The sequence below is a fragment of the Phyllobates terribilis genome, unplaced genomic scaffold (genome assembly GCF_046119375.1).
Source record: "Phyllobates terribilis strain yellow unplaced genomic scaffold, ASM4611937v1 Scaffold_3__8_contigs__length_932513732, whole genome shotgun sequence".
NCBI lineage: Eukaryota > Metazoa > Chordata > Amphibia > Anura > Dendrobatidae > Phyllobates > Phyllobates terribilis.
This window is the reverse complement of record NW_027362763.1, coordinates 852,105,351-853,197,153: the sequence shown is the minus strand read 5'-3', so window position 1 is coordinate 853,197,153 and position 1,091,803 is coordinate 852,105,351. Positions and strand designations below refer to the sequence as shown.

General features: G+C 44.2%; 1 protein-coding gene across 3 annotated transcripts; it reads right to left on the bottom strand.

The window, feature by feature from the left end:
- Nucleotides 1–195,713: 195,713 nt before the first annotated feature.
- SLC8A1 (solute carrier family 8 member A1) lies at nt 195,714–994,521 on the bottom strand. Of its 3 annotated transcripts, XR_012318097.1 has the most exons (9): nt 993,901–994,521; nt 958,113–959,946; nt 672,541–672,647; nt 660,079–660,096; nt 626,068–626,198; nt 605,871–605,970; nt 590,305–590,580; nt 558,185–563,678; nt 195,714–195,957 (listed from the first exon to the last, which is right to left on the bottom strand). XR_012318097.1 is itself a non-coding variant. In XM_073672538.1 (8 exons), exons 2-8 carry the CDS (start codon nt 959,903–959,905, stop codon nt 563,302–563,304), a joined length of 2,802 nt encoding a protein of 933 aa, XP_073528639.1. In that variant the 5' UTR covers nt 959,906–959,946; nt 993,901–994,521; the 3' UTR covers nt 546,842–563,301. The 3 variants fall into 3 exon arrangements, 2 of the variants coding, with proteins under 2 accessions (XP_073528639.1, XP_073528640.1); XM_073672538.1 differs by lacking the exon at nt 195,714–195,957 and having other exon boundaries at nt 546,842–563,678; XM_073672539.1 differs by lacking the exons at nt 195,714–195,957; nt 672,541–672,647 and adding an exon at nt 672,066–672,169 and having other exon boundaries at nt 546,842–563,678; nt 993,901–994,519.
- Nucleotides 994,522–1,091,803: the final 97,282 nt, after the last annotated feature.

Below are 1,091,803 nucleotides of genomic sequence, written 5' to 3'. Positions count from 1 at the left end.
CAGTTCTGTGAGATTCTGGGTCGTCTTGCATACACGGCTATGTTGAGGTCTAGTCACAGATTTTCAATGATGTTCAGATTAGGGGACAGTGAGGTCTATTGTAAAACCTTCACCTTGCACCTTTTTGAGGTAGTCAATTGTGGATTTTGACATGTGTTTAGGATCATTATCCATTTGTAGAAGCCATCCTCTTTTCAACTTCAGCTTTTTTTTTTACAGATGGTGTAATGTTTGCATCAAGAATTTGTTGAAATTTCATTGAATCCATTCTTCCCATGAAATGTTCCCCCTGCCATTGGCTGCAAAACAGCCCCAAAGCATGATTGATCCACCCCCATGCTTCATGGGTGGCAAGATGTTTTTTTCCTGAAATTCTATGCTCTTTTTTTCTCCACACATACATTTGATCATTGTGGCCAAAGAATTCTATTTTAACCTCATCAGTCCACAGGACTTGTTTCCAAAATGCATCACGCTTGTTTAGATGCTCTTTTGCATACTTCTGACTCTGAATTTTATGGTGAGGACGTAGGAGAGGTTTTCTTCTGATGACTCTTCCATGAAGGCCATGTTTGTGCAGGTGTCTCTTAGCAGTAGCACAATGTACCACAACTCCAGAATCTGCTAAATCTTTCTGAAGGTCTTTTGCAGTCAAGCGGGGGTTCTGATTTGCCTCTCTAGCTATCCTACCAGCAGCTCTCACTGAAATTTTGCTTGCTCTTCCAGACCTTATCTTCACCTCCACTGTTCCTGTTAACTGCCATTTCTTAATTACATTTCGAACAGAGGAAAGGACAACTTGAAAATGCTTTGCTATCTTCTTATAGCATTCTCTCCACCATTTTCAGAGTGTGAGGCAGCTGCTTAGAAGAACCCATGGCTGCTGTTTTTTGGCACAAGGTTAGAGGAGGCTGGGTTTTTGGCTTTTTTTTTTTAAAGCTGGGAAATTTGCATCACCTGCCCTTTGTTAATGATGATGAACAAGTCATAACCCTAACAGGCTAATTAAGGTCTGAAACCTTAGTCAAAGTTAGCTGAGCACTTAAATCTCCATGGGTGCCCAAACTTTTGCATCGGCCCATTTTAACTTTTACATGCCACTGTATTCTGAGAACTGGGGCGCTGAAGCCCTCCGGATGCATGGAGTGGAGGTTGATCCTGTGCACTGCGGCTCCATGCATTCTAATAGCAGTACTGGTGCTCCGCCGGGCCCTGTGCTCTGCCATTAAGAATGAATTGAGCCATAGCGAATTACAAATGAATGGAGTGGTTCTTGGGATAGCTTAGGGCTATCAGAAAGTTATCCCCTGCCTGTGTACAATGTGACTTGAAATGCAACACTGATACTACCATATAGTGTTGTCTGGCAAAGAGGATAGAAAGCAGATGTGGGGGGAAAAATGGGGAATGCGTCAACGCAGACGCCATGTGTAAGTGTTAAAGATTGTCCAAGTATGAAGGCCACGGAGTCCAAATACGTAGTATGTAAAGTCATCGGAAACCTCTATCATCTTGAAAGAATTATCATTTTTTCTCCTGTGATTAGCAATGTGGCGAGAATGTGTCAAAAGTAAGATTCTATCCTTTATGGATAGTGGTTTTCCCAGTATACTGCTGTTTTTTATTCTAAAAACTGTAAATTACTTTTTAAAACTCTTAAACTTTCAGGACTTTTAGCACAAATAAATGAATATTAGGATAACTACTGCACATGGTTAGATACAGGGCTGTGGAGTCTGTAAGCCAAACCTCCGACTCCTCAATTTCCATGACACCGACTCCACGACTCCGACTCCCTCATACATGGCTCATGTTTAAGTGATAAATTTACTGTAGCACAGATTCATCTCAGCTAAAAGTCTAGACCCTTAGATCAGGAATAGGACAGACATTTATAGGACATTTCATTACTTTCCCAAATTCTTCTGAAAAATATTCCCCACAAACTGCATTGAACTACTGTACCCAATTTATTATATATTTTCGAAGTCGGTCCATTTTATACCGACTCCACCAAAATGGACTCCACAGCCCTGGTTAGATAACAGCTTAGTGCTTTTATGAATATAGAATGGAAAGGGAAAAGAAAAAAACCAGCTCACCTCCGGGATCCGTGACCAGCGCTGCTGCTTGCGCTCAGTAGACAGGTAATAGGAAAGACGATGATCCAGCTCCACAGACTCCAATAGTAAAAACAAATGTCTTTTATTTAGAATTTTTTTAAAATAAAAGACATTTATATGATTTTTCCCATCAATCTAATCGTAGTATGTCTGGTGCTTCCAGACATTTTATCAATTGTCATAATAAATGCACTAAAGGCCTATTAGCTTATGCCATAGAACATGTTCTCTGCCACATCCGTGGCGGAGACAGACAAAATACTCTCAGAAATAGGGAGGCGTTTTGGATTTTTGTACTGGATACTAGAATTCCCTCAGGCTTAAATTACAGAAAAGAGTTCATGTTACATTACTGACTTGGTGTCTCATTCTTGTTTTTAAAAATTCCCGTTGCTTTTTAATTCACCACTCTTACAAAAAACATTTTTTTTTTTCTTTGCAATCTTGGGTTGTTACATACCTGCAGCACCTTTTCTTGATTAGTGCCAGCATAAGAAGGGTTCATCCCTTTATGTCTGACACTTATTCATACCAAGTTTAAGAGGGGTCTTCGCTCGAAACGCGTCTAGTAGCGCACCCCTCCTTGGTGCCCCTGTGTTTCCCTTCTAGTATTGTTCTTCTACCAGCTGGAGTTACATTATCGCCATCTGGATATTTTTTAAAAAATTCTAAATAAAAGACATTTGTTTTTAGCATCGGAGTCTGTGGAGCTGGATCATCGTCTTTCCTATTACATGAATATATAATACACAGAAATTTCCAGCCTGAAACTTTCTGCAATGTTTTAAGTTGCAGGCTGTATTGCAGCTAAGGACAACAAAGCATCTATAAAGGTTGTATTTTGTCTTAAAGGGGTTTTCCCATGAACGAAAGTTTATTTTAATCAATAGATCTTGAAATAATAAGTTCCACAATTGGATGTGTTTTAAATAAAATGTTCCTGTGCTGAGATAATCTTATAAATGTGCCCCTGCTGTGTGCTGTGTAATGGCTGTGTCTGACCTTGCAGGAACATTGGCCAGGAGATGTGGTATGATCAGACCATGTTCCTGTACGGTCAGACACAGCCATTACACAGCACACAGCAGGGGCACATTTATAAGATTATCTCAGCACAGGAACATTTTATTTAAACACATCCAATTGTGGAACTTATTATTATTCCAAGATCTATTGATTACAATGAATTTTTGTTTGTAGGAAAACCCCTTTAAGGGTTCGGTCACATTGGTGTATAAATCGAACGAGTGCAATGCCATAAAATAAGGGTTTGCACTATGGCCAATGTTCAGTGAGGCAGTGCCGATCTGCATATTTTTTCTAGGCTGTATTCGGCATGAGGAAAAAAATCGCAACTTGCTGCGAGCGGACGCATAAATCTGCCGAGACTCGCCAATGCAAGACTGTGAGGGAAAAAAATGGACGCCACACGGACCATCTGTATAGTGTCCGATTCATACACACAGAAGATAAATTTCCAGAGTCTATCCAATCATGCCAGCACAGGAAGTGGTCATACAGGGAAGTGCTGTCCCTCTCCCCAAACTCTTCCAGTATCCAAAAATACATGCCTTCATGGAGACCAAGAGGATGTCTTGCCCCATAAATGTCAAGTTGCTCCTATTGCTTGTGCAAGAGAGGCCTGACTTGTGGGATACAATGGACCCAGGATATGTGGACCTCCAGGAAAAGGGATGTGTCATGGCCCTATTTTTGGTGTCCGATGTACCCTCAATACAACGACCGCACACGGGAGGTCCAAATAGGAAGAAGTAAGTCTGGCAACTTTTAGTTTGCTTCCATCCCATACTTTATAATCATGTGCAATTTTTCCAAATCCAACATATTGCCATATCCAACCGAAATATTCATGTTCCACACCACCTGCACTCCGACATGTATTATGTTATTGGCCTCAATAAGGCTGTTTGCCCACTATGCGTTTTTTAAGCGTTTCCGCAGCAGCAATTCCGCCCCAGAAACGCTTAAAAACGCATGGTAGACGGGCAGCAATGTTCCCCAATGATAATCCGCATGTGATGTTCACATGCTGTGGAAATTTCCGCTGCGGATTAGCATTGCTGAAAAATCCGCAGCACTACCAATTATTTTGCGTAATCGCGGCATTTTCGCTGCCATTGACTTGCATTGAATCGCTTAATATCCGCATGACTACATGTGCACATGCGGATATTAAGCGATTCAATGTGCGGATGGTACCCGGGTCTGGAGAACAGGAGACTCTCCTCCAGACCCGGGTACCATAGTACCTGTATAAAAATTAATTTAAAATAAAAAAAATACATTATACTCACCTTCTGATGGCCCCCGGTCTCCTTTATGATGTGTCCTGGCTCCCCGGTAGCTTGCGATGGTCTAAAAGGACCTGCCATGACATCATTTAGTCATGTGACAATACCGCGAGACACCGGGGTGACCGGACGCATCGGATAAGGAGACCGGGGGCCATCGGAAGGTGAGTATAATGTTTTTTTTTAATTTTTTTACCATTTTTATATTTTTTTTTTAACTAACTTGGTCACACTATATAAAATCCATGCTGGTTGCATGGATTTATATAGTATGACCAAGTTGTCAAGCACTTTCCAAGTGATGCTAAAATCGCTTGGAAAGCGCTTGTCAACCCGCATGTGGAAATGCATGTGAAGAGCGCTTCACTTCCGCATGTCCCTGGCAGGAAAACGCATGTACAATCCGCATGCCTTTTTTATCGGTCGACCATGACAGCACCACGAGAGAGGGAATCCGCCCACCAAGGACAGTAAACCTACAGGCTTAAAAGGGGGCGGCCCTCCCTCTCGCCTCAGTTTGGTTTCCTGTCCTTGATGGAGGAAGCCGGTCACAGGCGAAAGAACGTGGATGGCGACGGCTGTCGATCCTGCGCCCCTGTCTGGGGACGGCAGCTCCAGCGTTGGCCTATGCTCGTGCGCCCCTATATGGGAGAGGCACAGCATCCTGAGCACTGGGGGTTCCTTTTGCAGTGGGGCTGCGCCCCTGTCTGGGGTGGCATCCCCTTTTCTGCCTCAAGCCAGGTGCGCCTCCTGTGGGAGTGTAGGCCCTGGCTGAGCCCCAAAAGTGCGGTGGGGTCTGCATCCCGAGTGGGGGTGACAGCCCACCATCACCCTCCGTAAGTATGGGGAGGGGGGGCGAGGGCCAAGGCGATTGTGTCCCCTCACCCTGCCCTGGGTGAACGCAGCGCGGGGCATCGCTAAAGCGCGGCTTACCTGAGGGAGCGCTGACAGCATGCGTCCTCGCGCGAAGCTCGTGCGGCGCGTACTTCCGGGTTTCGGTAAGTCGCGGCCCGATGACGTCACCGCGACTCGGCGATCATGTGACGGTGGCAAAAGAGCGCGAAATTCAAGAAAAAAAAAAATGGAAAAAGTGTGCTGATGCGCTGCTAGAGGGGAGGAGTCAATACCTATTTAATCTATCAGGTAACATGGCTCAGTGCTTCCCAAAGCTTCATTCTTTCATTATAGAGTCTGAAGGTGTCCAGTTGCAGCAGCAGCAGGTGGAGCAGCCGCCATCTTCACCATCTCAGCGGCTGTCTGGGGAGCCCCAAAAAACGCATCGCGCACGTGGTTCTGGTAGCCGGTCCTCAGGAAAACGGAGCTCGGGGTCTAGGTCTGGTCACCATACCTCCGGTCGAACGGACTAATCTGCAGCCTCTAGGGAAGGTCCCCCGGCTGAGAAGGGTCCTTCCTCCAATCCGGTACCAGCTGTTTTTTTCTTCCTGAGCCGCCTGGGTAAGTGTTCTTCGAGTAAGTTCACTTAGTAATATGGTATCCCTTCTCCCCTTCTAAATTTTAACAGGGAAAGAAATGTACCGCCAAGGCAAGGCATATACAGTGTGCGCTATGCAAGTCTCTTCTTCCTGACGGATACCCTAAAAAGCTATGTCAGTTATGCATAAACCAGACACTGGCAGAAGAGGGTCCTGCTCTAACTTCTGGTTTAAAAACCTTAGTTAAAACAGAGATTCGCAAGGTCCTCTCCAAGAGAGTTAAAGAGAAAGTGAACTCGGACTGTGAGATCCCCTTAGTCTTGGATGACCCCCTATCTTTTCCCTATGAGTCGGATTCAGATAATGCAGCCTTTTCCTCAGCTTCCTCCTCTGATAGTGGTGTGGGACAAAATTGCTTCCCCCTTGGTGAAGTGGACGGATTGATTAAAATGGTTCGGTCCACTATGGGCATCACAGAGGCCAGGCAGGAGAAGTCAGTCCAGGATGTTATGTTCGGGGGGCTGGGTCAAAGGAAGAGAAGGAGTTTTCCGTTGAATGAAAAGAGTCAGGGCTTAATCCTTAGTGAATGGAAAAAAAATGGAAAGGAAGGGCGCTCTACCTCCATTCTTCAAAAGAAAGTACCCCTTTGAGGAATCGGCCTCTTCCTCCTGGGAAAAAGCCCCCAAGATAGATGTGGCCATTTCCAAAGCCTCTAAGAGTTCCTCCCTTCTGTTTGATGATATGGGAGCTCTTAAAGACCCCCTGGATAGAAAGGCTGATTCTTTCCTTAGAGGGACCTGGGAGACTTCGCGGGAGCCCTAAAACCCGCGGTGGCAGCTACTTGTACCGCCAGGTCCCTAATGATCTGGCTGGACCAGCTTGAAGCCCATCTTAAAAACAATACCCCCAGGAAGGAAATCTTGGCGGACATGTCTCTTCTTCAGGGAGCAGCAGCCTTTCTAGCGGACGCATCGGCAGATTCTGTCAGATTAGCAGCAAGGTCGGCCGCCATGTCTAACTCGGCCCGGAGAGCCTTGTGGCTAAAATGTTGGCCGGGGGACATTCATGCGAGGACAAGACTCTGCGCTATCCCTTGTGAAGGGGGACATCTTTTTGGGTCGGTTCTGGATGAGCTACTGGATAGAGCAAATGACACAAAAAGGGGCTTTCCTAACCTATCTGCCCCCACGTACAAACGTCCTTTTCAGAAAAGAAGGTTTCTACGTAATAAGCGCCAGAAGGGTCAGGATAAATGGGAAGACCATAGACCGAAAGGTAAAGGGCTCCTGTTCGGATCCTCTTCTGCTAGCCAAGGCCCCCGATAACTGAGCCAATGACTCGCGGCCCAGGTTCCGGCCTGAAACTCTACTTTCAGCGAGTCCCTCGTGGGAGGTTCGTCCTGACCCCAAACCGGTCCTCAACACGGGAGCAGATGGCCCTACAAGTGGAGTTCCTGAATCTGGTCCATAAGGCCGTCTTAGTGGAGGTCCTGATAGCAGAAAAGGGACTGGGGTTCTACTCACCGTTATTTTTGGTCACTAAACCTGACGGATCCTTTAGGTGTATTATTAACCTTAAGGCCCTGAATAAATTTTTGTTAATTCCCACCTTTAAAATGGAGTCCATTAATTCTACTATAAAACTATTGTTTTCAGGCTGTCACATGGTAGTTTTGGATCTAAAGGATGCATATTACCATATACCTATACACAGAAGCTTCCAAAAATACCTTAGAGTGGCCTTGGTCATAGGGGATGAAATCAAACATTTCCAATTTGCGGCCTTGCCATTCGGTCTCGCTATAGCCCCTAGAGTATTTACGAAGGTGATAGCGGAGGTGATGGCTCATGTACGGGAACATAATGTGTTAATTATCCCTTACTTAGATGATTTTTTGATCATTGGGGACTCAGCCTCTCAATGTGTCTCCCATCTTAAATTGGTCTCCTCTATTCTGGAAGACCTGGGCTGGATTCTAAATCTGGAGAAATCCAGGGTAGTCCCTTCGAGAGTACAGCAGTTCCTAGGTATCATGCTAGACTCAGACCTCCAGATGTGTTTCCTTCCAGAAGGCAAAAAACAGAAGGTCAAAAGGCTGGTGGAAGTAGCTCTTGCGAACCCTCTCATGTCCCTTAGGGCTGCAATGTCCTTATTTGGTACCCTAATATCTTGTCTGCCGGGGGTAATGTGGGCACAATACCACTCCAGAGTTTTACAGTGGGACGTCCTACAGAATGAGGTCTTGTTACGTGGGCACTAGGAGAGACGGATGTTCTTATCTCCTCGGTCTATTGACTCTCTACAGTGGTGGGTGAATTTAGAAAATTTATCTCAAGGAGTTCCCTGGGTGGTCAGAATATCTGAAATAATTACAACTGACGCAAGTCTACATGGATGGGGAGCTCACTTGGGGGATATGATTGCCCAGGAGTTCTGGTCGGACGCTGAGAGAGCTCTTTCCTCTAATACCAGGGAACTACTGGCAGTTGATAGGGCTGTTAATCATTTCTTACCATTCTTTCACAATAAGAACATTAGGATCCTGTCCGATAATAATATAGCAGTAGCTTATATTAACCATCAGGGGGGTACTCGTGCTGGATCGCTAATGAGAGTGGCGGATCATCTCTTTCAGATCTCGGAACGCCATCTCCTCTCTTTGACCGCCCTCCACATCAAAGGGAAAGAAAATTCAAAGGCAGACTTCTTAAGCCGTCATTTTTTTAAGGCAAGGCGAATGGGAACTGAAACAGGACATTTTTTCCCTATTAGTCCGTAAATGGGGTCTTCCGGTGGTGGATCTCTTCGCCACAAAGCAAAACCGGAAGACAAAGGTTTTTTGCTCCCTAGATCCGAGAGAAAGGCCCCTGACAGTAGACGCTCTCCAAATCCCTTGGAACTTCAGTCTGGCCTATGCCTTCCCACCGTTAAACCTTCTGCCTATGGTGCTAAGAAAGATCAGAGAGGACAAGGCAAGGGTCCTCTTGATCGCCCCCTTTTGGCCCAAAAGGCCCTGGTTCTCATGCCTAAGGAACATGTCCGTCTCGGACCCTTGGGTCCTGTCCGATGTTCCGGATCTACTCAGCCAGGGTCCAGTGCTCCATCCGCGAGCTCCGGGCCTCCACTTGACGGCGTGGAATTTGAGAGGTCCCTGCTAGAACTAAAAGGTTTTTCCCAGAGTCTAGTATCTACTTTATTACGTAGTAGAAAGCCTGTCACTACCAAAATTTATGCAAAAATTTGGAACAAGTTTTTATCCTTTTCTAAATCTTCAGTGGATAAGGTAGCGCCAATTGGGAAGATTTTAGAGTTCCTACAAAGGGGCTTCGAGCTGGGGTTAGCAACGAGCACCTTGAAGGTCCAAGTGTCGGCACTAGGTGCTCTCTATAACTGTGTCCTCGCAGAAAACTATTGGATTTCCCGCTTTATAAAAGCAGTAGGTAGGTCCAGGCCGGTTACCAAAACTAATGTCGTTCCATGGGACCTAAACCTGGTTCTGAAAGCGTTAGCTGGGTCACCCTTTGAGCCGATAGATTCTGTATCCCTGAGATCTATTACCCTCAAAACAGCGCTTCTTGTAGCCCTAACTTCTGCTAGGAGGATTGGTGATATTCAGGCTCTGTCCTCTGGCCCTCCCTTCACCCAGGTCCTGGACGACAGAATAATTCTTAGAGCAGATCCAGCATACTTGCCTAAGGTAGCTTCCCGTTTTCATAGACTTCAGGAAGTAATATTACCTTCTTTTTGCCCGAACCCTAGTAATCAGAGAGAAGCAGATTTCCATGCTTTAGATGTGAGAAGGTGTGTAGTTAGGTACCTTGCTGTCACTCAGCCCTTTAGGAGAGATAGTTCCCTGTTTATCTCCTATCAGGGGGTTAGAAAGGGGCTTAAGGTCTCTAGATCCACCATAGCTAGATGGATTAGGGAGGCCATTACGCTAGCCTATGTATCCAGCGGAGAGGAAGCACCGCGTGGCCTGAAAGCTCACTCTACCTGGGCGGTGGCAACCTCATGGGCAGAGAGGTCTGGCATCTCAATGGAGGACATATGTAAGGCTGCTACCTGGTCTTCTCCATCTACCTTCTATAAGCACTATAGACTAGATCTGGGTGCTTCGTCTGACCTCACATTTGGGAGAAGGGTGCTCCAAGCGGTGGTCCCTCCCTAGAATCTTCATCTCTGCAATTCTCTCGTGGTGCTGTCATGGTCGACCGATAAAGAGATTAGTTACTTACCGGTAACGGGATTTCTCGGAGACCATGACAGCACCCTTATATTCCCTCCCTTCACCCCTTTTTGAGAGCACTTCTTATCTGTTTTCATTCTTTATTCTCACACATTGGTGTTGTAAGAAAATATATATACTGTTTGTTTCATGATTATGTTGCTATGTCTACTAACCGGGCGGTCCTCTCAATGCTCTGTAATCCAAACTGAGGCGAGAGGGAGGGCCGCCCCCTTTTAAGCCTGTAGGTTTCCTGTCCTTGGTGGGCGGATTCCCTCTCTCGTGGTGCTGTCATGGCCTCCGAGAAATCCCATTACCGGTAAGTAACTAATCTCTTTCTGCCAGGGAGATGCAGAAACGCTCAGGAAAAAATCCGGTGCATTTCTGCATCGTGGGCACATAGGCTAAATGTACCATGTCTAACACGTGTTTTTACATTTTTTATTTTGCATCCATTCTATAAAGAATGTTCAAACTAGTGTCAAATGGGCAAGGGTCAATGGGGGGCATACATTAATTCATGTGTTACCTGTACATTATTTCATTTCTACAGCACAAATATGAGCACTGCCCCACAAACGTCTTGCATTATTAATAAAGGCATTATTTTTCCAGTAAATTACCATATTGGCAAACTAAACACACTCCTTGGTCAGTACAAACATTCAATACACATGTAGGTTTTGTTTTTTTTTGGTAATTGACAACATTTTATTTAATTAACCCCTTTGCAACCTTGGACATATAGGTTCGTATGTCCGAGGTAGTGTCCTTACCTTTGATGTGGGTGCCAGTAAAAAGACCCAGTATACATATCCTTGTCCTTGGTTCTGGTACAAGTGTCACTCCCAGTGCTCTCTCCACAAAATCTAACGCTCCCTTCCATAAGGTTTATATCAAAACGCACTCACAGATCATATGGAGTAGATGAGCATTCTTATACGAAATACTGATGGAGCTATCACTTACAAACCTACCAATTCATGGATGAGTGGTTGTGTAGTATTTAAAATGCACACTGATGAGGCTTGTGTAGGTCACCAGTCTTACATGTACGTGTGATGCACAGTGTCTGGCTTACAGCCTATTTATGATGCCCATACTATTAGATCAGGCGGGCTGCCCAGCACTATATAAGTGCACCTCACAATGACATTCCCCCAACCAACAATAAAGAGCCTGCTGCATCATGCATAAAAATGGAAAAATAAAAAGATGAAAAATGATGTATAAAATACATGAGGTATTGGTCAATATATTGGCCAAAATACACAAGCTTGCAACCTGTGTCAAGGGTCCTCATACTTGCCCTACTAGTCCCTACACTAGATTAAAAAATGACTCACAGAAAAAGAAACAGCCTTACCAACACCAGGTCATATTATCAATGTACTAGTAGGATGCAGGTCTACTGCTTCCTGCTAGTACACTGGTAATCTGACCTGGTGTTTGGCCCTTATCATGGGGGTCTACTGCAATCTGCTGGGGCATTGGTAATATGACCTGGCGTTGGGTCCTTATAATGGGGTCTACTGCATCCTGCTAGTCCATTGGTAATCTGACCTGGTGTTGGGCCCTTATCATGGGGGTCTACTGCATCCTGCTAGTGCATTGGTAATTTGACCTGGTGTTTGGCCCTTATCATGGGGGTCTACTGCAATCTGCTGGGGCATTGGTAATATGACATGGTGTTGGGTCCTTATAATGGGGTCTACTGCATCCTGCTAGTCCATTGGTAATCTGACATGGTGTTGGGCCCTTATCATGGGGGTCTACTGCATCCTGCTAGTGCATTGGTAATTTGACCTGGTGTTGGGCCCTTATCATGGGGGTCTACTGCATCCTGCTAGTACATTGGTAATTTGACCTGGTGTTGGGCCCTTATCATGGGGGTCTACTGCATCCTGCTAGTGCATTGGTAATCTGACCTGGTGTTGGGCCCTTATTATGGGGGTCTACTGCATCTTGCTAGTGCATTGGTAATTTGACCTGGTGTTGGGCCCTTATCATGGGGGTCTACTGCATCCTGCTAGTGCATTGGTAATCTGACCTGGTGTTGGGCCCTTATTATGGGGGTCTACTGCATCTTGCTAGTGCATTGGTAATTTGACCTGGTGTTGGGCCCTCATCATGGGGGTCTACTGCATCCTGCTAGTGCATTGGTAATTTGACCTGGTGTTGATAAGTTTGATTCTTTTTCTGTGGTGTTTTTAGATGACCCTTCTTAACTCCTTTAAAGCCTGGGGCGTATTAGTACGCCCCAGGCCATCACCCCCAGTTCAGCGGGGGCTCCGGCGCTGAGCCCGCACTGAACCGGGCATATGTCAGATGATTTATACAGCTGACATGTGCCCACAACAGCCGCAGGTGGAATCGCAATCCACACGCTGCTGTTAGCCAGTTAAATGCCACTGTCAATCTCTGACAGCGGCATTTACCATCGCCGTGCCGGAAGCGTGGCATTATCCCCGCCCATCGGTGACCCCGTCACATGATCGCGGGTCACCGATGCGTGGGCATGACAACCCTGGGTCTGCAGCAGACCCCTGTGGTTGTCATGTAAAGATTGCTATGAGCGCCACCTAGTGGTCAGCGCTCATAGCACAGAAGCATTTCTACTGCATACAGGAGGCGATCTGCTCACCGCCTGTATGTAGTAGAAGCAATCAGACAACTGCTGCTTCTAGTCTCCTATGGAGACTATTGAATCATGCAGAAAGTGTAAAAAAAAATTTTTTTTAAAAAATATAAAAGTTTAAATCACCCCCCTTTCGCCCCATTCAAAATAAAATAATAAAAAAAAAAACACATACACATATTTGGTATCGCCGCATTCAAAATCGCCCGATCTATCAATATAAAAAAAGAATTAATCCGATCGGTAAACGGCGTAACAAGAAAAAAATTCTAAACGCCAGAAGGCCGGGCGATCAAAACATCGGATCTACCCCAAAATGGTATCAATAAAAACTTCAGCTCGCCGCACAAAAAATGAGCCCTCACCTGGCCCCAGATCCTGAAAAATGGGGACGCTTTATCTCGGAAAATGGCGCCTTTTTTTTTAGCAAACTTTTGGATTTTTTTTCCACCACTTAAATAAAAAAGAACCTATACATGTTTGGTGTCTATGAACTCATAATGACCTGTAGAATAAGAATGGCAGGTCAGTTTTAGCATTCAGTGAACTTGGTAAAAAAAAAACTGTGGTATTGTACTTTTTTTGCAATTTCACCGCACTTGGAATTTTTTTCCCGTTTTCCTGTACACGATATGGTAAAACCAGTAATGTCGTTCAAAAGTCCAACTTGTCCCGCAAAAAATAAGCCCCCACATGGCCATATTGACCAAAAAATAAAAATGCTATGGCTCTGGGAACAAGGGGAGCAAAAAACGAAAATGCGAAAACGGAAAATCCCAAAGTCCTTAAGGGGTTAATACCACATCTAGGGCATTCTGCATTTGGGTGGGCACATATTTTAAAAAAGGAAACTTTGGACTCTGTTTACCTTTGTAAATAAGATATAGATGTGATAGTCTTTGCCACTCACCTGATTGACTTTTAAATGTAAGTTTCAGAGTAAAACATACACATGTGAAATAATAGAGCCAGTATCAAATACAGTCCTGCTCATCCTTATTGGCACCAGGGCCGGCTCCAGGTTTTTCTGGGCCCCGGGCGAAAGAGTCTCAGTGGGCCCCTTTAACACATACCACGATTCATGATGCAGAGATACGGCGGAGAAATATATATACAGTACAGACCAAAAGTTTGGACACACCTTCTCATTTAAAGATTTTTCTGTATTTTCATGACTATGAAAATTGTACATTCACACTGAAGGCATCAAAACTATGAATTAACATATGTGGAATTATATACTTAACAAAAAAGTGTGAAACAACTGAAAATATGTCTTATATTCTAGGTTCTTCAAAGTAGCCACCTTTTGCTTTGTTGACTGTTTTGCACACTCTTGGCATTCTCTTGATGAGCTTCAAGAGGTAGTCACCGGAAATGGTTTTCACTTCACAGGTGTGCCCTGTCAGGTTTAATAAGTGGGATTTCTTGCCTTATAAATGGGGTTTGGACCATCAGTTGTGTTGTGCAGAAGTCTGGTGGATACACAGCTGATAGTCCTACTGAATAGACTGTTAGCTGCTTTTTTCTTGCCATAATACAAATTCTAAGTAAAGAAAAACGAGTGGCCATCATTACTTTAAGAAATGAAGGTCAGTCAGTGTGAAAAATTGGGAAAACTTTGAAAGTGTCCCCAAGTGCAGTTGCAAAAACCATCAAGCGCTACAAAGAAACTGGCTCACATGAGGACCACCCCAGGAAAGGAAGACCAAGAGTCACCTCTGCTTCTGAGGATAAGTTTATCCGAGTCACCAGCCTCAGAAATCGCAGGTTAACAGCAGCTCAGATTAGAGACCAGGTCAATGCCGCACAGAGTTCTAGCAGCAGACACATCTCTTCAACAACTGTTAAGAGGAGACTTTGTGCAGCAGGCCTTCATGGTAAAATAGCTGCTAGGAAACCACTGCTAAGGACAGGCAACAAGCAAAAGAGACTTGTTTGGGCTAAAGAACACAAGGAATGGACATTAGACCAGTGGAAATCTGTGCTTTGGTCTGATGAGTCCAAATTTGAGATCTTTGGTTCCAACCACCGTGTCTTTGTGCGACGCAGAAAAGGTAAACGGATGGACTCTACATGCCTGGTTCCCACCGTGAAGCATGGAGGAGGAGGTGTGATGGTGTGGGGGTGCTTTGCTGGTGACACTGTTGGGGATTTATTCAAAATTGAAGGCATACTGAACCAGCATGGCTACCACAGCATCTTGCAGCGGCATGCTATTCCATCCGGTTTGCGTTTAGTTGGACCATCATTTATTTTTCAACAGAACAATGACCCCAAACACACCTCCAGGCTGTGTAAGGGCTATTTGACCAAGAAGGAGAGTGATGGGGTGCTACGCCAGATGACCTGGCCTCCACAGTCACCAGACCTGAACCCAATCGAGATGGTTTGGGGTGAGCTGGACCGCAGAGTGAAGGCAAAGGGGCCAACAAGTGCTAAGCATCTCTGGGAACTCCTTCAAGATTATTGGAAGACCATTTCCGGTGACTACCTCTTGAAGCTCATCAAGAGAATGCCAAGAGTGTGCAAAGCAGTCATCAAAGCAAAAGGTGGCTACTTTGAAGAACCTAGAATATGAATATTTTCATTTGTTTCACACTTTTTTGTTAAGTATATAATTATATAATTCCACATGTGTTAATTCACAGTTTTGATGCCTTCAGTGTAAATGTACAATTTTCATAGTCATGAAAATACAGAAAAATCTTTAAATGAGAAGGTGTGTCCAAACTTCCAAACTTATGGTCTGTACTGTGTGTGTGTGTGTGTATATATATATATATATATATATATTTATTTAGTACAATGTCAAGATTTCACTTCTTACATTACATGAGTGATATCTATTGTAAATTCCACAATAGCTCAGAAACCGGTGAATCGCTCCACACAGAATACTGGCCTCCATACGGAATACTGGCCCCCATATAACGCTTCATACGGAATACTGGCCCCCATATAACGCTTCATACGGAATACTGGCCCCCATATAACGCTTCATACGGAATACTGGCCCCCATATAAGGCTCCATACGGAATACTGGCCCCCATATAAGGCTCCATACGGAATACTGGCCCCCATATAAGGCTCCATACGGAATACTGGCCCCCATGTAAGGCCCCATACGGAATACTGGCCCCCATGTAAGGCTCCATACGGAATACTGGCCCCCATGTAAGGCTCCATACGGAATACTGGCCCCCATGTAAGGCTCCATACGGAATACTGGCCCCCATGTAAGGCTCCATACGGAATACTGGCCCCCATGTAAGGCCCCATACGGAATACTGGCCCCCATGTAAGGCCCCATACGGAATACTGGCCCCCATGTAAGGCTCCATACGGAATACTGGCCCCCATGGAAGGCTCCATACGGAATACTGGCCCCCATGGAAGGCTCCATACGGAATACTGGCCCCCATGTAAGGCTCCATACGGAATACTGGCCCCCATGTAAGGCTCCATACGGAATACTGGCCCCCATGTAAGGCTCCATACGGAATACTGGCCCCCATGTAAGGCCCCATACGGAATACTGGCCCCCATATAAGGCTCCATACGGAATACTGGCCCCCATATAACGCTCCATACGGGATACTGGTCCCCTTATAAAGCTCCTTACGGGATACTGGCCCCCATATAACGCTCCATACGGGATACCGGTCCCCTTATAAAACTCCATACAGGATACCGGCCCCCATATAACGCTCCATACAGGATACCGGTCCCCTTATAACGCTCCATACAGGATACCGGCCCCCATATAATGCTGCATGCAGGCTGTTACCCCCCACATAATGCCCCATACAGGCTGCCCCCCCCCCTTATAATGCTCCATGCAAGCTGTTACCCCCCACATAATGCCCCATACAGCCCCCCACCCCTTATAATGCTCCATGCAGGCTGTCCCCCCCCCCACATAATGCACTATGCAGGCTGCCCCCCCCTTTATAATGCCCCATGCAGGCTGTTTCCCACCTTATAATGCCCCATGCAGGATGTCACCCCCCCTCTTTATAATGCCCCATGCAGCATGTCCCCCCCTCTCTTTATAATGCCCCATGCAGGATGTCCCCCCCCCTCTTTATAATGCCCCTTGCAGGATGCCCCCCCCCTTCTCTTTATACTGCCCATGCCTCCATACATTAAAAAAAAAAAAAAATCAAATACTCACCTCCCTTCTCCTCACCTGCTACCTGCTGCCCGCTGCTCGGGTCCGAACTCCAGCGTTGTCGGCATCTTCCCGCTCAGCGCTCCCTGTGACGGCTCAGGGGAGGGCGCGGTGTAAAGACGTCACCGCGCCCTCTGACCTGAGACGTCACAGGGAGCGCAGAGCAGGAAGACAGCGGATCTGCAGAGGCACGGGAGAGGTAAGTATCCGCCTGCCGGGGCCCTGAGCAAGCGGGGGAGAAGGGCGGGCGCTGACACCGCTCTCCTCCGCCCATAGCCCAGCGGGGTGCGTGACTGACAGTGGGCCCCTCTGCCTGCTCAGGGCCCCGGCATTTGCCCGGGTGCGCCGGGTGCTGACGCCGGCCCTGATTGGCACCCATGAAGTTTAAGTACATAATGTGGAATATCTCCTGAAAAAAATGAATCAAGTGAAACAGTTTTTTTGCATAGAGCATTCTTGTTAAATACAAAAGAGCAAATGATAAACAATAATTTTAAAACAACAAACAATGGGAGGTAAAAATAAAACCTAAATCTTGATGTGACACTGGTATTGGCATCCTTTACATTAATTAAGTATGGAAACACATTTTGACTCGCCTATGGTAAATCACAAAAGAGATTCACCGGTTGATTAATTGTCGGTGCCCATGTGACATGAATTAGCCAATGAATGATGACTTCAGTGTTTTAAAAAGTCACAGGGTAGGCCCTGTTCCTTTGTCACAATGGTGAAGACAAGGGATCTGTTTGAGGACATCAGAACTGATATTATTAGCAAACACAAGACTTCCAAAGGGTATAAGGCCATCTCCAAAGACCTTGGTATCCCAGTTGCAACACTGCGCAATGTTATTAAGAAGTTTGCCAAGCATGGAACCATCAAGAACCTCCCTGGACATGGGGGAAAGCGGAAAATTGGAAAATTGACAAGAGATATTGTTATGGATCCGGGTGGTGGAACCTCTGTGCTGTGATGCAAGGAGGGAATAGAGGGGCATAACTAAGTGCCTACTTGGACCGACCCTGGCCACACGGCGGCTTAGTCGACTCTGTGAACCAAGGAGGGACTGGGAAGGTGAACCAGGTGCCACTCTGGGACTGACCTTGTGAGAGCAGGCGACTCCCACGGGACTGATGGCAGAAGCTGACAGACACAGCAGATGAGTGCGACCGGTAGACAGACAGGTGATACGGGTAGTCAAGCAGGCGGGCACGGCTGATAGACAGATTGGAGGGTACGGCTGATATACAGGCTGGCGGGCACAGGGACCCGAGGACTAAGGAGAGTGTTAGCACACAATCAACTATCTTGCACAGGAACCTCCTTTTTGGAGGAGGTGCTTAATATAGGAGTAGTCCTCCAGCCATTGGCCAGGGACTCTTTAGGACGGCGCGCGCAGCCCCTTTAAAAGGGAGGAAGTGTGCCCTAAGTACAGTGCCCGGGAAGCTGCGCGTGGTGCGTGCACCCTGTGCAGAAGCAGCAGGGGAGCTGGAGGACGTCGGACCGGGACCGCAGAGGCGCCAACGCTACAGTACCCCCCTTTACGCCCCCTCTTCTTTAGGCCCGCAAGAAATTTTTCTAGAAGGCAAGGGGCATGAATGTTCTCCCTGGGCTCTCAAGACCTCTTCTCAGGACCAAACCCCTTCCAATCCACAAGAAAGAAAGTCTTTCCTCTTACCCTCTTGATGGCCAAAATGTTTTCTTCCTCAAAGACGTCCTCAGCGGAGACTGGAGCTGCAGTGGTACCTGGATCATCAGAGAGAGAATTAAGGACAACCAGTTTGAGGAGAGACACATGAGAGGAATTGGGAATCCGTAAGGAGGCCGGGAGTTTCAGCTTGTATGCCACTGGATTTATTTGATTCAGAATCTTGAAAGGACCGATGAACCGCGGGCCCAACTTGTAAGATGGTATCTTGAGACGGATATATTTGGAGGAAAGCCAGACCTTGTCTCCCGGACGAAATAGAGGCGGATCCAGACGTCTTTTATCAGCATGCTTCTTCATCTGCTTGGATGACTGAAGAAGCGCAGTGTCTTCCCAAATCGCTGAAAATTCACTGACGAGAGACTGCGGCAGGATTGTCCACTGAAGAGAAGACGGGAAACGGAATCTGGGGGTGACGACCGAAAACCACAAAAAACGGAGACTTAGCAGAGGACTCACTCACATGATTATTATAAGAAAACTCGGCCCAAGGCTGGAGTTCTACCCAATCGCTATGGTGAGCGCTGACAAAGTGCCGAAGAAAACTGGTAAGGATCTGATTGATATGTTCCACTTGACCATTGGACTGAGGATGATAGGCCGAGGAAAAGTCCAAAGAGACATCCAGCAGCTTGCACGTGGCTCTCTAGAAGCGAGAAGTGAACTGAACTCCTCGGTCTGAGACAATGTGGAGGGGTAAGCCGTGGAGCCGAAAGATGTGACGGATGAAGTCCTTAGCCAGCACAGGTGAGGACGGAAGACCCGGCAGAGGGATGAAGTGAGCCATCTTGGAGAAGCGGTCGGCGACCACCCAAATGGCAGTACAACCAGCCGATACAGGAAGAGCCGTGATGAAATCCATTGCAATATGTTGCCACGGAGCGGAAGGCACGGGAAGAGGAAGAAGACGACCGGATGGGAGGTGCCTTGGTATCTTGTTACGGGCACAAGAGGAACAAGTCGCGACAAAATCCGCAACATCCTTGCGTAGGGTGGGCCACCAATAATGTCGGGCAATGAGCAGAAGCGTCTTCCTCTGGCCGGCATGACCAGCCAGTTTGAATGAATGGCTCCAGAGTGAGACCCTCTTCCGATCCTGAGCCGCTACAAAGGTCTTACCAGGAGGTAGATGAGACAGGTCAAACGGAGCCACAGTCATTATTCTGGAGGGGTCAATGATGTGTAGAGGCTCCTCCTCTTGGTCAGTAGACAGAAAAGAGCGGGATAGAGCTTCGGCTTTAATGTTCTTGTCTGCCGGGCGGTAGTAGAGAGTGAAGCAGAATCGAGCAAAGAACAAAGACATTAGAAACAAATAAGAATAGCAAAAGAGGAGACAGAGAGACTAATTGCCAAGGAAAGTAAAACGAATCCCAAACTGTTCTTTAACTATATAAACAGTAAAAGGATTAAAACTGATGGAGTTGGCCCATTGAAAAATAACCTGGGTAAAATCATAGAGGGCGATGAGGGTAAAGCAAACCTACTCAATAGCTTCTTCTCCACTGTTTTCACAAAAGAAAACAATTTATCGGAGGAAATGCTGAGTGATAAAGTAAACCCTCCACTAAATATCACCCACCTAACCCAGGAGGAAGTTCAGAAATGCCTAAATAATATCAAAATAGACAAGTCACCAGGCCCAGATGACATACACCCCCGGGTACTAAAAGAATTAAGTAATGTGATAGACAGACCGCTGTATCTTATATTCAAGCACTCTTTATGGACAGGGACTGTCCCACTAGACTGGCACCAAGCAAATGTGGTACCAATATTCAAAATGGGGTCTAAAAGTGACCCTGGGAACTATAGACCAGTAAGCTTAACGTCTGTTGTGGGTAAATTGTTTGAAGGATTTCTTAGAGATGCTATTATAGAATATCTTAATGATAATAACTGTCTAACTCCATATCAACATGGATTCATGAGGGATTGCTCCTGCCAAACAAACCTGATCGCCTTCTACGAGGAGGTGAGCTCACAGCTGGACCGGGGAGAGTCAGTGGATGTTGTATACCTTGACTTCTCCAAAGCGTTTGATACCGTGCCACACAAAAGGTTGGTATATAAAATGAGAATGCTTGGTCTGGGGGATAATGTGTGCAAGTGGGTAAATAGCTGGCTGAGTGATAGAAAGAGGAGGGTGGTTATCAATGGAGTAAGCTCAGGGTGTGTCAGGTTTACTAGCGGGGTGCCTCAAGGGTCTGTCTTGGGCCCTATATTATTTAATATATTTATTAATGATCTAGTGGAAGGGTTGCATAGTAAAATAGCAATATTTGCAGATGATACTAAACTTTGTAAAGTAGTTAATACAGATGAGGATAGGGCACAGCTACAGGAGGATTTAGATAAATTGGGGAGTTGGGCCAAAAAATGGCAGATGGGGTTCAATGCCGATAAATGTAAGGTCATGCACATGGGAAAGAAAAACAGCAGTCACCCACACATATTAAATGGGAAACCGTTGGGGAAATCTGACATGGAGAAGGACCTGGGCGTCTTGGTTAACAGCAAATTAAATTTGAGTGGCCAGTGTCAGGCAGCAGCTGCGAAGGCAAATAGTCATGGCATGCATCAGAAGAGGAATAGGGGCATATGATGAGAACATTGTTCTTCCTCTGTATAAAGCGCTGGTAAGGCCGCACTTAGAATATTGTGCACAGTTCTGGGCTCCGGTGCTCAGGAAAGACATATTGGAGCTAGAGAGGGTACAAAGGAGGGCGACTAAGGTAATAAAGGGAACGGAGGGACTAGGATACCCAGAGAGGTTGTCAAAATTAGGCCTATTTACGTTGGAAAAGAGAAGGCTTAGGGGAGACCTCATAAACATGTATAAATACATCAGGGGGCAGTACAGAGATCTCTCCCATGACCTGTTTATACCAAGGATGGTGACAAAGACGAGGGGGCACACTATGCGTCTGGAGGAAAGGAGGTTCCTGCACCGGCATAGAAGGGGATTCTTTACGGTCAGAGCCGTGAGACTCTGGAACTCTCTGGGAGAGGAAGTGGTGATGTCCAACTCACTTAATGAGTTCAAGAGAGGCCTGGACGCCTTTCTTGAAAACAATAAAATTACATCTTATGCTTAGTGATAGTTAATTAATCCAGGGATTTAATCTGACTGCCAGATTGGAGTCAGGAAGTGAATTTTTCCTCTATGATGTAAATTGGCCTATACCGCATGTTTTTTTTTGCCTTCCCCTGGATCAACGCTGCGGAATAGCTGCAGTGCACAAGAAATATGCTGAACTGGATGGACGCTTGTCTTTTTTCGGCCTTATAAACTATCTGGTCTGACGCGGATTTAGTCTTTGGGCGGTCTGCAAGTAAGCGAGGTTTACTGCTCCGGCCCCGGAGGAAGAGGCATCAACCTCCAGGAAGAACTGTTTATTACAATCAGGACGATGTAGCAATGGTGCGGAGGAGAAGGCTTGCTTAAGAGAAACAAAGGCTTTTTCCGCCTCGGAAGTCCATTCCCTGGGATTTGAGAGCAGAGATTGGAGTAGTCCGGTAGGAAAAATGAGGAATGAAGAGGCAGTAATAGTTAGCGAATCCCAGAAACCGCTGAATAGTCTTCAACCCCTCGGGTCGGTGCCACTTTAAGACGGCAGACACCTTTTCGGGATCCATCCGCAGTCCAGTCTCAGAGATGATATATCCCTGAAATGGTAGGGAGGTCTGCTCAAAGAGGCACTTCTCGTACTTAGCGTACAGACGATTCTTCCGAAGCTGCAGTAGTACCTGATGAACATCCCTCCGGTGAGAGGGCAGATCAGGGGAGAACACCAAAATATCGTCCAGGTACACCACCACGCAGGAATACAGGAGATCTCGGAAGATGTCGTTTACTAACTCCTGGAAGAAGGCTGGAGCATTACAGAGACCGAAGGGCATCACGCGGTACTCGTAGTGACCATCCCGAGTGTTGAATGCCGTCTTCCACTTGTCTCCCTGGCGAATCTGGACCAGATTGTATGCCCCACGAAGGTCTTAGTGAAGATCTTCGCGCCTTTTAGACAATCAAACAGCTCCGAGATGAGAGGCAGGGGGTACTTATTTTTGATGGTAATCTGGTTTAGACCCCTGCAGTCGATACAAGGACGAAGAGAGCTGTCTTTATTTTTGATGAAGAAGAATCCGGCTCCAGCCGGAGATGTGGATTTCTGGATAAATCCCCTGGCAAGATTCTCTTCAATGTATTCAGACATAGCACGGGTTTCGGTCAGTGGCAAGGGGTAGATTCGCCCACGAGGAGGTGAAGCACCAGGTATTAGGTCGATGGGGTGATCATACGGCCTATGAGGTGGTAGTGTCTCTGCCTCCTTTTTATCGAAGATGTCCGCATATGACCAGTAGGGTGCCGGCAGGCCAGGTAGGTTAGCTGGAGTAGATGGAGGTCGAGCAGGACAGACCGGAACCAGACAGGACTTTTGGCATTCCTGGCCCCAACGGAGCACCTCACCCGAGCTCCAATTCAGGATGGGCTCATGTTTCTGTAACCAAAGCAGGCCAAGCAAGAGGGGATGAGAGAGACCGGACAGCACGTGAAAATGAGATCTTCTCCGAATGTAGCATTCCCACCTGAAGAGTTACAGGCTCAGTGACAAACAGGATGGTTTCAGAGAGAAGCTTTCCATCCACAGAGGAACCCGCTAAAGGATCAGCCAGACGTATGGTAGGAATCAGGAAACGCTACACAATGGCCTGTTGAATGAGATTCCCAGCGGCTCCGGAATCCAGATAGGCAGTCTCGAAGAAGTGGGTCTCACCACTGGTAACTGAAACAGACAGAGTCAAGGGCAGAGAGGAAGAACTTTTGCCTAGGATGACCTCTCCGAGCGGTCCTAGACACTGGAGTTTCCCGGTCTCACCGGACAGGAGCGAATCTGATGCTCTATACTGCCACAGTAGAAGCAACTCCCCTCAGAGCGGCGGGTCTCTTGGCGAGACTTGACCACCTTCACTTGGTCAATTTGCATAGACTACGGAGAAGACACCCGGGGGAATGCTGGTTGCGAGTCTGGACTTTGGAAGGTAGGAGCGAGGAGCAGAGGTCTTCTCTCACGGGTCGTCTCCTTAGAACGCTCCAGAAAATGGATGTCAATCCGGGTAGATAATGACACCAGATCGTCCAGGGAAGGAGGTATGTCACAACCGGCTAGCTCATCATTGATCCGTCTGGAAAGGCCCTCCCAAAAGGTGGACACCAGAGCCTCATTGTTCCAGGCAAGTTCAGATGCGAGGGTTCGGAAACGCACGGCATACTGTCCCACAGAGAGACTTCCTTGGCGGAGACGGAGAAGAGCGGAGGCAGTAGAAGATTTTCGTCCAGGCTCATCAAACACCTTCCAGAAAGCCGTGAGGAAGGCCTGGAGATCGGACACCAGAGGATCCCCCCTCTCCCACAGAGGGTTAAGCCATGCCAACGCCTCTCCGGTGAGGTGAGACATAATGAATGCCACCTTGGCCCGGTCAGAGGTGAACTGGTGTGCCAGGAGTTCAAAGTGCAGCATGCACTGATTTATGAATCCCTGACATAGAGCAGAGTCACCACCAAAACTTGGAGGAGCAGAAAGCTGGGGTTCAAAGGCGGATGCCACAGCGCCACTGGGTTGAGGTGCCGCCAGAGCGGGTGCCGCTTAGTTAGAGGCGGACACAGTGGGGGGGGGGCAGCGCGTCCAAGCGGGAGTTGACTGTCCGCAGGTAGAACAGGATAGTATCCTGTTGGGATCTCTGGCGAGAGACCTCTTGGTACAGGTCTGAGAGTGAAGGAGCCTTGGAGCCACCGGATTCCATGGCCTGTGCAAACTGTTGCGGATCCGGGTGGTGGAACCTCTGTGCTCTGATGCAAGGAGGGACCAGAGGGGCTTAACTAAGTGCCTACCTGGACTGACTCTGGCTCCACGGCGGCTTAGTCGACTCCGTGAACCAAGGAGGGACCGGGAAGGTGAACCAGGTGCCACTCTGGTACCGACCTTGTGAGAGCAGGCGACTCCCACGGGACTGATGCCAGAAGCTGACAGGCACAGCAGATGAACACGGCTGGTAGGCAGACAGGTGATACGGGTAGGCAAACAGGCAGGCACGGAAGGTAGACAGGCTGGCTGGCACGGCTGATAGACAGGCTGGCGGGCACGGCTGATAGACTGGCTGGCACAGGGACCTGAGGACTGAGGGGAGTGTTGGCACACAAACAACAATCTTGCACAGGCACCTCCATTTTGGAGGATGTTCTTAATATAGGAGTAGTCCTCCAGCCATTGGCCGGGGACTCTTTAAGAGGGAGGAAGCGGATGCGTGCCCTAAGTACAGTGCCCGGGAAGCTGCGCGTGGTGCGCGAACCCCGGGCAGAAGCAGCAGGGGAGCTGGAGGACGTCAGACCGGGACCGCGGCAGTGAGGGGATCGGCATCTCTGCCCGGCAGGAGGCAGAGGCGCCGACGCTACAGATGTCTCTGAAGGTTGGTGTGAATGGTGGAAAAAACACCACTTCAAACATCCAAAGACCTGAAGGCCAACCTGGAACAGTCTGGAGTCATGGTTTCAACAAGTACCATATGCCACACACTAAACCAAGCATTGCTTTATGGTCGAAGGAAACCATTGCTAAATAAAAGACATGAAAAGGAATGATTGATCTTTGCAAAAGAATACATCGACAACCCACAATCCTTCTGGGAAAATGTTCTGTGGACAGATGAAACAAAAATTGAGCTTTTTGGCAATGCAAAACAGCAGTTTGTTTACAGATGGCTCGATGAAGCTTATAAGGAAAAGAACACCTTATCAACAGTTAAGCATGGTGGAGGATCCATAATGCTGTGGGGTTGCTTTGCAGTGTCTTGTACTGGAGGCCTTGACTGTATCACAGGAATCATGAAATTAGAGAATTATCAAGAGAATTTAGAGTGAAATGTCCTACCCAGTGTAAGAAAACTTGGTTTGAGTCTTCGATCATGGCTCCTCCAGCAAAACAATGACCCAAAGAACACATCCAAAAGTACACAGGAATGGTTGAAAAAGAAAAAATGGACTGTTTTAAAATGGCCAGCAATGCGTTCTGACCTCAATACCATTTAAAATCTTTTGGGTGAGCTGAAATCTGCCATTTGAAAAAAAAAACCTGCAAGCGTTCAAAAGCTTGAACAACTGCAAAGGGAGAGTGAGAGAAAATTCCAGCTGAGAAGTGCAAGAAGCTTATAGATGACTACAAGAAACTTTTGGAGGCTGTCAGCAATGCCAAAGGGTGTGCAATAGTGATGAGCGAATGCACTTGGTTAACCCTTTAACCAAGCATGCTCGGGTCCTAACAGAGTATCTTTGGCGTGCATGAAAACTGTGTTCAAGTCGCCACGGCTGCATGTCTGCTTGTCAATCAGGCAATCCCTGCAAGTGTCGCAGCTGTCTAACAGCCGCAAGATATGCAGCCGTGGTGACTCGAACACCGTTTTTGAGCATGCCGAATATACTCTGTTAGGACTCGAGCGTGCTCGGTTAAAGGGTTAACCAAGGACGTTCGCTCATCACTAGTGTGCAACCAAGTATTAATTAGGGGTGCTTTTATTGCTGCGCATACTATTTATTCTGTTTCTTCTTTGAAATTGCAACATAGAAGTATAGAAACAATGTTTTATTGTTGTATTATTTTGGACCACTAATTAATAAATCCTGAGGATATAATTTTGATCCATTTCCATTTATTTCTGAAGATATTGTACAGTTTATGAAAAAAATGAAAGGGGTGCCAATAATGGTGAGTTGCACTGTACATGCTACCTGTGGTTCAGACAGCATGCAGCAGCTGTCAGGTTTCCTTGAATGCCAAAAACTGTCCTCAAAAATAAAAGTACACAAAACAAATGAGACACTTTTATAAGCATCCTGAACAGGCCCTGTGCACAATGCATATCTTATAGGAATATACAAGTTCGAAGTAGGAGAACACTAATATGGCTAAATAGACCTGTAAGGGGCGTAGTAAATGACAAATCCCTAAAGCACAGAGGATAGTGACGAGGCATTGAAAAATTATGAAAGTGAAAAATAAATTGTGTTAAAAAGGCAACAAAGATTGAGACAGGCTACTGGCACTTCGGTTCCACACGGGTTTAAGATGGGTAAGGTGTAGTGATGAGCGAGCATGCTCGCTACTGCTCGGTGCTCGCCCGAGCATCTCACTGCTCGAGATGCTCGGCGCTCGCTGAGTATTTCCGGGTTGCTCGGGCGGGAACTCGGGTCCCCACCCTGCATGTTTGGCGCTCTTTAGAGAGCCAATGAACATGCAGGGATTGCTTGCCATGCACTGTAATGTTGTAGCCATGTTGGTTGAGGGCATTACAGTGATTGGCTGGCCGCACAGCGTCATCAGGTCTATATGAGACCTGGCGCCGCCATGCTCGTCACAGTCACTCCGGATCAGACAGTTTAGGGAGAGCTGCTGCTGTGTCAGGCAGAGATTTGATCGTGTATTAGGTAGTATATGGAGAAAAACTGTACATTCCACATATCCATCTTAACAAACAGTCCTGAGGTCTAATCCATCTGCAGAGATATCAGGCAGGCAGGGTGTATAGGCAGGCAGTGTATATAGCAGACTGCAGTGCACATAGCACAAGGAGCTCCATTCCAGTTCTGCCTTCTGCTGCTGTTAGATATTTCTATACAAAGGCCCAGGTCTCAGGAGCCAGGAATACTTTTCTTTGGATCTTAATCCTCATTATTTGCTTAAAAAGCAATCCAGAGAACACCGTTTTTCTGCGTCATTTGCTTGTTTTGGGAGAGGTGCTGCTGCGTCAGGGACAGATCTGCTTGTGTATTAGGTAGTGTAGGGAGAAAAACCGTACATTACACTTATCCATCTTAACAAACAGTCCTTCTGAGGACTAATCCGTCTGCAGAGATATCAGGCAGGCAGGGTGTATAGGCAGGCAGTGTATATAGCAGACTGCAGTGCATATAGCACAAGAGGCTCCATTCCAATTCTATAGAAAGGCCCAGGTCTCAGGGGCCAGGAATACTTTTCTTTGGATCTTAATCCTCATTATTTGCCTAAAAAGCAATCCAGAGAACACCATTTTTTCTGCGCCATTTGCTTGTTGGCACTGCTGAATACAGCCAGGTCCTTTCCATATTAGAGCACTAGAAAACCAGCTATTTAAAACTGTGTTTTCTCCGTCAAATGGATCACATATACGTTGTCAGAAAATACTGCCATTTCTGGCCTCCATTAAAAATTTCCTTTAGTGAGTCATTGAAGCAATTCAGCGCAGTTTGCTGTTCAAACTACTTACCTACAGGCCAGGTATTTAAAAAATCTGTTTTCTCTATCACACGGATCACATATAAGTTCGCTCCAAACTCAGTCATTTGTAGTGAGCGTTGAAGATACTGTCCTCCATTTAAAATGGGCAAGGCACATGGCAAGGAACGGGGAACTGGAGGTGATGGTAATGGTGCATGCAGAGGCCAAGGACAAGGCCGTGGGCAAGCCAAAATTGTGCCACAACAAACACCCACATCTTCTCGCCTGACCTTCCTGTCCCAATTTCTAGGGGACCGCAGGACACCACTATTGAACCCAGAGCAGAGTCAAAAGGTTGTTGGTTGAATAGCGGATAATGCTTTCAGTCACTTAGCCACCACCACCACCACCACCCTGTCTTCCAAACGGTCAAGTCTCAGTAGCCGTGAATCTGGACCGCATATTCCTCACCCTGATCCTCCTTCCTCCCACCATGCCGAGCACCCAGAGACAACTGATCCCACACTTGGACACTCTGAAGAGCTGTTCACTTTTCCATTTATAGATTCGGGCCTCTCTCCCGGTCCACTTGAAGCGGGGCAAGAGGAGATCGCGTGTAGCGATACCCAAATATTTGAGCAGCCACGGTCACACTAAGGCAACAGTGGGAAAGTGTCACAAGAGGTGGACGATGATGAGACACAATTGCCAGAAAGTCAGGAGGAGGACCAGGGTGCAGAAGTGGAAGACGAGGTGGTGGATGATATAGTAACTGACTCAACCTGGCAGGAGGACATGCAGAGCGAGGAGAGCAGCACACAGGGGGAGGGAGGCAGAGCACCCCAACAGGCAGGAAGAAGCAGTGTGGTTGCCGCAGACAGAAGGCAAGCAACCTTTCCCCGTAACACCAACACGAAGGAAGTTGCCAGTACAACTGTTAGGTCTTCCCAAGTCTGGTTGTTTTTTAAAGACTCTGACGTTAACCCCAAAAAGGCCATTTGCACCACCTGCCAGGCCAGCATCAGCAGGGGTGGCAAAACGACCAGCCTGACCACCACTAGCATGATCAGGCACATGGCAGCAAAGCACCCGACTTTGTGGGGCAGCAAAGCACCCGACTTTGTGGGCCGAACCCCAGGGTCCAGATACAGTGTCTGCGGGTGGCACCATGGCTTCTTCCGCTGTAGTGCATGCAAGCCAATACCCTGTCCATGGTGCATGCGAAGATGCCTCCTGCCCTGCACCTGTCGTTGCACACTCTCAAGTAGCAGCATCAGGAAGTATGTCCATGTCCTTGTCCCAGCACAGCGTTCAATTGTCCATAACCCAGTCCTTGGAACGCAAGCGCAAATATGCAGCCAACGCCCCACAGGCCACACTACTAAATTTCCACTTTTCGTGACTGCTTGCGCTCGAAATGTTGGCTTTTAGGCTCGTGGAGACGGAAGCTTTCCGCAACCTGATGGCAGCGGCCGTCCCTCGGTACTCGGTCCCCATCCGCCACTATTTCTCCTGGTTTGTCATCCCCGCATTACACAAGCACATGTCCCAAAACATTAGCCGTGCCCTCCACAACGTAGTTACCGGGAAAGTCCACCTAACCACGGACACGTGGACAAATGCTTATGGGCAGGAATAGTACATCTCGCTGATGGCACACTGGGTTAACATAGTGGAAGCCGGGACCCAGTCGGGCCTTGGGACGGAACACGTCCTCTCGACGCCAAGGATTGCGGGCCCTAGGTCAATCAGGGTTGCCCCCGCGGTCTACAGCTCCTGCACCTCATCCTCCTCAGCCTCCTCCTCCTCTTCAGCCTCCATCTCCAAAATGACCACATCAGTCACAAGCTGAAAGCACTGCAGCACTGCCTCGGCCAAGCGGCAACAGGCTGTGCTGAAGCTAATATGCTTAGCTGAAAAACCGCACAATGCGGAAGAGTTGTGGACAGCTCTGAAAGAGCAGGCAGATCTGTGTCTCACACCGCTGAACCTACAGCCAGGCATGGTCGTGTGTGACAATGGCCGGAACCTGGTGGCGGCTCTGAGGCGAGGTGAGCTCACACACGTACAATGCCTGGCCCATGTGCTTAACCTCGTGGTTCAGCGGTTTCTCAAATCCTACCCGGAGCTATCGCATCTGCTTGTTTAAGTACGCCGCCTGTGTGCCCATTTTAGAAAGTCAGCTACAGTTTCTACCGCCCTTGCAGTGTTTCAGCAGCGTTTGCAGCTTCCGGCTCACAGACTGGTGTGTGCTGTCCCCACGCATTGGAACTCTACACTGCAGATGTTGGGAAGGGTTTGTGAGCAGAAGAGGGCAGTTGTTGAGTACCAGCATCAACGAGGCCGTCGGTATTCAGTTCAGACTCCACACATAAGACCTCAGGAGTGGACATGGATGTCAGACATATGCACCATCCTCCAAAACTTTGAGGACTCCACCAAGATGGTGAGCGGCGATGACGCCATAATTAGCGTCACCATCCCGCTTCTCTGTCTTCTGAAATGCTCTCTGCTCACAATCAAAGAGGATGCATTGCAGGTGAAGCACGATGAGATGGAGCAAGGAACCATACCGGGTGATTACACACAGCCAAGCCTCATCTCATCCCAACGTGGATTGGGTGACAACGAGGAAGAGGAGGAGGAAGGACAGGAGCTAGTTTCATGCACTATACACGGTACTACCTGCACAGCTGTCATACCGTCTGTTCAGCGTGGATGGCCAGAGGACAGAGAGGAGCAGGAGGAGAGCATGGTCAGTCATCCTCTTGATGAGGACACGGAAGTCTTGCCTGTTAGTAGTCTGGCACGCATGGCTGAGTTTATGTTACGCTGTCTTTCCCATGACCCTCGCCTTCTCAAAATTTTGGGTGACAGTCATTACTGGTTGGTGACACTTCTAGACCCACGCTACAAGTAAAACATTATATCTCTTATTCCTGAGGCGGACAGGTCTACAATAATGGGGCAGTACCAGAAGGCCCTTGTTGCGGAACTATTAAAAAAATTCCCATCTGAAAACGCTGGCGGCAGAGGGCACATTTCGTTGGACAACCAAGGAGTACAGGCGAGAGAGACACAACTTCAATCCAGCAGAGGCAGGGAACACTGTCAAAGTTCTGGGAGCGTTTTCTCAGACCCTCCCATCGCACAGGCCCTGAGGCGCGGGGTACTCTCACAAGGAGTGCAAAGTTTGGGAAGATGCTGAGGGAGTACCTTGCCGACCGTACCAACGTCCTCCGTAATTCCTCTGTGCCTTATAATTAAAGGGTATCCAAGCTGGATACGTGGAAAGAACTGTCTCTCTATGCCTTGGAGGTCCTGGCCTGCCCTGCCGCCATCGTTTTATCATAGCGGGTTTTTAGTGCTGCTGGTGGAATTATAACTGATAAGCGCATCCGCCTGTCAACTGAAAATGCTGACAGGCTGACTCTTATAAAAATGAACAAGGGCTGGATTGGGCCTGACTTCTCAACACCACCGAATGATAGCAGCGTAACATAAACTCAAATCCAGTGTCTTTTCTTGGGAGGTGTATTCCCATGCACCTTTTCACACCCACGCATGGGTATGCTCTTCCTGATTTTGTCTATTTGCTCTTGTCCTGCTCCTTCTCCTCATCCTCCACCACCATATCACCAGGGTGACCGTGGTCCGTGATGCAACACCCACATAATTTTTTTAAAGGGTGTTTATGATGCCCGTGAAAATGTTTTTTTATACAGTATGTTCATGTATACCCCCCAGGGGTAAATGTTTGTCAGCCCATACACTTAGTGCATGGGCATTACAAGTACAGGAGGCCCGCTCCTTTCTAATGGGAACATTTTTTTATGAGGCCCTCCTCCACGTCTCTTACAAGGGGCATTGAAGTGCCTCCAAATTTTTGGCAGCCCTTGCATTCACTGCATAGGCCACCACTATGGGAGACTCTCTCCTTTCTAATGGGAATTTGTCGTTACTGTGGCCCTGCTCTGTGTGTCTTTAAATTCTTAGTAGGGTTTTACCTAAAATTGGTCAGTCATTGGACTCACAGCATACCCTATAACTGTATAGCAGACCCTCTCCTTTCTAATGGGAACATGTCGTACCTTGTTACTGTGGCCCTGCTCTATGTGTCTTTAAATTCTTAGTGGGGTTTTTCCTAAAATTGGTCAGCCGTTGGACTCACTGCATACCCTATAACTGTATAGCAGACCCTCTCCTTTCTAATGGGAACATGTCGTACTTGTTACTGTGGCCCTGCTCTGTGTGTCTTTAAATTCTTAGTGGGGTTTTTCCCAAATTTTGGCAGACCTTGCAGTCACAGCATGGGCATTACCACTATAGGAGACCCGCTCCTTTATAATGGGAACATTTTTTTTTACTGAGACCCTCCTCTATATCTCTTCAAAGGGATATTGGGTTGCGTCCAAATTTTTGGCGGCCCTTGCAGTCACTGGATACCCAATAACAGTATAGGAGACCCACTTGTTAATAATGGGAACAACAAAGCATAGCTGGCTGATGGCTCTCTAACAATAGCTACGGCCGATTGCTGGCCTTTTAAGAAAAGTAAGGGCCATCTGATATCCCTGTAAAAATAGGCTTTATGACTTTCAGAGTCATAGAATCATAGAATCATAGAATGGTAGAGTTGGAAGGGACCTCCTGGGTCATCTGGTCCAACCCCCTGCTCAAAGCAGGATTCACTAAATCATCTCAGACAGATGTCTATCCAGCCTCTGTTTGAAGACGTCCATTGAAGGGGAACTCACCACCTCTCGTGGCAGCCTGTTCCACTCATTAATCACCCTAACTGTCAAAAAGTTTTTTCTAATATCTAATCTGTGTCTCCTCCCATTTAGTTTCATCCCATTGCTTCTAGTCTTTCCTTGTGCAAATGAGAATAAAGATGATCCTTCTACAATGTGACAGCCCTTGACATATTTGTAGACAGCTATTAAGTCTCCTCTCAGTCTTCTTTTTTGCAAGCTAAACATTCCCAAATCCTGCAACCGTTCCTCATAGGACATGGTTTGCAGACCAGTCACCATTCTGGTCGCTCTTCTCTGAACTTGCTCCAGTTTGTCTATGAGTCCCTCCATCATAAATAAAAAAGGATGTGTGTGATGATGTGTCACACACCACATTGCCAGATAATGTTGTAAAATGTTAAAATGACATTTATCGGTGAATGCATTTGTCTTAAAAAATAATGTAAAAAAACAAAACAATAGGATCTTACTTTAGTATAAAAAACAGTGTCACCAATTTAACCTGTAATCACATTGTTCAGCTCATGCACTTCCTCCTCCATCTCCGAAATGATCACATCAGTCACAAGCTGACAGCACTGCAGCACTGCCTTGGCCAAGCGGCAACAGGCTTTGCTGAAGATAACATGCTTAATGCTTAATTGACAAACTGCGCAGCGCTGCAGAGTTGTTAAAAGCTGTAACACAGCAGCCTGATCTGTGGCTCTCACCGCTGAACATACAGCCAGGCATGGTCGTGTGTGACAATGGGCGGAACCTGGTGACGGAGAAATGACAGCCGGGGTAGATACGGTTTCCCTCTATGCCAGTCCTTTCACCGAGCTAAAGAATATGGCTGTGGTGAAATACAACTCCCACTGAGAAGCTGTTTCAGATTGAAAAACATTGTGCCAACCAGAGGATTTGATTCTGAGGGCTAACCTTTCTCACTCGCTCAAGAGTCCCATAGCAACTGCAAAGTTAGCACTATCATGAACTCTCCTGAGGTAGAAGCCAAGGCACACCAGAGGATTCTCTCGTGGGACCGTCCAACCCTGCTGAGAAGCAGTCCTGGCTAAGAAAAGTGTGAGGGAAGGTTCCCGGACACTCTATGGCTGCTTTTTTTTACTGAGGAAGAAACACACGCAAACACTGGGAGAACATACAAAGTCCCTGCACATGTTGTCCTTGCTGGGATTTGAACCCAGGATCCCAGCACTGCAAGGCTTCAGTGCTAACCACTGATCCAATGTGCTGCCGTTCACCCTCTAATATCTAACAGGCTGGAGAAACTTGCACCTACTGCCACTCTATCTTCAGCTCCTTTGTGAGAAAATGTATTTGGGCAGCCACTCAGTCTACCAAATAAAATTCCTGAGAAGGAAATTGGGGATGGCTTTGCTACTGGTACTGGGGGCTGTGCTAATACCATGGCGTCGTACCATAGTTTGCTGGAAATATTCCAGGCTGGTAGGAGGCAATCAAATTCCCACAGAAAAGTACTAGCAGTAATGTTCTTGCCACATTTCAAGTACAAGCAACTATAGAGGACTTCCTGGGAGAAATGACACGCTGGGTAGATATGGTTTCCCTCTATGCCAGTCCTTTCACCGAGCTAAATACAACTCTCAGCCAAAAAAGTTGTGGACTGGCTCCGTACCGTCCCTGGCCACATTCACCTGTCCACGTGTTTGTGGTTACTCGGTCCTTCCCAGTAAGTGCACTGGGGAGGGCAATGGTAATGTTGTGGGACCCGTGCTTGTGGAAGGCGGAGGCGATACCGGGAAATATAGTGGTGGCTGGGGACCGAGTATGGTCACCCGGCCGCCACCAGCATGAGGTTGTGAAAAGCTTCTGCCTCCACGAGCTTAAAAGGCCATATTCCAAGTGCAAAGAGCTGCCCAGAAATCTGTCAGTTTAGTTTTGCGGCCTGTGGGTGGCTGGCTGGCTGCATACTTGCACTTGCATTCCAAGTAACAGAAAACTAAGCAGATGGTGGCCTCTATCATCATCTTGGCCTCACCTCGGCACTATGCATTCTCCTGAAGGAGAAGCCAGGGTCCGCCGAAGGAGTCTCCGGTACTCTGGTGAGCCCGTCCAACCCTGCCGGAAAGCAGCCCTGGCTAAGAAAAGTGTAGGGGAAGGTTCCTGGACACTCTATGGCTGCTTTTTTAATGTGGATCGGCCATGCTTATGCATGTTATTTCTCAAAACGCATTACAGATCAGGCCATTGTCCAACTCTGTATTCAAGAAATTAAATGTGCAAAGAAAGATGTGTGTGTGTGTCAAAGCACCACTGACAAGTGCGAGTTGATTTTGGACGGGCTGCCATTGCTTCTGCAACAAGCTCATTTACAGGACTTCCTGGGAGAGATGACACGCAGGGTACATACGGTTTCCCTCTATGCCAGTCCTTTCACCGAGCTAAATACAACTCTTAGCAAAAAAAGTTGTGGACTGGCTCCATACTGTCCCTGGCCGCATTCACCTGTCCACGTGTTTGCGGTGAGGCGGTCCTTCCCAGTAAGTGCACTGGGGAGGGCACGGGTAATGTTGTGGGACCCGTGCTTGTGGAAGGCGGATGCAATATCGGGAAATATAGTGGCGGCTGGGGACCGAGTATGGACACCCGGCCGCCACCAGCATGAGGTTGTGAAAAGCTTCCGCCTTCACGAGCTTAAAAGGCCATACTTCAAGTGCAAAGTGCTGCCCAGAAATCTGGCAGTTTAGTGTTGCGGCCTGTGGGTGGGTGGCTGGCTGAATACTTGCACTTGTATTCCAAGTAACAGAAAACTAAGCAGATGGTGGCCGCTATCATAATCATGGCCTCACCTCGGCACTATGAACTCTAAGCCAGGGCCCGCCGAAGGAGTCTCCGGTTCTCTGGTGGGTCCGTCAAACCCTGCCGAAAAGCAGCACTGGCTAAGAAAAGTGTGGGGGAAGGTTCCCGGACACTCTGTGGCTGCTTTTTTAATGTGGATCGGCCATGCTTATGCATGTTATTTCTCAAAAAGCATTACAGATCAGGCCATTGTCCAACTCTGTATTCAAGAAATTAAATGTGCAAAGAAAGATGTGTGTGTGTCAAAGCACCACCGACAAGTGCGAGTTGATGTTGGATGGGCTGCCATTGCGACTGCAACAAGCTCAATTACAGGACTTCCTGGGAGAAATGACACGCAGGGTAGATACGGTTTCCCTCTATGCCAGTCCTTTGCCCGAGCTAAATACAACTCTTAGCAAAAAAAGTTGTGGACTGGCTCTGTACCGTTCCTGGCCACATTCACCTGTCCACATGTTTGTGGTTAGGCGGTCCTTCCCAGTAAGGGCACTGGGGAGGGCACGGGTAATGTTGTGGGACCCGTGCTTGTGGAAGGTGGAGGCGATACCGGGAAATATAGTGGTGGCTGGGGACCGAGTATGGACACTCGGCCGCCGCCGGCATGAGGTTGTGAAAAGCTACCGCCTCCACGAGCCTAAAAGGCCACATTTCAAGTGCAAGCAGCTGTTAAAAATTTGGCAGTATAGTATTTCAGCCTGTGGGTGGGTGGCTGGCTGCTTGCATACTTGCACTTGCATTCCATGGAATGGGGTAGGGACAACTGAACGCTGCAGTGGGACAAGGACGTGGACGGTGATTGTTGCAAGTCTGCAACGACAGGTGCATGGCGGGAGGCATCTTCGCATGCGCCAAGGATCACTTATGATGGGCACACTTTTAGGCAGTGACCTGGGAGTCAGAGATGCTTCCAGAGGTCTTCCCCGTGTCTTTTCAGCACTGTATGCATGTGTCTGATGTTGTGTCACACACTACATGGCCAGATAAGGTTGTAAAATGTTAAAATGACATTTCCTGTTGAATGCATTTGTCTTGGTTTAAAGCAATTCAAAAGTGCAAAAACGCATCAAAAACGCTACGTGTGAACATAGCCCAAGTTGTGGAGGAGTATTTTTGTTTTTGGCTATTTATTTTGCCTTATATACAAGTCATTACCCTGGAAAGGATGTTTCTTAACATATTTCCCAGGAAAATCCATTTTGGTTTCGTTTTTGTATGTTTTATTGTGAGTCCGTAAAAGTGGTGTAATACTCTGACCACGTTGCTGACAACAGTGATCTGGGAGTCAGAGATGCTTCCAGGGGTCTTCCCCATGCTGTTCGCATGTCATTTGAGCACTGTTCCCATCGATTTGGGCAATTTTTAGGCCCTCTGTTCCCATCGATTTGGGCAATTTTTAGGCCCTCTGCAGACCGCCCGGGGGAGCCGCGTGAAAAATGCTCGAGTTTCCCATAGACTTACATTGGGCTCGTTGCTCGGGTTGAGCACCCGAGTATTCCAATTTGCTCGACCCGAGCAACGAGTACCCGAGCATTTTAGTGCTCGCTCATCACTAGTAAAGTGGTCTCCCTCTGTTATGACTGTTTCTTCCCCCACTAGACTTTGAGGTGCACGATTTTTGTTCTAATGCATGTGACTTTTTGTGATTGGTGGTTTTGAATATTACTTATATGGCAGATATGGCTGACCTATATTGCATATTATATCTGATTTTATACACATGCACTTTATTATTGGATTTATAGTCTGTTCAGATATGAGAGATGTATATAGTGTTGATACAAGTTTTTTAGCATTCTGGCCACTGTTGTCATATGGGGATTGAGTGATCTCTGACATACATAAGAAACCGCTGACATTTTTGGGATGTACACCACCCTCACCCATTATACTTTTGGTAGGCTCGCAGCCTCAAACACCTGAGCCTTTTGCTTTGACTGTTTTTATTATAATTATGTTATGTATTTTTGCCTGTTCTGTTATTATTTGCATAAACACATTTTGGTAATTCTAATGTTTGTGGATTATGACTCCATGTCTCTTGTAGGAAGTAAAGATTGAGACTCATTGGCAAAGTAAAAATAGTCCAAAAATTTATTTCAACTACATAAACCAGAAGAGACTCTAAATTGACAGTGTTGGCCTCCTCAAAAATAATCTGGTTGGAATGGTGGAAGATGATGAGGTTAAACTCCTTTTTCTCTCCATAATTTACACAAGAAAATCCCACGAAAGACGACATGATCAGGGATGCCAGAAATTCTCCATTAAATGTCACCTGCTTAACCCAGCAAGCAGTATAGTGCCCCCCCTAAATAATTAAATTAGACAAATCAATGGACCAGGATGGCATACACCCTGAGTATTGCAGGAATTAAGTACCGTGATGGACAGACCGTTATTTCTTATATTCACGGACTGGAACCACAGGACTGGCGCTTAGTGGTGTCAATATTCAAAAAGACAAAATCTGAGTCTGGAAAATAATAGGCCAGTAAGATTAGCCTCCTGTGTGTAAATCCTTGAGGGTTTTTTAAGATCTGCTATCCTGGAGAATCTCAATAAGAATAACCTCATGAGCCAACATCAACAAGCGTTCATGAGGGATCGGCCCTGTCAAACCAATCTGATCGGCTTCTATGAGGAGGTAAGTTCCAGACTGGACTATTGTAACGCTGTGGTTGTTGTCTGTCTGGACTTTTGAAGGCGTTTGACACACTGCTACATAGAAAGTTGGTCCATAAAATGAGAGCAGTGAACTACGGCAAAATATATATATGACGCACCCCCTGGGCTGTGGGGTACCCGGTGCTGGGCCGGTAGATGCTGGGGGTTGTAGTCACAGTGGCGGTGACCCGGTCTGTGACCCAGGGCGGTCAATCCAAGGGAAATTATATGTATAGGTTTTATTAAAGAGTCTGACAACGCCACCTGTGGAATGCGGCTAAAGGGGCAGCCGCTGCAGAACAGTCCTCTGAAGCTGGTGGAATTGCAGCAAGGATGTTATGACTCCCCACAGGAAGAGTTAGCTTCAGGGCAGGGTGTGGATGTTGGTGGTCGTGCAGGGCATTGTAGTACAGGGGTTGATGGTGCAGCAAGAAACACAGAGACAAGGAAGTGCAGTCCCAGGGTCTTTACTCACAGTTATTGCAGTCCAAGTTACCGGGGCCAAAGTAATCTCCCTCGTCGTGCTGCGTTTACTCAGTGAGGGGTTCAGTCCACCTCCAGATAGCTCCGGAGTACTTAGCAGGACCCCCTTCTGTGTCCTTCCTCTGGCCTTTTTCCCTGCACCTCATACCTAGTGTCTCCAATCCGGTACCCGCGGGCCTTGGCGGGCGACGTCTGTTCCGTCCCCTGGGTCCTATGTGGCTACCTTCTCGGTGAGACTGGCGTGGACTTGTGGCTACAGGACATAAAGTTCTGCAGCCTCCGGTTTCTAGCTGAGACTTGCAATCTTCTACTAGTTGAGAGACCGGTTCCCTTTTGATGGCCTGACCCCTCCACCTCCCGGTAGATTCGGGCGTACAGGTGGCCTCCAGCACTGCCCGTACCCCTGGGATCCCTTCTTCTGTTCCTGGAGCCTTCCTGCTCCCTCTCCTCTCTTCTCTCTCAGTCCTGGGCCTCTCACTAGGCCCGCCTCCGGAGCAGAGCTCTTGCAGAGCCTCTGCTCCTGTCACTTTCCTCCTCTGACTAGTCTGTCTTTCTAAGATGGTTCCCTCTTTTATACAGCTTCCTTTCAAGTGCTCCCCTGATCTACGTCCTCCACCCACACCCACTACATGGTTCCCCCTTACTGTGGATCCCCCTACTCCAGCCAGGGACCAGGGACTGTGCTCTCCCATAGGAGCAATCTCGCCCTGCCCTCTGAAATGTGGTGTAGTGAATGCAGGTGTTAGGGTCCTGAGCTGTACTCCTTCCTTACCTGAGAGTGAGATACCACACCTCTGGGTGAGATGCAGTACCTCTGTGGCGACCGAACCCTCAGGGGCGCCACATATACTTCTCAAAAAAATAAAGGGAAAACTCAAATAACACATCCTAGATCTGAATGAATGAAATATTCTCATTGAATACTTTATTCTGTACAAAGTTGAATGTGCTGACAACAAAATCACACAAAAATCATCCATGGAAATCAAATTTATTAACCAATGGAGGCCTGGATTTGGAGTCACTCCCAAAATTAAAGTGGAAAAACACACTACAGGCTGATACAACTTTGATGTAATGTCCTTAAAACAAGTTAAAATGAGGCTCAGTATTGTGTGTGGTCTCCACGTGCCTGACCTCCCTACAATGCCTGGGCATGCTCCTGATGAGGTTGTGGCTGGTCTCCTGTGGGATCTCCTCCCAGACCCAGACTAAAGCATCCGCCAACTCCTGGATAGTCTGTGGTGCAACGTGACGTTGGTGGATGAAGCGAGATATGATGTCCCAGATGTGCTCAATCAGATTCAGGTCTGGGGAACGGGCGGGCCAGTCCATAGCTTCAATGCCTTCATCTTGCAGGAACTGCTGACACACTCCAGCCACATGAGGTCTGGCATTGTCCTGCATTAGGAGGAACTCAGGGCCAACTGCACCAGCATATGGTCTCACAAGGGGTCTGAGGATCTCATCTCAGTACCTAATTACAGTCAGGCTACCTCTGGCGAGCACATGGAGGGCTGTGCATCCCTCCAAAGAAATGCCACCCCACACCATTACTGACCAACTGCCAAACCAGTCATGCTGAAGGATGTTGCAGGCAGCAGATCGCTCTCCACGGCGTCTCCAGACTCTGTCACGTCTGTCACATGTGCTCAGTGTGAACCTGCTTTTATCTGTGAAGAGCACAGGGCGCCAGTGGAGACTTTGCCAATCCTGGTGTTCTGTGGCAAATGCCAAGCGTCCTGCATGGTGTTGGGCTGTGAGCACAACCCCCATCTGTGGACGTTGGGCCCTTATACCACCCTCATGGAGTCGGTTTCTAACATGCACATTTGTGGCCTGCTGGAGGTCATTTTGCAGGGCTCTGACAGTGCTCCTCCTGCTCCTCCTTGCACAAAGGCGGAGGTAGCGGTCCTGCTGCTGGGTTGTTGCCCTCCTACGGCCCCCTCCATGTCTCCTTGTGTACTGGCCTGTCTCCTGGTAGCGCCTCCAGCCTCTGGACACTACGCTGACGGACACAGCAAACCGTCTTGCCACAGCTCACATTCATGCGCCATCCTGCATGAGCTGCACTACCTGAGCAACTTCTGTGGGTTGTAGAGTCCGTCTCATGCTACCACGAGTGTGAAAGCACAACCAACATTCAAAAGTGACCAAAACATCAGCCAGAAAGCATTGATACTGAGATGTGGTCTGTGGTCCCCACCTGCAGAACCACTCCTTTATTGAGGGTGTCTTGATAATTGCCAATAATTTCCATCTATTGTCTATTCCATTTGCACAACAGCATGTGAAATTGATTGTCAATCAGTGTTGCTTCCTAAGTGGACAGTTTGATTTCACAGAAGTTTGATTTACTTGGCGTTATATTCTGTTGTTTAAATGTTCCCTTTATTTTTTTGAGCAGTGTATAATTGGGTTAAAAACTGACTCAGTAATAGGAAATAGGAATGATCCCCATCATATATGTTTATTGGTGGCTAGAAATAATGATCCTGGATTGTGACACAACATGGTTTACTATTGGTCCAAAGAATAGAATGATCTAATTTGTTGACCTTTGATGACATCATACCCAAACCTTTAAAAGGTCTGTCTGACCATGTGCTGGTTCATTGTAGCCTAGTCCCCTGATGAAGCCAGTTGTACTGGTGAAACATGTTGGGGAAGCTTATGACTATATTTTAATGGCATTAGTTAGTTTAATGGTGGATACTTAGTAATAGGATAGTAAAGGTAGTGGCCGCACCAAAGCTATCCTCTAAACACAAAATAGGAATGATTTAAAGGACACAGAACAAAGTGTTAAAGGTCGCTAAATAGAGTGTACATGAATAGTTATCTGCCTTTGAATATACTGACTCATGCAAAAGGTTTAACTATATTCCTTTAATAGTGTGATTAAAAGTTATATTTTAGAGTCTATAGTTAGGGATTATTTTACTATGGCAAGCTGGTTAGAAGTAAGCACAGATTGTATCTTCATCACTGGTAAAATCTTCTAGGCGCTGTGCCCTTCACTTAAATAGTCGAGCTCCTTCATTCTAGTGCTTAGTAGAGATCCCAGCCTATGATGACAGTTTTTGTCTCCATCTTCTTGTTTTGCAACGTAGTATCATTGAACAACTAAAGATTAAATTCATTTTTGATATTCGGCTGCTGCACTAATAATGTATATATTCAAGCAATGTGTAAATACAGTGAAAAATGTATTTATTCTGTGAGGAGGGGTGACTGCGTTATATCACAGGACAGGGTCCAATCACGTATTCTCTTTTTTTTCCCTCTGTAGTGAGCAGTCAGTAATTTCCTGAGTTCACCAGAAGAGGGCACTGTGGTTGTTTGAAGAGTTTAAACAATTATTAATTACCAGATATAAAAGAAAATAGGGACTCGTAATTTCATGCATTTTTCAGAGTGAGAGCAATGTTTTGTTAAGGTATCCTGGGGAATATAAATGTGTGCTGATGTAAACTCTTCCATTACATAATATCATAATAGAAAAAAAAACTCTGCATATTTTAAAGGCTTGTCAAACTTAATTAGCCAGCAAATTTTATTTGATCTTTTCAGACCTGGGTCAGGTGTTCTCAAATCAGTTTTATCCCAATCTGCCCTTTATGGAAGTGAATCATACTTTAAGACCTTGAAGTTTAACTTAAACTCATTTATTTTTCTTTTCCATAAAAAGGACCATGTGGACCACCGTTTGCTGCATTCAGATACTTATCTCCGTGGAAGACATACATGACAGTCCTGCAGTGCTTTAACCATGGTTTTAAAGGAAATTTATCATAAAAAGTAAAACAAAAAAAATTATCGTATTAAAGGGGTTGTCCACAAATAGATAAGCAATGATTAATTAATTCTAAAGCAAAAACAGCGGATCCTCACCTCCTGCAGCGGCGGAGTTCCAGCGATGATGGTGCTGTGGTTCCCAGAGATATATGTGACTTGTGTCACATACTGGATGCAGCCGGCCGCTTGTCAGATGCAGCTTTTACTGTATCAGAGTCAATCTCTGCCCTGATGGAAAAATGACAGTGGCCGCTAATTGGCTGCATCTGGCATGTGGCATCGGGCCTCTTACGGATGCCGGTATGGGGAAATATCACAGTGGCTGGCCTGGTCCATGACCCAGGGCGGTCAGTAAAAAGGGGGGGGTTTTGATAGGTGATTTGGAAAGTTCGTGACGCCACCTGTGGAATGCGGCAAAGGGGTGACGCCGCTGCGGAGCAGTCCTCTGGAGCTGGTGTTACGGCAGCAGGGATGGCGTGGCTCTCCACAGGTAGAGCTAGCTCCAGGGCAGTGTAGGATGTGGACGTTGCGCTGGGCTATGTAGTGCAGTGAGGGAAAGGTGGCGCAGATAAAGAATGGACGGAGGCAGTGTGGTGCAGTCATCCGAGTTTTTACTCACAGTTCTTATGACAGTTCCACTGGTGCACTGTACAGTTGTCGGCCTCCCACGTCGCGCTGCGTTCACCAGGCAGGGGTTCAGCACTTCCTCAGGCAGATTAGGAGTACCTGACAGAACCCCACTTTCTTATGTTCCTAGCTAGACCGTCTTCATGCTGGGTCTTTCTCCCTCCAGCCCTGCGCTTCCCACTCTCAATCCCGCTCGGGTGCTCTGAAGTCCCTCCTGTCTCGTCGGAGTTCCTGGACCTGATTGACCCTCACGGTGATTAGAGTGAGGCTTCAGCAACTGGCTATAGAAGCCAGAAGCCTCCGGTTTTCCCAGCCGAGACTTGGAGTTACACGGCTGGCCCAGGGGCCAGTCCCCTTCTTGTGGCCTACGATCCCTCTGTCTTCTGACAGATGCGGGACGTACGGGTGCCTTCCTGCACTCGCCGTACCCCCTAGGATCCCTTGTTAGAACAGAGCCTACTCCTCTGCTCCCCACCTGGGCCTCTAGGACTGGGCCCTACTTGTGGAGCAGAGCTCCTAAAGAGCCTCTGCTCCCAGACTGTTCACCACTGACTGAACTGCCACCCTAAGATGACTTCCCTTTTTATACCTCACTACTATGGTGCTCCCTTTAACTGCTTCCTCCACCCACACCCACTACTGGTTCCCCCCTACCTTTGGGTTCCCCCCACTCCAGCCAGGGTCAGGACTCAGCAGGAAAACACATTGCATCTTGCCCTTCCAGCCGGCCTGGAGCAGTGTAGTGTTGGATGCAGGTGTTGGGGTTCCGGGCAGTACTCCCTCCTTACCTGAGAGAAGGGGATACCACACCTCTGGGTGAGGTGCAGTACCTCTGTGGCGACTGAACCCTCAGGGGCGCCACAATTACATTTGTTTTAGTGCATTTCCACAGTGGAAATTCACTAAAAAATGTGTGTTTTTTACCTGTGGATTTTCCACATCTAATGCAAGCTTATGGGTACGCAGTCTGTGTCGGCTGTGTCTGGTAGTAATGATGCGGCAGGTGCGACACAAGCACAATTAAAGGCGCAGTGTCGCCCCTGCGTGTCATTACTACCAGACACAGCCGCACATCACACAGCGCGCGGTCATGTCTGGAAAGTGACAGCACTGGGCCTGATTGGTGGAGCAGCAGCACACTGACCGCACACTGCTGCTGCATGAAGCAGAGCAGGGCTTGAACAGCACCGGCGGTCCTGCACAGATGCCGTGGAAGCGGCCCAGGCCCCGATAACGAGTGGGCCCCCTGGCACTTGCCCGGGTACGCCGGGTGCTGACGCCGGCCCTGGCTGCGCTCTAGACACTATAGCGGGAGGTGGTGACAGCAAGTCAGGGCACCAGGGCTGCTGCCATGACTTTTTCCAGTGATGTGCGTTGTCAGCAGGTTTGGGCACTGGGGCAATGGCGGTGACTTCTTCCAGGGGTGAAAACATGTCAGGCAGTCTTGCGTTAGTAGTACCATGACAACCTGGCAAAACCTAATGCCATTGCTCACCACTAAATACAAAGGTAAAAGCCCAGTGTCCGGCGATGATTTGACTGCTGCACTCTGAGTAGTGGTGAGTGGTGACAGAGGGAAATAGCAGCTAAGCATATAGCACTGGGCTGCAATAAAATGGTGCTTGACTTCCCCTACAGTTGTGGTCTGAATATTACAGTTGGCATTCATCGCACACATCTGATGTGGCCACAGCATAGAGGATGGGATCGGAGACCAACCCTACTCTCCTATGGCCGCCATATTTGCTGTGTTGTGTCGGTGCTGTGACACATTACACAAAAACAAACACAAATGGCAGCCCCCAGTGGTGGAAGAACAAAAAATTGTTATACTGTTATAAATAAACATGTAAATATAATTAACAATCATTAATAAAAAAAAATATGACACATCCTTATAATTACAGCCAGAGCAACCTCAAAGTGGACCTTCTGTATTTTCCATGATCTTCCACAGCTTCTACATTCCTCAGGTTTTTCATCTTCTAATAAGGGCTCTTGTCAGTTTTTCTCATACCAGCTCAATCCTTGTTTTTCACGAATAGCACTTATACCTAGTGAAGGAGGGTGGTGGGCCGAAGAAGATGCCATGGCAGAAAAGGGGTTAAGTGTGATTTGTTATGTTTTATTGTACCAGTTTGTGGGATAAAAAGAATGTTGTGTTTTGTCCCTATGGCCGGTGTTGTTTGTCGGATCTCCTCTAGGCTTTGCCTAAGGCCGTCCCTGGGAATGCGGGAGATCTGTCCACTAGGGGAACCATACAACAGATAGGGACATAGTTTACACACATAGGACATTAGACAGTTAACGTTGGGATTAGCCCACAGTTTGGTAAGGGTTAGGATTTTATAGAAAAGATTTTCCGGATTACAGGGGAGTCTACACCAGAGTCCATGACTCACATAGCACAGGACAAGTGCAGATTCAGTGAAGAGCGGTGTGGGAGAAGTAAGGCTGAACATTCAGGAAAGCAGGTTTTCTAGAAGCAGATACAGCAGGAAAATAAAGTATTCTGTGGGATTTGGTCCTGTTAATAGAATGGGAACATGTCTAACACTCCATCTTGATGCTGGGCTTGAGACCTGGAAGAGGGTCTGAGAAGCAGATGATGAGGAAAATGTCAGCCGGGTTGCAGAGGGAGAGGAAGATGGTGGGTCTCAGGACAGGATGGGGACAAGGACTGGCAGGACACAGAACCAAGGGAACACCATCACGACAAAAAGACTGTCTTAATCTGTATACTGCAGCTGTGTGTAAATGAATTGCACAGTAAAGTCAAACCTGTTAACCTGGACCCAAGGTCTCCTGTCTTGTTTGTTGCCTGATACTGTCCTATGGTTGTGACGAGCCCCCAGGGCTGTGGGGTACTCAGCAGCCGGGCCCCTGTGTATGCCATTAGGGGAGTATCACGGTGGCTGGCTCGGTCCGTGACCCAGGGCGGTCAGCGCAAAAGGGGGATACTTTATAGGGGATTTGGGAAAGTATTCGTGACGCCACCTGTGGATTGCGGCTAGAGGGAGCCGCCGCTGCGGAGCAATCTTCTGGAGCTGGTGTTACGGCAGCAGGGGTGGTGTGGCTCTCCACAGGTAGAGCAAGCTCCAGGGCAGTGAAGGATGTGGAAGTTGCGCTGGGCGTTGTAGTGCCGTGAGGGAAAGATGGCACAGATAAAGAATGGACGGAGGCAGTGCGGTGCAGTCATCTGAGTCTTTACTCACAGTTTTTATGACAGTTTCACTGGTGCACTGTACGGGTGCTAGCCTCCCATGTCGCGCTGCATTCACCAGGAAGGGGTTCAGCACTTCCTCAGGCAGATTAAGAGTACCGGACAGAACCCCGCTTTCTTGTGTTCCTAGCTAGACCGACTTTACGCTGGGTCTTTCTCCCTCCTGCCCTGCGCTGCCCACTCTCAATCCCACTCGGGTGCTCTGAAGTCCCTCCTGTGTGTCGGAGTTCCCGGACCTGCTTGACCCTCCTGAGGATTAGAATGCGGCTTCGTCAACTGACTATATAAGCCAGAAGCCTCCGTTTTTTCCAGCCGACTGGGCCAGGGGCCGGTCCCATTCTTGCGGCCTACGATCCCTCTGTCTTCTGACAGATTCGGGGTGTACGGGTGCCTTACTGCACTTGCCGTACCCCTTGGATCCCTTCTTAGAATGGAGCCTACTCCTCTGCTCCCCTCCTGGGCCTCTATCAGTAGGCCCCTACTTGTGGAGCAGAGCTCCTACTGAGACTCTGCTCCCAGACTGTTCTTCTGAACTGTCCTCTCACTACTCCACTTAACTTATCTGCCACCCTAAGATGGCTTCCCTATTTTATACTCCTACCAAAGTGCTCCCCCTAACTACTTCCTCCACCCACACCCACTACTGGTTCCCCCTACCTTTGGGTTCCCCCCACTCCAGCCAGGGTCAGGGCTCAGCAGAAAACATACATTGCGTCTTGCCCTTCCAGCCGGCCTGGAGCAGTGTAGTGTTGGATGTGTGGCACCCCAGGGGTCTGGTTGCCACAGTGGTAGAAATACCATGTATGAGAGCGAGCATGGGTTTTCCTGGTCAGGAGCAATATTGCATGCCACACCTCCTGCCCCAGTCCAGGGAGGGGAGGAACCTGCCCTTTATAAACTGGATCTGGGGCGGGGTTAGTCAGTCAGAGGAGAGCCTAGTTCCAGAGAAGGGATAGAGCAGCAGCAAGGAGCTCTGTAGGAGCCAGGAGCTGAAGACCAGGGACTGGAGCGGAGCTCGTCCTGGCAGAAAGACGCAGAGAACCGGACACCAGAGTCTGAGGCTATGGGGATTCTACACCCAGCAGCAGAAACCACCTGGCAGGGGATTTAAGGTCCTCTGGCCATAGAAAGCCTGGAGGCTAAGTCACACGCAGGGGACCGGCACCACCATCGAGGAGCGGAAGGAACCAAAGTCACCAGCCATACGGGTGAGCACCACACGGTACACTCAGGGACGTGGGCTACTACACGACTACAGCAGGGTAGCCAGGAAGAGTGCAGTCAGACGGGAAGGCCTACACCTCTACCTGATCAGGGGGACTCTTGTTCGCTCACAGACTGACCAGGCCTCTAATGTTAGCCAGTACTCCCGGCAGGGCCTTCTTCATTACCAACAGTAAAGACCCTGAACTGCACTGCACGGACTCTGAGTCATTTCTGCTGCACCCATGCACCACAACCCTCACCATCTATAGACGCTGCCCTGAGGCTATACTCCTCCCGTGGGGAGTTATACTACCCCCTGCTGCGCACACAACATCAGCCTCAGTGGTCTGCCCCGCAGCGGCGGTTCTCAGTGACTGCAATCCACGGGTGGCGTAGTCGGACATTTAAACATTACAAAATCAAAGAAACAGATCCACCACTGGTTTGACCACCCTGAGCCATGGGACTGGGTTGCCGCCACGGAGACTACAAACCCCAGCGTTACACAAAGGCCCGGCTCCGGGTATTTCCCCTACACACACGGCCCAGGGGGAGAGTCAACTTTGGCGTAGTCGGCAGAATTTCGTGCCCGCAACCACCGGGTACTGCGTGCCTGAAGAAAGACTGTGATACTGACGTGGTGAAGTTTCCCGCCATCCGCAGCCGTTTTCCCGCCATCCGCCGCCATTTTCCCGCCATTGGGCTCCATTTATGGGACACTGCGCGGGAAGAAGAGGGGCGTGGACGCCAAAAGTGCGCGAGAGCTGAAGCCCCGCCTTACGCACTGATGCTGCGTAAGGTCCTGGAAGGAGCCCAGCGGACGCCGACGTCACCAGCGCGCGATGCAAGGTCCTCGACCCCGATGATCGCCTGCGGAGCCGCAGCCTACGGAGAAGAAGCAACGAAAGGTAGGCCACGGTTAACTAGGGGGGAGGAAGACACCAGGAATGGAGGGAGCTCCCACCGCCAGTGCGGCTGCTGCTGCAGTGATGCCGTTCACGATGCCGTATATCCCCGGAGCGGCATGGTTACCCCAGTACTCAGGGGAGTCGCATACCCTGAGCGACTTTAAAGAAAGACTGTATAGCCTATTCAAAGTATACCCCCTGTCCGAGGAACAAAAAGTGAGCATCCTGACAGGCCAGTTGATCGGGGCAGCCCAAAGAGAAGTGAAGTCCTGGTCAGCCAGGGAAAAGGGGACTGTAAAGGAAATACTGGCCCGTCTAAAGGACACTTTTGATACCCGCACCTCAGCAGAGATCAAACTAAAATTTTATGGATGTAAGCAGCGGGCACAAGACAGTATACGGGACTATGCTTTGAATTTGCAGTGGCCTTGAGAGCCATTAAGCAGGCAGACCCTGACAGCGTGCGGAATGAGGATAAGCTGTTGACTGAACACGCCCCGGAAGAAGCGACTCTGCGAAACGGCGTCCGTCGGGTGTGGGGAGGACACCTCCGGTCTCCTGCGTTCCAGGACTCCTTCATACACCAGGTAGTAGCGTTCTCTGCCCCCTTATTTCTTCCTCCGCAGCATACACCTCACCTAGGCTTTTCTTCCATTGCTCACTGGTTACCACTGTCGTATTAAATCTCTTTAGGTTCCCTTGACATAGTGTTCATTATACACATGCCCCTTTTTGTGGTATTCTTGCCACATTAATATCCAGCATTTCATCATTAACAAGCTACTTCTAATTTCTTTATGCATATGAACCTATAAATACCAGCTACAAACAGTGGTTGCAGTAGCCTCCTGTTGCTGCTAGTTTTTTGATGTTTTTTTGATATTTTGGGTCATTTTGACTTTGTATATGCTATGAATTAGCTCCGTATGTCGCACTTGCGCTGTATTAGAGTATTATGTTCTTTGAATAAATATACTTGTCATTTTGTGTTTGAGCGCCACCCTGAGGTATACGATCCTGTTAGCACTACCAACTACATACTGTATACGCAGCGGACCTATGGTGTGTCCATTCCCTGATTTTTGGAGGTTTTTTCCCTTGCCTAATTTTAAAGTTTCTTGTTTTTATATTTATATCAATAAAAAATTGTCATTTTATTTATTCAATTTTGTCAGAATCTCTTCCTGTCTAGCGGTTACTGGCCGCAATAGACCCTTTGTGTGGTATCATATTACAGCAGGTTGCAGTGAACGCCAGCTCCAGCCAACAGCGTGTCCTACAAAAGAGATCAGAGCCCTGATGAAAAGGCAACAGGTAGAACTGTCTGGTGGTGAGATTGGTAGTGTAAGGATGAGTGACCCGTTCCCTATCGCCATGCCCCCAAAAAGTGAGATGATGATCTGGTGCCGGACTGCAATCGGGTTAAGAGGGAGGGACTACCAAGCCATGGTAGAACCCGTCTACTCAGACAGTAGGCCCACCATTTTGACAGCACGGGGGGTGGTCGATGTATGCCATGGGAGGGTACCCGTCCGCATCCTAAACATTGGGGAAAGAGAAGTATACTTGCCCTGGTATGCCACTCTAGCCAAATTGTTCACCGTTAACCAAAACTCTGTAAAGGCCGTGGAACCCTTGCCTCCATCTCAACCAGAGGAGGATAACAGCTCCAAGAAACAAATGGAGGACTGGTGTCAGAAGCTGCATGTGGACACCGACTCCACTCCCTCACACCAAAAACAGGGAGTCTACCGGATGGTGCAGGAGTACGAAAGAGTCTTTAGCAAACACCCGCTAGACTTTGGGCAAGTAAAGGGGGTAGAACACCACATCCCCACAGGAGACCATTCACCCATAAAGGAAAGATACTGACCTGTAACCCCTGCAAACTATCAGAATGCCAAGGGAATGTTACGAGAAATGAAGGAGGCTGGGGTAATCAGGGACAGCTGTAGCCCCTGGGCAGCTCCACTAGTTCTTGTGAAAAAGAAAGATGGCACCATGAGAATGTGTGTAGACTATAGGAAGGTCAACCGTATCACACACAAAGATGCGTACCCGTTACCTAGAATAGAAGAGTCCTTAGCTGCATTAAAAACTGCTAACTTCTTTTCTACTTTGGACCTTACTAGCGGGTTCTGGCAGGTTCCTGTAGCAGAGGCAGACATGGAGAAGACCGAGTTCATCACCCCGATGGGTCTCAGCGAATTCAACTGTATGCCGTTCAGGCTCTGCAACACGCCAGGAACCTTCCAGCGGTTGATGGAGTGCTGCCTGGGGCACAGGAATTTCGAGACGGTCCTGCTATACCTGGACGATGTCATCGTGTATTCCAAAACATACGAGGCCCATCTGAAACACCTGGCAGAGGTGTTTGACGCCCTGGCAGGCTACGGCCTAAAGGTGAAACATTCCAAGTGTCATCTACTGAAGCCAAAGGTACAGTACCTGGGACATGTGGTGAGTGCTGACGGAGTAGCTCCAGACCCTGATAAGATCACAGTGATTAAGGACTGGCCAAGACCCTCCAGCATAAAGGAAGTGCGGCAGTTCCTCGGGTTGGTAGGCTACTACCGAAGATTCATCCCCGGTTTCACCAAAATGGCAGCTCCTATGCAGGACCTCCTGATAGGCCAGTCCAGGAAGGCCAAAAACCAGAAGCCGCCCTTCAAATGGGACAAGCTGGAGGATGAGTCTTTCCGCCAGTTGAAGATGGCCCTCACGGAGGATGAAATCCTGGCGTACTCTGATTACGGCCAGCCTTTTATTCTCCACACAGACGCGAGCAACATCGGGCTAGGGGCGGTGCTGTCCCAGATCCAACAGGGCAGAGAACGGGTAATCGCTTATGCCAGCTCCGGCCCACAGAAAGGAATCCTGAAAATTACAGCTCCTTCAACCTAGAGTTCCTCGCGGTCGTATGGGCTGTGACCGAGCACTTTAAACATTACCTTGCCTCTTCCAAGGTCACCGTGTACACGGACAACAATCCGTTGACACACCTGGACACTGCAAAACTTGGTGCCCTGGAACAGAGATGGATGGCCCGCCTATCCAACTATGAGTTCACCATCAAATACCGGGCGGGACGCACAAATGCCAACGCAGATGCCCTGTCCAGGATGCCGAACTTGCCGGATGGAGGGGAAGATCCAGAAGAATTGGAAGAGATTGAACTCCCTGCGTTCCACCGTCATGGGATTACCCAGTGTTCCCACCGTATAAGGGACAGGCACTCTGCCACGTTCAATCCCTTACCCCACCACAGCTGGGCGGAGACGCAAGACAGTGACCCAGCCGTCCACCTGGTAAAAGAGATGCTGACACAGGCTGATGCCCGCCTTGACCCAGACGCTCCGGAAGAAACTAAACAGCTGTGGAAGGAGAAGAGTAAACTCTCTCTACAAGGGGAAGCTGTGCCGGAGAATTGTCAACTCCCGGACACATGAGCTGACCTGGCAGGTAGTGGTCCCGAGATGAGACGCGGCTATGGTCCTGGAGGCATACCACGACGGAGCAGGGCACTTTGGATGGAAGAAGTTGGAGTTCCTGTTGCGTGAACGGTTCTTCTAGGTAGGCATGAGAGGGGCCATTGAGAGATGGTGCAGAGACAGCAGCCCGTGCAACCTGAGAAGAAAGGACCGTGCCAGCCAGAAGACTCCCCTACAGTCCATCATCACCAAGCAGCCACTAGAACTGGTAGCCCTGGACCATGTGAAGCTGGCTCCAAGTAGGTCCGGGTACGTCTACGCCCTCGCCATCGTAGACCATTACTCCCGGTTCCTGGTGGTGGTCCCTGTCAAGGACTTAACAGCTCAGACAGCAGCTAGAGCCTTCCAGCAGCACTTCTGCCATCCACACGGGTATCCGGAGCAAGTGTTGACTGACCAAGGTCCAGCCTTTGAAGCGGAGGTCTTCCAGGAGTTCTGCAACCTGTATGGCTGCAAGAAGATAACGCCCTATCACCCCCAAACCAACGGATTATGCGAGAAGATGAACCAGGTGGTGATAGACTTTCTGAAAACGTTGTCAATGGAAGAACGCAGTCTGTGGCCTGAAAAACTGCCTGATCTGGTGGACTTGTATAACCACATCCCAGTAAATTCCACCAACTGCACCCCGGCTTACCTAATGAGAGCAGGACCTGGTAAGCTGCCTATTGACCTGGAAATGGGAGTCCTCACACCTGAGGACACCTCGCCAGAGGCAGACTGGGATACAGAATGGCAGCAGCAGTACCGGAAAGTGCAGGAGAGTGTTGAGAGAAGTCTGTCTCAAGCAAGAGAAAGGCAAGAGAGGACTTACATCCAGAATGCTCCCACTGCTCCCCTGGCACCTGGAGAGCAGGTCTTGAAGAGGAAGAGGCGGCTCCATAAGTTGGATGACCAGTGGGAGAAAGACCCGTACACAGTACTGCCATCAAGCCATGAAAATCCGAAAGTATGCGTTATCAGTAAGGATGGAGGAGAGACCACAGCCACTGTCTCCAGAGACCACCTGAAGAAGTGTCCCGAGCAGCTGCAAAGCGCAGATGAAGACCAAGATAGCCCTCAACCCGCAGAGGAAAGGGAGGAAATGGTCAGTACGGTACTCGGAGAATTTCCCCGGTCCTGGACACAAATAAACAACGCTATTGTGGTACCCATCCTTACCTTTCTCCAGCCAGCCCCTCAAGGGCCTACAGAAGAGCAAGTAGTGTTGGGAGAGCAACCAGCCCCGGAGGCAGACGATTCCATACCAGCAGCCCAGGAGAATCAACCCTCTGCTAGTAGTGAGCCTGCCGTGCCCGTAGTAAGCCAAAGAGTACGCAGAAAGCTGCCAAGCCTACCCATAACATCTCCAAATACCTGTAGTGCAGACACTAGTGAGCCCACTACACAAGGGGTAGAAACAGGGGACCCAGAAAGTACACCACCAGATAGTGTGTTACGTAGGTCCACCAGGAGCACTAGGGGTCAAATGCCCGCTCGCTGGAGAATTTAAAATGTGATATAAATGCCTATATATTGCAAATGTTAAAATGGTTGTTGCCTGCATACTAATTATGTTTTTCTAGTTACCCGACAGGGTTCATGGACTAACAGGTTAAGGACAATGAATAACCGGAACTGTACCGTGTATATAGTTGCACCTGTAAAGTGCCCCTTTTTGTCCCAGACCACAGAACAAAAACCCGTGGAGGTGGCTGAAGACGTGGTCCAACTCTGGATCATCGATGCCCTGTAGCCACCCCAGGGCCTGCATGGAGGGTTTGGGATGGATCCCTCAAAATGCATCTTGGGTGCCATGGACACCTGGTTACGGGAGCGCCGTGACCTCAAAAGACTAAACTTCTTGTACATATGTTGTGTTATTGTTTATACCCTGTTATGTTATGTTTTCATAAAATGTGTTTAGTCCCGGAGTACTAAAATTTACTAGGGGGGAATGTGGCACCCCAGGGGTCTGGTTGCCACAGTGGTAGAAATACCATGTCTGAGAGCGAGCATGGGTTTTCCTGGTCAGGAGCAATATTGCATGCCACACCTCCTGCCCCAGTCCAGGGAGGGGAGGAACCTGCCCTTTATAAACTGGATCTGGGGCGGGGTTAGTCAGCCAGAGGAGAGTCTAGTTCCAGAGAAGGGACAGAGCAGCAGCAAGGAGCTCTGTAGGAGCCAGGAGCTGAAGACCAGGGACTGGAGCAGAGCTTGTCCTGGCAGAAAGACGCAGAGAACCGGACACCGGAGTCCGAGGCTGTGGGGATTCTACACCCAGCAGCAGAAACCACCTGGCAGGGGATTTCAGGTCCTCTGGCCATAGAAAGCCTGGAGGCTAAGTCACACGCAGGGGACCGGCACCACCATCGAGGAGCAGAAGGAACCAAAGGCCCCAAGTCACCAGCCATACGGGTGAGCACCACACGGTACACTCAGGGACGTGGGCTACTACAAGACTACAGCAGGGTAGCCAGGAAGAGTGCAGTCAGACGGGAAGGCCTACACCTCTACCTGATCAGGGGGACTCTTGTTCGCTCACAGACTGACCAGGCCTCTAATGTTAGCCAGTACTCCCGGCAGGGCCTTCTTCATTACCAACAGTAAAGACCCTGAACTGCACTGCACGGACTCTGAGTCATTTCTGCTGCACCCATGCACCACAACCCTCACCATCTATAGACGCTGCCCTGAGGCTATGCTCCTCCCATGGGGAGTTATGCTACCCCCTGCTGTGCACACAACATCAGCCTCAGCGGTCTGCCCCGCAGCGACGGTTCTCAGTGACTTCAATCCACGGGTGGCGTAGTCGGACATTTAAACATTACAAAATCAAAGAAACAGATCCGCCACTGGTTTGACCACCCTGAGCCATGGGACCGGGTCGCCGCCACGGAGACTACAAACCCCAGCGTTACACAAAGGCCCGGCTCTGGGTATTTCCCCTACACACACGGCCCAGGGGGCGCGTCAGATGCAGGTGTTGGGGTTCCGGGCAGCACTCCCACCTTACCTGAGAGAAGGGGACACCACACCTCTGGGTGAGGTGCAGTACCTCTGTGGCGACTGAACCCTCAGGGCGCCACAGTTGAAGTAACAGTGAGTAAAGAACGAATCCCACCACGAAGTACACTCCACTCTCATTCCTGTTTAGAAGAGGGGATTCAAGGTGAAGAGAACTCAGTTCCGGTCCACAGCACACTGGCCCTGGCCTCCCCTTCAGCTAGGATAGGGTGGGTTAGTTCACATGGCCATTTTTTTCCTGCAACTATTTTGGCCCCACAGGTGTTTTTCAAAAATAGACATGCAGTGGATGTTGCAAAAGAATGGACATGCTGCTTCTTTTTCCGTATATGAAATTCAGTCAGGAAAAATACTGAATATGTGCACAGATCTGCCTAAATCTCATAGGAAATAATGGGATAAGGATTAAAATGCGTTTTCGAGGCCAATTCCGCTCGGAATTGCCGCATCAAAAACGCATAAAAAACGCACCGTGTTCACATAGCCTAACTGTGGTTGAGGTTTAAGGTGGGGCTCACGGGACTATTGGATTTGGGAGAGCAGATTTTATTCGATTTTCTTTTGGGCAGAAAACCATGTTGCTTTTACAGAGCCTTTGAGCTACTTGTGATGTGAAAACGTCCTTATTAACTCATCTTCCAAAACATAAGTGATCAAAGTTTTAATTTATAGCATTTTGGGGTACATAAGTTTTTTTTATCGCTTTTAAGTCTAGGTTCACATTTATACTGTGTTCTACGCTGACCACTTTTGCTGGGGTATTGGTATAAATCCCCAAAAATGTGAGTCAGACAAAAGTATTCGCTCATTAACACCCTTCATCGAGCGGTATAAGTGATAAGACTGCTTTAGGATTTGCTCACACTTCCGTATAAGGCTATGTGCCCACGATGCAGAAATGCTCAGGATTTTTTCCTCAGCGTTTCTGCATCTCCCTGGCAGAAAAAACCGCATGTGGATTGTACATGCGTTTTCCTGCGAGGGACATGCGGAAATGAAGCATTATTCACTGACATTTCCGCATGGGGATTGACAAGCGCTTTCCAAGCGATTAGCATCACTTAGAAAGTGCTTATGACAACTAGGTCACACTATATAAATCCATGCAAATGGCATGGATTTATATAGTGTGACCCGAGAGAGAGGTTAAAAATAAAAAAATAAATGTATACTTACCCTCCGATGGCCCCCAGTGTCCTGCTTTACACTCCGTTCTCCCTTGCCGACAGTGGTGGATTGAAAGACCTGCCGACGTCAGCGTCGCGTGACCCGTCACATGACTCTGACGTCAGCCCAGGTCCTTCAATCCACCGGGAAGCAAGGAGGAGCGCAGTGCGGGCCGCCGGAAGGTAAATATACATTTATTTTTTATTTTATTCTTTTTTTTACAGATTTTTTAATGGTACCTGGGTGTGGATGAGACTCTCCTCTTATCTACACCCGGGTACCATCCGCACATTAGAACGCTTGTATTACGAATCTACATATACAGTGATGCGGAATCCATGCAGTCTAATGCAAGTCAATGGCGGCGAAGACGCAGCGCTTCCGCAAAATAATTGGTAGTGCTGAGTTTTTTTCCGCAATGATAATCCGCAGCGGAAATTTCCGCAGCATGTGCACAGCACATGCGGATTATCATTGGGGAACATTGCTGCCCTTCTACCATGCGTTTTTAATGCGTTTCCGCAGCTGCAAAAACGCTGCAGAAACACATTAAAAACGCATCGTGTGCACACAGCTTAAATCGGTCCTATTCTCATCCAGGAGAGTGGGACGGTTCTTTCTCACTTGTCAACTGTATGCTATCCGTTTTTTACTCAGCAGCTATTAATCTTTTACAGGAACATTTACAGTTTCCTATGCTGCAGAATTGTAATATATCAGTAAAAATCACATGCTATACTAATGGTCTGTATGGCAATTTTTTTTCTCGCACTGTCCGATTTCTAAGTGAAATTGCAGCATGCTGTGATTTTTTTCTCTTGCTGAATCACACTAAGAAAAAATATGCAGATCTACACTGCCCCATTGAATAACATTGGTCCAAGAGCAATCCGATTTTTTTATTGGATTGTACTTGTCCAATCCAATTTATACTCTAGTTTGAGCGAGCCCTTATTCATAAGATTGCAGCGACCCCTGATTTATATATTTTTTCATGTTATGCTACAATGGCAAGCAAAAAAACACGTTTTAATTAAAAAAAAATGTTTTTTCATCGCCATATTCTGACGAGTATAATTTTTTTTATTTTTCAACTGACAGAGCTATATAGGAGTCTTTTTGGTTTTACAGGATGAGTTAAAGTTTTGTGGTACATAACAATTTTCGATCACTTTTTATTCAGATTTCTGAACAGAGAACACAACCCAGCAATTTAGGAATCATTTTTATTTTTGTTTTTTTTATGCAATTCACTGTATAGTAAGAGTGATAAGACAACATTTTCCTCTTTGGGTCAGTACGATCACAGTGGTACTACAGTTACCATATTTTGCAGATTATAAAATGCACCCCAAATTTTGGGAACAAAAATGGGAAAAAGGTTTTTAATAAAATTGTGGTGCGTCTTATAGTCAGTGTGTCTTACTGCTTACCAGGGTGCGGTGGAGTAGTGTCCCGGCGGTGCGGTGGAGCAGGTTCCCAGGGTCGCTGCTGCAGGAAGCTGGGCATTGCAGAAGTTGGGCGATGCTGGGGGCCTCAGATTGGGTGGAGCGGGTGTTCGGAGGTGCGAGGGGGATGTTGTGGGTGTTCGGAGGTGCGAGGGGATGTTGTGGGTGACATTTTGTGAAAGCCCAGAGCCCTCACACTTACATTGTATACAATGCAGTGGTCTCCGGGAAAATAACCGCCATGGGCAGCGCCTGCGCAGATTGAGATCTCGGCGTCGAGATGTGGGGGCTCCGGGCTTTCTCAAAATGTTGGTGGAGCTCCAGCATCGAAGAACACCCACAGCATCGCACATCCAAACACCCCCTCCTCCCAGAATGGGGCCCACAGCATTGCCCTACTCCTGCCTCCGCCGCCAGCAGCGACCCTGCTCCAATGGACCCAGTAAGGTATATCCCCCAAATCTGGGGGGAAAAAAGTGCGTCTTATAAAGCGAGAAATACGGTATATAGGTCTTTTTATAGACATAAACACATCCGCCTCCCATTGGATTGAATAGGAGGCGGATGTGTAGTTCCCTGCAGTGGCAACTACAGCTAGATGGCCAAGCACCACAAGTACTTCCGGCCGGCAGCCGCCGCCAGCACCAATAACAGCTGATCGGCGGGAGTGCCGGGTGCGGGACCCCGGCCGATCAAACATTGATGCGGCATCAATGGAAAAGTAATGGACAACTTCTTTAACTCATCTCTGGTATTTTCTCTGGTGGCACTGTTGTGTTGGTGGAGAAAATTGGTAATTACACCTCCTGATCATTTTTTCCCTCTAATCACTACAGTACACCTACTTTCCCAGCCTTCCTTTTTTTTCCTTCCTAAATGCACTTGGTGTTATATTAATCTAGGAGGTTTCCTTCAGGACTTATTTACTGAGATGAGAAAAGAGAAGCATCTTTTTATCTCCAGGTTTTTTGTCCCTCGGAGCGGACTTTCTTTCTGTTGGCGCTGTTGTGGTTTGAGGAAACAAAAATAACGGTAATTGTAATAATTACCAATTTTTCCTATGGTGCCACTGCAGGGGATAGTGAATATTTACTGCTAGATTTACTCACAGATTATAGCTGATTGCAGGGGGTGACAACTAACATGTCGGGATTTTCAATTCTGAAGGGAAGGAATCCAACTCAACGAACAGGTTCTTCTTTATTCAAATAAAATTCATACAAAGGGCATCTAGTGAGATGATAGTGAGCGAATTAGCACTAGCATAGCTCTGGCATCTATGCATTTCATGTGTCAACACATCCTTAATCATGATCAAGAGTATTTTGACACCTGAAATGCGTAGATGCAATCGCTATGCTAGTGCTAGTTCACTCAATTCGAACCGATCGGGTGAATATCAATGGTGAGCTGGAATCACTATTATTTTCAAATCTACCAAGTCACATGTCTACTACTACCAACTGCACCCAGGCACAATTTTTAGCATCCGACTCTACACAGGAACTGATTATATAACAGTAAAGACAAGAAGATGAGACTGGCTAGACCTAACTATGTTGTAATGAATGGGAGCTGTAGCTGGCATTTTTATTTTTGGTATACTGTGGTTGGAACCATTTTCTATGTGTTCCAGCATGGCAAGAGCAGCACTGGGGTTACCTTATAAGGCCACGTTCACACGTTCAGTATTTGGTCAGTATTTTACATCAGTATTTGTAAGCCAAAACCAGGAGTGGGTGATAAATACAGAAGTGGTGATTAAAAAAAAAAAAAATCAAAATACTCAGGTGAGCAGTGGGAATAAAATGAAAGTAAAAGCTGTCCTTGAGCAGAGGTGAAGTCCAACACACATCATGTGGACAGATGTCCTACTCTTTTTTTGGAAGAAACTGGTCTGGTTTTTGAAGCTTGACTACCCTGTTAAACCTTTACTTATTTTCTATGACAAATAAATCTCCAACCTGTGGTCAGAAATGTTGGTTTTACTTTGCAAAAATAACCAATGCCCTTTAATGAACTTGACTGTATGATGTCCCAGTTAGACAGTTTCTGACCACATTATAGCATCTGTGATAGACAAGAAGGCCTGGATATTGCGGTCATATTGACCATCTGAAAATGACCAAAGGAGGATTGCAGGTTTCATACAAACCAAGTTTTTAATGTCTAGCCATAAAGTGACTTCTAGCTCTCTCCAGACTTACGCTGGAGCATTGGCATAGATATGGACAGACTAAGGACATACTTGAGTAGTTAGGATGTTTTTGACTTACAGAAATTATTAAATGCTGTGGAACATTTTATATCTGCAATTGACGCCAAGTTGGCTTCTTTATACACTAGCATTGATCACGTTTTCCCTAAAACTGGAAATGGTATTACATTTAACACATACTTCATAGAGCTCCGGAGATGAAATTTTATATTACTTGGCTAGTTTTACTTTTATTCGCTTTTCCCAAAACTGTTTAATATGTCCCTGAAAAGCTAAGACTGACCAAGATAACCACATAGCAATGACTAAACAGCAGTCTAAAATTCATTCTGGAGATGAATGGTTATTTTATTCAATGGTAATTCACATTCCATTAGAAAGAATCAGAATTCTTATTTATAGCATATAGCTTGCAAGTGCATTAGTGGCGTGTGTAGATATTCTGTACTGAGATGAAGACATACTTGTAAAGACCCAATAACTAGGCAAATTATAAAAATATAATTGCATCAACACGTTTTTTAACTCTTGGCTATGGCAGCAGATAGCTCTGTTTTGCTGGAAAATGAAGGAGTTAGGGATATTTTTGGAACTTGGAACACCCTGAGCTTGTTTATATGGCAGAAGTCTGTAACTGTCTGAGGTTCATTTAATGTCATGAGTTTTAAAAAGTAATCACCTAACAATGCGGCCTGGCATCACACATTCGGTAGTCCAATAGTCAGAAAGTGTAATTTGGAACATTAAAAGTAAATGAACTTAGTAGACATGTTATTTATTTGGCAGTGGATTGGTTAATAAACCCATTAGAAGAGCACTGGACAGGCAAGTAGCTGGCAGCAGACTAGAAAAAGCAATCTCATGGTCATATAGTCTGGGTCAGAAATAGGGAAGAGGTATATGTACAAGTGTCAAACAGAAAATGTATTTAGACAGGCCGGGCAAGGAGCAAGTAGAACGATGAGATCGCTACATACAATGATAGGAATTAAGCAAGCACAAACCCCAGGCAGAAAGACTGCATAGGATTTATACAAAAATCTCAGGGCTGCCACTAAACACTAGCTGATTTATATAGGCAACGAGCTGGCAATTTGTAATACAAGGAGTTTAGAAAATAAAAATACAGATGAAAGGCCAGAACATTACAATTAGCTTTACAAAAAAAAAGTGTGTATCTAACCTCTCTTCTGATTTAATGCTGCTAGGTTCCCCCACCGCTCTCCACAAAACATCACAGAAAAGAAGCAGTCCTTACCAACACCAGGACAGATTACCAAAGCACAAGCAAGTGCCCCACCGGTCTCCACTTCCAGGTTCTTTCTCAATATACAGGAAATGCCGTTCAGGGAATGGTGGCTCTATGCGACGTTCAGTGATTAGCTAAATGGGCATATTTTAGCATTTCATGTGCGTCCAAACAGAACCAGGGAAAGCAGATCAGCTGAGACCCAGTAAACATCAGAATGGGATTAACAGGGGAACTGTGGAGTGATCACCTGTTTCATTTTTGTAAACCAGTGAGAGTGTTATGTTTTGCAACTAGAACTAAGGAATAGGAGGGAAAAGCTGTCCCTGAACTGAGACTCAGCTTAAACCTTACGCTGGGGTGGGTGCCCTATTCCTTGTGAATAGCCCCACCGACACTCCAGCACTGAACTCAAACAAAAACCTGAAGGAAGGGGAAAGGGTGTCCCTAAAAGATCTAATGAACAAATAAAGTAGCACACTGTAACACTGAATATATAGATATGAAATATGTTTATCATAACTCCTGTAGAAAATAGAAATAATTGAAAAATTGTTGAAATTTTTTTTAGCGCATGTGAATATGAAGTATGAAAAATGAATAGCATTACTGCTGTAAAATAAATGAGAAATCTTAGCGCATAAATTGGCCAATTCATGTGTACCTGACCGCCGCGGTAAGGCGTTTCTCGATGTCAGGACCTAGCCATGTGAATACCTCTCTAAGAGACCTCCGTCTGCTTATGTGTGGGAAAGTCAGATCCTGATGCATTTAAAACCACCTGCGGCATGGGGGTGGAGTGCTCACTCAAAGCTTAAATCTAGTAACAAAGAAAATGACGGCACTTCCACTACAAGAAATAGATGTGAACAGGTGCTTACTAAGAGCAGCTACCTCCATATATAATGAACAAATAAAGTAGCACACTGTAACACTGAATATATAGATATGAAATATGTATATGGCTAGGTCCTGACATCGAGAAACGCCTTACCGCGGCTGTCAGGTACACATGAATTGGCCAATTTATGCGCTAAGATTTCTCATTTATTTTACAGCAGTAATGCTATTCATTTTTCATACTTCATATTCACATGCACTAAAAAAATGTTCACAATTTTTTCATTTATTTCTATTTTCTACAGCAGTTATGCTATACATATTTCATATCTATATATTCAGTGTTACAGTGTGCTACTTTATTTGTTCATTATATATGGAGGTAGCTGCTCTTAGTAAGCACCTGTTCACACCTATTTCTTGTAGTGGAAGTGCCTAAAAGATCTAATGACTGGGAACAAAAACAGGAGACCTCCTCAAAGAAAAAGTAAGTTGCAGAAACGAAGATAAAAGTAAACAAAACTGGTGGAACAAGAAGTCCCAGGATATCAATTGTCCTAAGCACAAAGAACTAACAAGGCAACTTAGCCAGAGCACAAGCGAAACAACACTGATGTCCAGCGGGGAATGGGAGACAGGTGCTGAGTAATAAAGAGTGAGGAGACCACGTGACCAAGACACCCAGCACCAGAGGAAAAGACTAGAAGCCAGCAAACCACAAAAAGATGGCCGAAAAGTAAAACAACATAGATTCTAACAGTGAGCCTTTTGTCAAAAAAATGTTCCTCACTGGAAAAATCTTTTAATAAGTTAAATATATGATACATTGTAATACAGAGGATACAAGCACAAAACTAGCTGATAGGTAAAGGCGGAAAAGATATCCTGGTATGGCACTGTCTTTTTTTTTTAATGAAGGACAGAAGAGTCTTCTACCATAATTTCATTACCTCACACCTCTGTAGTCCTGCACAGGTTCTGGCCACCCAGGGGATCAGACAGACTAGGGTGTCACCTCATGGGCTTTATGGTCATTGCATTTTCTTCCTCTTTGTTAAGTCAGGGACAGATATATCATTGGTGCAACCTGTGCAGCCGCACAGGGGCCTAAAGCGCCATCTAAAATGCTTCATACTGTACACTGCTCAATGATAGAAGCTGCTAAGTGGGCCAATGTGTGCCGTATGTGTAAGGCTCCATTCACGCTTGTGAATTGACAAATATCAAGACATATAAGTGTTGCAGATTTCAGCTTTCAGCAAAATCATCATCACTCAGACATTGTGGGAGAATGAACTGTTACTTGTCATCATATGCTGGACGATTACAGTAAGAACAAGGGAAAAAAAAGCAAGAGGTTATACAATATAGTCTAGAATACAATGCTGGCTGCTGAACATAGTCCCTCTACAGCATAAGCCTGCAGTTACTGTGTACTGTAACAACAAATAGCAGAAGTAGGATGAGATATTGAAGGGCTTCATTCCAATGTATCAACTTAGGTGCAGCAAAATGGTACAATAGTTGTTCTCTCTTGGTAAGACAGGCTAGCACCTTCCTCAAACGTAAGAAATATGTATAAAAGACCCCAAGGGTTCTGCAGAAAACCATTAGATTTCACTTTGGAGCCAATCCCTTTCCAATATATCTTTTGAGTTTATTCATGAAAAAACTATTTGACACTATTAATGATATATGTGTAATGATAACAATAAAGTTTATGAGGAAAATTTAAGTGGATGCGTACATGTTTTGTATAGTTGGAGGGTAAACCCTTATAATATCCAACTGGTGAACCCAAGAAACCCCAGTCTGACAACGTTTCTAAATGTCATGGGTTAGGTCTGGTGGGTTAGAAATGTTAAAGTAAAACATATTATGCTCTTCTAAGCCCTAAATCTTTTCTCAGATATTCCATATTTATGTACAATGAAGGCGTTTGTGCCTTGTGTTAATAAAATTAAAAGTAAACATGCTGCAATCAAGGTTATAGGGACTAGGGAGGCCACAAAGAACAAACGCAAATCCTTTCCTACAGAATATGACCAGTGGCTGTTCTCATATAGTGGATTGGTGTTAGGCCCTGCTCGTGACAAATATCATATGTTCATATAATCAGCTTACAGGTCATAATGAAACCGTGGGCCGGCTGCTTCAGCTCCAAACGATCAGCGTTTATTTATGGGGGGAATCCATATCTGTCAACATATTTCTACGACTGCAGCTCTATTATCAATATAATGCATGCATGATCCAGATAGAAGAAAGTATATGTTCAGCTCACTTCTTATAGCAAATGATGCAAAATCCTTGTGGAGAGTGCGGATAGAAAATCCTGATTGGAAAAGGATGGATATGAATCAGAAAAAAAGACGAGAAAAATCCAGTGCTGATGGATGATCTAGAGCAGCTCTCGGTTCTAGCTCAAAGTAGTATTATTAGTACTTAGTGTAGAGCATTCCGATACTGAAATATCGGGTATCGGCCGATATTCGCGGTATCGGAATTCCGATACTTAATTCCGATACTTTTGCAATATCGTATACCGGAATCGGAAGTTCCCATAATGCAATGAGCCAGTTTCATTTTATTCAGCCAATGAGGATCCTAAGAAGTGTGGGCACATCCTGTTAGGCATGTAGGCATCTTAACTAATGGCATGGCTGTGATTGGCTGCTGAAATGATGTCATGATGCACTATAAAAGCCGCCGCCGCCATTTTGAGCTCACTCTGCTGTGAATTCAGTTAGGGATAGGACGCTGTTGTTCTGAGGGACAGTTTTAGCTACCTATTTGGTCTATTCTGCTTTACCCAAGCTACTTTATAAATCGCTGTGCCTTGCAGTGCTAGTGCACAGTTCTCTGCTGTTCACCGCTTTCTGCAAGGTCTGGTGTGTGAGTGCAGCTCACCCTGTAGTGTGTACTTCAGCCACGTCTGGTTGTAGTGCACTCAGTGTGTGTCACTGCCTCATACATTGTCCTTTTTTGCCAATTCATAATTTTTCCTGATATCTCCTATTAGTGTGGTGGTTCCATCCGTAATCAGCTAAATTGGTTCCAAACACACTATATAGGAGTAGATAGAGAAATTTTTTTGGTCTTGCAGCGCTAGTGCACAGTGCTCTGCATCTGCACTGTTCACTGCTGTCTGCAAGGTCTCTGTGTGTGAGTGCAGCTCACCCTGTAGTGTGTACTTCAGCCACATCTGGTTGTAGTGCACTCAGTGTGTGTCACTGCCTCATACATTGTCCTTTTTTGCCAATTCATAATTTTTCCTGATTTCTCCTATTAGTGTGGTGGTTCCATCCGTATTCAGCTACATTGGTTCCAAACACACTATATAGGAGTAGTTAGAGGAGCCTTTCTGCAGCATTGTGCCCTGCAGCCCCAGCCAGATTAGTATTAGCCTATTTTTTGTAGCCTCATCTATTGAATTGTAGGTTACCTTCCTACATTGTAATAGCTACAAAAAGTTTGTGATACTATCGGTATTACATCTTTGGGCACATCCAGTGTCTTTTTGTGGCAAAAAAAACCTAAATAAAGTTCACCAAACACTCCACTTTACAGTTGTGTAGGCCACATTAGCTCATATTAAAGTCTAGTCCACACTTTGTAAAATTAGTGTTTCTTATACCTGTTAGCAGCTGTTCAGGAATAAGCACACTAAGCCCTTAGTGCTTTTCTGCCTATCTTTATCAGTCTACCAAGATGAAGAAGGCAGGGAGTAAGGCACGTGGTCGTGGTCGTGGGCGTGGGCGTGGAGTTTCTGCAGGGAGAGGACATGAGGATTCTGCGCCTGCAGGGAGAGGACATGGGGATTCTGTGCCTGCTGCGGGCACCAGTGACTCAGCATCCCCCAGTTTTACCAGGGAACAGTCCTTTATGCGCAGCTTTGTAGGAGCTAGCCGTACCCCACTGCTGCGGGAGGACCAAATTGAAGCCGTTGTCGGATGGATGGCAGCTAACGCATCGACTTCAATTAGTTCCAGATCCTCTCAGGTCCTGAGCACTGAAGAGCACCCATCTGTCTCTTCACCACCTGCCAAATTGCCCAGGCAGTCAGAGAGCCCTGGACAGGAGCCATCTCTACTTCTGTTCTCTGAATCTCTTGGCTTGGAAAGAGGGGGCCAGCCAAGCAGAATTCGAGAATTTGAAGAAGAGGTAGTATGCAGTGATGCGCAACCGTTTTGTCTCTCTGAATCTGAAGAGGTGGGTGGGCCAGTGCCTATGGTCAGCAGCACACCTCAGTACGCATCTGATGATGAGACTCAGGTGCCACTTTCTGGTGCGTACTGTGCTGTCGAGACTACCCAGGAGAAGCAGTTGTTTGAAGAGGGTGGTGTAGATGATGAGGTCCTTGACCCATCATGGCGTGAGGGGCAGGAAGGTGGTGGGAGCAGCTCTGAGGAAGAGATTCCCCGAACAGCCCAAAAAGGAGGGAGAGGGAGGGGGCAGACTTGGTTGCCTGTAGCCTCCACTTCGGCACCCATTAGGAGCATGGCTCTTCCAAAATCCAAAGCGGGCGCTCCCAAGACTTGCAGTCCTGGTCCTTTTTTGACACAGTTGCAGATGACATTTGCTTTGTCAAATGCAAGCTGTGTAATCAGAAGGTCAAAAGAGGGAAAAGTGTCAGCAACCTCAATACCACAAATATGTGGAAACATGTGCGGACCAAGCACGTGATGGAGTTACAAAAACACACTGAAGACCTAGGCCAACCTACAGCGCCACCTACCACCTCTTCAGCTCGTGTTGTAGCCTCTTCCTCCAGCTCACACACAGCTGGTTCGGCTTCCTCACAGGATCGCCATGGAAGAATCTCTGGCACTGTTGTACAGAGACACAGTGTAATTCCACCCACAGCACCACTTTCCCAGTCATCCTCACACTCCCAGGCCAGTCTACAGCCATCGTTAGCACAGGCATGGGAGAAAAGGCGCCCAAATTCGGCAAACCACCCGCGAGCACAATGTCACACTGTCTCTGTATACTGGAGGTAGGAGGCCTAAGCTGACCCTAAGCTGGGGCCCTGACTAATCCCTCAACCTGGAGGTACTGTTAAAGGTACAGAGGTCCAGGCCGCCAGCGTAACCCCTACCTCCTGAAGATCCCTGCACCTCAGTAATCTAGTCCTGAGAAGGACCCCGATCACAACCAAAGGGAACAAGAAATAATATGCCCAAACACAGTATTTAGACGAACGAGACAGTACAAGGGAAAAACCAAAACCACCTTGCATACAAACAACTTCTCAACTACAACAGAGGGAAAACCAACGGGAAAGGAGATAAATGATAAAGCGAGGAAAGGGAAAAAACACTTCCAAATACACTTATCTCAGCAACTCCAAACACCACGATCCGCTCTGTCAGTCTGAATGAAATGCTTTCACCGACACCTCCCAAACAGACCAGCAGGTATATGAAGGAGTCTAACTACAGAAGTATTGATTGCAGCTGGGCGAGGCTGGACCTCATCTAGCCCAGAGAGAGAGAGAGAATTAACTCCCTCACTGCCGAGAAACACAAAGCACCAACAAGTCAGCTGCGAGAAGTCAGGCTGTGTACTCGTGACGATCTTCGTGGCAACACACCCGTGACACACAGGCTCTGAATGCTGGCATTACAAAACTACTGGCCCTTGAAATGCTATCATTCAGGCTGGTGGAGACTGACACCTTCCGTAACTTTATAGCATTGGCAGTCCCACAATACAACGTGCCCAGCCGCTTTTATTTCAGCAGGCAAGCCGTCCCTGTCCTGCAACATCATGTGGAGGGAAAAATTAAACAAGCGCTACAAAACGCCGTCAGTAGCAAGGTCCACCTGAACACCGATGTGTGGACCAGTAAGCATGGACAGGGACGATACCTTTCCCTCACTGCCCATTGGGTAAATGTTGTGGAGCCGGGTACAGATCTTGAGAGTGGCGCTGTACGTGTTCTGCCAACTCCAAGGATTGCAGGAATCCAGTCTGTACACATTGACTCCTCCTCATACTCCAGTTCCTCTGAATCAGCGCTGCAGGAGCCGTCACGGTCTACCTCCACATCGACCCGTGAACGGTTACCTGTTATGATGACCGATATGAGCACAGCCGTGGCCAAACGTCAACAGGCCGTATTAAAATTAATTTCTTTGGGGAATCGAAGCCACACAGCGCAGGAGCTCTGGAATGCCATCAAGCAGCAGAGCGACGTGTGGTTTGTGCCAGCGAATCTCCAGCCAGGCATGGTAGTGTGTGACAATGGCCGAAATCTGGTGGCAGCTCTGGGCCTAGGCAACCTCACTCACATCCCATGTCTGGCACATGTGCTCAACTTGGTCTTGCAGAGTTTTTTGAGGGACTATCCGGATCTTGATGCACTGCTTCACAAGGTCCGCATAGAGTGCGCTCACTTGCGGCATTCCAGCAACGCAAGATCACGCATTGCAGCTCTGCAGCGCCGATTACGTCTTCCAGAACATCGCATCATATGTGACCTACCCACCAGGTGGAAATCAACGTTACATATGTTGGAGAGGTTGTGTGAGCAGCAGGCAGCAGTAATGGAGTACCAGCTGCAGCAGGCGCAAACAAGTCGCAGTGTGCGCCGTTCACACTTCACCACCACTGAGTGGTCCTCTATGAAGGACATTTGCCACGTTTTGCGTGCCTTCGATTATTCCACGCGGATGGCGAGTGCAGATGATGCAATAGTCAGCATGACTATCCCCCATATCTGCTCGCTTGAAAAATCACTGCAAGCACTAAGGGACGAGGTTTTGGAAGAGGTGGAGGATGAGTAGTCACAAATGCCATCTGCTTCTCTACAGTCTGCGCAACGTCGTTCCTCACAAAGGCCTAGGCAGGGGACACTTTGTGAGGAGGATGAGGAGGAGTCAATGGATGAGGAAGACATCTGTCCAGAGGAGGGAGGTACACAATGCTCTAGTAGTCAGTATCTAGAGCGAGGGTGGGGTGATGCAGAGCAGGCAGAGATCACGCCTCAAGCAGGGGACAGCGTTTCTTGGCCAGTTGGCAGTCTGCAGCACATGGTTGATTTCATGCTGCAGTGCCTGAGAAACGACCGCCGCATCGCCCACATTCTCAACACGGCTGATTATTGGGTGTCCACCCTCCTAGATCCTCGCTACCGGGACAACTTACAAAGCCTCATAACACCGTTGAACCGGGAGCGTAAAATGCGGGAGTACCAAGACGCACTGGTGCATTCCATCATGTTCTCCATTCCAACCGAGAGCAGTGCTGCTAGTGCTTTACAAAGCAGCTCAGTGCGTCGAGGCAGTGGAGGAAGCTCTGCACAAAGAGGGAGCAGAAGCAGCGCCTCAGCACAAGGCAAGACCAGTATGGCCGAAATGTGGCAAAGTTTTGTGTCCCCGCCGCCACAAATGTCTACACCATCACAGGCGGCTCCAGTCAGCAGGAGGCAACGTTTCCGTCAGATGGTGACAGACTACATGTCTTGCCCTCTTAGTGTACTCCCAGACGGCTCTTCTCCCTTCAAGTTTTGGGTCTGTAAGCTGGATACATGGCCAGAGCTTAGTCAGTATGCATTGGAGGTGCTAGCTTGCCCTGCTGTTAGTGTATTATCGGAACGCGTCTTTAGTGCCGCAGGTGGTGTACTAACAGACTGTCGCATGCGACTATCCTCCGATAACGTTAACTGGCTTACTTTTCTCAAGGCCTGGATCTCTCATGAATTTGCCAGTCCTCTTCCAGAATAAATAATTGGTTGGCAACAGTATCCAGGTCTCCTGTTATGTTCATGTTTCTACCACCTGAACTGTAATCCCTGAGCTCCAACACCGCCAGTTGGCGCTCGGAAGTGCCGTCTGCACAGTCAACACTTGCTGCCGTGTGATTGGGGTTCAGTAACGTCAGCTGTTCCCCTGCTGTGCAGACGGCAATTTCTCCTGCTCTGTCCACATTCTCACTACTACAGATTTTAAAGTTGCTCCAATTACACCTCTGGCTCCTCTGTTTTCAGTATTATCCCTGAGTTCCAACACCGCCAGTTGGCGCTCGGAAGTGCCGTCTGCACAGTCAACACTTGCTGCCGTGTTATTGGGGTTCAGTAACGTCAGCTGTTCCCCTGCTGTGCGGACGGCAATTTCTCCTGCTCTGTCCACATCCACTGTACTACTGATTTAAAACTTGCTCCAATTACATCTCTGGCTCCTCTGTTTTTAGTATTTACCCTGGGCTCCAATACCGCTAGTTGCTGCTCAGAAGTGCCATCTGCACAGTCAACGCTTGCTCCAGTGTTATTGGGGTTCAGTAACGTCAGCTGTTCCCCAGCAGTGTGTCCGGCAATTTCTCCTGGTTTGTCCACATCCACTGTAATACTGATTTAAAACTTGCTCCAATTACACCTCTGGCTCCTCTGTTTTTACTATTTACCCTGGGCTCCAATACCGCTAATTGCTGCTCAGAAGTGCCATCTGCACAGTCAACGCTTGCTCCAGTGTTATTGGGGTTCAGTAACGTCAGCTGTTCCCCAGCAGTGTGTCCGGAAAATTCTCCTGCTTTGTCCACATCCACTGTACTACTGATTTAAAACTTGCTCCAATTACACCTCTGACTCCTCTGTTTTTAGTATTTACCCTGGGCTCCAATACCGCTAGTTGCTGCTCAGAAGTGCCATCTGCACAGTCAACGCTTGCTCCAGTGTTATTGGGGTTCAGTAACGTCAGCTGTTCCCCAGCAGTGTGTCCGGCAATTTCTCCTGCTTTGTCCACATCCACTGTAATACTGATTTAAAACTTGCTCCAATTACACCTCTGGCTCCTTTGTTTTTACTATTTACCCTGGGCTCCAATACCGCTAATTGCTGCTCAGAAGTGCCATCTGCACAGTCAACACTTGCTCCAGTGTTATTGGGGTTCAGTAACGTCAGCTGTTCCCCAGCAGTGTGTCCGGAAAATTCTCCTGCTTTGTCCACATCCACTGTACTACTGATTTAAAACTTGCTCCAATTACACCTCTGACTCCTCTGTTTTTAGTATTTACCCTGGGCTCCAATACCGCTATTTGCTGCTCAGAAGTGCCGTCTGCACAGTCAACGCTTGCTCCAGTGTTATTGGGGTTCAGTAACGTCAGCTGTTCCCCAGCAGTGTGTCCGGAAAATTCTCCTGCTTTGTCCACATCCACTGTACTACTGATTTAAAACTTGCTCCAATTACAACTCTGGCTCCTCTGTTTTTAGTATTTACCCTGGGCTCCAATACCGCTAGTTGCTGCTCAGAAGTGCTGTCTGCACAGTCAACGCTTGCTCCAGTGTTATTGGGGTTCAGTAACGTCAGCTGTTCCCCAGCTGTGTGTCCGGTAAATTCTCCTGCTTTGTCCACATTCACACTACTACAGATTGTAAAGTTGCTCCAATTACGCCTCTGGCTCCACTCTGTTTTTAGTATTTACCCTGGGTTCCAGCACCGCCAGCTGTTTCCCAGCAGTGTCTTTGGCACGGGTACTCTCTCCTGCCCAGCCTGGTTCCAGCACGCCAGCTGTTTCCGGGTAGTGTCAACGTCACTTTGCCTCCAATGCGTTGTCCTGTCCTTTTGCGGTCGGGTTAGCCGACTCTATGGTGCCTGCAGTTTAGGTGACTCCTATGTGGGCTGCGGGACCTGGCAATGAAGGCTGGTTCCATAGTGCCAATAGGACAAGCACCCCCTGTAGGACTGTGGGTTTTGGTAACTGCGGCCGGCTCGCGGCCTTGAAACTTTTTTTTACATGGGTACCTTCTGCTACCCATCCAGGTTCCAGTACCGTCAGCTGGTTCTCGGCAGTGCCTTTGGATTAGGTGCCTCCTTCTCGGTATCCAAGTTCCACCAACGTCTGCTGGTCCTTGGTAGTGCTTTCTGGCACAGGTACCTCCTGCTTAGTAACCGAGTTCCAGTACCGTCAGCTGGTCCTCGGTAGTTCCATTGGCTCTTGTACCTTCTGCTACCCATCCGGGTTCCAGTACCGTCAGCTGGTTCTCGGCAGTGCCTTTGGATTAGGTACCTCCTTCTCAGTATCCAAGTTCCACCAACGTCTGCTGGTCCTTGGTAGTGCTTTCTGGCACAGGTACCTCCTGCTTAGTAACCGAGTTCCAGTACTGTCAGCTGGTCCTCAGTAGTTCCATTGGCTCTTGTACCTTCTGCTACCCATCCGGGTTCCAGTACCGTCAGCTGGTCTTCGGTAGTTCCTCAGCCTTCTTGTACCTTCTGCTACATTTCCAAGTTCAAGCTTTTTGAAATGGTTCTTGGTAATCACTCTGGATCTCCCTGACGAGGACACTGAAGACGAGGACCCTGAAGACCAACCCGAAGAAGACGAGGACCCCGAAGACGACGACCCTGAAGATGAGGACCCTGAAGACCACCCCGAAGAAGACGAGGACCCTGAAGACCACCCCGAAGAAGACGAGGACCCCGAAGATGAGGAACCTGAAGACGAGGACCCTGAAGACCAACCCGAAGAAGACGAGGACCCCGAAGACGAGGACCCCCGAAGACGACGACCCTGAAGACGAGGACCCTGAAGACGACGACCCTGAAGACCATCCCGAAGAAGACCAAGAAGATGACCCTGAAGAAGTTGACCAAGAGGACAAAGAAGAGAAGACAACCACTAAGATACAGAAGAACAAGAGACAGAAAACCAAGAAGCAGAAGTACAAGAAGCTGCAGAACAAAAAGCGGAAGAACATTAAGCATAAGACTAAAAATCAGAGCAAAAGATAATATCTAAATTATAAGCAGAAGATGACTAAGCAGTGTATGGGGGTGAGTCCGTTCCTCCTCGTGGTGCCCCTGGAAAAGACCTGCTGCTGCAGGCCAAACTGAACGTGGACAAATCCTGTTGTAAATTTTTTGTGACGGGCAGAACGAAAGGTGTAATGTCCAAACTTTTATAGACAACAACTACAGGAATGCCTGTCACAAATAAGAATATGATGAAGAAGAAGAATATGAAGAAGATGAAGAAGTAGAATATGAAGAAGAATAATAGTTGAATAAGAAGAATATGAAGAATGTAAAAAAAAAGAATAATACGAAGAAGGTGAAGAAGAAGAAGATGAAGAAGGTGAAGAAGAAGTGGATGAAAAAGATGCTGATGCTGAGGATGATGAAGGAGAAAGTGTGGGAGAAGTAAAAAAGAAGGTGAAGAGCATGGAAGTAGCGTAACATAAATATCTGACAAAATATAAAAATACTTAACATAGTCAATATTTCCGTAACTCAGAACGTCTTAAAAAAAATATTAATTCCTGCTATTCCATTTGATTGGGCTAAACCTCTATGCCTTTATTGTCTCCCCCACCTCCCCCAATACATTCTACATTATTCTTAGCTGTTTTCCTTCATGTAGAATTAACCTACAAGGTAAGAAAGGGTTTATTTTCATTCCGATATTTCTGTCCCATTGACTTGCATTGGTTTCCGGTATCGGAATCGGCGATATCCGATACTTTTTGGGTATCGGTCCGATCCAATCCGATCCGATATTTGCCGATATCGGAAGGTATCGCTCAACACTATTAGTACTAAGAAATATAACTACCGTATATACTGGAGTATAAGCCGCGTTTTTCAGCACATATTTTGTATTTACCCGAGTATATAGCAATTCTGTTGGTGGATTGTGGTGGGGGGGTTATGGCAGAGGAGCGGGGCACACGCTGTAGCCGCTGCTGCAGCTACCACGTGTGCCCGCTGCTAAAGGGAAATGAATATTCCCTCTTCTCCACTCCCATGGGCGTAGAGAAAAATGAATATTCATTCTCTTTATTAGCGGGCACAGAGGAGCGCTGAGCCGCAGCTCCTGCTAACAGTGCCTGATACTAAAGAGAATGCATATTCACTCTTCTCCACGCACATGGTCCCGGCGTGGAGAGGATTGAATATGACGGCAGCTCTCATCAGCGTTTGAGAGCATATGGCTGTGAAGTCATGCACTGCCCAGATGCTGACATGAGCTACTGGCAGGCAGGACGCAGCGCTGGAGCAGAGGTGAGCAAGGAAGGTGAGTATAAGTATTTATTTTTTTGTGTGTGTGGTGATGGAGCCATACATACCCGGATTGGGGGTTGGGGGAGCCATGCATACCAGGATTGGGGGATGTGGAGTGCCATACATACCAGGATTAGGGGATGAGGGGTGCCATACATACCAGGATTGGGGGATGAGGGAGCCATGCATACCAGGATTGGGGGATGAGAGGTGCCATACATACCAGGATTGGGGGATGAGGGTGTCATACATACCAGGATTGGGGGTTGAGGGGTGCCATACATACCAGGATTGGGGGATGAGGGTGTCATACATACCAGGATTGGGGGATGAGGGGTGCCATACATACCAGGATTTGGGGATGAGGGGTGCCATACATACCAGGATTGGGGGATGAGAGGTGCCATACATACCAGGATTGGGGGATGAGGGAGCCATGCATACCAGGATTGGGGGATGAGGGGTGCCATACATACCAGGATTGGGGGTTGAGGGAGCCATACATACCAGGATTGGGGGTTGAGGGAGCCATACATTCCAGGATTGGGGGATGAGGGGTGCCATACATACCAGGATTGGGGGATGAGAAGTCCATGCTTACCAGGATTGGGGATGAGGGGGCCATGCATACTAGGATTGGGGATGAGGGATGCCATGCATACCAGTAGTGGGGATGAGGGGGCCATGCATACCAGGATTTGGGGATGAGGGGTGCCATGCATACCATGATTGGGAATGAGGGAGCCATATGTAGCACCCCGAGGGCTCGGTTGCTACAGAGGTATTGCATCTCATCCAGATGTGCGATATCTCACTCTCAGGTAAGGATGGAGTGCGGATCAGGACCCCGACACCTGCATGCATTACACCACATTTCCGGGGGGCAGGGCGACCGATATGCTCCAGGCAGAGTACGACAGTCCCTGTCCCTGGCTGGAGAGGGGGGAGGGAACACCCAGGAAGGGGGAACCCATTAGTGCAGTGGCAGAGAGGAAGCAGTTCCTGGATGCACAAGAGAGAGATATAAAAGGCGGGGGCCATCTTAGTGAGTGAGTTTGGTGAGAGGAGAAGTCAGGGAGCAGAGCTGCTGCATGGCTCTGCTCCCCAGGCAGGCCCTGTCAGGAGGCCTAAGCCTCGAGAAAGAGAAAGAGAGGAAGGAGAGGGAAGCGGTGGAGGCTCCAGAAACAGAGGAAGAAGGGACCCCAGGGGTGCAGACAGGCCAGTTTCCACTGCACGCCCGTATCTACCTGCGTAGAGGGGTCAGGCCAAGAGAGGGTAACGGATCCCTTACTAGTGGAGGTGCGAAACTACCCTCAGCTAGGAACCGGAGGCTCCGACATTTCAAGTGGTGCAGCCCCTCGCTACACCCGCTAGGAAGGCACCACATAGGGTCCAGGGAAATGGAACGCACGTTTGCCTGCCAAGGCCCGAAGCAGCTGGACAGAAGCGTGGTCACTGGTGGGGTACGACAGGCCAGAGGAAGGACACACAAAGGGGGTCCTGTGAAGCACTTCAGAGATACCTGGGAGTCGGCCGAGCCCCTCACCTGGTGAGCACAGTGCGACGTGGGCAGCCGGTACCTGTAGAAGTGGCCTGGAGTTTAAGAACTGTGAGTAAAGACCCTGGACTGCATCACTGACTCTGTGTCGTCACTGCCACTCCTGCACCATCACCCCCATCCTCCCTACACACTGCCCTGAGGCTATACTCCTCCTGTGGGGAGTTATACCACACTCTGCTGCACCCACAACACCAGCCTCAGCGGTCTGTCCAAGAGCGGTGGTTCGCCCTGACCGCAATCCACGGTTGGCGTAGTCGGACAATACCAGTAAATCCACCACTGGTCTGACCACCCTGAGCCACGGGACCGGGTCATCGCCACGCAAGGATTACAACCCCCAGCATTCATCCTAAAAGGCCCGGTTCCGGGTTCCCCACGGCCCAGGGGGCGCGTCACATACATACCAGGATTGGGGAGGAGGGGAACATGCATACCAAGATTGGGGAGGAGAGGACCATGCATACCAGGATTGGGATAAGGGGGCTATGCATACCATTATTGGGGATGAGGGGGCCATGCATACTAGGATTGGGGATGAGGGAGCAATGCATACCAGGATGGGGAAATTTACCAGTAGCTGCTGCATTTCCCACCCTAGGCTTATACTCGAGTCAATATGTTTTCCCAGGTTTTTTTGGTAAAATTAGGTACCTCGGCTTATACTCGGGTCGGCTTATACTCGAGTATATAGAGTATATACGGTAATTATGTATGCAAAACACTGCCATTAACATTTATACGTTCCAAAGTTTATTTCCAAAAAACACACAATTTATAACATCAAAGAGATTCAATAATGCAGTAGATAAAAGATAAGTAGAAATTAAAAGGATATTGCGTGTATAGTCTCTTAGTGTCTTTATTAGGGTTGAGCGAGTATGTTCTGTCCGAGTATGCCAGGGCTGAGCTCCGAGTATTTACAGCTGCTCGGTGATAAGGTTAAATCGCTCCCTTGTGCATGATTTGCAACTGTTTGACAGTTTTATTACATGTAAGGAATGTCTATTTCTTACACATTCCTCACATGTAATAAAGCTATCAAACAGTCGCAAATCATGCACAAGGGAGAGATTTAACCTTATCACCAAGCAGCTATAAATACTCGGAGCTCGGCCCAAGCATACTCGGTGAAAGGGTTAATAGAACATACTCGCTCAGCACTAGTCTTTATACAATTATTTAGCTCTACCCGCTGGGTGCACCTTTGCTAGTGAGGAATGGGGTTGTGGCTTAATACAATAAAAAAATCGAGGAAACATAGCTCTCGCCCAAAATGCCATATTCATGCCATATATGACTAGATATGAGCGGATGGAGATACCATCATTTGTAATTTGCCAAATGGCCTCCAGCAGTCTTGATCCTGCCGTGTTGACAATAAACAATTGTTCAGTTTTCTAAATATGTTGAATTGTATCCAGGAAAGTAAGTGCTATTCATTCCCATCCTCCTAATAAATGTAAAGTATTATCTATGTAGTATAACTGTTACCTATATAGTAATAATAATTTTTACTTCTATATCGCCAACACAATAAACAATACAATGGCTGTACATTTTAACCACTAAACAGTTAATTTTCCCTATACAGATTTATTATATATTATCTAATCAATTGTAAATTGAATTTTTCTTTTTCTTAAATAAGTGGTGTGAGAGACGCAAAATAAGATGTCAACCTAGTTATTAAGTTTTGATTATCTTGTATATGGGAGTATTCTCCAGAGTTCACTGAAAGATTGGAAAGAGAATAAAATGTCAAAGCTCTTATACATTGTTTTTCACTTCAACTTGTCAAATGTCTCTTACACAGTTTATTTGCTTGTTCTGTTATCAAACCTCTAGGCTGGATCTACATATGTAACAGATAATGTTGTCACCTACAGAATGGAGTATGTTCACTTTATCTGTTTGTATTTACATATTATCTTATTACTATTTGGTTCTTCTAAAGCTAAAAGGGATTTTAAATACCAAAGACAAAACATTTTCACAGTAGAAATGTTGCATTCCCTACTGCTACACAAACTTCCCTTTTATAGATTCCCAGACAGTATTAGTGCCACAAATGGTAATAATACCCCATTGGTGCCTGACAATGTAATAGTACTCCTATTTTGAGTCACACACAATAATGGCACCCCAAAGAGTAACAGTTCCCGTTTTAGGTCCTTCAGGCTGCGTGCCCACGTTGCGTATTACAAGCGTATATGCTGCAGATTTTCCGCAGTGTAAACGCTTGTAAAACACATGTATATCCGCACCCCATGGTCCCCAATGGCATTCCGCAATGTCAATGCCCATGCTGCGGATTTTTCCGCAGTAAATATGCTGCGGTCAAAAATCCGCAGCATGTTCATTAATTTTGCGTTTCCGCATGCGGAATCAATGTGCGGATGGTACCCAAGTCTGGAGGAGAGGAGACTCTCATCCAGACCTGGGTACCAAAGAACCTGTAAAAAAAAGAATAAAATAAAGTTTATACTTATCTTCTGATGTTTTCCCTCCGTAGCGCTGTTGTGTGAAGGACCTGCCACGTCATTGAGTCATGTGACCCATCACATGACTCAATGACTTCACCACAGGTCCTGCACACAACAGCGTGAGCCGCTCAAGACTCCGGACGGGGCAGAGAATGCATCGGTAGGTGAGTAGAAACTTTATTTTTTTATTTTTTACCATTCTGATTCTTTTTTTTTTACTATTACTTGGTCACACTATATAAATCCATGCCGGTTGCATGGATTTATATAGTGTGAACAAGTTGTCAAGCACTTTTCCAAGTGATGCTTAAATCACTTGGAGAAGTGCTTGATAACCCGCATGCAGAAATGCATGCAAAGACGCTGCAAAGACGCCTCACATATGCTTCTACCTGGCAGGAAAACCGCATGTAAAATCCGCATGCGATTTTCCCGCCAGGGAGAAGCTTAAAAAATATGTTTCAGTTCCGCAACGTGGGCACTTAGCCTCACAGTAATAGTATAGAAAAACAGTATAGTCGGCACTCCGTGATAATGTAGTAGTGTTGTGGTGCACGTGGAAGGTTAGTCTTCAAATAGCAAAAAAAAAGGCAAATCCCGACACTCACGTGAAAACAATTCATTCATTTATTCCACAGGATAGCAAAACATTTCGGCCCTTCCCGGGCTTTTGTCAATTATGGCTAACAATCTAGTATCCAGACATATATGGAAAAATACAAGGAAATGACCTCATTACAATTACCATAAAGGAAAAAAATAAAAAAATAAAAATAATACAATTCAGCATTTCAATCTAATCAAAATAAAGATAAATATATACCCATATATAAAAATATATATGACGCGCCCCTGGGCCTGTGTCGCGCTGCGTTGCGCACGCGGGAGCTTACCCGGAGCCGGATCTCTTGAGGGTTGTAGTCTCGTGGCGGCGACCCGGTCCGCGCCCAGGGAGTCAAACTGAGCGGCGATGTACTAGCAGTAGATGGTTGGTGACTACGCCACCCGTTGAATGCAGCTATGGAGCTGCCGCTGCAGGGCAGACCACTGAGGCCGGTGGAAGGATGGTGCAGCGTGGATGGTATAACCCCCAACGGGAAGGGTATGGCCTCAGGGCAGCCGACGTGGATGATGGGGGTAGCAGGAACCACTCAGAGACGGTGCGGTGTAGTTCAGGGTCTTTACTGGTGACAAAGATAGACCCTCCCGGAGTACTTGCTAGTGATAGGGGCCTGGTCAGTCCTTGAGCAGATGGGATCTCCCCTGGCCAGGCGGAGTTGTAGGCCTTCCCAACTAACTGTACTCTTCTGGCTACCTTGCTAGAGGCGGGATTAAGTAGCCCACGTCCCTGAGTGTACCGTGTGGTGCTCACCCGTATGGCCGGTGACTCGGGGCCTTCTAATGGCTTCAGCTCCACGATGGCGGTGCTGGTCCCACGCGTGTGACCGTGCCTTCGGGCTTTTGGGCCAGAGGACCTGAAATCCTCTGCCGGACGGTTTCTGCTGCTGGGTAGGAGTTAGTCCCCACAGCCTCGGACTCCGGGTCCGGTAAGAAATCTTCTCAGTCAGGGCGAGCTCTGTAGCTGCCAGCCCCTGACTCGTTGTAACACTGCTCCCCACAGAGCTCCTGATGTTTCTTGCTATGCTGCTTCTCTTCTCTACTCTTGTTCTGTCTTCTTTCTCTGGCCGTCCCCACTATTGATCCACCCAGGTCCAGCTCCCTCGGGCCTTCTGTGGGGAGACCCTTGGCCTGGGGTTCCCTGACCCTCCTCGTGGTATGCCTTCGTGGTGGATGTGGTGGGTGACCGTGACAAACGCTGCCCACGGTCTCCGGTCTCTGGCTGGGGAGTGTTTTTGCCCCCACCAGCTTGGGTTCCGGTACCCTGTGCCGACTCTTCACCCGGGGATTTAAGTTGGGTTCTTGGAGTCCTTTTCTTCTGGTTCCCCCTCTGGGTCTCTCTCTCTCCTCTCTCACTCTGGGTCTCTCTTCTCCTCCGCTCGCTGACTTTCTCTCTGCAACTGACCCTGTTCTTAGTTGGTGCCCACCTTATATACACCCTCTATGTGTGAGCTCAGGTGACCAGCACCCAATGAGCTCCTATCTTTACCCAGGCTGCTCCCCCTATCTGCCCCTACACTACTTGGGATGTTCCACCCCCCTCCCACTCCAGCCAGGAACAGACTCGGTCGTACCTGCACATTTCTAAGTGGGAGTACCGTCGGCCTGTTCCTCGGAAATGGGATGTGTGTAGTGCATGCAGCCTACCGAGCTCAGTTCCACACTCCATCCTTACCCGGGAGTGGAATATCACACCTCTGGGTTGAGGTGCAATACCCCTGTAGCAGCCGAATCCTCAGGGTGCTACATTCCCCCCTGGTAAATCACAGCACGTCCTCGGGCTGTAAGCCATAAAACAACACCAAAACATACATTTTTTTTTCATAAACAACATAATACAAACATATAAAACATATATATATATAGATCAATATAAAACATTCTCGTCGCCTCTGGCTCCTCCTCCGGTCACTGTGCAACGTGTGACCGGGTAAAGTGCGACAGTCTCTTAGGAAAACTGGTTTTCCCTATAAAACCGGTAGGGGGCGCTTTAGGACGCGCAACTATATACAGGGATATGGCCGCTCTCAGTCCTCGGCCAGGTAAGGAGGAAAAGGGAATGGCTGCTCACAGTCCTCAGCCTGTGGGATTAAGGGTAAACGGGTAAACAGTTCACTCTTGCTGGTCCCAACGGGGACTATTTTTAGCAACAGTTACAGTTTCAGTTTATGGTGCCCCGACGGGCAACTATATACAGCTCCTGCTTCGCTGTACTTAACGACGGCGTCCTCCTGCTCTTTCTTTATTGTTATCTTTAACTCTAGTTTCAGACCCGTCCGGGTCCTCTTGTTCTTCCTCCTCACACCGCAGCTCTTCCTCCGTCAGACGATGCACATGGAGGGCGTAGGGTCCTTTGGCACACTTGTGCCGGGTGAAAGTGACCTCGTCCCCGATGTAAAGGTCACGACCTCTGTGTCCCTCCGGTAGGTGGGACTCAACGTCTCTCCTGGTCACGAAGACGTCGCCTAGGGTGCGGTGGTCTCGGATGAAGCCCCACCCATGCTGCATATTAAACTTTATCACAGTCCCGGTGGTGCGGGGACTATGCGCTGCACGGGGGTCTCTCCTGGCCCGGCTCTTCTGCTCCGCGCTCCTTACTTGAGCTTGCTGTTCCCGGACCCGCCTCTCTCTCTGCTCCCTCTCAAAGTCCTCGAGCTGTTGGCGGCAGCACTCAGCACGCTCCGCTGCAGCTGCCCGAGTCTCCTGAGTGAACCCCATGAGATCTTCTCCGGTGGGGTCCCACTCGAACTGCGCTTCTGCTAGCGGGGGCGAGATCCTCTTCACGGGCTTTGGAGCCGGGATCAGGGGTTCATCCAGGGGTCTCTCTCTCCGGAGTCGGGGATGGTGGAACTCCGGTGGCCATATAAATGGCTGCCCATCCGGGCACGTATGCTGGGCGTACAGGTCCTCTCCCAGATGCGGCACTTTAGGTCTTATGGGCGCGGTGGTGTTGGCGCCCGGGTTGCCCAGGCCTTGCGGCCAGGCCTGGGGCACCTGGAAGGTGAAGGGCACCGTTAGGACGGCGGCGCCCTGGGCTACCTGGCCTTGCGGCCAGGCCGGAGGCTCCGCGGAGGTAGGGGGCGCTGTTGGTGATGCGACGCCCGGGAATTCTAGGCCCTGCGACCAGGCTGGTGTTACTTCCTGTTTTGCCACGCTCGGGGTCGGTGCGCATGGCGTCACAGGGGTCGCGGCGGCGGCTTCCGGTTGGGGCCTAGTCTGCGTCGGTGACATGGCGTTTTCGGGCACAGCAGGGGGACTTTCGGGCTCTGCGACGGGGAGCTGGGGCAGGTAAGCGGTGTCCTGGTTTGGGGTATAGACGTCCCCTTTACCTGCCTCCATGCGTTCGGCTCCCTTCTCGGCGCCGTCTCCGGCCTTGGGTCCTCCCGCGCCATCCTCAGAGGCGGTCTGTCTCCTCATCTTGGCTGGCGTGCTCCGGGTCTTGGTTTGCTGGGCCATCTCTCGGCTCCACTCCGCCAATGTCTCTCGCTGTACCCGGGCCATCCTCCATGCGAGGCCCTCCAGGGCAGTCTGTGCACACTCCCGGTCTCGGGGGAGCTGTGCGAGGACCTCCACTAGGCCTAGTGGGGTCGTGGTTTCCAGCAGGCTCCTGACCAACGGGTCGGTGCTGCTCTGCTCTTCTTCCAGCAGGCTCCTGGCCAGCGGGCCGGTGCTGCTCTGCTCTCTGGCCATCTCCGGGTGAGCTTCTCTGCTACTCCTCTCCAGGCTTCTTGCCTCCGGGTGCGCTCGCTCTAGACTGCTCCAAGCGACACCCATCTTTGCTCTCTCCTTTCGTCTCCTCCCACCTCGAGGGCGGTCCCGGGGCCACTTGGTGACTGTCAGCTCCAGGGGCTGTTCTTTCACGCTGACAGACACCTCTAGCATCACAGTCTCTGTTGGTGGGGGCGGTTTCCACTTTTGGCGCCATTTTCGGTCCTGGCCCACGATGGGAGGTGGCCTCTTGCCATCCTCTGGCACGCCCATAATGGCGTCCGCTCTTCCAAGGCGGGAAACCTTTGGAAATGGCGGGAATTGCTTCCCAGTGGCGGGAAACTCTGCAGATGGCGGGAAAAAGCTGTTAATGGCGGACAACCGGCGGGAATCGACTGGTGATGGGGTCCGATGGCGGGGACCCTCCGGAACCGGCAGGAGACTTCTTTTTGAGGTAAACTCGCACTTTTCTTCAGGCACGCAGTACCCGGGTGTTGCGGGCACGTAATCCTGCCGACTACGCCAAAGTTGACGCGCCCCTGGGCCTGTGTCGCGCTGCGTTGCGCACGCGGGAGCTTACCCGGAGCCGGATCTCTTGAGGGTTGTAGTCTCGTGGCGGCGACCCGGTCCGCGCCCAGGGAGTGAAACTGAGCGGCAATGTACTAGCAGTAGATGGTTGGTGACTACGCCACCCGTTGAATGCAGCTATGGAGCTGCCGCTGCAGGGCAGACCACTGAGGCCGGTGGAAGGATGGTGCAGCGTGGATGTTATAACCCCCAACGGGAGGGGTATGGCCTCAGGGCAGCCGACGTGGATGATGGGGGTAGCAGGAACCACTCAGAGACGGTGCGGTGTAGTTCAGGGTCTTTACTGGTGACAAAGATAGACCCTCCCGGAGTACTTGCTAGTGATAGGGGCCTGGTCAGTCCTTGAGCAGATGGGATCTCCCCTGGCCAGGCGGAGTTGTAGGCCTTCCCAACTAACTGTACTCTTCTGGCTACCTTGCTAGAGGCGGGAATAAGTAGCCCACGTCCCTGAGTGTACCGTGTGGTGCTCACCCGTATGGCCGGTGACTCGGGGCCTTCTAATGGCTTCAGCTCCACGATGGCGGTGCTGGTCCCACGCGTGTGACCGTGCCTTCGGGCTTTTGGGCCAGAGGACCTGAAATCCTCTGCCGGACGGTTTCTGCTGCTGGGTAGGAGTTAGTCCCCACAGCCTCGGACTCCGGGTCCGGTAAGAAATCTTCTCAGTCAGGGCGAGCTCTGTAGCTGCCAGCCCCTGACTCGTTGTAACACTGCTCCCCACAGAGCTCCTGATGTTTCTTGCTATGCTGCTTCTCTTCTCTACTCTTGTTCTGTCTTCTTTCTCTGGCCGTCCCCACTATTGATCCACCCAGGTCCAGCTCCCTCGGGCCTTCTGTGGGGAGACCCTTGGCCTGGGGTTCCCTGACCCTCCTCGTGGTATGCCTTCGTGGTGGATGTGGTGGGTGACCGTGACAAACGCTGCCCACGGTCTCCGGTCTCTGGCTGGGGAGTGTTTTTGCCCCCACCAGCTTGGGTTCCGGTACCCTGTGCCGACTCTTCACCCGGGGATTTAAGTTGGGTTCTTGGAGTCCTTTTCTTCTGGTTCCCCCTCTGGGTCTCTCTCTCTCCTCTCTCACTCTGGGTCTCTCTTCTCCTCCGCTCGCTGACTTTCTCTCTGCAACTGACCCTGTTCTTAGTTGGTGCCCACCTTATATACACCCTCTATGTGTGAGCTCAGGTGACCAGCACCCAATGAGCTCCTATCTTTACCCAGGCTGCTCCCCCTATCTGCCCCTACACTACTTGGGATGTTCCACCCCCCTCCCACTCCAGCCAGGAACAGACTCGGTCATACCTGCACATTTCTAAGTGGGAGTACCGTCGGCCTGTTCCTCGGAAATGGGATGTGTGTAGTGCATGCAGCCTACCGAGCTCAGTTCCACACTCCATCCTTACCCGGGAGTGGAATATCACACCTCTGGGTTGAGGTGCAATACCCCTGTAGCAGCCGAATCCTCAGGGTGCTACATATACATAAACATAAAATTATACAAAAATATTATAATTGTATACCTATAACAAAAATACATAAATTATATGTCCAATCAAATATAGATCTTTTGTATACCACATTACCAATTTACTTCATAACAAATGAATTAATTCCTACCATATAATTCATGTTTATTTTTTTATAATCATTTTTATAAAATGTTTATGAAATTTTTTTTTGTTTTTCAATTTTTATAATTTTATCCATGCTCATAAAAATAACTATTTCCCCTTCGTGATTATTGTTCATTCTCCAATTTACTCCACAATTTCAACACTGGAAAAATACTACAACCACTCATACACTTCACCCATATTCATATCGTGGAAATTTAATCAAATTAATTCTCTATCAAATTGTTTATATCATTATTTTGTCCCACAAGAAATATGACAGGTGACATCAAGAATAAATTAATGTTTCTATAACAAATCTAATTAATCTATGATCATATCACTTAGGTATCAGATCTCTCTCACTCTTTTTTCTGAGGACTCAGGTTTTTGTGATGAGTTTGAGGACATTATTAATAAATGCTCTCTTGATTTAATCCTGCTGACAATTGATAGACTGCAAAAAGCTATCACGGAGCTGAAAGTGGAAATAACTAACATTGAATCACAACTCAGTTCTTGCATGAAATCAGAGGAACTTACTATTCTGAAGGATTCCACCAACAATTTACAAGAACTGAAAAGACGCAAGTTCACCCGGGATGCTGAGGATTATTTGGCAAACAGAGTGTATAGGTGGTGTGATCTGACACCGGTTTTCAAACCATACACTCGTGGCGGTTACTATTCTTCAGATTCTGGAAGTGACACTTCAGGTCCCTGGAACCAGCAATATCCTTTTCTTCCAGAGGGGGAGAGGACGTCAGTCTACAAAAAAAAGAGGAGAGGCGTCTAATGATGATAGTGGGTGTTTGAGATTGATTGATCTAGGCTTGAAAAATAAGAGTAATTTTACACCACCTAAAACATATCATCCCACTGAAACATACATTAGTTTTGTCAAAAAGGATGTTAATTCTTTAATGAATAAAATACAAAAAGAGGGATATTCATAGAATAATAATTTGACAATTGAAGAAAAAGAAGCCCTTAAACAACTACAGAGGGATAAAACGACTGAAATAAAATCTGCTGATAAATTGTAATAATGGAAAGGGACAAGTACTGTATATAAGAGAGATTTCACGACTGCTATCTGATGCGGACACCTATATGCCTTTAAAAAGCAATCCACTCCAAGCAATTCAGACTAAAATTAAAAACACGGTGGAGAGATTTAAAACTAGGGGTAGTATAGATTCAAAACTAGCTGAATATTTAATTAAAATGGATCCTATCACTCCTGTGTTATATATACTGCCCAAGGTTCATAAGACCTTGATTGACCCCCCGGCAGGCCTATAGTGGCATCAATGGAATCGGTATTATGCCCTCTTTCAATTGTATTGGAGCACATTTTAACCCCTCTTACAAAGAAGAGTAAGTCATTTTTACTGGATACTGGGGATTTTTTTTTACAAAAAATGAACAACATTACCCATGTTTCAACTGATGCTGTTATGGCTACAATTGATGTTACAAGTTTATTTACTTCTATTGAGCATCAGAAAGGGTTAAATGCAGTTAAGTTGGATATTCGAGAAACATGGATTTCCTGAAATCCAGAGGGATTTGGTTTTGAATTTATTGGAGATTGTTTTGTGTGAAAACTATTTCCTCTTTCAAGATGTTTTTTACAAACAAAAAAGGGGCTCAGTAATGGGTGCCAATGTGGCCCCCCCATACACAAATATATATATGACATTCCTTGAAGAACAGTTCATATATTGTCATGCTCTATTTGAAAAGTATGCCAAAATTTGGCTTAGATTTATAGACAACATTTTTTGCATATGGGAGGGGCCAAGAAACATTGATAGAGTTTTATAGTTATTTAAATACCATCTGGATTGAGCTAAAATTTACTATGACATTTAGCACAGATCGTATGAATTTTTTGGATACTATGATTATCAAAAATGAAATGGGACAATTTGAGAAAAAAGTTTGATATCAAAGGTTTTTTCACCTGTAAATCTATGAATGCAGTCTATCTAATAAAGTGCCCTTGTGGCTATATATATATATATATATATATATATAGGAGAGACGATTCAAGCGGTTGGCACACGCATTAACAAGCATAAATCTACGATTAGGTACAGCGATGTCACGTTACCCTTACCTTTGCACTTTAAAGAAAAAAATCTTTCTGTGTCACAATTAAAATATCCAGTAATCGAGCAAATACATTTTCCAAGGAGGGGTGGAAATATTAAAAAGCTTCTTCTCAGGAGAGAGGCGTTTTGAATCTTCACTCTGAATAGCCTGTTTCCGAATAGTCTGAATAAGGAGTATAATGTTAGTAACATGATCTAAATGTGGATGAATCAGACTGATTTATTTTAACTAACTTTTTTCTTTTTCAGGCCTTTCAGACTCGTTAAATAACTGTATACAGCGGGATATAGTATTCTGAAATGGATATAGTATTGTGTTACACGCACGCCGCTAGGTTCAGATAGGGGCGAGACAGGTTACATGAATTCTTTGGAACCGTTACTCAGGGCGACCATAGACCATGTGTTGCAGCTTCTCTCAGGAACACAGGGGTATTGACCCTCAGGCACAGACACGTAGGTTGTTTCACTTGCTGACCAGACACACTTGACAAGAGTCCTCACAAACAGTAGAACAGTAGCATTTAATAAGAAGCCGCACAGCTAGTGCAAGGCAAGTCTTATGAGCAATAGGCTCCGGTGACAAACAGTACAGTTTCCTTAGCAGCACAGCAGTTCACAGTCTTCCCAGTAGTACAGGACAGCATAGTTCTAGTGCAAAGGCACATTAATGAACACAGCATTCTTTACAGCACAGTGAGATGGAGGGGGGTTTGCTGAGGGAGATGATCCCTGTGACACCATTTCTTCCAGTCCTTATCTTTCTGCCTGACAATACTCTGAATTGCTACTTCAGGAACTCTACCTGACCTGTGCTTAGCTTCACTCCTGACTTGAATCTTTTTTCACTTGCAGGGGCGCTTCTGTGACAAACAGAACACACACACCACCTTTCTCTTCAGCTCCAGCCAGACAGTAAACAACTTCCCCACAACCCCCCCTGGGGCTCTGCTAAAAACGCTCCCCTTTTCCTGTAACTGTGTTAACCCCTATAGTTGCTGGATGCTTCTGGAGCACAACACTTTCTGTCTCATGTGCTTGTGTTACTCTTAATAGTTGCTGAATGCTTTTAAAGTAACAGCACTACTTCTGCATGTCACACTCTGCAACAGCACTACTTCTGCATGTCACACTCTTCCCTCCTTTTTGAATGTCGTCCTTGACATTCATCTTAATTGGTCAATCTGACCAATTCTGAGACAGTGGTGAAAGTTGGATAGCTTTATATACAAATTAGAAAATACTAATTTTCGTACATCTTCAACCAGCTCTCTCTATCTATGCTTTAACAGTTCTTTATTTCTACAAAGTGTTTTAAGAAAAATCAAAGCATGAAAACAAGTCTTTTCAGTAGGCAACATCTTCCATACTGCCTCTCGGTGGTGAATACCACTCAAGTGGGCTTACCTGGTCCGCAGGCAGAGATACCTGATTCCAGTCGACAGTCCTTGGCACTTGACTCGGTTCACCAAGTGTCTCATACGTCAACATCAGGGGCCTCCTCACTTCTCGAGTCGACATCCTCCTGGTGGGTTGTCCCTCAGATACCACGGGTTCTTCAGTCACAGGAGTTTCTTCCGCCGCACTCATGTCCCGTGCTGCCTCAGATGCTCATGGAGCTGCCTCTGTAAGTTCCTGTACTTCTCCTGAGTCGCTTGTTTCCGCACGGTCTGGTATTTCCTCTCCTACTGAGTGTCGATCGGCCTCTTCAGGGGCCGGTGTTCGATCGTCAGATCTGAATTGAACTTCATCTGTACTCCTTGGTGCGAATCTGGATGGAGCCTCAGGACTTAGTTCACTCTCCTGAGGATGGTACATCCCTCTCCTTGCCGGTCCTAGAAATACATTGGTGTGTTCTTCTCCATCGGAACTTTCAAGGTCACTATCCACCTCCAGAGCTTCAGTCTGTGGTGGTCCCTTTGTCGATCTCGGACGATTTCGGTCTACTTCTGGGAAGTCTTGTTGTGGTGGGAGATAATCACAGTGTAGTAGTAAATTCCGATGGACTATCCTGGTTTTCTTGTCTCCCGTTTCCAATCGGACTTCATACACTGGGCTGTCATCAGCTTTCCTCCTTACGACCACATACACCTTGTCTTCCCAGTATGAACAAAGTTTTTCTGGACCACCTTTTTCACGTATGTTCTTGACTAGCACCTGGCTTCCCGGTGCTAATTCTGCTCCATAATATTTTCGATCATAGTCCTCCTTACTCTTGCTCTGTCCTTGCGTAACCACTTTGGACGCTATGTTGTATGCCTCTGCCATCTGTTCCTTCCATTTCTGAACGTACTCCGGATACGTTCTGTAAGTCTCTGACACCGGAGTATCGAACATGATGTCGATTGGTAGTTTTGGCGATCGTCCATACAATAGGAAAAAGGATGAGTGACCCATTGCATCGCTCTTTGTACAGTTATAGGCATGTACCACTTTTGACAGAGAACTCTTCCAGTCTTTCTTCTCATCAGTTGTTAAAGTGCGCAACATCGACAAAAATGTCCGGTTAAAACGTTCCACTTGTCCATTACCCTCTGGGTGATAGGGTGTTGTGTGGGATCTCTGAATTCTACAGTACTTTCCTAGCTTGGCAAAGAGCTGGTTCTCAAATTCTCTTCCTTGGTCATGGTGTAACCTCGTAGGGAACTCAAACCTCAAAGCAAAATCATTGAAGATCTTCTCTGCCGCTGTTCGACCCGATTTATTGGCGGTGGCATATGCTTGAGCAAATTGAGTGAAATGGTCCATCACCACCAAGATGTATTTGGAACCACCCTTGCACATCTCGAGATGTAGAAAGTCTATTGAGACCATCTCAAACGGATACGTAGTTTGGATGTTGCCCATGGGTGCCCGGGTTGATGTGTTGGGACGTTTATCATTCAGACACCCACACTCCCTGGTAACGTACCTCTCAATATCTCTCTGCATGCACGGCCAGAAGAACCATTTACGGATCATATTTTTTGTCCTTTCCACTCCCAGGTGTCCCATGTTTTCATGGAGTTCTTTTAAGACCAACCTACGGAATACTCTGGGTAGTACCAACTGCCGGTTTTGTCCTCCTTTACGATACAGGATACTGTCTTCATTGAGATAGAGCTTTGTCCATTCTTTAATTAAAACAGATTCTGCTGGTGACTCATTGTCTCTCTCCCGTTTACTTGGAAACTGATTTTGGTCCACATAAAGTAGTATTCTACCAATTATCTGAGCCTCCCATTGTGCTCTATGGATTTTCCCTTTTGGTAGTTGTTGAATAGAAAGGGGGTGATCTTGTTCTCTTGCTTTTACGGTGGTTTCCACCATCAATGGACACCACAATGGTGTGTCTTCCTCCTGATAAGCTTGTACTGCTTGGGTAGTGCTCTCAATTGCTTCCAGACTGACAATCCATCAGCATCCACATTGCATTTTCCTGGCCTGTACTTGATGCTGAAATTGAAGTCAGCTAGTTCAGCGACCCATCTCTGACCCGTTGCATTCAGTTTAGCTGTAGTGAGGACATAGGTCAAAGGGTTGTTGTCAGTGTATGCCTCAAACTCTTTGCTGTAGTAGAGATAATCTCTAAATCATTCACAGATAGCCCATTTCAGTGGCAGGAACTCCAATTTTCCGGAATGTAGATGGTAATTCTTCTCGGCATCTGTCAACATTCTAGAACCATAACCGATGACTCTCAATTTTCCATCTTGATGTTGATACAGGGCAGCTCCCAGTCCAACTTGAGAAGCGTCACAATGAAGAACAATTGGTAAAGTGAAATCAGGATTAGTGTTGAGCCACCCCCGTAGTGTTCGAGTTCGGTTCGGTTCGTCGAACACCCGTGTGTTCGCCGAACTGTTCGTCGAACTGTTCGTCGAACACCTTCGAACACCGTTAAAACCAATGGCAGGCAAACAAAAACACATAGAAACACATAGAAAACACCTTCAAAGGTGTCCAAAAGCTGACAAACTGCTCAGAAGACACAACTAACACATGGAAAAGTGACAAGTACATATAGTCATGCGAAAAGAAAAGAGGTGGAGGAGTAAAAGGAGGGGGAGACACAGATATAGGCATGTCATGCCCTTCTAAAATCCAAAAAGTGAGAAGCCGAGACGGCCAGTCCGCTCCTGCCCGTGCCACCTCCGTGTCGCCGGGTTTGTGCCAGAGCCGCGGTGAACCCTGACGGCCAGCCCCCCTCTCCCAATACTGGTGCCTGTCCGCTGGTGGGTCGAGAGAGCCCCCCTGTGGTGGAGGCAGCTCTAAGCTTTTTAATTTAAATTGTCCCTCTAATTTGAATGAATACACTTTAAATCCATTTACAAGGATCTATTGGAGGGCAAGTCTCATGCCAGCAGCCGCGTAATTCCAGCTCCAGTAGCGTCCACTAAAGCTGCTGCAGTTAAAAAGCTTTTATAAGGATCGAGCTCGGCTGTCCACCGCAAGGTATCCTAGTGCCAGTCCCAGCCCCTATGCCTTGGGGTGCCTCCTGATGCTCTTCACTAAGTATCCCGTGGTCCCGAAGCATTTCCTTTGAAAAAATTAAGTGTCCAAACTACAGGTGGTGTAGCTTGCTTAACAGCCGGGATAATCCGCTGACTAGCAGACACTGCTACTAGGCACAAAGTATTTCCTGGGCTAGATGCAGTTAAAAATTTGTAAGTAGATACTCTCGTTGGATGCTGAGAAAGCATTCCATAGAGTCTCCTGGCACGCCATATATGATTCTCTTAAAAAGCTTGGGGTAGGGGTCTAGGGGACCCTTTTATAGCCAAAATCACGGCCCTGTATCACAATACGTCACCTAGGCTGAAGATAAATGGAACTGTAGCACCGAGGGCTCGGTTGCTACAGACGTATTGCACCTCACCCAGAGGTGTGATATCTCACTCTCAGATAAGGATGGAGTGTGGATCAGGACCCGACACCTGCATGCATTACACCACATTGCCGTGGGGCAGGGCGACCAATATGCCCCTGAGATGGGCACGACAGTCCCTGTCCCTGGCTGGAGTGGGGGGAGGGAACACTGAGGAAGGGGAACCCTGCAGTGCAGGAGCAGGGAGGAAGCAGTTCCTGGGTGCATTGAGAAGGGAGTATAAAAGGTGGGCACCATCTTAGTTCAGTGCAGAGAAGTCTGAGCAGAAGTGGCAGGGAGCAGGGGCTCTGCATGAGCTCTGCTCCGGAGGCGGGCCTAGTAACAGAGGCCCAGGCCTGCAAGAGGGAGAAGGAAGGAAGAGGAGCGGAGAAGGCTCCAGGAACGAGGAATGAAGGGATCCCAGGGGTGCGGACGGGCGAGTCGCCACCGCACGCCCGAATCCACCTGCGTGGAGGGGTCAGGCCAAAGGGGGAGACCGGTCCCCGAACTAGTGGAGGCAGGAAACGACCCTCAGCTAGAAACCGGAGGCTCTGACATTTTATGTGGCGCAGCCCCTTGCTCCACCCGCTAGGAAGGCACCACATAGGGTCAGGGAAACTGGCGCCAAGTTTACCAAGAGGAGGCCCGAGGCAGCCGGACAGAAGTGTTGGTAAGAAAGGCCAGACAAAGGACACACAAAGGGGGTCCTGTGAAGCGCTCCAAAGTTATCTGGGAGTTGTCTGAGCCCCTCACCTGGTGAGCACAGTACGACGTGGGCAGCCGTTACCTGCAGACGTGGTCTGGATAATAAGAACTGTGAGTAAAGGCCCTGAACTGCATCACTGACTCCGTGTCGTTACTGCTGCTGCCCTGCACCATCACCCCCATCCTCCGCATACACTGCCCTGAGGCTATACTCCTCCCGTGGGGAGTTATGCTACGCTCTGCTGCACCCACAACACCAACCTTAGCGGTCTGCCCTGTAGCGGCGGTTCACTCTGACCGCAATCCACGGGTGGCGTAGTCGGACATTTAAACATCAAAACCACATAAATAGTTCCGCCACTGGTTTGACCGCCCTGAGCCACGGAACCGGATCGCCGCCACGAAGACTACAACCACCAGCATCCACCAAAAAGGGTCCGGCTCCGGGTGTCCCAAGGCCCAGGGGGTGCGTCAGAACATTTTCATCACCTTTCACAATCACCAATGGGACAAGGCAGGGATGTCCTCTGTCCCCTCTCTTATACATCCTAGTGACGGAGCACCTGCTCTCATCAATTCGCCATAACCCCAATATTAGGTGGATTGAGGTGGGAGGCACCGAGTACAAGTGCTCTCTATTTGCTGATGATGTCCTAGTATATATCACTCAATCACATATATCCATCCCTGCTGTTATGGCTGAAATAGATCACTTTGTTACATGGTAAAATTTTAAAATCAATGCAGCGAAGTCTGAGGCCCTCGATGTCTCCCTCCCTAAATCCATATAGGATTCCATCCAGTCCAACTTTCCCTTTGCCTGGCCCTCACAGGGTATCAAATACTTAGGAATTCCTATTCATAGAGACCTCTCCCATCTATGTTATCTTAATTTTGGGCCCTTTATTGAACAATTCCATACAGACCACGGTTGGCAAGTTAGAACTGTAAGATTCACTACGTGAACCACTGGTGTTTTGTGGAAAAGCACATGTACACCGCGTTCCAAATTATTATGCAAAAAGTGTTTAGGAGTGATAAGGGAAGAATTTGTTTGTTTGTCAGTTAAACTCATTGATGGTGATGTGTGTCAGGGCTCTTTATATCACTGTAAGCAATTGCAGACACCTGTGCTAATTAGTTTGGCAGGTGTGTCCAATGAAAGGCAAGACTACTTAAGAAGGCTCTCTCACATTATTAAGCAGCCTACATTTTCTGCCAAAATGGGAAAGAAAAAGGATGTGTCGGCTGCTGAGAAGCAACAAATTGTGGAGTGTTTAGGTCAAGGCATGACTACAATCAACATTGTGCGATGATCAGGATGAAGTGTCTTGGCAATCAAGAAGTATGTAGCTGATTCACAGTACACACGTGTGCGTGCTGATAAGGGCAAATTGAGGACTCTTTCCTACAGGCAATTACGTCAGGTTGAAACAGCAGCGGCAAAAAAGCCTTGTCATAGCAGCAGACAAGTTTTTGAAGCTGCTTGTGCCTCCAACGTCCCCCGAACAACAAGATGCAGGGTCCTTCAGAGGTTTGCAGCTGTGCATATGCCATACTGTCGACCTCCTCTATCCACTTCACACAAGCAGAAACGGCTCCAGTGGGCCAAACATTACATGAAGACTGATTTCAAAACTGTTTTGTTCACGGATGAGTGCCGTGCAGCGCTCGATGGTCCAGATGAATGGAGTGGAGGATGGCTGGTTGATGGACACCCCACGCAAACACGGCTACAGCGCCAACAAGGAGGAGGTGGAGTAATGTTTTGGGCTGAAATCATGGGGAGAGAGATTGTCGGCCCCTTTAGGATCCCTGAAGGCGCTAAAGATGAACTCCATAATGTATGTGGATTTTCTCAAACAGCACTTCCTGCCATGGTTCAAGAAGAAGAACCGTGTATTTCACAGCAAGATCATTTTTCTGCATGATAATGCACCATCTCATGCTGCACATAAAACATCTGCATCTCTGGCTGATATGGGCATAAAAGGGGACAAACTTATGGTGTGACCCCCATGCTCCCCTGACCTCTACCCCATTCAGAACCTTTGGAGCATCATTAAAAGGAGTGTCTATGATGGCGGGAGGCAGTTCACATCTAAGCAACAGCTCTGGGAGGGTATTCTGTCCTCATGCAAAACAATTGAAGCAGAAACCATCCAAAACCTGACAAATTCAATGGACGAGAGAGTTCAGAAGCTCCTTTCGAACAAGGGGTCCTATGTGAAAATGTAACATCACCTAGAATAAAGTTTTGAGTTGAAAACTGTTTGATTTCAGTTTCTAACAACCTGCTAATGCTTATAATTTCAAAAATGACCATTTTTTTGGTCTTTATTAAAATGAAAAGGTTGATCGAAAAGTTTGGGGGATCTAAGAGTGTGGCAACCCAGTAGTCATGATTACTTCGAATTCTGACAATATGAGGGTCATGCTGCAGGTAGTGCAGCAAGAAGGCACTTATGTGTCTTGCGCATCTCGGAGCCCCAAAATTATTTTCCGGGCTAGATGCAGCTAAAAATTATTTTTAATTTTAAATCTGGTGAAGCTTATTATAGATGGCCTAATAGGATCAGTGCTGCACACTGCTACAAAGCCCAAATTATTTTCCAGTCAAGATACAGATAAACATGATTAGTAATTTGAAAGCTTAAAACGGTTGGTAGGGTGATTTTAACCAATCATCAAGCTTTTACTCTCCCCAGGATGACACAGGGGTAGAAAAGTCGTTTCGGATCCATGATTTGTTCATCTTTATGAACGTGAGTCTGTCTACATTATCAGTGGAGAGCCGCGTGCGCTTATCTGTCAGCACACCACCAGCAGCGCTGAACACACGTTCAGACAGAACGCTGGCTGCGGGGCATGACAAGATCTCCAAGGCGTAAGTGGCTAGCTCCAGCCATTTATCCAGATTGGAAGCCCAAAAAGAGCAAGGGTCCAGTGACACAGTCGTGGCTTCAATGTTTACTTGGAGATACTCCTGTACCATCGTCTCTAGGCGTTGACTATGTGTCAGACTTCTTGTCTCCTGTGGCCTTGCAAAGGATGGGCTAAAAAAGTGGTGAAATGATTCCGCAAAATTGATGTTACCAGCAGATACTGTGGTTCTGTTACGGTTTGAGTGCTGAACACTTGACGGTCCCACGGTTGGCAAGTTGGAACTGTGAGATTCACTACGTGCACCACTGGTATTTTGTGGAAAAGCACATGTAAGATTCTGCAACAGTCTCTGCTGATACTCCTGCATGCGTGCATCCCTTTCTATGGCAGGAATAATTTCTGCAAATTTACTTTTGTACCGGGGATCTAACAGTGTGGCAACCCAGTAGTCAGGATTATTTCTAATTCTCACAATTCGAGGGTCATGTTGCAGGTAGTGCAGCAAGAAGGCACTCATGTGTGTTGCGCATCCAGGAGCACCAAGTCCCTGTTGTGTTGGTAGCGAGGTAGCAATCATGCTTCCTTCCTCTGTCCTCTCCCCCCAACCTCGCACAACAGAAATGTGATCAAGGTCTCCCTCATCTGATGAGTCTTCCATCAGTTCGTCCTCCACTTCTTCCTGGGCTCCTGCACCTTCCTCACTAGTTTGGCTGCTACCATACGCCCTGGTAAAATCATCTCCCCCACCCTCACATGCCTGCCGCCTTGGTGCTGCCGACCGTCTGGACCTTGCAGATGTTAGCCCTTCCGCATACAACTCCTCCTCCTCTACTTCCTCCACCTCCTCTTGTGCCACCACCTGACTCCGAATTCTGTTTAACATGTGCTCCAGCATGTAAATCACCGGAATAGTCATGCTGATAATGGCATCGTCAGCACTAAACATCTTCGTCGCCATTTCAAAACTGTGCAGAAGGGTGCATAGGTCCCTGATCTGAGACCACTCCTCCAGCGTGATTTGCCCCACCTCTGAATCTCGTTGGCCCAGGCTATACGTCAGAACGTATTGCACCAGGGCTTGTCGGTGCTGCCACAGTCGCTGCAACATGTGCAGAGTTGAATTCCACCGGGTAGGCACATCGCATTTTAGCCGGTGAAGTGGCAGGCCCAACGACTTCTGTAGAGATGTAAGTCGCTGAGCTGCGGGATGCGAACGGCGGAAGTGAGCACACAGCGACCGTGCCCTCTGCAGAAGGCCATCTAGTCTGGGATAGTGGGCTAAAAATTGCTGGACAACCAGGTTCAACACGTGAGCCATACAAGGCACGTGTGTGACATTGCCCCAGCGAAGGGCCGCACCCAGGTTTGCAGCATTGTCGCACACGGCCTTCCCTGGTTTCAGGTCCAGTAGAGACAACCATTCATGAAATTGGTTCTCCAGAGCTGACCACAACTCCTCAGCTGTGTGACTCACATTTCCCAGACATTTCAATGTAAAAACCGCCTGATGACGTTGAGCCCTACTGCCAGCATAGTAAGGAGGTGTGCAGGATCCCTTCTGCGCAGTTAGAAAGCTTGTGGCATGACCAGACAGGCTTTGGGTGCAGGTGGAAGACCGAGAGGAGGTTGAGGAGGCAGAAGCAGTGGAGGAAAAATGACATAAAGAGGATTGACGCACAACTCGTGGGGACGGCAAGACTTGGACAGCAGCCCCTTGTCCTGCTGTCACCATAGTTACCCAGTGCCCAGTCAGCGACATGTAACGCCCCTGTCCATGCCTACTCGTCCAAGTGTCTGTGGTGAAATGCACCCTGTCACACGCAGAGTTTCTCAAAGAAGCGGTGATGTTGTGTGCGACATGCTGGTGGAGCGCAGGCACACCTTTCTTTGAGAAGTAGTGCCGACTGGGCATCTGGTACTGGGGCACTGCGACGGACATAAGGTCTCGAAAATCCTCTGTGTCCACCAGGCGGAAAGGCAGCATTTCTGTAGCCAAGAGCTTGCAGATGGTGAAATTCAACCTCTTAGCTTTCTCATGGCTAGGAGGAAATGGTCTTTTACTTGTCCACATCTGAGGGACCGAGGGCTGGCTATTGTGCTTAGACGGGGTTGATAAGGGTGTCCCCGGCAAACTGCCGGTCTGTGAGGAAGATGCAGGCGGACATGTTAGGTTGCCTTGATCCAAAGGTGGTGCTATCGATGTCGGACAGCGCTCAAGACCAGCTGGTGTTACCACCTCCAAAGAAAATGATGACCTGCCAATCACGCTGGCTGTTGCGGGTAAAGAGGTGGCAGGTCTGCGCCCCAAAACAGGTGTGACTGCTGTCCCCCCAGTCACAGAGGATGAAGAGGCCGCGGATGCACAAGATATGGCAGACGGTGGTTGGCCCGGCCGGCTAGACCGCATTGTAGCACACTGAGCTTCCCACTGCAACTTATGCTTCATGTCCATGTGCCGGTTCATGCATGAAGTACTCAAACTATGTATTTTTTGGCCTCTACTTAGCTTTTGCTGACAAATGTTACAGATAACACGAGTTGGGTCATCTTTATCGATCTGAAAAAATGCCCAGGCTATGCAAGGCTTAGCACCCATGCGACCTGAAGAGCCACCACGACTTGTGGTGAGAGGCAGAGTTGTGTTTGAGGATGCAGTTGTTGACGTGCTTCCAGTACTACGTCTCTGTCCAGGAAGGCGCAACCTGACCTCGTCGTCACTAGCATCTTCCTCCACCTCCTCTGCTGACCTCATCTCTTGGCTGACTGTGGGTTGACAGTAAGTGGGATCTCCGACCTCATCATCATCACCCTGTGCGTTATCACACCCGTCGTCCTCAGAGCCAACCTGTTCCTGCCCTGACAAAAAACTAAAGTTGTCGCTCCAATCAGGTATTTGAGTCTTATCATCGTCTTCCTCATTGTCTCCACCAACAGGAGTTACAGTTTGGGAATGAGGGTCTACATTATGGTCAGAACATTCTGCGTCTGGTCCTGGATCCGACTCATAAAGATTCTGGGCATCAGTGCAGATCATTTCCTCGTCTGGATTCACAGAAGCGCTGGAGTCGACCTCTGATTCCCAGGCTATAGTATGAGTAAACAGCTCTGCAGACTCAACCATCTGTTCTACCTCATACTCAGACGGGCAGCTGGAGATTTGGGAGCTGTGAGGAAGCAAGTGCGATTTGGGTGACACCTTTGAGGACTGGAGTATTTGTGATGTTGAAGTTGATGTGGAGGAGAGCCCACTTAAAGGAGCACTTGATATCCGTTGAAGCACCTGCTGTTTTTGTGCCTCATCTGGAATTTGTAGCGATTGGCGTGGCCGTAAGAAAGGGATCTTATCACATTGTCCGCTAAAAGAAGTAGACATTTTAGTTTGGCTGGAAGATGGTCTTTCTTCTGCATCTACCCCACGGACACAACCTTTTTTCCCCTTCCCAACACGCCTATTCCCCTTTCCACCAGCAGCAGGCCTTTTTCCACTCATTTTGGTGGTTAACTAATTCACAACTCTGGAGTTGTTTGCACAAAAAAACAATGGATGGTAACCGAGCAGAGCTGAGTGGCCAAACTGTGGTATTAGGCCAAAACTATTGGCTGGGTTAGATGCAGAAAAAAATTATTTTTAATTTGCAACCTGATGGAGGTCAGTATAGATGGACTAATAGACCAAGTCCCACACACCGCTAGAAGCCCAAATATTTTTTCAGAGCTAGATGCAGAAATTTTTTTTATTCAATTTGCAACCTGATGGAGGTCAGTATAGATGGACTAATAGACCAAGTCCCACACACTGCTAGAAGCCCAAATATTTTTTCAGAGCTAGATGCAGAAAAAAATTATTTTTAATTTGCAACCTGATGGAGGTCAGTATAGATGGACTAATAGACCAAGTCCCACACACTGCTAGAAGCCCAAATATTTTTTCAGAGCTAGATGCAGAAAAAAATTATTTTTAATTTGCAACCTGATGGAGGTCAGTATAGATGGACTAATAGACCAAGTCCCACACACCGCTAGAAGCCCAAATATTTTTTCAGAGCTAGATGCAGAAATTTTTTTTATTCAATTTGCAACCTGATGGAGGTCAGTATAGATGGACTAATAGACCAAGTCCCACACACTGCTAGAAGCCCAAATATTTTTTCAGAGCTAGATGCAGAAAAAAATTATTTTTAATTTGCAACCTGATGGAGGTCAGTATAGATGGACTAATAGACCAAGTCCCACACACTGCTAGAAGCCCAAATATTTTTTCAGAGCTAGATGCAGAAAAAAATTATTTTTAATTTGCAACCTGATGGAGGTCAGTATAGATGGACTAATAGACCAAGTCCCACACACCGCTAGAAGCCCAAATATTTTTTCAGAGCTAGATGCAGAAAAAAATTATATTCAATTTGCAACCTGCTGGACGTCAGTATAGAAGGACTAATAGAACAAGTCCCACACACTGCTAGAAGCCCAAATATTTTTTCAGAGCTAAATGAAGAAAAAAATTATTTTTAATTTGCAACCTGATGGAGGTCAGTATAGATGGTTAATGAGTCGATGGAACAATTCTGACGTACTCTCTTCTTAAAAGTGCCCTTTTAAAATCATCTTTAGCTGTTGCAAGGTCAATTGACTTTTCATTTCTAGCATACTACGGAGGTTAAGTCCTGGGTTGATCGCTTTCACCACCCCCTCAACGATCTCATCTGGCTGGTAGCCTTTCTGTAAGCCTGCATCGATCTGGTGCAACAAGTTCATATAAGACAATCTCTCTTTTTGTTCACACTCTCCAATCTGTCCCAGAATCTTGAATTCTTTCCTTATTGTGATTTGAGGTGTTAGAGAGGACTGTCTCCTTGATTTATCTAACCCAAGCAGGTTAAAAGTTCTGTTTGAGTCAATAACCCGTTCAGAGGTATTGGTCGATTCCTGCAGGGCTGTTGTTAGGGCTTTGAATTGTTCTTTCAATTCCTGTAGTTCTGTCTGTGGACGGAGATTCTTGCTTTTGGTAATTGGTGATGCCCCTCCATCCTCCTACTTCAACCTGGTTAGAAACTGTGTTAGTTCCTGGAGGAATGTCCCCATGATGTCTTCAGTTTTTTTCTCCCCTAGCTCATCCATTTTTGCATTAATGGCAGCGAACAGTTGCTTGCAGTTGTGTGCTTTGGAAATCTGTTCTACTGACATTTTTATATGTTCTGCTACTGTTCTCAATTCTTTACAGGTTAACTGAAGAAGCAGCTCACTAATTTTGTCCATTTGTATTTCCACATCCATTGCAGACAATGAGTTTTTCTTTAGAGCTGGTCCCCTTTAACTGGTGTAGCAGAGTTGAGTTGAGGTGCTGTGCTGCTGTGTTTTTCCAGACACTTTTCCTCTTCTCCTTCTACACGCTAATTCCCGCTCAGGATTTCCCGTACGGGCCACCAATCTTACACGCACGCCACTAGGTTCAAATAGGAATGAGACAGGTTACATGAAGTCTTTGGAATCCTGGGGGAACCGTTACTCAGGGCAACCATAGACCATGTGCTGCAGCTTCTCTCAGGCACACAGGGGTATTGACCCTCAGGCACAGACACGTAGGTTGTTTCACTTGCTGACCAGACACACTTGACAATAGTCCTCATAAATGGTAGAACAGTAGCATTTAATAAGAGGCCGCACAGCCAGTGCAAGGTATGTCTTATGAGCAACAGGCTCCAGTGACAAACAGTACAGTTTCCTTAGCAGCACAGCAGTTCAGTCTTCCCAGTAGTACAGGACAGCACAGTTCTAATGCAAAGGCACATTAATGAACACAGCATTCTTTACAGCACAGTGAGAGGGAGATGATCCCTGTGACACCATTTCTTCCAGTCCTTATCTTTCTGCCAGACAATACTCTGCACTGCTACTTCAGGAACTCTACCTGACCTGTGCTTAGATTCAATCCTGACTTGAATCTTTTTCACTTGCAGGGGCGCTTCTGTGACATACAGAACACACACACCACCTTTCTCTTCACCTCCAGCCAGACAGTAAACAACTTCCCCACACCCCCCCCAGGGGGGCTCTGCTAAAACACTCCCATTTTCCTGTGACTGTGTTAACCCCTCTAGTTGCTGGATGCTTCTGGATAACAACACTTCCTGTCTCATGTGCTTGTGTTATTCATAATAGTTGCTGAATGCTTTTAAAGCAACAGCACTACTTCTGCATGTCACACTCTGCAACAGCACTATTTCTCCATGTCACAATTGGCTTCTCCATTTTACATCACAAGATGATTCATACATATGAAATACATCTGATTTGAAACAAAGGATTGATACTGGAGGGAAAATATCATTCATATATAGGAGTATTTATTTATTAATGTTTGAATTTATGAATTATTGTTATTGAGAATCGGAAATTATGTATATTTGATAAAAGAAATACTCTCTCGTTTACAATGCATGAGTATGGGAGAGAGATTGATGCGATCTATTGTTGGTATTTATAAAATATATAATTTGAGAGAGATCTGATACCTAAGTGATATGATCATAGATGAATTGGATTTGCTACAGAAACATTAATTTATTCTTGATGTCACCTGTCATATTTCTTGTGTGAGAAAATAATGATATAAACAATTTGAGAGAGAATTAATTTGATAAAATTTTGACAATATGAACATGGGTGAAGTGTATGAATAGTATTTTTCCAGTGTTGAAATCGTGGTGTATATTGGAGAATGAACAATAATCACAAATGGGGGATAGTTATTTTCATGAGCCTGGATAAAATATAAAAATTTAAAAACTATTTTTTTTTCTTAAAAATGATTATAAAAAATTAAACATGAATTATATGGTAGTAATTAATTAATTTATTATGAAGTAAATTGATAATATGGTATACAAAAGATGTATATTTGATTGGACATAAAATTTATGTATATATTTTTACATATGGGTATATATTTACATTTATTTTGATTAGATTGAAATGCTGAATTGTATTATTTTATTTTTTCCCTTTTTTCATTTATGGTAATTGTAATGAGGTCATTTCCTTGTATTTTTCTATATATGTCTAGATACTAGATTGTTAGCCACAATTGACAAAAGCCCAGGAAGAGCTGAAACATTTTGCTATCCTGTGGAATAAATGAATGAATTGTTTTCACTTGAGTGCCGGGATTTTCCTTTTTTTTTGCTACACAGTAATAGTTCCTTGTTATGCTCCTCAGAGTAATAATGCCTCTCTTATGCTCCCTACTGTAACGCAGCGGCTTGCTGCATTGCTAAAATGTCCAGGGAGTGTGTTCTGACTGACCATTTACCTCCCCCTCAGGTGACTGATCACATGACTGTGACATCATCACAGGTCCTGTGTGCACAGAAGGATATATAAATCCTGGTGGTTTTGAAACAGTAGAGAGAGAGAGGCCTGGTGAGGCAAGAAGCCTGGTCCCTGTGTCTGGGACTTCATTAGCTTGGAAGACAGAGGCTGGATCCCTGTATCTGAGATACCAGTAGCCTTGGAAGGCAAGAGGCCTGGTTCCTGTTAGCCTTGAAGGCAGAGGCTGGATCCCTGTGTCTGAGATACCATTAGCCTTGGAAGGCACATGGCCTGGAGATTACATCTGGGAAGCCTTAAAGCCACGACTGTGGCAGAACCGAGCTGATAGAAGCAGCTGAGACCCGGCAAAGGTAAATCGGCGCTTTAAATGAATATTGTTGCTGTACCTTGCTGAAGTCTGTATTTGAAGCCAAGCGGGCATAGCTGCCACTGAAAAGGCTCTAGGATACATGTGTAACATTCCTGCGAGCCACTGAGATGGACTATGTTATGAGCGGTTTATGAGGTGTAATAAACTGCTGGTCTTCATATTACCGGAAAACGTTGCATGTGTGCTTTAATTGATCCGGTGAAGCGAGTACCCCCTAGCGTGATGAAGAGCGCTACCTTACACTACACAGTAATGCCCTTACACAATAGTAGTGGCCCCATACATAAGTAATGCGTTGCTTTGTGCCCCCATACAGTAATAATGTCTCCTTTGAGCCTTGGAAATGAGCAAGAGCACAAGTTGGTGTACATACAAAGTATAAGAGCATGTTCATCCCACTGCGACAAGGTGTACCCCAGTCGGAACGGTCCTATCATCTAGTATTAAAACCTCACCTTGTATCAGACGATCTTAATGTACGTAGGTGAGAGCAGAGCAGGATTGGGATTTGACTGTAGGAACGTCAGGGTAGTAGTTGTGGCGAGGAGCTGATGTGTTCCCATACCCTGGTCCCCTGACAAAGATAAATGTCCCAATTCTCTTGAGTTGTGCGTGTGGTGCAGAACACTCACGTTTTGATTGCAGATCTCTGCTGTCTTCGGTTCTTTCACCTCAGGAACCGCCACACACACATTTAGGGACTTCCATTCCATTTTATAAAAAAGAACTTTACTGGAACACTTGAAATCAACTTCACACAGCATGTAGCATTGATCACATACTTTTCCAGGGTTACCTTCTGATACACCGCACATATTGATGTTTACTGTCCGTTTGTCCTGAGCTGTCCCTTCCATAGCGGACCCTCTTGGCCTATGAGACCCTCGCAGTTTTAAGAATCCCGTACTGTCTATTTCCCGTCCGACTTTCCCTTCAGTGAAGGCTTTTGGACACACACTTCTCTGTGGATCCTGTGGACCGTAGGTCCCGAACGTTTAGGAAATGTCTGGTTCAGAATATCTGAATACGGGTTCTTTGCTGCTGGACAGACGGTGTCACCGGTGCCCCCTGGACTACCAACTGTTCTCTCCTCACATCTCTCTCACTTCCTCTAGAACTAACTGCATCCAGGAAAAACATCTCAGTCCTTCACTGAACCTGCTCCTCCCACACTGAGCAGCTCCCAAACCCATTAACTCTTTCCTAACTTACAACTACATCTGCTTCAAGCTATAGTGCCCCCCTTAGCCTTACTCTTCTACTATTCTAATACCCTACCTGCACTAACCTATACTGACCCTATAACTGACACATCAGACAATTGATCATAACACATGTTCACATTTCAAACAGGATATAGCGTTATGTGCACACATAAAGACAAGGTGCATGACCAGGTCCTGGTCACCCTCTTACATGACTGTTCAGACACGTGACTATGGGAAGCTATATACAGTGCGTATAATTTTTCACTCTTTGTTTCATTGCAGCCATTTGGTAAATTCTAAAAAGTAAATTTTTTTCTCATTAAAGTGCACTCTGCACCCCATCTTGACTGAAAAAAACAGAAATGTAGACATTTTTGCAAATTTATTAAAAAAGAAAAACTGAAATATCACATGGTCATAAGTATTCAGACCCTTTGCTCAGACACTCATATTTAAGTCACATGTTGTCCATTTCCTTGTGATCCTCCTTGAGATGGTTCTACTCCTTCATTGGAGTCCAGCTGTGTTTAATTAAACTGATAGGACTTGATTTGGAAAGGCACACACCTGTCTATATAAGACCTCACAGCTCACAGTGCATGTCAGACCAAATGAGAATCTTGAGCTCAAAGGAACTGCTCAAGGAGCTCAGAGAGAATTGTGGCAAGGCGCAGATCTGGCCAATGTTACAAAAGAATTTCTTCATTACTCAAGATTCTTAAGAGTACAGTGGCCTCCATAATCCTTAAATGGAAGAAGTTTGGGACCACCAGAAGTCTTCCTAGACCTGGCCGTCCAGCCAAACTGAGCAATTGTGGGAGAAGAGCCTTGGTGAGAGAGGTAAAGGAGAACCCCAAGATCACTGTGGCTGAGCTCCAGAGATGCAGTAGGGAAATGGGAGAAAGTTCCATAAAGTCAACTATAACTGCAGCCCTCCACCAGTTGGGCCTTTATGGCAGAGTGGCTCAACGGAAGCCTCTCCTCAGTGCAAGACATATGAAAGCCCGCATAGAGTTTGCTCAAAAACACATGAAGGACTCCCAGACTATGAGAAACAAGATTCTCTGATCTGATGAGACGAAGATAGAACTTTATGGTGATAATTCTAAGCGGTATGTGTGGAGAAAACCAGGCACTGCTCATCACCTGCCCAATACATCCCAACAGTGAAACATGGTGGTGGCAGAAACACGCTATGGTGGTGTTTTTCAGCTGCAGGGACAGGACGACTGGTTGCAACAGAAGGAAACATGAATGCGGCCAAGTACAGAGATTTCCTGGATGAAAACCTCTTCCAGAGTGCTCTGGACCTCAGACTTGGCCGAAGGTTCACCTTCCAACAAGACAATGACCCTATGCACACAGCTAAAATAACAAAGGAGTGGCTTCAGAACAACTCTGTGACCATTCTTGACTGGCCCAGCCAGAGCCCTGACCTATACCCAATTGAGCATCTCTGGAGAGACCTTAAAATGGCTGTCCATCAATATTCACCATCCAACCTGACGGAACTGGAGAGAATCTGCAATGAAGAATGGCACAGGATCCCCAAATCCAGGTGTGAAAAACTTGTTGAATCATTCCCAAGAAGACTCATGGCTGTACTAGCTAAAAAGGGTACTTCTACTCAATGCTGAAGAAAGGGTCTGAATACTTATAACCATGTGATATTTCAGTTTTTCTTTTTTAATACATTTGCAAAAATGTCTACATTTCTGTTTTTTTTCAGTCAAGATGGGGTGCAGAGTGTACTTTAATCAGAAAAAAAAAAAAATTTACCATATGGCTGCAATAAAACAAAGAGTGAAAAATTGAAAGGGGTCTGAATACTTTCCGTACCCACTGTAAATGAAATGTTGTCACGGGTGTGTCAGATGTAACAGACAGTTGCTCTGCATCTGGCTGCAGAAGGTCACTGTGCTTTTCATTGCAGATGCCTTCTTAATCCTTCTGACGTTTGGACCCAGAGGCAAACTCCTTCCTGCTCTGATTGACGCACCCTAGTCTGGGTGTTTATAAACTCTCAGTCTGCTTCAGGGAGTCGCCAGTGATATTCTCATTTTCCCTTGTGAAGGTTTGGAGCTATAGCAGTCGGCTAACTTCCTCTCTGGTCCCCTTGGAGGACGTTTGGTGTTATCTCTCTGGTGTCTGCTCAAGCTAAGTTTTCCACCTTTGTTTGTCTCCCTTGTTGTCTTTAGTTTATAGTGGGGACTGACCAGTGCTCACCCCCTCCCTATCTAGGGCCTAACTCTAGGGATATACAGGGCTTAGATTTCCTGCTCAGCGATTGGTGTGGAACCTGTATAGGGACGGTAGGGTAGGCAGGGTGTTATTAGATCTGCCTAGGGGGTCTCCACTCCCCCTTTCCCTAGTGTCTGGGCTTCCTTCCTCTCATCCCTTTGTTTTGCACTTAGTCTTTCCCACACTGTGCATGACAAATGCCTGGCTCAAAAAAGGGGTCCACATCCTTAAAGTCTTGGACGATAGTCATTTTTCCCCTTTGTGCCTTGTACAACCATTGTGTAGACAAATAGTAATGTTTTCCTTGACCCCATAAAGTAGGAACATCCTCTTTGTGCCCCTTAGCTGTAGTAATGGCTTATTTTGTGCCCCTATATAATATTACTGTTCCTGTTTTTTTGCCCCCAATTATAAGAAAGTATAAACATACAGAAGTAATGTCTTTTGTATAAGCCCCCCAACATTAATATTGTTCCTTTTGTTCCAAGAAAAATAAAATGCAAAACTGAAACTTGTTCCACCCCATTCCCATGATGAATACCTGAGGCCTATTTTTATTTCTAACAACTTCAGGGTGATCCAAACCTTTCGTAGGTCTGATGTACCCTATGGCTTTTTTAAGCAATTGGTGTTGCAGGTGTAAAGGACATATTAATATTCATGCTATCCAAGTGTAAAGAACATATTGATACTCATGCTAGAGGAACTCCATTTTGTCTGCTTGCTTTAAAATAATGTTATTATCACTCCTTGCATAACATACATTTTTTCCTTCTATTTCAACATATCCATCATCACAAATCTCATGTGCAACTTTCTTAAACTTTTCAGCATCTTCCAACAATCCACATTCAATTAATCTTCCCCTTTTCTGACGAATTCCTTCGTCCCACAATGCAGGCTTAAGTCTGCTCTGCACGGGAAAATTTAACACCTTAAACACTTTTGGTGCATTCTTAAATGATCTTTTCCCTTCTCGACTGATCATGATAGTCATCACGTCCTCACTCTCCTGCGGGGGAGACAAATTCTTTCTGCTCCACGGAAACATTGATTAATCACTACTGCCACCTCTCAACCAACAAAGATCCTTAATTTTGTGCACAGCACGAGTCCGGCCGGACCTCCCAGCTGTTCCACTGACTTTAATTCCCCTTCCTGTCGGGGGTGTCGTACATGGCTCTGATGAAAGGAGGAGGACCTTTGCAGCCCTCCGGACACTCGATATATGTATATCTACGTGCGTGTCCTACCCAATATTCGATCACCTGCCGCGACTGAAACTAACTGAAAATGTTCAGTCTTCTAAGAATCTTTGTCAGAAGTTAAAGAAGGGAAGATTTACACAATATTCACTTGTCAATCCGAGGTGATACTGCTTTGAACGTTATCAACATCAGACCCCTAATGGGACTACACCCCTTATAGTCTCACCTTTGACTATATCCAACCAAGACGTCCGGAGACATTGCAAACAACCACAAACCACGTGGAAACCACGCCAAATGGTCAGTATCACTAGTAAAGAACTGGTGCACTTACCGTGGCTTTTTCTGGGGGATGATCAGTCCCAATTCCAGTGGGGGAGGCTGAAAGCAAGTCTCTCTTTGTGGACGTCCAGAGGTGGTGGGGCGTCCCTGGTTAGGGATCCGAGTCACGGCACCAGCTGTTGAGGGAGGGCAATAACCCTTCACGGTTGACCAAGTGAGTGTCAAATTATTATGTTGATTGCAATCCACAGAAAACCAAACGGAGGCAGTGCTCTGTATGGGAGGATTCAAAGAATCTCTGATCCCTTTTATTTTGCTTAGCATTTTATATTGTTTTGAGTATATCAATAGCCAATCACCTACAGCCATACTACAGTACTACAGGCTTGAGCCAATGTTAGTGCAACTATTACGGAAACACATATATAGTCATATTATCGTTAGTTCGGCGCAGGATGGAAATTTACAAGGTTACCCATCCTGGCTCAGACTAGTCAGATAACGGGAACAGGGTGTCTCACAGAATGTTCTTGTGAGAAAAGGTTAGTGTGAGAAAGTTGCATGAGAAAAGAAGGAAAGAATGTATGTTATGCAAGGAGTGATAATAACATGATTTTAAAGCAAGCATACAAAATGGAATTGCTCTAGCATGAGTATCAATATGTCCTTTACACTTGGATAGCATGAATATTAATATGTCCTTTACACAGGGAGCCAATGGCTCCCAGCTTTGCCATAGCTTACAACTGGATCTGTGCCTTGGGAATGCAGGTAGAACTGTAAGTGCCTACTGCCAAGACTAACCAATCTAGCATCTATAAAAATTGGAACATTGACATTTATTGCTTTGACAGTGCAATAAGATTTACAGCTATCAAGCACCTCACAGTGCAACCATTTGATTATTGGGTATCACTGTCATGGGTTTACCACGACAGAGAGGGGCCAGGAGACCACGGTGTTTGATTCCACATACTTCTGCACTGATTAGGAGCACTTCTCCATCATATTAAACAGTGCGGGTTTCTACTAGCAGTGCAGGGGTTAGTTGAGAGTCTCTGAAGCCTTCCTGCTTTGATTATCTCAGTTGTTCGGTGTTGGGGACTCCCCTCTGCTATTTATACTCACTTCGGGCTATCAGGATTGCCAGTGTTAGTTTTATGCTGCCTGGTGTGGAGTTGGAGGTGTTTGTGTGGAGGCGTTTGGAGTGTTGTTCAAAAGACTGTTGCATGGTGATTTGTCTGTCTGCATATCCTCATCCTCTTCTATTTGTTTTTTTCCTTCCTTCTACTTCCCAGTGTTCCACTTTGTTGTTTGTGAGTGCATATTTGTATGATTGGTATTTTCATTTATCCCTGCACGTCTTCCCTTGTTAGTCTGGCTTGTGTATTCTCATATACAGCTACTCCCCACTTCCCTGGGTGGGGGAGGGGACAGATATGGGCTGAATCAGGAGCTCAGCAAGGTACGTGGCCCTGGCCTCTTTACCATTAGAAGTAATATGGGGAGCAGGGATAGCTAGGGTGCCCCTAGGTTTAGGGATAGGGAAAGAACCCCTAGCCCCGGGATATCAAACAACAGTCTTGTGATAGTCATTGCGCAGTGTGAATTTTGTTAGGAGATGTAATTAGCCTAAAGTTACTAAAATCTGCATCTTATTTTTATTAAATAGGTGCCATTTTAGCAACAAAAGAGAGAGCTGATATATAAAATTTGTGATCAATTTACAACAACTTCAAAACAGAGATTACAACTGTTCCAGACCATTTCCTGAACCCCTGGGGAAGTTTATTTTATGCCCATGTTTGCTGTAGTACAGTAACACATAACAACATGAGAAGATCTGTACATTTCTATGGAAATCGACAAACTTCAGTTGTTTACATTCAGCAAACAGGCATTTAGTCCTTTATTGACAAGAATCAAACAGACCATTAGCTGTTCAGAGATGAAAAGACAGGTGCTGGAACACAAAAAGAAGCAATTCGGTGGCTGTCAAGCTGGTAAATTCATTTCAAGCACTGTAAAAAAAATCTATTGAATTGACTCTTTGTACTTTATATTGTTCTCCAAGCTTGACATGTGTGATATAATAGCTCCACAGGCTTCATAAAAGTACAGACTGGACTAATCTCAATAAAGAAAAATGTGACTAGAGTAGTAACTTTGCTAAAACTTTATATGCTTCAAGTATTGAAAAAATATAATAAAATGAATAGGAAATATTCAGTGTTAAAGTGCTGAAGTTCAGATATTTGCTTTCATTTATTAAAAATTTGCAAGGAAATTATCTTTCTGTAGAGTAAGGTACCAATATCTTTCTGCCTATGCAAAACTGTGCCAAGGGTCAGGATTTCCCTGGAGGGGCGTGACTAAGTTTCTATCGGTCTTCACTAGATCCTAGGATGGTGAGGACAGGCTGGGTTTCTGGTAGACACCATTGAGGGCACTCCCTGGGACTGCAGCAGCTGACCGGAGGGTCAGAGGTGTGGGTACGAGGTACAGGAGGGTGAAGACAAAGATGTGGTCAGAGAATCTAAGGTCATGACAGGCAGCACAGGTTTGATATATGTAGCTGAGGTCAGGAGCAGAGAGGTTGGGTCAACAAGTTGGGTCGATAACGGGAGAAAGAATTTGGAGGAATGCATAAATGGGTGCTAATAGGTTAAGAACCAACGTTCGGGCGAGGAATGGAGGATGGAGTTGCCTGATATATCACCTGCTAGTAGGTGATAGGCTGGAGAAGCAAATCTCTGCAGAACAGGTGGATACAAATTCCTGCACAGTTTGGCCGCGTCCCCCACGATAATCAGCACAAGGCAACTCAGAGTGATAGTCATGTTCTGGGTGGAGCAAAGCGAAACACACAGTGCTTAGAAGGCATGTGAGTGGGGGGCATAACACTGTCCATAGACATAGCGATAGTCTATTCTGTTTAAAAAATGTTCTTATGATTAGTGGTAAAGACTACAATAGTTTCCATTATATACAGTGGTTACAAAAGTCTACACACCCCTGTTAAAATACCACGTTTTTGTCATGTAAAAAATCATACCAAGAAGAATCATTTCAGAACTTTTTGCACTTTTAATATCACCCATAATCTGTACAATTCCATCAAAAAACAAACTGAAGTCATTTTAAGAGGGAAAATAGAAATAACAAAACTAAAATAATGTGGTTGCATAAGTGTGGACACCCTCTTACAATTGAGGATGTGCTTGTTTCACATTTAAAGTCATGTTAAATAGTAGTCCGTACACGCTGCCAACATTTACAGTGTTTCTCATTAATTCTATATAAAGTTTAGCGGTTCTAGTAGGATTTTCCTGACATTTTCTTAGTTGCATTTTACAGTAAAAGCCATAGTCCAAAAACAGCTTACAACACAGCAAAGGGATGTCATTGTTGAAAGTTATCAGTCAGGAGAAGGGTACACAAATTTTTCCAAGGCATTAGATATATTATGGAATACTGGGAAGATGGTCATCAAGAAGTGGCCTAAATTTGGCACAACAGTGACATTAACTAGAACTGGACGTCCCTCAAAAATTGATGAAAAGACAAGAAGTAAATTAGTCTGGGTTGCTGCCAAGAAGCCAACAGCAACAGGAGCTGCAGGAATTTCTGGCAAGTACTGGTTTTGCATTGCATGTGACTACAATCTCCCATATTTTTCACATATCTGGCCTGTGGGGTAGGGTGACAGGACGGAAGCCTTTTCTTAATAAAAATCATCCAAGCCTAGCTATATTTCCCATCTATATTTTGCAAAAAAAGCCAACACTGCACATAACCAAACTAACATCATACCCACAGTGAAGTATAATGAAAAGAAAAGACTGGCCTTGTCAGAAGAAGATAAAAGCTTTGGAATGGCTCAGCCCCAGGCTAGACCTAAATCCAATTGAAAATCTGTTGAGCGATTGCCACTCTGAACTATATCGGCATGCAAAACAACCTTATTTATTTTTGGCACTGCATACAATATGGGTATTACCTGATTATCAACGATAATGTATTCAGCAACTCTAAAATAAAAAATCCTTAAGGAAGCACCATTGTTAATTAAACATTCATTTGCACATAAAGAAGAATGGGTTGCATCAGTCTTCAAATTGGAACATATATCAACATCTTGAAAATATGTTCTACCAAAAGGGCATAATCAGATTTTATTCATAATTACCACTGACCCCCATAATGAGCATAATGACCCCCTACACATTATTAGAAATTTTTAGAACAATATCATCCTGAACAATATCACATTATCATGTAGCCTTTTAAAATCACATTTGATTTTTTTTCTTGGAATCTATCCATTGTATCCTTCCGTGTTTGGATGGGATGTAAGGGTGTGACAGAGACTGTCATGTACCTGCCACTGAAGACAACAATTGTAGTATGAAATGCTAACATGTGGTTGTATTGTGTTTTTATGGTATAATGTAAAATTCATAGAGTGTTATAGGTACTGATGCTGCTGTGTGGGTACTGTATTGGTAATGCCTAAGGTAACCTAGTACACTCAGCTCAGGTATAGGGTATAGTTTAGTACTTAGGTTGCGATAGATAGGAAGATTAGGGCAGATAGGCAGTGGTGGGTCTATTAGTGTATAAGTGATAGGTAAAGTATAAGTATTGTTAGTATAGTGTTAATGTAGGAAAGTAATGCAAGCTGTGTGCTGGAATGTAGGTGAAAGGTTAGATCGTCCCAGCAATAGACTGCAGGAACAGATACAGTTAAATGTTTAGGACCAGCCCAGCATTGGAGGTGGTTTTGTCAAGTAAAAATGGAAAACACTTCCTGGTTTAGTTAGTCTGACTTAGTGTAGTGTTCTTATGAAGTTCAGGTTCAAGTGGCAGTGGGCTGGAGGCACGTGGAGCACAAAACGTTTTGACATCATGAGGTCATAACAAATTTCCGGCGGATATTCCAGAAACGTTCGGGGCCTATTGCCTGAACTAATACTCCAAACAATGCTGTTCATGCAGTCATCGTAGGGTAGCTATACAATAATTACAGATTGCCTTAGGCATTTAAACCCTAAACTAAGGACTCATAAAATGTAACTTTTATTAACTACTATTAAATTAAGGAAAATTATTAAAAATTAGCATGCAGTCAGCAGAGCAAAGGGACAGGTAACTATTGTACCCTTCCTTATATTGATCTCCTACCTATCACTGTTTCATGATCTGTTCCAATAGCTTCACTTGTATTAGAGTATCAGGATATACTTGAGGTGCGGCCTCAACCTACACTTATCCTATATAGATTACATGCATTGCTGACTAACACATTAAAACCACCCTAAAGCCTCCCCAACATGTTTCACCAGATATACTGGCGTCATCAGGGTATTGAGGCTATTATGGGGATGCCCACGCAGGAAGGCTAAATGATGTTAGTCTGTACTCTGGTACTTGGGTACAATGTGGGAAATGGAGCCAGACAAGATTTTTGGGGGGCAAACTGCTAATTAAATATCAAAATGTTTGAATTTGCATGAAACCATGAATTTCAGGAAATTCGACACAGACTCAATCCTTCACAGATCGATCTGCTCATATCTGATTATTACTATTCTTTACTCTGGGCATTATTAATTGCTAAAGAGATTTTTAGGGAGCATTATTATTTTATGGGGCACTCAGGGGACAATGTTAAAAGGTTGGTCTAGCACCTAAAATGTATCTATCTATCTATCTATCTATCTATCTATCTATCTATCTATCTATCTATCTATCTATCTATCTATCTATCTATCTTTACATCTACCTAATCTGTGAATGTGTTTATTTTACTATACTTCCTTATAATGTTTCATTGTAGAGGAGCCTCGAACGTGATTTTACAGGAGGCTGGGACTGCACTCACTCTCTGCAGCATCCATTGCCTGTCTTGGAACAGGATGTCACAGGGGGCAGCACTGAAGTTATTTACTAGTTCCTTGCATTACTGTCCCCTCTGAAGATATACGGGATACAGGGTGATGAATGCTGTGGCTGATGCAACCCCCGCACTCTGCTCTTGTATCTGCTGCCTTAGCTTTTGTGAAAGACATTGCCAGGGGGTGGAGATATAAGCAGTGAGAGCAGCTCCAGCCTCCTGTGATGTCACATTTGAGACTCCTCTCAAGCGAAACATCACAAAAAGCGCAGTAAAAAAAGATTTAGAGGTTAGGTACATAGGGAGAAGTGTAGGGCTTTGTGTAATAAAGTTAATTATAAAAGTATTTAGGGTGTAAAGATAGTTATAAAATACATTTTAGCTGCTTGACCACCCCTTTAAGTGGGCACTTAAGAGGCACTATTAAATTATTGGGATACTGAGGGCATTATAACAATCAAAGTGGCACATACTATCTATATGCAACTATAAGTAGCCAGGATTACAGAAACGGAATAGCAGACCACCTGCTGTTCTGATTCACTTCTATAGGAGTTACTGAAATAACATAGCGCACATGATATCATATATCAGCCTTGAATAGCTGAGATGGTTATTCCCTTTTAAAGGTAATCTGTCTCCAGGTTTTTACTTTATAATCTGAGAGCAGCATGATGTTAGGGCTGAGACCCTATTTGCAGTGATAGGTCACTTGCTGGTCTGCATGCTGTCATTTTGATACAATCACTGTTTGCTGCAAATCTAGCAGTGCTCGGAATGCTGAGCCCTATATAACCCCGTCCACACCACTTTTTTTCAGCTTTTGTGTATACTGTGCAGAGACAGCTGCAGAGGTTGACGTGAAAGTATTTACACCAATGTGTACTATCACTGCAGTTTTTAAGTAGTCTGGCCACAGAATAACACTGTAAATGCAAACAAAAACCTCTTAAAATTCAAAATAGCTAAAACATCAATGTACAATGTACATAATTAAACAGAACTAAGATATTTCCTTGTTTAATAGCATAAGGCTGGGTGCCCACGTAGCGTTTTTCAAGCGTTTATGCTGCGGAATTTCCGCGGCATAAACGCTTGTGAAACGCTAGGTAATCCGCACCCCATGGTCCCCAAGGGGATTCCGCATGTTCTATGCACATGCTGCGGATTTTTCCGCAGCGTTTATGCTGCGTACAAAAATCCGCAGTATGTCATTTAATTTTGCGGAAGCGCAGCGGAACTCCCGCCATTAACTTGCATTGAGACGCATAGAAACCGCGACTGTACATTTTTACAAGCGGCTTCTATGCGTCTCTATGTGCGGATGATACCCAGTTCTGGAGGAGAGAAGACTCTCATCCAGACCTGGCTACCATTCTACCTGTAAAAAAAGAATAAAATAACAAATAAAGTTTATATTCACCTGTCCGGCGGCTTGTCTCTGAATGCCGGCATCGCTTGAGGACCTGCGGTGACGTCACAGTCATGTGACCGCAGGCCCTTCACTGCTCTGTCTTGCGATATGCCAGGAACCAGACAGGAACGAGCGCTGCAGCCACGCCGGGGCCTCGGGGGTGAGTATAGCTTTATTTGTTTTAATTTTTACGGTTCACACTATATAAATCCATGCTGTTTGCATGGATTTATACAGTGTGACCTAGTTGTCAAGCACTTTCCAAGTGATGCTATCGCATGGAAAGCGCTTGTCAATCTGCATGCAGAAACGCATGTGAATCCGCATGTGGATCCGCATGTATTCTGCAGGAAAAACGCATGTACAATCTGCATGCGTTTTTTCTGCCAGGGAGATGCAGAAATGCTGCAGAAATTTTCTGCTTCATTTCTGCATCGTGGGCACATAGCCTATCACAGCTTCTCTATATTCTGCTGGTTCTTAATTTTATCTCCTGGTTTATATCACTGAAGGATATATTCAGAACACTTCACATGGAAGAGATTAATTTAATTTGGAAATATGCTGGGGAACTATTTTTTTTATATATATTTCTAACATTTTTTTGGTTTTTAATAATTTATTGTACACATTTCTTTAGTTCCCCTCCTGACCTTAAACCTGTGATATATCCAGACCAACTAGATATCAACAAACCGCTTAGCCTTGAAGTTTGCTGTTGGGAGAATGGATTACTGTAAAATATATACACTGATCAGACATAATAACATTGCAACTATTGACAGGTGAAATGAATACCACTGATTGTCTCCTGACAATGGCAGCTGTCAAGGGGTATGGAAAAAAAAGAGAGATCTAGGATTAAACCGAATAATCTGTTGAAAAAGGTAGTCCTGGCAGTGTCAGGCTTCAGCCCACCAGCCTCAATGAATATTAATGATTACTCTTTTAGACAAAGTTTGCAAATGTTTATACATTTATACTGATGAATTTGCATAATTAATTTATGTGACGGGGCAGTGTTCTCAATATATCTGTGCGTATATCATTTATTTGAGCTTGATAAAGACTGATGATGTAATAAAAAAGATTTTTTATACCATATTTACACCGCAATGCCGCAGTTTTGTTCCCCATTTTGGAGCTGTCAAGTGGTGGGATCTATTAGATGGAGCGTAAACTATTAATTAGTAAAATGAGACGGAATCAAGTTTACCCAAAAACTGTTCAACATGCCGCGCACCACATTTATTTAACGTTAGACACTTTTATGACAAACTTGACAAGAGGGTGTGACATCTCAGAAAGGGGTGGGGCCTAAGTGCAAAGGGAAAATTACTGGTGTAAGTTAAGTTATCTGATAGGTAGGGTTGCAAAACATGGTAAACTGTGTCTTGGTGTCCTTTTCAAATAGGCGTAAATGGCCAAAGATTATGTTTGACAAAGCACACAGTGACTGCGTCTGGATCATTACAGTGATTGGCCTATCAGTGCATACACTTGAATCCCATTTTAAAGGGCTTCAGATGCAAGACTCGACGAAGCCACTGACGTGAGGGTAAAATGCAATGTGAACATAGCTTTAAGACGCAGAAAAATGGCACAAAAATTTACAATGACTAAAAGTAAGACAGTTTTCGTAAATGTGTGTGCAAAGTAAGGAGTTATACGGAATTATCTATCTAACATCTATCTATGTCATCTTTCATCTATTGATCTACTGTATATCTGTCATAGCTTTAATTAGTGGTATTTGATCTAAGAAATTAGAATTAGAGAAATATGTTTCATATTTTGAATCTAAAATCGATCAATTAAATGTTACTTTTACAATGCAAGTTTTCTGCTATGGATATGGAAAATATTACAAGGAAAATCCATTTCATGTCAGTTGACATGGTAACTAGTGCAGTCAGATTTCACAGCTTCTTATTTGCATGTCTGACATTAATTGATGATTTGCAGCTTTTTAATAATCAGTTATTTGACAGCCCTATCAACCAAATAAAAACATAAAATGTTCTGCTTCTATTAACCCCTTATAGTAACTCCATAGAGAACAGGAAGGACATGAAACTTGCTCACAGAAGATGATGTATCGGTGTTTAATATTATGATGGCTTTATACAGATTTTATTTAGCTGTAAATATTATATACAGTATATAAATACTGTACATACATATATCACTTTGTATTACCAATACTCCGAGTTGAAATCCTGTTCATTATCTAATCACAAATGACAAAGGAGAGCTATAATCCTCACTTTAGCTTGATATGCTTTTTTACATTAAAGAGAACTTGTCACTAGAGATGAGCGTTGTTCTACTCGAACTGTTCGCCAATCTCAAATTCGAGCTGTTTTGGGCGGTGTTCGAGCCGGTCGGCGAACACGAACAATTTGAGAAAAATTCGGCTGTTCGAGGTTATGTTCGATAACTGTTCGTGCACCAAAATCATAACTGGATTTTTTCTCAGTAATGATGAAAATTAATGTTAATACGCAGTTTGAGTGTACAGCGGGGCGGGGGGAGGGGCAGGGGATGGATCTCTGCAGGAATAATGAAGATCTCCATTTTTTTTTCTCTTTCCCGCATTTGCAGTGGGGAGGTGCAATCTGTCAGCCTATCAGCAGCGCACACACGGAGCGAAGTGCTTTTTTTCACACAAGCAAGGGCATGTGTCATTGGCAGTGTATGTCACATGTCCTTGCCCTATAAGACCCAGCCATTTTCCCCGTCGCCACCATTTTCTCACTGCTGCAGCTGCGTGTTAGACGGCACCGCTGTTGCTGTGTGCGCTATACCTTGTTAATTTCAAGCCAATTTTCGCACAAATATACAGATAGCTTGGGAGTAGGGAATAGTTGTGATTGCAGTCCTTTTAAGGACTAGGTTACAGCATTTCCTACGACTTTTATCAGGCAGGTCTGTGCTCTTAAATAGATAGATTGTGGGAGTAAAGACTAATTGTAATTGGAGTCCTTTTCAGGACTAGGTTACATCAGTTCCTATCAGTTTTTGCCAGGCAGGTCTGTGCCAGTGCTGTGCAAGTTTTTTTCACAGCATTTGGCTGAATCTAGCAAAGCTAATCCTTTTTGGCCTATTGCAGAGTGTGTTAGTCAGTGGAGTAGCCTATCTGTGTTGCAAGATATACCACCTGTGTATAGAATACCAATTTTTTTACTGCACCTAGTGAAGTAAAATCTTTTGGGCATAGCATCATTCTATTAGTCCATCTATACTGACCTCCATCAGGTTGCAAACTGAATATAATTTTTTTCTGCATCTAGCTCTGAAAAAATATTTGGCCTTCTAGCAGTGTGTGGGACTTGTTCTATTAGTCCATCTATACTGACCTCCATCAGGTTGCAAATTAAAAATAATTTTTTTCTGCATCTAGCTCTGAAAAAATATTTGGGCTTCTAGCAGTGTGTGGGACTTGGTCTATTAGTCCATCTATACTGACCTCCATCAGGTTGCAAATTAAAAATAATTTTTTTCTTCATTTATCTCTGAAAAAATATTTGGGCTTCTAGCAGCGTGTGGGACTTGTTCTATTAGTCCATCTATACTGACCTCCATCAGGTTGCAAATTAAAAATAATTTTTTTCTGCATCTAGCTCTGAAAAAATATTTGGGCTTCTAGCAGTGTGTGGGACTTGGCCTATTAGTCCATCTATACTGACCTCCATCAGGTTGCAAATTAAAAATAATTTTTTTCTTCATTTAGCTCTGAAAATTATTTGGGCTTCTAGCAGTGTGTGGGACTTGTTCTATTAGTCCTTCTATACTGACCTCCAGCAGGTTGCAAATTGAATATAATTTTTTTCTGCATCTAGCTCTGAAAAAATATTTGGGCTTCTAGCGGTGTGTGGGACTTGGTCTATTAGTCCATCTATACTGACCTCCATCAGGTTGCAAATTAAAAATAATTTTTTTCTGCATCTAGCTCTGAAAAAATATTTGGGCTTCTAGCAGTGTGTGGGACTTGGTCTATTAGTCCATCTATACTGACCTCCATCAGGTTGCAAATTTAATAAAAATTTTTTCTGCATCTAGCTCTGAAAAAATATTTGGGCTTCTAGCGGTGTGTGGGACTTGGTCTATTAGTCCATCTATACTGACCTCCATCAGGTTGCAAATTAAAAATAATTTTTTTCTGCATCTAACCCAGCCAATAGTTTTGGCCTAATACCACAGTTTGGCCACTCAGCTCTGCTCGGTTACCATCCATTGTTTTTTTGTGCAAACAACTCCAGAGTTGTGAATTAGTTAACCACCAAAATGAGTGGAAAAAGGCCTGCTGCTGGTGGAAAGGGGAATAGGCGTGTTGGGAAGGGGAAAAAAGGTTGTGTCCGTGGGGTAGGTGCAGAAGAAAGACCATCTTCCAGCCAAACTAAAATGTCTACTTCTTTTAGCGGACAATGTGATAAGATCCCTTTCTTACGGCCACGCCAATCGCTACAAATTCCAGATGAGGCACAAAAACAGCAGGTGCTTCAACGGATATCAAGTGCTCCTTTAAGTGGGCTCTCCTCCACATCAACTTCAACATCACAAATACTCCAGTCCTCAAAGGTGTCACCCAAATCGCACTTGCTTCCTCACAGCTCCCAAATCTCCAGCTGCCCGTCTGAGTATGAGGTAGAACAGATGGTTGAGTCTGCAGAGCTGTTTACTCATACTATAGCCTGGGAATCAGAGGTCGACTCCAGCGCTTCTGTGAATCCAGACGAGGAAATGATCTGCACTGATGCCCAGAATCTTTATGAGTCGGATCCAGGACCAGACGCAGAAGGTTCTGACCATAATGTAGACCCTCATTCCCAAACTGTAACTCCTGTTGGTGGAGACAATGAGGAAGACGATGATAAGACTCAAATACCTGATTGGAGCGACAACTTTAGTTTTTTGTCAGGGCAGGAACAGGTTGGCTCTGAGGACGACGGGTGTGATAACGCACAGGGTGATGATGATGAGGTCGGAGATCCCACTTACTGTCAACCCACAGTCAGCCAAGAGATGAGGTCAGCAGAGGAGGTGGAGGAAGATGCTAGTGACGACGAGGTCATGTTGCGCCTTCCTGGACAGAGACGTAGTACTGGAAGCACGTCAACAACTGCATCCTCAAACACAACTCTGCCTCTCACCACAAGTCGTGGTGGCTCTTCAGGTCGCATGGGTGCTAAGCCTTGCATAGCCTGGGCATTTTTTCAGATCGATAAAGATGACCCAACTCGTGTTATCTGTAACATTTGTCAGCAAAAGCTAAGTAGAGGCCAAAAAATACATAGTTTGAGTACTTCATGCATGAACCGGCACATGGACATGAAGCATAAGTTGCAGTGGGAAGCTCAGTGTGCTACAATGCGGCCTAGCCGGCCGGGCCAACCACCGTCTGCCATATCTTGTGCATCCGCGGCCTCTTCATCCTCTGTGACTGGGGGGACAGCAGTCACACCTGTTTTGGGGCGCAGACCTGCCACCTCTTTACCCGCAACAGCCAGCGTGATTGGCAGGTCATCATTTTCTTTGGAGGTGGTAACACCAGCTGGTCTTGAGCGCTGTCCGACATCGATAGCACCACCTTTGGATCAAGGCAACCTAACATGTCCGCCTGCATCTTCCTCACAGACCGGCAGTTTGCCGGGGACACCCTTATCAACCCCGTCTAAGCACAATAGCCAGCCCTCGGTCCCTCAGATGTGGACAAGTAAAAGACCATTTCCTCCTAGCCATGAGAAAGCTAAGAGGTTGAATTTCACCATCTGCAAGCTCTTGGCTACAGAAATGCTGCCTTTCCGCCTGGTGGACACAGAGGATTTTCGAGACCTTATGTCCGTCGCAGTGCCCCAGTACCAGATGCCCAGTCGGCACTACTTCTCAAAGAAAGGTGTGCCTGCGCTCCACCAGCATGTCGCACACAACATCACCGCTTCTTTGAGAAACTCTGTGTGTGACAGGGTGCATTTCACCACAGACACTTGGACGAGTAGGCATGGACAGGGGCGTTACATGTCGCTGACTGGGCACTGGGTAACTATGGTGACAGCAGGACAAGGGGCTGCTGTCCAAGTCTTGCCGTCCCCACGAGTTGTGCGTCAATCCTCTTCATGTCAAAGTTCCTCCACTGCTTCTGCCTCCTCAACCTCCTCTCGGTCTTCCACCTGCACCCAAAGCCTGTCTGGTCATGCCACAAGCTTTCTAACTGCGCAGAAGGGATCCTGCACACCTCCTTACTATGCTGGCAGTAGGGCTCAACGTCATCAGGCGGTTTTTACATTGAAATGTCTGGGAAATGTGAGTCACACAGCTGAGGAGTTGTGGTCAGCTCTGGAGAACCAATTTCATGAATGGTTGTCTCCACTGGACCTGAAACCAGGGAAGGCCGTGTGCGACAATGCTGCAAACCTGGGTGCGGCCCTTCGCTGGGGCAATGTCACACACGTGCCTTGTATGGCTCACGTGTTGAACCTGGTTGTCCAGCAATTTTTAGCCCACTATCCCAGACTAGATGGCCTTCTGCAGAGGGCACGGTCGCTGTGTGCTCACTTCCGCCGTTCGCATCCCGCAGCTCAGCGACTTACATCTCTACAGAAGTCGTTGGGCCTGCCACTTCACCGGCTAAAATGCGATGTGCCTACCCGGTGGAATTCAACTCTGCACATGTTGCAGCGACTGTGGCAGCACCGACAAGCCCTGGTGCAATACGTTCTGACGTATAGCCTGGGCCAACGAGATTCAGAGGTGGGGCAAATCACGCTGGAGGAGTGGTCTCAGATCAGGGACCTATGCACCCTTCTGCACAGTTTTGAAATGGCGACGAAGATGTTTAGTGCTGACGATGCCATTATCAGCATGACTATTCCGGTGATTTACATGCTGGAGCACATGTTAAACAGAATTCGGAGTCAGGTGGTGGCACAAGAGGAGGTGGAGGAAGTAGAGGAGGAGGAGTTGTATGCGGAAGGGCTAACATCTGCAAGGTCCAGACGGTCGGCAGCACCAAGGCGGCAGGCATGTGAGGGTGGGGGAGATGATTTTACCAGGGCGCATGGTAGCAGCCAAACTAGTGAGGAAGGTGCAGGAGCCCAGGAAGAAGTGGAGGACGAACTGATGGAAGACTCATCAGATGAGGGAGACCTTGATCACATTTCTGTTGTGCGAGGTTGGGGGGAGAGGACAGAGGAAGGAAGCATGATTGTTACCTCGCCACCAACACAACAGGGACTTGGTGCTCCTGGATGCGCAACACACATGAGTGCCTTCTTGCTGCACTACCTGCAACATGACCCTCGAATTGTGAGAATTAGAAATAATCCTGACTACTGGGTTGCCACACTGTTAGATCCCCGGTACAAAAGTAAATTTGCAGAAATTATTCCTGCCATAGAAAGGGATGCACGCATGCAGGAGTATCAGCAGAGACTGTTGCAGAATCTTACATGTGCTTTTCCACAAAATACCAGTGGTGCACGTAGTGAATCTCACAGTTCCAACTTGCCAACCGTGGGACCGTCAAGTGTTCAGCACTCAAACCGTAACAGAACCACAGTATCTGCTGGTAACATCAATTTTGCGGAATCATTTCACCACTTTTTTAGCCCATCCTTTGCAAGGCCACAGGAGACAAGAAGTCTGACACATAGTCAACGCCTAGAGACGATGGTACAGGAGTATCTCCAAGTAAACATTGAAGCCACGACTGTGTCACTGGACCCTTGCTCTTTTTGGGCTTCCAATCTGGATAAATGGCCGGAGCTAGCCACTTACGCCTTGGAGATCTTGTCATGCCCCGCAGCCAGCGTTCTGTCTGAACGTGTGTTCAGCGCTGCTGGTGGTGTGCTGACAGATAAGCGCACGCGGCTCTCCACTGATAATGTAGACAGACTCACGTTCATAAAGATGAACAAATCATGGATCCGAAACGACTTTTCTACCCCTGTGTCATCCTGGGGAGAGTAAAAGCTTGATGATTGGTTAAAATCACCCTACCAACCGTTTTAAGCTTTCAAATTACTAATCATGTTTATCTGTATCTTGACTGGAAAATAATTTGGGCTTTGTAGCAGTGTGCAGCACTGATCCTATTAGGCCATCTATAATAAGCTTCACCAGATTTAAAATTAAAAATAATTTTTAGCTGCATCTAGCCCGGAAAATAATTTTGGGGCTCCGAGATGCGCAAGACACATAAGTGCCTTCTTGCTGCACTACCTGCAGCATGACCCTCATATTGTCAGAATTCGAAGTAATCATGACTACTGGGTTGCCACACTCTTAGATCCCCCAAACTTTTCGATCAACCTTTTCATTTTAATAAAGACCAAAAAAATGGTCATTTTTGAAATTATAAGCATTAGCAGGTTGTTAGAAACTGAAATCAAACAGTTTTCAACTCAAAACTTTATTCTAGGTGATGTTACATTTTCACATAGGACCCCTTGTTCGAAAGGAGCTTCTGAACTCTCTCGTCCATTGAATTTGTCAGGTTTTGGATGGTTTCTGCTTCAATTGTGTTGCATGAGGACAGAATACCCTCCCAGAGCTGTTGCTTAGATGTGAACTGCCTCCCGCCATCATAGACACTCCTTTTAATGATGCTCCAAAGGTTCTGAATGGGGTAGAGGTCAGGGGAGCATGGGGGTCACACCATAAGTTTGTCCCCTTTTATGCCCATATCAGCCAGAGATGCAGATGTTTTATGTGCAGCATGAGATGGTGCATTATCATGCAGAAAAATGATCTTGCTGTGAAATACACGGTTCTTCTTCTTGAACCATGGCAGGAAGTGCTGTTTGAGAAAATCCACATACATTATGGAGTTCATCTTTAGCGCCTTCAGGGATCCTAAAGGGGCCGACAATCTCTCTCCCCATGATTCCAGCCCAAAACATTACTCCACCTCCTCCTTGTTGGCGCTGTAGCCGTGTTTGCGTGGGGTGTCCATCAACCAGCCATCCTCCACTCCATTCATCTGGACCATCGAGCGCTGCACGGCACTCATCCGTGAACAAAACAGTTTTGAAATCAGTCTTCATGTAATGTTTGGTCCACTGGAGCCGTTTCTGCTTGTGTGAAGTGGATAGAGGAGGTCGACAGGATGGCGTATGCACAGCTGCAAACCTCTGAAGGACCCTGCATCTTGTTGTTCGGGGGACGTTGGAGGCACAAGCAGCTTCAAAAACTTGTCTGCTGCTATGACAAGGCTTTTTTGCCGCTGCTCTTTCAACCTGACGTAATTGCCTGTAGGAAAGAGTCCTCAATTTGCCCTTATCAGCACGCACACGTGTGTACTGTGAATCAGCTACATACTTCTTGATTGCCAAGACACTTCATCCTGATCATCGCACAATGTTGATTGTAGTCATGCCTTGACCTTAACACTCCACAATTTGTTGCTTCTCAGCAGCCGACACATCCTTTTTCTTTCCCATTTTGGCAGAAAATGTAGGCTGCTTAATAATGTGAGAGAGCCTTCTTAAGTAGTCTTGCCTTTCATTGGACACACCTGCCAAACTAATTACCACAGGTGTCTGCAATTGCTTACAGTGATATAAAGAGCCCTGACACACATCACCATCAATGAGTTTAACTGACAAACAAACAAATTCTTCCCTTATCACTCCTAAACACTTTTTGCATAATAATTTGGAACGCGGTGTACATGTGCTTTTCCACAAAACACCAGTGGTTCACGTAGTGAATCTTACAGTTCTAACTTGCCAACCGTGGTCTGTATGGAATTGTTCAATAAAGGGCCCAAAATTAAGATAACATAGATGGGAGAGGTCTCTATGAATAGGAATTCCTAAGTATTTGATACCCTGTGAGGGCCAGGCAAAGGGAAAGTTGGACTGGATGGAATCCTATATGGATTTAGGGAGGGAGACATCGAGGGCCTCAGACTTCGCTGCATTGATTTTAAAATTTTACCATGTAACAAAGTGATCTATTTCAGCCATAACAGCAGGGATGGATATATGTGATTGAGTGATATATACTAGGACATCATCAGCAAATAGAGAGCACTTGTACTCGGTGCCTCCCACCTCAATCCACCTAATATTGGGGTTATGGCGAATTGATGAGAGCAGGTGCTCCGTCACTAGGATGTATAAGAGAGGGGACAGAGGACATCCCTGCCTTGTCCCATTGGTGATTGTGAAAGGTGATGAAAATGTTCTGACGCACCCCCTGGGCCTTGGGACACCCGGAGCCGGACCCTTTTTGGTGGATGCTGGTGGTTGTAGTCTTCGTGGCGGCGATCCGGTTCCGTGGCTCAGGGCGGTCAAACCAGTGGCGGAACTATTTATGTGGTTTTGATGTTTAAATGTCCGACTACGCCACCCGTGGATTGCGGTCAGAGTGAACCGCCGCTACAGGGCAGACCGCTAAGGTTGGTGTTGTGGGTGCAGCAGAGCGTAGCATAACTCCCCACGGGAGGAGTATAGCCTCAGGGCAGTGTATGCGGAGGATGGGGGTGATGGTGCAGGGCAGCAGCAGTAACGACACGGAGTCAGTGATGCAGTTCAGGGCCTTTACTCACAGTTCTTATTATCTAGACCACGTCTGCAGGTAACGGCTGCCCACGTCGTACTGTGCTCACCAGGTGAGGGGCTCAGACAACTCCCAGATAACTTTGGAGCGCTTCACAGGACCCCCTTTGTGTGTCCTTTGTCTGGCCTTTCTTACCAACACTTCTGTCCGGCTGCCTCGGGCCTCCTCTTGGTAAACTTGGCGCCAGTTTCCCTGACCCTATGTGGTGCCTTCCTAGCTGGTGGAGCAAGGGGCTGCGCCACATAAAATGTCAGAGCCTCCGGTTTCTAGCTGAGGGTCGTTTCCTGCCTCCACTAGTTCGGGGACCGGTCTCCCCCTTTGGCCTGACCCCTCCACGCAGGTGGATTCGGGCGTGCGGTGGCGACTCGCCCGTCCGCACCCCTGGGATCCCTTCATTCCTCGTTCCTGGAGCCTTCTCCGCTCCTCTTCCTTCCTTCTCCCTCTTGCAGGCCTGGGCCTCTGTTACTAGGCCCGCCTCCGGAGCAGAGCTCATGCAGAGCCCCTGCTCCCTGCCACTTCTGCTCAGACTTCTCTGCACTGAACTAAGATGGTGCCCACCTTTTATACTCCCTTCTCAATGCACCCAGGAACTGCTTCCTCCCTGCTCCTGCACTGCAGGGTTCCCCTTCCTCAGTGTTCCCTCCCCCCACTCCAGCCAGGGACAGGGACTGTCGTGCCCATCTCAGGGGCATATTGGTCGCCCTGCCCCACGGCAATGTGGTGTAATGCATGCAGGTGTCGGGTCCTGATCCACACTCCATCCTTATCTGAGAGTGAGATATCACACCTCTGGGTGAGGTGCAATACGTCTGTAGCAACCGAGCCCTCGGTGCTACAGTTCCATTTATCTTCAGCCTAGGTGACGTATTGTGATACAGGGCCGTGATTTTGGCTATAAAAGGGTCCCCTAGACCCCTACCCCAAGCTTTTTAAGAGAATCATATATGGCGTGCCAGGAGACTCTATGGAATGCTTTCTCAGCATCCAACGAGAGTATCTACTTACAAATTTTTAACTGCATCTAGCCCAGGAAATACTTTGTGCCTAGTAGCAGTGTCTGCTAGTCAGCGGATTATCCCGGCTGTTAAGCAAGCTACACCACCTGTAGTTTGGACACTTAATTTTTTCAAAGGAAATGCTTCGGGACCACGGGATACTCAGTGAAGAGCATCAGGAGGCACCCCAAGGCATAGGGGCTGGGACTGGCACTAGGATGCCTTGCGGTGGACAGCCGAGCTCGATCCTTATAAAAGCTTTTTAACTGCAGCAGCTTTAGTGGACGCTACTGGAGCTGGAATTACGCGGCTGCTGGCATGAGACTTGCCCTCCAATAGATCCTTGTAAATGGATTTAAAGTGTATTCATTCAAATTAGAGGGACAATTTAAATTAAAAAGCTTAGAGCTGCCTCCACCACAGGGGGGCTCTCTCGACCCACCAGCGGACAGGCACCAGTATTGGGAGAGGGGGGCTGGCCGTCAGGGTTCACCGCGGCTCTGGCACAAACCCGGCGACACGGAGGTGGCACGGGCAGGAGCGGACTGGCCGTCTCGGCTTCTCACTTTTTGGATTTTAGAAGGGCATGACATGCCTATATCTGTGTCTCCCCCTCCTTTTACTCCTCCACCTCTTTTCTTTTCGCATGACTATATGTACTTGTCACTTTTCCATGTGTTAGTTGTGTCTTCTGAGCAGTTTGTCAGCTTTTGGACACCTTTGAAGGTGTTTTCTATGTGTTTCTATGTGTTTTTGTTTGCCTGCCATTGGTTTTAACGGTGTTCGAAGGTGTTCGACGAACAGTTCGACGAACAGTTCGGCGAACACACGGGTGTTCGACGAACCGAACCGAACTCGAACACTACGGGGGTGGCTCAACACTACTTGTCACACCTCTTAATAAATGTATTGAAGGGAATCTGTCAGCAGACTTTTGCTAAGTAATCTGAGGACAGCATAATGTAGGCGTTAAAAAACTGAATTCCGGGATGTATCACTTATTAGGCTGTGTGCTGTTCTTCCCATACAAAGAATGCTTTATCAGCAGGAGATTATCACTCCCCAGACTAGCTCCCTCCTGCTAAGTGGTCCGCCCACGCCATCTTCTCTGATAAGCAGCTCACTGTCAATATACAATGTACACAGAAAGCTGTGGTATGGGTGAGATTAACTTTCTCAGCTCAGCTTCATACTACATCTAAAAACTCTGATTGTGTCATAACTGCTGCACCCAGTAAACTAAGTGATACATCGCTGGAATCAGGGTCTCTTTTACCAACACTGGGATTATCTCAGATGAGGTATCAAAATCCTGGTGGCAGATTCCCTTTAACCATAAAATAACATTAATGGAGCTCTTAAACTAAAAACTCAGCTTTGTGCCATACCTCTGTTATTCCTCCTAGAATTGTATAATATGATGTCACTAAAACTAGTCAGTACTAGTGATGAGAGAGCATGCTCGCTACTGCTCGGTTCTCACCCGAGCATCTCACTGCTCGACATGCTCGGCGCTCGTTAAGTATTTCCGGGGTTGCTCGGCCGGAGCTCGGGTCCCCTTCCTGCCACTCACTGTAATGCCGTAGCCATGTTGGTTGTGGCATTACAGTGATTGGCTGGCCGCACAGCGTCATCAGGTCTATATCAGACCTGGCGCCGCCGTGCTCATCACAGTCACTTCGGAATCGGGCACAGTAGGGAGAGCTGCTGCTGAGCTAGGGAGAGATTTGCTTGTTTATTAGGTAGTGTAGGTAGAACAGAAGTACATTACACATATCCATCTCAACAAACTGTCCTTCTGAGGACTAGTCCATCTGCACCACACGTACCATGCCTGGCCCATGTGCTTAACCTCGTGGTTCAGCGGTTTCTCAAATCCTATCCGGAGCTGCCGGATCTGCTTGTTAAAGTATGCCGCCTGTGTGCCCATTTTAGAAAGTCACCTACAACTTCCGCCGCTCTCGTCGTGTTTCAGCAGTGTTTGCAGCTCACCGACTGATTTGTGATGTCCCCACGCATTGGAACTCTACATTGCAGATGTTGGGAAGGATTTGTGAGCAGAAGAGGGCCATCGGTATTCAGTTCAGACTCCACACATAAGACCTCAGGAGTGGACATGGATGTCAGACATATGTACCATCCTCCAAAACTTTGAGGACTCCACCAAGATGGTGAGCGGCAATGACACCATAATTAGCGTCACCATCCCGCTTCTCTGTCTTCTGAAACGCTCTCTGCTCACAATCAAAGAGGATGCATTGCAGGTGGAGCACGATGAGATGGAGCAAGGAACCATACAGGGCGATTACTCACAGCCCAGCCTCATCTCATCCCAACATGGATTGGGTGACAAAAAGGAAGAGGAGGAGGAGGAAGAACAGGAGCTAGTTTCATGCGCTATAAATGGTATTACTTGCACAACTGTCTGTTCAGCGTGGATGGCCTGAGGACAGAGAGGAGAAGGAGGAGAGCATGGTCACTCATCCTCTTGGTGAGGATGACTAGCCCAGGGGATGGGGATGACTCAGTTACCCGGGCCTTTAGCCTTAAGGAGTTCGCGGTGGTCGGCTCCCGGGCCCGTACTCTGGGGTCACTCTTTAAAAAGGCGTTGATAGATGTTAAGTTTATAAAAATGTTCGTGACGCCACCTATGGTTTCTGATGATATTCACCAGCACTGCGCAGTCCACTGAGGCCGGTGATAAGGCAGCTAGATGGTATGGCTCCCCACAGGTGGAGCTGGGCCTCAGGGCAGTATAAGAACGGGGATGCAGGACAAGGAGACTCAGCCGAGTCGGAGCAAGAACAGGGAGGGACACAAAAGTCACTTCAGTACCTTTTACTGATGGAAATTCAGGCACTCCCCGGAGCACTGTAAGGTGAAGGGTGTATGTCCGGATCCTCCCCAATGAGCAGGTTTTGGGACTCCTGGTTCTTGCTGCTGCGTAGTAAGTTTCTGACCTGCCTGGAGCTAGGCCTAACTTTGTCTCTGTCCTGCACTGGCTGACCTTGTGGTAGGGCCTTCTCTTGGAGTGCACGCTCCCAACTTACGGGGCCTATGTGTCTCCAGGCTCTGGTACGTATCAGTACTTTAGCGATCCTGGGACCTGTAGTTCCCCAGGGATTCCGGTTTATCTTACTGAGTCGTGGAGATCCCGGCAAGCTTCGGACCCGGTGTCCGGTAACTACTTCTTCTTTGGGGTGAGCTAATTAAGCTCCTCTGCCCCCTATGAACTAACTCTCTACTCTTTTGCCTTCGGCCTACTCGGACCCTCAATAGGCTACTCACACTAACGGCAGCGTGCCGCTCTTCACCGATCTTATGGCGCCGGCACACCTAAAGCTCACCTCTCTGAGCTACAACCGAGTCTGGACTCCACTCTGTATTCAGGCTTGCACCAACTGAACTCTCAGAGGAATTGCTGAGTCACTGAGCTCCACTGCAGACTGACCTGTTTCTGTGTCTCGCTCTGCAGGAACTCATCAACAGACTTAGACTAACTGCTGCCTGGCTCCACCTTCCCTTTTATATCTCCCTAAGGAGCTCCCTCTGGTGGTCTGAGGTGGAAGGTGGAGATGTGTGAATGGTATGGGGACCTCTTGTGGAGGAATCCTTCAATACACCCTTCTGGGATTTGTGATACCAAGCACAGCTGGGCTTCACAAGGACACGGAAGTCTTGCCTGTTAGCAGTCTGGCACGCATGGCTCAGTGTATGTTACGCTGCCTTTCCCATGACCCTCGCGTTCTCAAAATTTTGGGTGACAGTCATTATTGGTTGGTGACACTTCTAGACCCAAGCTACAAGGAGAACTTTCTATCTCTTATTCCTGAGGCAGACAGGACTACAAAAATGGGGCAGTACCAGAAGGCCCTTGTTGTGGAACTATTAAAAAAATTCCCATCTGAAAACGCTGGTGACAGAGGTCACAGTTCGTTGGACAACCAAGGACTACAGGCGAGAGAGACACAACTCCAATCCAGCAGAGGCAGGGGAACATTGTCAAAGTTCTGGGAGAATTTTCTCAGCCTCTCCCATTGCACAGGCCCTGAGGCACGGGGTACTCTCACAAGGAGTGCAAAGTTTGGGAAGATGCTGAGGGAGTACCTTGCCGACCGTACCAACGTCCTCCGTGATTCCTCTGTGCCTTATAATTATTGGGCATCCAAGCTGGATACGTGGAATGAACTGGCTCTCTATGCCTTGGAGGTCCTGGCCTGCCCTGCCGCTAGAGTTTTATCAGAGCAGGTTTTAGTGCCGCTGGTGGAATTATAACTGATAAGCGCATCCGCCTGTCAACTGAAAATGCTGACAGGTTGACTCTTATAAAAATGAACAAGGACTGGATTGGGCCAGACTTCTCAACACCACTGAATGATAGCAGCGTAACATAAACTCAAATCCAGTGTCTTTTTTTAGGAGGTGTATTCCCATGCACATTTTCACACCCACACATGGGGATACACTTCCTGATTTTAGCTATTTGCTCTTGTCCTCATCCTTCTCCACATCCTCTGCATCCACCACCATATCACCAAGGTGACCGTGGTCCATGATGCAACACCCACATTATTTTTTAAATGGTGTTTATGATGCCCGTAAAAAATGTTTTTTATACAGTATGTTCATGTATACCCCCCAGGGGTAAATGTCTGTCAGCCCATACACTTAGTGCATGGGCATTACAAGTATAGGAGACCCGCTCCTTTCTAATGGGAACATTTTTTTATGAGGCCCTCCTCCACGTCTCTTCCAAGGGGCATTGGAGTGCCTCCCAATTTTTGTCAGCCCTTGCATTCACTGCATAGGCCAACACTATGGGAGACCCACTTCCTAATAATGGGAACATTGTTTTCAGAAGGCCCTCCTCTAAGTCTCTTCAAAGAGGTATTGGGGTGCGTCCAAATTTTCAAAGGGGTATTGGGGTGTGTCCAAATTTTGGGCAGCCCTGCCACTCACTGCATACGCAATAATAGTACAGGAGACCCACTCTTTAGTAATGGGAACAACAAAGCCTAGCCGGCTGATGGCTCTCTAAGAATAATGACGGCCGACTGCTGGCCCTTTAGGAATAGTAAAGGCCGCCTGATGGCCCTATAAAAATTGGCTTTGTGACTTTCAGAGTCCCTCCTTCATAAATGAAACAGGATGTGTCTGATCATGTCTCACACACCACATGGCCAGATAAAGTTGTAAAATGTTAAAATGACATTTCATGGTGAATACATTTGTCACGGTTGAATGCAATGCAAAAGTGCAAAAACGCATCAAAAGCGCCACTGTTTTTATATCTTTAATTTTAAAGAATATCAATAAATATAATATATTTTAAACCTTAGTTACTCTTTGTGGTGGTTTGGATTTATATATCCCACACTAGTTGTTACTATATTGATTGAGTTTGGTGGTGGAGGTTAATTTCCTCCGTTCGGATACTATCCGGAACCTGTTTAGAATGTGAATATCGCCCAAGGTGTGGAGGAGTATTTTTGTTTTTGGTTATTTATTTTGCCGTATATACAAGTCATTACCCTGGAAAGGATGTTCCTTAACATATTTCCCAGGAAAATCCATTTTGGTTTCATTTTATTATGTTTTATTGTGAATCCGTAAAAATGGCGTAATACCTCTGACAACGTTGTTCACAGCAGTGACCTGGGAGTCAGAAATGCTTCCAGGGGTCTTCCCCATGCTGTTCGCATGTCATTTGAGCACTGTTCCCATTGATTTGGGCAATTTTTAGGCCCTCTGCAGACCACCGGGGGGAGCCGCCTGAAAAATGCTCGAGTTTCCCATAGACTTACATTGGGCTCTGTGCTTGGGTCGAGCACCCGAGTATTCCAATGTGCTCGACCCGAGCAACGAGCACCCGAGCATTTTAGTGCTCGCCCATCACTAGTCATTACTATTCCCTTGTCAATATGGTATGTAGTAATACAGATTGATAGTGTAGGCACGGAATGAGTAGAATCAGGCTGTCAAGTAGTTTTCCATTGACAAGATGGACGTTAACAATCTAGATTAACTAAAGTTTGGTCGTATTAAGAAAAACTAAATCCAGCGACACTACATGTTTGCATAATTAGAGTTTTTTTTTTAAATAAAACAAAAAAACACAAACATAGTAAGAAACAATGAAAGGCAGCCTGAAAATGAAGTCTAATCTGTTAAAAGCATGATATAAAGTAACATAAACTGCAGATTGATGTCCATATAAGTATGTGGGAAAAAAAAGAATAATTAGTAAACTATTCATTTACACCTAAACTCATTGTGGGCTTAGGAGTCCAGTGGGCGGTGTTGTCAGAAATTGATTACCTTCTTTGTAGGCATTCACAGAGATAATTGTTAATCATTGGACTGCCAACCAGCCATCTAAGTCCAGAATGTGCAGAGCTTTAAATGAATAGTTTACTAATGATACAATTTGTTCCCATAAATACAACAATCTGAATAGCTCATTTTACTCTATAACCTGATTTCCCGTATACAGGACCTTCCACCAAATTTTTCATGTTGAACTGGACAAAGGATGTAATAGCAGAATAAAACATTTCATTTTAATTTTTCCTGTCTGTTACCCACATATTAGCAATCATAAAATTTGTTTCCTAATGAGTTAATTTTCATTTCAAGTCCAAGTGGCAGTCATCATATCAGTTTCTTCTGGGAGGCGTGTACTTTTTTCCCCTGTATGATGTTAACCAATCATAAGCAGGCAACAGCACTCAAACAAAAGAAGGACACGACCTCATCATAGTTTAGAGCAGGTTTCTCAATGTGTGAATTGTAATGATAAAGCTCTGCTCTACTGGTCTAATCTCCTGCATGAGTCAGTGTGGGGAGAAGGGGCACCACAGCTGAGTTTAGCTGTGTCACATGACAATCCCATCTATCAGCTCTCCTCTCATAGCACTGTCAGCTCTCCCCACACACTGCTTGTACGTAGATGTGTCGGTATCACACTTATGTCTGTTGTGCTTAACGTACAATCATTCTGCAGCGAGATCAGTGCAGGGTGTCATATCTCACAAAGGAATAGCACAGAACAGAGAGGTTACTCCTGTGTGAGACATAATGACAGCCCTGATCTTACTGCAGAGCAGTTACAAGTTGCCAGAGCATCTCCACCTGCTCCTGCTTCACCTATAACTCATGCACAAGGATAGATTGGGAGATCAGGGTTGTATCATTAAATCTCACACTGTGAGAAACCCGCTCTAAGCCATTTGGGGGCGTGTTCTTCTTTCCTCTGTGTTGCTGCCTGCTTATGATTTGTCAGCATCATACTGTAGGAAGAAGTACACACCCCCAGTGAAAAGCCTACTTGGACTTAATGAAGATTAACTCATTAGGGGCTAAATAATCTTCCTTTTAGAAGTTTTTACTTCACATTTTGGACTTTTAATTAACCACAACTCAAAATTGGAGAAATTCAGAGCTCATGCTTGTAATTTTTTTCTCAATATCTGACATCCAGAACTCCTTTTCTATTAGATGAGAGCGAGATTAGTTAAAGTCACTGCTACACATCAGAGATAAAAACAGACTACCTGGCACGGGAGATACTGTAAGCCCAGGGCTACATAGTATCTCCCTATGATCCTCCCACCCCACCCAAAATTTAATCAGGTTGTCCATCTGTGTTCATAGTCTAGCAATTCCCTGCTAGAAATAACTGTAGGGATGAAGCAACTGAAGATGTGAGATATTCCAGATATCCCATGACACTAGATGTACTAGATGTTCAACCTTTATTATACAGGTGCTTCTCACTAAATTAGAATATCATCATAAAATTAATTTATTTCAGTTCTTCAATACAAAAAGTGAAACTCATATATTATATAGAGTCATTACAAACAGAGTGATCTATTTCATGTGTTTATTTCTGTTAATGTTGATGATTATGGCTTACAGTCAATGAAAACACAAAAGTCATTATCTCAGTAAATTAGAATACTTTATAACAACAGCTTGAAAACTGTTTTTAACATACAAATTGTTGGCCTACTGAAATGTATGTTCAGTAAATGCACTCAATACTTGGTCAGGGCTCCTTTTGCATCAATTACTGCATCAATGTGGCGTGGCATGGAGGCGATCAGCCTGCGGCACTGCTGAGGTGTTATGGAAGCCCAGGTTGCTTTGATAGCAGCCTTCAGCTCATCTGCATTGTTGGGTCTGGTGTTTCTCATCTTCCTCTTGACAATACCACATAGATTTTCTATGGGGTTAGGGTCAGGCGAGTTTGCTGGCCAATCAAGCACAGTGATACTGTTGTTTTTGAACCAGGTATTGGTACTTTTGGCAGTGTGGACAGGTGCCAAGTCCTGCTGGAAAATGAAGTTTCCATCTTCAAAAAGCTTGTCGGCAGAGGGAAGCATGAAGTTCTCTAAAATTTCCTGGTAGACGGCTGCGCTGACTTTGGTCTTGATAAAACACAGTGGACCTGCACCAGCAGATGACATGGCTCCCCAAACCATCACTGATTGTGGAAACTTCACACTAGACCTCAAGCTGCTTGGATTGTGTGCCTCTCCACTCTTCCTCCAGACTCTGGGACCTTGATTTCCAAATGAAAACTGGAACTCTGGGACCTTGTGGAGTGGGTCAATGACTGCCTTCTGGACATCTGTCAAGTCAGCACTCTTCTCCATGATTGTGGAGCCTACTGAAACAGACTAAGGGACCTTTTTAAATGCTTTGGAAGTCTTTGCAGATGTTTTTTGTTAATTATTCTAATTTACAGAGATAATGACTTTTGTGTTTTCATTGGCTGTAAGCCATAATCATCAACATTAACAGAAATAAACACTTGAAATAGATCACTCTGTTTGTAATGACGCTATATAACATACGAGTTTCACTTTTTGAATTGAAGAACTGAAATAAATTAACTTTGTGATGATATTCTAATTTAGTGAGAAGCACCTGTAGCTCCTTTACTGGGAAACCAACCACAACTGCTCCATCTCTACTGTACCACCAACACAACATCTTCTAAACAGATGGTCATAGAGTAATCTGATAGCCTAAAAGTAGAACAAAAATATCAGTTGATTTTTGAAGTAGGGAAGGGTCAAGGATAGTTTCTGAAAAGTTGAAATACTGAAATGAAGTAGCTTTAGTTTTTTAAAAACAATGATATACATATTAATGATATAATTGATCAATTTTCTCGCAGGTTATGTTTGTAAAACCTGACTCACATTACGAATGGTTGTCTGTGGTGGCAGTGTACAAACCACATCCAGATAATCTGGATGATCACTTTTAATGAGTCAAATATGAGTTTGTGCTAATGACGCACCCCCTGGGCCGTGGGGTACTCGGTGCTGGGCCGGTCATTGCTAGGGGAGATGTCACAGTGGCGGTGACCCGGTCCGTGACCCAGGGCGGTCAATCAAAAGGGAATATTTACAGGGGATTATAGTTTATATATGTGAAGCCCAGCTGTGCTTGGTATCACAGACCCAGAAGGGTGTATTGAAGGATTCCTCCACAAGAGGCCGCCATAACCATTCACACATCTCCACCTTCCACCTCAGACCACCAGAGGGAGCTTCCTAAGGGAAGGCGGAGCCATGCAGCCGTTAGTCTAGACTGGAACTGACAGAGAGTAAACTTGTTGAGAGAGTTCCTGCAGAGTAAAAGCCTGAGAGAGGTCAGCCTGCAGTGGAGCACAGTCCAGACTCGGTTGCAGCTCAGAGAGTTGAGCTTTAGGTGTGCCGGCGCCATAAGATTGGTGAAACGCGGCATGCTGCCGTTAGTGTGAGTAGCCTATTGAGAGTCCGAGTAGGCCGAAGGCAAAAATTGTAGAAAGTTAGCTCATAGGGGGCAGAGGAGCTTAATTAGCTCACCCCGAAGAAGAAGTAGTTACCGGACACCGGGTCCGAAGCTTGCCGGGATCTCCACGACCCAGTAAGATAAACCGGAATCCCTGGAGAACTACAGGTCCCAGGATCACTAAAGTGCTGATACATACCAGAGCCAGGAGACACATAGGCCCCGTAAGTCGGGAGCGTGCACTCCAAGAGAAGGCCCTACCACAAGGTCAGCCAGCGCAGGACAGAGACAAAGTTAGGCCTAGCTCCAGGCAGGTCAGAAAAATACTACGCAGAAGCAAGAACCAGGAGGCCCAAAACCTGCTCATTGGGGAGGATCCGGACATACACCATTCACCCTACAGTGCTCCGGGGAGTGCCTAGAATTCCACCAGTAAAAGGTATTGAAGTGACTATTGTGTCCGTCCCTGTTCTTGCTCTGGCCCGGCGGAGTCTCTTTGTCCTGCATCCCCGTTCCTATACTGCCCTGAGGCCCAGCTCTACCTGTGGGGAGCTATACCATCCAGCTGCCTTATCACCGGCCTCAGTGGACTGCGCAGCGCTGGTGATCCTCACCAGAAGCCACAGGTGGCGTCACAAACTCTTTCTTTTATAAACTTTACAAATATCAACCCCCTTTTTAAAGAGCGGCCCAGGGTACGGGCCCGGGAGCCGACCACCGCGACATCCCTAAAGGCCAGGCTAAAGGCCCGGGTACCGAGTCATCCCCATCCCCCTGGGCTAGTCATCTCTCTCTTGGCGTCACGAACAGGATTGCGTGCCCGCTGCAATGACGCCGTGCTTTGCCCGTTGCCACCGGGTACTGTGCGCCTTTTTTTGAACTGTGTACGTAAAGTTGTGGTGAAGGTAGCCGCCATTGTTGGATCGCCGAGCGAGAAGAAGGGCGTAACCACGGGAAAATAAGGGGCGTACCTGCAAAAGAGCGCGAAGTCCCGGACACGCCCCACGCCTCGACGTCAGATTAGGAAGCGCCAGGTCCTGTACGGAGCATCGCTGAACGCGCTGACGTAGGACGCAAGCGACGCAAGGTCCTGAAGGCAACCGTCACCTGCGGAGCTGCGGCCTACCGGAAGAAAAACAAGAAGGTAGGCCACAGTTAACTAGGGGGGCGCTAAGATGTCCGTCGAACAGCAGAACGCCGACCTACCGGTCAACGTCCCTGAAGTTCAGCCCGCGCCCGATAATGGGCAGGCCGAAGCCGCCGCTACACCAGCAGCGTCTGTAACACCTGTTATTCCTATGACTTTACCGTACATTCCTGGAGCAAAGTGGCTCCCACAGTACAATGGCAAACCAGATACCCTGTCTGGATTCAAACGGAAGATATGTGGTATCTTAGACATGTACTCTATGACCGGCAAACAAAGAGCTGCCGTTGTATTAGGACAACTGACTGGTGCTGCGGAACGAGAAGTGGAAACATGGTCGGCCGCAGACCAGGAGTCAGTGTCCGCAATATTCCAAAAACTACAGACTGTATTTGAGGACCTTACTGAGGCCGATCTCCGAATGAGGTTCTACAGCTGCTCCCAACAACCAGAGGACAATGTTCGGGACTAGGCCTGGCGCCTCCAAGGGGCCCTGCGGGCTCTAAACCAGGTTAGTTCGACCAGCTTTGAGAATGAGAACCGAATGCTGAAGGAACAGTTTGTCCGGGGACTGAGGTCTCCAGAGGAGAGCAGGACTGTGCGTTGGTGGTCCCTGGATCATCCAGATGCCACCTTTGACAATCTTAAGGAAATGGCTATAAAAGGATTGCAGCCCCTGGAAGCAAATGCCATCCAGCGTTACCAGGGTGGGGCTACCCCAGAGCCTGCAACACCCACCTTTTCTCCAGTGGCAGCTGAAGTTAAAGTTCCAGCAACGTCCCCTAAAGAACTGGACAGTCTGCTCTCTGAGGTGCGTCAGTTGAGCAAAACCCAGACCACTGTGCTGAGTGCTCTGCAGCTGCGGACAGAGCCCGAGGAAGGAGGGAAGATCCTGCTAGCCGATAGCCCTGAGGATGTCCCCTGGATGCGGAGGAGGAGGAGGCCAACACCACCCTCGCCGAGGACCAGTGACCAACGCCGTCCACCAAGGGAACCAATCTGCTACCGATGCCGTAAGACCGGACACATCGCTCAGAATTGTCCTTTAAACGGGAAAACCCTGGGTCCGAGGGCCGCCACCCTGGAGTAGACTCACCAGGCCCATCAGACTGGTACAACAGGTTCGTCGGAGGAAGACCTTTCCTGTCCATTGTACTGGACGGGATCCCGACGCATGCCCTGCTGGACACAGGATCTCAGGTAACTATCATGCCTGAAGTCCTCTACAGGAGGTTCTGGTCCATGGACGATCTACGTCCGCCAGCTCCAAATTTGTCTGTCTATGCTTCAAATGGACTCCCCCTTAACCTACTCGGGGTTAAGAATGTGACTGTAAAGGTGGGGAGAGTGGAGCTGAAGGACCAGGGACTAATTGTAGTGGAGACTAACCCTGATGACAGCAACCCATATATGGTACTTGGCACTAACATTGTTGGTAACTGTTTGGGAGAGGTTGTGTTCTTACTCCAACAGATCGCCGACACTGCCAAACCAGGACAGAGAAGGGCACTACAGAAGGAGATCCGCGTCCTGATGTATCAACAGCAAGTAAGGCTGACAGATGGTGAAATCGGTAACGTGAGGGTAACAGACCCCATACCCATTGTCATCCCCCCAGTGAGTGAAATGCTCATGTGGTGTAGAGCTGCCATAGGTCTTAGAGGACAGAGCTACCAGGCGGTAGTAGAACCCCTTTGCTCTGAGCATAGACCCACGCTCTTAACCGCCAGGGGAGTGGTAGATGTACGTATTGGGAGGGTGCCCGTCCGTCTTCTCAACTTAGGGGAAGATGAGGTCAAACTACCACGTTATGCCACTGTTGCCAAATTACATGCTGTCAACAATAACTGCATCCATGAGGCGGAGTCCTTAACCTCACCAGATGAAGTAGAGGATAATGACCCTGCAACTCAGGTGGAGGATTGGTGTCAACAGCTCCATGTTGGGACAGACACCACTCCTACCCATCAAAAACAGGGTGTACACCGGGTGGTACAAGAATACTCGCAGGTGTTCAGTAAACATCCACTAGACTTCGGGAGGATTAAGGGGGTTCAACATCATATCCCCACAGGCAGCCATTCCCCAATCAAAGAACGTTATAGGCCTATACCCCCTGCTCACTACCAGAAGGCAAAAGAAATGCTGCATGACATGAGGAAGGCGGGAGTGATAAGGGATAGTTGTAGTCCCTGGGCGGCTCCCCTAGTTCTGGTTAGGAAAATGGACGGGAGCATGAGAATGTGTGTAGATTACCGTCAAGTAAATCGCATTACACATAAAGATGCATACCCTTTATCACGCATAGAGGAGTCCCTAGTAGTGTTGAGCCACCCCCGTAGTGTTCGAGTTCGGTTCGGTTCGTCGAACACCCGTGTGTTCGCCGAACTGTTCGTCGAACACCTTCGAACACCGTTAAAACCAATGGCAGGCAAACAAAAACACATAGAAACACATAGAAAACACCTTCAAAGGTGTCCAAAAGCTGACAAACTGCTCAGAAGACATAACTAACACATGGAAAAGTGACAAGTACATATAGTCATGCGAAAATAAAAGAGGTGGAGGAGTAAAAGGAGGGGGAGACACAGATATAGGCATGTCATGCCCTTCTAAAATCCAAAAAGTGAGAAGCCGACACGGCCAGTCCGCTCCTGCCCGTGCCACCTCCGTGTCGCCGGGTTTGTGCCAGAGCCGCGGTGAACCCTGATGGCCAGCCCCCCTCTCCCAATACTGGTGCCTGTCCGCTGGTGGGTCGAGCGAGCCCCCCTGTGGTGGAGGCAGCTCTAAGCTTTTTAATTTAAATTGTCTCTCTAATTTGAATGAATACACTTTAAATCCATTTACAAGGATCTATTGGAGGGCAAGTCTCATGCCAGCAGCCGCGTAATTCCAGCTCCAGTAGCGTCCACTAAAGCTGCTGCAGTTAAAAAGCTTTTATAAGGATCGAGCTCGGCTGTCCACCGCAAGGCATCCTAGTGCCAGTCCCAGCCCCTATGCCTTGGGGTGCCTCCTGATGCTCTTCACTGAGTATCCCGTGGTCCCGAAGCATTTCCTTTGAAAAAATGAAGTGTCCAAACTACAGGTGGTGTAGCTTGCTTAACAGCCGGGATAATCCGCTGACTAGCAGACCCTGCTACTAGGCACAAAGTATTTCCTGGGCTAGATGCAGTTAAAAATTTGTAATTAGATACTCTCGTTGGATGCTGAGAAAGCATTCCATAGAGTCTCCTGGCACGCCATATATGATTCTCTTAAAAAGCTTGGGGTAGGGGTCTAGGGGACCCTTTTATAGCCAAAATCACGGCCCTGTATCGCAATACGTCACCTAGGCTGAAGATAAATGGAACTGTAGCACCCTGAGGGCTCGGTTGCTACAGAGGTATTGCACCTCACCCAGAGGTGTGATATCTCACTCTCAGGTAAGGATGTAGTGTGGATCAGGACCCGACACCTGCATGCATTACACCACATTGCCGTGGGGCAGGGCGACCAATATGCCCCTGAGATGGGCACGACAGTCCCTGTCCCTGGCTGGAGTGGGGGGAGGGAACACTGAGGAAGGGGAACCCTGTAGTGCAGGAGCAGGGAGGAAGCAGTTCCTGGGTGCATTGAGAAGGGAGTATAAAAGGTGGGCACCATCTTAGTTCAGTGCAGAGAAGTCTGAGCAGAAGTGGCAGGGAGCAGGGGCTCTGCATGAGCTCTGCTCCGGAGGCGGGCCTAGTAACAGAGGCCCAGGCCTGGAAGAGGGAGAAGGAAGGAAGAGGAGCGGAGAAGGCTCCAGGAACGAGGAACGAAGGGATCTCAGGGGTGCGGACGGGCGAGTCGCCACCGCACGCCAGAATCCACCTGCGTGGAGGGGTCAGGCCAAAGGGGGAGACCGGTCCCCGAAACTAGTGGAGGCAGGAAACGACCCTCAGCTAGAAACAGGAGGCTGTGACATTTTATGTGGCGCAGCCCCTCGCTACACCCGCTAGGAAGGCACCACATAGGGTCAGGGAAACTGGCGCCAAGTTTACCAAGAGGAGGCCCGAGGCAGCCGGACAGAAGGGTTGGTAAGAAAGGCCAGACAAAGGACACACAAAGGGGGTCCTGTGAAGCGCTCCAAAGTTATCTGGGAGTTGTCTGAGCCCCTCACCTGGTGAGCACAGTACGACGTGGGCAGCCGTTACCTGCAGACGTGGTCTGGATAATAAGAACTGTGAGTAAAGGCCCTGGACTGCATCACTGACTCCGTGTCATTACTGCTGCTGCCCTGCACCATCACCCCCATCCTCCGCATACACTGCCCTGAGGCTATACTCCTCCCGTGGGGAGTTATGCTACGCTCTGCTGCACCCACAACACCAGCCTCAGCGGTCTGCCCTGGAGCGGCGGTTCACTCTGACCGCAATCCACGGGTGGCGTAGTCGGACATTTAAACATCAAAACCACATAAATAGTTCCGCCACTGGTTTGACCGCCCTGAGCCACGGAACCGGGTTGCCGCCACGGAGACTACAACCACCAGCATCCACCAAAAAGGGTCCGGCTCCAGGTGTCCCAAGGCCCAGGGGGCGCGTCAGAACATTTTCATCACCTTTCACAATCACCAATGGGACAAGGCAGGGATGTTCTCTGTCCCCTCTCTTATACATCCTAGTGACGGAGCACCTGCTCTCATCAATTCGCCATAACCCCAATATTAGGTGGATTGAGGTGGGAGGCACCGAGTACAAGTGCTCTCTATTTGCTGATGATGTCCTAGTATATATCACTCAATCACATATATCCATCCATGCTGTTATGGCTGAAATAGATCACTTTGTTACATGGCCAAATTTTAAAATCAATGCAGCGAAGTCTGAGGCCCTCGATGTCTCCCTCCCCAAATCCATATAGGATTCCATCCAGTCCAACTTTCCCTTTGCCTGCCCCTCACAGGGTATCAAATACTTAGGAATTCCTATTCATAGAGACCTCTCCCATCTATGTTATCTTAATTTTGGGCCCTTTATTGAACAACTCCATACAGACCACGGTTGGCAAGTTAGAACTGTAAGATTCACTACGTGAACCACTGGTGTTTTGTGGAAAAGCACATGTACACTGTGTTCCAAATTATTATGCAAAAAGTGTTTAGGAGTGATAAGGGAAGAATTTGTTTGTTTGTCAGTTAAACTCATTGATGGTGATGTGTGTCAGGGCTCTTTATATCACTGTAAGCAATTGCAGACACCAGTGCTAATTAGTTTGTCAGGTGTGTCCAATGAAAGGCAAGACTACTTAAGAAGGCTCTCTCACATTATTCAGCAGCCTACATTTTCTGCCAAAATGGGAAAGAAAAAGGATGTGTCGGCTGCTGAGAAGCAACAAATTGTGGAGTGTTTAGGTCAAGGCATGACTACAATCAACATTGTGCGATGATCAGGATGAAGTGTCTTGGCAATCAAGAAGTATGTAGCTGATTCACAGTACACACGTGTGCGTGCTGTTAAGGGCAAATTGAGGACTCTTTCCTACAGGCAATTACGTCAGGTTGAAAGAGCAGCGGCAAAAAAGCCTTGTCATAGCAGCAGAGAATTTTTTGAAGCTGCTTGTGCCTCCAACGTCCCCCGAACAACAAGATGCAGGGTCCTTCAGAGGTTTGCAGCTGTGCATACGCCATCCTGTCGACCTCCTCTATCCACTTCACACAAGCAGAAACGGCTCCACTGGGCCAAACATTACATGAAGACTGATTTCAAAACTGTTTTGTTCACGGATGAGTGCCGTGCAGCGCTCGATGGTCCAGATGGATGGAGTGGAGGATGGCTGGTTGATGGACACCCCACGCAAACACGGCTACAGCGCCAACAAGGAGGAGGTGGAGTAATGTTTTGGGCTGGAATCATGGGGAGAGAGATTGTCGGCCCCTTTAGGATCCCTGAAGGCGCTAAAGATGAACTCCATAATGTATGTGGATTTTCTCAAACAGCACTTCCTGCCATGGTTCAAGAAGAAGAACCGTGTATTTCACAGCAAGATCATTTTTCTGCATGATAATGCACCATCTCATGCTGCACATAAAACATCTGCATCTCTGGCTGATATGGGCATAAAAGGGGACAAACTTATGGTGTGACCCCCATGCTCCCCTGACCTCTACCCCATTCAGAACCTTTGGACCATCATTAAAAGGAGTGTCTATGATGGCGGGAGGCAGTTCACATCTAAGCAACAGCTCTGGGAGGGTATTCTGTCCTCATGCAAAACAATTGAAGCAGAAACCATCCAAAACCTGACAAATTCAATGGACGAGAGAGTTCAGAAGCTCCTTTCGAACAAGGGGTCCTATGTGAAAATGTAACATCACCTAGAATAAAGTTTTGAGTTGAAAACTGTTTGATTTCAGTTTCTAACAACCTGCTAATGCTTATAATTTCAAAAATGACTATTTTTTTGGTCTTTATTAAAATGAAAAGGTTGATCGAAAAGTTTGGGGGATCTAAGAGTGTGGCAACCCAGTAGTCATGATTACTTCGAATTCTGACAATATGAGGGTCATGCTGCAGGTAGTGCAGCAAGAAGGCACTTATGTGTCTTGCGCATCTCGGAGCCCCAAAATTATTTTCCGGGCTAGATGCAGCTAAAAATTATTTTTAATTTTAAATCTGGTGGAGCTTATTATAGATGGCCTAATAGGATCAGTGCTGCACACTGCTACAAAGCCCAAATTATTTTCCAGTCAAGATACAGATAAACATGATTAGTAATTTGAAAGCTTAAAACGGTTGGTAGGGTGATTTTAAACAATCATCAAGCTTTTACTCTCCCCAGGATGACACAGGGGTAGAAAAGTCGTTTCGGATCCATGATTTGTTCATCTTTATGAACGTGAGTCTGTCTACATTATCAGTGGAGAGCCGCGTGCGCTTATCTGTCAGCACACCACCAGCAGCGCTGAACACACGTTCAGACAGAACGCTGGCTGCGGGGCATGACAAGATCTCCAAGGCGTAAGTGGCTAGCTCCGGCCATTTATCCAGATTGGAAGCCCAAAAAGAGCAAGGGTCCAGTGACACAGTCGTGGCTTCAATGTTTACTTGGTGATACTCCTGTACCATCGTCTCTAGGCGTTGACTATGTGTCAGACTTCTTGTCTCCTGTGGCCTTGCAAAGGATGGGCTAAAAAAGTGGTGAAATGATTCCGCAAAATTGATGTTACCAGCAGATACTGTGGTTCTGTTACGGTTTGAGTGCTGAACACTTGACGGTCCCACGGTTGGCAAGTTGGAACTGTGAGATTCACTACGTGCACCACTGGTATTTTGTGGAAAAGCACATGTAAGATTCTGCAACAGTCTCTGCTGATACTCCTGCATGCGTGCATCCCTTTCTATGGCAGGAATAATTTCTGCAAATTTACTTTTGTACCGGGGATCTAACAGTGTGGCAACCCAGTAGTCAGGATTATTTCTAATTCTCACAATTCGAGGGTCATGTTGCAGGTAGTGCAGCAAGAAGGCACTCATGTGTGTTGCACATCCAGGAGCACCAAGTCCCTGTTGTGTTGGTGGCGAGGTAACAATCATGCTTCCTTCCTCTGTCCTCTCCCCCCAACCTCGCACAACAGAAATGTGATCAAGGTCTCCCTCATCTGATGAGTTTTCCATCAGTTCGTCCTCCACTTCTTCCTGGGCTCCTGCACCTTCCTCACTAGTTTGGCTGCTACCATGCGCCCTGGTAAAACCATCTCCCCCACCCTCACATGCCTGCCGCCTTGGTGCTGCCGACCGTCTGGACCTTGCAGATGTTAGCCCTTCCGCATACAACTCCTCCTCCTCTACTTCCTCCACCTCCTCTTGTGCCACCACCTGACTCCGAATTCTGTTTAACATGTGCTCCAGCATGTAAATCACCGGAATAGTCATGCTGATAATGGCATCGTCAGCACTAAACATCTTCGTCGCCATTTCAAAACTGTGCAGAAGGGTGCATAGGTCCCTGATCTGAGACCACTCCTCCAGCGTGATTTGCCCCACCTCTGAATCTCGTTGGCCCAGGCTATACGTCAGAACGTATTGCACCAGGGCTTGTCGGTGCTGCCACAGTCGCTGCAACATGTGCAGAGTTGAATTCCACCGGGTAGGCACATCGCATTTTAGCCGGTGAAGTGGCAGGCCCAACGACTTCTGTAGAGATGTAAGTCGCTGAGCTGCGGGATGCGAACGGCGGAAGTGAGCACACAGCGACCGTGCCCTCTGCAGAAGGCCATCTAGTCTGGGATAGTGGGCTAAAAATTGCTGGACAACCAGGTTCAACACGTGAGCCATACAAGGCACGTGTGTGACATTGCCCCGGCGAAGGGCCGCACCCAGGTTTGCAGCATTGTCGCACACGGCCTTCCCTGGTTTCAGGTCCAGTGGAGACAACCATTCATGAAATTGGTTCTCCAGAGCTGACCACAACTCCTCAGCTGTGTGACTCACATTTCCCAGACATTTCAATGTAAAAACCGCCTGATGACGTTGAGCCCTACTGCCAGCATAGTAAGGAGGTGTGCAGGATCCCTTCTGCGCAGTTAGAAAGCTTGTGGCATGACCAGACAGGCTTTGGGTGCAGGTGGAAGACCGAGAGGAGGTTGAGGAGGCAGAAGCAGTGGAGGAACTTTGACATAAAGAGGATTGACGCACAACTCGTGGGGACGGCAAGACTTGGACAGCAGCCCCTTGTCCTGCTGTCACCATAGTTACCCAGTGCCCAGTCAGCGACATGTAACGCCCCTGTCCATGCCTACTCGTCCAAGTGTCTGTGGTGAAATGCACCCTGTCACACACAGAGTTTCTCAAAGAAGCGGTGATGTTGTGTGCGACATGCTGGTGGAGCGCAGGCACACCTTTCTTTGAGAAGTAGTGCCGACTGGGCATCTGGTACTGGGGCACTGCGACGGACATAAGGTCTCGAAAATCCTCTGTGTCCACCAGGCGGAAAGGCAGCATTTCTGTAGCCAAGAGCTTGCAGATGGTGAAATTCAACCTCTTAGCTTTCTCATGGCTAGGAGGAAATGGTCTTTTACTTGTCCACATCTGAGGGACCGAGGGCTGGCTATTGTGCTTAGACGGGGTTGATAAGGGTGTCCCCGGCAAACTGCCGGTCTGTGAGGAAGATGCAGGCGGACATGTTAGGTTGCCTTGATCCAAAGGTGGTGCTATCGATGTCGGACAGCGCTCAACACCAGCTGGTGTTACCACCTCCAAAGAAAATGATGACCTGCCAATCACGCTGGCTGTTGCGGGTAAAGAGGTGGCAGGTCTGCGCCCCAAAACAGGTGTGACTGCTGTCCCCCCAGTCACAGAGGATGAAGAGGCCGCGGATGCACAAGATATGGCAGACGGTGGTTGGCCCGGCCGGCTAGGCCGCATTGTAGCACACTGAGCTTCCCACTGCAACTTATGCTTCATGTCCATGTGCCGGTTCATGCATGAAGTACTCAAACTATGTATTTTTTGGCCTCTACTTAGCTTTTGCTGACAAATGTTACAGATAACACGAGTTGGGTCATCTTTATCGATCTGAAAAAATGCCCAGGCTATGCAAGGCTTAGCACCCATGCGACCTGAAGAGCCACCACGACTTGTGGTGAGAGGCAGAGTTGTGTTTGAGGATGCAGTTGTTGACGTGCTTCCAGTACTACGTCTCTGTCCAGGAAGGCGCAACCTGACCTCGTCGTCACTAGCATCTTCCGCCACCTCCTCTGCTGACCTCATCTCTTGGCTGACTGTGGGTTGACAGTAAGTGGGATCTCCAACCTCATCATCATCACCCTGTGTGTCATCACACCCGTCGTCCTCAGAGCCAACCTGTTCCTGCCCTGACAAAAAACTAAAGTTGTCGCTCCAATCAGGTATTTGAGTCTTATCATCGTCTTCCTCATTGTCTCCACCAACAGGAGTTACAGTTTGGGAATGAGGGTCTACATTATGGTCAGAACCTTCTGCGTCTGGTCCTGGATCCGACTCATAAAGATTCTGGGCATCAGTGCAGATCATTTCCTCGTCTGGATTCACAGAAGCGCTGGAGTCGACCTCTGATTCCCAGGCTATAGTATGAGTAAATGTGGCACCCCAGGGGTCTGGTTTCCACAGTAACGGCAATGTTATGTCTGAGAGCAGGTGGGAGGTCTCTTGGTCAGGGATCCTGTGCATGCCACACCTCCTGCCCAGTCCTGGGAGGGGAAGAACTTCCCCTATATAAACCTAGGGCTGAGGCAGGGTTAGTGAGTAGAGAAGAAGTAGAGACAGAGAAGAGAAGCAGATATAGGAAAGAACATCAGGAGCTCTGTGGGAGCAGTACTACAAGGAGTCAGGGGCTGGCAGCTGCAGAGCTCGCCCTGACTGAGAAGTTATCTCCGGACCCGGAGTCCGAGGCTGTGGGGACTAACTCCTATCCAGCAGCAGAAACCGACCGGCAGGGGATTGCAGGTCCTCTGGCCCAGAAACCCGAAGGCACGGTCACACGCGTGGGACCAGCACCGCCGTCGTGGAGCGGAAGCTACTAGAAGGCCCCGAGTCACCGGCCATACGGGTAAGCACCACATGGTACACTCAGGGACGTGGGCTACTTATACCCGCTTCTAGCAAGGTAGCCAGAAGAGTATCGTTAGTTTGGGAGGCCTACAACTCCGCCTGGCCAGGGGAGATCCCATCTGCTCAAGGACTGACCAGGCCCCAATCGCTAGCCAGTACTCCGGGAGGGTCTATCGTTGTCACCAGTAAAGACCCTGAACTACACCGTACCGTCTCTGAGTGGTTCCTGCTACCCCCATCATCCACGTCGGCTGCCCTGAGGCCATACCCCTCCCGTTGGGGGTTATACTATCACGCTGCACAATCCTACCACCGGCCTCAGCGGTCTGCCCTGCAGCAGCAGCTCCTTAGCTGTACTCAACGGGTGGCGTAGTCGTCCAACATCTACCACTAATACAGCACCACTTAGTCTGACTCCCTGGGCACGGACCGGATCACCGCCACGAGACTACAACCCTCAAGAGATCCGGCTCCGGGTAAGCTCCCGCATGCGCAACGCAGCGCGACACAGGCCCAGGGGCGCGTCAACTTTTGGCGTAGTCGGCAGGATTTCGTGCCCGCAACCACCGGGTACTGCGTGCCTGAAAAAGACTGTTCAAACTTACCTGTGGTGAAGATTCCCGCCATCCGGCGCCATCTTCCGCTTCCTTCCCGCCATCGGTGGAGTTTTCCCGCCATCCGGCGCCATCTTCGGCCTTCTTCCCGCCATACGTGGAGTTTTCCCGCCATTGGACGCCATCTTGAGGACGCCGCGCGGGAAGAAGAGGGGCGTGGACTCCGAAAGCGCGCGAGAACTGAAGCCCCGCCTCACGTCCGGACGTTGTGTAAGGTCCTGGAAGGAGCCCAGCAGACGCCGACGTCACAGGAGCGCGACGGAAGGTCCTCAACCCTGACGATCCACTGCGGAGCCGCGGCCTACGGAAGAGGATCATCGCAAGGTAGGCCACGGTCCACTAGGGGGGAGAAGGATGTCGGATACGGAGGAGAGCTTCACCGCTTCAACCCCCACCAGCGCCACCGCTGTTGCGGTCATGCCTTTCACCATGCCCTATATCCCGGGGGCAGCCTGGCTACCCCAGTACTCAGGGGAGTCACATACCCTGCATGACTTTAGAGAAAAGCTGGATAGCCTCTTCCAGGTGTACCCCCTCACAGAGGAGCAAAAAGTGAGCATCCTGGTGGCCCAATTAACCGGAGCAGCCCAAAGGGAGGTAAAGTCCTGGCCACCTGGGGGGAGGACTGTCGCAGGGATACTAACCCGGCTGAGGGACACCTTTGATACCCGCACCTCAGCCGAGATCAAGCTTAGATTCTACGGGTGCAAACAGCGGGCACATGAGAGTATAAGGGACTATGCCCTGAACCTACAAGAGGCCCTGAGAGCCATTAAGCAGACCGACCCTGACGGCGTGGGAGACGAGGACAGGCTGTTGACTGAACAATTTATAGAGGGTTTATATTGCAATGCCCACCGAACCCAGTTGCGGGCAATGGCCTTACAGGACCCTCATCTGGGATTTGCACAGTTCAAGGACAGAGCCATCCTGGTGCTTCGAGAACCGGCACCAGGTGGCGTTGTGACCCCCAGACGCCCCACTACCACTTACCACCAGGAGGCGGCGCCCTTGTCGGCAGTGCCTGTGGGAACTGATGCGCAGGCTTTGAACAATGACCCGGCTCCAGACCTGCACCATCAGGTCCAAGAGCTAGCTAAAAGCGTTGCTGCGCTAACCCGAACTGTGCAGTCTTTACAGGTTTCCACTCCAGGGAAGATCCAGCTGGCATCCGGACCGGAGGACATCCCGTGGCGTCGACCAAGGAGGACCCCACCGGCCAGAGGAAGACCCAGCGACCGATACAACGAGGACGGACGACCCATCTGCCGCCGCTGCAATCAACCCGGACATATGGCAAGGTACTGTCCTTTAAACTGGCACAACCTGGGGTAGAGGGCCAACCCCCAGGAAAAAGATCACCAGGCCCATCGAACTGGCGCGACAAATATGTGGGAGGACGTCCAGTCTTACCCGTGGTACTGGATGGCATTCCTATGAGTGCCCTACTGGACACCGGGTCACAGGTCACCACCATCCCGTACGTGCTCTTCAAGCAGTACTGGAATGACTCGGATATCACCCGCTACCCTGACGACGACTTGAGTATCATCGCCAGCAATGGTCAGCCCGTGCCACAGATTGGATTTAAAGAGGTGACCATTAAAATCGGTAGAGTCGAACTGGCAGCACAGGGACTGATCATTGTAGACATTGACAAACACGAGAGTCACCCAAAGATAACTCTAGGAACTAATGTAATTGAAAATTGTCTTGCAGAGGTGATTTTCCTTTTACAGCAGGTTGCCAAGAACGCCAGCTCCGGCCAGCAGCGAGTGCTCCAGAAAGAGATCCGGGCACTGATGCGACGGCAACAGCTAGAACTCTCCGGTGGTAAGATTGGTAGCGTAAGAATGTGTGACCCTTTCCCTATTGCCATGCCCCCAAAAAGTGAAATGATGATTTGGTGCCGGGCAGCTATTGGTCTGAGAGGTAGAGATTACCAGGCAATGGTAGAACCAGTTTACTCAGACAGTAGGCCCACCATTTTGACAGCACGGGGGGTGGTCAATGTACGCCATGGGAGGGTGCCCGTTCGCATAATAAATATCGGGAAGAGGGAAGTGTACCTGCCCCGGTATGCCACGCTAGCCAAATTGTATACCATCAATCAAAATTCCATACAGTCCGTAGAACCCTTGCCTCCATCTTACCCGGAGGAAGGTAACGGCTCTAAAGAAACAATGGAGGACTGGTGTCAGCAACTACATTTGGGTACTGACTCCACTCCCTCACACCAGAAACAGGGAGTCTATCGGGTGGTTCAAGAGTACGAGAGAGTGTTTAGTAAACACCCGTTAGACTTCGGGCGAGTCAAGGGGGTAGAACACCACATCCCCACGGGAGACCATCCTCCCATAAAAGAGAGGTATCGACCCGTACCCCCTGCACACTACCAACACGCCAAGGGGATGCTTAGAGACATGAAGGAGGCTGGGGTGATCAGGGATAGCTGTAGCCCCTGGGCAGCTCCACTATTCTTAGTCAAAAAGAAAGACAACACCATGAGGATGTGTGTAGATTACCGGAAAATCAACCGTATCACACACAAGGATGCGTACCCCTTACCAAGGATAGAGGAGTCTTTGGCTGCTTTAAGATCTGCTAACTTCTTCTCTACCTTGGATCTCACTAGTGGGTACTGGCAGGTTCCTGTAGCAGAGGCGGACCGGGAGAAGACCGCATTCACCACCCCGATGGGACTTAGCGAGTTTACTTGCATGCCGTTCGGACTCTGCAATGCACCAGGAACCTTCCAACGATTAATGGAGTGTTGTCTGGGCCACAGAAACTTTGAGACGGTCCTGTTGTACCTGGACGATGTCATCGTATATTCCAAGACGTATGAGGACCACCTGAAACACCTGGCGGAAGTGTTCGAAGCTCTGGCAAGCTACGGCCTAAAGGTGAAACCCTCCAAGTGTCACCTCCTGAAACCAAAGGTGCAGTACCTGGGACACGTGGTGAGTGCTGATGGAGTGGCTCCCGACCCTGATAAGATCGCCGCAATTAAGGAATGGCCAAGTCCCTCCAGTGTAAAGGAAGTGCGGCAGTTCCTCGGGTTGGTAGGCTATTACCGCAGATTCATCCCCGGTTTCACCAAAAAGGCAGCTCCTATGCAGGACCTCCTGATAGGCCAGTCCTGGAAGGCCAAGAACCAGAAGCCACCCTTCAGATGGGAGAAGTTAGAAGAAGAGTCCTTCCGCCAGCTGAAGATGGCCCTCACGGGGGATGAAATCCTGGTGTACCCTGATTACAGCCAGCCCTTTATCCTCCACACCGACGCAAGTAACATCGGGCTAGGAGCCGTACTGTCCCAGATCCAGCAGGGGAAAGAACGAGTAATCGCTTACGCCAGCCGAAAACTGCGACCCACCGAAAGAAACCCTGAGAATTATAGCTCATTTAAGCTAGAGTTCCTGGCAGTGGTGTGGGCAGTCACCGAACGCTTTAAGCACTACCTCGCTTCTTCCCGGTTCACCGTGTACACGGATAACAACCCGTTGACACACCTGGACACTGCAAGACTCGGTGCCCTAGAGCAGAGATGGATGGCCCGTCTGTCCAACTACGAGTTCACAATCAAATACCGGGCAGGACGCTCCAATACCAACGCGGACGCCCTGTCCAGGATGCCAAACCTACCGGACGTAGGAGAAGATCCAGAGGGACTGGAAGAAGTCGAACTCCCCGCGTTCCACCGTCATGGGACTATCCAGTATTCCCATCGGGTAAGGAGTAAGCAAGCCGCTACGTTTAACCCCTTGCCTCACTACAACTGGGAGGAAACGCAAGACAGTGACCCTGCCGTCCGGCTGGTGAAGGAGATGCTGACTCGGCCAGAGGCTCGCCTTGACCCAGACGCTCCGGAGGAAGCCAAGCAACTGTGGGCTGAGAAGAGTCGACTGTTCCTTTACAAGGGGAAGTTGTGCCGCAGAATGGTTAACTCCCGGACGCATGAACTAATCTGGCAAGTAGTGATGCCACGGAGAGACGCAGCCATGGTGATGGAAGCATACCACGACGGGGCTGGACACTTCGGATGAAAGAAGCTGGAGTTCCTGCTGCGTGGGCAGTTCCACTGGGTAGGCATGAGGGGAACCATCGAGAGGTGGTGCAGAGACTGTGGCCCGTGCAACCTAAGAAGGAAGGACCGTGCCAGCCAGAAGACTCCCCTGCAGTCCATCGTCACCCGGCAGCCGTTGGAACTGGTAGCCTTGGATCATGTAAAACTGACCCCAAGCAGAAGTGGCTACGTCTACGCGTTAACCATTGTGGATCATTACTCCCGGTTCTTGGTTGTCGTCCCCGTTAAGGACTTAACGGCTCAAACAGCAGCTAGAGCCTTCCAGCAGCACTTCTGCCGTCCACACGGGTACCCGGACCAAGTGCTGACGGACCAGGGACCTGCCTTTGAAGCGGAGGTCTTCCAGGAATTCTGCAAACTGTATGGCTGCCGGAAGATAAGGACGACACCCTATCATCCGCAAACTAATGGACTTTGTGAGAAAATGAACCAGGTGGTAATGGATCTCCTGAAAACGTTGCCCCTGGAAGAACGCAGTCTGTGGCCTGAGAAGCTGCCCGATCTAGTGGACCTATACAACCACATCCCGGTAGGTTCCACCAACTGTACCCCGGCTTACCTAATGAGGGCGAGACCTGGTAAGTTACCTGTTGACCTGGAAATAGGAGTCCTGACACCCGAGGACACTTCACCAGAAGCAGACTGGGACACAGAGAGGCAGCAGCAGTACCGGAAAGTACAGGAGAGCGTGGAGCGAAGTCTCTGTCAGGCTAGGGAAAGACAAGAGAAAACTTACAACCAGTATGCTCCCGCTGTTCCCCTGGTACCCGGAGAGCAGGTCTTGAAGAGGAAAAGACGGCTCCACAAGTTGGACGACCAGTGGGAGAAGGACCCGTACACCGTACTGCCCTCAAGCCACGAGAACCCGAAAGTCTGTACCATCAGTAAAGACGGAGGGGAGACCATAGCCATTGTATCCCGGGATCACCTGAAGAAGTGTCCTGAACAGCTACGGAACCCTGAAGAGGAACAAGAAGACCATCGACCCGTAGAGGAAAGGGAAGATATGGTTAGTACTGTGCTCGGAGACTTCCCTCGGTCCTGGACTCAAGTCAATGGTGCAGTTGTGGTACCCGTCCTCACGTTCCTCCAACCAGCATCCCAAGTGCCTATGGAGCAACAGGTAGAGCTGGAAGAGCAGCCGGTCCAGGAGGCAGAAGACTCCACACAAGCAGAACAGGAGGATCAACCCTCTGCTTATAGTGAGCCTGCCGTACCCCTAGTGAGTCAAAGAGCCGGTAGACAGCTGCCCAGTTTACCCTTGACAGCTCCTACACCCTGTAGTTCAGGGCTAGACAGTCAGCTCCATAGGTCCACTAGGGCCACTAGAGGCCAGTTACCCGCACGTTGGAGGATTTGAAGTGTATAAATTGTTTTATTTGTGGTTACCTGTTTTTCTTGTTGCTTGTGTATAATTATGTGTTTCTAGTTATTTATAGGAGTCCTTGGTGGATTTACCGGGAATCCTTTGTGTATAGTTGGAGCGTAACCCAGGACGGACTAAAGACTGTTAAGGACTCGGGGCAGGACAGACCCCTACCTGGTTACGTCTCCCTGTTTTGGTGAAATGGACACCTTGCTTTTCTTCAAAGACTGCACCCGGTTGCGGACACGCCGTAACCATCTTTACGTGTTTTTCTTATTGTATTATTATTGTTTATACCTTGTTATGTTTTTCTAAAAATATGTTTAGTCCCGGAGTACTAAATTTCACTAGGGGGGAATGTGGCACCCCAGGGGTCTGGTTTCCACAGTAACGGCAATGTTATGTCTGAGAGCAGGTGGGAGGTCTCTTGGTCAGGGATCCTGTGCATGCCACACCTCCTGCCCAGTCCTGGGAGGGGAAGAACTTCCCCTATATAAACCTAGGGCTGAGGCAGGGTTAGTGAGTAGAGAAGAAGTAGAGACAGAGAAGAGAAGCAGATATAGGAAAGAACATCAGGAGCTCTGTGGGAGCAGTACTACAAGGAGTCAGGGGCTGGCAGCTGCAGAGCTCGCCCTGACTGAGAAGTTATCTCCGGACCCAGAGTCCGAGGCTGTGGGGACTAACTCCTATCCAGCAGCAGAAACTGACCGGCAGGGGATTGCAGGTCCTCTGGCCCAGAAACCCGAAGGCACGGTCACACGCGTGGGACCAGCACCGCCGTCGTGGAGCGGAAGCTACTAGAAGGCCCCGAGTCACCGGCCATACGGGTGAGCACCACACGGTACACTCAGGGACGTGGGCTACTTATACCCGCTTCTAGCAAGGTAGCCAGAAGAGTATCGTTAGTTTGGGAGGCCTACAACTCCGCCTGGCCAGGGGAGATCCCATCTGCTCAAGGACTGACCAGGCCCCAATCGCTAGCCAGTACTCCGGGAGGGTCTATCGTTGTCACCAGTAAAGACCCTGAACTACACCGTACCGTCTCTGAGTGGTTTCTGCTACCCCCATCATCCACGTCGGCTGCCCTGAGGCCATACCCCTCCCGTTGGGGGTTATACTATCACGCTGCACAATCCTACCACCGGCCTCAGCGGTCTGCCCTGCAGTAGCAGCTCCTTAGCTGTACTCAACGGGTGGCGTAGTCGTCCAACATCTATCGCTAATACAGCGCCACTTAGTCTGACTCCCTGGGCACGGACCGGATCACCGCCACGAGACTACAACCCTCAAGAGATCCGGCTCCGGGTAAGCTCCCGCATGCGCAACGCAGCGCGACACAGTCCCAGGGGCGCGTCATAAACAGCTCTGCAGACTCAACCATCTGTTCTACCTCATACTCAGACGGGCAGCTGGAGATTTGGGAGCTGTGAGGAAGCAAGTGCGATTTGGGTGACATCTTTGAGGACTGGAGTATTTGTGATGTTGAAGTTGATGTGGAGGAGAGCCCACTTAAAGGAGCACTTGATATCCGTTGAAGCACCTGCTGTTTTTGTGCCTCATCTGGAATTTGTAGCGATTGGCGTGGCCGTAAGAAAGGGATCTTATCACATTGTCCGCTAAAAGAAGTAGACATTTTAGTTTGGCTGGAAGATGGTCTTTCTTCTGCAGATGTTACTGTTGCTTTAACACCTACCCCACGGACACACCCTTTTTTCCCCTTCCCAACACGCCTATTCCCCTTTCCACCAGCAGCAGGCCTTTTTCCACTCATTTTGGTGGTTAACTAATTCACAACTCTGGAGATTTGGGAGCTGTGAGGAAGCAAGTGCGATTTGGGTGACATCTTTGAGGACTGGAGTATTTGTGATGTTGAAGTTGATGTGGAGGAGAGCCCACTTAAAGGAGCACTTGATATCCGTTGAAGCACCTGCTGTTTTTGTGCCTCATCTGGAATTTGTAGCGATTGGCGTGGCCGTAAGAAAGGGATCTTATCACATTGTCCGCTAAAAGAAGTAGACATTTTAGTTTGGCTGGAAGATGGTCTTTCTTCTGCAGATGTTACTGTTGCTTTAACACCTACCCCACGGACACACCCTTTTTTCCCCTTCCCAACACGCCTATTCCCCTTTCCACCAGCAGCAGGCCTTTTTCCACTCATTTTGGTGGTTAACTAATTCACAACTCTGGAGTTGTTTGCACAAAAAAACAATGGATGGTAAACGAGCAGAGCTGAGTGGCCAAACTGTGGTATTAGGCCAAAACTATTGGCTGGGTTAGATGCAGAAAAAAATATATTCAGTTTGCAACCTGATGGAGGTCAGTATAGATGGACTAATAGAGAAAGTCCGACACACTGCTACAAGGCCAAATATTTTTTCAGAGGTAGATGCAGAAAAAAATTATATTCAGTTTGCAACCTGATGGAGGTCAGTATAGATGGACTAATACAACAAGTCCCACACACAGCTAGAAGCCCAAATATTTTTTCAGAGGTACTGTAGATGCAGATACAAATTATTTTTAATTTGCAACCTGATGGAGGTCAGTATAGATGGACTAATACAACAAGTCCCACACACAGCTAGAAGCCCAAATATTTTTTCAGAGGTACTGTAGATGCAGATACAAATTATTTTTAATTTGCAACCTGATGGAGGTCAGTATAGATGGACTAATACAACAAGTCCCACACACAGCTAGAAGCCCAAATATTTTTTCAGAGGTACTGTAGATGCAGATACAAATTATTTTTAATTTGCAACCTGATGGAGGTCAGTATAGATGGACTAATACAACAAGTCCCACACACAGCTAGAAGCCCAAATATTTTTTCAGAGGTACTGTAGATGCAGATACAAATTATTTTTAATTTGCAACCTGATGGAGGTAAGTATAGATGGACTAATACAACAAGTCCCACACACAGCTAGAAGCCCAAATATTTTTTTCAGAGGTACTGTAGATGCAGATACAAATTATTTTTAATTTGCAACCTGATGGAGGTCAGTATAGATGGACTAATACAACAAGTCCCACACACAGCTAGAAGCCCAAATATTTTTTCAGAGGTACTGTAGATGCAGATACAAATTATTTTTAATTTGCAACCTGATGGAGGTCAGTATAGATGGACTAATACAACAAGTCCCACACACAGCTAGAAGCCCAAATATTTTTTCAGAGGTAGATGCAGAAAAAAATATATTCAGTTTGCAACCTGATGGAGGTCAGTATAGATGGACTAATACAACAAGTCCCACACACAGCTAGAAGCCCAAATATTTTTTCAGAGGTACTGTAGATGCAGATACAAATTATTTTTAATTTGCAACCTGATGGAGGTCAGTATAGATGGACTAATACAACAAGTCCCACACACAGCTAGAGGCCCAAATATTTTTTCAGAGGTAGATGCAGAAAAAAATATATTCAGTTTGCAACCTGATGGAGGTCAGTATAGATGGACTAATACAACAAGTCCCACACACAGCTAGAAGCCCAAATATTTTTTCAGAGGTACTGTAGATGCAGATACAAATTATTTTTAATTTGCAACCTGATGGAGGTCAGTATAGATGGACTAATACAACAAGTCCCACACACAGCTAGAAGCCCAAATATTTTTTCAGAGGTACTGTAGATGCAGATAAAAATTATTTTTAATTTGCAACCTGATGGAGGTCAGTATAGATGGACTAATAGAGAAAGTCCGACACACTGCTAGAAGGCCAAATATTTTTTCAGAGCTAGATGCAGAAAAAAATTATATTCAGTTTGCAACCTGATGGAGGTCAGTATAGATGGATTAATAGAACAAGACTCACACACAGCTAGAAGCCCAATATTGTTTCAGAGGTAGATGCAGAAAAAAATATATTCAGTTTGCAACCTGATGGAGGTCAGTATAGATGGACTAATACAACAAGTCCCACACACAGCTAGAAGCCCAAATATTTTTTCAGAGGTACTGTAGATGCAGATAAAAATTATTTTTAATTTGCAACCTGATGGAGGTCAGTATAGATGGACTAATAGAGAAAGTCCGACACACTGCTAGAAGGCCAAATATTTTTTCAGAGCTAGATGCAGAAAAAAATTATATTCAGTTTGCAACCTGATGGAGGTCAGTATAGATGGATTAATAGAACAAGACCCACACACAGCTAGAAGCCCAAATATTTTTTCAGAGGTAGATGCAGAAAAAAATATATTCAGTTTGCAACCTGATGGAGGTCAGTATAGATGGACTAATACAACAAGTCCCACACACAGCTAGAAGCCCAAATATTTTTTCAGAGGTACTGTAGATGCAGATAAAAATTATTTTTAATTTGCAACCTGATGGAGGTCAGTATAGATGGACTAATAGAGAAAGTCCGACACACTGCTAGAAGGCCAAATATTTTTTCAGAGCTAGATGCAGAAAAAAATTATATTCAGTTTGCAACCTGATGGAGGTCAGTATAGATGGATTAATAGAACAAGACCCACACACAGCTAGAAGCCCAATATTTTTTCAGAGGTAGATGCAGAAAAAAATATATTCAGTTTGCAACCTGATGGAGGTCAGTATAGATGGACTAATACAACAAGTCCCACACACAGCTAGAAGCCCAAATTTTTTTTCAGAGGTACTGTAGATGCAGATATAAATTATTTTTAATTTGCAACCTGATGGAGGTCAGTATAGATGGACTAATAGAGAAAGTCCGACACACTGCTAGAAGGCCAAATATTTTTTCAGAGCTAGATGCAGAAAAAAATTATATTCAGTTTGCAACCTGATGGAGGTCAGTATAGATGGATTAATAGAACAAGACCCACACACAGCTAGAAGCCCAAATATTTTTTCAGAGGTAGATGCAGAAAAAAATATATTCAGTTTGCAACCTGATGGAGGTCAGTATAGATGGACTAATACAACAAGTCCCACACACAGCTAGAAGCCCAAATATTTTTTCAGAGGTACTGTAGATGCGGAAAAAAATTAGTTTTAATTTGCAACCTGATGGAGGTCAGTATAGATGGACTAATAGAATGATGCTATGCCCAAAAGATTTTACTTCACTAGGTGCAGTAAAAAAATTGGTATTCTATACACAGGTGGTATATCTTGCAGCACAGATAGGCTACTCCACTGACTAACACACTCTGCAATAGGCCAAAAAGTATTAGCTTTGCTAGATTCAGCCAAATGCTGTGAAAAAAACTTGCACAGCACTGGCACAGACCTGCCTGGCAAAAACTGATAGGAACTGATGTAACCTAGTCCTGAAAAGGACTCCAATTACAATTAGTCTTTACTACCACAACCTATCTATTTAAGAGCACAGACCTCCCTGATAAAAGTCATAGGAAATGCTGTAACCTAGTCCTTAAAAGGACTGCAATCACAACTATTCCCTACTCCCAAGCTATCTGTAGATTTGTGCGAAAATTGGCTTGAAATTAACAAGGTATAGCGCACACAGCAACAGCGGTGCCGTCTAACACGCAGCTGCAGCAGTGAGAAAATGGTGGCGACGGGGAAAATGGCTTGGTCTTATAGGGCAAGGACATGTGACATACACTGCCAATGACACATGCCCTTGCTTGTGTGAAAAAAAGCACTTCGCTCCGTGTGTGCGCTGCTGATAGGCTGACAGATTGCACCTCCCCACTGCAAATGCGGGAAAGAGAAAAAAAAATGGAGATCTTCATTGTTCCTGCAGAGATCCATCCCCTGCCCCTCCCCCCACCCCGCTGTACACTCAAACTGCGTATTAACATTAATTTTCATCATTACTGAGAAAAAATCCAGTTATGATTTTGGTGCACGAACAGTTATCGAACATAACCTCGAACAGCCGAATTTTTCTCAAATTGTTCGTGTTCGCCGAACGGCTCGAACACCGCCCAAAACAGCTCGAATTTGAGATTGGCGAACAGTTCGAGTAGAACAACGCTCATCTCTAGTCCCTAGTAGAGATGAGCGTTGTTCTACTCGAACTGTTCGCCAATCTCAAATTCGAGCTGTTTTGGGCGGTGTTCGAGCCGTTCGGCGAACACGAACAATTTGATAAAAATTCGGCTGTTCGAGGTTATGTTCGATAACTGTTCGTGCACCAAAATCATAACTGGATTTTTTCTCAGTAATGATGAAAATTAATGTTAATACGCAGTTTGAGTGTACAGCAGGGTGGGGGGAGGGGCAGGGGATGGATCTCTGCAGGAACAATGAAGATCTCCATTTTTTTTTCTCTTTCCCGCATTTGCAGTGGGGAGGTGCAATCTGTCAGCCTATCAGCAGCGCACACACGGAGCGAAGTGCTTTTTTTCACACAAGCAAGGGCATGTGTCATTGGCAGTGTATGTCACATGTCCTTGCCCTATAAGACCAAGCCATTTTCCCCGTCGCCACCATTTTCTCACTGCTGCAGCTGCGTGTTAGACGGCACCGCTGTTGCTGTGTGCGCTATACCTTGTTAATTTCAAGCCAATTTTCGCACAAATCTACAGATAGCTTGGGAGTAGGGAATAGTTGTGATTGCAGTCCTTTTAAGGACTAGGTTACAGCATTTCCTACGACTTTTATCAGGGAGGTCTGTGCTCTTAAATAGATAGGTTGTGGGAGTAAAGACTAATTGTAATTGGAGTCCTTTTCAGGACTAGGTTACATCAGTTCCTATCAGTTTTTGCCAGGCAGGTCTGTGCCAGTGCTGTGCAAGTTTTTTTCACAGCATTTGGCTGAATCTAGCAAAGCTAATCTTTTTTGGCCTATTGCAGAGTGTGTTAGTCAGTGGAGTAGCCTATCTGTGCTGCAAGATATACCACCTGTGTATAGAATACCAATTTTTTTACTGCACCTAGTGAAGTAAAATCTTTTGGGCATAGCATCATTCTATTAGTCCATCTATACTGACCTCCATCAGGTTGCAAATTAAAAATAATTTTTATCTGCATCTACAGTACCTCTGAAAAAATATTTGGGTTTCTAGCTGTGTGTGGGACTTGTTGTATTAGTCCATCTATACTGACCTCCATCAGGTTGCAAACTGAATATATTTTTTTCTGCATCTACCTCTGAAAAAATATTTGGGCTTCTAGCTGTGTGTGGGTCTTGTTCTATTAATCCATCTATACTGACCTCCATCAGGTTGCAAACTGAATATAATTTTTTTCTGCATCTAGCTCTGAAAAAATATTTGGCCTTCTAGCAGTGTGTCGGACTTTCTCTATTAGTCCATCTATACTGACCTCCATCAGGTTGCAAATTAAAAATAATTTGTATCTGCATCTACAGTACCTCTGAAAAAATATTTGGGCTTCTAGCTGTGTGTGGTGTGGCACCCCAGGGGTCTGGTTTTCCACAGTAATGTAATGTTATGTCTGAGAGCAGGTGGGAGGTTCTTTGGTCAGGGATCCTGTGCATGCCACACCTCCTGCCCAGTCTTGGGAGGGGAAGAACTTCCCCTGTATAAACCCGGGGCTGAGGCAGGGTGAGTCAGACAAGGAGAGTGGAGAAGAGAAGCAGCATAGGAAACAGCAGAGTTACAAGGAGTCAGGGGCTGGCAGCTGCAGCGCTCGCCCTGACTAAGAAGATTCTTTACCGGACCCGGAGTCCGAGGCTGTGGGGACTAACTTCTACCCAGCAGCAGAATCCGTCAGGCAGGGGATTTCAGGTCCTCTGGCCCAGAAGCCCGAAGGCACGGTCACACGCGTGGGACCAGCACCGCCATCGTGGAGCGGAAGCCATTAGAAGGCCCCGAGTCACCGGCCATACGGGTGAGCACCACACGGTACACTCAGGGACGTGGGCTACTTACATCAGCTTCTAGCAAGGTAGCCAGAAGAGTACAGTCAGTTTGTGAGGCCTACAACTACGCCTGGCCAGGGGAGATCCCATCTGCTCAAAGACTGACCAGGCCCCGTTTGCTAGCAAGTACTCCGGGAGGGTCTATCGTTGTTACCAGTAAAGACCCTGAACTACACCGTACCGTCTCTGAGTGGTTCCTGCTACCCCCATCATCCACGTCGGCTGCCCTGAGGCCATACCCCTCCCGTTGGGGGTTATACTATCACGCTGCACAATCCTACCACCGGCCTCAGCGGTCTGCCCTGCAGCAGCAGCTCCCTGGCTGCACTCAACGGGTGGCGTAGTCATCAACTATTTACTACTAATAGACTGCCGTCTAGTTTGACTCCCTGGGCACGGACCGGGTCACCGCCACGAGACTACAACCCTCCACTGATCCGGCTCCGGGTAGGCTCCCGCATGCGCAACGCAGCGCGACACAGGCCCAGGGGCGCGTCAACTTTGGCGTAGTCGGCAGGATTTCGTGCCCGCAACCACCGGGTACTGCGTGCCTGAAAAGCAAAGACTGTTCAAACTTACCAGTGGTGAAGATTCCCGCTATCCGTGGAGGTTTCCCGCCATCCGGCGCCATCTTCTACCTTCTTCCCGCCATCCGTGGCGTTTTCCCGCCATTGGACGCCATCTTGAGGACGCCGCGCGGGAAGAAGAGGGGCGTGGACTCCGAAAGCGCGCGAGAACTGAAGCCCCGCCTCACGTCCGGACGTTGCGTAAGGTCCTGGAAGGAGCCCAGCAGACGCCGACGTCACAGGAGCGCGACGGAAGGTCCTCAACCCTGACGATCCACTGCGGAGCCGCGGCCTACGGAAGAGGATCATCGCAAGGTAGGCCACGGTCCACTAGGGGGGAGGAAGATGTCGGATACGGAGGAGAGCTTCACTGCCCCAACCCCCGCCAGCGCTACCGCTGCTGCAGTTATGCCCTTCACCATGCCCTATATCCCGGGAGCAGCTTGGCTACCCCAGTACTCAGGGGAGTCACATACCCTGCATGACTTAAGAGAAAAGCTGGATAGCCTCTTCCAGGTGTACCCCCTCACAGAAGAGCAAAAAGTGAGCATCCTGGTGGCCCAACTAACCGGGGCAGCCAAAAGGGAAGTAAAATCCTGGCCACCTGGGAGGAAGACTGTCGCAGGGATACTAACCCGGCTGAAGGACACCTTTGATACCCGCACCTCAGCCGAGATTAAGCTTAGATTCTACGGGTGCAAGCAGCGAGCGCATGAGAGTATAAGGGACTATGCACTAAACCTACAAGAGGCCCTGAGGGCCATAAAGCAGACCGACCCTGATGGGGTGGGAAACGAGGACAGGCTGTTGACTGAACAATTTATAGAGGGTTTATATTGCAATGCCCACCGAACCCAGTTGCGGGCAATGGCCTTACAGGATCCCCATCTGGACTTTGCACAGTTCAAGGACAGAGCCATCCGGGTGCTCCGAGAACCGGCACCAGGTGGCGTTGTGACCCACAGACGCCCCACTACCACTTACTACCAGGAGGCGGCGCCCTTGTCAGCAGGGCCTGTGGGAGCTGATGCGCAGGCTTTGGACAATGACCCGGCTCCAGACCTACACCATCAGGTCCAAGAGCTAGCTAAGAGCGTTGCTGCGCTAACCCGAACTGTGCAGTCTTTACAGGTTTCCACCCCAGGGAAGATCCAGCTGGCATCCGGACCGGAGGACATCCCGTGGCGTCGACCAAGGAGGACCCCACCGGCCAGAGGAAGACCCAGTGACCGATACAGCGAGGACGGACGACCCATCTGCCGCCGCTGCAATCAACCCGGACATATGGAAAGGTACTGTTCTTTAAACGGGCACAACCTGGGGTAGAGGGCCAACCCCCAGGAAAAAGATCACCAGGCCCATCGAACTGGCGCGACAGATATGTGGGAGGACGTCCAGTCTTGCCTGTGGTACTGGATGGCATTCCCATGAGTGCCCTACTGGATACCGGGTCACAGGTCACCACCATCCCGTACGTGCTCTTCAAGCAGTACTGGAATGACTCGGATATTACCCACTACCCTGACGACGACTTGAGTATCATCGCCAGCAATGGCCAGCCCGTGCCACAGATCGGATTTAAGGAGGTGGCCCTCAAAATCGGTAGAGTCGAACTGGCCGCACAGGGACTGATCATTGTAGATATTGATAAACATGAGAGTCACCCAAAAATAACTCTAGGAACTAACGTAATTGAAAATTGTCTTGCAGAGGTGATTTTCCTTTTACAGCAGGTTGCCAAGAACGCCAGCTCCGGCGAGCAGCGGGTGCTCCAGAAAGAGATCCGGGCACTGATGCAACGGCAACAAGTGGAACTCTCCGGCGGTGAGATTGGTAGCGTAAGAATGTGTGACCCTTTTCCTATTGCCATGCCCCCAAAAAGTGAAATGATGATTTGGTGCCGGGCAGCTATTGGTCTGAGAGGAAGAGATTACCAGGCAATGGTAGAACCAGTTTACTCAGACAGTAGGCCCACCATTTTGACAGCACGGGGGGTGGTCAATGTACGCCATGGGAGGGTGCCCATTCGCATAATAAATATCGGGGAGAGGGAAGTGTACCTGCCCCGGTATGCCACGCTAGCCAAATTATATACCACTAATCAAAATTCTATACAATCTGTGGAACCCTTGCCTCCATCTCACCCGGAGGAAGGTAACGGCTCTAAGAAAGACATGGAGGACTGGTGTCAGCAACTACATTTGGGTACTGATTCCACTCCCTCACATCAGAAACAAGGAGTCTATCGGGTGGTTCAAGAGTATGAGAGAGTGTTTAGTAAACACCCGTTAGACTTCGGGCGAGTCAAGGGGGTAGAACACCGCATCCCCACGGGAGATCATCCTCCCATAAAAGAGAGGTATCGACCCGTACCCCCTGCACATTACCAACACGCCAAGGGAATGCTTAGAGACATGAAGGAGGCTGGGGTAATCCGGGATAGCTGTAGCCCCTGGGCAGCCCCACTAGTTTTAGTCAAAAAGAAAGACAACACCATGAGGATGTGTGTAGATTACCGGAAAATCAACCGTATCACACACAAGGATGCGTACCCCTTACCAAGGATAGAGGAGTCATTGGCTGCTTTAAGATCTGCTAACTTCTTCTCTACCTTGGATCTCACTAGCGGGTACTGGCAGGTTCCTGTAGCAGAGGCGGACCGGGAGAAGACCGCATTCACCACCCCGATGGGACTTAGTGAGTTCACCTGCATGCCGTTCGGACTCTGCAACGCCCCAGGAACCTTCCAACGATTAATGGAGTGCTGTCTGGGCCACAGAAACTTCGAGACGGTCCTGTTGTACCTGGACGATGTCATCGTATACTCCAAAACTTATGAGGACCACCTGAAACACCTGGCGGAGGTGTTCGAAGCTCTGGCGAGTTACGGCCTAAAGGTGAAACCCTCCAAGTGTCACCTCCTGAAACCAAAGGTGCAATACCTGGGACACGTGGTGAGCGCTGACGGAGTGGCTCCCGACCCCGATAAGATCACCGCAATTAAGGGATGGCCAAGCCCCTCCAGCGTAAAAGAAGTGCGGCAGTTCCTAGGGTTGGTAGGCTACTACCGAAGGTTTATTCCCGGTTTCACCAAAAAGGCAGCGCCTATGCAGGACCTCCTGATAGGCCAGTCCCGGAAGGCCAAGAACCAGAAGCCGCCCTTCAAATGGGAAGAGCTAGAAGAAGAGTCCTTCCGCCAGCTGAAGATGGCCCTCACGGGGGATGAAATCTTGGCGTACCCAGACTATAGCCAGCCCTTCATCCTCTACACCGACGCCAGTAACATCGGGCTAGGAGCCGTACTATCCCAGATTCAGCAGGGGAGAGAACGAGTGATCTCCTATGCCAGCCGAAAACTGCGACCCACCGAAAGGAACCCCGAGAATTACAGCTCATTTAAGCTAGAGTTCCTGGCCGTGGTATGGGCAGTCACCGAGCGCTTTAGGCATTACCTCGCTTCTTCCCGGTTCACCGTATACACGGATAACAACCCGTTGATACACCTGGACACGGCAAGACTCGGTGCCCTGGAGCAGAGGTGGATGGCCCGTCTGTCCAACTACGAGTTCACAATCAAATACCGGGCAGGACGCTCCAATACTAACGCGGATGCCCTGTCCAGGATGCCCAACTTGCCGGACGAAGGAGAAGATCCGGAGGGACTGGAAGAATTTGAACTCCCTGCGTTCCACCGTCATGGGACTATCCAGTATTCCCACCGGGTAAGGGGTAAACAGGCTGCTACGTTGAACCCCTTACCCCACTACAACTGGGCGGAAACGCAAGACAGCGACCCTGCCGTCCGACTGGTGAAGGAGATGCTGACTCGGCCGGAGGCTCGACTTGAACCAGACGCTCCGGAGGAAGCCAAACAACTATGGGCGGAGAAGAGTCGACTATTCCTTTACAAGGGGAAGTTGTGCCGCAGAATGGTCAACTCCCGGACGCATGAACTACTCTGGCAAGTAGTGGTGCCACGAAGAGACGCAGCCATGGTGATGGAGGCATACCACGACGGAGCTGGACACTTCGGGTGGAAAAAGCTGGAGTTCCTGCTGCGCGAGCGGTTCCACTGGGTAGGCATGAGGGGAACCATCGAGAAGTGGTGCAGAGACTGTGGCCCGTGCAATCTGAGAAGGAAGGACCGGGCCAGCCAGAAGACTCCCCTGCAGTCCATCGTCACCCGGCAACCGTTGGAACTGGTAGCCTTGGATCATGTAAAACTGACCCCAAGCAGAAGTGGCTACGTCTACGCGTTAACCATCGTGGATCATTACTCCCGGTTCTTGGTTGTCGTCCCCGTCAAGGACTTAACGGCTCAAACAGCAGCTAGAGCCTTCCAGCAGCACTTCTGCCGTCCACACGGGTACCCGGACCAAGTGCTGACGGACCAGGGACCTGCCTTTGAAGCGGAGGTCTTCCAGGAATTCTGCAATCTGTATGGCTGCCGGAAGATAAGGACGACACCCTACCATCCGCAAACTAATGGACTTTGTGAAAAAATGAACCAGGTGGTAATGGATCTGCTAAAAACATTGCCCCTGGAAGAACGCAGTTTGTGGCCTGAGAAGTTGCCCGATCTGGTGGACCTATACAACCACATCCCGGTAGGTTCCACCAACTGTACCCCGGCTTACCTAATGAGGGCGAGACCTGGTAAGTTACCTGTTGACCTGGAAATGGGAGTCCTGACACCTGAGGACACTTCACCAGAAACAGACTGGGACACAGAGAGGCAGCAGCAGTACCGGAGAGTACAAGAGAGCGTGGAGCGAAGTCTCTGTCAGGCTAGGGAAAGACAAGAGAAGACTTACAACCAGTATGCTCCCGCTGTTCCCCTGGTACCCGGAGAGCAGGTCTTGAAGAGGAAAAGACGGCTCCACAAGTTGGATGACCAGTGGGAGGAGGACCCGTACACCGTACTGCCCTCAAGCCACGAGAACCCGAAGGTCTGTACCATCAGTAAAGACGGAGGGGAAACCACAGCCATTGTATCCCGGGACCACCTGAAGAAGTGTCCCGAACAACTGAGGAACCCTGAAGAGGAACAAGAAGACCATCGACCCGTGGAAGAAAGGGAAGATATGGTTAGTACCGTGCTCGGGGACTTCCCTCAGTCTTGGACTCAAGTCAATGGTGCAGTTGTGGTACCCGTACTCACCTTCCTCCAACCATCATCCCAAGAACCTACGGAGCAACGGGTAGAGCTGGAAGAACAGCCGGTCCAGGAGGCAGAAGACTCCACACAAGCAGAACAGGAGAATCAACCCTCTGCTTATAGTGAGCCTGCCGTACCCCTAGTGAGACAAAGAGCCGGTAGACAGCTGCCCAGTTTACCCTTGACAGCTCCTACACCCTGTAGTTCAGGGCCAGACAGTCAGCTCCGTAGGTCCACTCGGGCCACTAGAGGCCAGTTACCCGCACGCTGGAGAATTTAAAGTGTATAAATTGTTTTATTTATGTTTTTCTGTGTATTGTTGCTTGTGAATAATTTTGTGTTTCCAGTTGTTTTTAGGAAACCTTGGTGGATTTACCGGGAATCCTTGTATATAGTTGGAGCGTAACCCAGGATGGACTAGAGACTGTTAAGGACTCGGGGTAGGACAGACCCCTACCTGGTTACGTCTCCCTGTGTTGGTGAAATGGACACCTTTGCTTTTCTTCAAAGACTGCACCCGGTTGCGGACACGCCGCAACCATCTTATATGTTTTTCTTATTGTGTTGTTATTGTTATACTTTGTTATGTTTTTCTAAATGTGTTTAGTCCCGGAGTACTAAATTTCACTAGGGGGGAATGTGGCACCCCAGGGGTCTGGTTTTCCACAGTAATGTAATGTTATGTCTGAGAGCAGGTGGGAGGTCCTTTGGTCAGGGATCCTGTGCATGCCACACCTCCTGCCCAGTCTTGGGAGGGGAAGAACTTCCCCTGTATAAACCCGGGGCTGAGGCAGGGTGAGTCAGACAAGGAGAGTGGAGAAGAGAAGCAGCATAGGAAACAGCAGAGTTACAAGGAGTCAGGGGCTGGCAGCTGCAGCGCTCGCCCTGACTAAGAAGATTCTTTACCGGACCCGGAGTCCGAGGCTGTGGGGACTAACTTCTACCCAGCAGCAGAATCCGTCAGGCAGGGGATTTCAGGTCCTCTGGCCCAGAAGCCCGAAGGCACGGTCACACGCGTGGGACCAGCACCGCCATCGTGGAGCGGAAGCCATTAGAAGGCCCCGAGTCACCGGCCATACGGGTGAGCACCACACGGTACACTCAGGGATGTGGGCTACTTACATCAGCTTCTAGCAAGGTAGCCAGAAGAGTACAGTCAGTTTGTGAGGCCTACAACTACGCCTGGCCAGGGGAGATCCCATCTGCTCAAAGACTGACCAGGCCCCGTTTGCTAGCAAGTACTCCGGGAGGGTCTATCGTTGTTACCAGTAAAGACCCTGAACTACACCGTACCGTCTCTGAGTGGTTCCTGCTACCCCCATCATCCACGTCGGCTGCCCTGAGGCCATACCCCTCCCGTTGGGGGTTATACTATCACGCTGCACAATCCTACCACCGGCCTCAGCGGTCTGCCCTGCAGCAGCAGCTCCCTGGCTGCACTCAACGGGTGGCGTAGTCATCAACTATTTACTACTAATAGACTGCCGTCTAGTTTGACTCCCTGGGCATGGACCGGGTCACCGCCACGAGACTACAACCCTCCACTGATCCGGCTCCGGGTAGGCTCCCGCATGCGCAACGCAGCGCGACACAGGCCCAGGGGCGCGTCATGTGGGACTTGTTGTATTAGTCCATCTATACTGACCTCCATCAGGTTGCAAATTAAAAATAATTTTTATCTGCATCTACAGTACCTCTGAAAAAATATTTGGGCTTCTAGCTGTGTGTGGGACTTGTTGTATTAGTCCATCTATGCTGACCTCCATCAGGTTGCAAACTGAATATATTTTTTTCTGCATCTACCTCTGAAAAAATATTGGGCTTCTAGCTGTGTGTGGGTCTTGTTCTATTAATCCATCTATACTGACCTCCATCAGGTTGCAAATTAAAAATAATTTGTATCTGCATCTACAGTACCTCTGAAAACATATTTGGGATTCTAGCTGTGTGTGGGACTTGTTGTATTAGTCCATCTATACTGACCTCCATCAGGTTGCAAATTAAAAATAATTTGTATCTGCATCTACAGTACCTCTGAAAAAATATTTGGGCTTCTAGCTGTGTGTGGGACTTGTTGTATTAGTCCATCTATACTGACCTCCATCAGGTTGCAAACTGAATATATTTTTTTCTGCATCTACCTCTGAAAAAATATTGGGCTTCTAGCTGTGTGTGGGTCTTGTTCTATTAATCCATCTATACTGACCTCCATCAGGTTGCAAACTGAATATAATTTTTTTCTGCATCTAGCTCTGAAAAAATATTTGGCCTTCTAGCAGTGTGTCGGACTTTCTCTATTAGTCCATCTATACTGACCTCCATCAGGTTGCAAATTAAAAATAATTTTTATCTGCATCTACAGTACCTCTGAAAAAATATTTGGGCTTCTAGCTGTGTGTGGGACTTGTTGTATTAGTCCATCTATACTGACCTCCATCAGGTTGCAAATTAAAAATAATTTGTATCTGCATCTACAGTACCTCTGAAAAAATATTTGGGCTTCTAGCTGTGTGTGGGACTTGTATTAGTCGATCTATACTGACCTCCATCAGGTTGCAAACTGAATATATTTTTTTCTGCATCTACCTCTGAAAAAATATTTGGGCTTCTAGCTGTGTGTGGGACTTGTTGTATTAGTCCATCTATACTGACCTCCATCAGGTTGCAAATTAAAAATAATTTGTATCTGCATCTACAGTACCTTTGAAAAAATATTTGGGTTTCTAGCTGTGTGTGGGACTTGTTGTATTAGTCCATCTATACTGACCTCCATCAGGTTGCAAACTGAATATAATTTTTTTCTGCATCTAGCTCTGAAAAAATATTTGGCCTTCTAGCAGTGTGTCGGACTTTCTCTATTAGTCCATCTATACTGACCTCCATCAGGTTGCAAATTAAAAATAATTTTTATCTGCATCTACAGTACCTCTGAAAAAATATTTGGGCTTCTAGCTGTGTGTGGGACTTGTTGTATTAGTCCATCTATACTGACCTCCATCAGGTTGCAAATTAAAAATAATTTGTATCTGCATCTACAGTACCTCTGAAAAAATATTTGGGCTTCTAGCTGTGTGTGGGACTTGTTGTATTAGTCCATCTATACTGACCTCCATCAGGTTGCAAACTGAATATATTTTTTTCTGCATCTACCTCTGAAAAAATATTTGGGCTTCTAGCTGTGTGTGGGACTTGTTGTATTAGTCCATCTATACTGACCTCCATCAGGTTGCAAATTAAAAATAATTTGTATCTGCATCTACAGTACCTCTGAAAAAATATTTGGGCTTCTAGCTGTGTGTGGGACTTGTTGTATTAGTCCATCTATACTGACCTCCATCAGGTTGCAAACTGAATATATTTTTTTCTGCATCTACCTCTGAAAAAATATTTGGGCTTCTAGCTGTGTGTGGGACTTGTTGTATTAGTCCATCTATACTGACCTCCATCAGGTTGCAAATTAAAAATAATTTGTATCTGCATCTACAGTACCTCTGAAAAAATATTTGGGCTTCTAGCTGTGTGTGGGACTTGTTGTATTAGTCCATCTATACTGACCTCCATCAGGTTGCAAATTAAAAATAATTTGTATCTGCATCTACAGTACCTCTGAAAAAAATATTTGGGCTTCTAGCTGTGTGTGGGACTTGTTGTATTAGTCCATCTATACTGACCTCCATCAGGTTGCAAATTAAAAATAATTTGTATCTGCATCTACAGTACCTCTGAAAAAATATTTGGGCTTCTAGCTGTGTGTGGGACTTGTTGTATTAGTCCATCTATACTGACCTCCATCAGGTTGCAAATTAAAAATAATTTGTATCTGCATCTACAGTACCTCTGAAAAAATATTTGGGCTTCTAGCTGTGTGTGGGACTTGTTGTATTAGTCCATCTATACTGACCTCCATCAGGTTGCAAACTGAATATAATTTTTTTCTGCATCTACCTCTGAAAAAATATTTGGCCTTGTAGCAGTGTGTCGGACTTTCTCTATTAGTCCATCTATACTGACCTCCATCAGGTTGCAAACTGAATATATTTTTTTCTGCATCTAACCCAGCCAATAGTTTTGGCCTAATACCACAGTTTGGCCACTCAGCTCTGCTCGGTTACCATCCATTGTTTTTTTGTGCAAACAACTCCAGAGTTGTGAATTAGTTAACCACCAAAATGAGTGGAAAAAGGCCTGCTGCTGGTGGAAAGGGGAATAGGCGTGTTGGGAAGGGGAAAAAAGGTTGTGTCCGTGGGGTAGGTGTTAAAGCAACAGTAACATCTGCAGAAGAAAGACCATCTTCCAGCCAAACTAAAATGTCTACTTCTTTTAGCGGACAATGTGATAAGATCCCTTTCTTATGGCCACGCCAAGCGCTACAAATTCCAGATGAGGCACAAAAACAGCAGGTGCTTCAACGGATATCAAGTGCTCCTTTAAGTGGGCTCTCCTCCACATCAACTTCAACATCACAAATACTCCAGTCCTCAAAGGTGTCACCCAAATCGCACTTGCTTCCTCACAGCTCCCAAATCTTCAGCTGCCCGTCTGAGTATGAGGTAGAACAGATGGTTGAGTCTGCAGAGCTGTTTACTCATACTATAGCCTGGGAATCAGAGGTCGACTCCAGCGCTTCTGTGAATCCAGACGAGGAAATGATCTGCACTGATGCCCAGAATCTTTATGAGTCGGATCCAGGACCAGACGCAGAAGGTTCTGACCATAATGTAGACCCTCATTCCCAAACTGTAACTCCTGTTGGTGGAGACAATGAGGAAGACGATGATAAGACTCAAATACCTGATTGGAGCGACAACTTTAGTTTTTTGTCAGGGCAGGAACAGGTTGGCTCTGAGGACGACGGGTGTGATAACACACAGGGTGATGATGATGAGGTTGGAGATCCCACTTACTGTCAACCCACAGTCAGCCAAGAGATGAGGTCAGCAGAGGAGGTGGAGGAAGATGCTAGTGACGACGAGGTCAGGTTGCGCCTTCCTGGACAGAGACGTAGTACTGGAAGCACGTCAACAACTGCATCCTCAAACACAACTCTGCCTCTCACCACAAGTCGTGGTGGCTCTTCAGGTCGCATGGGTGCTATGCCTTGCATAGCCTGGGCATTTTTTCAGATCGATAAAGATGACCCAACTCGTGTTATCTGTAACATTTGTCAGCAAAAGCTAAGTAGAGGCCAAAAAATACATAGTTTGAGTACTTCATGCATGAACCGGCACATGGACATGAAGCATAAGTTGCAGTGGGAAGCTCAGTGTGCTACAATGCGGCCTAGCCGGCCGGGCCAACCACCGTCTGCCATATCTTGTGCATCCGCGGCCTCTTCATCCTCTGTGACTGGGGGGACAGCAGTCACACCTGTTTTGGGGCGCAGACCTGCCACCTCTTTACCCGCAACAGCCAGCGTGATTGGCAGGTCATCATTTTTTTTGGAGGTGGTAACACCAGCTGGTGTTGAGCGCTGTCCGACATCGATAGCACCACCTTTGGATCAAGGCAACCTAACATGTCCGCCTGCATCTTCCTCACAGACCGGCAGTTTGCCGGGGACACCCTTATCAACCCCGTCTAAGCACAATAGCCAGCCCTCGGTCCCTCAGATGTGGACAAGTAAAAGACCATTTCCTCCTAGCCATGAGAAAGCTAAGAGGTTGAATTTCACCATCTGCAAGCTCTTGGCTACAGAAATGCTGCCTTTCCGCCTGGTGGACACAGAGGATTTTTGAGACCTTATGTCCGTCGCAGTGCCCCAGTACCAGATGCCCAGTCGGCACTACTTCTCAAAGAAAGGTGTGCCTGCGCTCCACCAGCATGTCGCACACAACATCACCGCTTCTTTGAGAAACTCTGTGTGTGACAGGGTGCATTTCACCACAGACACTTGGACGAGTAGGCATGGACAGGGGCGTTACATGTCGCTGACTGGGCACTGGGTAACTATGGTGACAGCAGGACAAGGGGCTGCTGTCCAAGTCTTGCCGTCCCCACGAGTTGTGCGTCAATCCTCTTTATGTCAAAGTTCCTCCACTGCTTCTGCCTCCTCAACCTCCTCTCGGTTTTCCACCTGCACCCAAAGCCTGTCTGGTCATGCCACAAGCTTTCTAACTGCGCAGAAGGGATCCTGCACACCTCCTTACTATGCTGGCAGTAGGGCTCAACGTCATCAGGCGGTTTTTACATTGAAATGTCTGGGAAATGTGAGTCACACAGCTGAGGAGTTGTGGTCAGCTCTGGAGAACCAATTTCATGAATGGTTGTCTCCACTGGACCTGAAACCAGGGAAGGCCGTGTGCGACAATGCTGCAAACCTGGGTGCGGCCCTTCACCGGGGCAATGTCACACACGTGCCTTGTATGGCTCACGTGTTGAACCTGGTTGTCCAGCAATTTTTAGCCCACTATCCCAGACTAGATGGCCTTCTGCAGAGGGCACGGTCGCTGTGTGCTCACTTCCGCCGTTCGCATCCCGCAGCTCAGCGACTTACATCTCTACAGAAGTCGTTGGGCCTGCCACTTCACCGGCTAAAATGCGATGTGCCTACCCGGTGGAATTCAACTCTGCACATGTTGCAGCGACTGTGGCAGCACCGACAAGCCCTGGTGCAATACGTTCTGACGTATAGCCTGGGCCAACGAGATTCAGAGGTGGGGCAAATCACGCTGGAGGAGTGGTCTCAGATCAGGGACCTATGCACCCTTCTGCACAGTTTTGAAATGGCGACGAAGATGTTTAGTGCTGACGATGCCATTATCAGCATGACTATTCCGGTGATTTACATGCTGGAGCACATGTTAAACAGAATTCGGAGTCAGGTGGTGGCACAAGAGGAGGTGGAGGAAGTAGAGGAGGAGGAGTTGTATGCGGAAGGGCTAACATCTGCAAGGTCCAGACGGTCGGCAGCACCAAGGCGGCAGGCATGTGAGGGTGGGGGAGATGGTTTTACCAGGGCGCATGGTAGCAGCCAAACTAGTGAGGAAGGTGCAGGAGCCCAGGAAGAAGTGGAGGACGAACTGATGGAAGACTCATCAGATGAGGGAGACCTTGATCACATTTCTGTTGTGCGAGGTTGGGGGGAGAGGACAGAGGAAGGAAGCATGATTGTTACCTCGCCACCAACACAACAGGGACTTGGTGCTCCTGGATGCGCAACACACATGAGTGCCTTCTTGCTGCACTACCTGCAACATGACCCTCGAATTGTGAGAATTAGAAATAATCCTGACTACTGGGTTGCCACACTGTTAGATCCCCGGTACAAAAGTAAATTTGCAGAAATTATTCCTGCCATAGAAAGGGATGCACGCATGCAGGAGTATCAGCAGAGACTGTTGCAGAATCTTACATGTGCTTTTCCACAAAATACCAGTGGTGCACGTAGTGAATCTCACAGTTCCAACTTGCCAACCGTGGGACCGTCAAGTGTTCAGCACTCAAACCGTAACAGAACCACAGTATCTGGTGGTAACATCAATTTTGCGGAATCATTTCACCACTTTTTTAGCCCATCCTTTGCAAGGCCACAGGAGACAAGAAGTCTGACACATAGTCAACGCCTAGAGACGATGGTACAGGAGTATCTCCAAGTAAACATTGAAGCCACGACTGTGTCACTGGACCCTTGCTCTTTTTGGGCTTCCAATCTGGATAAATGGCCGGAGCTAGCCACTTACGCCTTGGAGATCTTGTCATGCCCCGCAGCCAGCGTTCTGTCTGAACGTGTGTTCAGCGCTGCTGGTGGTGTGCTGACAGATAAGCGCACGCGGCTCTCCACTGATAATGTAGACAGACTCACGTTCATAAAGATGAACAAATCATGGATCCGAAATGACTTTTCTACCCCTGTGTCATCCTGGGGAGAGTAAAAGCTTGATGATTGTTTAAAATCACCCTACCAACCGTTTTAAGCTTTCAAATTACTAATCATGTTTATCTGTATCTTGACTGGAAAATAATTTGGGCTTTGTAGCAGTGTGCAGCACTGATCCTATTAGGCCATCTATAATAAGCTCCACCAGATTTAAAATTAAAAATAATTTTTAGCTGCATCTAGCCCGGAAAATAATTTTGGGGCTCCGAGATGCGCAAGACACATAAGTGCCTTCTTGCTGCACTACCTGCAGCATGACCCTCATATTGTCAGAATTCGAAGTAATCATGACTACTGGGTTGCCACACTCTTAGATCCCCCAAACTTTTCGATCAACCTTTTCATTTTAATAAAGACCAAAAAAATGGTCATTTTTGAAATTATAAGCATTAGCAGGTTGTTAGAAACTGAAATCAAACAGTTTTCAACTCAAAACTTTATTCTAGGTGATGTTACATTTTCACATAGGACCCCTTGTTCGAAAGGAGCTTCTGAACTCTCTCGTCCATTGAATTTGTCAGGTTTTGGATGGTTTCTGCTTCAATTGTTTTGCATGAGGACAGAATACCCTCCCAGAGCTGTTGCTTAGATGTGAACTGCCTCCCGCCATCATAGACACTCCTTTTAATGATGCTCCAAAGGTTCTGAATGGGGTAGAGGTCAGGGGAGCATGGGGGTCACACCATAAGTTTGTCCCCTTTTATGCCCATATCAGCTAGAGATGCAGATGTTTTATGTGCAGCATGAGATGGTGCATTATCATGCAGAAAAATGATCTTGCTGTGAAATACACGGTTCTTCTTCTTGAACCATGGCAGGAAGTGCTGTTTGAGAAAATCCACATACATTATGGAGTTCATCTTTAGCGCCTTCAGGGATCCTAAAGGGGCCGACAATCTCTCTCCCCATGATTCCAGCCCAAAACATTACTCCACCTCCTCCTTGTTGGCGCTGTAGCCGTGTTTGCGTGGGGTGTCCATCAACCAGCCATCCTCCACTCCATCCATCTGGACCATCGAGCGCTGCACGGCACTCATCCGTGAACAAAACAGTTTTGGAATCAGTCTTCATGTAATGTTTGGCCCACTGGAGCCGTTTCTGCTTGTGTGAAGTGGATAGAGGAGGTCGACAGGATGGCGTATGCACAGCTGCAAACCTCTGAAGGACCCTGCATCTTGTTGTTCGGGGGACGTTGGAGGCACAAGCAGCTTCAAAAATTTGTCTGCTGCTATGACAAGGCTTTTTTGCCGCTGCTCTTTCAACCTGACGTAATTGCCTGTAGGAAAGAGTCCTCAATTTGCCCTTATCAGCACGCACACGTGTGTACTGTGAATCAGCTACATACTTCTTGATTGCCAAGACACTTCATCCTGATCATCGCACAATGTTGATTGTAGTCATGCCTTGACCTAAACACTCCACAATTTGTTGCTTCTCAGCAGCCGACACATCCTTTTTCTTTCCCATTTTGGCAGAAAATGTAGGCTGCTGAATAATGTGAGAGAGCCTTCTTAAGTAGTCTTGCCTTTCATTGGACACACCTGACAAACTAATTAGCACTGGTGTCTGCAATTGCTTACAGTGATATAAAGAACCCTGACACACATCACCATCAATGAGTTTAACTGACAAACAAACAAATTCTTCCCTTATCACTCCTAAACACTTTTTGCATAATAATTTGGAACACAGTGTACATGTGCTTTTCCACAAAACACCAGTGGTTCACGTAGTGAATCTTACAGTTCTAACTTGCCAACCGTGGTCTGTATGGAGTTGTTCAATAAAGGGCCCAAAATTAAGATAACATAGATGGGAGAGGTCTCTATGAATAGGAATTCCTAAGTATTTGATACCCTGTGAGGGCCAGGCAAAGGGAAAGTTGGACTGGATGGAATCCTATATGGATTTGGGGAGGGAGACATCGAGGGCCTCAGACTTCGCTGCATTGATTTTAAAATTTGACCATGTAACAAAGTGATCTATTTCAGCCATAACAGCATGGATGGATATATATGATTGAGTGATATATACTAGGACATCATCAGCAAATAGAGAGCACTTGTACTCGGTGCCTCCCACCTCAATCCACCTAATATTGGGGTTATGGCGAATTGATGAGAGCAGGTGCTCCGTCACTAGGATGTATAAGAGAGGGGACAGAGAACATCCCTGCCTTGTCCCATTGGTGATTGTGAAAGGTGATGAAAATGTTCTGACGCGCCCCCTGGGCCTTGGGACACCTGGAGCCGGACCCTTTTTGGTGGATGCTGGTGGTTGTAGTCTCCGTGTCGGCAACCCGGTTCCGTGGCTCAGGGCGGTCAAACCAGTGGCGGAACTATTTATGTGGTTTTGATGTTTAAATGTCCGACTACGCCACCCGTGGATTGCGGTCAGAGTGAACCGCCGCTCCAGGGCAGACCGCTGAGGCTGGTGTTGTGGGTGCAGCAGAGCGTAGCATAACTCCCCACGGGAGGAGTATAGCCTCAGGGCAGTGTATGCGGAGGATGGGGGTGATGGTGCAGGGCAGCAGCAGTAATGACACGGAGTCAGTGATGCAGTCCAGGGCCTTTACTCACAGTTCTTATTATCCAGACCACGTCTGCAGGTAACGGCTGCCCACGTCGTACTGTGCTCACCAGGTGAGGGGCTCAGACAACTCCCAGATAACTTTGGAGCGCTTCACAGGACCCCCTTTGTGTGTCCTTTGTCTGGCCTTTCTTACCAACCCTTCTGTCCGGCTGCCTCGGGCCTCCTCTTGGTAAACTTGGCGCCAGTTTCCCTGACCCTATGTGGTGCCTTCCTAGCGGGTGTAGCGAGGGGCTGCGCCACATAAAATGTCACAGCCTCCTGTTTCTAGCTGAGGGTCGTTTACTGCCTCCACTAGTTTCGGGGACCGGTCTCCCCCTTTGGCCTGACCCCTCCACGCAGGTGGATTCTGGCGTGCGGTGGCGACTCGCCCGTCCGCACCCCTGAGATCCCTTCGTTCCTCGTTCCTGGAGCCTTCTCCGCTCCTCTTCCTTCCTTCTCCCTCTTCCAGGCCTGGGCCTCTGTTACTAGGCCCGCCTCCGGAGCAGAGCTCATGCAGAGCCCCTGCTCCCTGCCACTTCTGCTCAGACTTCTCTGCACTGAACTAAGATGGTGCCCACCTTTTATACTCCCTTCTCAATGCACCCAGGAACTGCTTCCTCCCTGCTCCTGCACTACAGGGTTCCCCTTCCTCAGTGTTCCCTCCCCCCACTCCAGCCAGGGACAGGGACTGTCGTGCCCATCTCAGGGGCATATTGGTCGCCCTGCCCCACGGCAATGTGGTGTAATGCATGCAGGTGTCGGGTCCTGATCCACACTACATCCTTACCTGAGAGTGAGATATCACACCTCTGGGTGAGGTGCAATACCTCTGTAGCAACCGAGCCCTCAGGGTGCTACAGTTCCATTTATCTTCAGCCTAGGTGACGTATTGCGATACAGGGCCGTGATTTTGGCTATAAAAGGGTCCCCTAGACCCCTACCCCAAGCTTTTTAAGAGAATCATATATGGCGTGCCAGGAGACTCTATGGAATGCTTTCTCAGCATCCAACGAGAGTATCTAATTACAAATTTTTAACTGCATCTAGCCCAGGAAATACTTTGTGCCTAGTAGCAGGGTCTGCTAGTCAGCGGATTATCCCGGCTGTTAAGCAAGCTACACCACCTGTAGTTTGGACACTTCATTTTTTCAAAGGAAATGCTTCGGGACCACGGGATACTCAGTGAAGAGCATCAGGAGGCACCCCAAGGCATAGGGGCTGGGACTGGCAGTAGGATGCCTTGCGGTGGACAGCCGAGCTCGATCCTTATAAAAGCTTTTTAACTGCAGCAGCTTTAGTGGACGCTACTGGAGCTGGAATTACGCGGCTGCTGGCATGAGACTTGCCCTCCAATAGATCCTTGTAAATGGATTTAAAGTGTATTCATTCAAATTAGAGAGACAATTTAAATTAAAAAGCTTAGAGCTGCCTCCACCACAGGGGGGCTCGCTCGACCCACCAGCGGACAGGCACCAGTATTGGGAGAGGGGGGCTGGCCATCAGGGTTCACCGCGGCTCTGGCACAAACCCGGCGACACGGAGGTGGCACGGGCAGGAGCGGACTGGCCGTGTCGGCTTCACACTTTTTGGATTTTAGAAGGGCATGACATGCCTATATCTGTGTCTCCCCCTCCTTTTACTCCTCCACCTCTTTTATTTTCGCATGACTATATGTACTTGTCACTTTTCCATGTGTTAGTTATGTCTTCTGAGCAGTTTGTCAGCTTTTGGACACCTTTGAAGGTGTTTTCTATGTGTTTCTATGTGTTTTTGTTTGCCTGCCATTGGTTTTAACGGTGTTCGAAGGTGTTCGACGAACAGTTCGACGAACAGTTCGGCGAACACACGTGTGTTCGACGAACCGAACCGAGCTCGAACACTACGGGGGTGGCTCAACACTAGTCCCTAGCTGCCTTGAAGTCTGCAAATTACTTTTCCACCCTTGACCTCACTAGTGGATACTGGCAAGTTGCTGTGGCTGAGGAGGATCGGGAGAAGACGGCCTTCACCACCCTGATGGGACTCTGCGAGTTCAACAGCATGCCGTTTGGACTCTGCAATGCCCCCGGAACGTTCCAGAGATTGATGGAGTGCTGCCTGGGACACCGCAACTTCGAGACTGTGTTACTTTACCTGGATGACGTAATTGTGTACTCCAGAACGTACGAGGACCACTTGAAACACCTGGCAGAGGTATTTGAGTCACTGTCCCGGTACAGGATGAAGTTGAAGCCCTCAAAGTGCCACCTGCTCAAGAGGAAGGTACAGTATCTGGGACACATTGTCAGCCCGGAAGGCGTAGCACCAGACCCGGAGAAAGTCACAGCCATCCAGAAGTGGCCGTAGCCGAAGAACCTCAAGGAGGTGCGTCAGTTCTTGGGACTAGTAGGATACTACCGGAGGTTCGTAAAGGACTACACAAAGAAAGCAGCTCCTCTTCAAGACCTCCTGGTAGGGCAGTCTCCCAAAGGCAAAAACACTCCATTCCACTGGGGTAAGGAGCAAGCAGAGTCGTTTCAGGAGATGAAGGAGATCCTGACAGGTGATGAGATCCTAGCCTACCCTGACTACAGCCAACCGTTCCTGCTGTATACAGATGCCAGCAATGAAGGCCTGGGAGCTGTCCTAAGTCAGAAGCAGAATGGCCAAGAGAAAGTGATCGCATACGCAAGTAGGAAGCTCCGCCCGACTGACAGGAACCCAGAGAACTATAGCAGCTTTAAGTTGGAGTTCCTGGCCTTAGTCTGGGCCATCACAGAAAGGTTCAAGCACTATCTGACTTCCAGCAAGTTCACTGCCTTTACTGATAACAACCCCTTGACCCATCTTGAAACAGCTAAGTTGGGGGCTCTAGAGCAACGATTGATGGCTCGGCTGTCAAACTACCAATTTACAATTAAATACCGGGCGGGCCGCAAGAACGCCAACGCCGATGCCCTGTCTAGGATGCCTCACCAGTCAGACACAGAAGAAGAAGTGGATGACCTGGAAGAGATAGAGCTACCTGCCTTTCACCGGAGTGGGATGATCCATGAGCAACGAGCCTCCAGGAAGCCGCGTGAAAAGATGTTAAACCCCCTGCCTCACCACAGCTGGAAAGAGACCCAGGACAGCGACCCGGTTGTCAGCCGCATCAAACAGCTGATAACCCAAGAAGGTGCCTCCCTGGAGAATGATGCGTCTCTGCAAGCAAAGCAGCTGTGGGACGAGAGAAGCCGGCTGTTTATCTATCGTGAGAAGCTGTGCCGGAGGTACGTTAATCCAAGAACCCACGAGATGGTATGGCAGATAGTGGTCCCGAAGACGGACATCCAGATGGTATTAGAAGCTTACCACGATCAGGTGGGGCACTTTGGCTGGAAAAAGCTAGAGACCCTGCTGAAATGTCGATTCTACTGGGTAGGAATGCGCAGCTCCATTGAAAGGTGGTGCCGGGACTGTGGACCCTGCGGCCTAAGAAGGAAAGACTTCAGCAGCCAGAAGGCACCCCTGCAGCCCATCAAGATGACTCGGCCCCTGGAGATCGTGGCCCTGGACCATGTGAAGCTGTCCCCCAGCAGGTCAGGGTACTCCTATGCTCTGACTATGGTGGATCATTACTCACGTTTCCTGGTGTTCGCCCCTGTCAAAGACCTGACAGCAGAGACAGCAGCGAAGACGTTCCAAGCATACTTCTGCAGACCCCATGGATACCCTGAACAAGTACTGACTGACCAAGGCCTGGCCTTTGAGGCTGAATTGTTCAAAGAGTTCTGCCATCTCTACGGGTGTAAAAAGATAAGAACTACGCCTTACCACCCACAAACAAACGGTATCTGCGAGAAGATGAACAACATCATCATCGACCTGCTAAAGACCATACCACTTGAAGAGAGAAACCAGTGGCCAGACCTACTACCTGACTTAGTGGATCTGTATAATCATATACCAGTCAGTTCCACCAATTGCACTCCGGCATATCTCATGCGGGCAAGGCCAGGAAAGCTGCCCATGGATTTGGAGCTTGGTGTTGTTGAACCTGAAGCTGATATGACCACTGAGGACTGGGACACCACCAGACAAGAGCAGTACAGAAGGGTACAAGCTTGTGTCAAGGACAGTCTTACTCGGGTGAGAGAAAAGCAGGAAATGCATTACAACAAAAATGCACCAGCAGAACCTTTCACACCTGGTGAAACAGTGCTAAAAAGAAAAAGATGTAACCTCAAACTCGACGACCAGTGGGAAAAAGACCCCTACACTGTGTTACCGTCAAGGTTTGACAACAAAAAGACCTGTATAATTAGTCGTGATGGAGGAAAAACATCTGCTACAGTGTCTAGGGACCACTTAAAGTTGTGTCCAAAATTACTGAAACCCCAAGAAAAAGTGTCTTTCACAACCCAGGAAGAACCTAAAGAAGCGGTGATACACACTGACCTAGGAGACTTCCCAGCGGATTGGCCTCAGATCGGAGGTGCAGTAATCATTCCAGTGCTCCAATTCTATGAACAGCCAGAGAACCCTCAACAGCAAGTTGAACCTGTAAGTGCTGCAGAAGAGCCAGCTCAAGAAGTATCCCCGGATGAAGGATCCCCGGCAGAAGCAGAGCAAGAGGGCCCAGTCAATGGTAAACTTGCCAGTCCAAGAGAGAGGTTAAGGCAGTTTTACAACATGGTTACACGTAGAACTGGTAGAGTAACTGAGAATATAGACCCTGACACTCCACCAACCACCGCACTACGCAGATCAGTACGCAGCACAAGAGGTAAGCCTCCTGCTAGATACACTGAATAAAATAGTACAATTTCTGAGAGTGTAGATAGTTACCCCTGGGGTATTGTGTATTAAATTGTAATTTACTGCATAATTGTTTATTTTCATGCATGCTTATTAATTTGTGCTTTTTCCTATTAATTCTTTATTTACATAATGAACTGCGTGGCTGAGGACTGTGTGCAGCCCAAAAACTCTTAATGTATATAATTGCGCTCCCTGGAGTGCCCCTTTTAGGTGACCTCAGAAGGAAAACCTGTCTGGAGTGGCTCTCTTGGAGGTCCAACACAGGATCTTCATGCCTTGCAGCCACCCCAGGGCCTACGTAGAGGGTTTAGGACAGGTCCCTCAAAACTACCAAAGTACTCTACCTTGTGAGATGGACCTCTGTGACACCCCAGGGGTCTGGTTGCCACAGTGATAGAGATATTATGTCTGAGAGCAGGTGGGAGGTCCTTTGGTCAGGGATCCTGTGCATGCCACACCTCCTGCCCAGTCTTGGGAGGGGAAGAACTTCCCCTATATAAACCCGGGGCTGAAGCAGGGTGAGCAGTCAAGGAGAGTAGAGACAAGAAACAGCAGAAGCAATACTACTACGAGTCAGGGGCTGGCAGCTGCAGAGCTCGCCCTGACTGAGAAGCTTTCTTACCGGACCCGGCGTCCGAGGCTGTGGGGACTAACTCTTACCCAGCAGCAGAAGCCGACCGGCAGGGGATTTCAGGTCCTCAGGCCCAGAAACCCGAAGGCACGGTCACACGCGTGGGACCAGCACCGCCATCGTGGAGCGGAAGCCATTAGAAGGCCCCGAGTCACCGGCCATACGGGTGAGCACCACACGGTACACTCAGGGACGTGGGCTACTTATACCCGCTTCTAGCAAGGTAGCCAGAAGAGTACAGTCAGTTTGGGAGGCCTACAACTCCGCCTGGCCAGGGGAGATCCCATCTGCTCAAGGACTGACCAGGCCCCGTTCACTAGCAAGTACTCCGGGAGGGTCTATCGTTGTTACCAGTAAAGACCCTGAATTACACCGCACCGTCTCTGAGTGGTTCCTGCTACCCCCATCATCCACACCTGCTGCCCTGAGGCCATACCCCTCCCGTTGGGGGTTATACCATCTACGCTGCACCATCCATCCACCGGCCTCAGCGGACTGTCCTGCAGCGGAAGCTCCATAGCTGCATTCAACGGGTGGCGTAGTCGTCCTACATCTACCGCTGTTACATCGCCGCTCAGTTTGACTCCCTGGGCACGGACCGGGTCACCGCCACGAGACTACAACCCTCAAGAGATCCGGCTCCGGGTAAGCTCCCGCGTGCGCAACGCAGCGCGACACAGGCCCAGGGGCGCGTCAACTTTGGCGTAGTCGGCAGGATTTCGTGCCCGCAACCACCGGGTACTGCGTGCCTGAAAAAGAGACTTTTCAAACTTACCTGTGGTGAAGATTCCCGCCATCCGGCGCCATCTTCAGCCTTCTTCCCGCCATCGGTGAAGTTTCCCGCCATCCGGCGCCATCTTCTGCCTTCTTCCCGCCATCCGTGGAGTTTTCCCGCCATTGGACGCCATCTTGAGGACGCCGCGCGGGAAGAAGAGGGGCGTGGACTCCGAAAGCGCGCGAGAACTGAAGCCCCGCCTCACGTCCGGACGTTGCGTAAGGTCCTGGAAGGAGCCCAGCAGACGCCGACGTCACAGGAGCGCGACGGAAGGTCCTCAACCCTGACGATCCACTGCGGAGCCGCGGCCTACGGAACAGGATCATCGCAAGGTAGGCCACGGTCCACTAGGGGGGAGGAAGATGTCGGATACGGAGGAGAGCTTCACTGCCTCAACCCCCGCCAGCGCTACCGCTGCTGCAGTTATGCCCTTCACCATGCCCTATATCCCGGGAGCAGCTTGGCTACCCCAGTACTCAGGGGAGTCACATACCCTGCATGACTTTAGAGAAAAGCTGGATAGCCTCTTCCAGGTGTACCCCCTCACAGAAGAGCAAAAAGTGAGCATCCTGGTGGCCCAACTAACCAGGGCAGCCAAAAGGGAAGTAAAATCCTGGCCACCTGGGAGGAAGACTGTCGCAGGGATACTAACCCGGCTAAAGGACACCTTTGATACCCGCACCTCAGCCGAGATTAAGCTTAGATTCTACGGGTGCAAGCAGCGAGCGCATGAGAGTATAAGGGACTATGCACTAAACCTACAAGAGGCCCTGAGGGCCATTAAGCAGACCGACCCTGATGGAGTGGGAAACGAGGACAGGCTCTTGACCGAACAATTTATAGAGGGACTATATTGTAATGCCCACCGAACCCAGTTGCGGGCGATGGCCTTACAGGATCCCCATCTGGGCTTTGCACAGTTCAAGGACAGAGCCATCCGGGTGCTCCGAGAACCGGCACCGGGTGGCGTTGTGACCCACAGGCGCCCAGCTATCACTTACCACCAGGAGGCGGCGCCCTTGTCGGCAGGGCCTGTGGGAGCTGATGCGCAGGCTTTGGACAATGACCCGGCTCCAGACCTACACCATCAGGTCCAAGAGCTAGCTAAGAGCGTTGCTGCGCTAACCCGAACTGTGCAGTCTTTACAGGTTTCCACCCCAGGGAAGATCCAGCTGGCATCCGGACCGGAGGACATCCCGTGGCGTCGACCAAGGAGGACCCCACCGGCCAGAGGAAGACCCAGTGACCGATACAGCGAAGACGGACGACCCATCTGCCGCCGCTGCAATCAACCCGGACATATGGCAAGGTACTGTTCTTTAAACGGGCACAACCTGGGGTAGAGGGCCAACCCCCAGGAAAAAGATCACCAGGCCCATCGAACTGGCGCGACAGATATGTGGGAGGACGTCCAGTCTTGCCTGTGGTACTGGATGGCATTCCCATGAGTGCCCTACTGGACACCGGGTCACAGGTCACCACCATCCCGTACGTGCTCTTTAAGCAGTACTGGAATGACTCGGATATTACCCGCTACCCTGACGACGACTTGAGTATCATCGCCAGCAATGGCCAGCCCGTGCCACAGATCGGATTTAAAGAGGTGACCATCAAAATCGGTAGAGTCGAACTGGCAGCACAGGGACTGATCATTGTAGATATTGACAAACATGAGAGTCACCCAAAAATAACTCTAGGAACTAATGTAATTGAAAATTGTCTTGCAGAGGTGATTTTCCTTTTACAGCAGGTTGCCAAGAACGCCAGCTCCGGCGAGCAGCGGGTGCTCCAGAAAGAGATCCGAGCACTGATGCGACGGCAACAGGTGGAACTCTCCGGCGGTGAGATTGGTAGCGTAAGAATGTGTGACCCTTTTCCTATTGCCATGCCCCCAAAAAGTGAAATGATGATTTGGTGCCGGGCAGCTATTGGTCTGAGAGGTAGAGATTACCAGGCAATGGTAGAACCAGTTTACTCAGACAGTAGGCCCACCATCTTGACAGCATGGGGGGTGGTTAATGTACGCCATGGGAGGGTGCCCGTTCGCATAATCAATATCGGGAAGAGGGAAGTGTACCTGCCCCGGTATGCCACGCTAGCCAAATTATATACCATTAACCAAAATGCTATACAATCTGTGGAACCCTTGCCTCCATCTCACCCGGAGGAAGGTAATGGCTCTAAGAAAACAAAGGAGGACTGGTGTCAGCAACTACATTTGGGTACTGACTCCACTCCCTCACATCAGAAACAGGGAGTCTATCGGGTGGTTCAAGAGTACGAGAGAGTGTTTAGTAAACACCCGTTAGACTTCGGGCGAGTCAAGGGGGTAGAACACCACATCCCCACGGGAGACCATCCTCCCATAAAAGAGAGGTATCGACCCGTACCCCCTGCACACTACCAACATGCCAAGGGGATGCTTAGAGACATGAAGGAGGCTGGGGTGATCAGGGATAGCTGTAGCCCCTGGGCAGCTCCACTAGTCTTAGTCAGAAAAAAAGACAACACCATGAGGATGTGTGTAGATTACCGGAAAATCAACCGTATCACACACAAGGATGCGTACCCCTTACCAAGGATAGAGGAGTCATTGGCTGCTTTAAGATCTGCTAACTTCTTCTCTACCTTGGATCTCACTAGCGGGTACTGGCAGGTTCCTGTAGCAGAGGCGGACCGGGAGAAGACCGCATTCACCACCCCGATGGGACTTAGCGAGTTCACCTGCATGCCGTTCGGACTCTGCAACGCACCAGGAACCTTCCAACGACTAATGAAGTGTTGTCTGGGCCACAGAAACTTCGAGACGGTCCTGTTGTACCTGGACGATGTCATCGTATATTCCAAGACGTATGAGGACCACCTGAAACACCTGGCGGAAGTGTTCGAAGCTCTGGCGAGTTACGGCCTAAAGGTGAAACCCTCCAAGTGTCACCTCCTGAAGCCAAAGGTGCAGTACCTGGGACACGTGGTGAGCGCTGACGGAGTGGCTCCCGACCCTGATAAGATCACCGCAATTAAGGAATGGCCAAGCCCCTCCAGCGTAAAAGAAGTGCGGCAGTTCCTCGGGTTGGTAGGCTACTACCGAAGGTTTATTCCCGGTTTCACCAAAAAGGCAGCACCTATGCAGGACCTCCTGATAGGCCAGTCCCGGAAGGCCAAGAACCAGAAGCCGCCCTTCAAATGGGAGGAGCTGGAAGAAGAGTCCTTCCGCCAGCTGAAGATGGCCCTCACGGGGGACGAAATCCTGGCGTACCCGGATTATAGCCAGCCCTTTATCCTCTACACCGACGCCAGTAACATCGGGCTAGGAGCCGTACTGTCCCAGATCCAGCAGGGGAAGGAACGAGTAATCGCCTACGCCAGCCGAAAGCTGCGACCCACCGAAAGGAATCCCGAGAATTACAGCTCATTTAAGCTAGAGTTCCTGGCCGTAGTATGGGCAGTCACCGAGCGCTTTAAGCATTACCTCGCTTCTTCCCGGTTCACCGTGTACACGGATAACAACCCGTTGACACACCTGGACACGGCAAGACTCGGTGCCCTGGAGCAGAGGTGGATGGCCCGTCTGTCCAACTACGAGTTCACAATCAAATACCGGGACGGACGCTCCAATACCAACGCGGACGCCCTGTCCAGGATGCCCAACCTGCCGGACGAAGGAGAAGATCCGGAGGGACTGGAAGAAGTTGAACTCCCTGCGTTCCACCGTCATGGGACTATCCAGTACTCCCACCGGGTAAGGAGTAAGCAGGCTGCTACGTTGAACCCCTTACCTCACTACAACTGGGCGTAAACGCAAGACAGCGACCCTGCCGTCCGACTGGTGAAGGAGATGCTGACTCGCCCGGAGGCTTGCCTTGAACCAGACGCTCCGGAGGAAGCCAAACAACTATGGGCGGAGAGGAGTCGACTGTTCCTTTACAAGGGGAAGTTGTGCCGCAGAATGGTTAACTCCCGGACGCATGAACTACTCTGGCAAGTAGTGGTGCCACGAAGAGACGCAGCCATGGTGATGGAGGCATACCACGACGGAGCTGGACACTTCGGGTGGAAGAAGCTGGAGTTCCTGCTGCGCGAGCGATTCCACTGGGTAGGCATGAGTGGAACCATTGAGAAGTGGTGCAGAGACTGTGGCCCGTGCAACCTAAGAAGGAAGGATCGTGCCAGCCAGAAGACTCCCCTGCAGTCCATCGTCACCCGGCAGCCGTTGGAACTGGTAGCCTTGGATCATGTAAAACTGACCCCAAGCAGAAGTGGCTACGTCTACGCACTAACCATCGTGGATCACTACTCCCGGTTCTTGGTTGTCGTCCCCGTCAAGGACTTAACAGCTCGAACAGCAGCGAGAGCCTTCCAGCAGCATTTCTGCCGTCCACACGGGTACCCGGACCAAGTGTTGACAGACCAGGGACCTGCCTTTGAAGCGGAGGTCTTCCAAGAATTCTGCACTCTGTATGGCTGCCGGAAGATAAGGACGACACCCTATCATCCGCAAACTAATGGACTTTGTGAGAAAATGAACCAGGTGGTAATGGATCTTCTGAAAACGTTGCCCCTGGAAGAACGCAGTCTGTGGCCTGAGAAGCTGACCGATCTGGTGGACCTATACAACCACATCCCGGTAGGTTCCACCAACTGTACCCCGGCTTAACTAATGAGGGCAAGACCTGGTAAGTTACCTGTTGACCTGGAAATGGGAGTCCTGACACCCGAGGACACTTCACCAGAAGCAGACTGGGACACAGAGAGGCAGCAGCAGTACCGGAGAGTACAGGAGAGCGTGGAGCGAAGTCTCTGTCAGGCTAGGGAAAGACAAGAGAAAACTTACAACCAGTATGCTCCCGCTGTTCCCCTGGTACCCGGAGAGCAGGTCTTGAAGAGGAAGAGACGGCTCCACAAGTTGGACGACCAGTGGGAGAAGGACCCGTACACCGTACTGCCCTCAAGGCACGAGAACCCGAAGGTTTGTACCATCAGTAAAGACGGAGGGGAAACTACAGCCATTGTATCCCGTGACCACCTGAAGAAGTGTCCCGAACAACTGAGGAACCCTGAAGAGGAACAAGAAGACCATCGACCCGTAGAGGAAAGGGAAGATATGGTTAGTACTGTGCTCGGGGACTTCCCTCGGTCTTGGACTCAAGTCAATGGTGCAGTTGTGGTACCCGTACTCACCTTCCTCCAACCAGCATCCCAAGCACCTACGGAGCAACAGGTAGAGCTGGAAGAACAGCCGGTCCAGGAGGCAGAAGACTCCACACAAGCAGAACAGGAGGATCAACCCTCTGCTTATAGTGAGCCTGCCGTACCCCTAGTGAGACAAAGAGCCGGTAGACAGCTGCCCAGTTTACCCTTGACAGCTCCTACACCCTGTAGTTCAGGGCCAGACAGTCAGCTCCGTAGGTCCACTAGGGCCACTAAGGGCCAGTTACCCGCACGCTGGAGGATTTGAAGTGTATAAATTGTTTTATTTATGTTTATCTGTGTATTGTTGCTTGTGTATAATTTTGTGTTTCCAGTTATTTTTAGGAATCCTTGGTGGATTTACCGGGAATCCTTGTACATAGTTGGAGCGTAACCCAGGATGGACTAGAGACTGTTAAGGACTCGGGGTAGGACAGACCCCTACCTGGTTACGTCTCCCTGTTTTGGTGAAATGGACACCTTGCTTTCTTCAAAGACTGCACCCGGTTACGGACATGCCGTGACCACCTTTATGTGTTTCTTTATTGTATTGTTATTGTTATATCTTGTTATGTTTTTCTAAAATATGTTTAGTCCCGGAGTACTAAATTTCACTAGGGGGGAATGTGACACCCCAGGGGTCTGGTTGCCACAGTGATAGAGATATTATGTCTGAGAGCAGGTGGGAGGTCCTTTGGTCAGGGATCCTGTGCATGCCACACCTCCTGCCCAGTCTTGGGAGGGGAAGAACTTCCCCTATATAAACCCGGGGCTGAAGCAGGGTGAGCAGTCAAGGAGAGTAGAGACAAGAAACAGCAGAAGCAATACTACTACGAGTCAGGGGCTGGCAGCTGCAGAGCTCGCCCTGACTGAGAAGCTTTCTTACCGGACCCGGCGTCCGAGGCTGTGGGGACTAACTCTTACCCAGCAGCAGAAGCCGACCGGCAGGGGATTTCAGGTCCTCAGGCCCAGAAACCCGAAGGCACGGTCACACGCGTGGGACCAGCACCGCCATCATGGAGCGGAAGCCATTAGAAGGCCCCGATTCACCGGCCATACGGGTGAGCACCACACGGTACACTCAGGGACGTGGGCTACTTATACCCGCTTCTAGCAAGGTAGCCAGAAGAGTACAGTCAGTTTGGGAGGCCTACAACTCCGCCTGGCCAGGGGAGATCCCATCTGCTCAAGGACTGACCAGGCCCCGTTCACTAGCAAGTACTCCGGGAGGGTCTATCGTTGTTACCAGTAAAGACCCTGAATTACACCGCACCGTCTCTGAGTGGTTCCTGCTACCCCCATCATCCACACCTGCTGCCCTGAGGCCATACCCCTCCCGTTGGGGGTTATACCATCTACGCTGCACCATCCATCCACCGGCCTCAGCGGACTGTCCTGCAGCGGCAGCTCCATAGCTGCATTCAACGGGTGGCGTAGTCGTCCTACATCTACCGCTGTTACATCGCCGCTCAGTTTGACTCCCTGGGCACGGACCGGGTCACCGCCACGAGACTACAACCCTCAAGAGATCCGGCTCCGGGTAAGCTCCCGCGTGCGCAACGCAGCGCGACACAGGCCCAGGGGCGCGTCAACTTTTTCTTGGGAACCTCACCATAAGAGACTTGGATTCTGAGGACGCTCTGTATTTGTTTTGGTTATGTAACGTTTAAGATTCGTGCCTCTGTAGCACCCTGAGGATTCGGCTGCTACAGGGGTATTGCACCTCAACCCAGAGGTGTGATATTCCACTCCCGGGTAAGGAAGGAGTGTGGAACTGAGCTCAGATAGACTGCATGCACTACATACATCCCATTTCAGAGGAGCAGGCCGACGGTACTCCCACTTAGAAATGTGCAGGTACGACCGAGCCTGTTCCTGGCTGGAGTGGGAGGGGGGTGGTACATCCCATGTAGTGTAGGGGCAGATAGGGGGAGCAGCCTGGGTAAAGATAGGAGCTCATTGGGTGCTGGTCACCTGAGCTCACACATAGAGGGATATATAAGGTGGGCACCAACTAGAATCAGGGTCAGATGCAGAGGATCAGATGCAGGAAGTGAGTCAGCTGCAGGAAACAAGTCAGGAGCAGAGGAGAGAAGAAAGATCAAGACCCAGAGTGAGAGTGGAGCAGAGAAAGACCCAGAGGGGGAAGACTGAAGGGACCCAAGAACCCAAATTAGAGCACCGGGTGAGGAGTCAGCATCAGGGTACCGGAACCCAAGCTGGTGGGGGTAAAAACACTCCCCAGCCAGAGACTGGAGACCGTGGGCAGCGTCTGCCACGGTCACCCATCACATCCACCCCGAAGGCACACCACATGAAGGGTCAGGGAACCCAAGGCCAAGGGTGTCCCAACAGAAGGCCCGAGGGAGCTGGACCTAGGTGGATCACTGGTGGGGACGGCTGAAGAAAGGACAGAGGGAGAGCTCAGGGCCACGCTCCGGACTTGTTTGGGGGTTGGCTGGATCCAGGACCTGGTGGACGCAGCACGGCTCGGGTGGTCACTAGCAGCTGGAGTGACCAGTACAACATCTGCAGTAAGTAAACACCCTTAACTGCAATACCCGACTCTGTCTTCACTGCCGTCTGCACTACACCACCACAACCCCCATCCTCTGCGCCTGTCCCCTCTGAGGCTATACCCCTCCCGTTGGGGGTTATCCCACCAAGCTGCGCACCCACCATCAGCCTCAGCGGACCCTGCTGCAGCGGCGGCCACAGTGACCGCATCACAACGGGTGGCGTAGTCGACACAAAAGAACTTTAGTAACATCTGTAGAACTGCCACATCACACTGAGCTTGACGCCCTGGGCACGGGACCGGGTCACAGCCGCTCGGAGACTACAAACCCCCATCTGATCCGGTGCCGGGTATTCCCCTCAAAAAGGAATATGTCCCAGGGGGCGCGTCAACTTTGGCGTAGTCGGCAGGATTACGTGCCCGCAACACCCGGGTACTGCGTGCCTGAAGAAAAGTGCAAGTTTACCTCAGAAAGAAGTCTCCCGCCGGTTCCGGAGGGTCCACGCCATCGGACTCCATCACCAGTCGTTTCCCGCCGATTGTCCGCCATTTCCAGCTTGTTCCCGCCATCTGCAGAGTTTCCCGCCACTGGGCGACGCTTCCCGCCAAAACCGCAGATTTCCCGCCTTGGAAGAGCAGCGGACGCCATTATGGGCGTGCCAAAGGAGGGCAAGAGGCCACCTCCCATCGTGGGCCAGGACAGAAAATGGCGCCAAAAGTGGAAACCGCCCCCACCAACAGAGACTGTGATGCTGGAGGTGTCTGTCAGCGTGAAAGAACTACCCCTGGAGCTGACAGTCACCGAGTTGCCCCGGGACCGCCCTCGAGGTGGGAGGAGACGAAAGAGAAGAGAAAAGATGGGTGTCGCTTGGAGCAGTCTAGAGCGAGCGCACCCGGAGACAAGAGGTCTAACGAGGAGTAGCGGAGGAGCTTACCCGGAGATGGAGAGAAAGCAGAACAGCACCGGCCCCCTGGCCAGGAGTCTGCTAGAGACCGAGGAAGGAGGGCAGAGCAGCACCGGCCCGCTGGCCAGGAGCCTGCCGGAAGAAAAGCAGAGCAGCACCGACCCGATGGTCAGGAGCCTGCTAGAGTCCACAACCCCGCTAGGTCTAGCGGAGATCTTAGCGCAGCTCCCCCGAGACCGGGAGTGTGCACAGACTGCCCTGGAGGGCCTCGCAAGGAGGATGGCCCGGGTACAGCGCGAGATACTGGCGGAGTGGAGCCGGGAGATGACCCAGCAAGCTGAGACCGGTCAACGGAGCACGCTACCCTGGAAGAGGAAGCAGACCGCCTCTGAGGATGGCGCGGGAGGACCCAAGGTCGGAGACGGCGCCGAGGAGGGAGCCGAACGCATGGAGGCAGGTAAAGGGGACGCCTATACCCCAAGCCGTGACACCGCTCACCTGCCCCAGCTCCCCGTCGCAGAGCCCGAAAGTCCCCCTGCTGTGCCCGTAGCCGCCACGTCACCGCTATGGACTAGGCCCCGACCGGAAGCCGCCGCAGCGACCCCTGTGACGTCACGCGCCTCGACCCGGAGCGTGACAAAGCAGGAAATACCACCAGCCTGGTCGCAAGGCCTAGTACCCCCGGGCGCCGCACCACCAACAGCGCCCCCTACCTCCGCGGAGCCTCCGGCCTGGCCGCAAGGCCAGGTAGCCCAGGGCGCCGCCGTCCTAACGGTGCCCTTCACCTTCCAGGTGCCCCAGGCCTGGCCGCAAGGCCTGGGCAACCCGGGCGCCACCACCACCGCGCCCGCGCCCGCAATACCAAGGGTGCCACACCTGGGGGAGGACCTGTTCAGCCAGCTCACATGGCCGGACGGGCGGCCCTTCATCTGGCCCGAAGGATACCATGAGCTGGAACGGCAGCAGAGACTAAGACCCCTGGATGAACCCCTGATTCCGGCTCCGAAGCCCGTGGCACGGATCTCGCCCCCGCTAGCGGAAGCACAGTTTGAGTGGGACCCCACCGGAGAAGATCTAATGGGGTTCACTCAGGAAACTAGGGCCGCTGCAGCAGAACGTGCGGAGTGCTGCCGCCAACAGCTCGAAGAGTTCGCGAGGGAGCGGAGAGAGAGGCGGGTCCGGGAACAGCAGGCCCAAGTACGGAGTGCCGAGCAGAAGAGCCGGACCAGGAGGGACCCCCGTGCAGCGCACAGTCCCCGTACCGCCGGGACTGTAATAAAGTTCAACCAGCAGCACGGGTGGGGCTTCATTCGAGACAACAACACCCACGGCGACGTCTTTGTCACGCGCAGAGACGTGGAGTCCCATCTGCCGGAGGGGCACAGAGGTCGTGACCTCTACATCGGAGATGAGGTCACCTTTACCCGGCACAAGTGTGCCAAAGGACCTTACGCCCTCCACGTACACCGCCTGACGGAGGAGGAGTTGCGGTACGGGGAGGAGGAGCAAGAGGACCCGGACGGGTCTGAAGTTCAAAGAGCAGGAGGAAGACGCCGTTGAGTGCGGCAGAGCAGGTGCTGTAAATAAGTTACCCAATGGGGGTATAAAGAAACTGAAACTGTTGCTGCTAAAATAGTCCCCGTTGGGACCAGTGAACTGTTACCCGTTAACCCCTTCATCCTACAGGCTGAGGACTGTGAGCAGCCATTCCCATCCCTCTACCTGGCCGAGGACTGAGAGCGGCCAACTTTCCCTGTATATAGTTGCGCGTCCTAAAGCGCCCCCTACCGGTTTTATAGGAAAACCAGTTTTTCAAAGAGACTGTCGCACTTTTCCCGGACACACGTTGCACAGTGTCCGGAGGAGGAACCAGAGACAAGAGAAGTCTACGAGAATGTTTATATAAAAAAGTTTTATATATATAATGTTTTATATGTTTATATGAAAAAAAAAAAAAATTGTATGTTTTGGTGTTATTTATGTCTTACAGCCCGAGGACGTGCTGTGATTTACCAGGGGGGAATGTAGCACCCTGAGGATTCGGCTGCTACAGGGGTATTGCACCTCAACCCAGAGGTGTGATATTCCACTCCCGGGTAAGGAAGGAGTGTGGAACTGAGCTCAGATAGACTGCATGCACTACATACATCCCATTTCAGAGGAGCAGGCCGACGGTACTCCCACTTAGAAATGTGCAGGTACGACCGAGCCTGTTCCTGGCTGGAGTGGGAGGGGGGTGGTACATCCCATGTAGTGTAGGGGCAGATAGGGGGAGCAGCCTGGGTAAAGATAGGAGCTCATTGGGTGCTGGTCACCTGAGCTCACACATAGAGGGATATATAAGGTGGGCACCAACTAGAATCAGGGTCAGATGCAGAGGATCAGATGCAGGAAGTGAGTCAGCTGCAGGAAACAAGTCAGGAGCAGAGGAGAGAAGAAAGATCAAGACCCAGAGTGAGAGTGGAGCAGAGAAAGACCCAGAGGGGGAAGACTGAAGGGACCCAAGAACCCAAATTAGAGCACCGGGTGAGGAGTCAGCATCAGGGTACCGGAACCCAAGCTGGTGGGGGTAAAAACACTCCCCAGCCAGAGACTGGAGACCGTGGGCAGCGTCTGCCACGGTCACCCATCACATCCACCCCGAAGGCACACCACATGAAGGGTCAGGGAACCCAAGGCCAAGGGTGTCCCAACAGAAGGCCCGAGGGAGCTGGACCTAGGTGGATCACTGGTGGGGACGGCTGAAGAAAGGACAGAGGGAGAGCTCAGGGCCACGCTCCGGACTTGTTTGGGGGTTGGCTGGATCCAGGACCTGGTGGACGCAGCACGGCTCGGGTGGTCACTAGCAGCTGGAGTGACCAGTACAACATCTGCAGTAAGTAAACACCCTTAACTGCAATACCCGACTCTGTCTTCACTGCCGTCTGCACTACACCACCACAACCCCCATCCTCTGCGCCTGTCCCCTCTGAGGCTATACCCCTCCCGTTGGGGGTTATCCCACCAAGCTGCGCACCCACCATCAGCCTCAGCGGACCCTGCTGCAGCGGCGGCCACAGTGACCGCATCACAACGGGTGGCGTAGTCGACACAAAAGAACTTTAGTAACATCTGTAGAACTGCCACATCACACTGAGCTTGACGCCGTGGGCACGGGACCGGGTCACAGCCGCTCGGAGACTACAAACCCCCATCTGATCCGGTGCCGGGTATTCCCCTCAAAAAGGAATATGTCCCAGGGGGCGCGTCACCTCCCATAAAGGGAAGAATGTTCTAGTATTGCTTATGTTTTCCTATTGTTACTGCTTTTATAAAATGTACTTCAGCCCGGGAGTGCTGAGTTTTACTAGGGGGGAATGTGAAGCCCAGCTGTGCTTGGTATCACAGACCCAGAAGGGTGTATTCAAGGATTCCTCCACAAGAGGCCCCCATAACCATTCACACATCTCCACCTTCCACCTCAGACCACCAGAGGGAGCTCCTTAGGGAGATATATAAGGGAAGGCGGAGCCAGGCAGCCGTTAGTCTAGACTGGAACTGACAGAGAGTAAACTGCCTTACCACCGGCCTCAGTGGACTGCGCAGCGCTGGTGATCCTCACCAGAAGCCACAGGTGGCGTCACAAACTCTTTCTTTTATAAACTTTACAAATATCAACTCCCTTTTTAAAGAGTGGCCCAGGGTACGGGCCCGGGAGCCGACCACCGCGACATCCCTAAAGGCCAGGCTAAAGGCCCGGGTACCAAGTCATCCCCATCCCCCTGGGCTAGTCATATACAGTTCGTGACGCCACCTGTGGTATGTGGCTAAAGGGAGCCGCTGCTGCGGAGCAGGTCCTCTGGAGCTGATGTTAGTGCAGCAAAGCTGGTGTGGCTCTCCACAGGTAGAGCTTAGCTCCAGGGCAGTGTAGATGTTATAGGTGATGCTGGGCGTTGTAGTGGAGGGGTGATGGCGCAGATAATAATCATAGAGACAGTGGGGTGCAGTCTTCCGAGTTTACTCACAGTTGTTACGTTCCTCAGGTTCCAGGTTCCAGACTACAACCTCCCACCTCGTGCCGCGTTCACCAGGCAGGGGTTCAGCAATTCCTCAGGTAGTTCAAGAGTGCCTGACAGGACCCCTTTCTATGTGCCTTCCTCAGTCGTCTTCCTGCGCTGGCTCTCGCCCTCCTGCCCTGCGCCTCACAATCAGTGTCCCAATCCGGTAGCCTCGGGTCTTGTCGGGCGACCTGCAGTCCCCTGGACCCTCTGTGGCCACCTTTTCAGCGATATAATTGCGGATGTGGCAACTGCACCTTACAAGTACAGCAGCCTCCGGTTCCTAGCTGAGCCTTGTAGTTCTCCACTAGTTTAGTCCCCTCTGCGGCTTGATCCCTCCACCGCCTGGCAGATTCTGGCATACGGGTGGCCTCCAGCACTTCCCATACCCCTGGGATCCCTTCTGTTCCAGGAGCCTTTCTCCTGCTCCCTCTCCTCTCTCAGTCCTGGGCCTCTCGGGCTAGGCCCGCCTCCCGAGCAGAGCTCCTGCAGAGCCTCTGCTCCTTTCACTTCTCCTCCTCTGACTGATCTGACTGAACTCACTTCCCAAGATGGTTCCCCTTTTTATACAGCTTCCTTTCATGTGCTCCCCTGATCTACGTCCTCCACCCACACCCACTACATGGTTCCCCCTCACTTGGTTCCCCTCCGCTCCAGCCAGGGACCAGGGACTGAGCTCTCCCTTAGGAGCAATCTCGCCCTGCCCTACTGAAATGGACGTGTTGGATGCAGGTGTTAGGGTCCCGGGCAGCACTCTATCCTTACCTGAGGGTGAGATACCACACCTCTGGGTGAGATGCAGTACCTCTGTGGCGACTGAACCCTCAGGGGCGCCACACTAATATATCTGAAATTTGCAGCTCCATAAAATTACTCCATATTCAAGCAATAGTGATATAATAAAATTGCAGTAGAAATCAGATTACTCAAAACTTTCCCCCAACCCATTAGAAGAATGGAGCAGTTTTACGCCAGGCTTCAGGATGTGTTCACACTAGTCACGTCATCTGCAGAATTTCTCCAGTGGAAAATCTTTAGGGAAAAAAAAGTTGTAGATGTTACTGCAGATTAGCCACATATTTCTGTGAGATTTTGTGAAATCTCCATCATAATTCTGCTATTGTAATATACACCTCATAGGAAACATAACTTTATAGTCTGTGTCAGCTGTGCCAGATGGAAACAATGATGCAATGCTGGATCCATTGCAAGATGGATGTCAATAGCACCTGATGGATCCCATTGCCTTATAATGAGCTACTCTGAAAGTGTCTGGCTTAGGATAAGATAAAAAATATAGATGAATGCAGTGCCATTGTTATCTCTCAAACATGATGGATTGCGTGATGAAAGTTCATAAAAGAGCCTCCAACAGAGATGTAAACATTAGTCTAAGAGTTAATTGAATTCACAGTCAATTCAGAAGTAGAAATATTTAATGCTGAGAAGCAAGAAAATATGATTACGAACATTTGCTGATACATATATAGATGACATTTGGCACTCGTTACTCAGTTTATCTTCTAGCCTATTGAGTCCAGGAGTTAAATAATTTAATCTCTTCATTTACAAATTGGTTGACTGAAGTGGTACAGTTGTGGACACATTCAAACAAAATACATATTGTACTTTTCTGGATATTGACCTAGGTAGACATAGAAGCAGATACAGTTAGGTCCATATATATTTGGACAGAGACAACATTTTTCTAATTTTGGTTCTAGACATTACCACAATGAATTTTAAGCAAAACAATTCAGATGCAGTTGAAGTTCAGACTTTCAGCTTTCATTTGAGGGTATCCACATTAAAATTGGATGAAGGGTTTAGGAGTTTCAGCTCCTTAACATGTGCCACCCTGTTTTTAAAGGGACCAAAAGTAATTGGACAGATTAAATAATTGTAAATAAAATGTTCATTTCTAGTACTTGGTTGAAAACCCTTTGTTGGCAATGACTGCCTGAAGTCTTGAGCTCATGGACATCACCAGACGCTGTGTTTCCTCCTTTTTGATGCTCTGCCAGGCCTTCACTGCGGTGGTTTTCAGTTGCTGTTTGTTTGTGGGCCTTTCTGTCTGAATTTAGTCTTTAACAAGTGAAATGCATGCTCAATTGGGTTGAGATCAGGTGACTGACTTGGCCATTCAAGAATATTCCACTTCTTTGCTTTAATAAACTCCTGGGTTTCTTTGGCTTTATGTTTTGGGTCATTGTCCATCTGTAGTATGAAACGACGACCAATCAGTTTGGCTGCATTTGGCTGGATCTGAGCACACAGTATGGCTCTGAATACATCAGAATTCATTCGGATGCTTCTGTCCTGTGTCACATCATCAATAAACACTAGTGACCCAGTGCCACTGGCAGCCATGCATGCCCAAGCCATCACACAGCCTCTGCCGTGTTTTACAGATGATGTGGTATGCTTTGGATCATGCCTTCGCCATACTTTTCTCTTTCCATCATTCTGGTAGAGGTTGATCTTGGTTTCATCTGTCCAAAGATTGTTCTTCCAGAACTGTGCTGGCTTTTTTAGATGTTTTTAGCAAAGTCCAGTCTAGCCTTTTTATTCTTGATGCTTATGAGTGGCTTGCATCGTGCAGTGAACCCTCTGTATTTACTTTCATGCAGTCTTCTCTTTATGGTAGATTTGGATATTGATACGCCTACCTCCTGGAGAGTGTTGTTCACTTGGTTGGCTGTTGTGAAGGGGTTTCTCTTCACCATGTAGATTATTCTGCGATCAACCACCACTGTTGTCTTCCGTGGGCGCCCAGGTCTTTTTGCATTGGTGAGTTCACCAGTGCTTTCTTTCTTTCTCAGGATGTACCAAACTGTAGATTTTGCCACTCCTAATATTGTAGCAATTTCTCGGATGGGTTTTTTCTGTTTTTGCAGCTTAAGGATGGCTTGTTTCACCTGCATGGAAAGCTCTTTTGACCGCATGTTTACTTCACAGCAAAACCTTCCAAATGCAAGCACCACACCTCAAATCAACTCCAGGCCTTTTATCTGCTTGAGAATGATATAACGAAGGGATTGCCCACACCTGTCCATGAAATAGCCTTGGAGTCAATTGTCCAATTTCTTTTGGTCCCTTTAAAAACAGGGTGTCACATGTTAAGGAGCTGAAACTCCTAAACCCTTCATCCAATTTTAATGTGGATACCCTCAAATGAAAGCTGAAAGTCTGAACTTCAACTGAATCTGAATTGTTTTGTTTAAAATTCATTGTGGTAATGTCTAGAACCAAAATTAGAAAAATTTTGTCTCTGTCCAAATATATATGGACCTAACTGTATGTTTGGAAACTCATTATTCTCATCTAATATGTCTTTGCATAACAATATGAATATATGGGGATTCTCTTGTTTGTTTTCTAGATAGAAGTAAAGGAGCCAGAGTGAGGGCCCCTCGAATAAGAGTCTGTTGGTTAAAGGAGTTTGTATGTTCTCCCCATGTTTACGTGGGTTTCCTCTGGGTTCTTTGATTTTCTCCCACACTCCAAAGACATACTGATAGGGAATTCAGATTGTGAGCCCCAATGGGGACAGTGCACATAATGTCTGTAAAGCGCTGTGCAATTAATGGCGCTATATAAGTGAATAAAATAAAAATAAATAAAGCAAACCCTCATATTAAAGAGAATCTGTCAGCAGGTTTTTGCTATATAATTTGAGAGAAACATAATAAGTGGCAAAAAAGCTTGATTCCAGCAATGAGTCACTTACAGGAATGCTTAGTGCAGTTTGATAGAATACTTGTTTTTTCTGATGTAGATGTGGCAGAGCTGAGACTTTCTAGTCTGTGTATAACTAGTGTTGAGCCACCCCCGTAGTGTTCGAGTTCGGTTCGGTTCGTCGAACACCCGTATGTTCGCCGAACTGTTCGTCGAACTGTTCGTCGAACACCTTCGAACACCGTTAAAACCAATGGCAGGCAAACAAAAACACATAAAAACACATAGAAAACACTTCAAAGGTGTCCAAAAGCTGACAAACTGCTCAGAAGACACAACTAACACATGGAAAAGTGACAAGTACAAATAGTCATGCGAAAAGAAAAGAGGTGGAGGAGTAAAAGGAGGGGGAGACACAGTCCGTTCCTGCCCGTGCGACCTCCCTGTCGCCGGGTTTGTGCCAGAGCTGCGGTGGACCCTGACGGCCAGCCCCCCTCTCCCAATACTGGTGCCTGTCCGCTGGTGGGTCGAGCGAGCCCCCCTGCGGTGGAGGCAGGTCTAATCTTTTTAATTTAAATTGTCTCTCTAATTTGAATGAGTACACTTTAAATCCTTTTACAAGGATCTATTGGAGGGCAAGTCTCATGCCAGCAGCCGCGGTAATTCCAGCTCCAGTAGCGTCCACTAAAGCTGCTGCAGTTAAAAAGCTTTTATAAGGATCGAGCTTGGCGGTCCACCGCAAGGCGTCCTACCGCCAGTCCCAGCCCCTGTGCCTTGGGGTGCCTCCCCGATGCTCTTCACTGTGTGTCCCGGGGGCCCGAAGCATTTCCTTTGAATAAATTAAGTGTCCAAACTATAGGTGGTGTAGCTTGCTTAACAGCTGGGTTAATCCGCTGACTAGCAGACACTGCTACTAGGCCCAAAGTATTGCTTGGGCTAGATGCAGTTAAAAATTTGTAATTAGATACTCTCGTTGGATGTTGAGAAAGCATTCCATAGAGTCTCCTAGCACGCCATATATTATTCTCTTAAAAAGCTTGGGGTAGGGGACCCTTTTCTAGCCAAAATCATGGCCCTGTATCTCAATCCATCAGCTAGGCTGAAATAAATGGAACATTATCATCAACTTTCATAATCTCCAATGGGACAAGGCAGGGATGTCCTCTGTCTCCTCTCTTATACATCCCAGTGATGGAGCACCTGCTCTCATCAATTCACGATAACCCCAATATTAGGGGGATTGAGGTGGGAGGCACAGAGTACAAGTGCTCTGCATTTGCTGATGATGTCCTAGTATATATCACTCAACCACATATATCCATCACTGCTGTTATGGCTGAAATAGATCACTTTGGTACATGGTCAAATTTTAAAATCAATGCAGCGAAGTCTGAGGCCCTCGATGTCTCCCTCCCCAAATCCATACAGGATTCCATCCAGTCCAACTGTCCCTTTGCCTGGCCCTCACAGGGTATCAAATACTTAGGAATTTGTATTTATAGAGACCTCTCTGGTCTATTTTATCATAATTTTGGGCCCTTTATTGAACAACTCCATAGAGCTCTTACTTCTTGGACGGTGAAGGATTTTTCCTGGTTCGGCAGAATAAATATACTAAAAATGAACGTCCTACCTAAACTCTCATACCTCTTCCAAACCATTCCCGTGGTAATTCCATCAAATTTCTGGAAAAGACTACGCAGTAGCTTTTGCAGATTTATCTGGGAAGTGGGCGTCCACGCATTCGGAGGGGACGTTCTGATCAGACACAAACAAAAGGGGGGCCTTAGCCTTCCGGATTGTAGAAGGTATTACATGGCAGCAGTACACGCTAGAATCCTGGACTTCTTCCATCATTCGGAGGGGAAATTGTGGGTCAAAATAGCTCAATCCATTTGTCCTAAAGCTCTTACCACTCTCCCATGGTGCGCCCATTTAATTGTCCCCTCTCTTGGCCTCATGTCATATAGTACTTATGCCACTGCTTTGGCTTTGAGATCCCAAAAAAAAAGCTTATCCTCAATCGACCCCCAGGGCCCCTTGCTCCCGATTTCAGATAATCCAGATTTCCAACCAGGACTATCTGCAAATAGATTTCTCGGTTCAAATAAATCCCATCCGATATTATTTTCTCATGTCATCTCCAATACTTCGCTGCTCCCCCTCAATGACTTGTTACAGGGAAGAGCCACTTCCCCAAAGGCTAATTTTGAATATAGCCAGTTACAACACTTCTATTCAACTGTGAAGAAGCGCACACATCTTCATAGAGATCTCACAAACTTTGAAAAATTGAGCCTATCATTGTCACCCCCTACACACTCCATCTCCCTACTGTATAATCTCCTCATTGCCCAGGTAACTGACAATAGGCCAGGATTCAGCGGTGCATGGGAAAGGGAACTGGGGAAGTCCTTCTCTGACTCACAATGGGATAAATGTTTCTTCCTAACACATAAAACCTCAATAGGGTCCAAAGCTCAGGAAACCTCCTTCAAAATTATCTGTAGATGGTACCGGGTACCAGCAGTCCTTCATAGATGGTATCCAGTGGTCTCAGATAGATGTTGGATATGTGGGGAGGGGGAAGGGACAATGTCACACATATGGTGGGCATGCCCTATAATAAATGCATTTTGGGCAAAGGTGGTTCCCATGATTGAGAAAATAACTGGTTTGACTATCCCTAATACGCCAGACGCCCTCCTTTTATCAGTGTTACCAATAAGTAAACGTAGTTATAAATGGTCATCAATAGGCTACCTAATACAGGCGGCTAAGAATGTCATTCCACGACACTGGAAAAGCAGAGACCCACCCACTGTGGAGGAATGGTTTGCGGAGATCTCCCTCCTTAATAGGATGGAGCACTGATTGCCATCTCACCGGCTGATGTTGATAGATACTGTGTGATTTGGAGGGATTGGATTGATTTGCAAAACTCTGATGCCTACCATATAGCCCCCAACTAAAGTTATCCGTGATGTCGGCACAACAATGATCATAATCGCACTCTATTGATTGGTGGTCTGCCGTGGTCCGCTCCCTCTCTCTCTATCTTTCATATGGAAAAATACATGCTTGATCTGGATATTGATGGAAAACCCTCCCTGTACCCCCCTATGTACTGTCGTTATGCATAGATTTATAGTTATACTACCCCTTTTACTATGTATATTGTATTTTCTTGTACTTTTTCTACACAAAAATAAAAAAAGAATTGAATTTGAAAAAAAAAATTGTAATTAGATCTACAGGCAGTGGCTACTCCGCTGACTAGCAGACACTGAAGCTTTGGAGCAGACCTCTGATTCCCAGGCTATAGTATGAGTAAACAGCTCTTCAGACTCAACCATCTGTGTTACCCCAAGCCATATTGTATGTAGTTTCTTACGGTTAAAAGGGGTGGGAGAGACCTGACCCACCTGGAATTGATGATGGCAACGTCATGTAAAACACAGCAAGGGGACTCCAAAAAGAGTCTCCATTTTTTCCCAAAATTGTGGCACAGACACCACTTAAGTGGCATCAATTGTCCCAGAGTTGCTTAAAATGGTTGGTGAGGTGATTTTCCAAAATCCTCAAGCTTTTAGTCTCCCCAGAATGACACAGGTGGGGCAGATGGTGGTTGTCCCGGCCCGCTAGGCCGCATTGTAGCACAGTGAGCTTCGCACTGCAACTTATGCTTCATATCCATGTGACGGTTTATGCATGAAGTACTCAAACTATGAATTTTTTGGCCTCTACTTAGCTTTTGGTGACAAATGTTACAGATAACACGAGTTGGGTCATCCTTATCGATCTGAAAAAATGCACAGGCTATGCAAGGTTTAGAGCCCATGCGACTCTGCTACTAGCAATACTATCAAATGATTGGCTGGGTTAGATGCAGAGCGTCTGGGTTTAGTTGGGGGTCCCCACAGTCCGCCTAGGCTAGATGCAGTTAAAAATCATTATTAGATACACAGGTGGTGCAGCTTGCATCGCAGCTGGGTTACTACGCTGACTAGCAGACACTGAAGCTTTGGAGCAGACCTCTGAGTAAACGGCTCTTCAGACTCAACCATCTGTGTTACCCCAAGCCATAGTATATGTAGTTTCTTACGGTTAAAAGGGGGGGGGGACCCAACCCACCTGTAATTGACGATGCCAACGTCACGTAAAACACAGCAAGGGGACTCCAAAAAGAGTCTCCATTTTTTCCAAAAATTTGGGGCACAGACACCACTTAAGTGGCATCAATTGCCCCAGAGTTGCTTAAAACGGTTGGTGAGGTGATTTTAACAAATCCTCAAGCTTTTACTCTCCCCAGGATGACACAGGGGTAGAAAAGTCCTTGCGGATCCATGATTTGTTCATCTTTATGAACGTGAGTCTGTCTACATTGTCAGTGGACAGCCGCGTGCGCTTATCTGTCAGCACACCACCAGCAGCGCTAAACACACGTTCAGAGAGAACAAAAATTATTATTAATTTGAAAGCTGGTGGAGCTTAGTATAGATGGCCTAATAGAATGAGTACCACACACTGCTACTATGCCCAAAATTATTTTCCAGACAAGATGCAGCTAAAAATTATTAGTAATTTGAAAGCTGGTGCAGCTTAGTATAGATGGCCTAATAGAATGAGTACCACACACTGCTACTATGCCCAAAATTATTTTCCAGGCAAGATGCAGCTAAAAATTATTAGTAATTTGAAAGCTGGTGGAGCTTAGTATAGATGGCCTAATAGAATGAGTACCACACACTGCTACAAGGCCAAAATTATTTTCCAGGCAAGATGCAGCTAAAAATTATTAGTAATTTGAAAGCTGGTGGAGCTTAGTATAGATGGCCTAATAGAATGAGTACCACACACTGCTACAGGCCCAAAATTATTTTCCAGGCAAGATGCTGCTAAAAATTATTAGTAATTTGAAAGCTGGTGGAGCTTAGTATTGATAGCCTAATAGAATGAGTACCACACACTGCTAATATGCCCAAAATTATTTTACAGGCAAGATGCAGCTAAAAGTTATTAGTAATTTGAAAGCTGGTGGAGCTTAGTATAGATGGCCTAATAGAATGAGTACCACACACTGCTACTATGCCCAAAATTATTTTCCAGACAAGATGCAGCTAAAAATTATTAGTAATTTGAAAGCTGGTGGAGCTTAGTATAGATGGCCTAATAGAATGAATACTACACACTGCTACTATGCCCAAAATTATTTTCCAGGCAAGATGCAGCTAAAAATTATTAGTAATTTGAAAGCTGGTGGAGCTTAGTATAGATGGCCTAATAGAATGAGTACTACACACTGCTTATATGCCCAAAAGGTTTTACTTGGCTAGGTGCAGTAAAAATTTGTATTACATACACAGGTGGTGTAGCTTGCAACACAGATAGGCTACTCCACTGACTAACACACACTGCTAATATGCCCAAAAGGTTTTACTTCACTAGGTGCAGTAAAAAAATTGTATTACATACACAGGTGGTGTAGCTTGCAACACAGATAGGCTACTCCACTGACTAACACACACTGCAAGAGGCCCAAAAGGATTTGCTTAGCTAGATTTAGCCAAATGCTGTGAAAAACACTTGCACAGCTCTAAAACAGATCTGCCTGGCAAAAAGTGATAGGAACTGATGTAACCTAGCCCTCAAAAGGGCTGCAATTACAACTAGTCACTACTCCCAACCTATCTGTCTATTTAAGAGCACAGACCTGCCTGCTAAAAGTCGTAGGAAATGCTGTAACCTAGCCCTCAAAAGGGCTGCAATTAGAACTAGTCCCTACTCCCAAGCTATCTGTCTATTTCAGATAAAATTCGCTTGCAATTCACACAGTTATACTGTATAGCGCGCAGACTGCACCTCCCCACTGTAAATGTGGGAAAGAGAAAAAAAATGGAGATCTTCATTGTTCCTGCAGAGATCCATCCCCTGCCCCCCCCCCCCACCCCGCTGTACACTCAAACTGTGTATTAACATTGATTATCAGCATTACTGTGAAAAAATCCAGTTACGATTTTGGTGCACGAACAGTTATCGAACATAACCTCGAACAGCCGGACTTTTTTCAAATCGTTCGGGTTCATCGAACGGTTCGAACACCGCCCAAAACAGCTCGAATTTGAGATTGGTGAACAGTTCGATTCGAACACCGCTCATCTCTATGTATAACCCCATCCACATCCCTGACTGGGAACTTCCTGTGTACAGTATGGATTGCCAGCACGCCGCCAATAAGTGGTGGGGGTGGAATTCCACAGATTAGCCTTATTTGTCTACATGAGATGTAAAAGGGTGTATAGAGATATGTGTGTTGGTGATGACTGTGAGTGGAGGCTACACCTGTAACGATGACATCTGACCACTAGATGTCAGTGACACTCACTGTTGATCTAAATTTTCTTAAGTGTTAACAAAACAATACTTGAATAATTTTATGAATGCTGCGATGCAAATAATAGACGAACTGTGCAGTGAAAATGTAATTTTGCTGCTTGAGTTCTAAAATACTTTCATTTCATCATTGCTCTGTCACTCAAGCTGAGGATGGATAAAGTTTGTTTGGTGGAGAGGGGTTGGGTTGCCAGGGAGACGTAGCTGGGACGTGACACGTGTGGTCTGGGAGCTCCTAGTGGATGAGAAAAAAAAAGAAGGTCCGGAGTAGGCGAACCTGGTTCCCCCTTGGAGTGTAGCGGTTTCGTGCTCCTGTGATTGATGACGTCTGGGACAATAATCCTCTATTTCTGTACGGTGAAGAGCGCGGGGAAGTGCAACAGTGGGATAACATTGATAAGAGCCGGCCATCTTGTGAAGTGTGACACGGCGCCCGCGGAGGGTAAGGCACCCTATGTTTTAAACAAGGATGAGGTACCTCATGTTCTTCTTCTTCTTTTAAATTCACCCTGACCGGTCCGAGTTAGTTAGGATCAGCTAGGTTTTGATACCAATCTAAATGACTAGTCTCTATGGGACGGTGTCAGTGAGGCACGAACTGTGTTCATCTTGTCAACGACTGTTGATAGCGCAGTGCGAAGTTCGGAAAGGCCACAGTCCGTGGTGAAGCTCCCAAGGCACCCACCTGTCTGGATTGAATTTCCCGCAGAGCATGCTAATCAAATGAATTTGTTATCATCTGTGTTCTTGTAAACGGGAATTGAATATGGTTGTTTATTGTATATGTTATTCTTGTTAGGTGAACTTGGGCTGTAATACGCCTAGCTGTACAGCTGAGTTTGGTCATATTGGGATCCCAGAAAGTTTATTGATTGGTAATAGTATTAAGATTGTGAACCAGGAGAAAAGACACATATTACGGCTTCCCCTTAGGAACTAACCCTGTTTAAGTCCGGACACGTTTAGGGGAGAGGGGTGGCATTACTGGCCCAAGGGAAGACATCTCCTTAGTGGGACCAGGGATATGTGGCTGTTAATAAAACACAATTCTTTTGTACGAGTTGTTGGATTAAAAACTTTACTGTTTATTTTATTTACTTTTCTTCCCCATACAAACAGGGGCGAGTTTTGTTACAATAAATCTTGTTATTGTTTTACCACCGTTTTTCTTTTGAAGCTCATCTGTCCTGTCAGTGGCAACACTGTATCAAAACGGAATCTTACCTCCACCGTTAATAGTTGGGGCCTTTTACATTTTTGGCGTAGTCGACAGGATACAGTGTTCGCCATGGACGGGTACGATGGTGTGTTGGCCCTTAGGTCTCGCCCTGGCGCTTTGTTGAACCATCTTATGAAGTTCGATGGTTACAATATGCTGCTGCCAGAATGGATAGGGAGGTTGAAAAGCGCTATTGCCCTGTACAGAATCGCTGCTGATGTACAGGTAGAGGTGGCACTTAATGCTCTGGAGGGGGATGCCAGGAAGGCGGTATTATTGAAGCCAGAGCAGAAACGTAAGACGGTGGATGACATTATAGAGGTCCTGGAAGGCTCTTTTGACCATTTAGCCACCGCTGGACACTTAAGGGTTAAGCTGTTCGCTCGCGTTCAGAGGGCTGGGGAAAGTTTGGTGCAACATGCTATTGCACTAGAGGAGTTATATCGAGACGTCCGAAAGAAATCTTCATTGGTAGCAGAGACTATTGTAGATGGAGATCATGCTTTGCGAGATCATTTTATGGAGGGATTGCAGAATAACATCCTGCGGGGTGAACTGTCCGCACTAGTGCGGAAGAAACCTAATATAACTTATGAGGAAATACAGAAAGAGGCAATGGCTCGCAATATGGAAATGAGAGGGGATACTTCTCATAACTGTGTTCAAGTGGTAGGAAGAGGACAGGATCCCCAGAACATGATGCAGGAGCAGATATTCAGCATGCAGAAGTCAATTGAGCGGTTGGAGAAAAAGCTGACTCAAATGACAGCTTCGGAAAACCCCATTGACTGCCCAAGGTTCGGTCTGAGCATGTCGGCACCTTCACCTCCTTCGGAATATTTGCCTTGGGAGAGATGGGGGCAGGAGAGACCCCCTCGGGTGGGGAATGAAGGGGCCCGTGTCAGAGGCCCAGAGTATCGGAGCCAGGGCGTGAGGCGTTGCTGGAACTGCCAGGAGCCTGGACATTTGAGATGGGATTGTCCAAGGAGGGGCCAAAGAAACCCGGCGGATTTGTTAAAAGGGAAGCCCTCGCTGTAGTTGGGCATACAGTGAGGCAAGGGCTAAATCCCCCGTCCACTAAGTGCCCAACCGACTTGATTGCGGATAGCCCGGTGTTAAAAATAAGTCTAGAGGGAAAGGCAGTAATATTCCTGGTAGACATGGGATCAGAAGTGACCACTATGCCAGTGGGGTACTTCGAAGAACACTTTGGGCAACTGGTTGAAACAGAGTCTGGGCATCGGATTAACCTTTTGGCAGCTAATAATGAGGAGATCCCGGTGACAGGGGTTGCCTGGATGAGTGTGAAAGTGTGTAGGTAGGAACTGGCCATCAAGGGGATGGTGCTGGTGAAAGTCCAGGCCAGACTGTACCTTCCGGTGGTCTTAGGAATGAATGTTCTGAGAGAACTTGATTCCCGGTTGTTTGAAAGGGAAGGGCCTGATTATTGGAGGAGGGCTACGCCTCACAGAAAAACCCAACGGGTGTTACGGCAGATGGTGCGTACCTGTGCCATAAAATAAAGTGCTGCCAAGGGGAGAGCTGTTGGGGTAGTGTATGACCCTCCTGATGCGAACACTAAGATAGCGGCGGGCCAGGAAAAGGTACTGATGATGCCTGTGGGAACAGACAGGAACTTAACGGGCATAGAGGTTGTCCTAGAGCCTGTATGTAGGACAGAGAACCTGAGTGGGTCGCTTGTTGCTCGCACAGTGGCCATAGTGAAAGATGTGAATGTGCCTGTGAGATGTCTGAATCTTCGGGAACATGAGATAACCATGTTGGCTGGGACAAAGTTTCTTCATTATATTTGTTCCCCGAAATTTGTTCACTCTGGACACGAGCGGGCATACAACCTGGATGTTGGCACGCCAGTGTGCGGCAAAGGAGAAACCTACTCCCGAATGGAGCGGTAGGAAAATCCTGGAGCTGGTGGAGATGGTGGAGATGGAGTATTCCTCAATCACCCCCATGCAGATAAAACAGCTGGGGGCGACCTTGTGGGAATTCCAATCAGCGTTCTTTTGGGGAGATGAGGATTTTGGGTGTACTAACTGGATTGAGCATGAGATAAATACTGGAGACACCCCGCCGGTTCGGGAAAGGTACCGTCAAATTCCTCCAACAATGTACCAAGAGGTGAAAAACATGTTATCTCAATTGTTGGATAATGGGGTTGTTCGTCCAAGTCAGAGCCCTTGGGCAGCTCTGGTGGTACTGGTCCGAAAAAAAGACGGCACTCTCCGATTATGTGTAGATTATAGAAAGTTGAATGCACACACAGTAAGAGATTCCCATCCTCTGCCTCGCATTGAGGAGTCTTTGTCAGCGTTAGGAAAGGCTACATACTTCTCTACCCTGGATCTTGCCAGTGGATAATCCACTTGCCCACCTAGGTAATGCCAATCTAGGAGCGTTAGAACAGAGATGGATGGCCAGAATGTTGAAATTCAATTACCAAATCTGGTTTTGCTCTGGGAGGGAGAACGCAAATACTGATGCATTGTCAAGGGTACCGCATAAAACCCCGGAGATGGCAACGGATGAGGATTTGGAAGATACAGAAATACCAGATCTTAGAAGGTTGCGGGTATTCATAGATGTAGCCCGCTCAAATGGGGTGGATGATCTGATGGGCACTTTACTAGGTAGGACCCGACAAGATTGGGTCCAGGTGCAAGATGCAGATTTAGAATTGGCCTTGATCAAGCAGTGGCTGAATGATCACTCTTGGCCTAAGGGTGATGAGTGAAACAAATTAAAGCCCAATGGGCATAAATTACTGCGACAATGGGGTCTGCTTGCTGTAGCCGACGGAGTTCTGTATCGCTGGATGTATGCTAATGCTGAATTAGGGCATCGCTGGCAAGTGGTGATTCCAGGGTCCCTGGCCCCTGAGGTGGCTCGGGAGGCCCACGCACAGGGTGCTTACTTTGGGCTGGACAAAACCTACAAGTGGCTACATAGGTTTGTTTAAACTCCTAGTTTAGAGGAGGTGGTTCGCCGTGTGTGCAACCAGTGACGTACCTGTGAAGTTAACAAATCCTGTGAGGAGAGGGCTCCAGTACAAACCATTGTAACGTCCGCCCCGTTAGAAGTTTTGATGATTGACTATTTGTCTGTGGGTCACTCAAAGAGTGGACATACGTCTTGTCTAGTAATGACAGACCATTTCACAAAATATGCTGTGCTGGTACCCACTAAGGATCAAACTGCGGAGACCACGGTTTAAGTCAACCGCAAACACTTCATTCAAGTGTATGGTTGCCCGAAGAGAGTACACTCTGATCAGGGAGCCTGTTTCCAAGGTAAACTTATAACGGAGTTACTCCAGTTGTATGGTGTGCAGCAGTCCCGGACTACCCCTTATCATCCACAAGGCAATGGAGCTTGCAAAAGGTTCAATAGAACTCTGTTGCAGAAGTTGAGAACCCTAGAACAAGACCAAAAAAGTTGTTGGCGTGAATTGATACCAGAATTAATGTGGGTATACAATAATCATGTGCACGGTGCAACTGGGTTCTCTCCATACATGATGATGTTTGGTAGACCTGGAAGGGAAGTCGCGGAACTGAACCTTTCAGCGCCGGAAGAGTTTGAGTATCGACCTTTATACACGTGGATGCGGGACTATAAGTGTAAACTGGAGGCGGTACATAAGCTGGCAAAGGAGCTATTACAAAGTCATCCCCATCACGACCGGGGGATGGTGTCCGAGGAGACATTTCAGCAAGGGGACCAAGTTCTGGTACGAGTAACTCGAGCAGAAGGAAAATTGGCTGACCGGTGGGAAAATATTCCATATATTGTGAATAAAGTCTCCTTGGAAGGCAGTGTGTATATGATTATCCCTGAGGGAAGTGATGGTCCTTGTCGCACGGTGCATAGGAATTGGTTGAAACGATGTGTGTCAGTTGCTCCCGAACCGCAGGGTGAGAAGCCAAGGCTGCCCAGCCCAGGAGTATTGCTGAAACAACAGGGCAACATCTGGTGTGATTGTTTTGATGAGCCTGAAATAGAAATGAGAACCCGATTAAGAATCCACGAAAGTCTGGAAATCCCTCCGGAGGTAGTGGTGTCACCTGACATACCCGCTTGTTCCTCAGAGGTCTATCTGCGGAGATCAAAGAGGGACACTGCTGGTATTCCCCCCAAGAGGTATAATCCTGATCAGTATGTGTTGACTGTAATTTGTGCAAATAATGATGGTCGGGATGACTAATGATAAGTGGGGTGAAGTGTAAAAGGGTGTATAGAGATATGTGTGTTGGTGATGACTGTGAGTGGAGGCCACATCTGTAACGATGACATCTGACCACTAGATGTCAGTGACACTCACTGTTGATCTAAGTTTTATTAAGTGTAAACAAAACAATACTTGAATAATTTTATGAATGCTGCGATGCAAATAATAGACGAACTGTGCACCGAAAATGTAATTTTGCTGCTTGAGTTCTAAAATACTTTCATTTCATCATTGCTCTGCCACTCAAGCTGAGTATGGATAAAGTTTGTTTGGTGGAGAGGGGTTAGGCTGCCAGGGAGACGTAGCTGGGACCTGACGCGTGTGGTCTGGGAGCTCCTAGTGGATGAGAAAAAAAGAAGGTCCGGAGTAGGCGAACCTGGTTCCCCCTTGGAGTGCAGCAGTTTCGTGCTCCTGTGATTGGTGACGCAGGGAAGTGCAACAGTGGGATAACATTGAAAAGAGCCGGTCACCTTGTGAAGTGTGACACGGCGCCCGCGGAGGGTAAAGCACCCTATGTTTTGAACAAGGATGAGGTACCTCATGTTCTTCTTCTTATTTTAAATTCTCCCTGACCGGTCCAACGAGTTAGTTATGGTCAGCTAGGTGTTGAGACCAATCGAAATGACTAGTCTCTATGGGACGGTGTCAGTGAGGCACGAACTGTGTTCATCTTGTCAACGACTGTTGATAGCGCAGTGCGAAGTTCAGAAAGGCCACAGTCCGTGGTGAAGTTTTACCACCGTTTTTCTTTTGAAGCTCATCTGTCCTGTCAGTGGCATCACTGTATCAAAACGGAATCTTACCCCCGCCGTTAGTAGTCGGGGCCTTTTACAGAGACATGTAGTGAGGCAGATATAATCTCCTACTGATAAAACACTGATTGTATTGAAACTATAACACTCAGCCTACTATGTGACACATAACTGTAAGTATGCTCTCTTACCTCTTACCCTATAGTATGCTGCTTTCAGAGTAACCCCTTTTCCACCTTGGGTTTTTCTGTTTTTGCGGCTTCGTTTTTTGCTCCGTCTTCCCAGAGCCATAATTTTTTCATTTTTTGGTCAAAATGGCTGTGTGAGGGCTTGTTTTTTTGTGGGACGAGTTGTACTTTTGAATGACACTTTTGGTTTTACCATATCGTGTACTAGAAAACGGGAAAAAATTCAAAGTTACAAAAAGTGCAATTCCTCAATGTTTTGTTTTTTTTTGTTTACCATGTTCACTAAATGATAAAACTGACCTGCCATTATGATTCCTCAGGTCATTACGAGTTCATAGAAACCAAACATGTATAGGTTCTTTTTTATTTAAGTGGTGAAAAAAAATACAAAGGATTCTGGGGCAGGGTGAGGGCTTATTTTTTGCATACTGAGCTGATGTTTTTATTGATACAATTTGGGGTGGATGTTATCTTTTATTGCAATGTTGCGGCGACCTAAAAAACGTAATTCTGGCTTTTTGATTTTATTCTCCTTATGCCGTTTATGATCGGATTAATTCATTTTATATATTGATCGGGCGATTCTGAAAGTGGCGATACCAAATATGTGTATATTTGATTTGTTTATTGTTTTATTTTGAATGGGGCGAAAGGGGGGTGATTTGAACTTTTATATTTTTTTACATTATTTAAATACTTTTAAAAACATTTTGTTTACTTTTCACAAGCTTCAATAGTTTCCATGGGAGACTGAAAGATGCGATCAGCCCTGTTGTGTGTAGCAAAAGTGTTCACTTGCAATGAGTGCCCACCGCTGGGTGGTGCTCATAGAATCCCGGCAATGACAACCGCAGGGGTCTCCTGCAGACCCCGGGTTGTCATGCCAACCCATCGGTGACTTGCGGTCATGTGACACGAGTGCCGAGGACCAGAATTAGTGACACGCTTCCGGAGCATGCATGTTAAATGCCTATGCCGAAGATTGACAGCGGTGTTTAACATGTCCAAGGTCGTAAAGGGGTTCAATAGCAAAAACCTGCTGAAAGATTTCCTTTAAGGCTGACAATCACAGCTGTTAGCCGCTTGCCATCTGCTAACTGGAAGACAGTAAATGGTAGGACATAAGCAGTTGAGCTTAATTTGAAAGACTGCATGTACATAGTGTATAAAGGATCTAAAACATGGGCAGATATACCATATGTACAATCTTCACAGTTGCTCAGGGAATCAATAAATTAACTAGCCCATCTTTTCCTACTCTTTATTAGATTGCCTGCGTAGAGAGATGGACAAGAGAGACTAAGTAACTATAAGCAAACACCACCCTCTGCTGGAACAAACTGAAAATTAAAGTAAACAAAGAATTGTGCTAGCCAAATGTTGCTAGCAGATTTGCAGGGGGAGAGACTTTTGTGTGCTGGACCTGATCATGTGACCCAGAGAGTTTCCTGGGTATAAAGGCCCTGTGTGCCAGATTGCATGGGCTTTTTGGCGCCAAGAGAGCACAGGGTGCAGAGGTGCACCGGAGAAGACGCTGCAGCCAGAGATTTTTGGCACCAAGCTGCAGAGTGGAGCAGACGTGCTCCAGAGGGACAGCAGAGCCCAGTGTGACAGGCCTCAGCCGGAGGGCTGCACTGCACCAGAGTCAAACACTGCCTGACAAACTCTGGATTCATCACAGAAGCGCCCTGAGCCCTGCACATGTGGCTCAGAGTCAGGACCTGTGCCCCACATCCCGGGACCCGACACTGCCTGTCAAGAGCCAAGGTCTGGATCCCCTTACCTAAAGCGTGAGAGACTATCGTCGATGATCAAGCCGAGAAGAGCTGAGAGAGGAATGCGACAGGAGAGATGCGCCAGCAACAGCGGAGGAATCGCGCAAGTGAACAAAGCCATCACTTCCAATTTACACTCACGGTACTGGGGACAGTTGGGATTAGGATTTCGTGTTGGCAGGGGGCCGTTTGGTGCGTGGGAGGCTAAATGGGATCTAATAGACTTTATCCAGAAGAGACTTGCGGCCTAGCAGGAATAACCAGTCACACCCGCTAGGGCAATACAAAGAGAACTCACGTGGTGGCTCCCACGACTGGGTGCACCATGCATTTGAAAAGAACTTTACCGTTATTCATTGAAACTGTTTCTCATTGTTATTCCAATTTGCTGTTCATCATCCCTGTTACTAATACCCTTGCATAATACCTGTTATACATATAAAGTGGTTATATACAGTACAGACCAAAAGTTTGGACACAACTTCTCATTTAAAGATTTTTCTGTCTTTTCATAACTATGAAAATTGTACATTCACACTGAAGGCATCAAAACTATGAATTAACACATGTGGAATTATATACTTAACAAAAAAGTGTGAAACAACTGAAAATATGTCATATTCTAGGTTCTTCAAAGTAGCCACCTTTTGCTTTGATGACTGCTTTGCACACTCTTGGCATTCTCTTGATGAGCTTCAAGAGGTAGTCACCAGAAATAGTCTTCCAACAATCTTGAAGGAGTTCCCAGAGATGCTTAGCACTTTTTGGCCCTTTTGCCTTCACTCTGCTGTCCAGCTCACCATAAACCATCTCAATTGTGCTCAGGTCTGGTGACTGTGGAGGCCAGGTCATCTGGCGTAGCACCCCATCACTCTTCCTCTTGGTCAAATAGCCCTTACACAGCCTGGAGGTGTGCTTGGGGTCATTGTCCTGTTGAAAAATAAATGATGGTCCAACTAAGCGCAAACCGGATGGAATAACATGCCTCTGCAAGATGCTGTGGTAGCCATGCTGGTTCAGTATGCCTTCAATTTTGAATAAATCCCCAACAGTGTCACCAGCAAAGCACCCCCACACCATCACACCTCCTCCTCCATGCTTCACGGTGGGAACCAGGCATGTAGAGTCCATCCGTTCACCTTTTTCTGCGTCGCACAAAGACACGGTGGTTGGAACCAAAGATCTCAAATTTGGACTCATCAGACCAAAGCACAGATTTCCACTGGTCTAATGTCCATTCCTTGTGTTCATTAGCCCAAACAAGTCTCTTCTGCTTGTTGCCTGTCCTTAGCAGTGGTTTCCTAGCAGCTATTTTACCATGAAGGCCTGCTGCACAAAGTCTCCTCTTAACAGTTGTTGTAGAGATGTGTCTGCTGCTAGAACTCTGTGTGGCATTGACCTGGTCTCTAATCTGAGCTGCTGTTAACTTGTGATTTCTGAGGCTGGTGACTCAGATAAACTTATCCTCAGAAGCAGAGGTGACTCTTGGTCTTCCTTTCCTGGGGTGGTCCTCATGTGAGCCAGTTCCTTTGTAGCGCTTGATGGTTTTTGCAACTGCACTTGGGGACACTTTCAAAGTTTGCCCAATTTTTCTGACTGACTGACCTTCATTTCTTAAAGTAATGATGGTCACTCGTTTTTCTTTACTTAGCTGCTTTTTTCTTGCCATAATACAAATTCTAACAGTCTATTCAGTAGGACTATTAGCTGTGTATCCACCTGACTTCTGCGCCACACAACTGATGGTCCCAACCCCATTTATAAGGCAAGAAATCCCACTTATTAAACCTGACAGGGCACACCTGTGAAGTGAAAACCATTTCCGGTGACTACCACTTGAAGCTCATCAAGAGAATGCCAAGAGTGTGCAAGCAGTCATCAAAGCAAAAGGTGGCTACTTTGAAGAACCTAGAATATAAGACATATTTTCTGTTGTCTCACACTTTTTTGTTAAGTATATAATTCCACATGTGTTAATTCATAGTTTTGATGCCTTCAGTGTGAATGTACAATTTTCATAGTCATGAAAATACAGAAAAATCTTTAAATGAGAAGGTGTGTCCAAACTTTTGGTCTGTACTGTATATTTATCTCCAACTGTTTCCGTCTTTTGTCTCTGTGCGTTGCATTCCGGCACCTGCATTACATTTGGCATAGTCGGCAAGATGCAACGTTCAGACACAGAGATGGCGGATCAGTCTAAAACCCAACCCACCATGGGAAGCATTTCCCTTGGATCTATGCTTAGCAATATACCAAAATTTATGGGTGACAATGTATTGATGTGGGACTGGGTTGAACATCTGAAAAGTATGTTAAGCATGTACCCCAAGACACCCGCTTTACAGACAGAGTTAGCCTTGTTGACTTTGGACGGAGAGCCCCAACGGACGATCATGTTCAGGCAATCACAGGACCGTGATACGGTAGATAAGGTGATCAAGATTTTAGACGACATGCATGGTGACACGACCGATTTAGGTGATTTACGCACTCGCCTCTTTCGTCGGGTCCAGAAAGAGAGGGAGACAGTTACTCAATATGTGAATGCTCTGCAGGAAGTGACGGCAAAGATCACCAAGAAAAATGGCGGTAAATATGTAGGCGCAGGCGCCCTGGATGAGGTATTGAGAGATCAGTTGTTTGCAGGTCTGAGAGACCTGAGGAAGGACCTGAATGAATGCCTGCATTATAATCTTAACATGAGCTTCCTCAAGGTCGGAGCAAGAGGCCCCGACTGTGACAAGTATGGTCCAAATCTGAGAAGTTACTGCCTTGGGGGAGCTCGATACTGAACCAGACTGGCCCGTGAATTACGGAAGGAAATGCGAGAAATCAGAGGAGAACTAGAGAGCATAAAAGAGGCAATTTCTGATACCTTAGAATCTAATCCCATACCCCGGGGTGATTTATTTCAGGAAATGTGAGAAATTAAAGGAGAGATGCTGAACATAAGAAAACCCCATACAGCTGCCGTGGAATCTCATCCCCTATCCGGGGATGAAGAATGATTAAAGAGGGGTTATCCATCTCCTGGAGGACAGCGATACAGACCAAAGCGCCCACCAGGCAGGCGCGGAATTGAGTGTTGGACCTGTGGAAAAATGGGACACATGTCGAGGAGTTGCCCTATGCGAGACAGCCAACGACAAAGAGGTGCCCACTCTTGCAACTATCATGCCTGCTGGAGAGGGGGCCACACCTGGAGGAGTCGGTCCTTGGAGAGGAATGCCTGCCTTCATAGGATGGAGTGGAGAGAGCAGGTCCACTCATTGCAGAGTGACCACAGAGGACGGACGGAGACCTGGGGGAAACGGAATGGTGAGCAGAGGAGAAACTCACCCAGAGCAAGGCAGAGCTGTGGCACAGGATGCCGAGAAGTGAGGGAGATTTCTGCAGTTCCCTGGAGCATTGAAGCAGCTCGAGTGGAGCCGGTGTGCGCCACAGAAGTTGAAGATGATGGCAGCCCCAGAGAAGAGGCGGAGGTAGGACTCATGCCTGGTGCACAGTCAGGTGTTGGGGACACCATGCTAACGAAGCTGAAGGAGGTATCGTATACAAAGGTGTCATGCCGTGTTCTGGATGGCTGTGGGGTTGGAGAGACCCGAGGCCTGCGGCCTGATGGTGACGTGCCGTCCAATGACTTAGTGGAGAAGGTCACTGAGTCCCATGGAGAAGAGCCAGACGTCGAACTTTCGCACGAGGTACCTGAAGTACTCCTGACAAGAAAATCCAAGAGGGGTCTCGAAGAACTCAGCGCGTCCACGCTGGCGTCCTACCCATGATGCACTTGTGCCAGTGCAGAGCTGACAGCCTGCATAGCACAGGAATGCCCCTGCATCCCTATGCTATATAAGCGATCAACCTGAAAAAATGAAAGTCCCATATTGGGACAAAGTGTAAAAGTGAATGAAAGTGTCAGAAAGTTAAAAAAAAAGTAAAAATATTTAAAAAAAAAGAAAAAATAATCCAACAAAAATAAAAATATACTGTACCCATAAATAAATATTATTTATGAAAAAGACAATAAAAGTACACATATTTGATATTGCTGCATCCAGAACGACCTGACCTATAAAACTGTCCCACTAGTTAACCCCTTTAGTGAAGACAGTAAAAAAATAAATAAAAAACTAAACAAGAAACGATCCTTTATCATCACACCGCCGAACAAAAAGTGAAATAAAACTTGATCAAAAATAAAAATTGTACCGCTGAAAAAGTCATCTTCTTCCACAAAAAACAATCCACCATACAGTTCCATCAGCCGAAAAATAAAAAAGTTATAACTCTCAGAATAAAGCGATGCAAAAAAATATTTTTTTCTATAAAATAGTTTTTGTTGTGAAAAAGCGCCAAAACAAAAAATTATATAAATGTGGTACCACTGTAAACATACTGACCTGAAGAATAACGTTTCTTATCAATTTTACCACACATGGAACAGCATAAAAACAAAAAACAATTCCTGAATTGTTGGTTTTTGTTTATTCTGCCACCCAAAAATCAGAATAGAAAGTGATCAAAAAATGTAATTTGCCCGAAAATGGTACCAATAAAAACGTCATCTTGTCCCGCAAAAAACAAGCCCTTACATGACTCTGTTGGCTGAAACCTGGAAAAATTATTGCAAAAACTAGTTTTTGCAAAAAAAAGTGTGTTACAGCTGCCAAACAGAAAAACCTGATATGAATCTGGTATCGATGTAATCACACCGACCCGAAGAATAAAGTCATCTAATCACTTATACCGCATGAGGAACGGCGTAAGAAAATAAACTCTACAGTTAGGGTTGTGCTTGAGTTAGGGTTGTGCTAGGGTTAAGGTTGTTCTAGGGTTAGGGTTGTGTTAGGGTTAGGGTTGTTCTAGAGTTAGGGCTGTGCTAGGGTTAGGGTTATGCTAGGGTTAGGGTTGTGCTAGGGTTAGGGTTGTATTAGGGTTAGGGTTGTGTTAAGGTAAAGGTTGTGTTAGGGTTTTGCTAGGGTTAGGGTTGTGTTAGGGTTGTGCTAGGGTTAGGATTGTGTTAGGTTTAGGGTTATGGTTAGTGTTACGTTTAGGGTTGTGTTATGGTTAGGGTTGTATCAGGGTTGGGGTTGGGATTTTTTTAAAAGTAAAGAAAAAAAATTGACGATATGTCAACTAGTGTTGAGCACAAGTGTTCGCTACTTGAGTTTGCATTGGGTGCTTGGTATGCACTGAGTATTCAGGGTGCTCAAGTGACATGCTTGAGTCTCCGCCCCATATGTTTCGCGGCTGTTATACAGCCAAAAAAACACGCGGGGATTGCCCGCCATGCACGGGCATTCCCGCATGTTTTTTTTGGGGCGTCTAAATACTGTAAAACATGCGGAGTGGGGACTTGAGCATGTCAATCGAGCACCCATGATACTTGGTGCATACCCGAGTACCGGATGCAAACTCATTTAGCGAGCACTTGCGCCTAAGAGTAATGACAACCTATTCAATATGATGACCTAATGTTATCAAATTCTAACTCTGGGTTCAAAATGTTCACTATACCCCTTGATAAAATCCTTGAGGGGTCTAGTTTCCAAAATGGGGTCAGTTGTGGGCTGTTTCCACTCTTTAGGCACATCAGGGGCTCCCCAAATGCGACATGGAGTCCGCTAATTATTCAAGCAAATTTTACATTCAAAAAGTCAAATGGCGCTCCTTTTCTTCTGATGTGCCCAAACAGTGGTTTTCCATCATATATGGTGTGAAGAAACGGCACCAGAGGGACGCCACAGAATCCCACTGTCGCCGCTTCTTTCAGTGGATCCACACCCTGCCACCCGCCTGACGTCACACTATGCCAGACGGAGCATGTGATACGGATCTATCCCTTGCACCAACGTGACATTCCGCACCCCCTCAAGGATGCGTAAGGTCAGATCGGCACAGTTCTACACCGTCACCTCCTGTCCACACGGGTACTGAGAGGCACCAGGGGGTGGGACAAGGTGGTCCACTCAGATGCTGATTTGGCGCCACACTCTCCCACACAGGTTGAGACAGACAGGCTCCCAGACAGGCTGAGAGGCTCTTATAATGCCAGCTGACATCAAGCCCAGGTTAGTAATGGAGAGGCGTCTATAAGACACCCCCATTACTAACCCCATAGTCAAAGTTAAAAAAAAAAAACACAAACACCCAGAATAAAGTCCTTTAATTGAAATAAACCCACAATTCTTTATTGTTCTAAATTAAACCATACTTACCATCACGCCCATTCCAGCTGAAGCCAACGATCTCCTGCAATAAAAGTAAAATAATAAAGCAACATCATCCTTACCTTTCCATGGTTCCCATGACAGCTTCAGCTCTGCTACATTCACATGACAGACTGGACCACAGCAGAAAGCTGCCATCCAGCTTGCCATGCGGCAGACACTGAGAAGCGCAGGCAAGCTTGCGCTCCTCAGTGTCTGGCTGTGACGGCATCCAGATGAGCCGAGTTCATGTCCAATGCATGTCACTGACAGCGTGGGAAAATTCTCCTGCGCATGCGGTGAGTGCAGGAGAATTTTCCCACGCTGTCAGTGACGTGCATGAGGTGAGCTCATGTCCAATGAACTCAGCTCACTTCATGCACGTCACTGACAGCGTGGGAAAATTCTCAGCGCTCAGCGCTTGAGCAGGAGAATTCTCCCACGCTGGAATGGCATTGAGATGACAGGCTGGATCACAGCTGAGCACTGACATCCAGCTTGTCATCCTTCAGAGACACTGCAGAGCGCAAGCATGCCTGTACTCTGCAGTGTCTCTGAAGGATGACAAGCTGGATGGCAGCGCTCAGCTGTGATCCAGCCTGTCATCTCAATGCCATTCCAGCGTGGGAGAATTAGAAGGGCGGTTTTCAGTGCCCAGAAGGTTGTCTCAAAGTCGTTTGTCCAATCAACTGCGGAGGGCTGCTTCTTCTTGGTGAGGTCCGTCAAGGGCTTCGCCATGCTACTGTAGTGAGGGATGAACCTCCTATAGTACCCAGGGGTTCCCAGGAAGGACATCACCTGTTTCTTGGTCCTGGGGGGTGGGTCAGGATGTAATGGCATCCACGACACTCCAGGGGTAGCTAAGTCCCCTTCCCAGACCTCCTTCACCAGAGCCAGAGGGTCCCACACATGCCGGCCGTACAGAAGTTCAAAGGGGGAGAACCCTGTTGAGGCCTGTGGAACCTCCCAGTAGGCAAATAGCAGCTGTGGCAGGTACCACTCCCAGTCGCGCCCGTGGGAGTCGACCAACATCTTAAGCATCTGCTTCAGGGTGTCATTGCACCGTTCGCACAGGCGATTGGTTTGTGGGTGGTACGGGCTGGTCACTAGATGTTGCACCTGTATTTGCTTACAGAGGGACTCCATCAGCTGCGACATGAACTGGGTCCCCCAGTCAGTGAGCATTTCCTGGGGAAAACCCACTAATGAGAAATGGGCGGCATGGTGGTGCAGTGGTTAGCACTGCAGCCTTGCAGCGCTGGGGTCCTCAGTTCAAATCCCACCAAGGACAACATCTGCAAGGAGTTTGTATGTTCTCCCGTGTTTGCATGGGTTTCCTCTGGGTTCTCCGGTTTCCTCCAACACTCCAAAGACATACTGATAGGGAATCTAGAATGTGAGCCCCGATGGGGACAGCGACGATGATGTATGTGAAGCGCTGCGGAATATGTTAGCGCTATATAAGAAATAAAGATTATTATTATTATTCTCCAGTAAGGCCGTGGCCACCTTGTCAGCCCGAAGGGATGACAAGGCTACTGCTTCCGGGGTGGCATAGCCTACCACCGTCTGTATGAAGCGTTTCCCAGAGCTGCTGGGAGCTGCTGGGAGTGGCCACTTGGCCAATCAAATCCACAGCCACCTTCCTGAAAGGCTCTTCAATGATGGGCAGAGTTACCAGTGGGGCTTTGGGGAGCTGCCCCACCTTCCCCACTCACTGACAGGTGTCACACGACAGGCAGTAGGCAGCCACCTCGGCCCCCATCCTCGGCCAGTAGAAATGCTGGGCTAACCTGGCCTTGGTCTTATAGACCCATAGATGTCTGGCCATCGGAATCTCGTGCGCCATCTGCAACAACTCTGCCCTGAACGGATAGGTTATCTCTAGCTGTCGGTCCCAGGGCCACACCTCCAGTGAACCTCGCTGGGCAGTTACCCGGTCCAGCCATCCTTGGTCCCAGACCACCCACTCAAGGTCTGAGTCTGAGGGAGGATGTGCCGCCTGTCCTTAAGAGCTTTCAGGCTGTCGTCAGACTCTAACGCCGCCTGAAACCCCTGACTGGACATGGCCAGAATAGCCAAAACTGCCATGTCTTCTGTCATTTCCCCGGGACCTGTCTCCTGGTCTCCGTCTGACCCGGCAGCCACTTGGCCGGAAGGGGAGAAGCCGTCGGACTCCCGAGGGGCCCCAGGGGCTCGGGTGCCACCACTGCGCGTCACAGCGGCCGCTGTGTCCGCGGGTAGCGCCCACTTCTCCTCTACTTCTGACCAAGCCTTTGGTCTAAACGGACTACTCTGGCCCTCGGACATCCCCCCGGTTGTTGGGGAACCCTGCCATGTGGTCTTACCTGGGAGCCCTACCGCTCCTGAGACTGCACCCGCCCTCCATGGCATGCTCCTCCTCCTCCACTGTTTGCCCCCTGTTGGTCACCTTGGTGACACCCTCACAGGATGAACTGCTCCAGCTGGCCGGCTGGCTGCACTCTAAGGCTTTATCACAGCCAACTTGATAAATCCCCTCCCCCCCTAGGGGAGAGGGACACAGTACATCACCCACCCCCGTTTCCCCATCAGTAAGCATGTTAATAACAATGGAATCAATAGGAGTGGACATGATGTTGTCAGGGGAGTCTGGCCTTGGTGGTTCAGTGGCAACATAATGGGACACTAGCCGCCCCAAGTCCCTCCCAAGTAAAACACTCGTGGGAATGTTCGGGGTTACCCCCACCTCCCGCACTCCCCTCCTGGCACCCCAGTCCAAATACACGCCTCCAATCCCAGCTGCCGGCGAGAGTTTTTACAGGTATCAAATCCTGGTGTGGCACCAATTCAGGCGGCACCAGAGTCATCTCAGCGCCGGTGTCTCGAAGTCCCATGGCCCTTGCCTGGCCTATGGTGACAGTTTGCAGGTTGTCAAGGGACCTCCCACCATCCCCACCAAGAAACAAAACAGTGGCCGATCTATGGGACGGGGACGGGCCCTTGTGGCGCAGGGGACACATGGCTTTGAAGTGGCCCGCCTGTCAGCAAAGGTGACACAGTCGGGGTTCCCCTACTGGCGTGGAGAGGGACGCATGGGTAGGTGCCCCCTTGGACTTGAGGGCAGAGACAGCAAGCACCGCATTCGACTTACTCCCTCTCCAGCCAGCAAGTTTCCTGGCCTCTGGAGTCCTGTTGTTGGAATACTTGTCTGCAAGTGTCGCTGTCGCACAGGCCTCCTTTGGCTTCCGGTCACGGAGGTACTGTTGGAGGTCCTCCAGACAGTTCCACAGAAATTGCTCAGTTGCGATGAGCTCCTTCAGCTGCTGGACAGTGGTGAGCTCCAGTCCTGCGGGTCCATTGGTCAAGGTCTCTCAGTAGGGCCCACATGTGATCGACCCAGCTGTCTGCAGGACCCTGCTACAGACTCCGGAGCTTCTTCCGGTATGACTCAGGGGTCAGGTTGCACTGCCAGACCAGAGCCTGCTTGATGTCCTCATAGCTCAGGGTGGTCTCACTGGGCAGGTACCCAAAGATCTCCAGGGCCTTATGCCTAAGGCGAGGGGTTAAGAACCGGACCCACTGGTCCTCAGGCAGATGGTACTGATGGCAGGTTTTTTCAAATGCCAGCAAGAAAGTGTCCAAGTCCCCTCCTTTGTCCAGCAGGGGGAAGTCCTCCAACCGTAGCATCGGGATGCGTATCTCAGGGGACTCGGGACTGCCTGGAACCGACAGCTTGAGGTGGAGCCGAAGCATATTTTCCTGGTGCTCGCGCTCCTGCTGACGTTCTGCTGTGGCTGTTGCCTAGCGACGTCCTGCTGCTACCTCCAGATGTTCCGCTGTAGCTGTGAAGGTCTCATAGGTGGCCTTGTCTCCAGCCTTGAGACTGGCCAGGGCAGCTTGCACAAGGTCATCCAAGCCGGCCTGCCTGGGTTGAAGGTCAGATAGTGGAGCATTGGACATTTCATTGGTTCTGCTCCTGGTGCCACTGGCCATCCTTGCACGCTACGGTCACTGACACTGAACTGCAACCTGATGCACCCACACACCTTGTTACGCACATGCCCGGAGTGACTGGCGTGAGCGTGGTTAGTGATCCCACTGGACCATGAACCAAGGAGTGCCTGGAGGCGCATGACTAAATATCAACTCGGTCCGGCCGCACGGCGGCTCAGTCGACTCCGTGAACCAGGGAGTAACCGAGCAGAGGGACCAGGTGCTATTCCAGGTCAGACCCCGGTCACAGCTGTTGACCCACACCGGGGAATGCAGGAACAGGCAGGTTAGGATGGCATACTGACAGGTGGGTACTGGCAGGCACGGCTGGTATGCAGACAGGTGGGTACTGGCAGGCACGGCTGGTATACAGATGGGTGGGTACTGGCAGGTAGGAACGCAGACAGGATAGGGACCAGTACAGACTGGGATACAGGAACAGAGCCGCAGGTGCGGTAGACAAGCAGAGCACAGCAAAACCCGCAGGTGTGGCAGACAAGCAGAGCAGAGCAAAACCCGCAGGTGTGGTAGACAAGCAGAGCAGAGCAAAACCTGCAGGTGCGGTAGACAATCGGAGCAGAGCAAAACCCGCAGATGCAGTAGACAAGCAGAGCAAAACCCGCAGGTGCGGTAAACAAGCAGAGCAGAGCAAAACCCGCAGGTGCGGTAGACGAGCAGAGCAAAACTCGCAGGTGTGGTAAACAAGCAGAGCAAAACCCGCTGGTGCGGTAGACAAGCAGAGCAGAGCAAAACCCGCAGGTGTGGTAGACAAGCAGAGCAGAGCAAAACCCGCAGATGCAGTAGACAAGCAGAGCAGAGCAAAACCCACAGGTGCGGTAGACAAGCAGAGCAGAGCAAACCCGCAGGTGCGGTACACAAGCAGAGCAGAGCAAAACCCGCAGGTGTGGTAGACAAGCAGAGCAGAGCAAAGCCCGCAGGTGCGGTAGACAAGCAGAGCAGAGCAAAACCCGCAGGTGCGGTAGACAAGCAGAGCAGAGCAAAACCCGCAGGTGCGGTAGACAAACAGAGCAGAGCAAAACCCGCAGGTGCGGTAGACAATCGGAGCAGAGCAAAACCCGCAGATGCGGTAGACAAGCAGAGCAAAACCCGCAGGGGCGGTAAACAAGCAGAGCAGAGCAAAACCCGCAGGTGCGGTAGACGAGCAGAGCAAAACTCGCAGGTGTGGTAAACAAGCAGAGCAGAGCAAAACCCGCTGGTGCGGTAGACAAGCAGAGCAGAGCAAAACCCGCAGGTGTGGTAGACAAGCAGAGCAGAGCAAAACCCGCAGATGCAGTAGACAAGCAGAGCAGAGCAAAACCCACAGGTGCGGTAGACAAGCAGAGCAGAGCAAACCCGCAGGTGCGGTACACAAGCAGAGCAGAGCAAAACCCGCAGGTGTGGTAGACAAGCAGAGCAGAGCAAAGCCCGCAGGTGCGGTAGACAAGCAGAGCAGAGCAAAACCCGCAGGTGCGGTAGACAAGCAGAGCAGAGCAAAACCCGCAGGTGCGGTAGACAAACAGAGCAGAGCAAAACCCGCAGGTGCGGTAGACAAGCAGAGCAGAGCAAAACCCGCAAGTGCGGTAGACAAGCAGAGCAAAACCCACAGGTGCGGTGGACAAGCAGAGCAGAGCAAAACCCGCAGCTGCGGTAGACAAGCAGAGCAGAGCAAATCCCGCAGGTGCGGTAGACAAGCAGAGCAGAGCAAAACCCGCAGGTGCGGTAGACAAGCAGAGCAGAGCAAAACCCGCAGGTGCGGTAGACAGGCAGAGCAGAAGAAAACCGCAGGTGCGGTAGACAAGCAGAGCAGATACACACAAGGTACTTACAATGAAGTAGCGAGTGGACACTAAAATCACAAACAGAAGTACAGAGACAACGAGTTTGAGTTAGGTGCAGGTGCAGACACTGCAGGAAAAGGGAAGATACAAACATAGAGGCAAACAAGTAACGGGCTAGGACACTGTTCAGACAGGAACTGGACCAGGAACAAGATACAGGACCGAGCCTGGGAACTCAGCCCCCAGTGTGGCAGAAACATACTAGAAGTCACAGATACAGGTAACGGGCCTGGGTATACAGCCCCCAGGGTGGCGGAACAGACTAGAAGTCACAAATACAGGAAACAGGCCTGGGTACTCAGCCCCCAGGGTGGCGGAAACAAATAATATACAGGACAGGACCTGGCAACTCAGTTTCACAGAACACACTGAAAGAAAGTGTTGCTCAGGCCCCTCCTACTGGGTGGAGGGGGTTTAAGTATCCAGTGACTCACAACAATAGGCTGGAGACGCATTAGGAGTGCGCACACAGTAACTATAAGAATCAGGCAGTAACCGCGCCGCCACCCTAAGCAATCAGACAAGAGACATGCACACAGCAGGTACTGGAGCAAAGTGTGCAGCCTGGACTGATAGGTAAGATGGCGGTCTTGCATAGTGGCAGGTGGTAAGCCATGCCAGCATGCCGCCAGGGATGTTACACACCTTACAGTATTTGCACTCTAGACTCTTGACTGTCTAGTGCTGGGCTGATCTTAGGACCCCAAGCTACTACTTGCAGTCCTTAGTGTCTGTGAGTATGAGTTAAACACTCACACACACTATCATCTTGATCCCACACTGCTTGCCACCAATGTGAAGGAGCGGCACCAGGGGGGACGTCGCAGAATCCCGCTGTCGCTGTTTCTTCCGGAGTATCCACACCCCGCCACCCGCCTGACGTCACACTATGCTAGACGGAGCACATGATATGGATCTATCCTTTGAACCAACGTGACGTTCCCCACCCCCTCAAGGACGCGTAAGGTCAGATCGGCACAGTTCTACACCATCACCTCCTGTCCACACGGGTACAGAGAGGCACCAGGGGGTGGGAAAAGGTGATCCACTCAGACGGTGATGTGGCCTCACACTCTCCCACACTCCTGACAGGCTGAGAGGCTCTTTCACTACTCCCGTGAAGCAGAGCTTTGTCAGCCTGGATAGAGCTGCCACCAGTTTCTATTAGCATAGTAACATAGTTTTTAAGGTTGAAGGAAGACTAAGTACATCTAGTTCAACCCATAGCCTAACATGTTGATCCAGAGGAAGGCAAAAAAACCCCATGTGGAAAACACTAAGCTTCACTTTGGGGAAAAAAATTCCTTCCCGACTCCATACGACAATCAGACTAGTTCCCTGGATCAATGCCCTATCAAGGAATCTAGTATTTATAACCTGTAATATTATACTTTTATACATCCATGCCCTTCTTAAATTTTAACAGTGAATCACTCAATACAACATCATGCGGAAGAGAGTTCCATAGTCTCACTGCTCTTACAGTAAAGAATCCCCGTCTGTGATTATGATTAAACCTTCTTTCATCCAGATGTAGAAGATGCCCCCTTGTCCCCGTCTCAGGCCTCAGAGTAAAAAGATCAGTAGAAAGGTCTTTGTACTGTCCCCTCATATACTTGTACATAGTAATAAGATCACCCCTAAGCCTTCTTTTTTCCACAGTAAATAACCCCAAGTGTAATAACCTGTCTTGGTATTGCAGACCCCCCAGTCCCCTAATAACCTTGGTCGCTCTTCTCTGCACCCGCTCTAGTTCAGCTATGTCTTTCTTATACACCGGGGACCAGAACTGTACACAATATTCTAAGTGTGGTCGCACTAATGACTTGTATAGAGGTAAAATTATTTTCTCCTCATGAGCATCTATGCCTCTTTTAATGCATCCCATTATTTTATTTGCCTTTGCAGCAGCTGCCTGACACTGGCCACTAAACGTGAGCTTGTCGTCCACCAATACACCCAGGTCTTTTTCAGTTACAGTTTTGCCCAGTGTTTTACAATTAAGCATATAATTATACATTTTATTTCCTCTGCCCAAGTGCATTACCTTACATTTATCCCCGTTAAAGCTCATTTGCCATTTATCAGCCCAAGCTTCTAGTTTACATAGATCCTCCTGTATTATAAAATTGTCCTCCTCTGTATTGATTACCCTGCAGAGTTTAGTGTCATCTGCAAATATTGAAATATTACTCTGTATGTCCCCTACAAGATCATTAATAAATATGTTAAAAAGAAGGGGGCCCAATACTGACCCCTGTGGTACCCCACTTTTAACTGAGACCCAGTCTGAGTGTTTTCCATTAATAACCATCCTTTGTTTCCTATCACTGAGCCAATTCTTAACCAACATACATATATTTTCCCCTATCCCCATTGTTCTCATTTTATGTATCAACCTTTTGTGTGGAACCGTATCAAAAGCTTTTGAAAAGTCCATATACACAACATCCACTGCATTTCCTTGGTCCAGTCCAGAACTTGCCTCCTCATAAAAACTGATCAGATTAGTTTGACTGGAACGGTCCCTCGTAAACCCATTTTGATATTGGGTCATGAGGTTATTCTTCTTCAGATACTCTATTATAGCATCTCTTAGGAAACCCTGCAGGATTTTACCCACAGTAGAGGTTAAGCTTACCGGCCTATAATTTCCAAGTTCAGTTTTTGTCCCCTTTTTGAATATTGGCAACACATTTGCTATACGCCAGTCCTGTGGTACAGACCCTGTTATTATGGAATCTTTAAAGATTAAAAATAATGGTCTATCTATGACGTTACTTAATTCCTGCAGTACTCGCGGGTGTATCCCATCCGGGCCCGGGGATTTGTCAACTTTAGTGATTTTTAGATGCTGCCGTACTTCCTGCTGGGTTAAGCAAGTGACATTTAATAGAGAATTTTTTTTATCACTAATCATGTTTTCTGTCATGCGATTTTCTTGTGTAAATACTGTTGAAAAAAAATCATTTAGCATATTGGCTTTTTCCTCATCCTCATCCACCATTCCACCCAGACTATTTTTAAGGGGGCCAACACTATCATTTTTTAGTTTTTTACTATTTATGTAGTTAAAGAATATTTTGGGGTTATTTTTTTTTTTTTGATATATCAGACTTATATTGGGCTAGAAACCAGCCCGGTAGCACGTTCGTCAGACTGAACAACAGACGTACGGTTCGGGGGTCTAGATAAAAAAAACAGCCCAAGATTAAATTCTATATTTAATCGCCATAAGGACTCACTAAACAATCTACTATATACATAAGGGTTACATATACAGTGGTCAGAGTTACAAATACAAAAGCATGGTACATCAAGCATAACAGATCTTAAAGTCAATTACCAGTTAGATGGAAAGCATAGCTCGGGGGTTGGGCGACCACATATGGAAGAATGGGTGCCCTGCTTGGTTGCTGGACTTGTCCCTCACGTCTGCATGTCACGAGCTTCCCCAGGGAAAAGACAATAGGCTTTTGGCTACAGAGACCTTCAAACTCTATGGGAACTCCCACTCCCGCCCCCTGTTCAGCCCAAGTCTCCACCTCCTGTTTCTTATTGGCTAAGAGACTCTCAGAACTAACGTGGCCCATACCTCCTTACTGGATGTTCCCAGGGAACCGGTTCTGGTGTCAACGGACCTGGCCGGGCCCCTGCTACATGTGGGTACCAAACACAGCAGTTTTAGGAGGTTCCAAAAGGCTGGGACCTGTATCTCCTTGTCCCTACATGCTAGAATGGGCAAGGATGCAGTCTGGCTTTCACTATCTTCCCCTGAGCTAGAAAATCCATTTTGTGAATCACTGGGACATTTAGTTCTTCCACAGCTCAGTATAGAAATATAGTACCTTACACAACAGAGCACATGTTGAGAACAAAGAGAGGATCTCGGCAGGGGGCTTGCCTGTCAGCTCAGCTCCCACTGCAGAGGGGCACTCACACTGAAGCCCCCCTTACTTCTCTCTTACAGCTGGGAGTCGGGTTATGCTGTGTCGGGAGACCTGACAACAAGGGAACATGTGATTATTCTAGAATATTCTTCACATATGGGGTATCAGCGTGCTCAGGAGAAATTGCACAACAAATTTTGGGGTCCATTTTTTTATCTTACCCTTGCAAAAATAAAAAAATTGGGTCTAAAGTAACATTTTTGTGAAAAAATAGTTAAATGTTCATTGTTTTCTTCCACATTCCAAAAATTCCTGTGAAGCACCTGAAGAGTTAATAAACTTCTTGATTGTGGTTTTGAGCACCTTGAGGAGTTCAGTTTTTAGAATGGTGTCACTTTGGGTATTTCCTGTCATAAAGGCAATTCAAAGTCAATTCAAATGTGATGTAGTCCCTAAAAAAAAAATGTTTTTTGTAAATTTTGTTGGAAAAATGAGAAATCGCTGGTCAACTTTTAACACTTATAATTTCCTAACAAAAAAAATGTGGTTCCAAAATTGTGCTGATGTAAAGTAGACATGTGAGAAATGTTATTTATTAACTATTTTGTGTAATATATCTCTCTGATTTAATGGCATGAAAATTCAAATTTTTAAAATTGCAAAATTTTCAACATTTTGGCCAAATTTTTGATTTTTTCATAAATAAACGCAAGTCATATTGAATAAATTTTACCACCATCATGTAGTACAATATGTCAACAATCTCAGAATTAGGGGGATCCGTTGAAGCGTTCTAGAGTTATTAAGTGACAATGGTTAGAATTGTAAAAATTGGCCTGGTCATTAACGTGCAAATCACCTTCGGGGGTAAAGGGGTTAAAAAGGAATTTGAATAGAGATGAATATGATGCTCAATAATGAATGATGGTAACATGATTTTAAAACCAGCAGATAAAGGCAGATCCATCGTGGTGATGGACAAGTCAACTTAAGTAAGAACATAAGAGTCATTAAAACAGGACTCTATCCATTAACCTCCATAGAAGACACACAGATAGAAACAGTATTTTACACTTTGAGAATAGCCACCTGCCAGCAATTAAAGCAATTACCAAATCAGCGTTTGATTGGTGTAAAATGTGTTAGAAAAGGGCATACAAGAACAGTGGTTAGATGAAATGGAAACAAGATTCATGGAGAGGTCATACCCGAGGCACTTACTTAAAGAAGTGCGACAAAACACGAGCAGGAACACCAATTAGGAGAATACGAAAAATAGGATCCACTTAATATGTTGTACATAAGATCCACCTGCACAGCAACAGAATTCTCCAAATAGTTCAGAAGCAATGGTCTATCTTAGGAAAAGTGTATCCAACAATCCCAGATCAAAGAAATTATCTCTAATCTGTAAAGAGAAAGCAACAAATTTCCAAGATTAACTGGTCAGGACAGGTCTTGGGAATGGTATATTACTGTGATTAAAATGTCCACAGTGTTCAAATGGAATAAAAGGGAAAACATCTACATCAATATATGGGACAAGTTTGCAAAGGGAATGATTATTACACCTGCAAATGTACTATACCTACAAATGTAATATGCCTGGTAAGATGTCCATGTGGTCTTCTATATGTTGAGAGATTATCCAGCATGTAGGAGACCACATAGGAAAGCACAACTCCTCTATAAGGTACACCAAATTGATGTTACCGATTTTCCATCATTTCCATGAAAAGGTGTCACAGTAAAAAATATATTAGATGTTAGAGCAGTGTTAGAGCAGAGGGAACTGCCACAAAGGGGCAATGATATTTAAAAAAAAACTGTTATTGAGGAGAGAAACATATAGAGCCATGGTTTGCAAACACTGGAATCCAAGACGTTAAATGAGCAACAGGTCAAATTATGCCTATATGATCTTTAATATTAGATATGGTCGTTATGTTTTTAATATCTTTGATCTGTATTCTAGACCCATCAAAGACCGAGAACAGGAAAGAAAAATGAAAATTTGGAAAGCCTAGGATAGAACAACACATTAATAAGTGTCACTATTCCTGCATTTGTTACTTTTGCCATGTTGCATGTTCACTAAGCATAATATGAATTATCTGCTTCTACATATAATGGAACATGGCTACTGTGTATGACATCATCAACAGTGGACTGGTGACTAGCTAAGCACTCAGTACCACCGAGCATACATTTGAGAAAGAATGTGGGTGAGGCCAAAACACACATGGGTAAAAAGTTGGTTAATGGACAAGAAAAAAAGAGTCATTGTAAATGGCACATCGTTTAAATGGACTAAAGTCAGCAGTGGGGACCACAAGGATCTGTACTTGGTGCAGTGGGAACGACAAAAATCTGGACAAATTCTTTCTAATCTAAACTTAGATCAAAGCATATTCATGTGTGTGAACGGCCCAGTCACAGTATAGACCTAAATCCCACTGAGGATCTGTGGCAAGACTTGAAATTTCTGTTCACAGACGCTCACCATCCAATCATCGAGCTAGAGCTAGCTTGCAAAGAAGAATGGGCAAAAATTTCATCCTCTAGATGTACATAGCTGCGAGGGACAGACCCCAAAAGACTTGCAGCAGTAATTGCAGCGAAAAGTGCTCCTACAAAATATTGACTCAGGGGGGCTGAATACAAATGCAGGTAACAATTTTCAGATTTATATATTTAAAATAATAAGAAAACCGTGTATCATTTTCTTTACACTTCACAAATATTTGCTAATTTGTGTTGGTATATCACATAAAATCCCAATAAAATACATTTAAGTTTGTGGGTGTAATGTTAAAAAAAGTGGAAAAATACTTTTTCAAGGCACAGTATGCTTCCATCTTTATCTCTAGAAACATTAAATGCATTGGTTATCTTTTTAAATCCTTTTCCTTATTTTTGCAAAGCAATGATCACTTCTCTTAACATTTTGGACCACTCTCTTGACTTATTTCTAACATGGAATAAAACGTCACAAAAGTCAACAACGACCTTGCCAGTCCAGGTATTTGATGTGTTGTATCTTAAGCACACCTCCTATAAGTAATGAAGCCCTTGACTATTTATATCAAGTGTGCTTCATTTATCACCACCTGAACAAATGAAGGATTTCATTCAGAGGGTTGAATAATCCTAAGACTGAAGTTGTCATTAAAAGTGACTTTTTATGGGGAATTTAGAGAAACCACTTACCATATCAGTTGAGGTGAGATATTTAGTGTTAGGGGGCAGACAGACGGCCGTATTTCTCGTGCAAGGATCACATAGCAATCCTTGGACTAGCCCGCTACCTCTCCTGACCTGAGCCTTACAGCTACATAGAAATACATCAATTTGTGATGCTCAGGTCAGGAGAGGTGCCGGGCCATTCCGTGCACTGTGATGCGATCCTCACGCGAGAAATACGGCCATCTGTCTGAGCCCTTAAGGATCACCTGGTGAAGTGCATTTACTAAGCTGCAGGTCAGGGCATTACGAGGAACACTTTTCAGATGGCATGATGGCAAATGGAACTGTGAAGACCAGGATAATGGAGTAAGCTAGATGGCAGGCAGACAAGTGGAGCAGGAAACAATAGTAGACAGAGCCATGGGTGTAGGCAAACACGAGAACTTAAGAAGTGTGGTCAGTCTAGGAAATGCTGCAGAAAGTGAACAAGTCCAGAGGAGAGTTTTATAGCAGATAAAGGGTTAATCAGCAGATCTGAGCCAGGTTGTAGAAACTACAGGAGATTGAAGAGAAGATAGCCAGCTGGGAGAACTGATGAGGCAAACTCAGAAGCAAACAGTAACGCAATGCTAGATTAGTCAATATTTAGACACATATGGGTGAGAGAGTTGGCCTAAAAGGCCTTTAGCGATGATATCACTGAAGTTCGCTGCGCAACCAGTGTTACCCTATGTGGGCCACAGGAATGGAAGGCGGCCATAGGAGAACGGAGCATGGGCTGGCACCAAAAGCAGAACAAGCGAGCAGGGTTGTCAACTTGATTTTTTATTTTTTCTGGACAGCCTGTCAAAAAATCACGAACACATTATATGACCATAATACATCAAGAATGTAAGTGACATTTGTCTACAGACCATAAATCCTAAATGAAGACATTAGCTGCCTTCACTGTGAACTGTAAAACGAAGATAAATACAGTCACAATAACCTGTACAAGTGTCTCCAGCTTCAAAAAAAATCACGGCCGCATCAAATGTTTTGAACAGAGAGGGGAAAAATTGCCCTATTTTTACAGACTGTCTGGGAATTTCTGGACAGGTGACAACCCTGCAAGTGAGTAACTTTTCAATTGTTCTTGATTGTTTGGTAAATTACAAACAGCATATAGTTTGTAAAATTTGCTAATTAACCTGAATTGCAATGGATGAGGAGTGTTTGAATAATTTTGATTTCTTCTGTATATGAGATTATGTAGTTATGTGAAATTATTTAGAATTGTACGGAATTTTTGCTTAAGTTGGTTAACAATAGTCAAAAATGTGTTGCTTGACTGAGTCTTCTTTGATTTGTGACATAGATGAGTGCCACTTTAAAAATACTCATTTTTATTCATGCTTGGTTTTGTTAAGAAGGCCATGAAAGCATTGGCACCAAACCCAAGCTTCATTCATATCTGACTGACTTGTGCAATGTCCCTCTTGTATTTGTTTGTTGATCAGCAAAAGGCATCTTCTATTCTACTGGCAAATACATTATATCTCCTTCACTGTCAGAATTTTCTCTTACCAATGACCTTCAACCTGATTTTCCTGCAAACACCTAGGTAAGATTTCATTTCTTAGATTTTCTTGCCCTTTTCTTCTTTCTTGTCTGTTTTGAATAGTCCCAGAAGAGATAGTAACACTGTGCATTGCTGATTTCACATTGCAGTGAGGGTTTAGACAAAGTAAAACACTCTACATAGAGAAATTTGTATTTTTTTTTTGCGTTTTGAGGATTATTTTCTTTTTAAAGGTTGAGTCAGATGTATGAGTCTTTGTTTTTCGTGGGATGATTTGTACTTTCTAGACTGATCATTTTGGAATAACTTTAACAAACTATATTTAACTTATATTTCATCTGTCTTATCGCAGCCGTTATAGCGTTAAAGGGAATCTGACAGCTGATTTATGCAGTCCAAACTACAGGTAGCATGAATCAGACACCGGCAATGCCATTTCTGCCATGTATATTTTACTCTCAAACGCGGCAGATTTTCAGTGAAAACCGACATTTCGAATCAGAATGGGGAACATGCCACTAGTGGCTAGTCCAAGTGGACGGTCCTTGGCGACTTCTCCCGGCTGCATTTCCTTTGAGTGACACATCTCCTCCTACATGTCTGTATAGAGCGAGACGTGTCAGTCTAAGAAAGGGGAGCTAGGAGAAGCAGCTAGGGACTGATTACTTGGATTAGTCACCAAAGTGACATAGTTACTTTAAATGCATAGCTCCCAACTGTCCCATATTTGGCGGGACTGTCCCAATTTGAGGGTTCAGTCCCGTGTCTGTCACGGCACAGCTATTCTCCCGACAAGTGCCTGCCCCCCGCTTATTCAGGGCCCCGGCGCTTGCCATAGTAACGTCCCACCTCTCACCGTTCCTCTGCAGCTCTAGCGTCTTCCGCATCTTCTGACTCTGTGACGTGTCAGGGCAGAGGGCACGCTGATGTCAATACAGTGAGCCCTCTGCTCTGACAGTGCAGAGTGTGGGAAGATGCTGAGGAGTCCTGACTAGAGATGAGCGTTGTTCTACTCGAACTGTTCGCCAATCTCAAATTCGAGCTGTTTTGGGCGGTGTTCGAGCCGTTCGGCGAACACGAACAATTTGAGAAAAATTCGGCTGTTCGAGGTTATGTTCGATAACTGTTCGTGCACCAAAATCATAACTGGATTTTTTCTCAGTAATGATGAAAATTAATGTTAATACGCAGTTTGAGTGTACAGCGGGGTGGGGGGAGGGGCAGGGGATGGATCTCTGCAGGAACAATGAAGATCTCCATTTTTCTTTCTCTTTCCCGCATTTGCAGTGGGGAGGTGCAATCTGTCAGCCTATCAGCAGCGCACACACGGAGCGAAGTGCTTTTTTTCACACAAGCAAGGGCATGTGTCATTGGCAGTGTATGTCACATGTCCTTGCCCTATAAGACCAAGCCATTTTCCCCGTCGCCACCATTTTCTCACTGCTGCAGCTGCGTGTTAGACGGCACCGCTGTTGCTGTGTGCGCTATACCTTGTTAATTTCAAGCCAATTTTCGCACAAATATACAGATAGCTTGGGAGTAGGGAATAGTTGTGATTGCAGTCCTTTTAAGGACTAGGTTACAGCATTTCCTACGACTTTTATCAGGGAGGTCTGTGCTCTTAAATAGATAGATTGTGGGAGTAAAGACTAATTGTAATTGGAGTCCTTTTCAGGACTAGGTTACATCAGTTCCTATCAGTTTTTGCCAGGCAGGTCTGTGCCAGTGCTGTGCAAGTTTTTTTCACAGCATTTGGCTGAATCTAGCAAAGCTAATCCTTTTTGGCCTATTGCAGAGTGTGTTAGTCAGTGGAGTAGCCTATCTGTGTTGCAAGATATACCACCTGTGTATAGAATACCAATTTTTTTACTGCACCTAGTGAAGTAAAATCTTTTGGGCATAGCATCATTCTATTAGTCCATCTATACTGACCTCCATCAGGTTGCAAACTGAATATAATTTTTTTCTGCATCTAGCTCTGAAAAAATATTTGGCCTTCTAGCAGTGTGTTGGACTTTCTCTATTAGTCCATCTATACTGACCTCCATCAGGTTGCAAATTAAAAATAATTTTTATCTGCATCTACAGTACCTCTGAAAAAATATTTGGGCTTCTAGCTGTGTGTGGGACTTGTTGTATTAGTCCATCTATACTGACCTCCATCAGGTTGCAAACTGAATATATTTTTTTCTGCATCTACCTCTGAAAAAATATTGGGCTTCTAGCTGTGTGTGGGACTTGTTGTATTAGTCCATCTATACTGACCTCCATCAGGTTGCAAACTGAATATATTTTTTTCTGCATCTACCTCTGAAAAAATATTGGGCTTCTAGCTGTGTGTGGGACTTGTTGTATTAGTCCATCTATACTGACCTCCATCAGGTTGCAAACTGAATATATTTTTTTCTGCATCTACCTCTGAAAAAATATTGGGCTTCTAGCTGTGTGTGGGTCTTGTTCTATTAATCCATCTATACAGACCTCCATAAGGTTGCAAACTGAATATAATTTTTTTCTGCATCTACCTCTGAAAAAATATTTGGCCTTCTAGCAGTGTGTCGGACTTTCTCTATTAGTCCATCTATACTGACCTCCATCAGGTTGCAAATTAAAAATAATTTTTATCTGCATCTACAGTACCTCTGAAAAAATATTTGGGCTTCTAGCTGTGTGTGGGACTTGTTGTATTAGTCCATCTATACTGACCTCCATCAGGTTGCAAACTGAATATATTTTTTTCTGCATCTACCTCTGAAAAAATATTGGGCTTCTAGCTGTGTGTGGGTCTTGTTCTATTAATCCATCTATACAGACCTCCATCAGGTTGCAAACTGAATATAATATTTTTCTGCATCTAGCTCTGAAAAAATATTTGGCCTTCTAGCTGTGTGTGGGACTTGTTCTATTAATCCATCTATACAGACCTCCATCAGGTTGCAAACTGAATATAATTTTTTTCTGCATCTAGCTCTGAAAAAATATTTGGCCTTCTAGCTGTGTGTGGGACTTTCTCTGTTAGTCCATCTATACTGACCTCCATCAGGTTGCAAACTGAATATAATTTTTTTCTGCATCTAGCTCTGAAAAAATATTTGGCCTTCTAGCAGTGTGTGGGACTTTCTCTGTTAGTCCATCTATACTGACCTCCATCAGGTTGCAAACTGAATATAATTTTTTACTGCATCTAGCTCTGAAAAAATATTTGGCCTTCTAGCAGTGTGTCGGACTTTCTCTATTAGTCCATCTATACTGACCTCCATCAGGTTGCAAATTAAAAATAATTTTTATCTGCATCTACAGTACCTCTGAAAAAATATTTGGGCTTCTAGCTGTGTGTGGGATTTGTTGTATTAGTCCATCTATACTGACCTCCATCAGGTTGCAAACTGAATATATTTTTTTCTGCATCTACCTCTGAAAAAATATTGGGCTTCTAGCTGTGTGTGGGACTTGTTGTATTAGTCCATCTATACTGACCTCCATCAGGTTGCAAACTGAATATATTTTTTTCTGCATCTACCTCTGAAAAAATATTGGGCTTCTAGCTGTGTGTGGGTCTTGTTCTATTAATCCATCTATACAGACCTCCATCAGGTTGCAAATTGAATATAATTTTTTTCTGCATCTAGCTCTGAAAAAATATTTGGCCTTCTAGCAGTGTGTCGGACTTTCTCTATTAGTCCATCTATACTGACCTCCATCAGGTTGCAAATTAAAAATAATTTTTATCTGCATCTACAGTACCTCTGAAAAAATATTTGGGCTTCTAGCTGTGTGTGGGACTTGTTGTATTAGTCCATCTATACTGACCTCCATCAGGTTGCAAACTGAATATATTTTTTTCTGCATCTACCTCTGAAAAAATATTGGGCTTCTAGCTGTGTGTGGGACTTGTTGTATTAGTCCATCTATACTGACCTCCATCAGGTTGCAAACTGAATATATTTTTTTCTGCATCTACCTCTGAAAAAATATTGGGCTTCTAGCTGTGTGTGGGACTTGCTGTATTAGTCCATCTATACTGACCTCCATCAGGTTGCAAACTGAATATATTTTTTTCTGCATCTACCTCTGAAAAAATATTGGGCTTCTAGCTGTGTGTGGGACTTGTTGTATTAGTCCATCTATACTGACCTCCATCAGGTTGCAAACTGAATATATTTTTTTCTGCATCTACCTCTGAAAAAATATTGGGCTTCTAGCTGTGTGTGGGACTTGTTGTATTTGTCCATCTATACTGACCTCCATCAGGTTGCAAACTGAATATATTTTTTTCTGCATCTACCTCTGAAAAAATATTGGGCTTCTAGCTGTGTGTGGGACTTGTTGTATTAGTCCATCTATACTGACCTCCATCAGGTTGCAAACTGAATATATTTTTTTCTACATCTACCTCTGAAAAAATATTGGGCTTCTAGCTGTGTGTGGGACTTTCTCTGTTAGTCCATCTATACTGACCTCCATCAGGTTGCAAACTGAATATAATTTTTTTCTGCATCTAGCTCTGAAAAAATATTTGGCCTTCTAGCAGTGTGTGGGACTTTCTCTGTTAGTCCATCTATACTGACCTCCATCAGGTTGCAAACTGAATATATTTTTTTCTGCATCTACCTCTGAAAAAATATTGGGCTTCTAGCTGTGTGTGGGACTTGTTGTATTAGTCCATCTATACTGACCTCCATCAGGTTGCAAACTGAATATATTTTTTTCTGCATCTACCTCTGAAAAAATATTAGGCTTCTAGCTGTGTGTGGGACTTGTTGTATTAGTCCATCTATACTGACCTCCATCAGGTTGCAAACTGAATATATTTTTTTCTGCATCTACCTCTGAAAAAATATTGGGCTTCTAGCTGTGTGTGGGACTTTCTCTGTTAGTCCATCTATACTGACCTCCATCAGGTTGCAAACTGAATATAATTTTTTTCTGCATCTAGCTCTGAAAAAATATTTGGCCTTCTAGCAGTGTGTGGGACTTTCTCTGTTAGTCCATCTATACTGACCTCCATCAGGTTGCAAACTGAATATATTTTTTTCTGCATCTACCTCTGAAAAAATATTGGGCTTGTAGCTGTGTGTGGGACTTGTTATATTAATCCATCTATACAGACCTCCATCAGGTTGCAAACTGAATAAAAAATTTTTCTGCATCTACCTCTGAAAAAATATTTGGGCTTCTAGCTGTGTGTGGGACTTGTTCTATTAGTCCATCTATACTGACCTCCATCAGGTTGCAAATTGAATATAATTTTTTTCGGCATCTAACCCAGCCAATAGTTTTGGCCTAATACCACAGTTTGGCCACTCAGTTCTGCTCGGTTCCCATCCATTGTTTTTTTGTGCAAACAACTCCAGAGTTGTGAATTAGTTAACCACCAAAATGAGTGGAAAAAGGCCTGCTGCTGGTGGAAAGGGGAATAGGCGTGTTGGGAAGGGGAAAAAAGGTTGTGTCCGTGGGGTAGGTGTTAAAGCAACAGTAACATCTGCAGAAGAAAGACCATCTTCCAGCCAAACTAAAATGTCTACTTCTTTTAGCGGACAATGTGATAAGATCCCTTTCTTACGGCCACGCCAATCGCTACAAATTCCAGATGAGGCACAAAAACAGCAGGTGCTTCAACGGATATCAAGTGCTCCTTTAAGTGGGCTCTCCTCCACATCAACTTCAACATCACAAATACTCCAGTCCTCAAAGGTGTCACCCCAATCGCACTTGCTTCCTCACAGCTCCCAAATCTCCAGCTGCCCGTCTGAGTATGAGGTAGAACAGATGGTTGAGTCTGCAGAGCTGTTTACTCATACTATAGCCTGGGAATCAGAGGTCGACTCCAGCGCTTCTGTGAATCCAGACGAGAAAATGATCTGCACTGATGCCCAGAATCTTTATGAGTCGGATCCAGGACCAGACGCAGAAGGTTCTGACCATAATGTAGACCCTCATTCCCAAACTGTAACTCCTGTTGGTGGAGACAATGAGGAAGACGATGATAAGACTCAAATACCTGATTGGAGCGACAACTTTAGTTTTTTGTCAGGGCAGGAACAGGTTGGCTCTGAGGACGAAGGGTGTGATAACGCACAGGGTGATGATGATGAGGTTGGAGATCCCACTTACTGTCAACCCACAGTCAGCCAAGAGATGAGGTCAGCAGAGGAGGTGGAGGAAGATGCTAGTGACGACGAGGTCAGGTTGCGCCTTCCTGGACAGAGACGTAGTACTGGAAGCACGTCAACAACTGCATCCTCAAACACAACTCTGCCTCTCACCACAAGTCGTGGTGGCTCTTCAGGTCGCATGGGTGCTAAGCCCTGCATAGCCTGGGCATTTTTTCAGATCGATAAAGATGACCCAACTCGTGTTATCTGTAACATTTGTCAGCAAAAGCTAAGTAGAGGCCAAAAAATACATAGTTTGAGTACTTCATGCATGAACCGGCACATGGACATGAAGCATAAGTTGCAGTGGGAAGCTCAGTGTGCTACAATGCGGCCTAGCCGGCCGGGCCAACCACCGTCTGCCATATCTTGTGCATCCGCGGCCTCTTCATCCTCTGTGACTGGGGGGACAGCAGTCACACCTGTTTTGGGGCGCAGACCTGCCACCTCTTTACCCGCAACAGCCAGCGTGATTGGCAGGTCATCATTTTCTTTGGAGGTGGGAACACCAGCTGGTGTTGAGCGCTGTCCGACATCGATAGCACCACCTTTGGATCAAGGCAACCTAACATGTCCGCCTGCATCTTCCTCACAGACCGGCAGTTTGCCGGGGACACCCTTATCAACCCCGTCTAAGCACAATAGCCAGCCCTCGGTCCCTCAGATGTGGACAAGTAAAAGACCATTTCCTCCTAGCCATGAGAAAGCTAAGAGGTTGAATTTCACCATCTGCAAGCTCTTGGCTACAGAAATGCTGCCTTTCTGCCTGGTGGACACAGAGGATTTTCGAGACCTTATGTCCGTCGCAGTGCCCCAGTACCAGATGCCCAGTCGGCACTACTTCTCAAAGAAAGGTGTGCCTGCGCTCCACCAGCATGTCGCACACAACATCACCGCTTCTTTGAGAAACTCTGTGTGTGACAGGGTGCATTTCACCACAGACACTTGGACGAGTAGTCATGGACAGGGGCGTTACATGTCGCTGACTGGGCACTGGGTAACTATGGTGACAGCAGGACAAGGGGCTGCTGTCCAAGTCTTGCCGTCCCCACGAGTTGTGCGTCAATCCTCTTTATGTCAAAGTTCCTCCACTGCTTCTGCCTCCTCAACCTCCTCTCGGTCTTCCACCTGCACCCAAAGCCTGTCTGGTCATGCCACAAGCTTTCTAACTGCGCAGAAGGGATCCTGCACACCTCCTTACTATGCTGGCAGTAGGGCTCAACGTCATCAGGCGGTTTTTACATTGAAATGTCTGGGAAATGTGAGTCACACAGCTGAGGAGTTGTGGTCAGCTCTGGAGAACCAATTTCATGAATGGTTGTCTCCACTGGACCTGAAACCAGGGAAGGCCGTGTGCGACAATGCTGCAAACCTGGGTGCGGCCCTTCGCCGGGGCAATGTCACACACGTGCCTTGTATGGCTCACGTGTTGAACCTGGTTGTCCAGCAATTTTTAGCCCACTATCCCAGACTAGATGGCCTTCTGCAGAGGGCACGGTCGCTGTGTGCTCACTTCCGCCGTTCGCATCCCGCAGCTCAGCGACTTACATCTCTATAGAAGTCGTTGGGCCTGCCACTTCACCGGCTAAAATGCGATGTGCCTACCCGGTGGAATTCAACTCTGCACATGTTGCAGCGACTGTGGCAGCACCGACAAGCCCTGGTGCAATACGTTCTGACGTATAGCCTGGGCCAACGAGATTCAGAGGTGGGGCAAATCACGCTGGAGGAGTGGTCTCAGATCAGGGACCTATGCACCCTTCTGCACAGTTTTGAAATGGCGACGAAGATGTTTAGTGCTGACGATGCCATTATCAGCATGACTATTCCGGTGATTTACATGCTGGAGCACATGTTAAACAGAATTCGGAGTCAGGTGGTGGCACAAGAGGAGGTGGAGGAAGTAGAGGAGGAGGAGTTGTATGCGGAAGGGCTAACATCTGCAAGGTCCAGACGGTCGGCAGCACCAAGGCGGCAGGCATGTGAGGGTGGGGGAGATGGTTTTACCAGGGCGCATGGTAGCAGCCAAACTAGTGAGGAAGGTGCAGGAGCCCAGGAAGAAGTGGAGGACGAACTGATGGAAGACTCATCAGATGAGGGAGACCTTGATCACATTTCTGTTGTGCGAGGTTGGGGGGAGAGGACAGAGGAAGGAAGCATGATTGTTACCTCGCCACCAACACAACAGGGACTTGGTGCTCCTGGATGCGCAACACACATGAGTGCCTTCTTGCTGCACTACCTGCAACATGACCCTCGAATTGTGAGAATTAGAAATAATCCTGACTACTGGGTTGCCACACTGTTAGATCCCCGGTACAAAAGTAAATTTGCAGAAATTATTCCTGCCATAGAAAGGGATGCACGCATGCAGGAGTATCAGCAGAGCCTGTTGCAGAATCTTACATGTGCTTTTCCACAAAATACCAGTGGTGCACGTAGTGAATCTCACAGTTCCAACTTGCCAACCGTGGGACCGTCAAGTGTTCAGCACTCAAACCGTAACAGAACCACAGTATCTGCTGGTAACATCAATTTTGCGGAATCATTTCACCACTTTTTTAGCCCATCCTTTGCAAGGCCACAGGAGACAAGAAGTCTGACACATAGTCAACGCCTAGAGACGATGGTACAGGAGTATCTCCAAGTAAACATTGAAGCCACGACTGTGTCACTGGACCCTTGCTCTTTTTGGGCTTCCAATCTGGATAAATGGCCGGAGCTAGCCACTTACGCCTTGGAGATCTTGTCATGCCCCGCAGCCAGCGTTCTGTCTGAACGTGTGTTCAGCGCTGCTGGTGGTGTGCTGACAGATAAGCGCACGGGGCTCTCCACTGATAATGTAGACAGACTCACGTTCATAAAGATGAACAAATCATGGATCCGAAACGACTTTTCTACCCCTGTGTCATCCTGGGGAGAGTAAAAGCTTGATGATTGGTTAAAATCACCCTACCAACCGTTTTAAGCTTTCAAATTACTAATCATGTTTATCTGTATCTTGGCTGGAAAATAATTTGGGCTTTGTAGCAGTGTGCAGCACTGATCCTATTAGGCCATCTATACTAAAGCTTCACCAGATTTAAAATTAAAAATAATTTTTAGCTGCATCTAGCCCGGAAAATAATTTTGGGGCTCCGAGATGCGCAAGACACATAAGTGTCTTCTTGCTGCACTACCTGCAGCATGACCCTCATATTGTCAGAATTCTAAGTAATCATGACTACTGGGTTGCCACACTCTTAGATCCCCCAAACTTTTCGATCAACCTTTTCATTTTAATAAAGACCAAAAAAATGGTCATTTTTGAAATTATAAGCATTAGCAGGTTGTTAGAAACTGAAATCAAACAGTTTTCAACTCAAAACTTTATTCTAGGTGATGTTACATTTTCACATAGGACCCCTTGTTCGAAAGGAGCTTCTGAACTCTCTCGTCCATTGAATTTGTCAGGTTTTGGATGGTTTCTGCTTCAATTGTTTTGCATGAGGACAGAATACCCTCCCAGAGCTGTTGCTTAGATGTGAACTGCCTCCCGCCATCATAGACACTCCTTTTAATGATGCTCCAAAGGTTCTGAATGGGGTAGAGGTCAGGGGAGCATGGGGGTCACACCATAAGTTTGTCCCCTTTTATGCCCATATCAGCCAGAGATGCAGATGTTTTATGTGCAGCATGAGATGGTGCATTATCATGCAAAAAAATGATCTTGCTGTGAAATACACGGTTCTTCTTCTTGAACCATGGCAGGAAGTGCTGTTTGAGAAAATCCACAAACATTATGGAGTTCATCTTTAGCGCCTTCAGGGATCCTAAAGGGGCTGACAATCTCTCTCCCCATGATTCCAGCCCAAAACATTACTCCACCTCCTCCTTGTTGGCGCTGTAGCCGTGTTTGCGTGGGGTGTCCATCAACCAGCCATCCTCCACTCCATCCATCTGGACCATCGAGCGCTGCACGGCACTCATCCGTGAACAAAACTGTTTTGAAATCAGTCTTCATGTAATGTTTGGCCCACTGGAGCCGTTTCTGCTTGTGTGAAGTGGATAGAGGAGGTCGACAGGATGGCGTATGCACAGCTGCAAACCTCTGAAGGACCCTGCATCTTGTTGTTCGGGGGACGTTGGAGGCACAAGCAGCTTCAAAAACTTGTCTGCTGCTATGACAAGGCTTTTTTGCCGCTGCTCTTTCAACCTGACGTAATTGCCTATAGGAAAGAGTCCTCAATTTGCCCTTATCAGCAAGCACACGTGTGTACTGTGAATCAGCTACATACTTCTTGATTGCCAAGACACTTCATCCTGATCATCGCACAATGTTCATTGTAGTCATGCCTTGACCTAAACACTCCACAATTTGTTGCTTCTCAGCAGCCGACACATCCTTTTTCTTTCCCATTTTGGCAGAAAATGTAGGCTGCTTAATAATGTGAGAGAGCCTTCTTAAGTAGTCTTGCCTTTCATTGGACACACCTGCCAAACTAATTAGCACAGGTGTCTGCAATTGCTTACAGTGATATAAAGAGCCCTGACACACATCACCATCAATGAGTTTAACTGACAAACAAACAAATTCTTCCCTTATCACTCCTAAACACTTTTTGCATAATAATTTGGAACGCAGTGTACATGTGCTTTTCCACAAAACACCAGCGGTTCACGTAGTGAATCTTACAGTTCTAACTTGCCAACCGTGGTCTGTATGGAGTTGTTCAATAAGGGCCCAAAATTAAGATAACATAGATGGGAGAGGTCTCTATGAATAGGAATTCCTAAGTATTTGATACCCTGTGAGGGCCAGGCAAAGGGAAAGTTGGACTGGATGGAATCCTATATGGATTTGGGGAGGGAGACATCGAGGGCCTCAGACTTCGCTGCATTGATTTTAAAATTTAACCATGTAACAAAGTGATCTATTTCAGCCATAACAGCATGGATGGATATATGTGATTGAGTGATATATACTAGGACATCATCAGCAAATAGAGAGCACTTGTACTCGGTGCCTCCCACCTCAATCCACCTAATATTGGGGTTATGGCGAATTGATGAGAGCAGGTGCTCCGTCACTAGGATGTATAAGAGAGGGGACAGAGGACATCCCTGCCTTGTCCCATTGGTGATTGTGAAAGGTGATGAAAATGTTCTGACGCACCCCCTGGGCCTTGGGACACCCGGAGCCGGACCCTTTTTGGTGGATGCTGGTGGTTGTAGTCTTCATGGCGGCGACCCGGTTCCGTGGCTCAGGGTGGTCAAACCAGTGGCGGAACTATTTATGTGGTTTTGATGTTTAAATGTACGACTACGCCACCCGTGGATTGCGGTCAGAGTGAACCGCTGCTACAGGGCAGACCGCTGAGGCTGGTGTTGTGGGTTCAGCAGAGCGTAGCATAACTCCCCACAGGAGGAGTATAGCCTCAGGGCAGTGTATGCGGAGGATGGGGGTGATGGTGCAGGGCAGCAGCAGTAACGACACGGAGTCAGTGATGCAGTTCAGGGCCTTTACTCACAGTTCTTATTATCCAGACCACGTCTGCAGGTAACGGCTGCCCACGTCGTACTGTGCTCACCAGGTGAGGGGCTCAGACAACTCCCAGATAACTTTGGAGCACTTCACAGGACCCCCTTTGTGTGTCCTTTGTATGGCCTTTCTTATCAACACTTCTGTCCGGCTGCCTCGGGCCTCCTCTTGGTAAACTTGGCGCCAGTTTCCCTGACCCTATGTGGTGCCTTCATAGCGGGTGTAGCGAGGGGCTGCGCCACATAAAATGTCAGAGCCTCCGGTTTCTAGCTGAGGGTCGTTTCCTGCCTCCACTAGTTCGGGGACCGGTCTCCCCCTTTGGCCTGACCCCTCCACGCAGGTGGATTCGGGCGTGTGGTGGCGACTCGCCCGTCCGCACCCCTGGGATCCCTTCATTCCTCGTTCCTGGAGCCTTCTCCGCTCCTCTTCCTTCCTTCTCCCTCTTCCAGGCCTGGGCCTCTGTTACTAGGCCCGCCTCCGGAGCAGAGCTCATGCAGAGCCCCTGCTCCCTGCCACTTCTGCTCAGACTTCTCTGCACTGAACTAAGATGGTGCCCACCTTTTATACTCCCTTCTCAATGCACCCAGGAACTGCTTCCTCCCTGCTCCTGCACTACAGGGTTCCCCTTCCTCAGTGTTCCCTCCCCCCACTCCAGCCAGGGACAGGGACTGTCGTGCCCATCTCAGGGGCATATTAGTCGCCCTGCCCCACGGCAATGTGGTGTAATGATGCAGGTGTCGGGTCCTGATCCACACTACATCCTTACCTGAGAGTGAGATATCACACCTCTGGGTGAGGTGCAATACCTCTGTAGCAACCGAGCCCTCAGGGTGCTACAGTTCCATTTATCTTCAGCCTAGGTGACGTATTGCAATACAGGGCCGTGATTTTGGCTATAAAAGGGTCCCCTAGACCCCTACCCCAAGCTTTTTAAGAGAATCATATATGGCGTGCCAGGAGACTCTATGGAATGCTTTCTCAGCATCCAACGAGAGTATCTAATTACAAATTTTTAACTGCATCTAGCCCAGGAAATACTTTGTGCCTAGTAGCAGTGTCTGCTAGTCAGCGGATTATCCCGGCTGTTAAGCAAGCTACACCACCTGTAGTTTGGACACTTAATTTTTTCAAAGGAAATGCTTCGGGACCACGGGATACTCAGTGAAGAGCATCAGGAGGCACCCCAAGGCATAGGGGCTCGGACTGGCAGTAGGATGCCTTGCGGTGGACAGCCGAGCTCGATCCTTATAAAAGCTTTTTAACTGCAGCAGCTTTAGTGGACGCTACTGGAGCTGGAATTACGCGGCTGCTGGCATGAGACTTGCCCTCCAATAGATCCTTGTAAATGGATTTAAAGTGTATTTATTCAAATTAGAGAGACAATTTAAATTAAAAAGCTTAGAGCTGCCTCCACCACAGGGGGGCTCGCTCGACCCACCAGCGGACAGGCACCAGTATTGGGAGAGGGGGGCTGGCCATCAGGGTTCACCGCGGCTCTGGCACAAACCCGGCGACACGGAGGTGGCACGGGCAGGAGCGGACTGGCCGTGTCGGCTTCTCACTTTTTGGATTTTAGAAGGGCATGACATGCCTATATCTGTGTCTCCCCCTCCTTTTACTCCTCCACCTCTTTTATTTTCGCATGACTATATGTACTTGTCACTTTTCCATGTGTTAGTTATGTCTTCTGAGCAGTTTGTCAGCTTTTGGACACCTTTGAAGGTGTTTTCTATGTGTTTCTATGTGTTTTTGTGTGCCTGCCATTGGTTTTAACGGTGTTCGAAGGTGTTCGACGAACAGTTCGACGAACAGTTCGGCGAACACACGGGTGTTCGACGAACCGAACCGAACTCGAACACTACGGGGGTGGCTCAACACTAGTCCTGACTAGAGATGAGCGTTGTTCTACTCGAACTGTTCGCCAATCTCAAATTCGAGCTGTTTTGGGCGGTGTTCGAGCCGTTCGGCGAACACGAACAATTTGAGAAAAATTCGGCTGTTCGAGGTTATGTTCGATAACTGTTCGTGCACCAAAATCATAACTGGATTTTTTCTCAGTAATGATGAAAATTAATGTTAATACGCAGTTTGAGTGTACAGCGGGGTGGGGGGAGGGGCAGGGGATGGATCTCTGCAGGAACAATGAAGATCTCCATTTTTTTTTCTCTTTCCCGCATTTGCAGTGGGGAGGTGCAATCTGTCAGCCTATCAGCAGCGCACACACGGAGCGAAGTGCTTTTTTTCACACAAGCAAGGGCATGTGTCATTGGCAGTGTATGTCACATGTCCTTGCCCTATAAGACCAAGCCATTTTCCCCGTCGCCACCATTTTCTCACTGCTGCAGCTGCGTGTTAGACGGCACCGCTGTTGCTGTGTGCGCTATACCTTGTTAATTTCAAGCCAATTTTCGCACAAATATACAGATAGCTTGGGAGTAGGGAATAGTTGTGATTGCAGTCCTTTTAAGGACTAGGTTACAGCATTTCCTACGACTTTTATCAGGGAGGTCTGTGCTCTTAAATAGATAGATTGTGGGAGTAAAGACTAATTGTAATTGGAGTCCTTTTCAGGACTAGGTTACATCAGTTCCTATCAGTTTTTGCCAGGCAGGTCTGTGCCAGTGCTGTGCAAGTTTTTTTCACAGCATTTGGCTGAATCTAGCAAAGCTAATCCTTTTTGGCCTATTGCAGAGTGTGTTAGTCAGTGGAGTAGCCTATCTGTGTTGCAAGATATACCACCTGTGTATAGAATACCAATTTTTTTACTGCACCTAGTGAAGTAAAATCTTTTGGGCATAGCATCATTCTATTAGTCCATCTATACTGACCTCCATCAGGTTGCAAACTGAATATAATTTTTTTCTGCATCTAGCTCTGAAAAAATATTTGGCCTTCTAGCAGTGTGTCGGACTTTCTCTATTAGTCCATCTATACTGACCTCCATCAGGTTGCAAATTAAAAATAATTTTTATCTGCATCTACAGTACCTCTGAAAAAATATTTGGGCTTCTAGCTGTGTGTGGGACTTGTTGTATTAGTCCATCTATACTGACCTCCATCAGGTTGCAAACTGAATATATTTTTTTCTGCATCTACCTCTGAAAAAATATTGGGCTTCTAGCTGTGTGTGGGACTTGTTGTATTAGTCCATCTATACTGACCTCCATCAGGTTGCAAACTGAATATATTTTTTTCTGCATCTACCTCTGAAAAAATATTGGGCTTCTAGCTGTGTGTGGGTCTTGTTCTATTAATCCATCTATACAGACCTCCATCAGGTTGCAAACTGAATATAATTTTTTCTGCATCTAGCTCTGAAAAAATATTTGGCCTTCTAGCAGTGTGTGGGACTTTCTCTGTTAGTCCATCTATACTGACCTCCATCAGGTTGCAAACTGAATATAATTTTTTTCTGCATCTAGCTCTGAAAAAATATTTGGCCTTCTAGCAGTGTGTGGGACTTTCTCTGTTAGTCCATCTATACTGACCTCCATCAGGTTGCAAACTGAATATAATTTTTTTCTGCATCTAGCTCTGAAAAAATATTTGGCCTTCTAGCAGTGTGTCGGACTTTCTCTATTAGTCCATCTATACTGACCTCCATCAGGTTGCAAATTAAAAATAATTTTTATCTGCATCTACAGTACCTCTGAAAAAATATTTGGGCTTCTAGCTGTGTGTGGGACTTGTTGTATTTGTCCATCTATACTGACCTCCATCAGGTTGCAAACTGAATATATTTTTTTCTGCATCTACTTCTGAAAAAATATTGGGCTTCTAGCTGTGTGCGGGTCTTGGTCTATTAATCCATCTATACAGACCTCCATCAGGTTGCAAACTGAATATAATTTTTTTCTGCATCTACTTCTGAAAAAATATTGGGCTTCTAGCTGTGTGTGGGTCTTGTTCTATTAATCCATCTATACAGACCTCCATCAGGTTGCAAACTGAATATAATTTTTTTCTGCATCTAGCTCTGAAAAAATATTTGGCCTTCTAGCAGTGTGTCGGACTTTCTCTATTAGTCCATCTATACTGACCTCCATCAGGTTGCAAATTAAAAATAATTTTTATCTGCATCTACAGTACCTCTGAAAAAATATTTGGGCTTCTAGCTGTGTGTGGGACTTGTTGTATTAGTCCATCTATACTGACCTCCATCAGGTTGCAAACTGAATATATTTTTTTCTGCATCTACCTCTGAAAAAATATTGGGCTTCTAGCTGTGTGTGGGACTTGTTGTATTAGTCCATCTATACTGACCTCCATCAGGTTGCAAACTGAATATATTTTTTTCTGCATCTACCTCTGAAAAAATATTGGGCTTCTAGCTGTGTGTGGGACTTGTTGTATTAGTCCATCTATACTGACCTCCATCAGGTTGCAAACTGAATATATTTTTTTCTGCATCTACCTCTGAAAAAATATTGGGCTTCTAGCTGTGTGTGGGACTTGTTGTATTAGTCCATCTATACTGACCTCCATCAGGTTGCAAACTGAATATATTTTTTTCTGCATCTACCTCTGAAAAAATATTGGCCTTCTAGCTGTGTGTGGGTCTTGTTCTATTAATCCATCTATACAGACCTCCATCTGGTTGCAAACTGAATATAATTTTTTTCTGCATCTAGCTCTGAAAAAATATTTGGCCTTCTAGCAGTGTGTCGGACTTTCTCTATTAGTCCATCTATACTGACCTCCATCAGGTTGCAAATTAAAAATAATTTTTATCTGCATCTACAGTACCTCTGAAAAAATATTTGGGCTTCTAGCTGTGTGTGGGACTTGTTGTATTAGTCCATCTATACTGACCTCCATCAGGTTGCAAACTGAATATATTTTTTTCTGCATCTACCTCTGAAAAAATATTGGGCTTCTAGCTGTGTGTGGGACTTGTTGTATTAGTCCATCTATACTGACCTCCATCAGGTTGCAAACTGAATATTTTTTTTTCTGCATCTACCTCTGAAAAAATATTGGGCTTCTAGCTGTGTGTGGGACTTGTTGTATTAGTCCATCTATACTGACCTCCATCAGGTTGCAAACTGAATATATTTTTTTCTGCATCTACCTCTGAAAAAATATTGGGCTTCTAGCTGTGTGTGGGACTTGTTGTATTAGTCCATCTATACTGACCTCCATCAGGTTGCAAACTGAATATATTTTTTTCTGCATCTACCTCTGAAAAAATATTGGGCTTCTAGCTGTGTGTGGGACTTGTTGTATTAGTCCATCTATACTGACCTCCATCAGGATGCAAACTGAATATATTTTTTTCTGCATCTACCTCTGAAAAAATATTGGGCTTCTAGCTGTGTGTGGGACTTGTTGTATTAGTCCATCTATACTGATCTCCATCAGGTTGCAAACTGAATATATTTTTTTCTGCATCTACCTCTGAAAAAATTTTGGGCTTCTAGCTGTGTGTGGGACTTTCTCTGTTAGTCCATCTATACTGACCTCCATCAGGTTGCAAACTGAATATAATTTTTTTCTGCATCCAGCTCTGAAAAAATATTTGGCCTTCTAGCAGTGTGTGGGACTTTCTCTGTTAGTCCATCTATACTGACCTCCATCAGGTTGCAAACTGAATATAATTTTTTTCTGCATCTAGCTCTGAAAAAATATTTGGCCTTCTAGCAGTGTGTCGGACTTTCTCTATTAGTCCATCTATACTGACCTCCATCAGGTTTCAAATTAAAAATAATTTTTATCTGCATCTACAGTACCTCTGAAAAAATATTTGGGCTTCTAGCTGTGTGTGGGACTTGTTGTATTAGTCCATCTATACTGACCTCCATCAGGTTGCAAACTGAATATATTTTTTTCTGCATCTACCTCTGAAAAAATATTGGGCTTCTAGCTGTGTGTGGGACTTGTTGTATTAGTCCATCTATACTGACCTCCATCAGGTTGCAAACTGAATATATTTTTTTCTGCATCTACCTCTGAAAAAATATTGGGCTTCTAGCTGTGTGTGGGACTTGTTCTATTAATCCATCTATACAGACCTCCATCAGGTTGCAAACTGAATATATTTTTTTCTGCATCTACCTCTGAAAAAATATTGGGCTTCTAGCTGTGTGTGGGACTTGTTCTATTAATCCATCTATACAGACCTCCATCAGGTTGCAAACTGAATATATTTTTTTCTGCATCTACCTCTTAAAAAATATTGGGCTTCTAGCTGTGTGTGGGACTTGTTCTATTAATCCATCTATACAGACCTCCATCAGGTTGCAAACTGAATATATTTTTTTCTGCATCTACCTCTGAAAAAATATTGGGCTTCTAGCTGTGTGTGGGACTTGTTCTATTAATCCATCTATACAGACCTCCATCAGGTTGCAAATTTAATATAATTTTTTTCTGCATCTAACCCAGCCAATAGTTTTGGCCTAATACCACAATTTGGCCACTCAGCTCTGCTCGGTTCCCATCCATTGTTTTTTTGTGCAAACAACGCCAGAGTTGTGAATTAGTTAACCACCAAAATGAGTGAAAAAAGGCCTGCTGCTGGTGGAAAGGGGAATAGGCGTGTTGGGAAGGGGAAAAAAGGTTGTGTCCGTGGGGTAGGTGTTAAAGCAACAGTAACATCTGCAGTAGAAAGACCATCTTCCAGCCAAACTAAAATGTCTACTTGTTTTAGCGGACAATGTGATAAGATCCCTTTCTTACGGCCACGCCAATCGCTACAAATTCCAGATGAGGCACAAAAACAGCAGGTGCTTCAACGGATATCAAGTGCTCCTTTAAGTGGGCTCTCCTCCACATCAACTTCAGCATCACAAATACTCCAGTCCTCAAAGGTGTCACCCCAATCGCACTTGCTTCCTCACAGCTCCCAAATCTCCAGCTGCCCGTCTGAGTATGAGGTAGAACAGATGGTTGAGTCTGCAGAGCTGTTTACTCATACTATAGCCTGGGAATCAGAGGTCGACTCCAGCGCTTCTGTGAATCCAGACGAGGAAATGATCTGCACTGATGCCCAGAATCTTTATGAGTCGGATCCAGGACCAGACGCAGAAGGTTCTGACCATAATGTAGACCCTCATTCCCAAACTGTAACTCCTGTTGATGGAGACAATGAGGAAGACGATGATAAGACTCAAATACCTGATTGGAGCGACAACTTTAGTTTTTTGTCAGGGCAGGAACAGGTTGGCTCTGAGGACGACGGGTGTGATAACGCACAGGGTGATGATGATGAGGTTGGAGATCCCACTTACTGTCAACCCACAGTCAGCCAAGAGATGAGGTCAGCAGAGGAGGTGGAGGAAGATGCTAGTGACGACGAGGTCAGGTTGCGCCTTCCTGGACAGAGACGTAGTACTGGAAGCACGTCAACAACTGCATCCTCAAACACAACTCTGCCTCTCACCACAAGTCGTGGTGGCTCTTCAGGTCGCATGGGTGCTAAGCCTTGCATAGCCTGGGCATTTTTTCAGATCGATAAAGATGACCCAACTCGTGTTATCTGTAACATTTGTCAGCAAAAGCTAAGTAGAGGCCAAAAAATACATAGTTTGAGTACTTCATGCATGAACCGGCACATGGACATGAAGCATAAGTTGCAGTGGGAAGCTCAGTGTGCTACAATGCGGTCTAGCCGGCCGGGCCAACCACCGTCTGCCATATCTTGTGCATCCGCGGCCTCTTCATCCTCTGTGACTGGGGGGACAGCAGTCACACCTGTTTTGGGGCGCAGACCTGCCACCTCTTTACCCGCAACAGCCAGCGTGATTGGCAGGTCATCATTTTCTTTGGAGGTGGGAACACCAGCTGGTGTTGAGCGCTGTCCGACGTCGATAGCACCACCTTTGGATCAAGGCAACCTAACATGTCCACCTGCATCCTCCTCACAGACCGGCAGTTTGCCGGGGACACCCTTATCAACCCCGTCTAAGCACAATAGCCAGCCCTCGGTCCCTCAGATGTGGACAAGTAAAAGACCATTTCCTCCTAGCCATGAGAAAGCTAAGAGGTTGAATTTCACCATCTGCAAGCTCTTGGCTACAGAAATGCTGCCTTTCCGCCTGGTGGACACAGAGGATTTTCGAGACCTTATGTCCGTCGCAGTGCCCCAGTACCAGATGCCCAGTCGGCACTACTTCTCAAAGAAAGGTGTGCCTGCGCTCCACCAGCATGTCGCACACAACATCACCGCTTCTTTGAGAAACTCTGTGTGTGACAGGGTGCATTTCACCACAGACACTTGGACGAGTAGGCATGGACAGGGGCGTTACATGTCGCTGACTGGGCACTGGGTAACTATGGTGACAGCAGGACAAGGGGCTGCTGTCCAAGTCTTGCCGTCCCCACGAGTTGTGCGTCAATCCTCTTTATGTCAAAGTTCCTCCACTGCTTCTGCCTCCTCAACCTCCTCTCGGTCTTCCACCTGCACCCAAAGCCTGTCTGGTCATGCCACAAGATTTCTAACTGCGCAGAAGGGATCCTGCACACCTCCTTACTATGCTGGCAGTAGGGCTCAACGTCATCAGGCGGTTTTTACATTGAAATGTCTGGGAAATGTGAGTCACACAGCTGAGGAGTTGTGGTCAGCTCTGGAGAACCAATTTCATGAATGGTTGTCTCCACTGGACCTGAAACCAGGGAAGGCCGTGTGCGACAATGCTGCAAACCTGGGTGCGGCCCTTCGCCGGGGCAATGTCACACACGTGCCTTGTATGGCTCACGTGTTGAACCTGGTTGTCCAGCAATTTTTAGCCCACTATCCCAGACTAGATGGCCTTCTGCAGAGGGCACGGTCGCTGTGTGCTCACTTCCGCCGTTCGCATCCCGCAGCTCAGCGACTTACATCTCTACAGAAGTCGTTGGGCCTGCCACTTCACCGGCTAAAATGCGATGTGCCTACCCGGTGGAATTCAACTCTGCACATGTTGCAGCGACTGTGGCAGCACCGACAAGCCCTGGTGCAATACGTTCTGACGTATAGCCTGGGCCAACGAGATTCAGAGGTGGGGCAAATCACGCTGGAGGAGTGGTCTCAGATCAGGGACCTATGCACCCTTCTGCACAGTTTTGAAATGGCGACGAAGATGTTTAGTGCTGACGATGCCATTATCAGCATGACTATTCCGGTGATTTACATGCTGGAGCACATGTTAAACAGAATTCGGAGTCAGGTGGTGGCACAAGAGGAGGTGGAGGAAGTAGAGGAGGAGGAGTTGTATGCGGAAGGGCTAACATCTGCAAGGTCCAGACGGTCGGCAGCACCAAGGCGGCAGGCATGTGAGGGTGGGGGAGATGGTTTTACCAGGGCGCATGGTAGCAGCCAAACTAGTGAGGAAGGTGCAGGAGCCCAGGAAGAAGTGGAGGACGAACTGATGGAAGACTCATCAGATGAGGGAGACCTTGATCACATTTCTGTTGTGCGAGGTTGGGGGGAGAGGACAGAGGAAGGAAGCATGATTGTTACCTCGCCACCAACACAACAGGGACTTGGTGCTCCTGGATGCGCAACACACATGAGTGCCTTCTTGCTGCACTACCTGCAACATGACCCTCGAATTGTGAGAATTAGAAATAATCCTGACTACTAGGTTGCCACACTGTTAGATCCCCGGTACAAAAGTAAATTTGCAGAAATTATTCCTGCCATAGAAAGGGATGCACGCATGCAGGAGTATCAGCAGAGACTGTTGCAGAATCTTACATGTGCTTTTCCACAAAATACCAGTGGTGCACGTAGTGAATCTCACAGTTCCAACTTGCCAACCGTGGGACCGTCAAGTGTTCAGCACTCAAACCGTAACAGAACCACAGTATCTGCTGGTAACATCAATTTTGCGGAATCATTTCACCACTTTTTTAGCCCATCCTTTGCAAGGCCACAGGAGACAAGAAGTCTGACACATAGTCAACGCCTAGAGACGATGGTACAGGAGTATCTCCAAGTAAACATTGAAGCCACGACTGTGTCACTGGACCCTTGCTCTTTTTGGGCTTCCAATCTGGATAAATGGCCGGAGCTAGCCACTTACGCCTTGGAGATCTTGTCATGCCCCGCAGCCAGCGTTCTGTCTGAACGTGTGTTCAGCGCTGCTGGTGGTGTGCTGACAGATAAGCGCACGGGGCTCTCCACTGATAATGTAGACAGACTCACGTTCATAAAGATGAACAAATCATGGATCCGAAACGACTTTTCTACCCCTGTGTCATCCTGGGGAGAGTAAAAGCTTGATGATTGGTTAAAATCACCCTACCAACCGTTTTAAGCTTTCAAATTACTAATCATGTTTATCTGTATCTTGGCTGGAAAATAATTTGGGCTTTGTAGCAGTGTGCAGCACTGATCCTATTAGGCCATCTATACTAAAGCTTCACCAGATTTAAAATTAAAAATAATTTTTAGCTGCATCTAGCCCGGAAAATAATTTTGGGGCTCCGAGATGCGCAAGACACATAAGTGCCTTCTTGCTGCACAACCTGCAGCATGACCCTCATATTGTCAGAATTCGAAGTAATCATGACTACTGGGTTGCCACACTCTTAGATCCCCCAAACTTTTCGATCAACCTTTTCATTTTAATAAAGACCAAAAAAATGGTCATTTTTGAAATTATAAGCATTAGCAGGTTGTTAGAAACTGAAATCAAACAATTTTCAACTCAAAACTTTATTCTAGGTGATGTTACATTTTCACATAGGACCCCTTGTTCGAAAGGAGCTTCTGAACTCTCTCGTCCATTGAATTTGTCAGGTTTTGGATGGTTTCTGCTTCAATTGTTTTGCATGAGGACAGAATACCCTCCCAGAGCTGTTGCTTAGATGTGAACTGCCTCCCGCCATCATAGACACTCCTTTTAATGATGCTCCAAAGGTTCTGAATGGGGTAGAGGTCAGGGGAGCATGGGGGTCACACCATAAGTTTGTCCCCTTTTATGCCCATATCAGCCAGAGATGCAGATGTTTTATGTGCAGCATGAGATGGTGCATTATCATGCAGAAAAATGATCTTGCTGTGAAATACACGGTTCTTCTTCTTGAACCATGGCAGGAAGTGCTGTTTGAGAAAATCCACATACATTATGGAGTTCATCTTTAGCGCCTTCAGGGATCCTAAAGGGGCCGACAATCTCTCTCCCCATGATTCCAGCCCAAAACATTACTCCACCTCCTCCTTGTTTGCGCTGTAGCCGTGTTTGCGTGGGGTGTCCATCAACCAGCCATCCTCCACTCCATCCATCTGGACCATCGAGCGCTGCACGGCACTCATCCGTGAACAAAACTGTTTTGAAATCAGTCTTCATGTAATGTTTGGCCCACTGGAGCCGTTTCTGCTTGTGTGAAGTGGATAGAGGAGGTCGACAGGATGGCGTATGCACAGCTGCAAACCTCTGAAGGACCCTGCATCTTGTTGTTCGGGGGACGTTGGAGGCACAAGCAGCTTCAAAAACTTATCTGCTGCTATGACAAGGCTTTTTGCCGCTGCTCTTTCAACCTGACGTAATTGCCTGTAGGAAAGAGTCCTCAATTTGCCCTTATCAGCACGCACACGTGTGTACTGTGAATCAGCTACATACTTCTTGATTGCCAAGACACTTCATCCTGATCATCGCACAATGTTCATTGTAGTCATGCCTTGACCTAAACACTCCACAATTTGTTGCTTCTCAGCAGCCGACACATCCTTTTTCTTTCCCATTTTGGCAGAAAATGTAGGCTGCTTAATAATGTGAGAGAGCCTTCTTAAGTAGTCTTGCCTTTCATTGGACACACCTGCCAAACTAATTAGCACAGGTGTCTGCAATTGCTTACAGTGATATAAAGAGCCCTGACACACATCACCATCAATGAGTTTAACTGACAAACAAACAAATTCTTCCCTTATCACTCCTAAACACTTTTTGCATAATAATTTGGAACGCAGTGTACATGTGCTTTTCCACAAAACACCAGCGGTTCACGTAGTGAATCTTACAGTTCTAACTTGCCAACCGTGGTCTGTATGGAGTTGTTCAATAAAGGGCCCAAAATTAAGATAACATAGATGGGAGAGGTCTCTATGAATAGGAATTCCTAAGTATTTGATACCCTGTGAGGGCCAGGCAAAGGGAAAGTTGGACTGGATGGAATCCTATATGGATTTGGGGAGGGAGACATCGAGGGCCTCAGACTTCGCTGCATTGATTTTAAAATTTGACCATGTAACAAAGTGATCTATTTCAGCCATAACAGCATGGATGGATATATGTGATTGAGTGATATATACTAGGACATCATCAGCAAATAGAGAGCACTTGTACTCGGTGCCTCCCACCTCAATCCACCTAATATTGGGGTTATGGCGAATTGATGAGAGCAGGTGCTCCGTCACTAGGATGTATAAGAGAGGGGACAGAGGACATCCCTGCCTTGTCCCATTGGTGATTGTGAAAGGTGTTGAAAATGTTCTGACGCACCCCCTGGGCCTTGGGACACCCGGAGCCGGACCCTTTTTGGTGGATGCTGGTGGTTGTAGTCTTCGTGGCGGCGACCCGGTTCCGTGGCTCAGGGCGGTCAAACCAGTGGCGGAACTATTTATGTGGTTTTGATGTTTAAATGTACGACTACGCCACCCGTGTTTTGCGGTCAGAGTGAACCGCCGCTACAGGGCAGACCGCTGAGGCTGGTGTTGTGGGTGCAGCAGAGCGTAGCATAACTCCCCACGGGAGGAGTATAGCCTCAGTGTATGCGGAGGATGGGGGTGATGGTGCAGGGCAGCAGCAGTAACGACACGGAGTCAGTGATGCAGTTCAGGGCCTTTACTCACAGTTCTTATTATCCAGACCACGTCTGCAGGTAACGGCTGCCCACGTCGTACTGTGCTCACCAGGTGAGGGGCTCAGACAACTCCCAGATAACTTTGGAGCACTTCACAGGACCCCCTTTGTGTGTCCTTTGTATGGCCTTTCTTACCAACACTTCTGTCCGGCTGCCTCGGGCCTCCTCTTGGTAAACTTGGCGCCAGTTTCCCTGACCCTATGTGGTGCCTTCCTAGCGGGTGTAGCGAGGGGCTGCGCCACATAAAATGTCAGAGCCTCCGGTTTCTAGCTGAGGGTCGTTTCCTGCCTCCACTAGTTCGGGGACCGGTCTCCCCCTTTGGCCTGACCCCTCCACGCAGGTGGATTCGGGCGTGTGGTGGCGACTCGCCCGTCCGCACCCCTGGGATCCCTTCATTCCTCGTTCCTGGAGCCTTCTCCGCTCCTCTTCCTTCCTTCTCCCTCTTCCAGGCCTGGGCCTCTGTTACTAGGCCCGCCTCCGGAGCAGAGCTCATGCAGAGCCCCTGCTCCCTGCCACTTCTGCTCAGACTTCTCTGCACTGAACTAAGATGGTGCCCACCTTTTATACTCCCTTCTCAATGCACCCAGGAACTGCTTCCTCCCTGCTCCTGCACTACAGGGTTCCCCTTCCTCAGTGTTCCCTCCCCCCACTCCAGCCAGGGACAGGGACTGTCGTGCCCATCTCAGGGGCATATTGGTCGCCCTGCCCCACGGCAATGTGGTGTAATGCATGCAGGTGTCGGGTCCTGATCCACACTACATCCTTACCTGAGAGTGAGATATCACACCTCTGGGTGAGGTGCAATACCTCTGTAGCAACCGAGCCCTCAGGGTGCTACAGTTCCATTTATCTTCAGCCTAGGTGACGTATTACGATACAGGGCCGTGATTTTGGCTATAAAAGGGTCCCCTAGACCCCTACCCCAAGCTTTTTAAGAGAATCATATATGGCGTGCCAGGAGACTCTATGGAATGCTTTCTCAGCATCCAACGAGAGTATCTAATTACAAATTTTTAACTGAATCTAGCCCAGGAAATACTTTGTGCCTAGTAGCAGTGTCTGCTAGTCAGCGGATTATCCCGGCTGTTAAGCAAGCTACACCACCTGTAGTTTGAACACTTAATTTTTTCAAAGGAAATGCTTCGGGACCACGGGATACTCAGTGAAGAGCATCAGGAGGCACCCCAAGGCATAGGGGCTCGGACTGGCAGTAGGATGCCTTGCGGTGGACAGCCGAGCTCGATCCTTATAAAAGCTTTTTAACTGCAGCAGCTTTAGTGGACGCTACTGGAGCTGGAATTACGCGGCTGCTGGCATGAGACTTGCCCTCCAATAGATCCTTGTAAATGGATTTAAAGTGTATTTATTCAAATTAGAGAGACAATTTAAATTAAAAAGCTTAGAGCTGCCTCCACCACAGGGGGGCTCGCTCGACCCACCAGCGGACAGGCACCAGTATTGGGAGAGGGGGGCTGGCCATCAGGGTTCACCGCGGCTCTGGCACAAACCCGGCGACACGGAGGTGGCACGGGCAGGAGCGGACTGGCCGTGTCGGCTTCTCACTTTTTGGATTTTAGAAGGGCATGACATGCCTATATCTGTGTCTCCCCCTCCTTTTACTCCTCCACCTCTTTTATTTTCGCATGACTATATGTACTTGTCACTTTTCCATGTGTTAGTTATGTCTTCTGAGCAGTTTGTCAGCTTTTGGACACCTTTGAAGGTGTTTTCTATGTGTTTCTATGTGTTTTTGTTTGCCTGCCATTGGTTTTAACGGTGTTCGAAGGTGTTCGACGAACAGTTCGACGAACAGTTCGGCGAACACACGGGTGTTCGACGAACCGAACCGAACTCGAACACTACGGGGGTGGCTCAACACTAGTCCTGACCTGCTGCCAGCAAGAAGAGGTGAGTATCTGATTTTTTTTATATATATATATATATATATATATATATATATATATATATATGTATATATATATATATATATATATATATATATATATATATATACATATACAGTTGAAACCAGAAGTTTACATACACTATATAAAAAGACACATATGTATGTTTTTCTCAATATCTGACATGAAATCAGAATAAACCTTTCCTGTTTTAGGTCAATTAGGATTACCATAATTTTTAATATTTGCCAAATGCCAGAATAATGAGAGCGAGAGAATGTTTTAAGGCATTTTTATTTCTTACTTCAAAGTCAATAGTTTACATACACTAAGATTACTATGCCTTTAAGCAATTCTGCACTGCCCATATGATGATGTCATGTGTTTGGAAGCTTCTAATAGGTTTTTTGGCAACATCTGAGTTAATTAGAGACACGCATGTGGATGTATTTTAATGCACACCTGAAACACACTGCTTCTTTGTGTAGCATCATGAGGAAGTCTAAAGAAATCAGCCAAGATATCAGGAAGAGAATTGTGGACTTGCACAAGTCTGGCTCATCCTTGGGTACAAATTCAAGATACCTGAAGTTGCCTCGTTCATCTGTACAAACAATTATACGCAAGTACAAACAAGATGGGAATGTCCAGCCATCATACCGCTCAGGAAGGAGATGGGTTCTGTGTTCCAGAGATGAACGTACTTTGGTCTGACATGTGCATATCAACCCAAGGACAAAAGCAAAAGACCTTGTGAAGATGATGGCGGAAGCCGGTAAGATTGTGTCAATAACCACAGTGCAACGAGTACTGTATCAACATGGGTTGAAAAGCCACTCTGCCAGGAAGAAGGCATTACTCAAAAAGAAACATAAAAAAGCCAGATTAATGTTTGCAAATGAACACAAGAACAAAGACTTTCATTTTTGGAGACATGTCCTGTGGTCTGATGAAACTAAAATTTAACTTTTTGGGCATAATGGCAATCGTTATGTTTGGAGGAAAAATGGAGAAGCTTAGAAATCTAAGAACACCGTCCCAACTGTGAAACACGGGGGTGGCAGCATCATGTTGTGGGGTAGTTTTGTTGCAGGAGGGACTGGTGCACTTCACAAAATAGATGACATCGTGAGCAAAGAAGATTATGCGGCAATACTGAAGCAACATTTGAAGACATCAGCCAGGAAGTTAAAGCTTGGGTGGAAATGTGTCTTCAAAATGGACAATGACCCGAAGCATACTGTCAAAATGGTAACAAAGTGGCTTAAGGATGACAAAGTCAATGTTTTGGACTGGCCATCACAAAGCCCTGATCTCAATCCTATTGAAAATTTATGGGCAAAGCTGAAAAGGCAGGTGCGAGGAAGATGACTGTTACGCTCGCACCCGGACTGACTGGCGTGAGCGTGATTCGTGATCCCACTGTACCATGAACCGAGGAGTGCCTGGAGGGGCGTAACTAAGTATCAACCCGATCCGACCAAGGTCGCACGGCGGCTTAGTCGACTCCGTGGACCAAGGAGGAACCGAGCAGAGGGACCAGGTGCCACTCCAGGTCAGACCCCGGTCACAGTTGTTGCCCCACACCGGGGAATGCAGGAACAAGCAGGTTAGACTGGCATACAGGTAGGTGAGTATTGGCAAGTACGGCTGATATGCAGACAGGTGGGTACTGGCAAGTACGACTGGTATGCAGACAGATGGGTACTGGCAAGCACGGCTGGTATGCAGACAGGTGGGCACTGGCAAGCACGGCTGGTATGCAGACAGGTGGGCACTGGTAAGCACGGCTGGTATGCGGACAGGGAGATACTGGCAAGCACGGCTGGTTTGCAGACAGGGAGATACTAGCAGGTTGGAGCGCAGGCTGGATAGGGTCCAGTACAGACTGGGAGACAGGTACAGAGCCGCAGATGCGGTAGACAAGTAGAGTAAAGCAAAACCGCCGGAGCGGAGGACAAGGCAGAGCAGAGAGAAGCTACTGGTGGAGTGAACAAGCAGAGTGGAGCGAAAACCGCAGGTGCAGTGGGTAAGGCAGAGCAGAGCGGAACCGCAGGTGCGGTGGACAAGGCAGAGCAGAGCGGAACCGCCGGAGCGGTGGGCAAGGCAGAGCAGAGAGAAGCCGCCGTAGCGGTGGGCAAGTCAGAGCAGAGAGAAACCGCTGGTGCGGGGAGCAAGGCAGAGCAGAGAGAAACCGCTGGAGCGGTGGGCAAGGCAGAGCAGAGAGAAGCTGCCGGAGCAGTGGGCAAGTCAGAGCAGAGAGAAACCGCTGGTGCGGTGAGCAAGGCGGAGCAAAGAGAAACCGCCGGAGCGGTGGGCAAGTCAGAGCAGAGGGAAACCAACGGAGCGGTGGGTAAGGCAGAGCAGAGGGAAACCAACGGAGCGGTGGGCAAGACAGAGCGGAGAGAAACCGCCGGAGCGGTGGGCAAGACAGAGCGGAGCGAAACCGCCAGAGCGGTGGGCAAGACAGAGCGGAGAGAAACCGCCGGAGCGGTGGGCAAGTCAGAGCAGAGAGAAACCGCTGGAGCGGTAGGCAAGACAGAGCGGAGCGAAACCGCAGGTGCGGTGGACAAGGCAGAGAGGACAGGGCTCTGTTCACATGGAACAGACTGGAAAATACAGGAAGATACGGAGGAAGGGAAAAGGGACAAGCAGAACCAGATACACAAAAGGTACTTCCTATGAAGTAGCGAGTGGACACAAAACTCACAAACAGAAGTACAGAGACAACGAGTTGGAGTTAGGTGCAGGTTCAGATTAGTATTGAGCCACCCCCGTAGTGTTCGAGTTCGGTTCGGTTCGTCGAACACCCGTATGTTCGCCGAACTGTTCCTCGAACACCTTCAAACACCGTTAAAACCAATGGCAGGCAAACAAAAACACATAGAAAACACCTTCAAAGGTGTCCAAAAGCTGACAAACTGCTCAGAAGACACAACTAACACATGGAAAAGTGACAAGTACATATAGTCATGCGAAAAGAAAAGAGGTGGAGGAGTAAAAGGAGGGGGAGACACAGATATAGGCATGTCATGCCCTTCTAAAACCAAAAAAGTGCGAAGCCGACACGGCCAGTCCGTTCCTGCCCGTGCGACCTCCGTGTCGCCGGGTTTGTGTCAGAGCCACGGTGGACCCTGACGGCCAGCCCCCCTCTCCCAATACTGGTGCCTGTCCGCTGGTGGGTCGAGCAAGCCCCCCTGCGGTGGAGGCAGGTCTAATCTTTTTAATTTAAATTGTCTCTGTTCACATGGAACAGACTGGAAAATACAGGAAGATATGGAGGAAGGGAAAAGGGACAAGCAGAACCAGATACACACAAGGTACTTCCTATGAAGTAGCGAGTGGACACAAAACTCACAAACAGAAGTACAGAGACAACGAGTTGGAGTTAGGTGCAGGTTCAGATACTGCAGGAAAAGGGAAGGTATGGACATAGAGACAAACAGGTAACAGGCTAGGATACAGTTCAGACAGGAACTGCTACTGCAATGAGATACAAGAACGAGCCTGGGTATACAGCCCCCAGAGTGGCGGGACAGACTAGAAGACAGAGATAACAGGCCTGGGTATACAGCCCCCAGAGATGGCGGAAACGGACAAGAAGTCACAGATAACAGGTCTGGGTATGCAGCCCCCAGAGATGGCGGAAACAGACTAGAAACAGGACAGGACCTGGCAATTCAGTAGCAAAGACTAACTGAGTGAAGGTGTTGCTCAGGCACCTCCTACTGGGTGGAGGGGGTTTAAATATCCAGTGACTCACAGCAATTGGCTGGAGATGCATTAGGGGTGCGCCCACAGCAGCTATAAGAATCAGGAAGTAACCGGGCCGCCGCCCTAAGCAGTCAGTCAAGAGAGATGCACACAGCATGAACTGGAGCAAGATTTGCAGGCTGGACTGTCAGGTAAGATTGCGGTCTTGCATAGTGGGAGGTGGTGCACTATGCAAGCACGCCGCCAGGGATGTTACAACGACCTACAAACCTGGATCAGTTACACCAGTTTTGTCAGGAGGAATGGGCCCAAATTCCGACCAACTATTGTGAGAAGCTTGTGGAAGGGTATCCCAAACGTTTGACCCAAGTCATTCAGTTTAAGGGCAATGGTACCAAATACTAATGAAATGAATGTAAACTTTTGACTTTGCAGTAAGTAATAAAAATGCCTTAAAACATTCTCTCTGTCTTATTATTCTGCCATTTAGCAAATATTAAAAATTATGGTAATCCTAACTGACCTAAAAAGGGAAAGGTTTATTCTGATTTCATGTCAGATATTGTGAAAAACATGCATATGTGTCTCTTTATATAGTGTATGTGGTAATATATGGGGCCCATACTGTATGTGGTTATATATGGGGGCCCATACTGAATAGAGCAATATACGGGGCCCTTACTGAATGTAGCAATATATAGGACCAATATTGAATAGAGCTATATATGGGGCCCATACTGAATGGAGCTATATATGGGGCCCATACTGAATGGAGCATTATATAGGGTACGTACTGTATGGAGCTATATATGCGGCCCATTATTCTGTATGGAGCATTATATGGGGTCTATTATTCTGTATGGCGCATTATCTGGGGTCATTATTCTGTATGGAGCATTATATGGGGTCTAATATTCTGTATGGAGTATTATATTTTATTTATTTTACTCATTTATATAGTGCCATTAATTCCACAGCACTTCACAGACAATATCGGGACTATCCCCATTGGGGCTCACAATCTAAATTCCCTATCAGTATGTCTTTCGAGTGTGCGAGGAAGCCAGACTACCCAGAGGAAACCCATGCAAACACGTGGAGACCATACAAACTCCTTGCAGATGTTGTCCTTGGAGGAATTTGAACCCAGGACCCCAGCGCTGCAAGACTGCAGTGCTAACCACTGAGCCACTGTGCTGCCCTATTATATGGGCCCATTATTCTCTATGGAGCATTATATGGGGCCCATTATTCTGTATGCAGCATTATATGGGGTACATTGTTCTGTATAGAGCAATATATAGGATCCAATATTCTGTATGGAGCATTATATTGGCCCATTATTCTCTATGGAGCATTAAATGGGGTCCATTATTCTCTATGGAGCATTATATGGGGCCCATTATTCTGTATACAGCATTATATGGGGCCCATTATTCTGTATGGAACATTATATGGGGTCCATTATTCTGTATGGTGCATTATATGGGGTCATTATTCTGTATGGAACATTATATGGGGCTCATTATTCTGTATACAGCATTATATGGGGTCCATTCTGTATGGAGCATTATGTTGGGCCCATTATTCTGTATGAAGCATTATATGGGGTCATAATTCTGTATGAAACAATATATGGGGTCCATTATTCTGTATGGAACATTATATGGGGTCATTGATTTGTAAGCAGAATTATATGGGGTCCAATGTTCTGTATGGAGCATTATATGGGGCCCATTATTCTGTATGAAACAATATATGGGGTCCATTATTCTGTATGGAACATTATATGGGGTCATTAATTTGTAAGCAGCATTATATGGGGTCTAATATTCTGTATGGAGCATTATATGGGGTTCATTATTCTGTATGAAACAATATATGGGGTCCAATATTCTGTATGGTGCATTATATGGGGTTCATTATTCTGTATGAAGCATTATATGGGGCCCAATATTCTGTATGGAGCATTATATGGGGCCTATTATTCTGTATGGTACATTATATGGGGTCCATTATTCTGTATGGAGCATTATATGGGGTCCATTATTCTGTATGGGACAATATATGTGGCTCATTACAGTGTATGGAGCAATATTTGGGGTCCATTATTCTGTATGGAGCATTATATGGGGCCCATTATTCTGTATGGAGCATTGTATGGGGTCATTATTCTGTATGGAGCATTATATGGGGTCATTATTCTGTATGCAGCATTATATGGGGTCCAGTGTTCTGTATGGAGCATTATATGGGGCCCATTATTCTGTATGAAACAATATATGGGGTCCATTATTCTGTATGGACCATTATATGGGGTCATTACTTTGTAAGTAGAATTATATGGGGTCCAATATTCTGTATGGAGCATTATATGGGGTTGATTATTCTGTATGAAACAATATATGGGGTCCAATATTCTGTATGGTGCATTAAATGGGGTCCATTATTCTGTGTGAAGCATTATATGGGGCCCAGTATTCTATATGGAGTATTATATGGGTCCCATTATTCTGTATGGTGCATTATATGGGGGTCCATTATTCTGTATGGAGCATTATATGGGGTCCATTATTCTGTATGGAGTATTATATGGGTCCCATTATTCTGTATGGTGCATTATATGGGGTCCTTTATTCTGTATGGAGCATTATATGGGGCCATTATTCTGTATGGAGCAATATATGGGGTCCATTATTCTGTATGGAGCAATATATGTGGCTCATTATACTGTATTGAGCAATATTTGGGGTCCATTATTCTGTATGGAGCATTATATGGGGCCCATTATTCTGTATGCAGCATTATATGGAGTCCATTCTGTATGGAGCATTATATGGGGTCATTATTTTGTATGCAGCATTATATGGGGTCCAATATTTTGTATGGCGCATTATATGGGGTCCATTATTCGGTATGAAGCATTATATGGGGCCCATTATTCTGTATGGAGCATTATATGGGGTCCATTATTCTGTATGGAGCATTGTATGGGGCCCATTATTCTGTATTTAGCATTATATGGTGTCCATTATTCTGTATGGAGCATTATATGGGGTCCATTATTCTGTATGGTGCAATATATGGGGCTCATTATAGTGTATGGAGCAATATATGGGGTCTATTATTCTGTATGAAGCATTATATGGGGTCCATTATTCTGTATGGAGCAATATATGGGGCTCATTATACTGTATGGAGCAATATATGGGGCTCATTATTCGGTATGGAACAATATATGGGGCTCATTATAGTGTATGGAGCAATGTATGGGGTCCATTATTTGTATGGTGCATTATATGGGGCTCATTATAGTGTATGGAGCATGATATGGGATCCATTATTCTATATGGAGCATGATATGGAGTCCATTATTCTGTATGACGCATTATATGGGGTTCATTATACTGTATGGAGCAATATATGGGGCTCATTATACTTTATGGAGAACTATGTAGTGCCCATAATACTGTATAGAGAACTATACTGTTTGGTCTAAAATTAAATCATTTGAATCCCCCTCAGGGCAACCACTATGCGCTGTGAGGATTCGTCGGTTTCTGAGCTATTGTAGAATTTACAACAGATATCACTCATGTAATGTAAGAAGTGAAATCTTTGGCATTGTACTATATATACTTCTAAAAAAAATAAAAGGAACACTCAAATAACACATCCTAGATCTAAGTGAATGAAATATTCTCATTGAATACTTTGTTCTGTACAAAGTTGAATGTGCTGACAACAAAATCACACAAAAATCATCAATGGAAATCAAATTTATTAACCAATGAAGGCCTGGATTTGGAGTCACCCCCAAAATTAAAGTGGAAAAACACACTACAGGGTGATCCAACTTTGATGTAATGTCCTTCAAACAAGTCAAAATGAAGCTCAGCATTGTGTGTGGCCTCCACGTGCCTGTATGACCTCCCTACAACGCCTGGGCATACTCCTGATGAAGTTGTGGATGGTCTCCTGTGGGATCTCCTCCCAGACCTGGACTAAAGCATCCGCCAACTCCTGGACAGTCTGTGGTGCAACGTAACGTTGGTGGATGGAGCAAGACATGATGTCCCAGATGTGCTCAATCGGATTCAGGTCTGGGGAACGGGCGGGCCAGTCCATAGCTTCAATGCCTTCAACTTGCAAGAACTGCTGACACACTCCAGCCACATGAGGTCTGGCATTGTCCTGCATTAGGAGGAACCCAGGGCTAACCGCACCAGCATATGGTCTCACAAGGGTTCTGAGGATCTCATCTTGGTACCTAATGGCAGTCAGGCTACCTCTGGCGAGCATATGGAGGGCTGTGCGGCCCTCCAAAGAAATGCCACCCCACACCATTACTGACCCACTGCCAAACCGGTCATGCTGAAAGATGTTGCAGGCAGCAGTTCACTCTCCACGGCGTCTCCAGGCTCTGTTACGTCTGTCACATGTGCTCAGTGTGAACCTGCTTTCATCTGTGAAGTGGCAACATGCTGTGCTGAAGCTAATATGCTTAGGTGAAAAACCACACATTGCTGAAGAGTTGTGGATTCTGTGTCTCAAACCGCTGAACCTACAGCCAGGCATGGTCGTGTGTGACAATGGCCGGAACCCGGTGGCGGCTATGAGGCAGGGAGAGCTCACACACGTACCATGCTTGGCCCATGTGCTTAACCTCGTGGTTCAGCGGTTTCTCAAATCCTACCCAGAGCCGCCGGATCTGCTTGCTAAAGTACGCCGCCTGTGTGCCCATTTTAGAAATTCAGCTACAGCTTCCGCCGCCCTTGCAGTGTTTCAGCAGCGTTTGCAGCATCCGGGTCACAGACTGGTGTGTGATGTCCCCACGCGTTGGAACTCTACACTGCAGATGTTGGGAAGGATTTGTGAGCATAAGAGGGCAGTTGTTGAGTACCAGCATCAACAAGGCCATTGGTATTCAGTTCAGACTCCACACATAAGACCTCAGGAGTGGACATGGATGTCAGACATATGTACCATTCTCCAAAACTTTAAACTTTGAGGACTCCACCAAGATGATGAGCGGTGATGATGCCATAATTAGCATCACCATCCCGCTTCTCTGTCTTCTGAAATGCTCTCTGATCAAAGTGGATGCATTGCAGGCGGAGCACGATGAGATGGAGCAAGGAACCATACAGGGTGATTACACACAGCCAAACCTCATCTCATCCCAACGTGGATTGGGTGACAATGAGGAAGAAGAGGAGGAGGAGGAAGGACAGGGGCTAGTTTCATGCACTATAGACGGTACTACCTGCACAGCTGTCATACCGTCTGTTCAGCGTGGATGGCCAGAGGACAGAGAGGAGGAGAAGGAGGAGAGCATGGTCAGTCATCCTCTTGGTGAGGACACGGAAGTCTTGCCTGTTAGTAGTCTGGCACGCATGGCTGAGTTTATGTTACGCTGCCTTTCCCATGACCCTCGCGTTCTCAAAATTTTGGGTGACAGTCATTACTGGTTGGTGACACTTGTAGACCCACGCTACAAGGAGAACTTTATATTTCTTATTCCTGAGGCGGACAGGTCTACAAAAATGGGGCGGAACTATTAAAAAAATTCCCATCTGAAAACGCTGGCGGCAGAGGGCACACTTCGTTGGACAACCAAGGAGTACAGGCGAGAGAGACACAACTTCAATCTAGCAGAGGCAGGGGAACACTGTCAAAGTTCTGGGAGAGTTTTCTCAGACCCTCCCATCACACAGGCCCTGAGGCGCGGGGTACTCTCACAAGTAGTGCAAAGTTTGGAAAGATGCTGAGGGAGTACCTTGCTGACCGTACCAACGTCCTCCGTGATTCCTCTGTGCCTTATAATTATTGGGTATCCAAGCTGGATACATGGAATGAACTGGCTCTCTATGCCTTGGAGGTCCTGGCCTGCCCTGCCGCCAGCGTTTTATCAGAGCAGGTTTTTAGTGCCGCTGGTGGAATTATAACTGATAAGCGCATCCGCCTGTCAACTGAAAATGCTGACAGGCTGACTCTTACAAAAATGAACAAGGGCTGGATTGGGCCAGACTTCTCAACACCACCGAATGATAGCAGCATAACATAAACTCAAATCCAGTGTCTTTTCTTGGGAGGTGTATTCCCATGCACTTTTTCACACCCACACATGGGTATACGCTTCCTGATTTGGTCTATTTGCTCTTGTCCTCCTCCTTCTCCTCATCCTCCACAACCATATCATCAGGGTGACCGTGGTCCGTGATGCAACACCCACATAATTTTTTTAAAGGGTGTTTATGATGCCCGTGAAATTTTTTTTTTATACATTATGTTCATGTATACCCCCCAGGGGTAAATGTTTGTCAGCCCATACACTTAGTGCATGGGCATTCCAAGTATAGGAGGCCCGCTCCTTTCTAATGGGAACATTTTTTTATGAGGCCCTGCTCCACGTCTCTTCCAAGGGACATTGAAGTGCCTCCAAATTTTTGGCAGCCCTTGCATTCACTGCATAGGCCAACACTATGGGAGACTCTCTCCTTTCTAATGGGAATTTGTCGTTACTGTGGCCCTGCTCTGTGTGTCTTTAAATTCTTAGTGGGATTTTTCCTAAAATTGGTCAGCTGTTGGACTCACTGCATACCCTATAACTGTATAGAAGACCCTCTCCTTTCTAATGGGAACATGTCGTACTTGTTACTGTGGCCCTGCTCCGTGTGTCTTTAAATTCTTAGTGGGGTTTTTCCTAAAATTGGTCAGCCGTTGGACTCACTGCATACCCTATAACTGTATAGCAGACCCTCTCCTTTCTAATGGGAACATGTTGTACCTTGTTACTGTGGCCCTGCTCCATGTGTCTTTAAATTTTTAGTGGGGTTTTTCCTAAAATTGGTCAGCCGTTGGACTCACTGCATACCCTATAACTGTATAGCAGACCCTCTCCTTTCTAATGGGAACATGTCGTACCTTTTTACTGTGGCCCTGCTCCGTGTGTCTTTAAATTCTTAGTGGGGTTTTTCCTAAAATTGGTCAGCCGTTGGACTCACTGCATACCCTATAACTGTATAGCAGACCCTCTCCTTTCTAATGGGAACATGTCGTACCTTGTTACTGTGGCCCTGCTCCATGTGTCTTTAAATTTTTAGTGGGGTTTTTCCTAAAATTGGTCAGCCGTTGGACTCACTGCATACCCTATAACTGTATAGCAGACCCTCTCCTTTCTAATGGGAACATGTCGTACTTGTTACTGTGGCCCTGCTCTGTGTGTCTTTAAATTCTTAGTGGGGTTTTTCCTAAAATTGGTCAGCCGTTGGACTCACTGCATACCCTATAACTGTATAGCAGACCCTCTCCTTTCTAATGGGAACATGTCGTACCTTGTTACTGTGGCCCTGCTCCATGTGTCTTTAAATTCTTAGTGGGGTTTTTCCTAAAATTGGTCAGCCGTTGGACTCACTGCATACCCTATAACTGTATAGCAGACCCTCTCCTTTCTAATGGGAACATGCCGTACCTTGTTACTGTGGCCCTGCTGTTCTATGTGTCTTTAAATTCTTAATGGGGTTTTTCCCAAATTTTGGCAGCCCTTGCAGTCACAGCATGTGCATTACCACTATAGGAGACCCGCTCCTTTATAATGGGAACATTTTTTTTACTGAGACCCTCCTCTATGTCTCTTCAAAGGGGTATTAGGTTGCGTCCAAATTTTGGCAGCCCTTGCAGTCACTGGATACGCAATAACAGTATAGGAGACCAACTTGTTAATAATGGGAACAACAAAGCATAGCCGACTGATAACTCTCTAACAATAGCTAGGGCCGACTGCTGGCCTTTTAAGAATAGTAAGGGCCGTCTGATGTCCCTGTAAAAATAGGCTTTATGACTTTCAGAGTCCCTCCATCATAAATAAAAAAGAATGTGTCTGATGATGTGTCACACACCACATTGCCAGATAAGGTTGTAAAATGTTAAAATGACATTTTCCGGTGAATGCATTTGTCTTAAAAAATAACGTAAAAAAAACAAAACAATAGGATCTTTCTTTAGTATAAAAAACAGCGTCACCAATTTAACCTTAATGTAATCACATTGTTCAGCTCATGCACCTCCTCCTCCATCTCCGAAATGATCACATCAGTCACAAGTTGACAGCACTGCAGCACTGCCTTGGCCAAGCGGCAACAGGCTGTGCTGAAGATAATATGCTTAATGCTTAATTGACAAACCACCCAGTGCTGCAGAGTTGTTGAAAGCTGTAACACAGCAGCCTGGTCTGTGGCTCTCACCGCTGAACATGCAGCCAGGCATGGTCGTGGGTGACAATGGGCGGAACCTGGTGACGGAAAAATGACAGCCGGGGTAGATACGGTTTCCCTCTTTGCCAGTCCTTTCACCGAGCTAAAGAATATGGCTGTGGTGAAATACAACTCCCACTGAGAAGCTGTTTCAGATTGAAAAACATTGTGCCCACCAGAGGATTTGATTCTGAGGGCTAACCTTTCTCACCCGCTCAAGAGCCCCATAGCAGCTGCAAAGTTAGCGCTATCATGAACTCTCCTGAGGTAGATGCCAAGGCACACCAGAGGATTCTCCGGTGGGACCGTCCAACCCTGCCGAGAAGCAGTCCTGGCTAAGAAAAGTGTGTGGGAAGGTTCCCGAACACTCTATGGCTGCTTTTTTACTGAGGAGGAAACAAACGCAAACACGGGGAGAACATACAAAGTCCTTGTAGATGTTGTCCTTGCTGGGATTTGAACCCAGGATCCCAGTGCTGCAAGGCTTCAGTGCTAACCACTGATCCAATGTGCTGCCGTTCACCCTCTAATATCTAACAGGCTGGAGAAACTTGCACCTACTGCCACTCTATCTTCAGCTCCTTTGTGAGAAAATGTATTTGGGCAGCCACTCAGTCTACCAAATAAAATTCCTGAGAAGGAAATTGGGGATGGCTTCGCTACTGGTACTGGGGGCAGTGCTAATTCCATGGCGTCGTACCATAGTTTGCTGGAAATATTCCAGGCTGGTAGGAGGCAAGCAAATTCCCACAGAAAAGTACCAGCAGTAATGTTCAGGCCACATTTCAAGTGCAAGCAGCTTTAGAGGACTTCCTGGGAGAAATGACACGCAGGGTAGATACAGTTTCCCTCTATGCCAGTCCTTTCACCGAGCTAAATACAACTCTCAGCAAAAAAAGTTGTGGACTGGCTCCGTACCGTCCCTGGCCACATTCACCTGTCCACGTGTTTGTGGTTAGGCGGTCCTTCGCAGTAAGTGCACTGGGGAGGGCACGGGTAATGTTGTGGGAACCGTGCTTGTGGAAGGCGGAGGCGATACCGGGAAATATAGTGTCGGCTGGGGACCGAGTATGGACACCCGGCCGCAGCCGGCATGAGGTTGTGAAAAGCTTCCACCTCCACGAGCTTAAAAGGCCATATTTCAAGTGCAAAGAGCTGCCCAGAAATCTGGCAGTTTAGTGTTGTAGCCTGTGGGTGGGTGGGTGGCTGGCTGCATACTTGCACTTGAATTTCAAGTAACAGAAAACTAAGCAGATGGTGGCCTCTATCATCATCATGGCCTCACCTCGGCACTATGAACTCTCCTGAAGGAGAAGCCAGGGCCCACCGGAGGAGTCTCCGGTTCTCTGGTGGGCCCGTCCAACCCTGCCAAAAAGCAGCCCTGGCTAAGAAAAGTGTGGGGGAAGGTTCCCGGACACTCTATGGCTGCTTTTTTAATGTGGATCGGCCATGCTTTTGCATGTTATTTCTCAAAATACATTACAGATCAGGCCATTGTCCAACTCTGTATTCAAGAATTAAATGAGCAAAGAAAGATGTGTGTGTGTGTCAAAGCACCACCGACAAGTGCGAGTTGATGTTGGATGGGCTGCCATTGCTTCTGCAACAAGCTCAATTACAGGACTTCCTGGGAGAAATGACACGCAGGGTAGATACAGTTTCCCTCTATGCCAGTCCTTTCACCGAGCTAAATACAACTCTTAGCAAAAAAAGTTGTGGACTGGCTCCGTACCGTCCCTGGCCACATTCACCTAAAAGGCCACATTTCAAGTGCAAGCAGCTGTAAAAAATTTGGCAGTATAGTATTGCAGCCTGTGGGCGGGTGGGTGGCTGCCTGCATACTTGCGCTTGCATTCCAAGGAATGGGGTAGGGACAACTGAACACTGCAGTGTGACAAGGACGTGGACGGTGATTGTTGCAAGTCTGCAACGACAGGTGCATGGCGGGAGGCATCTTCGCATGAGCCAAGGATCACTTATCATGAGCACACTTTTAGGCAGTGACCTGGAAGTCAGAGATGCTTCCAGAGGTGTTCCCCATGCTGTTCCCATGTCTTTTCAGCACTGTATGCATGTGTCTGATGATGTGTCATACACCACATGGCCAGATAAGATTGTAAAATGTTAAAATGACATTTCCTGGTGAATGCATTGGTCTTGGTTGAAAGCAATTCAAAAGTGCAAAAACGCATCAAAAACGTTACGTGTGAACATAGCCCAAGTTGTGGAGGAGTATTTTTGTTTTTGGTTATTTATTTTGTCTTATATGCAAGTCATTACCCTAGAAAGAATGTTCCTTAACATATTTCCCAGGAAAATCCATTTTGTTTTTGTTTTTGTATGTTTTATTGTGAGTCCGTAAAAGTGGCATAATACTCTGACCACGTTGCTGACAGCAATGAACTGGGAGTCAGAGATGCTTCCAGGGGTCTTCCCCATGCTGTTCCCATGTCATTTCAGCACTGTTCCCATCGATTTGGGCAATTTTTAGGCCCTCTGCAGACCGCCGGGGAGAGCCGTCTGAAAAATGCTTGAGTTTCCCATAGACTTACATTGGGCTCGTTGCTCGGGTCGAGCACCCGAGTATTCCAATTTGCTCGACCCGAGCAACGAGTACCCGAGCATTTTAGTGCTTGCTCATCACTATTCATTACCTTTAATTTGATTTGCTTTGTATCTTATTTATTATGTTTTAAGTTATGTCATATTGACTTCACTGGCGATGATATCTTCTACATTTAAGGTTATAAAGCCTGTATCACTTCAGAGGGTAATCTGTCACTCAGTCACTGATGGTGATAAATTGTAGTTCTTTGCAAACATCCAATACCTCCCATTGCATTTGAATTATTAATAATGCAATCAGATACAATGCTTGTGTTCAGCTTTGAATTCCATAGTAATATAGGCCAGGACGCATGGAAGCATCTGTCAGAATGTAACATTCTCTATTAGCTTAACATGTGAGAAATACACACTAGGTGACTGATTGGTAAAATTTTGACTTTTCACTAAATAAGATTGTGTACGTGTCACATCTCCACCAGAACCTGTTCCTGCCACGTCGCCTTTTGTCGCCAAGTGCAATGTATTCGCGCTGTGGGCTGCTCTTGTGATAGAAGAGATGTCATATTCACAAGCTCTGGATGGCACAGGCTCTGTTTAGCCACAATAGTTCAGGGTGTCTGGGACCTGCAGTGCTGTCCAGTATGACAGTATGGGTGTGCACTGTCCAACTGATGTTATCGGCTCCTTGCTTCAGTCAATTGGAAAGCACCACGCCCTACTCAAGCTTCCTGCTTACTGCTAAAATCTGCCAGATATACCTTTGAGCTTCCCTGGTTAAGGGCTGTGTTTTCTGCTCATGTTTAGTATTGTGTTTTCCTATTTTGACCTCTGCTTGTTTATTGACCCTTCTCCTGCCTGATGATTTTGTACCTTTTCGGCCCTCTTGCTTTTTGACCTTACTATCCTTCTTGCTGGCTAGCGCCACTGAATAGCAGCTGACGTTTTTTCAATAAAGACACGACCAGAATAAAGTCTTTTATTTAAATAAAATTCCACACGGTTTTAATAATTTATTTAACAATAAAAAACACCGTATACTCGCCTAACGGCCAGTCCCCAAAGTCCTCGTCTTCTGGAAGAAGCCAAAAATAAAAAACAACAATATACCTCACCTGTCCGCCGTCATGACGTAATCCCAGTGTCCCACGGCGATCCGGGTCACTTATGTAGCACCCACACCAGCAATCACTGATGTCGCTGCTGTAAGACAGCACTCTATACACTGGCAGGAGTGTAATCACTCCTGTCAGTGTATAGTGCTATGCTGCAGGAGTGAGGTCACTGGAGTTCAAACAGCTGATGATCAGCTGAGAGCTCCAGGACCTCACTTACGGCATCAATGTTGCATGGGAAAATTCTCGCACAGCACCGATGCCGTAAGTGAGGTCCTGGAGCGCTCAGCTGATCTTCAGCTGATGAACTCTAGTTCCTCAGTCCCGGCAGCTTCTTGCGATACACTGCGGGAACGAGAGCGCTCCTGTCAGCGTATAGCTGTCTGTCTGATAGGACGGTCACATCTCCGGACATGGGACATTCGCTATATGGACTGCAGCGGACAGGTGAGAATTATGGTGATTTATTATTTTATCTTTATTGCAGGGGACAATGGCTTCGGGGATTAACTGTAAAGTGAGTATATGGTGTTTTTTATTTTATTTTTTTATACGGTATGAAAACATTGGGGTCAAGGTGTAGGTAAGTGGTAGGTGAGTATAATGTGCTTATTATTTTTATTTAAATAATTATTTTTTTATTTTAACTTTTTTTTTTACTTTCACTTTCACTGCGCAAGCGCAGCTGATGAGGGTTTACTTCTTCCATCAGCGGAACTTGCGCAGCTCTTGTACAGTGACAGTAGGCGCCGGATGATAGGGGTAGTAGTCCCATTAGCTGGCGCCTATGACTCGAGGAAAGCTTTTTACAGCGGGTGACTGTCACAGCTGCGGGATCATGCTGACACCTGACAGCATGATCCCGCAACGCTGTGACCGACGGTAGCGATCTTACCGCCAGTCACAGCCCCTGATTCCCACACTGTTACGTAGATGACAGCGCGGGAAACCAGATATGTTCGGGGCCCCGTTCGGCTTCGGGTTCGTGATCGGGTGCTTGAACACAAACATTTTCTTGATGTTTGGGTTTATTCGCCGAACCCGAACATCAAAACATTCGCTCATCTCTAGTAAGGAGCATGCACCGCTAGCAGGATCTATTTTTTAGAACCTGCTTGCACTGCACTAAAGCTGGTTGGATTGCTGGATCCACTAAGCTTCAGCACCCCTATGCTTCTCTCATGCTGCAGAAAAAAAAACTGCTTCTGCTAGCAGCCTGGTACAGAGCACAGTTTGGACCTGTGGTATGACTATGCCCCTTGTCCAAACTATCAAAATTCAGGACTGTATCGGCACAGAGGAAGTCAGGAGTGGGCGCTCCTGAAGAGAAGAAGTTTTGACAAATCCTTCCAAGCTTCTGCATAATCCCTTTAACTAACAATTCAATAAAACAGTGCTGCCATTATCAGAATCATTCCCTAACAGTAGGAGCGTGTTAGGAAATATTAGCAATCAAGGTATTTGGGACCTACTGAGTTAACCTTAGTAAAATCCAAGTGGGTGTTTTAGATACTTTTCATTGGGGGGTGTATTTCTTCTCTCTGTATGAATTGTTACCTGATAACACCCACTTGGGCAAATATGTTTTATTACGCTTTGCAACCATTTATTACATTGTTTGTCCAGTTCAACATCTAAACTTTGGTGAAAGGTCCTCTTTAAAGAGTAATGATCGTTTTAATTTTTATTACATGAATCAATAGTACATGTGAAAATAAGCAACTTTGTAATTTATCAAAAAATCTACTTTTTTCTCTGCCAGATCAGTCATTTTCAAAATTCTCAATTCTGAGGTAAAATCAGTATTCAGTGAAGATAGACTTCCCCATTACTTCCGGGGCCCTTGTCCGGTTGCACTGATAGAACCAATGTCTACTCCTTTCATGCAAAGGTTAGTAAAAGGTTTCATGCTAATATCATTGTTGCATTGTGAATTATCTTTAGTACAGCACCCACTGTATTGGCTTTAGCTTTTTTACTTTCCTGCTCTAAACAGAAAACTTGGCCGTATCTGAGTCAGCACTATAGAGTACTGGCTGCTTAAGGTTGGTCGGCTAACCTTGAATTCCTGTTTCTAAATTCTTTCTCAATTTCCTTCACACTTTACATTGCCTGAATGCAGAGTATTTAATGAATGTGTAGAGTAGATGGTTTTCGTAATGGACATTGCTCACTACACAATTTTATAGTGCAATGTTGGCAACAAAATGCTGGCATTCTGCCTCTCTCGAATACATTTCACGGTAAAGGCTTTCATAGTTTTAATTTGTCAGAATATATTAAATATTGCCTCTGGCAAACTGTAGCGCACATGTGAATGTTCTCAAACCACTTTTACTGAAATTTATTTGAAAGAAATTAATTAACAAGGTTTGTGTGCAGAAAATACAGAAGGACTTTGAAGAAGGACGCGGAAAGCGTGAAGACAACTGTATTCTAGAGGTTCCTAGTGCAGTCAATGTCAAGTCTGTAGTGTAGCCTAACTACAAATGTCATTGTCATATATATTTATGCTAGGAAATTTAATCAATTTAATGCTCCTTTTAATGCTCCTGGGTCCTAATGCAAAATCAATACTAGGGCCCTCAACCTACCATATGCCAACATCAATACTTGTGACTTCCGATCAGGCAGAGGGACTTTTGGGCTACTTTAGATACAAGGACCTACAGTACAGACCAAAAGTTTGAACACACCTTCTCATTTAAAGATTTTTCTGTATTTTCAGGACTATGAAAATTGTACATTCACACTGAAGGCATCAAAACTATGAATTAACACATGTGGAATTATATACTTAACAAAAAAGTGTGAAGCAACTGAAAATATGTCTTATATTCTAGGTTCTTCAAAGTAGCCACCTTTTGCTTTGATGACTGCTTTGCACACTCTTGGCATTCTCTTGATGAGCTTCAAGAGGTAGTCACCGGAAATGGTTTTCACTTCACAGGTGTGCCCTGTCAGGTTTAATAAGTGGGATGTCTTGCCTTATAAATGGGGTTGGGACCATCATTTGTGTTGTGCAGAAGTCAGGTGGATACACAGCTGATAGTCCTACTGAATAGACTGTTAGAATTTGTATTATGGCAACAAAAAAGCAGCTAAGTAAAGAAAAACGAGTGGCCATCATTACTTTAAGAAATGAAGGTCAGTCAGTCCGAAAAATTGGGCAAACTTTGAAAGTGTCCCCAAGTGCAGTTGCAAAAACCATCAAGCGCTACAAAGAAACTGGCTCACATGAGGACCGCCCCAGGAAAGGAAGACCAAGAGTCACCTCTGCTTCTGAGGATAAGTTTATCCGAGTCACCAGCCTCAGAAATCGCAGTTTAACAGCTGCTCAGATTAGAGACCAGGTCAATGCCACACAGAGTTCTAGCAGCAGACACATCTCTGCAACAACTGTTAAGAGGAGACTTTGTGCAGCAGGCCTTCATGGTAAAATAGCTGCTAGGAAACCACTGCTAAGGACAGGCAACAAGCAGAAGAGACTTGTTTGGGCTAAAGAACACAAGGAATGGACATTAGACCAGAGGAAATCTGTGCTTTGGTCTGATGAGTCCAAATCTGAGATCTTTGGTTCCAACCACCGTGTCTTTGTGCGATGCAGAAAAGGTGAACGGATGGACTCTACATGCCTGGTTCCCACCGTGAAGCATGGAGGAGGAGGTGTGATGGTGTGGGGGTGCTTTGCTGGTGACACTGTTGGGGATTTATTCAAAATTGAAGGCATACTGAACCAGCATGGCTACCACAGCATCTTGCAGCGGCATGCTATTCCATCCGGTTTACGTTTAGTTGGACCATCATTTATTTTTCCACAGGACAATGACCCCAAACACACCTCTAGGCTGTGTAAGGGCTATTTGACCAATAAGGAGAGTGATGGGGTGCTACGCCAGATGACCTGGTCTCCACAGTCACCAGACCTGAACCCAATCGAGATGGTTTGGGGTGAGCTGGACCGCAGAGTGAAGGCAAAAGGGCCAACAGGTGCTAAGCATCTCTGGGAACTCCTTCAAGATTGTTGGAAGACCATTTCCGGTGACTACCTCTTGAAGCTCATCAAGAGAATGCCAAGAGTGTGCAAAGCAGTCATCAAAGCAAAAGGTGGCTACTTTGAAGAACCTAGAATATAAGACATATTTTCAGTTGTTTCACACTTTTTTGTTAAGTATATAATTCCACATGTGTTAATTCATAGTTTTGATGCCTTCAGTTTGAATGTACAATTTTCATAGTCATGAAAATACAGAAAAATCTTTAGGCTATGTGCCCACGATGCAGAAATGAAGCAGAAAATTTCTGCAGCATTTCTGCATCTCCCTGGCAGAAAAAACGCATGCAGATAGTGCATGCGTTTTTCCTGCAGAATACATGCGGATCCACGGGCGGATTCACATGCGTTTCCGCATGCAGATTGACAAGTGCTTTCCAGGCGATAGCATCACTTGGAAAGTGTTTGACAACTAGGTCACACTGTATAAATCCATGCAAACAGCATGGATTTATACAGTGTGAACCGTAAAAATAAAATAAAGTAAAGCTATACTCACCCTCGATGCCCCGGCGTGGCTGCAGCGCTGCTTCCTGGCTTGTTCCTGGCTGCCGGCATATCGCGAGACAGAGCGGTGAAGGGCCTGCGGTCACATGACTGTGACGTCACCGAAGGTCCTTCAGCGATGCCGGCATGCAGAGAAGTCTTCGGAAAGGTGAGTATAAACTTTATTTTTTATTTTATTCTTTTTTTACAGGTACAATGGTACCCAGGTCTGGATGAGAGTCTTCTCTCCTCCAGAACTGGGTACCATCCGCACATAGAGACGCATATAGAATCCGCTTGTCAAATGTACAGACGCGCATTCTTTGCGTCTCAATGCAAGTCAATGGCGGCCATTCCGCTGCGCTTCCGCAAAATTAAATGACATGCTGCGGATTTTTGTACGCAGCATAAACGCTGCGGAAAAATCCGCAGCATGTGCATAGAACATGCGGAATCCACTTGGGGACCATGGGGTGCGGATTACCTAGCGTTTCACAAGTGTTTACGCTGCGGAAATTCCACAGCATAAATGCTTGAAAAACGCTACGTGGGCACCCAGCCTTAAATGAGAAGGTGTGTCCAAACTTTTGGTCTGTACTGTATGTCTGACTGCTGCCTTTGCATGCTCTATAGCTACACTTATAGGTCAGATAGCTAGGATTGGCAGTAATAATCAGAAAGTTTTACATTTCTTTATGTTTTACCAAGCTCAGTCCCAGTCTGGCTCAAAATAGGTTATGGTTATAGGAAGTTTCGCCCCCAGCAGTTCGCCCCCAGCAGTTCACCCCCATCTGTTCGCCCCCAGGTACATTTTGCCTCCCACACATTTCGCCCTTATCATTTCGCCCCCAGGAAGATTCGCCCCCGCACATTTCGCCCCCACACATTTCGCCCCCGCACGTTTCGAACTGGGGGCGATATGTGCTGGGGCAAAACATCCTGGGGGCCAAATGCTGGGGACGAAATGTGCGGGGGCAAAATGTACCCGGGGGCGAATTGCTGGGGGTGAAACATCCAATTCCCATAGGCTATAAGGTGGTCCAACTACTGAGACCCTCATCACTAGAATGGGACACTTTTGTAAGATCTTTGAATGGAGCAGCTGTGGGCATGCTCAACCACCGATTCATTCATTCTTTATATCACTGATTATAACACTTTTAATTACTCCTGGAGTGCCTATATAGTATAAACATCCCAGCAATCCATACTTTTATCTGCACTGGCGTTCTAGAATCTCATTGCAGAGTAAGGCTATGTGCCCACGTAGCGTTTTTGTAGCGTCTTTGCGGCGTATTTACTGCCGCGAAAACGCTTGTAAAACAGTCTGCCATGCAAAGCAATGTGAATTCGGATGTGCTGTGCTCATGATGCGCTAATTTGCGCGCCGAATTCGCATTCGTTTGCAAAACGCAGCATGACCATTTCTACCGCGATTACGCTGCAGCGTAATCGCGGTGCGTGTGGTACCTGGGATGAAGAGGAGACTACAACTCCTCTTCATCCCGGCTACCACGCGGTGAAAAAAAGAAATAAAAAAGTTAAAAATAAACAAAACCTGTATATTCACCTCTCCGGCGGCACCCGGTCTCCTCCAGTCTGCTCCCGGCCGCGACCATCACCTGACCGCCGACGTCAGCGGTCGCGTGACCATCAGGTGACTAAATGACGTCACCGCAGGTCCTGACAGTACTCTGTAGGACACTTAAGAGAGAAGACGCGGCCGGGAGCAGACTGGAGGAGACCGGAGAGCATACCGGGGGCCGCTGGAGAAGGTTTTTTTTATTTTTAACGTTTTAATTCTTTTTTTTTTTTTTACTATAGATGCTGCATTTAAAGCATCTAAGTTGTTCACACATTATAAATCCATGCCGGTTGCATGGATTTATATTGTGTGATCAACTTGTCAAGCACTTTTCCAAGTGATGCTCAAAATCGCTTGGAAAAGTGCTTGAAAAAAAACGCATGCAAAAATGCATGTAAAAACGCTTCTCTCTGGCAGAAAAAATGCATGTAAATCTGCATGCGTTTTTTCTGCCAGAGAGAGGCAAAAACGCTCTGCATCAAATCTGCTACGTGGGCACATAGCCTAAGAAACTTGCACAAGATTATGCATCTATAGGACACCGCCAGAATCCCCACAGATAAGATAAACATGCTTTGTTATCATGTTTACCTCTTCCTTGGCTGTTGACATGGCTCGGTTTGGGGATTCGATCTGCTGACCTTTTGCTGTGTGGTCGGTTCCCCTGTCTGCTGAGCTATTGCCTTTTCGTATCTGTCCAAATGCTGATGTTTCCAATTGTCTTGGTTCCCGCTTATTGGTTTGCTCCTCTCCAGGTATTTTCCATTTTCTCATTTTGGTCTGCCCTATCACATTCTGGGTTGGGTTCTATATGTTCATCCTTCAATGCACTTCCTTGCTGGCTATACCTCTAGTTGGACTTGGGTTTAGGAGTTTCAGCCCTTCAACTAAGGGGTTTGCCTTGCATGGTAAACACCAGCTGAATTCCTGCAGTGAGTCTGTTTGTTTTCCTTCACAGTGCCGCTTCCTTTCACCTTTTTAGGTTTCTGGAAGTTTATACTTGTTACGTCTACTTTTTACTCTCCTTAGCTGTCCTTCTCTACCCTATATGAACGTGTTTTAATTTTTTCATTCTGGGTTTTGTATTTTCCAGCATACTTTGCACTCCTCTTGTTGCCAGTGTGTTGTTGCCTCCCCACTGGTTCCTCAGGAGGTACAAGAAACCCCTTAATGGCCTTTTAGGGAGCCAGGTCCGAGGTGGTGTTTTGAGTTGTGCAGCTAGGGTCTTTATAGTTTGTATAGAGACCACTTAGGTGTGGGTGCAGCATCTCTCTATAGTAGGTCTTCACTTTTTCCGTTACCCAGGAATGAGTGTGTGTTACTTTCATAACAGCTGTATACACAATGTTGAACCAGATCATGAGTACACAGATTAGGAAGCACTGACAGTCAGTGGCAGACATATCATTGGTGCAGCCTGTGCAGCCACACAGGGACCCAGGGTTCCACTTCTACCTCCAAAGAAGGTATAATTGTGCATTTTCATGAGTTATTAGACTTCAATGGGCCCATGTACTGTTCTTACATAGGAGCCCTCTTTTGTCTGTGTCCGCCACTGCTGACAGTGCTTCCTCCTCCAGAATCAGTGTTCATGTGATCGCTGGGTTTATGGAGGGAATAGGAGCTGCTGGGTCCTAAGAGACCCAGTCAGCTCTGTAGCTAATAGGTTGAATTTCCCCTGTAAATAGGACTAAAATGCCAGCCCCAGTAGCAGAGAAAATGAGCAATAAAAAGAATGTATTAGTATGTTAAAATTACTCCCAAAAAAGTATTTTAAGAACTTATTGGGGTACAGTGTGTGAAACTAATGAAAAAATAGATAAAAAAATACCATAAATGGAAAAAAAAAAGATTAAAAAAAGAAATACTGGCAGTCTGAGTTGCAATTTTTAGCCCAATTCCTGTAAAAAAAAGTCCAAAATACAGTGGCATGTAAAACATTTTTCAAACAAAAATTGAAAGACTCTTGGCTGGCTACAAAAAGAGTTTGCAAGCTGTGATACTTTCAAAAGGGAGTGATACTAAGTACTAACCATGTGGGGTGCCAAAACTTTTGCATTGGCCCATTTTCCTTTTTGTAATTTTTAAAATGTAAAAAATTATAATACATATATTATGAGATTATTGAACTGTGAATGCATTTGTAAAACCGTCAGCTTGCGCCTTTTTTTAGGTAGTCTATTGTGGATTTTGATGTGTGTTTGGATCATTATCCATTTGAAGAAGACATCCTCTTTTCAACTTCAGCTTTTTTCCCTATTGTGTTATGTTTGCATCAAGAATTTGTTGAAATTTCATTGAATAAATTCTGCCCTCTACCAGTGAAAACTTCCCCATATCATTGGCTGCAACACAACCATAAAGCATGATTGATCCACCCCCATGCTTCATGGTTGGAGAGATGTTCTTTTCCTGAAATTCTGTGCCCTTTTTCTACACACACATACCTTTGATCATTGTGGACAAAGAGTTCTATTTTAACCTCATGGGTCCACAGGACTTCCAAAATGCATCAGGCTTGTTTAGATGATGTTTTGCATACTTCTGATGCTGAATTTTATGGTGAAGACGCAGGAGAGGTTTTCTTCTGATGACTCTTCCATGAAGCAGATTTTAATTGTGCAGGTGTCTCTTAACATTATAACAATGTACCACAACACCAGAGTCTGCTAAATCTTTCTGAAGGTCTTTTGCAGTCAATCAAGGGCTCTTATTTGCCTCTCTAGCAGCTCTCCCTGAAATTTTCTTTGGTCTTCCAGACCTTATCTTGATCTGCAGTGTTCTTGTTAACTGCCATTTTTTTATTAAATTTCGAACTGAGGAAAGGGAAACTTTAAAATGCTTTACTGTCTTCTTAAAGCATTCTCCTGCTCTGTGGGCCTCCACCATTTTCATTTTCAGAGTGCTAGTCAGTTGCTTAGAAGACCCCATGGCTTCTGTTTTTGCCACAAGGTTAAAGGAAGCTAGGTTTTTATAAAGATGAGAAATTTGCATCACCTAGCCTTTCCTAGCAATGATAGTGAACAAGCCATAACCCTAACAGGCCAGTTAAAGTCTGAACCCTTGTTGGTAAAAGTTCTCTGAGCAAACAAATCTCAAAGGGTGCCCAGGCTTTTACATTGGTCCATTTTAATTTTAACTTTTACATGTCACTGTATAGAAATAATTTCTTCGTAAAGGGAACACAAATTAAAATATTTTTAACAGTCTTTTTTGGTTGTTAAAAAAATAATAAATAAAAAAATGTAAAAAATAGACATGTATTTCCTATTTTATTTACATTTTTCCCGATATAAGCAAAAAAAAAGTAAAAAAATGGCATAAAAATTAAGCCAAACATATTGGCAAAATTCTTTGAATATTTGAACAAGAAAAATTTTAAGAGTCTTTAAAAGCAAGTGTATGATAAATCCCGAAAATGTGCCCAGTCAGGAATGGGGGAAAATGGCCCAGTCTTGAGAAACTGATGCCTTTTTACAGTGGCCTGCTTCATGAAATGGTGTGATTGTACTCCATTGCTCCTCCATTTTGAGGATTTTACTTGCCGTGTATGAATGTATTGTTTTTCCAAAATGTGTTTTCTTATCCTGTAGAATTTTCAATTACTTTATGTGATGTCCTTGAATTAATAGAGCCTATTTTTTTAGAATAAATTATAATTTATACACGAATTCCCAGAACTAATAACTTGCTCACAGCAGCAGCTATGAAAATCTCTTAATTAATTTGGATAGGAAAACCCAGTAGACTTCACTTTATATTTCGTGATATACAGTAAGAATCAATCTGTAACTGCAGCTTTTCACATGTTAACCAGAAGTCATGCAGGATGATAGTATAGATTTGAAGTAAAAAAGGGTTTGTCCAGGTTTAGAAGAACATGGCTGACTGTTTCCAAAACCAGAGTCATCCCTGTCTATGGGTTGTGTCTGGAAAAGGAGCACAGCAGCATAAAGTGAATGGTGCAAAGCTTGAATACCACACACAACCTGTAGACAGGGGTGGTGCTGTTTTGTTAAGGCAGCCATTTTTTTTTTTTTTTTAAAAAGGGGATTTTAGGAGTTGTCTGGAATTTTAAAAAAGTCGACTCACTGTAGGAAAGAAAAAATAACCGTTAGTCATCTTCCACCTGTTGTCTTCAGTGATTAAAAATTAGGTGGTATGGTATACTAATAGTTATATTTACAAAACGCTTGAAGACAAATAATTACCCCCATTCCACCTAACTATTAACTTTTATTCACATTTGTAATAACTATTATATCCTATACCAACAGAAATTTATAATAACCCTTTCACCCCCCCCAGTCTCTTTTCAACTTCCGGACCAGGCCAGTTTTTTTCAATTCTGACCAGTGTCATTTTATGAGGAAATGACTTTGGAACGCTTCAACATATCCCAGTGTTTTTGAGACTGTTTTTTCTTGACATGTTGTACTTCATATTAGTGGTAAATTTAGTTTGATATGATTTGCATTTATTTATGAAAATATTAAAAATTTGACAAAAAAATCAAAAATTTAGTAATTTTCAAACGTTGAACTTTTATGCCCAGATAGATAAACCAGATAGATATACCACATAAAATTGTTAATAAATAACATTTACCACATGTCTACGTTATATCAGCAACATCTATGAAACATAATATTTTTTGTTAGGAAGTTAGAAGGGTTAAAATTTTATCAGCAATTTCTCATTTTTAGCAAAATGTACAACACCTGTTTTTTTAGGGACCACATACCCTTTTAAGTGACTTTGAGGGTCCTATGTGACAGAAAATACCAAAAGTGACACCATTTAAAAACTACACCCCTCAAAGTGCTTAAAACCACATTCAAGAAGTTTACATTTTTAATATGGAAAAGTAGGCAGTGTTTATAAAAAATATACAAAATGTTACAAAATGGGAACAAAACAATAAGGTACAGTTAGGTCCATATATATTTGGACAGAGACAACATTTTTCTAATTTTGGTTCTAGATATTACCACAATGAATTTTAAACAAAACAATTCAGATGCAGTTGAAGTTCAGACTTTCAGCTTTCATTTGAGGGTATCCACATTAAAATTGGATGAAGGGTTTAGGAGTTTCAGCTCCTTAACATGTGCCACACTGTTTTTAAAGTAATTCGACAATTGACTCCAAGGCTATTTCATGGACAGGTGTGGGCAATCCCTTCGTTATGTCATTCTCAATTAAGCAGATAAAAGGCCTGGAGTTGATTTGAGGTGTGGTGCTTGCATTTGGAAGGTTTTGCTGTGAAGTAAACATGCAGTCAAAGGAGCTCTCCATGCAGGTGAAACAAGCCATCCTTAAGCTGCAAAAACAGAAAAAACCCATCCGAGAAATTGCTACAATATTAGGAGTGGCAAAATCTACAGTTTGGTACATCCTGAGAAAGAAAGAAAGCACTGGTGAACTCATCAATGCAAAAAGACCTGGGCGCCCATGGAAGACAACAGTGGTGGATGATCGCAGAATAATCTCCATGGTAAAGAGAAACCCCTTCACAACAGCCAACCAAGTGAACAACACTCTCCAGGAGGTAGGCGTATCAATATCCAAATCTACCATAAAGAGAAGACTGCATGAAAGCAAATACAGAGGGTTCACTGTACGGTGAAAGCCACTCATAAGCATCAAGAATAAAAAGGCTAGACTAGACTTTGCCAAAAAACATCTAAAAAAGCCAGCACAGTTCTGGAAGAACATTCTTTGGACAGATGAAACCAAGATCACCCTCTACCAGAATGATGGAAAGAGAAAAGTATGGCGAAGGCGTGGTACAGCTCATGATCCAAAGCATACCACATCCAAAGCATACCACAAAGTAAAACATGGTGGAGGCAGTGTGATGGCTTGGGCATGCATGACTGCCAGTGGCACTGGGTCACTAGTGTTTATTGATGATGTGACACAGGACAGAAGCAGCCGAATGAATTCTGATGTATTCAGAGCCATACTGTGTGCTCAGATCCAGCCAAATGCAGCCAAACTGATTGGTCATTGTTTCATACTACAGATGGACTATGACCCAAAACATAAAGCCAAAGCAACCCAGGAGTTTATTAAAGCAAAGAAGTGGAATATTCTTGAATGGCCAAGTCAGTCACCTGATCTCAACCCAATTGAGGATGCATTTCACTTGTTAAAGACTAAACTTCAGACAGAAAGGCCCACAAACAAACAGCAACTGAAAACCACCACAGTGAAGGCCTGGCAGAGCATCAAAAAGGAGGAAACACAGCGTCTGGTGATGTCCATGAGTTCAAGACTTCAGGCAGTCATTGCCAACAAAGGGTTTTCAACCAAGTACTAGAAATGAACATTTTATTTACAATTATTTAATCTGTCCAATTACGTTTGGTCCCTTTAAAAACAGTGTGGCACATGTTAAGGAGCTGAAACTCCTAAACCCTTCATCCAATTTTAATGTGGATACCCTCAAATGAAAGCTGAAAGTCTGAACTTCAACTGCATCTGAATTGTTTTGTTTAAAATTCATTGTGGTAATGTCTAGAACCAAAATTAGAAAAATGTTGTCTCTGTCCAAATATATATGGACCAAACTGTATATACAGTCACATAAAATAAAAAGAATAACAAAAGAAAAAGTACTAAACCTTTGTCATGGAAATGACTCAGAGCTTAGCGGAGGGAAGTACTCCTTTAGGAAACAGTCAGAACCACAGCAAGCTGTACCTTCCAGGACTGACAAATGGCAAAAATCCACACTCTGCTTTTTATTAGATCAAAATTATGCCCACATACCTCCCCTTGTTAAGCTCATATGGGGGGCTGTTCGTGGGAGGTGCTAGGTCTTTTAGAAATTTATGAGATCCCCAACTTTCAGGATATCTTCGTCCTTGGAGGTCCCAGTCAGGAGGTATTGTTGTCATGTTTCTGATCATGATTTTGCCTTTATTTAGAGGTGAAACATGGCATGGATAGCATAATCCATCTGTCCGAAATTAAGTTGGAGGTGTTTGGCCGAATGCGTTCTTTTCGTCCCTTCGCTATGACGACGAAAATATATCTCCCATAAATATTGCATCAATGCAAACCCCAATATTTCTCACTGACGACTGGCTCCAGAGAGTCTGAAATAATCCCTTTGAACAGAGGAAGCTCTTGCCTCAGAAATTGTACTTCTCCACCTCTGAGTATATGAATCCTAGACTTAGTGGCTGCCTCTCAACAGATCCTTTGTCATAAGTGATCCATTCACTATAGTGAGGCAGTAGAATTACTCTGTACTTCGTCTGGCCTCTGTTCAACTGTTTCCTTCTTTTCAAAGGTGCAAAAAACTGTGGCCAGCTGCACTTTTATGCACGCTTGTAAAGATAGGCACCGCCGAATCATACGAAAAACGGCGTCCACAGTGTTCATCTGCCTCATTATAGGGAATCTTCCATCGGGGGTTCTGTCTGAATCACGTATTTCATAGATTTTCATGGAAACCCCGCTGTAAGTGTGTCACCCTGGCCTGGATGCCACAAATATAATAAAGCTGTGTCTGAGAGCAAGGGGGAGGTTCTATGGTCACGGGAACATTAGCATGTAATACCTCCTGTCTCAGGCCAGTAGGGGGAGCAGGCTGCCCCTATAAAAGCTGGAACTGGGGGCAGGGTTAGGGAGAACTGGACGACCTGTCTCTGGATTGAGAGGTGTCCTAGAGCAGAGAGAGACAGTTGTATTGCACCCTAAGAGGACGTGTGGCGGTAGGAGAGCCACAAGCCAGGGACAAGACGTGAAGTGCGCCTGTCCTGGCAGACAAAGAACCCAATTTACCAGACTTTGGCGTCTGAGGCTGTGAGGACTCCACGTCCTACAGCAGATAACCAGTCCGCAGGGGACTGTATGTTCCTTGGCCTAAGAAGCCCGGAGGTTCCACCACACCAGAAGGGACCAGCAAAGCCGTACCAGGCCGGGAATAGAAAGGGACCCAAGTTGCAGGCCATACGGGCGAGAAGACACGGTGAGCTCGGGAACGTCAGCTGTTACCCTATAAGGAGGAAATAGCCAGAAGGAGCGCAGAGAGCACGGTAGGCCTACACCCTCACCCTGACCAGGGCCAATTTCCCATTTGCTCTCAGACGTCCAGGCCCCCTCCTAGCCAGGCCTGTTTGTGGGTCAGCTCACCTGTTCTAGTAAAGACCCTGGACTGCAACCTGTTGTCTGTGTGCTCCTTGCTCCTCCAGCACTAACGGCGCTGGGACGCCCTACACCATCACCCCCATCTTCTACTATACTGCCCTGGGGCCGCACTCTTCACGTGGGGAGTCACACTACCCCAGCTGCATACACCATCAGACCCAGCGGTCTGCCTTGCAGTGGCGGTTCGCATTGACCGCAATCCATGGGTGGCGTAGTCGGACATTACCAACAGCGCATGGCAGACTACCAATGGTCTGACCACCCTGAGCCACGGAACCGGGTTGCCACTACTACCCCCAACGTTTCCCGATTGCCCGGCTCCGAGTGCCCCACAGCCCAGGGGGTGAGTCAGCTTTGGCGTAGTTGGCAGGATAGTAACCAACCCGCCACAAACGGGTATTGCGTGCCTGAAAAAGACTGTACACGTACCTGAAGAAGAGGTTTCCCGCCATCTTCAGCCATTTTCCCGCCATCGGACGCCATCTTCAGGACGCCACGCGGGAAGAAGAGGGGCGTGGACGTCCAAACCGCGCGAGACCCGAAGCTCTGCCCCACGCACCGGCGCTGCGCAAGGTCCTGGAAGGGAGAGAGAGCGACGCTGACGTCACCAGGACGCGATGCAAGGTCCTCGTCCAGAGCAGCACCAGCGGAGCCACGGCCTACAGAAGAGGATCGTTGGAAGGTAGGCCACGCTTAACTAGGGGGGAGGAAGATGTCGGACACGGAGGCGCCCACTACCACCAGCGCAGCCGCAGCAGCGGTGATGCCATTTTCCCTGCCCTACATCCCTGGAGCGGCCTGGCTGCCTAAGTATTCGGGGGAGCCCCATGCCCTAACTGACTTTAAGGAAAGGCTGTACAGTTTGTTCCAAGTTTACCCCCTGACAGAGGAACAGAAGGTTAGCATACTGACAGGGCAGTTAACTGGCGCAGCCCAGCGGGAGGTAAAGTCATGACATGCTGAGGAGAAAAGAACTGTGAAGGGTATTCTGGCCTGGCTGCGGGGTACCTTTGACACACGTACCTCCGCTGAAATTAAAATGAGGTTCTATGGATGTAAGCAGCGGACACAGGACAGCATCAGAGACTATGCGCTAAATTTGCAGGAAGCCTTGAGGGCCATCCAACAAGCTGACCCTGGCAGCGTGCAGGATACAGATAAGCTACTAACAGAACAGTTTATAGAAGGTCTGCTGTCTAGCGCCCACAGGACCCAGCTGCGCCTCATGTTCTTTCAGAACCTTGATCTGACCTTTGCCCAATTTAAGGACAGGGCCATAAGGGTGCTCCGTGAACCCACAACAAGTGGCGCTATAAACCCCCGGCGCCCTGCTCTCACCTACCACCAGGAGGCGGCGCCCTCCTCTATGGACTCTGTGGGGGCCGAGGCACAGGCCCTGAACCAAGCCCCGTCGAAAGATCTGCATCACCAAGTCCAGGAGCTGACCAGGAGCATCGCGGCGTTGACCAGGACCGTCCAGGCGTTACAAGTGGACCCGTCGAGACCCATCGAGCTGGCTTCAAGTCCGGAGGATGTCCCGTGGCGTCGACAGAGGAGGATCCCGTCGTTCCGAGGGAGGCCCACAGACCGCTACACAGAGGATGGACAGCCCATTTGCCGTCGATGCAACCAGCCCGGACACATTTCCAGGTACTGTAAGTTAAACGGGTCCAACCTGAGGCAGAGGGCCAACCGCCCAGGCATAAGATCACCAGGCCCTTACAATTGGCGTAATAAGTACGTTGGGGGGCGCCCGGTTTTACCCATGGTGCTGGACGGTATCCCCATGAGCGCCTTGCTGGATACCGGGTTGCAAGTAACCATTATCCTTTATGTACTTTTTAAGCAGTATTGGACTGATGCTGATATAACACGGTATCCAGACAGTGACTTGAGCATCATCGCCAGTAATGGCTTGCCCGTGCCGCAGATGGGGTGAAAGAGATGACCATTAAGATTGGTAAAGTTGAACTACCGGCACAGGGAGTGATTATTGTGGACATTGACCGTTGTGAAAGTCACCCTAAAATAACTGTGGGTACTAACGTGATTGAAAATTGTCTTTCAGAGGTAATTGTAATTCTACAACAGGTGGCGGTGAATGCTAGTTCCAGCCAATAGAGAGTCCTCAACAAAGAGATAAAAGCCCTGATGAGACGGCAGCAGGTAGAACTGTCTGGTGGTGAGATCGGTAGCGTAAGAATGAGTGACCCATTCCCCATTTCCATGCCTCCCAAAAGTGAAATGATGATCTGGTGTCGGACTGCAATCGGGTTGAGAGGTAGAGACTACCAAGCCATGGTAGAACCCGTGTACTCGGACAGCAGGCCCACCATTTTGACAGCCCGGGGGGTGGTTGATGTCCGTCATGGGAGGGTGCCCGTCCGCATCCTCAACATTGGGGAGAGGGAGGTACATTTACCCAGGTACGCTACACTTGCCAAACTGTTTGCTGTTGAGCACAAAGCTATCAGGGCCGTGGAACCCTTGCCTCCATCTCCACAGGCGGAGGGTAATGGCTCCCAGAAACAAAAGGAGGACTGGTGCCAGAAACTCCATGTGGGTGCTGACTCCACTCCTCTGCACCAAAAACAAGGAGTTTACCGGGTGGTACAGGAGTACGAGAGAGTCTTTAGTAAGCACCCGCTAGACTTCGGCAGAGTAAAAGGGATAGAACACCACATCCCCACAGGGAGCCACCCACCAATAAAAGAGAGACACAGACCTGTACCCCCTGCACATTATCAGAACGCAAAGGGCATGCTAAGAGAAATGAAAGACGCTGGGGTCATTAGAGATAGCTGTAGCCCCTGGGCAGCCCCCTTGATTCTGGTGAAAAAGAAAGATGGCACCATGAGAATGTGCATAGACTATAGACAAATCAACCGTATCACCCACAAAGACGCATATCCGCTGCCTAGAATAGAGGAGTCTTTAGCCGCACTAAAATCAGCTAACTTCTTTTCTACTTTGGACCCTACTAGCGGGTATTGGCAGGTTCCTGTGGCAGAGGCTGACAAGGAGAAGACCACCTTCACCACCCCGATGGGACTGAGCGAGTTCAACTGTATGCCCTTCGGGCTCTGCAACGCACCAGGGACCTTCCAGAGGCTGATGGAATGCTGTCTAGGGCACCGAAACTTCGAGACGGTCCTCCTTTACCTGGACGACGTGATCGTCTATTCGAAGACTTACGAGGACCATCTAAAGCACCTGGCCGAGGTGTTCGAAGCCCTGGCAGGCTATGGCCTGAAGGTGAAACCATCAAAGTGTCACCTGTTGAAACCAAAGGTCCAGTACCTAGGGCACGTGGTAAGTGCAGAAGGAGTGGCCCCCGACCCTGACAAGGTCACGGCAATCAAGAGCTGGCCAAGCCCTTCGAACATCAAGGAAGTGAGGCAATTCCTCGGGTTGGTAGGCTACTACCGAAGGTTCATCCCCGGGTTCACTAAGATGGCAGCTCCTATGCAGGACCTCCTGATAGGACAGTCTAAGTCCAGAAGCCAAAAGCCACCCTTCAAGTGGGATAAACCGGAAGAGGAGTCCTTCCGCCAGTTGAAGATGGCCATCACAGGGGATGAGATCCTGGCCTACCCTGATTAAGGCCAGCCTTTTATTCTCCACACAGACGCCAGTAATGTGGGACTGGGAGCCGTACTGTCACAAAACCAACAGGGCAGAGAAAGGGTGATCGCGTACGCCAGCCGGAAGCTGAGGCCCACCGAGAGGAACCCGGAGAATTACAGCTCTTTCAAGCTAGAATTCTTGGCGGTGGTGTGGGCCGTAACGGAACGCTTCAAGCATTACCTGGCCTCTGCAAAGTTCACTGTGTACACGGACAACAACCCGTTAACACACCTAGACAGTGCAAGACTTGGTGCCCTGGAACAGCGGTGGATGGCCCGTCTCTCCAATTATGACTTCGTGATCAAGTACCGGGCAGGCAAAACAAATGCCAACGCTGATGCCCTATCGAGAATGCCTCACTTACCTGAAGGTGACGAAGACCTAGAAGAGCTGGAGGAGGTAGAACTCCCCGCGTTTCACCGGTACGGAGCCGCTCAATACTCCCACCGCGTGAAGGAGGAAGATTTAGCAACCGTTATGATCAATCCCCTACTTCACCACAGCTGGGCCGAGACCCAAGATAGTGACCCTGCCATCAGCCTGGTGAAAGATCTGCTAACCCGGGAAGACGCCCGCTTAGATCCGGATGCCCCAGAGGAAGCCAAGCAGCTATGGAAAGAGAAGAGCAAGCTGTTCCTCTATGAAGGCAAGCTGTGCAGAAGACTTGTCAACCACCGGACACACAAGCTTACCTGGCAAGTCGTGGTCCCAAGGCGGGATGCAGCTATGGTCCTGGGGGCTTACCATGACAGAGCGGGGCACTTTGGTTGGAAGAAACTGGAGTTCCTGCTAAGAGGACGGTTCTTTTGGCTCGGCATGAGAGGGGCTGTAGAGCAGTGGTGCAGGGACTGTGGCCCTTGTAACTTAAGGAGGAAGGATCGTGCCAGCCAGAAGACACCCTTGAGGCCCATCGTCACCATGCAGCCTCTTGAGCTGGTAGCTCTGGACCACGTGAAATTGGCTCCAAGCCGGTCAGGATACATCTACGCCCTGACAATCGTGGACCACTATTCCCGTTTTCTAGTGGTGGTCCCGGTAAAAGACTTGACAGCCCAAACGGAGGCCAGAGCCTTCCAGCAATACTTCTGCCGTCCACACAGGTATCCGGAACAGGTCCTTACAGACCAGGGTCCAGCGTTCGAAGCTGAAATCTTCCAAGAATTCTGCAACCTTTATGGCTGTAAGAAGATTCAGACAACGCCTTACCACCCACAAACCAACGGGATGTGTGAGAAAATGAACAATATAGTCATTGATCTCCTGAAGACGTTGCCCCTGGAGGAACGCAGCCTGTGGCCAGAAAAACTGCCGGATCTAATAGACTTATACAACCATATCCCGGTGAATGCTACAAACTGCACCCCGGCTTACCTGATGCGAGCTAGACCAGGTAAGCTGCCCATAGACCTGGAGATGGGAGTCCTAACACCTGAGGACACCTCCCCGGATGCGGACTGGGATACGGAAAGGCAACTGCAGAACAAGAAGGTACAGGAGAGTGTGGAGAAGAGCCTGGCCCAGGTGAGAGAGAGGCAAGAAAAACTCTTCAACCAACACGCCCCTGCTGGTCCCCTAGAACCTGGTGAGCAGGTCCTGAAGCGAAAGAGAAGGCTACATAAGTTGGACGACCAGTGGGAAAGGGAACCCTACACCATACTGCAGTCTGACCATGACAACCCGAAGGTGTGCGTGATCACCAAGGACAGAGGAGAAACCAGTAGTACCATCTCCAGAGACCACCTCAAAAGATGCCCCGAGAAACTCCGTAGTGCAGAAGAGGATCAAAATGACCTTGAACCCGCAGAGGACAAGGAAGAAATGATCAGCACCATTCTCGGAGAGTTCCCTCAGTCCTGGACTCGAATAAACGATGCCATAGTGGTACCCGTCCTGCATTTCCTGCAACCGGCTCAGCAACAACCTACACCAGAGCCGGAAGGCGAAGAAGAGCAAGCAGTTCCAGAGGCGGAAGAGCCTGTACCAGCAGCCCAGGAGAATCAACCCTCTGCTGACAGTGAGCCTGCCATGCCTGCGGTAAGCCAAAGGACCCGCAGACAGCTGCCTGCCCTGCCTGTAAGTCCAGCTGGTAGCTGTACCCCTAACGCTAGTGGGGAAAGCCAGGTCGGTCCACCACCAGACAGTGGGTTACGCAGGTCAACCAGGAGCACAAAGGGGCAGATACCCGCTCGCTGGAGAATATAGGGTGCACTAAAATTGTAAATAACCCTGTTGCCAAAGTGTTGAAATGTTTGCAAAGTTACATGCATGATTGGTAATTCTGTGTTTCAGTTTCTTACAGTTACTGTACGGACTCAAAGGTTATGGACTTTTAATAACCGGGACTTTGTATGGACTGCGTTCGGAGCCTGACCAAGGAATGAACTAAGACTGTAAAGGACTTGGGGCTAGGACAGACCCCCACCTGGTTAAGGCTTCCCATTGTGTTGGTGAGATGGACACCCGGTCACAGACCACACTGTGACCTTAAGAACTCAATCTGTGCGTCGTTTGTCTACTAATGTTTTATAGTCATGTATATTATCTTTGTTTACTGTTTAGTCCCGGAGTACTAAATTCTACTAGGGGGGAATGTGTCACCCTGGCCTGGATGCCACAAATATAATAAAGCTGTGTCTGAGAGCAAGGGGAGGGTTCTCTGGTCAGGGGAACATTAGCATGCAATACCTCCTGTCTCAGGCCAGTAGGGGGAGCAGGCTGCCCCTATAAAAGCTGGAACTGGGGGCAGGGTTAGGGAGAACTGGACGACCTGTCTCTGGATTGAGAGGTGTCCTAGAGCAGAGAGAGACAGTTGTATTGCACCCTAAGAGGACGTGTGGCGGTAGGAGAGCCACAAGCCAGGGACAAGAGGTGAAGTGCGCCTGTCCTGGCAGACAAAGAACCCAATTTACCAGACTTTGGCGTCTGAGGCTGTGAGGACTCCACGTCCTACAGCAGATAACCAGTCCGCAGGGGACTGTATGTTCCTTGGCCTAAGAAGCCCGGAGGTTCCGCCACACCAGAAGGGACCAGCAAAGCCGTACCAGGCCGGGAATAGAAAGGGACCCAAGTTGCAGGCCATACGGGCGAGAAGACATGGTGAGCTCGGGAACGTGGGCTGTTACCCTATAAGGAGGAAATAGCCAGAAGGAGCGCAGAGAGCACGGTAGGCCTACACCCTCACCCTGACCAGGGCCAATTTCCCGTTTGCTCTCAGACGTCCAGGCCCCCCTCCTAGCCGGGCCTGTTTGTGGGTCAGTTCACCTGTTCTAGTAAAGACCCTGGACTGCAACCTGTTGTCTGTGTGCTCCTTGCTCCTCCAGCACTAACGGCGCTGGGACGCCCTACACCATCACCCCCATCTTCTACTATACTGCCCTGAGGCCGCACTCTTCCCGTGGGGAGTCACACTACCCCAGCTGCATACACCATCAGCCCCAGCGGTCTGCCTTGCAGCGGCGGTTCGCACTGACCGCAATCCACGGGTGGCGTAGTCGGACATTACCAACAGCGCATGGCAGACTACCAATGGTCTGACCACCCTGAGCCACGGAACCGGGTTGCCACTACTACCCCCATCGTTTCCCGATTGCCCGGCTCCGAGTGCCCCACAGCCCAGGGGGTGAGTCATAAGCACTCAGCGTAGAGCGCAGAATAAATGTGAGCCGAACCTTACTGTGATTTTTGGGAGGCAGAATAAACAAATGAACAGCAGGTCAAGAATTGGTTGATTTATTTTTTTATGACATTCCTCATGCAGTGTAAGTGATTAGTGCAAAATAGCCCATAATAAAATAAAAGTTAAAGGAAGCCCGTCAGCATAAAACAAATATTTAATACAAGCATATTCACTCTGCATACCTTTAGCATAAGCCATAAAGTTCAGTGCACCTTCCCAACTACTTGTTTTTCATTGATCTTCACCCTCTTCTCAGTTTATGTATGGCAGAGATAGATAAAAAAAAAAGTAGTAAGGGGATGGTACACTGAACTTTTTGGTCAGGTCATTGGTGCATCAAGCATCTGTGCTTGGATTGATCAGGTATTGAGTCCTGGCAGACTCCTTTCAAGTTGGAAAGCCCGCATGGTATTATCTTAAAAGGTGAACTGGCATTTTACCTATATGTAATAAAATATAATGACATTTTAAAAGTCTCTGTTTTTCATTTAAGAAACCTGTTTTCATCTCGTGTTGTTTTGTCCTCTTCTAATAATATATTTCTATTTCTTATATTTCCACTATACCCATTGGGGGAAGCTGAATTAATATAAAAAAGAAAATGATCTATGAATGCAATATCTCAGAATGTAATAGAAAGCTGTGGGTTACCAGCAAAAATGAGTGATTTCATAATCATGAAGCAATCATGCTTATTAGAAGGAAACCTGGTTATGATTTATTTTGTTGTGTTAAGCATGAATCAGTATTTTTATTGCTATGCTAATTGCTCTGCTGCTAGTTATTTTGGTAGGATATAATGTGACTATTTGCTATTCAGAGAATCCAAACATATAATATGCTGACAAAAGAAACATTGCAATAATAATCTGCATTTGAAAGCATGATATAGTAATTGTGCTTCCAATTGTTTATTTAAACATTTTATAGGGATCTGATTCAGGCTGAAATATTATATATTTATATAATGTATATCTAACCATATTTTATTCTTTTGTTTTCCTACCAGACTTAGGGCTCGTTCAGACCTCAGTTTTTCTCGTACGAATGCAATCTGTGTTTTTTCATGGATAGCACTGACCTATGATATATCCAAACAGAAGTGGAAGCAAAAAAGCTCACATAAAAACAAATAACTTTTATTAATAACATAACACTAGTGTTGAACATTCCGATACTGAAATATCGGGTATCGGACGATATTCGCGGTATCGGAATTCCGATACTTAATTCCGATACTTTTGCAATATCGTATACCGGAATCGGAAGTTCCCATAATGCAATGAGCCATTTTCATTTTATTCAGCCAATGAGGATCCTGAGAAGTGTGGGCACATCCTGTTAGGCATGTAGGCATCTTAACTAATGGCATGGCTGTGATTGGCTGCTGAAATGATGTCATGATGCACTATAAAAGCCGCCGCCGCCATTTTGAGCTCACTCTGCTGTGAATTCAGTTAGGGATAGGACGCTGTTGTTCTGAGGGACAGTTTTAGCTACCTATTTGGTCTATTCTGCTTTACCCAAGCTACTTTATAAATCGCTGTGCCTTGCAGTGCTAGTGCACAGTTCTCTGTGCTGTTCACCGCTTTCTGCAAGGTCTCTGTGTGTGAGTGCAGCTCACCCTGTAGTGTGTGCTTCAGCCACGTCTGGTTATAGTGCACTCAGTGTGTGTCACTGCCTCATATATTGTCCTTTTTTGCCAATTCACAATTTTTCCTGATATCTCCTATTAGTGTGGTGGTTCCATCCGTATTCAGCTAAATTGGTTCCAAACACACTATATAGGAGTAGATAGAGACATTTTTTTGGTCTTGCAGCGCTAGTGCACAGTGCTCTGCATCTGTACTGTTCACCGCTGTCTGCAAGGTCTGGTGTGTGAGTGCAGCTCACCCTGTAGTGTGTGCTTCAACCACGTCTGGTTGTAGTGCACTCAGTGTGTGTCACTGCCTCATACATTGTCCTTTTTTGCCAATTCATAATTTTTCCTGATATCTCCTATTAGTGTGGTGGTTCCATCCGTATTCAGCTAAATTGGTTCCAAACACACTATATAGGAGTAGTTAGAGGAGCCTTTCTGCAGAATTGGGCCCTGCAGCCCCAGCCAGATTAGTATTAGCCTATTTTTTGCAGCCTCATCTATTGCATTGTAGGTTACCTTCCTACATTGTAATAGCTACAAAAAGTTTGTGATACTATCGTTATTACATCTTTAGGCACATCCAGTGTCTTTTTGTGACAAAAAAAACCTAAATAAAGTTCACCAAACACTCCACTTTACAGTTGTGTAGGCCACATTAGCTCATATTAAAGTCTAGTCCACACTTTATAAAATTAGTGTTTCTTATACCTGTTAGCAGCTGTTCAGGAATAAGCACACTAAGCCCTTAGTACTTTTCTGCCTATCTTTATCAGTCTACCAAGATGAAGAAGGCAGGGAGTAAGGCATGTGGTCGTGGGCGTGGGCGTGGAGTTTCTGCAGGGAGAGGACGTGAGGATTCTGTGCCTGCAGGGAGAGGACGTGGGGATTCTGTGCCTGCTGCGGGCACCAGTGACTCAGCATCCCCCAGTTTTACCAGGGAACAGTCCTTTATGCGCAGCTTTGTAGGAGCTAGCCGTACCCCACTGCTGCGGGAGGACCAAATTGAAGCCGTTGTCGGATGGATGGCAGCTAACGCATCGACTTCAATTAGTTCCAGATCCTCTCAGGTCCTGAGCACTGAAGAGCACCCATCTGTCTCTTCACCACCTGCCAAATTGCCCAGGCAGTCAGAGAGCCCTGGACAGGAGCCATCTCTACTTCTGTTCTCCGAATCTCTTGGCTTGGAAAGAGGGGGCCAGCCAAGCAGAATTCGAGAATTTGAAGAAGAGGTAGTATGCAGTGATGCGCAACCATTTTGTCTCTCTGAATCTGAAGAGGCGGGTGGGCCAGTGCCTATGGTCAGCAGCACACCTCAGTACGCATCTGATGATGAGACTCAGGTGCCACTTTCTGGTGCGTACTGTGCTGTCGAGACTACCCAGGAGAAGCAGTTGTTTGAAGAGGGTGGTGTAGATGATGAGGTCCTTGACCCATCATGGCGTGAGGGACAGGAAGGTGGTGGGAGCAGCTCTGAGGAAGAGATTCCCCGAACGGCCCAAAAAGGAGGGAGAGGGAGGGGGCAGACTTGGTTGCCTGTAGCCTCCACTTCGGCACCCATTAGGAGCATGGATCTTCCAAAATCCAAAGCGGGCGCTCCCAAGACTTGCAGTGCCTGGTCCTTTTTTGACACAGTTGCAGATGACATTTGCTTTGTCAAATGCAAGCTGTGTAATCAGAAGGTGAAAAGAGGGAAAAGTGTCAGCAACCTCAATACCACAAATATGTGGAAACATGTGCGGACCAAGCACGTGGTGGAGTTACAAAAACACACTGAAGACCTAGGCCAACCTACAGCGCCACCTACCACCTCTTCAGCTTGTGTTGTAGCCTCTTCCTCCAGCTCACACACAGCTGGTTCGGCTTCCTCACAGGATCGCCATGGAAGAATCTCTGGCACTGTTGTACAGAGGCACAGTGTAATTCCACCCACAGCACCACTTTCCCAGTCATCCTCACACTCCCAGGCCAGTCTACAGCCATCGTTAGCACAGGCATGGGAGAAAAGGCGCCCGTACTCGGCAAACCACCCGCGAGCACAGGCTCTGAATGCTGGCATTGCTAAACTACTGGCCCTTGAAATGCTATCATTCAGGCTGGTGGAGACTGACACATTCCGTAACTTTATGGCATTGGCAGTCCCACAATACAACGTGCCCAGCCGATTTTATTTCAGCAGGCAAGCCGTCCCTGCCCTGCAACATCATGTGGAGGGAAAAATTAAACATGCGCTACAAAACGCCGTCAGTAGCAAGGTCCACCTGACCACCGATGCGTGGACCAGTAAGCATGGACAGGGACGATACCTTTCCCTCACTGCCCATTGGGTAAATGTTGTGGAGCCGGGTACAGATCTTGAGAGTGGCGATGTACGTGTTCTGCCAACTCCAAGGATTGCAGGAATCCAGTCTGTACACATTGACTCCTCCTCATACTCCAGTTCCTCTGAATCAGCGCTGCAGGAGCCGTCACGGTCTACCTCCACATCGACCCGTGAACGGTTACCTGTTATGGTGACCAATATGAGCACAGCCGTGGCCAAACGTCAACAGGCCGTATTAAAATTAATTTCTTTGGGGAATCGAAGCCACACAGCGCAGGAGCTCTGGAATGCCATCAAGCAGCAGAGCGACGTGTGGTTTGTGCCAGCGAATCTCCAGCCAGGCATGGTAGTGTGTGACAATGGCCGAAATCTGGTGGCAGCTCTGGGCCTAGGCAACCTCACTCACATCCCATGTCTGGCACATGTGCTCAACTTGGTCGTGCAGAGTTTTTTGAGGGACTATCAGGATCTTGATGCACTGCTTCACAAGGTCCGCATAGAGTGCGCTCACTTGCGGCGTTCCAGCAATGCAAGATCACGCATTGCAGCTCTGCAGCGCCGATTACGTCTTCCGGAACATCGCATCATATGTGACCTACCCACCAGGTGGAATTCAACGTTACATATGTTGGAGAGGTTGTGTGAGCAGCAGGCAGCAGTAATGGAGTACCAGCTGCAGCAGGCGCAAACAAGTCGCAGTGCGCGCCGTTCACACTTCACCACCACTGAGTGGGCCTCTATGAAGGACATTTGCCACGTTTTGCGTGCCTTCGATTATTCCACGCGGATGGCGAGTGCAGATGATGCACTAGTCAGCATGACTATCCCCCTTATCTGCCTGCTTGAAAAAACACTGCAAGCACTAAGGGACGAGGTTTTGGAAGAGGTGGAGGATGAGGAGTCACAAATGCCATCTGCTTCTCTACAGTCTGCGCAACGTGGTTCCTCACAAAGGCCTAGGCAGGGGACACTTTGTGAGGAGGATGAGGAGGAGTCAATGGATGAGGAAGACATCTGTCCAGAGGAGGGAGGTACACAATGCTCTAGTAGTCAGTATCTAGAGCGAGGGTGGGGTGATGCAGAGCAGGCAGAGATCACGCCTCAAGCAGGGGACAGCGTTTCTTGGCCAGTTGGCAGTCTGCAGCACATGGTTGATTTCATGCTGCAGTGCCTGAGAAACGACCGCCGCATCGCCCACATTCTCAACACGGCTGATTATTGGGTGTCCACCCTCCTAGATCCTCGCTACCGGGACAACTTACAAAGCCTCATAACACCGTTGAACCGGGAGCGTAAAATGCGGGAGTACCAAGACGCACTGGTGCATTCCATCATGTTCTCCATTCCAACCGAGAGCAGTGCGCTAGTGCTTTACAAAGCAGCTCAGTGCGTCGAGGCAGTGGAGGAAGCTCTGCACAAAGAGGGAGCAGAAGCAGCGCCTCAGCACAAGGCAAGACCAGTATGGCCGAAATGTGGCAAAGTTTTGTGTCCCCGCCGCCACAAATGTCTACACCATCACAGACGGCTCCAGTCAGCAGGAGGCAACATTTCCATCAGATGGTGACAGACTACATGTCTTGCCCTCTTAGTGTACTCCCAGACGGCTCTTCTCCCTTCAAGTTTTGGGTCTGTAAGCTGGATACATGGCCAGAGCTTAGTCAGTATGCATTGGAGGTGCTAGCTTGCCCTGCTGCTAGTGTATTATCGGAACGCGTCTTTAGTGCCGCAGGTGGTGTACTAACAGACCGTCGCATGCGACTATCCTCCGATAACGTTGACCGGCTTACTTTTCTCAAAATGAACAAGGCCTGGATCTCTCATGAATTTGCCAGTCCTCTTCCAGAATAAATAATTGGTTGGCAACAGTATCCAGGTCTCCAGTTCTGTTCATGTTTCTACCACCTGAACTGTAATCCCTGAGCTCCAACACCGCCAGTTGGCGCTCGGAAGTGCCGTCTGCACAGTCAACACTTGCTGCCGTGTTATTGGGGTTCAGTAACGTCAGCTGTTCCCCTGCTGTGCGGACGGCAATTTCTCCTGCTCTGTCCACATTCTCACTACTACAGATTTTAAAGTTGCTCCAATTACACCTCTGGCTCCTCTGTTTTCAGTATTATCCCTGAGCTCCAACACCGCCAGTTGGCGCTCGGAAGTGCCGTCTGCACAGTCAACACTTGCTGCCGTGTTATTGGGGTTCACTAACGTCAGCTGTTCCCCTGCTGTGCGGACGGCAATTTCTCCTGCTCTGTCCACATTCTCACTACTACAGATTTTAAAGTTGCTCCAATTACACCTCTGGCTCCTCTGTTTTCAGTATTATCCCTGAGCTCCAACACCACCAGTTGGCACTCGGAAGTGCCGTCTGCACAGTCAACACTTGCTGCCGTGTTATTGGGGTTCAGTAACGTCAGCTGCTCCCCTGCTGTGCGGACGGCAATTTCTCCTGCTCTGTCCACATTCTCACTACTACAGATTTTAAAGTTGCTCCAATTACACCTTTGGCTCCTCTGTTTTCAGTATTATCCCTGAGCTCCAACACCGCCAGTTGGCGCTCGGAAGTGCCGTCTGCACAGTCAACACTTGCTGCCGTGTTATTGGGGTTCAGTAACGTCAGCTGTTCCCCTGCTGTGCGGACGGCAATTTCTCCTGCTCTGTCCACATTCTCACTACTACAGATTTTAAAGTTGCTCCAATTACATCTCTGGCTCCTCTGTTTTCAGTATTATCCCTGAGCTCCAACACCGCCAGTTGGCGCTCGGAAGTGCCGTCTGCACAGTCAACACTTGCTGCCGTGTTATTGGGGTTCAGTAACGTCAGCTGTTCCCCTGCTGTGCGGACGGCAATTTCTCCTGCTCTGTCCACATTCTCACTACTACAGATTTTAAAGTTGCTCCAATTACACCTCTGGCTCCTCTGTTTTCAGTATTATCCCTGAGCTCCAACACCGCCAGTTGGCGCTCGGAAGTGCCGTCTGCACAGTCAACACTTGCTGCCGTGTTATTGGGGTTCAGTAACGTCAGCTGTTCCCCTGCTGTGCGGATGGCAATTTCTCCTGCTCTGTCCACATTCTCACTACTACAGATTTTAAAGTTGCTCCAATTACACCTCTGGCTCCTCTGTTTTCAGTATTATCCCTGAGCTCCAACACCGCCAGTTGGCGCTCGGAAGTGCCGTCTGCACAGTCAACACTTGCTGCCGTGTTATTGGGGTTCAGTAACGTCAGCTGTTCCCCTGCTGTGCGGATGGCAATTTCTCCTGCTCTGTCCACATTCTCAATACTACAGATTTTAAAGTGGCTCCAATTACACCTCTGGCTCCTCTGTTTTCAGTATTATCCCTGAGCTCCAACACCGCCAGTTGGCGCTCGGAAGTGCCGTCTGCACAGTCAACACTTGCTGCCGTGTTATTGGGGTTCAGTAACGTCAGCTGTTCCCCTGCTGTGCGGACGGCAATTTCTCCTGCTCTGTCCACATTCTCACTACTACAGATTTTAGAGTTGCTCCAATTACACCTCTGGCTCCTCTGTTTTCAGTATTATCCCTGAGCTCCAACACCGCCAGTTGGCGCTCGGAAGTGCCGTCTGCACAGTCAACACTTGCTCCAGTGTTATTGGGGTTCAGTAAAGTCAGCTGATCCCCAGCTGTGTGTCCGGCAAATTCTCCTGCTTTGTCCACATCCACTGTACGACGGATTTAAAACCTGCTCCAAATACACCTCTGGCTCCTCCGTTTTTAGTATTTACCCTGGGCTCCAATACCGCTAGTTGCTGCTCAGAAGTGCCGTCTGCACAGTCAACGCTTGCTCCAGTGTTATTGGGGTTCAGTAACGTCAGCTGATCCCCAGCTGTGTGTCCGGCAAATTCTCCTGCTTTGTCCACATCCACTGTACTACGGATTTAAAACCTCCTCCAAATACAACTCTGGCTCCTCCGTTTTTAGTATTTACCCTGGGCTCCAATACCGCTAGTTGCTGCTCAGAAGTGCCGTCTGCACAGTCAACGCTTGCTCCAGTGTTATTGGGGTTCAGTAACGTCAGCTGATCCCCAGCTGTGTGTCTGGCAAATTCTCCTGCTTTGTCCACATCCACTGTACTACGGATTTAAAACTTGCTCCAATTACACCTCTGGCTCCACTCTGTTTTTAGTATTTACCCTGGGTTCCAGCACCGCCAGCTGGTTCTCGGTAGTTCCATTTGCTCTTGTACCTTCTACTACCCATCCGGGTTCCAGTACCGTCAGCTGGTTCTCGGCAGTGACTTTGGCACGGGTACTCCCTCCTGCCCAGCCTGGTTCCAGCACGCCAGCTGTTTCCGGGTAGTGTCAACGTCACTTTGCCTCCAATGCGTTGTCCTGTCGTGTTGCGGTCGGGTTAGCCGACTCTATGGTGCCTGCAGTTTAGGTGACTCCTATGTGGGCTGCGGGATCTGGCAATAAAGGCTGGTTCCATAGTGCCAATAGGACAAGCACCCCCTGTAGGACTGTGGGTTTTGGTAACTGCGGCCGGCTCGCGGCCTTGAACTTTTTTTTACATGGGTACCTTTTGCTACCCATCCGGGTTCCAGTACCGTCAGCTGGTTCTCGGCAGTGCCTTTGGATTAGGTGCCTCCTTCTCGGTATCCAAGTTCCACCAACGTCTGCTGGTCCTTGGTAGTGCTTTCTGGCACAGGTACCTCCTGCTTAGTAACCGAGTTCCAGTACCGTCAGCTGGTCTTCGGCAGTTCCATTGGCTCTTGTACCTTCTGCTACCCATCCGGGTTCCAGTACCGTCAGTTTGTCCTCGGTAGTTCCATTTGCTCTTGTACCTTCTACTACCCATCCGGGTTCCAGTACCGTCAGCTGGTTCTCGGCAGTGACTTTGGCACGGGTACTCCCTCCTGCCCAGCCTGGTTCCAGCACGCCAGCTGTTTCCGGGTAGTGTCAACGTCACTTTGCCTCCAATGCGTTGTCCTGTCGTGTTGCGGTTGGGTTAGCCGACTCTATGGTGCCTGCAGTTTAGATGACTCCTATGTGGGCTGCGGGATCTGGCAATGAAGGCTGGTTCCATAGTGCCAATAGGACAAGCACCCCCTGTAGGACTGTGGGTTTTGGTAACTGCGGCCGGCTCGCGGCCTTGAACTTTTTTTTATATGGGTACCTTCTGCTACCCATCCGGGTTCCAGTACCGTCAGCTGGTTCTCGGCAGTGCCTTTGGATTAGGTGCCTCCTTCTCGGTATCCAAGTTCCACCAACGTCTGCTGGTCCTTGGTAGTGCTTTCTGGCACAGGTACCTCCTGCTTAGTAACCGAGTTCCAGTATCGTCAGCTGGTCTTCGGCAGTTCCATTGGCTCTTATACCTTCTGCTACCCATCCGGGTTCCAGTACCGTCAGCTGGTCCTCGGTAGTTCCATTTGCTCTTGTACCTTCTACTACCCATCCGGGTTCCAGTACCGTCAGCTGGTTCTCGGCAGTGACTTTGGCACGGGTACTCCCTCCTGCCCAGCCTGGTTCCAGCACGCCAGCTGTTTCCGGGTAGTGTCAACGTCACTTTGCCTCCAATGCGTTGTCCTGTCGTGTTGCGGTCGGGTTAGCTGACTCTATGGTGCCTGCAGCTTAGGTGACTCCTATGTGGGTTGCGGGATCTGGCAATGAAGGCTGGTTCCATAGTGCCAATAGGACAAGCACCCCCTGTAGGACTGTGGGTTTTGGTAACTGCGGCCGGCTCGCGGCCTTGAACTTTTTTTTACATGGGTACCTTCTGCTACCCATCCGGGTTCCAGTACCGTCAGCTGGTTCTCGGCAGTGCCTTTGGATTAGGTGCCTCCTTCTCGGTATCCAAGTTCCACCAACGTCTGCTGGTCCTTGGTAGTGCTTTCTGGCACAGGTACCTCCTGCTTAGTAACCGAGTTCCAGTACCGTCAGCTGGTCTTCGGCAGTTCCATTGGCTCTTGTACCTTCTGCTACCCATCCAGGTTCCAGTACCGTCAGCTGGTCCTCGGTAGTTCCATTTGCTCTTGTACCTTCTACTACCCATCCGGGTTCCAGTACCGTCAGCTGGTTCTCGGCAGTGACTTTGGCACAGGTACTCCCTCCTGCCCAGCCTGGTTCCAGCACGCCAGCTGTTTCCGGGTAGTGTCAACGTCACTTTGCCTCCAATGCGTTGTCCTGTCGTGTTGCGGTCGGGTTAGCCGACTCTATGGTGCCTGCAGTTTAGGTGACTCCTATGTGGGCTGCGGGATCTGGCAATAAAGGCTGGTTCCATAGTGCCAATAGGACAAGCACCCCCTGTAGGACTGTGGGTTTTGGTAACTGCGGCCGGCTCGCGGCCTTGAACTTTTTTTTACATGGGTACCTTCTGCTACCCATCCGGGTTCCAGTACCGTCAGCTGGTTCTCGGCAGTGCCTTTGGATTAGGTGCCTCCTTCTCGGTATCCAAGTTCCACCAACGTCTGCTGGTCCTTGGTAGTGCTTTCTGGCACAGGTACCTCCTGCTTAGTAACCGAGTTCCAGTACCGTCAGCTGGTCTTCGGCAGTTCCATTGGCTCTTGTACCTTCTGCTACCCATCCGGGTTCCAGTACCGTCAGCTTGTCCTCGGTAGTTCCATTTGCTCTTGTACCTTCTACTACCCATCCGGGTTCCAGTACCGTCAGCTGGTTCTCGGCAGTGACTTTGGCACGGGTACTCCCTCCTGCCCAGCCTGGTTCCAGCACGCCAGCTGTTTCCGGGTAGTGTCAACGTCACTTTGCCTCCAATGCGTTGTCCTGTCGTGTTGCGGTCGGGTTAGCCGACTCTATGGTGCCTGCAGTTTAGATGACTCCTATGTGGGCTGCGGGATCTGGCAATGAAGGCTGGTTCCATAGTGCCAATAGGACAAGCACCCCCTGTAGGACTGTGGGTTTTGGTAACTGCGGCCGGCTCGCGGCCTTGAACTTTTTTTTATATGGGTACCTTCTGCTACCCATCCGGGTTCCAGTACCGTCAGCTGGTTCTCGGCAGTGCCTTTGGATTAGGTGCCTCCTTCTCGGTATCCAAGTTCCACCAACGTCTGCTGGTCCTTGGTAGTGCTTTCTGGCACAGGTACCTCCTGCTTAGTAACCGAGTTCCAGTATCGTCAGCTGGTCTTCGGCAGTTCCATTGGCTCTTGTACCTTCTGCTACCCATCCGGGTTCCAGTACCGTCAGCTGGTCCTCGGTAGTTCCATTTGCTCTTGTACCTTCTACTACCCATCCGGGTTCCAGTACCGTCAGCTGGTTCTCGGCAGTGACTTTGGCACGGGTACTCCCTCCTGCCCAGCCTGTTTCCAGCACGCCAGCTGTTTCCGGGTAGTGTCAACGTCACTTTGCCTCCAATGCGTTGTCCTGTCGTGTTGCGGTCGGGTTAGCCGACTCTATGGTGCCTGCAGTTTAGGTGACTCCTATGTGGGTTGCGGGATCTGGCAATGAAGGCTGGTTCCATAGTGCCAATAGGACAAGCACCCCCTGTAGGACTGTGGGTTTTGGTAACTGCGGCCGGCTCGCGGCCTTGAACTTTTTTTTACATGGGTACCTTCTGCTACCCATCCGGGTTCCAATACCGTCAGCTGGTTCTCGGCAGTGCCTTTGGATTAGGTGCCTCCTTCTCGGTATCCAAGTTCCACCAACGTCTGCTGGTCCTTGGTAGTGCTTTCTGGCACAGGTACCTCCTGCTTAGTAACCGAGTTCCAGTACCGTCAGCTGGTCTTCGGCAGTTCCATTGGCTCTTGTACCTTCTGCTACCCATCCAGGTTCCAGTACCGTCAGCTGGTCCTCGGTAGTTCCATTTGCTCTTGTACCTTCTACTACCCATCCGGGTTCCAGTACCGTCAGCTGGTTCTCGGCAGTGACTTTGGCACAGGTACTCCCTCCTGCCCAGCCTGGTTCCAGCACGCCAGCTGTTTCCGGGTAGTGTCAACGTCACTTTGCCTCCAATGCGTTGTCCTGTCGTGTTGCGGTCGGGTTAGCCGACTCTATGGTGCCTGCAGTTTAGGTGACTCCTATGTGGGCTGCGGGATCTGGCAATAAAGGCTGGTTCCATAGTGCCAATAGGACAAGCACCCCCTGTAGGACTGTGGGTTTTGGTAACTGCGGCCGGCTCGCGGCCTTGAACTTTTTTTTACATGGGTACCTTCTGCTACCCATCCGGGTTCCAGTACCGTCAGCTGGTTCTCGGCAGTGCCTTTGGATTAGGTGCCTCCTTCTCGGTATCCAAGTTCCACCAACGTCTGCTGGTCCTTGGTAGTGCTTTCTGGCACAGGTACCTCCTGCTTAGTAACCGAGTTCCAGTACCGTCAGCTGGTCTTCGGCAGTTCCATTGGCTCTTGTACCTTCTGCTACCCATCCGGGTTCCAGTACCGTCAGCTGGTCCTCGGCAGTGACTTTGGCACGGGTACTCCCTCCTGCCCAGCCTGGTTCCAGCACGCCAGCTGTTTCCGGGTAGTGTCAACGTCACTTTGCCTCCAATGCGTTGTCCTGTCGTGTTGCGGTCGGGTTAGCCGACTCTATGGTGCCTGCAGTTTAGGTGACTCCTATGTGGGCTGCGGGATCTGGCAATGAAGGCTGGTTCCATAGTGACAATAGGACAAGCACCCCCTGTAGGACTGTGGGTTTTGGTAACTGCGGCCGGCTCGCGGCCTTGAACTTTTTTTTACATGGGTACCTTCTGCCACCCATCCGGGTTCCAGGACCGTCAGCTGGTTCTCGGCAGTGCCTTTGGATTAGGTGCCTCCTTCTCGGTATCCAAGTTCCACCAACGTCTGCTGGTCCTTGGTAGTGCTTTCTGGCACAGGTACCTCCTGCTTAGTAACCGAGTTCCAGTACCGTCAGCTGGTCTTCGGCAGTTCCATTGGCTCTTGTACCTTCTGCTACCCATCCGGGTTCCAGTACCGTCAGCTGGTCCTCGGTAGTTCCTCAGCTTTCTTGTACCTTCTGCTACATTTCCAAGTTCAAGCTTTTTGAAATGGTTCTTGGTAATCACTCTAGATCTCCCTGACGAGGACCCTGAAGACGAGGACCCTGAAGACCAACCCTAAGAAGACGAGGACCCCGAAGACGACGACCCTGAAGACGAGGACCCTGAAGACCACCCCGAAGAAGACGAGGACCCTGAAGACCACCCCGAAGAAGACGAGGACCCTGAAGACGAGGACCCAGAAGACCAACCCGAAGAAGACGAGGACCCCGAAGACGAGGACCCCCGAAGACGACGACCCTGAAGACCACCCCGAAGAAGACCAAGAAGATGACCCTGAAGAAGTTGACCAAGAGGACAAAGAAGAGAAGACAAGCACCAAGATACAGAAGAACAAGAGACAGAAAACCAAGAAGCAGAAATACAAGAAGCTGCAGAACAAAAAGCGGAAGAACATTAAGCATAAGACTAAAAATCAGAGCAAAAGATAATATCTAAATTATAAGCAGAAGATGACTAAGCAGTGTATGGGGGTGAGTCCGTTCCTCCTCGTGGTGCCCCTGGAAAAGACCTGCTGCTGCAGGCCACACTGAACGCGGACAAATCCTGTTGTAAATCTTTTGTGACGGGCAGAACGAAAGGTGTAATGTCCAACCTTTTATAGATAACAACTACAGGAATGCCTGCCACAAATAAGAATATGATGAAGAAGAAGAAGATGAAGAAGATAAAGAAGTAGAATATGAAGAATGTAAAAAAAAAGAATAATACGAAGAAGGTGAAGAAGAAGAAGATGAAGAAGGTGAAGAAGAAGTGGATGAAAAAGATGCTGAAGATGATGAAGGAGAAAGTGTGGGAGAAGTAAAAAAGAAGGTGAAGAGCATGGAAGTAGTGAAACATAAATATCTGACAAAATATAAAAATACTTAACATAGTCAATATTTCCGTAACTCAGAACGTCTTAAAAAAAAATATTAATTCCTGCTATTCCATTTGATTGGGCTAAACCTCTATGCCTTTATTGTCTCCCCCACCTCCCCCAATACATTCTACATTATTCTTAGTTGTTTTCCTTCATGTAGAATTAACCTACAAGGAAAGAAAGGGTTTATTTTCATTCCGATATTTCTGTCCCATTGACTTGCATTGGTTTCCGGTATCGGAATCGGCGATATCCGATACTTTTTCGGTATCGGTCCGATCCAATCCGATCCGATATTTCCCGATATCGGAAGGTATCGCTCAACACTACATAACACACATGATAAAATGAATAAAATAGAAAAGGGAGTATAGGACACAAAGATCAAGGTATCTGTATTGACAGAGAACCCAGTGGGCCCATGTCGATTAAAGGAGTAAGTATATATAAATACAGAGAATATATATTTATGTCCAATAGTAACAATAATGGCAGAAATAAAGCATCAAATACTAAGATATAGAATGATAAAGTATCTAATAATGTCCAATAGCGACAAGGTAAAGCAAATAAAATGCAAAGCAGCAATGGGGTAGCAATAGAAAACTGTAGGAGTCTGGGAGGAATAGGACAGATGACCCCATAGGCCACAGTACTTATGAGCATCCATGCTCCTTTACTATTTACCCCTGACGAAGCTGCGGTGTAGCAGCGCAAAGCGTAGGGTCTCTAGTGCCGGCAGGTAACTATCCCAATTCATTCCCTACATATAATTTAACCTTTGGCATGGTTTTCCAGGTTTACCTGGTCTATCATTATGCATGCATGCACTTTCTGTTATTGATAAATTAAATTATGTGGTATGCTATTGTGATATACTTAATGATCATGCCTTACATTATACACACATGTATTTTCTGTCATTGATTAATTAAATTGTGTGGCATGCTATTATGATATATTTCAATGACCATGCTTTACACTATGGGATTTGATAAGTAGCACTTCATTTACCAGTGGGTTCAAGGGGGTTATTACTTGTAACGAACACATTGATATCTCTGCCCCCCATTTTTGATATTGCATAGAGCAATGTTTTGCCTATTTTTAAATGTTTTTATTTCATGTATTGTGGTAGATGGTCTTGTACAAAAATTTCAATAAAGATTTGTTATTTTTTATAGAACATTGTGGGTGTGCATGGTTTCTATAGCCCGTGCTTTCTCTTTGTATTATTTTGTTGTAGGACAGATGACCCCGACGCGTGTTTTGCATGAGCTTTTTCCAGGAGGTGTGTATACAGGGTGCACAAATGCTCCTTTAATATGGGTCCACATAAGGAGGGTCGAATAGGCGGCTAGAAGCGGCGCTCTTGTCAACAGAGCCACGCGCTGGAAGCAGTGGGTTTGGCATTTGGCATCATAGGTCACCACCCACCCCTGACAGGTCAGTGGGGAGGGCGGAGAGAAGGACGCCGGAGGGCATGTAACCACAGCAACCAGGCACCCGTTGTCCAAAGCGAGCACACACCGAACTTGGTACAAGAAAGTGACTGAGCTAAATGGGAACAATAGAGCCAAGTAGCACAGCAAATCCATTAAGAGGGACTGACACAGGGGACACAGATAAAGTGCTTGTGCAAAGGAGAGTACGCAGTTCATAAGTAGTGTTGAGCGAATTTGTTCGGCATTTCAAATTCGTGTTCGTGTTCGGGGTTCCGGCTTGTTCATGCCCAAAAATCAGCTCCGTCCATGAAGGTAACATCTGCATGACAGCGTGGCAAATCAGGGATGTTCATGGGCGGAGCCGATTTTTGGGCGCGAACAAGCCGGAACCCCGAACACGAATTTGAAATGCCGAACAAATTCGCTCAACACTATTCATAAGCAAGAAGAGATAAATATATCCAGAAATTAAAAATTGAGAAAATGTTAAGATAAGTACAAAGTGCAATTGAGTGTGGATTAATATGCCCAGAGAGAAAAGGTGCTAAGAGAAAATGTTTAAAAATAGGTAATAAAAGAGAAATAATAGATAGCAAATAAAAAATTAAAAATAAAAACTGATAAATAAATAATGGATAATAGATGGAGTAATAAATAAAAATAAATAAATATAAAAAAAAATGTAATAAAACATGAAGCAAAAAAACAGTTTCTTGTGCATAGCTGCAATGGTAATAATATCCAATCATATCCACATATTTGTCCATATCTTGTATATGTAAAAATGATGGATTATGATAAATGTTAGAAGAAAAGTTGCACTGTGTAAAGCACAAAAAGATCACAAGAAACATCAAGTGTTCAAATAGAATGATGATACTAATCTATACCCGCATGTAAATTCGTATCTATGCAATGGTGATCCAATAATATTGTAAAAGTGCAGCGTGCAATCGCACCTATAATAGTCTATGGGGCTGTTCACATGTCTGATTTTTTCCTAGGACCAAGTGATCCGTTTTAAATAAATGTGACATGTTCAATTTTGATTCAAGGTTCGGAAATTGTATGGGTGCGTAAAAAAATATGACTGCACTTGGATGACACCTGAGTTCAGTCCGATTTTCACAGACTGTCAGAAAGGAGAAGGTGGAGAAACTTTTTTTTCTCCACATATGAGAAAAACTAATGACATTCAGACCACACTTTGAACAAACTCTGATCAAAGTCTAATCAAAATAATTGGCCCATTTTTCTCACACTTGAGAAAAACCGACGTCTGAATGAGCCCTTACAGTCTATTTAAAGCACCACGCCAGCATTTTTTTTTCAGCACTGGAGTGGCGCTTTTAATGTAATTTCCCTGCCCCCATTCTTATAATCACCTTCCGATGTCTTAACCTTTTACTGATGCCGCTCCATTCCTGCAGCGCCATCTTGCCCGTAACTTCTAACTGTCCAGAAGTCAGAAGTTGCATCACAAGAGTTTAATGCAACTCTATGAGAGCCAGAACAAGGCTCTCATAGAAATGTATTGACCTATGGGGCGCTCCATGAAAACACTGAAGCTGCTGACAGGTCACTTTTCATCAGAGACTGACGGGAGCAGTGTTGTAAAGGATGGAGGCAGTGGCAGGTGAATATGAGACAGGGGGCAGAGGAATTACATTTAAAGCACCACTCCAGCGGAAGTAGAAATCTTAAGAGCCTGTCCTGTTGACATTTCTTCATCAAAGAAGAAGATCCTTCTAAGGTCCTGTTATTCTAAGTAGATTCAAAGTTGAACCCCCAGATAAAGTGGTAATTGCGAAACATGTGTTGTCAGAGTTTGGCTGCCTGTATAATAAGGTGATCTGATAATATTATCATTTTGGTTTTCTTCATATATCTGTAATTTACATTATATACTGCAATAGGGATTCTCGTTAGAGATCCATTACCATTTTGTGACTTTCTTTTACTGACATCAAGATGCTTACCTTAATACAAATACAATCTGTATGTACAGTATTTTCCCTATGCAGGTAGACTACCTACATTATCTCTTTTTGTTTCACTTCTGGATTTTTCTTTTTCTTTTTATTTCTTTCTGTTGCTAGGTACATGGAGAGGCGAGTCATTAGAGTTAGGGACCATCCATATTGAGGTCCCTTTGGCGTGGTTGGATGACTTTTATGCTTTTTAATGAAAGAATGTTAAAAGGGTAGTCTAATGGTATTAAATTACTTTAATTATTTAGACAGCATGAAAATAAGCAAGTTTGCAGTTGACTTGCTTTTTTTCTTTGCTTGTGCTGAGCTTTATAGTGCTAATACTACAGCTCTGCTACTCGCCAGAACGATCACTCAAGTGCCGCCCTACTAGACGTAAGGAGACTGCAGGGTTGTAAGCTACACAAGAGATACCGTATTTTTCAGATTATAAGACGCACTTTTTCCTCAAAAATTTGGAGTGCGTCTTATAATACGAAAGTTCCAGCAAAGGTAATAGGTTTTTGACAACTATGAGAGACAATTACCTTTCACAACTGGTTCAGGACCCAACAAGAAGGGGGGCACTGCTAGACCTAATATTAACCAACAGGCCAGACCGCATATCAAATATACGAGTTGGGGGTCACTTGGGTAATAGTGATCACAAAATAATAATCTTTTATGTATCCTTTAATTAGATATGTAGTAGAGGGGTTACAAGGACACTAAACTTCAGGAAGGCAAATTTCCAACGGTTGAGAGATGATCTTAGTGCAATAAACTAGGACAATATCCTGAGACATAAAATTACACAAAGCAAATGGGAGACATTTGTTAGCATCCAGAATAGGACCTGTGCACAATATATACCCTATGGGAATAAACATGCTAGAAATAGGAGGAAACCACTATGGCTAAATAGAGCTGTAAGGGGCGCAATAAGTGACAAAAAGGAAAGCATTTAGAGAACTAAAGCAAGTAGGTAGTGATGAGGCATTAAATAAATACAGAAAATTAAATAAATTCTGTAAAAACCAAATCAAGGCAGCAAAGATTGAGACAGAGAGACTCATTGCCAGAGAAAGTAAAAATAATCCCAAAATGTTCTTTAACTACATAAATAGTAAGAAACTAAAAAATGATAGTGTTGGCCCCCTTAAAAATAGTCTGGGTGAAATGGTGGATGAGGATGAGGAAAAAGCCAATATGCTAAATGATTTTTTTTCAACAGTATTTACATAAGAAAATCGCATGACAGAAAACATGATTAGTGATAACAAAAATTCTCCATTAAATGTCACTTGCTTAACCCAGCAGGAAGTACGGCGGCGTCTAAAAATCACTAAAGTTGATAAATCCCCAGGCCCGGATGGGATACATCCCGAGTACTGCAGGAATTAAGTAACGTAGCAACCTTTGTGTCATTCAGAGCCACATTCAGCTCTGAGAGAGGGTCACAAGCCACATCCAGCTCCTGCCCCACTCACAGTAGTGACACCCAGTGCCCCCTATTACCGGTATATTGACAGCCAAAACGTTTCCACTGAAATCACACCAAGGCAGTATGCCAAGCTACAGGGTTTCCTATTTTACCCCATTCAGATCTGCTCTACTGTGGAGAGCTACACACTAACATCATCTACAGATCTTGCTACACCTGGTTTTAATGCACCAAGCTGGTAGACAGCCGCGAGCCACACGGGATGGGCTCGCGAGTCACATGTGGCTCTCAAGCTACAAGTTGGCGACCCCTGTTCTTTAGCATCCTTCCATATGTTGTTCTTCTTCCATTAATTCTAATGGAAATGCATGTATACATTTACAATTGTTACCATTAAACCTGTCAATATGATCCTGACTGTCTGACATTGTCATGGCAAATATGTATTAGTGGGACCTCAAATAAGCCTTCAGAATAACCTATCCTATGCAGGTCATATCTTCAGAAATTAGTAAAAATGTTAGGATTATTATTCCAGTTTAGGATTATGTGCCCATAATGAGTTTTTGGTGTTGTATATTTTCTCTGAGTCAACAATGCAGCGTCTTACAGTTCCAGCAAAGTGAATGGGATTTTTCTAAATCTCCTGCCTACTGTGCTTTTTTTTACTCAGTGTAAACTGACCTGTGGTGCGTCTTTCAAATCCGCAACATCCACAACATGTCAATTTCTCTTGCGGGTACGATCAGTTTTATATGCACATTTTTTCCATAGATTTGCACTAGTTGCGGAAAATTTGTAGGTAAAAAATGCACATGCAGTTTTAGTGCATGTCCGTGGCGGAAACACATTAAAAACGCATGTAGTCCTCACATGACTATATGAATAAAGTTTTGACAAAGCCAAATACCAGGAAGTATTAAAAACAAAGCAGCTTTGTTTAAAACATGACACCAAAAGAGACAAAAAACGCAGCGTCAAAAAAGTGATAAAAGTGCATGGAAAAAAATGTACTCAAAAATGGCATGAAAAAACCCAAGCAACCTAATGTACATAATAGTGCAGAAATGGTGTAGAAAATCTACAACATAAAAAACTCACCAAAAGCTCATTGTGGGAACGTAGCTTAAGGCCACATTTGCACATTCAGTATATGGTCAGTATTTTACCTCAGTATTTGTAAGCCAGAACTACAAGTGCGACGAAAAATACAGAAGTGGTGACGTGTTTCTATTATACTTTTCCTCTGTTTGTTCCACTCCTGGTTTTGGTTTACAGCTTTTATACAGGCAGTAATAGTCCCTCTTGATTGGCTGCGTTATACCATATGATATGATAGCTGCATTATCGGAAAGCTTAGGAGTATAAATGTCTTACAAGAGAAGATTGTTTATTAATAGATAAATATACAGTACTAAAATACATTTTAAATATCATAAATGTAGGAGAAGGGGAAAAACAGTGCAAAGTGCCAAAAGCAAAGTCCCCAAAAGTTCACTGCATCCCATCCCAAATGCTGAGGAAGTTGCGGCCATCAAAATTTAAAGCCACACTCACCACTGCAGTAGTGGCCCAAATGGATGTGGGAAAACCCCACTTGCCAGGTAGGAAACAGTATATACTTACCGCAAAGTGGATGGGAACGCAGGGAAGAGGGGAGCCTCAGGGTAGCAGGCGCACCTCGACGCACGTTTCACTGTCACAGGACAGCTTTCTCAAAACTTCTCCTACATTTATGATATTTAAAATGTATTTTTGTACTGTATATTTATCTATTAATAAACAATCTTTTTTAGTAAGCCATTTATACTCCTAGTCTCTGTTTGGTTTTATATATGCTGTGAGTAGGCTGTCTGGGTAAGGCCCGGTTATCCGGGATTCTAACCCGTTTTTTTTTTTGGTTATTTGACATGTTGGCTGCTGTTTATAAATTATCGGAAAGCTTGTTCGTCCAAGTTCATGTGAGTATAACTGGGTATAATATTTCAATAAACCCCACGTACACTGCTAAAGCCATAGCCCCACTATCAGTATTTGGTCAGTATTCGGTCAGTATTTGTTCTCAGGAGTGGGAGCCAAAACCAGGAGTGGGTGATAAATGCAGAATTGGTGACTTGTTTCTATTATACCTTTTCTCTGATTGTTTCTCACCAGGTTTTGGCTCCCACTCCTGAGAAAAAATACTGACCCAATACTGATAGTGGCCTTATACATTTCCTCTGATTGTCCCTCTCCTGGATTTGGCTTACAAATACTGATTTAAATACTGACCAAATACTGAATGTGTGAATATTGCCTAAGACTTCTAGCGTTTTATTTTACATCATCATTGTTACATTCAAATATTTTGTTTGAACAAATGAAAGGACATGATGATTTCAAACAATCATGCAGAAGACAAATATGTGTATATGTGTGTGTGTGTGTGTGTGTGTTATATATACAGTACAGACCAAAAGTTTGGACACACCTTCTCATTTAAAGATTTTTCTGTATTTTCATGACTTTGAAAATTGTACATTCACACTGAAGGCATCAAAACTATGAATTAACACATGTGGAATTATATACTTAACAAAAAAGTGTGAAACAGCTGAAAATATGTCTTATATTCTAGGTTCTTCAAAGTAGCCACCTTTTGCTTTGATGACTGCTTTGCACACTTTTGGCATTCTCTTGATGAGCTTCAAGAGGTAGTCACCGGAAATGGTTTTCACTTCACAGGTGTGCCCTGTCAGGTTTAATAAGTGGGATTTCTTGCCTTATAAATAGGGTTGGGACCATCAGTTGTGTTGTGCAGAAGTCAGGTGGATACACAGATGGTAGTCCTACAGAATAGACTGTTAGAATTTGTATTACGGCAAGAAAAAAGCAGCTAAGTAAAGAAAAACGAGTGGCCATCATTACTTTAAGAAATGAAGGTCAGTCAGTCCGAAAAATTGGGCAAACTTTGAAAGTGTCCCCAAGTGCAGTTGCAAAAACCATCAAGCGCTACAAAGAAACTGACTTACATGAGGACCGCTCCAGGAAAGGAAGACCAAGAGTCACCCCTGCTTCTAAGGATAAGTTTATCCGAGTCACTAGCCTCAGAAATCGCAGGTTAACAGCAGCTCAGATTAGAGACCAGGTCAATGCCACACAGAGGTCTAGCAGCAGACACATCTCTACAACAACTGTTAAGAGGAGACTTTGTGCAGCAGGCCTTCATGGTAAAATAGCTGCTAGAAAACCACTGCTAAGGACAGGCAACAAGCAGAAGAGACTTGTTTGGGCTAAAGAACATAAGGAATGGACATTAGACCAGTGGAAATCTGTGCTTTGGTCTGATAAGTCCAAATTTGAGATCTTTGGTTCCAACCAGCGTGTCTTTGTGAGACGCAGAAAAGGTGAACGGATGGACTCTACATGTCTGGTTCCCACCATGAAGCATGGAGGAGGAGGTGTGATGGTGTGGGGGTGCTTTGCTGGTGACACTGTTGGGGATTTATTCAAAATTGAAGGCATACTGAACCAGCATGGCTACCACAGCATGTTGCAGCGGCATGCTATTCCATCCGGTTTGCGTTTAGTTGGACCATAATTTATTTTTCAACAGGACAATGACCCCAAACACGCCTCCAGGCTGTGTAAGGGCTATTTGACCAAGAAGGAGAGTGATGGGGTGCTACGCCAGATGACCTGGCCTCCACAGTCACCAGACCTGAACCCAATCGAGATGGTTTGGGGTGAGCTGGACCGCAGAGTGAAGGCAAAAGGGCTAACAAGTGCTAAGCATCTCTGGGAACTCCTTCAAGATTGTTGGAAGACCATTTCCGGTGACTACCTCTTGAAGCTCATCAAGAGAATGCCAAGAGTGTGCAAAGCAGTCATCAAAGCAAAAGGTGGCTACTTTGAAGAACCTAGAATATAAGATATATTTTCAGTTGTTTCATGCGTTTTTGTTAAGTATATATTCCACATGTGTTAATTCATAGTTTTGATGCCTTCAGTGTGAATGTACAATTTCCATAGTCATGAAAATACAGAAAAATCTTTAAATGAGAAGGTGTGTCCAAACTTTTGGTCTGTACTGTATATACACAGTGCGTTTCACATTTCAGAATATTCTGCTTTTAACATAAAACTAACAAAACAGGATAAATATAAGTAATGTGCTTGCAATACCACTGGCAGCACAATATCTTCCTAGCTTTCCTATGGTGTGCAGGGTAATTATATATGTGATTCGATGGTGCACACAGCACAGTAATTTGAAGCTCTGCACATTTGGTCTAATAAGATGGTTGCTATTGACAGTAGACAATTTCAAGTGAAAACGTTCTTGTGTTTCCTTAGTTTGTGAGGCGGTCAATACTAATTATTGTGTTTATGTGGCTCAGGAAGCCTTAAGTAGTCTTAGCTCTTAGTTCTTAAAGCTGGATCGATACTCTGTATTGAAAGTCCACCACAGAAGGAGTGTTTCAGCGCATGGTTATTTGGAGAGAACTTTAAACATGTCTAACAAAGAAGTCTTTTAGGAAAGTAAAAGCAGGAAAGAAACCACAATTACTCGACGTCGAACTCGGACACAAAGGTAAGGTAGAGAAAGAATTGAAAGAAAACTCTACGTAGGAAGGTACTTGGGATTGTCATGCTTTCCCACCTCCTCTATTTGTCAAAATGGAATATTCCAAAAATGAATTGAAGTAGAAAACAAACATTACGAGTGATTTTGGTTTACAGGACTAGAGAGTAAGCTCCCATAGGCTTGGAAGTGAGCATTACATAGTGTACAATGGTCAAAGGAGCATAATTATGGTGGTCTTTTCACTACATAATACGAAGTTGTCATCATTTTTAGACAAAGAGTATTGGCGAGCCATGATTGATGTTACTTTTTCCTTTCCACTTCCCTGAAATAACAAGACTACACACCGAGATGGAATAAATTGGACACAAAAGCCTTTATCAATAAATCAGCCATAAATGAAAAGGAGCATGGTCCTTGATGCCCCTGACATATGGCAGGCAATAAATATATGACGCGCCCCTGGGCCTGTGTCGCGCAGCGTTGCGCACGCGGGAGCTTACCCGGAGCCGGATCTGTTGAGGGTTGTAGTCTCGTGGCGGTGATCCGGTCCGTGCCCAGGGAGTCAGACTAAGTGGCGCTGTATCAGCGGTAGATGTTGGACGACTACGCCACCCGTTGAGTACAGCTAAGGAGCTGCTGCTGCAGGGCAGACCGCTGAGGCCGGTGGTAGGATTGTGCAGCGTGATAGTATAACCCCCAACGGGAGGGGTATGGCCTCAGGGCAGCCGACGTGGATGATGGGGGTAGCAGGAACCACTCGGAGACGGTACGGTGTAGTTCAGGGTCTTTACTGGTGACAAAGATAGACCCTCCCGGAGTACTGGCTAGCGATTGGGGCCTGGTCAGTCCTTGAGCAGATGGGATCTCCCCTGGCCAGGCGGAGTTGTAGGCCTCCCAAACTAACGATACTCTTCTGGCTACCTTGCTAGAGGCGGGTATAAGTAGCCCACGTCCCTGAGTGTACCGTGTGGTGCTCACCCGTATGGCCGGTGACTCGGGGCCTTCTAGTAGCTTTCGCTCCACGACGGCGGTGCTGGTCCCACGCGTGTGACCGTGCCTTCGGGTTTCTGGGCCAGAGGACCTGCAATCCCCTGCCGGTCGGTTTCTGCTGCTGGATAGGAGTTAGTCCCCACAGCCTCGGACTCCGGGTCCGGTGATAACTTCTCAGTCAGGGCGAGCTCTGCAGCTGCCAGCCCCTGACTCCTTGTAGCACTGCTCCCACAGAGCTCCTGTTGTTTCTTCCTATGCTGCTTCTCTTCTCTACTTCTTCTCTACTCACTAACCCTGCCTCAGCCCTAGGTTTATATAGGGGAAGTTCTTCCCCTCCCAGGACTGGGCAGGAGGTGTGGCATGCATAGGATCCCTGACCAAGAGACCTCCCACCTGCTCTCAGACGTAATATCTCTATCACTGTGGCAACCAGACCCCTGGGGTGTCACATTCCCCCCTAGTGAAATTTAGTACTCCGGGACTAAACATATTTTTAGAAAAACATAACAAGGTATAAACAATAATAATACAATAAGAAAAACACATAAAGATGGTTACGGCGTGTCCGCAACCGGGTGCAGTTTTGAAGAAAACAAAGGTGTCCATTTCACCAAAACAGGGAGACGTAACCAGGTAGGGGTCTGTCCTGCCCCGAGTCCTTATCAGTCTTTTAGTCCATCCTGGGTTACGCTCCAACTAATTGTACAAGGATTCCCGGTAAATCCACCAAGAACTCCTAAAAATAACTAGAAACACATAATTATTTACAAGCAACAAGAAAAACAGGTAACCACAAATAAAACAATTTATACATTTCAAATCCTCCAACGTGCGGGTAACTGGCCTCTAGTGGCCCTAGTGGACCTACGGAGCTGACTGTCTAGCCCTGAACTACAGGGTGTAGGAGCTGTCAAGGGTAAACTGGGCAGCTGTCTACCGGCTCTTTGGCTCACTAGGGGTACGGCAGGCTCACTATAAGCAGAGGGTTGATCCTCCTGTTCTGCTTGTGTGGAGTCTTCTGCCTCCTGGACCGGCTGTTCTTCCAGCTCTACCTGTTGCTCCGTAGGTGCTTGGGATGCTGGTTGGAGGAAGGTGAGTACGGGTACCACAACTGCGCCATTGACTTGAGTCCAAGACCGAGGGAAGTCTCCGAGCACAGTACTAACCATGTCTTCCCTTTCCTCTACGGGTCGAGGGTCTTCTTGTTCCTCTTCAGGGTTCCGTAGCTGTTCGGGACACTTCTTCAGGTGATCCCGGGATACAATGGTTGTGGTTTCCCTCCGTCTTTACTGATGGTACAGACCTTTGGGTTGTCGTGGCTTGAGGGCAGTACGATGTACGGGTCCTTCTCCCACTGGTCGTCCAACTTGTGGAGCCGCCTTTTCCTCTTCAAGACCTGCTCTCCGGGTACCAGGGGAACAGCGGGAGCATACTGGTTGTAAGTTTTCTCTTGTCTTTCCCTAGCTTGACAGAGACTTCGCTCCACGCTCTCCTGTACTTTCCGGTACTGCTGCTGCCTCTCTGTGTCCCAGTCTGCTTCTGGTGAAGTGTCCTCGGGTGTCAGGACTCCCATCTCCAGGTCAACAGGTAGCTTACCAGGCCTTGCCCTCATCAGGTAAGCCGGGGTACAGTTGGTGGAACCTACCGGGATGTGGTTGTATAGGTCCACCAGACCGGGCAGCTTCTCAGGCCACAGACTGCGTTCTTCCAGGGGCAACGTTTTCAGAAGATCCATTACCACCTGGTTCATTTTCTCACAAAGTCCATTAGTTTGCGGATGATAGGGTGTCGTCCTTATCTTCCGGCAGCCATACAGATTGCAGAATTCCTGGAAGACCTCCGCTTCAAAGGCAGGTCCCTGGTCCGTCAGCACTTGGTCCGGGTACCCGTGTGGACGGCAGAAGTGCTGCTGGAAGGCTGTAGCTGCTGTTCGAGCTGTTAAGTCCTTGACGGGGACGACAACCAAGAACCGGGAGTAGTGATCCACGATGGTTAGTGCGTAAACGTAGCCACTTCTGCTTGGGGTCAGTTTTACATGATCCAAGGCTACCAGTTCCAACGGCTGCCGGGTGACGATGGACTGCAGGGGAGTCTTCTGGCTGGCACGGTCCTTCCTTCTTAGGTTGCACGGGCCACAGTCTCTGCACCACCTCTCGATGGTTCCCCTCATGCCTACCCAGTGGAACCGCCCGCGCAGCAGGAACTCCAGCTTCTTCCATCCGAAGTGTCCAGCCCCGTCATGGTATGCCTCCATCACCATGGCTGCGTCTCTCCGTGGCACCACTACTTGCCAGATTAGTTCATGCGTCCGGGAGTTAACCATTCTGCGGCACAACTTCCCCTTGTAAAGGAACAGTCGACTCTTCTCAGCCCACAGTTGCTTGGCTTCCTCCAGAGCGTCTGGGTCAAGGCGAGCCTCTGGCCGAGTCAGCATCTCCTTCACCAGTCGGACGGCAGGGTCACTGTCTTGCGTTTCCTCCCAGTTGTAGTGAGGCAAGGGGTTAAACGTAGCGGCTTGCTTACTCCTTACCCGATGGGAATACTGGATAGTCCCATGACGGTGGAACGCGGGGAGTTCAACTTCTTCCAGTCCCTCTGGATCTTCTCCTACGTCCGGTAGGTTTGGCATCCTGGACAGGGCGTCCGCGTTGGTATTGGAGCGTCCTGCCCGGTATTTGATTGTGAATTCGTAGTTGGACAGACGGGCCATCCATCTCTGCTCTAGGGCACCGAGTCTTGCCGTGTCCAGGTGTGTCAACGGGTTGTTATCCGTGTACACGGTGAACCGGGAAGAAGCGAGGTAGTGTTTAAAGCGTTCGGTGACTGCCCACACCACTGCCAGGAACTCTAGCTTAAATGAGCTGTAATTCTCAGGGTTTCTCTCGGAGGGTCGCAGTTTTCGGCTGGTGTAAGCGATTACTCGTTCTTTCCCCTGCTGGATCTGGGACAGCACGGCTCCTAGCCCGATGTTACTTGCGTCGGTGTAGAGGATAAAGGGCTGGCTGTAATCAGGGTACGCCAGGATTTCATCCCCCGTGAGGGCCATCTTCAGCTGGCGGAAGGACTCTTCTTCTAACTTCTCCCATCTGAAGGGTGGCTTCTGGTTCTTGGCCTTCCGGGACTGGCCTATCAGGAGGTCCTGCATAGGAGCTGCCTTTTTGGTGAAACCGGGGATGAATCTGCGGTGATAGCCTACCAACCCGAGGAACTGCCGCACTTCCTTTACACTGGAGGGACTTGGCCATTCCTTAATTGCGGTGATCTTATCAGGGTCGGGAGCCACTCCATCAGCGCTCACCACGTGTCCCAGGTACTGCACCTTTGGTTTCAGGAGGTGACACTTGGAGGGTTTCACCTTTAGGCCGTAGCTTGCCAGAGCTTCGAACACTTCCGCCAGGTGTTTCAGGTGGTCCTCATACGTCTTGGAATATACGATGACATCGTCCAGGTACAACAAGACCGTCTCGAAGTTTCTGTGGCCCAGACAGCACTCCATTAATCGTTGGAAGGTTCCTGGTGCGTTGCAGAGTCCGAACGGCATGCAGGTAAACTCGCTAAGTCCCATCGGGGTGGTGAATGCGGTCTTCTCCCGGTCCGCCTCTGCTACAGGAACCTGCCAGTACCCACTAGTGAGATCCAAGGTAGAGAAGAAGTTAGCAGATCTTAAAGCAGCCAAAGACTCCTCTATCCTTGGTAAGGGGTACGCATCCTTGTGTGTGATACGGTTGATTTTCCGGTAATCTACACACATCCTCATGGTGTTGTCTTTCTTTTTGACTAAGACTAGTGGAGCTGCCCAGGGGCTACAGCTATACCTGATCACCCCAGCCTCCTTCATGTCTCTAAGCATCCCCTTGGCGTGTTGGTAGTGTGCAGGGGGTACGGGTCGATACCTCTCTTTTATGGGAGGATGGTCTCCCGTGGGGATGTGGTGTTCTACCCCCTTGACTCGCCCGAAGTCTAACGGGTGTTTACTAAACACTCTCTCGTACTCTTGAACCACCCGATAGACTCCCTGTTTCTGGTGTGAGGGAGTGGAGTCAGTACCCAAATGTAGTTGCTGACACCAGTCCTCCATTGTTTTCTTAGAGCCGTTACCTTCCTCCGGGGAAGATGGAGGCAAGGGTTCTACGGACTGTATGGAATCTTGATTGATGGTATACAATTTGGCTAGCGTGGCATACCGGGGCAGGTACACTTCCCTCTTCCCGATATTTATTATGCGAACGGGCACCCTCCCATGGCGTACATTGACCACCCCCCGTGCTGTCAAAATGGTGGGCCTACTGTCTGAGTAAACTGGTTCTACCATTGCCTGGTAATCTCTACCTCTCAGACCAATAGCTGCCCGGCACCAAATCATCATTTCACTTTTCGGGGGCATGGCAATAGGGAAAGGGTCACACATTCGCACGCTACCAATCTCACCACCGGAGAGTTCTAGCTGTTGCCGTCGCATCAGTGCCAGGATCTCTTTCTGCAGCACTCGCTGCTGGCCGGAGCTGGCGTTCTTGGCAACCTGCTGTAAAAGGAAAATCACCTCTGCAAGACAATTTTCAATTACATTAGTTCCTAGAGTTATCTTTGGGTGACTCTCGTGTTTGTCAATGTCTACAATGATCAGTCCCTGTGCTGCCAATTCGACTCTACCGATTTTAATGGTCACCTCTTTAAATCCAATCTGTGGCACGGGCTGACCATTGCTGGCGATGATACTCAAGTCGTCGTCAGGGTAGCGGGTGATATCCGAGTCATTCCAGTACTGCTTGAAGAGCACGTACGGGATGGTGGTGACCTGTGACCCGGTGTCCAGTAGGGCACTCATAGGAATGCCATCCAGTACCACGGGTAAGACTGGACGTCCTCCCACATATTTGTCGCGCCAGTTCGATGGGCCTGGTGATCTTTTTCCTGGGGGTTGGCCCTCTACCCCAGGTTGTGCCAGTTTAAAGGACAGTACCTTGCCATATGTCCGGGTTGATTGCAGCGGCGGCAGATGGGTCGTCCGTCCTCGTTGTATCGGTCGCTGGGTCTTCCTCTGGCCGGTGGGGTCCTCCTTGGTCGACGCCACGGGATGTCCTCCGGTCCGGATGCCAGCTGGATCTTCCCTGGAGTGGAAACCTGTAAAGACTGCACAGTTCGGGTTAGCGCAGCAATGCTTTTAGCTAGCTCTTGGACCTGATGGTGCAGGTCTGGAGCCGGGTCATTGTTCAAAGCCTGCGCATCAGCTCCCACAGGCCCTGCCGACAAGGGCGCCGCCTCCTGGTGGTAAGTGGTAGTGGGGCGTCTGTGGGTCACAACGCCACCTGGTGCCGGTTCTCGAAGCACCCGGATGGCTCTGTCCTTGAACTGTGCAAATCCCAGATGAGGATCCTGTAAGGCCATTGCCCGCAACTGGGTTCGGTGGGCATTGCAATATAAACCCTCTATAAATTGTTCAGTCAACAGCCTGTCCTCGTCTCCCACGCCGTCAGGGTCGGTCTGCTTAATGGCTCTCAGGGCCTCTTGTAGGTTCAGGGCATAGTCCCTTATACTCTCATGTGCCCGCTGTTTGCACCCGTAGAATCTAAGCTTGATCTCGGCTGAGGTGCGGGTATCAAAGGTGTCCCTCAGCCGGGTTAGTATCCCTGCGACAGTCCTCCCCCCAGGTGGCCAGGACTTTACCTCCCTTTGGGCTGCCCCGGTTAATTGGGCCACCAGGATGCTCACTTTTTGCTCCTCTGTGAGGGGGTACACCTGGAAGAGGCTATCCAGCTTTTCTCTAAAGTCATGCAGGGTATGTGACTCCCCTGAGTACTGGGGTAGCCAGGCTGCCCCCGGGATATAGGGCATGGTGAAAGGCATGACCGCAACAGCGGTGGCGCTGGCGGGGGTTGAAGCGGTGAAGCTCTCCTCCGTATCCGACATCCTTCTCCCCCCTAGTGGACCGTGGCCTACCTTGCGATGATCCTCTTCCGTAGGCCGCGGCTCCGCAGTGGATCGTCAGGGTTGAGGACCTTCCGTCGCGCTCCTGTGACGTCGGCGTCTGCTGGGCTCCTTCCAGGACCTTACGCAGCGGCTTCAGTTCTCGCGCGCTTTCGGAGTCCACGCCCCTCTTCTTCCCGCGCGGCGTCCTCAAGATGGCGTCCAATGGCGGGAAAACTCAACGTGTGGCGGGAAGAAGGCTGAAGATGGTGCCGGATGGCGGGAATCTTCACCACAGGTAAGTTTGAACAGTCTTTTTCAGGCACGCAGTACCCGGTGGTTGCGGGCACGAGATCCTGCCGACTACGCCAAAAGTTGACGCGCCCCTGGGCCTGTGTCGCGCAGCGTTGCGCACGCGGGAGCTTACCCGGAGCCGGATCTGTTGAGGGTTGTAGTCTCGTGACGGTGATCCGGTCCGTGCCCAGGGAGTCAGACTAAGTGGCGCTGTATCAGCGGTAGATGTTGGACGACTACGCCACCCGTTGAGTACAGCTAAGGAGCTGCTGCTGCAGGGCAGACCGCTGAGGCCGGTGGTAGGATTGTGCAGCGTGATAGTATAACCCCCAACGGGAGGGGTATGGCCTCAGGGCAGCCGACGTGGATGATGGGGGTAGCAGGAACCACTCGGAGACGGTACGGTGTAGTTCAGGGTCTTTACTGGTGACAAAGATAGACCCTCCCGGAGTACTGGCTAGCGATTGGGGCCTGGTCAGTCCTTGAGCAGATGGGATCTCCCCTGGCCAGGCGGAGTTGTAGGCCTCCCAAACTAACGATACTCTTCTGGCTACCTTGCTAGAGGCGGGTATAAGTAGTCCACGTCCCTGAGTGTACCGTGTGGTGCTCACCCGTATGGCCGGTGACTCGGGGCCTTCTAGTAGCTTTCGCTCCACGACGGCGGTGCTGGTCCCACGCGTGTGACCGTGCCTTCGGGTTTCTGGGCCAGAGGACCTGCAATCCCCTGCCGGTCGGTTTCTGCTGCTGGATAGGAGTTAGTCCCCACAGCCTCGGACTCCGGGTCCGGTGATAACTTCTCAGTCAGGGCGAGCTCTGCAGCTGCCAGGCCCTGACTCCTTGTAGCACTGCTCCCACAGAACTCCTGTTGTTTCTTCCTATGCTGCTTCTCTTCTCTACTTCTTCTCTACTCACTAACCCTGCCTCAGCCCTAGGTTTATATAGGGGAAGTTCTTCCCCTCCCAGGACTGGGCAGGAGGTGTGGCATGCATAGGATCCCTGACCAAGAGACCTCCCACCTGCTCTCAGACGTAATATCTCTATCACTGTGGCAACCAGACCCCTGGGGTGTCACATATACACATCTGCTCAGGTTTTATTTACCTTTAGCTGTTTTGGCACCAGCTCAGAGGCACCTGTTAAACAATCTGGCGTTTTTAACAATATCCACTAGCCATGGGCCTTTCCAACCAATATCTCATGAGTACTACCCCACAACTTAATTGAGTCTACTTGTGGGAGTTCCAAACCTTGCCGGCTCCCACCCCCACCCATCTACCAGTAACCACGTCCTCCAACTTTGAGGACCTCTCCTCCCTTGCCCCACTGCTATGAAAAAAAAGTCCCCAATTGACCAAATCCATAAAAATCGGTCTCTTTTCCCAAATCCATATACCATAATGAAATTGTCAATTAAAAAAGGGAGGGTGGGAGATTGTCATGCTCCAGGCTGTGTCTAAAATGGCTGCCACTTCACTAATGGTTCACTGAATCCTTTTATCACTTAATTTCCTGCCCCAAAACCTGTCACGTCGGCCTCCCTTCTTTGCCAAGAGAGACCATTAAACCCCTCCAAGTAATGCCCCTGGTTGGAACAAGAACTTCCTCTTGTGGGTGAGGTTCATGTGACAGGCAGAAGTAGTGCTGTTGCTTCAAAAGCATCCAGCAGCTAGAAGAGTTAACACAATCACAGGAGACAGGAAGTGGTTTACTTCAGAAGCATCCAGCAACTAGAGGGGTTAACACAGTTACAGGAGACAGGGAGAGGGCAGCAGAGTCCCAGGGGGATTCTGGGGAAGTTGTTTATTGTCTAGGAGCAGCGAAATGATCAGTGGTGTGTTATCTGTATCTCACATACAGTACAGACCAAAAGTTTGGACACACCTTCTCATTTAAAGTTTTTTCTGTATTTTCATGGCTATGAAAATTGTACATTCACACTGAAGGCATCAAAACTATGAATTAACACATGTGGAATTATATACTTAACAAAAAAGTGTGAAACAACTGAAAATATGTCTTATATTCTAGCTTCTTCAAAGTAGCCACCTTTTGCTTTGATGACTGCTTTGCACACTCTTGGCATTCTCTTGATGAGCTTCAAGAGGTAGTCACCGGAAATGGTTTTCACTTCACAGGTGTGCCCCTTCAGGTTTAATAAGTGAGATTTCTTGCCTTAGAAATGGGGTTGGGACCATCAGTTGTGTTGTGCAGAAGTAAGGTGGATACACAGCTGATAGTCCTACTGAATAGACTATTAGAATTTGTATTATGGTGAGAAAAAAGCAGCTAAGTAAAGAAAAACGAGTGGCCATCATTACTTTAAGAAATGAAGGTCAGTCAGTCTGAAAAATTGGGAAAACTTTGAAAGTGTCCCCAAGTGCAGTTGCAAAAACCATCAAGTGCTACAAAGAAACTGGCTCACATGAGGACCGCCCCAGGAAAGGAAGACCAAGAGTCACCCCTGCTTCTGAGGATAAGTTTATCCGAGTCACCAGCCTCAATAATCGCAGGTTAACAACAGCTCAGATTAGAGACCAGGTCAATGCCACACAGAGTTCTATCAGCTGACACATCTCTTTAACAACTGTTAAGAGGAGACTTTGTGCAGCAGGCCTTCATGGTAAAATAGCTGCTAGGAAACCACTGCTAAGGACAGGCAACAAGCAGAAGAGACTTGTTTTGGCTAAAGAACACAAGGAATGGACATTAGACCAGTGGAAATCTGTGCTTTGGTCTGATGAGTCCAAATTTGAGATCTTTTGTTCCAACCACCGTGTCTTTGTGTGACGCAGAAAAGGTGAACGGATGGACTCTACATGCCTGGTTCCCACCATGAAGCATGGAGGAGGAGGTGTGATGGTGTGGGGGTGCTTTGCTGGTGACACTGTTCGGGATTTATTCAAAATTGAAGGCATACTGAACCAGCATGGCTACAACAGCATCTTGCAGCGGCATGCTATTCCATCCGGTTTGCGTTTAGTTGGACCATAATTTATTTTTCAACAGGACAATGACCCCAAACACACCTCCAGGCTGTGTAAGGGCTATTTGACCAAGAAGGAGATTGATGAGGTGCTACGCCAGATGACCTGGCCTCCACAGTCACCAGACCTGAACTCAATCGAGATGGTTTGGGGTGAGCTGGACCGCAGAGTGAAGGCAAAAGGGCCAACAAGTGCTAAGCATCTCTGGGAACTCCTTCAAGATTGTTGGAAGACCATTTCCGGTGACTACCTCTTGAAGCTCATCAAGAGAATGCAAAGAGTGTGCAAAGCAGTCATCAAAGTAAAAGGTGGCTACTTTGAAGAACCTAGAATATAAGACATATTTTCAGTTGTTTCACACTTTTTTGTTGAGTATATAATTCCACATGTGTTAATTCATAGTTTTGATGCCTTCAGTGTGAATGTACAATTTTCATATTCATGAAAATACAGAAAAATCTTTAAATGAGAAGGTGTGGCCAAACTTTTGGTCTGTACTGTAAATCCAGGCAAGTGAACTGTAGTGAACAAGATTCAAGTAGAAGGTGAAGCTGGGCTAAGGTGAGAGACCCTGTACTGCTAGTTGAGGAATCATATGGTTTGACAGGAAGATAAGAGCTTGGGAGGAATTGTCTCACAGGAATCATCTCCCTCACCAAATCCCCCCCCCTCCCCCTCCATCTCACTGAAGGATAAGAGTGCTGTGTAATATTGTGCCTGTTAGAACCCTCCTGTTTGTTTTTTCCATCTTGTGTTTTGCGGTCACGTGACCATCTGCTTTTATATTCCAGCTCCGCCCTTCTGGCTGTGCTGGACTTCAGTGTTTGACTGTTTCTCTAGCCTGGTGCTTCGGTGCCTTTCTCTGTCAGTTTGCTTGGTCCTTCTGGGACCACTAGTACCCTTTGTCTGTCTTTTTGTGTTCTGCAACAACTTCTCTGTTTAGGAGGTGTCCCATTTTTGACCCAGTCCTTAGTTCTTTAGGATCAAAAAGGAATAGTCGGCACTCCGTATAGCTAGAGTGGTGCACGTGGAAAACAATGTCTGTAGGAAAAGAAAATCCCGGCACTCACGTGTTGATAATCAGTTGATTTATTCCACAACTCACACAAGACGTTTCAGCCTGTCCAAGGCTTTTTTCAATTGTCAATTGAAAAAAGCCTTGCACAGGCTGAAACGTCTTGTGTGAGTTGTGGAATAAATCAACTGATTATCAACACGTGAGTGCCGGGATTTTCTTTTCCTTAGTTCTTTTAGGGACCCCTCCCTTAATGCTATAGGTCTTCGTTCAGACTAGCCGAGGACTAAGGCGGGTCTGTTTGCTAGGAACAGGCAGCCCGCTACATCGTAGGGATTCAGCTTAGTCTTACTGTAGGGACAGCTTTCCCCTATCTTTCCTTAGTACATGTTGCAGATCATAACAGTAAGTCCAGCCCAAAAAACTAAAAGGAAAGAAATTCGGGGATCAGTATAGTTTCCGTCCAGGATTTGGTTCAACGCCTGCAGGGATTGTCTCTGGAGGTGGCCGAGCTTCAGCAACACGTGAGTAGCTGTTCTGGAGCGCATTTTGTCGAACCCAAGGTAGGACTGCCTGATGTTTTTTTATGGTAAACAGCAAGATTTTCTTTTCCTTTAAAAATGTTTGTTTGTTATATTTTCGTTTGAGACCAAGGTCCTCTGGGAATGAATCACAGCGCATTGGTTTTATTATGTCACTTTTGTGCAATGAACTACAGGGGTGGGCCTTTTTTCTCCAACCTAATGATCCGTGTTTAAGGTCTGTTGAAGAATTTTTTCTGCTATGGGGCTATTATATGACGATCCTGATCGAATCTCATCTGCAGAGGCAGAACTCAGGCATTTGAAACAGGGGTCAGGTGATGTTGAAAATTATTGCACACACTTCAGGAGATGGGCCTCAGAAGTTAAATGGAATGATCCTGTGCTGAAATGTTTATTTCTTGCTGGTTTGAGTGAAAGGTTTAAGGATCTGCTAATTGCATTCCCTGCACCTGAGACTCTGCAGGATGCCATGCAATTAGCTGTTCGTTTGGACAGGAGGCTGAGGTGCAGGCTGAATGAGGTAAAGACTCCTGTAATGTCAGTTCCTAGTCCCCAGAAAATCTGCTCAGACGGCGGAGAATCGATGGAGGTTGGGGCGATGTCATTCCGCTCTCAGGAAAGAGACCGGAGGTTTGCCGAGGGATTGTGTCTTTATTGTGGTAAAGCTGACCATTTGATTAAGTATTGTGAGCATCGTTTAAGTAAAGAAAAAAAAAGGTCAGTTATGCCCGTATAGCTTGTTTACTCTCTGCAGGAGTATTTCTTTCAGGGAGTACTACTTTGCAGGGAGATTTGATTGAATTTCAGGTATTTGTGGATTGTGATTCAACACTTAATGTGATTGATAAAGGGTTTTTGGAAAACCTTAAATTGAAATCCAAACCTTTGTCATCACCTATTTCTGTGTTTGCAATTGATAACACTCCCTTGAAATGTATTACTCACAAGGTTGCTGCATTTCCCTTCACTATCAATGGAGTTCACCAAGAAATTTTGGACTTGGTTGTTTTAGATAATTTACCCTCTCCAGTTGTTCTAGGATTGCCTTGGTTAAAACTGCACAATCCTTTACTGGACTGGTCTACTAATGTGATTAAGTCTTGGAGGTCCGAAGTGATATGATAAATGTTGTAATGGTCGCATTGCGGCTGTGGAAAAAGGGGAATTACCTGTAGCTATTCAAGATTTTAGGAAGGTTTTTTCGGAGTAGGAGTCGCAAGTTTTACCTCCTCATAGGGATTATGATTGCGCCATTGAGTTTGTTCTGGGAGCTACTCTTCCCAAGAGTCGCTTGTTTAATCTGACTATCCCTGAAAGAAAGGCCTTGGAGGAATACATACAGACTAGCCTGGCTACTGGTCACATTAGACCTTCTAAGTCGCCTGGGGCAGATGGATTTTTCTTTGTTAAAAAAAAGGACGGGGGTTTACGTCCATGTCTGGATTTTCGTGAAATTAATAAGATTACCGTACGCAATTCCTACCCATTGCCGTTAATTCCTGACTTGTTTAACCAGTTAGTGGGGGCCAAGTGGTTCTCTAAAATTGATCTCCGGGGGGGCATACAATTTGTTACGAGTGAAGGAGGGTGATGAATGGAAAACTGCTTTTAACCCTCCGGTAGGTCATTTTGAGAATCTGGTGATGCCTTTTGGTCTTGCCAAGGCACCTGCATTTTTTCAGAACCTTATTAATGACATCCTGAGACCTTTGATTGGTAAGAATGTGGTTGTGTATTTGAATGACATTTTGATTTACTCACCAGATCTAGAGTCTCATTGGCAGAGTGTAAGTGAAGTTTTGCAGTTATTGAGTGATAATTCACTCTTTGCTAAGCTGGAGAAATGTAGGTTCGCTGTGCAGAAAATTAGTTTTTGGGCTACATTGTCTCCAGCGAGGGCTTTGAGATGGACCCTGTGAAGGTTCAGGCTGTGCAGGAATGGTCTAGGCCTATTGGTTTGAAATCTATACAGAGATTTTTGGGTTTTGCCAATTATTACAGGAAATTCATTAAGAATTTTTCTGTAATTGTTAAACCTCTAACCGATCTCACCAGGAAAGGTGCGAATACGGCCCAGTGGACTACTGAGGCCATTGAAGCGTTTTAGTATCTTAAAGAGAGGTTCAGTTCTGCCCCTATCCTTATGCAGCCTGATGAGACCAAGCCTTTTTTGGTCGAGGTCGATGCTTCATCGGTTGGGGTCGGAGCAGTTTTGTCTCAGGAGAACAAGGGTGGAGTACATCCACGTGCCTTCTTTTCGAAAAAATTTTCGGAAACCGAACTGAATTATGATGTTGGAAATCGGGAGTTGCTGGCTAATAAACTCGCGTTTGAACATTGGCATCATTTTTTGGAAGGCGCTAGATTTCCTATTCAGGTTTTCACAGATCATAAGAATTTGATCTATCTGGATGCTGCCAAGCGCTTGAATGCCCATCAAGCTAGGTGGGCACTTTTTTTTTCTCGGTTTCATTTTTCTGTTACCTATATCCCTGGTACTAAGAATGTTAAAGCCGATGCTTTATCTCGCAGCTTCTCTCCTACGGTCGGTGCTGAGGAGGAGGAGAGCATTTTACAGAAAGGAGCTGTGGTGGCGGTATTGGACTCTGTTTTGGAGAATGGATTTCTGAAAGCTCAAGATGATGCTCCATCTAACACTCCCCATGGAGGTTGTTCGTGCCTAGAGCCTTTAGGAGAGATTTGTTTGTGGAGTGTCATGAGTCTCAGTTCGCAGGTCATCCAGGAATTTCGGACACTTATCAGTCACAGTTTTTGGTGGCCTGGATGGCAGAAGGAAGTCATCAAGTGGGTGCGTCAGTGTACTGTGTGTGCTAGGTCAAAGGCTTTACATACTCCTGCTGTGGGGTTGCTTTGCCCTCTGGAGGTTCCTAGAGGGCCTTGGACGCATCTCACAATGGATTTTATTACTGATCATCCTGTGTCCGAGGGTTTTACTGTCATCTGGGTGGTCATGGACCGTTTTAGTAAGATGTGTCATTTGGTTCCATTCATTAAGTTGCCCTGCGCCAAGACACTCGCTAAGGCGTTTGTTAAGGAGATTGTCAAGCTCCATGGTATTCCCACGGATATTGTTTCTGATAGAGGACCTCAGTTTGTGGCTCACTTTTGCCATGCTTTTTGTGACAGGTTGGGAGTCCATTTGTCATTTTCGTCTGGTTATCATCCTGAGTCTAATGGACAGACTGAAAAAAAGAACCAGGATGTTGAACAGGTTTTGCGTTGTTTTGTGGCGGACAATCAAGGGGTGTGGTCTGAGTTTCTGCCTCTCGCAGAATTTGCTCTTAACAATCATACATCCTCCTCTGCTGGGTGTTCTCCTTTTTTTTTGTTGTACTGGGAGACATCCGTCTTTTTGTTCGTTCTCCAAATTGGGGTCGGCGGTGCCGGAGGAGGAGAATTTTTCCGGTGATTTGGAGAGAGTTTGGACTAATGTACGTTGCAACCTTCAAGAAGCTAACAAGAAGTCCAAGAAGTATTTTGACATGAAACGTAAGGAGGTTTTGTTTACTGTTGGTGACATGGATTGGTTGTCCTCGAAGAACCTGCAGTTGAGGATTCCCTCTAAAAAACTGGGTCCTAAGTTTGTGGGTCCATTTAAAGTGCTTCAGGTTGTTAATAGTGTTGAGCCACCCCCGTAGTGTTCGAGTTCGGTTCGGTTCGTCGAACACCCGTGTGTTCGCCGAACTGTTCGTCGAACTGTTCGTCGAACACCTTCGAACACCGTTAAAACCAATGGCAGGCAAACAAAAACACATAGAAACACATAGAAAACACCTTCAAAGGTGTCCAAAAGCTGACAAACTGCTCAGAAGACATAACTAACACATGGAAAAGTGACAAGTACATATAGTCATGCGAAAATAAAAGAGGTGGAGGAGTAAAAGGAGGGGGAGACACAGATATAGGCATGTCATGCCCTTCTAAAATCCAAAAAGTGAAAAGCCGACACGGCCAGTCCGCTCCTGCCCGTGCCACCTCCGTGTCGCCGGGTTTTTGCCAGAGCCGCGGTGAACCCTGATGGCCAGCCCCCCTCTCCCAATACTGGTGCCTGTCCGCTGGTGGGTCGAGCGAGCCCCCCTGTGGTGGAGGCAGCTCTAAGCTTTTTAATTTAAATTGTCTCTCTAATTTGAATGAATACACTTTAAATCCATTTACAAGGATCTATTGGAGGGCAAGTCTCATGCCAGCAGCCGCGTAATTCCAGCTCCAGTAGCGTCCACTAAAGCTGCTGCAGTTAAAAAGCTTTTATAAGGATCGAGCTCGGCTGTCCACCGCAAGGCATCCTACTGCCAGTCCCAGCCCCTATGCCTTGGGGTGCCTCCTGATGCTCTTCACTGAGTATCCCATGGTCCCGAAGCATTTCCTTTGAAAAAATTAAGTGTCTAAACTACAGGTGGTATAGCTTGCTTAACAGCCGGGATAATCCGCTGACTAGCAGACACTGCTACTAGGCACAAAGTATTTCCTGGGCTAGATGCAGTTAAAAATTTGTAATTAGATACTCTCGTTGGATGCTGAGAAAGCATTCCATAGAGTCTCCTGGCACGCCATATATGATTCTCTTAAAAAGCTTGGGGTAGGGGTCTAGGGGACCCTTTTATAGCCAAAATCACGGCCCTGTATCACAATACGTCACCTAGGCTGAAGATAAATGGAACTGTAGCACCCTGAGGGCTCGGTTGCTACAGAGGTATTGCACCTCACCCAGAGGTGTGATATCTCACTCTCAGGTAAGGATGGAGTGTGGATCAGGACCCGACACCTGCATGCATTACACCACATTGCCGTGGGGCAGGGCGACCAATATGCCTCTGAGATGGGCACGACAGTCCCTGTCCCTGGCTGGAGTGGGGGGAGGGAACACTGAGGAAGGGGAACCCTGTAGTGCAGGAGCAGGGAGGAAGCAGTTCCTGGGTGCATTGAGAAGGGAGTATAAAAGGTGGGCACCATCTTAGTTCAGTGCAGAGAAGTCTGAGCAGAAGTGGCTGGGAGCAGGGGCTCTGCATGAGCTCTGCTCCGGAGGCGGGCCTAGTAACAGAGGCCCAGGCCTGGAAGAGGGAGAAGGAAGGAAGAGGAGCGGAGAAGGCTCCAGGAACGAGGAATGAAGGGATCCCAGGGGTGCGGACGGGCGAGTCGCCACCGCACGCCCGAATCCACCTGCGTGGAGGGGTCAGGCCAAAGGGGGAGACCGGTCCCCGAAACTAGTGGAGGCAGGAAACAACCCTCAGCTAGAAACTGGAGGCTGTGACATTTTATGTGTCGCAGCCCCTCGCTACACCCGCTAGGAAGGCACCACATAGGGTCAGGGAAACTGGCGCCAAGTTTACCAAGAGGAGGCCCGAGGCAGCCGGACAGAAGGGTTGGTAAGAAAGGCCAGACAAAGGACACACAAAGGGGGTCCTGTGAAGCGCTCCAAAGTTATCTGGGAGTTGTCTGAGCCCCTCACCTGGTGAGCACAGTACGACGTGGGCAGCCGTTACCTGCAGACGTGGTCTGGATAATAAGAACTGTGAGTAAAGGCCCTGGACTGCATCACTGACTCCGTGTTGTTACTGCTGCTGCCCTGCACCATCACCCCCATCCTCCGCATACACTGCCCTGAGGCTATACTCCTCCCGTGGGGAGTTATGCTACGCTCTGCTGCACCCACAACACCAGCCTCAGCGGTCTGCCCTGCAGCGGCGGTTCACTCTGACTGCAATCCACGGGTGGCGTAGTCGGACATTTAAACATCAAAACCACATAAATAGTTCCGCCACTGGTTTGACCACCCTGAGCCACGGAACCGGGTCGCCGCCACGAAGACTACAACCACCAGCATCCACCAAAAAGGGTCCGGCTCCGGGTGTCCCAAGGCCCAGGGGGTGCATCAGAACATTTTCATCACCTTTCACAATCACCAATGGGACAAGGCAGGGATGTCCTCTGTCCCCTCTCTTATACATCCTAGTGACGGAGCACCTGCTCTCATCAATTCGCCATAACCCCAATATTAAGTGGATTGAGGTGGGAGGCACCGAGTACAAGTGCTCTCTATTTGCTGATGATGTCCTAGTATATATCACTCAATCACATATATCCATCCATGCTGTTATGGCTGAAATAGATCACTTTGTTACATGGTCAAATTTTAAAATCAATGCAGCGAAGTCTGAGGCCCTCGATGTCTCCCTCCCCAAATCCATATAGGATTCCATCCAGTCCAACTTTCCCTTTGCCTGGCCCTCACAGGGTATCAAATACTTAGGAATTCCTATTCATAGAGACCTCTCCCATCTATGTTATCTTAATTTTGGGCCCTTTATTGAACAACTCCATACAGACCACGGTTGGCAAGTTAGAACTGTAAGATTCACTACGTGAACCACTGGTGTTTTGTGGAAAAGCACATGTACACTGCGTTCCAAATTATTATGCAAAAAGTGTTTAGGAGTGATAAGGGAAGAATTTGTTTGTTTGTCAGTTAAACTCATTGATGGTGATGTGTGTCAGGGCTCTTTATATCACTGTAAGCAATTGCAGACACCTGTGCTAATTAGTTTGGCAGGTGTGTCCAATGAAAGGCAAGACTACTTAAGAAGGCTGTCTCAAATTATTAAGCAGCCTACATTTTCTGCCAAAATGGGAAAGAAAAAGGATGTGTCGGCTGCTGAGAAGCAACAAATTGTGGAGTGTTTAGGTCAAGGCATGACTACAATCAACATTGTGCGATGATCAGGATGAAGTGTCTTGGCAATCAAGAAGTATGTAGCTGATTCACAGTACACACGTGTGCGTGCTGATAAGGGCAAATTGAGGACTCTTTCCTACAGGCAATTACGTCAGGTTGAAAGAGCAGCGGCAAAAAAGCCTTGTCATAGCAGCAGACAAGTTTTTGAAGCTGCTTGTGCCTCCAACGTCCCCCGAACAACAAGATGCAGGGTCCTTCAGAGGTTTGCAGCTGTGCATACGCCATCCTGTTGACCTCCTCTATCCACTTCACACAAGCAGAAACAGCTCCAGTGGGCCAAACATTACATGAAGACTGATTTCAAAACTGTTTTGTTCACAGATGAGTGCCGTGCAGCGCTCGATGGTCCAGATGGATGGAGTGGAGGATGGCTGGTTGATGGACACCCCACGCAAACACGGCTACAGCGCCAACAAGGAGGAGGTGGAGTAATGTTTTGGGCTGGAATCATGGGGAGAGAGATTGTCGGCCCCTTTAGGATCCCTGAAGGCGCTAAAGATGAACTCCATAATGTATGTGGATTTTCTCAAACAGCACTTCCTGCCATGGTTCAAGAAGAAGAACCGTGTATTTCACAGCAAGATCATTTTTCTGCATGATAATGCACCATCTCATGCTGCACATAAAACATCTGCATCTCTGGCTGATATGGGCATAAAAGGGGACAAACTTATGGTGTGACCCCCATGCTCCCCTGACCTCTACCCCATTCAGAACCTTTGGAGCATCATTAAAAGGAGTGTCTATGATGGCGGGAGGCAGTTCACATCTAAGCAACAGCTCTGGGAGGGTATTCTGTCCTCATGCAAAACAATTGAAGCAGAAACCATCCAAAACCTGACAAATTCAATGGACGAGAGAGTTCAGAAGCTCCTTTCAAACAAGGGGTCCTATGTGAAAATGTAACATCACCTAGAATAAAGTTTTGAGTTGAAAACTGTTTGATTTCAGTTTCTAACAACCTGCTAATGCTTATAATTTCAAAAATGACCATTTTTTTGGTCTTTATTAAAATGAAAAGGTTGATCGAAAAGTTTGGGGGATATAAGAGTGTGGCAACCCAGTAGTCATGATTACTTCGAATTCTGACAATATGAGGGTCATGCTGCAGGTAGTGCAGCAAGAAGGCACTTATGTGTCTTGCGCATCTCGGAGCCCCAAAATTATTTTCCGGGCTAGATGCAGCTAAAAATTATTATTAATTTTAAATCTGGTGAAGCTTTAGTATAGATGGCCTAATAGGATCAGTGCTGCACACTGCTACAAAGCCCAAATTATTTTCCAGCCAAGATACAGATAAACATGATTAGTAATTTGAAAGCTTAAAACGGTTGGTAGGGTGATTTTAACCAATCATCAAGCTTTTACTCTCCCCAGGATGACACAGGGGTAGAAAAGTCGTTTCGGATCCATGATTTGTTCATCTTTATGAACGTGAGTCTGTCTACATTATCAGTGAAGAGCCGCGTGCGCTTATCTGTCAGCACACCACCAGCAGCGCTGAACACACGTTCAGACAGAACGCTGGCTGCGGGGCATGACAAGATCTCCAAGGCGTAAGTGGCTAGCTCCGGCCATTTATCCAGATTGGAAGCCCAAAAAGAGCAAGGGTCCAGTGACACAGTCGTGGCTTCAATGTTTACTTGGAGATACTCCTGTACCATCGTCTCTAGGCGTTGACTATGTGTCAGACTTCTTGTCTCCTGTGGCCTTGCAAAGGATGGGCTAAAAAAGTGGTGAAATGATTCCGCAAAATTGATGTTACCAGCAGATACTGTGGTTCTGTTACGGTTTGAGTGCTGAACACTTGACGGTCCCACGGTTGGCAAGTTGGAACTGTGAGATTCACTACGTGCACCACTGGTATTTTGTGGAAAAGCACATGTAAGATTCTGCAACAGTCTCTGCTGATACTCCTGCATGCGTGCATCCCTTTCTATGGCAGGAATAATTTCTGCAAATTTACTTTTGTACCGGGGATCTAACAGTGTGGCAACCCAGTAGTCAGGATTATTTCTAATTCTCACAATTCGAGGGTCATGTTGCAGGTAGTGCAGCAAGAAGGCACTCATGTGTGTTGCGCATCCAGGAGCACCAAGTCCCTGTTGTGTTGGTGGCGAGGTAACAATCATGCTTCCTTCCTCTGTCCTCTCCCCCCAACCTCGCACAACAGAAATGTGATCAAGGTCTCCCTCATTTGATGAGTCTTCCATCAGTTCGTCCTCCACTTATTCCTGGGCTCCTGCACCTTCCTCACTAGTTTGGCTGCTACCATGCGCCCTGGTAAAACCATCTCCCCCACCCTCACATGCCTGCCGCCTTGGTGCTGCCGACCGTCTGGACCTTGCAGATGTTAGCCCTTCCGCATACAACTCCTCCTCCTCTACTTCCTCCACCTCCTCTTGTGCCACCACCTGACTCCGAATTCTGTTTAACATGTGCTCCAGCATGTAAATCACCGGAATAGTCATGCTGATAATGGCATCGTCAGCACTAAACATCTTCGTCGCCATTTCAAAACTGTGCAGAAGGGTGCATAGGTCCCTGATCTGAGACCACTCCTCCAGCGTGATTTGCCCCACCTCTGAATCTCGTTGGCCCAGGCTATACGTCAGAACGTATTGCACCAGGGCTTGTCGGTGCTGCCACAGTCGCTGCAACATGTGCAGAGTTGAATTCCACCGGGTAGGCACATCGCATTTTAGCCGGTGAAGTGGCAGGCCCAACGACTTCTGTAGAGATGTAAGTCGCTGAGCTGCGGGATGCGAACGGCGGAAGTGAGCACACAGCGACCGTGCCCTCTGCAGAAGGCCATCTAGTCTGGGATAGTGGGCTAAAAATTGAGGGACAACCAGGTTCAACACGTGAGCCATACAAGGCACGTGTGTGACATTACCCCGGCGAAGGGCCGCACCCAGGTTTGCAGCATTGTCGCACACGGCCTTCCCTGGTTTCAGGTCCAGTGGAGACAACCATTCATGAAATTGGTTCTCCAGAGCTGACCACAACTCCTCAGCTGTGTGACTCACATTTCCCAGACATTTCAATGTAAAAACCGCCTGATGACGTTGAGCCCTACTGCCAGCATAGTAAGGAGGTGTGCAGGATCCCTTCTGCGCAGTTAGAAAGCTTGTGGCATGACCAGACAGGCTTTGGGTGCAGGTGGAAGACCGAGAGGAGGTTGAGGAGGCAGAAGCAGTGGAGGAACTTTGACATAAAGAGGATTGACGCACAACTCGTGGGGACGGCAAGACTTGGACAGCAGCCCCTTGTCCTGCTGTCACCATAGTTACCCAGTGCCCAGTCAGCGACATGTAACGCCCCTGTCCATGCCTACTCGTCCAAGTGTCTGTGGTGAAATGCACCCTGTCACACACAGAGTTTCTCAAAGAAGCGGTGATGTTGTGTGCGACATGCTGGTGGAGCGCAGGCACACCTTTCTTTGAGAAGTAGTGCTGACTGGGCATCTGGTACTGGGGCACTGCGACGGACATAAGGTCTCGAAAATCCTCTGTGTCCACCAGGCGGAAAGGCAGCATTTCTGTAGCCAAGAGCTTGCAGATGGTGAAATTCAACCTCTTAGCTTTCTCATGGCTAGGAGGAAATGGTCTTTTACTTGTCCACATCTGAGGGACCGAGGGCTGGCTATTGTGCTTAGACGGGGTTGATAAGGGTGTCCCCGGCAAACTGCCGGTCTGTGAGGAAGATGCAGGCTGACATGTTAGGTTGCCTTGATCCAAAGGTGGTGCTATCGATGTCGGACAGCGCTCAACACCAGCTGGTGTTACCACCTCCAAAGAAAATGATGACCTGCAAATCACGCTGGCTGTTGCGGGTAAAGAGGTGGCAGGTCTGCGCCCCAAAACAGGTGTGACTGCTGTCCCCCCAGTCACAGAGGATGAAGAGGCCGCGGATGCACAAGATATGGCAGACGGTGGTTGGCCCGGCCGGCTAGGCCGCATTGTAGCACACTGAGCTTCCCACTGCAACTTATGCTTCATGTCCATGTGCCGGTTCATGCATGAAGTACTCAAACTATGTATTTTTTGGCCTCTACTTAGCTTTTGCTGACAAATGTTACAGATAACATGAGTTGGGTCATCTTTATCGATCTGAAAAAATGCCCAGGCTATGCAAGGCTTAGCACCCATGCGACCTGAAGAGCCACCACGACTTGTGGTGAGAGGCAGAGTTGTGTTTGAGGATGCAGTTGTTGACGTGCTTCCAGTACTACGTCTCTGTCCAGGAAGGCGCAACCTGACCTCGTCGTCACTAGCATCTTCCTCCACCTCCTCTGCTGACCTCATCTCTTGGCTGACTGTGGGTTGACAGTAAGTGGGATCTCCAACCTCATCATCATCACCTTGTGCGTTATCACACCCGTCGTCCTCAGAGCCAACCTGTTCCTGCCCTGACAAAAAACTAAAGTTGTCGCTCCAATCAGGTATTTGAGTCTTATCATCGTCTTCCTCATTGTCTCCACCAACAGGAGTTACAGTTTGGGAATGAGGGTCTACATTATGGTCAGAACCTTCTGCGTCTGGTCCTTGATCCGACTCATAAAGATTCTGGGCATCAGTGCAGATCATTTCCTCGTCTGGATTCACAGAAGCGCTGGAGTCGACCTCTGATTCCCAGGCTATAGTATGAGTAAACAGCTCTGCAGACTCAACCATCTGTTCTACCTCATACTCAGACGGGCAGCTGGAGGTTTGGGAGCTGTGAGGAAGCAAGTGCGATTGGGGTGACACCTTTGAGGACTGGAGTATTTGTGATGTTGAAGTTGATGTGGAGGAGAGCCCACTTAAAGGAGCACTTGATATTCGTTGAAGCACCTGCTGTTTTTGTGCCTCATCTGGAATTTGTAGCGATTGGCGTGGCCGTAAGAAAGGGATCTTATCACATTGTCCGCTAAAAGAAGTAGACATTTTAGTTTGGCTGGAAGATGGTCTTTCTTCTGCAGATGTTACTGTTGCTTTAACACCTACCCCACGGACACAACCTTTTTTCCCCTTCCCAACACGCCTATTCCCCTTTCCACCAGCAGCAGGCCTTTTTCCACTCATTTTGGTGGTTAACTAATTCACAACTCTGGAGTTGTTTGCACAAAAAAACAATGGATGGGAACCGAGCAGAGCTGAGTGGCCAAACTGTGGTATTAGGCCAAAACTATTGGCTGGGTTAGATGCAGAAAAAAATTATATTCAATTTGCAACCTGATGGAGGTCTGTATAGATGGATTAATAGAACAAGTCCCACACACAGCTAGAAGCCCAATATTTTTTCAGAGGTAGATGCAGAAAAAAATATATTCAGTTTGCAACCTGATGGAGGTCAGTATAGATGGACTAATACAACAAGTCCCACACACAGCTAGAAGCCCAATATTTTTTCAGAGGTAGATGCAGAAAAAAATATATTCAGTTTGCAACCTGATGGAGGTCTGTATAGATGGATTAATAGAACAAGTCCCACACACAGCTAGAAGCCCAATATTTTTTCAGAGGTAGATGCAGAAAAAAATATATTCAGTTTGCAACCTGATGGAGGTCTGTATAGATGGATTAATAGAACAAGTCCCACACACAGCTAGAAACCCAATATTTTTTCAGAGGTAGATGCAGAAAAAAATATATTCAGTTTGCAACCTGATGGAGGTCTGTATAGATGGATTAATAGAACAAGTCCCACACACAGCTAGAAGCCCAATATTTTTTCAGAGGTAGATGCAGAAAAAAATATATTCAGTTTGCAACCTGATGGAGGTCTGTATAGATGGATTAATAGAACAAGTCCCACACACAGCTAGAAGCCCAATATTTTTTCAGAGGTAGATGCAGAAAAAAATATATTCAGTTTGCAACCTGATGGAGGTCTGTATAGATGGATTAATAGAACAAGTCCCACACACAGCTAGATGCCCAATATTTTTTCAGAGGTAGATGCAGAAAAAAATATATTCAGTTTGCAACCTGATGGAGGTCTGTATAGATGGATTAATAGAACAAGTCCCACACACAGCTAGAAGCCCAATATTTTTTCAGAGGTAGATGCAGAAAAAAATATATTCAGTTTGCAACCTTTTGGAGGTCTGTATAGATGGATTAATAGAACAAGTCCCACACACAGCTAGAAGCCCAATATTTTTTCAGAGGTAGATGCAGAACAAAATATATTCAGTTTGCAACCTGATGGAGGTCAGTATAGATGGACTAATACAACAAGTCCCACACACAGCTAGAAGCCCAATATTTTTTCAGAGGTAGATGCAGAAAAAAATATATTTAGTTTGCAACCTGATGGAGGTCTGTATAGATGGATTAATAGAACAAGTCCCACACACAGCTAGAAACCCAATATTTTTTCAGAGGTAGATGCAGAAAAAAATATATTCAGTTTGCAACCTGATGGAGGTCTGTATAGATGGATTAATAGAACAAGTCCCACACACAGCTAGAAGCCCAATATTTTTTCAGAGGTAGATGCAGAAAAAAATATATTCAGTTTGCAACCTGATGGAGGTCAGTATAGATGGACTAATACAACAAGTCCCACACACAGCTAGAAGCCCAATATTTTTTCAGAGGTAGATGCAGAAAAAAATATATTCAGTTTGCAACCTGATGGAGGTCTGTATAGATGGATTAATAGAACAAGTCCCACACACAGCTAGAAGCCCAATATTTTTTCAGAGGTAGATGCAGAAAAAAATATATTCAGTTTGCAACCTGATGGAGGTCTGTATAGATGGATTAATAGAACAAGTCCCACACACAGCTAGAAACCCAATATTTTTTCAGAGGTAGATGCAGAAATAAATATATTCAGTTTGCAACCTGATGGAGGTCTGTATAGATGGATTAATAGAACAAGTCCCACACACAGCTAGAAGCCCAATATTTTTTCAGAGGTAGATGCAGAAAAAAATATATTCAGTTTGCAACCTGATGGAGGTCTGTATAGATGGATTAATAGAACAAGTCCCACACACAGCTAGAAGCCCAATATTTTTTCAGAGGTAGATGCAGAAAAAAATATATTCAGTTTGCAAGCTGATGGAGGTCTGTATAGATGGATTAATAGAACAAGTCCCACACACAGCTAGATGCCCAATATTTTTTCAGAGGTAGATGCAGAAAAAAATATATTCAGTTTGCAACCTGATGGAGGTCTGTATAGATGGATTAATAGAACAAGTCCCACACACAGCTAGAAGCCCAATATTTTTTCAGAGGTAGATGCAGAAAAAAATATATTCAGTTTGCAACCTTTTGGAGGTCTGTATAGATGGATTAATAGAACAAGTCCCACACACAGCTAGAAGCCCAATATTTTTTCAGAGGTAGATGCAGAACAAAATATATTCAGTTTGCAACCTGATGGAGGTCAGTATAGATGGACTAATACAACAAGTCCCACACACAGCTAGAAGCCCAATATTTTTTCAGAGGTAGATGCAGAAAAAAATATATTTAGTTTGCAACCTGATGGAGGTCTGTATAGATGGATTAATAGAACAAGTCCCACACACAGCTAGAAGCCCAATATTTTTTCAGAGGTAGATGCAGAAAAAAATATATTCAGTTTGCAACCTGATGGAGGTCTGTATAGATGGATTAATAGAACAAGTCCCACACACAGCTAGAAGCCCAATATTTTTTCAGAGGTAGATGCAGAAAAAAATATATTCAGTTTGCAACCTGATGGAGGTCTGTATAGATGGATTAATAGAACAAGTCCCACACACAGCTAGAAGCCCAATATTTTTTCAGAGGTAGATGCAGAAAAAAATATATTCAGTTTGCAACCTGATGGAGGTCTGTATAGATGGATTAATAGAACAAGTCCCACACACAGCTAGAAGCCCAATATTTTTTCAGAGCTAGATGCAGAAAAAAATTATATTCAATTTGCAACCTGATGGAGGTCAGTATAGATGGACTAATAGAATGATGCTATGCCCAAAAGATTTTACTTCACTAGGTGCAGTAAAAAAATTGGCATTCTATACACAGGTGGTATATCTTGCAACACAGATAGGCTACTCCACTGACTAACACACTCTGCAATAGGCCAAAAAGGATTAGCTTTGCTAGATTCAGCCAAATGCTGTGAAAAAAACTTGCACAGCACTGGCACACACCTGCCTGGCAAAAACTGATAGGAACTGATGTAACCTAGTCCTGAAAAGGACTCCAATTACAATTAGTCTTTACTCCCACAATCTATCTATTTAAGAGCACAGACCTGCCTGATAAAAGTCGTAGGAAATGCTGTAACCTAGTCCTTAAAAGGACTGCAATCACAACTATTCCCTACTCCCAAGCTATCTGTAGATTTGTGCGAAAATTGGCTTGAAATTAACAAGGTATAGCGCACACAGCAACAGCGGTGCCGTCTAACACGCAGCTGCAGCAGTGAGAAAATGGTGGCGACGGGGAAAATGGCTTGGTCTTATAGGGCAAGGACATGTGACATACACTGCCAATGACACATGCCCTTGCTTGTGTGAAAAAAAGCACTTCGCTCCGTGTGTGCGCTGCTGATAGGCTGACAGATTGCACCTCCCCACTGCAAATGCGGGAAAGAGAAAAAAAAATGGAGATCTTCATTGTTCCTACAGAGATCCATCCCCTGCCCCTCCCCCCACCCCGCTGTACACTCAAACTGCGTATTAACATTAATTTTCATCATTACTGAGAAAAAATCCAGTTATGATTTTGGTGCACGAACAGTTATCGAACATAACCTCGAACAGCCGAATTTTTCTCAAATTGTTCGTGTTCGCCGAACGGCTCGAACACCGCCCAAAACAGCTCGAATTTGAGATTGGCGAACAGTTCGAGTAGAACAACGCTCATCTCTAGTTGTTAACCCGTCTGCGGTTAGGTTGGATGTCGCTACTTCCTGGAAGATTAATCCTGTGTTTCATGTTTCCTTGTTGAAAAAGGCTGACGTATCTGATAGGGATGCCACTGTCACAGTTCCTCCTGTGGTGGAAGACGGCAAATATGAAATTTCTCGTATCTTGAATTCTAGATGGCATAGAGGGAGATTACAGTATCTTGTCTCCTGGAAGGGTTTCGGTCCCGAAGACAACTCCTGGGTAAGGACGGATGATGTCTCTGCTCCTAGGCTTGTTAAAGCTTTCCACAGGAGGTTTCCAGATAGGCCTGGGTCTGGAGGATTCGGAGGATCCTCATAAAAGAGGGGGTACTGTTAGAACCCTCTTGTTTGTTTCTTCCATCTTGTGTTTTTTGGTCACGTGACCATCTGCCTTTATATTCCAGCTCCGCCCTTCTGGCTGTGCTGGACTTCAGTGTTTGACTGTTTCTCTAGCCTGGTGCTTCGGTGCCTTTCTCTGTCAGTTTGCTTGGTCCTTCTGGGACCTCTAGTACCTTTTGTCTGTTTGTCTTTTTGTGTTCTGCAACAACTTCTCTGTTTAGGAAGTGTCCCACTTTTGCCCCATTCCTTAGTTCTTTTAGGGACCCCTTCCTTAATGCTATAGGTCTTCGTTCAGACTAGCCGAGGACTAAGGCGGGTCTGTTTGCTAGGAACAGGCAGCCCGCTACATTGTAGGGATTCAGCTTAGTTTTACTGTAGGGACAGCTTTCCCCTATCTTTCCTTAGTACATATTGCAGATCATAACAGTCTGTTGTTGCTTATGTAAAGCCTGTTGCTTCACAGAACTGATGTTTTGTGCTGGACGTGCATCTGCATTGAATACTATTGTTGAACTGTTCCAAAGGACTCTGTCAGTGTGTCTGTGCCAGAAAGTCAATACATATTATGACTGAGAAAGCTGCAATCAATGGTCGCCCTGAGTAACAGTTCGCCCAGGATTCCAAGAAGTCATGGAACCTGAATAGTCTGTATCTAAATGTAGCGGTGTACTTGTAACATTGGTGGCCCTTATGGGGAATCCTGTGTAGGGAATAGAGTGAAGGGAGCAGAGGCACAGTGACTGGAAAATACAGCAGCACAGCACCTCAACTCAACTCTGCTACACCAGTTAAAGGGGACCAGCCCTAAAGAAAACTCTAAACGTACCGGAGTACTTGTAACATTTACATAAACCCTAATCCGATATACCCAGGAATCCGGGAAATCCGGGACGATTGGTAACTATATGTCATATTTCAATGAAGCTAAGCAGGGCCAGAGTGGGACTGAAATTCAGCCCTGGCATTTGAAAGCACATGCTGCTCCCCCTTCCCCAGATTGAGGTCTCTATTACAAATATTACCCTGCGTGGAGCAAATCAAGATTTATTACATGACCAATAATACCAATAATGCAGCCAAGCCATGACTACATAATACCACCTGATAGTGACAGAATAATGGCATCATACTTGTCATTAATGGAGTTATATAGAAAGTAGCAGCAATTAGCAGTGCAGCCTGCCGAATCCTAATGGTGTGTAATATACAGCCTTAGGATTCAGCTCTGCTTGCCAGTTCCAGTAGTTGTTATAGGATTTAAAGTCTGCGATTTGCAGACTTGCAGTCAAGTGTCCACTAGAGTCTCATCTGCTTTGCTCAATATTTTGTTCTAGTCGGCACGACTGTAAGTGTGCAAATAACATACTTATAATCATGTGACATCTCCTGAAACTGGCAAGCAGAGCCAAATCCTGATGGTGTGTATATTACACACTGGATTTGTCAAGCTGCACTGCTTGATAACAATTACCTCTGGGGTGTACAACCCTTTTAACAAATATGACTGCATCAGCACTAGAGATGAGCGGTGTTCGACTAGAACTGTTCGCCAATCTCAAATTCGAGCTGTTTTGGGCGGTGTTCGAGTTGTTCGACGAACCCGAACGATTTGCAAAAAATTCGGCTGTTCGAGGTTATGTTCGATAACTGTTCGTGCACCAAAAGCGTGTCCTGAATGTCTGGCACTATTTAGAGCACCAATCATGCAGGGATTGTCTGCCACTCACTGTAATGCCACAGCCATGGTGGTTGTGGCATTAGAGTGATTGCCCAAATCGATGGGAACTGTGCTCACAGTGAAACATGAAAAGCCGGCAATTCAGCAGCGGCGTACACCGGTACCCGACAATTTAGAACCGAAAGAATAGAGCTTCACACATAGATTAGATAGATAGAAACATGTCAGTCACATATAAGAAGTACAGTGACAGTGTTGATTACTGTACTTGTCATTTAGTGTAAAGGATTTATAAAAAAAAATATTAGTGTTTTCATGCACCATCTCTTTAAAAAAGCCGGCCGGCAATTCAGCAGCGGTACCCGACAATTTAGAATAGAAGGAATAGAGAATCACACATAGATTAGATAGATAGAAACATGTCAGTTACATATATAAGAAGTACAGTGACAGTGTTGATTACTGTACTTGCCATTTAGTGTAAAGGATTTATTAAAAAAAATAATAGTGTTTTCATGCACCGTCTCTTTAAAAAAGCCGGCCGGCAATTCAGCATCGGTACCTGACAATTTAGAATAGAAAGAATAGAGCTTCACACATAGATTAGATAGATAGAAACATGTCAGTCACATATATATGAAGTACAGTGACAGTGTTGATTACTGTACTTGTCATTTAGTGTTAAAATAAAGGATTTATTTAAAAAAAAATTGGCGTGGGATCCCCCATAATTTTAGTCTCTAGCGGAGGTTAAGCAGACGGCTGGGGCAGATGTTTGAAGCCTGGGAAGGGGTAATACCCACGGAGCTTCCCAGGCTACTAATATCAGCCCCCAGCTGAATGCCTAGCCTTTACTAGCTATTAAAATGGGGGACCCCCCAAAAAATTGACGTGAGATCCCCCCTATTTTAATAGCTAGCAAAGGCTAGGCAGACAGCTGGGGGCTGATATTAATAGCCCAGGAAGGGTGCCATGAATATTGGCCCCCTCCCAGGCTAGAAACACCAGCCGTCAGCCGCCCCAGAAATGGCACATCCATAGGATGCGCCAATTCTGGCACTTAGCCTCGCTCTTCCCACTGCCCTGTAGCGGTGGCAGTGGGGTAATAGGGCTGGGGTTGATGTCAGCTTATAATGCCAGCTGACATCAAGCCCAGGTTAGTAATGGAGAGGCGTCTATAAGACACCCCCATTACTAACCCCATAGTCAAAGTTAAAAAAAAACACAAACACCCAGAATAAAGTCCTTTAATTGAAATAAAGACACAATTCTTTATTGTTCTAAATTAAACCATACTTACAATCACGCCCATTCCAGCTGAAGCCAACGATCCCCTGCAATAAAAGAAAAATAATAAAGCAACATAATCCTTACCTTCCCATGGTTCCCACGACAGCTTCAGCTCTGCTACATCGAGATGACAGGCTGGACCGCAGCAGAAAGCTGCCATCCAGCCTGCCATCCCGCAGACACTGAGAAGCGCAGGCTTGCTTGCGCTCCTCAGCGTCTCTCTGTGACGGCATCCAGATGAGCCGAGTTCATGTCCAATGAACTCGGCTCACCTCATGCACGTCACTGACAGCGTGGGAAAATTCTCACGCTGAAGCGCTGAGTGCAGGAGAATTCTCCCACGCTGTCAGTGACGTGCATAAGGTGAGCTCATGTCCAATGAACTCAGCTCACCTCCTGCACGTCACTGACAGCGTGGGAGAATTCTCCTGCACTCAGCGCTTCAGCGTGAGAATTCTCCCACGCTGAAGCGCTGAGTGCAGGAGAATTTTCCCACGCTGTCAGTGACGTGCATAAGGTGAGCTCATGTCCAATGAACTCAGCTCACCTCCTGCACGTCACTGACAGCGTGGGAGAATTCTCCTGCACTCAGCGCTTCAGTGTGAGAATTCTCCCACGCTGAAGCGCTGAGTGCAGGAGAATTTTCCCACGCTGTCAGTGACGTGCATGAGGTGAGCCGAGTTCATTGGACATGAACTCGGCTCATCTGGATGCCGTCACAGCGAGACACTGAGGAGCGCAAGCATGCCTGCGCTTCTCAGTGTCTGCGGGATGACAGGCTGGATGGCAGCGTTCTGCTGCGGTCCAGCCAGTCATCTCGATGTAGCAGAGCTGGAGCTGTCCTGGGAACCATGGAAAGGTAAGGATGATGTTGGTTTATTATTTTATTTTTATTACAGGAGATCGTTGGCTTCAGCTGGAATGGGCGTGACGGTAAGTATAGTTTAATTTAGAACAATAAAGAATTGTGTGTTTATTTCAATTAAAGGACTTTATTCTGGGTGTTTGTGTTTTTTTTAACTTTGACTATGGGGTTAGTAATGGGGGTGTCTTATAGACGCCTCTCCATTACTAACCTGGGCTTGATGTCAGCTGGCATTATAATCTGACATCAACCCCAGCCCTATTACCCCACTGCCACCGCTACAGGGCAGTGGGAAGAGCGAGGCTAAGTGCCAGAATTGGCGCATCCTATGGATGCGCCATTTCTGGGGCGGCTGACGGCTGGTGTTTCTAGCCTGGGAGGGGGCAAATATTCATGGCACCCTTCCTGAGCTATTAATATCAGCCCCCAGCTGTCTGCCTAGCCTTTGCTAGCTATTAAAATAGGGGGGACCCCACATCATTTTTTTGGGGGGGTCCCCCATTTTAATAGCTAGTAAAGGCTAAGTATTCAGCTGGGGGCTGATATTAGTAGCCTGGTAAGCTCCGTGGGTATTACCCCCTTCCGAGGCTTCAAACATCTGCCCCAGCCGTCTGCTTAACCTCCGCTAGAGCCTAAAATTACGGGGAACCCCACGCCAATTTTTATTTTAATAAATCCTTTATTTTAACACTAAATGACAAGTACAGTAACCAACACTGTCACTGTACTTATTATAAATGTGACTGACATGTTTCTATCTATCTAATCTATGTGTGATGCTCTATCTTTCTGTTCTAAATTGTCGGGTACCGCTGCTGAATTGCCGGCCGGCTTTTTTAAAGAGACAGTGCATGAAAACACTATTATTTTTTTAAATAAATCCTTTACACTAAATGACAAGTACAGTAAGCAACACTGTCACTGTACTTCTTATATATGTGACTGACATGTTTCTATCTATCTAATCTATGTGTGATGCTCTATTCCTTCCATTCTAAATTGTCGGGTACCGCTGCTGAATTGCCGGCCGGCTTTTTTAAAGAGACGGTGCATGAAAACACTAATATTTTTTTTAATAAATCCTTTACACTAAATGACAAGTGCAGTAACCAACACTGTCACTGTGCTTCTTATATGTGTGACTGACATGTTTCTATCTATCTAATCTATGTGTGATGCTCTATTCCTTCTTGTCTAAATTGTCGGGTACCGGTGTATGCCGCTGCTGAATTTGCCGGCGGCTTTTTTAAAGAGAGTGTCTTCTGAGCAGTTTGTCAGCTTTTGGACACCTTTGCAGGTGTTTTCTATGTGTTTCTATGTGTTTTTGTTTGCCTGCCATTGGTTTTAACGGTGTTCGACGGTGTTCTAAGGTGTTCGACGAACAGTTCGACGAACAGTTCCTCGAACATCCCGGTGTTCGACGAACCGAACCGAACCCGAACACTACGGGGGTGGCTCAACACTAATCAGCACCAATATTTGCATGTATATTGCAATATAATAGACAAATAATACCATCAGACCATTACCAAATATTGCCAGCATATATAGTAGTGATGATACCACCATACTGATCATTAATCAAAACAATTGTACCAGGACTGATATTACCACTATACAGTTACCCTGCAATGGCAATAAAAAATATTCACCAGTACTCTGCCGACCATATATGTGATTTTCTTGATGATCATCATAGTCATTCATTTTCCTTTTTCTTTTCTATTCGGGTTAGACGATCATAGCAACTTCTTCCATTCATAAATCCCTGATGTGCAGACATCTTTAACTTAGTGCTTTTCCAGCCCCCTCCTCACATTCCCCTACCTGTACATTATCCATATAGTCCTGTAACCAGTGCCTTAGACAGTTATAATGCCCCCTTTTATGCCATTGTGACATTCTTTTTTTGCCCCCCACAATAACAGTGCCCCCTCTGTGCTCCTACACAGCAATAATGTTTCCTCTGTACCTCTGCCTACTAATAATGCCCCACTTTACCTCCTTACAGTTATACAGCACCATATAGAAATAATATCCATCTGTGTTGTTTTATACTACTCCCCCTTGTGCATCCTTTAATAATTCACTATGACCTTTTACAATACAATAATAACCCTGTACCTACTTATAATAATAAAAATGATCACCCCCCTCTGCTTGCTTATAATAATACCCCTGAGCTTTCCTATAATGATAATGATCCCCCATTGTGTTTCCTTATAATAATACCCCATAGCCCTATACACAGTATGATGTCCCATATCTGCCCTATATACTGTATTATGCACCATAGCCCTATATACTATATACACAGTATTTTACCCAATAGCCTCATATACACACCTATTATGCCCTATATGCACAGTATTACGCCTTATATACAGTATAATGCCCCATGTAGCATCGGCGTCTCTGCCCCTTGCTAGGCAGAGACGCCGTCCCTCTCACCTCCCCGGTCCTGGCGCGGCGTCCTCTAGCGCTTCTCTCCCCGCTGCTTCCGGCACGCGCTCCTTCCCCGGCTGTGTGCTTAGGGTGCGTGCGCGTGCTACCCCTCTCTTATAGGGACCGCGCGCGCCGTCCTAAGGAGTCCCCGGCCAATTGCCGGAGGACCGCCCATATATAAGGCACCTCCTCCAAAATGGAGGTGCCTGAGCAAAGTTGTTTGAACTGTGTCTGATCTGTGCTTCAGCCCTCAGGTCCCGCTGCTAGCCTGACTTCTCGTTCTGCCTACCAGCCTGTTATCTGCCCTTTACCTGCCAGCCTGCTCACCTGGAGCGCTCACCTGTTACCTGCCTGTTACCTGCCTTGGCTATCTGTCCGCTCACCTGGGAGCATCCGCCTGCCTTGTCTGTCAGACCGCTCACCTGAGAGCACCCACCAGTTACCTGCCAGTTATCTGCCTCGTCTGTCTGGCCGCTCACCTGGGAGCACCCGCCTGTTACCTGCCTCGTCTGTCTGCTCGCTCACTTGGGAGTGCCCACCAGTTACCTGCCAGTTACCTGCCTCGTCTGTCTGGCCGCTCACCTGGGAGAACCCGCCTGTTACCTGCCTCGTCTGTCTGCCCGCTCACCTGGGAGCGCCCACCTGTTACCTGCCAGTTACCTGCCTCGTCTGTCTGCCGGCTCACCTGGGAGCGCCCACCAGTTACCTGCCAGTTACCCGCCTCGTCTGTCTGCCCGGTCACCTGGGAGCACCTGCCTGTTTCCTGCCAGCCTGCCTGGAGACCCTGCGTCACTTGCTGTGACCACCTTCCTGGTAAACCTAAAGACTGCTACTTGCCTTGCTTTATCGAACTGTGACCACCTGTCTTCTACCAGAGACTTCCGCCTGCTTGCCGTGTCCATCCGCCATACCGGTCAGTCCCAGCCATCTGACCCGTGGGAGCCACCTGCTCTCTTACAAGGTCGTCCCCAGAGTAGCACCTGGTCCCTCAGCCCGGATCCTCCCTGGTCACGGTGTCGTTTGCTGCCGTACGACCAGGGTCGGTTCGGGAGGATATTAAGTCACGCCCCTCTGGGACCCTCCTTGCACCTCGGCACAGAGGTTCCACCACCCGGACCTGTAACACCCCATAAACACAATATGTACCTTAGCCCCCCTATACATAGTATGATGTTCCATAGCCCTCTATATAATATTATGACCCCAACAGCACCTTTATGCATCGTATGATGTCCCCGCGCAGCCCATCGAGCCCCTTAATAATAATATAAATATAATAATATATAATATCACTCTCCATCTTGGTCAAATAGCCCTTACACAGCCTGGAGGTTGTGTTGTGCAGAAGTCAGGTGGATACACAGCTGATAGTCCTACTGAATAGACTGTTAGAATTTGTATTATGGCAAGAAAAAAGCAGCTAAGTGAAGAAAAACGAGTGGTCATCATTACTTTAAGAAATGAAGGTCAGTCAGTGCGAAAAATTGGGAAAACTTTGAAAGTGTTCCCAAGTGCAGTTGCAAAAACCATCAAGCGCTACAAAGAAACTGGCTCACATGAGGACCGCCCCAGGAAAGGAAGACCAAGAGTCACCTCTGCTTCTGAGGATAAGTTTATCTGAGTCACCAGCCTCAGAAATCGCAGGTTAACAGCAGCTCAGATTAGAGACCAGGTCAATGCCGCACAGAGTTCTAGCAGCAGACACATCTCTTCAACAACTGTTAAGAGGAGACTTTGTGCAGCAGGCCTTTATGGTAAAATAGCTGCTAGGAAACCACTGCTAAGGACAGGCAACAAGCAAAATAGACTTGTTTGGGCTAAAGAACACAAGGAATGGACATTAGACCAGTGGAAATCTGTGCTTTGGTCTGATGAGTCCAAATTTGAGATCTTTGGTTCCAACCACCGTGTCTTTGAGCGACGCAGAAAAGGTAAACGGATGGACACTACATGCCTGGTTCCCACCGTGAAGCATGGAGGAGGAGGTGTGATGGTGTGGGGGTGCTTTGCTGGTGACACTGTTGGGGATTTATTCAAAATTGAAGGCATACTGAACCAGCATGGCTACCACAGCATCTTGCAGCGGCATGCTATTCCATCCGGTTTGCGTTTAGTTGGACCATCATTTATTTTTCAACAGAACAATGACCCCAAACACACCTCCAGGCTGTGTAAGGGCTATTTGACCAAGAAGGAGAGTGATGGGGTGCTACGCCAGATGACCTGGCCTCCACAGTCATCAGACCTGAACCCAATCGAGATGGTTTGGGGTGAGCTGGACCGCAGAGTGAAGGCAAAGGGGCCAACAAGTGCTAAGCATCTCTGGGAACTCCTTCAAGATTGTTGGAAGACCATTTCCGGTGACTACCTCTTGAAGCTCATCAAGAGAATGCCAAGAGTGTGCAAAGCAGTCATCAAGGCAAAAGGTGGCTACTTTGAAGAACCTAGAATATAAGACATATTTTCAGATGTTTCACACTTTTTTGTTAAGTATATAATTCCACATGTGTTAATTCATAGTTTTGATGCCTTCAGTGTGAATGTACAATTTTCATAGTCATGAAAATACATAAAAAATTTAAATGAGGTGTGTCCAAACTTTTGGTCTGTACTGTATATATATATATATATATATATATATATATATATATACACATTTTTGCTTAAAATACGAAGGAATTGTGTTATCTTTAATTTTAGCCCTTTTACTAGTGTTGAGCATTCCGATACTGAAATATCGGGTATCGGCCGATATTCGCGGTATCGGAATTCCGATATTAATTCCGATACTTTTGCAATATCGTATACCGGAATCGGAAGTTCCCATAATGCAATGAGCCATTTTCATTTTATTCAGCCAATGAGGATCCTAAGAAGTGTGGGCACATCCTGTTAGGCATGTAGGCATCTTAACTAATGGCATGGCTGTGATTGGCTGCTGAAATGATGTCATGATGCACTATAAAAGCCGCCTCCGCCATTTTGAGCTCACTCTGCTGTGAATTCAGTTAGGGATAGGACGCTGTTGTTCTGAGGGACAGTTTTAGCTACCTATTTGGTCTATTCTGCTTTACCCAAGCTACTTTATAAATCGCTGTGCCTTGCAGTACTAGTGCACAGTTCTCTGCTGTTCACCGCTTTCTGCAAGGTCTCTGTGTGTGAGTGCAGCTCACCCTGTAGTGTGTGCTTCAACCACGTCTGGTTGTAGTGCACTCAGTGTGTGTCACTGCCTCATACATTGTCCTTTTTTGCCAATTCACAATTTTTCCTGATATCTCCTATTAGTGTGGTGGTTCCATCCGTATTCAGCTAAATTGGTTCCAAACACACTATATAGGAGTAGATAGAGAAATTTTTTTGGTCTTGCAGCGCTAGTGCACAGTGCTCTGCATCTGTACTGTTCACCGCTGTCTGCAAGGTCTGGTGTGTGAGTGCAGCTCACACTGTAGTGTGTGCTTCAACCACGTCTGGTTGTAGTGCACTCAGTGTGTGTCACTGCCTCATACATTGTCCTTTTTTGCCAATTCATAATTTTTCCTGATATCTCCTATTAGTGTGGTGGTTCCATCCGTATTCAGCTAAATTGGTTCCAAACACACTATATAGGAGTAGTTAGAGGAGCCTTTCTGCAGCATTGGGCCCTGCAGCCCCAGCCAGATTAGTATTAGCCTATTTTTTGCAGCCTCATCTATTGCATTGTAGGTTACCTTCCTACATTGTAATAGCTACAAAAAATTTGTGATACTATCGTTATTACATCTTTAGGCACATCCAGTGTCTTTTTGTGACAAAAAAAACCTAAATAAAGTTCACCAAACACTCCACTTTTCAGTTGTGTAGGCCACATTAGCTCATATTAAAGTCTAGTCCACACTTTATAAAATTAGTGTTTCTTATACCTGTTAGCAGCTGTTCAGGAATAAGCACACTAAGCCTTTAGTACTTTTCTGCCTATCTTTATCAGTCTACCAAGATGAAGAAGGCAGGGAGTAAGGCATGTGGTCGTGGGCGTGGGCGTGGAGTTTCTGCAGGGAGAGGACGTGAGGATTCTGTGCCTGCAGGGAGAGGATGTGGGGATTCTGTGCCTGCTGCGGGCACCAGTGACTCAGCATCCCCCAGTTTTACCAGGGAACAGTCCTTTATGCGCAGCTTTGTAGGAGCTAGCCGTACCCCACTGCTGCGGGAGGACCAAATTGAAGCCGTTGTCGGATGGATGGCAGCTAACGCATCGACTTCAATTAGTTCCAGATCCTCTCAGGTCCTGAGCACTGAAGAGCACCCATCTGTCTCTTCACCACCTGCCAAATTGCCCAGGCAGTCAGAGAGCCCTGGACAGGAGCCATCTCTACTTCTGTTCTCTGAATCTCTTGGCTTGGAAAGAGGGGGCCAGCCAAGCAGAATTCGAGAATTTGAAGGAGAGGTAGTATGCAGTGATGCGCAACCGTTTTGTCTCTCTGAATCTGAAGAGGCGGGTGGGCCAGTGCCTATGGTCAGCAGCACACCTCAGTACGCATCTGATGATGAGACTCAGGTGCCACTTTCTGGTGCGTACTGTGCTGTCGAGACTATCCAGGAGAAGCAGTTGTTTGAAGAGGGTGGTGTAGATGATGAGGTCCTTGACCCATCATGGCGTGAGGGACAGGAAGGTGGTGGGAGCAGCTCTGAGGAAGAGATTCCCCGAACAGCCCAAAAAGGGGGGAGAGGGAGGGGGCAGACTTGGTTGCCTGTAGCCTCCACTTCGGCACCCATTAGGAGCATGGCTCTTCTAAAATCCAAAGCGGGCGCTCCCAAGACTTGCAGTGCCTGGTCCTTTTTTGACACAGTTGCAGATCACATTTGCTTTGTCAAATGCAAGCTGTGTAATCAGAAGGTGAAAAGAGGGAAAAGTGTCAGCAACCTCAATACCACAAATATGTGGAAACATGTGCGGACCAAGCACGTGGTGGAGTTACAAAAACACACTGAAGACCTAGGCCAACCTACAGCGCCACCTACCACCTCTTCAGCTCATGTTGTAGCCTCTTCCTCCAGCTCACACACAGCTGGTTCGGCTTCCTCATAGGATCGCCATGGAAGAATCTCTGGCACTGTTGTACAGAGACACAGTGTAATTCCACCCACAGCACCACTTTCCCAGTCATCCTCACACTCCCAGGCCAGTCTACAGCCATCGTTAGCACAGGCATGGGAGAAAAGGCGCCCATACTCGGCAAACCACCCCCGAGCACAGGCTCTGAATGCTGGCATTGCTAAACTACTGGCCCTTGAAATGCTATCATTCAGGCTGGTGGAGACTGACACATTCCGTAACTTTATGGCATTGGCAGTCCCACAATACAACGTGCCCAGCCAATTTTATTTCAGCAGGCAAGCCGTCCCTGCCCTGCAACATCATGTGGAGAGAAAAATTAAACATGCGCTACAAAACGCCGTCAGTAGCAAGGTCCACCTGACCACCGATGCGTGGACCAGTAAGCATGGACAGGGACAATACCTTTCCCTCACTGCCCATTGGGTAAATGTTGTGGAGCCGGGTACAGATCTTGAGAGTGGCGCTGTACGTGTTCTGCCAACTCCAAGGATTGCAGGAATCCAGTCTGTACACATTGACTCCTCCTCATACTCCAGTTCCTCTGAATCAACGCTGCAGGAGCCGTCACGGTCTACCTCCACATCGACCCGTGAACGGTTACCTGTTATGGTGACCAATATGAGCACAGCCGTGGCCAAACGTCAACAGGCCGTATTAAAATTAATTTCTTTGGGGAATCGAAGCCACACAGCGCAGTTCACACTTCACCACCACTGAGTGGGCCTCTATGAAGGACATTTGCCACGTTTTGCGTGCCTTCGATTATTCCACGCGGATGGCGAATGCAGATGATGCACTAGTCAACATGACTATCCCCCTTATCTGCCTGCTTGAAAAAACACTGCAAGCACTAAGGGACGAGGTTTTGGAAGAGGTGGAGGAAGAGGAGTCACAAATGCCATCTGCTTCTCTACAGTCTGCGCAACGTGGTTCCTCACAAAGGCCTAGGCAGGGGACACTTTGTGAGGAGGATGAGTCAATGGATGAGGAAGACATCTGTCCAGAGGAGGGAGGTACACAATGCTCTAGTAGTCAGTATCTAGAGCGAGGGTGGGGTGATGCAGAGCAGGCAGAGATCACGCCTCAAGCAGGGGACAGCGTTTCTTGGCCAGTTGGCAGTCTGCAGCACATGGTTGATTTCATGCTGCAGTGCCTGAGAAACGACCGCCGCATCGCCCACATTCTCAACACGGCTGATTATTGGGTGTCCACCCTCCTAGATCCTCGCTACCGGGACAACTTACAAAGCCTCATAACACCGTTGAACTGGGAGCGTAAAATGCGGGAGTACCAAGACGCACTGGTGCATTCCATCATGTTCTCCATTCCAACCGAGAGCAGTGCTGCTAGTGCTTTACAAAGCAGCTCAGTGCATCGAGGCAGTGGAGGAAGCTCTGCACAAAGAGGGAGCAGAAGCAGCGCCTCAGCACAAGGCAAGACCAGTATGGCCGAAATGTGGCAAAGTTTTGTGTCCCCGCCGCCACAAATGTCTACACCATCACAGACGGCTCCAGTCAGCAGGAGGCAACGTTTCCTTCAGATGGTGACAGACTACATGTCTTGCCCTCTTAGTGTACTCCCAGACGGCTCTTCTCCCTTCAAGTTTTGGGTCTGTAAGCTAGATACATGGCCAGAGCTAAGTCAGTATGCATTGGAGGTGCTAGCTTGCCCTGCTGCTAGTGTATTATCGGAACGCGTCTTTAGTGCCGCAGGTGGTGTACTAACAGACCGTCGCATGCGACTATCCTCTGATAACGTTGACCGGCTTACTTTTCTCAAAATGAACAAGGCCTGGATCTCTCATGAATTTGCCAGTCCTCTTCCAGAATAAATAATTGTTGGCAAAAGTATCCAGGTCTCCTGTTCTGTTCATGTTTCTACCACCTGAACTGTAATCCCTGAGCTCCGCCAGTTGGCGCTCGGAAGTGCCGTCTGCGCAGTCATCACTTGCTGCCGTGTCATTGGGGTTCAGTAACGTCAGCTGTTCCCCGGCTGTGCGGACGGCAATTTCTCCTGCTCTGTCCACATTCTCACTACTACAGATTTTAAAGTTGCTCCAATTACACCTCTGGCTCCTCTGTATTCAGTATTATCCCTGAGCTCCAACACTGCCAGTTGGCGCTCGGAAGTGCCGTCTGCACAGTCAACACTTGCTGCCATGTCATTGGGGTACAGTAACGTCAGCTGTTCCCCTGCTGTGCGGACGGCAATTTCTCCTGCTCTGTCCACATCCACTGTACTACTGATTTAAAACCTCCCCCAAATACACCTCTGGCTCCTCTGTTTTCAGTATTATCCCTGAGCTCCAACATCGCCAGTTGGCACTCGGAAGTGCCGTCTGCACAGTCAACACTTGCTGCCATGTTATTGGGGTTCAGTAACGTCAGCTGTTCCCCTGCTGTGCGGACGGCAATTTCTCCTGCTCTGTCCACATTCTCACTACTACAGAATTTAAAGTTGCTCCAATTACACCTCTGGCTCCTCTGTTTTCAGTATTATCCCTGAGCTCCAACACCGCCAGTTGGCGCTCGGAAGTGCCGTCTGCACAGTCAACACTTGCTGCCGTGTCATTGGGGTTCAGTAACGTCAGCTGTTCCCCTGCTGTGCGGACGGCAATTTCTCCTGCTCTGTCCACATTCTCACTACTACAGATTTTAGAGTTGCTCCAATTACACCTCTGGCTCCTCTGTTTTCAGTATTATCCCTGAGCTCCAACACCGCCAGTTGGCGCTCGGAAGTGCCGTCTGCACAGTCAACACTTGCTGCCATGTCATTGGGGTTCAGTAACATCAGCTGTTCCCCTGCTGTGCGGACGGCAATTTCTCCTGCTCTGTCCACATTCTCACTACTACAGATTTTAGAGTTGCTCCAATTACACCTCTGGCTCCTCTGTTTTCAGTATTATCCCTGAGCTCCAACACCGCCAGTTGGCGCTCGGAAGTGCCGTCTGCACAGTCAACACTTGCTGCCGTGTTATTGGGGTTCAGTAACGTCAGCTGTTCCCCTGCTGTGCGGACGGCAATTTCTCCTGCTCTGTCCACATTCTCACTACTACAGATTTTAAAGTTGCTCCAATTACACCTCTGGCTCCTCTGTTTTCAGTATTATCCCTGAGCTCCAACACCGCCAGTTGGCGCTTGGAAGTGCCGTCTGCACAGTCAACACTTGCTGCCGTGTCATTGGGGTTCAGTAACGTCAGCTGTTCCCCTGCTGTGCGGACGGCAATTTCTCCTGCTCTGTCCACATTCTCACTACTACTGATTTTAAAGTTGCTCCAATTACAACTCTGGCTCCTCCGTTTTCAGTATTATCCCTGAGCTCCAACACCGCCAGTTGGCGCTTGGAAGTGCCGTCTGCACAGTCAACACTTGCTGCCATGTTATTGGGGTTCGGTAACGTCAGCTGTTCCCCTGCTGTGCGGACGGCAATTTCTCCTGCTCTGTCCACATTCTCACTACTACAGATTTTAAAGTTGCTCCAATTACACCTCTGGCTCCTCTGTTTTCAGTATTATCCCTGAGCTCCAACACCGTCAGTTGGCGCTCGGAAGTGCCGTCTGCACAGTCAACACTTGCTGCCGTGTTATTGGGGTTCAGTAACGTCAGCTGTTCCCCTGCTGTGCGGACGGCAATTTCTCCTGCTCTGTCCACATCCACTGTACTACTGATTTAAAACCTCCTCCAAATACACCTCTGGCTCCTCTGTTTTCAGTATTATCCCTGAGCTCCAACACCGCCAGTTGGCGCTCGGAAGTGCCGTCTGCACAGTCAACACTTGCTGCCATGTTATTGGGGTTCGGTAACGTCAGCTGTTCCCCTGCTGTGCGGACGGCAATTTCTCCTGCTCTGTCCACATTCTCACTACTACAGATTTTAAAGTTGCTCCAATTACACCTCTGGCTCCTCTGTTTTCAGTATTATCCCTGAGCTCCAACACCGCCAGTTGGCGCTCGGAAGTGCCGTCTGCACAGTCAACACTTGCTGCCGTGTTATTGGGGTTCAGTAACGTCAGCTGTTCCCCTGCTGTAAGGACGGCAATTTCTCATGCTCTGTCCACATTCTCACTACTACAGATTTTAAAGTTGCTCCAATTACACCTCTGGCTCCTCTGTTTTCAGTATTATCCCTGAGCTCCAACACCGCCAGTTGGCGCTCGGAAGTGCCGTCTGCACAGTCAACACTTGCTGCCATGTTATTGGGGTTCGGTAACGTCAGCTGTTCCCCTGCTGTGCGGACGGCAATTTCTCCTGCTCTGTCCACATTCTCACTACTACAGATTTTAAAGTTGCTCCAATTACACCTCTGGCTCCTCTGTTTTCAGTATTATCCCTGAGCTCCAACACCGCCAGTTGGCGCTTGGAAGTGCCGTCTGCACAGTCAACACTTGCTGCCGTGTTACTGGGGTTCAGTAACGTCAGCTCTTCCCCTGCTGTGCGGACGGCAATTTCTCCTGCTCTGTCCACATTCTCACTACTACTGATTTTAAAGTTGCTCCAATTACACCTCTGGCTCCTCTGTTTTCAGTATTATCCCTGAGCTCCAACACCGCCAGTTGGCGCTTGGAAGTGCCGTCTGCACAGTCAACACTTGCTGCCGTGTTATTGGGGTTCAGTAACGTCAGCTGTTCCCCTGCTGTGCGGACGGCAATTTCTCCTGCTCTGTCCACATTCTCACTACTACAGATTTTAAAGTTGCTCCAATTACACCTCTGGCTCCTCTGTTTTCAGTATTATCCCTGAGCTCCAACACCGCCAGTTGGTGCTCGGAAGTGCCGTCTGCACAGTCAACACTTGCTGCCGTGTTATTGGGGTTCAGTAATGTCAGCTGTTCCCCTGCTGTGCGGACGGCAATTTCTCCTGCTCTGTCCACATCCACTGTACTACTGATTTAAAACCTCCTCCAAATACACCTCTGGCTCCTCTGTTTTCAGTATTATCCCTGAGCTCCAACACCGCCAGTTGGCGCTCGGAAGTGCCGTCTGCACAGTCAACACTTGCTGCCATGTTATTGGGGTTCGGTAACGTCAGCTGTTCCCCTGCTGTGCGGACGGCAATTTCTCCTGCTCTGTCCACATTCTCACTACTACAGATTTTAAAGTTGCTCCAATTACACCTCTGGCTCCTCTGTTTTCAGTATTATCCCTGAGCTCCAACACCGCCAGTTGGCGCTTGGAAGTGCCGTCTGCACAGTCAACACTTGCTGCCGTGTTATTGGGGTTCAGTAACGTCAGCTGTTCCCCTGCTGTGCGGACGGCAATTTCTCCTGCTCTGTCCACATCCACTGTACTACTGATTTAAAACCTCCTCCAAATACACCTCTGGCTCCTCTGTTTTCAGTATTATCCTTGAGCTCCAACACCGCCAGTTGGCACTCGGAAGTGCCGTCTGCACAGTCAACACTTGCTGCCGTGTTATTGGGGTTCGGTAACGTCAGCTGTTCCCCTGCTGTGCGGACGGCAATTTCTCCTGCTTTGTCCACATCCACTGTACTACTGATTTAAAACTTGCTCCAATTACACCTCTGGCTCCACTCTGTTTTTAGTATTTACCCTGGGTTCCAGCACCACCAGCTGGTTCTTGGTAGTTCCATTTGCTCTTGTACCTTCTACTACCCATCCGGGTTCCAGTACCGTCAGCTGGTTCTCGGCAGTGCCTTTGGATTAGGTGCCTCCTTCTCGGTATCCAAGTTCCACCAACGTCTGCTGGTCCTTGGTAGTGCTTTCTGGCACAGGTACCTCCTGCTTAGTAACCGAGTTCCAGTACCGTCAGCTGGTCTTCGGCAGTTCCATTGGCTCTTGTACCTTCTACTACCCATCCGGGTTCCAGTACCGTCAGCTGGTTCTCGGCAGTGTCTTTGGCACGGGTACTCCCTCCTGCCCAGCCTGGTTCCAGCACGCCACCTGTTTCCTGGTAGTGTCAACGTCACTTTGCCTCCAATGCGTTGTCCTGTCGTGTTGCGGTCGGGTTAGCCGACTCTATGGTGCCTGCAGTTTAGGTGACTCCTATGTGGGCTGCGGGATCTGGCAATGAAGGCTGGTTCCATAGTGCCTATAGGACAAGCACCCCCTGTAGGACTGTGGGTTTTGGTAACTGCGGCCGGCTCGCGGCCTTGAACTTTTTTTTACATGGGTACCTTCTGCTACCCATCCGGGTTCCAGTACCGTCAGCTGGTTCTCGGCAGTGCATTTGGATTAGGTGCCTCCATCTCGGTATCCAAGTTCCACCAACGTCTGCTGGTCCTTGGTAGTGCTTTCTGGCACAGGTACCTCCTGCTTAGTAACCAAGTTCCAGTACCGTCAGCTGGTCTTCGGCAGTTCCATTGGCTCTTGTACCTTCTGCTACCCATCCGGGTTCCAGTACCGTCAGCTGGTCCTCGGTAGTTCCATTTGCTCTTGTACCTTCTACTACCCATCCGGGTTCCAGTACCGTCAGCTGGTTCTCGGCAGTGACTTTGGCACGGGTACTCCCTCCTGCCCAGCCTGGTTCCAGCACGCCAGCTGTTTCCGGGTAGTGTCAACGTCACTTTGCCTCCAATGCGTTGTCCTGTCGTGTTGCGGTCGGGTTAGCCGACTCTATGGTGCCTGCAGTTTAGGTGACTCCTATGTGGGCTGCGGGATCAGGCAATGAAGGCTGGTTCCATAGTGCCAATAGGACAAGCACCCCCTGTAGGACTGTGGGTTTTGGTAACTGCGGCCGGCTCGCGGCCTTGAACTTTTTTTTACATGGGTACCTTCTGCTACCCATCCGGGTTCCAGTACCGTTAGCTGGTTCTCGGCAGTGCCTTTGGATTAGGTGCCTCCTTCTCGGTATCCAAGTTCCACCAACGTCTGCTGGTCCTTGGTAGTGCTTTCTGGCACAGGTACCTCCTGCTTAGTAACCGAGTTCCAGTACCGTCAGCTGGTCTTCGGCAGTTCCATTGGCTCTTGTACCTTCTGCTACCCATCCGGGTTCCAGTACCGTCAGCTGGTTCTCGGTAGTTCCTCAGCTTTCTTGTACCTTCTGCTACATTTCCAAGTTCAAGCTTTTTGAAATGGTTCTTGGTAATCACTCTGGATCTCCCTGACGAGGACTCTGAAGACGAGGACCCTGAAGACCAACCCTAAGAATACGAGGACCCCGAATACAACGACCCTGAAGACGAGGACCCTGAAGACCACCCCGAAGAAGACGAGGACCCTGATGACCACCCCGAAGAAGACGAGGACCCTGAAGACCACCCCGAAGAAGACGTGGACCCTGAAGACCACCCCGAAGAAGACGAGGACCCCGAAGACGAGGACCCAGAAGACCAACCCGAAGAAGACGAGGACCCCGAAGACGAGGACCCCCGAAGACGACGACCCTGAAGACCACCCCGAAGAAGACCAAGAAGATGACCCTGAAGAAGTTGACCAAGAGGACAAAGAAGAGAAGACAAGCACCAAGATACAGAAGAACAAGAGACAGAAAACCAAGAAGCAGAAATACAAGAAGCTGCAGAACAAAAAGCGGAAGAACATTAAGCATAAGACTAAAAATCAGAGCAAAAGATAATATCTAAATTATAAGCAGAAGATGAATAAGCAGTGTATGGGGGTGAGTCCGTTCCTCCTCGTGGTGCCCCTGGAAAAGACCTGCTGCTGCAGGCCAAACTGAACGTGGACAAATCCTGTTGTAAATCTTTTGTGACGGGCAGAACGAAAGGTGTAATGTCCAACCTTTTATAGATAACAACTACAGGAATGCCTGTCACAAATAAGAATATGATGGAGAAGAAGAATATGAAGAAGATGAAGAAGTAGAATATGAAGAATGTAAAAAAAAAGAATAATACGAAGAAGGTGAAGAAGAAGAAGATGAAGAAGGTGAAGAAGAAGAGGATGAAAAAGATGCTGAGGATGATGAAGGAGAAAGTGTGGGAGAAGTAAAAAGAAGGTGAAGAGCATGGAAGTAGTGAAACATAAATATCTGACAAAATATAAAAATACTTAACATAGTCAATATTTCCGTAACTCAGAACGTCTTAAAAAAAATATTAATTCCTGCTATTCCATTTGATTGGGCTAAACCTCTATGCCTTTATTGTCTCCCCCACCTCCCCCAATACATTCTACATTATTCTTAGTTGTTTTCCTTCATGTAGAATTAACCTACAAGGAAAGAAAGGGTTTATTTTCATTCCGATATTTATGTCCCATTGACTTGCATTGGTTTCCGGTATCGGAATCGGCGATATCCGATACTTTTTCGGTATCGGTCCGATCCAATCCGATCCGATATTTCCCGATATCGGAAGGTATCGCTCAACACTACCTTTTACAGATCATTTCATCTTCAACTTGCTTAACTGTTCACAATGACAGTAATTTTGACCAGTGGTGCCTAAACTGTTATATGCTAATGTACTCACCTATACACACAAAATGGTGGAGTTTCCTCTTCCCTGTAATGACATTTTATCTTTTTCCTTTCATTAAAAGGAAGCAAAATGCTTAATGGTTGGCGAGATGGTTGGTTTTTGAAGCAAAAACGCTAGAAAAACGCAGCAAATCCGCAGTCGTTTTTATACCTGCGTTTTCATAACGTTTTTGATTGACTTCATTCAAGTCAATGGGTGAAAAAACGCTGAAAGAATTGACATGCTGCAGATTTTAATCTGCACCAAATTTGCATGTCACAAATAAGCAACATGTGCATGAGACTTCAGGATTATCATTCACTTTACTGGAATCAGGAATCCTTTCATGTTTTGTGACAAATCTGAGCAGCAAAAATGCTGTAAAAAGCATGGCAAAAATGCAACATGTGCACACAGCCTAACAGGTTCAAAGATTGTGTGTAGTGACACAGGCTTTTGACACAGGAATGATAACACCCAGTTGTCAATTTATTAAGGCTACTTTTACAAGTTGTTATCACATTTTTTTTTTTACGCATGTCACAATTTTCAAAAATTGCAGCTAAAAACACTGCAATGTGTGAACCCAACCTATAAAGGTTGGTCACTTCTGCATTGAGAGATGAGTAGTGCTGGTAATGTCATGTTTGCACATACCTACATGGACACATGGACAAGAAGCACGTCTTATTGTAAGGAAAAGGACAGGTAAACTATACCTGCCAAATGTGCTCACTTCCTAACAGGTAGATGTGACGTCATTGGGGCTGCTAACCTCCCAATTCAGAATTGCCAGAGAACCCCTTTAGGAGAGTTGTGAACGGTGTGACGAAGAATATTATGCCATGGGAATGTTGCACTTTATTTTTTGGATTGGGAAAGGCAATATTGTATGTGGGCTGGTGGGATCTATGTGGCAGGGCTGTTTTTTAGTCCCAGTCTGTCCCTGGAGAGAGCCCAGTCCTGGATGACGTTACATGTGGACTTTTGATTTCACTCCGCATTATCTAAAAAAACATTATTTTCTCTAGAGCACATTGAATGCTTGAATACTTTCATATAGTCAGTCTATATATTTATTGAGAGAATTGACATTACTGTAATTTTATTTTTATTGAATTATTTCAAGAACATGGGGTCAATATGCTTTGTACTATCTCTTTTTGATTTGTTTTTAAACATTTTTGTTGCTTTGTAGCAAGATGATTCTTATTATTACCTTATCATATTGTACTCACTTTTTTCTTAATAAAAATGTAAATCTTTATATAAACACATTTAATGCGGAGATTGTGAACTGAGATTTCAGATGTATGGTACGTTCTGATGAAGACATTTGAATTATCCGTAATTAAAATTACACTATGGATAATGTATAATGTCGTTTTCGGTCTGATGGTGGATCTAAAGCATGTAGGTAAAGAAATCATGTACACTAATTATATATACAGTTGAAACCAGAAGTTTACATACACTATATAAAAAGACACATATGAATGTTTTTCTCAATATCTGACATGAAATCAGAATTAACCTTTCCCGTTTTAGGTCAATTAGGATTACCATAATTTTTAATATTTGCCAAATGCCAGAATAATGAGAGAGAATGTTTTAAGGCATTTTTATTGCTTACTGCAAAGTCAAAAGTTCTCATACATTTCATTAGTATTTGGTACCATTGCCCTTAAACTGAATGACTTGGGTCAAATGTTTGGGATATACTTCCACAAGCTTCTCACAATAGTTGGTCGGAAATTTGGGCCCATTCCTCCTGACAAAACTGGTGTAACTGATCCAGGTTTGTAGGTCGCCTTGCTCCCACCTGCCTTTTCAGCATTGCCCATACATTTTCAATAGGACTGAGATCAGGGCTTTGTGATGGCCACTCCAAAACATTGACTTTGTTATCCTTAAGCCACTTTTTACCATTTTGGCAGTATGTTTCAGGTCATTGTCCATTTGGAAGACCCATTTTTTCTTCCAGCAGAACAGGGGTTAAGCGGCCATGTTGGATTTTGATGTTCTCACAGCTGAGCTCGGTTAGCCATTCCTTTTCCCTATATAATCTGGGCTCTGATACTAACCTTTGTCAGAGATAGCTTTTGCTGCATGACTAGGTGGGAGTGGAGTATCTAATGAGAAGGAGTTTGGGAGGAATAACTTGTGACCGGTGCCTGGTTTGTATTCGTAGTTATTCCTTATCCTTCTCCATTTTGGTTTATCCCCCTACTTTCACACCCCGCTGTTTCCCTCTGTTAAAACCAGGGGAGGAGTCCTGAGGAGATAATTTGCATATTCCCACTGCATTTTGGGGTAAGTGAAGAGGTAAGTGAAGAGTCTCCGCGAGCTCAAAGAACACTGGATTTTGGCTGTTGGAGCTGAAAAGAGGACATCGGTAAACCGCGCGCCTACCGGCGCGCGCGTTTTGAAACTTTTTTTTTAAGCTTTTTTTTACTGTTTTCAGAACATTAACAGTAAGAACATGGAAGAGTCCAGTAGCCATTTGGTGAGCTGCATATCCTGCTACATGTTCACAGACTTGCCAGTGGAAAAGCCAAACTTCACATGCCAGAAATGCAAGCTTGTGTCCCTGTTGGAGGAAAAGTTGCAAAATCTAGAAGAGAGGTTAACTACCTTGAAAATCATTAAGGAAGGTGAAGAGTTCTTAGACAGAGCAAAATTATCTCTTCATGATTCAGAAAGAGAAGAAATTCGAACTGCACCTGACGAAACAGAGGAATGGAAGCATGTGACCCACAGAAGCAGGAGGATCGAGAGGCAGTCAGCACCCATACTGCTCAGGAACCAGTACCAGGCTCTCACACAGGAGAACCATGAAGAAATACAGCAAAATAAGACTTTGCCAGCAATGAATAACCTTGTAAGCCCTCAGAATTCTCCTGGATGGAGAAAGAAGAATGTTGTGAAGAAAAAACGGAGAGTGGTGGTCATGGGGGATTCCCTGTTAAGAGGAACTGAGGCCGCTATCTGCAGACCAGACATAACCTCAAGAGAAATGTGCTGTCTTCCAGGAGCAAAAATTAAAGATGTGTCTGACAGGATATCAAGACTCTTCAGACCTACAGATCACTACCCATTCCTGCTAATACATGTGGGGACAAATGACACCGCAAGAAAGGACCTGGAAACCATCTGCAGTGACTTTGAAGACTTAGGCAAGAAAGTGAAAGAATTGGGAGCGCAGGTGGTCTTCTCATCCATCCTCCCAGTGGATGGCCATGGAACAATGAGGTGGAATAAGATTCTACAGGTGAACAACTGGCTACGTCGATGGTGCCGTCAACAAGGATTTGGATTTCTGGATCACGGAATGAATTACCTATACGATGGACTACTTGCTAGAGATGGGGTGCACCTTACGAAGACTGGAAAACATGTATTTGGAAGTCGCCTTGCTACACTCATCAGAAGAGCTTTAAACTAGAACAATGTGGGAAGGGAAGCAAAAGGCCAGAAAAAGCCATACAGCTGACAAATACTATTGAGATCTCTGCTACTGGAAGTGGAAAGGAAGAACAAAGACAAAACAATTTAAATAATAAAAATATGGGAGGAAGAGAAACCAATCACAAACTAAAATGTTTTTATACAAATGCACAAAGCATGGGCAACAAACAAGGAGAATTGGAACTACTAATGCAGGAAAAGAAATATGATGTCATTGGAATCACTGAAACTTGGTGGGACGATACACATGATTGGAATAAAAGGCTAAAAGGATACAACTTATTTGCAAGAAACAGACTTGATAAACGAGGAGGAGGTGTCGCATTGTATGTTAGAAAAGCGTATATCTGCACAGAGATTGAAGCTTCAGAGACTGGGAGTTCTGTGGAAACTGTTTGGGTAAGAATACAAGGAGAGAACAACGGAAAGGACACCATTGTAGGCATTTACTACAGGCCACCTGGGCAAGCTGAAGATATGGATGAACTCTTTATGTATCAAATGACCAAGTTCTCCAAAAAATATGACGTAGTGGTCATGGGAGATTTCAACTATCCAGACATTTGTTGGGAATCTCTCTCAAGTAAAACTAACAGGTCAAGCAAATTCTTATCCTCTCTTGCTGACAACTTTATCTTCCAAAAGGTAGGGGAGAAAACAAGGGGATCTGCTACTTTGGATCTAATCCTTATAAACAGGGAGGAAATGGTTGAGGAGGTAAAGGTGGCTGGGACCCTAAGAGGCAGCGATCATGCTATTATAGAATTTTGGATAACATGTGAAGACTCAAACTTCAAGGTTAGATTTTAGAAAGGCAGATTTTAAGAGACTCAGAAAGAGAATAGGAGGGATCCAATGGCTGGATGTCCTTAAGGACAAAAATGTCCAGGAAGGATGGGAAATTTTTAAAAATGAGATTCTCAAAGCACAATCGTTAACAATCCCGAAAAGTAGGAAGAATGGGAAGCATTTAAGGAAACCAGGATGGATGAACACAGAACTTAAACACATGCTAAAAAGAAAGAAAGAAATGTTTATTAAATGGAAAGAGGGAGGCATATCTAAAGAAGATTATAATGCAGTCTGCAGATCCTGCAGGGCACGTATCAGGTTAGCTAAAGCTGACAATGAATTAAGGCTTGCAAGAGATGTCAAAAGCAATAAAAAAGGATTTTGGGGGTATGTCAAAAGTAAAAGAAAAGTCAAAGATGCTATAGGATTTTTACAGGATGAAAATGGAGAAATGGTAAGAGAGGATGTTGAGAAGGCCGAACTTTTTAATTCCAATTTTGCATCTGTTTTCTCTCAGAAAGAAAATGTAACATCAACTGATCTTCACTGTCCTTTTAAAGGAATAGAGGAATCCAAGTTATCTGTAAACAGAAAGATTGTGAGGGAATATTTAGCTAACATAAATGAGTTCAAGTCTCCAGGTCCAGATGAATTACACCCCAGAGTACTGAAGGAGATCGTAGAAGAAATTTTAGAACCACTCTCCACAATCTTTGAAAATTCTTGGAGAACAGGAGAAGTCCCAGAAGACTGGAGAAGAGCAAATGTTGTTCCTATCTTCAAAAAGGGGAAGAAGGTGGACCCAGGGAACTATAGGCCGGTGAGTCTGACTTCTATACCAGGAAAGATCTTTGAACAAATTATTAAACAACATGTATGTAAGTACCTGGATAAGAATGAAGTGATTAACCAGAGTCAGCATGGGTTTGTAACTAACAAGTCATGTCAGACTAACTTAATTTTCTTCTATGACAGAATCACTGACTGGGTGGATCAGGGAAATGCTGTAGATATAGTATATCTTGACTTCAGCAAAGCATTTGACAAAGTATCTCACACCATCCTTATTGAAAAAATGACCAAGTATGCAATGGACCAGGCAACTGTTAGGTGGATTCATAACTGGCTTAGTGATCGGACTCAAAGGGTGGTTGTAAATGGCTTCACATCCAGCTGGATGAATGTCTCAAGTGGGGTACCACAGGGCTCCGTCCTGGGACCTGTATTGTTCAACATCTTTATCAATGATTTAGATGAAGGAATTGAGGGTAAACTGATTAAATTTGCTGATGACACAAAGCTAGGAGGGATAGCTAATACTAGAGAAGAGAGAGAGAGGATTCAAAAAGACCTAAATAAACTGGAGCAGTGGGCAGCAACCAACAGAATGGTTTTTAACAGGGAAAAATGCAAAGTACTACATCTGGGCAATAAAAATGAAAAAAGCATATACAGAATGGGAGGAATAGAGCTAAGCAACAGTACATGTGAAAAAGACTTAGGTATACTAATAGATCATAGACTGAACATGAGTCAACAGTGTGATGCAGCAGCAAAAAAGGCAAATACAATTCTGGGATGTATTAACAGAAGCATACAGTCTAGATCACGTGAAGTCATTATCGGTCTTTACTCCTCTTTGGTCAGACCTCATCTGGAATACTGTGTACAGTTTTGGGCACCACATTTTAAAAAAGACATAGACAAACTGGAGCAAGTTCAGAGAAGAGCGACCAGAATGGTGACTGGTCTGCAAACCATGTCCTATGAGGAACGGTTGCAGGATTTGGGAATGTTTAGCTTGCAAAAAAGAAGACTGAGAGGAGACTTAATAGCTGTATACAAATATGTCAAGGGCTGTCACATTGTAGAAGGATCATCTTTATTCTCATTTGCACAAGGAAAGACTAGAAGCAATGGGATGAAACTAAATGGGAGGAGACACAGATTAGATATTAGAAAAAACTTTTTGACAGTTAGGGTGATTAATGAGTGGAACAGGCTGCCACGAGAGGTGGTGAGTTCCCCTTCAATGGACATCTTCAAACAGAGGCTGGACAGACATCTGTCTGAGATGATTTAGTGAAACCTGCTTTGAGCAGGGGGTTGGACCAGATGACCCAGGAGGTCCCTTCCAACTCTACCATTCTATGATCTATATGTGAGTGAATATTTAGTGTGCTTGGAGTTTTCTGTTAACCCCTGTCTGTGTTGCCCTGTTTGTCAGTTTGGTGTACTACGGTGCACAGTAGCGCCCCTCTTCCCCAGGTGGGGGAGGAGAATAGACGGAGGTCTAATGCAGGATTTAGGGCGAGGGCGGACGCCACAGCATCCTCACCTTCAGAGGTATCCCACTGAATAGGGGAAGCTAGGGCAACCCCTAGTGTTAAGGTCAGGGTAGGAGCCCCTGATCCCTGTTCACCCAACAGCTGTGTCGTGACATCTCCCTTTTTCCTCCAAATGTAGCGATGGTCATTATGCCCAAAAAGGTCAATTTTAGTTTCATCAGACCACACAACATGTCTCCATTAAGGTCTTTGTTCCTGTGTGCATTTGCAAACATTAATCTGGCTTTTTTATGTTTCTTTTGGAGAAATGGCTTCTTCCTGGCAGAGTTGCGAGTTGCCTTTCAGCCCATGTTGATACAGTACTCGTTTCACTGTGGATGTTGATACAATCTTACCAGCTTCCACCATCATCTTCACAAGGTCTTTTGCTTTTGTCCTTGGGTTGATATGCACATGTCGGACCAAAGCACGTTCATCTCTGGGACACAGAACCCGTCTCCTTCCTGAGTGGTATGATGGCTGGACGTTCCCATCTTGTTTGTACTTGCTTATAATTGTTTGTACAGATGAACGAGGCACCTTCAGGTATCTTGAAATTGTACCCGAGGATGAGCCAGACTTGTGTAAGTCCACAATTCTCTTCCTGATATCTTGGCTGATTTCTTTAGAGTTTCCCATGATGCCACACAAAGAAGCAGCGTGTTTCAGGTGTGTATTAAAATACATCCACAGGTGTGTCTCTAATTAACTCAGATGTTGCCAAAAAAAACTTCCAAACACATGACATCATCATATGGGCAGTCCAGAATTGTTTAAAGGCATAGTAATCTCAGTGTATGGAAACTTTTGACTTTGCAGTAAGTAATAAAAATGCCTTAAAACATTCTCTCTCTCTCATTATTCTGGCATTTGGCAAATATTAAAAATTATTGTAATCCTAATTGACCTAAAATGAGAGTTTTATTCTGATTTCATGTCAGATATTGAGATAAAACATTCATATGTGTCTTTTTATATAGTGTATGTAAACTTCTGGTTTCAACTGTATTTTCACTTACAGCATTTGCTGTTTGAATTTTGGTTCAAAAGGGGCACAGTAGGATGGTTTAATGGAATTTTCTGTGACCTCTTAAATATTAAAGTAAAAACACTGTGTGTGTAAAAATTGCATGACTTGTAATAACCGCCCCACAAAGAGTCAGTTGTCTTTGTGATGTCACATCCATACAAGCTTGTGTCATGGCCAAGGGATAACTTAGTCCATGGTTGAGTGTGGACTTTGCCTGCTAGTTGATTATTCTTGCTTCATAGTTGCCACATTTCAAAATCTCTGCAAACTATGACAGCAAATTCCGGCCCAAACTTGAAGTTCACTGAAGTGTCCGCTACCATCAGACAGCAGATTGCTGAATTAGAAATGTTACTTCTACTTGTCAAGGGAAGTTGGAGCTGGTAGACCTTTGGACTTATATGTCTCTACTGAATTCTTCTGAAATTAGCAGCAGCACCAACAGGACATAAGGATAACAAAATATGTTTTCTTTTTCTTTTCCAAATAAAAAATATTACACAAATATAAAATGTAAAAAGAAGGAAGAATGAGTGCTCTAGGAAATAATATGTGAATAATTAAATAAAAAAATAGCATCTATTATTTGGCAGTAGATGTCATAAATACAGTTTTTATTAGATTAATATGGACGCATTTCTCAAACAGCACGTCCATATTGATCTAACATTAGCTGTATTTATGACATCTACTGCTGAACGTATATTTTCTTATATCTTGGAGTTAGGCCCTTTCAATTGTCTCTTTTTTATATTTTATTTTACTACTAAAATACCTATGGTTTCGCTCTCGGAAAATTGTTGGTTCAGTCGTAAGTACAAAAGGTGCTCGCTTTCCACTTTGACATACATATCTACTATAAATTGTTGAAAAATTTGCCTACATTATAAAATGTGGTTTGATGAACCATGTCTGATCATTATTTGGTAGGCATAGAAGTCTATAGCTGATATTTATTTATTGGTTGGCCTAGCAGTGTTGGGATCAGTCTGTGTTACATTAAAGTGATAGCCATCTTGGCCATTCCAGAATATTATAAGATATTGCAGAGCATCATATGATCTATGTATTTCTGGCTTATACTCGAGTATATACTTATATTCCGGCTGTGGAACGTGGTGGGGGGTTTCAGCGGTGGAGGAGCTGTGCACAGGCATGTAGTCGGCTGCTGCAGCTACCACGCGTGCCCGCTGCTAAAGAAAATGAATATTCACTCTTCTCCTATGCCCATTGGAGTGGAGAGGAGTGAATATTAATTTTCTTTAATAGCGAGCGCAGTATCAATCGCAGCCGCCAGCTCCTGCAGTGACTCAGCGATCCTCTGTGCCCGCTATTAGAGAGTATGAATATTCACTCCTCCCCATTCCCATGGGCGTGGAGAAGAGTGAACATTCATTCTCTTTAGCAGCGGGCACACGTGGTAGCTGCAGCAGCAGGAAGCCGGCGGCTGCGGCTACAGTGTGCGCTGTTAAAGAAAATGAATATTCACTCCTCTCCACGCCCATAGTCCCGGCGTAGAGAAATTTACCAGTAGCTGTTGCATTTCCCACCCTAGGCTTTTACTCGAGTCAATATGTTTTCCCAGTTTTTATGGTAAAATTAGGTACCTCGGCTTATATTTGGGTCGGCTTATACTCGAGTATATACGGTAAATCGCCTTTTGTGCTCACCAACCGGTGACCAGTCTGCTCTTATTACAACCTGATATTCATCACTTGGCATTCTTTCTAAGGCTGTTTTAAAAAGGATTATTAACTGATTGTGTTGATGGAAAAATCTTTGCAAATTCAAAGCAATGTCTTTTTTTGTAGCTTCACAAGGTCGATCAGCTTGCATCTGTTTGTCTCCCGAAAAGTACATTTTTAATAATGTTGGTTCTTCATTTGGTACAGGAAGCATCGAACCAATTTTGTGATATATTTGGCCCTGGACTTTAAAAGTTGGCATAAATCCTGCTTCCTTGAGTCCAGCTGTAGTACCAAAGGATATCATCTGGAAAGATGAATTGTATCTCCTATTACTTTGCAGAAAATGCTTGGACTCAGGCATTGTTACTGATATGTATGAAAGAAGTGGCAACCAGAACAATCTTACTGTGAGGCAATTTGCATAAATGAGGCCCTAGTTACTTCTGCAACAGCTGTTTCTATAATTACAGAATATAATTAGCGATTATATGGTTGCTGCCCCTTTAAGGGCACCACTTTATGCGTTGCTGCTTCAATCCTTTAAAAACTCTGTTATTGCTTGCAGTGATGATGTCTTATTGAGAGCACTGCAATCAATAATTGAGTTTATTGGCTCTGCACCAGTTGATGGCACAAGCCGCTCAGAGTCGCTGAGCTCACTGATTGGCTGCCCAACTGTTGACGTGATGTCAGTGCTGCAGACAATAACAGACACCGGAAGCAGCAGTGGAAACTCAGTGCTGGACCTGAGGAGGGTGAGTAAACAAAGTGTTTTTTTTTTTCAAATACACTGCAGCCGGGGGACAAAGGTTTCTAAAACCGTAAAACCCCTTTAAATACTATCCTATAGTGTTCTTTGCTTTTTTTATTTAATTTGATCCACGTAACAATGTAATACATTTACTGATTAGGGAACCAGCAATTGACTTTTTTTATGATGGCGGAGAAGCAAGAGAAATGGAAGTTTTTTTACTCCTTTTCTCTTATCTACCTGTGAATTCTTATTAGCGTGTCCTAGTTGCTAGCCATCACATCTTTATTATACTACAAATTAAAGGTTCTTATTAAATCAAGCAAGGTTCCTTCTTTTGGACATATACCTCGGATGGAAGGTTGCAGTGTATCCCATTGTGGAGACATAAAGGGAAGTGACAATAAAGTCCCAGTGACAATAAAGTCTGCACACTTCTGTTAAAATGCTAGATTTTTTTTCATGTAAAAACATCATATCAAGAAGAATCATTTCAGAATTTTTTCCAAATGTAATGTCACCCATAATCTGCACAATTCAATTGCAAAATAAACTGAAGTCTTTTTTGATTTTAAAAAGAAATAATGAACTAAAATAATGTGGTTGCATAAATATGCACACCCTTAAATTAATACTTTGTTGAAGAACCCTTTGAATTTATGACAGCATTCAGTTTTTTTAGTAGGCATCTATCAGCATGGCATATATAGAATTGGCAATCTTTGCCCACTCCTCCTTGCAGTAGCACTCCAAATCAGTCAGATTGCGATGCCATTTCCTGTGTACAGTCCCTTTTATGTCAACCGCCAGAGTTGCAATTAGATTCAGTTTTGGACACTGGGTGGACCATTTTTTTGTTTATTTGGAGGTATGATTAGAGTCGTTGTGTTGCTGAAAGGTGAAATTCCTCTTCATCTTCAGCTTTTTAGGCCTGAAGGTTTTATTGTAAAATTGACTGATATTTGGAACTGTTTATAATTCCCTCCACCCTGACCAAAGCTCCGGTTCCAGCTGCTATAAGCAGTTCCTAAGCATAATGTTGCCTATACCATGCATCATTGTGGGTATGGTGTTCTTTTGGCAATGCACAATGTTGGTTTTGTTCCAAAACTACATTTTTGGAATTATGACCAAAACATTAAACCTTGGTCTCATCAGACCATAACACATTTTTCCACATGCTTTTGGCAGACTTGATGTAGGTTTTGGCAAAACATGGCTGGGCTTGGATGTTTTTGTTAATAAGAAAATGTTTCCATCTTGTTACCCTTCTCCACAGGTCAGAGATATGAATAATACAGTATATTGTTGGCAGATTAAATACACAATCAGTACATGCCAAAAATTTCTGTAGCTCCTTTAATGTTGCTGTAGCCATATCTGTGGCCTCCCAGACCAATTTTCTTCTTATTTGAGGGATGTCTCGTTCTAGATAAAGTCACTATTGTGCCAAATTTTAATTTGTCATGTACATGTATTTTGTGGCCATGTACAGTGGTGGCCAAAAGTATTGGCACCCCTGCAATTCTGTCAGATAATACTCAGTTTCTTCCTGAAAATGATTGCAATCACAAATTCTTTGGTATTATTATCTTCATTTAATTTGTCTTCAATGAAAAAACACAAAAAGAATTGTCCTAAAGCCAAATTGGATATAATTCCACACCAAACCTAAAAAAGGGGGTGGACAAAAGTATTGGCACTGTTTGAAAAATCATGTGATGCTTCTCTAATTCGTGTAATTAACAGCACCTGTAACTTACCTGTGGCACCTAACAGGTGTTGGCAATAACTAAATCACACTTGCAGCCAGTTAACATGGATTAAAGTTGACTCAACCTCTGTCCTGTGTCCTTGTGTGTACCACATTGAGCATGGAGAAAAGAAAGAAGACCAAAGAACTGTCTGAGGACTTGAGAAACCAAATTGTGAGGAAGCATGAGCAATCTCAAGGCTTCAAGTCCATCTCCAAAGACCTGAATGTTCCTGTGTCTTCCGTGCGCAGTGTCATCATGAAGTTTAAAGCCCATGGCACTGTGGCTAACCTCCCTAGATGTGGACGGAAAAGAAAAATTGATGAGAGATTTCAACACAAGATTGTGCGGATGGTGGATAAAGAACCTCGACTAACATCCAAATAAGTTCAAGCTGCCCTGCAGTCCGAGGGTACAACAGTGTCAACCCGTACTATCCGTCGGCGTCTGAATGAAAAGGGACTGTATGGTAGGATACCCAGGAAGACCCCACTTCTTACTCTGAGACATAAAAAAGCCAGGCTGGAGTTTGCCAAAACTTACCTGAGAAAGCCTAAAACGTTTTGGAAGAATGTTCTCTGGTCAGATGAGACAAAAGTAGAGCTTTTTGGCAAAAAGCATCAACATAGAGTGTACAGGAAAAAAAAAGAGGCATTCAAAGAAAAGAACACGGTCCCTACAGTCAAACATGGCGGAGGTTCCCTGATTTTTTGGGGTTGCTTTGCTGCCTCTGGCACTGGACTGCTTGACCATGTGCATGGCATTATGAAGTCTGAAGACTACCAACAAATTTTGCAGCATAATGTAGGGCCCAGTGTGAGAAAGCTGGGTCTCCCTCAGTGGTCATGGGTAGTGTTGAGCATTCCGATACTGAAATATCGGGTATCGGCCGATATTCGCTGTATCGGAATTCCGATACTTAATTCCGATACTTTTACAATATCGAATACCAGAATCGGAAGTTCCCATAATGCCTGCGCTCTGCAGTGTCTCTGAAGTATGACAAGCTGGATGGCAGTGCTCAGCTGAGATCCAGCCTGTCATCAGAATGCCATCCCAGCGTGGGAGAATTCTCCTGATCGTTTAAAAGCCGGCGGGCGGTAAAAAGCCGCCGGCTTTTTAACAATCACACAACCCCATACTGCTTCCCCGCAGCCTCCCACCCCGATCCTCCGCTCCCCTCGCCACCTCCCATCCCGATCGTAAGTTAGGACCGGGCGGGGAGCGCAGCACCAAGGAGCGGAGAGCGAAGGACCCGGGCGGGGAAGCCGGCAGTGAAAAGACTTCACCGCCGGCTTTCCCGTTCTGTGCTGCGCTTTCCCGCCGGTTATTTGAAATGAACAGCTGAGGTATCAGGTGATGCTGATCAGCTGTTCATTTCAAGTAGCCGCGGTGCCCTCAGAGGGTTCACGTGAGTTCATGCTTGACTGCATTGCATGAACTCACATGAACTTTCCCACGGCCGCACAGGTCAGCCTCACCTCCCAGATGATCAGCCCGTCATGATTGGTGTGTGTGGGTGTCTGTGCGTGTGTCTGCGAGTGTGTGCGGGGTGTCTGTGCGTGTGTCTGCGAGTGTGTGCGGGGTGTCTGTGCGATGTCTGCGGGTGTGTGCGATGTCTGCGGGTGTGTGCGGTGTATGTGCGATGTATGCGGGTGTGTGCGGGTGTGCACGGTGTCTGTGCGATGTCTGCGAGTGTGTGCGGTGTCTGTGCGATGTCTGCGAGTGTGTGCGGTGTCTGTGCGATTTCTGCGGGTGTGTGCGGTGTCTGTGCGATGTCTGCGAGTGTGTGCGGTGTCTGTGCGATGTCTGCGGGTGTGTGCGTGCAGGCAGACATAGGCCGATGTGACACTACTACTCCCATCGGCCTATGTCTGTCCCCCGTCCACTCGTGCCAGCAGGATCAGCTCGATGGGAGCAGTAGTTCCCATCAGCCTGATCCTGCTATTTAAATTGCCCTACTGTGTCCCCAATAAATTTTAAATACATGTCATTGGTGGCCAGTGGTTGCCTACAATAAATTAGTTCATACATTACCTGTCCCCCCCGATCGCCACCTAAAATAAAGTAAAAAATAAAAAACTACACCTATACTCACCTAGACACCTAATTCCCCAAAGCCATCGATCTCCTGCAATAAAATATAAAATAATAAACCACAACCTTATCCTTACCCCTCCGTAGTAGTCCACGAGTGTCCCACGATGATCTCCAGTTTAGAGCAGCCACATAGAATGTGACCGCTCTGAACCGCTGCCGCCGCTAGAATGATGGAGCCGTAAAGCAGCCCCGTCATTGCATAAGCGGGTTCGCCGGAGTTCAGGCAGCGCTGCTCCGGTTAGCTCCTTTACGGCCCTGCTGTATCGTGAGAAATTCCCACGGTACATCAGTGCCGTAAAGGAGGTCTCCGCAGCTGCGCTGCCTGAATGCACTCCGGTGACCTCAGTCAGTGGCTCCCGCTGCCGGGAGCGGACGTGTTCCCGGCAGTGTGAGCTTACAGCAGCCATGCACAGCTGTCACCATCTCCAGATGTGACAGCTGTGCATGGGAGATCAGCGCAGGAACGTGGACAGGTAACTATTTTTTTTTAGTAAACTAAGAATTAAATAAAATTGTGTGTTTTATTTCAAATAAATTATTTTTTTCTGGGTGTAGTGTGTTTTTTCTTTTTAACACTTTGTAGGTTAGTAATGGGGGTGTCTTATAGACGCCCATCATTACTAACCTGGGCTTCATGGCAGCTGGCGCTGACATGAACCCCAACCCTATTACCCCCTGCCACCGCACCAGGGCAGCGTGGAAGAGCGAGGCTAAGTGCCAGAGTTGGCGCATCCTATGGATGCGCCATTTCTGGGGCGGCTGACGGCTGGTGTTTCTAGCCTGGGAGGGGGCCAATATTCATGGCACCCTTCCTGGGCTATTAATATCAGCCCCCAGCTGTCTGCCTAGCCTTTGCTAGCTATTAAATAGGGGGTACCCCACATCATTTTTTTGGGGGGGTCCCCCATTTTAATAGCTAGTAAAGGCTAGGTATTCAGCTGGGGGCTGATATTAGTAGTCTGGGAAGCTCCGTGGGTATTACCCACTTCCCAGGCTTCAAACATCTGCCCCAGCCGTCTGCTTAACCTCCGCTAGAGCCTAAAATTATGGGGGATCCCACGCCAATTTTTTTTTAAATAAATCCTTTATTTTAACACTAAATGACATTTGAGGAGTTAATAAAGATGCAGTCCCTAAATTATTATTTATTTTTTAATTAATTTTTCCCAAAAATTTTGACGTGGGCTTTGCCATATTTTTGTATGCCAGCCAGGTACAGCATCCAGCTTCTATGAACGCGCCATTTTCCGGGGTGGCTGCGGACTGCAATTTGCAGCGGGTGGGGGGGGGCAGAAAGCTTGGGCCTCCCTGCGCTGCAGATTCCATCCCCCAGCTGCCTAGTTGTACCTGGCTGGACACACAAATAGGGAGAAGCCCCACATATTTTTTTTTTTTAATTATTTCATGAAATTCATGAAATAATAAAGAAAAAAAGGGCTTCCCTATATTGTTGTGTCCGGCCAAGTACAAATAGGCAGCTGGTGGTTGGGCGCAGCCCGTTCCTGCCTGCTGTACCTGGCTGGACACAAATATATTGTGAAGCCCCACGTCAATTTTTTTTAAATTATTTCAGGAAATTCATGAAATAATTAAAAAAAAATTGATGTGGGGCTTCGCCCTATATTTGTGTCCAGCCAGGTACAGCAGGCAGGAACGGGCTGCGCCCAACCACCAGCTGCCTATTTGTACCTGGCCGGACACAACAATATAGGGAAGCCCTTTTTTTAAAAAATTATTTCATGAAATAATTTAAAAAAAATTGACGTGGGGCTTCGCACTATATTTGTGTCCAGCCAGGTACAGCAGGCAGGAACGGGCTGCCCCCAACCACCAGCTGCCTATTTGTACCTGGTAAGACACAACAATATAGGGAAGCCCTTTTTTTCTTAATTATTTCATGAATTTCATGAAATAATTAAAAAAAAAAAATACGTGGGGCTTCGCCCTATTTTTGTGTCCAGCCAGGTACAACTAGGCAGCTGGGGGCTGGAATCCGCAGCGCAGGGAGGCCCAAGCTTTCTGGGCCCCACCCGCTGCAAATTGCAGTCCGCAGCCACCCCGGAAAATGGCGCGTTCATAGAAGCGCCATCTTCTGGCGCTGTACCCAACTCATCCAGGGCCCTGGTGCGGTGGCTCACTGGGTAATAAAGGGGTTAAGGCCAGCTTGGCATTATCAGCTGGCCCTAAGCCCGAAATTCATGGGGTCACGCCAATATTAGACATGACCATCATGAATTTCTAGTAAAGTATTTAAAAAAAACACAACACCCAGAAAAAAGTCCTTTAATTGAAATAAACACACAATTCTTTATTGTTCTAAATTAAACTATACTTACCATCACGCCCATTCCAGCTGAAGCCAACGATCTCCTGCAATAAAAGAAAAATAATAAAGCAACCTCATCCTTACCTTTCCATGGTTCCCACGACAGCTTCAGCTCTGCTACATCGAGATGACAGGCTGGACCGCAGCAGAATGCTGCCATCCAGCCTGTCATCCCGCAGACACTGAGAAGCGCAGGCATGCTTGCGCTCCTCAGGGTCTCTCTGTGACGGCATAAAGATGAGCTGAGGTCATGTCCAATGAACTCGGCTCACCTCATGCACGTCACTGACAGCGTGGGAAAATTCTCCTGCACTCAGCGCTTCAGCGTGAGAATTTTCCCACGCTGTCAGTGACGTGAATGAGGTGAGGTCATGTCCAATGAACACAGCTCACCTCATGCACGTCCTGGGAACCATGGAAAGGTAAGGATGAGGTTGCTTTATTATTTTTCTTTTATTGCAGGAGATCGTTGGCTTCAGCTGGAATGGGCGTGATGGTAAGTAGAGTTTAATTTAGAACAATAAAGAATTGTGTGTTTATTTCAATTAAAGGACTTTATTCTGGGTGTTTGTGTTTTTTTTTTTAACTTTGACTATGGGGTTAGTAATGGGGGTGTCTTATAGACGCCTCTCCATTACTAACCTGGGCTTGATGTCAGCTGGCATTATAAGCTGACATCAACCCCAGCCCTATTACCCCACTGCCACTGCTACAGGGCAGTGGGAAGAGCGAGGCTAAGTGCCAGAATTGGCGCATCCTATGGATGCGCCATTTCTTGGGCGGCTGACGGCTGGTGTTTCTAGCCTGGGAGGGGGCCAATATTCATGGCACCCTTCCTGGGCTATTAATATCAGCCCCCAGCTGTCTGCCTAGCCTTTGCTAGCTATTAAATTAGGGGGGACCCCACGTCATTTTTTTGAGGGGGTCCCCCAGTTTAATAGCTAGTAAAGGCTAGGTATTCAGCTGGGGGCTGATATTAGTAGCCTGGGAAGCTCCGTGGGTATTGCCCCCTTCCCAGGCTTCTAACATCTGCCCCAGCCGTCTGCTTAACCTTCGCTAGAGACTAAAATTATGGGGAACCCCACGCCAATTTTTTTTTAAATAAATCCTTTATTTTAACACTAAATGACAAGGACAGTAATCAACACTGTCACTGTACTTCATATATATGTGACTGACATGTTTCTATCTATCTAATCTATGCAAGATTCTCTATTCCTTCTATTCTAAATTGTCGGGTACAGATGCTGAATTGCCGGCCGGCTTTTTTAAAGAGACGGTGCATGAAAACACTATTATATTTTTAAATAAATCCTTTACACTAAATGACAAGTACAGTAACCAACACTGTCACTGTACTTCATATATATGTGACTGACATGTTTCTATCTATCTAATCTATGTGTGAAGCTCTATTCTTTCTGTTGTAAATTGTCGGGTACCGGTGTATGCCGCTGATGAATTGCCGGCTTTTTGCATAATGCATTCTACATTATTCTTAGTTGTTTTACTTCATGTAGAATTAACCTACAAGGAAAGAAAGGGTTTATTTTCATTCCGATATTTGTGTCCCATTGACTTGCATTGGTTTCCGGTATCGGAATCGGCGATATCCGATACTTTTTGGGTATCGGTCCGATCCAATCCGATACGATATTTCCTGATATCGGAAGGTATCGCTCAACACTAGTCATGGGTAGTGTTGAGCATTCCGATACTGAAATTTTTTTGGTCTTGCAGCGCTAGTGCACAGTGCTCTGCATCTGTACTGTTCACCGCTGTCTGCAAGGTCTGGTGTGTGAGTGCAGCTCACCCTGTAGTGTGTGCTTCAACCACGTCTGGTTGTAGTGCACTCAGTGTGTGTCACTGCCTCATACATTGTCCTTTTTTGCCAATTCATAATTTTTCCTGATATCTCCTATTAGTGTGGTGGTTCCATCCGTATTCAGCTAAATTGGTTCCAAACACACTATACAGGAGTAGTTAGAGGAGCCTTTCTGCAGCATTGGGCCCTGCAGCCCCAGCAAGATTAGTATTAGCCTATTTTTTGCAGCCTCAACTATTGCATTGTAGGTTACCTTCCTACATTGTAATAGCTACAAAAAGTTTGTGATACTATCGTTATTACATCTTTAGGCACATCCAGTGTCTTTTTGTGACAAAAAAAAACTAAATAAAGTTCACCAAACACTCCACTTTACAGTTGTGTAGGCCACATTAGCTCATATTAAAGTCTAGTCCACACTTTATAAAATTAGTGTTTCTTATACCTGTTAGCAGCTGTTCAGGAATAAGCACACTAAGCCCTTAGTACTTTTCTGCCTATCTTTATCAGTCTACCAAGATGAAGAAGGCAGGGAGTAAGGCATGTGGTCGTGGGCGTGGGCATGGGCGTGGGTGTGGAGTTTCTGCAGGGAGAGGACGTGAGGATTCTGTGCCTGCAGGGAGAGGACGTGGGGATTCTGTGCCTGCTGCGGGCACCAGTGACTCAGCATCCCCCAGTTTTACCAGGGAACAGTCCTTTATGCGCAGCTTTGAAGGAGCTAGCCGTACCCCACTGCTGCGGGAGGACCAAATTGAAGCCGTTGTCGGATGGATGGCAGCTAACGCATCGACTTCAATTAGTTCCAGATCCTCTCAGGTCCTGAGCACTGAAGAGCACCCATCTGTCTCTTCACCACCTGCCAAATTGCCCAGGCAGTCAGAGAGCCCTGGACAGGAGCCATCTCTACTTCTGTTCTCTGAATCTCTTGGCTTGGAAAGAGGGGGCCAGCCAAGCAGAATTCGAGAATTTGAAGAAGAGGTAGTATGCAGTGATGCGCAACCGTTTTGTCTCTCTGGATCTGAAGAGGCGGGTGGGCCAGTGCCTATGGTCAGCAGCACACCTCAGTACGCATCTGATGATGAGACCCAGGTGCCACTTTCTGGTGCGTACTGTGCTGTCGAGACTACCCAGGAGAAGCAGTTGTTTGAAGAGGGTGGTGTAGATGATGAGGTCCTTGACCCATCATGGCGTGAGGGACACGAAGGTGGTGGGAGCAGCTCTGAGGAAGAGATTCCCCGAACAGCCCAAAAAGGAGGGAGAGGGAGGGGGCAGACTTGGTTGCCTGTAGCCTCCACTTCGGCACCCATTAGGAGTATGGTGTCGCATTGTATGTTAGAAAAGCGTATATCTGCACAGAGATTGAAGCTTCAGAGACTGGGAGTTCTGTGGAAACTGTTTGGGTAAGAATACAAGGAGAGAACAACGGAAAGGACACCATTGTAGGCATTTACTACAGGCCACCTGGGCAAGCTGAAGATATGGATGAACTCTTTATGCATCAAATGACCAAGTTCTCCAAAAAATATGACGTAGTGGTCATGGGAGATTTCAACTATCCAGACATTTGTTGGGAATCTCTCTCAAGTAAAACTAACAGGTCAAGCAAATTCTTATCCTCTCTTGCTGACAACTTTATCTTCCAAAAGGTAGGGGAGAAAACAAGGGGATCTGCTACTTTGGATCTAATCCTTATAAACAGGGAGGAAATGGTTGAGGAGGTAAAGGTGGCTGGGACCCTAGGAGGCAGCGATCATGCTATTATAGAATTTTGGATAACTAGAGGAGGAAGACATGTGAAGACTCAAACTTCAAGGTTAGATTTTAGAAAGGCAGATTTTAATAGACTCAGAAAGAGAATAGGAGGGATCCAATGGCTGGATGTCCTTAAGGACAAAAATGTCCAGGAAGGATGGGAAATTTTTAAAAATGAGATTCTCAAAGCACAATCGTTAACAATCCCGAAAAGTAGGAAGAATGGGAAGCATTTAAGGAAACCAGGATGGATGAACACAGAACTTAAACACATGCTAAAAAGAAAGAAAGAAATGTTTATTAAATGGAAAGAGGGAGGCATATCTAAAGAAGATTATAATGCAGTCTGCAGATCCTGCAGGGCACGTATCAGGTTAGCTAAAGCTGACAATGAATTAAGGCTTGCAAGAGATGTCAAAAGCAATAAAAAAGGATTTTGGGGGTATGTCAAAAGTAAAAGAAAAGTCAAAGATGCTATAGGATTTTTACAGGATGAAAATGGAGAAATGGTAAGAGAGGATGTTGAGAAGGCCAAACTTTTTAATTCCTATTTTGCATCTGTTTTCTCTCAGAAAGAAAATGTAACATCAACTGATCTTCACTGTCCTTTTAAAGGAATAGAAGAATCCAAGTTATCTGTAAACAGAAAGATTGTGAGGGAATATTTAGCTAACATAAATGAGTTCAAGTCTCCAGGTCCAGATGAATTACACCCCAGAGTACTGAAGGAGATCGTAGAAGAAATTTTAGAACCACTCTCCATAATCTTTGAAAATTCTTGGAGAACAGGAGAAGTCCCAGAAGACTGGAGAAGAGCAAATGTTGTTCCTATCTTCAAAAAGGGGAAGAAGGTGGACCCAGGGAACTATAGGCCGGTGAGTCTGACTTCTATACCAGGAAAGATCTTTGAACAAATTATTAAACAACATGTATGTAAGTACCTGGATAAGAATGAAGTGATTAACCAGAGTCAGCATGGGTTTGTAACTAACAAGTCATGTCAGACTAACTTAATTTCCTTCTATGACAGAATCACTGACTGGGTGGATCAGGGAAATGCTGTAGATATAGTATATCTTGACTTCAGCAAAGCATTTGACAAAGTACCTCACACCATCCTTATTGAAAAAATGACCAAGTATGCAATGGATCAGGCAACTGTTAGGTGGATTCATAACTGGCTTAGTGATCGGACTCAAAGGGTGGTTGTAAATGGCTTCACATCCAGCTGGATGAATGTCTCAAGTGGGGTACCACAGGGCTCCGTCCTGGGACCTGTATTGTTCAACATCTTTATCAATGATTTAGATGAAGGAATTGAGGGTAAACTGATTAAATTTGCTGATGACACAAAGCTAGGAGGAATAGCTAATACTAGAGAAGAGAGAGAGAGGATTCAAAAAGACCTAAATGAACTGGAGCAGTGGGCAGCAACCAACAGAATGATTTTTAACAGGGAAAAATGCAAAGTACTACATCTGGGCAATAAAAATGAAAAAAGCATATACAGAATGGGAGGAATAGAGCTAAGCAACAGTACATGTGAAAAAGACTTAGGTATACTAATAGATCATAGACTGAACATGAGACAACAGTGTGATGCAGCAGCAAAAAAGGCAAATACAATTCTGGGATGTATTAACAGAAGCATACAGTCTAGATCACGTGAAGTCATTATCGGTCTTTACTCCTCTTTGGTCAGACCTCATCTGGAATACTGTGTACAGTTTTGGGCACCACATTTTAAAAAAGACATAGACAAACTGGAGCAAGTTCAGAGAAGAGCGACCAGAATGGTGACTGGTCTGCAAACCCTGTCCTATGAGGAACGGTTGCAGGATTTGGGAATGTTTAGCTTGCAAAAAAGAAGACTGAGAGGAGACTTAATAGCTGTCTACAAATATGTCAAGGGCTGTCACATTGTAGAAGGATCATCTTTATTCTCATTTGCACAAGGAAAGACTAGAAGCAATGGGATGAAACTAAATGGGAGGAGACACAGATTAGATATTAGAAAAAACATTTTGACAGTTAGGGTGATTAATGAGTGGAACAGGCTGCCACGAGAGGTGGTGAGTTCCCCTTCAATGGACGTCTTCAAACAGAGGCTGGACAGACATCTGTCTGAGATGATTTAGTGAATCCTGCTTTGAGCAGGGGGTTGGACCAGATGACCCAGGAGGTCCCCTCCAACTCTACCATTCTATGATTCTATGATTCTATGATTCTATGGCTCTTCCAAAATCCAAAGCGGGCGCTCCCAAGACTTGCAGTGCCTGGTCCTTTTTTGACACAGTTGCAGATGACATTTGCTTTGTCAAATGCAAGCTGTGTAATCAGAAGGTGAAAAGAGGGAAAAGTGTCAGCAACCTCAATACCACAAATATGTGGAAACATGTGCGGACCAAGCACGTGGTGGAGTTACAAAAACACACTGAAGACCTAGGCCAACCTATAGCGCCACCTACCACCTCTTCAGCTCGTGTTGTAGCCTCTTCCTCCAGCTCACACACAGCTGGTTCGGCTTCCTCACAGGATCGCCATGGAAGAATCTCTGGCACTGTTGTACAGAGACACAGTGTAATTCCACCCACAGCACCACTTTCCCAGTCATCCTCACACTCCCAGGCCAGTCTACAGCCATCGTTAGCACAGGCATGGGAGAAAAGGCGCCCATACTCGGCAAACCACCCCCGAGCACAGGCTCTCAATGCTGGCATTGCTAAACTACTGGCCCTTGAAATGCTATCATTCAGGCTGGTGGAGACTGACACATTCCGTAACTTTATGGCATTGGCAGTCCCACAATACAACGTGCCCAGCCGATTTTATTTCAGCAGGCAAGCCGTCCCTGCCCTGCAACATCATGTGGAGGGAAAAATTAAACATGCGCTACAAAACGCCGTCAGTAGCAAGGTCCACCTGACCACCGATGCGTGGACCAGTAAGCATGGACAGGGACGATACCTTTCCCTCACTGCCCATTGGGTAAATGTTGTGGAGCAGGGTACAGATCTTGAGAGCGGCGCTGTATGTATTCTGCCAACTCCAAGGATTGCAGGAATCCAGTCTGTACACATTGACTCCTCCTCATACTCCAGTTCCTCTGAATCAGCGCTGCAGGAGCCGTCACGGTCTACCTCCACATCGACCCGTGAACGGTTACCTGTAATGGTGACCAATATGAGCACAGCCGTGGCCAAACGTCAACAGGCCGTATTAAAATTAATTTCTTTGGGGAATCGAAGCCACACAGCGCAGGAGCTCTGGAATGCCATCAAGCAGTAGAGCGACGTGTGGTTTGTGCCAGCGAATCTCCAGCCAGGCATGGTAGTGTGTGACAATGGCCGAAATCTGGTGGCAGCTCTGGGCCTAGGCAACCTCACTCACATCCCATGTCTGGCACATGTGCTCAACTTGGTCGTGCAGAGTTTTTTGAGGGACTATCCGGATCTTGATGCACTGCTTCACAAGGTCCGCATAGAGTGCGCTCACTTGCGGCGTTCCAGCAATGCAAGATCAAGCATTGCAGCTCTGCAGCGCCGATTACATCTTCCAGAACATCGCATCATATGTGACCTACCCACCAGGTGGAATTCAACGTTACATATGTTGGAGAGGTTGTGTGAGCAGCAGGCAGCAGTAATGGAGTACCAGCTGCAGCAGGCGCAAACAAGTCGCAGTGCGCGCCGTTCACACTTCACCACCACTGAGTGGGCCTCTATGAAGGACATTTGCCACGTTTTGCGTGCCTTCGATTATTCCACGCGGATGGCGAGTGCAGATGATGCACTAGTCAGCATGACTATCCCCCTTATCTGCCTGCTTGAAAAAACACTGCAAGCACTAAGGGACGAGGTTTTGGAAGAGGTGGAGGATGAGGAGTCACAAATGCCATCTGCTTCTCTACAGTCTGCGCAACGTGGTTCCTCACAAAGGCCTAGGCAGGGGACACTTTGTGAGGAGGATGAGGAGGAGTCAATGGATGAGGAAGACATCTGTCCAGAGGAGGGAGGTACACAATGCTCTAGTAGTCAGTATCTAGAGCGAGGGTGGGGTGATGCAGAGCAGGCAGAGATCACGCCTCAAGCAGGGGACAGCGTTTCTTGGCCAGTTGGCAGTCTGCAGCACATGGTTGATTTCATGCTGCAGTGCCTGAGAAACGACCGCCGCATCGCCCACATTCTCAACACGGCTGATTATTGGGTGTCCACCCTCCTAGATCCTCGCTACCGGGACAACTTACAAAGCCTCATAACACCGTTGAACCGGGAGCGTAAAATGCGGGAGTACCAAGACGCACTGGTGCATTCCATCATGTTCTCCATTCCAACCGAGAGCAGTGCTGCTAGTGCTTTACAAAGCAGCTCAGTGCGTCGAGGCAGTGGAGCAAGCTCTGCACAAAGAGGGAGCAGAAGCAGCGCCTCAGCACAAGGCAAGACCAGTATGGCCGAAATGTGGCAAAGTTTTGTGTCCCCGCCGCCACAAATGTCTACACCATCACAGACGGCTCCAGTCAGCAGGAGGCAACGTTTCCGTCAGATGGTGACAGACTACATGTCTTGCCCTCTTAGTGTACTCCCAGACGGCTCTTCTCCCTTCAAGTTTTGGGTCTGTAAGCTAGATACATGGCCAGAGCTAAGTCAGTATGCATTGGAGGTGCTAGCTTGCCCTGCTGCTAGTGTATTATCGGAACGCGTCTTTAGTGCCGCAGGTGGTGTACTAACAGACCGTCGCATGCGACTATCCTCCGATAACGTTGACCGGCTTACTTTTCTCAAAATGAACAAGGCCTGGATCTCTCATGAATTTGCCAGTCCTCTTCCAGAATAAATAATTGTTGGCAAAAGTATCCAGGTCTCCTGTCCTGTTCATGTTTCTACCACCTGAACTGTAATCCCTGAGCTCCAACACCGCCAGTTGGCGCTCGGAAGTGCCGTCTGCACAGTCAACACTTGCTGCCATGTTATTGGGGTTCAGTAACGTCAGCTGTTCCCCTGCTGTGCAGACGGCAATTTCTCCTGCTCTGTCCACATCCACTGTACTACTGATTTAAAACCTCCTCCAAATACACCTCTGGCTCCTCTGTTTTCAGTATTATCCCTGAGCTCCAACACCGCCAGTTGGCGCTCGGAAGTGCCGTCTGCACAGTCAACACTTGCTGCCGTGTTATTGGGGTTCAGTAACGTCAGCTGTTCCCCTGCTGTGCGGATGGCAATTTCTCCTGCTTTGTCCACATCCACTGTACTACTGATTTAAAACCTCCTCCAAATACACCTCTGGCTCCTCTGTTTTTAGTATTTACCCTGGGCTCCAATACCGCTAGTTGCTGCTCAGAAGTGCCGTCTGCACAGTCAACGCTTGCTCCAGTGTTATTGGGGTTCAGTAACGTCAGCTGTTCCCCTGCTGTGTGTCCGGCAAATTCTCCTGCTTTGTCCACATCCACTGTACTACTGATTTAAAACTTGCTCCAATTACACCTCTGGTTCCACTCTGTTTTTAGTATTTACCCTGGGTTCCAGCACTGCCAGCTGGTTCTCGGTAGTTCCATTTGCTCTTGTACCTTCTACTACCCATCCGGGTTCCAGTACCATCAGCTGGTTCTCGGCAGTGCCTTTGGATTAGGTGCCTCCTTCTCGGTATCCAAGTTCCACCAACGTCTGGTGGTTCTTGGTAGTGCTTTCTGGCACAGGTACTTCCTGCTTAGTAACCGAGTTCCAGTACCGTCAGCTGGTCTTCGGCAGTTCCATTGGCTCTTGTACCTTCTGCTACCCATCCGGGTTCCAGTACCGTCAGCTGGTCCTCGGTAGTTCAATTTGCTCTTGTACCTTCTACTACCCATCCGGGTTCCAGTACCGTCAGCTGGTTCTCGGCAGTGACTTTGGCATGGGTACTCCCTCCTGCCCAGCCTGGTTCCAGCACGCCAGCTGTTTCCGGGTAGTGTCAACGTCACTTTGCCTCCAATGCGTTGTCCTGTCGTGTTGCGGTCGGGTTAGCCGACTCTATGGTGCCTGCAGTTTAGGTGACTCCTATGTGGGCTGCGGGATCAGGCAATGAAGGCTAGTTCCATAGTGCCAATAGGACAAGCACCCCCTGTAGGACTGTGGGTTTTGGTAACTGCGGCCGGCTCGCGGCCTTGAACTTTTTTTTACATGGGTACCTTCTGCTACCCATCCGGGTTCCAGTACTGTCAGCTGGTTCTCAGCAGTGCCTTTGGATTAGGTGCCTCCTTCTCGGTATCCAAGTTCCACCAACGTCTGCTGGTCCTTGGTAGTGCTTTCTGGCACAGGTACCTCCTGCTTAGTAACCGAGTTCCAGTACCGTCAGCTGGTCTTCGGCAGTTCCATTGGCTCTTGTACCTTCTGCTACCCATCCGGGTTCCAGTACCGTCAGCTGGTCCTCGGTAGTTCAATTTGCTCTTGTACCTTCTACTACCCATCCGGGTTCCAGTACCGTCAGCTGGTTCTCGGCAGTGACTTTGGCACGGGTGCTCCCTCCTGCCCAGCCTGGTTCCAGCACGCCAGCTGTTTCCGGGTAGTGTCAACGTCACTTTGCCTCCAATGCGTTGTCCTGTCGTGTTGCGGTCGGGTTAGCCGACTCTATGGTGCCTGCAGTTTAGGTGACTCCTATGTGGGCTGCGGGATCTGGCAATGAAGGCTGGTTCCATAGTGCCAATAGGACAAGCACCCCCTGTAGGACTGTGGGTTTTGGTAACTGCGGCCGGCTCGCGGCCATGGATTTTTTTTTACATGGGTACCTTGTGCTACCCATCCGGGTTCCAGTACCGTCAGCTGGTTCTCGGCAGTGCCTTTGGATTAGGTGCCTCCTTCTCGGTATCCAAGTTCTACCAACGTCTGCTGGTCCTTGGTTGTTAGAACCTTGCTGTTAGGTTTTTTTTCCTTTGCTGGTCACATGACCTTGTTGGCCTATTTAGTCCTGCTCCGCCCTTCTGGCTTTGCTGGACTTCATTGTATATCTACTTTCTAGCTAGCCTGTGCTCTGTATCTAACTCTGTTAGTTTGCTTGGTCTACGGACCTCTATGTTCTATCTATTTTGTTTGTTCGTCTGTCTGCTACTATTTCTGTTAGGAGGTGTCCCATATTCCTCCCAGTCCTTAGTACTTGTAGGGATTCCCTCCCCACATCTATAGGTCTTCGTACAGACTAGATTAGGACTTTAGCAGGTCTGATCGCAGGATCAGGTTCCCTGTTACATCGTAGGGATTCAGCTGAGTCTCATAGTAGGGACAGATCTCCTTTCTTTCCTTAGCTTTGGTAGCAGAACATAACAGTAAGTCCAGCCAGCAAATTCTCTAAGGAAAGATTTTTCTGTTCCATCATGGTGTCGGTTCAGGATTTGGCTCATCGCCTGCAGGGACTCTCTCTGGAGGTGGCCGAGCTCCGTCAGCACGTGAGTAACTGTCCTGGAGCACATTTCTTGGAGCCTAAGGTATGTTTGCCGGATTTGTTTTTTGGTGAACACCGAGAATTTTTTTTCATTTAAAAATGCTTGTTTATTGTATTTTCGTTTGAGACCTAAGTGCTCTGGGGATGAATCCCAGCGCGTAGGGTTCATAATGTCACTTTTGCGCAAAGAGCCTTAGGAGTGGGCCTTTTCTTTGCAACCTAGTGATTCATGCTTCAGATCAGTGGATAGTTTTTTTTCTGCTTTGGGACTATTATATGATGGTCCTGACCGTGTCGCATCAGCTGAGACTGAGTTGAGACGTCTAAAACAAGGATCGGGTAATGTGGAAAAATATTGTACACATTTTCGTCGTTGGTCCACTCAAACAGGGTGGAACGATTCTGCTCTGAAAAGTCTATTTCTTGCTGGGCTCAGTGAAAGGGTTAAAGACCTGCTAATTGCTTATCCTACACCTGAAGATTTGCAACAGGCTATGCAATTAGCTATACGGGTGGATAGAAGACTGCGTGCTAGGGTTAATGAGAGCAAATCCTCTGCTATGTCAGTTTCTGGTTATGATAATGTGTGTACTAACAGTGGTGAACCGATGGAGATTGGATCGGTGGCACCTCGCTCTCAAGAAAAAGACCGTCGTTTTTCGCAAGGCTTGTGTTTCTACTGCGGAAAATCTGGTCATTTGATTAAAGGCTGTGAGCTTCGTATGAAGAAAGAAAAAAAAATGGTCAGTCACGCCCGTATTGCCTGTTTAAATTCCAAGGGTATATTTTTAGCTGCTTCCACGATTGCTCAGGAAAAATTAATGGAATTTCGGGTGTTTGTTGATTGCGGGTCTACACTGAATGTAATTGATGGGGGATTCGTGGAAAAACTCAATTTAAAACCTGAACCTTTGTCATCCCTCATTGCTGTGGTTTCTGTGGATGGCTCCCCTTTGAAGAATATTACTCTCAAGGTCAGTGAATTTCCTCTCACTATTAATGGTGTTCACCATGAGAAATTGGATTTGGTAGTGTTGAATAACTTGCCTTCTCCAGTAATATTGGGTTTGCCCTGGTTAAAATTTCACAATCCTGTACTGGATTGGTCTACCAGTGAAATTAAATCCTGGAGCCATAAATGTTATGACAAGTGTTGTAACGGGCGTATTGCAGCTTTGGATAGGGGAGAATTGCCTGTTCCTATTCAGGATTTTTGGAGAGTTTTTTCTGAGAAGGAATCGCAGGTTTTGCCTCCCCATAGAGACTATGATTGTTCTATTGAATTTGTCCCTGGAGCGACTCTTCCTAAGAGTCGTTTATTTAACCTTACTATTCCTGAGAGGAAGGCTTTGGAGGAATACATACAGACAAGCTTGGCCGCCGGTCACATTAGGCCCTCTAAGTCTCCTGTGGCGGTTGGATTTTTTTTTGTAAAAAAAAAGGACGGCGGTTTACGTCCTTGTCTGGATTTTCGTGAGATTAACAAAATTACGGTACGCAATCCTTACCCACTGCCATTGATTCCTGATCTGTTTAACCAGTTATTGGGGGCCAAGTGGTTCTCTAAAATTGACCTTAAGGGGGCATACAATCTGTTGCGCATGAAGGAGGGTGATGAATGGAAGACTGCTTTTAACACTCCTGTGGGTCATTTTGAGAATCTGGTTATGCCTTTTGGTCTCACTAATGCTCCTGCATTTTTTCAGAATCTGATTAATGACATCCTTAGACCTTTGATCGGTAAAAATGTGGTTGTGTATTTGGATGACATTTTGATTTATTCGCCAGATCTGGAGTCTCATTGGCGGAGCGTGCGTGAGGTATTACAGTTATTAATGGACAATTCGCTTTTTGCTAAGCTGGAGAAATGTGAGTTCGCTGTACAGAGAATTAGTTTTTTGGGCTACATTATCTCCAGCAAAGGTTTTGAGATGGATCCGGTTAAGGTTCAGGCTGTGCAGGAATGGCCTAGGCCTATTGGTTTGAAATCGATACAGAGGTTTTTGGGTTTCGCCAATTACTATAGAAAGTTCATAAAAAATTTTTCTAGTATTGTCAAACCTCTGACTGATCTCACCAGGAAAGGTGCTGATGCGGTTCAGTGGTCTTCTGAGGCCATTGAAGCTTTTGTGTATCTCAAGGAGAGGTTCACCTCTGCTCCCATCCTTATGCAGCCTGATGTTACTAGGCCGTTTTTGGTTGAGGTTGATGCTTCCTCTGTGGGGGTTGGCGCAGTATTGTCTCAGGATAACGGGGATGGATTACATCCCTGTGCCTTTTTTTCAAAAAAATTTTCGGAGACTGAATTGAATTACGATATTGGTAATCGGGAATTATTGGCTATTAAACTCGCATTTGAACACTGGCGCCACTTCTTGGAAGGTGCGGAATTTCCCGTTCAGGTTCTTACGGATCATAAAAATCTGATATATCTTGATGCTGCCAAGCGCCTGAATGCCCGTCAGGCTAGGTGGGCACTGTTTTTCTCGCGGTTTAATTTCTCCGTTACTTACATCCCTGGTACTAAGAATGTTAAGGCGGATGCCTTGTCTCGCAGTTTTTCTCCCATAGTCGGTGCTGAGAAAGAGGAAAACATTTTACAAGAAGGTGTTGTGATAGCTGCTTTAGACTCCGTTTTGGAAGATGAGATTCTTAAAGCTCAGGAGAATGCCCCATCTAACACTCCTCATGGGAGGTTGTTTGTGCCTGAGACCTTTAGGAGAGATTTGTTTGTTGAGTGTCACGAATCTCGGTTGGCAGGTCATCCCGGAATCTCTGAGACCAAGAGACTGGTGGGTCGCAGTTTTTGGTGGCCTGGATGGCAGAAGGAAGTCATTAAGTGGGTGCGCCAATGTACTATATGTGCTAGATCTAAGTCCTCACATACTCCTGCTGCGGGGTTGCTTTGTCCTTTGGAGGTCCCCAGTGCTCCTTGGACACATTTGGCTATGGACTTTATAACTGACCTTCCCCCCTCTGAGGGTTTTACTGTCATCTGGGTGGTCGTGGACCGCTTTAGCAAGATGTGTCACTTGGTTCCCTTCGTCAAACTGCCCTGCGCTAAAACTCTCGCTAAGGCCTTTGTCAAGGAAATTGTCAGACTTCATGGCGTTCCTACTGACATTGTTTCTGATAGGGGTCCTCAGTTCGTGGCTCGTTTTTGGCGTGCCTTTTGTGACAGGTTGGGAATTCATTTGTCGTTTTCGTCCGGATATCATCCTGAATCTAATGGCCAGACAGAAAGGAAAAACCAGGATGTTGAGCAGTTCTTGCGTTGTTTTGTGGCAGACAATCAAGAGGGGTGGTCTGAGTTTCTGCCACTTGCCGAATTTGCTCTGAACAATCATACATCTTCTTCTGCTGGTTGTTCGCCTTTTTTTTGTTGTTCTGGGAGACATCCGTCGTTTGGGTCGTTCTCCAAGTTGGGATCTGCCGTGCATGAGGAGGAGAATTTTTCCGGTGATTTGGAAAGAGTTTGGACGGATGTGCGTGGTAATCTTCAGGAGGCCAACAGAAAATCTAAAGACTACTTTGATAGGAAACGACAGGAGGTTTTGTTCGCTGTTGGTGACATGGTTTGGTTGTCCTCTAGGAATCTGCGGTTGAGGATTCCTTCTAAGAAATTGGGTCCCAAGTTTGTAGGGCCCTTTAAGGTGCTTCAGGTTGTCAACCAATCTGCTGTTAGGTTGGAGGTTCCTACCTCCTGGAGAATTAATCCGGTCTTTCATGTCTCTCTGTTAAAAAAAGCTGTTGTGTCGGATGGTGACGCCTCTGCCTCTGTTCCTCCGGTGGTGGAGGACGGGGAATATGAAATTTCTCGCATCCTTGACTCTAGACGGTATAGAGGTAGTTTGCAGTATCTTGTGGCCTGGAAAGGTTTCGGACCCGAGGATAACTCTTGGGTGAGGTCAGATGATGTTTCCGCGTCCAGACTTATCAGAGCGTTTCACAGGAGATTTCCTGATAAGCCTGGTCCTAGGGGATCCGGAGGATCCTCTTAGAAGGGGGGGTACTGTTAGAACCTTGCTGTTAGGTTTTTTTCCTTTGCTGGTCACATGACCTTGTTGGCCTATTTAGCCCTGCTCCGCCCTTCTGGCTTTGCTGGACTTCATTGTATATCTACTTTCTAGCTAGCCTGTGCTCTGTATCTAACTCTGTTAGTTTGCTTGGTCTACGGACCTCTATATTCTATCTATTTTGTTTGTTCGTCTGTCTGCTACTATTTCTGTTAGGAGGTGTCCCATATTCCTCCCAGTCCTTAGTACTTGTAGGGATTCCCTCCCCACATCTATAGGTCTTCGTACAGACTAGATTAGGACTTTAGCAGGTCTGATCGCAGGATCAGGTTCCCTGTTACATCGTAGGGATTCAGCTGAGTCTCATAGTAGGGACAGATCTCCTTTCTTTCCTTAGCTTTGGTAGCAGAACATAACATTGGTAGTGCTTTCTGGCACAGGTACCTCCTGCTTAGTAACCGAGTTCCAGTACCGTCAGCTGGTCTTCGGCAGTTCCATTGGCTCTTGTACCTTCTACTACCCATCCGGGTTCCAGTACCGTCTGCTGGTTCTCGGCAGTGTCGTTGGCACGGGTACTCCCTCCTGCCCAGCCTGGTTCCAGCACGCCAGCTTTTTCCGGGTAGTGTCAACGTCACTTTGCCTCCAATGCGTTGTCCTGTCGTGTTGCGGTCGGGTTAGCCGACTCTATGGTGCCTGCAGTTTAGGTGACTCCTATGTGGGCTGCGGGATCAGGCAATGAAGGCTGGTTCCATAGTGCCAATAGGACAAGCACCCCCTGTAGGACTGTTGGTTTTGGTAACTGCGGCCGGCTTGCGGCCTTGAACTTTTTTTTACATGGGTACCTTCTGCTACCCATCCGGGTTCCAGTACCGTCAGCTGGTTCTCGGCAGTGCCTTTGGATTAGGTGCCTCCTTCTCGGTATCCAAGTTCCACCAACGTCTGCTGGTCCTTGGTAGTGCTTTCTGGCACAGGTACCTCCTGCTTAGTAACCGAGTTCCAGTACCGTCAGCTGGTCTTCGGCAGTTCCATTGGCTCTTGTACCTTCTGCTACCCATCCGGGTTCCAGTACCGTCAGCTGGTTCTCGGTAGTTCCTCAGCTTTCTTGTACCTTCTGCTACATTTTCAAGTTCAAGCTTTTTGAAATGGTTCTTGGTAATCACTCTGGATCTCCCTGACGAGGACCCTGAAGATGAGGACCCTGAAGACCAACCCTAAGAAGACGAAGACCCCGAAGACAACGACCCTGAAGACGAGGACCCTGAAGACCACCCCGAAGAAGACGAGGACCCTGAAGACCACCCCGAAGAAGACGAGGACCCTGAAGACCACCCCGAAGAAGACGAGGACCCCGAAGACGAGAACCCAGAAGACCAACCCGATGAAGACGAGGACCCCGAAGACGAGGACCCCCGAAGACGACGACCCTGAAGACCACCCCGAAGAAGACCAAGAAGATGACCCTGAAGAAGTTGACCAAGAGGACAAAGAAGAGAAGACAAGCACCAAGATACAGAAGAACAAGAGACAGAAAACCAAGAAGCAGAAATACAAGAAGCTGCAGAACAAAAAGCGGAAGAACATTAAGCATAAGACTAAAAATCAGAGCAAAAGATAATATCTAAATTATAAGCAGAAGATGACTAAGCAGTGTATGGGGGTGAGTCCGTTCCTCCTCGTGGTGCCCCTGGAAAAGACCTGCTGCTGCAGGCCAAACTGAACGCGGACAAATCCTGTTGTAAATCTTTTGTGACGGGCAGAACGAAAGGTGTAATGTCCAACCTTTTATAGATAACAACTACAGGAATGCCTGTCACACAAATAAGAATATGATGAAGAAGAAGAATATGAAGAAGATGAAGAAGTAGAATATGAAGAATGTAAAAAAAAAGAATAATACGAAGAAGGTGAAGAAGAAGAAGATGAAGAAGGTGAAGAAGAAGAGGATGAAAAAGATGCTGAGGATGATGAAGGAGAAAGTGTGGGAGAAGTAAAAAAGAAGGTGAAGAGCATGGAAGTAGTGAAACATAAATATCTGACAAAATATAAAAATACTTAACATAGTCAATATTTCCGTAACTCAGAACGTCTTAAAAAAAATATTAATTCCTGCTTTTCCATTTGATTGGGCTAAACCTCTATGCCTTTATTGTCTCCCCCACCTCCCCCAATACATTCTACATTATTCTTAGTTGTTTTCCTTCATGTAGAATTAACCTACAAGGAAAGAAAGGGTTTATTTTCATTCCGATATTTCTGGCCCATTGACTTGCATTGGTTTCCGGTATCGGAATCGGCGATATCCGATACTTTTTCGGTATCGGTCCGATCCAATCCGATCCGATATTTCCCGATATCGGAAGGTATCGCTCAACACTAGTCATGGGTCTTCCAGCAGGACAATGACCCAAAACACACTTCCAAAAGCACTATAAAATGATTTGAGAGAAAGCACTGGAGACTTCTAAGGTGGCCAGCAATGAGTCCAGACCTGAATCCCATAGAACACCTGTGGAGAGATCTCAAAATGGCAGTTTGGAGAAGACACCCTTCAAATATCAGGGACCTGGAGCAGTTTGCCAAAGAAGAATGGTCTACAATTCCAGCAGAGCATTTTAAGAAACTCATTGATGGTTACCGGAAGCGGTTGTTCGCAGTTAGTTTGGCTAAAGGTTGTGCAACCAAGTATTAGGCTGAGGGTGCCAATACTTTTGTCTGGCCCATTTTTGGAGTTTTGTGTGAAATGATCAATTATTTGATTTTTGCTTCATTCTCTTTTGTGTTTTTTCCTTGCAAGCAAATTAAATGAAGATAATAATACCAAAGAATTTGTGATTGCAATCATTTTCAGGAAGAAACTGAGCATTATCTGACAGAATTGCAGGGGTGCCAATACTTTTGGCCACCACTGTATAAACATATTCTTACTAGAGATGATCAAAAGTTAAAAAATTTTAATTCATCATATTCACTGGATTTTCCTAGGAAATTCAATTTGTGTCAAATTAGAAGTACTCCATCGCCTTTAATTAACATGAAAAATATGTATGATGCTATTCCCCTTTTCTCACAAACTAATCTTCATTGATGTGCTGTCATGGACACTATCTCTCAGCAGTGTTCACATGTATTTTTTTTTCTGCGATCGCAGTAGAATTGCAACATTTTCCAAGATTTTAAAAATTTATGTTAAAATGAAATGTGGCTACAATGTGGAAACATAGCCTTACAGTTTCTTCACTATTTTATGGCTGCTTCACAATACATAACACTTTTTTTGCAGGGATCGCAGTGGAACCTTAAAGATTTAAGAATGCGGAGTAGAATCAACAGTATTACATGTCCCGAATCCAACACCATGTTTTACTTTCTACCTCTATGGCTCAATCTATGCTAGTCCACATTGGATTACTATGGTAGTAAGGCAAGTACCATTAACATCATCATATTTGGTCCTTTATGACCTGCTCGGGCAGTCATTCACCAGTCAACCAACAGTATTCAGAGCACGTGCTTTTCATGGAATTACCTCTTCTTCTTGGCTTTGTTCCAGCCAGGTGTATAATTTTCTTCCTAGCTATTTCTCTATGCAATCCACCAAACAGCTATTATATCCAAGTTTTTTCCAGCAATTCCTTGTGCTATTGCACCCTATTCTCTGCTGTGTGTAATTATATTACCAAGCTTGTCTCTGCTATCCTGATGCTGTCCATATTTGCTATACTTGGCGAGTAACTGGACTTTTACCACCAGTAATACCAGTTTGCCTATTTATACATGTCTGCTATTCCTGTTTGTAACCACATCTCTGCAAGCAAGTTTCCAACTTGCCTATACTTGTCTGCTATTTCTGTATGTAAATGCACTCTTGCAGCAAGATACCAGTTGCCTACACATCTCTGCTGCTTCTGTACTATCCACACATGTTGCACAGCAGTATCTAGTGCTGCCAGATCTGCTTGCCTTTCTGCCTTCCTTCAGAGGTCTGCTGAAAAAGTACTTTCCAATTCATGTGCCATCTGGCACGTCCGGCTATACCCAGATCATCAACTCTTGTCTGTGCTGCTCATCCTGACTTATGACTTAGAGAGTCAACCTCATCACAAGAGTATATAAGAGAAGTAATGTTCATGTGCAGCTCAGTAAAGTGTAGGAATGTTCATATGTGAGATGATGGTTTATTTGATGAACAGGATAGAATAAAATAATGATCCTGAGTTTTCTTGCATCGGAAATGCTGTTTAATTCCTTACATTCCATAGCCAGATTCTTTGAAGGGGATGTTAGATGATCTGCTGGAAATTCAGGAAGTTTGAAGTTCTGTGCATAATAGAGCACCAGATTCTAGTAGTCCTCCTTACTACTTTGGATAAGAGATGCTTTGAGGAATCTTGGACATCAAAATAGGTTAAATCCAAACAGGGTCGGACTGGGGCACCGGGATACCGGAGAATTCTCCGGTGGGTCCCGGTCCTCATCGGGCCCCCGAGCAGGACGCACCGGGGCTCCTGGTTATCATGGCCATTGGTGCTCCGCACTGCAAGGGCCCGGAGGGTCAGGAGGGCCCTTGCAGTGCAGCTGATGAGGGCAATCTGGCCTGCTTCTCGGACTCCCAGGCTCCGGGGGGCCCATGGCCAGGTTTCCCTCATCCTGTGCTTCGGGCAGGGAGCAATCCCTCCAGCTCTGCTGCCAACAGGAGGAAAATGGCAGTGGAGTGGAGGGATCCATCCTCTGTTTCCTGTCCGGTGCTTCCTCCCTGACACAGGCTTGTGCTGCTTGATGATGTCATCATGAAGGAGAGCAATGGTGATGGAAGAGGTGGGGGGAGAAGAGGGAGAGCTATTGTGATGAAGGAGGTGGGGGGAGATGAGGGAGAGCAATGGTGATGGAGAAGGTAGGGGAAGATGAGGGAGAGCAATGGTGATGGAGGAGGTGGGGTGAGAAGAGGGAGAGCAATGGTGATGGAGGAGGTGGGGGAAGATGAGGGACAGCAATGGTGATGGAGGAGGTGGGGGGTGATGAGGGAGAGCAATGGTGATGGAGGAGGTGGGGGGAGATGAGAGAGAGCAATGAGGGGAGATGAGGGAGAGCATTGGTGAAGGAGGAGGTGGGGGAAATGAGGGATAGCAATGGTGATGGAGGAGGTGGGGGGAGAAGAGGGAGAGCAATGGTGATGGAGGAGGTGGGGGGAGATGAGGGAGAGCAATGGTGATGGTGGGGGGAGATAAGGGAGAGCAATTGTGATGGAGGAGGTGGGGGAGATGAGGGAGAGCAATGGTGATGGAGGACGTGGGGGGACATGAGGGAGAGCAATGGTGATGGAGGAGGTGGGGGGAGATGAGGGAGAGCAATGGTAAAGGTGGGGGGAGATAAGGGAGAGCAATGATGATGGAGGAGGTGGGGGAGATGAGGGAGAGCAATGATGATGGAGGGGGTGGGGGGGATGAGGGAGAGCAATGGTGATGGAGGAGGTGGGTGGAGATATGGCATGGTGATGGAGGAGGTGAGGGGAGATATGACATGGCAATGGTGATGGAGGAGGTGGGGGATATATGGCATGGTGATGGAGGAGGTGGGGGGAGATATGGCAAGGCAATGATGATGGAGGTGGTGGGGAAAATATGGCATGGCAATGGGGAGGTGGGGGAGATATGCATGGAATGGTGATGAGGAGGTGGGGGGAGTTATGCATGGCATGGTGATGGAGGAGGTGGGAGGAGATATGCATGGTATGGTGATGAGGAGGTATGGGAGATATGCATGGCATGGGGATGGAGGAGGTAGGGGGAGATATGCATGGCATGGTGATGGAGGAGGTGGGGGAGATGAGGGCGAGCAATGCTGATGGAGGAGGTGGGGGGAGATGAGGGAGAGCAATAGTGATGGAGGAGGTGGGGGAGAAGAGGGAGAGTAATGGTGATGGAGAAGGTAGGGGAAGATGAGGGAGAGCAATGGTGATGGAGGAGGTGGGGGGAGAAGAGGGAGAGCAATGGTGATGGAGGAGGTGGGGGAAGATGAGGGACAGCAATGGTGATGGAGGAGGTGGGGGGTGATGAGGGAGAGCAATGGTGATGGAGGAGGTGGGGGGAGATGAGAGAGAGCAATGAGGGGAGATGAGGGAGAGCATTGGTGAAGGAGGAGGTGGGGGAGATGAGGGATAGCAATGGTGATGGAGGAGGTGGGGGGAGAAGAGGGAGAGCAATGGTGATGGAGGAGGTGGGGGGAGATGAGGGAGAGCAATGGTGATGGTGGGGGGAGATAAGGGAGAGCAATTGTGATGGAGGAGGTGGGGGAGATGAGGGAGAGCAATGGTGATGGAGGATGTGGGAGGACTTGAGGGAGAGCAATGGTGATGGAGGAGGTGGGGGGAGATGAGGGAGAGCAATGGTAAAGGTGGGGGGAGATAAGGGAGAGCAATGATGATGGAGGAGGTGGGGGAGATGAGGGAGAGCAATGATGATGGAGGGGGTGGGGGGGATGAGGGAGAGCAATGGTGATGGAGGAGGTGGGTGGAGATATGGCATGGTGATGGAGGAGGTGAGGGGAGATATGACATGGCAATGGTGATGGAGGAGGTGGGGGATATATGGCATGGTGATAGAGGAGGTGGGGGGAGATATGGCATGGCAATGATGATGGAGGTGGTGGGGAAAATATGGCATGGCAATGGGGAGGTGGGGGATATATGCATGGAATGGTGATGGAGGAGGTGGGGGGAGTTATGCATGGCATGGTGATGGAGGAGGTGGGAGGAGATATGCATGGCATGGTGATGAGGAGGTATGGGAGATATGCATGGCATGGGGATGGAGGAAGTAGGGGGAGATATGCATGGCATGGTGATGGAGGAGGTGGGGGAGATGAGGGCGAGCAATGGTGATGGAGGAGGTGGGGGGAGATGAGAGAGAGCAATGGTGATGGAGGAGGTGGGGGAGAAGAGGGAGAGTAATGGTGATGGAGAAGGTGGGGGAAGATGAGGGAGAGCATTGGTGATGGAAGAGGTGGGGAGGGGGGATGAGGGAGAGCAATGGTAAAGGTGGGGGGAGATAAACGAGAGCAATGATGATGGAGGAGGTGGGGAGAGATGAGGGAGAGCAATGATGACGGAGGAGGTGGGGGGAGATATGACATGGCAATGGTGATGGAGGAGGTGGGGGATATATGGCATGGTGATGGAGGAGGTGGGGGGAGATATGGCATGGCAATGATTATGGAGGTGGTGGGGAAAATATGGCATGGCAATGGGGAGGTGGGGGAGACATGTATGGCATGGTGATGGAGGAGGTGGGGGGAGTTATGCATGGCATGGTGATGGAGGAGGTGGGAGGAGATATGCATGGCATGGTGATGAGGAGGTATGGGAGATATGCATGGCATGGGGATGGAGGAGGTAGGGGGAGATATGCATGGCATGGTGATGGAGGAGGTGAGGGAGATGAGGGCGAGCAATGGTGATGGAGGAGGTGGGGGGAGATGAGGGAGAGAAATGGCGATGGAGGAGGTGGGGGAGAAGAGGGAGAGTAATGGTGATGGAGAAGGTGGGGGAAGATGAGGGAGAGCATTGGGGATGGAAGAGGTGGGGAGGGGGGATGAGGGAGAGCAATGGTAAAGGTGGGGGGAGATAAAGGAGAGCAATGATGATGGAGGAGGTGGGGAGAGATGAGGGAGAGCAATGATGACGGAGGAGGTGGGGGGAGATAAGGGAGAGCAATGGTGATGGAGGAGTTGGGTGGAGATATGGCATGGCAATGGAGGAGTTGGGGGGAGATATGGCATGGTGATGGAGGAGGTGAGGGGAGATATGGCATGGCAATGATGATGGAGGTGGTGGGGAAAATATGGCATGGCAATGGGGGAGGTGGGGTAGATATGCATGGCATGGTGATGGAGGAGGTGGGGGGAGTTATGCATGGCATGGTGATGGCGGAGGTAGGAGGAGATATGCATGGCATGATGATGGAGGAGGTATGGGAGATACGCATGGCATGGGGATGGAGGAGGCAGGGGGAGATATGCATGGCATGGTGATGGAGGAGGTGGGGGGAGATATGACATGGCACTGGTGATGGAGGAGGTGGGAGAGATAGGGCAATGATGATGGAGCAGGTGGGGGAGATATCGCAATGATGATGGAGCACATAGTGGGGGGAGATATGGCAATGATGGAGGTGGTGGGGGAGACATGGCAATGATGATGGAGGAGGTGGGGGAGATATGACAATGATGAAGGAGATATGACAATGATGGATGAGGTGGGGGAGATATGACAGTGTTGGAGAAGATGGGGAGAGCAATGATGGGGATGGGAGGGAGCAATGATGGAAGGATGGGGGGAGAGCAATGTTGGGGATGAAGGAGAGCAATGATGAAGGTGGGGGAGAGAAATGATGTGGAATTATTTGGACGCTATATGCTGTTAATATCTGGTCTGGTCACGGTGTGGTGGTATTTCTCCCTTGTATGTGGTATTATTCGGTCACTATGTGGTGGTAATATGTCGTCTGGTCATGGTGTGGTGGTATTTCTCCCTTGTATGTGGTATTATTCAGTCACTATGTGGTGGTAATATGTGATCTGGTCATGGTGTGGTAGTATTTCTCCCTTGTATGTGATATTATTCAGTCACTATGTTGTGGTAATATGTGGTCTGGTCATGGTGTGGTGGTATTTCTCCCTTGTGTGGTATTATTCAGTCACTATGTGGTGGTAATATGTGCTCTGGTTATGGTGTGGCGGTATTTCTCCCTTGTATGTAGTATTATTCGGTCACTATGTGGTGGTAATATGTAGTCCAGTCATGGTGTGGCAGTGTTTCTCCCTTGTATGTGGTACTATTGGGGTTGGTATAGTGGACTGTGTTGTGTATGGCAGTCATTTGTTCTCTCTGATATTAATTAGGAGAAGATTCTTTATTTCCATTAGTGATTAAATACTTGGAACAATATGCACTTACAGGGGTTCTCCGGGAAAAACAGGTAATCACCTCTCCACAGGATAAGTGATAAATTATTGATTAGTGGGGGTCTGACTGCTGGGACCCGCACCGATTGGTAGAATGTGGAGCTTTTAGCTCCATTAGACTGGAGCTCATGTGCGACTTGACCACTGATCCATTCATTTCCTCAGTGGCTGTCCTTTTTTTTCCTGGAAGCCCCAAAGAGTATGAATGCAGCGGCGGTCAGATCTCCCATCTGCCGCTACATTTTAAAATGGGGATAAGTATCCTGTCAGGGATAAAACTTCCCCATTCTTCCGATAGGTGCGTTTTCCAATGTTCGGACCCAAACGATCAATAAGTAATCACTAGTGTTGAGCATTCCGATACTGAGATATCGGGTATCGACCGATATTCGCGGTATCGGAGTTCCGATACTCAGTTCCGATACTTTTAGAATATCGAATACCGGAATCGGAAGTTCCCATAATGCCTGCGCTCTGCAGTGTCTCTGAAGGATGACAAGCTGGATGGCAGCGCTCAGCTGCGATCCAGCCTGTCATCAGAATGCCATCCCAGCGTGAGAGAATTCTCCTGCGCTCACGGCAAGCGCAGGAGAATTTTCCCACGCTGTCAGTGGCGTGCATGAGGTGAGCCGAGTTCATTGGACATGACCTCGGCTCATCTGGATGCCGTCACAGCCAGACACTGAGGAGCGCAAGCATGCCTGCACTTCTCAGTATCTGCGGCATGGCAAGCTGGATGGCAGCTTTCGGCTGCGATCCAGCCTGTCATGTGAATGTAGCATTATCAGCTGGCCCTAAGCCCGAAATTCATGGGGTCACGCCAATATTAGACATGACCGTCATGAATTTCTAGCAAAGTATTTAAAAAGCACCCAGAATAAAGTCCTTTAATTGAAATAAACACACAATTCTTAATTGTTCTAAATTAAACCATACTTACAATCACGCCCATTCCAGCTGAAGCCAATGTCTTCTGCAATAAAAGTAAAATAATAAACCAACATCATCCTTACCTTTCCATGGTTCCCAGGACGGCTCCAGCTCTACTACATTCACATGACAGGCTGGATCGCAGCTGAAAGCTGCCATCCAGCTTGCTATGCCGCAGACACTGAGAAGCGCAGGCATGCTTGCGCTCCTCAGTGTCTCGCTGTGACGGCATCCAGATGAGCCGAGGTCATGTCCAATGAACTCGGCTCACCTCATGCATGTCACTGACAGCGTGGGAAAATTCTCCTGCGCTTGCAGTGAGCGTGAGAGAATTCTCCTGCGCTCACGGCAAGCGCAGGAGAATTTTCCCACGCTGTCAGTGGGCATGATGGTAAGTATGGTTTAATTTAGAACAATAAAGAATTGTGTGTTTATTTCAATTAAAGGCCTTTATTCTGGGTGTTTGTGTTTTTTTTTAACTTTGACTATGGGGTTAGTAATGGGGGGTGTCTTATAGATGCCTCTCCATTACTAACCTGGGCTTGATGTCAGCTGGCATTATAAGCTGACATCAACCCCAGCCCTATTACCCCACTGCCACCGCTACAGGGCAGTGGGAAGAGCGAGGCTAAGTGCCAGAATTGGCGCATCCTATGGATGTGCCATTTCTGGGGCAGCTGACGGCTGGTGTTTCTAGCCTGGGAGGGGGTCAATATTCATGGCACCCTTCCTGGGTTATTAATATCAGCCCCCAGCAGTCTGCCTAGCCTTTGCTAGCTATTAAAATAGGGGGGACCCCAAATCATTTTTTTGGGGGACCCCATTTTAATAGCTAGTAAAGGCTAGGTATTCAGCTGGGGGCTGATATTAGTAGCCTAGGAAGCTCCGTGGGTATTACCCCCTTCCCAGGCTTCAAACATCTGCCCCAGCCATCTGCTTAACCTCCGCTAGAGACTAAAATTACAGGGAACCCCACGTCAATTTTTTTTTTAATAAATCTTATTTTAACACTAAATGACAAGTACAGTAATCAACACTATCGCTGTACTTATTATATATGTGACTGACGTGTTTCTATCTATCTAATCTATGTGTGATGCTCTATTCTTTCTGTTATAAATTGTCGGGTACCGATGCTGAATTGCCGGCCGGCTTTTTTAAAGAGACGGTGCATGAAAACACTATTATTTTTTTTAATAAATCCTTTAACACTAAATGACAAGTACAGTAAGCAACACTGTCACTGTACTTCTTATATATGTGACTGACATGTTTCTATCTATTTAGTCTATGTGTGATGCTCTATTCTTTCTGTTCTAAATTGTTGGGTACCGGTGTATGCCGCTGCTGAATTGCCGGCTTTTCATGTAATACATTCTACATTATTCTTAGTTGTTTTCCTTCATGTAGAATTAACCTACAAGGAAAGAAAGGGTTTATTTTCATTCCGATATTTGTGTCCCATTGACTTGCATTGGTTTCCGGTATCGGAATCGGCGATATCCGATATTTTTTGGGTATCGGTCCGATCCAATCCGATATTTCCCAATATCGGAAGGTATCACTCAACACTAGTGATCACCGATCCTTTAATGCAAACTACCGTAATTCTACATCCCAGTTATGGTGGTGCACAGTATATGTGCAGGAGCCGCCTGTGATTTACAGTCGACGCTCCACTATAACGGGGATATTGGCTAACAGTTATTTGCATATTGCTGTAGGGTGGGCCCGGAGGATCATTTCCTCCTGTGGGCCCCAGACACCCCAGTCCGACACTGAATCCAAATCTTAGTTTTTACCCCTTTGTGATGAAGTTTTGAAACTGGTTTCAGTGAAGAGGTATTTCCCCTACATCCAATAATATGTTGAGGTGCCCACTTCTTGCCATGTAATGTACTTTATAGCAGACTTTAGTAAAAGGTTAAAAACAGTGGGGTTATAGTAATGCTAGCTATGATCAATAATGAAAGTAATGTGCTGTAAGCTAATAATCATACAGTGCAACTGGATAGTTCTTTAGTATGTGCAAGTTATTTTAGTGGAGTTTAGTAAAATAATTGGAGTTTAATATGTTTTTCTTATGGTAATCAGAACATAAAATAAGACAGCTGAATTTCATCTACTAGGGAAATGTGCCAGTACATTAATGTCCCCAAGACACACAGAGTGCTGTTTCAGTCATTATTGGTATGTAAAAATCCATTTGGCCAGTGAAGCCTAAACTTCTGTACTGTTGCCAAGGAAAAGTGTTAAAATGAAAAAATGCCAAAAATGTGTTGGATCTCTTTCATTAAAACTGATTGTACTTTTCAAATGACTTTTCAAGAAAACTCACCTCATTAATAAAACAATCCTCATTGGAGAAGTAGGGATTACGAAATACAGTATGGTTTTATTTCTTTACTGACGAAAACATTATACTTAATTTAGTTCTTGAAGGTCAATCTCAAAAATGTGTCTTACATAAGAATTCAAGCAATAAATTAGCACAAAACTATAATTTTTTTCTCGTCTCCCGTTTATATTATTTGATGAACAATATTGACAAGAAGAAACAGTGGAAGAACTACTGTAAAACTCAATAAAGTCCGATTTGTCGGACAATATCCACACTGGTGAACATCACCAAAATAGATCATAAATCATGAGGAAGGGGAAAAAGAGGAAAAGAGTGTGAATAGATATAAAATATAACTTTTAATATTAATTCAATTAAAATACTAATATTTTTATATAGATATAAAATCAAATTCTTACATACATCTAAATGGATGCATATGGGGTCGATATTAAATTGTAAGCTCAGACCCTGTAAATCCTGGATTGTGTATCACAGCCAATAAATTTATACAGATCCACCACCCATGTCCCTCAAAGTTAGAGGTGGGGAATTATATTGTATTGTCCCTATTAGGTGTATGTTTCCCTATTAACTCCACATTAATCACTATGAAAAATAATTGTGGGTCACCGTTATATTCTAATTGAGATGAATCTAAATAAATATACAGTTTGAAAGCTGTGGATTACTGTAAATGTGACAGCTGTTACTGTTATAAGAATATCTACTGTCACATATTAATACAGGTCACTCTTATATTGTAAGTGGCTCCACAGATGAATGAAGCGGGATTCCCGCAAAAATCAACCTAAAAGATATTACGGGGGTATATTGTCCCCGTTAATAACGGTGTACAGCTCCCTTATTCTTAAACCCCGCAGCGGTGCGAGGAGCGGACAGAAATCTGTCAAGGCAGCTATGTGCAGAGCTACACTATCACTCCTCAATCTCCGCAACGGTGTAAGGAGCGAGCAGTAATCTGTCAACAGCAGCTATGATCGTAGCTGCATTCTCGCCCCTAACACCGGCAAGCAGTCTCGCACGCTGACCGCGTACACGTGGTATGAACGCGGTCAGTGTAATCATCTGACTTAAATGAGACGCTATGCCATATAACCAGATGGGGACATAGTGGGTGGATAGGGAAGGGGGCATAGGATTTCAGGCTGGCATGCCAATGCACAGGACATAGACGTCCCTGACACGCGTTTCGCCGGGGGTACCGGCTTTTTCTAAGGGCGGGATCGGCCGCCTTCTCAAGTTATTTATACATCCTGCCATGACTGACAGGTATAGCGGCCAATTGAATCAAAGATACGGATTTGTTAAGACCAATTAATACAAGGTGCAACAAACAACATTATGAACCAAATAAATATTTCATTATAGATTCTAAGCATCAAAGCCCTAGAAAAGTTTTTAATCAATTAGTAAATATATAAAAAATAGTTCATTTAATTGTTTGTATAGGGAAAGAATAAATAATCTCAGGATAGATTATATATGAGGAAGAGATATAAAAAGGATATGTGATAGCTGTTAAATATATATGAAAGGAAAGGACAAATTGTAGCAAGATCATGAGGTAGGCTATAAATTCTACAAGGATCAAATGGAATTATCAGCAAATAGATTCCTAATTCAAGGAGAATATTCTCTAAAGGACATGCAATACATACAGTATTATACATATATGGTTTGATTATACTCTCAATGTAAAACTGCCAAAATAATCACATATCAAAGAGATGGTGAATAATCTAAAGATATGTCATAAAAGAATATATCATAAAGAGATATGTGATATATATTAATATGTATATTTTTATATTGGACAGATAAAATCAAAACCAGTCACATCCACAAAATACCCTGATCCCATGAACAAGATCAGAGAAAGCAACCAAAATTAAAGTTCTCATTGAGTCCATGAGGTCGGACCGTATTCAATCTGAAAATCCATTCGCTTTCCTTCTTTAGAAGGATTGAATCCAAATTGCCCCCTCTGATATCCATTTTCTGTTGGAAAATAGCCCACCCTTTCAGTTCTTTCCACCTTAGGGCATGTACATCCTTGAAATGTCTGGCAATAGGGGTGGGTGCAAAAACTTTCCGTTGTTCTTGATTTGTATGTTCATCCTTATCATAATTGACGATGCTTCTAATATGTTCTCTCACCCGGGTTTTCAAATCTCTCGTGGTTTTCCCCACATATTGTAGTCCACATGTACATTCCAAACAGTAAACCACTCCAGCAGAGGAACAGTTAAGATGTTGACGCAAGGTAAAGGTTTTTCCAAAGGCATCTCTAAGAGACCTCTTGGGAACTAGAATTTGGCAAACCTTGCATGTCTTACAAGGAAAAAAGCCCGGATCTCGAACTGTCACGGTTTATTATTCCGTTTGAAATGACTGCTCACCAACAGACTCGACATAGAGGTGGTTTTGCGATAACCTGCAGATGCCTGTGGTGTAAGGCAACAATTGAGATCTCGATCTGATTTCAGGATACCCCAATATCTATTGAGGATATTCATCATCTCGGACCAATCCTCGTGATATTCAGTAATGAATCTCACATTGTCATTACCCAGTTCTTTCCGTTTCCTCGGGGTCAAAAGGTCTCTCCTTTCGGTTCTCAAGGCAATATTGTACGCTCTTTTAATATTGCTCTTAGAATAATTCCTTTCCAACAGTCTTTCTTTAAGGTCATCAGCTCTTACTTTAAATCCCTCAAATGTGGAACAGTTGCGGTGTAACCACAAAAATTCCCCCTTGGGAATGGCTCTGATGGTTGCTATGGAATGGGCACTTCTGGCGTCCAAAATGCTATTGGTAGCAGTATCTTTCCTATAGAGATCAGTTTGAATCATGTTATCTGCATCTCTCTTGATCATAATATCCAAAAAAGGGATATTATCCTGATGATATAAAAGTGTAAGCTTCAAATTGTATTGATTATCATTAAGGACGTCAATAAAATTTTGTAAAGTTTCTCCTGTGCCTTTCCAGATGATCAGGACATCATCTATATAGCGTTTCCATGTTACGATCTGATCTACATAGATAGACATGTGCAAACACAACTTCCTCTTCCCACTATCCCATGTAGAGGTTGGCAAATGTCGGTGCCACTGCCGCCCCCATCGCGGCGCCCCGCGTTTGGAGATAAAATCGACCATCAAACACAAAATAATTCGTCTTCAAAATGAACCTAAGAAGGCCAAGAAGGAATTGTTTTCTAGTTGGATTGTAATTTTAATCCTTAGAGAGGAAAAAATCTACCGCCTTACAGCCCATGTCTTGATCTATACTGGTATATAGACTTTCGACATCACATGTCGCTAAAAGTTCGTGCTCATCCAGTCTGCTACCTTGTAATTCTTGAAGAACCTGCATGGTGTCCCTGGTATAGGAGGGAAGATCATATACATATCCCCTTAATTCCTGGTCAATCCACTGGTTGGCCCTTTCAGTTAAATTTCCTATACCAGCGACAATGGGTCTCCCTGGTGGATTATTGATGTCTTTATGAACTTTGGGTAGCATATAAAATGTGGCTATCCTGGGATTCTTGACCTCAAGAAAGTCTTTCTCATTTTTAGTGATTGCCCCATTTTCCCAACCCTGGAATACGATATCTTTATACTCATTCAGGAATTGGTCCGTGGGATCACTCCAAAGGGACTTGTAACAGTCCTTGTTGTTGAGTTGCCTCTTAGCTTCCTGAATATATTTATCTTGTGGCCAAACAACGATATTACCACCTTTGCCACTGGGCTTGAAAACGACATCATCCAGTCTTTTCAGTTCATTTATTGCCCGTCTATCTTCAAAATCCAAATGTGGTCCTGAGGTTTTGTCAGGTAAAGCTAATACAGTACAGACCAAAAGTTTGGACACACCTTCTCATTTAAAGATTTTTCTGTATTTTTATGACTATGAAAATTGTACATTCACACTGATGGCATCAAAACTATGAATTAACACATTTGGAATTATATACTTAACAAAAAAGTGTGAAACAACTGAAAATATGTCGTATATTCTAGGTTCTTCAAGTAGCCACCTTTTGCTTTGATGACTGCTTTGCACACTCTTGGCATTCTCTTGATGAGCTTCAAGAGGTAGTCACCGGAAATGGTTTTCACTTCACAGGTGTGCCCTGTCAGGTTTAATAAGTGGGATTTCTTGCCTTATAAATGGGGTTGGGACCATCAGTTGTGTTGTGCAGAAGTCAGGTGGATACACAGCTGATAGTCCTACTGAATAGACTGTTAGAATTTGTATTATGGCAAGAAAAAAGCAGCTAAGTAAAGAAAAACGAGTGGCCATCATTACTTTAAGAAATGAAGGTCAGTCAGTCCGAAAAATTGGGAAAACTTTGAAAGTGTCCCCAAGTGCAGTTGCAAAAACCATCAAGCGCTACAAAGAAACTGGCTCACATGAGGACCGCCCCAGGAAAGGAAGACCAAGAGTCACCTCTGCTTCTGAGGATAAGGTTATCCGAGTCACCAGCCTAAGAAATCGCAGGTTAACAGCAGCTCAGATTAGAGACCAGGTCAATGCCACACAGAGTTCTAGCAGCAGACACATCTCTTCAACAACTGTTAAGAGGAGACTTTGTGCAGCAGGCCTTCATGGTAAAATTGCTGCTAGGAAACCACTGCTAAGGACAGGCAACAAGCAGAAGAGACTTGTTTGGGCTAAAGAACATAAGGAATGGACATTAGACCAGTGGAAATCTGTGCTTTGGTCTGATGAGTCCAAATTTGAGATCTTTGGTTCCAACCACCGTGTCTTTGTGTGACTCTACATGCCTGGTTCCCACCGTGAAGCATGGAGGAGGAGGTGTGATGGTGTGGGGGTGCTTTGCTGGTGACACTGTTGGGGATTTATTCAAAATTGAAGGCATACTGAACCAGCATGGCTACCATAGCATCTTGCAGCGGCATGCTATTCCATCCGGTTTGCATTTAGTTGGACCATCATTTATTTTTCAACAGGACAATGACCCCAAACACACCTCCGGGCTCTGTAAGGGCTAATTGACCAAGAAGGAGAGTGATGGGGTGCTACGCCAGATGACCTGGCCTCCACAGTCACCAGACCTTAACCCAATCGAGATGGTTTGGGGTGAGCTGGACCGCAGAGTGAAGGCAAAAGGGCCAACAAGTGCTAAGCATCTCTGGGAACTCCTTCAAGATTGTTGGAAGACCATTTCCGGTGACTACCCCTTGAAGCTCATCAAGAGAATGCCAAGAGTGTGCAGAGCAGTCATCAAAGCAAAAGGTGACTACTTTGAAGAACCTAGAAAATAAGACATATTTTCAGTTGTTTCACACTTTTTTGTTAAGTATATTATTCCACATGTGTTAATTCATAGTTTTGATGCCTTCAGTGTGAATGTACAATTTTCATAGTCATGAAAATACAGAAAAATCTTTAAATGAGAAGGTGTGTCCAAACTTTTGGTCTGTACTGTATATCCCTTGTAACCATATCTATGAAGACTTTAACAGCTGGACACGTTTGTAATGATGGCATGTTAATAGACTTAGGCTTCAAAAGTTTTTTATGCCAGGTCGACCCTGTTCCTTCCTCAGATTCTATCTTCTCCATTCCATTATCCATGTCAAGTTCCTCAAGTATTTTCAAAATCTGCAGATCTTGGCTAGAAAAATTAGGAATTATGTCCATTCCTGAAGATAAGATTTCATTTGTAGACTCCTTTGAGAACATCTTTTTAAATATCAATTTTCTCCCAAAAAGATGCAAATCTTTAACAATGTTGAATTTATTGAGATGGGTTGGGAGACAAAAATTCAAACCCTTCTTTAAGACATTTGCTTGAGACCCAGTAATAGTGTGTTTAGATAAGTTAATAATTCTGAAAGAGTTAGAGTTGACACCAATTGACTCCGTCAATTTCTTTTGTTCCTGCTCTTGGTAGAGCCCCTGAACCCCCATCTGCCTCTGTCCCTTAAAAAAGGCCCAGTGGGGTTATGATTATTATCCATGTCCTTCCTTCTAGTACTATGGGAAGGTTGTTCGGAGTCAGACTCTGACAGATTGCTGCTTTCTGCGTCAGTCCCAGAAAATTCACGTTTTTGGTAATCTTGTTTACTCAAGGTTTGTTTCCTAACACGCCTTTGGAATGATCCATTTTGTCCCTTAAATATTTCTTTCTCTTACGCATCTTAATTTTAGTTTCAACCTTGTCAATATATTGCAACGTCTGCTTAAAGCCTTCTTCAAATTCAGGTTTACCCTCCAATTTGTCCATATTGGGGGAAATTTCCTCCAATTCCTTCTCCAACTTCTCTAAAATATATACCTCATCCTCAACAAGAAGTTTCATTAGTTCACGAGAGCATTCAGTGAGGGTTGCTTCCCATCTATCCTTCAAGTTTGGTTTAGTAAGGTCATAAGAGGGAAATATAGATACCCGCAGCCCTCTAGAAATTAATCCTTGTTCCAAGTACTGTTCTAGGTTCATCTTAGTCCATGTTGCCTGCATATGCTTAATTTGGATATCCCTAAATCTTTTTAAGAGATCATCCACTTCTAAGCTCTCTGTGAATACTTCTCTCTCATTTGGAGATTTTTCATTAAAAATGGTTCTCATATAATCTTTTTGACGTGCTAATCTAGACTGCAATTGGCTGGAAATTTTTGATGTAGCCATATCGGAAGGTTAATGCACAAATCCCTATACAAACTGTCATAAAAGTTAGTTACACCCAAAATAGGGTCCAAAAAGCGGACACAGAAATGTCCTAGCAGGACACAAAGTCAGTTAAACTCAATAAAGTCCGATTTGTTGGTCAATATCCACACTGGTGAACATCACCAAAATAGATCATAAATCACGAGGAAGAGGAAAAAGAGGAAAAGAGTGTGAATAGATATAAAATATAACTTTTAATATTAATTCAATTAAAATACTAATATTTTTATATAGATATAAAATCAAATTCTTACATACATCTAAATGGATGCATATGGGGTCGATATTAAATTGTAAGCTCAGACCCTGTAAATCCTGGATTGTGTATCACAGCCAATAAATTTATACAGATCCACCACCCATGTCCCTCAAAGTTAGAGGTGGGGAATTATATTGTATTGTCCCTATTAGGTGTATGTTTCCCTATTAACTCCACATTAATCACTATGAAAAATAATTGTGGGTCACCGCTATATTCTAATTGAGATGAATATAAATAAATATACAGTTTGAAAACTGTGGATTACCGTAAATGTGACAGCTGTAACTGTAGTATTTTAATTGAATTAATATTAAAAGTTATATTTTATATCTATTCACACTCTTTTTCCCCTTTCTCATGATTTATGAAGAACTACTGTATAATTAGTACTATACGTTTAGATTGCTTGCTATGTATCCTTATAATAAGTATATTCTTCAGGATGTTTCATAATAGTAGCTACACATTTAACCCCTTAACGACCGCCGTTACGCAATTTTACGGCTGTCATTAAGGGTACTTATTCCACAGCGCTGTTAAAATGCGTCGCTGTAGAATAAGTAAATAGTGCTGCCCGGCGGCGGCGATTCCTGCAGGTGTTAACAGTGTGTGACAACTGAAACCCTGCAGTATCGGCCCAGCCGGCCTCGATGCTGATTGGAGCCGATTAACCCCTTAACCCCTTTAGAGCCCATGACGTCTTAGTACGCATATTTGCGTACCCCCCGTTCAGTGAGGGCTGCTGGGCTGAGCCCTCACTGAACCGAGCACATGTCAGCTGATTCTTACAGCTGACATGTGCCCGCAACAGCCACGGGCGGAATCGTGATCCACCCGCGGCTGTTAACTTGTTAAATGCCGCTGTCAATCTCCGACAGCGGCATTTAACGCGCGCTTCCGGGTTGCGCGTCATAAGCCCCGCCCACCGGTGACCCCCTCACGTGATCGCGGGTCGCCGATGGGCGTGCATGACAACCCAGGGTCTGCAGCAGACGCCTGTGGTTGTCATGATCTGGTCGCTATGAGCACCACCTAGTGGTCGGCGCTCATAGCACAGGACCAATTCTGCTATATGCAGGGGATCTGCTGGTCCCCTGTATGTAGCAGAGCCGATCAGACAACTGCTGCTTCTAGTCTCCTATGGAGACTATAGAAGCATGCAGTAAGTAAAAAAAAAAAGTTTTAAAAAAAGTAAAAAAAATTAAAAATATATAAAAGTTTAAATCACCCCCCTTTTGCCCCTTTCAAAATAAAATAATAAAAAATAAACCCCACATACACATATTTGGTATCGCCGCGTTAAGAATCGCCCGATCTATCAATATAAAAAAAGAATTAGTCCAATCGGTAAACAGCGTAACGAGAAAAAAATTCTAAACGCCAGAATTACATTTTTTGGTCGCCGCAAAATTGAAATAAAATGCAATAACGGGCGATCAAAACAATGGATCTACCCCAAAATGTTATCAATAAAAACTTCAGCCCGGCGCGCAAAAAATAAGCCCTCACCCAGCCCCAGATCACGAAAAATGGAGACGCTACAGGTCTCGGAAAATGGCACTATTTTTTTTTTATTTTTATTTTACCAAATTTTGGAATTTTTTTTCAACACTTAAATATAAAAGAACCTATACATGTTTGGTGTCTATGAACTCGTAATGACCCGTAGAATAAGAATGGCAGGTCAGTTTTAGCATTCAGTGAACGTGGTAAAAAAAATAAATAAAAAACAATGCACTTTTTTTGCAATTTTACCGCACTTGGAATTTTTTTCCCGTTTTCCCGTACATGATATGGTAAAACTAGTAATGGCGTTGAAAAGTACAACTCGTCACGCAAAAAATAAGCCCTCACATGGCCATATTGACAATAAACAATAAAAACGCTATGGCTCTGGGAACAAGGGGAGCAAAAAACGAAAAAGCAAAAACGACAAAACCCAAGGTTGCGAAAGGGTTAAATACTGCTGTCAATTGTAACAGCCGTATTTAAGTGCTTACCAAGGGGTCTTGCGACCCCCTTAGTAACCATCGGACCCCCGCAATGAGAATCGCGGGTCTCGATGGTTAACATGGTACCTTGAGATCATGTGATGATCCCAGGGTACGGTGGCCTGTGAGATCCAGCAATAAGCAGACATGACTCACTGACAGGTCTCATGCACTACAGTACAGAGGTACTACAGAGTATGAGACCAGCTATCAAAGTGACAATCACACATGTCCCACAGTGGGACTTGATGAAAAAGTAAAAAAAAGTTACATAAAATGTGTAAAAAAGTAAAAAAAAACATGCAAAAAGTGCACACAAATCACTAAAATCCGCTTCACCACTCAAAACGCAGAGTTTTTGATAAAACAAAAAAACGTACACATAATTGGTATCACCGCGTCCGGAACCACCCGCTCTATAAAACTGTTGTATTATTTAGTCCGTTTGGCGAATGCCGTAAAAAAATAAATAAAAAAAAAACACGCCAAAAATGACGCTTTTTCATCATACACAAAAAAGTGAATAAAAAGCTATAAAAAATTTTTATGTAAAAAAAGTTATATAAATAAAAACGACAAACTGTCCCACAAAAAACAAGCCATAATATGGCTCATTTGGCAAAAAAATAAAACAGTTACAGCTCTCCGAATGCGATGATGCAAAATCAAATTCTTTTTTGTAAAATATTGTTTTTTAGTCTGTAAAAATAGCAAAGCATAAAAAAAATATATAAATCTGGTATCTCTGTAATCGTACCTACCCAGTGGACAAATCGGTCTTATCACTTTTACCGCTCGGCGAACGGAGCAAAAAATAAAAACAATAACTGAATTGCTAGCTTTTGTTCATTCTGTGTCTGAAAAATCTGAATAAAAAGCGATCAAAAATTACTATGTGCCCCAAAATGCTACCAAAAAAATCTGCCACTCGTCCTGCAAAAAATAAGCCATCATACAGCTCTGTTCACCAAAAAATAAAAAAGTTACAGCTCTCAGAGTATGGCGATGAAAATAACTACTTTTTATAAAAACTTTTTTACTGTGTGATAGCAACAAAACCTAAAAAAAAACATATAAATCTGGTACCGCTGTAATCGCACTGACCCAAAGAATAAATCCGCCTTATCACTTATACCGCACGGCGAACCGCGCACAAATAAAAATAAGAACTATTCTGGTACTGCTGTCTATTTTTTCATTCTGCCTCCAAAAAAATCGGAATAAGGCTCGGCTTACGTTTATCCTGCGCTCTCCGCTGAGCGCTTACGTTGGGGTTTCTGTGAAAATTCACCAAAACCGCAATTCAGACAAAAAACCCAGATGGAGCCACTTACTTATGAGGTCGATCGAGTCCCTTTGGACTGGTTTCTGTTCCAGCGGCGTACCATCATTTTAGGCTTCTTTTTAGCGCACAAGTGTGGACAACCACAGATCTGTGTGCATCAAAAAAGATGGAGACCACTGGAGCAGAAGTCAAATGGGCTCCAAAGTGTCTCCATCTGCCATTTTGTGGTGGGTGGTTCCATTGGGGGTTTAGTCTGAATCGCATTTTTGTGGGATTTACACGGAAACCCCATCGTAAGTGCTCAGTGTAGAACACAAGAATGTGATCCAGCGTTATTCTGGAAACAATCAAAAATTATATACCCCAAAATGTTACCAATAAAACCCTAATTGATCCCACACAAAATCAGCCCCCTCTCAGGTCCGTCATCTGCAACTGGGACTATAGGGGGTCCTACGTTACTGGTAGAACAAAGACTATGGAAAAGCGAAGGCTCCCGCCCCTCAAATAAAATCCAGTGAATTCTGCGCTCCCAAATCCAAATGCCCCCCTCCTTCTGAGCCCCACTGTGCCTAATCCGCAGTAAACGGCCACATGTTTGGCATTATTGTAGCGGGGAGAGCACTTAATTTACAGGGTGTGTGTCCCCAGGAGAAATGCATGGGGGCACTACACTTTATGGGGGCACAATGTATCGGCACTAAACTGGCATATTTGGAATTCTCCAGAATAAAGCCTGGTGTGGATGTTACATAATAGTCACTGCAGCAGTAGATGAATTCATTGAGATGTGTAATTTCTACAATGGGGTCACTTTGGGGGTTTTTCTGCTGTTCTGGCACCTTAGGGGCTCCAAAAAATGTCGCCCACAAACTATTCTACCAAAATCTATTCTCCAAAAGTCAAATAGTGCTCCTTCCTTCTCAGCCCTGACGTGTGGCCTAACAGTAATTTCTGATGACATATGGGGCATTATCCTGTTCGGGAGAAACAGCATAACAAATTATGGGGTTCATTTTCTTTTATTATCCTTTGTAAAAATTATAAATTTGAGGCTAAAAATAAATTTTCGTGAAAAAATTAAAATTTTCAGTATGACGACCTAATGTTATCAAATTCTGTGTAGTATCTGTGGGTTCAAAATGCTCACTATACCCCTAGATAAAATCCTTGAGGGGTTTAGTTTCCAAAATGGGATCACTTGGGGGGGTTTCCACTGTTGAGGCACATCAGAGGCTCTCCAAACGTGACATGACACCCGCAGACCATTCCATCAAAATCTGCGTTACATAGTCACTCCTTCCTTTCCAAGCCCTGCTTTCACCTACATATAGGGGATGTCCATACTCAAGAGAAATTGCTCAGCAAATGTTGGGGTCCATTTTCTCCTTTTACCCTTGTGAAAATAAAAAAAATGAGTCTAAAAGTACATTTTTGTGGAAAAAAATTAGATTTCTTAATTTCACGGCTTTACGTTATAAAATTCTGTGAAGCACCTGGGGGTTCATAGTGCTCACCACACATCTAGATAAGTTCCCTGAGGGGTCTAGTCTCCAAAATGGTGTCACTTGTGGGCGGTTTCCACTGTTTAGGCACATCAGGGGCTCCCCAAACACGACGTGGCGTCTGCTAATTATTCAAGCAAATTTTACATTCAAAAAGTCAAATGGCGCGCCTTCCCGTCCGAACCCTGCCATGTACCCAAACAGTGTTTTTTCCCCACATATGGTGTATCAGCTTACTCAGGAGAAATTGCACAACAAATGGTATGGGGCAATTTCTAGTGTTACAATCATGAAAATACAAAATTGGGGGCTGAAAAACAATTTTATTGGAAAAATGTGAAAATTGCATTTTTACGGCTCAATGTTATAAACTTCTGTGAAGCACCTGGGGGTTCAAGGTGCTCATCACACATCTAGATAAGTTCCCTGAAGGGTCTAGTTTCCAAAATGGTGTCACTTGTGGGGGGGTTTCCACTGTTTAGGCACATCAGGGGCTCCCCAAACGCGACATGGCATCCGCTAATTATTCACGCAAATTTTACATTAAAAAAATCAAATGGTGCTCCTTCCCTTCTGAACCCTTCCGTGAGCCAAAACAGTGATTTTCCCCCACATATGGGATAGCATGCTCAGGAGAAATTTCACAACACATTTTGGGACCATTTTCTCTTGTTACCCTTGTGAAAATAAAAAAATTGGGTCTGAAGTAAACATTTTGTGAAAAAAAGTTAAATGCTCATTTTTTCCTTCCACGTTGCTTCAGTTCCTGTGAAGCACGTGAAGGGTTAATAAACTTCTTGAATGTGGTTTTGAGCACTTTGAGGGGTGCAGTTTTTAGAATGGTGTCACTTTGGGGTATTTTCTGTAATATAGACCCCTCAAAGTCACTTCAAATGTGATGTGGTCCCTAAATAAATGGTTTTGTAAATTTTGTTGGAAAAATGAGAAATCGCTGGTCAACTTTTAACCCTTATAACTTCTGAACAAAAAAAAAATTTGGTTCCAAAATTGTTCTGATGTAAAGTAGACATGTTGTAAATGTTATTTATTAACTATTTTGTGTGACATATCTCTCTGATTTAAGGCCATGAAAATTTAAAGTTTGAAAATTGCAAAATTTTCACCAAATTTCCATTTTTTTCACTGGTAAACACAAAGTCATATCAAAGAAATTTTACCACTATCATGAAGTACAATATGTCACGAAAAAACAGTCTCAGAATTAGTGGGATCCGTTGAAGCATTTCAGAGTTATTACCTTATAAAGTGACACTGGTCAGAATTTTAAAATTTGCCCCTGTCATAAAGTACATAATTGGCTCCATCCTTCCGGGGTTAAAGAAGCACTCCTTCCATCAAAGTTTTTATCCTCTTATTATATTGCAGTCATCATATTATATAGCACTGTGTACTGACAATTGCTTATTTTCTCTCTCTCTACCCAGTTATTTCTTCAATTTCCCATTAGGTCTATGACATCACGTGATTAAAAACTGGCCAGCTAAATCCTTCTAAATTCTATGTAGAAACGGGAAGTGAATTTTCCCTGCATGACCCATGAGTAGTGTTGAGCATTCCGATACTGTAATATCGGGTATCGACCAATATTCGCGGTATCGGAGTTCCGATACTGAGTTCCGATACTTTTAGAATATCGCATACCGGAATCGGAAGTTCCCATAATGCCTGCGCTCTGCAGTGTCTCTGAAGGATGACAAGCTGGATGGCAGCGCTCAGCTGCGATCCAGCCTGTCATCAGAATGCCATCCCAGCGTGGGAGAATTCTCCTGATTGTTAAAAGCCGGCGGGCGGTAAAAAGCCGCCGGCTTTTAAACAATCACAAAGCCCCATACTACTTCCCCGCAGCCTCCTATCCCGATCCTCCGCTCCCCCCATCCCGATCGTAAGTTGGGACCGGGCAGGGAGCGCAGCACCAAGGAGTGAGGAGCGAAGGACCCGGGCGGGGAAGCCTGGAGTGAAAAGACTTCACCGCGGGCTTTCCCGTTCAGTGCTGCACTGCACGCTCCCTGATGTATGCTCCCCGCACCCCGATGTACGCTCCCCGCACCCCTATGTACGCTCCCCGCACCCCGATGTACGCTCCCTGCACCCTGGGAGGGAGCGTGTAGCGCAGCACAGAACTGGAAAGCCGGCCGGTTATTTCAAATGAACAGCTGAGGTATCAGGTGATGCTGATCAGCTGTTCATTTGAAGTTGCCGCGGTGCCCTCAGAGGGTTCATGTGAGTTCATGCTTGACTGCATGAACTCACATGAACTTTCCCACGGCCGCACAGGTCAGCCACACCTCCCAGACGATCAAACCGGTCTTGATTAGTATGTGTGCGGTGTCTGCGGGTGCTTGCGCGATGTCTGTGGGTGTCTGCGTGCAGGCAGACATAGGCCGATGTGACACTACTTCTCCCATTGGCCTATGTCTGTCCCCCGTCCACTCGTGCCAGCAGGATCATCTCTATGGGAGCAGTAGTTCCCATCAGCCTGATCCTGCTATTTAAACTGCCCCATGTGTTATTTTTGCCCCTATACACATGTTTTATATTTTTGCCCCTATACACATGTTTTATATTTTTGCCCCTATACACATGTTTTATTATTTTTAGGCCCCCATATGTTTTTTTGGTTTTTGGCCCCCAATAAATTTTAAATACGCTTCATTGGTGGCCAGTGGTTACCTAAAATAAATTAGTTTATACATTACCTGTCCCCGCCGATCGCCACCTAAAATAAAGTAAAAAATAAAAAAATACACCTATACTCACCTAGACACATAATTCCCCGAAGCCATCGATCTCCTGTAATAAAATATAAAATAATAAACCACAACCTTATCCTTACCCCTCCGTAGTAGTCCACGAGTGTCCCACGATGATCTCCAGTTTAGAGCAGCCACATAAAATGTGACCGCTCTAAACCGCTGCCGCCGCTACAATGACGGGGCCGTAAAGCAGCCCCGTCATTGCATAAGCGGGTTCGCCGGAGTTCAGGCAGCGCTGCTCCGGTTAGCTCCTTTACGGCCCTGCTGTACCGTGAGAAATTCCCACGGTACAGCAGGGCCGTAAAGGAGGTCACCGGAGCAGCGCTGACTGAATGCGCTCCGGTGAGCTCAGTCAGGGGCTCACGCTGCCGGGAGCGGACGTGTTTCCGGCAGTGTGAGCTTACAGCAGCTGTGCATGGGAGATCAGCGCAGGAACGTGGACAGGTAACTATTTTTTTTTTTAGTAAACTAAGAATTAAATAAAATGGTGTGTTTTATTTCAAATAAATTAATTTTTTCTGGGTGTAGTGTGTGTTTTTTCTTTTTAACACTTTGTAGGTATGTAATGTTGGTGTCTTATAGACGCCAATCATTACTAACCTGGGCTTCATGGCAGCTGGCGCTGATATGAACCCCACCACTATTACCCCCTGCCACCGCACCAGGGCAGCGTGGAAGAGCGAGGCTAAGCGCCAGATTTGGCGCACAAATAGGATGTACCAAATCTGGGGCGGCTGAGGGCTGCTGTTTCTAGCCTGGGAGGGGGCCAATATTCATGGCACCATTCCTGGAATATTAATATCAGCCCCCAGCTGTCTGCCTAGCCTTTGCTAGCTATTAAAATAAGGGGACCCCACGTCATTTTTTGGGGGGGTCCACCATTTTAATAGATAGTAAAGGCTATGTATTCAGCTGGGGGCTGATATTAGTAGCCTGGGAAGCTCCGTGGGTATTACCCCCTTCCCAGGCTTCAAACATCTGCCCCAGCTGTCTGCTTAACCTCCGCTAGAAACTAAAATTATGGGGGATCCCACGCCAATTTTTTTAATGAATCCTTTATTTTAACACTAAATGACACTTGAGGGGTTAATAAAGATGCAGTCTCTAAATTATTATTTATTTTTTAATTAATTTTTCCCAAAAATTTTGACGTGGGCTTCGCCATATTTTTGTATGCCAGCCAGGTACAGCATCCAGGAACGGGCTGCCCCCAACTCCCAGCTGCCTATTTGTACCTATCATTACTAACCTGGGCTTCATTGCAGCTGGCGCTGACATGAACCCCACCACTATTTCCCCCTGCCACCGCACCAGGGCAGCGTGGAAGAGCGAGGCTAAACGCCAGATTTGGCGCACAGATAGGATGTGCCAAATCTGGGGCGGCTGAGGGCTGATATTATAGCCTGGGAGGGGGCCTATAACCATGGCCCCTTTCTAGGCTATTAATATCAGGTCGCAGCTGTCCGCCTAGCCTTTGCTGTCTCCAATTTATAGGGGGACCCTATTTTTTTTTTTTTGGGGGGTCCCACCTGTAGAATGGGCTGTAAAGCCTAAGCTAACTGCTGTGGACTGATATTAATAGCAAGGGAAGGGGCCATGATCCTTGGCTACTTCCCAGACTATTAAATCAGCCCTCAGCTTTCCCTCTTTTCCTTAAAAATACGCGTGAGCCCACCCTTTTTTTTATACATTGATTAGGGGTTGGACTAGGAAATGACATCAAATTGGCCTTTTTTTTTTTTCTTCACTAACTTTATTTGTCTTAAAAAATGCTTCAAAAAAGCGTCAAAAACACACATAGAATCCGCATGCGTTTTTCTGGAAAGGAGATGCGGAAATGGTCAGGAAAATTTGTGCTTCATTTCTGCATCGTGGGCACATAGCCTAATATTGGCGTGACCCCATGAATTTCGGGCTTAGGGCCAGCGGATAATACAAAGCTGGCCCTAACCCCTTTATTACCCAGTGAGCCACCACACCAGGGCCCTGGATGAGCTGGATACAGCGCCAGAAGATGGCGCTTCTATGAACGCGACATTTTCTGGGGTGGCTGCGGACTGCAGTTCACAGCAGGGGGGCCCACAAAGCTTGGGCCACCCTGCGCTATGGATTCCAGCCCCCAGCTGCTTAGTTGTACCTGGCTGGACACAAAAATAGGGTAAAGCCCCACGTATTTTTTTTTTTTAATTATTTCATGAAATTCATGAAATAATAATTAAAAAAAAGGGCTTCCCTATATTGTTGTGTCCGGCCAGGTATAAATAGGCAGCTGGGAGTTGGGGGCAGCCTGTTCCTGGATGCTGTACCTGGTTGGCATACAAAAATATGGCGAAGCCCACATCAAAATTTTTGGGAAAAATTAATTAAAAAATAAATAATAATTCAGGGACTGTATCTTTATTAACCCATCAAGTGTCATTTAGTGTTAAAATAAAGGATTTATTAAAAAAAAAAATTGGCATGGGATCCCCCATAATTTTAGTCTCTAGCGGAGGTTAAGCAGACAGCTGGGGCAGATGTTTGAAGCCTGGGAAAGGGGTAATACCCACGGAGCTTCCCAGGCTACTAATATCAGCCCCCAGCTGAATACCTAGCCTTTACTAGCTATTAAAATGGTGGACCCCCCAAAAAAATGACGTGGGGTCCCCTTATTTTAATAGCTAGCAAAGGCTAGGCAGACAGCTGGGGGCTGATATTAATAGCCCAGGAAGGGTGCCATGAATATTGGCCCCCTCCCAGGCTAAAAACAGCAGCCCTTAGCCACCCCAGATTTGGCACATCCTATTTGTGCACCAAATCTGGCTCTTAGCCTCGCTCTTCCACGCTGCCCTGGTGCAGTGGCAGGGGGTAATAGTGGTGGGGTTCATGTCAGCGTCAGCTGCCATGAAGCCCAGGTTAGTAATGATGGGCGTCTATAAGACACCCCCATTACTAACCTACAAAGTGTTAAAAAGAAAAAACACACACTATACCCAGAAAAAAATAATTTATTTGAAATAAAAACCCACCATTTTATTTATTTCTTAGTTTACTAAAAAAAAATAGTTACCTGTCCACGTTCCTGCGCTGATCTGCCATGCACAGCTGCTGTAAGCTCACACTGCCGGGAACTCGTCCGCTCCCGGCAGTGTGAGCCCCTGACTGAGGTCACCGGAGTGCATTCAGCCAGCGCTGCTCCGGTGACCTCCTTTACGGCCCTGCTGTACCGTGGGAATTTCTCACGGTACAGCAGGGCCATAAAGGAGTTAACCGGAGCAGCGCTGCCTGAACTCCGGCGAACCCGCTTATGCAATGACAGGGCTGCTTTATGGCCCCATCATTGTAGCGGCGGCAGCGGTTTAGAGCGGTCACATTTTATGTGGCTGCTCTAAACTGGAGATCATCGTGGGACACTCGTGGACTACTACGGAGGGGTAAGGATAAGGTTGTGGTTTATTATTTTATATTTTATTACAGGAGATCAATGGCTTCGGGGAATTAGGTGTCTAGGTGAGTATAGGTGTATTTTTTTTTTTTTTACTTTATTTTAGGTGGCGATCGGCGGAGACAGGCAATGTATAAACTAACTTATTTTAGGTAACCACTGGCCACCAATGAAATGTTTTTAAAATTTATTGGGGACCAAAAACAAAAAAAACATATGGGGGCCTAAAAATAATAAAACATGTGTATAGGGGAAAAAATATAAAACATGTGTATAGGGGCAAAAATATAAAACATGTACAGTGGGTACGGAAAGTATTCAGACCCCTTTAAATTTTTCACTCTTTGTTTCATTGCAGCCATTTGGTAAATTCTAAAAAGTTCATTTTTTTCTCATTAAAGTGCACTCTGCACCCTATCTTGACTGAAAAAAAAAACAGAAATGTAAAATTTTTTGCAAATTTATTAAAAAAGAAAAACTGTAATATCACATGGTCATAAGTATTCAGACCCTTTGCTCAGACACTCATATTTAAGTCACATGCTGTCCATTTCCTTGTGATCCTCCTTGAGATGGCTCTACTCCTTCATTGGAGTCCAGCTGTGATTAATTAAAATGATAGGACTTGATTTGGAAAGGCACACACCTGTCTATATAAGACCTCACAGCTAACAGTGCATGTCAGACCAAATGAAAATCATGAGCTCAAAAGGAACTGCCCAAGGAGCTCAAAGACAGAATTGTGGCAAGGCAAAGATCTGGCCAAGGTTACAAAAGAATTTCTGCATTACTCAAGGTTCCTAAGAGCAGAGTGGCCTCCTTAATCCTTAAATGGAAGAAGTTTGGGACCACCAGAAGTCTTTCTAGACCTGGCCGTCCAGCCAAACTGAGCAATCGTGGGAGAAGAGCCTTGGTGAGAGAGGTGAAGAAGAACCCCAAGATCACTGTGGTTGAGCTCCAGACATGCAGTAGGGAGATGGGAGAAAGTTCCACAAAGTCAACTATCAATGCAGCCCTCCACCAGTCGAGCCTTTATGGCAGAGTGGCCCGATGGAAGCCTCTCCTCAGTGCAAGATATATGAAAGCCCCCATAGAGTTTGCTCAAAAACACATGAAGGACTCCCAGACTATGAGAAATAAGATTCTCTGGTCTGATGAGATGAAGATAGAACTTTTTGGTGATAATTCTAAAAGGTATGTGTGGAGAAAACCAGGCACTGCTCATCAACTGCCCAATACAATCCCAACAGTGAAACATGGTGGTGGCAGCATCATGCTATAGGGGTGTTTTTCACAGGACGACTGGTTGCAATTGAAGGAAACATGAATGCAGCCAAGTAGTGGCTTCAGAACAACTCTGTGACCATTCTTGACTGGTCCAGCCAGAGCCCTGACCTAAACCCAATTGAGAATCTCTGGAGAGACCTGAAAATGGCTGTCCACCAACATTCACCATCCAACCAGACAGAACTGGAGAGGATCTGCAAGGAAGAATGGCAGAGGATCCTCAAATAATGGTGTGAAAAACTTGTTGCATCATTTCCAAGAAGATTCATGGCTGTACTAGCTCAAAAGGGTGCTTCTAATCAATACTGAGCTAAGAGTCTGAATACTTATGACTAGAGATGAGCGTTGTTCTACTCGAACTGTTCGCCAATCTCAAATTCGAGCTGTTTTGGGCGGTGTTCGAGCCGGTCGGCGAACACGAACAATTTGAGAAAAATTCGGCTGTTCGAGGTTATGTTCGATAACTGTTCGTGCACCAAAATCATAACTGGATTTTTTCTCAGTAATGATGAAAATTAATGTTAATACGCAGTTTGAGTGTACAGCGGGGCGGGGGGAGGGGCAGGGGATGGATCTCTGCAGGAACAATGAAGATCTCCATTTTTTTTTCTCTTTCCCGCATTTGCAGTGGGGAGGTGCAATCTGTCAGCCTATCAGCAGCGCACACACGGAGCGAAGTGCTTTTTTTCACACAAGCAAGGGCATGTGTGATTGGCAGTGTATGTCACATGTCCTTGCCCTATAAGACCAAGCCATTTTCCCCGTCGCCACCATTTTCTCACTGCTGCAGCTGCGTGTTAGACGGCACCGCTGTTGCTGTGTGCGCTATACCTTGTTAATTTCAAGCCAATTTTCGCACAAATATACAGATAGCTTGGGAGTAGGGAATAGTTGTGATTGCAGTCCTTTTAAGGACTAGGTTACAGCATTTCCTACGACTTTTATCAGGCAGGTCTGTGCTCTTAAATAGATAGATTGTGGGAGTAAAGACTAATTGTAATTGGAGTCCTTTTCAGGACTAGGTTACATCAGTTCCTATCAGTTTTTGCCAGGCAGGTCTGTGCCAGTGCTGTGCAAGTTTTTTTCACAGCATTTGGCTGAATCTAGCAAAGCTAATCCTTTTTGGCCTATTGCAGAGTGTGTTAGTCAGTGGAGTAGCCTATCTGTGTTGCAAGATATACCACCTGTGTATAGAATACCAATTTTTTTACTGCACCTAGTGAAGTAAAATCTTTTGGGCATAGCATCATTCTATTAGTCCATCTATACTGACCTCCATCAGGTTGCAAACTGAATATAATTTTTTTCTGCATCTAGCTCTGAAAAAATATTTGGGCTTCTAGCAGTGTGTGGGACTTGGTCTATTAGTCCATCTATACTGACCTCCATCAGGTTGCAAATTAAAAATAATTTTTTTCTTCATTTAGCTCTGAAAAAATATTTGGGCTTCTAGCAGTGTGTGGGACTTGTTCTATTAGTCCTTCTATACTGACCTCCATCAGGTTGCAAATTGAATATAATTTTTTTCTGCATCTAGCTCTGAAAAAATATTTGGGCTTCTAGCGGTGTGTGGGACTTGGTCTATTAGTCCATCTATACTGACCTCCATCAGGTTGCAAATTAAAAATATTTTTTTTCTGCATCTAGCTCTGAAAAAATATTTGGGCTTCTAGCAGTGTGTGGGACTTGGTCTATTAGTCCATCTATACTGACCTCCATCAGGTTGCAAATTAAAAATAATTTTTTTCTTCATTTATCTCTGAAAAAATATTTGGGCTTCTAGCAGCGTGTGGGACTTGTTCTATTAGTCCATCTATACTGACCTCCATCAGGTTGCAAATTAAAAATAATTTTTTTCTGCATCTAGCTCTGAAAAAATATTTGGGCTTCTAGCAGTGTGTGGGACTTGGTCTATTAGTCCATCTATACTGACCTCCATCAGGTTGCAAATTAAAAATAATTTTTTTCTGCATCTAGCTCTGAAAAAATATTTGGGCTTCTAGCAGTGTGTGGGACTTGGTCTATTAGTCCATCTATACTGACCTCCATCAGGTTGCAAATTGAATAAAAAAATTTCTGCATCTAGCTCTGAAAAAATATTTGGGCTTCTAGCGGTGTGTGGGACTTGGTCTATTAGTCCATCTATACTGACCTCCATCAGGTTGCAAATTAAAAATAATTTTTTTCTGCATCTAGCTCTGAAAAAATATTTGGGCTTCTAGCAGTGTGTGGGACTTGGTCTATTAGTCCATCTATACTGACCTCCATCAGGTTGCAAATTAAAAATAATTTTTTTCTGCATCTAGCTCTGAAAAAATATTTGGGCTTCTAGCAGTGTGTGGGACTTGGTCTATTAGTCCATCTATACTGACCTCCATCAGGTTGCAAATTAAAAATAATTTTTTTCTGCATCTAGCTCTGAAAAAATATTTGGGCTTCTAGCAGTGTGTGGGACTTGGTCTATTAGTCCATCTATACTGACCTCCATCAGGTTGCAAATTAAAAATAATTTTTTTCTGCATCTAACCCAGCCAATAGTTTTGGCCTAATACCACAGTTTGGCCACTCAGCTCTGCTCGGTTACCATCCATTGTTTTTTTGTGCAAACAACTCCAGAGTTGTGAATTAGTTAACCACCAAAATGAGTGGAAAAAGGCCTGCTGCTGGTGGAAAGGGGAATAGGCGTGTTGGGAAGGGGAAAAAAGGTTGTGTCCGTGGGGTAGGTGCAGAAGAAAGACCATCTTCCAGCCAAACTAAAATGTCTACTTCTTTTAGCGGACAATGTGATAAGATCCCTTTCTTACGGCCACGCCAATCGCTACAAATTCCAGATGAGGCACAAAAACAGCAGGTGCTTCAACGGATATCAAGTGCTCCTTTAAGTGGGCTCTCCTCCACATCAACTTCAACATCACAAATACTCCAGTCCTCAAAGGTGTCACCCAAATCGCAATTGCTTCCTCACAGCTCCCAAATCTCCAGCTGCCCGTCTGAGTATGAGGTAGAACAGATGGTTGAGTCTGCAGAGCTGTTTACTCATACTATAGCCTGGGAATCAGAGGTCGACTCCAGCGCTTCTGTGAATCCAGACGAGGAAATGATCTGCACTGATGCCCAGAATCTTTATGAGTCGGATCCAGGACCAGACGCAGAAGGTTCTGACCATAATGTAGACCCTCATTCCCAAACTGTAACTCCTGTTGGTGGAGACAATGAAGAAGACGATGATAAGACTCAAATACCTGATTGGAGCGACAACTTTAGTTTTTTGTCAGGGCAGGAACAGGTTGGCTCTGAGGACGACGGGTGTGATAACGCACAGGGTGATGATGATGAGGTCGGAGATCCCACTTACTGTCAACCCACAGTCAGCCAAGAGATGAGGTCAGCAGAGGAGGTGGAGGAAGATGCTAGTGACGACGAGGTCAGGTTGCGCCTTCCTGGACAGAGACGTAGTACTGGAAGCACGTCAACAACTGCATCCTCAAACACAACTCTGCCTCTCACCACAAGTCGTGGTGGCTCTTCAGGTCGCATGGGTGCTAAGCCTTGCATAGCCTGGGCATTTTTTCAGATCGATAAAGATGACCCAACTCGTGTTATCTGTAACATTTGTCAGCAAAAGCTAAGTAGAGGCCAAAAAATACATAGTTTGAGTACTTCATGCATGAACCGGCACATGGACATGAAGCATAAGTTGCAGTGGGAAGCTCAGTGTGCTACAATGCGGTCTAGCCGGCCGGGCCAACCACCGTCTGCCATATCTTGTGCATCCGCGGCCTCTTCATCCTCTGTGACTGGGGGGACAGCAGTCACACCTGTTTTGGGGCGCAGACCTGCCACCTCTTTACCCGCAACAGCCAGCGTGATTGGCAGGTCATCATTTTCTTTGGAGGTGGTAACACCAGCTGGTCTTGAGCGCTGTCCGACATCGATAGCACCACCTTTGGATCAAGGCAACCTAACATGTCCGCCTGCATCTTCCTCACAGACCGGCAGTTTGCCGGGGACACCCTTATCAACCCCGTCTAAGCACAATAGCCAGCCCTCGGTCCCTCAGATGTGGACAAGTAAAAGACCATTTCCTCCTAGCCATGAGAAAGCTAAGAGGTTGAATTTCACCATCTGCAAGCTCTTGGCTACAGAAATGCTGCCTTTCCGCCTGGTGGACACAGAGGATTTTCGAGACCTTATGTCCGTCGCAGTGCCCCAGTACCAGATGCCCAGTCGGCACTACTTCTCAAAGAAAGGTGTGCCTGCGCTCCACCAGCATGTCGCACACAACATCACCGCTTCTTTGAGAAACTTTGTGTGTGACAGGGTGCATTTCACCACAGACACTTGGACGAGTAGGCATGGACAGGGGCGTTACATGTCGCTGACTGGGCACTGGGTAACTATGGTGACAGCAGGACAAGGGGCTGCTGTCCAAGTCTTGCCGTCCCCACGAGTTGTGCGTCAATCCTCTTTATGTCATTTTTCCTTCACTGCTTCTGCCTCCTCAACCTCCTCTCGGTCTTCCACCTGCACCCAAAGCCTGTCTGGTCATGCCACAAGCTTTCTAACTGCGCAGAAGGGATCCTGCACACCTCCTTACTATGCTGGCAGTAGGGCTCAACGTCATCAGGCGGTTTTTACATTGAAATGTCTGGGAAATGTGAGTCACACAGCTGAGGAGTTGTGGTCAGCTCTGGAGAACCAATTTCATGAATGGTTGTCTCCACTGGACCTGAAACCAGGGAAGGCCGTGTGCGACAATGCTGCAAACCTGGGTGCGGCCCTTCGCCGGGGCAATGTCACACACGTGCCTTGTATGGCTCACGTGTTGAACCTGGTTGTCCAGCAATTTTTAGCCCACTATCCCAGACTAGATGGCCTTCTGCAGAGGGCACGGTCGCTGTGTGCTCACTTCCGCCGTTCGCATCCCGCAGCTCAGCGACTTACATCTCTACAGAAGTCGTTGGGCCTGCCACTTCACCGGCTAAAATGCGATGTGCCTACCCGGTGGAATTCAACTCTGCACATGTTGCAGCGACTGTGGCAGCACCGACAAGCCCTGGTGCAATACGTTCTGACGTATAGCCTGGGCCAACGAGATTCAGAGGTGGGGCAAATCACGCTGGAGGAGTGGTCTCAGATCAGGGACCTATGCACCCTTCTGCACAGTTTTGAAATGGCGACGAAGATGTTTAGTGCTGACGATGCCATTATCAGCATGACTATTCCGGTGATTTACATGCTGGAGCACATGTTAAACAGAATTCGGAGTCAGGTGGTGGCACAAGAGGAGGTGGAGGAAGTAGAGGAGGAGGAGTTGTATGCGGAAGGGCTAACATCTGCAAGGTCCAGACGGTCGGCAGCACCAGGGCGGCAGGCATGTGAGGGTGGGGGAGATGATTTTACCAGGGCGCATGGTAGCAGCCAAACTAGTGAGGAAGGTGCAGGAGCCCAGGAAGAAGTGGAGGACGAACTGATGGAAGACTCATCAGATGAGGGAGACCTTGATCACATTTCTGTTGTGCGAGGTTGGGGGGAGAGGACAGAGGAAGGAAGCATGATTGTTACCTCGCCACCAACACAACAGGGACTTGGTGCTCCTGGATGCGCAACACACATGAGTGCCTTCTTGCTGCACTACCTGCAACATGACCCTCGAATTGTGAGAATTAGAAATAATCCTGACTACTGGGTTGCCACACTGTTAGATCCCCGGTACAAAAGTAAATTTGCAGAAATTATTCCTGCCATAGAAAGGGATGCACGCATGCAGGAGTATCAGCAGAGACTGTTGCAGAATCTTACATGTGCTTTTCCACAAAATACCAGTGGTGCACGTAGTGAATCTCACAGTTCCAACTTGCCAACCGTGGGACCGTCAAGTGTTCAGCACTCAAACCGTAACAGAACCACAGTATCTGCTGGTAACATCAATTTTGCGGAATCATTTCACCACTTTTTTAGCCCATCCTTTGCAAGGCCACAGGAGACAAGAAGTCTGACACATAGTCAACGCCTAGAGACGATGGTACAGGAGTATCTCCAAGTAAACATTGAAGCCACAACTGTGTCACTGGACCCTTGCTCTTTTTGGGCTTCCAATCTGAATAAATGGCCGGAGCTAGCCACTTACGCCTTGGATATCTTGTCATGCCCCGCAGCCAGCGTTCTGTCTGAACGTGTGTTCAGCGCTGCTGGTGGTGTGCTGACAGATAAGCGCACGCGGCTCTCCACTGATAATGTAGACAGACTCACGTTCATAAAGATGAACAAATCATGGATCCGAAACGACTTTTCTACCCCTGTGTCATCCTGGGGAGAGTAAAAGCTTGATGATTGGTTAAAATCACCCTACCAACCATTTTAAGCTTTCAAATTACTAATCATGTTTATCTGTATCTTGACTGGAAAATAATTTGGGCTTTGTAGCAGTGTGCAGCACTGATCCTATTAGGCCATCTATAATAAGCTTCACCAGATTTAAAATTAAAAATAATTTTTAGCTGCATCTAGCCCGGAAAATAATTTTGGGGCTCCGAGATGCGCAAGACACATAAGTGCCTTCTTGCTGCACTACCTGCAGCATGACCCTCATATTGTCAGAATTCGAAGTAATCATGACTACTGGGTTGCCACACTCTTAGATCCCCCAAACTTTTCGATCAACCTTTTCATTTTAATAAAGACCAAAAAAATGGTCATTTTTGAAATTATAAGCATTAGCAGGTTGTTAGAAACTGAAATCAAACAGTTTTCAACTCAAAACTTTATTCTAGGTGATGTTACATTTTCACATAGGACCCCTTGTTCGAAAGGAGCTTCTGAACTCTCTCGTCCATTGAATTTGTCAGGTTTTGGATGGTTTCTGCTTCAATTGTTTTGCATGAGGACAGAATACCCTCCCAGAGCTGTTGCTTAGATGTGAACTGCCTCCCGCCATCATAGACACTCCTTTTAATGATGCTCCAAAGGTTCTGAATGGGGTAGAGGTCAGGGGAGCATGGGGGTCACACCATAAGTTTGTCCCCTTTTATGCCCATATCAGCCAGAGATGCAGATGTTTTATGTGCAGCATGAGATGGTGCATTATCATGCAGAAAAATGATCTTGCTGTGAAATACACGGTTCTTCTTCTTGAACCATGGCAGGAAGTGCTGTTTGAGAAAATCCACATACATTATGGAGTTCATCTTTAGCGCCTTCAGGGATCCTAAATGGGCCGACAATCTCTCTCCCCATGATTCCAGCCCAAAACATTACTCCACCTCCTCCTTGTTGGCGCTGTAGCCGTGTTTGCGTGGGGTGTCCATCAACCAGCCATCCTCCACTCCATTCATCTGGACCATCGAGCGCTGCACGGCACTCATCCGTGAACAAAACAGTTTTGAAATCAGTCTTCATGTAATGTTTGGCCCACTGGAGCCGTTTCTGCTTGTGTGAAGTGGATAGAGGAGGTCGACAGGATGGCGTATGCACAGCTGCAAACCTCTGAAGGACCCTGCATCTTGTTGTTCGGGGGACGTTGGAGGCACAAGCAGCTTCAAAAACTTGTCTGCTGCTATGACAAGGCTTTTTTGCCGCTGCTCTTTCAACCTGACGTAATTGCCTGTAGGAAAGAGTCCTCAATTTGCCCTTATCAGCACGCACACGTGTGTACTGTGAATCAGCTACATACTTCTTGATTGCCAAGACACTTCATCCTGATCATCGCACAATGTTGATTGTAGTCATGCCTTGACCTAAACACTCCACAATTTGTTGCTTCTCAGCAGCCGACACATCCTTTTTCTTTCCCATTTTGGCAGAAAATGTAGGCTGCTTAATAATGTGAGAGAGCCTTCTTAAGTAGTCTTGCCTTTCATTGGACACACCTGCCAAACTAATTAGCACAGGTGTCTGCAATTGCTTACAGTGATATAAAGAGCCCTGACACACATCACCATCAATGAGTTTAACTGACAAACAAACAAATTCTTCCCTTATCACTCCTAAACACTTTTTGCATAATAATTTGGAACGCGGTGTACATGTGCTTTTCCACAAAACACCAGTGGTTCACGTAGTGAATCTTACAGTTCTAACTTGCCAACCGTGGTCTGTATGGAATTGTTCAATAAAGGGCCCAAAATTAAGATAACATAGATGGGAGAGGTCTCTATGAATAGGAATTCCTAAGTATTTGATACCCTGTGAGGGCCAGGCAAAGGGAAAGTTGGACTGGATGGAATCCTATATGGATTTAGGGAGGGAGACATCGAGGGCCTCAGACTTCGCTGCATTGATTTTAAAATTTTACCATGTAACAAAGTGATCTATTTCAGCCATAACAGCAGGGATGGATATATGTGATTGAGTGATATATACTAGGACATCATCAGCAAATAGAGAGCACTTGTACTCGGTGCCTCCCACCTCAATCCACCTAATATTGGGGTTATGGCGAATTGATGAGAGCAGGTGCTCCGTCACTAGGATGTATAAGAGAGGGGACAGAGGACATCCCTGCCTTGTCCCATTGGTGATTGTGAAAGGTGATGAAAATGTTCTGACGCACCCCCTGGGCCTTGGGACACCCGGAGCCGGACCCTTTTTGGTGGATGCTGGTGGTTGTAGTCTTCGTGGCGGCGATCCGGTTCCGTGGCTCAGGGCGGTCAAACCAGTGGCGGAACTATTTATGTGGTTTTGATGTTTAAATGTCCGACTACGCCACCCGTGGATTGCGGTCAGAGTGAACCGCCGCTACAGGGCAGACCGCTAAGGCTGGTGTTGTGGGTGCAGCAGAGCGTAGCATAACTCCCCACGGGAGGAGTATAGCCTCAGGGCAGTGTATGCGGAGGATGGGGGTGATGGTGCAGGGCAGCAGCAGTAACGACACGGAGTCAGTGATGCAGTTCAGGGCCTTTACTCACAGTTCTTATTATCCAGACCACGTCTGCAGGTAATGGCTGCCCACGTCGTACTGTGCTCACCAGGTGAGGGGCTCAGACAACTCCCAGATAACTTTGGAGCGCTTCACAGGACCCCCTTTGTGTGTCCTTTGTCTGGCCTTTCTTACCAACACTTCTGTCCGGCTGCCTCGGGCCTCCTCTTGGTAAACTTGGCGCCAGTTTCCCTGACCCTATGTGGTGCCTTCCTAGCGGGTGGAGCAAGGGGCTGCGCCACATAAAATGTCAGAGCCTCCGGTTTCTAGCTGAGGGTCGTTTCCTGCCTCCACTAGTTCGGGGACCGGTCTCCCCCTTTGGCCTGACCCCTCCACGCAGGTGGATTCGGGCGTGCGGTGGCGACTCGCCCGTCCGCACCCCTGGGATCCCTTCATTCCTCGTTCCTGGAGCCTTCTCCGCTCCTCTTCCTTCCTTCTCCCTCTTGCAGGCCTGGGCCTCTGTTACTAGGCCCGCCTCCGGAGCAGAGCTCATGCAGAGCCCCTGCTCCCTGCCACTTCTGCTCAGACTTCTCTGCACTGAACTAAGATGGTGCCCACCTTTTATACTCCCTTCTCAATGCACCCAGGAACTGCTTCCTCCCTGCTCCTGCACTGCAGGGTTCCCCTTCCTCAGTGTTCCCTCCCCCCACTCCAGCCAGGGACAGGGACTGTCGTGCCCATCTCAGGGGCATATTGGTCGCCCTGCCCCACGGCAATGTGGTGTAATGCATGCAGGTGTCGGGTCCTGATCCACACTCCATCCTTATCTGAGAGTGAGATATCACACCTCTGGGTGAGGTGCAATACGTCTGTAGCAACCGAGCCCTCGGTGCTACAGTTCCATTTATCTTCAGCCTAGGTGACGTATTGTGATACAGGGCCGTGATTTTGGCTATAAAAGGGTCCCCTAGACCCCTACCCCAAGCTTTTTAAGAGAATCATATATGGCGTGCCAGGAGACTCTATGGAATGCTTTCTCAGCATCCAACGAGAGTATCTACTTACAAATTTTTAACTGCATCTAGCCCAGGAAATACTTTGTGCCTAGTAGCAGTGTCTGCTAGTCAGCGGATTATCCCGGCTGTTAAGCAAGCTACACCACCTGTAGTTTGGACACTTAATTTTTTCAAAGGAAATGCTTCGGGACCACGGGATACTTAGTGAAGAGCATCAGGAGGCACCCCAAGGCATAGGGGCTGGGACTGGCACTAGGATGCCTTGCGGTGGACAGCCGAGCTCGATCCTTATAAATGCTTTTTAACTGCAGCAGCTTTAGTGGACGCTACTGGAGCTGGAATTACGCGGCTGCTGGCATGAGACTTGCCCTCCAATAGATCCTTGTAAATGGATTTAAAGTGTATTCATTCAAATTAGAGGGACAATTTAAATTAAAAAGCTTAGAGCTGCCTCCACCACAGGGGGGCTCTCTCGACCCACCAGCGGACAGGCACCAGTATTGGGAGAGGGGGGCTGGCCGTCAGGGTTCACCGCGGCTCTGGCACAAACCCGGCGACACGGAGGTGGCACGGGCAGGAGCGGACTGGCCGTCTCGGCTTCTCACTTTTTGGATTTTAGAAGGGCATGACATGCCTATATCTGTGTCTCCCCCTCCTTTTACTCCTCCACCTCTTTTCTTTTCGCATGACTATATGTACTTGTCACTTTTCCATGTGTTAGTTGTGTCTTCTGAGCAGTTTGTCAGCTTTTGGACACCTTTGAAGGTGTTTTCTATGTGTTTCTATGTGTTTTTGTTTGCCTGCCATTGGTTTTAACGGTGTTCGAAGGTGTTCGACGAACAGTTCGACGAACAGTTCGGCGAACACACGGGTGTTCGACGAACCGAACCGAACTCGAACACTACGGGGGTGGCTCAACACTACTTATGACCATGTGATATTTCAGTTTTTCTTTTTTAATAAATTTGCAAAAATTTCTATATTTCTGTGTTTTTTCAGTCAAGATGGGGTGCAGAGTGTACAATAATGAGAAAAAAATGAACTTTTTAGAATTTACCAAATGTCTGCAATGAAACGAAGAGTGAAAATTTTTAAAATAGTCTGAATATTTTCCGTACCCACTGTATATAGGGGCAAAAATAACATATGGGGCAGTTTGAATAGCAGGATCAGGCTGATGGGAACTACTGCTCCCATCGAGCTGATCCTGCTGGCACGAGTGGACGGGGGACAGACATAGGCCGATGGGAGTAGTAGTGTCACATCGGCCTATGTCTGCCTGTACGCAGACACCCGCAAACACCCACAGACACCCGTAAACACCCACAGACACCGCGCAGACATCCGCAAACACCCGCAGACACCCGCAAACACCCACAGACACCGCACAGACACAAGCAAACACCCACAGACACCGCGCACACACTAATCATGACCGGTCTGATCGTCTGGGAGGTTTGGCTGACCTGTGCGGCCGTGGGAAAGTTCATGTGAGTTCATGCAGTCAAGCATGACCTCACATGAACCCTCTGAGGGCGCCGCGGCTACTTCAAATGAACAGCTGATCAGCATCACCTGATACCTCAGCTGTTCATTTGAAATAACCGGCGGGAGAGCGCAGCACAGAACGGGAAAGCCCGCGGTGAAGTCTTTTCACTCCCGGCTTCCCCGCCCAGGTCCTTCGCTCCCCACTCCTTGGTGCTGCGCTCCCCGCCCGGTCCTAACTTACAATCGGGATGGGAGGCTGCGGGGGGAGCGGCGGATGGGGATGGGAGACTGCGGGGAAGCAGTATGGGGCTGTGTGATTGTTTAAAAGCCGCCGGCTTTTTACCGCCCGCCGGCTTTTAAACAATCAGGAGAATTCTCTCACACTGGGATTTCATTCCGATATTTGTGTCCTATTGACTTGCATTGGTTTCCGGTATCGGAATCGGCGATATCCGATACTTTTTGGGTATCGGTCCGATCCAATCCGATCCGATATTTCCCGATATCGGAAGGTATCGCTCAATACTACTCATGAGTCAATGCTAAAGTCCCTGGCAGGGGAGTTGGGAGGAGCAGCTGGGTCAAGAGTTGAAGAAGGGAATGATAAATGCAGGGAAAAGAGACTTCCTGTTTCTACACATAACATTGTGAGTTACAGTTAAATTAGACAAAATGTTACACATATAGTAGTACATTTAGTACAGTAATAGTAATTACATAACTAGTATCATAATTAGGTTTGATCCAGGGTTCTAGGACTGATCGCCTTTTCTCCGGGTCAAGAAGGAATTTTTCCCCTGTGACACAAATTAGCTGAATGTGTCCTGGGGTTTTTGCCTTCTTCTGGATCAACTTATTTAGGCATAGAGATTTTAGCAATACCATTATCAGAATCATAAGAGTAATACAAAATATAAAACTAATTCAAAAAATAAATTATAAACGGGTATATTTTTAATTGTAATAGTGCAGCAATAATAAAAATGGTAGTAATAATAATAATAATAATAATATATTTGTGAGGCTTAGTCCCAGTTAGTAAGTTAGTACTAGGGAGGAAGGTTAGTTAGGGAGTACAATTGGGGGAGAGAGGTTGAACTTGATGGACCTAGGTCTTTATTCAACCTACATTACTATGTTACTATGTTACACAGAGCAGAGAAAAGAGAAAAATTAGCTGGGTAGAAGGACAAAATGAGCAATTGTAAGTACACCGTGCTATATAATACGATGACTGCAATATATTAATAGGATAAAAACTGGGATGGGAGTGCTTCTTTAATTCGATGGTATTATTGACATAATTTTCACATCACATTTTATGTAAACTTTTTTAGCTTTTCTTTAGTGATGTTTTCGTGGCCATTGACATAAAAAATATTGAAATATTGCAGTTTTTACAATTAGAACAGACAGAAGAGACTAAAGCCACGTTCACATGCTCAGTATTTGGTCAGTATTTCACATCAGTATTTTTTTTTATTTAACATTCTTTTTAATTGGCGATTTTTACAATATAGGGGAAAGGGAAAATAAAAGAAACATAAAAGAAACAAAGAAGAGAACATGGAAAGAGATTCGGAGGGGAAGGAGGAAAGGAAAAAGTGGACAAAAAAAAGGGAGGAAGGGAAAGGTAAATGTAAATAGGGAAAGAGGGGTAAAAGGGAAATAAAAGAGAGATCATCCATATTACAATCATAGTTATAACTTCACAGGTTTTCAATTTATATGTATTGAAATAAAGAAATCTATATATTTTCTGGCTAAAAAGAATAACATTTATGTAGATAGGTTATTCCTGCCTGGGGAGAAGAATTTATTCCAGAAAGATCATCTAGAATAATATGTTTTAAGAGAGTTGTTTCTTAGAGCAAAAGAGTATTCAAAAGAATTATGAGTGGACATGTTTTCTATAATATCTGAAATAGTAGGAACATCAATAGACTTCCATTTAGACGCAATAAGTAGTTTCGTTATAGCAAATATGTGAATTGAAATATATTTTATCTTTTGGAGGAGCAAGTTTGAATTGAGAGAAAGAAGAACTTGTTGAGCAGGGATTTTAACTGTAGAGTTATTGATTTTATTGTGTAATTTAGAGATTTCTTTCCATATTGTTATAATTTTAGGACATGTCCAGAAGATATGTGTAAGATTTGCTTTTTGTCCACAATTTCTCCAGCAAGAGTTGAAATGTTCCGTGAATGCTTTAAGACTAACGGGCATGAAAAACCAGCGAGATAGTATTTTAAAGTAATTTTCATGGAGATTAGCATTGACGTTAGATTTCTATCTTACGTCAATCGCTTCCCTCCACATTTCAGGAGAGAAATGAAGATTTAAGTAGTTTTCCAATTTTATCATGGGTTTTGATTTTTCAAAAACTGTATCAGAATTGAAAAAAGCATATATATTTCTTGTATTCCAAATATTATCATTTGTAAAGTTTTCAAAAAGGGAAATAATAACTCTAGGAAGAAGTATAGGGAGATTACATTTTTTTTCTAATATATTTCCTAAGCTCTAGAAAATTAAAAAATTCCTCCTCTGGAATATTGTATAGAATTCTTAGGGCTTGAAAGTTAATAATTGCATCTCTTTTAAGACCCGTAATTAAAGCAGAGCAATTTAAAATTCCAAATTTTTCACATTTATCAATTGGAAAATTAGGAAGGGCAGTGTGGAATAAAGATATAGGAAGTTTCTCTGATGGGTTGTTATTTTGGTTATTTTTTGTGATCTTATATAATTTCCTCCATAGTGTAATAGTTGATTTTATTAGTGTATGTTCGGGTAATGGAAGAGTTTGGTCTAATAAATGCGAAATAATGAGTGCTGACAAAGAAAAATTCCCATTGCAGCACGCATAAAATCCCAACTGATCCTATCAAACGCCTTATGGGCATCTAGAGAAATCAGAATGGAGGGGATTTTCCCCTTTTCCACAGATAAAAGGAAATTCAAAATTCTCCTGGTTCCATCTGAGGCTTGTCTCTCCTTAACAAACCCTACTTAATCAGAGTGAATTAATAAGGGTAAGATTTTTAGCAATCTTTCAGAAATAAGTTTAGCATAAATTTTTATATCTGTGTTTAAGAGGGATATGGATCTATAACTCGAAATCGCCTCAAGGTCACTGTTTAGTTTAGGTATAACAACGATAGTCGATTCTAAGGATTCTTTTAGAAGAAAGCCTTCGTTAGTAGCTCGATTAAACGTGTCTGTCAAGGAGCTGGATAGGTTATGTTTTAATAATTTGTAATATTCATTAGGGAATCCATCGGGTTCAGGAGATTTATTTTCTTGTAGTTTTTTAATGGCAATTTCTGTTTCGTCTATGAAGAAAGGGGAATTTAGTGAGTTCATTTGTTCAGAACTTGGGTGGTATTCACATCCTCTTTTAGGTTATATAAAGGGGAATAGAATGCTGCAAATTGCTCAGCTATGTCTTGCGGATGGACATAAGAGGCTCCATCTTTTTTAATAGAAATGACCCTTGATCTTATACGTTGTTTTATAACTTTATTAGCCATGAGTTTGGTCATTTGTTATAGGAGAAATAATACACTGTGTGCAGAATTATTAGGCAAGTTGTATTTTAGAGGATTATTTTTATTATTGATCAACAACTATGTTCTCAGTCAACCCAAAAGACTCATAAATATCCAAGGTTAATATTTTTGGAAGTTGGAGTGTTTTTTTTTTAGATTTGGCTATCTTAGGAGGATATCTGTTTGTGCAGGTAACTATTACTGTCCCTTAATAAAAACCAAATATAATCCCATCTCACTTGTTTAATTTCACCAGGTAAACCAATATCAGTGCACAAAATTTAGAAATAAACATTTCTGACATGCAAAAACAAAAAACAAAAAAATTAGTGATCAATATAGCCACCTTTCTTTATGATGACACTCAACAGCCTTCCATCCATAGATTCTGTCAGTTGCTTGATCTGTTTTCGATCAACATTGCGTGCAGCAGCCACCACAGCCTCTCAGACACTGTTCCGAGAGGTGTACTGTTTTCCCTCCCTGTAGATCTCACATTTTATGATGGAACACAGGTTCTCTATGGGGTTCAGATCAGGCGAACAAGGGGGCCATGTCACTATTTTTTCTTCTTTTAGACCTTTACTGGCCTGCCACGCTGTGGAGTAGTTGGTTGCATGTGATGGAGCATTGTCCTGCATGAAAATCATGTTTTTCTTGAACGATACTGACTTCTTCCTGTACCACTGCTTGAAGAAGTTGTCTTCCAGAAACTGGCAGTAGGTCTGGGAGTTGAGATTCACTCCATCCTCAACCTGAAAAGGTCCCACAAGTTCACAAGTTCATCTTTGATGATACCAGCCCATACCAGTACCCCACCTCCACCTTGCTGGCGTCTGAGTCAGAGTGGAGCTCTCTGCCCTTTACTGATCCAGCCTCTGGCCCATCCATCTGGCCCATCAAGAGTCACTCTCATTTCATCAGTCCATAAAACCTTTGAAAAATCAGTCTTAAGATATTTCTTGGCCCATTCTTGACGTTTTATCTTATGTTTCTTCAAAGGTGGTCATTTTTCAGCCTTCCTTACCTTGGCCATGTCTCTGAGTATTGCACATCTTGTGCTTTTTGATATTCCAGTAACGTTACAGCTCAGAAATATGGCAAAACTGGTGGCGAATGGCATCTTGGCAGCATCACGCTTGATTTTCCTCAATTCATGGGCAGTTATTTTGCGCCTTTTTTGGCCAACACGCTTCTTGCGACCCTGTTGGCTATTTGTCATGAAACGCTTGATTGTTCGGTGATCACGCTTCAAAAGTTTGGAAATTTCAAGACTGCTGCATCCCTCAGCAAGACATCTCACAATTTTTGACTTTTCAGAGCCCGTCAAATCTCTCTTCTGACCCATTTTGCCAAAGGAAAGGAAGTTGCCTAATAATTAGGCACACCTTATATAGGGTGTTGATGTCATTAGTCAACACCCCTCCTCATTACAGAGATGCACATGACCAGATTTACTTAATTGGTAGTTGGCTCTCAAGCCTATGCAGCTTGGAGTAGGACAACATGTATAAAAAGTATCATGTGATCAAAGTACTCATTTGCCTAATAATTCTGAACACAGTGTAATTAAGTTTGATAGAGTTCATTAATTTATCATAATCATCCATAAGCATGAATTTAAGTTCTGTTCTAAGAGTCAGTATAACTGAGTGGGTTTAATCTGTTGGGTTTTGTTGTTGTTTTTCCTCTTCATCATTAATCTTTTGAATTATATTTTGGATCTTTCTCTAGTTTTTCTTTTATGATGTGAGTTTAATTGTATGAGAACTCCTCTAAGTATTGCCTTATGGGCATTCAAAATAGTAGCAGGGGAAATGTCTGGATATTTTCTTGGAAATATACAGTACAGACCAAAAGTTTGGACACATCTTCTCATTTAAAGATTTTTCTGTATTTTCATGACTGTGAAAATTGTACATTCACACTGAAGGCATCAAAACTATGAATTAACACATGTGGAATTATATACTTAACAAAAACGTGTGAAACAACTGAAAATATGTCTTATATTCTAGGTTCTTCAAAGTAGCCACCTTTTGCTTTGATGACTGCTTTGCACACTCTTGGCATTCTCTTGATGAGCTTCAAGAGGTAGTCACCGGAAATGGGTTTCACTTCACAGGTGTGCCCTGTCAGGTTTAATAAGTGGGATTTCTTGCCTTATAAATGGGGTTGGGACCATCAGTTGTGTTGTGCAGAAGTCTGGTGGATACACAGCTGATAGTCCTACTGAATAAACTGTTAGAATTTGTATTATGGCAAGAAAAAAGCAGCTAAGTAAAGAAAAACGAGTGGCCATCATTACTTTAAGAAATGAAGGTCATTCAGTGCGAAAAATTGGGAAAACTTTGAAAGTGTCCCCAAGTGCAGTTGCAAAAACCATCAAGCGCTACAAAGAAACTGGCTCACATGAGGACCGCCCCAGGAAAGGAACACCAAGAGTCACCTCTGCTTCTGAGGATAAGTTTATCCGAGTCACCAGCCTCAGAAATCGCAGGTTAACAGCAGCTCAGATTAGAGACCAGGTCAATGCCACACAGAGTTGTAGCAGCAAACACATCTCTTCAACAACTGTTAAGAGGAGACTTTGTGCAGCAGGCCTTCATGGTAAAATAGCTGCTAAGAAAACCACTGCTAAGGACAAGCAACAAGCAGAAGAGACTTGTTTGGGCTAAAGAACACAAGGAATGAACATTAGACCAGGGGAAATCTGTGCTTTGGTCTGATGAGTCCAAATTTGAGATCTTTGGTTCCAACCACCGTGTCTTTGTGCGACGCAGAGAAGGTGAACGGATGGACTCTACATGCCTGGTTCCCACCGTGAAGCATGGAGGAGGAGCTGTGATGGTGTGGGGTGCATTGCTGGTGACACTGTTGGGGATTTATTCAAAATTGAAGGCATACTGAACCAGCATGGCTACCACAGCATCTTGCAGCGGCATGCTATTCCATCCGGTTTGCGTTTAGTTGGACCATCACTTATTTTTCAACAGGACAATTACCCCAAACACACTTCCAGGCTGTGTAAGGGCTATTTGACCAAAAAGTAGAGTGATGAGGTGCTACGCCAGATGACCTGGCCTCCACAGTCACCAGACCTGAACCCAATCGAGATGGTTTGGGGTGAGCTGGACCGCAGAGTGAAGGCAAAAGGGCCAACAAGTGCTAAGCATCTCTGGGAACTCCTTCAAGATTTTTGGAAGACCATTTCCGGTGACTACCTCTGGAAGCTCATCAAGAGAATGCCAAGAGTGTGCAAAGCAGTCATCAAAGCAAAAGGTGGCTACTTTGAAGAACCTAGAATATAAGACATATTTTCAGTTGTTTCACACTTTTTTGTTAAGTATATAATTCCACATGTGTTAATTCATAGTTTTGATGCCTTCAGTGTGAATGTACAATTTTCATAGTCATGAAAATACAGAAAAATCTTTAAATGAGAAGGTGTGTCCAAACTTTTGGTCTGTACTGTAGTTTAATGACATTATCAATTTTTGTTTTATACACTGGAGAATGCAGTAGAAAAGAATTGCATTTTCACATTTTAGAATAATTATTTGATAGTGTGGATTGCAAAAAAAAATTTGATAGGAGCGTGGTCTGACCAAGTGATGGTACCTATTTGAATATCCTTAAATTTTTGTAGGGTAAGTAAATTAGTCAGAACCATGTATATTCTTGAAAAGGTTTTATGTTTAGCAGAATAATAGGTGTATTCCCTTGAGATCAAATTTAAACATCTGAATACATCAAATAACTGTTCCTTTATTAACCATTTTTTTAAAGTAAACATTTTATATCTCAGAGAAGCCGAAGTATCCAAATTTTGCTTGGGGATAATATTAAAATCACCAAAAATAAGTAAATTTCCTTTCTGGTGTCTCTGTACCTTTTTCATTAATTTATTGAGGAAGGAAATTTGGCCTCTGTTAGGGGCATACACATTTACTGTATCAATAATGCAGACAACAATATGGTAGCGACCATTGCTATCTATAATCTCTTCTAATAATTAAAAGGACACGGTGTTTCTTATAGCTGTAATCACATCGGTCTTTTTTTCCTCCAAAGAGGATCTAAAAATATGGGGGAAATCTTTATGAGAAAATTCTGGTGGTTTAATTTGAGAGAATTTAGTTTCTTGGAATGCCACTATATCAGTATTGGAGCCTTTGTCTTCCCTCCAGGCGGAATACCTCTTAAACGGACTATTTAGTCCTTTGATATTTAGTGATAGAATTTTTAGTGCCATTAGGATTTAAACAAGAAAAATATATAAAATAGCCAGAAAAAAACATATGTAGTGCTTTGTACAATATTTAAAAGCATATACTTAGGGTGAAGGTAGTAAAATCAAATGCAATTCTGTAGAAAAGCTATCATAAAACAAAACAAAAACCTAAAGAAAGCTAGATTCTGATACTCCTTAGATGATTTGGGGAAAAAAGTCAAGAACAAAAGTATACCAGTTCTCGAACACCTCATCCTATAATCGGGGAAAAGAAAGTTCGGCGAACTCTGCGTGCGAGTCCTGGAGTTAAAGCAAGTAGAAGAAAAGAACTCACATCAGAAGACAGCATATAATCAGCTGTAAAATAAAATATAACACAAACAAGGAAACTGTATAGCAAGTTTTACTTTAAAACCTTCAACTACCATTACTCCAGAGTATCTTCTATTCCTTCATGGTTGCAATTGTTTACATTTCCGGGTATTTTGTATTGTTTTAAAAAGTTCCATCCAATCTCTAGATCCTGAAACACATTTGGCCTTCCGTTAAAATATACTATAAGTATAACCCCACTTATAGGAAATGTTGTTTGATCTTAAAATGTAGGTAATACCTGCAAAGGATTTTCTGGCGTTTAAAGTTTCTTTAGAGAAATCCGGAAAAACTTTAATCGACTCATAGGGGGGAGGTGGGTTCTTATGGTTTTTTAGATAGTCCATAAATTGATCTTTTGCTTGGTAAAAGTGCACTGTAGCAATCACTTCTCTTGGTGTTTCTTTTGGAAGAAAGCTAGGTTTTTGTAACCTATGTGCTCAGTCGATTTTTAAATCTGCAGTAGGAAAGGATGGCAAGGATTTGTGCACTATATCTTTAATATATGGAACAAGATCTGTTGGTGGTACATTTTCCAATATACCTCTCAATTTTATATTGTTACACCTATTGCGGTCTTCTAAGTCTGTAAGTTTTGTTTTAAGTACTTTAACCTCTTTTTTAAGAAAAGCATGTTCTATTTCCAAGGAATTCTGTTTAATAGATATATATTCAATTTTTTGTCAGTTTCAATAAGTTTGTGCTTTATATCATCCAGTGATGTTTGTAAACTGTTACACCTTTTGTTCATATTGACATTCAGTTGTTGTATAGTAGATGTCAGAAGGTCTAGTATATACTTCTCTGAAGCTGAAAGGTTTACAGGGTGTCCAGTTATTGGGAATGTTTGGGAAATATCACTAGGAATATTTTTAAAGGTAGGACCAGCGAGTGTCGAAGGGCTACTTTTACTGTCCATTCTAGGTCGTTGTTTATAAGGTGTCACATTTGGTGAGTAGTCCTCTGAATCCTTATCTGTTTCTACTGAAGGTGTGTCAGAGGGATTTTTTTAATCATTCTTCCCACTAGCAAGCTCTTTCCTTTTATTTCTTGACAGTGAGCACCCTGTAAGAAATGTCATGTCCAGATACACTATTTGTGTGCTGGCAGATGGGGTCACTTTATTGTCATATAAGTCTGTGTTGTTGTTTGTCACTGAGGTACTATGTGGCTGTGTGGTGGTTTCAATTATCGAGACCCCGGCTATGGCATTATACATTACCCTAACATTATCTAAACAGCGCAAAGACAAACTACTCGACACATTGACTAGGTGAAAAAACAATTGGCCACTGCCTTTATTTAAATATTTAAAACCCGTAACATTTAATTGTAAACAAATAAATATTTCAACTTCATTAAAACAAGTTCAAACCTTTACCAATCCGCAGCCTAGCCATAAGGCTCAAGCCCGTTTACCAAATTACCTGTCCATCCAGATCCCTGGACGACTAACCCCCTACCGTGACTAAATGTTCAAAGGGGAGGGAGGGCAAGGCAGCTCCCAGGTATGACAGCGCCGAAGAACAGACACACACCTCCGGCGCTGCGCACTTTTATCACCCCACTCTCCCCCCTAGTAACCACAGCCCGGACCAATCAGGGGCAGTCACCAGGGCAGAAACAACTATCTACCCTACTACTGACCCCTGAGTGGCCGGACCCGCTCACTAATCATTTAACCCCCTCACCTTGTGGATGTGACCTGAGGAAAACAGCAGGAAAACATCTTCCCGCCATTTAACCCTTTCAGTACCAGGGGAACACACGGCACCAGATAATGTCATGTATTCCCCTCCTGAAGGTCCGGGGAAAATCATTATATAGCGCGCTTGTGACTCGCTGTTTGTGCTGAGCTGAGGGGGTTTCCTCGAGTGTACGTACTCCTCCAGGGCTGGGGAGTAGACCTGCTTCTAGGTGACATCAGATCTGCCTGCTCTATTGCTGACACGGCGCTCCTTATCACTTAAGGAATAAGCGGGAGCTGCATCAATGGTATAGCACAGTTGTGGCTCGCTGCTCGTGTCAGTAAATGGGGGATTTCCAGAGAGGAGGGACACCTCTGATGTTGGTAAGTAGCGCTGCTTTTGAGTGACACCAGAGCTACCTGCTTTAATACTGGCACAGCACTCCGTGTCACCGAAGGAACATGCGTTGCTGCACTGGGGGAGAGGGATCTTACTCACTACCGCAGCTCCCTCGGCGACTCCTTTCAGCGCCAGATCTTTTCTCCATTGGGACGTCTCCCTTCTTCCTGCCACAGGTGAGGGTCCCATTGTTGCTTGAAGAGGTGTCCCTGAAGAAGCTTGAAGCATCCCTGGAGATGTTTGAAGGTCCGAATCGCTCCTTGAAGGTACAGCTGGCTTGTGTGGGGAAATGGTGTTACATGAGAGAAAGGTTTCCGTGATGATGCTGTGAGGGACACAGGCTTGATTTCCTTTTTCTAGTTGAAAGGTATTTTATATCCCACAGGTGTCCAAGTTGTCTCAAAAGGGTCCAGGGAGGGTTTTGAAGATTTCAGTCACAGAAATATTAGTCCAGGTCTTCTGATGTAGCTTTCTAGAGGCATTCTAGGCTCCCTATCAGCAGAGCTTCAGCAGAGTGCGTCCATCTTCCTGCACTCCTGTATTTATCACCCACTCCTGGTTTTGGCTTACAAATACTGATGTAAAATAATGACGAAATACTAAACATGTGAACATGGTTTTACATTTCCTGGTTCCTGCTGTTCATGTGACAGCTTTGCTGTATAGACTGGGACAGCATAAGCGATCTCAAATTCTATAGAGGGTGGGGAAGTTAAAGACAACTCTTTTGTTCTGCTGGAAGTGTTAAAAAGACTTACTAAGAGATAAGGATCTATATGCATCTGTGTAACTCAGTGGTCTCTGGGGTATGAGATGTTCTTCATCACATCACTTCCTAAAGACTCTAATAATTTATGACATTTCTATATCAATGGACTTTCTTTCATTCCAGTTGTCATAAAGTAGACACATACTTGTGTATTAGTAATCAGTAAGTAGATACAGGAGGTAAGAGTGTTTCTTTGGTATGGACATGCACAGGAAAGTTTTTTTTCACTGTCTGTAATATGGTTATGATATGGAATATAGAATAGAACAAAGTCCATATGGCAACTACTAAACAGGGCGTAGTTCACATTCCGTTTTCTATCAAGCATTATTATAGCCTTTATAATGAACTGATCAGGGGTTAGGCAGCTAGTCGCCAATAAAAAAGGAGGACACAGAAGTAATGGGAGTCTATCCCTTGTGAATTCTATGGGCCAGACTGTTCGTTGTTCATGCGGGTCTTGATGAGGGGGCGTGCTGGAGTCAGAAGCGCCTGATTCATGAATAGGTACATTCCTCTTCATGAATGTGGAGCGTCTGTTAAGTGGCGTGCGCCTTTGTGTGCCACTCCAGAAATCTCACTCTGGTGAGATACTGAAGTGAGATTTCTGGGGAAGGGAACACCACAGCTCGTCATGATTAGATGAGCTGTGGCGTCCAACCCCTGCTGCACCCCCGTCCTGCCCCAGCTCCACTCATTTTGCTGGGGCTGGGAGAAACTGGTGTGAAAACACCAAGAGTCGCAAAATTTTAGTGCATCTCCAAGTTGTGCCTAAATTTTGTGATTTTTTTAAAAACTTTTATGCTAGAATTCTATAGGTTATATAAGCACTGACCTGCTCTAATAACCTAACACATCATGGATTAAAATTAATTAGCTTTCAATTCTCTATTACGTAAAGTTATGTCTAATAGTCACTATCAACAGCAATGGGTCATCAATTTACATGTATAGAGTCGAAGGAAAAAGTTTACATATAATTTAGCCACATTCACTAAAACCCAGTTCCACATTCCATCTCTTAATTCAGATAGGATAATTTCACTACTATATTTCAAAAACTTAAAATGTCAGAATAATACTTGAGACAATAAATTAATTCAGTTTTTAATTCCTTCATCCCAGTGGCTCAGAGGTTTACATATATGTGTCGTTATGTTTGGTATTATTACCTATAAATTGTCTAATTAATGACAAAAAGGACATTTAAAAGTATGTCTCAGGGGTCAGCTTTTAGCCTTTAAAAAATACATAATGAAGAAAAAGGAATGAAATAAGCTAAAATACAAAAATCCCCCCAAATTCTTTAAATATTTAAATGATAAAAGCCAAGGTCCCCTAAAAAAGTATTTCCCCTAAATAAATGAACAGAGAGTTGGTCACAGGGGCTCTAGAAAGAGCAAGAAAAAGCAGAACTGCTAAATGGGTTCTTCCGGTCTGTATAAACAAAAAAGAGAGTGTGTCTGTTTTAAGAAGTCCCAGTGCTGTAAAAGAGGACCGATCGCTACTGAGAAGAAAAGAAAGTGACAGAAGATGACTTTTCTTAAATACACATCATTAACAAATCAGAAAATTTTTCTCAGTATTACAGGGATGCAATTTTACTTTTCCATTTTTTAGAGTAGGTGCAGGGGGATTACAGCATCTGAATGGCAATTTATGCCTTATGCTCTGATCTACAGGATTTGACTGATTGACCATTTTGTTGACTCACTGTACTATAGAATGCATTTGGAGGATCATTTCACCTATTTTTCTCATAAATTTGCCAAAAGCGAAATGCACACATAATGAATTCAATATGCTGCAAAATGAAAATCAGGTAAAAATGTTACTCACTTTTAGGAACCTGAATGTTGCTTCATACGATTATAACTATTATTTATAAGCCTTGCAATGAGATTTCCCTATGTATTATAGTTTAGATAAAGGAGGATCTTACATCTGCTTCTAGAAGGGTTATCTAAAAGAGAACATAGCTGCTTCTAAAAGGTTAATTTAATCTGCAAAAGCAGGATATGCATACTTCTAAAGGGATATTCTACTAAAAGAGAAATTAGTTGCTTGTAAAAAGATAATCTACCAGAAGAGGATTTAGCAACTTCCAAAGTGTATATTGCAGTCTTTATATACAAAGTTTAGAGCAGACACAGTGAGTCGACACTGTGATGTGTTTTACCTTTCTGTTTCTTCTAGCCCCCGTTCTCTTCCTAATGTGCCATAATCCACAGGAATCCATCTTACATTGCGCTATCATTCCTACTACATACAGGAGGAAGAAGGGCAGAAGCACAGTTTCCCTATTGCTTACACAAAGTCTCCCATCACATAGTGGTATTTCCAAGTTCAAGGGCAACTAGTCTTGCTAAGCTGTCAAGCTAGTGAGACAGTGGAGAGCCCAACATCCGTCAACTTTATCCGTCTTTTTCTTAAGGGACTAAAGTTTTCATTACTAAATTAGTGAGGACTTTTTTTTACTTTTTCTAATTATACAGTATATTTGAAAAGGGGTTATATTTTGGTTACCTTTTGCCTCATGAAGTTTTCCTGAAAATGATAGGTCTTTTTAAATACATTAATTATTATACATAACTGTAGAAAAAGACAAGGCCTGCACATCCGAATATTATACATAGATCTATTGCATCTAAGCACAATTTTTGAAATTCATATTTAATGTTTTGATCAGAATGTATAAAGCCCACTGCCACATAATGATGAATCTCTCAGTTGATCCTAAACCTGAAAGATGTAGCATGGTGTGGTGACCACGGCCACAGTGACACCATGCCAGCAGGAGGAAGTGACCCAGGTGCCCCACCACATTAATCCAAATGTTAACTAAGAACCTTATTAATTTTTCTTAATCAAAATAGATCACGATATATTATTGCCATTCATTTTTTCTACAAATATGTTACATTAATTATTATGCTTAAAGGGTTATTCCCATGTTATTCTTTCATGGTCTCTTTGCTTTCTCTTCTGGCAGGTATATGGCCAGAAAAGTATCCAACTCCTGCCATACAGACATGGGACCGCTGCAGCCAGCCACTGTCCACAGTGATTAAATGCCATCATCCACTGGTTGAAGAAGCGGAGGCCAGCGGAGGATTTGGGAAATACTAGGAGAGGACAACCTCTTTAACAATGACTCTCACTTTTTGCCTCTGCTAATAATTTGAATGTGCACCCATCTTGTCCAAAAAGAATATGGACGGGAGACAATTATGATTAAAATGTTGAGAAAAAACTTGAGTACTAACTGAATGAATACACATACACCCAGATATAGTGAAAAAAACTTTATGGGAGTGCTTCTTTAATCTAAAACATATATATCCCCCATGTTAGGTATGAAAATAGTATGAGAAATGTAGAATATTGTAGATAATGCTCATTTTATTCAGCCTGTCAAACAACAGGTTCACAATGAATTCCAACTATTTTAGCAGCTATAACACCACATAATTACTCACATAAAAACTGTTAAGTAATTAGTCAAATTGAATCAATAATTATAGTAGACTGTCAAGAACAAAGGAAAGGTGTTTATGTACAAAGCTTCTATAAGACATGACTTCCTAAATAAGATGTGCTTTATATAGAGGAATACTAACTATTAGTGATGAGCGAGTATATTCTGTTAACCCTTTCGGCGAGCATGCTCGGGTGCTCACCGAGTATCTTCAGCGTGCTCGGGTGCTATGTTTCAGTCACTCTGTGCTCATGATTTTTGACTGTTTGACAGCTTTAATACATGTGAGGAATGCCTAAGAAACAGGCATTCCTCACATGTATTAAAGCTGTCAAACAGTCGCAAATCATGAGCACACTGAAGATACTCGGTGAGCACCCGAGCATGCCTCTGAGGATAAGTAAGTTTGTCACCAGCCTCAGAAATCGCAGGTTAACAGCAGCTCAGATTAGAGACCAGGTCAATGCCACACAGAGTTCTAGCAGCAGACACATCTTTACAACAACTGTTAAGAGGAGACTTTGTGCAGCAGGCCTTCATGGTAAAATAGCTGCTAGGAAACCACTGCTAAGGACAGGCAACAAGCAGAAGAGACTTGTTTTGGCTAAAGAACACAAGGAATGGACATTAGACCAGAGGAAATCTGTGCTTTGGTCTGATGAGTCCAAATTTGAGATCTTTGGTTCCAACCACCGTGTCTTTGTGCGACACAGAAAAGGTGAACGGATGGACTCTACATGCCTGGTTCCCACCGTGAAGAATGGAGGAGGAGGTGTGATGGTGTGGGGGTGCTTTGCTGGTGACACTGTTGGGGATTTATTCAAAATTGAAGGCATACTGAACCAGCATGGCTACCACAGCATCTTGCAGCGGCATGCTATTCCACCCGGTTTGCGTTTAGTTGGACCATCATTTATTTTTCAACAGGACAATGACCCCAAACACACCTCCAGGCTGTGTAAGGGCTATTTGACCAAGGTGGAGAGTGATGGGGTGCTACACCAGATGACCTGGCCTCCACAGTCACCAGACCTGAACCCAATTGAGATGGTTTGGGGTGATCTGGACCGCAGAGTGAAGGCAAAAGGGCCAACAAGTGCTAAGCATCTCTGGGAACTCTTTCAAGATTGTTGGAAGACCATTTCCGGTGACTACCTCTTGAAGCTCATCAAGAGAATGCCAAGAGTGTGCAGAGCAGTCATCAAAGCAAAAGGTGGCTACTTTGAAGAACCTAGAATATAAGACATATTTTCAGTTGTTTCACACTTTTTTGTTAAGTATATAATTCCACATGTGTTAATTCATAGTTTTGATGTCTTCAGTGTGAATGTACAATTTTCATAGTCATGAAAATACAGAAAAATCTTTAAATGAGAAGGTGTGTCCAAACTTTTGGTCTGTACTGTATGACCATGTGATATTTCAGTCTTTCTTTTTTAATAAATTTTCAAAAATTTCTACATTTCTGTTTTTTTTCAGTCAAGATGGGGTGCAGAATGTACTTTAATTTGAAAACAAAATTAACTTTTTAGAATTTACCAAATGGATGCAATGAAACAAACAGTGAAAAATTTAAAGGGGTCTGAATACTTTCCGTTCCCACTGTACAAAACAAAGCAGTAATACTGCCAAAATAGCGCAAAACAACTGTAAAAAACAACAGGAACTGATCTTCAAAACTGAATACAAACATCATATGGTTCCACACCTACACCAATAACTTCAAATGAGTCTTGAGTCTGTAGCAGGGGCCACATATCATATATGCAACAGGGACATAGTAGGTTAAGGGGGGCAATGCCACTAGGTGGTTGTTGAGCTGATAATTTTTTTTTATGTATACAGGTGGCGGAAAAAAAAGAAGAAAGAACCAATATTCACCTCTACAAATGCTGACCCTTCCCCATTGATTTCTACTGTCTTGACTCACGGAAAATACCCATTCAGCCGATCATTACAAGCAAACCCAGCTTGACCAATGATTGGCTAAGTGACATTTCCTGCATGTTGAGAAGGGAACGCAGCAGAGATCAGAGTGTAGTGGTAGAGGATTGGTGGAGCTGAATAATACGACTTTTGATTTATTGTCCATCAAAGAGTTTTTTAAAGCAAATAATAATTGGCTGCAGAAAAGCAGCTGTGAGCAATATACAGAGTATTATATTGTACATAAGATGACTAAACTCATGAATGATAAAGCTCACAATTTACTATTGGATTGTTACAGAGATATAAAGGGGTGCTCTATATTGTTCTTGTGCAGGGGCCTTCTGTTCACCATGTTATTTCCTTGCAGTAATACAGCTGTAAAGAATGTATTACTATGTATAGTAATGTATAGTCTAGTAAATAGTATAGTGTGTAGTCTAATGATAGCAGAAGCTAAGGTATCTCTTCAGGGACATACCAATATATAGTGGAACTGACAACCAACCTCAAGAAATGTGACCGCCACCTGATTTACTATAGCAGCCAAATATAGAAGTGGTGGTCATACAGGCATGCAGCTCCCCCTATTTTAACACTACAGAAGTTGTGGATATAGTCAAATGCCTAGCTGCGTTGCTGGTTCTGTCAGTCAAGGTGGTAGGGACACTGGTAGTGGCACTCTGAGACAGGGCAAATCTACAGGTGGGAGACATGGGGGGGGGCATGGAGCTAAAGACATTTCCCATGTTGTGAGAACTGTCAGCCAAGTCAGGGATGATGATGACTTTTGTGGTGGACAAGACCTGGGAACCCCATCATGGTGCTGAGGAGGCCATGTTGCCAAAGGAGGAGGGTGTTAGTATGATCAAAAAAGAGGTAAGCTGATGTCCAGCTATATGATCTTCCAGTGGCAAGTCTGCTGAGGTCATCTCCGGAGAAGGTGATGCTACAACTGCTGTTGGTAAACGAGTCTCATTAGTGTCTGAAAGCTTTGGTCGTGATTGTTTCAGTGGCGAGTCCTACATACGGAAATTTGAGATGTGGGAATTCTTTTCCAAAATATCAGGCAACTAATCTTTTTCAGTCTGCAAGCTATGCAGAAAAAAGAAAAGCAATAGACATCCCAGCTCAAGGACACTAGGAACTACAGATCTTCATCGGCACATGAAGCAGCATCACCGGCTCATGTGGGAAAAGCAAGCTGGCCACAAAAATAAGCAAAGTTCAAGCTTCCCCCCTACCATTCTCTTCACACTCATCTTTCAGGTAGCCAGGCCGCACCCTAAAGTAGTACCTGTTCTGTGTCATCATCATCATACATAACCACTGCTTGTCATACTCCGACTAAGTGTACCCTATCAGTCATCTGCTTACATGCAACTCACCTGCCACCTGGTCAAGTTTCTGGTCTGTAATTGTTGCTATTTCACTGTTATTCCAAAAATCAAGGGGTGTGCTTAGCTTTGCTGAAATAAATCCAACAAACATTATTTCTCACAGAAAGGAGTGCCCACTCTGTGCTCCCAAGTGCAGGAGAACATGGGATGCTTTCTAGACTTGGCATTGAACCCGAAAGTACATTAATACATAGAGTAACAATTATGGACAGGGACAGTACATGTCTTCCATGGTCCATGGAGTCAATGTTTTGAGTGGCAGTAATAAACCACATAAAACCAGGACAGGTAGTGGAGCCTCCAAGGTTGGGCACTATGTCTGGTTCCACTACCAGGCAGTGTCATACATGCCTCATAATAAAGCGCATTTACTCGGGCACTGCCCCCCACAGGGACAGAATTACATTCTATACATAAATTATTAAAAAATACAAATGTCATACGATCGGCATAAAAATAATATAGTTCTTATATTCTTATTATGCTGATCACAAATCTTTAATCATTTTACCCTTATAATTACATTGATTTTTGGCTTTTTCAACTAAAATGACATTTTATTTTAACTTAGCTGCTAATTTGATTTTTTATCTGTTTGGATTCATTCGGCTCTCATAGTCTGGCACCTGTAGCCCAAATGATATGCTTCCCATTGTAACATAACTTAACATAATCCATCATAACATTAACCAATTTCATATCACTCATCATTCCAATGTGTTGCGCAAGGGAGTGCCTCTTGTTTTGTGCTTTTTTTTCAGACTAACAGGTGATGCTTATCCACCTCCTCCTACATATCCTCTGCTTCCTCTTCAATGGACATGACCCCATCTAAGAATCAAGTAGCAAATCTCATGCTGGATGGCTCCCCATTAACTGCAAATGGGCATTGTCGTGAGCCTGGAAAAATGCGGCTGCACTATATTGGTTCAACATAACTTGCACATCATGAATTTAATCTTGCAATATTTCGTAAAGAAATACACCCACTCGAAGAAGGTGGTGGCAATGGCCAGGAAAGTGTCTGGGCATTTCAACGATTCTTTAAGAAAACTTATTACCAAAAATCTAGTTTTATTAAAAAATAAAAAAAAGATTATACAGTATGTATACGTTTATTTTAGACTGCTTTGAAAGTCAGTATCTATCTAAAGGATACCCCTTAGACCTCAGTCCAGAGCCTCTCATCTAGCCAAATCAGTTCTCATACTTTGCACTGACGAGGGCCAACAGCCCGAAACACCGTGTCTGCAAATTGAGATTCTGATTTGGCTTTTTACCTAAGTCATATTGCACGACTCGTTAAAGGGTTGATTGTGACTTGTAGGATTGCTGCTTCCAATAGGTGGTGCTATAGAGTACAAGTCCTCTTTTTCTCCGAAGAGGCAATTTGCATATCTATCTAAAAAAAACTTTTTTGTACCTATTTTTTAAAGGGAAGCATGATGCCTTTTTGTGCATGGCATGGCTTCCCCCTGAATCTTCTCCACTACACGTTTCCTATTCGCTTGTGCAGGCAAAGAGACCAGAAGCAGGGTGCTCCCAGGGACATAGTCCTTCTTTATTAGAAGACTTTTCTCTCACTTCTCACTAAGCAGTAAGATGTCATCTCAGATCTTAGTGAGGCGAGAGAGACCAGGAAGTGTTCTCATACGCTCATAAACTCCAGGAGACATCACTGCACTGTCTGAGATCTATTACCACTGTTCCACCAGCATGAGTATATTATCACACTCATCCCTGCCTATCAGCAGCTTCATTATCTATCACTATCACACTGGTCTTTGGTCTGATTGGAGCATTTTCACTTTGATCAATAAAATTAGCATATTATTTCCATATTGATAAAGCCTTTTCCACAATGATTGTTTAATGTGTTATATTTAGAATTTAGTTTAATTTTTATCAGTGATATACTAAAATAAAAAAGCAGAAGTAATTTTTGGCGATAGGTCCTCTTTAAAGCACCATTCCAGTGCTGCAATAAAAAAAACACTGGAGTGGTGCTTTAGGTGGTGGAGCATGCCTTCCAGGCTTTACAAAAACAGAACAGTCTGCCTGAGCATGGCTGATTTGCACAATTTCATGGCATTATAGCTATATATGTTGAAGCATCAGTAAGAGCCAGGTAAATTGTGTCATATAGCAAAGAAACTGATGGACGCGTGTCGCCTACTGAGGACCTTCAAAGAGGATACAAAGTTTGTCAATAGGGACAACTGTAGAAGCAACTATGTCATTGCCCTCATCTTTAAAAAATTATTGTTTCTTCACTTTCAAACCAGCAAACTTTATTGCTGCTACCAAAAAAGGATAATTTTTGAAAGGCTTTTTAAAATGCTATTGCTTCTTCATTTTCCAAATACCAAACATATTGCCACTCCTCGAAGAGGGGATAATTTTTGGACCACATCTTAATATAGACTACCAAATACCACCATAGCTGGCATCGCCCCCTCAAAAGGGATAATTTTTGGATAATATTTATACTTTAAAAAGTATAAGTGTCAGTGCATTGTGCTGTTAAATAGGCTGTTTGTTATCACTTGTCACCATTCGTTGACCCCTAGCCATATATGTTGAAGACACTTAGGCATGACTAAATCTGTAATGACATTAAAGAGCTTGAAAGGGATGCAATACAGTCCTTGCAGGCCTCATGGTTTTATTTACATCTTTTCAGGAGCCTTTGCAGTAATTGCAATCCGCGATTATTAAACAATTTGCAAACCAATTTTTGGGGGAAAATTTGGCAAATTTACCCCTAGCCATAACTTTGACATGACTAAATCTGTGCTGAAATTAAAGAGCTTGAAAGGGGTGCAATGCAGTCCTTGCAGACATCATGATTTTATTTACATATTTGCGGGGAGCTTTTGCACTACTTGGAATTTGCGATTATTTAATTATTTGCAAATCTTTTTTGGGGGGAAAATTTGGCAAATTCGAATTTCAAAAGATTCTTTCATCTCTAATAGACACATTTTTAAGTGGCTATTTACCAGTATACACGATGAGGGTTCTGAACAGTGGCCTCATAAATAAAAATTCCTTGTTCCTTAGTCAGATATATAAGCGTAACAAATATTGAATTTAATAGAAAACAAACTATACCCCATAGTCCATGCATCATACAAACATTGGCAACAGTTAATAAACAGGATTAATTAACTACTGGAATTGCATTCAGAAGCTGAGATTAAAACCATTGTTTATTATGCTATTTGTCAACTGATATAAGGCATATGTAATGCAAAGTATAGACCAAGCTAATAGTTACAAACTAGGTCAATTAAGTTTGACAATTTTGCCTTCCCAGACTTTATTCTATACTAAATTAAGATACATTAATCAAAACCTAAGCACGGACTAAATTGCAGGGGACCCATTAATCAACCAATGTTTCTCGTACCAGTACAGGGACACCACTGGATTGAGCACATCACTCTTTGCCTTGTCGGTACGATAGGCCGAAAAGATGAGGTGAGCAAAGATAAGAAAATTCATGGAATAGAGTTTCGAAGAGTAGGAAAGCACATCGTTAATCATGAGATTTAGGCTTGCCAAAAAACAATGCATTGTCTTCAGTCGATCTTGATAGTGGCTTTACTGTTTGTCATTCAGAAGATTTTCATATAAAAGAGATATATCAATCATGTTGCTACAACATTACACATTTTTGGCTATTTTTTAATGCTAGAATTTTAATGTTTTAATGTGAAAGACAGAGCATTTCAGATGAAAAAGATTTATTCATAAAAGAAATCTTTTGACAAAAAACTGTTTTCTATGCCACGTTATCTACATAAAAAAGCTGAAATATTGCGGTTTTCACCATAATCCTGAGCTTGATAATAGTCTGACAATTCCTGTTCTGTAAAGATCTCTTTCAATCTGTTATTTCATTATCATCACAGACAGAATTACAATAATAGGAAACTCCTCTATTATAAAGCTTGAGTTACATAAAACAAGATGACTCCTTTAACACCGGGATGTGGGGCAGCTCATCTCTTCACCTGCTCCCTACACATGTCACAAAGTGATTTAACAGCACTCTACTATATATGATCTTTAATGAGTGAGATCTTTCAAACTCTTCTAGGCATTAGCCTATCTGGCTGACAGAAAGATATGGTTTATTATAACTTTTATGCAACTCCAAAAAAGTTTGGCCGCTAAATTAAATTTTAAAAAGTCAAGAATGTAATGATTGGTAAATCTCTTATAGCCATATTTTATTCACAGCAGAACATAGAACACAAATCAGAAGTTGAACGTTAGACATTTCATTTGAAAAAAATCAATTCATTTAGAAAATGATGGCATCCATACATCTCAAAGAAGTTAGGACAGGGTAAACAAAAGGCTGGAAAAAGTATGGTACTAATAAAAAACAGCTGAGGGGACAATTTTCAACTAAGTCACATAACTGTGTATAAAAAGAGCATGTTAGAGAGGCAGAGTTTCTTAGAAGTAAAGATGGTCAGAGGTTCAACAGTCTGTAAACAACTACGCCTAAAAATTGTCGAACAATTTCAGAAAAAGTTTCCACAATGTAAAATTTCAAAGACTTTGAATATCCTACCATCAATAGTATATAATATCATCAAAAGATTCAGAGATTCTGGGGAAATGTATGTGCACAAGGGACAAAGCTGATGGTTAATCAGCTCGTGACCTACGGACATTCACTGTGCACTCAATCCAAAACAGCCATGAGTCTGTTGCACAAATATCCAGAAATCATTGTCTGTGAACATAGTTTGCCATGTAATCCACAAAAGCAAGTTAGAGATCTATCATGCAAAGAAGAAACCTTATACTGTATCAACACAATTGAGAAACAATGCCATCTACTCTGGGCCAAAGCTTATTTAAAATGGACTGAGGCAAAATAAAAAACTGTTCTGTGGTCAAATTAATCAAAATTAGAATTTTTTTATGGAAATCACGAATGCTGTGTCCTGCACACTCAAATGGAAGGTACTATCCAGCTTGTTATCAGCACACAGTTAGCTCGGGACACTGTGTGTGAGGCGCAGGGCAGGAGGGCGAGAGCCAGAGTAGAGAGAGATGACCCGGGAAAGGTACACAAGAAGGGGGTCCCGATCAAGTGCACCCAAGTTATCTGAGAGTTGACTGGATCACTTCCCCGGAGGACACATGACTCGGTGGGCTGTTATAACCTGCTGGCAGTTGTAACCGGGAACATCATAAGAACTGTGAGTAAAAACTTGAAGACTGCACCCCGCTGTGTCCTTGACTTAATTGCTGTGTCACCTGCCTTGCACTATACCAACAAAGCTACCTCTTTAACTGCCCTGGGGCCTAGCTCTACCCGTGGAGAGCTGAACTATCTCTGCTGCGTCACCAATGGCCCCAGTGGATCTGAACAGCAAAGGCGGCCTCCTATAGCCACATACCACGGGTGGCGTCACGAAACTTTATCCCCAAAACTTTATTCCCCTCAGTTATTGACCACCCGGGGCCACGGACCGGGTCATGCCACCGTGACTATCCCAAAAGAACCAACCGGCCCGGCGCCGAGTACTCCACGGCCCCAGGGGGCGCGTCACTTACAAATCTTGAAAGGCACTATCAATGCTGAGATTATATAGAGGTATTAAAATAACCTGTGCTCCCATCCAGACAACGTCTGTGTCTTGAAAGGCCTTTAATATTTCAGCAAGTCAATGCTAAACCATAAACTGCATCCATCACAACAATATGGCTTCACAAAGGAGAGATCAGGTGGTGAACTGGCCTCCTGCAGTCCAGACCTTTTACCTGTAGAAAATACTTGTTGTATTATGAAATGAAAAATGCTCCAAAGACCCTAGACTTTGAGCCACTAGATGTCACCACCTGGTAGACACCTCAGATGGCCACATTATGCAGCCTGCTGGCAGACCCCAGCTGCCTATGCCTGGGGCAAATACCCCAACAGCACCACCTCCATTAGTTATGAACTTGATTCATAAAGCTGACTATATTCCTACAAAATCCCAATATTTATAAAAGTTTACTTGGAAGGATTGATGCTGTTTTTGAAGAGTGGTCACACTAAACATGATTTGATTTAGATTTATTTTTTGTTCATTCACTTTGCATTTTGTTAATTGATAACAAAAACTATTAACACAAAATCAATCAGCATCTCCTCACAAAAAGAAATTAACAGAAAGGTAAAAATCTATTATGCCTAAGGCCCATTATCATTATCTATTATAATACTGTTCAATATTTGAGGAGAAGAGTATTGTCAATCAGTAATGCTCCTCCAATCAACGTGGCAGCAAAAACCCATCTAGATGGATTGTAAGTAAACTGAAGGGACCCTTCGACATAAATTTTTGGTTCCCAATATTTATTGCCACAACCATATGTCATTATTAGTGATGAGCGAGCACTAAAATGCTCGGGTGCTCGAAGCTCGGGTCGAGCACATTGGAATACTCGGGTGCTTGACAAGAGCAACGAGCCCAATGTAAGTCTATGGGAAACTCGAGCATTTTTCTGGTGGTCCCCCCCGGCGGTCTGCAGAAGGTCAAAAATTGCCCAAATCAATGGGAACGGTGCTCAACTAAACGTCAGGCAGGCAGAATATATAGACAGACAGGCAGGGTATATAGGAGGGTGCATAAAATACATAGCAGGGCTCTTGGAACACACTAGTGTCGTCTGATTTTCATGCACCCGTCTCTTTAAAAAAGCCGGCCGGCAATTCATCAGCGGCATACACCGGTACCGGACAATTTAGAACAGAAAGAATAGAGCATCACACATAGATTAGATAGATAGAAACATGTCAGTCACATATATAATAAGTACAGTGACCGTATTGGTAACTGTACTTGTTATTTAGTGTTAAAACAAAGGATTTATTAAAAAAAATAATAGTGTTTTTGTCTCTTTAAAAAAGCCAGCCGGCAATTCATCAGCGGCATACACCGGTACCAGACAATTTATAACAGAAAGAATAGAGCATCACACATAGATTAGATAGATAGAAACATGTCAGTCACATAAATAATAAGTACAGTGATAGTGTTGATTACTGTACTTGTCATTTAGTGTTAAAATAAAGGATTTATTAAAAAAAAAATTGACGTGGGGTTCCCCGTAATTTTAGTCTCTAGCGGAGGTTAAGCAGACGGCTGGGGCAGATGGGAAGGGGGTAATACCCACGGAGCTTCCCAGGCTACTAATATCAGCCCCCAGCTGAATACCTAGCCTTTACCAGCTATTAAAATGGGGGACCCCCCAAACAAATAATGTGGGTTCCCCCCTATTTTAATAGCTAGCAAAGGCTAGGCAGACAGCTGGAGGCTGATATTAATAGCCCAGGAAGGGTGCCATGAATATTGGCCCCCTCCCAGTCTAGAAACACCAGCCGTCAGCCGCCCCAGAAATGGCGCATCCATTGGATGCGCCAATTCTAGCACTTAGCTTCACTCTTCCCACTGCCCTTTAGTGGTGGCAGTGGGGTAATAGGGTTGGGGTTGATGTCAGCTTATAATGCCAGCTGACATCAAGCCCAGGTTAGTAATGGAGAGGCGTCTATAAGACACACCCATTACTAACCCCATAGTCAAAGTTAAAAAAAAAACACAAACACCCAGAATAAAGCACTTTAATTGAAATAAACACACAATTCTTTAATGTTCTAAATTAAGCCATACTTACCATCACGCCCATTTCAGCTGAAGCCAACGATCTCCTGCAATAAAAATAAAATAATAAACCAACCTCATCCTTACCTTTCGATGGTTCCCACGACAGCTTCAGCTCTGCTACATCGAGATGACAGGCTGGACCGCAGCAGAACGCTGCCATCCAGCCTGTCATCCCGCAGACACTGAGAAGCGCAGGCATGCTTGCGCTCATCAGTGTCTGGCTGTGACGGCATCCAGATGAGCCGAGTTCATGTCCAATGAGCTCAGCTCACCTCATGCACGTCACTGACAGCGTGGGCGAATTCTCCTGCGCTCAGCGCTTGAGCAAGAGAATTCTCCCACTCCGGGATGGCTTGCGCTCTGCAGTGTCTCTGAAGGATGACAAGCAGGATGGCAGCACTCAGCTGTGATCCAGCCTGTCATCTCAATGCCATCCCAGCGTAGGAGAATTCTCCTGCTGAAGCGCTGAGCGCAGGAGATTTCTCCCGCGCTGTCAGTGACATGCATGAGGTGAGCTGAGTTCATTGGACACGAACTCGGCTCATTTGGATGCCGTCACAGGGAGACACTGAGGAGCGCAAGTGATGCGCCCTCTGGGCTGTGTGTGGGGGAATACCCGGAGCCGGGCCTCTGTACAATGCTGGGGGTTGTAGTCTCCATGGCGGCGACCCGGTCCCGTGGCTCAGGGCGTTCAAATCAGTGGCTGATCTGTGTATTTGGGTTTTGTAAGGTTTAAATGTCCGACTACGCCACCCGTGGATTGCGGTCACTGAGAACCGCCGCTGCGGGGCAGACCGCTGAGGCTGATTTTGTGTGCACAGCAGAGGGTAGTATAACTCCCCACGGGAGGAGTATAGCCTCAGGGCAGTGAGTGCAGATGGTTAGGGTGATAGTGTGCGGGAGCAACAGTAATGACTCAGAGTCTTTGAGGTGCAGTCCAGGGTCTTTACTCACAGCTGTTTGATCCGAGACACTTCTGCAGATAGTGACTTCCCCGCGTCGCGCTGCGCTCACCAAGTGAGGGGCTCGGCCGACTCCCAGGTATCTCCGGAGTACTTGTCAGGACCCCTGTCATATGTCCTTTCTCTGGCCCGTCGTACCCCACAATTGACCACGTTTCTGTCCAGCTGCCTCGGTCCTTGGCGGGCAAACGTATGTTCCGTTTCCCTGGGCCCTATATGGTGCCTTCCTAATGGGTGTAGTGACACGTACAATGCCACAGCCTCCGGTTACTAGCTGAGGGTAGTTGCTCTCCTCCACTAGCTGAGGGATCCGGTTCCCTTTCTTGGTCTGACCCCCTACTCTGGTAGCGGCGGGCGTACGGCCGGCTTGCTGCACGGCCCGTACCCCTGGGGTCCCTTCACTCCACTCCTGGAGACTTTCCTGCTCTCCTTCTTCTCCGCTCTGCTCTTTCTCCTCTCAGTCTGGGGCCTCTCAGGCTAGGCCCGCCTCCTGGAGCAGAGCTCCACAGAGCCCTGCTCTGTCACTTCTCCCCTCTGACTGAACACTGTTCCTAAGATGGGTCCCCTCTTTTATACCTCTCTCTCCAGTGCACCCAGGATCTGCACTCTCCACCAACACACTACAGGGTTCCCCCTCTTCTAGGTTTTCCCTCCCCACTCCAGCCAGGGATCAGGGACAGTTGTGCTCACTCTTGGGAGCATTGTCGCCCTGTCCCCTAGAAATGTGGTGTAGTGCATGTGGGTGTTAGGGTCCTGAGCCATACTCCATCCTTACCTGAGAGTGAGATATCACACCTCTCGGTGAGATGCAATACCTCTGTAGCGACCGAACCCTCGGGGCGCTACACAAGCATACCTGCGCTTCTCAGTGTCTGCGGCATGGCAAGCTGGATGGCAGCTTTCGGCTGTGATCCAGCCTGTCATGTGAATGTAGCAGAGCTGAAGCTGTCCTGGGAACCATGGAAAGGTAAGGATGAGGTTGCTTTATAATTTTACTTTTATTGCAGAAGACATTGGCTTCAGCTGGAATGGGCGTGATGGTAAGTATGGTTTAATTTAGAACATTAAAAAATTGTGTGTTTATTTCAATTAAAGGACTTTATTCTGGGTGTTGTGTTTTTTTTTAATTCTTTACTAGAAATTCATGGCGGTCATGTCTACTATTGGCATGAACCCATGAATTTCGGGCTTAGGGCCAGCTGATAATACCAAGCTGGCCCTAGCCCCTTTATTACCCAGTGAGCCACCGCACCAGGGCCCTGGATGAGTTGGGTACAGCGCCAGAAGATGGCTCTTCTATGAACGCGCCATTTTCTGGGGTGGCTGTGGACTGCAATTTGCAGCGGGTGGGGCCCAGAAAGCTTGGGCCTCCCTGCGCTGCGGATTCCATCCCCCAGCTGACTAGTTGTACCTGGCTGGACACAAAAATAGGGTGAAGCCCCACGTATTTTTTTTTGTAATTATTTCATGAAATTAATGAAATAATAAAAAAAAGGACTTCCCTATATTGTTGTGTCCGGCCAGGTACAAATAGGCACCTGGTGGTTGGGGGCAGCCCGTTCCTGGATGCTGTTCCTGGCTGGACACAAAAATAGGGCGAAGCCCCACGTCAATTTTTTTAATTATTTCATCCAGCCTGTCATGTGAATGTAGCAGAGCAGGAGCCGTCCTGGGAACCATGGAAAGGTAAGGATGAGGTTGGTTTATTATTTTATTTTCATTGCAGGAGATCGTTGGCTTCAGCTGGAATGGACGTGATGGTAAGTATGGTTTAATTTAGAACATTAAAGAATTGTGTCTTTATTTCAATTAAAGGACTTTATTCTGGGTGTTTGTGTTTTTTTTTTAACTTTGACTATGGGGTTAGTAATGGGGGTGTCTTATAGACGCCTCTCCATTACTAACCTGGGCTTGATGTCAGCTGGCATTATAAGCTGACATCAACCCCAGCCCTATTACCCCACTGCCACCGCTACAGGGCAGTGGGAAGAGCGAAACTAAGTACCAGAATTGGTGCATCCTATGGATGCGCCATTTCTGGGGCGGCTGACGGCTGGTGTTTCTAGCCTGGGAGGGGGCCAATATTCATGGCACCCTTCCTGGGCTATTAATATGAGCCCCCAGCTGTCTGCCTAGCCTTTGCTATTAAAATAGGGGGGACCCCACATCATTTTTTTGGGGGGTCCCCCATTTTAATAGCTGGTAAAGGCTAGGTATTCAGCTGGGGGCTGATATTAGTAGCCTGGGAAGCTCCGTGGGTATTACCCCCTTTCCAGGCTTCAAACATCTGCCCCAGCCGTCTGCTTAACCTCCGCTAGAGACTAAAATTACGGGGAACCCCACGGCAATTTTTTTTTTAATAAATCCTTTATTTTAACACTAAATGACAAGTACAGTAACCAACACTATCACTGTACTTCTTATATATGTGACTGACATGTTTCTATCTATCTAATGTGTGATGCTCTATTCTTTCTGTTCTAAATTGTCTGGTACCGGTGTATGCTGCTAATGAATTGCCGGCCGGCTTTTTTAAAGAGACGGGTGCATGAAAACACTATTATTTTTTTTTTAATAAATCCTTTATTTTAACACTAAATAACAAGTACAGTAACCAAACACTGTCACTGTACTTATTATATATGTGACTGACATGTTTCTATCTATTTAATCTATGTGTGATGCTCTATTCTTTCTGTTCTAAATTGTCGGGTACCGGTGTATGCCGCTGATGAATTGCCGGCTTTTCATGTTTCACTGTGAGCACTGTTCCCATCGATTTGGGCAATCACTGTAATGCCACAACCACCATGGCTGTGACATTACAGTGAGTGGCAGACAATCCTTGCATGATTGGTGCTCTAAATAGCGCCAAACATGCAGGACGGGGACTCGAGCTCCCGCCCGAGCATTGCGCAAGTACTCGGCGAGCTCCGAGCATCTCGAGTACTGAGATGCTCGGGCGAGTACCGAGCAGTGGCGAGCATGCTCGCTCATCACTAGTCGTTATATAATTTTCAGGAGGATAAATGCAAGTTGCCACAGGTTGCTGAGAAAACATCTGATGCAATAAAAAGTATAAAGTATAAATTCACAGGAACCTTTAACCTACTCTTCACACTAATCTTTACCTGACAATTTACCAATCAGCAATCATGCATGGAAAGTAATTTGGTGATAATAAATGATCTTTAAGCTGTTGCTGTACTTCATAATTTGTCAAGAGCATCACACATTAAATAATTTGTCATTTTGTGATAGATTTCCATCTAATTGGAATGATGTTAACTATCAACTTTTACAATTGAACTCTCCAGAACTCCATGAGTATCTTAAATGTTCCTGTGGAGATGTGTTTTACAATTTGTACATGATGTGTTCATGTGTAGACTCTGGGACCTTGTGGAGTGTGTCAATGACTGCCTTCGTGGTCGTGGAGCCTACTGAAACAGACTAATGGACCTTTTTAAATGCTTAGGATGCCTTTGCATGTGTTTTTTGTTAATTATTTACTGAGATAATGACTGCTGTGTTTTCATTGGCAGTAAGCCATAATCATCAACATTAACAGAAATAAACACTTGAAATAGATCACTCTGTTTGTAATGACTCTATATAATATATATATATATATATATATATATATATAATATATGGGTTTCACTTTTTGTATTGAAACTGAAATAAATTAACTTTTTGATGATATTCTAATTTAGTGAGATGCATCTGTATGTGGATTAATTTTTGTGGAATTTCTATATCCATATTTTTATATTATTGTCAATATTGGTGGGAAAATGTAAAGGAAAAAAGGAATTGTCAATTTTTCACACAAGAGTATCTGTATATGGCTACCCTTTTTATTCAAAAAACACAAAGTCTCATGTGCTATCCCAAGGCCTTGCACTTTGAGCTAAACTAGCACTGCTGCATCATTTATAAAGTAGTTAGTTGCATAGCGGTTACTAATTAGTAATTGTTTAGTAATTGATGCAGCATTGATTTACTTCAAAGCACGAAATCTCAGGATAACAAATGAGATTGCACGCTTTCATAGTGAGGGTGGCATGGAGGGTTATTGTATTTCAACAGAATTCCACAAGCCGGAAGTTCAAACCTAAATTTAGCAAGAAATTCCTGTCCTCTAGCCTGACATTAGGCACTTTTTTTTGTTAAGGTATATTTAGTAAAATCATCTGTATGTGGATGCTGTTAGGAATCGTGGTTCTGCGCTCCCTCCTGGGAATGGATCTGGTCCGGTGCTATGCTATTCCAGTCAAAGGCACCGCCACTGTCCTGAGCCTGGTTGCGGAGCTACTATGCGTGCAGGGAAACCGTCCCGCTCTTAGGGAGCATCGCGTTCTGGTGTTGTAGGATGTGTGAGGACACGGGACGCCATGTCTCTCACTGATTTCCCCGATTGCTGCTGTGTCTGGCACTAGATAATGGTGGGATTATTTATTTTACTCACTCATATAGCACCATTAATTCCACAGCGCTTTAAAGACATTATCGGCACTGTCCCCATTGGGGCTCATAATCTAGATTCCCTATCAGTATGTCTTTGGAATGTGTGAGGAAATCGGAGAACCTGGAGGAAACCCACGCAAACACGGGGAGAACATACAAACCCCTTGCAGATGTTGTCCTTGGAGGCATTTGAACCCAGGACCCCAGCGCTGCAATGCTGCAGTGCTAACCACTGCCCGACCGTGCTGCCCTATTATGTCCATTCTGCTGTGCTAGCTAGCAGGGAGTGGCTGTCTGGGGTGCTTGGGAGGTATTCAACACCTGATCATTAGGAGGGCTATTTAACCCTGCTTAGTCATTTGCTGTTTATTTCAGTTCCTATGTACTGTGGAGGTGAGTGGTGCCAGCAATGTGTTGCTATCTTTTCAGGGGTTTTCACATTTTCTCTTCTGGTTACACTTCCTGGGGTTCTTGCAGAAGTACTCACCTGGTTTTTGACTAGGCACCGTCCGTGTCACCAGATGCCAGCTGTCCAGCGACCGTGGGCCTGGGAAGGGCTCTGCCAAAGTCCTCCTTCTATTTACTGGGAGCTGAGTGAAGAGTATTCCCGGCACTCAAGGACTCGCCTAGCTGGCCAGCTTGCGCCAAGTGCATCTGTGGCTGCACCTTTGCTGGTTTGGTGCCAGTCTTGATCGGTCTCTCTGCGTAGCGCATAACAGCTGCCCATTAGTTTCTTAATCTCTTCCCAACATATGACGTACAGCTACGTCATATGCTGGGTCCCTGACTTTAATGTGGGCTCACAAGCTGAGCCCAGATCTTTCCCGGCAGATGATGACTGTGTTATTCAGTCATCATCTGCCTCTAACCCACAGTTAATAACCTGTTAAATGCCTATGTCAATGTCTTAGCGGCATTTACTACATGCCAGCCGGGGGGGCATGACAGTCTATGTGCCCATCATTGTGCATGTGACGCGATCACGAGGCATCAATGGATTGCCATGACAGTCGGGAATCTGCTGAAGACCTCCGTGCCTGTCATGATATTATGTCTGTGAACGTCGGCCTGTACCTGGCGTTCATAAGAAACCGTGATTTTCGCTATATTTACTTGGTATTACTGAGTCAAAGTATACAATTAATTAACCCGATCAGTGAACGGCGTAATGAGTAGTGTTGAGCGAACATGCTCGACACTGCTCGGTACTCGCCCGAGCATCACGCTACTCGGGATGTTCGGCGAGCACCGAGCATTTCCAGGTTACTCGGGCGGGAGCTCGGGTCTCCGGCCTGCATGTTTGGCGCTCTTTACAGAGCCAATGAACATGAAGGGATTGCCAGCCAGTCACTGTAATGCTGCAGCCATGTTGGTTGTGGGCATTACAGTGATTGGCTGGCCGCACAGCGTCACCTCGAGTATTTAAAACGGGGCGCCGCCATCTTGGACACAGTCGCTCCGGATTAGACAGTGTAGGGACAGAGCTGCTGATTTAGGGAGAGATATAAACTGCGAAATAGTTAGTGTAGGGTCTGTAAAGGCTGCCAGAACAAACAAACAGTCCTTTTCAGGACTAATATCCATCCCAGATACCAGGCAGGCAGGCTGTATAGGAGACACAGTGGTTATACCAGCAAACGCTGCATTACAGTCCTGTGTGCTCCTGTTGCTGAAATTGCTGGACTTAGCTCCAGGTCTCGAGGGCCAGGAAAAATCCTTTTTTTTCCATCTAAATCCTCCTTTTTTTTTCCTCCTTCACACTGTACAAATACCCGTCTTATTAACCTTTTGGTGTGTCCCCCCTCCCCCCCCCCAAAAAAAAAGCGTGTCTCTGATTTTTCAGACACAAATATAACTGTTGAAAATAGTCTGGTGTAGGCTAGAGAAACAGAAGTGTTGTTTTGCACTTCCACGGTTCAAACCTCTGTATTATCCATTTTGGGCCATTTGTATCTAAAAAAAAACAGTTTGAGTGTGTCGCTCACTGTTCAGCCGCAAATATCTCTATTTAAAAAAGTGTGGTATACCCCAGTAAACAATAACTGTGGTTTTGCCATCCCACGGTAAAAAATCTCTATTATTCAGGTTTTGGTAGTTTTTTCCGTAAAGAAAAACAGTAGTGTCTCCTGACTGTTGTGACACAAAAATATATCTGTTGAAAATAGTCTTGTGTAGGCCCGACATCCCAGTGTGGTTTCGCAGTTCCACGGGTCAAATCGCTGTACTATCCAGTTTTGGGCCTTTGGTATCTAAAAAAAAAGCAGTTTGAGTGTGTCGCTCACTGTTCAGCCGCAAATATCTCTATTTAAAAAAGTGTGGTATACCCCAGTAAACAATAACTGTGGTTTTCCTCTTCCACGGTTCTAATCTACTCTTTATTACCCTTTTTCCATTGATAGTGCAAGTGTAAGCTATTTTACTTCATTTACAATGGGCAAGGCGCGTGGCAAGGGACGTGGAAGTGGACGTTCTGGTGATGGTTCGTGCAGAGGACGGGGCCGTGGCCAAGGTGAAAATGTGCCACAACCAACAGCCACATCTTCTCGCTCCCACTTCTTGACCGAATTACTAGGGAAGCACAGAACAACACCAGTATTGAGAACTGATCAGTGTGAACAGGTTATTAATTGGATAGCAGACAATACTTCCAGTTACCTGGGCACCACCACCTCCGGTCTGTCTTCCACACGGTCAACTCTTAGTAGCCGTGAGTCTCGACCGCATACTCCTCCTCACCCTGATGCTCCTTCCTCCCACCATGCCGAGTGTCGTCAGACAGCAAGTGATCCCACACTTGGACACTCTGAAGAGCTGTTCACTGGTCCATTTCCATATTTGGGCCCCTCGCCCGATACGCTTGAAGTGGTGGATGAGGCGATCCCATGTTGCGATGCCCAAATATTTGAACAGCCACGGCCACAGGAAGTCGACGTTGGCAATCTGTCACAAGAGGTGGACGATGACGAGACACAATTGCCAGGAAGTGAGGAGGAGGATTGTGGTGCGCAAGTGGAAGAGGAGGAGGTGGTGGATGATCTAGTAACTGACTCAACGTGGAAGGAGGACATGCAGAGTGAGGCCAGCAGCACACAGGGGGAGGGAGGCAGAGTACCCCAACAGGCAGGAAGAAGCAGTGTGGTGGCCGCAGACAGAAGGCAGGCAACCGTTCCCCGTAACACCAACACGAGGGACGTTGCCAGTACAAGCAGTAGGTCTTCCAGAGTCTGGAATTTTTTTAAAGACTCTGCTGATAACCCCAAAAAGGCCATATGTTCCACCTGCCATGCCAGCATCAGCAGGGGTGACAAAACTACCAGCCTGACCACCACCAGCATGATCAGGCACATGGCAGCAAAGCACACGACTTTGTGGGGCGAAACCCAGGGTCCACGACCAGTGTCAGCGGGTGTCACCACTGCTTCTTCCACTGTTGTGCGTGCAATAGAACCCCCTGTTGTGTGTGCAAGGCAATCCCCTGTCCATACTGCATGTAAAGATGCCCCCTCCTCTCAGTCTACACTTGTTATGGCAGTTTCTCAAGAAACAGCATCAACGTCCACGTCCACGTCCCACCGCAGCGTTCAATTGTCCATATCCCAGACCTTTGAACGAAAGCGGAAATTCGTAGCTAACGCCCCACAGGCCACAGTCCTAAATTCACACATTTCACGACTGCTTGCATTGGAAATGCTGCCTTTTAGGCTGGTGGAGACGGAATCCTTCCGCAATCTTATGGCGGTGGCCGTCCCTCGGTACTCGGTCCCCAGTCGACACTATTTTGCCCGGTGTGCCATCCCCGCACTACACAAGCACGTGTCCCAAAGCATCTGCCGTGCCCTCAACAACGCAGTTACTGGGAGAGTCCACCTGACAACGGACACGTGGACAAGTGCTTGTGGCCAGGGACGGTACATCTCTCTGACAGCACACTGGGTAAACATAGTGGAAGCCGGGACCCAGTCGGACCTTGGGACGGAACACATCCTCCCCACACCGAGGATTGCGGGCCCTATGGAAGTCAGAGTTGCCCCCACAGTGTACAGCTCCTGCGCATCCTCCTCCTTCTCCTCATGTTCAGCCTCCATCTCAGATATCACCACATCAGTTACAAGCTGGAAGCATTGCAGTACTGCCTGCGCCAAGCGGCAACAGGCTGTGCTGAAACTCATAAGCTTAAGTGATAAACCTCACACTGCTTGTGAGTTGTGGACAGCTGTGAAAGAGCAGGCAGATCTGTGGCTGAGACCGCTGAACCTACATCCCGGCATGGTCGTGTGTGACAATGGCCGTAACCGGGTGGCGGCTCTGAGGCGAGGTGAGATCACACACGTACCATGCCTGGATCATGTGCTTAATCTCGTGGTTCAGCGGTTTCTTAAATCGTACCCCGAGATGCCAGATCTGCTCGTGAAAGTACGCCGCCTGTCAGCTCATTTTCGCAAATCGGCTACAGCTTCCGCCGCCCTTGCTGTGTTGCAGCAGCGTTTGCAGCTTCCGGCACACCGACTGGTGTGTGATGTCCCCACACGTTGGAACTCTACCCTCCACATGTTGCAAAGGATTTGTGAGCAGAAGAGAGCAGTTGTGGAGTACCAGCTGCAACAAGGCCGTCGATATTCAGGTCAGACTCCACACATAAGACCTCAGGAGTGGACCTGGATGTCTGACATATGTACCATCCTGACAAACTTTGAGGAGGCCACCAAGATGGTGAGTGGCGATCATTAGTGTCAGCATCCCACTTGTCTGTCTTTTGCAACGCTCTCTGCAGAGAATTAAAGAGGAGGCATTGCAGCTAGAGTATGATGAGATGGATCAAGAAGCCATAGCGGGCGATTACACACAGCCCAGCCTCATCTCATCCCAACGTGCATTGGGGGACAATGAGAGAGAGGAGGAGGAGGAGGAAGAACAGGAGCTGCTATCATGCGTTGTAGATGGTAGTACCTGTACAAGTGTCATACCGTCGGTTCAGCGTGGGTGGCCTGTGGACAGGGGGGAGGAGGAAGAGGAGGAGGAGGAGGAGAGCATGGTCAGTCGTCATCTTTGTGAGGACACGGAAATCTTGCCCGTTACCAGTCTGGCACGCATGGCTGACTTTATGTTACGCTGCCTTAACCGTGACCCTCGCGTTGTCAAAATGTTGGGTGACAGTCATTACTGGTTGGTGACACTTGTAGACCCCCGCTACAAGGAGAACTTTCACTCTCTTATTCCTGAGGTGGAGAGGTCTACAAAAATGGGGCAATACCAGAAGGCCCTTGCTGCAGAACTCTTAAAAAAATTCCCATCTGAACACGCTAGCGGCAGAGGTCACAGTTCGTTGCCCAACCAAGGCGTACAGGCGAGAGAGATGCAACTCCAATCCAGCAGAGGCAGGGGAACACTGTCAACGTTCTGGGACAGTTTTCTGACACCCGCCCAGCTTACAGGCCCTGAGGTGCGGGGTACTCTCACAAGGAGTGGAAAGTTTCAAAAGATGGTGAGGGAGTACCTTGCCGATCGTACCAGCGACCTCCGTGATTCCTCTGTGCCTTTTAATTATTGGGTATCCAAGCTGGACACTTGGAATGAACTCGTTCTGTACGCCTTGGAGGTCCTGGCCTGCCCTGCCGCTAGCGTGTTATCGGAGCGTGTTTTTAGTGCCGTTGGGGGAATTATAACTGATAAGCGCACTCGCCTGTCAACTGACAATGCTGACAAGCTGACCCTTATCAAAATGAACAAGGGCTGGATTGGGCCAGACTTCTCATCACCACCAAATGACAGCAGAGTAACATAAAGTCAAATCCACTGTTATTTCGGGAGGTGTATTCCCATGCACCGCTTCACACCCACACATGGGTATACGCTTCCTCGTTTCGGCTGTTTAATCTTCTTCTCCTTATCCTCAGCCTCCACCACCACTATACCACCAGGGTGCCAGCATTGCAAGTTCCTCTGTCCTTATTTTTGGCAGCTTTTGCTTGCAAGGCATAAGCAAATACTATGGGACACCCACTCCCCAATAATGGGACTTATGTTTGTAATATGCTGTACTGCATGGCTCTTGTAAAGGGCATTGCAAGTTGCTCCCTCCTAATTTTTGGCAGCTTTTGCTGGGAAAGAATAAGCAAATACTATGGGACACCCACTCCCCAATAATGGGACTTATGTTTGTAATATGCTGTACTGCATGGATCTTGTAAGGGGCATTGCAAGTTGCTCCGTCCTAATTTTTGGCAGCTTTTGCTGGGAAAGCATAAGCAAATACTGTGGGACACCCACTCCCCAATAATGGGACTTATGTTTGCAATATGCTGTACTGCATGGATCTTGTAAGGGGCATTGCAAGTTGCTCCATCCTAATTTTTGGCAGCTTTTGCTGGGAAAGAATAAGCAAATACTATGGGACACCCACTCCCCAATAATGGGACTTATGTTTGCAATATGCTGTACTGCATGGCTCTTGTAAGGGGCATTGCAAGTTGCTCCGTCCTAATTTTTGGCAGCTTTTGCTTGGAAAGCATAAGCAAATACTGTGGGACACCCACTCCCCAATAATGGGACTTATGTTTGTAATATGCTGTACTGCATGGCTCTTGTAAGGGGCATTGCAAGTTGCTCCGTCCTAATTTTTGGCAGCTTTTGCTGGGAAAGCATAAGCAAATACTATGGGACACCCACTCCCCAATAATGGGACTTATGTTTGTAATATGCTGTACTGCATGGCTCTTGTAAGGGGCATTGCAAGTTGCTCCGTCCTAATTTTTGGCAGCTTTTGCTTGGAAAGCATAAGCAAATACTATGGGACACCCACTCCCCAATAATGGGACTTATGTTTGTAATATGCTGTACTGCATGTGACGCGCCCCCTGGGCCGTGTGTACACGTGTGTGGGATACCCGGTGCCGGGTCTTTGGGGTCTGTAGTCTCCGTGGCGGTGACCCGGTCCCGTGGCTCAGGCTGGTCAAACCAGTGGCAGTCTTTCTTAGATTTTGAGGTTAATTGTCCGACTGCGCCACCCGTGGATTGCGGTCAGGGAGTACCACCGCTGCGAGGCAGACCACTGAGGCTGGTGTTGTGTGCGCAGCATAGAATGGGATAACTCCCCTCAGGAGGAGTATAGCCTCAGGGCAGTGAGTGTGGATGATGGGGGTGATGGTGCACGAGCGCAGCAGGAATGACTCAGAGTCTTTGCAGTGCAGTTCAGGGTTTTTACTGATGATTATAAGGTAGACCCTCCCGGGAGTACTGGCTAGCATAAGAGGCCTGGTCAGTCTGTGAGCAAGCAGGAGTTCCCCTGGCCAGGTGGAGTTGTAGGCCTCCCCGTCTGTCTGCACTCTTCCTGGCTACCTTGCTGTAAGCGGGTAGAAGTAGCCCACGTCCCTGAGTGTACCGTGTAGTGCTCACCTGTATGGCTGGTGACTTGGGGCCTTCTGTTAGACTCCGCTCCACGACGGCGGTGCTGGTCCCTTGCTTGTGACTGAGCCTCCTGGCTTCTATGGCCAGAGGACCTGAAATCCCCTGCCGGCTGGTTTCTGCTGCTGGATATATAAGTCCTCACAGCTTCGGACTCCTGTGTCCGGTTCCTATTGTCTTCTGCCAGGACGAGCTCTGTTCAGCTTCCAGCCCCTGGTCTTTAGCTCCTAGCTCCTACAGAGCTCCTTGCTGTTACTTTCCCTTGCTCTCACTCTGACTCTGACTGTTCTCTGACTCACTCAACCCCGCCCCAGATCCAGTTTATAAGGGCAGAATTCTCCCCTCCCAGGATTGGGGCAGGAGGATGTTGCATGTTTAAGGGATCCTGACCAGGAAACCTCCCACTTGCTCTCCGACGTAATATCTCTATTACTGTGGTGACCAGACCCCTGGGGTGCCACACATGGCTCTTGTAAGGGGCATTGCAGTTCCTCATAATTTTTGGAAAGCCTTCCATTCACTGCTTAGGCCAACAGTGCACGGGAGACCCAGTTGCTATAAATGGAAAAAAAGGTTTAGTTAACGCCCTCTGACCTCCATGTCATTTCCAAGGGGCATTGGAGTGGCTCGAAATTTTTGGTAGGCATTGCACTCACTGTATGCCCTATAACTGTGTAGCCGAACCGCTCCTTTTGTTACAGAAACATATCCTACAAGACATATCTGGTTGACTGGCCTGATATTGATGTGAATGGTCCCTGTTCCTCCTGCTCTTTCTCCTTTACCACTACCTCATCCATCATTTATCACCTGAAGCTTTGTTTTAACGGGAGTCATAGAACTTGGATAGTAGCTGGAAAACATCCAGCAATCCTCGGAGGAGGTAGGATATGCGCCAAAACGCTGACCACCTCAGGCCTAGCCGCTACTACATACATGAGCTTGTATTACAACAAAACAGAGCCGATGCTAACTTCTATCATCCTCATCATGCTCCTCACCTTGGCACTCTCAACTCCCCTGATGGAGAAGCCAGGGCCCACCGGAGGAGTCTGATAGTCCGGTGGGCTCGGCCAATGCTGCCCTAAAGCAGGCCAGGCTAAGAAAAGTGTGGGAAAGGTTACCGGGACAAATAGGGGTGGCTGGGGACCGAGTATGGACACCGGGCCACCCCCTGGAGGCTGGGGAGCAAGCGGGGACACCCGGCCACCAGGCGGCTGGGGACTGAGTATGGATACCAGGCCGCCGACACAGCCATGGCGTGGTGGCCAGATTCCGCCTCCACATGCCTAAAAGGCCCAATTTAAAGTGCAAGCAAGCAAGCAGTATGGTATTGCAGCCTGGGGGTGGGTGGGTGGCAGGCTGCATTCTTGAGCTTGTATTGCAAGGAATGGGGGAGGTACAATTGAACACTGCCCTGGGACTAGAACTTGCATGGGGATAGTTGCAAGTCTGCATCTTCTGATGCGGTAAGGATCACTTATGATGGGCACACTTTTAGACAGTGACCTGGGAGTCAGAGATGCTTCCAGGGGTCTTCCCCATGCTGTTCCCTTGTCTTTTCAGCACTTTATGCATGTGTCACACAGCACATGGCCAGATAAGGTTGTAAAATGTTAAAATGACATTTCACGGTGAATGCATTTGTCATAGTTGAAAGCAATACAAAAGTGCAAAAACACATAAAAAATGCTACTTGTGAACATAGCCGAAGGTGTGGAGGAGTATTTTTGTTTTTGGTCATTTATTTTAACTTATACACAAGTCTTTACCCTGGAAAGGATGTTCCTTAACATATTTCACAGGAAAAAAGTTTCACTTTCGTTTTTGAACATTTTATTGTGAGCCTGTAAATGTGGCTTAATACCTCTGACCACGTTGTTGACAGCAGTGACCTGGGGGTCAGAAATGCTTCCTGGGGCGATCCCCATGCTGTCCCCATGTCATTTGAGCACTGTCACTATCGTTTTGGGCACTTGTTAGGCTTTTAAAAGACTGCCGGGGGTGCCACCGCAAAAATGCTCGAGTCTCCCATAGACTAACATTGGTCTCGTTGCTCGTGTCGAGCACCCGAGTATCACGGCGAGCTCGGCCCGAGCTTCGAGCACCCGAGCATTTTAGTGCTCACTCAACACTAGTAATGAGAAAAAATATTGAAACGCTAGAATTTTGTTGTTCTGCCACAGCAACACTGCAATTAAAGGTGAGCAAAACTTTGTACCTACCCCAAATTAGTATCAATAAAAACAACAGCTCAGTACGCAAAAAATAAGCCCTCACACAGCCCCATATCCCAAAAAATTAACACGTTATGGGTATCGAAAAATAGCGACACAACCTAAACAGTTGGGTACGGAAAGTATTCAGACCCCTTTCAATTTTTCACTCTTTGTTTCATTGCAGCCATTTGGTAAATTCTAAGAAGTTAATTTTTTTTCTCATTAAAATACACTCTGCACCCCATCTTGACTGAAAAAAAAACAGAAATGTAGAAATTTTTGCAAATTTATTAAAAAAGAAAAACTGAAATATCACATGGTCATAAGTATTCAGACCCATTGCTCAGTATTGAGTAGAAGCACCCTTTTGAGCTAGTACAGCCATGAGTCTTCTTCGGAATGATGCAACAAGTTTTTCTTCCTTGCAGAACCTTTCCTGTTCCGTCAGGTTGGATGGTGAACGTTGGTGGACAGTCATTTTCAGGTCTCTGCAGAGATGCTCAATTGGGTTTAGGTCAGGGCTCTGGCTGGGCCAGTCAAGAATGGTCACAGAGTTGTTCTGAAGCCACTCCTTTGTTATTTAAGCTGTGTGCTTAGGGTCATTGTCTTGTTGGAAGGTGAACCTTCGGCCAAGTCTGAGGTCCAGAGCACTCTGGAAGATGTTTTCATCCACGATATCTCTGTACTTGGCCATTCATGTTTCCTTCAATTGCAGCTGAAAAACACCCCCATAGCATGATGCTGCAACCACTATGTTTCACTGTGGGGATGGTATTGGGCAGGTGATGAGCAGTGCCTGGTTTTCTCCACACATACCGCTTAGAATTATCACCAAAAAGTTCTATCTTTGTCTCATTAGACCAGGGAATCTTATTTCTCATAGTCTGGGAGTCCTTCATGTGCTTTTGAGCAAACTCTATGCGGGCTTTCATATGTCTTGCACTGAGGAGAGGCTTCCGTTGGGCCACTCTGCCATAAAGGCCCAACTTGTGGAGGGCTGCAGTGATAGTAGACTTTGTGGAACTTTCTCCCATCTCTCTACTGCATCTCTGGAGCTCAGCCACAGTGATCTTGGGGTTCTTCTTTACCTCTCTCACCAAGACTCTTCTCCCACGATTGCTCAGTCTGGCTGGACGGCCAGGTCTAGGAAGAATTTTGGTGGTCCCAAACTTCTTCCATTTAACGATTATGGAGGTCACTGTGCTCTTGGGAACCTTGAGTAATGCAGAAATTCTTTTATAACCTTGGCCAGATCTGTGCCTTGCCACAATTCTGTCTCTGAGCTCCTTGGGCAGTTCCTTTGAGCTCATGATTCTCATTTGGTCTGACATGCACTGTGAGCTGTGAGGTCTTATATAGACAGGTGTGTGCCTTTTGTTGCAACAACTCCATCCATGTGTATGTAAATATTCTATTGCTAGGTTTGTGTATTGTCTATAAAATATAAAAAAAACCTCCCAGAGACTCACACACAGAAAAGACCATGTGACTGTGTTCAGTTTCCTGTGTCTGTGCATGAGAGGAGAAGCAGCCTGCTGATGCTGCACAGAGACACTTAAGATATCTATATTCCTGATTCCACAAAGCCTATCATATCTGTACCTGTTTATAGCTAATTAAAGCTTTGTTCTGTTGTCAACACACTTTGAGAGTATCCGGAATGATGCGCTGCCAACAGGTTATGGGCCCAGCGTGACACAGAACTCCATGTGTGACACAGAACCCCAGGAGTGACACAGAAAAGTAATACAGCAACAGAAGTCCAAAGCAAAAGCAGCACAGAGCAACAGAGAAGATGTCCACAAGCAGGGATCACTGCAAGTTCTCAGTGCAAAGTCTCACCAATTAGAATTATCAATTTTGGAAGTTTAAGGTGAAAATGCTGCTCATAAGAGAAGGTACGTGGAAATATACGCAGGAACAAGTGCCTCATCCATTACCAGATGATTGGCTAGAGAAGGATCAGAAAGCACAAAGCACTATCTCCCTCAGTGTAGATGATGATCAGATTGTGCATATATGCAAATGTGCAACTGCAAAAGAGATGTGGGATGAGTTACAGAAAGTGCATGGAAGATCAAATATCAGTAATAAACTTTATCTCATGAGAAAACTGCATCAGTCTAAGCTAAGTGATGGGCAGAATATGCAGGACTATATAAGAAACACCCTAGAGATTGTGGAGCGTCTCAGGGGCATTGGAGAAGAAATTAAAGTCTTTCATGTTGCTGCACTACCATTAAGTGGTCTTCCAGAAAGTTATGACACACTTGTCACTGCACTAGATGCACGGCCAGATGATGAGCTCACACTAGAATATATCAAAGGAAAGCTTGTAGATGAATTCAAGTGAAAAACACACAATGTAAGCAGCAGTAATGAATCTAGGGCAGAAACAGCATTAAAGACACAGGACTTTCCTAAAAATGAGAGCAATCTAAGGGAAACTCGTGAATGTTTTGTCTGTAGAAAGCCCAGCCACCTTAAAGCAGACTGCAGAATTTGGAAAGCAAAAATGAGTCAGCTTAAAAAGCAGAACAGTGATCAAAAGGTGAAAACAGCTGTAGAGGAAAAGTCTGCATGTTTTGAAACTGCATTTAATACCAGTACAGGCTCATCTGCAAAGCATATGTGGTATATAGACTCTGGTGCTAGCAGCCATATGACGAATAACAAGGATTTCTTTACTGACCTTGATGAAAGCAAGTCAGAAAAGGTCATCTTAGCTAATGGTCAATATATGACTTCAGAAGGAGTAGGAGACGACTACCTCCACTGTCCAGTTTCTTCAGCACAAAGCAGAAAGATCCCAGTAAAGGATGTTCTCTATGTTCCCAGTCTTGAAAGCAATCTTCTGTCAGTAAAGAAGCTTACACAAAAAGGGAGTGTAGTTACTTTTAAAGACAACAGCTGCATTATATGAAATAAGGGTCACACTCTTGCAGAAGGAAAAATCCAAAATGAACTTTATCAGCTAAAATGCAAAGAAAGAGTGTACAGAGCTAGACAAGATATGCATAAGAACTGTATTCATATATGGCACAGTTATCTTGGGCACAGAGACCCAGAAGCAATAAGGAAGCTAGGTCAACTTGCAAGTGGTGTGGAAATCAAGCAATGTAGTCAAATGATGAAGTGCACTAGCTGTCTTAAAGGGAAAATGTCCAGAAAATCCTTTCCTAAAGTAAGCACCACTAGATCTGCACAGCCACTGGATTTGATACACACAGATGTTTGCGGTCCAATGAGTGTTCAAACTCCAAGCAAGAAGAGATATTTTCTCACATTTATTGATGATTACTCCAGATATACAGTCGCATACCTGCTTCACAGTAAGGATGAAGTTCCACAGAAACTTGAAGAATATCTTGCCGTAGTATTTAACAAATTTGGAAGAATGCCAAAAGCCCTGCGTGCAGATAATGGGACTGAATATACAAGTGGTAAGGTGCAAACCATTTTGAAAAAGAATGGAATCATGTTCCAGACTACCATCCCATACAACCCAGAACAGAATGGCATTGCAGAGAGAAAGAACCGCACTCTCTGTGAAAGTGGAAGAAGTATGTTGTCTGATGCAAATCTACCTACAACGTATAGGGGAGAAGCCACCACGACAGCTTGCTATCTTCAAAACAGACTGCCAGGTAACGCCACAAATAAAACTCCATATGAGCTATGGAACTGTGAGAAGCCTAACCTGAAGCACCTAAGGATATTTGAAAGCAAAACGTTTGTGTATGTTCCTAAAGAAAACATTCCAAGTGGGAATCACGTGCAAAGCAAGGAGTCCTGGTGGGCTATAGCGAAACTCAAAAGGGATACAGAATCTTGAACCCAGAGACCAACACAGTAACAATCAGCAGAGATGTATAGATTGATGAGAACTCAGTTTCGCTCAAATTCCATGAAGTTACACCAGTCATTCAAGCCAAGAAACAAGAACAAGAATCTCAATCACCAAACCCAGACACTGAAAAAGAAAACACTGAAGTCTGGATAAACTCTGAAGCCAGCAAGAAAGAAACAGAAGAACCAAGTCAACCTCCAGTCAGGAGATCAGAAAGACCAAACAAAGGTATCCCAGCTAGACGCCTTTCTTATATGGTCAGAACACTTCCTGAGCCAGAGCCATAGCCATGCCAAAGAGACTGGAACGCATCTAAGAGAATTCTACAATATCTTAAGGAAACTCAAAGGCTAAATCGTAAGATATCTGCATCAGGAGATCTCACTCTCAGAGGTTATGTGGATGCAGATTGGGCTGGAGATACAAGTGATCAGAAATCAACAAGTGTTTACTTGTTGAAGTTAGGAGAAAATTCAATTTCTTGGTCCAGCAGAAAACAAGTGTCAGTCGCATTGTCTTCTACAGAAGCAGAATATGTGTCAGCTGCTTATGCAAGTCAAGAAGTTATTTGGTTGAAACAACTTTTGAAAGATTTCGGCAAGCCACTAGCTCAGCCAACAGTTACAGTTATATGAAAAAGTTTGGGCACCCCTATTAATCTTAAGCTTAATGTTTTATAAAAATTGGTGTTTTTGCAGCAGCTATTTCAGTTTGATATATGTAATAACTGTTGGACACAGTAATGTTTCTGCCTTGAAATGAGGTTTATTGTATTAACAGAAAATGTGCAATCTGCATTCAAACAAAATTTGACAGGTGCATAAGTATGGGCACCCTTATCATTTTCTTGTTTTAAATACTCCTACCTACGTTTTACTGACTTACTAAAGCACTTTTTTTGGTTTTGTAACCTCATTGAGCTTTGAACTTCATAGCCAGGTGTATGCAATCATGAGAAAAGATACTTAAAGTGGCCACTTGCAAGTTGTTCTCCTGTTTGAATCTCCTCTGAAGAGTGGCATCATGGGCTCCTCAAACCAACTGTCAAATGATCTGAAAACAAAGATTATTCAACATAGTTGTTCAGGGGAAGGATACAAAAAGCTGTCTCAGCGATTTAACCTGTCAGTTTCCACTGTGAGGAACATAGTAAGGAAATGGAAAAACACAGGGACAGTTCTTGTTAAGGCCAGAAGTGGCAGGCCAAGAAAAACATCAGAAAGGCAGAGAAGAAGAATGGTGAGATCAGTCAAGGACAATCCTCAGACCACCTCCAGAGAGCTGCAGCATCAACTTGCTGCAGATGGTGTCACTGTGCATCGGTCAAATATACAACGCACTTTGCACAAGGAGAAGCTGTATGGGAGAGTGATGCGAAAGAAGCCGTTTCTGCAAGCACGCCACAAACAGAGTCGGCTGAGGTATGCAAAAGCACATTTGGAGAAGCCAATTTCTTTTTGGAAGAAGGTCCTGTGGACTGATGAAACCAAGATTGAGTTGTTTGGTCATACAAAAAGGCGCTATGCATGGCGGCAAAAAAACACAGCATTCCAAGAAAAACACTTGCTACCCACAGTAAAATTTGGTGGAGGTTCCATCATGCTTTGGGGCTGTGTGGCCAATGCCGGCACCGGGAATCTTGTTAAAGTTGAGGGACGCATGGATTCCACTCAGTATCAGCAGATTCTTGACAATAATGTTCAAGAATCAGTGACAAAGTTGAAGTTACGCAGGGGATGGATCTTTCAGCAAGACAATGATCCAAAACACCGCTCCAAATCTACTCAGGCATTCATGCAGAGGAACAATTACAATGTTCTGGAATGGCCATCCCAGTCCCCAGACCTGAATATCATTGAACATCTGTGGGATCATTTGAAGAGGGCTGTCCATGCTCGGCGACCATCAAACTTAACTGAACTGGAATTGTTTTGTAAAGAGGAATGGTCAAAAATACCTTCATCCAGGATCCAGGAACTCATTAAAAGCTACAGGAAGCGACTAGAGGCTGTTATTTTTGCAAAAGGAGGATCTACTAAATATTAATGTCACTTTTCTGGTGAGGTGCCCATACTTATGCACCTGTCAAATTTTGTTTGAATGCAGATTGCACATTTTCTGTTTGTACAATAAACCTCATTTCAAGGCAGAAACATTACTGTGTCCAACAGTTATTACATATATCAAGCTGAAATAGCTGTTGCAAAAACACCAATTTTTATAAAACATTAAGCTTAAGATTAATAGGGGTGCCCAAACTTTTTCATATAACTGTATCTATGAGGACAACCAAGGATGTATTAAACTTCCCAGCAGTGAGAAGATTAGTGCAAGGACTAAACACATCGAGGTTAAACATCACCACTTACGTGACTTAGTAGAACGTGGTGTACTAGAGTTTGTTTATTGCGAGTCTGACAAGATGTTAGCTGATGGTATGACAAAACCATTGCCAAGAGCCAAGTTTGAGGACTTCAGAACCGCAATGGGACTAACAGGATAAGTAGGTGTTGAGTGGGGGTGTTGGAATATGTTTAGTGCAACAACTCCATTCCTGTGTATGTAAATGTTCTATTGCTAGGTTTGTGTATTGTCTATAAAGTTATATAAAAAAAAAAAGCTCCCAGAGGCTCACACACAGAAAAGACCATGTGACTGTGTTCAGTTTCCTGTGTCTGTGCATGAGAGGAGAAGCAGCCTGCTGATGCTGCACAGAGACACTTATATATGTATATTCCTGATTCCACAAAGCCTATCATATCTGTACCTGTTTATAGCTAATTAAAGCTTTGTTCTGTTGTCAACACGCTTTTAGAGTATCCTGAATGATCCGCTGCCAACACCTTTCCAAATCAAGTCAGTTTAATTAAACACAGCTCGACTCCAATGAAGGAGTAGAACCATCTCAAGGAGGATCACAAGGAAATGGACAGCATGTGACTTAAATATGAGTGTCTGAGCAAAGGGTCTGAATACTTATGACCATGTGATATTTCAGTTTTTCTTTTTTAATAAATTTGCAAAATTTTCTACATTTCTGTTTTTTTTCAGTCAAGATGGGGGCAGAGTGTACTTTAATAAGAAAAAAAATGAACTTTTTAGAATTTACCAAATGGCTGCAAGGAAACAAAGAGTGAAAAGTTTAAAGGGGTCTGAATACTTTCCGTACGCACTGTATATTTTTTACCACTTTCCAAAAAAAAAACTAGGCATTCTTGGTATCTGCATAATCGTATTGACCTGCAGAATCCTATTGCCAGGTGAGTTTTACTGTATAGTGAATAAGATAAATAAAAAGCACAACAAAATCAATTGTGGAATTGCACTTTTTTTTGCAGTTTTGACACACTTGGATTTTTTTCCCCACTTTCCAGTGCATCACTTGAAAAAATGAATGGTGTCATTCAAAAGTTCAATTCGGCCCACAAAAAACAAGCTCTTGATAGAGGGGGTAGAAAAAAATGGAAATTGGCTGCAGCTGGAAGGAGTTAATAAAAAGGGCAACCACAGACAGGTGATAGGTACTTTTAAGCAGCCAATATACTTCAGAAATTTTTCTACATTTCACTATAAACATGCACATTTGGTGGAGAAGAATAAATGAATAATTCTTCATGGGATTGCCGTAGAAAAACAAATTCACTGCTTGACTATTTTTGGCAGTTCCATAGAAAATCCATGGAAAGGAAATGAATGTTTGACTTTTATGCTAATTAGATGGAACTCCATCAGCTGTCATGATTTCTGGTCAACCTAATTGTCACGTAGTGATAAGGGACTGTGGACACCTACCCGATCCCTCAAACTAGGAGCGCCCTAGGCTATCCCTATCCCCGGATGGTGCCGGTGTCTGGTACCTTGCTATTTTCCTATCTTACCTTTATATATTCCCACCCCCACCGTGAGAGGTGTGAGGCCAAAGTGTATAGGCAAATGACTCGCCCCCTGGGCCGTGGGGCACCCAGAGCCGGGCAATCGGGAAACGATGGGGGTAGTAGTGGCAACCCGGTTCCGTGGCTCAGGGTGGTCAGACCATTGGTAGTCTGCGACGCGCTGTTGATAATGTCCGACTACGCCACCCGTGGATTGCGGTTATTATGAACCGCCGCTGCAAGGCAGACTGCTGGGGCTGATAATGTATGCAGCTGGGATGGTGCGACTCCCCACGGGAAGAGTGCAGCCCCAGGACAGTGTAATGAATGGGGGGGAGTGATGGTGGTGAGAGTCCCAGTACCGGTAGTGCTGGAGGCGCAAAGGAGCACACAGACAACAAGTTATAGTCCAGGGTCTTTACTCACAGTTCGCTTGTTCCGGGTCACTTCTGTCAGCAGTGACCGCCCGAGCCATGCTGCGTCCACCAGGTGAGGGGCTCTGTCAACTCCCAGACAGTTCAAGAGAATGGCCCAGGACCCCCTTAAATCCTTTCTCAGGCCTGCCTCACCAGTGACCCACTTTTGTCCAGCTGCCGCGGACTTGTGTGGTTAAATGTGGGCCCCGTTCACCGCTGTCCTTTATGGTGCCTTCCTAGCAGGTTTGATGAGGTGCCGCACCAATAAATGGTCACAGCCTCCGGTCTTTGGCTGAGGGTTGTTTCTCCTCCACCAACTTGGGATCCGGTACCCTTAATCTGCCTGACCCTTCACCCGGTATTCTCGTGGGTTCTTAGGGTCCCTTCCACCTTCTTGTTCCTGAGCCCCACTGTTCCTCTGTCTCTTCTGCTTTTCTGCTCCTTCTTCTTCTCCTTTCTCGTGGAGCTGGGCTGAGAAGGAACCACAGCTCCCCTTCACCTCTCTTCTCTCTCCACTCCACTCTCCTCCTCGGGCCTCTCACTAGGCCCACTCCTGAGTAGAGCTCCTCCAGAGCCTCTACTCCCTGTCTTCTCCTCTCACTGAACAGACCCAGTTCTCCGATGGTGCCCACCTTTTATACCTCCCTCTAGAACATGAGCCCAGGTGACCAGCAACCAATGGGCTCCTTCCTATGCTCAGAAACCAACCCCTATCTGCTCCTACATCACTGGGTATTCCTCCCCCCTCCCCACTCCAGCCAGGGACAGATTCTGTCGTGCCTGCATTACTGTCTAATGGGAGCACCGTTGAGCTGTCCCTCGGAAATGGGGTGAGTGCGCTGTATGCAGCTAACTGAGCCCTGGTCCATATTCCATCCTTACCTGGGAGTGGAATATCACACCTCTGGCAGAGGTGCAATACCCCTGTAGCGGCCGAACCCTCGGGGCGCTACACAAACACTAACCAGACAGACAGGGGTAAATAGACAGGGATAAAAGAAAACTACAATCATACAAATACACTCACCAAACAACAGAGTGGGAAATGGAAGGAATAGGAAGGAAGAAACCAAATGAGAGAGGATAGGGATAAACATGCAAACCAACTCCACGCAGCAATCTCCTGAAAAAATCTCAAACTGGCTACTCCAAACACTGAACTCCCTCTTTCAACTGCAAACCAGGTAATGGTAACTATCACTGTCAAGGTCAGAAGCAAGTAGGAGAGTTCTTATACCTGCTGGAAGTAATGAACTCCGAACAGCTGATACAACCCAAGACAGAGAACTCCAGGAGTCCAACTAAGCAGTTTAATCCCTGCAGCACCAGAGCAAAGAAAGCTAGAACTGCTAATAGGACGGTGAAGTCGTTCTAACTACCGCAAGTGTATGTGTTACCAGACGCTGCCATCGTCTGACCCCACTATGTTGCGGTATCCCCGTGACACTAGCGGTCGACCTCTCAAGGATTAATTGTGAGAAAAACTTTTTAAAAAACCTTCAGCGGTGGACTTTTCACAGGGAATCTTCAGGTCCCATCCCTGACATACTCTCCACTAGCAATCTATGATAGTTGCAGATTATACATACTGTGCATGAATTATTTTACAATAATTACAAAATAGAAAAGTGATCATGCACAAGGTTGATGTCAGCACCAATCGTGGCCCTGCCCATCGCTGATTGCTTCTATCTGCTAGGCATTTGTGTTTGGTGTAGTTTCTCTAAGGACAGTGGTAATAACGGCACATTCTCTTATACTTTGTGTTGTTCCTCCTCCACAGGATGATAGGGATGAGCCCTTCCTTGGGCACATTCCTCTATATACTGTATTTAGGTCAGTTTCTTCTTTTACAGGGTCTCTGCCAGGATTCAAGTTTTTGGAACTGTTGAACGAGAACTAATAACAGAGGAACTGCGAAACACAGAGTTCCAAGAAAGATATTCCAGAATTGCCATTATATATATGGTCATATACAGTATAGGAAATAGATATGGAACAGTTGACTCATAAAGATATAAGATACAAGCTTTTGGTACGTTTCCACACAAAAGGTTGATACATAAAATGAGAACAATGGGGATAGGGGAAAATATATGCAAGTGGGTTTAGAACTGGCTCAGTGATAGGAAACAAAGGGTGGTTATTAATGGAAAACACTCAGACTGGGTCTGTTAACAGTGGGGTACCACAGGGGTCAGTATTGGGCCCGCTTCTTTTTAACATATTTATTAATGACCTTGTAGGGGGCATACAGAGTAGTATTTCAATATTTGCAGATGACACTAAACTCTGCAGGGTAATCAATACAGAGGAGGACAATTTTATATTACAGGAGGATCTATGTAAATTAGAAGCTTGGGCTGATAAATGGCAAATGAGCTTTAATGGGGATAAATGTAAGGTAATGCACTTGGGCAGAGGAAATAAAATGTATAATTAATTATATGCTTAATTGTAAATCACTGGGCAAAACTGTAACTAAAAAAGACCTGGGTGTATTGGTGGACGACAAGGTCATGTTTGGTGGCCAGTGTCAGGCAGCTGCTGCAAAGGCAAATAAAATAATGGGATGCATTAAAAGAGGCATTGATGCTCATGAGGACAACATAATTGTACCTCTGTACAAGTCACTAGTGCGACCACACTTAGAATACTGTGTATAGTTCTTGTCTCCTTTGTATTAGAAAGACATAGCTGAACTAGAGCGGGTGCAGAGAAGAGCGACCAAGGTTATTAGAGGACTGGGGGGTCTGCAATACCAAGACAGGTTATTACACTTGGGGTTATTTACTGTAGAAAAACGAAGGCTTAGGGGTGATCTTATTACTATGTACAAGTATATGAGGGGACAGTACAAAGACCTGTCTATTGATCTTTTTACTCTGAGGCCTGAGACGGGGACAAGGGGGCATCTTCTACGTCTGGAGGAAAGAAGGTTTAATCATAATCATAGATGCGGATTCTTTACTGTAAGAGCAGTGAGACTATGGAACTCTCTGCCGCATGATGTTGTAATGAGTGATTCACTACTAAAATTTAAGAAGGGCCTGGATGCCTTTCTTGAAAAGTATAATATTACAGGTTATATATACTAGATTCCTTGATAGGGCATTGATCCAGGGAACTAGTCTGATTATCGTATGGAGTAAGGAAGGAATTTTTTTCCCCAATGTGGAACTTAGTGTTTGTGGGGTTTTTTTTGCCTTCCTCTTGATCAACATGTTAGACTATGGGTTGAACTAGATGGACTTAGTCTTCCTTCAACCTTAAAAACTATGTTACTATGTTACATCAAATATCTTTAGAAGTTACTTACAATGTCTTACAGTGCATTTATAGAGGTATTGGGGTAGTAAGATATGGCAAACTGTCATTTAAAAACAATGTTTCTTCTAAACCCACAATAATCAAAATGAAATAAAATTAGTATTACCCTAGAAAACCACACTATTTAGATATTAATAAGTAAAATACATTCAATAGTGTCCCCATATCACAATAATATAACACTAGTAAAGCGTGGTCAATTGTAGTGGGTCAAGATGTTGAGAAAGAGGGAGACGAAAAAATAGACACAGATACCGATTGGGAGTCATCACAGATTTTGGCCTTCCTTATCGATTTGCAATAGATAAAATCAGTATGCGAACCAATCTTTAGGCAGAAAAGAAGGCATCTTGCACAAATGACACTAGTAATCATAAGAACATCAAATAAATTAAGACAAGGAGCAAATTTAATACACAAAAGAGCATAACAGAGTAAAGGGTCTTATAAAAAGTTAGTATGGCTGAGCTGCTCATTCAGTCCATTGAGGGACACAGAATCCATATGGTATATCCATCTAGTCTCTCTTTGGAGAATTTTTTTTATCCTAATCACCCGGTTGTTTTGTTGGCATCACAACTTCATTGACCTTGAATGAGATAGAATTACTGTCACTTCCATGAACCGAACGTACATGTTTAGCAATCAGGGTGTCCTTGTAGTGCATTTATGTGGGGCAGATGGCAAGAGCAAAAGTTAAACACCCATGTTCTACAGTTGGTTGCAACACTCTCAGTATATTTACAAAATTTTCAGGTACCACTGCGATATGTGCCTATAATTCTCTGATCAAGCCAAGTTCCTTAAAGAATGATAAGATAGAATAATTATGTGTGATACAAATAAATTCAAGCTTGGAAATTTCTCTTTTAAGATTCGGGGATGATAACTTTCCCACCTCAGCAGATTGTTAACTGTATTGGATTTATGGTATGCCATAGTCCAAAACCATCAACAAGGATCCCTTGAAATAAGTAGAGAAACAAAAAATATTTTGTCACCTCCTATTTCATAGGTAAATCTCAAAGCTATTAAATTCTCGTTGGGGTGTTCCACAAAATTCTTAAAGGCATTTGTGCTACTTGACTACAAAATAAGTATATCGCTGATGGAACTCACCCAGAATAATATATGCGGGCACTACTCGACATCATCCTCACAGAAGACTCAAGGATTGTCCCATCAGTACAGGAGCAAGTTAATATAAGTGGGGGTCATAAGGGCTGCCCATTTTTGTGCCCCTCAGCTGGTGGTAAAACCTTTTTTTTGTTCACACTAGTGTTAAAGTGTTGTCATATGGAGACACTATATTTTAATTATAAATATTTAAATAATTAGCATATTTGAAGTATTAATAATTGAATAAATTGTTCTGACAGTTTTTTTCCCTCTTTTGCTAATTGTATAAACTTACAATGGTCCACCCTCAATAATAGTATGAATGTTTGTCATTAACATTAGCAGTTCTAGCAGCAATATAAATAGTAATGGCAGACCTGCCTTTCAATATTGTTGCTGTTCCACTAGTAAGAAATTTCTTAACCAATGTGACTTGCAGCCACAACTCTGTGATCTCTGATGTTACACGTACGCTGCTAGGTTTAGATAGGGTGAGAGGGGTTTCATGAATTCTTTGGAATCCTGGGGAAACCGTTACCCAGGGCAACCATAGGCTGCAGCTTCTCTCAGGCACACGATAGATTCAATTGCTGACCAGACACATCTGACAAGAGTATTTTTCAACAGTTTAACAGTGGAATTTAATCTGAAGCACGGCCAGTGGAATTCAGGGATATTACACCAACAATTTTCATTACAGTACAGTCTGAGTTTCTTGAGCAATTGGCTCCAGTAACAATATAGTAGTTTCTTCACAAGGCACAGTATTACAATCTCTTTAGTAACATAATTCAGCATAGATTAGATCTCTTAGCAGCACACCTCTATGCATACACAACCACAGGCTTTTCCTTCACAAGAACACAATCGTACACAGCATTCTTTATCCTGCATGGAGATGGAGGTGGGAGGGTTTGATGAGGGAGATGATCCCTGTGACACAATTCCTTCCAGTCATCATTTTCCTGCCTGATAATACTCTGCACTGTTAGTTCAGGGAGTTTATCTGACCTGTGTTTAGTTTCTCTCCTGATCTGAATCCTGTTCAGTTTCCTTCTGTCAGATCCAGATAGCACACCACCTTTCTCTTCGGCTTCAGCCAGACTACAATAACAAGTTCCCGACAATCCCCTTGGGGCTCTGTTAAAACACTCCCTGTCTCCTGTGACTGTGTTAACCCCTCTAGTTGCTGGATGCTTCTGAAATACAACACTTTCTGTCTCCTGTGTTGTGATATTTGTAACAGTTGCTGGATGATTTGGAAGCAACTGCACTACTTCTGCACGTCACACTGAGATCTATATTTTGTTGAAAAGATGCACTAAGAGACATGCTGAGATCCTTAGGGGGAGGTATTCCAGAGGGTGCATGAATAGGAGAGGCTGGCATTCAAATTTTGCATTAGCACTTTTGTTACATAAGTATTGTGTGGGGAATCAACTGTAGTGAAAAGCTCAGAAATACATCACTGTATATCATAGAATTGCATATATTATCCCTAGGCCCCAGTGTATGGATTGAACATTTCTGCAGCAAATCTGACCATAAACTTAATTTTTCAATTTTTGATTTGAACTTCTCTTTATTATAATTAGTGATGAGCGAACGTGCTTGCCACTGCTCGGTACTCGCCCGAGCATCACTATGCTCGACAAGCTCGGTGAGTATTTCCGGGTTGCTCGGGCGGGGACTCGGGTCCCCTCCCTGCATGTTTGGCGTTCTTTACAGAGCCAATGAACATGCAGGGATTGCCTGCCATGCACTGTAATGTAGGTCTTCCTGAGTCTGGTTATTTTTTAAAGACTCTGCAGATAACCCCAAAAAGGCCATTTTCACCACCTGCCAGGCCAGCATCAGCAGGGGTAGAAAAACTAGCAGCCTGACCACCACCAGCATGATCAGGCACATGGCAGCAAAGCACCCAACTAAGTGGGCCAGCAACAGTGTCTGTGGGTGACACCACTGCTTGTTCCGCTGTTGTACGTGCACACCAATCCCCTGTCCATGGCGTATGCCAAGATGCCTCCCGCCCTGCACCTGTCGTTGCACACTCTCAACTAGCACCATCAGCAAACACGTCCACATCCTTGTCCCAGTGCAGTATTCAGTTATCCCTACCCCAATCGCAAATACGCAGCCAGCACCCCACAGGCCACACTACTAAATTCACACATTTCGCGAATGCTTGCGCTCAAAATGTTGCCTTTTAGGCTCGTGGAGACGGAAGCTTTCCACAACCTGATAGCAGCGGCCATCCCTCAGGACTCGGTCCCCAGCCGCCACCATTTCTCCCGATGTGCTGTCCCTGCATTACACGAGCACGTGTCCCACAACATTAGACGTGCCCTCAACAACGCAGTTACTGGGAAAGTCCACCTAACCCAGGACACATGGACAAGTGCTTGTGGGCAGGGACGGTACATCTCGCTGATGGCACATTGGGTTAATATAGTGTAAGCCGGGACCCAGTCGGACCTTGGGACGGAACACGTCCTCACGATGCTGAGGTTGGGGGCCCTGGGTCAATCAGGGTTGCCCCCACATTCTACAGTTCCTGCACCTCCTCCTCTTCAGCCTCCATCTCCAAAATGACCACATCAGTCACAAGCTGGAAGCACTGCAGCACTGCCTTGGCCAAGCGGCAAAAGGCTATGCTGAAGCTAATTTGCTTAGGTGACAAACCGCACAATCCTGAAGAGTTGTGGACAGCTCTGAAAGAGCAGGCAGATCTGTGGCTGACACGCGGAACCTACAGCCAGGCATCGTTGTGTGTGACAATGGCCGGTACCCGGTGGCGGCTCTGAGGCGAGGCGAGCTCACACACGTATCATGCCTGGCCCATGTGCTTAACCTCGTGGTTCAGCGGTTTCTCAAATCCTACCCGGATCTGTCGGATCTGCTTGTTAAAGTACGTTGCCTGTGTGCCCATTTTAAGAAGTCAGCTACAGCTTCCGCCGCCCTTGCCGTGCTTCAGCAGCGTTTGCAGATGTTGGGAAGGATTTGTGAGCAGAGGCGGGCAGTTGTTGACTACCAGCATCAACAAGGCCATTGGTATTCAGGTAAGACTCCACGCATAAGACCTCAGGAGTGGGCATGGATGTCAGACATATGTACCATCCTCCAAAACTTTGAGGACTCCACCAAGATGGTGAGCGGCAATAACGCCATAATTAGCGTCACCATCCCGCTTCTCTGTCTTCTGAAACACTCTCTATTCACAATTAAAGAGGATGCATTGCAGGCGGAGCACGATGAGATGGAGCAAGGAACCATACAGGGTGATTCCACACAGCCCAGCCTCATCTCATCCCAACGTGGATTGGGTGACAATGAGGAAGAGGAGGAAGAACAGGAGCTAGTTTCCTGCGCTATAGACGGTACTACCTGCACAACTGTCATACCATCTGTTCAGTGTGGATGGCCTGAGGACAGGGAGGAGGAGGAAGAGGAGAAGGATGAGGAGGAGAGCATGGTCAGTCATCCTCTTAGTGAGGACACGGAAGTCTTGCCTCTTTGCAGTCTGGCACACATGACTGAGTTTATGTTACGCTGCCTTTCTCGCGACCCTCGCGTTGTCCAAATTTTGGGTGACAGTCATTATTGGTTGGTGAAACGTCTAGACCGATGCTACAAGGAGAACTTTCTGTCTAAATTTCCCTTGCAGGACAGGCCTAATAAAATGGTGCAGTACGAGAAGGCCCTTGTTGCGGAATTATTAAAAAAATTCCCATCTGAAAACGTTGGCGGCAGAGGTCACAGTTCGTTGGACATCCAAGGAGTACTGGCAAGAGAGACACAAATGCAATCGAGCGGAGGCAGAGGAACACTGTCAAAGTTCTGGGACAGTTTTCTCAGACCCTCCCATCGCACAAGCCCTGATGCGCAGGGTACTCTCTCAAGGAGGGAAAAATGCGTAAGATTCTGAGGGAGTACCGTGCTGACCGTACCAACGTCCTTCGTGATTCCTCTATGCCTTATGATTATTGGGTATCCAAGCTCAACACGTGGCATGAAGTGGCTCTCTATGCCTTGGAGGTCCTGTCCTGACCTGCCGCTAGTGTTTTGTCAGAGAGGGTTTTTAGTGCCGCCGGTCAACTGAAAATGCTGACAGGCTGACTCTTATAAAAATGGATTGGGCCAGAATTCTCAACACCACCGACTGATAGCAGCATAGCATAAACTCAAATACTGTGTCTTTTTTTTGGGAGGTCTAACTCTATTCCCATGCACCTCTGTCTTCACACCCAGACATGGGTATACACTTCCTGATTTTGTCTATTTGCTCTTGTCCTCCTCCTTCTCCACATCCTCATCCTCCACCACCATATCACCACAATATGTACCATATCAACATATCTACGTCTCTTGCAAGGGACATTGGAGTTCCTCCATATTTTTGTCAGTCGTTTCTTCGCAGCATAGGCAAACAGTATGGGAGACACACTTTCTAATAATGGGAGCATTGTTTTCAGGAGGCCCTCCGACCTCAACGTCTCTTGCAAGGGACATTAGAGTTCCTCCAAATTTTTGGCAGCCGTTTCAGTCACTGCATACGCAAGAACAGTATGGGAGACCCACTTGTTAATAATGGGAAAAACAAAGCATAGCCGACTGCTGGCCCTTTAAGAATAGTAAGGGCCGCCTGATGGCCCTATAAAAATAGTCTTTGTGACTTTCAGAGTCCCTCCATCATAAATGAAACAGGATGTGTCTGATGATGTTTCACATACCACATGGCCAGATAAGGTTGTAAAATGTTAAAATGACATTTCCCGGTGAATGCATGTCTTGGTTGAAAGCAATGCAAAAGTGCAAAAACGCATCAAAAACGCTACGTGTGAACATAGCCCAAGGTGTGGAGGAGCATTTTTGTTTTTGGTTATTTATTTTGCCTTATATACAAGTCATTACCCTGGAAACGATGTTCCTTAACATATATCCCAGGAAAATCCATTTTGATTTAGTTTTTGTATGTTTTATTGTGAGTCCGTAAAAGTGGCGTAATACCTCTGACAACGTTGTTGACAGCAGTGACTTGGGAGTCATAAATTCTTCCAGGGGTCTTCCCCATGCTGTTCCCATGTCATTTGAGCACTATTCCCATCGATTTGGGCAATTTTTAGGCCCCCTGCAGACCGCCGGGTGGAGCCGCCGGAAAAATGCTTGAATTTCCCACAGACTTACATTGGGCTCGTTACTCGGTCTGAGCACTCGAGCATTCCAATTTGCTCAACTCGAACATCGAGTACCCGAGCATTTTAGTGGTCGCTCATCACTAATTACATACTACCATGTTTCCCCCAAAAATAAAACCTACCCTGAAAATAAGTCCTAGCATGATTTTACAGGATTTATGAAGAATGCTTGAAATATAAGCCTGATTCCAAAAATAAGCCCTAGTTACAGTCAGGACTGACGCTTGGAGGGGGGAGGAAGACAAAAATGATCTAGGGCCCGCACTCTCTTAGGGGCCACCAGCATTTTTATTCAAAGGTTAAAATGGCTTAAGGACCTTTGGTGACATCACTGCTATGTGATCATGATATCACCAAAAGGCCTTTAATTGCAAGAATCTAGAAGAACTAATGGGGAGAGAGGCAGGGCCTGCGTTAAGTGGATGAGGGGGGACTGGGAAATTTCTCAGGGGCCCCACTTTCTTAGGGACCCCAGCATTTCTATTCTGAGGTTAAGATTGCTTAAGGACCTCACATGTGTATGTGTAGTATGTGTGATGACATGATCATATTTGAGTAAAATGTTGATTTTTTTGTTCAAGAATAATTGTGGATTCATTGTTGCTCATGGAAAAAAATAAGACATCCCATGAAAATAAGCCCTACCCCATCTTTTGGAGCAAAAATTAATATAAGACCCTGTCTTATTTTTGGAGAAAACAGTAGTCAACAGCAGATCAGGTACAGAAAGTTGTCTAAACTTTTAGATCTCAACTCTTGGTTCCAGTTCACGAATATGTATTCACCTAAGAAATGCCTACGAAAAAGCACTGGGCTCTTGTTTTTCTTCTTTTGCTAAACTTCCATTATTGCTTTAGATTAATTGCTCTCATTTTATCTATTTTGCTCAGATTGTATTCAGTTATTTCTCATGTGTTCATTTTTGGAACTTTACCTTCCAGATGTTTTCATTTTTCTCGGAAACTGGATCAATCGCGTCATTGTGAAATCTCTGCAATGTTACTTGTTTACATGGATTATGAATCAACAATATAAGCGGAATAATATGCTGAATCATATTTGACTAGTGAACATAGCAAATAACCCACTGAAAAGATGACATCACCCTGCACTTTTTGTTCAGGTTTAATTCAAGGAAATTTGTCACGTTTCAGACGGTTATAAAATAATTTCATTCTAAATTTTTCTTTTATATTTTTCCCTTTACCCTTCAATTTACAGAAGTCTTTTCTTGTGCTTGTACGCATTGCAAATACATGCATATTTTTTTAAGCATTTTGCACCAGCTTTTATAAGCCATAAAAACTATAAGGCCATGTTCCTACATGTGAAAATGCAGCTTTTTTGCACTGTTTTTACTGCAAGTGTCCACACAAAATACAAAATAGAAATCTGCTCAAATTATTGCATTTTTGCTACTGTTTTTTTTTTCATGGTTTTTTAATGTGTTTTTCTGTAGATTTAAAGCAGCAATTTGTAAGCAATTTTTTAACATTTGTTTTTTTTTCCAGTTCTTTATAGCATCCGGTAGAGAAACAAAACAAAGTTAATCAGAGTCCACATACACAGTGCATAAAAGTTTTCATGAAATCACATCCACTGTTCGGGAACTGTTAATTGCAGCTGAGTTTCTTTACAAATAGGCAGTGTGTTCTTTTGATAGAAAAAATACCAGCTGTCATGAATTTGTTAAAGGGAATGTGTCACCCCCTGGGCGATATCAGACCTCTACTATGGGCATATATGTGATAGAAAAGTAAATCTATACTTACCTGTATGGCCCATAGCAGAGGTCTAATTGCAGAGAAATATGGTTTTATAAAGTCTGCCTTCCAGGGGATTGGCGTCCGGGGGACGCCAAGCAAACCCCTCCTATCTGCTTACTATTCCCCTAAATCACCGCCTCTGTTCTAAATTACCATACTCCCCCCTCCCCTGCACGTCACAGGGCCCTGTGCCCTGCTCCGCCTCCCCACCTGCGCATGCTCAAAGTGCCGCTCCCTCTCAAAGTGCGCTTTGTTTCCCTCCGGCCCCATTTGGCTGCGTACTGCCAGCGGAACGGAAGTCTCAGTGACTCACCGTCGCTGCGCAGTACGAAGACAAACTCAATGCAAGAGATGGGGTCAGACAGCGACCACAGGCTGTTATGCCCTGGGGCTGCTGTATTTGAGGTGTGTAAGTGTCATGCTCAGACACTTATGACGCGCCCAGGGGATGGGGACGACTCGGTACCTGGTTTTGGGGATGTCACGGTGGTCGGCTCCCGGGCCCGTACCCTGGGGTCACTCTTGAAAAAGCGGATTGGAACTTGGATAGAAATAAAAATAAAGTAAATAGTTTATGACGCCACCTGTGGTACCTGGTAAGGATTACCAGCGCTGCTGCAGACCTCCGGGGGGTGATGGGATGGCAGCTGGGATGTTTCTGCTCCCCACAGGCGGAGCGGGCCCCCGGGGCAGTGTGGAGCTTGGTGGTGGGTGGTGATGCTGGGGCTTGTAGTGCGGGGAGAGAGATGGCGCAGCTGAAATAATCGACGGAGGCAGTGCAGTGCAGTCATCCGAGCTTTACTCATAGTTCTTATACAAGGTTCTCAGGTACACTGTACGGGTGTCCGCCTCCGCGTCGCACTGCGTCTACCAGACCAGGGGTTCAGCTCTTCCTCAGATATGTCAGGAGCGCTTGACGGAACCCCGCTTTCTTTATGTTCCTAACTAGACCGACTTCCCGCGCTGGGTCTTCTCCCTCCTGCCCTGCGCTTCCCACACACTCAGTCCCGCTCGGGTGCTCTGAAGTCCCTCTGGGCAACCTGGAGTTCCCGGACCTGCTTGACCCTCACGGTGACTAGGATGAGACTGTGGCGACTGCACCATGGAAGTGCAGAAGCCTCCGGTTTTTCCAGCCGAGACCTGGAGTAACACGGCCGGTCCCCTTCTTGAGGCCTGATCCCTCTGACAAAGGGCAGATTCGGGGCGTACGGGTGCCGTCCCTCACTCTCCATACCCCCTGGGATCCCTTCTATAGAACGGAGCCTTCCTCCTCTGCTCCCCTCCTGGGCCTCTATCACTAGGCCCCACTTGTGGAGCAGAGCCCCTAACGAGACTCTGCTCCCCAACCGACTGTCTTCACTAACTCCTCTTACTGACCTGCCACCCTAAGATGGCCTCCCTTTATATACCTCCTATGATGGTGCTCCTGTACTCTACTTCCTCCACCCACACCCACTACTGGTTCCCCCTACCTTTGGTTCCCCCCACTCCAGCTAGGGACAGGGCTCAGCAGGAAACACATTGCATCTTGCCCTTCCAGCCGGCCTGGAGCAGTGAAGTGTTGAATGCGGGTGTTGGGGTTCCGGGCAGCACTCCCTCCTTACCTGAGAGAAGGAGATACCACACCTCTGGGTGAGGTGCAGTACCTCTGCGGCGACTGAACTCTCAGGGGCGCCACACTCCCCCCTGGTAAAACACAGCACGTCCGCGGGCTGGAACTGAGCAAAACACAGTATATTAGACATACAAAAATTTTAGAATGCATTCGTATATAAGATTATAAATAAAACATTTCTTCCCTTTATGGGAGGCACTTTTCTTTGAACGTTACAGATTATCAAAACATTATAAAACACTTTTCACTGGCATATACGTTTTTCAAACATCTTGCAGTAAGATCCCAAACAGGGTGTCCATCTTACTGGTAAAAGGTGCAAAATCAGCAGCATGAGGGACCCGTCCACAAACCCCCAACGTAGGCCCTGGGCGTGGCTGCAGGGCATAAGTGATCCTGGTGCTGGACCACGTTTTCCGCCACGCCAAACGGGTTTTTGTTCTGAGGTCACTTGGTTGCATTTATAAAACCAATAGAGAGCACTTTAAGAAGCGCAAACTATATACAAGGTCAGTCTTTGGCTGCTCACAGTCCTCAGCCTGAAGTCTGTATACCCTGACGGGTAATTATACACACATAACTAAAGTTTCTGTTGGTACCCTTACGGGTAACTTATGTACAATGTTCAGGCCCACTTACTGGTACTTAGTAGTGGGGTCCCCGCTGGGGGTACTCTTGGTTTTTGCTGGCTGACCCAGCCGGATCATCAGCCATGAACTGCGGGGGCATGTCCTCTTCTTCCTCAATCATGCGGTATACCTGGAGGGCATACCACCCGCGTTCCCCGTGGTGTTGAGTGTAGGTGACACAGTCACCGGGGTACAAGTTCCAGTCGGGATGGCCCTGCTCCAGATAGGGCTCAACATCCCGCCGGTTTACAAAGATATCCCTGTTGAAGTTGGGATCGCGGGTGAAGTCCCACCCAGCCTTCAAGTCGAATTTCACGACCAGACCCTCTTCACGGGGGCTGGAGTGGGCAGATTCCGCCTGCCGGACTTGGGCCTTTGCGGCTTTGTTCCGGGCCTCCATCCGCTCGCAGCGCGCCCGCCGGGTGCGGCGCTCCTTCTCCAGCTGTAGGAGCTCCCGCCTACAGAACTCCTTTCTCTGCAGGGCTTGGGCCTGGGTCTCCTGCGGGAACCTCATCAGTTCCCCCCCAGTTGTCCCAACTAAACTCTTCTCCGCCGGGGCAGGCAACTGGGGGCGCTGGTGTCGGGAGTAGTGGGCGCTGCTGCTGGTCCTCAAATCTGGCGGACCAATCGAAGGAGGGCGCGCCATACACCCACTCGGGTGCCGGAGGTGGCGGTTCCGGAAGGGAGACTAGCAAGAGGTCAGTGGAGACGTCGCCCGGGGGTGGAGGTTCCGGGAGGGAGCTGAGCAGGAGGTCCTCGGAGTCAGCGCCCGGGGGTGGAGATTCCGGGCTTAGCAGCTGCTCCAGGGTGTACATGGCTGGGTACGGGGGATGCTGCTGTAGGAGGCCCAGGAGCAGGTCGGCGCTTGCAGCGCCCGGGACAGGGGAACTCTTCCTACGTGCTCCTGTGCTGCACATGACCTCCTGGCGCTCATCTGGCTCTGCCAGGGTTGGAGCGTCGCTGCTGGTACCCAGGGCTGGCTGCCGCCGAGCTGCTAACTTCTCCAGCAGCTCCTTTTTCCACCTAGCGACTGCTGCTTGCTGGGCACATTCCACCTGCTGACTCAGCTCCTGGATCTCGCTCTGGAGGAACTCAGCATCCTCCAGGGAAAGTTGGTTTGTCGCTCCCTCCAGGGTGAGGGGGGGCACTTGCTGCTGCAGGCCAGAGGCGGAGGCTTGATCCTTGCTTCCGTGACTGTGTATATATAGTATATGTGCCTGTGTGTATAAGTGTATCTGCCTGTGTGTATATATAGTATATGTGTATGCATAGTATACAGTACAGACCAAAAGTTTGGACACACCTTCTCATTTAAAGATTTTTCTGTATTTTCTTGACTATGAAAATTGTACATTCACACTGAAGGCATCAAAACTATGAATTAACACATGTGGAATTATACACTTAACAAAAAAGTGTGAAACAACTGAAAATATGTCTTATATTCTAGGTTCTTCAAAGTAGCCACCTTTTGCTTTGATGACTGCTTTGCACACTCTTGGCATTCTCTTGATGAGCTTCAAGAGGTAGTCACCGGAAATGGTCTTCCAACAATCTTGAAGGAGTTCCCAGAGATGCTTAGCACTTGTTGGCCCTTTTGCCTTCACTCTGCGGTCGAGCTCACCCCAAACCATCTCGATTGGGTTCAGGTCTGGTGACTGTGTAGGCCAGGTCATCTGGCGTAGCACCCCATCACTCTCCATCTTGGTCAAATAGCCCTTACACAGCCTGGAAGTGTGTTTGGGGTCATTGTCCTGTTGAAAAATAAATGATGGTCCAACTAAACGCAAACCGGATGGAATAGCATGCCGCTGCAAGATGCTGTGGTAGCCATGCTGGTTCAGTATGCCTTCAATTTTTAATAAATCCCCAACAGTGTCACCAGCAAAGCACCCCTACACCCCTACACCATCACACCTCCTCCTCCATGCATCATGGTGGGAACCAGGTATGTAGAGTCCATCCGTTCACCTTTTCTGCGTCGCACAAAGACATGGTGGTTGGAACCAAAGATCTCAAATTTGGACTCATCAGACCAAAGCACAGATTTCCACTGGTCTAATGTCCATTTCTTGTGTTCTTTAGCCCAAACAAGTCTCTTCTGCTTGTTGCCTGTCCTTAGCAGTGGTTTCCTAGCAGCTATTTTACCATGAAGGCCTGCTGCACAAAGTCTCCTTTTAATAGTTTTTGAAGAGATGTGTCTGCTAGAACTCTGTGTGGCATTGACCTGGTCTCTAATCTGAGCTGCTGTTATCCTGCAATTTCTGAGGCTGGTGACTCTGATAAACTTATCCTCAGAAGCAGAGGTGACTCTTGGTCTTGCTTTCCTGGGGCGGTCCTCATGTGAGCCAGTTTCTTTGTAGCGATTGATGGTTTTTGCAACTGCACAACACAACTGATGGTCCCAACCCCATTTATAAGGCAAAAAATCCCACTTATTAAACCTGACAGGGCACACCTGTGAAGTGAAAACCATTTCCGGTGACTACCTCTTGAAGCTCCTCAAGAGAATGCCAAGAGTGTGCAAAGGAGTCATCAAAGCAAAAGGTGGGTACTTTGAAGAACCTAGAATATAAGACATATTTTCAGTTATTTCACACTTTTTTTTGTTAAGTATATAATTTCACGTGTTAATTCATAGTTTTGATGCCTTCAGTGTGAATGTACAATTTTCAGTCATGAAAATACAGAAAAATCTTTAAATGAGAAGGTGTGTCCAAACTTTTGGTCTGTACTGTATATATGTGTGTGTGTGCCTGTGTATACAGTATACTGTATATAATATGTGTGTATGTGCCAGTATGTATGTCTGTATGTGCATGTCTATACTGTATATATGGTGTGTGTATGTGCCTGTGTCAAATATTCTCATCAGTGTGACTGAGTTCTTTATGATGTAATTTGTGCACTGATTATTGTGCACATGCTGTGTGTATTTGTGCTTGTCAGATCTATGTGTTCATTGTGCGTCCTGCGCTCGTATGATGTGCGCGCTGCACTCGTGTGATGTGTGCCCTTCACTCGTGTGATGTGTGTGCTGAGCTCATGTGATGTGTGTGCTGAGCTCATGTGATGTGTGTGCTGTGCTCTGCACATGCTGTGTGTATTTGTGCTTGTCAGATCTATGTGTTCATTGTGCGTCCTGCGCTCGTATGATGTGCGCGCTGCACTCATGTGATGTGTGCGCTGCACTCGTGTGATGTGTGTGCTGAGCTCATGTGATGTGTGTGCTGAGCTCATGTGATGTGTGTGCTGTGCTCATGTGATGTTTATGATATGTGCACTTTATTTGTGTGATTGTGTGCGCTGTGCTTGTGCAACATATAGAATGTGTGCACTGTACTGGTGTGACGGGTGTGCCGTGTGCTTTGTACTTATGACGCGCCCCCAGGGCTGTGGGGTACTCGGCAGACGGGCCTCTGGATGCCGGTCGGGGGATATCACGGTAGCTGGCCCGGTCCGTGGCCCAGGGCTGTCACTAAAAAGGGGAATATTTATAGGGGATTTTGAAAGTTCGTGACGCCACATGTGGATTGCGGATAAAGGGGTGCAGTCGCTGCGGAGCAGTCCTCTGGAGCTGGTGTTACGGCAGCAGGGATGGTGTGGCTCTCCACAGGTAGAGCTAGCTCCAGGGCAGTGTAGGTAGTGTAAGTTGCGCTGGGCATTGTAGTGCAGGGAGGGAAAGATGGCGCAGATGAAAGAATGGACGGAGGCAGTACGGTGCAGTCATCCAAGTCTTTACTCACAGTTCTTATGACAGTTCCGCTGGTGCACTGTACGGGTGCCAGCCTTCCACGTCATGCTGTGTTCACCAGGCAGGGGTTCAGCTCTTCCTCAGGCAGGAGGAAGCACCAGGAGCACCTGACGGAACCCCACTTTCTTATGTTCCTAGCTAGACCGTCTTCACGCTGGGTCTTTCTCCCTCCTGCCCTGCGCTTCCCACTCTCAATCCCGCTCGGGTGCTCTGAAGTCCCTCCTGTCTCGTCGGAGTTCCCGGACCTGCTTGACCCTCACGGGGATTAAAATGGTAACTGACTATATAGGCCAGAAGCCTCCGGTTTTCCCAGCCGAGACCTGGAGTAACACGGCTGGAGCAGGGGCCGGTCCCCTTCTTGCGGCCTACGATCCCTCTGGCTTCTGACAGATTCGGGGCGTACGGGTGCCGTCCTACACTCGCCGTACCTCCTAGGATCGCTTCTGTATATTGGAGCCTACTCCTCTGCTCCCCTCCGGGGCCTCTAGGACTGGGCCCTGCTTGTGGAGCAGAGCTCCTAAAGAGACTCTGCTCCCAGACTGTTCTCAGTACTTCTCTGTCTGTTCTGACCTGCAACCCTAATATGGCTTCCCATTATATATCTCCTACGATGGTGCTTCACTAAACTGCTTCCTCCACCCACACCCACTACTGGTTCCCCCTACCTTTGGTTCCCCCCACTCCAGCCAGGGACAGGGCTCAGCAGGAAACACATTGCATCTTGCCCTTCCAGCCGGCCTGGAGCAGTGTAGTGTTGGATGCAGGTGTTGGGGTTCCGGGCAGCACTCCCTCCTTACCTGAGAGAAGGAGACACCACACCTCGGGGTGAGGTGCAATACCTCTGTGGCGACTGAACCCTCAGGGGCGCCACACTTACAGTATATTACATGCCATGTGCAATGTGAATTTCTGATGCGTGTCCAATATGTTTTTGTTGTGTCAGAAAATGTTACTGGAAGGGGTTTTCTGTTTCAATTCTTTTAATGCCCTAAGGCTTACACTAGGGAAAAACCAATAAAATCAGGGTTACTCATCCTACTCGGGGCCAGCAATTCCTCTTTGCTAGCCATAATGTCATGACTAAAACACGTGACTGCTGGAGCTAATAACGGAGCTCGGCAGCCATGCCAAGGTAGACGGCACAAGATGCTGAGCCCTGAGATTGGCTGAAGTGGTTATGTGTGACATCACCACTGCAGCCTGTAAACATAGATGGAGTAGTAGCAGAGAGAGCAGACATGAATAGACCAGGTGAAAATCAGTAACTGATTTTATTATTTTTTTCCCTAGTGCAAGCCAAAAAAAAATTAAAATGGAAGACCCCTTTAAGAGGTGGGAGCCCATACATAATTCTTGCACAGGGGCCCTTTGCTCTCAGTGTCCGCCCCTGCTGAAGGGACAGAAGGTTCAACTGACTCTGTTATCGAGGATTGCTAATTTCCATTTGGTGTGAGATAATATGGAAATTGCCTCTTCAGAAAGGAAGATGACGTAATAATAATAATAATAGTAATTGTATTTATATATCGCTGATTTATTCAGCAGCACTTTACAATTAAGCCTCAACTGTAGTGCCACCACAGAGGTTCTCATAGTGGTTGCAGCGACGGTCATATGTAGATTACTTTTGCACTGTCATAGTATTTGCATTATATTAGGGGTTTTTTTTAAGTGTTGGTCTCAGTATTGATATAGACACAAGCACAGGAGGGATATTCTTTGTATACTGGTGGTTTTTGTGATTTCCTTATACTGGTATATTAGAAAGTAATGGATGGTTTTCATTTATATTTTAATAAATAGTCTCAAATATGGCTTTAATATATCAAAAGAAGAAGAAATATGAGTGTTACAAGCAAAAAATAATTACACATTTATTACTATTGCTTTAGAGCACAAGCAGCTGCAAGGTATCCAGCACCTTAACAGGCACATAATGACATTTTATGTTTTTTTTGTTACAGATAATATTAAAAATTTCTGTGATTTTTTTTTTCTAGATATATGGTTGGATTTTCTGCCTTTTTGTGGTCCTTGTGAGTCCTGAACGCTGAAGGAGATTTGGTCTGCCCTGTATCTGAAGTGCAATGAAAGTTATAGTTTGGGGGGAACATGTTGAGAAAAAAGAGAAAATCATGTTTTCAAAAGTTTTTCTGGACTTCTAGTCAGAACAAGTTGTGTGACTGCAGACTTATAAATTCCCCCAGAGCACGCACTGTGTGCTGCGAGAATTCAACGGTTTCTGAGCTGGGACTGGAGGGTATGCATGTGTTATACATACTCCCGGACACAGCCTGTCCAGTGGGTGCGGCCTCGCTCCATACATGTGTATGGAACAAAGCTGCACCCTCTAGTCGGCCACGTCCACTGGACGCTCTCGTAACTAGTCAGGGGGTGACAAAGATCTGGTTTGAAACGCGCGTTGGGGTTTGGCGCCATGCTTGTCAGCCCCCCATACACGCTGGTATGTATTCTAGCATCATGCTACCTATGAGAACTCAATACTGACATCTATCTACCAATATAGTTTAGTATGCAGCATTGACCTTTGTGATACTGGACACTTTGAAGATCTTCCTTTGGATTATATAATTTCATACCACACCATGTATCTTTAGTGACTTACTTTTCATATATATGAAGGTCTTATCTATGCCTATTCTTATTTATTTTTTGGATGTGAAGTTCATTACACATAATCCATCAATGATATAGACTCCAACCTACATCTATCCAAACTAGTGAGTCTCTTTCTTTTTATTTCCACTTGATATATGACTTCATAATTGATTGCTGCTCACGTTGTACTTTGCTTATGATACTATAACATGTATGCTATTTATGGTGGACTTATGCTGTCTTTTATTATCACATTACTTTCATACCATATACTTTTATATTGTTTGTGAGCGCCTTCTGTGCCAGTACATGCCAGATATTTCGTAATAAAGGCTATTTTTATTCCAAGAAATGTCCCTTCATCTAAGTATTTTTTTTACCTTCTCTCAGAACATTTTTTGTTGGTTTTCTATCTCTATCCGAGTGGTTTCCACTTGTCCTATAGACACATTTAGTAATATTTAACCATTAATCCCTCTTCATTAGTGATGAGCGAGCATACTCACAAGTACTCGGTACTCGTCCGAGCATCTCAGTACTCGAGATGCTCGGAGCTCGCGGAGTACTTGCGATATGCTCGGGCGGATGCTCGGGTCCCCTCCCTGCATGTTTGCCACTCTTTAGAGCACCAATCAACATGCAGGGATTGCCTGCCACTCATTGTAATGCCGCAGCCATGGTGGTTGTGGCATTACAGTGATTGGCTGGCCGCACAGCGTCATCAGGTCTATATCAGACCTGGCGCCGCTGTGCTCGTCAGTCTTCTCCGCAATCAGGCAGTGTAGGGAGAAGTGCTGCTGAGCTAGGGAGAGATTTGGTTGTGTATTAGGTAGTGCAGGGAAAAACAAGTACATTACACATATCCATTCCAACAAACAGTCCTTCTGAGGACTAATCCATCTGCAGAGATATCAGGCAGGCAGGGTGTATAGGCAGGCAGTGTATATAGCAGAGTGCAGTGCATATAGTACAAGAGGCTCAATTCCAGTTCTGCCTTCTGCTGCTGTTAGACATTTCTAGACAAAGGCCCAGGTCTCAGGGGCCAGGAATAATTTTTTTGGGGTCTTAATCCTCATTATATGCTTAATAAGCAATCCAGAGAACACTGTTTTTCTGCGCCATTTGCTTGTTGGCACTGCAGAATACAGCCAGGTCCTTTCCGTATTACAGCGCTAAAAATCCAGCTATTTAAAACTGTGTTTTTTCCGTCACACAGATCACAAATACATTGTCAGAAAATACTGCCATTTTTGGCCTCCATTCAAATTTTTTTTTACTGCGTCAGCAAAGTTTTTGACACCGGTTTGCTGTTCAAAATAGTTACCTACAGGCCAGGTATTTAAAACCGTGTTTTCTCCGCCACACAGATCCCATATACGTTTTCAGAAAATACTGCCATTTATAATCTCCATTAAACATTTGTTTCAGGGTGTCAGTGAAGCAATTGACACCAGTTTGCTGTTCAAAATAGTTACCTACAGGCCAGGTATTTAAAACTGTGGTTTGTCCGTCACACGGATCACATACTGTATAAGTTCGCTCCAAATTCAGTCATTTGTAGATATTGTCCTCCATTTAAAATTGGCAAGGGACGGGGAACTGGACATGATGGTGATGGTGCATGCAGAGGCCGAGGCGAAGGCTGTGGGCAAGCTGAAATTGTGCCACAACAAACACCCACATCTTCTCGCCCGAACTTCCTGTCCCAATTCCTCGGGGACCGCAGCACACCACTATTGAACCCAGAGCAGTGTCAAAAGGTTGTTGGTTGGATAGCGGATAACGCTTCCAGTCACTTAGCCACCGCCACCACCACCCTGTCTTTCTCATGGTCAAGTCTCAGTAGCCGTGAGTCTGGACAGCATATTCCTCACCCTGATCCTCCTTCCTCCCACCATGCCGAATGCCCGGAGACAAATGATCCCACATTGGGAGCTGTTCACTTTTCCATTTATAGACTCGGGCCTCTCGCCCGGTCCACTTGAAGCGAGACAAGAGGAGATCGCATGTAGCGATGCCCAAATATTTGAGCAGCCACAGTCACACGAAGGCGACGGTGGGAAAGTGTCACAAGAGGTGGATGATAATGAGACACAATTGCCAGAAAGTCAGGAGGAGGACCAGGGTGCGGAAGTGGAAGACGAGGTGGTGGATGATATAGTAACTGACCCAACCTTGCAGGAGGACATGCAGAGCGAGCAAAGCAGCACACAGGGGGAGGGAGGCAGAGCACCCCAACAGGCAGGAAGAAGCATTGTGGTGGCCGCAGACAGAAGGCAGGCAACCGTTCCCCGTAACACCAACATGAAGGAAGTTGCCAGTACAACTGTTAGGTCTTCCCGAGTCTGGTTGTTTTTTAAAGACTCTGCCGATAACCCCAAAAAGGTCATTTGCACCACCTGCCAGGCCAGCATCGGCAGGGGTGGCAAAACTAGCAGCCTGACCACCACCAGCATGATCAGGCACATGGGAGCAAAGCACCCGACTTTGTGGGCCGAACACCTGGGTCCAGGAACAGTGTCTGCGGGTGGCACCATTGCTTTTTCCGCTGTTGTGAATGCAAGCCAATCCACTGTCCATGGTGCATGCGAAGATGCCTCCTGCCCTGCACCTGTCGTTGCACACTCTCAAGTAGTAGCATCAGGAAGCACGTCCCCGTCCTTGTCCCAGCGCAGCGTTCAGTTGTCCATACCCCAGTCCTTGGAATGCAAGTGCAAATACGCAGCCAACGCCCCACAGGCCACACTACTAAATTCTCACATTCCACGACTGCTTACGCTCGAAATGTTGCTTTTTAGGCTCGTGGAGACGGAGGCATTCCGCAACCTGATGGCGGCGACCGTCCCTCGGTACTGGGTCCCCAGCCACCATTATTTCACCCGATGTGCCGTCCCCGCATTACACAAGCACGTGTCCCAAAACATTAGCCGTGCCCTCAACAACGCAGTTACTGGTAAAGTCCACCTAACCACGGACGCGTGGACAAATGCTTGTGGGCAGGGATGGTACATCTCGTTGATGGCACACTGGGATAACATAGTGGAAGCCGGGACCCAGTCGGACCTTGGGATGGAACACACCTCCCGACGCCAAGGATTGCGGGCCCTAGGTCAATCAGGGTTGCCCCCACGGTCTACAGCTCCTGCACCTCATCCTCCTCAGCCTCCTCCTCCTCTTCAGCCTCCATCTCCAAAATTACCACATCAGTCACAAGCTGGAAGCACTGCAGCACTGCCTCGGCCAAGCGGTAACAGGCTGTGCTGAAGCTAATATGCTTAGATGACAAACGACACAATGCTGAAGAGTTGTGGACAGCTCTGAAAGAGCAGGCAGATCTGTGGCTCACACCGCTGAACCTACAGCCAGGCATGGTCGTGTGTGACAATGGCCGGAATCTGATGGCAGCTCTGAGGCAAGGCAAGCTCACACACCTACCATGCCTGGCCCATGTGCTTAACCTCGTGGTTCAGCGGTTTCTCAAATCCTACCCCGAGCTGCCGGATCTGCTTGTTAAAGTACGCCGCCTGTGTGCCCATTTTAGAAAGTCACCTACAGCTTCCGCCACCCTTGCCATCTTTCAGCAGTGTTTGCAGCTTTGCGGCTCACAGACTGGTGTGTGATGTCCCCATGCATTGGAACTCTACACTGCAGATGTTGGGAAGGATTTGTGAGCAGGAGAGGGCAGTTGTTGAGTACCAGCATTAACAGGGCCGTCGGTATTCAGTTCAGACTCCACACATAAGACTTCCGGAGTGGACATGGATTTCAGACATATGTACCATCCTCCAAAACTTTGAGGACTACACCAAGATGGTAAGCGGCGATGATGCCATAATTAGCGTCACCATCCCGCTTCTCTGTCTTCTGAAATGCTCTCTGCTCACAAACAAAGAGGATGCATTGCAGGCGGAGCACGATGAGATGGAGCAAGGAACCATACAGGGTGATTGCACACAGCCCAGCCTCATCTCATATCAACGTGGATTGGGGGACAATGAGGAAGAGGAGGAGGAGGAAGAACAGGAGCTAGTTTCATGCGCTATAGACGGTACTACCTGCACAGCTATCATACCGTCTGTTCAGTGTGGATGGCCACTTTACATCTCTTATTACTGAGGCGGACAGGTCTACAAAAATGGGGCTGTACCAGAAGGCCCTTGTTGCGGAACTATTAAAAAAATTCCTATCTGAAAACGCTGGCGGCAGAGGTCACACTTCGTTGGACAACCAAGGAGTACAGGCAAGAGAGACACAACTTCAATCCAGCAGAGGCAGGGGAACACTGTCAAAGTTCTCGGAGAATTTTCTCAGCCCCTCCCATCGCACAAGCCCTGAGGCGTGGGGTACTCTCACAAGGAGTGAAAAGTTTGGGAAGATGCTGAGGGAGTACCTTGCCGACCGTACCAACGTCCTCCGTGATTCCTCTGTGCCTTATAATTATTGGGTATCCAAGCGGGATACGTGGAATAAACTGGCTCTCTATGCCTTGGAGGTCCTGGCCTGCCCTGCCACCAGCGTTTTATCATAGCGGGTTTTTAGTGCCGCTGGTGGAATTATAACTGATAAACGCATCCGCCTGTCAACTGAAAATGCTGACAGTCTGACTCTTATAAAAATGAACAAGGGCTGGATTGGGCCAGACTTCTCAACACCACCGAATGATAGCAGCATATCATAAACTCAAATCCAGTGTCTTTTCTTGGGAGGTGTATTCCCATGCACCTTTTCACACCCAGACATGGGTATATGCTTCCTGATTTTGGCTATTTGCTCTTGTCCTCCTCCTCCACCACCATATCACCAGGGTGAACCTGGTCCATGATGCAACACCCACATAATTTTTTTTAAAGGGTGTTTATGATGCCCATAAAAAAAATGTTTATACAGTATGTTCATGTATACCCCCCAGGGGTAAATGTTTGTCAGCCCATACACAGTGCATGGGCATTACAAGTATAGGAGGCTCGCTCCTTTTTAATGGGAACATTTTTTTATGAGGCCCTCCTCCATGTCTCTTCCAAGGGGCATTGCAGTGCCTTAAAATTTTTGGCAGCCTTTGCCTTCACTGCATAGGCAAACACAATGGGAGACCCACTTCCTAATAATGGGAACATTGTTTTCAGGAGACCCTCTGACCTCCACGTCTCTTCCAAGGGGCATTGGAGTGCCTCTAAATTTTTGGCAACCCTTGCATTCACTGCATAGGCAAACATAATGGAAGACCCACTTCCTAATAATGGGAACATTGTTTTCAGGAGGCCCTCTGACCTCCACGTCTCTTCCAAGGGGCATTGGAGTGCCTCCAAATTTTTGGCAACCCTTGCATTCATTGTATAGGCAAACACAATGGGAGACCCACTTCCTAATAATGGGAACATTGTTTTCAGGAGGCCCTCCTCTAAGTCTCTTCAAAGTGGTATTGGGGTGTGTCCAAATTTTGGGCAGCCCTGACACTCACTGCATACGCAATAACAGTATAGGAGACGCACTCTTTAGTAATGGGAACAATAAAACATAGCCGGCTGATGGCTCTCTAAGAATAGTGAGGGCCGACTGCTGGCCCTTTAAGAATAGTGAAGGCCACCTGATGGCCCTATAAAAATAGGCTTTGTGACTTTCAGAGTCCCTCCTTCATAAATGAAACACAATGTGTCTGATGATATCTCACACACCACATGGCCAGATAAGGTTGTAAAATGTTAAAATGACATTTCCTTGTGAATGCATTTGTCACAGTTGAAAGCAATGCAAAAGTGAAAAAACGAATCAAAAACGCTACGTGTGAATATAGCCCAAGGTGTGGAGGAGCTTTTTTGCTTTTGGTTATTTATTTTGCTTTATATACAAGTCATTACCCCGGAAAGGATGTTCCTTAACATATTTCCCAGGAAAATCCATTTTGGTTTCGTTTTGGTATGTTTTATTGTGAGTCCGTAAAAGTGGCATAATACTTCTGATAACGTTGTTGACAGAAGTGACCTGGGAGTCAGAAATGCTTCCAAGGGTCTTCCCCATGCTATCCCCATGTCATTTGAGCACTGTTCCCATTGATTTGGGCAATTTTTAGGCCCTCTGAAGACCGCCGGGGGGAGCCACCTGAAAAATGCTCAAGTTTCCCATAGACCTACATTGGGCTCGTTGCTCGGGTCAAGCACCCGAGTATTCCAATGTGCTCGACCCGAGCATCGAGCACCCGAGCATTTTAGTGCTCGCTGATCACTACTCTTTATAATAAATTGATTATATCTATATGTGTCGTTTAGTCCTTTCACAACTTTGTTATATATATTGAGCATATGCACAGATCATTTACAAGCTTCAGCGTCTCGAATACAGACCTGGGAATAGTACCTAGTGCGCATGCGTTACGTCTGTGTGAGGCCACAGTTTAAAAAGGGCTACCTTGGCAGCTAGAGGCTGTCTGCTGGGGTTTATACAGAAGAGAGTCCTACCCATGGCTCACAGCAGAGAGGTAATTACCTACCACCTCATACACATACGCAGTTGCACTTTCACCGATATAGCATAAACTCAATGTAGAAAATAATAATCACAACAGTTTTCTCCACGTACCACCACTGAGAAAAGATGTTTTCATGGAGGAGAAGATCACTAGAATAACACTATCTGGAGCTGGGAATCATAAGTGTTGTCAGAGGTATATCCGATGATATGCCATCCTAGTCATCTGACCGCTGAAGACAATCAGCAGCCTCAGTTGTATTGTGACAAAAGAAATGTAACTTCACCACTTCTGATGCTGGTCTTGACCACTAGAACAGTCTAGGCAGGTTCCACATGAGTGATGTGGGTGAATATCCCAGATTTTGTTAGTTTCATCTCATATATGCCCACAGTAATGTTTTCTTTTAGGATGGACAGCTGCTTTGCACCTTCCTGACCAGGACAATTTTTTCAATTCTGACCAATGTCACTTGTAGTAGTAACAACTCTAGAATGCTTCAATGTTTCCCAGTAATTCTGAGACTTTATTTTTTCATGACATATTGTACTTCATATTAGTGGTAAATTTAGGTTGGTATTTTGCATTTATTTGTGAAAATATTGGAATTTTGGCAAAAATTTTGATCATTTTGCAATTTTCAAACTTTTAATTTTTTACGCCCTTAAAGCAGATACTTATATCACACAAAATAGTTAATAAATAATATTTACCACGTGTCTACTTTACACCAGCATCATTTTGAAACATAATTTTTTTTGTTAGGAAGTTAGAGGGGTTAAAAGTTTATCAGTAATTTCTCATTTTTCCAACCAAATTTGCAAAACCAATTTTTTTTAGGGACCATATCACATTTGAAGTGACTTTGAGGGGCCTATGTGACAGAAAATACCCAAAAATGACAACATTTAAAAAACTGCACCCATCAAAGTGCTCAAAACCACATTCGAGAAGTTTATTAACCCTTCAGATGCTTTACAGGAATTAAAGCAATATGGAAGGAAAAATAAAAATTTAAATTTTTCCCATAAAAATGTTACTTTAGCCTCAAAGTTTTGCACAATGGTAACAGGAGAAAATGAACCATACAATTTGCTTTGCAATTGCTCTTGAGTGCACTGATGCCCCATGTGTGGTGTGCACCTTGAACCCACAGGTGCTTCCCAGACTTTTATAACATTGAGCCGTGAAAATAAAAAAATAACATTTTTTTACAAAAATGTTGTTTTAGCCCCAATTTTTTTATTTTCACAAGGGTAATAGGAGAAAATGGACGATACAATTTGTTGTGCAATTTCTCATGAGCACGCTGATACCCCATATTTGGCGGAAAACTACTGTTTCGGCGCATGGCAGGGCTGCGAATAGAATGAGCACCATTTGACTTTTGTAACGCAAAATTGGCTGGAATAGATAGCAGACGCCATGTCACGTTTGCAGAGCCCCTGATGTGCCTAAACAGTGGAATCACCACACAACTGAACCCATTTTGGAAACTACGCCCATCAAGGAATTCATCTAGAGGTGTGATGGGCACCTTGAACTCACAGGTGCTTCACAGAATTTTATAACATTGAACCATGAAAATAATAAAATAAATCACATTTTTCCTACAAAAATGTTGCTTTAGCCCCCAAAAAATTATTTTCACAAGGGTAACAGGAGAAAATAGACCATAAAATTTGTTGTGAAATTTCTCCTGAGTACGCCGATACCCTATATGTGGGGGAAAACTACTGTTTGGGCACACGGCATGGCTCGAAAGGAAGGGGTTGCCATTTTGGCTGGAATAGGTTGCAGACGCTATGTCATATTTGAAAAGCCCCTGAGATGCCAAAACAGCAGAAATCCTCACGTGACCATATTCTGGTAACTACATCTCTCACGAAATTAATCTATGGCAGTAGTGAGTATTTTTAACTCTCAGGCAATTCACAGAATTGTATAACATTGGAGGAAATGAAATATTACCTTTTTTCCACTAAAATGTTGCTTTGGCCCAAGTTTTTAGCTTTCAAAATGGGTAATCGAGGAAAACAGGCAGTACAATTTGTTACGCAATTTCTCCTGAGCACACCAATACCCCATAAATGGTCAAAAAAAACTTTTGAGGCACAGTGCAAAGCTCAGAAGGTAAGGAGAACCATATTACAGTGCAGATTTTGCTGTTATGGCTTGGGGGTTCCATGTCACATTGGCAGAGACCCTGAAGTCCCAGAACAGCAGAACCACCCATAAGTGACCCCATTTTACAAACTACACCTCTCAATGATTTCATCTAGGTATGCAGTGATCATATTGACACCACAGGTATGTCACAGAATTTTACGGCATTGGGCGGTGAAGAAAAAATAATTACATTTTTACCAAAAAAATAATGTTTTAGCCCCAGATTTTACATTTTCACAAGGGAAAATTGGTAAAAATGGCACCAAAATGTATCATACAATTTCAGCTGAATATGGCAATACCCCTTATGTGACTGTACAGTACAACATAGCCACATGGTGAGTCTCAGGAGGGAAAGAGCGGTATTTGACTCTTGGAAAACAAATTTTCGAAGAATACTTTGCGGACTCTATATACAGAGACCTTAAGTGCCAAAAGAGCAGAATCCCCCTTTAAGTGACCCTATTTTGGAAATTGCACCCCTGTGGGAATTAATCTACAGGTGTAGTGACGATTTTGACTCCATGGGTGTTTTCCAGAAACAAGCAGCAATGAATGTTGCTTAGTTAAAATTGCAAATCTGCCACTGTAGTGCCCAATACATTGTATTGCCCATCTCTTGGTTCTGGAAACATGCGCCCAGTAATTTAAGCGGGCTCTCATCGCTACAGAAATGTCAAACATGTGGATGCGAAATGTGGTTTAGACACTCTGTGGGGCTCAGAAGGGAGGTGAGCATTTGGATATGTGAGAACAGAATTTGCTGAATTTTATTTCATTTTTTTTGGGGGGGGGGGGCCATAGTGCTTTTCCAGGGCCTTTGTGCTACTAGTAATGTGTAAGTTCCCTATATTTCCATTAACAAATGATGGACCTGAGTGGGGACTTGTTTTTTTGTGGACTGAGTTGAAGCTTTTATTGGGAACATTTTACATAACATTTTGGAACATGATTATCCTGTGCTCTACGCTGAGCACTTACATCAGGGTTTCCATCTCAATCTCTGATTGACGTGATTCAGATGAAACCCCGAAGGGATCAATTCACTATAATCAGGCAGCAGAGTTACTCTGGCCTCCATGTGGTCTCTTCAGCATTATCCTTCTTTTCAAAAGTGCACAAAACTGTGTCTGACTGTGCTTTTCTGCACGTTTACAAAGATGGACACTGCAGGATCATAGATCAGACAGAATCCAAAGTGTCTCCATTTGCCTCATTAAAGGGAATCTTCTGTCAAGATTTCTGTCTAAATCATGTATGCCTGAGATTTACACGGAAACCCTTATGTAAGCGCTCAGCATAGAGCGCAGGATAAATGTGAGCTGAGCCTTACTGCAACCTTTGAGTGGCAGAGTGAACAAAAAGCAGGTCACAAATTGATTTTACTTATTTTTTACGCTATTCACTGTGCGATATAATTGACTAGATTGCTTTATTCTTTGCTGTCAGTGTGATTACAGTGATACCAGATTTATATAGTTTTTTATGTTTGGCTGCTGTCACACACTAAAAATACTTTTTTTATACAAAAAATAGTTTTTGCATTGCCGTATTTTGGGAGCTATCATTTTTCTATATTTCGGCAAACAAAATCATGTAAGGGCTTGTTTTTTGTGGGGTGAGTTGACGTTTTTATTGGTACCATTTACAGGCACATAATATTTTAACATATATTCAGTTTTGTTGGGAGGCAGAATGAGCAAAAAACAGCAATGCGGGAAATGTTTTTTGATGTTTTTTTTAATGCCATTCACTGTGTGGTAAAAGTGATTAAGGCATCTTTATTCTTCGGGTCAGTACGATTACAGCAATACCACATTTATATAATTTTTTTAAATGTTTTCCTGCTTTTACACAATAAAAACTATTTTACAGAAAAAATAATTGTTTTTGCATTGCTATATTTTGAGAGGTATGATGAAAAAGCATTCTTTTTTGCCATGTTTTTTTTTTTTACGGTGTTCACTGAAGAGGTTAACTAGTGTGACAGTTTTATAGATCAGGTCGTTCTGGGCTCTGCGATACTATACATGTGTACTTTTTTTTGTTTATTTTTGTATTTACATAAATAAACATATTTATTGGTTTAATGTTTTTTTTCTATTTATTTTGTGATTTATTTATTTTTTATATTTTTTTTTACTTAGTGCCTGTATGGGACTTCAACTTTTATTTCTCTGATTGCTATTCTCGTGCATTTCAATACATATGTATTGCAATGCATGATAACTGTCAGTTTTTTACTGTCAGAATGCCTGTTAGACCCTGCTTTTGGCTGCTTCTAACAGGCCACCGTAGCTGGCAGACCCGGAGGTCATCATTTTACCTCCAGCTGCCATGACAATCTTCAGCTCCCCCATAATCACGTCGTGGGGGTGTCAGAGGGGTGAGAGAAGAGACTCACTCCCTCTCACAAACTTCTAAATGCCACGATCACTATTGATCGCGGCATCTAGAAGATAACACAGGAGTAACATCATTGGGACCTGAGCCAATGAGGTCCCAATGATGTCGCAGGTCAGAGCTATCGCTTCGCACCGGAATACCACTGTGAGAACGCTGACCATAGAGAAACGTCGGCGTTGCACAAAGCCCAGCACGCGCCGATGTTTATTTACCGTCGGGGGTTGTGAAGAGGCTAATCAACATAATGATCACCAAATTCTCTCTTTACAGTGCTCTTCTGCACCCCATGAGCAGCCATGTGACTGGCCAGTTCACGCAACGTGTTATGTGTATTGGAAGCCATATTTTAAATTTCTGTGAAAGCCTCAATGTCAATCTCATTAGAGAGGACTGCGAGAGAGATTTATTCTCAGGCGTGTAATGCAGTCATAGACAGAGTGATTGCGCTAATAGGGAGTAGTGTTGAGCCACCCCCGTAGTGTTCGGGTTCGGTTCGGTTCGTCGAACACCGGGATGTTCGTGGAACTGTTCGTCGAACACCTTAGAACACTGTCGAACACCGTCGAACACCGTTAAAACCAATGGCAGGCAAATAAAAACACATAGACAACACCTTCAAAGGTGTCCAAAAGCTGACAAACTGCTCAGAAGACACTCTCTTTAAAAAAGCCAGCCGGCAATTCAGCAGCGGTACCCGTCAATTTAGAACAAAAAGAATAGAGCATCACACATCAATTAGATAGATAGAAACATGTCAGTCACATATATAAGAAGTTCAGTGACAGTGTTGGTTACTGTACTTGTCATATAGTGTTAAAGGATTTATTAAAAAAAATAAAAGTGTTTTCATGCATCGTCTCTTTAAAAAAGCCGGCCGGCAATTCAGCATCGGTACCCAACAATTTAGAATAGAAAGAATAGAGCATCACACATAGATTAGATAGATAGAAACATGTCAGTCACATATATAATAAGTACAGTGATAGTGTTGATTACTGTACTTGTCATTTAGTGTTAAAATAAAGGATTTATTAAAAAAAAAAATTGGCGTGGGGTTCCCCGTAATTTTAGTCTCTAGCGGAGGTTAAGCAGATGGCTGGGGCAGATGTTTGAAGCCTGGGAAGGGGGTAATACCCATGTAGCTTCCCAGGCTACTAATATCAGCCCCCAGCTGAATACCTAGCCTTTACTAGCTATTAAAATGGGGGACCCCAAAAAAAAATGATGTATTTTAATAGCTAGCAAAGGTTAGGCAGACAGCTGGGGGCTGATATTAATAGCCCAGGAAGGGTGCCATGAATGTTGTCCCCCTCCCAGGCTAGAAACACCAGCCGTCAGCCGCCCCAGAAATGGCGCATCCATAGGATGCCGTCAATATGGGCAGAGCTGCCGAGCTCACTTACTGGCTTCAGTGTTGCCGACATCACATCAGTGCTATAGACAACAACAGACACCTTGAGCAGCAACGTATACCGGGAGCGCTGGAATGGAGTTCGGAGAGTAAAGCACAAATTGTATTTTTAGAACAAATCACAGCTGCAAAAGAGAGTTTTTTTTATTTAGCCCCTTTACCCCTGAGGGTGGTTTACACATTAATGACCAGGCCAATTTTTACATTTCTAACCACTGTCATTTTATGAGGTAATAACTCTGGAACGCTTCAACGGATCCCCCTGATTCTGAGAATGTTTTTTGTGACATATTGAATTTCATGATAGTGGTAAGATTTCTTCAACATCACTTGGGCTTATTTGTGAAAAAACGGAAGAGAGATATGTCACACAAAATAGTTAATAAATAACATTTCCTACATGTCTACTTTACATCAGCACAATTTTGGAACCAATATTTTTTTTTTGTTAGGGAGCTATAAGGGTTAAAAATTGACCAGCGATTTCTCATTTTTACAACAAAATTCGCAAAACAATTTTTTTAGGGACCATGTGCTCAAAACCACATTCAAGAAGTTTATTAACCCTTCAGGTGCTTGACAGGAATTTTTGGAATGTAGAAGAAAAAAAATGAACATTTATTTTATTTCACAAAAATGTTACTTTAGACCCCAATTTTTTTATTTTTGCAAGGGTGTCATTAAAAAATTAACCCCAAAATTTGTTGTGCAATTCCTCCTGAGCTCGCTGATACCACATATGTTGGGGAAAACTACTGTTTGGGCGCACGGCAGGGTTCGGAAGGGAAGGAGCTCCATTTGACTTTTTGAATGTAAAATTTGCTTGAATAATTAGCGGACGCCATCTTCCATTTGGGGAGCCCCTGATGTGCCTAAACAGTGAAAAAACCCCATAAGTGACCCCATTTTGGAAACTAGACCCCCCAGGGAACTTATCTAGATGTGTGGTGAGCACCCTGAACCCCCAGGTGCTTCACAGAAGTTTATAACATTGAGCCGTAAAAATACAATTTTCACATTTTTCCAACAAAAATGTTTTTCAGCCCCAAATTTTGCATTTTCATAAGGGTAACAGGAGAAATTGCACCATGCAATTTGCTGTGCAATTTCTCCTGAGTAAGCCGATACCCCATATGTGGGGGAAAACCACTGTTGGTGCATTATACTATATGAGGGTGCATTATACTGTATGGGCTATGTGGTGCACTTTACTATATGGGGGTGCATTATACTGTATGGGCTATGGGGTGTATTTTACTATATGGGGGTGAATTATACTGTATGGGCTATGGGGTGCATTTTACTATATAGGGGTGCATTATACTGTATTGGCTATGGAGGTGCCTTATACTATATGGGGATTCATTATAATATATGGACTATGGGATGCCTTATACTGTATGGGCTATGGAGGTGCATTATACTGTATGGGCTATGGGGGTACATTATACTATATGGGGGTGCATTATACTGCATGGGATACGTGGGTGCATTATTATATGCAAGCAATTATACAGTGTGAAGGTTTGTGTGGGGTCCATCATGCTGTGTGGGGGCCATTATACAGTGTGGAGAGGTGTGGGGCCATTATATTGTATGTAGGCCCATTATACTGCATGGAGAGCTGTGTGGGTGTCACAGTTGGGGGATCATACTGTGTTGGGGTCACTATATTTTTCCGGGGCAGTTGAGGGGTGGGGTACAGTAGGGCCATATACTTTATGAATGCAATGAAAGGGGAATCTAGGGCTCCAGTGTAAGAGGAAAATTAGAGGGCACACAGTAGGTGGAGTAATAGGGACACATATGGCAGCAGTGGCTCAGTACTGGGGTATCAGCGGGATAAGGAGTTTGTGCAGGTTGGGGATAACGGTACCTGAAATGTGAGAAGTCAGATGTGTCTTTGTTGTAATCTCTGCAGCGTGTCGTGGCTGGAAGAAGAAGTTGCCTTGTCGGTTTGGGCCATATGGAAAAGATGGGAAAAGTGAATAACTCCACCAGAAAGAACATCATCTGTAAGTCACCATCTAGAACTGTACTGTAATCTCTTATATGTTCTGCAGGACTGGTATCTACCACTGTATGGCGGTAATATCAGTGTTGGTCTTTGTATAGAGATTTATTTTAGTAACAGGGCGGTCATCTACTGAGGTTCTCCTACACTCCTACATCCACTATCTGGGTGCGCCACCATAGCTGTAATCAGGGTTACGTGGTTAGGGGCCCACTCAGAAGTTTCGCCCCCCTGAACCAAACCCCTAGCTATACCTTTGCTATGAAATGTTTTAAGTAGCACATTGCCATACTGACCAGCTATATGACAATGTGTATATTGATTTTGTGCAAATAGTCAACCAAATGTCTACCCTTTTGTATTCTCACTCAGCTTTCTCAATATGATTTTAACATATATAGTATTCTAAAACCTGATGTTTCTATAAATTAAATGTAACAGATTCTACGTAAATGTAGTAAATTCTACCATGTTCTACTCTTTTGGAATGTATATTGAAAAAACAAAAAAGTTCATAAAAATTATAATTGAAAAAAAAATGTGTGCCAGAATACTTTTGTTGATATAATGTATGTCTCCAGGAGAAATTACAATGATAGAGAAATGCACAGCACGTAGAAAGGTTCACAAGCTACACAGTCCATTTTATAATCCAATTATAAGGAGAGGCCAACAAAGTCCAACTTGTACTCTGCTTATACGGAGAGGCCAAGACAGCCCTTCTTATACTCCAATTATGAAGAGAGGCCAACACTGACTGTCTGTGAGAAAGAAGACTACTTCAAAGGTTAGAGTCATCATAGAAAAACAATAGGTAGCAAGTTTGAGCAGCAACATGGTCATCTCCCAGAAATACATTATAAGCATGACAACAACATTTTGACTGCTTTCTTGGCCACACTACAGGAGAATCAGTTACCAAGTTCACAGCTTCATCTGAGAGAGGACAGTGGGCTTAGCCAGTGAGGTGCAGTCTGCTAAATCTCTCAAAAATGGGCAATTATTGACTTCTCTGAAGAGAGAGATTTTGTACAGTTGACATTTTGCTGTTCATTAATGAGAGAAGATAACCTAGCCCTTAGACATCAGAGATATACTTGATATTCTAACTCTCAGTGCCTTCGATGTTGATCTAAGTCCTACTCTTCACTAAGTGCTTTGCTAACCCTCAAAATGCATAAAATGTACCATTTGATTTAGTGCAATTTAGGATAGCCATGGCAGACAGCTCACAACCCTTTATTATTTATGACTTTAAAAGCAGAACAAGAGGGAGATGTATCTGCAGGATTACACAACAAAGCTCTGATATCCTCGAAAATGCATTCTTGAACGTAGCCAGTAAAACTGTCCTATTAGTGGGATAAGCAATTAATTATGGTACATTACTAAGCTTAGGGCTAAATGGCTTAAATTCCTGACTGTAGAAAACCCCACTTTAAAAAATCCCTAACTTCCTCAGTCCAGACTTTATTGAGGAGGTTAAGGGCTATAAGACTTGAAAATCCTTTGTCAATATAAAGAGATCTCATATTCCCAGGATACCTTTATTTTCAGAAGGTCAGACCTTTAATTTTCCCAAGAATATATTTAGGTAGAATTTTAAAACCAGGCATTCAGGAAGTTCTTGTTCAGAAAAGGAGCCACAAATAGGTCAATAAGCTCCACCTGTTCTATATCATCACACATGTACTGTGGATATGCAGTGTCTAAACCAGGGGTCTCAAACACGCGGCCCGCGGGCCGCATGCGGCCCCTGAGGCTGCTTTATGCGGCCCGCAGGCACAGACCCCTTGACGATCCCGACCTGGTCCAGGAGGAGTCGCCGACAGCAGCGCTGAATTGCCACACAGAGACCGTCTCCCAGCACTGCATTTCCAATGCCAGCCGCTGGCCAATCAGATGCCAGCAGCTGATATCTGCGTGTCGGCGCAGCGAGTATGACGTCATTGCCATATGCAGATGTCAGCTGCTGGCCTCTGATTGGCCGGCGTCTGACATTGAAAATGCTGTGCTGGGAGACAGTCTCTGTGCGGCAATGCAGCGCTGCTGTCGGCGGCTCCTCCTGGACCAGGTCGGGATCGTCAAGGGGTCGGACTCTGTGGTGCCTGCGGGCCACATCTGCAGGAAGGCCGCCGAGGGAACGGAGGACAGGTGAGAATCATCTTTTTTTTTTTCTATTTTATGTGTGTGAAGAACAGCACAGGGGGCACATAGCCACAAGAGGGGACCTGGATGGGGCACAGAGCCACAAGAGGGGACCTGGATGGGGCACATAGCCTCAAGATGGGGACCTGGATGGGGCACATAGCCACAAGATGGGGACCTGGATGGGGAACATTGCCACAGGATGGGGACCTGGATGGGGCACATAGCCCCAAGATGGGGACCTGGATGGGGCACATTAGTACAAGATGGGCGCCAGGATGGGGCACGTTGCCACAGGATGGGGACCTGGATGGGGCACATAGCCACAAGATGGGGACCTGGATGGGGCACAGAGCCACAAGATGGGGACCTGGATGGGGCACAGAGCCACAAGATGGGGACCTGGATGGGGCACAGAGCCACAAGATGGGGACCTGGATGGGGCACAGAGCCACAAGATGGGGACCTGGATGGGGCACAGAGCCACAAGATGGGGACCTGGATGGGGCACAGAGCCACAAGATGGGGACCTGGATGGGGCACAGAGCCACAAGAGGGGACCTGGATGGGGCACATAGCCTCAAGATGGGGACCTGGATGGGGCACATAGCCACAAGATGGGGACCTGGATGGGGAACATTGCCACAGGATGGGGACCTGGATGGGGCACATAGCCCCAAGATGGGGACCTGGATGGGGCACATTAGTACAAGATGGGCGCCAGGATGGGGCACGTTGCCACAGGATGGGGAACTGGATGGGGCACATAGCCACAAGATGGGGACCTGGATGGGGCACAGAGCCACAAGATGGGGACCTGGATGGGGCACAGAGCCACAAGATGGGGACCTGGATGGGGCACAGAGCCACAAGATGGGGACCTGGATGGGGCACAGAGCCACAAGATGGGGACCTGGATGGGGCACAGAGCCACAAGATGGGGACCTGGATGGGGCACAGAGCCACAAGATGGGGACCTGGATGGGGCACAGAGCCACAAGATGGGGACCTGGATGGGGCACAGAGCCACAAGATGGGGACCTGGATGGGGCACAGAGCCACAAGATGGGGACCTGGATGGGGCACAGAGCCACAAGATGGGGACCTGGATGGGGCACAGAGCCACAAGATGGGGACCTGGATGGGGCACAGAGCCACAAGATGGGGACCTGGATGGGGCACAGAGCCACAAGATGGGGACCTGGATGGGGCACAGAGCCACAAGATGGGGACCTGGATGGGGCACAGAGCCACAAGATGGGGACCTGGATGGGGCACAGAGCCACAAGATGGGGACCTGGATGGGGCACAGAGCCACAAGATGGGGACCAGAGCCACAAGATGGGGACCTGGATGGGGAACATAGCCCCAGGATGGGGACCTGGATGGGGCACATAGCCCCAAGATGGGGACCTGGATGAGGCACATTAGTACAAGATGGGCGCCAGGATGGGGAACGTTGCCACGTTGCCACAGGATGGGGACCTGGATGGGGCACATAGCCACAGGATGGGGACCTGGATGGGGCACATTAGTACAAGATGGGGACTTGGATGGGGAACATTACTACAAGATGTTTTCCATTATTACTATATGATGCTAATTGTAAGACAAAATTACTGTATGTGGCCAATTGGGGGAAATAAAATTGTAAAAAAAATAAAAAATAAAATAAAGCATGAAAAAATATTGGGCACTAAAAATGCTGTTTTATATGTAAACTAAAGTAAACACAAAAAAGTGCACGTTTATTATCACCACATCCATAACGACCCAAGCCATAAAAAAATAAACACGGCAAAAATGTTCAAAAGGTGTATACAAAAAAAATGGTATCACTAAAAATGTCACATTGAACAAAGAATGCGGCCCCCCAAATTCAAATTTTTTCCATGTGCGGCCCATATACCCAGCCGAGTTTGAGACCCCTGGTCTAAACACTCATGTTCAATTGCCAAGTTTTTGTCATGTACAAAAATCATATCAGACTATTTTCCACCTTTAATGCCACCTATAATCTCTTCAAATCCATAGAAAAACAAACTGAAATATTTTCGAAGAGGAAAATAAAAATAACAAAACTAAAATAATGTGGTTGCATAAAAGTGAACATCCTCTTATAATTGGGCATGTGGTTGCGTCCAGTATTAGCCAATCGAGTTTAAACTCAAGTTAAATAGTCGTCAATACACAGCTGCCATCATTAAAGTGATTCTGATTAACCCCATATAAAGTTTAGCTGTTCTAGTAGGATTTTCTTGACTTTTTCTTAGTTGTATTATACAGTAAAAGCCATGGTCTGTAAACAGCTTGCAACACAGCAAGGGATCTCATTGTTGAAAGTTATTAGGAGAAGGATACAAACATGTTTTCAAGGCATTAGATATACCATGGAACATACAGTAGTAGAGATGGTCATCAAGAAGTGGTTCAAATTTGCCAGTGATACCTAGAACTAGAAATCCCTCAAAAATTGATGAAAAGACAAAAAGAAAATTGGTCTGGGAGGCCGCTAAGAGACCTACAGTTACATTAAAGGAGCTGCAGGAATTTCTGGCAAGTACTGGTTATGTACTGCATGTGACAGCTATCTCCCATATTCTTTCTCTATCTGGCCTGGGAGGTAGAATGGTACGATGGAAGCCTTTTCTCACAAAGATTAACATCCAAGCATGGCTATGTTTTGACAAAACTTGCATCAAGTAAATCAAATAAATGTGGTAAAACATCTATATGGCCTGATGAAACCAAAGTTGAACCTTTTGTAGATAATTCCAAAAGATATATTTTGAGCAAAACCAACACTGCACATCACCAAAAGAACTCCACACATACAGTGAAACATGGTGGAGGCAGCATGTTACAATACTGGTTGAGCATGGCTGGAATCCAAAGGCCAGAGAAACATGAGCAGAAAACAGCAAGCAGTAGAAGTTCTTGCAAGTAGCAGTATGAGTTGTAGGAAACATTCCAGAAAGGAGTGGCAACAGTCTTGGTAAGGCAGTTCTCAGGAGCTGGACACTGGAATTAGACTAACAGTTAGGCCCAATACTCAAGCAGTGAGTGAGTGTTCCATGTGGCTTTAAAGGCTGCTGTTGTGTTCAGCAATCGCCCTTTACTAAGATAGCAGATTCTAAACTTGTGGAAGCCATCTTGTTTCCTGTTTTGGCCTACTTACCGCATTTCTCTTCAACTCCAGCTACAGCCTTTCTACATGTACCCTATTGGGGTTTAAGGTATACTATTTCTGTGTCATTCTGTTTTTTTCTGACAGTCTGCAATGCATTGATACATAGCCCCACAACTTACTTTCTATTCAGATATACGAGCTAGAGACACTGTGTCCTCTCCTTCTGCATCCACTCTTAACATCCACAAGCAGTCGGGTAGGTGGTACCCATTCTATATTTTTTTTTTGCCTTTTTGTTCATGTGTAGCATATTTGTATTTATCCACAGTTTTGAAGGATACTGAATGTTTATACACATGTATGACACCATGGGCGTACCCACCGTGGGGCAGGGGGGGGCAGCTGCCCCCCCCCTAGAAGCAGGGCCGCACGCCGCACATCAGAGCCGGCGTCAGCACCCGGCGCGCTATGGAACCCGTGAGCGGAGGAGAGCGGTGTCAGCGCCCGCTCCCCCCCGCTTGCTCAGGGCCCCGGCACCCGGCACAATACTTACCCCTCCCCGTGCCTCCGCAGCAGCTCCTGCATCCTCCGCGGCTGCTGCACTGTGAAGTCTCAGGTCAGAGGGCGCGGTGACGTCTTTACACCGTGCTCTCTCCTGAGCAGTCACAGCGCAGAGCGGGATGAGGTCGGCGACGCTGGAGTCCGGAGCAGTGGCAGCAGGTGAGACATGAGATGAGTATTTGATTTTTTTTTTTTATTATATGGAGGCCTGTGGCAGTATAAGGGAGGGGGGTGAGGTGGGCGGGTGTGACATCGTACATGGGGCATTATAAGGGGGGGTGACATCCTGCATGGGGCATTATAAGGGAGGGGGGGTGACATCCTGCATGGGGCATTATAGGGGGGGTGACATCCTGCATGGGGCATTATAAGGGAGGGGGGGACATCCTGCATGGGGCATTATAAGGGAGGGGGGGTGTGACATCCTGCATGGGGCATTATAAGGGAGTGGGGGTGACATCCTGCATGGGGCATTATAAGGGAGGGGGGGTGACATCCTGCATGGGACATTACAAGGAAGGGGGTGTGTGTGTCATCCTGCATGGGGCATTATAAGGGGGGGTGACATCCTACATGGGGCATTATATGGGGGGGAACAGCCTGCACGGAGCATTATGTGGGGGGAACAGCCTGCGTGGGGCTTTATGTGGGGGGAACAGCCTGCGTGGGGCATTATGTGGAGGGGAACAGCCTGCATGAGGCATTATGTGTGGGGAACAGCCTGCATGGAGCGTTATATGGGGGCCAGTATCCTGCATGGAGCATTATATGGGGGCCAGTATCCTGCATGGAGCGTTATATGGGGGCCAGTATTCCATATGGAGCGTTATATGGGGGCCAGTATCCTGTATGGAGCGTTATATGGGGGCCAGTATTCCGTATGGAGCGTTATATGGGGGCCAGTATCCTGTATGGAGTGTTATATGGAGGCCAGTATTCCGTATGGAGCGTTATATGGGGGCCAGTATTCCGTATGGAGCGTTATATGGGGGCCAGTATTCTGTATGGAGCATTTTATGGGGGCCAGTATTCTGTATGGAGCATTATATGGGGGCCTGTATCCTGTATGGAGCATTATATGGGGGCCAGTATTCTGTATGGAGCGTTATATGGGGGCCAGTATTCCGTATGGAGCGTTATATGGGGGCCAGTATTCCGTATGGAGCGTTATATGGGGGCCAGTATCCTGTATGGAGTGTTATATGGAGGCCAGTATTCCGTATGGAGCGTTATATGGGGGCCAGTATTCTGTATGGAGCATTTTATGGGGGCCAGTATTCTGTATGGAGCATTTTATGGGGGCCAGTATTCTGTATGGAGCATTATATGGGGGCCAGTATCCTGTATGGAGCATTATATGGGGCCAGTATTCTGTATGGAGCGTTATATGGGGGCCAGTATTCTGTATGGAGCATTATATGGGGACCAGTATCCTGTATGGAGCATTATATGGGGACCAGTATCCTGTATGGAGCATTTTATGGGGGCCCGTATTCTGCATGGAGCATTATATAGGGGCCTGTATTCTGTATGGAGCGCTATATGGGGGCCAGTATTCTGTATGGAGCGTTATAGGGGGGCCAGTATTCTGTATGGAGCGTTATATGGGGGCCAGTATCCTGTATGGAGCGTTATATGGGGACCAGTATCCTGTATGGAGCATTTTATGGGGGCCAGTATACTGTGTGGAGCGATTCACCGGTTTCGGAGCTATTGTGGAATTTACAATAGATATATCTCATGTAATGTAAGAAGTGAAATCTTTGCATTGTACTATATATATATTTCTCTTCGGTATCTGTGACCATGGCTTGCACCCCCCTCTAGTTTTGATCCTGGGTACGCCCATGTATGACACCATTACTGCCACGTGACCTGGGAGTTTTTTTTGCCTAGATGCTCTACCATTTCTTTTTGCTATGCTTATGTTGTTTTATGTTCTTTTATTTATTTTTGTTTTCCTTTCATTTATGTCCAACAGTTTACTGATGAAGGTCAGATTGACCGAAACGTTTATGTTCTTTATGGACTGCATTAAAATTCTTCTCAAATGAACTTTTTGAGTGTCAAGGTTATTCTCAGCCTTAGTACAGGTTCGGCTCCTACTCGAGCACCAGTGTCCAGCAGTGCAGTGGTTATCCTATTATTACGAGTTTGTAGACACCAAACATGTATAGGTTCTTATTTAAGTGGTAAAAAAAAAATCCATAGTTTGCTAAAAAAAAGGCACCATTTTCCGAGATTGTAGCGTCTCCATTTTTCGTGATCTGGGGCCGGTTGAGGACTTATTTTTTGCGCGCCGAGCTGACGATTTTATTGATACTATTTTGGGGTAGATCCGATGTTTTGATCGCCCGTTATTGCATTTTATTGCAATGTTGTGGCGACGAAAAAACGTAATTCTGGCATTTAGAATTTTTTTCTCGTTACGCCTTTTACAGATCGGATTAATTTTTTTTTATATTGATATATCGGGCGATTCTGAATGCGGCGATACCAAATATGTGGGTTTTTTTTATTTTCAATGGGGTGAAAGGGGGGTGATTTAAACTTTTTTTTATTTTATTTTTTGTAAATATTTTTAAAAACATTTTTTTTCTTTTTTGCTTGCTTCAATAGTATCCATGGGCGACTAGAAGCAGTAATTACCTGATCGGCTCTGCTAAATACAGGCGATGAGCAGATCGCCTGTATGTAGCAGATTTTCTCACTTGCTACGAGCGCTGTAGAAATCAGCTGACACGTGCTCGGTTTAGTGCGGGCTCAGCGCCGGAGCCCGCGTTGAACCGGGGGTTATGACGTGGTGCGTACTATTACGTACCATGTTATAAAGGGGTTAAAGGGGTTTTCCCACGAACTAAAGTTGATTTTAATCAATAGATCTTGGAATAATAATAACTTCCACAATTGGATGTGTTTAAATAAAATGTTCCTATGTGGAGATAATCTAATAAATGTGCCCCTGCTATGTACTGTGTAATGGCTGTGTCTGACCGTGAACGAAACATGGTCTGATCATACCACAGCTCCTGGGCAGGGGAGGAAGCAAAAGAGTATATAGACATTACAGCCGGGGATCGCAGATTATTTTTTTTGAGGTAAAAAATTTCCCTGCCTGTTTTTATACAATGTTTTACTTCAAAGAAAGAATCAGCTGCAATCCCCTGCTGTTCTGTCTGTATACTCTTTTGCTTCCTCCCCTGCTCAGGAGCTGTGGTATGATCAGACCATGTTCCGTACACGGTCAGATACAGCCATTGATTAAAATGAACTTTTGTTTTAGGGAAAACCCCTTTAAGTAGGCCAAAACAGGGAACAAGAAGGCTTCCACAGGTTTAGAATCTGCTCTTAGTACAGGGCGATTGCTGAACACAACAGCAGCCTCCAGGGGTAAGGAGAGGAAATGAAGCATAATTATCAAGGTGAATAATAACAGCCATTAGTGGTCAGTCTGCAGAAGGGCAACAGATTCCAGACACAGGATTATGCTTAAAGGCTGTTTTTCAGCAGATATGAAAACTGAAAGCTGTCGATAATGACACTTGGTTCTGCTATGCTCCGGCACATGTCATCACTCCGCAGTGAGGAGAGCAGACTGTTTGTCAATGCTATTTTGGAGGGTGTACTCTCTTTTCCCCAATGTGTTGCTGCCTGCTTATGATTGTTCAGCGTCAGAAAGCAGTACACGCCACACAGTAAAATCTGTCTGGTTATGCCCACTTAGACTTAAATTTAATTAATTCGTTAGGTGCCAAATACTTTGATCACTATTATCTACACATTGGGAAAGCAAAATTAACCCCTTAAGGACGGAGCCAATTATGTACTTAATGACCAAGCCAAATTTTACAATTCTGACCACTGTCACTTTATGAGGTAAAAACTCTGGAAGGCTTCAACGAATCCCCCTGATTCTGAGACTGTTTTTTCGTGACATTTTGTACTTCATGATAGTGGTAAAATTTCTTCAATATGACTTGCGTTTATTTGTGAAAACAATGGAAATTTGTCAAAAATGTTGAAAATTTAGCAATTTTCAAACTTTGAATTCTTATACCCTTAAATCAGAGTTATGTCACACAAAATAGTTAATAAATAACATTTCACATATGTCTACTTTACATCAGCACAATCTTTTTTTTTGTTAGGAAGTTATAAGGGTTAAAAGTTGACCAGCGATTTCTCATTTTTCCAACAAAATTTACAAAACCATTTTTTTACGGACCACATCATATTTGAAGTCACTTTGAGGGGTCTATATGCCAGAAAATACCCAAAAGTGACACCATTCTAAAAACTGCACCCCTCAAGGTGCTCAAAACCACATTAAAGAAGTTTATTAACCCTTTATGTGCTTCACAGGAACTGAAGCAACGTGGAAGAAAAAATTGAACATTTAACTTTTTTTTACAAAATGTTTACTTCAAACCCAATTTTTTATTTTCACAAGGGAAATGAGAGAAAATGGACCACAAAATTTGTTGTGCAATTTATCCTGAGCATGCCGATACCACATATGTGGGGAAACCACTGTTTGGGTGCACTGCAAAACTTGGAAGGGAAGGAGCACCGTTTGACTTTTTGAACGCAAAATTGGCTGGAATCAAAAGCAAAAATCATGTTGCGCTTGGAGAGCCTGTGATGTGCCTAATCAGTGGAAACCCCCCACAAGTGACCCCATTTTCGAAACTAGACCCCTCAAGGAATCTATGTAGATGTGTGGTGAGCACCTTGAATCGCCAGGTGCTTCACAGAAGTTTATAACGTAGAGCCGTGAAAATAAGAAATCAATTTTTTTTCAACAAAAATGTAATTTTAGCCCCAATTGTTTTATTTTCATAAGGGTAACAGGAGAAGATGGACGCCAAAATTTGTTGTGCAATTTCTCCCGAGTACGCAGATACCCCATATGTGTGGTAAAACTACTGTTTGGGTGCACGGCAGGGTTTGGAAGGGAAGGAACATCGTTTGACTTTTTGAATGCAAAAATGGATGGAATTGGGAGCGGATCCCATGTTGCGTTTGGACAGTCCCTGATGTGCCTAAACAGAAACCCCCCACAAGTGACCCCATTTTGGAAACTAGACCCTTCAAGGAATCTATCGAGATGTGTGGTGAGTACCTTGAACCACAAGGTGCTCCACAGAAGTTTATAACGTAGAGCCGTGAAATTAAGTAATCAAATTTTTTTCCACAAAAATGTACTTTTAGCCCCAATTTTTTTAATTTCATAAGGGTAACCGGAGAAAATGGACCGCAAAATTTGTTGTGCAATTGCTCCTGAGTATGGACATACCCCATATGTAGGGGAAAACTGTTGTTTGGGCGCATGGCAGGGCTTGGAAAGGAAGGAGTGAAGTTTGGAACGAAGACTTTGATGGAATGGTCTGTGGGTGTCATGTCGGGTTTGGAGAGCCCCTGATACAACTAAACAGTGGAAAACCCCAACAAGTTACCCCATTTTGGAAACTACACCCCTCACGGGTTTTATCCAGGGGTATAGTGAGCATTTTTAACCCACAGGTACTACACAGAATTTGATAACATTAGGTCGTCATATTGAAAATTTTCATTTTTTTCACGAAAGTGTTGTTTTAGCCCCAAATCTGTAATTTTTACAATGGGTAATAGGAGAAAACCACATAATTTGTTATGCTATTTCTTCTGAAAGCGATACGCCCCATATGTCATCAGAAATTACTGTTAGGCCACACGTCAGGGCTGAGAAGGAAGGAGCACTATTTGGCTTTTGGAGCATAGATTTTGGTAGAACAGTTTGTGGGCAACATTTGCAGAGCCCCAAAGGTACCAGAACTTCAGAAAACCCCCGAAAGTGACCCCATTGTAGAGATTAAACCACTCAATGAATTCATTTACAGCTGCAGTGACTATTATGTAACATCCACATTAGGCTTTATTCTGGAGACTTGCAAATATGCCAGTTTAGTGACCATACATTGTGCCCCCATAAAATGTAGTGCCCCCATATATTGTAGCGCCCCCATACATTTCTCCTGGTGACACACACCCTGTAAATTGTTAAGTGCTTTCCCCGCTACAATAATGTCAAACATATGGCCACTTACTGCGGTTTAGGCACAGTGGGGCTCAGAAGGAGGGGATATTTGGAAGCTCAGAATTCACTGGATTTTATTTGAGGGGGTGGGAGCTGTCGCTTTTCCAGAGTCTTTGTTCTACCAGTAATGTGGGACCCCCCTATAGTTCCAGTGACAGATGACGGACCTGAGAGGGGGCTGGTTTTGTATGTGATAAATTAGGGGTTTATTGGTAACATTTTGGGGTACATAATTTTCGATTGCTTCCAGAATAAGACGGGATCGCCAGTCTACGCTGAGCACTTACGTCGGGGTTTCCGTGTAAATTCCACAAAAATGGGATTCAGACGAAACCACCAACGGAACCACCCACCAGTATGAGGCAGATGGAGAAACTTCGGAGTCTGTTTGACGTCTGCTCCGGTGGTCTCCATCTTTTTAGGCGAGCAAAGATCTGTGGTCGTTCACACTGGTGCGCTAAAAAAGCCTAAAATGATGGGACGCCGCCAGAACAGAGAGCAGTCCAAAGGGACTCCATTGGCCTCATAAGTGAGTGGTTTCATCATTTGTGTTTTTTGTCTGAATTTTCATTGCCATATTCTGAGAGCTGTAACTTTTTTATTTTTTGGTGAACAGAGCTCTATGATGGCTTATTTTTTGCGGGACAAGTTGCAGATTTTTTTGGTACCATTTTGGGGCACAGAGTAATTTTTGATCGTTTTTTATTCAAATTTTTCAGAAACAGAATGAACAAAAACTAACAACTCAGTTATTGTTTTTATTTTTGTGCCGTTCACCATGGGATAAAAGTAATATGATTAATTTGTCCGTCGGGTCGGTACAATTACAGCAATACCAGATTTATATATTTTTTTATGATTTGCTATTTTTACGCACTAAAAACAGTATTTTACAAAAAAGAATTTGATATTGCATCGTCATATTCTGAGAACTGTAACTTTTTCTTATTTTTTTGCCGAATGAGCCATATTATGGCTTGTTTTTTGCAGGACAGTTTGGCGTTTTTATTTAGAATTTTTTTTTACATACGACTTTTTGATCGCTTTTTATTCACTTTTTTGTGAGTCAGTATGATGAAAAAGCGTAATTTTTGGCATGGTTTATTTATTTTTTTACGGCTGCAGTGTATGAGACCTGTCAGTGAGTCACTAGTCACAACGCAGAAAAGGTGGATTCTACATGCCTGGTTCCCATCGTGAAGCATGGAGGAGGAGGTGTGATGGTGTGGGGGTGCTTTGCTGGTGACACTGTTGGGGATTTATTCAAAATTGAAGGCATACTGAACCAGCATGGCTACCACAGCATCTTGCAGCGGCATGCTATTCCATCCAGTTTGTGTTTAGTTGGACCATCATTTATTTTTCAACAGGACAATGACCCCAAACACACCTCCAGGCTGTGTAAGGGCTATTTGACCAAGAAGGAGAGTGATGGGGTGCTACGCCAGATGACCTGGCCTCCACAATCACCAGACCTGAATCCAATCGAGATGGTTTGGGGTGAGCTGGACTGCAGAGTGAAGGCAAAAGGGCCAACAAGTGCTAAGCATCTCTGGGAACTCCTTCAAGATTGTTGGAAGACCATTTCCGGTGACTACCTCTTGAAGCTCATCATAGAATGCCAAGAGTGTGCAAAGCAGTCATCAAAGCAAAAGGTGGCTACTTTGAAGAACCTAGAATATAAGACATATTTTCAGTTGTTTCACACTTTTTTTTGTTAAGTATATAATTCCACATGTGTTAATTCATAGTTTTGATGCCTTCAGTGTGAATGTACAATTTTCATAGTCATGAAAATACAGAAAAATCTTTAAATGAGAAGGTGTGTCCAAACTTTTGGTCTGTTCTGTATGCATGTTTTTCTCAATATCTGACATGAAATCAGAATAAACCTTTCCCGTTATAGGTCAATTAGGATTACCATAATTTTTAATATTTGTCAAATGCCAGAATAATGAGAGAGAGAGAATGTTTTAAGGCATTTTTATTACTTACTGCAAAGTCAAAAGTTCACATACATTTCATTAGTATTTGGTACCATTGCCCTTAAACTGAATGACTTGGGTCAAATGTTTGGGATATACTTCCACAAGCTTCTCACAATAGTTGGTTGGAATTTAGGCCCATTCCTCCTGACAGAACTGGTGTAACTGATCCAGGTTTGTAGGTTGCCTTGCTCGCACCTGTCTTTTCAGCTTTGTCCATAAATTTTCAATAGGATTGAGATCAGGGCTTTGTGATCGCCAACATTGACTTTGCTATCCTTAAGCCACTTTGTTACTATTTTGGCAGTATGCTTCGGGTCATTGTCCATTTGGAAGACCCATTTCCGCCCAAGCTTTAACTTCCTGGCTGGTGTCTTGAGATGTTGCTTCAGTATTTCCACATAATTTTCTTTTCTCATGATGCCATTTATTTTGTGAAGTGCACCAGTCCCTCCTGCAGCAAAACAACCCCACAACATGATGCTGCCACCCCCATGTTTCACAGTTGGGATGGTGTTCTTAGGCTTCCAAGCTTCTCCCTTTTTCCTCCAAACGTAACGATAGTCATTATGCCCAAAAAGTTAAATTTTAGTTTCATCAGACCACAGGACATGTCTCCAAAAATTAAGGTCTTTGTTCCTGTGTGCATTTGCAAACATTAATCTGGCTTTTTAATGTTTCTTTTGGAATAAGGGCTTCTTCCTGGCAAACTGGCCTTTCAGCCCATGTTGATACAGTACTCATTTCACTTTGGATATTGACACAATCTTACCAGCTTCCGCCATCATCTTTACAAGGTCTTTTGCTTTTGTCCTTGGGTTGATATGCACATGTCGGACCAAAGCACATTCATCTCTGGGACACAGAACCCGTCTCCTTCCTGAGCAGTATGATGGCTGGACATTCCCATCTTGCTTGTACTTGCATACAATTGTTTGTACAGATGAATGAGGCACCTTCAGGTACCTTGAAATTGTACCCAAGGATGAGCCAGACTTGTGCAAGTCCACAATTCTCTTCCTGAAATCTTGGCTGATTTTTTTTTTTTACTTTCCCATGATGCTACACAAAGAAGCAGTGTGTTTCATGTGTGCATTAAAGTACATCCACAGGTGTGTCTCTAATTAATTCAAATGTTGCCAAAAACCTATCAGAAGCTTCCAAACACATGCCATCATCATATGGGCAGTCCAGAATTGTTTAAAGGCATAGCAATCTTAGTGTATGTAAATGTTTGACTTTGCAGTAAGTAATAAAAATCCCTTAAAATATTCTCTCCCTCTCATTATTCTGGCATTTGGAAAATACTGAAAATGATGGTAATCCTAATTGACCTAAAACGGGAAAGGTTTATTCTGATTTCATGTCAGATATTGAGAAAAACATGCATATGTGTCTTTTTATATAGTGTATGTAAACTTCTGGTTTCAACTGTAGTTTATTAATATATGTACAGATGCAGCAAAATGATAATTTAGCATGTTATCACTTGTTTCTACATGTTAGCAGACAAGACATGGAGTCATTTAGTTAATTAGTTGATTAGTGTAAAGCTTTGCCTCCTGCTGACTGAGTAATCACAATACTCAAATCAATCTATAAAAAGATAAATAGAATGTAAGGTTTCATTTATCCAGCACATGTATATTTTAAAGTCATTTACAATTAAGAGTAACGTTTCTTTTAGTAGGATTTTCATGGCATGTTTGTGCCCACAAAATGATGCTGAAAATTCCCCACTTTTTTCATTTACTTGGTATCCTAATGTCCCATATACATCACACATTTTTACATAGGGTCATTAATGTGTAAATAGAGATGGGAGAATCAATTTGCAGGACTTCGGTCCATCAACCAGGTCAATAATCTGTAACTGCAGGACAGGAGCTCTGCGAATGTCCTTACCTACCGGCATTTCCGTCTGTTATTTTGATTAGCCAAGTTGGAGCAATGTCATCATTGTGGTGTGATGCAAACACAGCATCGAGCCAGCCGGGTTAATCAAGCACTGCTCCTGTCCAGTGGCCACAGATTACTTACCTGGCCGATGAATCGGAGTCCTGCAAATCAATTCTTCCATCTCTACAAGTAATGACATTTCTGTAATATCCTATGAGATATAGCGTGTCATACAGTTAATATCATGTATCATGGCCATCTAAATTGATGAATATAGTGAAGATAATATAAATATCTATTATCGTTGGCAACCTAAGATATTTTAGATTAAAGGGGTTGTCCGGTCTTAAGCTATAAGACTACAGTCACTCTATGCGACTGCAGACTTGTAAATCCAACATCGTGTGCACTGCACACTGTGGGGATTCTCCAATCCCAGCTATGGGGGCTGTCAGTTATATGACCACAAGTATGCGATTTGCACACTTCCGGCCACATTCCGACTAGACTGTATCCGGCTTTGCTCAATACACTTGCATTGAGCGAGGCAGCACCAATCTAGCCATGAAGTGACTGTATGTATGCAAATCACAAACTTGCAGTCACCTGACTGCCGCTCCCGACACTGTAAAATCCTTAGAGTGTGCAGTGCCCACGATGTGAGGATTCACATGTCTGCAGTCACACAGAGTGACTGCAAATTTGTAGCTTAAGAATGGACAACCCCTTTAACACCTATTATAGGTGTAAGTCTAGCGTATTTAGTGGTTAACATTTAATATTACATAATAATACTATCAATGGTTCATGATTATTACAAAGTGAATGGTGCAGGGGATTAATATATCATCATAGGGGTTAGAGCAAATTATTTTTTTCTGTTCGCATTTACAGTCTCAAATCCTCTAGCGAGATACCTCTAGAAAAGATCTACCTTTTTTATTTGACTCAATATTTCTCCTAAACGGCTTAAAGTTGGTTTTCCAAGTACTAATAACTCTCCTCATTTTGCCTCTTGTTCCAAAGTTTCAGCAGAAGACAACCACTATTTGTGGCTGAGATTACATGTCAGCTATTAAATGTAGTTTAATTGGATGTGCATTTCTTCTGTAAAGATGGAGGGTGGGAAGAAAATTCCTCTGCTGTACTTAAGAAACATTAATCCAGGATAAAAGTCCTCTACAGTAGACAACTTTGATATATCTCTTGAGGTTTTAGCTGTTAATCTACTTTGTCTAATGCAATGGCTTTAACTACCGAGAGGTATCACATCAAACTAACCATCATACTGTAACCTGGAAGTTTTTCCCACAATCCTTGGTCGACTCTTCTCAGCCTCTAAACGCTCTGCTGTCATCTCTTGGAGGAAAGGTTTCATGTTGAGATGGTACCATTAACATTATGTGTTCCAGGGGTGAAATTCACACAAAATCTACCATAGGTAAACATCATGTGTACGGGGTTTTGCTTGAAAAAGACGCACCACTGTGTTTTCTGTTGCTTAAACGACGCATTAAGATGGGTCAATAAAGAACTCCAACCTTTTTGCATATTTGAACTGGAGTGCTGTCAATTTTTTTCTTTATCTAAATAGATAAAATATTAACAGTTTATTTTTTGGATTGTTGAGGCTGTGTGTGAAGGACTATTTTCTCTGTAGATCTGAGATAGACAGTCTGTGGACTTTATGTTTAAATAGATTTTTCTCAGAAACTGATGCCATATCACTTCAATGAATTAGATAGTAACAGCATGATCGCAGCCCGGTATACTTGACTACTACATACTTTAAAAGCCACTGGGGAATGAGCTGCAGTGGAGACTAGTCAGATAGGTAGATCCCCAGTGGCTTTTCCCCGCTTGCTAACCTTGATTGACAAATCTCTCCTTATGTGCGCTTAATGGAGAAACCTGGGAAGATCTGTCACTTGTTTTTTAACCTTGAGAAAGGAGCCATTCCGGCGCCGAAAACCGTTGGTGTGAATAAAGAACCTTGCATATACTCTCCGGATCTCATCTTTCCATGAACACAGCCAACACATCATGATAGTCTACGCTTTTCTATAATGGAGAAACCTGTCACTCAAGGGCAATGGGTGGGAAGAGAGTGAAGGAGTATCTGACATGCAGAAGCAGTGTTGTGCTTCAGAAGCATCCAGCAACTAGAGGGGTTAATACAGTCACAGGAGACAGGGAGTGTTTTAGCAGAGCCCCAGGAGGATTGTGGGGATCTTGTTATTGAAGTCTAGCTGAAGCCGAAGAGAAAGGTGGTGTGTTATCTAGATCTGACAGAAGGCAACAGGATTCAGATCAGGAGAGAAACTAAACACAGGTCAGATAAACTCCCTGAACTAACAGGGCAGAGTATTATCGGGCAGGAAGATAAGGACTGGTAGGAATTGTGTCACACGGATCCTCTCCCTCATCAAACCCTCCCCCCTTTATCTCCATGCAGAATAAAGAATGCTGTGTACTATTGTGTCCTTGTGAAGGAAAAGCCTGTGGTTGTGTATGCATAGAAGAGCTCTAATCTATGCTGAATTATGCTACTGAAGAGACTTAAATACTTGCCTTGTGAAGAAACTACTGTATTGTTACTGGAGCCAGTTGCTCAAGAAACTCAGACTGTACTGTAATGAAGATTGTTACTGTAATATCCCTGAATTGCACTGGCCGTGCTTCAGATTAAATTCCACTGTTAAACTTTTCAAAAAGACTCTTGTCAGATGTGTCTCGTCAGCAATAGAATCTATTTTGTGCCTGAGAGAAGCTGCAGCCTTTGTTCACCCTGAGTAACGTCTCCCCCAGGATTCCAAAGAATTCATGAAACCCGTCTCGCCCTATCTGAAACTAGCGTCGTGCGTGTAACAAGTACTATGTACAGTATATCTCTATACATGTTATATTATATGATCTAGCATAGTAATGAATAGGGAATAGGCCTCCTACAGTGACAGAGAGATATGTTAGTAGCTATCTTTATTACTGCCATACCTCTCAGACTATATCTATATACATGTGAATGAGTACCTTGTATATTTCTATACATGTTATATTTTTTTATGGGCTGATCCTTGCATACTAGTTTGTTCTCATTATTTATGAGTAATATTTATTTGTATATTCCCTATCAGTATTTTATTGCATTACTTTCCAGGTATACCCACCCTTATCCTTATCTGTATTGTCCTATTTTTATCTTTATATAAATTTATGTATATTTTTAATAATTTTTTTAATATTTTTTTATAACAATAAAGATGTTTTTGGTCATAAAGAAAAGCCTCATCTTTTAGGGATTCGTTTATAATATGCTTTTTGGCTGCAATCATATAAATTGTGAGTATGTATCAGCTGTCTGGTTCCTTTAAATAGACCAGTGTTGTTCTCTGCACAGATAAAGCCCAATGTCAGATTGTTAACTTTTACATCACATTTATGTTTGTCATGTCTACGTGCAAATCAAATATTGTCCACGTGTATTCCAGAATAAAATACAATAAAACCCCACAAAAACTTATTTAACCCAAAATATGTTTTTTTTATCAGTCCTCAGGATTTGACAGCAATTCTCATTTGGAAACTCAGGCTTATCAAACCTCTCCTAGTCCCAATCATTGACCCTCTTACAAACATAGAATAACTACCATATTAATGGGCTTATCTGTGAAATGCATTAGTTGAATCATTATTTATAACAACCAATCAGATCCCAGCATTTCATAGGCGCAGGTTAAAGAAAAGAAGCCTCAATGTATCATTCTTATCACAACACCACTGCAATAGTTATGTAACTGTACAACTGGAAACTGGAAACACTCATTGGTAGAAATAAGGAAGATAAAACCAAGAAAATTACATAATTATTATTACAGACTTGGAGACTGACAAAAATTTGTAGCAGAGATACATACAAAGAGACAAAATGAATGAAGAATTTACAAACATTTATATTTCAGTGTTAGGAAAGGTGTCAAGTGATGGACAATGATTTTTACACAACGGATCATTCCAAGCCAAGGGAGGGTAACATATTACAGAGATACAAGGTAAAAAGGTTTGCCACAATATACACAAATGATAGACAGCTCTTCTGATATAGACAAACAGCAGTAGGTACACACAGACCATGGTGACATATCAGTAATTGCTTTCAGTATTATTATTATTATTGTCCTTATAAATCGCAGATTGCAAATCACAACATACGTCAGGCAGCATGCAGGAAATAAAATATTTATTTTTATTTTTTTGCACCCATAACATACTTGGCAACAGATTTCAATCACTTATGGGTAGTAGTCCAGAAAGGTATATAGTCCATATGACTGTAATCAGCACAAGGTTGTTTTCTAAGAAAATGCACAGTGATAAGTTCAATAGATCTATGCTCTATCATACCACACACAAGAGCTGTGCTATTAGGAATCCCAGCACCTGCTTGTGTATAAGGGGTTATGGTCCCAATGGTTACTACAGGCATTAATAATCCATAACTTCCAAATTCCAGATTACAGTAAAAGAAATCCATTGATAATACATTCTTTATATGTAAAAAAATCCATATCATGCAAAAGTATTCACCCCCACTTGCTGGTTTCCGTAAAAGTTAGAACCCATTGTAGTAGGCTGGAGCAGCAACCTTTATTTTTTAAGTTAAAAAAAAAAAAAATCTTTTAACATCAAATACGTTTCACTCCAATTGTCTAATTCAAACATGTAGAATACATTGAGCAGAGTGTTTTTGGCAGTACAGTTTGTATATAGAACAGCTCGAAGAAGCTTTATTCACACACGTTTGGAAAAAAAATGACATACGCACCATTTCATCAAGCAGATACCATTACATTTAGAGTTTTTCAGGCATCCTGTAAACATCACTAACCAGAACCTCTTTGCAAAGCATAAAAAAATATTTGTAAATTTGCTATTACATCCATTGTTTAGAGCGAAGTTGGTTGGGCGGATGATCGCTGACAAAGATGGAGGCCTCAAAGTAGACAAATCCATGAAGAAGCCAGCAGAACAGTTGTTTCATCACAAGTCGGCTTAGCATTGATAAAACCAGAAAGTATTACGCTTTTGGCAGACAATAACATACGTGGATTTAGCAGAACTCGGTTTACCATTTGACACAACTCAAGTTAACAATAATTTTATGATTAACCACTTAGGGTTATGACTGTGCACAAAATCAGAGACAAATCAGTTCTGTCATATCTGAATGTTGAGAATTCCAAAGGTAAAGTGGAAAGTCCGTAGAGTACAGAATATTAAAGGGAACCTGGTAGGAAACACATGCTGCCCGAACCAGGAGCAGTCTAAACGGGCAGCTGAACTTTAGAGAAAACATAGTGTTAAAGTAAGCTCAGAATGGGAAGAGCAGTCAAGGGGGTTGATCCCATCGTCATCTTCCCGCACACTTTGGTGGCTTGATTGGCAGGTCCCTGCCTGTATATGGGGAGCTGGCGGAGCCACTCTTTTGACTCTTCTTCCCACTGTCAGTTCTATTTTCTTGAAAACGCTGCAGCATTTCACAGTGAATTATTGCTGTTTGTAAATAGGGAGCCCGCCCCTGCTTAATACTGCATGTGGTTGAGGGGGAGGCACATAAATCTGAACAGATTCCCTTTAAACTAGGGCGTTAGCTAGAAAAGATATAAAAGACGTATGTTAGAGGTTGAGAATGCATATTGTAAATACTATGGTATATCTCTACTACTCTCAGTGGTACACACTCTGTAGATCAGTATATATAGTCCTCCCCTTTCCTGCTGTACTAAGAGCTGGGTACAGACTAGACTCATCTGCCTTTGCCTGGCACACTCTGCTACCACAAATAAATAAATGCCAAGCATTGTGCTTGTAAAATGGCAGAAGGGACTTGGTCATAGACACCTGACTACATGAGAGGTAAGTAGCAGACATTAAATGGGTGGCAAACAAATCTTCTATACAGCTTGTTCCAAAGTGGCATTAAGAATCCATCATACATGGTTATTTCTAAACATGAAATACAGGATTATACACAATTCCTGGATATTGCACCCTCCTTCTGGTCTTAGTTCATACCCTCTGGGCCTTCCGCACTGAGATGTGAAAAATTCAAGAATCTTCCAACAACTTTGCCAATCCCAGACTATATCTGGATGATACATCCCACTGCTCCCCCACAAATACAATTTTAGATGTAGGAATTAGAAGGATGGTATGGACTTAACAAATGCTGTCATTGCCCCCATGTTTTACTTTGGTATGTGTTCCAATGTTCACTTCCGAACTTACACCAAATGCATTATTAGCTTTTTTCTGTATAATTTATTTACATTTTAAACACTACCCTTATAATTTTATACAAATGTATCATCCCGACTGTTCATTTAATATATTAATGAGCTTTTATCTTATCAGAGACTTTTGTGTATCATCCTCTGGTACCAAAAGACACATTTTAGGTCCCCAGTTGATTTTAGCTGAAGCCAATTATTCAGTAGGATCAGAGCAATGTCATAACACTACTTTTAATGTAATCAATAAATTCCCCTTTGCTTTCATCTTTGATAGCTGATAACTTTGAACATACTGCAGCTCATAGGGTACAATCAACTGATTGCTCAAATGGCAAGTGTTCCACTCAAATCACTTTAATGAAGGCATTTAACTGCTGCCAAAATAATGCCAACGGAGATGACTGAAATCAACACTAGAGCCCATTACCCATTATTACATAGATCTGTATTTATGTTATTTAAAGCGTAGCCTTGACTGTTCATAGAGGCTCGGACCAAGTTCATTCCTGCTGATATAATAAAGATAAGATTATGGCTTTTGTTTTATTATACAGATACATAAATAAAGATAAAAAGCAAAAGTTACAGCACGTATGATACGTCTATATCATAGTACACTATATACATATATCAAAATAAATTATCTTAACCTGGGAATCATTGTATACAGAGTAGCCATATAAAGCAAGAGGTTGTATATTGGCATTTATCCCTGAAAATGAATATAGAAGTCTTCTGGTCACATATTATGTGGTTTATTACATGTAGCAGCGGAATGGGGATGAGAGAGCACATATACGGATGGTTTGTCAGATATGGTGGGATGGACTTGGCATAGTTGACTTATACCGATGCAAGCAACAGCTTGTGGTAGGACATTTTCATTAATATTAATATGTCAATACAATATAGCAGCCATTCAAAAGTCTTTTAAAAATATTCAATGCACAGTTATCAGGTTTGACGTTTCAATTTGCCCATGGTATTGGGTGGCCATGCAGCTTCATATACATAAAATTCATACAGATGACCTAAAACGCTCTACTAGTTCCATACATAGCAAAAGAAAACATTTTCAGCTAGGTTAGGAACTAAAATTGTAATATAGGATGGCAAAATATTACTTTGACCATCAATATGTCTTCTATTTTGTAGGTCACTCAAGAATATCGCTCTTTGGAGCCATGCATGGATACTTAGAATATTGGCATGTCATAGTTTTCTTTTTGAACATTAAAACATTTAAGATATATGACATCAGGGTCAAAGTGGACCACCAGAGGGCTAGTGGATGCTCCAGGGGACCCAGGTTAAGATAAAATAATGGTTCTTTGACAGAGGCCCTAAAAGTCAAGCAAAAAAAATTGCTATATTTTGATGTTGGAGCTAATGACTTGCCATTAGGGTCTAATTCTTATTGGTTGATTCACAAATAACCTAGACTGGGATAAAATTAAAAATAGACTAATATCTTCTTGCCTGATGCTGGATATATGAATACTCAATACACTTTTTGAGCATAAGAGTGAACGTGTTTTTTATTTTTTAAACTCTATCCTGGAAAACTTGTTGGCCATAGTCCTTTCGATCGGTATATAATTGGCAGCTTATTTTAGAAGGATCTGTTGTTACTGTTATGTGTATGCCCACCGCAGACAGCAGATTATCAGCAGATCAGGCCAAATTTAGCTGGATCTATCAATGGTCTGTTGATAAATATCTCCCGTCAATGACCAGCTTAACAATATGTCTCAGTTTAGATACTGTATGGACTTGCTGTAGCAATTTTGACAATTAGTGGTGGTTCCCAAATACTAAGAAACAATTAGTTGCCCAGGGCAGAAGTTAAGCTGTGCATGACAACTATTAATCTGTATGGGGCCTCATAGACAGTAGATTGCTGTAAGCCAAACAATGGTTTGGCCATCAGCTATCTCTTCCGCTCCTCAGTACACACGAATGATCATTCTCTTGCGTTCTCTATGAGAGAGTTGCCGTCAGATCAGTGGCTTATAAGAGAACAAAAAAATCAACAGTCCAAAATTGGACATGCCAGATCCTTATCTCCTCCATAATCATCTGTCGAGGGAAAGTTGGAAGGTCCCAATACATATTAGACTTCTAAGATTTGACTACTGTGTATGGTAGCTTTATGACTACATTTTGTTTAGTGGTCACCTATTGGACTCGCTCATCCACAGTGGGGGAAAATGTGGCCCATTTATTTAAAAATTAAAGGTCTTTGCAAAATCACTTTTAATGTATGTATTGGGCCAGTTTGAAAACATATTTTATTGCAGTAAAAGTATTTATTCAATTCTTGAGATATTTGTAATACAGTATGTATGAGTTCATGTATTTCTAGCAGTAACATGCCAACCTTTGCAGAGCCTGACTAAATAGTCCACGGTAAATGACTAGGCACGGGACGATGATATGCTCCTTGTACTGCCATTCTCTGCAGTGCACTTCATATCGGCACACCGTGGAGCTAACAGATGGAAGCTACGCTGAAGCCCATACTCATTTTAATCTCCTCCTAAGGGATTAACTAAGAACTCCTGTAACAACATTTAATTACATCTCCGTGTCTCTTTGATTGATAGCCAGGCATGGGTTACTGGAACATGACTGAAATTTTAAGAAAGGTCAAAGAATTAAAAAAGCTAAAAGTGTTTGACACTGCAGTAATGATTCACAAGGTGAGTGCCCCGCAGCTTTCCTCTAATAAAAGAAACTAGTTTTATAATTTACATTGACAGATAGGAGTGGAATGATTACATAGCTTCTTGAAGACCCTCCATGGAGCCTAAAGTCTAACAGGGCCACCTGTAGAATGACTGATGTAGTGAAAATGTACACGACTTAAAGACTGTCTCAAAGTCCCATATTTAAAATGACTATCTATCCCACATCTATCTATGTATCTATCTATCTGTCTGTCTGTCTATCTATCTATCCCACATCTGTCTATCATCTATCTATAACATTGAGTAATGAAAAGCTTGCACCATATAACATTAAAAGCTATGTATTTTACATTGAATCCTATGTTGGCAGGTTTTTCAATCTAAAACATGTATGGTGGACCATAAAAGTCTAGGTTCCAACTTCAGGGACATCATCTTTCAGGAGGATGGGCTCCTGCACTCCACCTCTCCAATCTGCACAGTTGTGGCCTCCTGAGCAGGTGGCATTTTAGTTAGGTGGCCTCACATCTACTGGCAACTAGAACCATCCTAACGTGCCAAGAATTTTGGGCAAATTCTATGTGAAATTCACTTTCAGAAAATGTAAATATGATTACTCCAAATCTTAAAAATTTCTGTAGTGTAGTCCCAATTTAGAAAGCTTTGCTAAAAATTCCCCTTTACATCAGAAAATATGGAGGTGTCAGAGCTTCCATAAATCATAAATACATTGTTCATGCCTCAGTGAATGCAGGTTGATAGGAGGTAACATGAAACTGTGTTGAGGATTGAAATGATTGGCGTTCATTATGTGAATGATGGTCAGGACGTCATCTCTGCCAGTACCGATGGGGACCACTAAAGTGGCGGCATATGAATAGTAAGGGATTCAATAGGTAAGTAATAATTATTTCTTTATTTCATCAACATTTCCTTTGATTTACTTACATTGGAATAATTTTGGAAAACCCCTTTATGTATTCAGTTCCTTACATTTCTAATTTTGTACATTCAGTAGTGATTTCCACAGAAACCATGTAAATCAGTAATCCTTATAAAAGGAATAGATAATTCAATAACTACTTGGAATATATATAAACCAATTTGGTCTTTCCATTTTGGATAAACAATAGTCATTTTTATGTCTATATTATCCATTTGGAAGCACAAATTGCCACATACACAAATATAGTAGCCGCTGTTTTCCTATTGTTTATTAGCAATTGTCTGCGGGTTTCCCATACCGAACTATAAAAATACCATTACATTTTTTTTCTAAAATTCTAAAGGATCTAAGAAATCTAGATGACCGTAGGCTGCTTGATAACAAAAAATATTATGTACATGTAAACATTTAAAATAAGTCATATTTTCATTTAAAATATCTCAATGTTTGATTGGAATCTTGTATTAAATTTTTACACGGATGTAATTTATGACATAGCATCACCACAGCCATACAACTTTGATCATATAATGAAGCTATAACTATTTTTTATTCACTTGGGAAACTTTAACTTATTTTTTGCAAGATGTGTATGTAATATCTGGGGACAAATAATGTCAATGTAATAATATCCAAAATGGAAAACTGTTGTACATTCCATGAGAAATATTTTTTATTAGTAAATTCGTAATTTTTAAATCAGTAGGAATTATTAAGCTCTGCAATAAAATAATGATAAAAGTCCCTTGCTTGTGAAACATATCACTATCATAAAAACATCCATCAAAGATAGTGGACTTGCAGTGTTTTACTGACTGGAAAGTTTATAATTCTTCATTCCATGTATATCTAAGTAATTAATTTATTTGACTTTCTTTGGCTCCAAAAATACCAATCTATGCTGAATATTAAGAGTTTTTTTTCCAAAGTACTGTACTGTTTATTGTTAAAGAGTCTTGACATTTCTTGAAAAGGACTACTGCAGAGAAAATTATCTACAGACCTCAGTTTTGGAAGTGATTGTAGGCTTTACTACCCACTTGTAATTGATTTTCTCCATTTAAATTCCTTAATTGCAAATTGTTTCCAGTTGTAGAAAAGTTATTTTCATTTAGAAATAAGAAATAAGTATGTAAGATTTACTGGAAATGGAAAAATATTATGAACGCAGATGTGATAAAAAAAATATATATATATATATTTTAATAAGTTTAACCACAGAAATCCAAGCGCCTTTTAGGGGTTGTCCAAAATGCAAGTCTATGCATCCATGAAAAAAATCAGACAACAAGTCAGATGCTATCCGTACGCTGTCCATTATTCATGGAGTATTTGATAGCGGAAGTATAAGATGCTTCCATCAATTTTTTTTTCATACAAGAAAAACTGATCAAATTCTGATTGTAAAAACTGACAAACTGAGCAAGCACTAATGAAAATCTGATCCAAAACAATGATGAAAATCGTGGAAAAAACTATGATGAAACTTGGTCTGTGTTTTGCGTACAAGAAAAATTACTGATGTCTGAATGAGAACTTAGATATATATTGAGATGAAAAAGAAAAATAAAAGTTCATTTTCAGCCAGGTAGAACATGAGCATGCTTTAAAAGGAATCTGTCAGCAGTTTTTCACTATGTAATCGGAGGACAGCATAATGTAGAGGAGGAGACACAGATTTCAGTGATATATCACTTATTAGGCTGTGTGCTGTTGTTTCCATACAATGGATGTTATATCACGAGGAGATTATCACTGCCTAGACTACATGGCACCTGAGCCCTGGTCTGACCACGGCCCCTCCTCTAATTAACAGCTTACTGTCAATAGACAATATACAGAGAAAGCTGTGGTATGGGCAGGGTTCGATGCTATATCTAAAACCTCTGATTGTGTAACAACTGCTGTAAACTAAGTGATACATCATTGGAATCAGGGTCTATTTTCCTACATTATGCTGCTCTCAGATGAGGTAGAAAAAACTGGTGACAGATTCCCTTTAAAACCATATAACAACCACAAAGGAGCAAAGATGACTACAGGTTCACTTTATGGCCGTGACACTTTCTCATACTTAAAACTTTTCATGTAAATGACAGATTAGGGAAACCAAATATCGTGTAATGTTCACTTCTCTTCACCTATATCCTTTCATACATATAAACATGTTCACATTGCAAAAATGCTTTCATTCCTGTGTAGCGTGAATTTATTTAGGAATGATTTTTAAAAAATTAACAAAAACAATATTTGTATAAAATAATGCAAATACACAAGAAAATGAACACTAGTCGGTCATATATTTATACTTTGGAAAATATTTAGCGATTTCATAGCAATGATATTAATAATGATAATGAAGTTGTATGGTGACAAACATTGAGGAATCAAAACGTCAAGTTTATGGAGAATCCATAGACAATGGCTAGATTTCCATCACAAATTGAACATATTTCACTCATTGTTATATGGTTGAGTTTTTAGTAATTTAAAAATAAATTTTTTAAAGTTTTTTTTTTTTAAGATTATGGTTACTACCCTTTTATATCCCAAATTTCTAATTTGGTTGAATCCCTGAATTGATAAATCATGAATCATTTTTTTATCCATGGCAAAAAAAGGTTTCATTATTTTGGCAGTGTTAAGCAAGATGAAAAATGTTTCTCACAACAATTTAATTTTTTTGTTGTTTTTATTTTTATAAGCATGAAAGCAAAAAAAAAAAGTGCCAATTGACAAAGAAAATAGATAATACATTGTATGTACAGTATCATATGTCATCAATAAACCTCAGAGTTTCCATTTATATTGTGATGATGTCATTTGAACGTGAACCACAAACAATTATCACAGTATACGTGCTTAATCTTACATTGGTGCACAAAACACACTATAAAGTTTCAAAGAAAAAAAATAAAAACTTCAATCCCTTTCGTTAAATCTGTATAACCCAAGAAAACATGAAACCCCGTGTACTGAGATATAATTTTAAATATATATTTTTTTATTCCAGAACCTAAGCAAGGCAAAAAAGGATTGACAACTTTTTCCCCAAATCCCCAAATGCAACTTTTTATTTATTTTATTTTTTCTTTTTTTTTTTCATTTTTGTTGGTAAGCATGCATTATTAGCAGTGAGTAGTGTTGTAAAGATAGGACTGCAATATTTGCAAGGACAAAAGTGAATTTAAAACAAATATAGGAAAAAACAACAGACAAAAGTGCAAAATTTGGTGTTTCTATTGTAATAGCTAAAATGTAAAACATCAAGGCCCTGATTCATCAAGACAGGCGATTTTCATGAGGGAGCATGGTAGAGTCAGAAGCTCCTGATTCATAAAGAGGCGCACACCTCTTAATGAATCAGGAGCGTGTGACAAGTGGTGTGCACCTTTGTGCACAAATCTTACTCCAGTCAGTGACTGGAGTAAGATTTTAGGCAAAGGGAACGCTGAAGCTAGTCACGAATAAGATGAGCTCTGGCATCACGCCCCTGCTACACCCCACCCTGCCCCAGCTTTGCTCATTTTGGCGCAGCTGAAAGAAACTGAAGTGAAAATGACAAAAGTTGCAACTTGGAATTGCACCAAAATTTTGCAACTTTTCAAAGCAATTTAGGCCATAATAGTGGTGAAATAGTTTTGATTAATCGGGGCCCAAATCTTTTTATACTGATTCAATTTATAGTAAATTCATAAACTACACATTGCCAGAAATGTAACAAATGTAACAAAAATTATTTTTGTTACTTTTTTTTAATGGCCAGGATCCGACTCCCAGACACCGACTAATTCTGAAAATGAAAGAGACTCAGTGATAATGTAACCGGTGCACCCACTTTACAGTGGCCCCCTAGTCATCTGTGGTATGGCAAACTACAACATGGCTGTATTAAAGTGGTTTCCTACAGAGCCAGGGTGCCGGAAACGATGCTGTGTCCCCTTTATTCTCAGGATTGTGGGGGTATCAGAGGATCGAACCACAACAATTGAAGAGTGATGGTATAACTTAGCAATATATCCTCACTTATATAAATACCACTTTAAATTATATATTTCACACCATTTAAACTGTGATATATTTAATTGTTTTTTCCCTCAAAAGATCCTTATACAACAAAATGCCCATTATATTTTTGAAGAAGAATTTTGTACTTTAATTGTACAATTTTTGAATTAATTTTATTTAAACCAGAAAGGGAAAGGAGCAAAATTCCAAGCTGAGATCTTAAAATCCTTGGCATAGTACAATAAGCTTTTAACTGGTATGAATATCAGCCATCTGGAATTTCTCTCTATTACATATATGCTGGCATAAACATACTTTTATGTCAGAAGAAAAGGTGCTGGCACATTGTCTTTATGGCTAATGTATCAAAGTTGAAAATGTTATTGTCATTTTGGGTTATATAATGTTCTCAAATATGGGAATTTGGGGAATTTCTAAAATATGATCAAGCTTTCTCTTCACAGTTGACCAATCCAGACAGGTCAGATAACAGTTTGGTAATTGTAATCCATGCAGATCAGACTATTGTTTTAAGACCCTAGAAAGATGGTGCCAAAAACCAGTTCTCCCACAAGCCAAAGGGCAAAAATTGGGATATGGTGACACTTAAGCCCACTCCTGATAACATCTAAGATCTAGCTATGATGTAACAGCTGTAGGTGATGGCGGGCTAAGGGGGTTTTCACATTGCGTTCTGTGTCCCCGTCAGGGCATACATCCAAAATCCCCCTCAAAACAGGGTCTGGACGTATGTGCTGATGGGGACCATAGACTGCAATGGTGTGCCGTGCACTTTTTCCATGAGTGTACACCAGAGGAGGCGGACACTCAGATGTAGTAGCCAACGTGTCCACCTCCTGTAGGTGTACACTCCCGAAAAAAAGTGCACGGCAGAGCGCACGCTCACTCTGCCGTCACCACTGCAGTCTATGGCCCCCGTCAGCGTATATGGGAACTAAAGGAATCAGCACCAAGAAGAGGGCACAATTTGGGGATTTCACTTATCTGGAAATTTCCCCAATCAATAAATAATTCAAACAAACAAATTATTTTTTTAAGCCAATAAAGGCAGTGTTCAGACAAAATAACATACTAAACAGTTAAACCATAAATTCTCAAATTAACATAACATACTCCTGAAAATGTGTACAACTACTGTACCTATTGCTTAGTCACAAGGTATCTTTCCAATGGATTATTATATGCTTAATTACCTGTGTAAAATAATTTGTGCAAAATTCTTTACCAAGTAAGTAAGACTATGAAGAGAAAATAATACATTCTACATTTTTGCCTAGAAAGAGATTTGATTATGTGATTCCACTCCATACGACAATCATTGCATTTTGTCTGTTGAATTCTTTTTGTTTCCGTGATATGTCTAATTTGGGATAATAACATTTTCTTTTTCTTATATCATTCAGGGTCAAAACTACAAATGATATGGTATACTAAAAGATAGCATGACATAGCATTATCTTTATAGCAGGCTTTTATTGGGCCTCATGTCTAAAAAATAAGTGGGCAATAACTGGAGGTGTTGCTTACGGGAACCAGAATTCAGCTTTTTTTTTAAAATAATTTTTAAAGTTTAACAATGAAAGCAGCGATCAAATTGGGCAGATTGAGACCCCAGTTCTGTCTGTGTAAGTGCAATATTCCCTATATTGGCGTTAGATTGAATCTTATTATTATATAGTTTTAAAACTTATGCGTAAAAAGCTGCCATGAACAGATTTCTATTTTTTGTAAGGGAAATGGAAATTTACACCAGTACCATTCTAGAAATCTTGCAGAATGGAATATGACCTGTAGTCACATAAAGCTGCATTTTGATGTTGTGTTCAACTTTTGACAAAATGGAAGTTTTCAACTAGAAAAAACGGGCGACTTTCATCTCAGTTGTTATCCATATGGCATCCGTTTTTATACATCAGCAGTTATTAAAATTTACAAGACCAATTACCTTTTTTTATATATGAAAGAACAGCAATGTATCTGTGAAAATTGGATGGTACACAGATAATCCGTATGGAATCCATTTTTTTTGCGTACCCATAGACTTGGTATTAGCGAATCTCATAGAAGAAACTAGTGTTGCAAAATTTTTCAAGTGCAGACTTGGTTTGTTAAAAAAAAATTGCTCATCTGAACAGCGCAATTTAATGACATTGGTCAGTTTTTTCACGGACAAGCACTCAGACCAAAAATAAGGTTGTATGAACCAGGCCTTACAGTAAGATTTATAGGGGTTAATCGGCCTTTTAAAATTAATGGCTTAACCCTGTCATAGACTATGAATGTTAGATCTGCACTCTCTACAGCAGCTTGCACTCATATTCATACTTGCCTTTCTGTACTTTTTTAGCGGCAATGCAAACTATTGCAGCGCCGCTCCAATGAAATAAATAGGACAATGCTGCAATAGCTTGTATCATTGCTGTGAAAAGTACAATCTAGCTAAAAAGCTGCTGTAAGAATCTTCAACCAGCTGTTCAGACGAGTACTAAATAGTTACTTCTCCTCGATTTAATATCGATGGCCTATACTTGGGTTAAGCCATCAGTTTTAAAAATTTAGCTAACGCCATTAAAGTAGCAGAAGCTTGATTGAAAAATTGCTGTATATCAATGAGTTAATTTCTATAACGAACTACAATAGGTTCAAATTATAATGGGCTGTGGTAAAGATTCCCATGCGCCTTTGATAACTATCTCTGACACTCCCCCCCACCCCCAATTCACATAAATTTATTTTTTTGTGTTTTCAATAGTAAGAGGGGTAGACTGGCATCTCTAATGTCCCAGGAGAACTTAAAGGGGTTTTCCCCCGAACAAAGTTCATTTTAATCAGTAGATTTTTTTTTAATAAAAATAAGTTCCACTCCTCTTCCCTTATCATACCTTTTAACATTTTCAATAAAAATCATTGAAAACAAAAATAAGTTCCATAATTAGATGTGATTTAAAAAAAATGTTCCTGTGCTGAGATAATCTTATAAATGTGCCCCTGCTGTGTACTGTGTAATGGCTGTGTCTGACCGTGCAGGAACATGGTCTGATCATACCACAGCTCCTGGACAGGGTGGGGTGCAAAAAATGAACTGATATTACAGGATGTGATTGCAGCTGATTGTTTTTTTTTAGGTAAAACATTGCTTAAAAATGGGCAGTAAAATGTTTTACCTTACAAAAAGAATTAGCTGTAATCCCATTTTGTCCTGTCTGTATACTCTTTTGCTTCCTTCCCTGCCCAGGAGCTGTGGTATGATCAGACCATGTTCCTGCACAGTCAGACACAGCCATTACACAGTACACAGCAGGTGCACATTTATAAGATTATCTCAGCTCAGGAACATTTTTTTGAACATCTAATTGTGGAACTTATTTTTATAAAAAGATCTATTCATTAAAATGAATTTAGTTAATGGGAAAAACCACTTTAAGGATCAGGCATTGAAACATACCCAATCATTCTTTTTGTCGGAGGAGAGTTGAGAGGCCCTCATACACATTAAATGGTCCACAGGTCCACACAAATTTGGCCCGTTTGGCTTTCATCTAATGTATATAGGAGGCAGTACTTCAAAGCCACATTCAAGTTAGAGTCTCCATCAGGGATACTGTCAATTTACAGAATTTGTGAATAGCTGGAAAATTCATCCAGTTAAGAGTTAGTATTTCAATGACTGTAAATTAGTAAATCAACTTGAGGTGCAAGGTAGGTACATCAAAGTGTATTACCAAAGTGCATGTACTGAATGTCTAGTACCAGCTCTAATTGCTATATGTAAGATTTGGTCCTCCGCCTTTCCTACTCTGGACAATAAGCGATAGGCTTCATGTTATTATCACCATAAAGGATTCTGAAAACCTACAGTACAGAAAATAACTGATCAACGCCCAGCAACTATTCATCATTACATTTCCTTATTTTGGGAAAAAAAATTCTAGTAGTTTTGGAACCAGTTACCAGTTTCCATCAGGTTTTAATGGTTCTCATAAAACAAATTAAAATTGTAATTTGAGGGATTACTATATATTACTTCCCACTAGTGCTAAAGGGTTTAGCAATTACTTTGTTATTAATAGATTATCCTTAACATAGGCTAGCAATATCTGGTCCGTGAGGGTGTGACATCTGGCACCTCCGCCTATCATTTGTTATCGGCGGTGGTGGACAGAATTTCTTGAATGCTGACGGAACACTACAGCACCATTAAAACTATAGTGGCTGTGGCCATGTACTGCAGATCCATTCCCTATTCATTTTCCCTGTATTCCAGCATCATCTGAGAACTTACAGCCGCTGGTAACAGCTGATCCGCAGGCGTGCCGTGTTTTGTACCCCCACCGATCAGATACTGATGGCATATCCCAAGGGTAGGCCATTTATAAAAAAGTAGTGCCTAAACCCTTCAATATCAATAATCTACATAACATAGGTCCCAACAGCTGTTGAAAATCATCATCATCTATCATTAGAATTGGCTTCATCTGTAACAGTCTTTATGATGAGCTCCAGGTTGGCACAGTTATATCGTATTATTCAGGTAGGCATGATATGCTCTATGTGAAAAAGGAGTATCTGTGCGGCCAGAAGGGCACTTCAAGGTTTAATAATAATAATGCATGCTAATTTTTAAGTTTGCTGAACAGTAATGATATTGGAGTTTTCCTATAGAGTTTTTGCAACAGAATATAAATATGGACGGAGACTTTTTCCTTGGAAAACATCCAAAGCAGAGTTATCAATATTGTGCTAGTAATTTGATAATGTATCTTTTGGCAACAAAGTCATACTTTTGCCACACTTTCAAATTAACAGCAGATGGTCTTCAAAATAGGTAACAGTGTTGTATGTAAGCTGCATGATATATATATGTATATATGATATATTACAGTTACATCAGATGTAACAGATGTGATACTGAAAAAACGCCTACATCTATAAAGAAAACTGAGACCAAAGCTGATGGCTATTTAGGACTACAGACCCACTAATTCCCTTTAGAAAGTCTATAAAAAATCCAGTTTTTTTTCTACTACAAGGCAATGGCACTGCTTTCAAAAAAATAATTGTGGAAAATGTGCTATAATAATGAAAGGTGATATGTCTAAGATATAACCCACTAGTAGCAATCCATAGCCTCTATTAGTTACTGTAAAATATATAAATTCTAATAAATACTTCCTTAAATAATTCTTTAATTTCCTAGGCACATTTTTGGTATTTAAATATCTGCATCAGACCCATATTAAACCCTTCAATGGGCAATGCAAATAGAGAGGCTTTCACATCCTTCATTACTTCTATGCTGCCATACTGTACTGTACTTTGTACAGAACTATGCTGAGTTTACGGAGGTTGTCTATATTACTCAAATACACAAAGCAACCCCTAAACCTTACAAAAGAAAAACAAGTAACGAAAAAATGGAAAAAAAAAACCTATCACAAAAACACATCCATGTCTTTCACATTCAATCAACATGGGTTAACGGGGAGGGATAATCGCTAAGCTACGGCATACACAAAATACTTTTCATTCATGCACAACGGTACACATAGAACAAGGACATTCCAAGACATGAGTATGGTTATGGATGGATAGGTGCCCAGAAGACTCTTGCATGGATGGCTCTGGATGTGGTCTACGTGACAGCAGACAAGTTGTCTAGACCACCAAGGGACTTCTAATAAGGTCATTTTTTATGTAGGTAAAGCACAAACAGGAAAGACTCATTGTAGGTTGGTGACTTAGAACAGGGAACACATGCTAGTTACAATGCAACAGTTAGTTGGAGAGGAGAAGGCTACTTGTTTTTTTGTCTCCATTTACTCATTTCTTGTCCACACGTGAATCTACTAAAGCATGGCAAAGTCAAATGCCGTAGAATAAACATTTTCAACCCATCCTGTTGGCAAGCGACTTCTCCATTTGCCACTTGGGTTAATAAACTTTTGGCATTGGATATTTGAATATCAGTAAAGTTTCTCTTCCGGACTCTCACCCCCTCTCACTCCCCAATAACATCAACGAAAAAATAGTTACTAGTAATTCCGGCATCTTTACATTATAACAAAAAGGCCCAAATAGCATTCAGATTAGTCATTTCAAAAATAAAAGTAGTCAAACATTTATAGTACACTGTTTTAGATACAGTTGCAAAGATGTCCCTGCATCAATGCCTAGTTCAACATGATGCCCCAGGGTAAGAAACCTTAAATTCTTGCTCCTACCCATTAAAAGGAACGCTTCTACAGGTGCATTCCATCAGCAGGTAAGTGGAAATGGCAATGTCTCTTTTTTTTTTCCTCTGTTCATTCTACATATATTTATATATATTTATATATTTACTATGTTGGAGTGTTTATTTAGAAGCCCGGTATGTGGCAGTAGGCTTCCATGGATGAGAAGAAAATGTACAAGAGCCACAAGAGAGTAAAGAGGGCCGATGTACAAAGCTTGGCAGTCCGTGGTCCACCCAGCTCACCGCCAATTTCAGGCCGTCGTCTGTAGAGCAGGACACCAACGTTTATGAATGCAAAAATGGTGAAAAGAGTGACGGAGAAAGCCAGCGTGCCAGGTTGGACTCTAAACACCTCTCCACGAGCTGTATGGTAAATGGCAGCAATGGACCATGCTACGCCAATCCCCAGGAAAACATTCACAGCGTTGCTACCGGTGACATTACCTATGGAGGCATCAGCATATTGATCCTGAATAGCTGCTACTTTGCTTGCAAAAGTATCTGCGGAGACAAAAGGAAACAATTTTGTCAACCAACAGAACAAGGCAAACAGTCTCTAATATTATCAAACTTGGTAACACAGTATCTGTTCCAAAAGTGGTCACAACACCTCGACCTTCAGAAGTTCAACCAAAGAAAAGTGAAGTGACTTAAAAACGCTAGTCCTATTCTAATAATATAATCATAATAATTTTTATTTCTATAGAGCCAACATATTCTGCAGCACTTTAAAATTCAGAGGGAACTTGTACAAAGAAGATAAGACATTAACGAGTAACACACAGATCAACACAAACCAAGAGGAGTGAGGGACCTGCTCACAAGCTTACAGTCTATGATGAAATAGGGGGGACACAAAAGGTAAAAAAAAAGTGCTTGTCATGTAAGATCCAGCCATCAATATAATAAATAGGGACATTCAAATAATGTTGCATGAACCAGTCCCAAGCCAGTATCTGTACAAGTACAGATACAAAGTGCTACTGAGTGCATGGAAGGGAGAAGAGGAAGTAGATTAATGAGGATCCATGATATTTGGGGATTGAGCTTCATTGTACTGAGCTGTGGTGTCATGGCTCCATACACTATACACTTCAGGACCCCCCATGGTCTGACATTGGTGACCTAATCCTTAGTCTTGAACCATTCCTTGGAGTGTTATATTAAAACAAAAACGTCTGTATAATCCACGCAAGACTGATCCTCCTGAGTGAGGGCTTCTCTTTTTAACTGCTCTTTAATCTGACTAATAGAGGAGTGTCCTATATAGAGGGTCTTCCTCCATGAACTATGAATTGCATAATAAGGTAGATAAACCCTATAATGGGGTGAGTATACTCAATAATTGAAAATATATTCAGTAAATGAAAGTTGTTTTTTTTCCTTTATGATTTTAAATTCTCAAATGAAAAACATGGTAAATGGTGAATAGTTTTGCACATGCAAAAATATTTGACATATTCCAATATGATAAAACAATGCATTATTTCCATGCACAGTCACAATCTAGCACACATTTTCTAAATGGAAAAACATCCTAATGTGCATTATTTCCCACACTGTCTCCGTTAGCATTGGGAATGTACAAATGAGAGTTTATATGCCGCTCATGACCTAATAATAAACTTCCCTACAGGTTCATCTTGGTGCTATCGAAATAGGAAACTGTGTAATTTGTGATGTTTACTTCATGGACATCATGCTGCTTTCCAGGGCATAACCAGACTGAAATATGTATTTTCTTTAGGACGGGCTCATCTGCTGTTTCGCCTGATTTAATCCACTTGCCGGCCACTGCATTTTCCACTTATTTGCACTAAATTGCATCCAATGTGAAATAAATGCCTATGATAAAACAGCCATTTTACAAATATTGCTCTTTTGTTACCCATCCAGACTAGATGTGAATGAACCTTTTATGTTCTCTCTGCCTTTCCTTTGACTCATCGAAGCTTTGTCGTTTTTGCAGAGATGCATTTTACATAAAGGCTTTTTGCAAATTCTCTTTTTATTTTGTTCAGACATAATAAAAGCATTAGGCAAGAAGAAATAAAATTAGCATGTGGGATACATATCTGTTCAATAATGATAGAGAATGGTATGACATGCCGTTATGCCAAATGCAAGGAGTTTTTTTTATCCCTACAAACAGAACTGATAAAGATGTGGTCCATTAGTTTCTGAAATTAAGAAGTACACAAAAAAAAATAGATATTAAAGGGGTTGTCAACTACTAGGACAACCCCTTCTTGATCTAAATGTTTGACCCCGATAAAATAAAAAAGCCTATACTCACCTCCTGTGCTGGAACCGATCCAGCAGTGTCAGCACTCGCTCTCCCCAGAGCTCTCGTGTGGTTGTTGTGACACGTGACCTCGGCACCCAATCAGAGCAGGCGTCACTGTCTCCACCTTCGCACGGATTGAACATTAAGAGGAAATCCGGGCTGCAGCTGATCTCTGACTTCCTCTTGATGATCGTATGAAGGCGGGGACAGTGATGCCAGCTCTGATTGGGTGCTGGCTCAAAAGCCACAACAACCGCACGGGAGCCCCGGGACCGCGAGTGCCGACACCACTGGAACGGCGCCAGCACGGGATGTGAAAATAAGCTTTATTATTTTATCAGGGCCAAACATTTCGATCCAGACGGGGTTGACCTTCCTCCTACTTTACATAATGAATCTAGTAGTGCGAGACTAGGTAAAATAGGAAGCAGGTCAGTGAAGTCACAGTGAGCTGTCATAAGAGCATACAGATGAATATGTAAGCAGAGCACCAGATAGAGCGCCCCCCATAGCCCGCCCCGGAGCACGAGCATATCATTATCTCCAAACTGAAAGTAAAGATTAGACAAGAACCACAGGACGGATTTAATCAACCAAGGTATTATATTAATCAGTTTAATGTCGCCCATCTGACAGTGTATGTAATTTACTGAGCACAATCCTGCTGACAGGTGCGCTTTAATGTCACATGACTGTCTGGAGTCACAGCGCTGACATCGTAGGACCGGCGCCAGTCAAGAAGGTGAGTGTACTTTTTTTTATTTTATTTTTATGTGAGGCACTTCAGCAGTTGAGAAGGGGTAGTAAAGTAATAGATAACCCCCTTACCAACTGCTCTAAAGGATAATCTTACATCAAGAAAAAGTGGTCAAACCATCACTGCCACGTTGATAAAAAAAGTGACTCCCACCTTGACAATATTTTTAAATGGACAAACTTGGTGGAGCTTAGACAGCCATATGGCAATTTAGGGATAAGAGTGGGAAAGCCTGTTTGTCGCAATCATAAAACTTTGGAGATCTTTGTAAAAGAGTAAAGCTTGGCTGTGGAAGCCAAAATAGTATTAACTCTGCTGAAAGACAGGTACATCTGGTTAAGGCCGCATTCACACATTCGTGTGCCATGGTTAGAGTATGGTCAGTGCTGCACATACCTTCTGCAAGTCTCCTGATCTGAACTCCACAGGTGATATATGCCTATGAAACTGTCAAGTTTGGGTCTTTGGGTCAGCAATCCCGTGGACAGTACGAACATCGCAATCGGTAGTCAGACCGTGACACATGGATATATGAATGCCGCATGGGTATGAGTCTCCCACTAAAAGTAGAATGTTGCCACTATTCTGCCCACATCTCCAACAGAGGTCTATTCTATACCGATAGTCAGGTTTTCTATACCACCTTTTGCATCATTAAAATATTTTTATTCTTCATCATTAATTTATTTATTTAGTATGCATTTCTTATATTTTCCCATCATAATCCGCAGAGCTTTACAGACATTATCATCACTGTCCCCATTGGGGCTCACAATCTCAGTTTCCTATCAGTATGTTTTTGGAGTAAGGGAGGAAACCGGAGAACCCAGAGAAAACCTATGCAAACATGGGAAAAACATACAAACTCCTCTCTTCAATAGTTAAAGAAGCATTCCTCCCATCAAAGTTTTTATCTTCTTAATATATTGCAGTCATCATATTATATCGCACTGTGTACTTACAATTGCACATTTTTCCTTTCTACCCAGCTGATTCTTCTCTTTTCTTTGCTCTATTTAGAAACATGAAGTCTCTTGTCCCTGCATTTATTATTCTCCTCTTCAACTCCTGACCCACCAGCTCCGCTCCTCCCCCCTGCCAGGGACTTTTGCAGTGACTCAAGACTCATACAGGGAAAATTGACCTCCTGTTTCTACATAGCTCTTAGAAGGATTTAGCTGGTCAGTTTTTAATCACATGATGTCATAGATCTAATGGAAAACAGAAGAATTTACTGGGTAGAAATGCAAAATGAGCAATTGTAAGTACACAGTGCTATATAATATGATGATTGCAATATATTAAGAGGATAAAAACTTTGATGGAAGTGCTTCTTTAACATATACTGATCTATTCCGTTCACAGAAGTAATTAAAAAGGATTTTTAAATAATTAAAACTAGCCACTTTCTTTTCAAAATTGTTATGTTCTCAGATTGTAACTTTTTTTATTCTATTTTTACATAACAATAGAGTTAGTCATGGGGTCTGAGGTAAACTGCAATTTCAGAGATATTTTTTACCACATACAGCCAAATATTAAAAAAATTCTAGTTATGGAAGAATGTTGTGGGCATGCTCTGTGCAATGGTCACTGTGCAGGGAAGGTAGGAAGGTGAGCTGTTACCCTTATCATGTGGTCAGTTGTGCGATTCTGTGTTACTTGGCTCCAGCTTTATTAGTATTTTTTTCCAAGTATCGGGAGTAGATATGGAAATGCACTTGCTTATATTTCTTTTTCAAATAAATATTGAACTCATTCTCTTCAAGTTGTGAAATGGGTGTCCGGTGAAAACAAGTTATCACCTATCCATGAGATAGGTGATAACTTGAAGATCGGTGAGAGTTCCACCACTGGGAACCGCACCAACTGGAAGAATGGGTAACTTTTATCCTCAATACTAGATGGCATAGCTGGTCAGATACCTAATCACTGCTCCATTCATTCTCTATGGGTTTGCTGGAAAAAAAAAACAGGGGATGAATGGAGCGCAGATTGCATTTGCTTAAAGCCGATCCATTCTGTGAAAAATGGGTTTCCCTTGGGGAAGGAGAAGAAAAGTGTATAGCTATCTAAGACTTGTAGGTGGAGATTTGGTAGACAGGTGAGAATAACTGGCAATGCTCACCTGATTTGGCTGTGCTAACTGAGGCACAACACTAGGAATGACTTGCTCCATATGCAAAAGGCTGCAGCCAACCTAGTGAGCTATAGGAAGTTCCTCCAATGGAGTTCCAACGGAAAACAGTAACAAAAGAAAAACCAGGTATATGGCTTTTTCACCGAGGAAAGTCAAATAGAAGCAGCAATGCAATTTGTCTCTAAAGGGATTGTTTATTTTTTAAAAAACAATAAAACACAACGCGCTTCGGCTGTGAACCGCCTTCTTCAGGTGTCTAAGTAGAAACCTGAAGAAGGCGGTTCACAGCCGAAACGTGTTGTGTTTTTATTGTTATTTATTTATTTATTTTTTATAAAAAATCCCTTTGGAGACAAATTGCACTGCTACTCCTATTTGACTTTCCAAGGTGGACACGCCATATACCTGTTTCTCTTTTGTTCCCGATTCACTGTAACAGACATAAAAGTGTTCTGGGCTGTCGACTGGTGCAGGTCCTAGAGGTCAAACCCTCACCAATCAACAAGTTAGCAACTTTAAAGTTCCAGGAAAGCAAGGACACGCAGCCAATGGGAATTTCATCACTTATATTTACTGTGCTGTTTTTCAGGAGTATTAGGAAGGTAAGAATGGATGTATCTTGTGTTTGCTATTCTGGAACTGGATGAAAACCCTCACTGGAGTTGTAACGCTCCCAGTTTTTTAAGTATATAACTCTGACTTATTTTTGCTAGTGATCCTCGTAGTAAGTAAATTCTCTGTACTGAATGTTTCTGATATAAACATACTGTTCCTTTCATTTATTTTTTACATTGTTGCACTGTATCTTTAACAAAGACAAGAATCAAAGTGTCAGAATTTCACTTTGATCTTATTAAAGACTGTGTTGGGAAAGTACTGCGCCAATAAGGCACAGACATATTGGTTCAGGTATGCTTTTAACATTTACACAGCATCAAGGTGTTCTTTTTAAGGAACGTATGTTGAATTTTAGATGTGTCAATGTGAAACAGGCATTCTACTACAATAAAGTCGGTAACTGTGATGTTGGCTTCATAGAACTTGCATATAATATAGAAATTCGTTTTTTTAAAAAAAAAAAAAAAAAGCTGCTAGTATGTTTTCAGATGGGCTAAATTTGTAGGAAGAACAATCTATAGATTTTTTTTTTTACTATGTGACACAACATTTAAAAGTGTCCATAAAAGAACTCGCTTCTGACAATTTTTTTTATGAAAAGATTTCTGAAAGTTATTATATAAAGATTTCTGTGAAAGGAAGTATCAATGTGTTGTCTATATTATTTCTAGTGGGATTCTTTCTCTGACAAGCTATTGGTCTTCCTTACTCTTTTTTTGTAAATCAATTATAGGGGACTGAACTAATCTTAATTCTTCTTTTAATACAGGAACATGTTTGATTGACTCTATGTTCGAAGGTGTGCACACACAATCTAGTAACAGTGAAGAAATTATTAATTGTACATTGTTGATATATCAAATCACACCAGGACCATCATGTTCACCCTACGCTATCACCTATAATAAATGCTGCAAAGTATAGTTTAACACTGTCACAGAAATATCAAAAAACTGACCAGCACCTCCAAACAGAATAAGACAAGTGTGAATAGGTGTAAGGTGAGACAACTAGTCATTAGAATTTAAAAATACAGCTGTACTCTGAAATGCTATAATATGCAAACTTGAATATATGAAATTGGAATTGCATTACTGCTATAGAAAATATATTAAAAAATAAAGGTACTTAGTGCACAAATTGGCCAATTTGTGGGAGCCCAACAGCCAGCGACAAGGCGTACCTCTTCGTTGGGACCCTAAACTTTATATGGCTATCCAATTGGCCAATTTGTGACTTAAATAATTTAAATTTTTAATATATGTTCTATAACATTAATGCAGTTCCAATGTCATATACTCAAGTTTGCATAATATAGCGTTTCAGAGTACATCTGTATTTTTTAATTAACACTGTCACAGGGCATGAGGAAGTAGCTAACTTCTCCTCTTACTGTGACTGGCTGCCTGAGACATACATTAACTGCTTGGAAATGGAAGATATATGTTTTCATAAAAACACATGTAGCAGTTGTGTTGTACATTTTAAGACACAAGTAGTGATGAGCACAAGTGCTTGTTACTTGAGTTTGCCTAGGGCGCTTGGGTATGCACCGAGTATCGCGAGTGCTCAAGTGACATGTTTCAGTCCCTGCGGCTGCATGTTTTGCGGCTGTTAGACAGCCACATAATATGCGAGGATTGCCCGTGTTTGTCAGGACAGCCACAAAACATATGGGGATTGCCCGTGTTTGTCAGGACAGCCACAAAACATACGGGGATTGCCCATGTTTGTCAGGACAGCCACAAAACATATGGGGATTGCCCGTGTTTGTCAGGACAGCCACAAAACATATGGGGATTGCCCGTGTTTGTCAGGACAGCCACAAAACATATGGGGATTGCCCGTGTTTGTCAGGACAGCCACAAAACATACGGGGATTGCCCGTGTTTGTCAGGACAGCCACAAAACATACGGGGATTGCCCATGTTTGTCAGGACAGCCACAAAACATATGGGGATTGCCAGTGTTTGTCAGGACAGCCACAAAACATACGGGGATTGCCCATGTTTGTCAGGACAGCCACAAAACATATGGGGATTGCCAGTGTTTGTCAGGACAGCCACAAAACATATGGGGATTGCCCGTGTTTGTCAGGACAGCCACAAAACATACGGGGATTGCCCATGTTTGTTAAGACAGCCACAAAACATACGGGGATTGCCCGTGTTTGTCAGGACAGCCACAAAACATACGGGGATTGCCCATGTTTGTCAGGACAGCCACAAAACATACGGGGATTGCCCATGTTTGTCAGGACAGCCATAAAACATACGGGGATTGCTCATGTTTGTCAGGACAGCCATAAAACATGCGGGGATTGCCTGTGTTTGTCAGGACAGCCACAAAACATGTGGGGATTGCCCGTGTTTGTCAGGACAGCCACAAAACATATGGGGATTGCCCGTGTTTGTCAGGACAGCCACAAAACATATGGGGATTGCCCGTGTTTGTCAGGACAGCCACAAAACATATGGGGATTGCCCATGTTTGTCAGGACAGCCACAAAACATACGGGGATTGCCCATATTTGTCAGGACAGCCACAAAACTTACGGGGATTGCCCATGCTTGTCAAGACAGCCACAAAACATACGGGGATTGCCCGTGTTTGTCAGGACAGCCACAAAACATACGGGGATTGCCCATGTTTGTCAGGACAGCCACAAAACATGTGGGGATTGCCTGTGTTTGTCAGGACAGCCGCAAAACATACGGGGATTGCTTAACAAACATCCCTGCATGTTTTGTGGCTGTCTAACAACCGTGAACCATGTGGGACTCAAACATGTCTCTTGCGATACTTGGCACCCTAGGCAAACTTGAATAACGAGCACTTGCGCTCACCACTAGACACAAGCCATAATGAGTTTTTGTTCAAATCAGTGACAAAATGTATAATTGGTGGAGAAAGGTTGAACTTGATGGACCTAGGTCTTTTTTGAACCTATATAACAACGTAACTTGGAATATATTTTATCTTAGAAATCCTAAAGCAAGACAATCAGAGACAAAAACTGATAACTGCATTGATAAGCCGCAGGTTCCACTGTTCAGCTCAGCATACAATACAACTAAGTCGCACCCCATACCAGCCAATGAGATTTCTGAAGATATTAATCATATGACGATGGTGTAACATTTTCATTACATACCGTGGGGAGATAAAGCAAGAGTCATCCTAGGAGATCATTTCTATGATGTTCATTATTGCATAGTACAAAAAGCAGCCTGGCTCCATGCAAGATAATAAATGATTACCTATTGTTTTCAACATGCAGTCTTGCTGGGATGATACATAAAAGACAACCCGTATGTTACTAATTGCAAATTTCAACATGTCAGCTTCAAATGTTTCTATTCGCTTCAATGCACCACTTTTCATAGAGGCAGTGCAATAAATCTGAATTCACTCCTGTATTTCATTACCTCAGTTCACACCGATTAAATCAAAGCATGATGGCAGATACTGGGCAGCACAAAATCCACTAGCACATCATGGCGAGGCCGAATCATAGCAAGCAGCTGAAGGTTACTGGCACGCACTGTTAACGTTTTGTGATAAAGTTAAAATAAACACAAGAGTTACCTAATTTTACATTTCAAACTGAGTAATAAGCCAAGTCAATTACTCTGGGTAAAAAAAAACCATGATTGGAACATGAAAAGCTGCAATCCTAAAAATCCAACGGTTCTGATATTTTAAATATTTGCAACCAATGCTTTTCTGTTCCCTGTACAGGTCAAAAATGAACCAGTTTTGTTCATACTCTTGAATAAAAGTGTACTATTTTTTTTTATTTCAACAGTCCCAATGCACACTTATGTGTTTCCATGGTAACAAAGAATGAACCACGTGGAGCTGATCCTGTAGTTTTGTTCTTCTGCTTTTGGTAACAGACAAATGATTAACAAAAAGCAGGGGACAGATGGTAGGAGTGTGACTGCAGGTTTAGACTACACATGGGTTAGTTTCTCTCCGTTACCATGGAGACACATAAGATTGCATAGGAACTGTAGACAGAAAATTATTGGAAAAGTCTATTTTAATTTTAGTTGCATTGTGCAGGGCTACATTGTAGTTTTACAGTGTTGACCATTCTGCCAAATGTCTGTTATATGATCCTGGCCATAGAGCCAAGTATCAGTAGTATGATTCGTATCCTGGTGTGAACTTCCAGTATGGTTCCGATCAGGGCCGGCTCCAGGTTTTTCTGGGCCCCGGGCGAAAGAGTCTCAGTGGGCCCTTTTAACACATACACGATTCATGATGCACAGATACGGCGGAGAAATATATATATATATATATTTATTACACATGGCCCAGCCTGCCCCCTCATCCTTCACATACGCAGACATATGCACACGCACACACGGTACGCAGACATATGCACGCACACACGGTACGCAGACATATGCGTGCGCACACACGGTACGCAGACATGCGCGCGCACACACGGTACGCAGACATATGCGCGCACACACACGGTACGCAGACATATGCACGCACACACACGGTACGCAGACATATGCGTGCGCACACACGGTACACAGACATATGCGCGCACACACGGTACGCAGACATATGCGCGCACACACGGTACGCAGACATATGCGTGCGTGCACACGGTACGCAGACATATGCGCGCGCGCACACGGTACGCAGACATATGCGCGCGCGCACACGGTACGCAGACATATGCGCGCGTGCACACGGTACGCAGACATATGCACGCACACACGGTACGCAGACATATGCATGCGCGCACACGGCACGCAGACATATGCGCGCGCGCACACGGTACGCAGACATATGCGCGCGCACACGGTACGCAGACATATGCGTGCGCACACACGGTACGCAGACATATGCGTGCGCACACACGGTACGCAGACATATGCGCGCGCACACATGGTACGCAGACATATGCGCGCGCGCACACGGTACGCAGACATATGCACGCACACACGGTACGCAGACATATGCGTGCGCACACACGGTACGCAGACATATGCGTGCGCACACACGGTACGCAGACATATGCGCGCGCACACACGGTACGCAGACATATGCGCGCACACACACGGTACGCAGACATATGCGTGCGCACACACGGTACGCAGACATATGCGCGCGCACACACGGTACGCAGACATATGCGCGCGCGCACACGGTACGCAGACATATGCACGCACACACGGTACGCAGACATATGCGTGCGCACACACAGTACGCAGACATATGCGCGTGCACACACGGTACGCAGACATATGTACACATACAGACATACACATAGATAAAACAGACAAATATATATACACAGTCATATACACTGACATTCACATACATGCACTCACACAGACCCATTACTAATATTTTTAATATGGGGATTGGGGAAGCCTCACTCACCTGTCCCCGGTCCAGTGTCCTGTCCAGCAGCTCCTCGGGTATGGGGCAGTGCAGGGCCCCCGGCGTGTCACAGACTTCATGGCCCTGGAACATCAGAGGGGCCCACTTGCGGTCGGGTCCGGGCCCCTCCCGCCCATCTGTGCAGGACCTCCGCTCCGACGGTGTTTGATTGCCGGCACTCCCCCAGACATGGCCGCGCGCTGTGCGGCTGTGTCTGCTAGTAATGACGCGGCAGGAGCGACACACAAGCACAATTAACGGTGCAGTGCCGTCGACCCTGCCGTGTCATTACTAGCAGACACAGCCGGACAGCGCGCGGCCATGTCTGGGGGAAGTGCCAGCAATCAAGCAGCGCCTGCGTCCCTGAACAGGTGCCGAGGAAGCGGCCAGGGCCCCGACAGTGAGTGGGCGGGTGGGTGTGTGGGCCCGGCCCCGACAGTGAGTGGGCGGGTGGGTGTGTGGGCCCGGCCCCGACAGTGAGTGGGCGGGTGGGTGTGTGGGTCCGGCCCCGACAGTGAGTGGGCGGGTGGGTGTGTGAGCCCGGCCCCGACAGTGAGTGGGCGGGTGGGTGTGTGGGCCCGGCCCCGACAGTGAGTGGGCGGGTGGGTGTGTGGGCCCGGCCCCGACAGTGAGTGGGCGGGTGGGTGTGTGGGCCCGGCCCCGACAGTGAGTGGGCGGGTGGGTGTGTGGGCCCGGGCCCCGACAGTGAGTGGGCGGCTGGGCCCCTCTGATTTTCCAGGGCCCCGGCACTTGCCCGGGTACGCCGGGTGCTGACGCCGGCCCTGGTTCCGATATTGGTGCCAAGGTTTAGAAATGCTCTAAAGGCCACTATATCATAAGTGCACAATAGGATTTACAGCAGAGGAGGCACGGGTATTAGGACTTGAGACCCCATTTATAGTCAAAGGCCATCCAGAGATGATGCGATCACCGGGGTTAAAGCTTTGGAAATCAGAAGGCAACAGCTACTCAATCACATTGAAATTAATGGATGACCAACACATGACTTGACTGAATCCTCTAGAGTGGTAGTGACCCAAGCAAAGGACCCCCATTTATGAGGATTTCATGCCCTAATACTGCACGCATTGTGTTCATGAGACAACTGTTTTAAAGAATTTTGTTCTAAATCTGCTCCTTTCATTTCGTCCATTTTGGTGTAATTAGCAATTCTTCAAGCCATTATTTATTTCATAACAAACTCTAAAAATCGGTATTACTATTAAAAATCAGCTTGGAAACCAGATGAGAGATAATAAAAGTATAATGAACATTCGATGTATGTGTTTTAAAGCACCAATCCAGTGTTTTTTTTCTTTCTATGTCAGCGCTGGATTGGTGCTACTAATCTAATTCCCTGACTCTAGTCTTATACTTACCAGACACTGTCTTCAGCTCTTCCCGGCAACCCTCCACTCCTGCTCCGCCATCTTGTGACCACTACGTCTGACTGACCGAAAGTCAGAGGTAATGGTCACAAACTCTAAATGTGAGTCTATGGGAGCCTCGTTCTTGCCTCGTTCTGGATCTCATAGACTTACACTGAGTTGGGACTTCAAGATCACCCAAGCAAACACTGGGGTGATCCGGCAGGCTACAACCTGCTGGAGACCGACCGCAGCGGTGCCAATAAAAGATGAAGATGTTGGCTGGTAAGTAGATTAGTAGCACCACTCCAGCACGGAAATAAAAAAACACAATGGAGTGGTGCTTTAATGTCTTGTATTAGATTTTACAATGTGCCTTATGAGATCATTCATTTAGTTTCCAGCCATATCATTGTGGGGCAGATTTATCAAAACAGTCTAAAAGTAAAACTATCTATGTTGACCATACCAACCAATCACAGTGCAGCTTTCATTATACCAGACCTGTTTAAGAAATTAAAGCTGAGCTCTGATTCGTTGGTAGGCAGAAACAGTTTTTCTTTTAGACAGTTTTAATAAATGAGGCCTGTTATGTTTCGATCTTTAAGATGGTGGCGCTTTCTAGTCAGAATCTTACAAAACGGGCCTCAAAACAAGTAGAATAAGCTTAACTCTTTACATAGGAATCCTAGGCCTTACATATGGATGTGTTACTGGCGAGCCGATAAATACCTCAGCACAGACTTGCAGATAGCAGACTCTAGACTTAATCTTGTCAATTTTTACTTAAGATGTCAAAGCCATTTGACCGTCTTGGCCTAGTTCCCCAGTGTGTAACATATGCACAATAGTAACCGATGTACGGCATCATATAGTAAGACTGAGGGATAATTAACTCTTTGGGGATCCAGCTGGCTTCAATGTGTTTTGGCTTTAAAATGTCATTAAAGTGTTTCTCATGGATTGCTACTCCGCAACAGACTTTTTCAGCTCGAAGCGTACAATATAAAGATGTCTCACAGATATTGGTATTTCCTGGCTGCCTTAAAGTTGAACTGCCAACTTATTAAGTCACACTGGCGGCCGCCACGTTCAAGTACGAACCACCCAATTTGTTAGTTCCAGTAAAATATTTTTTTACTGTCATATGAAATAAGTTATAATCTGTGGAAAATAACTTTCCAAACCGTCGTTTAGGGGGTTATATAGAGCCAATGAACAGCTGAGAGTATCTTGGTGCTCATTAATTTTTTGGGGGCTGAAGGAGTAGCAGTTTATTACAGAGACAGAAGATTTAGATAATTAACTCATGTTGTGATTGCAGGTCTATAGTCTACCCTGAAGGCAAGGATTTATCTTCATCTCTTCTTTTGGGGTCATTTTGGGCTCATACATGGCCAGTAGCAGTGTCTGAGATTAACTATGATGTCAAAGAGTTAAAGACTCAGCGCCAAACAAAAAAAACTCAGTCAGACGCCAGAAAGTTACAGTAATAGATTTAGATCAATCAACTTCTTCACATGTGAGTTTATAGTTAGGAGCTGCCGTTGGCTGTGGGGATCCATTGGTGGCCCATTAACTTTAATGTTTGGCATGTAATACTTCATTTTCCCTACCAGTGGTACTGCGAGCAAACTGAGCAATAAAACAGCAGCTCCCGGCAGCGGGACCCCAACAACTTACACAAGTTTTTCAAAGCCTCTCTCTATTGCTCAATGTATCCCACCTGATAAAATAACTTCTAATATTCATTGCTGATCAATCTTTTCACCTTTGCCTTGTTTGTGTTTTTTTACATTTTTGCAACTTTTTTAATATCTTGTGCAAACATCTTGTTTCTTTCTTTGATCTAGCAAAGGGATCTAAAAGAAGTCTGTTTAAAAAGCTGAAGAAGTCTCTTGCACAGCAGACCAAACTTCCAATGAACAAGTAAAGTGAAAAATCATGTACCAAAGGCCACCCAGTAATCATCACATGCCATTGTTTTTTATACTATATAGCATCTCAATATAAGTGAAGGTTTTTGTTTTTAAAGAAACTAAACTTTTATCTCTTTTTAAAAATTTAGTGAAAATATGGAAAGTTAGGAAACTTTGCAAATCACTATATTAGGGGATTTGTCCTCGTTCCTGTAAAAAAAACCCTGCTTTTCCCCAGTCCATTTGCCTTCCTTGAGTTGCATTGCCATCAGAATGTACTTATTTGGAGTACAGATGATGGCAGTGAAAGGGGCAGCTCAGCACCTGTGTCTCACTAACTCTGGGAATAAGATGCTACAGATGCTGATAAGCGCAACACTCAGAGGAGGACACAGGTGCTGACTCTGTCACTGCCAGAATCGGTACTCCAAATGGGTATGTTTCGATATAAATGCAACTAAAGGCAGGGGTTTGGAAGCCAATTATATAACTTTCCTTGGTGGACAAAATTATTGAAAAGAAAAAAAAAAAGTTTAGTTACTCTTTAAAGAAATACAGCAACACAGCCTAGTTGCCAACTTTCTAGTGCTGCAATCCAGGAGGAAATAAAATATTTCCATGCACCAACCCCTGTTTTCCCCGTCACGCCTTCTCAGCTCATTCATGACCCCTGAATGTGCATTTGGGCCCTACCAAAGCCTCCCAAAACCTTCTTTCCAGGTGGCTTCAATTTCAATCAGTAGATTTGCTTACTGCTTTGGAAATGTGGGAGTTCTGCCCTTTTTCTGGGTTCCTCCCAGACATTTTGGAAGAGTTGACAAGTATGACACATACAGGTAATATATGGACGTTGATTATACCATTTTACCTAGATGTTATGGCTGCCTCTGCAAGTCCTACAGTTACTCCCCTGACTACATGTACATCAAGTGGTGGTCACTCAGAGTGGAAATCAGATGGCTGCTGGGTAAGCTCATGTACTGCTGCAGAATTTAGAGATTAATAATAACAGAGAAGAATTTACGGCACTCACCAAGCTACATAAGAAACTTACTTTATTTCCAAAATAAGTGCATATCACGGGAGAGAGTTACTGGGTCAGATGAAGCGCACGTGAAGGCGAAACGGCTGTTACCCAGTCCCACACCATATAACTCTCCCCTGCGATATGCACTTATTTTGGAAATCAAGGAAGTTTTTAGGCAGCTTAATGAATGCCACAAGTTCTCTCTTATTATTCTACTTTGTCTATTTCTATTTATTGAGCACCACCACTGCTTTTTTCTCCTAGTCCTGGCAGATCATATTTTCCCATGTTAGTGTTTGGTGCCTAGCGCTTACTTTTATGTTTTTCTTTTTTTTCTTCGAAATTTTTATTGTTTTTTAGAATTTAGAGATTTAAGAAATGTTCCATAAATAAATAAATTATCATGTGAATACTATTTGGAGAATGGGAAACTGTTTTTTTAAGACAAGCAATACTAGAGAAGAACTCTGTTATGACTATCCATGTTGTGATTATCGCCTACCTTATTTGCATGTAGATAACACTGAGCCCAATGATGCAAGAAATGCAGAATGTAAGTTATCAAAAAGGCAAAACTGAATTAGCAATTTGACTGTTTCGGGCTTCCACCTAAGTAGAATATACTTACAATACAAGGGAAAAGCAATTTACACAAGGCATTGGCAAGCGGACTTAATCTTGCATACACAAAGTAGAGCTTATTCTAAAATAGGAGACCTTCCCCTGGAAGACAATCTAATGGGAAGAATAAAAACAAAGCTAGCACTAAGAAACATGAGTGTGAGACAAGAGGCCAGAATGACAGAAGAGATGGGATGTTCTCTACCTGTCTTAATGATAAAGTATGTTATACTACAAGAAGACATGGAAGCATTCATCCATATAACCTTCACACGACTTTGTCTCTGCATGGAGAAGTTTAAAACAAGCAATATAAAGTTAGTAAAACAAAGCGCTATAAAGGTGCGGGGGGATATGGAAAATAAAATGTGTTATCTTGGCTCACAGCTGACATTTCTTGCTCATGTCAGATCTAATTTTAATATTGGAATACCTGTCAGCATTCGCCAAGTGTATCTGCTTCCATAATGAGTTACTGGGATAACCTCCACGTGCTGTCTATATATATGTCACACATATGGTATACGCTTTACATAATACGCCAACCATTTAAATTGGAGATTCCCCGAATCTCTTACACTAAGCTGTTGATTCCTGACTATAAGCCCTGTAACCGCTGTGATTAACTGAATATCCTACAATAAAACCTCATCACGTCCCCACTGCCCAGCAATGCAACAGCTTTGACAGTAAGCAGGGTCTAATAACTTCTCCGGCATTCCGTATAAAAGTGAGAAGATTAGAGTTGTGCAGCTACTAAGGGTTTCCAACGTCTGTAAATTCCTTGTCAGTCTGTAAAAATAAAGCGTTTATTCCACTGCATATTAAAACATATATGCGTCCGTAATTGTTTTGATGCTGGGGAGCTTGTGCTAATAATAATAACAATAATAAATTGCTCATAATATTTAAGACTTATCAGGGCTGTGAAGTCGGAGTCGGTGCCCATTTTGGTGGAGTCTGAGTCGGTATAAAATGGACCGACTCCGACTCCTAAAATATATAATAAATTGGGTTCAGTATTTCAATGCTGTATGTGCTGAATATTTTTTCATAAGAATTTGGGAAAGTTATGAAATGTCCTATAAGTGTCTGTCCTATTCCTGATCTCAGATCTCGGCTTTTAGTGGAGATGAATCTGTTCTTTAGCCTTAAAATAATTAGGTCACATTTGAGGTCATCTATGAAGGAGGATCTGATGGAGGCGATACTATTTCTCAGTATTCAGTATGTTTTTGTTGAAAACATTTTCTTCCCCACTTACCGCAGAGTGTATTACATATTTACAATTTATTAAAGTTTTTTAGTTCTAAAGTTGTATTCCAATAAATATATTTTATGTTCTATCTAAATAGCTTGATTATTGTATCATAATGGTGATGAAAAGCCGGATGTCACCATTTTACTACAGGAAATTTATCACTTAAACATGAGCCATGTATGAGGGAGTCGGAGTCGGGGTCGAAGTCAGGGAAATTGAGGAGTCGGACGTTTGGCTTACAGACTCCACAGCACTGGACTGTTTGTAACAACAGCAACAAAAATAATAATAAATGGCTCATAATTAGTGTTGAGAGAGTATTTTCTGTTAACCCTTTGGCCGAGTATGCTCGTGCCGAGCTCCGAGTATTTACAGCTGCTTGGTGATATTTTTGAATCGCTCCCGTGTACATGATTTGCGACTGTTTGATAGTTTTAATACATGTGAGGAATGTCTATTTCTTACACATTCCTCACATGTAATAAAGCTGTCAAACAGTTGCAAATCATGCACACGGGAGCGATTCAAACATGACACTGAGCAGCTGTAAATACTCGGAGCTCAGCAGGAGCATACTCGGAACAGAACATACTCGCTCAACACTACTCATAATATTTATGACATTTGACTTTCTAAAAATATGTGTTTGCGAATATTTTTAAAACTTGTTGAGGAAAAATTAAATAATCGGGTTGGCAACCTGGACTTCAAAATAATTTATTACTTCAATGGCTCCTCTTACCAGGAGGAAGACTTTAGGTACTTGTGGAGTGGAAATGTCTCTTGTGGCTACTCTAACTGGCCAAGGATAAACTCTGTTTAAGGGAGGTAGAGAACCTTTTAGAAAATTAGGGAAGATAAACCGTCATCTTCACTTTTAAGCTGAATTCCCAAATTGAAATTTATGCCTTATTCATAGGATATGGATAACTTATTGAATGCTGGTGGACTTCCAGCAATTCCAAAAACTAGGCTATAGACTGCTGTTCTTGAATGGAGTAGAAGTGTGTAGGCTTGGCCTCCACTCCATTCACTGTCTATAGGACTGGCGGAGAAAGCCAGGTTCATCACTTGGCTATTTTTACAATTATTGGAGAAAGGGTGAAGCATGCACACCTCTGCTCCATTCAACACAAGGCTCTGAAGAGCCCGGTCTTGGGATCCAAAGCCTCATTCTTGGAATTACTTGGTGTCCCAGAGGTGGAATCCCCTGCGATCAGTAAATTATTCCCAATCCTATGATAAGGATAGATTAAATTTTAGGAATACACTTTTAACATAGATTTGACCATAATTCTCTTGATTTGGGCTACCCACATTTTATATATGTTGTTATGTACTTTTACACAAGCCACTCCTCCTACATACATTAGTATTTGTTAAGTTAGTTTGGGGTCTCCTACTTGGGTCCCTCATGTTTCAAAAGAAATTAGGTTTTAGTACTGGTACACCATCAATCCTATTGAAAGAGAACCTGTCAGCTTTCAAATTCTGTGAAATCTATGTGTAGCATGCTATAGACCAAGAGGAGCTGAACAGATTGATATACAGGTTTGTTAGAAAATATTCTATATAACTTGGAATTTATTTCATTTATTTACTGAAACTCTTGCTCATTGTGGACTTAAGAGTCAAGTGGGTGGACCTAATTCGTGATTGACGTCCTCCTTTGTAAAACTCTCAATGACGATTAGGACCACCCCCTTGACTCCTCAGTCCAGAATGAGTAAGGATTTCAATGAATAAATTACAAGCTATAGTGAATATTTTCTCACAAAGCTATATAGAATTTTTTTTAGATTCTCCTGAGTTATACATGATGCTGACAGATCAGATTGTTCCCGTTAAACCAGTGCTGGTTGAGGAGAGGCAATGGAATACTACAACAAAAAGAGGCTAAATAAAGGCCAAAAAAGTCAGTTCGACAATGCTTCTTTATTTCTCATTGGGGATAATATATTTGACCTACTTGTCAGTGTCAGTTTTTGCTGACGACACCAAACTATGTAGGATATTAAAATCTGATCTTGACATTACGATATTGCAGAAGCATCTGGATAAGTTGTCTGAATGGGCAAACACTTGGCAGATGAGGCTTAATGTTGATAAATGTAGAGTAATGCACCTTGGACAGAGTAATCCTATTGCTACATATACATTAAATGGGAGTATACTCAGGACTACAGAACAGGAGAAGGACTTGGATATTCTGGTTACAAGTAAGCTGAGCAGCAGTACTCAATGTCAAGCAGCAGCCGCAAAAGCAAACAAGATTTTAGAAGGTATAAAAAGAGAAATAAAATCCCACAATCCCAAAGTATTGTTATCATTGGTGAGGCAACATCTGGAATATGGAATCCAGTTTTGGGCTTCACATTTTAAAAAAGATATTCAGAAGTTAGAGTCAGTTCAAAGGAGGCAACTAGATCATTACAAGGGATGGAGGCCTCTCATATGATGAGAGGTTGGAAAAGTTGAGCTTGTTTAACTTAGAAAAACGACGCCTCAGAGGGGATCTCATTTACATATACAAATATATGTGTGGTCAGTACAAAGGACTAGCATGTGTCTTATTCCTCCCAAAGACCATACTAAGGACTAGGGGGCACTCACTACGGGTGGAAGAAAGGCGATTCCGGCACCTAAACAGGAAAGGGTTCTTTACAGTCAGAGCAGTCAGACTGTGGAATGCCCGACCACAAGAGGTAGTGATGGTAGACACTATAACAGCATTCAAAAAAGGGCTGAATGATTTCCTCAATACTCACAACATTGTGGGCTACAGCTAAATTAGACAAAATGTTACACCTATAGTAGTACATTTAATACGGTAATACAACCCCTAGCTAAAAATTATGGAATCACCAGGCTCGGAGGATGTTCATTCAGTTGTTTAATGTTGGTGAAAAAAAGCAGATCACAGACATGGCACAAAACTAAAGTCATTTCAAATGGCAACTTTAGGGCTTTAAGAAACACTAAAAGAAATCAAGATTAAAAATGTGGTACTCAGTAAGGGTAATTTTTTTCAGACCAAGCTGAGGGAAAAAATTATGGAATCACTCAATTCTGAGGAAAAAATTATGGAATCACCCTGTAAATTTTCATTTCCAAAACTAACACCTGCATCAAATTAGATCTGCTCGTTAGTCTGCATCTAAAAAGGAGTGATCACACCTTGGAGAGCTGTTGCACCAAATGGACAGACATGAATCATGGCTCCAACACGAGAGATGTCAATTGAAACAAAGGAGAGGATTATCAAACTCTTAAAAGAAGGTAAATCATCACGCAATGTTGCAAAAGATGTTGGTTGTTCACAGTCAGCTGTGTCTAAAATCTGGACCAAATACAAACAACATGGGAAGGTCGTTAAAGGCAAACATACTGGTAGACCAAGGAAGACATCAAAGCATCAAGACCGGAAACTTAAAGCAATATGTCTCCAAAACAGGAAATGCACAAGAAAATAAATGAGGAACGAATGGGAGGAAACTGGAGTCAATGTCTGTGACCGAACTGTAAGAAACCGCCTAAAGGAAATGGGATTTACATACAGAAAAGCTAAACATAAGCCATCATTAACACCTAAACAGAAAAAAACAAGGTTACAATGGGCTAAGGAAAAGCAATCGTGGACTGTGGATGACTGGATGAAAGTCATATTCAGTGATGAATCGTGAATCTGCATTGGGCAAGGTGATGATGCTGGAACTTTTGTTTTGTGCCGTTCCAATGAGATTTATAAAGATGACTGCATGAAGAGAACAAGCAAATCTCCACAGTCATTGATGATATGGGGCTGCATGTCAGGTAAAGGCACTGGGGAGATGGCTGTCATTACATCTTCAATAAATGCCCAAGTTTACATTGATATTTTGGACAGTTTTCTTATCCCATCAATTGAAAGGATGTTTGGGGATGATGACATCATTTTTCAAGATGATAATGCATCCTGCCATAGAGCAAAAACTGGGAAAACATTCCTTGAAAGAAGACACATAAGGTCAATGTTATGGCCTGCAAATAGTCCGGATCTCAATCCAATTGAAAATCTTTGGTGGAAGTTGAAAAAACTGGTCCATGACAAGGCTCCAACCTGCAAAGCTGATCTGGCAACAGCAATCAGAGAAAGTTGGAGCCAGATTGATGAAGAGTATTGTTTGTCACTCATTAAGTCCATGCCTCAGAGACTGCAAGCTGTTATTAAAGCCAGAGGTGGTGCAACAAAATACTAGTGATGTATTGGAGTGATCTTTTGTGTGGTTGTTTTTCATGATTCCATAATTTTTTCCTCAGAATTGAGTGATTCCATAATTTTTTCCCTCTGCTTGGTCTGAAAAAAATTACCCTTACTGAGTACCACATTTTTAATCTTGATTTCTTTTAGTGTTTCTTAAAGCCCTAAAGTTGCCATTTGAAATGACTTTAGTTTTGTGCCATGTCTGTGATCTGCTTTTTTTCAACAACATTAAACAACTGAATGAACATCCTCCGAGCCCGGTGATTCCATAATTTTTGCCAGGGGTCGTAGTAATTACATAACTAGTATCATAATTAGGTTTGATCCAGGGTTCTTGGACTGATCGCCTTTTATCGGGGTCAAGAAGGAATTTTTCCCTGTGATGCAAATTGGCTGAATGTGTCCTAGGGTTTTTGCCTTCTTCTGAATCAACAGATTTAGGTATAGGGATTTTAGTAATACCATTATTAGAATCATAAGAGTAATACAAAATATAATACTAATTAAAAAATTATAAACGGGTTCATTTAGTGCAGCAATAGTAAAAATGGTAATACATTTGTGAGGCCTAGTCCCAGAAAGTTAGTATGTTACTGTAGGGAGTTCAATTGGGGGAGAAAGGTTGAACTGGATGGACCTAGGTCTTTATTCAACCTATGTTACTATGTTACTTTAGACTGTACATTTATACATAGAATTAATCTATATATTAGTTGAATAACTTTGTAATAGATTACTTATCTTGCACTGATTCTACATTACAGCTTGATTTATAATCCAGAGCTGAACTCACAATTCTGCAGATCTCATGGCTGAAATCTCTCAGCAATACTTAGGCTGCGTGCACACAATGCGTTTTTCATGCGTTTATGCTGCGTAATTTCTGCAGCGGAAATGCATCAAAAACGCATGGTAATCCGCACCCCATGGTCCCCAATGGCATTCCGCAATGTCAATGCACATGCTGCGGATTTTTCCGCAGCTTTTCTGCAGCGCTCATAAATCCGCAGCATGTTCATTAATTTTGCGGAAGCGCCGCCATTGACTTGCATTGAGACGCATAGAATCCGTGTCTGTACATTTGGACAAGTGGATTCTATGCGTCTCTATGTGCGGATGGTAACCAGTTCTGGAGGAGAGAAGACTCTCATCCAGACCTGGGTACCATTGTACCTGTGAAAAAAAGAATATAATAATAAATAAAGTTATATTCACCTGTCCGGCGGCCCCTGCAGCGCTTCTCCTTCCAGGACCTGAGATGACGTCGCGGTCATGTGACCGCAGGCTGTCTCGCGAGATGCCGGCAACCCGAAAGTAGCGCGACAACACACGCGACAGCACACGCGGCGGGGGATCGGTAAGTATAGCTTTATTTTTTTATTTTTACGTTCACACTATATAAATCCATGCTGTTTGCATGGATTTATATAGTGTGACCTAGTTGTCAAGCACTTTCCAAGTGATGCTATCGCCTGGAAAGTGCTTGTCAGTCCGCATGCGGAAACACATGCGTTAACGCATGTGGATACGCATGTGAATCCGCATGTATTCTGCAGGAAAAACGCATGTACAATCTGCATGCGTTTTTTCTGCCAGGGAGATGCAGAAATGCTGTAGAAATTTTCTGCTTCATTTCTGCATTGTGGGCACATAGCCTTACTGGCTCTAGATCAAACAGATATGTAGGAAGCAACCAGGGTGGTACGGTTCCCTCATCAACAGTACTGCCCAGCATGTTCCCCTCCAAGCACAATCCCAGATCAGACTGGAGAATGAAATGATCAAGCCACAAAAGTTGCAAATACACCAACATAGACATAGGGGCAGCACGGTGGCTCAGTGGTTAGCACTGCAGCCTTACAGCGTTGGGGTCCTGGGTTTAAATCCCACCAAGGACAACATCTGCAAGGAGTTTGTATGTTCTCCCTGTGTTTATGTGGTTTCCTTCCACACTCCAAAGACATACTGATGGGGGTTTTAGATTGTGAGCCCCCATATAATAATGTATGTAAAAATGTGATAATAATGTATGTAAAGTGCTGTGAACATTAATGGTGCCATATAAGTGAATAAATTAAATATAGAGACCATAGATTTAGGTGTATTATTAAAAATGGTCATCAGATAGCCATTCTCCGCCCTCTCGACCAACCACACAGACTTTATACTAAATATTAGCAGTATATTTACTACATGGACATTAGCAGAATTGGCAATTATCATCATAGAATAAACATCAATGGTTCACATACTAAAGCATTTTATTTACATATGAGGACAACAGGAATTATTGCAATGTTTTCATGACTTGACCAAATCTGAGATGAGAACCTGTAAATCGCTGAAGCTATAGTTGATGTTTGCCAACTGAAAAATTGCTTTATGGGGAAGTCTATTAAGATGTTTATAACGTTAAATCAGTGCTATGAATAATTTATCGGGTGGGGAAAATGCAATCTCCTGACGAACACGGAGCTGATGATAAAAACAGATGCATGTTTTATGTGCTTGGACACTTTCATATTTTTCCTGCAAAGTGATTTTAAAAAAGCGGTAAAATTTCTAGATGGTGACTCGACATTTATCATGAATATTGCTAGCTCAGGTCCTTTTCCTCAACAGGGATGTATATTTAAACACACGTCTTCTAATGTCCTTCCTCAGGGTGGGATTCTGAACTATGCCACCGGGGAATAGTGCAGACTACCTCCTCGCTGTCTGGTGGATCATGTGTAGATCTTAGTTTTATATGTAGTGTATTATTTGCTTGGACTATTATATTATTTCAAAAAGATTTTACCTTAGACAAACAATGAGGTATATTAAATGTAGCTTCAACTGTTAACCCTTCAGCCCTGTTCACACTTTTGACTGAGTGCATAGATAGCAATATATACAGTACAGCATTACATCACTGAGCAGTTAGCATGATGTCATCAGAACTTTCTCTCACCTACTTATGATGTCACTGGACTCCCCAGATGCTGCCCCTGATTGCGAAACCTAAGTCTATGGTTGTGCTATCGAAGCAATGTAAAACCAAACTTGCAGAAGTACGAGGAATACCAATGCCCTCCAGCTTTGTCAGCAAAATTAGATTTACAGCATTCCGCCAATGGAGCGTCAGACTCTGCTTTACAATTGATTTATGGGTAGTAAATCATTTCAGACAATGTTCTTAAGCAATGCTTATTAACTGTGCTGTCTATTAAAAGCGCAGGGCAAGTGCCCCATGGGACAAGGCATGCACCCCCTGCGGTACAAGTGACACTGGTTGCAAACTTTGGTGCTAGGGTATATTTATAAATTAAATGATTATAGTGCAATTTCCTAATAATGTAATTTATTTGCAGGTTAAGACAAAGCTGTGTATATTGTTGTGGTATGTCAGCACTTGTGCTCCGTAAGTATCTGTATTACAGAGCTGTAGAAGCAGCAATATTGTGCCGATGTATTAGCACCATATTATCCCCCTATAAGCAGTGTGGTGGAAATTGCATCTATACAATTAGAGGTGCATAGAGATATACTATGGAGCCATATAACAAATCTGTACAATACAACTGTTTCCTTACAAAAGTGAAAAAACAGCAGAAAAAAGGCAGCTGTGTTTCCCAACATAGGTCACAATATTAATGCACTACAGAATGCAGCAGACCCTCAAAATAAGGGCGGAGGCAACCCATGTGCAAGATAATGATGAAACAGCCACTCTCACACCTACCAATTCATGGAGGGGGTGGTCGTCTAGTGTTACAATTGGACACAAATAAGACTTGTATAGGGCGCTGGTCACAGATATGAAGTGCACAGAGGGCCTGTTTTAGACAAAGTGAGGCCCTGGCCAAAAGTATAAAGTGGGGCCCCAAATGCTCACATATTGCACCATCACACAAAAACACTTCGGTTGTATTTACATGCGTTGACTTCAGGCCGCTAAACGAGCGTGATCGACAATGTTGAAGTCGTTCAACGTTTGTTTCCCGGCTTCTTTACACGGGCTGAGGAAGAATGATGGGGACAGAACGATCACTAATAGATCAATCTGTCCCCATACAGTATCATGTTATCAGCAGCATATCTGAAGTTTTCACCGGCGTTGTGCAGCTGAGAACAAGGATTTTTGTTCTGGCATAAACAATCCAATCACTCGATGAATAGGTAGCATTTTGCTAGTTCGGTATAAGGCACCATAGTCCTCCACATAGTATAATGTGGCCCATAGTTCTCCATATAGTATAATACACTCCCTATAGTCCTCCATATAGTATAATGCATACCCCATAGTCCTCCATATAGTATAATGTGCCCCATAGTTCTTCATATAGTATAATGCACTCCCCATAGTCCTCCATAAAGTATAATGTGCCCCATAGTTCTCCATATAGTATAATACACTCCCCATAGTCCATGTAGTATAATACACTCACCATAGTTCTCCATATAGTATAATACACTCCCCATAGTATAATGTACACCATAGTTCTCCATATAGTTTGATACACTCCCTTTAGTCCTCCATATAGTATAATGCACTCCCCACAGTCCTCTATATAGTATAATGCACTCCCCACAGTCCTCTATATAGTATAATACACTCCTCATAGTCCTCCATATAGTATAATGCACTCCCCATAGTCCTCCATATAGTATAATGCACACCCTATAGTCCTCTATATAGTATAATGTGCCCCATAGTCCCCATATAGTATAATGCACTCCCCACAGTCCTCCATATAGTATAATACACTCCCCATAGTCCTCCATATAGTATAATACACTCCCCATAGTCCTCCATATAGTATAATACACTCCCCATAGTCCTCCATATAGTATAATACACTCCCCATAGTCCTCCATATAGTATAATGCACTCCCCATAGTCCTCCATAATGTATAATGCACTCCCCATAGTCCTCCATATAGTATAATACACTCCCCAATGAATGATGGGAGAGAGAGTGTCACCTGACACACCTACCAATTTATGGAGGGGTTGGTCGTCTAATATTAGAAATGTACAGAAGTCAACCTAAATTTTCAGAATCCGATCCTTTGCTTGTGGCATGTATCAAAGGCAACCTTCTGCAGTAATATGCTGACATAGCCCCATAACTTCCTATATTTGACAGGAAGTCATTTATCTGGGTGTGGCTTGTTAGTGGACACTGTATATAGGGCCGTGGCTTTTCATGGAGTAAGATTTAACAAAAAATGCTTTATTTCTGAGTATTTCCAATTTGGGGATAAGAATGCACCCAACAGTGATCTCAAATACTATTTGCCCCCATTTAACACCCTGAAAATGATCCAAAACAGTAAGGAGTACACCCTTTTATAGTCATAACCCTTTTGTACCCTTTTTTTGTGGCAATATCCAAAGACAAGTATGTAGAAGGAGTAGTAGTAATTTACTAATTGTCACAACAGAGACCATCCATCCAATTCTATAAATGTAACTGTATTACCAGCACTTACCAGGTACTGATGTTCCCAGAGCGACAAAAACGACGGCAGTAACTGAATCCTTCAAGCCGATAGTACAACCAAAATGGGAAGCCAGATCTCCAATAAATGCTGTGAGCAGACCAATCATTGTAATGGACACAATAAAACAGGCCCATCCATTCCAGTACTCTGTAGGTGGGACAAAGGCGAAGAGAACTTTCCAGAAGACGGTCAGAAAATGCATCACATAGTCGAAGCAAGATGGCAGTTTTTCTTCTCCACATTCATCATCATCATCATCCTCCCCTATAGAAGATACACAAATAAATTATTAATGTTATTACATATTAACATTTTAGAATAACTTGGCTTGGAGCCATTACATTTATTGTGTCCATAATGTTTAGTAAGCTTCCTGTGATGGTGGAAAAACTCAGATGCATACAAATATGCAGCACTGTATGATCATACCACAGCTCCTGGGCAGGGGAGGAAGCAAAAGACAGTACAGACAGTACAGCAGGGGATCACAACTGATTCTTTTTGTGAGATAAAACATTTTCCCGCCTGTTTTTAAACAATGTTTTACTTCAAAGAAAGAATCAGCTGTGATCCCCTGCTGTAATATCTGTATACTCTTTTGCTTCCTTCCCTGCCCAGGAGCTGTGGTATGATCAGACAATGTCCCTGTATGGTCAGACACAGCCATTACATAGTACACAGCAGGAGCACATTTATAAGATTATCTCAGCACAGGAACATTTTATTTAAATACATTTAATTGTGGAAGTTATTATCATTCCAAGATCTATTGATTAAAATGAACTTTTGTTCATGGGAAAATCCCTTTAAGAAAAAAGTGGGCAACCCCAGAAAATAATACTCATCAACAAAAGTGGTCAGAAGGGTTCCAAATGCCCCCAAAAGGACCCAACTTTGTAGCAAAAGTTGAGCCTGAACTTTCGGGTTGTGGGATCCCGGCATGCAGAGCTGTGAGAGTGAAATCTCGGTCTTCAAACTAACCCATTCCTGCCACTTACTTTATTAAGAGGTTCCCGAATGGTAACTGCTCTAATGATGTTACATTGGGACCATCTTACTAAAGAATGTAGCAGCACTGAATAGTGTAAGGAGATTTAGCAATAAAGCTCAAGATATCACTTTTTCACAGGGAGGCGAATAGTGTTTTCCATGCTGGGACCCCCCACAACCTGGTAGTTCAGACCCTACTTTTGCTAAAAAGTCAGGTCCTTTAGAGTGGCATTAGGGACCCTGAGTGCTATATTGAAAAATCACCAGTCATAGGCTGCCCACTCTTTTATCAAATAAAAATGGCAGACCCAGACTGGTGACAGGTCACAGCTGGACATAAATGGGACGACTAATACCGAAAAAAGTGAAAAAGTATGCCATCTGGAGCAGGCAATCTGTTTAGTTTATCCAGTTACATTTGTCGTGTAGAACTACTCTGCAGCTACCGCCATTGATATCTTTGTACATATTCCCTAAATTATATACTCTATACTATATAATGTTACTATAGGAAAGATTCTTTGACTTTCCATCTGCAAACACACACTAGACTACTTTACTATACACTTATCAAAAACTATACAGAACTGACTTCACTATCTTTTCTCTTGAGTTAAAGGGGTTGTCCAGTCAAAGTATATTGATGAACGATCCACGGGATGGGTAATCGGTATAAGATTGGTGGAGGTCTGAAACCCAGAACAACCACCGATCAGATGTTATTTGTTCTGGTGGCTGCCAGATGTAAAAACTCAGAATGGATCTGCAAAGCACAACGACATTCAATAAGTAGCAGTCACTGACAGGTACTGCAGAACAGCTCCTATTCAAAAGAACAGAAGCTATTCTGGAGTAAAAGAAAAGGAGCTGTTCTGCAGTACCCAGCAGAAAAATAATTGGAGTTGTCCTGCAGTACCCAGCAGAAAAATAATTGGAGTTGTCCTGCAGTACCCAGCAGAAAAATAATTGGAGTTGTCCTGCAGTACCCAGCAGAAAATAAAAGGAGTTGTCCTGCAGTACCCAGCAGAAAAGAATAGGAGTTATCCTGCAGCACCCGGCAGAAAAAAATAGGAGTTTTCCAGCAGTACCCGGCAGAAAAGAATAGGAGTTATCCTGCAGTACGCGGCAGAGAAGAATAGGGGTTATCCTGCAGTACCCAGCAGAAAAGAATATGAGTTATCCTGCAGTACCCGGCAGGAAAGAATAGGAGTTATCCTGCAGTACCCGGCAGGAAAGAATAGGAGTTATCCTGCAGTACCCAGCAGAGAAGAATAGGAGTTATCCTGCAGTACCCAGCAGAGAAGAATAGGAGTTATCCTGCAGTACCAGCAGAAAAGAATAGGCTTTATCCTGCAGTACCTGACAGAAATGAATAGGCGCTATCCTGCAGCAACCGGCAGAAAAGAATAGGAGTTATCCTGCAGTACCCGGCAGAAAAGAATAGGAGTTATCCTGCAGTACCCGGCAGGAAAGAATAGGAGTTATCCTGTAGTACCTGGCAGGAAAGAATAGGAGTTATCCTGCAGTACCTGGCAGAGAAGAATAGGAGTTATCCTGCAGTACCCGGCAGAAAAGAATAGGCTTTATCCGGCAGTACCCAGCAGAAAAGAATAGGAGTTATCCTGCAGTACCCGGCAGAGAAGAATAGGAGTTATCCTGCAGTACCGGCAGAAAAGAATAGGAGTTATCCTGCAGTGCCAGGCAGAGAAGAATAGGAGTTATCCTGCAGTACCCGGCAGAAAAGAATATGAGTTATCCTGCAGTACCCGGCAGAAAAGAATAGGCGCTATCCTGCAGCAACCGGCAGAAAAGAATAGGAGTTATCCTGCAGTACCCAGCAGAAAATAAAAGGAGTTGTCCTGCAGTACCCGGCAGAAAAGAATAGGAGTTATCCTGCAGTACCCGGCAGAAAAAAATAGGAGTTTTCCAGCAGTACCCGGCAGAAAAGAATAGGAGTTATCCTGCAGTACCCAGCAGAAAAGAATAGGAGTTATCCTGCAGTACCCGGCAGAAAAAAATAGGAGTTTTCCAGCAGTACCCGGCAGAAAAGAATAGGAGTTATCCTGCAGTACGCGGCAGAGAAGAATAGGGGTTATCCTGCAGTACCCAGCAGAAAAGAATATGAGTTATCCTGCAGTACCCGGCAGGAAAGAATAGGAGTTATCCTGCAGTACCCGGCAGGAAAGAATAGGAGTTATCCTGCAGTACCCAGCAGTGAAGAATAGGAGTTATCCTGCAGTACCCAGCAGAGAAGAATAGGAGTTATCCTGCAGTACCAGCAGAAAAGAATAGGAATTATCCTGCAGTACCTGACAGAAATAATTAGGCGCTATCCTGCAGCAACCGGCAGAAAAGAATAGGAGTTACCCTGCAGTACCCGGCAGGAAAGAATAGGAGTTATCCTGTAGTACCTGGCAGGAAAGAATAGGAGTTATCCTGCAGTACCTGGCAGAGAAGAATAGGAGTTATCCTGCAGTACCCGGCAGAAAAGAATAGGCTTTATCCGGCAGTACCCAGCAGAAAAGAATAGGAGTTATCCTGCAGTACCCGGCAGAGAAGAATAGGAGTTATCCTGCAGTACCGGCAGAAAAGAATAGGAGTTATCCTGCAGTGCCAGGCAGAGAAGAATAGGAGTTATCCTGCAGTACCCGGCAGAAAAGAATATGAGTTATCCTGCAGTACCCGGCAGAAAAGAATAGGCGCTATCCTGCAGCAACCGGCAGAAAAGAATAGGAGTTATCCTGCAGTATCCGGCAGGAAAGAATAGGAGTTAACCTGCAATACCCGGCAGTAAAGAATAGGAGTTATCCTGCAGTACCCGGCAGGAAAGAATAGGAGTTATCCTGCAGTACCCGGCAGGAAAGTATAGGAGTTATCCTGCAGTACCCGGCAGAAAATAATAGGAGGTAACCTGTAGTACCCGGCAGAAAAGAATAGGAGTTATCCTGCAGTACCCGGCAGGAAAGTATAGGAGTTATCCTGCAGTACCCGGCAGGAAAGTATAGGAGTTATCCTGCAGTACCCGGCATAAAAGAATAGGAGTTATCCTGCAGTACCCGGCAGAAAAGAATAAGAGTTATCCTGCAGTACCCGGCAGGAAAGTATAGGAGTTATCCTGCAGTACCCGGCAGGAAAGAATAGGAGTTATCCTGCAGTACCCGGCAGGAAAGTATAGGAGTTATCCTGCAGTACCCGGCAGGAAAGTATAGGAGTTATCCTGCAGTACCCAGCAGAAAAGAATAGGAGTTATCCTGCAGTACCCGGCAGAAAAGAATAAGAGTTATCCTGCAGTACCCGGCAGGAAAGTATAGGAGTTATCCTGCAGTACCCGGCAGGAAAGAATAGGAGTTATCCTGCAGTACCCGGCAGAAAAGAATATGAGTTACCCTGCAGTACCCGGCAGGAAAGTATAGGAGTTATCCTGCAGTACCCGGCAGAAAAGAATAGGAGTTATCCTGCAGTACCCAGCAGAAAAGAATAGGAGTTATCCTGCAGTACCTGGCAGAAAATAATAGGAGTTATCCTGCAGTACCTGGCAGAAAAGAATAAGAGTTATCCTGCAGTACCCGGCAGGAAAGTATAGGAGTTATCCTGCAGTACCCGGCAGGAAAGAATAGGAGTTATCCTGCAGTACCCGGCAGAAAAGAATATGAGTTACCCTGCAGTACCCGGCAGGAAAGTATAGGAGTTATCCTGCAGTACCCGGCAGGAAAGAATAGGAGTTATCTTGCAGTACCCGGCAGAAAAGAATAGGAGTTATCCTGCAGTACCTGGCAGAAAATAATAGGAGTTATCCTGCAGTACCTGGCAGAAAGTAATAGGAGCTAACCTGCAGTACCCGGCAGGAAAGAATAGGAGTTATCCTGCAGTACCCGGCAGGAAAGTATAGGAGTTATCCTGCAGTACCCGGCAGGAAAGGATAGGAGTTATCCTGCAGTACCCAGCAGGAAAGAATAGGAGTCATCCCGCAGTACCTGGCAGAAAAGAATAGGAGTTATACTGCAGTACCTGGCAGAAAAGAATAGGAGTTATCCTGCAGTACCCGGCAGAAAAGAATAGGAGTTATCCTGCAGTACCCGGCAGAAAATAATAGGAGTTATCCTGCAGTACCTGGCAGAAAATAATAGGAGTTATCCTACAGTACCTGGCAGAAAATAATAGGAGTTATCCTGCAGTACCTGGCAGAAAATAATAGGAGTTATCCAGCAGTACCCGGCAGGAAAGTATAGGAGTTATCCTGCAGTTCTCGGCAGAAAAGAATAGGAGTTATCCTGCAGTACCCGGCAGAAAAGAATAGGAGTTATCCTGCAGTACCCAGCAGAAAAGAATAAGAGTTATCCTGCAGTGCCCGGCAGAAAAGAATAGGAGTTATCCTGCAGTATCCAGCAGGAAAGAATAGGAGTTATCCTGCAGTACCCGGCAGAAAAGAATAGGAGTTATGCTGCAGTACCATGCAGGAAAGAATAGGAGTTATCCTGCAGTACCCGGCAGGAAAGAATAGGAGTTATCCTGCAGTACCCGGCAGAAAAGAATAGGAGTTATCCTGCAGTACCCGGCAGAAAAGAATAAGAGTTATCCTGCAGTACCCGGCATTAAAGAATAGGAGTTATCCTGCAGTACCCGGCAGGAAAGAATAGGAGTTATCCTGCAGTACCCGGCAGAAAAGAATAGGAGTTATCCAGCAGTACCCGGCAGAAAAGAATAGGAGTTATCCTGCAGTACCCGGCAGGAAAGAATAGGAGTTATCCTGCAGTACCTGGCAGAAAAGAATAGGAGTTATCCTGCAGTACCCAGCAGAAAAGAATAGGAGTTATCCTGCAGTACCATGCAGGAAAGAATAGGAGTTATCCTGCAGTACCCAGCAGAAAAGAATAGGAGTTATCCTGCAGTACCCGGCAAAAAAGAATAGGAGTTATCCTGCAGTACCCGGCAGAAAAGAATAGGAGTTATCCTGCAGTACCCGGCAGAAAAGAATAGGAGTTATCCTGCAGTACCCGGCAGAAAAGAATAAGAGTTATTCTGCAGTACCCGGCAGAAAAGAATAAGAGTTATCCTGAAGAACCCGGCAGGAAAGTATAGGAGTTATCCTGCAGTACCCGGCAGAAAATAATAGGAGCTAACCTGTAGTACCCGGCAGAAAAGAATAGGAGTTATCCTGCAGTACCCAGCAGGAAAGTATAGGAGTTATCCTGCAGTACCCGGCAGGAAAGTATAGGAGTTATCCTGCAGTATCCGGCAGAAAAGAATAGGAGTTATCCTGCAGTACCCGGCAGAAAAGAATAAGAGTTATCCTGCAGTACCCGGCAGGAAAGTATAGGAGTTATCCTGCAGTACCCGGCAGGAAAGAATAGGAGTTATCCTGCAGTACCCGGCAGGAAAGTATAGGAGTTATCCTGCAGTACCCGGCAGAAAAGAATAGGAGTTATCCTGCAGTACCCGGCAGAAAAGAATAGGAGTTATCCTGCAGTACCTGGCAGAAAATAATAGGAGTTATCCTGCAGTACCTGGCAGAAAATAATAGGAGCTAACCTGCAGTACCCGGCAGGAAAGAATAGGAGTTATCTTGCAGTACCCGGCAGAAAAGAATAGGAGTTATCCTGCAGTACCTGGCAGAAAATAATAGGAGTTATCCTGCAGTACCTGGCAGAAAATAATAGGAGCTAACCTGCAGTACCCGGCAGGAAAGAATAGGAGTTATCCTGCAGTACCCGGCAGGAAAGTATAGGAGTTATCCTGCAGTACCCGGCAGGAAAGTATAGGAGTTATCCTGCAGTACCCGGCAGGAAAGTATAGGAGTTATCCTGCAGTACCCAGCAGGAAAGAATAGGAGTCATCCCGCAATACCTGGCAGAAAAGAATAGGAGTTATCCTGCAGTACCTGGCAGAAAAGAATAGGAGTTATCCTGCAGTACCCGGCAGAAAAGAATAGGAGTTATCCTGCAGTACCCGGCAGAAAATAATAGGAGTTATCCTGCAGTACCTGGCAGAAAATAATAGGAGTTATCCTGCAGTACCTGGCAGAAAATAATAGGAGTTATCCTGCAGTACCTGGCAGAAAATAATAGGAGTTATCCTGCAGTACCCGGCAGGAAAGTATAGGAGTTATCCTGCAGTACCCGGCAGAAAATAATAGGAGCTAACTTGCAGTACCCGGCAGGAAAGAATAGGAGTTATCCTGCAGTACCCGGCAGAAAAGAATAGGAGTTATCCTGCAGTACCTGGCAGAAAATAATAGGAGTTATCCTGCAGTACCTGGCAGAAAATAATAGGAGTTATCCTGCAGTACCTGGCAGAAAATAATAGGAGTTATCCTGCAGTACCCGGCAGGAAAGTATAGGAGTTATCCTGCAGTACCCGGCAGAAAATAATAGGAGCTAACTTGCAGTACCCGGCAGGAAAGAATAGGAGTTATCCTGCAGTACCCGGCAGAAAAGAATAGGAGTTATCCTGCAGTACCTGGCAGAAAATAATAGGAGTTATCCTGCAGTACCTGGCAGAAAATAATAGGAGTTATCCAGCAGTACCCGGCAGGAAAGTATAGGAGTTATCCTGCAGTTCTCGGCAGAAAAGAATAGGAGTTATCCTGCAGTACCCGGCAGAAAAGAATAGGAGTTATCCTGCAGTACCCGGCAGGAAAGAATAGGAGTTATCCTGCAGTACCCAGCAGAAAAGAATAAGAGTTATCCTGCAGTGCCCGGCAGAAAAGAATAGGAGTTATCCTGCAGTACCCGGCCGGACAGAATAGGAGTTATCCTGCAGTACCCGGCAGAAAAGAATAGGAGTTATGCTGCAGTACCATGCAGGAAAGAATAGGAGTTATCCTGCAGTACCCGGCAGGAAAGAATAGGAGTTATCCTGCAGTACCCGGCAGAAAATAATAGGAGTTATCCAGCAGTACCCGGCAGAAAAGAATAGGAGTTATCCTGCAGTACCTGGCAGGAAAGAATAGGAGTTATCCTGCAGTACCTGGCAGAAAAGAATAGGAGTTATCCTGCAGCAACCGGCAGAAAAGAATAGGAGTTATCCTGCAGTACCCGGCAGAAAAGAATAGGAGTTATCCTGCAGTGCCCGGCAGAAAAGAATAGGAGTTATCCTGCAGTACCCAGCAGAAAAGAATAGGAGTTATCCTGCAGTACCATGCAGGAAAGAATAGGAGTTATCCTGCAGTACCCAGCAGAAAAGAATAGGAGTTATCCTGCAGTACCCGGCAGAAAAGAATAGGAGTTATCCTGCAGTACCCGGCAGAAAAGAATAGGAGTTATCCTGCAGTACCCGGCAGAAAAGAATAGGAGTTATCCTGCAGTACCCGGCAGAAAAGAATAAGAGTTATTCTGCAGTACCCGGCAGAAAAGAATAGGAGTTATCCTGCAGTACCCGGCAGAAAAGAATAAGAGTTATCCTGCAGTACCCGGCAGAAAAGAATAAGAGTTATTCTGCAGTACCCGGCAGGAAAGTATAGGAGTTATCCTGCAGTACCCGGCAGAAAATAATAGGAGTTATCCTGCAGTACCCAGCAGAAAAGAATAGGCTTTATCCTGCAGTACCTGACAGAAATGAATAGGCGCTATCCTGCAGCAACCTGCAGAAAAGAATAGGAGTTATCCTGCAGTACCCGGCAGAAAAGAATAGGAGTTATCCTGCAGTACCCGGCAGGAAAGTATAGGAGTTATCCTGCAGTACCCGGCAGGAAAGTATAGGAGTTATCCTGCAGTACCCGGCAGAAAAGAATAGGAGTTATCCTGCAGTACCCGGCAGAAAAGAATAAGAGTTATCCTGCAGTACCCGGCAGAAAAGTATAGGAGTTATCCTGCAGTACCCGGCAGGAAAGAATAGGAGTTATCCTGCAGTACCCGGCAGGAAAGTATAGGAGTTATCCTGCAGTACCCGGCAGAAAAGAATAGGAGTTATCCTGCAGTACCCGGCAGAAAAGAATAGGAGTTATCCTGCAGTACCCGGCAGAAAAGAATAAGAGTTATCCTGCAGTACCCGGCAGAAAAGAATAGGAGTTATCCTGCAGTACCCGGCAGAAAATAATAGGAGCTAACCTGCAGTACCCGACCGCCAGAGCATCATCAGCTGACTGGTAGGGGTGCAGGGTGTCGGACCCCAACAATGTCATATTTCCCAATATGTGGCATTATTGTACTGAATTCTTCAATTTGTGGATTATGTATACAGCCTATCCACATCTGCACCTATGTACGTCCGAGATTCGAGGAATCAGAAATGCCCACATGTCATCTGAGCACTAAATTATGAAACAAAGGTAACTTACTAGTAGACCAATGGAAATTTTTTTGCAAAGCCTTTGACATGAATTTGTGTGTCAGACAACGTCTCTTTCTGACCACTCGTTGAATGAAATCTTTATGCCTCGCTATTATCCCCGGTGTTTCCGTGACAAGCCTATAAAATCTTAACAAACCCAAATTCCTTTTGCTACATCATAAAATACAGCATTGACATATAAATCTCCCCAACAGCAATCCCTTTAGGGAATGATTAATTTGGTTTGTGTCGGATTGAACGGGAGGATGTATATGGGCTTTTGGGATAAGCTGTCATAATCAGGATTGAAAGGCAGCTGGCAACATCTGCACTGAGAGCCACAATTAAGTTAATCACAAAAAGAAGTATCATAAGATGAAGAAATTGCTGGGAGCTCAGCCCGAGTGACCTCGAACGTCTCTGCAGACCCCGAGACTCTGACTGCAAAGTGGCATTTCCAAATGCACCCGGACAGGGCTCTGTGGCATTTGCCTTTGATGACTGTAATGTAATTCAAATCTTTAATTGAAAGAATCCACAGGAGACAAAACAGAACATCTGACACGACGAGTGGCATCGCTTGTTGTCCTTCACAAGTGCAATCTCAAGTTCAGATTCATATTTGAGTCAAAGTGCTGTTATTCTTAAATGTCAAGAGTTTCAGAAAGTGGAACTTGGCGGTGATCATATTGCAGGAATCATCTGGGATAATAATAACAATCTTCTTTTTTGGAAAAATCATCAACTTGCAGTCAATAGTACTCATGACTAGGCAATGTATTTCTAAGAAACAGTCGTTCTCACACTTCACTGTTGTCAGAGCAACCGGCTTACAAATCCCTTAAAGGGAATCTGTCACCAGTTTTTTCTACCTAATCTGAGAGCAGCATGATGTAGGAGCAAATACTCTGATTCCAGTGATGTATCACTTACTAGGCTGCTTACTGAAATTGTCACTAGAGGACTAGTAACCCTCCTGTTATGTCATCCTCCACATTCATATGCTCTGGTTAATCCCGCACCCACCACAGATTGGCAGTTTTCTGCCTCTGCACAGTAAGCAGCCAATCAGTGATGTGGGCGGGGCTATACAGAGCTCAACATTCAGAAAGCTGCTAGATCTGCAGCAAATAAAACAGTATAGTGAGTGATATATCGATGGAATCAGTGTTTCTGCCCCCACATTATGCTGCTCTCTGATAGGATAACAAAAACCTGGTGACAAATTCCAAAGAAGCTTCAAGAATGATGTCATGCCGGTCCTACAAGTCTAAAGAAGGGATTCCAGCATCTTTTTTCTTTTCCTAATATGCTTTCAGTATCTGATTGTAGATTTTCTTAATAATACTTTCTGCACGTGATTATAGGATTGGCTATCTTGCCAAAGCTGTTGTTAAAGTGGATCTGTCAACAGATTTCACAATACAAACTGCGCTGCGTCCATTATTAAATGAAGCTCTTAGACCAGATGAAGATGGTGTATTTACTTTGAAAGCATGTCAGATTGACTGTATAATCTCGATATTAAATGAGAATTGTATTAGTCCAGTTTGCTGACTTCTATGGGAGACTGTTCTGGGCACGCTGTTTGTCTTGTGCAGAGGTGCACCGTGTCTATCATCTATTGTGACTGGTGATTCTGTGTTATCTTCATCCAACCCTATAATACAGATATTTATCTTCTTTATAATCCTGCCTCTCGCAACACTGAGATGAATGATGAAAAGTGATCTCTACAGAACAGGAAGTGTCAGTCTTTTATGAACCTCAGCAGCCAGAGTGAAAATGGAAAGATTTCAGGTTTTTTTTTCTTAAGTATAGATATTGATAGGGAAAAAATAACACAAAAAAAAACTCAATGTCAAGCAGCAGCTGCAAAAGCAAACAAGATTTTAGGGTGTATAAAAAGAGAAATAAAATCCCATGAGCCTAATGTATTATTACTCCTCTATAAATCACTGGTGAGGCCACATCTGGAATATGGGATCCAGTTTTGGGATCCACATTTTAAAAAGGATATTCAGAAGTTAGAGTCAGTTCAAAGGAGGCAACTAGATTATTACAAGGGATGGAGGCCTCTCATATGATGAGAGGTTGGAAAAGTTGGGCTTGTTTAGCTTAGAAAAACTACGCCTCAGAGGAGACTGGCACATGACTTATTCCTACCAAAGACCTTAATAAGGACCAGGGGGCACTCATTACCGGTGGAAGAAAGGCGATTCCGGCACCTAAACAGGAAAGGGTTCTTTACAGTTAGAGCAGTCAGACTGTGGAATGCCGACTACAAGAGGTAGTGATGGCAGACACTATAACAGCTTTTAAAAAAGAGACGGTTGCTTTTCTCACAATAAATGGCATTGTGGGTTATAAATTATCTACTGATAGGTAATGTATAACTGGTGGAGAAAGGTTGAACTTGTTGGCCCTATGTCTTTTTTTCAACCTATATAACTATATACTGTAGATATATGTAACTATATTACTATGTTTCCATATTCTAGCTGCATGCCACCAGAATGCCTATGTTATTGACCTTCCCCGAGTTCAGAAGAGCTTAGATTGCCTGAAGCAAACCTTGAATTTGACATTTCGGTACACCATCTAAGCTAACATAGTTGTATATATCTTATTATATCGTTTAGACATGGTAATTTATTATTCCCAAAATATACTATTCTGCTTTAAAATATATTTACATAAAGATGTTATTGCTTTTTGAAGTCATTTTATGAACCACACATCACATCTGGTAGAAATAAAGGATAATAATATAGTGGTTCCCAATTCATCACACTATAAACATTATTATATTGGGCGCCTTTATTTGCTGCTTTTTATGCCTTGATCATTGGAGCGGCAGCTTAATATTACATCATAAACAATAAGTCCTTATGGATCCAAAGGTCTTGTTTGACATACTATTGTTCTTGGCACGAGCGCCCAGGCCACAGATGCAGAAGTAAAGTGTTTCCTTTGGTCCGTGGTCTCTGGGGTACTGGGTGAGCTTCTCAGAGCATAAAGTGTGATTTGTAAAAGTAGTGTGCCAAGGCAAAATGGAAATAATAAAGTTAGACAAAACTGTATTACCTTAAACTGTGGAGAGTATCTCACTACAAGCATGAAATCGTAAGCTAAATACTGAATGTCAACCAATATATCCAGGCTAAAAAAAATGTGTCTTTGCATGCAACAGATGGCCTATATTCTATTGTGATATCTTATTTTTGGACTTATTATTATTTTTTATTATTATTTCAGTTGGTAAGTAAAGCTTCATGACATCAAGGATGAAATAATTTATTTAGCTCAATAAATGTAAATCTTCCATTTCTGTCTTTAACTCCTTCAACTGTTATGTATTCCGGGCATTAATGACCAAAGCAAATGTAACAATTTTGCCATGCCTTTATTTAAAGGGAACCTGTCACCATGGTTTTGCTATATAATCTGAGAGTAGCATAATGTCGAGACTAATTCCAGCGATGTGTCACTTACTGGACTGCTTGCTGCAGTCAATGGTAGCTGTTTAAGTCCATATCCACTGAGCTCCAGTTAGTGGTGGTTGCCAAAATGGAATCAATTTCTTCAGTTTTATAGTGCATAAATATGTTGCATAATAAAGACCCCGAATCATTAAAGGGGTCCTAAAATGTATTTCTAACTATCCATCCTTACACTCTATCCACTTTTGTAATTTGCTTTAATACACAACACCCCATACTTCTCCCTATCTACCTAATCTCTAAATGTCTTTTTTTATACTGTACATCCTGTGACGTTTCGCTTGAGAGAGGAGTCACAGGGAGCCGCACTGCAGTTATTCACTAGTTGTTTACATCGCTGTCCCCTCTGAAGGCGTCTTGGATCCTGGGTGATGGACGCTGTGGATGATGTGAGTGCAGCGCCAGCACTCTGCATCTATTTCCGCCACTGCTGTAGCTTCTGTTGATAGGGAGCGGAGATAGAACCAGTGCGTGACATCAGTGCCGCCCCATAACTTATAGCACCACCCTCAAATAAATCATCATCAGTGGGTGGCGCTGGTGTCACTCACTGCTTCTATCTCCGCCCAATGTCGACATCTTTCACAGAAGCTACGGCGGCGGAGATAGAAGAGTGCGGGTGCTGCATTCACTTCTCCCACAGTGCACATTACCCAGGATCAAGGACGTCTTCAGAGGGGGCAGTGATGCAAGAAGCTAGTAAGTAACTGCAGTGCTGCCCCCTGGTGAAATGCTGCTCTAGGAGGGGCAATGGATGCTGCGGGAAGTGAGTGCAGCCCCAGCCTCCTGTGACGTCCAGTTTTTTTTACCCCTCTCAGACGGGGTCAGACTAAGTATAGTAAAAAAAATTAATTTAGGGATTAGATCGATACAGAAAAGTGTAGGACATTGTGTCATAAAGCAAATTATGGAAGTGGTTAGGGTGTAAAGATAGATAGCTAGAAAATACATTTAAGGTGCCAGCCCACCCTATTAAGATGTTTATGATTTTTCAACTTTTAGGCTGTGTGCCCACTATGCGGTTTTCAAGCGTTTTTGCCGTGGAATTTCCGCAGCAAAAACACTTAAAAAACGCTTGGTAATACGTGCCCCATGGTCCCCAATGATAATCCGCATTTGCTGTGCACATGCTGCGGAAATTTCCGCTGCGGATTATCATTGCGGAAAAATACGCAGCATGCCCATTAATTTTGCGGACATGCAGCGCAATTGCCGCCATTGACTTGCATTGAATCGCTTAATATCCGCATGACTACATGTGCACATGCGGATATTAAGCGATTTAATGTGTGGAGGGTACCCGTGTCTGGAGAAGGTGAGACTCTCCTCCAGACTCGGGTACCATAGTACCTGTAAAAAAAAGAATTTAAAATAAAAAATAAAAATTATACTCACATTCCGATGTCCCCCGGTCTCCTGTATGAAGCGTCCTGGCTTCCCGGCAGCTCGCGATGATCTAAAAGGACCTGCCATGACGTCATTTAGTCATGTGACAGGTCACGCGACCGCTGACGTCGGCGGTCGAGTGACCTGTCACATGACTAAATGACGTCATGAAAGGTCCTTTCACACCACCGCGAGCCGTACAAGAGATCGGACGCAGTGGAGAAAAGACCGGGGGCCATCAGAAGGTAAGTATAATGTTTTTTTTTTATTTTTTACCATTTTTATTCTCTTTTTTCAACTATAACTTGGTCACACTATATAAATCCATGCCGGTTGCATAGATTTATATAGTGTGACCAAGTTGTCAAGCACTTTCCAAGTGATGCTAAAATAGCTTGGAAAAGCGCTTGATAACCCGCATGCAGAAATGCATGTGAAGAACGCTTGACAAATGCTTCTACCTGGCAGGAAAAACGCATGTAAAGTCCGCATGTGTTTTTCCTGCCAGGGAGATGCGGAAAAAATCTGCAGCATTTCCGCATCGTGGGCACTTAGCCTTAGCGTTTTCACGCAAGTCCTGGCCAGCTATGCCAAAATGGATGGAGCATGGGTGGGATGGGGCTTGGCTAATCGTCAAACCTGTCAAATTAGACCACTGAAGAGTTATACCACCTAAAAAGTTATACCACTTTAGGGCGTAACTTAAGCCAGAAATATGCTTCAGTCTATGACTGCTGAATAGGGGCCAGAATGTTTACACCAAAATTTGTCAGAAGTGCGCAGACATCAAGCGTTGTTGTCATCATACATTCATGTGGTGCAATAATTAACCCCATGGAAGGGTCTATTCCAGGTACGATTTCTGTGTGTGTCTTTCATAAAAAATTTGCCTTTCACTTAAAATATTTTTTCACTCAAAAAACAAACAAACATGAAAAGTACAATAAAGTTTAGCTACATTAACAATAAAATGAGGCAAAAACCCCAGTTACCGAGCCTGGGATTCATTTACAACTAGACTGGAGTGCTTTGAATATTGGGCATTTTAGTAATGTACCACTAAGTGATAGATGGGAGCCAACAAATGGTGATAACTGGAACTTGGATTCATCAACTTGTGGAAAAGTTTGAGCTTTCTACTCTCATGTAAGAAATAACATAAATGTCGGGTGAACGCTAATTCTGTAACGCTAAACATTGCAAGACACAATCCCAAGAGAGTAATATCACTAAATTAGAGCAGCAAGGTCCCTTGAGTCTACTGTAACAATCTTCATAACTAAAACCTTGGTTAATTGCCATAATTCCCTTCTAACAAACATAATAAACGGAACATAATTCTCCTCCTAATGACATTAGACTTTTAGGTGGCATCATGTAAGTGGCAGTATGCACATAAGAACTTACCAGCACTAACTGTAATCGCCTCAATGAATTGCTCTCTCCAGCTGTTCGTTCCAACCACCAGAGCCAGATTTGTCTTCTTAATCAGTTTGTCCACAGTGCTCTGCGGAGACAGAAGAGGAGTCAGGGACTCATTGGAATCATTCACTTACTTTCATTCACCACATATAATGGAAAATCTTGGCCATTTGGCAGGTGTATAACAGCTGCTGTGCCTTAGGAATCGGCACAAAGATATCTTTGAAGGATGCTTCTAAATGCAGATATGTTATCATGTTCAATTGCATTGTTAAAGAAGCACTCCTCAAGCCATCAAAGTTTTCATCATATTTCAAAGTTCAATCATCATATTATATAGCACTGTGTACTTACATTTGCTCATTTTGCCTTTCTACCCAGCTGATTCTTCTCTTTTCTTTGCTCTATGTAGAAACAGGAAGTTTCTTGTCCCTATTTTTATCATTCTTCCTTTCAACTTCTGACCCAGCTGCTCCTCTCCTCCCTCCTGCCTTTGATTTTTGCAGTGACTCATGACTCACACAGGGAAAATTGACCTCCTTTTTCTACATAGAGCTTAGAAGAATTCAGCTAGTCAGTTTTTAATCCGTGATGTCATAGACCGAATGGAAAACGGAATAATTATGTTGGTAGAAGGGCAAAATAAGCAATTGTAAGTACACAGAGCTATGGAATATGATGATTGCAATATATTAAGAGGATACAAATTTTGATGGGAGTGCTTCTTTAATACAGTCATGATGGTTTCATCTCGGTCTCACATAATAATATAATGATGCTGTGCAATAAGTGTATATTTAATGGCTAGTACAGAAGGGGTATTCCCAGAGTGTTCTTTGCGAATAGATTTTCCGTATTTTCCAGTATGAAATTCGATCATTTTAAATGTATGACTTGGGCAGATAACCTTGGCATTCAAGACAGCTTTCCATAAATGACCTTCACGAGATAATTTGAAAATTACATCTTGTTTAAATCAGATAATTGTGTTTCATTTATTAATAAAAATAACTGTTTTTTATTTTCATATTACTATTTTTATAAAAAAAAAAAAAAGCAGAATTAGCAATTTTCACACTAGCCATTGGGGCTTTTTTAGTCTCATCCATCCTGTTATCATCAGGCTCCGTATCAGCAGAGGCAGGATTATGATGACAGATAATACCTCTATATACAGTTTATAACACACATAATCACAATAGGTAATCCTGACTCTGCTCCACCTCTCTTTACAATGACCTTTGCACATGCTTATTAGATGCTTCAGTACAAGACATAGGGTTGGTTGGTGTCTGACTATTGTGGCTATACACGTATGTTGTTTCCTGAAACAACAAGACGACTGTAAATAAGCCCAATTAGTGAATGTGAACATTGAAAGATTTTTTATTTTTAATACAGATTGTAATATGCAAAAAAATGACAATGATATTTAAAGTATTTTAATAAATACATTCAACACAAAAACCTGAATTCAACAAAAACTTTTTCTGATGACAGTTTCCCTTTAAGACCTGAAGAAGGCTTTCTACCATCTCTTTGTGAAAAAAAGGATGACAAAAAGTTATGTTTTCTGAATACTAACCAAATAATCTAACCACTGGTTAACCCAGGAATAATGGCAAACAATGGCAATATTATCATAAAGTTCTTACATGATACTTCCATATAGTTACTCTACATAATAGTGCCATACAGTGTTCAAATAACAGCATTATATTGTGGCCAAAGAATACCATAGCCTGTTTGGCTATAATTAATGATGATTAGGTTTTTATTTTTGTTCACTTTACTACTGATTTGATTAGCATATAAAACACTTTTGCCAATTCTGAGTTCAATAAATATTATTAAGAACGTCTCCAGCAGCAGATGAGTAGATCAAGTGTCTGCCCGGGCTCAACCTTACTTATCACTGATCAAGCACTGAAAAGCTAAATTATGTTACTGTTGCATTACATTTATATACCAGTCCTGACGCCTAGTAACATCTAAACCTTCAACAGGTATTAATATTTATTAACTTCTTTGTGTTCAGAATGATTTCTGGGTCACGTTTTAGAGTTGCTTAGATTTGATAGTGAGCAGCGCTGTTCTGTCTCAAGTACTGATGAAAAAGGTGCTGAGACAAAACATGGAAAGAGAACCAGGCTCGTGAATGAATTCCATGTATTCTGTTCTTTTCCTTACTTTAGCTTAAAGAGGAATTTTCTTGGATTTTTTTATTAAGTCGGAGTAGCTCATCGAGTTGCAGCTGCTCCACTGATTCTGGAACAGTTTTTCTTTTTATTCTGTACCCTTCCGTTCCAAAGTTATACCCCTATCGGTAAAAAGGGTTTAAAGTTTTCAATCAATCAACTGGGTATGTACCATTGAAGTTCTTTGTGGGCGTTTGCTTTTTCTCCTCTGATGCTGGCCAATCAAAACATGGCCACGCACACTGAGACATTCTTTGATACACGCCCAGTTAATTGAAGTGAAAAATAACAAGATAAGTAATGGGTGTGGTGGGGGTGGGAAAAACTTTGGAACAGAGGGGTTCAGAAGAAAAAGAAAAACTGTTCCAGAATCAGTGCACCAGTGATAATTGAGGAGATACTCAGTTTAAATAAGATATATTGTATAAGTTCCTCTAATTATTTTAATTATTAGGTTGAGAGTCTGAAATTAACATGCAAGTGTATTGTACAACCCCTGACAAAAATTATGGAATCACTGGACTCGGAGGATGCTCATTAAGTTGTTTAATGTTGTTGAAAAAAAGCAGATCACAGACATGGCACAAAACTAAAGTCATTTCAAATGGCAACTTTATGGCTTTAAGAAACACTAAAAGAAATCAAGATTAACAATGTGGTACTCAGTAAGGGTCATTTTTTTCAGACCAAGCAGAGGGAAAAAATTATGGAATCACTCAATTCTGAGGAAAAAATTATGGAATCATGAAAAACAAACACACAAAAGAACATTCCAATACATCAATAGTATTTTGTTGCATCACCTCTGGCTTTAATAACAGCTTGCAGTCTCTGAGGCATGGACTTAATGAGTGAAGTTCAAAGCTCAATGAGGTTACAAAACCAAAAAAAAGTGCTTTAGTAAGTCAGTAAAAAGTAGGTAGGAGTATTTAAAACAAGAAAATGATAAGGGTGCCCATACTTATGCACCTGTCAAATTTTGTTTGAATGCAGGTTGCACATTTTCTGTTAGTACAATAAACCTCATTTCAAGGCAGAAACATTACTGTGTCCAACAGTTATTACATATATCAAACTGAAATAGCTCTTGCAAAAACACCAATTTTTATAAAACATTAAGCTTAAGATTAATAGGGGTGCCCAAACTTTTTCATATAACTGTATACACTCTGTGAAAATAATAGTTCTAGTGATCCATGCAGACATTATATCCCCCTAATGTTCTATTCGCACATGGGATTTTCATTGCCAATAAAAGTGTAGTCTGCTGAACTGTTCTTGTTAAAAATAGTCAGGATTCGATATGGAGCTGAACACACAATTTAATCTGCTGGCAGCATGTTATATATAAAGAAGGCCTGAGAAAATTAATCAATAGTTTCGTTGGAGAAGATTTAGTATAACTTGTCATTATTTAAACCTCTGCTCTTTCTAAGCTTAAAGCACTTGTCCATTACTATTATTTGGCCAACCCCTTCTTAAAGTGAACCTATCACCTCCACCTGCAGGCATATTGGTAATCTGCAGGTAAATAGCATTTAAATCATTCCTGGCAGGCTAAGTGGAAGTGCAGCTACAGGGAGAAAATTAAGTTTTATTCTACCTGCAGATACAGGGAGAAAATTAAGTTTTATTCTCCCTGCAGCTGCTCTCTTCTAGTCATCAGAGCGGTGTAGGCAGTGGCTATAGTCACCGCTCATTATACAGTGAGCATTATGTAATCCCTCCTTGGCCATCAGTCGGCTCTGCACATACACAGGCTGTCAATCAATGTGATGTGGAGTGACTACAGTGTGCTCACTGTTCACTGAGTGGTGACTGCAACTCTTCTCTGCACCACCCTGATGACTGTAAATAAGCGGCTACAGGCTGAATATAACTTCATTTTCTATCTCTAGCTGAGCTTCTAGTAAACCTGACAAACATGGTTTCAACACTACTTACCTGCAGATTACCTCTATATCTGCAGGTAAATAGCTTTTTTTGGAGGCAAAACATAAAACCACCATATAATCACCTGTTGGACCAGTAAAGTTACAATGATGTCGGCACTGTGCCTGCTGGTGCTCGCTAGATATAGTTATGTCTTGTGAGTGCTGCAGCCTACCAGCAGGCACTGATGGGCTGCAGCGCTCATACGTCCCTTAGAAATCCAAGTTTCACCCAAGGGAAGTATTTGATCAGCAACCTGCTAAAAAGCCTGCAGCACTCATGTGACATGGCAATGTTACAAGAGCACCAGCTGGAACGGCACCAACGTTGAATCGGCAGTATATTGTGCTGTTATTCTACATATGGCCTTGTTGCATTTAAGAAGGTGTTCTTCAAGTAGTGGACAACCCCAGTAAGTGTTTTATTAAGCAGTTCTACTTCGTGATTGACAGCCTTCTTTGAATAAGTGCGCATACAAAGATAGTTAATCCATGAGTAGGACCGCCTACTGGACTCCTAATAATAGAATGAGAAGGGAATTCATTGAATAAGATGTACCGTAAGTTATACTGAATCTTATTCCACAAACCTATATATCATTCTGTTCAGCTCTATAACATGCTGCCTGTCTATAAAACTGCATGTTCAACGTGAGTTTCCCTTTAAGAAGATGACACCACTATGAGCACAGTCTTACTAAATCAGCATCTTCAAATACAGAAATGCCCACCAATGATCCAGACGGAACCTAGGGCCAGCTCTTCCCAGTATGCTCGGTGGAGATTGTGTGGGTGCAGCCAATTCCTAATCTTCTAAGTAATGGGGCATCTGTAAGATCATCTAATGTAAAATAGGCTTTTCTCCACAATAGGTTCCCTTTAAACATTCATGTTTTACTTTGATTTCTCCTTAACAGTTCACTCCAGTCTCTTGGAGCCTTTAACGTTTCGAGCAGTGGTAGTCACGTGACTTTTGGTAATTAAAATGTATATAGATTGCACGGCTTCCAGAATACACGCCACATAAAACCATGAATTATTAATACACTGTCATGAAAGATTTAATAGCTAAACTATTTTACGCAAAGACATGTCAATGACACACTCTCGGCAGTTGTTCACTTTTAATATATAATCAATACCTTTGGACAGTAAAGGATTTACTTGACCATGTTTTCTAATGAAATTACATTAGACTGGAAAATAAAGTAGACGGCATGCAGAGCTATACAAGTGGAGCCATTAATGCGGGGAGGGAAGCAAAATCCGAAATAAGACTAAAATCACAGTATATACAGTTAGGTCCATATATATTTGGACAGAGACAACATTTTTCTAATTTTGGTTCTAGACATTACCACAATGAATTTTAAACAAAACAATTCAGATGCAGTTGAAGTTCAGACTTTCAGCTTTCATTTGAGGGTATCCACATCAAAATTGGATGAAGAGTTTAGGAGTTTCAGCTCCTTAACATGTGCCACACTGTTTTTAAAGGGACCAAAAGTCATTGGACAATTTACTCCAAGGCTATTTCATGGACAGGTGTGGGCAATCCCTTCGTTATGTCATTCTCAATTAACCTCTTGAAGCTCATCAAGAGAATGCCAAGAGTGTGCAAAGCAGTCATCAAAGCAAAAGGTGGCTACTTTGAAGAACCTAGAATATAAGGCTGCATGCACACGATGTGTTTTTCTTGCGTTTATGCTGCGGAATAAAGCGCATCGAAAACGCATGGTAATCCGCACCCCATGGTCCCCAATGGCATTCCGCAATGTCAATGCACATGCTGCGGATTTTTCCGCAGCGTTTCTGCAGCGCTCATACATCCGCAGCATGTTCATTAATTTTGCGGAAGCGCCGCCATTGACTTGCATTGAGACGCATAGAAACCGCGTCTGTACATTTGTGCAAGCGGATTCTATGCGTCTCTATGTGGGGATGGTACCCAGTTCTGGAGGAGAGAAGACTCTCATCCAGACCTGGGTACCACTGTACCTGTAAAAAAAAAAAAAAAATAATAAATAAAGCTTATATTCACCTGTCCGGCGGCCCCTGCAGCGCTTCTCCTTCCAGGACCTGAGATGACGTCGCGGTCATGTGACCGCAGGCTGTCTCGCGAGATGCCGGCAACCCGGAAGAAGCCAGGACAAGCGCTGCAGCACATGCGGCGGGGCATCGGAGGTAAGTATAGCTTTATTTTTTTTTATTTTTACGGTCACACTGTATAAATCCATGCTGTTTGCATGGATTTATATAGTGTGACCTAGTTGTCAAGCATTTTCCAAGTGATGCTATCGCCTGGAAAGTGCTTGTCAGTCCACATGCGTAAACACATGCGTTAACGCATGTGGGTACGCATGTGAATCCGCATGTATTCTGCAGGAAAACCGCATGCACAATCTGCATGCGTTTTTTTTGCCAGGGAGATGCAGAAATGCTGCAGAAATTTTCTGCTTCATTTCTGCATCGTGGGCACATAGCCTAAGACATTTTCAGTTGTTTCACACTTTTTTGTTAAGTATATAATTCCACATGTGTTAATTGATAGTTTTGATGCCTTCAGTGTGAATGTACAATTTTCATAGTCATGAAAATACAGAAAAATCTTTAAATGAGGTGTGTCCAAACTTTTGGTCTGTACTGTATATAGTTACCCTACATCTATCTATATCTAGGTAGTATCCTAGGTCACACGCCTACATGCAGTAGCCCCATGTAAGCAATGCACAGAGCGGAGCACGACAGCCTCTTACATTGATTAGTAGTCAAGGTCACTGCCAGGTACTGTGTGGCATCTTCTATTTAACTGAATAGGAGATAAGATGCAATACCCGGCTGTTGCCACTGAACAATGTGCAGGGCTGCTAAGTTTTGCCCTCACATTATCTCTTATTCAACTGCTGGGGCATGGGTGTCATGCAACTACTAATGCATTAATGATGAACTATTCTACACATAGGTCATCAATTGTTTAAACCCCTTTAAGGTTGGGCTCACATACAGCATTTTTTTGAAAAAAATAGAACATTTTTATGGCTTTTTAAGCTTTATAATAATAATTTTTATTTATATAGCACCAACATATTCCGCAGCACTTTACAATTAAGCAGTGACATGTACAGACAATAAATTCAGTGCAAGGTAAGACAGTTTAAACAGTTACATTAGGAGTGAGGTTCCTGCAATCTACAAGCTTTATTAAATAGATTTATTTTTGCATCGCCACATAGCTCTGAAGTCTATTATTGCAATAAAAAATGCACTACAAGCAATCTGCTTATGTTTGGTGGCACCGCAGTGGCATATTTTGGGTCAGTGGCATTTTTTTCAAAATGAAGCATGTATGCTGTTTTTTTCTGCTTTTTCCCATAAACTTCCTGTAAGGCATTGGTCTGGGGCTGGATTTGAAATGGGTCCAAGACCTTCTGTGGTCTCTCATTCCAGGCCAGCTGGGGCTGATGCTGCTCAGCATTGTTGTCAGCCCCAATGCCTAGCTGTTCCACGAGCCCTGCAGATTGTCTCCCAGGCATTTGTGCCTAGCAGTGTTAAGCATAGGCTGCAGAGGGAGACAGGGCTCGTGGAGTCTAATTCCAGGATTCGCCGCACTGAGCATGTCCGTGACCTGGCGGATCATGATTGGTGGGTTGGCACCCACCTGACTCGGTGACTTGGCACTCCCTGATTGGTCCACGAGTAACGTCACCAATAGCGCGTCGCTGGGCAGGGCTTAGTCTTTAAAAGGCCCGCCCACAAACATGGCGGTGCGCTCAGATCATTTGAGCTAGCTGTTTGTGGTGTGCACGCTGACTCCGGGCTCAAAGAGCCATAGTTTCCGCTAGGCAGGTTAGCTTCATAGAGGCAGGTAGCTTCGCTTCGCTGACTGGCTCTAACCAGGGGGTTCGCCCTTACACCCTGAGCCGCCTGTGAGTTTAATAGAGCGGGTTTGCTCAGTCCGGTAGCACGCCGGCTGAGTGCTCGAATACCCGGCGGGAATCACCCGCAAGCCAGCGCCGTCTCCTATAGCGTAGCGCCTGTACCGAAGACGGGGCTACTGCTCATAGTCCGGTCACACGTCTCCCTGCGGTTCTTGGAGATTGTGTGAACCGCTTTAGCGCCAATCCCCATAGCGTAGCGCCTGTATCAAAGACAGGGCTACTGCTGTTCCCACGGACGCACGTCTCCCTGCGGTTCTTGGAGATTGTGTGAACCGCTTTAGCGCCAATCCCCATAGCGTAGCGCCTGTATCAAAGACAGGGCTACTGCTGTTCCCACGGACGCACGTCTCCATGCGGTTCTTGGAGATTGTGCGTACCGTCTTACCCTTCCGTGTGCGTTAACACGAAGGGAGAAGATTATTGTTAGGTGCGTCGCCGGTTGCTCTCTCCTCCGTGCAGTAAACAGAGATAGAGCGTACCGCTATACCCTGTCCGGTGTGAAGTTAACACGGAGGGGTTTATCATTTAGTTGTCGTTTGCCTTTCCACCCGGGAAATATTCGGCAGCAGTCCTCTAGGCTGCATCGCGGACCCCGGGGTTGGTTGCGTTCCATTAAATAAAGTTGTCTGCAACCGCTCCCCCTAACACTTCCCTATATGACTTCATAAGAAAAAAAATGCCTGAAAATTGCTTTTTAGTGTGTAGAAAAGCTGGAAAAAAATGTATGAAGGTATAACTTGAAAATATAGAGACTTTACAAAAAGAAAAATCTTCAACCTAAGGGCTCATACAGACGAACTTATACTGTACATTGTCCGTGTGCTGTCTGATTTTTGGTCAGATCGCACACAGACAGCACAATGACCCATGTTATTCTATAGGGCTGTTTAGATGAATGGTTTTTCTCAGTCCAACTGTCTGCGAAAAAAAAAAATCTCAGCATGTACTATTCTCTTCTGAGCCTTGGATGAGACTCACCCATTCAATAGGTGCACAAAAAAAAAAGGATCCCACATAGAACATTTTTATGGATACATTTCTATTCTAAAGCTAGGAAACTGTATTTGATCATGTACATTTTTTTTGTAAGTGTATGAAAATGGATTGCACACAGACATCACACAGATCTCATATGGACATAAAAAACAGGTTAACAGATGTCACATGGATAAAAATCAGATGAAAATTAGATGAAAATCATCTGAGTGTTCTGGATGAAACTCAGCCAATTTTTGGTACGCTCATCTGCAGCTGGTTTTAGTTTCTGGTCCTAACTTTTCATAAAAGTGAATCTGTCACCAAGTTTTTGTTACCCCATCTGAGAGTAGTATGAGCTAAAGGCAGAGACCCTGATTCCAGTGATGTCACTTATAACTGCAGTTCTGAAAAAAAAATTATGTGCTGCAGATCTCTGAATGCTGAGTTCTGTACAGTCCCACCTACATCACTGTTTGATGTGCATAGACAGAGAGCTGCCAATAAGTGACGGGCATGGTTATACAGAGCTCATATAGCCCTCCATATTCATGATCGCTGTGTAACACATCCTCCACCACCGATTGGCCACTTGCACAGTGTACACAGAAAGCAGCCAATCAGGGGTGGGGGTGGGGTTACACAGAGTTCAGCATTCAGAGCACTGGCAGATCTGCAGCAGATAAAACAGTGATTTTATCAAAAGTGCAGCAAGCAGCCGAGTAAGTGACACATCGCTTGAATTAGCCACTCTACCTCTACATCATACTGCTCTCAGATGGGGTAGCAAAAACCTGGTGATGAAATCTCTTTAAAGGGAATCTGTCAGGTGATTTTTTAGTACGATACTAAGGGTATCCTGAAATGGGGTTTGGGCAGCCCTTTCAGAATATGTAAGTTTTATTGCAGTAGCTGTCTGCTATTCTCCTGTACACCTGCAGATACAGCGGCTCTGACAAGGGCACCTATTGAACAGCAGCGATCCCCTGCACAGTGCTGTCCCCTGTACAATGGTACCATCCATGTGTCCCCCCATACACTGTGTGGTACCTGCAGCTGACGCGCCCCTGGGCCTGTGTCGCGCTGCGTTGCGCACGCGGGAGCTTACCCGGAGCCGGATCTGTTTAGGGTTGTAGTCTCGTGGCGGTGACCCGGTCCGTGCCCAGGGAGTCAAACTGGACGGCAGTCTGTTAGCGGTAGAAAATGGTTGATGACTACGCCACCCGTTGAATGCAGCCAGGGGGCTGCTGCTGCAGGGCAGACCGCTGAGGCCGGTGGAAGGATGGTGCAGCGTGATAGTATAACCCCCAACGGGAGGGGTATGGCCTCAGGGCAGCCGACGTGGATGATGGGGGTAGCAGGAACCACTCAGAGACGGTATGGTAGCGTTCAGGGTCTTTACTGGTAACAACGATAGACCCTCCCGGAGTACTTGCTAGCGAACGGGGCCTGGTCAGTCCTTGAGCAGATGGGATCTCCCCTGGCCAGGCGTAGTTGTAGGCCTCCCAAGCTGACTGTACTCTTCTGGCTACCTTGCTAGAAGCTGATGTAAGTAGCCCACGTCCCTGAGTGTACCGTGTGGTGCTCACCCGTATGGCCGGTGACTCGGGGCCTTCTAATGGCTTCCGCTCCACGATGGCGGTGCTGGTCCCACGTGTGTGACCGGGCCTTCGGGCTTCTGGGCCAGGGGACCTGAAATCCCCTGCCTGACGGATTCTGCTGCTGGGTAGAAGTTAGTCCCCACAGCCTCGGACTCCGGGTCCGGTAAAGAATCTTCTTAGTCAGGGCGAGCTCTTTAGCTGCCAGCCCCTGACTCCTTGTGACTCTGCTGCTTCCTATGCTGCTCTTGTCTCTACTCTTCCTGGACTCCAGGCTCAGGCCCCTGGACAGGGCCTGCCTGTGGAGCAGAGCCCATAGAGCAGCTCTGCTCCCTGTCTTCTCCTCTCAGAACTCTCTCCCCTGCCTCAGCCCCAGGTTTATATAGGGGAAGTCCTTCCCCTCCCAAGACTGGGCAGGAGGTGTGGCATGCACAGGATCCCTGACCAAAGGACCTCCCACCTGCTCTCAGACGTAATATCTCTATCACTGTGACAACCAGACCCCTGGGGTGTCACACTCCCCCCTAGTGAAATTTAGTACTCCGGGACTAAACACTTTTTAGAAAAATATAACAAGGTATATCAAAGAACAATAAAATACAATAAGGAAACACAATAAGATGGTCACGGATGTCCGCAACCGGGTGCAGTCTTTGAAGAAAAGCAAAGGTGTCCATTTCACCAAAACAGGGAGACGTAACCAGGTAGGGGTCTGTCCTACCCCGAGTCCTTAACAGTCTTTTAGTCCATCCTGGGTTACGCTCCACTAACTGTACAAAGGATTCCTGGTAAATCCACCAAGGACTCCTATAAATAACTGGAAACACATAATATTTACAAGATATGGCCGCTCTCAGTCCTCGGCCAGTGGGGATAAGGATTGGCTGCTCACAGTCCTCAGCCTGTGGGGAGATGGGATGGCTGCTCACAGTCCTCAGCCTGGTTAAGGATAGGGGACACACGGGAACAGTTCACACTTGTCCCAACGGGGACCATATTTTAATTAGCAACACAAGTACCCCTATGGGTAACTATGTACAGTTCCACTTTACCGTACTTCAGTAACGGCATCCTCCTGCTCCTTCTTGTGTGTAGGCTTCAGACCCGTCCGGGTCCTCTTGGATTTCCTCGTATTGGTAGTACTGCAGCTCCTCCTTGGTTAACGTGGAGGGCGTACAGTCCTTTTGCACCTGGGGAGTTCAGGCCTTGCGACCAGGCGTGGAGACGGTCGCCGTTGATGACGCCCGGGGTCAGAGGGTGCAACTTTGGGCCTGGGCGCGGGCTGGTGGTGGTAGTGCCCAGGGCTGGAGGGCTTGGCCGCAGGGCTTGTTGCGGGGGCTGGAGCAGGTCGGTGTCTGCAGCGCCCGGAATCGGCGGCTCCACCAGGGGGCCCGGGAGCAGGCTGACGCTGGCAGCGTCCGGGACAGGGAGACTCCTCTTACCTGCTCCCGCGACCGCTCCTGCGTCACGCGTCTTCTCCCGGCGCTGGTCGGGGCCGGCGACGACTGGGGCACTGCCGATGCTGGGCAGCTTAGTCTGCTGCCGGTCCGCCATCTTGCTGTCCGTTCCTGGTGTCCTCCTCCCCCCTAGTGGACCGTGGCCTACCTTCCGGAGATCCTCTTCCGTAGGCCGCGGCTCCGCAGTCAATCGTCGGGGTAGAGGACCTGGCGTCGCGCTCCTGTGACGTCGGCGTCTGCTGGGCTCCTTCCAGGACCTTACGCAACGTCCGGACGTGAGGCGGGGCTTCCGTTCTCGCGCGCTTTCGGAGTCCACGCCCCTCTTCTTCCCGCGCGGCGTCCTCAAGATGGCGTCCAATGGCGGGAAAACTCCACGGATGGCGGGAAGAAGGCTGAAGATGGCGCCGGATGGCGGGAAACTTCACCGATGGCGGGAAGAAGGCTGAAGATGGCGCCGGATGGCGGGAATCTTCACCGATGGCGGGAATCTTCACCACTGGTAAGTTTGAACAGTCTTTGCTTTTCAGGCACGCAGTACCCGGTGGTTGCGGGCACGTGATCCTGCCGACTACGCCAAAGTTGACGCGCCCCTGGGCCTGTGTCGCGCTGCGTTGCGCACGCGGGAGCTTACCCGGAGCCGGATCTGTTTAGGGTTGTAGTCTCGTGGCGGTGACCCGGTCCGTGCCCAGGGAGTCAAACTGGACGGCAGTCTGTTAGCGGTAGAAAATGGTTGATGACTACGCCACCCGTTGAATGCAGCCAGGGGGCTGCTGCTGCAGGGCAGACCGCTGAGGCCGGTGGAAGGATGGTGCAGCGTGATAGTATAACCCCCAACGGGAGGGGTATGGCCTCAGGGCAGCCGACGTGGATGATGGGGGTAGCAGGAACCACTCAGAGACGGTATGGTAGCGTTCAGGGTCTTTACTGGTAACAACGATAGACCCTCCCGGAGTACTTGCTAGCGAACGGGGCCTGGTCAGTCCTTGAGCAGATGGGATCTCCCCTGGCCAGGCGTAGTTGTAGGCCTCCCAAGCTGACTGTACTCTTCTGGCTACCTTGCTAGAAGCTGATGTAAGTAGCCCACGTCCCTGAGTGTACCGTGTGGTGCTCACCCGTATGGCCGGTGACTCGGGGCCTTCTAATGGCTTCCGCTCCACGATGGCGGTGCTGGTCCCACGCGTGTGACCGGGCCTTCGGGCTTCTGGGCCAGGGGACCTGAAATCCCCTGCCTGACGGATTCTGCTGCTGGGTAGAAGTTAGTCCCCACAGCCTCGGACTCCGGGTCCGGTAAAGAATCTTCTTAGTCAGGGCGAGCTCTTTAGCTGCCAGCCCCTGACTCCTTGTGACTCTGCTGCTTCCTATGCTGCTCTTGTCTCTACTCTTCCTGGACTCCAGGCTCAGGCCCCTGGACAGGGCCTGCCTGTGGAGCAGAGCCCATAGAGCAGCTCTGCTCCCTGTCTTCTCCTCTCAGAACTCTCTCCCCTGCCTCAGCCCCAGGTTTATATAGGGGAAGTCCTTCCCCTCCCAAGACTGGGCAGGAGGTGTGGCACGCACAGGATCCCTGACCAAAGGACCTCCCACCTGCTCTCAGACGTAATATCTCTATCACTGTGACAACCAGACCCCTGGGGTGTCACACAGCCATATAGACTCCTGCAACTACTGACTCTGGAACAGAACTATGGATCAGCTGATCAGAGGAAGTCCCGCCCCGCCAGTGTCACAGTGTGATTGACAGCTGGCTCGTGTAACAGCAGTGCGTGTTGTATGTTACAGCAATCTTCAGCTGGTTGTCGCCTCACTTGTCTCCGGCGGTTGTCGCCACACATGAGGCAAGCGAGGCAACAACCACCCACTGTCAGCTGTAACATACAACACCCACTGCTATTACACGGGCAAGCTGCCAGTCACACTGCTCAGCCAATCAGGGGCATCGCCCTCTCAGCCTGTGACACTATGTTCCAGAGCCGGAATCTGCAGGAGTCTGTATGGCTGCTGGTACCACACAGCGTATGGGGGGGACACATGTACGGTCCACACAGAGGACAGGGATGTGCAGGGGATCGCTGCTGTGCCGTAGGTGCTGGGTCAGAGCGGCTGTATCTGCAGGTGTACAGGAGAGTGACAGACAACTGCCTGCGGATGGGCGGATTTTTACTATCACTGACAATGGAGCAGAGGAGTGGGTAGGATTATGGGTGTGGGGAGCAGAGTATAATCAATATGGATTTACATATGCTTGAAAGCAGGCACACGGTGGTAAAGTCTTCCTTGCTTACAGCAAGAAAACCGGAGAAGCTAGAGCAATAAAAGTTACATATTTTTAAAGGGCTGCCCAAGTCCTATTTCAGGATGTCATTAGTATTGTACTAAAAAATCAGCTAACAGATTCCCTTTAATAGCTGGTATAGGTATATAAAAGGCTCAATACCCTTCTAAATTATATAAAACTCAAATTATTTAAAATTCCACTTCTGGATATTTTTAACTCATAACTATTATTTTTTATAATATTTATTATGCTTATTTATATAGTGCCATCATATTCTACAGCGCTTTACAGACATCGTCATCGCTGTCCCCATTGGAGCTCAAAATTTAAATTCCCTATCAGTATGTCTTTGGAAACCCACAAAAACACATAGAGAACATAAACACTGCAGATGTCCTTGGTGGAATTTGAATCCAGGACCCCAGGGGCGCAAAGCAACAGTGCTAACCATTGAGCCACCGTGCTGCCCAGCTAGAGAAATTATTCTTTAAAGGGAACCTGTCATTAGATTTGCACTGCCCAAACTACAAGGAACATGAATCAGAGCCTGGCCGCATGATTACAGCCCCGAATAGTTTCTTCCTGTCCTAATCTCTAAGACTGAGAGGGGATGAAGGGGAAAGCCGGCCAGGGACCAATCAGAGGAGACAAGAGGTCCTTGCCCAATGACAGGTTCTCTTTAAGCTTAGGCCAGGGAGATAAAAACCCGCCCCAGTAGACTGTACCCAACAGTCATTTTACTTATAAACTTCGGATAGGGATAAAAAAGGAACTTTACACGGTAGATTTCAGAGAGAAGATGCTCCAACTTTGTTATTACATGGGGGGAATACACGTATTTACTAAAGCAGTCATGTCAGGAGTTGTGACAGGTTCTCATTAAAAATTTGGTTTGGTTACTTCATTATTTTACTGAGACATCAGAAAGCAGGTTTTCTTTCTCCATCACATATTTTTATCCTCGGTGTATTTACTGACAATCAAAACTACAAATGTATTTATTTCATTAAGAAAATGCACTTACATGAATCAATACTATGGTTTTGTGCCGCTATATGTGGAAACATATACAACTATACGAAGCTGAAAATTATAGCCCTTTCCATCTTCTCCTTATTGTCATAGTTAGCAAAAAAAATAAAAGCCCAGAAAAAACGACCAAGGTTACGATGCAATTATTGCTCAATTGATTTTTCGTTCTCCTTGGTGACTTTAGTAAAGGTTACGGATTATCTATCATTCTTGTATCTGTCTGGTGCCTCACTCTGTATAACACACGCAGGAGTGACGTGTACATGACTGCCATACAATATGTGCCTTCTGATCGTTCTCGGGTTATAGGGGCAATATATACAACTGAAATTAGCCATTTGTATAATATCCCATTGTACAATAATATATTAGTATTGTAATATCATATATTTATGTACTGACAGATAACAGTCCGTTTATAGATAGACGCACTCAGTTCTATCTTCATTTCCCTCCATCCTGAGGTTGGAACTAGCTGATGTATAGACAGGACCACAACTCCTGTCATATTTAATGTTCATTTAGAAGTGTTTAATCAGTTCAGGCAATAAGTTAATTAAGGAGAAGTGGCCGTACTGAGAGGCTGAGCTTCCCGCTACTTTCCTGCAAGGCAAAAGGGCTACTTTTGATAATTCTAACATAATATTTTTGCTCAAATCTGAATCGTCAATTCTGTTTCTCTGTTCCATCATAAAAGCAGAGAAACTAAAATGAGGAGAGCCAGATCTGACGCATGGAGGACATCAATGACTTATATTGGGGTCTGTCACAGTCAAAACTGCTGACAGTGATAGGGAAGAGAACACAAAAATTTAGAGTCCTGTGCAAAAAGTTTTAGACAGGCATAGAAAAAATGCTGTTGCCTTCAAAAGTAAAAGTGTTAATAGTTAATTGCTTTTAGCAATTAACAAAATGCAAAGTGAATGAACAAAAGAGAAATATAACTCAATATTTGAGGTGACCACACTTTGCCCTCAAAACAGCATCAAAGGATGAGTTTTTCTAAGTACCCATAGGGTCCGTGCCCACGATGCATTTTTCAAGCGTTTTTGCTGCGGAATTTGTGCAGCGTAAAAGCTTGGTAATCCGTACCCCATGGTCCCCAATGTCAATCCGCAATTTCAATGCCCATGCTGCAGAATTTTCCGCAGCGTTTTTGATGCGGGGAAAATTCCGCAGCATGTCCATTATTTGTGAGTTTACACATGCGGAATTGCCTTCTCAATGCATTAGAAAAACGCAAGGCAATTCTGCATGTCCAAAACGCTTCAAAAACGCGCGGAAAACGCGCGTCAAATTCCGCACACATTTTTCCGGGCAAGGACATACAGAAATGAAGCGGAAATTTTTCCGCTTCATTTCTGCATCGTGGGCATATAGCCTTAGGTTATGTCCACATGTCCAGTAATCATCCTTTAGAACAGATCCAGCAGCAATCTGTTGCCAAAAAAAGTCGTGCAGACACAAGCTTTTTGTCCACCTGAAAAAAACTGATTTCAACTGGATCCGTTTTTTTATCACTGAAGTCCATGGAAAATGGATCCGTTAATTAGCCATCTGTTTTTCTCCCATTTGAAAAGGATTTGTATTTTACTTATTGGAAAAATAAATATTTAACATATATTAAAGGACATGTGAACTTTCAAGTAATCATTTATTTGAAATTGATCCAGTAAGCAAACAATGGATCCTTTTCAAATGGGAAAATACGGATGGCTACTTAACGGATCCATTTTCCATAGACTTCAATGTTAAAAAAAACTGATCCAGTTGAAATAATTATTTTTCAGGGGAACAAATAAGTTGTGTCTGCACAACTTTTTTATCAACAGATTGCTGCTGGATCCATTTTAGCTGATGACCACTGGACATGTGAACATAGCCTTACACAGTTTTTGAAAGAACTCGTCAAAGAGGTTGTTCCAAACATCTTTGACAACTGACCACAGATCTTCTGTGGATGTAGGCTTGTGCAAATCCTTCTGTCTTTTCATGTAATCTCGCACACACTCAGTGATGATAAGAACAAGGCTCTGTGGGGGCCATATCATAACTTCCAGGATTCCTTGTTTTTCTATGCTTAAGATAGTTTTTAATGACATTGGCTGTATGTTTAGGGTCATTGTCCTGCAGCAGAATAAATTTGGACTCAATCAGACAGTTCCCCGATGATGGATAAGTATTTGCCTTTATTTCTCAGCATTGAGGACACCAAGAAATTGGCAATGTAGAGGACCATAGACGCATTGGTGGACCAAGGAATCTTAGCACCCCAGATGAAAGACATATCATCCTTACTTCCCTACGAAATTGGAAGATGTCCAGCAGTGCCATAAGTTTAGAACTGGCAGCAACCAGAGGGACCTAGCTACACTTATCTACTGAAAAGTATGGCAAAAAGTGGTCTTCATAGAACTGCAACCACATGGAGACAAGGCCAAGCAACTCAACTACGCATGAAAACATAGGAATTGCGGTGCAGAAAAATGTCAGCAGGTGCTGTGTACTGATGAGTCAAAATTTGAAGTATTTTGTTGTAAAAGAAGGGCTGGAGAGCTGTACAAAAATGAGTGTATGCTGGCAATAGTGGAGCGAATTTAACTGGGGATTTAGTCAGGATTGGTGTCCTCAATACTGAGAAATACAGGCACATACTTATTCAACATGCAATACCATCATGAAATTCTAATTGGCTCCAATTTTATTCTGCAGCAGGATAATGACCCTAATGTTATTAATAACTATCTTCAGTGTAAAGAAGAACAGGTAATCCTGGAATGATATGGGCTCAGCAAAGCCTTGATCTCATCATCACCAAGTTTGTCTGGAATTGAATGAAGAGACATAAGGATATGCACAAGAATACATTCACAGAAGATCTGTGGTTAGTTCTCTAAGATGTTTGGAACTACTTCAATGCCAAGTTCCTTCAAAAACTGTGTGCAACTTTACCTAGAAAAAATAGCTCATAATCCTGTAGAGAAAGTTATATGAAAACATTTTGGTTGGCTGCACTTATATAGGGGAACAATAAAAATGATGAATTATACCAGATTTGTACTAAGGTGACTGAAACTGTGATATGCTTTTGAGTAACACAAAGATACTTTTATGAACACATTTGGACAAAATTCTAAATATATGCTTTGATCATTGTCCTGCATCTTTTTGGCTCTGAAGATAATATTCATGTTGGGAGATAGTGTGATTTTTGGATACAAAGAAGGAGGGTAGGTTGTTTTAAGTCTCAAATTGTATTGTGAGCATCTCATGGAAATCTATGAAACCTCATGAGTGGGAGCAAAAGTTATAGATAAGTTTCGAATAAATACACAAGGCAGTAATCTTGGAAGAGGCAGAGCTATCAGAATGGTGGAGGTCATCTTTTGGACCCCTCTTTGTCATCAGTAGATGGGTGTACATACTTTTTGAGAATTCATGAAGCAACAGGATTTTTTTAGAATTTAATCATCTAGACAAATCCTTACATAATAATTTAAAAATAGATATAGTTGTGTATGAGGATGACATGTTCACAGGGAGCTTTGTCTCTGTCCCCTTAGAATAACATAAAATATTAGAGCATTTTACGCTCATGCATTTTTATTTTTAGTAATCCTCTTTATACAATGGTCCCTTAGGAACAACTGTTACTAAGCAATTCAGCCTAAGGCAAGAGTCGCTCTGGTGTAATACTAGTCTGACTAATCTAAATTAAATGTGGAAGCACCAAAGAGCAAAATAGAGAGATAAGAGTGCGATACAAGAACGTCACGAGGCGGCTTCTCATGTCCCTAGAGAATTGCCATTCATATTGAATCTGTAAATCAGTGGTAGCAAAATTAGTATTTCCATTGATTATAATTTCCCTCTTCCCTCATTTTAACTCTTAGGTGAACTGTCAAAAATTACTAATTTCTAAACTATACTTGTCTACTTTCTAGACTATTTGGTAGTCTCCTAAAACAGGGGAGTTCTCTTATGCTTTTAACAGAGCAGGCAAATCCAAGCAAAATTCGGCAGGCAATTCCCCCCCAAATTCTGCTGTACTTATATCATTCTTATTAACCTTCTTGTTGTGAGTGTCCCCTAGTGGCAGCTGAAGACAATAATACATTTTATTAAAGAGAACTAGTCACTGGATTTTTTCACTTAAAGAGAGTGTCTCCTCCAATTGCCGCAGCTCTAGTGATTCCAGAACAGTTTTTCTTTTTCTTCTGTCACCCTCTGTTCCAAAGTTGTGCCCCCCAGTAATAAAGATCCAAACTTTCCCTTCAACTAACTGGGCGTATATCACAGAACTTCCCTGTGGGTGTGGCAATGTTTGATTGGCCAGCGTCAGAGGAGAAAAAAGCAAACGCCCACATTCTGTGGTATACACTTGGTAGGCTTAAGGGAAAATTTGCATCTTTATTTCCAGAGGTCATAACTTTGGAACGGAGGGGCACAGAAGAAAAAGAAGAACAGTTCTAGAATCAGTGGAACTGCATCAGTTAAATTAGGCACAGAGTTTAATCTAAAAAATCCAGTGAAAAATCCTCTTTAAAATCTATGGCTCTATGGAAGAAGGCAATCTGCTGGAGGGAGGGACACTGTTCACAGTATGATTTCTTGGGGGTGCTGTGAAGGCGATATTGTTTTTTTGGACGCTCTTTAGGCTCTACCTTTGGGGCACTGTGATTGTGCTGATTATTGATGTACTCAGCTAGTAGTGATGAGTATTATTTATGATAGGCAATGTTACCGTATATATTATGCAGACAATTTTAATGTAGAAATACCTTGAATTCGTATGATTCTTCAATAATGATTTCAAGCTTAATGTGTTCTCCCAGCACAGGTCGTCCCATTTCAGCTATACGCCGCTCCTCCTCTTCTTTACTAGTAAGTGGCTGCTTGTCCTCATTCTCTTCTATAATAGAAAAACAAGATGAGATCACTCGTATTATATACTTTAGCCAAGTTTGAACCTACATTTAATCCTAACATCTGACCGTAGTAGCAAAAAAAGGGCATTACATTAAAAGCAGACATTGTCTAAATGAAGCTATAGCAATAATTAATGTTAAGTATCGAGTTATGCGGATATGGAAATAATCCATCTTCTCCAAGTGCCACAGAGCTGATTGCTATTACCATAAAAAATGAGAATAAATTACAAAACAATAATAACATTGTGCAAAATCATATCAGTGACTCATCATGAAGACACTGTCATATAGCGGAACTACAAGGCTACATTTCTTTGTATCAAAGCAAAATTATATGCGACATACTCCTCTCACCTACCAAGTGCAGGTGACGCGGATGTCACGTCAACGGTGTGTCAGCAAATCAGTGCTCAGCGTCTCTGAGCCGGGCATTCTGTCTACATGGGAACACCCCCACTCAGCGCCTCTGAGCTCACTGATTGGCGGACGTGACATTTTAGTGTCAAATGTGACTTTTTGCAATAAAAAGCCACAAAACATTTTAAAGATAAAAAATAAAGAGCATTTTTTATTTAGCGAAAAATTCATGAATCACATGTTTCATTTTGAAGAATTTGGCACAAAAAATGTCAAGAAAGAAAAGTGGCTTAACATCTCCACCCCATCCACACAAACAAAATCATCAACAAATACCACAAGACAAGGGAAAAAAAAGCTACTTAAATAAAAGGCACAAATGATGAATAGAGCCCATAGCATAGACATATCATTACAGCCTACCATAAGATTATGTTGTTTTGAAAAACTGATAATCTCACATTACCTATCTCAGGATATACAGTGGCATGTAAAAGTTTGGGCACCCCTGGTCAAAATTACTGTTATTGTGAACAGTTAAGCAAGTTGAAGATGAAATGATCCTCTAAAATCCTAAAGTTAAAGATGACACATTTCCTTTGTATTTTAGGCAAAAAAAAAAATTTTCATTTTTTACATTTTAAAAATTACAAAAAGGAAAAATAGGCCAATGCAAAAGTTTGGGCACCCTCGGAGATTTGTGTGCTCAGATAACTTTGACCAAGGTTTCAGACTTTAATTAGCCTGTTAGGGTTATGGCTTGTTCACTATCATCATTCAGAAAGGCCAAGTGATGCAAATTTCCCAGCTTTATAAAAACCCTGCCTCCTCTAATCTAGCGCTAACAAACAGCAGCCATGGGTTGTTCTAAGCAGATGCCTAGCACTCTGAAATTGAAAATGGTGGCGCCCCACAATGCAGGAGAAGGCTATAAGAAGATAGCAAAGCGTTTTCAAATTGCCCTTTCCTCAATTTGAAATATAATTAAGAAATGGCAGTTAACAGGAATAGTGGAGGTCAAGATAAGGTCTATGAGACCAAGCAAAATTTTCAGTGACCGCTCCTCGTAAGAATGCTAGAGAGGCAAATCATAACCCCCACTTGACTGCAAAAGACCTTCAGAAAGATTTAGCAGACTCTGGAATTGTGATACAATTGCACCTGCACCAATGTGGCCTTGATGGAAGAGCCATCAGAATAAAACCTCTCCTGCATCCTCACCATAAAATTCAGCATCAGACGTATGCAAAAGAGCATCTAAACAAGTCTGATGCATTTTGAAAATAAGTTCTGTGGACCGATGAGGTTAAAATAGAAATCTTTGGCCACAATGATCACATGTATGTGTGGAGAAAAAAAGGGCACAGAATTTCAGGAAAAGAACATCTCGCCAACCATTAAGCATAGGGGTGGATGAATCATGCTTTGGGATTGTGTTACAGCCAATGACACGGGAAATATTTTACTGGTAGAGGGAAGAATGGATTCAATGAAATTTCAACAAATTCTTGATGCAAATGTGACACCCCAGGGGTCTGGTTGCCACAGTAATAGAGATATTATGTCTGAGAGCAAGTGGGAGGTTTCTCTGGTCAGGATCCCTAAACATGCAACACGGTCCGCCCAGACCTGGGAGGGGAGGAATCTGCCCTTTTAAACTGGGTCTGGGGCGGGATTAGAGTAGACAGAGTCAGAGTGGAGCTGCAGACAGTTCCAGACACAGGGAAAGCAAGAACAGGAGCTCTGTAGGAGCAGTAGCAGAAGTCCAGGGGCTGGAGCTGAGCAGAGTTCGCCCTGAACGAAGATACTAAAGCCGGACACAGGAGTCCGAGGCTGTGGGGACTGATATACACCCAGCAGCAGAAACCAGCCGGCAGGGGATTCCAGGTCCTCTGGCCATAGAAGCCCGGAGGCTCAGTCACAGAGAAGGGACCAGCGCCGCCATCCAGGAGCGGAGGCTAACAGAAGGCCCCAAGTCACCAGCCATACGGGTGAGCACCACACGGTATACTCAGGGACGTGGGCTACTTGTAACCGCTGACAGCAAGGTAGCCAGGAAGAGTGCAGATAAACGGGGAGGCCTACAACTCCACCTGGCCAGGGGAACTCCTGCTTGCTCGCAGACTGACCAGGCCCCTTATACTAACCAGTACTCCCGGGAGGGTCTGCCTTGTACCATCAGTAAAGACCCTGAACTGCACCACACGTCTCTGTGATTCCTTGCCGCACCAGCACCATTAGTACTGGGACCCTCACACCATCACTCCCATCTTCTCTCACATTAGCTGCCCTGAGGCAATACTCCTCCCGTGGGGAGTTATCCCATACTCGGGTGCGCAACCAACATCAGCCTCAGCGGTCGGCAGCGCAGCGGCGGTCCCCACTGACCGCAATCCACGGGTGGCGTAGTCGGACACTTATTACAACATTTAGACTGCCACTGGTTTGACCACCCTGGGCACGGACCGGGTCACCGCCACGGAGAACTACAACCCCCAGCGATCCGGCTCCGGGTATTCCCCCTGCACAGCAGCAGCAGCACAGGCCCAGGGGGCGCGTCACAAACATAACACCATCTGTAAAAAAGCTGAAGTTGAAAAGAAAATGGTTTCTACAAATGTATAATGATCCTAAACACATGTCAAAATCCACAATAGATTACCTCAAAAGGCGCAAGATGAAGGTTTTACAATGGCCCTCACAGTTATCTGATCTGAACATCATTGAAAATCTGTGGCTAGACCTCAATATAGCAGTGCATACAAGACGACCCAGGAATCTCACAGAACTGGAAGAATACAAAAAGCGTTTACAAGCTGTGATTCTTTCAAAAGAGGCTGCTACTAGGTAGCAACTATGTAGGGTGCCCAAACTTTTGCATTGGCCCATTTTCCTTTTAGTAATTTTTAAAATGTAAAAGATGAATATATATATATATATTTGACTAAAATACAAAGGAAATGTGTCTTTAACTTTAAGCCTTTTAGAGAAGATTCGATCTTCTACTTGATTAATTGTTCACAATAACAGTAATTTTGACCAGGGGTGCCCAAAATTTTACATGCCACTTTATATGAAGAGCCAATTAAGTTAAGGCCCCATACACATTATATAAAAGTCAATAGAGCCCACCAATTTCGGCCTCCCATCTGATGGGAAAGAATTCAGCCTGTTGAATTTTATTAGCCGGTCCTTTTATTCAAAATGGAGATAAGCTGATGCTAAATAAGTATGGCAGTGGCTGTCTCAGAGAACACCGGAGTGTTTGGCTGAGAGGATGGCAGATTCTGGAGAGATAGTTGTGAGCCAAACGACTATTAGGGTCTCTAGTGTCACCTACTGAAAGTAGCAATCCTGTAAATCAATATTGACCCTTTAAAGAGTCCTGCTACATGACTTAGGATATAAAACCAAGTCAGATTCTCCATTTGCATGCAGCTGTTTGAGGATTTTCGCACCTCATCAAGTGCAAAGTAGAAGGCCGGTTAAGTGAAAATGAGTTGACAATAAGAGTGATACAACATGACCTAGTGGATGGGATTGAGAGTAAACTGTCAGTCTTTGCAGATGACACCAAACTATGTAGGATATTAAAATCTGATCTTGACATTACAATATTGCAAAACGATCTGGATAAGATGACTGAATGGGCAAACACTTGGCAGACGAGGTTTAATGTATATAAATGTAGAGTAATTCACCTAGGATGGAGTAATATTGTTGCTACATACACATTAAATGAGAGTATACTAGAGACTACAGAACAGGAGAAGGACTTGGATATTCTGGTTACAAGTAAGCTGAGCAGCAGTACTCAATGTCAAGCAGCAGCCGCAAAAGCAAACAAGATTTTAGGATGTATAAAATGAGAGAAAATCCCACGATCCCAATGTACTGTTACCCCTTTATAAATCATTGGTGAGGCCACATCTGAAATATGGGATCCAGTTTTGGGCTACACATTTTAAGAAGGATATTCAGAAGTTAGAGTCAGTTCAAAGGAGGGGAACTAGATTATTACAAGGGATGGAGGCCTCTCATATGATGAGAGGTTGAAAAAGTTGAGCTTGTTTGGTTAGAAAAAAGACATCTCAGAGGAGATCTCATTTACATGTGTGGTCAGTACAAAGGACAGCACATGACTTATTCCTTCCAAAGACCATACTAAGGACAAGGGGGCACTCATTACGGGTGGAAGAAAGGCGATTCCGGCACCTAAACAGGAAAGAGTTCTTTACAGTCAGAGCAGTTGGACTGTGGAATGCCGACAACAAGAGGTAGTGATGGCAGATACTATAACACTATCAAAAGGGCAGGATGATTTCCTCAGTACACATAACATTGTGGGTTGTAGTCAAATTAGTGATAAAATGTGCAATTGGGGAGGAAGGTTGAACTTGATGGGACTAGGTCTTTATTCAACCTACGTTACTATGTAACATGAGCACTTTTTCCTTTATACGTTCCCTCGCGTAAGGCACTATTTCTAGCTTGGACTAGACAAATGCAAATACGACTTTACCAAATTGAGCTGTGTGAACTAGACCTACGGAGAGTATTCTGCCAATCTTATCTGCAGAAAGGTGCTACTGAATAGTATGAAGTCCAACCTGCATTATTCACGTGTCTGCACAATATTCCCAGACATATTACTGCAATACCCCAATATATATCTAATATTTCCTAGGTCTTTCCATTATATTTTTCTCATTAATTATGGTGAATGAAGTGGCTTGTTATGAGATGATTCCATTTTATTTGATGTAACACTAAGCCTCGGTGAGTTAGAGCTGATCTGTGTTTTACCGTCAGACTGCTGGTAATTGTGAGGCTTAGGAGCGTTAGTAGAGAGCGCGGCAGGAAAATGATTAAAGTGACCTCGGTATTTGAACTGTGTTTCATTAGGGTAATGAAGCTGGGATGTGATGGGATTGTAACTGGAGCACATTACCTAAACAGAAGGAGGGTCTTACCAGTTCACGCATTATCTACTCCTAGGGCCATTTTAAGTGAATGTACATTGGGGAGCGGAGATACCTCTAGGTAATAACTTCCAGCAGTCTATGTGTTCGTTAGAAGTAGAATGACCTCAATGCTCTGAATTCATTAAGTAGCAGTTGGCAGGAAGAGCTTTTCTTATTAGTTTGCTTATTTCATTATTATAATTTGTCTCCACATACTAGTTCATGAATTCAGCAAGTTACCTATATACAGGCGAGCACAGTATACACAATTATGTGACACTGTTCTGCTGCTATTATTGGCAATTTCTGCTGTTACCATATATTTGACCATATACATTAAGGCTATGTTCACACATGTTGGGTTTTTCAGCGTCACAAATCGGCAGCAAAACCTAATCTCTGGCAGGAAATCAGCTGCATCAAAAACCCAGGTTTTGATGCGTTTTTCACTTTCCTTCTGTCTATTTAGACATGTACATAAAGTTCTGTGAAAAAAAGAACCCATTCTATTTTGCCATCTAAAACGATGAAGAAACGCTAATGCAAATTTTGATGCGTTTTTTTCACCACCCATAACTTCCTATGGGTGAAAAAATGCTGAAAAAACGCTGAAAGTAGTGACATGCTCTGTTTTCCAAAAACCCAACCAAAGCACAAAATACACAGCAAAAAAACCATATGTGAACAGAGAATTCTGGTTTCTCATAGACTTTGCTGCTACTGCAAAAAGCAGCTGAAAATTTGCATACAAATCTGCAGCAAAAAAAACCCAACATGTGTGAACATAGCTTTCTACTCATAACCTGTAATATTATATTTATCAAGAAAAGGCATCTAGGCCCTCCTAGAACTGTTTTAGTGAATCACTCATTACAACATCATGCGGCAGACAGTTCCACAGTCTCACTGCTCTTACAGTAAAGAATCCGCATCTGTGATGATGAGAATCGCCATCTATACCGTAAAATGGTTTCAGAACTATATAATTTTGCTGAAAATGGCACAACCATATGTAAAACATCTGATTATACCAGCAAAATATAGTATAAAAATATTATATGCCATAAAATACTGTGCATGGAATACATATACCGCTTTTTTCTTTTCAGCTTGTTAAAGAAAAAAAATTCTCACATCTGGTTATGGAGAACCGTCAGTGCTGGAGGCTTTAACATGTCAGGATGAGTTGTTTAGTTCTTTATCACTGGAGATGGAAAATTACCTGTAACTAATACCAAATGTGAAGCCTTTGCTCTGTTCATTATTACTTACTAAACATATGTTGCTGTCTGGCTAGGAGCAGTTGGCTTGCCGCAGCATCACAAGCCAACCAAGGTTACAGCTCTCCATAATTCAGCACAGAAATTCTGCAGGAAGATGCTTTCCTCAGCTTTAACCCTTAATGACCGAGACAGACCAAAGTATTGCCTTGTGTAGTAATAGCGGTGCACGTAGACTGATGACTGTAATGTTGCCATGACCCAGGATGATAGCCGCTGGTGGCTGGTGACATCTCTCATCCTTTTCCAGATTTGATCCTAAGCCCACACATGTTCCAATGTGATTTACAGACATTTTTCCGCATAGATACGGTATACCACTACTCTTACTGTCAAGAATTGGAGACTGCGACAATTTCTGAATTGCTTTCATATGACAGATGAATTCGTTCGGCCTATTTTTGTTTGTAGAATTTGCTGATACAGAGAAAAGCATAAAATACATTTCTGTAGGCAAAAAAATAATCCTGATCATCAGCTGCTATCACCCGGGAAAGCTATGGCCGGTCGTTCGTTTCCTATGCATAGTAGAAAGTGCCACCCGTAGGAAGTCAATATCACGTCCACTTGGCTTGAAAGGGCCCCCGGAAAAGGGCTTTTTGATAATTATATATATATAAAAACTGAGTATCTGATTTTTTTATGGGACAGCACTCAGTCCAATGTTATTCAATGGGGCAATGCTGATGCATGATTTTTTTTTACTGAGAATCCCACAGTGAAAATAATCGCAGCATACTTTGAAATCAGATGCCACTCACCCATTCAAGTCTATGGGTGCATGGAAAACATCGGACTGCACTTGGATGACATCCATGGAGTCACAGAATGGAGAAGATGGAGAAATTATGTTCTTCATCTTCTTCTCACAGTGTACTATGCTTCTCTCATCCAAGAGAATCAGATCACACTAAGGTGACACTCATATCAAACTCGGATCACAGTGTCATTAACATAATCATCCTGATTCTCTCAGATGAGCGAATCTGAGGCCATCTGACCGTAGCTTAAATAACCCTTCCAGGGTCCAGTATCAACTCACACCACTTTCTGCTAGACCAGGCCATTTTGTCACACTAGATATATATTGGCATGTGCAACAACTTTTTGTTACAAATTGAGCCAGAATTAAGCAATGCTAATGTCACATTGACAGCGCTGCAGCCGATCAGTCAGCTCAGCGGCTCATGCCGTTTACAAGAGCAGAGCCACTGAGCTCTGTGAGGGGCTGCAGCGCTATCGACGTGAGATTAGCGCTGTAAACAAACAGGGACCAGAGCCGCGGTGGAGAGCCGACCGTGGACCCAGATGAGTGTAAGTAATACAGCTTTTTTTTTAATAACTACCAAAACTTATGTCCAAAAGTTTTCTGAGCAGGGACAGCCCTTATAATTTGTGCCATAATTTATCATATAGTATGGGGAATGGTTAAAAATGTGGCAAGTTTTAACACAATCTAGGCTAAATTTACACTGTCTAAAAATTAGACAGGGTCAGTAAATCCAGTTTCCCTAGTAATTTCCAAACCTCTGCTTTCTGTCAGTGACAGGTAACTTCCTTGTTGATACAGAATCTTGCCTCACAGCTGAGGGGTTGTTACAATGTGTCGGTGTTCCCAGTCTATTTTTTAGGATAGGAGAGAAAATTGTGATACCGTTGTGTATGACTTACATAGGATTGTCTGAACTGGTGAATATTTATGTGGATGTTTCAGTAAATGATTAACAAAATCTGAGAAGTCCGGGGTTTGATTTTGAATTGGTGTGACATTGCAGCTCCTTTTTATAGCCAAATAACAACAATGTACAAATTATAATGTCGTCCAGGTTTTTTAAAAAATATTACACTGTCTAGTTATAATCACCCTACAGTTCTCAAATAATTATTATATGGTGCAGAATACCAGTGCCATATAATTGTCTAGACAAAAGTGCTACAGTTACACTACCGCAATAACCTGTGTGAGACAGTGAGGGGAATCATATGCAAGGGCCGTTATATATCCCCCAGGATGTGCTTAGAAGCATACTGAACCGCTGGAGTACATTGTAATCACAGCCACGGCTGTGGTTACCATGCAAGATAGACGTAAGTGTGGACTTTGTCAAGTTATTTGACCAAGTCAGTTTAGTAAAACCCGTCTTGGGCTTTTATTTTTGGAGAGATCTGTAGGAGGGTAGTGGGACGGATCTCTCCCCCCAGTCCGGGTCTTACAAGTGGCCCATGGCCACTATTTTCATTTAAACCTGCAGTTAAGGTTAAGGTGTGTCAGTTTGTGCTTGCATTTCACATGTAGTAGAGCTGAAGGTGCTTTTGACGTCTGCCTGGCTGTGGGAAGCTAACACAGACCAGAACCAGCGACTTATTCAAACACGTTAGCACGGGGGTGCAAGTGCCAGCAGCACTGGACTTTATGTACATGTTCCCTGCTGCGATCTGAAGGTGAGCAATTTTCATGCGTGCAGTATTTGGACAATAAAGGACGTTTTATTTAACTTGCCTGGGTTACTGTCTCACTAAATTCACTGACAGAAATGCCGCTGCCTTACACCTACTAAAATAATAAACAACCCAGCGTCTGTATGGGTATGTGCACACGATCAGTGTTAGCTGCAAATTGGACGCAGCACAAGTGCGTGGCGTGCATTCCGCAGCGGCCAGATGTTACAGCATAGTGGATGGGATTTATACAAATCCCATGCCCACTAAGCGTCCACGGCACACCTGCGGAAACAGACATGCGGCGCGTCTTTCCAGACTGCAGCATGTCTACTTCCTCCTGCGGGTCCGCATGTGGGCTTTCCCCATAGACCTAACTTCTATGGGGAAAGCCCGCCTGTGAGGAAAAAAAAAATGGCAGCGGAAGCCGGCTCCGGATCGTCTGCACATACCCTAATAGTACCATACAACACCTACATACCACTATATAGTGCTGCTCTGCTGTACCGTCATACCCTGCACCACCACATTCCCAATATACTGCACACAAGGTATACGCATCAATGATTTACCAAACCAGCTCCATTCTCATCCTTACAACCAGGAGATTACAGTTCATACAATGCACAATAAAATACAGAACGGCATTAACATGTGCAGTCAGCTGATAACGATTTCCAGTCCTCCAAGCTTAGCATGAAGGTGACTCGAGAATATGAGTATACACAATGGGTAAAAGCAATATTCTATAAGCTCATTTGATAACGTTATCATATATTTAATTCATTTCTTCTTAATCCATCGCAAAAGGAGATACAATGTTATTTCAATATAACCTTTTATCACTGTGCGCAAACCACATCAGTTTGCTCATCCCCCAGGGGTGGCGGCAGAAAGCTAGTTACATACTACAACCCCTGGCAAAAATTATGGAATCACCGGGCTCGGAGGATGTTCATTCAGTTGTTTAATGTTGTTGAAAAAAAGCAGATCACAGACATGACACAAAACTAAAGTCATTTCAAATGGCAACTTTAGGGCTTTAAGAAACACTAAAAGAAATCAAGATAAAAAATGTGGTACTCAGTAAGGGTAATTTTTTTCAGACCAAGCAGAGGGAAAAAATGATGGAATCACTCAATTCTGAGGAAAAAATTATGGAATCATGAAAAACAAACACATAAAAGAACACTCCAATACATCACTAATATTTTGTTGCACCACCTCTGGCTTTAATAACAGCTTGCAGTCTCTGAGGCATGGACTTAATGAGTGACAAACAGTACTCTTTATCAATCTGGCTCCAACTTTCTCTGATTGCTGTTGCCAGATCAGCTTTGCAGGTTGGAGCCTTGTCATGGACCATTTTCTTCAACTTCCACCAAAGATTTTCAATTGGATTGAGATCCAGACTATTTGCAGGCCATAACATTGACCTTATGTGTCTTCTTTCAAGGAATGTTTTCACAGTTTTTGCTCTATGTCAGGATGCATTATCATCTTGAAAAATGATGTCATCATCCCCAAACTTCCTTTCAATTGATGGGATAAGAAAACTGTCCAAAATATCAATGTAAACTTGGGCATGAATTGAAGTTGTAATGACAGCCATCTCCCCAGTGCCTTTACCTGACATGCAGCCCCACATCATCAATGACTGTGGAAATTTGCATGTTCTCTTCATGCAGTCATCTTTATAAATCTCATTGGAACGGCACCAAACAAAAGTTCCAGCATCATCACCTTGCCCAATGCAGATTCACAATTCATCACTGAATATGACTTTCATCCAGTCATCCACAGTCCACGAATGCTTTTCCTTAGCCCATTGTAACCTTGTTTTTTTCTGTTTAGGTGTTAATGATGGCTTATGTTCAGCTTTTCTGTATGTAAATCCCATTTCCTTTAGGCGGTTTCTTACAGTTCGGTCATAGACATTGACTCCAGTTTCCTCCCATTAGTTCCTCATTTGTTTTGTTGTGCATTTCCTGTTTTGGAGACATATTGCTTTAAGTTTCCGGCCTTGACGATTTGATGTCTTCCTTGGTCTACCAGTATGTTTGCCTTTAAAAACCTTCCCATGTTGTTTGTATTTGGTCCAGATTTTAGACACAGCTGACTGTGAACAACCAACATCTTTTGCAACATTGCGTGATGATTTACCTTCTTTTAAGAGTTTGATAATCCTCTCCTTTGTTTCAATTGACATCTCTCATGTTGGAGCCATGTTTCATGTCAGTCCACTTGGTGCAACAGCTCTCCAAGGTGTGATCACTCCTTTTTAGATGCAGACTAAAGAGCAGATCTAATTTGATGCAGGTGTTAGTTTTAGAAATGAAAATTTACAGGGTGATTCCATAATTTTTTCCTCAGAATTGAGTGATTCCATCATTTTTTCCCTCTGCTTGATCTGAAAAAATTACCCTTACTGAGTACCACATTTTTAATCTTGATTTCTTTTAGTGTTTCTAAAAGCCCTTAAGTTGCCATTTGAAATGACTTTAGTTTTGTGTCATGTCTGTGATCTGCTTTTTTTCAACAACACTAAACAACTGAATGAACATCCTCCGAGCCCGGTGATTCCAGAATTTTTGCCAGGTGTTGTAATAGAATGAAGTTCAACTCAGTAGATTCCAAAAATCGCAAATGATCTCAAAGCTGAGTAAACTACAAAGCAAGGCTAAGATACTAGTCAGTGTTTCTTTTTGCAAGATGACAACTGAAGAATGGGATTAAAGGGTCGGTTTTACAACTTAGGTGCAGAAGTGCATGCTCCCCTGGCTGACAACTTCCACCTTGCTTAAGGTTGGGCGCTATAGATTTATTGACAGTTCAGACATGCAACAACGTCATGCTGCTGCCACTCCCGCTTCTGCTGTATGAGGCAGCTTTGCAACTAAAGCATCGGAAGAGTAATAGAACTGAAGAATCAGAAGCTAACAGCATATCCCAGTAATGCCGGCCTGCCTCAGTGCAGTGTTCAATTGAAAAGAGCTTGTAAATGCTGCACTTTTTCAGCCATTCCTGCTAGACTGCAGTTGTGCCCAGTCCCCTTGGCAACAAGTTGATAAACAAGAAAGAAATCTATGAATAGGAGGAGTGCAGAGGCAGAGAAAAATAGCAATTATATTGCAAACTAGATGGTGGCCCGATTCAAACGCATCGGGTTTTCTAGAATATGTATGCGGTACACCGGGCGCAATCAGCAGAGCGGTGTTTAAATTTGGCGCCAATATCGCTGACTGGTGGTGGCCGGCGGCCGCTACCAATCAGCACAGCGGTTTTTAAATTTGGCGCCAATATCGCTGATTGGTCGCGGCCGCGAGAAATCAGCACAGCGGTGTTTAAATTTGGCGCTAATATCGCTGATTGGTCGCGGCCAGCGGGTGCAACCAATCAGCACAGCGGTTTTTAAATCTGGCGCCAATATCGCTGATTGGTCGTGGCCGGCGGCCGCGACCAATCAGCGAACCGTGTTAGTGAGGGACGGAGAGCCTGTTTAAATTTGGCGCCAATCAGCACAGCGGTGTTTAAATTTGGCGCCAATATCGCTGATTGGTCGTGGCCGGCGGCCTCGACCAGTCAGCACAGCGGTTTTTAAATTTGGCGCCAATATCGCTGATTGGTCGTGGCCGGCGGCCGCGACCAATCAGCGAACCGTGTTAGTGAGGGACGGAGAGCCTGTTTAAATTTGGCGCCAATCAGCAGAGCGGTCTTTAAATTTGCCGCCAATATCGCTGATTGGTCGCGGCCGCTGGCCGCGACCACTCAGCGAATCGTATTTCTGAGGACCGAGCAGCGGTGTTGCCTATGCGGGTACTTCCGCTGCGAAAAGCCGGGAGATGGTCTGCTGCTCACACTTGCCGTCGGGAGATCAGCGGGCCAAGCCGCTGATCTCCCGACGGTAGCCGCATGGAGGTCAGCGGCGCCGCCCGTCGGGGTACTTGTGCTGGCAGCAGCCGGGAGATGAGTGGCTAGCGCCGCTCATCTCCCGGCTGCATCGCCGCTGACCTCCGTCCGGCAGATGAGCTGCTAACGGCCACCATCTTTTTCTGAAATCCCGCGTCGCTGATTGGCCGCGGCCGGACCAATAAACGACGCGGGATTTCCTGGACAGACAGACAGATGGGATAAGACGATTATATATATTAGATTTGCTTAATTTATCAGTGTACCTGTCTCAATTCCACCGCAGTGTCTTGGACACAGTGACTGACAGCTAAGTTGTCCAATCGAGTGCAGAAGTGTGCCAAGCTGTCAGTATTTCGATTGACAGCTCAGTCATCCAATCTACACTGTGTGCCGAATTATTAGGCAAATGAGTATTTTGATCACATGATGATTTTTATACATGTTGTCCTACTCCAAGCTGCCTAGGCTTGAGAGCCAACTACCAATTAAGTAAATCTGGTGATGTGCATCTCTGTAATGAGAAGGGGTGTTGACTAATGACATCAACACCCTATATAAGGTGTGCTTAATTATTAGGCAACTTCCTTTCCTTTGGCAAAATGGGTCAGAAGTGAGATTTGACGGGCTCTGAAAAGTCCAAAATTGTGAGATGTCTTGCAAAGGGATGCAGCAGTCTTGAAATTTCCAAACTTTTGAAGTGTGATCACCAAACAATCAAGCGTTTCATGGCAAATAGCCAACAGGGTCGCAAGAAGCGTGTTGGCCAAAAAAGGCGCAAAATAACTGCCCATGAATTGAGGAAAATCAAGCGTGAAGCTGCCAAGATGCCATTTGCCACCAGTTTTGCCATATTTCAGAGCTGCAACGTTACTGGAGTATCAAAAAGCACAAGGTGTGCAATACTCAGGGACATGGCCAAGGTAAGGAAGGCAAAAAATGACCACCTTTGAACAAGAAACATAAAATAAAACGTCAAGAATAGGCCAAGAAATATCTTAAGACTGATTTTTCAAAGGTTTTATGGACTGATGAAATGAGAGTGACTCTTGATGGGCCAGATGGATGGGCCATAGGCTGGATTAGTAAAGGGCAGAGAGCTCCACTCCGACTCAGACGCCAGCAAGGTGGAGGTGGGGTACTGGTATGGGCTGGTATCATCAAAGATGAACTTGTGGGACCTTTTTGGGTTGAGGATGGAGTGAAGCTCAACTCCCAGACCTACTGCCAGTTTCTGGAAGACAACTTCTTCAAGCAATGGTACAGGAAGACGTCGGTATCGTTCAAGAAAAACATGATTTTCATGCAGGACAATGCTCCATCACATGCATCCAACTACTCCACAGCGTGGCTGGCCAGTAAAGGTCTAAAGGAAGAAAAAATAATGACATGACCCCCTTGTTCACCTGATCTGAACCCCATAGAGAACCTGTGGTCCATCATAAAATGTGAGATCTACAGGGAGGGAAAAGAGTACACCTCTCGGAACAGTGTCTGGGAGGCTGTGGTGGCTGCTGCACGCAATGTTGATTGAAAACAGATCAAGCAACTGACAGAATCTATGGATGGAAGGCTGTTGAGTGTCATCATAAAGAAAGGTGGCTATATTGATCACTAATTTTTTGGGTTTTTGTTTTTGCATCTCAGAAATGTTTATTTCTGAATTTTGTGCACTGATATTGGTTTACCTGGTGAAAATAAACACGTGAGATGGAATTATATTTGGTTTTTATTAAGTTGCCTAATAATTCGGCACAGTAATAGTTACCTGCACAAACAGATATCCTCCTAAGATAGCCAAACCTAAAAAAACCCACTCCAACTTCCAAAAATATTAAGCTTGGATATTTATGAGTCTTTTGGGTTGATTGAGAACATAGTTGTTGATCAATAATAAAAATAATCCACTAAAATACAACTTGCCTAATAATTCTGCACACAGTGTAGTGCGGGGGCATGCTGAGCTGTCGGTGTTTTAAGTGACAGCTTGGCCGTCCAATCTGGGACTGGGAGGTGCTGAGCTTCCTTCAGGTGTTTCAGATGATTGCCCAGCTACTTAACTGAGCTGTCAGTCCCAGATGGCTATTAGTTGAAGCTTTCAGCTTTTTGTGGCTTGTTTTCTGTGCCGTGTGCTCTGACTATCTGACGTTTTGTTACTGGATCCTGGATTTGCCTATTGGATACCTGTTTGTACTACCCCTTTTGGCGCACTCTGACCTTGGAATTCTGACTCTGGACTGTGACCTGGCTATGCCATTTCTCTTACCCATTTGTATATGATGAGCCTTCTTGGTATCTGACCCTGGACCTCTTGACTACGCAGGTCTCATGGCATGTCCTTGTGTGGTGACTTGCGTCACACTACCATTCTCCAGCTATCTTTATCCTTGCTAGTAACGGTATAAAAGCAGGGAAGGCTAAATGCTATCAAGATGACATACACCTGACCTACATCAAGTACTCTGGTCATTTTAAGGATTACTTGTGCCTGAAGAAGTTGTGCAGTTGAAAAAAAATCATGTTTAGATTTGCTCCTAATTAAAATCTATAGAATTTACTAATTTGCTTGTAAAATATTAAGGTGTCTTGGTCTTCAGAAATCAGTGCATCCTGGGTCTTGGCAGCAATACTTTTCATAAATCAAGACTTTATTGAGAAAATGATTAACAATCATTAATTAAAGAACATTTACAAAAAAAGAAAGTGACATTCCTACTAGTTGTACATATATAATCAAGTACACAGTGTGTCATATATGACTGGATAACCATTAGAATAAAGTTATAAGTCAGTATTAACGGTATTCTAGATTAGAACAATAATGCAGTAATATCAACATAATGATATATGAGAAGAAAAGTAGCCTCAGAGGGAGTTAAAGTGAAAAAAAGAGTGAGAGAGAGAAGGAGATATTAGAAAGGGAGGAATGAGGGGGTAAGAAAGAAGGGGGTTAGGAGGTTGAAGTGTTGACTCTCTCCTCCGGGTAGGCCGCTCAGGTTGCCCTGGACGAGACTAGGCTACTTTATTATTTAAAATGACCAGTTCATGAATTTTGATAAAGCCAGAGTGGAAAGCAGAGTGTTGTTTGCTCCAGAACGCATGTCAAAGTTCAGCTCAGCCAAGTGTTTAAATCTTGGGTTTCTCTGAAGGCAATCCACGGGGCCCACGTGCTATAAATCTTGTCTGAGTTTCCATCGATTTGGCCTATCAGGAGTTCCATTCTATAAATGTTATTAAGCTCGGACACAAATTCTGAACGCGGTGGCGTTCTATCTTGTTTCCAATACCTCGGGATAAGATTCCTAGCCGCTATGAAGAAGTGTCTAAGCAAGCCTTTCTTAAATTTGGAAATTGAGATGTCACTTAGACGCAATACTTTCGATTTGTGATTAATACAGGGGAGAGTTTCCTGTGTCCTGTGAGCCGGTGATGTGTAGGAAGAAAGCCGCCTGACTGGCTCATGTCAGTTCTCTGTTTATGTACCAACTGTGACATAGAAGGAGGCTGGCTTAGCTATTGATATGAGCCAACCGGCCAACCCCCTTCAGACACAGTATTAATGATGTGCGGAAGCAGGAAGTGGAGATGGGAACTTGAGATCGGTGCCAATATCTTGAGATCGGGGAAACTTTGATAACACAAATAAATTAGTAAGTTCTATATTTGTATTGGAAACACAGCCACACATAATATTTTTCAACTGGACAACCTGTATAAAATAATCTCCATGGAAGAATTACAGAAAGTGACACCACTCAAGTTTGCTCCCATGCTACAGAAGCTTTGAAGTTTGTAGAAAAGTTGTCCCCTTAGATTCACTCTTATTGACTGCCCATTCATCCACAGCTACTTAACTGAATACTCTCACCTCTGTTCACATTAAGAGATGATAATGAGAGTGAAGAATTTCCGCATTAATAACTTTTTCTCAGTTATCTTTCACAACCCATTATTTTATTCAAAGCTGAAGAAAGCAAAACTGCTTGTTCTTTCATCACGTCTCTTATGCTGACAATAAAATCTTCATTGTAGGCAGCACATCTCTTTGTGTAAGTAGGATGCGCTGCCGAAAATAATTAATATAATGTACAGGGATCACTGACCGAGCAAAGAATCGATCATCTGCACATACTGTCAATGATAGCTCCATGTAAATGGAAGCAAATGAGTACCGAATAGCTATATCAACATCGAAAGTTAAGGACTAGTTAGATATCTGACTGTGTAAATGGGACTTAACTGTACCTTTCTCTACGGCAAGTTTAGCTTATCGCCAATATTAAGTTCCTGTCTTTTGCATTATTTTCATAGTTTTAGAGACGATTGAAGACACAAGCCCATTGAGTTCGACCTATAACATATTGATCCAGAGGAAACAATTCCATGAGGCTGATGCTAATTGTCCCATATTAGGCTGGGGTCACCCCACCGTATGTTCTCTCATCCGAGAGAATCAGGATGATTATGCTAATCATCAAATGATCGTTTTATCAGAGTATGATCATAGAGTGATCCGAATTTCTCGGATGAGGAGAAGATGGAAAAACAATTTCTCCAACTTCTACTTTCTGTCAATCCGTGGAAATCGGACCGGAATTGGATGTCACCCAAGTCCGGTCAAACTTTTTCCAAGACTCATTGACTTGCATGGCCGAATGCGATCCGAATATCGGATGCAAATCATGCATGCTGCAATTTTTTTCCTCTGCCAGACTCGATATGAAGAAAAAAATTGGACATGTGCACGACCCCATAAAATAACATTAGTCCGAGTGCGATCCAATGTTTTGTCAGATGGCACTCAGACCAAAAATAAGGTCGTCTGCACCTGCACTTAGGAAACAAATTCCTTCCCGACTCCACACATAACAATCAGACTGGAGCAACATCACATCTCCATAAATCTAATCCCCATAAACTGTAATATAATATTTATCAAGAATGGCACCCAGGCCCTCCTTGAACTTTTTTACCGAATCGACCATCACATAGAGTGGCAGAGAGTTACAAAGTTTTGACAGCTTGAAAATGATACTGTAAAAAATTATTAATATGTTAGGGGAAGGACACTTCAATCTCGTGTTAATGTGATTAAAATATCACCAACCAAGTATATATACCTGTAATGTTGATTACTGAAGATGGCATAGGGTGGTCTCTAAAATGGACCTTCCGGTAGACAGGTTTACCTATTGAAGCACCAACGAAAATAAAGAACATGTTGGATAAAGTCTGCGGTGGGTTTTTAGGATTATGTTAGTGGAACCGGTAACACACCATGCGCACTCTGGGATTATTCTAAGTGAAACCCCGTACTTAGCAATCCTTAGTAATGTCCCAAAAAGAGTGACCGTAGTGCAGTTTTCATAGAGGACGAAGGCTCCTAGTATATTGGACACAGCAGACTGTAGGAGACGAACCATTCATATGCTCATATGTGATCTCAAAAAGATTTTTGTAGGCTAAATAGATGAAAATTTATTTCTGATATATGTTTATGGGTCTACATTATCATTGCAGCCTCAGATGGGAATAGAAGAGTATATGTTAACTAAATGTATCTCATGTCATATAAAATAATATGATGTAAATAGATGTGGTCTAAATTAAATTCAGATATTTTTACTTTATAGCCAGATCCCGATTCAGCTGAAATAAAACGATACTTTACCTTATTTTTGACAGATCGCTTTTTTCAAAGGCTTCTTCTTCTTCGAATCTCAGCCGTCCAAGGAATATAAGAGACAGTGGTCCAACAACAATTATTACATCTGGTTTAATCCTAAGATTTTGAAGGTGGCTTTGTCATCATGGGTGGGGGGGGGGGTTAAACTTGAAACCTCACTAATTGCTGGAATAGGGGGTATGTATGGACATTACTGTCGTATTTATTTCAGTGGTAAAAAACCCAATGATGATAGAATTTATAAGCTACAGGGAATATCTCTATCTTTCTTGTCATGCCACTTTTTTGGTCGAAAACTCGGTGCTATTACACTTCTTAACATAACTTAAAATAACTTTGCATTTTAGATTTAACGGGTTTCGATGTTGTGGTATTGAAGTTACCATTGGGAAACCATCCATACTGTAGAAAAAAAACATACTCACCACCGGAATCTACCTTCCCACCACTCCATCACTAGGCTGGAGGCAGCACTGGAGCAGGGGACATGGTTTAATGGTAATCTCAGCTTATTTTCTTTTCTTTTATTGGGATGGCTTCCTACTGCTAACTTTAATAACAAGGAAGAAAAACCCTTTAACATTGATGACCTGTCCTTAAGATAGGTCATCAATTTCTGATCAATGGGGGTGCGACACCCAGCACCCCGCAGATCCGCTGTTCTAGGTGCCGGCGGCTGCCGGAAGTGCTCAGTTACGGAGCTGCTCCGCCTACTGATACTGGCCGCGGATGGGTACTGCACATCCACCCTCCACTATCAATAGACGGTGCAGTTCTGTAACTGACCACATCCTGCAGCCAACGGCACTTAGGATAGCAGATCTGCGGTGGTCCCTGATGTTGCACCCCCATCGATCAGACATTGATGACCTATCCTAAGGGTAGGTCATCAATGTTAATGTAGTGGACAACCTCTTTAATTTTTCTAGTTGCAACTGTAGACTGCCAGTATGTTATGTTTGAAGAATCTTTCTGATTTGCATAAAACAATGAAAGACACATTACTTATCTCATAAATCCACAGCTATCCCAAAACCGCTGCCCCAGCTGTAGCTTTACGGTGCCCTGCAGTGGCAACGAAGAACCACTGCAGCCAATCCCTAGTCCTCAGAAGTATGCCGCTAAGAACATTGATTGGTAAGAGTGGTCCCTTGGTTAGTTGAGAATCTCATAGCTACAGGTCAGACTGATGGGGAGCACCAAATTTCTTTCATTATTTCATGCAATTTTTCCTCCTTGGCCCAGTTTAAGCTTATGAAGACTTGAAGCTCATAAACAGCAAAACAAAGCCTAAATAGCTATAGAGATGGATTCAAAAAGCTTATCCGTATAATATTTTGGACTTATTTAGCTAAAACAAGTGGGTCTTTAAGGGTAGATATTGCCTTTAAGGACTGAGTCCTACTGACCAATGCCTTATTTAATGGCAATATCTAAAGACATATACCAGTTTTCAGAAGTTTTTCCTCTAAGTAAGACGCTGGAGTATTACCAGGGATGAATCTTGGACGGTTGGAAGCATGGCGAGTCCATTCTTACACCCCATGTAGTGCGCCGATATATGAAGACTCCTTGTCGCATTATTAGAAATGTACTGCTCTCCTTTATTTGTAAAATACGACACAGTACAGACAGATTAAAACAAGTCACATACCCTTGGGTAAAGGATTTAGGTCTGGTTTGTCCTCCTGTGGTTTTCTCAGTACATTTCTAGCTTTTGTTACGGCAAATCTTCATTGTGAATAGTACATTTATGGAACGTCTGCTTCAAAAAGCCAGACAGCTGATGCACATAGATTACATAAATTAATTGCAACTGTTTTATACCTGCTGTCTTACATTCAGAACTCAATAATAATACAGGGTTGGCTTTTCTGAGCTAGACAAATGAGATATAGCGCAGAATGTAATGAAGGAATATCCTCTGACTTGTCAAAATATGGGAGTTAAACATTCAGAAACCTTTTACTACAATAAAATCCAAATGATATTTTTCCCTACTTTTTTCCAAGTTATAACTTAAAGGGAGTTTGTTGACACAAAATGACTGTTCAAACCAAGCACAGGCACACGGTGCACTCTTGATGTGGCCAAACAGTTCAGGGTCAGGGTACCTTCCTACCTACTTGTTTATCATGGCCTTCCCTTCTTCCAGAAAAGGTAAAGTGCACTTAACTGTTTTGGCACGCGAAGGGTGTGGGGACAACAAGCACCTGAGCTTCGTTTGAACAGTCATTTTGTTCAAATGTTTGTGTAAGGGGCGCCTGCTGTTGTGCGCTATGAGCAGGGGTCAATTAAGCTACAGTGTCTATTTCACTACAGCAACACCCTCCCCCGAAATCAGATACACTTGTGTTTCTTAATTCTGTTCTTCCATTATGTCATAGGAGCAGAACAATTGGATAAACTGCAGTGCTGTATCTGTTACATGAAAGAAACCAGCAGCACTCGATAAACCCCTCTGTGTGTACAGGGGCCTGTCGGGTTGCTGTCTGATGCACTATTTTAGAATAGGATACATTTTTGGAATTTGTGCTGGAACCTAAGAACAAATTCTCCAATGCAGATGTGAACATCTAATGATCTAATGTGGACACCTAATTCTTCAGCTACTAAACAACAAAAACTTGACTGTAAGTGTTCAGTTACAGTGCAGCGCCACCACAGGGGAAATTAAGCATTACACATTGTCTGTTCAAATCAATGTGTTGTCTGTAATACGGGACATGTCCTCTAGGGTAGAGACACTCTTTATTTCCACTATGGTGGAGACATGTATATATACTGACCAGGGAGCCCTCCTCAATTAACTGTGCATTCCCAAACCTTTGAGCACCATCTTACAGCTTCTGTATGGATATACTCTTCAAAGAAAGTTGAAAATGCATAGCAACACCCATCTTGTGATCACAAGTTACAGTCTGGTAGTGATTAAAGGAAATATGTCAGCAGTTTTTTCCTATGCAATCCGAGGGCAGAATGATGTGGGGCTGAGACCCTGATTCCATCGATGTGTCACTTATTAGGCTGTGTCTTGCTGTTTCAATACATTCAGTGTTTTATCAGAAGGAGATCATCACTGGAGAACTAGGTGTCTCACCCGGTCCAACCCCTCTACCACCACAGATAATCAGCTTTTTGTCAATATACAGTGTACCCTGTTTGCATGGATTTATATAGTGTGACCAAGTTGACAAGCACTTTCCAAGTGATGCTAAAATCTCTTGGAAAGCGCTTGTCAACCCGTATGCGGAAATGCATGTGAAGAACGCTTTGCGTTTTTTCTAACTGGGAGATGCAGAAACGCTCAGGAAAAATCCGGAGCATTTCTGCATCGTGGGCACATAGCCTTAAAGCAATAAAACCAATATTTTTACAAATTTACTGCTTAGGAAGATTATTTCTGTATGCATATTGTAAAATGATCTTCAAAGCTGATCATAAACTTAAAGTGCTTGTCTCATCTTCACTAATTGATAAAATTGAAAAGAGAAATTTTACCAATCCTCAAAAAAGAGGGATTTTTAATTAGATTTTCTTCAGTTCATTCCCTTCGTTCCCGGCTACCCTGTAGTCTCAGAGTGGCCAGTTACCGAGGCAAGGAGCACATGCCACTCTGAAGCTGGCTGGATTGCTGGATCCAACCAGGTTTAGTGCTGCGCTAAACTTCCAATGTTAGCTGTATGGGAGACCGCTCAGTTTGATCTAAGAGGATGGTTATGAAATTGGTCCAAACCGTCAATCTTCAGGAACACTAGGTTCTCTAGCAAACTGAATGCCAGGAGGCAGGACAGCAGAGTGCTTCTGAAGAACGGCAAACAGGAAGCCAGTAGGCAGGAGAGCAGAGTACTCCTGAAGAACGGCAAACAGGAAGCCAGGAGAGCAGAGCATTCCCGAAGAAAGCAGACAGGAAGCCAGGAGGCAGGAGAGCAGAGTGCTCCTGAAGATCAGCGAACAGGAAGCCTAGAGGCAGGAGAGCAGAGCGCTCCTGAAGAACAGCGAACAGGAAGCCAGGAGGCAGGAGGGCAGACTGCTCCTGAAGAACGGCGAACATGAAGCCAGGGGGCAGGAGAGCAGAGCATTCCAGAAAAAGGCAAACAGGAAGCCAGGAGGCAGGAGAGCAGAGCGTTCCTGAAGAACGGCGAACAGGAAGCCTGGAGGTAGGAGAGCAGAGCGCTTCCGAAGAAGGCAAACAGGAAGCCAGGAGGCAGGAGAGCAGAGCATTCCTGAAGAACAGCGAACAGGAAGCCTGGAGGCAGGATAACAGAGCGCTCCTGAAGAAGGCAAACAGGAAGCCAGGAGGCAGGAGAGCAGAGCATTCCTGAAGAACAGCGAACAGGAAGCCTGGAGGCAGGATAACAGAGCGCTCCTGAAGAAGGCAAACAGGAAGCCAGGAGGCAGGAGAGTAGAGTGCTACTGAAGTAACATGAGCAGAAAAGGGAGATCAGCTCACCACATCCAGTAATTGAATAATTCTGGTAAGGTGCGGTGCATGGAAGAGACCATGGGCCGGTTCCCAGGCAGGAACACTTGTATAAAGGAGTAGATTTCCAGCAATTGTAAGTAAATATTTATAAAAAAACACTATTTATTAATTTGCTCTTGAAATTATATAAAAAAGAATAAAAAATGTGAACACTTGGCCAAGTGTTTCCATATTTTATTCTTTTTCTTGATATTTTTAAGGGCAAATTAATAAATCATGTTTTTATAAATATTTCCTTGTGGTTGCTGGAAATCTATTCTTTTTAACAAGTACTCCTGAAGAAAGAAGAGGAGAGAAACTCTTTACATTTTACCTTTAGTTTTACAGGAAATGTAACATAACTTTAAGCCATGAATACCGACAATCTAGAATGTGAATGCTTTCTACAACATATTTAGCACTGCTACATCTGCACAGTATCTCCATACAACATGTAGCATTTCCTTTTGTGAATATTTCATACATGAGACCACATGTATACTTGTATAGTAATGAACGATTCGGTAAGTATATACATAGCGGAGCTGGCTGTTACAGACGCCTTGAGCATATTTAATTCTTGATGTCAAGGCTTTCAATTACATCTTTTCTTTAAGGGGAAAAAGATTTAATTAAAAAGGATGGATCCGTCTTATTTTCACTCCATAAATACTGCTTAAAGCCTCTTAGTAATACACTCCAAGGAGTTATTCTCCGATGTTTAATAAAGGTAATTCTATCTAAAAAGTGTGCCAGGCCCTATCGCGGAAAGTCTCGGTTACACCGGCTCAGCCGATTTCTTTTAATTGTATTTACAATTACATATAAGTATTATGGCATTAGTGAATTTCTTGCACAGAGGTGCTTACATCAGGCACTTCAGCTCTGCATTAACCTATCCATTGGGTTCAATAGGAAAATCCAATCTTTTTATTTAATTCATTCCCATTTCCTCACTGGGCAAGTCACTAGTTCTAATGGTGGTACTGGGATTTATGTTATAAACTGCGTCTTATCTGTAATGAATGTGCTGACTGCTCTGTAAAATGGTCTGATGCACATAGAAGTCAATTGAAAGCTAAATACTTCCATGTAATGCTATATGGGTTTTTTTTCAGTGATTTACCTTAATGGGATTTTCCTGATTAATATAAATTAGGCTGGACTCACACACCCGACATTCACAGTCCGAGTACAGGCCTCAATGTCCAGCCTTATGGCTGGATACACCCGCAGCCAGTCCACACTTAGTAATCTGTACTCGCACATACCTTGTATGTGTGAAACCACTAAATGAATAGTATGCAACATTCTTACATATTTTGTGTTATTTCCATGCCATGGAATTTTCAAGATCTCTGCTTGCTATCACTGAATGGCATGCTGCTCTTGAGAAGGATCTAAGAAGTAACCTTCCTCCTTGTAGAGAGTGACATGCCTGGCCTGCCAGTGTAAGGAAGCTCATCCGCCATGCAATGCTCCTCTTCAGAAAGGAAGAGGGCTTGAATATAGTGCCACCTATTGGAAGTAGCAATCTTAAAAGTCAATATCAACCCAATATCAGGGCCTTTCCATATGACTTAGGATAAAAGCCAAACCAGAATCTCAGTTTGCAGACACAGTGTTTCAGGGTGTTGTCCCTCATCAGTGGAAAGTATGAGATCTGATATGGCTGGGTGAGAGGCCTCTGACTTAGTTCTAAGAGATAAAATTTCTTGCTGTGGAAAGTGACATGCCTGGCCTGGCATGCCAGTGTAATGAGGCTTATATGTCATGCAATGCTCCTAACTCATATGGTACACCTCATTCAAGGGTCTTTTAGGAATGGTACATTCAAGAGGTGGCACTAGAGTTTAAGTCCTCTTTCTCTCTGAAGAGGCAATTTGCATATTTAATTTCACAGAGGAGCATTGCATAGCGTATAAGCCTCCTTACACTAGCATGCCAGACCAAGCATGTCACTCTCTACAAGGAGAAACGTTACCCCTTAGATCTCAGTCAGAAGCCTTTCACCTAGCCAAATCAGACCTCATACTTTGCATTGATGAGGAGGTAACACCTTGAAGCACATGTCTGTAAACTGAGATTCTGGTTTGGCTTTTATCCAATTCAGCTTTTATTTGCATATACTCTTGAGAAGGGCACTTTTGTGCATAGCACATCCTACAAAGTATATTGGAAATTTGCAACTGTTTGCACTATTTTTATTTGAATATACCGTAAAAGCTTTATGCATATGAATCCGGTAAACCCCTTTAAAAAGACCGTGCAGTTACTGTGTGTATGTCTACCTAAAGCTATATAACTTTGTAAATACTTTACCCTATTCATTTTATACTGATCCTGAGTTACATGCTGTATTCTTATCTAAGGGTATGTGCATGAGACGTTTCCTTTCCCGCTGAGTTTTTCTAGATGAAGGCGCTTCAGGAGAACGCTGGCGGTCTTTTTCCTAATTCGCTACTGGCTTTGCTGACTTTTTTTGTCGTGCCTCCGCCGCCAACATTGTTTCTATTCATTTTACATTGTTATAAGAATGAGCAAGTTTCTTACTTTAACTGCTTCACAGTTTCTGAACTCTTAAGTGGTTAAAAGAAGTAATTAAAGATGGAACACATGCACAGCAATGTCGTTTTGACATTGCTGTGGACTATGTTCATTTTTGGCCAGGTGAAATGCGCCTGAAAAAGACTTAGTGTGCACATACCCTAAAGCTGCATTACAAATCTGCAGGCTTCAGTGCTGAAATTCACTGTTAGTTCACTGTTCGTACAAATTGTATTCTGGGAAGTGTTATCTTTACGCCAAGCACTGAACATTAATCTGATATAGATAAAGTGAACTGTCCTGCTTTACAGAAGTCACATAAGTAGGACCTCACTGGTGGGACAACGAACAATTTTTGATGCAGCACAATATGCCTCTCAAGCATCCCATAGACAGAAGAACAGACCCACTGATTCTGGTACATGACACTTCCGCTACTATTCTGGACAGTATGGAGAAAATTTATCATCCCCTCTACATCAGAAAACTGGCAATAAAAAGTCACAAAATGTGTTGCAAGTAGTATTTCATGCACAATTTTGCCAACTTTTTGCCCTTTTGCACTTGCCCTAGCCCTGGGGCTTAGCAAGAGATTGGTGTGACTAATCACCGTACAACAAATTTACTATAGTGTCATAAAGTGCCGTACATCGCAGATGAAAACTACGCTCATGTCTAGCGTAGATTTTATTCTCCAGCCCAAAAGATTTAGTGTTCTGGCACATCATCCTCCAATCGGCCAGTGATTGAGGACTGTTGTACAAAACGCCATAAATTTCCACCTATGTGTTTATATAGCGTTATTATTAGCCATAGATGGTTATGTATATACAGTAACTATGGATAGTAGGTATTTATTGTACATTTATGAACTTTTCTTGATGTTTCCTTGATGTGGTAGCTGTTATGATTGTTTGTTAATTTTAAGACTATCACATAGGAAAAAATACCTGGTCAATTATTTACTTTTGTGAAGGTCAATGGATATGTTTCTAATGAAATGTTTACAGAAGGATATAACTGTGTCACTTACCAGTGCTATTAAATGGCTGAGCTGCTGTGTATTTATAGCCTAATATGAATTAGTTACTATTAAAGTTAAGCTCTTGTCCAGCTTTAAAATGGAAAGTTTTTTGGGGAAAAATGTGGATTTATTATTATGCTGCACGTAACAACTCATGTACATAACAGTGACTGTACAAGTGTGTTCTGCTTTATGTTACAAGTGTCCAAAGCCGTCCCTAATGCGGCTCGATTGCCGTTAACCTACAAAGAGCTCCTTCTATGATTTACATTCTGTCACTGGAAACTGTAATCTATTTAGGCAAAAATTTCCTGTGGAGGGTGTGAGAACTAATACTCGCTATAATGATGTCTAAGGGTAACTGATGTGTAAGTAAGTGACTAACAAGTGTGTTATCCATCTATAGAGATGCTATCAAAATGATTCAACCCCCATTACAAATTAGGTTTATTAGCAAAATGTACAAACTTTCTGCTGTTTGCAATAAAACAATCAAACAAGAGAAATTAAAATAGTTCAACACAACTAATATAAGAAATTTAAATTCAAATTCAAACCAAAATCCCACTTTTAATGCTTTCTGCAATCTTAATTTTACCTCTAAATAGAATCCCTCATAATAACAGATATCTGTAAATCAGGCGTTGTCTTAAGCAAACGTGATCCAATTAATCAAGGACTCCCTCGTTGCATCAGTTGTGCTTGATATCAGACACATCAAATACCTGGACTGGCTAGGAGTTTATTGACTATGACGTTTGAATGCATGTTAGAATCATGACCAGGGCAGCATTCACATGTGTCTTTTTTTATTTATTTTTTGCCACGATCATGGTAGAATTGCTACATTTTTTTATTGCAATATTAGAAAATCTTGATGCAAAAAAACTCAACTTGGCAGCAACATGTGAACATTTTGCAGAAAGTTTGTAAAATTTGCTAATAAACCTAATTTGCAATGAGGATTGAGCAATTTTTATTGCAACTATATGTTTAAAGTATCCCTGCAGCGTGTTTTTTTTCATACCTTTGTTAGGGATCACGTATATGTAAATGTAATGCGTGTAGTCACAAACTCACCGGTAGTCCTCTTCATCCGTTTACAGCCCCGCTGTGGCACTACGTGACTGTAGTTATGACCGGCCAAACCACACAGCAGCTACTGTGTGAAGCAGAAGTCATTTTTTAAAACTTCTCAATGTGGGAATTCAGAAAAATGCTTTCAGTCCCATAGACCTGTATTGAGAAAAGTGACTACTGGGACACAGTGATCCAATTGGTTACAACAGCAGTTACGTGGTGCCGGAGCAACCGGAACAGGGCTGAAAACATGTCTCCGACCGCTGAGTATGTAACTACACTAACAAAAGGTAAAAAAAACTAAACGCTGAAGTGGGGCTTTCAGGTCATCCAAAAATGATCCGTGCCACATGTCTCTCCCTATTCCCCTAGTGGATCACCAAACTCAGTCTCTGTAGATACTACAAGAATTTACGTCACGATAATAAAACAGTAAGATTTACAAGGAATAAAAATCTTCTTGATTGTCGCGCAGCAAACAGCCAGTGCGCTGTGCCAAAGGCAGTATACAACATATAATAAACTAATAGTACATCCCCATTAAGAAGTTATAATGATAATAGATAAACAATATATGCAAATGCCACCCAGTATATAAACTATCCACTATAGCACAAAAGAATAAGGAAGCCACCAGTTCCAGTAATCCCTACATTAGCCACAAAAGGGAATCTAAGTAGATTGCCTAAGGACTAGACATTCATTTCTAATGAATTATAAAATGATCCAATGGTCGGTGCACAGTTCATGCCATTAAGCAAATGGTCCATATGAAGGGACTCTGCAACGGTCATTCATAGACTTCATTTAGGCAACCAATTTTACTCTATCAGTAATTCAGTAATCAATGCTCTTTATGTTCTTCATGTCTGTAGATATTATGTATGTGCATGTTATTTATGCTCTTGCTTTTCAATTTTTACATAAATCTTTTCCATTGGTCGCCACATGATATTAGATATTGTTATATTATGCCACACACTCATTAGAAATAAACCTATGTTAGCTCAAATACATTTTTTAGAAATTGCAACAGTGGCAGTGGATCACTCTTGGCTTTTTCAGCGATTTAGAAAAAGAAAAAATGGATTAAAAAAAATGGCAAATTTTTCTAAAATATGGTGTGAAAACGCAGACAAGGCACTGTAGATATTTCCATGATATGTTCACACAAAGTTTTTTTACATGGATTTTTTGGTCGAAAAATCAACATCTAAAAAGCCCTTCTAAAAGACGTGCAGTTTTGCAAGAACATGTGGTTTTTGCCAATGTTTTGATGTGTTTTTATTATTATTATGCTTTTGCTTATATAGCACCATCATATTCTGCATCGCTTTACAGACATTATAATCGTTGTCCCCACTAGGGCTCACAATCTACATTCCCTATCAGTATGTCTTTGGAGTGTGGATGGAACCCGGAGGAAACCCACGCAAACACGGGGAGAACATACAAACTCCTTGCAGATGTTGTCCTTGGTGGGATTTGAACCCAGGACCCCAATGCTGCAAGGCTACAATGCTAAACAGTGAGCCACGTATTTTTAATTATAATTTGGGGAGTCATAGGTGTGTTTTGATGCATTTCTACTGCACAAACCTTACCAAAAATCCCAATAAAAACCGGTGCAAAAAAGGCACATTTTGGCTTATTTTCAGTGCAGAAAAGGCACCAAATAATTTACATGATGCTTTTTTAACACGCAAAAAAACACACAGAAAAAGGCAACGTGCACTATAGGCGTTCTATTTCATTCAAATAAGCATAAAGCTTGTTGCAAGCAAATTCAAAGCATTTTGTCTTTGTCAAGCAACTACGTGTGGAAATACCTTAAGGCTACGTTCACACAGAGATTTTTAAATGGATCCACTCCAAAATCCTCCCCCAAACCGCTTAAAAAATAAATGCTTAGAAAACTCCTATTCTTTTTTATGGGAAAGCCACTTTGCTGTTTAGTATGGATACGTGCACGCAAACTCTTTATCCGGCAGATTCCACCTGGAAATCGCCTAAAAAAGCGTGCTAAACCACAGCAAATAGTGAATGTGTAACATACCTGGCGGCGTCCTTGCATAGTGGTCCATCTCCCACTGTGCAAGAGCGTGCACTTGATCTCCTGTCCAGAATGTCTCTCTGGCTTCCCTCCATGCTGTCTGTTTGTGTCTGTTTCTGCTGCTTAAGGGCGGTGCCCGATCACTTCCTGCTTTTTTGTACCTGCTGTGGGTCACACCCCTTGTGCGTCCTCAGCCTATTGCTGTCTGTCACCTGGTATATAGCTCAGCAGCGCCAATCATTCCCTGCCTGAGCATAGTGTTTCATTCAGTGTGTGCTTGCACTCTGAAGGTGCCAGGTCCCGTTCTGTGTTCTCTTGTCTGCCTATCCTGGAGGCTGTATTTCCAGGCCTGTCTGAACATGCTCCTAGCCTGTTCCTCCTGCCTTCTAGGGGCTGATTACCTAGACCTGCTCCTGTATCTTGTCTGTCCTGTCTGAACATGCTCCTAGCCTGTTCCTCCCGCCTTCTAGGGGCCGATTACCTAGACCCGCTCCTGTATCTTGTCTGTCCTGTCTGAACATGCTCCTAGCCTGTTCCTCCCGCCTTCTAGGGGCCGATCACCTAGACCCGCTCCTGTATCTTGTCTGTCCTGTCTGAACACGCTCCTTGCCTGTTCGTCCTGCCTCTCTGGGGGCCGTATTCCCAGACCCGCTCCTGTATTCCGCTGCAGTGTCGGTCTCCTCCGTACACTCAGTTCCAGTCTGAACTCTCTCCTATCCTTTACCTGTTTTGCCTCTATGTCCGTTCCCTTCCTTTTTCTGCAGAGTCTGAACTCGTACCTAACTCCTGCTTGTTGTCTCTGTACTCCCGTTTGTGGTCCACTCGCTACTTCTCTGCAAGTACCCTGTGAGTATCTGGCTCTGCCTTTCCCTTCCTGTCTGTTCTGTGTGAACAGAGCCCTGTCCCCCCTGCTCAGCCTTGCCAGCTCTGACTCCTTTGCTCGCCGCTCCGGCGGTTCTAGCCTGCTCTGACTCCTTTGCTCGCCGCTCCGGCGGTTCTAGCCTGCTCTGACTCCTTTGCTCGCCGCTCCGGCGGTTCTAGCCTGCTCTGACTCCTTTGCTCGCCGCTCCGGCGGTTCTAGCCTGCTCTGACTCCTTTGCTCGCCGCTCCGGCGGTTCTAGCCTGCTCTGACTCCTTTGCTCGCCGCTCCGGCGGTTCTAGCCTGCTCTGACTCCTTTGCTCGGTGGTTCTAGCCTGCTCTGACTCCTTTGCTCGCCGCTCCGGCGGTTCTAGCCTGCTCTGACTCCTTTGCTCCGGCGGTTCTAGCCTGCTCTGACTCCTTTGCTCGGTGGTTCTAGCCTGCTCTGACTCCTTTGCTCGCCGCTCCGGCGGTTCTAGCCTGCTCTGACTCCTTTGCTCGGCGGTTCTAGCCTGCTCTGACTCCTTTGCTCGCCGCTCCGGCGGTTCTAGCCTGCTCTGACTCCTTTACTCGCCGCTCCGGCGGTTCTAGCCTGCTCTGACTCCTTTGCTCGCTGCTCCGGCGGTTCTAGCCCGCTCTGACTCCTTTTGCTCGCCGCTCCGGCGGTTCTAGCCCGCTCTGACTCCTTTTGCTCGCCGCTCCGGCGGTTCTAGCCCGCTCTGACTCCTTTTGCTCACCGCTCCGGCGGTTCTAGCCCGCTCTGACTCCTTTTGCTCGCCGCTCCGGCGGTTCTAGCCCGCTCTGACTCCTTTTGCTCGCCGCTCCGGCGGTTCTAGCCCGCTCTGACTCCTTTTGCTCGCCGCTCCGGCGGTTCTAGCCCGCTCTGACTCCTTTTGCTCGCCGCTCCGGCGGTTCTAGCCCGCTCTGACTCCTTTTGCTCGCCGCTCCGGCGGTTCTAGCCTGCTCTGACTCCTTTTGCTCGCCGCTCCGGCGGTTCTAGCCTGCTCTGACTCCTTTTGCTCGCCGCTCCGGCGGTTCTAGCCTGCTCTGACTCCTTTTGCTCGCCGCTCCGGCGGTTCTAGCCTGCTCTGACTCCTTTTGCTCGCCGCTCCGGCGGTTCTAGCCTGCTCTGACTCCTTTTGCTCGCCGCTCCGGCGGTTCTAGCCTGCTCTGACTCCTTTTGCTCGCCGCTCCGGCGGTTCTAGCCTGCTCTGACTCCTTTTGCTCGCCGCTCCGGCGGTTCTAGCCTGCTCTGACTCCTTTTGCTCGCCGCTCCGGCGGTTCTAGCCTGCTCTGACTCCTTTTGCTCGCCGCTCCGGCGGTTCTAGCCTGCTCTGACTCCTTTTGCTCGCCGCTCCGGCGGTTCTAGCCTGCTCTGACTCCTTTTGCTCGCCGCTCCGGCGGTTCTAGCCTGCTCTGACTCCTTTTGCTCGCCGCTCCGGCAGTCTTGCTCCACTCTTGCTCACCGCTCCAGGTGGTCTCGTCCTGCTTTACTCTTGCTCACTGCTCCGGCAGTCTCGCTCAGCTCTGATCCTTTGCTCACAGCTCCTGGCGGCCTTGTCCTGCTCTACTCTTGCTCACCGCTCCAGGCGGCCTTGTCCTGCCCTGTTCTCGCTCACCTCTCTGGGCGGCCTCACTCTGCTGTGTTTGTCCGCCACATCTGTGGTTCTGTTCCTGAGTCCCAGTGTGTACTGGGTCCTATCCCGCCAGTGTCCCTACCTGCTAGTGCCTCCCTGTCTGCACTCTAGCTGTGCTTGCCTGTACCCCCCGGCCTGCATACCCGCCTACCTGCATACCAGTCGTGCCTGCCTATACCCACCAGTCTGTGCGCCAGCCTAACCAGCCTGTTCCTGTATTCCCCTGTGTGGGTCAACAGCCGTGTCCGGGGTCTGTCCTGGAGTAGCACCTGGTCCCTCTGCTTGGTTCCTCCTTGGTGCACTGGCATCGTATGCCGTCGTGCGACCCTGGTCGGATCGGGTGAATACCTAGTTACGCCCCTCCAGGCATTCACTCTCCGGCACGGTCCAGTGGAATCACAAGCACACGCCGCTCAGCCCGGGCGTGTGCATTACAGAATGTAATGCATAGCAATGTAAAAATGACATTGCTGTGTAAGTCTTTCGTTACTTCTCTTAATCAATTCAAGGGTCGGAAACTGTGAAGTGGTTAAAAGAAGTAGCATGTTCGTTCTTCTGGCGGCTTCTGCTAGGAAGCAGTTTGCTAATTATTGTTTAAATTACAGAAAAAATATACTGATGCAGGATATATCCGCAAGCAAAGCCACTTCAGGAAAAATGATTGCTGACTTTTTTCTGAGGCGGCTTTGCCTAGGAAGACTTAGGTAAGTCTGCCTGCATCTTAGAGATGCCGTGTGAGTAGTTTTTTTAGTGTTTTTTTGCTGAAGAGTTTTAAAAAACATCTAGTGGAAAAAAAATTAATGTCGCTTCTTTGAAGCAAATTGTGATGGAATCTGTTCCAAACTTTCCCAAACTCTTCAAAACTCCTCCAAAAACTCCAGAAAAAAGGAGAATATCCGGAAGTGCTTTCCACATGGAAAACTCAAGGCTATGTCCTCACTGAGGTTCTTTTTTTATATGGATTTTGAATAAGGTAAAAAAAAAGAAGTTGCATTATAGGGATCAATCATTGACACTCTCAAGTCAAATGGCTGCAAAAAAGCAGATGGAAAAATGCCTCAATAACTTATGCAAAAAACGTAAAAGTCCGCATCAGATCCAGAAACATTGGCAAAAAGACCATTGATTCCTAAAGTGGATTTCTCAAGAAAACCACATCAGATTTATCTCCCTCAAAAAAGATAAACTTTGTGTGAACATTCCTAACGGTCTTGGCTTTCATTCATAATGGAGCCATGACAGTTCTGCCGGATCCAAAGGTCTCACTGACTTATAACAGGATCCAGTATCACTACCCCTACAACCACTGCAATCAGGGTTATGGCAATAATTCATCAGTAATACACATATAAAAGACATGTAGTGTTAATCCTGGTGTATAATAACCAATGCAAGAGTGGCTCGGCTAGAAACAGGAGTATTGAGGGAGCAGCACACATTTTTACGTCTTACCAAACAGCAGTTTTCCTTTGAGAGAGATAATGATATAATATTAATAAAAAATAACACCAAAACACAAAACAATTTAAATCTGCATCACAAAAAGCAATGGGAGACGTACCTGTGATAGTGAAGTCACCTAGTGCACATTGAAGACAAAAGAGAGAAAACATATTAGTGAAACCACAATTTTCCTTGTAACATGCCACAAAGAACTTATTCCTCACGACTCAATCAGAAAATCACAATTTGCGCCAACAACACACAGCCCTGTTTCTTAAATTTACCTTTTACATTTCTAAAAAATACTTCTAAATTTGTGTAAAAAAGAATCTGGATAACTTCTGCTTACTTGCAGAACCTCCCACCTTGGAAAAACACTATTTACCAGCATTCACATGCTGCCTGGTCGCCTTACTGAAAATGGGTCTACCAGTAGAGAATGTACTTATTTCTTCCTGAAAGCCGCCGGCTTTAGTCATGGGGGTGATGCACAAAGAGGCTACAATCACTACTCACAGCACCACTCATTATACTGTGAGAGGTGGCTGCCAGGTCGCCTTATTGAAAATAAACTTATTTCCTCCTGCAAGCCGCTGGCTTTCAGTCATGGGGGTGTGCACAGAGTGGCTCCGCTCACAGCACCACTCACTATACTGTGAGCATACCCCAGGACTTTGTTTGACATCTTGCTCTTCACAGATGGGCTGCACCGTGAGCTGTCAATCAAAGTGTCAGGGGGGTGCTTATAGTCATGACTCGCAGTATAGTGAGCGATGCTATGAGTGGTGACTGTAACCACTCCATGCAGGTTCCCATGACTGAAAGCCGGTAGCTCCCAGGAGGAAATAATTTAAGTTTCAGCTGCACTTTCAGTAAGGTGGCCGGTCAGCATTGTAACGCTACTTACTTGCAACCCTATATCGGCATAAAAATATTACTTTCCAATGTGACAGGTTTCCTTTAGGTCTAAATATAGCATCCTCATCTTATAATAGGAAACTTGGCACAGTCAATAAGTGTTACAGCACTTAGAGTGAATAGGGAGACGTAGGAGGCAGGAAGCAAAGAAGTGTTACAAAATCTAAGGCTAGAATCTCTGATTTTGGTGGGATCTGTTGACCATCTGATGTGTATAGGGGCCTCCCAATCCAACCTGTCCTTCAATGGCCAATCCTTTTTTTTGGAGCAGAGATAATGGACTCCTCCAGCCTCGGCTTTTTCATAGAAAACACAGGAGGATTTACTTCTCCTGTGTATGGGGGAATTGGGAGAAACAGATGTCAGGCCAACGATACAGATATCTAATGTGTATGGCCAGCTTTCTACAGGCTACTGCAGGGCACCAGGAGGAGCAGTATCAGTAAAATCCAACATCTTGTACATTTTATCAGGAATAGGAGGTACACTTCAAAGTGGAAATTTCGTTAAAATGTTCTATGTTTTAAATACATGTGAGGAGATCACATTCTACTCAGGAGAAAGGGTCCTATAGATCATAGATCAGAAGATCATATTGATGGAAATTCCTGCAGATGTACAGTACAGACCAAAAGTTTGGACACACCTTCTTATTTAAAGATTTTTCTGTATTTTCTTGACTATGAAAATTGTGCATTCACACTGAAGGCATCAAAACTATGAATTAACACATGTGGAATTATATACTAAACAAAAAAGTGTGAAACAACTGAAAATATGTCTTATATTCTAGGTTCTTCAAAGTAGCCACCTTTTGCTTTGATGACTGCTTTGCACACTCTTGGCATTCTCTTGATGAGCTTCAAGAGGTAGTCACCGGAAATGGTTTTCACTTCACATGCGTGTCCTGTCAGGTTTAATAAGTGGGATTTCTTGCGTTATAAATGGGGTTGGGACCATCAGTTGTGTTGTGGAGAAGTCTGGTGGATACACAGCTGATAGTCCTACTGAATAAACTGTTAGAATTTGTATTATGGCAAGAAAAAAGCAGCTAAGTAAAGAAAAACGAGTGGCTATCATTACTTTAAGAAATGAAGGTCATTCAGTCCAAAAAATTGGGAAAACTTTGAGAGTGCCCCCAAGTGCAGTTGCAAAAACCATCAAGCGCTACAAAGAAACTGGCTCACATGAGGACCGCCCCGGGAAAGGAAGACCAAGAGTCACCTCTGCTTCTGAGGATAAGTTTATCCGAGTCACCAGCCTCAGAAATCGCAGGTTAACAGCAGCTCAGATTAGAGACCAGGTCAATGCCACACAGAGTTCTAGCAGCAGACACATCTCTACAACAACTGTTAAGAGGAGACTTTGTGCAGCAGGCCTTCGTGGTAAAATAGCTGCTAGGAAACCACTGCTAAGGACAGGCAACAAGCAGAAGAGACTTGTTTGGGCTAAAGAACACAAGGAATGGACATTACACCAGTGGAAATCTGCGCTTTGGTCTGATTAGTCCAAATTTGAGATCTTTGGTTCCAACCACCGTGTCTTTGTGCAATGCAGAAAAGGTGAACGGATGGACTCTACATGCCTGGTTCCCACCGTGAAGCATGGAGGAGGAGGTGTGATGGTGTGGGGGGGCTTTGCTGCTGACACTGTTGGGGATTTATTCAAAATTGAAGGCATACTGAACCAGCATGGCTACCACAGCATCTTGCAGCGGCATGCTATTCCATCCGGTTTGCGTTTAGTTGGACCATCATTTATTTTTCAACAGGACAATGACCCCAAACACACCTCCAGGCTGTGTAAGGGCTATTTGACCAAGAAGGAGAGTGATGGGGTGCTACGCCAGATGACCTGGCCTCCACAATCACCAGACCTGAATCCAATCGAGATGGTTTGGGGTGAGCTGGACCGCAGAGTGAAGTCAAAAGGGCCAACAAGTGCTAAGCATCTCTGGGAACTCCTTCAAGATTGTTGGAAGACCATTTCCGGTGACTACCTCTTGAAGCTCATCAAGAGAATGCCAAAAGTGTACAAAGCAGTCATCAAAGCAAACGGTGGCTACTTTGAAGAACCTAGAATATAAGACATATTTTCAGTTGTTTCACTTTTTTGTTAATATAATTCCACATGTGTTAATTCATAGTTTTGATGCCTTCAATGTGAATGTACAATTTTCATAGTCAAGAAAATACAGAAAAATCTTTAAATGAGATGGTGTGTCCAAACTTTTGGTCTGTACTGTATTTTGTTTTTCTGATTAATTAAAAAAAATCTCCCAATATAAATCATTTGGAGCGTTTGTCTACATTTCTTTAGTACAGAGCAACTTGTGCTCCACACACAGTTACTGGTAAAAATATTCTGCCCCCATTCAGGCCAATTGTGGGTCATTAGCTGCATATAGAGTGTGCCCACTAGTGGCAGGGGTGGACATATTATTGGTGCAACCTCTATCAGCCACTGATCCAAGATATATATGTTTGTGGGGAAAAAGAGGAAGAGTGGACTGTACTAAACAAAGAGCACCAAAGCTTTGTCACGTTACCGAACAGCTTCAATTTATTTATTCTCCTGAATTTTCAGAAAAAAGTGGTAAATGATAAACTATATTAAATTTATTAAACTTTATTTTAAATTTTCCAATTGCTTCTTACTTTGCACATACAACTGTGTATATGAATGAGTATATGCACAGTATGTATATAAATATGTATGCAATTTTCAATAGGCGTGTATTCATCATGTCACATTCTCAAACATCTGTTCCCTTATTTTGGAGCACTGAGCATACTGTCTCCAAATTAAATGTACTTTTCACTACAATTTCCCCCCTTCCATATGTCTATCTCAACGTTTTCTTCTATGAAAAATTGAACAGAATTGATTTTTTTGTTTTACTTTTAATACAGTATTACAGTTAACTTCTTTACAAAATGCCAATAACACATCTCTGTCAATGGAAGGGTCATTTCCAGTACAGCAGGAGAGCTGCAGAAACTCTACTGATCCCATTAATTTTGCTTGTGTTTTTTTAGCTGTTTACTAGTCGTGCTGTTTCATGTAATAAAGCTGCTGTAAATGCTCGTATACTCGGTTTCTTATATAGATTTGTATGATATGATGCAAATCACAATGTTATTATCGGAAGAGCCCTCGGGTCCACACAAATTACCCTTCTGATTGTCTTAATGTTAGAACTGGACACGCTGCACAGTATTTGCTGTCGTTTTACGACAGCTTTGCGGTTTCCAAATTACTTTATGGGCAGAGTTAACTTTTTAAAGGCAAGCTTATGAGAAATTTATTCCAAATGGCTTTGGGAAGAACTGAATAGGATTACTATCAATGTAACAAAGAGATTAGGGCAGAAACCTATTATGAAAATTAAAATAATGAAGCTGCCACATTGGAACTATTCCTAAAACAATATTGAGGGAAAACATAAATGAACCTGCAGCAACAGGACTAATCAGAAGCCTACATATATCATTACAGAACATGTAATGGACATTTATATATAAATAAGCGAAAAATGTGTTGTTGAGCAGCAAAATAATGTAAAAGCATTAGATAGCCATGAGAAATAGCCTTCTCATCAGAGATGAACGTATTGCTTTGCGCAACCACGGTCCATGTCAGTGTCCTGTGGCCGTGGACAGGAGCTATGCGAATTACCTGAGCTTCCAGGTTTCCCGGCGCGACGTTCGATTATGTTGGTTTGCCGTAACATCATCTGAGCAGTGTACGACTTATAGATGACGTTGCTCCATCACAGCTAATAATAAGTTGAGCCTGGGATCCCAAAAGGTAAGGAAATTCTGGGGGTAAGATAATCCACGCAACTCCTGTCCATGGCCAAAGAGTACCTGGACCGTGGCTCGGAGTTGTGCAAAGCGATCCGTTCATCTATACCCATTATTGATACAGAACAAGAATATTTGGGTTTCAGTAGTGTAGTAAGATTGTGGGACTTCAAAGTCATTCTACACTTGAAATTAAACCTGTAAGGATGGATAATATAGGCGCCTAACCACCATCGAAATGTTATCCAAGAAGGTAACAGGTTGAGCATGATGACCGATGCAGAAAAACATAGAGAAAGTACTTTCAAATCAGAGCACAGAGCACTACTGTATATTCTAATGACCGGTAAGAAGTAATGGGGGTGGAGCACCTCTTTTATAGAGTCAAATTGGCCAGTCATCCACTTGGCTAGATTGACATTTTCACGGGCTATGTCATCACAAGCCACCTCCTGCGGCATTAGGCCACATGCGCAGTGTGCAGATGAAGTTGTGGCCATTGATCTTCACTTTACTGTGCATGCACCTGAGGCTGCTGGTGGTGACTTGTCAAGATGGATGTCAATCAAGTCACGAGAAGGACACACTAGTGTCACTTCAGAGAAATGTCTCCAACGCTAAGACTCCTTACAGGGAATGAGAATATGGTGCTCACTGGTTCCATAGTATTATTTCTATGTTAGGTTGCATTAGCCCGAATATGCATAATTGTATCCTGTTGCCATACTGGAAAATGGTGACAGTGGTCACAAGGCCTAAAACCTCTCCTCTAGTGGTACTGAAGGAGTAGTAAATACTTCCTGCCATCTGGGAAATTTGTCTTTATGTGTAGAACAGCTCACACTATATAGTAGTGTCACCCTGCCCTAATTGTTTTCTTTTTCTGCCCTAATTACTTTACCTTTTAACTCAAGTAGAACTATATACTGTAAGATGCACATATCAAAAGGACCATTTATTTTTATAAATAATTGTTGCCATGATTTATGGAATAGCATAATTAATAGATTCACTAATTATTAGGAAGTAGGTGTTTATTGCCCCTTCTGAATGGCCCCGTCTGAAAATGAAATGAAATTAGTAGAATGAATACTGTTGGTTCAACATAATGCCATATTTGTCTATAGTTCACTTGCTAATTTTGATTTCAAAAAGAGATCCTGATATGCCCATATATAAATAAATGATGTTAAAAGGGTTGTTCTGGAACAAAGTACATTTTAATCAACAGATCTTGGAATAATAATAAGTTCCACAATTGGATGTGTTAAACAAATGTTCCCTTTCTAAGATAATCTTATAAATGTGCCCCTGCTATAAACTTTTATTTGCTATGTCTGACCATGCAGACCATGCTCCACTTCATGGCTGGCACACACCACAGCTCTGAACCACAGCTCTTGGTCAGGTTAGGAAGCATAAATCACTTATGATAAGTTAGTATACAGACTAAAAAGCAGGGGCTACTAGCTGTTTGTTTATGTGAGGTAACACGTATCCCAGCCTGTTTTATCACAGGAGTATTTCTGCCCTGTAACCAGTCCTTTGTCACTGACTGATAAGTGCATAGGGCTGGAGAGGTGGCAGAAACACTCCCTCCTGTGAATAAACATGAAGGGAAATGTGTTACCTTTGAAATCAGCAGCTGTGAGCCCTTGTTGTTTTATCTGTATACTCACTAATCATAAGTAACTTCTGCTTCCTCCCCTGGCCAGGAGCTGTGGTCGGAACTGTGGTGTGTGCCACAAATGAATTGGAGCAACTGTACATGGTTGGACATAGCAAATGAAAGTATATAGCAGGGGCATATTTATAGGATTCTCTCAGCACAGGAACATATTTTAACATATCCAACTGTACAACTTCTTTTTATTCCAAGAACTATTCATTAAAATGCACTTTGTCGGTAGGACAACCCCTTTAAGTTTTAGTGACAGGCCTTTTTATAAACTAGATAAACGCTAATCTTGAAAAACTTTCTGAATTCTTTTATATAAAGCAGCCTTCAACTATTCTAATTATTCTCTTCTAGGTCAGATCTTTAATTATACTATTTATTGAATGTGACTAGGGCTAAAGACTGGTTGGTCTAATTAATGGTAATTGAAAAAATAATGTTAATTAAAATAATACATACTGATCCGTTTGACAGTGCAAGCAGTACTCCTGTTCACTTTCCATGATAGTTGCCCTTTTACGAATCAATATTGGGAAATACTAAACTGCACATTTGAGTTGTTCAATGAAGCCCTTTGGGCAATTAATGATCTAGGATAAGGGACGTCCCTGTCTGAAGAGTAAATACTAATTACCAGTTTTTGGACTGTTAATGGTCTATGAGGACAGAGTTGGCACGGAAATGTTGGATACTGTAGGATGACAATTTACGGCCCCTAGAGCCGGGCTTCTTGATTTAAATGGGTTCGTGGAACACAACTGTCCCATTACTGACTCTGCCAAGATCTTTAATCACAGCACGACAGTAAATCTATGTTTAATGAATAAACAGCTCATTTTTCATTAGACATTTCACTTAAACCTTAGTTATCTGCAAGTTTGCATGAGTAGATCTGCATGAACTCAACGCCTACATCTTATCTTACTGTACAAACTCCTGGTCCACCACAGGCGTATTACAAAGTAAAATGTAAATCACATCAAATAATTGTACACAGTAAGACAGCAAAACAGGAGGGCAAAGCATCAATTTAGGACAGACAAGGAAATTGAAAAGGTGGGAACAAAGGAAATGAAATGCTTACCAAGCTCATTCAACAACAGGGCTGTGAAGAGAACACATAGAAGACAGACAAAGGATAAGAAACACAAATGAATAGTGATAATGGAGAAGCGGTCCACAGAAAGAAGAACTGTATGGCTAGGGACACTCAGAGCAATCACCTTGTGGGCAGGATTATCATTTCTGAAGAGGATAGAAAACATTTCCATGCTAGTTGATAATGTTTGGCATTGTCTTTAGTGAATTGATAAGTATACATACTTTTTGCCCGATTGTCCGCCTCCGAGTGTAAATAAAAAAAAACTGATTGAGATACTTAAAGGGAATCTGTCAGCAGGTTTTTGCTATGTAATCTGCGGACAGCATGAGGTAGAGGCTAAAACACAGATTTCATTAATGTGTCACTTATTAGGCGGTATACTGTTGTTTCAATACAATGAATGTTTTATCACCAGGTGATTATCACTGTCTGGACTACAGCTCACCTGAGCCCTGGTCAGACCACACGCCCTCTTCTGATAAGTAGCTCACTGTCAATACACAATGTACATAGACAGCTTTGGTGTGGGCAGGGTCAACTTTCTGAGCTCTGTCACATCTAAGAACTCTGATTGTGTCACAACTGCTGCACCCAGTAACATAAGTGATACATCGTTGGAATCAGGGTCTCTTTTCCTATATTATGCTGCTCTCAGATGAGGTAGCAAAATCCTGGTGACAGATTCCCTTTAACTTAGCTGCTTTATTTATTTCATGGTTCTATGAAAAAATATGCTGTCGTGTCTGGAATGACCTTTCCTGTAAAGTCATCATTTTTTTTATAAAATTGATCTAGTGCTGCCCCTTGCCTACCATATTATGGCACTCCTCGTGGCACTGTATTATTGGGATTCTCTTGGGTAAAAGCAAAGCTTCTTAAAATGAATACGGCATCTGATGGCATATGCCACGATTCTTTTTGGAATCTGACAAACCAGATTATATATGCCTGGCTATGAGATTAGAGCCATAAATGATCTCATAGAAGCCATATTATGGCTTAGAACACATAATGGCAATGGCATATTAATTGTTTGCCTTTGCATAATGATTGGTTATTTTTGCCTTATTTAATTGCAAAGATTCCCTTCCGGAATAAATTGTATTGATATTATATGTGCACATTTTTAGCAGCAGATCCTAAAATGTATTGTTTTATACCATTTTATTGTGTTCACTGTGTCAATGATCCTAAAAGGGTATTGTACAATCATTAGTAATAAATAAGTTCATTTAAAATACATAATTCTTTTACTAAGAAACATTAATTAAAAGCCTGCCAAATAATGCAAGGCATAGTAGAATATATACAATAACAGCACAAGGCTCTAATTAAGTAACATCTTAGGCCTGTTCCATAAGGCAACACAGCGCTGTTAAATTATCTTAGGGTTATAATGCAAATGAGCAACCTGGTGCGTTTTATTACACAGCCAAGTCTCTTTTGGCATTATATTTATGCAATGATTGCTATAATTATTATGCATGTTCACTAATTAAGAAGTGTTTGTATCCTACCCAAAGATCCAGAAAATCATGTGTTTAATGAATATATGCAATCGGCCTAATTTCTCATTTTTGGGGGGTAACAGCTAAAGTGAAAGTCCTCAATGATTAGATTTTATTGCACAGATTTTGACATATCTACATTAGCCCTAATTAAGCAAACTAACGACTTGGCCAAAAGAATCTACGGTAATCCTCTAGATATATAATTATACACCTGATAGAAATGAAGCCAGATCAGTTTAAGGAAAAAATTCAAAGAACATGAGAATGAAATGATCAAAGTTTTTTTTTTTGTATTTTATGTTTTTATTCTCTCAAATATCCGTTAACTTTTAAAATTGAATTTCATGCAACTTTACATAATTGTGTTAATATGTCAAATCTGCATGCAGGATACTGGGATATCAGCAATGGAATTAGAACATTTTATTTTAGCATTTATAACGTAAGTTATTAATGTGTTAATTAATCATACGCATGCCCTTATTAGTAAAAAAAAACCACAAATGATTATGTATTTTTGGGGGGACAGCCTTTGCTGATCATAAGGCCCTAGTAAAATGGCTGAACGTGGCCTATATGACTCCTGTATAGTAGACAAACCGATGCTTCACCTATAGTGACATACCTTCCTATGTATGATGCTGTTAAAATGTTTGTTTAAGGGCGCAGTCAGACGGCCGTATTACTCGCACGAGGATGACATCGCAATCCTCGGACTGGCCGGCTGCTCTCCTGACCTGAGCGTGACAGCTGCATAGAAACACATGCTGTCAAGCTCAGGTCAGGAGAGCAGCCGGCCAGTCCGAGGATTGCGATGTGATCCTCGTGCGAGTAATACGGCCGTCTGACAGAGCCCTTTAAGTATAGAATATTTAATAGAGGCATGTTAGACGTTCTCATCGGTGAGGGCCCCTGTTTTCAGTGCAGAATGGAGGGTCTGTAACATTGAACAGAAGGCATAGCCCCTTTAGCTCTTATTGGTTTCATTTAAGAGAAATAAAACACGAGCATCAGACTTTAAAGGCAACCTGTGATGAGGATTTTACAACTCAAACTAATGGCATGCATGTACAGGAGCTTTCATGCAGATTAAATCCATACCTTAACTGTAAAAATCTGTTTAGTAGTCTCCAAGAATTCCAGCATTGAAATAATAATAATGCAATGAGTTGCAAGTGCTTCAGAGAGGGACATTGCACTTGCAGCTGCCCTTCCTCCCTATTTCCCGCCCACTGCCTGACTCCTATATCTGACTGACAGGTCACTCTTGTTTCAGTGATCTGATAGTCAGACACATAAGGCAAGCGGCGGGCAGGGAATAGGGAGGTGGGGAAGGAGAGCTGCAAGTGCAATGTGCATTTGCAGCTAATTTTCATACAATTTCAACACCAGATTTCTCAAAAACTACACAATGAATTTCTACAATCAAGGCATGGATTTCATCAACAGGAAAGTGCCTATACATACATGTCATTAGTCTGAGGTGTAAAATCCTCCTGACAGGTTCCCTTTAATGGCCAACACCACCCCAAATGAAGTCAATAGAAACCAATGAGAGCTGAAGTCTAGCGCTCTAACAGCACTTGAATCCAGTCAATGAGAACCCCTGATCTCTCTCCATAATATTACAGATGTTTTCCATAACTGGAGATATACTCTATCAGGTATTATCTGGAAATGGAAGGGGATAGTCTGATTAAAGTGGTTGCCTCACCACCTGATTTTGCTAGGAGAATCCTTATCTGGCCAGGCATTTCCTCTGCAAATAAATGACTGTCAATGTAATATAAGAATGGTTCAAATCTGCCTGAATGTGAACCATTATTATTCATTTTGACTCATAAAAAAGGGGGGCATAGAGTCTATATATCCCAATATAGGATAGAGGATTTCTTCTCGAGACAACTCCTTTAGGGTTCTGAATGGGCTGCGCTGCGGTAAATGAGAAGCCTTTTGTTCTCCAAAATGAGTCTTTATTGCCCCAACACATTTCGTCACCGGACCGGCACCTTTCACAAGGTAAAAAACATTCCTTGAGAAAGGCGCTGGTCTGGTGCTGAAATGCATTAGGACAATAAAGAACCATTTTGGAAAAAAAAGGCTTCTCATTTATCGCTGTTCAACGTGCTATCGTCCTCCTCTACTATTAATCATCTGGAACAAGTTTTTCTCCAGAATGGGGCTGCAGCAGCAGATACACGTGTCTAAAGGTGTTGTGCCTTCACACAACACCTCCAGGTGAGCGCATACTCCCACCTTTTACTTTCCTTACCAGGCGATACTGCTCTATGTTTGTGAGCTTTTGTCCCCCAAGCAGTTTTTCAACCCCTTTAGGGTGGCAGTATTTCGTCCTACGGACGTAATTTAGGGGGCTTGACTGGGAACCTCCTTTTTCTAGCAGAGGAGCGAGCTACTTCATTGAGCAGTTCTCACTTTCAAATACAAGGGCAGAAATGATGTGACGTATGATCATGGCCCTTCAATTCCAATCCTCTCCGATTTATTATGAGCCTTATATTGCTGATGTAACTGATGCAAGTAATAATGACTGCGGCTCCCTTCGTATGGTCTCCAAACTACATGAATCGAAATACGTAACAGCAGAGGATTGTCTGTTCGCTATTTATAGGTTATGTAGGGGAGGCTTTTATATCAGGGGGGCTAGCGGCTATATAAGGTTTACTACTGTGACTTGATTACTTAATATGGACCCTTTGCAGAAGAAGATGGCATCTGTGCAATTATATACTTATACATGGCACTTGTAAAGGTGGGAGTGAATAGAAGGAAGGAAGAGATGACTAAGTAAAGATCCCTTTACAGATAGGGGCAAGTTTTCTCGATTCTTGTTAACCCCGTGATTCCCACAATGCGAAAGACACTCTGAAGTATATAGCACGTGAAGTCTGCTTAGAGAGCTTTATGAGAGTATTAACAAAGAGCTGGCTAGGCTGTACAGAGAGCATTGCACAGAGTTCAGGTGCCAAGCAAGAGGAGAGAGCAAGTTGTGAGAGTAGGGAATTACAAACAGGAGAGAAAGTTGGATTTTTTTTTTGTAGCTGCTCGGTTTGTCTTAATATACTCTCACACCTTTCATTCCTCCTCGTATCCAGATTGGTTCTTCAAGCACAAGGTAGAAATAGGACTCTTTGTCATACTCCTCTCTGTCAAGTATTTTAAGGGTAATGTACTTCCTGTGGGAACACAAGACAAAGGGAAATGGATGTTTGCAATCTCACACACATGCTTTAACATTGATCTAAGCCCGATGGTTATTATGAGTAGAGGAACCCGCACACATCCATGTAAGTATTCCAAGGGGCAAAAGAATATGATCTAAGTAAATATGTTCTCGAACTGGACAGCCTGGTGAAGTAAGATTCTTTAAAAAAAAATTGGCTGACTAGCTACTTAAAGTAAGTTGCCAAGACAATGCTTTAAATCGAAAGGCCCCTTGTAGATACGTAAATGGAGATGTGCACATGAGACAATGGATTAAGCCAACCAAGTGTGGTAAGTCAGACATGTTACTGGTTAGGGCTCAGCCTCAGAGCAGATCCCCCACCTTTCTTCTCACTCATCTCCATCAGACGAGGTTCCCCAATCTCAAGGAAGAAGGTCTTGTTTTTCTCATATTCCTCATCATCAATTATTTTCACTGATATGGTTTTGCTGCAGGAAGAGGAAAAGGAAAGATTGAAGAGAAGACGCATAGGACAAAAGAGAAGCAGAAAGTCAACCAGGCAATAGCACTGAGAATGCAGAGCAAAGGCGGGAATGTAGAAGAGGGAGAGACAGACTACTAGAAATTAGAGGCCTATTTTCTGAGAAAACCAGTGAAATCTGAGATCATTTGTTGAAGCATCCTAAATTCCTGAATCTTTTTTCCCTTTTATAATAGCAAAAAAAAAATACATTTTTTACATGGTAGAAAACAGGTTCTTAACTTGATTGGGACACAAAAAATGGTATACCTGAGCCAACACCTGGATTTAGGCCAAAGTCTCTTACTACTGCTGGATCCAAATTTATTGAAAACTTAACAGATATGCACACCTTCTTTGGTATTCTTTTTTACTTAAAGAGAATCTGTCGCAAGGTTTTTGCAGCATAATGTAGAGACAGAGACCCTGATTCCAGTGATGTGTCACCTCCTGGGCCCCTTAGTGTATTTTTTATAAAATCACTGTTTTATCAGCAGGAGATTAGAGGACTAGTAACCCTGCTGCAGGGTAGTCCTCCATATTCATGAGCCTTGTATAAGCCCGCCTCCACCACTGATTGGCAGCTTTTTGCAGCGTACATAGGAATCTGCCAATCAGTGGAGTGGGTGTGGATATAAAGAGCTCAGCATTAATAGAACTGGTAGATCACCAGCATATAAAGCAGAGATTTTATCAAAATGACAGCAAGCAGCTCCGTAAGAGACATATCGCTGGAATTAGGGTCTTTACCCCTACATTATTCTGCTCTCAGATGGGGTAGCAAAAAACTGATGACAGATTCCCTTTAAATGCACATATTTTTAGGTACAAGCACTGTTGCAACTGAGTCTCATTAAAAATTTTGGACAGCTGTCTCCTACAGCTTCTGTGTTTCACAGTACATAATTCTCTTGAACAATTTTCAAAATTAATTTATGACAAACTGAAGAGCTGAACTTTCATTTGGTCATAATCCAGCTTCAAAGATAATTTAGAAGAAGAATAAAAGGGTTACAAACCCTGCTACCAGACAAGCTCACTGACAGATTAGACAGTTTATTCTGCAGTCTGCTATGCACTGTGATACATAAAGGCTGTAGCCCTGATACGGTCCTAAACTTTTCATAAAACCCAACTGCAAAAAAATTACATACATTTAAGTAAAACAAAGGTGTCCAATCTTTAAAGTCGCTTAATAGACACCTTCCACAGTTACAAAAAAATATCTGAGACATTGAGTTTTAGATTTTTGCATATTCTTTGATACGCCACATTGTATTCAATGGTATTTCTAGCACTTTATGAACATCCCTATTAGAATGATCATAAAGAAATATGTTGACAGTAAAATTAAGAGGTGCTCAATAACTCATTACTGACACAGGCAAGGGTTAAAAACACCAAGCCATTATTTGTGACCTTTCTCAAAAAGGTTAAGTGCCCAACATAACACAGATAATTTGATTGTTTGAGAAAAAGCCATAGAAAAACATTCACACCACGCATTGTCAATTATAACTTGAGCGAGGTCTTCATTGGTAGTGATGACATTTTGTTGAGAGAAGCTCTATCGTGTCAAAATGGACAAAATGATGGTATAATCCTCCTACGAGAGTCCATGACTTTATAGCAATTACATCTGTGCCTGTACCAAGTTTACAAAGACTAAAGCACAAAAATTGAAGCCAAAAATGCTTTCCGACACATTGTACATGGAGAAATAATAACCCACTGAAGCTGGCTTTAAAAATGTCTCAAATTATATACAATCAAGACACTTGAATGACACAAAATTACTTGATCATAATGTGGAATGAACTTTTACAGCATTTTATTTAAGAAACTCTTGAAGAGTGAATGCACCTGTAGTCTATGGATGTCGGTAGCATCCTAGAATTTCCATAAAATGTTACCTGTGGTTTATTTTAAAGCAACATTTTGCAAAGATTTGTCATAAAGGAACCATTCCATAAGATAAAATGTTGATCAATGATAGGCATTGTGGGATCACAGAGGGGTGTTAGTATATCTCTAGCCCACCTCTGCGACCTTAGCGCAATTTTACCAATAATAGAAAATTATTTCACCAAATAAATCATGAGTCTTTTCGTTCCAATGTCCAAGGACAAAAGTCTAAATAGTGGTGGCTTTATAGCAAAGAGTAAAATAGTTTGTCTTTTAGTTAAGTTCCCACTCTCTAGGACTATGTGACCTATAGCAGCCACATGAGCTACATCAATGGCATAACACACTTATTGACAGCTTTTCGTATCCCTCTATATTATACTTAAAATTTGAAAGAGAATCTGTCATCAGATTTTTGCGACCTAATCTGAGGACAGCATGATGTAGGGGCAGAGACCCTGATTCCAGCGATGTGTCACTTACTGGGCTGCTTGCTGTAGTTTTGGTAGAATCACAGTTTTATCAACAGGAGATTATCACTGAGGACTAGCAAACTTGTAATCCACCATATTCATGAGCTTTGTATAACTATGCCACCAACACCGATTGGCAAATTTCTGTGTACACTGTGAATAAGCAGAAATCTGCCAATCAGTGGTGTGGACGGGATTATACAGAGCTCAGCATTCAGAGATCTGCTAGATCTCCAGCAGATAAAACAGGTATTTTTTATCAAAAACTGCAGCAAGCAGCTCAATAAGTGACACATCACTGGAATTCTCTACCCCTACATCATGATGCTCTCAGATTAGGCAGCAAAAACCGTTGACAGATTCATTTTAAGGATAAGGCTAGATTCATATCTATGTTTAAGACTCCTCTAAAAGCCTCTCATGCAGATTCCGCCAACATATGCCTCACTTATTTTCCTGGTAAAATGGGAGACAACATGGTAAGAACCAGATGGAACCCACTAAAGTCAATACAGTCAGTCATATGGTTGATCCCTCCCTATATCCTATATTCAGGGATGTCAAACTCCAAACACACAAAGGGTCAAAATGAAAATACTTGGACAAAGTCGCAAGCCAACAGATTCATACAGAATAATGGGCCCCACAAAGTCTCCATACAGAATAATGGGCCCCACTTATTCCTCCATACAGTATAATGGGCCCCACATAGTCCTCCATACAGAATAATGGGCCCCACATAGTCCTCCAAACAGAATAATGGGCCCCACATAGTCCTCCATACAGAATAATGGGCGCACATAGTCCTCCATATAGAATAATGGGCCCCACATAGTCCTCCATACAGAATAATGGGCCCATATAGTCCTCGATACAGAATAATGTGCCCCACATACTCCTCTATACAGAATAATGGGCCCCACATAATCCTCCATACAGAACAATGGGCCCCACATAGTCCTCCATATAGAATAATAGCCCCCACATAGTCCGCCATACAGAATAATGGGCCACACACAGTCCTCCATACAGTATAATGGGCCCACATAGTACTCCATACAGAATAATGGGCCCATATAGTCCTCAATACAGAATAATGTGCACAACATACTCCTCCATACAGAATAATGGGCCCACATAGTCCTCCATACAGTATAATGGGCCCCACATAATCCTCCATACAGAATAATGGGCCCCACATAATCCTCCATACAGAATAATGGGACCCACATAGTCCTCCATACAGAATAATAGCCCCCACATAGTCCTCCATACAGAATAATGGGCCCCACATAGTCCTCCTTACAGAATAATGGGCCCCACATAGTCCTCCATACAGTGTAATGGCCCCACATAGTCCTCCATACAGTGTAATGGCCCCACATAGTCCTCCATACAGAATAATGGCCCCGCATAGTCCTCCATACAGTATAATGGCCCCACATAGTCCTCCATGCAGTATAATGGGCCCCACATAGTCCTCCATACAGAATAATGGCCCCACATAGTCCTCCATACAGTATAATGGCCCCACATAGTCCTCCATATTGTATAATGGCCCCACATAGTCCTCCATACAGTATAATGGCCCCACATAGTCCTCCATACAGAATAATGGGCCCACATAGTCCTCCATACAGTATAATGGTCCCACATAGTTCTCCTTACAGAATAATGGCCTCACATAGTCCTCCTTACAGAATAATGTGCCCCACATAGGGATGGGGGTTCTGGTGTCGCGGGCCAAATAAAGCCACCCTGAGGGCCAGATTTTGCCCACGGGCCAGAGTATGACAAGTATGCTATAAATGGAGAAATGAACGAAGCCTTAGATGGGTAAAAGCTTCGAAGACCATCAACATGGAACATAGCAATTGTTTCACATATATTATATATAATAATCGTACAATATATTGAAGCGCATAGGACTAATGGAGTTTACGGCCCCATCCATGCTGTTCTTTTTGGCATTTTTCTACTTGGCAGTAGGACAGTAAGTAATGCTACAGCTGGGAGGATTGAAAGAAACAAATTGAACTGGCAGCATTTCTCCGGATAATACACAAAACTGGCAATTTAAGGCATTAAAGTGGCTAATTATTTTGTTATTGCCTATTATGTTTCAAACATCACGTACGCCAGGCAGGCTTCCTTAATATAGTAGCGGCCAATAAACAACCCACTATATTATCATTTAAAGAGGGGAGGCAGGAGGGGCAAGAGGACTTTTTGCTCTGATTTTGATCTTGAACTACAGACAGCAGCTATCAACCGGTAGTAATTAACCAGATTATGTTCCAATAAACTCACAAGTCTGAATGGGTAATCACTGTGTTATGATACTTCCACTGTGTTTGCCATTATCATCACACTCCAATCAAAAGACACTAGCTAAGCACATCCACAAGAACGTTCACCGAGAAAATTGCTGGAAAAGAAAAACGTCTTCAGTAAGTTTAATTTATTCGAGAAATACTTCCGAGTTTCGAATTAAGACAAGTTTACCATCTCTTGTATGTGATAATAAATTGGGCCCTTACAAGTCAGGTGTGTACGCTTTCAAAGAGATGTTCTTTCATTATAAATGATGATCTTTTATATTCTTGCAGATTAAGTATAAGGGAGAAGAATATTCAAACAGTAGTGCAGGAAAAATATATCTTTGCATCGTGTTAGCCAGTAGGTAAAAAAAAATACTAACAACTGAGAGTCTTCAGAGGTTGATACCTTTTAATTGGTAACTGAAACGTTGGTAAGAATAGCAAAATTTCGAGACTACTCAAGTCTCTTCATCAGACATACTTCCTGCCTGACAAAGAGACCTGATAGTCTCGAAAGTTTGCTATTCATTAGCATCTTTTCATTTAGCCATCAAAAGGTATCAACCACTGAGGACTCTCAAACTATAAAAGCCATGGGGAAAGAGAGCTCAAAATAGTCAAAATGGCAGCCTCCCCTTTCTGGCTTGTATGATGTTTCCCTGGCCAGGTATGTCTTCACAACTCACCCTCAGGAGCATTATACGCGTGTGCAGATGGAGTTGTGGCCAGTACGCCCTCCTTCACTGTGCATATGTCCGATGATGCTAGAGGTGGTTTGTGGTGACATGTCCTGCCTGAGATTTATCTATCAAGCCAGAAAGGGTTGAAAAGCTTGATTATTTTGGGAGAGCAGATCAACCCTGGAACCTTTTACTTAAATATAGTTGTCAAAGTTATTTTTCTCCCGTTTGTCGAACCTATTAGATAGAACATAATCATTACTAACTCTTCACCATTCTAGCTAACCTATTCGTAGTGGTTTAGGGGCCCTAAATCCTGCTGACACAAGATCATAAGTCATGGCACGCGAGGAGAGCTCATGGGTAGGTAATCACCTTCAGCGGCATTCAGCGCATGGGCAGATGGAGTTGTGGCTCCTTCACTAATGCCAGATGCCGCTAGAGGTGGTCTGTGATAATATATTCTGCCTGTGAGATATTAATCAAGCCATGAGAAGGGGTGGCTATCTTGACTGTTCAGGAGAGCATTTCCATCCCTGCTGGTTAAATACAGTTGTCAAAGTTATTTTTCTCCCATATGCAAAATCTGCGAAAAGATAGAACATCATCATTGTGAACTTTTCGCCAACCCAGATAACATGTTTGTAGTGGTTTAGGTGGCCTAAATCCTGCTGATCCTTCCCTCTAAAAATAAAATAGTATGCAATACATTTCTAAGCTCCTTAAAGGGATTTTGAGTTACTTATCAGAAGAATAGATCTGCATCCACTATGAAGGTGTATTAGGAAATTGATCAGCACAGGATGTTACAATTGATATGATATTAAAAGATGAGTATTCAATTTAAGTCTTACTCCGACCCGCAGACCAGCAGTCTACCGGAGATAATACGGCTGACCACCATGATGAGGAGTCAAGATAACTTTCATTGATCTCAGGTGCTAATCTCCCTTTGTGAATGACTGATATTTTCTATATAATATAGCTACTGAAACGTCTTAAGATAATTCTTCTGTCAAGGTTTGGTTTTAATTTACTGTTAGACAAAAAAAAGGTATTTTTCCTCAAAATGACTAATCCATTATGTAATGGAGCATTACACTCCTGCTAAATCTATATACTTTTCATCACCAATATAATACAGAATGTCTTCCTCTGAATAACACGACTTGTCCTTCAGGCCTAACATGAATTCATCTACATTCTGAGTAACCACCAAGTTCAGCAAACAAAGCCCGGATCACCGCTATGAATATGTATAGCGAGGGCCATTATTTACCCCTGCGCCTAATTTAATGAATACAAATACATGAATAGGTAAGAAGCAAATGACATTTGTGAGAGGAGCTGGCAAAGTAAATTTATAAGCAGTGATAGCTAAAATTGGAGTGCATGAAAGAGTACATCTTAGCACAGATCACCTGCATCTGACAGGGTTAGGAGAACAGTAAATTATCTCAAAACCATTAGCAGCAAGATCAATGACATCCCTAGCAATATATATTAGTTTGTTTACCGATTTTTATTCTTTGGGTATTATATCAGCTATTCTTGGCTACTGTATTTAACAAAATACCTCAATCAATCTAAAGCAGGAGCAGCAGACACTCTGTCCCATGCTATACGGCAAAGCACATAAACAAACTAAAGTTGATATTTTTGGAACAGAACATATTTTCCTTTCAGGGCTGTGGAGTCAGTAAGCCAAACCACCTACTCCGACTCCTCAATTTCCCCAACTCCGACTCCACAGCCCTGCCTCACTACTCAGCATGTACATAAAGTGCAGCACAGATTCATCTCACTGCCTCACTACTGAGCGTGTACATAAAGTGCAGCACAGATTCATCTCACTGCCTCACTACTGAGCGTGTACATAAAGTGCAGCACAGATTCATCTCACTGCCTCATTACTGAGCATGTACATAAAGTGCAGCACAGATTCATCTCACTGCCTCACTACTGAGCGTGTACATAAAGTACAGCACAGATTCATCTCACTGCCTCACTACTGAGCGTGTACATAAAGTGCAGCACAGATTCATCTCACTGCCTCATTACTGAGCGTGTACATAAAGTGCAGCACAGATTCAGCTCACTGCCTCACTACTCAGCGTGTACATAAAGTGCAGCACAGATTCATCTCACTATTGAGCGTGTACATAAAGTGCAGCACAGATTCATCTCACTGCCTCATTACTGAGCATGTACATAAAGTGCAGCAGATTCATCTCACTACTGAGCGTGTACATAAAGTGCAGCACAGATTCATCTCACTGCCTCACTACTGAGCGTGTACATAAAGTACAGCACAGATTCATCTCACTGCCTCACTACTGAGCGTGTACATAAAGTGCAGCACAGATTCATCTCACTGCCTCATTACTGAGCGTGTACATAAAGTGCAGCACAGATTCAGCTCACTGCCTCACTACTCAGCGTGTACATAAAGTGCAGCACAGATTCATCTCACTATTGAGCGTGTACATAAAGTGCAGCACAGATTCATCTCACTGCCTCACTACTGAGCATGTACATAAAGTGCAGCACAGATTCATCTCACTGCCTCACTACTGAGCATGTACATAAAGTGCAGCACAGATTCATCTCACGGCCTCACTACTGAGAGTGTACATAAAGTGCAGCACAGATTCATCTCACTGCCTCACTACTGAGCGTGTACATAAAGTGCAGCACAGATTCATCTCACTGCCTCACTACTGAGCATGTACATAAAGTGCAGCACAGATTCATCTCACTGCCTCAATACTGAGCGTGTACATAAAGTGCAGCACAGATTCATCTCACTGCCTCACTACTGAGAGTGTACATAAAGTGCAGCACAGATTCATCTCACTGCCTCACTACTGAGCATGTACATAAAGTGCAGCACAGATTCATCTCACTGCCTCACTACTGAGCATGTACATAAAGTGCAGCACAGATTCATCTCACTGCCTCACTACTCAGCGTGTACATAAAGTGCAGCACAGATTCATCTCACTGCCTCACTACTGAGAGTGTACATAAAGTGCAGCACAGATTCATCTCACTGCCTCACTACTGAGCGTGTACATAAAGTGCAGCACAGATTCATCTCACTGCCTCACTACTGAGCGTGTACATAAAGTGCAGCACAGATTCATCTCACTGCCTCACTACTGAGCATGTACATAAAGTGCAGCACAGATTCATCTCACTACTGAGCGTGTACATAAAGTGCAGCACAGATTCATCTCACGGCCTCACTAGTGAGCATGTACATAAAGTACAGCACAGATTCATCTCACTGCCTCACTACTGAGCGTGTACATAAAGTGCAGCACAGATTCATCTCACTGCCTCACTACTGAGCGTGTACATAAAGTGCAGCACAGATTCATCTCACTGCCTCACTACTGAGCGTGTACATAAAGTGCAGCACAGATTCATCTCACTGCCTCACTACTGAGCGTGTACATAAAGTGCAGCACAGATTCATCTCACTGCCTCATTACTAAGCATGTACATAAAGTGCAGCACAGATTCATCTCACTGCCTCACTACTGAGCATGTACATAAAGTGCAGCACAGATTCATCTCACTGCCTCATTACTAAGCGTGTACATAAAGTGCAGCACAGATTCATCTCACTGCCTCACTACTGAGCATGTACATAAAGTGCAGCACAGATTCATCTCACTGCCTCACTACTGAGCGTGTACATAAAGTGCAGCACAGATTCATCTCACTGCCTCACTACTGAGCATGTACATAAAGTGCAGCACAGATTCATCTCACTGCCTCACTACTGAGCGTGTACATAAAGTGCAGCACAGATTCATCTCACGGCCTCACTACTGAGCGTGTACATAAAGCGCAGCACAGATTCATCTCACTGCCTCACTACTGAGTGTGTACATAAAGCGCAGCACAGATTCATCTCACTGCCTCACTACTGAGCGTGTACATAAAGTACAGCACAGATTCATCTCACTGCCTCACTACTGAGCGTGTACATAAAGTGCAGCAAAGATTCATCTCACTGCCTCACTACTGAGCGTGTACATAAAGTGCAGCACAGATTAATCTCACTGCCTCACTACTGAGCGTGTACATAAAGTGCAGCACAGATTCATCTCACTGCCTCACTACTGAGTGTGTACATAAAGTGCAGCACAGATTCATCTCACTGCCTCATTACTGAGCGTGTACATAAAGTGCAGCACAGATTCATCTCACTGCCTCACTACTGAGTGTGTACATAAAGTGCAGCACAGATTCATCTCACTGCCTCACTACTGAGCGTGTACATAAAGTGCAGCACAGATTCATCTCACTGCCTCACTACTGAGCATGTACATAAAGTGCAGCACAGATTCATCTCACGGCCTCACTACTGAGCGTGTACATAAAGTGCAGCACAGATTCATCTCACTGCCTCACTACTGAGCGTGTACATAAAGTGCAGCACAGATTCATCCCACTGCCTCACTACTGAGCGTGTACATAAAGTGCAGCACAGATTTATCTCACTGCCTCACTACTGAGTGTGTACATAAAGTGCAGCACAGATTCATCTCACTGCCTCACTACTCAGCGTGTACATAAAGTGCAGCACAGATTCATCTCACGGCCTCACTACTCAGGGTGTACATAAAGTGCAGCACAGATTCATCTCACTGCCTCACTACTGAGCGTGTACATAAAGTGCTGCACAGATTCATCTCACTGCCTCACTACTGAGAGTGTACATAAAGTGCAGCACAGATTCATCTCACTGCCTCACTACTGAGCATGTACATAAAGTGCAGCACAGATTCATCTCACGGCCTCACTACTGAGCGTGTACATAAAGTACAGCACAGATTCATCTCACTGCCTCACTACTGAGCGTGTACATAAAGTGCAGCACAGATTCATCTCACTACTGAGCGTGTACATAAAGTGCAGCACAGATTCATCTCACTGCCTCACTAATGAGCGTGTACATAAAGTGCAGCACAGATTCATCTCACTGCCTCACTACTGAGTGTGTAAATAAAGTGCAGCACAGATTCATCTCACTGCCTCACTACTGAGCGTGTACATAAAGTGCAGCACAGATTCATCTCACTGCCTCACTACTGAGCATGTACATAAAGTGCAGCACAGATTCATCTCACTGCCTCACTACTGAGCGTGTATATAAAGTGCAGCACAGATTCATCTCACTGCCTCACTACTGAGCGTGTACATAAAGTGCAGCACAGATTCATCTCATTGCCTCACTACTGAGCATGTACATAAAGTGCAGCACAGATTCATCTCACTACCTCACTACTGAGCGTGTACATAAAGTGCAGCACAGATTCATCTCACTGCCTCACTACTGAGCGTGTGCATAAAGTACAGCACAGATTCATCTCACTGCCTCACTACTGAGCGTGTACATAAAGTGCAGCACAGATTCATCTCACTGCCTCACTACTGAGTGTGTACATAAAGTGCAGCACAGATTCATCTCACTGCCTCACTACTCAGCGTGTACATAAAGTGCAGCACAGATTCATCTCACGGCCTCACTACTCAGCGTGTACATAAAGTGCAGCACAGATTCATCTCACTGCCTCACTACTGAGCGTGTACATAAAGTGCTGCACAGATTCATCTCACTGCCTCACTACTGAGAGTGTACATAAAGTGCAGCACAGATTCATCTCACTGCCTCACTACTGAGCATGTACATAAAGTGCAGCACAGATTCATCTCACGGCCTCACTACTGAGCGTGTACATAAAGTACAGCACAGATTCATCTCACTGCCTCACTACTGAGCGTGTACATAAAGTGCAGCACAGATTCATCTCACTGCCTCACTACTGAGCGTGTACATAAAGTGCAGCACAGATACATCTCACTGCCTCACTACTGAGCGTGTACATAAAGTGCAGCACAGATTCATCTCACAGCCTCACTACTGAGCATGTACATAAAGTGCAGCACAGATTCATCTCACTACTGAGCGTGTACATAAAGTGCAGCACAGATTCATCTCACTGCCTCACTAATGAGCGTGTACATAAAGTGCAGCACAGATTCATCTCATTGCCTCACTACTGAGCATGTACATAAAGTGCAGCACAGGTTCATCTCACGGCCTCACAACTGAGCGTGTACATAAAGTACAGCACAGATTCATCTCACTGCCTCACTACTGAGTGTGTACATAAAGTGCAGCACAGATTCATCTCACTGCCTCACTACTGAGCGTGTACATAAAGTGCAGCACAGATTCATCTCACTGCCTCACTACTGAGCATGTACATAAAGTGCAGCACAGATTCATCTCACTGCCTCACTACTGAGCGTGTATATAAAGTGCAGCACAGATTCATCTCACTGCCTCACTACTGAGCGTGTACATAAAGTGCAGCACAGATTCATCTCATTGCCTCACTACTGAGCATGTACATAAAGTGCAGCACAGATTCATCGCACTACCTCACTACTGAGCGTGTACATAAAGTGCAGCACAGATTCATCTCACTGCCTCACTACTGAGCGTGTGCATAAAGTACAGCACAGATTCATCTCACTGCCTCACTACTGAGCGTGTACATAAAGTGCAGCACAGATTCATCTCACTGCCTCACTACTGAGTGTGTACATAAAGTGCAGCACAGATTCATCTCACTGCCTCATTACTGAGCGTGTACATAAAGTGCAGCACAGATTCATCTCAGTGCCTCACTACTGAGCATGTACATAAAGTGCAGCACAGATTCATCTCACGGCCTCACTACTGAGTGTGTACATAAAGTGCAGCACAGATTCATCTCACTGCCTCACTACTGAGCGTGTACATAAAGTGCAGCACAGATTCATCCCACTGCCTCACTACTGAGCGTGTACATAAAGTGCAGCACAGATTCATCTCACTGCCTCACTACTGAGCGTGTACATAAAGTGCAGAACAGATTCATCTCACGGCCTCACTACTGAGCGTGTACATAAAGTGCAGCACAGATTCATCTCACTGCCTCACTACTGAGCGTGTACATAAAGTGCAGCACAGATTCATCTCACTGCCTCACTACTCAGCGTGTACATAAAGTGCAGCACAGATTCATCTCACGGCCTCACTACTCAGCATGTACATAAAGTGCAGCACAGATTCATCTCACTACTGAGCATGTACATAAAGTGAAGCACAGATTTATCTCACTGCCTCATTACTGAGCGTGTACATAAAGTGCAGCACAGATTAATCTCACTGCCTCACTACTGAGCATGTACATAAAGTGCAGCACAGATTCATCTCACGGCCTCACTACTGAGCGTGTACATAAAGTGCAGCACAGATTCATCTCACTGCCTCACTACTGAGCGTGTACATAAAGTGCAGCACAGATTCATCCCACTGCCTCACTACTGAGCGTGTACATAAAGTGCAGCACAGATTCATCTCACTGCCTCACTACTGAGCGTGTACATAAAGTGCAGCACAGATTCATCTCACTGCCTCACTACTCAGCGTGTACATAAAGTGCAGCACAGATTCATCTCACGGCCTCACTACTCAGCGTGTACATAAAGTGCAGCACAGATTCATCTCACGGCCTCACTACTGAGCATGTACATAAAGTGCAGCACAGATTCATCTCACTGCCTCACTACTGAGCGTGTACATAAAGTGCAGCACAGATTCATCTCACTGCCTCACTACTGAGCGTGTACATAAAGTGCAGCACAGATTCATCTCACTGGCTCACTACTGAGAGTGTACATAAAGTGCAGCACAGATTCATCTCACTACCTCACTACTGAGCATGTACATAAAGTGCAGCACAGATTCATCTCACGGCCTCACTACTGAGCGTGTACATAAAGTACAGCACAGATTAATCTCACTGCCTCACTACTGAGCGTGTACATAAAGTGCAGCATAGATTCATCTCACTGCCTCACTAATGAGCGTGTACATAAAGTGCAGCACATATTCATCTCACTGCCTCACTACTGAGCGTGTACATAAAGTGCAGCACAGATTCATCTCACGGCCTCACTACTGAGCATGTACATAAAGTGCAGCACAGATTCATCTCACTGCCTCACTACTGAGCGTGTACATAAAGTGCAGCACAGATTCATCTCACTGCCTCACTAATGAGCGTGTACATAAAGTGCAGCACAGATTCATCTCATTGCCTCACTACTGAGCATGTACATAAAGTGCAGCACAGATTCATCTCACGGCCTCACTACTGAGCGTGTACATAAAGTACAGCACAGATTCATCTCACTGCCTCACTACTGAGCGTGTACATAAAGTGCAGCACAGATTCATCTCACTGCCTCACTACTGAGCGTGTACATAAAGTGCAGCACAGATTCATCTCACGGCCTCACTACTGAGCGTGTACATAAAGTGCAGCACAGATTCATCTCACTGCCTCACTACTGAGCGTGTACATAAAGTGCAGCACAGATTCATCCCACTGCCTCACTACTGAGCGTGTACATAAAGTGCAGCACAGATTCATCTCACTGCCTCACTACTGAGCGTGTACATAAAGTGCAGCACAGATTCATCTCACTGCCTCACTACTCAGCGTGTACATAAAGTGCAGCACAGATTCATCTCACGGCCTCACTACTCAGCGTGTACATAAAGTGCAGCACAGATTCATCTCACGGCCTCACTACTGAGCATGTACATAAAGTGCAGCACAGATTCATCTCACTGCCTCACTACTGAGCGTGTACATAAAGTAGAGCACAGATTTATCTCACTGCCTCACTACTGAGCGTGTACATAAAGTGCAGCACAGATTCATCTCACTGGCTCACTACTGAGAGTGTACATAAAGTGCAGCACAGATTCATCTCACTGCCTCACTACTGAGCATGTACATAAAGTGCAGCACAGATTCATCTCACGGCCTCACTACTGAGCGTGTACATAAAGTACAGCACAGATTAATCTCACTGCCTCACTACTGAGCGTGTACATAAAGTGCAGCACAGATTCATCTCACTGCCTCACTACTGAGCGTGTAGATAAAGTGCAGCACAGATTCATCTCACTGCCTCATTACTAAGCATGTACATAAAGTGCAGCACAGATTCATCTCACTGCCTCACTACTGAGCATGTACATAAAGTGCAGCACAGATTCATCTCACTGCCTCATTACTAAGCGTGTACATAAAGTGCAGCACAGATTCATCTCACTACTGAGCATGTACATAAAGTGCAGCACAGATTCATCTCACTGCCTCACTACTGAGCGTGTACATAAAGTGCAGCACAGATTCATCTCACTGCCTCACTACTGAGCATGTACATAAAGTGCAGCACAGATTCATCTCACTGCCTCACTACTGAGCGTGTACATAAAGTGCAGCACAGATTCATCTCACGGCCTCACTACTGAGCGTGTACATAAAGCGCAGCACAGATTCATCTCACTGCCTCACTACTGAGTGTGTACATAAAGCGCAGCACAGATTCATCTCACGGCCTCACTACTGAGCGTGTACATAAAGTACAGCACAGATTCATCTCACTGCCTCACTACTGAGCGTGTACATAAAGTGCAGCAAAGATTCATCTCACTGCCTCACTACTGAGCATGTACATAAAGTGCAGCAGATTCATCTCACTGCCTCACTACTGAGCGTGTACATAAAGTGCAGCACAGATTCATCTCACTGCCTCACTACTGAGCGTGTACATAAAGTGCAGCAGAGATTCATCTCACTGCCTCACTACTGAGTGTGTACATAAAGTGCAGCACAGATTCATCTCACTGCCTCATTACTGAGCGTGTACATAAAGTGCAGCACAGATTCATCTCACTGCCTCACTACTGAGTGTGTACATAAAGTGCAGCACAGATTCATCTCACTGCCTCACTACTGAGCGTGTACATAAAGTGCAGCACAGATTCATCTCACTGCCTCACTACTGAGCATGTACATAAAGTGCAGCACAGATTCATCTCACGGCCTCACTACTGAGCGTGTACATAAAGTGCAGCACAGATTAATCTCACTGCCTCACTACTGAGCGTGTACATAAAGTGCAGCACAGATTCATCCCACTGCCTCACTACTGAGCGTGTACATAAAGTGCAGCACAGATTTATCTCACTGCCTCACTACTGAGTGTGTACATAAAGTGCAGCACAGATTCATCTCACTGCCTCACTACTCAGCGTGTACATAAAGTGCAGCACAGATTCATCTCACGGCCTCACTACTCAGCGTGTACATAAAGTGCAGCACAGATTCATCTCACTGCCTCACTACTGAGCGTGTACATAAAGTGCTGCACAGATTCATCTCACTGCCTCACTACTGAGAGTGTACATAAAGTGCAGCACAGATTCATCTCACTGCCTCACTACTGAGCATGTACATAAAGTGCAGCACAGATTCATCTCACGGCCTCACTACTGAGCGTGTACATAAAGTACAGCACAGATTCATCTCACTGCCTCACTACTGAGCGTGTACATAAAGTGCAGCACAGATTCATCTCACTGCCTCACTACTGAGCGTGTACATAAAGTGCAGCACAGATACATCTCACTGCCTCACTACTGAGCGTGTACATAAAGTGCAGCACAGATTCATCTCACGGCCTCACTACTGAGCATGTACATAAAGTGCAGCACAGATTCATCTCACTGCCTCACTACTGAGCGTGTACATAAAGTGCAGCACAGATTCATCTCACTGCCTCACTAATGAGCGTGTACATAAAGTGCAGCACAGATTCATCTCATTGCCTCACTACTGAGCATGTACATAAAGTGCAGCACAGGTTCATCTCACGGCCTCACAACTGAGCGTGTACATAAAGTACAGCACAGATTCATCTCACTGCCTCACTACTCAGCGTGTACATAAAGTGCAGCACAGATTCATCTCACTGCCTCACTACTGAGCGTGTACATAAAGTGCAGCACAGATTCATCTCACTGCCTCACTACTGAGTGTGTACATAAAGTGCAGCACAGATTCATCTCACTGCCTCACTACTGAGCGTGTACATAAAGTGCAGCACAGATTCATCTCATTGCCTCACTACTGAGCGTGTACATAAAGTGCAGCACAGATTCATCTCACTGCCTCACTACTGAGCATGTACATAAAGTGCAGCACAGATTCATCTCACTGCCTCACTACTGAGCGTGTATATAAAGTGCAGCACAGATTCATCTCACTGCCTCACTACTGAGCGTGTACATAAAGTGCAGCACAGATTCATCTCATTGCCTCACTACTGAGCATGTACATAAAGTGCAGCACAGATTCATCTCACTACCTCACTACTGAGCGTGTACATAAAGTGCAGCACAGATTCATCTCACTGCCTCACTACTGAGCGTGTGCATAAAGTACAGCACAGATTCATCTCACTGCCTCACTACTGAGCGTGTACATAAAGTGCAGCACAGATTCATCTCACGGCCTCACTAATGAGCGTGTACATAAAGTGCAGCACAGATTCATCCCACTGCCTCACTACTGAGCGTGTACATAAAGTGCAGCACAAATTTATCTCACTGCCTCACTACTGAGTGTGTACATAAAGTGCAGCACAGATTCATCTCACTGCCTCACTACTCAGCGTGTACATAAAGTGCAGCACAGATTCATCTCACGGCCTCACTACTCAGCGTGTACATAAAGTGCAGCACAGATTCATCTCACTGACTCACTACTGAGCGTGTACATAAAGTGCTGCACAGATTCATCTCACTGCCTCACTACTGAGAGTGTACATAAAGTGCAGCACAGATTCATCTCACTGCCTCACTACTGAGCATGTACATAAAGTGCAGCACAGATTCATCTCACGGCCTCACTACTGAGCGTGTACATAAAGTACAGCACAGATTCATCTCACTGCCTCACTACTGAGCGTGTACATAAAGTGCAGCACAGATTCATCTCACTGCCTCACTACTGAGCGTGTACATAAAGTGCAGCACAGATACATCTCACTGCCTCACTACTGAGCGTGTACATAAAGTGCAGCACAGATTCATCTCACGGCCTCACTACTGAGCATGTACATAAAGTGCAGCACAGATTCATCTCACTGCCTCACTACTGAGCGTGTACATAAAGTGCAGCACAGATTCATCTCACTGCCTCACTAATGAGCGTGTACATAAAGTGCAGCACAGATTCATCTCATTGCCTCACTACTGAGCATGTACATAAAGTGCAGCACAGGTTCATCTCACGGCCTCACAACTGAGCGTGTACATAAAGTACAGCACAGATTCATCTCACTGCCTCACTACTTAGCGTGTACATAAAGTGCAGCACAGATTCATCTCACTGCCTCACTACTGAGCGTGTACATAAAGTGCAGCACAGATTCATCTCACTGCCTCACTACTGAGTGTGTACATAAAGTGCAGCACAGATTCATCTCACTGCCTCACTACTGAGCGTGTACATAAAGTGCAGCACAGATTCATCTCATTGCCTCACTAATGAGCGTGTACATAAAGTGCAGCACAGATTCATCTCACTGCCTCACTACTGAGCATGTACATAAAGTGCAGCACAGATTCATCTCACTGCCTCACTACTGAGCGTGTATATAAAGTGCAGCACAGATTCATCTCACTGCCTCACTACTGAGCGTGTACATAAAGTGCAGCACAGATTCATCTCATTGCCTCACTACTGAGCATGTACATAAAGTGCAGCACAGATTCATCTCACTGCCTCACTACTCAGCGTGTACATAAAGTGCAGCACAGATTCATCTCACGGCCTCACTACTCAGCGTGTACATAAAGTGCAGCACAGATTCATCTCACGGCCTCACTACTGAGCATGTACATAAAGTGCAGCACAGATTCATCTCACTGCCTCACTACTGAGCGTGTACATAAAGTGCAGCACAGATTCATCTCACTGCCTCACTACTGAGCGTGTACATAAAGTGCAGCACAGATTCATCTCACTGGCTCACTACTGAGAGTGTACATAAAGTGCAGCACAGATTCATCTCACTGCCTCACTACTGAGCATGTACATAAAGTGCAGCACAGATTCATCTCACGGCCTCACTACTGAGCGTGTACATAAAGTACAGCACAGATTAATCTCACTGCCTCACTAATGAGCGTGTACATAAAGTGCAGCATAGATTCATCTCACTGCCTCACTAATGAGCGTGTACATAAAGTGCAGCACATATTCATCTCACTGCCTCACTACTGAGCGTGTACATAAAGTGCAGCACAGATTCATCTCACGGCCTCACTACTGAGCATGTACATAAAGTGCAGCACAGATTCATCTCACTGCCTCACTACTGAGCGTGTACATAAAGTGCAGCACAGATTCATCTCACTGCCTCACTAATGAGCGTGTACATAAAGTGCAGCACAGATTCATCTCATTGCCTCACTACTGAGCATGTACATAAAGTGCAGCACAGATTCATCTCACGGCCTCACTACTGAGCGTGTACATAAAGTACAGCACAGATTCATCTCACTGCCTCACTACTGAGCGTGTACATAAAGTGCAGCACAGATTCATCTCACTGCCTCACTACTGAGCGTGTACATAAAGTGCAGCACAGATTCATCTCACGGCCTCACTACTGAGCGTGTACATAAAGTGCAGCACAGATTCATCTCACTGCCTCACTACTGAGCGTGTACATAAAGTGCAGCACAGATTCATCCCACTGCCTCACTACTGAGCGTGTACATAAAGTGCAGCACAGATTCATCTCACTGCCTCACTACTGAGCGTGTACATAAAGTGCAGCACAGATTCATCTCACTGCCTCACTACTCAGCGTGTACATAAAGTGCAGCACAGATTCATCTCACGGCCTCACTACTCAGCGTGTACATAAAGTGCAGCACAGATTCATCTCACGGCCTCACTACTGAGCATGTACATAAAGTGCAGCACAGATTCATCTCACTGCCTCACTACTGAGCGTGTACATAAAGTAGAGCACAGATTTATCTCACTGCCTCACTACTGAGCGTGTACATAAAGTGCAGCACAGATTCATCTCACTGGCTCACTACTGAGAGTGTACATAAAGTGCAGCACAGATTCATCTCACGGCCTCACTACTGAGCATGTACATAAAGTGCAGCACAGATTCATCTCACGGCCTCACTACTGAGCGTGTACATAAAGTACAGCACAGATTAATCTCACTGCCTCACTACTGAGCGTGTACATAAAGTGCAGCACAGATTCATCTCACTGCCTCACTACTGAGCGTGTAGATAAAGTGCAGCACAGATTCATCTCACTGCCTCATTACTAAGCATGTACATAAAGTGCAGCACAAATTCATCTCACTGCCTCACTACTGAGCATGTACATAAAGTGCAGCACAGATTCATCTCACTGCCTCATTACTAAGCGTGTACATAAAGTGCAGCACAGATTCATCTCACTACTGAGCATGTACATAAAGTGCAGCACAGATTCATCTCACTGCCTCACTACTGAGCGTGTACATAAAGTGCAGCACAGATTCATCTCATTGCCTCACTACTGAGCATGTACATAAAGTGCAGCACAGATTCATCTCACTACCTCACTACTGAGCGTGTACATAAAGTGCAGCACAGATTCATCTCACTGCCTCACTACTGAGCGTGTGCATAAAGTACAGCACAGATTCATCTCACTGCCTCACTACTGAGCGTGTACATAAAGTGCAGCACAGATTCATCTCACGGCCTCACTACTGAGCGTGTACATAAAGTGCAGCACAGATTCATCCCACTGCCTCACTACTGAGCGTGTACATAAAGTGCAGCACAGATTTATCTCACTGCCTCACTACTGAGTGTGTACATAAAGTGCAGCACAGATTCATCTCACTGCCTCACTACTCAGCGTGTACATAAAGTGCAGCACAGATTCATCTCACGGCCTCACTACTCAGCGTGTACATAAAGTGCAGCACAGATTCATCTCACTGCCTCACTACTGAGCGTGTACATAAAGTGCTGCACAGATTCATCTCACTGCCTCACTACTGAGAGTGTACATAAAGTGCAGCACAGATTCATCTCACTGCCTCACTACTGAGCATGTACATAAAGTGCAGCACAGATTCATCTCACGGCCTCACTACTGAGCGTGTACATAAAGTACAGCACAGATTCATCTCACTGCCTCACTACTGAGCGTGTACATAAAGTGCAGCACAGATTCATCTCACTGCCTCACTACTGAGCGTGTACATAAAGTGCAGCACAGATACATCTCACTGCCTCACTACTGAGCGTGTACATAAAGTGCAGCATAGATTCATCTCACGGCCTCACTACTGAGCATGTACATAAAGTGCAGCACAGATTCATCTCACTGCCTCACTACTGAGCGTGTACATAAAGTGCAGCACAGATTCATCTCACTGCCTCACTAATGAGCGTGTACATAAAGTGCAGCACAGATTCATCTCATTGCCTCACTACTGAGCATGTACATAAAGTGCAGCACAGGTTCATCTCACGGCCTCACAACTGAGCGTGTACATAAAGTACAGCACAGATTCATCTCACTGCCTCACTACTCAGCGTGTACATAAAGTGCAGCACAGATTCATCTCACTGCCTCACTACTGAGCGTGTACATAAAGTGCAGCACAGATTCATCTCACTGCCTCACTACTGAGTGTGTACATAAAGTGCAGCACAGATTCATCTCACTGCCTCACTACTGAGCGTGTACATAAAGTGCAGCACAGATTCATCTCATTGCCTCACTAATGAGCGTGTACATAAAGTGCAGCACAGATTCATCTCACTGCCTCACTACTGAGCATGTACATAAAGTGCAGCACAGATTCATCTCACTGCCTCACTACTGAGCGTGTATATAAAGTGCAGCACAGATTCATCTCACTGCCTCACTACTGAGCGTGTACATAAAGTGCAGCACAGATTCATCTCACTACCTCACTACTGAGCGTGTACATAAAGTGCAGCACAGATTCATCTCACCGCCTCACTACTGAGCGTGTGCATAAAGTACAGCACAGATTCATCTCACTGCCTCACTACTGAGCGTGTACATAAAGTGCAGCACAGATTCATCTCACGGCCTCACTACTGAGCGTGTACATAAAGTGCAGCACAGATTCATCTCACTGCCTCACTACTGAGCGTGTACATAAAGTGCAGCACAGATTCATCTCACGGCCTCACTACTCAGCGTGTACATAAAGTGCAGCACAGATTCATCTCACGGCCTCACTACTGAGCATGTACATAAAGTGCAGCACAGATTCATCTCACTGCCTCACTACTGAGCGTGTACATAAAGTGCAGCACAGATTCATCTCACTGCCTCACTACTGAGCGTGTACATAAAGTGCAGCACAGATTCATCTCACTGGCTCACTACTGAGAGTGTACATAAAGTGCAGCACAGATTCATCTCACTGCCTCACTACTGAGCATGTACATAAAGTGCAGCACAGATTCATCTCACGGCCTCACTACTGAGCGTGTACATAAAGTACAGCACAGATTAATCTCACTGCCTCACTACTGAGCGTGTACATAAAGTGCAGCATAGATTCATCTCACTGCCTCACTAATGAGCGTGTACATAAAGTGCAGCACATATTCATCTCACTGCCTCACTACTGAGCGTGTACATAAAGTGCAGCACAGATTCATCTCACGGCCTCACTACTGAGCATGTACATAAAGTGCAGCACAGATTCATCTCACTGCCTCACTACTGAGCGTGTACATAAAGTGCAGCACAGATTCATCTCACTGCCTCACTAATGAGCGTGTACATAAAGTGCAGCACAGATTCATCTCACTGCCTCACTAATGAGCGTGTACATAAAGTGCAGCACAGATTCATCTCATTGCCTCACTACTGAGCATGTACATAAAGTGCAGCACAGATTCATCTCACGGCCTCACTACTGAGCGTGTACATAAAGTACAGCACAGATTCATCTCACTGCCTCACTACTGAGCGTGTACATAAAGTGCAGCACAGATTCATCTCACTGCCTCACTACTGAGCGTGTACATAAAGTGCAGCACAGATTCATCTCACGGCCTCACTACTGAGCGTGTACATAAAGTGCAGCACAGATTCATCTCACTGCCTCACTACTGAGCGTGTACATAAAGTGCAGCACAGATTCATCCCACTGCCTCACTACTGAGCGTGTACATAAAGTGCAGCACAGATTCATCTCACGGCCTCACTACTCAGCGTGTACATAAAGTGCAGCACAGATTCATCTCACGGCCTCACTACTCAGCGTGTACATAAAGTGCAGCACAGATTCATCTCACTGCCTCACTACTGAGCGTGTACATAAAGTGCTGCACAGATTCATCTCACTGCCTCACTACTGAGAGTGTACATAAAGTGCAGCACAGATTCATCTCACTGCCTCACTACTGAGCGTGCACATAAAGTGCAGCACAGATTCATCTCACGGCCTCACTACTGAGCGTGTACATAAAGTACAGCACAGATTCATCTCACTGCCTCACTACTGAGCGTGTACATAAAGTGCAGCACAGATTCATCTCACTGCCTCACTAATGAGCGTGTACATAAAGTGCAGCACAGATTCATCTCATTGCCTCACTACTGAGCATGTACATAAAGTGCAGCACAGGTTCATCTCACGGCCTCACAACTGAGCGTGTACATAAAGTACAGCACAGATTCATCTCACTGCCTCACTACTGAGCGTGTACATAAAGTGCAGCACAGATTCATCTCACTGCCTCACTACTGAGTGTGTACATAAAGTGCAGCACAGATTCATCTCATTGCCTCACTACTGAGCGTGTACATAAAGTGCAGCACAGATTCATCTCACTGCCTCACTACTGAGCATGTACATAAAGTGCAGCACAGATTCATCTCACTGCCTCACTACTGAGCGTGTATATAAAGTGCAGCACAGATTCATCTCACTGCCTCACTACTGAGCGTGTACATAAAGTGCAGCACAGATTCATCTCATTGCCTCACTACTGAGCATGTACATAAAGTGCAGCACAGATTCATCTCACTACCTCACTACTGAGCGTGTACATAAAGTGCAGCACAGATTCATCTCACTGCCTCACTACTGAGCGTGTGCATAAAGTACAGCACAGATTCATCTCACTGCCTCACTACTGAGCGTGTACATAAAGTGCAGCACAGATTCATCTCACTGCCTCACTACTGAGTGTGTACATAAAGTGCAGCACAGATTCATCTCACTGCCTCATTACTGAGCCTGTACATAAAGTGCAGCACAGATTCATCTCACTGCCTCACTACTGAGCATGTACATAAAGTGCAGCACAGATTCATCTCACGGCCTCACTACTGAGCGTGTACATAAAGTGCAGCACAGATTCATCTCACTGCCTCACTACTGAGCGTGTACATAAAGTGCAGCACAGATTCATCCCACTGCCTCACTACTGAGAGTGTAAAGTGCAGCACAGATTCATCTCACTGCCTCACTACTGAGCGTGTACATAAAGTGCAGAACAGATTCATCTCACTGCCTCACTACTCAGCGTGTACATAAAGTGCAGCACAGATTCATCTCACGGCCTCACTACTCAGCGTGTACATAAAGTGCAGCACAGATTCATCTCACTACTGAGCATGTACATAAAGTGAAGCACAGATTCATCTCACGGCCTCACTACTCAGCGTGTACATAAAGTGCAGCACAGATTCATCTCACGGCCTCACTACTGAGCATGTACATAAAGTGCAGCACAGATTCATCTCACTGCCTCACTACTGAGCGTGTACATAAAGTGCAGCACAGATTCATCTCACTGCCTCACTACTGAGCGTGTACATAAAGTGCAGCACAGATTCATCTCACTGGCTCACTACTGAGAGTGTACATAAAGTGCAGCACAGATTCATCTCACTGCCTCACTACTGAGCATGTACATAAAGTGCAGCACAGATTCATCTCACGGCCTCACTACTGAGCGTGTACATAAAGTGCAGCACAGATTCATCTCACTGCCTCACTACTCAGCGTGTACATAAAGTGCAGCACAGATTCATCTCACGGCCTCACTACTCAGCGTGTACATAAAGTGCAGCATAGATTCATCTCACTACTGAGCATGTACATAAAGTGAAGCACAGATTTATCTCACTGCCTCATTACTGAGCGTGTACATAAAGTGCAGCACAGATTCATCTCACTGCCTCACTACTGAGTGTGTACATAAAGTGCAGCACAGATTCATCTCACTGCCTCACTACTGAGCGTGTACATAAAGTGCAGCACAGATTCATCTCACTGCCTCACTACTGAGCATGTACATAAAATGCAGCACAGATTCATCTCACGGCCTCACTACTGAGCGTGTACATAAAGTGCAGCACAGATTCATCTCAGTGCCTCACTACTGAGCGTGTACATAAAGTGCAGCACAGATTCATCCCACTGCCTCACTACTGAGCGTGTACATAAAGTGCAGCACAGATTCATCTCACTGCCTCACTACTGAGCGTGTACATAAAGTGCAGCACAGATTCATCTCACTGCCTCACTACTCAGCGTGTACATAAAGTGCAGCACAGATTCATCTCATGGCCTCACTACTCAGCGTGTACATAAAGTGCAGCACAGATTCATCTCACGGCCTCACTACTGAGCATGTACATAAAGTGCAGCACAGATTCATCTCACTGCCTCACTACTGAGTGTGTACATAAAGTGCAGCACAGATTCATCTCACTGCCTCACTACTGAGCGTGTACATAAAGTGCAGCACAGATTCATCTCATTGGCTCACTACTGAGAGTGTACATAAAGTGCAGCACAGATTCATCTCACTGCCTCACTACTGAGCATGTACATAAAGTGCAGCACAGATTCATCTCACGGCCTCACTACTGAGCGTGTACATAAAGTACAGCACAGATTAATCTCACTGCCTCACTACTGAGCGTGTACATAAAGTGCAGCACAGATTCATCTCACTGCCTCACTACTGAGCGTGTACATAAAGTGCAGCACATATTCATCTCACTGCCTCACTACTGAGCGTGTACATAAAGTGCAGCACAGATTCATCTCACTGCCTCACTACTGAGCGTGTACATAAAGTGCAGCACAGATTCATCTCACTGCCTCACTAATGAGCGTGTACATAAAGTGCAGCACAGATTCATCTCATTGCCTCACTACTGAGCATGTACATAAAGTGCAGCACAGATTCATCTCACGGCCTCACTACTGAGCGTGTACATAAAGTACAGCACAGATTCATCTCACTGCCTCACTACTGAGCGTGTACATAAAGTGCAGCACAGATTCATCTCACTGCCTCACTACTGAGCGTGTACATAAAGTGCAGCACAGATTCATCTCACGGCCTCACTACTGAGCGTGTACATAAAGTGCAGCACAGATTCATCTCACTGCCTCACTACTGAGCGTGTACATAAAGTGCAGCACAGATTCATCCCACTGCCTCACTACTGAGCGTGTACATAAAGTGCAGCACAGATTCATCTCACTGCCTCACTACTGAGCGTGTACATAAAGTGCAGCACAGATTCATCTCACTGCCTCACTACTCAGCGTGTACATAAAGTGCAGCACAGATTCATCTCACGGCCTCACTACTCAGCGTGTACATAAAGTGCAGCACAGATTCATCTCACGGCCTCACTACTGAGCATGTACATAAAGTGCAGCACAGATTCATCTCACTGCCTCACTACTGAGCGTGTACATAAAGTGCAGCACAGATTTATCTCACTGCCTCACTACTGAGCGTGTACATAAAGTGCAGCACAGATTCATCTCACTGGCTCACTACTGAGAGTGTACATAAAGTGCAGCACAGATTCATCTCACTGCCTCACTACTGAGCGTGTACATAAAGTGCAGCACAGATTAATCTCACTGACTCACTACTGAGCGTGTACATAAAGTGCAGCACAGATTCATCTCACTGCCTCACTACTGAGCGTGTACATAAAGTGCAGCACAGATTCATCTCACTGCCTCATTACTAAGCATGTACATAAAGTGCAGCACAGATTCATCTCACTGCCTCACTACTGAGCATGTACATAAAGTGCAGCACAGATTCATCTCACTGCCTCATTACTGAGCGTGTACATAAAGTGCAGCACAGATTCATCTCACTGCCTCACTAATGAGCGTGTACATAAAGTGCAGCACAGATTCATCTCATTGCCTCACTACTGAGCGTGTACATAAAGTGCAGCACAGATTCATCTCACTGCCTCACTACTGAGCATGTACATAAAGTGCAGCACAGATTCATCTCACTACTGAGCGTGTACATAAAGTGCAGCACAGATTCATCTCATTGCCTCACTACTGAGCGTGTACATAAAGTGCAGCACAGATTCATCTCACGGCCTCACTACTGAGCGTGTACATAAAGTACAGCACAGATTCATCTCACTGCCTCACTACTGAGCGTGTACATAAAGTGCAGCACAGATTCATCTCACTGCCTCACTACTGAGCGTGTACATAAAGTGCAGCACAGATTCATCTCACTGCCTCACTACTGAGCGTGTACATAAAGTGCAGCACAGATTCATCTCACTGCCTCACTACTGAGCGTGTACATAAAGTGCAGCACAGATTCATCTCACTGCCTCACTACTGAGCATGTACATAAAATGCAGCACAGATTCATCTCATTGCCTCACTACTGAGCGTGTACATAAAGTGCAGCACAGATTCGTCTCACTGCCTCACTACTGAGCATGTACATAAAGTGCAGCACAGATTCATCTCACTGCCTCACTACTGAGCGTGTACATAAAGTGCAGCACAGATTCATCTCACTGCCTCACTACTGAGCGTGTACATAAAGTGCAGCACAGATTCATCTCACTACTGAGCGTGTACATAAAGTGCAGCACAGATTCATCTCACGGCCTCACTACTGAGCGTGTACATAAAGTGCAGCACAGATTCATCTCACGGCCTCACTACTGAGCATGTACATAAAGTGCAGCACAGATTCATCTCACTGCCTCACTACTGAGCGTGTACATAAAGTGCAGCACAGATTCATCTCACTACTGAGCGTGTACATAAAGTGCAGCACAGATTCATCTCACGGCCTCACTACTGAGCGTGTACATAAAGTGCAGCACAGATTCATCTCACTGCCTCACTACTGAGCATGTACATAAAGTGCAGCACAGATTCATCTCACTGCCTCACTACTGAGCATGTACATAAAGTGCAGCACAGATTCATCTCATTGCCTCACTACTGAGCGTGTACATAAAGTGCAGCACTGATTCGTCTCACTGCCTCACTACTGAGCATGTACATAAAGTGCAGCACAGATTCATCTCACTGCCTCACTACTGAGCGTGTACATAAAGTGCAGCACAGATTCATCTCACTGCCTCACTACTGAGCATGTACATAAAGTGCAGCACAGATTCATCTCACTACTGAGCGTGTACATAAAGTGCAGCACAGATTCATCTCACGGCCTCACTACTGAGCGTGTACATAAAGTGCAGCACAGATTCATCTCACGGCCTCACTACTGAGCATGTACATAAAGTGCAGCACAGATTCATCTCACTGCCTCACTACTGAGCTTGTACATAAAGTGCAGCACAGATTCATCTCACTACTGAGCGTGTACATAAAGTGCAGCACAGATTCATCTCACGGCCTCACTACTGAGCGTGTACATAAAGTACAGCACAGATTCATCTCAACTGAAAGCAGAGATCCTTAGATCAGGCAGAACAGACATTTATAGGACATTTCATAACTTTCCCAAATTCTTATGAAAACATTTACAGCACATCCTGCATTGTACTACTGTACCCAATTTCTTATATATTGTAGGAGTCGGTCCATTGTATACCGACTCCGCCAAAATGGGAACCGACTCCACGACTCCGACTCCACAGCCCTGTTTCCATTTACAAAGAAGGCAACTAGTCATCAATCAAGGCATATGCTTAAAAAATGGGCATGTATCTGTGACTATGAACTGCTGGTTTTATCAAATTTATCAAACTAAAGATAATACCTTGATCAATGCTCAAGGCATGAAGGGCACTATCTAATGCTGTGTATTTTTGGGCTAGGCCACTTTACATTCCTTGACTGATGCAATATGACTGAACATCAAAAATGCTAGTCCATATTGATTATGGCATAGAACAAATTCCCTGTGACATGTAACTGCTTAAGGGCAGAGGTGAACAAGTCAATGAGATTCCCAGCTTGATACCATTTTCAATATCATCTATTTTTAGTTTGTAGATGTGTTCTCATCATCAGGACAACTGGTGATGGATGAAATCCAATTTTTTGTTTAAGAAAATTGGTAGGGAGGAATATTTACTGTAATAATATCCAAGGAAATATAAGGTAGTCTAATTAATATATGGTCGGGCACCAAGTGAATTGTTCCGTACAGTCTTGGACACGCTTACATAAGACATAGCAGAGCTAAACAGGGCAAAAGAGGTTGTCTGCAATGTGAAAATTATTAATTTTTTTAGAAGCAATAAAATTTTCTGTCCGATATTGCAACTAAACCCTGGAAGTTGATTATGGCTGAGCTGCAATACCATATACTATTGTGCAAGAACAGATATAATACAATGGATATGATTGATTTTGCCTTGCAGCGCTGGGGTCCTGGATTCAAATCCCACCAAGGACAACATCTGCAAGGAGTTTGTATGTTCTCCCCATATTTGCATGGGTTTCCTCCGGGTTCTCCGGTTTCCTCCCACACTCCAAAGACATACTGATAGGGAATGTAGATTGTGAGCCCCAGTGGGGAAAGTGATGATAATGTCTGTAAAGCGCTGCGGAATATGATGGCGCTATTTACTGTAAGTGAGTCAAATAAATATCTTTAGTTCATAGAATTAACTGGCAACTGTATAGCTGAACTGTGCATGGAAACATGGCAGATCTTAGTAGGACTTCGATGTACTGATTTTGCACAAGCCACTCTATTTAGCAGGTTCCCTAGCCATCAGCCTATACAGTGATCTGAACTTTTAACAAGGACCCTGGGTTGCATCCACAGAGTAGTTGCAGCACAATGTTATAAATGGTTAACTATATTTATTTTGTTATGTTAAAAGCTCTCACACATATTAATGCCAAAAAAATTAATTATTACACAAAACCGTTCAGAGTCAATTTACAAATTGTATTGACATCATGGAGACGTATGGAAAGTGATGACCTGTGTCTCACGCATTTTATCTTCAAATAAATATAAAAGGGCCATATCCATAAACTGTCTGAAATATATGCTTGTGCTTTGTATCGATTAATCCACATAACTCGTTTGTGGATATTGACATGGTACAAGCACCTTCAGTAATTACATGTCACTGCTGATAACACATGCTGCAGTTTGTCATGCAGATATGAATACAAATATTGGAGCCATATGGTGGAAACTGGGAGTGATACCCATATTGACTGATATACTCAGGCGCTTTCAGTTGCGTTGCAAAAACTTGTTTAAATCTTTCTTACACGTAGTGATCAATGCATGATTCATTTCAGCTATAGATGTCTATTAAAAAAAGGTTAAACTCAGAATTTAAGAGAGATTATCCAGCAAAAACGCACAATATTTAGTTGGATAAAGCACTTTCTATTTTGTATTGGCAATCATTTTTTTCGACAAGATATTACATTAATAAATAGAGATGAACGAACCCAAACTTATCAGTTCTGCGTTCATACTGGATACTTAGTGTATGGTGCTAAACGCCGAACACAGACTTTCCCCGGAAGTCCGTTTGCAATGTTCGGAAGTCCGGAGAGACAGAGAGAAAATTTTTTCCAGCTCCAAGGTTCGGGTCCCCAAACATTTCAATGGACTATGGGTTCTGGTTCAAGTTCGGATACAGTTCTGGTACCCGAACCGAACTTTGGAATAAAGTTCGGATTGGGTCCAGAACCTGAACTTCCATGGTTTAGCTCAACCTACTAATAAACCTATTGTAACACCACCTGGTGTTAAAGGGAGGGGTTCAGAGGTGGCCATGCATGCGCCTTTTCTCTGACTTTTCTTGGTGGTGAGGACCGGTCCTTGTTAATCATGCTGTCACGGTATCTTCACAGCCTTCTGTGACTGTCTCAGAAGTAGAATGCTTCTGGGATGTATGAAAGCTAAGAGGCTAATTTTACGAATAGCGCTTTTTCAGAAGAATAACTCTTTTTCATGACCTTTTAAGGCATTTTTTGTGCATTCAGACATTACATTAGAGTCTTTAGTACAATATGAAGCACACTATAAATAAAAGATGAAAGATCATCTCGCTGACCCCTCAATTATATCAAAGAAAGGGCATACTGTAACTGTGTAGTTCTGTTAAATAGTTTGTGCTTTATTTTCACATGTTTAAAATGTCTAAAAAAAAACAGTGACTTAGCGTTTTGGTATAAAAACTTAATCCAAAACGGATGAAACTCAGTATGTTGCTGTAGCATTTTTCTTCATCAAAATGAAATAAGCTCTGAGTATGCCATTTTTCTGGAATTTTCTCATAAGCTTCTTTAAAGGAAAAAACATGTTACAAATGTGTCAAAGTAAAAAAAATGGGACTATAAAAAAGCTACAGTATGAAGAACATTTGAAACTTAAAGAAAAGTTAAAAAATATAAAAACTGAAGCCTATGTTGGACCTTAATGTACTGCCCATGATCTACAACAGTTCTAGACAACTAACTACTTAAACACTACCCTTTTCCCCGTTGCTTTTACTCTATTAAATTTCACTTTTGAACATTGTGTTATTTTTTGCCTCCCACCGATACCAGACTGTGCAGAGACACCCATGACACTCATGATTATAAGAAGAGTTTACATAAGTGTTAAAATCAAGTCTCAACCACCCGGCCTCACAATCTTGTTAATACCCACATGTGAAAGCCCCACTATACAGCCAATTAACCTTTTACATAGAGTACTTCTCAGTTCCTGCAAATTGCTTGCCATATTCCTCCTTTGCCCATTCCATGTGACTATACCAGGCTGACCCACTGTCAAAAAAGATCCTTCCTCGCCGGTTCCACTGTCACACTGCACTTTTCAGATGTCATCGATTATTCATACTGACATCTGTATTATTTGTCATACTTTGCTATGAGACTAATGTAATTATTGGGACTGTTCTGCAGAGAGATCAATGAGCGGTAGAACGTCCTATCAGCTTCACTCCCGAAAATATCCAAGTGAAGTTCATGGAAACTAAAGGTGCAAGGCTCGTCTAACTGGTGAGGGTCTCAGCATATGCCCCCCGGCCCCACACCTAAATTATATGTCAGTAGATCCATAATGCCATATAGAAACTTTAAGAACAAGCACAATACCCTGCTCATTACACAATATGAGACTCATTACATGTGCATAAATGCAGAACATGCAGACTAAGACCGGGTCCACATCACATTTTAGCCGCACGTCAGTGGCTCTCTCAGGGTTTCCATCTGAAGCCCTGAAAAACATAATTCAGGCATATCTACCACTGACTTTTATGACGCAGGAGTAGTCACTTTGTATCTGACCTCTTTTTCGGAGTTGTCCGCCTTTTTTAAGGCAGGTACAAAAAAACATGGTCAACTGCGTTTTTGTACAAAGCACAAGAGCTACAGAGCACAAAGAGAATCCGTCTGCTTCATTAAAGTCAATGGCCCTTTCGGCAGAAACGCCCAAATCCATTTGTACCAGAAGCTCCTTCATTGCTTAATCTATTCTTCCATAAAAGTCCATTGAATTAAATTAATTTGGTCCATCTATGTTACACACAGGACATTAAAGCAGGGATATAATATCTGAACACACCCGCATTTAATATGACACTACGTCAAAATGTGAAGTAAATGTAATAAATTTCAACATTGCAAATTTAAACGGATTTCTCCCTTAGAAGGTGAATCCTCTTATATCAAAATGACATATCTATGGATATAAAAACGCAATAATATTTAGTATAATTTGTAACATACCCTATTTCTATCACCCAAAAAATAGGTAAGGCAAAAACTTTCAATATGAAAATTTCCACCATTATTGAAGGTAACACGTCATCAGAAAAGGATCTATTGTTTAAATCAGAATTTTATTTTAAATGTAATTTAAAAAAAATGATAATGCGCTTTTCTAATTCTCTAATGTCCGACAACTTGGGAATCATAAAGTATTGTACTGTTGCTGTTATACTGCTATAATGTTTGTCCTGTCTCTCTCCTTGTAGTCCATCTCTGATGTAAGTAACCCATCCCTTCTTCCTCCTCTGTTAGTGTTTGTCAGCCATCATCGTCTGACGTTCATCTTCTTTACATCTCTGGTTCAGAATTATCTTTTAACCTACTGCAGATGTTGCTGTTACTATTGTGCATCATACATGTATTCAGCTTGAGAATAAACTTCTGACACTGTCTGACAAAGCTCTTGGTGTGAGTACTGGTTCACACATACATAGAAACGCCGTCTACGAATCCCCTACACTTGCAGCCTAGTTATGGAGTCGGAATATCTTCCAATATCATAATTTATATTAAAAAAACAAATACAGAAATCTTGTATTTGTCACACTAGTCACAATACTAGACTCATACTTCCTATACAGAAGACTTTTCAGCGATCACATTGTCATTACAGACAGGATTACACTGAAGAGAAACACCTCCATATACAGTACACTAGATCCACCATTCACAGCTCACCTCCTCCTCCTATATTCACAGTGACCTTTGCCCTGAACAGAGCATGCTCAGAAAGCTCTCCTATAGAAAGTCAACTGGGGCTTATGAACACGTTGCTGCTAAAAAGAACACAAAGTATGAGTCTAGTATTAGCTTTAGTAATCAGTGTGAAAATGACAAGATTTTTTTTCTTTTTTGATATAGTGATATGGAAAGTATATAAAAAAAAACCCCTATCCATTACACTTAACACAAACGCCTGATTTAGACAATAGGTGAATAAGTCGTTTTATGATGACACATATCCTAAGGTGTTTGCATTAGTTGCTTGATCTAACTCCAATTTTATGTATTTTATTTTTTGTACTCTGCGTCCTATGTACGGCCTGTGCAGGATATAAAAAAAAAATCACTTGTTTTGACGAACTTTCTTTCTACAACTTTTACTTTTAGCTTTGCTGTGATCCCAATGTTCTCAGAATGCCGGGTACAGTATTGTGTTGCAGATGTACGGAGTAATGAATGAAAACATGAGTCACTGTGATCACATAGAGCTGTGAAGTGTTTCCAGTATCAGCCCATATTCCGGTATAATGCCAGCCTTCTTCTCCTTTCCAGCTGCAAACTGTTCAAGGCACGTTGTATGCGAATCATAGGATGTAAATACCATCCTGCCCTTGGTGCATCATCCAACAGGACACAGACATTCACATCTGCAGCCGGTAAAGACGGTCCTTCAAGAATCCATCTGGCAAAGTTACTCTTCCTGTTCTCAGCTACACTTTGCCAGTCAGTTGGCTTCATCTCTCCACCAGGCTTAGCCTGAAGGTTCATATGTTATATTGATAGGGTTGCATGTGACGCGCCCCCTGGGCCAGTGCTGTAGGGGATACCCGGAGCCGGATCTCGATGGGGGTAGTAGTCCTTGTGGCGGTGACCCGGTCCGTGCCCAGGGTGTCAAACTAAGTGGCAGTCTATGGCAGTAGATGTTAACTTGATTGTCGACTACGCCACCCGTTGAGTGCGGCTTTGAAGCCGCCGCTGCAGAGCAGTCCACTGAGGCCGGTGGTATATGTGCAGCAGTGATGGTATAACCCCCAACGGGAGGGGTATGGCCTCAGGGCAGCAGGTGTAGATGATGGGGGTTGTGATGATGCAGAAAGAAGATTCAGAGTCAGGAGATGCAGTTCAGGGTTTTTACTTACTGGTGTTCTTTTGGTCACTCTGGCCTTGAGTGACCACCCGAGCCGTGCTGCGTCCACCAGGTCCTGGACTCGGCCAACCCCCAGGCAATTCCGGAGCGTGGTCCTGAGCTCCTTTCTGACTCTCCCTTCCTCTGGCCGTTCCCACCAGGGATCCACTTTTGGCCGGCTCCCTCGGGTCTCTTGGTGGTCAAGCCTCCTCTGGGCTCCCTGACCCTATACTCGGTGTGCCTTTCTAGTGGATTTGGTGAGGGTCATGGCAGATCCTGACCACGACCTCCGGTTCCTGGCTAAGGTTCGTTTTGGGCCTCCGCCAGCTTGGGATCCGGTACCCTTGTCCGCCAACCCTTCACCCTTCTGTCCTTATTCTGGGATCTTGGGGTTCCTTCTTGTTTCCTCTCTGGGTCCTTCTCACTCCTCTCTCTCTCTCTGCAGGCTCTGCTCTGGAGCTGGGCCCAGCCGGAGCCACAGCTCCCTGTCAGCCCTCCTGGCTGAGCTCCTCTGCTCTGCTCCTCAGGCTAAACTCTGACCCTGTTCTAAGATGGTGCCCACCTTATATACTCCCTCTATGTGTGAGCTCAGGTGACCAGCACCCAATGAGCTCCTATCTTTACCCAGACTACTCCCCCTATCTGCCCCTACACTACTGGGATGTTCCACCCCCCTCCCACTCCAGCCAGGGACAGACACAGTCGTACCTGCACATATACTGGTGGGAGTACCGTCGTTCTGTCCCCCGGAAATGGGATGTATGCAGTGCATGCAGCCTACTAGCTCAGTTCCACACCCCATCCTTACCCGGGAGTGGAATACCACACCTCTGGATTGAGGTGTAATACCCCTGTAGCAGCCGAGTCCTCAGGGTGCTACATTCCCCCCTGGTAAATCACAGCACGTCCTCGGGCTGTAAAAGAATAAAAACATCACAAACATACAAATTTTTTTTTTTTCAAAAACATCATAAACATATAAAACATTATATATATCATCAGCATAAAACTTTTCATAGTAAACATTCTTGTTCCTCCGGCCACGGTGCAACTTGTGACCGGGTAAAGTGCAACAGTCTCTTCAAGAAAAAACAGTTTCCTATAAAACTAGTAGGGGGCGCCTTAGAAAGCGCAACTATATACAAGGGGATATGGCCGCTCTCAGTCCTCGGCCAGTGGGATTAGGGATGGCTGCTCACAGTCCTCAGCCTGTGGGGAGATGGGACACACTGGAACAGTTCACTGGTCCCAACGGGGACTATAATGGTAACAGTTATTGTACCTTCACGGGTAACTATTTACAGTGCTCCTACTGTACATCAGTGGCGATGTCCTCCTGCTCCTTCCTCCGTGTACCCTTCAGACCCGTCCGGGTCCTCTTGCTCCTCCTGACATCTCAGCTCTTTCTCTGTCAGTCGGTGTACATGAAGGGCATAGGGTCCTTTGGCACATTGGTGCCGGGTGAAGGTGACCTCATCACCCAGGTGCGGCACAGTGGAAGTTGAGGGCGCGGTGGTGGCAGCGGCGCCCGGAATCACTAGGCCTTGCGACCAGGCTTGGGGTACCCTGAAGGTAAAGGGCACCGTGAAGACGGCGGCGCCCGGGGTTACTTGGCCCAGAGACCAGGCCGGTGGCTCAGTGGAGGTAGAGGGCGCTGTTGGCACTGCGGCGCCCGGGGGTACTCGGCCTTGCGACCAGGCCGATGGCGCTTCCTGTTTGGTCGCACTCTGATTTGAGGCGCGTGACGTCACGGGGAGCGCGGCCGCGGCTTCTGTTTGAGGCCTAGTCGGGAGCGGTGACGGTGCAACGACGGGCACGGCAGGGGAAATTTCGGGCTCTGCGACGGGGAGCTGGGGCAGGCTCACGGCTTCTCGGCTCGGGGTAGTGACGTCCCCTTTACCTGCCTCCGTTTCTTTAGCTCCTTCCTCGGCGTCGTCTCCGGCCTTGATTCCTCCTGCGCCATCCTCAGAGGCGGTCTGACTCCTCGTCTCGGGTGGCGTGCTTCGCTGGCGGGTTCCAGCCTGCTGGGCCATCTCTCTGCTCCATGCGGCCAGTACGTCCCGCTGCACTCGGGCCATCCTCTGAGCCAAGCCCTCCAGTGCGGTCTGTGCACGCTCCCGGTCTCGGGGGAGCTGTGCCAGGATCTCCACCAGGCCTTCTGGGGTTGTCGCTTGCAACAGGCTCCTGACCACTGGGTCGGTGCTGCCTGCCTCTCCCTCCATCTCCGGGTACGGCTCCTCCAGACTCCTCCAGGCTGCTCCCATCTTCTCTCTTTTGTTTTGTATCCGCCCATACTGAAGGCGGTCCTGGGGTAACTTGGTGATTGTCAGTTCCAGGGGCAGTCCCCTCACGCTGATGGACATCTCTAACATCACAGTCTCTGCTGGTGGGGGCGGTTTCCGCTTTTGGCGCCATTCCTTGACCTGGCCCACGATGGGAGGTGGCCTCTTGCCACCCTCCGGCACGCCCATAATGGCGTCCGCTCTGCCAGGGCGGGAAATCTTCTGAAATGGCGGGAATCGTCTCCCAGTGGCGGGAAACTCCGTGGATGGCGGGAATCTTCACTGATGGCGGGAAGAAGGCTGAAGATGGCGCCGGATGGCGGGAATCTTCACCGATGGCGGGAAAACTTCACGGATGGTAAGTTTTAAAAGTCTCTTTTTCAGGCACGCAGTACCCGGTGGTTGCGGGCACGTTATCCTGCCGACTACGCCAAAAGTTGACGCGCCCCCTGGGCCAGTGCTGTAGGGGATACCCGGAGCCGGATCTCGATGGGGGTAGTAGTCCTTGTGGCGGTGACCCGGTCCGTGCCCAGGGTGTCAAACTAAGTGGCAGTCTATGGCAGTAGATGTTAACTTGATTGTCGACTACGCCACCCGTTGAGTGCGGCTTTGAAGCCGCCGCTGCAGAGCAGTCCACTGAGGCCGGTGGTATATGTGCAGCAGTGATGGTATAACCCCCAACGGGAGGGGTATGGCCTCAGGGCAGCAGGTGTAGATGATGGGGGTTGTGATGATGCAGAAAGAAGATTCAGAGTCAGGAGATGCAGTTCAGGGTTTTTACTTACTGGTGTTCTTTTGGTCACTCTGGCCTTGAGTGACCACCCGAGCCGTGCTGCGTCCACCAGGTCCTGGACTCGGCCAACCCCCAGGCAATTCCGGAGCGTGATCCTGAGCTCCTTTCTGACTCTCCCTTCCTCTGGCCGTTCCCACCAGGGATCCACTTTTGGCCGGCTCCCTCGGGTCTCTTGGTGGTCAAGCCTCCTCTGGGCTCCCTGACCCTATACTCGGTGTGCCTTTCTAGTGGATTTGGTGAGGGTCGTGGCAGATCCTGACCACGACCTCCGGTTCCTGGCTAAGGTTCGTTTTGGGCCTCCGCCAGCTTGGGATCCGGTACCCTTGTCCGCCAACCCTTCACCCTTCTGTCCTTATTCTGGGATCTTGGGGTTCCTTCTTGTTTCCTCTCTGGGTCCTTCTCACTCCTCTCTCTCTCTCTGCAGGCTCTGCTCTGGAGCTGGGCCCAGCCGGAGCCACAGCTCCCTGTCAGCCCTCCTGGCTGAGCTCCTCTGCTCTGCTCCTCAGGCTAAACTCTGACCCTGTTCTAAGATGGTGCCCACCTTATATACTCCCTCTATGTGTGAGCTCAGGTGACCAGCACCCAATGAGCTCCTATCTTTACCCAGACTACTCCCCCTATCTGCCCCTACACTACTGGGATGTTCCACCCCCCTCCCACTCCAGCCAGGGACAGACACAGTCGTACCTGCACATATACTGGTGGGAGTACCGTCGTTCTGTCCCCCGGAAATGGGATGTATGTAGTGCATGCAGCCTACTAGCTCAGTTCCACACCCCATCCTTACCCGGGAGTGGAATACCACACCTCTGGATTGAGGTGTAATACCCCTGTAGCAGCCGAGTCCTCAGGGTGCTACACATGTGCCAGTCAAAGCCATTTCCAGTTGCAGGAGTCACTTCTGGTTGAATAATAAATAATTTTCTCTGGCTATGCCAGGAAACTATGAACCGGATGAGTGAATGTCTTGACATTGAGCAAACACACATTTCTACTCAATGTTATAAAGAGAAATAAAGTCTCTATATTAGATGCCAAATACACAGATGGCATCCTACTGAGGCACATTAGTGTTATTTGGCATATTCTTCATAATGCAATTTTTTTTTATTAAAAAGCATTACACTTGGATAAAATGAAATGCAAATAAGTGCTGAGGAGTTTCCCATAATTAGGTCCTCTTATAGGTCGGTAATTGATCATTTGTTGGCTTATCGCATCTTGCATGGTGGCCTAAAAATCATTGTGAGCCTGTGTAAACAGGCAAAGTGGTGTCGACAATTTACAAGCTGTAACGGGCCCGAACATTCATTATTTCTCCCCATAGAGTTTACACAGTGTACAAAGGCTTTCAAATTGGCAACAGATTGATTTATGGTCTGTCGATTGGTGCTCATTTAGGAGCGTTGACATCAGCAACTAAACTACTAAACTATACTATAAAACACTACTTGAAGGCGAAAAAAACATCATGATAAATATAAACTGGTTTTTGTTTCATAGTTTTAAGGTTGAAAGAAGACACAAGTTCTTTGAGTTCTACCTTTATCCTAACATGTTTATCCAGAAGAAGAAAGATGCTAAATGAACCAAATTACGGGAAAATTCCTTTCCGAATCCACTTACGGCAATGAGACTAGTTCCCTGGATCAATGTCCCATCATAGATTCTAGTGCCCATAACTTGTATGTAATATTTATCAAGAAAGGCATCCAGGCCCTCCATGAACTTTTTTTAGTGAATCATCCATTACAATTTGTGGTGGCTCAGATTTCCACAATCTCACTGCTCTTACAGTAAAGAATCACTGTTTGTGATGATGATTAATCCTTCTTTCCCTAGATGTAGAGCTCCTTGGTCATCACTACAGATCTCTTTGTAAAAAGATCATTAGAAAGATCCCTGTACTGCATTGGTTTATAATTATGGTCAGATATCGCTTTGCCTTTCTTCTTCATCTCAGATAAGCAGGGTGGGCCTAGGTAATTTACAGACCCCGGTAGATCCAATGTAAAAGCATAGCTGTCTCTCTTGGGGTCACAATAACAAAGCACATAATAAATTGGACCTGACACACTAGACTTTTGGTATACTAATACACTGAGTAAAATATTCATAATATATTCCTATATACATAATATATTCAATATATTATAACAGGCTTCTTGGCTATTGCCAGTATGGCATGTACTAGTACCATTGTATGTCGAGAGTAGCAGTGGGGAACACACTGTCTATATCCTCTGTCTCCGAACGCATAAATTAATATTCTTGAGTTCAGAGTAGAATTGAATTGAAATTTCATAACCTTCAATAGGTCAAATGCAGGCGGTCAGAGTTTATGACGCCAATTTTTCACATAAGTGTTCACATTAGTATTCAGTTGTCATTACATTTTATGTCACATACAGATACTGTATTTCCCAAATGTTAATTTTTTATACAGCTTAGAATCATTATATTGATGTAAAAATGTGAAATTGTCCTATTGATCTTGAAGCCACGTAAAGGTCACATCCATAGGAGCAGTAAATGGTGTTCTTGTCACTGCAGCTACATTAATAATTGTCACCATTGTACTCTCAATGAAGAAATGTTCGGAAGCCAATTTGTTGCATACACCTGACACTAACGGAGAAGTTATACCATGCGACAATCATTTCAGGGCCTGATAAATGATCTGGTTTATGAAGAGTTTGCACACATCCTCTAAACCAATTAATTTAATTACAGCCTTATATAAATAGTCAGCATTAATAGAAAAAATCACCCATGAATGTCTATTTCAGGTCCCATTCTGGAGCCATGATTTAATCTTGCCACAAGTGATCTTAAAACAGGTATTCCAAACTATTTTCATTTTTCCATCTTACATATCCGGACCAGACGAGGCGGAATGAAGTTTGCTACAATGGAAAAGGAAGTCAGATGAAGATGTCTTCTCTGAAGCATCTCCAGTTCTAGGTACCTGTACAGACGTACTTACATAATTAGATTAAAGGAATTGTCCACCACTTGAATCATTTTATTTCTAGGCATGAATGGTTGCAGGTAACTTCAGAACGGAGCAGACATCACCTCCATAGCTGGTGTAAACCTCCGGAATGGCCTACGCTCAATCTGCATGGGTGCCAAAGGGTAAATTTGCCTACATTTAATATTTTAAAACCATTATTGCATAGAAAAATATGTATTCACGTATCAGACATCCCTTTTCATCATGTCTAGGCTGAGAATATTCAAGGACAAAGTTTTGAGAAAACACAATAATCCTAGATATCTACAGCTTGAAATGCGCCATTTGCTTTTCATCTAAATGTAGACTAATATTTTACTTCACGCTTCATTAATTACTCCATCTGATTTGCAACAAGGCAAACAAGTGTTTGACACAAGCCAGATGTCACTCTGAATGTAGAAATTACATTGCTTTCATGACAAAGTCAGCTGACATCATTGGTCAGGAAAGCTATGTTTTATGTGCATTGTCTGGGGTGACCTCAATGAGAACTTTCCATAACTGAAGCCAAAAAGTGCAGAAAAGTAAATCAAAGTAAGCCAGACTAATTGCGTACAAGACTTCTGAATGATATATGTCTACTCAACTGTAAAAGTCCACCAAAGAGAAGTGAGAGATCACTCTGTACAAGAAGAACAAAGCAATGAGACTGAGCTACTGAGCATGTGTGACCACCAGCAGTGGACACTTTAGGTGGACACTGTGAAAGGGAATAACACAATGGGGCTCCAATACCAGTATCTATCAGCAGTATCTTGACCCAGAAGAATTTTGTTATACTGTAAATCTAATTAAAAACATTCTGTTCTGTTTGATCTAACAGTTAATTCATATTTATTTGTAAGGTAACCCCGTCTATGTCAGGTAAGGGATGGGATTCAAAAAGTATATATAGAAACCATCAACAAAGCACTGTAGGCATTATCAAACAGCTTAAGGCCGCATTTACACATCCATGTGTCATGGTCCGTGATTCACAGACCTGCCACAGGTCTTCCTACCTGGACCCAACAGGTTCACAGGCATAAAGTTGTCAAGATCAGGTCAGGAGACCCGCGGTCAGTCCATGTCTGGCTGTCTGTACTTGGACTGTAAGACATGGATGTGTGAATGAAACATAAAGGTTCCCATTCACAATAGGCAAGTGTTTGCTAAACAATCGTTTGGCTCAGCCGGGTGTTGTTGTTTTCTCTATGAGAAAGCCGCTGTCAGGACTCCTCCAACAAGCGGCTTATCTATCAGAGGAAAAATGATCAGCCATTGGAAATCAAACAGATCGGACCCTGTTCTTCCCCTCCATCATCTGTTAGGGCAGAGTTAGGAGCAGAGCTGTGGAGTCAGAGTCGTGGAGTCGGAGCCCATTTTGGTGGAGTCAGAGTCGGTATAAAATGGACCGACTCCGACTCCTAAAATATATAATAAATTGGGTACAGTAGTTCAATGCAGTTTGTGGGGAATATTATTTCATAAGATTTTGGGAAAATTATGAAATGTCCTATAAATGTCTGTCCTATTCCTGATCTAAGGGTCTAGAATTTTAGCTGAGATTAATCTGTGCTACAGTAAATTTATCACTTAAACATGAGCCATGTATGAGGGTGTCATGGAAATTGAGGAGTCTGAGTCGGAGGTTTTGCTTACCGACTCCACATCCCTGGTTAGGAGGACACCCTACATATTAGACTGACAGTCGATCCCGACAATGCCTGAGGATTCGGCTAACATAAGTCTAATGTATATTAGAGCCTTAATTCATAATTGTTAGGAGGGCGGTTGCAAACAACTTTATTATAATGGAACGCAACCGACCCCGGGGTCCGCGATGCAGCTTGGTGGACTGCTGCCGAACACTTTCCAGGTGAAAAGGAAAGCAACCAACTTAAATGATAAACCCTTCCGTGTTACTGCACACGGGAACGGGTATAGCAATTCGCACAATCTCCGTTAGCAGCACGAGAGATGTGCGGTGAAAAACTATCTATAGACCTGTTACTGCACAGGGACTACATTGGCGGCGCAAGGATGCGTGTGTGACTACGCCGACGGATACATGTTCCTCCAGCCGGCGTGCTACCGGACTGAAGGGTAATACTCGACGTGGCTGACAGGCGATAGCCGTGGATAGGACGTCTGCAGGCTGCTCGGGGTGTTAGGCGACCCCTTTAGCAGAGCCAGACTGCAACACGAAGCTACCAGCCTATTTCCACTAGCCTGCCTATTTCCACTAAACCTACCTATGGAAACTAAGTGGAACACAGTCGTCCACACAACAGCATCACATGCGCTATGATCAGAGAGCACCGCCATGTTTGTGGGCGGGCCTTTTAAAGACTAAGCCCTGCCCACCGTCGCACCATTGGTGACGCCACCCGTGGACCAATCAGGCGGTGCCAGGTCACCGGGTCAGGTGGTTTCCAAACCACCAATCACGGTCCGCCAGGTCACGGGCATGCTCAGTGCGGCGAATCCTGGACTTAGACTCCAAGAGCCCTGTCTCTCTCCGCAACCTATGCTTAACATTGCTAGGCACAAATACCCAAGAGACAATCTGTGCATCTCGTGGACCAGGTAGGTGTTGAGGCTGATGACAATGCTGAGCAGCATCAGCCCTGGCTTGACTGGAATAGGAGACTCCAGAAGGTGCTGGACCCATTTAGAATCCAGCAATAGCCTAACACCTAATTATATAATGTAATGACGATTAAATGGACACTATAATGTGATGGTGTATGCTAACTACTGCTAATCAAGGCATGGGTGAACTGTACTAGACAAAGGACAAAAAAGGCTTGAAGGTAATCTCACCGCTATTATCTAATGGCATTACAGACCATTCATATTGCTAGTGAGAAGTATTTCCAAGTAGAACTTGCCAGAAAAGCATCAGATGTTCCCTAGTCATGGCCGGATGCTGCTATATCCTAAGGAAAGCATTTTAATGGATATTTGCCCTTCTAGACAGAAGAAGCCCACTTTATCAATATCTATAAACATGTTCTGTGCGACTTCCTATGTGTTTGCAATATCCTTGGAGGCTTCTTCCTTTATGAGTTTTTCAGGGACGATACCGCGGACGATTCGGCGATTTCACTGCATTAATATTGATGTGTAATAGGCAGCATTAGCTCAGAGAAGTCTTCATACTGAGAGCCAGGCAGTTTACGTGCAGGATTTCATTTACACTTACCTGTCTGCTCTCATTAGTTATTCATTACCCCGGGCTTGAGGTTGTAGATTATAATAGGATTTCTCCGGATAAATGTGATTGCCATAGCTGGCGCAGGTCATTTCTGTGGGGGCACATGGCAGTGTCTTTTTTTTACACACTTATCTTTTAAGAATTTTTTTTATCTACATGCGAGGCAATATAAATCTAACTCCTGTGATCTAACTCCTATGACTGAAGAGTAGCCATACTACATTTGGGGCCCCTCCTGACTCTTCCATACCAAAGAGTGCTGCTCTGGCGGCAACATATTTAGTTGAGAACATAAAGATTGACATGCCAAAATCGAATGTGCCAGATCCTTATCTCCCCCTGACATCATCTGTCGAAAACGTGTCGGATTCTCCCAAAACACATTAGACATGTTGGCCAAGTCATTGTTAGTCTAGTGTGTACAGCGGCCTATAGAAAGCTGCAAGAACAGTAATTCTCTATTTAAATCCCTGACTTGAACCCCACAGAAAACCTCTGGTGGGATCTGAATGCGGTTGCAGCATTCAAACCAAAGAGTATTAATGAACTGGAAGCCATTGCCAATGAGAAATGGGCAAAGATTTTTGAGGAACGTTGCAAGAAGCTGGTGTCTGGCTACGCATGACGTTTACAGCAGGTCATAACAGCCATAGGTGTTACTAAGTGCTAAAGACACTTGTCATGAAGGGGTAGAATTAAATTAAAAGTGCCATTTTTTTATTTAATTTTTTCTTGCTTGACCTAAGTTACAAAAGGAGTTGAATAATTTTGGTTATATAAATGTTACAGTAATAATTCCCCAAACTCTATACAGACAACATTTTTGTCAGCAGCACATACCCTTCTTTATACAAGGATGTTGTGCTGACCGCAAACAGTGGTTTATTGGTCATCATAAAATGACTGAGCCAAAAACCACTGAGCCACCATGGGCAGTACGGTGGCTCAGTGGTTAGCACTGCAGCCTTGCAGCACTGGGGTCCTGGGTTCAAACCCCTCCAAGGACAACATCTGCAAGGAGTTTGTATGTTCTCCCCGTGTTTGCGTGGGTTTCCTCCAGGTTCTCTGGTTTCCTCCCACACTCCAAAGACATACTGATAGGGAATGTAGATTGTGAGCCCCAATGGGGACAGTGCTGATAATGTCTGTAAATTGTCTGAATTGTAAAGCGCTGCAGAATATGTTGGTACTATCTAAATAAAAAAAAAAGAAAGAAATGTTTCAGTTGTCAGTAGACCATTAGGTATACTCATGTTGGGTAATGATTGGAAAAAAACATTTACAAAATATAATTCTGGTGAATATTATTCTCTTGTAAAAAGTTCCTTTAGGTTATATTTCCAAGTGGCAGATTTGTTGCCAAAATAGCTTCATCCAGAAGGAAGAAATCTATAGTGTCACCTACAAGTAGCTACTCTGGAAGACAATGTCCAACTGGTTATAGAGCATTGCAACATGACTAAGAATAGTGAGCAAACCAGAGACATCTATGTGGCTTGACCAATAACCCTAGTCATGTCTCAAGACAGGGTTAACATTCCTTTATAGGGTGGATGGTACTAAAGAAACAGTTTTTTTCCTTCTGTTGTAGACACTTTTTGCATACTTTCCAAAAAAAACATTGCATGCAAGAATCCATATACTAGCTAGATATCCACAAGGAGAAGCAGAACTTTCCAAAATTTGCTGAAATTTTGACAACTTTTTTATTAATCTACATAGGAGCGGCAGAAATCCATTGTACTTGCTGCCTACAGAATCCCAATCTGATCTTCAGTCATACAAATCTGAGCATTGCTACAGGGACCCAGTCCATATATTGGAGACAGATATATCCTAACAGCTTATTTGAACTCCTATAATAAATTTCACTGCTTTCCAACAGATACTGTTTTCCTCACATGTGATTGTTGTACAGCAACTGATATAATAAAAAAGCACTTTGGGAATGGAAGTCAGCAGAGCATGCTGTGTATAGACTATGAACCCGTACATAATTCAGAGAGCCAGCAGAACTGTGAATACAGCTCTCGATGAGAATGGAGGATGGGACAAGATTATGGATCAATACAAATAAAAACAATTTCTACACAGTTATTCCCCATTAAATCTTCATGTTAATTAAATCCTTAAACTTGTGATTTATCTACTTCTCTTTTACAAAATTTGAAGTCAATTAGTTAAGATAATGGAGTTATTTTATAGCAGAAGTACCGGTACAACATGGATAATGACAAATTCCGCATTGCTACACCTGGATAGAGAGATAAACTTTTTAAATAATCTTTTCTCTAATTGGCTGCTATTTTTGCTTTTTTTTATCTTTCAAATTGAGAGCAATAATGAGGACTAGGATTAAGGTTTCCTTTAAAGAATCCAGGCAATTATTTTTGGAAGGAGAATGTATTTATTTGTGCCATCCTGATTATTGTAATGAAGCATGAAGCACTGGCTGAGGTGCAATCCCAAGCTGCTGGCCTAAATAATGTGTTACGTTAGCACGTCTGCCATGGAGCTTCCATGGATGGCCCAGGAGAGCGGCATGCATAGTGCAGTGTGTAATTCTAACATATGGACAAACAAATGAGCGGGCAGCTCAAATGTCTCTTCCTTCATTCTGCAAATACTGAAGGCTTTCACATTCTTCTACATGAGCTGGCTGGCTATAAAAGGCATATCTATCTCCAGGGACCACAATTATGAGCTGCTGTATGCATACAAGGAGTGCATAGCATGATGAATGTTTATGTATTGCACAGCAGCAATTGTCCCGCTTCTTATTCCAATGGAGCAATGATTCCAATCCAGTCCTTAGAGAAACCCAAAAATATCAGATACAAATAGGAAATTAAACAGGAGGCAAGAAATCATTAAATATCTAAGATATGTCACTAATAACAGCCATGTGAGGTTACATGAGAAGATGGCATGGTACCTTGATGGGAAAAGGATCAAGTCAATATTGTCAATCTCCAAGTGTGGAACCGCTGGGACTCTCAATAAGCCATGATTTCTTGGAAACCATAAAGTATAATATACACACTTTGTCCACTGAAATCAATTAACATCATCCTTTTCAATCAATGCTGTTGGTTACCCATATGAGTCACTGAGGATCATGACTATGGCTAGTAGATAGTCTCAATGTAGGGACCCAACATATAGTAGCTCAACATGCTCAGATAGTAGGACTGAAGAAATCCTAGAAACCAGTAGCCAACTGATCTACAAGAAATGATATACAGCCTAAGGCCGCGTGCACATGTTCAGTATTTGGTCTGAATTTTACATCAGTATTTGTAGGCCAAAAACAGTTGTGGGTGATAAATACAGAAGTGGTGACTTGTTTCTATTATACTTTTCCACTGATTGTTCTAAGCCTGATTTTTGCTTACAAATACTGATGTAAAATGCTGAAGGTGTGAAAGTAGCGTAAAGGTCAGCTCCAGCAATAAAGTAATTGGTTCTTAAGAGCTAAGATTGGCCTAATCAGTCACCTCAGGACCCACAGCCACTCATCCTCCCCTAACACCTGAAGCCATAATCATCTTCGACTAAGGAGGACGAACAACATATGCTTGATATAGCACTTAGAATGAGTTTCCCGCCCAAAACTACCAATGTAACATAAAGTCATGTTTCATAGAATCAGAGAATGTTAAAGTTGGAAGGGATCTCCAGGGTCATCGTGTCCAACCCCCTGCTCAATGCAGGATTCACTAAATCATCTCAGACAGATGTCTGTCCAGCCTCTGTTTAAAGGAATTATTGACATAAAAAATAATAAAAAAACAATCTCCATTTCTTTTCCTGCAGATTCAGCAGAGACAATCCTGATTGGCTCCATGTGACCATTGGAGCCAACCAGTGGCCATAGCAGTCAAGTGTCACTAACATCATACATCATTTATTGTAAGAAATGTAACTGCTTTTCACTTAAGAGAATAGGCGAGCTACAACATAATCTCTGTATCTATTTCTATCTATCTATCTATTATAGAACAATGCTTAGTATATTTTTAATTTTCTGTTGCCTAAATAGAGCCAATATAATCCTCCACATTGTATATAGATGCCCCCATTCATATCTGTAGCCCTCTATAGTATACATTTCAGTTGACCAACACCTAAACGATCTGCCATTCGAAAAGCAAGATTGATGCCCCCTGATTTGTGTACAAGGCACAAGTGAGGCTCATCAGTCTCCTTTAGTAAGTATATACAATGTGATTTAGAAGCTGTCCGAATCCGACACAGGCTCCACATTGGAAACATGGCTGATTGGATCCCTTTGATTTTTGCCTGCAACTAAACATCTAGTTGTTCCCAGAGGGAGTCCTTGGAGAGGAGAAGCTGGAACAAAACATTCAGACTGATCTAAAACTGCTGACGCTGACATAATACCTAATACTACTCGGTGATAAGTATTCCACCACCGTCCCGCACTACGTGTCTGCTATACAGATCCTGAATGCTGGCTTGGTAATGTATACCGCACTTGAGCGGCTTCCTCCTTTGTTATAACACATGCTCTTCACTGCAATATGAGCAGACCTGAAATGAATATCTTTCTATTAGTCTGATGCTATAATAGCTTCTCCAAAACTAATCACCGCCTCTTATTGTAAATGCCACAAACAGCTTCAACCCTTCTCTAGGCACCTGCAGCAACGCAGATCTTGCCTCCATGAGAGCCGTGTGCCTGTCACTCCCATGAAAGCTCCGCATTAATCCATCCATCATTTCATCTACCAAAGGTCACATTTAATACAGACGTAGATCTCCTGTCAGAAGAAAAATCTGACTCCAACAAGCAAAAATGCACCGGATGCAGGTATTGTGCTGCGCCACACATGCAATAGGGTAAAGTGATGCCACTGTACTGCCTCAGATGGCTGACCTTAGATCACTGTGATATCTGTATTCTATCAGTGTACGTTCAGAGACAATCCTGTGGAGATACTGAAAGCAATTTATACTTTCTGTCATCTGACATGGGATATTTTGCGACAGCCTGTATCTTTTGTCCCATGGAGAGAATACATTATCTACTATTGGATCCACAACACAGAAAGCCTACAGACACATGAACCTCACCAACAGATGGACAGACTTCTCCATACATCAATCTCTTGAAGGACCTGACCTTTGAGTGTCTTTGCCAAAAGCGGTAGTGTTCATAATCATAAGTAATCGCCATTCAAAGCTAAATCTCCAAAGTAAAGCCATTACCCTTCATAAGCTTAGAATCACACTCTCATGACTTTTGTACAATGCAGTAGATCTAAAAGTAGGATTACATACACGGTGAGGCCTTAAACAAGATCTCATTCACAGCGGTGGTTGGCTATGTTCACATAACGTTTTAGCACATGTTGAGTGGCTCCATCAGGGCTTATGTCTGGACCCCTCACACAACGGGATTCGGGCATATGTGCTGATGGGCCATTGACAGTAATGATGCAGATGGAGTCACAGTGTGATTTGTGGGACATCATTTTCCACCGTACACACCTAGTTGAAGTGGGCAGCATCATGTAGAAGATTACGTCTTGGTGCCCACCTCTAAGATTTCATGATCTAACATTAAACCAGAGCCTTTTGCTTACGATAGACTTCAGATGGCGGCAAAAAGCTTGCTAGGCCTACAGCTATTGAGCTTGCATTCTTGTCTCGGGCAATCGTGCATATGGTCTCAATAGGGAGTGAAGATCCCTCTATTGGTGGCCTTTTCCAGTCAGATCTGAAAGCTTAGGAAAGTAGAAATTCATCCTGCCTGAATCCTTCAGGAGGGGATTCAAGACTATTTTAAACAAATAAAAATGCTGATTGGTCCTGCCATCATTGCCAGAATTGGCATTTTTAGCCAGCATTCATCTAATGTCTATGACCACTTTTAAGGTCCCTGCAGATTTTTGCCCATAAATAAAGGTCGATTTGCACTCATGTAAAGGTCCACTAATATGGGCTGATTCAATCTGCATGGGGACAGAACGATCGGTAATACAATTGTTCTGTTGCCATACAGTATGCATGTTGTCAGCAGCACACCCCCCATTTATGTGATGTGCTGCAAATGATGATAATGTTTACTCCAGCATAAACTATCTAATCAGCAAATAATAGTGTTTTGTATCACCGCTTACAGTTGATAATTGGGAACGATCCTTCTTATAGACATTTAGGCTGTTAGAGTAAACTCTACTTATTGGTCCATCTTGAAAACTTTGTACAATAGACACTTGGCTTGAAATGTTATTTTACTACAGAAATTCAGGTTTAATAGGATTAGACAAACAATATCCCACCAAATTGTCAAAGGATTTCTAGCCAAACAAAAAGCCATCTAATTTTATAAAGGTATAATGAAAAGTCCTTTAACTTTTAAAGTGTCAAAGTAAGGGATTAGTTTATTGTTGCTGAGCACCAAGATCATACAATTTCCCATATTTTGATATTACTAAACACTATAAATCCTTCCCAAAATTGGCACAAAGAAGCTTTTGCAGCTCTTCTCATTGTCTGCTATGAAAAGTGAAGAATAATTGTACAAAAGTGTACATGAAAATTGCTGGTTATCAGGACTTATAAACATAAAGATCTACTGAAAATGTATATGAAAACTGTCTTTAGGAGGCATCTATTATATTAAAAGGGATTTCCAACATTTGATGGCATAGCTCTATTTTAATATGGGCTACGACTACCAGGACCTCTTGGATTACAGCTTTTCTTCTTCATTGTCTTAAGGCCCCATACACATTAGACTATGTCGGCCGAACCTGCTGATACAAAAGGGTTCAGCCAACAGTCTAATGTGTAAGGGTGATCCAACTGATCATCGGGAAGATGTCAATCGGGCATGTGCGATTGAGGACTTCTGATCGCATTGTTCTCCTGTCAGAAGGCTTTATCATAGTGTACACATGAGTGCTCAACCCAACGACAGAGTTAGCCGAGATGGCTGTTGGCCGAACAATTGGGCAAAGAATCGTTCGTCCGACAGCTATCTAATGTGTATGAACGGCTTTAGTCTCTGGCATTGTATCTCATCGTGTTTAGCAAATTTATACATATTATACCTGATGGATAAGTAAAATATTGCAAAGATCCATAAATGAATCAGTTGATTGAAATGCTGCATCTTACAACCAATACCAATGTGAAACATTGTAACCTCTTACATCATCTTCCATCTTTGACCTGATGTTCACCACCACACTTGCAAAAGGAGAACAAAATAAAAGATAAAGCACTTTATAGATCTACTGTAATAAATGTGATTCTATGAGACCCAGTTATCTCTGATTTAGAAAACGCAAGCAAAACAAATATAAATCTACTGTATGTACATTACAAGCTGCTATAAGCTCTAAAGACCTATAGGTGGAGTCGGAGCACCGATGTTCAGCTGACCATAGTATGGTGCGTAGTCACTGTGGTCATCTATCTCATTTCTTATACTGTATACATTATGTATAGTAGCAAGTATATTAGTGCTGTGACTACTGACAAGCAGATTTATATGATATAAATGTACTATATGGTAAAGTATTGGGACACACTTCTTATTCACTGAAGTTGTGGTTACTAAGTGCCAATGCTCTGATTCAGTAACAGCAAAGTCCAAACCTCCTCAGTCATTAACACCAGCACAATCTCCGGCTATCATTTCATCCAAGACAAGAGCAGGACTCATCATTGAAGAGGATAGATCTCTATTCAGACTCCATTGCCGTCTTGCTCTGCACTATAGTAGCTGGACGTCTGTCTCGTAGCCCAATGTTGTGCAAATGCCATTTTTTTTTGTTTATTTCTTTGGGGGGGGGGGGGATGAAGAGATGCAAAAGCCTTCTGATGATTTGTTTAGACACTGACGATTTCGGCTTGGCTTGCAATGTCTATTTCACTTGCAGTGGAGAATGGATCACTACGTGCCATTCTTCGAGTCTGATGTGATGACACCACGTGGGCAACACCATGAAAAGACATTCATGAGAGAACGTCACAGTGGTCCTACTACCGGGATTATGGTACTGGGTGGCATAATATTCTGCAGCCAGACCCCTCTCATCTTCATCTCAGGTACACTGACAACTTGGCTTTAAATTGATTTAGTCGTAGAACCAGTAGTACGGCTATTTGTCTACAGTGTCCTAGGAGACATCTATTAACACAACAATGCCAGGCTGCATGTTACTGGTGCTACTCTGGTGAAAATCTGGCATGCCATTAGTTGGCAATTGTGAAGCAGCTGCCAGCAGTGGATCTTGAAAATTAGCGTGGCTAAGTGAATTCAGCGTGGCAGAACATTCCTCAGCCATTAATAACCTCAGTGATAGCATGCTTAGACGTGTAAGTGCAGGGATTTCTGTATGTGGAGCTCATACTCAATAGTGAATACATCGAGATGTTTTGAAAATTTTGGTTCCCTATTTTCATTATATACAGGTGCATCTCACTAAATTAGAATATCATCAAAAATATCATCAATTCATATATTATATAGAGTCATTAAAAGAAGAGTGATCTATTTCAAGTGTTTATTTCTGTTAATGTTTATGATTATGGCTTACAACCAATGAAAACACACAAGTCATTATATCAGTAAATTAAAATAATTAACAAAAAACACCTGGAAAGGCTTCCTAAGTGTTTAAAAAGGTCCCTTAGTCTGTTTCAGTAGGATCCACAATCATGGGGAAGACTGCTGACTTGACAGATGTCCAGAAGGCAGTCATTGACACACTCCACAAGGTTCCCGAGTTCCAATTTTCATTTAGAAATCAAGGTCCCAGAGTCTAGAGGAAGAGTGGAGAGGTCACAATCCAAGCTGCTTGAGGTCTAGTGTGAAGTTTCCACAATCAGTGATGGTTTGGGGAGCCATGTCATCTGCTGATGTAGGTCCACTGTGTTTTATCAAGACCAAAGTCAGCGTAGCTGTCTACCAGGAAATGTTAGAGCACTTCATGCTTTCCTCTGCCGACAAGCTTTATGGAGATGGAAATTTCATTCTCCAGCAGGACTTGGCACCTGTCCACACTGCCAAAAGTACCAATACCTGGTTTACAAACAATAGTATCACTGTGCTTGATTGGCCAGCAAACTTTCGTGACCTTAACCCCATGGAGAATCTATAGGGTCTTGTCAAGAGGAAGATGAGAGACACCAGACCCAACAATGCAGACGAGCTGAAGGCTGCTATCAAAGCAACCTGGGCTTCCATAACACCTCAGCAGTGCCACAGGCTGATCGCCTCCAGGCCACGCTGCATTGATGCAGTAATTGACGCAGAAGGAGCCCAGACGAAGTATTGAGTGCATTTACTGAACATACATTTCATTAGGCCAACATTTTGAATTTTAAAATCATTTTTCAAGCTGATGTTATAAAGTATTCTAATTTACAGAGATAATGACTTTTGTGTTTTCATTGGCTGTAAGCCATAATCATCAACATTAACAGAAATAAACACTTGAAATAGATCACTCTGTTTGTAATGACTCTATATAATATATGAGTTTCACTTTTTGTATTGAAGAACTCAAATAAATTAACTTTTTGATGATATTCTAATTTAGTGAGATGCACTTGTATTTATATCATTAACATGTAGGAGTGTATATGTTGATATATAAAATATATACAGTAGCATATAAATATATACAGTATATATGTGTATACATACATACATATCGTACATATACAAATATATATACACTATATATATAAATATATACACACACAGAGAAAGAAAAAAAAATATATATATACAAGCGGAACAATTCTGTCCGTGGTAAATACATTCTATAGTCACATGGGCTTACTTTCTTACTTTCCCTGTAGCTACCAACTATATTTGTCAGTCAACAGAACAAGTAAATGACGTTAGAATAATTGTGCTAGGTGCCCAAGGGATACATTAATTGCAACGGCCAAATGAAATGTGAACTAATGGTTGTCCCCTTTTAATTCTCTTTATTCACAATCATACGCCATGCCACTACTTGAATTAACTGGCTGCTTTGTATATAGTAATAATTAATTAGGTTCCATAGTAAAATAGTAATACATGTCATTTTGGCCCTGCCTCTACTATTGTAGATACCCTAAGTGGAACCAGCACTCATATTAGTGGATGTGATAATGCTCTGTAGAACAAAAAAGTGTGGACTTGTAGTTCCACTGAACCAGTCCTGATGTGGTGCTTGTAATATGTGATGCCAAAATGACCACAAATTACAGAATTACAGCAACTTTAAACTTAAAGGCTTTGTACTCCTTTGCACAGAATTTTTTATTATTCATTTGCTTCCTAAGTGCAAACTTCAGCAACTTTCTAAATAGTCTTTATTACAGATGGTCTACCGTTTTGCTGCCGTGGAGTGTCTGCAAGTCCTTTATTTAGTTGAGTGATCTACAAAAAAAGATGCAAATCTGTTAGAGCTCCTTCTCCTGGTTTTTGGCCCTCTCTGCTTCCACTCCCTCCTCTCGGTATTGGGCTGTGTTCAAACATTGAGACCACGTTGCTTTTTTGCGTAATCACAGAAAAAATGTATTGGTTTGCAATTTTTAAAAAATATGGTGAAAATGTTGCAGCTCTTTAGCTATTATGGCAAAAAAAAACAACACGGTCGCAACGCGTGAAAGCTAAGTGTTAACAGCAGGAAAGGGAGAGAGCTGTACTCTACACAGATTTGCAAGTTTTATGGAGAGTCCAAAATACAAGGAGAAAAGCACATGTGGAGTAAATAAGTGCAGTTCTGGAGTTTTGACAGCAAATGAAGACAGCAGCACCCTGAATACACGCAGACCTCACATCCAGCCTATATTGCTGGGAGAGACACTCCCACCAGCCTATATTACTGGGAGAGACACTCCCACAGAAGAAAAATCCAAAACTTGGATCAAGCTGTAAACTTCACATCAGGGGGTCTGAAAATGAATGAAGATTACAGATTTAGTGCAACTTTTTTTCTATCAAATGAGTTCATAGTCTTTAATGTGCAATGTTTAAAGTCAGGCTTCCTTTAACTAGCTGCAATGTTTTATAATGTAGGGGCTCCATAATTCTGCATGAATAATGGTAAACATATAGAAAATATACAGAACTTTATTTTCTAATATAATTTATTAAAACATGGTTTCATTAGACAGGGGAGCAGAGTATGTTCGCATGTAGCTGGCCACACAAGCCGCTATATGGGTATCCCCACACTGATTTCAATTCATACCCATAGAACAACTTGACCCCCCACTGCATTCAGAGACCCCAAGATCAGCTCCCATGTTACATTGTAGCCTGATTGATATCGAATTATTATCTGTAGCCTTATCAATTGTGCTGATACATAAAGGAGATCGGGGCTCGTACATATATAGCTCCACAGGCAACTAGACCTTTATTGATGCGCGCTCCCTCTGCACTGCAACCTGCTGCAATATCTCTAGTATTGTCAGAAAGTGGGTCAATATGCCTATTTAATATTCTACCAAGTAAAACACTCTGGCCACATGATAAGGGCTTAAGCTGTAGTATTGATTGGGTTCTAACACAAAGCCAAGCCATGTGTCTTTACAGAAAAAACAATCACTATTATCATTTGTATAATACTCTCTTGTCCTTGGTGGGTGACATTCAGTGGATGAAAAATAAAGCGCAATGATTTATTACATTGACGGAACATATGCTGCATGAATGGAGTGGGGGGGGGGGCAAAAACGAAATTCAGACGTTCAGTAACAGGCAAAATAGAGAGGAAGAAAGAGAGAGATATATATTTTTATTCACATAATCTATTCAATGAAAGCTCCATCTGAAGAGGTCGCCTTGTCGTTGGCAGATGGTCTCACATAATTTGATCAGAATGTGCGCTAAGAATTTCACATTTAGTCAGACAAATAAGGACAAGAAGTGTATGTAAAGATAGTCAGGATCATCAATGATAAAATCCCCCAAAATGTTTTTATTAATGAACAAGCAGAAAAAAATGATTCTAAAAACAATTAAAAAGCCAAAGGAGGCTAAAAATTACCACCACAAAGTCCGTATAGGGACCAGCAATCCTCCTCCAATGTGCTAGCACAGGAAAAATTCACAAAAATTATTATCAAAATAAATACCCAAATAATCAAAGATACCCTTTATAAATGCTTATAGTGAGAAGTGCTTGGGGTATTTATTTTGATCCCCTTGATAATAATTTTTGTGAATTTTTTTCCTGTGCTAGCTCATTGGACTAAGTGTGTGGTCAGTGATCTGATTATTTATAGGTTGTGCCCTCAGCCTTGTTTTTGTAAGAATTTCACATTTATGTCTATATAGCATAAAGCTTATATAGCAGTAATGACATTCAAAATTCTTATATGTATTGGCGGCATGTTCTGCAGTGCCCACATAGTGCTGTTGCATTCTGTGTGTCTTTGCTTTTGCATTGCATTCACAGCAGATTCACACTTGCAGATTTATCTCATTTCATTTGGATGAGCTGGCTAATTCTTTTCTTTCATTGCATATTTGGGGCTGATGAAGGCCTCTGTCTTGGCAGTGCACTCCTTCTTCCATTTGTCCAAGACTGTTTTCATTGGAGCAGAACATACCTGGATCGTACCTGCCCTGTGTTGGGCTCACGGAGTTTGATCAAAAATGGTGAGATAACAAGACTTAATCAAAATGTTCTCGCTCAAATTTTATGTCTGGCAAATATATCTGCAATGTTATTTTACCTTCATATATAATGTTTGCATACTACTTACAGCAGACATATCATTGGGGCAACCTGTGCAGCTGCACAGGGGCCCAAGAGGTAAGGGGGCCCATTTCCATTTGCAAAGCAGGTAGAATTGTGGTTTATGCTGAGCTATTGGACTGAAAAGGGCCCATATATTGTTCTTGCACATGGACCCTCTTCTGTCTGTGTCCGCCAGTGCTTTAGAGCTTGCAGAGTGCTGCTATGTCTATTGTAGTTCTTTGCGCTCCTGGTTTTTATATATACACACAAAGATCGTAGTATATGTTTGAAGCTACCCCAAGTGTACTTTGTATAATTTGACATAATATGGACTTCCACCAGCAATCACACAAATTCTCCTATTCCACCCCGATGGAGGGGCCAGGAATCATAGACAGCGGGGAGAAGACCCCGTGCACAGTCCGGCCCCTGTGCACCGAAATCTAATCAGCAGAAAACTTCAAATGGTGATTAAAGAAGAACAGCAAAGCGGATTTCTCCACCAAAGGTATCAATGTAATCTGTACTACAGCCCCATTACAGCCTCGTCTTTACTGTACCGACAGGTTCTCTTTAAACAATTGCTTTGTGGCCGCTGTAAATAATAAAGATCTAATTCATCTGAAATCAAGGTTCTCTGAAGCTCGTCCCTACAATGGTATTCTTCTCCTCATCCAATTACTACAATAATGATGGACATGTAACATTAAAATTAAATCTGAATTTTGCAGTAAATTGTTACAGAAGATCTGTGTTCAGAGTGAGTATATAAGCCCATGCTTAAAGCGGGATAGCACTGTTCTACTTGATGATAAGTGTAAGTAAGATCAGGTAGCATAGTAAAGAGGCATAGGCGAAGAAACATAAATGATTTAGTCGCATCACTATAACCTACAAATAGGATGACGTCTACAGCCCGAGCTGATATGTAATGTAACCTAATAAAGGTCCTCACTATCAGCCTAGCAGAAAATACTCCATGAATGGACTCATGTGATGACTAAAGAGTTAACCCCTTCCGTCCAGCAGAGATCTCCAAGTGCAGCGAAGTGTTCACGCTCCTGGCGCCATCAGCACGGAATGAGTCAGTGATGTTCTGCCTGCCTGAGCATAGGAAGCCAAATGGGCAGTGTAACCTGCCACTTATTTAGTCCTCAGCCATGCTCGGAAAATCTGAAGAATAATGCAGAAATGTCTGCTCGGGAAGGAGCACTCTTTTAAACCAGACAGTCTTCACTTCCCTCTTTTTTTTTTTTTGTTTTCCACTACATAATTGCCAAACTCTTCCGCCTGTCCTGGCAACTAAAAGTGTACTGCACAAATGCCCAAGTTAAAAAAAAAGAGGTGGTTTAGAGTCCAAGCCACTGTAAAAGCCAAGAGGGCAAAATAAAATAAAATAAGTGCTGTCAGAATCATCTGAAATGAACCAGGAATCCGGCGACTACCAGAATAATAAACAGAGACAGTTTTGCAACGGGCACTTTACCAGAATATTAAAAGGCACGGGAAAGACAAAGGCATGGATTTCTGAAATTTACAGGAGGTGCAGATGTTGGCAGGACCTTCTGTGATGTACAGACTGATGTTAGGTGGGCACTTCACCACTCATGTAAAGAGGAAGGGGTGCACGAAATAATGGCTGAAAGATCATGTGTCCTTGATTAAAGGGAACCTATCACCAGAAATAACGCTGTTAACCTGCAGATATGCAGTTAATCTACAGGTCAACAGTGTTATTATGCTGCCCGGCGCCTGCACGCAGCCGAATGCAGCGGGGAGGAAAGAAACTTTATTCTCCCCGCCAGCATTCTGTTTCAGTCATGGGAGTGGTGTGGGTTCAGTCAAAGCTCTGAGTATACAGAGTGGCCACTGTAACCGTGCCTCCAGCCTTGACTGAAACTCCCTCTACATTAGGGCCAGCTGTCAGTCAGGGCCAGGGGCGCAGACACAGCGGCCGCTCTGTATACTCAGAGCGATAAATGAACCAGCGCCGCCCCCATGACTGAACACCGAATGTTGTCGGGAACAATAAAGTTAATTTTCTCCCCACTGCATTCGGCTGCGTGCAGGTGCCGAGCAGCATATTAATGCTGTTGACCTACAGATTAACTGCAAAACTGCAAGTTAATAGCATTATTTCTGGTGATAGGTTTCTATTAAATTGTAAATTGTATGACTTAACATTATTCAAGACAGTTTATGAGTAGAAACATATGTATACAGTTATATGAAAAAGTTTGGGCACCCCTATTAATCTTAAGCTTAATGTTTTATAAAAATTGGTGTTTTTGCAACAGCTATTTCAGTTTGATATATGTAATAACTGTTGGACACAGTAATGTTTCTGCCTTGAAATGAGGTTTATTGTACTAACAGAAAATGTGCAATCTGCATTCAAACAAAATTTGACAGGTGCATAAGTATGGGCACCTCACCAGAAAAGTGACATTAATATTTAGTAGATCCTCCTTTTGCAAAAATAACAGCCTCTAGTCGCTTCCTGTAGCTTTTAATGATTTCCTGGATCCTGGATGAAGGTATTTTTGACCATTCCTCTTTACAAAACAATTCCAGTTCAGTTAAGTTTGATGGTCGCCGAGCATGGACAGCCCTCTTCAAATGATCCCACAGATGTTCAATGATATTCAGGTCTGGGGACTGGGATGGCCATTCCAGAACATTGTAATTGTTCCTCTGCATGAATGCCTGAGTAGATTTGGAGCGGTGTTTTGGATCATTGTCTTGCTGAAAGATCCACCCCCTGCGTAACTTCAACTTTATCACTGATTCTTGAACATTATTGTCAAGAATCTGCTGATACTGAGTGGAATCCATGCGTCCCTCAACTTTAACAAGATTCCTGGTGCCGGCATTGGCCACACAGCCCCAAAGCATGATGGAACCTGCACCAAATTTTACTGTGGGTAGCAAGTGTTTTTCTTGGAATGCTGTTTTTTTTTGCCGCCATGAATAACGCCTTTTTGTATGACCAAACAACTCAATCTTGCTTTCATCAGTCCACAGGACCTTCTTCCAAAAAGAAATTGGCTTCTCCAAATGTGCTTTTGCATACCTCAGCCGACTCTGTTTGTGGCGTGCTTGCAGAAACGGCTTCTTTCGCATCACTCTCCCATACAGCTTCTCCTTGTGCAAAGTGCGTTGTATAGTTGACCGATGCACAGTGACACCATCTGCAGCAAGTTGATGCTGCAGCTCTCTGGAGGTGGTCTGAGGATTGTCCTTGACTGATCTCACCATTCTTCTTCTCTGCCTTTCTGATGTTTTTCTTGGCCTGCCACTTCTGGCCTTAACAAGAACTGTCCCTGTGTTCTTCCATTTCCTTACTATGTTCCTCACAGTGGAAACTGACAGGTTAAATCTCTGAGACAGCTTTTTGTATCCTTCCCCTGAACAACTATGTTGAATAATCTTTGTTTTCAGATCATTTGACAGTTGTTTTGAGGAGCCCATGATGCCACTCTTCAGAGGAGATTCAAACAGGAGAACAACTTGCAAGTGGCCACTTTAAGTAGCTTTTCTCATGATTGCATAAACCTGGCTATGAAGTTCAAAGCTCAATGAGGTTACAAAACCAAAAAAAGTGCTTTAGTAAGTCAGTAAAAAGTAGGTAGGAGTATTTAAAACAAGAAAATGATAAGGGTGCCCATACTTATGCACCTGTCAAATTTTGTTTGAATGCAGATTGCACATTTTCTGTTAGTACAATAAACTTCATTTCAAGGCAGAAACATTACTGTGTCCAACAGTTATTACATATATCAAACTGAAATAGCTGTTGCAAAAACACCAATTTTTATAAAACATTAAGCTTAAGATTAATAGGGGTGCCCAAACTTTTTCATATAACTGTATACTTATACTATATGTATCTATACATAGATATACAGTATATATATATATATATATATATATATAATGAATATATATATATATATACAAATATATAAAAAAGATAAAGACATCATATATACACTCTTATTATTAGTAGAGCTGTGCTGAAACAGTAAACCAAGTTTAATTTTTATTGGGGGACCAACTGTAGGGGATTATCCTATAGGGATATAGGTATAGTTTACATAAACCTCCTGTTATAGTCTAATTCTATAATGCATAAAATGAAAAGGAAAACCCTAATACTGCAGTGAGCGGCTCACTCGGTGCCCTATGCAATGCAGACGCAGCTTACAATATACTGTGCATACCATACACCATAATAATAAGCAGGGCTTTCACAATATTTTTGTTTGCTGTTTTGAACGCAGTAGGAGAGGCACAGTTCTATTAGAAATGTAGTAACTGATTTCGGCCTTTAGATGGCACTGATTGTTACACATTATTACAAACACTGAGAGCAATCCTTCTATAATTCAGTGTTTGGAAATTTCATTTACAGCAGTAGATAATTAGTATTTGTTAGAAAAAATGCCAGCAGCAAATTTATAATCCACTAGGTTACCTCTACAGTTTACATAGGGATAAAGTATAAGCCTAAACTCTTCCTACGGGTAGCCAAGTATTTCCTTCCCTGCAGCAATGAAAGAGCAGTCTAGTCATCGTTATGTTATAATGTGGCCTAAGTGCAGGGGCGATATATCATTAGTGCAACCTGGGCAGTAGCACAGGGGTCCAAGAGGTATAGGGGCCACTACAACTTCCAAAACAGCTTCCATCACAGACATAAAGGGGTGCATTATAATAAGGTATTGGACTCCAAAGGGCCGATATACAGTTTTTGCACAGGACCCTCTTCTGTATGTATCCGCTTCTGCCTAGGTGGTATTAACTGATAATTATTATATTGGATTTATTAAAGTGAACCTGTCGCCTAGAGAAATGTTGTTTACCAGCAGCCATAGGAGTGTTCTACATGTATATAGCTTTTAAATCCTGTGTAGCTGGCTTACTGCTACTTCCAGTCATTGGGGTGGTGCAGAGACGAGTTACAGTCACCGCTCATTACACACTCACTCCCTGGCACTTTGATTGACAACCTGTTTTGCAGCATGCATGTGTGCAGAGCAGGCTGTCAATCAGTGTGACAGAGAGTGATAAAAGCAAAGTCACCCTATAGTGAGTACAACTGCACCAACCCGATGATTGGAACCAAGTGGCTGCAGGGAGAATAAAACTTCATTTTCTCCCTGTAGCTGCTGCTTCAGTAAGTCGGCTACACAGGATTCAAACACTATTCACCTGCTGTTTATCACTATATCTGCAGGTATATTGAGTTTCTCAGGTTCCCTTTAAAGGTGAGTCCACATACTATACCAGGTCGCTGCACATATAGCAAATTTCTTATAAAATGTTACTATGAGGGCTCGCTCACACTGCTGTATATACTCTCATGCGCGAGAATCGGGCCGATTATGCTAATGAAACTCGGCTCAAACTCTGTCAGAGTCTGATCTGAGTGACATCTGCGTGTGATGCAATTGTCTTGTATGAGAAAATCACAGCATAGGGGCGGAGAAGGAGAACTTAATATCTCCATTGACTCTGTGGAAGTACATTGGATGTCATCTGAGTGCAGTCCAATGTTTCACACGCACCCACAGACTTGTATGGGTGCGCGTGATCCGAATATCGGAGCCACTCGCAGCATGAGAAAATAATTGCAGATCTGCACTTCGTACAGTATAACATTGAGCCGAGTGCTATCTGCTAAAATATCAGATAGCGGCCGCGTTATACGGCAGTGTGAGCGAGCCCTTAGAAGCATTCCATACCTCCCACCATTATGGATGCCCATACAGTGGCATGTTTCAAATTAAGCAGCACACTGCCAGATTGCATGCACAAGCACTACTCTATTGTCCTGGGACATCACAATTTTGTTTTATCCAGGCAAAACCCTTTTTTGTAAACGGGCACAGAAACTGGGATTTACAAGTACAGTACAGACCAAAAGTTTGGACACACCTTCTCATTTAAAGTAACCGTAAGAAAGAAAAATGAGCTGCACTCACCAGTCCTTAAAAGCAGTATCTTTATTCCATAAGCATAAAAATTCCGCCAAGCAGGGAGAGCAGGGAAGAAAAAAGCAGACAAAAGCAGTTTGTTACAGACCTGTAGAAGCGTCTTCACGCGAAACAGCTGTTGTCTGCTTTTTTCTTCCCCGCTCTCCCTGCTTCGCGGAATTTTTATGCTTATGGAATAAAGATACTGCTTTTAAGGACTGGTGAGTGCAGCTCATTTTTCTTTCTTATGGTTATTTTGGACTGTTTAAACTTTTTTATGAGCTTTTGCACCTGAAATGTTACCAAGTTCTATTTAGGTGCCTGCATTGAACATGTTCAGCTTTGCACTGACTATTGCAGCTGCTTGCAGGTGGTGCAGGTTTTTCACTTTCTTTGCTGTAAGACTTCTCATTTAAAGATTTTTCTGTATTTTCATGACTATGAAAATTGTACATTCACACTGAAGGCATCAAAACTATGAATTAACACATGTGGAATTATATACTTAACAAAAAAGTGTGAAACAACTGAAAATGTGTCTTATATTCTACGTTCTTCAAAGTAGCCACCTTTTGCTTTGATGACTGCTTTGCACACTCTTGGCATTCTCTTGATGAGCTTCAAGAGGTAGTCACCAGAAATGTTCTTCCAACAATCTTGAAGGAGTTCCCAGAGATGCTTAGCACTTGTTGGCCCTTTTGTCTTCACTCTGCGGTCCAGCTCACCCAAACCATCTCGATTGGGTACAGGTCTGGTGACTGTGGAGGCCAGGTCATCTGGCGTAGCACCCCATCACTCTCCTTTTTGGTCAAATAGCCCTTACACAGCCTGGAGGTGTGTTTGGGGTCATTGTCCTGTTGAAAAATAAATGATGGTCCAACTAAACGCAAACCGGATGGAATAGCATGCCGCTGCAAGATGCTGTGGTAGTCATTCTGGTTCAGTATGCCTTCAATTTTGAATAAATCCCCAACAGTGTCACCAGCAAAGCACCCCCACACCATCACACCTCCTCCTCCATGCTTCATGGTGGGAACCAGGCATGTAGAGTCCATCCGTTCACCTTTTCTGCGTCACACAAAGACACGGTGGTTGGAACCAAAGATCTCAAATTTGGACTCATCAGACCAAAGCACAGATTTCCACTGGTCTAATGTCCATTCCTTGTGTTCTTTAGCCCAAACAAGTCTCTTCTGCTTGTTGCCTGTCCTTAGCAGTGGTTTCCTAGCAGCTATTTTACCATGAAGGCCTGCTGCACAAAGTCTCCTCTTAACAGTTGTTGTAGAGATGTGTCTGCTGCTAGAACTCTGTGTGGCATTGACCTGGTCTCTAATCTGAGCTGCTGTTAACCTGCAATTTCTGAGGCTGGTGACTTGGATAAACTTATCCTCAGAAGCAGAGGCGACTCTTGGTCTTCCTTTCCTGGGGCGGTCCTCATGTGAGCCAGTTTCTTTGTAGCGCTTGATGGTTTTTGCAACTGCACTTGGGGACACTTTCAAAGTTTTCCCAATTTTTCGCACTGACTGACCTTCATTTCTTAAAGTAATGATGGCCACTCGTTTTTCTTTACTTAGCTGCTTTTTCCTGCCATAATACAAATTCTAACAGTCTATTCAGTAGGACTATCAGCTGTGTATCCACCAGACTTCTGCACAACATAACTGATGGTCCCAACTCCATTTATAAGGCAAGAAATCCCACTTATTAAACCTGATAGGGCACACCTGTGAAGTGAAAACCATTTCCGGTGACTACCTCTTGAAGCTCATCAAGAGAATGCCAAGAGTGTGCAAAGCAGTCATCAAAGCAAAAGGTGGCTACTTTGAAGAACCTAGAATATAAGACATATTTTCAGTTGTTTCACACTTTTTTGTTAAGTACCGTATTTTTCGGACCATAAGACGCACTTTTTTCCTCCAAAATTTTGGAGGAAAATGGGGGGTGCGTCTTATAGTCTGAATGTTGTATATGGGTGTATAATGGGCGTATATTTATGTGGGGTGTGGGGGGAGCGGTATCGGTGGAGGAGTGGGGCACAGGAGGCAGCAGCTGCCTGCTGCAGCCTACACTGTCCCCGCTGCTAAAGAAAATGAGGCGTGGGGAGCACTGAATATTCATGCTCCTTAATAGCGGTATACAGTGTAGCCGCGCTGCGGCTGCTGCTGCTGCTGCCGGCTATCTCCTGTGCCCGCTGTTAAAGGGCATGAATATTCAACCTCTCTCCACGCCTATGGGCGTGGGGAGGGGGTGAATATTCATGCCCTTTAATGAGCGGGCACAGGAGATAGCCGGCAGCAGCCGCAGCGCGGCTCCGCTGTGTGCCGGCTATGAAGGAGAGTGAAGTCACTGCTCCCTGCGCACACAGTCCCGGCGTGGGGAGCAGTGACTTCCGGCAGCTGATCTCTCCATGTGAGCCGCGCATGGGAGTGACGTCATGCGCGGCTCACATGGAGAGATCAGTGCAGGCAGACCGGACGCAGCGCTGGAGGAGAGAAGAGAGGTGAGTATGAGTGTTTGTTTTTTTTTAATGTGCAGCCTGATGGGGATTAGGGGGACCATGCATACCAGGACAGGGATTAGGGGTGCCATGCATACCAGGACAGGGATTAGGGGTGCCTGCATACCAGGACAGGGATTAGGGGTGCCATGCATACCAGGACAGGGATGAGGGGTGCCATGCATACCAGGACAGGGATGAGGGGTGCCATGCATACCAGGATAGGGATTAGGGGTGCCTGCATACCAGGACAGGGTTGAGGGGTGCCATGCATACCAGGACAGGGATTAGGGGTGCCATGCATACCAGGATAGGGATTAGTGGTGCCATGCATACCAGGACAGGGATGAGGGGTGCCATGCATACCAGGACTGGGATTAGGGGTGCCATGCATACCAGGACAGGGATGGGGGGTACCATGCATACCAGGACAGGGATGAAGGGTGCCATGCATACCAGGACAGGGATGATGGGAGCCATGCATACCAGGATTGGGGATGAGGGGTGCCATGCATACCAGGATAAGGATGAGGGGTGCCATGCATACCAGGACAGGGATGATGGGTGCCATGCATACCAGGATTGGGGATGAGGGGTGCCATGCATACCAGGATAAGGATGAGGGAGCCATGCATATCAGGATAGGTATGAGGGGTGCCATGCATACCAGGATGGAGGGATGCCAGGCATACCAGGATGGGGATGGGGACCACATATAAAAGGAAGGGGGGCGGCATATATACCAGGATGGGGGATATTATCAGAATTGGGGGACATTACCCCTATACCAGTGGCAGCAGAAGACCCCCTCCCCCTTAAAAGTGCATCATGACCACATTTTTTGCTTACATTTTTATTTTTTTATTTTCCTTTTCTAAAACCTAGGTGCGTCTTATGGTCCGGTGCGTATTATAGTCCGAAAAATACGGTATATAATTCCACATGTGTTAATTCATAGTTTTAATGCCTTCAGTGTGAATGTACAATTTTCATAGTTATGAAAATACAGAAAAATCTTTAAATGAGAAGGTGTGTCCAAACTTTTGGTCTGTACTATATATCCGAAGAGCCAAAGATAAGTCAAAGTGGCTGCTACTGGGAGAACGAAGACTGATACAGAGGGCCTCTGGATGTTTCTTGGGGACATTGTGGCTGACAATAGGAGAACTGTAGTTGGTAATGGAGTTTTGTGATTGGCAGTAATTAAGGGCTCTAAGATTAAAACCAGGACAATAAAGGACTTCTGTGTCTGACACTGGCAGTTCTATGACAGTTATCGGCAGCAATCTAGCAGATACTGGGGCATTCAGTGCTTTGAGACCAAAACCATATGTACAAGCCCCTTCAAGTGTATAAGTGTATGTGCAGACACTGTGTGAAATATGTGCTCTTTTGTACGTTTTTATTAACGTTTTTTTCCCATTCATTTGAATGGGTGAAAAACGCTGCAAAAAAACTGTAAGAATTGACATGCTGCAGATTTGAAAAAATACTTTGATGGTTCAAATCTGCAAGGAAAAAATAAACAGCAAGTGCAGGAGATTTCAGGAATCTTATTCACATTGCTGGTATTGTAAAACATATGCAACATATGAACAAACAGTGCAAATAAGAAGAATACAATAGGTAATTGCTATTTATGTAGTTGACTAATATTTTCTTTAAAGTGAGTTGCAAGCTGGGGCTTCAGTCTACAATATTTCCAGCCCTTAGTTCACAGACGTGAGTCACTCCAGTGGAGGTTGTCCTCTAGCAGTACCTGAAAAGTATGTCTTCGTAATACAGTAAATGCTTGTGTGGCTCGCCAATACTTATCCTTACCTATGTACAAATTTGACAAATGCACTAATACTCTAATAACGAGGTGACATTTGTAATAAAAAGGGAATAAAATGCTTGGGGCCAAAGCGACATTTCCTTCCCTGTGCCTCTCCCAGTGTCCTCGGATTACACTGCAAGTCTCAGGTACTTATTTTTCAGTAACTGCGTCCAACAGGAAGGGAAATGTATATCTGTCAATTGTATTTATCACCAATAACGTACAAAGCTTTTATTTTTCCCTTGCAAATCCAGCCCGCAGTAAAACCAAATGTAACATATGTTTTCTAGTGAAATGAATGAGGATGAAAATCCCATTAGAAGTTTCATTGGTTTTCAATCTGCAACAAAAATGTTGTTCCTAGCCACAAAGCTATATAAAGCAATACTAAAGGCCTAAAACATGACATAAAGGAGCTGATTGCATTTCACTGAGACACTGAGTTTAGTTTCTCCCTGGTCACAGCAAAACTACATAAAGGATTCAGTTATGAATATACCGAAGACGTATAGTCAGTAAAGTCCTTGCAGCAGCGCTTGTTGTGTGAACAGCTGCAAAGCAGAGTTTGTTATGCTTACAGCAGACGATGAGTTAACCAACAAACAAATGGATAGCCGCTGAGAGCCATGTTGAACAGGCAAACAAGTTTGTAGAAAAGATACAGTCTGTTGTGGCAGCTTTTGTAAGGTGAACAGCTCCAAAGCAGAGTTCATTATGCTTACAGCAGTCAAAGGGATAAAAGCAGCTCTGAGCCTGGAAGTGAATGCAGATTGAAGAACCAAACAGGAGTTTGTAATAATGACTGCCAGCTGAGAGATCTAGTTGGAGAGACAAGCTCCAAGGCACACGGTAACTGGATACAAAGTTTACTAATTACTCAGACAAACATGATCAAGTCGGAATAGGCCTTGGGTGATGATATCACTAGAGTTCACCAGGCATTTATCAAAACCCAGAAAGGAGCACAGCAAAGGGTGGTAGTCAAAGAGAATGGGAGTAGAGCCGGACCTTGGAGCCGAGACAGGTCATTAACACTATCTATCTATCTCATATCTATCTATTTCATATATATTTATCTATCTTTCATATGTATCTCTCATATTTATCTCTCTCAAATATATCTCGTATCTATTATCTAGCTATCTTACATCTACCTCAAATATATCTCCCTAATATTTATCTGTATCATTATCTATCTCTCTATCAATCCATCCATCTATTTATTTATCTATTTCACTATTCATCTATCTATCTATCTATCTATCTATCTATCTATCTATCTATCTATCTATCTATCTATCTATCTATCTATCATTCAGTCCTGCAACTCTTAGACACAGAGGAATGATTCCCTTAAAGGGCATGTCTGGTCTTAAGCTGCAAGTCTGCACTCACTCTATGTGACTGCAGACTTGTGAATCCTCACATCGCGTGCACTGCGTACTGTAAGGATTCTCTGATGCCGCGAGTGGTGCACGCGATGTGAGGATTGACTGGTCTGCAGACACAAAGTGAATCCCTGAGTCAACCTGTCTGCCTGCCATAACTATAATGGCCCTTTCATTTCTACAATACTGTATTTAGTTTCTGTTGTGAAACATGAGAAGAACTTTACAGCATTCTGAGCATAATAAAAGAAAAACTTTTGAAATAGTTTGGAAAAAGTTAACAATGAAGTAACCCAGAGATACAGAAAACCATTACATAGCAAAGCCTAAAGATTTCCCACGAAGCATTCAGATATGCAATATTATCATGAATATTTGATAAACTAGAAGCAAAACTATTTTCCTACAAGGATTTTCCCATTTTTCCATTTATTCACATGGGAAATTCTCTATTAAACCTTGATATAATCTCTTGGGGACTTACAGACTTTTACAGCTTCAGCTGAACTCAATAAGAAATGAGTAAGCAGTAAGATCCTGTGCACGCTGTACTGGTGGCTGTCGGCAGCCAGGATTGAAAAATTATTTTTTTTTTCATGTTTTTCATTTTTATGACGCAACATTGTATTACTGCTGCACTTCAATCGACGGGGTATGTTTGGAGTGTAGCATACCACATTTCCAACAATGCAGTGTAGTGTAGATGAGCTGGAGTGGCTGTGTAATTGCATGACCGCTGTGGGAATCTCACAAAATTGGAGTGAATTAATTAATTAACTCTTTAGCTGTGGTAAGATATCCAGGGAATTTGTAACGGAAAAATAGTGCTGACCCTTATAATAAAAAATAATAACAGTTATCATCCATCCGCGCGGAGACATTTTCATTATCTATTGGATCTATAATAATGATTTACTGCTTGGAAGCTATTAGATTGCCACCATCAAGGCTAATACTCCAGATCAGCTGCTAATTCCTAGTCCTATTTTATGTCTATGTCCTCCCCTTGTACAATGATTCTAGAATGCAGAAAAATACAAGATATTTAATAACATTACCCAATCTGATTTTACATGCTCTTTGCCAGATCGGGCTATATTAATCCAGTCAGTTCACTTACAACCTATGGTACGGTGAGGAGAATGGTTTTACAGGAGGCAGGGAGGGCATGATTTTATGACTGTGCTAATATATCAACATTACAGGTTCTCCTCCTGCACTTATTGGCACAGCCTTCTTTATGGCTCTCATGTTCAAAATGGCTGCTGATTCAGGATCATGTGACCAGACCTGTCCTCAGCCTCCAACATAAACATTGCACCTTGGAAAGCTGTTTTTTTTAACTGGATGAGGTTGATGAACAGTTCTGGTCACTAACAAGTACAGGAGGAAAATACTTATATATTAGTAAGTACCAAAAGTCTGTGCCTAACACCATTAATAAGATTACATGAGGGCCCCGATTCATCAAGACCGGCATTGTTTACATAGGTCTTGATGAAGAGTGTGCTGGAGTCAGACCCTCCTGATTCATTAAGATGAACACATCTGTGTACACCTCACCATACATCCTACTCCAGTCCCTGCTGGAATAGGATTTGTGGAGTAGTGAATGCCACTGCTGATCATTAATTTGACAAGCAGCGGTCAACACTCCACCGTTTCGCCCCAGCTCCACCCACTTTATTGAAGTTGAATGAAAATGGAGTGAGAACGCAACGTTTAGTTGCAAAGAAATTTTGCAAATTTTCAAAGATATTTACGCCAGAAAAGCTTTAATGAATCAGGCCCAAAGTGGCTAACCCCTTTAAAGGAAAATTAGAAGTTTGTTTTTTAAAGAAAAGTGGCTGACAATATTGCAAAGCAACAAAAAATAACAAAACTCACCTGATCTGTCCATACTGACCCTCCGGCAGTGCTCCTGTTTTTGTTACACAGGGCAGGTATGTGTGACCATTCTGTGACCACAGTAGTCAGTGGTCACGTGCCATGCTACAGGCATCATGACTCCCATCGCTGAGTGGTGATGCCCGAAGAATGGCACATGGTCTCTGCAGTCACAAAATGTCAATAAAGGCCGGTGGTGCCACAGGGCAGTCAGAATAGAGACACTAGGCGAGTGTTGTTCTTTCAGGGCTGTGGAGTCGGTAAGCCAAACCTCTGTCTCCGAGTCCTCAATTTCCCTGACTCTCCTGATTCCACCTCCTGACTCCACATCACTGCCTCACTACTGAGCGTGTACATAAAGTGCAGCACAGATTCATCTCACTGCCTCACTACTGAGCGTGTACATAAAGTGCAGCACAGATTCATCTCACTGCCTCACTACTGAGCATGTACATAAAGTGCAGCACAGATTCATCTCACTGCCTCACTACTGAGCGTGTACATAAAGTGCAGCACAGATTCATCTCACGGCCTCACTACTGAGCATGTACATAAAGTGCAGAACAGATTCATCTCACTGCCTCACTACTGAGCGTGTACATAAAGTGCAGCACAGATTCATCTCACTACTGAGCGTGTACATAAAGTGCAGCACAGATTCATCTCACTGCCTCACTACTGAGCGTGTACATAAAGTGCAGCACAGATTCATCTAACTGCCTCACTACTGAGCGTGTACATAAAGTGCAGCACAGATTCATCTCACTGCCTCACTACTGAGCATGTACATAAAGTACAGCACAGATTCATCTCACGGCCTCACTACTGAGCATGTACATAAAGTGCAGAACAGATTCATCTCACTGCCTCACTACTGAGCGTGTACATAAAGTGCAGCACAGATTCATCTCACTGCCTCACTACTGAGCGTGTACATAAAGTGCAGCACAGATTCATCTCACTGCCTCACTACTGAGCGTGTACATAAAGTGCAGCACAGATTCATCTCACTGCCTCACTACTGAGCGTGTACATAAAGTGCAGCACAGATTCATCTCACTGCCTCACTACTGAGCGTGTACATAAAGTGCAGCACAGATTCATCTCACTGCCTCACTACTGAGCGTGTACATAAAGTGCAGCACAGATTCATCTCACTGCCTCACTACTGAGCGTGTACATAAAGTGCAGCACAGATTCATCTCACTGCCTCACTACTGAGCGTGTACATAAAGTGCAGCACAGATTCATCTCACTGCCTCACTACTGAGCGTGTACATAAAGTGCTGCACAGATTCATCTCACTGCCTCACTACTGAGCATGTACATAAAGTGCAGCACAGATTCATCTCACTGCCTCACTACTGAGCGTGTACATAAAGTGCAGCACAGATTCATCTCACTGCCTCACTACTGAGCATGTACATAAAGTGCAGCACAGATTCATCTCACTGCCTCACTACTGAGCATGTACATAAAGTGCAGCACAGATTCATCTCACTGCCTCACTACTGAGCATGTACATAAAGTGCAGCACAGATTCATCTCACTGCCTAATTACTGAGCATGTACATAAAGTGCAGCACAGATTCATCTCACTGCCTCACTACTGAGCGTGTACATAAAGTGCAGCACAGATTCATCTCACTGCCTCATTACTGAGCATGTACATAAAGTGCAGCACAGATTCATCTCACTGCCTCACTACTGAGCGTGTACATAAAGTGCAGCACAGATTCATCTCACTGCCTCACTACTGAGCGTGTACATAAAGTACAGCACAGATTCATCTCACTGCCTCACTACTGAGCGTGTACATAAAGTACAGCACAGATTCATCTCACTGCCTCACTACTGAGTATGTACATAAAGTGCAGCACAGATTCATCTCACTGCCTCACTACACAGAGTGTACATAAAGTGCAGCACAGATTCATCTCACTGCCTCACTACTGAGCGTGTACATAAAGTGCAGCACAGATTCATCTCACTGCCTCACTACTGAGCGTGTACATAAAGTACAGCACAGATTCATCTCACTGCCTCACTACTGAGCATGTACATAAAGTGCAGCACAGATTCATCTCACTGCCTCACTACTGAGCGTGTACATAAAGTACAGCACAGATTCATCTCACTGCCTCACTACTCAGCGTGTACATAAAGTGCAGCACAGATTCATCTCACTGCCTCACTACTGAGCGTGTACATAAAGTGCAGCACAGATTCATCTCACTACTGAGCATGTACATAAAGTGCAGCACAGATTCATCTCAACTAAAAGCAGAGATCCTTAGATCAGGAACAGAACAGACATTTATAGGACATTTCATAACTTTCCCAAATTCTTATGAAAACATTTACAGCACATCCTGCATTATACTACTGTACCCAATTTATTATATATTTTAGGAGTCAGAGTCAGTCCATTTTATACCGACTCCGACTCCACCAAAATGGACACCGACTCCGACGCCCTGTTTTGTTTTTCTTAACTTTACAATATTGTTTGTTTTTAAATTCTTAATTTTTTTTTTTACATTTCTTAATGTTGTAATTCCTTGTGTAGCTTTGCTCTACATTGATGTGTGGGTTGAAATTACACACCTTTGCTGCATTCCTAAATGGAAGAAAATAAATAATAGCGAGGACAGATTCTAACAATTGCAATAGAAAAAAGGACATCTTATTCCATCATACTCACCAACGTATTAAAACAGTAGCGCTTATCAGATAAAACCTCCAGATTAAAAATTGTTTGGCACGCAGCATACAGGCCAACCCTGGGTTTTGTCTCCTTTTGGCTTTTTCCAGGCTGTATGCTGCGTGCCAAACTATTTTTAATCTGGAGGTTTTATCTGATAAGCGCTACTGTTTTAATACGTTGGTGAATATAATGGAATAAAATATGTCTTCTCTCTATTGGAACTGTCAGAGGGTGTCCGCTCTATGTTGTCCTTACTTCCACCTAGAGAAACATATTAAAAAAGCAAAACTGTGCAAGTAAGAGGTTTTTTTTTTCTAAAAGAGGAGCCTTTCGCGCCCCCTGAAAACCACTGCCCTATCCTGACTACAGTGTGTAGCTGCAGATTTCACTATTTCATTAGACTGTAGGGATTTTCTGGACAATTCCCATTATCTTTGCTTTGTCTCCAGTAAAGATATGACGCTGGTAACACATAACTTATAGACATATGAACTGTACTCATGAGTAGAGATGAGCGTTGTTCTACTCGAACTGTTCGCCAATCTCAAATTCGAGCTGTTTTGGGCGGTGTTCGAGCCGGTCGGCGAACACGAACAATTTGAGAAAAATTCGGCTGTTCGAGGTTATGTTCGATAACTGTTCGTGCACCAAAATCATAACTGGATTTTTTCTCAGTAATGATGAAAATTAATGTTAATACGCAGTTTGAGTGTACAGCGGGGCGGGGGGAGGGGAAGGGGATGGATCTCTGCAGGAACAATGAAGATCTCCATTTTTTTTTCTCTTTCCCGCATTTGCAGTGGGGAGGTGCAATCTGTCAGCCTATCAGCAGCGCACACATGGAGCGAAGTGCTTTTTTTCACACAAGCAAGGGCATGTGTCATTGGCAGTGTATGTCACATGTCCTTGCCCTATAAGACCCAGCCATTTTCCCCGTCGCCACCATTTTCTCACTGCTGCAGCAGCGTGTTAGACGGCACCGCTGTTGCTGTGTGCGCTATACCTTGTTAATTTCAAGCCAATTTTCGCACAAATATACAGATAGCTTGGGAGTAGGGAATAGTTTTGATTGCAGTCCTTTTAAGGACTAGGTTACAGCATTTCCTACGACTTTTATCAGGCAGGTCTGTGCTCTTAAATAGATAGATTGTGGGAGTAAAGACTAATTGTAATTGGAGTCCTTTTCAGGACTAGGTTACATCAGTTCCTATCAGTTTTTGCCAGGCAGGTCTGTGCCAGTGCTGTGCAAGTTTTTTTCACAGCATTTGGCTGAATCTAGCAAAGCTAATCCTTTTTGGCCTATTGCAGAGTGTGTTAGTCAGTGGAGTAGCCTATCTGTGTTGCAAGATATACCACCTGTGTATAGAATACCAATTTTTTTACTGCACCTAGTGAAGTAAAATCTTTTGGGCATAGCATCATTCTATTAGTCCATCTATACTGACCTCCATCAGGTTGCAAACTGAATATAATTTTTTTCTGCATCTAGCTCTGAAAAAATATTTGGGCTTCTAGCAGTGTGTGGGACTTGGTCTATTAGTCCATCTATACTGACCTCCATCAGGTTGCAAATTAAAAATAATTTTTTTCTTCATTTATCTCTGAAAAAATATTTGGGCTTCTAGCAGCGTGTGGGACTTGTTCTATTAGTCCATCTATACTGACCTCCATCAGGTTGCAAATTAAAAATAATTTTTTTCTGCATCTAGCTCTGAAAAAATATTTGGGCTTCTAGCAGTGTGTGGGACTTGGTCTATTAGTACATCTATACTGACCTCCATCAGGTTGCAAATTAAAAATAATTTTTTTCTGCATCTAGCTCTGAAAAAATATTTGGGCTTCTAGCAGTGTGTGGGACTTGTTCTATTAGTCCTTCTATACTGACCTCCAGCAGGTTGCAAATTGAATATAATTTTTTTCTGCATCTAGCTCTGAAAAAATATTTGGGCTTCTAGCGGTGTGTGGGACTTGGTCTATTAGTCCATCTATACTGACCTCCATCAGGTTGCAAATTAAAAATAATTTTTTTCTGCATCTAGCTCTGAAAAAATATTTGGGCTTCTAGCAGTGTGTGGGACTTGGTCTATTAGTCCATCTATACTGACCTCCATCAGGTTGCAAATTAAAAATAATTTTTTTCTTCATTTAGCTCTGAAAAAATATTTGGGCTTCTAGCAGTGTGTGGGACTTGTTCTATTAGTCCTTCTATACTGACGTCCAGCAGGTTGCAAATTGAATATAATTTTTTTCTACATCTAGCTCTGAAAAAATATTTGGGCTTCTAGCGGTGTGTGGGACTTGGTCTATTAGTCCATCTATACTGACCTCCATCAGGTTGCAAATTAAAAATAATTTTTTTCTGCATCTAGCTCTGAAAAAATATTTGGGCTTCTAGCGGTGTGTGGGACTTGGTCTATTAGTCCATCTATACTGACCTCCATCAGGTTGCAAATTGAATATAATTTTTTTCTGCATCTAGCTCTGAAAAAATATTTGGGCTTCTAGCGGTGTGTGGGACTTGGTCTATTAGTCCATCTATACTGACCTCCATCAGGTTGCAAATTGAATAAAAAAATTTTCTGCATCTAGCTCTGAAAAAATATTTGGGCTTCTAGCGGTGTGTGGGACTTGGTCTATTAGTCCATCTATACTGACCTCCATCAGGTTGCAAATTAAAAATATTTTTTTTCTGCATCTAACCCAGCCAATAGTTTTGGCCTAATACCACAGTTTGGCCACTCAGCTCTGCTCGGTTACCATCCATTGTTTTTTTGTGCAAACAACTCCAGAGTTGTGAATTAGTTAACCACCAAAATGAGTGGAAAAAGGCCTGCTGCTGGTGGAAAGGGGAATAGGCGTGTTGGGAAGGGGAAAAAAGGTTGTGTCCGTGGGGTAGGTGCAGAAGAAAGACCATCTTCCAGCCAAACTAAAATGTCTACTTCTTTTAGCGGACAATGTGATAAGATCCCTTTCTTACGGCCACGCCAATCGCTACAAATTCCAGATGAGGCACAAAAACAGCAGGTGCTTCAACGGATATCAAGTGCTCCTTTAAGTGGGCTCTCCTCCACATCAACTTCAACATCACAAATACTCCAGTCCTCAAAGGTGTCACCCAAATCGCACTTGCTTCCTCACAGCTCCCAAATCTCCAGCTGCCCGTCTGAGTATGAGGTAGAACAGATGGTTGAGTCTGCAGAGCTGTTTACTCATACTATAGCCTGGGAATCAGAGGTCGACTCCAGCGCTTCTGTGAATCCAGACGAGGAAATGATCTGCACTGATGCCCAGAATCTTTATGAGTCGGATCCAGGACCAGACGCAGAAGGTTCTGACCATAATGTAGACCCTCATTCCCAAACTGTAACTCCTGTTGGTGGAGACAATGAGGAAGACGATGATAAGACTCAAATACCTGATTGGAGCGACAACTTTAGTTTTTTGTCAGGGCAGGAACAGGTTGGCTCTGAGGACGACGGGTGTGATAACGCACAGGGTGATGATGATGAGGTCGGAGATCCCACTTACTGTCAACCCACAGTCAGCCAAGAGATGAGGTCAGCAGAGGAGGTGGAGGAAGATGCTAGTGACGACGAGGTCAGGTTGCGCCTTCCTGGACAGAGACGTAGTACTGGAAGCACGTCAACAACTGCATCCTCAAACACAACTCTGCCTCTCACCACAAGTCGTGGTGGCTCTTCAGGTCGCATGGGTGCTAAGCCTTGCATAGCCTGGGCATTTTTTCAGATCGATAAAGATGACCCAACTCGTGTTATCTGTAACATTTGTCAGCAAAAGCTAAGTAGAGGCCAAAAAATACATAGTTTGAGTACTTCATGCATGAACCGGCACATGGACATGAAGCATAAGTTGCAGTGGGAAGCTCAGTGTGCTACAATGCGGTCTAGCCGGCCGGGCCAACCACCGTCTGCCATATCTTGTGCATCCGCGGCCTCTTCATCCTCTGTGACTGGGGGGACAGCAGTCACACCTGTTTTGGGGCGCAGACCTGCCACCTCTTTACCCGCAACAGCCAGCGTGATTGGCAGGTCATCATTTTCTTTGGAGGTGGTAACACCAGCTGGTCTTGAGCGCTGTCCGACATCGATAGCACCACCTTTGGATCAAGGCAACCTAACATGTCCGCCTGCATCTTCCTCACAGACCGGCAGTTTGCCGGGGACACCCTTATCAACCCCGTCTAAGCACAATAGCCAGCCCTCGGTCCCTCAGATGTGGACAAGTAAAAGACCATTTCCTCCTAGCCATGAGAAAGCTAAGAGGTTGAATTTCACCATCTGCAAGCTCTTGGCAACAGAAATGCTGCCTTTCCGCCTGGTGGACACAGAGGATTTTCGAGACCTTATGTCCGTCGCAGTGCCCCAGTACCAGATGCCCAGTCGGCACTACTTCTCAAAGAAAGGTGTGCCTGCGCTCCACCAGCATGTCGCACACAACATCACCGCTTCTTTGAGAAACTCTGTGTGTGACAGGGTGCATTTCACCACAGACACTTGGACGAGTAGGCATGGACAGGGGCGTTACATGTCGCTGACTGGGCACTGGGTAACTATGGTGACAGCAGGACAAGGGGCTGCTGTCCAAGTCTTGCCGTCCCCACGAGTTGTGCGTCAATCCTCTTTATGTCATTTTTCCTCCACTGCTTCTGCCTCCTCAACCTCCTCTCGGTCTTCCACCTGCACCCAAAGCCTGTCTGGTCATGCCACAAGCTTTCTAACTGCGCAGAAGGGATCCTGCACACCTCCTTACTATGCTGGCAGTAGGGCTCAACGTCATCAGGCGGTTTTTACATTGAAATGTCTGGGAAATGTGAGTCACACAGCTGAGGAGTTGTGGTCAGCTCTGGAGAACCAATTTCATGAATGGTTGTCTCCACTGGACCTGAAACCAGGGAAGGCCGTGTGCGACAATGCTGCAAACCTGGGTGCGGCCCTTCGCCGGGGCAATGTCACACACGTGCCTTGTATGGCTCACGTGTTGAACCTGGTTGTCCAGCAATTTTTAGCCCACTATCCCAGACTAGATGGCCTTCTGCAGAGGGCACGGTCGCTGTGTGCTCACTTCCGCCGTTCGCATCCCGCAGCTCAGCGACTTACATCTCTACAGAAGTCGTTGGGCCTGCCACTTCACCGGCTAAAATGCGATGTGCCTACCCGGTGGAATTCAACTCTGCACATGTTGCAGCGACTGTGGCAGCACCGACAAGCCCTGGTGCAATACGTTCTGACGTATAGCCTGGGCCAACGAGATTCAGAGGTGGGGCAAATCACGCTGGAGGAGTGGTCTCAGATCAGGGACCTATGCACCCTTCTGCACAGTTTTGAAATGGCGACGAAGATGTTTAGTGCTGACGATGCCATTATCAGCATGACTATTCCGGTGATTTACATGCTGGAGCACATGTTAAACAGAATTCGGAGTCAGGTGGTGGCACAAGAGGAGGTGGAGGAAGTAGAGGAGGAGGAGTTGTATGCGGAAGGGCTAACATCTGCAAGGTCCAGACGGTCGGCAGCACCAGGGCGGCAGGCATGTGAGGGTGGGGGAGATGATTTTACCAGGGCGCATGGTAGCAGCCAAACTAGTGAGGAAGGTGCAGGAGCCCAGGAAGAAGTGGAGGACGAACTGATGGAAGACTCATCAGATGAGGGAGACCTTGATCACATTTCTGTTGTGCGAGGTTGGGGGGAGAGGACAGAGGAAGGAAGCATGATTGCTACCTCGCCACCAACACAACAGGGACTTGGTGCTCCTGGATGCGCAACACACATGAGTGCCTTCTTGCTGCACTACCTGCAACATGACCCTCGAATTGTGAGAATTAGAAATAATCCTGACTACTGGGTTGCCACACTGTTAGATCCCCGGTACAAAAGTAAATTTGCAGAAATTATTCCTGCCATAGAAAGGGATGCACGCATGCAGGAGTATCAGCAGAGACTGTTGCAGAATCTTACATGTGCTTTTCCACAAAATACCAGTGGTGCACGTAGTGAATCTCACAGTTCCAACTTGCCAACCGTGGGACCGTCAAGTGTTCAGCACTCAAACCGTAACAGAACCACAGTATCTGCTGGTAACATCAATTTTGCGGAATCATTTCACCACTTTTTTAGCCCATCCTTTGCAAGGCCACAGGAGACAAGAAGTCTGACACATAGTCAACGCCTAGAGACGATGGTACAGGAGTATCTCCAAGTAAACATTGAAGCCACGACTGTGTCACTGGACCCTTGCTCTTTTTGGGCTTCCAATCTGGATAAATGGCCGGAGCTAGCCACTTACGCCTTGGAGATCTTGTCATGCCCCGCAGCCAGCGTTCTGTCTGAACGTGTGTTCAGCGCTGCTGGTGGTGTGCTGACAGATAAGCGCACGCGGCTCTCCACTGATAATGTAGACAGACTCACGTTCATAAAGATGAACAAATCATGGATCCGAAACGACTTTTCTACCCCTGTGTCATCCTGGGGAGAGTAAAAGCTTGATGATTGGTTAAAATCACCCTACCAACCGTTTTAAGCTTTCAAATTACTAATCATGTTTATCTGTATCTTGACTGGAAAATAATTTGGGCTTTGTAGCAGTGTGCAGCACTGATCCTATTAGGCCATCTATAATAAGCTTCACCAGATTTAAAATTAAAAATAATTTTTAGCTGCATCTAGCCCGGAAAATAATTTTGGGGCTCCGAGATGCACAAGACACATAAGTGCCTTCTTGCTGCACTACCTGCAGCATGACCCTCATATTGTCAGAATTCGAAGTAATCATGACTACTGGGTTGCCACACTCTTAGATCCCCCAAACTTTTCGATCAACCTTTTCATTTTAATAAAGACCAAAAAAATGGTCATTTTTGAAATTATAAGCATTAGCAGGTTGTTAGAAACTGAAATCAAACAGTTTTCAACTCAAAACTTTATTCTAGGTGATGTTACATTTTCACATAGGACCCCTTGTTCGAAAGGAGCTTCTGAACTCTCTCGTCCATTGAATTTGTCAGGTTTTGGATGGTTTCTGCTTCAATTGTTTTGCATGAGGACAGAATACCCTCCCAGAGCTGTTGCTTAGATGTGAACTGCCTCCCGCCATCATAGACACTCCTTTTAATGATGCTCCAAAGGTTCTGAATGGGGTAGAGGTCAGGGGAGCATGGGGGTCACACCATAAGTTTGTCCCCTTTTATGCCCATATCAGCCAGAGATGCATGTTTTATGTGCAGCATGAGATGGTGCATTATCATGCAGAAAAATGATCTTGCTGTGAAATACACGGTTCTTCTTCTTGAACCATGGCAGGAAGTGCTGTTTGAGAAAATCCACATACATTATGGAGTTCATCTTTAGCGCCTTCAGGGATCCTAAAGGGGCCGACAATCTCTCTCCCCATGATTCCAGCCCAAAACATTACTCCACCTCCTCCTTGTTGGCGCTGTAGCCGTGTTTGCGTGGGGTGTCCATCAACCAGCCATCCTCCACTCCATTCATCTGGACCATCGAGCGCTGCACGGCACTCATCCGTGAACAAAACAGTTTTGAAATCAGTCTTCATGTAATGTTTGGCCCACTGGAGCCGTTTCTGCTTGTGTGAAGTGGATAGAGGAGGTCGACAGGATGGCATATGCACAGCTGCAAACCTCTGAAGGACCCTGCATCTTGTTGTTCGGGGGACGTTGGAGGCACAAGCAGCTTCAAAAACTTGTCTGCTGCTATGACAAGGCTTTTTTGCCGCTGCTGTTTCAACCTGACGTAATTGCCTGTAGGAAAGAGTCCTCAATTTGCCCTTATCAGCACGCACACGTGTGTACTGTGAATCAGCTACATACTTCTTGATTGCCAAGACACTTCATCCTGATCATCGCACAATGTTGATTGTAGTCATGCCTTGACCTAAACACTCCACAATTTGTTGCTTCTCAGCAGCCGACACATCCTTTTTCTTTCCCATTTTGGCGGAAAATGTAGGCTGCTTAATAATGTGAGAGAGCCTTCTTAAGTAGTCTTGCCTTTCATTGGACACACCTGCCAAACTAATTAGCACAGGTGTCTGCAATTGCTTACAGTGATATAAAGAGCCCTGACACACATCACCATCAATGAGTTTAACTGACAAACAAACAAATTCTTCCCTTATCACTCCTAAACACTTTTTGCATAATAATTTGGAACGCGGTGTACATGTGCTTTTCCACAAAACACCAGTGGTTCACGTAGTGAATCTTACAGTTCTAACTTGCCAACCGTGGTCTGTATGGAATTGTTCAATAAAGGGCCCAAAATTAAGATAACATAGATGGGAGAGGTCTCTATGAATAGGAATTCCTAAGTATTTGATACCCTGTGAGGGCCAGGCAAAGGGAAAGTTGGACTGGATGGAATCCTATATGGATTTAGGGAGGGAGACATCGAGGGCCTCAGACTTCGCTGCATTGATTTTAAAATTTTACCATGTAACAAAGTGATCTATTTCAGCCATAACAGCAGGGATGGATATATGTGATTGAGTGATATATACTAGGACATCATCAGCAAATAGAGAGCACTTGTACTCGGTGCTCCCACCTCAATCCACCTAATATTGGGGTTATGGCGAATTGATGAGAGCAGGTGCTCCGTCACTAGGATGTATAAGAGAGGGGACAGAGGACATCCCTGCCTTGTCCCATTGGTGATTGTGAAAGGTGATGAAAATGTTCTGACGCACCCCCTGGGCCTTGGGACACCCGGAGCCGGACCCTTTTTGGTGGATGCTGGTGGTTGTAGTCTTCGTGGCGGCGATCCGGTTCCGTGGCTCAGGGCGGTCAAACCAGTGGCGGAACTATTTATGTGGTTTTGATGTTTAAATGTCCGACTACGCCACCCGTGGATTGCGGTCAGAGTGAACCGCCGCTACAGGGCAGACCGCTAAGGCTGGTGTTGTGGGTGCAGCAGAGCGTAGCATAACTCCCCACGGGAGGAGTATAGCCTCAGGGCAGTGTATGCGGAGGATGGGGGTGATGGTGCAGGGCAGCAGCAGTAACGACACGGAGTCAGTGATGCAGTTCAGGGCCTTTACTCACAGTTCTTATTATCCAGACCACGTCTGCAGGTAACGGCTGCCCACGTCGTACTGTGCTCACCAGGTGAGGGGCTCAGACAATTCCCAGATAACTTTGGAGCGCTTCACAGGACCCCCTTTGTGTGTCCTTTGTCTGGCCTTTCTTACCAACACTTCTGTCCGGCTGCCTCGGGCCTCCTCTTGGTAAACTTGGCGCCAGTTTCCCTGACCCTATGTGGTGCCTTCCTAGCGGGTGGAGCAAGGGGCTGCGCCACATAAAATGTCAGAGCCTCCGGTTTCTAGCTGAGGGTCGTTTCCTGCCTCCACTAGTTCGGGGACCGGTCTCCCCCTTTGGCCTGACCCCTCCACGCAGGTGGATTCGGGCGTGCGGTGGCGACTCGCCCGTCCGCACCCCTGGGATCCCTTCATTCCTCGTTCCTGGAGCCTTCTCCGCTCCTCTTCCTTCCTTCTCCCTCTTGCAGGCCTGGGCCTCTGTTACTAGGCCCGCCTCCGGAGCAGAGCTCATGCAGAGCCCCTGCTCCCTGCCACTTCTGCTCAGACTTCTCTGCACTGAACTAAGATGGTGCCCACCTTTTATACTCCCTTCTCAATGCACCCAGGAACTGCTTCCTCCCTGCTCCTGCACTGCAGGGTTCCCCTTCCTCAGTGTTCCCTCCCCCCACTCCAGCCAGGGACAGGGACTGTCGTGCCCATCTCAGGGGCATATTGGTCGCCCTGCCCCACGGCAATGTGGTGTAATGCATGCAGGTGTCGGGTCCTGATCCACACTCCATCCTTATCTGAGAGTGAGATATCACACCTCTGGGTGAGGTGCAATACGTCTGTAGCAACCGAGCCCTCGGTGCTACAGTTCCATTTATCTTCAGCCTAGGTGACGTATTGTGATACAGGGCCGTGATTTTGGCTATAAAAGGGTCCCCTAGACCCCTACCCCAAGCTTTTTAAGAGAATCATATATGGCGTGCCAGGAGACTCTATGGAATGCTTTCTCAGCATCCAACGAGAGTATCTACTTACAAATTTTTAACTGCATCTAGCCCAGGAAATACTTTGTGCCTAGTAGCAGTGTCTGCTAGTCAGCGGATTATCCCGGCTGTTAAGCAATCTACACCACCTGTAGTTTGGACACTTAATTTTTTCAAAGGAAATGCTTCGGGACCACGGGATACTTAGTGAAGAGCATCAGGAGGCACCCCAAGGCATAGGGGCTGGGACTGGCACTAGGATGCCTTGCGGTGGACAGCCGAGCTCGATCCTTATAAAAGCTTTTTAACTGCAGCAGCTTTAGTGGACGCTACTGGAGCTGGAATTACGCGGCTGCTGGCATGAGACTTGCCCTCCAATAGATCCTTGTAAATGGATTTAAAGTGTATTCATTCAAATTAGAGGGACAATTTAAATTAAAAAGCTTAGAGCTGCCTCCACCACAGGGGGGCTCTCTCGACCCACCAGCGGACAGGCACCAGTATTGGGAGAGGGGGGCTGGCCGTCAGGGTTCACCGCGGCTCTGGCACAAACCCGGCGACACGGAGGTGGCACGGGCAGGAGTGGACTGGCCGTCTCGGCTTCTCACTTTTTGGATTTTAGAAGGGCATGACATGCCTATATCTGTGTCTCCCCCTCCTTTTACTCCTCCACCTCTTTTCTTTTCGCATGACTATATGTACTTGTCACTTTTCCATGTGTTAGTTGTGTCTTCTGAGCAGTTTGTCAGCTTTTGGACACCTTTGAAGGTGTTTTCTATGTGTTTCTATGTGTTTTTGTTTGCCTGCCATTGGTTTTAACGGTGTTCGAAGGTGTTCGACGAACAGTTCGACGAACAGTTCGGCGAACACACGGGTGTTCGACGAACCGAACCGAACTCGAACACTACGGGGGTGGCTCAACACTACTCATGAGGTAGCTGTTGGCCCAAACATCGGCTTGGCAGACATCTATCACTCCCGAAACACACGAGCGCTCAGCTTGACCATGTGGGAGAGTGAAGCATGATGCTGCCAGACTCCTTGGACAGCTCCTTATCTCCCCTCAAAACAAAAGGATCAAGCGATGAAGTTCCAACTCCCCGATCCTTCTGTTCCTGAACATCATCTGCTGGAGGAGAGTAGGAAGGCCCCCGTACAGAACAGATGGTCAACCAGTTGCGCGAATATCGTCGGGTTTGGTTGCATTCGTTTATTGTATATGGGAGCCTTAAAGGTCCTGCTTATCCGTCACTTTATGATAAAATGTATATTTATATTTTTATCCGGTACACATGTAACAAATCAAGAAGAAACATGCCAATAGTAGTAACAGCAGTAAGTTGGCCCAGAAATATTATATGAACCCAGGATTTATCCTGTCCAAAAAATAACTTTTTGGCTATACCTTGTTCAAAATCGTTTTTTTTTAAAACTTACCAACTAATAGGTAACTATCATTATATATTTGCACCTATGCTGAGTGGAATCTATGGCTATATATGCCACCTCTATGGAGAGCAATTTGCCACTCTTGTTATGTGTCCATACAGTATATGACACACCATCACGCTGATATAAGCAAGATGCAGCAGAACTGAACAGTGCTGACAACTTTTATCTGCAGTGAAATGTCAAATTTATGGTGAAATATAACATTTATATAACATTTTACTATTTATATTAAAGAGAATCTGTCAGAAGGATCAACCCTCCTAAGCCATCTATATGGGATTGTAGGTCATAGGAAGCTGAATAAAATGATACCTTGATATCTGCGATCCAATGTCTTATTCAGAAGAAATCCACATTTTTCTTATTTGTAAATGAGCTGTTAAGATCTATAGGGCGGACACAGATCTGCATGAGACTCATCCTCCAGAGATTTACATAAAGGCGGCATTACTAGTGTGATATGGTCGCTCTGTTCTCCTGATCTCACTGCAGAGCTGTGTGTGATTATACCTGACACATCTGCAGGTTCCTCTCTGCTTCCAGCTCACAGGCAGACAGGGCTGCAGCAGAGCTGTGAGAGCTGCAGCTGCTAACATGTTTGTTATGAGCCAAAGTTCAGTTCTCCTGTTCTGTGTTAGTTACATGTCTCATACTAGTAACGCGCTTTCATTAAAAATAAGCTCTGGAGGCAGATTCTCATGCAGATCAGTGCCCGACCCAATAGATCTTAACAGCTCATTTATATATAAGAAAAACATGTTTATCTCTGGAATAAGACATCAGATCGCAGATATCAAGGTATCATTTTATTCAGCTTCCTATGACCTACATGCCCATATAGACGGCTTAGGAGGGTTGATCATACTGGCAGATTCCCTTTAAATGTAGTTACATGTCATTGTTATCAGTTTTTTGGAGCTAGTGGGACCTTGTTGAAGAGCGGTCACAAAACCGCGTTAAATTAAACTATATTAAAATAACAGGTTCTATCCAAAGGTTATAATTTCCAGATGGGGCAGGAAGTAGCTACTCCAATCCCTCCCCCACCATATTGAAAGGGCGCCACATTAACATACCATAGAATAATAGAATATGTCCGCTTTTTCCTTGCAGAAATCGAATCCCTATGATCTACTCTTAGAAAATAAAGCAATTATATTGTAATGTTGAGAGTATGTGTAGCATGAGAATAAAGTGCTGAAAAGTCAATCATCATGCATAAAATATTGACACGTTTTAGATATTGGCTTGTGTGGCTCGGTCCCTGGAGGCATATTGAACTAACAAACTCCAAAGAGACAGACCCTGGCTCCGTCACTGAGCAGTCATCTTTTAAGCATGAGCTTTCCACAAGGCTAGCTTTCACTTTTACTTTCCATACAGAGCCTGAAGTCATCTAATTAAATGAAAAATGCGTCACATACAGCAGATGTTGCTTTTATCGCTGGATCTAAAGACACAGCTACTGCTAGACATTGCACATAATGAGTGTTGCATCGGAACGGATTATCTTGGCTGCAGTTAGCGAGTTTGTTTTGCTACTGACCGGGAAGTTTCATCTTTGGAAATTACCGCCATTTATAAATATCCAATTAATTGTGTAAATATTTCCCGCATTCGCTATAATTGAAATCGGGGTTTTATACTTAACCTGGCAAATCTGCGCTGCGGTTTATTTTTCTCCGAGGCTACATTAAACAATTTGCTGTGACATTTAAGCACATCCAGGATGTCTACGCTTCCTAATCCCTCTTTAAGAAATAGGCATTTGAAACTTTTCAAGTTAGAGACTTGTGTGAAGATGTTCCTATCTCCGGGAGCCAGATGTGCAGGCGATGAAATCTGCCGCCAAGGCTTGGAGAATTTTCCTCTGATAACATCTGCAGTACATCGCCCTGGCAGGTGGAAAACTGGATTATAAATCTCTTTATCAGAGATGGAGTGTGCAATGAGCGAGACCCAATATGTCTTAAAGGAAACTTATACAGGAAAATAATTGAGGAAGAGAATCACAGAGGAGAACAGGAGCATCTCACATCACAGCCCCTGCCAATATACTCTATTAGGACATATGGGTGTCATGTCTCCTGCTCATAATACCCTTCTATGGGTGAACTTTGGCAAACCCGACACATCTATATATTTAATGGAATAAAAATGACTATCATGCTATGTTAGTGGTTCCTGTAGTGGAAATATATAGCCAGGTATTGCTCCTCTATATCTGTCTATTATTCAAAGAAATAGGGCCAGAGGTTACCAATTGATTGCTGAGCCGTTCTTTTTCTTCTCTGACAACTAATTAACAGGAATGTACCATCTATTTTTTCACTAAATAAAACTAACATATTTTTTGCATCAAATAGTTTTTATTTTTATTTTTAGATTACATCTTTATTTTCTTTTTCTGTATATAATAATGAGGGAAGCCATACTGCCTGAACTGCTGTTAATAGCGTTCATAGATTGCTGTTCCTTGACTTCTACTTATCTGGGCATGTTCTGTGACCGGTGCAGAAGTTACTATGCCCCCTTCGGGGCTCACAATCTACATTCCCTATCAGTATGTCTTTGGAGTGTGGGAGGAAACTGGAGAACCCGGAGGAAACCGACGCAAACACGTGGAGAACATATAAACTCCTTGCAGGTGTTATTCTTGGTGGGATTTGAACCCAGGACCCCAGTGCCGCAATGCTTCAGTACTAACCACTGAGCCACCACTATATAGACAAAGGTGTTACCCTTCATTGTAATCCTGCCTCTGATGATAATGAGACTGCTGAAAAGTCTTCTGTAGAGAACAGGAAGTAATAACTTAGTTTTAGACTCAATGGTCATTGGAAAAACTGCAAGATTTCAGATTTATTTTATGTAGCTAGGGACATGGAAAAAAATTGTGATAAAATAAAAACTTGAATGAAAAAAGAATGGGTCATTTGCTGATGACACATTTCCTTTTAAGTGTACCCAAATTTTTATTTGGTATACCCATTTAGATGTCCTGCAGATTGGTGGGAGACCAAGTCCTGCGACCCCCACTGATCGCTTGAAGGGCTGCCCAGCAGTGCACAGCTCAGCAAGAAGAAGCACTGAGCTCATGCGCGTAGTGACCCTGTGCACCACTTTTTGCACTCGCTCGTGCAGGAGCAGAACATTTCTGTTTGCTGAGCTGTGCGCTTACAAGCAGTCTTCTGAGCGATCGGTGGGGGTCTCTGGACCTGAACCCCCATGAAACTGCAAGGTGTGTATGAGGATATACCATCTATAATATTGAAATAGTCACACTTTACCAAAATGATTACAATGTTAAAGGAAATTCCTTCCGCGAGAACATTTTTACAACAGTTTATGTTGTGAATTTACATATGTTGAGCAATGTTGCAAACACTTTTCTTTACTTATCTTGTACCAGTCTTGAGCTACATGATGTTTTATTTCCATTTACATACAGAGCAAAATGTGTATGTTTCACGTTTCCAGGGAGCATTATACCGTGGGAACTTAAATAACACCTATACAGTTATAGGACATTTCTAGTTACGCCCATTTTAATCTACAGTAAATCTACTGAAAATGAGGAATATATACATTCTTACCTATCTTGTTTCAACATGGTGCTTTATTCTCTGCTCAGACAGAAAGCTGAATTCCAAATTCTGCTGGAATCTTGTTCCCAGTGTCCAGCGCATTTTGGGAGTTCAGCTGATAGTCACAGCTACGGCTAAGCCGCTCAGTCTCACGAATGTCTGCGGAGAGCAGATAAACCCCCTACAGATCCCAAGGAGCAATCAGCAGTATTTTTACCATTACTTTTGGAGTGAATGGTGAAAAAACTTCATACAGCCCAAAACGATACAAAGTGAATAAACGGAAAAATTATACTAACAGTTAGCGAACGCTATACGTAGATGTCAAATTATATGTTCAACGGGGCAGTTTTCTCTCAAAGCATTAGGTCAGATGTGCCAGTAAATTGCAGAAAAACTGCAGCACGTTTTAAAGGGCAAGTATCTGACTATGTTTTTTGCCCCACAAACCATCTGATATTTCTATCTTGCAATTTCTATGTTAATAAATATCTCTGTAGATTGCATTAAATGTGTTTCCTGAGACTTTAAAGGGTTGTCCTCTACTCGGAAAACCTCTGCTCAATCCTCATATTTTTCCCTTGTAAAATAATAACACTTAGGCTATGTGCCCACGTTGCAGAAATGAAGCAGAAAATTTCTGCTTCATTTCTGCAAGTCCTCTCCTGGAAAAACGCATGCGGAATTCCGCACGCGTTTATCGCGCGTTTTTCTCGAGTTTATCGCGCGTTTTTCTCGTGTTTATCGTGCGTTTTCCACATGCGGAATTGCCTTGCGTTTTTTATGCATTGGACAAAGGCAATTCCGCTTGCGGAAACGCAAAATTAATTGACATGCTGCAGATTTTTGAACGCAGCATAAACGCTGCGGAAAAATCCGCAGCATGTGCATAGAACTTGCGGAATCCCATTGGGGACCATGGGGTGCGGGTTACCAAGCGTTTTACAAGCGTTTCCGCTGCGGAAATTCCGCATCAAAAACGCTTGTAATCCGCAACGTGGGCACGCAGCCTTAAGCCGGGGTCACACAGTGCGTTGATTTTATCATGCGAGAGAATCGGATTGATTATGCAATTGACACTCGACTCAAACGCTGATCAGAGTGTCAGCTTAGTGTGATCCAAATCTCTCAGATGAGAGAACCGCAGCACAGGTGAGGAGAAGATGGAGAACAAAATTTCTCCATATCCTGCATTCTGTGAGTCCGCAGAAACCGGAATGCACTCAGATTTCATCCGAGTGCAGTCTGATGTTTGCAACGCACCCTTAGACTTGTATGGGTGTGTGCCATCTGATTTGCTCAGTAACCCGCAACATGCTTACATTTCTTTTTCTCATGTCGTGTCGGCATGAGAAAAAACGCTGATCAGCACTGCCCGATAGAATAACATTGGTCCGAGTGCTATCTGATAAAACATCAGATTACACTCGTCCGATGTGAGTGAGTCCTTTTAATCACCTCCGGTGCCGGCACTGTTTCAGTGGTGTTGGCCCTGACTCTCCCGGGAATCACATAACATTGTTATGTCATGCGATCCCTATGGCCAATCAGAACTGGCTTCATTCTCCTCGCCTTCAGACAAATCATATACATTCAGAGGAAATGAGAGAACAGCAGCTCTCTTTTCCTCTGAATGTATATGATCTATGTGATACGTCAGAAGGCAGGTAGAACGAAGCCAGTGCCAATTGGCCTCAGGGATTGTGTGAAATAACGATGTTACGTGATCCCTGGGAGAGCCACTGCCGACGCAGCTGGAACGGCTCTAGAACCGGAGGTGAGTATACGTGTTATTTTACAAGGAAGAAACATGAGGATTGAGAAGGGGTTGTCCGAGTAGTGGACAACCCCTTTAATATGTCTTGGCCTACCGTAGGCCATTAACAACATCTGATCTGTAGGATTCCAACTCCGGCCAAAGCTGTGGATTAGTTGAATCTAGGGGCTCTAGTGAACGATGTGCCTTTTCACTGTTTACCAGGCACATCGCCAAATATTTGGTTGTGGCTGTGCCTGGTACTGCAGCTCGATCCCATTCACCTGAGTAGGCCTGAATTGCTATGAAATGCAATATGAGGCACAGCCACTAAAAATGTATGTTGCTGAGCCTAGTATAGGAGGAACCCTTCATCAAGCTGATCAAATGTGAGGTCGGGAGTTCGACAACCACAAAGGAGTTAATTCAAAAGTGCGTAGTATTACTTTTTTATGAATTACTCCTGGCTTTGACTCAAAACACTGTATATGTGATTCTAGCCTAGAACTTTGGTAGATGTATCCTTGATGTGTTAAAGCGGCGCCCCCAAAAGAAGGCTTTATGGGTACAATTTTATTTTTTAGGTTTTTTGTTAGATCTTATTTTATATTTAGTCATCAGAATTGTCATCTCAAGTGTTGTATCTGAAATCCAGATACAAGAACAATCCAGAGAAATAACTTCTATGTGTAAACAGCACTTATCTAGGAACAATAACTCATCTGTAGTAGCTAGGTAACCGTGTACTGTGAAGCTCATATAAGAGGCTGGCATGAAGCAGAATGAATACAGAAAATGACTATTCACTTAACTTCTGAATTCATGGTTGCATACCGCTATCTCTATTGAAGAAAATAAAAAATCTTACAATTTTCATACTGGCCACTAGGTCTAATATTAGGATTCTACTTCCTGTTCCATACCGATGACTTTCCATCAGTCTCATGATCATTACAGACAGGAATAAAGTGAAAGGTAAAACCTCTACGTATTGCAGATAACACAGGATCCACCATTCGCAATGGGTGATGTCACAGCTCATCTTCTCCCCTTCTCTGCACTGTGACCTTTGCCCAGACCAGACCATGAGCAGGAAAAACCTTCCACGCAAGTATATAGGGTCTGAACTAGTCTATTGCTACTTATGCCCATGTGAATGCTGAAAAGAACAGGAAATATGAGGCTAATAATATTAGGCTTAGTAGCCACGGTGAAAATTACAACTGTTTTATGTAAATAGGAATATGGAAAATTGAAAATTACAAAAAAATAAATTCAACATGAAAACCTGATTTAAACAATACAACATTTTCTGATGGCACATTCCTTTTAAACTGACCCTAAAATGTTAATTGACCAAAAAACAATGTGCATAAATACACATAAGAGAAAAAGTCGTCCAAAACAAATAATTACAAGGGAACCTGTCAGCAGATTCATGCTGCCCACACGACAGGCATCGGCTTCTGCATTACAAGAATCTAGGTTTTACTTTGAAATGTTGCTTAGTTGAAGGCGCGGCCAGTGACGATGTGACAAGAGGTGGGTTCATCCCGGCTTCTTCCCACCTGCTCAACTAGGCTGGCAGATCTCTCCTTATGTGTATGATGAAGTCGGGAGAAATAGCCGTTGGCTGACGAGCCAACAGGTATAGAACGAGCATGGCCAGTTAGGAGCCATCGGTGTGTGCCGTTCTGAACCAGGCATGATGGTCTAAATCTTTAAATAAAGCTCAACCAAAGTTATGAAACCTTCAAATGTATTTTATGTTTCAGTTCTTCACCTTTTTCAAGATTTCTACTCAATAAGATATCGGGCCGATCATGCTAATCACACTCTGATCCAACAGAGTTTAATCAGAGTGTGATCATAGTCTGATCCAATTTTCTCGGATGAGAAGATGGAAAAAAAAATGTCTTCATCTTCTCCATTTTGTCAGTCTGTGAAAATCAGACCACACTCAGATGTCATGTGAGTGCAGTCCGATGTTTTCCACGGATTAACTGACTTGCATGGATGAGTATGATTCGATAATCACCTTGGACTGACTCAGTCCGAGGAAAAAATCAGACGTGCACAGCCTCATAGAATAACATTGGTCCGAGTGTGATTCGATGTTTTGTCAGATCGCACTCGGACCGAAAATACGGTCATGTGCACGAGCACTATCCTTATTCACAATTACTAGCATCTGTGACATACATTACAAGAATAGATGATCTAAACACAATTCAGATTCCATTTCCTTCTCTGTATTTGCAGATTCCAAACATTGTAAAGAAAGTGCAAAAACGAAATTCAAATCCCGTCTCGAGAGATCCTACTGCTGATCAGACTTATAAGGAGGGTGGCAGAGAGCCAGGAGCTGCAATAAATGACCTTCATTTTTTTATTCATTAAATTACTATGAAAAGTCACATTAGGACAAGGAAATAACAAAAGCCCTGAATGTATTATCAGTCCCATCATGCGCCAAGTGATGGGGTTTCTATTAATTCTCTTGCTGCTGCAGGGACCGGTGTGACAAGCTCATTACACCAAGTTCCATCTTCTCTCCGCAGCTCTGGGTATAAAGCACCTGATGACAATTTATCCTGAACCTGAGAATGGTTATCGCTTTAGATTTAACTAGATATGTATAAAGAAATCCTTTTAATAAAATGAGAGAATGGATTCAAACATTCTGCAAATTAGGGAAATACCCAGAAGAAAACTCCACTCTGACAAGATGCCATAGTGGCAAATCTCATCGGACTAAACTCTGTGGGCATCACTCAAGAGAGACGACTAGTGGTTTGAAGCAGCTGGATCATGGAAAGTGACAATCATTAAAGGGGTTGTCTATTTAAAAAAAAAATACCAAGATCTGTTCTTAATATAATTAGATTCACCATACTTTTATTCCCAAACATGTCTCTATAAGAAATTATACCACCCAAGATCCAAAGATAAAGTTCCATCAGATACTATGGGTCACATTTATGAAACCGTAAAGGAAAAACTGTGTGTAGTCGGTAGCAACCAATCACAGCACAGCTTTCATTTTTCAGGAGCACTATAAAAAACTAAAGCTGCGCTATGATTGGTTGCGATGGGCTGTATGAGATTACCCCTCTAGACAACCATTTGTTAATGCAATTTTTCTAAAGTTAATTCAAGAAAATTAAATAGAAAGCTTAACTGACATTTACTCCGGCAAATTCTCAAGGTTTATTTTTACCGTCTATATGAACAATAGAAATCCCCATAAAAATGAGACAGGCTTCAAATCATTATGGTATAGCTGTCATGGTTGGCATGACAATAGTCTTTAGGGAAAGGAAGTTGCTGAAGTATTAAAAATAGTCGTTTAAAAGCCGAGTGATACACACAGAGAAATGTATTACTATGAAGCTTCTGTGTTCATGGTTTCCTTATAAAATGGTATTGATGGTATTAACTCCAAACATGACAGTCCTTCATATCACAGCACATAATGCCACATGCCTGGATGAGACCAGCTGCACTGAGAAACTTATATCTGATACACCCGCATTTTGCCAATTTTGCCACCAGCAATGAAATAGGGTCATCCTAGCAGTGATACCGTGCGTTATCTCCAATATACAGTTCCTAACTTACTTATTATCATTGTTTTAATCCCATATGTGAGACAGTATCAGAATCTGAAACCCAAATGGACACAAGATCCAATGGCTATGGCTGGTGGACATGATATGCATGTAATAGATCTACAGGTACACCTGTATTAAAGAGTATGTGCAGCTGACATCCATTTTCTTCTATTGCTTTAATGCATCTAAAATAAAAATGAAGCAACCTTGCTAACAACCTTGCTAACAGTCTTGATTAAAAATGCCCTACCATCTCATGCCCACAGACCCTATTCAGCCTTATGTGTCTCCATGGATATAGACTAACTGTAACATCTGGAACTTTTGGTGCTGCTTTTTCAGGAAGCTATGGGGTTGTTCACTACATTTTATTACCCCCCCCCCAATGTATTCACCCGGGGCCCCTAAGTGGTTTTATAATTACCTTGCGGTGCAGTTACTGCCTGTGAGGGGCGCTATCACTGGCCACTCAAAGGCATCACATGACCCCCGGCTGCAGCCGGCTCCGACATCCGCTGATGTCATGATTCCGGATGCAGCCGGGCGTGACTCACTTCTGCAGTGGCTGCTGGGTTGTGGGGGGTGGGGTTACCCCGCACGTCATACCCGGTATCCACCGCACGCTTTCCCTCTCCTCATTCATTGGGAAAGAGCACGGTGGATGCTGGGTGTGACGCGGGGGTAACCCTGCCCACAGCCCAGCAGCCACCGCGGGGACCGCGTCACTAATGTCACGCCTCACTTGATGTGACATCAGTGGCGGGTCACGTGAAACCTGCGAGCGGCCCGCGGTAGCACTGCTCACAGGCAGTATCTGCAACACAAGGTAATTACAAAATCCCTCAGGGGCCCCGGGGGAATACATTGGGGGAATAATAAAAAGTTGTGAACAATTTCTTTAAGTCTAGGATTAGTCACTACTTTCTAAGAGTAGGTGCCCACAATGCATCCGGGCCTGCGGAAGAGCCGCTTGTGGCTTCCGTTAATTTTATGCAAATGAGCGGCAGCCTTTTTTTTTTTTCACATGCGGACTTTCCTCATAGAGGTTAGGTCTATGGGGAAAGCCCGTATGTGGACCCGCAAGAGAATTTGAGATGCTGCAGTCAGTAAAGTGAGGCAAGCAGCTATTTAAACCCCTGAAGCTCTGACTCCCACCGCCTGTCAATAGCGTTACTGTCCGGGTTTATACTGCTGTGCTTCTGTTTGTTTGTTCTGATTATACTCGTTCTCCGACCTAGGCTGGTTTACGGATGTTTCTTCAGCCTTAAGATTTTGTACCTCCCATACCTCCTGGTTCTGACCCGGCTGTCCAACTATTCTTATTGCCTGTTTGCACCACCGTACAGCAGCTGACTCCATGGCTCAACCTAGGGATCCCTGTGGAAGTTCAGATCCCTGTATATGGGTTAAAGGATGAAGGTCAGGTTAACCCCTGGGATCTGGAAAACGAAGTATCTAGAGCCAAGTCTGTTTGTATTAGCCATTTTGGAGCTGCCAGGTGGCCACGTGACACTAAATAACCCTGTGTAGCCTAAGGGCCAGATTCAAAAAATAGTTTTCGCCATAAACTTGAAAAGTCTCAAAATATTTGCACAACTCAAAGCTGCGAAAAATGTTGCTACTTTTGGTGTTTTTACACTAGCCCTGGCCAATTTTGTCCAATTTTCACGTGGGATGGTGCATGGCCAAGCGCACCCAATAAATTTATCCCAATTTACGCCACAAAAGTGGTGTAAATTAAAACAAAAATGTGTGTCATCCCCTGGCGAAAACAGTGGCACACAGCAGTGGAAAGATTCATTAAAGAGAGGAGAAGCCTCCTAATTAATTTAAGGAGTATCCTACTCAAGTGAAGCCTTGATTACAGCTGGAGTACAAAACAATGGTAAATCTGCACACTTCTATCTAGCTGTCCCCTAGTTCTTGGTATATATTGGCATATTACCATTGGTAAGTTAGCAAACACTAGGAGTTATAAAATGCATAGGTGAACAGATAAGTTTATAGTCTGTAACCATGGGGACATATAGTTCTTTATAAGAGCTGTAGATAAAAAAAAATATCATATATCAAGACTAGCTGCCTCATTTTTTTTTTTCAAATTTAAAGAGTACAACCGGGATGTTAAAGAAAATAAATGTGTCTAAGCACTAACAGGCAGGTAGTTGCTACCAGGGTTGTGGAGTCCGAGCCGGAGTCAGAGAAATTGAGGAGTTGGAGGTTTGGCTTACCGACTCCACAGTACTGGTTGCTACCTACCTGCTTGTTGTACCTGGCACCATTCTCCGCCGGCACAGAGCGATCACAGACGTCTGATGACGTCACGTCAACAGAGCAGCAGTTTCTCTTCTTGTTGACAGGGCGGGACTACTTGTGTCATAATGATTGACAGAAGGCTCTCCGCTGCCTAATTGGGGGAAGCCGGCTGTCAATCAGCATGATGCCAGTATTCCCGCCCTGTCAACAGGAAGAGAATCCGCTGCTCTGCTGACAGGGAGCAGCTGAATCTCTGGCAGGAGCTGTCAATGACCGATGCCGAGTACAACAGACAGGTGATTGCCTCTGTTAGCAACTACATGCCTGTAAAGTCTCGAATATCTCCTGTAAGATTTTGGATCGTGCGTTCATTAGAATATAGTTTATTCACAAAAAAAGTGCAATTAAGATAATTAATATGCACCAACCTACAGACCTTCTAATTCTTACATGCACATTTTGTGAAAATTCTTTATTCTTCCAACAGAAGATTATTGCACGTCACCATCTCCATTTCATATTCATTACTTGCTGTCATCATCCTATGTAATTGCGGCACATGCTATCTACTGCATTGTATTATTTATGAAGTCAATTGCCTTCCACTTTCCTATAAGCTACAAGCCAGTTTTTAATGTTATCCATTATGTAGATTAGATCTAAAAACAGTATGGCATTACCTAGATAGCGAGATCTCACACTACTAGCCTTTGAAATCAGGAATTTCAATTACCTCCATCACATAGAAAGCAGCACAGAAGCCTGGAGGTTATCACTATGCTACTTTGTTTAAAAGAAATGTCGTTGTTTACTTGGAAAAAGAAGAGGAAAATATTTCTAGGAGAACAATAGAAAATACATTTCCTTCTACTAAAGGAAACATATCTGGAATTTAAATCCATTGACAGTATAAGGGACAAATAAGACACGTGAGCTAGCTGATCACTTTCAGCAATTGTTAAGTATTAAAGAAGATGTTGTTTTCCATTGTAGTCATTCCTTAAGTCCTTGTTCACATGTTTGGAATCATTACATCCCCCACATTTTCTCCACGGGTGTAAACTAAGTATTAAAGAGAATCTGTCAGTAGGATCAACCATCCTAAGCCATTTATATTGGAATCAGGTCATAGAAAGTTGAATAAAATGATACTTTGATATCTGCAAACCAATGTGTTTATTTCGCGATATCCATGTTTTTCTTAACATGTAAATGAGCTGTTAATATCTATAGGCCGGACACTGATCTGCATGAGCATCTGCCTCCAAAGATTAATTTAAATGAAAATGGGAGTTACCAGTGTGAGACATGTAATGACTGACAGTCTTCTCTCCTGATCTACACGTCTCACACTGGTAACTCCCCCTTTAATTTAAGCTCAGGAGATAGATTCTCAGGGAGATCTACAGCCAGCACATAGATCTTAACAGCTCATTTGCATATAAAAAAGTGCATATCTCTAGAATTAAACATCAAAGTATCATTTTATTCAACTTGCTATGACCTGCATGCCGATCATATAAAACTTCTTACACTGTTTCTGTAATTTGTATCAGAAAGAGCATTTATGATTATAGATGACCAGCTCGATCATGATGCCCCTTGATGAAAGAACAGAATTATAAGTAATAAGAACAGTAACAAGTTTGGGGAGTGAGGAATCTTTGCTAATTTGGTCAAAAACAGAATTTGTCATCATTCTATCCCACAAGAGGCTGACGTGGGTAGGAACAACTGTGGAATAACACTAACAAAATTTAATTAATCTGTGCTCTTGAGAAGCCATGGACTGCAGAGTCCATGAATAAAGCACACGACAAATAATTAGGTGTAGATCTCTACATTAGTTATGGTGGTAATATGATAATATTACACACTCTGAACTTGTAAATGGCCACAGGCTGTGCAATTACCTGGTAGAGAGGACCCTCATTGCAGATCTCTGTGACTTCCACCGTCATAGATCATTAGCTAAACCTTTAACAATTGGAATTATCCATCACAAAGAAGACAACAATTGGAGCAGGGTGCTATGTGAGCTGGTTACTCAACATGCCACAGGGCAAAGCCATTTTAGCAAAATGTAAACACCTGCCAGTCTGGTGTCACAGGAATAATGTCTGGCAATACTGATAAGCTACAATGCATTGTTAGCTGGGATTAAACGTTTACATCCCCGCAGCCAGTGGACAGGCATATCATATTTATGCCGAGCTACAAGATTGGTACTATTGCTGTGCAACAAGGCAACATCCAATCATACAGGTAGCGGAAGCAAAACCATAAGGTATGAAGTGAGATTAATGGATGTATGTAGCTCTGACACATACGAGGTCACACATTATTACTTGTCAGACAGATAGATTCTGCTTTTATTACAACTGCTGGCGCACGCTGGGTACTGTAGTCAGAGAAAATTAAGAAACTCATGGGATGATGGCTTCTCTTTTCCTGGGTGAAGGTGCTGCTATAATATTAAAGGATATGTACATGTTAGGCTATGGGTTGAACTAGATGGACTTAGTCTTCCTTCAACCTTAAAAACTATGTATGTTACTATGTACATCTTTGTAAAAAAAATCTGTGGTTCATTGGGTCATTTTTCTGTTTTTATGAATTTTGTTGTCATACATATATTCTGCAGCTTGCAGATTTTTCTATACACTGCAAGCTGCTCTTTCTCCTTCAGTCAGGCTCACTGATGGATGCCTGCCCTCTGTACTTGAGAGTGAGCACATCACTGAGCATGCGCACGATATCAGTCTGTGGGGGAAACTAGGGCTGTGGAGTCAGAGTCGTGGAGTCGGTGCCCATTTTGGTGGAGTCGGAGTTGGAGTTGATATAAAATGGACCGACTCCGACTCCTAAAATATTTAATAAATTGGGTACAGTAGTTCAATGCAGTTTGTGGGGAATATTTTTTCATAAGAATTTGAGAAAGTTATGAAATGTCCTATAAATGTCTGTCCTATTCCCGATCTAAGGGTCTAGACTTTTAGCTGAGAAAAATATGTCCTACCGTAAATTTATCACTTAAACATGAGGGAGTATGAGGGAATCGGAGTTGGAGTCGGTGTCATGGAAATTGAGGAGTCGGAGTCGAAGGTTTGGCTTACAGAGTCCACAGCCCTGGGGGAAACAATGTGCATGTGCAGATTTATCAACGTGCCCCCAGTTGGATATTGCCATTCTCTTATGCAGTTATCCTGTGCAGAGAATGTGCACATGAATCAATCTCCCTCCTCACATACAGTCACATTAGATATGTTAATAAGTGTGATGGGCATATGGGCAATATAATAACAAGTGTAGACCATTTCCCCCACAGATCAGAACAATATGAAGGCTCAATGTTGATAATGCACATAAAGGGAGTGGCCTGTCAGTGAGCTAATCTAATGGATTTGGGCATCAAGTGGACAGAGAAGCTTAAAGTATAACGAAACACTTGCAAGCTGCAGATAATGGATCGGAAAAAAAATACAAAATGTGTAAAAAAATAAAAGTAACACAATGCAGAACCAAAAAAATACAAAGTTGAATATAGCCTTTAACTAGGTTTTTAAATGCATAATATGCTACAATAAGACTACACTTTTAAATATCCAAGATCAATGTGTAAATATGTAAAATGTTCAGATCTATAAAATCTTATGGTTATATGGAAAGCCTAAAAATGTCACCAATCTGAACACCGCTATTGCTATGAGAGTGGCTGGATTGAAAAGCATCCAACTTTTCTTAATTAGTAACAGATAGTAATAGATGTAAATTACCTTTATATGTAAATGGGAAGCCAAGATATTAGATCAAATGTTTATATGCAGCCAGGTAGCCTACCACGGCTATACTTGATAGTAATCTGAAAGTACAAGCTAAGTGTGGAGCACAGTGATTTGAGTGCAGGTTCCTCCAATCTTTGTCAGGATTCATTACTTTACCTGCGAATGCAGTAAATAGTGCAACCTAATACGCAGCCGGAGGCAGAAGTAATCACGCTGACTAAGTGGTACGATACAGTGCAGGTCAGTCATTAGCGGTGTTTGCTAATTTCAAAGATTGAGTAAGAGGGAAAGTGATTGAGAAGTGTTGTATAGTTACGGAATAAATTGTGTTATTCCCATCTATGTGTCTGAACTCCATATGATGATGCCAGGATCAAGGCAGGATCACTTATGCAACCCGCTGATTTGAGTAGTGTCTCAGCAGGAAACGTCTGAGCACTACTTCAGTTCTCTCAGTGACAGGTGTTCGTTACTTCACAAGATTTCTGAGACAGAATCTAGGATTCAGTAGTTATTTTATTTGATATTCCTGATAGAGCCTTAGTGGCTGTAGAATGAAGGCATTGTAGTAACTAGTGATGATAGAGCATGCTCGTTGCTCGAGATTTACGAGCATGCTCGGGCGAGCACCTATTATCTTCAGCGTGCTCGGGCTTTAAGTGTTCGTCGCTCCGTGAACATGATTGGCGACTGTTTGACAGCTTTAATACATGTGAGGAATGCCTGTTTTTCCAGCATTTATCCTTCATACTATTCATAATATGTACCGTAATAAAAAATCTTAAAGGTGTTTTGCCACCAGGTTTTTGCCACTTAATCTGAAAGCAGTATAATGTAGAGACTGAGACTCTGATTCCAGCGGTGTATCACTTACTGGGCTGTTTGCTATAGTTATGTAAAAAGTTATCCTCACTCCGGCTGCAGAATTTATTTAATCAAATTTCAGAAAAATCAAAAACATTATTTTTCAACATACTCTCCCTGATTTTCAATTCACTTTGTTCATTTGTCAAAAAGCGTTTGTATTCCCTCATTAAAAACATTTTAGGCTGAGCTGCAAGTCATTTATCAACCACTGTCTTCATCTTCTCACCATTTGTGAATCTTCGTCCTCTTAGGGCTTCCTTCATGGGACCAAACAGGTGATAGTAGAGCAAAATCAAGACTATAGGAAGGATGCGGTAACACCTCTAAACAAAGTTTTTAGAGAGGAGAGCATCAACAGTATAGGCAGTGGTGTGTGTGTGACTCAACCGAGTGTGTGTGTGTGTGTGTATTTATATATACACTGCTCAAAAAAATAAAGGGAACACTTAAACAACAGAATATAACTCCAAGTAAATCAAACTTCTGTGAAATCAAACTGTCCACTTAGGAAGGAGCACTGACAATCAATTTCACATGCTGTTGTGCAAATGGAATAGACAATAGATGGAAATTATTGGCAATTATCAAGACACATTCAATAAAGTAGTGTTTCTGCAGGTGGGGACCACAGACCACATCTCAGTATCAATGCTTTCTGGCTGATGTTTTGGTCACTTTTGAATGTTGGTTGTGCTTTCACACTGGTGGTAGCATGAGACGGACTCTACAACCCACAGAAGTTGCTCAGGTAGTGCAGCTCATCCAAGATGGCACATCAATGCGAGCTGTGGCAAGAAGGTTTGCTGTGTCTGTCAGCGTAGTGTCCAGAGGCTGGAGGCGCTACCAGGAGACAGGCCAGTACACCAGGAGATGTGGAGGGGGCCGTAGGAGGGCAACAACCCAGCAGCAGGACCGCTTCCTCTGCCTTTGTGCAAGGAGGAACAGGAGGAGCACTGCCAGAACCCTGCAAAATGACCTCCAGCAGGCCACAAATGTGCATGTGTCTGCACAAACGGTTAGAAACCGACTCCATGAGGGTGGTATGAGAGCACAACGTCCACAGATGGGGGTTGTGCTCACAGCCCAACACCGTGCAGGACGCTTGGCATTTGCCACAGAACACCAGGATTGTCAAAGTCGCCACTGGAGCCCTGTGCTCTTCACAGATGAAAGCAGGTTCACACTGAGCACGTGACAGACGTGACAGAGTCTGGAGACGCCATGGAGAGCGATCTGCTGCCTGCAACATCCTTCAGCATGACCGGTTTGGCAGTGGGTTAGTAATGGTGTGGGGTGGCATTTCTTTGGAGGGCCGCACAGCCCTCCATATGCTCGCCAGAGGTAGCCTGACTGCCATTAGGTACCGAGATGAGATCCTCAGACCCCTTGTTAGACCATATGCTGGTGCGGTTGGCCCTGGGTTCCTCCTAATGCAGGACAATTTCAGACCCCATGTGGCTGGAGTGTGTCAACAGTTCCTGCAAGATGAAGGCATTGAAGCTATGGACTGGCACGCCCGTTCCCCAGACATGAATCCGATTGAGCACATCTGGGACATCATGTCTCGCTCCATCCACCAACGTCACGTTGCACCACAGACTGTCCAGGAGTTGGCGGATGCTTTAGTCCAGGTCTTGGAGGAGATCCCACAGGAGACCATCGTCAACCTCATCAGGAGCATGCCCAGGCATTGTAGGGGGGTCATACAGGCACGTGGGGGCCACACACAATACTGAGCCTCATTTTGACTTGTTTTAAGGGCATTACATCAAAGTTAGATCAGCCTGTAGTGTGTTTTTCCACTTTAATTTTGGGGGTGACTCCAAATCCAGGCCTCCATTGGTTAATAAATTTGATTTCCATTGATGATTTTTGTGTGATTTTGTTGTCAGCACATTCAACTTTGTACAGAACAAAGTATTCAATGAGAATATTTTATTCATTCAGATCTAGGATGTGTTATTTGAGTGTTCCCTTTATTTTTTTGAGCAGTGTATATACCTCTAGGAGCTTTTCTACATGCACGTATTACACTTCATGTAATTTGCACATGACTCATTTATAGATGTAGGATTATTGCAGTCTTAATTATTTTCCTTGGTACGAATTACAAAGCTTTTGTCTGGTTTCCCACACATAGAAGAGTGATAGACACTCGGCCCTGGAGTCTGTTCCAAAAACTGGTGAATGAGTGGAGCGGTACAACATCCACTTCTCTAGCTTATCACCATGACAACATCTCCTCCAGATATTTTTTGAAAAATTATAGAAATACGTCAGAGTTTTCTAATCCTTCTCTCCTAATGGTATATTTGCACTTGAAGCCATACATATAAAGCTAATTGGATCTGTGAGTTATATTGCTCTTAAATGGATCTCTTCAGTCTGATGGTGCATCTGCTAGAAATACATCATAGATCAGGCTTTACAAAAACCCGACTTCATAAGGAATTACATATAAAAAATAATTACTGAATTTATCATTTGTATTTGCAGGGCTTTATATGCACTAATGAACATATCGAATATATGGGAAATTCTACCAAAACTAAAGTTTCCAAAGTGTTCATCTGGTAACTTTTTAAAAAGTTCTTTTAGCTTAAACAAATAAAAGAAGTCATATGTACCCCACTGATTTCCTGACACTCACAATCCATCACTTCCTTGACCCCCTTTGGTCTTTACATTTTCTTCTCCAGCAATGACATCCCAACACGGACATGTGACCACGTCAGCCAATTACTGGCCATTGCAGGGTCCAGCTACAACCAGTGCATCAGTCATGTGAGTATGTCAGGGGACACCAGGGGCTGATGTGCAGTACCCTGCTGCAGCCACTATCAGAAGACGGAGCAGCTCTGCAATTGGGCTCTTCCGGCTGGCACCCGTCACCGCCACTGAGAACAGCTGTTCGGCGGGGGTTCTGGGTGTTGGACCTCGACCGATCAGACAATGATGAGCTATCTTATGGATAGGTCATCAATGATAAAGTAGTGGACAAACTATTTGTCATTCCACATGTCTAAATCTTTTATTTTTCTTGCTGCTTCTGTTTCTATGTATCACCAGGTATCATTGCATACTAACTTTGAAGCGGCTGTATTATCAGAAAATGACCTATTGTTTAAATCAGGTTTTTTATTTATTTTTTATTCTGGCAATGTTTTTTTCATATAACAATCTGTATTAAAAAAAATAGAAATCTCACAATTTTCACTCTGACCACTGAGGCTATTTTACACTTAGGCTGTGTGCCCACGATGCGTTTTTGGTGCGTTTTTTTGGTGCGTATTTGCAGCGCGTAAACGCTCCAGAAAAGCATTGCATACCTTATCCCATGACTTCCTATGACATTCCGCAAGTTCTGTGCACATGGTCCGTATTTTTTCTGCACAGATTTTACTTGCAGAAAAAATCCTGACATGACCAATTCTTGTGCGTTTCTGCATGCGTATTTGCCTATACAATGCATTGGAAAAACGCATGGCAAATACGCATGCAAATACGCGTCAAAAACGCATGTAAAAAATGCATGCGTTTTTCTGCCAAGGAGATGTGTGGCACCCCAGGTCTGGTCGCCACAGTGGCAGCAATGTCATGTCTGAGAGCAGGTGGGAGGTTCCCTGGTTGGGGACAATTAGCATGCAGCACCTCCTGCCTCAGTCCAGGGAGGGGAGAAACCTGCCCTTTATAAACTGGATCTGGGGCAGGGTTATTGAGTCCAGCCAGAGACAAGTTCCAGACAAGTTGCAGATAGGGACAGGTCAGCAGCAGGCTGAGGAGTCCCTGTAGGCAGAGGAGGAACACGAGGCCAGGAGGGGAGCTAGCAGAGCTCGTCCTGCCTAGAGACGTACAAAGCCGGACACTGGAGTCCGAGGCTGTGAGGGTTATAAGCCCAGCAGCAGAAAACCACCACGCAGGGGACTTCAAGTCCTCTGGCCCAAGGAAGCCCGGAGGCTCAGCCACACGAGAGTGACCACTACTGCCCCAGAGGGGTGAGAAGTATGGAAGGCTCGAGTTGCCAGTCACACGGGTGAGAACAACACGGTACACTCAGAGACGTGGGCTACCACTACACTACAGCAGGATAGCCAAGAAAGAGTGAAGTCAGCACGGTAGGCCTACAAACTCCCCCTGACCAGCGGGATTTCCCAGTTGCTCTCAGACTGACCAGGCCTCCATTGTTAACCTGTATTCCGGACGGGTCCCTTAATACCACCAACAGTAAAGACCCTGAGTTACATGACAGACTCCGTGTGGTTACTGCTGCTCCCGCGCACCATCACCACCAACATCCCCATTTACTGCCCTGAGGCTATACTCCTCCAGTGGGGAGTTATACTATCCTCTGCTGCACCCACAACGCCAGCCTCAGCGGTCTGCCCTGCAGCGGCGGTTCACTCTGACCGCAATCCACGGGTGGCGTAGTCAGACATTCAGCTTATAGACTGCCATTTGGTTTGACCGCCCTGAGCACGGACCGGATCGCCGCCACGAGGACTACAACCCCCAGCATCCACAAAAGGTCCGGTTCCGGGTATCCCCACACACACACGGCCCAGGGGGCGCGTCAGATGCAGAAATGCCCAGGAAAATTTCTGCTTCATTTCTGCATCGTGGGCACTAAGCTGTTTACGGGTGATGGGAGGGATATAAAGTGTGTATTCCATGCAGTGCTTTGCAGTCTTTAGACAGTGAGAAGTTTGGTGCAGATTCCATGAGGAATCACTTAAAATAAGTGAAAATCTCATCTTTTTTTATGTTCAGCAAGCTTTTCAAGACCTTGTCAGGAAAACCTGACAGAAAATGCGTTGTATGAACAGCAATCAGGGTTGCCAACTTGAATTAGTATTTTTTTACTGGACAGCTTATCAAACAAAATCACAGACAGACGATATTTTTTATGGACACATTGGAAAACTATTATAAATCATTAAGATTTATGTGATAACATCTACAACCCATAAATCTGAAGTGAAAATAACATCAGCTGCAATAACTGTGAACTGTAAAATGAAGATAATTACAGTCATAATAATCCGTACAATTTTCTACAGCTTCAGAAAAAATTCACTGACGCATCAAATTTTTTTTACAGACTGAGGAAAAAAATGCTCTATTGTCCATGAGTTACTAGATGGTTAGCAAACAATGCGGAACCACTTCAAAATCCAAGTAAAAAAAATCACAGTGTGAACAAACCTTCGTTTCTGCCAGACCTAAGGGGCGGTATATAACAATAGGGGTTGAAACACACTCAATTTATTTATTTTTTTACCAAATTTCTGGGTATTATTATACTCCAATACAAATGATTTCACCAAAGGCTGGACAAAGATCGTTACTTGGTAATTCGGCACTATAAGCGATGATGATAGGATGGAGTAAAATTTTCTCTCTACTCCTCTTTAACTTAACAGATTTGCCAAGCACAGGTGAGCTTGGAAATAAAAGGGTTAAAGCAATTATGCTTTATCTCAGATGTGGATTGAAGACTTTGAAAGAAATTGCTTGGAAATGTCAGCAAGATTGTGTACTCTGTTTAATGGCATCAATAGCGCTAATGGTCACTATCGCTCAGGAGCACGCATTAAATGGCAGAACAGGGGCGAGGAACTGTGCGGCGCATGTAATCTGCACTGATAGAACAGGTAGATTCGAGAGGCCGCGCCGCAGAGAACACACAAGTCAAATCACACAGACGGCACAATATGACATTTTTCGTAAGTATTCGGTTGCTATGGAGACTATACAAACACTCCTACACAAAGAGTCGCAGGCTGGTTGGCAATAATCTTAATGTGGAAAAGCACTTGAAAGCTTTGCAGCATGTCTCTCTTCAACAGACGAACAGCTTCAGGTCGATTGAGGGGGAGAAAGATACGGGAACGAGCCCCTGAAATACTCAGCTGCAGCCCCAGTAAAATATCACAGGAGTGTCCCACCATCGGAGACAATAGTAAGGACACATGATGGTGCTGGACCTACATCCTCTTGTTAGTTATGTTCACATAGCAGTGTCGGTAATACAACACAGTATAAAATAATGCCTCAAAGGTACACTGCACAGTATGGAGAAAGAGCTCAATGTATAACAATACTGATCAGTGCGCAACCATGCTCCATATACTGTGTAATATACTGAAGCAAAGAGGACCAGTCAGCCCCCAGACATGTATAGGGTATACATGTGCCTTTGCCTTCTGCCTTAAAAGGAACCTGTCACCATTCTTTTTGGCTTATAAACCCTGTTTATAAAAATCATGTAAATGGGATACCTACAACCCCTTTAAATCCTCTTAGGTGCCCCTGCATGCCTCTGAAAAGGTGTTTTATACATGTCACTACATATACAGTCATGTGAAAAAGTGTTTGCCCCCTTCCTGGTTCTTTTGCATGTTTGTCACACTTAAATGTTTCAGATCACAAAACAAATTTAAATATTAGACAAAGATAACACAAGTAAACACAAAATGCAGTTTTTAAATTAAGGGGAAAAGAAATCCAAACCTACAGGGCCCTGTGTGTAAAAAAGAGATTGCCTCACCCCCCTTAAAACATAAATTAACTGTGATTTATCACATCTTTGGGAAGCTGAGTCCAATTTCCCTAGCCACACAAAGGCCTGATTACTGCCACACCTGTTCTCAATCAAGAAATCACTTAAATAGGACCTGCCTGACAAAGTGAAGTAGACCAAAAGATCCTCAAATGCTAGACATCATGCTGCGATCCCAAAAAAATTCAGGAACAAATGAGAAACAAAGTAATTGAGATCTATCAGTCTGGAAAAGGTTATAAAGCCATTTCAAAAGCTTTGGGACTCCAGCGAACCAGAGTAAGAGCCATTATCCACAAATGGCAAAAACAAGGAACAGTGGTGAGCCTTCCCAGGAGTGGGCGGCCGACCAAAATTACCTCAAGAGCGCAGCGACGAGTCATCCAAGAAGTCAAAAAAGACCCCAACAACATCCAAAGAACTGCAGGCCTCACTTGCCTCAGTTAAGTTAAGGTCAGTGTTCATGACTCCACCATAAGAAAGAGACTAGGCAAAAATGGCATGCATGGCAGAGTTCCAAGACGAAAACCACTGCTGAGCAAAAAGAACATAACGTCTCGTCTCAGTTTTGCTAGAAAACATTTTGATGATTGCAAAGACTTTTGGGAGAATATTCTGTGGACTGACGAGACAAAAGTTGAACTTTTTGGAAGGAGTATGTCCCATTAGATCTGGCGTAGAAGTAACACAGCATTTCGGAAAAGGAACATTATACCAACAGTAAAGTATGGTGGTGGTGGTGTGATGGTCTGGGGCAGCTTCAGAACCTGGAAGACGTGCTGTGGTAAATGGAACCATGAATTCTGCTGTCTACCAAAAAATCCTGAAGGAGAATGTCCGGCCATCTGTTTGTGACCTCAAGCTGAAGCATACTTGGGTCATGCAGCAGGACAATGATCCAAATCACACCAGCAAGTCCACCTCTAAATGGCTTAAGAAAACCAAATTTAAGACTTTGGATTGGCCTAGTCACAGTCCTGACCTTAATCCAATTGAGATGCTGTGGTATGAGCTTAAAATGGCGGTTCATGCTCGGAAACCCTCCAATGTGGCTGAATTATAACAATTTTGCAAAGATCAGTGGGCCAAAATTCCTCCAGAGCGTTGTAAAAGAAGCATTGCCATTTATTACAAATGATTGATTGAAGTTGTTGCTGCTAAGGGCAATCACTTTTTCACACAGGGCCCTGTAGGTTTGGATTTCTTTTTCCCTTAATAAAAAAGACCTTCATTTAAAAACTGCATTTTGTGTTTACTTGTGTTATCTTTGTCTAATATCTAAATTTGTTTCATGATCTGAAACGTTTAAGTGTGACAAACATGCAAAATAATAAGAAATCAGGAAGGGGGCAAACACTTTTTCACACCACCACTGAGTGGTTTGGACGGATGAATCCAGATCCTGATCAGCCGCCTCTTATGGAAGTGGATGACGTCTCCTATATCATGCACACAATAGTCGAAGTCTCGCGCAGTGGAATCATAGATCTGCTCAGGCGTGCCTTATTCTGCCCTACTGAACAGCCAGGGAGCTGGTGACGTACCAGTAAAGCTGGCGTCTGCGCATTACATGACTTCCTGCTGCAGGTCTCTGATTCCACTGCACCGTCACGAGACTTTGAGCACCATGTGGATGACGTAGAGACGTCATCCACTTCCATCCAGATAGAAGAGTTGACGTTTGAAGCCACCGGGTCGTCGCTGAGCGCTATCTGGATTCACCCATCAAACTAGACCAAACAATTTTCATGCAGCGAGGACATGTATAAAACACTTTCAGAGGTATGCAGGGGCACCTATGAGGATATAAAGGGGCTGTAGGAAACCCATTGACATGATTTTAACCCTAGAACGCATGACCATAAAAATCTTCTTTTTCACATACCTGGGGCCTTTTAGGCCCGTGTGCAAATAACATGGAATAACTCAAACAAAAATGACAAACAACTATATACCTGAGGAATACCTAGAGTTTCAAAATTCTAACTAAAGTAATCTTGCAGAAAATAGAAAACAATTAACAGGGCGGGCCTGCGAGGCCCCAGGTATGCGTTCTAGGGTTAAAGGTGATTGGTATGGTTTTTAAAAGTAATGACAGATTCCCTTTAAAAACTATTAAATATTTGTGTTCCCAACAAAATAATTCTGGAATATCCTCTCATAGAACTCTGCATTGTGTCATTCCTCTGTTATTCCTTCTAGAAATACATTATTGAGGTGTCACCAATTGGCAGCACTGATTGGACAATCACACCCCCAACTAGTAACACCTACTTCTCAATTTATTCCTAAACCTCTAGTAGGAGAAACAGAGGCGTGGTACAATCTAGAGCTCTATGAAAGTTTCTCCAGAATATTATATTGTGCTGAATACCTTTACCACAAAGTTCAAGTTTGGACTGGAACTATACTAATCACATCATGGAATCACATAACTAACAATTCCCTAATAATGGGTATTATCCTTATCATTTTGCAGTGCTCAATGGTTACCTATGAATTTATCAATTTCCAAATACTCTTAACCCTGTACTTTTTGAATTTCTCTCCAATAGGCAAAAAGCAAAATATCGATAAATGTTTATGTGAAAAATTTTTGCAACAAGAGCAAACAGTTCAAGGCAACTCTTTTTTTGAGTGTCTCCAAATTAGAACTTAAAGAAGTTGTCCACTACTTTCATATTGATGCCCTATCTCTAGGTGCCGCGTGCGGGAGCCCGACCGATCATACATTGATGCCCTATGCTAGGGATAGGGCATCAATGTGAAAGTAGTGGACAACCCATTTAAATTCTTTCCACTGTATTTTTTGAAAATTTGCTTAACATTGTTGATGATCGGTCAACTATTTGAGGGAAATACAAAAGTTTCTAATTTTATATTAGTTCACGCAAAGGTCATCAAGTTATCAACACATTCTACAACAAGGGATACCAGTAGAGATATGAGTAGCATAGATGCAGGCTAAGCTGCTGTTATGGAGCCCTTGGGGTGAGAGACTAAAGGATGGGGTCTTCCTGATTGTTGAAATGTTAGCAAACTGGAAAATGTACTTGAATTCTAAAAATGGGACTTCTTGTCTGGGCAAATGTCAGGGTCAAAGAAGAGTTGAACATGTTGGGCAGCTGTTATGGGGTCCCAAAAAGAGTTGGGGTTAGACATGTGGTCTTCAGAAGGTGTTGTAATGATAGCCAAGAAGAAACTGGAAATTATGCGCCAATCATGAAAATGTTTGGGCAAATATCAGAAGATTATAGCACACCTTTTGGGGCTCCTGGAAAACCCAATGAATTGTCAGCGTTGTAGAAGATTCATTGCAGAGATGTCTTTTGTAATAAAAAGATGTCTTTATTTAAATTTCAAGTAACGTGTTTCCAGAGTAGCTCCCCTTCATCAGACTGTACTGATAAAGGGTAACTACTTTCCAAAATGCATCACTGGAAATTTAAATAAAGGAGATCTTTTTTATAAAATAAATCTCCTCAGTGAATATCCTGCAAAGATGACAATCCATTTATCTAGCAGCACCCAAATAGTGTATTTTCGCCAAAACTATAATCTTCTGTCTTCAGGAGTGCATCACAGGCTCTTATAGTCTCCTACTAGGTATCTTGCACTTGGACAATGGGCAGCACCAACAAGCACCAAAGGAATATACCACTCCATCCGCATAAGTTGGATATGTGATACAACTACCTAAAAAAGGTGAGTTCCGCCATGTTGACTTGATAAGGTACAGGATTCTCATCTTAATCGTATTACATTATGAAGAAAGAAAAAAAAAGAGGACAGTGGCTATCAGTGGAAAAGGAAGGATCAGATGTGTTGGATTTTAACATTACGAGCCTTTTGTTTTCACTGGAAATTAGCCGTCACTAGAGGTGTCTGTCAGCAGCTTACTCCACTGTCCCTATTGAGAATACATGCATGCTTAACATAAGTTATATTGAATTTAGTATAGTTGTATCATACAGTTAAACATTTTTTAAGTTTTAGAACATCACTAAATCGACATCATTTTATACTTAGCATACGTAAGTGACTGTTTCCCCAAAGCATAAGCTTATAAACCATGACGTTGGTCACAAGACACGGTAATAGGGGACGAAGAATGGGACGAAGAATGTAAGTATATTCCGTAAATGCTTCTGGCTTTTGTACATGTTATATTATATAGGGTCCGGTTTGACGGATAGTGTAAGGCATGCACTGAGGTCTTCTGCCAGAACACCAGTAGATGACTAGAGAAGGAGTTTAGAGACACCTCATGTTACACAGATGTTGGATACTCAAGAGCACATCAGTCCATGGTAGTATGATGAATATCTCAGGATTATAGCAGTCAGACAGAAACTCCCACTTCACCGGTTATAGGAAATTCCCTTCCTACTTCACATGCACACAGAGCTAGCCGAGAGAGACAGGAGTCTGGTGAAGTATGTGAGCGATCCAGTGGGAATTTCAGGAGCTGCTAACACTGCCAATAAAACTAACTAAACAGAAACATGTTATCCAAGTGTAATGAGTCCCAGGAAACCTTGTGCTAGAACTCTTGAAAAAAATACAGCCCGGCAGCCATGACACACACAGTACAATGAGCAACCAAAAATGTCATCAGTCAATAAGGAGGCGCACCAATACGAATACACAAGCAAAGCCACTTCTTGGGGAAGAGACAGGGTGAGTGTTGATTGGATTCAAGACCAGAGCACGTTGTGTCCATATTGACATTATGCTATGTAGCCACCAGATATGGAAGGAGTCTGCTCTATTAATACGATGATCTCTCTTTAGATACTTTCCGTAATATGTCGATAGTTGTATTTTGTGTATTTACAGCCACTTATGTCTGTATTCACACAGCGTAATGTTGCACACTTTGTTTTCTTCATCAGACCTGGATCAGATCCTAAAGACAAACGTATGAAAGAAAAACTCTTCTTCTGTACTTTTGGTTCTAATGACAGTCTCGGTGAAAATAAAATAAGAAAACGACATGTGACAACTGAGCCTTAAATGCCTTCGACCAGTTTCACACATTCGACTTTCACAGTCAACCTCATATCTGACCATGAAAGTCAGATGTGTGAAACCGGTCTTATTCTGAGTTCACATCTGAATTCTGATTTTTCTCTTCCGACACAATTAAGCTATGATGAATTAATCACATGATGACTACCATCGTAGCCTGACAGTCTCCATTTACATAATGTAGGTCTGTCAGGTTCAGTAACGGAGTCCATCATTTCCTCTGTCAAATGTGGTGGAATCTGGAATTGGAATATAACACAGATATAAACAGAGCCTTAGATGTTTTTTTTTTAAGTTTTGAAGGGGTGTTCCAGGGCCATCTAAATTAAGCTTAAAGTGGCTGTCCTCTTTCAGAAAATCTTCGTCCCTGGCTGAAATTTATTCTGAAATAACATGCCACACTTTACTCACCGTCTCCCAGTCCAACATTGAGTTTCTAGCATAGCTACTAGTGTCTACCGCTGTAGCCGATCATTGAGCTCATTGGCTCTGAGTGGGCCATTCCGTCTACACGGCCAGTGCTGCTGAGCTCACTGATTGGCTGCAGAATTACCAATGTAACGTCAGCACCGTAGCCAATGCCAAAAAAAAGAGCCCCAAAAACTCAACGCTTGACCTGGGGACGATGGATAAAGAACAGTTAATTATTTTAGAACAAACTGCAACAGGGGACAATGATTTTCTGAAAAGGGACAACCAGTTGTCCATAACTAGAATAAACGGTCTGCTTCTTTCCCAGAAATAGGATTAATTTTTTCCATGGATCATATCTTGGTATTGTAGCTCAATCCCATTGAAAGGAATATGGCTGAGCTGCAATATCAGACACAACCCATGGTCAAGGGGGAAAAAAAACATTTCTTATCAAATCTTTGAAAAGCCTTTAAAGGGAATCTGTCATCACCTTTAGGGTATAAGGGTAATGATAGACATGGCGATTGTGCCCACAAAACTACCTAAAAGTGACAGTGTTTAGGAAGCACAGACTGAATAAATGTGAAATCCCTTTAATATACAACAGTGAAGCAGAAAAAGATGACATTTGTAAAAAATGTCATGACAAAAGCAATACAGTATAACTGGAATCAAAATGTCTTTCTGACAAGGCCTTTTTAATGGCCGCTGGTATATATTTCACCTTGTACTGAGCTCTGTGATATACCTTTCTCTTATCTATGATGGGATGAAAGGTTCATTAAAACCATTTTGACACGTGCTGCGTGAGACAGGCTGGAAATGCAGAAACATCTACATTTTAATAAGGGAAAGGTACATGTATAATTTATCTGGATACCTCATCTGCACCATATGCCCATGTTCTCTAAACTAGTTATAATAATTAAAAAGGAAATGATGATATGATGATCGTTATATATTCTCCTGATAAACAAAAAAGAAAATACTCTGGGCTCTTCACATCTTGAAAATACCAACATTTTTTTACTTTAAAGCGCTCTTCTTGCTAATTTTACAAAGACATCAAGATGGACGGTTATTAGGGTGGTAATTAGTAATTCCCCAAATCTTTATTATCCTTACAGTAAAAACAACCCAAGGATCCAGGTGTGACTGTAATCTACATTAATATCCAGCTCCCCTCAATGTCACCACACAGACAGATGAGGTATGGGTCGTAAAGTTGTTGCAAATCCATCCACACTGTCCCATTCCATTGGCCATCACAGTGGTCAGTGGCAGCTGCGCGGGAGCTGGAGTATCGCCACTCTCTTCCAACATCTGTGGTTCTTCTTTTGATTCGTCAGCCTGGTGCAATGTCACATGAGCATCACTTTGCAACGATGAAGTTGCGACAGACTAGCTAATCACAAGAAAGAGCCACGGATGTAGGCAGGTGATGTGAAGCAGCCACAGACAACAGTCGTGACTGATGGAATGGGACGATTTGCACCAAAGAAAGATGATTATTAGTCATTTTGATACCTTATCCAACCCAGTAGATTTGTTGTGCAAGGACCCTCAAAAAAACAACTTCTCATATCCCAACTTCTAGCTTGTGTGACATGTGGAATTGAGGGATTTTGACCTTATTGGGTTTCAATGGGACTTTAATGATGACCTTAAAAGATGGCATTTATGTACAATTGCAGTCCCATTGGACGAGGCTTTATTTTTGTAGGATCTGGCTCTCTTTACTATGGATAGTCTATCAAAGAAAAACCTACTGAACATTTTCTTATGAATGAGTGTCACGTGCACATTGGGGGATATTTGTTAACCAACTGTCCAAGAGCCAAAATTCTGCCAAAATTTGCATTAAAAATCAGTTTTTCATAACTTGCTTCACATTATTTGTTTTAGACACTTTCAATGCCTAATATTACAAGGTGGTGTGGCCTCTCTGTAAAGGGAGTGTGTCCAAGTAGATGCCCCCAAATTTTGTTGCTAATCTCTGGCACAAAGTAATTCAACTAAAAGGAGAAGTATTCTTAGACTATACAGTAAAGATGCACCAAATTTATCAAACAGCATGAACCACTGTGATAAATTAGGCACATTTTAATACCGTCTAGTAGAGATGAGTGAATAAACTTCAGTGGAATCTAATTTAACTCAAATTTTGCAAAAATCCGCATTTGCCAAATTGCGGATTATTTTGTAAATCACTTCAAAATTAGCAAAAGGCCATCAAAATGTTGAAAGTTAAAAAAAACAGACACTTATTTTCATCTAAGGCTGTGTGCCCACTATGCGTTTTTTAAGAGTTTCCGCAGCGGCAATTCCGCTGCATAAACGTTTAAAAAAAGCTTGATAGAAGGCCTGCCATGTTCCCCAATGATAATCCGCATGTGCTGTGCACATGCTGCGGAAATTTCTGCTGCGGATTATCATTGCGGAAAAATCCGAAGCACTACCAATTATCTTGCGGAATCTCAGTGTTTTTGCTGCCATTGACTTGCATTGAATCGCATAATATCCGCATCACTATATGTGCACATGCAGATATTAAGCGATTCAATGTGCGGAGTGTACCCGGGTTTGGAGAAGAGGAGACTCTCATCCAGACCCGGGTACCATAGAACCTGTAAAAAAAAAAAGAATTAAAATAAAAGAAATACATTATACTTACCTTCTGATGGCCCCCGGTCTCCTCAGTGATCCTTCCTGGCATCCCGGCAGCACGCGATGCTCTAAAAGGACCTGCCATGACGTCATTTAGTCATGTGACGGGTCACGCTGACGTCGGCGGTCACGTGACCCGTCACATGACTAAATGACGTCATGGCAGGTCCTTTTACACAACCGCAAGACACCGGGGAGACCAGACGCATCGGATAAGGACACCAGGGGCCATCAGAAGGTAAGTATAATATTTATTTTTTACCATTCTTTTACGGTCACACTATATAAATCCATGCCGGCTGCATGGATTTATATAGTGTGACCAAGTTGTCAAGCACTTTCCAAGTGATACTAAAATCTCTTGGAAAGCGCTTGTCAACCCGCATGCGGAAATGCACGTGAAGAAAGCTTCACATCCGCATGTCCCTGGCAGGAAAAACACATGTACAATCCGCATGTACAATAAGCATGCGTTTTTTCTGCCAGGGAGATGCAGAAACGCTCAGGAAAAATGCATTTCTGCATCTTGGGCACTTAGCCTAACTGCTCACATCTCCACGTCATCTGTCCGGTCCTTGCTGTATCTTCAGATCACCACCACTTACACTGAAATCCTCTCACGCTGGGCCAAGACTTCCGGTTTCGATGAGGCCCAGTAGCATTTTGCACAAGCTCATGAAAGGATACACCGTCATGATGGGATTTTTGCACAAGCGGTGACGATCTGAAAATACAGCAACAAAATAAGGGGCATTAAATTACCCGGTATTCTTCACAAATCAAATTTCCCAGGAAAATCTGCGTGAACAGGTATAGTCGAATTTTACCTGATCCACTCATGTTTACTGTCTAGTCTAAGTTTACATTTTCTAAAAATTAGGCAATACTAATAAATATGCCCTACTGTCTATAACAAAAGGGAATGAAAATGCATTGCTGTACAAAAGTTAACATTGACTTTTCAGTATTAATTGTGACTGAGGAATTATACAGCTGTATGATTTACCTTTCTGACTCAATCTATTCAGATATTCACACGACAAGGATACAACATCATTATTTCACTATGTGCAAAAGAAAACAAGATTTCCTAAATGAATGCTTTTGGTTTTTCATTTTACTTCAACAAACAGCCAGATATTTCCGATGAGAAGGATAAAAAAAGCCGAGTCCCAGCAGGAGACGAAATGATTATATCTTCTGCAAATATCAAATGGCATCAAACTACGTTCTATCCTCCAGATCATACAGTAGCGATGCCTGCTTTTATTAGGTTAATGAATGTAATTAGCGGGTATGTTCTGCAGGCTCATTATCAGGTCAGAAGAATACGATAAATAATCGATAGAGACTAAACAAAGCAGCTAGAAATGAATCAGCCACCATATTCCTGGCGCTAATCATCTTTCCGTAACAGAACTATTTCTCAATGTTTTTGCACAATAATTAGTTTATGTTTGCAGTCTAACTTAGCGTACTCTGGAATGACAGCTCAAGGGCATCCAACATACAAAACAACACAGCAAGCGTTCTATCATGGAAAAAGTCTAAAATAATACTGCTCATTTCAACAAACTGTATAAAACACCCCACTAGAAAGGAGCCTGCCATTCCCTGACTTTGGCATGGCATCGCAGGTTCATCCTTTAGAAGTAAATGGATCATGCTTGTGCACACAGGGGGCTCAGGGACCCGATTCTAGCAGTCGGACCCCCAGCAATCATAAATTTATCACCTATCTTGAGAACGGGTACTAAATGATATTTATGGGACAATACTTTTAACCCAGATACTTTCAACGTTCACATTTCATTTTAGCCAGCAGGGTGCTGTTTATGTCGCCAGGACAAAATGTGAATGCCATAACCGGTCAGCAGCCGCCGACTGGCTGGAGTGCTTGCACAGGGGCATAACTATAATAGATGCAGAGGCTGCAATTGCTCCCAGGCCCTGGAGCCTAGGGGGTCCAAAAGGTCTCTTTGGCCCATATTAAAAGACCATTACGTATAAAGATCTGTCATAATTAGGGACCCCATTGGAGGTTTTGCATTGGCGTCCACCAGCGTCACGTTACACCACTGTGCGTTTGTGATGCCCCAGATGGATGTTGACCTGCGGTAGACACAGTACTTAGTACAGAGGAGCAGTGCCGATCCAGGAGGTGAGTATCATTTTTTTTTCACTTCACTGGGCCCATTATTAAGGTTTTTTTTCTCCAGCAAAGGATGACCTCTTTAATAATAAAGCAGATATATAAGTAAAAACACCAGAAGTTGTCTCTCTGCTGTTCCAAGTGTTTTCTATTTTTTCTCCATGAGAACAACATCTGCAAGCTGGTTTTCCACAGACGCCGAAGGGCACCGTAGAGGTTAGATCTGCTGAGCGCTACTACTTTCAGGTCCCTGGAGATAGACTGCAGCAAAGTCTTTTCCCCTCGATCAGGGAAACCCTGTCATTCAGCATTCAAGTAATGTCTTCAGCACAGACTTGCATATGTGATCATTTCTCATCTACCATCAAATGCTATTCATAATGCCGTCTTTGTTTTTAGCCTTCTGCTCTGTCGAGTTGTGATGAGCTAGCAAAGCCTTCCATCCACATATGTACGTCCCAATTCTGCCGCCCGTGAAATGCTGGGTAAATAATATGTGATTCGGCTGCATAAATGGCACGCTATTTATTATGATAATGAAATGTGTGTCTTTGTGGTATATGTGTGTGATCCATACATGATATACATTTTATTACTATACATTCGGAGAATATTATTATTCAAAATGTTATTTATTTAGGCATAAAGCATACATAACATAAAAAATAACCGAAAGGGCTTTAACAGTGAACACATTGGAAATCTGCTTTACTTAATTCTATCTGATATTATACTCTGCCCATCAGACTGGAAAAGGCCTTTATACATGCTGAACCTTCCATAATACATCTCTGTGCATGAAGGGTTATTCTCATCTTCTTCTGTAGGAGCACACCGCTCCCCAACCTCCCACCTCCGTAGTGCCTCATTTAGACCACATTCACACTCGGCCGCATAGAGCACGCACTTCTATAGGGGGTCACAGGTATTATCAGTAACGAAAAGTGTGTGGACAGACATAACATCATTATGCAGATAGAGTAGAAGTACATAAAAGACCCATTGGATCATGACCTCACTACATACAGGTGCAAGGAAGACATTATACAAAAGCCAGAAAATATCGGCATCAGATAAACATAGTTGCCAGGATTCCTGTTGTCCTTCTACAGTGTGACCACGAGTGGCTGCTATTGTTCACCTTAATAATTGTGCTGCAATCCCACTCCTTACCACTGTAGGCTGCTGCTGTGTTCTGCAATTTCCCTTTACTAAGATAACAGATTCTGAACCTATGTAATCCTTCTTGTTTTCAGTTTACGCCTACTTAAAGCTGCATGGATCTCTCACGCATTGCTTGAGTATTGTGTCTAGCTGTTTAGTCTAGTTTCAGTCTCCAGCTCCTGGACTGTCTTATCCAGACTGTTCTCACCTATCTACGGATTGTCTCCTACAACGCCTTTGCTAACTCCAAGAATTTCTACTACAGCTTGCTGTTCCTGCTTGTGCTCATTCAGCCACTGGATTAAAGCAGTGCTATGCCAGTATCGTAAAAGTAGGGTCTGATCCATTAGGACTGGCATTGCACACGCCAGTCTTAAAGAAGGGCTTAATAGAGTAGAATGCGCCAAATTTATTAAGACATCTTTACTTTGGCAAGACTGGAGTAGAAATTGCAGCATAAGAAACACCATCAGTTTTAATGAATTTGACAGGCGGGCATAGCTCCATGTTGCACTGACTCCTCCCCACATTTTTCGAATTTGACGCGTTTCGCAAAATGTTGCAACTTTTCAAAGTGTTTTATGCCAGAAAACTGAATGAATTGACCATTTATTTCTTTTTTTTTGGAGGCGGCGGCGGGGCCTGATCGGCCTTATTTTTACAAAAACAAGGCACATTATGGACTACATAAACCACATCAAAGATAACTGTAGAAGCAAAAGTGGCATACACCTAGACGTCACACTGTACGGTAAATATGGTGCAAGAATTAATGGCTTTTTTCCACTTTTTTGTATTACACTATTGTGCCATCTGAATAGCATTTAATTTCCAGCAATGAGTATAGACATCGACCACGGGAGGCTTCATGTAGCATTAATCATTTCTTTATTTATCCGATCACAGGTCATACTGGTATGAGGAGTGTTTTCCCCCCGTTACGAACCCCACATCTCTGGAAATGGTTTTGTCTGAGCAAAGCAAGCACATTTCACACTTCATTATTAGGAGGTTAATTATAAGCCTAATACATAGAAATTACAAACTCAGAGCGTGTTGGTTTGCTCTAAGAATTTATAGTTCGTTCTACTTATATGGGTTTGCTAATTTACCCCTGCTAAGGTTTAGAAATCCAAGGATAAAAGCAATCTGACAGCTTGTTTGAATGACTTACCGAAGTGAAATCAATGGAAACAGCAGGGCAGATGCAAAAGAAATATCTTTTGCATTATTGCTGTGGGGCGACGTTTTTTTTAGGAAAATGGCAGAAAATCAAAAATCTCATGAATATCTCAATAAATCTCTTTGCAAGAAGGCAGCTTTCCTAATCCCCTATATTTAGTGGTTCCAGAATTAGCTCACTTGGGAGTCTTGATTTCCAACACGCAGCTGATGAAGTCAAGACTATCACTGGAAAAGTGGTTTATGATGATAAAATCTATACACTGCAATGTGTTCAGACATGAAATACAGTGGAATTCTTTCAATCCAACATCTGATAGTCCAGGAATCCATTTTTATTGCGGGGCAGCACGATAGCCTATAATTTCACAAAACCAGTGTCACAAACTTGAGCCAAGATTGCCAATTATGAGATTCCACTGATTTAGCATAGCATAGCTACTAGTATATTTTATCAGCAGTTTAGTTTGGGTTAGCTTCTTGGGATCCACTATTCTTACAGGTTGGTTCTAAGAGAGGTTTCACACTAGGCAGGTTCCCAGCAACGAGAATTGCCTTATCGCGGCTCCCGGGTACACATGAATTGGCCAATTTATGGGCTAAGAATTCTCATTTATTTCTATTTTCTAGAGAATGAATGCAATTCAAATTTCATATATTTCATGTTTATTTGTTGGTTATACATGGAGATGGCAACTCTCAGTAAGCATCTGTACACACAAGTTTTCTGTTTTGGAAGTGACGGTCAGTCTTTTGATATTTCTAAATCCAATAAGACATACGAGTTGTCCCCTCTCCCCTATTATATAGTAATGTCATCCTGGGCCCCAGTCCAGGTATATACCCATCATGGTCCCCTTCCTGGTATGTATGTCCTCATCACGGTATATATGTCCCCCATTCTGCTACATATCTTCCCCATCCTGGTATATGTCCCTCATCCTGGTATATGTTCCCCCATCCTGGTATATGTCCCCCATCCTAGTATATGTTCCCCCATCCTGGTATATGTTACCCATCCTGGTTTATGTACCCTATCTTGGTATATGTCCCCTATCCTGTTATATGTTCCCCATGCTGGTATATGTCCCTCATCCTGGTAGATGTTCCCCCATCCTGGTATATGTCCCTCATCTTGGTAGATGTTCCCCCATCCTAGTATATCTTCCCCCATCCTGGTATATGTTCCCCCACCCTGGCATATGTTCCCCCATCCTGGGCTCCATCCTGGTATATGTCCCCCATCCTTGTATATGTCCCTTATTGTGCCCGTGCCGCTGTTGTTCAATGCATAGAAAAAAAAATACATGTTCCTATTCACCTTCCCTCCGCTCCCCCACCGCGCGGCACCGTCTTCTGAAGCCGGCAGCTGATTTCAGTGTACAAGCGACGTGAGCGCATGATGTCACTGCCATGCATCCCCAGTTATGTGCACGCCGACGTCAGCTGCTGGCATCTGATTGGCCGGCAGCGTGTATTGCAGCGCACAGACTCGGTGAGTTCGTGCGCTTCAATACACTTCAGGACGCACATCCGAGGACGCACATCCAGCTGAAGTAGGGGTTGGCGTCGGCGGGCCCCTCACCCTCACGGGCCCGGCCACAGCGGCGACTGTCTCCTATTTGTATTAGGTGGCGAGCCTTCATTTTATCTCTACTCAATATTGTATCGGAATGGTTATCTGTTATTTCACTTGTCTATTTCCTGGCATTGAAAGACTGATCCGTGCAACAGCTCCATCGGGAGTTTTATCAAGATCGATGCAATAGCACAATTTCTTTGTTTCCTATTGAGACTGTATTCTGCTCTGTATGCACTTGAGAAAATGCTGCTTGATTTTTCTCTTGGGTTTAAAATATCGGTTGGGGTTTCATTTCAGGTCAACAACACTAAACAGGGGCTATAGCATGTAAAAAAAATGTAAACAATTAATCCACTAAGGAAATCATGACTATGACCAAATCTCACCATAAAACATAATAAGCTGTATTAGTACCCAGTAATAAAAATATATATATAAAAATATACAGTATATAAAAACATGACAAATAATCCACACAATATCGAGGAGAAAAAGGGCTGAGGTGGTAGGGAAGATCAAGAACCCCAGAATATACCCAAAATAAAGATGACTTATGTTAATGTATATAGTATGATATGGGATTAGTCTGCAGGTTAATAATGTTCTGAACCTGCCCAGTGCCGGCACTTAGAACCCGGCTGCCAGAAGGAAATGAACTCTATTCCTATCGGTAACAGTCACAGGGGCAGGGGTGGTGCCGGTTGTAACTGAGCCCCCTGCACTGACTGACATCAGCTCAGCATTACTGTAGAGTTCAGCATGAGAGCCGGCTGTCAGTCACTCATTTTTTTCAAGGGACAGGTTCCCTTTCATTTTGGTTTATTTTGGGGTTTTCGATCTTCCCTGCCACCTCAGACCTTTTTCTCCTTTACATTGTGTGAATTATACTGTATGTCATTTTTTATATATATTTTTTCTATATGTTTTTATTACTGTGTATTAATAAAGCTTATTATGTTTTATGGTGATATTTGGTCAGAGTCATGCTTTCTTTAGTTGGTTATTTGTTTTATGCATTTGCATGACACCCTGTATAGGATCTTTTCTGGATTACATTGGTGTTATTATGTAAAAGTGTACGCAAATTTAGTTATCGTATAAATCGTCCTATTTGAAATGAGGCCCTTAATGGAGAGAATAGAGGCAATGTTCTGGAGGTGTTTAATAAAGTAAAAAAAAAAAAAACATTTTGCAATGATCAGATAATTATAGTTATCCAATTTTATCCACATGCAAAAAAATTTTGCTTTAACGATTTATCAATTTAATAAAATTTGTGAAATTAGCAAAAATAACTTTTTAAGCAAATCAACAATATCAATATAAGACTTCCAGTACTTAAGAAACATGTCACCATGCATAGAAACCTACACTGGCTGAGATTTACAACTGTTGGTGCAAAGAAAGAGGACTTTAGGGAAATAAAACAAAATTCTTGAATAAAAAAAATCTTGATTGGTTGCTTTGAGTAACTGCTCTGCTTTTCGTTTGTTGAATAATCCCCTATAACTCAACATTACATTATGGCTTTCTCTTCAAATTTACATCTTTCGGATAAGATCACCGTGTTTCAGAGAGAAAATTTCTACATAACTGTTAAACTTTTAAAATCAGCACTGTTCCCATTTAATGTATGTATATACATCGTATTTTGGAGTAAAGCAGTTTCATATTAACCCTGCAGTTGGTCATCAAATCAGTAGAGATTTGCACTTCTCAGATGTAGTTTCTGAAGCAGACTGAAAGCTATGCATTAAAATGTCCATTTAATTTTACAGCTCATAGGATCCAATTCAGGAAGGAAGGCTCAGCCGAGACCAAACCTTACAACTGTCATAAAGGTATGAAGATGACACATCTAACTCTGCCACCCTGAAAGGTATGGGGCAGCAAGATAGCTCCTCTAAGAAATTGCCTGAACAAATTAAAAAAAATTTCTAACCACAAAATCTTATGCAATTTTTTTTTTTTACAGTTTCCTTACGAAGAATAAGTGAGATTTGTTATCCTTGTGCCCAGGGTTTTATAATGATTTCAAGTTCCTAAAGGGGTTGTTGCATGAGCAAAGTACATTTTAATCAATAGATCTTGGAATAATAATAATAAGTTCTACAATTGAATGTGTTAAAAACATGTTCCTGTGCTGAGGTAATCTTATAAATGTGCCTCTGCTATGTAGTTATGTGTTGTGTTCGACCATACAGAGCGGTTCTAGTTTATGATCTGCAAATACCACAGCTCCTGGCCTGAGGTAGGGGGAAGCATAAGCTAATTAAGAAAAGTGATTATACAGTACAGACAACACAGCAGGGGCTTACAGCTGCTTCTTTCTCAGGTAACACATTTCCTTATCTGAGGTAACACAGGAGTGAGTGTTTCTGATTCAACTCCATCCCTCTGAGTTCATTATTTATCTAATCAGTGATAAAGGAGCCTCAAATAAGCCGCTCAGTTTATATGTCACTGATTAGATTCATAAGGAACTGGTGACATGGCAGAAGCATTTAATCCTGTGATAAAACAGGCAGAGAAATTTGTTACCTCACACAGAAACAGCTGAAAGCCCCTGCTGTTTCATCTGTATACTCACTTATCATAAGTGACTTCTGTTTCCTCCCCTGGCCAGGAGCTGTGGTATGCACCATGAACTGGAGCAACTCTACATGGTGAGACACAGCCATTACACAGTACATAGCAGGGGCACATTTGTAAGATTATCTCAGCACAGGAACATTTTTTAAATCATCCAGTTGTTGAACTTATTATTATTCCAATAGTCTACTAATTACAATTAGTTGATGAAAAATAAATGGTATTTTTCTGATGTCTTCTGAAAAGTAAGGGTGGCTTCTCATACAGAATTTTTGAAAAACGGTGCTGGATATTTTTTATACCAGTTTTTATTAGTTAGTTGATTTGCCAGATTGGAGATGATTTCTGGGATTCTTGTCATGATCACCTGTTATGAAGAATTCACACGCTGTAGATTTGCAGCACTTTACATTACGGTACTTGTGGATGTGATCAAAAATCCCTTCCACATATAACAGAAAAAAAATCTGTGCAAAAACAAACATGTTGTGAATTTTTAAATCCGTACTATGCTCATTATATAGCTCATTATATAATGAAAATGATGTGGGTTTTGACCCATTCAATGTATAGGTGGAAATCCCCAGTAAATATGCAGAAAAAAATCACAAGTACCACATGCTGAATTTGTTGCAGAATCACGTAGACTCAAGGGAAGTATTTCAGGGAAAAATTACTCTTTTTGGCTGTTCTCTCCTTATAAAGGTGGATTAATATATATTTATGTTGAGCATAAATAACCTCTACAATATGTGTCTACTAGAAAAATACAATACTTCTGTATGCTTATAGAGTAAGAAAGGTAACAAAGAAAAAACTCCTGCATGTTTTATTTCATCCATTCATACTCTGTCAAATACATAGGGAACAAACCTACGAGGACTGCTGACCTGACCTGACGTCTGTTGTAGCTGCTTGCACTGAAGAACCTTGAATAGTAAGGTGCAACTGTATGCATCAATAGACGAGAACTGTTTAGAGGGTCTGGTCAAAGGAAGGTGAAGAAGAAGGCACGCATGTAGTGATCACTGGCAGACAGAGCATCCTTCTGCACTGATAATTACCCAATCAAGTTCCAAAAATAACTACAGTCTATATTCGCCTGTGTTGTGGGAATAGTACCTGCTGCGTCTCCCCTGTCTGTAAAAGGAGGCAAACACTGACACTCTCGGGGCTTGTTGCCTGAGGAATGGAGAAGGTACAGGACAATCTCAATTAACACAAACACTCAACAATGGCATCTACATTACAAGAATAGGAGGATACGGAATGAAACAGACGGTGGAGACAATCCTGGAATTGTACGTCAGTGTCAATTATCTTTCTATACCAGATCATTGAAACATCAGGGTTAATTTTTAAGTAGGCTCTATGAATTAGTGAATTACCACATTACAATCCCATAACCTAGAAAATTGCTGCCCGAATGGTTTTGATCTATTTTTTTTTTTACAGTGATATGTTAATAGAGAGACCACTTTAACTAAGGGAATCTCCTCCATTAGGCAAACCAAAGGTTAGGCCAACAAAGATTCCTTTTGCTCTGTATTTGTATTCCCATGGTGAAAGTAAACTCAACTGAAGTTCCCTGGTAAATTACCAGTACCAGAGGCACTTGTCCCAAATTTAGGATTTTTTTCTATTTAGACTTTTTAGATATGTTTCAGAATATAGATCCTGAAACATATTGGATGAAAATTGTCCAAACCTGCTTATTTTACTGGACTTTTTACTGGCCGATCATCTGTAGTATAAGTTGGCCTCCCAAGACCAATGACAAATGATGATGGAGGGAGAAGGATCAGGCCAATTTTTTTGTATTCAAGGAAGATACGTCAGTGTAAATGGATTTCTCTTTCCCTAAGGAAATTACATGATCTCTGGCCGAGCACTCATGTGTATGGGGAGTGGAGAGAGATAGCGTTTGGCTCAACAAACAGATTGTCAACAGCCTTCACCATCTCATGTGTATGACTAGCTTATAGGGAACCTGTCATCAGCTTTTCCCCATATAAAGTATAGCCACCACCATTATGGCCTTTTTTATAGCTTACTGGAATGCTGTACAAAAGTCCCCACTCAAGTCAACCCAAAAAAGAGCTTTTATTATACTCACAAACGGGGCGGTCTGGTCCGATGGGATTTTCGGGTCTTGATCCGGCGCCTCCTCTCTTCTTGGGATCGCCGTCCTTCTTCCCTGCTTCTTGTGGATGATGTGTCCTACGTCATCCAGACAGGGTCCCCATGGCGCTCCTGCACAGGTGCACTTCTCTCTGCCCTGGCGAGGGCAAAGCAAAGTACCGTAGTGTGCATGCCCCGGCTTTACTACCGGATCATCCGCGTTCTTTGGCTTTTCCCGGAGCATGTGCACTATAGTACTTTGTCCTACCTTGGCAGCGCAGAGAGAAGTATGCCTGCATAGGAGCGCGATTGGGGAACTGTCTATGGATGATGTAGGACGCATCAACCACACAAAGCAGGAAAGGACAACGGCGATCACATGGAGAGAGGAGGCGCCGGATCAAGTCCAGAGACGCCCATAGGACTGACTGCCCCATCTGTGAGTATAATGAATGCTCTTTTTTTGGGACTGGATTGGGGACTTTTTACAGCATTCTATTATGCTGCAAAAAAGGCCCTAATAGTGGTGGCCGTACTTAATATGGGGAAAACCTGGTGACAGGTTTCCTTTAATTAAGAAAATCCAATAGGGAGAGGGGAGCGGCGCTATTACATGAAGAATGCGTCATTTTGCCATTATTTGGCTACTAGCAGGGTTAGTCACACCTAGTTGTTTAGCCAGAGGACAAATTAAAGATGTTATTTCCAAGGATCTTTGAAAGACAATTGCTAAGCTCTATATTGTGAATCATGCCTGAAAACTATTAAAATAGTGGCTAACTGTTCTAGAGCCATTTTTCGAAATGCCGTAAAGTCAGCTGTCACCTTGCCGTGAAATCAACTTGATTTCTCCTTCTCTTGTGAGTGCAGAGGGCAATATGGAAATGCAGATATATGAAAGTTACACCAGGAAAATGTTAATCATTGTAGTTCACGTAACCAAAATAATTCTTTTAAAGTGTTCCTAACAAAATAAAATAAAAAAAAGGCTGCAGCGATCATGTGTCACTATAATGTCACAAAATCACTGAAAAGACAGCCCGAGATGTCAGATTTTTTTTATTTTACTATGTAAATTAAGGGTATTGAAAAGGGATTGTCTACTTGTAGACAACCCCTTTAGTGCATGGTAAAATCAAAAGATTACTACATAAAATACATTTTTAGACCTCCTTATAGATTCCTTTAAAAAGCCGCTTTGCAACTGTGGCACAACAAGAGTTAAAGTGGTGCGCTTCCTTTTCATCAGCCTGGACTTGCCGCAAGCTGTGAAGTCTGATATGTCTATAATAGGGAAATTGCATATCTTATAGTAAACTGTATTAAAAATTGCTCTCCTAGTCACTATGGAAAAAGAGAACATGGCATAAAATAGATTTACTGGCTCCGAGTCTGCAGCTAGAAATAGACAGTTCTACCGAATGGTTCATGTGAGCGGGCTGTCCTATGGCCCTTGAGATCTGGGAACTGCAAACACGGGGACATTGTAGGAGTCCCATGGAATGACAGAGCTTATTTTTACCTTCTCCCAGCTTTCTCAACTGCAAAGCTGATTAACCATATGTTTCTCAGGGATCTTGAAAATCAACAGATTTGAGATTCAATCACCTAAATTTTCACAGTTTCAAATCAAAACTTTCCCACAAAAATAAAATATTTCATATAAAAAGAATAGACTGGTACACAAGTATTTTGAAATATTCAGGATAAAAAATATTGAATCTTAACTAATATACCAAGAAAATAAAAGTCCTTATCCATGCTCCGCACACCTACATCTGGTTGACTGATAGTGGTTCTATATCCTCTACAGTTCTATAGGACATAAAGTGGCATGGCATTACAGAAAATCTGTGATTCTCCTGCACCACACATTAAGGTGCTGTTGGTGGGCCCACCTGGTCTCAGGAGAAAGCTGTTCAGTAGAGTTGAGTGAATAAATTCGCAGTAGCCTGGTCCAGTGGCCATGACAGTACTCCATGGCTCCAAGACAGTGCCCTGAAAACCGCTTCTTACCATCTGGAATCCCAAGCGCCTCTGCGGATGTGTGATGCACCAATGAAGTTGCACCAGGCCTACTAAACAGAAGAGAGGCTAGAGATGGCAGCAGGTAGGGAGGTTCACAGGGCTCTCATCCGGCAGCCATAGAACATTGTCCTGGCTGCTGGACCATATCTGTAGTGCTCAGTTCTAATTTCGTCACCTCGGGATAACACACACCACAAGGTCTCTACGGTCAGATGCTCATACATGGTGCCCATAATATAAGAATGATGTGGCTTGTAATGGATGAAGTGTTTATGTCTAGATTACTAACATTAATTAATACAGAAAGGTTCATGTGAACCAGTGCTGAAGATATTAAATCAGTGGCGATTAATCTACATGGAGGGTGGGGGAGTTACATTTTGGCAGAACCCAACAGTAAAGGGTATAGAGACTTCATTGAAGGTTGTAGGTTCTTTGTTCCTCTTGGAATAAAAGTTTCTGGGGGCTGTCTTGGCTGAAATGGACATTGACACCTAATAGGCAGAACAGCATGACAGTTATTACAAATTTCTGGCCAGCTGATTTGACCACATTTATTCTGTATTTCGGTGGCAGTCTCCATTGTGGCATTGGATCATTACTAATTGGTTACAACCATTGAAGAAATCTTAATCTGTGTTTGGCAGATGTGTCATACGCTAAACATTCACTATTTCTCTCTAGTGGGAAGTGAACTGTATTATTCAGAAAAAGAAGAAGCTTGCTGAAGAATCCAGTGAAGTTATGCCAATCACTTTAAGGAGTATCTACTTGGAAGTGACACAAACGACAAGATTCGTAATACTACACTGAGCTTCACATTTTGAGATATATTCTCCTAGTTACAGATCTGCTCAAAGTGAACAGTCTTCAGGACCGCGTGCAGTCTCTATATAAAATACATTTGCATAATTTATGATGTTGTCACCTTTTATTGACAAAACTGGCCAAGTGATGCAAAAAGGAGGATGGTGGGCGCAAGGGGGTGGCGAGCACCGGAACAAAAAGAAGTGAAATTGAAAGTATCGATCTACCGTTCATGAAGCTGTTAATCATTCACTTGCCCAATCCCATTAATTGTATTAGTGCTTTCATTGGAAGAAACATGGCAACCTATGGCGGATCTATCAATGGAAGTAGAAGCACGGTAATGATTCTGGGGAACAGATGTTAACTCTTTAAAGGCAAGATAAAACTTGTAGATTTATTTGGCTCACTGTACTCGGAACAGATGGGGGTTTTAGATGAGGGGTTTAGGGACAATTTTAGAAGCGGTTATTAGTCCACTTCTAAAATCAGCCATACACCTTCAACAGCTATTAGATGAAGAGCTATTTCTCTTGACTGCCCTATACATACAGGCATGGGTTCATATAACACAACTGTCAGACACCTCTGGTGACAGCTCATCTCCTGAAAAATAGACTTTGAAATTCAACACGCCCGATCCCTCTTTCCCCCAACATCATCCATCAAAGGAGAGTCGAGAGACCCCAATACATATTAGATGATTGGCTGTTCTTGCCAAAATTGGCAAATTTGACCACATTTTCTCTCCTGTGTATAGTACCACAAGAATGTAAAGAAGGTGTTCATTAAAATAGAAGAGCAGTAAATTATTATATTGGCTTTCTCCTGTGTGAAGGGGTAAGATAATAAGATACACAAGGTCATACGGGTGATGGACTTATACTCTCCGGCTTATGAGTAGATGGAGAATATGGGGCTGAGCAGATGTCTTCAACCACAATAAGTGCATATTCCAATTTAGTACAGCACATCTCAGACTGTGCCAGCTGAACAGACCTCGCAGTATCCGGACATTTGAGATGTATGAGATGTAATATTAGAAGGAAGCAAGATAGAATGTTAGCTGAACAGTCAAGATCAGGTTGACTTTTCAAAGGAACGTAGCTTTGCTCACCTTCAAAATATCATTTAGGTCCTGAAATTAGAGATCTGATGCATATGCCATTGCTTACTTAGCTACCAATAGGAAAACTCATATTTGATCACTACTAACGGTTGGCACAGATAAATGATAATACCAGGACTATAGTCTCTGTAATGAGCACACATATGCAGTTCTATAAAATATATTTCATTGCTCGTCTGAAGTTGGTCTGTACACACACTATAAAAGATATAGACACCTTCCACCTTCCGTTAGGGTACCTGTACACAGAATTGATTCAGATTTTTTGGCAGAATTTCTACGACTCCAAGTCAGTTTCGTTCATATGAACGGGGTTGTTTCGGATGAGTAGGACAGTTGCAAAACTTTATGCAACAAAATCTGCAGCAAAAACGCAACATGTCAACTCATCCTCAGGGTAGGTGCACACGATAGATTCCTCCACATCTGAGAAAAACGGTCCAATTATTATGATCACAGTTTGATCAGTGTGTCATCATTTTTCTTGGACGTAGAGAGAAAAAAAAAGTTTCTCCACCTTCTCCATTCTGTGAAAATCAAAACGCGTTCAGATGCCATCCGAATGCGGTATGTTTTTTTTCACGGACCCACAGACTTGCATTGCCGATATTAATCCAACACGCAGATCAAAATTGAACTTGTCTGACTTTTTTACAAGGAATATGAATATGTCCGAAGAAAAAAACAGACATATACAAAGCCCCATAGAATATCATAAGTACGAGTGCTAACATTGAAAACCACGGATAGAACTCAGTTGTGTTCACGAGTAGAGATAAGAGGATCAGCGGATGTTCGGGTTCCAAAGTTTAGTTCGGGTACCAGAACTCTACCCGAACTTGAACCCGAAAGCCATAGAAGTCAATGGGGATCCGAGCTTTGGTGCTGTAAAATGGTCGTAGTAAGGGCTAGGAGTATAGGAGTATCTCTCTCTGCATCCGAACTCTAAACACTAAAACGGACTTCCAGTAGAAGTCCATGTTCAAAATTCAGCGACAGACACTAGATGTCCGGTACGAACCCTGAACCTTACAGTTCAGGTTCGCTCATCTCTATTCACAAGCTGTTATACTGAGACTCCATCACAGAACTCATTCTGACAGGTGAGTTTATATATCTCTTCTAATCCTTCTTCTGAGCACCTCCTTTATTACCACACTGTTCAGCCGACCTTTCATGGGGTCATAAATCAGCTGAAAGCAGAATAGAAGATGAAAGAGAAAAATAATAAACTCACATCTCAGTACAAGCTCACTGACAGACCCTTAGTTAACTCATTCTGTAGCCAGCAATAGACAGTATAAGGCCACGTTCACTCGTTCAGTATTTGGTCAGTATTTTACATCGGTATTTGTAAACCAAATCAAGGAGTGGAACAGTCAGAGGAAAAGTATAATAGAAACACCTCACCACTTCTGTATTTATCACCCACTCCTGGTTTTGGCTTACAAATACTGATGTAAAATACTGACCAAATACTGAACGTGTCAACGTAGCATTATAAAGAGGCGACAGAAGGTAAATGGAGCAAAAATATGAATGAAACTCAATTGCAAAAATAATTTTGGGCAAAACAAATACATGCATTTAAGTAAAAACAAAAGCTCAAAAGGTGTCCGTATCCTTTAAACAGGTTTTTCCCATTCTGGAAAGTGATGGCATATTGCTAGAACCAATAGGTATTTTATCTGCATAGCTCCATTCCTTACAAGGGGCTGTGCAGAGAACTGCAGCATGTTCCTGTCAAATGAATCGGACGCTAATGTAATACCAAGATGGAGTGGTGCCATAAAAAGAGTATAAAGGGGAGGATATGAAACCACGTATTGGGTCTATATTAGGCTATGTGCCATATTACCAGTCCATACAGCACAGATCCGTAATATGTCTGTGTGCATGGGCCATAAGTCCCAACTCCTATCTTAAGACACAATTGGATTTGACCCTCACGCCTGGAAATAATGAGAAGAACTGTCTATGCGGACCTTCCCTGGCTATTACTTAACTCGTCACGATCAATAATGCCAATCTCTGCATACGCTTCTGCTAACCCTATAAGATGGAAATCTCCCAGGAAGCATGAATCTGACAATGTACACTTATTCACCACAGTTTTCATGATTTCTAATTCCCATGTTTATTCATAGGGACGGAGAAAGAAGATACAAAGTGAGTTGTACGAAGTAGACGTCAAGGCGGTAAGAAGCACTGTATATGATTTCCATACATACTGAACTGTTTCTTCTTCATCTGGAGTCATCTAAGGACATTCAATTGTCAAAACATAAAATAATGTGACAGTTTTTCAGAAATGCAGACTGTGTTTTTTTAGGTTTTGTTTTTTTTTTACTTTTTTTTACAGTGTACTAAATCATTTTCACATTGGCGCAGGACTAAAGTATAGAAAATAATACAAAGTGATTCTTGTAAAGGAAAAAGCAATGTCTTCAATATAAAGGATCAAAATGGAACTTTCTTCACATTCATTTTTAATTTAGGTCACATATTTATTGCTCGCATGGTCATGTTTAAGTACACCGTGTGCTATTTTTTTCCCTTTTGAATCAATGCATACCCTTTACAAAGTGCTTTTTCACTGTGGTTGTATAATTTTAATAGAGGATTTTACATAATGTACTTTTTATTTCAGTTGCTTGGTTGTCTAGAATTGCTCTTAGGCCACCTTTACACATTATTGATACATTTCAAAAACGCATAAAGGAAAGAAACCAAAGTTACGCCGACAGTTGCAGCTGTTGGCACAATTTTTCATTACATCTACATTGGTGTGAAAAAGTGTTTGCCCCCTTCTTGATTTCTTATTCTTTTGCCTGTTTTTCAAACTTAAATTTATCAGATCACAAAACAAATTTAAATATTAGACAAAGATAACAGAAGTAAACACAAAATGCAGTTTATAAATGAAGGTCTTTATTATTAAGGGAAAAAGAAACCCAAACCTACAGGGCTCTGTGTATAAAAGTGATTGCACCTAAACCTAATAACTGGTTCGGCCGCCCTTAGCAGCAACAACTGCGATCAAGAGTTTGTGATAACTGGCAATGAGTCTTTTACAACACTCTGGAAGAATTTTGGCCCACTCATCTTTGCAAAATTGCTGTAATTCAGACACATTGGAGAGTTTCTGAGCATGAACCGCCTTTTTAAGGTCGTGCTACAGCATCTCAAATGGATTAAGGTTAGTACTTTGACTAGGCCACAACAAAGTCTTAATTTTGTTTTTCTTAAGCCATTCAGAAGTGGACTTGCCAGTGTGTTATGGATCATGGTCCTGCTGCATAACCCAAGTGCACTTTAGCTTGAGATCAAGAACAGATGGCCAGACATTCTCCTTCAGGATTTTTTGGTAGACCGCAGAATTCATGGTTTCATTTACCACAGCAAGTCTTCCAGGTCCTGAAGCAGCAAAACAGCCCCTGACCATCACACTACCACCAACATATTTTACTGCTGGTATGATGTTCCTTTTCTGAAATGATGTGTTACTTCTACGCCAAATGTAATGGGACATACTACTTCCAAAAAGTTAACCTTTTGTCTCGTCAGTCCACAGAGTATTCTCCCTAAAGTCTTGGCAATAATCAAGATGTTTTTTGGCAAAACTGAGACGAGCCTTTATGCTCTTTTTGCTCAGCAGTGGTTTTTGTCTTGGAACTCTGCCCATGCATGCCCAGTCTCTTTTTTATGGTGGAGTCATGCACACTGACCTAAACTGAGACAAGTGAGGCCTGAAGTTCTTTGGATGTTGTTGTGGGGTATTTTGTGACCTCTTGGACGAGTCGTCGCTGAGCTCTTGTGTAATTTTGGTCACCTAGCCACTCCTGGGAAGGTTCACCGCTGCTCCATGTTTTTGCCATTTGTGGATAATAGCTCTCACTGTGGTTTGCTTGAGTCCCAAAGCTTTAGAAAAGGCTTTATAACCTTTTCCGAACTGATATATCTCAATTATTTTGTTTCTCATTTGTTCCTGAATTTCTTTGGATTGCAGCATGTCTAGCTTTTGAGGATCTTTTGGTCTACTTCACTTTGTCAGGCAGGTCCTATTTAAGTGATTTCTTGATTGAGAACAGGTGTGGCAGTAATCAGGCCTGTATGTGACAAGGGAAATTGAACTCCGCTTCCCAAATATGTGATAAACCACCGTTAATGTTTTTTTAAAGGGTGGGGGACAATCACTTTTTCACACAGGGCCCTTTAGGTTTGGATTTCTTTTTCCCTTAACAATAAAGACCTTCATTTAAAAGCTGCATTTTGTTTTTACTTGTGTTAACTTTGTATAATATTGAAAATTTGTTTTGTGATCTGAAACATTTAAGTGTGACAAACATGCAAAAGAATAAGAAATCTGGAAGGGGCAAACACTTTTTCACACCACTGTATGTGATGAAAATGGCCTTAAATAATTTATACCTAGATCATTATGCGCTTTGGAAAAAAAGAATGCCAGTCGAGATAAAAACATCAAACAAGTCTACAAATAAAAACGTTCTTTTATTGCCATCAAACAAAAATGAGGCCTAAATTATGTAAACTAATCACTATATGTCACTGTTGTTTCAGACAACATGATCTCATTTGATAAATAATGTGAAAAATGGGCAAACCTCTAATCATTTTATTGAAAAAATGATGTTGCTTTACCTCTAAAAATTCACTCTAGAGTGCCAACTATTAGATGGCTCCCTTCTAACTTGCTGTCCACTGCCTGCTGTCTCTAGCACCAGAGACACAGAGACGGATTACAGAATATTACAGTGGGCCTTTACCTCTCAGTTCCTGCTATCCTGTTTGTCAAACTACATACGGTCATAACAGAGAGCAAGTATTCTGTTTCGGGACACAAGCAGTAGCAGCAATGCATGCTGGGAAGTAAAGAAAGGGTATTCCAACACCTGTAGAGCTGGGAGAATGCTGAAGAAGAGGCACAGTTCACTAAGAGTGGATCGTGAATTACAAAGTATGAAAACTGTGTCAGTTGCTGGATATTTTAAATTGGTGTGTGTATCAAAAGCAGTTGTGGAGGATTAAGGCAGAAAATCCATACTTTTTGTACAGATTTTGAAATAACAAGTACTCTTTAGGTTGGATTCACACATGTACATTTTACGAGAAGTCAATCAAAAAAGAATAGAGTCAAGAGTGATACGTTTCCAATGTTTTGTAACCACTCCTGTGTTTGACTTAATAACCTCCATCAAAAAGATTGAGTTTGAATCCAGCCTGAAGGGTTACGCCACCATCTGATCAGAATAATCTAGAATAAAGCGTCCGACCAGGCACTGGCCGAAAAATATAACACGGAAAAATGTAACCCTATCTACTAAATTATTCAAAGCTGCTATTTCCATGAGAATTCCATCAAATACTTCAATATTTTCTACCTCCAGGAAAGCAATTTCTTGCCTTCTTTTATCAGTTCTTTGCTTTCAATTCTCTAGTGATTGAGTCATCCATGACAAAGACCCTGGAAGGAAAACTGTTATTAAAAATGGCATCAAACAGGTGTAAACCTTGATAAAGCCGGTAGCCAATAACTTTTTGCACTGATTTTGCTGATCATGTGCGATGACATTTTACCATTTAACTCGTATCAGTGTGTCATGTATTTCAGAAATAAATACACTGCAGATCTTTAATCTATGGAACATTCGGACTATTCAAAGGTATCCCTTCAATCTTCAGACTAATTAATAAAGCTAAATTATTTAGTATATTGACTTCAAAGTACATCGCACCTAATATGACTATTATGGGGGATGAAATACCTGAAAGTGGTAAACTTTCTGCTCCCGAGGCCAATAATTATAAAATTCAGTACTGACCTACAAAACAGGGCACACATTTAAAGGTTTGCATGACTTCTTACACTATCTGTTTGCTTACAAGGTATGATTGAGCACCCGCGCAAGGTCTATTGATTGCACGGTGCCCAGGGTGTAAGGTGATATTCCAGCATAAATAGGTGGTCAACGCAATACTAATATAACTGGAGAAAGATATTTTATTCCTTCTTTGCAAAATTCTGTGGCTAAAGCTTACAAACACGTGGCTTAGTAAGATGCCATGATTTCCTAACCAAGTCCTATATGGGTATTGTGTGTGTAATTCCTCAATAGACACACGTAGACTCCATCAAGTCTGTGACTTTCTTTCAAACTCTTCTATCTACACTCCATGATGTCCTTACACCCATCTTAAATGTAGTGCCTGATTTAGTATACATATTATATTACAAGATACTGTGATGATAGAGGGGGTACTCTTTTAAAGGAAGATAGGTCAAAAAATTACCAATTGATCAAATCAGAGTTTTGTGCTAAATGTATTTTTTTTAAACATTTTTGGTAATATTTTTTTGTTACATATCACAATCTGTATTAAAAGTAAAATATAGAAATCTTGGACTGGCCACTGGGTCTATTTTAGACCCTAATTTGTTGTTGTTTCAGGACATCTACATTAGCCACGATGAAGAGACCCCAATCTTTCGTGAGGAAGCATCTAAAGAGTGTGTGCAAAAGTCATTGTGAACGGTAAGCTGTGACATCACCTATTGAGATTGGTAGATCCTGTGTTATCAGCTGTATACAGAAGTGTTTACTGTCATTGTAATCCTGTCTCTTATAATAAGGAAACTGCTGAAAACTCTTCCTGAAAGCACAGGCAGTATAAGTCTAAAAATGTCCCAGCAGACAGTGAGAAAATTGCAAGAAAACTAATTAAAGAGAATCTGACACTTGATACATGCTGCCCAATAGCCACCAGGGACTGAGAACTTGCTATAGACCAGTCTGTCAGGAGGGTCCCAGGCGGCTTCTCCCCGCCCACTGCCCTAGAGTGACAGGTCTCTGCCTATGCACGAAAACCGGCAGATAACTGTCAATCCAGGGCAGCGGGTGGGGAGAAGCCACCAGGGACCTGCCTGTCCGACTAGTCTAGAGCACGGTTTCTATCCCCCGCGGCTATTATAGTATGCCGCAGCATTTCGGAGTCAAACATACCTGTCTGAAAGTATTTTTTAATAAAGATTGTGTTAAAAAATAATAAAAAAAAAAAAAACATGTAAAGCAAACAACTATATTTAAACTATAAGTCATTTTCTGATGATAGTTTTGAGGACCCTCTTCTATCACTCTGGGGGACCCAACACATCATCAGCCAACGCATTTCAATAGTAACTGTGCAATGCTTCATTTCTCCTGGGGTGGCACTGCACGGAAACACGTCCTGCTGCTCCACCCCACCCACAGCTGATCTCTTGTGGTTCCAGCAGGAGAACACATCTTAATATGGGAGGGACAATAAAAAATAACTTTCCCACGTGGACAAACTCTTTAACCAAACACATCTTGACTGTATAATACTGAACAATGGAAACATTTCTATATTTGTACAACTGAAACCCCCCCCTTAAATTGGAAACTCTTTAAACATAGACTGTATGTGGTGTTTTGGCTGAAGGCTAAGATTATATACACTAAAATAAATCATCTAATTTTAGTTTTCCAATCAGATGATAAAAAAGCAACTCAAACAAAGCAAACATCCGCACTTTATCTTCAAAATCCAATCATCCGCAAAATAATTCTAACAATATTATTCTGTATTTTACTATAGAAATGATTTTGTTTTCATAAGAAACTTTACTGAAAAAAAGAACTACAAATATTATTCGGCAAGAAGAATTTAAGCCACCAAAGAACATAAATGTAAGATGTCTGCATTCTTAAGGGCTTGTGCAGGGGATAATAATTAGATTTAAAAAAGGCTCCAACTGGTCAAAGAAATTAAAATAGGTCATTTTAATTTTCATTATTCTTCCACAGCTCCTGTTGTAATGCTTAACTGGTAGACACGGGTTTTGAATTACTGGTCTCATCACGACAAACAGGAAATGACTGGAAATGCCTGCTTTGCCAATCACCGATTGAAGAGGGCCACTGCTGTGACCAGTGAATGGTAACCGGAAATTAGTGGTCTCCCAATGGCACCAGGGAGTACAAATGGGGACCGGTTAAGCATTTGAATGAGAGCTGAGGGATCAGTAAAGTAGTATAGCTTCTTTTATTGTTTTTTTTTAACCAATTTGAGCTTTTTCTTAAACATAATTGATATCTCTTGCCCAACGTCCTTCATGTCTGCTATGGATGTAACGTCAAGAGCCCTGGAGCAAATATAAATTATACATGACGCTATGGTGATCTAAGGTCTGTTCACTAGAACCAGGAGACCTGAGTGATCTGTTCAAAAGTCAACTTTTTGAGACACAAGGCGACTTAACATTTTGAAGGCAGTAAGAACGTTCTAATTATAAAGTTCACGTTCTTCTGCAAGGTTCCTTACCCTATCTTACCAAAATATTCAACTTTTATTTAACAGGAACCACCTGCATTCCTCCCATTAAATGAAAATTCATCGACCTAGTATAACATTTCAGTGTATAAGAAGCCTCAATATTAAATTATAAGACATCTTATTCTACAACGCCCATCACCGAATTTTACATAAATGTTCAACATTACATTCTCCAGGAACAATCGTTCATCGCACTGAAGGCAGGAAAGTCAATGTTCTGTCAGACATCCCAGTCTTATATAGGTGGCCTCAATGTTTGCATCTTCAAGAACATACAACTTTCTATTTATAGGAAGACTCATCATTAGAGCCTAAGAGACTGAATATTATTTTCTTTATGCGAATTCGTTCTTCTACTCGAAGACTAGCAATGCCGTATTTATCTTCATATACTTATGTAGGACACTTCTAGCCTATAAATATAAAAACCCAATTAATAAAGCTACCTTTCTCTTTATAGAAGAAAAAGTATTATTTGCTGAGGGTGAGAGATCATGATTGTCTCTCGAAAAGGTTTTCCTTCTTGGTATCAGTAATCTCTTCTTTGCATATGTTTGCAGGCCACTGTCCATCAGAAATTACAGACCGCACGCACATCGACTTGATTATTGTCCTTGATTATTCATACATTATTGAACTTCTTTGACAGACTTTAATTAAATCAGTAGCCCTACAGAGAAGAAGTGATTAGACTGTATGATGACAACCTGCCATCCCCACTATCTTAATGTAAAGTACATGGTAAAACAAAGCAATAATTGCTACCACCTATATGCATTACGTGTAGGTGGATAGTGAGCGTGGATAAGGCTAGGGAGATACAGAAACATGTAACCATGGTGGTGACGAGAGGCAATAAATATATAGCGAGCGATGAGAGGATCAAAATATAGTGACAGGTAGAACAATGCCTGCTGGGCCAAATCTTGTACCTCACGCAGCGCTTGTACCCATTAGCAGGACCTGCTGAAAAATGTTTGTTCACTGTAATCTTAATGTGGGAGTTTCTGTTCTTGAGACTACTGACAGCTCTTACTTTCCTTCCTGTAAGGCCTTGGAATTAGCACAAAAAAATGGGTGGTTAATTATAGGTTGATTGGAGAAAGTCTAAAACTTAGATTAGTGGACTTTAAGTACTATTGATTGGTACAGAGTAGATTCTGTGATGGGTGCCCCATGCGCCACATTAAAAAAATGATAAAGTACCGTATATAGCAATATGTTAGAAGAAAATGTTTAAACTGTTGCTACTGATAATAAATGCATGTCATGTCCTGGTGTCACCATAACCAAAATAAGTCCATTCCCTTTTAAAGCAGTATAAATATATTCTAAAAGGGCGTCTGTTATGGAGGGAGTTTAAAAGGAATGAGAAATATAAAGGAAGGACTTTTACTTCTCGTTTTTCAATGGATCCACTTTTGGCTTTGGCTTAAAAACTGCATAAAAAACAATGATACATGCAGATTTTATAGCAGATTTTTGAGCCAAAGCCAAAAGTTGATCCAGCAGGAAGCAAAAGTTTTTCCTTTATAATTCCCATTCCAATCGAATCCACTCTAATGCCATTGGGCACAGAGGCTAAGCTGTGATGAGCCATCATACTAACAGCACAAGGGACCATTAATTAATTACATTTTACAGCATCTACCAGAGGCACCGAATAGGATGCCAGTGACTAAGGAAAGGCAAGTATTTATGCCCTCTTACTCTTTAGTCCCTTCCACCAGTCTGAACCCTTTATTCCCTAAATACATGTACTGAACTTTAAGAAAATACTTCTTATAGTTATAGCTTCTTGTTTTATTTTTCTGCATCTTGTTTTTTTTCATTATTGGTTTTCTTTTAATGTAACTATTTCATTACACTAGCCCTAAACCCTTGCCCTATCCCTAAGCCTAGTTAGGGTTAGATAAAGTGTAAAAGCATAAAGCAGTTCTTAGTAATGAACGAAGGCAGTATGATTCAATACTCACTTCATTCATTAGCTGCTAATCTTCTGTCATGTAGATCGTCGCTTATGCAGAGCGCAGTCGATGACATGAGTGTGTCCATCGGCTGCTATGCTCTGCATAGGCAATGACTGAGATGACAAAGCTGAATCGTTACATGGACAGCTTTTGTCATTTCTGTTGCTGCCTATGCAGAGTGTAACAGCTGATGACAAACTCATCTTCAATGTTGTACTCTTCATAGCCAGCACCAGTTAAGCACACACTGCAATTCTTTAAGAAGAAGTGTCACTGCTTATTTAGCAATAGGGGCGGGGGTGAAGTGAACACTCTCATAGACTTTTACATCTGAGGCAACTATCCCTCTGCACCCATAACCCCCATACACAATGCACTAAGTTATACATCTTGGCCCCGATTCATCAAGACCAGATATTTTGTCACCAGTCTGGATGAGGAGGCGTGATTGAGTCAAATACTCCTGATCCATGAAGAGATGCACACCTCTTCATGAATCAAGAGTGTCTGACGAATGGTGTGCGCCTCTGTGCGCCACGCCAGGAATCTTACTCTCTCACTACAGTAAGATTCTGGGGTGGGGAATGCCATAGCTCATCATGAATTAGACGAGCTGTGGAATAACGTCCCCGTCCTGCCCCAGCTCTGCCCATTTTCACAGACCTGGGAAAAACTGGTATGAAGACACCAAAAATTGCAAAAGATTTACTCAACTCCGAGTTGAGCCAACATTTTACAACTTTCCAAAGCAATTTACACCAGAATTCTGGTGAAATTGCTTTGATGAATCAGGGCCATTGTGATTTATGTAAAGACGCTCATACACTTAAAATAGCTATTGGCCTAATTTTCGTTCAGCCGACAGCTACTCCTCATGGCTCTCCCATCAGGCGAGCATTCAGGCTTTATTAATGAGGAAAGGGGAATAAGCTACTAACTGACCTCCCTGTGGTTGCTTATTTCCCATAGGAACAAAGGATCAAGCAAATATAGGTTAGATAGACTATAACTATGTAAAGCATCACAATATTAATTAATAAACACTTGCAGAAATGTTGTCAGCCTTGGAAGACCATTTAGATATCAAATTTCTGACCCATACAGGGCTTATGAGAGTAAACCACATGAGGCCTTGTCATTGCACCCAATATTTTTACATCTACTTGTTGACAATACTGTCCTATTAATACAAATTGATAAAGATACAGCCTGCTGAAAGAGGAGTTAAAGGGGTGGTCAGGCAAAGTATTTTTCTCCTAACTCCCTATCTATTTGATGCCATAATCTAAGCTATTTTCTAATATAATTGCTTTAAAATGTCCTACTATTCCCTAACTACACTATCTAACTGCTTTTGTATTTTTGTCTTCCCACTTCCTGTCTGATGACGATTCGTTTGAGTAGACCAGTGCATGATGGGATACTCACACGAACCATCATCAGAAGGGCAGAGGCTGCGGTCACTGTGACAGTCCCCAAGTGTTTCCCTTGTGCAGTGTCTCCCCCCGTGTGCAGTCTTCCCCAGTGTCCTGTGCGATGAACGCAGCGTCCGCTCTGTTGTCGGTTTAGATGAACAGTAATAAGCCGGCAGCAGAGCGGTGTCACTATACCCAGCGGAGACCAGTGATGTCACTTGCGGGGACAGCGCTAGTCTCCTGCATGGCTGGGCATAGGGACACAGCTCTGCTGCCGGATTATTACTGTTCATCTAAGCCGACAACAGAGCGGACGCTGCGCTCATCGCACAGGACACTGGGGGAGGCTGCACGCGGGGGAGACACTGCAGGGACAGAGCAGGGACTAGCCCCTGAAACAAGCGTCTCTGATGACGCTTCATTTCAGGGTGGCAAACAAAGCAAGGGGAGTTTCAGGATGTCCCAGCCACCTCTCCTCCGATGATGCTTCGTTTCAGGGCGCAAAGGGGAGTGAAAGCAGTTTCTGCCAGCCGATGACGATTTGGTTGAGTATCCCATTATGCACTGGGATTCTCAAACGAATCTTCATGGGAAGTGGGTTATATAATCAGAACCCTAAGTTGCAGTACAGAGTGAATGGTAGGGAATTTTACCATGACTTGAATTACAAAAGTTATTCGTTTTTAAAGATTTATTAATTGAAATTTACTTTTGGGTTTCGGACTAACCCTTTAAGATTATCTAAAATGCAAGTTATAGTATTTTCTTTATATATCTCGTCTTCCCAGGCTTTTCTTCTTACTTGTATTAAACCTGGTATAATGAGAATCACCTTATCGTGGCTACCAGGTACACATGAATTGGCCAATTTATGCGCAAAGATTTCTTATTTATTTCTATTTTCTAGAGCAGTAATGCTATCCATAGTTCATATATTTCATCTTCGTATACTTAGCGTTGCAGAGTGCTACTTTGTTAGTTGTATGTGGAGGTAGCTGCTCCTAGTAAGCACCTGTGCACACCTATTTCTTGTTTGGGAAGTGCCGGTCATTTTTTCTGTTTACTTCCATTAAAGCATGTGAAGTAAAGCATGATAATGTTCATGCACCAACTAGAGCTGTTACAAACATAATAGAGAAAAAAAATTAAATTAGCAGGTCTCTTGCTGTTCAAATGTGCCATAATAATCGCAGAGGGCCGCACATCAGTTGATTGGTTCCTGATTTCATTAGAAAAGCAGCCAATGCTTAATAAATTAACATTATCGGTCACAGCAGGAAATATTCCTTTTGCTACATTGCTCTGAATCATTGACTTTCATGTAACTACAAACTTCACGGGTGCTATTAAAATAATAAGTACCAAACACAACCAGCGACTTCATTCATTCTTCTCTGATAACATTATGCATAATACAAACTATAATAATAGATGCATATGTAAGAGTGTGTTGTACAATGGAGCCAAAGTAAAACTTGAAGAGCTCTTCTGTTCTTTCACACAAAACCTGTAGAATAGCATAGTCTTGCAGCCTTCATCCCACATTCCAGTCTAATATGTCCACTTACTTTCCAATGCTCGTGCGCAGTTTATTTTTTTTTGAGTGTAGGATTCCTCTTCGTCAGTATTCTGCCAGTACTATATGTGCCGACTCTTCCTTTCCTTCACTTCCAAGTTTGCATTGTGCCTGCCATTGTCCATTGCATTCCTTGTACTGAAAACCTGCCTCTCTTTATACCTATATGCAGATTGACAGTCAGGAAAACAGAAGCCGAGGGACCATGACCAGTCCTCACATCTTGTAATCTGTCTACTCATCTTTACTGCTAGAGATGGATTTCACTTGACAATAATGAAATTAATTATTGCTTAATCGGGATTTTGTGTGAAATTTATTTTTAAATATTTTTTCTTTAAATCACAATTTGCCTTAAAAATAAAAAACATTAAAATTTTGCAGTTTTCATAATAGCCATTGGTACTATTTTAGACTTATATTTCCAGTCCTGTATTCAGCAGTCTCATTATCCTCACAGGCAGATAACAATAACAGGTGCACAGCATCCACAATAAGAAATGTCACCTCCCCAGTGCCCCCCTTCTCCCTTTACAATCTCCATTGTACACGCTCATTAGATACTTCAATACAAAAAATAGGGTCTGAGTTCATCTATTGCTGCTAATGTACGTGTGAATTTCCTGAAAGAACAGGAAGTATGAGTCTACAATAGCCACAATTGCCAGTGTAAGAATTCTAATTTCTTTTAGGACAGATCATGTTAGGAAAAAATACCAAAAAATACCAGAAAATTACCTAAAAATTACCAAAGACAGAAGATCATGTTAAAAGATAGGGTCTGAGTTAGTTGTTGCTAATGTGCATGTACATTTCTTGAAAGAACAGGAGTCTACAATAGTCCACATTGCCAGTGTAAGAATTCTAATTATTTTTAGGTCAGATTGTGCTAGGAAAATTACCAAAAATTACTCAAATTTTTCTGCAGCTTAAGGATGGCTTGTTTCACCGGCATGGAGAGCTCCTTTGACCGCATGTTTACTACACAGCACCACACCTCGAATCAACTCCAAGCCTTTTATCTGCTTAATTGAGAAAGACATAACGAAGGAATTGCCCACACCTGTCCATGAAATAGCCTTGGAGTCAATTGTCCAATTACTTTTGGTCCCTTTAAAAACAGGGTGGCACATGTTAAGGAGCTGAAACTCCTAAACCCTTCATCCAATTTTAATGTGGATACCCTCAAATGAAAGCTGAAAGTCTGAACTTCAACTGCATCTGAATTGTTTTGTTTAAAATTCATTGTGGTAATGTCTAGAACCAAAATTAGAAAAATGTTGTCTCTGTCCAAATATATATGGACCTAACTGTATATAGATGGCATAGGTGGAAGACGCAGCGGACATACCTTGGATATTGGAGAGAACAGAGAGCTAGTAAACTACTCTGCTCCTGTCAAGCTGATGGTGGGACAAAAAGATGGCGCACTTGACCATGACAACTAAGGGCCCAATAACCGAAAACCATCACTGTCTTGCTATGGCACTGCTGCGGAAGATTTCTTGCCACCGAGGCTACAGGCACTTTGTGCTGTATATCTGCAGCATAGTGTATGATTTACTACTCACACACACATCATTATCCATTGGGGTCTTGTGGTTTGTCTAATAACCTTATAAAACATAAAGTGGATTCAAAAGCACGACCTGCAGTAAGAATGAGGATATCGATGCCCCCCCGTCCCTCCTCACCCCCTCCGCATAAAGTGATGGCAGAGGTCAGTCATTAGTGAGGTGGGCAGAATGAAGGTGGGAATGAGGGGGCAGCGCAATATTCGTCACAGTATACTCTTGGACCTGGACTTTGCGTATATTTCCTTTTGCAAGAAAAGCTATACAATTATGGTTGCCATAGGGACATAGTCATAGTTTGGTCTTGCAATGAAAGATTTATATATTGCTGTACAGCCTGGCTGCATTACTTATTCTACTGTATAGTCAGAATTTATAGCAGTGCGACACATGTCATTGAAGGTGCCAGAGGATGATGGATACCGCAGCTATGTGCCAGCACTGGATGCACCTGCACAATGTGCTGCTTTGTTCTACAGAGAAGACTTCAGTCAAAAAATATTCATACAACTGTCTGTGAATGCAAACATAGCAAAAACAATCTTTATCCAAAAAAATCCACCTGCTGAAGCCGATGTACTGGATCCTAAGCTGGGCAGCCCTGCTAATCGTGTGGTGGCTGGTCAACCTGCAGAGAGCAGACTCTTAGAGTAGGATTACATTCAGCATACAAGAAAAGACCTATCAGTCAACCCGAGCTGGGTGGGGGAAAAGCTGAAGAAAGCCGCCCAGTGGGCGCCTCTCTGTGCCGGCCTCCTTGTCCTGAGCTCGGATCAGGGATGTCAAACTCAAACACACAGAGGGCCAAAATGAAAAACTTCGACAAAGTCATGGGCCAACTAGTATATGTTATGCACATGCCCGGACTGACTGGCGTGTACGTGTTTAGTGATCCCACTGGACCATGAACCGGAGAGTGCCTGGAGGGGCGTAACTAAGTATCTAGCCGATCCGACCAAGGTCGCACGACGGCTAACGACGCCAGTGCACCAGGGAGGAACCGAGCAGAGGGACCAGGTGCGACTTCAGGTCAGACCCCGGACACGGCTGTTGACCCACACCGGGGAATACAGGAACAGGCAGGTTAGAGCACAGGCTGGGTAGGGTCCAGTACAGACTAGGAGATGGATTCAGAGCCGCAGATGCGGTAATCAAGCAGAGCAAAGCGAAACCGCAGGTGCGGTGGACAGGGCCGAGCAGAGCGAAACCGCAAGTGCGGTGGACAGGGCTGAGCAGAGCGAAACCGCAAGCACGGTGGACAGGGCTGAGCAGAGCGAAACCGCAAGCACGGTGGACAGGGCTGAGCAGAGCGAAAACCGCAAGCGCGGTGGACAGGGCTGAGCAGAGCGAAACCGCAAGCACGGTGGACAGGGCTGAGCAGAGCGAAACCGCAAGCACGGTGGACAGGGCTGAGCAGAGCGAAAACCGCAAGCGCGGTGGACAGGGCTGAGCAGAGCGAAACCGCAAGTGTGGTGGACAGGGCTGAGCAGAGCAAAAAAGCAAGCGCGGTGGACAGGGCTGAGCAGAGCGAAACCGCAAGTGCGGTGGACAGGGCTGAGCAGAGCAAAACCGCAGATGCAGTGAACAAGGCTGAGCAGAGCGAAAAAGCAGATGCGGTGGACAAGGCAGAGCAGAGCGAAACCGCAAGTGCGGTGGACAGCGCTGAGCAGAGCGAAACCGCAAGTGCGGTGGACTGGGCTTAGCAGAGCGAAACCGCAGATGCGGTGGACAGGGCTGAGCAGAGCGAAACCGCAGATGCGGTGGACAAGGCTAAGCAGAGCGAAACCGCAAGTGCGGTGGACAGGGCTGAGCAGAGCGAAACCGCAAGTGCGGTGGACAGGGCTGAGCAGAGCAAAACCGCAGATGCAGTGAACAAGGCTGAGCAGAGCGAAAACGCAGATGCGGTGGACAAGGCAGAGCAGAGCGAAACCGCAAGTGCGGTGAACAGGGCTGAGCAGAGCGAAACCGCAAGTGCGGTGGACAGGGCTGAGCAGAGCGAAACCGCAGATGCGGTGGCCTGGGCTGAACAGAGCGAAACCGCAGATGCGGTGGACAAGGCTGAGCGGAGCGAAACCGCAGATGCGGTGTACAAGGCTGAGCAGAGCGAAACCGCAGATGCGGTGGACAAGGCTGAGCAGAGCGAAACCGCAGGCGCGGTGGACAAGGCTGAGCAGAGCGAGACCGCAAGTGCGGTGAACAAAGCAGAGCAGAGCGGACAGAAACCGCCAGAGCGGTAAGTAAGGTAGAACAGAGATAAACCGCCAAAGCGGTGAGCAAAGACAGAGCAGAGGGGACAGGGCTCTGTTCACACGGAACAGACTGGAAGGGAAAGGCAGAACCAGATACACACAAGGTACTTGCAAGGAAGTAGCGAGTGGACTCCAAACTCACAAACAGAAGTACAGCGACAACGAGTAGGAATTAGGTGCAGGTTCAGACTCTGCAGAAAAAGAGAGGAAATGGACAAAGAGACAAAACAAGTAACAGGTTAGGAGACAGTTCAGACAGGAACTGTTACTGCAGCGAAATACAGGAACGAGCCTGGGTATACGGCCTCCAGAGGCAGAAACGAACAGGCTAGGAGCGTGTTCAGACAGGCCTGGGAATACAGCCTCCAGGAAGGCGGACAGGCAGGTAAGAAAACACAGATAACAGATCTAGGTATGCGGCCCATAGAAGGCGGGACGAACAGGCTAGGAGCGTATTCAGACAGACCTGGAAATACAGCCTCCAGGAAGGCGGACAGGCAGGCAAGAAAACAGAACAGGACCTGTCACATTCAGAGTCAAGGAGCACACTGAATGTTAAAGTTGCTCAGGCATCAGCTTCCAAGTGAAGCTGGTTTAAATATCCAGTGACAGACAGCAATAGGCTGAGGACGCATTAGGGGTGTGCCCACAGCAGCTACAAGAATCTGGAAGTAACCGGGCTGCCGCCCTAAGCAGTCAGAACAGAGACAAACAGACAGCATGGAAAGAAGCCAGGCTAGCAGACTGGACTGATGATCAAGTTTGCGATCTTGCATAGTGAGAGAAAGTGCACTATGCAAGCCCGCCACCAGATATGTCACAGTATACCGTATAATGTGCCCCACATAGTCCTCCATACAGAATAATGAGCCCCACATAGTCCTCCATACAGTATAATGGCCCCACAAAGTCCTCCATACAAAATAATGGGCCCCACACAGTCCTCCATACAGTATAATAGGCCCCACACAGTCCTCCATATAGTATAATGGTGCCCACATAATCCTCCATGCAGTATAATGGGCCCCACATAATCCTCCATACAGTATAATGGCCACACAAAGTCCTCCATACAGAATAATGGGCCCCACACAGTCTTCCATACAGTATAATGGGCCCCACATAGTCCTCCATACAGTATAATGGCCCCACATAGTCCTCCATACAGTATAATGGCCTCACATACTCCTCCATACAGAATAATGGCCCCACATAGTCCTCCATACAGAATAATGGGCTTTGCATAGTCCTCCACACAGTATAATGGCCCTACACAGTCCTCCATACAGAATAATGGCCCCACACAGTCCTCCCTACAGAATAATGACCACACATAGGGGTGGTGTTTCTGGTGTCGTGGGCCAAATAAAACCACACTGCGAGTCAGATTTAGCCCACGGGAGCCTGTCGGGATAAGAGCAGAATGCAACTGCTGATAGGTTACCTTCAGGGCTCGTACAGACGACCGTATTTTCGGTCCGAATGCAACCTGACAAAACACTGGATCGCACTAAGACTGATGTATGTTATTCTATGGGGCTGTGCACATGTCCGATTTTTTCCTACGGACTGAATCTGTCCAAGGAAAAACATCGCAGCATGCATCATTGCATCTGATATTTGAATCGCACTTGGCCATGCAAGTCAATTAGTCCATGGAAAAAATCGGACCGCACTCACATGACATGCGAATGCAGTTCAACTTTCATGGACTGACAGAATGGAGAAGATGGGGAATTTTTTTTCCTGTCTTTTCCTCATCCATAAATCGAATCACACTATGATCACACTCTGATCAAACACTGATCAGAGTGTGATTAGCATGATTGGACACAGTTGTCGGCACAAGCCCTAATACACATGAGAAGTGACAGGTAATACATGCACTTTTAATGGCAGCATAACAGCATGAGGCCTTCCTTGCACTTGTATAATGGGATCGCAGTGAATTTGTTGCGCAGATGAGTAAGCGCATTATGTTCACTGAAGTTACCAATTTTATGCTGCCTATGTGGACAGTAAATAGCCCTGATGATCAATAAAGGATAAAATCACTACCTGTAGTGCGCTTTTACATTCACTCTGCCATCCGTGATTATGGGAGCAAGCTGCAAAGCTCGTAATTATTGCCTGGCGGAATTCCCAGTTATAAAAGAAAAGAAAGAAAGGGATTGGGCTGAACTTTCTATCATCTGATTATATAGAAAATCTAATTAGTTAATGTATTACTGTTACCCTACAGTCAAATTTCTAGGAGGGAACACATGCTGTGCGAGTGTCAAAGGCCTACAGAGTCCTTTTATGCTATATATACGGGATTCCAGGGCAGAGTACAGAACAGAGTGTTCTTGCCTGGTTCTCCTGGTGCTTTATAAAGCAACGGTCTAGATTATAATTTTGTGACATTCACTGAAATAGGAATAAGCTTTAAGAAGTATAATTATAAAACAAGTGGTCCATAATAAGTTCTTGTATATAAGATGACTTGTTTATTGGACATCAAATGTCATTGTTGGTTAAAGGGGTGGCCCTCAATTGGACTCGGCTCCAGGGTGCTGTGTAGATTAAATAAAAAATCTTTACTTGCTTCCTGGACAGGCGACGCTCCAACTCTCTCAGCCCTGTGCGATTTCCCCACTCTAGTCACATAAACAATGCCATAATATCACGAGACAGCATTCACAATTCCATCGGAGAAGAATGATGTACAACCCCTTTAATTTGCAACATTAAAGTCATGATGGTGACACAAGGGGCCCTTGAATTGGCAATTTTCCATGTGGTCAGTTTCTAGGTGCCAGGTATCCACTGGTGTAGTGCTATAGTCCCTAGACTATAGATTAAAGAAGAGCCCCTAAGGCACTAATAGGTGGTGCCTGTTGGTATGGGACCCCAGTTCTCTTCTTTCCTTTGACACTACAAGACCACCAAAAGCTTCATTTTGTATTTTGTGTGTGTGCTATGTGAAAGGCCAGTGCTGAATACATTAGAGGGCACTCCAATATCCCCTGCCATATCTGCCAGCTTCCACATCTTTGGCATTTAAAGGGCTTTTCCCATGCCAGTAAAGTGGTTGAACCCCCATAGATTAGCAAGGTATCTTCTATTTATTGACTATGGATTTCTTTGGCAGTCTCATAGACATTTAAACGAGTGGAGGTCAAGCATGGACACCTCCACTCCATTAAAGATGTGGTTCTGCAGAGCCTGGTTCCAGGGTTCCTGATGCTCCTTTTAGGCATCGCTGTAGGTCCCAATGGTCAATCCCCTAGCGATCAGTAAGTTAGCCCTTACCCTATGTATAGAAGATAAGCTACTATTTTCAAAATAACCCTATAAGGTTTCTAAAAAAAAAAAGCAGGGCTCAACTCTAAGGATAACTGCTCACGCTAAAGATATATTCAGGTTCTTCTCCCATCAAGCTACAGTCAGTGAACATCAAGCTACAGTGATCTTGTTATATCATGCTACTTTATAGGGGTAATTAGAGTATAATGATGATATACTGGACAGTCCCTTCATTTTTCTTATTATTGCAGCAAATATATCCTTTCTGTATGTGCAGCATATTCGTGAATGGGAAAGGCCCGTGCCGATTACCCACAATCCTATTCTCCACTGTTTGGATGATTTAACATTCACCGATATACCTTACTAGGAGAAACATCTGTCATTTTATACAAAATGTTAGAAAGAGCTGTATGAAAAGGAATGGCAGGTAGAATATCTATAATCTCACTCTAAGGCTAATGATTTTCCCTGAGCCGCCTTATTACGGTGAAAGATTCTAGCAGAGCATTTTACTGACAGACACCCTTGATTGATGCAAAGTGCTTGATGGGCCATGGAAAGCCATTACTGGAAAGCCGTTGATTAATCCAGACTAACTGTCCTCTTCTCTAGCATAAAACTGGTGATTTAGGTGATCTGGGATATCACAGAAGAAGAGTGTACCAAGGAAGTCCGCAGTCTGAAGGGATCTACAAAACCTCGAACACGGGTGGCCATCATCACCAGCATTGCTTTATTATTCGGACTTGTGGCACAAACGTTTGCTTCCTACTTCCATTCATAGTAGGGTGGCCATACTTCAAAAAGACAGCTGGTACCATATGGCTTCACTTTACTGATCATATCCATATATTCTATGGAGCTACTGCATTATGTTTCTTTATTTTTTTTCCTTATATATACAGAAATTACTAATATATTTTTTTTAGTATGTAAAGATATCAGCAACTGTCCCAGGATCGGCAGCTTCATATGTTTTATATGTCGGCATGTCATCAGTGTGTGAAAGGAGCTGGCTAACTGGCCGATTTCAAGAGCTAAACCAGCCCCCTTCTGTGTTTGTGAATCAACTGTGACTGAAAAGTCGCCTGTCTTAGCTATTTCAATGAGCAATCATTCCGCCCTGTTGATGTGGCAACAGAGGAAACGCTCATTTTTAATCTCTTTCAAGGGGTTTTCTGGGGTTAGTATATTTTTTACAATGTGTCTATGAATTAAAAGGCCGGTTGCTGCTAACGACCTGCCTGTTCCATCCAAATGGCCACAGACCACTCTTACCGATTCTGCTGCTGCACGTCAACAGAGCAAAACCTGTTCTTATGGGCTGCTCTGCCAACGGGGAGTGTCTGCCGACCTCATAAAGTTGATAGCTGGCTTCCTGCAGTTAGGCAGTGGGGAGCCAGCTGTCAATCAGCATGATATCTGCAGTCACACCCCGTCAGCAGAGCAGAAAAGAATCAGATGCTCTCTCAACGTGACGTCAAATCTGCCGGCAGGAGCGGTCTGTGACCACTTTTGGCCTACAAGGATCGCGGCGGATACTTGCTAATTAGTGATGAGCGAGAGTGCTCGGATAAGGTGTTATTCAAGCACGCTCGGATGCTAAAAGAGTATCTTCGGCGTGCATGGATTGACCAACAAACAGGCAATCCATGCATGTGTTCCGGCTGTCGAAAAGATTCGGGACATGCAGCGACTTGAACCTATTTCTAAAGCACGCCGAAGATACTCGGTTAGCACACGAGAATGCTCAGACAACCCCTTATCCGAATACACTCGCTCATTACTATTGCTAACTATCTGCCTGTAAAAAAATATAGTAGTCCCGGATAACCCCTTTTAGTCTCTACTAAGGTTTGCCTTTTTTAGTATGAATCTATTCAGGCGATGGAGTCATAGTCAGCACCCCAGGACTTACATACCATGAATATATTGCAAATTACAATTGAAAACTACAAAACAGAAATTGGACAAGACTTTTCTAGGACACAGGTGAACGGCAGCTTCTTGCCCTGTGAATAAAAGCCACACTAAACCTACCTTGCCGTTTTACATACACAATTGCTAGCGCCTCATATAACAAGTGGGTACAGTGTGTCTCATACTGTGAACTTTACAAGGAGTTCATACAGTACATCAGGGAAATACATTTTCTTACAACATAATGTTATGCCGTATTTGATATTTATTGTGCTCATTTTGGCGGCTCTGTTCCCCACTTGACTGTGTTCTTTCCAGCGCTGCATTATAGCAGTAAAGCTGACAGCAGCCTTGCTAGGGTGAGCTATATAATGACACTATAAAGCACGCTGAAAACTGACACGCCAATCTCTCTCTGTATAAAAGCTTCATGCAGCGAGCGGCCTGCAGAATGTTTTATATTGTAGGAGCGCTCTTAGGATTATTAATCAATGTTTTCCTATTTCGATTTCTAGATTATGGCCATAACATGTATCTGTAGCAGATTATTGCTGGAAAATGACTTTAATGTGCACTTCTCAGCACCAGTGGAACCCTACAGCACAGAATATCTGCGAGGACTAGCAGGTGATATGAACATCATAAATGGGGCCGACATATTCGGGACTACCTTTATGCACCACAGTAAAAACGTATCATGCTCTGGTGGACCTGGCACATACATGTGGTCAGGTAGAAGAAATCAAGCATGGTGTACTATATGTTAGAAATGTAAAGCCTTCTTAAAGGGAATCTGTCAGAAGGTTTTTGCTGTTTAGTTTGAGAGCAGCGTAATGTAGGGGTAGAGAGCCTGATTCCATGGATGCTACACTTGCTCAGCAGCTTGTTGTAGTTTCAATGCAATCAGTGTTTTATCAACAGGAGATTATCACAGCCGGACTAGGTCTCATGTAAACCAGTCCTGCTGCGTAACCCAGCCCCCACCACTGATTGGCAGCTTGCTCACACATTGTACACAGGAATCTACCAATCAGTGGTGTGGGTCGGGGTTATACACAGCTCAGCAGTCTGAGAACTGCTACATCAACAGCATAGAAAACAGAGATTCAATTGAAACTGCACCGAGCAGTCCAGTAAGTGATACACAGCTGGAATCAGGGTCTCAGCTCCTAAATCACGCAGCTCTCAGATTACATAGAAAAAACTGCAGTCATATTCCCTTTAAACCTCTATAATTACCGTTGATCGACAGGAGGTTGCAGGAGCTGGACTTGCAGTGATCAGGCTGTGTTTAGGGAGAAAGTTGATTTTATGAGACAAACCCTTAAAAGTTTGGCCTCAAATTAAGTCTTGGCCATGTGAAGTTGGGTAAAAAAGTATAGGGTTGGATAAAAAAAAAAAAGGGAACGCAGTACATTTTTTATAGACAAATAATGTGACCATGAACAGTCATTCGCGCTCATTGTCTCTTCTTTTGCGATTTTTTTTCTTCAGTAATACAATCTTGAATTTTGTAAAACTCTTAAAAAATGTCAACTCTTTTCAGCATATTTAAACCAAGTGTCACAGGTGTGAAATTTACCATAATATGAAGTAACATTGATAAAATAGGTGGTTGCGTGACTAATATGGTACTTGATAAAAGTGATCCAGACATCATAGCCCTTTTTACTTGTAAGATTGTATTATGCAAAACTTCTCCTTGGCTGTTTCTTCCAGATCACTGGGCCCCCCTGAGACACCCTGTCATAAAAAATACTAAATGTGGAGATGCCATCATCTGACACAGAAACCATTGATAGAGAAAATATGGCCACACATGACGATGTCGCTGAATTTATAACCCCTGTTACAAAGATCTTGTCACAATGTGCATTAATATTGCTCCACTGGGACCATTATATTAGGTTGATTGTTACTGTAATAAAACATTGATGTTAGCGCTGCTCAGCAAATATCGGGATTTTTTTTCCACTTCCAACTAACAATAAAAATTTACTCCCTGGAGAAAGAATCATAGTAAAATATCAGATTTTATTATTTTGTGTTAAAAGATAATAACCACATGAGCTTATATTTTGCATGTTACACTTGACCTCTGGTCTGGTGCTACTTACAGGGAACCTGTGACCTAATTCATGCTGCCCAAACCGTGGACACAATTAATCAGAGCCGGACACGATTGGAGCCAGGTGTATTTTTCTTTGAAATGATGGAGAAAATGTAGTTACAATATCCCTTTTTCCTGCGCCGTACCAGGTAACTGACAGATCTCTCCGTATGTACACACGTGTGAGAGACCTGTCACTCACCTAGAGCGGTCGGGGAGATTCTTTAAATTTCTCTGAAAATACAAAGTGTTCAAGGGAAAAATATACCTGCCTGCAACTGTGCAATTAAGACTTTGATTCATTCTGTTTATGGTTTAGGCAGAATGAAATCAGTTGACAGGTTTAAAGGGGCTGTCTAGGACTATTTTTTTTTTACTATGAACCTAAAAAACTAACAGACAGTTAGTAGCTAACAGAAGCAACTACCTACATGTTCTACCCGTCGCCAGCTCAGAGCACTTACCCACCGCTGCTGCCGGCGATTTAGTTGCTCTACGCCAACAAAGCAGCTCCTCTTCTTCTGGACTGCTCAGTCGACGGGGTGTGACTACCGATGTCATGCTGAACGACAGCTCGTCACTCCGCAGTTAGGCTGCGGGGAGCCGACTGTCAATCAGAATGACGTCGGCAGTCATGTCCCATCAACAGAGTAGAGTGGAAGAGAAGCTGCTGCTCTGTCGATATGACGTCAGCGGAAGTTGCCGAGTCACTGGCTGGAGCGGTCTGTGGCCATTCTGTGCCGGCAGAGATCAGCGCCGGCAGAGATCAGCGCCGGGTACAACAGGCAGGTAGCTAGTTCTTAGGCCCGTAGTAAAAAATTTTTTTTTACAAATGTTCCAATAAAGTTTGCAAGATAGCCAAATATCCAAAAATAGGAAGAGGGCTGTCTGACTGCTCATTTTAATAACCAAGCCGACCCCCTTCTCTGTCAAAGCTGATTTGTAGACAGAGAAAGGGTTGGCTCAGTGACATGCCGACTTTGGAAACACTGACCTTGGTAGAGCACAAACTGGTGAGGACCTGCCAGGACTGCAGCTTGTAGCTGAATATTGGAGCACCATTCAGACCTGAGCCATAATAAAAAGTTGCCTAATTTTATAATTTAAGCAGAATTGAGGATAACTTTTGAGCTGGAAAAGTCTTTTAACATAATAATTAACAGCGCTTGTGCAGCGTCACGCAGCGCTCCTACAGCCCTACAGTAGAGAGGCACTCTATTAAAGTATGCAGCTGTCAGTTTGGCACAGGTATAGCAGCAGTTTTTTGATTCTATGCATCATTGAAGCACAAAGTAAGAACCAGGCCAGCCATACTACACTTAAGACAAGGTATTACCTCTCCAATAGAAATCTGCTGGGTTCTAACCTGCAAGTCTGACATTGCATTTCACGTAGCGCTGCAGGAATAGAAGTGTTAAATAAGTCAAAAATACATATAGCGGCTTTACAAATGGCTACAATATAATGCTAACTGCCATACATTAGTACTGCTAATTTTTTATATATTTTTTTTAAAGCAAATGGCTGATCCAGCTATAAACTGCACTACTGAAAGCTTAATAATTTAAGTCTGAAGCTACATGTTATCTTCATTAAATATGTCCCATGGCACCGTGAGGCACAGTTAGTTTTGACAGAAACAGCACTGCTTGTAGAAATAGGTTAAAAATACATCAATGCGGCATATAGAACATTATTTCAGACAAAGACCTCCCAGCATCTCGTTGTCAAGAAAAGCGAAATGCTGGATAAACATCATGGCCTCTGCTGCAGCCTACAATAGGTGTATTGTTACAAGGGAAGAGTAAGTATCTATGGATTAAGTCAACTGGTCTTAAATAGGACATACAGCAACGATAACAGACTAAGTCTGCGCTGTCTCTTGTCCACACACAGATAGTTTGGGAAAAGACATTCAATTTCATAAATTATATAATAAATTATGATTATGTATCAGAAGAGGCAAATGGGAAACTAATACCAGTGATAAACAGCGTCAGAATGAAGTATGGAAAGTCCACCCGGAAAGAAAAGTGAAACAGTCAGAAATGGAACAACAATGCCGGAAGCAATTTGATATTTTATAGGTGTCGTGGAATATGAAGTACAATAGAATATAAATAGAAAACAACCCAAAAAGATATTTAGGTGATAGATGACCATGGCTACCTGTTATTTGTCAAGTCCCGGACATAGTACTGTATACGCGAGCTTAAAAAAACACTCATAACTCATATTATCTCTTCTAACACCTTTAAAGTCTATGGTTTCTACAAATTTTCTTTAATGGATTAAGTTTGCTTAACTTTAAATTTAGTGTAAAATAAGAAAATCAAACTTATTTTTAAAAACATTTTTGAAGGGAAGCTTATGGTCAAAACGAGTGATTCTCAAAGTAACGTTTCTTTGCGTAGTCTTCAAAAAAGCCAGACTTAAAGGAAATCTGGCATCAGGTTTTTGCTACCTAATCTGAGAGCAGCATATTGTAGGGGCAGGCACCCTGATCTGATGACAGATTCCCTTTAATAATGTCTCAGTATAAATTGATGTTAAGGGCCAATGCTGTAAATGTCATAGAAGACAAGTGCAACCTGCTGGTTCTTTTTCTGGACCAGACACAGCATCAGAGGGTTAACAGCCTATTAATTTCTTATGTGCATTTAGAGAAATGTTTTCCCAAATTTTTACTTACGTTCCTTGTATTCAATATCTCACATCCTTAAAGATTATCTCCGCATTAAGATTATCACATCTAGATAAGAAACTAAATACTGTGAAGTCAGATGAGTTAAAACTCTAGCAAGAACTAAATTAAAGTATATTACCCCCTGCACATTTTCCAATGTCCAAAAAGTAGGCCACTGAGCACAGATTGAAAGACACCCTAGGCCTCAACGCTACAGTGATTTTATCAAAGATCTGCAGCAAAGGAATGCTAATCTCACAGTGACATTCTTCAAGAACATAATAGTTGGTTTAGGCTGGTGAGAGCCATTTACAACATACTAAGTTATTGTGAGACTTTGAAAGTCACTGTAAAAGGTATCTGTGCAAAATCCCAACACAGCAAATGGTAAAAGAGCACTACATCTTAAAGAAGTTGTCCACTACTTGGACAACTCCCTGTTATACCCACGCTTGGCCCTGGAAAAATAAAAAAGCTTATACTCACCTCCAGTGTTGGCGCCGTACACACTATGCTGAATCCTATACACTGATTTTATTATGGAGTAAGTGTATAAACTACCACTTTCTAAAGTTCCTTCCAGGCATTTGGCTGATCCCATCATTTGACCTAAAAAGTCCTTCAGCTAATCAGGACCTGCAGCAACTGTTCAGCTAGCTGTGATGTGCAGGTCCTGTTTAGTTTTCTCTCCTGCCCTGCACTGATCATATACTGTAGATCAGTGTTGGGCAGAGTGAATGAGATGCCACGTCGCTCAGGAAAAGGACACTGTGACACTGTTTTGCGCGATCATAGGAAGTAGCGTCTGGGTTATAAGATGCACACACATTTTAGCAAGATTTTTTTCTTGCTAAAAACAGTGTCTACTGTTTCTGAATGGTAACACTCATTTATTTAATTTAATTATATTATTACATGTATTTATTATTATTTATTAAGTTAATTTATTTAACTTAGTCAAATATTTCCTGGTGGAGTAAAAGAGGGAAAACACAACATCAAATTCTGAGAAAATATGATCTAGAATCGTTAATGAGGAATGCAGTGTTAGGACTGTTCCTAAACTAGAGTAGTATTCATATAGATACTTTCCTGTATATTGGAACTTAAAGAGAATGTGTAATCAGGAAATGCTCTATTTTTTAATTCAGGTATTTGTGTTACATGTATTTTTTTTTTAATTTGGTCATATTTTTTCATATTATGATCTCTATTAAAAAATAGCTATTTTTACACTGGCCATTGGTGACTATATTAGACTGATACTTCCTGTACTTTCAGGAAGAAATTGCAGCACTTTCCTTAGCATCAGAGGCAGGATTACAGTGATTGATGACACCTCTATACACAGCTGATAACACAGGATCCACCAATTAAAATAGATGAAGTCACACATGACCCTGCTCACCCTCCCATCACAATGATCTTTCAACAGGCTCATTAGACACTGCAACACAAAAGATAGTGTTGGAGTCTGTTCATTGTGGCTAATGTACATGTATTGTTTCCTGATACAACATGAAGTTAAAGTCTAGAATAGCCCCAGTGGCCACTGTGAAAACTGCAAGATTTCGTATTTTCATTTTTAATAAATATTCTGATATGGAAAAAAATATTGCCAACTTTTAAATAAGGCATTTAACACAAAAACCTTAATTAGGTCATTTTCAAATGACACATTCCCTTTAAACGGGTTGTCAGGGACTCGCATATTAATGACCTATGCTAATAGGTCATCTATATGAAATTGATGGGGGTCCACACGGCACCCCCACCAATCAACCGATACCTGCTCCGACAGCAGATGGTTGTAAGTGTAGCACCCTGAGGATTCGGCTGCTACAGGGGTATTGCACCTCAACCCAGAGGTGTGATATTCCACTCCCGGGTAAGGATGGAGTGTGGAGCTGAGCTCAGAAGGCTGCATGCACTACACACATCCCATTTCCGGAGGGCAGACCAACGGTACTCCCACTTAGAAATGTGCAGGTACGACCGAGTCTGTCCTTGGCTGGAGTGGGAGGGGGGTGGACCATCCCAGTAGTGTAGGGGCAGATAGGGGGAGCAGTCTGGGTAAAGCTAGGAGCTCATTGGGTGCTGGTCACCTGAGCTCACACATAGAGGGAGTATTTAAGGTGGGCACCATCTAAGATCAGGGTCAGTCAGTCAGTAAGTCTTTGCAGAGGAGTCTTTTGCAGAAGGCTGGTCAGTCTGTCAGTCTTTTGCAGAGCAGTGGAAGAGAGCAGAGGAGCAGAGCAGCCCCAGAGCCAAGAGAGAGAGAGGAGAAAGACCCAGAGGGGGAGAAAGAAGGAACTCTGAGAGCCCAAATTAAATCAAAGGGTGAAGAGTTGGCAACAGGGTACCGGATCCCAAGCTGGCAGAGGCTACAGCACACCTTAGCCAGGAACCGGAGGCCGTGGGCAGAATCTGCCACGGCCACCCACTATATCCACCCAGAAGGCAGACCACGCATAGGGTCAGGGAACCCAGAGGCAAGGGTTCGCCAACAAGAGGCCCGAGGGAGCCGGACATAGGTGGATCCCTGGTGGGGAAGGCCAGAGACGAGGACAGGACAGAAAGGGAGCTCAGAACCACGCTCCAGAACTACTTGGGGGTTGGCCGAGTCCAGGACCTGGTGGACGCAGCGCGGCTCGGGTGGTCACTCAAGGCCGGAGTGACCGGTACAAGAACAGCAGTAAGTAAAGAACCCTGAACTGCACAACCCGACTCTGACTCTCATTACCATCTTCCCTGCACTTCCACAACCACCATCCTCTGCACCTGACCCCCTGAGGCTATACCCCTCCCGTTGGGGGTTATACTACCTAAGCTGCACAAACACCATCAGCCTCAGCGGACCCTGCTGCAGCGGCGGCCGTAGTGACCGCAATTCAACGGGTGGCGTAGTCGACATAAAGAACTTTAGTAACATCAGTAAGGACTGCCACACACTGAGCTTGACACCCTGGGCACGGACCGGGTCACAGCCACTCGGAGACTACAACCCCCATCTGATCCGGCTCCGGGTATCCCTAACAGCACTGGCCCAGGGGGCGCGTCATAAGCAATTTACAGAGAGAAACAGCGCAGTGTTCATTGATTTGTGGCTGTTGCTGTTAAGGTGCAGTACCTGGCAGTGACCACTAAACAATGTATGGAGCTATTTTGCTCCGTACACTGCTTCCATCCATCCACTGTTGGTTGAATCATTGAGTATCGGACCATCACCGATCTCATATTGATTACCAATTCTATGGACAACAACATAAATATAGTAATAAAAAAAACAATAAATAAAGGTTGAAACTGAAAACAAAAAGTAGAATAAATTAAAAAATTACAGGAGTTTTATAAAAACGTAATTCTGACATTTGTTATAAATCCGATGTAGGAGGGAAGGTACACATAGAACATTTATAGCTACATTATAGGTTCTTCCCAATCAATAAGTTATCACACACAAGTAACAGATTGTCTAATACATCTCAAATCTGCCCATGCCCAAGTACAATTGATACATCTTGATGCCATCTTGGTGTCTTAAGCTGGGCTGCTACAAGCTATTAGCTCCTGGAGGACAAGCCACAGCTGTTTCATGTTCTCTTCTTCTAGGGAACGTTAGCCAAGACCCAATAAGAGAATAACAGGAAGCCAGTGAGTTAGTGAGGTTCCTTTTGAGAACATTGGTTTTTATTTGCTTGTTAAAGTCACGCTCCTGTCACTAGAAGAACAGCAGTAACAGTGTATATGTCTCTCCTCCATCCTGGCCCAACAGAATGAAATTGGCTCTTGCCTCCTGCCCGGCCATCTGCGCTATTAAATGAATAGACAGAGAATTTTAAAGCCGCCAAGAAAGAGGCTCATTTTATTAGCATTAAATCAGTCCCGGTGCTTGAAAAGGTATCATAAAGAACACATATTCTAAGTGATTAACAGATATGCCAATAAGTTGGCTTGCATGGTTTGGAATAAGTAGAGAATGAGAACTCAGTCCAGGGTATTGGGTTGAAAGGAACGTTATGTAGTTGACTCCAGTCTTAGCAATATAGCTAGTAAAATTAAGGCGTGATCCACGTCGTTATGTAACTGTGGTCGCTTTACTACATATGGCTGTGCCTGTAGGGATTCTGTGCTCTGAACAATATTTCCTAGCCTTCTCAAAGCAAATTAACAATCTTTGGAAAGATGACAGACAGCCCAATAATGACTTATCACAATAGCAGTATGACTGGGGGTGAATTTATAGTGTTAAAATAAAGTTTAAAGCTTCACTTGAGCATTTTTAATTTCAGTGCTGGAGTGGTTCATAGCCCCTAGTATTATACTTACCAGGCACTGTCTTCAGCTCTTCTGGCGCTGCTCCGGTCCCATGCCATCATCTTGTGACGACAAAGTCTGACTAATCGGAGGTCAGAGGTATCGGTCACAAGCTCTCAGTGAAAGTCTATGAGAGCCTCGTTCTGGCTCTCATAGACTTACATTGAGCAGTGACTTCCGGATTGTCCAGCAAACACTGGAGCGGTCCAGCAGGTTACAACCTGCAGAAGACAAGCAGAGCGACACTGAGAACAGAAGAAGACGGCAGCTGGTAAGTATGAGACTAGGGTAAGGGAACTTAGATTAGTTGCACCACTCCAGAACTGCAAAAAAAAAATGCTGGAGTGGTGCTTTAAGAAACGGAGTCCCTCAAATTCTTCTTGCAACTTGAGTCAATAGGAAGTTTTGTAACTATATAACAGGAACAGACCATAGCAAAGAAAATCAGAACTGCATTCGGCTACAAAAAGGGAGCATTGCTTTCACGGTTTCCTGTTTTTATAGACCCGATCTTTACCTTGTATCGTGCTTTGGCAATAATGTAGGAGACCAAAGGAGGAATAATTATACAGAATACAGAAATATATTATAATCCTTCACAAGGATCATTGGTTTTACATATTCTAAAGATATCGAACCTTAAAACAGTATAATAAATTTTGACACATTGTTAATGCCATATAAAATGAGAAAGATCGGCACTATATTCTGACACTAGAAAACAAAAGTTTTCAGCAGAATACAACAGTATCTACGATTATGTGTCCCAGTTGAGAAACTGCTGGGCTGTAGGGCAGCAGACTGTTGTTGAGTGGCCATAAGTCTGGAGGATAAGTAACAGGATGAAGTGACTGCCAGACATTATTTTTTAAAAAGTGACTTCCATGGCTCCGGGTTTGTATGACTCTGCCAGACTAAGTCTCATGTCATCTTCACTATACCTGTGGCTAAGAAAAAGGTCTACCGTCATTTTTTATCTTCCGAGCCTGAAAGCCAGGGGACGCATCTGCAGCATAACACTTATTTCCTTAGGTCAGTGCTCTACGCTCCAACTTTATTGACTACGGCTTGACAGTGTGATACATTTCCAGAGGCTTTTGTGGCTTTGCCTTGAAAGAAATAATAAAATATATGGGGAAAAAAAAGAAAAGAAACCTGAAAAATAAACCTTATTTGAGTCTTACGTGTGCGGTTTGTATAGGCAACGTGAACAAAGCTGTCATGTTTGCAGGCTAATGCCTTCTCCAAACCAATAAAAGAGCTACTTACCTAACAAAGGGCGACTGCTGCTCATTATGTGCAGCTGCTCATTTACCAGGAAAGCTAAGAGGCATGTGTACACATTAGTAAATGTTAATATGGTCAGGGTGCAAAAAGACTTGCCATAAGAAATGTTAGCAATTGATCTAAGAGACACACATACCTATTATTTTGTAATTTTCACAGTTTATAATAGGCTGTGGCAAGTTGTTAGTACTACCATAAAAATTAAATATTGCCATTATATAATTATTTCTTAAATAAATGCCCACAATTTCATACAGGAAAAAGATATATCTTTGTACCATGTTATCCAGTAGCTAGAAAAATATTTAGATTTGAGAATCCTCAGTGGTTGATACCTTTTAATGGTTAACTGAAAAGATGGTAACAAATTGCAAGGTTTCGAGACTACTCAGGTCTCTTCACCTATGCCTGATGAGGAGACCTGAATAGTCTCAGAAGCTTGCAATTTGTTACCATCTTTTCAGTTAACCATTAAAAGGTATCAACCACTGAGGACTCTCAAATTTTAATATTTCACAATTTCAAAGACATTAAATTGCCATTTACATATATTTTCCTAATTTTCTCTCTTGTTTACATATATATATATATATATATATATATACACACACAGTACAGACCAAAAGTTTGGACACACCTTCTGATTTAAAGATTTTTCTGTATTTTCATGACTATGAAAATTGTACATTCACACTGAAGGCATCAAAACTATGAATTAACACATGTGGAATTATATACTTTACAAAAAAGTGTAAAACAACTGAAAATATGTCTTATATTCTAGGTTCTTTAAAGTAGCCACCTTTTGCTTTGATGACTGCTTTGCACACTCTTGACATTCTCTTGATGAGCTTCAAGAGGTAGTCACCGGAAATGGTTTTCACTTCACAGGTGTGCCCTGTCAGGTTTAATAAGTGGGATTTCTTGCCTTATAAATGAGGTTGGGACCATCAGTTGTGTTTTGCAGAGGTCAGGTGGATACACAGATGATAGTCCTACTGAATAGACTGTTAGAATTTGTATTATGGCAGCTAAGTAAAGAAAAACGAGTGGCCATCATTACTTGAAAGTGTCCCCAAGTGCAGTTGCAAAAACCATCAAGCGCTACAAAGAAACTGGCTCACATGAGGACCGCCCCAGGAAAGGAAGACCAAGAGTCACCTCTGCTTCTGAGGATAAGTTTATCCGAGTCACCAGCCTTATAATCGCCGGTTAACAGCAGCTCAGATTAGAGACCAGGTCAATGCCACACAGAGTTCTAGCAGCAGACACATCTCTACAACAACTGTTAAGAGGAGACTTTGTGCAGCTGGCCTTCATGGTAAAATAGCTGCTAGGAAACCACTGCTAAGGACAGGCAACAAGCAGAAGAGACTTGCTTGGGCTAAAGAACACAAGGAATGGACATTAGACCAGTGGAAATCTGTGCTTTGGTCTGATGAGTCCAAATTTGAGATCTCTGGTTCCAACCACTGTGTCTTGGTGCGACGCAGAAAAGGTGAACGGATGGACTCTACATGCCTGGTTCCCACCATGTAGCATGGAGGAGGAGGTGTGATGGTGTGTGGGTGTTTTGCTGGTGACACTGTTGGGGATTTATTCAAAATTGAAGGCATACTGAACCAGCATGGATACCACAGCATCTTGCAGCGGCATGCTATTCCATCCGGTTTGCGTTTAGTTGCACTATCATTTATTTTTCAACAGGACAATGACCGAAAAAACACCTCCAGGCTGTGTAAGGGCTATTTGACCAAGAAGGAGAGTGATGGGGTGCTACGCCAGATGACCTGGCCTCCACAGTCACCAGACCTGAACCCAATCGAGATGGTTTGGGGTGAGCTGGACCGCAGAGTGAAGGCAAAAGGGCCAACAAGTGCTAAGCATCTCTGGGAACTCCTTCAAGATTGTTGGAAGACCATTTCCAGTGACTACCTCTTGAAGCTCATCAAGAGAATGCCAAGAGTGTGCAAAGCAGTCATCAAAGCAAAAGGTGGCTACTTTGAAGAACCTAGAATATAAGACATATTTTTAGTTGTTTCACACTTTTTTGTTAAGTATATAATTCCACATGTGTTAATTCATATATTTGATGCCTTCAGTGTGAATGTACAATTTTCATAGTCATGAAAATACAGAAAAATCTTTAAATGAGAAGGTGTGTCCAAACTTTTGGTCTGTACTGTATATATATATACATATACATATATATATATATATATATATATATAAAAATACATATATATGTGTATCGAATGGAAACAAGAGGGAATGACGGAAATACACTTATTGGATACACTTATATACTATACATACCAATATATATTTTTAAATGCTGATAAAGTATATATGCGTCATTCTCTCTTGTTTCCATTTGATACACTTATATGTATATGGCAGACACTATATCAGTATTTAAAAAATATATTAAATTAAATTGCCATTTACATATATTTTACTAATGTGTCATTCTCTTTAGTTTCCATTCGATACACTTATATATATATATTTATATATATTTTTTTAAATGCTGATATAGTACCTGCCATTACTACCTACTGTCTGTCATTACTATCTCTTGCGGTAGGGCATTCCAAAGCAAGACTGCTCTGACTGTAAAGAACCCTTTCCTATTTATGTGCTGGAATTGCCTTTCCTCTACATGTAATGAATGAACTAAGAATTACAATATGAACTTAAAAAAAAGTTAAAATTCACATTAAAAAAGCCAGAAAAAAAAATGAAATGTAAAAATATGCAAAAGATGTGCATCAAAATGATTACATATCTATGGATCTTTTATAAAACAGGTCTTACCAAATGAAGCCCAGAGACCATTGGGGAACCTAAGGCTCCAGAGGTCATGTACTACAGCAACCTGAACTGCCTATAGTTATATCTGTGGTTCCTGTAATAAATAAAGCCTCTAATGCTGTCTTTACACATGGATTCTGATTCACATATGAATATATAGTGGGTGGACGTGGAATTCAAAGTCAAGTTTCATGGGCTTAACACAGGATGTTTATATGAAGAGACGTAATTAGATAGCAAAATAGAGGCTCCATCAAAATCCTGGGCTATTGTAGTCAATCTATATGGAAGGAGTCTCTAATTAATGAGTTATAATGATAGGAAAACATACATATGACCTATAATTATTATAAGTAGCCTCACTGCCCTCAAGAAAGAAATTATTTCTTGTATCTTACTGCCACCACCTGCAATACCAGACATTCTCAGTGTGTACATGGTGTAGACCACTGCATCCCCTGTACATGCTATAATCCTGGCAACCACAGTTGTAGAGAAAAAGACCTAGGAACATTAAGGGCAGACAACAGCAGGTATTACGTAGACGATTCACAGACAAAAGACCTGTACCTTGTTCTTCCACCCACACGCACTTTCCATACTATGAATTCTACGTGTTTTTTATTGGGCATATAAACCAGCTAGAAAGCCATTGATCCTAGACAACAAAAAGTCTCGTGTCAGTCACTAGTTAAAGCAGCAAATAAGTAGAAGTGACTTGGTTAATGATATGGTAAATAGGCCCACAAGAACTTCGGCCTACCAAAATTAGGAATTATGGCTAGCTGAAAAGTCAACTCTAGGGGTGTCCACTTGTTCCATTCCGATGTCCATTGTCTTGTCAACATTGAGCTATGGTACAAAATTCTTCATACATTTTTTATTCAGTCATTTTTTTGATGGAGGGATTGTCCAGTTTAGAACCCCATTTTAAAAATCTTAATAGGGCACTCTGGGGTAAGAAATAGGAATCCATGATTAATAACGTCAATCAATTAGATGAAGTAAAAAGAGGCTACAAAAAGTGTCTATCTGGTGGTCCCAGTATACCCATGCATTACATGAAGAGCTTGTTGGTTTTACTGATTGCAGAGTAGTACATAATTTTCCCTGAGGTGCCGCTGGGGGGAAATTTAACACTGGCTGCAAGATTAAACTACAGACCACAGATGATTTTTGGGAAATCTAGAAGCCGGACACCTTGGGATCAGTTTGTAAAAACTGGACAATTCTTCAACCTTCCAGTTTTCTTGAGTTCATCCTCTGGGATCAGGATTAGGAATCAATAGCAGAATGAAAACCATGGGGAGTATTCTGTCTACAAATTCTATTATAGCCAAGAAAAAAGAAATCAAGTAGAAACTTGAGTTACACATTTTTATTCATGGATGTGCTCAATGTAAGCGCTGTAAACATTCATCCCTATATTACTACAGAGGACACCATACTTCTGATTCCTGTGTATTCGCCATGCTTGTGCACAACATGCTAGAAACCTGTTCTTTGTGCAGGTCTCAATAGATTCTCAGAGAAGGACAGAAAAGTACCAACTTGCTTAAATTTCCTCTAAAGCAACTGTCATGATAATATCCCCTTAGTTCTTTGTCAAAATTAATTTTCTTTTTTTTTTTTTCAAGTATACCACAGGCCTTGAAAAAAATATGTCTTGACATATTAGAAAAGAAAAGCTGTGATTTCTTCCCAGGTGGACTGCTAGCTTTCTAAGAAAGCAGAAAAAAACTCCTGTCTACATGATCATAAAGCAGAAGCCAGCACCCCCTATTTATTATAGACGCAGAATAACTCATCCTTGTTATTTATTAACGTGCATGCAAACAATAATGCACTTACAATAGAAATTAATTATTACATAGGTGTGGGCTTCCCAATAAAGTCATATAAGCGAAGCCAAGTGACCATCTTCCTCCAGGCACCAGAAGCAGATATAACAATACATACAATTTCTGTCATTTTCATAAAAACCCACGGGCTCTTCTGCTTTCATAAGTGCATTTGAGAAAAATGAGCCGTGTGCTTCAAAATCCCATAAGTCAGTCGGTATAACGAGAAAATCTCTAGTAGGGTTCAGATAGGACAGGACTAAACTGATTGCCTGGAAACATTGTTAACGCAATACCTTAAATATGTATTTTTAAATTCTGAAAAACACAGTTAAAGGGAACCTGTCACCAGCTTTATACCTTATAACCCATGCCCATCACCTTTAAAAGCATGTAAACAGGGGTCCAACAGCCCCTTTATACCCTCATAGGTGCCCTTGCATACTTCCAAAAAAGTGCATTATTCATTTTCCACGCGGCATGCAAACTGCGTGGTACGGTCCGATGGGTGTACCAGATCGCCTGAGCGCCGCCGCAGTCCCTTCAAATGCCGCTTCTTCTATCTCGATTGAAGGGGATGGCGTCTCCTCAGTCATCCACATAGCGTTCGAAGTCTCCCGCCTGTGCAGTGAAATCAGAGACCAGCAGAGCAAAGTCATATAATGAGCAGACGCCAGCTTCACTTCTACGTTACCTGCTCCCTGGCTGATCAATAGGGCATAGTGAGGTGCGGCTGCACAGGTCTCCGATTCCACTGCATAGGCGCGAGACTTCGAACGAGGTGTGGATGACGTAGGAGACACCACCTACTTACATCAAGGGAGAAGAAGCGATGTTTGAAGGGACCGGTGTGGCGCGGAGCATGATCTAGAGTCGCCCATCGGACCAGACATGACATGAATAAAACACTTTTTTGGAGGTATGCAGGGGAACCTATGAAGATATAAAGGTGTTGCAGGAAACCCGTTTACATACTTTTAAAGTTGATGGGGTTGCTTTATAAGGTATAACACTGGTGACAGGTTCCTTTTAATAATCACTGATAATAGGATGCAAGGAAATGCATATAAAGGACCAGTCATCTCTCCTGGCATGTCTTTATTAGTAAATGCTTGCATTCCGCATAAAGCAACAATTCTTAGAACTCTGTGTTCTAATGTATTAATAAATTGACAACTGGGTGTTACAAATTCCCTGGTGAATGGGGTTTGACCCCCCATCTGCACTAACTGAACAATTTTAGACAGTGTAAGTCACATCCTGACTAGTAACACCGAGTTATTAATTTATTCATACATTTATAGAAAGTTCTAGGAAAACATGCTCTTGAATTGCATTTCATGGACCTTCATAGTTAATCTGACATGGCGCACCTAGCTTCGCTGATGACAACAACACATGTATTTTAGCATACCTCCCAACTTTTGAATAACAGAAAGAGGGACAAATAATGCGGCAAATTTTGGGCAGGCCCCTGGCCACACCCCAATCCACACCCATTTGCCATTATCTTTTCCCCCCGCAGGAAGAGTTGTCAGAGGGGTGCTGGTAGTGAGGAAAATTCAGCAGAAGCCTGAGACTGCAGGGTGTAGACCCAAAATCCAGGACTGTCCTCCGGGACAGTTGGGACTAGAGATGGATTCCTGGGTCTCTGGTCCAGTTTCCAGGTCAGTGCCACCTGGTGGGTAGATGAGAGGCCATGAATCTTTTATCTTCCGAGGCAGCGCTACGTCATCTGTGTGTCCTACAGATGTCCGCACCAAACCACACAAGAACAATTTTCTTCCCCTTAGTGATGCATTTTGGTGCAGATGTGAAGCTGCGTTTTTAAGGTGCTTTCTATAGTACAGAAAAGCTTTGATTTTGCACTTAATGAAGAAGTATCTGCGTTTCTTTAGGCTCCACATAGAAGCAACTGAAGAACGACATGAGCGAGCGTGTATTGTTAACCCTTTCGGCAAGCACGCTCGGCATTTATGTTAGTGCCGCCACACACATGGAGCCGCTGCGGCTCAAACATAGATGCCAAACACGCCGAAAATACTCTGCGAGCACCCGAGCGTGCTTGCAGAAAAGGTTAACAATACACCCTCGGTCATCACTACTCTGCGGTTTTGGAGCATTTTCTCTATAGGCTTCTTCTAAAAAAAACGAATGAAGAAAAAAAACGCTGCTTCATTTTTAAGCACAGAATTAAAGCTTTTCTGTACTATTAAAAAGTGTTAAAAACGCGGCTTCATATCTGCCCCAAAATCGCGTCAATTAAGCAGGAAAATGAATAAAAGAAACGCAGCAAACACACAATAGTCAGAGAAGATTGTTATTGTGCCGTGTGGTGCGAACATCTGCAGAAAAAAGCATAAAACAGAACGCAGCATTTACGCTATGTGTGAACACGGCCTCAGCATTACAGTTTTATTACATTTTTTATTGGTTTAATATAGAAAAAAATATAAATTACGCCATTTTTTTTACGCCATTTGCCGATCCCCATAAATAATCTGATCGCTGTGTTCTGCGGGTCGTTACGATTACAGGGACACCAGATATGTCCATGTTATTTGCTGATTTGTGATTTTCATTATTTTTTACAAAACTCATTAAAAATGGCAATATTTATTTGATTATCATGTGTTTTTCTTTATTTTTTTTAGCAATTTTATAGGATGAAAAAATCTCTTATTCTGCTGTGTACAATGCATGTATAAAAATACATTCATTGTACTCAGCAGTGTATTTCTATCAGCCTAGTCAGAACCTGCAGTACAGGTGAAGTCGACAGAATTCTAGCATTATCTCAATTGAGCTGGAGGCTCAGCAGGTTAAGTGTCTGTGTCAGTAATGTTTTGAGGTTGTGGGTTCCAGACCAGGGATTCACAGAAAAAAAAATTGTAATTGCTCATAAATTTACTGCTTTTATTTATAGGACCTAAAAAAATTTTTTTTTTCTGCTCAGTATACAGGCACCATAAAAATACATTGCTATACACAATGCATTTCTACAGACTTGAATGAGCTGCTTCTGGAGTCATTGACTGCATTGTAGAGTCAAGTTAACTAAATCCTCCTATGCTCACCATTGAGAGCTGTAGCTCGGTGGTTAGAGCTACAGCCTCTGGATACTGAGTTCCTAGTTTGAGTCCTTGGCAGGTGTGGGCACAGTAGAATGAAAAGGTGAGCTTTAGGCTGTGTGCCCACTATTCGCTTTCCAAGTGTTTATGCTGCGGAATTTCCGCAGCATAAACACTTGGTAATCTGCCCCCCATGGTCCCCAATGACAAGCCGCAATGTCAATGCCCATGCTGCGCTCAAAAATCCACACCATGTCCATTAATTTTGCGGACACGCAGCGTAATCGCCGCCATTGACTTGCATTGAAACGCATAATATCCGTGTCAGTACATTTGTAGACACGGATATTATGCGTTTCTATGTGCGGATGGTACCCAAGTCTGGAGGAGAGGAGACTCTCATCCAGACCTGGGTACCATAGAAGCTGTAAAAAAAAGAATTTAAAATAACAAATAAAGTTTATACTCACCTTCTGTTGACCTCCCGGTGTTTTGTCTGCTCCGTCCGGTGTATTGAACTGCTCGCGCTGTTGCGAAGGACCTGCCATGACGTCACTGAGTCATGTGACCCATCACATGGCTCAATGACGTCACCGCAGGTCCTTCACACCACCGCGAGCAGTGCAATACACCGGACGGAGCAGACAAAACACCGGGAGGACAACAGAAGGTGAGTATAAACTTTATTTTTTATTTTAAATTCTTTTTTTTATTTTTTACCATTCTTATTCTTTTTTTTAACTACCTTGGTCACACTACTATAAATCCATGCCAGTTGCATGGATTTATCTAGTGTGAACAAGTTGTCAAGCACTTTTCAAGTGATGCTAAAATCGCTTGGAAAAGCGCTTGATAACCCGCATGCAGAAATGCATGTGAAGAACGCTTGACAAACGCTTCTACCTGGCGGGAAAAAAGCATGTAAAATCCGCATGCATTTTTCCTGCCAGGGAGAAGCGTAAAAAATATGCAGCATTTCTGCATCGTGGGCACATAGCTTTATGCTCACATTTGGAAGAGAAAAAAATGGATTGTCTCAGAATATGAGAGCTGCTGAAGTGATCAGATATCTGTTATCTCTTGATATTCTCAGTAAAAATCAGATTTTAATGGGAAAAGGGAAATGTATAATTACATTTTGCCTTTTTAAGCTGAATAAACAACCATGTAATGTATGGACATCCTGACTGCAGCAAAAGGAATGTGCAGCTTTTTCGCATCTCTCCACTGACTCTCAGATGGAATCCCTAACAGGCCAAATCTAAACTCAAAAACCTATCAACACTAAATACTCCAAGTCTTCAAATAATTTTGGAAACTTATTTTTTACTTAAATCGTAAGTACTAAAGCTGTATTATCATAGCTCTGAGCTCACATCTCTCAGTATTCAATATATACGGTAAGTTATGTAAAGTTACTCAATATTTAGTGTAGATTAATCATAGATGTGAAGCTACAACTAATAATGATTAAAGGGCAACTATACTTTCATGTAACGTTTCAGAATAAGCTGTGTGTACATGAGGAATTACACTATCTCTGGCCATTATATGTATTGTATGCTGCATTTTCAGGAGTTTCTTCCTCTGCAAGCTTTAACACTTAATGTGCAGTTGATTCTGAGTTGGTGGGTGGAAAATAGTTAGAATGAAGTCTCCAATAAACAGTTCATCATACGAATTGATTATTGATTCCTGCTCTTCTGTCCTTAGCATGTAGACAGAAGGAGCAGCACGAGGAAATTATATTGTGGTACTGAGCAATGTAGATGTAAATCCAGATCTGAGGTGAGATAAAACACTTGTTAGAAGCTCAGTGGCATCTTTCTGTGTTTCCCTTTGCCTATTTTCTCATTCTCCCTTCCCCTTCCATAGAATATAATAGGAGGTGTAACCTGAAAAATGACTGTTCTGGCAATTAAGCTGATTTTTTTAGAGAGTAAATGACAAGTTCAAGAGATAGGGGGAGAAGGAAGGAAAAAGCGGCTTGTGGAGAAAGAAGAAGAATTCTGTTATAAGAAATAGCACAAAGTTTCTTATATTCGCTACTACGATTGATTTATGTGAAATTTGATAAACTGCAGTTCCCTTTTAAAGGTATGTGTGACCAGTCCTAACCTTCTGACAATCATCTGATACCTAATATCTTGTAAGGTTATCCAATAGAACTGCTTTCCATTTACACATTCATTTATGGACCTAATATGCAATTTTTCCAACATACTTTATAAATCTGACTTTGTAAGTGTACTTTATAATATCCATTTTGTTTGCGATTACATATTGATCTGCATCTCCTAAAATACATGAAAAAAAAATTAAGAGCAAATGAGTTCTTTCAAATACAAGACATACTTTTACTTTTTGGTAAACTTCACTGACCAAGCAAATCATAAGAGTAAATGAGCTCTATCAATACTGATTTGTTCCAGGCTCTCCCTATAGATTTCCTATAACAGTTTTGCGGGGAAATATATTAAAGAGTCAACTTTGTCTAATTAAAGTACGAACTCATGACCTCAAGGAGCTTGCTGTGACATGCCGCTACTCTGACCTCAACAATATATCAGCTTGACGGCACAAAAAGAGGTGAGCTAAGCAAGCCTGGTATATCAAGGCGCATCAGCTGAATCACCACAAACTGAACTGAATGCGCTATGTGTCTTTAAAATGTGCCCATAAACTGCGAGCTGTCACTGCGCTCCATTACCTTACCATGCTCTTTTTTTGAAACAAAAACTATGCAATATATACAATCCCAATTCTGGAAAAGTTGTGAAGCTATGTAAAATGTAAATAAAGAATACAATAATGCAATGATTTGGAAATCTCTTATCTCTGAACTGTTCAACAGAAAACCTGAGAATAGCCTTTAAATTCTTTATAAAGTTACAGTAACACTATCATACACATGTAAGGGGGAAGACCGGGGTGTAAGTACTTTCAAAACAAGGGATCCGGAACTGCCGGGGCTGTGCCTCTTGTTGCAGGGGGAAGACAGACTGCGAGACAGGAGTCAGGTGACTGGGAAGCTAGGGGTGTGTCCAGAGAGAGAGCTGAGGAGTCAGGTGACCGGGGAGCTGAGCTCGTGTCTAGGAAGAGAGTGGAAAAGGAGTTTTTGCACGGGAAAAGCGGCAGTGGACAGTGGGAGTCACGCCCGACTAGAGGGAGAAGAGACGCAGGATCCCTGGAGCTGAGCAAGTGAGGTGCACTGTTATGGACTAGGGGCTCAGCGGGTCAAACCGGAGACCGCCCGCTGCCGCCAGAAGACGGAGCATTGTTTAGGCGGGGAAGCCGGAAGAAAGCAACACCGGCATCAGCCGGTAACTGCCTTGTGAGGAACAAGAGTCAACTAAGTGAAAAAACTGCCGATTACAACCATGTCGACTCTGCTACATCTAGCCCAACTGTGGATTGTCAGTTATAGCATATTACCTGCTACTTTCCTTGTTGTCCCCATATTTCCCCTGTTACTCCCTGCGTGGAGATTGACCATGTTACAGTAAATCCCCCTTGTTATTTAACCCTGTACTGGCTGCTCTGTGTTTCTGTGTCACTGCATCTAAAGTACCTGTGTTACACACACATATACAATATATATAGTAATACTAGGCAGCACGGTGGCGCAGTGGTTAGCATTGCAGCGCTGGGGTCCTGGGTTCAAATCCCACCAAGGACAACATCTGCAGTTTGTATGTTCTCCCCGTGTTTGCATGGGTTTCCTCCAGGTTCTCCAGTTTCCTCCCACACTCCAAAGACATACTGATGGGGAATCTAGATTGTGAGCCCCGATGGGGACACCGACGATAATGTATGTGCAGCACTGCAGAATATGTTAGCGCTATATAAAAATAAAGATTATTATTATTATAATTAAGGCTCAGATTATTTCTATGTACTAAAGAGGCCAAAGCTTTGGTGAATCAAAGCATAACTGGTTACTGTACTCGGAGCACCAGTATGACTACTTTAGAGAACATACAAAAATAGCCTTGGCACTCAAATATTCAAAGCAGTGAAATTTTATTTGCAGTCCATTAGTGAATATAAAACGTTTCGGTCGCAGTGACCTTCATCAGTTAACGATATTTCAGTATAGTTTGGGGGTTTGGATGTTCAATAAGACAATCCTATGGGAAGCAACAGTTAAGGACCACCTTAGTTCATATGGGACCTGGCAGGCTTCACAACGCGGTGTCCTCCGCTTGTTGTTTTTTTTTTGTATTACTTTAGAGAACAGTCCAGGAGCAGGAAGAAGAAAAGGCAATAAGTAGCCAAGGCTTTATCTGAAGCAGGGTGTGCTGTTGTAACATCAATGCCGGTTCCTGTCCCCTCTAATTCTGCTTTGGCCACTAGACGGCACTGCCCCATTGTTGCAGGTTACGTGTGACAGCGACAATTCTGTTTTATTACTGGGTCTTTTGGAGCTGCTAGATCACAGAGCTTTGCGGCTATTTACTTGGCTTTGATTACTCATTTCTGAGAGCCGTGGACAGGGCTGCCTACTATTTAAACCCCTTGACCTCTAACTTGCAGTGACAGTACTGCTTACCTGGCTTGTAGCTCTATTCCTTGCTCTTGTGTTTTCTTACTGATTTCTCCCATTTTCTGACTTTAGCTTGAATTTTGACCATCCGCTTGCTTTACGATTTTGCCCCTGACCTCTTGGAATTGACCCTGTGTGGCAACCCTCCTTGCTTCTGGTTTGCTCCTCCTTATGGCAGCCTTTCTATTTTCTATGGAAGTAATCCGGTGGACTCCTTTGTAAGACTAGATCCCTGTACAGGGATTAAAGGGTGAAGGTCGGGGTTCCTCTGGAATCTGCCAGATGGAGTGGCTTGTGCCAAGTCTGTTCGAGGCCGCCTTTTTGAGCCTGTGGCCTCTGACAGCCACACACAGTAACACAAAGTGTGTCTGAAATAGTCATCATTCCAAGATGTGCAGTGAGAATTAGAGATTAACATGATGGTGACGTGCAGAAACTTCACAACAAAGTTATCATCCTGAATCCAAACAATGATCTGTACCCCTGACTCTTCTCCTACAAACTCAGGACAAATAGTGTTAAATATGTGGTAGGAACAATAATTTTATACATATACTAATTCTATACAAATATTGTGGATATGAAAGAATCAGTAGAAATGAATGTATTTCGTATTCAGCTCAATCTTCTAGCAGTGCCACCTGTGCCAGGATACCTGTACAAGGGTGTGGTGACATGTACCTGTAATATTTCAGCTTGGATGATGAACCGATACTGTATAGCTAAACCTACATGTTACATTCTCTAGAATTTCAGAGCTTTTATATATTGAAAAAATAGTTCCAGGAAATATTCCTAGAACTGTCATTATCTGTATATGTAACAAAATCACAAGGGATTAGATTTGCAATAGTTCAAAAAATGCTCTAAAAATCTTGTCTTTTCTTTGGTATGATTTTTTTTCCTATTCCCATTCACTACAAAATGATATCTGGTTGCTGGAGCTGTTAAAGTCTAGTGGTGCCCACTTGTAATAGTGTTTTCTTAAAAGATAATCCTATCTCAAGAGTATTGTAACTGATAAAATCAGATGTACCGTACAGAACAGTAGTAAAACTTGGCTCATAAAGCATCACCGGTCCTCAATAAAGCATTAGTGGACATGTGGACCATCACTCTATCCAAACACTTCCAGAACTAGTGATCGGAGGGGGTCTTATCAGTGGGACCTAACCCTGTTTATAGGGGTTAAATGGTTTTCCTGGGTCAACCACTTTATTTGTCTTTATAAAAGAAGAGGTGATTCGATTGCTAGTGTCTATAGACTGCATGTGGGATCTCATATGGTCGTTCATACCTCTATTGTACTATTCCTAGTAAGGAATCATATGCATGGACAGATCCTGTATGGCGCACACAGTCCTTACACATCTGTACTATGTATGGCACTATAGAAGCAATGTTTCTAGTGGCGAATACCAGCGTAATATAGCAAGGTCTGAAGCTACTTTTTCTTTTTTTTTGCAGATCCCTATTGCATGACTTGTAGACGCGCCACTGGTCCTCCGAGCTTAAATAATAAAGGGGATTCGATGATGCTGTGAATTGTTATTGGTCATGTAAGCGCTAATAAGTAGACATTGTAGTAATATAATAAGACACTGAAAATATTATCTAAGAGATGTCAGATTGATTCATTATACTGCTAGTAACATGACAACGATAGTATTACATTGTACTCAGAATTTTCATTTCATGCTACATTAAGGCCCAGTGATCTATTAGGCAGCCATTTCTATCCTGCAGAATGTAAATACATGATATATTTATATGTAAGTCTAGCTTCCTAACCTTTTCTGCAAGTTTACACCTCCCACTTTGTCAACCATCACTGTCTAAAAGATGGTCCATAAAAGTCGTCTTCTGACAGAGTTGTTGTAAAGATTTCAGAAATTAGAGTTATTAGTCTTTAAATGGACATTGCAAGAAGCGCCATCAATAGAGCTAAGGGAATAAATTCGAGTGTTAGTATTGATTTCTACTCAAATTTTACAAAATTCCATATTCGCCGCTGGCCATTTTTCTGAACAATAATGGGCCATAAAAAGGTCAAAAATATATAAAGAAATCATTATACTCACCGCTCACCTCTTCGGCCCCCTTTGCTACTCACCATCACCCGTCTGGTCCACGCCGCACCTTCTGATCCCCCGTCGCTCGCTTTGGAATCTTCGTTCCTCTTCCACTGTGCTGGACTTCAGGCTGTCATGGCGCCCAGGAGCGTTCTGCGCAGGCATGCAGGAGGTCACACTTTATGCTGTGACGTCATGACGCCATTACACTCCTATGCGCCTATGCAGAAACCTCTGGGGCGCCATGACACTCGGAAGTCCAGGACAGAGCAAAAGGTCCAAAGATTTCAATGCTAGCGGTGGGGGATCAGAAGATGAGGCAAGGACTGGATGGGTGGTGATGAGAAAAGGAGGGGCCAGAGAGGTGAGCGGTAAGGTGAGTATAACTTTTTTTTTTTTTTTTTTTTTTTTACATATTTCGTTAATTCTGCTCCAATTATGCTATGGTCTGGAGATGTCACACTGTCTCGGCGTTCAGGAGGTCAGGAGCCTATGCTGACCCTACACTGAGGCCCTGCCTAATCCCTCTACCTGGAGGTACTGTTGATGGTACAGAGGTCCAGGCCGCCAGCGTAAACCTACCTCCTGAGAATCCCTGAACCTCAGTAATGTAGTCCTGAGAAGGACCCCGATCACAACAATTGGGGACAGGACCGTATATGCCAAACACAGTACAAGACGAACGAGACAGTACAAGGGGCAAACCAAAAACCACCTTGCATACAAAAAACTTACACCACTACAAAGGAGGGAACACCAACGGGTAAGGGGATAAAGAATAAAGCGAGAAAGGGAAAAAACCACACCGAGTACACTTCACTCCTACTTCACAATACCACGTATCACTCCGATAGTCTGCATGAAAAGCTTTCACCGACAACCACCCTATCAGAACGGCAGGTATTTGAAGGAGTCCCAATACTGCAGAATTAACTGCAGCTGGGCGAGGCTGGGCCTCGTCTAGCACAGAGAGAGAGAATTAACTCCCTCCCTGCCGAAAAACACCAAGCACCAAAAACTCAGCTGCGAGAAGTCAGGCTGTGTAATCGCGACGATCTTCGTGGCGACACACCCGTGACAGTACCCCCCCCTTCTACGAGGGGCCTCCGGACCCTCAGTGCCAGGTTTATCCGGGTGAGTCGTGTGGAAGGCCCGAATTAATCGGTCTGCGTTAATATCCGACACAGGAACCCACATCCTCTCCTCAGGACCATACCCCTTCCAATGAACCAGATACTGAAGGGACCGGCGATTAAAACGTGAATCGATGACCTTCGATACCTGAAACTCCAAGTTACCACTGACCACCACAGGAGGAGGAGGTAAAGGTGACGGTATCACCGGCGCCACATACCTTTTAAGCAAAGATCTGTGGAACACGTTGTGAATTTTAAAAGTAGAGGGGAGGTCAAGACGAAATGCCACCGGATTAATTATAGAGCAGATCCTATACGGCCCGATGAACCTGGGACCCAGTTTCCAGGAGGGAACCTTAAGTTTTATATTCTTGGTAGACAACCATACCCGATCGTTCACACTTAGGTCCGGACCAGACACTCTCTTCCTATCAGCCATACGTTTGTATCGGTTCCACATAGAACTTAGATTATACAGCAACCCTTTCCATATCGAAGCGAGTGATGATGAAAATCGTTCCTCCTCAGGAACCCCCGAAGAGCCCCCCCCCAAAAAAAATGGCGCCACTCCTCAAAAGCTAACTTAATGGCCAAGAGTTCCCTATTGCCGACATCGTAATTCCTCTCAGCGGACGACAATTTTTTAGAGAAAAAAGCGCACGGACGCCATTTACCAGGAGACGAACCTTGTGATAATACTGCCCCTACCCCTACCTCAGAAGCGTCTACCTCTACAATAAATGGCTGTGACGCATCAGGTTGAATGAGTATGGGTGCCGAGGCAAAACATTTTTTCAAGGAGGAGAAAGCTTGACAAGCCTTGTCAGACCACCTAGAAAAATCCGTCCCTTTTTTTGTCATGTCTGTGAGAGGTTTAACCATGGACGAGAAATTACGAATGAATTTCCGGTAATAATTAGCAAACCCCAGAAAACGTTGTAGTGCCTTAAGATTCTCTGGCAGATCCCACTCAGAACTGCCCGCACTTTCCCAGGGTCCATACGAAAACCAGACGCTGACACCAGGAAGCCTAGAAACTGGAGTTCCTGAACGGCGAACACACACTTTTCCCACTTGGCGTACAGTTTATTATCCCGCAAGATCTGTAACACCTGCCTAACATGCTCCTGATGAGACACAAGATCAGGCGAGTAAATTAAGATGTCATCCAGATAAATAACAACAAACTGACCCACCAGGCAGCGAAAAATGTCATTAACAAAGTGTTGGAACACCGCCAGGGCATTAGTCAGACCAAATGACATGACAAGGTTCTCATAATGTCCCTCCGGAGTGTTAAAAGCCGTCTTCCACTCATCCCCTCCTTCATCCTAATCAGATTGTACGCCCCCCTGAGATCCAATTTAGAGAACCATTTGGCGCCCACGATCTGATTGAAGAGATCGGGGATAAGTGGGAGTGGATACGGATCTCGGACCGTAATCCGATAAAGTTCACGGAAATCCAGGCAAGGGCGTAGGCCACCATCTTTCTTCTTCACAAAGAAGAACCCCGTGGCCACCGGGGAAGATGAAGGTCTAATATGCCCCTTAGCCAGACTCTCTGAAATATAATCCTTCATGGCCTGCCTCTCCGGACCAGACAAATTATACAACCTAGATTTAGGTAACTTGACCCCAGGAAGCAGTTTTACCGAACAGTCATACACGCGATGAGGAGGTAGTTCCTGACACCTTCTTTCCGAGAACACATCCTCAATGTCAGCCAGAAATGGGGGTAAGACCCTAGGAGCGACCGTACCGATGACCGTATTCATGCAGTTTTTTTTTACAGAATTCACTCCATTGGCTTATCTCTCTAGATTGCCAATTAATAACCGGGTTATGCTTAGTTAACCAAGGAAGGCCCAACACAATAGGAGTGGGAAGACCCTCCAACACGTAACAAGACAACAGTTCTTTATGTATCGCCCCCACCTGAAGATTTATGTTATGCACCGCTTGCGAAAAACTTCCCTGACCGAGAGGCCTGGCGTCGATCGAGAATATGTGGATGGGTTTAGCCAACACACTCAATCGCATACCTTGAACCTGAGCAAACCGAGCGTCCACCAGATTAGCCCCGGCCCCACTATCCAGAAGAACAGATAACCTCTCAGCTCTTGTACCCACCACCACCTCCGCCGGTACAAGAAACTGAGACGAACCTAGGGATGAAATACCTACTCCCAGATTGACGTCCACCACACAACCTGGGATCAATAGTTTTCCGACGACTCTTTGCTCTGCGAAGGACGGGAAAGACACCCCCCAATAAAATGTCCCTTTCTCCCGCAGAAGAAACAGCTTCCTGTCTTGTGGCGCACCGCCGGTCCCCTCCCCCGAAAGGATGTCCCTCCTAACTGCATAGGCTCCTCTGGACTAACCAGGGGAACCTCCATATAAGGGACCCTTGTAGAAGGTGGAGTCATCACAGGGGGTGGAGTTATCCCGCCCCTCTCCCGAAGCCGTCTGTCAATGCGAATAGCAAGGGCCATAGCGGTTTCCAGCGACGCGGGAGAGTCATACTGTGCCAACATATCCTTTAATTTGTCAGATAAACCTTGACAAAACTGGCTCCGAAGAGCCGGGTCATTCCACTGGGTGTCCGTGGCCCACCTACGGAACTCTGAACAGAATTCCTCCGCTGGACGATCTCCCTGCTGGATCCTACGTAACTTAGATTCAGCAAGGGAGATTCGATCCGGGTCATCATATACAAGACCCAGAGCAGAGAAAAACCCATCCACTGTCCGGAGAGCCGGAGAGCCCGGGGGAAGAGAGAACGCCCAAGATTGGGGGTCCCCTTGAAGGAGCGAGATGACTATTCCCACCCTTTGTTCTTCACTCCCCAATGCCCGAGGCCGCAGCCGAAAGTACAACTTACATGCCTCCCGGAAAACAAAAAACTTTTCCCGCCCCCCCCGTGAAACAGTCAGGGAGAGCTACTTTGGGTTCTGATCCGGCTTGCTCCAGGGGATATAAAACCTTGGACTTAACGTCCGCCAGCTCCAAGGACAAACTCTGCAACTGCCGAGCTATATTAGCTACTGGATCCATGGTGGCTGGAGAGAATCTTTTAGTGGGTCGGTGAAAATGTCACGCAGTCTCGGCGTTCAGGAGGTCAGGAGCCTATGCTGACCCTACACTGAGGCCCTGCCTAATCCCTCTACCTGGAGGTACTGTTGATGGTACAGAGGTCCAGGCCGCCAGCGTAAACCTACCTCCTGAGAATCCCTGAACCTCAGTAATCAATTGGGGACAGGACCATATATGCCAAACACAGTACAAGACGAACGAGACAGTACAAGGGGCAAACCAAAAACCACCTTGCATACAAAAAACTTACACCACTACAACGGAGGGAACACCAACGGGTAAGGGGATAAAGAATAAAGCGAGAAAGGGAAAAAACCACACCGAGTACACTTCGCTCCTACTTCACAATACCACGTATCACTCCGATAGTCTGCATGAAAAGCTTTCACCGACAACTACCCTATCAGAACGGCAGGTATTTGAAGGAGTCCCAATACTGCAGAATTAACTGCAGCTGGGCGAGGCTGGGCCTTGTCTAGCACAGAGAGAGAGAATTAACTCCCTCCCTGCCAAAAAACACCAAGCACCAAAAACTCAGCTGCTAGAAGTCAGGCTGTGTAATCGCGACGATCTTCGTGGCGACACACCCGTGACAGGAGAGAACCCAGAGTGTAATAAGGGACATCAAATCTGCAGAGAATAATTTCTCAAAAAATGGAATTCCCAGGAAAATACGCATGAACAGATGAATAAGAATTTTGCCTGATCTACTCATTTCTAGTCATCAATCTTATTTGTAGATGTGAACACAGCCTAATAAACTTGCAACGCATTTAGTATGTTTGTTAGGCTGAGTTCACATCTGCACTTAAGGCTTCCTTTGTCTCAGACTTCATAACTACGTCCAGTAAAATGATAAGACATCCTGACAGAAATCCAATTGGCCCTATAATAAATGATGGGGGTCCAAAGGGAGTCGTAAGTGACCGGAACAGAAAAAAATATATAAATGCAGATGTGAACAGAGCCTAAAGTAACTACTTATAGAAGATGGAATTTTATATTTGAAGTTTGATAAATATATTGCACATCAATCAAAATCTCACCTAACCTTGTAACATATACAGTCATATGAAAAAGTTTGGGCACCCCTATTAATCTTAAGCTTAATGTTTTATAAAAATTGGTGTTTTTGCAACAGCTATTTCAGTTTGATATATGTAATAACTGTTGGACACAGTAATGTTTCTGCCTTGAAATGAGGTTTATTGTGCTAACAGAAAATGTGCAATCTGCATTCAAACAAAATTTGACCGGTGCATAAGTATGGGCACCCTTATCATTTTCTTGTTTTAAATACTCCTGCCTACTTTTTACTGACTTACTAAAGCACTTTTTTTGGTTTTGTAACCTCATTGAGCTTTGAACTTTATAGCCAGGTGTATGCAATCATGAGAAAAGCTACTTAAAGTGGCCACTTGCAAGTTGTTCTCCTGTTTGAATCTCCTCTGAAGAGTGGCATCATGGGCTCCTCAAAACAACTGTCAAATGATCTGAAAACAAAGATTATTCAACATAGTTGTTCAGGGGAAGGATACAAAAAGCTGTCTCAGAGATTTAACCTGTCAGTTTCCACTGTGAGGAACATAGTAAGGAAATGGAAGAACATAGGGACAGTTCTTGTTAAGGCCAGAAGTGTCAGGACAAGAAAAACATCAGAAAGGCAGAGAAGAATGGTGAGATCAGTCAAGGACAATCCTCAGACCACCTCCAGAGAGTTGCAGCATCAACTTGCTGCAGATGGTGTCACTGTGCATCGGTCAACTATACAACGCACTTTGCACAAGGAGAAGCTGTATGGGAGAGTGATGCGAAAGAAGCCGTTTCTGCAAGTACGCACAAACAGAGTCGGCTGAAGTATGCAAAAGCACATTTGAAGAAGCCTATTTCTTTTTGGAAGAAGGTCCTGTGGACTGATGAAACCAAGATTAAGTTGTTTGGTCATACAAAAAGGCGTTATGCATGGTGGCAAAAAAACACAGCATTCCAAGAAAAACACTTGCTACCCACAGTAAAATTTGGTGGAGGTTCCATCATGCTTTGGGGCTGTGTGGTCAATGCCAGCACTAGGAATCTTGTTAAAGTTGAGGGACGCATGGATTCCACTCAGTATTAGCAGATTCTTGGCAATAGTGTTCAAGAATCAGTGATAAAGTTGAAGTTACGCAGTGGATGGATCTTTCAGCAAGACAATGATCCAAAACACCGCTCCAAATCTACTCAGGCATTCATGCAGAGGAACAATTACAATGTTCTGGAATGGCCATCCCAGTCCCCAGACCTGAATATCATTGAGCATCTGTGGGATCATTTGAAGAGGGCTGTCCATGCTCGGCGACCATCAAACTTAACTGAACTGGAATTGTTTTGTAAAGAGGAATGGTCAAAAATACCTTCATCCAGGATCCAGGAACTCATTAAAAGCTACAGGAAGCGACTAGAGGCTGTTATTTTTGCAAAAGGAGGATCTACTAAATATTAATGTCACTTTTCTGGTGAGGTGCCCCTACTTATGCACCTGTCAAATTTTGTTTGAATGCAGATTGCACATTTTCTGTTAGTACAATAAACCTCATTTCAAGGCAGAAACATTACTGTATCCAACAGTTATTACATATATCAAACTGAAATAGCTGTTGCAAAAACACCAATTTTTATAAAACATTAAGCTTAAGATTAATAGGGGTGCCCAAACTTTTTCATATGACTGTAGAACTACATATGTTCCTTCTCAATTTGGAATTTTGGTTTTGGCTACTTATTTACTATGATAGTTACTCTCCTCCTGAGTTGTTAGATCACTCTCAATGTCCATCTTCATCACACACAACGCGCACTTCAAATCAGATATTTTGTAAACTGGTTGATATACAGTATAAAGACTATAACACCAATCCAGTCTTTTTTGCACTGTGACTTTAGCGGAATATAACCCACAGTAAAGATCGTGTGTGTATGGAAACACTTAGTCAGAGTGGAGGAACGTGTCTCTCTGAAACGCAGCTGTAGTGTTTCTCACATATCCAGGAAGAGTACCCTCTTCTTCTTCACAAACAAAGGGAAACAAGAGAAGTAATCACTGCTAAAGTTCGGCACCCCGTGAGGATGAATTTCAAGTACTGTAATAAGCTTTCACTTTCTCAGATGTACATGAAGCTTGGAAATACTGACGCCATATGGAAAAAATCTGATTGTCCAACAGAGACCGGTTCCTAGTCAAACACTTGTATATGTAATCTCCTCATGTACATTGCTGCATAAATTAATAGTGCGAGCAAATATAAGAAACTATCTAATAGTTCAGAGAAATATGCTTCTTTCTCCACTTATGAGCTACTTCTTCCCCTCCGCCCTGCCACCTGAACTCATTATCCACACTAAAAAGCAGCTCAAATCCGTCTTGGTCAAAGCAACAAGGCAGCCAGCTCACAGCATTATCAGGTTATGAAGCCTATTAAACTCTATCGAGAGGTGAGAAACCGGACAGACATAGGCAGATTGTGCTGCAAATTTATTTCACTTCAGTACTGGATTCACAGCCACACAGCTAACTACTGCTGTATAATGTCTACTTTCTGTGTGCTACAGTAATAGAGAGCAGAAATCTATGTCTTTCTATGTATTGATTATGAAAGCAATCACAGCAGATAGTCTCTGTCCACTTGGTCAGAGACAACGGAAAATCAGAGAAAGATCCTGCAGAAAAGAAAACATGTCACATGTCATATAATGGTCATTAATACAACTGATACCATCTTATTTCAAGGCAGGTACCAAATTGCACTCCAATCCTCATCCCCAATACTGCATGTTTTACCATCCGACCACAGATAAGTCATGCACTGTAATCTGTACTGAATGTAGTAAATTGAGTAAATAGGTTGGTATATGACTCGAATCCCCTTAGTACATTGGGTTGAAACAGGGTCAGATAGAGCATAAGAATGCTACAGTAGCAGCTAATCATCATCAGGGATAATACATTGTGATGGAGAGAATACACACTGAGCAAGACAAGATAAATGCACTGTCTGAGATTGAAATAAACGTCCTCTGTTTTCTGGATGTAGTACCACCATTAGGCCACAGCCCCACTATCAGTATTCAGTCAGTATTTAAAGCCCCGTCACACATAACGAGATCGCTAGCGAGATCGCTAATGAGTCACTGTTTTGGTGACGCAATAGCGATCTCGCTAGCGATCTCGTTATGTCTGACAGGTAGCAACGATCAGGCCCCTGCTGTGAGATCGCTGATCGTTAAAAAGCTTCCTGGACCATTCCTGGGTCGTTGCGCTCCCGCTGGGCAGTGTGCATCGCTGTATTTGACACCTTATCAACGACCTCGTTAGCGATTCAGAACTGAAACATGTAGGAGTGCATAAATTGGACTTTTCTACGCTCCTCGTCCCCGATTGGTGGTCACTACTGCGTCCTTGTTTTTTCAGATCCCACCAGCGTTCTCCGGCTGTGACTCCACTTTGAAGAAATCAGGCATCTTTAGCGAGGAAGGTATTGTTTGGGGTCTCAAATGAGTTTCCATTTTTAATGGAGACGCAGTGGAAATCCCATCTGACCGGAGACGCAGTGTTAAACCAAGGCCACCCAATCAGAACGCAGTGGCGTCTACCAATTGGAGATGAGGGGGGCGCGGAAAAGTAATTTTATGCACGCCTTTCTGACACAGTACAGTCCCTATAACGGTGTGGATCGTTGAAATAGCTGCTGTGTGAAAGCGTCCCAACGACCGCCGAGATCGTTGGTTAGATCGCTGGGGCGGCCGAGATCGTTGGAAAGTTCTGCATGTTTGACATCTCCCCAGCGATCCCAAAACCGTGACGCAATAACGATCTTGCTAGCGATCTCGTTATGTGTGACAGGGCCTTTATTCTCAGGAGTGGGAGCAATTACCAGATGAGGAACAATCAGAGAAAAGGTATAATAGAAACAAGTCACCAATTCTGCATTTATCACTCACTCCTGGTTTTGGCTCCCACTCCTGAGAAAAAATACTGACCGAATACTGACCAAATATTGATAGTGGGGCCGTGCCATGTATACCAGGATAGGGATGGGGGCCACATATAACAGGAAGGGGGGACATATATACCAGGATGGGGGCTATAGATACAGAATTGGGGGACATTACCCCTATAACAGTGTCAGCAACAGACTACCTCCCCTATAACAGTGCATCATGACCACATTTTTTCCTTTAATTTTTGTTCTATTTTCCTCCTCTAAAACGTAAGTGCGCCTTATGGTCCAGTGGGTCTTATAGTTCGAAAAATAAGGTAATCAGTTGAATGGAGCCGAGCTGTAATATCATACAAGGCCAATTACCAATAAACAACTTTTTTTCTAATCTAAGGGTATGTGCCCATGTTGCAGATTTGAAGCAGAAATTTCCTGAGCTTTTTTTCCTCTCCCTGGCAGAAAAAACGCATGCAGATTCTACATGTGTTTTTTAAGCGTTTTTACATGCGTTTATGCATGCGTTTTTTCAAGCGGTTTTCCAAGCGATTTTGAGCATCACTCAAATGCATTTTGAAAAGGGCTTGGCAATATAAGTTGGTCACACAATATAAATCCATGCAACTGGCATGGATTTATATTGTATGACCAACTTATGAGGAGAGTTCTGCTTTCAAATGGTGCATCTATAGTAAAAAAAAGAATTAGGCTAAGTGCCCACGATGCAGAAATGCTGCAGATTTTTTCCGCATCTACCTGGCAGGAAAAATGCATGCGGATTTTACATGCGTTTTTCCTGCCAGGTAGAAGCATTTCTCAAGCGTTTTTGCATGCATTTCCGCATGCGGGTTATCAAGTGCTTTTGCAAGCGATTTTAGCATCACTTGGAAAGTGCTTGACAACTTGGTCACACTATATAAATCCATGCAACCGGTATGGATTTATATAGTGTGACCAAGTTAATAGTTGAACAAAAGAATAAAAATGGTAAAAAATAAAAAATAAACATTATACTTACCTTCCGATGGCCCCCGGTCTCCTGTACGATGCGTCCGGTCTCTTGTACGGCTCGCGATGGTCTAAAAGGACCTGTGGTGAAGTCATTTAGTCAAGTGACAGGTTACGCGACCACTGACGTCGGCGCTCGCGTGACCTGTCACATGACTAAATGACGTCACCAATGGAAGGTGAGTATAATGTTTATTTTTTATTTTAAATTCTTTTTTTTACAGGTACTATGGTACCCAGGTCTGGAGGAGAGTCTCCTCTTCAACAGACCCGGGTACCATCCGCACATTGAATCGCTTAATATCCGCATGTGCACATGTAGTCATGTGGATATTAAGCGTTTCAATGCAAGTCAATGGCGGAAATTACGCTGCGTGTCCGCAAAATTAATGGACATGCTCCGTATTTTTCCGCAATGATAATCCGCAGAGGAAATTTCCGCAGCATGTGCACAGCACATGCGGATTATCATTGGGGAGCATGGGTCACGTATTACTAAGCGTTTTTTAAGCGTTTTCGCTGCGGAAATTCCGTGGCAAAAACGCTTGAAAACGCACAGAGGGCACGCAGCCTTAAAAAGTAAAAAGAAAATAAAAACCTTATACTCACCTCTGCGGCGGACCCTGGTGTACTGGCAGGACCTGCAGTGACGTGATTTAGTCAGCTGATGGTCATGCGACCGCTGACGTCAGCAGTCAGGTGATGGTTGCGTGACCATCAGCTGATTAAATGACGTCACCGCAGGTCCTGCCAGTACACCGCGGGATGCCGAGGAGAGAGGATCGCCGCCGGGAGGAGAACGGGGGCCGCCGGAGAGGTGAGTATGAATAATTGTTTTTATTTTTTACTTAATAATTATTTTTTAACTTGTGGGTACGATGGTACCTGGGTCGGATGAGAGTCTCTTCTTCTCCAGACTCGGGTACCATCCGCGCATTGAACAACATAAAATCCGCATGTATAAATCTATGAAATGCCGCCACGGAAAACACATTAAATCCGCATTGTGGGCACACAGCCTAAAATGTATCCAAGCTGTAGACAGCTAAGAATGGTGTAAAAAAAAAAACAAATTTACCAATCACCTTCCGTTCACATGCTGATGCTTCCCTGGTATACTTCCCTGGTACCCAGCAGGTTACTATTTACTGGAATCCAGTAATGATGATGCCTGGAAGTAGTGTGACGTCACTAAGGTCACCATTGTGGCCAGTGACTGGTTGCAGCAGTGACATGTTGTATCCACATCACTGATACTGAAAAAATGGATACTAGCGGAGGACCAGGGAAGCGGCATGAGAGCAATGGGTGATGGGTAAAAGGAATAGAAATGGCACCATCTTGCCTTATGTTCAGGTTGCTTCAGCCTAGACTAATTATCAACATTTAGACATTGTTACATAACTTGTGGGGTAACTAGGGTACAAAGACAAATTTGGTAATAAATGTTATCATTCGTTTTATGATTTTACAAAGGTTAATATATTTGCACAATATTATTCTTTCTTTTCATAAGCTGGTTTATTGTCACCAATATATTTCAATGAGTTCTCCCGCCATCTGCCATTGCAATAATTGGCATTTCACTGAGGGTATTGGGCATTTAACACAAGATTTCAAAGATAGAGGCGTCTTTGTTTTCAACTAATATCCGATTCGATGGCGGTTTAAATGTGTTTGCTTTCTTTTATATATGATTGTAATGTTCAATTACATTATTTTTTATTATATGAACCTTTAGAGCTGCCATTGTTATTCTGCCTCAATACAGAATAAAACATTGTCTTCAGCAACAAGGAAACCCCTTCCGGCGATGGCCAATTTTTTTTGCACTTTTGATTTTTCCTCTCCTTCTTCCAAGAGCCATAGCTTTTTTATTATTCTGTTGACATAGCCATAAGGGCGGGCTTTTGAGGGGCGAGTTTGAGGATACCTTTCACTTTACTGTTCAATGAATTTAAAAATGAGAAAAAAATACCAAGTACAGTAAAACTGCACCAGAAAAAAACAATTCTGCAACTGTCTTGTGGGCTTCGTTTTACAGCATTCAAAAAATGACCTTACCAGGTCAATACGATTATCTAAAACCAATCTTATATAATTTTTTTTAAATTATGTTCTAGTGGCTTTTAGAATTTTGTAAAGAAAAAATAAATTTGGTTTGTGTTGCCACTTTAAGAAACTACTGAGGGCTTGATTTTTGCATGCCGATCAGTAGTTTTTATCTATTTTATTGCATTTTTTCAGCAGAGGTGTAGCAACTGAAAAAAAATGCAATTTGGCAATTTTTATGTTTTTTTATGCTGTTTACTAATTGGGTTAAATAGTTTGATGTCTTTATAGAACTCTTACAGCTCAATACTAAATATGATTATTTTTGTACTTTTTAATTTTCATAGTTAAAAAATTTTGATTTTAATTTTTTTATTATTTACATATTTTAAAAACTTTTTTTATTTCATATTGTATTTTTAAGTTCCAATATGGCTGGCTTCACAAAGAGTACCAACATGACAGTGATGGTGGCATTCAGCAGGCCCCTGGCTGTCTTGCCACAACATCTGCGCTGTGTGATTACGTTGGGTGGTGGTGGTGGGGCAGTGGGTACTTGCATGAACTTACTCCCAGGACAGCATAACTTATAAGCTGCCGTCTGCTGCCCTACATCATACTGCTCTCCGATGGGGTAGTATCAACTTGGTGGCAGATTCCCAATAATCAGCTAGCTCCGATTGCTGCTGTTAGAGGCATAAGCTAGTTTTATACTATAGTCAGCACATTCCCTGTGTACATAACAGTAAGTTATGTAGCTGTAAGGGGCCAAAAATCGCAAGAGCTGTAGAGAATAGAACAATAATGCCAGTTGCTTTTAGAAACAGTCAGCAAGTTTGTTGTCATACACACTCCTAAGGGTATGTCACACTTAGCTTTAGTGAATTAAAACCGTTAAGTTTCCTCCAGCATGTTATGTGCTGGGGGATTAAACTACCATTTGTAAAAGTGCCTGTTTTTATGAGAACAACCATAGTGAAGGGTGGGAGGTTGTTCTCCATATCTCCACCCCAGGGTGTGGTCTGGGGGGTTTAAAGGGAATGTGTCACCCCCCTGGGCGATATCAGACCTCTACTATGACCATACAGGGTATAGAAAAGTAAATCTATACTTTCCTGTATGGCCCATAGCAGAGGTTTGATTGCAGAGAAATCTGGTTTTATAAAGTCTGTTTTCCAGAGGCATGGCGTCCGGGGGACGCTAAGCAAACCCCTCCTATCTGCTTACTATTCCCCTAAATCTTCTGTGCTAAATTACCATATTCCCCCCTCCCCTGTGACAGGCCATGTGACGTGCCCTGCTCTGCCTCCCATCCCATGGAGCACGCTTTGTTTCCCTCCGGCCCCCGTTCGGCTGCATACTGCGCCGCAGCCTTGTGTTGCACAAGTGACGGTGAGTCACTGAGACTTCCGCTCCGCTGGCAGTACGCAGCCAAATGGGGCTGGAGGGAAAAAAACACGCTCCATGGGAGCGGTGCTTTGCGCATGCGCGGGAGGGGAGGCAGAGCAGGGCACGTCACAGGCCCTGTCACAGGGCCCTGTGACGTGTAGGGGAGGGGGGGGGATATGGTAATTTAACACAGAGGATTTAGGGGAACAGTAAGCAGATAGGAGGAGTTTGCTTGGCGTTCCCTGGATGCCAATCCTCTGGAAAACAGACTTTATAAAACCAGATTTCTCTGCAATCAGACCTCTGCTATGGGCCATGCAGGTAAGTATAGATTTACTTTTCCATCACATGTATGCCCATAGTAGAGGTCTGATATCGCCCAGGGGGTGACACATTCCCTTTAAATACTCGGCCTGCTGAGGCATTCAGTGTTCAGTGTATCTGGAAAGGCTAACTCCAGACAGGACATGTTTGTGTTGAACTAATCTGAACCCTGTGTTTGCTGGATCCCCGCTACCACAAGGACAGTGTTTGGTATCACCACTTTGTTTGGTTTTCCTGTTTTTGCCCAAAGGGCCGTGTTTGTTTTACTTCCCATGGTTTATGCTGCCTAATAAATCTGGGGAGAATTTAAAGAGACAATGTTCCTGTATACCTCTATGTGCAACCAAGAGAGCCGATCTATCTCAACTGGAACATTTTTGTTTGCATACAATCCTTTATTAATATATAGCTATTCACAAGGTTAAATCCAGGAGCAAAAGAGCGGTCAGATTAATGAACCATGCACTGTAGTACCAAGCAATTTATTCTAATTTCCACACGTCAGCGCTTGTATGTACAGTGCGATCCCGTGCAGCCCACAACTGCATGTTGTACATAATGATAACTATAGAGATAAACCGATCACACTAATTAACCTGCAGTAACAAGGCGCCAGGCCTAATCGGATTTCTAACTGCACTCTGCAGACAGACACTAGTCGCATATTACTAGAAATGATGATTTAATGCACCATTTAATATAGAAGTGAAGACACTGAATGAGCAAAGTAACAGGATCATTACTGTCCATCCCCAGAACAGGATTAAGAGAGATAAGCCATGCTGAATTCCTGGAGGAATATGATGCAGAATGTTATATTGGTAGCAATATAAGGAGAGATGCCAGGCACAGGCATAGACGCTAGTAATAGGGAGAGGTCAGTAACCCATGCACTGTATATTATCTCTGTATTCATAGACTAAGCTTGCGAGCAGGACCCTCACCCCTCTTGGTATCTGTTGTGTTATGTGTTATTTTATAATGTCTATACAAGCCCCCTCTAAAATGTAAAGTGCTGCGGAATATGTTGGTGCTATAGAACTAAAAATGAATATTATTATTATATGATGAAGCGCGAGTCTACTTAACATTAGACCGTATATTCACATACATATGACCAGCTAAGAGTTGTGTCACATGACAAATTCTCCTCCACTACATCTATATATACACATATGGAGACCTCTCATAATAAAGAGTCAATTTAAAATGCAATTAAATTAGCGAAATGACCATTGCATTTATGACTAAAGTTACCAGCTGTCCCCTCTTCTTTTGCTAAACCATATGTTTTGCAATCTGTGACCAATTGACTATATCATACCAAAATGATCTGCAAATTTGAAAACAATTTATTTTATTAATTTTTATTTTATTAACTAAAACTTCTTAAAATAACGCTAAAGAGGTTTCTCCTCTTCTCTAAAATTGTTGACCTATTTCTTAGACTCTGTGAACTACCCTTGATCGGTGGTTTAAAGAGGCCTGGTGGACACCACACCCCCATCATAGTTCTCCTGGTACAGGTCCGTATGTTTAGTAGTGGCTGTGCCTGGTATAACAACTAAGATTAGCTCAGTTGTATGCTAGATAATGGCAAAGGCACTACTAAAAGAATGGAGCTGTTTCTGAAAAGTGATGAAGGGGATGTGGTACTCATCAAAGCACCGGGCCTTTCCAAACAGCCGATCAGCAAAGGGACCGAAAGTCGGAGTCCCATCAATCGAATATTCATGGCCTGTCGTAAATCCTGACCAGATAACCATTCTAAGCAATATTTTCCCCTCCTATACCTTATTCCTCGCTGAGTGATTAAAATATACAGTGCTAAGATGAGGTAATATGATGACTCTAGTTAGGTCAGTCAATGAATTTTTGTGATCACCAAGTTGTTGACTTTCGCAACAATATTTATACTCCTGGCACCCAACTACAATAGGGAACCTTCATTCACAGATGTGTGTCCCTAGATTTTACATACAGCGGGGAATTTCAAAATGGGTTTCCACACCATCCCTGGCTCATATTATAAAACGCATATTAAAGACAGTAATTGATCCTAACTGTGAACTTACAGGGCATGAATAGAAAGTACCATGTTAAGCCCACTGCTAGACTTCTGCTTTAAGGAGTAAAAAGAAGCCCAAAATATAAAACATTTCTCAAACATATAATTAGGAAAACTAAAACATAGCTGTTTAATTTAGTGATGAAAGCTCTTTAAGTGAGAGGCTGAAGTTGGCTGATGTCAGGGCTCTCTACTGTCACACTGACGCACCCCTGGGCCTACTTGGTGTAGCGTTGCGCACGCGGGGACTACCCGGAGCCGGGCCTGTTGGGGGTAGTAGTCTCGTGGCGGCGATCCGGTCCGTGCCCAGGGAGTCAGACTAAGTGGCGGTATATTAGCAGTAGATGTAGGACGACTACGCCACCCGTTGAATGCAGCTATGGAGCTGCCGCTGCAGGGCAGACCGCTGAGGCCGGTGGTAGGATAGTGCAACGTAGATGGTATAACCCCCAACGGGAGGGGTATGGCCTCAGGGCAGCCGACGTGGATGATGGGGGTAGCAGGAACCACTCAGAGACGATGCGGTGTAGTTCAGGGTCTTTACTTGTGACAAAGATAGACCCTCCCGGAGTACTGGCTAGCGGTCGGGGCCTGGTCAGTCCTTGAGCAGATGGGATCCCCCTTGGCCAGGCGGAGTTGTAGGCCTCCCCAACTAATTGTACTCTTCTGGCTTCCTTGCTAGAGGCGGGTAAAGGTAGCCCACGTCCCTGAGTGTACCGTGTGGTGCTCACCCGTATGGCCGGTGACTCGGGGCCTTCTAGTGGCTTCCGCTCCACGACGGCGGTGCTGGTCCCACGCGTGTGACCGTGCCTTCGGGTTTCTTGGCCAGAGGACCTGAAATCCCCTGCCGGGCGGTTTCTGCTGCTGGGTCTGGGTTAATCCCCACAGCCTCGGACTCCGGGTCCGGTGGTAACTCTTCAATCAGGGCGAGCTCTTCAGCTGCCAGCCCCTGATTCCTTTTAGCACTGCTCCCACTGAGCTCCTGATCTTTCTTTCCTATGCTGCTCCTCTTCTTCTCTCTACTCTTCTCTCTAACCCTGCCTCAGCCCCAGCTTTATATAGGGGAAGTTCTTCCCCTCCCAGGACTGGGCAGGAGGTGTGGCATGCATAGGATTCCTGACCAAGAGACCTCCCACCTGCTCTCAGACATAACATTGCTATTACTGTGGAGACCAGACCCCTGGGGTGCCACAACACTATCGTGACAGCTATGTGAGACTTTCTGCTTCTGAGCTTGGAGATAAAATTGTGTGTGGGTGGGATGGGAAAGGGGGACTGGGAGTGTGCCGCATGGAAACACAGGGGAGATGTATGATTCTTCCTTACTTTATGTTGGATGTACTTATGTAAGCATAGCTGTAAAATGAATTCATGTGTATTATGGAATAGAAGGAGGAGTATAGAAACAGCAACAGAGGGAAGTCTTGTCACAGGCTTATCCTCAGAGCAAAAAGACCCCGAATCCAACGAAGTATCACTTAGTTTACTGATTGCAGTTGTTCTGACACAATCAGAGTTTTTAGATTTAGCAATGCAGCAGAGCTGAGAAAGCTAACTCCGCCCACACCAGGCTATGTATGTAGAAAGTCCATAGGCAGTGAGCTGCTTATCACAGAAGGGGTTGTGTTGTACTACCAGGCAAATGCTGCTGTGTCTAGCAATGATAAGCTCCTGGTGCTAAAACAATCATTGCAAATAAACAACAGGACAGAGCTTGATAAGAGAGGCATTACTATAATCTGTGTTTTAACCCCTACAGCATGCAGTTTTCAGATTACATAGCAAAAACTTGCTGACGGATTCCCTTTAACCCTTTAGAAGTTGCAGAATTCTTAGCATTTATTTGGGCTACATAATACACATGGACATCTTATTACATGGCTAATAAATAACAATATTCTATATGAAGGAAAGCTCAGGCTCCTGTGGTAAGGTGAGCTCAATTCTCTAATGATTTCTGTTTTGCTGATTGTTATGATTGTGAAATAATCTAATTTGCTAATTACGTATATTTGAGAAAAAATGTATCATGTCAACTAATGTCACTATTTATGTTTTTCATGTAACCAATAGGTTCTCTTAAAATGGAACCAGTCAGCAGGTTCTCACTCTTTCCCCCAAAAGCTATTTATATGTGGATGTAACTGTTTCAAAGATAGGTCCAGTATTACATTTACAAAGCCAGTCCAGTCCTCCATTACTGAGAAATCAACGTTTGAATTGATATGCAAATTAAGCTACAGAGCTATTGCAGATCTGAAGCCTCTGCCACTCCAGCTCAATTTCCAGCCCAGCAACACCTCCTTTTGGTTGACTGATGGCTCCTTTGCATGAAGTCACCCAACATAGAGGTTGTCAGTCAAGCAGGAGAAGGCGGTACTAGGCAGGGAAAAGAGCTGGAGTGACGGAGGGTTCAGATCTACAGTCTCATTTTCATATCAATTCAAATGCTGATTTCTCAGTAATAGAGGAACAGACTGGTCATGTAAAGGTATTACTGGACTTGTCTTTGAAAGAGCTACATGTGTGTATAAATCGTTTTTTTTGGGCGGGGGGGTATCCTGCTGACAGATTCCCTTTAAATATACTGTGAGAAAAATAATGAAAGAATAACTTTGCTGAGACAAAATTTAACCAATTTCTGTGTATTTGGGAAATGAATTTACACCTTTATAGGTCAATTTAAGGAACTAAGCTCACGCTTCAGAGCAAGTACACATTTCTTTCAGATAAATAATTTTAAGTATATAATTGTTGTATTGTTAAATATACGTATAAATTATTGAATTTCTTATGAGTATTGTTTACATCAATTGCAGTTGTTCTGCAGCTCTTTAAGTGAAGAGTCTTAGACTTTGAAATAATGGCTGCTCTTTCTCGGCGCTGCACAATATTGGGACTTTACAATGTTCCTCCGGGCCATTTCTGTTAACAGCAGGGACCTTCAGCCATTGAGATTCATGAGTAGATAAGTTCCCATCTAGGGTATCCGAGCCCTTAGTTATTAATGCATTCCGATTGGTTGTGGGCAATGTACGTAGGCAGCAAGGGATTTCTGCGCTACCTTTCTAAATGAGCACTGCCGAAACAACGCAGAGCCAATACGGTGATGTATACTTATTAAAACACTCCACAAGGCTCTGCAGAAGCTGAAGATACAATGGGATTCTTACTAAATGGTTCCCAAAAGACCTTTTCCAGTATGCTTGCAGGAAGAATCTTTAATTATGAAAAAAGAAATGAAAATAGCTAATTAGTAGTAACTTTTCTGTGATCATTACCGTGAATTTCACTATAAAAGAAGAAGGAAAATGGGATCACTAGAACGCATTTCTACTGTGATATAATTTGCCACTGAACAGTAGGGATGCCTTGCTTGGATCATTTATGACAAGAAGAAACAGACAAACTTTTTTTTCATATTATTGGTTCTATTTCATATTTTTAATATTCATAATTCAAGGTATTCAGATACGGTCTTCATATCTGCACTGGAAAACTGTGTCACTGTGTGCATGGATGGTCATAGTCAATGAACATCTATATTTTATAAGGTGATCAGTTCGAGGTTACCTGTCTGGATCATTGCTTGGATGAGTTGTATGTATGAGGGATGTTTGAGTTTAGGCCCCTTACTAGTGATTAAACTGTATAGGATAACAATGATCAGCAATGTGCCCTTTAACAATGATCAGCAATGTGCCCTTTAACAATGATCAGCAATGTGCCCTTTAACAATGATCAGCAATGTGCCCATTAACAATGATCAGCAATGTGCCCTATGTTACTTGCACAGTACAATTTTGGAACAAAAACATACTTGAGCAGCTTTAAAGTGGATCTATTGCTAAATAGATCTCCTAGACCTGATGAGGCTAGTGTACTTACTGTGAAAATCCCTGTCAGAATAACTGTATAATCTTTTGTGAAAGTTTAACACAATCTCTGTCTACCTAGCCTGATTGGCAGTTCTTCCCTGTCCTCTTCTATGCTGCGGCTGAGATCTTGCACTGCTCAGTACAAGCTGCAGTTGTCAGTCAGACAAGGTGGAGACTTTAAATCATGAGCTCTCACACTCTTTAGCCGGACTCATAAAATGCTTATCTCAATATTAGGTTTATACAGGCATTCTGACAAGGATTTCCAGAGTAAATATACCAGTCTCATCAAATTTAACAGAACTATTTAATACTGTATACAGTTTGTATTGTGAAGTCTGACAACAGATCTGCTTTATAGATCATTGATGCTTCTGAAGCAGTCCATTGCCAAAGAATTTCACCTTACTACATTATTCTACGTAAAATAAGCAATTAAGACGGTCCATCAGACCTTACTAGTACTTTGGCCTTAACGCAAATTCACACAAGTAGCAAAAATTGCAGAATTTACTTGAGACAGAAGTCTCTTGACACCCGTAAAAGGAGTTGCCCGGTGAAAAGAGATCTCACCTATCCACAGATTAAATGATAATTTAGAGATCGGTGGTGGTCCAGCCAGGGCTGTGGAGTCAGAGTCGTGGAGTCGGAGCCCATTTTGGACCGACTCCAACTCCTAAAATATATAATAAATTGGGTACAGTAGTTCAATGCAGTTTGTGGGGAATATGTTTTCATAAGAATTTGGGAAAGTGATGAAATGTCCTATAAATGTCTGTCCTATTCCTGATCTAAGAGTCTAGACTTTTAGCTGAGATGAATCTGTGCTACAGTAAATTCATCACTTAAACATGAGCCATGTATGAGGGAGCCGGAGTCGGTGTCATGGAAATTGAGGAGTTGGAGGTTTGGCTTACAGAGTCCACAGCCCTGGGTCCAACTATTGTGACCCCCACCGGCTGCCAGAAAGGGGCTTGACCACATGTCCATTCATTTGCCTTGGTGCTGTCAGAAAAAAATTGAATGTTGTTTTAGAATGGCGTGTCAGGGTTGCCAACTTGACAATCCTGGACAGCTAAAAAATCACGGACAGACAATATTTTTACGGACACATTGGGAAACCAAAACAAATCATTATGATTATAAGCGATACAAGCCTACAGCCCATAATTCTGATAACAAGACATCAGCTGCATTTATGATGTTAATTACAGTCAAAATAATCTGTATAAGTTCCTTCACCTTCAAAAAAATCACGAACACCTTAAAAAATGTTTACAGAATTTCTGGACGGTTGGCAATCCTGTGGAGCAGCGGTTGAGCATGTGAACTGCTGATCCATTTTAAGGGGATAAAAGTGCCTTATTCTGGCACTCAGTGGAGGTCCCAGAGGTCAGGCCTCCACCAATCTATAAATCATCCCTTATCTCGTGGATAAGTGGTAACTTTCTTTTAACTAAAAACCCCTTTAAATTGCTAAAGTACATTATAAAAAAAAAGTATTGAGGAACATGGACTCCCACAGCCAGTTAGATCAGGCCAGGAACCCAGCAATAAGAAATTTGGTTGAAATCAATAGAATAAAGTCTAAAACACTGACAGTGAGAAGAAATGTCTTATTCATATTAGCTATTCAGTTGCTGAGATTTTTGACAACCCTCACCATCTATAACTATAAAAGTTGTTTCACTTCAACAATGACTACATAACATATCATAACATATCATACACTCTACCCCAACGAGAGCCATAGTCGTATGGATGTAAACTCATTTCTAAGTAATTATCTGTGATTACTGCCGGCCACTGCTGGAAAACCACAAAGATTTTTCTCGTAATTGAATAAAGCAGTGCTTATCATCATAACTAGCAGGCACATCCACTGCTTCTGTTCACAAGACAAGGTCAATTCTCAAGCTCTTATTACATGATTAATTTCTTTGTTTAATGCAGACCTTTGCCGCTATAAAAGATCAAACCTCTGACTACAAGAGCTCAATAACAGCATTGCTGCAAAAACACTTAGTCGTTCACTCCACTACGTTCCAAAACTCACTTAGATGTTAAACTTTTTGAGGATTAACTTATCGACATGAACAATTGTCATATTGGAGCATTTCACTGAATGCGTTACCTAATAATTCTTGGTAGATGCTGCTCCTGCTAGGTCTTTCATTACCCTAGGTCTTTCGTGAGTGCGCTCTACCCTATTAATACTCTCCAACACTGGAACATAGAAAAGAACTGCAGACCCTGCCCTATTCCAAAGGTCTCAATTAGATGTCCATATTTTTGTTTTTTTAATGTTTTTATCAGTGAAGTAGATCCAATTTTTATACATTCTTGGTCCATGTGTCCATTTTTACTGTAATTGTGGCACCCGTTATTTTGTATGCAAAAAAAAAAATGTCAAGCTTCCCTTACCCATTAAGCTGTAAAAAATGGATGCCATCTGTGTGCTGTCCTTTTTTTTCAAGGACCCATTGATTTGAATGAGCAACTTTGATCAGTGATGCAGATCAAAAAGGATGTTTCTGTTTTATTTTTTTCAGAAAAACACATACAAGTGAACTGCCCCATAGTCTATGATAAGGATGTGTTCTATCTGTGAGAAACATGGATAGAACACATACATCAAAAATGGGCGTCTGAATGAGGTCTATGTGAAGGTGCCTTAGTGTCCTCATGAAGCGCTGGAGATGCATCAAAGTGCAGTCACTGCATAATTACAATGCTGGACATGCCAGGATAAGGAGACTTATAGGCCATGCAACAAGGCCTATAAGTCTCCTTATCCTGGCATGTCAGGCATGTCACTCTCCACAAGGAGATACGTCACCCCTTGTACACCAATTGATGAGAAATGTGGTGGTTAAGAATCAGTGTTAATAGCTGTCATTGTGGTTTTGTCCTGATGAAGAGGTTTGAAAACCTTGAAACGCGTTGACGAAATAAAACAACATTCATATTTCATCTTTTTTTGTGATCATACGTTGGACTTTTGGCAGTGGCGATTCTTAACCACCACATTCTTCATCAATTGCATTATACCTAATTGGTGGTCCTGCAGCAGCCTTTACATGCTTTCTATAGGAGTTGTGACTGTCGCAAACCTACCATGTGAGCTTATTTTAATTGTTACAGGATAAGACCCTATTTTGCGCTTCTTGTCTCTCCAGTTATTCTATCTTACTTACCACTTATACACCAGTCAGAGGCCTCTCATACAGCCAAATCAGATTTCATGCTTTGCACTGAGGAGGGGCAACATCCTGAAACACTTGTTTGCAAATTGAGATTCTGGTTTGGCTTTTATCCTAAGTCATATGGCAAGACTCATTAAAGGGTCAACTGCTACTTCCAGTAGGTGGCACTGTAGTTCTAGGCCGAAGAGGTCGTTTGTGTGTACAACTTCAAACATATACACACTCACCAAATAGAGAAGCACATATACACATTATTATTATTTAATGGCCTTCAGCTCGATCTTCATTGACGATATTCATCATCAACTACATATAATAACACATGGGCATGCATACCACATGTAGAGATGCACACAGAGTATTCATATATGTACATAGATTTAAAGGATACACATTTCAGTGATGACCCTGTGACTGCTACAATGTGCTCTTTATTATGAGGGCACAGTGCTCAAATCCAATATATCGGACTCAGAAAATAAATTGAGTCACTGTGAGATAGAAATGCAATAATTAAAGACCAGCATGGAAAAAATAATTAAATTTCTGTCCAATGATCATAATTTGCTGGGAGGCCTCTAAAATTTCCATTCGGTATTGCAAATAAAGTTACTTTGAAGTATGGCCCACTGTATAATTGAATGCAAGGAGCCATGCTGCTGTTGGTCATATGAAAACCACTAGCACAAGAATAGAACATTTAGGAGGTAATTCAATAACAAGGCAAGGACTGGAGATGTCGGTGCATCCATGCTGTACGCTGGAAAGTAGGAACTTGGGATTTCTATTTCTATATTAAATAAATGGACCACTCTACAGAGTTCTACTTTGTTTAATTCCATGAATGAGCATATAATTGATTTACAGCTGAAAGATAAGCAAACCTTTGAAATAAGTCACTGTGAGATTGTGTTATGATCCAATGGTAAAACCCGTTATCAACACTAGCCTTGCACCGAAAAGTGAGGACCTACTTGACTCTACACAGAGCTTCTGCCAAGGTCGAGCAGTCGACAATTAGATAAGTTCATAATGTAGTCCCTGGACTTGTACAATTGGGGAAGGAAGGTTGAACTTGATGGACCAAGGTCTTTATTCGTTACTCTGACAATTGTTTCATACTTGACTATAAGGATTCCTAGCAGGGTTGCCAAGTTGACTTTTGATTTTTTCTGGACAGCTAATCCAAAAATCATGGACAGCCAACATTTTTTAAGGACACATTGGAAAACCATAAGAAATCATTATAATTATAAGTGATACATGTCTCCAGCCCATAATTCTTATATGTACACATTTGTTGCATTAATTTTAAATTGTAAAATCATGATAATCACAGTCAAAATAATCTGTATAAATTGCTTCAGCTTCAAAAAAAAATCACTGACACCGTTAATTTTTTTACGAACAGGGCAAAAAAAGTGACCTAGTTTTACAGACTGTCCTGGATTTTATGGACGCTTGGCAACCCTGATTCCCAGGCCAGCCAATGCCAGAATAAGGCCACGGCCCCACTATCAGTATTTGGTCAGTTTTCCATCAGTATTTTTTCTCAGGAGTGGGAGCCAAAACCAGATGAGGAACAATCAGAGAAAAGGTATAATAGAAACAAGTCACCAATCCTGCATTTATCACCCACTCCTGGTTTTGTCTCTCACTCCTGAGAAAAAATACTGACCAAATAATGATAGTGGGGCCGTGACCTAAAGGTGGCAATGCACATTAGACTAATAATGATGAACCTGCAGATTTGGTCGACCAGCTAATGTGTTTTATGTCCTTGGATGAAGGTGGTTTGGCCATTGGGGGGTCAAAAAAGAGATTTCATCTGTTTCACAAATGGCACCCTTAGAATGCTCAAACCTTGAATAGTGGTTCCTATAATCTCCTGTCATCTGAGGAAATAGCCATCATGTAATAACTGTATCTGAAAATTGTAGCATAAAAAAGAAACGGACGAGCAAGGGGATAGGGGAAACGGTAACAACATTAAATCAAGGCATGTCCATTAAAATAAATGTGTCTTGAATTTAAACTTGTAATGCAATAAAAATGCAAAACACGTTCACAATGCGTCTGCCGTTAGGACAGAATTGACGGCTTTGTTTTGGCTACTAAATGTATCTTCTGACCTTCTAGAAACCCTTCTACCATAATAAGCGCATAATGTCCTGGTTACAGTTCCTACAGATGACATACAAACTAGATCTGTATCACAAGACTAAAGTCATATGCACATGCAATTTTGTTTTTAACTTTTTAATATCATTTAATTTGCAGTGAGAAAAAAATAAAACAGAAGGATTGTGAAGAATTCTCAAAGGTATTGGCCCATAATTCTAAGTGACAGAGCTTAGTTTTCGACTAAGCAGCTGTGTTTTCATCTTGCTTAAGTGCCGAAGGTTCGTTTTCTTATCTCCACTGCATTGTTTAATTACAGTAAAAGGAAAGGAAGAAGCCATCCTGAGAGAAGCAGCTATGTCTCATATGAGAAGAGCATCTTCGGAGAAGAAGTACCACGTGGATCCAGATCACAGCTGACCTGACAACCACATGTTCTGGCTGCCTGCCAATGTTCTTCATCCCGAGGTCATTGGAGATACTAACGGCTCAAAGAAAGATTCTATTATACAGAGCTTTCACCACAACAAGTGCAGGAAACACCTATTTGCCCTGAACAAATATTTAGCTAATTAGTTTCTCTTAATAGGACAGGGTTACCGTAAAAGGTCACTTAGATAAAAGGAAAATTATTGGATACTTTGCTTTCCTTGTTGCTTTCCAGACCGTTTACTTTGCTGTTTATAACAGTTCAGCGTTGAAGTTTTATTTTTGCAAACATCTTATTTTTTTTTTATAATTGGGAAAGTTTACCAAACATACATTATCACTGTTAATATTTAAACTTGGAGCGAGTTATACTAGTAGAAAATGTTATGGCTTGATTCAATTAATAAATGTTCCTAAAAAAAAATAATAGAAAGCAAAATGTTCAGTGCAGGTAGTAAAATGTTAGCCATATTGGTCCCAATTCAACAAAGCAATTTTGCCAGAATTCTGGAGTACATTGCATTGAAAAGTAAAAAAATGTTGCCGCTTCTCTGAATTGCACCAATTTTTTTTAAATTTTAGTATTTTACGATAGTTTCTCCCAGCTCTGCCAAAATGGTGGGAGATGGGGCGGGACATGGGCGCGTTGGGGAGTGACGCCACAGCATGTCTAATTCATGATGAGCTGCGTCGTTCCCTAAGCCAGAGTTTTGGTATGGCGCACAGAGGCACAAGCCATTCATCAGACGCTCATAATTGATTAAAAGGCGTGCATCTTTTCATGAATCAGGAACATCTGGCTTCTTCACGTTCCCGCACTAAAACTGGCAAGAAAATCTCCAGTCTTGATGAAACATCACAGTTCACAAAACAATGGTCCTCATTGTGTACAACCAAACCATCACCTGTTACAAAAAGTGTAAAAACACAAAACTCTCCTGGTGTACAGTCACAAGACCCAAACAGGGCACAAAAACATGTCGAAATACATGGCCCTCAAATTGCAAAAGAGCAAAATGGAGACCGTGCAGAAACACATGCCCCTTAAGCTAGTTTCATCCAGAAAAAAAATGGACAATTTTTCACCTATATCATCATTCGTTTTTATACATCAGCAGGGAATAACATTTACAAGACCAAATAAAGTTTCCTATTTTAATAATGGCAGTGTATCTGTAAAAATCGGATGCTACGGTATATGTTTGACCTGTACAGGATCCAATTTATAGGGGGCACCCATAAACTTGAATGGGTGAGTTGTGTCACATTTTTCCATGGACAGCACTCAGACAGAAAATCTGTTTGTGTGAACAAACACAAGACCCTCACAAGGTCAAACAAATGAGCCTTATTTACAGCGCAAACACGAGACCCTCACAAAGCACAAACACTGCACCCTCAGTGCACAAACACATGACCCTTACACACGTTGAGTATTTTGTCAGTATTTTACCTCAGTGTTTGTAAGCCAGGAGTGGGTGATAAATACAGAAGCGGTGAGGTGTTTCTATTATACTTTCCTCTGACTGTTCCACTCCCGGTTTTGGTTTACAAATACTGAGGTAAAATACTGGCCAAATACTGACAGTGCGACCGTGGCCTTACAGTACTGAAACACATGGCCTCATCATACAGAAAACCTTAAGGCAACGTGCACTCATTGAGTATTTGGCGAGTTTTTTACCTCAGTATTTGTAAACCAAAACCAGGAGTGGAACAATCAGAGGAAAAGTATAATAGAAACACGTCACCACTTCTGTATTTATCACCCACTCCTGGTTTTGGCTACAAATACTGAGGTAAAAAACTCACCAAATACTCAACGTGTCCACAGTGCACAAAAAAGAGACAAAGTGCACAAGCACGATGCACACAAACATTTGACCTCGACAGTGCTCAATCACGACCCTCACAGTGACATATAACCCTCTCAGTGCACTGTCATGGTGCACTCAATGCTCATGGTACACAGTGTAAAAACTCAAAATCATCACAGTGCAGACACCTGACCATCACAGTGTATATACTCATGATCTTCTCAATGTAGACACGCGACCCTAAGGCTATGTGCCCACGATGCAGAAATGAAGCAGAAAATTTCTGCAGAGTTTCTGCATCTCCTTGGCAGAAAAAACGCATGCAGATTATGCATGCGTTTTTCCTGCAGAATACATGCGGAATACATGCGGATTCCCATGCGTACCCACATGCGTTAACGCATGTGTTTCCGCATGCGGACTGTCAAGCACTTTCCAGGCGATAGCATCACTTGGAAAGTGCTTGACAACTAGGTCACACTATATAAATCCATGCAAACAGCATGGATTTATATAGTGTGACCGTAAAAATAAAAAAATAAAGCTATACTTACCCCCGATCCCCCGCCGCATGTGCTGTCGCGCTCGTCCTGGCTTCTTCCGGGTTGCCGGCATCTCGCGAGACAGCCTGCGGTCACATGACCGCGACGTCATCTCAGATCCTGGAAGATAAGCGCTGCAGGGGCCGCCGGACAGGTGAATATAAGCTTTATTTATTATTTTATTCTTTTTTTTACAGGTACAATGGTACCCAGGTCTGGATGAGAGTCTTCTCTCCTCCAGAACTGGGTACCGCACGCACAATGAAACGCATATAATCCGCGTGTACAAATGTACAGACACGGATTCTAGGCATCTCAATGCAAGTCAATGGCGGCGCTTCCGCTGCGCTTCGGCAAAATTAATGAACATGCTGGGGATTTATTTGCGCTGCAGAAACGCTGCGGAAAAATCCGCAGCATGTGCATTGACATTGCAGAATGCCATTGGGGACCATGGGGTGCGGATTACCATGCGTTTTTGATGCGTTTCCGCTGCGGAAATTCCGCAGCATAAACGCATGAAAAACGCATCGTGTGCACGCAGCCTAAGGGTATGTGCACTCATTAAGTATTTGGTGCAGTAATTTCTGCACCATTTCAGCATCTCTTAGCAGGAAAAACGCAGGATGCAAAATGTGCATTTTTTACGCATTTTTGGTGAGTTTTTTTATGCGTTTTCGGTGCAAAAAAATGCTGAAAGAACTGACATGCTGCCGATTTACATCTGCACCAAATCTGAAAGTCTCCAATAAGCAACGTGTGCATGAGACTTCAGGATTCCCATTCACTTTGCTGGCATCAGGAATCCCTTCAGATTTTGTGACAATTCTGAGCAGAAAAAAAGCGACAACTCTTCGACAGATCTGCAACATGTGCACAGGCACTAAAAGTGCAAACACATTTGACCGTCACAATATGAATATCATCAGGCATGGGCTTACACTGAGTGTGTATTAAAAACAGAAGAAAATTTTGGTTGAATTTACTTTTTCAATAAGTGGAAAAGTTGTCTAAGCCTTTATATTTGTCAAAAGAAAATTGCCTTCAAAGGATCTCGAATGTGCTGGGAAGGAAAGAGGACAAATCCTCAGAAAGGGCTGTAACAGATCAGCAGTACCATATGCCACATCGCAGGATTAAATAGGTATGCCTCGCAAACCTCTGCTAAGGCAAGAAAAAGCAGCAAAATAAGCTAAAATGGAAAATGTTTTATGGGCTGCTTCATTCTGACTAAACAATAGAAGTTCTGACCTTTGCCTATGAAACATGACCAAGAAAAGGGATTTATGTGTTAACTCCTTTTATCCAGGAAACTACTAGGCCAGATTTAACATGTAGAAAAGCTCTATCAATGGAAAAACGTTATCGCAACCATTGGGAATTACAACATTAGAAAAACAGCTTTAACTAGTAAAAAATCACCCTCAGCACAAGATAATCCTCAGGATTAGAACACAGAATATCAATGTGGTAGTAAGACTCGGGAAGCATTGTACCGATGTGCCATACAATGGTTTACAGCTGACATTTGCCTGAAAGTCCATTTATTAAATTTGTTTCTTTCAGGTTAAAGAAGTTTTACAGGAGTAATATTAATGGTGAGGTAGGAGAAGTAAGTCTGTTAGGGGCCTCATACACAACAGATACTTGATGGCCAATTGTTCGACCAGCAGCTATATCTCCCAAAACCTCCATATACCAAAGTGCTCGCTCTGCCAAGTGCTCCTGAGTTCTCTGTGAAAGAGCCGCTGCTAAACTCTTCTGGCAGCGGCCTTTCCCACCAAGAACAAAAGGCTTGGTAGTTCGAAATTGGTCCGATATCACTTGGGGAAAAATTAGAAGGACCCCTTATACATTAGACCGACATTAGTCTAATGTTTATTGGAGTCTTTAGTGTAGGGCACCATATGAAGAAGTAGCTGGCAGTTGGAAACACAAAATTTGATCAAAATGGATGCTATGAAGATCAAATTTATAAATATAGGGACCAATTCATCAAGACCCTCATTGTTCAAGTCGGTCTTGATGAAGGGGTGTCTTGGAGTCAGACGCGTCTGATTCATGTAGAGGATTACCACTCTTCATGAATCAAGAAGTATGGATGAGTGGTGTACAACTCTGTGTGCACCTCTCCACAAATACTACTCCAGTCTCTGCTAGAATAAGATATGTAGCGTAGTGAACACTGACACTTATCATGAATTTGATGAGCGGAGGTCTCCAAGCCCCAATTCCGCCCCAGCCAAAACGTAAGCACAGACTTAAAGAGGTTGTCCACAACCTTTTCATTGATGACCTATCTTTAGGATAGGTCATCAATATCTGATCAGTCGGGGTTCAACACCGGGCTCAACCGCCGATCAGCTGTTATCGGTGTTGGCCGCTGGCAAGAAGTACTCACTGGCCGTCTTCTGATAGTGGCCGCCGTTAGAGTACTACACATCCACTTCCTATTGATTTCAATAGGAAGAGGATATGCAGTACCATGGGGCGGCCAGTACCAAAAGATGGAGCAGCTCCACAAATGAACACTTCCGGCCAGCGGCAGCCGCCTATGACACCGATGACAGCTGATCGGCGAGCGTGCGTGGTGTCGGACCCCGACAGATTAGACATAGATGACCTATCCCAAAGATAGGTCATCAATGCTTAAGTAGTGGACATCCTCTTTAAGTTGCGCCAACATTATGTGACTTTCACAGCTTTTCATGCCAGAATACTAACGTCAAAGCTTTGATGAATCGGGCCCAAAATGTATATAGCAGTCATGTAATTTCAAATACAATCAAATCCATAGGTTGTACTAGTCTGAGGGCTATAACAATGTAGCCACTGCCACCTGTACATTTAATTAATTCTGCTAGGAGGTCCGTGTCAATTTCATTTGCTGTAGTATACATTTGGGGATAATGACTGCCTCCATATTGGTTGAGACCTCCTCCCATCGGCCCAAAGCTGTATATAATTAAAGCTGAATTCTAAGTGCCCTATAAATTTTTAGGCCTACACCCAAATGAGGTAAGTCTGTTAGTGTAGGCTCCCATCTCAAAAGGATGCTTTGCTGCTGGAAGATTTCAATTCACTTGTAGTGAGCGAGGCCATGCAAGTCTAGTCGAAAAGTGGCCAGAAGGGTGCATATTGCATACTTGCGGTCACATGACTGCTCGGTCTCGCTACTAGCAACGAAGAATCCTTACAGTTTCAGTGACTGCAGACTTTTATGAAAAGCCTAGACTACCCCTTTGAATGTATTGTTGGCATAATATCACAATATTTATTAAAAATAAAAACTAGAAATCTTATAGTTACCACTTGGGCTATTTTAGATTCTAACTTCCAGCTGTTTCAGGAAATTCACATGTATATTAGCAGCAATAGACTGTCTCTGACCCTATCTTTTGTACTGAATCATCTAATAAGCGTGTGAAAATGTCATTGTGTAGGGCGGAAGAGCAGGGTCTTCTTTAGCATAGCCTGGTGCGATTGGTGGATGTGGTGATATCAACTGTGTATAGACTTGCTACGTGTTATCATAATCCTGTCTATATAGCTTTCCATGGGCAGGTGCAAAACAGTCAGGCCTGGGTCCTGCTGTGCCCCCATCAATTGAGGCCTGCTTGCACATAAGCAGGTGAAATACTAGAGATAGGACCATCCTGATTGGGTACACCTTGTTGCAGTGGGATGGCTTTTATGCTCATATGATCAAAATGGTGTCAACCAAGTATAATATGTTATGTACATGTACTGCTACTATTTACTTATATGGGTTGTCCACTACTAGGACAACCCCTTCTTGAACTAAATGTTAGGCCCCAAGAAAATAAAAAAACCTATACTCACCTCCCGTGCCGACTCCGTTCCAGCAGTGTCAGCACTCGCGGTCCCGGGGCTGTGATGTGGTGGACTGAAACGTGGTGCCGGTGCCCAATCAGCGCTGGTGTTATTGTCTCCTGTCAAAATGAACATGAAGAGGAAGTCCGAGATCAGCTACAGCCCTGGCTTCCTCTTCATGTTCGATTTGTCCGAAGGTAGCGGTGATTGGGTACCGGGCATCACGTGTCATTCCAAAGTATCACAGTCCCAGGGCCACGAGTGCCGACACCGCCAGAACGACGCCGGTACGGGATATGGGATGTGAGTACAGGTTTTTTATTTTCTCAGGGCTGAACATTCAATTCAAGAAGGGGTTGTCCTAGTAGTGGACAACCCCTTTAATTACTTACTGCAGGGTATTTACTCATTGCTTTTATCTTAGTTTTTTTCTGTTATCGCAATCCTGCCTCTGATGATAAGGAAACTGCTGTAAACTCTTCCTGAAATAGCCCCAGTGGTCAGTGTGAAAATTGCAAGATCACTAGTTCTATCTTTTAAGAAAGATCATTTTATAAAGAAAAAAAAAAAGCACTGCCAATTTACAAAAAAATACATGCAACAAAAAAAAATGATTTAAACAATAGATCAATTTCTGACTACAAATTTCCTTTGTGGAGTGGATTCATTGAATACATGGGCAAAACAACAAAAAAAAAATATTTTAGAACTATATAAGGCCTTTTTCTGACTGTGATTCTTTTTTCTTAGAAAGACAATAATTTCCATATCTCAAGTTGTGGTACTTTTTCAGAGGCGCATCTTGCACACACCCTACAAGGAGAAAGGCAATGGGCCAAGCCAAGCAGAGTGCCCCTTCACAGTGATCTGTCTCTATATTTACTCTTATGCTAGACAGTGAAAAAAAATGAAATAAAATGTCAGTATACGGATCCTCTTACAAGACATGAGCAGCTCTATTAAACGTTCTGTCAACCAAAAAATAAAAAATAGATAATATAAGTTAATATAAGGCCACTAATCGAAAGCTTTGTTAACAGGACGTGCGGAATGAAATGGCAGGACTTTCACAAGAAATAAGAAACAGTCTGTTGCCAAACTAAAAAAAGAGGCATCTGTATTTTTATAGGTTATGTTGGAAATATTTTAAAAATTGACTGAAGCACCAAAATCCACATTCTGTTCAGACAATTTTGAAGGTAAGATTTTCGCGACACACTGACAGATAATCAGCATTGACACATATCACCTAAGATGAAGTGTTCGCTCAGCAAGGTTGATGTATGGCTTAATATAACCGTATATATAGTATGATATGAAATGCGTAGCCTCCGGATAGAGACGAGCTTCATATATATCTCCGTGAAGCTTATCAGTCAACTATTGCCTGACTTAATCAACAGGCCGAGGTTACATGGAGGGTGCAATTCCCAACCCTACTCACATAACTCATACCTTGACTGTCAGGGAAGACCTTGTTTAGTAATGTACAGGCCAGCACAATCCTTGAGGAGATGATGCCGCTAGCCATCATCAGACTAAAGTAAATTTGAAGCAAAAAAATACTTTTCGGGCCAATCACTCTTTTTGGAAATCTCTCACGAGGGTCAGGGAAAGCAAATCAGTCTTTCTAGCATCTGATCTGGGTCGGCAAGAACTATAAGAACCTCGGCTGCTTAGCTCAGTAAACCTAATTGGCTCATGATGAAGTAATTACCTGTCCGTTGTCTTATTGAACGGAGAACCTTCATCTCACAATTGACTGTAACTATGGCAAGCCTCTCAACTAAGCAAGTGCATGTGCATCACGTCTAAATCTGTGTGCTCGTCTCAGTATACCGAGGACTGGATAACTGATGTTATTCATAACGTGAGGGTAATACAACAGAATATCCTCAACGGGAATATATCGTAAGTTACCAGGTCGTTTGGGTTTATTTTTTTCAGCACAGCAGTTATATAAAAAAGGATTTGCTATAGTAAAAATGAATATTTTAGTGGCCATGAATTCAAATAACACCTCTCATTCTGAACATGCCCTACAGTGTGTTCCCTGGCTCTCTCGGCAGATGTCCGAATATGACAAATTAAAATATTACTTAAGTTTTATGTAAATATACTGCAAGGACTATGTAAATTATTGTCCAAAGACGGGCGGTAGGTCACTGGCCCAGAGAAAATGGACCTAAGTATTTGTCTGGAAAATACCAGGTAAGTATTAATCATGTAGACAAGTATATAATGCTATTTTAGTATTTTCTTTATGTTTTATAATACTTCATATATTAATTTATTACAGTTGTTTTTTTTTTTAGTAGCAATCAATTGATCGGATGATAAATTAGAAATTAAAAGTCCATATTCATCAGGATCTATATTACAATATTAAAGGGGTTTTTCAGCCTTATAAATTTGATGGCTTATGCTTAGGACTTGTGCAGACAGCACGAGTCCTAATCGGATAAGTGCTATTTGTAGTTTTGACAGATAGAACTAGTCCAAATTTTATTCTATGGGGATGTGCACATGTCCGATTTTTTTCTTCAGACAGTGTGTCCGAGGAAAATAAATCACAGCATGCCAGAGTTTCATCCGATATTAGGATTCCACTTGGCCATGCAAGTTAATGAGACTGTGGAAAACATTCATTCGCGTTCAGACCGATTTCCGCACGCTGACAGAATGCAGAAGATGAAGACATTTTTTTCCTCATCTTCTCCTCATCCGAGAGAATCAGATCACACTATGATCACACTCTGATCAGTGGGATTAGCATAATCGGCCCAAGTCTCTCGGATGAGAGAACATACGCTCGTCTGCACCTAGCAGGCCATCTATATTAGATCGATGGAGGTCCAACTACACTGCATTAAACAAGGGTGGATAGGAGCTCACAACGTCTGTAGAACAGATACACTGAGTAATCTTATGGAGAGTTCCTCAATCCAGCTGACAGAGCCCAGCAAAGGAACAACGAAGAAGCATGAGGGGTATGAGGCACATCCATCTGGTAAAAGTAATCTTTATTAGATGTCCATTAAAACTAGGATCCAAAAGGGGAGGATTAAAATCTGATGCTTTTCTGGAGCTTGGAGGAGCCCACCATGCATCCTATGATTAAGGGAGCTTCCATGCAATTACAATGTACTTTGTTCATGGGAAAACCCTTTAAACATTGAATAGGCTGCGGCACTCGCAGGAGTAGAACTCATTAGTGAGGTGCCGATAATAGGATCCCGACCGATTTAGAAACACCGACAAAGACAGACAATACCAACTGGAGGTATAGATTCATTGAAAAAAAGCCCACAGAAAAATGTACCTAATAAAACCATGACTTTATAACATATGCATTAAAAAGAGCTTAGTTATAACCTCTAACATTATGGCTATGGCCCTTGTACATGTATGACTTGGAGATTCTCCATTACAAAGACCCATTAAATTAATGACACTCCAAAACCAAGAATTATCTTACTTTTTGTTGACAGATCATTATGGAGTGGTCCATTTCGAGGTAGTTTTTCTGTGTTTCCCACCGATCTAAATATTAATCAATTTTCATAGCCACTTTTAGCTGCTATATTTATATTGGACATAATGCTCTTAGGCTAAGTTCACAATGGCGTATAACACATTGTTAGATTCTAATCCAGAAAAAAATGGATGATTTTTCATCTGTATTGTCATCGGTATGGCATTCGTTTTTTTATACATCAGCAATGAATAAAGTTTACTAGACCAAAAACAGTTTCCTATGTTAATAATGGCAATGTATTCATAAGATGGCTGATGGTGAGAAAATCCCTATTCCCGAAAATCCTCTTTAAATGACTATACTTGCAATATATCAATATCAGTGGTGTATGCTGCCGAGCCTCTCATATGGCTAACAGAGCGAGCATGTAATAGGGCATATGAGGAGAGATTGTCCAAAGAACATTCTAAAATATTGTTAAAACTGGGATTACACTAATAAATCCAAATTCTGATGTCCCGTTGCATGACTCATAGAGCAAGAATGCGGATTCATCCCGAGGATGACACAGCCTACCCAATAATTTCTAACATTGTTATATATAACATACTTTATTCTTGTCTCTGACTTCTTCCGTCATGTCCACCCTATAATGACAGTGATACATCAGCCATACACAGCTCCTTTTACACTGTAGAAAATCAGCCGACTGAAGCAAATTCAGAAAAGCTAGGACGCTTGTTTCACCATATTTCCTGCTCATATAATACTTACTGTATTGGATTTATAGTCACAATTAAACAAACAATGCTAACATTATTTCTCAGACTGAATGCCATACAGTATAATGTTAAAAAAAACCTTATTTATAACACTCATCTGTAAATCTCACAGTATGATATCATCGCAGAGATATTTGGGAATGCCGATTACCCCAACACCAAATAATGATCTTCTCGAAATGAATGTCTTCACAAAGATACTTGCTGGTTTCCTCAAAGTCTTAGCAAGTAGCAATATGGTCACACCTGTCGACATGATCTTTTCGGAGAGTCACTTTGCTTTGACCATTCAGCAAGGAGTCTTTACTGAGAATACAATTGGGATTTAATTCATATTGCACAGAGCTACAAGAAGTATTATCATAGATGACCACGTCTTACAAGGCTGAACTTTATACCCTTTCCTATGTAAAAATCATCATAATGTGTCAGCAAATTCATCCCTAATATCTAATATTACCGCAGCAGAACTCAGTGTGCTCTGGTCCAAGCCATGTAGTTCTGCTACAATAACTGCAGTAGATAACATGAATCGTCTAAGATCAATGTTTGCAATAGCCTTGAAGTTTGCTAAAGCTGAAGATAAAATCTATAAGGCTATGTGCCCACGATGCAGAAATGCTCAGGATTTTTTCCAGAGCATTTCTGCATCTCCCTGGCAGAAAAAACGCATGTGGATTGTACATGTGGATTGTACATGCGGATTGTACATGCGGATTGTACATGCGTTTTTCCTGCCAGGGACATGCGGATATGAAGCGTTCTTCACATTCATTTCCGCATGCGGGTTGACAAGCGCTTTCCAGGCGATTTTAGCATCACTTGGAAAGTGCTTGTCAACTTGGTCACACTATATAAATCCATGCAAACAGCATGGATTTATATAGTGTGACCGAAAGAATGGTAAAAAATAAAAAATAAATATTATACTTCCCTACTGATGGCCCCCGGAGTCTTTATTCGATGCGTCCTGGTTTGCCGGCAGCTCGTGGTAGATTTAAGGACCACATCTATCATTTATGGTATAATTTGTGCTACTGTCAAATTATGTATCCAGTCTTTGATGGGCTGAATATAAGGATCAAGGAAGGGTTGGATGGGTTGCAAAATTTGCCCAAGAGTCATGTAAGTGGTTGGAGAAAAAAGCCAATAGTATGATGTATTTTCTGATAATTTTTCCTGATTGTGGATGTGTACTTTTCCAATTTATAGAAAATTCTCTAACCAGATTTTTGGAAATTTTCCTCTTGTATCAGTTTTTCACCTTATGACCTGTTATAGTAACATCGTTTTTAAGGTTGAAGGAAGACTAAGTACATCTAGTTCAACCCATAGCCTAACATGTTGATCCAGAGGAAGGCAAAAAAAAACATGTGGCAAACACTAAGCTCCACATTGGGGAAAAAAAATCCTTCTTGACTCCACACAACAATCAGACTAGTTCCCTGGATCAACGCCCTATCAAGGAATCTAGTATATATAACCTGTAATATTATACTTTTCAAGAAAGGCATCCATGCCCTTCTTAAATTTTAGTAGTGAATCACTCATTACAACATCATGCGACAGAGAGATCCATAGTCTCACTGCTCTTACAGTAAAGAATCCGCGTCTATGATTATGATTAAACCTTCTTTCCTCCAGATGTAGAAGATGCCCCCTTGTCCCCGTCTCAGGTCTCAGAGTAAAAAGATCAGTAGAAAGGTCTTTGTACTGTCCCCTCATATACTTGTACATAGTAATAAGATCACCCCTAAGCCTTCGTTTTTCCACAGTAAATAACCCCAAGTGTAATAACTTGTCTTGGTATTGCAGACCCCCCAGTCCTCTAATAACCTTGGTCGCTCTTCTCTGCACCCTCTCTAGTTCAGCTATGTCTTTCTTATACACCGGAGACCAAAACTGTACACAGTATTCTAAGTGTGGTCGCACTAATGACTTGTATAGAGGTAAAATTATGCTCTCCTCATGAGTATCTATGCCTCTTTTAATGCATCCCATTATTTTATTTGCCTTTGCAGCAGCTGCCTGACACTGGCCACTAAACGTGATCTTGTCGTCCACCAATACACCCAGTTCTTTTTCATTTACAGTTTTGCCCAGTGTTTTACAATTAAGCATATAATTATACATTTTACACACATACATCTATGTATTATACATGTTATGTACTAATGCTCGGAATTCAGTTGGTGCAGAAAACTGTCTTAATCACTTTACAGCCTGTGGCGTATTTGTACGCACAGGCTGTAATCCCCCGGTTCAGTGAGGGCTCCGGCGCTGAGCCCGCACTGAACCGGGCACATGTCAGCTGATTATTACAGCTGACATGTAACCGCAACAGCCGCGGGTGGAATCGCGATCCACTCGCGGCTGTTAACATGTTAAATGCCGCTGTCAATCTCTGTCAGTGGCATTTAACAGCGCCGCGCCGGAAGCGCGTCACTTACCCCGCCCATCGGTGACCCCGTCACGTGATCGCGGGTCACCGATGCGTGGGCATGACAACCCTGGGTCTGCAGCAGACTCCAGTGGTTGTCATGAGCTGATCGCTATGAGCGCCACCTAGTGGTCGGCGCTCATAGCACAGGACCATTTCTGCTACACAGAGGTGATCTGTTCATCACCTCTATGTAGCAGAGGCGATCAGACAAGTGCTGCTTCTAGTCTCCTATGGAGACTATTGAAGCCAGCAAAAAGTGAAAAAAAAATGTTTTTAAAAATATAACAAAAATGTAAAAAATATAAAAGTTTAAATCACACCCCTTTCGCCCCATTCAAAATAAAATAATAAAAAAAAAAACACATACACATATTTGGTATCGCCGCGTTCAGAATCGCCCGATCTATCAATATAAAAAAAGAATTAATCCGATCGGTAAACGGCGTAACAAGAAAAAAATTCTAAACGCCAGAATTACGTTTTTTGGTCGCCGCAGCATTGCAATAAAATGCAATAACAGGCGATCAAAACATCGGATCTACCCTCAAAAAATAAGCCCTCACCCGGCCCCAGATCCTGAAAAATGGAGACGCTAAGGGTTTTGGAAAATGGCACCATTTTTTTTTTTTTTTTAGCAAACTTTGGAATTTTTTTCACCACTTAATTAAAAAAGAACCTATACATGTTTGGTGTCTACGAACTCGTAATGACCTGGAGAATAATAATGGCTGGTCAGTTTTAGCATTCAGTTAACGTGGTAAAAAAAATTAAAAAAAATACATCTGTGGTATTGCACTTTATTTGCAATTTCACCGCACTTGGAATTTTTTCCTGTTTTCCCGTACACGATATGGTAAAACTAGTAATGGCGTTGAAAAGTACAACTCGTCCCGCAAAAAAACTAAGCCCTCACACGGCCATATTGACCAAAAAATAAAAACGCTATGGCTCTGGGAACAAGGGGAGCAAAAAGCGAAAATGCAAAAACGGAAAATCCCAGGGTTGTGAAGGGGTTAAAGGAAACCCAACTTAGATATGAATTGGATATGCGGAGAAGCAGAAATGCTGCACTGCTGGCATCTCAACATATAGATGTCAGAAAACACTTGCGATAATGGAGTAAATACAGCAATGTGGTTTTATTCTCAACGTGTTTCAAAGTGCACTCACTTCTTCATAAGGAGAACCCCATGTATCAGACACTAGCAGAATGATTTCAGCCATGTATATTTGACTATGAAATGCTGCTGGGTTTCAGAGAGAAACATACTTTGAAAGCCAGGGACCAGCCTTTCGACTAGTCACCTCTGTGGTTGTGTCCCCTTCAGATTCATCATGGTCTGCTCACCATGAGTGACGGGAGAGACCTGTGACTCAAGGGCAGCAGACGGGAAGAAGCCGCTGAGGATCGGCCTTTTTTGACTAGTCTCCCATTTGGCTCGATCCCCTGCAGCTTTTAAAGTATGTTTTTCTCTGAAACGCGGTATTTCAGAGTTAAACATACATGGCTAAAATCAGGGTGGCTCATGTACCATGTATCGACTGTCAGGTTTCCTTCACATATGAAATATTTTTATCTAATTATTCATAAGCTTCTCTAGCACTTCTGGTGGCCAGGCAGATAACTATGTTACCTTATGAGATGGTGATCTAACAGGGGGTTTTGTTTCCACTTGCTGGGGATTTTCTTCAAGACTGGAAACCAGTTTATGCATTGTTATAATGAAAAATATACTTTATGATTGGAAACACATTCATGTGAAAACTGTGTTTCTCATATTTATTAAATCTCTTACAGAAGAACATGCACAATTTTCATCTCTGGGGAAAGATTTAGACTGTGAATTTTCCATTTCTTATACTCAACGCAAAAAAGCCTTGTTTCTTAAATTAGTTAAGGGATTTCTTTCCTAAAATTATCAACTCATATGATTCCTTAGAAATCAGCACATCACTCTGTAGGGTTTCTTTCCTATGAATGAATTTCAGAATATTTTTACTTAAAGAGATTCCCAATAAAATTAACATTTAAGCCAAAGACTAAGCGAGGTGAAATAGTCACTTCTACAATAACTTTTATTATGAGAGAATGAAATCATAAGAACGACTTTATATAATGTACTTATAGTAATGAGCTGAGCTGCAGATATCATATGGTGCTTAGAAGGAACTGATATCGCCTTAATCCTATGGTGAAAACATAGATCTTCATATTGCCTGAGTCCAGTAACGTATCAGAAATGGAACAATGACCCTGAATAGCCCGAGGGGAAAAAAAGAGTATGGGAAGGAGCTGATGCAGGTAGCATATATCAAAATGACTGGACTAAGAGAGGGGTACCAAGTCATACCACCCTTTTGTGCCTTAGGGAAACAGATAATAGGTTCAGCATATTTACTATGAATAGATGGGATGTGTGCAATATAGCACCGAACTGCAGGAGAGAAGATGCTCTCTAAGTGCAGTGAGTAAAAGGATGGGGTACAAGTACCAAAAAATACTGCTCAACTTGGTGTGTGGTGCGGGTAAGTGGGCAGAACTCTATTGTGGGGGTATGTTAGGAGTGTGGAGTCCTGGAGCTTCAAGCTGTCTAGATGCAACTGATTGGATTGTCCAACTCTATCCCCAGTTTATACATGAAATTAAGAAAGAGAACGGATCATATCTGTAGGGTAATGCCCTATATTTAATGGAAAGTAGGATCGAAAGGGGAACAATTAATTTATTTGAAAGTTCATCTACAACATGTTTTGGCTTTGGACAGACAAGCCTTCATGTGATCTTTTTAATAAATTTTCTCCCCAATGTTTGCCCTTTCTAGTTCCTATGGAGCATCACCCCACAGACATAATCCGTTCTCCTCCACACTAATATTTACCATGCAATCAAAAAGAAATTTGAGCCTAGCAGTCCCCTGTCACATCACTGCCATCAGGTCAGATATTTGCTCTGCCCTTGGTGTTCCCAAAGTTCATCTGTACTAGTGACTTGCAATTTACCTATTCAAGTATACCCAGCAGGTATCCAACTTAACCAACTGCAAAAAAACACCATTAATTTGTAGTCTAGGTTTTTCATGGATATCTATGCATGCTTGACCATAGTTTTAAGACTGCTGGGACCACAACCAATCCTGAGAATTGAGGTCCTTTACTGCAATTGTGTCACCCTGGCCTGGATGCCACAAAATGTATTAAAGCTGTGTCTGAGAGCAAGGGGGAGGTTCTCTGGTCAGGGGAACATTAGCATGCAATGCCTCCTGTCTCAGGCCAGTAGGGGGAGCAGGCTGCCCCTATAAAAGCTGGTGCTGGGGGCAGGGTTAGGAAGAACTTGATGGCCTGTCTCAGCACTGAGACTTGTCCCAGAGCAGAACAGGGACAGACAGTTGCACTGCACCTAAGAGGAAGTGTGGCAGGAGGAGAGCCACAAGCCAGAGACAAGAGGCGAAGAGAGCCTGTCTTGGCAGATAAAAGACTGACTTTACCAGACTTTGGTGTCTGAGGCTGGGAGGATTCCACATCCTCCAGCAGAGAACCAGTTCGCAGGGGACTGTATATTCCTTGGCCTAAGAAGCCTGGAGGCCCTGCCACAACCGAAGGGACCAGTAAAGCCGTACAAGGCTGGGAGCAGAAAGGAACCCACGTCGCAGGCCAAACAGGCGAGAATACATGGAAAGCTTGGAAACGTGGGCTGTTACCCTATAACGAGGAGATAGCCAGAAGGAGCGCAGAAAGCACGGTAGGCCTACACCCTCACCCTGACCAGGGCCAATTTCCCCGTTGCTCTCAGACATCCAGGTCCCCTCTTAGCTGGGACTGTTTATGGGTCAGTTTACCTGTTTCAGTAAAGACCCTGGACTGCAACCTATTGTTTGTGTGCTCCTTCGCGCCTCCAGCACTACCGGTACTGGGACTCTCACCACCATCACTCCCACCATCCACTACACTGCCCTGGGGCCGCACTCTTCCCGTGGGGAGTCACACCATCCCAGCTGCACATATCATCAGCCCCAGCGGTCTGCATGCAGCGGCGGTTCCTAATAACCGCAAATCCACGGGTGGCGTAGTCGGACATTATCTAAAGTACAGTAGCAGACTACCATTGGTCTGACCACCCTGAGCCGCGGGACCGGGCCGCCACTACTACTCCCAGCGTCTCCCTATTGCCCAGTTCCGCGTGCCCCACGGCCCAGGGGGCGAGTCAGCTTTGGCGTAGTCGGCAGGATTTCGTGCCCGCAACCTCCGGGTACTGCGTGCCTGAAAAAGACTTTTGTAACTTACCTGTGGCGAAGTTTCCCGCCGTCCGGAGTCATTTCCCGCCATCCGGAGCCGATTCCCGCCATCAGACGCCATCTTGGACCGTTTCCCGCCATCTTCTGCCGTCTTCCCGCCATCCGCAGCTGCTTCCCGCCATCGGACGCCATTTTCAGGACGCCGCGCGGGAAGAAGAGGGGCGTGGACGCCGAAAGCGCGCGAGACCCGAAGCTCCGCCCCACGCACCGACGCTGCGCAAGGTCCTGGAAGGGAGAGAGAGCGACGCTGACGTCATCAGGACGCGACGCCAGGTCCTCGTCCATAGCAGCAGCAGCGGAGCCGCGGCCTACAGAAGAGGATCGTCGGAAGGTAGGCCACGCTTAACTAGGGGGGAGGAAGATGTCGGACACGGAGGCGCCCACTACCACCAACGCAGCTGCAGCAGCGGTGATGCCCTTTTCTCTGCCCTACATCCCTGGAGCGGCCTGGCTGCCCAAGTACTCAGGGGAGCCCCATGCCCTAACTGACTTTAAGGAAAGGCTGTACAGTTTGTTCCAAGTCTACCCCCTGACAGAGGAACAGAAGGTCAGCATACTAACAGGGCAGTTAACTGGCGCAGCCCAAAGGGAGGTAAAAGGGTGGCCCACTGAGGAGAAAAGGACTGTGAAGGGTATTCTGGCCCGGCTGCGGGGTACCTTTGACACACGTACCTCCGCTGAAATTAAAATGAGGTTCTATGGATGTAAGCAGTGGGCACAGGACAGCATCAGAGACTATGCCCTAAATCTGCAGGAAGCCTTGAGGGCTATCCAACAAACTGACCCTGGCAGTGTGCAGGAAGCGGATAAGCTGCTAACAGAACAATTCATAGAAGGTCTGCTGTCCAGCGCCCACAGGGCCCAGCTGCGCCTCATGTTCTTTCAGAACCCCGACCTGACCTTTGCCCAATTTAAGGACAGGGCCATAAGGGTGCTCCGTGAATCTGCAACCAGTGGCGCTATAAACCCCCGGCGCCCTGCTCTCACCTACCACCAGGAGGGGACGCCCTCCTCTATGGACCCCGTGGGGGCTGATGCACAAGCCCTGAACCAAGCCCCGTCGAAAGACCTGCACCACCAAGTCCAGGAGCTGACCAGGAGCGTCGCGGCGTTGACCAGGACCGTCCAGGCGTTGCAAGTGGACCCGTCAAGACCCATCGAGCCGGCTTCAAGTCCGGAGGATGTCCCGTGGCGTCGACAGAGGAGGATCCCGTCGTTCCGAGGGAGGCCCACAGACCGCTACGCAGAGGATGGACAGCCCATTTGCCGTCGATGCAACCAGCCCGGACACATTTCCAGGTACTGTAATTTAAACGGGTCCAACCTGGGGCAGAGGGCCAACCCCCAGGCATAAGATCACCAGGCCCTTATAATTGGCGTGATAAGTACGTTGGGGGGCGCCCGGTTTTACCCGTGGTGCTGGACGGTATCCCCATGAGAGCCTTGCTGGATACTGGGTCACAAGTAACCACTATCCCTTATGTACTTTTTAAGCAGTATTGGACTGATGCTGATATCACACGGTATCCAGACAATAACTTGAGCATCATCGCCAGTAATGGCTTACCCGTGCCGCAGATGGGGTTCAAGGAGATGACCATTAAAATTGGTAAAGTTGAACTGCCGGCACAGGGAGTGATTATTGTGGACATTGACCGTCGTGAAAGTCACCCTAAAATAACTGTGGGTACTAACGTAATTGAAAATTGTCTTTCAGAGATAATTGTAATCTTACAACAGGTGGCGGTGAATGCTAGTTCCAGCCAACAGAGAGTCCTCAACAAGGAGATAAAAGCCCTGATGAGACGGCAGCAGGTAGAACTGTCTGGTGGTGAGATCGGTAGCGTAAGACTGAGTGACCCATTCCCCATTTCCATGCCTCCCAAAAGTGAAATGATGATCTGGTGTCGGACTGCAATCGGGTTGAGAGGTAGAGACTACCAAGCCATGGTAGAACCCGTGTACTCAGACAGCAGGCCCACCATTTTGACAGCCCGGGGGGTGGTTGATGTCCGTCATGGGAGGGTGCCTGTCCGCATCCTCAACATTGGGGAGAGGGAAGTACACTTACCCAGGTACGCTACACTCGCCAAACTGTTTGTTGTCGAACACAAAGCTATCAGGGCTGTGGAACCCTTGCCTCCATCTCCACAGGCGGAGGGTAATGGCTCCCAGAAACAAAAGGAGGACTGGTGCCAGAAACTCCACGTGGGTGCTGACTCCACTCCCCTGCACCAAAAACAAGGAGTCTACCGGGTGGTACAGGAGTACGAGAGAGTCTTTAGTAAGCACCCGCTAGACTTCGGCAGAGTAAAGGGGATAGAACACCACATCCCCACAGAGAGCCACCCACCGATAAAAGAAAGACACAGACCTGTACCCCCTGCACACTACCAGAACGCAAAGGGCATGCTAAGAGAGATGAAAGAAGCTGGGGTCATTAGAGACAGCTGTAGCCCCTGGGCAGCCCCCTTGGTTCTGGTCAAAAAGAAAGACGGCACCATGAGAATGTTCGTGGACTATAGACAAATCAACCGTATCACCCAGAAAGACGCATATCCGCTGCCTAGAATAGAGGAGTCTTTAGCCGCACTAAAATCAGCTAACTTCTTTTCTACTTTGGACCTTACTAGCGGGTACTGGCAGGTTCCTGTGGCAGAGGCTGACAAGGAGAAGACCGCCTTCACCTCCCCGATGGGACTGAGTGAGTTCAACTGTATGCCTTTCGGGCTCTGCAACGCACCAGGGACCTTCCAGAGGCTGATGGAATGCTGTCTAGGGCACCGAAACTTCGAGACGGTCCTCCTTTACCTGGATGACGTGATCGTCTATTCGAAGACCTACGAGGACCACCTAAAGCACCTGGCCGAGGTGTTCGAAGCCCTGGCAGGCTATGGCCTGAACGTGAAACCATCAAAGTGTCACCTGCTGAAACCAAAGGTCCAGTACCTAGGGCACGTGGTAAGCGCGGAAGGAGTAGCCCCCGACCCTGACAAGGTTACGGCAATCAAGAGCTGGCCAAGCCCCTCGAACATCAAAGAGGTGAGACAGTTTCTCGGGTTGGTAGGCTACTACGGAAGGTTCATCCCCGGGTTCACTAAGATGGCAGCTCCTATGCAGGACCTCCTGATCGGACAGTCTAAGTCCCGAAGTCAAAAGCCACCCTTCAAGTGGGATAAACCGGAAAAGGAGTCCTTCCGCCAGCTAAAGATGGCCCTCACAGGGGATGAGATCCTGGCCTACCCTGATTACGGCCAGCCTTTCATTCTCCACACAGACGCCAGTAATGTGGGACTGGGAGCCGTACTGTCCCAAAACCAACAGGGCAGAGAACGGGTGATCGCATACGCCAGTCGGAAGCTGAGGCCCACCGAGAGGAACCCGGAGAATTACAGCTCCTTCAAGCTAGAATTCTTGGCAGTGGTGTGGGCCGTGACGGAACGCTTCAAGCATTACCTGGCCTCCGCAAAGTTCACCGTGTACACGGACAATAACCCGTTGACACACCTGGACAATGCAAGACTGGGTGCCCTAGAACAGCGGTGGATGGCCCGTCTCTCCAACTATGACTTCGTGATCAAGTACCGGGCCGGCAAAACCAATGCCAACGCTGACGCCCTATCGAGGATGCCTCACTTACCTGAAGGTGACGAAGACCCAGAAGAGCTGGGGGAGGTAGAACTCCCCGCGTTTCACCGGTATGGAGCCGCTCAATACTCCCACCGTGTGAAGGAGGAGGATCTAACAACCGTGATGATCAATCCCCTACCTCACCACAGCTGGGCCGAGACCCAAGATAGTGACCCTGCCATCCGTCTGGTGAAAGAACTGCTGACCCAGGAAGACGCCCGCATGAATCCGGATGCTCCAGAGGAAGCTAGACAGCTATGGAAGGAGAAGAGCAAGCTGTTCCTCTACGAAGGCAAGTTGTGCAGAAGGATTGTCAACCACCGGACGCACGAGCTGACCTGGCAAGTCTTGGTCCCAAGGCGGGATGCAGCTATGGTCCTGGGGGCTTACCATGACAGAGTGGGACACTTCGGTTGGAATAAACTGGAGTTCCTACTAAGAGGAAGGTTCTTTTGGGTCGGCATGAGAGGAGCTGTAGAAAAATGGTGCAGAGACTGTGGCCCTTGTCACCTAAGGAGGAAGGACCGTGCCAGCCAGAAGACACCCTTGAGGCCCATCGTCACCACGCAGCCTCTTGAGCTGGTAGCTCTGGACCATGTCAAATTGGCTCCCAGCCGGTCAGGATACATCTGTGCCCTGACAATCGTGGACCACTATTCCCGTTTTCTAGTGGTGGTCCCGGTAAAGGACTTGACAGCCCAAACAGCGGCCAGAGCCTTCCAGCAATACTTCTGCCGTCCACACGGGTATCCGGAACAGGTCCTGACAGACCAGGGTCCAGCGTTCGAGGCTGAAATCTTCCAGGAGTTCTGCAACCTCTATGGCTGTAAGAAGATTCGTACAACGCCTTACCACCCCCAAACCAACGGGATGTGTGAGAAGATGAACAATATAGTCATTGATCTCCTGAAGACGTTGCCCCTGGAGGAACGCAGCCTGTGGCCAGAAAAACTGCCGGACCTGATAGACCTATACAACAATATCCCGGTGAATGCTACAAACTGCACCCCGGCTTACCTGATGCGAGCTAGACCAGGTAAGCTGCCCGTAGACCTGGACATGGGAGTCCTAATACCTGAGGACACCTCCCCGGATGCGGACTGGGATACGGAAAGGCAACTGCAGTACAAGAAGGTACAGGAGAGTGTGGAGAAGAGCCTGGCCCAGGTGAGAGAGAGGCAAGAAAAACTCTTCAATCAACACGCCCCTGCTGGTCCCCTAGAACCTGGTGAGCAAGTCCTAAAGCGAAAAAGAAGGCTACATAAGTTGGACGACCAGTGGGAAAGGGAACCCTACACCGTACTGCAGTCTGACCACGACAACCCAAAGGTGTGCGTAATCACCAAGGACGGAGGAGAAACCACTAGTGTCGTCTCCAGAGACCACCTCAAAAGGTGCCCCGAGCAACTCCGTAGTGCAGAAGAAGATCAGAGTGACCTTGAACCCGCAGAGGACAAGGAAGAAATGATCAGCACCGTTCTCGGAGAGTTCCCTCAGTCCTGGACTCGCATAAATGATGCCATAGTGGTACCTGTCCTGCATTTCCTGCAACCGGCACAGCCACAACCAACACCAGAGCCGGAAGGTGAAGAGGAGCAAGCGGTTCCAGAGGCAGAAGAGCCTGTACCAGCAGCCCAGGAGAGTCAACCCTCAGCTGACAGTGAGCCTGCCATGCCTGCGGTAAGCCAAAGGACCCACAGACAGCTGCCTGCCCTACCTGTACACCCAGCTGGTAGCTGTACCCCTAACGCTAGTGGGGAAAGCCAGGTTGGTCCACCACCAGACAGTGGGCTACGTAGGTCAACCAGGAGCACAAAGGGGCAGATACCCGCTCGCTGGAGAATATAGAGTGTACTAAAATTGTAAATAACCCTGTTGCCAAATGTTGAATCGTTTGCAAAGTTACATGCATGTTTGGTAATTCTGTGTTTCAGTTTCTTGCAGCTACCGTAAGGACTCAAAGGTTATGGACTTTTTATAACCGGCACCTTGTATGGACTGCATTCGGAGCCTAACCAAGGAATGAACTAAGACTGTAAAGGACTTGGGGTAGGACAGACCCCCACCTGGTTAAGGCTACCCGTTGGGTTGGTGATATGGACACCCGGTCACAGACCACACTGTGACCTTAAGAACTCAATTTGTGCGTCGTCTGTCTATTAATGTTTTATGGTATGCATATTATCTTCGTTTGCTGTTTAGTCCCGGAGTACTAAATTTTACTAGGGGGGAATGTGTCACCCTGGCCTGGATGCCACAAAATGTATTAAAGCTGTGTCTGAGAGCAAGGGGGAGGTTCTCTGGTCAGGGGAACATTAGCATGCAATGCCTCCTGTCTCAGGCCAGTAGGGGGAGCAGGCTGCCCCTATAAAAGCTGGTGCTGGGGGCAGGGTTAGGAAGAACTTGATGGCCTGTCTCAGCACTGAGACTTGTCCCAGAGCAGAACAGGGACAGACAGTTGCACTGCACCTAAGAGGAAGTGTGGCAGGAGGAGAGCCACAAGCCAGAGACAAGAGGCGAAGAGAGCCTGTCTTGGCAGATAAAAGACTGACTTTACCAGACTTTGGTGTCTGAGGCTGGGAGGATTCCACATCCTCCAGCAGAGAACCAGTTCGCAGGGGACTGTATATTCCTTGGCCTAAGAAGCCTGGAGGCCCTGCCACAACCGAAGGGACCAGTAAAGCCGTACAATGCTGGGAGCAGAAAGGAACCCACGTCGCAGGCCATACAGGCGAGAATACACGGAAAGCTTGGAAACGTGGGCTGTTACCCTATAACGAGGAGATAGCCAGAAGGAGCGCAGAAAGCACGGTAGGCCTACACCCTCACCCTGACCAGGGCCAATTTCCCCGTTGCTCTCAGACATCCAGGTCCCCTCCTAGCTGGGACTGTTTATGGGTCAGTTTACCTGTTTCAGTAAAGACCCTGGACTGCAACCTATTGTTTGTGTGCTCCTTCGCGCCTCCAGCACTACCGGTACTGGGACTCTCACCACCATCACTCCCACCATCCACTACACTGCCCTGGGGCCGCACTCTTCCCGTGGGGAGTCACACCATCCCAGCTGCACATATCATCAGCCCCAGCGGTCTGCATGCAGCGGCGGTTCCTAATAACCGCAAATCCACGGGTGGCGTAGTCGGACATTATCTAAAGTACAGTAGCAGACTACCATTGGTCTGACCACCCTGAGCCGCGGGACCGGGCCGCCACTACTACTCCCAGCGTCTCCCTATTGCCCAGTTCCGCGTGCCCCACGGCCCAGGGGGCGAGTCACAATGGGTGGGGGGGATCAGAGCTAGAAAGATTTGAATGTTCAGGCAGTAATCACTATATTCTACGGGAATTATAGAAGCAGCAGAGCGAGCTAACTTTTCTTAAGTCACGTGGACTATAAGGCCACGTTCACAAATTCACTAGTCATGGTAAATCTGCACGTATCCACAGTGGCAGATGCGCACTAAATCATGCAGATCTTGCTGCTAATTTCCTTCTGGAATTAGTCAATACCTATAGGGATTTATGGACAAGCCCTTTAAGTATAATAAGGCGTCATCACACATATTCATTCACAAATGAAAAATGTATATTCAAGCTCTTCAAGGAAGACAGAACCTATGATATTCTATATATCTATGGATCCATGCACCAAACCACCCCCTCCCTCCTCACCCATCAATCCAATTTGAACAGTACATAAATTGGATGAGAAAGGTACACTTATCTAAAGGTACAATCATTGGCGAGTACATAACAATACCCTCTTTAATTCATCCGGTACATCTATGTAATTAGATGTTGGATGTGTAATGATAGACCTATAATAGATCTTTCCATTCCCTACAACAGGTAAGGCCAGCCTTGAGAGTATGGATAAACCAGTGTCCTCCGACATTTAATGCGGGGAACATAAGCACCATTGAAGCAAACTGTTACAATGGCGGACAATATATGTAATTATTAGTAGGATATGTAATTTTTCATAATTACATGTTTTCTTTACCTGGGAACAAAGGTTGATTAAGAAACACATGCTCTAACCACATTTTCTTTTTCTTGGCTCAGAATAAAAGCAGCATATTTTCCCTGAGAGAGGCGGTCATGTGATTAAAAGAAAAAGACATTTAATTGTGCCAAAACCACCAGACTTCAGATCCTGTAACCACTACACGTCAATTAGATCTTCATTCAGAATGAAGTAACATGGGAATATGAAGACTAGATTATTTCTCTGAAATGTTTCAAATATGGGATGGAAAATCTTGAGAGTCTATTTAATGCAGTTTTCAATTTGTGTTAAAGAGGTTATTAGAAATGAGTAAAAAGGTCTGTTCTACTGCCTGAAAGGAAAAAAAACATTACCCATGGGTTGCATCTGGCAGTTTATCCTTATTTACTTCCATGGGACTAACCTTTATTTTTCCAAGGATAGATAACCCCTTTAAAAGGGTTATCAACTACCGATCAGCGCCCAATGATTGGCTGCACTGGTCGCGTGACACCCACTGGATGTTGATGTTAGGAACCCGGATGGAACCAGGATTTTTCCATTTTTTCACCTCCATGGGCCAATTAGCAAGGAGTGGTAATGAAGTGGATAAACCCCTCAAAAAGTTTAACTTGCATTACATGGGTAGGCACAACAACTAAACGGTTTACAGCCTTGTGTAATTTAGTGCTAAGAAATATAGAACACATGGAGGTTGTTGGAAACATAAAAGTGGGACTCCTTTTGATACTTATTGCCTCCTGCTCTCCCCACTGTGAGATAGCAACCTATTAACTACCTCTATATAAACAAGATCGCCAGAGAAGACAGGGTTCAGAACAAAGGAGCTGCGCTGTCCAGGAGGAGAGTATGCCTTTTTCCCCCATTTTATTCAACACATTTGGGACATTTAAAAGGGGAAGTCTATTAGAGGAGAAATAATTGAAATAATTTGGCACAACATACAGGCAGGTGTGTAAAAAATCTTGCTAAGTAAGAATGCTTTCAAAATCAGAAGTGTTAATAATTTATTTGTATCAATGAACAAACAAGAGAAATCTAAATCAAATAAATATTTGGAATGACCACTCTTTACCTTTCAAACAGCATCAATTCTTCTAGCTACGCTTGCACAGTTTTTGAAGAAAGTCGTCAGGGAAGTTATTCCAAACATCTACGGAGAACTAACCACATATCTTCTGTGAACATAGTTTTGTCAAACCCTCCTGACTCTTCATTGAATCCCAGATAGACTCAATAATGTTGAGATAAGGACTATACTGGGGCAGTTTTATTACTTCCAAGACTCCTTGTTGTACTTCACGCTTTATATATTTCATAATGACATTGGCTGTATGTTTGGGATCATGGTCTTGCAGCAGAATAAATTTGGAGCCAATCAGATGACGCCCTGATTGCATTGCATGATGGAAAATGATCCGCTTATATTTTTAAGCATTGAAGACAACAAGAAATGGTCATCGGTGAGGACCGTAGAAGTGGTGGTTGTCCAAGGAGAGTAGTGCAGCGAGACATAAAGAAGTCCTGATCTCAAAATCATCAAGTAATTCTGGGATTACATAAAGAAACAGAAGAACTTGTACAATTCTCCAACCACAGAATTTCAGTGGTTAGTCCTCCAAAATGTTTGGAACACCTTACCCTCCGCAAAGTTACCTAAAAAACTGTGTGCGATTGTACTTGTACATAGAAGAATTGATGCTGTTTTGAAGACATAGAGTAGTCACTCCAAATATTGATTGGTTTTAGATCTCTCTTCTTTTCACTCATTTAGCATTTTGGTAATTAATAAAAATAAACTATTACAACTGCTATTTTTTAAAGAATATTTAATTTGCAGCAATTTTTCACATCTGACTAAAACTTTTGCACAGTAATGTACTTGGAAAATTGGGGCCTTAGTTGTTCCTCGTTCCTCGTCAGGACTAATAATTTTATAGATGATAATGTCAGGGAAAACAAAGATCAGGCATGTAAAATTTCAACGTCCAATCTTTTTGTTCTCAAGAGAGATGACCACTGTCTTAGCCTGATATTGGTTTCCTCCTCTGTGCCCCATGAGAACACCTCAATGCTAAGCTATGTACAGGCTACATATGTATTGGGAGGTTGTTAGATTGATCTGATTTATTGGCATCATAAGGTTGCATGCTTTGTACCATATTTCATATTTTGTATAGCAACACTAAAGGTAATGGTGGCTATAAAATGAGTGGTAATGACATCTAGATATTTTAAAGCTGAGTTGCAGGACCAAATCAGACCACTCCAGCTGACTTATCTCATAGGAGACAATGGATGCAACTCGTAAAACTCCAACCCCATCTATCATTATTTGCCCAAGATTGCTTCCTACGGTTGTTTAAATGGGCTTACAGACATAATACCATCACCAGCTCCTACTGAAGTTAGTGCTAGTCAACTAATATTTATGTGCACTTGCAGCTCTGCTCAAGTCCTATATATACATCACAGATCCAGATTACAAGTCTGATAATAGGTTTAGTGTTTTCTAATTAACTCCAAGTAATTTCGTTTGCAAGCTGTATTGTACACTATGCAGAACAGAGGAGTATGAAAAAATAATTGTAAAGATGCATAACTGGTGCTGAATAGAAAAAAGAACAAAAACCACACAGAGATCCGCACCGATGAAAAGTGATGTCATCACAAATTCCCAGCCCCTGTGTCCAGTGCGGGGTGTGCGGAATCTCTCTTTGTTCTTCCTAGCTGGGGATATTTTCCCTTCCAGCTAGCATGACATCACATCTGCTCAACAGCGTTAAGAAGTATTATTCCAACATCGCAATAAAACATTTATTTACAATCATTTATGCCAAATGTCACTAACAAAAAACAGAATGCAGGAGTATGTCACCACAAAGCACAGGAAAGAAAACTTTCCTCTAAACTTACATACAATATTCTTACTTTTGCTCCTGCCTCATTGTCTATCTGTGCCACTGGGCAAAAAATGGGGTTCTAGCTAAGAAAAAGTGCAAAAGAACTAATAACCTCAGGCCACTTCTCTGGAGGCCTGAGGCTGTTTGCAGTTTCAGCTAGAAAAGGATTGATATGATTACCTATCACCTGCTCACAGAGGCATGAGATGAAACAGAGTAAACTAAGGAGCTTGTTTTGGTACTCTCATATTTTTACCTTTTCCAGGTGACATGAAGACATCCTCCTTCATCACTTACTGTCAGCTGTGAAGTAGTGAATATACACATTTTAGGATTTATAAAGCCATATCGGCCATAACTTTAAATCTGGTGAAGTGAAGACCATTGATGTTCAGGTGACAATGGTATTCAAGTTGTCAACAAATAAGAAATATTAGACAGCAAGTGAAGTCAGTTTTTAATGCTGAAAGAGGTATAAATGGGTAAGGGTAAGGGTCTAAGCTCCGCTGACAAAGACCAAAGTTTGTTATCTATTCAACTAGGTTGGATCATGTCTAAAACAGGGTTAGTTGGACGTTCATGGTATCCATTGGTTAGTACCTACTAAAAAGACAACTAGTAAACAGGTGAAGGTTCAATGGTAGCCAAGGTTAATTGCTGTCCATTAGGTACAAAAGCTACTACTGTAGCACAGAGAGTGCATTGTAGCAGACTAGTGGCCACTGCTGAAAGCATCTGAACTGGACCACAGCAACAGAAGAAGGTGTCCTTGCTCTGGGCAAAGCTCTGTTGTGAATCCTTGGGTCCGCACATTCATGTTGATGTTACTATGACATCTACCTAAATGTTGCTGGATACCAATGTTTCCCAAACTCCAGTCCTCATGGCCTCAAATAGATCATGTTTTCAGGATTTCCTTAGCATTGAACAGTTTCTGTCTAAATGATAATTCCATCACCTGTGCAATACTAAGGAAGTCCTGAAAACATGACCTGTTGGGGACCATGAGGACTGGAGTTTGGGAAACACTGCTGTAGAATAATTACTCAACTTCATGGCAATGGAGTATGATAATGGCAGTGGCAGGATTTCCAGACTTCAAAAATATTTAGAAGTCACAAAGTCAATCCTTACAATCTTTGCTTTTTAATTGTTCAATATAGTAAAAGGAATAAAGGAATAAAGGCTCCAAGGTAATACCAATATGAAAGGGCAACTTGAAAATGCTTTGCTATCTTCTTATAGCCTTCTCTTGCTTTGTAGGCCTCCACCATTTCCATTTTCAGAGAGTTAGGCAGCTGCTTAGAAGAACCCATGGCTGCTAATTTTTGCCACAAGGTTAGAGGAGGGTTTTTATAAAACTGGAAAATTTGCATCACCTGGCCTTTGCTTTCCTTACTATGATAGTGAACAAGCCATAACCCTAACAGGTTAATTAAGGTCTGAAACCTTGGTCAAAGTTGTCTGAGCACACAAATCTCCAGTGGTTCCCAAACTATTGCATCGGCCCATTTTCCTTTTTGTAATTTTTAAAAAGTTAAAAAATGAAAATATATATATATTTTGCCTAAAATAAAAGGAAATCACGTAATTTTTAACTTTAGACCTTTTAGAGATCATTTCATCTTCAACTTGCTTCTGTTCACAATAACAGTAATTTGGACCAGGGGTGGCCCAACTTTTACATGCCACTGTAGGTCACAAATTAGTAAGCTCACATGTCTATGACAATATCCAGGCTAAAGAACAAGTGACAGCAATTCCTTCCCTTTTTTAAGGAAATACTAATGTATTTTTTAAGGTTAATTAATTGGCAAAATATTTTTTTACGACAAGATCTTGCATTAACGTCCAGAGCTGAAGGATAGGTAAAGTGCTGATTCATGTGCTTTGATTTTAATCAGATGTGCTCACCCTGGCATAACTTATCAGAAATTCCATTAGTCTCTATGGGCCCCCCTAGAGAATTCAGAGCATCTCAGGCACTTCAAAACCTTTTAATTGAATAAGAGACATCAATCACGTCCACACAGCCTGCTGTTGTTTTCTTCACCTTATCAAAACAGAAATGAACGTCTCATTGATTTCAATGAAAATGGCAGAATATGGAGCCTATGAGGAACATGCACGGATCCTATAGTGTCAGAGATTTAGGCTTGCCTGATGCCTCAGGGTGACAGCAAAGGCAACTGTAATGGTCTCAAAGTCGACCTTGCAAAACTGTTAAGAAAGAGCGCAGGGGAGGCAGATGGTGACCTGTCAAGTGGAAAAGCTCATGATCTAGACAAGGTCAAGAATAAAAACATACCCAGTGCAGGGAATGGAAGCTGCAGTTGCCCCGTCTGGTAATTGTAAGGCAGAGTACATTTAGGAACACAGCACATCTGGCATCATGGTCGCAGTTGCTAGGTACTCACCGGGGGTATTTGGTGTGGATACAGACATGCCATTGTCTATTGTAAAATAAAAATATACTACATACATGCACAAAATTTCCTTCAAAGTAATATTGTATCAATACAAATGTACTCAAATTCAGTTTGATCCTACAAGATTTCTATAGATTTCAGTATGTTCTCCTTCGTTCAACTTAAAGGGGTTGACTCTTAATAGACTAGTCTTATGTAGGAATCCTCTGAGACCTGCTGAAGCCTTTGCCTACTCATTTTCTCCCACTGTAGCTACTACAGGCGATATGCATTATTACATAAATGCCTTTTCAAGTATAAACTATTATTATTATTATTATTATTATTATTATTTCAAGTAATAAATGTATGGAGCAGATGTATTGGACCATAGATGTCTCGAGGGCGGAAACATTCCTAGCCAAGTTATACTTCCCTTTATCGATGTGTTCACATGTTTGGTTTGTAGATCGTGAAATCTAATGGTGCTTGGACCAACTTTATGAATATATTAACAATTGTATGTATTTCTTGGCCTTGCAGACACCTTCTTGATCCTTTCATCATGCTTACCTCTCTAGGACCCAGCAGTGTTCTCCACCTTCTGCTGCTAATTAACCCACCTTTGCTGGATCTTTAAATACCCTCAGTGTCTCCAGAGAATCGCCGGTGATAGAGTAAATTCCTCTGTTAAGGTCTGGTGTGCTAGATTCGTCTTGGAGTTCCTTTGAGGATTGTAGTCGTGATCTCTCTGGTATCTTCTCAAAACTAAGTGTTTCCCCTTGTCTGTTTCCTTCGTTTGTCTTTAGTTGCAGTGGGGCTGACTAGTGCTCACCCATCCCCCTCCCTACCTAGGGCCTAGCTCTAGGGACAGCCAGGGCTTAGGTATCCTGCTCAGCCATAGGTGAGGAACCTATATAGGGACGATAGAGGAGTCAGGGTGTTGTTAGAGTTTACTAAGGGTCTCCACTCCCCCTTTCCCTAGTTGCTGGGCTTCCCTCCTTTTACCGTCGTCGCTCACTGGGTCCTTCTCATACCTGGCATGACATTTAGTCAATAAAGGCAGCACCGCTTCTAGAACCTACACTAATGCGGGTCAAATGGCCTTTAGAATCTCTACTGATGAATGAAAGGAGAAGGAAGAATCGGCCATATTAAAATTTAGATCCTTTTCTAGGCTCAATAAGCTGCCGCCAAAGGTGTTGAGTTTACTTCCCTTTCCCCATTCAAAAAAATCCAAGCATGAAAGTATATGGGGTGGTCATGATAGAAAGCTAAGCACTGGGGTGAAATCTATCTGATGTGCTCGGCTAACTTAAATATTTGGTTTTTCATATTTTTTTCAAAGGCAATATTACAAAAATAGTAATTATTTGCAATTGTGTACATACAAAATTTGCATACATTTTCCCAAACGTTCAATTGAGAAAAGTCTTGTTTTGGAGTTCTTTGTGCCCTGAAAGATACCGTGAGATAGTGAAAAGCAGTCGCGATTACAAGACGTAGGCACATAAACCCCACAGAAATCAAGAGGCCGTAATGGCTGTGTTTACACAGTGTAAAACTAAAATAAAACATTCATGAGCCCAGTGAGTCTGCTACATATTTCACGTGTGAATTCTGCTTCATGTCCTGCTCACATCAAACACAGTCACATAAAGCAAGATATACAATCGTCACCCACCAGCTACAGTGCCTACAAGTAGTATTCAACCCCCTGCAGATTTAGCTGGTTGACACATGCGGAATTAACTTGGCATTGTGACATTTGTACTGTAGATCAGCCTGGAAGTGGGAAATGCACTGCAGCAAATTTTGTTTTGGTTTATTTATTTTTTTTTTTTAAAACGTTAAAGTTAATTCAGAGTGTCAATTATTATTCAACCCCTCAAACCACAAGAATTCTGTTTGGTCCCCCTAAAGTATTAAGAAGTAGTTCAGGCACCAAGAATAATGAGCTTCACATGTGTGGATTAAAGATCTCTTTTGCCAGCCTTTTCTGACTATTTAAGACCCTCCCCAAACTTGTGAACAGCACTCTGACATGGTCAACATGGGAAAGACAAAGGAGCATTCCAAGGCCATCAGAGACAAGATCATGGAGGGTCACAAGGCTGGCAAGGGGTACAAAACCCTTTCCAAGGAGGTGGGCCTACCTGTCTCCACTGTTGGGAGCATCATCCGTAAGTGGAAGGCTTATGGAACTACTGCTAGCCTTCCACGGCCAGGACAGCCTTTGAAAGTGTCCTCCCGTGCCGAGGCCAGGCTTGTCCGAAGAGTCAAGGCTAACCCAAGGACAACAAGGAAGGAGCTCCGGGAAGATCTCATGGCAGTGGGGACATTGGTTTCAGTCAATACCATAAGTAACGTACTCCACCGCAATGGTCTCCGTTCCAGACGAGCCCGTAAGGTACCTTTACTTTCAAAGCGTCATGTCAAGGCTCGTCTACAGTTTGCTCATGATCACTTGGAGGACTCTGAGACAGACTGGTTCAAGGTTCTATGGTCTGATGAGACCAAGATCGAGATCTTTGGTGCCAACCACACACGTGACGTTTGGAGACTGGATGGCACTGCATACGACCCCAAGAATACCATCCCTACAGTCAAGCATGGTGGTGGCAGCATCATGCTGTGGGGCTGTTTCTCTGCCAAGGGGCCTGGCCATCTGGTCCGCATCCATGGGAAGATGGATAGCACGGCCTACCTGGAGATTTTGGCCAAGAACCTCCGCTCCTCCATCAAGGATCTTAAGATGGGTCGTAATTTCATCTTCCAACAAGACAACGACCCAAAGCACACAGCCAAGAAAACCAAGGCCTGGTTCAAGAGGGAAAAAGTCAAGGTGTTGGAGTGGCCTACTCAGTCTCCTGACCTTAACCCAATTGAAAACTTGTGGAAGGAGCTCAAGAATTAAGTCCACATGAGACACCCAAAGAACCTAGATAACTTGGAGAAGATCTGCATGGAGGAGTGGGCCAAGATAACTCCACAGACCTGTGCCGGCCTGATCAGGTCTTATAAAAGACGATTAATAGCTGTAATTGCAAACAAGGGTTATTCCACAAAATATTAAACGTAGGGGTTGTATAATAATTGACCCACACTTTTATGTTTAAAATTTAATAAAATTCAACTGAGCAACATAACTTTTTGGTTTGTAAGATTTATGCTTCTGTTCATAAAACCTACTCTCGTTTGCAGTTTGAAGGCTCTAACTTATTTGCATCTTATCAAACCAGCTAAATCTGCAGGGGGTTGAATACTACTTGTAGGCACTGTATATAATGGAACAAATTACACATTATCTGGAGGATTCTTCCACATTCTTCAGCCGGCAAGATATTCGGGAGAGAATAAACTTAAGGCTCCATCTGTATTTATTGCTTGTATTCAGGATTAAAAAAGGGATTCTTTACTTTTGACAATAACTTTAAGTAGGAAAGATCCACTAAAAATAAGCTGATCACAGGTTGTCAAGCTGCTAAACCCTCCGAAATCTGCTGTAATCTGATGACAAATGTTCAATTTCTCTGGAGTTCCACCACAGGGGAACGGAAGTATTTCATGAAATCAGTATGTTATCCAAGTACGGTAATTTAAATGGTATCTATCATTTGCAACATCTTTTTATATATTTTAAGGGATACATGGTGCTTCTGATCGATGGGGGTCTGGGTGCTGGGACACCGACCAAAATCTCAAAAGACTTCTTCGGGACTGAACATAGAGAGCGGTGTATGGGCTCTACAGAAACTCTATGGGTGGTACACAGGTAAGAGTGGTGTAGAGATGCATAGACGTAATACCATTTTTGCAAATGATATGTACTGTTTGTTATATTTAGACCACCAGAGATTCTCTTCGTACTGCTCCTTTACGTTTTCTGCAATCAAAGACCTATCATAAAGCTTAAAGGAGTTGCCTGATCTTTTGATAAAAGTTTGCAATCACTCTATGTGACTGCAAACTTCTGAATCCTTACAACTTTATATTGCACGCTGTCAGGACATACTGGTTTTGTCAGTGGGAGCTGGCAGTAAAGTGACCTCAAGTATGTGATTTACTTCTGGCCACATTCTGACTAGACATGCTTGGCCTTGCTCAATACAAGTGAATGGAGCAAGGCTGAGCAAGTTTAGTCAGAATGTGGCCAGAAGTATGCAAATTGCATACTTGCAGTCACATGACTGTCTGCTCTCGGCAGCAATACCGGTGAATCCTGACAGCGTGCAGAGCATGTGGACAACCCTTTTAAGCTTTATAATAGGTCCATGATTGCAGAGAAAGTAAAAGAGCCAAGCCTTTGCTAGTTGAGTTTTTGGATAACCATGCTGTACCATTATAGTGGACTATGGCTAGGTTATAGCAGGTCATGGTACATTTGTTTGGAAGATGGAAATACTATAAAATTACAAAAGAGACATTAAATCGCTCCTGCGTGACCATTTCACTATACTGCAGTGATGCTTGTCTGCTCACGTGTCCTTAATATGGCCTCGTGGCCTCAGCAATATACGGTACAAGATGGCTGAGAGCAGTGATAGACTGCGGCGACATATGGCTAAAAGGGACATTAAAGCAGCTATATAAACAAAGACCGGAAAAGAGCAGAAGAGTTGGGGTGCATCTATCATCAGGTGAATAATGGTTCTTTTGTTAGTTTATGGCATCTCCTGCCTTTTGCCAATTTATCTTAGTCTTGGAAAAACCCCATATTGGTCTCTTTGTTCTAACCGGATAAGAAATGGTGGAAATTGTAGTTGTGGATCGTGATTTGTACTTTGTGTATTCCAAGGGTTGCTAATTTAAGGACCATATCCAACCCTGTAACTGTGTTTCCTCCATTTTGCCTTGTTAAAAATAACAAGTGTTGACATTATAGTTCTTGAGCAAAATTCTTTTTGGCTTCTGCTCTTATGCCTGAATGTCTAATGTTTATGCGTAGAGCATCCCTGGATTGTAACAGCATTCCTATGTGCCTGGGCTTAGTCACATTATAGAAAGCAGACCACTTTACTCTCACTTCCAAGGTAAACCAAATAGCAAATAAGCCACATGTCTTCTGGGAAGGCCACAGGTTTTACAGATCTTTTTTTTGCTATCATTTTCTACAGGAAATAAACACTTTCTAAAAACCCGAAAGGCAGAACATAAAAATATGAAGGTCACCTTCTCTCGCCTATTGACAAACACACACCAATCCAGAAAACTTTATAAACACCATAAAAGGTTTACTATCCACTGTCATAAACACCGGAAAAGTCTCAAACATACACGAGTATGGAATAATATGGAGTATAGAGGCCAGACAAACTGGAGAGGAGACACTAAATGGGATCTGTTTAGAGTAAAGCAAATTGTATATTTTCTTACGCCATTAGTTAGAAATTTGCTGCGAGATCATCAGTAAAAGGATGAAATTCAGTTCAGTTATCAATAACAACTTTTTACTAGAGTCCAGCTCGGTCTAATAGACATCCAGAAACACTTCTATGCTTGAAATTGGGAAACTTCTTTCCAATTCCACATCCCACATATACAGACAGAATTAAACCGATTGGGGTACACCTTGTCATGGTAGCAGGGCTGTGGAGTCGGAGTTGTGGAGTCCATGCTCATTTTGTTGGAGTCTGAGTCGGTATAAAATGGACCGACTCCAACTCCTAAAATATATAATAAATTGGGTACAGTAGTTCAATGCAGTTTGTGGGGAATATTTTTTCATAAGAATTTGGGAAAGTTATGAACTGTCCTATAAATGTCTGTCCTATTCCTGATCTCAGATCTCGGCTTTTAGTGGAGATGAATCTGTTCTTTAGCCTTAAAATAATTAGATCAGACTTGAGGTCATCTATGAAGGAGGATCTGATGGAGGCGATACTATTTCTCAGAACAAATTCATAGACAGCTCAAATGTTATTCAGTATGTTTTTGATGAAAACTGTTTTTTCCCCACTTACTGCATAGTGTATTACATATTTACAATTTATTAGTTTTTTTGCGTTCTAAAATTGTATTCCAATAAATATATTTTATGTTCTATCTAAATAGCTTGATTATTGTATCATAATGGTGATGAAAAGCCTAATGTTACCATTTTACTACAGTAAATTTATCACTTACACATGAGCCATGTATGAGGGAGTCGGAGTCAGGGAAATTGAGGAGTCGGAGTCGGACGTTTGGCTTACCGACTCCACAGCCCTGCGTGGTGGGATGGCTTTTACGCTTTTATTTTATCAAAAACAGTGTTTACGAAGTACCCTATGCTATTTATATGCACTATTGCTTTTTACTTTTTAATCACAGAAGGGTATATGCTCATTTTGTTCCAATAATAGGTTTTGTATATATGAAGTAGGTATGGCATACAATGCTTTGAATGCTAAGGGTTTCCTTCTCAAAGTATCGGCTAATCCTCACCTCTTATCAATTCGGGCAGAAGTGAGATTTGTGACTGCATCTTGAGGCCTCTACACCCATTAGACTATCGCTGGCCAAACCTACATATATCGACAGGTTTGGACAACAGTATAATGTGTATGGGGCTCTACCACCTTAGGCCGACAGATGATGTTGGGGGAGATAAGAATACAGCACGTTCGAATTTAGACTGCTGATCATTTTGTTCTCCAAGAGATAAGCTACGACCAGAGCAGAGGAGTCTGACAGTGGCTCTCTCATAAAGAATACAGCAGAGCGGGTCTCCTGTGTATGGGAGAGTCAGATGAGGTAGCTGCTGGCCAAATGATCGGGCAGGCCATTCGGCCAACAGCTACCTAAAGTCTGTTGGGACTAGAGAGAGCATTTACACTGACCGATTATCCTTTTATGATAATCAGCCAGTGTAAGCAGACTGCCAATCATCCTACGAACGAGCAAAATGCTCATTTGTAGGGTCAATGAATGATGGAGAACTTGTCAATCGATTGTAGCCAGGTATGTTTTGTTTTGAAACACTGAGAAAACCTAATCTGAAAAGTCAGCAACGGACTGTATTGATTATCCGATGATGTATCCAGCCGGTTTCTCCCCACGCTGCTCCAGTTAATTGATGGGAATACATATGTTGTATCGCTGCAGTCTATTATCACCCCCTTTGCTATTAAAAGATGGGGTTCGGACATAGTAACGGACATTTGCTATAGACTAGCTTAGCAGAAACTAAACTTTCCGAGAAGTGGCAGAATAAACACATTTCCAGCCGAGCTCGGGTTTTCCTTATGATCTCAATCCTGTATACACAGCCGCTTCTCTGTGTAAATATAAACCGCGTTTCCATGGCTGACACATAACACAGTTCTTGTCCAACAGATACACACTGTAGCGTTTATACATTGTTTCCTTCAATGTTGTATAGGAAAGACAAAAATAAAATGTAATATACAATGTAAGAGATCCATCTACACACCCGCTTGTGGTGCATACAGCCAAACACAAGAGTGTAGTCTTCATGACAGAAGCTGATGTCTTGACCATATAAGGCCAAGGAGCTCTTAGAGAAAAGATGCTCGGCCGGCCAGTTCTGTTAGATGCTTTACCAAAGGGAGCTGTTAGCCTCTGTGTAATTCACTCGTGTGTACACGCCATTCATCATCTTTAAACAAGGGGGGAATGCTTTCCATTTTAAGGAAGTGCCAATACGTCCAGCCTTTGAACTTTCAGAAAGTTCCCATCCTTAAGAAACAATCCAGCTATGCTAAATTTACAATGTAATAGTATTTATAGAGTGAGTTCTGCAGTACAGATTTTACAGACAGAACATAATAGACTATGAGACAGATTTATCAAACCTGGTGCAACGGAAAAATGGAGCAGTTGCTGATTATTATGTATAGATGCGGCCTCAACCGCCATACCTATAATATTAGACTGGAGCTATTAGATTGGAGACGGTCCAAGATAAAGGCAGCTATCATACAACAGCATTTCATTCAAGGAAACTCTGGAGGAAGAGGACTGGAATTCTAGGGCCACCTATTGGAAGTAGCAATCCTAAAACTCAATATCGACTCTTTAAAGGATCAGTATTGACATATTAGGATCGCTGCTTACAATAGGTGGAACTAGAGTTTCTGTCTTCTTCCTCTCTGAACACACAGTCTGCTTGCATATTTATATTCCAAGGGGGGCATTGCATGGCCCATAAGTCTCCTTACGCTGACCAAGGAGAATCTTTACCTCTTAGACTCAAAAAAATATACCGCAAGTTAGTCGAGAATTGTAGCTAGTGTACGAATATGGCCTTGACTATAAGGATTGTCAATGACATGTACAATACCTTTGCAGAAAATATTTGCAAATACAGATACAGATAAAGACAGAAATCCAGGCACTCAGCAGATCACTGCAGACCTGGACCTAAGAGACACAACTCTATGGCGTCCAAATCCATAAAGGTTTTCTCTATCGGACACTCACTTAAAAGTGCTATAGTGCTGACACATCACTAGTTGGTATCGTGCTCTGTTGTCTTTACTGTTTTTGTCACTGTGGTCCCATAATCCTGAGGACTGATGATGTTTCCAGCTGTGGGAACCCTTCTAATCATATAGTGATGGCATATATTTGCAATATTCCATCCCTTTATGAGATGGGAAAAGCCCTTTATAGGTGTTGTTTCATCACAGATATTTAGAACATATCCACATGATAGGACATAAATACCTGATAGATGTTGGTGCAACATTTTGGACTCACACCTGTTGCCAAAACGGGAATCCCTCAAACACCTATTCAAACAATGTTGTGATTGCTGTGCCTGGAGGGGCGGCCTTGCATGTACGGATCACTCAATTCATTTCTATGGTAGCTTCAAAAGTAGGTGTCAAAACTGCGTAAGGCTTTTTGGTGGAATTTCCATAAAAGTGAATAGAGAGAGAAGTGACCCCCTCTCTAGTCAGTGATCGCGAAAACAGTTAGAACAGGAGATCAAGGGAACCCCGTTTAGGATTTAGGTGAGGGTCCCAGAGGCGAAACCTGGCCACATCTATTAGACATTTATGGTGCAATATGTGGATATCATAAATGTAAGTGACGGGAAGTCCGTCTTAAGCCAACCATAAATGATGCACACACAAGACTGTGTATCAATTGTTACAGAACCAATAATTTTTCATTTACCATTCTCACAATGTTTGCTTAACCATAAAATGTTGCATTCTATCACAGTTTTTGGAAACAATTGTTATGTCTGTATCCTAATCATAGACTAGAAGGTATGGCCATAATCTGTCTGGCTCGCCATTATCTGATTATATGTTAAATACATACTGAATGCAAAGATCATAGCTGCACAGATGAAAAAAAGTGGTTTCACTCAACATGCAGCTGTCATTTTTGGCAGAGCACAGCCATTTTTTTCCCTCATTCCCCGTCTGCAAAAATGTGAAACAGCTTTTCTGGAAGGATGACAGAACTGGGAGATATTCAGCACAGACACTTTTGTTGCGCCATCAGAAGTGCCTCATACATGAAAAATGCTCTGTGAGTATGCATCACTTGGTATTGGGACTCGTGTCCTTAATCCCAGTCAGTCATTTTGGTCTACTCCTCTAAATAACTAGATCCTTAAAATACAAACCCCAGCTGCTGCACAACATCTTTAAGAAGTAGAAGAGGCTGCTTCATGTCAATTATTGACTTTTACAGGATTTTTTTTTAATAAGGACAGAAATAATTTCTCCCGTGACTGCGGATCCTCATAATGTTCCGCCCCGGCTGCTGCAAGGGTTGATCTAGATGTCAATCATGGGTCGCCTATACAGTGCTGATCCTTCCTTTTGTACTGTGTGTATTATAAGAAATAATAGTCTTACTACTGTGATTATAGGCAAATTAGATGTCACCACACAAAGCTGTGACCAAGGTCAAAGGACTCTTCTAATACTGTAAAGTAGAAGAATAAACTATCTCTTAATCATTTGCGAGATATTTTCCTGATCCCCAAGAATATTTACCTTCACAAATGTAAAATACATTTAATCTGACAAGCCATTCAGAAAATTAAAAGGCAGTCTGTCAGCAGAAAATGACTGTTCAAACCAAGCACAAGCACTTGATGCACCCTTGGCATAAGCAAGCCATTCAGTGCACCTTCTCGTCTATTTGTTTTCCATTTATCTTTGTTCTTCTCTTCTTCAATTGAAAGCTCTGACTTTACAGGAGTCAGATGAAAGTAGGAAGGTGCACTGAACTGCTCGCCCATGTGCTTGGTTTGTACAGTCAGTTTATGCTGACAGACAGCCTTTAAAGGGACCTGTCACCTGATTCATACTGCCCAAACCACAGGCAGAATGAATCAGAGCATGGCCACGCGATTACAGCTAGGTATATTGTTTCTCTAAAACGCACCGGCGTTTCAAAAAAATCTTAATTTGAAAATCCAGCTGGGGACCATAGAGAGAGACGAGATCATCCTGTGCGGACCCCTGCCAGATTCTCCCCTCTCCGCTCCAGGTGATTGACAGGCCTATACCACTGTACACATGGGTGTATTTTCAAACTAAGTTTTCACTGAAATACCAGATCGTTTCAGCGAAAAACATATCTGACAGCAACCACGGGCAACATGAATAGAGTGACAGGTTCCCTTTAAATGGAGAATATATTGCAGGGGACATCCCCTTTAGTGCACTGTACGACATTATATAGTCAAATATAGAACAAATCTATACATATGTGTATGTATATATAGTGATATATACATGTATATATATCATATACATGTATATATGTATATATACATGTACATATATGTGATATACTATATATAATTCTATGGGAAAATTAAAATTAGTTGAAAAAAGAAAACTTCTACAAAGGATAGCTAAGGTATCGTAGAAAAGCTTATTTTTCTGTAGAATTTGTGAATGTGTTAAAATTTGCGCACAGCTTTGAGAGAAATCACTAAGTAATTGCGAAGTCTTTGGTCACTGAGCTGTAGCTTCATGAGAAAATGTAATTACTGAGACCCAAATGGCGCTTGTTTTATCTGATGCAGGAGAACAAAAGACCAAGGTCTGCCTTGCCGAGATGGAAACATTACAGATTCACCCGTTACATTTGGAGCGGTGTATAACTATTATTGACTGACTCGCATGTCTATGTACATGATAATACAGAGGAGAGATAGTCTGCAGGATTAGTGTCTTACCAGACAACAGTACAAAGTAAGAAGCAGCTGAAGGTAAAATATCAGGTAAATTGAGGAATATGCTACAGATCTGAACCACTATGTTATGTATTGAATGGCGTCGACCACCAGACAACCCTAATTAATTTGTAGCATCTATAAAACATCTGAGAGCGACATCTGAACATGTATGCGTAATGTCTGGAAAATCAATTGAATGCACTCAGAAGTTTTTAAAGAAGGGTTGAAACTTAAAGGGGTTGTCCAATACTTTTATATTGATGAACTATCTTTAGGATAGGTCATAAATATCAGACTTGGGGGGGATATGACACCCAGCACCCCATTGATAAGCTGTTCCCAATGCCGGCGGTGGCCAGATGTGATCAGCTGCGAGCTACACAGCTCTGTTAATAGTATAGTGGCGGCAGCCAGGTACTGCAACTACACTACTATTCCAATGTATGGGAGTGGATGTGAAGTACCCCGCTGCGGCCACTATAGAGTTGACAGAGCTGGGCTGTTCTGCTCTGCAACTGGTAACATCAGTCAAATAATAGCACTGGAAACAGCTGATTGGTGGGGGTGCCGGATGGTGCACTTCCACCAATGTGATATAGATGACCTATCGCAATAGCAGGAGCAGACAGCCGTATTATTGGTCCAACTGCGATCCGACAAAACATCCGATCGCACCTAGACCATTGTTATTCTTTGGGGCTGTACGCTTTTCCGATTTTTATCTCGTACAGAGTCTGTCCCAGGAAATAATAGCTGCATGTACAAGTTTGATCAGATATTAGGATCATATTCGGCCATGCATGTCAATAAGTGCATGGAAATCATCAGACTGCACTCGGATTTTCGTGCGCTAACACAATGGAGAAGATGGAGAAATTTTGTTCTGAGTGTCATTTCAATAACCGTCCGAATTCTTTTGGATGAGAGAATCTACGTCCGTTTGCACGAGGGCTTAGGAGAGTTCTTCAATATAAGAGTAGTAGACAACCCCTTTTATAAGATCTATCTTTTAATCTCTTCCTGCCGTAGCCAATTTTTTTGTTTCTGTGCCTTTTTTTTGGCCTTCACTTTTTCCAAGAGCTATAGCATTTTCACTTATCCATCGACAAAGCCATGAGGGCTTGCTTTTTCGTGGGATAAGTTACAGTTATGAATGACACTATTTATTTTACCATGGATTTTTTTTCATGTTTTTTAAAACATTATAAGTGCGGTGAAATGGTGAAAAAAGAGAATTCTGTCTGCTTTTTTCTTTTAATGGCATTGGTTCTGCTGTAAAACTGACACGGCAACATCATTCTCTGGGTCCGTACAATTACGGTGATACCAAACTTAGGAGGTTTTTTTTTACATTTTAGTGGTTAAATATTTTTAGAACTTTGTAAAAAATTTGGTTTGTCTTGCCATTTTCTGACAGCTGTAACTTTTTTATTCTTCCGCTTATGGGCCTGTATCATTGCTTGTTTTTTGTGTTTTAGGCTCTTGTTTTTAGTCCTATTATTTTGGGATACACAAAACTCTTTTTTTGGGGGGAAAGGAGATGGCAGAAACCAAAAAACACCAATCCGGTCATTTTGAGTTTTTTGTTTCTGTTTTGGCATTCACCTTATAGGGGTACGGAGGCTGTCACTAAGAGGTTAAAGAAGGGTAGATCCTAATATGATTTGTCTGTTAACAGCCAACAAATGTTTTTTTTTTTCTTGGTACAATAAAAATTTATACAATTCTCCGAAATCCTTTGCGCATCCCCTCCATCTACAAGTTTGATCAGATATTAGAATCACATTCGGCCATGCATGTCAATAAGTGCATGGAAATCATCGGACTGCACTTAGATTTTTGAGCACAGACACAATGGAGAAAATGGAGAAATTTTGTTTTCCATCTTCTGTACAGTGTGCTACGATCCTCTCATCCAAGAGAATTGGATCACACTATACGGAGACTCACAAAACTCTGATCAGAGTGTCATTTGCATAATCGTCCCAATTCTTTTGGATGAGAGAATCTATTGTACGTCCGTCTGTACGAGCCCTTAGGATAGTTCATCAATATAAAAGTAGTAGACAACCCCTCTTACAAGATCTTGCTTTTAATCGCTTCCTGCCATAGCCAATTTGTAGTTTTTAATGATCTCTGCTTGCTGCCCTTCAATAGGAATCTACTTTATATACTAGCAATGCATAAAGATCTGTCCTGGTCAGTGCTGGACACATGGGTATAAGCCACTAAATTTGTAATAGAACTTTATCTTGTAATAAGCCAAAACTTGAATACCCCTTGAATTACCCCTATGTTCACACGAGCGTTTTGGCAGCTTTTTTTTCCTGAGATTGCAGAAATTTCATGTACATGATTATTTTTTTTTGTCCCCGTGACTGAACGGGAAAACTGCTGTGTTTTTGAAAACTGCAGCATGTCAATTCTTTCAGGGTTTTTGAAGCGTTATTTCACCATAGAAGGCAATGAGAGCTGCATTTTTGCAGCTTAATTGGTGAATAAAACAAACCTTATTAAACATGTACTGTAGACAAATGACACATATAATCTGTACTAAAACAGCAAGAATGCACCAAATAAGCAGCAAAATCTTCTTTTTGTAAGCAGCGACTTTACTGCCAAGATAACAGGTTTTGCCTGTTGCCTGCAAAAATGCAATGTGTGAACATAGCCTTAAAGTGGTGGCCTTCTCTACAAATCTCGGTTCTACATGGCAGGAGCAGGGACCCTTTATAGCATCACACATTCATTTTCCATTTATCTCTATGGGAGATATGGGAGTAGCATGGCGCCGGGGCACTCGGATGTTTCTCTAGGCGAAGCTCTCTCGGCTTGCCACCTAGACGGAACCATGAAAGGCCAACATGAGAATAATGTATCACCAGCTTCCTACAGCAGACGCTTCCCATCTATCTCCTCTACAAAGGTATAAAAATGGGGATGTAGTCAAATTTAATGGAGTTGTGGCTTCAATTTCCAGTAACTGTGGCAGAAAATGACATGATGACAGGCACCGCTGTGATAAGAAACTGCTTGTTACGACTGCCGCGTTATTTCTGTCTTGTTACAGCTATTTACAGCCTTTACCTTCAGTTCAAAGTGTAATGGGCTCCAGTGACATCAGACACAGTGATAATGGATGCCAGGACTGGGGTAGCGAAATGCAAAAGTGTTACTAATGAGGGGGCATCTGTATAGCGGGTGCTTGCCAGCATGGTGCTTGGTATCATTTTTTTTGCCCGAGGCAACTCCTTTTATCATAAATGTCACAATCTATGTCAGCACCCTGGTAATTTCTGAGCTGTAATTATTCATTGGCTGATGCAGTAATAATTATACAATTACATTTAAACGCTCTTCCTTCGCTATAGTATCTGCATCCTAAGTGTCAGCATCTCTCTACGCTTTGTCACACAGCGCCCGATTCCTATTGCCTGCCCTCCTGAAAAGCAAAGAAGAATGCTAAACGTAATATTCTTACTCAATGGCGCTTGTGTAACAGTGACCAATCAAAATCGGGGGACATTCTCCAGACTGGCGCATGTTTGCCGTAGTTTATGCGCCAGAAAGTGAAATCTATGCAAATTCATGGCTGCTTCCCTCGTTTTAGAAAAATGGGCAACTGTGAGGTTAGAAACTGACATAAAGGGGGTGAAAAATCCCCCCAATGGGCTGAAAACATATATATGTATCAGTAAGTCTACAAGGAGGGATACAATACTATGATGGGTGCAGGGTTTGCAGTCGCACCGCGGCCCTAGAGGGCCTTAGGCCCATATGAGATCAGTTCTGTTAAGACCTGTGCTAGTTGGGGGCCGTGTTGGTGATTTTGGAAAGGGGCTCAGAAGCTTCAAGTTTCGCCACTGATACTATACAAAAGATTTACTTAGCTCCATGCAAAAAATATTAATTGAAAAGAATAATAAGGGCAAGTATATGATGTAAAGTAATGAGGGAATGGTAATATTAGCAATTGTCCAAAATATTATTGGAGCAAGGCCGACCACACTCATTCAATGGTCATATCCTGCTCTCAATTTGTAGTAGCAGTGGAACCACCAATATTCCTTTCAGGTCAAAGCGGAGTCCGGGATTTATGAGATGATCCCTGTTACAGTGCTAAAACAGGTAGGTAAATGATCTCTGTGACTAGGGTTATAAACGACATGACACTAGTCTCAGCGATAACAGAGATAAGAAATATAGTTAGACGGATTTTCAAATTTAGAGTTTATCATTTGTTGTCAGGGTCGCCAGCCACCTCTGCAGTGTATCAGAGGTGGTCGTTTTCCCAGGCAGTGAGCGTGTGCTTGTAGACACTTTGAAAGCAGTACTCTGAAGTGGGCTGGATCGCTGGATGCTCCTCCGCTGCTGCCGAGGCAAAGATGCCTCTGTTAGCAGCATTGGTGAGTTCACAGTTCAGATCAGTGGCACAACCATGCAGCTAGCCCTGACTGTTAATCTTCAGGAGGGCACTACTCCTAGCAGGCGGGAAGCCAGGAGGCAGGAGAGCGGTGCGCTCCTGATTATAGTAGATGAGAGTAACGCACTAAATGCTTCAAGTCAGGAGCCTGAGACATGACCATAGTTACAGAACTATAATACAGACGATAGATAGACTCATAGATAATTCACAGCAGATAGACACTGTAGATAGATGAAAGATAGACAATAGATAGATAATAGATAGATAGATAGATAGATATAGATAATAGATAATAGATCGATAGATAGATAGATAGATAGATAGAGGTAGATAGATAGATAGATAGATAGATGATAGATAGATAGATATAGATAATAGATCGATAGATAGATAGATAGATAGAGGTAGATAGATAGATAGATAGATATAGATAATAGATAGAGGTAGATAGATATAGATATATAGATAATAGATAGATAGATAGATAGATACTATAGATAGATAGATAGATATGTAGCACCCCGAGGGCTCGGCTGCTGCAGGGGTATTGCACCTCGAACCAGAGGTGTGGTATTCCACTCCCGGGTAAGGATGGAGCGTGGAACAGAGCTCAGATAGCTGCATGCACTACACTCATCCCATTTCCGGGGGACAGAACAACGGTACTCCCACCAGATAGATGTGCAGGTACGACAGCGTCTGTCCCTGGCTGGAGTGGGAGGGGGGGAGGAACATCCCAGTAGTGTAGGAGCAGATAGGGGAGGGACTCTGGGCATAGGAAGGAGCCCATTGGGTGCTAGTCACCTGGGCTCGGGTGTCAGAGGGAGTATAAGAGGTGGGCACCATCTTGAGACAGGGAGTGGAGCCTGAGGAGAAGCTGAGGGAGAGTTCAGCCAGAGAGGGCTGACAGGGAGCTGTGGCTCCGGCTGGGCCCAGCTCCAGGGCCAGGCCTGAAGCACTGGGAAGGAGGCAGAAAGGCCCAGAGACGCAAGGAGAGAGGGAACCCTGAGATCCCACAGGAGAACGAAAAGGGTGAAGGGTTGGCAGAGAAGGGTACCGGATCCCAAACTGGTGGAGGCTAATCATCCTCAGCCAGGAACCGGAGGTCGTGGTCAAGCTTTGGCACGACCCTCACCACATCCACCAGGAAGGCACACCACGCATAGGGCCAGGGAAGCCAGGAAAGGTTTCACCACCAAGAGGCCCGAGGGAGCCGGACATAGGTGGGTCCCTAGTGAGAACGGCCAGTAGGAAGGAAGAGAGGGGAGCTCTGGACCACGCTCTGGAACTACCTGGGAGTTGGCCGAGTCCCTGACCTGGTGGACGCAGCATGACTCGGGTGGTCCTTATTGTGCACAAGCGACCGGATAAAGAACAGTGAGTAAAGCTTTTGAAACTGCACTTCAAGCCTCCGTGTTTCGTGGTCACACCTGCACCTTCAGTACTGGGACACCCGCACCATCACTCCCCTCATCCAATTCATATCTGCTGCCCTGGGGCCATACCCCTCCCGTTGGGGGTTATACCATCTACGCTGCACAACCACATCACCGGCCTCAGCGGTCTGCCCTGCAGCGGCGGCTCCATAGCCGCATTCAACGGGTGGCGTAGTCGAACATTCTAACATCTACTGCTAAATACTGCCACTCAGTTTGACTCCCTGGGCACGGACCGGGTCACCGCCACGAGACTACTACCCCTATCTGATCCGGCTCCGGGTAAGCCCCCGTGCGCGCGATGCCGCACGACACAGCAGGCCCAGGGGCGCGTCAGATAGATAGATAGATAGATAGAGGTAGATAAATAGATAGATAGATAGAGGTAGATAGATGTAGATATATAGATAATAGATAGATAGATAGATATAGATAACAGATAGATAATAGATAGATAGATAGATAGATAGATAGATATAGATAACAGATAGATAATAGATAGGTAGATAGATAGACAGCTAGATAGATAGATAGAGTCCTGCGAGCTATTGTGTGTGAATTATTACTGGTAAGTAGTTGTCTTTCTAAGTGATTTTATCTTCATTCTTGTCACCGCTGTACAGAGCTTCATATATTTCACAACCGAGTTGAGTGAAGACAGACACAACCAAAGACAAGTTACGAGAGAAGTGAAACTGGTGAATTTCTCTGACAATTACTGTATATTCCATTGATGGCGAATACTGAGAAAATGTTGCTCAATTATTACGAAAACCTCTCATCTCACCATATACGCAATCACAGACATAGAAATCATGTATGTCGCCAAAATATTTCTGAAATTTTCTATCATTTCGAGTTGCCAGGCAACAAGCAGCTCGACATTGTGATTGTACAAATGGGAAGATAAGGCATACAGTAAATATTCCTTTAAAAAAAGGAAAAACAGAAACCGTTATAAATTTCTGTGTCCCGCACAGAGAATACGCTGCAGAATTTATTGTGGAAGAACACAGGTAGTCGGAGAGCGAATCCTCCCGTCCTCGCACGTGGGTTCGGTATGCTGAGTATTCTCGCTTATCAGCAGCTCCAGCCTGGACATGTTTAGGTTCCTGTCGTGAACGTGAATCTATTCTGACTCACTCAGCGCTCCAATTAATTTCCTCAACTCTTACAATGTCTCCGCATATAATTAAAATTAGTTTGAGGGTTTGTTTGTTTTTACGTCTCCGCTGCTGCTGGTGCCGCTAATTGCAACAATTTGGCACAGTAGTCCCCTACATCACCGGACTTACAACTCTGTTAGGACATTCATGGGATTTATTTTAAAATAGAAAATCAGCGCCCACCTGCTCTCAGGCTCCTGGCAAAGCTCCATTCATTGTGCGTTCAGTCATTTCAGTCAGAAATTACTTTCTATGTGAATGTAAGTAGTGATTATGAGAATATTTCAATTAAAGGGTGAGTAACTCTTTATGTCGTGGGTCACCATAGACACTCGGAGTTTGTCTGGTGGGTCTTCCTGTAAGTAGCTATTTGTGCCAGGGCAAACTGGGCACTCTTCTTAGAAAAATGATGATATAGTGGCCATTTTAATGTTCAGTGAGCCATATGTATCCTTCCAGCCTAAAGAGAACAGTTTTCAGGGGCCACTAAATTCAGCAAATAAAGGGGAGCCCAAGAGAATGACCGGCCACTCCTGACGGCAATCATACCCTAAACTGAACAACTCATATGAAAACAGAAAATTTAAGAAAAGAAAGGTGTGCTTTATCACTCCTAAAATAGTGCCACTCATCCATGGGTTGTGCCAGACATTGCAGATCAGAACCTTTCTAGAGAAAACCCATGGACGGGTGTGACACCGATTTTGGCAAAAAAAAGAGGCAAATTAACGTCAACTATCCACTAAAGAGACCTACGTGAAAAAATAACGCATCCATCATGGGTTGTTTGAATACCTTAATATTTAATTTCTTTTTTACCCAATTTTTGAACATAAAACAAAGAATAATGGGCATAACTATGAATACTGGCTAATTCTTAGACAGTGCAAACTTAGACTAGAGTCACTAGACGGTCTTAAAATGTGCCAAAATTATCAAAGTGATTAATACGATTTGCTATATAGTTAAGACTTTGGTGTATTTTAAGACTGTATAGTGTAAGATTACACAACCTATATTAGTTGGCTGACTTTGCGTCAGAATTTGGAGCCAAAATGTTGGTACATGTTTTGAAGCATATTATCAAATGTTAGGCCCTACCCCTTTGACTAGGCCACACTCCCTTGTAGGACACGGCATTGTCTCACACTGATAATAAATATGGTGCAAGTCATGAAAAACAGTTTTTTGGCACAAACTGCACCAGAATTCTGTCATATTTAGCTTGATAAATGTTACCAAATATATCTAATGACCAAATATCTAGTGAAATGGTTTTCAACTCCTAGATTTGTTACAACTTTATGCCCACATACAGTAACTTCTGAAATCTGAAGTTCTGCAGAATATGTTAGCACTGTATATATAAAGATTATTATTAGAGATAAGCCAATTGCTTCGAGGATTCCACTGAGTCTGATTTTATTTCTAATTCACTTTGTGCAAATTTAGGAAAATAGCAGTCAGACGCCATTTTAATGATTTAGAGAGGGTGAAGGGAGAAAAAATTAATGCACACCTTGCCTCGGCATGACGCGACGCTGCCACCTCCTACACAGTCCTCAGTGCAGTTCCCTCTAGCCTCTTTTTTATTTCTCCACAGCAGTTGGCGTCATCTTTCCCAATCTTCAGTTTCAGGTGTTGAATAGGCCTTAAATATCATGAGGTGCCCATTAGGCCTCAGGTGATCCATGGTGAGGCATCAGAGGCCTACTCGGCACCAGAAGCCCTCATGAAGAGTGAAGATGGAGAAAAAGGACATCACTCCAAAAACATTCACCAAAATTTGCATCTTCCCTCTGTCCTGGGGCCTCTTGTCTCACACTATGCGTCACCTGAAGAATAAGCAGGCACGCCTGAGGAGTACTCAGCGCCGGCAGGTGAAGACAGAGGAAGAGCAAACCAAGTGCTGTGGAGAAATATAGAGGAGGTCAGTGGGAGATGTATGGAAGACTGGAGGGTGGCATCGGTGGCGAGCTAGGTGAGCCGCGAAGCATTAATATTAAGTTTATTTTGCTCTGGAGTCTGTGAACTGTTGAAGTCTAATTAAAGCAGATTTGCTCATCAGTAATTATTATTTTTATGTTTTACTACAGTTGGTAAGCTACAGGTTGGAGACCAATGCTTTGGGCTGTTGATAAAAATGATGCAATCAGGATTTCTACAGCAGAGTATCTATATGTGCCTTTGGGGTGAGTGGCTGTGCCCTGTCTGATCTTTCTTAACTTTCTATGTCAGACTTGACATTTGTAGGATCCCAGTGGCAATACAGAATGCAAATTTCAAGAGCACAGAAAGGGCTCAGAGTCATCTGATTACAAAGCTGCGCTAATGCTGACACTATTTGTTTGTCTTGGTCACATATCTACGCAGGACATGTTTCTCCTAACTGGATTTGTGATCCTCTAGTACTTAAGACGTCTTACTGCATTTTCTCTATTGGGACTGCATTATATCTCCTCCTTAGAGAGGAAAAGGATCACTAACAAGCTTCTAATAATAACTCTGGAGCTGTTCTTGTTTGTTTCTCTACGTCAACTCACTTTGCCTGCACTGTCAACATGTGAGACTCATCCAAATCTGGAACCCGGCTCTGCTACATCCGAAAAACATGTCAAATTACAGTGTGATGTACAACAGCCATACATACATCATTTACAACGTCAGGACATAGCATGTTTGAAAAGCTCAACGTCAGGATAAATAAGCAAGATCCCAGATTGACGGAGAAGAAAACATAAAGGTGTTAACAGATTCTATCACTTCTTTATTATTATATGAGTATATTACACTTTTTTATGGTATTTTCACACAGACTTTTTTTTACATGGAATTTGAAGCAAATTCTGATACAAAACCCACCTAAAAACTGCTTTACTCCTTGAATAAGCGTCCTGTTGATTTAAATGGAAAAACACATCTATAATGCACATGGTGTAAAAAAGAAGCAAAACATCGATTTTTGAGAATTTTCTGCTTGAAAAAAAATTCAATATTTGACTACTGAATCAACGGAAGCAAAAAAAAACACCCAATACACAAAAACAGCATAAAAAAAAAACAAACACACCAAAAAAGCTCCCCAAAAAATGAATTTTGTATGCAGTTTTTGAAAAATGAACATAACACAAAATATGTCTGAAACCAGAACCTGAGATTAGACTATTCCACTGTTTTACAGCTTTCACCATTAAGCAAATTTCAATGGACCCCACATATTTGGGTGAGATCGGCCAATTACCTAATAAGTATAAAGGCAGTCTGACTGTCCAACATGCTTTTGGTAAAAAAAACTATTTAACATGGCCAATCCTTTGTTTGGGAGACAAGATTTGCTAGAACATATCCCCTAGAATAGAAAACAATGATGACCCAAGTGCGTTTTCTTAGCAGGAGTATAAACAGTGCAGATTCTCAGTAAATTGTACATTATGCATATAAATATGGACCTTTTTATTGGCACGTTGATATCTCCAGTAGGTATGAGAGGAACCGTGGAAATTCAGGTTCTGGTACCTGACCCAAACTTTATTCCAAAGTTCGATTTGTGTACGAGAGCTGTACCCTAACTTGAATCAGAACCTGAGCCCCATTGAAAATGGGGATCCGAACTTTTGAGTTGGAAAATTTTCTCTCTCTCTCTTCTCCCGGAACTCTGAACATTGCAATGGACTTCCGGCAGAAGCCCGTATTCAGCGTTTAGCGCCAGACAATAACTATCCGATCCGAACCCCAAACTTGGTTCAGGTTCATTCATCTCTAATCACCAGCATTTCCTGGAATAAAACAACTGCTAAATGGCACAAGCCGACATTACTTACTATATTTTGAGACTAAGCTAACACAGTGACATTATCTCTGGAGTACCATGGACCTTTACAGAACTGTCTTATTTTAGTTCTTTATTTCTAAACTTTGTGTTCTCAGACATCTTCTGAACACTTAGGACCAACTCAGGAGATGTGCTTGAAAGGTAATTAATAATATCCCATTACACTTTTATATGGAAGCAATACACATCCATAGGGAGTAGAATTAACATGAAACTACTTACAGCAGTCTGAGGACAAAGCGCTATTTAAAAACCGTACCTTACTGTGTCCTACTTATAGTAACCGTACATCATAGGCTTGTTCACTAATCTTTTATACAGACAAGCCTGGCCTAAATACCCCATAGAGGCCATACAGTTTTCCACAGTATAAATGAGGCTTGTGCCCAATCATAGATTTGGCCTACTACCTGACTTCTGGGATTTACATTACACTTCCATCTTGATGATTTTATTCTCCTCCATTTATATGTATATGGCAGTGTACATAGCTGGTAATACAGTATATTCCAAAGATCTGGCAAGTTTTTGCTCTCAATTATAAATTTCTACTAGAAATCAACGATCAGCCATACTATTAAAAGCACTTCACAGGTGAAGTGAACAACACAGATTATATTGTGACAATGGTACCTATCAAGAGGTGGGATATATTAGGAAGTAAGGAAAATGGATACATTGGATATGAGAAACTTGGACAAGGGTCAAAATTGGAAAGGCTAAACGGTAAATCTTGAAGGGTGTGTCTAGTTTTTTTAGGACATACTAAAAGTGATCCAAGGAAAGACAAGTAAGGGTTATGTGCATACGGTCAGGAGCCGCCTGCGGCCCCGACACTGTGGAAAAGCAGTGCGACTTCCTCTCATTATGCAAATGAGCGGCGCCTTTTTTTTTTTTTTTTTTTCACATGCGGACTTTCCTTATATACACGTATACACGTAGCGTCAAACCCGCAGCGGCTCCTGACCATGTGCACATACCCTAAGTGACCGGATCCTTGGTTTCTAAGACTCATTGATGTCCAGGAAAGCTAGTCCTTCTGGCCTGATCCAAAAGACTGGGTACTGTAGCAAGAATTGCTGAAAAGTTAATGCTGGCTATAACAGAAACGTGTACAAACACACAGATTGATGTATATCAGGCTACAAAGCTCTACACCGGTCAGAGTGTCCATGAGGACTTCTTTTCACCATCTCCAACCATACCAACATTGGGCACCTTAGCTTAACAGCTGGATCATGGAGCAATGGAAGAAGGTCGGATGCATCATGTTTTCTTTTACATCATTGGATGGCCTGTTGTATTTGTCACTTACCTTGGGAAGTGACCCAGATTCTTCTTATACACCTCGGGTCCTGGCATTCACGTGGATGCTACTTTGACACATACAACCTACCTAAATATAGTAGCAAATCAAGTACACCCCATCATTGCAGTGGCCTAATACATTCTGATAGAGTGCAAAAACTCTTCAGGTTTGAGGAACTTGACCAAGAGTTCAAGATGTTGATTTGACTTTCAAATTCTCTAGGTCTAAATCTTATTAGCCATCTGTAGGATATGCTGGAAAAACAAGTCCCATACACGGAGGCCCAACCTCACAATTTACAGATTACAAGGTCGTAAAGAGAACCTATAGGCGGTCTGAATTAGACACTGGCTGCGTTATTGCAGCCCTGTATCTTTTACCCTGGTTTTTCAGCGAAAACATACTTTGAAAAGCCATCTGGGGATTATGTGTATTGGATGACTGGTTCGATGCAGGTCCACAGTGGCTTTTCCCCACCACCATATAGATAGGGAAAGACCTGTCAGTAAACTGAAGTATGGTGAGTCTTATCCAAGACACATAGCTCCCAGACGTTTTTTCAAAGTATATACATTCATGCTGCTCGCGGTTCAGGCAACATGAATCACCTGACAGGTTCCCCCAAATGCCAGATACCACAGGGCACCTTTACACTGTAGGTCTTGTAGACTACACACTTTGAAGAGTCAGAGGTGTTTTGGCAACATGACGGGATCCTTCATAATTTGCGGTACAACTGATTTGTGTATACATATATTTTTCTAATTTGGTTAAAAGCTTTTAATCCTATCCATAGCATATAAACCTAGATAACTCCACTTAGCCTTTTGCAAATGTCATCATTTCTGTAAAATAAACCTTACTAAGAAAATAGTCTACATTGTGGTTTCTTTTAAGATGATTTGCTCTGTGACCTTCATAATCCAGGCAAATGAAGGTTAAGTTTAGGGATGTCGTGCTTTCTCCTTTAGAAAGAGTCCTTAGGGACTGCACGGCCGGAGAGATAAACGTCCTATATCTGGTCCTTCCTAAGTCCATTTTTCTCTCGATGTTGATAGAATGCTTTCACGCACAGCACAATGCTCATCTCTTCCCAGGTATTGTCCTGCCTAAATAGGATTGTGGCTGGCCTATTTTATCAAGTATTGGGCCCCAGCTCTCCTATTGTCATATGGTGGAGATGGACAAAGACATTGATTGAAAGTAAATACTGTAAGATACAAATTAAAAAGGCAGAGGAATGCCCTTGAAACACGTAGTCTCTGTTGGGCATGTATGGTAGTATCAATTCGAGATGGAGAGAATGACACTTCGGTATAGAGGGCTCATATACAAAAGCAGAAGACGTAACCGTCATGTTTCTCACATGTGGCAGATGGACCTGGTATTATGCGACAGGTAATGCTTTGGCTAAACTGCTTTTATCAGAAGGTCAGTGATTTTTTATAATCCTCTCAGTTGGGAATAATTCAATGGAAGGATGACAATCTATCAGCCTTGGCTTTAAATCTCAAGAAATCCTAATGTATGGTTGTGACTAGCCCCCTGGGCCTAGCGTACACGTGTGGTGGGTTACCCGGAACCAGGTCTCTGGGGGGTTGTAGTCTCCGTGGCGGTGACCCGGTCCCGTGGCTCAGGGTGGTCAGGCCAATGGCGGTATTTTGTGGGGGTTTTAGGTTAATTGTCCGACTACGCCACCCATGGATTGCGGTCAGTGCGGACCGCCGCTGCAAGGCCGACCGCTGAGGCTGATGGTGTATGCAGCTAAGGTAGTGTGACTCCCCACGGGAAGAGTGCAGCCCCAGGGCAGTGTAGTTGATGGTGGGAGTGATGGTGCGAGCGTCCCAGCACTAGTAGTGCTGGCGCGGCGATGAAGCACAGAGACGTGGGATTGCAGTTCAAATTCTTTACTCACAGTTCTTTATATTCTTAGTCATTCCGCCGGCAATGACTGCCCGAGCCGTGCTGCGTCCACCAGATGCGGGGCTCGGTCAACCCCCAGGCAATTCCAGAGTGTGACACAGGACTCCCTTCTATTCCTTTCTCTGGCCGTGCCCCACCAGTGACACTACGTCTGTCCAGCTCCCGCGGGCCTTCTCTTGGGAGGGCTTCGTGCTCACCTCCCTGACTCTATGTGGTGTGCCTTTCTAGTAGGTGTAGTGAGGGGTCGCACCAAGATATGATTGCGACCGCCAGTCCTTGGCTGAGGATTAGTCGCCTCCACCAACTTGGGATCCGGTACCCTGTTCTGCCAACCCGTCACCCGCAATCTCCTGGGCCTTTGGGGTTCCTTCTGCCTTCGTGTCTCTGGACCTCTCTTGGTGTTCTGTTCCTTCTTATTTTCCTTTCTGTTCCTTTCTGTTTCCGTTCCTCTCCTCTGGCTCTGGCCTCCACTCCAGGCCTGCCTCGTGGAGCTGGGCCCAGACTGAGCCACAGTTCCCTGTCAGCCCTCTCTGGCTGAACTCCTTCTCTCTCTGAACTGAACTCTGAACTAAGATGGTGCCCACCTTATATACCTCCCTCTAGCCATGAGCCCAGGTGACTTGCAACCAATGGTCTCCTGTCTATGCCCAGAAACCGTCCCCTCCTGCTCCTACATCACTGGGTTTTCCTCCCCCCTCCCCACTCCAGCCAGGGACATGGTCTGTCGTGCCTGCATTTCTGTCTAATGGGAGCACCGTTGAACTGTCCCTCGGAAATGGGGTGAGTGTGCTGTATGCAGCTAACTGAGCCCTGGTCCATACTCCATCCTTACCGGGGAGTGGAATATCACACCTCTGGCAGAGGTGCAATACCCCTGTAGCGGCCGAACCCTCGGGGCGCTACAGTTGCAATATCCATCTGGTCACGTGAGAGCCCTCCATAATGCTGAATGATAAAGGCTTTACATACACACTATTAAGCCCTATAGTCTATAATGAAGCACTAGAGGCCACATCGTAAGGCTCGACATTGATGTGACCTTCACTCATAATGTCTTCCATCATGACGTTCAACGGAGAAATGATGGCGCCACGCATTGGTAGGCACAGCCGATGCAATGTTTATAATGCAGTGTACTAATGCATATGCTAATATTCCCACAGCTGGCTAAAGGATCCTGGCTATGGGTCTCATTTACTAGCATAGGTTGTTGGGCATATGTCTTAATCCTATTAAATCTTTATACAGCAACAGAACAAGTGAGCAGATGTATTCCTTAATATGTGACATAAAGCGCCATTTCATCCATAATGCATGGATCATGTAATGATACCAGAGGCAGAGTTTTTGCAGCAGAAGTATCTGATCTCGCAGAACTGTTTTATGATTCCATGACCCTCCGTTCAATATGTTTGATTAATTCAAATTATAGCAGGCTACGGGAGGGCTCAGGACTGCAACTGGGAGGGTGAAGCCATACAGACGTCTACAGGCACAAACTAACATATGGTGGCGTTCCAGGGTAAATACGATAAAATAGACCGTTGTTCAGCTCAAATCTGTTTTTTCTTTCGTTCAGGAACATTTGTAAGTCATGAAAAGGCCAAAAAAAAAGAAAGAAAACTATATTTGCTTTTTTGCATAATGTTACCTTGGAGCTGGGAAAATAGTGGAAGAAATATATAATGCATGATTAGATGTTCCCTGGGCCTGCTAGAGATGTGTAATCTCTAAATCCTTTATTACAGAGAGCAAACGACAAAATAAATCAGAATATTTATGATGGTCGCTGTAGAAATTTATGTGTGCTATTTATCCATATAACATCACACAGCAGCGCAGTGAGCGACATCGGCGTGCTTAGTATGCATGCTATGGGGGTCTTACACTTCATTGCTTCAAATTTGTGAAGCTGCCCAGCGACATAATAATTTCTTCGAGCTGACATGTTAAAACTTTAGGTCTTGCTTAAAAGTCCTAAAATGCCAAATCTCTCAATATCCTACAAAGACTAAAACACGTACCGACAAGTTTAATTATGCTGGGGGCTTCATTCTTAAAGAGAATCTGTCACCAGGTTTATGCTTCACAATCTGAGAGCATTATGCACTAGAGACAGAGACCTTGATTCCAGGGGTGTCACATACTGGGCTCCTTGCTGTAATTTGTATAAAATCACTGTTTTATCCAGAGCAGCACTGCCCGTCTTCTCAATGATGAGCTCTCTCTCCATAGTCATATAGGCTGAAAAAAAGACTCAGATCCATCAAGTTCAACGTTTCTTGACCAATGATACATTCTCTATCACTAGATTATCTATAACCCTCACTGCCATTTTTTGTGATAAAAGCACCAGTGCGTTTAAATGCTGCTATAGTGTCAGCCATTACTACCTCTTGTGGTCGGGCTATTCCACAGTCTGACTGCTCTAACTGTAAAGAACCCTTTCCTATTTAGATGCCGGAATGCCTTTCCTTCACACATAATGAATGTCCCCTGGTCATTTTAATAACCTTGGAAGGAATAAATGTGCCAAGTCTTTGCTTTGACCACACATGTATTTATACATATAAATGAGCTCTCCTCTCAGACGTCTTTTTTCTAAGCTAAACAAGCTCAACTTTCCATCCCCTAATTATAGGAAAGACACTTCCATCTCATGTAATAATCTAATTGCTTGTCTTTGAACTGACTCTAGCTTCCCAATATCCTTTTTAGAATATGGAGCCCAAAACTGGATCCCATATTCGAGATGTGGCCTTACAAGGGATTTAAATAGGGGTAACAATACATTGGGATCATGGGATTTTATCTCTCTTTTTATACACCCTAAAATCTTGTTTGCTTTTGCGGCTGCTGCTTGACATTGAGTACTGCTGCTCAGCTTACTTGTAACCAGAATATCCAAGTCCTTCTCCTGTTCTGTAGTCCTGAGTATACTCTCATTTAATGTATATGCAGCAATAGGATTACTCCGTTCTAGGTGCATTACTCTACAGTTATCTACATTAAACTTCACCTGCCAAGTGTTTGCCCATGCAGACATATTATCTGGATCATTTCGTAATACCATACATCACATTTCATTATCCTACAAAGTTTGATGTCATCAGCAAAGACTGACAGTTTACTCTCAATCTGTCAGCAGGTTGTTGCTCTGTAATCTGATAGCAGCATGAGGTAGGGTTAGCGACCCTATATGATTGCACATTATTGAATGTACAGATGTGTACAAATCCTTTACTGCAAAGGCTAAATGCTGGGCCCTGTATAACCCGCCCACACCACTGATTGGCAGCTTGCTGTGTACACTGTATAGTGACAGAAAAATGCTAATCAGTGCTGGGAGTGGGGCTGGACTAGGAGGCACAAGGGTAGCTGTCCTGTAGTGTTAATCTCATGCTGACTAATTGTACTGAAAGAGCCAAGTACAGCCCAGTAAGTGACACATCACTGGATTCATGGTCTCTGCCCCTACATCATGCTCCTCTCCCATTACATAGCAAAAAAACTGCTGACAGATTCCTTTTAATAAAGAGATAAAAAAAAATTGGGCCTAACACTGATCCTACATCATCCCAAAACGTACTGAAATCTTGTAGATGAAGCCAGGATGCACTTAACCTGGCTTCATGTGCAAGACACCCTAGACATCAATGGTCGAAGCGCAGGATTTCAGAGAGGCTTGGATAACAGCCCTATCCCTAGTGATATCACAGAAGCGAGACTGGGTGGGATTAAGCTGTGACAAACCTAATTTCTTGGCATATATCTCCACTTCTTGGACTGCAGTAATTAGGCTGCTGCTTGGACAAATAACATTGCTATAGAAAGCAGTGGGTTGGAACTGTATGGCAAAATAAAAAAAAAACACTTTACAAGTTCCCTTTACATGGCTGTAATAACATGTCAATGTTATATCACTATTCAGTATGAAAAATAATTTATCGCATAAATATTTAAAGCCGGTGGAATCACATCCTTATATTGCAAGTCAATTAAAAGCATAAATATTTGCAATATATATATATATAATTTCATCAATGGAAACTGCAGCTTTTCTGTTAATAGGACACCTCTCAATTTGCCTACTTTATTTGCAGTTTACCTAAATCTAAAACCACCTGGAGCAATCCGACGCGTAGGAAGGATCGGTCTGTATGTACGGGTGTAACATCTAACTTCTGGGACACCATCACTTCCTGCCTATTGAACATGGCATTGGGTTACATTGGTCTGTTAGTCTTTGACATGTCATGGGCTGGATTAGTTACTTCAGTCTTGAGAGACATTTATGACTTCATTTCAACTGTTCTTCTCATTACATTTTTACCATCTAAAAAGGTCATAGAAATGTACTACTTCTCACTGTCTGTGGGCGATTTGTTCATGTTACGCCGATTCATAAATTCCTAACACCGTGGAGTTATCCACACACAACCTGGAATAGATCAGTGCACGCCCATAGGGATGAGATAACTGATGGAGAGAGATCCTGGCCTAAGGGAAGGTAATAGAGAGAAAACTCTAGGATAAACAATAAGGAAGAATGTAGACTTAAGACATGAAGAATGTGAGCCGAGTGAGGAAAGACAATGTCAGGCAAGCGAGAATTCAGGAAAATGCAAAATAGTGTAGCACAGAACGAAAATACTAAGGTGAATATCAATATGGTTATGGTAATACTCTATTCTGAAATATGTCAGTATGCTTGATGACTACTACTCCACTGCACTGATACATTCTGTACTGATAACTGTGATATCTGTGTCAGCGCCTACCATTCCTGTTACTGCATTTGTCAGGCGCTGCCGCACTTTCACTGTGGGTGATGTGGAGCAACAGCACTAGTCCTGGGTTCTCTGGGACTTGTAGTATCATCCAGGCTGGGAGCTCAAAAGGTAAATTCTGAGTGTGTTTGCTCCCTATTGTTTAGCCGAAGCAGGGCTGTTAGATATTCAAGTGCCTGATATCCTACAATCCACTGCCAGTTATAGTTAATTTTGTTCTGGTTCACTCCTGCGTTTTCAGCCCTTACTTAGCCTGTTTGTTTTCCTGTTGTCAGACCTCAACTAGCAGTCAGCCTTGTGGTTCTGTTCCTATTTGTGATCTCTCAGTTTTGACAGCTTCCTTACTAACCTCTGCCAGCTTGCTCAACCGGCCAGCAACCTACTTCATGACCCCAACCTAGGGGCCTCTGTGTAAGTCCAGGGTTAAAATATAACAGGGACACCCCAAGGATATTGTTAATAGAGTGTCTAACACTAAGCCATTGAAGCCCTATTAAGAGCTGGCAGGCTACCATAAAAGGGACCCCCATAACAATAACATCTACTCATACAGAAAACATTGGATGCAGAAGACTTTATTACATAATTCAGGAAAGCTGAGTAATAAGAGTATGTGGATATGTAGTAATTAACTGCTCCTGTTATGTCTCATCATCCACACAGTCTTTGTTAAATGCCGCCTTCATAATGTAGGCAGCTCCAGCGCAATGTTCACTTAAGTAGCTATGTTGATTGTCCCAAACAATCATATCATATTGATTGCATGTAACTTTATAATGTTGCATATGTTGCATAATTGATGCAGTTAAGAAATTAGAATGGAATACCTCAGGATAAATCTGTAAAAAATCTGGCAAATCTGTCAAGAACAGAAGCCATGATACTAGTGTGAACAGAGCCTAATGTGCATCTAGCAGACCTTCTTCCCCTGCTCCAGCAATACCGGATGCACCCAGGTTCTTAAGATTTCATGTGCTTTTCCTTACCAGAATGTAGATGACACAGTGATCTTTACAGAGGAGCAGGCTAGCAGCAATATTTTAGACAGGAATATCATATACTGCATGATGTAACTGACTGATACAGTCGGCAAACAGAAGCAAAGTACAAGCCATTGAATACAGTGTAGATTAACATCTTACAAAGTCCATGTCAAAAGTGATTGATGGGAAAGATGAAGGATCTTTAAAGGGAATATCTCACCTATAATTTATTTCACTATTTAAAACTAGACACAGATAAATATTGAAAAAAAATGTCAAATCTGTTTTTATTTTTTTATTTCAGATTTTTCTTATTGTATTATCTGTACATGCATCAGGGAATGGCCATATTGATTGAGATGCTATTAACAACAATATACTAAACATCAGCTACGTGGACCATAGTACTGGAGATATTCTTTGATTTCTTTGGGTTAATGCTATGACCATCCTCTGTGACCTGTGCAAGGGTCATTGTACAGGGAGGGGGGAGGAAAAAAAACTGTGATATCACCTACAGTGAAAAGTGTGATCCTGTGCTATTTATATATAGGTCATACCTTTCATTGAAATCCTTTAAACGATGATAACAATGGAAAAGTGATCTCTACAGAACAGGAAATGTTAATTCTTTTATGTAGTTCAGAAGCAATGACAGCATTTGTTGTGAGACATTCTAGAACATAGGAATTCAGTGAGTTACTTTAATTAGATTTGTATGCAAAAAAAAATAAATGTAAAGGGACTTTTCAAGAATTACATGTTTCAATGTTTTTAGACTTCCTCAGTAGTGTTGAGCGAATTTGTTTGGCATTTCAAATTCAGGTTCGTGTTGGGGGTTTCGGCTTGTTCGCAACAAAAAATCGGCTCCTCCCACGAACATCCCTGACTTGCCACGCTGTCACGCAGATAATATTTGTTTTAAATTGGGGAATTATTAGTTTTGATTAGGAAACTCATAGGGCACTATTATTTTTAGAGGCACTCTCTATCTTGCACATTTTTTTTTGTTGGGGGGATGGAGGTAATCATAGCAATAACAATTTCAATTTTTTGAAGCATTGGGGTCACTGTTCTATGCCACAGGTGCAGGCAGGAGGGGGAATTTGTCTATGTTGGGAATAGGTGGTGAAGATACTGTAAATGTAAGATGTCAAATGTGTTTTTTATAAATTCTACAGACGAGTCATGGCTGGAAGAAGTAGTCATGGTGGTCTGGGCCAGAAGGAAAAGAAAAGAAAAGTGAAAGACTCCAATCAGGAAGAACGTCAGCTGTAAGTCTCTATTCTGTATATATCTGTAGTGTCATTTCTTTTTTGCTTGGCAGAACTGGCAACCTACCACTATATGGTCACTGTAAGGGTATACATTGGTCTTTTTAATTGTGTGTGTTTTTTATTAACTAACAGTGTGTGTTGTTCTATACAAGCAAGGTCAAATTATTTATTCACTATGCAGGGGTAATAGTAGCAGTCATCATGCGGCGGTATTTTTTAGACCTTGTATAGTGGTATTTTTGTAGTATTGATCTTTGCATAGTGTTTCAGCAACAGTGGTATATGATAATTATGTTTGTATACTTTTTGTGGTAAGTCGCGGGGTTGGGGTGGTCATATGGGGTAACATAAATCAGAGGGCTTTTGCCCCTGATTTCTTAAGAACCTAGCAAAGCCCCTAACTGTGGCTATGCCATTTAGAGGTTAACCCATATTTGTGGTTCAGTTGATGGTAGAGTTTATCACTCATTACTACGTAATAAAAGGGAACATTGACTTGTTCATTGCAATGTATCCAAAATCTGCCACCATTACTATCAAGATCATTTAATTGTGCAATGCTGGGGAAGCATGTACATTAGTGGATGGTGAAACAATTTGATTTTTTTAATTATATTTAATTATTGCTTAGTTTTAAATGCCTGAAAACCTAGAATATGGAGAGAACTGGATCAATAGAAAAGAAAATCAATGTACAATGACTTTTTCAAGATAAACTCAGCGATCAACTTCAAAAACTGTACACACATCCACTGATAAAATGACCACAGAGACATGATCTGCAGGCATAAAATAGCAGATATCCCGCTGTAATGTGTGTACAAGTATCTGTGGATGAGGAGAACTGCTCCGGCCCCACCATTCATGTATGAGCGCAGCTGTGCAGCAGTCTGGAAGTGATTCATTCTGCGACCATACAGTGAACTTTTATCCAGGAATAGTAGATATTATATAGTTGTAACTGGAATATCATCACTGCCTAAAATAACATAACGTGCACTCACAAATGAGACAACTGTAGTTTATAGCAAGAGAAACTACTAACAGTCTGTCTGCATAAAGTCCCAGAGAGAGCTCCGCTGTAAAGCACTAGAGGTGAAACTCTCAATATCCGGTCTGTATTTATACACTTATTTGCTTTCAAATCAGGTTAGAACAAGCCTGGACTGCAAACAGGTCTGCACAAACACAGAATGATGGCCGAAGGAATTGTATTACCAAGAAGCTTTCATGAAGCAGGCCATTACGGCTGGGCACTAGCCATTATTTGAAGCTGGGCAAAACTTACAGTCTGTGCCCTACTGGGAATGGATATTGATTTTTATCATCATGAACTGTAAATTACATTATAAGACAGCTCTGTGCTCTGAGCTTACTGAACTTTTTGCTTGAATATACTGTATAGTACACATATATATATATATATATATATATATATATATATATATATACTATATATTTATATTATCTCGATTAAGCAAAGTGAATGAACAAATAGATCAAAATCAAATCAATATCTGGTATGATCACCTTTTGCCTTCAAAACAGCACCAATTCTTCTAGATATACTTGCACAAAATCAGAGATTTTGTAGGTTTATAGTCAGGTCTATGAGAAACTAATTATACCAAACAGATGGTAATGATCATCATTTTCATATGTAGGTTGAATTACCATCATTAACAGAAACAGAAATAGTGCATTGGAGGCTTAAAACTGGGTGAGGAAAAGCTAAACTCTGCTACAAAGGTGAGGTTGTAGAACACAGTTTCAAGTCACAGGTCATACACCATGGCAAGACTGGGCACAGCAACAAGACACAAGGTAGTTATACTGCATCAGCAAGGTCTCTCATATACAAAGATTTCAAAGTAGATTGAGATTTTAAGATGTGCTGTTGAAGCTCTTTTGAGAAAGAAATGGGCAGTGTTGAGGACTGTAGACGTAGTGGTCAGCCAAGGAAACCTAGTGCAACAGACGAAAGATACATCATGCTTACTTCCCTTAAAAATTGGAAGATGTTCAGTAGCGCCATCAGTTCAGAATTGGCAGGAACTAGTGGTACCCAACTACACCCATCTACTGTTCAGAGAAGTCTCCCTAGAATTGGTCTTCAGGGAAAAATTGTGGCCAAAAGGCCAGATGACTCAAGTATGCATAAAAACTTAAGAACTGGGTGTATAAAATGGCAGCAGGTGCTCTAGACCAGGGGTCCCCAACCTGTAGCGCGGGAGCCCCATGTGGCTCGCAATACCATGAATTGTGGATCACGGCTGTCTGCCAGCTTGGTGCATTAGCTCCAGGTCTAGCAAACAGGTATGAAGAGCACATCTCAAAATGGTGAATTTTGTGAGTAGCCCTGCACAGAGCAGAGCATATCTGGATGCACATATACTAATCTTATGATTACAGATAATTTAAGTATGTAGATGGAGACAGATGGATAGGAGGATGATACTACTTGTCAGAGGAGGTGCTTGAAGCTGGATGCGACAGTGTGTTAGGAGTGCTTGATGGGAGAAAATTAAATGGGGGTATTGTGGCATCGTCTGGATCTTGGTATACAGATTTGGGGTGATTTCTGTGGAAAAGCTTTGGTTATCATTATACCAATAATGGGGGCTTTGTTTGCCATTATTGTGAGGGGGGCGGGAGCTGGATGTGGCTCACAACCCTCTCTGAGCTGAATGTGGCATGCGACCATCTCTCAGAGCTGAATGTGGCTCTCAAGGTCAGAAAGGTTGGGAACCACTGGTCTAGACTGATGAGTCAAAATGTGAAATATTTGGCTCTAACAGTAGGCAGTTTGTTAACCGAAATGCTGGATAGCGATATAATAATAAGTGTCTGCAGGCAACAGTGAAGCATGTTGGAGGTTACTTGCAAGTTTGAGGCTGCATTTCAGCAAACAAAGTTGGGGATTTGGTCAGGATTAATGGTGTCTTTAATGCTGAGAAATTTAGGCAGATACTTATCCATCATGGAATACCATTAGGGAGGCGTTTGATTGTTTGGCTGAAAACGTATTATGCAGCAGGACAATGACCTCAAACATACAGCCAATGTAATTTAGAACAAGGAATCTTGGAACTGATGATATGGCCCTCAGAGAGCCTCAATTTCATCATCATCCAGTCTATCTGGGAATACATGAAGAGACAGAAGGATTTCACAAGTCTACATCTGCAGAAGATCTGTAGTTTGTTCTCCAAGATGTTTAGAACAACCTCCCTGACAAGTTCCTTAAAAAACTGTGTGCAAGTGTACCTAGGAGAATTGATGCTGTTTTGAAGACAAAGGGCAGTCACACCAAATATTGATTTAATCTAGATTTCTCTATTGTTCATTCATTTTGAATGTTGTTAATTGATATAAGTAAACCATTTACACTTCTATTTTGAAAGCCATTCTTTGGAGCATTTTCTTGGCACAACTGCCCAAAATTGTTACATAGCAACAACAGTATATACATATACACTGTATATCTTATCCCTGATATACGTACATATATATATATATATATATATATATATATATATATATATATATATATATAGTTATATGAAAAAGTTTGGGCACCCCTATTAATCTTAAGCTTGTTGTTTTATAAAAATTGGTGTTTTTGCAACAGCTATTTCAGTTTGATATATGTAATAACTGTTGGACACAGTAATGTTTCTGCCTTGAAATGAGGTTTATTGTACTAACAGAAAATGTGCAATCTGCATTCAAACAAAATTTGACAGGTGCATAAGTATGGGCACCCTTATCATTTTCTTGTTTTAAATACTCCTACCTACTTTTTAATGACTTACTAAAGCACTTTTTTTGGTTTTGTAACCTCATTGAGCTTTGAACTTCATAGCCAGGTGTATGCAATCATGAGAAAAGCTACTTAAAGTGGCCACTTGCAAGTTGTTCTCCTGTTTGAATCTCCTCTGAAGAGTGGCATCATGGGCTCCTCAAAACAACTGTCAAATGATCTGAAAACAAAGATTATTCAACATAGTTGTTCAGGGGAAGGATACAAAAAGCTGTCTCAGAGATTTAACCTGTCAGTTTCCACTGTGAGGAACATAGTAAGGAAATGGAAGAACACAGGGACAGTTCTTGTTAAGGCCAGAAGTGGCAGGCCAAGAAAAACATCAGAAAGGCAGAGAAGAAGAATGGTGAGATCAGTCAAGGACAATCCTCAGACCACCTCCAGAGAGCTGCAGCATCAACTTGCTGCAGATGGTGTCACTGTGCATCGGTCAACTATACAACGCACTTTGCACAAGGAGAAGCTGTATGGGAGAGTGATGTGAAAGAAGCCGTTTCTGCAAGCACGCCACAAACAGAGTCGGCTGAGGTATGCAAAAGCACATTTGGAGAAGCCTATTTCCTTTTGGAAGAAGGTCCTGTGGACTGATGAAACCAAGATTGAGTTGTTTGGTCATACAAAAAGGCGTTATGCATGGCGGCAAAAAAACAAAGCATTCCAAGAAAAACACTTGCTACCCACAGTAAAATTTGGTGGAGGTTCCATCATGCTTTGGGGCTGTGTGGCCAATGCCGGCACCGGGAATCTTGTTAAAGTTGAGGGACGCATGGATTCCACTCAGTATCAGCAGATTCTTGACAATAATGTTCAAGAATCAGTGACAAAGTTGAAGTTACGCAGGGGATGGATCTTTCAGCAAGACAATGATCCAAAACACCGCTCCAAATCTACTCAGGCATTCATGCAGAGGAACAATTACAATGTTCTGGAATGGCCATCCCAGTCCCCAGACCTGAATATCATTGAACATCTGTGGGATCATTTGAAGAGGGCTGTCCATGCTCGGCGACCATCAAACTTAACTGAACTGGAATTGTTTTGTAAAGAGGAATGGTCAAAAATACCTTCATCCAGGATCCAGGAACTCATTAAAAGCTACAGGAAGCGACTAGAGGCTGTTATTTTTGCAAAAGGAGGATCTACTAAATATTAATGTCACTTTTCTGGTGAGGTGCCCATACTTATGCACCTGTCAAATTTTGTTTGAATGCAGATTGCACATTTTCTGTTAGTACAATAAACCTCATTTCAAGGCAGAAACATTACTGTGTCCAACAGTTATTACATATATCAAACTGAAATAACTGTTGCAAAAACACCAATTTTTATAAAACATTAAGCTTAAGATTAATAGGGGTGCCCAAACTTTTTCATATAACTGTATATATATATATATATATATATATATGTATATATATATTAACCCTGATGGGTGCTGGACAGTCAAACATTCTAGATTTCTAGATTGTTGAACAGGAATATTAAAGAACATGGGAAGCCACTGAGATTGCAGCCAAAACAAAATGCTAAGATGAAATATTAAATGGGAACAGTATTTTCAATAAACTATGCATAAATCAATAGAGCTACAAATACTGTATAAGAAACTTTGTAATATATTTTATCAGAGAATTCCGCTTCTTATTCCGCTTATAAGTAATCCCCACCAACATCTCTTCTACTCATCATTCACTATAAAAGAGAAGCTCAAATCTCTCTTGCTCAAGACAAAATGGGCTGACAGAAAAATAAGTTTTCAGGTTACACAGATTATTACTCTATATGGAAAGAGAAGGGGGGTTTGAAGATAGAGAAACTGAGTGAGAGGCAGAGAAACAGATTCTAGCTAGCTTAACCCAAAGCTGGATTCACTACTACACTGCTCAGTACCGTTGTATGAAGTCTCTACTACTGCTTCTGTCTGTGTGCTACTAAAGAGAAAAAAGAGCAGGAATCTCTCTTTCTTTGTGTTTAGTGTATATCATACACCATAGTAGCTAGTGTTTATCCACCAGCTCAGAGTCAATTACAAATTAGAGCTAGAGCCTGGAGACAGAAAAACTGGGGGGCAATGCAGTGTTATTCCCAATGTACACAGACAGGTCAACTTCTAAAAAGTTATGTGAACGTATAGTTTCATTTTATATGCTTCATTTTGTTCATTTAACATAACGGGTTCATTTAACCAATGGACCGAAAAAAAATTCAACTTTTGGGTTTTATTTTGAAGGTAAGCATTTACCTACCTTTTTTCATCTTTGTAGGGAAGCCTAGCATTTTGCGCACTGAAAAAAACAACTGTGCAGTAACATACATTAAGCCTTTAAACATAAGAATATGGCAGGAGCATATGCCTCCGAACAAAGTCTGGACTGATATGTCACTCTTTTTTTCTTTTATGAGCTGACATTTCTACTAAAGTCCTGATTAAAGATACCAAGTATATTAACTCTTAGAATTTTGCATCTCCCACTAATTTTAGTAGAAGGTTAGCTGTGCATGCAAGAACCAAATAACTCAGGTTTCGTGGAAGGTCCTAACATCGAGACAACCACTAATTTGAGCTTCAGACCACAGAATTGACTCATATGGGCAGTATCATACTTGGGTTCCTTGGGCCACCAGAAGTGATACTGTGGGCTTCCAACAATCTATACAAGACATGTACAGTACATATCAACTTTTATCTGCACAGGACATGTCATCCACAAGGCTTTACAGGCTTTTTATGATCATCTCAAAAGAAATGTAACCTTAGTAGGTTGGTCCCAAAGTCATCTCCAAAGAAGGTTTGTCCTTTATTGAATCAATGAGTCCCATTATTATGTCCCAGGTAGGGCCCATTGGGGTTTCTCTGGTACCCTGGTGGGACAGTCAGACACTGCATTCAAAGGTTCTGCAGGATTAAGGACTGCTAGCCGCAATCTCTTGTACAGTTTGGGTGCGGACGCTGTTGGTGGTGATTGAGGCTGGCATAGTCATCTTTTTAGGTTACCAGCCAGTCATCCAAACTTATCTAGATGCTTAGCTGTGCGCTCATATAATGAATTCACTAGAGTCTGAGAGGCTCCCTAATGAATTATCGCAGAAGGAAACTTTCTATACACATATATCTTAATACACAGAGTACGCAGTACTAGATAATAAGATATCAAAATAATGGTGAAGTCTACACTCCATTCTCCCTAGGATCCTAAAATACCAGCCCATAGATATACACGCATGCACTTGTCATTAAGCTTGTGACATGGGAGGAAAAAAAATCTATTCTTGCTTTCCTCAATATTAAATCGATAAAACCATGCACGAAGAACAGGAAAAGCACAGATATTGAATTAAGGTGAAATAAAAAGCCCCTTGGATTAATGAGCCCGTAATAGCTCCTTAAGCAGCTTGCCGGAGACTGGCACATGCACTTCTAAAGCTGAGAAGAGTAAGAAAACGTTAATCTTAAAACATATAAGTTTACCACAGGGGGGGTCAAAGAAGATTGAACCTTTTTTGAATATGTCTTTAAACTCCATTGTAGGATCAATTGAAATTTTCTAATTTAATTTACAGACTTTCTGATATTTTTTTTTTTCGGAAAATACAGATCATATCATTAATATCTTTAATAGAGGAATCTATTGTTATTCGGTGAACGGTTCCTAGCGGTGTTAGAGGTACATCTTCACTAAATGCTAAATTATATAAAGGCCAAATGACACGGCGCTGACCTATATATCTGCACACTTCAATGCTCTGGGCAATGCAGCACATTTTACAAGATAATGAAGCACAGCATGCATTCAAAAGCATGCCATCAGGCCAACTCGTGCACCGCTCCCCGCAGAAAACACGGGCACATTATTTATTTAAAAAGCTTATCCTCAGGCAGGAAAGGTGCATATTGATTAAATGGAAATAATTAGAGCGCAATTCAAACTATCCAGAGCAGAATTCTCAAGGTCAAGATCAGCATAAGCCGGTTTACATTGTGCACACAGCTATTGCTTTTCTCCTGCCTTATCCTATACAATATCTATATTTATTCCTAGGGACGACATCTGGACAAAGCCAGCTCTACACTACAATGTACAAATCTCTACAATCTCTGGATCAGATCTCAGAAAACAATCACAAACGGGAAAGCGCAGCGTCGGATGCCTTCAATTAAGTATATCTCCGTGCCGTCAGAGTCATGGCAAGGAATCGTGGCAGAAGAAAAATGACATGAATGATTTTTTGGGGCAAAATATTCTGTGTTTCTGAGCAGACATTTGCCTTCATGTTCCTTCCTATGGACATGCTCCAGTTGAGCCGTATGATTTTTACATTGTGCCTCGCACCACAAGATGCTTTTTTTTCAACCCTTTTCTCTTTCAGTATAATGTTTTCGGATCATGCTCATTTACATCGCCTCACAGGCATGCTAAGTAGGCCACATTGATCAAAATTTACACAATGTCGCCTCATATTGTAGACAGGGAAGCAAAAAACATAAAATCAGTTCTGAGAGAACCTCGCTAACACTGGATACGCCCGAAGATGACGAGAAAGATATATTTGCCTCATAATATTGTCTTTTTTTCAGCTAGACAAAGCAACCAAGATAATTTACATCTGTATTTTTACAGTATGGCGCCTCCCCTAGGGGCCTGTTGTGAAACTGTTAGAGGGTAACTGTCGTTTCAGGTAACTTTTCTGAATAAGCTATTGTAGCACCCCGAGGGCTCGGTTGCTACAGAGGTACTGCATCTCAACCAGATGTGCGATATCTCACTCTCAGGTAAGGATGGAGTGTGGATCAGGACCCCGACACCTGCATGCATTACACCACATTTCCGGGGGGCAGGGCGACCGATATGCTCCAAGTAGAGCACGACAGTCCCTGTCCCTGGCTGGAGTGGGGGGAGGGAACACCGAGGAAGGGGGAACCTGTAGTGCAGGAGCAGGGAGGAAGCAGTTCCTGGGTGCACCTAGAGGGAGGTATAAAAAGTGGGCACCATCTTAGTTTAGAGAGTGAGTTCAGTTCAGCTCAGAGTGAGAGGAGAAGACAGGGAGCAGAGCCTCTGCATGGGCTCTGCTCCGCAGGCAGGCCTAAGAGAGAGGCTGGAGCCTGGAGGAAGCAGAAGGAAGGAGAAGGAAGGAAGAGGAGTGGAGGAGGCTCCAGGAACAAGGAACGAAGGGACCCCAGGGGTGTGGACCGGCGAGTAGCCACCGCACGCCCGAATCTACCTGCGTAGGGGGGTCAGGCCAAAGGGGGAGACCGGTCCCCGAAACTAGTGGAGGCGGGGAACTACCCTCAGCTAGAAACCGGAGGCTGTGACATTTCACGTGGCGCAGCCCCTCGCTATACCCGCTAGGAAGGCACCATAGAGGGTCAGGGAAACTGGCGCCAAGTTTACCAAGAGAAGTCCCGAGGCAGCCGGACAAAAGCGAGGTCATTGGCGGGGTATGACAGGCCAGAAAAAGGACACACAAAGGGGGCCCTGTGAAACACTCCGGAGATACCTGGGAGTCGGCTGAGTCCCTCACCTGGTGAGCACAGTACGACGTGGGCAGCCGTTACCTGCAGAAGTGGTCTGGATAATAAGAACTGTGAGTAAAGGCCCTGGACTGCATCACTGACTCTGTGTCGTTACTGCTGCTCCCCTGCACCATCACCCCCATCCTCCGCATACACTGCCCTGAGGCTAAACTCCTCCCGTGGGGAGTTGTACTACACTCTGCTGCACCCACAACACCAGCCTCAGAGGTCTGCCCTGCAGCGGAGGTTCATCCTGACCGCAATCCACGGGTGGCGTAGTCGGACATTTAAAATACAACAAACAGACTGCCATTCGGTTTGACCACCCTGAGCCATGGACCGGGTCACCGCCACGCGGAGACTAAAACCCCCAGCATCCCACAAAAGGCCCGGTTCCGGGTTCCCCACACGGCCCAGGAGTGCGTCACTATCATGGGTGTGTATGACGCGCCCCCTGGGCCTGTGCTGTGCAGGGGGATACCCGGAGCCGGATCGCTGGGGGTTGTAGTCCTCCGTGGCGGTGACCCGGTCCGTGCCCAGGGCGGTCAAACCAGTGGCAGTCTTAGGTAATAACAATGTCCGACTACGCCACCCGTGGATTGCGGTCAGTGGGGACCGCCGCTGCGCTGCAGACAGCTGAGGCTGATGTTGTATGTGCAGCCAAGTATGGGATAACTCCCCACGGGAGGAGTATTGCCTCAGGGCAGCTAGTGTGGAAGATGGGAGTGATGGTGTGAGCGTCCCAGTAGTAATGGTGCTGGTGCGGCGATGAAACACAGAGACGTGTGGTGCAGTTCAGGGTCTTTACTGATGGTATAAAGCAGACCCTCCCGGGAGTACTGGTTAGCAGTAGGGGCCTGGTCAGTCTGTGAGCAAGCAGGATCTCCCCTGGCCAGGTGGAGTTGTAGGCCTCCCCGTCTATCTGCACTCTTTCCTGGCTACCTTGCTCTATGCGGGTAGAAGTAGCCCACGTCCCTGAGTATACCGTGTGGTGCTCACCCGTATGGCCGGTGACTTGGGGCCTTCTGTTAGCCTCCGCTTCACAATGGCGTTGCTGGTCCCTTGCTTGTGACCGTGCCTTCGGGTTTCTATGGCCAGAGGACATGGAATCCCCTGCCAGTTGGATTCTGTTGCTGGACCTGGATGTCCCCACAGCCTCGGACTCCGTGTCCGGTATTAGTGTCTTCAACCAGGGCGAACTCTGCTCAGCTCCAGCCCCTGGTATTCAGCTACTGTTCCTGCAGAGCTCCTGGTTCTTGCTTTCCCTGTGTCTGCTGTCCTCCAGACCAGACTGCGTCTCTGTCTGGGACTTCACTCCCTAATCCCGCCCCAGACCCAGTTTATAAGGGCAGATTCCTCCCCTCCCAGGTCTGGGTGGGCCGTGTTGCATGCTTAGGGCTCCTGACCAGAGAAACCTCCCACTTTCTCTCAGACATAATATTTCTATTACTGTGGCAACCAGACCCCTGGGGTGCCACATGTACATGCCAAATAACACTATTTCTGACCATGATATGACTTGTATCCTGTCAACAGTTGTCCCCTATGTAAGCTCTTTCTCTAATTTCCACTAGTCTCTGAACTGGTTGGTAGAGACTGACCGCTGTGATGTCTCCAATGCACATAAACAGAGGGATTTCAACTCTTCTTTCTCAGTTTAAGACAGTTACAGAAGTAGCAGCAGCAAGAAAGACATTGACCAACAGCACTGAGCTGTGCGGTTGTGAATCCTGCCCTATAGTGAGGTAAAACAGTCACTTGAAAATGTAGCTCAATCTGCCTGTCTCTGTCAATTGCTCCTCACCCCTCTTTTCCCCACCTCTCTCCAATGAGTATAATTGGAGCTGTAAGCTGACGCCTCAGTGAGTTGGCAGTTCATTTTGCTATGACTAAGACGGACTTGAGCTGCTTTTTCAGAGTAGACGAGGGGAAGGGGAAGAAGTGGCTCCTCAGTTGAGAAAGAATCAGATTTCTCTTATAAGGCATATTACAAAGTGTCTTACAAAGTGTATTACAAAGTGTACTATTGATTTACGCAAAATGTGTTAAAATGATAGTCACCATTTAAGTGAACAGGGCCTAACACACCTGAAGAGTCAGGTAGCCATAGGCCTAGATATTTGCTTCTAGAGCCTAACTTTCTGGTTAGCTTCCTATTGCTGTCCAGGAAAGAGCTTAGGCCGAGTTCACACCATGTTTTCTTCCCTGCTCTGAACTCCATTAAAGAGGTTGTTGTTCCCTTTCAATTAAGTCTCTACACTGGCAGCAGTTTGTAATGAAACAAATCATGTTGTGCAACCCATCCCCGGGTCCACCAACGAGTTTCCCCCGCTGCTCTGGGTCTCTGGCATTGGCTGTAGCATTGATGTCACCTTGACAGCGTGGCAACCAATCAGTGAGCTCAGTGACTCTGCCAGTGTAGTTGGGACGCTCCCTTCAGAGCCGCTGAGCTCACTGATTGGTTGCCATACTGTCGACGTGACATCAGTGCTGCAGAGCAGTGCAGTGCTGCAGCCTACATTCAGGGATAAGGGGTGGAGATTTGCCAAAGGACCCGGGGGAGGTGAGTACAGCACAGTTTGTTGTTTTATCAAATACTGCAGCCAGGGTAGAAAATTAATTGAAAGGGAACAACCCCTTTAAGGGCATTCATCTGAATAACCCCAAAAAATTATACTCTTTACATACTGTATGCACTGACTTCAATGAGGTAACAGAGTCAAAAATAAAAAAAAATAGCTTTTCTATTTTTGGTTTCCGTATTTTTAGCAGGACCCAACTGGGTAGTGTACCACGCTATTGTGTCTGGCTAAAAAAGATGGACGCCATCGGAAATGAGGTCAAAGGGAACATAAAGTTTAATATTTTAGACTCTGAATGCTTTATTGAAATCAATGAGTATGTCAGAGGGCACACCTAAAAACTGTTCTTCATCTATTCAGATAGAAGCCTCCGACGGCGAGCAGGACGGTGAAAAGACAGTGGTGTGATCCCAGGCTTACTTACTTACAAAATGGTGGTCTAACTGGCCACAAGCGCTTATAGTAATTATAGTAATTATAGATTTTTACTTTTGAAGCGGTATACATGCCATCAATGTTTGATGGGCAATGGTCTAACCCCTGGCACCTGCATCTCCAGAACAGAGATCCTGTACCCCGGACCCACCAAGTGAGCTGGCCAATGGCCACCATTACAAGTCAGGGCATCTATGGAGAATTGGCCAATTGGCTCTTATTATTTACTTCTATGAGAGCCACAGTTGAGAACTCTAATTTGACAGATGGGTATGAAAATATAATATTCAGCAGAGATTATCTGGTTGAAATGATCATACAACAATCATCACTGATCTGGTGGATATTACAATACAATATTAGGAATTTATTGTGTGGTGGATATGAGAATACCTTATTCATCATTATTTCACGGGGTTGGACCAGATAACCCAGGAGGTCCCCTCCAACTCTAACATTCTATGATTCTGTGATTATTGATTATCCAGAGGAATATAATGTTCATATTATATTAACCCCTTCATGACCGGAGCATTTTCCGTTTTTGCGTTTTAATTTTTTGCTCCCCTTGTTCCCAGAGCCATAACTTTTTAATTTTTTGTTCAATATGGCCATGTGAGGGCTTATTTCTTGTGGAACGAGTTGTACTTTTGAATGACATCACTGGTTTTACCATATTGTGTACTGGAAAACGGGAAAAAATTCCAAGTGCAGTGAAATTGCAAAAAAAAGTGCAATTCCACAGTTGTTGTTTTTTTTTTTTATCACGTTCACTGAATGCTAAAACTGACCTGCCATTCTTATTCTCCAGGTCATTACGAGTTCGTAGACACCAAACATGTATAGGTTCTTTTTTATTTAAGTGCTGAAAAAAACCAACAAAGTTTGTTTAAAAAAATGGCGCCATTTTCTGAGACCGGTGGCGTCTCCATTTTTCGGGATCTGGGGCTGGGTGAGGGCTTATTTTTTGCGCGGCGAGCTAATGTTTTTATTGATACTATTTTGGGGTAGATACGATGTATTGATGGCTCGTTATTGCATTTTATTGCAAGGTTGTGGCAACCAAAAAAATGTAATTCTGGTGTTTTCAATTTCTTTCTCGTGATGCCGTTTACCAATCGGATTAATTATTTTTTTACATTGATAGATCGAGCGATTTTGAACGCGGCGACACCAAATTTGTGTTTGTGGCAGGTTTTTTTATTGTTTTATTTTGAATAGGGTGAAAGGGGGGTGATTTAAACTTACATATTTTTTATTTTTTTTATATTTTTAAAAACATTTTTTTTTACACTTTTTGCATGCTTCAATGGTCTCCATGGGAGACTAGAAGCAGTACTTATCCGATTGCCTCTGCTACATAGAGGTGATGAGCAGATCGCCTGTATGCACCAGAAATGCTCACTTGCTATGAGCGCTGACCACTGGGCGGCGCTCATAGTAATCTGGCAATGACAACCACAGGGGTCTCCTACAGACCCCGGGTTGTCATGCCAACCCATCGGTGGCCTGCGATCATGTTACGGGGTCACCGATGGGCGGGGTAAGTGACGTGCACCCGGTTTGACAGCGGCATTTAATTAGTTAACAGCCGCGTTGTGGATCTCGATTCCACCTGCGGCTGTTGCGGGCACATGTCAGCTGTACAGATCAGCTGTCATGTGCCTAGTTTAGTGCGGGCTCTGCGCCGGAGCCCGCGCTGAACAGGGGGTTATGACATGGTGCGTACTATTACGTACCACGTCATAAAGTGGTTAAAGGGAATTTGTCACCAGGTTTTTGCAACCTCACCTGAGATCAGCATGATGTAAGGGAAGAGACCCTGATTCCACCACTGTGTCACTTACTGAGCTTCTTGCTGCAGTTTTGACTAAACAGTTTTCTGAATGCTGAGCTCTGTATACACCCGCCCACACTACTGGTTGACAACTTTCTGTGAATACTGTGCAGAGGCAGAAAGCTGCAAATCAGTGGTAGGGGCGTTGGTGGACTACCTGGAAGCATGTTTACTAGTCCTCCTGCTGATAAAAGTGTGTTTTATAAAAACTACACTAAACAGCCCAAATAAGTGATATATTGCTGGAATCACGGTCTCTGCCCCTACATCATGGTGCTCACAGGTTAGGTGGTAAAAAATTGGTGACAGATTCTCTTTAATAAAACTCATATACTGTGCACAAGCGCCTCTATACTATACTCAGACGTTTCTATACTGCACACAGGTGCCTCTATACCCTACAGACGTTTCTATACTGCACACAGATGCCTCTATACTGTAAACAGGCGCCTCTATACTGTAAACAGGCGCCTCTATACTGTACACAAGTGCCTCTATACTGTACACAAGTGCCTCTATACTGTACACAGACATTTCTATACTGCACAGATGAGTCTGTACTGTACACAGGCACCTCTATACTGTACACAGGTGCCTCTATACTGTACACAGGTGCCTCTATACTGTACACAGATATCTCTATACTGTACACACGTGCCTCTATACTGTACACAGATATCTCTATACTGTACACACGTGCCTCTATACTGTACACAGGCGCCTCTATATTGTACACAGGTACCTCTATACTGAACACAGGTGCCTCTATACTATACACAGACACCTCTATACTGTACACAGACTTATTTACACTATACACAGTTGCCTCTCTGCACCTTCTAAGGCAGCAAGTCACTAAATTCAGGCTCTACTCTCTAGATGCACTAGGTGCGTATCTCCTCTTCTTCAGTTCTGTACACAGACATTTCTATAATTTACACAGATGCCTCTATACTGTACACAGGTACCTCTATACTGTACACAGGTGCCTCTATACTGTACACAGGTACCTCTATACTGTACACAGATGTTTCTATACTGTACACAGGTACCTCTATACTGTACACACGTACCTCTATACTGTACACAGGTGCCTCTATACTGTACACAGGTACCTCTATACTGTACACAGACGTTTCTATACTGTACACAGGTGCCTCTATACTGTACACAGGTGCCTCTATACTATACACAGACACCTCTATACTGTACACAGACTTATTTACACTGTACACAGGTGCCTCTCTGCACCTTCTAAGGCAGGAAGTCACTAAATTCAGGCTCTACTCTCTAGATACACTAGGTGTTGTGACAGTGTCACTGGTTTTATATGTGAGGGGAGGTATGTGTCACTCAGGATGCTCTCCTGTGTGAACTAAGACCTACTTTATTTCTCTGCCAGCGTGTTATATGCTGGTAAGCTTACTCTGTTAAAGGGTGTGCGGTTTTATGGGAATGGCAAAGAGGGCGGGACGCCATTCCCCCTACCTCCCCTCAGGGTGTGGCTGAGCAATGTGTAAAGGCTCAGTCCTTTTTTTTATGAGGAGTGTGGTCTGGAGAGGAAAGTCTCCAGACAGTATTGTGGAAGCTGCAGAGCTTATGACCTGTGCAGTTTATGCTACTGAGAGCGGGCGGAACCCGCTCACCTATGGACTGAGCTATACTTTGTTTTGCCGTTTAACACAGAGGGGTCTTGTTTATTTTTTCCTGCGGAACCCTGCATGAGTTTATGCCAAATAATAAACCAGCAGAAAGGTAACCTGAGAACGTGTGTCCTGAGTCTGCCTCCGGGAGAGCCGAGCGAGTCGTCTTGCCACAGTGTGTATCTCCTCTTCTTCAGTTCTGTACACAGACATTTCTATAATTTACACAGATGCCTCTATACTGTACACAGGTACCTCTATACTGTACACAGGTGCCTCTATACTGTACACATACATTTCTATACTGTACACAGGTGCCTCTATACTGTACACAGACGTTTCTATACTGTACACAGGTGCCTCTATACTGTACACACGTGCCTCTATACTGTACACAGGTACCTCTATACTGTACACAGACATTTCTATACTGTACACAGGTGCCTCTATACTGTACACAGACGTTTCTATACTGTACACACGTGCCTCTATACTGTACACAGGTACCTCTATACTGTACACAGGTGCCTCTATACTGTACATAGACGTTTCTATACTGTACACACGTACCTCTATACTGTACACAGGTGCCTCTATACTGTACACAGACGTTTCTATACTGTACACACGTACCTCTATACTGTACACAGGTGCCTCTATACTGTACACAGACGTTTCTATACTGTACACACGTGCCTCTATACTGTACACAGGTACCTCTATACTGTACACAGGTGCCTCTATACTGTACACACGTGCCTCTATACTGTACACGGGTGCCTCTATACTGTACACAGGTGCCTCTATACTGTACACAGGTGCCTCTATACTGTACATAGACGTTTCTATACTGTACACAGGTACCTCTATACTGTACACAGGTGCCTCTATACTGTACACAGACGTTTCTATACTGTACACACGTGCCTCTATACTGTACACAGGTACCTCTATACTGTACACAGGGGCCTCTATACTGTACACAGGTGCCTCTATACTGTACATAGACGTTTCTATACTGTACACAGGTACCTCTATACTGTACACAGGTGCCTCTATACTATACACAGACGCCTCTATACTGTACACAGGTGTCTCTATACTATACACGGACGCCTCTATACTGTACACAGGTGTTTCTATACTATACACAGACGCCTCTATACTGTACACAAACTTCTTTACACTGTACCCAGGTGCCTCTCTGCACCTTCTAAGGCAGCAGGTCACTAAATTTAGGCTCTACTTTCTATATGAACTAGGTGCGTATCTCCTCTTCTTCAGTGCTCCATAAACGTTGTAGATGCACAAAACAGAGGTAACATGTAGCAAACACTAGAGAGCACAGAAATCAGACAAGAGCCATGATGAAAGACAGGCAGCAGGAAATTACCATGTTTGTGCCCAATGATCAAGTCAGACAGGAAAGCAAATTCAATTGACAAAGCATTTTGTACAGTAGGTTACACTACCAACATGCTGTCATTTTCAGATTTTCTGTGCTCGTGTTTACTGAGTCATGAAAGCATCTGTATCTTGTCTTGTTCTGCTCCACCAGGAAGTTCACATATAGCTCTAGGAAACGGAGGAGCAGTCGGCCACCTATCCCTGTCGTAAAAATTGCAAATCCTGTAATGCTATCATCAACCAATAATGAGAATAATATAATATCGAAAACAAGTACCTGACACTAAACTTTCGTCTGAACATTGCAAAATTGCTCTAGTTAGGCTCCCTCCATTCACATGTGAAAGCCTTAAAGGGTTGCTCTCATCTGCAACAACTTTGTGTATTAACTTCATGCAGCACTGTGGCTTTCACCAAGCACATGAAGTACACACAATTTTCTTTCTGGCTTCCTTTTATGATTTGTAACTACTAAATTAATATCACGTGTCGGTGTTGTTTACTTCCAATTTCCTGGGATACAACACCCATCATGTGTGATCTCTACAATGGACATACTTGTAACTTAAGACAACAATAATAAACATCTGTCTGATGATGTCATTTCACGGCTATAAGAAAAAAAATCACATATGGGGCTAAAGGATGAAGTCAAGTAAAAAGTAAAACCTAGAGAAAGCCACATGCAAAATGAAAAAAATAAATATATCTCCAATTACCACGCCGTCCTAGCAGGACATGAGTCTGCCTCGGTGCTTGTGTCACGTGTCCATTCACTCCTTGCACTGGGTATTGCCCCTCTGCATTTAAAAAGGTTGTCCCCTACTTTTACATTGATGGCCTATCCTTAGGATAGGTCATCAATGTCTGATGGGCCGGGTCCGACACCTGGTACCCTCACCGATCAGCTGTCATCGGTAGTGGCGGCAGTGGCCACCGGCCAGAAGTACTCACTTGCCAAGCTGCTCTGTCTATTTGTAGTGGCTGGGGTTTGGTACTGCACATCCGCGGTGTAGTACCCTGCGTTGGCCACTACAAGTAGAAGGAGCAGCTCGGCAAGCGAGTACTTCCGGCCAGCGCCGACACCGATAACAGTTAATCGGCGGGGTGCCGGGTGTCTGACACCGGCCCATTAGACATTGATGACCTATCCTAAGGATAGGCCATCAGTGTAAAAGTAGTGGACAGCCTCTTTAAGTTTATACCTTTTTCATGGACCCATAGACTTTTATTTCCGAGTTTGATCTGACACTCGATTAATATTTGATATTGTGATTTTGTAAGGACCATTCGAACCGCAAAAAATCATGGACATGTGAACAGCCCCATAGACTTTCATAGGTACGAGTACTATCCGCTAAAAAAACGGATAGCACTTGTAAGTAAAAAACTGATGTGTGAATGTGCCATAAGATGAAGAGATTGATCCTCTTCAAAGAGCAGAACTGGTAAGTAGTCTAACCCTTTTTCAATATTCATAGACACAAAGTATATGGCTTTACAGAATATTTTAATACAGCCAAGGGCGGACATACCATTGGTGCAACCGGGCCTGCTGCACAGGAGCCCAAGATGTAAGGGGGCCACTAACACCTCTAAAGCAGGTGGAATTGTGCATTCTGAGCTGTTGAACTGAAAAGGGTCCATATATTGTTCTTGTACGGGGGCCTCTTCTGTCTGTGTCCACCCCTCTATACAACAATCACAACTAAGTAAGCATAAGCCTGCACTGATATCTAAAATATACTGGAATCAATACATTGGAGTAAGGACTAAAGGAAATTTCATAACAGATTCTATTACTAAAAATCTAAACGACTCCACAGAGAACGTCTGTGAGAAGGAACCACCAAACACATGGAGCTAAGTGTTAACTGTGCTGTCTGCACTGTGGATATAACATGCTCTTTTCCATTGCGTAGAGAACCGCGTTTAATAAATAATTATATTTCAATCTCTAGCTCCAAGCAACACGGTGGCAGGCAGCGCTCACTAACAAGGTAGAGCGGAGAATGCCAGTGCTGCCGCTTAGCGTGTTACTCTACGGCTTTTTACTTATTTACACCTAAGTACACTGCACATGTAACGAATAATGGAGCAAAGCAAGAGCTGATAGAACATACGGCTCAAACTGCTGACTAGTCCTAATTATCACGCTATGCAGAATAGAAGGAATAAAAATGTACGGAAAACCTAGTCTTTCCATGTACAAAATGGCTGCAGAATGAAGAGTACGCAACGAAGATTAAATGAACATATGAGCAAGTGATATGATGATGGCTGTCCATCTCATTATTATCTCCCATTCCTGCCTGGTAAATATTTACAGAGCTTTATGCATTGAAAACCATAGTTGACATTAGTAAATAATGGCAGTGTTACAGTACAAAAAGCCCCGATGGTGCGCTTTATGCAGAATGTGTTATATGAGCTCCGTGACTTATATAATGTTATACACTTTCTATAATCAGAGTTTCATAAAGTAACACTATAAAGTCACTGCACAGGATCAGAACACATGGTTGATTTTTTTGCAGAAACAGCGCCACACCAGTCAGAGTGATGTATCTGGTATTGCAGCTAGTGCCTATTCAAGGAAAGAGGGCTTGGCTGTAGGGTTGGTACAAAAAGATTTGCATCATTTGCATGGGAGTGGGAATAAAGCCTCTTAACATCCGGCATTGGTGACCATTCTTTTGATTAGCTGGCCTGGCATAACGTCACATGAACGTGAACCCATATCAATCATGTAATACTAAGCTCGCTAATCAAAAGAAGAGCTGCAGAAGCCGACACGTAATTGGCGCCACTCAACTGTCATGGCCAATGAAATAAATTCACACCAACTCTACTTGGCTGTAATACTCCACACAGCCTATAGACATGTGTGGCACTGTTTTGGGAAGCAGGTAACCATGTTTTTCCAAAAATGTACAAACTACTTAAATGGCAAAGCATTTTCACTGCAATTGAGCAAAACAGTAAACTAATAGATAAAAGGTATAGATCTTACTAATCGCCAACCAAAGCTGAATGTCACTTCAAATATCAACAATCCAAAATGGATCATCATTAATTTCAGAACTAGATGTTTCTTGACATCAAACATATCCCAATACTCATTGCAGCACAATATTTTTACATTAAATCCTTTAGATAGCCCATAAACATTAAAAAATGTCTTCAATTGCCTTTTTCAGCACCAATAATCTAATGTGTCTTAAGTCCAGAATCTCCTCATGTATACTGTCAGGGAAGGAAAGGATCGTGATTCCTGGATTTCAACATTACCCGATCCTATGTGCCCCTAGAAATTAGTATGATCCCCATGATAGACTGAAACAAATCCTTATGCAATCTACATCTGTTTATGAGGTAATCTGGAGAGACAGCTTGTTCATTTCTAGACTGTCTATACTCTGATGGTTCCATATGACAAATCTGTTTTTGACAAAATCTTTTTTAAAAAGTGCATTCACCGTATCTGATAACATGTCAATTGAAATACAAGTATCTTTAGTATAGTTGTACTTTAATGTTGTACTATTAAGTCAAGGAAAAGGAGTAATTTAGAAATGGTACTTACACAATCTCATCATTTTGGAACTCCAGTTGTCCACATGTATCTTCAAAGTCTTCGCCACCTCCTCTTGCTGTGCCCTCAGCAGTTTTAAAGGGTACAATAACAGTTCCTCGAGCGCCAGAGGTTCTCAGAACTTTCACTTCCATGACGCCAACACTCTCACTAACGTGGCTAATTGGTTCCTCGAAGGTAAAGATACCAGCATGATCATCATCAAAGATAGTAACTGTGGCTGTTGTAGGTGACCCGAGACATGCAAGTGAGGTTACATGATTTGACTCAAAATTTACTTCTGTGGTTTCAGCGTTAACTCGAACATTGCTCAGATGGACCAAGAAGTTTTCATCTTCTTCAAAAATGTCATCATCAATAATGCCAACCCTAATCTCTTTTTGTGTCTCTCCAGGCTTGAATACAACCATTCCTTCAGTAAATTCATAATCTGATCCGGCATTTGCTGTGCCATCTTCTGTTCTGAAGTCTACAAAGACCGTGTTGGTTAAATCGCCACCCCGACGAATAATTGTTAGTGCCACTGTTCCACAGTTCTCTAGGCATTGGTAAGTTGCTTGTTCAAAGTAAATCTTGCTAACTGGATCATTTTCTATAATGTCATTATTAACCTCATGCATACTGACCGCTTTCCTTGCCTGATCTGCGGCATGCCTTTTTAAAATATTGCCAGCACCAGTCATCAAACGCGTAGCTTGGATGCGATAGAATGCTCTGCTTTTTTGCTGCTGGCTCAAAACTTGATAGTTAGCAAGCTCAATCAACTGTTCCATTTCTTTCTCAGGGTGTTTTTGTTTCAGTTCCTTCAAAATACGAGCCATATCTCGTCTTGCCTCCTCGTCATCTTGGTCCTTCTCATCAACTTCAAGAACTAAAGAGCCATCAATGAAGTTCTCGGTGTGAGAGTTGAGAGCCTTACCATCCATCTCAATATCAGCTTTGGAGGATGGTCGGTCTCCTTCTGTTTCAATGATCATTCCCCTCTGCTTTCCAGCCCGATACCTCTTATAGACGTATTTGTAAAACAGCAACCTCCTGTCTGCGACCCAAGCAAACACCACACAAATAGGAAAGAAGAAAAAAGTGAGCAAACTTTCCCAAACTTCGACAATACCAGGTGAAAAAACGGACAAGATCATATACAGCCAAGTATAGGCAAAGATGCTCCAAGCTGCGGTGACAAAGAAAACTCTAAGATGTTTAATCCTTCTGGTTTCTCCATCAGGTACCACATAGACGCAAAGAGCAATAATGATGAACATATTAAATGCAGCACTGCCTACAATTGTACTAGGACCAAGGTCCCCAGCCTGAAAGTTATGGCCACATACTTCAATCACAGAAAGAAGAATTTCGGGAGCAGACGAACCAAGAGCCATAAGGGTCAAGTTGGACACAGTCTCGTTCCATATCCTCACTGTTGTCTTTGTAGTTTCTCCATTTGGTTTCTTGATAGTTATCTCTTTTTCTTGAGATGTAATTACTTCAATAGAGGACATGAAACGATCAGCTATGATCGATACACCTAAGAACATGTAGACCATGGCCACAAAATATACCGTAGCTCTTGCAATTTTATCACCATATGAAGGGTTTTGTGGCTCCCAGATTGGTAAAATGACTCCTTCTTTACAATAATAGGAACCAGTGCAAGGATCACTTGTTTCATTGTAAGGAGAAGGGGTGGTTTCGCCATATATAGTTCCCACATGGCACAGAAGAGGCACAAATACAAGTAGATAGAATCCAGGAGGGAAGATAGATACTTTCCTTGTTCCCATCATGATAATGGCTAAACGTGGCAAATTTCCAGTTGCCTAGCAATCTGAAATGAGAAGAAGAAATAGTGTGTTACAATTCATCATCATAATTGACATATTCAGGTATCAAAACCACAAAAGTAAAAAAATTGCTTGGAATAATATGAGCCTCTCCATAAAATCTTACCACTTAATTTGATAAGCTTTCATCTTATAGGGTTTATTGCACGATGTTGACCCTTTTTAAAAGAAAACGAACAATGCACTGACCAATTGATAAAGTCCATCAAGCAAATCAGTCCATATCTAGCAAAGAAGTAAAAAGTAGAAGGACATCACCATACCAATAATTCATTCTAGGTAATAAAAAAATATTTTGTAATAATGATAAAAATAAGTGTAGCAAATATGCTGACGGCCTGCTATTCTTACTTCTTCAACCTCTTTTTAAATAAAAGCTGGATTGAATGAATGGTCTACCATGCAATGTTTAACAGGTTGGGTTCACCATAGAAGTAGCCAATATTGCAGAGTAAGTCTTTCTTCTGACTTATGGAAGTGAGGGCTGATATCTGCTATTTAAAGGAACTGATACTTGCTTCTTAATGCCATCTTCCTACATGTGAAATGCTCGCTTTGCCAATCTCTGGCCGAAGCAGTGACCCATCTCAGCTAAAGATTGACTAAGTAGCATTTCCAGTGTGCCCAGAAGCAGAAGCATTCAGAGTATCAGAATGAGAGAAGGGGGAGAAATCTGTGGAGTTACCAGTAAGTAATGCTTTAAAAAATGAAAGGCATGACAACTTTTCGGATGGCACAGGTTGATTACATGTCCACCCCTACTGGCACAAATGCTATAAAATATTGCATCATTTGCTTAATATAAGCAATTAAAGAATACAATAGCTTTATTGCTATGATTTTTCTGTATTACTCCACCAGCCTCACCAAACCTACATTATCAATGACTGAAATGCTGCTGATTATCTACAATGGGTATAAAAAGTCTACACACCCCTATTAAAAGGCCAGATTTTTGTGATGTAAAAAAATCATTACCAAGAAGAATACTTTCAGAACTTTTTCCACCTTTAATGTTACCTAAAACCAGTACAATTCAACTGATAAACTGAAATATTTTCAGATGGCACAAAACATAAATAACGTGGTTGCAAAAATATGCACACCCTTAAACGAATACTTTGTTGATGGAACCTTTGACTTTATGACAGCATTCAGTCTTTTTGGGTAGGCACATCTAGAATTGGCAATCTTTGCCCATTCTTCCTTGCAGTAGCGTGCAAAATCTATCTGAATGTGAAGGTATCTCCTGTGTACAATGCCCTCTTCAGGTCAACTCACAAATTTTCAATTGGATTCAGGTATGGGCTCTGGCTGGGCCATTTCAAAACTTCGATTTTCTTCTAGTGAAGTCCTTCATTTGTTGATTTGGAGGTATGCTTAGGGTCGTTGTTGTGCTTAGAGGTGAAATTCCTCTTCATCTTCAGCTTTTTTGCAGAGGTTTTGATCAAAAATTGACAGATATTTGGAACTGTTCATAATTACCTCCATCTTGACTAAAGCCCCAGATCCAGCTCTTGAAAAACAGCCCCAAAGAATAATACTGCCACAACCATGCTTCACTGTGGGTATGGTGTTCTTATGATGATGCACAGTGTTGGCTTTGTATTAAACAAAAAGTTCAATCATCAGATCATAACATGTTTTCCCATATGCTTTTGGCAGACATGATGTAGGTTTTTGCAAAACATAGCCAGACTTGGATGTTTTTCCTTGTAAGAAAAGGCTTCCGTCTTGCCCCCCAACCCCACAGGCCAGATGTATGAATAATATAGGAGATTGTTGTTACATGCCGTACACAACCAGTACTTAGAATAAATTCATGCAGCTCCTTTAATACTGCTGTAGGCCTCTTGTCAGCCTACCGGACCGATCTTCTTGTCTTTTCATCAATTTTTTGAGGGAGGTCCAGTTCTAGGTAATGTCACCACTATGCCAAATTTAAGCCACTTCTTGATGACCGTTTTCACTGTGTCACTTCTGTTATAAAATGAAACTAAGAAAATGTCAGAAAAATTCTACTTAGATTCTAAACTTCGTATGGGGTTAGTTAGAATCACTGTAAAAGATGGCAGCTGTGCACTGACTACTATTTAACATGAGTTTAAATGTTAAATACTTCTGAACACAACCAAATCTCCATATATAAGAGGTTGTCTACACTTAAGCAACCACATTATTTTAGTTTTGTTATTTTTATTTTCCCATCAAAATGATTTCAGTTAGTTTCTCAATGGACATTAAAAGTGGAAAAGGTTCTGAAATTCTTCTTCTTCGTATGATTTAGAGAGGTGGGTTTTCCATGTGCTCAAAATAAATGTATAAAAGGTACAGTAAAAATGCCATAATAAATTGTAAAAACACTATTTTACTCAATTTTTGTATTGTAAAACAACTGCAAAGTCAATTACATTAACAGAAAGCAAAGCGTTCATATCGACAATAGAAAAGTACTTTAGCATTTCCCTCTGTGTACTTGTCGTCATGAAGAGTGATTAAGCTATCAACCACAATTAAATGTTGTGGTTAGGGAAAACTTTACTGTTAGAAAATTAGCATGTACCACTATCTGCAATAAAGGGAAAAGTTTACATATCATTTTCTTATTAATATATTCATTAATTATAAAATGTTTTTTCATTTGTGTACAAGATTATGGTGGCAGCAATATTTCCTGGACTGTTTCTTTCCTCTGTTAACATCAGTGGAAATAGATAGATATATTCTGTGGTAGAGTATATTGCACATGCTCAGTAACCTGTGCAGAGGTCCACCGTACTAAGCACAGAAGGAGGTGAGTTCTACTCATCACGTATTGTCAAAACTAAGTTGTCTGTTTTCAGCTATAAAACAGAGGTGTGTTACTTTTCAGTGAAATCTTGTGATTATTATGATTATAAAATGACTAGCGAAGTAATCTCTGTAGAACAGGCAGAATTAGCCTTTTGTGAAACTATGTGAAGAGTGAAAACTATAATTCTAGATTTTTTTTTTTTTACTAAAGTGACATAAAAAAGGTAAAAAAAAAATTAAATTAATACTGCAGTAGGGAGTAGTAACTAGATGAGAAACTTACTGATTTCATTTGGCACTGCATAATGATTTTTTTCACCAGTAGTTGGGTTGTTTAATATATTCTGCTGCGGGATCCCTGCACAGTGTACAGATGATTGCCTGCGATTAGATTATTGTTTGGAGACTTTTCCAGCATTGAGCAATAAGAGATTGTCCAACCTGGACAATGTCTTTTAGAAGAGCATAAGATGGCTTGGACAAAAAGGCCCCGATTCATTAAAGTGGTTGTCCTGCCTTAGGTACAAGTCTGCAGTCACTCTATGCACTGCGCACTGAGAGGATCCTCCTGTGCCAGTGCAGGGAGCAGGCGGTCATGGGAGCACAAGTATGTGACTTGCATACTTTCAACCACATTCTGACTAGACGTGTTCGGCCTCGCACCTATACTCTTTCAGAGGGAGTCTATGCACATCTAGTCACAAATCGCATACTTTCGGTCACACGCCCGGCTCCAGACAATCCTCACAGCACGCAGTGCATGCAATGTGAAGATTCACAAGTATGCAGTCACAAAGAGTAACTGCAGACTTATAACCTAAGGCCGGACAACCCCTTTAAGACACTAAAGAAGGGGCCTGGTGGAGTAAGAGGCACCTGAGTCATTAAGCGGTGCACACCACTTAATGCATTAGGCACCTCCAAAGGCATGATGATCGTGGTTGCAGAGGTCGCGACCAGGCCCGTGCGGGTGAGCGGTTGGTCGACACCAGTAGAAACTTCAACTAGATGTCCATCCTCGGATGCACATCCAGTTGAAGCGTATTGCGGTGCACAGACCCATTGGGCCGTGCGTGGCAATACGCGTTGAGAGCCAATCAGAGGCCAACAGCTGGCGTTGGCGTGCATGTAACTGGGGGTACATGGCAGGACGTCATGCGCTCCCATCGCTGGCACAATGAAGTCAGCTCTGCCTGCTTCAGAAGGGAACGTCGTACAGCAGGGGAGCAGATGGAAGGTATCTAGAATCATTACATTTTTATATGCATTAAAGAACAGTGGCAGAACGGGGGACATATACCAGGGTGGGGGATCAATATACCAGGATGAGGCCCAGGACAAGCGACATATACCAGGATGGGGGATGTATAATAGGGTAAGGGACATATTTACTAGGATGGAGGACATAGATATACACTGCTCAAAAAAATAAAGGGAACACTCAAATAACACATCCTAGATCTGAATGAATGAAATATTCCCATTGAATACTTTGTTCTGTACAAAGTTGAATGTGCTGACAACAAAATCACACAAAAATCATCAATGGAAATCAAATTTATTAACCAATGGAGGCCTGGATTTGGAGTCACCCCCAAAATTAAAGTGGAAAAATACACTACAGGCTGAACCAACTTTGATGTAATGTCCTTAAAACAAGTCAAAATGAGGCTCAGTATTGTGTGGCCTCCACGTGCCTGTATGACCTCCCTACAACACCTGGGCATGCTCCTGATGAGGTTGCGGATGGTCTCCTGTGGGATCTCCTCCCAGACCAGGACTAAAGCATCTGCCAACTCCTGGACAGTCTGTGGTGCAATGTGACGTTGGTGGATGGAGCGAGACATGATGTCCCAGATCTGCTCAATCGGATTCAGGTCTGGGGAAGGGGCGGGCCAGTCCATAGCTTCAATGCCTTCATCTTGCAGGAACTATTGACACACTCCAGCCACATGAGGTCTGGCATTGTCCTGCATTAGGAGGAACCCAGGGCCAACCGCACCAGCATATGGTCTCACAAGGGGTCTGAGGATCTCATCTCGGTACCTAGTGGCAGTCAGGCTACCTCTGGCGAGCACATGGAAGGCTGTGCGGCCCTCCAAAGAAATGCCACCCCACACCATTACTGACCCACTGCCAAACCGGTCATACTGAAGGAAGTTGCAGGCAGCAGATAGCTCTCCACGGCGTCTAAAGACTCTGTCACGTCTGTCACATGTGCTCAATGTGAACCAACTTTCAACTGTAAAGAGCACAGGGCGCCAGTGGTGACGTTGCCAATCCTGGTGTTCTGTGCAAATGCCAAGCGTCCTGCACGGTGTTGGGCTGTGAGCACAACCCCCATCTGTGGACGTCGGGCCCTCATATCACCCTCATGGAGTCGGTTTCTAACCGTTTGTGCAGACACATGCACATTTTTGGCCTGCTGGAGGTCATTTTGCAGGGCCCTGGAAGTGCTCCTCCTGTTCCCCCTTGCACAGAGACGGAGGTAGCGGTCCTGCTGCTGGGTTGTTGCCCTCCTACGGCCCCCTCCATGTCTCCTGGTGTACTGGCCTGTCTCCTGGTAGCGCCTTCAGCCTCTGGACACTACACTGACAAACACCGCAAACCTTCTTGCCACAGCTCGCAGCTGGATGAGCAGCACTACCTGAGCAACTTCTGTGGGTTGTAGAGTCCGTCTCATGCTACCACGAGTGTAAAAGCACAACGAACATTCAAAAGTGACCAAAACATCAGCCAGAAAGCATTGGTACTGAGCTGTGGTATGTGGTCCCCACCTGCAGAACCACTCCTTTATTGAGTGTGTCTTGATAATTGCCAATAATTTCCATTTATTGTCTATTCCAGTTGCACAACAGCATGTGAAATCGATTGTCAATCAGTGCTGCTTCCTAAGTGGACTGTTTGATTTCACAGAAGTTTGATTTACTTGGAGTTATATTCTGTTGTTTAAGTGTTCCCTTTATTTTTTTGAGCAGTATATATATATATATATATATATATACATATTATATATATATTATATATATATATATATATATATATACATATTATATATATATATATATATATATATATATACACACAGTACAGACCAAAAGTTTGGACACACCTTCTCATTTAAAGATTTTTCTGCATTTTCATGACTATGAAAATTGTACATTCACACTGAAGGCATCAAAACTATGAATTAACACATGTGGAATTATATACTTAACAAAAAAGTGTGAAACAACTGAAAATATGTCTGATATTCTAGGTTCTTCAAAGTAGCCACCTTTTGCTTTGATGACTGCTTTGCACACTCTTGGCATTCTCTTGATGAGCTTCAAGAGGTAGTCACCGGAAATGGTTTTCACTTCACAGGTGTGCCCTGTCAGGTTTAATAAGTGGGATTTCTTGCCTTATAAATGGGGTTGGGACCATCAGTTGTGTTCTGCAGAAGTCTGGTGGATACACAGCTGATAGTCCTACTGAATAGACTGTTAGAATTTGTATTATGGCAAGAAAAAAGCAGCTAAGTAAAGAAAAACGAGTGGCCATCATTACTTTAAGAAATGAAGGTCAGTCAGTCCGAAAAATTGGGAAAACTTTGAAAGTGTCCCCAAGTGCAGTTGCAAAAACATCAAGCACTACAAAGAAACTGGCTCACATGAGGACCCCCCCAGGAAAGGAAGACCAAGAGTCTCCTCTGCTTCTGAGGATAAGTTTATCCGAGTCACCAGCCTCAGAAATCGCAGGTTAACAGCAGCTCAGATTAGAGACCAGGTCAATGCCACACAGAGTTCTAGCAGCAGACACATCTCTACAACAACTGTTAAGAGGAGACTTTGTGCAGCAGGCCTTCATGGTAAAATAGCTGCTAGGAAACCACTGCTAAGGACAGGCAACAAGCAGAAGAGACTTGTTTGGGCTAAAGAACACAAGGAATGGACATTAGACCAGTGGAAATCTGTGCTTTGGTCTGATGAGTTCAAATTTGAGATCTTTGGTTCCAAACACCGTGTCTTTGTGTGACGCAGAAAAGGTGAACGGATGGACTCTACATGCCTGGCTCCCACCGTGAAGCATGGAGGAGGAGGTGTGATGGTGTGGGAGTGCTTTGCTGGTGACACTGTTGGGGATTTATTCAAAATTGAAGGCATACTGAACCAGCATGGCTACCACAGCATCTTGCAGCGGCATGCTATTCCATCCGGTTTGCGTTTAGTTGGACCATCATTTATTTTTCAACAGGACAATTACCCCAAACTCACCTCCAGGCTGTGTAAGAGCTATTTGACCAAGAAGGAGAGTGATGGGGTGCTACGCCAGATGACCTGGCCTCCACAGTCACCAGAACTGAACCCAATCGAGATGGTTTGGGGTGAGCTGGACCGCAGAGCGAAGGCAAAAGGGCCAACAAGTGCTAAGCATCTCTGGGAACTCCTTCAAAATTGTTGGAAGACCATTTCCGGTGACTACCTCTTGAAGCTCATCAAGAGAATGCCAAGAGTGTGCAAAGCAGTCATCAAAGCAAAAGGTGGCTACTTTGAAGAACCTGAATATAAGACATATTTTCAGTTGTTTCACACTTTTTTGTTAAGTATATAATTCCACATGTGTTAATTCATAGTTTTGATGCCTTCAGTGTGAATGTACAAATTTCATAGTAATGAAAATACAGAAAAATCTTTAAATGAGAAGGTGTGTCCAAACTTTTGGTCTGTACTGTATCTTGCCACAGATCTTTAAATGAGGTTTTTGTGTTTAATGTATTTATTAACCCCTTCACCCCTGGGCAATTTTCCATTTTTCTTTCTCTTCTTCCAAGAGCCATAACTTTTTTATTTCTCCATCAATACATCCATATGAGGGCATGTTTTTTGCAGGACGAGTTTTACTTTTGAATGACACTATTGATGTAATGTACTGGAAAACGGAAAAAAAATTCCAAGTGTGGTGAAAATGCACAAAAAGTGCAATTCCACAATTTTTGGGATTTTTTTTTATTTTCCATGTTCACTATATGGTAAAATTGAGGAGGTAATATGATTCCCCAAGTCAATACGAGTATTCAGATGCCAAACATGTATAGCTTATATTTTAAGTGGTGAAAAAAAATTCTGAAATTTGTATGAAAAAAAGTTTTTGCGTTTGTTGCCATTTTCTAATACCTGTAACATTCTAATATTTCGTGATCTGGGGCTGGATGAGGACTTATTTTTTGCGCCCAAGGCTGACATTTTTATTGATACCATTTTGGTGAACATGCAATGTTTTGATCACCACTTATTGCATTATATTTCAATGTTGCGCAACCAACAAACATAATTCGGGCATTTCGTTTTTTTTTCTCATTACGCCATTCACGGTCAGATTAATCTACTTCATATTTTGATAGATCGGACAATTCTGAAAGTAGTGATACCAAATACGTGTATTTTTTATTATTTTTTTAATTGTTTTATTTTTAATGGGGAAAAGGTGGGGTTTGAACATTCGTGTTTTTTTAATTTTTTTAATATTTTTTAAAACTTTCTTTTCTCTTTTTACTTTATTCATTAGTCCCCTTAGGAGACTTGAAACAGTGATTGTCCGATCACCTGTGCTATACATAGCAGGGATTCTGCCCTGCTATGTGTAGCAGAAATCATGATCTTTAGGCCAGTGTTCATAGGAGATTTACAATGACAGGCACAGGGGTCCTCTGCAGACCCCCGCCTGTCATGATAACCCATCAGCGCCCCACGATCACGTGATGGGGCGTCGATGGGTGGGACTTGTGACTCACTTCCGGCCGGCGTGTGTTACTGAAATGACAAGAGGGCCAGATGTGGACGACAGCCAAAGGGCTGAAAAGAAGGGGCCACAGGCGGCACCACACCCTTCGCTGCCCTTTCCCCACGTCCTAATATAGGAGGCTAACTGAAGATATAGGGGGCTAACTGAAGATATAGGGCAGCTATGTGAGGGCTTATACTGTATATAGTTGGCTATTTGGTGCTTACACTGTATATAGGGGGCTATATGAGGGCTTATACTGTATATAGGGGGAATGTGTGGGGCTCATACTGTATATAGGAGACTATGTGGGGGCTCACACTGTATGTTGGGGCTGTGTGGGGGTTCACACTATATATAGGGGGCGGTATGTGGACTCATACTGAATTTAGGGGGGCTGTATGTGGGCTCATACGGTATATATGGGGTGGGAGCATACTTAATTCTGCTCAACATTAAATGAAACAATTAATATTAATATAAAATAATTTGAATTACTGTCTTAATAGTAATATTGAGAAGAATTAATTTTGGCATATTGGTTCAGCCTCCACAACAGTCACAGTCTCTCATGTGGCCCCTCTGGAAAATGAACTGCCCACCTCTTCTCTAGTATATCATACGGCCTATGTGTTACTAGATATTATGCTCACAGTGATGCGGTGACTTGGTAGCATGAGTGCAGATCTACAGCAAAAAGCAAAGGACACCAGACAAATAAGTGAGCCAACAGAGAATTAATGGATTCCACACTGATAACCTGCAAAAACGCTGTCAGATCTAATCTACAAACATAAGACAGGTTTAGTAATAGAGGTGTGGTGAAAGGGTTGTAGAAAATGTGACCTAGAAAAGTTTTGTCATCTGAAAACTAATTGTATAATGAATGAGGCCGAGTGTCCGTCTCACCCACCGCCTTACCTATAAAATGGCATCCACAGTAATTACTGCTGCACCACCTCCCTCTCCTCCCATTTCTAAGTATAGCCAGACATCACATTTACTAAGGTTTTACAATATCTGGAAATTTTTGACCTCTTGTTACTATTAGAATCTCTTAAGAGTCGCCACAAAGGACAAACACATTCATTTCTGCTAAAGCAAAGGCAAAGCTTTTAACTATGTTCTTTGACAACTTAAAAATATTTATATCATTTCAGATACCTTTAATGTACTTTCAAATGCATGGCCATAGCCCAGGCAGCGGGCCAAGTCCCTGAAGGCATTTAATGCATACATTTCACAAAGCTTGTTATATGTGTGTCTTATAAAAGGTATAATTTATTTTATTTTCCATTTACCAGGTCCTGAAATAGGAAAGCTCTTTAAAGCAGACATCAAGCTGTAGAACATTTTTGAGACGCCAATGTGATGCCCTTGTGCACCGATGATCCAAGCTCCCACTGGATGATTCGCAGCCACCAAAAATGTTTAAGTCATTAGTTACGGCATGCATGTCAAATTCTGGCCCATAGGCCAAATCTGGCCCGCAGGGTGATTATATTTGGCCCACGACATCAGAAAAGCCACCCCTATGTGGGGCCATTATTCTGTATGGAGCACTATGTGGGGCCCATTATACTGTATGGAGGACTATGTGGGGCCCATTATTCTGTATGGAGGACTATGTGGGGCCCATTATTCTGCATGGAGGACTATGTGGGGCCCATTATTCTGTAAGGAGGACTATGTAGGGCCCATTATTCTGCATGGAGGACTATGTGGGGCTCATTATTTTGCATGGAGGACTATGTAGGGCCCATTATTCTGTATGGAGGACTATGTAGGGCCTATTATTCTGCATGGAGGACTATGTCGGGCCCATTATTTTGCATGGAGGACTATGTGGGGCCCATTATTCTGTATGGAGAACTGTGTGGGGCCTATTATTCTGTATGGAGAACTGTGTGGGTCCCATTATTCTGTATGGAGGACTATCTGGGGCCATTATACTGTATGGAGGACTATGTGGGGCCCATTATTCTGTATGGAGGACTATGTGGGGCCCATTATTCTGTATGGAGGAATATCTGGGGCCCATTATTCTGTATGGAGGACTATGTGGGGCCCATTATTCTGTATGGAGGACTATGTGGGTCCCATTATACTGCATGGAGGACTATGTGGAGCCCATTATTCTGCATGGAGGACTATGTGGGGCCCATTATTTTGCATGGAGGACTATGTGGGGCCCATTATTCTGTATGGAGAACTGTGTGGGGCCTATTATTCTGTATGGAGCACTATGTGGTGCTCATAATACTATATCAAGGTCTATGTGAGGCCATTATACTGTATGGAGGACTATGTGGGGCCCATTATTCTGTATGGAAGACTATGTGGTGCCCATTATTCTGTATGGAGTACTATGTGGTGCTCATAATACTATATCAAGGTCTATGTGAGGCCATTATACTGTATGGAGGACTATGTGGGGCCCATTATTCTGTAAGGAGGACTATGTAGGGCCCATTATTCTGCATGGAGGACTATGTGGGGCTCATTATTTTGCATGGAGGACTATGTAGGGCCCATTATTCTGTATGGAGGACTATGTAGGGCCCATTATTCTGCATGGAGGACTATGTGGGGCCCATTATTTTGCATGGAGGACTATGTGGGGCCCATTATTCTGTATGGAGAACTGTGTGGGGCCTATTATTCTGTATGGAGAACTGTGTGGGTCCCATTATTCTGTATGGAGGACTATGTGGGGCCCATTATTCTGTATGGAGGACTATGTGGGGCCCATTATTCTGTATGGAGGACTATCTGGGGCCATTATACTGTATGGAGGACTATGTGGGGCCCATTATTCTGCATGGAGGACTATGTGGGGCCCATTATTATGCATGGAGGACTATGTGGGACCCATTATTCTGCATGGAAGACTATGTGGGGCCCATTATTCTGTATGGAGGACTATGTGGGGCCCATTATTCTGTATGGAGGACTATGTGGGTCCCATTATACTGCATGGAGGACTATGTGGAGCCCATTATTCTGCATGGAGGACTATGTGGGGCCCATTATTTTGCATGGAGGACTATGTGGGGCCCATTATTCTGTATGGAGAACTGTGTGGGGCCTATTATTCTGTATGGAGAACTGTGTGGGGCCTATTATTCTGTATGGAGAACTGTGTGGGGCCCATTATACAGTATGACGGACTATGTGGGGCCCATTATTCTGTATGGAGGACTATGTGGGGCCCATTATTCTGTATGGAGAACTGTGTGGGACCTATTATTCTGTATGGAGAAATGTGTGGGGCCCATTATACAGTATGGAAGACTATGTGGGACCCATTATTCTGTATGGAGGTCTATGTGGGGCCCATTATTCTTTATGGAGAACTGTGTGGGGCACATTATTCTGTATGGAGGACTATGTGGAGCCCATTATTCTGTATGGAGGACTATGTGGAGCCCATTATTCTGTATGGCAAACTATGCGGGCCCATTATACTGTATAGAAAGCTATGTGAGGCCATTATACTTTTTGGAGGGCTTTGTGGGGCCCATTATACTGTATACTCGTTGGCCCGCGACTTTGTCCAAGTTTTTCATTTTGGCCCTCTGGGTGTTATGAGTTTGACATCCCAGTATTTAGTGGGAAGGAAATGGAAATTAAAATTAAATCGGAAAAGCCTTACACCTATAAATGGGTATTCCCATTTCACATATTTTGAGCATATACCCAGGATATCCTTATAATGGTTGTGGGTCCTACCAGTGGGACCTAACTTGAGAACAGGGTCTCGTCTAAAGTCCCATACAAATGAATGGGAATTCTGACCATCTCTCCACTGACAGAGGTATTAGTCAGGGTCCCGTTATTCAGATCCATGAAGGTCGCATTGGTTCCAGAACAATTAGCCATAGATTCACATAACACAGATCTGTAATACAGTCACAAGAGGGAGGCCTTATAGTTCTGGTGCACTTGTACCTTTGGCATTTATTAGCCTCTGTAATTAGTCATATCTCATAGAAAACTGTGCAGATATGGTGCGTTTATATCAAAGACCAATTAGGAGATTTACTCCTGAATTTCTACTTATACATGACATCAAAGAGCCTCTTGTATCTGGACAAGTCGCTGGTACAGGAAAGTGATGGGTTATTTCATACAATGAAACTGAGTGAAGCAATAATGTTGTAGTCCAATAATTTACTAACAATACATCAAGGTAAAGCTTGGGCTTAGAAATGATGGTTACAAATTAAGGAATCATTGAGACTTTTGTGATTTTTCTCATACATAAAAACACGGACTGTTGTTCATCAATGTTTCCCATCCGATTTTGATCAGTGTTTGGTCCGTGTGTCACTTTTTACCATTAGTGTTTTATCTGTGGCTGCAAAAAACTCTACTTTTGAGGTTTGTAGACCCAACTATTTTTTGAGGGGCGGGGTCTGAGTGAGCTCATGTCTTACCACAAATTATGGAGTCTACCTATAAAAACTCGCTGAGTAATGAGTGCAATGAGCATAGAAATAAATGTATATTTTCTCATTTGTTCACCAATTATTAGTGATCTCTATTAATAATACTGCTAGATTACAGCAGCTATAATAGCTCTTCACACTGCTAAACTCTTCACAGTTGTTGATAGAAAACAGCAACAACTATTAATAAGGAATGAAAATGGTAACAAGTTTCAGCGCTCTGACTTTACAAGCTCGTCTACCACAGATGACAAGAGAACATAAGAAATAGGTGAGAGATAAACAGATATAACCTCTGTAGTAATGATGGAATAAACTACTACTGTTACTATAGTAAAACAGCGAAATGCAGAGTCTATATCCAAATGACACAGTGGGCTCAAAAACGTGATACCTCTTCCCCGCACAAATGATAAAATGGACGGAAATTACTTATCTTCCTTTGATTTATATTATATAGGTGTATATATAGAAATACAAGGTTAAGCTTCTAAATAGTCCTCATTAAAGTGAATCTGTCAGCAGGTTTTTGCTATGTAATATGAGAGCAGCATGATGTAGGGGCAGAGAAACTGATTCCAGCGTTGTGTTACTTACTAGGTTTGTTGTTGTTTAAAAAATAAAAAGTGTTTTACCAGCAGGAGATTATCATTACAGGACTAGTCGTCTCATGCCCCCTAGTCCTGCTGCTCTGTGTAGGCACACCCCCACCACTTATTAGCAGCTTACTGCCAATATACAGTGTATACAGTGAGCGGGTTATACAGGGCTCAGCATTTTCAGCGCTGCTATATCTGCAGCAGAGAAAACTGAATTTATCACAACTGCTGCACGCAGTACACTATGTGATACATCATCAGGGTCTCTGCCCCTACATCATGCTGCTGTCAGATGAAATAACAAAACCTGATGACAGATTGTTGCTGCTGAATCTCTGCGAGTCCTTTATCAAGTCAGGTGCTTTGGCAAAAGAATTACAAATCCGTCAGAACTCCTGCTTATTTTGGCTCTCTTGGTTCTCCCTCTTCCTTCTCACAGTGTTAGAGATAGGGCAGGGGTCTGTACACAGACCTCCACAGCACGGTGAGGGAAGAAAGGATCACAAGGAGGGTAAAGATCGCAGGCTAGAGGAAATTGGAGGATAGAAGCTGTGATTATTAATTAGCTGCAGAAAACCTACAGACCCTGGAAACACACAGACCTCACATCCAGCCTATATTACAGGGAAAGACAGTCCTTCAAGACTAAAATATGAAATTTGAATCAGGTAGCAAACTTCATATTAGGGGGTCTGAAAATAAATAAAGGAATGAAGATTACAGACAGGTACTTAGTGAAATTGTATTAACTAATCACTGACATATGTCAAATAATTTTTCAAGTCAAAGATGTCCATAGTCAGTAGATTGGTGGGAGGCTATCAGTGGGGGTCTGGCTGCTGGATTGCCCATAATGAATATACTTATGTAAATGCACAGATACACAGTAGGCTTGGATTAGTTCCATACATTAGTAGGTAACAGACAAGTGCATGTCTTGTTTGAGCACTACGGATACAATACTTATGTTGTCTAACGCTTTCTGCATTACATAGCCCTTTATTACAGCTTGCTGTGTCATAAGCTCCAGAACGAGTGGCTGTGTGCCACAATCCACATCCATGTGTCACATCGTAGGAACAGGTGAGACAATAAGGTATGACCTATAAAATTTGAGAATGAAGTTTGTCTAAGGATATGTTCTTGGAGATCTATAAATATTCATACTTGGTGACTAAGATAAAGAAGAAAAGCTACATTGTTATTGTTCGTTTCAATTGGGTATAAACTATAATAACGTCAATTAAAGAACATGAAGAACATCTTACAGTAGAATAAAATAACAAAAGGAGGAATACCATACCAATGCCTGGCTGCTTCGATGCCAGATACCGGGCCCCCACCAATGACACGTCACCGCTGCAGCCAGTGATTTAACAGGCCAAATCTTCACTGGTGTCTGGCAAACAGATACCGATGGGGGACCATGGGGAGTATTGGCATAGAAGAGCCTGGGGACTGAGAAAGTTTGAGTCCAATATTGGTCCAAAGATAATATTAACATAGGGGGGTTCTCTTTCTTCATCTATACCTTGTTCATCAAGTTCAAACCAACCTGGCACCTACATAGATCTCAGGAGTGTGTCCAATGATGGAATAAATGCACAAACCTAAAGGAGCTGCCCCAATTGTGGCTCTCTACTCTTTCTAGTAGACATCCCCTAAGTGGGGCATATTTACAAATGATTTTCAAATTATTAAACTATTACTGTACCTTTTGTTTGACTTGGGCCAGAAAGCCTCCTATTTGGCACAGGTGTTTTTAAATTAGCAAGAGACTGGAAGAGGGGTTCCACCTATTTTTGTTCTCTGCTCACAGACTGAGAACATGTGAAAGGTGAGACTTTTAGCTCCTTTCACCTGGTGTTGGTGCTGTGTGGTGGCCATTGTTGCTGTGATTTTGTACCTTGAGTCACGGGGACTCAGCCTTCTAGCATGGGTGCTGTGAGGCACCAGGCCGCCCGCCCTGCTGGAGCACTGTCGCTGTGATGGTGGTTGGCACAGGGCACTGCACCTTTAAGTCTAGGGACTCACTGAGAGTTTCACCATGACGTGGTAGTGGGCTTCGTACAGCCTGATCAGAATGCTAAACTAACAACTTCATGTTCAGTTTTGTAAATTTTTGCCTAGCGGCTTCAGACCAATGTATGATTTTTGGATGTGAGCAACTATGAGCTTATTATTATTATTAGGTCATTGTATAGATTTTCCCAAAATTTGTGTGGGGACAAGATATATTTAAGAGAAAAAAATTAAAGTACACCTTTGGAGAATTTGATGAGATTTCAGCTTGACTGCCTTTCCTGAATTTGACTGCACTTGGTCTTTCCATGATGTCAGTAGTTCAAGTAATAAGCGCTATGTTCACACATTGCATTTTTTCTTTTTTCTGCAGCAAAACCTGATCTCTTGCCAGGGAGATTTGTTCAGGATTTTTCTTGCTTTTTTGTTGCGTTTTTTTGCTACGTTTTTTTCACTGTCCTTTTGTACATAAAGTTCAGTGGAAAAAAAAAATTTCATTCTATTTCATCAGGTTTTGGCACAATAACGCTGAAAAAACTGACATCTGCGTTTTTGCTGTGTTTTTAGTGCATTTTTTCACCACCCGTTATTTCCAATGGGTGAAAAACGCTGAAAGAAGCGACATGCTCCATTCTGCAAAAAAAACATGCAAGGGACAAAATACTGATGAAACAAAAACCATGATGTGTGCATGAGATTTCTGGAACCTCATAGACTTTGCTGGTACTGTAAAACGCAGCAGAAAATTTGCATTGAAAAACGTATCAAAAAAACGCTGAAAAAAAAAGCAATGTGTGAACATAGCCTTACAGGATATACAGAATATGTGACCAGATAGACCCTTGTTTGAACATTTTATTGTCTTATGTTATCTAGCCACTTGATTTTTACCTAAACTTAACCCCATAGTTCTTCCCCAGACTGCCGAGTCGGCAGAACCTGACTTGTAGCTAAGTCAAATGTGTCAGGTACTGTCGTCCCTTGTGGGTTATTCGCTAAATCTACAATGAATAATTCAATGTTTGCAACATTGCAAGTAAAAAGTCCTGAATATAAATTCTTTAGCTCTTTATAGGTCTCCATGTAAACAGCAGACTGAGTCTTTATGGGGCCATGCTACAATGCAGCAGACGCTAGCTATGGTTCCTCCATACAGCATCTAGAAGCAGTTGACATATGGTAAGTGATGGCACATAACACCAGCGACAGATGGAAATACGCTAGAGCCTTATAGATTGATATCACTGCCATGTTATAGCTCCATAGCACTCGGAGGTTGTACAGAGCCGTAACTCGTGCATGAGCAACGATCCCGGTAGCTTTGGATTACTCTGGAGTCTACACTGTGACAGAATCAGGTCAGGAAACCCATCGGCAGGACTGGCACCAGTCTTTAAAAAGTTTCAGTAGTGAAGCTAAGTTCAGGGCATACTTCAGATTATCCATAGCATATCCTAAAATTTAAGCAGATTTTTTTTTTTACATGGGACAGAAATGGAATTTAGAAAATCACAACCACACGCATTGTGTTACCATCAAGAGTTTGTGAAGCCAACCTCAGGGTCTCGGTACTAGAAAATAATGTAACGTTAAAAAACCAATGTAACCCCAGAACTAAAGGACATGTAGTAAATATGTAAAGGAATTCAGGTTTACAGCTTTAAAAAAAAATAAGCATCAAGAAACAGGTAAAGAGCCCTACAGACTGACCTAGCATGGCCATGCTCTGGAGGCCACCAGATCATGGCTTATGGAAATGAGACCTTTGGAGAAAAGGAAAAGGCTTTGGTTTGGGCAGACAAGGGATGAGCAATGAATTTACTACCTGCAATGTGCTAAGTTCTACTATTCAATACACATTTTTTACTGATGCGTGACAAGTGGGGAATTACGGTTCTATAATAATGTCTCTGCAGCTTTCCAAGGTGACATTCATGCTTTGGACAGGGAGATGGTTAGAAACATGGATGTAATAGACAGAAAACTATTTTCTAAGCAGATTGTGTTCGTTCTGACATTCTAAATGAAAAAAGGGAATCATAACTAAGCCAAATTATACTTGCTTTTGCTTTGAACTAATAATGTTAGATGCCATAGACACATTGTGTCATCTACATGTTAAATATTTAACAACTTTCTTTATGGAAAAGTTGCAATCAAGCACAATAGTTGCCAACCTGCAGATATTTTCTTATCACAACCTGGAATAGAAAATCTAATGTTTAATCTTTGCTTGCTACACAGGAGGGGGAGTTACAAAAACTAGGGCAAAGAAAAAGCAGATATATACAGTTGAAACCAGAAGTTTACATACACTATATAAAAATACACATATGAATGTTTTTCTCAATATCTGACATGAAATCATAATAAACCTTTCCCGTTTTAGGTCAATTAGGATTAACATAATTATTAATATTTGCCAAATGCCAGAATAATGAGAGAGAGAGAATGTTATAAGACATTTTTATTACTTACTGCAAAGTCAAAAGTTTCCATACACTAAGATTACTATGTCTTTAAACAATTCTGGACTGCCCATATGATGATGTCACGTGTTTGGAAGCTTCTGATAGGCTTTCTGGCAACATCTGAGTTAATTAGAGACACACCTGTGGATGTATTTTAATGCACACCTGAAACACATTGCTTCTTTGTGTAGCATCATGGGAAAGTCTAAAGAAATCAGCCAAGATATCAGGTAAGCGGAGTGGCTAAGTCTGTCTGTGGTAGTCATATTAGTGCTGCCAGGTGACCGCTTACATTTAGAATCCAATCAGTTGCTTTCAGCAACTTCTGCACCTCTTCTTTACTTTTCCCCCTTTTTGATCCTGAAGTTGCCTGCTTACTTTTGCCTTGGAAATATTATACCTACTGCTTGTGTAGGTATAACTCCAGTGGCCGGGAGTATGTATAACATATACATACCCTCCTGTCCCGGCTCAGAAAACAGTGAACCCCCGCGGTGCACAGTGCGTGTGCTGGGGGGATTCCAAAGTCTGCAGTCACACAGAGTAACTGCAGACTTACCGATTTGGACAGGACAACCCCTTTAAGGTCAGTAGCACAATAAACATGGCTACTCACCTGATATAGTTGTGCAAATCTAGGCATATCACCATCTAGTGTGTAGAATATAAAAAAATAGAAAACAAATCCAGGAGACTGATGCTCCCATGTGAATATAATGGAGGATAGTGAACTCAACAAAAATGAAAAGGTATTTATCAAAAACAATATCACAAGGCGTTTCGACTGTCCAGCCTTCATCAGGTGCATCAGTGTGTACATAGCGTGTAGGGTAATTACAGATGGATGCTGCAATCCTCCAATATCAAGGGAGAAGTATTACCCCAGAAACAGCATATATGAGGGAGGGGATCACGTGTTTCAAGAATGGCTGTCCTCGTCATCAGGTCCCAAGACCCGATGAAAAGGGAAATTTGCTGTCAAAACATGCAGTTCCGAATAAAGCTATATTGGAACCTAACAATCTGGAATGTCTTTGGTGAATATCTTTAGGATAAGCCATTAATCTGCAATTGGGAAATGTCTGATAGATGGCATCTCATCCACTTTACATCCAGTTCCAAATTTCCAGAGATTGTCACCACCCACTGTCCCCAAAAAGCATTAACAAGGGTCTGCATTTTTATCCATGTGACTGAACGGACATGTTTCTGCTAATTGTGATTGTATCAGAAGCACTAACACTACGATCACACATTAAAAGCGGATCTGTAACCAGATATTCCCATGAAAACTATATACTTTTACAAATATATATCTTAGAACTGATGAGCCTGGTGTATTTACTTTGAAAATCAATGTAAGTATGGCTAATTCTGAAATAAAAATAAATAAAATTTTATGAGTACAGCAAGCTGAATTCATAAAATGCTCATTTTAAAATCTGTCAGTAACATTTCAGAAAGGATTATACTGACATTTTGATGTGGATTTTCAGTCAGTATTAATATATACAGTTTGTATTGTGAAATCTGGTGACAAATCCTCTTAGGGAAATCTAGCCATTTCACTTTCTGGAGACTTTTTGCAGAGCTACTGATCATCATTATCGAGCTATCGACAAATACATTGACTTGAATGCAATCTTGTGGAGGACTGCAGCTGTCACTTCTTACTAAAAATCAATTTGTAACGCTGAAAAAAAGTCTCAGTGTAGCCTCAGCCCAAATCGTCCCAATGCTAGTGGTGGCTTCTACCACTAGGGGGTCCAATTCCCGTACCATGAAATAACATAAATCATTGAAGTTGAATGCCCAGTTGTATATACTGTATAATATGTGGAGATACCAAATTTGGGAATTTTCGGTTCCTGCACAGTTGGCATGGTGAAATAAATAGAACTTCTAAAAAAGCAAACACATGTTCCAGATTAACACCAGTACATCCTGCCCTGCTTATGTCTAAAAACTGTTATACAAAGAGGGAGTCCCTGTGTTTGGTCTCTGGTGGTAATTTACAAGAAGAATGTCTGCTTTTCACATAGGAGTCAGGAGTATGACACACCGAATACACTCCGCTTGTTGCACAGCAACTAATCTTGCATCCTAAGGGGCGCAAAAGAAATCCAGTTTACATCTTACCCTGTCTCCCTTCACTGTATGCGCTGTGCCAAACTAAAATTCATCCCATGTTAAGTCACCCTCCCCATCTGCTGCGTACACTTTCAATTGCAGTATTTCCAAGAACTGACTGTATAACTCATACATGGCTGAAATAGACAGAAAAGCTACAGGGGATAGGAAAATGAAGCAGAGCTGTGTGTCGGCAGTGCAGCAGAGCTGAGGAATCCTATGCAACAGAAACAGGAAGATTTCAATATGGAATTGTGCAGAGTGTTACTGTGACGCCTCTACTCTCAAAAGAGCCCTTTTAGTTTTTGAGTTTACCCTGGGTGATGGGGGACTCGGTGTCGGGTCCTGTGATGAAGAAGTGGGATGTAGCCGTGGCCCGGACCCGACCTGTGCTCAGGGCCGTCACATGAAAAGGAAGATGTTGTGGGCTCGTCCGGGTCAAGTGGCTTATTTTAACGACTACGCCACCTGTGGTGCCTGGTGAAGGGTCACCAGCGCCGCTGCAGTCCGCCGAGGCCTGGTGTCATGGCGGCCTAAGTTCTCACTGCTCCCCACAGGCGGAGCAAGGCCTCAGGGCAGAGGGACAGGATAGATGAGAGGTAGTAGTAGAGGGAGACGGGCACCGCACCCCGCGGTGTAGCACAGAATAAGCAGTCCGGAGGCCATAGGGGTGAACTTCCAAGGCTTTACTCACTTTAGAGATGGCAGAAGGAAGGCGACTCCCTGCTCCTCGCGGAGTCCTGCGGTCACCAGGGACGGGGGTCCGACAACCTCCGAGTAAGTCCAGCATTCAGTCGCGACCTTACACCAGAGTGTTCCTGAACTACAGACCGAAACCTTTCCTGTCCGTGTGTGTACAAATAGGCCGGGTCTCCCTCTGAGCTCCTCTCAGAACAAGGGTACGGGTGGCAGCTCCGCTCCGTCCGATACCCGGTGGGATCCTCAGGGCCTAACTGGGCTTTCCCGTCCAGGACGTAGAGTAGCAAGGTCGGGTGTCGGGGGCCGGTACCCCTCTTGCAGCCAGAGTCCCTCTGAATATATCAGGTTGGTGAGGACAGGTGGCGTACACCGCTCCATCTGCATCCTGCCTGGGATCCATTTGCTACGGAGCCACACTCTTAAGCTCCGGGCCTTCTTGATCCTGGTCCTTGGCCAGGTTGAGACATTCCTTGTCTGCAACCTACCTCTCGTCCCGAGGCCAGGGTACGAGGGCTGTGTCCCTTGCCGGTACAGGCCCACACAGGATCTGCGCTCCCGGAGGGAGGTCACATTACACACAGTAGTCTGACAGCACAAAGACCAAGACCGACTAGCCAGGTTGCACCAAAAGACCGACTAACTAGGACCAGCCAAAAACCCAAGAACCAAGATGGCATTTTATTAAATATCAAATCTAAAGTGTAACTAACTTGTAAGTCCTCCACCCTCACCCACTAACTGGTTCCTACCACTTTGTGTTCCCCAGTCTCCCTGTAACCAGGGGAGCAGCACCCAGTGCATACTAGCTCCCTCTGGTGGAGAAGTGTGGTGTTGGATGCAAAAGGTTAGGTCACGGCTATAACACTGGCCTTACCTCAGAGGAGGAACACTACACTCCATTAGAGAAGTGCAGCATCCCTGTGGCGGTCGAACCCTCAGGGGCGCCACATTACCCCTTTATAAATCACTGGTGAGGCCACATCTGGAATATGGGATCCAGTTTTGGGCTACACATTTTAAAAAGGATATTCAGAAGTTAGAGTCAGTTCAAAGTTGGGTAACTAGATTATTACAAGGGATGGAGGCCTCTCATATGATGAGAGGTTGGAAAAGTTGGGCTTGTTTATCTTAGAAAAACGACGCCTCAGAGGAGATCTCATTTACATGTATAAATATATGTGTGGTCAGTACAAAGGACTAGCACATGACTTATTCCTACCAAAGACCATACTAAGGACCAGGGGGCACTCATTACGGGTGGAAGAAAGGTGATTCCGGCACCTAAACAGGAAAGGGTTCTTTACAGTCAGTGCAGTCAGACTGTGGAATGCCGACCACAAGAGGTAGTGATGGCAGACACTATAACAGCATTCAAAAAAAGGGCTGGACTATTTCCTCAGTGCACATAACATTGTGGGTTATAGATAATTTAGTGGCAAAAATGTATAACAGGGGGAAGAAGGTTGAACTTGATGGACCTTGGTCTTTTTTCAACCTATGTAACTATGTAGCAAGGATTTTCTTCACCTAAAGCATAAATATAGTTTGCTACCTTAGCTCTGCATCTAAGAACACCGGCTGAGGCAGAGGAACATGTTGGGACCATTACTCTCTCCCCTATGAAATTCTGCCCAGGGCCACTTTCCATTATGAGGCTGGGGTCACATGACAGTATTTTCTCTCATCCAAGAAAATCAGTCCGATCACACTAATCACACTCTGATAGACCGATCTGATTTTCTTGGATGAGGAGCAGAAGGAAAAAAAACGTCTCCCTCTTCTCCATTCTATCAGTCCATAAAAATCAGATCGCAGTCAGATGTCATCCTAGTGCGGTCAGATTTTTTCCACCAATTCATTGACTTCCATGGCCGAGTACGATCCAATAATTGGATGCAACTCAGGCATCCTGTGATGGTTTTCCGAATTGCACTCTGACAAAATATATGGTCATGTGCACGAGCCCTAGATCTTACTTTTGGGTCCCCCTGCAGCAGCTCCCCCATTGTTTGCTGTATGTAGAAAACTAGTCCCGCGAGTCTCCCAGATAATTCACTGCTAGCAGACAACGGAGGCATTCACTTTAACGCTTTGCAAATTAATTACTATCAGGGCAAAAGATGCCATGCACGTACATAATTACCAATATTGGCCAGCAGAGGTCAGACACATTTGTAGGGTAAAAAACCAAGCAATGTGAACTGAGGTCTAAGATGGTACACATGCAAGAAATAGGAGCATGTTCACACTAGCAAAAAGAAGCAAAACCTACAAAAGACAAAAAATATATCTCATACCCTACCATCATTATATATAAATGTAAAGCAAAGTTGCATATTAAATATAGGGTACTTAGTGAACTATTTTTGATCAAAAAAAGTATACAAGCCGTCCCACCAGCGACAAGGTGACCCTAAATTGGGACGGTACCTACACTGTCTATATTAAAAACCTTACTGTATATCAAAGTTGAAGTAATGCATATAAAAGGGTAGACAAATAGGACCGGGTCCCAACTCCAGACCACCTAGGCCCGGGGGAAGCTACATATATACTAATCAGCTCAACAAAGGGGGTGCCACACTCTTAATTTGCACAGAATGCAAACAAGACAAAAAACCAAGCAATGTGAACTGAGGTCTAAGATGGTACACATGCAAGAAATAGGAGCATGTTCACACTAGCAAAAAGAAGCAAAACCTACAAAAGACAAAAAATATATCTCATACCCTACCATCATTATATATAAATGTAAAGCAAAGTTGCATATTAAATATAGGGTACTTAGTGAACTATTTTTGATCAAAAAAAGTATACAAGCCGTCCCACCAGCGACAAGGTGACCCTAAATTGGGACGGTACCTACACTGTCTATATTAAAAACCTTACTTAAGGTAGGTACCGTCCCAATTTAGGGTCACCTTGTCGCTGGTGGGACGGCTTGTATACTTTTTTTGAACAAAAATAGTTCACTAAGTACCCTATATTTAATATGCAACTTTGCTTTACATTTATATATAATGAAGATAGGTTTTACATTTGTAGGGTGTTGATAACTGTGAAAGAAGACGCAATCACCAGAAGCCATGATGGGTTAGGAACGGCTTAATATTAGTGTGCGGAATCTTAAAGTAATATAATAGTCAGGATTGCTGATAAAGATCAATCTGGAGACAATATGCACTGCATGGAAAGTATATACATATGCTGTAGGGACAAAAGTATTGGGACATAGGTTTTAACCATGGAATTCAGTTTTTTCATTCAGTCTTATTGCAATTGGGGTATAAAACGCCCCTCGTCATGCCGTCTGTATTTACTAACACTTGTGATGGAATGGGCTGCTCTAAATATCTAAAACGTGGTCCTGTAATAACAGGCCACCTTTATAACAAGTCAGATTTCTTCTCCAGTAAATATTCCAGGATGAACTGGGTGATATTGTAGAGAGGTGGAAGCAACTCTGCCGATGAAGTGCAGACCACATAAAGATACAGAGTGGGGTCAACGAGCGCTGAGGCCCATAGTGCAGAAAGAGTCCTGATCCCAACCTCATTTAACACCAGTGAGCGGAGCGGAGATTGGGAAACTGGCCCTCTGAGCCCTCTGTGAGTCCAACAGCAGTGTCCGAAATGGTCTTATGTCTTACTGACATACACCAAAATCTTGTAGCAAGCCTTCTGAGAAGAGTGGAAGATGTTATAGCTGTAAAGGAGGGACCACCTCCATATTATTGCCTAGGTTGTTATAAAAACTCCTGTAGGTGAAATGTGTAGGTGTCCTAATACTTTTGCCCATAAAGTGTATATTGGAGGTACTATATACTGGCACGACTATACTGTACATTGGAGTCATTATACTGTATATTTCAGGTAGTATATTTTGAAGTATCATACATTGGAGGTAAGATATATTGAAGGTACTATACTGTATATTGGAGGTACTATGTAACGGGGGAACTATACACTGAAGGTGCAATATATTGAATGTACTCATTCTATGCTTAAAGGGAATCTGTCAGCAGGTTTTTGCTACCGAATCTGAGAGCAGCATGATGTAGGAAAAGAGACCCTGATTCCAGCAAAGTATCACTTAGGTTACTGGGTGCAGCAGTTCTGACACAATCAGAGCTTTTAGATTTAGAATGAAGCAGAGCTGAGAGAGCTAACCCCGCCCACACCACAGCTAACCCCACACCACAGCTAATCCCGCCCACACCAGGCTCTCTGTGTACAAAGTCCATAGTCAGTGAGGTGCTTATCACAGGAGGGGGCATGGCCGAACTAGTCCAGCTATGTTAATCTCTTAGTGATAAATGCTTTACACTTAGTAAACAACAGCACACGCTTTGACAAGTGACACATCCCGGAAATCTGTGTCTCCTCTTCTATCTCCTGCTGTCTTCAGATCATATAGCAAAAAGCTGCTGACAGACTCCCTTTAAGAGTGCAGTGGGCAATTTTACAGAATGACTGACAGCCCTCCCTGTATGAATGTCCATATAGACAAAAGTTGGCAACCGCTGATTAGGACCAAGACGTGGACTCCTAGGTATAGAAAGAGATGGGATTTCAATCAATAAACTACATTTAATATTGGATCTTTTCCCACCAAACTATATTTCAATCTGCTCATCTTCTCGTGCACTATAACAAGCTGATTGCAGATTATCTTTATTGGTGACAGTGATAGTGCACATCAAAGGCTAAGGTTTCATTTGTGCATGAAGTATTAATAAATAACTATGAAAATCTAACACAGGCAGGATATTATTATTGACGGTACTATACTGTATACTGGAGGTACCATACATGGAGGCACAATACATTGAAGGTACCGTACTTTATATTGCAAGTTCTATAAGCTGGAGGTGCTATATATTGAAGGGACTATGCAATGTCGCTACAATGCATTGAAGGTGTTATACATTGCAGATGTCATATATTGCAGATATTATACATATGGGAGGTAATAGATATTGGAGATACTATATATTGAAGGTTGTGTATGACATACAGTAAGTATTCAAATAACCAAAAAAGTAGAGAACCTGTGCAACGTACTGCCACTTAAGCCCCACACTGGGCGTAAAGTATCATTATATTTGAGAACCAATGTTTCCAACCGTCCGTAAGAATAGGGCACTTTTTTGCCTAATCCGTGAAAAAAAATGTAAGGCGTCAGTGATTTTTTGGGATCTGAAGAAATCATACTGATTATTTTGACTGTGATTATCATTATTTTACAGTGAATGCAGCTGATGTCTTCTTATCAGAATTATGGGCTGTAGATATGTATCGCTGAATCATAATGATTTATTATGGATTTCCAGTGTGTCCGTAGAAAAAATATTGTCTGACCATGATTTTTTGATAGGCTGTTCCGAAAAAATAAAAAATCAAGTTGGCAACCCTGTTTAGGACCACAAATCAAAAAAGACCAAATAAATTAGTTTACAATCAATTATAAGACATCTGTCTAAGCTGAAAAGGCTGAATCTCATCTACTATTGTTACTCCAGCTGTGAAGTTAAGGGGCATTTACACTGCAAGATAATCGTGAACGAGCGTTGTTAAAAGCGCTTGCCTCACGATTATTTTGTCGTGTAAACAGGCTGCCGATCACCTAATGAATGAGAAAAATGCTTTCATCAAGTGAAATGATCTTTTTCACAGCATAAAGATCATTGTCCTGTGTACACAAGATCCGCGATAAAAGTTTATCGATTGGCAGTCATGTTGTGCCGCCAGTTGGTCCGTGTAAACAGACCTGTAGGCTACTGTGTTCCAGAGGTGGAGGAGCTGAGCCGATTGTTATATAACATTGTTGTAATGTTGACTCACTACTCATGGACCAGCCGCCAGGAGGTGCTAGGCCAGATACAGAGGGGCAAGGCAAAGATATGATCAGGTAACAGTCCAGGGTCAAATGCCAGGAGGGTATGTCATGACAAGGGAGTAAGACAAAGGGATAGCCAGAGGCTGAGTCTGGGGTCAGATACCTGAAATCAGAGAGCGTCAAGAGCAGAAGGGATAGTACACACGAATAGTCACAACAAATCCTAGGTCTGGCAACTAGATCAGAGAAATGAGACACAGGGCTAAGCACACACCTAAAAAAGCTACAACTGACACTGGACTGCTCACAGCTAGCCAGCTAAATAGCTTGAAAATCATTAAGAACGGGAGACAACACCTGCAGGCTAGACCAGATTGAGCAGCAGGGCTGTCAGTCAAAATGCTGACAGCACAGAACACCCCAGGATCAGATTGGATGACTGGACTGTCACTCACAAAACTGACAGTCAAGCACACTTCAAATCCCATAGGGCGACTGAGTTGTCACAGTGTCCCTCGGCCATGGTCAATGATGAAACTGTAACATTTGTAAGAAAAGAACCATTATAATGTGTAACTCATTGATCTAAATCCATGCTCGTTCTATGCCTAGGAGTGCAGTAGACAGTATCACTCAATAATTATCAAATAGACATAGCTGTCAATCAATGATTAGAACCACCCACTGGACTCCGTAGTCCAGTGGATGGCCCTAAAAAGAGTAGCTTTTAAATCAAGAAGTTGCAAATAATAATAGATCTTTTCCTACAAAACTATATATCAATCTGCCCAGCTCAGCAGCCTCTACAACAAGCTGCTAGCAGATTAATGTGAATGGTGACATGCTCCCTTTAATTACTAGCAGTGTTAGTGTACATCGCGCATATGTAATCTCCATGGTTATCTATGTATAATAGTATGTAGCATTCATATATGAATTATTGTTATCTCAGACTATCCTGCCCTGGGCAATTATCAGGTTATAATTCTAAGATTACAAAAACAAGCGCCATCTTTAAATGTCAAATGTGAAGAGACCCAGCCTGGATCTCAATTCTTCCAATATTCTGAGAATGTTTCTAAACTAAGCAGCATTATATCTGCAATACCATTAGCCATCCGGTCCACATAACCCTGACATTAACACAAAACACTGTAAACTGAACGTCTCCCCCAAATCACAGTGAGATGGATCCCGCTCACACATTGAATATCAGCTTCTGCTCTGATTTCACTTCTCCTTTTAAAGCAGAAACATATTGTGAGCTCAGACCTCCCAGCCTCCCATATGCCAAACCCGGTTTCGTTTTTCTTTTACAAAACCCAAAGAGACAAGGTCGTTTCCTATTTTACCATCTTCCAGCAAACACAGCAATCCGTTGTACATAGATACAATGTCACATAAGTGCGCTTCTTGTCTTTTTTGGGTCAACGGTGATGATTTGGAACCTGGGAGAAAATGACTAAGCATAGTGTATAAGTGACGTATAATGGAATGTATGAAGGATGTATTACTGCTGCGGAGTCTGCTGCTTATCCAGCATTGTACACCCGGCAAAGCTGTCATCTCCTATATACTTCAGTGTACTAATCGTATAGACAGAGAGATGCAAATAGCAATTCATTTCCTATCACCAGCATCAGCTACTTTTACTTGCTACAGATTGTATTCATTGACGTACACTTCCCCATGTAGTTTAGTGATGCCTACCCACCAGCACACAGGGCTAATTCTTAGAATTTGTTAATGCCTTTGATGGTATTGTGATAAGTATCTGCTTAGCATAGAAACAATATATAAAGGAATATAGATAGATAGATAGATAGATAGATAGATAAGGTAGATACGGTAGATAGATAGATACTGTAGACAGACAGATAGATACGGTAGATACTGTAGATAGATAGATACGGTAGATAGATAAATAGATAGATACGGTAGATAGATAGATACTGTAGATAGATAGATACGGTAGATAGATACGGTATATAGATATTTGATAGATAGATAGTAATGTGTATTGAGTCTTGCCAATAAGCTTCTTTGAATTTGATATCTAGATAGATATATGAATAGATATAGATAGATGGATAGATAGATAGATAGATCAATCGATCACTGGCGGACACAAACAGAAAAGGGCCCCTGAGCAAGCACAATATACGGGCCCTTTGAAGCCCAAGAGCTCATCATAATGCACAATTCTGCCTGCTTTGAAGGTGGTAGTGTCCCCTTTACCTCTTGCACCAATGATATGTCCATCACTGAGATAGACAGATAGATAGATAGATAGATAGATAGATAGATAGATAGATAGATAGATAGATAGATAGATAGATAGATATGGGATATATATATATATATAGATGGATAGATAGAAAATAGACAGATTATAGATGATAGACAGATGATAGATAGATGGATAGATAGATGGATAGACATATGATAGATAGAGGGCTAGATGGATGATAGAGATGATAGATAGACAGATGATAGATAGATAGATAGATGATAGATAAATAGATATGGGATAGATAGATAGATAGATAGATAGATATATGTATGGATAGATAGAAAGATAGATATACATGACAGATGATAGATAGATAGATAGATAGATAGATAGATAGATAGGATAGATAGATAATAGATAGATATGGGATTGATAGATATATGGATGGATAGAAAGATAGATAGAAAGATGATAGATAGATGATAGATGGATAGATAGATGATAGATAGATGGATAGAAAGATAGACAGATGATAGATAGATAGATGGATAGACAGACGATAGATAGAGGGATAGATGGATGATAGATAGATAGATGATAGATAGACAGATGATAGATAGATGATAGATGATAGATAGATGGACAGATAGATGGATAGACAGATGATAGATAGATGATAGATAGAGACAGATAGATAGATGATAGATGGATAGATAGACAGATAGATAGATGATAGATAGATGACAGATAGATAGATAGATGGATAGACAGATGATAGATAGATGACAGATAGATAGATAATAGATAGATGGATAGACAGATGATAGATAGATAGATAGACAGATAGATATATGGATGGATAGATAGAAAGACCGATAGATAGACAAATGATATAGATAGATGGATGGATAGATAGATATATGGATAGACAGATGATAGATAGATAAATAGATAGATGTTAGATAGATAGATGGATGGATAGACAGATGATAGATGGATAGATTATAGATAGATGATAGATGGATAAACAGATGATAGATAGATAGATAGATGATAGATAGATGATTATAGATGGAGAGATAGATAGGTAATAGATAGATATAAGCTTCCACACTGTGGGAATCTGCAGGGTCTCGGGGCTTGGTCCATTCTCCACGTGTGCTCCGCCATGTCACTTGTGGTTTTCTGCATTGGACGGATCATCTTGCCATGTGCCAAGTAAGAACTGCATTGCTCAAGTACTTTACAGTATAATACGGGGACCAATAACAGAAGAAATATTGATTTCCCAGTAAGCAGTGCTTACCATTGAATTACTATAAATACATAATATTAATTATTGACATAATATAAGAATTTCTACATCCAGTTATTGCAACATGGCTAAAACATGTGCAAGCTAATGTAAATGAATGGTAGGTAACTGTCAGAGAGGAGACGATAATAGGGTGTAAGCAACAGTTGTGCCAGGGGATTGATAAATCTGTTGTGTGACACATGCAGAAATGAATGAATTCCTCCTCGGTTACTGTGCTGGGAAATGAGGATGTGAGGCAGTGCCCTGCTGGGGATGTAGTCCTGTGAGGCAGTGCCCTGCTGGGGATGTAGTCCTGTGAGGCAGTGCCCTGCTGGGGATGAAGTCCTGTGAGGCAGTGCCCTGCTGGGGAAGTAGTCCTGTGAGGCAGTGCCCTGCTGGGGATGTAGTCCTGTGAGGCAGTGCCCTGCTGGGGATGTAGTTCTGTGAGGCAGTGCCCTGCTGGGGATGTAGTCCTGTGAGGCAGTGCCCTGCTGGGGATGTAGTTCTGTGAGGCAGTGCCCTGCTGGGGATGTAGTCCTCTGTTGGGGATGTAGTCCTGTGAGGCAGTGCCCTGCTGGGGATGTAGTCCTGTGAGGCAGTGCCCTGCTGGGGATGTAGTCCTGTGAGGCAGTGCCCTGCTGGGGATGTAGTTCTGTGAGGCAGTGCCCTGCTGGGGATGTAGTCCTGTGAGGCAGTGCCCTGCTGGGGATGTAGTCCTGTGAGGCAGTGCCCTGCTGGGGAAGTAGTCCTGTGAGGCAGTGCCCTGCTGGGGATGTAGTCCTGTGAGGCAGTGCCCTGCTGGGGATGTAGTCCTGTGAGGCAGTGCCCTGCTGGGGATGTAGTTCTGTGAGGCAGTGCCCTGCTGGGGATGTAGTCCTCTGTTGGGGATGTAGTCCTGTGAGGCAGTGCCCTGCTGGGGATGTAGTCCTGTGAGGCAGTGCCCTGCTGGGGATGTAGTCCTCTGTTGGGGATGTAGTCCTCTGTTGGGGATGTAGTCCTGTAGAGGAGCCCCGCCATACAGTACAGTGCAGGGAAGCCCCATTACCATGCTGGATGCACCGTCTGCTGTTGGTGGCCATTTCCCCAGAGATGCACCTGACTACTGGAATACTTTACAGCCAGATGTGCGATTTGCCCCCAGTTTATGGCTGATTTCTGGTCACTATAAAGAGCTGTCATTCATCTTATTAAGTGACAGCTATATTCAAAATATTCATTTTCTGAAGTGCGCCATCCTCATGGGAATCAACATTTGACCCGTTTTAGCCTGATTTGTCCTTCAAATCAGAATATCATCTTGCTGCACATACTTTAAAAGGAATCAAAGGTTAACTATGAAGACAAAGCCCCTCGATAGCCCCCTGCCACTCCTTGCTGAGTGCTGCAGGTCTCCTTAGCAAGCAACAGGTTAAGAATTATGCTAATGAGGAGACATAAAGGTGAAAGCTGAGAGCACAACACCTGGCTGAGGTGAGGGCTCCACAGTGGAGCTCTGGTCAGCCATTATCTGCTCCTCCTGGGGAAGTGACAAGAGGTCGGAGGCTCCAGTGTCCTCACTTGGCCATATACATGCGGCTGCAGCATGGCGGCTCATCCTATGGCATGCTGCCTGTCTCCTGCAGCACTGGCACACTACCTGCCACACTACCTGCTGCCACACTACATGCCTAGAAGGACCAACTCAACCATGAGAGCAAGGGAGGGAGGAAAGAGAGAGGAATCAGGGACACATGTCTCCAGTCAGAATAACCCACCTCCAGCCACAGCAGACATGCACATTATCCCCCCAGGGAGCGCACACTCCTCACCTCCTCCTACTGAGGCATCAAAGCTACAAATCCATCTCTCCAGCTCACCACAACCTGTGGTGGGAGGGGGACCTAACCCTTCCATTGCTGGGGGTGGGGACAGCCAGCAACGCACTGCGGGCAACTGGCATTACAGGGGTTAACCATTCCGTCCCATGCATGGGACTACAGTACTACCAGTCACTCTACATGTGGTAGCCTAGCCTGCAGCCTGGTATACTCCTGACATCACACAGTGGGAATAATGACAATACAGGTGGAGAAAACAAGCTAAGACCCCCAAAATATACATAGAAATGGCAAGAATAGTAACTGGCATATAAGGTCCCCAGCACCTACTGCCACAGACAGGCAGTGCCCAACTGGTGCATGTGCTGGATGGCAGCTACAAAGGGAGAGGTGATCGTGAGCTTATACATGAATGTGTGTGTGTATATATATATATATATATATATATGTATGTGTGTGTATATATATATATATATATATATACATGCCTGTATGTGTGCATATATATATATATATATATATATATATATGTGTGTGTGTGTGTGTGTGTACAGTTATATATATATATATATATATATATATATATATATATATATATATACGCATACATATATATTATAGAAAATAGCATACTGCTGGATGGATGCACAGCTAGACTGAACATACACTTTCATTAAATATATAATATACAGTCTGAAAGTTGAATATGGAGAATAACACACTCATAATATAATACAATCTAATGTTATATAGACATGAAGAATAAGACATACATGTAAAACACTATATATCACTGCATACTAATAAACAGATATGGAGAATAACACCTACAAATAATACAGTATACTATGCAGATATGGAGAATATGGACATATACACATATAAAACTATCTAATACTATACAGAAATGGAGAATAGCATTCACATAGTAATGTATAATACTATAGATCACTGTATATAATACCATAGATCACCCTGTATAATGCTATAGATTAGTGGATAATACTACAAATCACAATATAATACTGTATATCTCTATATAATACTATACATCACTGGGTAATACTATAGATCATTGTATATAATACTATAGATCACTATATAATTCCATAAATCACTGTATATAATACCATAGATCACCTTGTATAATACTATAGATCACTAGATCACTATATAATACTATAGATCAATGTGTAATGCTATAAATCACTATATAATACTATAGATGACTGTATATACTATAGATCACTAGATATTAGAGATTATCTTGTATAATACTATGGATCACAGTATAGATCACCTTGTATAATACTAAAGATCACTATATAATACTATAGATCACTGGATAATACTACAGATCACTATATAATACAATAGATGGCTGTATATAATACTACAGATCACGGGTAATACTATATATAATCCTATTTATACGTCCATATAATACTATAGATGACTGTATAGATCACTATAATACTATAGATCAGTGGAGGATACTATGCTGGAGAACACTACCCAGATCTGAGCACAATGTGCATTGCTGAAAGTTCGGGGGATCCCGGTGCTGCAGCAGCGTGCGGCACTGATGTATCAATGAGCGCGCACCTCCAGCACCGGGCAAGGGCATGCGGAGGGTGCCGGGTCCAGGCACTGGGCGGACAATGAAGGGCAAGAAGCCGCTACTCCTCGTCTTATTGCAGCGATCGCCTGAGTCTGCAGAGCCTGGTTCCTGCTGAGTGGCAGCAGAGCAGGAACATCTCCACTACTACACACACATCACGTCCTGCTCCACACTGATGGCAATGAGAAGCCGAGCATGGCATACCTTGTGTGCAGCCCAGGGTGTGTGCCACAGCTGTGCCAGGAGAAGCTGCCCTCACATCCACCTTTAAATAGGTCCAGATCAGGAAGAAGCCGCCTTGACCAGAAGGGGAAGAGAGCGAATCCTTGCAGAGAATGCCATGCAGAGCCGCAGCAGAGGAGGCAGCCGCACACTCACACAGGGCGCACACTCACTGCTGCCCTCCTCATCCTCCTCCTCACAGCGCAGCCAGACACTTTCCTGTATCCTCTGGAGTAGTTCTTGCCTGTGTCTCCCTCCCTATGCTTTCCCCCCAGCTGTCTGCGCTGCTCGGGAATATTTTCCGATTTCCTCTGCTTTGTGAGTGAGGGACTCAGGCTTTGCAGTGCATCATGGCTGTGAGCCAGCCCTCTTATCACCATCCAGACACTCCCACCCATTGATCACACTTCCACCATTACTCCAAGTTCCAGTTCCCCTCACATTTCAGCAGTTTTTGTAAAAGAAGAAAACTAGCAGCCTCTTGTACCCACTGTGAGGCATAACCCATTCCACATCTGTGTGAGGAGCATTCCTAGCCATTTAAAGGGACCCTAAACCTAAAGAGGGTCTCACATCACCCAGCTCTTATTGCAGAAGAAATACTGGCATGCTTACACAGTGAAACCTCTACAAAAGATTACAGGGGTGGTCCGGGCGAAATAAAACTCTGCCCAGGGAACTGAACACAATCAAATGACACACTGCTCAAGTCACCTGACCACTGCAGGCAATCACAGGCTGCAGAGGTCTGCACCTGGGGGAACCATGACATCACCACCTCCTGTTTCTAAGCAGACCAGAGTGGCAGGATTCAGGTGAGTGCCAGTAGGTGAGAGTGAATGGGGTCGGTCACTCTATACCTTCCCTCCATGTGGAGTGCAGGGTCTAACACTTTTCACGCTCTCCATCTGTAGTGCAAGATCTGTCACTTTTTCCTATCGAGGGTAGTTGCACTTTAGCTGCCCTCTGTGTCTAGTGTGGATTTTAACATTCTCTACCTGCCCTCCATGTGTAGTGTAGGGTCTGTCACTCTCTATCTTCCCTCCATGTGTAGTGTAGGGTCTGTCACTATCTTCCCTCCATGTGTAGTGTAGGGTCTGTCACTATCTTCCCTCCATGTGTAGTGTAGGGCCTGTCACTATCTTCCCTTCATGGGTAGTGCGGGTCTGTCATCTCTACCTGCCATCCATGTGTAAGGAGATGGACATATTGCCCACGTTCCCCCTTGAAGAATGTTGTATTGTGTAATGGGAACTGTGACATGCGTTAATGATGTTTGTATTGTGTGTTGCCCAACAGTAGGGAGAGTTAGAGGTAAAAATTGGGACTAGCCCAGAGTGGGAGGGGATAAGCTGAAGAGACAGAGACGGTTTCCTGTCAGGACGTCAGATAGGCCCCAGTGTGCCTGAAAAGCAGACCTAAAATTTGATCAGTCAGCAGAGCCGTGTGATTTGGGTGTCCCTGACGTGAGAGGAGACCGTGACTGAGGATAGTGAGATCCTACTGGAAAGAAGGAGAGAAGTGATCGAAAAGTAGAGCGATCGACCGGAGATAGGTCCTGGGAGTGGACGCAAAGCAAGATGGCCCTGAGTTTATAACTCAGAGAGGAAATGGGCCAAGACGGGACAGAGTACTAAGACGAAGACAGTGCGCCGGGCTAGAGTTCCCAGGCATCAGAGACAGAGAAGATAAGTGCCGGCCATACTATTCAAATCAATAGGAGTCTGATGTGCAGTACCCGGCAGCGGCCACTACAAATAGGCGGCCAGCTTGGCAAGTATGCACTTCTGACCGGCGGCCACCGCCGACACCGATGGCAGCTGATCAGCGGGGGTACCGGGTATCAGACCCCGCCGATCAGACATTAAAGGCCTAGCCTAAGGATAGGCCATCAGTGTAAAAGTAGTGGACAACCTCTTTAAGTATGAAACTATTAAAGAACAAGAAAATATGGCAGATAAGCTAATACATCATATTAGGCTGGACTCACATAGCATTTTTTACTACGCTTAGTGGCTGACGGAGCCATTGAGTATAATGATGCAGATGGAGTCACAGTGTGCTTTGTCAGGCATCATTTTCGGGTGTATACACCTAGTTGAGGTGGGCACCAAGACATAGTGGGCTACATCTTGCCACCTGCCTCCAATAGGCATATATGTGTGAAAATGACTACAGAACAGATTATTTTTACAGAATTCGATTATTATGCATCATTATCGTCAACGCATATGCTCAAATCCCATTTTGTGGGTGTTCGGACATAAGCCCAGACGGGGCCACTAAACATAGGAAAAAATTGTATGCGAACCCAGCATTAGAGAGAAAAGCAATCAATGCCAAGCAACCCTACAAAAGAGCCAATTTGTTGTGGAATAAAACCATTAGGGCAATGGTGGGCTGCTTTGTACCTGGGAAATGCATTGGCTCTTGGGTGCTCACACTGTGCCCTGGGTCCTCTTCTATCTGTACTCTGTACAGTGTAGATTGGTGGTAGGTCGACCATCGATGTACAAGATAATTGTTAATTATGAAATATCTCAATATTGAAGAATTGTCAAGGATTAGCTGATAGGATCTGCTATATTTTTAGAGGATCAGTTTCACATCTTTCCAAAGATTTCTCTGAATCTGCCATGTTTTCTGAATAAATGAATTGCCTCTTGGAAGACAGAAGGATCCAGTGAATTCTTCTGATAAGACATTGGGATGAGTTTTTGACTTCTTGGAACTTTAAACATGGTCTAAGGTACAATTAAACAAGTCAAATTGGCGATAGATACGTTCCATACATATTGGGATGCCCGTCAGTGAGAGTATTTGGGGACAGGTTATCCCACTTTGGTTTATTCCCAGTAGAGACCAGTAAACAATCGCTAATCAACTTGTCTAGTCCACTGGCTCTCATTATTGGGCCTAAATTAGCCAATCTAAATGGACCATTAGTGGTAAGTGTCTCATTCAGGACATCGTGGAGCTCAGGGCAGATACAAAGAGCTGTTACACAGAACAATGCAGGATTTCCACCCATTGCCTAGATGGCCCATTTATTTTAATATCATCCGCAGTACCTCAGAGAGAAGACAGGCCTCTTGGCTGCTGGGTACCCTAGCTACTGCTATGCCAACATCTGTGGTCATCATGCCCATTCTTGGGAACAGGCAGGAGTCATTCCCTAACCAGTGTATTCAGATGTTCTCTGTAGGGCAGGAGTATAATAGGACTTTCTGTGAGACTTATAGAGCCCATCTCACAATGTTACAGGCCTTTTACTTGTAACATGACACAGTATCTATAATTTGTCATGTGTCATAGGATATTCAAGATCACTCCATTCGTAAGGAAAAGTCCTGTCCATCGGACGCACAGTTTCAAATTCCTGATCTAGTAGAGAATATCTAGCAGCTCATACCCATATTGGTGTCTCATCCTCCTATCCTGCCCCAGTTTAAAGCTATGTCATGTCGGGAATGACAAATGCTCTGATTATTAGCGGTCTCGCAAGACAGTGACATTGGAGACATCTATTTACCGCTTATTATTTATTTCACTTTCCTCCCAGATTCTTTCTTATGTTCTTTTTCTCCTAATGAATTGCTCATTTGACCCTAATTTACCTATTACTTAATACAGGAAAAAAATGGTTATCCCCACTATGAGATAATCTGTTTTAGTATGCTCTCAGACAGAATGGAAAGAGTTGGAATGAGCAAAATATATTAAATAAATCCAGCTCAGTTACTGTGGAAATATGAGCTGCTGTTAATATCCAAGAAGTTCTAGCAGTACTCATACGGGCACAATCATAAAAATTGCTCTTACGGTGACATGTTTTATTGGACGTGTTAAATTCTATATTTAAGATGGCACAAACATATACAAGAATTTGGCTCGTTTATTGTATGTTGGACAACACTTGCCAAAATTTTTCAAAAAATTGAGATACTAGATATAGAACAATGGAATAAAGGCTCATGTACATGGCAAGGCAAGGAGCACAGGCTATGTACAAAGACACAATTTAATATATGATGAAAAAAAAATCTATATTGGGCAGGTCTGCTAATACTTTAATTTCTGGAAAGTGTATATTTCAACCGGACTTTTTTAAAACATGCCAAATTTTTCACAATGGCAGGTAGTCCCCAAATTTTGTTGGAATTTTACAAAATGAAATATATAGAAAAAAAATAGCTCACCCATCTCAGGAGTTCCACGCACGGAAACCGGCTGTGTTGCACGAAAATATCAAAAAGGAAGAAAAAACTCCAGTGTTCCGAACTAAAAGGAATTATTTATTATGATACAATTTAAAAAGTGTATAACTTTCAAGAGACAAAAAGAATTGCCATTCACCCCTTTTTTAATTTCATCATAATAAATAATTCCTTTTTAAGAAGTTTGGAACGCTGGAGTTTTTTTCTTCCAATTTTGCGCAATGTTACATAAAACCTAGAGTGTTTGTTATGTCACTTCCGAGTGTCACAGTCTGAGTATGGACCAACTGTGGGTCTCCTGACCTGACCTTGACAGCATCATTGCCATAAACTGTATGAGGCTTTCAAGTTCAAGTCGCGAGACCCACAGCCGGTCCATGACTCATGGTCCATACTCGGATCTTGACAGACGAATGTGTATATACACTTTTATCTTGCTCACTGCTTTTGCAAAACTGTTTCAGAGCTCCTGATCAGTTTTGACAGCTCTCTTTGCTTTCCCCCTCCTTTCTCTTTGTGCTACAAATAACAACAGGAAGGGGAGAAAACTGTGCACCGATCTGAAGAGTGGATAAGGGAGAAAGCATTCACAGTCTCAGGGAGAGAAGAGAAAACAGGTTATTCAAAAGAGAAAAGAATTAGAGGATAGATGCTGATACCTGAGCTAGGGAAGACAGCACTAGCCTAGATACACACAGACCCCACTATCCAGCCTAAATCACTGGGAAAGACACTCCTGCAAGAGAAAAATCTTAAACTTGAGCTACAAACGGCAAGGGGCCTATGAATGAATGAAGGAATGAAAATTGCAGTCTCAATTTTTATAACTTAAAGGTACCTTTAACAAATGTGATATATTTTTTTCTGTGTCAATGTATCTACAGCCTTTAAGGCATCTGTATTTTGTCAACAGAGAGAAGAGTTCTTAAGAAGGCCGATATAGTCGTCAAAACAAGTGTAACTTTTATGCATTTGTAGTCAAAACTATGGCCCTAAATGTTTAGCCTTGTTTTTCATGCTTAAAACTTGTGTTAGTTTTTCACTACTTGCAGTATAGTCTACTTTTATCTATCCTTTCACTTATCCGAGTATATGAAATAAGGGGGTCTTTATAATGGGGTCTCCAGCGATTACTATCTGGAAGAAATGCATCTCTATCTAGAATTTGAAAGCATTATGGACTATGAAGCATGCAGCCAAGTTTCAAGCCAATATAGTAAGGCATTATAGTTACAATGTCATTGGTAATTTACCTACTGACTCATAAAAGTTCACAAAAGTTCATAAAATCTGAATTCAGGAGTGGTGTAATAATATCCACCCATACTGCAATGCCAGGCTAACGTTCCCTGAATTAAATGATTTAATATGACATAATTATGATCAATTAAAAACTATATTATTCATTCCATGGTTGGGATTATTGAGTTCAACAACTATGTACACTGGTTTGGTTTGTTCTATAGATGATGGCATTATCACTATTTCTTTTAATCTTAAAAACAACAATCTCCGGCATCCACTTCACAGAAATTCTTTTTTTGCACTAATAAATCGTAACACACCACATATTGACCCACTAAGGAGTCTTCCTCAAGTGTTGAAAGTCTACCTAAATCAAATCATGGTGACATGTATTAATAATTACAACCAGTCGCTAAGACCCAGGAGACTAAGAAAAGTGTTGGGATAGTTGACAGTCATAAGGTGTTGACACAGACGCCAAGTTTCAGTAACACCCTGACCTCCATGGTATCATTGGAGAACTGACCCGCTCTAATATCATATGGATTGGCTACAATAGAATTGGCCTTAGATGCAAAATAGAAAGAAAATAAAAATAATAAAAGAAATGCTCCATGGAGAAGTGTGGCTTTGTACTACATAATGAAAGTAGAGAAAATTGCACTTTCCGATTCCTTGTATGCAAACGTCCAAATTTTATTCCATCTTGATTAAAAAAAACAACATATCGTATTGTTGCATATACTCCATAGAAAAACATCTGACGCGTTTCTGGCGTTTTGCCGCCCTCAGTCATAGTGAATGCCATTAGGATGTTTTTATACAAGGAATTGAGACGTGCAGTTTCCTCTACCTTTTTCATTAATCCAGTGATGGTCTGCAACTTGAAACGACACTCGCATATCCTGAGACCAGTTATCTCAGTGTCATCAGGCAATAAAATTACAAATGTGGTAAGCCCTGATCTTTTCATGTTTTTGTAATATATAAGTAAGAGCCCAATGCTGGACAGATAATAATATTGGAGAGGTCTAGTGATGAGCGAACGTGCTCGCCACTATTCGGTACTCGCCAGAGCATCACGGCGATCGGCGAGTATTTCCGGGTTGCTCAGGCGGGAGCTCGGGTTTCCACCCTGCATGTTTGGTGCTCTTTAGAGAGCCAATGAACGTGCAGGGATTGCTTGCCACGCACTGTAATGCCGTAGCCATGTTGGTTGTGGCATTACTGTCATTGGCATAGCGTCATCGGGTCTATATAAGACCTGGAGCCATTATGCTCGTCACAATCTACCCCGGAAACAGGCAGAGGAGGGCAAGCTGCTGCTGAGCGAGGGAGAGATTTGCTTGTTTATAGTTAGTATAGGTATTCCACAAAATATATATATATCCATCTGAACTAACAGTCCTTCTGAGGACTAATCCAGCTGCGTATATTCAGTAGTGATAGCAGGAGTTAGGCAGGCAGGCAGAGTTTGTGGCAGACTGCAGTGCATACAGCACAAGAGGGTCCATTGCACCTTCTGACTGATCCTGCTGTTACAGATATTTGTAGACATAGCCCCAGATATCAGGGGCCAGGGTTAATATTTTTTTTTATTTTAATCCTGATTATTTGCTTAAAAAGCAATTCAGAGTACACCATTTTTCTGCTCCATTTGCTTGTTAGCACTGCAGAATACAGCCAGATCTTTTCCATATTACAGCGATAAAAATCCAGAAATTTGTAGTGACCGTGGAAAATATTGGCCTCCATTTACAGTTTGTTGCAGTGTGTCAGGGAAGCTATTCACATGAGGTCGCTGTGAAGAATAGTATTAGTAAACTACAGGCCCACTATTTAAAACCGTGATTGTCCGTCAGGCGTATCACATATAACTGCGGTCCAAATTCAGCCATTTCTGGCCTCCATTTACAGTTTGTTGGAGTGTGTCAGTGAAGCTATTCACACGAGGTCCGCGTAGAATAGTAAACTACAAACCCGCTATTTCAAACTGTGGTTGTCCGTCAGACGTGTCACATATAACTGCTGTTCAAATCCAGCCATTTGTAGTGAACGTGGAAAATATTGTCCTCCATTTAAAATGGGCAAGGCGCGTTGCAATGGACGAGGAAGTGGACATGATGGTGATGATGCATGCAGAGGTCGAGGCCGTGGGCAAGCTGATATTGTGCCACGACAAACACCCACATCTTGACGCTCGACCTTCCTGTCCCAATTACTAGGGGACCGCAGAACACCACTATTGAACACAGAGCAGTGTCAAAAGGTTGTTGGTTGGATAGCAGATAATGCTTCCAATCACTTTGCCACCACCACCCTGTCTTCCAAACGGTCAAGTCTCAGTAGCCGTGAGTCTGGACCGCATATTCCTCACCCTGATCCTCCTTCCTCCCACCATGCCGAGTACCCGGAGACAACTGATCCCACACTTGGACACTCAGAAGAGCTGTTCACTTGTTCATTTATAGATTCGGGCCTCTCGCCCGGCCAGCTTCAAGCGGGGCAAGAGGAGAACACGTGTAGCGATGCCCAAATATTTTAGCAGCCACAATTACTGTTGCAGTTACTGTTGCAAGAGGTGGATGATGATGAGACACATTTGCCAGAAAGTCAGGAGGAGGACCAAGGTGCAAAAGTGGAAGACGAGGTGGTGGATGATATAGTAACTGACCCAACCTGGCAGGGGGACATGCAGAGCGAGTACAGCAGCACACAGGAGGAGGGAGTCGTAGCACCACAACAGGCAGGAAAAAGCAGTGTGGTGGCCACAGACACAAGGCAGGAAAGCATTCCCCATAACACCAACACGACGGAAGTTGCCAGTACAACTGTTATGTCTTCCCGAGTCTGGTTGTTTTTTAAAGACTCTGCAGATAACCCCAAAAATGCCATTTGCACCATCTGCTTGGCCTGCATCAGCAGGGGTAGCAAAACTAGCAGCCTGACCACCACCAGCATAATCAGGCATATGACAGTAAAGCATCCGACTAGGTGGGCCGAACGCCAGGGTCCAGAAACAGTGTCTGTGCGTGACACCATTGCTTCTTCTGCTGTTGCGTGTGCACGCCAATCCCCTGTCCATGGCGCATGCGAAGATGCCTCCCGCCCTGCACCTGTCATTGCACACTCTCAACTAGCTCCATCAGCAAGCATGTCCACTTCCTTGTCCCAGGCCAGCGTTCAGTTGTCCCTACCCCAGTCGTTGGAACGCAAGCGCAAATACGCAGCCAACGCCCCACAGGCCACACTACTAAATTCAGACATTTCACGAATGCTTGCGCTCGAAATATTGCCTTTTAGGCTCGTGGAGACAGAAACTTTTGGCAACCTGAAGACGGCGGCCGTCCCTCAGTACGCGGAACCCAGCCACCACTATTTCTCCCGGTGTGCCGTCCACGCATTCCACAAGCACGTGTCCCAAAACATTAGCCGTGCCCTCAACAACGCAGTTACTGGGAAAGTCCACCTAACCACGGACCCGTGGACAAGTGCTTGTGTGCAGGGACGGTGCATCTCGCTTACACTGGGTTAATATAGAGGAACCCAGTCGGACCTTGGGACGGAACACGTCCTTCCGATGCAGAGGATTGCGGGCCCTGGGTCAATCAGGGTTGCCCCCACATTTTACAGCTCCTGCACCTCCTCCTCCTCTTCAGCCTCCATCTCCCAAATGACCACATCAGTCACAAGCTGGAAGCACTGCAGCACTGTCTCGGCCAAGCGGCATCAGGCTGTGCTGAATCTTATATGCTTAGGTGACAAACCACACAACGCTAAAGAGTTGTGGACAGCTCTGAAAGAGCAGGCAGATCTGTGTCTGACACCACTGAACCTACAGACAGGCATGGTCGTGTATGACAATGGCCGGAACCTGGTGGCGAGCTCACACACATACCATTACTGGCCCATGTGCTTAACCTTGTGGTTCAGTGGTTTCACAAACTTTTGTCAAAGTACGCCGCGTGTGTGCCCATTTTAGAAAGTCAGCTACAGCTTCCGCCGCCCTTACCGTGCTTCAACAGCATTTGCAGCTTCCAGCTCACCGACTGGTGTGCGATGTCCCCACGCATTGGAACTCTACATTGCAGATGTTGGGAAGGATTTGTGAGCAGAAGAGGGCAGTTGTTCACTACCAGCATCAACACGGCCGTCGGTTTTCAGGTCAGACTCCAGACATAAGACCTCCGGAGTCGACATGGATGTCAGACATCTGTACCATCCTCCAAAACTTTGAGGACTCCACCAAGATGGTGAGCAGCGATCACGCCATAATTAGCGTCACCATCTCTGTCTTCTGAAATGCTCGCTGCTTGCAATTAAAGAGGATGCATTGCAGGCGGAGCACGATGAGATGGAGCAAGGAACCATACAGGGTGATTCCACACAGCCCAGCCTCATCTCATCCCAACGTGGATTGAGTGACAATAAGGAAGAGGAGGAGGAGGAAGAACAGGAGGTAGTTTCCTGCGCTATAGATGGTACTACCTGCACAACTGTCATACCGTCTGTTCATCGTGGATGGCCTGAGGACAGGGAGGATGAGGAGAGCATGATCAGTCATCCTCTTGGTGAGGACACGGAAGTCTTGCCTGTTAGCAGTCTGGCACATATGGCTGAGTTTATGTTACTCTGCCTTTCCCGTGACCCTCGCGTTGTCCAAATTTTGGGTGACAGTCATTACTGGTTGGTGACACTTCTAGACCCACGCTACAAGGAGAACTTTCTATTGCTTATTCCCGCGGCGGACAGGCCTTATAAAAAGGGGCAGTACAAGAAGGCCCTTTTTTGCGGAATTATTAAAATCCCATCTGAAAACGCTGGCGGAAGAGGTCACAGTTTGTTGGACAACCAAGGAGTACAGGCGAGAGAGACACAAATCCAATCCAGCCGAGGCAGAGGAACACTGTCAAAGTTCTGGGACAGTTTTCTCAGACCCTCCCATTGCACAGTCCCTGAGGCACAGGGTACTCTCTCAAGGAGGGAAAAGTTTGGGAAGATTCCTCTGTGCCTTATAATTATTGGGTATCCAAGCTGGACACGTGGCATGAACTCTACGCCTTGGAGGTCCTGGCCTGCCCTGCCGCTAGCGTTTTGTCAGAGCGGGTTTTTACTGCCGCTGGGGTAATTATAACTGATAGGCGCATCCGCCTGTCAACTGAAAATGCTGACAGGCTGAATCTTATAAAAATTAACAAGGGCTGGATTGGGCCAGACATCTCAAGACCAGCGAATTATAGGAGCATAACATAAACTCAAATCCACTGTCTTTTTTTGGGAGGTCTATCCCCATGCATCACTTCACACCCAGGCATGGGTATACGCTTCCTGATTTTGTTTATTTGCTCTTGTCCTCCTCCTTCTCCTCATCCTCCACCACCATATCATTCACCATCATATCTACCATATCACCTCCTCTACGTCTCTTGCAAGGGGCATTGGAGTCCCTCCAAATTTTTGGCAGCCATTGCATTCGCTGCATAGGCAAACAGTATGGGAGACCCACTTCCTAATAATGGGAACTTTTTTTTCAGGAGGCCCTCCTCTACATCTCTTGCAAGGGGCATTGGAGTGCCTCCAAATTTTTAGTAGCCATTGCAGTCACTGCATATGCAAGAACAGTATGGGAGACCCGCTCCTTTCTAATGGAAACATGTCATTACTGAGGCCCACCTCTATGTGTCTTTAAATTGTTATTGGGGTTTTTCCCAAATTTTGGCAGCAGTTGGACTCACTGCATACCCTATAACTATATAGCAGAACCTCTCCTTTCTAATGGGAACATGTCGTTACTCAGGCCTACCTCTATGTGTCTTGAAATTGTTATTGGGGTTTTTCCCAAATTTTGGCAGCCCTTGCAGTTACTGTATGGGCATTACCACTATAGGAGACCCACTCCTTTATAATGGGAACATTTTTGTTACTGAGGCCCTAATCTATGTCTCTTCAAAGTGATAATGGGGTGCGTCCAAATTTTTTGCAGCCCTATGCAATAACAGTATAGGAGACCCACTCTTTAATAATGGGAACAACAAAGCATAGCTGGCTTATGGCTCTCTAACAATAACGAGGGCCGACTGCTGGCCCATTAAGAATAGTAAGGGCCTCCTGATGGCCCTATAAAAATAGGCTTTGTGACTTTCAGAGTCCCTCCTTCATAAATGAAACATGATGTGTCTGATCATGTCTCACACACCACATGGCCAGATAAAGTAGTAAAATGTTAAAATGACATTTACCGGTGAATGTAGTTTTCACCGTTGAAAGCAATGCAAAAGTGCAAAAACGCTATGTGTGAACATAGCCCAAGGTGTGGAGGAGCAATTTTGTTTTTGTATATTTATTTTGCCTTATATACAAGTTATTACCCTGGAAAGGATGTTCCTTAAAGGGAATCTGTCACCCCCTGGGACTTTTCAGACCGCTAATATGGGCATACAGGTGATAGAAAAGTGAATCTATACTTACCTGTATGGCCATATTAGCAGTCTCCAAGTAGCCAAGAAATGCCTGCCTACTAGCCCTATTTTCATTCTCACCTCACCTCCCCTGCACATCACAGGATCCTGTGATGTGCAGTTCCCGGCCGGATCTCGCGCCTGTGCTGTTTCCTCTGTACAGATGGCGCTCTTCTCCCTGCTGTCAGTGTAGTGTTTTGCAGCAGGGAACTTGTGCGCAGGCGCCGGTGAGTCACTCTTCCTTCCCAGCGCTTGCGCACAAGTTCCTTGCTGCGACAGATTCCCTTTAACATTTTTCCCAGGAAAATCCATTTTATTTTCGTTTTTGTATGTTTTATTGTGAGTCTGTTAAAGTGGCGTAATACTCTGACAACATTGTTGACAGCAGTGACCTGGGAGTCAGAGATGCTTCCAGGGGTCTTCCCCATGCTGTTCCCTTGTCATTTGAGCACTGTTCCCATCGATTTGGGCAATTTTTAGGCCCCCTGCAGCCCACCGGGGGGGGCAGCTGAAAAATGCTCGAGTTTCCCATAGACTTACATTGGGTTCGTTGCTCGGATCAGGCACTCGAGCATTCCAATTTGCTCGACTCGAGCAACGAGTACCCGAGCATTTTAGTGATCGCTCATCACTAGAGAGGTGTGATGATACCCGGCAGTACAAAGAGTCAGTAACAGAGGCAATCTGTTGTGTGATTCTATCCATTCAGCCATGTCCGACCCTTGGATACTTTACATGCCGTTTTTCACAAATGCTTCCCTGATTCTCACGGCTTCTTTAATTGCTTGATGTCCATTCCTGTGTCATTCTTGTTGGTGTCCAAAGAAGGAGCCTTCGGTGTCCTGTTTCCTTTTACCACCGACCATTACAAGTAGCCTCTCTTTTACAACAGATAAAAGACCTAAAGTCCTTACTGTTGCTACACTTGCTGGAATAAAGCATCCAGTAGAAGCTACCAGAAAGAACAAATATCAGTTTATTCAGCAACAACCAACGCGTTTGAACCATACGGTCTTAATAATGGTCTACCTTTATACCTAACAAAGGGGTCAGCTCGACCCAGAAGCTTTTTGTGTAGGTTAATACAAAAGCTTCCACAATTTACTTATACTTGTTTTGCCTGGGTAGGATATAGAAAGTAGATGGATAGCCTTCATTATGGTTTACCCTGTGGAATTTGTGAGTGCTGCATTAATAAATATTGATTAAATAACAGGGGTCATCTTACTAAAAACATTGAAGGAATACCGCTAATATATGTGAGTGATGGGTGAGGGTCTTGCTGCATTGTAGAATCAAGTGGCAGCCCTGCTATTGAAACACACTGTCACTTGGGCTCCTGATTAGATATGAGCGTTCCCATGGAAGTTCGGGTTCTGGTAGCCAACTCAAACTTTATTCCAAAGTTCGGTTCGAGTACCAGAACTTGAAGCAGGACCCAAACCCCATTGAAAACAATGAGTACCTGAACTTTTGAGCTGGAAAATTCTCTCTTTGCCAGAATTCCGAACATTGCACCGCACTTCCGGGAGAAGTCCATGTTCGGTGTTTACCACCGGACACTAACTGTCCGCTACGAACCCCAAACTTTTAAGTTAGGATTCGCTGATCTCTATTCCTGATGGCCCATAATAATCAAAGGATATTGTGGTTTAAAAAAAAAGCTGATAAATGATTAGTTGAAGATGCAGCTGTCAATACTAGCGATGTCTTATCATGAGTGGTTATTATAAGAAAAGAAACCTTCAACCTATATAAAGCTTAAGACAAGACTTTTTTTTATATTTTTTCTGCTCGTTGGAACATGAGAGAAAACACGAACATAATGTTGGGAACACTTTATGCATGCAGAAATGGCCAGCAGAACAGTTTTTAATGTCAGTCTGAATATGTCACAGCCCAAATGAGAGCTTTAAAGTCATCCAGTGAAATGTCCCCTGCTGCTCAGGTCAGGAAGGGGCTGAATTCATTTTTCTGAAAGCATCGGAGGCTATAAAAACCTGTCAAAAATAGTCATTCGATTGAAGGACAGTATTTGGTGCTGGCAATATATATTTTGGAATATGGAGTAGCTACCATTACCATTAACTATTTATGACCTTTGCAGAGAAGTATGAAAGTATGGACTCTATATTATAAATAGAATAACATTATGTATTTTTAGTTTTTTATTTCAATGATTAGCATAAGATGCAACATTTTATGTTTGGCATTGACATTATCCACTTTTAGTAGAAAAGGCATTGACATTATCCACTTTTAGTAGAAAACTAAAAATTATATTAAATGTAAGTGGGAATCCTCCCTAATTTCCATTAATAATTATGTTTAAATAGTAAAACATAATATTTAACGGATGACCAGGCTACGACTTGCCTACTTTAGACGCATCATACGAAGAGAGCAATCACTGGAGAAGGACATCATAGTCAGACGAATAGAAGGAACAAGGCGTAGAGAAAAAGCAGCATCCTGATGGCTTGATACTATCAAGATAACGGCGGAGAAGACCCTGGTGGACCTATGTAGGCTCGCACATAATAGATCTTCCTACAGATCATTCATCCATGAAGTCACCATAGCTCAAGAGTGAGCCAAAGGCCGTTAAAAAAATAAATACAGTAAGTAAATAAATATTTAATAAGGGTTTTTTATTTGTAACTTTACCATATAGCTGATCATCCGGATTAAACAAGTTTGGGAGTGATGGTATATCGCGAGCATGATATATGATATGATCTGGCTGCTTAAAGCACCACTCCATAATAAATGGAAAAGGATATGCGCTACTCCTGAATGGTGCCAGATAGGTGCAAATTGATAATTCAAAGATAAGTATAGTGACGCGCCCCCTGGGCCAGTGCTGTTAGGGATACCCGGAGCCGGATCAGATGGGGGTTGTAGTCTCCGAGTGGCTGTGACCCGGTCCGTGCCCAGGGTGTCAAACTCAGTGTGTGGCAGTCCTTATGATGTTACTAGATGTTCTTTTGTGTCGACTACGCCACCCGTTGATTTGCGGTCAATACGGCCGCCGCTGCAGCAGAGTCCACTGAGGCTGATGATGTGAGTGCAGCTTAGGTAGTATAACCCCCAACGGGAGGGGTATAGCCTCAGGGGGTCAGCCGTGGAGGATGGTAGTTGTGAAGGTGCAGCAAGGAGACTCAGAGGCATATAATGCAGTTCCAGGGTTTTACTTACTGGTGTTGCTCGGGTCACTGTGTACAGCAGTGACCACCCAAGCCGTGCTGCGTCCACCAGGTCCTGGACTCGGTCAACTCCCAGGCAACTCCGGAGTGTGGTCCTGAGCTCCTTTCTGTCTCTCCCTTCTTCTGGCCGTTCCCACCAGGGATCCACCTAAGTCCGGCTCCCTCGGGCCTCTTGTTGGTCAAGCCTCCTCTGGGCTCCCTGACCCTATTCTTGGTCTGCCTTCCGGGTGGATTTAGTGGGTGATCGTGGCAGATCCTGCCCACGACCTCCGGTTCCTGGCTAAGGTGTGCTGTAGCCTCTGCCAGCTTGGGATCCGGTACCCTGTTGCTGACCCTTCACCCTATTAGCTCTCTTATGGGCTCTTGGGGTCCCCTCTGCGCCTCTGGGTCTCTCTCTCTTCTCCTCTGCTCTGCTTCTCAGGTTACACTCTGACAGACTGACGTCTCACAGACTGACAACTGACTGACTGACTGACCCTGATCTAAGATGGTTCCCATCTTATATACTCCCTCTATGTGTGAGCTCAGGTGACCAGCACCCAATGAGCTCCTAGCTTTACCCAGGCTGCTCCCCCTATCTGCCCCTACACTACTGGGATGTTCCACCCCCCTCCCACTCCAGCCAGGAACAGACACTGTCGTACCTGCACATTTCTCTAGTGGGAGTACCATCGGTCCGTTCCCCGGAAATGGGATGTGTGTAGTGCATGCAGCCTACTAGCTCAGTTCCACACTCCATCCTTACCCGGGAGTGGAATATCACACCTCTGGGTTGAGGTGCAATACCCCTGTAGCAGCCGAATCCTCAGGGTGCCTACAATAGCACCTAAGACACAAATAGAATCCGTAGTCAATTGTTTTTTTAAGTTTCAAATTTTAATGCCAAAGTATAAGACAGATTTCAAACCAACGTTTCAGCTATTTAGGCCTTTATCAAGGTTATCTGCATATAACAAATTATCAGATATTAGTACATAAATCAAAAAGAGAAGAACTAAAGAAGGTTACAAAAAAAAAAATTGAAAGGAAACACATCCATCTTAACTCAATTGGAACAGTATGTATACAAAATCAAATAACACATGTTGTAATAACAAATATAAATAAATGCAAATAGAGTATAACTTATATTGGCGAAACAGGCATGATATAGAATCCGTCATGTCCAGGTAACAGCCGCTCTGAAAAGGATCAGGTAATATATATCAAGATAAGGGTAAGTATGTCATCAGGTCAGGAGGACTGCTGGTATTATGAAAGCAGGAAAACAAGAAAATAAGGAGAAAAAGGTAGAAAGAATAAGAAATAAAATAAAAAAATAATAAAGAATAAAAAGTAAAAAATAGAAGATAGAAATAAAAAATAAAAATAATTAATAAAAAATAAAAAGTAAAAAATAAAATATAAAGTAAAAAATAAAATAAGAATAAAATAAAAAATACCCGGGACAATTTCTTCACACCCCAGCTGATGAAATACGTCTTAAAGACTACGAAAAAGTTCAGCGTAAGAAAACAGCTTATGAATTACATTATGTTACATTGGCTGAGTACCATAGGGTACAGAGGATCCTGTGGGGCCTTAGAGTCTCTTTGAGACCTACCCTTTTTGCAGAGAAGCCTGAATTCTGTACTAAATTTGAGGGCATCCTTAATAAGTGCTCCATGGATATAATGCTACTAACGATTGAATACTTACAGAAGGAACTAATGGAGGTTGACACTCAAATCACCAGTATTCAGACATAGATGAATAATACATTGATATCGGAAGAATTCAACGACATTAAGAGTAAAACCTATAAGACCATAGCGGAGTTTCGTATTAATCTACAGGAACGCAAAAGAATTACGTTTCTAAGGGATACAGAAGACTACCAGCATAATCAAGTATATAGATGGCAGGACCCCAGTCCCTAGAGGATACAGAACACTCCAGACAAAGCACATAAGCATACAGACAAAACATCCAAGTCAATATGCATCTCTCAGGCGAAGCTCTACCTTTATTTAAGGCCTGCATTTTTTTTTATCATGCAAGGAGACTCACTTTTCAACCTGCCTGGACTTGTACACGGATCTTTTTGATCTACCGTAATCTGCTCAACCAAATATATTTCAGTTGCCAATTGTCAAATTACTACTCAGGAAGCCATGATGCCTTTTCCGACTTCTCATGGGAAGTGCATCAAGGAACCCTGTAATAGTAGAGGCTAACAATTAACTATCAATCTGCCAAAGCTACCCATGAATAGTATATGCCTAAAAGGACCTAAAAAGTCCTCACTTGAGGACTTGCTCAGCAATCTCCAATTACATAGGGACCGATTCATCCAAGACCTATGTGGCATACTAACTGGAGACCTCTGTGACCATTACATATTCACATCACATGACTATCTAAATACAACTTGTCAGCAATATTTTACACATTTTTATGAGCATATATCAATGGGTGAGACCGGAGAAGGTTTCCACACTTTACATGGCCACATACAATGCTATGGGTGCAACAGTGCAACGTTATATACATGAACTCTTAAGCTTATTTACAGTATATGTGTAACGGACTGGGTGGTGGAACCACTCTGCCGTGATCCGAGGAGAGCCTGGAGGGGCGTGACTAGGTGTCTCACCAAGGCGGCTGACGATACCGTGATCCAAGGAGAAATGACGGGGGCGAGACCAAGTGCTACACCAGAACTGACCTCAGGCAGATGGCAGCTGACCCCTAAGGGACAGGAGGCAGGAACGGTCAGGAGTGGTAGACTTGGCAAGTACTGGCTGGCACGGCTGGTATAGTAACTGGCATGACAGACACACAGGCAAGCAGGTACTGGCGGACACGACTGGTACCCTGGTAGGTAGGTACAGGCGGGCACAGCTGGTATACAGGCAGGCAGGTGGGCACAGCTGATAGACAGGCGGGCACTGCTGATATACAGGCAGGCTGGTGCAGATGGGCATGATTGATAGGCGGGTACGGCTTGTATACAAGCAGGCAGGTGCTGGTGGGTACTGCTGATATACTGACAGGCAGGTGCTGGTGGGCATGGCTGATAGGCAGGCAGGTGCTGGCGGGCCTGGCTGATTTACAGGCAGACGGGCACCACTGATGTTCAGGCAGGTATGCTGAGACACAAGCACTGGGACCTGAGAACTAACAAGAATGTTAGAAATATACTTACAACAATGCACAGGCATTTCCCATCAGGTGGAGGTGCCTTAAATAATAAGATATTGGCTCAGGACACTTTAGGCCAACACCACCGGCTACAGGCAGCCTGCATGGCCACAAGGTCCTCACAGCACCAACACCCAGCCAGGCCCACTCTTTCATGTAGCGCGCCGGGGCATGACAGGAGAAGACGAGTGCCTCACTTGCAGCTACCGCCCCGCTACAGCTACATATAAAAGCCACCATTGTAGAACTTGTAGGAAATGAAACTTTACGAATGCAATTTTTACATTTACAATATCTGCTTTCAGATATTTCGCTCAGTAGGTGGGTCTTTTTTTTAGACATGATTGTGTATAACTGCAAAATGAAGTATGAGGAGAACATATCAAAGGCTTAGGATAATTTCTCTATGGGATATGACTGTTAGACCATGAAATGAACTAAGTTCTTATTGACAAGGATAAGACCAGATTCAATATCCAGGTCTTGGTGGTTGGACTGCTGCACTGGTTTTGGCACTTTCCAACAGGTTTTAGTTAACTAATTAACCAGAGCAATTCATGGATCTGTTTGTTTTGCTGATATGCCGTGTCATAAAATACACTTAGACAATAACGAGTTATTTAACAGAATAAACCTCAAACACATCATATTTATTTCTCCAATGTATTTAAATGGAAGATGGATTAAAAATCTTTTCATAATTTGGCCAAGCGAATAAATCATTATTTTCAATTCCCAAGCATCGCTATGGCATATCATAATCTCTATATGCTACTTTAAGTACCGTGTATGTGCACACATTGAATATATGCAGCAGATTTTTCTGCTCCAGTGTTGGCAGGAAAAATGCTGTGTAGAGTACAGGCATTTATGACACATTTTTATGCAGTGTTATGTGCATTTTTGATGTGTTTTTACATTTGAATGGATACAAAAAGGCTGCAAAAAACATTGAAAGGATTGACATGCTCTAGATCTGCAAAAAAACAATTTAATGGTTCAAATCCGCAAAGAAAAAATAAACAGAGTGTGCATGAGATTCCACAAATCCCATTCACTTTACTGGTACTGTAAAGTGCAGCATTAAATGTGGCAAAGGCACATTGTGTGAACAAGATCTAATAATTTTACTCTTCTGTCTTTACTAATTTTGCTTGACCTCCAAGACAATTAAAGTATACCCAGCATGGAAACTCATGGATTTGCCTTGTATGGCCAGAATAATTCTCAGTGTAGAGGTGTACTTTTAGAAACGTGGTGCAAAATGTATTAATATTCATGATGGTTTAGTATCAGAATTTATTGTATACACAAAAAAGTAGGCAGAGACCTGTCAATCCAGGGCAATGGGCAGGGAGAAGTCTGTCCGATTTGCCTGCAGCACGACTCAGTACCCGGCGCCGCAGCGTTTCAGAGTCAAACATACTCGACTGGGTTCATACAGCCAATGCCTAACACATGGGCAGCGTGTGTCAGCTTGTCAATGTCACTTTGGACAATCCCTTTGTTATTAGAAAAGAATTTGACAGAGTCTTGCAAAATGTAGCTCTCACGTTGGAGGAGGTGTAAACTTGAGAACCTGCAATATTAATAATGTATGTAGAAAAGTTCTTAAAGAGATAGCTCCATCTTGCATAAGTATTTGCGGCATGCAATGTTATTTCAACTTCCCGAGCACTCATGTTTTAGAAAAGCCTTTTAAGTACATTTGTCCAATCTATGCTATACATCATGTTACATCTTTAAAGAATATTGTACTTTTTAAGCTTTTTGATTGTGTTTTATTTAAAAAACAGTGATTTATCAATCGACAATTGTCGTTGCCGGAGAAAAACATTGACCTGTTAGTTGTGTTTGTCTTACAGTAGAAATCAATAAGCAGATGCTCAGCTCAAGAATCAATAATCAGTTAGAAACCTTTGACCAATATTTCAGTATGTCTTTTAACAATTTTGTGAAGGTCGATTGTCCCTATATCATATTCTGGAAGGGAAGTTTCTAACTCTTAAAACATTTTTGCTTCTAGATCTTAAGGCTATGTGCCCATGATGCGGAAATGCTCTGGATTTTTTCCTGAGCGTTTCTGCATCTCCCTGGCAGAAAAAAACGCATGCGGATTGTACATGCGTTTTCCTGCCAGGGACATGCGGATGTGAAGCGTTCTTCACTTGCATTTCTGCATGCGGGTTGTCAAGTGCTTTCCAAGCGATTTTAGCATCACTTGGAAAGTGCTTGACAACTTGGTCACACTATATAAATCCAAGCAAACGGCATGGATTTATATAGTGTGACCGTAAAAGAATGGTAAAAAAAAAATATATATATATATATACAGTTATATGAAAAAGTTTGGGCACCCCTATTAATCTTAAGCTTAATGTTTTATAGAAATTGGTGTTTTTGCAACAGCTATTTCAGTTTGATATATGTAATACCTGTTGGACACAGTAATGTTTCTGCCTTGAAATGAGGTTTATTGTACTAACAGAAAATGTGCAATCTGCATTCAAACAAAATTTGACAGGTGCATAAGTATGGGCACCTCACCAGAAAAGTGACATTAATATTTAGTAGATCCTCCTTTTGCAAAAATAACAGCCTCTAGTTGCTTCCTGTAGCTTTTAATGAGTTCCTGGATCCTGGATGAAGGTATTTTTGACCATTCCTCTTTACAAAACAATTCCAGTTCACTTAAGTTTGATGGTCGCCGAGAATGGACAGCCCTCTTCAAATGATCCCACAGATGTTCAATGATATTCAGGTCTGGGGACTGGGATGGCCATTCCAGAACATTGTAATTGTTCCTCTGCATGAATGCCTGAGTAGATTTGGAGCGGTGTTTTGGATCATTGTCTTGCTGAAAGATCCATCCCCTGCGTAACTTCAACTTTGTCACTGATTCTAGAACTTTATTGTCAAGAATCTGCTGATACTGAGTGGAATCCATGCGTCCCTCAACTCTAACAAGATTCCCGGTGGCGGCATTGGCCACACAGCCCCAAAGCATGATGGAACCTCCACCAAATTTTACTGTGGGTAGCAAGTGTTTTTCTTGTAATGCTGTGTTTTTTTGCCGCCATGCATAACGCCTTTTTGTATGACCAAACAACTCAATCTTGGTTTCATCAGTCCACAGGACCTTCTTCCAAAAAGAAATTGGCTTCTCCAAATATGCTTTTGCATACCTCAGCCGACTCTGTTTGTGGCGTGCTTGCAGAAACGGCTTCTTTCGCATCACTCTCCCATACAGCTTCTCCTTGTGCAAAGTGCGTTGTATAGTTCACCAATGCACAGTGACACCATCTGCAGCAAGTTGATGCTGCAGCTCTCTGGAGGTGGTCTGAGTATTGTCCTTGACTGATCTCACCATTCTTCTTCTCTGCCTTTCTGATGTTTTTCTTGGCCTGCCACTTCTGGCCTTAACAAGAACTATCCCTGTGTTCTTCCATTTCCTTACTATGTTCCTCACAGTGGAAACTGACAGGTTAAATCTCTGAGACAGCTTTTTGTATCCTTCCCCTGAACAACTATGTTGAATAATCTTTGTTTTCAGATCATTTGACAGTTGTTTTGAGGCGCCCATGATGCCACTCTTCAGAGGAGATTCAAACAGGAGAACAACTTGCAAGTGGCCACTTTAAGTAGCTTTTCTCATGATTGCATACACCGGGCTATGAAGTTCAAAGCTCAATGAGGTTACAAAACGAAAAAAAGTGCTTTAGTAAGTCAGTAAAAAGTAGGTAGGAGTATTTAAAACAAGAAAATGATAAGGGTGCCCATACTTATGCACCTGTCAAATTTTGTTTGAATGCAGATTGCACATTTTCTGTTAGTACAATAAACCTCATTTCAAGGCAGAAACATTACTGTGTCCAACAGTTATTACATATATCAAACTGAAATAGCTGTTGCAAAAACACCAATTTTTATAAAACATTAAGCTTAAGATTAATAGGGGTGCCCAAACTTTTTCATATAACTGTATATATATACTTATCTTTTGATGGCGCCCGGAGTCTTTATTCGCTCCGTCCTGGCTTGCCGGCAGCTCGCGGTACACTGAAGGACCTGCCGATGTCAGCGTCACGTGACCTGTCACATGGCTATGACATCAGCGCAGGTCCTTCAGTCCATCGCGAGCTGCCTTCAAGCCAAGACAAGCACACCGCGGGCCATCAGAAGGTAAATATAATATTTATTTTTTATTTTATTCTTTTTTTTACAGGTTCTATGGTACCCGGGTCCAGAGGAGAGTCTCCTCTTCTCCAAACCTGGGTACCATCCGCACATTGAAACGCTTGGATTCAACATGTACAGATGCAGTGATGCGGATTCCATGCGTTCCAATGCAAGTCAATGGCGGCAAAAACGCAGCGCTTCCGCAAAATAATTGGCAGTGCTGCGTTTTTTTCACAATGATAACCCGCAGCGGAAACTTCCGCAGCATGTGCACAGCACATGCGGATTATCATTGGGGAACATGGCAGGCCTTCTACCATGCGTTTTTTAAGCGTTTCTGCAGCGTTTTTGCCGCTGCGGAAATGCTTAAAAAACGCATCGTGGGCACACAGCCTAACAGTGAGGCTTTTCCCAATGCTGCAATCATCTGTGAGAACGAATGACAGATGTAATGGGAAGCCTGTATGAATAGTAAGGTATGGATCTCTGAATACACAACTCATCCATGTTGCCCAAACCACAACCAGACTCAGAGCCTGGCTGCAGGATTGCCATTGGCCAGCTTATCCAAGCTCTTCTCTAGGTGATTGATCAGTCTATTGCTATGGGAGAGACCTATCAATCACCTGAAGAGGCGTGGAGAGAAGCCAGCCGGAGCAGCACCCGCCTAGTCTTGTCTCTCTCTATGTTCCGGATTTTCTAACAAATGAGTTTAAGAGAGATAGATACCTGGCTGTAACTGTAATTAATGCTGCCCACGGTTTGGGCAGCACGATTGCGAAATTGGTTCCTTATAAGGAGTTCTCAGGGACCCAATCAATGTTAGATTGGTGGGGGTCCAACCACTGGGGCTAAATGGGATTAGCTGTAGTATTAGACACTGATTCTCATTTAGATGCAGAGTTATGTTCCAATTCCTAAATTTCATTTTGCAGTAATTGTATGAGAAAAATTCTGTAATGGTCACAACTGTATCAAATCACTAAGAGAATACATCATTAGCAGCTCAACCCTCTGTTACATTCTGATACATTTCTGCAATGTATCAATGTTCAATGTTTCATGAATGGACCAGCTTCAGGCTTGTAGCTCACAGATAATTATCTATGCTAGACATGCAATTCTTATCTGAGCACATGACAGGGTCTATATGGACTTTGAATATCCCTGTAGAGAAGCTTCAGTCGCCCAAAGGTCATTCTACAATATAGAAAAACAGACACTATAAATACTATACAGGATTTGTTGAAACCTGGTAAAAGTTTTGCATTGGGGCCAAATGACTGTAAGTTTTGCTTTTGCAAAGGTCTCTTTCCAGTCTTCACCTATACCCCTAAGAGACACCCCTCCGATCAGGCTAATATTTATGTGTTTTTTTCCTTTGTCCCATAACATTGGAATAAAGAGAGTATTATTACTGTGTTTTTTATAAAAAGAATAGTTTAAGATGTTTCTCAAGTAGATTACTTTTAAAATCTGCAGTATGAAATCAGCTTCATGTACAGTACAGACAAGTGTTCAAAGGAGAGTTCAGGAGTCTTCATCACAGTATGTCATGGAGTCTTGAAATACTTGACTCATTCTTTGTTTTCATACTTTAAATGCTTTAAAGAAAGGGAAACTAACATGGCTAGGGAAAAAAGGGAGGGGATGGGGAGAAGCAGACTGGGAAAAAAAGGAATTAACACAAAAAGGCATGAATGCCAGTAGATGATTGCTTTGACCAGAAGACTTAAAGTGCCCATACGAATCTCTGAGCTCACTGATTCATGTGTATAGGGTACTTGGGAGGAATAGCGGTCAGCTATACAAGCCTTTCACCTACAGTAGTTATTCATTGTGTATGGTCGTTCTTTAACACTAGGACTACTGGACTCGTGACCCCGCCTAGAACTACTGAAAGGAGTCATTTTGACTCCTTGCTTGTTTTCGTTTATTTTTAGAGTTTCATTTGTGGTTATTTATTAATAATTATATTTTTTGTAATGTATTATTATTGTGAGATCCAACAGTAATGCTTTTGATTGTTTTTTTTCTGCTTTTCTTATTTTTCTACAGAAAATAACAATAATTATAATAGACGTTTTTCAAACATTTTTTTTTATTCAAGTGCACACATATAAACAACAACTGAAGAACAAAAAGCAGAGAAAATGTAGGTGGAGGAGCATAAAAATGAAAATATGGCGCAGAATTCACCTTCTAAACATTTGGTGTTTCGCATTTTAGGCATTGCCTTTGATTTATGGCAGTACATTGCCCACACAAAGACTTACCACAAGTCTTACAATTTCCGACAGATCTATTTTTCTTGCACTTTTCTTTGATCTGGCAAAATTTTGTTTGAACCATCACTTCTGAGCATGTAGAAACTTGGGACGTGGAACCCTTTTCCCTATCTGTGACATAAGGACCACTCAACTCTCTCACAAGCGTTTGCAAAAATGCCTTGCGTGACATTTTTTGGTGGGTAATCTCCTTGAATATTATCCATGCATTTATACCCGCAAAGTCTAAGGCATTTTCAAATGCATGAACAGGCCATCTCCTTGTGCATGTTCGTGTGGTATATTTTCGTGCCATCTGATCCACTACATCTACTCCATATTTTGTTTCATTGTAAAACTTTACCGTTTCTGGAGTTTTTTTAGCGGAATCAGACGCAACAACAACATCTGGATGGACGGAACTCAAAATGACAACATTTTTGTTGGGCTTTCCTTGATATACTGTAAGTGTAAAATTGTCTTCATTTCTAAACACTTTAGTGTTGTACAATTCCTCTTTCATGGATTTTATTTCTTTAGGCACTTCTCGCCTTATCTTGTTCAGTGTTCCCACGATGGTTGTTCCTTTGCTTTTTAGCTGTTTAGCTAATTTTACTGAAGTAAAATAATTATCGGTTGTAACATTGCGACCTTTTTTCAAAAACGGGTCCAATAACTTCATTACCACATGGTCAGCTAAACGGTCCTCAGCACGGCGTGTGTCATCTTTGCCTAGATAAGGGAAGCCATTTGCCAGATATTTGCTCCTCTTATCAACAGCTAGCCAATATTTGTGGCCATATTTATCTGGTTTGGAAGGCATGTACTGCGTGAATGGACACCTAGTTTTGCTTGGGAAAAGTTGCTCATCCACCGTTATGTATGGGCCAGGTTTGTAACACGCAATACAATTTTCAATAAACCTGTCCCACACAGTAGAAAATAGAGCAAACTTGTCCGTTTGCAGTCTCTCCGATCGAGTAGATTTCTCATCAAATCTGAGAAACCTCATAATTTCAACAAAGCGGTCCCTAGACATTGTCGCTTTGCAAAACGGTATTCCCCAGTCATTACACCAAATACTGCTAATCGAGTGACGGTTCGTGCCAGATATTCCACGAGCATAGAATATCGCAATGAATGCATCTAGCTCCTCATCAGATAGAGTAAACTGTAAATTATTGTTCCTGCATGCTTCTGCAAGCGTACAGTTCTTTATATGTGTCAATATATATGAATCAAAAAATAAACGCCATGCGCTCAAAGGACTATCGATAATGATATTTCTTCTGGCGTATCCTGTAGGGCCAGGTGCTTCTCGAAGAATATTTTGGCTGTCACGCCTACCAGGCAAGTGTTCTCCAATTTCAACAGGTTTCCATTGAATACCATCCGCTGAAACTAGTATTCCTTCAGATTCGCCTTCTCTGGTGTTTGTTGTTGCATTACCTTCGCCGCCATCGTTATCTGTTGTTCTTTCATTTCTGGGACGTTTTGCTGATTTTTTTCTGTCCACGACCAGGAGGATGGTCACGAGGCAACATAACTGCATGAGCCCGATCCCCAGTTGATGTGCTTGGAATATCTGTAAAAAAGTTAATGAATATTTAGAATTTTTGTTTTGTAAGGGTCCGTGCACACTGGCTGGATTAGCGGCGGAATATCCGACCGGATATTCTCACCACAATCCGGCCCGTACCTGCCCGCTCAGGTACAGAGCGGAGTTTCATACCTGAAGCTCCGCTCCGAACCCCGGGTTGGAGCCGCTGTCTGGGACGGAGCCGTGCTCGCGTGTAAGCAAGCGCTGCTCTGTCCCTGACAGCGGCTCCAGCCCGGGGTTCGGAGCGGAGCTTCAGGCATGAGCGGGCAGGTACGGCCTGTATTGCGGCAAGAATATCCAGATGGCTATTCAGCCAGAATTCTGCTAGTGTGCACAGGCCCTAACTCAGTGTGTGGAAGAACAAATAAATACACATAACTACTTACCTTCTGGATTTGTTCCTTCTGAGTCTTCAGATTCACTTGATATGTTCTGAGGAATGAAATCTTCATCACTGTCAGAATCAAATACATGTTCCTGCAATTCGGATTCCGATTCATCCTCCGGTATGGATTGCAAAGTAGCCAGAATATCCTGAGGCTTTAACAAACGTCTTCTCTCCATATTCCTCACAAATTCCATAATTCTATATAGTTCCCTGCTGAAAAATAGAAATGAAATGAAAACTAAAAGAAATAATAACTGTTCTGCCACCTTCAAAAGTAGGTGGGCTGAATCAGTTGACAGACAGTTAAACTATTTCATAACAATTCATACCTGTATGAGTCTTCAGAGCTCGTATGTCTGCGTCTGTTCTCTTTGTCTCTTCAGCTGAACTGAAAGTAAAGTTACTATCCAGAATACTGTCTCCTGCTAGGACCTTAGAAAAACACCACCCTTCATTAGCATAAGATAAGAGCCTAGAGTAAACAAGCTATTTTGTTCAGCATTACACAGTAATACAAGCAGGTGAAACACAAGGAAAATGTGAAAAGTTGACATGTAAATTGAACTACATCTATATGAACATCAGGGTAAATAAGACAGAGTGAAAAAATTATGCACAAAACTTTATAGCAACATTTAGTGACAAAAGGACCTCAAAATATAGTAGGGAGTCAAAATGACTCCCTTCAGTAGTTCTTGGTAAATTTTGAAAAAAACGCGCAAATTTTTCACCAAAATTATTTATTCTCACAAAATCTTTTTTCACATCATATTTGAGGAAAAGTCACCGAGTTTCAAGCCGGAATTCTGAAAAATGTAGTCACAGAAGAGAAATAAAAAACGAAAGGAGTCAAAATGACTCCATCAGTAGTTCTAGTGTTAACTCCAAAATAGCTGAATATAGTTCCAACTTACAATATAAGGGCAGGTGCAGATGGCCGTAGATTCTCTCATTTGAGAGAATAGAGCTAAATAAGCAAATCACACTTTCATCAAACTCTGATCAGAGTATGATCATAGTGTTATCCGATTCTCTCGGATGAAGAGAAGATGGAGAAAGAAATATCTCCATCTTCTTCATCCTGTCAGTCAATGGAAATCGGGCTGCACTCAGATGTGATCCGAATGCAGTCTGATGTTTCCCATGGATTCACTGACTTGCATGGCTGAGTGCAATCTCAATATTGGATCAAATCCGGGCATGGTGCAATTTTTTTCCTTGGATCGGCTGGGTCCGAGGAAAATATTGGACACGTGCACGGCCCATTGGACATATAGATGGCCCCATAGACTAACATTGGTCCGAGTGCGATCTGATGTTTTGTCGGTCTACATTCGGGCTGAAAATATGGCATGTGCACGAGTCTTAAGGAGCAGTCCTGGAGAGTATAGTGCCGCTCTGAGGCTATGGTCACACAATCAGCATGTGGTCAGTATTTTCCATCAGTATTTGTAAGCCAAAACCAGGAGAGGAACAATCAGAGGAAAAGTATAATAGAAACACGTCACCACTTCTGTATTTATCACCCACTCCTGAATTTGGATTACAAATACTGATGTGAAATACTGACCAAATACTGATAGTGTGTCTGTAGCCTAAAAGGCCAAATATTGTGATGACAGATATTACACTAGATTATTGGACAGAAGAAATCCTTTACAGAGTTATTCCTATCTGAGCAAGTTATCACCTATCCACAAGACAGATGATAACTTGCTGATTGATGAGGGTCCCACTTGCTAGGGTTCCCAATAATTTCAAGTGTCCTGTTGTAATGGCGGCCACTGCTCCATCCATTGTCTGTTTTAATGGAGCATTTCATAGACCCATTCTTGAACCTTTCATCAACATATTATTTACTACCCATGGGAATAACCCTTTAAGGGCTTATGGATATATTAACTTTGATTTGACTGTAGTTGTAACCACTAAAAATCTATGGGGCTATACTGTACTCATGTAAGTTTAAGATTTAATACATGATACGAAATCAGACTGTCACGCTCCATTGGATGTCATATTATACAGGCATTCTTGTCTGTCAGCATTGCTTCTAGAATAAAATATCACTGTAGAGTAAAAAAAAAATCTGTCAATTTACAGAGACACCATGTTCATCCATATTTGAAGGATTCCCGAGCCTTGTTCTTTTGTATATATTTTGCATTAGGTAAATTGCAATTTTTTGTTTTCTGTTCCTTCAATTTAATCAAGGCAATTATTTTTCACAATATCTGTCAAGTGATGAACTGAATACCCCAGGATAAACATACACGTTGCGTGTTATAGGGCACATTTATTTCAAAGGAGAAATTATGTAACTTTGTGCACAGAATAAGTTTGTGCTGCTCATTTGCTGTGATATCTTTTCTTTTCCGAACTTTAGTACAGAAATACATTAGAAACCTGCAATGAGCGACACCATTCACTAACGAACTGTTCCTGTTTCCTTGTCTATATAAAATGTTTTTTATGGATGGGTAAACTATTTGGAATAAGAAGGATGTTGTCCATTACAAAGCAAAGGAAGAACCCGAGTCATGGTTTCCCCTCAGGCCCGGCACTAGGCATAATTCAATGAATTAGATTTGCCCTGGGGGGGTTCCTTCAGCAGAAGATATGTGACACCTGCTGGATTTTGTAATTGTGCCAAGTGCACGGTAGTTTTACAGTGTAGTTTATATTTCTAATAAATCAGCAATAAGTAGAAATGATTCAATGTCAAGATTCAAATTTGCCAAATTGTGCAGATTTTACAGGGAAAATCGAATTGCAGCAAAGTTATTATTAACAAACTCCAGATCTCAGAGCATAATAAATTTAGGATATCCAAGGCCTAATGAAGTTGGAGGCCAGAGCCTGGAGTGGAGATTCGAAAGAAGTTGTGAAAGATGGGGAAAAGGGAAAAGAAGAGCCGCAGAGGACATTTTGTCTGGCCCTTTACGGTTCAGCAGCCGGCTGTCATTTTTCTGAATTAGCTGTGAGCGAATTGCAAAAAAATAATAATTTGTATTCTGGAAAACAGAGATTTTTGTAAAATTTGATAAGAATAAAATTCCACTTAAATTAATTTGATCATTTCTAGCAATACTCTAGTATTTTGGGCAAAGCCTACATAGAAACTTATGGTCACACAATATAGGATTACAAGGTTGTTGTGCTTAAAGGGGTTGTCCGGGACTTTAACATTGATAGCCTTTCCTTAGGACAGGTCATCAATGTCTGATTGATGGGGGTGCGACGCTGTTCGACAGCTGCTCTCGGTGTTGGTGGCGGCCAGAACTGCTCAGTTAAGCAGTGCTGTTGACTGTACAGTGGCCAAATCAATAGGCGGTAGATGTGCAGTACCTGGCTGTGGCCACTATTTCATGAACGGAGCAAAGAAGCCACTTCTCTGAGGATCGGACTGCAGAGAACTGTAGTAAAGTTATTTTAGATGGTGAAGCCTCCTGAAGAAAATGTAAGTGCTACAACAAGAATTGCGTCATGCTAACAGTAAGGCATCTTAAGAATTTTCAAGTGTGCGGTTGCTTTCAATCAAGGAGGTTTTGTCTAAGAACATTGCCTTGAACAAAATGGTATCTAATCATTCTCCAAGAGCAACTTATCCCAACGATCCACAAGCCATTTGATGATGACCAGTGCTTTTTCCAGCATGATGGAGGTCATGTTACAAGGCCAAAGTGATAACTAAGTGGCTTGGTGAGCAAAACATTTAAATTCTAGGTCCACTGCAAGGAAACTGCCTAGATTTCAATCCCTTTGAGAACCTGTGGTTAATCCTAAAAAAGCAGGTCGACAAACGAAGACACAAAAATTGTAATGAACTCAGCACTGATTATGCAAGTTTGGGTTGCTATGAGTCAGGATTTGGCCCAGAAGCTGATATCCAGCTGCCAGGGTGAACTGCAGAGGTATTGAAAAATAAGAATCAACACTAAATATTGATTCTGAGGGCTGAAGCAGAGGTGAGTATGCTTTGCAACAACTTTGCTCGGGCACCTCCATTTTGGAGGCGGTGCCTTATATATGGGAAGTCCTCCGGCTATTGGCCGGGTACTCCTTAGGACGGCGCGTGCGGTCCCTTTAAGAGAGGGGGAGTGCGCGCACGCGCGCCCTAAGCACAGTGCCCGGGAAGGAGCGCGCGCCGGCAGCAGCGAGGGAAGGAGCGCTGGAGGACGCCGTGCGCTGAACAGGAAGGTGAGAGGGACGGCGTCTCTGCCTAGCAGGGGGCAGAGACGCCGATGCTACAATATGTATATTATAGAAAATCAATTAGTTTATTTTAATAGATTACCTAATCAGTGTAAATTAATATAGAGATGATGGAATAATCTATGTGTATGTATGTATGCAAATGTGTATATGCACATGGATTATGTTAATAGTTAATGAATATATAACTAACAGCTTCTATTCTTATTGTAGACACAAACAACTAAATGATTTCCTGAGAATGACGTATGCATGTGCATGGCTGATAACAGAGAGATTCATGTCGAGTTGGCAAAGATGGCGCTGAGAAACGAACTCACCCCTCCCATCAGAATTCCTAAGACGTTACTGATGCCAAAAGATACATGGATGAGCAAATTGCAGCGTGCCAAGTTATCAGAAAAGAGCAATAAATTTTACTAATCCCACCTAGGAGTGGAATACTATATAACCCTACGTAATAAAGTATGCCATTTTGCCTGGTTCAGTCTCTGAGTGAAGTTTTTCAACCAGATTAGCAGATTGGTTAATTAGCTTCTCTGCATGCACTCGAACATCTTTAATTTGGAGGAGAGCAGTTACCTAGTGTATCTTAAATTGGTGAAACCTCCACAATGGTGACTCGGATCACACTCGAGGGGACTCTAGGTCTCGGGGTGCCCATCACCTGACCACCTACGGACGAGCCGGGACTGCTCAAAGCGAGAGCCTGATCAACTCTCATCACTGAATACTGTAAGTCTGCAGATTTAATGAATCCGTAGTGCTTATTCATATTTTGAGCAGTCTCTGGTGAGTTTGTGGTGTCTAGATTGGCCCTTAGGGACAGCCCCGTGTGACTGGGCGGGTCCCTGCTGTGTGATTCAAAGAACTGTGGTGTGTAGTCGCTCCTGGCTAACTACTGCTCTGTGGTTTCTGAGGTGTTCCATCCCATTAAAACGATCTTTGTACGCAGGGGCGTACAAGTATACACTTGAGAATTTAGGAAAATTTCTTTGTTTATAACGCGGGCACGCAGGGAGTGACGTTGCTGATAAGTCGTGTATTAAGACGCCATTACGGCGCGGGCATGCGGGACCAACCAATCCTCTGATAAGTCGTGTATTAAGTCGTGGGACACGCGGGGAGGAAAGTTACTGATAAGTCGTGTATTAAGACACCATTAGGGCGCGTGGTTAACCAATCCTCTATTAAGACGTGGGGTACGAGGGGAGCCAACTGCATCATTAAGCCGTATATTAAAACGTCACTAGGACACGGGTGCGCGGGGTGTTCAGTGCTTCATTAAGTTGTAAAAGAATCAATTCAGTGCTTGGTAGGGAGTGTAGGGACCTGTTACAATTCTACTTGTGTATCAGCTGTCTGGTCTGATCATAAGTTTAAGGGGAGCCAAAATCATGGGGAAACTAAAGACATTGTTTGTGTCGCAGGGGTCGCCCGATCAGGAGCAACAGGGCCCCAAAGATATAGTTGCTAGAAGAGAAGGAAGGAAATATGTAGAAAAAAACAAAAAAGTAATGTCATTGTGTGGGTTGTACCCAGGGGGGTAGATTACAGTACGAGATGTTGAATTCAGCAATTTGTGAAAACAGGGGAAAACTGGAAGATAATGGCTTGTTGCAAAGTGCATACATGTGGAAAAAGGTTGCGCTGAGTTTAACTAAAGAAGAGAAAAAGTATGTGCAGAAACTTAAACAGTTAACTAAAATATGCGAGCTTCCAGATAATGGCCTGTTACAGCCGCTAGAATGGCAAGAAATTATGAAGAAGAAAAAGGGCAAGCTAGAAGATGAATGATTGTTATAAACAGCTTTGGCTCAGTATAGAACAGCAGAGAATTTGTCAAAAGAAGGGTGGGTGGAGGAAGAAAATACAGACAATAAGGGAAAGACACCATATTATGTGTATTACAGAGATACTGCTCTCCAGCCACCGCCCGATAATGGCGGACGGGGGGAATGGACCTGTACAAATTGCAGTCAGCAGAATCCTGATAATAGAGATACTTGTCTTGCATGCAGGACCCCACGTCACAGACCTCCCACTGTTCCTCCCCTCCCCACCATGACTCTGCCACCGCCCTATAATGGTGGTGCAATGAATTGTTGGGTGTGTTCTAATTGTGGCCAGCAGAATCCATTGTCAGCAGATTATTGTGTTGCATGTCACGCGCCCCATCCAGGAGGCCGACCCCTTGCTACTAACCAAGCCACTCCTAGTGCCCCATCCTCATCCGTTATACCTATGTCCACTCAAAGTTCCAACCCTTCATGCAGCGGCCATGTTACTGCACTCATTGCATCACCTCCGGCATCTGACCAGATGTCACTGGGTGTGTTCCTTCCCAGTGGCACACGCCCTTCCTGTAGTGTACTTCTTTCCGGTGGTGGCCTTCTTTTCGCACCCGGAATACAGGCCGCAATACACACTACACCCAGAACGTGTATGATGAAGATCATCATGATCAGTGTGTGACACAACTTAGAGCTACAATCAACAATATTCTGAACTATGCTGGAACAAGGAACCTTACTTGTATTGCTATTCCTGCTATAAGTTCTGGAATGTATGGATTTCCTATGCAAGCCTGTGCCCAAGCAATAGTCCAAGCTATACGGGAGTATAGAAGACTAACTACGTTGGAGGAGATAAGACTAATCAGCAATGACTATCATAAATCTCAAATTCTCACCTGAGCTGTGGAAAGTGCCACAGCTAGATCAGACCCACTCACCCGCCAGATGACCTCAGAAGATAACCCAAATGAACTATTTCCTAGACAAACAAGCCCACCTCCTGTTGCTATGTTGCCGGTATCTCCCTCAACATCTTCTCAGTCAGAATCTCCAGTGCCAGATCACCATAATAGATATGTGGCATTCACACCCTCGCAAGTCAATCAAGTGATTAGTCAACTACCTGACCCAGACAGACACCCTATGGCGTTCTACAGAAGAATCAGACAAATTCAACAAACTTATTCAGCTACTTGGAAAGATCTTCATGAAATCACTAGCATTAAAGCGTGAGATGCCTTCTGGCCAATAATTCAAGTAGCTCTGAATGACAGCCAAGTGACAGACAAGGAGACTTACTAATCAGGAGGAGCTTTTGTCAACAACTTCAGCAATGGGCCAAGGAGCGGCTCACAGACTCATCTACTAGTGTATCGGACTGTACTCAAGAATCAGGGGAGAATGTCGAAAAATTTTACACTAGAATCTATACTCTGTTCAAGGATCAGGGGTTTGATGAAGGTCAGAGGATCCAACAGAATCTGCTAGTCACTTCATTTGTTAGGGGACTCAGAGAGGAAATCTCAGTGAAGCTTACAGACTCCAGGCCAGAATATGTGGACATGTCCCCGTGAAAGGTACTCCTCATTGCTAAAGCTATAGAGAAACAATTGAATGCTGTACCAAGGCCTGCTTCAAGGCCTGCTCCAGCACCTGCTCCAGCACCTGCACCGATCCTGTTCCTGCTCCTGCTCCAGCTGCTCTAGCAGTCTATCAACCTGCAGATAATCAACAAGAACAGTTGCCATAGCCCCCAGGAGACCCACAACAACTATACCGCTCACACCCATGATGGATGGGTCCTCCACAAATGTACAAAGGACCGAGTTTTAGACTAAGGGAACCAATCTGTCACCGTTGTAACCAACCAGGTCATTTCAGAAGAGAATGTCCAGAGAATAGAGGGGATCCTTTCTATGGCTCGATGCCACTCTCCTACAACCCGCAATTTGAAAGAAGAGATTCTTCACGCTACCAAGGGAATCCACGGTACTCCCGCCAAGAGTATAGACAGCCATCACGGCAGCCACCACAGAGAGAGTATGAGACAATGCCAAGAGAACCTGTGCAGAATTACAGAGACCAGCCACCGCAACTGATGTACCAAAATAACAGGGACCCACCACGCCGGTTTGCGGGGGAAGACCAGTATTACCCCGCATAGGACAGTGGCAGACCCGTGCTCATCTTGACCTCAGTTGAAAGCATCCCCACTAAATCTGGACTGATTTCTACTGTCAAAATTGATGTAGGGGATAGAACTTTACCTTTTCTAGTAGACACGGGTACAGCCAGATCAGTAATATGGTCAAGAGATTTACCCTATGAATCGCTTATATCTGATGATTTCCTTTCATGTGTGGGAGTGGATGGCAAACCACACTCATCCCGACTAACATTTCCATTGCCTATTGGGAAAGAACAGAAGCTGCTGGCCAGATTGCTTTTTCAGACACCTGCCCGCTTACAGATCTACTCCAGAAGTTAAATGCTCAGATATCATATGATGAGAATGGAATGCATCTAGATGTCTCTACTCCGTTATCATTAGAGGAACAAACAAAGGTACATGCCCTCCCATTGTGTATCATCTAATTTGCAATAACCACCATACCACAGCATTATCTTGACTGCATACCACCTGAACTCTGGTCTCGAGGTCCTGATGATATAGGCCAGCTGCCTGTCCTGCCAGTCCAAGTTTTCCTGAAAGAAGGTGCACGGATTCACAGACTCCCACAGTACCCACTGAAAGCAGCCCAAGAAGCGTCATTAGATGCCCAGATCCAAGAATTACTCAAGAAAGGAGCATTAATTCACTGTGTTTCTCCTGCTAATACCCCATTGTTTCCAGTGAAGAAGAAAACTGCAACAGGAGAACCCGATAAATTTAGGATGGTGCAAGATCTGAGAACTGTGAATGCAGTTACAATCCTGGAGACCCCAGTGGTGCCAAATCCACATACATTACTCAGTGAAATTCCCCATGAAGCAACGCATTTTACAGTAATCAACTTGGCTAACGCCTTCTTCAGTGTGCCTCTACATCCCGACTGTCAGTATCTTTTTGCTTTTACACACAGAGGAGTATAGTACACCTGGACCGTTATGCCTCAAGGAGCTCAGAACTCCCCTCATCACTTCACACTGGCCTTAACTACCTGTCTCCAACCCTGGAAGAGTGAGAACCCTGAAGTCACATTGATACAATATGTCGATGATCTACTCATCTGTTGTCCCGATGACCAAACTTGCCACAGGTTCAGATATTCTTTGCTCCAATTTCTGGCCACCATCGAATGCAAAGTTACTCTGCAAAAGCTACAATGGTGTTGTACCAAAGTTGTGTTTTTGGGTCTTTGCTTATCCCAAGGTACCACGCATCTCACTGAAGAGCGGAAAACTGCCATCCATGACATCCCGTACCCGAGAACTGTCAAACAACTCCAAGCTTTCCTGGGAATGGTCACATACTGCAGGCAGTGGATCCCTAACGCGTCAGTTGTCATGCAACCTCTATATGATCGGGTCCACTCTCCTGAGCTTGACCTGCATTTTGACCAAGAAGCTGAAGATGCAATGGACTAGATGAAAGAACTTATCATTTCAGCCCCTGCACTGGGGATTACCAACTATGAATTTCCATTCTTTCTATTTGTCTCTGAAGCATGTGGCCATGCCTCAGGAGTACTGGACAAAAACATGGAGGCCACATGAGACCCATCGGATATTATTCCAGTAAATTGGATCCAGTGGTGCAAACAGCTCCAACATGTCTCAAAGCAGGGCTGGCAGCTACAGAACTCCTCCACAGAACAGCAGATGTTGTACTTGGCCATCCTACAACTATACTGGCCCCTCATGATTTGAAAGCTATCCTTTCACAAACCCAGCACAACCATCTATCTATGCAACGTCTTGTCAGAATCCAATGTGAGCTCCTTTTACCAGAAAATATAGCTTTTCGGCGATGTACTGTCTTGAACCCCTCCACTCTGCTTCCTCTGTCAAGGGGGGACTGCTCTGAAGACTTAGGGAGGTCCTCAGAGGACCATGAATACCCTGATTCAAGTGACCATGATTGCCTTGAGGTCATGAAGGCAGAAACCTCTCACCTACCTACTGTCTCTGAGCAGCCACTGCCTGAAGGGGATCTGTTACTGTATACTGACGGGTTCAGATACACAGATGAATATGGAACTTACCATACCGGATATGCGGTGGTGTCCCCACCAACGGTTGTTTCTGCTGGACCATTGCCATCTTATATGTCAGCTCAAGAGGCCGAACTGTATGCTCTGACCGAAGCCTGCAAGTGTGCAGAGAGTCGAGTGGCCAATATTTACACGGACTCGAGGTACAGATTCGGGATTGCACATGACTTTGGCCTGATATGGGCCCTGAGGGGCTACAAGACAGCTAGTGGAGCTCCAATATGGAATGCAGTGGCAGTGAGAAGCTCTGAAGTTACCTAGGCAAGTGGCTGTGATCAAAATTAAAGCTCATGGGAAACTGAATTCGGAGGAAGCCAAGGGGAAAGGAACCAATATTTCCAGAGGAAGCAGAGGTGTCGGGGGGTACGGAGGTGTTTGTGCTCACCAGAAGTCAGAGACAACGAGGGGATGAGGAAGAAACGAGAATGAGAAATTTGGGGTTGAAAGAAGAAGAGGAGGAAGATGAAGAGGAGCAAAGACTGGAAGAGAATCCGGCACACAGGACTTTAGTGGACCGGCAGAATGCGGTTGTAGCACCCTGAGGACTCGGCTGCTACAGGGGTATTGCACCTCAAGCCAGAGGTGTGGTATTCCACTCCCGGGTAAGGATGGAGTGTGGAACTGAGCTCAGTTAGCTGCATGCACTACATACATCCCATTTCCGAGGAACAGACCGATGGTACTCCCACTAGAGAAATGTGCAGGTACGACAGAGTCTGTTCCTGGCTGGAGTGGGAGGGGGGTGGAACATCCCAGTAGTGTAGGGGCAGATAGGGGGAGCAGCCTGGGTAAAGCTAGGAGCTCATTGGGTGCTGGTCACCTGAGCTCACACATAGAGGGAGTATATAAGGTGGGAACCATCTTAGATCAGGGTCAGTCTGTGAGACGTCAGTCTTTTGTAGAGGTTTGGTCAGTCTGAGAGAGCCTGAGAAGCAGAGAGAGAGGAGAAAGAAGGACCCAGAAGGGGGAGAAGAGGGAACTCCAAGAACCCAAAATTAGATCAGAGGGTGAAGAGTTGGCAACAGGGTACCGGATCCCAAGCTGGTGGAGGCTACAGCACACCTTAGCCAGAGACCGGAGGTCGTGGGCAGGATCTGCCACGACCACCCACTAAATCCACCCGGAAGGCAAACCAAGAATAGGGTCAGGGAACCCAGAGACAAGGGTTTACCAACAAGAGGCCCGAGGGAGCCGGACTTAGGTGGATCCCTGGTGGGGAAGGCCAGAGAGAAGGACAAGTCAGAAAGGGAGCTCAGGACCACGCTCCAGAATCACCTGGGTGTTGGCCGAGTCCAAGACCTGGTGGACGCAGCACGGCTCGGGTGGTCACTTAAGGCCAGAGTGACCACAAGAACAGCAGTAAGTAAAAACCCTGAACTGCACAGCCCGGCTCGGAGTCTTCTTAACATCCACACTGCACCACCACTACCACCATCCTCTACACCTGACCCCCTGAGGCTATACCCCTCCCGTTGGGGGTTATACTACCAGAGCTGCACAAGCATCACCAGCCTCAGCGGACCCTGCTGCAGCGGCGGCCGTATTGACCGCAAATCAACGGGTGGCGTAGTCGACACAAAGAACACTAATAACATCTGTAGGACTGCCACACACTGAGCTTGACACCCTGGGCACGGACCGGGTCACAGCCACTCGGAGACTACAACCCCCATCTGATCCGGCTCCGGGTATCCCCAACAACATGGCCCAGGGGGCGCGTCAACTTTGGCGTAGTCGGCAGGATTACGTGCCCGCAACAACCGGGTACTGCGTGCCTGAAGAAAAGTTCACCGTTACCTCAAAAAGAAGTCTCCCGCCGGTTCCGGAGGGTCCCCGCCATCGGGCCCCATCGCAGGTCGTTTCCCGCCGGTTGTCCGCCATTTGCAGCTTTTTCCCGCCATCCATGGAGTTTCCCGCCACTGGGAGACGATTCCCGCCATTTCCGAAGATTTCCCGACTTGGGGGAGCGGACGCCATTATGGGCGTGCCAGAGGGTGGCAAAAGGCCACCTCCCATCGTGGGCCAGGTCGAAGAATGGCGCCAAAAGCGGAAACCGCGCCCACCAACAGAGACTGTGATGCTGGAAGTGTCCATCAGCGTGAGAGAACTGCCCCTGGAACTGAAGTTGCCCCGGGACCACCCTCAATGTGGGCGGAGACAGAACAAGAGAACGAAGATGGGTGCAGCCTGGAGGAGTCTGGAGAGAGCGCACCCGGAGACAAGACGTCTGGAAGAGAGTCCAGAGAGAGCGTACCCGGAGATGGAGGGAGAGACAGGCAGCACCGACCCAGTGGTCAGGAGCCTGCTGCAAGCAACAACCCCACTAGGCTTAGTGGAGATCCTGGCACAGCTCCCCCGAGACCGGGAGTGTGCACAGACCGCGCTGGAGGGCCTCGTACGGAGGATGGCCCGGGTGCAGCGGGAGACGTTGGCGGAGTGGAGCCGAGAGATGGCCCAGCAGACCGGAACCCGTCAGCGGAGCACGCCGCCCGAGACGAGGAGACAGACCGCCTCTGAGGATGGCGCAGGAGGAATGAAGGCAGGAGACGGCGCCGAGAAGGGAGCTGAACGGACGGAGGCAGGTAAAGGGGACGTCTCTACCCCGAGCCGGGAAACCGCGCGCCTGCCCCAGCTCCCCGTCGCAGAGCCCGAAGTTCCCCCTGCCGTGCCCGTCGCTGCATCGTCACCGTGCCAGACTAGGCCTCAAGTAGAAGCCGCGGCCGCGACCCCTGTGACGTCACACGCCTCGACCCTGAGCGCGGCAAAGCAGGAAATACCATCGGCCTGGTCGCAAGGCCTAGTACCTCCGGGCGCCGCAATACCAACAGCGCCCCCTACCTCCGCGGAGCCACCGGCCTGGTCGCAGGGCCGAGTAACCCAGGGCGCTGCCGTTCTTACGGTGCCCTTTGCCCTTAGGGTGCCCCAAGCCTGGTCGCAAGGCCTGGTCGACCCGGGCGCCGCTACCATCAACGCGCCCTCAACATCTAGAGTGCCGCACCTGGGTGAAGACCTGTTCGCCCAGCATACGTGCCCGGATGGGCAGCCCTTTGTATGGCCCCAGGAGTATATTCAGCTGGAACTCCAGAGAGCAAGACCCATGTGCGAGCCCCTGATTCCGGCTCCGAAGCCCGTAAAGAGGACCTCGCCCCCACTGGAGGAGATCCAGTTCGAGTGGGACCCCACCGGAGAAGACCTCATGGGGTTCACTCAGGAGACTCGGGCGGCCGCAGCGGAGCGTGCAGAGTGCTGCCGGCAGCAGCTCGAGGTCTTCGAGAGGGAGCGGAGAGAGAGGCGGGTCCGGGAACAGCAAATGCAGATAAGGAGCGCGGAGCAGAAGAGCCGGACCAGGAGGAAACCCCGTGCAGCTCATGGTCCCCGTGCCACCGGGACTGTGATAAAATTCAATATGCAGCACGGATGGGGCTTCATTAGAGACCATCAGACCCCCGGCGACGTCTTTGTAACCCGCAGAGACGTAGAAAGCCATCTGCCGGAGGGACACAGAGGTCGTGACCTGTATGTAGGGGACGAGGTCACCTTCACCCGGCACAAGTGTGCCAAAGGACCCTACGCCCTCCATGTGCATCGCCTGACGGAGGAGGAGCTGCGGTGTGAGGAGGAGCAAGAGGACCCGGACGGGTCTGAAGAATCTAAAGAAGGAGCAGGAGGACGCCGTCGTTGAAGTACGGTAGAGAGAGATTGTACATAGTTACCCGTCAGGGTATAAGAACTGTTCTAGTTAAAATATAGTCCCCGTTGGGACCAGCCAATTGAACTGAATCCCGTGTGTCCCTATTCCCACTGACCGAGGACTGAGAGCGGCCATATTTCCCCTGTATATAGTTGCGCTTCCTAAAGCGCCCCCTGCCGGTTTTGTAGGAAACCGTTGTTTTTCTTAAAGGAGACTGTCGCACTTTTCCCGGTCACAAGTTGCACCGTGGCCGGAGGAGCAAGAGTGTTTACAAGGACGTTATTTATGAAGAGTTTTTATGAAAAGTTTTATGTGATGTTTTATATGTTTATGTTTATGGAAAAAAAATTGTATGTTTTGATGTTTTGTTATCTTACAGCCCGAGGACGTGCTGTGATTTACCAGGGGGGAATGTAGCACCCTGAGGACTCGGCTGCTACAGGGGTATTGCACCTCAAGCCAGAGGTGTGGTATTCCACTCCCGGGTAAGGATGGAGTGTGGAACTGAGCTCAGTTAGCTGCATGCACTACATACATCCCATTTCCGAGGAACAGACCGATGGTACTCCCACTAGAGAAATGTGCAGGTACGACAGAGTCTGTTCCTGGCTGGAGTGGGAGGGGGGTGGAACATCCCAGTAGTGTAGGGGCAGATAGGGGGAGCAGCCTGGGTAAAGCTAGGAGCTCATTGGGTGCTGGTCACCTGAGCTCACACATAGAGGGAGTATATAAGGTGGGAACCATCTTAGATCAGGGTCAGTCTGTGAGACGTCAGTCTTTTGTAGAGGTTTGGTCAGTCTGAGAGAGCCTGAGAAGCAGAGAGAGAGGAGAAAGAAGGACCCAGAAGGGGGAGAAGAGGGAACTCCAAGAACCCAAAATTAGATCAGAGGGTGAAGAGTTGGCAACAGGGTACCGGATCCCAAGCTGGTGGAGGCTACAGCACACCTTAGCCAGAGACCGGAGGTCGTGGGCAGGATCTGCCACGACCACCCACTAAATCCACCCGGAAGGCAAACCAAGAATAGGGTCAGGGAACCCAGAGACAAGGGTTTACCAACAAGAGGCCCGAGGGAGCCGGACTTAGGTGGATCCCTGGTGGGGAAGGCCAGAGAGAAGGACAAGTCAGAAAGGGAGCTCAGGACCACGCTCCAGAATCACCTGGGTGTTGGCCGAGTCCAAGACCTGGTGGACGCAGCACGGCTCGGGTGGTCACTTAAGGCCAGAGTGACCACAAGAACAGCAGTAAGTAAAAACCCTGAACTGCACAGCCCGGCTCGGAGTCTTCTTAACATCCACACTGCACCACCACTACCACCATCCTCTACACCTGACCCCCTGAGGCTATACCCCTCCCGTTGGGGGTTATACTACCAGAGCTGCACAAGCACCACCAGCCTCAGCGGACCCTGCTGCAGCGGCGGCCGTATTGACCGCAAATCAACGGGTGGCGTAGTCGACACAAAGAACACTAATAACATCTGTAGGACTGCCACACACTGAGCTTGACACCCTGGGCACGGACCGGGTCACAGCCACTCGGAGACTACAACCCCCATCTGATCCGGCTCCGGGTATCCCCAACAACATGGCCCAGGGGGCGCGTCACGGTAATAGAAGAAGAAAAACAAGGATGGATCGGATAGGGAGGAACGTTTTGTAATGACGGAATCTGGAGAGTGGGAAGAAGAATGTGTCTGCCAAGAGCATTGTATGCTGCAGTGATTCAGTGGGCTCATAGAAAGGTACATAGAGGGAAGAATCAGATGATTTCAGCTATCAACAAACTCTATATTGTACCCGAGATCTCAGTTCTTGCTGCAAACTATACTAGGAGCTGAGAGATTTGTAACACTTGTAATCCCGGAAGAACAGAACCTGTGCCAAAGAAGAGGCTGGCAAAGTCACGGTATCCTTTCCAGAGAATCCAAATTGATCATATGCAATTACCCAAGAGTGGAAGATATGAATATGTTCTGGTGGTGGTGGATATGTTTTCTGGCTGGACAGAAGCATACCTAGTAGCCAACATGACTGCTAGAACTACAGTGAAAAGGCTTCTGGCAGAACTTTTCTGCAGATTCGGGATTCCAGAAGTGATTGAAAGTGATCAAGGACCCGCCTTCACTGCAGAAGTTACCAAATCAATCTGGGAGATGATTGGGGCGGATTTGGACCTGCATACTCTTTATCATCCTCAATGTAGCGGCAAAGTTGAAAGGATGAATGGCACTTTGAAAAACCAAATTCTTAAAGCCAGTAAAGAATTGTCACTTCCATGGCCGGTGGTGCTGCCTATTGCCCTATACTCAGTCCGAAATACCCCAAGACAACCCACAGGGCTCACACCATATGAGATCTTGTTTGGGGGGCCACCTAGAATGGGTCGATATTACCCACAGCAGCTTAGTTCAGGGAATGATAAGCTTGTGAATTTTGTTGTCGGACTTGCTAAAGAGTTAAAATTAACACATGCTACAGTGTACTCTTCTATTCCAGACTCAGATCTTGAACCAGGTACTCACAGCATCCAGCCTGGAGATTTTGTCTGGATAAAGAATCATGGGCGAGGCACACTGGATGCCAGGTTTGAAGGGTCCTACCAAGTGCTGCTTACATCACCTACGGCTGTGAAGGTCGACGGCCGAACATCATGGGTCCACGCATCCCATTGCAAGAAGGCGGTCTCAGACCCACAACCCTAATGTTCATTTTTCTGATGACAGTAGCTGGAGGGAAGCCTTTGTTACGGTAACACGTGCATTCCAAGCAATTATTACCTAAGAGAATGATATTCCAGTTTTCTGGTACAACACTTCCTTGAATGTGGTGACATGAAGATTAGGATTAGACTGGAAGGCAAATGGACTGGGGAATGTGCCTTAACTAAAGCAATAATGTCTGTTTACCTTATATCTGAGTCCCAGGAATCCAAAGAGGAAATAAAGGCTGCGTTTGCAGGTACATATAGGGCCAAGAGAGAAGTTAACCCCAAAGGCAGTTTTGACCCACATATATATATTGATGTTCTCGGCGTGCTTAGGGGGGTGCCAGACGAATTCAAGGCCCGAGACCAAGTGAAGGCAGGATTTGAGTCCATAATACCCATAATAACCGTTAACAAGAACGTAGATTGGATAAATTACATATATTATAACCAACAAAGATTCGTCAATTAAACCAGAGATGCCTTACAAGGGATAGCTGACCAACTAGCACCCACATCTACAATGGCCTTCCAAAACAGAATAGATCTGGATATGTTACTCGCAGAAAAAGGAGGGGTATGCAAAATGATAGGTGAGCATTGTTGTACTTATATCCCAGACAATACCGGCCCCACAGGGAAAGTTACTAAGGCTCTCAAAATCTATGAACAAACAGTTCCCCTTAGAACAAAAGTGTTGTACCAGAGAGATTACCGGAAGTAAATGAGTTTGTAAAGTTAATATCCATATTTCTGTGTTGGGGTGGCCCTCGATTACCCAGACACTAGATCTTTTAGGGTCTCCATCCCTTTCCTGTAGGTCTTCGTATGAGTTAGATTTAGGAACGTCGGTGGGTCCGTCTAAAAGGGACGGGGCGCCCGTCACATCGTAGGGTTCCAGAATAGCCTTAACATAGGGTCAATTCTTTCTCCCCCTCTGATTTTTAGCATATGGATATTAAAAGCAAATAATTGATTTTAGGGGGTCTGTCAAGGTAAAATATATATATTATAGAAAATCAATTAATTTCTTTTAATAGATTACCTAATCAGTGTAAATTAATATAGAGATGATGGAATAATCTATGTGTATGTATGTATGCAAATGTGTATATGCACATGGATTATGTTAATAGTTAATGAATATATAACTAACAGCTTCTATTCTTATTGTAGACACGACCTACTAAATGATTTCCTGAGAATGACGTATGCATGTGCATGGCTGATAACAGAGAGATTCATGTCGAGTTGGCAAAGATGGCGCTGAGAAACGAACTCACCCCTCCGATCAGAATTCCTAAGGCGTTACTGAGGCCAAAAATATACATGGATGAGCAAATTGCAGCGTGCCAAGTTATCAGAAAAGAGCAATACATTTTACTAATCCCAACTAGGAGTGGAATACTATATAACCCCATGTCTACGTAATAAAGTATACCATTTTGCCTGGTTCAGTCTTTGAGTGAAGTTTTTCAACCAGATTAGCAGATTTGGTTAATTAGCTTCTCTGCATGCACTCGGACATCTTTAATTTGGAGGAGAGCAATTACCTAGTGTATCTTAAATTGGAGAAACCTTTACAACGGTACTGGAAAATGTATTTGCAACTCTAATGTATCTGCAGAATTTGCATCTGCCACATTTAAATGTGGTCATCTCTCTGTTCTGCAGCCATGTCATGGGTCTACTTTTGGGACAGTATGTACTGTGCACCAGTTGTATCGATTTTATCCTTCTGAGGTAACAGAGGGGAAGGGGGGCAGTAGATCACATATGTTGGGGTCAGCCTTCAAGATATCCCAGTACTTATTAAGAATACCCCTCACTTCATCTGATCGATTGTCAAAGGTTCCAATGACTCTCATTGTACAGTCAGAATTTTCTCCTGTTTGTTCCATTAGGAGTGATGGTTTGTCTCGAGAGACAGATGCTTTAAAAGCCTCATTTAAAGTGGTCAATGGGTATCCCATCTCCACAAATCTGCCCCTAAGTTCATGGGCCTGGTGATAAAATCTGAGCGATGAGCAGTTTCTTCAGATACGTAGGTACTGCTCCTTCAAAATCCCTCTTTTTAGATTATAAGGGTGATGGTTATCCCATGGTAAAAGATTAGTCATTGCAGTGGGTTTTCGGAAGGTTTCAGTCAAAAGGTGCCTCTTCTCATCCCTTTCAATTTTTATATCTAAGAAATGAATTGTGTTATAATTAATTTTGAAGGTAAATCTAAGGCCCAATGTGTTAACATTAAGATCTCTAACAAAATCTTCAAACAACTGAACAATCCCAGACCAGCACAAAATCTGGCAGCAGCACCAGGATGTTTTGCCATCACTGAACACCGTGGTGTCCTCCCACCAGCCCAGGAACAAGTTGGCATAGGTGGGGGCACAGGGGCTCCCCATTGCGGTGCCCCTGAGCTGGTGGTTATGCAGTCATAACAGCTTGCACCTGTTCTCACTTGCTTTATTCTGTTTGGGGGTCCTGGTCATTTTTTTCATTATTTTACATATACATGATATACACTGCTCAAAAAATAAAGGGAACACTTAAACAACAGAATATAACTTCAAGTAAATCAAACTTCTGTGAAATTAAACTGTCCATTTAGAAAGCAACACTGATTGATGATCAATTTCACATGCTGTTGTGCAAATGGAATAGACAATTGATGGAAATTCTTGGCAATTATTAAGACACTCTCAATAAAGGAGTGATTTTGCAGGTGGGGACCACAGACCACATCTCAGTACCAATGCTTTCTGGCTGATGTTTTGGTCACTTTTGAATGTTGGTTGTGCTTTCACACTCGTGGTAGCATGAGACGGACTCTACAACCCACAGAAGTTGCTCAGGTAGTGCAGCTCATTCAGGATGGCACATCAATGTGAGCTGTGGCAAGAAGGTTTGCTATGTCTGTCAGCGTAGTGTCCAGAGGCTGAAGGTGCTACCAGGAGACAGGCCAGTACACCAGAAGATGTGGAGGGGGCCGTAGGAGGCCAACAACCCAGCAGCAGGACTGTTACCTCCGCCTTTGTGCAAGGAGGAACAGGAGGAGCACTGCCAGAGCCCTGCAAAATGACCTCCAGCTGGCCACAAATGTGCATGTGTCTGCACAAACGGTTAGAAACCGACTCCAGAAGGGTGGTATGAGGGCCCGACGTCCACAGATGGGGGTTGTTCTCACAGCCCATTACTGTGCAGGACGCTTGGCATTTGCCACAGAAAACCAGGATTGCAAAGTCGCCACTGGCACCTTGTGCTCTTCACAGATGAAAGCAGGTTCACACTGAGCACATGTGACAGATGTGACAGTCTAGAGATGCCGTGGAGAGCGATCTGCTGCCTGCAACATCCTTCAGCATGACCGGTTTGGCACTGGGTCAGTAATGATGTGGGGTGGCATTTCTTTGGAGGGCCGCACAGCCCTCCATGTGCTCGCCAGAGGTAGCCTGACTGCCATTAGGTACCGAGATGAGATCCTCAGACCCCTTGTGAGACCATATGCTGGTGCGGTTGGCCTGGGTTCCTCGTAATGCAGGACAATGCCAGACCTCATGTGGCTGGAGTGTGTCAGCAGTTCCTGCAAGATGAAGGCATTGAAGCTATGGACTGGCCGCCCGTTCCCCAGACCTGAATCCGATTGAGCACATCTGGGACATCATGTGTCGCTCCATCCACCAACGTCCCGTTGCACCACTGACTGTCCAGGAGTTGGCAGATGCTTTAGTCCAGGTCTGGGAGGAGATCCCACAGGAGACCATCCGCAACCTCATCAGGAGCATGCCCAGGCGTTGTAGAGAGGTCATACAGGCACGTGGAGGCCACACACAATGTTGAGCCTCATTTTGACTTGTTTTAAGGACATTACATCAAAGTTGGATCAGCTTTTAGTGTGTTTTTCCACTTTAATTTTGGGGGTGACTCCAAATCCAGGCCTCCATTGGTTAATAAATTTGATTTCCATTGATGATTTTTGTGTGATTTTGTTGTCAGCACATTCAACTTTGTACAGAGCAAAGTATTCAATGAGAATATTTCATTCATTCAGATCTAGGATGTGTTATTTGAGTGTTCCCTTTATTTGAGCAGTGTATATTCTATAGCTATATAGATTCTAAAATATGTACTCATTAGAATTGTTTCATTTCACTTGGACACTTAGTGGTGGCTAATATGTATAATGGTTCTCTTTTGCTATTCATGCTGGAGCTGACGTGTTATCTTTGAACAATTTTAATAAAAACAAATCTCTGGAAAAAAATCCTTGGCGCTCTCATAAAATGTGCCTGGACAATTTTACAGAGTGTGACAGATCTGGTTAGATAGTCCTATAACAATATCAGCATGTCAGGCTTTTTTGTTATTCTGTTTTCTCTATTGAGCTATGTGCTGATATGATTATCTACCCTGTATTATTTTTCAGTGCCCACCTGCCTTCTGCTGTATCTCTCTTTTTCCATCTCAGAGATATCCTTTTGTATGGAAGTGAGAAGAACTATAACCAATAAAAGTAAATGTCTTCAGAGTGCTAAATGCAATATAATGTAGCAGAGAAGCTAATAAAAGCACATATCTTTTCTATAGCCTAAGACAGACGAGCACATAGTTTTTATGCGTTACAGTTTCTTCTCCTAATATAACAACTGGACCCCCCAAGATTTTAATAAACCAAACGTATAACACCATAGAGTTCATCGTTGTATGTAACATTTTTTTTACTTTTTATGTATATTCTTACACTGTAAAAACCAGATGGCAATGCTCATAATATATCTATTATAAAAGGTGTTATTATTCTTGTTCTTCTAAAAATCATATGTGTCACCCTGGCCTGGATGCCACAAGTGTAATTAAAGCTGTGTCTGAGAGCAAGGGGGAGGTTCTCTAGTCAGGGGAACATTAGCATGCAGTACCTCCTGTCTCAGGCCAGTAGGGGGAGCAGGCTGCCCCTATAAAAGCTGGTACTGGGGGCAGGGTTAGAGAGAACTTGAAGGCCTGTCTCAGGAGTGAGACTTGTCCCAGAGCAGAGCAGGGACAGAAAGCTGTATTGCACCCTAAGAGGAAGTGTGGCAGGAGGAGAGCCACAAGCCAGAGACAAGAGGCGAAGTGAGCCTGTCTTGGCAGATAAAAGACTTACTTTACCAGACTTTGGTGTCTGAGGCTGGGAGGATTCCACATTCTCCAGCAGATAACCAGTCCGCAAGGGACTGTATATTCCTTGGCCTAAGAAGCCAGGAGGCCCTGCCACAACCGAAGGGACCAGTAAAGCCGTACAAGTCTGGGAGCAGAAAGGAACCCACGTCGCAGGCCATACAGGCGAGAATACACGGAAAGCTCGGAAACGTGGGCTGTTACCCTATAACGAGGAGATAGCCAGAAGGAGCACAGAAAGCACGGTAGGCCTACACCCTCACCCTGACCAGGGCCAATTTCCCCATTGCTCTCAGACATCCAGGTCCCCTCCTAGCCGGGACTGTTTATGGGTCAGTTTACCTGTTTCAGTAAAGACCTTGGACTGCAACCTATTGTCTGTGTGCTCCTTCGCGCCTCCAGCACTACCGGTACTGGGACTCTCACCACCATCACTCCCACCATCCATTATACTGCCCTGGGGCCGCACTCTTCCCGTGGGGAGTCACACCATCCTAGCTGCATACATCATCAGCCCCAGCGGTCTGCCTTGCAGCGGCGGTTCCTAATGACCGCAAATCCACGGGTGGCGTAGTCGGACATAATCAACAGCACATAACGGACTACCACTGGCCTGACCACCCTGAGCCACGGAACCTGGTTGCCACTACTACTCCCATCGTTCCCCCACTGCCCGGATCCGAGTGCCCCACGGCCCAGGGGGCGAGTCACATACAATGAAAACTAATGAAAAATAAAAAAGGTACGTACTTATCCACCGCACTTTTTTAATGGCTCGCCATTTCAAGTTTTCTTCTTGCTTTTAATAAAGGGAAAGTTTCTTCTTGTTAATTGACCAGGAGTAGCCTATAATTATCGGTGATGGGTTTTAACCTCTTTCCATTGTAAATTTATGGATGAAGATTAAAAGCCTTTTCCACATATAACATAAAAATTGGCATGCCCTGCTAATTTCGCCAGGATCAGCCCACCATCTAATTTGTATGGGTACATACAACGCTCTGTGAAGGAAACGACAATTGGAACTTCAACTGCCGATCCTTTTGTTTGCCAGGTAGATAAACTTCTGCCCAGGAATCTGGCATCAGCTCTCTTAGGCTAATTGACCACAATGAATTTTGGTGAATTTTTATGCAAATTGAAAAGAGGACTTGTACTCTATAGCGCCACCTATTGGAAGCATCAATCCTACAAGTCACAATCAACCCTTTAACGAGTCGTGCAATATGACTTAGGATAAAAGCCAAATCAGAATCTCAATTTGCAGACACGGTGTTTCGGGCTGTTGGCCCTCGTCAGTGCAAAGTATGAGAACTTATTTAGCTAGAGACAGCCTCTGGACTGAGGTGACTTTTTGACACTGTGTATGCTATGAAAGTTCCATGAAAGTGGATGGGATTTATAGAAATCTCATGCCCACTATGCATTTTTTTTTTTACACTATATAAATGTGTGGATTCTCCTCATAGAATGCTTTGTGGAAACCGACTAATGCTCACACATGGATTGATCAATACAGTTTTGTAAAAGCCAAATACCAGGTATTCTCAAAAACAACGCCACCTTATTTAAAACATAACATACCCAAAAGAGACAAAAACACGATTAAAACGCATGTAAAAAAACAAACGCAATGAAAAAACACAAGTTACATAATTCAGCTAATCGGTGCAGAAATGCTGCATAAATTAAACAACAACAGAAACTCCCCAAATACCCATTGTGGGAACGTAGCCTTAGGGTATGTGCACACAGTGCGTTTTTGATGCGGTAAATACGTCTGGAATTGGCCCCAAAAATGCATTGCAAACCTTATCCCAGCATTTTCTATGAGAATTTGCAAGATCTGTGCTCCTGATCAGGAATTTTCCTGGCAGAATTTTATGTGCGTTTAAATATCCGGCATGTCCATTCTTTGTGCATTTTTGCTTGCATTGCGTTTTTCCTATACAATGCATTGAAAAAAATGCATGGAAAATCTGCAGGCAAAAATGCATCAAAAACACATGAAAACACAACAAAAACGCTACAGAATTTATGCAGCGTTTTTGCTTCCAAAAGGTACAAAACCTTGCAGAAACGCTGCAGAAATTTCTGCAACCAAATACTGATCGTGCACACATAGCCTTACAGAACACAGCAATGTCTAAGCCGAGCTTAGCGTTCATGTGTATGGGGGAGTTGGGAGAAATAGCCATCAGTTGAACTAATGTGTATGGCCAGACTTAAGCCCCTGCTCCGGCAATCCAGCTTCTGTCTTATCTTTTTTTTTATTGCATATCTCTTAAGGGGTCTTCCACTTTCAGGAAAAGGGCCCCCAAACTCTCTAAAATTCTCTCTAAACTACCTAAAATAACAAACAGAGCAGTTGCTCACCCTCTCCATGCCCAGCACCAGCTGCCCACTGCTGCTCAGATCGGTGTTTTGGCTGCAGCGTCATGTCGACAGTTGACATCACCTTTGTAAGCAGTCCCTGAGCTCAGTGGCCCATGCAGGGTGAATACAATAGGTATTGTAGAGCATTTGGGGTACACTTTCCTGAAACCACCCCTACTTATGACATAATACACTCTGATTACCCATAATCCATACTTTTATATCAGGGTAGAGACCTCCTTTCCCACAGGCGGTATCAATTGAAATCATTGAACACAGATACATTTTTTCCATTAAATTCCAATACTAACATGAAAGGTGAAAGAGGAAAATAACTTGGTTGCAATTGTGCAGCCAGGCTATGATTTATTCTGCCTGAGGTTTTGGCAGCAGGAATCAGTAGACAGGTTCACTTTAAGGGGAGAAATATCTTTGATTATTTGGCTATGCGTTCATTAATATCACACCTCGTAGGGTATACTTTTATACTTGATAATAAGCTGATTATGCCCCCAACAATAAGAATAAACCTGGCAGTAATTCTGTTTTTCTGCAGTGTGACCACCTAAAATGTTTTGTTTTTGATTTTTTTAAAAAAATGGGATAACTCCTTTAACTCAGGAAAACTCCTGTATTTCTGGTCAGTGACCACTTCTGTTCCATTTTTCTCATCTCGACCACAGCGGTGACATGTTTTCTACGGTCAGTTAAGACTTTAGTCAGTGACTGACCGCTCTGGTCGTATAGGCGCCAGATGACTGCACTGAAAACAGGAGGCAGCAGAAGACCCCACAACTGACAGTAAGTTTGACTTTCATTGATCGCCAAGCAGCTATAACATGTAAATTGTATATATTACAGAAAGATAAATGAGAAAAAAGAAAACTTTTTAAATATGAAAAGCAGCTAATGTGAGTTACCTCCAGAATCACCAATTCAGTTCAAAAAGTCTCTAACAGGAAGAGACCTTAATTTAACTTTGGAATGAGATTAAACAATGAACCAGAATCCCATCTCATAAATGTTCCAGAAAGTTAATACTGTCCTGTCTGTACAAGTTCTTTGCCTTGTAATAGGTACAGATAGTGAATGTGTGGCACCCCAGGAGTCCGGTTGCCACAGTGGCATTTCTCCCTCACAAGGGGTGATGCCATGCCTGGAAGCAAGCAGGGGTCCCCTAGTCAAGTTTACTAGCATACAACACTTTCCTGGCTCCAGACCAGCAAGGGGAACTCCTCGCCTTAGCAACTGGAATCTGGAGGCAGGGTTAGTTAGAGTTAGTGAGAGGAGTTGAAGTCAGGACGTCGACGAGGAAAGACCTGGGGAGTGGAGCTGTCAGCCAGCTCACCCCAGAGGGAAGCGCAGAAGAACCGGACACCGGAGTCCGAGGTTGTGGGGCACTGAAGGCCCAGCAGCAGAATCCGGAGGGCAGGAGACTGCGGTCTCCTGGCCCCATCAGACGCCCGAAGGCTCAGCAGCACGATAGGGCCCAGCACCGCCACGTGGGAGCGACGCTCCAGGAAGGCCCGAGCTGCCTGCTATACGGGTGAGCACAAAGACGTTTTACTCAGGGACGAGGGCCACATCACAGCTACAAGCAGCAGGGCCAAAGAGATTAGCGCAAAGGGAAGGCCTCCAACTTCACCTGGCGAGGTGGATTCCCAACTTGCTTTCAGACCGCCCGGACCTCTACTACCAGCTAGTACCAATGCCCCGGTTAGCCTAACCACCGCAAGTAAAGATAAGAGGAAATTGCCATTAAGTTGTGTACTGATTATTAACTGCGCCATCCCCTACACTACACTGCATAGCAACATCTATAAAATCACTACTTCCTGCCCTGGAGCTAAGCTCTGCCTTTGGAGAGCTGAACCAACTCTGCTGCGTCATCATCGGCTCCAGAGGTTCTGCACCGCAGCGGCGGCTCCATATAGCCGCATACCACAGGTGGCGTCACAAACATTATATAAAAACTATAATCCCCTTTCCCAAATTCCCCTTTTATTGACTGTCCTGTGTCACGGACCAGGTCACCGCCACTGTGACATCTCCCCTAGCAACGACCGGCCCGGCTACCGAGCACCCCATGGCCCAGGGGGCGCGTCAAATGAGTAGGGAATGTGTGGTTATTTCTACATTAGAATTTAATCTTCGGTTACTTAGGAAGTGGAGAAACACGATGAGTAAATGCTGAATAGTGATTGGTTGCCTCAGTAAAATATAATTGTTACAGCTGTTAGTATGACACTGCTCTGAATCTCATACTTTTTATTGTCCTATAGAAACACTGTTTTATTTGCATTTACTCCCGTTTTACTCCAGGGTGTGTGTAAGTACGCTGCTGAGCCAATTCTGGATTATTGTTATGTCAATAAACTAGAAAAATATCACTAATTAAGACGTCTTCATCAAGTTAAGTGACATTTTCTAAATGAATATCTCTCATTTTGGAGCTCCACAATTCTTCCTGTTTGAGACATCTGCATCAGACTGTGTTATAATAGGCACAAGCCTTCTATGTGGTCTTTAGATGCATATGGAAAACCTAAAGCAATGATGTAAGAGTACAATCACACAACCGTATTTTCTGTCTGAGTGCTGTCCGTGAAGACAGCTGACACCACATGGACAGCTCGAGGACCAATGTTATTCAAATGTTCAGATGAGCATTTTTTTTCATGGACCAAAACTACATGTGTACAAAAAGAATTGCAGCATGCACCAAATTCTACTGTAGGTCTTATGAAACTCGCCTATTCAGGTCTATGGGTGCGCTGAAAAAAATCCTATATGAATCATCCTTATAGCATCAGGTTTTTTTACAGATGCATTGGAGTTTTTAACAGAGGAAACTTTATTTGGTCTTGTAAATATTAATAACTAGTGATACAAAAAACTGATGGCATACGGATTGCATACTGACCACCATACGGATGAAAATCGGATGATTTTTTTATCGCTTGTGTGAACCCAGCCTTAGTATGTATTACATTTTATATTTTTTTAGTTTATGCTGAACTAAATGTGAGTTTTAAAAATGCAAATAATTATTCATTTAGCCTTCTATCTGGCATACTGCTTTAGAACGGTGTGGGTCGGTATGTACTGGGGAGTCATGACTAGAGATGAGCGACAACTAGTGCCCGGTTCTGAGCTCTGAACACGGACTTCTACTGGAAGTCCATTTTACAGTTCGGGAAAGAGAGAGAGTTTTTTTCCCAGCTCCAAAGTTTGTGTCCCCATCGATTTCTATGGGGTTCGGGTTCAGGTTCAACTTCAGGTACAGTTCTATTACCCAAACTGAACTTTAGTCCAAAGTTTGGTCGAACCCGACAAACCCGAGCATCCGCGGGTCCGCTCATCTCTAGTCATGACATCAGTTATACCTGTATACTCAATTTACACCGTCTATTTAAACTGTGTATATGTCTAATTACTACATTCAGTACAGTTGTCCAGCCTGCTTTTTTTTCACAACAGTTCCTAGGTCTACTCTTCCCTTGCTGTTTCCTTTGTGACTGCTGCAACCAGTCAATAGCGGAAGTGGTGACCAATGCATCACAGCTGTGATATTGACTGGCTGCAATAGTCATGAGCCTTCCCTGCCAGAAGAGGAAGCCAGAAGGTCGAACATCAGTAGGAGTGGTGGGGCATCAAAAAGTAGATGTTATGCACCATGCTGGGTAAGTTGCTTTAAAAGAAAAAAGAGAAAAAAGAGGAGCTGGACAAATATTTTGAGCCGGCCTCTAATGAAATATTCAATGTTTGCTTTTCTTTTTATTTCAATAGGATGTCGGAATAAGCGAATGCTAGACACCTCTGGCTTTGTCTAATCTCCTACAAGAACAAAGCTCATCAAATATTTTAACATTAAACATGCCATTTTATTCCTTAAAAAAATTCTGCCACTAAGGGAGGCCACGTATGCGTAACATCTTTGTCTCATCTCTTCAAAATTGTCAGGGTTATCAAACTTTTCACTTGTGTTTTAGGCCAGCTGTAGAGCACTGCTTTACCATTTTTGGTACTGGAGGGAAGTGTTGACTAGCATTGGGTTTGTGCAAGTGGCAAAAAGTCAATTTAATCAAGAACCACATGATAATAGATATTTAGCTCCAATATAGCATCTTGTGTCTAGCTAAAAAAATCACTTGAAATATACATTATGGGAACTAATTATTGGAGTAGAAATTTAATTAATCATCTGCCACGATAATAGGTAAGCAAATCACAAAGGAATACGGAGCCGTTGTATGATGATGTGCATGAGCTCTAAAGGACCTGAACAAAATGTTCTCTATTGAAGTTGTGAAAAACATCAAACTAGACATGTTATGTGGATGTAATTTCATATAAAGCATCTACATGGTAGTGGTTCTATTTGTTTAAGATAATTAAAAAAGTGATATTGAATCATAAATACAGTAAAGATTGTTATGAATCCAACCTTGTTACAAATGTGAATAATGGAATTCAAGAATATTTCATTATTTACAGAAAATAATCAGGGAGCTCCCAAATCGGTTTGCTGCCCTCATTTACTATATTGTCTCTGAAAAATAAGATCGGGAATTGATTTCTATTTGCAATTGCCACACTTTTCTCAAGCTAGTCTAGTCTAGCTTTGATAATTCTTCTTCTGTGCTACCTTTATGAATTAGTGGGAAAATTTCAGACTTGTCACTATGAGCAACAAGTTACAAGTCTATACTCGTAGCCAAAATGGCACATAAAATGTTTTGCCATTTGGTTACCAGGAGTTCTAATAGAATACGTTGTACACGTATTTTAGGAGGCTTGTGTAGTCTGGAGAAAAGATCTCCTGTCTCTTCTCTCTGAATATGTGTATACACAGTCATTCAGGATGGTGACGGGAAGGTGATACATGAACAAATTGGACTAATAAACTATGCCTCTGGTCAGTGTCAGACTGGGGTGCCAAAGGGCCACCAGTAACATCAACTCCAAGGCCCCACTTTTTGGCCAAATGCAAATATTAATTTATCCTCATTCACAAAATTCCATAGCAATAAACTGGGTTGATTGTTAAATTAATAAGATCTTGCCTTTGCCTGTATGTGGTGAATCAAGTGTATTGTGCCAAGTACTGCTCATATAAGAGGGTGGTGGCCCATTCCTCCACAGGGGCCCACCGGAGGACTCTCCTGTTCTCCTGTAGGCCAGTCCGAGCCTGCCTCTGGTGTATTATTTCAGTGCTCATCGTAGCCAAATTGCACAGCATTAGACTAACAGGTTATAGTATGAAATAATCTATGTTCAATTATTCCAAGAGTAGTTCTGGTAAGTATCAAATCATCCAGTGGATACATACTACTAAATAATAGTGACTTTTAATGTACTTTTCATGGATGTTGATAGAGTCTATTTTTCAGAGGTGTCTCAGAGTTCTGGTCGAAAGCGTTATTACTTACTACTTGTAACTGGAGATTAAAGTTGCAGGTCTTACCAAACCTCTGAGAACATCCTTGCTATAGGCTCACTTGCTGAGATGGATTCTCTAAGTTGTAGGTCAAGGTCAGTAGTGTGACTCAGAAGCAATGTCGCAGTGGAGCTGGACTTGCTGGACAGCATGGATCAGCGAGGACCAGTACAGTATAGTATGAAGGATGGCAAATGGTGCTAAGGGCTGGAAACACTTGATGCAGTGGAACTAGATGTTTGACTTGAACAAGAACAACAGAGATGTACAAGCAAACTGGTATGTTGCTTGCAGAAGTGCTGTTACACAAAGAAACATGAGAGATGTGTAGGCAAACTGGAAACGTTCTTGCAGTAGTACGGTTACAAACTGGAATAGCAAAGATGTAGAGGTAACCTGATAACTTGCTTGCAGAAACATGGTAACACTCGATAGCACAGATGTATAGACAAAATGGTATCCAGCCTGCAGTGATGCGGTTACTAAATAGAATAGTAGAGTAGCAAATATGACAGAGATGAACTTGTTACCATAACTTGACAAAGCTGAGCTGAGAGTGCAATAGCACAGGAATTGCTGGACTGAGCTTGGAAGTAGCAGCTGGTTGCAAACGGGAGTAGCTGGAAAGATACTTAGACACCTTGCTAGAGCAGAGTCAAGAAAAGATGAGTCTAACTCCAGGAAAACCACATGGTAGCAGGATGCTATATTTCCTGAATATTCAGGTGGTTGGTGGCCACTTGAGCCAACCTTAAGAGAATTATGTCATTGATTGTGTTTGCTAGTGTAGTAACCTGGCACAGACTAACAAAGAGGGAAATCAGCCATAGGGGAAGGAAGCAAGACTCGTCACTGGAGCTAGGACGGGTGAAAATTCTAAGATGCATGGTAGACTTCTTGAGTTGGAAAATAAATTCAGTTAGAACAAAATCAAATAGTTGACTGCCAAGTGATAATGAAATTTCTAATAGAGGGACCAGGATTGGAATTTTCTCAGATTCTAGCAGGTTAAGCATGAGCCATTATTGTTCATCCGCCCGCCTGCTGTGATCGATCAGGCACAGTGACATTTTTGTGATAGTATGTCAATATTCCTTAACTAACTAACTAAAGACATTCATGTATTATTAAGTAAGGATCCGTAAAGAAGTTAATTAGTCTATTATATATATACAGATATATATATATATATATATATATATATATACAAATATATATATACACACTGTATATAATATTATAATATCAGCCATTATTATTATTATGATTATTATTTTCAATACATTTTTCTTTTATTTATATTACAAATATAATATAATAGGGGCAATACTATATAATGGCAAAGAAATAATAGGTACAATCTGTTATTATAACGTGATAAATAGAAATATGCTATATTCTGCAATGTACAAATTTAGAATAATCAATAGATGTGGTCCCATTGCCATATAATGAGAAATACATCCTGTGTTGAGGTGTAGATTAGCAGTTTGTGATATAAAAGCATTGCACAGGGACATGCTGGCAGCAATAATTGAATTTCTGTATGCGTCTTAATGTGCTGCATAACATGACAGAAGTTGATGGATGCATTGGCGTTGTATCCATACTTATAATGAAGGTTCTGTGGAGCTGTACTGCAGAAAGGCCTGCCCTTACAGTCTGCTTTCTACTGTTTAATGCAGGAGTTAACCACTGCAACCTGCTGATGCTGGCGGGACAAGGCACTGGAACAGTTTTATTAAATCCTTGTGTTTTTATCATCGTTTGGTCTGATGCAAATAAAAAAAAAACAACTTAAAGCAGGAATGGATAGAGAAGCCTCCTATTTAATGATTCCCTTCTACGTAGTTGTTACAATCAAGAAGCCTGGTAATTGCATGTTGGTAGTTTACAACATCCCCCTTCTCATGAAGGCATGAGTACTGTATCTACTAAAGGGGGACCATGCTCTGTTACTGAAAACCAAGAGTCATATGGGTTGTTATTGTTGGCTCTAGAGGTCCAAATGTATTATTGCTCCTAATTTTAATCAGTGCCTTGCTTACTTCATTTTTCTATGTAGTGCGTCTTCAGTGGCCAACCATGGGCTCCAGTGGTGATCTACGACCTCTGAATATTATTTTCTGATGGTATGAAGTGTTCACTACTGATTGGCTGCAGCAGTCACATGCCCATTGCTGCCATGCCGCCAGAGCTGGGAAAAAAAAAGAATGCTAACCTATTGATCCTCCACTGCGCCTCTTTATTGTTCCTCAGGTGCCCCACCAGCCTCTTAGCTTTCATATTGGGTGGGAGATCTGGGCAGCATTAAAGAGAAACAGTGGGGGATCGGCAGGTGAGTATTCTTCATTTTTACATTATGCTGAGGCCTTATTTGGAGCAGAAAAGGGAGTGGAAAGCCACATTAACTTTATTGCAATTTTATATTACACATACAAAAGTAAATTACTGTATTTAGCGGATTTTAAGACGCACCCCAGATTTTGGGGAGGAAAATAGGAAATTTTTTTTTTATTTTTTTCATAAAATGGTGGTGCGTCTTATAATCTGCTTTTACTGTAGCTTACCTGGGGGCAACGGCGGTGGTGCAGGAAGCTGGTGGCGGAGGCAGTAGAGGGGCGATGCTGAAGGCCCCAAGCTAGGAGGAATGAGTTTTCATAGGTGCGATGCTGCAGGTTCCAGGCTGGTAGGAGTGGAGTTCAGCGGTACAGGGGCTCTGCCAACATTTTGTGAAAGCTCGGAGCCCCCGCACTTCCCATGCTTTTCAATGCAGTCGACTACGGGAAAATGACCGCCCGAGGCGGCACATGTGCAATTGAGATATCAGGAGCCTCAATCTGCACATACGCCGCCTCCGGTGGCCATTTTCCTGGAGTGCACAGCATTGTAAAGCATGGAATGTGCAGGGGCTCTGGGCTTTCACAAAATGTCGGCTGAGCCCCCGCACCACCAAACACCCCCTCCTTCCAGCCTGGGACCGGCAGCATCACCCCACTCCTGCCACCACCGCCAGAAGCTTCCTGCAGCAGCAACCCTGGGATCCCGCTCCACCACAGCCGGTAAGCTACATTCGGATTATGAGACGCACCCCCATTTTCCCCCAAAATTTGAGTGGAAAAAAGTGCGTCTTATATTTAAAAAAATATGGTAAGTAAATCAGAGCAAATTCTACATAATTACCAGCTTAAGCGATTGCAGATGCACATGTAACATAAGGACAATAGCTCTCTTTGCTGTGAAGATTTTAATTGACAATCTTCTAAGAAAAACAAGACGATGTTAATATAAAATAAAGATCAAGCCATGCATGAAGTAGAATTTACCCAATTTTATACAGAGACTTGCCTAAATAGTGAATGTATAAATGGCTTTAATTGCAGGTATACTAAAGGAACACCATCTATCTTGTTTAGTCTTTGCTCTACTGGTCACATTAAACGTTTTCGGGCCCGATTCCTTAAAACTGGCATTGTACACACCAGTTGTCATGATACTGTTGTCTGATAACTTGGGACCAGAGGCTCCTACCCTGTCCCTAACGCTAGGAGCACCATAGCCCTACTTTTGATGGTGAAGATGCTGGTATCATGTACCTTGTTGTTCTCCTGACTTGAATCAGCCCTTATCTTCCCCCCTTCCCCCCAGGGAAGGGGGGAGGAATAGTGTGTGCACTCACAGACAACAGAGGGAAAACACCGAAGGGATTAGGAAGGTAAACAAAAATAGAAGAGAAAGGGACTATGCACACAGCCAAAACACCAAGCAAGAGTCACAGAACAACTCTCCTTAAACGCCTCTACCGAACACCGAATCCTCCACTCCTCAACAGGCAGTACAAGACTTAACACTGGCAATCAAGATTGCCAGGGCAGAGACTATATTAGACAGGGGAGTGGCTGATTCTGCACAGCTGAGAACTTCCAAGAAGGTAGCTACAAAAACTCAAAGTTGAGCAACTCTTGCACTCCTGAAAGAAACCAGCACCATTTAATAAGAGGGAGAAATGCTTTGATTCAATGCAGGAGTACTTGAGCTCAGATGCTGCGGTCTTCTGGCTCCTATTTGTCGCCGTAAACTCATGACACCAGTCTTAATGAAGGAGTGGGATGTGCCAAATTCATTATTAAGCAAACAGCACTTAATGAATTCAGCACATTTTCTCAGTGGTTCTCCTTTAGCCTCGACAAAAACTCCACTCAAAAGTTTTTGGCGAGGCTGCCACTTTGATTAATTTGCCCCACTCTCCCCAACTTTGCGCAACTTTTCGACGCTGCAAAAGGCTAGCTAAAAGTTACTAAATTTTGCATTGCAAAAATTTGTGACTTTCAAAGTGTTTTTCACCAATATGCTGGCATAAACACTGATGCATTGGGGCCTTCATCTTTTTTTTCAGCAGTTAAAAACTCTTCTACTTTTAAAGTTTATAAAACTTTATTACAAGATAAGGTCAAAGATGATGATATCATAAAATTAGAAATAAATGAAAAATTATAAAATTAAACATAGGCAACTTTAGTCTTTTTTTCTGAAGTTTCCATTCTTTTCAACATAATTTTCAAATTATATTAGGGTCTTAATACAATGTGATTATTGTTCCTGTTAAAGAATAGTTTGCCTAGAAATGAGAGATAACATTTAGATAAGCTTGCTCCATGCCGTTTGTCAGTCTGTAGGATTTTCTGCATGGCCACAAAGTGAACAGTCTTGTAGAAATCTTGCAGAGAGCACAAGGGATTTGTGATGACTGAGTTGTTTGCGACCGAGTTGGTATATAGAGCCACTTGCAGTGAGAACCACTTGCAGTTTCTGAATGGCTCTCGCTGGGGGTGAAATGGAGGTATTTGGCAAGCGAAAGGACCGAAACCCCTGCAGTGTTTGGGCGGGAATTTAGCTATGCTGATTTTAGCTTAATTAATGATGCATTTGGGATACAAGAGAGCCGGCTCTTTTTGGTGAGCGGAGTCAATATTCCAGCTCACCAAAAAGAGTCAGCCTGCCCATCACTACAAGGGATAATATTTTTCTGATCTGTTCGTATTTTGAAGACAGGCTTATCCAAGTGGCAGCGCTATTATTTGTGTTCTACATTAGACAAGGCACTGGGGAGGCTCCTGCTGTAGCCAGTTGTCTTACAGCCTGAAACCAGTCAGTGACAAAAAGTAGGGGGATGAAAAGGAGGAGGAAAATGACTGATCACTTAGAGAAGAATTTAATATATGATTTGTCTTTTTAATTACAGTATGTGACTATATAGGATCAATGGAGATACGAAGATTAAGGAAGGAATTGCAAGGATGTTAATTAATTGTTTTGTACATTTTCAATCTTTAGGGTTCTTTTAACTACTGCATCAATTTCAGTTTGTGAAAGAATTCAGTAATAGATAATAGACAATTAACAGGTCTCTTTAGAGTACAAATTGCTTAGGATCGGCCCTCCATTTGTGATCAGCAGAATCAAGGAACTGTGGGTGCTCCAGGAACAGCAGTGTGCATGTTAAGGCTATGTGCGCACGATGCGTATTTGAAGCAGAAATTTCCTGAGCGCTTCTGCATCTTCTTGGTAGGAAAAACGCATGCGTTTTTTGGTGCTTTTTTACACATTTTTTACATGCGGTTTTTGAAGAGTTTTTGTACATCAATGAATGCTTTTTGGAGCTAAATCAAATTATTTGGTGGGACATTGCTTAAACTCTTGGATTACCATCAGAACTGGGTTGAGTATATTGGTTTATTTAAATGATTAAAGAATGTGTCTGTTGCATTTCAAATAAAGTGTTTACTCTCTGTCTGTGTGTTTATTTAACCCTTTACTTTAAGTTTGGTCATGAAAAGGTCTGATTGTCACCTTGACATAACCAAACAAAAGAGCTGGGTACCAGCTAGTTCCATTCACCCAATCTTCATTAGCATTTCTATTCATGTAATTTATGCGGCTGCTGTGAGCTGTTATTTTTAGCCTGGGAAGGTGCCATTAGGCAAACATTTTCCCTGGCCATAATTAACATCTCACAGCTGGTTCGTTAGCCGCTAGTTCCCCCCGATCAGCAACAAGCAGCGCTTTGGTCGCAGAATATTTTTGTTGTGTCCAAAACGCTGTGTTTTAATGCTGCACATTTGTTGTCGGTACATGTGAATCTACCGCATATAATGACACTTCAAAATGTCAAAATCTGCGGCAGAGACTAGCGTGTCCGCTACAGAAATTGACATGCTGCGGGTGATTTTGGGTACGTGGCCACGATCAGGAGCCGCTGCAGGTTTGATGCTGCTTGTTTTTACAGCGTCAAACCCGCAGCGTCCAGATGTTACAGCATAGTGGATGGGATCTCTAGAAATCCCATGTGCACTATGCATGCATCAAAGGCTGCGACTCACCCGCGGACACGGACATGCGGCGCGTCTTTCAGGACCGCAGCATGTCAAATTCTTTTGCGGAGTCGCTAGTCTCCGCAACAGAAATTTGACCACTAGAAAGTATAGAATGCGGTAAATCCGCATGCTTCAGTAAACACATGTGGATTTACCTGCGTGCAATAGCATGCAGCGTTTTGGATGCAGCAAAAAATATGCGTCCAATGCGCTGCTGTGTCTGGATCATGGGCATTGAGCCTACAATAAAAAAAAAAATGGCTCGGGCTCCCGCGTCATTTTTATAACCAGCGCGTTTCTGCCATGAATTCGCTGCCATTGATTTTAATTGAAACGCAGCAAATCCACATATACCTGCAGGTTTGCTGCTTTTCAATGGACCTCAATGTTCAAATTCGCTGCGGGATCGTGCTAAACATGGTCCAGCTACGTTTTTTAACGCAATGGGAATCCGGAGCGGAAATTTCCACATCGTGTGCACAGCACATCCAGATTCGCATTGCTATGCATGGCAGACCTATTAAGAAGCGTTTTCGCAGCGTTTCCGAAATCCGCAGCAGAAACGCATCAAAAACGCATCGTGTGAACTCAGCCTTAGACCTATTGCTGAAACCATTGTGTGCCTTCATTTTGCTAGTTGATGGGGTTTTTACAGATAAGTCCAGTTTTTGATGCCTAAAAATATACATTCTGATGAGTTGAGAACTTAGAGCACTATGGCAATCCAAATATATTCAGTGAACCTAAAGAGGGTTGGTATTGCGGTCATAATACAGATCTAAAAATGCAGCTGTATTGCCACCATCTGAAATATATCTAGCGCAACCTGTAGACTAGAATTTGGATTTCGACTGCAGCATATCCAGTGCTCAGCATAAATGAGTACACCCCCTTTGAAAAGTAAGATTTTAATCAATATCTCACTGAACACAAGAACAACTGACAAGACTGAATTTCATAGAACATAACATGAAAGTGAGGTTAATAACATAACTTTTATTACAAAATCTTTAGTTTCACTAAATTAGTTAATACAAAAATGAATGCACTCAACATAAAAAAACTAAATCTAGTATTTTGTATGACCTCCATGATTATTAAATACAGCACTAAGTCTTCTACACATGGAATGAACGAGTTGGCGACATATTGCAGCATCTATCTTTTTCCGTTCATCAGGAATGACCTCTTTTAGAGCCTGGATGCAGGAGAGTGATGCTTAACTTGTCTCAGAATTCTCCATAGGTGTTTGAGTATCTTCAGATCAGGAGACATACAGTATTTGGCCAATGAATCACTTTCACCCTGTTCTTCTTCAGAAATGCAACAGTGGCCTTAAATGTGGGTTTTGGATCATTGTCATAATGGAAAAGTGCATGTCTACCAAAGGCACGGAGTGATGGTAGCATCTTCACTTTCAAGAACAAGCAGAACATATTAGAATTCATCATACTATTAATGAAATGTAGCTCCCTGACACCAGCAGCACTCATGTAGCCCCACATAAGGTCACTGTGATCACCATGTGTCACTGTAGGCACCATGCATTTTTCTTTGTACTATTCACCTATGCAATGCCATACAGTTTTGAAGCCTTCAGTTACAAGAATATTTATCTTGGTGTCATCACTCACATTTTTCAGTATGGAGCCTGGCAAATTGTTGGCGAGATTTTTTTGTGCATGGGCTTTTCGTTTGTGGATGACACTCATGCATGCCATTCCTCTGCAGTGTACACCCTATTGTGTCATGGGAAACACTGATCCTGGTTTAGCTTTCTACTTCTTTAGCTAACAACAGTGAACTTCTATGTTGATTTTCTTCAACCCTTCTTATCAGAAGACGCTTCTGTTTAAGTGTTAACTTTAGGGGTCGGCCTGGACGTCTCTGTGAGATGGTTGCAGTTCCATCTTTGTTAAATTTTTGTATCACTTTTGCTACAATATTCTGATTGATAAGTAAAGCTTTGATGATCATCTTGTAGCGTTCACCTTTGATGTGTAAGAAAATTATTTTCTTTATCACGTCTTGTGACATTTCTCTTCCATGTGGTGCCATTGCCGACTGCATTAAATGGGAAGAGGTTTTCTTTGGTAAGTAAGTCAACGGTCTGCTGAACACCTGTTTAATGAACAAATATACCTACCTATGATTGAATTCTTGTTAATTAAAATTTTGTAATCTAAACTTTTGCTTTGTTCCTTAGAGTTTAATTGGGGTGTATTCATTTGTGCAACATGGTGTTGAATTAATTTAAGAATATTTATTTTTTCGGTGTGCAAAATAACAAATCTTGTTTGCAATTAATGGTCCAGATTTGTGGGTGTATTTTGCAGTATGATATCCCATAGAAAATGTTGATGCTGAAAGGAAGCTTAAGGTTTTCTGACAAATCTGTTGCATTGAACTCATTTATGCTGAGCAGTGTACCTTTGTTTATCGCCCCTTGACTATCCTCATTTTTTCACTTGGCTGCCAATTGGGTATTACTGGTATAATTATAGAAATAAAAACCTTTGCTGAAATGTGAGTGAAACTGTAAAATAACCTGGGACAATGTAAGGATGATTAAATGGGAATGGGACGGAGACAGTTACAAGAATAAAGATGTCACTCACTGTAGTCGTGACAGGTAACAAATTGGTTGTCTTCTTATTGACAAGTAGCAAGATCATGAGAAAGAGAACAATTATATTCTCTTTCCAAGAACAGAGAATGAACCAATACAAATGTACAGTCCAGCTAAAATATTGGATCTTTCTGTGAGTAAATTATGATATTGCTTTCTTCTTTATGTCAAGGACTCAATGAAACAGATCTCAAGAGGCTCAGAGTTTAAGAAAAGCCATTTGCACACAAATGACAATGTGGTTACTGGGCAATTACTGAAGAGCTCAATGAGAGGAAAAGGCTGAAAATGCTCATATCTCAGAAACTGCGCATTAAACTCTATGAGTTGAGTATTGAAACTAATATTTGAAATGAATTGGTATAAATTACCAGAAAAAAACATAAAAAAATAATTTTCTGGTATGTATAGATTAAATCCACCCTGAACACTGTGTTGTACTATACATCTACTGCTGGAAAATCTATAGTTCATTCTCCAAGATGTTTGGAACAACCTTCCTGCCGAGTTCCTTCTAAAACTGCATTACAGTCTACATAGAAGAATTGAAGCTTTGATGCTGGTTTGAAGGTAAAGTGCGGTTACACCAATAATTATTTAATTTACATTTCTTAATTGGTCATGCAATTAATTTTGTTAATTGATAAAAATAAACTATTAACACTTCTATTTTTGAAAAACTTCTTACTTTACAGCATTTTTTCCATACCTGCCTAAAACTTGTGCACAGTACTACATATATAAATATATGACAAAAGAAATGCCACAGTGCTTTCTTTTGGGATGTATGTATAATACAAGAAAAAAGGGCCATACTGCATTCAGCCAGAAATATACTGGCATAGAAACCAATATAATTTTCCTTAGTATGGCTCTATGCGATCTTGTAATCAGGAAATCCAATTATAAGCTCCATTGAGGCATGAACAGAGGTAAATGAGTATATTTCATATATAGAGCTGTGGATATGATCATACATATATGCATAATATATTATGTGCCTCCATATGTTGCTAAATATTCCCCCATGAATATGGCAAAGACACGTAACTAGAGTGAGCTGTACATATTGGCCCCAGTTTCCATGAGCAAGTGGCGTAAATTTGGATCGATTATATTAGATAGGTTCCATCTAGTGGAACACTTTTAAGATGAATGTAAAGTCGATTTACAGCTGCTCCTAAATATAATAAAAAAGTCATCTAAATGTGTATAGGAGCATTGCTCTATGGCACTCAATGAGGAAAAGAGAGACTGGACATGTTGGGTTTCAACACACCCGATGCTTTTTTTCCAACCATAGTTAAGTGTTACGTACTGGGTGATGTAACCACTGTGCTGTGGTCCAAGGATAGTCCGGAGGGGCGTGACTAGCGACCTTGCCAAACCAATGTCAGATGTACGGCGGCTTGACAACTCTGTGATCCGAGGAGGGACGAGGAAGATGGACCAGGTGCTACTCCAGGACTGACCTTGGATGGGTGGCAGCTGACCCCCAAGGGAAAGGAGGCAGGCACAAGCAGGCACGGCTGACAGTTAGGCAGGCATATGGAAATACAAGCACTGGGACCTGAGAACTAACAAGAGTGTTAGGAAACCAACTTACAATGTTGCACAGGTACCTCCATGTTGGAGGAGGTGCCTTAAATAGTCAGTGTCCTCCGGCAATTGGCCGGGGAAACTTTAAGACAGCGTGCACAGCCCCTTTAAGAGGCGAGGAGGACACACATGCGCGCGCCGTGCACGTTCCCCGGGCAGAATCACACAGAGACGAGCAAGGAGAAGCGGGACACTCCGTCCAGAGGCCGCGGTGGTGAGAGAGTCGGCGCCACTGCCGGGGGAGGGAGGCAGAAGGCAGAGGCACTGGTGTTACATTAAGTGTCTGCTAAACTTCTCCTTTATTTTCCTCATCCCATGAAAACAAGCATTCACACAAGGTTGGCAGTGCATGTTTATGGCATAGTGTGAGGAGCTGGCCACTTACTAAAGACTTTTCCAGCATGGAGCACCCATTTTCATCAATATTATTATTGTGTTTTATCAGAGATTTGCTGGCTGTGTTTTATTAATGTTTTGTTTGCTCCTCAGTTTATGTACGCTAATTTTACTTCTAAAGTGTCCAGCATTCCACTAATCTCATCACTATCTCAGGTGCCTCTAACCATTGTTCCAACAGCGAATAAGCCCATTGTGTGAGTGCTGATTGTAGACACAGTGGGTCTTACATGCAGTCTCAGATGAAGGCTCCTAGAATATTGTTCATTATTTTAGTGAAAAGTAAATGCTTAAGGGGGGTGTCATCACTTCTGACCTTGAGGGGGCTGAGCCAAGGGAGGGAAAAGGACACATGTTTAGTGAGGAGTTGGTGGAAGGACGCTGGAGGGAGAGAATCTATGGCTGTGCATGTGGAGCCGATGGATGGATGGCTTAAGGAGTGTTGGAGATCAGTTACCGACTTAACTGGATAAACAAGCTACAGTTATGGATACGTTTTTTGGATTTAAACTTTCTTAAAGGACGGTTGCTACTGGATACCTGTGCTTCCATAGTTTTATCTGTCGTCTGTAGGATCGTGGACTGTGGCTACAGACTATACTGGCTGGAGATACAAAATCTGTCGGCCAACCAAAAGTTGGGAGACAGTGAGTACGGCCTGATACAAAGGCAGTGGAACTACTGATCCCAGGTTGGGAACTTGAGGACTGACAGCATTGCATGTTGGACATTTATCTGGAATTGCTATTTACCATAGTCGGAAGGAATAAAACTAATTGCACATTAACCTGCCTAGGTGATTATTAAAATCCACAACTGCACATCTTTACACAGAGTCTGATGAAATAGCTTTTCAGTGACAGCTACTGTGTCTTATACACTATAAGGACACAAGTATTGGACCACACGTGTTAATCACTGAATTCAGGCTTCTCATTGTGCCCCATTGCCACCAATAATCCAGCCTCTTGCCATGCAGTCTGCCTTTACCAATATTTGTGAAAAAAGGGCTCGTTCTAAAGCATTCACTGACATTGAGAGTCAGTTCGCGAAATTTCTTCCTTCTTAAACATTCCACAATGAATTGTGAGTTTTATTATTGACAATTATAAGACTTTAGGAACCACAGTAAATCAGACATAAAGTCAGCATCTACAAAGTGGCATATAAAGGTACAGAGCGGTGTTGTCGAGTGCTCAGGCTCGTAGTGCATAAAAATCACCAATACTCTACTTACTCAGTAACTGCAGATCTCCAAACCTCCTCTGGTATTATGATCAGCACAAAAAGTGTGCACCATGATCTTCATGGCATGGGTTTCAAATGCCAAGAAGCTACATTCAAGCTAATATCACCTAGCACAATGCCAAGCATCAGATGGAGTGGTTTAAAGCACTCCATGACTTGACTCTGGAGCAGAGGAACCATGTTATATGGCCTATAGGAATCACACTTCTCTATCTGACATTTTTATGATGTATGAGTCTGGGTTTGGCAGCATTACCAGCATGACTGCAGTTTACCAACTGGAAAGTTTGGTGGAAGAGGGATAATGCCTCTTAAGGCCACTTAGTTCCAGTGAAGGAAAATCTTAATGCATAAGTACACCAAGACATTTTGGACAATTATATGCTTCCAACTTTGTGGAAACAGTTTGAGTATGGACCTTTTCTGTTCCCATGACTGTGCTGTTTCAAAGTGCACAAAACAAGGTCCATGAAGGCATGTTTGAGAGGTGTGGAAGAACTTGACTGGCCGCACAGAACCAACCTCAGTCACATCCAACACCTTTAAGATGAACTAGAACAGAGATTGAGAGCCAGGTCATCACGTCTAACACCAGTGTCTGACCTCATAAATGGTCTTCTTGATGAATGGTCAAGCATTAACACAAGCACACTTCCAAATCTTGTAGAAAGGTTTCTCAAAAAGAGTGGACGCTGTGTTATCTGCAAAGGATCCACCATGTATTACAATGGATTTAGAATGTAATGTCATAAACGCTCCTGTAGGTGTCATGTGTAAGTGTCTCCATACTTTTGTCCATATAGTGTATGTGTGACCAGCAGCATTAGTTAGAAATCAATGGTAACTTGGTTTATTCACAGTTTGAGAGCTGATGAAGGTCTGGCCCTAAAACTGAAAAGGGGTCAGCAGTTTTGAGGGACCCCCTTTTGGTGCTGGTTAATACCACTGCTCCCCTAATCATCCGAGTCAAAAAGAATTTGCACTCATGATCTTTAGCTTACTTACACCATTGTTGGCAACATAGCAAGGCCTTTGGCGAATGGGTCAAATTTTCAATTCCCATTAAATAAGGGATGTATCCAACCTGACCTGGGCTACAGTTTTTCCTTTTCAGGTACCTCATACATCTCCCCATTCAGAGACCCATTCCACTTTATTGCAACACATCATGTGCCAGCTACCAGGATCCAAGACAATCAAGCGAGTGGCTTAGCATGTGAGGGATCACAGGGGTGGTGGCTTTGGGTGTAAAATTCTTAGGGGCACAAAATTTGTAATGAAAAAAAAACAACACTTTTTTTTTTTCTAATTTTGCGGCTTTAACATATGGCATTGCTAGTGTTGAAGCTCTGGGGCATTGAACATGCCCCTGATTATTGGCCCAGTTCCCCGGATGTCCAAGCATTATTTAATTATATTGGTGCCAACATGACATTGATACTGTTGGATCCTGTGGTAGGGGTAGTATGGACTTTATTTATTTTTGTTCAGGTTGCATCATTGCTTTTTATTGAGGCAACAGGGGGACATAAATACTGTACATTCAAAAAGGGACACTCATGATGCACTATATGTTTTAAGGGGGCATTATTAGGGTCGGTGACTTGTATTGTTCAAAGTTTATTGTACCTGTTTTTTATTATGTTATACCGCTTTTCACAGCAAGTGAAATGGAATAAATGGCGCTATAATAATAAATAATAATAATTTGTAGGTTTGGTGGTACCGCACTTGCCTTGCCCCGGGCGCTAGCAACTCATACTATGCCACTGATTTAAGCTATATCATGTCACATAAATGAACCTAAAAGACCCCTACAAACATTTATAAGAATAACTGTCCATTCTGTGTTGTTAGGTGTTTGGAACTTTGTTGCCGATTTTTCCAAAATTTACAATGACTTGTTACACAGAGCCCGGTTTAGTAATGGGGTGCCATCACTCCTAAAGCCACATGTCCTTTCTTTTTTATTCCAACCCATCTGTTTATTTATGAGTTAATAAAAAAAATTGACTGCCAGTGATGTAGTAATGAGTTTATGGTGCTTGATAAATCTTCTATAAAATGTCACTGATAAGTAATATTAACTTCACAGGAAATCAAGCGTCCATTACAATAGCCGCTCACGTGTGAGTGCAATTAGATTCCTTCCATTACAACGACGGAAAAGTATTTCAGGCAAATATAACATGTAATGGGAGCAATCATGAATGTGAATGTTTATGGTGATCATAAACTGAAGGCTCTTGGAATCCATCACTCATGGAATTAGGATATTAAAAGTGAACTATCCTATTAGGCACCAAATATGTCTTTGTTTCCATTCCGAGACTTGTCATCTTTCTTCTTACCAGAAATGATATCCTGAACGATAAGGAGAAAGTACTGTGATTTGTCGTGTTGCCAGGTGTGGAAAGGGTTAATGACACGGAGTGTTCACCTTTAGATTTGGCACAGCATAGACATGTAGTTAAATATGTAACTACATTAATTACAATGGAAAGTCTGACGGGATAAACCGTATAACCTTTCTTAGGTGTTTCCTTAAGAACTAAGGCAAAATTAGTGGGGCAGAGTATGGAAACTGTGAGCACTGCCCATGGGCTGTTGCGCAAATACCTATATTACGGAACTTTCCATTGATTACTCCTCAGTTTTATCTTCATTGTTTTCATAAAGTCAACGATAAAGATAATTATCTGCTTTAGTGTAGGAAGTCGTGGTTGGCGATCTTAGATAGTCTTCATAGTACATAGTTACTGTATATACCAGATGATACTGCCAGACATGGTCTCTCTCACATACATTTATTAAATACTGGGAATTGATAAAAAATGAGTGGAAATTACAAAATACGGAACACAATGTAGATGAATAGCCTTGAAAATATATCAGACTCCGACAATAAAATTTAAAATCCTAATCCTTAAAAATGACTTCAAATCAAACAATGCTTGATTGTTTTTGTTTTGATAAAAGCATGTAGGGTTGATTTTGTAGAGCTGCCCGTGGTTACTCTATATGACAATAATTCAGTAAATCAACCTATAGTCCTGTGTAGATCAGACAATACGATACCTTAGCTCTATTACATCTGTAAAATATATTACATTAAAATGAAACGGTTTCTTTTGTTAAAGGGTTTGATTATTTTTTATGACATTCCCTGAAACAGCACCACACATGACCATTGGCTGTGTATGGTATTTCAGTTTATGTTTTATTTAAGTGAATGGGACTGTGCTGTAATACAAGAGTCAACCAATGGAAAAGACTGGTGCTGTTTTTATTTTATTCAACATTTACAGTTTTGACTTTTATTTTTCAAGACTTCTGCCCTTCTCCCTGGCAGCTTCTGCGTCAAATCCTGACTGATGATAACCCATTCCTATCTAATCAGTGCTTGGAGATTATCACCATTTTATGAGCTTTTAGTGGTCCATCTGATTTTTGAGGATTGACCACAAGTTCTTAATGGAATTGAGAATTAGGGAGTTTCCTGGCCATGGGCCCAAAATGTAAATGTTTTGTTCACTGAGAAACTTAGTTGTCACTTTTGCCTTGTGACATGGTCTCCATCATGCTAGAATAAGCATTGCCATCACCAAATTGCTCCTGGACCATTGGGAGAAGTTGCTCTTGGAAGATGTTTAGATCTCTTTCTTTATTCATGACAAGGTTATTAGGTAAAATTTTGAATGACTCCTCTGGATGAAAAGCAACCCTACACCTGAATGGTCTCAGGATGCTTTTACTGTTGGTATGGCACAGGTGTCATTTAACACTCATATTTCTTTCTCTGGGGAATTATTCTTCCAAATATCCCATTCTGAAGGCATCTTCATCAGTGAAAATAACTTTGCAGACAGTACAGGGATTGGGGTTCAGAGGACTGGGGTGCAGTTATTTTTTAAGATTAAGCTTCTTTCTGTCTAAAGCAGCAAACTAAGGGGTAGTGGTGGGTGGATGCAGACCAGGTGATCACACTGGGAAGAACATGTAGAATTACATAGATTGGTGGTTGATAGCTCCAAGTGACTCTTCACAAAAGCTATCTATCATTTTAGCAATCTGTGCCCTCATTCAGAAAGTTGGCAAATGTTTACACTGTTCTCACATAAAGATAAGATCATAGAAGAGATTATAGAAGAAATATGTATAAATATGAAAGAAAGGTGTTTCATGTCCAAGTCTCCTAAAGTTATAAGTATAGTTGGAGGAATTAACATTTGAAAAATAATTAATCTCTCAAAGATATTCTGCAGCTCTTGCAGACATTGTCCTCACCGTCCCCATTGGGGCTCACTATCTAAATTCCCTATCAGGATGTCTTTGGAGTCTGGGAGGAAACTGGAGAACCCGGAGGAAACCCACGCAAACACGGGGAGAACATACAAACTCCTTGCAGATGTTGTCCTTGGTGGGATTTGAACCCAGGACCCCAGCGCTGCAAAGTAACAGTGTTAAAACTGAGCAGGAGAATCACAAATTTACTTACTGAGTAGTCATGGACAAAAAGGCCGAATATGGTAAAAAGATTCACTGATGGCTACTTATTAATATATAAAATCTGTTCTTTCTCATTATAGATTCGGACAGGGCTTAGGCAGAAGGTGACAAGGTGTGAACATTGTTCATGAGCACCAAGTCACAGATTATATATAAATAAAACCTACATAAAATTTGGAAATATATAGCTTTAAACTACATCTTCTATTACAGTCCCCTGTAGTCATTATTGGAAACGGTCAACAAGCTTGTTGTCTGTCATAATGATAACTGTTTAGATAAGTTCCTATAATGCTGTGGAAGAATTAGTGTTTCCTTGTATGATGCCTGATGTAGAAAAGTTTCTCCCCAGAATACAAACCACCAGAATAGTTTTTATTCAAATGACCTCAGGGAATCATCTTAGGGAGTTTATATCTCTCTCTAAAAACAAAGCAGTTGATCTGGCCATACCCTGACAATTAAACATTTTGTCCACTACTCGGACAAAGCCTTCTCAATCCCTATGTTTCCACCTTGTAAAACAATAAAACTTACACTCACCTCTGATGATGAGAAAGCAGCAGCTCTCACTTCCTCCAGATGTATGTGATACTTCCAAAGGAGGGGAGAGTAAAGCCAGCGCTGACTGGCTGCAGGGATTGTGTGACATAACAATATTACGCAATCCCCGGGAGAGCCAGTGCCACCACAAATTGGACAGCGCCAGCAGCGGAGGTACAGTTATATGAAAAAGTTTGGGCACCCCTATTAATCTTAAGCTTAATGTTTTATAAAAATTGGTGTTTTTGCAACAGCTATTTCAGTTTGATATATGTAATAACTGTTGGACACAGTAATGTTTCCGCCTTGAAATGAGGTTTATTGTACTAACAGAAAATGTGCAATCTGCATTCAAACAAAATTTGACAGGTGCTTAAGTATGGGCACCTCACCAGAAAAGTGACATTAATATTTAGTAGATCCTCCTTTTGAAAAAATAACAGCCTCTAGTCGCTTCCTGTAGCTTTTAATGATTTCCTGGATCCTGGATGAAGGTATTTTTGACCATTCCTCTTTACAAAACAATTCCAGTTCAGTTAAGTTTGATGGTCGCCGAGCATGGACAGCCCTCTTCAAATGATCCCACAGATGTTCAATGATATTCAGGTCTGGGGACTGGGATGGCCATTCCAGAACATTGTAATTGTTCCTCTGCATGAATGCCTGAGTAGATTTGGAGTGGTGTTTTGGATCATTGTCTTGCTGAAAGATCTATCCCCTGTGTAACTTCAACTTTGTCACTGATTCTTGAACATTATTGTCAAGAATCTGCTGATACTGAGTGGAATCCATGCGTCCCTCAACTTTAACAAGATTCCCGGTGCCGGCATTGGCCACACAGCCCCAAAGCATGATGGAACCTCCACCAAATTTTACTGTGGGTAGCAAGTGTTTTTCTTGGAATGCTGTGTTTTTTTTCCGCCATGCATAATGCCTTTTTGTATGACCAAACAGCTCAATCTTGGTTTCATCCGTCCACAGGACCTTCTTCCAAAAAGAAATTGGCTTCTCCAAATGTGCTTTTGCATACCTCAGCCGACTCTGTTTGTGGCGTGCTTGCAGAAACGGCTTCTTTCGCATCACTCTCCCATACAGCTTCTCCTTGTGCAAAGTGCGTTGTATAGTTGACCGATGCACAGTGACACCATCTGCAGCAAGTTGATGCTGCAGCTCTCTGGAGGTGGTCTGAGGATTGTCCTTGACTGATCTCACCATTCTTCTTCTCTGCCTTTCTGATGTTTTTCTTGGCCTGCCACTTCTGGCCTTAACAAGAACTGTCCCTGTGTTCTTCTATTTCCTTACTATGTTCCTCACAGTGGAAATTGACAGTTTAAATCGCTGAGACAGCTTTTTGTATCATTCCCCTGAACAACTATGTTGAATAATCTTTGTTTTCAGATCATTTGACAGTTGTTTTGAGGAGCACATGATGCCACTCTTCAGAGGAGATTCAAACAGGAGAACAACTTGCAAGTGGCCACTTTAAGTAGCTTTTTTCATGATTGCATACACCTGGCTACGAAGTTCAAAGCTCAATGAGGTTACAAAACCAAAAAAAGTGCTTTAGTAAGTCAGTAAAAAGTAGGTAGGAGTATTTAAAACAAGAAAATGATAAGGGTGCCCATACTTATGCACCTGTCAAATTTTGTTTGAATGCAGATTGCACATTTTCTGTTAGTACAATAAACCTCATTTCAAGGCAGAAACATTACTGCGTCCAACAGTTATTACATATATCAAACTGAAATAGCTGTTGCAAAAACAGCAATTTTTATAAAACATTAAGCTTAAGATTAATAGGGGTGCCCAAACTTTTTCATATAACTGTAAGTATAAGTTTTGTTATTTTACAAGTGGGAAACAAAAGAATTCAGAAGGGATCGTCCAAGTAGTGGACAACCTCTTTCATGTAATCTGAACCCTTTGGTTTCAGTAGGACCAGCTGAATGTGGAATGTTGCCTCCCCTTTGTTCCATGACAGATGATGTTAGAGAAAAGACAGATCTGGATAATGATCTGATTGTTGCCACCGGAGAAAGGATTCTTTCTTGGCCGCCCTACCATCATGATGTTCTGACTGTCCTGACCACTGTAGCCAATCACTGGCCTCATTGATGCACATCTGTAACCAGACTGCTGAGGCCAGTGATTGGTTTCAGTCGTCGTATTCAGGCAAAATGATTACTCAAATTTTTACACAATTTTTACTGATAACAATATACACAGTCTTGCACTTCTATCTTTTCTATTTATTAGCACATGTCACTTTGTGGCAACAATTTTATACTATCTATGAAATTCTCTTTATTAATTTATATTTTTTGTTTTTATTGTTCATTTTTAGCTTCTTTTATCATATAGCACTTGTCACTTTGTGACACTAAATAGTACTTTACCTGCAATTTTGCACTGTTTGCACATTATTCTGCACATTCTACCGTAATTTTTCTATTATTATATTTTTTACTAATTTTATTCCTAATTATAGGGTCTCTCACTTTATGGTATCAAATTTATAGTTTATTGATATATATGTATACCTTTTGCACAATTGGTAGAGCATGTATTGTGCCTATTGATCTAATTTTCCATCTATATATAATTTGCACATTTTCACTTTCAGGGGCATATTATTGTTCACATATTTCTTTTTATTTTTTCATCTATTCTTTTGCCATTCAGATTTTACCCATTTTCGCACCTCCTCTTACATCCATTGACTCACACCACAATGTCTTTATTCTTTTTTATCCATATGCGTTCCAACTGTGGAGCGCACATTAACTCCGCCCACTCCAATGACGCTATATGCGTCATTTCCGCTTCCGTGTTCCACGGTGACACGCACGCCGGCACCGTCTTCTCCGGATGTCCTGCGCTCTATTGAGTCGCAGCTCACCGTGGGGTGGCGGCGGTTGGCTTATTTGGCATGGCGCCATGCTTAACACATGAGACCCATCAGGTATTTATTATGCACATTCATGATTGGCCCAATTCCTGTTAAATATCCCCTGTCTATGCTCTGACATCATATCCTCGTCAAAGCCTCTGGCGAAACGCGCGTTGGATCTGGTCACTTGGGGGTCAGTATTGGCTATCTTACTTTCTTCATACATGCATTTACACTATACAATCTTTTCAATGACAGTGTAACTATGCTCTTGTTTCTATAGACTTTATATATAGCACTATGCACTTTATTTTACAATTCATTTAGAGACCCTGTTGCACATCTATTTCGTGTTCTGGTATATGATTGGTTGATTTTTGTATGAATATAATGCAATAGCTACTGCCCCCTCGTGACCTTTTTGTTTTGTTGTGTTACTTTTCCCGTTTACACATATATATATATTTTTTATTGTCTTTATTTATCAATAAATGTTATATTTTATAATGCCCCAGTTCCTGTGTCATATATGTAGGTTGTCATATTCAGGCAGACAGAATATCATTTTACAGGACTGCTAACAAAGGTTGGCAGGACATTGGAGTGGTGGTTTTAGAGTGGTGAGGATTTACTGAGACATTTTCTTTTTTTTTTATATCCTTTTCTTTTCAGTCATGTCTTTGACAACCACTTAAAGGGGTTGTCCGACCTTGGAGTACAAGGTGACTGCAGACTTGTGAATTCTCACAGCGCACACAGTACTTGTTGTGAGGTTTCCCTGGTGCCAGTGGAGGGTGTGTGATTTGCATACATGTGGTCACATGCCAATTAGACATGCATGGCCTCTCTCAATGCAAATAAATTGAGTGAGGCCAGACACGTCTAGTTGGAATGTGACTGGAAGTATGCAAATCACATGGTGCGCGCACTGTGAGGATTTGCACGTCTACAGTCACAGACATTGCCAGCCATGCCTTCAGTGTTATCCTATTATTACATTATATCGTTTACAAAGACCACCAAGACCTCAAAACTCTAAGGTATTGAGACAAACAGTCTCATTTGATCCTGGTTTTGTTTGTTAGTTTACACGTTCTTTGCTACTGTGACTGACCTAATCTAGTTCAGAGTGTTATAAAATATCAGCTATAACTGGATGATATAATTTATACAGCACACCAATAAAAGGAGAGATTGTGGTAAAGGAAAACTTTTATCACCATCATTCTTTATGTTGTTATGCAAGTTTTAGACCCATCCACCATTCCATGCCTGCAATCAGCGACATTATCAGGCAAGTTACAGGTTAAACAGTTTGATCTATAAGCCGAGGACTTGGAAAAAGCAGTTAAAAATGACACGTTTTCTCATTAGTGTAAGGGCTGTACTGTATTGAGATTTAATCTTTAGTGTGTCCTAGTGTCGTCTGCCCTAGAAATCATTTCACAAGAAAAGCTGTTCTCTTTGTAGTTGTCAATTACTCTTCTAAAGGTCTACTTCTCTGTACATGCGTATCAAACATATAAGACTTTTTATGGAATAGTAGAAAAGATTTCGTCTGTGAAATATGTATAGAAATTGACATGAACTGTACTTATAGGGGTATTTCATTTTGAACAACTTATTTTGGCTATCCAATGGATAGGTGATAACTTTTAGATTGATGGGGGTCCGATCATTGAAACACCCACCAATCTCCAGAACAGGCCTCTTTTATCCCTGCTAGAATGGAGCGGCTGTGCACACGCGCTATCATTGTTCCACTCATTCTTTATAGAACAGTCAGAGCTCTCATTTAGTTTTCCCCGGAAGCCCCATAAGATATGAATGGAGCGGAAGTCAAGCATGCTCACAGCATGGAAAGAAAGGTGCCCTGTTCTGGTAAGGTGGGGGTCCCAGTCATTTATAAAGTACCTCTGATTATGTAGATAGGTAATAACTTGTTCTAACCAGAATACTCCTGAATGAAAATTATGGTGAAATCACAAGAATAAATACAAATTTTAAATAATTCTCCGGAATAGAAGCTAGTTTCCTGCTTTAGAAAACCATTTTAAATACCCTATTAGTGAATTCTGAGTACATAGAGAGCACAACCCAATTCAGGGCCTCATTTATTAGTTAGAATGTAGATTCACTACAAAGAGCATCTCTCATTTTGGAAAACCTGTTACATTTGTATATTACAAGGGCAGCCACTCATTTCAAGGTGGGCTGGGTAACGCTTCATTTTCCATGTGACAGCCACCTAGAAAAATTGAACATTTATTTCCCTCACAGAATACAGCTGGTCATTGGAGACTGCAGAAGTGGAACATCTTGTGCTCAGCGTATTGCCAACGGTCCCTTCTATTAAAAAAAAAGATTATTTAAAGTTGATAATCCCTTAACATGTATCCCTAAGTTTGTACGAAAAAATGGACAAATCTGGTGAATTTAATGATAGATACAGTGGCATGTAAAAGTTTGGGCACCCCGGGTCAAAATTACTGTTATTGTGAAGAGTTAAGCAAGTTGAAGATGAAATGATCCCTAAAAGGCTTAAAGATGACACATTGCCTTTGTATTTTAGGCAAAAAAAAAATATTGTCATTTTTTTACATTTTAAAAACTAGAAAAAGGAAAATGGATCGATGCAAAAGTTTGGTCACCCTTGGAGATTTGAGTGCTCAGATAACTTTGACCGAGGTGTCAGACCTTATGGCTTGTTCACTATCATCATTAGGAAAGGCCAGGTGATGCAAATTTCCCAGCATTATAAAAACCCAGCCTCCTTTGACCTTGTGCCAAAAAAACAGCAACCATGGGTTCTTCTAAGCAGTTGCCTGGCACTCCAAAGTTTTGATGCCTTCAGTGTGAATGTATAATTTTCATAGTCATGAAAATACAGAAAAATCTTTAAATGAGAAGGTGTGTCCAAACTTTTGGTCTGTACTGTATATGTGGAGAAAAAATGGCACAGAATTTCAGGAAAAAAACATCTCGCGAACCATGAAGCATGGGGGTGGATCAATCATGCTTTGGGTTTGTGTTGCAGCCAATGGCACTGGGAACATTTCAATGAGGGAGGGAAGAATGAATTCAATTAAATTTCAGCAAAGTCTTGATGCAAGCATTACACCATCTGTAAAAATGCTGAAGTTGAAAAGAGGAGGACTTCTTCAAATGGATAATGATCCTAAACACACATCAAAATGCACAATAGACTAACTCAAAAGTGCAAGATGAAGGTTTTACCACATTCCTCACAGTCCCCTGATCTGAACGTCATTGAAAATCTGTGGCTAGACCTCAAAATTGCAGTGCATGCAAGACAACCCAGGAATCTCACAGAACTGGAAAATTTTTCCAAGGAAGAATGGATGAAAATCCCACAAACAAAAACTGAAAGACTCTTGGCTGGCTACAATAAGCGTTTACAAGTAATATAGATACAGTAAGTAAACAGATGATAGATTGATACATAGATAAATATGATATAGATAGATGATAGATAGATGAATAAATAGAAGATGACTAGATAGATTGATAGATATGAGATACATAGATAGATGATAGATAGATGACATGACAGTTATCTATGACAGACAGATGACAGATAGATAGATGGATAGATAGATAGCTAGATAGTGTAGAAATTCACACTCTCAGGTAGGCATTAGGTAGCATTTACACAAGAACTTGATTCTTTACTCAAAAAAATGTGACGTTTATTTCCACAGGTTGCACAGCGCCAAAACAAAATCATAAACATAAATCCCTAACTTTGTTCAGGCGCTAACTAAACAACATAGACTCTGGCTACTCATACACAGCTGAGCTAGTCCCAAATCCATAATAACCACCAATACTTGCAGTTTAGTGCATACGGCCTGTGCAGATTCTTCTCAGACAGATATTCTGGCTTGCCCTTCTCTTTCGCTCCAACACAAATCCACTCTGGTCAGCTTTCCCCCAGCTGACTCACTTAGATGAACTATATTAGCCAAGGATGCCCTAAACAATCATGGGAAGACTAACATACACTAAGAAAAACCATACAAGAATGGTCTACCATACAGCTTACATATGAGAACATTTTCTTTATTGACAAAATACACAACACAATTTGCAAGAGGTTAAAAAGGGTAGAAGATGCCAAAGAACAACAGACAGAAAAAAGAGAGCACTGGTCAGCAGTGTGTCCGGGATATAGTATAGGTAATGCAGCCAGAGTTTCTAAAGGTTCTAAAGGTTACAGACGCTGAGTGTTATATCGCATGTAAAAAATGTGTATATAGGGTAAAAAACCTGAAGCAAACAGTAACAAGCAGATGGTAAGGCAATATAACTATACAGACAAAAAAACAAACCATTCGATTAAATAATCAGTGAGATGTATACTAGTATACATCTCACTGCTGTAGAGATGCTGTAGAGATCACCAAGTCACACCCAAGGGGGGAAGCCAATGAAAGTAAATAGGAGGTAAATTATTATAGAAAGTTCATAGTCAATTACACAAATGGATCTCCTCTCTTGCATGTGAGCAGGGGATTCACTAGACACGATGCAATATATAGTTAAAACAGTATATGAGAACTACCAGCTTGCAACTAAAAGATATTCATACCAATAATGGATGTCAGATAAGTTTTTGTACCCTGAACACAGAGCACCACAGCGTCACCCCTTGACGTGCGTTTCAGCGGATCTTCCTCAGAAGAGGTATGCACACCTGTTTAAATTGTGTTGTGTATTTTATCAATTAAGACAATTATCTCGTAAGTACGCTGTATGGTAGAACAGTTTCTTGTAGGTTATCACTTAGATGAACACCTAGCTTGTTTATATGCAGAGCTAGCCAGGTGCACCTAATCAGAGCCTGGAAAGCTAGGATTTAACCCTAGCCTACCTGGCATTGCTACGATAGATAGATAGATATGAGATAATTAGATAGATGATAGATAGATTGATTGATAGATCTGAAATAGATAGATGAAAGATATATAGAAGATAGATAGATATTATCCATCTGTTCATCAAGTAGTGGTGTTTTTTCCCAGGTAATTAGTTTCATGGAACATATTAATCATATTTGTCACATTTGCGACCACGTTATTGATCTTACAGAGCTTTATAGCTGGATGCACAGTGACTGTAACTCTATGGTCACTAATTGTTTAGGGTTACAGTAGAGTAAATGAAAGGTAGAGGATTTATTTTATGTGTGTGATTGTGGATGTATGCAGCAGAGATTCTACTAGCAGTATGCAGAAAGGAAATTTCAGTACATGAGAAACACCAGTACATGTGGTGTGGGCAGAGTGCCTTTAAAGTTTCTCAGATGTAAATATCACCCTGGAACACTAACATTATGGGACCGATTCATGAAAGCTTTGAAACATTTTGCAACATTTTTGATCAACTTGGAATTGCGAAAAATTTATGTGACTTTTAGCGTTTTCACACCACTTTTAATTAGTTCTGCCAAATTGATCGGATTTGTGTAGGAGGCCGGGCACGGCATGGTCACGCCTCCCATTGAACTCATCAAATGTGCTGATGTTTTCTACTTCAAAATGCAACTACAGTCACTGACTGGAGTAGCATTTCTGGAGCAGAGCACTGAGGAGCACACCATTTGGAAGATGCGCCAAATTCATTAAGTGGTATGTACCGTGTACTCTGTAAAGACTGTTGTAGCATAAGCTTGCGCTTCCCCACGTCTTGATGAATTGGCGCCCATGTCTTTAAAGTAGTTACTGAGCATACAGAACAATGGGGACATATAGAAGTTCCCACTTCTTTGAGTATTCTAATACTAAATATCACAGACCGACCGGTGGCATTAAACGACCACTGATCGATAAAGATTTACTTATTAGCAGTCAATTAATAGCCTGTTTGCAAAGGCAGACCGCGGTCTGTAATAGATCGCTCAGTGCACATCGGCTGCCATTGTTTTCAGCAGCACAAGTTCTGGTTACACAGTGTGATATCCTGCCGAAAATGATGATTTCACCTGATGAATGAGTGTTTTGTTCATCAGGTGATCAGCAGCCTGTTTTTTACACTGAAAGATTATCATGAAACGACCATTCTTAAGAAGTCTTGATCACGATAATCTTTCAGTGTAAATGCAGCTTTACTGCTCATGTTGGAAGAATGCAGGACTTGGTGCAATGGATGTCTTCTCTGCCGGTGGTCCTCGTGGGCGGGGCTACATTATTATACAGTACTGACAAAAAGTTTGGACACACCTTCTCATTTAAAGATTTTTCTGTATTTTCATGACTTTGAAAATTGTACATTCACACTGAAGGCATCAAAACTATGAATTAACACATGTGGAATTATATACTTAACAAAAATGTGTGAAACAACTGAAAATATGTCTTATATTCTAGGTTCTTCAAAGTAGCCACCTTTTGCTTTGATGACTGCTTTGCACACTCTTGGCATTCTCTTGATGAGCTTCAAGAGGTAGTCACCCGAAATGGTCTTCCAACAATCTTGAAGGCGTTCCTAGAGATGCTTAGCACTTATTGGCCCTTTTGCCTTCACTCTGCGGTCCAGCTCTCCCCAAACCATCTCGATTGGGTACAGGTCTGGTGACTGTGGAGGCCAGGTCATCTGGCGTAGCACACCATCACTTTCCTTCTTGGTCAAATAGCCCTTACACAGCCTGGAGGTGTGTCTGGGGTCATTGTCTTGTTGAAAAATAAATGATGGTCCAACTAAACGCAAACCAGATGGAATAGCATGCCGCTGCAAGATGCTGTGGCAGCCATGCTGGTTCAGTATGCCTTCAATTTTGAACAAATCCCCAGCAGTGTCACCAGCAAAGCACCATCACACCTCCTCCTCCATGCTTCACAGTGGGAACCAGGCATGTAGAATCCATCCGTTCACCTTTTCTACATCGCACAAAGACACGGTGGTTGGAACCAAAGATCTCAAATTTGGACTCATCAGACCAAAGAACAGATTTCCACTGGTGTAATGTCCATTCCTTGTGTTCTTTAGCCCAAACAAGTCTCTTCTGTTTGTTGCCTGTCCTTAGCAGTGGTTTCGTAGCAGCTATTTTACCGTGAAGGCCTGCTGCACAAAGTCTCCTCTTAACAGTTGTTGTAGAGGTGTGTCTGCTGCTAGAACTCTGTGTGGCATTGACCTGGTCTCTAATCGGAGCTGCTGTTAACCTGCGATTTCTGAGGCTGGTGACTCAGATAAACTTATCCTCAGAGGTGACTCTTGGTCTTCCTTTCCTGGGGCGGTCCTCCTGTGAGCCAGTTTCTTTGTAGCGCTTGATGGTTTTTGCTACTGCACTTGGGGACACTTTCAAAGTTTTCCCAATTTTTCGGACTGACTGACCTTCATTTCTTAAAGTAATGATGGCCACTCGTTTTTCTTTACTTAGCTGCTTTTTTCTTGCCATAATACAAATTCTAATAGTCTATTCAGTAGGACTATCAGCTGTGTATCCACCTGACTTCTGCACAACACAACTGATGGTCCCAACCCCATTTATAAGGCAAGAAATCCCACTTATTAAACCTGACAGGGCACACCTGTGAAGTGAAAACCATTTCCGGTGACTACCTCTTGAAGCTCATCAAGAGAATGCAAGAGTGTGCAAAGCAGTCATCAAAGCAAAAGGTGTGTCCAAACTTTTGGTCTGTACTGTATTTGGGACTTGTGCTCACCACATAGTGCACTAGTGTGTAAGAGAAAATGATAGGGTGGAGAATATTAATATTTTTAGTTTTATAGAGAAATAATGGAATTATAGCCAGCTCATATGAAAAACGCATGTGTAGAGAAAAGTTATCATAATTAAGGCACAATTTTTTATAAATGATGCCATTTACATGGGTCAAGTTTCTCAACTATTTAGTGGATGGTATCCTTCTACAGTTTCCACTTACCAAATAGTATAGATAAAAAGCACCGCCATATGTGAATTAGTACAATTGTTTTAAGGCCGCATGCTTATGGCTGGATTATGGCTCAATACACCTTCAAATTGTATGAAGCAGTAATAGGGTATGCATAGACTTCTTAGGGACCCTCCATATGGCTCTGAGTTTGGATGGCGGCATATAGAATTTTATTATGGCTTTTCATATGAATCCAAGAGAAAAAGTGGCATTTTCCATCATATACCATATTACAGACCTGTTGTCCCATAGAACCTTCTACACAACTCTTGCAAACGAGACCAAAACCTGAATTCTTGGGTATATGGGGCATACTGGCATATAAAGACTATAAAGGGTACTTGGAATATTACTCTTATATTTACATTCACAGAACTCTTTAGTGTGTATCAAGAGGTATTCATCATTATTTGTAACAGTCACCTAAGGCTTGTTTCTGGAGTAAACTAGGACAAAGTCCCTCACGAATCACCATTAAGGAAAGACATGAAACAAAAGAATGCAATGTAATCCATAATCTATGTATACAATTAAGTCACAATTATTATATCTACTATCATATTAATAGTAGACCTACCATGTATACAAAACATGACGGTGCGTTAAATTAAATGCTGTTTCTTTAAGCTTCCCTTGAGATACAACTCAAGGGAATTGTATTATAAGCCATATATCAGTTCTTCGAGTCCAGAACACCTAAATGCACACATACGAATATATAATCATTGAGAATGACCTGAGAACACGGATACTGTGCGTGAAAATGGCAATTTATTGACAAATTCCTTAGGAAATCCCAACTGGGACAAGAAATTCCAATAAAAAACAGTCACCTAAATGTGCTCTATGACAAAGACTGTCATTACTGGAAAAAAGCTAATCAGGATAATTGGAAGCTTGTAATTAATAGGATTAGTTGAGAATTAGTTTTGTTCTGTCTGTTCATTAGAAGTCGGTGGATATCCTTCTATTCTTTTGTTTCATTGTGAATAGATGTATTGATCTGAGTCACGTAATTTACTTGTTTTACTTTGTTGTGTATTGTGTTCTATCCTATTATTAGGAGGAGCAGAATAATGTTTCACTGGGTTTATATTTCTCATTAATTAAAACTGATGAAACGGGGAGAATAAATATTGTTCAGCAGATTCCTATACCTCTACAAGGATGAGGATATCATAGAAACAGCCGCCGTGAATTTAAAGACCTGGTGGAGAACATCTCACCCAATTCTCCTTCACCATGTGTGGTGGGAACCCGTTTAGGGCACTTCTTTACATTGAGGCGCACTGCAGTTGCAAATAAAGGAGCAGACAGGGGCGTAATTAGAAAGTTCATTTGAAAAATATTTGTTATTTATAATACGAGTCACGTTTTAAATGGCAGAGGGGGCCAGATTCTGGTGTGTCTGGTACGTTTGCCCTCTAGTTACAACTGCGGGAGGAGAAAACAATTCCAGGATGTTGAAAAGGGTGTTGATCACAATTCTTGAAAGTTCTCTCCATTATGCGTTCCCATAAATCACTGAAAAGTTGACTATGCAAAGGAAATATACTCTATTCAGAAGTTTGATTCACTGTATTTTGGGATTTTCCTTCTCTTTTTCTTACTGTGCTAAAACTGCCTTAAAAGTTTTCCGATTTGATTAATACTAGAAACTGCCTGCTAAGTTATGACCCAAAATTATTATCTTGTACGTCTCCCAGTATCTCAATTCAAATTTGTAATTCAGTGAATGAGAGAACTTATTATTTCAGAAAGATGAAAAAGAAGCGCTAGGAACTTCATAGCTAATCTTTTCATAATTTTCAAATCCAGGACACACATTATATGATATTGATTATGAAACCACACCAGGTTCTCAGTAATTACTAAGTGTGGGATATCCATTATACCTGTTGTTCCCACCTATTCAATTATTTGCTCTGCAAATGTAGCACCCTGAGGATTCGGCTGCTACAGGGGTATTGCACCTCAACCCAGAGGTGTGATATTCCACTCCCGGGTAAGGATGGAGTGTGGACCTGAGCTCGGTAGGCTGCATGCACTACACACATCCCATTTCCGAGGAGCAGACCGACGGTACTCCCACTTAGAAATGTGCAGGTACGACCGAGTATGTTCCTGGCTGGAGTGGGAGGGGGGTGGAACATCCCAAGTAGTGTAGGGGCAGATAGGGGGAGCAGCCTGGGTAAAGATAGGAGCTCATTGGGTGCTGGTCACCTGAGCTCACACATAGAGGGTGTATATAAGGTGGGCACCATCAAAGAACAGGGTCAGTCTGTCATCCTTTTGTCAGAGCAGAGCAGAGGAAGAGGAGCAGAGCAGCCCCAGAGAGAGAGAGAGGAGAAAGCCAGAAAGACCCAGAGGGGGAAACAGAAAAGGAACTCTGAGAACCCAAAGTCCATCAGCGGGTGAAGAGTTGGCAAAAGGGTACCGGATCCCAAGCTGGTGGGGGCAAAAGCACACCCTAGCCAGAGACTGGAGGCCGTGGGCAGTGTCTGCCACGGCCACCCACCACATCCACCCCGAAGGCATACCACGTGGAGGGTCAGGGAACCCAAGGCCAAGGGTGTCCCAACAGAAGGCCCGAGGGAGCTGGACCTGGGTGGATCAATAGTGGGGACGGCCAGAGAAAGGACAGAAGGAGAGCTCAGGGTCACGCTCCGGACTCGCTTGGGGGTTGGCTGGATCCAGGACCTGGTGGATGCAGCACGGCTCGGGAGGTCACTTGAAGCTGGAGTGACCGGAACATCAGCAGTGAGTAAACACCCTAAACTGCACAACCCGACTCTGTCTTCATTTAACACCTATGCTGCACCACCACAACCCCCATCCTCTGCACCTGACCCCCTGAGGCTATACCCCACCCGTTGGGGGTTATACCATCACAAGCTGCACCTACACCATCAGCCTCAGCGGACCCTGCTGCAGCGGCGGCCATAGTGACCGCAATACAACGGGTGGCGTAGTCGACATTAAGAACTTAATAACATCTGTAGGACTGCCACATACAACTGAGTTTGACACCCTGGGCACGGACCGGGTCACAGCCACTCGGAAGACTACAACCCCCATCTGATCCGGCTCCGGATATTCCCCCTAAAAGAATATGGCCCAGGGGGTGCGTCAACTTTGGCGTAGTCGGCAGGATTACGTGCCCGCAACACCCGGGTACTGCGTGCCTGAAGAAAAGAATGAGTTTACCTCAAAAAGAAGTCTCCTGCCGGTTCCGGAGGGTCCCCGCCATCGGACCCCATCACCAGTCGATTCCAGCCGGTTGTCCGCCATTAACAGCGTTTTCCCGCCATCTGCAGAGTTTCCCGCCAAGGGGAAGCGATTCCCGCCATTTCCAAAGGTTTCCCGCCTTGGAAGAGCGGACGCCATTATGGGCGTGCCAGAGGGTGGCAGGAGGCCACCTCCCATCGTGGGCCAGGACAGAAAATGGCGCCAAAAGTGGAAACCGCCCCCACCAACAGAGACTGTGATGCTAGAGGTGTCTGTCGGCGTGAAAGAACAGCCCCTGGAGCTGACAGTCACCAAGTGGCCCCGGGACCGCCCTCGAGGGGGGAGGAGACGAAAGGAGAGAACAAAGATGGGTGCCGCTTGGAGCAGTCTAGAGCGAGCGCACCCGGAGGCAAGAAGCCTGGAGAAGAATATCGGAGGAGCTTACCCGGAGATGGCGAGAAAGCAGAGCAGCACCGGCCCGTTGGCCAGGAGCCTGCTAGAAACAGAGGAGGGAGAGCAGAGCAGCACCGGCCCGCTGGCCAGGAGCCTGCTGGAGACAACAGTAGGAGAGCAGAGCAGCACCGACCCGTTGGTCAGGAGCCTGCTGGAAACAACGACCCAACTAGGCCTAGTGGAGGTCCTAGCACAGCTCCCCCGAGACCGGGAGTGTGCACAGACCGCTCTGGAGGGCCTCGCAAGGAGGATGGCCCGGGTGCAGCGAGAGACGTTGGCAGAGTGGAGCCGTGAGATGGCCCAGCAGACCGAGACCTGTCAGCGGAGCACGCCACCCGAGACGAGGAAACAGACCGCCTCTGAGGATGGCGCGGGAGGATTGAAGGCCGGAGACGGCGCCGAGAAGGGAGCCGAACGAGTGGAGGCAGGTAAAGGGGACGTCTATACCCCAAACCGGGAAACCGCGTACCTGCCCCAGCTCCCCGTCGCAGAGCCCGAAGTCTATCCTGCCGTGCCCGTCGCTGCAACGTCACCGCCGCAGACTAGGCCTCAAACGGGAGCCGCGACCCCTGTGACGTCACACGCCTCGACCCCGAGCGTGACCAAGCAGGAAGTACCACCAGCCTGGTCGCAAGGCCTAGTACCCCCGGGCGCCGCAATACCAACAGCGCCCCCTACCTCCGCGGAGCCCCCGGCCTGGTCGCAGGGCCAAGTAGCCCAGGGCGCCGCCGTCCTTACGGTGCCCTTCACCTTCCAGATACCCCAGGCCTGGCCGCAAGGCCCGGGCAACCCGGGCGCTAACACCACCGCGCCCATAAGACCAAAAGTGCCGCATCTGGGAGAAGACCTGTACGCCCAGCATACGTGCCCGGATGGGCAGCCATTTATATGGCCACCGGAGTTCCACCATCCCCGACTCCGGAGAGAGAGACCCCTGGATGAACCCCTGATCCCGGCTCCAAAGCCCGTGAAGAGGATCTCGCCCCCGCTAGCGGAAGCGCAGTTTGAGTGGGACCCCACCGGAGAAGATCTTATGGGGTTCACTCAAGAGACTCGGGCAGCTGCAGCGGAGCGTGCTGAGTGCTGCCGCCAACAGCTCGAGGACTTTGAGAGGGAGCGGAGAGAGAGGCGGGTCCGGGAACAGCAAGCTCAAATAAGGAGCGCGGAGCAGAAGAGCCGGGCCAGGAGAGACCCCCGTGCAGCGCATAGTCCCCGCACCACCGGGACTGTGATAAAGTTTAACCTGCAGCATGGGTGGGGCTTCATCCGAGACCACCACACCCTAGGCGACGTCTTCGTAACCAGGAGAGACGTTGAGTCCCACCTACCGGAGGGACACAGAGGTCGTGACCTTTACATCGGGGACGAGGTCACCTTCACCCGGCACAAGTGTGCCAAAGGTCCCTACGCCCTCCATGTGCATCGCCTGACGGAGGAAGAGCTGCGGTGTGAGGAGGAAGAACAAGAGGACCCGGACGGGTCTGAAACTAGAGTTAAAGGTAACCATAAAGCAAGAGCAGGAGGACGCCGTCGTTAAGTACAGCGAAGTAGAAGCTGTATATAGTTGCCCGTCGGGGCACTGTGAACTGAAACTGTTACTGTTGCTAATATAGTCCCCGTTGGGACCAGCAAGTGTGAACTGTTACCCGTATTTCCCTAAATCCCACTGACCGAGGACTGAGAGCGGTCATTCCTCCCTAATACCTGGCCGAGGACTGAGAGCGGCCATACCCCTTGTAAATAGTTGCGCGTCCTAAAGCGCCCCCTACCGGTTTTATAGGAAAGCCACGAGTTCCAAAGACTGTCGCACTTTACCCGGTCACACGTTGCACAGTGACCGGAGGAGGAGCCAGAGGCGACGAGAATGTTTTATAAGAATGTTTTGCTGCTAATGTATGTTATTTTATATGTTTATACGATGTTGTTGATATGAAAAAAATTTTGTATGTTTTGGTGTTGTTTATGTCTTACAGCCCGAGGACGTGCTGTGATTTACCAGGGGGGAATGTAGCACCCTGAGGATTCGGCTGCTACAGGGGTATTGCACCTCAACCCAGAGGTGTGATATTCCACTCCCGGGTAAGGATGGAGTGTGGACCTGAGCTCGGTAGGCTGCATGCACTACACACATCCCATTTCCGAGGAGCAGACCGACGGTACTCCCACTTAGAAATGTGCAGGTACGACCGAGTCTGTACCTGGCTGGAGTGGGAGGGGGGTGGAACATCCCAAGTAGTGTAGGGGCAGATAGGGGGAGCAGCCTGGGTAAAGATAGGAGCTCATTGGGTGCTGGTCACCTGAGCTCACACATAGAGGGTGTATATAAGGTGGGCACCATCAAAGAACAGGGTCAGTCTGTCATCCTTTTGTCAGAGCAGAGCAGAGGAAGAGGAGCAGAGCAGCCCCAGAGAGAGAGAGAGGAGAAAGCCAGAAAGACCCAGAGGGGGAAACAGAAAAGGAACTCTGAGAACCCAAAGTCCATCAGCGGGTGAAGAGTTGGCAAAAGGGTACCGGATCCCAAGCTGGTGGGGGCAAAAGCACACCCTAGCCAGAGACCGGAGGCCGTGGGCAGTGTCTGCCACGGCCACCCACCACATCCACCCCGAAGGCATACCACGTGGAGGGTCAGGGAACCCAAGGCCAAGGGTGTCCCAACAGAAGGCCCGAGGGAGCTGGACCTGGGTGGATCAATAGTGGGGACGGCCAGAGAAAGGACAGAAGGAGAGCTCAGGGTCACGCTCCGGACTCGCTTGGGGGTTGGCTGGATCCAGGACCTGGTGGATGCAGCACGGCTCGGGAGGTCACTTGAAGCTGGAGTGACCGGAACATCAGCAGTGAGTAAACACCCTAAACTGCACAACCCGACTCTGTCTTCATTTAACACCTATGCTGCACCACCACAACCCCCATCCTCTGCACCTGACCCCCTGAGGCTATACCCCACCCGTTGGGGGTTATACCATCACAAGCTGCACCTACACCATCAGCCTCAGCGGACCCTGCTGCAGCGGTGGCCATAGTGACCGCAATACAACGGGTGGCGTAGTCGACATTAAGAACTTAATAACATCTGTAGGACTGCCACATACAACTGAGTTTGACACCCTGGGCACGGACCGGGTCACAGCCACTCGGAAGACTACAACCCCCATCTGATCCGGCTCCGGATATTCCCCCTAAAAGAATATGGCCCAGGGGGTGCGTCACAATGACTAAAATATTTTTGTTTCTTCCAATAAAGCTTTCTTGAAGATTAATTTAATAGGAAATATAATATAGATGATAGATAGATAGATAGATAGGTTTATACATTGATTGGGATAGATAGATCGATCAATATGGGATAGATAGTGTATATAGCAGTAATGCAGTTCAAAATTCCTATACTCAATGTTTGCATATATCTTGCCACATTATTGCATTATTTTTGCATGTACAGTATATATGTATATGTGGCACCCCAGGGGTCTGGTTTCCACAGTAACAGCAATGTTATGTCTGAGAGCAGGTGGGAGGTCTCTTGGTCAGGAATCCTATGCATGCCACACCTCCTGCCCAGTCCTGGGAGGGGAAGAACTTCCCCTATATAAACCTGGGGCTGAGGCAGGGTTAGAGAGTTCAGAGGGAGAGTGCAGCCAAGAGGGCTGACAGGGAGCTGTGGCTCCGGCTGGGCCCAGCTCCTGGGCCATGCCAGAAGTAGAGACAGAGAAGAGAAGCAGCTATGGGAAGAAACAACAGGAGCTCTGTGGGAGCAGTGTTACAAGGAGTCAGGGGCTGGCAGCTGCAGAGCTCTCCCTGACTGAGAAGATTTCTTACCGGACCCGGAGTCCGAGGCTGTGGGGACTAACTCCTACCCAGCAGAAGAATCCGTCAGGCAGGGGATTTCAGGTCCTCTGGCCAAGAAACCCGAAGGCACGGTCACACGCATGGGACCAGCACCGCCGTCGTGGAGCGGAAGCTACTAGAAGGCCCCGAGCCACCGGCCATACGGGTGAGCACCACACGGTACACTCAGGGACGTGGGCTACTTATACCCGCCTCTAGCAAGGTAGCCAGAAGAGTACAGTTAGTTTGGGAGGCCTACAACTCCGCCTGGCCAGGGGAGATCCCATCTGCTCAAGGACTGACCAGGCCCCAATTGCTAGCCAGTACTCCGGGAGGGTCTATCTTTGTCACCAGTAAAGACCCTGAACTACACCGTACCGTCTCCGAGTGGTTCCTGCTACCCCCATCATCCACGTCGGCTGCCCTGAGGCCATACCCCTCCCGTTGGGGGTTATACCATCCCCGCTGCACCATCCTTCCACCGGCCTCAGCGGTCTGTCCTGCAGCGGCAGCTCCAAAGCTGCATTCAACGGGTGGCGTAGTCGTACAACATCTACCGCTAATACAGCGCCACTTAGTCTGACTCCCTGGGCACGGACCGGGTCACCGCCACGAGACTACTACCCCCATCTGATCCGGCTCCGGGTAAGCCCCCGTGCACGCGATGCCGCACGACACAGAAGGCCCAGGGGCGCGTCATATATATTGCAGTCACTATAGTTTGAGCCTGTTCATTTGGTTTATTCTGTTAGGACGTGCTGGTCACTTTTGTTTAGATAGATAGATAAATAGATAGAAAAAAAGAGACAAAAAGCAGCACTAGCAAGCAGTAAGTGAAATACGAATGCCAAGCCATCCAGGCATAGACCAATCCTCCATATAATATCAAAAAATTAAGACAGCATTCCTCTTTGAAACAATATAAATGGTGATTTAATAGCCGATGTGGGCTTTTGGCGACGAGAAAGAAGGCTTGAGAAAGGCTCCCACTTGGAGCCGAAATGTTGCTTAAAGCCCACATGGGCTATTAAATCACCATTTATATTGTTTCAAAGAGGAGTGCTGTCTTCATTTTTTATATCAGATACATAGATAGTATGAAACAGATATATATATGTAAGGATGGTAAACTATATATTTTATATTAGCTATATTACTATATATGAACTAAAGTTTCATTCTTAAAACAATAAAAAGAGAAATCTAAATCAAATCAGTACTCGGTATCACCACCCATTCCTTCAAATTAATACATATACTATACCTAGTTTTTGAAAGAACTTAATGGGGAGGTGGTCTGTTCGTATAATCCTAGACGGAATTGATGATGATGAGTGTGTGCATTCAACAGTGAAGCATGGTAGAGCTTCCTTGCAAGTTTAGGGGCTGCATTTCAGCAAATAGAGTTGGGGATTTGGTCTGGATTAATGGTGTCCCCAATGCTGAAAAATATAGGCAAATACTGTACTTATTCATCATGTAGTACCATCAGGGAAGCGTCTCATTGGCTCCAAATTAATTCTGTAGCAGGACAACGACCCCAAACATACAGCCAGTGTCATTAAGAACTTTCTTCAGTGTAAAGAAGAACAAAGAGACTTGGAAGTGATGATATGGTCCCCAGATAGCTCTGATCTCAACATCATGGAGTCTGTCTGGGATTATATGAAGAAACAGAAGGATTTGTGCTAGCTTACATTCTCAGTTCTGTGGTTAGCTCTCCAAAACGTATTGAACATCTTTCTTGCTCAATTCTTTAAAAAAGTGTGTGCACGTATATATCTAGAAAAATTGATGTTGTCACACAAAATATTTCTTTGATTTAGATTTCCACTTTGTTAATTGATAAAAATAAACTTTTACCCATTTTTAAAACCATTATTTCCATACTTTCCTAAAATGTTTGCTCTTTATTGTATATTGTTTATTTCACGTTGTTTACAAAACTGCTCCGTTCACAGGTTACCCAATAATGCATCTCCGACAGTCTGTGGCCCCGCCAGGTAAGGATGCTGGAGATGATTGGCTGATTGGTTGTGTTAGCTGCAGTAGGAAAAGTCAGCAGTTGCCAGTGAGATGGGCATGGTGATGGCAACGAGCTCCCCTGCAACAATGTAAGCTGTGCTGCTGGAAGAATCAGTCAAGTGAAGATGAAAGGGAAGGCTTGCGTGCGTGGAAGTGTGGAAGAGTGTTGATAAGCATCATGCTGTGCTTATTGTAGCTACATTATTGTAGTGTGCTGAGGCGAGTACTGGCTTGGATATTGGATGTGATTGTGAACTCAAGGCCTGCAGTGCTTAATCTGAGGAATGGGGTGAAGAGCAGGAGGTGTGATGTGGAGGGCTTGTGAAAGTCTTGGAAGGAAAAACGGTTTGGTTGCTTCATTGACCAAGGCTTGGATGTCAAGCAACAGAACTAAACATTGTGACTGCTTATAGGAAAAATGTTTTGCAGTGTTTTGTGCAGTGATATAGTAGTATCAGATGAGCATATTGTCAGCCTAGGTTGGACTAGATCTGGCAGGGAGTCTGCTGTGATTGTAGAGATATGGAGATATGTCAACCTGCAGAGAACCAAGAAGGGTGAGGAGCAATGGGCTCACACCCAGGGAGGGTTATAGCTGGGCCCAGTAACCACTGTGAAATAAGGTTAGAAGGGGACACACTCATATATCAGTTGAGGAGAGTACAGAAGCAACTGTTATTTTACTGAAATAGTAGAAGTTTGGAACAAATGTGGGTGGAACAGATGTGGATGAAGAATTCTGAATTTAAATATGTCGGAGATACGGTAAGATTAAATCTGTCCTAAGGTAAAAATAAAAAGAGCTGCAGCACTGACTGATGGATTAAAAAACCTGTTCACTCTTTACTGAATATCCTGAAAAATGTACAGAAGAGGATGATACCAGTGAGCATTGCGGGCAACAGCAGTACTAAAGGGGAGTTATAGCAGAGGCCTGACTGCCCATGCATGTGGCAGTTCAGTATGGGTCAGTTAGACTTAACAGATCTGTATCTGGAAGAGGTAGTGGGCTGAAGTTGAAACATGGCAGATTCTGAAAGAAACAAGAATAAGGTTGGGGCGAAGAAAATCCGGGCCCTTAAGACCAAGGTCTGGGTATAATGACTGTCAAAATTCTGTTGCTCATCTGAGTGTTGAAACCTTCATGCACATTGTGCCAATAAAAAGAGATAGATTGACCAACAGAAATTAGGTAGATAGAAAGATGGACAGAGACAGATAGATATAGATAAAAAATAAATGTATGTGAAATAAAAAGATATATAAATAGATACGGTAGATGGAAAACTAGATAAATAATAGATGTTAGACATATTTATTACTGAGAAGCATGCCCTATGATATCAACATTGGGTGTATCTGGGATTATAATTATATGGGTCTGAACCAGTAGTACCCTTCATTCAGAGGGGCCCACCTTGAGTGACCACCACTCGTAACTGTATTGGTGTGCTATGCATGCGTATACAGTTAAGCTCTGTAGTAGGGCAGGGAGAAATGGTTTCCCTCAACTAACACTCTCTGTTCTATAGGTTGCAGGTTCCTTTAAGCCTGTGGCCTACAGAACATCAGGGTGATGCACTGGACAAGTCTCGGGTGAAGGCAAAACGTCTTGATGACGTAATTGTGTTGGGACTTTAACCTCCTGTGCCTGTCCCAGTGCAAAGACATCATCACCTTGGTCCACCCATGCCCTGCTGCTGTCTGCCAGTGGACTCGCCAGGAATCGGGGTTAAGTTAGTATATAATGTTGTCTTTTTTTGTTATTAGTACTTGTAGGGGGACTGCTGTGGTGGCATCAAATAGTATAGGGAATACCATGGGTGCATCAAACATTGTTGGGACAATTGCGGGGGCATCATACAGTGTGTGAACTACTGTGGGGCCATCATACATTTTTTGGTGATTCCTGTGGGGGCCATCATGCAGTGTTGGGATTATTGTGGGTACCATCATTCAGTGTGGGGACAACTGTGGGGGCTATCATACAGTGTGGGGGCTATTGTGGGGACCATCATTCAGTGCTGTCAATAGGAAGCTGTGGGTGGCTTTATTCTGTGTATAAGAGGGCATCTAGGGCATTATACTGTGTGAAGATTGCTGTTGGAGAATTATACTGTGAATAGGGGAGCTTTGGGTATTATACTGTGCATAGCGATCTTTGGGGGCATTATTCTATGTGAGTTCTACTGTTGGGGCCATCATACAGTGCTTTGGGCATTATACTGTTTATGGGTGGGGCTTTGGAAGTTATATACTGTGAATAGGGGGACTTTGAAGGTTATCATACAGTGTGGGGGCATCATACCATTTATATGGGGTATTTGGGGGCATTATACTGTGCACAGGGAAGGCTTTGAGGGCCATTCTACTGTGTATAAGGAGCTGTGAGTACATCATACTGTGCATATGAGACCTATGAGGACTTCCTACTGTGTAAAGGGGAACAGTGGGGACCATTATACTGTGCATAGGTAAACAGTGTGGACATCATACTGCATGTGTGGGGCTTTGGGGACCATTATATTGTGTAAAGGGGAGCTGTGGGGACATTATACTGTCTATAGCAGTGGTTCTCAGCTCCAGTCCTCAAGACCCACCAACAGATCATATTTTCAGGATTTCCTTAGTATTGCACTGGTAATAATTCCATCAACCGTGCAAAACTAAGATAATCCTGAAAACCTGACCTGTTGGTGGGTCTTGAGGATTGGAGTTGAGAACCACTGGTCTATAGGGTACATATCGCCTATCCTTCTATGTATAAGGGAGCTGTGAGCCCATCATACTGTGTATAGCAAAGCCATAGACCCATCATACTTTGTATAGTGGAGCTGTGGAGCCATTATACTGTATATGAGTGGATTCAGGGGACATTATTACTTTAGAGGGTTGACAGTGGATTCAGGGGACATTGGTACTGTACGTGGGGTGACTATGGGAAAAATTGTTATTGTATGTGGGGGTGGACTCGGGACAATACTAATGTGTCTGGGGGGACTCAGAGGATATTATTACTGTACCTGGGTAAGACTCGGGACATTATTACTGTAAATGTGGGGACTCAGGGACATTATTAAATGTTTAGAAGTCATATAGTATGTCACTCTCCACAAAGGGAAACGTTACCCCTTAGTCCTCAGTACAGAGCCTCCAACCTAGCCAAATTACATCTCATACTTTGCAAGGGGCAATACCCCGAAACACAATGTCTGCAAATTGGGATTCTGATTTGGCTTTTATCCTATGTCTTATTGCAAGACTCATTAAAGGGTTAATAGTAACTTATAGGATCATTGCTTCCAACAGGTGGCACTATAGAGTTCTAGACCTCTTCCCCTCTGAAGAGGTAATTTGCATATTTAATTTCCCAGAGGAGCATTGCACGGGAAATAAACCTCCTTACGTTGACGTGCCAGAGCTGGTATGTCACTCTCCACAAGCAGAAACGTTACTCTTTAGACATTAGTAGGCATGTAAGAAGCGTTATAGCAGCACTCAGTGCATTGTGAAAGTCAACAGGGGGCATTATTACTTTCTATGGGGCAAAATGTAGGCACTGTTTTCTAGGGTACTTACAAAAGGCATTAATATTTTCTAGATGGCAATTTCACCATCAATTTTACAATAGTGAGCATTAATAAGTTGGGCACTACGAGAAGCACTGTTTTTGTGTCATACAGCAGGTCAAATAACAGGGACAAATACGGCACCAGCAGGCTTAAAATTGGGCTGACAGTAGGATAAGGCGTTTGTGCAGGTCAGGAATAGCTAGGGATGGTTCCCGAAATGTGAGAAGTCTAATTCTTTGTCGTAAACCCTAAAGACATGTAATGGCTGAAAGGCGGTGTCATGATGGTCTGGACCAGATTGAAAAGAAAAGAAAGTGGACGCCCTCCATCAGAAAAAACATC

What these genes read in the sequence shown, in the direction of transcription:
- SLC8A1 (XM_073672538.1), bottom strand. Translation starts at nt 959,905, where the DNA reads ATGATGGGAACAAGGAAAGTATCTATCTTCCCTCCTGGATTCTATCTA. An exon ending in AAGAATCATACGAATTCAAG is followed by an intron (nt 605,971 to 626,067) that starts GTATTTCTACAT and finishes CTGTCTCCGCAG; the next exon opens with AGCACTGTGGACAAACTGAT. An exon ending in TCTGGGAACATCAGTACCTG is followed by an intron (nt 563,679 to 590,304) that starts GTAAGTGCTGGT and finishes TTGTCTCCGCAG; the next exon opens with ATACTTTTGCAAGCAAAGTA.